The following is a 1,153,433-nucleotide window of genomic DNA, read 5'->3' on the forward strand; positions in this document are numbered from 1 at the left end:
TAGGAGCTGAGAACAGCCGCTAACTGACAGCCAGCAAGAAAGGAAGTATTTGACAGTGGATTTTTTTCCTCAGAGGCACCCAAAAGGAATGCATTCTGGTTGAAACCTTGATTTCAACCTATGATTCCTGGAGCAGAATTGCCAGGTGTGCCAGGTGTTGCACACCTGGCAACACTGTGTTTGGACTTCTGAGCTGCGGTACTAAAAATGAACAAATGGATATTGTTTCCAGCAGCTCAGGTGGCAGTAATTTGTTATGCCTAAAATGCTTAGTTTTCGATGAAAGTAAAAGGCTTTAGTTCAGGATCTGGTATGAAGTTAAGCTCTCCTTAAATAGAAAAGGCTGTTGTCTATTTTCTAACTGAATTCTTGTATCATCATTATAGAGTAAGCAGTTCAGGTATTAATACAATTATATAATTAATTGTGGGATTAAAAATAATTAAATTTATGAGGAAATTGAGTCCCAGCCAAGATGACTGACAAGCCTAAAGCCCCACAGCTTGTTAGTTCCGAAGCTGGGACTAGAGCCCAGGTCTCTGGAACTCAAGCCTGATGCTCTAATTACATGGCTACATTCCTTTAAAGGTATTTTGAAATTTCAGGAGTACCTGGGAGGGGCAAGGTATGGATATCCCTTCCTGGGCTTCTTCTAGAGGCATTAGATGGAGCCAGAAGGCAAGCAGGGGCCTTGGGCTGTCTGGACGGCGAGCCTGGTTATCTTGACTCTGTTCCTTGCTGAGGAAGCCAACACCAGCTGCAGCTACAGGAGGTTCTGGGCAGGTGTCTGCTGGGGTTGTTGAGAAGAGATTGGGGCTGCTCCGGCTGGCACCTGCTACCTGTATTTCTAATTGTAGCCTGACAATCAGTGCGCTCACTGGCGGGAATGGGTGGAGGCGCAAACAAGGGGTACTGGAAGGAGGTTCTTCAAGACATCCGTTCTCATCTGCTGTAATTCCTATACTAGAGGCCAGGACTATCCCTGCTCCAAGTGATTGTGTGGGACCTGAAATCAGCTCCAGGCATTGGTTGAGATCTGGGCCCTGGAGTCTCAGAGATGATGGAACTGGGCCTTTGAGGATTTAAGTTGGGATTATTTGGAGTGAAAAGACAAAAGCAGGGCCCTCTCCCCAGACACCAATCCATATGTACTCCCCCTGCAGGTTCTGACACAGGCAGTGCTGTCCCTTGGGGGCTCCATTTGTGTCTGGGAAGGACCTCCAGCTGGAAAGGACCTCAGAGATCAGCTAGTCCAACCCTCTCCTTGTGTAGGGGGGAAATGAGGGTGCTGTATGGGCTGTGGAGATGGAGCCCAGCCACCAGATGGCAGAGTCAGGACCAAAACCAAGAGCGTCATGGCAGATGGAAGACAGGCCACCTGCTGTGGAGAAGCTGCTCTTCTGGAAGCTTTGGGCAGCCCCTCTCTGTCAGTCTGGAGACAGACTTTTAGACATGCTTGTTTATTTTGACCTACTTATTGAGAATGTGAAGTCATTTGAACATGGAACCCACAGACCTTGTTGAGAAACAGGTTGAAATAAGTAACACAGATTGGTGGGTAGTTAACACAAGGAGAATGCATTGGCTTAGGGTAAATTCAGAGTCAGACTGCTCTACCTGGATTAAAGTCTAACTCCACCAGTTACTAACATATGACCTTGACCTATAATCTTACTGAGCTCCAGTTTCGTCATCTATAAACTGGGGATTATAACAACTATAACTACCTACTACTTAGAATTGTTCTGGGGATTCAATGAGATCGTTGAACAACACCTGGCATATTAGGAGCACTGCACTAAGTATTAACTATTACGAATGACTTATTATCTGTGCAGGTCAGCTAATTGTGAAGTTGCAGTGATCTGCCTCATTTAACTCGTTAGAGTCATTTGATTTCTCTGTGGAAAATACATATTATAGTTAAATGCAAAATTGGGCGGCATTCACCATCCCCTCTCACCTCCCAAGCTTTCTGAGGTAGTGAGGTATTTTAAACAATCACCAGGCATTTATTAAGCACCTACTACATGCCTGGCTCTGGGTTACAAATCTATCCATGCAGTAAGAGAAAGAGAAAACTTGGTGCTTGCCTTTAAGGAACTTGAACTTGCTGGGGCACTGCATGGCAGGGTGAGACAGTATCTGAACATGTTCTCTCCTGGTGGGTATATATATTATGGGTTCATGGGGTGAGGTGGGGTTTGGGACCCAAATCTTTCCATTAGCTTTTTAAAAATAAGCTTTTAATTTTAGAACACTTTTAGATGTACATAAAAATCTCAAAGATAATAAGAGAGACTTCCTGAATACCCCACACCCAGTTTGCCCTATTATTAAAATCTTACATTATTATTGTATGTTTGCCCTATGCAATGAACTGATATTTATACTTGATTATTAACTAAAATCCACACTTTATTCAGATTCCCTTAATTTTGGCTTACTGTCCTTTTTCTGATCCAGGATCCCATCCAAGATACCTCATTACATTTAGCCATCATGTCTCCTTTGGCACCTCTTGCTTGTGACAGCTTCTCAGACTTGTGTTGTTTTGATGACCTTGACAGTTTTGAGGAAGACTGGTCAGGTGTTTTGTAGAATGTCCTTTGGGGAGAAACTAGTAAGAGATGCCTTTTTCTGATGGGCTGAGGGTGAAATATGAGGTTGAGGGGAAGAGACAGTTTCACCTTCTCCACAGAGTAAACAGAAGCTTGTAGGGGTCAGAGGAGGGAGCCGACCAGTGAGGGCTGAGGAATCAGGGATGGGACTTGGGTGGGGCAGATTTAAGGTTTTGGAAGGAAACTCTAGAAGGACCGTCCTGGTGTTTCCTCAGAGACATAGCCTACTTTCCAACATGACGTTGATAACCACAGTTTTGGGAATGTGATGGCACTGAATTGCCTCACACTGAACTTGTCATAAGTGTTTGTGACTCTGGGTGGGCAAGAGAGGAAGTCACTGGCTGGGGCTCAATGCAGGCTGCACCAGGCCTGGCATGACCTGACGGGGGCTCAGAGTACTCTCAGAGGGCAGGCTGCTGAGGGCCTGCTGGGCAATGGTGTTACTTAGGAGGCTGACAGCATCAGCAGAACTGTTTGGGACCTGACATCGAGCTGTTTTTGTATTATTAACTTACATAACGTAAGCAAGCGAGAAAACTAATCAGTCTGTCCTTTCAGCCTTTGGGTGCAGCCTGGCTGGAATAACTAAGCCTGTGGAGGGGGGAAAAGAATCAAAATTCAGAGTTAGTTTGAAGGGACCAAGGGGCCAGAGAAATCTCAGGATTAGGTCATCTTATCCGTGTATTCATCCATCGAATCCATCCATCCATTCATCCATCCAACCCCTGTGTGTGTGGGCAATGCGCGGGCCACGTCGTCAGTACACACTGAGCCAGTCTTTACCTGGCCAGTCCAGCAGACCGAGTTTTCTCACCCACAGGCCCTTTCTGCCTCTATGATCAGCTGGTTAAACACCTTTTGTTTGAGTTTCCAGCCTGTGCCTGTCCTGTGCCAGATCCCAGAGGGGATCAACAATAAGTATAAAGACAGTGCCTTCCTTAAACCATCCCTGTAATTGAGAAGAGAGCATGTCCACTCTGAAAATAGTATGTGCAGTCAGTATAGGAAAATATTTGGTGACCAGTCTCTAACACCCATCCTTTTCCAGCAAAGGAGGAAATGGGGGTGGAGTAGGGGTATTGGGGATATTATTATTTCTGTTGCCATCTGAGAATAAGCAGGTATTTTAAAGTATAAGACTGTCCCTGACTACAGCTGAGTCCACTGTGGACTCCATGAAAGCTCTTCTAGGATATCTGTCATGGCACAGGTGCCCTGGTTTCATCGTTAGGTAAATTGAGGCTTCCCGGGATTTTTTTACTGGTTGTTGCATGAGCTCAGACTATCTCTTGATCTGGAGCCACCTGGCCAAATCCCTTGTGAACTAGGGTCTCTAAAGGGTTTCTTGTGACCCCAGAGTGCTATAGCGGCCCTGCCAAACAATGCCTCCCGGGGCTTTTTCTGGTTCCTATCGCAGTCCCAGTTTGACCCCTTAAGGGAGCTCATGCTTTTGGCATGTTTGTGACTTAAAATAATGAGGCAGTTGTTTGAGCAAGAGGAGACAAATAAATCACTATGAGGAGTTTTTCACAGGTCAGCAGGTTTGGGACTCGGATACTTAAGATGGAAAATTGCTTTTCCTTCTGAGAGGGGGGCTAGACATGGATGGGGCACGAGGCCTTGGGCTTCCCTAAATCACATTGTCCCATTTTCCAGAGCCCCTCGTTGGGACAAGTGGGGAGTCAAGGGTTCAGCCCCACGGTCGCTCTTGACCCTGAAGTCTGTCACACGTCAGCTCTGAGACATCCTGCCGCTCTTCACTGCCCACTGCAGGGGCTTCCTCCAGCTCGTCTCCCAGGGTGCCCTACTGGCCTTTCTGCTCTTCCCTCTGCTCCTTCCACACATGTCCCCATCTCTCTGCTTTTGCTTGGGTTGGTTCCCCTCTGCTCTGATGAGTCCCTCCTCTCAGCTCACCTCCTCCCAGAAGCCCTCAGGGATCTCTCGTCTCTAGGCGTCGACACGCTTGCCTCCATCCCTCACCATGGACCTTCTCCCAGTGCTCCCTAGCTGGCTTTGGTAGCTGTTCTGTCCCTCCAATGAGGCTGGACTTCCTTGAGGAGAGGGAATTTGTCTTAATGGCCAAGAGCCATTAGGTCTGGGGTTAGACAGACCTGCCTGGTGCCTTTATGACAGTTCTTTTCACTTTCTGCCTTGAGCGGGGAGCCACTGAGAATAGGATTTGGAGTCTGGATCTGGGCAGTGCTGGGTTCTGTCACTTTCCACTTTGGGAACTTGAAGAGGGCACTTAACCTCTCTGAGGCTCCTTTTCCATCCATACAATGGGAACAACTTCAGTATTTATCTCATCAGGTAGTGGTGAGGACGAAGACATAATGCGTGTAAAGTACTGAGGACAGCTCCTGGCACAGGGAACAGGCAGCTTCCTCCTGCACGCCCTCTGGGCTGGCACAGTGCCGCTTAAACTGATTGGTTAAACCAGCTAATATACCCGCGGGCCTGTGTGAAGGAATGCCCTCTGCTGGAAGAACTAAAGTCTGGGTCTCCCAAGGCTGTCTCTGGTGAAGCATCTCAGCGTGGGAATGGGACTGCTGGCCTCGCACACTCGCAGCTACCTTTCGACTTCCAAATTCTCCTTCTGGGTGTCTGCACAGGTGACGAAGGCTGGATTTCCAAGTAACACCTTTTCAAGTCCTCAGGGATACCAACAAGACAACAGAGAACCGAGTGCTGAGGAAGACCAGAGGGTTTGGGGTTCGAGGCCCACGGCACTTGTACGCCACCCACAGCTCTTTCCCTAGTGGGTCAAAGCCGGGCTCGGCCACGTAGAAGCTGTGTGCGCTCAGGCAGGAGGCTGTGATGCCACAGTCTCTTCACCTGAGCACTGGGGACAGGATAGCGTGTGCCTCAGAGGGCGTGTGGGGCTGCGGTGAGTTCAGGCAGGCTTGGTGCTCGCTTAAGCACAGACAGTGCACTCAGTCCTGAATGAGTCCATTGTCATTCACAAACGCCATCTGGTTTCCTCACCTTCAGCTGTGGCTTCCTCTACTGGGACCTCTCAGCTCCTGCTTTCCCTCTTCAAGGAATCCTCCGCAAGACATCTCTGCCTCCAGAAGCTTGGAGTGAGGAAATCCAGGCTTCCTACCCTCCGATTGCCACCAAGGGATCCTCCCCAGCAACCCCGGGGGCCACTCACACTTCCCACCCCAGCTCAGGTTAAGCCCTTCCGAATGAATGCCACGTAGTAACCCCATATCCACGCGTTCCTTCAGAGGGAGGGGCTGGGGTAGGGAAGAGGGAGGAAGAAAGAGGGGTGCAAAATCATTCTGTTATGGGCTTCCCTGGTGGCGCAGTGGTTGAGAGCCCGCCTGCCGATGCAGGGGACACGGGTTCGTGCCCCGGTCCGGGAAGATCCCACGTGCTGCGGAGCGGCTGGGCCCGTGAGCCACGGCCGCTGAGCCTGCGCGTCCGGAGCCTGTGCTCCGCAACGGGAGAGGCCACAACAGTGAGAGACCCTTGCACCGCAAAAAAAAAAAAAAAAAAATCATTCTGTTATAATGTCAACAGCCTCTTCTGCCATCTGGCAGCCCGAGCAACACCCCTTATTGCAGAAATGCCTTCGTCTCCGGGCTCTCTGAAAGAAGGGAGGCACTCAGAACAACGTGCTGTGTGATGTAGCCATAGGGATGACAGGGCCCATTGACGGAGCATCCTCATGGCCACACCCACTTCTGAGTGAGGCAGTGTTTATCCTCCTTGTGGTGAGTGCTATCATCATTCCTGTTTTGTAGGTGAGGGAACTGAGGCATGAGAGGACCTGACCCTTAGCAACACTACTCCACTGCTTTACTTTCAGAATGGTTACCTCTCCCCTTGTTTTAAAGGAAGGGAAACCATAGTTCAGAGAGTCAAAGACACCTGCCCAAGGACACACAGTTAATAAGGAACAGAGCTGGATTAGGTTGCTGGTTGCCTCGTTCTAGCCTACGCTGGTTCTATTTCAGAATCAGAATGGTCTACTCAAGTCCCTGAGCCCCCAGGGAGATGGAGTCAGGTTGGTTTGGTAGACTCTGGGCTGGTCCTCTGGAAGGGTCTGCAGGGAGATGGTGATGCTGGTGGCCGAGGCTACTGCAGCTGAAGGTGAAGAGGACGAGATGTGGGGCTGGCACTGAGCCCGAGCATCCTGCCAGAGCTGCCGATACTAAGTTGCATTTTGTCATCTATTCCCTTTGCCTGATTTAATACAACCTTAAATAATAATGCGGCAGGGGGAAGGGGGAACGAGGGAGAAACAACCCAGCCAAGATTCTGTGTAACAATCTCATCAAGGCTGGCGTTTTTCCTTTGCTATTTGAGGAGCAGTTTATCCTCTGATGTAAACATTTTTTTTTGATGATGATTCCAGGCTGAGCGGCCCCAGGAGCTGCTGCTTGGCACTTTCCTCCAGCTCCCTCGGGTCCTCTGATGGAGGCAGAATGGGGCCTGTAACCATGGCAATTCTCTAATGTTCTTCTTCCATAAGCCATAGACATAGGAGGAGTCTTCATTATGGCTTCTTCAAGGAGAAAACAAAGCTTTCCCTGACTGGGGCAGGGCAGGGTGGCAGGGGAGAGGGGAGGAGAGATCTTTTTTTTTTTTTTTTTTTTTTTTTTTTGCCACAGAGATGAATTGCCTCACATTGGTTCAGTCCAATGCATGGTTCCAGCAATTAAAAAAGATACAGCCCCACAGGACAGGAATAAAGACGCAGATGTAGAGAATGGACTTGAGGACACAGGGAGGGGAAAGGGTAAGCTGGGACGAAGTGAGAGAGTGGCATGGACGTATATACACCACCAGATGTAAAAGAGATAGCTAGTGGGAAGCAGCCGCATAGCACAGGGAGATCAGCTCGGGGCTTTGTGACCACCTAGAGGGGTGGGATAGGGAGGGTGGGAAGGAGACACAAGAGGGAGGAGATATGGGGATATATGTATATGTATAGCTGATTCACGTTGTTATACAGCAGAAACTAACACAATATATTAAAGCAAGTATATTCCAATAAAGATGTTTAAAAAAAATAAAGTTAATCATCAAAAAAAAAAAAAAAAGAAAAAGATACAGCCCCAGGGCCAGGCTCAGAGAAGGTGCTCCTTAAATATCTGTGGAAAGCTGGAAGGGAAGGAGACAGGGATGGAGTGGTGGGGGGGAGGGGAGAGTATGCGGGGGATCATGAGGAATAATGTTGGGCGACAAGATGGGCCCATGTTTTGAAAGGGTTTCAAGTTCTTCTGACCTGTCTAATAGGTTTCTTGGAAGAGCAAGATGATATATGGGGCTTCCCTGGTGGCGCAGCGGTTGAGAGTCCGCCTGCCAATGCAGGGGACACGGGTTCGTGCCCTGGTCCAGGAGGATCCCACATGCCGCGGAGCGGCTGGGCCCATGAGCCATGGCCGCTGAGCCTGCGCGTCCGGAGACTGTGCTCCGCAATGGGAGAGGCCACAACAATGAGAGGCCCGCGTACTGCAAAAAAAAAAAAAAAAAAAAGATGATATATGGGTTGTCCTACCTGAAGGCTGGTGTGGCATCTTATCTTGCTTGTATTCCCAGGGCTGAATACCTGGTCTCTGAATTGTCAGCATCAGTATTTGTTGAATAAGTGAAGGAAGGAGTGGATCAAATATTTTTAACTTTTTGGAAGTGGTCATAGTTGTACTGAGAATATAGATTGATGAAAGTTATGAATTCTTACTCCAAAATTGTAGTCATGAAAACACACATTTTATATGTCATTTCAGGGTGCTTACAGACTTACTCATGACCATCCCTAGACTCCACAGTGAAAATTCCTGCTGCATTAACCTCTAGATGATCTCGAGCATTTGTTAGTTCAGATCATCAGCAAGAGAAGGCTACTAGGCAGCCTTGGTTTCCCCAGTGTAACTGAGAACAGATGGGTCTGAAGAGGCAATCTTTTTCCTAATTTCCAAGTTCTGAGAAGATAATCAGAGTTCACCCAGACTCTTTGGAGCCTGGGGGCTTCACAAGAAATTCTACTCCAGATGCCCACAGAGAATTCAGATCCTCTTCCAGGGAAAGATGCAAAGTGTGGACCTTGACCTGAAGCTTCTCAGCATTTCTGTTGTCCTGGAAGCTTCCACATTAATGCTGTCCTTGTTTCGTGTGGTTTTCGTGTTGCAAACTGGTTCTACTGATTTCCCACAATCATAAGCCACGCACCTGCATGCATGTGCAAACATCTCTCATCTCTTCTGAGAGTTTTAAGGACTGCCTGATCTGAAGGCAGGAAACTGTGTCTTGTTCATCTTTGGGTCCCCAGGGCTTAGGAGAGTTTGGGGGTCCTGATACAGGCTTGGATTGGGTGACCTGTCAAATCCTCTTCAGCACTGTCATGCTGGGAACCCAGCCCCCCTGCACCCTTAGTATCCAGTACTACGAAAGCAGTTTACAATATAAAAGAACACAATATTAGGCATCATCTTTGATCTTGGATTTCTTGCTCTTGGCTGGACAGCTAAGGGTCCTTTCCCTTTTTACCCATCAAAATCATTCTTGTACCTAAGATGTTCCCTCTCCTTCAAAGTATTCCTTGACTTTTCCAGACAGGATATGTCGCTTCCTCCCCAGGCTCTTTGCTTCATATTCCAATGTTACCACTTTATGGACTTACTTGTTTCTTTTATTGGGTTGTAAATTCCTGGAGGGCGAAGACTGGATGGAATTCAACTAGATATCCCATGGTGCCTTGCATGTAGTGGAAACTCAGCAAATGTGGGGCTTGGTGAATAGCAGATACTTCGCTTATTATGGGGATGGGGTTACCCCTCTTTATAGCCATGCCCCTTGCCTTATCACTTTGCAGTCCCTCTCAAAAAGATGGATTACACGCCCCTGCTTTTCGATGCTGGGTTTGGCCACTGGACTTGCTTTGGCCAATGGGGTGCTAGGGAACGTGGTGCAAGCAGAGGCTTGGGTTGCACTGGTGCAGTCGACTTGCCTTCTTTTCCTGTGACCATCACTTGACTCACCCCTGACCCCGGGATGAGGATGAGAAACACGTGAAGCAGAGTTGCCCCAGCCAACCTGCTGAGTGAAACGAAAATGCCTATCTTTGGGTGCCAGTGGGATTTGTGGAGTGTTCATTCCTTAGCAACAGTTGTTTAATACAACTGTTCATCTAAAATATAGGCTGAAAAACATAGGAGGCCTTGAGGCATTAGTTGTTTTTAAGGGATGACATGGGAGTTTTAGAAAGAATGGAACATTGAGAAATGACTTGAAGTGGTTGGTTATCCCCCAAATGGAAAACTGAATGGAGGTGGAGGAGGTGTAAAAGTTTCCCAAACATCTTCTTCTCTGTACTAAGTCTGCTGCCGTTAAGACCTGAATGACGACAGCTTTTGTGGGAGGAAAAAGAAATTGAGCTTCTTTGAAGAGCAGCACATTTCCCCCGTAGTTATACAAGGTGTTGTTTCCACAGCTGAGCCTGCCTTCTGATGAGTGGGAAAACATACTTTACGTTGTCTGATCTGGACGATTAGTTTCTCTTCTTTCCGCCTTGTGCAAATTGATATGGGGTAGTATGGGGGCCCTCTCAAAGCATCAAGGTACAGGAGTTGTCAGGTCTGCATGGTTTCCACAGTGATGCTTGCCCACCTGCTCACTGCTCATCTCACTGGCACTCAAGGTGGAGCGGGGCAGAGACTCGTAGTGTTCTCAGGCTCTGGAGTCCAGTAGAGATCCTGACTGGGCCTTCACTTACTTAGCTCTTCCTACCAGGCGTGCCCTGTGTGTCTGCCATGTTCTCCATCTATGCCCTGCCCCAGCCGGCCATCCCAAGCCTTTGCAATGGGATCATTTCACCCCTGCCTCTGTGGGCCCTGCAGAAGGCCAAATGATTCTTGACTTGGAGTCTATACCACATGTAAACTGAGAAAGGCTGAAGAAGGTAGCACACAGTGGCTTCCCTCAGTTTGGAAAGGATGAGCTCGCATTCTACAGGGCACCCTGCACAGAGCTCTCCTACCAGAGGCCCAAACACAGACCTACTCTGTGCTTAGCATCACTTTCAAGGTTCATAAGATCGTAAAGTCAAACTTGCAGTGGCCTTTGGACTTGGCTTCCTGCCTCTGATCTCCTCCCTCCTAATTCATGCTCACATTGCTGTTGCTTTCCTTATGAAGACAAAGCTCTGATCATGACACCTCCAGCTCAAAAACACTAAGTGGTTCCTCACCGCCTCCCAAATAAAGCCAAAACTCTTCAACACGGCAACTCATAAGGTTTTCATTCCTGGCCCCAACTTACCCCACCGACTTTGCTTCTTAGTTGATTGCCCTTGCATCGAGGGTGCTGTCTTCCCTGAGCCGCTGCTGGCCCCTAACACACCAGAGGCTTTCACACTGCCATACCTTTTCTCTCACTGTTTCCCTCCCCCGGAGTTCCCTGTCTCAGTGCTGGTTGTAGACATTCTTCTCATCTTTCATGGCTCAACTCAAATACCATCTTTACTGGGAAGACTTCCTTAAGTATCTCTGTGGGAATTAGCATGTTGTTTCTGTGTTATAGCCCATGTCGCTGCATTTATTTTCTTGGCTGTTTTTCTTTCTAGGTTGAAAATCTTGATTTCCTGAGATCTAGGAAAGAATCTTGGTCATCTTTGTTAATGTGCTTGGTGTCTTTCTACCACTGGTCCCCCATAAATACTTATTGCTGCCAAAACCATAAGCAAGAGAAGGTGTGGTCCTTGTACTGGAGGTACTGACCTTCTGGGTGAAGAGACAACATACAGGCACATAAAATGCCGTGAAAAGAATGATGATAAACAAGTCAGCTGTGGTAGAAATGTAAAACGGTAAAACCACAGTGGAAAAACCAGATGGTGGCTCCTCAAAAAATTAAACACAGAATTATTCTATGGCCCAGAATCCCACTTCTGGGTATACATCCAAAATAATTGAAAGCAGGGAATCAAACAGATATTATACACCCATGTTCATAGCAGCATTATTCACAACAGCCAAAAGGTGGAAGCATCCCAAATGTCCATCTATGAATGAACACAGAAAGAAAATGTGGTTATACATACAATGAAATATGTCTTTAAAAAGAAGGAAATTCTGATACAGGCTATAAGATGTATGAACCTTGAAGACATTATACTAAGTGAAATAAGCTAGTCACAAAAGGACAAATATTGAAGGATTCCACTTATGTGAGGTACCTAGAGTCATCAAACTCATTGAGGCAGAAGGTAGAATAGTGGTTGCCAGCTCCTAGAGGGAGGAGTTATTGTTAAATGGGTATAGAGTTTCAGTTAAAATGATGACAGAGTTCTAGAGATGGATAGTGGTGATGGTTGCACGAACTTGTCAACATACTTAATGCCCCTGAACTATGCACTTAAAACTAGTTCAAATGGTAAATTTTATGTAAGCTATATTTTATCACAATGAAAAAAATGAAAATAACAACAAAACCAAAAAGAAATTAGCAAGTACAAATAATGGTCTGTTTACAAATTGGCTGCAGTCTCAAATGTTTTCGGCTGGGAATGCTGAGGTGGGTTTAAAGGGTGGGAGTTCTGGCAGGAATGTATGAGCTATTTGGATTCTGCCTAAGGGAGAAGTGGGTGCGGGGTCTTCTGGGGTCATGCCTGCCTTGGTTGGAGGGTCCCTACCTGAGCCCCAGAGGCTGACAACTAAGGACCAGTCAGCTCAAGTCCTCTGTCTTCCAGGTGGGTCTGGCCAGTGTGAAGAGCCAGCAGGTGGGAGGAGGGCAAGAGATGAATGAGGTCAGGGACTCTCCTGCTGGTTTGGCAGTAGCTCGGGTCCTTTACTGCCATCACATCTGAGTATGGGCAGAAAATGGGAAGAAGGGAAGGAAAAGGAAGACTTCCTAGGAGTTTTACACATAGTTCTGCTCCATTTTGTGTGGTCAGAACCCACCTGTCTTGGGAGGCCAGGATATGTAGGCTTTATTCCTGGAGACAGTGTGTAGGAATCAGTCTCAGGATTCTGTTTCTAAGGAAGAAAGGGGGATGGATACTGGGAGTCCACTGGCTGGCTCTGCCGTGGAGCTGATCAAAGCCCACTTACAACTGGGATGGACAGAGTCAATGTGCCTTCTTTATTCTCCCACTAGTGGGTGTCTAGACTTTGTCTATTGGTGGGGTCTTAGCCAACTTGGGTCCCTTCTCCGTGCTGAGTGTAGAGCAGGGACCATGTGCCCAATCTCACAGGGAAAAGTTAAAGAACCAGAGCAGATCCATGTACAAATAACTTATATCAGGAAGCTAAAAGTCCTGTTTACAAGCTTGCTCCTTCCATCTCTCCTCTTGGTGATGATGGGACATAAGTTGCTATGGTGATGGGAAGATGAGGGAGGGGATTGTGGGTACTGAGGCTGCTTTCACCTACACATAAAACTTTGTAAAAGTTTCCTCCAAGGAGCTGGAGTCGAGATAAGGCAAAGCCTGCCCCTAGATGCCAGAGGGCTCGAAAATGTTTCCCAGGTTTCTGTCTATCAAACAGATCTTGAAGGAAGCCAATGCTATAAACTGGGGAGTCCAGAAACTCCCCAGGAGGAGGAACAATTCAGTGCAAACCCTAAAGCACTGAAATGAGCTGAAAGAGCTCTCTCCTGCTTCAGAGTTGAGGGTGGGCACGAGGAGAGGAGTGGTCTGGACCTCTGCCTAGCAAGGCCCCACCCCCCTGTGTAGATGGCCGACAGCACTCAGCACCGGAGTGCTGGCAGAGGGCCCAGACTCTGGCATCTCCTGGACTTGAATCCTTCCTCCATCACTTTCTAGTTACATGACCTTGGGATAATTTCTTTTGATTTCCGAGCTTCTTCTTCCTCATCTGTAAAAAGTAGATAATACAAGATCCTGAGGGAATGACATGAAGGAATGCACACAACATGCTTAGCCCAGTGTCGGGCTCATGGTGCGGGTTCTACATATACTGGCAGTTATTTTAACTGGCATTTCCAGGTGACCAAGTTTCTGGGTACTTCAGTGTGCAGAGAGTTACAGTCTTTTTGGGGGGAATTAAGAAGCACCTAGGGGCTTCCCTGGTGGTGCAGTGGTTGAGAGTTCGCCTGCCGATGCAGGGGACACGGGTTCGTGCCCCAGTCCGGGAAGATCCCACATGCTGCGGAGCGGCTGGGCCCGTGAGCCATGGCCGCTGAGCCTGCGCATCCGGAGCCTGTGCTCCGCAACGGGAGAGGCCACAACAGTGAGAGGCCCGCATAACGCAAAAAAAAAAAAAAAAAAAAAGAAGCACCTGGGAGTGAGGGAGGGGCGGGGGTGGAGGAGGGGTGCTGTGACCAAGCAGGTAAGGAGCCCTAGAGCATTTGCTCCTGAATTATTCATGGAAATAGGCTTTGGATATAATTGGAGGCCATTTTTCATTACCATTATTTTCCAGAGAAATTACTCCATTGCTAAAATCTGAGGCGGGGGATACTCGATTCAGCTTAGATCGCTTTCTTAAAAACTGCTTAGGGAGGGCCCCAAACCAGCACCTCGTTTGGGGCGGTGTGACTGCAAGGGCAGATAGTCCTGCCTTGTTAATTACTTCCCAAAGTGAAAGGGGAGGGGAGAGAGGGAGGAGGATGAGGGGGGTGGGGAGGGGACGAGGGTGCTGAGGAAAGAGGGAGAAGGGCACTTAAAAGGGAGGCAGGGACAATCCTGTGGCTTGACACTCCCGGCAAAGGCCAGTCTGAAGATGCACGCGTACGCACACACTCAAGCACGTGCATGCACATACCCTCATGCATGCACACATTTGCCTCGTCTGGGTGTCTTATGAAGCCTTCTTGAATCCCCTACCTCCACCCCCACCCCTGCTCTAGCCCAGCTGACCCAGGTCAAGGCAGATGCATTCATATCTGGCGGATGAGGTGTAAGCAGAGGCGTCACATGTCAGTATCTGGGAACCTTCCTTAAGACCGCTGGCACCTGCCCTTGGTTGTAATTTACTTGCCATCTGGGAGGTTTGTGGGGATTGCATCTGTCTGTCTAATGAGTTAGAAGCTCTCAGGGAAAGGAATCCTTCTTCTATGTCATGCCCCCTCCCTCCCACCCAGAGACAAGCACAGGGCTCTGGATGTCATCAGCCTGCAATACTCCACAGGCCGTTGATGGAAGCATGGATGGATGGAAGCAGATACCACCCAGTGACATGTTTTGAACCTGGCTGAGAATTCATCCTGGGGACCATCTGAGGGAAGAGAGCCTAGTGCTGAGGAGAAGGAATGGATCAAATGGATCAAATTGGACAAAGGAAGATAAGCAGGCGACCCACCCTCATCCCACTGCCAGAAGGAACCCTCCGCCCGGGGATCAGCTTCCTTGTCTATGTCAATTCTCCCCATTCCACTCTGCGTGCTAACTTCATTTCTGGGAAGAAGATGAAGAAAGAGCCATATACGTAGTAACACTGGTCTTGATGTTGTTCCCAGACGACAAAGCCTTAGCCCAGCAGGATGGACACGAGGGAGGCACTAACCCCCTTAGGTCCTTTCTGGAGCCCCTGCTCTAGAAAATCACACAAGAGCCCCTGTGCTTGTGGTTCGTCTGGTGTGGGGACAGAGGGCCAGCTCTGACTTGGCCAAGTGAGCACCAGCCCCGGCATCTGTGAGCTCCAGACCTGCAGTAAAGCTGCTTATTGGGGCAGGGGCATACCACCCACTCCAGTGACGCTCCCAGGTAACCCCGAGGAAGCCCTTGACAAGGCTCACCACTGCTGAGGGTGAGCCAACCCAGATGGCCAGCTAAGATTGCTCATCAAACCAAGCAGTCATCTGAGCCTACTGGACCACTCCCCAGCAGGGTGGGCAAAGTTCCTTAAGAATCCATTCTTTTCCCCTGCACAGAATTTTCCCCTATGATTTCCTTGCTTGCTTTGACCAGAAATTTCCAGATATGCCTCATTTAGGGACAGAGATAGAGATAGGGATAGAGATGATAGAGATAGAGAGAGAGGAGATGAGAGATGGAGAGGGAGAGGGAAAAGGAGAGGGAGAGAGGAGATTATGTGAATGTATTTGCTGTGTGGAGTGACTGCAGAAGAGGTCTGGAGAAGGCATGGCGGGGGCTGCTGGGAGCAGCTGAGAGAGAGCATATGAGTTCTGTCATTGTAAGTAAAGATTAAACAGTGGAGAGAATGGGGCTTCGCTGCAGCCACTGGATTAACAGCTTGTAAATTTCAATAATCGGTTTAAAGTTCAGTTTATCACGCATGCCAAGAAACGTGGCTCTTTAAGATGAGCTACGCCTTTGTTGCTGGAAACGGTTGAAAGTCAGGGAGGCGATTTGCAGCCTGAAGATGCTGCCCCACAGAGAAGAATCATCCACCCCTACAGCAGCAGCCTGTTGGGAAGAGAGATCCTGTCAATTCCTTAAAACCATGAATTCGAGTTGAGATGCCCCAAGATAAGGCAGATGCTATTTCTAAGGTGCTGACTGAGACAAACTGGCTCAAGAAGCCACTGCAGTGCCCCACAGCCAAAGGAGTAAAGCTCTAAACCCTTGGCCAGAAGCCTCAGCCTTCCCCCAGGGCCTCCGACCCCGTTTATAGCCCCTTCCTAGGTGCCCCCTCTCCCAGACCTGTGCTCTACCAGACCTACCACCCTAGCCCCCATCTTCCCGAGCAGCCTTTCTGCCTGAAGTGCTCATTCTTTTCCACCTGTCTAAACTATTCCCACTCACCAACTCCAAACAGAGTACAGACGCCTCCACTGAAAGGTCCTTGAAGCCCTCCTCCTTCCCCAAGTGGGAGGACATCCCCTTGCTCCTATAGGGCCCATCACATTTTCCTTGTTATAACATGTAGGTAGTTGTAACATGACTCCTAGCAGGTTGTAAGCTCCAGAAGGCAGACAACTCATCTGGGCTTCTGCATGTGTCCTGTGGCTTGTAGTCCAGTTGGCGGAGTACCTTGACCATGGCTACCACATCAGATACTCTCTGTTCATTCTTGGCTTTCCCATCACATTCTTTCACCCACAGTAGCCAACTCACGGTCCCCCAGGGTACCATGAATTTTCACACCTCTGGGTCATTCATTGATTCATTCATTCATGCCTTCGTGCATTCAACATGGTTTTTGAATGCCTACTATATGCCAGACTACTCCACTTCCAAGACTCAGGGGTGAGCACATGACCTGGACCTGACCAGTCAGAGCATTCCATTCTCCTAGCCACAGGACTGGTTACAGATGGGCAAGGCACACAGGTCATACCACTGAAACTCGAATCTAAGACTCCTTTGGGAACTTGCATATATTGTACCTGCTTAATAACAAGTATCAGCCTGGAGCTGCTGGGGGCCACCCATGAATAATGAGAATCAAGTCTCACCAAGGAAAGCAGATCTGAGAGGCAGAGAGCTAGACATTCCTGGTGACATCCATTGAGCACCTAGATCCAGCCATGCCTGACTCATCCCTGGACTTCAGTTATACGAGTCCATCAGTCCCCTTTTCTGCTTAAGCCAGTTTAAACTTGACTTCTGTAACATTCAATCAGTGTTCTCACTAAACTAAAGGTAGAACATAGGCCTTTATGGATATGAAAACCTGTCCTTTGTTTTCCTGGCTGTTCTATACCTGGGTCTAGAACATCTTTGCTTTCTTGCTGCCAAGAAAGTCGGTGGGTGGGTGGTGGGTGATGGTAGAGGGGTTGTTTGCTTGTCTGTTGTCATCTATGCCTGACCTTCAGGCCCCACTTGGCTTTAACCTCCTGCTTTGTCTAGAAGTGGGCCTGAGATGGGTCCCCCTCACATCTCTTGGAGTTCATGGATTAATAGCACACACAGGTTGAATGATGGGCTCTGGATGGTGGAAGGGCGCTGGTACAGAGGCCACAGCTCATCCTTACTCAGCTTGATTAATAACTAGGTAGGTTAGTGCTAGGTCAAATTAGGATTTGAATATGAACAGTTATTTTTGGTATCGGATATCTATATTTGTCATTATTGCTGTTGTTTTTATATTGAGTTTTACTTTAGCTGCCATTTCACTTGTGCCCCTTGAGATCCTGAGGTCCCGTCATTGCCCCAGGGACTAAGAACGTTCCCGCACATTTAATGAAGTCTGCAATGGGTGTATTTTTAGATGGTTTGTTTGCATCTCTCTCCCTGTTCCTTGCCTGATAGACACCAGCTGGGTGAGAGGCCCAGGAGCATGACTTTGCCATGGGAGCTAGCAGACTGCAGCAGCTGGCTCCACAACACCCTCTGATTGTATCTGGCCTGCGCGGGGACGTGGAGATTTCCATCTCTCTTAGTTTGCTGATTCCTCTGTTCAAATGGCCGGCAAGGAGGCGAGCTGCCCTTGTGTACCACCTCTCCATGGCTAGTGGGTGAGAGACCCAGGCTGCACATCTGTGCCTGTTACAGCTCCCCGGGTTCAGGCTGGACAGCCTGCCTGAGAGAGGTGTTTCCAGGCTGCTCCCGTCTCCGGTTTGGAGAGGCTTCTCACAGCATAGGCAGTGTTTGATACAGCCCTGGCTCTCTGCTGGAGCGCCTCAGAGCCCTTTGCCAGTGGCAGAGCCTGGGGAAGCTGCTCAGGGTCCTGGCAGGAAACAGATGGTACATTCACAGAGGGGATTGAAGAGAGCTTAATAAAGGGACTGTTCCCAAGTGTAGGCATGTTTGAGGGGACCAGGGATGTGAAATACCTTGGGATTAGTCACAGTAAGAAACTATTTTACCACACTGGCCCCCCACCTGAGACGTGAAGCACTTATCACACCCCAAGAAGGCTGCGGAAGGGGTGCCCAGCAGCAGCAGTGGTTTTCAGCAGAGGAACACAGCTTTTGCCCACCTGGGGCTGGGCTGTGAGAGAGCTGGGGGAACGAAGAGCCTGACCTCTCTCTCCTCCCACCCTCTGGTCCCTTGATCCTCCTGTTGGCTGAACCCAACCCAGTAAGGGTATCTTTTTTTTTTTTTTTGCTGTACGCAGGCCTCTCACTGTTGTGGCCTCTCCCGTTGTGGAGCACAGGCTCCGGACGCGCAGGCTGAGTGGCCATGGCTCACGGGCCCAGCCGCTCCGCAGCATGTGGGATCTTCCCGGACCGGGGCACGAACCCATGTCCCCTGCATCGGCAGGCGGACTCTCAACCACTGCGCCACCAGGGAAGCCCGCAGTAAGGGAATCTTATTGATGCTGTCCATGGATGCCAGCCTCCTAGGGACACTAAGATGGGGGTGGAGAGTGGACCTGGAAGGAGAAACAGACAGTATCTAGTTCTCAAGTGCTATCTGCTGTTTCAGGCAGGGCTCTCTGGGACAGAAGAAATAGAGAGCCACTCACGGTTACTTCAAGGAGAAGCGAGTGATGGGGCTGGAACCTCAGAGGTGAGCAGGCACAGGGGGTTGTGTTTAAGCTCCCTAGGGAGGCTGTGTGTGGATGCCACATGGGATGGCAGGAGGGACAGATGATCTGCCAGGCCCCTTCCCATGCTGAGCTTGGCGGTTAAGCCTCATGGGAAAGAGGTAATGCTGTCTGGGTTAGAGCAAAGTCTGACATAGCTGGACTTTGCATTATTTGTAATGCTTACTGATCCACCTACCCCCAGAGTGAAAAGTAACGCATGCCTGTTTCAACAAGCCAAATGATATGGAGACCGCAAAGGAAAAGCCAACTCCTTCCTCCATCCCCACCTCCATCCCCCCAAACAAACATTAACAGTTTGGGGTATATCTTTCCTTCCTTTTCTCTACATTCACTCAAAATGTATTTAAATGTTTATAAAATATTTAAAAAATTCTTCAACAGTGAGATCACACAATTTGCATAACCCTACAATAATTTTTTTCCACTAACAGTGACATGGATATCTTCCTAAGTCAATCAATATATATGGCTCCAACTTATCCTTTTTAATTGCTTCCTAATATTTCATAGTACCCATATATAAAGATTTTGCTAGAAAATCACACTTCCCTTTCAATTAGCCAGCACAGAGTTCTTGGTGACCTAACAGGTCAAATTGCCATAAAGACTCCCTTTTAGTCTCCTGGCACTTCTGGTCCAGTTAGGGCTGTACGACTCGGGCATGGACAGGAGAACTTATATTTCAAGATAACCCATGAGTGGCACCTAGGTGACTTAGACTCCGGATGCTTTAGGGAAAGTTGTTGGACTGAGAAGTCCTAGAAAGCCTCATGCAGGGGCAGGAGAGGGGTGATTTGAGCTGGATCTTGAAAGAAGGGGAGAGTTACTATTGCTATTTTAAGCGCAGGCAACACCACCTATTAGTGACGGAAGGAAGTGTTATGGAGCAGAGGGTCTGCTGGGCCTCTGATGCAGGCAGATGGCTATCATTTATTTGGATGCAAAGAGAGAGGCGCTAATGTCTTTCCAAGTTCTTGAAATCAGCTGCTTTTCCCCAAGTAGGTTAATTATCCCTCTTGCCCATAATTCTCTCACACTCTTGACTTTTGGAACGAACTCTTTTCACTGAAAGCTCACCTGTCAGTTCAAGTCTTGTCTGTGTCCACTTGATCACGAATTTGAAATCAGGCATGTTTCTGTTAATGAGGTTTGACACGATACCCATTAGCCAGTGAGCACCATGGGGCCCCGCAGGTCTGTGTCAAATCCCAAGGGCGTCTCAGCTGCAATCAGTTTCCTGTGGAGGACAGAAAGAATCTTCCATCTCTGGGTCGTGTGAGAGGGCATCTCGGAAGAGCAGGCTTCTCTCCTTCTGGTCCCACAGCAGGGTTGTTTGCCTTTGCACCAGCCTCCCTCAAGTGCTGTTCCCTTATCTTGGCCACCACCTCATTTCTGCTCCTTCACCTGAATCTCTGAAGGCATCTCCTGTGCTTCGAGGTGGCCAAGCATTCTCTCTAGATCCCCAGTTGTACCCGTTTCCCAGGCACCCTGAGAGAGTCTTATCTATACTTTCTCTTAGGTTCCTGGCCATCTCATGGGAACATGGCCCCTGAAGGTCCTTGTCTAGGACAGCAACATTTTGATTCAGCCTCCATTTATTTCCCAGAGCTCACAACTTGAGGACACAAACTTTCTCTTCACACCCCTGCCCCCAGCTCTGAGCTCCTGGAACACTCTGGAATTCCTCATCTCTTTACCTCTCTGTTGCTGTAACTTTGGACTCTTCCAAGGTTTGGTGTACAAACATTCACCACTCATCTCCAGTGCCAAGTTACACCTTAAAACTCTTCATTCAGAAGATTTGAGGAATCATTCCAAACCCCAGTGAGGAATGAAGGAAACACAGAGCTTGATACAGTCCCCTTTAAATGGGAAAAACTCCCAGTTATGGACCATATGGGGAAGGCAGATTCTCACCTTGACGAAGTGGTGCTGGGAATTGGTTTTCCTCCATGGCCCCTCTGAGCTGCTGAAATATCTCCCCTCATTATTGAGAATGTATATAAAAGCCAGTAAACTTTTATTGCAGGCATATTATAGCTTTACTTTAAAACATTCCCCCCACCCTCCCTGCACTTGGCAGCACTGAGGGGTGGATTTCATATGCAATTTGCAGCTGCCATCCAGGCCCTCTTTGAGCAGGAAGGGCAGTGGAGGATAACTCTGGGAGCCCCCAAGTCCTCAGATAGCCTCCTCTACCCCAGGCCCACTCCCCTCAGTGTCCACTTTTGCTGAGCCTTGCCCTGTCCAGGGGACTAATGAAGGTCAAGGGATCACCTGCATGTAAGGGAGAGAGAGGGTCTTCAGGGTGGGAGAGTGGTTCCCAGTCATTCCCAGTTTGGGTAGCTGCAGAGAGAAGCCTCTGGAGAGAGTTGGAGACTGGCCAGGGTGGCCCGGTTGAAATGGGAAGGGGTTGGAGAGGAGAGGTTCCATTCTCTGGACCTGAGCCTCATAGGAACAAACCCTCAGCTTCCCTAAGTGACTCAGGCTTTGGAGTCCAAGGCAGACAGAGTGGAGGAGGGGAGCATGGGCTCTGATGTTAAATTGTTCTCTCTCGTCATCTTGGTGTCCCCACTCGTTAGCAGCATGTCCTTGAGCAAGCGACATCATTTCTCTGCCTCTGAGAATGCTCACGCTTTAGTAGAAGTAATATTCTATTAGAGGGGGATGGTGGGGATGAAACACAATAACATAGGCAAAACTCCCAGTGCTGGTCCTAGCATAAAGTCAATGCCTAATTGATATGGAGCATCTCCTTGTATTTATCTAAGCCTGCTTCTGCTGCAATCATGGTTTGCCCCTGTCATTTAGTTCTCAGTGGTCCACTCTTATTAATTTTTATGGAAATATGTCTACCAGTTGAAGGACTATGTCTCTGGCAAGGCCAACTCTAAGACTCCATATGCCCATAGTTCTCTATTAACTTTTCATAACCATTAAACTTTTTTTTTCTTTTTTGCCTTTCTTGATCTTTTCTACATTCTCTGCTTGTTAGCTAGGACTACCTGAGCTCTCCCAAAAGGGATATCTGGAATAAAGGCCAAAGTTGAGGTTCAGGATAATGCAAGGATGATTCACACATTTTAAATATCTGTTATATACCACCAAATTGGGTGCATATTAGTAAAACATTACCCAGTTCTTCCTAAAATGATTTACAACTGGCCCTCTAGATCAGAGGTCAGGAAACCACAGCCTATGGGACAAATCCATCCCATCATCTTTTTTTGTAAATAAAGCTTTATTAGAACATGGTCACACTCATTTGTTTAGAAACTGACTATCAATGCTTTTGCATTACAACAACAGAGTTAAGTCATTGCAACAGAAATTGTATGGCCTGCAAAGCCTAAAATATTTACTGTCTGGCTCTTACAGAAGAATTTTGCTGACCTCTGCTCTAGATCATCTTCTCCTGGTGTGTTCCAAGGTTCCTGCCTCAGCTCCAAGGGGACATTGAGGAATTAACTCCGTGCAATCCACTAGGTAAGCTCCCCAGCCTAGCTACTCATTTACTGGGAAAACATTGCATATATGCTGCATGACACATATGTTGAGTATGCATTTGAGGCAATTTGGGCCTATCCTGACAAATGAATTGTAAGGTTCATTTCAAGGTTAAGTCCCATCCTGGAAGACCTGGGAACTCAAGGAAGACCTGGAAGGCACTTAGCTCCACTGTCATCTGTCCTTGATGCTGATCACAAGCACTGATTGGGTCCAATACCTTAATAAGTAGCATCTTATGTTTATGAGACATTTCATTGTTTTCAAAGGACTCTAAAATGTGTTTTTTCACTTGATTCTACTATCATTTCTGAGAGTTATACTCTTTTTTGTATACATTAAAGGTAAGACCTGAAAGTATTTGGGGACTCTTTTCATACACCATGCCTTATCTGTATTTTCACAATTACAGCCTTACTTTCAACCTCTCATGAAGCCTCATCCTGCCTTGCCTGAAGATCTTGACAGGTAGCCTTTGCTGGAATGACAAGGTCTTTGGCTTTATTCTGGCATTCGTATTGCCCATACCTACACTTGACTCCTTGAACTCCTGAAGTCTGGGTCCAGGCCTCCACCACGCTCTTTCCCTTCTCTGCCCTCTCCTTTAGAATTTGCTTTCTCATGCCTCCTGCTCAATTTCTTATCATTCACTCAATGTTGGGCAACTTGCCCACTAGGTAATACACTCTCTGGGCACTAATTAAAGTCTCCAGGTAGTTGGTAAATGTTCGTCTTCTTTTATAATAGGTAGTCCTGAGGTGAAGGATATTTTAATAAGAAACAATGTGATCTTTAAGATCCCGTGGACCTCCAGCTCCTGACTTCCCATTTTGGAGGATCCTTCAGGGTCTTTGGACTAAGGTAGATATGTCACTTTTTGCTTCTTTCACCCTCTGGCCAAAGCCACAGCCTCACTCCCAGGACTGTTGGTTTATTCTCAGTTTGATAGTTGTATGTGACATTCTGCCACATGCAGGTGCCCAGGTGTGGAGCAAGGCAACACAGGATGATATTGTTTCATTTAATAGAAGCAGTTGTACCCTAGTGATGGGGATATAGCTATCTCATAGAGTACCAACACATAGTTATTCAGCATAATAGATTGGGGTAGGCATGGGGGAAAGACAGGAAAACCAATAATCAGATCCAGTAACCAGAGTCCTCCTTGGGTTATAGAAGTCAGAGGGTCATTAGTGATTACATACTGCAAGCTCTCCATTTTAACCATGAGAGAGCTGAGACTCAGAGAGCAGCAGTAACTTGTCAAAAGTCTCCCTGACGTAACAGATAGTTATGTCACTGTTACTGGCGTAACAGATAGTTATGCCACTGTTACTGGCGTAACAGATAGTAGAATTCAAGTCTTCCAAATCATCCTGTACTGATAGTTTTCTAAGGGTTCAGAGGCAGTGTCTCAGGGGATCCTTCAGGAGAGAAGGGGATGATGGGGCCAATTTAATCTGTTTGATTTATTTTGAAGAGAATATTTTGCTCCCCAAAATTATTTGAAAGTCACTGCAGCAAAACATGTTCACTCTTGGTTGAAGGAGATTGAAAACCCTTAAAAGAAAATGATTGGGATTGACATATAAACACTAACATGCATAAAATAGATAACTAATAAGAACCTGCTGTATAGCACAGGGGACTCCACTTCACTGTACAGTAGAAACTAACACAACATTGTAAGACAAGTATACCCCAATTTAAAAAAAAAAAAAAAGAAAACTGAAAAGTCATTATACAGTTGGCTTCCATTTACTGAGTGTCTGTTGTGTTCCAGGTACTTGACGCTCAGTGGCTCATTTAATCTTAATAATATTCCTAGGAGACAAATGCTGTAATTCTACTTTAAGTGGAAAGACTGAGTACCACACAGTTTAATAACTTTGTCCAAGGATTCATAGCAAGTAAGTGGAGGAACTGGAATTCAAACGTAGGTCTTTCTGATTTTTTGAAAAAAATTTTATTGGAGTCTAGTTGACTTACAATGTTGTGTTAGTTTCTGCTATACAGCAAAGTAAATCAGTTATACATATACATATCTCCACTCTTTTTTAGATTCTTTTCCCATATAGGTCATTACACAGTATTGAGAAGAGTTCCCTGTGCTGTACAGTAGTTACTTATCAGTTATCTATTTCATTTTCTGATTTTAAAATGCATTCTTTCTTTCCAGATTAAATTAGATTATCAAATACTTGAAAGTTTACTGAGAATATACCCTAAGAGTATGGTAGGTATAAAGAGTCAAGTGTCAGAGGGCACTGCTTTCTTTGAAACATGAGATCCTAGCTTAGACCAGGCCTGGGTGATATCCATGGGATAAACTGGGCATCCAGGGGCCACATTCACAGGCCTAGGGGAGACATGTGTAGTGAGATGGACCCTGGAAGGTAAGCTGGGCAGGAGCCAAAGGCAGAAACTAATTGCTAACTTTTACTGAATGTGTAGTATGTACGAAGAACTCACATATGCATTAGCTCTTTTAATCCCAAGAACACCCTTTTGATGTAGGTGTTATTACTATCTCCATTTTACTGATAAGGATCTCTAGATATAGAGAAGTTAAATAACTTGCTTTAGTTATTTAGTTAAATAACGAAAAGTGCCAGAGTCAGGATCCAAACACAGGCAGTATCATCCCAGAGCCTGCACTCTCTTTTCTTGCAGGGTTCACAAACGCAAGACTGTGAAAGAATAAAGGTATGGAAAATATCCATGACTCCAAGATTCTATTGGAGGTTTTCTCCTCATACAACTATGATAAGACTTTATACTACACATCTCTTTACTTTCTACAAAGTACTTCCACATACATTAACTTTGTGGGGTGGGCTGGAGGTAGACTGGCTGGCCAGGGCCTTTGAAGGCTGCTGTATAAGAGGGAACATCTTGACTAAGGAGAACCGACCCTGCAGAGTGACTGTTATCTCTGCTCCATAAAACTTCAGGCAGGGCTCCCACCCCCTCTCTTCAAGCCTTATTCTCTGCTTCTCTCCCTCTGTGGTTCAGCTTTGAACATTGGGACCACAGAGCCAGGAGAGGTTTTTTTCCAGAATAAAGGGACCCCAACTTATTAGCAGCCAAACCAGACCTGGGTGAGGGTTGGGATTCTAGATTAAGTTTTCTAAAGTCATAGTTGGATAATTTGGGGCACCAACCTAGGACCCACTGGGTCAATTTGGGGAGGTCAATTTGGGGAGGTCCATCGACAGGGGCAGCATGGAGCTGGGCTCTCTGTTATTACAGACCTGGCTTTGGTCCTTTCTTGTTCGTTCAATCATTTATTCATTCAGAAGGGTTGGAGTGGTCCTTCTGAGCCTGGTCCTGTGTGGATGTGTGCAGGAGGTGGGGCAGAGGAAAGACCCCATCCCTGGCTTCAAGGAGCTCCCAAGCCTGTTGAGAAGGCTCCCACCAGAAACAATTGATCTACATCCGGAGCTATGGAAGGGGAGAAGGCAAGAGACAGAGGGCTCCCAGAGATGAGGGGAATGCTGCCAGAGAGTGACAGGGGCCCTTGCTGCCTATTTAAACTCCACCCATACTGTGTCACTCAACCCTAAGGCTCCCTCCTCTCTGCAGCCTTCTGTGTTTTGGTACTTACGTGGATCTCTCCTCTTTGTGGGCTCAGCAGCATTTTTGTTCTCTTCCAGTAGTTAGCATTGTTCTTTGCTTGACTCTTTTTTTTTTTTTGGTATTCTTCATATGGACTGTGGCAGAACCACTGTTATTCCTTCCCATCTTCTCTCTACTCCCTAGCAGGACTTTTCAAAATTCACTGTGAAGCTGAATCCCCAGGGAACTAGTTATAAAATGCAGGTTTGAATCCAGTTAGTCTTGTGTGGAGCCTGAGATTCTGCATTTCTAACCAGCTCCCAGCTTGTTAGACCATCCCAAACCCGATGGTCTACGGACCTTGATTTGAGTAGCAAGGTTCTACAGTATTAGACACAGACAAACCCTTTCAGGCAAACTTGCTGATTTATTGAACTGGTTAATGGGCATGTTACTTCCTTTCTCTGGGTCTCTTTTACCAAAGAGACCAAAGCCAGATAAGGAATTTTTTTTAGGCTTGACAGATGCTAAGGCTTCTGTACCCCCATTTCCCTCTCCTGCTTCCTTGGCTGATACTGATAGTTGAAGGTGGTATTCTTTCCCACTGAGCTTGGACATGTCCTCTTGAGAAGGGTTTTCTCAATATAGTACCCTAAAGATCCACTTCTGGTCCAACAGAGTTGGGTTGAGGTAGAATCCTATCTGCTACCCTGGGTAAGATATGCCTTAAGGTCTCTTCTAATGGAATGATTTTGGGTGTGTGGGGAAGCTGGGTGCTACACAGAGATGCTCCAAAACCTGGTGCCCACCCTGGGAGATGGAGGCATCGCTGCCTCCAGAACCTCTCGTGCTAGAGAAGCCCCTCAGTCTGGGTCTGGGAAGTGAGAGGAGGAGCAGGAAGATGGAGAACAGGTGATGGATGGGAATGATGAAGTCAGTGGTTCTCCCCTCCTACACTGTTGGTGGGAATATAAATTGCTGCAGCCTCTATGGAAAACAGTATGGAGGTTCCTTAAAAAACTAAAAATAGAGTTACCATATGATCCAGCAATCCCACTCCTGGGCATATATCCAGACAAACTCTAATTTGAAAAGATGCATGCACCCCAATGTTCATACCAGCTCTATTTGCAATAGCCAAGACATGGAAGCAACCTAAGTGTCCATCAACAGGTGAGTGGATAAAGAAGTTGTGGTATATATACACAGTGGGATATTACTCAGCCATAAGAAAGAATGAAATAATGCCATTTGCAGCAACTTGGATGGACCTAGAGATTATCATACTAAGTGAAGTAAGCCAGACAGAGAAAGACAAATATATAATTCCACATATAAGTGGAATCTAAAAAACATTGGTACAAATGAACTTATTTACAAAGCAGAAATAGACTCACAGACATAGAAAATAAATTTATGGTTACCAAAGGGGATGGGAGGGAGGGGAGAGAGACAAATTAGGAGTTTGGAATTAACATAGACACAAGTTTGGAATTAATATAGACACACTACTATATATAAAATAGATAACCAACAAGGACCTACTGTATAGCACAGGGAACTATATTCAATATCTTGTAATAACCTATAGTGGGAAAGAATCTGAGAAAGAATATATATTGTATATATAACTGAATCACTTTGCTATATACCTGAAACTAACACAACATTGTAAATTAACTATACTTCAATTTTAAGAAATGGTTATACAGAACAGACTCACAGACTTAGAGAACGAACTTATGGTTACCAGGGGGGAAGGGTGGGGGGAAGGGATAGTTAGAGAGTTTGGGATTGACATGTACACGCTGCTATATTTAAAACGGATAACCAACAAGGACCTACTGTATAGCACAGGGAACTCTGCTCAATAATATGTAATGGCCTAGATGGGAAGAGAATTTGAAAAAGAATAGATACATGTATACGTGTAACTGAGTCACTCTGCCGTACACCTGAAACTATCACAAGATTGTTAATCAACTCTGCTCCAATATAAAAAAAAAGTCTAAAGAAATAAAAGAAAAGAAAAAAGAAGTAAATGGTTATTAAAAAAAGTCAGTGGTTCTCAGCCATGACTGCATATTAGAATTATTGGAAATCTTTAACAAACAGTGATGCCTGGAGCCACTCCTTGATATTACATTTAACCAGTCTGGGATATGACTTGGGCATCAACGTTGAAAAATCTCCCAGGTGAATCTAATGTGCAATCAGGGCTGAGAACCACCGATTAAGCCCATGTGCTTGTACTTAGCAAGGGACAAGGGATTGAGGAGTTGGGCTTACCTTCAATCCCAGGCTCAGAGAAAAGCAGAGCCCTGACCTCCCTCCCCCAACTGGCCGCTCCAGGGCTGAGATAAGTAAGCTCTTGGAAGCAGCTCCTGTTCAGGGAGCTTTCAGGTTAGAACTGATTCCATCTCTAGAGGCCAAGCCAAAGGTAAAGGATTTGAGGGAAGATAGCAACTCCCAGCCACCTTCTTTTTGCTTCTATCCTCAGGAAAATGAGGTAAGGTAACGCCTTCTCAATTGTGATACATTTTTGAGGGGATGTTATTGTTATTATCGGCTCTGTTGATCTCGACTGGCTTTTCTCCTTGTCTGAGTTTTGTGGCGATACCTCTTCTCCTTCCTGGTTGAGGGCGTGGAGGTAGGAGGCAGCCCTACTCATCCTCCTTTTCCCTTGAACCCCACCTTTCAGTGTTGCCCTTCTCTTCTCATTTTCCTCCCTGACATGCATGCCCCATCTCCTGCAGCTCCCAATCCTGTCGGCTCAACTACTGGTTCAAATGAAAGGACTGAATCGAACGGATAACCCACTAAGGTGTAGATGACTGAGCCCTGCTCTCTTGGATTTGAAAAGAGGCTGATTGCTGTCCTGGAATTTTTTTTTTTTTTTTTTTGCGGTACACGGGCCTCTCACTGCTGCGGCCTCTCCCGTTGCAGAGCACAGTCTCCAGACGCGCAGGCTCAGCGGCCATGGCTCACGGGCCCAGCCGCTCCGCGGCATGTGGGATCTTCCCGGACCAGGGCACGAACCCGTGTCCCCTGCATCGGCAGGCGGACTCTCAACCACTGCGCCACCAGGGAAGCACCTGGAATATTTTTAATTTGTGGAATTCCAGGTCGTGAATGAAGATAATTGAAGCATTTTCACAGCTACTGTTGGGGGAGGTTGGTGGGGCTTTTCAGTGGTGGTGGGCAGGGGGCGTTCCTATATTCTTCTTTTTTTTTTTTTTTTGCGGTAAGCGGGCCTCTCACTGTTGTGGCCTCTCCCGTTGCGGAGCACAGGCTCCGGACGTGCAGGCTCAGCAGCCATGGCCCACGGGCCCAGCCGCTCCACGGCATGTGGGATCTTCCCGGACCGGGGCATGAACCTGTGTCCCCTGCATCGGCAGGCGGATTCTCAACCACTGCGCCACCAGGGAAGCCCCCTCCTATATTCTTCTGTGTAGATGTCTCCTTCAATGCTGAGAACCAGGAATTGCTTGAGGACAAGCCAGATACCTGGAAGGGAGCAGTCCATGCCTCTTCCCTCTTTAAAAAAAGACAAAGTTGCAGGGGGGTGGTCTGCCTTAGGCAGTTTCGGCATATTTCTAATTATAGTGCCCATTTGTAACCAAGACCTTGGCCTTCCAAGAAGACTTGATTACTATATTCATAATTCATTGGCAGACAGTCTATTCCCGATTCAATGATTTCTCCAGTCAGGGAGAGAATCTTGATCCTTTAAAAACTGCTTTTTCACATTAGAATAGCAAAAGCGATTAGTTTTATTTTTAGCTCAGTTAAGCGAGAGCTCTAATGAAGCTGAAAGGAGGAGTTTTTCCCTTCTCTCTTTCTCCTATTCTTTCCCCTGAAGTGCTTTGGGAGGATTCAACCTAGAAGTTTGCCCCCTGCTGCCACTGGGTCTTGGTGGGATGCCTCTGGCTGGTTTAGGAAACCTACAGAGTGAGGAGTTTGTGAAGCTGAAAGGTGGTTTTCAGAACTTTGTACTTAGCTGTGTATTTCCTGAGGCCAAGCCTCCTACCTTGACTCTTGTCATGAAGGTGGGGTGGAAGTGTGTGTAGGGTGAGCTTGGCAGCCTTAGCACCTAAACCCCACATTATATCTGGAGTTCTTGGCATGAAAGGCTGAGATGAATATTACTTGGCATTCACGTCCTTTTGTTCCATATTATGGGCTCAACTTACCATTCCCAGCCTAGTCCTCCCACCAGCTCCCCTGCACAGGCCCCCAGTCTGGCCAGAATGACTTACACATGGACACCAAGTAGGACCACACACATGTCTCCCTCCTTTCCTTGACCACCTCCCCTGCCCTTCCCAACATTCTAGAACTCCCCTTCCTCTGAATTCTTGGGGGTCAACTTGTGCCTATAAGTGTAAATTCCTAGGTGGTGCTGGGCTCGTGCTGTCTTGCACCACAGGTTAACCTGCTCAGGCTTATTACCCATTCAGATGCCTGCAGGGTCCAGGGGATGGCTTAAAACAGGAAAGCTGATTGCAGTGAGAACTGTGGTGACCTGCAGAGCACAGGCCCAGTCTAAAGGATGTAGCCATACTTCAACTACAAAAGACTGCTTTCATGCTGAGCTTCTGGTCTGGTGTTGTCAGATTTTCGATTTTTCAAGAGCAGCTGGAAATTCAGAGTTTAAAACGTAAAAACTTCTCCGAATTTTTCAATGTTGGAAACTCCATTTTCTTTAATACCTCATGGGGGCCAAACTGCTACATCTGGGTCCACCATTTTGTTTCCTCAGCTTTAGGCTTTGAGAGCAGAACCCACAGACCCAGCTAAGAGACCCCACATGAAAGCATCTTTGAGCCCCTTCTGCCTTGTATTCTGATAGATCAGGCAGAAGAGCTGGTCCTACATGGACCAGGCTCAGAGTGGTCCAGGGGGTTCCTAGTTACCTTAGGGACCTTCATGGGGACCTTAGGGCAGAGCCAGCATTAACTCGTGGCCTCCAGCCCAGAATTCTTTCTATCAGTATTACACAGAATGCATGGTGAAGTTGCCTGAGTGTGTGGTGTCAATTTTTGTTGCATCTTTACTGTCCAAGCTTAATGGAAAATGAGGAAAACACTCTTCCCCTGCAATTAATTAAATGAGAGAAAAGAATACAAGACTTGGGGCTTCCCTGGTGGCGCAGTGGTTGAGAGTCCACCTGCCGATGCAGGGGATACGGGTTCGTGCCCCGGTCCGAGAGGACCCCACGTGCCATGGAGTGGCTGGGCCCGTGAGCCATGGCCGCTGAGCCTGCGCGTCCGGAGCCTGTGCTCCACAACGGCAGAGGCCACAACAGTGAGAGGCCTGCGTACTGCAAAAAAAAAAAAAAAAAAAAGAATACAAGACTTTATTCCTGTTGGTTTCTGCGTCATTCTTGTGGGGAAAATATTACTGAAATTTAGCACTGAAGAGGCGCCATTGAGGATCTACTGTGTGTCGGGCACTGTGGAAGCCACAGGGCAGAGTGAGCCACCCCAAGACCTAGCTGCTGTCCTTGGCAGGCTTATACTCACGGGGTCCAGACTGGGAGCTCCTGGAGCAGAGACTTGGCCACAGCTTTGCCTGTCTCCCAACCCCCAGCCCTCTGCCCAGCACATCATAGGGACTTCACAAATTCACTTAAAGACATGGCAACCCAAGTGAAAGACAAATAAGGCTTCCAACTAAAATAGTCAAACTGCTTCATCTTGATCTGAGGCTGTTACTTCTCGTATGAATCTGATCTTGGCCTGTCATGGCATCGTTTTCTCTTGGTGAGCAGCTGCTTATTGTGACAGACTAGTATCTTGAGCTGCTACTGAATAATATACCATTATTCCAAGTGATATTCCCTGGAAAACCTGAGGTAGGGCTGGGGGAGGGAGGGCAGGTGATCTAAGGGTAAAGAGCTGTGGTGAATGCATTCCTTCTGAGTCCTTCTCTCCATTTCCCCTCTTCTTAGTTTATCCTGACTCCAGCCCCTAAGATACTCCCCGGAAAAATGGACCATTGTTGCGTGTCCCCCCACCTCCCCCCGTTTCCGGGCCCTGAAAGATTGCCTGCCATTCTCAGGGAGAGGGTATACAAATTAGACCCCAGTGGAGGCCAGCTCAGGGTGTTAGATGAGCCTCTGACAAAGGATATGAATCTTGGCCCCAAGTCCCGGAGAAGGATGGTGGGGCTGACAAGCCTACATCAAACACGCCTCTGTTCTGGGGGAGCCATCACTCACCCCTCTGTACTCTGGCGGCACATGCTAATGAGGGCCCAGCTCATATACCGTCCCTGCCGGAGGCTGTGGTGGGGGCGGGGCTCAGCCTCTTGGCAGATTTTCTAACCAAGGGAGCCCTTGGTGGAATTTCGAAGGAGGCAGCATCTAGCCCTACCCCCTCCCTAGTTTCTAGTAGTCCCCATTTGTAGGGGCCTTTCTCTTGTCTGCTTCTGCCTTACTCTCCTAGTCCAGCCTTCCCAGGGCATGGACTCCTTTCTCAAAGCACTAAGGATTGCATGTGTGATTCATTCCTCTTGGTGGCTCTCATGTTTACAGGAAGACCTAGGCATAGGACAGATTCTTAACCTAAGGAACAAACGACTGATTGTCCATTTCAGGCTGGGAAATGGTCTTGAGAGCCCTTGTGAAAACAGAGGTTCCCTTTTTATCGGTGGGTGGTCCTGTCAGCTGAAGGGGAACTGAGCACAGATGATGACAACGATGATGATAAAGATGACACAACGATGATGGCAAATTAACATCTATTAAGTGCTTGCCGTGTTCCAGAACTGTTAAGAGTTTTACAGGTATAAGCTCACTTACTCCTCCCAAGAGCTCTGTGGTGGGCACTATTATTATTCAGAGAATGAAGAAACTGGGGCTCAGAGATGTTACAGAGAACTTACCTATATAGCTAAGAAGCATCCCTGGGACATGCCCCAGAAATCCTGCCTTTCCATAATAAAAAAATGTGGAGGCTTAGTCTGCTCAGATGCTACTTCCTCTGTGAAGCGTTCCCCAAATGCCCACCCAGTTCCCCAAAGATGCAGAGTTGAAGAGCAGTGACTTAAGACTTGACTTTGAATCCCATCTTTGACACATAGAAGCTGTGTGATCTAAGGTAAATTATGTAGCTTCTCTGCGATTGCTTCCCATTTTATAGAACGGGTTCGACCTCATTTGGGTGGCTGTGAGGGTCAAGCGGGAGAATGCCTGCCATGCCCTCGGCACAGCCCCCGGCACGTGGCACTACCTCTTACAGGCAGCCCACCTCCTCCAGCCCTCACACGTTTTAAGCATATGTTTGTCTTCCCCATAAGACTGAGTATCTGGGGGCAAATTCCACGTTGTATTCATCTTTGAAAATACTTCCCTTGGAACTTTAAATACAGTCAGTTGACTTAGATGACTAGAATCGGAATAATAATAGCAACTAACATTTATGAAGTGCACACTTCATGCTACGCTCAGCTCTCAGTCCTTCCAACCTCCTTGCTGTGTGGGTCCTACTATGATGCTCGTTTTGTAGCTGGGGGAACTGTGGCCCAGATAAGTCAAATCACTGACTTGGGATCCCATTATTGGCAGGTGGTGGAGTCAGACGTGGATCCAGGTGGTCTGAATCCCGAGTTGGAGCTCTTAATCACTAGCCCATGGGACCATCCCCTAAAGATCCTTTTCTCCAATTCCCATTCCTTTTTTTTTTTTATTTTTTGTGGTATGCGGGCCTCTCACTGTTGTGGCCTCTCGCACTGCGGAGCACAGGCTCCAGACGCGCAGGCTCAGCAGCCATGGCTCACGGGCCCAGCTGCTCCACGGCATGTGGGATCTTCCCAGACCAGGGCACGAACCCGTGTCCCCTGCATCGGCATGCAGACTCTCAACCACTGCGCCACCAGGGATGCCCCCATTCCTTTAAAAAAGTTTCAAACAAGTAGGAACTCGAGGCTCCCGGAGGGTGAGCTGCTCACGCGGCTAATTTGGTAGCGGGGCTGGAGCTGGAGCGGGCTCTCCCCACTGCCAGCCCAGTGTTCCTCCTCGGAGGTGTGCCCTGTCATATGGTGCTGTGATTAATTGGGAGAAGCTGTAGGAGGTTGACATTTTCCCAGCCTCATCTGCGTTTCCTGCCCACACGCCAGGCCCTGAATGTCAAAGCCCCCCACGCTGCATTGCTTGGGGGGAGGAGGAGGGAAGCCCACTCACTACTATTAAGCAATTAAAAATATGGGCTGAGCAGATGTGGGACAGCCGCCTTTCCTGACGTGTTTCGCAACAAGATAGTTGGCTGCATCTCACTCACGCTGAGAGACATTTAAGGGACTAAATGAAAAACAGCTCCTCTGAACATTCAGGGAAGGCGGCTCTGAGTGTCGCTGACGCATCACCTTTTCAGCACAGCTGCACGAACAGCCTGGTGGGGGGGCAGGGAGAGAAGCGGGGACCCAGGGCTGTGGTCAGTGGCCTCTGAAACACCATGGTTATCTCATACCTATAAAGAGAGGTGGGGTCTGAAAACTTTCCCTGGGTCCTTGGGTCTGTTCCCAAAGCTGATGTGTTCCTCATTCCATTCCCCTATAGCAGTCTGGAACCTCAGAAGTCAAGTTCATGTCAGGTTGGACCCAAATCATTCCTATTTTTCATTTCTACCTGTAAGGATGAGCCCAGGATTTAATTTACTAGAAGAGGAAATAGGGACTGAGGTTGGTCAGTGCTGTGGTCTGATTTTTTCAGAATTCCTGTGTTGAAATCCTAACCCCAGGGTGATGGAATTAGGAGGTGGGGCCTTTAGGAGGTGATTAGGTCATAAGGGCAGAGCCCCAATGAGTGGGATTAGTGCCCTTATAAGAGAGGCCTGAGAAAGCTCCCCACCCCTTCCATCACATGAGGTTACATTGGGAAGATGGCTGTTTATGGAAGCAGGCTCTCAGCAGACATAGAACCTGACCACGCCAGCACCCTGATGCCAGACTTCCAACCTCCAGAACTGTGAGAAATACATTTCTGCTGTTTATAAGATACCCAGTCTATGTTAGTTTTGTTATAGCAGCCTGAATGGATTAAGACAGTTGGTGAAAAAGGCCTCCTTGACGTAAGACCTAAAGCTCTTGTTAGAATCTGGCCTTGGTACCTAGAAACAGGAACAGAGGATGAACTCCATGATTCTTTCCTTTTAGATACGTCCATACCCAATTAATTATTTTCTTCTCATTCCTTTAAAATGTCTCTCACATTGATCCTAACCTTTGCTTTCTGCGTGTCCAAGGCTGTATACACATCCTGTGGGTGGAAACTAAACTAGGCCACCCGATGAGTCATGGGATGGGGTCCAGGCTCATCAAAGAGAGTTCACTTACTCTGTGATGTAAAAGGAGGACTGGAAATGAGTCACTCCCCATTGCTCTGCAGTGCCTGATGCTCAGGTTTCCAATACATATTTACTGAATGAATGAGATGTAGTAGACGGGGGTTTGTTGGAAGTCCTTTATTTTTTACCACCCACAATTGACAATGACTTGATTTCAATTTCACAAATACTACGGAAATATTGAGTAGGGCTTGATGGTGTGAAAGTTATACGGTATAAGTAGAAAATCACTTGTTTTAGAGTGTGTGTGTGTATGTGTGCCTTTTGTGACCTTGATATTTTCAAAGAGTATTGTGATGAGGACACAGCTTCATTTCTGTGGAAAAATATCACTTCGGTATTTTTGCCAGAAATGCATAACCTCAGTCTGATCATGGGAAAACACCAGACAAACCCAAATTGAAAGCCATTCAACAAAATTGCCAATCAACCAGTACTTCTTGAAAAAACCTTGAGCCTCTGCTTTTGTACTCTGTTGGTCCCAAAATAGGTTTGGGGGGACATACTTGCTGTGGTAGAAAAATACGACACTGAATTAGGGTTTTTAAACACGACCTCATGAGAGAGAGGGGATGCTTCTTGCTGGCATCGACGACAGTCCTGAGCAGCTGGAGCTGTGGATTCTGACATCAGTTCCCTCACGTCACTCAGAAGCCTCCTAGATGTCTTTCTGTGACAGGGTGATACCTCATTCTCTGTCTCTCCCAAAGGTTGGACTAAAGACCCAGCGAGATTATGTAGAGGGGCTTATCAAGTCTCTTAGGATGATACACAGGGAGGGTCTATTATCTCTAAACTTCACTGGGGATGCAGAGAGGTGAGAAACTGGTAGCTTTAGGCAAGCTAGAACTTTTGAATTGGTCAACTTTCCACTCTCCCTTATTTCGCTGTAATCTTCCTGGGGAACCAGGAAGGAGAGGAGAGAAGAGGAAATATTCCAGATTTATACCCTTAACTTTTTCTAGAGGGAAGTGACCTTTACAAGAGGTCCTAAAAGGGGAGATCTTGTAGAATTTTTTATATATGAATATTCTTTTATGATATGTTCTTATATGATCACCTGTTATGTGCCAGGCAGTATTCTAGGTGCTGGGCATATGTCAAGGAACAGAACAGACCAAAATCTCTGCCCTATAGAGGTAACATGCTAGTGGGGGGAGAGGCAGACAGTAAGCAAAATAAGTAAATACAGTTGTCCCTCGATATCCATGGGGATTGGTTCCAGGACCCCAGCAGATACCAAAATCCATGGATGTTCAAGTCCCTTGTATAAAGTGGTGTAGTGTTTGCATATAACCTATGCACATCCTCCAGTATACGTTAAACCATCTCTACTATAAGATTACTTATAATACCTAATACAATGTACATAGTTGCCGGCTTATGGAAAATTAAAGTTTTGCTTTTTGGAACTTTCTGGACTTTTTTTCCCCCCAAATACTTTACATCAGTGGTTAGTTGAATCAGCAGATGCAAAACCTGTGGCTAGAGAGGGCTGGCTGTAAATAAGTAAATATTAGGAGGTGGTGAAATGCTACCTGTGAATTGAGAAGAGTCAGAAGAATCCTGGATAAGATCCATGTTGGGAGGCAGACGGTCTCTGCTGATAAGGGGGGATGGTTATAAAACAATGAATAGCATATATTAGGGGTGGGAGAATGGTTGTTGCCAAATGTCTCACCTACTTAAGCTTTCTCATGTAAAGTTTCAAATCAAACTCCCACTTTGCGTAACCAGACAATGCATGGAGCACTTGAAATGTCATGCCTTTGACCTGGGAAGATGCCTCCTAATCATTTTCTCTTGGCCCCCATCATCTGGGGGAGGAGATGAAGGAATAAAAGCACACAGGAGTAATTCACTCTCGGAATACTAATACCAAGATTATAACTAAAAGATGAGTTGCATGCATCATTCGGGAGATATTTGAATAAGCATGAAGGGGACAGTGTAAGATACACACAAAATTGTTTATCTGTTAATACCGGGAACCTGTGTTTGTGAGAGTACAGAGGCTGCAGGATTGGGGTGTGGGGTGAGCAGTTGGTGGAAATTCTTTGTTTACCTCTGTTGTTGGCTTGTAGCAACTAGGGAGTATTGCTTTGGTTGGAAAAAGAAAATCTAAGGAAACATTTAAACAAACAAATTAAAAGGATGGATGAAAGTAAGGAAGGTATTATGGAACTTCTAAGTCTCCAAAATTTATATATAGCTTTTCTTCAGATTATTTATTCATCCAGGTAAATACCGTTCATTATCTTCACATGCCAGGTTGTGCTAAAGATCAAGGGGGTGAGGGCACATAAAGATGAGTGAGACTTGATTTCTACCTTCAGGTAGCTTTGTCTTTTGAATAAATTTTTAAAATTTAAGAATTGCTTTATCTGGTTTACTTTTTCTTTTTAATTGAGGTGAAATGCATATAAGATAAAATTAACCATTTTAAAGTGAATAATTCAGTGGAATTTAGTACACTTACAGTGCTGTGCAACCACCATCTCTTTGTAGTTCTAAAATATTTTCATCACCCCCAAAAGAAAGCAGTTAACCTCCATCTCCCTGTCCCTCCCAGCCCCTGGCAACTACCAATCTGCCTTTTGTTTCTATGGATTTACTTATTCTGGGTATTTCATATAACTGGAATCATACAAGATGTGATATTTTGTCTGGCTTCTTTGGCTTCGCATATTGTTTTCTAGGTTCATCCTTGTTGTAGCAGGTGTCAGTACTTCATTCCTCTATATGGCTCAATAATATTTCATTGTCTACATATGTCACAATTTTTTATGCATTCATCCACTGAAGAACATTTGGGGTTCTACATTTTGTGTGTTGTGAACCAGGGCTGTTATGAACATGTGTGTACATATATTTGTTTTCAATTATTTTGGATCTATACCAAACATATATATCCAAATTTGTAGTGGAATTGCTTGTTTATATTGTAACTCTAATTAACTTTTTGAGGAGCCACTAAATTATTTTGGGTTCCAGTTTTTCCACACCTTCACCAACACTGATTTTCTGGGGGTTTTTTCTTTTAATAACCATCCTAGTGGGTGTGAAGTGGTATCTCATTGTGGTTTATATTTCCCTAACGACTAATGATGTTGAGCATCCTTTCATGTGTTTATTGCTGCTCATCTGTATATATTCTCTGGAGAATGTCTATTCAAGTCTTTTGCCCACTTTTTAATTGAGTTGTTTGTCTTTTTGTTATTGAGCTCTTAAGAGTTCTTTATCTATTCTGGATACTAGACAGCTATCAGATACATAATTTGCAAGTATTTTTTCCTATTCTGTACATTGTTTTTTCACTCTCTTGATAATGTACTTTGAGGCATAAAGTTTAAAAATTTTGACGAAGTCCAATCTATTTTTTCTCTTGTTGTTCATACTTCTGTTGTTATATATAGGAATTCGTTTCTAAATTCAAGGTCTTTAAGATTTATCCCTAAATTTTCTTCTAAGAGTTTTAGGTTGTTGATACATTTTGAGTAATTTCTGTATATGATATGAGGCAGAGACCCAACTTCATTCTTTTGCATTTGGATATCTAGTTGTCCCAGCAGCATTTAAAAAATAATTTATTGAACTATAGTTGATTTACAATGTTGTGTTAATTTCTGCAGTACAGCAAAGTGATTCAGATATATATATATATATACATATATATATATATATATATATACATATACATACATACATATATATTCTTTTCCATTATAGTTTATCACAGGAAGTTGAATATAGTTCCCTGTGCTACACAGTAGGACCTTGTTTATCCATACTATATATAACAGTTTGCATCTGCTAATCCCAAACTCCCAATCCTTCCCTCCCCCACCCCCCTTCCCCTTGGCAACCACAAATCTGTTCTCTATGTCTTTGAGTCTGTTTCGTAGATATGTTCATTTGTGTTGTATTTTAGATTCCACATGTAAGTAATATCATATGGTATTTGTCTTTCTCTTTCTGACTTACTTAGCTTAGTATGATAATCTCTAGATCTATCCATGTTGCTACAAATGGCATTATTTCATTCTTTATTTATGGCTGAGTAGTATTCCAATGTGTATGTATGTATATGTGTGTGTGTATATGTGTGTGTGTATATATATATGTGTATGTGTGTGTGTGTGTGTATATATACATATATATACACCACATCTTCTTTCATTCATGTCTTGGCTATTGTAAATAGTGCTGCTATGAACATTGAGGTGCATGCATCTTTTTGAATTAGAGTTTTCCTCTTTTCCAGGTATATGTCCAGGAGTGAGATTGCTGGATCATATGATAACTCCATTTTTAGTTTTTTAAGGAACCTCTATACTGTTTTCCCTAGTGGCTGCACCAATTTACATTCCCAACAACAGTGTAGGAGGGTTCCCTTTTCTCCACACCCCCTCCAGCATTTATTATTTGTAGACTTTTTGATGATGGCCATTCTGACCAGTGTGAGGTGATACCTCATTGTAGTTTTGATTTGCATTTCTCTAGTAATTAGCAATGTTGAGCACCTTTTTATGTGCCTGTTGGTCATCTGTATTTCTTTGGAGAAATGTCTTTTTAGGTCTTCTGCCCATTTTTATGATTGAGTTTTATATATATAAAAAAGTTATATATATATACACACACACACACACATATATATATATAGAGAGAAAGAGCTGTATAAGCTGTTTGTATATTTTGGAAATTAAGCTCTTGTTGGTCTAATCGTTTGCAAATATTTTCTCCCATTTTGTAGGTTGTCCTTTGTTTTGTTTATGGTTTCCTTTGCTGTGCAGAAGCTTATAAGTTTGATTAAGCCCCATTTGTTTCTTTTTGATTTCTTTTGCCTTGGGAGACTGACCATTGCTACAACTTATGTCAGAGAATGTTTAGCCTATGCTCTCGTCTAGGAGTTCTATGGTGTCATGTCTTATACTTGAGTCCTTACTCCATTTTGAGTTTATCTTTGTGTATGATATGAGGGTGTGTTCTAACTTCACTGATTTACATAATACTGTCCCTCTTTCCCAGCACCCGTTGCTGAAGAGACTGTCTTTTCTCCATTGGATATTCTTGCCTCCTTTGCTGAAGACTGATTGACTGTAGGTGTGTGGGGTTATTTCTGGGCTCTCTAGTCTGTACAATTGATCCATATATCTGTTATTGTGCTCAAAACATGCTGTTTTGATTGTGTATGTTGTTACACTTATGTTTTCCGCAGATCTGTTAGGCTCTGTTCATTGTTCTTCATTCTTTTTTCCCTACTCCTCAGACTGGAAAAGACGTATCTTCAAGTTCAATGATTTTTTTTCTTTTGTTTGCTAAAATCTATTAATAAAACCCTCTAGTAAGTTTTTGGTTTCAGTTATATTTTCAGTTCCAGAATTTGCTTAGCACCTTTTAATAATGTCTGTCTCTTTATTGATATATTCTATGTGTTCATACATAATTCTCCTGATTTCCTTTAGCTCTTTGACCATTTTTTTTTTTTTTTTTTTTGCGGTACGCGGGCCTCTCACTGTTGTGGCCTCTCCCGCTGCGGAGCACAGGCTCCGGACGCGCAGGCTCAGCGGCCATGGCTCACGGGCCCAGCCGCTCCACAGCATGTGGGATCCTCCCGGACCAGGGCACGAACCCACGTCCCCTGCATCGGCAGGCAGACTCTCAACCACTGCGCCACCAGGGAAGCCCTTGACCATTTTTAAGACAGTTGATTTAAAGTCTTTGTCTAGTAATTCCAATGTCTGTGCTTCCTCAGGAGCAGTTTCCATTATTTTTATTTATTTATTTTTGTGAATGGGCCATACTTGCTTATTTCTTTTCATGCTTCCTAATTTTTGTGTTGGAAACTGGAACTTTCAGTATTGTAGGAACTCTGTAATCAAATTCATCCTCTTTTTACTGCTTGCTGTAGACTCTAGTTATTGGTTTAGCAATTTTTCTAAACTATTTTTGCAGTCTGTATTTTTTGTTATGTGTGGTCTCTGAAGTTTCTGTTCCTTTTGCTTGCATTCAGCTAGTTTTGAGAAAGATTTCCTTGAATACAAGGAGTCAGAGGGAGAGGAAGGAAGAAAGAGAGAGAGAGCGAAAGAGAGAGACAGAGAGAGAAGAAAAAGAAAAAAAACCCAGAAGGATCAAATTTTAAAATCTCTTCCAGTCTTTGGAGATTGGGCTCTATACTGGAGAACTCCTTCAATTCTTAATCAAGTCGTTTAAATATTTTGCCTTAGCCTTCAACTCCTGCCTACAGGAAACTTAGAGATCATCCAGAGGGCAAAGCTTAGGGTCTTCACAGGTCTTTTCTGATCACACATTCTACCCTGGGCATTTGTGTGGCTTTCTTACATGGGTAAGTGGCCTCTATACATAGGAGCTTTTGACCTGAATTTCTCAAAGAAACTCTCTCCCTAACATTTCTTCCTGGGCTTTAGGCACTCTATTATATGCCTCAGGGATCTACAGGGTTTTCATTTACCTTACAATGTTTTTGAGGAATACCCACTGTGTTTTCTACCCTGAGTGGTTCCAAGATAGGCTAAACAAAGACATACACCTTGCATGAGTTTTCAGGTAGCTCCCAGATAGGTTGGAACCAACATGATTACTTGTGAATAAGGCCTATTCTCTTGCCTCAGAACCAGGGGTCAGGGTCCCATAACAGGAATACAGGTTAATGTCTTCAAGACCACTCACTGCCAAGCTGAAGAGGTCAGGGCAACCAACAAGTCACAAAGCTTTCCTACACTTTTAAAGTCTCCTTTTCTTGATTCAGAATTGACTTGTTTGCTATAAACTTTGGAGTGTTTTTGAGAGTTCTGACAAGTTGATTTAGACACCTTTTCTTGATTGTTTGATGTTTCTGTAGAGGGATGGGCTCTTAGAGCTACTTACTCCACCATTTTTGCTTCTTCACAAACTAATTCATAAGTATAAAGCTGGATGAAGTTTTGCATTTTCACAAGACATACACACGTCCAGATCTTTTGGTTTTAAAATATATTTATATCTCGTCTCACTTTAAGAACTGCTTGTGGTGACTTATAAAAGTGCATATAGTGCCAAGGAGAGAAAAATAATTTTAAGTGAGGAAAAAGGGCAGAGGGGACAAGAATGAAAGAAGAAAGAAAACAAAACTAGGAGTAATATTATTATCCCCAATATATGGCTTAATGTCTTACACACTTTAACAGAGGTGGGATAGAAATTTGTCCCAGAGTTCCCTATTTGCAAATGCATAAAGGGAAATACCATTGCTTATATTTTTTTGTAATGCCTGAAGGTAAAAACAGACCTCAGTAGACATGCAGCTATATTAGGTACTAAGGCTGGAAGAAATTTCTCTTGGAGTTATTATTAAAGAAGACATTGTTGGAATTAATAAGAGATGCGACTTTTAGTATCTCCTGTAGTAAATGAATCCCACATCAGGGATCCCAGGCTTTTCTGTGTGTGCACATCAAGGGATGCCAATGCCACAGTGACCCAAGTGAAGAGTAATGACAGTAAGTCTATGAGGGGTCCCAACAGTGCTGATTAAATGAGTGGGGAAGATAAATATGAAAATAAGGGTGGGCGAATTAACTGCTCTAAACCTCAGTTACCCTAGCTGTAAAATAAGAATAATAATAGTAAGTACCCAAGAATGTACCATAAAAGGAGAAATTATGTATGTGTCTGGAGTGTAGTAAATGCTTGCTAAATTTAGTGATGATTATTATAGTTCTAAAGACTTGTTTAGAGACTGGTGATGGCCTCTAGTCTGTTGGTTGAGTCACCCCATTTCTTTTCATCTGCCCCTCTATTTCTAAGCCTGGACCATGCCACCAAGACTTTCAAATGGTTAAAATGTACTCAGAGCATTTTGATCCTATGGGCCTAAGGTGGAGTGACAATGTATAAGATTTAGGATATTCCTAGTTCTGGAGTCCCCAGTCCTGAGGTGGATCACTCCCAGAACTCAGTGGAGATAATCTGCACTCCTGCTGGGGAAGAGGAGGAGGTGACTAGGCCTGCCCCACTCCACCCTGCCATCCCAAGACCAGGTTTTGCAGTGTGCAACCCATCTTGTATACAAATTAGGGCCATTCTGTTCCTTTTGAAACCCATCTGTACTGACTGCTATGGATAGTAAGAATGCATACAGCTCATGGTTGCTTTTGAGTGTTGATAAATGCACATGGCATTTGTACTTTTTCTTGGAGGGTGACTACAGTCCAGATGGGTGTGACTGCCATGGCCCTGATGTGATACAGCCTGAAGGACAGCAAGGTGCCCCCCGACCTCTGGTGGGATAAGCATGCATCTAAAATTACAGCCAAGGCTCCGTTAGTGTCTCAGAAAGAAGCACCTCTTTATAGCTGGTCGTGAGACTTTAATATATTACCCTTAAATCATTTAAAACTGGACTAGCCTGAGCAGCAGTGAATAGGCCAGTGGAGCTGGGGGCAATCTTGAGCAGGCCCAGCAAGATGGCTGAGATGATCTAATAGATCTTTCTTCATCTCCAAAAGTCCATCACCCAGCATCTCTCCTCCTTGTTAAACGAAAGCTCCCCACTCACAGGAAATAAAACTGCTACCTGATATTTATATATCTTCGGAAAGTAGCGTAATTCAGAAACCAGGGAGAATGGTTTAAAACTTTATTGAAAAGGAGACTGTTTCTTGCATGAAATAATCTTATTGGAAAAGTTACCTTATTTCTTCTACTGCACTCGGAAAATCTAGATCATTTGTAAAGCGAAGGGCAAAAGACAAATTGATTTTTGTTGGCATGAGGTTGGTTTTTGTACTTTGATTAGTGGCTTGAAGCTGGTGAGTCATGTGATGGTTCTGGTATTTGGGAGGAGGGCATTCAGACTGAGATCATAGTAACTCTTTTTGACCTTGACTTTGAGCAGGATATTGCGGGAAGTCTTATGTCACCCACAAGTCTCTAGCTATTTGCAACCCTATGCTATCTTTTTGATTGATCTCTTGCATTAAGCGGGACTCTCCCCTCCCTTACTGTGCCATTCCTAGACTCTAAAGTTTTGATTGGCTGTACAACATCTACAGGGTAAAGTCCATATTCATTGTTCTAGCGTTCTTGTTCCTCCAAGCTCTGACTTAAGCTGACTTCACTTCCAGCCCGCTAGCTCTCCTCACTCTTCTGCTTCCATGGTGTGAACCCTCTGCCACCTTCAGCCACTCTAGCTGCTCAGCACACATCTGGGCACATCTCGACCACTTCAGGATTCATGCTTCTCTTTGCCCTGTGCCCTCTGTTAAGATGTCTACTCCTTTCCCAGGTATCTGTCCAAAGGTGCTCTCAGAAGCGCCCCGCTCCCTTCTTGCCTGCCAGTGGGATGTCTCAGCTCTCCATGAGCTCACTGTCCTCTGAGCTTGACATATTTACTGTACCTGCCATCTACTCAGCATAGATCTTGTGCTGAAACATCTCGTGTTGATGGTGTGTGCATTGACCTTATGGAAACTCAACTCTACCTGCTGAAGAGAGAGAGAGAGAGAGAGAGAGAGAGAGAGAGAGAGAGAGAGAGAGACTGAGAGAAAGAAAGAGAAAGAGGGAGAGGGAAGGGGAAAGGGGGGAAGAAAGATTTTACCTGCCCCCCCAATTCATATGTTGAAGCCCTAACCCCCAGCATCTTAGAATGTGACTATATTTGGAGATGGGGTCTTTAAAGAAGTGATTAAGTTAAAACGATGCTTTTAGGGTGGGCTCTCGTCCAGTCTAACTGGTGTCCTTATAAGAAGAGGAAATTAGGCAGACACCTGCAAGCCAAAGGAGAGAGGCCTCAGGAGAAACCAAACCTGCCAACACCTTGATTTTGGACTTCCAGCCTCCAGAACTTTGAGAAAATAAATTTCTGTTATTTAAATCACTCAATCTGTGTAGCATTTTGTTACAGCAGCCTGAGCAGACTAATACACTCTGCCCTCGAGTGGGTGTGAGGTCAGAGGTGTGGATCTGCCATTCCCTGTTCAGGCTCAGTGTCTGTAGGCTTCCAGGAATGTGGGCATCTCTCCATTCTGGCTATCAATCCCATGGTTGAAGATTATCTGCCTGTCTATCTCTCTTTCTTTTTTATCATCTATGTCTCTAGCTATTTCTTATCTAATCTACAATATTGTCCCTAAACACAGGTAATTACATCATCTGGGCTCCCATCAAAGAATTGGTGACATATTCCAATACTGACTGGGTTGGATTTATTGGAAGATGTCACTCTACTGACTTTTAATGGTTAATAAGGGATTTTTGAGGATAATATTAATTACATGTGATTTTCATCTTTAGTGATGACATAAGATCCCAATCCCCAGCTCTACTCTATGGTTATATAAATGGTACCTTTGTCTGGGTCAGCCCACATCATTGTGGCCCTTTCAATCCATTCTTCAAGGAGTATAGTAATCTTTTCTAAAAATAGGTCTGATTATGTCACCTTACCTTCCCACTTCTCCTCAATAAAACCCTAAAGGCCTCCAATTACTCTGAGAATAAAATCCCAAACTGCCTTTACAAGACCTGCAAGGCCCTTCAGAGTCTGGATCTTGCTCACCTCACATGGCATGACTCGCCTCATCATGCCCCTGGCTCCAGCACTCTGGTCCATCATATGTCTCCTTGCTTCAGAGCATTGGTGCAAGTTGTTTTCACTGCCTGGAACACTGAGTCATCTCTTCATCAGCATCTCCATTCATTCCTCAGATCTTAATTCAAGTGCCACGTTGTCTGAACTTCTGCTGACAAACTCACTAGGTTCCACCTCCCTGTTGTAGGAACTTTTTACCAGGTACCTCTTATTACTTACCTCAGAAGCAACTTAATATTTGTCCATGTGATGATTTGGTTCTATCTCCCACTAGAGTACATTTCATGTGGTCAGGGACCATGCCTATTTTTGTGCCTGGCAGACAGTGGACACTTAGTAGGTACTTTATTGAACAAATAAACATTTTTTCCTTTCTAAATTAGTTCTTACACAGCAGAAACCATCTCCTATCCATCTCTGTATCCCTGTTCCCCTGGAAGCTTGCCACATAGAAGCTGTCATTGGCTTCTGTGGTCATTGAGATGTGGTCATCTAGGGAAAGACGAAAGAACCATAAGAGAAGAGGGCTGGAGGAAGACCCTTGGTGGATCCTTGGTTTACGTGGAGGGATGAGGGGAGGAAAGCCCTAGAGGCTGACGAAGAACCAGGAGGAAGGTCTTAGAAACTAAGGAAAGAGTTTCAAGAACGACATGGAGCTCATCAACGCTAAGTGCTGCAAAAGATCAAGTGGGATGAGACATGAGAAAAGGCTCTGGGATGGGTAGTAGGATGGCATGTGAGTGAACCAAGGGAGGCAGAGCTGGACTGGTTACCAGAGATGAACAAGAGGGCGAATGGTGAGGAAATGTAGAAATGGCTATAGACCATGGATTCTCAGTCTTGACACTATTGATATTTTGGACTGGGCAATTCTTAGTTGTAGAAGGCTGTCCTAGGTATGGTGGGGTGTTTATCCCTGGCCTCAGCTCATTGGGTGCCATTAGCAACCCCCCCCACACACACACAACTCCAGTTGTGACAACCCAAAATGTCTGCAGACACTGCTAAACGTTCCTTGGGGGCAACGTTGCCCCTGGTTGAGAACCACCGCTAGACCCTAGCATTCGCCCAACTAGTTGCCCTTGAGATGCTCCCAGAAAAAAAGGTTGCGTGGCCAAACATGGGTCGACAATACTGAGTGAAACATGTTCCTCTGCTGCAGGAATGCTCAGAGCCTTACGCCACCAAGATGCACTGTACTCTCTTTCACTGTGAAAGACCGGCGTGGAAGAAGCAGGGTTTCCCAGAGCACTTTTACAGGACAGCATTACACGGCCCACAGGGAGTGTTCTGGCGAGCATACTTTGGGAGACACTACTGCAGACTGTGTCTGTGGGAAGAAGTGATCTAACGTATCCACTGTCACGCAGGTAGTCAGCACTGGAGGGCGGCGGGGGATAACCCCTGCCCACCCCCTCCAGCAGCCCATTCTTTCACGCCTCACTCAGCCTAGGCCAATCCTGAGATTGTTTCCCTTTGCTTCAAGTGCCCAGAGTGCCTCGGTTCCCCACAGGCAACGTTACATTCAGGTGTCTCCCCAGCTGACCGGAAACATTGCCTCATCAAGCTGGGATGGCACTTAGGAGTGGGCTCCAGTGGAAACCTGTAGGCTCAAAGGACCCAAGCATCTGAGTAGGAAGGCTGCTTCCCTGCAGGGTACTAATACGGACAGGGCACTGGACGGAGAGCTCTTGGCATGTTCTGTGCAACAGAGCTGTTTGGTTCTTCACCGAACCAACATTTGTTGAAAGCCTCCTCTGTGTAGGTGTCTCTAATTCTCTGCCTCTCAATTCTCTCTTCTACCAAAGCATGGGATTCGTTTAAGACTCTCAGACTCCTTCCAACAGCACCTTCTGTTTTCTTTTCTTCACCCTGGAGGGGGCAGGAAAAGCCCCATCAAGGCAGTGGTGTTTAGGAACAAGTACTTACAATGGACAGAAGAGTTCTGAACAAAAGTTCTGAAAAAAGAGGAGGTTCTGTCCTGGATTTTGTCCTCTTACCTTACGGGTTAGCTTTTTTTTTTTTTTTTTTTTTTTGCAGTACGCGGGCCTCTCACTGTTGTGGCCTCTCCCGTTGCGGAGCACAGGCTCTGGACGCGCAGGCTCAGCGGCCATGGCCCACAGGCCCAGCCGCTCCGCGGGATGTGGGATCTTCCCGGACCGGAGCACGAACCCGTGTCCCGTGCATCGGCAGGCGGACTCTCAACCACTGCGCCACCAGGGAAGCCCACGGGTTAGCTTTTTAATGGAGGCTTTCTTATTTGCTCTTTAGGAATTTCATTATAAATAGTTACTGAGGGTTCTCTGGGTGGCAAGCCCTTGCTGAGGACAGAGGGGCAAGTGGTGAGGATGAGGGCTGAGGGTGAGGCAAGGGAAAGTCAGGGCCTTTTGAATACATGGGCTTTTCGCAGGCAGCAGCTCCCAGGGATGAGCCCTTGGAAAGCCAGGCTTAGCTGCTGTAACTTCCCTTCCATTATGGACGGAAGTTCCTCTGAAGGCCTCCGCCCTGTGTGGGGCACCCCAGGGTGACCAGCTCGGAGCACCTGCTTGGATCTGGGTGATGCAGTCAAGGTGCATGTCACTCTGCCTTCTGTCTCTTTGAGTCGGCACCTCCAGTTTGCTGGCCTGCTGGTCAGAGCTGCCTGCAGGGAGCCCTCAAACATGGCCTTCCCCCCTGTTTCCATCAGATGCAGAAGGACCAGCCTGGCAATGCTCCCATCCATCTGTGACAAGCGATTGGTACCCTGTGCCTGGGGTGGGACTTCTGATCTCAGCGTGGGGCTTATTGATGATCCGATGACTGCTGTTCTCACTGAGAGCCAGCAGAACGTGGTCAGATCACTGTTGGAACACGGCAAAGGGATGAACCGTGCTGTGTTTATTCCATGGTTTCAAAGGCGGCCGTCTAATGTTTAAGAGCACAGAGACATTAAATGAACAAATGGTCTAGTGGAGAACAGAAGAGATGGATACCACCATGATTTGCTACTTAGTAGACAGACTTTATTTTTTTATGGCTCAGGTGCATAGCTTTAAAAGACTCCTAAAGTGTAAGTGAGATTTGGAAAGTCTCAATTGTGCTCCAAATTCGGGAAGTAGTCCCTTAGGCTAAAGACATTTTTGTAAGAAGATGGTCTCCTTTTCATCACCAGGTTGTCCCTTACATTAGTTGAGGCCCAGAGGCCCTAAATAAAAAGCAAGAAATTACAATGCAGCAGATTGAACTGAGGTTCATGTGCTGTGTTTGAAATATGTGACTGGCTGTGGAAAACATGATTTTAAATGACTAGTGGGCTCCTCATGCAGCAACCCCTGAATGATGGGTTATTTGCATTGAAAGCCCAGTTTCCATCCAGTTAGTGCCATAAAACGGAGACCTCCCCCTCCCCTCACCGTGACCATGGCTCTCTTTGCAGGCTACCCTAAGCTGGCAGGGCCACACTGGAGCCTGTGCTGATGCCATCACACCTGCTGGAACCTACTCCTAAATTTCTAAGCTGGACAAAGCAGATCTAGTCCCTTGGGGTCCCATCCCCCTCTTGGCCATCAACAAGATTGGTGCCCGAGGAGGGGTGAGAACTGGACCTCTTCACCAGCCCTAGGCTCGGGATCCTCCCTTTCTTCCTGGCCTGGGTCTCAGGGCGCTAGGAAGGCAACATTAAAGCCTGCCGTTGCATTCTGCATCATTGGTGAGTCTGTGCTCTCTGGGCAAGGGCTGGCTCATTCATTGCAGTGATTCTTAACCCTGGATGCAAGTGGGGAGCTTTGGAAAAATACTGATGCCCAAGCTCTTACCCCTAGAGATTTCAATATAATTGGTCTAGGATGGGGCCCAGGGATTGGTGTGTGTGTGTACACAAGCTTCTCAGCTTATTCTAATGTTCAGCCAGAGTTAAGAACTATTGGTTTGGAGGAAAAAAGTTATCCATTTTTACTGTTCTAATTAGGCAGATCTTCTTTACTCAGACTAAGACAATGTGACGGGAAGACAGTGCAAAATTAGCTGTGCAGAGAGAGGGATTTAAAGACGTCACGCAATCATGACAAAATGAGCCATGCCCTTTTCCCACTTTACTCAAAATAAGAGAGATGAAAAGGCTCAGGCTTACAGGGGACAAGAACAGGGACTTCAGGGGCTCGGGTAGGGCTAGAAAATGAGCTTCAGAGCTAGAGGCTTATAGATGTTGCACACTTCTTAAGTACCTGTTTGGTGTCAAACACTTTAATAGGCTCCAGGGGTGCAAAGATGAATATTTTGAAGGTAGGGACTCTAAACGGGCTGGAAACACAGGAGATTAGTGTTACTTTTCTTAATCAGAGATACTTGGCTTTCCACCTGGGCTCCTGTTCCTTTGCAAATGTCAGAACCCAGCATCTGCCCTTGAATTTCCCCAGGACAACCACAACACACGCCCACCTTTCTGCTTCACCACTTGCAATGTCTTGTTACTGACATATTGTCCAGGACTTCTTTGTATGACGATGAGTGGCATATGGGCACCTCTTTGTCAGACACACGTTATCTCAAATACATCCTCCACTCCATCCTGCCTGACTCATTTGGTGATTACAGAGAGCTTATATGAATAGGCAAGTGTGCTGGGGCAGGAGAAGCATTTTAGAATGTATCAAGATTGAGTACTGGAATATATAGACGTATCTATACACACACACATATATACACACCCCCTCCAAAAAAAGTGCAGGTGATTGATCTTGTGGTAGCTTCACTGCACACTTACTAGGATGGTTGGGCAGGGATTATTACACCTATATTAGCAAACAGGAATCGGAGACTCAGAGAAGTTGGCTGGAAAGCATTTTGATCTGGATTCCTCCCCCTGTGGATGGTAGATGTATATCTCTAGGATTGGCGCCTGGAAATACTTCCCTCTCCAGCCTCAGGCTCTCCTTTGCAGAGTCCCCAAAGCAGCCTTCCCTACCTTCGAAAGCAGCAGAAAAGCCAGCATTCTTCTGGGCACATCTCAGCCGTCTAACTATCAGTGACCACAGGGGGGCACCAAAGAGTTTCCATTACTTCCGCGTGCCTTAACTTTTCTGCGTTTTCGGCTGGGTAGCGAATAGGGACACAATTAGAAAATAGTGTGAACTTAGAAAAAGGGATGATGTTGGAAGGTAAAGCTTAAGCCCCAGGTAGAACACTGTGACTGGACAGCGGAGGTGAAGCCCCTAGTTTTTACTTTGTTTGGAGAGGTGGGCAAACGCTGCTGGGTGGCGTAGGTGATAGAACCACAGTGAGGCGCCCTGGGAATGTTTCAATTTTTCCTTAAGAAGCAAAGGAAGATGGAGAGTAACGTATATGAAGCAGGCATTTGTTCAATCAGTCGTTCACCGAGTGTGTGGTAGGACGTTAAGTCTGAAAGGTGGGCTGAGGGTTAGCGGGACCACGTGGATCATGGGAGGGAGGCTGCCGTTGGAGTCGCGGGGGACATTCCAGCCAGGGAGGGAGTGGTGTGCCCTGTTCCACATCCGGCTGCTCTGCAGGAACAGACGCTGGAGCAGAGCGCGGACACATCAGAGTGGCTGTTGCCGATTTCAGAGACACTAGGGTGGGGAAGAAAGAGCATGTGGACTCAGGACCTCTTTTGGAGTCAGGACCAGGAGGACTCACTGGTGGAGAGTTACCATGGTGGGTGAGCGAGGGTCGGGAGTCGAGGATGACACTCGGGTCTGGGTCTGGACCCTGGGTGGGTGGGGGTAAGATCTATTGAGAAGAAGGGCCGTGGGAGGGCTGAGTTGGGCGGGATCAGTGCTGTTTGCCGGCCCTGGGACGTGTGCAGTGATGCCACTGGGCATTTGTGGAGCTGCGCAGCTAGATTGGCTAGTGAGATCTGTGGGCGGGGCACTTGTTGAACAGAGTAATTGGCGCCTTCACAAGGGTGGGAGCTAAATGCCCAGATCCAGGTGGGGATTTTCACCAGTAAGGAGAAAGCAGGGGGCGTATGGCTGGACTAGGGGGCGTATGGCTGGACCCTGGGATTCCAGTGAGGGCTGCCACGCCCCCTGATCAGAGGGTTCTGGGTGATGGTGGTTCAGGGAATGGGGGCTGGGGTGTCGGGGTGTCGGTAAAGGCAGGGCAGACCTGGTAGGAGGGGCTCATTAGGGGCTACATCTCATCATGAGCTGATGATCAGGAGGCTGAGCGAGGTTTTTTTTTTTTGCGGTACGCGGGCCTCTCACTGTTGTGGCCTCTCCTGTTGCGGAGCACAGGCTCCGGCCGCGCAGACTCAGCGGCCGTGGCTCACGGGCCCAGCCGCTCCGCGGCATGTGGGATCTTCCCGGACCGGGGCACGAACCCGTGTCCGCTGCATCGGCAGGCGGACTCTCAACCACTGCGCCACCAGGGAAGCCCATAAGCGAGGGGTTTTATTAAGAGGAGAGGCCTGGCTGGAGAGAGGAGAGGGCTGCCAGACAGAGGTCTAAGCAGGTAGGTGTAGATTGATAGGGGAGTTCCCCAGGGAAGGAAAGTTTAGACAGAGAAAACTAGGGAAACCTTCCTGGGATCTTTCTATGGGCAGCGTTAGCAAGGTCCTTTCTCTTCTCAGACTGGCCCTTCTGGGGCAGAATAATCTAATGTGTAAGCATTTGATGAGGGGTAAGGAAGCTGAGCTTTGCATCTGCATCTGAGTCATTTTGGACGGCCAACAAAACAGCTTCTGATGGATGAGGGATCCTCTTGCGTGGTGGTGAATTCTAGCTCAGGTAGATGCTAAAAGCACTGGACCTGCATGTGCTTCAAAAGAGCAGGGTGTGAGAAGACCTGAGGCCTGAAAGGAAGAAGCCAGAAGTTCTTTCTGGGCCCTGAGATTTGCAGAGTGGCTTCAGAAAACCAAGGTACAGGATTGTTTTGTTCAGGCAGAAAAACCCTAAAAAGAAAATGGGATGGGAGATTATCTGGATATGGGCGTGTTAGGGCATCCTTAAACCAGACCCCACCCAAACCTATCCAGTCAGCAGGTAGGACACATCCGTGGGCTGCCCGGGCTCATCTTGAGTGTCTGCTGTCCTGTCCTTGGTGGATTCTCTGTTGCTGTCCATTCTGCAGATGTCTGCTGGCCTTCGTTCCTTAACGTATGTGGGTAAGAGATAAAATCAAGGTCCCTGTGGGAGGCTGGGCCCTGAATGGCTCTCTGAGCACTTAACTATCTCGACCATCCACATCGATGGTGCTGGCCCAAAGCTGGCCCTACCGCAGCAAGGGTGATTCCAATCTGTCCATCTCAGCTCCTTTTCTGGGTTGTTTTTTGTTTTTAATTAATTAATTAATTAGTTTGTTTGTTGGGTTTTTGTTGCTGCGCACTGGTTCTCTCTAGTTGCGGTGAGTCGGGGCTACTCTTCGTTGCGGTGCGCGGGCTTCACATTGTGGTGGCTTCTCTTGTTGGGCTCTAGGAGTGCGGGCTTCAGTAGTTGTGGCACACGGGCTTAGTTGCTCCATGGCATGTGAGATCTTCCCAGACCAGGGATCGAACCCGTGTCCCCTGCATTGGCAGGCGGATTCTTAACCACTGCGCTACCAGGGAAGTCCCTCCTGGGGTGTTATGGGGATACTCCTTGTGTTTTTCCTTTGCCTTATGTTAAATTTGTTGGGAAAACCACAGTCAGAAATTGTACTTTGTTTATCCTGAGAACCCTTGGTAGGATGTGAGCAAGGAGCAAAGCCCTGGGAAGTGGAGTCCAAGGTGCAATTTCGTGCAGGGAACAGAGACTGGGGTAGGGGCTCCAGAGGAGAAAGGAGAGCCACTGGTAGCTTCTAAAGGGGTGAAGAAACTGGTCCTCTGCAGGCACCTGGGGGGGGACTGTCCTCTCCCTCCTTTTATGGTCACCTTGATGCAGGCTGCATTGTGCCCACCTCAGTGGGACAGAGATGGAGGATGAAGAGGGAGCAGAGTGTTTTGCACCTGAAGGATGCCCTGGGGACTCTGAATAGCCATCCTGTAGCCCCGTCCAGATGTCTGCCGCTCCCGAAATAACAGAGTGCACACATCACCACAAAAGACCTTTTTCAGGAGAATGTCATCTGCGTGAAAGCTGGTTAGGGCCCATTGTGTACCCAGAGAGGAAGCGAGATAGGTAAATATTTGGGGGAATGAGTGTTTAGGAGAGATGAGCTGTCGGGGTGAGTGAACATTAGGTGGAATGGATTGTGTTTTCTTTCAGCCTTGCCCCAGCTCAGTAACAAGATTGCTCCTGGCTCTGGGTTTCCTGGTAAGCATCTCCCCAGTGCCATTCATATTCATTGAGTTCCTTCCAATCAGTGTCACCTGGGGAAGGAAAGGTGGGCAGAGAGCCGAGTAGCACATTTCCTCTGGGGGGTGGGGGAGGAGGTGGGACTCCTGCCTCAAAGACTCACCATCAGCTGTCCCAACATTAGGCACAAAGCCGAGGGGTGAAGGGAGAGAAGGGTGCATGTCAGGTGGCCCCCTTTATTTAAAGGACATGAGGAGTTGAGAATGTTTGAGTCCCATCATAACTCTCAAGATGTATGGGGATTTCAAACCATTTGTTAATCTTTGTTAGCTAACCTTTTGGAACCTTGCTAACTTTCCTGGCCTGGTTGTTTATTTTTATTGACGTCTAATTCACTACCATAAAACTCACTCACTGTGCATGTACAATTCAGCGAGTTTTAGTAACTGTAGACTGTTGTACAACCATCCCTGAAATCCCGTTTTAGCACACTGGTTGTTTTAATTACCTTGTTTCTGTGAATGATTAGCTTGCAAGGTAATTGAAGGATGTTGTAAGGTTTGAGACGAGGGTGCACAGCCGGTCTTGGGAGGAGAGTAAATGTAAGAAATGGAGGTGGTGGAGTAGCGTGGGTGGGAAGCTTCTTTTGGGAAGGAACGATGTGTGTGTACAGTGAGAAAGCCCTCTGTGGACCTTATCACGTGAATCATCACATTTGCTTTTAACACAGTATCTCAATGAGGTGGGCAGCCTTCTTGTTCCCATTTTACAGATGGAGAAACTGAAGCTTCTAGAGATCAAGTCACTTGTATAAGGTTTCACTGCCAGGGAGTGGCTGAGCTGCGATTTGAACCCATACCTCTCTGCCTGAAGAGTTTGCGTGCTCAAACTCTTATCGTAGGGGGCACTTTGGTCTAGAGCATAGACTGTACCTTAAGATGTCTTAAAATGCATCAGATACTGACTGCACACTCAAGACTTCTAATTTTGTGACTCTTCACCAAGTTGTGTCTATTAAAAAGGAAAATGAAGGCTTCCCTGGTGGCGCAGCGGTTGAGAGTCCGCCTGCCGATGCAGGGGACACGGGTTCGTGCCCCGGTCCGGGAAGATCCCACATGCCGCGGAGCGGCTGGGCCCGTGAGCCATGCCCGCTGAGCCTGCGCGTCCGGAGCCTGTGCTCTGCAACGGGAGAGGCCACAGCAGTGAGAGGCCCGCATACCGCAAAAACAAAAACAAAAGGAAGATGAGCCTCTGCCCCTCATTGATTCTAATTCTCACCCACCCCCGGCTTCACTGTCATTTTTGCTTTGGCTCCATCTGGAAAGATAAACACTAACCACTGGACTTTGTTTGCTCCTTTTTTTGCTCTTTGAGGATCCTGCTCTGACCCTCAGACAGGAGAAAGCACCAAATGTCTGGTGCTTTCGCCTGTGCTGAGGAATAAAGGAATCTGAAAATACACTGCCATTTCAAAAAGAGCCTGCCTGCCACAAAGGTAATAGTGTCTGATGATGCCACTGTATTTTCTTCTCCCTTTCAAAAAATCAATCTTTAGATTGTAGGCCTGAAAACCAGGAGCCACTATCTTCTAAAGGTATGTCAGGGGTTAGAAACGGAATGCTATACACCACTTACCATGTGAAATATGAGTTATCTGTGCAAGCCTATATGAAAAGAAAAAGAAAGAAAAACCTAACAACAACACTTCTGTTGAGTTTTGAAATGTAAATGTTTGCTAATGCTTTGCCAAGACAGCTTCACTTGGGCTGAGAGCTATGTGTAAAGAAACATTAAAATGCATCATTTGCTCAGGGCTAAAAGTCATCAGCTTGTGATATTAATGCCCTTTAAAAAATAATTTGTTGGCATGAAATCAGAGCATGCCTTGTGCAAAGGATTGGCTCTTGTCAATTTCCTCATGGATCTACTAAGTTATAATTGCATTTAGATCTTGCCCAGAATGAAAGAGTTCTTTTTTTATTCCCTCCACCTCTTTTTTTGTTTGTTTGTTTGCTGGAAGAGAGCTAAAGGGGTTAACTTTGATTTCATTTAGGGCAAAGGACCCTTGCCCTACAGGCTGGAAACATGCTGGTCAGCTACACCGCCGGTCGTGAGTTTTTATTGCTGCTGCTTCTCCATCCTAGGCCCACGGGCTGCCAGCAGGGCTCATGGGGGCGAATGTGAGAGTGTCCACACAGATCGCCTAACTTTATTAAGGCTGCTTTGGCTGCAAGTAACAAAAACCTTCCTCAAACTGGCTGAAGCAGCAAAACAGGACACAGGGGTGTGGCTCACAGAGCCCAGGGACGGGAATGAGGTGGAGCTTTATCCCATCTGGAAGCAGGGGCTCGGAGCTGCCAAGACTCTTGAACTCTCCTGGGCGTGTCCAGGCTGGGCAGTAGCCGATGATGACTGCTCCTGGGATGGGGGCTACATGGTGGTGGGATGGAGGGGGGCGGCAAAGGGGCAGATGGAGAGGTTGATTCCATGGAGCTCCGCCTCGTCTGAAGCAACCCCACTTCTCCTGTGGTGCATGGTGGAAAATGCCATTTGAAATAACGATTCTGTCGTGAAGAAAGAAATTGAAAATGACTGGACTGGATAACTCCTTGGCCTCCTCACAGATGCTATGGTTTTGAGGAATCCGCCTCCAGGAGATGACCGTGAAAAGTGTTACAATGACAGGATATGCACAGAAGACACCTGGCATACCCGAATGTTACCTCTCCACTGTGTGGTCATTTATGCAACTACCCTGAATGCCTGTGAGGTGGTGGACTCCTGTGAGGTGCTAGGGAAACACAGATGAGTCACAGAATCAACCATCAAAGGTGCTCCCTGTCTAGTTGTCATTCTGGAAAGCTGAGTGTTCCTAGGGAATGAGGTTTATCAACTAAAGCATCAAGGCTTTTCTGTTTTCTTTCTTCCCTAAAAAGATTTTTTAATAGGTTCCTTGAAATATATACACACATGCATTTATTTTATTCATTAATTCAATGCATATTTATTGAGTGCCTACTGGGGGTTCTTCCATCTGGGGACAGAGCAGTGAACAAAACAGAGTCCACACCTGCCCTCATTGAATGTCTGTTCTTGTTGGGGAGGTGGTAGCAACTGCCCTGCTTTCAGTCCAACTGGTTTGCTGCCGCGTCTCCCACTCTTCCCACCAATGCCAGAGGGCCATGGTCATTTCCCTCACAAGGTCAAGTGCGGATCCTTAGTCAGCCAATCAGTCCCATAAGAAAATCTGAAAGGCTTAGACGAGTGATTCTCAAAGTGTGCCCTGGGAACTCCCATGTGTTTCTGAGCCCCTTTTAGGGGGTATGTGAGCTCACATGTGTTTTTATAATAACGCTGAGGCATTTGTCTTTCTAAATCTCTGTCATGAATGGACAATGGAGTTATCCAAAGTCTACATGACATGCGATATCAAAACAGATTTGGGACTTCCCTGGTGGCGCAGTGGTTGAGAGTTCGCCTGCCAATGCAGGGGACACGGGTTCGAGCCCTGGTCCAGGAAGATCCCACATGCTGCGGAGCAACTAAGCCCGTGTGCCACAACTACTGAGCCTGTGCTTTAGAGCTCGCGAGCCACAACTACTGAGCCCACGTGCCACAACTACTGAAGCCTGCGCATCTGGAGCCTGTGCTCCGCAACAAGAGAAGCCACTGAAGCGAGAAGCCCGCCCACCGCTACGAAGAGTAGCCCCAGCTCGCTGCAACTAGAGAAAAGCCCGCACACAGCAACAAAAGCTCAACACAGCCAAAAATAAATAAATGAATAAATAAATTTATAGAAAAAAAAACAGATTGAAGGGAGAAGCAGATAGATGATTTCAGCTGTCTTCTATGAAGCCGACCATTAATGAGACCTGCAAACACATGAAACAATGCCATTCATTTCACTAATTTTTTCTGAAAAATATAGTTAGTTTTTATAAAACACCTAAGTTATATTAACATGTTATGTATTTATGTTAAGGTGAAATGACTTCATTATTATTTTAAAATAAAGTAATATATTTTTTAAAATGTCTCACTTTTAATTTCTAATACAGTAAATATCAGTAGATGTAACCAGCATACACAAAAGCTCTTGAGGGTCCTTAATTTTTAAAGTGTGAAGGGGTCTTGAGAACAAAAAGTCTGACAACTGCTAGTTTAGAGGCAATGGGTGTTGCACACACACACAGTGTATCAATCATGTAGTAGCAATGGAAGTTACTCCAAGGATATTAAGGGAGGAACTGTAGGAAGACTCCAGAATCAGCCTTGGAAAACCAGCGACTCCAGGAAAACTTGGAGGCCTGTTGTTTCCAGAGTCTTGGCCAGACGGGTGAGGACAGAGCCATCTGTGCTGGACACAAGAGGCCACGGGGTTTACCCTGCTGCTGGACGCTGGATGTCCCAATGCCATCCTGGAGTCCTCGTGGTCCCAGCTCCTGGGTGAGGTCTGGTATGGGTGCATCTCACGGTGGAGCCGGGGTCACCTATGCAAGATCCTGTAGCCCGGAGCTTGGTGGAGTGTGCATGCCTGTTTGGGCTCCTGTAGAGGAGGTGACACGCTCTCTCCAAGAACCAGTATAGAGAGTGATGGGCAGTCAAAGCATCTAACAAATTCCCTTCAACACAGTGTGTTTCCAAGATTCTTTTCCCTTCCAGAGTGTATTCCTGGGGCTCTGGGCACACTCTTTAAACCTTGAGCAATCAGGGGAGCTGCAGATCAGGGCAGTCGTGTGTTACCAATTCTGGCTCCATCTCCCAGGCACTTCTGTCTCTTAAGCCTTGGAGGCTTAGGGATTTTTTGTGGCTGGATGACAAGCCAGGTGCAGCGAATACAGAAAGAGGTGAGGAGAGTCTGTTACACTCCTGCGGCTGCCTTCTTTCCTAGGTGAGGGTGGGGAGGGAACTTAACAGTATAGTGCAGCAATTAGAAGCTGTTTCTAGAAAGAGCAGACTAGGGTCCCAAGCTTGGGTCTGTGCTCTGCTTCCCTGGAGGTGGCTATTTCTGAACAGGAGTTGGGTGGCCATGTTGGGGAGACCTGAGAAAGGCAGAAGGGAAGCAGGCAGTGAGAGAGGAGCTTGCTGGACCAGGGCTCATACACTTACAGAGTGGGCATGTTCTATGCAGCCCTCTCCACGATGCCCTCTCTTGTCTGCTTTTCCCTGACTCAGTGCAACAGGTAGGCTAATCTAGGGGTAGGAAGAATTTGCATGTGGCTTGAGACGTAGTGAGGTGGAAGACTCTCTCCCTTTACTGCCGTCTGCCAGAACTTTCTGGGGCCAGTGCTAAATTCCTTCTGGTGATCTGTGAGCTTGGGATGACCTGCTGGTTAGAGCTGGGGACCACTCTGTGTGGAAGGTAGGCAGGAATGTGCATCCTCCTCTCCTGCTAGGAAAAGGCAATTAGAAGCCACACAAGAAGGTCCCACGGGCACTGGGACTCAGGGACAGGCAGCTCTTAACGGAAGTGGCAAGGCTGTGAGCTACTGGAGGGCGGGCACCTTACACGACTGTTTCTCTGGCACGCGGCAGAGTGCCTCACAGGATGAATGACGGATGGATGGATGAATGGCCACAGCATACAGGGAGCCGAGTCAGGCTTCCGGCTCCTGCTTCCCCACTCAGCACCCTCTTCCTCACGCAGTGGACTCATGCTAATACCTGGCCTTCCAATCTGCAGGAAATTGCCTACTCTACCAGGACTCCCACAAAGATGTCCTGCTGAATGTACTTCCTTTTCTTAAGGGGGTTTGAGTTTTTAAAGATGACAATGAAGAGAGGGCAATGCTTTATCCAGATCAGTAATTCTCTAGTGCAATTTTCTCTACCTGTGTCCTCAAGATTTTAACTGGTGTTCTGTAAAACTTTTGATTAAATCTTTTGTCAAGTGAATTTGAAAAACCTTGGATATTTACCTCTCTTTCTTGAAGATTTAAAATGCACATCAACACAATAAAAGCTCTGAAAAGTCTTTAAAAAAGACTTTTAAAAAAACTTTAAAAAAACGTTTACCAACAACCTGTTTAATTGAAAAAAATACTCTTCTTGAAGTATGGTTTACGTATAATAAAATTCACTCATTTTAAGAGTGTAGTTCAGTGAGTTTTGACAAATGTATATACTTAGTAACCAACAGTACAATCAAGATATAAGACATTTCCATCAACCCCTGAAGGTCTCTTATGACCCTTTAGAGTCAATCTGTTTCCCCAACTCCCAACCCTTGGCAACCAGTGGTCTGTTTTTCTATAACTATAGTTTTGCCTTTTCTAGAAATTCATATAAATAGAATCTACAGTAAGTAGTCTTTTGTGTCTTTGGTTTCCTCCCCTTAGCATAATGCTTTTTGAGGTTCAGTCATGTTGTGTGCGTTGGCAGTTTGTTTATTGCCAGGTAGTGGTCCATGATATGGATGTATCATTGTTTGTTAATCCACCCACCAGCTGACGGGCATTTGGGTTATTTCCAGTTTTAGGTGGTTAAGAATAAAACTGCTATGGAGATTTGTGTACAAGGACTTCTGTGGACATAAATTTTTATTTCTCTTGGGTAAACACTTGGGGGTTGAATTGTTTCATTTTATTTGATCAAGGGGCACTTAAATTGAACATCTGTTAATGAACCTTCTGAAAAACATAGTTTGGGAAAAACAGCTCAAATGTTGGGCCTGTCAACCCCATGTAGGCTGCTGCCCTCAGGTCCACAGGCAAAGCTGAGATTCCTCAGCCCCAGCCCTTGCTAGACAGACATTCAGAAAGGTGGATGGGGTGATCCTGGGTTTGTCAGGAAGAGCTCAGCTGGAGAGGGGCTCTTGAGCTGGAGTTGGTGAATTGGCCTCAGAATTGGGGTGTCTTCTCTCATCTGATAGTAAACTCAGACCCTCACCATCTCTGTCATCTCTGGTCTCCATGCAGTGGGGAAGCAGCGACTCTGGTCTGGAGCCAGGCTCTGCATCCCTTCTCATTGGTTCTGAGTAAAGAGTGGTAGAAGCCCGTGTGTCGCTGCTGTCGTGAACACCATAGTTCGCATTAGCAGATGGTGGAGGAGAGAGTCTAATTGAGAACCCCTGTAGCATATAAAACAAAAACCAGCCAAAGGAACCTGCAAGGTAAATGATATCATTATAAAGCAAGTAAAGGAAACAGCATCTGTCCCTGCATGGCAGAAACCAGAGCTGGGATGCTGGGGAGGTAGTGGCTTCCTGAGCTGAGCCCTGAGGGGAAGCATTTCTCACCCAGCAGCGGGGGAGCTGACAGCTCGTCACATCACCTGAAGAGAAGAACAGTTTGGCAGGGGTTGGGCCAGGGCTAGATTTTAAATGCTTCATGAGCATCCCGACTTCCTTTTACTTGTTGTTGTTGTCAGACAGTCTTGACAGACTCTTGTGATCAAGTTTGCTGATCAATTAGAGTTGGAAAAGGCACGTTCCTTATCCTGCCTCCTGCCTTTGTGTGCCATGGGGCATATACCTGGCACTGCCTGGGATAAGCATATCGGGGTTGCCAGCTTCTCTGATGTGGGGACCTGAGGCTGCAGGAGGCACGTGCCATTTGCAGTCAGGACCAAGAATTTAAAGACTCCTTCCCTCCCATTGAGCGCCACTCAGCTCTCAGGCCAGTGAAAAAGGAGAAAAGGGAAGAGACAGCTGTTTCCTGCAGCCGCATTTCATGGGCGTTCTGTGGTTTTGTGAAAAGAGCACAAGTTTCTGGAATCAGACAGACCCGGGTTCCCATCCTGGCTCTGTCACTGACCAGCTAAGGCCAGGCCCCTCTCCTGTGACTTAGTCTCCTTGTCTGTAAAATGGTGCCGGGACGGGAGGTATACCGGCTTTGGCGGTGTTCAGAGGAGTTTGTAAGACACCGCGTTTCCTGTAGTGGGCCCGGGGCATAGCAGGTGTATAATAAACAGGAGCTCATAACCCCGAAGTCCTGGACGCACCCCCGTACATTCCCCCAGCAACAGTGTGTCCCTGGCCAGGAGGAAGGAGGAGGAGGGCTGGGAGGAGAGTGTTTGGGGAAAAAGACACTGTGGTGAGACCTCCTGTACTGGAACACCACACTCAGAACCCTGGAATCCTAAAACTCCAGGCCCGGAAGTTTCCTCAAAGGTCTTTTATTCTACTGTCCACTCCATGCTGTAAGTGGTTTTTCAAAGTCCGTGCTGAATGGTCATCTGACCTTCCCTGGACCATCTTCAAAATAGTGCAGTGGGTGAGAGCAGGGTCTCCGTCACTTCCTATCCTCAACCTTGGGCTAGTTCCTTGCCCCCTCCCTGTCTTGGTTTCCTCATCTGTAAAACGGGAAGATGACAGTACTGACCCAGTGAGACTGTCGTGAGGACAAAGTGGTCTACATAAAGGGCCTAAAGTGGTCCTTGGCAAGAGAAGCCTCTCAATAAACACAACCTTTGAAAACTTCCTTTACTGTTTATGACCTTTTCGGGGATGAGGATTTGCTATGGCCAGTGATACTCACACCCTCCCTGGCACCTCAAGGCAGCTTTTGGTCCAGGAAAGGAAGCTCTCCCTGTCTTCCTGAAATTTCCATTTCAGAGTCTGTTTATTATCCTCCTTCTCAGACTTGCAAAAAAATTTTTTTTCAGCTAGCTATCATCTCTTTTCTGGGTCTTTTCCTTGGTCACAATTAACACTTTTTTAGAGAATATTATTAAGTCAAACCAAATGAAATTGCTGTTTTGTACCTCAAGAGCTCCTGAATGTTGGAGATTTCACACAGTTACACCGAACATTAAGTTACACAAACAGCACCATCTTTGGACGCGTGGAGCCACAACTGCCACAGTCACTTTGGGCACCTGATTCTGGGGCCCTGTCCTAGATCTGAGGTGGCACCCAGGAATCTGTATTCCTAACAAGGTCTCCACTGACACAGTGGAAAAGATACTGGCCTGGGAAACAGGACACCGAGGTTTGAGGAGCTGTCCTGTGTCTGGCTGGCCACACAACCTTGGGCAAGTCACTTCATGTCTCTTGGTCTCAGCTCTCTTACCTCCATACAGGAGTTTCCAGAAGGTGATCTCTAAGGTCACTTCCAGCCCTGAACTTCTCTGCTTTATGAAATATTTATTGGGTGCCCACTAGGATCTGAAGGTCACAAAAAATATAGTCCAAACCTGCAGGGAATTTACTCTAGTTGGGGAGATCTAATCCAGGGCCATGGGGCAGAGCAATATCATATGGAAGATGATGCAACATGGTGATGGAGGTGCTTTCATTCTGGAATGAAGGGTTAGCCATAAATGTAAATTACTGCTATAGAAGCTCAGAGGATGATAGGGCAGGTTCCTAAGGGAACGGGGGATTTTGGCAAGGGATTAGAGTTGAGAGAAGGAAGATCACCTTACCTTCATTTCTCTTTGGTATTCCCAGCACACTGGCTCCTAAAATTTCAGCAGCCTTAAGGTACTTCATTTGTTCATTTACTCATTCATTCATCCATCTATCCATTTATCATGTCCACAGATATATATTGGGTGCTTATATTTTTTTTTTTTTTGCGGTAGGCGGGCCTCTCACTGCTGTGGCCTCTCCCGCTGCGGAGCACAGGCTCCGGACGCGCAGGCTCAGCGGCCATGGCTCACGGGCCCAGCCGCTCCGCGGCATGTGGGATCTTCCCGGACCGGGGCACGAACCCGCGTCCCCTGCATCGGCAGGCGGACTCTCAACCACTGCGCCACCAGGGAAGCCCTGGGTGCTTACATTTAGTGAACAAGATAAAATCAGTCCTGGCCCTTATGGAGCCTAACCATATAAAGGAAGGATCAGACAAGAAATGAACATACAACTCAAAACAGGAGATGTGGCGTGAATGAAGATAATTAAAATAGGATGAAACAGTAGTGATTGGTTTCTTGGGTTGGGTATGGGGATCCGGAAAGGTCTCTCTGAGGACATGACATTTAAGCTGAGACCTGAAAGCCAAGAAGGAGCCAGCCAGGATCTTTCAGTGCACAGAGTGCTCTAGGTAGAGGGAACTGCCAATGCAAAGAATCCGACATGGGGATTAACCAGAACCAAAGAAAGGCAGGCGGTGTGGGAAGGGTGAGGTGAGAGATGGGTGGGAGATACAGATGTATCTGGTGAAGTAGTCAGGGTCAGACTGTAAAGGGTTTTGTAAACCAGGATAAAGATTTTATGCTTGACTCTAAGTGCAACAGGGAACCATTTGAATGGCTTTAAGCAGAGGAACATAATTTGACTTATGTTTTTGAGAGATCTCTCCAGCTACAGAAGGAAGAATGATTGTACGGAGGCCAGAGTGAAACCAGGATGCCGGGTGAGGTTATAGCAGCAGTCCAGATGAGCGCTGGCGATTGTGTAGGCCAGAGCAATAGCTGGGGAGCAGGGTACGGGTGTTTAAATACTCAGGGCAGGGAGGGTAGGGTAGAGAGATGCCAGGAGGTAGGGGAGCTCTCAATATTTAAAGCAGTGCTTCTCAAACGTCTTCTTCCTGCCCTCATGGGGAATGTTGTGTACTTACGTCAAGAAAAGGATGTCAGTTCAGCACTGATTCTCGTCTGGGGTTCCCCTGGAAGGTGGAACAGCACATTGTTGCTGGGAGAATGTGGGGGACATGCCCTCCTCCACCAACAGGCACAGGATTTTGTGTCCTGATTATTCTATAAATCCTGATTGTGAAGGAGGGTGGCTGCTCAAGTGATGGGCACCATTTATAAAGACAGCCTAGTGTGACGGACTGAGAGCTTGTTCTTGCTATTTGGACCCCCTAAGGACATTTTGATTCCATGTTTATAAATAAGATAATTTTGATTGGAATTTAAAAACCATTAATTTTTATCAAAATATGACTTTATGGAGCAAAATCTATTAAGTAAATTTAGCTTCTTGATCATCTTTTGCTATCTGATGGCATCTAAAAAAATTGTTTGGCTTTCATTTCCATTTTATTGATATTATGAGAAATTCTATTCCATATATATTATACAATAAATAAATACTTGATTTAGCATTCTGGTTTTTTTTTGGACCATTTCAAATTTTGGTTCTCACCATAACAATTTTATTCTTTTCAGGTCCAGTTTTCTCAGGTTCATCTTTTGCAAATCTAAATTTTGTCAGGGAGATAAGATTCTTTAGTTGTATTTTAGTTATAATGAAATTTATCATGTGCAGTTTTAGCTCCTGTCAGTCTTAGTTTCTGCTATGTTTTCTCCCAGTAATTGTCATTATAAACTGAGAAAAGTTGATAGTTGTATTTATATTCTAGCTAGTCTACGAGGACCTTGTAGGCTACTGTCTTGGGTATATCAGAATTGTTCTTGTACATCGGCAGCCCAGGTGGGCCATGAGTATCTGGGCTCTGGAGACAGGCTGTCTGGTTTTGAGTTCTGGTTTCACCACCTTCAAGTTGGGTGGCCCTGGGCCTCAGTTTCTTCACCTAAAAATGAGAGTGATGGGTACTTCCCAGAAGTTCTGCTGCCAGTGTCTGAGTCCCTGAGGTGAGCCACAGCCACCCCCCATCTCTACAGGAGACCCTCCAGCACTAGCAGGTTGTTCCAGCTCTGGCCATTGGAAGCTCTTTCATGTTGGCTCCTGGGTCCAAGATCAGGAACTGGCTGTGCTAACAGCTCCTGCGGTGTCATTACTTCTAGGCCATCTCTGCCGACAAAGTGAGCCGTGTGGCTAACAGGGTCTTGGTGCTCTGGCCGGGTGTCAGGCCTGAGCCTCTGAGGTGGGAGAGCCAAGTTTAGGACATTGGACCACCAGAGACCTCCTGGCCCCATGTAGTATCAATCGGCAAGAGCTCTCCCAGAGATCTCCATCTCAACACTAAGGCCCAGCTCCACTAAATGACCAGCAAGCTCCAGTGCTGGACAGCCCATGCCAAACAACTAGCAAGACAGGAGCACAACCCCAACCATTAGAGAGGCAGCCTAAAATCATACTAAGTTTACAGACACCCCAAAACACATCACCGGATGTGGTCCTGTGCACAAGAAAGACAAGATCCAGCCTCATCCACCAGAACACAGGCACCAGTCCCCTCCACCAGGGAGCCTACACAACCCACTGAACAAACCTTACCCACTGGGGGCAGATGCCAAAAACAACGGGAATTACTAACCTGCAGCCTGCAAAAAGGAGACCCCAAACACAGTAAGTTAAGCAAAATGAGAAGACAGAGAAATACGCAGCAGATGAAGGAGCAAGGTAAAAACCCACCAGAACAAACAAATAAAGATGAAATGGGCAGTCTACCTGAAAAAGAATTCAGAGTAATGATAGTAAAGATGATCCAAAATCTTGGAAATAGAATAGAGAAAATATAAGAAACGTTTAACAAGGACCTAGAAGAACTAAAGAGCAAACAATGATGAACAACAAAGTAAGTGAAATTAAAAATTCTCTAGAAGGAATCAATAGCAGAATAACTGAGGCAGAAGAACAGATAAGTGACCTAGAAGATAAAAGACTGGAAATAACTAACATAGAGTGGAATAAAGATAAAAGAATGAAAAGAATTGAGGACAGTCTCAGAGACCTCTGGGACAACATTAAATGTACCAACATTTGAATTATAGGGGTCTCAGAAGAAGAAGAGAAAAAGAAAGGGACTGAGAAAATATTTGAAGAGATTATAGTTGAAAACTTCCCTAATATGGGAAAGGAAATAGTCAGTCAAGTCCAGGAAGCACAGAGAGTCCCATACAGGATAAATCCAAGGAGAAACATGCCAAGACACATATTAATCAAACTATCAAAAATTAAATACAAATAAAACATATTAAAAGCAGCAAGGGAGGGACTTCCCTGGTTGCGCAGTGGTTAAGAATCAGCCTGCCAATGCAGGGGACACGGGTTCGAGCCCTGGTCCAGGAAGATCCCACATGCCATGGAGCAACTAAGCCCGTGCCACACAACTACTGAGGCTGCACTCTAGAGCCTGTGAACCACAACTACTGAGCCCATGCACCACAACTACTGAAGCCTGCGGGCCTAGACCCTGTGCTGCGCAACAAGAGAAGCCACTGTGATGAGAAGCTCATGCACAACAGGGAAGAGTAGCCTCTGCTGTCTGCAACTAGAGAAAGCCCACCAGCACAAAGACCCAACGCAGCCAAAAAATAAATAAATTTATTTTAAAAAATGCAGCAAGGGAAAAACAACAAATAACATACAAGGGAATCCCCATAAGGTTAACAGCTGATCTTTCAGCAGAAACTCTGCAAGCTAGAAGAGAGTGACAGGCCATATTTAAAATGATGAAAGGGAAAAACCTACAACCAAGATTACTCAACAAGGATCTCATTCAGATTTGACAGAGACATTAAAACCTTTACAGACAAGCAAAAGCTAAGAGAATTCAGCACTACCAAATAATACACTACTAAATAACCAAGTGATCACTGAAGAAATCAAAGAGGAAATAAAAAAATACCTAGAAACAAAGGACAATGAAAACACGATGGCCCAAAACCTATGGGATGCAGCAAAAGCAGTTCTAAGAGGGAAGTTTATAGCAATAAAATCCTACCTCGGTTGAGAGTCCACCCGCCGATGCAGGGGACATGGGTTCATGCCCCGGTCCGGGAGGATCCCACATGCGGCAGAGCAGCTGGGCCCGTGAGCCATGGCCGCTGAACATGTGCGTCCGGAGCCTGTGCTCCACAACGGGAGAGGCCACAACAGTGAGAGGCCCGCGTATCGCCAAAAAAAAAAACAAAAGTCCTACCTCAAGAAACAAGAAACATCTCAAATAAACAAGCTAACCTTACACCTAAAGCAATTAGAGAAAGAAGAAAAAAAACCCCAAAGTTAGCAGAAGGAAAGAAATTATAAAGATCAGAGGAGAAATAAATGAAAAAGAAATGAAGGAAACAATAGCAAAGATCAATAAAACTAAAAGCTGGTTCTTTGAGAAGATAACAAAATTGATAAACCATTAGCCAGACTCATCAAGAAAAAAAGGGAGAAGACTCAAATCAACAGAATTAGAAATGAAAAAGAGGAAGTAACAATCGACACTGCAGAAATACAAAGGATCATGAGAGATTACTACAAGCAACTATATGCCAATAAAATGGACAACCTGGAAGAAATGGACAAATTCTTAGAAATGCACAACCTGCCAAGACTGAAGCAGGAAGAAATAGAAAATATGAACAGACCAATCACAAGCACTGAAATTGAAACTGTGATTAAAAATCTTCCAACAGGAAAGCCCCAACAGGGCTTCCCTGGTGGCGCAGTGGTAAAGAGTCCGCCTGCTGATGCAGGGGATGCGGGTTCGTGCCCCGGTCTGGGAAGATCCCACATGCCATGGAGCAGCTGGGCCCGTGAGCCATGGCCGCTGAGCCTGCGCATCTGGAGCCTGTGCTCCACAACAGGAACACTCACAACAGTGAGAGGCCTGCGTACCGCAAAAAAAAAAAAAAATCTTCCAACAAACAAAAGCCCAGCACCAAATGGCTTCACAGGCAAATTCTATCAAACATTTAGAGAAAAGCTAACACCTACACTTCTCAAACTTTTCCAAGATATAGCAGAGGGAGGAACACTCCCAAACTCATTCTACGAGGCCACCATCACCCTGATACCAAAACCAGACAAAGGTGTCACACACAAAAAGAAAATTACAGGCCAATATCACTGATGAACATACATGCAAAAATCCTCAACAAAATACTAGCAAACAGAATCCAGCAGCACATTAAAAGGATCATACACCATGTTCAAGTGGGGTTTATCCCAGGAATGCAAGGATTCTTCAATATATGCAAATCAATCAATGTGATATACCATAGTAACACAGTGAAGGAGAAAAACCATATGATCATCTCAGTAGATGCAGAAAAAGCTTTTGACAAAATTCAACACCCATTTATGATTAAAAAAACCCTCCAGGAAGTAGGCATAGAGGGAACCTACCTCAACATAATAAAGGCCAAATATGACACATCCACAGCCAACATCATCCTCAATGGTGAAAAATTGAAACCATTTCCACTAAGATCAGGAACAAGACAAGATTGCCCACTCTCACCACTCTTATTCAACATAGTTTTGGAAGTTTTAGCCACAGCAGTCAGAGAAGAAAAGGAAATAAAAGGAATCCAAATCGGAAAAGAAGAAGTAAAGCTGTCACTGTTTGCAGATGACATGATACTATACATAGAGAATCCTAAAGATGCTACCAGAAAACTACTAGGACAAATCGATGAATTTGGTAAAGTAGCAGGATACAAAATTAATGCACAAAATCTCTTGCATTCCTATACAATAATGATGAAAAATCTGAAAAAGAAATTAAGGAAACACTCCCATTTACCATTGCAACAAAAAGAATAAAATACCTAGGAATAAACCTACCTAAGGAGACAAAAGACTTGTATGCAGAAAACTATAAGACACTGATGAAAGAAATTAAAGATGATACAAACAGATGAAGAAATATACCATGTTCTTGGATTGGAAGAATCAACATTGTGAAAATGACTATACTACCCGAAGCAATCTACAGATTCAATGCAATCCCTATAAAACTACCAATGGCATTTTTCACAGAACTAGAACAAAAAATTTCACAATTTGTATGGAAACACAAAAGACCCCGAATAGCCAAAGCAATCTTGAGAAAGAAAAACAGAGCTGGAGGAATCAGGTTCCATGACTTCAAACTATACTACAAAGCTCCAGTAATCAAGACAGTATGGTACTGGCACAAAAACAGAAATATAGATCAATGGAACAGGATAGAAAGCCCAGAGATAAACCCACGCACCTATGGTCACCTTATCTTTGATAAAGGAGGCAAGAATATACAATGGAGAAAAGAGAGTGTCTCCAATAAGTGGTCCTGGGAAAACTGGACAGCTACATGTAAAACAATGAAATTAGAGCATTTCCTAACACCATACACAAAAATAAACTCAAAATGGATTAGAGACCTAAATGTAAAACCAGGCACTATAAAACTCTTAGAGGAAAATATAGAAAGAACATTCTTTAACATAAATCACAGCAAGATCTTTTTTGATCCACCTCCTAGAGTAATGGAAATAAAAACAAAAATAAACAAATGGGACCTAATGGAACCTAAAAGCTATTGCACAGCAAAGGAAACCATAAACAAGACGAAAAGACAACCCTCAGAATGGGAGAAAATATTTGCAAAAGAAGGAACTAACAAAGGATTAATCTCCAGAATATACAAGCAGCTCATGCAGCTCAATATCAAAAAAACAAACAACCTAATCCAAAAATGGGCAGAAGACCTAAAGAAACATTTCTCCAAAGAAGATATACAAATTGCCAACAAACACATGGAAGGATGCTCAACATCACTAATCATCAGAGAAATGCAAATCAAAACTACAGTGAGGGGCTTCCCTGGTTGCACAGCGGTTGAGAGTCCGCCTGCCGATGCAGGGGACACAGGTTCGTGCCCCGGTCCGGGAAGATTCCACATGCCACGGAGCGGCTGGGCCCATGAGCCATGGCCGCTGGGCCTGCGCTTCCGGAGCCTGTGCTCCACAGCAGGAGAGGCACAACAGTGAGAGGCCCGCGTACCGCCAAAAAAAAAAAAAAAAAAAAAAAAAAAAAAACTACAGTGAGGTATCACCTCACACCAGTCAGAATGGCCATCATCAAAAAATCTACAAACAATAAATGCTGGAGAGGGTGTGGCGAAAAGGGAACCCTCCTGCACTGTTGGTGGGAATATAAATTGATACAGCCACTATGGAGAACTGTATGGAGGTTCCTTAAAAAACTAAGAATTCAACTACCAGATGACCCAGCAATCCCACTATTGGGCATATACCCTGAAAAAACCATAATTAAAAATGAGTCAAGTACCACAGTGTTCATTGAAGCACTCTTCACAGTAGCCAGGACATGGAAGCAACCTCAGTGTCCATCGACAGATGAATGGATAAAGATGATGTGGCACATATATATAATGGAATACTACTTAGCCATAAAAATAAATGAAATTGAGTTATTTGTAGTGAGGTGGATGGACCTAGAGTGTGTCATACAGAGTGAAGTAACTCAGAAAGAGAAAAGCAAATACCCTATGCTAACACATATATATGGAATCTAAAAAAAAAAAAAAAGGTTCTGAAGAACCTAGTGGCAAGACAGGAATAAAGACACAGACGTAGAGAATTGACTTGAGGACACAGGGATGGGGAAGGGTAAGCTGGGACAAAGTGAGAGAGTGGCATGGACATATATACACTACCAAATGTAAAATAGATAGCTAGTGGGAAGCAGCCTCATGGCACAGGGAGATCAGCTCAGTGCTTTGTGACCACCTAGAGAGGTAGGATAGGGAGGGTGGGAGGGAGACACAAGAGGGAGGGGATATGGGGATATATGTATATGTATAGCTGATTCACTTTGTTATACAGCAGGAACTATTACAGGAACTAATACAATTTTAAGCAAGTATAGTCCAATAAAGATGTTAAAATAAAATACAAAAAAAAGAAAATGAGAATGATGGTGTGAGTGCCCGCCATCTGGGTGTTAGCTGCCGTGCGTTTTGCAGCAGTGAATGTGCTGCAAGTACTTGTCACACTGCATCAATAAATGAGCCTCATTCATTATTCTGATGAAGGCAGGATCTGGCCACCCATCTGGAAGGCCAGAGTGGGTGGGGTTTATGTCGGCTGCCCCATGTCCCCTTTGCATTGTTTTCCTCCATTTTACTGTTGGTTTCCATCTCCCTCAGAAGGCTCTCGGGCTCTCATTCCCACTGACTAAGGTTTCTCTAAATGTGCTCCACAGCCTGCAACAGAATCAATTGGGAAAGTTGTTAAAATGCATATCTCTGCTGAGCTAGAAACTTCTGTTTCTGGCCTATGAATCTGCATTTAAATACAGTCCCAGGTGTTTCTGATGCACACTGAGGTATGCAAGAGACTTAGACCCCTGTCCCCAGATGTCCTCCAAGGCTGGAGGGTAATCTGTTCTACCTGCCAGGCCAGGTGTTCCACATGCAACATAACCCTGGGTGGCCTTCTGCCTAAGATTTTTAGCAATAGCTTCCAATTAGGAAGCACCCAAGGAAGGCCAGGAGAACTTGACCACCTTTCCGGGGCTCCTATGGTCTGAAAGTCACCATCTGTGTCAGGCCGATAGTCTTGATCCTACCCATAATTTTAATTGCCACTGAATAGAAGCAGTTCTATCATTTTTAGCTGTCTAAGGTAAATTCCAGCAAAATTACCAGTGAGTGTTCTGGTTTCACATCAACAGAAGTTTACTGACAATGGAAAACAAGTCAATGCACCCACATCCAGTATGAATACATCTGAGGTTCACCCTCTCTGTTTGCATCCAGTCAAAATTCACAGTGCCTACAACACAGGAGTTTCTGGTCCCATGACCTACCAAGGACAATGTGGATTCTTTAGAAGGTAAAGTTTGCAGGCAGGGAGAGAAAATGCTTGACAAGCTGCTATGTTCTCCTTTGCCTCCATGTAAGGCTGACACTGCTAATCTATTGCTGCCCAGTTCCCATGAACCCAAGGGACAGCCAGAGCTGATACTCTACATGTAATCAGGTGGTCTAAACATCTTCTGCATCAGTTAGTTGGTAAATAGCTGCTGCTGGGATAACTCCCTTGGACCTCCCCACACTGACCCAGCAACTGAAGAGTTACCTTCCAAACCAGCAGGGGGCATGGAAGAGCTGATTGGTGGGTTGTTAAATATTTTGAATATCACCCTGGGGAGCAATTTAAGACTCTTTCTCAGTAGAGTGCCCCAGGCGGTCATTACCAATTGATCCAAGTTGGTAGTTTAGATAAAATTTATCTACCATCCAGGGATTAAGGTTTTATCTCCCCCAAGGGTATTTGGTTTTAAACAGTGTGCTCTGGAAGTTAAAGAACAAGGCTTCCAGGACTGGACCTCTAATGCTGTAACTTCAAGTGCTGGACTTGGATGGAATTGGGGGCTGAAAGCGTCAAGTCTCCTTCTCTGATCTAGACTGGCTCTGACCCTTGACATTAGAAGGGCGATAGAAACGTGCCTCAAACCCTCAGCCCTGTCAAGGCTTCCAGCAGAGCAGAGGCAGCTTGTCCAGGCCTGCATTCAGCCTCAGCATCCTCCAGTGTAGAAGCTTGGGGTGTCCATGGTTTCTCTGCAACACATTTTTATTGTGGAGATTAAGGTACCTGTGCTGCCTATGGATGGCAAATGTAGCTTAGCATCTAAACAGTGTGACTTGTGCTCTTAAAAATCCTAAGTAAAAAAGAAGTCTGCCATATTAATATCATTTTCCTTTGCCATAAGTAGCAGAGTGACCCTGATTTTAAAATGAATATGGTCATGTTATCCCCAGTGACAATCTGGGCAAAAGTGGAGCTGCCGTGAAGAAGAGTACTTTTAGGGAAATGAGCAGAGAGAGGAAGCAAGATGGTGCCTTTGGCATAAACAACCATATATGAATTGGATGGTCCAGAGGGAGAATGTGGCTGCCCCCCACAAGGGCTGCTGGTACTTTTGAAGTGGGATGGGTGGGAATAGTTTCTATCTCCAGGATCTCTTTGTCTGCAATGAAAGACTTAGAGTTCCCACAACTCTCATTTTGTCAGTGAGATGATTGAGGCCCAGAGGGGTTCACTGACTTTTTCAAGATCACACCACTAGCCTAAGACAGATGCAGAAACTATAGAGTTCTGACTGCGCATTCCATTCACTTAGACAACATGGCAAGGTAATTTATCCATTTCTTGATAACCCAGAGGTATCATTAGGAACACTAATTACCACGTAACATTGCAAAATAGGGCTGGCTGGGGTGTGTGGGTCTGCTTGCTTCATACTAAGTGGCCTCATTTAGTGATATTTTGGGGTCTTCTCTTGGTACTTCTTAGGCCTGTCTTCATCATCATCAATCTCTGATGGTGGCTGCTTCAAGCAAATCATCTAAAATCTATTCCCCCACCCCTCACATTGTTGATTGCAAAAGTACAATAGCAATTTAACTTTACATAATAATGCTGCCAGCATGGCTGGTGGAGATCTGCCCAGCGCAGTCACGTCTACTCCCTCTTTCTCCTCTGTGTTCTCCAAGGCCTCTGCATCTCTCTCAGGCAATGCACTGTTCTAGGAGGAAGGCTCCTAGCATCATGGAAAGAGCAGGGTCCAATCCTGCAACTAACAGTGCAACTGTAGACAAGTTTCTTAGCTTCTCTGAACCTTGGATACCCCCTTGGTCTTTCAGGAAGAATGTGAGGCTCAAATGCCTGCACAGAGTTGTCTTTTAACAAAGTCTAGTTTCCTCCTTTCATTAGAGGCATGTTCCACCTTTGCCTTTTATTATGGTTGGTTATGGGCATGTCTGTCCTCTTTGGTAGGATTCAGGCTCTTAGAGGTTGGTGACTTGGCTTCCTGATTCTGGGTCCCCTTGTGCTAAGCATAGACTTGCTGCAGGCTCTCCATTAATGCTGATAGAGCGGAGGATATTGTAGGTCAGTAAGTTCTGGCTTGGAGCAGCTGTGAAATGGTTGTGTTCTCTCCTGCAGGCTCAGGGACATAGGCCCTGGGGAGGGCTTTTCCTCTTCCCTGTGTCCCGGGAGGCATAGCTCCTGGAGCTGTGACCTCCACATATGTGGGGAATGTCTGCAAGTTATTGATGCTGAAAACTTGGCCTCTGTGCACTGGTGCTGAATCAAATCTTAGAGACAGAGTTTTGAGTGAAGTAGAAAAGAATAGCTTTATTGCTTTGCCAGGCAAAGGGGGACACAGTGGGCTCGTGCCTTCAAAACTGTGTGTCCAACCTGGGAGGATTTGGTGAGTTTTATAACAATGGTTCAAGGGTGGGGTTGCTGATAGGGATCAGGGCGTGTGCAGGGTCTGCACTCCTTTAATCTGGCCTCAGGTGGTCTCCTGAAGAGCTTCTGTGATTCTTGAGGTTATCAAACTGTGACCTTCTAACCAGAATGAGGAATGCTTCATCAAGTAGGTAACACCTTCCATTTGTTGGGATTTTAGTTCTGCAGAAGAGCTCAAAGATATTGCTACGTGAATCCCCTGAGTCGAACCAGGATTCTGTCCCAAGGCTTCACTATTGTCTCTTGACTGCTCCTCCCTTGTTTCTGCGTTCCCTCCCCTCCCTGATTAGCAACTGTTTGAACTTGCCCTTTGGAACACAGGGAAGGTCATGGAGATGGAAGCCTATTTCCTACAATCAAGAAATGGGGGACACAGAAAGGCTTCCATGCCCAGGAGCCCCACAGGGTCCTGCTCGGTTTCATTATGACCTCTCTTTGGAAAGTGGCCTCATTGCCGAGAGTCCTTCTCCCAAGAGAGAATCAGATTCAGGGGACCAGCTTCAAAGTCCATGCAAAATAAGCCAGCCTCCTGCTTCCCTGGGGGTATAGCCGATGCGGCAAGGAGTCCCCAAGGTGGCACGTCCTCCCCTTGGAAGCCATGACTTTGAGTGGCTCTGAGTGTTTCTTAGCCTTTGGGAAGTCTCTTCATTCCTTTGCAGCAGGTTTAGTTGCCTAATCAAGAGCCCTGCCCATTCTATACACGGCTGGCTGTGTGCCTGCAGAGGGGGCTGGTGGAGAGAGAAAGACGAGGGGAGAGAAGCCTCAAAAAGAGAGATGAGAGAGTGAGACCTGGGGCTCCAGAAGGAAGGAGAGATGGACAGGAGCCCAGCTCTGCTTCCCCAACCTGGGTTCCCCAAGATGCTGTTCTTCTTGACAACAAATCTCCTTTTTCCCTGAGTCATTTCCAGTGGGCTTTCATGCCCCGTTCACAAACAGATCCCAATGAATTTCTTCTTTTTTTTTTTTTTTGCGGTACGCGGGCCTCTCACTGTTGTGGCCTCTCCCGTTGCGGGGCACAGGCTCCGGACGCGCAGGCTCAGCGGCCATGGCTCACGGGCCCAGCTGCTCCGCGGCATGTGGGATCTTCCCAGACCGGGGCACGAACCCGTGTCCCCTGCATCAGCAGGCGGACTCTCAACCACTGCGCCACCAGGGAAGCCCTAATTTCTTCTTTGAATGATCCATGGGGGATCACATGGTAAGTTCCTTGAGAGCAGGAACCACATTTCCATTTTTATCTTCTGCCAATGCACACTATGGGGCCGGGCAAGGAAGAGATGCTGGAGGGATAGCAGGTGATGTTTAATGACCAAGGAGCCGGGGTGGCCCCAGGGGATAGTGTTTGCCTCAGAAATGTCAACAATTGCTGGGACATTTCAGGCATAAAGGCACAGCCTCTGTTCCCCTATGGTGTATGTGTATATTCATGAGTCTGGCCCTCTAAACATATCATAAGCCTTATTTATGGCAGGCTTTACAGTGGTTTGCAAACACAGGAAAATCCATTTGAATCCAATATTCTCAGATTGCCCTGTTCATTTAGTAATTAGGATATCTTACCCTCGTAGATTACTTGAGTCTTATACTTTCTGGGTTTTCAGCCCTCTCTGAACCTGCTCCAGACCACTGCCAGTGAGATGTTTGGGGAAGGTCATAAATGCCTTTGCTGTATCTTTCTACCTAAGTATTTGCAGCAGGTTTTATGGAGCTTGTAAATACGAACTGATTTTCTTTTACATATGTGAGTCAGCCTTATTTGGGTCTAAAGTGGACTTTATGAACCTGCATGGATTAGAATAAACACTGAACCCAGCAATCAGTTCTATATTTAGTTCTCAAGTAGCTAGGCTTTTTGTACATGCGTGTATACGTATATGTGTGCATATGAGCACTGCATATTGAGAAAAACATTAAGTGTGTGAAGCTGATTGATCTGAGGATGGGCCTGGGAGAATTCCTGGCCAGGTGGAGCTAGGGCCAACAGCTAAGGGATCTCTTTCTCTCGTGGAAGTCATTGTTTCTTTACCTATAAAATGAGTAGGATGGGTCCCTATAAAACCCCAGGATGGTTGTGCAGATCAAAGAAAGCAGGGGACACACAAGGACCTAGCACAGTGCTAGCGTCCAGTTAGGTTTCGGTAAATACTTACTACTTACGGAATCTCAGCCTGGAATGGACTTGAAGGTTCTGGAGGGCAAAGGCACGTGTCTTCTGCTGTGTCCCTGACAGTTCCTAGGAAGCCCTGGGCCAAATAAATAATAATATAATACAGGTTCTTACATTGATTGAAAGTGTCTGCTTGGGTCTTTATTTTATCAAAGTCCTGCCAGAGAGAAGTTCCCACCAAAAATGTTGTCTTGGGTCATGATCAGTAATAGAGTAGCGAGGTGGGGGGACGGTAAGGGTGGTGGAGGACAGGGCCTCTCAAGCTGGACTGCCTGGGTTTGTGTCTCAGCTCAGGTACGTTAAGAGCTGTGTGACCTTGGACATGTCATTTAGCCTCTCTGTGCCTCATTCTCTTCACCTGCAGGATGGGCACAATAATACTAATGTCTAGCAATAATATATGCACATATATATATATTTTTTTTTTTTTGCGGTACGCGGGCCTCTCACTGCTGTGGCCTCTCCCATTGCGGAGCACAGGCTCCGGACACGCAGGCTCAGCGGCCATGGCTCACGGGCCCAGCCGCTCCGTGGCATGTGGGATCTTCCCGGACCGGGGCACAAACCCGTGTCCCCTGCACCAGCAGGCGGGCTCCCAACCACTGCGCCACCAGGGAAGCCCCACATATATTTTGATAGATGTAAAATGCTTAGTGTGCCTAGAACACAGTGTTTGTTATTATTATCATTATCTTTATTGTTTTTAATAGTGCTTAAAAGAGTGGATTTTGGTGGCAGAAAGACTTGGATTTGAGTCTTAGCACTGCCACTTACCACCTCGGTGACCTTGGATAATTATTCAACTTTTCTAAGCCTCTATTTCCTCATCTGTTACTGGGGACATCTCTTCTCCTGGGGTTATTAGGAGTATCACATGAGATCAGATGTGTGAAGCATTTAGCTTTGTGCCTGTCAGAGAGAAAGCACTTAATCAATATTATCTATTTTATTATCTTGAGAACTACTCGAATTTAATACCATTCATGCAACAAATACTGGTGAAGCCTGTGTGGCCTGTGGGCTTGGTATGGAATGAGGTTTCTTCTCTAGGGAAGAAGCATGAACATCTTTTCTGTTTTGGATGAATATTTGCTTCTTCTACTGTAGTCAGAACATTGTATATTGCACGAAAAAATCTGGAGAAGAGACTACGGTGGGGCAGCCTGAATTCCGAAGGGGATTTGGTTCTGAGAATTAGCTCTCTCGTGGGGAGACCTCCAGCTACAAAGCAGATGCACACGTGGGACCTGGGACTGAAGCTGGTGGGGACCTCCAGGGTGACCACCCATCCTAGTCTTTGCCCGCCTTCCTGATGTTATTGGTAACTGTACCCCCTTTCACTTGAAAACTATTCTGGGATAGATATTAAGCTATATGATTCTGCCATACCTGACCTACTTAAGAAAAACATCCCCATGTAGCTCGAAGGGGTGTGCCTGGAAGTACCGTGAGGCCACATCTGGCCTTTGGGAAGTCAGCCTGGCATCTTGTTGGATCGAGGGGGTTAGGCGGCTTCTCTGGTGTGGTCAGGGAGGCCACAGGAGGGGAGACCTTGGAGAACACATCTCTTTCCCTCTCCTGGAAACGTATGGATGTTTATTTTTTCCCTCTTTTTCCAGGTCAACACACATTACGGGAACTTTGTCATCTTCCTAGATTCTGAAAGTGAGTGGTCACTTGCCAGAGGGAGAGCAGGGCAGAGAGGACAAATTAAAATGACCACCAAGCAACAAAAACTCATGTAAAATGAACAAGCCACCAGCTCCAAAGAAGAAACTTCTGACCTTAATTTGAATCCTGTTCTCTCTTGGTTGTTTGTTGCTGTGGTTGTCATTGAGATAGTGGAAAGTGGTTGGTGGAGGAGTGCTCTCTGGCCCCTGTGTTGGTACCTCTGTGTTCCAGCTCAGTGACTAGGACAGCCTGGACAGAGGGGGATGGGGCCATGGGAGGAGGCACTGGGCGAATATTTTGGAGCAGTGCTCACTAAGACTCTTATTAAAAAATATTACATATAAATAGCAAGCTAGAGGTCCCCTCAGATTTCTGCAATGCTGATGTGTTACTTTTAGTTGCAGGACAAGAATATATTTTTTGAAGACTAGTAAGACTAAGAATAAAACTTATATAATGATTACAGTATGTCAGGTTTTCTTCAAAGTGCTTCACACGTATTTACTTCTTTCATCTACACAGAAACCTCTGAGTTGGCGATATCATTATCCTCAGTTTCCAGATGTGGACACTGAGGCACAGAAAGGTTAAGTAACTTACCCAAGGTCGTACGTCTGGCCAGTGGCAGAAATTCTGCCTGGGCAGTCAGCCTTCAGAGCTAAGCTCTTAAGCAAACTCCATTTCACCTCCTGGCCTGAAAGCCAGGCTGAGATCAGAAGACTGAGGCACAGAAAAGTTAAGTAACTTGCTGAAGTCACACAGCTAGGAAGTGAGAGAGCAGGATGCAAGCTCCGCTGCGCCGAGCTCCAGGGTGTTAACACTTAGCAGTTATTAATGCTTTTTCTTTTTCCTCATTGGCTTCCTCAGAGTATTGTTGTGATGATCAAGTGAGACGCAGTACGTGGGTGTGTTTAGTCAATTGTAAAGCACCAAACAAGCTGTCATTCAGACAGTAGATCTGAGGACTCGGGGAAACAGGGAGAAACTTAGCTTGTGTTCAGGGGCGTCTTAGACAGAGGCTGGAAGAGAGACCCTCATATTTGCAGCAAGGGGGTCAAGCAGAAGAGACATGAGGTGTGAAGGAAAATCAGGTGGGGTCTTAAAACCAGATGGAGTGGGAGGGGGGAGCGTTTCTCCTCTGGTGCTAGATGATTAAGCCAAGAGACCCAGCGCTCTGTCATCTGTGCCCATGGCTCAGAGAGCCCAGGGATAATAAAGCCACATCATCATCAGGGACAATGACAGCAACTTTCTTTTAGCCCAAGACATTCTGTCTCCTTCCTCCCACCAGACTTTCCTTTCTTCAGGCTGCTTCCAAGCATCTTCCCAGGTTACTGGCTCTTCGCTGGCACCGCTGCAGAGGGGTCCTAATTGCATCACCATATGGAAATCTTTATCTTGAGCTATGTGGCTCCTCGGAGGTGTAATCTGCCTACAGAAATGCACTTACTGTTGAGCTGGAAAGTGGCACAGAGACTGAAGGCTCCTTCCCTCCCCCCTATCCCCCTCCCCAGTTTTCCCAAATCCTGGCGCCTGTTAAAGGCCCAGTTGTTTCCCGGGGGGCGGGGGTGTGGGGGGCACATATGCCTGTCTCTCTCTTCAAGCTGACTTATTGTACAAGCCTTTCATCTGCTCAGAATCTGATTTTACATATGAATCCATAGAACGCAAACACCCAGCCCTCAGAAGAACTGCAACTTTGCTATATTTTATTTTGCCCAATCACCACAGTTTTCTTATTCTTCTCTGCTCGGTGACGTCCTGCCGAAAGAGACTAAATCACAACCTTTGGAAAGACAGCAACATTAATCATGTGAAAGTGGTTTATTTTTAATCCACCATGCTGCTTCTGTCCCCTGTTTATTTGTGAATAAGTATCAAGACCAAACTTTGAAATTTTGATAATTGGCTTCTTGTAGTTTCATTATTTCTCCTTTTCCTCTGTGTGTGAAAGTTTCCTAAGTATGTATCCAGTAAATGAATCCTAGCCTCAAAGATAAGCACAGTAAAATACAGTGCAATACAATAAAGCCTCAGTTATTCATTTATTTAATGAATATTATTTGAATGTCTTCACTGTGTCAGGTACTGGATGAGGTGCTGGTGAAACAGTAATGAGCAAGGTCAGAGTCTCTGGCCTCACAAACTTGCTGCCTAATGGAGGAGAAGTCAGTGGAAGAGCAAATAAAGACATTTTACACATTGTGATAAACTCCTGGAGATACTATACAAGAAAATAGTGGAAGGAAAAACTAAGGAAGGGAGTGTCCCCTGATTATCCAACCCGAAGACTGCCTTTTGCAGATGAGAAAAGTCAAGGGTAAGTAATTTCTGCCAACTCTATACAGATGGTTCCTGGTAGACCTATAGCTAAAGTAGATGCTGCCTCTTGGATGATATACTATTAGAGCTAGTGGTGAAATACACCATCATCTTGTGGTGAGTTTTCTGGGAGGATTTGTCTTAGAGATATGTGAGTATATACAGTTAATACATTTCTGGAGAAATGTTAGAAAACATTCTGGTATTCTTTTTTTTTTTTGTAGTCAAACATCAAAGTTTATTGCTAATCACAAAAAACACATCCAAGTTAATAATTTTAGTGCTTTTCTATGTGTGAGAAAATGCAAGAATCTGGGCTCCTTGACATTATTCCTTTGATATGCATCTTAACTATTTTGGACCAGTATCCTGTCTTTCTCTATCCTGAATTCTCCTCAGGGTGCATGGTTGGGCAGCTGCAGTGGCTGATGGCTTGATGGAGAGCAATATTCATTGTTTACAAAATGGCAGGCAACAATTCTTTGTCCATACCCATGAAGTTTTACCTGTAGAAATAATCCTAGAGATACTGCATCAGCTAATGGTCGCTTGGTATCGCTCTGTGAAATGTTTTTGGTTTTGTTTCATTTTTTAATGAACGAAAAGAAGAAAGTAGAGATATTATCTTAAGGAATCTTAAAGCATGGACTAACCAAGCTTAGTTTGATTGATTTATTCATAAAAGCTCAGTATCAGTCTCAATTTGCTAATCTTTTTTTTTTAGTTATTTCTGAGATATACATTTTAAAGTAATAACTAGAGTTATGACTTATAACATTATATCTGGTATTCTGTTTTTTTGGATTGCTAAGTCTGGGATGCTGTGGAGGAATGGATTCTTTTCACCCCTCCCAGGCATGAACTCAGAGTTCTTGTAGTGGAGTTCACTCCATGCATTGAGCAGAGGAGGTCCCTCAACTCTGAATCCGATATCCAGGAGACTCATGCCAAGAGGGAACTGGGGGGAAAAGCAGGGTCCAACAGAGAAGGGGGAGAGAGATGGAGAAAACAGCAACAAAGGTGGTACCAAGAGAAGCAGCAGAAAACCAGGATGGCCAGCTATTGGCAAAGTAGGGAGACGTTCCCCACCACTTTGCTCAGCTTATGCACTACCCAAGGGACTGTAATCTCAACTCACTAGTAAAGACCACCCCCTGCAGTGTTTGCATCCCCTGTTTCTGCTTATGATCCCCTGTCCATGTGGGAATCCCTGAGGATGGAGCCAACTTTTGTTATCGTTCTTGTTTGGTTTTTCCTTACAGGTAGAGTTCTCTAGCAGCTTATTACAAAGCTTTGAGCTGTCATCCTGAACTTGTCTCTGGTACCGCTCTCCCCTCCATCCTACCCTGTCTCATTAGAGTACTTGTCATAAAGGGCAATAATGTCTTCTCTTCCTCAAAACCCCTCCATAGTACACTACTGAATGTTATATGAAGGTCAAGCTAGATGTAACAAGTGTTCCAATTTTTTATTGTTCTGTAACAAACTATCACCAAACACAGTAACTTAAAATAACAATTTGTTAAAATTGCGGAGGAAGGAACACTCCCAAACTCATTCTATGAGGCCACCATCACCCTGATACCGAAACCAGACAAGGATACTACAAAAAAAGAAAATTACAGACCAATATCACTGATGAATATAGATGCAAAAATCCTCAACAAAATACTAGCAAACAGAATCCAACAACACATTAAAAGGATCATACACCAAGATCAAGTTGGATTTATCCCAGGGATGCAAGGATTCTTCAATATATGCAAATCACTCAATGTGATACACCATATTAACAAACTGAAGGAGAAAAACCATATGATCATCTCAATAGATGCAGAAAAAGCTTTCAACAAAATTCAACACCCATTTATGATAAAAAACCCTCCAGAAAGTAGGCATAGAGGGAACCTACCTCAACATAATAAAGGCCATACATGACAAACCCACAGCCAACATCATCCTCAATGGTGAAAAACTGAAAGCATTTCCTCTAAGATCAAGAACAAGACAAGGATGTCCACTCTCGCCACTATTATTCAACATAGTTTTGGAAGCCCTAGCCACAGGAATCAGAGAAGAAAAAGAAATAAAAGGAGTCCAAATTGGGAAAGAAGAAGTAGCACTGTCACTGTTTGCAGATGACATGATACTATACACAGAGAATCCTAAAGACGCCACCAGGAAACTACTAGAGCTAATCAATGAATTTGGTAAAGTTGTAGGATACAAAATTAATGCACAGAAATCTCTTGCATTAATGTACTCTAATGATGAAAAATCTGAAGAGAAGAATAAAATACCTAGGAATAAACCTACCTAGGGAGACAAAAGACTTGTATGCAGAAAACTATAAGACACTGATGAAAGAAATTAAAGATGATACCAACAGATGGAGAGATATACCATGTTCTTGGATTGGAAGAATCAATATTGTGAAAATGACTATACTACCCAAAGCAAACTACAGATTCAATGCAATCCCTATCAAATTACCAATGGCATTTTTTTACAGAACTAGAACAAAAAATCTTAAAATTTATATGGAGACACAAAAGACCCCAAATAGCCAAAACAATCTTGAGGGAAAAAAACAGAGCTGGAGGAATCTGGCTCCCTGACTTCAGACTATACTACAAAGCTACAGTAATCAAGACAGTATGGTACTGGCACAAAAACAGAAACATAGATCAATGGAACAAGATAGAAAGCCCAGAGATAAACCCAGGCACCTATGGTCAACTAATCTATGCCAAAGGAGGCAAGGATATACAATGGAGAAAAGACAGTCTCTTCAATAAGTGGTGCTGGGAAAACTGGACCGCTACATGTAGAAGAATGAAATTAGAATACTCCCTAACACCATACACAAAAATAAACTCAAAATGGATTAGAGACCTAAATGTAAGACTGGACACTATAAAATTCTTAGAGGAAAACATAGGAAGAACACTCTTTGATATAAATCACAGCAAGATCTTTTTTGATCCACCTCCTAGAGTAATGGAAATAAAAACAAAGATAAACAAATGGGACCTAATGAAACTTAAAAGCTTTTGCACAGCAAAGGAAACCATAAACAAGACGAAAAGACAACCCTCAAAATGGGAGAAAATATTTGCAAACGAATCAATGGACAAATGATTAATCTACAAAATATATAAACAGCTCATGCAGCTCAATATTAAAAATACAAACAACCGAATCCAAAAATGGGCAGAAGACCTAAAGAGACATTTCTCCAAAGAAGACATACAGATGGCCAAGAAGCACATGAAAAACTGCTCAACATCACTAATTATTAGAGAAATGCAAATCAAAACTACAATGAGGTATCACCTCACACCAGTTAGAATGGGCATCATCAGAAAATCTACAAACAATGAATGCTGGAGAGGGTGTGGAGAAAAGGGAAACCTCTTGCACTGTTGGTGGGAATGTAAATTGATACAGCCACTATGGAGAACAGTATGGAGGTTCCTTAAAAACTAAAAATAGAATTACCATATGACCCAGCAATCCCACTACTGGGCATATACCCAGAGAAAACCATAATTCAAAAAGACACATGCACCCCAGTGTTCATTGCGGCACTATTTGCAATAGCCAAGTCATGGAAGCAACCTAAATGCCCAAAAACAGATGAATGGATAAAGAAGTAGTGGTACATATATACAATGGAATATTACTCAGCCATAAAAAGTCATTTGATGAGACGTGGATGAATCTAGAGACTGTCTTACAGAGTGAAGTAAGTCAGAAAGAGAAATATTGTATATTAACGCATATATGTGGAACCTAGAAAAATGGTACAGATGAACTGGTTTGCAGGGCAGAAACTGAGACACAGATGTAGAGAACAAATGTATGGACACCAAGTGGGGAAAGCGCCAGGGGGCTGGGGGTGGTGGTGTGATGAATTGGGCAATTGGGATTGACATGTATACATTGATGTGTATAAAATTGATGACTAATAAGAACCTGCTGTATAAAAAAATTAAATTAAAAAATTTTAAAAAACCAATTTGTTATTATCTGTCATGATTCTGGGTTTCATGGGCCTGACTGGGCGGTTGCTGCTTGATATCCTGTGTACAGTCATAGCCAAAAGAAGCCCTCTGAAGACTTCTTGATTCACAGGGCTGGTGTCTGTGCTGGGATGAGTGGATCAGCTGGGGATGGGTTAGACATCTCTCTCTGTACATTGCCTCTCACATGGCTAGCTTGGGCTTCCTCACAGCATGGTGATCATGGTGTAGGCATGCTTCTTGCAAGGCCACTGACTTCCCCAGAAGACAGGAAGTGGAAGCTGCCAGTCTGTTAAGTCCTGGGCCTGGAAACTGTCATAGTGTCACTTCCTCTATGTTCTGTTGATCAAAGCAGTCACAGAGATTATCCACCTTCAAAGGGAGGGGACATAGACTCCCATGTATCATTGGGATAAGTGTCAAAGTATTTGTGGTCACCTGTAATCCATCACAAATGTACTGTCCCTTCCATATGAGAACACTTAATATATAAAAGAAAGCAAATGTGTTTCTATTTTTTTATTTTCAGGCCATAATTATCAGTTTCTTTAATCGTCAGATCATGCACATCCTTCCTAACACTGATATACAGTCCAAATTGTCAGAATATCCCTAAGACATAGCACCATTATCCCAGATATGGCTGTCCCAGTACAGAGCATGGTGAATTGATCAGTGTCTCTTTTCTAGAAAATATAATTCTATGAATGCAGCCTAAAACTGCATTTGTGTTGTTTTTATCAGCCATGTCACACTTTTGATCTGTATTGAGATAAAATGAAATTTTTATTATAAAAAGTAATTGCAGCAAATGTGCAAAATAGAAACCACACAAAGAAGAAAATAAGGTTACCTGTATCATCACCACTGAGAGTTAACCACTGCTATCTTTTGAATCTTTTTTCTATTAATAACCGTGTTCACGTGTGTGTCTCATAAATTGCTTTTCAACCACTTAAGAAAGTGTTCCATGCATTTTCCCCATGTCAGGAAATATCCTTCTACATTATCATCCATAGTGATGACATCATATTTTACTGTGTGGTCAAGTGAAACATCTCAGTTTTTTTGAATGAGATGCAGTTAAGCCAGGTCTTCTCCTTTCTGTACTTGTGTAATTTTTTTTTCCCTAACCTAAATGTAGGACTTTACATTTTTATTAAAAATCATCTTGTTGCTTTTAAGATAAATTATTATAGCCTGTAATGATCTTTTAAGTCCTGATTTCATCAACCTGTCTCTCCCAGGTTTATATGATTTCAAAATCAATAAGTATCAAAATCACTGATAAATAATTTTAAGTAGGATAGAGCCCTATAGCATTCCCTTGGAAACCACCCTCCAGGTTTCATTACTCCATTGATCAAACACTCTTTAGCTCTGATCAATTAATCATCTTAGCTGTACTATCCTGTGGCTTGTTTCTCCATTTGAAAATAAGAATTTTCAAAATCAAGAAAAAAGACTGCCAATCACTTTACCATTTGGATACATTCTGTCTGTCACATTCCCTTATATGCTCACCTTATAATTTTATTAATGAAAGGAGATTGGAGTGGTTTGGTATACCTTGTTCTTTTTGAACTCATGCTGTTGTTCTGGAGGAAAAGAAGTTGGTCAAATACTATCCAATTCAAATTCCTTATCATTCCTGAATGTATAGGTTGGACTTAAAAGTCTTAGTCTTGACATATCCCTCAATTTGGAGATTAAAAATTTTTTTTTCAGACTGAGTTTTTTGTTATTGTTGTCTCTCTTTGTCATCTACAATTGCTGGGACTAAAAAAAAAAAGGACTAATTAGTTCCTTTAAAGAACATTTAATTAAAAAAATGAAAACATTTTTCTAATGTGTTCAAAAAACAACTGCTTAATTTCCCAAGGATTAAATACAACTCACTGGACTGTAAATAATAAAATACATTAAAAACAATCCAGACTATTTTTGAATTCCCCACAGTCCTTCAAAGAGTATCCCCTGTGGCTTGGCATTCTCATCTTTAAGTCCTGTAAGTACACTTCAGTGTGGCTCAGTTGGGACAAGCAATTTGGATTCATTCAAGGCAGTGAAGAGCTTTCTTCTTTCTCCTCATTTATGTCAGATTTCCAAGCCCTGAGAAAGCATTTGTTCTACACTCTTCATATGATGATTATTTTTCCTGAAATGATGGAGGCAAAATAGAAGTAGAGTAGTTGTGCTTTCTCTCTCCTGTTCCCATTATATCATTGGCTTCAAGTAATGGAACCATCTCTTTCCTCTCTCAACTACCTGAGAGCTTGCTCATCTTGAGATCCTCCACAGTGCCCAACATAACATCTTACTTGTTATAGATATATTAGTCAGAACTCTTTTGGTTACAAGGGATAGAAACCCAACGCAAACTTTTTTAAACCAAACACACACACACACACACACACACACACACACACACACACACACATACACATGGGATGTTTTCGGTGAGATCTGAATGTTCTGTGTTTACAGCAATGCTCTATGTTTATGCTCTTGGAATACAGAAATGCTGTCATGGAGGTGCTAAACACAGAGAGGAAGGTCTAGGACACGTTGGGAGTTATGAGCAAAAGAAATATTTAACAAAATACACAAAGCATAAATTGTAGCCATGTCTAGACACCATGTCGTATCTGAATAATTTTTGTGCTGATAAATGACATCAGAATTTTAAAAACAAAAACAGATTAAATATATATATATATATATATTTCAACAGCAGATGAACTTCAGATAGCTGTATAAAGAGATGTAAATTATGCCATCAGGACCTGGATTCTCTCTCTCCATTTCTCTTCAGTGCATTTCTCTCTGATTTTACTCAGAGGGAGTCTCCCTCCAAGTGGGCACTCCAGGCTTGCATCTTCACAGCTCTAAGCTGTAAGAAAAAGAAAATTCTTCTTTCTTGATTGCTCAAGTAAAAGTCCCAGGGTTAGCTCTGTTTGACCTTATTGGCTTGGATTAGGTCATGTGCCCGTTCGTGAGCCAATCAGTCACCATGCCATGAGCATTGATGCTGATTGGCCTGATCAGTGTTGATTGGTGACTCCCCAAAGTACCTGGGGTATAATCAGCTCTACATAAAGGGCAGTGGGAGAGTGAGGTGCTGGCACTTCCTCCAGAGAAAGGCCTGAGTATCATTATCAGAAGAATTAGGGAAGGTTGATGGGTAGGTAAAAATAACACATAATCATGACAAGTTTTTCAATTAGATACTTTTTGAAGTAGCTAATTAGTCACATTTTTTTTCTGCCAGTGATTGTATATGACAAAGAGAAATAACAACAAAAAACTTAGTCTGAAAAAAAGATTAGTTTTAATCTCCAAGTGGAGGCATATCTCAGGATTAATACCTTTAGGTCAACCTATACATTCATGAATGATAAAGGATTTGAATTACATTTTAGTGTTTGACCAATTTTTTTTTTTTTTTTTTAGTATTTGACCATTTTTTTCCCCCAGAATACATGGGTTCATTTTTCATTTTATGACTTTCCTGGAAACAAATGCAACACTTCCTATCACCTGCCATTTAAACAAAAGATTTCTCACTTTTAACTAAAAGAAAATTTGTTACAACAGGACTACTATATACATTAGAAAAGATAGGCTCCCTAGCTTGTGGTGGCCTTGGTAGAGAGTTGGGGTCTCAAGGACAATATATTAATGCATTGCTGCCCAGTTCTCTGTGGTTTGATACTACCCTCTATGGTGCAACCAAGAACAGGAGTATAAAGTCTGGTGCTCTAATGATGAGGTGATCTGAGACAGCCAGTGTCCAGTTACAGAAACAGAGTACATAATAGGTAGCCCAATAGAAGGAATTTATTATGAAGAATTGATTACAAAGGTGTTGGGAGAGCTGAAGAGTCAAACAGGACCATGAGGCAACCCAGAGATTAACAGGGTTAATCAGGAAAGCAGGAAACCTCTACAAACTCTAAGGCTTAGGGAATAAATGGAGGACATAATGTGACCAGAGCCAGAGAACTAGAGTTAGAGCTACTCAGTAGGATCTGAATCTACAGTAGACTGCCTGACATGACTTGGGACCACAGAGGAGATGCCAATCAAAGCAGAATGAAGGGGGAAGAAATACCCTGACTTCTCCCTCTCATCTGCCCACCAATCTCCCAACATTGTCTCTCATTGGCTAAACCAGAAGGCAGCGCACAAGGAAGTCTGGGAAATGTAGTTTTCAGGGCAAAGGAGAGAAATACATCTGAGACCAAAGGGACAAATGAGTGACACATGACCTGGAGCAAGATAGATATGAAGATTGAGGCTGTTTTCATGTGGAAAAGTAACAGCTTCATTCTTGATTCACTTCTTTGCCGTAGTAAGAGGATTTGAAGCCTTTCTGCTCAGAGGAAAGGGAAACTCATACTTTCTGATTCTGGACAGGGGACAACCATGGACAATGAGGACTGAGGAGTAGGAGGAAGTAGGGGTTTTGCAAAGGAAATTGCTAATAGAAAATGAGGTGATTCGTTGGTGTAGACAAAATCTTGGAGAAGCAGTGGGGAAGGTGGAGATTCTCCTTCATGCTGGAAATGTAGGGGGAGAAAGAGAAGAGAGTGTTGTCAATGGCCCCCGGATCAGATGGGTCCTGCTTGCTGTTTCCTAGGATTGCTGCCTGCCGTGTGGTATATCTGGACTGTTGAAACCACAGACTGCCTTACAAAAGGCTCCTGAGCCCCAGGCATGGCATGAGACCAAAAGAAGACATATTTGGAGGGACCAGGAGTTGTGCTCAGTAAACTCGAGGGCAGATCACAGTAGCTGACCCTTCCATCATTCTGTGGAAGATTTCATTGGTTGACCCCTCACCTACCTAGGGCTACCCTATGGGAGAGCTGCTCAGTGGTATCACTAGACCCTGCATTCTTTTCCATCCACCATGTGTGGGCATAGTCACCTTGTCTGTAAGCCCAAGAAAATGAGGCTGCAGCTCTGAGTACTTAGTGTGCGTACCAAGTTAGGATAGCGTGAGTTTAGATAATGAGGGAGTACTGAATTGTCTAAATCTTTTTGGCTTCTGGGCATCGGATAGCAAGAGTTTAGCCAGTGATACAATCCTGTATTTCAGTATTTTAACAGCTGGCACAACAAAACTAGTGTGTCCTAACTGAATCTCAGCCCTGCCCATAGTCCTTGCTCCTTCAGGAAGCCTTGGGCCATTATGGGCCCCGTAGACACTCTTCCAGACCCCAGGCTACTCTGTAACACAGTTGTGGCAGGGTTCCTTATTGAGATTTCAGTTTGTGCTTTATATTGTCGTTATAACCCCCAACATAGCTTCCAAGAAACTACCCAAGAAACATAAACATAAAACATAAAACATAGACAAAAATCTGAGTTCCTTTGCCTTAGGAGCTTTTGTGCTGTGAGACTGCAGCAGACTTTTCCTTTGTTTATGAAAACTCAGGCTTTCTGAGACCAGTTGTGCCTCACACAATTGGCCCAGGGCTGAAACCAGTGAAGAGATGTGTCTGTTATGATCTGAGCAGTATCAATACAGAATTTTAAGTCTGTTGTTAAAATTTTTAAATAGAGAGGTTCTATCTACAAGCCCAGATTTCAAGCTTCTCCCAGAAAATTGTGTGCTCAGTCAATATTGGCTCTGCATTTTAAGGGCCAGCAATGACCGTCCCCTTTAGAAGGCAAGGGTGCTCAGCCACAGTCCCTACCATTCCCTCTTGTCTTCCTCACCCAGGCTTGACAGTCAGTTGCCATTTATCACTGGTGGGTACCACTCATTTGCATCATCTGCTGGACCTCTTAGGTATTCAAGTTTCTGACTCAGACTGGATCAGGGCTTCCAGAGAGGAGAGGCAGAGGCAGCTGGAGGGGAAGTAGAGTTGAGATTCTTCAAGCTTATGTGACAACTGGTTTTGTGGGTCCTGTGAGGGTAAGAGACTAACTCCCCACTTTGGGACTGCCGTGAGGTGGCTTGCAGATGCTTGGGAGTTTGAACACTGTGCCCTTGCTCACTGTGTTGGGAGGCTGCTGGGCTCTGCCTTGAATCTGCCACCTCAAATGACCAGACTTAAACCAGGATCACCTAGTTGTAACTGTGAGGATTGAAGACAAGGATTTTCCTTTGAAAGTTTAGGACGCACAAGAACCCTGGGACTTCTGAACAGCACTAAAAGGAAGTCCCATAGGATTACAGAAGTGAACATCCTCTGACGATGTGGGAGAGCGTTCAGAGCAGAGTAATGATTCAGAGACGAGACATCAACCATTTTGTATTCGCTTTGGGGAGGTCTGGCTGTACCCTCATGTGTTCCTCTGTTGAGAGCTGTGATGAATCCCATTCTCCTATCTGCAGGGCTGGATTTGTGTGGTTTGCTTCCATGCTATCATCAAGGAGGGCTTTCTCTTTGTTTTGTCATTGTGTGAAGTTGCATGCCTGAAATGATCTGGTGATGATTTTTCAAAGAGCCCCAAGCACAGAGCTCCGTAGTTTTTTCTTTACAGCAGCTGTTCTAATAGTCTGTCTCCTGTTTCACGGAGTATAAAGGAGATGACGGAGCCACCACATATTTCTGAGTATCGGCTGACATTCCTGTGGGACATTGTAGTAACTTCCTTAGCGCCCTCCCGTATTCTGCTTTCTCCGTGCATTCCGTACACTAGCTTCAGAGTCCTTTTCCCAGCTCCTGGGGCTAATCTGGCTACCCTCACTCTTTCTCAGTCTATTTCTGCGTCGCTGCACCTTCATTTGATGTCTGGTCTCTTTAATATGGATTTCTAGACTCCTCCTGTGTTGCCAGCTTCATCCCTCGATCATCATGTTCTCCTCCCAACTTCCTGCTGTTCTCCAGGCCCCTTGCTTACCCTGGTCTTTTAGCCTGAGGTGCCTTTTTTTCAACTTTACTTGTTGAACTCCTGTCAAACTCCTATCTTCAAAACTCCCCTTAAATGCTGCTCCTTTTAAAAGGCATTCCTGGTATTTCCAGAGGCATCACAACATTTTGGATCCCTGTCCTAGCACTGTACCTACATTACAGTATGCATGACCTCTTCCCCACCTCTCTAATCCAGAACTCCTTAAGGGTGGAAGACCTATACCCTCCAAGAGAACTTGGATGGAAGGAAACTGAGGTAAATCTTATGAGAGTTAAATTACAAAATCAACTTAACAGGCCAGAAAAGTCGTATATAAAGACAACTTAAGTAGTCAGAATGATTCCTGGTACAGAATGTGATTTGATGGAAACTATCTTGAAAACAGCATTCAACAAAATGTGAGCTGGGGGTGGAGGAGATATGTGTGTGGGGGAGAATTCATTGTCTTATTAGATCTTCCTCTGGGTGGTTTGCATCATGATTTGCAGAGTCAATGTTCTGAGAAGTCCTGTAGTAATGAACCCTTTTTAAATTTGCTGAATCTAGTATTTTTTGAACTTATATGACAATTTTATTTTTCATAGAACATTATGAAATGTAAGTTTTCCATAGAACACTATTAATATCTTCTGGACTAAAGAAATACCATACCAATCACAAGGGGAATTGTCTGTACTGAATATGGAAAAAAGAAAATCAGATGGACGAATGCCATCAGTGTCCATCCAAGGGACACTTGAAGGAGATGATGTCTTGGCTCAAGGTCTGGGCTGTTGGGTTGTGGCAGCTGGTGGGTCCAGGGAGATGAACACAATGTGCTTCCCTTGACCTGATACCATCAAATCATTTGAGTCAGACTACTTTCCCTTATTCTCACTTTATGCTGGCTAGGCAACCTGATTATACTCTATTTTCCAAAGTAAATTTCTTACATGAAGGAAATAATCTGGTCTGAGGACAGAATGTTTAACCCCCGTGCAGTTCTGTTATGATAGTAAATTGGCATTCTGGGCCGGGCATCAGTCTTCTGTGACCTTGATTAGTGAGAGTCCATCCTTGAGACACTGATTCATTTTCAGTAGAATAAAAGAAAACCACATTTCAGAACCTGCAAGGCTGTGGATGACATCCTAGCAATGTCGAGACCTAGCATTTATGAAGCACCTTTTCAGTTACCTGTTGTAAAAAATCACCACTTAGTGGCTTGAATCAAGAACAATCATTTTATTGTTTCCCACTTTTTCTGTGGATCAGGAATTTGGGAAGATTTAGCTGAACAGTTCTGGCTTGGGCTGTATTTGGACAATGACCGGAGCAATTGGGGGTTGACTGGAGCAACTGGGGGTTGACTGGCATCTCTCTCTTTTCATGTCAACTCTGGACCTCTCCACGTGTTCTCTCCTTGTGAGCTGCTCAGGGCTTCCTCACAATATGGCATTCCTAGTGCTCCAAAAGCAGGGTTCTCAGTGAACCAGGTGGAAGCTCTATCAACTTTTTGAAAAAATTTATTTTATTTTGTTTACTGAAGAATAGTTGATCTGATCTAGCCTCGGAAGTCACGTCACTTCCAACTGCCTGCTATTTGTTACAAGAGAGTCACAGACTCACCCAGATTCTAAGGGAGAGGAAATAGACTCCCCCTTTGAGGAGAAAATGCCAAAGTTCTAAGGAGCGTGTGTGCAATGGGAAATAATATTGTGGCTTTCTTTGGAAAAATATAACCTGCCATAAGCACTTACTGTATTCAGTAGCATTGCCCTCTCTCTTTCTCTCTTTCTCTCTCTCTCTTTCTCTCTCTCTCTCTCTCCACACACACACACACACACACACACACACACACACACACATTTATTCCTCACAACAAATCCATGAGACAATTCTTATAATTCCCCATTTTACAGATGATGAAACTGAGTCTTACAGATGTTAAGTAATTTGTCAAGGGACTTGTAGTTGGTTAGCTATAGGGTCGGGTTCCAATGTGCATTCTTTTTTGTTGTTGTTGTTGGGGGTAGGAGTTTATTAATTTGTTTATTTATTTTTGCTGTGTTGGGTCTTCGTTTCTGTGCGAAGGCTTTCTCTAGTTGTGGCAAGCGGGGGCCGCTCTTCATCGCAGTGCGTGGGCCTCTCACTATCGTGGCCTCTCTTGTTGCGGAGCACAGGCTCCAGACGCGCAGGCTCAGCAGTTGTGGCTCACGGGCCTAGTTGCTCTGCGGCATGTGGGATCCTCCCAGACCAGGGCTCGAACCCATGTCCCCTGCATTAGCAGGCAGATTCTCAAACACTGTGCCACCAGGCAAGCCCCCAATGTGCATTCTTAAATAGTATCCTCCACCACTCCCTGAGGCACCAAGGTAAATGCCACCTGGGGAAGCTTCTGGCAGTCCGTCAGCCAGCCTTCCTCGTGATTCCCACTTTGCTGTGTGTACTAAGTGTGGTGAGAGAATATTTCAAAGTGTTGAGCAGGATGACTTCCCCCTTAAACCACCACATTCCTTTATTGTGCCCTGAGGGTTTTTTCCCCACGGAAACCTTGTCTACTTCCTACCACCTCTGGTCACCCCTTTATGAAACCAGAAAACAAAGGCCACAGATACTTGTCTGTTAAGTTTCCAAGCTGCTTGTTGACTAGATAAAAATGTCCTAGCGTTACTGACAACGTTGGTGCTTTGCTTTGACGGCTTCGGATCCCCTTTTACCATATATGTCCCCCCTTTAGTGTCCTTGAGCTCTTAGTAGTGCCTATGGCTCCTTTTTTAAAAAAAAATATTTATTTATTTATTTTTGGTTGTGTCGGGTCTTAGATGTGCCACGCGGGGCACTCGGGATCTTTCATGGCAGCTCTCGAGTTGTGGTGTGTGGGCTTAGTTGCCCCGAGGCATGGGGGATTCTGGTTCCCTGACCAGGGATCAAACCCGCATTCCCCACATTGAAAGGCAGATTCTTAACCACTGGACCACCAGGGAAGTCCCTGCGGCTCCTTTTCAAAGACCTGCCCTTGGGCACCTGGAGTTCACTCTGCCCAATCATAGGAGAAGAAAGGAGGGCCTGGGAACTTATGTCCCCCCCAGCGTGTCCTCAGCCAATGACTGCAGGTTGGGGCTATGAAGGCCCAGCCCCCTGTCCTCTGGTTGGGATAACTCCCAGGGGTGACTTAGACTCATGAGCATCCCTCCAGGATCAGGGTGAATGTACCCTCTGTTGGATTTTTCATGAACTTGATCCCTTTCTTGGCTTCTTCCCTTTTCTTCTCCTGTTTTTCCCAGTTCTCTGGGATCATCACCTGTAAAAACTACTCAGAGTCTGCTTCTGGGGAACCTGAGCTAAGACATCTAGGGTGGGAAAGGAGAAGCGGGGTGGGGAGCTGGAGAAGCTTCTGCAATAGAAGCCCTGTCTCTTGCCATATCAGAGGGCTACAGGGAAGCTGGGCCAGCTTGGCCTTTCTTATTGTCCTTCAGAGAGTACCCCCTGCCCCCAGCCCAAATGACAGCGGCTGGCTATTCTGTCAGCCACAGCACACGTTCTGGACTGGAGCCTCTCCTTAGCTCTCCACTTAACCTGCCTTCTCCCACCCCATTCAATGGGACAAGCCCCCTGGGATGGAGCGTGAAGTACAGCGGTCTAAGGAAAGTTCTCCCTAACACCCTCTCCCTCATACTTGACCAAGGTGATACTTGATTGGAATTCATCCACAACCTGCCACCAATCCAGTGCAGGGTTGGAACCACATTGAAGTACGAGTTAGAATTATTGAACACTCTACTCCTAGCTCAGCCCCCAACCAGCTCTGTGACCTGTTTTCTCATCTGCAATATAGTCTCTGAGATCCTTCCAGCCCTAAATGTCTGTTCTTTCAATATGACACATTCGATGCCTCCCAAGAGCTTATAATCTTGTTAGGGAGACACGACACAATTAGAGGGCTGTATATGACAGACTGTGGTACAAAGCTGAAATCAGCCCAATTAAGGAGGAAAATGCCTGGTGCAGAAAACAAGTACAGTGGCTGATTAGAACGGGAGGATTTCTGTGGGACAGACCGTTCAGGAGACGGCTGAAGGAACAGTTTGAGAAAGGCCTTGGAGGTTGACTGTTACTCGGATGGGGAGGGGGTGGGGGTGGGAGAGCCACCATAGTCTTATGCACGTAATTGTTACCTGGGCGTGAAATGAGGACAGAGGCAAGGGAGGGCAGAGAATTCAATCCTGGTTATCATGTAATTGCTATGCCAACTCTAAGTGACTACAACACACGCACTGCTCCAGTTATAATATGCTAGTTATTTATGGGACTATATTTCTGTTCTCCCAGGCTTAACAAACATCACTGGAAACCTGACATTCAGAATTGGCTTTTCCAACCCCCTAAATTTTAATTCAAGTAATTACGTTACTAACAGAAGCTGTAATTTATCTTCTTGTGTTTACAAAGAGGAGAAAGGCAACTTCGGCCAAGCACATGTTCCCTGTATACTATATCTGGTTCGTGCCTTTTGGTGGTGGGGAAGGGAGTGTGTCTTTAGTCTGGGTGGTCTAGAGATCGTATTGCTCATTGCTGTCTCCTCTCTGCAATGCAGAGGGCCCTGGTCAGGCTGTTTGGGGTAATGGTGCCACGGAGAACCTCAAAATGGATTGAGCTGTGTCGTTCAGAAGCAGCATCTGAGCTAAAGGACACATCTATCTTCTAACAAAACCCTTTTGGCACAGGACTGTGTGTGTGTGTGTGTGTGTGTGTGTGTGTGTGTGTGTGTTTCAGGCATCGTTGGGAGTAAGAAACTCAGTGATTTAGATGAGAACTTTCCATGCAATTAACTTCCTCCAGACTAAAGCAGGTGCTGATGGGAACCACTGGGCAAGTCTGCTTAGTAAATACCCATCCACAGATGTAGAACAATTCAGTGGAAATAATTATACCAGGTCAATTAAGCAGAACTCAGACCTCCTCCTGTTAGCCTGTTAGAATTTTTGATTTCTATAAGTCAGGTGTGCTCAGGATTTAAACTGCTTTCCCTCTGGAAAAGGGGCCCTCTGGGCAAACATCACTGATTTGTGTGGTGAGTGTGATTGCTAAAGAAGGTGGCCCTCACTTCTCAGGAAAGAGCCCCTGGGCTGGGCCTCATACAGGCCTGGGCTGGAATGCTGGCCCCAGCACCTAGGAGCTCTATAACCGTAGGCAAGTTACTTAACGCTCTAAACCTCAGTTTTCTCATTTGAAAAGTGGGGGTGGCAAGAGGGCCTGTATCCCTGTTCTTTCATGAGGATTAATTGAGAAAATGCTGGTAAAGCACTGAAAAAAAGGGACTGGATATAATAAATGCCCCATAAGCAGCAGCTACTGTTAATATGATGATGATTATCATCAATGGAAAAATGGGTATTATTGTAACTGTGCCACCTATAATGATCCAGTGGAAAAACTCTGTAAAGGGCAGCATGTGAATGTAAGAGCTAATTATGCTCAACTCCAAACATGCAGAATTTAAAGAAACCAATATGTGAGTCTATCAAATGGAACAATTAGGGGTGATGTAAGGGCTGGACAAAAGAAGGAACACCAGAATTCAATGAATTCTAAAGACCCTTGGCTGCACTGACCGTCAGTCCATTTGTAGATTACCAATGGCTTGTCACAAAGGCTGAGAGGGAGGCTGAGAAACTAAGCTTTGGGGACCACTGTCAGGTTGAAAATAAATCAGAAACAAAATGACATCACCTTTAAAATGACAAGGCACATCAGTAAGAAATGCAATCCAACTGATACAAATTCAGGGTTTTTTTTTTTTTGCACAGTAATAGTATTTATTGAGAGCTTATAATTTGACAGAGGCATTTGTTAATGCTTTATGTGGATTCCTTATTTAATCCTTACCATAACCTGTAAGGTTGGTTCTATGATTATCTCAATTTTACAGATACATAACCCTTCAGGGACACACTTGGTACAAAAAATGAAAGGGCATCTACTTCTCGGAGGCCCCTTTATAGCCTGGGAAAGTGAGACCCACCGAAAAGTTCACATGTAGGATGAAGGGCTTACTTAAACACTGGAGAATTTGGATTTCGTTGTACACACACATTCACTGAAGATATACTACTCTGTGCTAGGAACTGAGTTTGATGTTGAACGTATAATACTGAATAAAACTAGGTATGGTCAGCTTCTGGGAAGATGGAGTAGCTGTACTTTTCTTCCTGCTATGTACAACAAAACCCCCCCTGACATTGTATGTAAAACAAACGTCATAAGACTCTGAAACGTGGAAAGAAGGCAGATCAGCCAGGGACCTCTGGACCCAATGAATGACACAGAGGTGAGATCCCTGGTTCTTCTTCTTGCCTTATGTGTCCCAGACCTGGAGATGAAGAAACCAGCAACCTGGAAATGCCAATAGGCAAAGACAATAAAAAATCCTCCTCTTTCTAGCCAAGGGCCCAGGAAAGGGGAAGCTTGGCAAGACAGAGAACTTTTAGACAATGACAAAAAGTCACTGTCTAAAATGACTACTCTAGCCAAACACCACTGAAAAAACTGGCTTCACTTCCACCCAGACTGCAAAGGCTGACTGAGGAGTGTAGACTTGCACCCTCTTGTGGTTGTAACAAGGTACTCCAAGACCCTGCTGCAGCTGTGTTAGAGAAGGCCAAGTAGGAAGCTAAAACTTTCATTTGCTCCAGGTGGTAATGGGGCTCCCCCCATCCCTACCTGTATTGTCAGTAGAAGCCACTTCTATCCCCACCCAGCAGGAATAAGGCACCCTTGCCCCTCCCTGCTGGAGTGGTGTCAGAGGAGGACTAGTGGAGACTCAGGACTTTCACCTCTGCTCAGGAATAATGAAGCCACTTCCCACCTCCACCCTTTTGTGTCAGTGGAGGCCACAGTGCAGCAGGAATGAGTTACAGTCCTACCCCTCCTAGCCAGAGAGGTATCAGTGGAGGTTTGGTGGAGACAGGGAACTCAAAACTTTGCCCAGCCCCACAACCCCCAGATGTCAGTGGAGGCCAAGTAGGGAATGTAGACTCATACCCTCACCTGGCAGTAACAAAATGGCACCACTTCCCCTTCTCCTGCCAGAGCTGTATTAGAAGAAGCCAGTTAAAACAGAGGTTCAAATAAGATTCAGAGTCTCATAACATAATGTTCATAATATCCAGATTTCAATTAAAAAAACCACTTGTCACACTAAGAACCAGGAAATCTCAAATTGAATGTAAGAAGATAATCAGTGGATGCCATCACTGAGATGACAGAGGTGTTGAAATTATCTGACAGAGATTGTAAAGCAGTCATTGTAAAAGTACTTCAACAAGCCATTATAAACATGTTCAAAAGAAATAAAATACAGAAAGTTTCAGCAAGGAAACAGAAGATGTAATGAAGAAACAAACGGGAATTTTAGAACTGAAAAACATAATAAGTGAAGAAACAAAAACAGAACACCTCAAAGGATAAATTCAACAGCAGAATAGAATGGACTGAGGAAAGTATCATTGAACTTAAAGCTAGAACAATAGAAATTACCCAATCTGAGAGCAGACTGAAAGAAAAATGAACAAAGTCTCAGGGGCTTGTGGGACTATAACAAAAGATCTAATATTCATGTCCTGTGACTCACAGAAGGAGAGGAGAAAAAAAGACAGGGGTAGAAAAGTACTCACAGAGATAATGGCTGAAAACTTCTCAAATTTGGCAAAAGAAATACCTACATATTCAAGAAGCTGAGTGAACAATCAGAAATAAACACAAAGAAATCCACAGCAAAACACACATATATGGAATCTAAGAAAAAAAAAAGGTCATGAAGAACCTAGAGGCAAGACGGGAATAAAGACACAGACCTACTAGAGAATGAACTTGAGTACACAGGGAGGGGGAAGGGTAAGCCGGGACAAAGTGAGAGAGTGGCACGGACGTATATACACTACCAAATGTAAAATAGATAGCTAGTGGGAAGCAGCCGCATAGCACAGGGAGATCAGCTCGGTGCTTTGTGACCACCTAGAGGGGTGGAATAGGGAGGGTGGGAGGGAGGGAGACGCAAGAGGGAAGAGATATGGGGATATATGTATATGTATAACTGATTCACTTTGTTATAAAGCAGAAACTAACACACCATTGTAAAGCAATTATACTCCAATAAAGATGTTAAAAAAAAAAAAGAAATCCACAGCAAGACATATCACAACCAAACGTCTGAAAATTGAAGACAAAGAAAAATCTTGAAAGCAGCAAGCAAGAAACGACACATTACCTATAGGGGAAAAACAATTTAAATGACAATGGATTTCTCATCAGAAACCATGGAAGTCAGAAAGAAGTGACATGGCATTTTTTTCAAGTGCTGAAAGTGAAGAAATGTCAACCTAGAAATCCATAACCAGTGAAACTATCCTTCAAGAATGAAGGGGAAATGAAGTCATTCTCAGATGAAGAAAAACTACCAGGAAACCTACTCTAAATAAATAACTATAGGAAGTACTCTAAAAAGAAAGAAAATGATAAAAGAAGGAACTCTGGAACACCAGGAATGAAGAAAGAACATGGTAGGAAAAAACACTGCTGAAAAAATAGGCTTTCCTTCTCCTCTTGAGTTTTCTAAATTTTGTTTAATGGTTGAAGCAAAAATTATAACACTGCCTGATATGGTTCTAAATGTAAGTATAGAAAATATTTAAGACAATTTTAAGTGGGGAGGGTAAAGAGACATAAAGAGAAATAAGATTTCTATACTTTACTCAAACTGGTAAAATGAAAAGCTAGCCAGCTGTGATAAGTTATGTAATTTAATGCCATACCTAGAGCAACCACTGAAAAAGCCATACAGAGATACATTAAAGAATACTATAAATAAAATCAAACTGGAATTTGAAAAATGTTCAAGTAATCCACAGGCAGCAGGAAAAACCAAACAGGTAAATGAAAAACAGAGAGATCAAGAAGAAACAAAAAATAAAATGGCAGGCTTAAATTCTAACATATCACTAATTTCATTAATGGTCTAAATATATAAAATATATAAAATAAAAGACAGAGTTTAGCAGAATGGATTAACAGTCATGAGCCTACTATATGCTATCTACAAGAAACTCACTTCAAATATAACCATTAAAGGATAGAAAAAGATATATCATGAAAATATTAATCAAAAGAATGCAAGACTAGCTGTATTAATTGCAAATAAAGTAGACTTCAGAACAAAGAAAATTACCAGAGACAGGCATTATATAATGACAAAGGGGTCAATCTATCAAGAAGATATTGCAGTCTTAAATGTGTAAGTGTCAAACAACAGAGCTGCAAAATATGTGAAGCAAAACCTGATAGAACTAAAGGGAGAAATAGACAAATCCACAATTAGAATTAGAGACTTCAGGTGCCCTCTCTCGACAATTGATAGACCAGCTAGATAGAAAATCAGTAAGGACATGTAATAACTCAGCAACACCATCAGCCAACAGGATCTAGTAGTTATAGAACATGGTACAATATACTTTGTTTTCAAAGAACCACAGAATATAGATAAGACAGACAATATCCTGGACTATAAAACAGACTAAAACATTTAAAAAAACTTGAAACCATACAGAATGACAGAATGTGTTCTCAGAGCACAATGGAATCACACTAGAAATCAATAACAGAAAAATAATAGGAAATTTCCAGATACTTGAAAACAAAGAACAAATAATCCATGGGTCAAAGAGGAAGTTTCAAGAAAAATTTAAAAATATTGAACTGAATGAAATAAAACATATATCACAATTTGTGGGATACAGTTAAACTAGTGCTGAGAGGGCAATTTATAGCACTAAATCCATATATTAGAGAAGAGGAAAAGATTCAAGTCAATAATTTAAGCTCCCACCTCAAGAACCTAGAAAAAAGAAGAGCAGGTAAACCCAAAGCAAGCAGAAGGAAGAAAATAATAAAGAAAATAGCAGAAACCAATGAAACTGAAAACAGAAAAAAAAAATAGAGAAAATTGGTGAAACAAAGACTGGTTCCTTCGAAAAGAGCAATAAAATCGACAAACTTCTAGCAAGACTGACAAAGTGAAAAGAAGTTAGCAATATTAGGAATGGGGGATAGCACTACTGATTCTGCAGATGTCAAAGGGATACTACTAACAATTCTACCCACACAAATTTGACAATCTAGATAAAATAGACTGATGTTTTGAAAAACACCAACTACCACAACTTACCCAATATGAAATAGATAATTTTAATAGCTCTATAACTATTACAGAAATTAAATTCATAATTTCAAAAACTCCCCCAAAAGAAATTTCCAAGCACAGAAGATTTCACTGGAGAATTCTATCAAGTTTACAGAAGAATTAAGACCAATTCTACATATTGTCTTCCAGAAAATAGAAGAAGAGGGAACATTTCCCAGTTCATTTTATTAAGTGAGTATTATCCTGATACCAAAACCAGGGAGTAGTGAAAAAAAAAAAAAAGAAAAAAAAAGAAAACCACAGACCAATATCATTCATGATTATAGACACAAAAACCTTTAACAAAATATTAGCAAATACAATTCAGCAATATACAAAATGAATTATATACTATGACCAAGTGGGGTTTATTGCAGGCTTGTAAGACTGGTTTAATATGAGAATATCAATCGATATCAATAGGTTAAAGAGGAAAAATCAACTGATCGTATCAATGCAGAAAAAGCATTTAACAAAATTTAACACCTATTTGTGATTAAATATTCAGAATAACAGGAATAGAGGAGACATTTCTCTATTTGATAAAGAGCACTACAAAAAACCAATAGGTAAAATTGTTCTTAATGGTGAAATTCTGAATGCTTTCCCCCTAAGATCAGAAACAAGGCAAGGATGTATACTCTTACCATTTTTATTTAGCACAGCTCTGGAAGTTCAATCCTGTGCAATAAGGCAAGAAAAGAAAATAAAAGGCATTATGGACTGGAAAGGAAGAAATAAAACTGTCTGTATTTGCATATGACATGATTATTTACATAGAAAATCCCAAGGTATCTACAAAAATAATCCTGGAATAAGTGAGTTCAGCAAGGACACAGGATTCAAGTAAAGATACAAAAATGAATTGTATTTCTATATGCTAGCAATGAACTTATGGGCACTAAAATGTGAAAATATAATACTGTTGAGGGAGTTCCTTGGCAGTCCAGTGGTTAGGACTTGGTGTCTTCACTGCCATGGCCTGGGCTCAATCCCTGGTCCAGGAACTAAGATCCTGCAAGCCGCATGGCACAGCCTATAATATATATATATATATATATATATATATATATATATATATATACACATATACACACACACACACACACATTTATATATATACATATAATACTGTTTATAATAACTCAAAAAAGAAATATTTAGGTATAAGTCTAACAAAACGTACTGGAATTATATGCTAAGAACTACAAAATGCTGATAAAAGAAATCAAAGGAGATATAAATAATTGAAGAGACAAACTGTGTTCATGAACTGGAAGACTCAACATATTAAAGAAGTCAGTTCTCCCCAAACTGAGAACATTTGTATGCTAAATAAAAATTCTATCAAAATCCCAGCAAGATTTTTTTTATAAATATAGGTAAGATTATTCTAAAATTTATATCAAAAGACAAAAGTTTATATCAAAAGTATTAAAATAGTTAAAACAATTTTGAAAAGAGGAATAAAGTGGAAGAAATCAGTCTACCTGATTTCAAGACAATATATAGCTACAATAAGGAAGTCTGTGTGGTACTGGCAGAGGGATAGGCACATTTGATTGATCAATTGAATAGAACTGAGAACTCAGACATAGACCCACACAAATATGCCCAACTTATTTTTGATGGAGGTACAAAAGTAATTCAGTGGAGGAAAGGTAGCTTTTCAACAAATGATGCTGGAGCAATTGAATATCTTAGCCATAAAAGTGAACCTCAACTTGTCTCATACCTTATACAAAGATTAAATAAAAATGGATCATGGCACTTATATGAGGAATCTAAAATGTGACACAAATGAACTTATCTACAAAACAGACACACAGACATAGAGAACAGACTTGAGATTGTCAAGGGGGAGAGGAAGTGGGATAGGGATGGATCGGGAGTTTGGGATTAGCAGATGCAAACTATTATATATAGAACGGATAAACAACAAGGTCCTACTGTATAGCACAGGGAACTATATTCAGTATCCTGGGATAAACAATAATGGAAAAGAATACGAAAAAGAATGTATATATATGTATAACTGAATCACTTTGCTGTACAGCAGAAACTAACACAACATTGTAAATCAACTATACTTGAATAAAATACATTTAAAAAATGGATCATGGGTTTAAATGTAAAATGTAAACTATAAAACTTTTAGAAAAAATCATAGGAGAAAATCTTTGAGATCCAAGGCTAGGCAAAAAGTGCTAATGACATCAAAAGTATGATCCATAAAAGAAAAATTGATAAATTGGACTTCTTCACAATTGAAAAATTCTGCTCTGTGAAAGATCTTGTTAAGAGGCTGAGAAGACAAGCCATAGGTTGGAAGAACATATTTTCAAACTACACATCCAACAAGGACTAGTATCTAGAATACATAAAGAACTCTCAAAACTCAACAGAAAAACAAACCAATCTAATTAGAAAATGGGCCAAAGACATGAAGAGACATTTCACCTGAGTGGATATATAGATGACAAATAGGACATGAAAAGATGTTCAACATTACCATTAGGGAAATGCAAATTAAGGCCACAATGTGATTACATTACACACCCACCAGAGTGGCTAAAATTAAAACTAGTGAGAACACTAATTGCTGGAGAAGATTCAGAGAAACTGGATCACTCAGACATTGCTGGTGGGAATGTAAAACAGTACATGTTGGAAAACAACATTTCCAATGTTGGAAAACAATTTGGCAGTTTGTTAAAAAAACTAAACATGCAACTACCATAGGACTGAGAAATTGTACTTCTAGGCATTTATCCCAGAGAAAAGAAGACTTACATTCACAGAAAAACCTGTACATGAATGTTTACAGCAGCTTTATTATACCTAAAACCTGGAGAAAACTCAGATGTCCCTCAATAGGTTAAACAAATTATGATACATCCATTCCATGGAATATAACTCAGCAATATAAAAGAATAAACTATTGATACAAATAACAACCTGGATGAATATCCACAGAATTAGGCTGAGAAAAGCCAATCCCAATCTGATTCCATTTATATAACATTCTTGAAATGACAAAGCTATAGTAATCAAGAACAGATTAGTGGTTGCCAGGGGTGAAGGAGAGGTTGGGAGACAGGATGGAAGTGGGTGTGGCTATCAAATGGCAACTTGAGGATCCTTGTGGTGATGGAAATATTCTGCAGCTTGACTGTTTCAGTGTCAATATGCTGGTGATGTTGCATTGTGCTTCTGTAAGATGTTACCACTGGGAGGAACTGGGATCCCTTTGTGTTACTTCTTACAACTGCAAGGGAATCTACAATTATCTCAAAATTAAAAGTGTAACTAAAAAGTAGGTCGGATCCCTTTGCTGATGGGGTTTACAGTATTCTGGAGGAGAGAGGCATTAACTGAATCTCTATACAAACACAATATAAATTCAACTGTAATAATGCTTTAAAGAAGAGGCGTATAGTCCTGGGAGAACATATAGTAGGTAGGGTGGGTGACTACATAACTTATTGCTCAAACTGGGACACTTCCGAGAGTGAACAGCGGTGCTATTAGTAATTAGGCTGGGAAAGTGTCCGGAACTGGGACCCATGGTCACCCTAATGATAGGGGAGGGGGCTAGAGATCAGGGGAGGCTCCCTGAAGCAGGTGAAGCAAGACCTAGGATCTGAAGGGAGATGGAGAGTGAATTAGGCAAGCAGGGAAGGGAGGCACAGCACAGGCAAAGATCCTGCGGTGGGAGGGAGCCTGGGCCCCGTGGAAGCAGGAGCAGCGCGGCTTCTCGGCTTCTTGCATTGGCACCTGAATGCCCTGCGTGGATAACAGCAGGAGGCTCCGGTTCCTGGCTCCTGTGACCTCAGACGCAGTCTCTCTCAGGCCCGTGCTGGGTTGTAAACCACATGTTTGTTTCGAGGGTTGTAAACCACATGTTTGTTTCGAGGCTATATTTAGCTCCAGCTTTGCTCTCTCTGCCACCCTTGAACAATTTCCTAAGAACCGCCAGCTGCGCTGCTCCCGATTCTGACTAGGGGATGAGTGAAAGGGTCATGACCCCTGAGTATGGGGGCGGGAGGGCCACAGGCGCATCCACCATACAGTACCTTCTCCTCTGGCAGCAGCTCAAGTGGCCTCGGGCCATCCTTGAAGGTTTCCCTCCCTTCTCCCAGGTGGGGTGCTTCCTCTGAGCAGCAGCCTCATCTCTCTCTGGCTCTTCTCTGGTTTCTCTTTCTTCTCTGGTTTCTCCACCCAGACTTCTTAACTTGCTTCTCTTGTATCCAAACTTGCTCTTAGAAAATCTCCCAACCCAACCCTATTCTTAGCTTTGGAGGGTGCACTCTCTGAGCATCATTGTGTGGATCTGACCACCTCCCAGGACTCTGAAAAGATTAAGTGAGGGGTTGCATACCATTGTTCAGAGTCACACCACTGAGGTCAGCCACTGAGGCCTTTTCCATGAGATTATTTGCTCTCTACTTCTGCAGTCTCACCATGGGGGATAAAAGCTTTGACTTCTCATGAGGGAAATCCAGGCATCATCATCGGGCAGATGGAATATATGTTTGGGGGGGATGGAGGGAGGAATTAGAGAGAAGAGGTAAAGAGGGTCTAATAGCAATTTATTAAGTGCTTATTATATGTCAGGCACTATTCAGACATTATCTTATTGGATCCTCAAAAAACTCATTGAGATAGGATCTACTGATATCTCATTTTACAGATGGGCAAGCCAAAGCTCAGAGGGGTTGCACACTTTCCCCAAAGTCACACACGTAGTACGGCAGAGCTAGGATTTGAACTCTGATCTGCTTGGATCCAGAATCATTGTTTGCCCACTGGCCTCTGCAGCCTCCCTGGAAATCATGTCCCATCTCCAGTACTTGAAAGCTTATCTGTCTTGTCTTTTTCTGTCTTCTCCCCAGTGTTCCCACTGCCACCACCCAGGTACCTTTTCTCTCTCTCCTTCTCTAACCCTTCCCTCATCTTCTCTTTGCTTTTCCATTTCCGCCCCCCCCCCCCCCCCACACACACACTCCTATTTTCTTCTCTGCTATCTGGGCCTTAACCCACCAATGGTACCCCTGGGGGACAGGTCAGCTCTGCTAGGATCTCATTGTCACTGCTGCCTGGAGTTTCCCATGGTTGTCTATTCCCCTTGTTAAACTTGGTAAGCATCTGGTGGTGTCTTTTTTTTTTTTTTTTTTTTTTTTTTTTTTTTATAAATTTATTTATTTATTTTTGGCTGTGTTGGGTCTTCGTTTCTGTGCTAGGGCTTTCTCTAGTTGCGGCGAGCGGGGGCCACTCTTCATCGCGGTGCGCAGGCCTCTCACTGCCGCGGCCTTCTCTTGTTGAGGAGCACAGGCTTCAGACGCGCAGGCTCAGTAGCTGTGGCGCACGGGCTTAGTTGCTCCGCGGCATGTGGGATCCTCCCAGACCAGGGCTCGAACCCGTGTCCCCTGCATTGGCAGGCAGACTCTCAACCACTGCGCCACCAGGGAAGCCCTGGTGGTGTCTTTTTAAATGCAAATATTGTACTCCTGGGAAGGGTGCATTAAGACATCAACATTGAAGGATGAATTAGATGCTCCCTCTGTATAAACTTTGTTGGGGAAGCACAGAACTAGGAGTCATGGGAAAAGAAAAGGGAGGCTGGATGCAACACAGACTCTCTAAGCATGTCCTGGGTTCTAGAAATCAGAACTGGGGGTTGGCTTGGGTCCAGTCTAAAGAGATGAGATCTGTAACTATATCGATGTCAACTACAACAGCAGGCCATGCCTTTCCTTTTGCGTCACCTTGTAAGTTTGCTTGTTGCTTCCTGGCACATTCTCTCCTTTAATCCTCAAACTCAGTGAAGTGGGTTTTCTTTCCTCTGTCATAATCATGAGACTTGTTAAAATTTCTCAGCTAACCCTGGGAAAACCAAGACTGCATTTTAAATCCTCTCATGTCCTCATCTCCACCTCTCCTAGAAAATCCCCTGCTTTTCTACCATAAGATATTCTAATTAAATTGCTCAAATCTCCTTTCTGTCTTCCGTTCACTCATTCCATTACTCTTTTATTCATTTGACAAGCATTTAGGAAGGATCTGTTAGGTTCATCAGGCACTAGGTTAAGTTTTACATATATTATTCATTTACCTCTGAAAACCATCCTATGGGGATGATGTTAGAATACCTTTTAAAATGGAAAAACTGAATAATGCCTAATTGACCAATGCCCCAGCAATGGCACTCTGAAATCCATCACCATGTTAGTGCCCAGGCCATGCTTTCCACAGGCTGCTCCCAGCCACGACCAAGTGTGGCAGGGATACCATGGCAGGCCTGCTTCTGGGAGCTAGAGAACTACTTAGGGAGTGACTTTGAGTCAAGGACTCCCCTCTGTCTTGCCAGACTTTCTCAGAATGCACAGTAATCAAAGATTCGTTCACTCAACTTTCCTTCCTCCTTTCCCTCTTGCCTCCACAAGAGTCAGACATACATCTTGGGCTGATGGCTTTCCCAGCCACCACTCCTGGCTCCCTCTCATTCCCCCTTACAGGGCATTTACCTTCATACATTTCTTGTAGGTCTAATCCTGTTGTGGCATCTGCTTCTTGTAAGACCTGGATTAACACACTTGCCTTAAAAAAAATACATTTCTGGTCTTTGTGGGTGAGGTCAGCACTTGGGCAAGGAGGCTGATGTGGAAGCAAGTGTCCTCCTCCTTGTCCTCTTGTCTGAGGATGGTATTTGAGATCCAGCAGGATGCAGCCTGTTCTGAGCTTGGGGACTTGTAAGCTGACCCAGGAGCATTTGGCAACACTGCCCACTCCTCCTTTGTAAAACACTCATTTCCCTTGCTTCTGTGACACCACACTCTATGGATTCCCCTCCAACCTCTCAAGCTGCCCTTTCTCAGGCTCATCTGTTTGTTCTCCTGGCTCATCCTCTCACCAAAGTCAAGGGTCTCAGTTGGAAGCTCTCGTTTTCCATGCTGTTTTGAAGAGACCACCTTTTCTTTAAGAAATGCAGCATTGCTTTTAGAGCAATAGGGAGAAGAATAAAACAAAATCCTGTTTTCCTCCAAACCTTATTTTCCAATTGCATACACCTCATTATATTTTTTGCCCTGCTTTTCTTTTGGAGACACAAGTTTGAGGAAAATGTTGACAAAGTTGCTGATGACTTTCAGTAGCTTAATGAGTATGTGCTTTCCTGGAGGTTGTTCATTTTCCACTGTTGACTTTACTTCTTCAAGCCTGAACTTGCTACCTGTATGCAGGCTTGGAGTTCACTGACCACAGTTTTGTCTTCCTTACTAGGGGGTGCCATTTAAAGACAAGGATGGCACCAACCAAATCACCAATCTCTTCTCAAACTGCTAGGCATGTTGTGGGAGCCAGATGCCCAATGAGTACCGGCTACCAGCGTTAGTCCTCATGGTGTGTGCGTGGGTGGGAAGACACGTGATTCAGCAGAAAGAACACTGGCTTTAGAGCCAGATAGACCTGAATGCAAATATTGTCTAGGACATGTTATGTGATCCAGGGCAGGAAGACAGTATAGACCACTGTGCGAGAGCTTAGCTCTAATGACAGATCTGGATTCAAACCCCTGGTTCTGTCACTCACAAGCTATGAAACCCAACCTCTCTGAATCAACGTTTCCTCATCTGTAAAATGGGCACAAAGTGCTGGCCTCCACAAGACTGTTAAGGAGAGTGAGAACATTTATAGCCAAACTCACATAGCAATTTATTGGTACCACACTTTGTTCAACTGCTTTATGTACATTAACTCATTTAACCTTCTCTATCACCCTATCAGTAAGGATTTTCACCATCCCTATTTACAGATGAGGAATAGAAGTGCAGAGAGGTTAAGTAATTTGTCCGAGATCACACAGTTGGTGGTTGGTATGGTTGGAATGTGAATACAGAAATTTAGTTCAATCATTCTGCCGGAATGCCGATGGGTCGTTACCACACATCTGGTCCAGAGTTATCGCTCAGGATATGTTAACACTCATCATTATCATCACCATGATCGCCTCCTCATCACTGCTTCACCTGTATACATTTCTGCTTCTCAATGTATTGATTGGAACCAAGAAAACCTACTTTGTCAGAATTAAATGAAGCAGTGGGCATAGAAGACTTAGAGCCTGATGTAAAGAAAGCCCTTGCTAAATGTCGGTTTTCAGGTTGTTCTTTCTTGCCTTCTCTCCTCTGCTTTTCTTCTATCTCCTCCAATTTTCCTCATCATAAATTCTTTGGTGCCTTTTTGGGCAAGATTCTTAATGTTACTGCCTACACCTGTGACTGCTGGACAGGTGGTCACCTATGGTAGGGAATAGCATCAATCAAATATTACAGCTTTTACTTCTTTAGAAAGTGTACGTATGTTAAAAAGAACAGATGATTAGCAGTTGCAGCAGAAGTATTACTATTTACATTCACCTGTTTCATCTTTTATTGCACATTTATTGAGGGTCAGTGCTGTGCCAGAGATTGGGCCAGGTGCTGAGGATACAGCATTCAGCAAATAGACACTTCTTGCTTTCATTAACACACAATAGTAGGAAGTCCTGATTTCAGTGGTTTTCTAACTGCTTTCGTCTGCATTTCAGGTTTTGTTTTATAATCATTTGCCTCTGTAGAAATTCAGAGAGTTACAATGTGGACTGTTGTTTTGATGTTAATCAATTAATTAATTTCCTATTTAGTTCTAAAAAGGATATGAAGTGGTTTATCAACAATGCACAGGCATAGTATGACCAAAGAGTATCAAACAATAGAAACAAACAGTATTTAGTAAAAGGCGAGCAGAGGGTAAAGACCTTCTTCTGAAGACTGTTACAGCAAGTGAATGTGGTACTCAGCTCGACTGTCAAGACAAAGTGAGAAGACACGCCATTTTAAGAAAGTCTTTAAGATAGGATGTCAGCTTCACAGGAGAAATCCAATTTTTTCCTGGCTCTAAGTTTTATGAGGAATTTGTCTTTAGAGCCTCATACGACTGCTGAACATGTTATAAAATATGAGAAACAAGCATAATTGGAATGCTTCCCTATATGTGCCGGATATGGGTGCTGATGGCAAGAGATCTATTAGATTATTAACGGCTTGGAAGAGTGTGTGTGCGCACGTGCACACATGTGCATTTGTGATATCAGGGAGAAAAAGTAAAGTTTCCCCAAGCATTATTTCACTGTGATGATTAAAAAAAAAAAAAAACTGAAAGAAGCCATATTAAGGTGACATTTTTCTCCAGTTGTTTGTAACAGGCATAGAAACCCAGAGGGAAAATGCATTCTCAGTGAGGCCTTCTTTGCTCTCCCCACTGGGACTGGGTGAGGGCTAATCTTAGCTCTCAACCTGCCTTTCCCAGTTGAAGTAGGCATTATGCCAGCAAAGGAAATGGGAGCCCATTCTAACCCTAGCCCTCTCTTTTAAATTCTAAATCAATATTGGACAGCTCCCATCTTAGAGCAGGAAGACAAAGAATTTGGTGATGATGATAATGAAGATGGTGATGACCGTGGTGGTGATAATAATGGATACAGTGTCAGGTACTATGGGATAGTGGGGGCAGGATTCTTGGAAGAGCTGGCATTTAAATCAGATTAGAATGGAAATTGTGTCAGAGGACAGATTACAGGCTTAAGAAATACAGTAAGCAAGTTCATGAAGGTGAAAATGCATGGAATCTTGGACACCATTCTAAAAAGTTTGGACTTCAGGGACAATAGTTGGTAATGAAGAGTTTTGAGGAGGACAATCCATGACATAATCTTCCTTGTGTTTAAAAGGCTGTTTCTGCCAACAGAGTGGAGCTGTGCTGTCTAAAGCAATAGCCATTAGTCACCTTATTGAGCATTTGAAATGTAGCTAGTCTGAATTGAGATGTGCTGTAGGTGTAAAATACACACTGGATTTTGAAGACTTAGTACAAAAATATGTAAAAATACTTCAATAATTTTTATGTTGATTACAAGTTGAAATGAAAATATTTTGGATATATTCAGTTCCGTTAAGTATATTATGAACATTAATTTCATTAGTTTCTTTTTACTTTTTAAAATGAGGCTACTAGAAAATTTTAAATTACCTATGTGGCTCACATTATATTTCTACTGGACAGCGCAGGTGGACAATGGGGAGGTCGGCTTGGAGAAGCAAAGAACTGAAGATAGGCATCTATAGCAAAGCCCTAGACCAGAGATGATGAGGGTCAGTTGTAAGGCAGTGACGCTGGGAATAGACAGGAGAGGACAGGTAAAAACGCTTTTTAAATAGGACTTGACACTGATTTTCCTGGATGTGGGGGTTAAAAGAGGGAGGACTTAAGGTTGCATGTTAAATGTCTAGTCTGCATAACTGAGGTGTTGGAGGATGGTTTTTAGAATTTGATGCGGATGGCTTTCAACAGGGATATGCAATGGGGAATTCGGACGTGAAGCTCACAAGAGAGGACACAGTGGGGTTGTAGATTCAGGAGTGACCAGCAAGAGGTGATAGTTGAAGAAGCACAGAAACGGGTGAGAACATGGGGTTTACTCATGGAGAGAAGGTAGGATGAGAGCCAGGCACAGAGGATTGCACAGAGGTTGGGGCTCCGAATTTAGGATGTGGAAGAAAGAAGAGAGGCTGGTGAACTTGACTAAGGATGGTCAGGGAGAACCCAGGAGACCCTGATGACATGTAGACCAAGGGAGATCTTTCCAAGTGGAACACGTTTACAAATGCAGGAAGCAGAAGCTGTTGGGCCCATTGTCTCAGGGAGCCACTGGCGGTGTTTGTTGGGATAGGCCTTTGATGAGTCACCTGCAGACAGATGTCAGCTTGCAGAAAATCCAGCAGAGGGTGGTTGGTGAGGAAGGGGAGAGTTGCAGAGGTCTGGACACTAGAGAAGGTTGGTGGGGAATGAGAGGCTGCGGTGGCGGGGGGGCAGCACAGGGCTGAAGGCAAAGGACTGTTAGGCAAAGGGCGAAGGAGGGCGAGACTGAAGATAGCAGGAGGATGTGCTAATGGATGGAAAAAGCTAAGAGGGGGAACTGGTGCAGGACACTCTGAAAATGTTGCACCTAGAGTCTTTCATCCATTTTTTCCCCAAATATTTTATAGCCACATATCCATAAGTCCATCTCTAGGATCCGACCTTTCCGTGAGCTCTGTCTGGATAGGGCTTCCTGCAAGTGGGAGAGAGAGAGGGGAGACCCCAGCCTTGCTCTTGCAGACAACTGCCCTCTGGGGGTCTGCAGGGAGCTTGGACACCGTACCTCCTCTGTGGGCTTGGGGCTTAGGAGGCCGTACCTTCCCGGGCTGTATGAGCCTCCCGTCCGGGAGCCCTGCCTAAGGGTCCAGACACAGACCTTATACTCTGGCATCTACCAGCTCTGCTCAGAGCCCAAGCAGAGCGGAGGCTTCGCATCCCTCCCCAAGCCCTGAGCTTCGGCTTGGGCTGCAGCGCCGGGCCTTCCCCGGCAGGGGCGCTGGGAACCCGCGGATGGCCAGCTCCCGTCTAGCGTCTGATCCCGCGCCCACCTCAGCCTTCAGCGCTGGAACTTTTCTCCGGGCGGCCAGTCGCCACTGTCTTTGGAAACCCACAGACTCCAAGGACCCACCTCACTGAGTGGGACGTTGTCACCGGTGTGGTTCTCTGGTCCAGCCTCATCGGTTCTCAATTTTCCATTTTAGCTCCGGGTGGAAAAGCAAGTTCACGAGGGTGGGGCTCCTGGGAACCGCAGGTGGTCTACCTCCTTGGCAGGCTCAGATTCCCAGACACCTCCTCTGCTTCCCGCATCCCTCTTGGCCCTCCCCTGGCGCTCGTTTGCCTCTTCTTTGCTCTCCCCTTTCTTTTTGCACCAGTATCTCGCCTTCTCTCCACCACTTCATTATCTCTCGGCTGGTCTCCCGCTCCCTTTTCTCTTTCTCTAGCTCCCCCTTTGTCCCCCCCCACCCCCTTAATCCTTCGCTCCACCTTTCTTTTCTTCCCTCTCCTTGCATTTCCCTCCCTCTCACTCTGCTTTAACCATCTCCCACAAGGGAACTCTTCTGGCTAATCCAGAAGAGGAGGCCTTCACTCTCTCCAAGCTCCCTTCCTCCAACGTACTCCTTTCTTAGCAGTCTCTACTCCTGCTCCACGCGTCTAGGCCTTTTCAACCCCGAGAAATCCTGGGAGCTCCGCGGTGGCGGCGGCGGCAGCTGCACTACTTGCCTGTACTCCTTGCCGGGGGGCCTGTAAACTACATCTCGAGGCTGTCTTTGGGTTTAGCTTCCTCTCTCCAGCTCACCCAAAGTTTTCCTTTTCCTGTGGGCACGAACGGTCCCAGCCCAGGCTGAGTTCCACGCACTCTGGCTCCGCTTCTGCAGCAGGGCACAGTGTGAACTGTTCCTCAGGCCTGCGTGGCGCTGGGCGGGGGACCCTCAAGTGGCAGCCTGACACTTTGAAAGAATTGAGCCCTTTCAGAAATTAAGGAGATGAGGGAGCGACCTCAAAATCGCAGGCGGAAAGATGGGGGCTGGATCCTCCCGGTGGGAGAGACCCCTCTCGACTACTCTCTTTCCCCAGCTCCGGGGCCGGCGCCTCCTCGTTCTCTCCTTTAGCCCCTCGGGAGGCTCCGGGAACAATCCGGTTACGTCCGCAAGCGCTAGGGGACTATGGGTGCGCGGGGCGCCAGGGGGAGCGGGCTGTGCAGAACCGCCTGCCTGGCCTCGCTCTCAATATTGCCTTTCAGACGACTCGCAGGTTCCTGGAAATGCAAACACAGCCCGTGTGTGCCTGATCCATGCTCGCCCACAGCCCGAGCGCACCCCTCCCTGCCTCACATCCCATCGTTCACACTAACATGCACACATACGCGTGCAAACGCGCACTCACAGAGCCGCGCGCCCCCGCACACCCAGGCACCCTTGGCTCAGCCAGGTACCCCCACCCTGGGCGCCCGCTGGCCCGCCAGCCTCGGGCGCACCCCCCGCCCCCCCTCACGCACGCGCACGCATGCACTCCCCGAGCCCCCGCACCGGGCGGAGGCACGCGGTGGGAGGGGGGTGGCGGAAGGGACAGGCCAGAGACCTGGGAGCGGAGTCCCCCAGTCCATCCCGCGCTTGCCTTCCGCCAACTGCGTTCCTGCGCGAAGGCTCCAGGCTCCCCTTTGGGTCCCCAACCCGAAGAGTTGGCGCTGAAAACACTTCACCCTCCTCCTCCTCCCTCGAGGCCCCCCAACCCTCCCTGCGTGCCATCTCCCACCCCCACAAAAGGCCCGGACGGTAACCCCCTAAACGCGGCCAGAAGCGGCTCCTAACTCTTCGCTGTGAGCAGGCTGGAGGCTGGGTTTTAGAGAGACCCTGGATTGGGGTCCGTCGCCAGCCACTCCTCCTGGATTGGGCTTCATTTTCATATTTTAAAAGAGGATTTTCGTATTCTCTTTGAGTACTCCTTCTGAAAAAATTTCTGGAGGACCTCGGTGGGAAAGATTTTGCGGAAATCTTGTTTTAAGGAAAAAAAAAAAAAAGCACCGAAGGGGCATTTATTAATTTTTCTCGGGTTTTGGAATCGCCCCGTGGAGGAGAGAGCAAGCCATCAAGAGCCGGGAGGGAAGAGTGGAGAGGACCAGCAAGGCGACCAGGCCGAGCCACCTCCTTCCCGGCCGCCCCCTCCGCTCTCCCCCGACACACACTCGCTTGCTCGCTTACCGGCGCCTGCACACCCCCCTCGCCGACCCGCACCTCGGGCGGGCGCCACACGCTCGGCAGCCCGAGCCGCGGCAGCCGCAGCGGGATGGAGGCGGCGCGCACGGAGCGCCCCGCAGGCTGGCCCCGGGCGCCCCTCGCCCGGACCGGGCTCCTGCTCCTGTCGACGTGGGTCCTGGCCGGCGCCGAGATCACTTGGGACGCAACGGGCGGTCCTGGGCGCCTCGCGGCTCTGGCTTCGCGGTCCCCGGCGCTGCCTCCTCTCTCGCTGCGGGCAGTGGCAAGCCAGTGGCCGGAGGAGCTGGCGAGTGTACGGAGAGGCGCCGCACTGGGGCGCCGGCCGGGGCCGGAGCCACTGCCCCAGCCAGGCGGAGGCAGCGGCAGAAAGAAGCAGGGAGAAGCCGGAGGGCTGTTGCCGGCAGGCGCGCAGTGGGGACGGGGCATCTCGGCTCCTGGCAAGCCTGGCGGTACAAGGAGTCGTCGCCGGGCGCAGTCCCCCAGTGCCCTGGAACGCGGAGACACCCAGGCTACTGTCTTAGCCGATGGTTCCAAAGGAAGCCGCTCTCTGGCCAAGGGTCTCCGGGAGGAGGTGAAGGCACCACGGGCTGGGGGGTCGGCGGCCGAAGAGCTCCGGCTACCCAGCACCTCGTTCGCGCTGACTGGGGACTCGGCCCACAACCAAGCCATGGTGCACTGGTCGGGACACAACAGCAGCGTGAGTACCCACCCGGCGGCGGATCTCTCTGCCGACAGCGAGGGAAAATGGGGGGGCGGGAACGATGGGCAGATTAGTTGCTCTGGGTCTAGGTGGAGGCAGGGGCAGGGGGACTCCTCGACTTTCAGACGGACTGGTTCATCCCTCTTTCCCCACACCCCCAACAGGTTAGTGGAGTTTGTTGTAAGACAGCCTGTGCTTTTGTTTACCGGAGACCCTAGGATTGGGGCCGCCCGGAGGGGAGAGGAAGAAGAGGTCCTTAAAGGGATCAGTGACCACTTTCTCTGGTACTTGGCTTGGAGAGTCAGTTTTCCTGTCGTGGGTGTGTGTGATTTCTTGGAGGAGGACACAGATTGATTTGGGGAAAGAACCGCTGGATAGACTGACGGGTTTCTGCGACTGCCCGGGCTTCCCCACTTTCCCCTCCAATAACGCGAAGGACTCTGGTACTCCTGCCCGCCGGGCTTAGGATGCTGCCTCGGGCTCCAGGCGCACTTTCTCTCAGCCTTAGGAGAGGCTGGGCCTTCAGGCAACACTGATTCCCCCTTCAAAACCCAGGCAGCATACAGCTGATTCACTTTGTTAGTTATACAGCGAAAACTAGCACAACACTGTAAAGCAATTATAGTCCAATAAATATGTTAAAAATAAAATAGAACAAACAATCCAGGCAGCTGCCCCGCAAATCTATAGGAGGGGCAGAAAAAAAAAGTTTAAAGTGTGACGTGAAATTCAACACCCATCTTGCACCCCTCGTTCTCACGCAAGCACAAGCACACGTAAGTCATTGAGCAAAATACTCGCCCCGGCCGCTGAGTCCTGCAACGACAAACCCGCCAAGTGGAGTTGGGTCCCGATGCTTTCTGTGCACCTCTCCACGCCTCTCTCTCCGCTGCCAGGTTAACCTGGAAGCTGCTGTACGAGAGGTGGCGCCCTGGAGTCCACGCCGCTGCTCCGGCGCCCGCGGCCAGGCACCAGGCGCAGAGCTCCGGCCGGAGGAGCTCCCCACCCTACCCACCCCAGCTGGCAGCCAGCGCGTGCAGTCCAGCCCAAGATCCGCGGGGGATGGCCCTCGGGGAAGAGAGGGGACGGCCTCCGACGATTTACTCCACTCCCCTGCCTTCCTCGGCCCCCACTTCAGCCAGTCCTGCAAAAATCCTTTCCTCATCTCTGAGGATCAGATCCGAGCCCGGCACTGGGCAGAGTCTGGAGGATGACAGATGTCTGTACTGGCAGCTTTGGGGAACTCATTTGACGGGAAAGCACAGCCCCCGCTCCCTTTATATTTCTTTTCATGAGTGACATTAAAGATTTCCGTGGGAAATTTTCGCCTTATTTTAACAGGGCCTGGGGGGTGTCACGGGAGTGAGTTGGTGAATAACAGGAAAGCCAGAAGTCCGCAGAGAGCAGCACATGAGCAATACCGAGCACAGATTTCCTAGTTCTTACTGACACACAGCACCACGCAGGCAGCCCAGCCTGGGTTGGAAGCATTTGGGCAGTCCAGCTTACCAGCAGCGTGGTGACTGACTCTACCTGCCTCCAGTGAAGGCCCCCCATAGCTTCGCAGTGGACAGCTCTGGACTTGGGCGGTGGGCAATGTGTGCATTTGGAGAGCTGGGTGATTGAGGACTTACAAGTCCCGGAAGGACTGTGTGTGTGTGTGTGTGTGTGTGTGTGTGTGTGTAGAGAGAGGTAATTCTCTGACCGCAGGGATTGTGACTGTCAACTTCCTTTTAGTTTGATAGTGAGGAATTGTGTGTATGTGTATTATTTTGTTCGTGTTCTTACTCCATGAGGAGATGGACAGGATGTGTGGAAGTAAATGTACCCCTAGGAGAAGGAGGAGGCGATGTCTTCACAGATCTGTGATTTTAACACTGCCACATTTGGACAATATAAATTCACTCTGCCTAAAGAGTTTTTTTATGTTTCTGCTTTTATTTTAAGGATCATTTTCGTGTGTTGACAAATTCCCTGAAGATGGGTCGTTAAAGAGGGCTTTCTGCAAGTAGTAATTAAATGTGCATGGCCTTCTCTGCCCATCTTCAAGGCAGTTATACAGCAGAGGAAGTGAGGGGGCCAGTTTAGCCCTATGCCCCCCAGGGAAATGGCTCTTCAGTTAAAAGGGGGTGCAGAGAGCCTGAGGAGTGGATCCGTTGGCCTTGGCGTCCTTAGTGACAGTGATGCGATTTGGGCAGTTCATTAATAGCTCCTCAGGGGTTCATTGGCTGTGCTCATGGCCAGTCTTACTGTCCAAGCGAAGGACAAGGCAGCACAGGTGAGTGCAGGGACCCCATGGTGTCTACTCTCTCTGGTCCAGAGAGCTACTGCCTCTTTAGCTCTTGGGCTGGACCTGCCTCTTTTGATGATGCTTCACAGGCAATTCCAGCGAGAAGGGCTTCTTTGAGTGTAGGTCTGTGCTGCTCTGAGGAAGACAAGGAAACAGGTTAACATGGCCCTGGCTTTGAGAGACTTTAAGGAAACAACCCTGGGGGAGGAGCTAGGAAACCAGTTTCTGCAACATTACCCAGTTGGTTTCTTTCTCCCCTCCTCCTTTCCTGAGGACAGCAAAAGAAGGCGCTGTTAAAATAAAGCCAGGGGGCTTCCCTGGTGGTGCAGTGGTTGGGAGTCCGCCTGCCGATGCAGGGGACACAGGCTCGTGCCCGTTCCGGGAGGATCCCACATGCTGCGGAGCGGCTGGGCCCGTGAGCCATGGCTGCTGAGCCTGCGCGTCCGGAGCCTGTGCTGTGCAATGGGAGAGGCCACAGCAGTGAGCGGCCCGCATACCACTAACTAACTAACTAACTAACTAACTAACTAACTAACTAATAAAAAAATAAATAAATAAAGAAAGAAAGAAAGAAAGAAAGGAAAGAAAGAAAGAAAGCAAGCAAGCAAGCAAGCAAGCCAGGGTGAGGAGTGATGCAGATGATGTCCCTTCTGGAAGTTCCCTTTATCATTGGTTTCAAAGTGGTTGGAGATGTCCCCAAGGCAGAGAACATGGGTCCTTGCACCAAGCTCTTCTGACATGAAAAGAGAATTCCATGTTCCCTTCCGACATAAAGGGTGTTAAACACGTCCTTCTCTGGGAAGGCCACCAGTTTAATTGTTAACACATTGTGAGGCTTCCCGCTCTCCCTCCAAGTGCTTCTGGTAGACCTTATTCCTGGCGTGAGGTCCTTTTTGGGGAGAGTTTCCAGTTACCCCGTATAATGGAAAATTGAACTCCACTCTGGCCGTTTGCGTTCAGGCATAAGGAAGTGGACGTGCAAGGGAAGCACCTCCACCCCACACTATGTGCCCAGCATGTGCCCAGGGGCTGAGAGTCTCATTCTAGGCTTCAGTCACATATTCACTTTGGTCCCCGGAGTGGGGTGGGATAGCTTGGAGGGCAATGGGGGAGGCGCCCAGCAGGCTTGAGCCAGGAGGGGATGGAATCTGGGTCCCCCTCTGACCTTTCTTGCCCTGCCAGGTGTTTCGGGGGCGAGGTGACTGGGCTTGAGTTTGGAGCCTGTACTCTGCCTTATCCATTGGGCCACCAGGGCTGATTGGAGCCTATAGTCTGGAAGAGCGATTTGCCTTTCTCTCTGGTTGTCTCCAGCTGAGATCCTGGTGATTAATGGGCTAGAGAGTGTTTCACAAACACCCAAAGAGAGTCCAGACCCTGTGGCTGACAGGGATACAGAAAAACACATCATTCTGCTCTTCTCCTTCAAAAGAAGAAAGGCGCCTCCTTGCTTGGTCAGTGAGTTGGCAAATGGCTCTGGAGAGTGGAAAGCTGTGAAGACAACAGCCCACTTTCCGGGCTCCCTCGGCATTGTAAGCCTTGATGGGGATCCCCTCTTCTGGTGCTGAGGTGAGAATGCTGCACCCTCCCGTAGATTGATCCCCATGCCTTTCCTGCAGCTCACTCCCAGAGAGAGCGATTTGCAGGCTGCTACCCCTGCGGTGTGTCTGGTTGGAAGGACTTGCCAGATAATATTCAATTCATGTGCCCAACTCTGCACCTTGGTGAAGAGAAACGGGGAGATGCTGATAACCCGGCGTCCTTACCCTGCTAGCAGGGGGAACGCACAGACTCTCCCAGGCATGATTTCATACCCTTAACTAATTCAGCTGGACGGTGTTCTAAAATATTTACTCTTAACGTGCAAAATAGTGACAGATTTGATCAGATTAATTGTGTTTCACTCACTGGAGCATCTAATTGTGGCTCCCAAACAGATTTTTCAAATAGCTTTTGGCTGGGTTGTCTAACCTTCTCGTCCCCGCGTCACGATATCTTAATGCATTTTGCCTTCTCAGAGGCTTAATAAAGAAGCCTGCCACAAGCTCAATATCAAAAAAGCAAACAACTGAATCCAAAAATGGGCAGAAAACCTAAATAGACAGTTCTGCAAAGAAGATATACAGATTGCCAGCAAACACATGAAAGGATGCTCAGCATCACTAATCATTAGAGAAATGCAAATCAAAACTACAGTGAGGTATCACCTCACACCAGTCAGAATGGCCATCATCAAAAAACCTACAAATAATAAATGCTGAAGAGGGTGTGGAGAAAAGGGAACACTCTTGCACTGTTGGTGGGAATGTAAATTGATACAGCCACTACGGAGAACAGTATGGAGGTTCCTTAAAAAACTAAAAATAGAATTACCATATGACCCAGCAATCCCACTACTGGACATATACCCAGAAAAAACCATAATTCAAAAAGAGTCATGTACCACAATGTTCATTGCAGCTCTATTTACAATAGCCAGGACATGGAAGCAACCTAAGTGTCCATTGACAGATGAATGGATAAAGAAGATGTGGCACATATATACAATGGAATATTACTCAGCCATAAAAAGAAAAGAAATTGAGTTCTTTGTAGTGAGGTGGATGGACCTAGAGTCTGTCATACAGAGTGAAGTAAGTCAGAAAGAGAAAAACAAATGTGGATGGACCTAGAGTCTGTCATACAGAGTGAAGTAAGTCAGAAAGAGAAAAACAAATACCGTATGCTAACACGTATATATGGAATCTAAAAAAAAAAAAAAAAAAGGTTCTGAAGAACCTAGGGGTAGGACAGGAATAACAACACAGACATAGAGAATGGACTTGAAGACACAGGGAGGGGAAAGGGACGAAGCTGGGACGAAGTGAGAGAGTGGCATGGACTTAAGATACTACCAACTGTAAAATAGCTAGCTAGTGGGAAGCGGCCACATAGCACAGGAGATTAGCTTGGTGCTTTGTGATCACCTAAAGGGGAGGGATAGGGAGGGTGGGAGGGAGACGAAAGAGGGAGGAGATATGGGGATATATGTATACATATAGCTGATTCACTTTGTTATAAAGCAGAAACTAACACACCCTTGTAAAGCAATTCTACTCCAATAAAATGTTAAAAAAAAAAAAAGCCTGCCATAGAAGCTGTTCTTCAGGGGTTTGCCAAAAAGAATCTGTTTTTAATTAATATTACAAGGGGAGCCATCCCAGTTGAGATGTAGCTGGGAAATGCTGGGGGACATAACAGCACTAACTGCTCCTGGTCACCATAGGCCCTGGGGTGGTGAGTGGAGGGGCCGCGCACCGGCTGTTTGCCTGCTCTGCGTTTTCTCTGATGGCCCAGTTACAGGGAATGATTTGCTTCTCAGATCCTGCAGTGATTTCCGAGGTAAGCAGAAGTTGCAAACTCCTTAATTGGGAGGCCCAATTTAATGATGGCAGAAATGCAGTGGTTGGAACTCGCTTTGTAGTTGGCAGAGAAGGAACGCGGGAAGTGGCTTCTCAGATTGTGTTGGATTTAAGGGAAGGGAGTTGTGTGGCAGGGAGGCTGAGGAGGGAGCGGGGGCAGAAGGGAGAACTGCTCTTTCCTCGGCTGTGTAAATCCTACGTAACTGGGGGCACTTTGGAACCCGGTGATCATCCTCTAGGGAGCAGAGAGGTGTGACAAAGCTGGATGGCTGAAATAGGAGGGTGTGTCTGGAGGGTTTATCCAAGGCCAGGTACACCAAGGCCTGGGGGCTGGACTCGCCTGTTGATTTCCTGCTTCCTTTGGCCTCTTGGCTGGCATGAGACACTTCCCTATGAGGAGAAAATGTCAAAGGATGAATTTTCAGCAAGTTTGGGGGAAAAGAGGTCTTATGAAGTTGGAGGTGGAAAGTGTAGCATGCCAGTGCCTGGTGGGCCACTTTGGGTAAGCAGTAGTGGCACTATGGGATGGATGGCCTTCAGCTAACCACGGTCATCCCCCTGTTGTGGTGGGTTACTGAGAGAAGGGTCTGGATGCTGCTCTGACTTTGTTGGCAGAGAGTGGAGATGAGAGAGCTCTGCTTTACACGCAGTAGAGAAACTCAACTGTGTTTGACCAAGTTGGTGAATGAGTGAGTCCCAAGTCTCATTGAGCAGAGGCTATGAAGGGATTGAAAACCCTTGCCCCTTGGGATAGTGATGATTCCTTTCTCAGGTTGTTCATAACTTGACAGGTCCTATAATCAGGAGCATTTCACCCAGGACGTCTCCATTCTCGCTTGAGAACCTTTAGCCTCTTGAATTAAACTCCAGAGTCCTTTAGCCGGCCATTCAAGGCTCTTCACTGCATATGTCCTGGATCTGCTTCTGCAACTCTGCATCTGACTGTTCCCTGATGGGCCCCTTCACTCTAGCCAAGGCAGCCCCTTCATTGTCCCAGACCCCTTCTTGACTCAAGCCTTTGCTCTTAAGGTCTCCTCCACTCAGGATACCCCTCTTCCTCTATTGAGATGCACCCATTACTCATGGCTCTGTTTAAGATTCAAACATGCTTCTCTATAGAACCTTTCTTAGAAGCATTTATTTTTCTTCCTCCTAACTGTTTATAGAATTTACAGCCTGTACCACACATTTGATTATGTTTAGTTTGCACTTGGTTATTTTATGAGTGTTTTGAAGGTGAGGGATGAGGGATAAAATGCTTACACCAGCACCTCACCCCCACACCTACTGTGAGTTCTGCTTTTCTCGTGTGTGCCTTGTGACCTGTGGCCCAGTGCTTGGCACGTAGCTCAGTACATACTTGCTGAGCTGACCCTGGGAACTGGACAGTGCCCTAGCTGCCTGGGGAGGATGGCTGACACTGTCTCTTCATAGCACTGAGTTTGAACACCCGGCTTATTATTTTGTATACAACTTTTAACATAAGATATAGAGGCATCTCTACCCCACTTAGTAAGAGTATGGAAATAGGGATGAGTCAACAATCCTGGTTTCTTCCTCATGTGCTTCAGAGATCACATGGATTCACATAAGATATTCAGCCATTTGCCAAGTGTTCACTCTGTGTGTGGCAGTGTTTTGGGGACTGTGGGGTTGGTAGGGCTGTGATGGAGGGCGAGACAAAGAAGGATAAGACAGCATTTGCCTCAAGGTCCTTCTAATATGCTTTGGGTATAGGCTGCTCTTCTGTAAAACTAAATAACACATGACAACAAGACAGATATCACGGGGTGATGTGTTGTTAATTGTCAAGTGGTCGTTTCAGGCTATGAGCTCAGAGGAGAGGAGATCACTATGGGAGATGCTACAGGCATCTTAGACCGACAGAATGCCAAGGCTGGAAGTGCACTTGGGAATTGTTTTCATCACATCATTCAGCATAGAGATGAAGGGTATGAGGCTCAGAGAGAAACACGGTACCCTATAGCGTGGACTCTCTCCTGGTCTTTCTCTCTGTAGCCATCCTCTATGCACTCCTGGTTTTCTTCTTTCTCCTTGCTTTTACAGACCATTTTCCTTCTAAGAGGACTCATTTTCATTCAAGTGAGGTAGGGTGCTACCCATTTTATAGGTAGGATAGAGTGAGGCCTAGGATGAGTATACACAAGGCTAGCCAGAGAGGCTTAGGAATAGATTCCTCCCTCCTGTTTCCTGGCTGTGTCCTATGGCCATCCTGCCTACCCACCCAGTGGCTGCAGACAGTAAGTACCAGCTGCTTATATGTACAATCTGTATCTTACTAACTGTTGTTAATGGGGGCCTTTTGTGAGTCACCTTGTTGAGTCAGTGAGTGAACCAAGCCTGGTTGCATCATCAGGAACATTTTCGCTCATTTATTTTGATCAGTGTAGTTTGGGTTTAATTATTTATGGAAATGCTGTTCTTTATAGTATGCTAATAAACATACTATAGTAAATTTCCAAAAAGTAATAGAGTCTAAGAAGTTCAGGATTGCACAGGTAGCTTTCTGCTATTAACTCCTTGCTGGGGAACAGAGGAAACCATTCCTACTGGGTTGGGGTGAGAGGACCCGGAACTAGCCGTTTAGGGCTGTTGGTGAGCAAATCTGTGCCCACTGCTACGCAGGGGCCTGGTACTTGGCCTGTGCTGGAAGAGAACCTAGTTTAGGGGAAAAGCTGGACATAGTTATATAGGGTCATCAAGGATCTTGTTAGGTTGTAGGTTACTTACCCTGGGTATGATTGTACGACTTGTGTGAATTCATACTTGTGGAGGGTTTTCATCATGAATGCCATCCTCTTCAGGATATATTAGGAACAGAGGTAGACTGGGAACAAGAAGCAAAGCCATATAGTAAACAGGAGCAAGGGTTCTGGAGCTGGATGCCTGGGTTTGAATCCTGCCTCTCTCTCTCTCTCTCCTTCTCTCTCTCTCTTTTTTTTTTTTGATTAAGTTTAATTCAGTCTTTAAAAAATTGAAATATAGTTGCTGTACAGTATTATATAGGTTACAGGTATACAATATTGTGATTCACGGTTTTTAAAGGTTATCCTCCATTAATAGTTGTTATAAAATATTGGCTATCTTCCCTGTGTTGTACAGTATATCCTTGTAGCTTATTTTATACCTAATAGTTTATACCTCTTACTCCCCTACCCCTATATTGCCCCTCCCTGCTTCCCTCTCCCCACTGGGAGCCACTAGTTTGTTCTCTATATCTGTGAGTCTGCTTCTTTTTTGTTATATTTACTAATTTGTTATATATTTTTAGATTCCACATATAAGTGATGTCATACACCATTTGTCTTTCTCTGACTTACTTCATCTAGCATAATGCCCTCTAAGTCCATCCATGTTGCTGCAAATGGCAACACTTCATTCTTCTTTATGGCTGAGTAGTATTTCATTGTGTATGTATATATGTATATATACCACATCTTCTTTATCCACTCATCTGTTGATGGGCACTTAGGTTGCTTCCATGTCTTAGCAATTATAAATAATGCTGCTGTGAACATTGGGGTGCATGTATCTTTTTGAATTAGTGTTTTGGGGTTTTTTTTTCGATATATACCCAGGAGTGAGATTTCTGGATCATATGATAGTTCTATTTTTAGTTTTTTGAGGAAGCTCCCTATTGTTTTCCATGGTGGCTGCACCAATTTACATTCCCACCAACAGTGTAGGAGGGTTCCCTTTTCTCCACATCCTTGCCAGCATTTATTTGTTGTCTTTTTGATGACAGCCACTCTGACAGGTGTGAGGTGATACCTCATTGTGGTTTTGATTTGCATTTCCCTAATGATTAGTGATGTTGAGCATCTTCTCATGTGCCCATTGGCCATCTGCCTGGCTTCTTTGGAGAAATGTCTATTCAGTTCTCCCGCCCATTTTTTTTTTTCCTGCCCATTTTTAAATTGGGTTGTCTGCCTCTGTCTCTCTTAATAGCTGTGTGACATTGGGCAAGTTGTCACCCTCTCTTGTCTATTTTTTCCATCTACGAAAGGGAGTGATAATAATAGTACCTCTCACATTGGGCTATTTTAAGGTTTAAATAAGATATTGTACATAGCAAAGTGTTTAAAAGAAATGCCTGACCTGTAGTTAGTCCTCCAGATATTTTAGTTAGTTGTTATTCTTATATTAGAAGGGGTTTTCTCTTCATTTGCAGATGGAAACACGGAAGCAGAGGAAGGAGGTACTTGCCTCAAGTTTCCCAATGAGCTGATCACAAAGCCCTTGGCTACAACCCAGTTCTCAGTGAGATGCTCATTTCAGCCACCTCCCATAGTGCATGTCCTGACTCAGACGAGTCTTTGCATGTCTGCCTTCTGTGTCATGCTAAGGGAAACAGTGAAAGAGAGAAGTGTGAGTGGCTGGGGACCTGGCTGCTTGAAACTCATACTCAGAATTTGTAATAGAAATGGTTAGAAGCAGGTGCTTATAGTCAGGTTAATGATTATACTAACAGGCAGCTAATAAGTGGAACATTTTTTTCAGGGCTTTTATTGAGTGGAGTTTTGAGAAAGGCATCCAGAAAGATGAAGAGTAGCTTCTCTTGGCTTGGGCACCCATGATTATACCTCATAGCTAATCATGGAAGACTTCTTGAAGGAAGTGAGTGAAATGTGTAGCTTTCATAGAAAATAGGAGAACACAGGGATGCTGGGACTGGTGGACAAGAAAAGCCTGGAGAGCCAAAGACTCATTTCATCCAAGTCATGGGATGGACCTTGGTGTTCAAGGTTCGTTTCTCCTTTCCATCTCCTACCTCTGCTTTGTGCCTGGCATGAAATGGGGATATCCGTGGCTGGAACTCTCTGCATAATATCTCTGCAGCCTCTTTCCCAGAATTATCATATTGGCCAAACCCATGAATATTTTGTAATAATCCACATCCATCGAGGTACAGGTTTGTACCTGCCTGTACCCTTTTTGCCTGCACCATGTGCACTTTGCATGGAACCTGTGATCCCTACACAGACACTAGAGGGAGTGTTGCCCTGGGAAAGAAGTGAAAATAAATAGGATGAAATAATAAAACAAATACTGCATGAGGAATTGTTCCAAGGGAGTGAAGAAGAGCAGTAGTAGCCTGCAGGTTCATTGTGTGAGGGCTGGTCTGGTGACCCATAGATGAACAATTGATTAGCAACCGAGCAGTTGAGTCCTGGGGGACTGATCATTCAGCCCCTTCCCGCAGAAAAAAGGAAATGGATGTTTTGTACAAATACAGCCGTTCTGCTGTCCATTCAACCCATAAATGACTCAACTAAGACTCCAGACGTAAATGCAGCCAGAAGTGATGCTCAGGCTTGGGTGTTCCATCTCTTCTGCATTTTCTGCCTTTGTGCTCCCTCACTTTCTTGGGCATCATGGTCAGTTAATATAAGCTTATTGAGTTGAATGACATAAGTACATTCTTAAATACTTAAAACTGCCTGGGTAAAGAATGCGTGTCTTGGGAATGGGGAAGAATCTGGCTGCTTCTTGCTGCCTCCAGGCCTAGGGTCTGCATCCCTGGGACATCACAATGGCCTCTCACCTGTTCCCAGGTCCCGTGTACCTGACTCAGTCATCTCTAAGCCTTTTTGGCATCTATGTGAGGTAAGCAGTTTCTCTTCCAGATGGGTAGAATCAGGTTAAAGAGTACACTGCTGCGTAAGAAATGAACTTTTTCCTTTTAAAATCTGTTCTCAGTGGGAGACGGATAACAATTATGGAGTCGAACATTTTTTTTCAGTTGCTCAAGCTGCCATATCTGAATGTGATTACACGTACTGGGGGAACTTGTTACGTTAAGAGTTTTGAGGCCATGGTACTGGAGATGCAGAGAAGCTTGTTTACCAGGGTGGAGGCAGGTAGAGGAAAGAACCTCTAGAGGCAAAAGAGTTGCTCATATAACTGTGTTGCTTTCAGTGTTATCTGTGCTCGAAAGCAAACTTTTCACTGGAAGATTTCTCAAAACTCAGACATTTTTTTTCTATTATGGGAAGGCCCCCAAGCAACAGTGATTTCAAACAAGTCTCTGAGCCTTAGTTTCACTGGCTGTAAAATGAGACTAATACTGGGATGTTGTGAATCTTATAGATAATACTCTGAAGGGGTTAGCATAGTAGGCTATTACACTGGTAAAAAAATGTTAGTTCTCATTATTGCCTAGGCAGGAAATGGGGTAGGTTGAGTGTCCTTTCATAGTGGATATGTTGGTACCCTGCCCACATGCCCTCTGCACTTGCCACCTGTCTGCAATCTGGCCTGACTTCTAACCACCAGCACCAGGGACTGTGTGCCCACTGGGGCTTTCTTCGATTACACAGGTGCAGGCTGGAAGCATCAGGGAATTGATTTCCATCAAGGAGTAGGGAGCAACCACTTGACAATGACTGTTGGAAGCTGGTGGATAAATACCCCAGCTCCCTTGCCCTTTGGGGTGGGGTAACTCTGAAGCTTGTTTTCTACCCCATCTCCCAGAGCCACCAGTGGGATTAAGCCCCAGTTGCCTAAGGTGGTAACTTGCTTGCTTTATTGGCTGCCTTCCCATCCCTATCTCCTTTCTCCACCCCACAGTCAGTATCACTTGGGATCACCTACCAACTAAACTACACTTGACCCTTCAACAGTGTGGGGTTAGGGACATGGCCCTCCACACAGTCAAAAATCTGTGTATGACTTTACAGTTGGCCCTCCAGTATGTGAAGTTCCATGTCCGGGGATTCAACCAACCAACTTAAAGACAGGCAGAGAGAAAGAATAACTTCTTACTCTTCCTTTGTGTTCTATTCAGGCCTTCAGCGGGTTGAAGGAGGCCCACCCACATTGGGAGGGCAATCTGCTCTACTTAGTCTACCAATTCGTATGTTAAACTCATCCAGAAACACCTTCACAGACACACTTGGTATAACGTTTGACCAAATTTCTGGACACTCCGTGGCACAGTCAAGTTAACACATAAAATTATCCATCACACCAAATCAGGAATTTCCCTCATCTCTTTTAAAATTCTGCATCAGGCCTTACCATGGTACATACTGGGTATAGAGAGGGAAATGGAGTCACTGACCCCAGTTGTGAGAGGGTCTTCCTTTTGGGTTGGCACCTTCCAGAAGGAAGGAGCTCAGGTTGTAATGAGTGGCAGGAATATGGCATTGGGGCTTTGAGGAGGGGATACACACCCAAATTAGTTTTCACTGTCATTTCTCAGAGCTAAAGAGCCCCTCCCCATCCCAGGGCACGTGCTTGGTCTTCACAATATATCGTCTCCCCCAAATTTGGACCTCTACCTGCAGACGCACAGTCTCTCACTTAAGAATAAGGTGTGATTCTTTTTTTCTTAGACTTTGTCAAGATTTTGGCAGGAAGCAGCTGAGCTTACAGTTGGTACCTTCCCTTCTGAGATATCCTTAGTGAGGGGCATCACGAGAGGTTGGAAAGAATATTGGCCTGGGGGTTGGGATGTCTAGATGGCCTCCTGATTTACATTAACTCTCATCAGCAAGTCACATGTTTCTTAGGTGTAAGAGAAAGAAGACCCTTCCAGGTATAGTTGCTTATTATGTCTGTGAGTAAAAAAATTTTAACGGGCTCATTAGTAAGGAAAGGGTCTAGAACTATGATTAAAAAATACTGGAGAATGCTTTTTTCAAGCACGTATAAATTTGGTCTTATCCAATGCAGATGTACTTACTTTCATTCATTCATTCAGTAATTTGTTTGCTTAGTGTGATGCTAATTAAGTTATTTGGATTTTCTGGGGTTCTGTTTTCTTACCTATAAAATGAAAGAGTCACTTATGCAACTCTTGATTCAGGCCCATCTCACCACAAGCTAGATATGGTATTAGGTCAGTCATTTCTTTACGTGTGAAATGGGGACAATTCTATTTGCTCCCCTTATGTCACAGTTAAATAATGAGCTACTGCACCTGTCAGCCTTTTGAAAAGAGTGCTTTTCAAAGCGCTGTGAACAGGAGCGATATAAGCAGGAGGCGATATGAACGCACGGTATTAGTTCACGTTACTTCTCCTTTATTCCTTGAGTAGCTGGAGGTCCTTCCATAGCAGATTTGAGACCACGTGTTTCTTTTGCCTTCTCCCAGCACAAATGAAACACTATCATTAGCACCCAAACCGTGGTGTTAAAAAACTCGAGATTCTTATACCAGGCATGATGTACAATTTATTTCAAGTCACATCTGATATAATAAAAGTCTCAGATGGGAGTGTAATTTGATGTTTAAAAAAAACAACAACATTTGTTCCAGGACTTGACCTGTATTGATTGCTCTGGAGAGCATCTACTATACGCCTAGTGGTGCAGAATGTGCAAAAGAGTGCACCATAGCTTTGTTCCTATTGGTGAAGCCTATGATGCCGACTGGATACCCGAAAAGCTTATAGTCTTGTGTGTGGAAATCACATTATTAGACTAATATTGCAAAGAACAATGTGAGATCATGTAAAATATGTGCTAAATTTGAGCATTCTTAGGAAACACATTGAATGTAATCAAGACCACAGTAAATGGAAACTAATAAAATGTTTAAAATATTATGGTTGTTTTATTATCTACAGAAAAATCCAGTAGCATGATTAGAAATAGATGTAATCCTCATGACTGAATCTGTGTCACTTGATGAGAAGTGTTCTGAGCTTTGAGGTCAAATAGATTATTTTATGCTATGACCGTTGCTCAGAATTCTGCCATATTAGTTTGGACTATTTTTCTTGGTCTGCTTTTGTTTTTCCTTGAGTTTCTAATTATTTTATCTTCCTCACAGGAAGGCAAACATCTGTTTTTTTCATCATAGCACTAAGATAGTCCAGCTTCTTAATTGTATTTTTAGTGGATATTCTTATTTGTACTGATTTCCTTCTAGGCCTGCTTCCCTATTGTCATCTTGATATTTCTATTTATTTTACTCCTGGATTAGTGCCTCTGTTTCTGGGATTCCATTCCTCTCTTTTGTGCTGAGTTTCATTTTTCTGTGGTAGATCCTCAAGTATTCTTTTTCAGAGAGTGCAGGGGAATGTCCTGGCTTATTCCTGTGTCCTGACATAAATATTACTAGGTTCCTTTTAACTCTCAAAAGATCCTGCCTTAGGTGGTACATTATACAGTCACCCAGTGCTTGAGTGATACTTTTTATTTTCATTGTTGACATGTCTAAAATTTATTTTAGTCTCACACGGGTTTGATGGTTCATGTGGACATAGAAATCTAAGGTCAAAAAAATTACCCTTGGGTCTTTGAAGTTCTTAGAGTACTTGCTCGTTTTGCATCATATGCTGTTTTGGGATGATGTGTATCTTCCCCCTCAGGGGACTGATGAGGGTGGGGAAAGGATATGCCTAGCATGGGACACTGTGGCTTTGTTCCTGTAGGTGAGGCCTAACCCTCTAAGGGAACCTCATTCATTAAAACCAGATTTATACAAAATCAGCAGTACAGTGTGGGAGATTAAATAAACGCTCTCTGGAGCAATTTGCCGTAGACACTTTACCTGAATACCTTTAATATATAACTCAACCAGATGAGGTAGTCTTGGCTACCTTTTTTTTTTGCAGTACGCAGGCCTCTCACTGTTGTGGCCTCTCCTGTTGTGGAGCACAGGCTCTGGACGCGCAGGCTCAGCGGCCATGGCTCACGGGCCCAACCACTCCGCGGCATGTGGGATCTTCCCGGACCAGGGCATGAACCCGTGTCCCCTGCATCAGCAGGTGGACTCTCAACCACTGCGCCACCAGGGAAGCCCTTGGCTACCTTTTATTTAAAAAATTTAAAATAGCTTTTAAAAATGTCATCAGATATTCAACAGGTATTTGTTGGGTGCTGTCTACATGCCAGGTGCTGCTGGGCTCAGAGCACATAATGGTGCGCTCTGAAGGAGAGGTTCACGATACTATCAGAGGTTACACCAGCGACATTAACTTGGAGAGGGCAGAGAGGCAGAGGCAGATGAGCCAGGTCAACTAGGTGAAGAGGAACGGGCAGAGTGTTCAGGGCACACAGCTTCTGTGGCATGAGGGAGCAAGGCTTCTGAAAGGGACAGAAAGAAGGACAGAGCGGCTGGAGCAGAGGGTTTGCGGCTGGGGGCTGGTGAGAGATGAAGCTAGACAGGCAGGCATGGGTTAGACCAAGCAAGGCCATAGGGGCCCCTGGGAAGGAGTTTATTCTTTGTCCTATGAGCAAAGGGGTAAGCCTCGGGAAAGTTTAAAGTCGGAGAGTCATATAATTCAATTTGACCAGCCTGTGGTTTGGAGGGAGAAAAGGCTGGGTTCTAGGAGGCCAGAGTGTCGCCATGGCTAAAGAGGATGGTGGCTTGGGTGGTGGCAGTGTAGGCGGTGAGAAGGAGCCCACTGAAGAGCTATTCAGCGGGCTTGCTTGGTTGTGTTGTTGCCTCCTCTGTATAGTCCTTCACTCCCCTCTCTAACTCCCTTATATTGGGCTTTTGTAGTGCCCTTTCTCTCTGGATGGGGCATTCTTGCCCATCTCCTACCTTGGGTTGGGCCTTGTGACTTGTTTTGCCCAATAGCAGGAGTGCCAGTTCTAAGCTTAGTTATCAGAAGGCATTGTGTATCTACATGCTGGCTTGCAGCTCTGCAGTAGCCACGAGAAAAACATGCCCAGGCTAGCCCACCGGTCCTGGGTAGAGAACTAGAGACAAGTCGTATGTAGCCACTCCCAGCCAAGCCCAGCCTAGATCAGCCCAGCCCAGCCTAGCCATGGGCAGCAGAACTGCTCAACCGAGCCCAGCTGTGAGCAGCCAACCCACAGGTGCCCTGTATACTTATGAGAACAAATGATTGTTGTGACAGTAAATGATTGAGATTCGAGTGGTTTGTTCTGCAGCACTTTTGCAGCAAAAGCTGATACAGCAGATAGAAGCAACAGAATTTGATATACTGGTTGTAGCAAATTTGTGGGACCATGACTACAGTGTAAAGGGAGGCTCACTTATATTTCAAGATCATTAACCTCATACATGCTCAGGGCTATACTTAAGTGTGTCTTTTTGGTGGTTTCCTGCCTCTCACCTCTCTTTACAATTCATGGCTTCTTTTCCTGGAACCAAATGAAGTAGGTCAGATTCATGGTCCAAAAGAATTAATCTTCCACTCTTTTTCCTTTTCCCTTCTCCTTCTCTTTCCAACAGCCTGATCAGATTCCAGCAGAGTGTTCGAGCTGAGTGGTCCTCAGATCCTTCCATGAGGGCCTTCAAGCCCTAACACTCAGTGTATTCTTGGTAGAGTTGAAGTCAATTTCTGCTCTAGTGGGGAAGATGGGATTTCAGTTAAAGGGGGGAGAAATGTGGGGTAAGGGATTTTCTTGGTCTTGGCTGAGTATTTAAAATACATTAGTGCTGATAAAATATTTAGCTTTTAAACAACAAATTTAATATAGGGAATTGTGGTTTATTTATTAATGGCAGTTTCAGGGAGGTTGGTAGGAGTTGTGCGAAAGTGCACTGCTGTGATTTTGCAAAGTATAGTAATTACTGTAATGTTTTGTTGAATTATTAATACCTACTATGCCTGCAGGAACATGCTCTTCTGCAGTCGAATAGATTTCAAGATTGCTTTTTCCCTCTTCTGGTTTTGTTTTGTGTTTTCTTTTCTTTTGTGCATACTTATGAATTTTTAAAGAAATGGAGTTAGGAGGCAGAGTTGATAACATTGTGTGAAACACCGTTGTCACACCCTGTAACTGAACATAGGCAGGCAGTAGAGAAGCACTGTAGTTCCTTGACAATCCCCTGCCTTAGCCAAGCCTCTTTGTAATCCAGACTGAGGAATGCTGAAAGAATTGTCTGGGAAAAAAGGACTCATCAGTGGGCCTTTTTCATGAGCTGAGATGAGGAGAGTAAATAGTAGGGTGGTCATGCGTGAGCACACGTGAGTATTATGTGCACACACCTCTAAGCAGAGCTGATTTGACCTGTTGATGGAGTTGGCAGGTTTTCAGGTGTATGTGTTGAAACAGTACTAGCATCCTTTATTAGATATTTCAACAGCTATTACTTAATGTCTATTATGGCCTCAAAAGAAATTATTGGGGATGATGATGATGATAGCTTAGTGGTCGTATGAACGGGCTCATGCTGCAAGAGGACTCTGAATCCAAGAGCAAGGTACACATAGGAGCATCCCTTTTGGTTGTGACTAAACTGAAACTGGAAGGCCAGCCTCCACATCCTCATCTATCAGCTTTATGAAATGGCCCAAATCAGTCAACATCTGAGATTCATGTTTTCTCATCTGTATATTAGTTGCAAGGATCAAAATGAAATCATATATTTGAAAGGGCATTATAAACTATACATTTCCAGACATGTGTAAGGGAATGCTATTGTTACCAAATCGTAGGAAAAATTACTCATTCTTGTGCTGTGATTTTGAGGGGCAGCAGAGAGGATTCTGTGCTCAATTTTTTTTTGAGGGGGGGAGGAGAAACTTCACAATTCAAGAGTCATTCCTTTGGGTTAAACATTGTTCTCTCCAAGATCCTCTTAAAATATAAATAATTCAGAGACAGTATTTTTAGAGCTGGAAAGAACACATAATAATCTAACCACATCCTTCTCCAAATTTGAAAAATATCGCCAAGAGAGACTGTGGAAGGTTTAAATTCACCAAGATAGTGGAAGGGCCCACACCAATGTCCATCTCTCTGACTTCTAGTCCAGTGTTCTTTTGTAACACCTTGATGTTCTTTAGTTTTCCATTAAGTTCTTAATGCAGTCTAGAGCTTTTTCTCCCAGTAGGGAGCCTTGGGCAGAATGAATAAATTAGGTGACTTGTGGAGAGATAGAAGCTGGGGTGCTTTAGGTGGCAGAGTAGTGTTTGGGTAGATGGACCAGGCTTCTTAGCTCCACCACTGACCAGCTCTTCCTTGGGCAAGTTACTTTTCTGAAACCCAGTTTTCTCTTTTATAAAACCAGGATTATAATCCTTATTTTGCACAGCTGTTGTGAGGATTTGGGGAATTTGAAATGCTTGGCATGGTGTGTGCTTGAAAATGGGGAATAATTATCAGGTGATAAGAGGTCCTGAAGATTAGCTTGGTCTACCTCCTAGTAGGTCTACTTCCTGAGAGTTGTTTTCCCCACTACAAAGATGTGTGTTTTAAGGGGAGGAGGAAGCTGCCATTTCCCTTCCCCAGGGTTAGGGGTGGAGGGACTCATGAAATGCTCCAGCAGAGAAAAGCCCTGCACAGTGGGAAAGGATCCTGTAATGGCCAGAGGTGTAAGCTAAGACTTACCAATAGCCTTCCCTTTCTCTTTAATCTCAGATCCAGCCCTATTTAAATTTCCCCTGAAGGGGGTGGAGATGTTGAGAAGGTAGAGATGAGCATCTTTAAAGAACAGCAGGTGACTCTGAAGATGAAACAAATGAAAGCACTTGTGTCTATTTGCTACATGGCTCTGTCTCATGGGGCTCCTCTTCTTGTTTTAAATTACTAAGGTGGTTTCCTAAAAACAGATTTCAGTTCTCCTAGAGAGAGTTTATCCTGCTTCCAGCAAGTCTATCCTGAATTCCTTGTGAGCTGGGTAAGGTCCATTGTTCCTTGTGAATTTTAGCAATTAAAGCAGGGCCACCCATGGGTTAACACTTGGGTAGAGGACGAAATTTCCAGGGTCCGTAGGAGGCTGTGTCAGCTCTCAGCCATGGGGACTGGGCCAGTGTTTGCTAAAGTGAAATAAGAAAAGGAAGGGATGCAGGGAAGAGCATCCTGGCTCTTATCCTCCCCTCTGCCCAGTGCCCTCCACTTTTCTCACTCTTCCTGGTCTGGGAAAACGTTCTGATAGCAGTCCTTTACTTCTTCAGTTCCTTTTCCTGAGGTCCTTGCATTTCATTTGATTTTTTCCAGCTTCATGGAGGTATAATCGACAAATAAAGATGGTACATATTTAAGGTACACAGTGTGATATTTTGATATATGTATACATAGTGAAGTGATTTCTACAGTCATGCTAATTAACTTCACATAGTTACTGTTTTTATGAGAACATTTAAGATCTATTCTACTAGCAAATTTCAAGTATACGCTGTAGTATTATTAACTGTCCTCACCATGCTGTACATTAGATCTCCAGAATTTACTCTTCCTACATAACTGAAACTTCGTACCCTTTGGCCAATATCTCCCCATTTCTCCCACCTCCTAGCCCCCAGCAACCACCATTCTACCCTCTGCTTCTATGAGTTTGACTTTTTAAGTCAACTCACATATAAGTGAGATTCCACATATGAGTGACAGCATATGGTCTTTCTTTCTGTGCCTGCCTTATTTTACTTAGCATAATGTCCTGCAGGTTGCAAATGACAGGATTTATTTTCTTTAAGGCTGAGTAATATTTCGTTCTATATAAATGCCACATTTTCTTTATCCATTCATCCACTGATAGGCATTTAGATTGATTCTGTATCTTAGCTTTTGCAAGTCATGCTGCACTGAACATGCAGATATCTGAGATCCTGATTTTATTTCTTTACGATATATACCCAGAAGTGGGATTGCTGGATCATACGGTAGTTCTATTTTTATGTTTGTGAGGAGATTCCATACTATTTTCCGTAATGGTAGTACCATTTTACATTCCCAGCAATAGTTTGCAAGCCTTCTCTTTTCTTCACATCCTTGCCAACAACCTGTTATTTCTTGTCTTTATATGTCTAATAGGCATCCTAACAGGTGATACCTCATGGTGGTTCTGATTTGCATTTCCCTGATGATTAGCCATGTTGAGCATTTCTTCATGTATCCGTTTGGCCATTTGTATGTCTTCTTTTGAGAAATGCATTTTATTTTTTATTTTATTTCTTTTAGATGTTGGGGGTAGGAGTTTATTAATTAATTTATTTATTTTTGCTGTGTTGGGTCTTCGTTTCTGTGCGAGGGCTTTCTCTAGTTGTGGCAAGCAGGGGCCACTCTTCCTCGCGGTGCGCGGGCCTCTCACTATCGCGGCCTCTCTTGTTGCGGAGCATGGGCTCCAGACGCGCAGGCTCAGTAATTGTGGCTCACGGGCCTAGTTGCTCCGCAGCATGTGGGATCTTCCCAGACCAGGGCTTGAACCCGTGTCCCCTGCATTAGCAGGCAGATTCTCAACCACTGCGCCACCAGGGAAGTCCGAGAAATGCATTTTAAATTTGACCTCCTAATGGTGAATGAAAATCTTCCACCTCTATTGGCAATGGTTTGGAAAAGGTGTTTTAGGGATGGCGACCCTGGAAACCATAGCCTGTACTATTCGTCTAACTTTTCCACCTTCAGGGCCGGCATTTGGGGGAGGGAGGCTGGCACTGTTTCTGGCCAGAGATGCTTGTTTTCTTTCTCACCCATACCTGAGCCTCAGAAAACTCCTGTGAGGTGAGAGCAAAGGGCTCTTACTGAAGGGTAGCTTATATCTCTGTGTTGGTCAAATGCTTCTCATAGTGGATTTTCCTTGGTTAAGGAGATGGGGAATTGGGGAGAGCTCTATTCTGTTTTTTCACCTTAAATTTTATCTACCTATTTATTTAAAAATATGTATAACAGAGCATTTGCCCTTTAAAACTTTTTATTTTTATTTTTATTTTTTTTGCGGTACGCGGGCCTCTCACTGTCGTGGCCTCTCCCGTTGCGGAGCACAGGCTCCGGACGTGCAGGCTCAGCGGCCATGGCTCACGGGCCCAGCCACTCCGCGGCACGTGGGATCTTCCCAGACCGGGGCACGAACCCGTGTCCCCTGCATCGGCAGGCGGACGCTCAACCACTGCGCCACCAGGGAAACCCTAAAACATTTTTAAGTGACTTTGGTTACATTCCGTGCTGTTGTGCAACCATCACCACTGTTCCCAAAGATTTTTCTTTGTCCAAGCAGAAATTCTGTAACCATTAAACAACGCCTTCCAATTGCCCTGTTCCTCAGACAGCTGAATTCTCTTCTTCAGTATCTGAGCAAGCGTTGAGACTTGCAGTTTGTTGCTCTCTTCTGTTTTTGCCAACCCCATGCTTAACCGTTTTCTCACCTCTGCTCTCACTGCAGGGGCCCGTGGAGCTGGGGAGGAGGAGAGGGCTGGTGAATATTCAGGGCTGAGAGATGGGCTCAGGCAGCTGCTGGCTACCCTCCCTTCTTGCCCTGGGTCTGTTCCCTTTCCACCAGTAGTGCCTCTTGCCCGCGCCCTCCTCTCTACCATGAGCTCTGTGCAGGAGCGGGCCTCTCCATCATTAGAGCAACCAGTGGGGTTCTGCTGTAATTAAAGGAAGCCATCGGGAGGAAGCAAAGCAGAGCAAGGGAAAAAGCAACCCTCAACAAAACATCTCATTTCTCACACAAACTCCCTCTAACTACTGCATCTATCGGCTTTCATGGGAACCTGCTTCCTTTAAACACAGCAAAGGGAAACCCCACAGGATGGTGTGGGAAAGCAGGTTATTAAGTTACCCTCAGACTGCTAGAGTGGAGATTTACTCCTTTTTTTTCCCCCTCCCTACCCTGCAGAGCAAAACTGATCACATATTAGAGTCGAAAGAGACCTCAAAGGCCATTTAGTTCAACTTCTCTCCCAAGACTGGGGTTCCCTCCATCACTGGCCCCTCTGACACATTGTTACCTGGTTCCCACCCTCCCCAGCTCCCTAAATTTGAAGACTCTTTACTAGCAGGAAACTGGCCACCGAAACCTGTTGTCATTTATGGCACCGACTCCGGAAATGTCTTATTAATTCATTTATCCAATTAGCCCCTTGCTCTTTGAAATACTTTTTCTTGGTTGCTGAGCAACTGGGATAGACTTTCAACACATGCATGCTGCTGGTGAATGAACCACCAGTTTTTTCCTTCACCCTGGCACCCCCAGCTCCTCTTTTCTCCTTTTATTTTTCTGATGCACAGTAATGAAGAACATCTCCACCAGTCTCCAGCTTTCTCACCTTCCTCAGGCCTCTGGATATGCTTGCTGCCTGCCTTAACGCATTTCTGAAGGTAATTTTTATGCCAGACATTTGTCATGGACAAGGAGAGTGACAGAATATACAGGTACACAGAGATGCGTTTGCAAAATAATGGAATTAGCCCCGCTCAGGCAAGACTTGGGGAGAACTTAGCTGGTGCCGGGGGCCTGGCCAAGGTTAGGCTCAGAGGTGTTCGGGAAGTTGGGGGGCGACTCTCTTCCGGTGACGTGGCATTAAAGGGGCAGTGGTTCCATTTGTCTTTATGGTCTGCCCTTCCTGGGGAATTGTCATGGGTCCCCAGCCTGCAGTGCATTGTGAGCACTAACCAGGAGAGAGGACTTTAAGGGAGAGTGAAAAGGACAACATTCACCCAGGAGGGCAGCAAAGTGCCTTGAGGAATCATCCTTGAAATATAACACTCTCCTGTTACAGGATGTGGAAATGCCACACGCTGCTTCAATGAGTTAGAACGTTAGAACTGGACTTTGAGCCCAGGCTTCCATCCTTCTCTGTCTTTATAGATGAGAAGATTGGAGCTCTCAGAGGATAAAACCGTTTGCTCAGTGTCTCACAGCCAGAGTTTAGGGCTCCAGAGTCCCAGGCCTTCTCACTGGACCACACTGCTCCTCTCTGATCTTATTAAGGGAGCTTTGTCCATAAAATTAGTCACTTGAGTCACCAAAACTCAATTTTAAAAATTGACTTTTATTTTGCAACAGTTGAAGTTGGCAGAGAAGATTTGCAGAGTCCAAGGATCTTGGCTTCTTCTTTTTTTTTGGCTGTGCCGCATGGTATGTGGGATCTTAGTTTCCCGACCAGGGATCGAACCCGCGCCCCCTGCATTGGAAGTGCGGAGTCTTAACGGCTGGACCGCCAGGGAAGTCCCCCCATGGATCTTGGCTTCTGTTCCATCATTCACCTTGGCATACGTCTGTTGCAGAGGCCGGGGCATGTGCTCCAACCCAGTATTCGGTATGAATAAGGAATGATCCCTGCCCTCAAAGAGCCCCCCACTGTAGTGGAGGAGATGGACACTGAAGGAGGGAGGGACTCCTTCTTGGAAGGAAGCATTCAGAGAGGAGGATCTGGGCCATTTGACCAAAACCCATATCTTATGGTTGAAGGGGCTGTGAGGGTAGGAAGGGGGTGGGGGACATTCTTGGGCAAGAGAACAGCATGGCCAAGCTCAGGAGGCATGAGAGATTATGTTCGGGGACTGGAGAGTGGCCTGGGAATGGGGCCTTCAGGCTGTTTGACTTTCTCTGAGACAAGGTAGCTGGCTCGGTGCTGCCCATAGTGACATCTGGAAAACATTGCCTGCTGCTCTCCAGAATAATAAGAAAGCACAGTTATATCATCTATATGCATGTGTGGATATAGGAAAACATATGTCAAGTTTCCTGGATGGAAGTGACTGCCCTTTGAAGTTGGTTCATAAATAATGATGAAGGCCATAAAAGTACACGCACACTGCACACGTATTTAGCTACTGCTGTGGACCAAACTTGCCAGCTGACTAGACAAAGAAAAACGGACTCTGCAGTGTCTAAAGCACTGGCTCCCAGAGCCTCCTGTGGGACCAAGGGAAACCTTTTATTGAGAAGGACCTGATCCTTGGCACTCACAATTGTGTCAGTCACTCAATCTGCAGTTTTGAAAGACAGGGAAGGAACTGGCCTTGACAGTGAGCACCCTGACCAGGCCTGTCCAGTGCAACAGGTGCTTCTGTACTTCCAAGCATTGCTCATCTGGGTAAAGCTCTCATTTCTCCAACTGTGCAGACAAGGCTGGGCTTAACTTTTTCAGAACCTAGAGATGGCAGACAGCATTATGGGATACTCCTTAGTGTAAAATCTCTGAGAATTTTCTTAACAAGGTGGTTTGAGTTCCTCTAGGAATTAAGCTGGGGGTGGCTGCTATTTTTCTGGTAAGACTTGTTTCTATACAATATAACAAGTAACAGTGCTGGGCCCACAATCACAGTGGTCTGTCTTTGGAGCAATCAGACGCACATGGCAATCTAAGGCTCTGGTAAGGAAGAGTCCGTGGCTTTTTATTTATTTATTTATTTATATTTATATTTTTATTTCTTTTTCCCCCGGTACGCAGGCCTCTCACTGTTGTGGCCTCTCCCGTTGCGGAGCACAGGCTCCGGACGCGCAGGCTCAGTGGCCATGGCTCACGGGCCCAGCCGCTCTGCGGCATGTGGGATCTTCCCAGACCGGGGCTCGAACCTGAGTCCCCTGCATCGGCAGGCGGAATCTCAACCACTGCGCCACCAGGGAAGCCCCCGTGGCTTTTTATTTAATAAATAGTTCATACATTGGACTTTGGTGGATGAAGCCACTGTCTGCTTGGGTCTTCCTAGACTAGAAGGTGGAGTCTCCTGTAGTTACTGCCTCTTGTTCCTTCCTTTGATTTCCCTCGACGAAAAATGATTCTTGTCCTGGTGAGGTCTGTTAAATCCATTCTTTTCCAAATGGGGCTGCTAATGTGTGGAAGGGATTGGAACTTTCTCTCCCTCTGGTCATCCCTTGCCATCTCTTGGGTGATTTGGTTTCCCATTTTCTGAGATTATCCCACAGGGCTTGTCTCCTACCTCCCCTTATATAAGGAGGCAGGGTGCATCTGGTGCCAGATTTCATTCAACCCTGTAACAATCACCCCTTTATGACATCACTGCTCATCACCATGGAAACAGTCCCGGAGTCACAGAGACTGGATTGTGGCATCATAGCATCAGGCAGGACAGGGGGAGAGGAGAGAAGAGAATTGAGACTGCCCGGAGGGATGAAATTCCAATAAAATACCATGTGATGGCAGGATGTGGGATTTTTCTGTCTGGATTCTTGAATGGAGAGTCTGACCATGGGTTGCCAGAATAAACCTCATCTGGGATAAAGAGGAAGAGCTGTTGTGGCATGTGGACTCTGGACTCCGTTCTTGCTTGGTAATAGTTAGGTGAACGTGATTAAATTTAATGAGTGTTCTGCTGTATTTTATATGTATTGCTCACTCGATCCTCACAAAATCTCCGTCAACTATTGGATCAGAGAGGTTCAGTAACATGACTCAGATTACACAGTTGGAAAAGGCAGAGCTGAGAATTAGAGGCAGAAGTTGTAGCCTATGCTCTCATGAGGCTTACAGTTGTGTGTGTGTGTGTGTGTGTGTGTGTGTGTGTGTGTGTGTGTGTGTGTGTTGGAGACAGTTATTAAGTAAATAAAATAGAAATCGTTAAAGCTGTGGTAGGGCTTCCCTGGTGGCGCAGTGGTTGAGAGTCTGCCTGCCGATGCAGGGGACACGGGTTCGTGCCCCGGTCCGGGAAGATCCCACATGCCACGGAGCGGCTAGGCCCGTGAGCCATGGCCGCTGAGCCTGCGCGTCCGGAGCCTGTGCTCCACAACGGGAGAGGCCACAACAGTGAGAGGCCCGCATACCGCAAAAGAAAAGAAAAAAAAAAGCTGTGGTAGATGTAAAGTGAATACATGGTGCTTCAGTGAGGAGGTGTTGGAGTGTGAGTGGAAACTGACTTACGTTCGTGTATTAACTTTGGGACATGGCTCTGCATGTAGTAGGTGTGCACTGAAACACACAAGGCCCTGGGCTCCTAAATTCTCCCACCTGCCTCAGCTCACCTGCTGGGCTGCTTTCCTCTGCCGTGTCCCCATCTTCCTGCACCCGCACTTCCGCATTTGTCTGCTCCCTTCTTCTGAGATCTTCCTGCCAGCCCTCCTCCCTTGATCCTGATTCTTCCTACCAAGTCCCCCCTACCCGCTTCTCTGTCTCTAGACAGTAATCTCAAGAGAGAGAAGACATTCTCCTCTGATGTAAAAAAATCCTTGCTTTGCCCAAGGATCAGGCTCAAATATCTGCTGCAAAAATAAAGGAGCAGTGGCCCTTTTTTGAATAGGAAAAACAAATTATGGCTAGATTTTGCACAATGAAAAAATATTCTCTTTTAGACTTCTGTTATTAAACTCTGGCTGATAAATGAATGGACAAGTAACAAATGAACCTTAAAAGGAGACACCCCCAAGGAAGTGGCCAATCATGCTTAGTTCAGCAGCTTGTTTTCTGTTGTGGTTTGCATGGCTCATGCTGATTGTGATTGCAAGTTGTAGTCACGTGATCTGGCCACATATTCTCTTAGTAAAATTGGTCCAAGTCTGTAGGACTAATTAGCTTAGTTCTTCTCAGGGTTCCAAGAGCTGTCGGTGCTTTGCTATGGACCAGTTCTGGGTGCTGCTGTCCTGGTGCCCCACCTGGGAGATGGATGGGTCTAAGGAAGCCCACTTCTCTCCATTTGTGCCACCTTGCTGAGCTGTCAGGAGTGTTTAGTGCCTGAGTCAAGGCCCTTTCATTGTACCCCTGGGACTTAGAGTAGACAGATCTCTATTTGGTCTCCTAAGTTGAGGTTGCCCATCTCGGCTGAGGACCTTATTGGTTGGAGCTCTGCTATTATACTTTTACTGTGACAGGCCTGTGTGTGTGTATGCACGCACATGCACAATGTGTACAGTGTTAGTAAGCCATATGAAGTGCATTTACAATCCAAGCTTGTTCTTTCTAGGACCTACTGTATGTCAGTCTAGCTGCTAATGTGGCCCTTCTGGATCTGTGCTATTGATTCTCTCAGAACCATTTATGACCGGCACATACAGAACTACTAAGTGGCTTTTTTAAAGGTCATGCATGAAGAGTCATGTAATGAATTATTTTATAGTTAAGATCACAGACTTGGGAGTGACATAGACATGGGTTCAGCCTCATCTCAGCTAGTTGGGCCTCTTACTAGCTAGGTGATCTTGGGCGATTTACTTATATTCTCTATGTGTAATGTCTTCATTTACAATATTGGCATGAGACTTAGTACCTACTTCATAGTGTTGGGGTTCGGAGTCAGTGAGATACATCTCGAACATCTTATTATGATGTCATTCTTGTCAAAGTTAACTCTAAGTAAGTGGGCCAAATGTATCTTTATGTTTTTCCTCAATAACTTGTTAAATAAATACTTTTTGAGCTCAGTGCAAAACTTTGGCTGTAACCCAGATCACATCTATAATAGATTTTCTCAAATTTTGAATTTGAAGGATCAGAATAATTGGCATTTTTATTGCCCATCATTTGCAGGTGCCATAGGTGAAGGGGACACAGGAAGTGTAACTCCTGATATGGAACTGCTTTCTGAGAACTTTGTCACAGAACAGAGATATTTTCCCAAGTGTTACCCTGACCTCAGTGCTGTAAGAGCAAATTAAACAGGTGTAGCCTTGCCTCTGAGAGCAAACAGTTCTCTTCGCATGGTACTGCCAGAGGGAAAATTCAGCCAGAGGGATGTGTGAGTTGACATGCACACACTGACTGGATGGGAGAGGCTAGCCAGGATTGTCCCTCAGAACTAGCTCTCTGAACGTCAGGAACTCAGTTCATCTTTTTATATCCTCAGATATAGAAAGGGAGAAGATAGGGGCTACTAGGACCTTTTTAACATATTATATATATATATGCACCAGAGTGCACAGATTTGAATAGTATCTCAATGAATTTTTTTTACATGTGATTACACTGATGTTATCTAAATGAGATGAAGATACAGAACTTTTTTTTTTTTTTTGCGGTACGCGGACCTCTCACTGTTGTGGCCTCTCCTGTTGCGGAGCACAGGCTCCGGACGCACAGGCTCAGCGGCCATGGCTCACGGGCGTAGCCGCTCTGTGGCATGTGTGATCCTTCCGGACTGGGGCACGAACCTGTGTCCCCTGCATTGGCAGGCGGACCCCCAACCACTGCGCCACCAGGGAAGCCCAGATACAGAACATTTATAGCATCCCAGACAGCTCCTTCATTCTCCCTTCTCATCAATAGCCTCTCCCCTTGGAAGTAATCAATAATTTTGTTTTCTATCAAGGTATGTCTGTTCTTGAAATTCACATAAGTGGAATAATGTGTGGTAGGCAGCCTGTAAGTCAGCTTCCAATCATCTCTGCCTCCTGATAATCATGCCTTTGTGTAATATCCTCCCCTTGAGTGTGGACTGGACCCTGAAACCTGCTTCTGATGAATAGGATATGGCAGCATTGATGGGATAGCACTTCTAAGATTAGTTTACTCAAGGCTGTGACTTGCATTTAGCTTGCACTCTCTCTGGCTCTTCTTTGCTCTGATGAAGCCAGCTGCCATGTTGTGAGCTGCCCGCTGGGCAACAGCCAGTGAAGAACTGAGGCTCTCTGCCCAACAGCCCATATAAGTGAGCCTGGAAGCAGATATTCTCCCAGATGAGGCTTGACATCACCATAGTCTGACTGAGAGCTTGATTAGAGTCTTGTGAGCAACCCTGAGCTGGAGGACTCAGCTAAGCTACACCTGGATTCCTGACCCACAGAGCTGAGACAGTAAATGTCTGTTATTTTAAGCCGCTAGGTTTTAGCATAATCCATTACACAGCAATATATAACTGATATGTATAGTATGTTCTTTTTTTCCACTTAACTTTATGTCTGTGAAATCTATCCCTATTGACATATATAACATTATTATTTTTAAAAATTTGCATGTAGTATTACAATGTAGCAATACACCCACATTATTATCCATTCTAGAATTGATGGATATCTGGTTGTTTCCATTTTTTGACTATATGAACATTCTTGTACATTTTTTTTTTTTTGGTGGATATGTGCACTCATTTCTCTTGAGCATATACCCAAGACCAGAATAACTGGATCATAGAATAGACTTTAGTAGATATTACTGAACAACTTCCCAAAGTGGTTATACAAGTTACACTCCTTCCAGCAATATTTGATTTGCATTTGTGCCACTTCTTTGCTGAGGCCTATGTAGTGGTATATAGCTCTTGTGGTTTTAAAGTTGATGAGTGACAGATGTTGACCAGTTTTTATATGCTTAATGGCCATTTGGATTTCCTCTTCAGTGAAATGCCTGTTCAAATATTTTGTCCATTTTATGTTAAATTGTCTTTTTAAAATGGATTTGTAGGAGCTCTTCATATCCTGGATTTAAGTTCTTTGTTGGATATATTTATTTTAGAATATCTTCTAGTTTGTGGCATGCTTTGTTATTCTGTTAATGGTATGTTTTTTATAAAAGGATGCTCTTAATTTTAATGAAGTACAATTTGTCAGTTTTTTTAAGGTTATAAAACCTTTGCCCGTTCCTGTGTCAGGAAGATATTAGCCTGTGTTTTCTTTCACAAGTTTTACTGTTTTAACTTTCACCTTTAGGCCCATAATCCATCTGGAATTTCTTTTCTTTTTTTTTTTTTTTTAATGTGCTGAGTAGTGTAAGAAGGGGGTCAAATTCATTTCCTTTTCTCATATAGAACTCCAAGTGACCTAACACCATTTATGGAAAATATATCTTTGTTGCAAATCAGGTGTCTTTATTTGTGTATGTCTGTTTGTAAATTCTCTATTTGGTTCTCTTGGCCTCTTTTTCTATCCTAACACCATTGCCACATTGTCTTAATACTGTAGCTTTATAGTCCATCTTATTATTTGGTAATTTAAGTTTGTCAGTGTTTTGTGTTTTCTTCTTGGCTCTTGGCCCTTTGCATTCCCAAATACATTTTAGAATCAACTTGCCAATTTCCACCAAAAAAGCCTGCTACGGGCTTCCCTGGTGGCGCAGTGGTTGAGAGTCCGCCTGCGGATGCAGGAGACACGGGTTCGTGCCCCGGTCCGGGAGGATCCCATGTGCCGCGGGGCCGCTGGGCCTGTGAGCCACGGCCGCTGAGCCTGCGCATCCGGAGCCTGTGCTCCGCGATGGGAGGGGCCGCGGTAGTGAGAGGCCCGCGTGGGGGAAAATTGACATTATTTGGTTTTCCTTAATTTCTTTCAGCAGTGTTCCACAGTTTTCTGGTACTGGAAATCTTGGAACTCTTCAAATAGATTTATTCCCAGGAATTTGATGCTTTTTGATGCTATTTTAAGTGGGAATTTTAAAAGATTTCATATTTTAATTGCTGGTTGCTAGTATTATCTTTAGATTCTTTCAGATTTTTGTTTCATACCATTATATCAACTGTGAATAATAGGAGGGTGTTTTTTTCTTTTATTTACATTCTCTAATTCACTTTCTTGTCTTATTGCATGAGTTATAACCTCTGCAAAGTGTTGAATAGAAACGGTGATAGCTGACATCTTTCTCTTATTTCTGAGTTTAAGGGGAAAGCATTCAATATTTCATGATGAATCACTGTGTTTGCTGTAGGTAGTTATAGATACCTTTTATCAGATTAGGGATAAAAAAATCTCTTTTTCAAGTCTAACATTTGATGATTGTCTCTGAGTGTATGTAAAAAGTAAAAACTAATATATAGAAGGGAGTAATAATGATGATAACATGAGTAAGAATAAGAGAGACAAGAGAGAAGGACATGAAGAAGGATGCTACAAAGGAGAGTACAAGAATTTCTTGGATGCCTCCTATGTTCCAGGCCCTGTGAGAACTGAGGGAAGTTATGATCAATAGGTCACATGGCTAATGAAGGCTAGAGGCTGGGTGAGAATCCAGGTCTTCTGGGAACCAGGAGGGACAGCAAACAAAAAGGAAGACCTGTAAGGAAGAGAACAGCTATTGCACAGTCTTCTTATGGGCCTGGGGCATTGTGTCTTTCCTGTGTCTCTCCATATCTGATTCTTTCTTTCTGTCCCTTTCTCAGTCTTTATCTCAGTCTTGGACTCCAACTTAATCTCATTCTCTTTCTAGTGGAGAATGGTGGTGTGTACCACCTTTTCTCCTCCATCCAGATCATATGTGGCCCCTTGCTCTGGGCTACCTCTTATTTTAATTCAGCTTTTAAGATGTCCATTACATAATGCCAGTTGACCTGGGTCACTCAGATCACAGTGGCTGGGGCATGAGATGAAGGGACATGGCTGGTGCCTCCTTGGTGTCTTAGTGTCAGCTCTCTGCAAATAATGGCCACTCAACAGTCAGTGGTACACACAGAGTCAGAGGGATGAGCAAGCTTCAGGCTGGAGTGAAGGCTGCAGCCACCCGCCTCACTCCAGACAAGTCCATCTTTTGTGGCCATGAGCCAAGCTCATCTCCTGGGGTCCGAGGTCTCTGTCACGGGCCAGACCTAGGGGTGTTTGCACACCATGCAGCTGCTGTGCCGCCTGAGCACTCTGCAGCTGGCTGGATTCTCCTGTGGGTTTTGCTTTCTCTTTTGCCGAGTCTATCCTGAGGCTATTGTTTGGTTTTCTAGTCCTGACTGAATTAGGATGGTCCCATTTAAGGTGAAAACAACATAAAACAACCACAAAAAAGCACTGAAGAAGAAACAGAATAAAGAAGGTTTTTTTTTTACTCTTTGAAAGACTAAAGCAAACATGTTTTGCAGTGTTTTAATATATTCGAGACATTCCTCTCCTGTTAGCCAACCTGTCACTGCTTCCCCGGGGACTTGGCATGTTTGTTACACGGCAGGAAAGTTTGTTGAGCAAGAGGCTGAGGTTTGGGCTGAGAAGTTGCCTGCGTAAGGGCTCCTGGGCCATCATCACTACTGAAACATGAAATAACACTGGTCCCCAGGGATGGCCACGATGGGTTGGCACAATGGGTGAATGTGGTGGGAATGAGGCCATTGTCATCATCTTGATTGGTAAAGGTGACCCCAGGGCTACAGCCAGGTTCCTAAGAGCAGCCAGTTGTCTCTGAGTGTGACCTTCTGGAGAAGGTGTGGATGATTCCGCACCATCCACCCCCTGTTCCTAGAAACAAACAATTCAGTGTGTGCGTGTGTGCTTGTGCGTGCTTAGAGAAGAGGACCACTGAAATTACTGATGCTCCTACCACGGAGATTTTCTACATTTTTCTCTCTCATGCAACATTTTCAAGTAAGAGGGATGGTGCACAACCAGACATTTGTTTAAAGCAATAGGCACTCTCACTTCCTAGGAACATTCTAGGAGCAATAGAATTGATGTCAACGGTAGACACTCACGTGCATGATCTTAAAATAGAAAATTGTGAAGATGCCAAAATTGAATCTCTTAACTGGGCATAGACCCCTTGAGAATAAGTACTTTGAGAATCAGCAAGGAAGGACCTCAGCATTTCCCGTCTTCCTACATTCTACCCTTAGGTGGTAATGTGTGACTGTGGCATGAAGCTTTAGTAATGGTAAGGCTTGTCAAAGTGAGGTGACTCCCCTTATTTGTGGTTGACTGGCTGGGTGGACTAGACCTAGTGCACACGAGTGACTTCCAGACGCAGAGTTCAGAGCTGCCAAGGCAGCTAGTGAATGAGCTCATATGAGTAAAGCTCTTGCACGTACCTGGTGCATAGTACATACTCTGTCAGTGTTAGTGTGTGTGATTGTTATTGCTGGGCTTTGTCTGCAGTGCTGCCTTCATGTCTAGGCAACCAAGATAAATGAGAACATCATTTGCTGAGAGACCAGGATGGGGAAGGGCACTGGAATCTCCTTGTAAAATAAACTCTTAAAAATATTAGGTTTAATGGATAAAGATGTGGCACATATATACAATGGAATATTACTCAGCCATAAAAAGAAACGAAATTGAGCTATTTGTAATGAGGTGGATGGACCTAGAGTCTGTGATACAGAGTGAAGTAAGTCAGAAAGAGAAAGACAAATACCATATGCTAACACATATATATGGAATTTAAGAAAAGAAAAAAATGTCATGAAGAACCTAGGGGTAAGACAGGAATAAAGACACAGAACTACTAGAGAATGGACTTGAGGATATGGGGAGGGGGAAGGGTAAGCTGTGACAAAGCGAGAGAATGGCATGGACATATATACACTACCAAATGTAAAATAGATAACTAGTGGGAAGCGGCCGCATAGCACAGGGAGACCAGCTCAGTGTTTTGTGACCACCTAGAGGGATGGGATAGGGAGGGTGGGAGGGAGGGAGATGCAAGAGGGAAGAGATATGGGAACATATGTATATGTATAACTGATTCACTTTGTTATAAAGCAGAAACTAACACACCATTTTAAAGCAATTATATTCCAATAAAGATGTAAAAAATATATATATATATTAAGTTTGTTTAACCTGGGGAAGAGAAAACTTGGGGGATGGGAGCACTAAATATTTGAAGGCCTTCTATGCAGAGAAGGAAAAAATTGTTCTTTAGAGCCTTAGTGGGTAGAAGTTAGACTGGAGATGAGAAATTGCAAGGAGGCTATTTTCTGGCTCCATAAGGAGGAACTTTGCCTGGGGGAAGAAGTGGGTAGCAGAGTCTTGGGGCTCTTACCGGGCAGCTGTGGAGGGGTGTGTGCAGGACTTTGGACTATATCCTTCAATTTCCTTCTAAGGCAGAAATTAAATGAGATGAGAGCTGGGTTCTCTTGCTTGTGGAGAGGGAAGGGAAAGCTGCTGGGGTGGCCTATTTGGGGCAACTATGGTTGGTGAGAACCTCACCCATCTTGAAAGAGAAAGGAAGGATCTACCATTTATTTTGTACTTACTGTGCATCAGGAGCATTGCCAGCTGCTTTCTTTTTCCTCCCTCCCTCCCTCCCTTCCTTCCTTCCTTCCTTTTCCAGATTATGTTCATTATAGGTTATTGTAAGATATTGGGTACAGTTCCCTGTGCTATACAGTAAATGCTTGTCGCTTATCTATTTTATGTGTTGTAGTTTGTATCTGTTAATCCCATACCCCTGATTTGTCTCTCCTCCTCCTTCCTCTCCCGTTTGGTAACCATAAGTTCATTTTCTAGGTCTGTTTCTGTTTTGTATATACATCTATTTGTATTATTTTTTAGATTCCACTTATAAATGATATAGTAATCGTCTGTCTTTGTCTGTCTTAGTTCACTAAGTATAATATTTTCTAGGTCCATCCACATTGCTGCAAATGGCAATATTTCACTTTTTTATGGCTGAATAATATTCCATTGTGTTTGTGTGTGTACATATGTATATATATGTGTGTATATATATCACATCTTAATCTAGTCCTCTGTTGATGGGCACTTGGGTTATTTTCATGTCTTGGCTATTGTAAATAGCACTGCTGTGAACATTGGGGTGCATGTATTTTTTTGAGTTAGGTTTTTGTTTTTTCCAGATATATACCCAGGAGTGGAATTTCTGGATCATAGGGTAGTTCTGATTTTAGTTTTTTAAGGACTATCCATACTGTTTCCCATAGTGGCTGCACTCATTTACATTCCCATCAACAGTGTAGGAGGGTGCCCTTTTGCCAGGTGCATTCTTTACATGACTAACTTGTGTCGGAACACCTTCAGATGAATAGTAGAGAAGGAACCATACTCAGGCAGGTAGAGTGGGCCCAGGCTCACATTTTTCTTTCCTAATCATCTCCTGGAACGCTGTGCTGTCAGTTGGATCCTTTCACACCAAGTCCACTCTTTCCTCATCTAAATAAATGACTTATGGGTAGAACAGTCCTGTTTCAAACCCTTCTGGAACTTTCTCTGGGGGCTGGGATGGCCCTCTAAGCACAGGCTTTTGCCTTGTCAGCTAAGACCTTCTTCCCTTTCCTGCAGAGTCCTCCCCAGGGCTCTCGAACGCAGCGTCCCATTTCTCCCCCTTCCCTTTGTGGAGAGTTCCAGAAAGCCTTCTGGAAAAGGGAAAATAGCCAACGTTCCTGGGACATCCCAACCTCGGATGGATCCCCCCTCTCTCGAGGGAGGAAGCCGGCTCACATGTGGATGTGACACATGCTGCACCCCGTGGGGTGTGAGGTGGATGGACCTAGAGTCTGTCATACAGAGTGAAGTAAGTCAGAAAGAGAAAAACAAATACCGTAGGCTAACACATATATACGGAATCTTAAAAAAAAAAAAGGTTCTGAAGAACCTATGGGCAGGACAGGAATAAAGAGGCAGATGTAGAGGATGGACTTGGGGACACGGGGAGGAGGAAGGGTAAGGTGGGATGAAGTGAGAGAGTGGCATGGACATATATACACTACCAAACGTAAAATAGATAGCTAGTGGGAAGCAGCCGCATAGCACAGGGAGATCAGCTTGGTGGTTTGTGACCACCTAGAGGGGTGGGATAGGGAGGCTGGGAGGGAGGGAGACGCAAGAGGGAGGAGATATGGGAACATATGTATATGTATAGCTGATTCACTTTGTTATACAGCAGAAACTAACACAACATTGTAAAGCAATTATACTCCAGTAAAGATGTTAAAAAAAAAAAAAAAGAACCACACACAAGTTAAAAAATAAATAAATAAAAATAAAATGAAATAAGATGGGAAACAGGAGTTGGCTCTTTGCAGCACAGGCATGGCAAGAGTCTCCTGAACCAGCGGGTGGATTTTCTCCAACAAACCCCCTTTCTGGAGAAGTGGTTTCTTTTTACAGCCCAAGGAGACAGAAAGCTCACCTCGCCAGAGGCTTCCTATCACCTGGCTCCCTATCCCTTTCCTGTATCTCTGGGGATCCCCCTGCCTGCAGGGTGGGGCTGGTGAGGGAGCCCCAGTTCCCAGCCGTCCCACCGAACACCACCAAGCTTGCCTTTTTGCATCAATTTACTGTAGGTGTTTGAAACCAGAAAGGGATGGGGTTAGCAGGTTGAAGAGGCCGTGGCAGGAGGAGAAGGGCCTGGGGTCTCTGCTCAGTGGGAGGAACCATTAGGGTTGATTTTGTGTCAGGGCCTTGGATTGAGCTCTAGCTCTATGTGGCTTTTAACAAATCACCAGCTTTCTCTGAGCCTAGTTTTCTCGTGCATCATGCAGGGTTCGGTCAGAGACAAGGCCACATGGCTGGTCCTTGTCACGGCCCTCACCTTACGTCTGGTTTACTCTCCCCTGGCTCGCTTGGGAGCTGGGTTCTCTGTTCCCCAACACATCAGCAAAGCTCTTGCCTCAGGGGCCTTTGCACTGACCGTTCTGCTCTCTGTAGTGCTCTGTTCCCAGCTAGATACATGGGTCATTCTCTTGCCTCCTCCTGGTTTTTGCTTAAAAGTACTTCTCAGTGAGGCCTGCCCTTGCCACGCAGTCTAAAATTGTGCACCTCTCCCATTCACCTTCCTTCCCTGCTCTAGTTTTCCTCCTGGTAACTGTCTTGCATATTATGTTTTACTAATTTATCTTATGTTTCGTCTCCCTCCTCATGAGAATGCAAGCTCCATGAAAACAGATGTGCCTGTTGTGTTTCCAGCCCCCATGAAGTGCAGTGGAGGAGGCTGGTGGAGGTGGGGGGGCTTAGCGAGGCAAGGTGGCAGAAGCACTTTGTGATCGCCAGCTCGCTGCCCCCCGTTATCTCCTGAGCTGTGAAAAGAAATGGCCTCTCCAGGAAGCAGTTTATTTACTTGGAAAAAATTTTATTTGGTGCCAGATATATATTTGCTGAATGAATGAATCCGAGGCCAGGCCCTGGGGCTGTGTGGCCTGGACTCCTCCACGTAGCAGCTCTGTGAACTTGGGCCCATTCTTTAGCCTCCCTGCCTTTGGTTTCCTTTCCCGGAAAAAGGAGCTAACGGTGTAACTGCTTCGCAGGGTTGTTGTGAGGCGTCCATGCGAGTCTGAAGAATACCTGAATCTTGTGTGTGTCCAGCAGGCCAGCTGTAATTTTAGAAGTGCTTTCAGGTCTAATATTTTAATTCCAGGCATAGGGACCCCTCCTCCATGGAACTTGGGTCCAGCCCTCAAGAAAGGAGGCCTACGGGGGCTGATACGGTGAATGCATCCTGCCCGCAGGCTGCCCTGGGAAGGAGGGTAAGGGCTCCTGGACAAGTTGCAGGAAGGAAACTTTATTTACACCTTTATGGTTCTTTAGCCTGCTGCCTCCCGTACCCCTGAGCCCTTACAGAAACCTCTACACACCTGGAAATTAGGTGCGACTCTAAGCAGTATTCTTAAAATAAGGGGCACATTGCCCTTTGGGGTACCAGACTGTGTGCATGGCCAGACTTAGCGTCCCTGCTTCCAGCCCACCAAGTCAATGTCAGTAGTATTCTCCTCTCCCTCTTTCACATGTCCTCTAAGAGGTGGCACCACCCCCCGTGGGACCCACTGGAGTTGAGGTGGGGTTAGTTTTGCTTCTCCTCTGGTGGGTTTCTCTGCTGACTTTTCGGCCTCTTTGGGATTGGCCGACACCCCTCTTGCCTGACCCTTTGCTCCCTATCGCCTGGGGTCAGTGAGGTCCTGCTGCCCTGGGGTACGGGGAGGAAGTGTCAGGGAGAAGCAAGCTCTGGTGGGAAGGGAATGCCTGTGGGGTGAAAGGAGGGGAGGACAAGCAGGGCAGTAGCACAGGACATCTCCTGAGGGACCCTGGGCTCTGAGTTCTCTTGTAGACCCACTTTGTCCGCTTCTCTGTAGTGAATGGAGTCAGGGAGGGGGCACCACTGTCTCTCTGGAAGCAAGGCTCTGAGCAAGGGTCTGGTTTCCCTGGAGGCAAGCAGGGACTCTAGGCATGCTCTCCAGGTCTCAGCTTCTTCAGGGGGCAAGAGTAGCAGTAGTGACTCCCTTGGGGCCGGGAGGGGGCGTGCAGGAGATGGTGAAAGAGCTGCTAACTGCTGCAGACTCAGACGGCGGAGACGCCAGCCTTACCCACCCCCTGCTCCAGGCTCCTGGGTAAATACAGTGACGAATACCCAATCGTCGTGAGCTCTAGAACACCCACACTCGGTAAATTGCAGAGGTGAAAAGCTGCGGTCCCCACAGGGCCATCTGTACCCTGGTATAACAGCCTGGAAGGTTCAGGAACCTTGGGAAGGAGCCAGATGAATTCAGAATGCCACCCAGCTCTCCCTTCTCCCCTTTGTTTTCATGCCTTGCTTCCTGCCTCCTTACCCCTGCCTAGTTACCCTGTTTTCACCCCTTTCTCCTCTCCCCTTGTGTTTAAACCTTTCACTGTACATGATGGAAAAGACCCAGCCTCCCAGGAGAAGCCCCATGTGGTCAGTGGTCTCTCTGAGAATCACAAACCAACCCCCGTCAGGTTCTCCATCCGTCCAAACATCCATGCATCTACTCATCCATCCACCCACCCATCCATCCATTCATCCATCCATTCTCCATATAGCCACTCACCCATCCACGTGTCTGTCCATCCACCTACCCTTTCCTCCATTCATCCATTCTCCATCCGTCCTCCGCCTTCCCACCTACCCACTCATTCATCCATCCAGCCCTGCCTAAAATCCTCCCTCCACCAAGATGGTCTCTCCTCCCCAGCTGGACAGTAAGCTCCCTCAATCAGAACACGTGACTTAGCCTTTTCAAAAATCATCCAGCCAGTCTGGGCTGGGGAATGAGGTACAACCTGCCACACTTGGAAGGTCTCTGGGTCCCTTACCTCTTCCTGCTGCCTCCAGATAGGGACTGGCAGGGTGAATGGGAAACCCCTTTCCCAATCCCAAATGCTCACCAGTGACTGAGCTTCCTTTAATGGTGAAGATCTTTACTACTTAGTATGAGACAACTCCAAGTTCAGATGTCTGGTAGAAGTCACACCATACATAAATACACATTAAGGGGTAAATGACTCATGTGAAGTTCTCCCCTGAGTGTGGCTATGCCCTGCGAGCAAGGGCCAGGAGAGGGCCCTGGGATGGAGTGAGTGGGTACCACACGGGAGTAGGACGTGGGAGGAGAAGCCTCTCGGGATTCTGTGGGCCAGTGGTTTCAAACTGAGACGTAATAATTCGAACATAAGAACTCTTTGGCTCACTGATAGCCCCTGATCCACTGTGTGTCTCGACAGGGTGGTGGGAAGCTTAGGGCACAGGCTCTGAAGTCTGATCCTGGTGGGTCCAATCTCAGCTCCCACTTCCTAGCTGTGTGCCCTCAGACAAGCTCTAAGCCTCAGCTTCTTCACCTGAAAAATGGGGATAATAAAATACTGATCTCATAGGGTTGTTGTGAGGATTTGATGCAATAAGTCACGTGCTTCTTTTTGCACAGTGCCTGGTACATAACCTCTCAAAAATGTTAGCTATCATCATCATCTTCATCATTTGTAGTCTCGGAGAGGAATTTGGAGCAAAAGCAAGAGGGTTTGCATACCTGAACCGTCAGTCATAGCATTGCCAGATTTAGCAAATAAAAGTACAAATCAATTTGTTGTTTATCTGAAATTCATATTTAACTAGTGTATTTTGTCTGGGAATGTTAACCAATTGAGCCCTTTAGAAGCAGGGTCTGGATCCCCTAGGACAGTCCCAGAAATGGTCAGAGAGGCCTTGGAAGACGTGGGGGCCTATGGAGGCTGGGGCAGGAGGGGCGAGGAGAGCTGCCCAGGCAGAGGCTCTGTGTGTGTGTGTGTGTGTGTGTGTGTGTGTGTGTGTGTGTGTGTGTGTGTAGGGGGGAAGTTGGGGGAGGACTTGGCTGTGGCACAGAAGCTGCGTGCTTGGCGGATGCAGAGGGCGTTGTGAATCAGAGAGCGTAGACTCGGGCGCCTGCCAGCCGGCCGTGGGCAGGGAGAGTAGCAGTGTGTGTGGAGAGACCACACCGCAGTTCCCAGTGGCAGGAACACAGCGGTGGGGACCGCTTCTGTTTTCTTCTTGAAAGGATCAGCCAGCGGTGCCTGGAGCTTTCCCAGCCTAGGGCGTGTGTAGGGCAGCCTCAGCTCCAGTCCTCCTGTTCCTGCTCTTCTCTCCTCCTCTCTCCCCTCTTTCCTTCCTCTCTCCTCCTCTCTCCTCTCTTTCCTTCCTCTCTCCTTCCCTCTCCTCTCTTGTTCTCTGTCTCTCTTGAATTCCCCCCCGTACCAGCCTTTTTGAGAGAGCTGGTGTGGGTGGGGTTCTGACGCATCCTTGGGGACCTGCTGTTCCACACCCACGGGCTTCTGCCCCTCCGCGTGCTGACCCCCGCCACCTCCCCGGCAAGGCCGGCCCTTGGCAGCAGGGCCCTGGGTCCCCTGCAACGAGGAAACGCACCAGGGCAGGTGCTGTGTGACCCTTGGGAGATGAGCCCCCTCCCCTCCAGGTAGGCAGGCGTGCCGGGGAAGTGAGAACGTGTCCTGCAGAGGGGCCGTGCGTTCTGAGCATAGCTGGGAGTGACCTGTTACCCAGTTAACATTCTGTTGCTCCACCCATTTAGGGACTCAAGTTCTGGTTCCCCTCTTCCTTCTTCTTGCCTTGGCACACAAGGCCTTTCATGATTTGAACCCTTTATTTGTTTCTTGCTTCACCTTTCGTCACTCCTTTCCTCCCACCTGAGGCTCCAGGTAAATGGAACTGCTTGTGGTTCAGGAAAGCTCTACGTCCCTCACACCTCGAGCCCTTTGTACATTCTGTGTTTCTCCTGCCTTGGCAAAATCCACTCATCCTTCAAGATTCAGCTCAGATACCTCCTCCTCCGAGAAGCCCTCCTGATCAGCCAGCTCCTGGACAACTTGGCTTTCAGCAACTCTTTCTCTGCTCACTTCAGTTCTGCTCACTTTGTTCTCTGTTACCTTTTGAAATTGTGGCTGTTTGTTTGCATATCTGTCTCTTCATCCAGATTGGAAGTTCTCTTTAACCATTCATGCCTCAGGGCCTTTGCACGTGCTGTTGGCTCTTCATGAACCCTCCCATCTTCTCACTGTTCATGAGACTGGCCCCATATCATTCTTCATATCTCAGCTTAAATGTCACCTCAGCAGAGAGACCTGTCCTAATTCTCCTTTCCCCTATAGAATTATTTTGTTTATCATAACACCCTGTTTCCTCTCACAAGGGTTTATTACGACTTGGAATTTAATTTCTTTCTCTTTTGTAAGTCTTTCCCACTGGATGATAACACCTGTAAGGCAAGGGCTTTGGTAGCTGGTTCACCATTGTACCCGCGCTCCCCAGCCCAGTGCCATTTGTGGATGGGCTGCAGCGTGAGGCATGTGCAGTCAGTGAAGGCCTGGAGAAGAGGAATTCCAGGTCAGGACTCCCTAGATGTGTTGAACAGAGAAGAAGGGATGGGGGGACTGATTCCTCTGCAAACTGTATCTTCCCACCTTGCCTGTGGCTGCATTAGTTAAATTTGGAGCAGATACCTCCACTGTGTGGCATCATCATGTTATCTCCTTCTGCATGTTTTAGTTTTCAGGTAAGTTTCTTTGGACTTCTTCAGTTTGGTTGCTGTCTAGCCAATGGAAAGGATCTTTGGAAAGTCTGTAGGATGTTTGATGAGGAGTAGCTACAGTGCCTGGGTCAGCTCTGAGTTCTGGCACTTCGAGAAGGGGCTGGAGTATCTTTTATCCTTTGCCTGCAGGTGGGAGATTCCCTTATAAATATATCTACTCCCGGGGTGGCAGTACCCACAAGGGCCTGTTCTTGGTGATGAAGCCCTTCTCTGGACCCTGGGACTCCTTGGGGCAGGGCATGGGGTGTGGATTTGAGGATCCAGTCCTCGGTAGCCTGATTTCTGCTGCTTTGCTCCCCTGAGGAGGGCAGGCTCAGAAGTCCCATCCCCGGAGCCCCCACCAATAGTGAAGTCTGGCTACTTGGGTGCGGCCTGGGGAGATGATCTGCTCAGGGCCCCATGCTTTTTGGATGAGGAGGGAGATTCACGAAGAAGAAATTCTTTGCCCAAATCACAGGGTTGAGGCAGGATTAGAACCCAGGTCTCGTGTTACCTTCTCTGGGGTGCTTTGCCCTCATCAGAGCTGGACAGATCCTCATGTAACCCATGATGTTAATGCAGAGCTGTGTGCGTCTGTGCCACAGGAAGCTTTAGTTATTCTCACTGTACAGAGATAAGCCTTTTCTTCTTTCACGTCCCTCCTCTGCCCCTGTTCATCATCCTGAGAATGCTGAGCGAAGGCAAGGTCTTGGGTTCCAGGGTAGTGGGTGGGCAACAGGTGTTTCCCAGTGATCCGTGCTCCAAACAGGTACTGCTGGCCCCTGACTGTGCCTCTCAGGGCCAGGCAAGATTGTGCTAAGGGTACCCCTCTGTTACCAATGACTCCATGGTTCCTTCACGAAAGACAGCACCACATGTGTTCCGAGCACTTTGTTTTTCAGATACAGATCTTAAAAGGCTGTTTCTACGCAGTTAATCTTTTGAGGGGATCTGCTGAAAAACTCTTCTGCAGACTGCCTTGGTTCAGCTATGTGACTGCAGCTGGCTTTGACCACTGTGTCCTTTAGGACAGTGTCCAGGGGAATGGGCTTGGCCAGCAGCCTTTGGGCAGCTTATCCTGCAGTGCTGTGCCCTCCTGACATGCGGTAAAGGATGGAGAAGGAAGGATTCCATGGTAACAAGGCTGGAGAGTCCTGCTCCATTGTGTCATAGCAACCAAATGGAGGAATTCCATCCACAGTGACAGGGGGACCCCTGGACCCGTCAGACTAGGGCTGACCCACTGTAGTAGCAGCCAGGCTATGATGGAGTGGTAGTGGGAGGAGTGAAAACGACCAGGGTGGGAGGGTTGGAAGAAGTTGTTTTGTGTGGGTTTGGAAAACTCAAAAAAAATATTATTAAAAGAAACAGAAATAGAGAAGGCTCTGCGAGATCAGTACCAATAAGAGAGAAAAAAAGCAGGACTGGCTTTACATCACATCCTCTAGGAAGTGTTTCCTGATTCATCCCCCTCCCCACTTGGGCCATTTAGTTTTCCTCTTCCTTGTCTGGTCTGGAGCCTTTGACCTTGGTTTTGGGACAACACTCACCCATGGCTTTCCTCCTCTCTTGTAACATCTCTGTTCCTTTCGCTTACTTAAGACACGGAGTAGATGCTACAGTGACAGTAGTTGGCTGCTCCAATGTATGTCTGCACTGCATGGCTTGGGATGTTTCCATGTGTGTCCATTTTGGGGAATTAAATGGTCTATGGTGTGTGTTGAACTTCTGCTTTATACTTGACCTCCCACTTGGGACAAGTGTCTGACTTCTCACCGTGCGGTGTGGACACATGAAGACATTTCTGAATTGATCAGGACTTGATTTAAGGGCAGGTGATTGGGTACTGGCTTTTGCGGCTGGTGTCTTTGAGCAACCTGGCAATCTTTCTGAGATGGGACCATCTCAACATGGATCTGGAGAAGGAGTTGAGCCTTCATCTGCCTTTCTCATCATTTGAGGAAGAGCGGGGGAGAGGAGGACATGGGAGGCCTTGGGGAGACAGAACAGAGGGAAAGACGAATGGCAGGGGGTAGGTCTGCGTCCATAGCAGCAGAGAAAAGAAACCTGGACATTGGCCTTCAGCCCCAGGTCTGGATTACAGGTGCTTCAGGGGTCAAGGGTAGCTTTTTTTTTTCTTTTTTTTTTTTTTTTGCGGTACGCACGCCTCTCACTGTTGTGGCCTCTCCCGTTGCGAAGCACAGGCTCCGGACGCGCAGGCTCAGTGGCCATGGCTCACGGGCCTAGCTGCTCTGCGGCACGTGGCATCTTCCCAGACCGAGGCACGAACCCGTGTCCCCTGCATCGGCAGGCGGACTCTCAACCACTGCGCCGCCAGGGAAGACCTCAAGGGTAGCTTTTGATGCAAAGTGTCTCTGAGGCCTTAGGGCACACCATGGATGGATTTTTATGTGTATACACAATGGACTCCTGAAAGGTTGGCCCATGGCTAGACTTTTTTCTACCTTATGGCACCTGTAGAGGGATGGGCACCCGTATTTGGATGCCCCATATTTGTTGAATGAGTCATCATTCTTGTTCTTGTCAAGCTTACACTTTACCTGAGAAAATAGAACCTCTCTCCACGGATCGGGAAACCCCAGGGACATTAATAGACTGCACATTTTCAAGTGTAAAATAAGGATTTGCTGACCGCTGAGTAAATATTTGGGACATACGGAGGCAGGGATTAGGGAAGTTAAAAACAATCATGATGACCAAGTCTGGTGATGTAGGCTGTAAAGAAAAGCATGACTGTATTCTAGGGGCCTTCAAACTGTAGGTGAATCAGAATCATCTTGAAATCTGTTTAAATATGTAGCTTCCCACCTCCACCCTAAAGATTCTGACTCGGTCCTGGAAATCTGCATTTTAAACAAGCTACCAGGGTGATTTAGATGGAGATCACCTGGGGACCACCCACTTAGAAACACTGGTCTACCCCAGGGGTATTCCTCATGCAATGAACCCTCTCCGAGCCACCTAGGCTTCAAGGCTTGCTATTCTTAGGGGATTCACAAATAGTTTTAACAAGCATAAGCTAGTCTCTGTGGGGCTGGCAGATCCAGGACCCTTGCTTTTTCCATCAGAAGAGAAAACACCAATTCATTCCTGCCTTATCCTTAACTCATGAAGCCAGGAAGCGAAGGCAGGTCGGCTGAGCTCCAGTGCACAGGTGGGGAGTGACTATGCCCTCGCTGAGTGTGTGAGGTTTACACACAGGCTGTGAGGGTGAGCTTCTGTTGTTTCAGCCGGCCACACCATGAGCTGTGAAACGCAAGAGAGGGTGGAAAATTTTGAGAAGGACTTGCCATTTTGGGGGGGGCATCTTTAAAGATAAGAAAGCAAAGTCATTTTAAGGCAACATACGTCCCAGAAAGTTCAGAAACACCGAACTTATATACTGCACTTTGGTTCATTCTGACTTTTCCTGCTACAGTTGGCTATTGGAAGAGTGCTGATGATTATGGTAACAGACCTGACGGTAATAACCAAGAACTGACGTTTAGTAAGTGCTCATGCTGTGTATTCCCAGCGCCAAGCACGGAATGTTCACAATCTCGTTGAATCTTCACACTGACCCCCTGAGGCTTGCGTATCATTGTTCTCCATTTAACAACAGGGGAAACTGAGCCTTTAAGAGTAACTAAATCGATTCATCTGAGATTTGATGCCTTATGCACAGAGGAGATTCTTTTAGTCACCTTTCTTCTCTCCTCCCTCTTTTTCTTTTCTTCCATGTGCCAAAATGTGCACTCCTCTCTCATCCAATTTATCATATATGGCTTCTAGTTTTGATAGTTTATTATGGGACCTGGAGAGTAGAAATGGAATAGAATAAATGGATTTTTTTTTTTTTTGAGGTACGCGGGCCTCTCACTGTTGTGGCCTCTCCCGTTGCGGGGCACAGGCTCCAGACGCGCAGGCTCTGGATGCGCAGGCTCAGCGGCCATGGCTCACGGGCCCAGCCGCTCCGCGGCATGTGGGATCTTCCCGTGTCCCCTGCATCGGCAGGCGGACTCTCAACCACTGCGCCACCAGGGAAGCCCGAATAAATGGATTTTTAAGCATCCATTTGAAACCAAACCTCTTTCAGTAAGACCCACAGTATAAGTAGGATGAGCAGAGTTTCTCTGCCAGGCACAAGATAGCCAAAGTGACTACAAAGCAACAGAGCCTTAGTTACCTGTGTGTTTGTTCTCATAGCCCCTCTCCTGTGTTTGTGCCAGATGTCTTCTGCTTGATAGATTCCTTTTACCATCAGATTCAAGAATTCTTTTCTCCCCTTCCTCTTGGTGGGCAAATGGATATGCTTATCAACCTAAAAGTCCAAATTTGAAGGGTGAGATGTAGACCATAAACTACCCTTCTCTGAGGCAGATGCCCCAAGTGGGTAGGTACTCCGTTTGAGGAGGCAGCATGGCATTAGGGAAGGAGTTTGAGAGGAAGGAGTCCTGCCTCTCAGCTTACCTTTGGCTAGTGACTTAATTTCTCTGTTGCTGTGCCCTCATTTCTGGAACATAGATTTTATCATCGCACATGCATTAGGTGCTGTGCTGCATCGTGAAGATCTACCCTTTCAGGATGAGCCTTCATCCCCGCAGCTGCTGGGAGTGTGGGCGGCTGAGTCCTTCTTAGGAATTGCCCTCAGCCTAAGAGAGCTGCCTAGCTCAAGGTCATGCCCACTCCCTGGAGGCAGCCTGTGTCCATGTCAAAGGTGTAATGGCCTGGCTATCTTGATGTAAGGCCGGATAATTCCAGAGCTCCCATGGATGGGCTGAGGCCTCTGTTGTGGCTGCATCATCCCTCTGCCTTCATGGAGAGGGAGACTTCATTTCCCTCTGCCTGGTCCTACAGCCTTCACTTCCCCACGAGTGTTTATCTTGAGCCTCCCCTCTACTCCCCCACAAAAATCCTCCTGCATGCAAGTCTCAGTTTTCAGAGACCTAGGTTCGGCACCTAAGACACCTCTGTCTTGTGATAAGTAAATGAGGTCATTGATATAAGTGCCTAGTGTAATGCTTGAAAAACAGTAGGTCCTCTGTAAATGTAGCTTTTATTTTACTAGCTTTAAAATTTTATAAAATACATAGCTGTAAAAGTTCAAGGAACTTTTCTGTATTTTGGGAAAGTACTGAACATGCAGTCATCATCAGAGCTCAATACATTTCAGTGAAAGTAGGAATGCTTTGAAGCTATGAAGGAAGCCCTCCTGGTGAGTCACGTCAAACTTCATTATAAGAAGTGGTCTGGGACATTCAGATCAGCTTTGTTTAATGGAATTTTATCATTGTGGTTCTTTTTAAAGTTTTACTAGAAATCATATGCTCTCTGCAGGACCTTCCCAAAGATATTTTCACTTTTAGGAAGAGCTTGAACAAATTCAACCTTTTAGTGAGGAATTAACGAGGAAAAGAAGTGTTGGAAACCCAGTAGAGGGAAGAGGGAAGGCATTATCATTCACCCCTGCCCTTTCAGTCTTCCAAGTGCGTGTGTGCATGCACTTGTGCGTGTCCCTCAGTGTATTTATGGTTTCTTATTTGCTGGAGCGTTAGGGAGCTTAGGTGACGGTTACCAGTGGGAATGGTTATGATACTAAAGGGAAGAGGGTCTAGTACACCATTTTCAAAAATTGAGATATAAGTGACATAACGTTACACTGACCCTTGAACAATGAGGGTTTGAACTTCCCCGGGTCCACTTATCCGCAGATACTGTTCAGTGCTACAGTACTACACAGTCTGTGATTGGTTGAATCCGAGGATGAAGAGGAACCATGGACAGAGAGGACTGACTGAACCCAGATTTAACCCCCTTATTGTTCAAAGGTCAACTGTATATTAGTTTCGGGTGTACAACACAATGATTTGATATTTGTATATATTGTGAAATGATCACAATAAATGCAGTTAATACCTATCACTATACATAGTGATATGTATTTAGGACATGTCGCCCTCAGCTTTCTTCTATACATGTATGATCATATGCATACAGAGTTATAGTGATATGTGTGTCCACATGCATGTATATATGTGTGTGTGTATATATATATATAGAATAAGATCCTATTGTACATTCTACTGTGTACTGCCTTTGTTCACTTCTAATTGAATATCTTTGCAGATCCTTACATACAAATCTACTTCATTCTTTTTTTTTAAATAAATTTATTTATTTTTGGCTGCATTGGGTCTTCGCTGCTGTGCATGGGCTTTCTCTAGTTGCAGTGAGTGGGGGCTACTCTTCATTGCAGTGCACAGGCTTCTCACTGTGGTTGCTTCTCTTGTTGCAGAGCACAGGCTCTAGGCGCACGGGCTTCAGTAGTTGTGGCGTGTAGGCTCAGTAGTTGTGGCTCGCAGGCTTAGTTGCTCCGTGGCCTCTGGGATCTTCCTGGATCAGGGCTTGAACCTGTGACCCCTGTATTGGCAGGGGGATTCTTAACCACTGCGCCACCAGGGAAGTCCTATTTCATTCTTTTTTGTTTGTGCATAATACTCCATTGAATGGCTGCACTAAAATTTATTTAAGAAGATATCCATTAGTGGATACCCATGTTTCCAGAATTTAATTACAGTAAACAGAGCTTCAGTGAATATCCTTGTTCAAACACCCGTTATACCATTTAAACACATGACCCTAGACTCACACGGTTTGACCGCACAATAGGGGCTGAGCCATCAGTTGTTGAATCGAATCGAAGGCTAGGTGCAGCTTGATGAGAGATTACAGGAGCATCCCTCTCCTTAGCACACAACCAAGCACTGATTTCTCAGGAGAGATTGACTATCATATATAGATCTGGACAAGGAAAGAGTCTGGTGCACTGATGTCCTTCTTGGTAAAAGTTTGTTTTGGCCAGATTGCCTAGGTCTTATTGGCCATTTGTTTTTATGTCACAGAGAACTTTTCCTGGTGGTGGGCTTTGCCTATGTGCTGATGCCAGGATAAGCCATGTTTTCTTCCTTCGTAGTTTTAGGATATGGGCTTTGATCTGAGCATGTTTGCAGATGATCACAGGGCTGCTACCCAAGCCAGTTAAAATGTTCACAGGTGTTTCAGGCTTTACACGACAAGGGGGCTATTCAAAGAGAACAGGTGCATCGCCGGGTGCTAAGCCGCCAACATGTAAATAAGCATCAAAAAGGATCCTCTATGAATAGTTAATTTTAAAATGCATCCAGGACACTCTCTGTGACATAGTAGTTGATCTATAGCCCCATTGGTGCATCTAAGTGAAGGGTCTAGTTAAATGATGCCATTCAGCATATTGATGATCCTGCCTGTAGTTTAATTCCATCACCCACACTTAAAGCCCAGTACACCCGATGCTGCCTGCTGCCTGCCTCCATTGTGCTTTAATGGAGGGCAACTTTTAAAGGGTTTTGTGCACGGTTACCTCGAGTTCGGGGGAGGAGGTTTTCATGAGGACCATTAATTGGAGCATCCCATGACCATGCAAGTCCATTAGGTAGCACGTTTGTTTTCTCAAGGCACTTCCTCCTTTCCTTTGCACAATGCTCTTCTGGAGCAGGGCAGGCATTAGTAGCCCCATTTTAAAGATGAAGATCTGAGGGTCAGAGTTTCCTGGCTTATGCAAAGTCATACTGGACCAGTGATCAGACTGGAATCTAAGACCTAGGTTTCCTGCTTTGTAGGAAATTTCCTTTTAGTCTCTTTCTACAAATAACAACGCACAGGACATCTCTAAGTTGTGTCCACACAGCCTATGTATGCTTCCATATATCACTTTGAGCACAAAACAAATTCCGTTTGTGCAAATTCCTGGGTGATAATTTTTAGGGTTTTGTTTTGCTTTTGATAGTCAACAACCTTTCACTGTCACTCCCATGGTTCAGCCTATTGCTGGTCATTCTGTTTAGCACAGGTACACATACACACACCTGTGTATCAGCTCTCACAAATTAAATACAACCCTTTTAGGAAGAAAGAGGAGTGATTTCACTATAAGGGAATCTAATTAGACTCCTCATCGAACAAATGCCTATTGAATGCTTACCCTGTGTGACTCTGGACTGGACAAAGGGAAGGATACCAAGCTGTGCAAAGAATTGTCCCTGCCCTGGGGAACCTGCAGTCTAGTTGAGGCGATGAGAAGACAGTGAAATAACACAGGGAAGCATGTAATCGGTTATCCATGCTGAGCCGTGAAAGCTTTCCCTTTAGTATGATTTTGGAGAAGGTTGGCTCACTGTGGGATGGAGGGGTCAAGGAAGCAGCGTAGGTCCCTGTATTCTCACAACAGAAGGGTCTAGAGACTAGGTAGCCCTTGGATGAAGGGAATGGGAAAAGGAAGAGTATTCTAGGATGCTATGAACTCCAAGTGTTTGAGGTCCAGTGAGAAAACGTTGGGTCATTGTAAGCAGATGTGATCCATCTTGCTCCTTAGAATCAATTTGCTTCTTGAGTGCCTGAATCACTGGCTCCTGGGACCCCTTTGCATAGAAAAGGCCCAAGGGTATAGGTATAAAAGGATAAAAGCCTGGACCACCAGCTTCTCACAGACTGAATACTTTGGGCTTTAGCTTTAGTCTCTGATTGCCTGGTCATCATCACTATGTCATCACCATCATCATTATCACCACTGGACATGTGTGCAGAGCTCCTGAAGGAAGATCATGGTGGTGTGTAGGGAAATCTTTCACTCAGGAGCCTCCTCAAGGCTGTAGAACCAATCCTGAATATGGATCAGTATTCTACCAAGTATATATCAAATAGCAAACAGGTACAAACTCAGAGAGGAGAGAGTTAACCGAGCTAGGATGTCTAGTACTGTTTCAAAGATGAGATGGGACCCGACTGACCCTTGAAGAGAAGCTAGTATTGAGATCTCTAGGTGAGTGAATGGAAGATGAGCGGGTCAAGAGAACTGCCTGTTCAGATTCGAAGAAACAGGAATGTGATAGTCTGGGATGAAGTGGACCAGTTTTTCTGGAAGGCAGGGTGCTTGTGGATATCGGTAGGAGGAGGAGAAGAGGTCTTTAGTATGGGAGTCTTTCACATCAGTTTAAAGGTTTTAAGAATTTGAGTACAAAGTATTAAAAAGTTATAATCAGGAAAAATAGATAACAAAGATAATCAGGAAATTCTTGATTGTCAGATAATAATAAGAGCTAATAGATTTTAAAAATACACATGATTTTAAAGAATGGATGATTTACTGTTACTCATTAGGGTAATTGCTTCTGGATGCAAAGTGAGCTTTATTCTAGAAGTAATATATTCTGAGATACTTATGAATTACTTTCTCACCCAGTTCTAAATAAAAGTGTATTAGATACCCATTCAAGAGGCTGTTGAAAAATTGCGAACATAACATGCCACAGAACAGAACAAAGTCAAAGCACTGCTTCAGATGCATTAGTGTTTGGGCAGGTGTTGAGCTGTGATTTCGCGGTGGGATGGTTTGCCCTGAGCCATCTACATTCTATCCCTTGATCACTTTGTGAAGGTAAATGGGATGGCCTGAGATAGGCATTCACTGTACTGGTCAGGAAGCTTTGGGTGCAAGTGACAGAAAGTAAAATCAAATTAGTTTAAGCCAAAACATTTAACCAAACAAAACATTTAACTAAACCTTAACTGAGGGGTCCTGCGTAGATGTGGCCTTCAGTTGTGGCTGGATCTAGAGGCTCAGTGTGATTGAGTCTGTCTTTTTCTCTCTCCACTTCCAAGTCTGCTTTCCTCATTGTCAGCTTCGTTTTCCAGGAGGCACTCTCCATGTGGTGGTAAAGATGAAGTTTAGAACTTGCATTGACCAAAGGAGAGTCAGTCTCTTTTCTCCTTCCCCTCTTTGTCCTCCTCTCCTTTCTTATTTTTGTTTATGAAAAAGTTGCCCCTGCTTGGTTCAAGTGTCCACCCCACTTCTGGACCAAGTTATCAGTCAGCTTGAGGAGTCAGACTCTCTGATGGACAGCTTTATCAGAATAAAATGGAGTGAAAGGAACAGTTTCCAAAAGGAAGGGGTATTGGCCAGACCAGAGAGAGAGACACACACACACACACACACACACACACACACACAACACACACAGACAGAGATGGGGGAGAGAGGGAGAGAGAGGGAGAGGTTCAGATCAAGGTGATACCAGCTAATGCTGGCTGTCTTGAGGTAGGACTCTGTGGTCCTGTGGCCTTAGGAGCTCTCTGTTCCACACTATCAGCCCCATGCCTAGAATAACAGCAGGGACTTCGTCTTAGCCTGGACTGCAGCAAAGGATGTGGCTATCAGAGACAAGGACCTATTGGATCTCACAGCCAACCACAACTCAAGCTCTTTAAGGCTGGAGAAAGTGATTTAACTCTTTGACTTTCTATCCCAATTTCCAGAAAAAGTTATTCATCCTAGTAGAAAGCAACAGTTGCTTGGCCTTTGGAGGATGAAGATGTTGAAGTTCCTCTCTTAGAATTTACCAGAATTTAATCCACAGAGAGTTTTCATCTTCCATTGCCATACGTGAATAAGGTGGGAGACGAGTTAATAGGTCATTTGCCCTTGAATCCCTGGCTTTTGTTCTACTGTGCCATGTTCATATTTGCTGAGTTCCACCTCCCTTGAAAACAACCTGGGCTTGGAGAGCATACATGTAACAGTGTTTAGGATTTACCTGCAAAGGTCTTTTAAAAAGCTCACAGTGAATGAATGAAAGGACGCTGTCTTATACATCCTTCCAAATCCCTGGTTAGGAGGAGGCAGATAAGGGGTAGGAGATGGACATGATTTTCTCCATTTGGTACTTGTAAGAAAGTAAGACATAGTGAGGGTTAAGAGATTTGCAAGGAAGTATCAGTGCCAAAACCTAAAGATAGAAAATGGTGCTCTTAATTTGAAATCAGTTTTCCTAATAACTGTCTTCATCTTTTCTGATTCCAATATGCTATTTCCTTTCAAAAGAGTAACGTCTTAAACATTCCACTTTCACTGGAGAGTCCATTCAGATCCGTTGGTGAGCCCAAAGGATAATAGCCAAGAAATCATTTAATGAGATCTAGACCATTTTACAAGGCATGCTGAGTTCCCATTTATTGTAGCACTGCATTCAGTGTGCACTTTTCTTTTAAAATACAGTAAAAAAACGTTTGTTTTCTATAGCTTTTCCACTGATTTCTAATCCTAAATATAGTATGGTATGAAGGGAGTAGGTGTCTCATTCAGAAGTTCAGGGAAGAGTAGATGTTATTGACAAGAGGCTTCTAAGTATCAAGGTATCAAGTGCTGAGGTAAATGGTTTTGTGGATATTTTTTGGTATTGGGTATAAAAAGGATCCTTCCAACTCTTTGAACATCAGTAGTACTTTATTTCATTTCTGCTGCTGCTGTTGATTCTTATGTTGTCACTTCATGAGTCTACACCAGGAGTTGGCAAACTTTTTCTGTAAAAAGGCAGAGAGTAAAGATTTTTGGTTTTGGAGGCTATAGGGTGAACTACTTGACTTTGCTGCTGTAGTGTGAAAGCCGCTGCGTACAATATTTACATGAATGGGTGAGGCTTTGCTCCAATAAAACTTTATTTACAAAAACAGATGAAGGGTCAGATTTGGCCCCTGGACAGTTGTTTGCAGATACTTCGTGTACACAGTCTTCTGGAGTCTATGTGGACTCCTCTTCCTGGGCAGAGCAGAAACACACTGTGTTTTCACAATGTTTCCGCAGCCTCCATCACGCTCCCTTCCCTTTTCCTGCAGAGCTCTGTTACAGGATTCAGTTTTAAGTGGCATTTCCATGAACACCACTTTTCCACTGTCTGCATTTCCATCTTAAGAGCAGTGGACCTTGGACTGGACTTGGGGCCTGATTTTAGCTCTACAGAAGCAAAGTCTTCCTGTTCTATTGCTGCCACATGCTGGTTCATGCTGGTACATGGTCTAGTAAAATAGCACTAGACAAATGTTGATGGAGTCCCAAGTGACCCTAAGCAAACTACTTAACCTTAATGAGTCTATCCTCAACTGGAAGAACATCCACCTTGCTCACCCTGCCAGGCTGTTGGGAGGATTACCATTCATCCAGTTTCTCTTTACTGAGCCCCTACTTCTCGCCGTATCTTTTGCTCGGCATTGGGGATGTACTGGTAAACAAAATGCTTACCAAGCTTACCTTCAAGTGATCCAGTTCATTAATGTTAAAGGAGAGAAAACCTCATGTTGATTGATTTTACATGAGTTTAGAGTTTCCTGACCTTTTAAAACAAAGGTCATCCCAAAGACCAAGGGAAATTTTGGTCTCTTTATTTAGAAGCTGAACTCTCGAGAAAGCCAATGGAATAGTAGCTTAGATTAAATAAGGGTTGGGGGCCAGGGCAGACAGAGAGTGAAAGCAAACTGCTTAAGAGTAGCCGGATGGAGCTACTTTCTACCAAAGCTCACTTCTGAAAGAAATTAAAGAGATTTTCAACTCCATCTGGGCTCTGAACCTATACCATTAAAGTCAGCTAGTTGAGGGTAAAAATAAGAGTGTAGGAGGATTCATTTTGAAACGTTGTCAGCAACCAGCTGGACAAAATAGCACCACTGTGATTACGAGGAAATTTGTTGGAGGGTGTAGAGGTGTATCAGATAATCTAATCTACCACCTATTTCAGTGGCATTTGGGTGGTTGGATAAGCATTTCAGTTTAGAAAGAAATAGCACCAACAGGAAGGAAAATAACATGGTTCTTTTCAACTCCGGGTCCTTTTGGCTAGTGTGAATTTGTTGTTGATCAGATCTGATAGCCTGTCCCAGTTCACTTTCATTATACTTCCTGAGAAATAACTTTGCGCCCTGCATTGGGTTGGAAGCTAGAGGTAGGGTAGAGATGGTGGTGGGGATACCAAAGCAAAGGCGGACCCAGTTCCAACCTTCTGAGGATCGGCTTTCTGGAGAGTGTGTATGAAAAAGCTTTGTACAGTGTTATGGACCCACTTCTCCATAGAGCAGCAAGACAGTAAGTATGTCCTATGAGTGCAGATCCTAGTATGGTGCCTGGCAAACAACAAGTGTGCAAATCATCGTGGAAGGAATCACCTTCACTACCATTTTTTTTTTTTGCGGTACGCGGGCCTCTCACTGTTGCGGCCCCTCCCATTGCGGAGCACAGGCTCCGGACGCGCAGGCATGGCTCACGGGCCCAGCCACTCCGCGGCATGTGGGATCTTCCCGGACCGGGGCACGAACCCGCGTCCACTGCATCGGCAGGCGGACTCTCAACCATTGCACCACCAGGGAAGCCCTTCACCACCATTTGTTCAGGGTTCCAGCCGTACCAACTCATTTGGAGACCCACAAATGCACCACGTGCCTTTATAGATGCTGCGCTGTGTGCTCGGAATTTCCCTTTGCTCCTACTTTGCCTTCCTACCTCTTTCTTCTTCTTCAAGACTGTACACATATGTTCCTTCTCCCTGAAGGGTTTTTCCTTTTCCTCTTTCCCTCCTCCTCACCGCAAGCCTGGCTGAGATGCTCCGCCTTCGCCCTCTCCCTCCCAACTCCTCATGCCTCTATAACAGCCCGTGACTCACTGGATTGTGGTTGTTTGTATCTTACAATGCAGACCAGTTGCCGGTAACTGAAAAATTTGCCTGGCATTTGGGGGAATCACAAAAAATAATGTACATGCATATTCTGAATATATTATTTGAACTGAAAACTGAGAGATGTATGTTCATTGACCCATTTTTTGATATAGGTAGGCTCTGTCTTTTCTTTCCATATTCTGCTGATTAGAGCTCTAGATCATCTTTCTCTTTAAAATAATACCTGTAATACATTATTTATAATTTCCAGTTTCTGATTTTTGTTTTTCATGAAGTAAGAAGACATTGGGGAAGCCATTCAAAGACTGTAGATTCTTCCTCACACCCAGTATTTTATTCTTTTCCTGCTCACACGTAATTAAACTGTATTTTTTTTTTTTTTTTTTTTTTGCGGTACGCGGGCCCCACACTGTTGTGGCCTCTCCCATTGCGGAGCACAGGCTCCGGACGCGCAGGCTCAGCGGCCATGGCTCACGGGCCCAGCCGCTCCGCGGCATGTGGGATCTTCACGGACCGGGGCATGAACCCGTGTCCCCTGCATCGGCAGGCGGACTCTCAACCACTGCGCCACCAGGGAAGCCCTAAACTGTATTTTTTTTTTAGTGATTCATGGTTATCAAGTCTAGCAAAACATTCAGGTAAGTATTTATGGAAACATGGATTTTTTGTATTATTTTCTGTTGTTTTACATACTATTTAAATAATATACTTATAATAACAAGTATGACAACTATACATAGGTTTGAGAACAAAACACAATTACCTCTTGCGAACACATACCTCGGCTGGTGGGAGAAGCAATGCTTAGGTGGAATAACATGTGACTCAATTGGTAGGAGTTGCATGAGGTGGGCAGCAGAAACAATGGAGAACATCAGTTAATCCAGCAGGTTGGTTAAGCTAAACTCTGTTTAGGGAGTGTATACTTGTTTGAGCTGGTCCAGTGTCTAGTCGAGCAGGTGTTGAATAATTTGTTAAATGGATGCATGAATAATCCAGTAAGTGAAGGAGAGAACTTTTGGGAATATGACTTTTTCAGGACCACTGGTATTTGAACTCATAATTGGCCATCTCCTCTATCTGTAGGGGTGCTGGGCCCAAATCAAAAGGCTGGAACTTTCCCTACCATCTGCAAAATATGGCCATGAAGGCAAATCTCCCTCCAATGAACAGGGCACAGATTTCTGGATGAGACTGCCAGCTGGCTCCCCAAACCCCTGCCCTACCTTCTGACACAGCTGCTGTCTTGCTCATGAGTGAAGTATAAAGTGTCTCCTTCGCTCCCTGGATACCCTCCCTGCCATTACTTCTTGCTTCAGCTTCTTCTGCTTTCTCTCTGAAACTTGTGAAATGTTCAGGGACTAGAGTTTCTAGAGAGATAGACCACTGAAGGATGCCACTTGTATTAAAATTCTGTACGTGTAAATCCCTTTAATGATTCTGGTTCCACTGCAGCATGTGGTATGTCAACTGGCGAAGAGTATAGCATATACATCAGGGCCCCATTTCTGGGGTAGTCCCATTTCCCTACAGATAATTTTACCTTACCTGTGTGGAGACACTGACAAGAAACTGACACACATACATACGTATATGCATTTTATTTTTATATATACGTATGTGTATATATATATATCTACTATATATCTCTTATATAAAATGATTATTTTCCCTGAACATGAGAGAGATTAGTGTGGGCACATAGAAAATTGCTATGGATGTAGGGTCAGCTATTGTAAATGAGGAATTATGGAGAGAGAGACTAAAGCTCTGAGTGTGTGTGTGTGTGTGTGTGTGTGTGTGTGTGTGTGTGTACGTGTGCAGCGGTGAGTTAATAGAAGGAAGATCTGTCTGAGCCATGGCATAAGGACAGGCCGCTCAGGGGCTTATCCACAAAAAGGAGCAGTGTGAGGTTGGATCTAAGTAGCAGAAAAATTGCATGATGCAGTGGCTAAGAGCATATATCCTAGTTTTAGATAGCTCTGGGTTCAAGTCCTGGCCCTGGTACTTACTTGCTGTGTGTCTAGGCGATGTACCTTATTGCTTCCTGTTTTAGTGTTTAAAAGAAGAGTAATGGGACTGCCTCACTTAGCTGGTGGGATGATTAGATTTTTGTTTGGAAAGTAATTCACACAGTGCCTGCCACATGCTCAAACACTTAAAAATGTGATATTCTTATAAATATTAATTGTATGTGGGGACAGCACAATTACATTCTGCTATAGGGGTGTTTCTTTGGGCTGTTTGGGATCAGAAGACCTTCACTGAACCAGACTCTCTGATTAACACAGGGCGGTACAAAGTGTAGTGCTGGGTACTTTGGGGGTGGGAGGGTCAAAGAAGTAGATTTCAAGATTGCCACGATGAAGGTTTGTAGTATAATAGGAGAGAGGGGCCTAATAGTCACAGAGGAGGACAGTCACATTAAAAAAAAAAGTATAAATGAGTGTCACTGATGAGCTCCCATCCCGAGCAGGGGTCGAGATGCCTTGGCCAGTTTGTTTCCTCTGCTTTTAATCATTGAGATTCTTAACACCCCCCGGGCTGAGAGCTGGTGAGGACGTATCTGCTTCATGTCTATTTCAGAGACCAGAACAGAGCGCCTGTTGCTTCCCCTCCCCCTGCCCAGCGCAATCTAAACCTGTTCTGCTTTATCCCTTATATTAGGAAGGATTCACCTATGACAGTCTTGAGGCCTAAAGCCAGATACACTCAGGAGGCTGTTCTTTTATTGCTGAGAAGGTTGAGACTTTCCACGTGAGAGGGTTTGAGATGAATGAGTTTCCATTGTATTTATAGAAACTCGGTGTAATATCTCCCAAGGTATAAATAGAACAATGGGGTGTTGACAAAAGGGCTGGTTTTTCTGTTACTGTGGAAACCCTGCAATTTTTCCTGGAACTATACTCATTGTTTATCTGCATCTAAATTTTAATAAACAGGGCTCTTGCTGCTTATTCATGAATTTTCCAATGGAAATATATTTCCCATTATTATCCCCTTCTTGTGAGTCAGGCCCCATCTTGCAAATTTGCAGCTGAGTACATAGACGGAACATTAGCAGCAATTAGATAATTGGTGCCCTGGATAAACCCGCCCGCAGCTGTGAATGAATATGGACTGTGCCAGTGTCACCTGGTGCAGTCTTCCTGATGGCATTGCGTGCCACCATAGCCTTGCACTTAAGCATAGAAGTTTACCAGCCCACGTCCTGGTCCCCTTCTTCCCAGGAGACTCAAGGTAGCAAAGTAAGGGAGGTTCCCTATTGTCCATGTGAATCACTGTGCAGTGAAAGATGTTAGGCTGAAGAATTTAGTAAAAAAGGAAGAGTAAGTCTATTTATCTTTGCTTGACTGGTTGCTAAATTGCTCATGATAACTTGTTTGGCGCATACAGCCAGCAAAAATTCATGCTTGGATTCTGGGCTAGGGAGAAAGGGAGCTTGATTCTGACTTCTGCTTTTCTGTAAATCTGTCCAAACTTGCTAGCTTTGGACTGACCAGTTGTTTTTAAAACTCCATCGTCAATTATTTTGCCTCTGACATGACTTGGGTTTCCTTTGGTAGCCATATTTTAATCTCTCTTTTCTTGGGATTATATTTCTCCCGATGGAATAGGATGCCTTTTCCAGCTCATTCTTTACTCTTGTCCCTCAGGGGATCATGAAGCCCTTTAATTGCTAGTGATTCCAGGGAAACAGTAATATTACAGAAGGGAAAGTGGCAGGAGGACTTGCCCGTCCCATCGCATCACCATGATGGAGGCTCATTAGAGTGCAGTGGGCTCACCCCACCCGTTGTCCTTCTCTGTCCCATCTTGTCTGGCCTGGCTCCTCACTTTCGCTTTGGATTTGAGAGCAATTCTGTCTAGACCTCCAGTCTCTCACTCTTGTCTCCCTGGCCGCTTTCCTAAGTCACTTCCTTCCTTTTTTTATGTTTTTGTTTTTTTTTTTGCGGTACGCGGGCCTCTCACTGCTGTGGCCTCTCCCGTTGCAGAGCACAGGCTCCGGACGCGCAGGCTCAGCGGCCATGGCTCACGGGCCCAGCCGCTCTGCGGCATGTGGGATCTTCACGGACCGGGGCATGAACCCGTGTCCCCTGCATCGGCAGGCGGACTCTCAACCACTGCGCCACCAGGGAGGCCCACTTCCTTCCTTTTTTACTGCATACACTTTCTGTGTGTTTGGAGGGAGGTGGATGGAGTGGGAGTTGAGTATAACAGTAGAGGGGAGATTTGGATTGGGTGTTTGGGTCACTGAATGTGTCACATGGAATTCATTAATCTCTTAGGGCTCATTCTAGGCCATCTTACTGTGTCCCCTTAGAACAGGAATGTCATACTGGGTCTTGAACGGAAGGGTTCTGAGGAAAGTTCCAGGAGAAGTAGAGGTCCTGATGAGATTTCTTGCCAGACCTACTCTGTGTTTCCCTTTATAAACGCAAGATAATTATCTTTTATGTCTGTTACTGACATTGTTATTTTTAACATTCCTGATATTTAATGGTATTAATATAATAATAAAAGTATATTTCATGTATTGAGCACCTACTCTGCTTTAGGTACAATTATACATTATTTTAACAATCCAGGAGATTAAGTTTATTATCCCTGCTTAACAGGTGAGGAACTCACGGGTCAGAGAAGTTAGTATATATCTAGGTCACACAGCTAGTAAGTGGCTTGTCTAATTGCAAAGCCCATACTCTCAAACACTGTGCTAAATGGCAGAAGTCAAGTCGTTTGGGGATACAATTAAGTCTGAATTCTGGTCTTGAGAATGAGATGTTAACTGAATAGCCTGCATTTTAGTTCCTTAAGTCATAAGCATTTGCCCATTTTGGAGAAGACATTACAAACACAGACTCAGGCAGCAGTGGTTGCTGTCGTTATTGGTGGTAGTGTATTTTTTGTTTTTGTTTTAAAAAATTTTTTTTACCTTTGCTGAATCTTCCCTTCCAGCTAGAAACTAGTTTTCCCAGCACTCTCCTCTTTGTTCTCGCTGCTGCCAACACATCAGATGTATCAACCACCTGAAACTGGGCTGTGGGGGTAGAATTTATTTGCAGACATATTAATTTCCCTGGTGATAAGCAGATTAATTTTGTTGCAACTCTTTAACTTTCTAACTGAATGATGGAATGTCACTGAGTGTGTTTTCCAGATGAAAGGCAGTCAGAGTCTTACCATCCATCAGAAAGAACTGGGTTGGGACCTGGGTTTGCAGGTTCCCTTTGCCCTACAGCCCAGCCCAGCCCAGCCCAGCCCATCCTCCTGGGCTTGAAAAAAGTCATTTGGCAGAAGGGTGTCAATTCTGCAATCTGCCCAGCCTGCTGGCGGTCACCTCTGCCAGGGGAGGACCTTTGCTTCATTCACTCACTGATCAAATATTTCTTGGGCACTTCCTATGTATGTGTCAGGCACTGTTCTAGGCTCAGTAGAGAACAAAATAGGCAAGTCTCCCTGCCTTTCCCTTGGGAAGGAGGCAGATGATAAACTAATGAGCAAATGTTGCATAAAATTCTATGAAGAGAAGCAAAGCACGATAGCGGATGCAGAATGTTAGGGGAGATGTTTCAGAGGGCGTCTTTTGGGAGGTGATAACTGAGAAAATCCTGAATGAAAAGAGGAAGAGCATTGAGCTGGAGCAAACAGCAGATCCATGAGGTTTATGCTCATCTTCAGACCAAGTAACATCACCCACCCCAGTCAGAGCAATGAATTGACGTGAACTGGATCAGCTGTGGCTGCCCTTTCTTGCACTCATAGCAGCTTCCTCTAGACCACCTCCTTTGGAGAATGCCTATGACAGCTGAGTCTCCCTTTCATAAGAAGTCTATGAAGAAGTCAATGACATCACCACAAAAAGGCAGCATGTGAAGCACAAGGACAAGGTGACAGTAACATGGGTTCATACTTTCTGCATCTATTGGCCAAGAAACAGAATTTATAAGTAGATGGAACACAGCAATGTGGGGAGATTAGATGGAGGTTTCCAGGATCATTCCCTGAAAATGTTTATTAATTTCCTATTATATGCTAGAGGTACGGGCTGAGGCAGGACTGCTTTGAAAATGAGATGTTAACTGGATAGCCTGCATTTTCAAGCCCCTTCAGCAGTAATTACTATTATTATTATTTATTTTTATTAAACAAATATTAGCTATCACTATTGGGCACTTACAATATGCTGGGCACTGTTCTAAGCACTTTTCATGGATTAACTGCTTTAATCCTCACAACATGCCTAAAAAGTAAGTTCTTTCGTCCACATTTGATAATTGAGAAAACAGAAGCACAGAGAAATTGCTAAGTTGCCCAGTGTCGTATATCCACTAAGTATTCTGTCTGGGTTTTGAACCTGGGCAGCCTGTGAGTGAACATGTGTAGCTTACCATGGACCAGGCACCATGGGAAGAGCTAAGTGCACTTTACCATCTTCACAGGAGAAACTGAGGCTCAGAGAGTCAAGCCTGTAACTCAAAGTGACATAGTTGGGTAGCTGTGCAGAGGCCAGAATTTAACACGGGCTTTTCTCACCTGAAGTCTGTGTTTTGTTTTGTTTTGTTTTTTGCGGTACGCGGGCCTCTCACTGTTGTGGCCTCTCCCGTTGCGGAGCACAGGCTCCGGATGCGCAGGCTCAGCAGCCATGGCTCACAGGCCCAGCCGCTCCGCGGCGTGTGGGATCTTCCCGGACCGGGGCACGAACCCGTGTCCCCTGCATCGGCAGGCGGACTCTCAACCACTGCGCCCCCAGGGAAACCCTGAAGTCTGTTTTTAATGGCTCTGGTAAGCTGCCCCTCACATGGCCGTCCATCTCGGGCCACGCTCACTTTGTAGGGTGCGACATGACCCAGGCTAGTGACAGCCTTGGGCAGTTCCCCAGCACCAAGCTGTACCTCCTGCTCACCCCGGCGTTTCTCCAGGAATGGGGATCCAAGGTGAGGACCAGCCCCAGGGATGGTGTGGAGTTGCACTGGAAGGGTTTTTGGAAGCATCGTGGGCTACTGAGCTCAGAGAATCTCTGTCAAGGCTGGGCCTCCACATCTGGCTCTGGGACACTGGACAGTTCAGAGACTGGGGTGTTTGAGCTCAGGTGCCGCCCTGTGAGTTCTGTGCTTAGAGGAGATGTGAAGGGAATCTTTTTCGGCTTTCCCATGCTTCTCGTGATGGGCCTGTGATGTGGTTCAAATAGCCACGTGGCCGTTCATGGTTAGCTTTTTGTTCTCCCTGTACTGCATCTCCAACAGCTAAGTTCCCCCTCATTCCTACTCTTGTGGTTCTTCCAATAATAACAATCATAAAATAGTAGAAACAAACAGATTTTGGAAGTACTTCCCACTTCACGAAGCACGTTTCGTATGCATTGTCTCCTTAAAGCCAGATAACAGCCTTGTGAGATACCATTATTTTCCCCTCTATTAAAGACGAGGAAGTGGAGGTTCAGAGAGGTTACTTGTCCTGCCAGATGTCACACAGCAAGTACTACGTAACTATGCCAGGATCCAGTCCTAGTCGCTTAACTCTCCCCCACTCTGCCGCACCACCTCTGCACATGACTTCCTAATTAGTCTGTTTAACGGCCCTCTGTCAAGCTGGCTTTGGCTGCCCTTGCAAAGATAAGCTTGAGTGGAATCAACTGATTTTGCTGCTGAATGAAAACATTTGCATAGTGCAGTTTTCTAGGCCATCCTCACATATGGTTCTTTTGGCTCAGTAAGCCACTCCAGGTTTGGGGAACACTACAGAGGCTGAGGAGAGATGTGATGTCCTCCTTGTCCCAGGTGAGCCAGGTAGCAATCCCAGACCTTGGCGAGTGGGTCTAGGGGTGCAGGAAGCAGAGAAAGCTTCTATGGCATAATAGTAAGCATTCCTGTCTCTGAGAAGATGCCCACAGCTGAAGGGTGTCTTTTGCCCTGCTGTTCCCAGCCCAACACTTTCGCAGTGTTCTTGGTACCTGAGTAACCTAAAATACCTGAAGGCCCAAACTGGTTCATTCATTTCAATGAAAATAAACAAACACCATATGATGACAATATAGCAGTTATTAAGACAGCAAAAACCCTGGCCCCATGGAGTTTACTTCTGAGTGGACGATAGTCAACTAGAAAGTAAACAAGTTGTACAGCATGTTAGAAAGGGGTAAGCGCTGTGGAGATAAAAACAGAGGAAGGGTGTGGGATGTGTGATGGGAGGGTGTCCAGGGAAGTGTTATGTCACCTTTTCTCATCTTAGCCCCCTCCCAGCACTATGCGTCAATTGCATGCAGGGTGCTGGTATCCAGGAAGGAGCCCCAACCTCCTCAGCCTCTGCAGGCTTCCCCAAACCTGAGAAAAAACATCCACTTTCACTCTTTGTCCCTTTCCCTGGGATACTTCTCTCTCTGTTTTTTAGCTTGTGTCTCAAGTTAGCTGTAGGTTTTGGGGGTAGATTTTTTTTTTTCATCAAAAATGGAGGAAAGTCCTCTTGTTTCTAGTTTGCTGAGAGTTTTTATCATGAATGGGTGCTGGATTTTGTGGATTGCTTTTTCTGCATTGATTGACTGATATGGTCATGTGATTTTTCTTCTTTAGTCTATTCATGCAATGGCTTATACTGATTGCTTTTTTAAAAAATTATTTTATTTATTTTATTTTTGGCTGTGTTGGGTCTTTGTTGCTGCATGCGGGCTTTCTCTAGTTGCGGCAAGCGAGGGCTACTCTTCGTTGCAGCACGTGGGCTTCTCGTTGTGGTGGTTTCTCTTGTTGTGGAGCTTGGGCTCTAGGCACACGGGCTTCAGTAGTTGTGGCACCTGCGTTCAGTAGTTGTGGCTCACGGGCTTCAGTAGCTGTGGCTTGTGGGCTTCAGTAGTGTGGCTCACAGGCTCTAGAGCACAGGCTCAGTAGTTGTGGCACACGGGCTTAGTTGCTCCACAGCATGTGGGATCTTCCTGGACCAGGGCACAAACCCATGTTCCCTGCACTGGCAGGTGGATTCTTAACCACTGCACCACCAGGGAAGTCCCTTATACTGATTGATTTTTGAATGTTGAACCAGTTGCACATACCTGAAATAAATCGCATTGAATTGTGTTGTATAATTCTTTTTATACATTGTTAGATTTGATTTGCTAATATTTGTTGAGGATTTTATATCTATGTTTACGAGAGATATTAGTCTGTAGTTTTCCTTTTCTTGTAGTGTCTTTTTCTCATTTTGGTTTTAGGGTAATTCTGGCCTCATAGAATGAGTTAGGAAATGTTCTCTCTGCTTCTGTTTTCTGGAAGGGATTGTAGAGAATTGGTAAACTTGCTTCCTTTAAGTAATCAGTAGTATTCACAAGCAAACCCATCTGAAATTGGTGATTCCTTTTTTTGAAAGATTATTAATTACTGATTCAGTTTCTTTAATAGATGTAGGGCTCTTCAGGTTATCTGTTTCTCCTTGTGTAAGTTTTGGTAGTTTGTGCCTTTCAAGGAATTGGTCCATTTTATCTAAAGTATCAAACTTATGGGTATTTATTATCCCTTTAATATCAGTGAGATGAGTAGTGATGACTACTCTTTCATTTCTGATATTGGTAATTTGTGTCTTTTCTCTTCTTTTCTTAGTTATCCTCACTAGAAATTCCTCTATTTTATTACTCTCTTCTAAGAACAAGCATTAGGTTTACTTAATTTTCTCTATTTTCTGTTTTCAAGTTCTTTGACGTCTAATTGTTCTTATATTTTTATGCTTGCTTTAAGCTTAAATTGATCTTTTTTCTCTAATTTCCTAAAGTAGAAGCTAAAGTTATTGATTTTAGATCTTCCTTGCTTTCTAACATATGCATTTTAGTGCTATAAATTTACCTCTAAGCACTGCTTTTGCTGCATCTGACAAATTTTGATTGGTTATATTTTCATTTTAATTTGATTCAAAATATTTAAAACTTTCTCTTGAGACTTCAGTTTTACCCAGTGTTATTTAGAAATGTGTTGTTTAATTTCCAAATAACTGGGTATTTTACAGCTATCTTTCTGTTATTGATTTCTAGTCTGTCATATTCTGAGAACATACTTGTGTGATTTCTATTTCTATTATTTTAAGCTTGATAAGGTGTGCTTTATTGCTCAGGATGTGTTCCATCTTAGTGAAATTTCATTCCAGCTTGAGAAGAATGTGTGTTTTGCTATTGCTGGGTGGAGTACAATGTCAGTTTAGACTAAGGCCCAAACCACAGGGTTCCCCTTCTTTTCCTCGCAGCCCAGAAGATGGTGCCTTTCCAGTAGGGAAGCTTTTGGGGTAACTGAGACTTACACTAGTGCAACCTTTCAATCAGGCAAGCGACCAGGTCATAGGCAGCATCAGGAGGGCCAGAGGCAGGAGGACAGTTGGGCAACTCGTCATCAGCAAAGTTACATGGGGTTGGGGGGTGGGAGGAACCAATATAATTAAGATTGTCCTGTGTTCTCACACCTATATTTGATAACTTTTTACACATTATTTGTATAATCTATACCAGTGCTCTCCAAATTGGGGTATATCCAGGGGTGGTGGGGGGACAAGGTATTCTGTTAGGTGGTTGGACCAAAATATTTGACCTTCTGAATTTTTGAATCTCATCCTTTTACTATTCCTATTTTGGGGTATATAATTAAGGGTATGTAATGCATTAGGGCAGAATTACAAAACAGATGCAGACTAGTTCTCACTACCTCCACTGCTGAAACACTTGTCTGAGCCACCGTGACAAGTGGCTTCTTGTCTCCCTGCTTCTGCCGTTCTCACTGTGTGATCATACCTGGTGATCCTGTGACACACAGGTTAGGCCATGTCACCCCTTCCTTTGGCTTCTTGTCTTACTCTACACAAAGCCAGTGGTCTTGCCACTTGCCTTCTCTCCTGCTACCCTCATCTCACTCGGAAGCACCTGGTTACAAGGCCCCTTGCTGCCCCTGCCTTAGAGCTTTTGCAGTGCTGTGCCCTCTGCCAGAATGCTCTTCCCCAAGTCTCCTTGACTTGCTTCCTTGATTTCTTCAAGTCTTTTAAATTTGCAACCACGGCATTTCCTGTTCCTCCTTCCTGCTTTATGTTTTTCCTCAAAACTTTTCCATATAATTTACTTATTCACTTTGTTTTAGGATTATCTTCCTTCAACTGGAATATAAGATGCACAAGGAGAAGGTTTTGGTCTGTATTGGTACTGCTCTCTCTCTCTCATCCAGCACATACATAGAAAATCCTCAATCCTCTGTTGAATACATGAAAGAAGAAATGTTGAAGAGAGTGTTAAATTTTGTTGACTGGTGGGCTACATAAGGAAAACAGTATTCAGCCTCAGAGAAGGGAGGTGAGGTCATGACACTAGAACGAAACAAAACTGAGGTTAAAATTCAGGGCTTTCCGATGCCAAAGCCTACACGACCCCGAGCTGCTTCTCAGGAAGAGAGGGAGCGAGAAAGAGAGGGAAGAGGGGAGAGAAGGAAGAATGGAGAGAGGGAGAGAGGAAAGGAGAGAGGGAGACAGAGAGGAAGAGAATGAGAATTGAACCGAAACAAGAGAAAGGATCAGGGGACCAGGAAGAGCAAACCATAGCCATGTCCGGGCAGTCCTTTGGGAGACAAGAAATCATCTTCCTTCCTCCTGGGCCTTTGATATTTGGTGACTCTGCAATATGTTGGGAGGCAGAGAGGTTTCCTAATCTCACCTGAGTCCTCTGAGGGTGAGTCTCAGGTCAGTGGAACCAGATTCCCTAGGTACCCCCTCCATGGTGGACCATTGCCATTTTATTTAGAGGGTCATCCTTATACTTTAGATGTCAGTTGGCCTTGCATTTCTGGTGACTACAGGAAGAGGAAAAGTGCTTGAAGGGTTATCCTGCTATTGGAAGAGGAATCATCATTCTAATCCCCTTCTCCACCAAAAAGGAAGTACGCTCTAGCCTTAAAAGTGGCATCACCCAGTGCAACAAAAGGAAAGAGAGGTTCTGTGTCGACCTCGCTCAGGTTCCTCTCTATTCTCCTGTCCCTTTCCCTTGCCCATAGCATCTTTCTCCCTTTCCAGTCTGTCACTGACACTGCCTTGTTGCCTGCTGTCTGTGATCTGGTCCCCTCCACTGGGTGTTGGTGAAGGAGCTCCAGGTGTCTTTCTCTTCCTGCCTTTCAGTTGCTGCCTTTGCTTATGAGCATCTTCTATCTGATGATCAAATACCAAACCCAGGGACAGTGACAATTAGGAGGCCCTTGTGGACACCACCTGCATATTGTGCTTGTGGGATAGTCACACCATCAGCTGAAAGTGATTTCAGCAGGAAAAAAGGCCAGAGCCGGGCAGTCTGATAAAATTTAAGACTCACAAAACCTTGGGACATTGAATTTTGTTACTGTGGAAGAAGAAGTTTGGGAAGTGCCTCTGGAGTATAATTAGAGTCTGACACATCTGATTCTGCCCTGTCCCTACCCCAATGACTTCTACTCTAGGAAAGAAATACAGAGCACACCAAGGGAGGAACACTTTATGAATGGACTCCTACTTTGAGGTATTGAGTGTGGCAGTTTCAGCAAAGACCGTGACGAAAGGAAACTCAGATGATTTCTGAGAAGAGGGTCACCATGATGGACAAAGTCGGCCAGAGGAGCTGGGAGAAGTCCAGTAAAGTGGGGACAATGTCAGGAATGTGTCGTCGGGAAACATCTGTTTACATGCTCTTAGGAATTGGAAAGGCAGGAAATTCCGGTTTTGTTCCATAAAAATAAAGAAGAAAACTGTCTGCCACAGCACTGTCCAGTAGAAATATAATGTGAGCCACATATATAATTTAAAATTTTCTCATAGCCAGGTTAAGTAAAAAAAGAAAAACAGGTGAAATTAATTTTAGTTATTAATTTTACCCAACATATCCAAAATATTATCATTTCAACATATAATCAATATAAAATATTAATGATTTTTATATTGGTTTTTCCACACTAAATCTTTGAAATCTGGTGTGTTTTGACACCTGCAGCCCATCTCAGTGCTGACTAGACACATTTCTCGTGCTCAGTTATTACACATGGCTAATGGCTACCGTACTTAACAGCTCAGGTGTAGAAGAGTATCTTTCTCTAAATCCCTGTTCTTTTATTTCTTCATCATTATAAGTATTCCTTGGTTTTGTGTGCCCTTTGTACCTGAGTGTCTAGTGTATGTGTGCTCACATGGGGGTTGGGTTAATTTAGGTCTTTAGGTTTTGTCAGTGTAACTGAATGTAAGTAATTAGAGGCTGGACTTACATCCCTTTACTTCCTTATTCCTTGACTCAGGCCCTTTCCACAACGGGGGAGGTTGTGGAGAATGATGGTGGATGCAACACAGGGAAAGACATTATTATGCATCACTGTCTGATCTTAGGCTAAATTGCTTCCCCTCTCCGTTTCTCTGTGTCCTTCTCCATTAAATGGAGACAGTGGGATCATTTATACCTGCCTCCAGCATTGCTGTGAGGATAAAGGACACTGGATGTAAAGGGCAGGGGAAAAGGTAAAGACACTACACACAGATAAAACAGGGTGTTTTTATTATTTAAAGATGATTGAAATCAGTTGGGTCCTCTCCCTGTCTTTGCATGAAGGTAACCTTTCTGGCAACAAGGAACCATGGGAATTATACTCATACTGAGATTGGAGGAGTGTGTTTGTATGTGTGTTGGGCTGAGGGAAACAAATGACACTGGATCTTCATGTTTTAGGGCTGGGGAAGCCATGTCTGACAAAAGATCTCTCTTTCCCCGTCTTGTGTGTAAGACCGTGTCAGAAAGGTAATCAACCAGCTGCACTCTCTGCTCAGAGAGGTCTTTATTTTATTTTTTATTTTTATTTTATTTATTTTTTTATTAGTTTCTGCTTTATAACAAAGTGAATCAGTCATACATATACATCTGTTCCCACATCCCTTCCCTCATGCATCTCCCTCCCTCCCACCCTCCCCATCCCACCCCTCCAGGCGGTCACAAAGCACCGAGCTGATCTCCCTGTGCTCTGCGGCTGCTTCCCACTATCTATCTACCTTACGTTTGGTAGTGTATATATGTCCATGCCTCTCAGAGAGGTCTTTAAAGTAAACAAGCCTGGCAGTTAAAGCCGGCAGAGGCAAGTTTACCTCCCTTGGTGTTCAGTGGCCCCCAGTTCCAAGAACTCCTGCATTGGGTTACTGTCCTGTGCTCAGGAGAGCCACTCCCTCTTGGGGACTGAGGAACACATAGTCTGGTCTTCTCCTGAGCACTTGTGCCTGGTGTTTCTTCATGACTCTGAAGACACTTACTGGCAGGCGGTGTTTTACTTTGTGAGACAGTCTGTTCTTGCAGGGAATTAAAACCACGCTTACTCACCTGGACTCTTGCTTTTGGCAAGTGTGGTGAGGTGGTGGGTGAGGATGACAGCCTACGTGTGCATTAAGAGTTGTGGAATCTGATGTGAACTTTAGAACTTTAGGAGCAATACGGAGCTTCTCCTCCCTCAACTATTTTGCATGTTTGCATGTAAATGGCATTAGTGCCATCCTGCCACACACTTCCCCCAAGAGGGACTCTCCCTTGGGCACCTCTCTGGGATCTCATCTTGATTCCTTCTCTCCTCTAGTTTGCCAGGTAGATTACTGCCCAATTATTATTCCAAAATTGCTCTTCCTCTAAAATCTTCGATAGCTGTGTGTTGCCACTTGGTTAAATTCCTCCCCTCTGGCTAGACTTTGGAGCCATCCGCAGCTTGGTTCCTATTCACATTTCCTCTAGGTGGACTGCCTTCCCTCTGCTGAGCAAGCTTTGCCTGATCCCTTTCTCCTCCAGAGAGCACCCCCCAGTGCGGGTGACCAGTTGTCTCAGTTCACCTGGGGCTCGGGACTCCTGGGATGCGGGACTTTCAGTGCTCAAACTGGTAAAGTCCTGGGTGAACCAGGATGGGTTGGTCATCCCCCTCCCACACCATCTCCACCTATTGAAATTCCACCCATTTTAAGGGTTCTGCTCAATTCCCTGCTGGCCCTCTGAGCTCCAGTACTCATCGTCCACATATTCACGTGGCACCGGCTGTTTATAATCTTTTGTCATAGGTGTTTGTGTTCACTATTGTCTCTCCATCGAAAGTGTAAGTAATTCAAGGACGAGGGTCATGTCTCATTCTTTTGATCCTTTGGAGCATGGGGCACAGAGCCTTTCACGTGTAGGTGTTTGGATCTTACTTGCTACATGAATGAATGGAGAATGGATTATATCCTTGAAGTGAGAGGATGTATCATAACTACACTGATTGATTTTTATTAATTTTTATTGATTTCAAAATAAATGTCCATTGTGTTTTTGCAGAAAATGTGGAAAAAATAGAAAAGCACACATATATTGCTTGAAAACCCACTATCAGAAATAACCACCATTAATATCATTTTGTCTATCCCTCCAATATCTTCCTTCCCTCCCTTTCCATCTGTCTATCCAATAATCATCTATCTGTCTGTTTCTATATCTTTTTAAAACTACTTGGATCTTATGTACCTATTGTTCTGTAACCTATTATTTCCCTTCACAGTATATCATGAACTTTTTTTCATGCAATTAAATATGCTGTTATCATAATCCTTAGAGCATATGTATATCCTTATATATCATGTATTTATCCTTATCTATCTATTTATCTATCTATCATCTGTCTATCTCATTCCATTTGTGGTTGTACTGGCACTTTTTTCTTTTTTAATTAGTCCCCCATTTTTGGACATTTGTTTCACAAATTTTGTTCACGTGGCTCTATCTTTTCACCATCCTTAATTATTTCCTTAAGATAAAATTCTTAGGGATAGAATTTCTGAGTCAAAGGCTTCTGGGTGATTTTAAAAGTCAGGGTGCAGCTTTTAGTTTTCATTTTACCTCCGAAAGAGGAAGCAAACTCTAGAGTTTAAACCTTGCTTAGATCTCAACTTCGGCCATGACCTTGCACTTGTAGTGCTGTTCTAAGACTTGAGCAGTGAAAGTTTGAGGGGACTGAGTTCTATTACAGGGCTGAGAAAACCTAGGTGAGGCTGAGAATTCACTCCTGTTTATGGTGGATCTGGATTCAGCGAGTCTGTGTATGCCTGAGATGATGATAGGAGGACAGTTGAAGCCAGGAAAGGATTTGGGAACCAGGTTAGAGCAGTATGAGGGGTCAGACTAGGTCAAATCAGGTAAAAGATGCTTGAATTTGGGGATATATTACACTGCACGTGAGGGCCTTCATATGGTGATAAATCCTACCTAAGGCAGGAAGCCTTTTATACCTGTCCTACCAGAAATCAAGGACTGATTTTTGTGGTGGGGCTCTTTTGAGGCCTGTAGTCTCAAAGAACATCTCAGTATAAACCCTGGAAAATCCTAGCATCTGGCTGATCTTTCCTAGCTCCAGCTTGTCTGAGCTTAGCAAGTAACAGCGGAAGTCCAGCCTTAATGGGAGGTGAGTCCTGCAGGTCACAAGCTGGGGGTAGATCAGGACTGTTAAGAGTGGACCACCAAGCCCTGGTGACCTGGTTAGAATAGAACTCCATCTGCTTTAAATGAGCTCAACTCTCTCGATCTCGAGAGATCCCATCCCAGGTTAGATGTCAAACTTTGGTGTAGTATAGTATTGCTGGTGATGTTTGAGGAAATCATTGCAGAGTGCAAGTGTTCCAGAAGGTTGGAGACAAGCAATTATTCCTATTTTCAAAATAGTCTGTATGAGGTAGTTTATAAATTCATGTGCTAGTTTAAACTCCCGGGCAAGACTATAAAATTGAGTATTGAAAAGATGGTTTGTGGGACTTCCCTGGTGGTGCAGTGGTTAAGAATCCGCCTGCCAATGCAGGAGACACAGATTTGAGCCCTGGTCCAGGAAGATCCCACATGCCACAGAACAACTAAGCCCGTGAGCCGCAACTACTGAGCCCACGTGCTGCAACTACTGTAGCCCGTGCGCCTAGAGCCCGTGCTCCACAAGAAGAGAAGCCACCGCGATGAGAAGCCTACACACCTCAACAAAGAGTAGGCCCCACTCGCCGCAACTAGAGAAAGCCCGTACACAACAACGAAAACCCAATGCAGCCACAAATAAATTAAAAACAAAAAAAAAGATGGTTTATGTAACCTTGGAAAGCAAATAGTAATCACTAGGAATCACCACATGCTAAGAAAGGAGCAAGGCTTTTTCCGCTAACTGCTTTCCTTCTTTGCAGTAGGCATGGTGTGTCCTGATTTCAGCAAGGCATTGGAAAGCTCCTCAGGGTAAACCTGGGCTCAAGGCAGAGGGCTTTGGGCTGGATCAGTTATTCATGGAATGATATGCTCAGAGTACTTTTTTTTAATTTTATTTTTTTTAATTGAAGTATAGTTGATTTACAATGTTGTGCTAATTTCTTCTGTACAGCTAAGTGACTCAGTTATACACATATATACATTCTTTACATTACGGTTATATGTGGAGTCTAAAATATGGACCAGTTGAACCTATCTACAAAGCAGAAACAGACTCATAGACATAGAGAACAGACTTGTGGTTGCCAAGGGGGAGGGAGAGGGATGGACTGGGAGTTTGGGGTTAGCAGATGCAAACTATTACATTTAGAATAAACAACAAGGTCCTACTGTATAGCACAAAGAACTATATCCAGTCTCCAGAGTACTTTTTAATGAAGCATTCTTAAGCCAGAGACAGGTTTCTAGAGCCAGAAGATTCTATTGTTGATCCTGTGTTGTTAACATTTCCTTTAATCAATGACAAAGAAAGATGGGAGAGAAAATGGATATGTTGGATAAAAAGATTCGGATCCAAAATGATTAGTTCAGACTTGGAAAATGAACGTATGAACTTAATTTAACTTAAAGTTATAGTTAGTAGGGTCATATGCTGGGTTTTAACCTTGCATTAAAAAAGTGAAACAACTGCACAAGGGCAGGAGGAGGAGGTTTGACTACTCATATTTCAGAAGATATTGTGTCGAGTTCTGTACGTGTTAAGTTGCATGAATGGAACTATAGAGCCTGTGATGAAGCTGGAGAAAGTCCTTCACTGGCGCTGGTTCTATCATACCTGGAATGAGGTGACTCGTTCTGGGCACAGCACTTTGAGAGAGAGAAAACAAAGGCAAAGAACATGGTGACTTCCCAATCCGCCAGTGACAGGCTATGTGGACCTTGGGGAATGTGTTACTCTCACTGAACTTCAGTTTCCTCGTCAGTAAAATGGAGCAATAAATAGCTACTGTGTCACGTTTTGTGAAGACTGTATAACTCATGAACATCACTTAAACTGGTCCTTGTTCAGACTTGGTGCTCAGCAAATCTTGGATTTCGTTTTGTTGTCCCTGCTAACAGGAGAGTGAAAAGATTCTAAGAGTTGAAATTCATGTCAGGTGAAGATTGGCAGTCTGGAGAAGAGTAGATTTGGAGGCATGTGAGATGGACCTGTCCTATTTGCCAGACGTCGTTCTGAGGGCTTTACTTGGATTATCTCTTTTGCCCTTCTGGATAGCCCTGTGAAGGAGGTCCTGTTTTTGTTGACATTTTACAGATCGGGAAACTCAGGCTCAGGGAAGATGTGTTTAGGCCAAGGCTCCATAGCTAGGAAGAGACAGAACTGAGCTAGAACCTGACCTTCTGCATCCCTTCTAGATGGCCATGGTGCATCTCTTGCATTCTGGAGTATTGACCTTTGGTAGGTTGTCAGGGGGAAGTGTTTTGTGGTAAATGGAGAAATCCAGACGGATTGGGTGCCAGGAGAGTCTGAGTCCAAGACCAGCTGATGACGAGCTGGGTCGTAACTCTACAGGTCCCCACACCCCTCTGCCTCCCACTTTACTATGTTTTTCTCTATGTTTACTGTGTTTACTATGTCCAGGCATTTTGCTGGACAGTCGCTAATATCCCTTCCAGAGTGAAAAACGTGGTGAGTCCAGGCTTTCCATTCTACCCAGTGGATGACCCCAGGGCCAAGGGGCCAAGGTTGAATTGGACAAGGAGTGCATTTATCATGATTAAGATGGCAGGGACTGGGTGGGGTTTGAGTGAGTGAATGTGTTCCCAAGGCAGCTGGGAGCCGTCTGTATCTGGCGTGTCACACCACTTTGTCCCCCTCATCCCCCTGACTCCTGATCAGCTGACTGCATGGTGAAGAGGCCTGGGGGGGGGCTTGGGAAAACACCATCACACTCCATATATTCACATCTGCCACAGATAGCTTCTCCTCTGGGATGCAGCATAATAAATGGTCCATGGGAGTATCATGGTGACCTTTTCAAAGGGTTTTCTTGGGTCCCAGCTAGAGGCAGAGATGCAAATGGATGTGTCTTCTTAGTCTGCATCTTCATTTGCTGAATCATGGTTTTTTGGGGAGAAAGAGCAGGGCTTGGGGTCTAAATCTTCTCCTTCCCAGGAGTCACTGCTCAGAATTTTTCCAGAAAAGTCTGCCTAATCCCTGACTCTTCTTCCACCCTGATGTTGGGAGCCTCAGTTTTCCTGTCACCTTTCATCCACGTTCTAGGCTCTAGGACTTGGCTCCCTCTGTTTCTCCCACTGTGATCCCTTACACCTTTGTATTTTTCCAAGCCTTACCCTGGAGTCTGCCCCCTTCCACAGGCCTGCCCAGGTCCCTAAGCCCATAAAGATTGGCTGAACTATGAATAACTGAAGGGCAGGGGCACTGATTCCTCTATCTAGAATGTACCTGGCACTCTGAAGATGCTTAGTAGATACTGTAAAAAAGAATGAATGAGAACAAATGAAGGGAAAAACACTGGCCAGCACTATTTAGCCCTTCAGAATTTCCTGGTTGTTTCATGTTGGTCATTTATTGATGCTGAGTTCAGGATATGGGCTCAGAAGTCAGAGGCCTGAATTCAAATCTCAGCCCTTCCACTAACTTGGGCACATGAGTTAAATTCTCTAAAATTGTTTCTTCAACATTGGGGAATATCTCACAGGGTTTTAAGGAGGTTTAAATGAGATTATAAACATAATACTCTTAAGTAGTTACAACAAGTGCTCAAGAAATCCTAGCTTGCTCTAGTGTATGTACCAGGAGGTCAGGACACCGACTTATATTACTCCTGCTGAGTTGGTGTTTAATTGTCCCTCAGTAAACCCATCTTGAGTGCTTATTGGATAAGGACCCCACCATATAAAAAGAGAGCAAAAAGGGACTCCACATAAGGGTCTGACACATTTGTAATAAAACAGGATATTGTTTTGCTTTATCAGAATTGTGCTAGCTCAGAGGCTTAATAGCAGACGTTATGGGTACAAAGAGAGGCACAGAGAAACACGAGGTCAAGTCCATTGTTACATCAGTGTTCTCTGTTGTCTCTGGCTACGATGTTCCTAAACTGTGGCGCTTGTATTTGAAAGGCGAATCAGTCCAGGACGACACCGCTTTTAAAGATGATGATAGATGCCTATGAGACAGGAACACACAGAACCGGGCTCCGCTGCAGGAAGTTAAACATGCCAAGTGCCAAGTGCCTCTGCTGGCCTCCAAAGGGAAGCGGGGGTATCCAATTACTCGAAAGATGAACTCCAATCTCAGTCTCCTTAACTTGGATCAACCTCTGCTTTTACATACATGCTGCTGTTGGCCACTGTTTAGAAGCCTTTATCTTGGGCTAAAATGTGCATATTGTAGAGCAGAGATATATCACCACTTCCCTGAAAATAAATAGCTATGCTAATGGGCAGGACTGGCAAGGAAGGAGGGTCACAGCAGTCCTCTGACATCCAGAAGGGCTGTTTAGCTGGGGAGCTTTGTGTAGGCATTCTGGGTACAGCCTGGTGTATCCAGAATGGAGATGGGTACAGGGGTAGGGGTGATGGACCCCATGCAGGCGGAGGCTGCAGGGGAGAAGGAGAGCCTCCTCCAGGCCCTGTTTCTGGCTCTAGTGTCTGAAGGCTGAGGGGCTGAGCAGCAAACAGTGGAGGAGGGAGCCCCAGAGCCAGAGTAAGGGCAAGTCAGGCTACAATCAGCCTGCAGTAAACAGGCTGATTAATCAGGGATGAATTCAATTTCCCTACAAGAACGGCTGCGACTGTCATGGGCATCTGCAAAAGAATAATAACAACCCTTGAACCTGCAGAATGCTTTATGCTTCTGAAAATGCTCTGGAGTCCATGAGCTCCTCTGATGCTCCCAGGAGCCTTAAGAGGTGGGGAGGGCTGGCTCTCCCCTCAGCAGAGATGCAGAGGGCTGTGTGGCCTGTGTAAGGCCACCCAGCTCAACACCAAGGAACTGGATCTGATGCCTCCCTAATTTCTATAATTCATTCATTCATTCAGCAAATCTCTTGCACATTTTTTGTGTCAGGCATTAATTTAGGTTTAATAAATATGGAGATCTGAGACTGCCTTCAAATAATCCCAACAGTCTATGCATTTCAATAAAGCAGCTTTGAAGTGTTTCCCTGTCAGTTTCTCTTGGGAAGCACCAGATTTGGTGCTTTGCTGTAAGGTTCAAAGGTTTCAATTTTTATTTCCTCAATCCCCGTTTTGTGGTGGGGGAGGAAGAGGGGAGCCCCCGCTCTTTTTTTTTTTTTTTTTTTTTTTGCGGTACGCAGGCCTCTCACTGTTGTGGCCTCTCCCACTGTGGAGCACAGGCTCTGGACGCGCAGGCTCAGCGGCCATGGCTCACGGGCCCAGCCGCTCTGCGGCATGTGGGATCTTCCCAGACCGGGGCACGAACCCGCGTCCCCTGCATCCGCAGGCGGACTCTCAACCACTGCGCCACCAGGGAAGCCTGAGCCCCTGCTCTTTTGAGCGAGTTTGCAAACCTAACCTCCTTTACATGGGGCTGCTCTCTCTCTTTCTCTCTCTCTCTCTTTTTTTTTTTTGTAGCATCTCCTCAAAACCAAAGGACTGGTGCTATGATGTTCCCTCGATTATGTCTTTAGATGCATGTCTGTCCCCAGACAGATTATAAGCTTCTTAAGGGTCCTAGTGTCTTGCTTATCTTGGCGACCTGCTCTTATCATAATGGTAGGCTCTCAGCATATAATAATTGGATTGAGTTGGAGTAGAGACATTACTGTGTTTAATTTCATGTCTCTGCGTGTGTCTGTGCATGTGTGAATATCTGTGTGAATATGTATGTGTTGGGTTGGCTTAATCTGAAGTGTGGAAAAAATATTATTTACTTCTGTGGTTTGTTTTTAGGGATGCTAGAAAGATCTCTTCCCTAGAAATATATCTTATTTCCTAGTCCAGCATGCAAGGATAATTTTTATCATTAGAAATCTACTTGTTTACTGTAAGGATGAACATCTGTAGTTCTGTACACTTAGTATGAATTAGTCAGTGGTCTTTTCTTTTAGCTCTAGGAGCACTTACAGTAGTGAGTGTAGCCTGCAGCCTGTGGAGGTGAAGAGGAGACAAAAGAAGGCAAAGGGTAGAGAAAGCGGAGAAAGCTGAGGCACTAAAGACAAACTGCTCCTTTGTAATTCAGTTGAGAGCTGACGTTGGTCCTATCTTACCAAGTAGATTGACAGATCAGGAGCAGAATATGCATTTCTCCCTAAGAAGCAATTATTAAGTAGACAGAACACAGAAGACCCTGTGCCTGTGCACATAGTACCCCAGGGAGATCCATTTCTGAGTGTGTGGGTTGCAGCCTCATGCAGGCGATGATGACTTTGGTGACCATCACTGTGAGAATGACACATGAGGGTCCACGTGTGGGCAGAAGGGTTCACCTCTGATATCCCTCTCCATCGCCTCTACTGACACTGCTCGGGACCCCTTGACAGGAGAGACCACATTCTAAAGTGAAAAGTGCATCTGCAGGCTTTGGATGGAGCTAGCTGGGTTTAATTCCAGCTCAGGTATTTTTGAGCTTTATAACCTTGACTAGAATGACTTAACCTCTCCAACCACCAGAGATAAAAAACAACACTGACCTTGTACATGTGATGGGAGTGTTAAATGAGATAACATGTATGCAGGGCCTGTTACTAACTTATTATTAATATGCCTGGCGAGTTAGATTTCTCTTTCTTAAACATATTTTTATAGTTCATAAAGGAATCTCCCCTTTAAAGTAGTCAGTTTAAAAAGTCTTTCCCCAGAAAGTGTAGTGTACAAATTTAAGAGTCAGTGAAGAACATCAGGAAAGAGAAGAGCTCCCAGAGGGGGCCATCCCCCTGCAGCTCGCCTTTCACAGGGCTCTCCTGCCTGGTGAATGTCGGTGGTGGGCAGGGGGCCCGGCTGCTCCATAGAAGCTGTGCCACTGCATTGTTCTTGGCACTTATGCCAGCCATTCAGGACTCTCAAAAAATTGGCTTAGGAGATAGTTTGAAAGTTATTACTTGGGATTCAGGAAACTCCAGGTGGCTTTTGAGAGCTGCCCCCGAATGCAGCCGGAGATGCATCCTCAGCTGTTCACTTTCGGGCCTTTCATTATTTTTCATGTTTATTTCTGGCTGGAGCCGGAGGTGGGGTATTCATGAGCTCTCACCATCTGATTTTTCTTTTTCTTTTTTTTACCAATCCCTTTGTTTTTTTGGGAGAGAAGGAAGCTTGCTCCCCAAGCCGCCCTGCCCCACTGTGGGGTTCAAGGAAACTGGCCCTTGTAATTGAAAATTACCTATGAAAAAGACAAAGCCCTCCGCTCCCTTCCTGGCTAAAGCTTCAAGATCAGAGGTGATGGTGGAAATTAATGAAAGCTGCAGCTGAGCTTCTGGTCTGTTGGTGGCTGCTGAGATGAAAAGGCAGCAATTGAAGTCGGCTTTGGGGATGAGCATCCCGATAAAGGTTTCTGTTTGGGACACAGTTATTACACATGCCACGGACTCCAGCCAGGCCCCGGATTTCTTGAAACCAGTTCTGATTTGTTCACCAATAACTCGTTTTCTTTTCTTTCAAAGTGCAACCTCTTTCCCTCTAATCTGGCCACGCCCTCCCCCAAGGAAAAATACAGTCCTCCAAACACAAAACAGTAGTAGCTCAAAGTGAAGTCAAATGCATCTCTCTCTCTCTCTCTGCTGCTTCTTTGTAGTAGCAGAATGAGGCTTGGTTGAGCTCTTTTTCTTTTTCATCTGGGCTCATCCCCTTGGGCTGGTGTTAAACAGCTGTCATACTTGGGCTGCCCAGGAATCCACTTATGAAACAAACCAGCCAACCTTCTTAATTGTCCTCCTGTGACAGGACTAAATTTGTCAACCTAATTTTTGAATGCTTGGGTTCCTGGGCCTCGGGCCTCTGAGGGTCATTGCTGAATACGGCCAGTCATTTGCCCTCAGCCAGACCCTCTTGTGAATTGATTGGGTGGAGCTCAGGAAGCCTGGTGGTTGGGGTCTGACTTCAAACATAGAAGGAGGAAAAGGAATAAGGCCATGGGAGTGGCATGAACTTGTGAAAAACAAAGCTATCTCTTGTTCGTGTGGAAGAGTTGTTTTCTTCATAATGTTCCAGTGTCTTCCTGAGAGAAGTAAACACCCAGGTGTAAAGAACATGCTCTAAGTGGGGCATGCCTGTACCCGGGCTGGCAGGGATATCCTGGCACACATACATGTACATGTACACACGTGTTTGGTTGCATGTGAGGGCTGTGTTCTAGAGAGTGCAGTGATGCTTTGTTATTCTGTCAAGATTTAGAAATATATTTTAAATTGACATGGATGAATTCAACGTTCATGTTTTTGCATTTTATTGTCGGCATCTCAAAAGAGCTATGCCATTATAGTAACTTTTTATGACCTTGATGATTTTGCAGTTTATTCAATTAAATAGTTGTGATATTCTCTCTTGAGGAATGAGTCTTTCTGAAGACTATTTTGTACAATAAAAAGTTGTACTCTTTGCAAGTGAACTTTTTCTTTTTCTTTCAAAATGTTCCCACCTCTGAGTCCTCTCTTTTGACTTTTTCAGTTGGAAACTTTCTTCATGTATTTGTCATCTTTCTTGCTTGGTGTTCAGGCTTTTAATGTGATGACTTTTTCTTTGTTCACAACTCACCCACACATTTATGACATTTGACACTGACCCAGCCCAGACACTCTCCAGAAACAGGTTCATCAGGAACTGTTCTTGAAGCAGCAGTTCATGGACGTATCCTCTTGTAAATACCTGTTCATATCTGAGAACTTGGGAATATATGAGGCAGTAGTTTTCTCCCACTTGCTCTTTCTTTCTGGTCAGACTTTACATGTCTTCTTGAGACTGTGCCCAAATTGCAGTATTTGTAGCTTCTTTGTGACAGATCTTCACGGGTTCCGCATTTTCATTGTCTCTTGGGACCCCAGGGCAGAAGAGTGGATGCAAAGGCTCTGAGACAGACACATTTGTGTGTATATAGATGGAAACCATCAGAGGCATTGAAAAGTGAAATGGCTTTCATGTCACAGTCCAGGAAATTTCTTACTTTCTGCAAATTTGGGTTTATATGGAGTAAAGTCCATGGTTCAGCACTGACATTAACTTCACTTCTTTCCCTAAGACTCACAACCCAAAACCCAAGGGCTGAAGAGAACAGGGGAAGTTTCTTGACACTATTCATATTCCTGTAGAGACTCACAGCCTATTCAGCTGACTCTCCTATTTCTCCCTCCCAGTGGCGGTGGCCAGAGCAGAGCGAGGGGAACCCAAGATACACACCACAGAGATGCGTGTCTCAGAGTTGTCTGGTGGACTCTGCTGGCCATTCACACATCTGACACTCTGCAAGTCATTAGAAATATGAGGAAGCTATTGGCCATGGCTGGATCCAGACTTGTAAACACACAGAATGTCCACATCCGGTAGTTCATGCTCAGTGCAGGCATAAACACTTTAGTTTCAGCCACCAGCTGTCATGGGACCATGTTGACTGGGATCCTTTGTATCTGAGAGATATCAAGACACTGGGGATAAGTGAAAAGACCATCTTGATTTTTTTTCTCCAAAGTCCTGATTCAGGTGAAGCAGAAGCTGTGTTTGCAGAGAGTCAGCAGGGATTTTCAAACCAGTTCAGGCAAATGGATTGCATTTTTCTGAGTTTTTCTGCCATGGTCACATAGAAGCTTACCATGCCAAGGCAAATTCTTAGGCCTGTTTGTATTACTGGCTTCAACTCTCTGATGCCTCTGACCAAATTGCTCAGTTCCATGTTTTCCTGAATCTGCTTCTTTTGGGAGAACTAAAAGCACTCTGGGCAGATGAAAAGCCTTTTATCTGTCTCCATCACCAAAGAGGCGAGACACCTTAGACAGGTGCTGTGTCCATACCTCGTGGAGTAGGCCTCCCAGAGTGGTTCCTGCATCAGGGGAAGGACGGTGCTTCCTGGAGTTCAGCCATAGGTGCTCTTCAGTGGAGGCCCTCTCCTCAGGCATCCGATTCTGAAGGCTCCCAGTGCCTCTGGAGGGATCTTGAGTTACTGCTGCCATTTTATTGGGATAAGTGAGATCATACCTTTCCCCCACATTCTGCCACACCCATTTCTCTCCTTTGACTGTATTTCCATTAAAAAGCCAATCAAGGACTTCCCTGGTGGTGCAGTGGTTGAGAGTCCACCTGCCGATGCAGGGGACACGGGTTTGTGCCCCGGTCCAGGAAGATCCCACATACCGCAGAGCAGCTGGGCCCGTGAGCCATGGCTGCTGGGCCTGCACATCCGGAGCCTGTGCTCTGCAACGGGAGAGGCCACAACAGTGAGAGGCCTGCGTACCACACACACACACACACACAAAAAAAATTGGAATTCCATGAAGAGTACAGTTCTTCGTGCTGAAAGTATCCTCTTCATAGTCTGTAAGAAGAAACAGTGGGGGCCAGGATGAAAGCAGCCTATGCCTCAGGGACTGTATTGTGGTGCTCGGCAGATAGGGCCAGGAGTATTGTTGGATATAAGGATAGGAAACAGAAGTAGCTGTATATAGCAATCCCACTCCTGGGCATATATCTGGAGAAAACTATAATTTGAAAAGATACATGCAACCCCTATGTTCATAGCAGCACTATTTACAACAGCCAAGACATAGAAACAACCTAAATGTCCATGGACAGATGAATGGATAAAGCTGATGTGGTACATATATATACAGTGGAATATTACTCAGCCATAAAAAAGAGTGAAATAATGCCATTTGCAACAACATGGATGGACCTAGATATTATCATACTACGTGAAGTAAGTCAGAAAGAGACAGACAAATACCATACAAATCATATGTCTAATATATGACACAGATGAACTTATCTATGAAATGTAAACAGACTCACAGACATAGAGAACAGACTTTTGGTTGCCAAGGGGGAAGGAGAGTGGGGGAGGGATGGAGTGGGAGGTTGGGATTAGAAGATGCGAGCTATGTTTTATGTATATATACACACACATATTTATATACACACACACATATATGTATAACTGAATCACTTTGCTGTATACCAGAAACTAACACAACACTGTAAATCAAATATACTTCAGTAAAATTAATTTGAAAAAAAAAAAGTAGCAGGACGTGCTCATCATTTAACAAATTCCTGAAGCCGAGGTGGGCAGGGCAAGAGCATATTTAGAGCATTTAAAAGATGAGAGTCTGTTCAATGGGGGAAAACAGTGTATTTTGTAGGAATAGAGGAAACAGAAAGGCCACTTGCATTGACAGTCATCCTAGTATCTACTGATTTCACTGTGCATTTCTGGTGTGCAAGCTATGCAGTACCAATGTGATCACCTTTCTCCTGTGCTCCATTCTGGTGTTCTGTTTTCCTTCCTTATTTTCCAGGGTTCCTTCTTTGATCTTTTTTTTTTTTTTTTTTTTTTTCTGTTTCAAGACCTTCCTTTAGCCATTCTTTTGGAATAGGTCTGCTGGTAAAAAATTTTTCTTAGTTTTCTTTCATTTGAGAATGTTTTGATTTACCCTTCATTCCTGAAGGAAATTTTTGTTGGATAGAGAATTTGGGGTTGACAGTATTTTTTTTTTTCAGTTCTTAGAAAATATCATGCCACTTCTTCCTGGTGTCACTCACTTCTCATGAGAAATTCACTGTCTTTCAAATTGTTTTTTCCCTTGTCTGTAAGGTATTGTTTCTGTCTTGCAGATTGCTAGATATTTTTCTTTGTCTTTAGGTTTCAGAAGTTTGTGATAAGTCTTGGTATGGGTTTCTTTGGGATTATCCTTTTCAGGGTTGATTAGTTTTTTAAATCTTTAGGTTTGTGTCTTTTGCCAAATTTGGGAAAATTTTAGTCATTATCATTTTTGTGGTTAAAACATGTTTTCAATTAAAAATTTAAATGATTATAAAGAGAGTGTTAATTTATATATACTCTTTTTTAAAAAAAATCTTTATTGGAATATAATAGCTTTACAATGGTGTGTTAGTTTCTGCTTTATAACAAAGTAAATCAGTTATACATATACATATGTCCCCATATCTCTTCCCTCTTGCATCTCCCTCCCTCCCACCCTCCCACCCTCCCTATCCCACTGCTCTAGATGGTCACAAAACACTGAGCTGATCTCCCTGTGCTATGCAGCTGCTTCCCACTAGCTATCTATTTTACGTTTGGTAGTGTATATATGTCCATTCCACTCTCTCACTTTGTCCCAGCTTACCCTTCCCCCTCCCTGTATCCTCAGGTTCATTCTCTAGTAGGTCTGCATCTTTATTCCCATCTTGCCCCTAGGTTCTTCATGACCTTTTTTTTAGATTCCATATATATGTGTTAGCATACAGTATTTGTTTTTCTCTTTCTGACTTACTTCACTCTGTATGACAGACTCTAGGTCCATCCACCTCACTACAAATAACTCAGTTTTGTTCCTTTTTATGGCTGAGTAATATTCCATTGTATATATGTGCCACATCCTCTTTATCCATTCATCTGTTGATGGGCACTTAGGTTGCTTCCATGTCCTGGCTATTGTAAATAGAGCTGCAATGAACATTGTGGTACATGACTCTTTTTGAATTATGGTTTTTTCTGGGTATATGTCCAGTAGTGGGATTGCTGGGTCATATGGTAGTTCTATTTTTAGTTTTTTAAGGAACCTCCATACTGTTCTCCATAGTGTCTGTATCAATTTACATTCCCACCAACAGTGCAAGAGAGTTCCCTTTTCTCCACACCCTCTCCAGCATTTATTATTTGTAGATCTTTTGATGATGGCCATTCTGAGTGGTGTGAGATGATATCTCATTGTAGTTTTGATTTGCATTTCTCTAATGATTAATGATGTTGAGCATTCTTTCATGTGTTTGTTGGCAATCTGTATATCTTCTTTGGAGAAATGTCTATTTAGGTCTTCTGCCCATTTTTGGATTGGGTTGTTTGTTTTTTTGATATTGAGCTGCATGAGCTGCTTGTAAATTTTGGAGATTAATCCTTTGTCAGTTGCTTCATTTGCAAATATTTTCTCCCATTCTGAGGGTTTTCTTTTGGTCTTGTTTATGGTTTCCTTTGCTGTGCAAAAGCTTTGAAGTTTCATTAGGTCCCATTTGTTTATTTTTGTTTTTATTTTCATTTCTCTAGGAGGTGGGTCAAAAAGGACCTTGCTGTGATTTATGTCATAGAGTGTTCTGCCTATGTTTTCCTCTAAGAGTTTGATGGTGTCTGGCCTTACATTTAGGTCTTTAATCCATTTTGAGTTTATTTTTGTATATGGTGTTAAGGAGTGTTCTAATTTCTTTCTTTTACATGTAGCTGTCCAGTTTTCCCACCACCACATATTGAAGAGGCTGTCTTTTCTCCACTGTATATACTTGCCTCCTTTATCAAAGATAAGGTGACCATATGTGCGTGGGTTTATCTCTGGGCTTTCTATCCTGTTCCATTGATCTATATTTCTGTTTCTGTGCCAGGACCATACTGTCTTGATTACTGTGGCTTTGTAGTATAGTCTGAAGTCAGGGAGCCTGATTCCTCCAGCTCCGTTTTTTGTTCTCAAGATTGCTTTGGCTATTCGGGGTCTTTTGTGTTTCCATACAAATTGTGAAATTTTTTGTTCTAGTTCTGTGAAAAATGCCATTGGTAGTTTCATAGAGATTGCATTGAATCTATAGATTGCTTTGGGTAGTAGAGTCATTTTCACAATGTTGATTCTTCCAATCAAGGAACATGGTATATCTCTCCATCTATTTGTATCATCTTTAATTTCTTTCATCAGTGTCTTATAGTTTTCTGCATACAGTTCTTTTGTCTCTTTAGGTAGGTTTATTCCTAGATATTTTATTCTTTTTCTTACAGTGATAAATGGGAGTGTTTTCTTAATTTCACTTTCAGATTTTTCATCATTAGTGTATAGGAATGCCACAGATTTCTGTGCATTAATTTTGTATCCTGCTACTTTACCAAATTCATTGATTAGGCCTAGGAGTTTTCTGGTAGCATCTTTAGGATTCTCTGTGTATAGCATCATGTCATCTGCAAAGAGTGACAGCTTTACCTCCTCTTTTCCGATTTGGATTCCTTTTGTTTCTTTTTCTTCTCTGATTGCTGTGCCTAAAACTTCCAAATCTATGTTGAATAATAGTGGTGAGAGTGGGCAGCCTTGTCTTGTCCTGATCTTAGTGGAAATGGTTTCAGTTTTTTACCACTGAGGACGATTCTGGCTGTGGGTTTGTCATATATGGCCTTTATTATGTTGAGGAAAGTTCCCTCTATGCCTACTTTCTGGAAGGTTTTTATCGTAAATGGGTGTTGAATTTTGTTGAAAGCTTTTTCAGCATCTATTGAGATGATCATATGGTTTTTCTCCTTCAATTTGTTAATATGGTGTATCACGTTGATTGGTTTGCGTATATTGAAGAATCCTTGCATTCCTTGGATAAACCTCACTTGATCATGGTGTATGATCCTTTTCATGTGCTGTTGGATTCTGTTTGCTAGTATTTTGTTGAGGATTTTTGCATCTGTGTTCATCAGTGACATTGGCCTGTAGTTTTCTTTCTTTGTGACATCTTTGTTTGGTTTTTGTATCAGAGTGATGGTGGCCTCGTAGAATGAGTTTGGGAGTGTTCCTCCCTCTGCTATATTTTGGAAGAGTTTGAGAAGGATAGCTGTTAGCTCTTCTCTAAATGTTTGATGGAATTTGCCTGTGAAGCCATCTGGTCCTGGGCTCTTGTTTGTTGGAAGATTTTAAATCTCAGTTTCAATTTCAGTGCTTGTGATTGGTCTGTTCATATTTTCTGTTTCTTCCTGGTTCAGTCTCAGAAGATTGTGCATTTCTAAGAGTTTGTCCATTTCTTCCAGGATGTCCATTTTATTGGCATATACTTGCTAATAATAATATCTCATGATCCTTTGTATTTCTGCAGTGTCATTTGTTACTTCTCCTTTTTCATTTCTAATTCTGTTGATTTGAGTCTTCTCCCATTTTTTCTTGATAAGTCTGGCTAATGGTTTATCAATTTTGTTTATTTTCTCAAAGAACCAGTTTTTAGTTTTATTGATCTTTGCTATCGTTCCCTTCATTTCTTTTTCATTTATTTCTGATCTGATCTTTGTGATTTCTTCTTCTAACTTTGGGATTTTTTTGTTCTTCTTTCTCTAATTGCTTTAGGTGTAAGGTTAGGTTGTTTATTTGAGACGTTTCTTGTTTCTTAAGGTAGGATTGTATTGCTATAAACTTCCCTCTTAGAACTGTTTTTGCTGCATCCCATAGGTTTTGGGTCATCATGTTTTCATTGTCATTTGTTTCTAAGTATTTTTTGATTTCCTCTTTGATTTCTTCAGTGATCTCTTGGTTATTAAGTAGTGTGTTGTTTAGCCTCTACCACATATATACTCTTATCCAATCCCACCTTCCTTTGGTAACCAATAGTAGCATTTTGGTGTGTTTCTTTTCCCCCCAGCTTTATTGAGGTATATGTAATTGGTATACAATGTACTGCACATAAATAGTTTATACAATTTGGTGAGTTTGGACATATGTATATACTCATGGCACACCACGACAATCCAGTAAATAAAGATATTCATCACCTCCAAAGGTTTTCTTGCATCTCTTTGGGGTTTGTTTTGTTTTGTGAGAACACAGCATGAGATCTGCTCTCTTACATTTTTAAGTGCAGGGAACCATATTTTTAACTACAGGTACTATGTTGCATAGCAGAACTCTGGAACTTACTCCTTTTGTGGAACTGTAACTTTAAACTGATTAAAATACAGCTCCCCATACATTCTTCCCCCATCCCTTGGTAACCCCCATTCAATTGTCTACTTCTGTATGTTTGACTGTTTGAGGTGCCTCATGTAAGAGGAATCATGCAATATTTATCCTCTGTGACTGACTCATTTCCCTTAGCATAATGTCTTCCAGGTCCATTCTTGTTGTGTTGCAAATGGTAGGATTTCCCTATTTTTAAAGGCCTAATAACATTCCACTATATGTATATAACACATTGTCTTTATCCCTTCATCTGCCATTGGATAGTTGGGTGGTTTCCATATCTTGGCTATTGTGAATAATGCTGTAATGATTATGGGAGTGCAGATACTGGTTTTTGAGATCCTGATTTTAATTCTTTTGGATATAAACCCAGAGTGAGATTGCTGAATCATATGGTAGTTTTATTTTAATTTTTTGAGGAATCTCCATACTGTTTTCCACTGAGGCTGCACCACTTTATTTTATTTTATTCATTTTTATTATTATTTTTTTGCACCACTTTACATTCCCGTTAACAGTGTACAGGTGTTAGACATATGGGGATATATGTGTATGTATAGCTAATTCACTTTGCTATAAAGCAGAAACTAACACACCATTGTAAAGCAATTATACTCCAATAAAGATGTTAAAAAACAACAACAGGGCTTCCCTGGTGGCGCAGTGGTTGAGAGTCCACCTGCCGATGTGGGGGACACGGGTTTGTGCCATGGTCTGGGAAGATCCCACGTGCCATGGAGCGGCTGGGCCCATGAGCCATGGCTGGTGAGCCTGCGCGTCCGGAGCCTGTGCTCCCGCAAAGGGAGAGGCCACAACAGTGAGAGGCCTGCATACTGCAAAAAAAAAAAAAAAGAAAACAACAACAAAACAACAGTGTACAAGTGTTCCAATTCCTCCACAACCTCACCAATCATTGTTATCTTTCGATTTTTTTTTTAATTTTTAAAATTAAATTTTCAGTGTTGGGAATGGAAAAGCCTTTTTCTTCAAATGATCTCTCTACTCAAGGGACTACTGGTCCGGGGGAGGGGAGGTTAAGCTTAATGCTTGAATGATGTAGTAGGAGGAGGGGTAGCAGATGTGCTGTGAGAGGCATTCACCTTGTGCTGGGGTTCCTTGACCAGATGCATCACCATGGGGATGGGGGAGGCCAGCAGGAGGTGGGTGCCTTATAACTGTGCCCAAGACGTTCTTTTCAATAAGTCTGTGTTACTGAGAGTGGGCGCTCAGGACAGCAGTGGATTGAGTTCTACTTCCCTGGGAGGGGATGAGTTTGTTCTGAGCCATCCCCGTGCTGTCCTAAGCCCCTTTGCACACATGAGCATGCTTTGGTGAGGTAGCAGGCTGGGGCTGGGAAACACAGGAAGTCTGCCTGGTCTGTACAGATGTAGATGTGGAGGCTTGGAAGAGAGGTTAGGAACAGGACAGTGAAAAGCATCCTTTATTCAGGCCTAAGTTTAAAGGCTAGCGCTCCAAGGAAAGGATTTCAGAATGGGTGTCCCTAAACCTTTGTTCATTCATGGTGATGATGGTAATCAATCATGATAATGATGCCAATAATAATAGTTATAAACTCTGATCATGATGCTTTCAGCATTTCCCATTTCATCACCTCATTTGATCCTCACACCACTGTGAGATGGATATTTTCGTCTCCCTATTACAAATGAAGAAGTCAACTCTTAAAAGCTTGATAGGCTTGCGCACAGTGGCTGGCAAGAGAGTGATGGGGCAGCTTTCTCATGCCAGAGTTCTCCCCTTTACCCATCACCACTCTGTGCTCTAAGCTCAAACCTCTAAAACAGTCTTATTAAAAAAAAAACCCAAAACAAAAACTGAAAACAAACAGTCATATCTTTGCCTTCCCTCCCCTATCTCACTCTTGGATCCCTGACATGCTGGGCCTGCTTGGGGGATATTTATTTATGCCAGTGCATCCTGTTGAATGAGATTCCTAGCTTGTAATAGCAAGTATTCTATTATAATAATGATGATCATTATCAGTTATAATAATGTTATTTTTTAAATTAAAACACAAACCATTTGCCGAGAATACTGAAATATTTGCTTTTTCTTATTAATCCTCACAACAGTCCTATGAGGAGCATGTTATCTCCACTGCTACAGATGAAGGACCTGAAGGTTAGAGACACTGAGTGACTTGCCTAAAACAATGTACTAGCGAATAAGGGGCAAAGCCAGGATATGAATCCAGATCAGATTCCAAGCCCAGGCTTTAACCCCCAAACTTAATTTTCTCTCACACTAATGTGTTCTAATGCTAGGTTTGCAGAATCTGGACTCTGTTTGCACCCCCAGAATGCATCATGAACATAGAGAAGGGAAAGACCCTCAGGGTCATCTTCCTGCAATGTCCCCCTTGCCTTTTGCCTTCTGTAGGCTGCTGCTTTGGTGTTGCATGCCTGGGACCATTTTTAAGGCCGTGCTGCTCAGGATGTGAGTGGTGTATTAAAACTGAAGACTCGTTGTTCACTTCACAGGCGTTAATCAGTGGTAAATTTGAATGGAATTGGTATATGCATATGACATGCACATTAATTCCAAATGTGTTTATCGTAATTAGTGCTATTACAATGAATACCAAAGGAATCAGGGAATGATTAGCTATACTTAGTATTTGTTACGGTTTGTTTAAAAAAGTTAAACATAAAATGAGTTGTGGTTTGCAGAGTGGTGTTTCATTTGCACAATGAAGATGACTGCAAGCCTTTGATTTTTGTGAGTTGGGAGGTTTCAAGGAGGTTTCCCATGCAAAATGTTACAGCAAACTGAGTTAATGGGTCTCTCGTCCTCAATTAATGATGTGGTTTTCCTTTTTTAATCATTTGTGTCTCCCAGCTGGTTCCCTATTGTCACAACTATATGGAAAAGTCTACCAACTCAGAAAGATGAAGATGGAGGAGATAGAAAAGTAGACTGTAAAAATCTAAAAGGATCAGTGTATATTTTTAAAAGACATATGCTGAATTAACAAGGGATGGGCTATTCATATTTATTGATCTCTACTGTGTTCTGGTGCCTTCATTTGTATGATCCCCATTTAATCCTCAAGATGATTCTGTGAGGCAAGTATTAAAGTGAGAAGACCAAGGCTCAGAGAAGTTTGCGTGTTCAAATTTACCCAACTGCTGGGTGGAGATGCAGGGATTCAACTCTAGGTCTTTGTGGATTCAAATCCATGCTTACTCTACTGAGTGGGGCACTTCCCCCTAAGTGGCTGAAGACCTAAACTAGTGAAGCCAGTGCCATGGGTGTGATTTGCAGGGAATGTTGCTCCATGGTCCTGTGGCTCAGCTGCACCCGTCCTCTGGCTGGCCACCTCCCAGTGGGGAGAGTTGGTCAGAAAGAAGACAGGAGAAAAGAGAACAACTAGTTTAGGACAAACCCAACTCTGCCAATGGATCAGCTGCTCAGTGTTTGTCCTGCCATGACTTTTGTTTTCAAAGGATGGGCTTCTGAAGAGGTAATAGGTCATACTGAGGAGTCCATTCATACAACAAACATTTGCTGAGCACTTCCGTATGCTGGGAATTCTTCCCAGCCCTAGTGAGGCAGATGAATAGCATAGTCACATATGCAAGTAGCTTATATTATAGGGGTCTAAATAGACACACAGATACTTCCAAAGCACTGTGGGAAGTCTGTGATAGAGACACGAGGTTCTTGGAGAATCACTGAGGGGTGCTAACCTAACCTGGAGATTGTAAGGGGGCGAGAAATGCTTCCCATATGTGGAGTGTAGGTTGTTTCTTAAAGATTATTGAATGCCTATTCAGTATAAGATACTGTGCTATACCCTGTGCATACATCCTGTAACCCTGGGACCATGTTCTACAAGGGAGTTGCCACTGGGACTGTTTTCAGCACCTACTACAGTGCCTGGCATGTAGGAGGCATCAATAAACATCTGCTGAATGAATGAACAAGTACACATGGAAAATGTCAAACAACTCCTGTGAGCCAGTTTCCTCTCTCTGCCTTTACATTTCCGCACTGAATATGCCGGCACCTGGAGGGACACAGTCAGCTTACATGATGCCCCGCGGTCCATTGTTAAGAGCACTGGGATTGAAGTCTCGATCTGCCACATTTTAGCCATGAAACCTTGGGAACGTACTTCGCCTCTCAGTCCCTGAATTTCCTCATCTTTAGTAGCTCCATGTCACAGGGTTGTCATAGGGGCTAAGTAAGTTTATGCATGTAAAATGCCTTAGAGCAGTAGTTAGCACGTAGTAAGCACTGAGCCAGTGTTGGCCCTTATTTTTGCCATGTAATTTTGATTAATCTTCTCAGAAAGTATCTCTCTTGGAAAATTCTGGCTTTTCTCTGATTTTATGTGATCTGATTCTAAAGTCTATAATCTCTTATGGATCTTGATGGTACATTTTGCTGACGTGATTCCATAATCTCTTTCCTAACGAGCTTTACTGAGTTCCATTCAGTGTGTTCTAGCAAATAGTAAACTATTAGATCTTGTTTTGGTTGTTTGTGTCAGTCAAAAGCATGTGTAGCCATAGGCAAGGCCAGGCTGATGATGAAACTGGTATTCTTTCTCTTTATTTTCCTCAGTGTATTCGTTCAGTTTTCGTTTTTAAACTAAAGGCAACAGAAACCATCTGGAATTCACTTAGGCAAGAAAATGAAATTCATTGGAAAGATGCTGTAGTATCGTAGGCATTTCAGGGAATGATCAGACTTGAAGAAAGGGTGGGGATTAAGTAAATCCAAGACCTCAGGGGCAGGAGTTTGTAGACCCTCCTTCCAGATCTCCACCAAGAGTGTAACTAAATTCCTAACAGATGCTCAGGAGAGAAAATCCAGTTTTCCCAGCTGTCCACCAATGGTGCTTAGGTGTCCATCATTAAACCAGTCTGCTGTGACCAAAGGGGCAGGGTCATGAAGCAAAAACATGAGTGCAAGGAGGCTACCACATTATGTGGGCCAGGCAGTTCCCAGAAGGGGGACCTGGGTATACAGCGTATCTACTACAGTTGATTTTTATGTTGCCTGGAGAGTTGTGAATTTACTTCTTGTTTTCCAACTCTGAGGAGATCACTGCTCAGTCAAGCATGGTTATTTAGCACTTACCATGTACTTCACTCTGTGCAAGGTATGGGAGTGTGAGTGTGTGTGTGCACATGTGTGTGTGTGTGTGCGTGCGTGCACTGTGGTCACAAAGAAGTGTATTTCAGGGACCTTGTCCTTTAGGAGGTTACAGTGCAAGGCCAGAACCAGACAGAGATATGGCTTTATCAATTTGAACATGATTGTGACTTCTGTGTCAGCCATTTTCCTAGTTATTTATAAGTTATTTATATCTACCTCATATTTCATGCTCCTTAAAAATCGGGGCATCTTTTACCCAAGTATTCAATATTAAAAGTGGACTTTAAACGGGAACATATAAAATACTGTGGGGTTTAGTGAGTTCTTATTGTGTGTCAGTAACTGAACAAATACGTTACTTCCTCTTTTTCATTGAAACCTCGTTGCCCCCTAAGCAGTAGGCAGTAGCATTATCCATATCTCACAAATGAGGGAGATGGAGCCTTGGAAAGAAGAGGTAGGTTATCTCAAGATTACACACTTACTGTGAGCTGAACAAAAGCATTTAAGCTCAACTTTGCTAACCCCAAAGGCAGTGCTGTTCAGTACTATGCTATCCTAGCTTTCATTTTAAATAGGATTTAGTAAATTATACATTATTTTGCTTATTTTTACATATTTGATGTTGTCTATTTTCTTTCTTTGATTTCCACATGGAAAGGTTTTTCTTTTTTTTAAAACATAACCTCATGGGTATTTCCTGAGCCTGAAATAATTATAGATCCCTTGCAAAGCAATGAGAATGAGCACTGTTCTTTGAAAATCAACACATGATAAAATTAAATTCTTACAGGACTATATAACTTTATTTTGCCTTGATCAGCATCAGACACAATGTTTTAGCAATATGTCTGAAAAAGTGTTTGAAGTCAAGGTGTGTGTAATATAAACGAGTGGGTGGCGCTGACCTACAAGAACAGTTTGGAAGGCAAAATTTTAGAATACTTTACGGTTAAACAAAAACAAGGGCAAGAGCGAGATTTTTGTCAGTATTAAGGCAAAGATATCAAGGAAGTGATGGATGACGGGGAGAAAGCAGAGCGCCTCAGTTTCCACTTTACTTTTGCCTTTGGGGTTAAGGTAAACTGGTCTTTGGACTCAACGGTGTAGAAGGAACATGTGTAACTGAACATGGATAAATGAGAAAAGCCAGGTGAGGGGCATGTAGAGACTGATAGAATATGATATAGATCTAAATAAATTTAAGTCTTCTATCACGGAGCAGTTTTATGGTAGGGCTCTGAAAAACATTACCTAGGAGATCACTGTTAAAGACTGGCTAATTTCAAGAATGAGATAGACACATGTCAGATGATGGATGTCCCGACTCTGGAGCAGTGAGCTTGAAGATGACCATGGGCAAGAGTTTAGAAGGGATATTGAAATAATGAGGAGGAGGTGATGATCACTAGGGCGCTGTGAGAGTTTGATGCAAGCAATCCATGCTAGCATGAATTTTGCTTCTGTTTTAAGGGTCACTAATCTATTAGGTGAGAAAAAAATAACACAAGCAGAAAAGATCTCAGCAACATATCTGAACAACTTTCTTGTGATATTTTTGTAATTAATATGGATTTATGTTTGTAGGCAAGGGAAAATGGATTAATAACTGGTCAACCATTCTCAAAGGATATTGACCATGGTTGTAAGTTAACCTGGAGATCACCCAGTCGCAGGCTGTAAGCTGCTGTCCTTGGCCTTGCCCTCTGCTCTGCCTAAGAGAGGCATCATTTCCCTCAGGCTGGGGAAGATGTTGATGGGAAATTCATCCAATGTGCACATAATATAAAGACAGGAGAGACTGAATACTAAGACAGAAACAGGATATAAAATAATATTTATAGACCAGAGATCTGGGCCAACTCGAACAGAACAAAATGTAGCAGGGATAAATGTAAAGTTCTACAGATCCCAAAATTAAACTGTACAAAATCAGATGAGGGAGATGTTTCAGAGAATTAGTAGCATGAGTACAATATTATTAAGTGCCTTGAAAAACAAGCCACTATTCACTATGCTCATGGTTCACGGATAGTTGTGTAATCTAGAATGAGAATGGGGGTGATTTCTTTGTATTATGCACATTTAAGTTTGGAATATTGTATTTGTAATATTTTAATTTAGAATAATTCTCCTGTTTTGGTGGCTACATAGTAGGACATGGACAAATTGGAGGACATGTAGGAGAAGAAGAACCCTATGACCAGACTTCAAACCATGTCATATAGGAGATGTTTGAAGAAACAGGGGATGATTAATATGGAAAAGAGAAAGAGAAGGCAGAGAAGAGACATGATAGCAGCCTTCAGATGAAGTCAGAGTGTCAAAAAGAAGAAATATTAGGATTGCTTAATATGGTATCAAATCTCAGAACTCATGATAATCTGTGGCAGCCATAGAGAGACAGATGTGGGTTTAAAATAATGAATAAAGTCCTAATAGGAATACCTGGTAATGACATGAGTTTTCTTCGGAGGTTATGAAATTTCTGTTATGGGAAATTAACAATCCTGGCTTGGAAGCCCACACAGGGTGACTCTCAAGAGACATTCCTGTAGATTACTGGTGTCTTCTGCAACGTGGAGACTCTACACATTTGAGTGACAAGGGCTCTCAACACCCTGTAAGACTTATGCTACCATGCAATCAGGGAGACTAGTTAGGAGGCTATTTCTATTTTCCAGGTGAAACAAAACATGGCAACTGAATGGATGTAAAGGTTAAGTAGATGCAGAAGTAGGGTGTATCCATTTCTCCAAACCCTTGTAAAGCACAGAGAGTGAATAAGATGTGACTGTAGCTTGCTGTGTGATCTAGGGCAGATCATTAAATGGCTGTGGTCTTTCGCTTCCTCAACTGTGAAATGAGAGGCTAGAATCAGGATCCCTTTCATCCATGATGTCCTGGGGTGAGAACAAGCTCCAAGAATCCCATTTTAGGGAAAGTGCATTTACAGCTATTTGGCTTCCCTCTTAAATAGTGTGATATGAGGACGGATGTGAAGGTGGCTCCTTCCCTAGGATATTCTCACATATTCTCCTGCAGTGACTTTATATAGAGACTGGAATTTCACCTTTCAGATTTTATTCAATTGAATTAAGTCCTCATCCTCTCTCTTAAAAAATGTAAAAATGCTAATGGAAGGACCAAGGGAGTTAGGTTTTTGGTTAGTTTCCTCTAAAAGCTCCAGCTAAACACAGGATTTTAAGAAATTTTCAGTGTTTAGGAAAGGAAGATCATGGGAACAGTGTTTGGGTTGCAAAGTTGAGTAAGGTTCAATAGTTGTCAAACTTAGGGAGATGGAGAATCACCACTGAGGGTAAGCCTTGTTTGAAAAAAAGTGGAAGGACCTCCAGGACACATATAAATTATTTCAGTTGAGCTGTGGACTGGGCCTGCTCTCTGGCTGGATCACAGATTCATTTAGCATCCCTTTTCCATTTCTTTGAGAATAAGATCTCAAGGATATGAGGTGTGTTCCATTGTGATTGTTCTTATATCTGCTCGGTGATTGAAATATAACTTCCTTTCACCAGCACTTGATTCCCTTAAATGGAATTAATTACTCTCGTCTGAATATTTCATATTAAAAATAAAAGATCATAGCGTGAAATGGGGCAGTATATAATAATGAAGTTACTCTTGGGTTTCTGTTAGTTACTATGGACTTAAAATAGAGAGGTTCCATTTATCTTGAATGCCTACAGACAGCTGTTTGTCTTTGGGTATTTAACAAGCTTGGAAAGAATTTGCTGGTGGAATTCAGTGAGGATTTTAAGAAAAAAAAGAAAAAAAAAACCTTCATGGAAACTGGGAGTTTGGCTCCAAAAATAATTTATTAAACTCTTTGTAGCAATTAACTGATCAAGCAGGAGTATGTCCACTCTATTGACTGACCTTCTTTTAATTAAATGCTGTACCTGGCTAGGTATCTTATAAGAATCTGGCATTGACTGTAGACAACCATGGGGAATCTATCCAAATAAGATTTGCTTGGGTCTCCCTGCAAAAAAAGGTTTAGGGCACCGTCTAATATTTTAAATTAAGAGTGAGGAATCTATTTGATGGATGGAACCAGGGTCACCTTCACTGTTTGAGAAAGGTTAAATGATATTTACCAGTACATTTTCTTGCCAAGAAATAGAAAAGTGATCTACATTCATGTAGAGTGATTGGGCTGAGTTATGTCAAGGGAACTTAAGTGCTGAAGTCCCACATGCCTTTCTGTTAAGGCTAACTTCTCAAAGATACACTGAATACAGAATGTGTGTAAAAAGCAAGAACAGAAAGAATGCAAGTGTTTGCTGATAGCAACACTTAGCTTTAATCAAGAACCCATTTCCTAATACTATATGAATGATTAACCTTTATAATAAAAGTATAAGAACGATCATAATGTGTAACTTTGTTGATGGCTTTTCGCTCTGTTGCTTCTAAATGTGGCTTTAAAGATACTAACTTTTATTACTGTATAGTAGACTTTCCAAAGGACTTCCTTGTCCATCTTATTTTCTAGTATGACATTGTCCTTGGGGTTTATGTTGTAGCACCATGTTATGAATGAGGCAACATTACCATGACATTCTTCAGAGATCAGTGACCTAAAAGTCCAAGGCTGTAGCAATGGAATTCTGTGCTATCATTATGGTAACTATATTTTCAGAAACTGCAAGTACACTTTATTCTAATTGAGAATTTATGTATATGAAATGATTAAATCATACTTATGTCCTGATACAGAGCTTTAATTTGATAGACCTAATATGATTTAGTGAAATTTGAACTGGGCCAGACCGTCTGGCTCTCTTTGTGGGCAGTTTTTATTTATAAAAATTCTGCTGTGTGCCAGGCCCTACACTACTAGTTTTGTGAGTGTTATGTGCTTAAAGCCCTACAACAACTTTCTGAAGAAGCTGTTCTTAACCCAGAGGTTAAATAACCTGCCCTAGTTTGCAGTATATAGTAGAGCTGGTATTTCCACCTAGACCTGCCTGACTCAAAAGCATGTTATACAGTGTTTCCATTTGTTTACCAGTCTGTCTTATGGGTTGGTTACATCAGAATCATCTGGGGCTCATGTTAAACATCAGATTGTCAGATTCCACCCAAGACATACTGAGTCAGAATCTCTCCAGCTGTTGTTAGCCAGCTCTCCAGGTGATTTGGATGTGTGGCCAGGTGGCAGGTTTGGGTCCTCTATGCATTATTGCCTGCCTTAGACTGTAACCCTGTAGAGGGAAGGACTTTTGCTGTGTACTTACACCTATGAGTATATTTTAGAGATAGAGTCCAAAATAGTGGATGGGGGGACCGCTTCCCCTGGCATTTCTGGTTTTAGGTGCTGTAAAGGGAGAAGTCAAGAGAGACATAGTAAGGTAGATAAGCTTCCCTGGGCTTGATGGTTGAGATCAGTGTTTGGGCTCATGGCCTTTCTTACTGTACTAGGACATGGACATTTACCCAGGAAATGGTTCCCATCCAGACTGCTTGTAGCTTGGGATATTCATAGGGGAATGAAAACTGATTACAGAAATCAGTATCTGCTGGGGCCCTACCAGGCTAGGTCCTGACCTCCATGCCCATGTATCGGCATCTTGTTTGTTAACATCAATAAAAATTTATTCCACTCATTAAAGGATGGCAATTTGAACCACGGAATTATACCTCTTTCCTGCCAGCTCATTTACTCATTTTCTCCTTTTCTCCAAGCACTAAAAAAGTCCAGATGGAGTCAGGGCAGGTTGGAGGGGGATGCCAAAGAAAAAATTAAATTAGAAAAGGTACTATTGAAACCACCTGGCTAATCTTTTTTTTTTTTTTTGAGAGTTTAACCACTTGAAAACTGTATTTCTGGTTCTTTTTTCTAAATTCATGTTTTTTCTTTTTTTTTGAATTTTATTTTATTTTATTTTTTTATACAGCAGGTTCTTATTAGTTATCTATTTTATACATATTGGTATATGTATGTCAATCCCAATCTCCCAGTTCATCCCACCACCACCAGCACCCCCTCCCCTGCTTTCCCCCCTTGGTGTCCATATGCTTGTTCTCTACATCTGTTTCTCTGTTTCTGCCTTGCAAACCAATTCATCTGTACCATTTTTCTAGATTCCACATATATGCGTTAATATACAATATTTGGAAAATTGTATTTCTAATCATATAAACAAATGACAAAGTATTTAGCAAATTGAATTACCTCAGAATTAAAATATAGTTCCCAGATTGAGAAGGTAAGAAACTGATGAAAAATTGGCACCATGCAATTTTTTTTTAACATCTTTATTGGAGTATAATTGCTTTACAATGGTGTGTTAGTTTCTGCTTTATAACAAAGTGAATCAGTTATACATATACATATACCCCCATATCTCTTCCCTCTTGCGTCTCACTCCCTCCCACCCTCCCTATCCCACCCCTCTAGGTGGACACAAAGCACCGAGCTGATCTCCCTGTGCTATGCGGCTGCTTCCCACTAGCTATCTGTTTTACATTTGGTAGTGTATATATGTCCATGCCACTCTCTCACTTTGTCCCAGCTTACCCTTCCCCCTCCCCATATCCTCAAGTCCATTCTCTAGTAGGTCGGCAGCATGCAATTTAAATGGTAAAGATTCTAAAAATACTTTAGGGAATTTTATCTGGAATAGTAAATATTATTGTTATACAGCTCACACATATAACCTAAATAAACGAGTTCATTTTAGTACTAGAAGATAACTGGAAATAACATTTCAGAAATCTAGCAACTCAGAAATTCGTGGAATTGCCTTAAAGTAAATACATATTTCTAAAAGGTTATAATCAAATAAGGTATGTGTCATGGGAAATAACCTGGCTAATCTTAGCAGAGATCTGTGGCTAATGCATTCCAGGTGAACTCATTCTGGTTGACCCCAAATAGTATCGTGTCTCTCTGTGTTAGTGTGTAATAGGGAAGAGAGAAGATAGCGAGAGGGTAGATTTATTTGGAATTATTGATAAACAATTGAAACCTGACTAGTTATATGACATATTCATTCATTCATTCATTCATGATTTCATTCTGTAAGGAGACATACTGACCACTTGCTGTGTATCTGAGACTTGCCCATATGTGAATTTTCTAGAGGAGAGAACTTGAGACCCACCATTAAGGAATTTAAAATTTAGATCAATAATAAGATTGCATGAGATTTAAGTAAGGACATAAGAATTGAACCAGAAATAGTATAAGAGACAAAATAAGTGCTGCAGAAAGGAAGTGGTAAGGTAGTTAAGGAGAGCCTGGATGAACTCTTAAAGTTTAGGATTCAACCTGAAGCTTGAGTTTCAGAGATGAGTTAGATTTACAGGGGGAAGTGAGAACATTTGGGGTGAGGAGAATGGTGTGGAAGAAGACCTAGAGGCGGAGGTATGCTTCGGGCTTTGGCAAAGAGTCAAGCCCGTCACTTTGTGTTCATGGGGAACATGTTGGTGAGTTGAGAGACATATGGAGCTTCATTTAACGATCTAGAATTATACTCCTTTGCCTTTTCTGTCATCACACTTGTCGCATGGAGTCATAATGATCTGTGTTCCTGTCTGTCTTCTCCCTTAGACTGAAAGTCAAGAGCAAGGACTGTGTATTTTTTTTTTTTTTTGCGGTACACGGGCCTCTCACTGCTGTGGCCTCTCCCGTTGCGGAGCACAGGCTCCGGACGCGCAGGCTCAGTGGCCATGGCTCGCGGGCCCAGCCGCTCCGCGGCACGTGGGATCTTCCCGGACCGGGGCACGAACCCGTGTCCCCTGCATCGGCAGGCGGACTCTCAACCACTGCGCCACCAAGGAAGCCCCCAGGACTGTGTATTTTTCGACTTTGAAGTATTGTTACTTACACAAAGCTGGCAAATAACGTGCACCCTGTTAGTGTATGTGGACTGAATGGTGATCTCTCTGCATGGAGGTTAGGGACCAATCCCTCTTCCCTTCCTTGTTGCCTGCTATGTGTAGGATAACAGCCAAAGTGGTTTGCTCTTCTATAAAGTTATTAGGTTGTTATATGGCTCCTCATCAGTGTGGTTAGAAGAAGTTGAGGTCACTCCAAGCCCCACAATACTATTATTGGAGTTAAGTCATCAGTGGTCCACAGAGGAGAGGAACCAGTGATGGGCAGATATTTATTAAGGATCTACTTCCATGTACTCTTATGTTAAATACTATGCGGTTGGGCTTCCCTGGTGCCGCAGTGGTTGAGGGTCCGCCTACCGATGCAGGGGACGCGGGTTCGTGCCCCGGTCTGGGAAGATCCCACGTGCCGCAGAGCGGCTGGGCCCATGAGCCATGGCCGCTGAGCCTGCGCGTCCGGAGCCTGTGCTCCGCAACGGGAGAGGCCACAGCAGTGAGAGGCCCGCATACCGCAAAAAATAAATAAATAAAATAAAATACTATGCGGTTATAGAAAAGACTAACATAAAGAATAATATAAGAGCTTTGTATTTCAGAAACAAAACAACATATTAGACAAATGAGATTCCCATACATGAAACTGAAATTAACAAAGGAATGTCTGGACTAACCAGATAACCTGCCTGGGCTTTGTTTTATTTATTTATTTGTTTAAATTTCTTTCTTTCTTTTTAAAAATTGAGATGTAGTTGGTGTACAAGGCTTTGGTCTATTTTTACCTATAAAGCTGGACTGCATGATTTCTAAGTACCCTTTGCGCTTGAAATTGATCGAGGGCTCAACATGTTCAGCAGGGATAAATCACTGTGAAGGGCAGGTGATGCTTATTCAGCACCTTCTTCATAAACAGGGTTTCCTGGTGGATAAGGGTGGAGTAAGGTGGAACTTGGGATGTACCAGGTGGGGTGTGACTGGAACAGGAATAAGCATCCTGAGAGTGGAGAAAGCCAGAGTGAAGAGTTGGAGGCTGGAGTGAGCATACAGAATGGGGGCTTCTGTGAGTCAGAGTGGGCCTCACATGGCACCAGCCCTCTGAGAGCTGGCAGAGTGATACTTTCAAGACAAATCCCTTAGGAGCTTAAGTACCTCACTTCCCAAGCTGCTGGCAGTGCATTGGCTGAGTCTGGATGTTCATGTCCTGTGCTGGTGCCTGGGGAAACCTTCCTGACTTTCAGATTTGTGATTTCTGGGACTCAGTGCTAAGGACTTGACCTCCTTACAGTTCCACCTGCTTTCAGGATCCCCCCCGCTGAGATAGTCCCTTGTCTTCTCCTAAATCAGGAAGGTCTGTATCCATGTTCAGGATCAACTCTTACCTTCAGACCTCTAGCTCACTCCAGCACTAAACAGTTCCTGTTATCCAAGTTAAGGTGTTTTAGCCCAATGACCGCTCACAAAAGTTTGTGCCTGCTCTGTCCAGGTGGGTCTGCCAGAGGTCCCCTGACCCAAGTGGTTTGTCCCCACATCCTGTGGCAGCACAGCCCAATTACAAGTGACCAGGGGAGCAGCACACTTAGTTTTATGCAGTTAACACCTAACCCTTGGTTTTCTTGGCAAAGCAAGGGCATTGGCCTTTTGGCCTCTGCTGGTCTGGTCGGCAATTACCCAGTTGTTAAAACTAAATAATTGCCATTAGCTCTTGTCCTCCAAGCATCCTGAGTCCCACTGCAGGCTGCTTTTCATCTCATTTGTAAAGTTCTCCAATGCAGGGCTGGGAATGCTTGTCCTTCAGACACCAGGCAGGTACAGTGGCAGAGCTGGCTCCCGGGGGCCACTTTCTCTGGCTGCTTTTGCTCTTGGAGATGGTGCCTCTGTTTTGCCCTTCAGCTCCGGCTCCACTACCCGTGCATCTGGGTTCCTGTGTGTTTGCAAGGCTGCAGTTTATTGTCAGGGTAAAAGGTTTTCTTCTTGCTTTCCCTGAGCTGGCTCTTGCTTTGTGGTGGTGGTTTGAAATTCAGTTTGGGGGACGTGAACTTTCTCTCCCCGTTTCTTTCTCTTTCCTTTTGTTTCTCTTGAGTTCTCATTTATGAAGAGATTTCTCCTCTTAAACTCTGGCAGTAAAAGGGAGACACTCATTTGCTGTGGGCAAGGTCTCCCTGCACAGGTGTCCTTGTGATTGCTGCACTGGCAATTGTTTTTCTTCCTGCCGCCTTGATGCTGATGGCGGTTGTCTGAAGTACAAAGGGCAAGTTAAGATTACAGGTTGTCCTTCTCTTCGACTGTATTCTTGGCTGTAGCTTCTCAGTCCTTTGCGGGAAGAACTCACATTAGGCTGGGACGCGGAAACTGAATTCTTGGCCCCAGAAATAATTGCTTCTTGGACTGAATTGTTTGGGAGCCTGAACACTAAGGAATGGATTTAGACTGAGCCCCGGCAGCTGATAGGTCCTGACTGGGGAGAAAGGGTCTGAGATCTGTGTTTTGAGGTAAAGAAAATTCTGGCTAGACCTGTGTGCATATGTATTCGGAAGTCTAATTAGGCCCTGGGTGTGTTTGCACTGCTCTGTTTCAGTGGGTACGATATTATTCTATTTTAACTACTTCCAGAGGGCAATGATCTTTACCCCAGATTCATTCCTGGTCTTTTTTTTTTTTTTTTCGATCGGAGTTAACCACAGTGAGGGTTATTGCATCTTATCCTTATCCTTACGGCTTTGGATTCATTCATTTATTTGTTCCTTCATTCAGCTATCTGATAAATGTTCATCAAGGGGCTGTCAGGTATAAAGTATGCCACAGCCTGGAACCAGAGACCAGGACAGCAAGAAGGGTCCAACCTTTCACTTTGCAGATGAGGAAACTTAGTTTCCATTTCCTCAGCTGTACAGCCTGTGTCCAAGGACCAGGCTCTGGGATCTCTTGTTTCCTGAGTGCCCTGGGCCTCATCACTTTAAAATGACAGCTAGGACCTCACGGGGCTTTTGAGCTGTTAAGGTGATCTAGCCGGTACTTGGGGGACTGTGGTTGCTCCATGGGTGCGAATGGGGCTCACATCCCTCTTCCAGACCTTCTTCCAGGATGCCTCTCAAAGCCAAGGGCCTGTTGTTTTTGTGCTCCCCCCTTAGTGGCCTGACAAGGCTAATCTGCCTCTACAGGGCCCCCGGTGGACCCCAGACACGTCTTTACCCTGTAGAAGCAGACCCTGCTAGGGAAGCTGGTTTCTAATCTCAGGTTCTGCCATGGGTTGAATTGTATCCTAAAATACATATGTTAAAGCCCAAACCCCCAGCACCTTAGAATGTGACCTTATTTGGAAATAGGGTCATTGCTGATGTGCTTAGTTAATGTGAGGTTGTACTGGAGTAGGGTGGGCCCCTAGTCCAGTATGACTGGTGTCCTTATTAAAAGGGAACTTTGGACACAGACAGATAGACAGAGAGGACTCCATGTGACGTTAAAGGAGAGATCAGAGTGATGAAACCAAGGAACACCAAAGATTGCCAGCAAACCACCAGAAGCAAGGCATGGAACAGATTCCCCCTCACTGCCCTCAGAAGGAATCAATCTTGTCCACACCTTGATCTTGGTCTTCTAACCTCCAGAACTCTGAGACAATACATTTCTGTTGTTTAAGCCACGCAGCCTGTGGGACTTTGTTCTGGCAGCCCAAGCTGACTACTCCAGGCTCCACGTGCAAAGTATTTGCGTGCTTGCTCCACTTTTCAGAGGGAAACTCAACACCTGTGGGGAGATGGCAGCAGAGGGGCTCCATCTTTCCTATTGCCAGTCCAGCAGTGCAGAGGATTCTTGGACGATATTTAAATCACTAGCCTGAGATTTTGTGGAGAGGTTATCTTAATATATATTTTCGGTATATTACTTAAATGTGTCTTTTTGTCTGGAATACCCTTGGACCTTTCTTGCTCACGTGCTGAGGCCAACTCCGATCTTCCCTCCTTGAGATCTCTTTCTCCTCCCAGGCTTGGGTAGGTATTCTCCACTCTCCTTTCTCAAAACTTACCCTGCGGTATTCTAACCATCTGTGCTGCTTTGCTGATTCAGCAGGTGCTCCGTGGAGGGCCTGGTGCTGTCCTGGGGGTGCTGGGCTGCTGGCTGACACCGAGGAGGCCCTTGAGCTCAGGAAGCTTATACGGAAGTGGGACAAGTCGACACAAAGGCTGTTAGTGGACAGGATCATGTCAGATCATGGAGGGTTCTATGAAGAAAACAAAACACAGTAATGTACCTGAAGCGGGTAGGAGGCAGCTGGAGGTGGGGCGACCAGGGATGCGATCACTAAGTGAGACCTGCAAGCACAGAAGGAATCAACCATGCAAAGATCCTCGGGAAGAGAGTCCCAGGGGAGGAAAGAGCAAAGTGCAAAGGCCCAGAGGAGGGAATGGTCCTGGCGTGCTCAGGCTGCAGTGGTTGGTGAACAGCTGCTGAGCAGGAGACTCGGGTGGGTTGACAAGGTAAGCTGCCGCAGGGCTATGTAGGCTGCGTCTCCCTGCCAGACTGAGCTCACGGTGGAGAGGATTCTGTACTTTTGTCAACACAGCACCTAGCACACAGTCAGTGCTCAATATATATAAATATGCTGAAGGAAAAACCGCAAACACCTGTATGTACACATGTTAATGAAAAATCACTAAACAATAACACATTTATCTGAGGACGGCTTCTCAGGCAAACCCTACTATCCAGGGTGCCTCAGGAAGGAATAAATACATAAACATGGTTCACAGATGCCAAGGCAGGATGGCTCAAGGTCATATAATTTATGTAGTCCACACTGCCTTTGGCCCTTGTTCAGAGCCTATTAACTCTCTTTTTACATACTATTATAATGATGTTGGTTGTGAAGTTTCCCGATTCCTAGAAAATTTAGAGCAAAGAATTATAATTGGGAAGTAAGTGGGGGTGGGGAATTGGCACTAGAGGCAAACAAAGCTCATCAGTGTGAGGCTATTAATTTGGGGTCAAGCAGCCCAAAGTGGGAGAATAAGCTGGGACATCATGTATTAGAGCACACTAAAAATACAGGCTGTTTACAATGAGGATTCTGAAGTACATTTTGCTTCATGTATTTTGTCTAAGAAAACAGGGAAATAGGTACCGTACCATTCTGGAATTATTTGCATTTGAAATGGTTAAAATTCAAAAACTAATGCTTCAGGATAAGCCTCATTTATCTGAAAAATGTACATCTGTGGAATTCTGCCAACTTGAATGGTGCCAAATAAATGAAAATGTGATTGTTCAGCCCTTTGATCTTCAAAAACCTCAGTACCAGTGGTAGATGATTTCCTATGACCTCCCAATCAGAGCCAGGAATTATTATTTCTGTTTTTTTCCTCCCTAAGAGCCAGGTAGAAAATGATGAGCAAACAATGACATTATTACAGTGGCACTTTAATGGGTGTTCAGGGAACTAAAAAGTCAGCAGAGGCACTGCATGAAATATTCATGGTTATTTTTCTTTTTCTTGCCTCTTCCTTCTCTAGTCGCAAGAGTGAAAGCATCCAGGACAAAAGTTCTGGGCAGAGGAAGCACGTAGAAATGGCTCCTGTAGGCCTGTCTTTGACCTTTTGGGGGAGGGAGGGACAGACAAGACTCTCTCCCTCCAGTTCCAACTTTCTTTTTCCTCATATGACATCTTGGTTTTCCAGTAAACTAAGATACTGCCGCTTCTTACTGCATCTCCAGGATCTTGGATGGATATTGATGGTGCCATCTCCCCTTGGGAATGAGAGCAGGATTTTGAAGATGCAAATTCTCCCCCTAACCGCTTCTGGGAGAAGCTGGATGAGATCAAACAGATTGGTATCATCCAACAGAAAAATGGGGCCTGATGGGCTTGTCCAGCTTGCCTCTTAGGCACAGTGACTGTGGACTTGTTACAAAGCCAGACAGTCTCTGGGAAGTACTGTTAGGGTTGGATGGTTATGCTATGGCCGGCTTCTGTCTTTAGGATCCTTACAGAAAGTTTAGCCATTATATGGTCCTATACTGCATGTATGCACTTTTCTATGGGAACCCATCATATGAAATTCTAAACTTCTGAAGTCAAATTTTCAGAGAAACACTCTTCTACAACAATAATTTTTCTCCTGAGCATGTTCAGTCCCCTCACTGTACCCAGAGGTACCTTGCCCTGTCCCGTCTCCAAACATCGGCTCCTATTTTTCTCCCAGGCAGATGGCTTTCTTTCTATACAGATCCCATCCATCCCTTATGGCGCATCTCGGATACCTCACCAGCTCCATGAAGTCCTCTATGTCCACTCCAGCGCAGTGGGATTTCTTCCGCTTCTCCTCTGCTACTTCTTGTCTGAATGTTTATTTGGTACCTGTCACATCTGCCTTCTATTCAGTGGTTTGCTGGTAGAAGTTTAATAACTGGTTCTCTGGGGATGGGCGGGGGTGCATTGATTTGTAGCACTTGCCAATTTTTGTGGTGTAAATACTCTTGCAGTGGCTGATTTCAAGCTTGAGGATTGATGGCCCTGAATGCAGTGTTGGGAAGAGATCCTCACATCTGGCTTTCTCCGCCTGGTCCTGGCAAGTTGTGGCACACCACTGCATGTGCTGTCCTGGAATTCTTCTTTCATATCTGTCTTACCTCTTGCTCCCCAACTTAGCTCTAAGGCTCAGTGGAGCTAAATTCTGACTTCACATTAGAAATACCTGGGGAACGTACGAAAAATGCCAGTACCCAGCCTCTACCCCAGAGATTCTGATTCAACTGGTCATTGGAGGGAACCAGTCATCAGTATTTTTAAAAGCTTCCCAGGTGACTCAAAAGTACTGCCAAGGTGAGAACCACTGGCCTTAGATGTAGGCAGCATATTGTATGTCAGCTCTTCTCCACGTGTGATCCCTGGACTGGCTGTATCAACGTCATCCTGGCGCTCATTAGAGATGCTAAATTTTGGTCCACACTCCAGACCGACTAGATGAGAAACTTGGAGGGATGAGGGTTAGGCCAGCAATCTGTGGTTTAATAAGCCCTCCAGGTGATTCTGATGCATGTTAAATGTGAGAACCACTGTCTTATGTCTCCTGAATCCTTATTAGACCCATAGACAGTTACAGGCACACAGCTGTACCCAATCAACACTTGTTGATTAAAATCTATCGGAGTACATTTTCATGAAGGAAGCTATATTTTTCCTCTTTGTGAGAGGATTTAGTGCAGAGTACCTTAAAATAGAGTTTCTTCTTGCACACTGAGTCATGTGGTTCACAAATATTCAAGACTTACTGTTCATTCAGCTATGCAGAAACACACCTATTATATGAAAGAAAGCACAATGACATTCATTCATTTGTTCATTCAACAAATATGTGTTGATGGACAGAACCTCATGCTAGGTGTGAATAATTTGTTATCAGTCCATCTTTCCCTGTGATGGGGGTCAGCACTGGGACAGCACAAGTATGGACTTCTGTGCTTGATCTGTTACTTACAAGCTGGGTCATCTTGTGGCAGATACAACTTCTCTAGACCTTAATTTTTTCATAGTTATTAATATTTACATAGAGCTTTCTGATTTAACTGATACAGGATATCTATCAAAAACTTCTAATAAGCATCATAAGTTATGATGAAAATAGAGACATTCTCATTACAGTCAGAGCAAAAATAAGGAGAGCTTTGGGCTTCCCTGGTGGCGGAGTGGTTGAGAGTCCACCTGCCGATGCAGGGGACACGGGTTCGTGCCCCGGTCCGGGAAGATCCCACATGCTGCGGAGTGGTTGGGCCCGTGAGCCATGGCTGCTGAGCCTGCGCGTCCGGAGCCTGCACGTCTGGAGCCTGTGCTCTGCAACGGGAGAGGCCACAACAGTGAGAGGCCCACGTACCGCAAAAAAAAAAAAAAAAAAAAAAAAAAAAAAAAAAAAGGATAGCTTTAAATATTTCTGTTTTTCAGTAGGTAGTAGAGCAATGTTTCTCACATTTTACTGTGCCTATGAATAACTTGAGGATCATGTTAAAATGCAGATTCGGAGAAGTTTGAGATGGAGCCTAAGATTCTGCCTTTTTATCTAGCTTCCAGGGGAGGCCAATGCTGCTGGTTCATAGACAATACACTGAGTAGCAAGGCTCTGAGGTTCTGGCTGGTGCAATAAAATAGGAAAAAGGAAGGAGGGGCATGCGAACTGTAAAGGACATTACTTGCAGAAATGATTTCCTACTTGAAAATTTTATGAACCACTAAAACTACTAAGAATTTAATGCTTTACACATTTACAAGGTGCCCACCTGTCTGGTGAGGTAGTTTTGAGGGTAAAATGATGATACTTTGTAAATCATAAAGCATCTAGAAATTTAAGCTGAGAAAGCAATGAATTATTAGTTTCTCAAAGCACAGCTAATTGCACTGCATTGCCTGGCCCACTGTAGTGGGGTCATCTTTTTTTTTTTTTGGTCCATAATTTTAAACCAGGATTCACCTAGCAGTTTCTAGGAGTATATATTTTCACTTGTTTCCTCTGTCCTAGTCAGTTCTCTAAGTAGATTACCCACACTTTAAAGACAGGGGGCTTCTTAAACTCCTTTTGGCAGCATGGTGAATAGAAGGGATGGCAAATAGATTTTATCTAGTAGTCAACTCTGATTGATTGGCAGGGCTTCCTGGCTGAGACTCTTTCCAGGCCTGAAGGCATGAGTGCTGTGATTGATTATTTATGTCTGCCTTTGACAGAGGACCGGAAAAAGTGGTGGGCTGGTCTCTAGAGCCAGATTGAGTTAGGTTTGAATCTCTACCAAGAACCAGAGACCCTGCCAGAAATTCCTCTCATGAAGCTCTGGGACTTCTTCCTAGGCTCCCTAGCTTCACCTTTATTTCCTTCTGGCCCCATGGCACCTAGTCTTTTCTCTCTACCTCAGCCACACTTCCTCTGTCCCCTGCGATTTCTCTCTTCATAGATCCGAACAGAGAGGACGGCAGTCTCCCCAGCTCTACTCTTCCTCATAAACCCCATTCTCTTATGGACCCAACTCCTAATCTTTCTGTGTAAATAGAGGAACACCAATATGAAGAAGTTAAGAGGTTTATGGACCCTTCCAAAACTGTATAGTCATGGAGCTAGTCTCTAGTCCCTAAGTAGGTCCGAGGAATTTCTGAACCTCTGTCTCCTGATCTGTAAAACTGAGACAATGATTTTGACGTCTCAGAGCTGTTGAGAGATTAAGTGATACATAATGTATGTGGGAATACCCACTCCAGTGGCTGGTGCCCAATAGGCCTTCAGTCAGTGCTGGTTCCTTCTAGCTGACCCTCTGCACACAGTGTGTACTTCTTTTTTTAAACAACATTGACATGGGGTGGGAGTTGTGACCTGACTTGACATAGAGTCTTGATGACTTTCATACATGCTGTTGGTTGGGGAGAAAGAAGGACAATTATTTTATTTAAGAAAAACTTCCGTTCATCTGTCGATGGACATTTAGGTTGCTTCCATGTCCTGGCTGTTGTAAGTAGTGCTGCAATGAACATTGGGGTGCATGTGTTGTCTTTTTGAATTGTGGTTTTCTCAGGGCCTGTCATACAGAGTGAAGTAAGTCAGAGAGAGAAAAACAAGTATCGTATGTTAACGCATATATATGGAATCTAGAAAAATGGTACAGGTGAACCTATTTGCAGGACAGGAATAGAGACACAGACGTAGAGAACGGGAGTGTGGACATGGGGAGTGGGGAACGAGGGGTAGGATGAATTGGGAGATTGGGATTGACATATATACACTACCATGTGTAAAACAGATAGCTAGTGGGAACCTGCTGTGTAGCGCAGGGAGCTCAGCTCGGTGCCCTGTGGTGACCTAGATGGGTGGGATTGGTGTGGTGGTGGGAGGGAGATCCAAGAGGGAGGGGATGTATGTATACATATGGCTGATTTACTTCCTTGTACAGCAGAAACTAACACAACATTGTAAAGCAACTATACCCCAATTAAAAAAGAATGTCCAAGACTTTTGCTCTGTGCCAGCTGTAATTCGAAGTGCACTATAGATATCAATTCATTTAATTTTCACAATAACATTGTGAATTAAGTACTGTTTCCACTGAGAAATTAAATATGTTGCTCAAGATCTCCCAGCTAGTGAGTGTCAGAGCTGGGATTCCCATTTAGGGATTATAGCTGTAGAGTCTGTGCTTTCAGCCACCATGCCATGCTGGTTCATCTAGGCCTGGGGTGGGGGACATCCTGGTATCCACAGCCACTAACTTCCCTTTTGAGGCCAGAGATGTTAGAGATTGACTTTGTTTCCTGGAGAACTCCTTATCTTCTGGAATTTCTGGAATTATCCTGCTGCTTTCAGGAGAAATGACCCAGGAAAAAGTCAAGATGGGAGAGAGGAGAGTGAGGCTAAGTCTGGGACAGGAGCCCTACAGCTGTAAAATCAAACTGGAGAGAATGAAGAGGGTGAGGCTGTGGCCTGACTGCCGTGGCATCCATGAGAAGAGCTGAGACTGGGTCAGGAGAGTGCTGGTGGAATGGATGCTTTCACTAGATCTGGTCAACATTTGCCTTCTTGACCCAGTGTCGGAGCCACAGCCTGACTCCCACGTGAGGAGCTGTGAGACGAGCTTTGTGGGAAGCGAGGAAAGTGGCATCCTTACATACCTCTGTCCTAGTACATTGCATTCACAGTGTTTGTTTACCTGTCTGTGTCCCATCTGAGCTGTGTGGGAGGAGCTGGGGCTGTGTCCTCTTGCCCACTCTTGTATGTCAAGCACTAGCACAGGGCTGGGCACGCCGTTGGTAAATGAACCGTGAATGAGTGAATGATTATAGGAAGGGCCCCTCATACAGCTGACTGTTGGAGGAGGCTCTCTTCCTTCATGGTGGTGAGTTGCGCGTTCATCTTAGCTTTCTCTCGCTGTGCTGTAGGGACCATGATGGGACAGGATTTGGGGAGGTCATAGGTAGAGGAAGAGCAGATGCTACACACTGGGCTCAAGAAGATGTGGGGTCATAGTACATAAAGAACATGACTCTCTATTGTAACTTGAATTATTTGCCCGAAAGTGGCTACCTCCTTTCTGTACCCACCCCAAAGATGCATCTTAGCTTTCCGTGACATGTTCTCTCATTATGTCATTTACCGTGACTGCTTGTGCATTTTTTTTTTTTTTTGTGGTACGCAGGCCTCTCACTGCTGTGGCCTCTCCCGTTGCGGAGCACAGGCTCTGGACGCGCAGGCTCAGCGGCAAGCTCACGGGCCCAGCCGCTCCGCAGCATGTGGGATCTTCCCGGACCGGGGCACGAACCCGTGTCCCCTGCATCGGCAGGCGGACTCTCAACCACTGCGCCACCAGGGAAGCCCCCCAGTCGATTCTTCTGTGCACTAAAGTTTGCGAATCATTTAGCGTAGGCTCTCTTCCTTCTTCTGGGGGAGCTAAGTAGGCACATCCGATTGGAGTTCAGTAGTGAGGAGGTGGAGAACAGGCAGTTTTTGAGAAAATCTGAGAGTGTTACAGTAAAAAGCCCAGAACCCTCCTTTTTCTATTTGTAAATCCTATTTTATAATGCAAAGAATATTTAAAGAGAAGTTGTGCTTGAGATGGGGCCAGGGGAGGTGAGAGGAGGAGGGGAGCTCTTGATACACAGGAAGGAAAAAACAATCTTTTTGTTTGTCTAATTGTTTGTTTTCTTCGACAGTGTGGTATCCATGGCCTCCAAACGGAGCACCTACATAATAAGCCATCAGGGCACTTGAAGGTGACGGTGTTTAGTTCTCTTGTGGTGCTTATTATCATTCAGTGCTTGTTGAGCTTCCGCCGATGGGGAATTTGCTATTCAGGAGCTTCACAAGTCAGGGGTCAGCGCTTGCTCCCTCCAATCCAATTTTCCATGCAAGAAGCATCTTCTTCTCTGCCTAATTGGAGGCCCTCCTGTTCCTGAGTGACACTGGAGTGACCTGGCGTGGAGGCAAAATGCGAGTGCACAGAGTGTGTGAACACGTGTGTAAGAACCTGGGCACACAGGAGCTGAGGGCCGAGGGCAGCTCGTGGAGTCCTACTGACTGTGCAGACAGAATCACACGGCCTGAGAGAGTGTCTCACCCCGAGGACCCTGCAAAACCTTGACACTTGGCTTCACTTTGTCACCTCCTTGCTGCTGCGTCTCCTCCTTCCCTCCCCTCCATCTTCCAAGCCTCCCACCTCTCCTGTTTTCCTGATTGACAGGAGAGAGGGTCAAAGAACCGCCAATTTGGGCTTCCCTGGTGGCGCAGTGGTTGAGAGTCCGCCTGCCGATGCAGGGGACACGGGTTCGTGCCCCGGTCCGGGAAGATCCCACATGCCGCGGAGCAGCTGGGCCCGTGAGCCATGCCTGCTGAGCCTGCGCGTCCGGAGCCTGTGCTCTGCAATGGGAGAGGCCACAACAGTGAGAGGCCCGCGTACTGCAAAAAAAAAAAAAAAAGAACCGCCAACTTACTTGCACTTAAGGAAATGGATCTCAGGGGGGTGTGAGAAAAGTTGTGGCTTCACCAGGAATGAGGGAGTCACTGGCTGTGGGCTCTTTACAACGCCGCTGGGGAGAACACAGACAGTGGGAGCAATGACGCCACCCTGGGGCCCTCCACTGCTGCTGGTGCATAGCCAGAGGGAGAGCCGGGGTGAGGCCAGTTCACAGGGCTGGCTGTGAAGGCCACCCCAGGCACCGTGCCCACAAGGGTGCTGCCGGCTGTTTCTATTTCTGGAAACAGTTTTAGAACATAAGTGTCCGGTGAGATATTTGGAGTGCTCCTGTGGACATTCCTACCCCTAGGAGTGACGCTAGCTGTGGTCCTTGTGCTGGGGAGTGTGCCCAGGTGTGGTGAGATGCCTGCTGAGGAGCTGGGGCTGGGTGTAAGATTCAGCAACTGATGGAAGAGGTTGGGAGGCATTACCAGGGTTCCAATCTGATGCCTAAAGGAAGTGCGGGGAGTCTCCAAGACACCTTGTTGGAGCTAAGGGAAGTCTACCAGGCATTGGTGCCCAGCCTCCAGAAGGTCTGGGATGTCTGGTCAGAGCCATAGGGGTATTTAGCTGCTGGGGTCTGAGGCAGGGCTGTCAGCAGTGAGCACTGACTTGGAGTCTGATGTCTGCTTCTGTGTGTGTGTGTGACCTAGGATAGGACTTGCCCTTCTGGTGTCTCAGCTCCTTATCTGTAAAATGAAGCATTTCAGCTTGGTGAGCCCTCAGTCCTGTCTTGACCTTAAGAGTTACAAGCTTTGGTCAGATGACTCTTCTTTTGGGGGCCATTTGCATTCATGATAATGTTGGTAATAATATCACCAAATGTGTAATGATTGTTACAAGAGTATTAGCTGCCCAGTAGTGAAACAGGCTGCCTTATGAGGTGATGAGCTCCTTGTCACTAGGAGCATTCAAGCAACAGTCAAAGAATACTTTCCAGTGATTCCAAGATAATGTCATCAGAATCACCTGATTATTATTAAAAAAATGATTCCTGGACCCCATTCCCAGAAACTCTAATTTGACAGAGTTGGGATGGGACCTGGGAATTTGTCTGAAAAACAAGTCTGAAGCCATGTGCTTCTATAGAGGTACCAAGTAAGTCTGGGAAACCCTGCACACTATTCGTTGGAAGTTCACAGAGCACAGGAACCAGAAAAAGTTTCTGGGGAATCTGATAGAGAAGGATAGAGTGAAATTTGATTAACTTAGTGTTTCCAGAGTGGAGTGTGGGACTCTACTGGATATGGGAGGAGAGGGGGACTCCTCGGATGAGGTTACAGAAGCGGTTCCATGGGTGCTGCCTTCGTGGGGTTTACTGCGTTCACTGGGAGGACCTGCGACAGCACCGTCCCATAGAAATTCAGTGTGAGCACCATATGAAATGCACAGTTCTCTAGTAATCACATCAAGAATAGTTAAAACAGGGTCTTCCCTGGTGGCACAGTGGTTGAGAGTCCGCCTGCCGATGCAGGGGACACGGGTTTGTGCCCCGGTCCGGGAAGATCCCACATGCCACGGAGTGGCTGGGCCCGTGAGCCATGGCCGCTGAGCCTGCACGTCCGGAGCCCGTGCTCCGCAACGGGAGGGGCCACAACAGTGAGAGGCCCGCGTACCGCAAAAAAAAAAAAAAAAAAGTTAAAACAGGTGGAATTACTTTTAATAATTTGTTTTACTTAACCTAATATATCCAAAATGTTATTTCAACATGTAATCAACATAAAATTATTGAGATATTTTTCGTTCTTTTTTTTTCCTGCTAAGTCCTTGAACTCTGGTGCAGATTTTGGGACTGGCCATAGTCCAAGTGTGGCTGGCGGGAACCCTACTGGTCAGTGCAGATCTGTGAGATCTTTGTAACTCCACGTGCGGTCCAAAAATCAGCCGCATCAGTGGCACCTGGGAGCTTGATAAAAACGCAAAATCTCCCACCTGATCTGTGAATTGGGATTTGCATTTAGCACTATCTCAGGGATTTCTGTGCACCTTAAAGCTTGACAGAGTGTGTTAGATGACTTCCCTTCCAATTCCAAGATTTCCTGTCCCTCCAGTTCTGTGTGGGTGCAGTTACCTGATATGCACCACTGATGTGAGAAACGGGGACCCCCGTGTGCAAACGTGGATGTGGTTTGGCTCAGGGAGTGACCTCTTGGCCCCTGACCCTGTAAAGGGGTCCTGGGATCCCTGGGCAGAGGACGGACACATCACATTATAATGAACTGTTGTAATTTGAATCTTGGGGCTGTTGGAGGGTTTTACAGGGACACCTAACGTCAGGGAATGCTTTCCTGAAGCAGCGACGTTTAGGATGAGAATTGAAGGGGCAGGTAGCTAAGCAGTAGAACGCTTACAGTAGAAAATAATTACCTAGTACTCTTCAGACTTCACTGGAAGAATGTTGAGGGGAGCAGGATGCTAAATAATAGAAGAGAGACATATAAAAAAGAAAAAATGGGGCTTCCCTGGTGGCGCAGTGGTTGAGAGTCCGCCTGCCGATGCAGGGGACACGGGTTCGTGCCCCGGTCCGGGAAGATCCCACATGCTGCGGAGCGGCTGGGCCCGTGAGCCATGGCCACTGAGCCTGCGCGTCCGGAGCCTGTGCTCCGCAACGGGAGAAGCCACAACAGTGAGAGGCCCACGTACCGCAAAAAAAAAAAAAAAAGACAAAGAGCATGAATTCTGAGAACAGCAGTGAAGAAAAGTCAGAGGAGCACGTGGATGTGAGGCTAAAGCATTGATTGGCCCATGTTCTCCATACATCAGGCGCTACAGGGATACCTAAGGTTGTCAGAGTCCCTTATGCATGTATAGTGCCAAACATCCAGCACTTTCGAGAACTACATGGCTTCCCTGGTGGCGCAGTGGTTAAGAATCCGCCTGCCAACACAGGGGACACAGGTTTGAGCCCTGGTCCGGGAAGATCCCACATGCCGCGGAGCAACTAAGCCCGTGCGCCATGACTACTGAGCCTGCGCTCTAGAGCCCGCAAGCCACAGCTACTGAGCCTGCGCTCTAGAGCCCACGAGCCAGACAGCTGCTGAAGCCTGCGCGCCTAGAGCCCGTGCTCCACAACAAGAGAAGCCACCGCAATGAGAAGCCCGCGCACCGCAGCAAGGAGTATAAGTGTGAGCCTGGAGGCTTCTGGAAGGAGGTGAGGCTGGAGAGGTGGCAGGGGTCAAGTCCCGCCAGGCCACGGAGGCATAGCTTTTCTTCCCAGCATGCCATTCTCCTGCATAGCATTATGTCTGCGTCTGTCCACATTCTCCTAATCAGGCTGTGGGCTCCTTGAAGCAGGGGCTGCTCCTAGAAACCTCCAGTTGCTCCCCAGCAGCAGTGATGACTGAGTGACTGAGAGCTGGCGGTTACATTTTGGGGAATTTTGTAAGCTGGTTAATGCACATGGGTTGTTTGAAGTTGGCCACGATGACAATATTTACGCTATGGAGATTGGTGAATGCTATAAATCAGGGCTCTCATTTTTCCTTTCAGTGAGCCTGTGTTTAAACATTTAGCAGCACACCCCTGCCAGCTGACAGAGTGATGGGCATACAGAGCAGGAGGCAGCAGTGGGGAGAAGCAGGGACCCAGAATTGGGAGACGACACCAGCTGTGTGTTGCTGGTCAAGTAATTTAGCCTCTCTGAGCTCAGTTTCCTCATTTATCAAATGGGCAGATTGAGACAGATTTGACAGCTACGGGGAAGAAGTGTCAAGAGAGCTGCCCAACAGAGTCCTCACTTCACGGCAGACAAACCAAACCGTGCTGGTTTCTGCTGTTTCTCAAGAACTGGAAATATCTATTCTCTGTTCCTTTTGCATTGCTTTTGATTACACTTTAAATTTTTACTTTATAAAATACGATATTGTCTGTGGTGTTTAATTTCACAAACCATCTCCCACCCATTTGGAAGAAGGTGGGATATATACCTTCCTGTAAAGTGTGAACTCCTACATCACCTCACCCTTCTGCTACCCCCTCTCTCCACCCTGGCTCTCACTGCGCTCAGTGGGAGATGAGCCTTTGTTTTTGACTAAACAGACTGTCTCAGCCCTTCCCTGTGACAGCAGGACAAGGGCTCTCCTCCCCTCTCCCCTCCCCCTCCCCCTCCCCCTCCCCTCCCCCTCCCCCTCCCCTCCCCCTCCCCCTCCCCTCCCCCTCCTCCCCTCCCCCTCCTCCCCTCCCCTCCCCTCCCCCTCCCCTCCCCCTCCCCCTCCCCCTCCTCCCCTCCCCTCCCCTCCCCCTCCCCCTCCCCTCCTCCCCTCCCCTCCTCCCCTCCCCCTCCCCTCCTCCTCCTCCCCTCCTCCCCTCCTCCTCCTCCCCTTCTCCCCTCCCCCCTCCCCTCCCCTCCTCCCCCTCCTCCTCCCCTCCCCCCTCCCTCTCCTCCTCCTCCTCTTCCTCTTCCTGAAATTGATGGCTGGACCCTGTAGGCTGTGCTGTTAACCCCCAGGCTTCCGAGGGGGTGGGGCTGAGCAGCAGCCCCTTCTTTCTCTGCAACCTGTGCTGATATCACTGTATCCCTGGGAAAAGGGAAGACAGTCTTGTCCCTTGAAGGGTGTCTGCTGTGTGTTGATTATTTAAGGATAATATTTCTGGCCATTGAGCTGACGAGGCGGGAAATGGCTTTTGTGGGTGACTAAATGCTGAGATGATGTGGCAGCTTCTGTCTGTGGCCATGCGTCCTGGTCACCCGACAACAAAGAGAGAGCTGACCAAGAGCCATCTGCGAGCCTGGGTTCTGAGGGCCGTGGGCAGTGAGGAATCACACCCAGGATATTTAGAACTGGGATCCCAGAGCACAGAGGGAAACAGGAGGGACTGTTCTGGATTTTGGTCCTGTCATTGCCACATCTTGATGTGCTTATGACCTTGAGCAAGTCATTTTCCATCTGTGCCTCTGTGTACCCTTCTGTGAAAGGATGGGCTTGAACTAGGTGATTTCTAAGGTCCCCCCTCAGCCCTGAGATTCTGTGGTTTTATGAACTTCACCAACAAGCAGAGACATTCCTATTTAGGCTTGTTTTATGTTCTAATTCCCAAGGACGTAGTTCTAATGGACTGTACTCCAGAGACTATTTATTTCTTGTTAGCTAAGAATAATTTTAACAAGCAGCAGTAAGTTGTGAGGAGCCTGGTCTGCGTGTGTGTTCCATTTGAGTGTTCTGGGAATTCAGCTGAACTCAGCAAGCATTTATGGAATGTCCACTCTTGGGATGAAGTATGTACACTGGAAGCTACATAGGAATTTGAATTGGAAGCCTGGGTTTCAATCTCTGATTTGCTATTTGTAAGCTGTGGCCTTGGGCATGTACTTAAACTCTTTGAGTCTCAGTTTCTCCACCTATAAAATGGGGACAGAGAGAGTCCCTTCCTCTTTGAGGAGTGCATGAGAGAATAGGTCTAGACCACATAGCATATCATGCTTGAGGCATGGAAATGCCAATAAATGTGACTCCTTTCCCTATTAGGCTCCAGGCTTTGATTAGGTGTTAGGAACACAAAGATACATGCAAGTCAGGGGGTTCTTGCTTGCAAGACACCCTCTGAGCTACAGGCGGACAGACACCCAGTCCGTGATGAGGCATCCATCAGCACTTGAGGTAAGTATGCAGTGATCAGGGCCACAGAGAAAAGACGTCCAGCTCCTAGAGTCATGAACTAGAAAGCCAGTGGCCAGTGTGCTCCTGGTGACAGTCAGGAAATGCAGACACAATGCAGCTGGGACCAGTTCTGTGAAGGCAGAAGGACAGACTTCAGCGCTACATCAGGCTTGGATGTGGCATTTAGACTATCTCCCTCCTGGCAGCACTGTACTTGAGGTCTTCCAAGAGAGAACAGCATCAGTGTTTATGTTTCCGGTGCTGGGCTAGCACCATGGTGGGAGTGGCGTGGTGGGATTCTACAGATGAGAAGAAACAGCCCCTGAAGCCAGGAGTCGCTCTTTAGCTGGGAGACAAGGTTTCCTCACTTGAACAGCAAGAAGCTAGAGGCAGAGATGCGTCATGGCTTCTGACCCCGGCAAGTGCATGGTCATGCAGTGCTCTCCCTCCTGGCCATCTTTCTTCCCTTTTCTTTCATTAAGTAAATAGATATTAAACACTTGCTGGTGTTGTGTGCTAAGGGTCTTGGAGTGACTGAACCTGGTACTTGCCTCTGGAAGATTCTAGTCTGAAGAGGAGGCGGACATATAAGCTACTATGCTTGGCAAGGTATTATAGGTGCTAAGGATGCTGAGACAGAGTATGGGAGCCAGGGTGGGCTGTACGAGGTGACAGTTTGCCTGGATGTGAGGGTCATGGGGTTGCACCAAGGCATAGAAAGAAGAGGTTCATGGGAGTCCGAAGTGGTTGGGGGGAGATTTTCTGGAGGAAGTGAGCTCTGTGCTGTTTCCTCAAGTCTTCCTTCAGGACATAGAGTGCCAACATTCTCCAAGGTTGGGGAATACTCCTGTCTATTTTGAATTCTTTCTGCTCAGCCTGCTTGAATGTCACCAGACAATGCAAGGATAGTTGGCGTTGGCATGAAGCCCTCATCTAAAAGTCAATTGCATTGGCCTTTTGAAAATGGGACAAGATATTTATGCTTAATATTTGGGTATTTTTGTTTTTGGCTGCTTTTTTTTTATACCTCTTTATTGGAGTATAATTGCTTCACAATGTTGTGTTAGTTTCTGCCGTACAACAAAGTGAATCAGCTATATGCACACACATATCCCCATATCCCCTCCCTCTTTAGCATCCCTCCCACCCTCCCTATCCCACCCCTCTAGGTGGTCACAAACCACCAAGCTGATCTCCCTGTGCTATGCAGCAGCTTTTTTTCCCCCAGGTCATACTCTGCTCGTGAAATAAGATTAATTTGAAATGAAATTGTGTGTTCCATGTAGGACACCCTTGCCAAATAATTACATCAAATATAGTTTGCAAGGAGAGTTGTCTTTTTATCTTTTCTTAAAGGGCAGTCCAGAATCCATATGCCTCTGAGAACCAGCCTGTTCTTGGGTCTCTCTCCAAGATCACTGTCTCAGCTCATCCCTGAGATCCTGGGTCAGGCTAAATTGTAATAATCTTTTATCTCGGGACTCAGAGAACTTTTCTATACTGTCTTCACTGAAGGTATCAGCTTTAATAAAAATAAAAGTACCTGGGCTTATTCAGCAGGAAGGGAAAAAAATAAGTAAAGCCTCACAAAGCCCTGCATATTTCCCCTTTTTATATGGCAATAGAGACAGAGAGGCAGAAAGAAAAACCTACAAGGAGGGAGAGAAATGGGGGTGGTGGGGAGTAGGGGCTGTTTCTGGTTCATTGCACATGCCCAGGTCACAGTGGTGCTGTGGCGCTGCAGATATCTGAGGCTGTGCCCTCCTCCTGGGAGCCAGGGTCAAGTTCCCCTCCAGCCCTGCCTTCTCACAGTTAGGAAAATTGGTTGAACATGGGCCCACCTTTGAAGAATTCAGAACTCAAGGTGACCGAAGAAATATTCTTGCTCAACTTGTTCATTTTGCAAATAAGAAACTGAAACCCAGACTAGGAAATTTGACATGGGGTGTGTGAGTCTGTGGCTGCCCTCAAGGATGGCTACATGATGAGTGCTGGGCAGGTCAGTGGGACAAGAACCCTACATTCTTGATTCTCAGGTGCTGCACTTCCCACTGCCCTGTCCTCACTTGCTTTAGCTCAGCGAGGGGTGTGAGCTGACCAGAGACCGCAAGTCTCCACAGGCAATGGCTTTACTTTCATAAGCATATTTTCTGCCACCCCCCCACTCTCCAGGCTCAGTGGTTTCCAACCAGGGGCAATTTTGCCTCCCAGAGGTCTTCCAGAAATGTCTGGAGACATTTGTCATAACTGGGGAGAGAGTGCTACTGCTGTCTAGTGGGTAGAGGCTAAGGATGCTGTTACACACCCTGCAACGCGCAGGACAAGCCCCCAGAACAAAGAATTATCTGGCCCCAAATGTCAGTCACGCTGCTGTTGAGAAACTCTGCATATCTGATTTTGTGTGTAAGTGTGTGTGTGTGTGTGTGTGGCAGGGAGTTGTATCTGAAAGAGATGAGAGGGTACTGATATCATTTTGGGGGTAGATCAGGCTCCTGTTTTACAAGTTTGCCCAAGCATCCACATTATACATCTAGCTTGTTAAAAGATGTATTCCCAGACCCCACCTCGTATATACTGAGCTGGAATCCCCAGGGGTGGGTCCAGGAATCTGTATTGCTACTCTGCTTCAAAGGTGATTCTGACCGAGAGCCTGTTTTGGTACATAATGGATTAGGTAACAGTGTTGGTTGAACATTTATTATTTGCCCATTCAGATAAATCTGGATCTTAACCTCAGCTCTGCCATTTGTCAGCTGTGTGACCTTGGACAAGTCATTTATTTATTCTCTGAGCCTGTATTATCTCATCCTCTGAAGAGGGAGGACCACATACATGTCAGGGTTTGCAGTGAGCATGCAATGAGATAACCTGCGTCAAAGCTCCTGGTGGACAGTAGGTGTTCAGACCTGTTAGATGAGTTGACTGTGTTACATAATAAGGAGACCTAACAGTCGTCAGCCGCTTACATTCCAAGCACGTGTTAGATACTCTTATAGTATCTTTTCTACTTAGCTTCACAGCATCCTTCTTTTATAGCTGGGACACATTCTAGGTACTCTTGAGTATGGCAAGCTGAATAACAGCCTCCCAAGATGTTCATTTCCACATCTCTGGAACCTCTTAATGTTACCCTACATGGTGAAAGGGATTTTTGTTGGTGTAATTGAGTTAAGAGGGGAGATGGAGAGATGGGGAGATTATTCTGGATTGTCTGGGGAGCCTGATATCATCACAGGGAGGCAAGAGATCAGAGGAAGTAGGAGATAGGACACTGGAAGCCAGAGTCTGGAGTGATTTGAGGAAGGGGTCACGAGCCAAGTAGTGGTGCTGGCCTCCAGAAGCTGAAATAGGCAGGGAAGTGGCTTCTCCCCTGGAGCCCCCAGGAGGAACCAGCCCTGTAAGACCCATGTCAGACTTCTGGCTTTCAGGACTATAAGGGAATACATCTGTGTGGTTTTTAAACCACAAACTTGTGGTCATTTGTTAGAGCAGCCATAGGAAACTTATTCACTTACCATGGTTTCCTATCCAGAAATTCTTAAAAAAAAAAAAACATTTTTATTAAAATAAATTTTTATTGAATTATAGTTGATTTACAATGTTATATTAGTTTCAGGTGTGCAACATAGTGATTCAACATTTTTATAGACTATACTCCATTTACAGTTATTACAGATAAGGACTGTATTTCTCTGTGCTCTACAATATATCCTTGTTGCTTATTTATTTATTTATTTTTATTTATTTATTTTTTTGCGGTACGCGGGCCTCTCACTGCTGTGGCCTCTCCAGTTGTGGAGCACAGGCTCTGGACGTGCAGGCTCAGCGGCCATGGCTCACGGGCCCAGACGCTCTGCGGCATGTGGGATCCTCCCGGACCGGGGCACGAACCCGTGTCCCCTGCATCGGCAGGCGGACTCTCAACCACTGCGCCACCAGGGAAGCCCTGCTTATTTATTTTATACATAGTAGTTTGCATCTCTTAATCCCATATCCCTGTCTTGCCCCTCCCCCTTCCCTCTCCCTGCTGGTAACCATCCGTTTGTTCTCTCTGTGAGTCTGTTTCTTATATACATTCATTTGTTGTATTTTTTAGATTCCATATGTAAGTGATAACATAGAGTATTTGTCTTTCTCTGCGTGACTTATTTCACTAAGCATTCCTCTCTAGGTCCATCCACGCTGTTGCAAATGTAGAAATTGAGTGGTAAAGAGGAGTTTAGACATCTGATGTCTAACCAGTTAGAGGAGACACATACACAACCGAAAAAGGAGGGGGGTGGAATTTGCATCAAGGAGCAAATGAAAATATATGAGAGAAATAGTTGAGAATAAGAGGATCCTTCCCATCTGGTACTGTTGATCCAGGGGAACACCCTGGAGGAAGTGGGAAGGTGGCCAGCCTGAGGTGTGCATTTGATGCCTTGTAAAGACATTGTGGCATCTTGGAAAAAACTTCTCTCTTACCCAGTGATCCTCTGACCCTTAGATGCTGAGCCTTCCATCTGGTCTCCTGCCCTCTCCTTTCCCAGATGGCACAATGGTTCCTGCTGTTGGCTTAACATGTTTGGAAGCTGCTTCTGTCTCCCCTGTGACTCTGATTAGAGAGGATGGCAGGCGAGGTCCCTCTTCATTTCCCGTCTTTGCCACGTGAGTCTCCACTCTCCCCAGCCTCCGCCTGCACTACCCCGCGTCAATTGATGGGCGGTGTTAAGTGCTGACTAACGTGGTTATTAGAAGTATGAATTATTTAAGGAGACGTGCGCATCATTAACCTGTTGTTCATGGGGGAAGTCTTGACAGGCATATTAACCTTAAGCACGGTGCAGTTTTGCCTGTGGGAGGGAGGACGGAGGCAGGGGTGGGGTTGGGGGCTGAGCGGGTGGGCGTGGTGCAAAGGATCGGCTGCTTCGCGCAGGATTGGAAAGAGGTGCCCCGAGAAAAGAGGCAGATTAGAAAAAAAGCTGAGCGTCGTTTGATAGAGCAGTATTTTTGGCTGCGGGACACTGTGAACTGGAAATGCAGGAGAATTAGCACCTCACACCTTCAGAGGCATCTGTGAGTGTTATGTACCAATATGATCCCTGTCATTATAATAATAATCAATGCTCTGTCATGGTGTGACTTGTGGAGGTCACCCTGCGATGAGAGGGAGAAGAGGAAGAGGGGTGGAGAGGGACGTTATTAATAAACCTTAGGCCCAACCCTCGGAGTCCTCACCCCTTCCCCTGCACTGAACCCTTCTCTGCGAAGCCTCCTCGTCCAGACTTTGGTGACATAATGAGCCTGCTTGGTCTGGAGGCATGAGCCCTGGGTAGCTGCTCTTCTTTCCAAAGGAGCTGTTTTGGGCTTCCCTGGTGGCGCAGTGGTTGAGAGTCCGCCTGCCAATGCAGGGGACGCGGGTTCGTGCCCCGGTCCGGGAGGATCCCACGTGCCGCGGAGCGGCTAGGCCCGTGAGCCATGGCAGCTGAGCCTGCGCGTCCGGAGCCTGTGCTCCGCAACGGGAGAGGCCACAGCGGTGAGAGGCCCGCGTACCGCAAAACAAACAAACAAACAAACAAAGGAGCTATTTTGTTAGATGAGGAGCCCACTTCTTGTTCTTGTCCCTGTTTGGATCTGGAGGGGCGTCTGATCCAAAAGCACATTTTCCTTTTTGGGGGGTAATGAGGTTTGCAACTGGATCTCTAGGTGCGATGGGAGATGAGAACGATCTCTGCTAGACTGTGCTGCACTAAGGCTCTGAAACGGTTACGTGTAGAGGGAGGCCAGGCCAGTGGCCAGCTGAGATGGCATCAACCAGGGGTCACCTGTGGCTTTTGTCAACCATCAAACGTTTGCTGAGTGTCTGCTGAGTGATCCTCATCTTATGAGGACACAGAAGTGTCACATAAGATCTTAGGAGCTCACTGCCTTCTTAGGGAGAGAATAGTAACACACTATAGAATATAGAATATTCTAGCTATAGACTAGTATTACTATTACTGGTACCAGTACTGCTAGGAAATAATATAATTATTAGGAGATACATTATGTTAGCTATGCATACCGCTATTAGTAGCAATAAATGGAGAGCACTGTTGTACCAATCTAGATGTGTTTTGGACAGAAAATGAGTATCAATGGGGATTACAGAGGGTAGAGAGCTCTGTAGGCAGGTGTAGTGGTAATGCTGATATCTAACATCTGCAGGATGTTTTATATAGCTCGTACCTATCTTTATATCTCATGTGATCTGCACAACAGTCAGTCTGCACAACGATCTGCACAACTCTGCATCCCAGAGAAGTTAAGTAGCTTGCTTATATCACGCAGCTGGTAAGTGGAAGAGCTAGGGTTCGAGCCCCTTGTGACACTGAGGCCAGGACTCCCTCCAGCCCACCACAGCTGCCTGCCCCACAGAATGGTGTGCGTTCCTGTGCGGTATGTGCATCACAGCGCCTTATGCTGCAGAGCCCTTCCACTTCAGTCACCTCCTTTGATCCTCGCAGAGAGGCAGCATATGAGGAGTGGTTGGGTTTCTTCTGGGCCTTTCAGAGGCATGAGATTGTTGGATGACATGACTTTGAGCCACCTGCCAGCCTTTGTGAGAGGAGGGCACCATGACTCCTGGAGAAAACACAAAAGTCACACGCACGTGCGCGCGCACACGTGCGCGCGCACACACACACACACACACACACACACACACACACACACACACCAAGGAAAAAAAGAAGAAAAACACACAGAGCAAACAAAACAATAATAGAAAACTGCAGCCAAGAAGAACGTTTAGCTATGTCACTGTGCCTCACTCACTGCCAAATATCCGATGTCCTTTCCTAGCTTCCGGAAAGGCAACAGCAAATGACGCGTGGGGTCCATTGGGTGCCCCCGTTTCCTCCTGCTGATCGTCAGGCCCAGTCTGGGCATTTATACCCGTGTGGGGTTTTGGCATCCATCAGGGCAGATCTTCCTGCCCCTCTTTCGTGGGTTCTCTGCGTCTGTCCTGTTTCTCTGCCATCATTTTTGCAGCAGAGTCTTCTTCAGAAAAAGGAAATGAGATGGAATGAGGATACAGTTGTTGAGTTTTGCAGACACAGTGCCAGTTTTGTTTCTACATGTAGAGTAGGGTGCGGGTGTATGTGTGCATGGGGACCCACACACGCACTCACAAACATACCTCCACACTCAGTAATCTGGAGCGGGATCTGCCATCCTGTGTGTGGATCATTTGTATTACCAGTTCCGAGACAGCTTTATTAGCTTAAACCTCCCTTATGATATTTCCTGTGGCTGACAGTTACTGTCATATTTCTGCCTGATACGCACTGAGCCTGGACTTAGCTTCAGGATGTGTCACCTCGCCGTCTACCGTCGCTCACCCACGCTGAGCCCCACGCTGTTCATTTCAGCTGGCCTGCTTCCATCAAGAGGAGGCAGAAGCTCGGGAACCAGACAGGATGTGCAGTGGCTGTGGTGGCTGTTTGTCTGGGGCTGGGTCACTTCTCTAGAACAGGCTTCCCTTGAGCATCCTGTCGCTAATGACAGGGAGGACGTCTGTCTCAGTGCTAGTGAGAATTTAATAAGAGACTGCAAAGACGTCTAGTTTATCTTTCTCATCAGTGCAGTGACCTTACAAGTGGTCATCAGCCTATTCTTGGATACCTGCAAAGACGAGGAGATCACGCCGTTCCAAGGCAGCTTGCTCTCTTGCAGATTAGCACACACTCAGCATGCGGGGAGATGGGAGAGGCGCTGAGCCCATAGCCTGGTGTGAGCCTGGGTTCCCCTCCTGACTCTCTTACCCATAAGCTAGGACCTCAGGCAAGTCTGGTCATCTGTCTGCGTCTGTTTCCTCCGCCTATGAAATGGGGGAACTGGGTTTCAGATGGTGCTCTGAGCAGCTTGGGGTTTCTGGAAGGTTCTTCAGGGGCTGCAAAGAAGGTTGAGGTGGGGGTTCAGTGTTGGCAGGGACACCAGTCATACTAAAAGAGAATCCTTATGATTTTGTGTTTTATGTTTTGGGCTTTGAATAAATGACTTTTGTAGAGAAACAAGTTTAAAAAACAATAGGAGGAGAGGATTCAAGGTCCTCTCTCGCTCTAAGTTTGTACGATCTTTGAAATCTGTGACAATTACCATGAGGTCTATTTAGTAGAATAATACTACTTTAAATCTATTTTACAGAGAACAATTCTAACCCCTCTTACAAGACAACCTTCTTACTGTCTCCCACCTTTTTAAAGTCCACAAGGGCAGGTTGTGAATGTTACATCAGAGGCAGCCCTGGCCAGAATAGTGAATTAAGAGAGGTTTGTTTTGATGCCCTGTTTCCTTACTTTCTTTCCTGTGTTGCTTTCTTTTCTACTCCAGGTGCCTCTGTGGTTTCCCATTCTCCCCAGACCATCGGACCCAGCCAGCTGTCACTATGGGGAAATTCTCTGATAACCTTACCCTGGTTATAAAGTGTTAGCTGAGGATGTTTTCACAGCTTCCAAAATATTTGGGACTTTGGAAGCCTGAGAATCTAAACCTGTTCTCCAAAAAAAGGAATGTCTAATGATTAAGTCTGGGGTTCTAAGATAAATTGTGTCCCAGGAAGTTGTGGTGTGTGCATAGGCTGCTTCCGGCATCCTCAGCTTCTTCATCCCTTCCTTTGGATGTGTTTGCCTTAGAGGTGTATTTCCAATTTTGCCTTGCAGAAGTGTTTCTAAAAGTAAATCTCCCGGAATACTAATCCTAAAGGCTCTGAGAAAAGGATTCCTCTGCCAAATGCCTTTGGGAAAATGCTGGGTATTATGGTTCCCTCTTAGAGACTCACAACGCACCCTGATCTATTTCAGACTCTGAGAAAGCCATCAGGGAGAAGTCCTGGTTTATCTTTGTTTAATCCAGTGTTTCCCAAAGTGTTTGACCAGAGTAGCCTATCTTACTCTAAGTAATGGCTGTTAACATCCCTCAGAACTGGTGGTGTTCCCCAGGACACACTGGGAGCATTAGTTCTCACTGGGGGTGGTTTTGCTCTCCAGGGGGCTTTTGATAAAATCTGGAGACATTTTGGGTTGTTACAACTAGCGGGGAGAGTGCTGCTGGCATCCACTGAATAAATGCCAGGGATGCTGCTGCACATCCTAAATGCACAGGACAGCCACCTGCAACAAAGAATTATCCGGACTCAAATGTCAGTAGGGCCGAGGATGAGAAACTGTGTTCTAGAGTTAGGCAGGAACCAGGTCTGTTTAAATGCAGTGCAAAGTCCTGTAAAATCAGGTACTCGGCTGGGCCTTTTATGATGAGGGGTGTTTTCTGGACAATGTGGAAGGACATGCACCAGTTGATATTTCCCTAACACTACCGAACGAATCCAGAGCCCAGCTCTCCTTCGTGCCCCGAGAGAGGCAGCGCTCAGCTTCCTCGAGCCCCGGATCCCACTGTGTAGGCAGGGATGAAAGGGGCCTTCTCCCTGCAGAGCTTCTGGGATCAGGGCTGATGGGGCGCATCACCTGTTCTTGTCCTCCCTTCCAGAATCAAGTGGTTTAGCATCATTATAGGATGAGCTTGTTTTCCCAGCTTGCAGATTGTGCTTTATTTATTTTTTTGAATCTTGCTGCAAACCTCTTTTCTTTTTCTTGGATCGACAGGGCTTGGCTGCTCCTTCTGGAGATGTTGACTTGGTGGAAAAAATTTTGCTTGCTGTCAAGCACAAGAGCATCCCTGGGACTGAGATTCTTTAAGTCCCAGTGATTTATCTGTTTCCATAAAGCAGAGCAATGATGCTTGTTAGTCAGCAGAACTCACACCTGCAGCCTCCCCACGCCCCCCCCAGCCCCCCACCCCGCTCCATCCTGTTCCACATCAGGGCAGAAGAGCCTGCCCCAGTTCGCAGGCTTTCTGATTCTCCAAGTCAGTGAACAGTGAGCTCTTTGGGGCTATAGATCCCTTTGAGAATCTGATGGAAGCAAAGGAACTTCTTGCAGAAAATTGCACACAGATGCATATACACGATATTGCATGTGATTCAACGTGGTGCATGGTGGTCTGTGTTTGTGAACTCAGAATTTGACATACCTAATTTTCAGGATACTCCTTGGAGACAGTGGCTGCTTTTGTGGCTCTGCATTGAGCATCCTCATTGGGGCATACAAGGGAAGGACCACCTCAGTTCCTTGCCTCAAAGAACTGTTGTTCTTGGGGAATCATAATTTAACAGAGTGAGTTAGTAGCTCATGCATTCATTCATTCATTTATTCAGCACAAGTTTATTTTGTTCCCGGGGAGCAAAATATCAACTACTGGGGAGTCAAAGATGAAAAAACACTCTTCTTTCTCTCAACAATAGAGGATATAGGAAAGGGCACTGGTCTAAGGTCCACCTGCTCGGATTGAAGAAGTGTGTAGGGTCCAGCAGGGTCTGCTAGGTGCCTGGCACTTGATCCTGGACTCAAGTTTGACCCGAGAAGCACTTTAAGAAATCACCCAGAACCTTCCAGGGTCCCAAGGCAGCACTGTCCATTTCCCCTTTTCAGTGCCCTCTGCAGAGCTGAAGCCATTTGGGTGACTTCCCATAGTTGTTATAGGCAAAGAACGGAGAACACAGGGCCCCCACCTTGGGGTTTTAGGAATCGGCTCACCTGTTGTGGTCCACAGCTTCCACAGCACCTATCAATTAACTTAGTAGGGGATAAGGCTGTCTCTTCTGATCACATAGCCTTATTGATGGAGCTCACTGATGTGGGAGTCTCTGTAGAGGGAGAACTTTGCAGAATGATGAACACCTTTGCAGTGAATCATGTTTATGCCAGTTACATGTTTTCTTCATTGTTTGGGCTCCGTAATGCATGCAATAAAACAACTAGCCTCTTTCTTTGGCTAGTCGTTTGGCTAGTATGGCTAGGACACATACTCTAGACATCCTGGGAGGAAGACGAGCTGGTCTGTTTGTTTGAGCTGGTGAGTACTTTGAGCTCAGCTACAATCCAGCCTAGCCATCTGACGCTCTTACAGGATGGGCAGGTGGGATTTCTTTTTCCAGAAACAATCTTTTCCTGCACATGGTTGTGATGGTCTCACCTGAAGAGGGACAGTGAAGTCCATAGCAGTTGGATTCAAAAGAAGAAATCACTTTTCCATAATTGGTACCTTTTCATTCTCCTTTTCAAAATGCCCAGCACCACTACCACAGCTCTGAATCCCCAGCAAACTGCAGGGTAGGGAAAAAGACCACACAGAAATTACAGTCGTAAGCAGGTAATGAGCACCAGCTACAAGCAGGCAGCTCTCTGCGTGTGAGAATGGGGGTTACAATTACAGATTTATATGGCTCCATTTTCTGCTTTCAGTATAGCTGTCGACATCTCAAACTGAGAAGCCCATCGCTGTGGCCTGGGCAGCCTCCTCCCAGCTCCCGTGTCAAGAGAGATTTATTATTCTTACAGATTCTACTCATAGCAACTCCCTCCAGATGGCCCTAGGGAGGGAGGATTTTATTTTATTTCATTTTGCTGAGAACCACAGCTCCGCAGAGACTGTGTTCTGTCTCTCAGGCTAGGTTCCTGAATCTGGGTGAAGAAGGCCGGGAAATTGAATTGGGCAGTAGCTGTGTTGAAAGAAAATGAAAATGGACCATTTATTGCTGCATTGTGGGAACAGAAGACTGGAACAATAACCATAATGTCCATCAGTTGGGAACTGGTTAATTATGGTCCATCCATAAAATAGATTACTATGCAGCTGTTAAAAGGAGTGAGGAAGATTTATGTACACTGATAAGGACTGATCTACATGATATAATTAAAGAAAAAAGTGCAGTGCATTTTATATAGCATGCTTCCATTTGTATAAAAGTAAGAGTGATTTCCAAATATGTACCTTACGTCTACAAGGGTGATTTCTGAGATGACTCACAAGAAATTTGTAGTAATATTTGCCACTAGGGAAGGACTTGATTGAGAGACAGGGGATGCAGGAAAGCTGTTTGTAGAAAATCCTTTTGTGCTTCTGGATTTTTTTTTCCCTATATGCTTGTATTACTTTCTCAAAAATGACTTAAGGCTAAAAAAATTATTTTCAAATCTAATAATGCCTAGCAAGGTTTGCTTTCGGAAGGATGAGCAAATTGTGGTTTGAGTGTGACTAACCAAAGCTACCCAGAAATGAAGAGTCTCAAGGAACTCCCATTATTGTGTGGGATTTATCACTTCTAATGATAAGTAACAACTAGAACCTGTCAGGTGAGGTACGATTTTACCTTCATTTATGCGGATGCGTTGAGTACATTATGGTCCACATAAATTGCATTCATACCACACTAATTTGTTATGTGCCATTTATTAGAAGCTCAAACATCTCTCCTAATGACATCATTGTTTACACCAGCCGGGCTCACTGCCTCTTCTTTCCTGCTATTCTTCTGCAGGGGTGGGGTGGATGGTGTGTTTCTTGGGGGCTCTCAGAATTTCTTTCCTGTGAATCAGGGGTCAAAGAAGTAATATAAATGTTTGGAATGGCCAAGTAGGAGGCAGTCAAAGTGGTGAGACCTTTGGCAACCAGAATGGCATGCCCCTTTTGGATCAAACTCAGCTTGAAAAAAATCTGCAGGTCGTATCTTGTTCAAGACCTGCGAAATTCTATAGTCCCTTTCCTAAACCTTTCTCTGATGTCTCAGCTTCCTCTTTCAGGCATGCCTGGCCCTACAGATTCAATAGAAGCCTCTCGTCAGAAAGCCTCCTCCAGGGTTTTGGTGTTGAGTCGATAGAGGAAGGTTGACCAGATAGCCGGGAAGCAACCTGACTCTGCCTGTCTGTGAATTCTGCCCCAAGTTATTGAAAAGGCATCTTGTCTCTTGTATTGGACACCAGATTCCTGGAGGGCGAGGACTTATTCATCTTTTTCCTCAGGGCAGAGATGAACACATCTTGCCCTGGGCTGTTCTTCAAAAACCTAGATCATGTGGTATGTTACTGGGTTATAACATCACAACTGGGAGGCTCTCTTCCCAGGGCGTATTTCTCTGATAGGAAAAGTGAAAACTAGAACAGAATGGCTGAGAAGATGTAATTAACAAATGCAATCATTCTTAGCACAGTATGTATTCAGAATAAGAACCTGATAAGCATTAAGGGGATAATGGTTGCCCTTTGAAAGTGTAGCTGTAAGTGGAGGTGAGTACTTTAGATTGTCCTGCTCTGAGCCCTCTGCTGCCACCTCCATGTAAAGAACATCTGGCTGCGTGACTTTGGGGACGATGTTTCCTCTGTCTGTCTTCCTCTGGCTAGTAGGAATCTTGGCTGTCCCAGGGGCCAACTTTGTCAGATAATTCAGGACTTTCTCCCTATGCTGTCTCTTCTTAATGGTTTGGCATGACTCAGGGGATTCTGTGCCAACGCTGCCATAACTCTCCTCGGCAACTCACCCGTACAGGAGCTTTTTCCCCAGAATAGGAGTGCAAGAGCCCGTCCAGGTTCCACATAACACTGCTTCTTTCTCCTGCAGAAGACCAGTGTGCAGATTGTATCTGAGAACCATACACAGTACTAATAACAATGCAGCAGACAGCAGTTCCTACAAATTACTGAAAACAGTGCTGAAAAGACAATGTACAGTGCATAAATTCAAGTGTTTAGCCAGAAGCCCATTAACTTAGGGTGGACAAAAAGAAAGGAAGGATATTAACAGACGACTTCTCGGTAGGAGTTTGCAGTGGATGGGGAAGTAGGAAATGGTAACAGAAAATAAGCTATACTGGAAAGAAGTCCAGAGAAAAGGAAAAGAAAAAAGAACAGAGATCCTTTTCAAGACGGAGGGAGAGAAAAATCTATGGTCTTGAGTTGTAATCTCCGGGTAGACTGATTACCATTGGAAGATCCACCTTGTTCCCTTGTTGGCACAGCCCTCCCTATCCCTGCAGTCTAATGGTTTACCCATTTAGTGGCTTATATGCCACTTCCTACCTGAAGCCTTCCCTGATGTTCCAGATGAAAACAACTTTCCCTCTTAGGATGTAACTCTGTTTCACTACTTGTCTCTCTCTTAGCGCTGACTTTCTACCTTTTATGGTGGTTATTTGTGTCCATGTTTATATAACATCTCTGAAGGCAGAGATTATGACTTGGTGATCAACATTTTAGCAACTATTTTACTGAATGCTTATTATATACCACTCCCAGTGCTAATGGGGGACTACTTACACAAGCAAAATGCAGTCTTAGCACTAAGGCATTTACCTTTAGGAGAATCAAGTATGGTTCTTTGCACAGTGTATGTGCAATCTCTATTGAGTGAATGAGACTCAACCCTCTCTGCCCTGTTTTAAGGATGAGGAAATTGAGGTCCATGACTACTTGACCTTCATAAGATGACATTCTTAGTTTGCATAAAAATGGAAACTCAGGAGACTCTTTTCTTGCTTGATTTTATAGTCTACAAACAGCGTCATTCTCTTGGCCAGTCATCTCATAGATGAATAAGTAGAGCTGGGAGAGCCTGGAGGTAGCCCTAACCTTCCAAAGTTGGGAATACAACTCAGGGTGCACTGAGAGCTAAAGAAAGAACATGCGTGAGCTATTCAAAGCAAGGCCAGTGGAATGGTAGGTATGTCTGAAAAAGACTAAGAAAGGATTTCATGAACCAAGGAGGAAGCTGGTGGTGGAGTGAGAAGGCTGAGCCTTGGGGCAGGTGGATCCTCTTTAACTGGTCACTCTGCATATGTCTGTAGACTCCTGGAAGGAATGTGGACTCAGAGCCTTGCAAACAAACCTATGTCTGTCCAAACGTAGCTTTAATCCGTCCCTTGTCAAACTCCAGCCTTCCCTTTTCCTGGTAGCTGTGCAGGTGAGTTGGAACTAGAAGATACCTCAGGAAGCCGTCTGATTCAGCCCCTTGCCTTTATGCCAGGAGGATATTGTCTCCATTTAACAGGTGACTTAAAAGAGGCTCAGAGGAGTTTAAGGGTCAAAACCATTCAGGAGAGATCTCCCCCAGTGGTGAGCCACGGTATACAGAGTGTCCATTTTGTGAACATTCTTTTTCATTAAGGCACCTCATTCAGTTGAAACTCAGGCTCCTCAGGGACTGACTCTAAAGCCACCCCTTTGGCCTTCAACTTGGAGCATGAGAGTGTTGGTGCCTCAGACTTTGAACTCTGGCTGCTGTGCTTGGGTGACACAGCAAGACTTAGAGGGGTGCCCATGCCGCTCTGAGAGGGTCTGGAGCTGGAGCAGCCACAGGCACACAGGCTTCAGAGCATCTCCTGAGTCCCTCTCTTCATTCATAAGCAGATAAGCTCTTCCGTTGATACCTAGTGGATCATCTGGAGTTCTCTGCAACTCTGGGAAAACTGAAGATCTTTCCAAATTGGGAGTCTTTTGGTGGCTGTGGTCACAACAGATACTTATATTTTCCACACCTCTTTCCATAACAAAGCCAGTAATTAAAATCTTTTGCTGAGACTAGAGTTGTTATATTTCTGTTTGGGAATCAAATCAGAAAGAAGGTGGGGGGAATAGATCGGAGTCATAAGTGTAGAGAGAAGCCTGGACAAGTGTCTACATTTTCTGCAAAGAGAAGCTCATGTTTTGGGGGTGGCTCTGGTCTGAGTTAAAAACTCAGGGACCAAGAAAGTCAGAGTTATCCTAAAACATCATGGACCTATCCTGTTAGGGTTATCTGGGCAATGGAGCTTGGTGGGAAAAAGATGGAGAACGTACGATGGGACCTCCAAGCTCACGCTCCTGGGGCCGCCTGTTTATCCAGTGCAGCTTGACACTACCTATAGTCTCATCCTCCTGTGGCATGTGGTTGGTTCCTCTTTTTGACTGCATCCCATTCTGCTTTGCTTCACTGGTTAAACATGTTAATGACTACTGAAGACCATTTGGTCCTTGAAGGCAATGAGTATTTTATTCCCCTTGGATTGCTCATAGCATTAGTGCTGTTCCTGGCAGTTAGAAGAAATGCAGTGGATGTTTAATGCTATGGTCTTAGCAACATTTCCTGCTTTGGAAAGTGAACTTCTAAATATTCTTGGTTCCAAGATGGCTACAGTTCTTCTTCACACTTATTACTTCCTTCCAAAGAAGATTATTCAGAAGCAGCCTTCTTCATGAAACTTTTAATGACTCTGATTTACATGACCCTACCTTCTCTAAACTCCTACATTTCTGTAGGTTGTACATTATCATTTTTTTTCGATTCTTCTACCTTCAGGTAGATTGTGGGCTCCTTGGATCTTCCACAATAGCTATGTCCCTACTTTGGGACTGAATGATTTTTGGATCATTGATTTCCCAAGTTTTATCTCTTAATAAGGAGTTTCATTGTATCAATATCATGTTGGGTCAAATGAGGAGAGGAGTCCTGGAACTTGTGCTGGAATATATTTATATATAAAATGTATATACATATGTGTATATATGATGTATTTATAACTATATTTATATAGAAATGCATATGTGTATATATGTAACATGTATATATATAAACATGTATTACGTAACGTATATGTACATCTACTTATATTTTTTCTCATTTTAATCCTCACAACAAACTTGTGATAAACATTGTTATTATCTCCATTTTTGAGGAAAAAGAGATTCCTATCACTTTAGAAGTGAGTTACCTTGAATGTCAGATAACATAACCCCATCTCATATGGGTGAATTTTTTTTTACCTACAGTGGCTGAATAGAGAGTTGAACTCTATGTACAATAAACACAGACTCTACAATTAAGGTAATTAAAATAATGAGTCTGCACTCTCATTCTTGCCCAAGATCACAGAGCCAGTAATCTGTGAACCTGTTATTCGGTCTCAGGTCTGCCCGACTCAAGTGCTTCTAGTCCTTCCTGATTGAAAGGGAACAGTAATGGAGGGCTGTGTTTAGGAATTTGGATTCTGCACCACAGGTGACCTTTGAATGCGTGATGAGGAGCTAAGTATGAGATTTGACAATAGATTTTATTAGGACATCCTTGTTAGAAGGTTGGGGGATGGGTGGGAGGCTGTGAGAAGGAAGAGGAATCAGTTAAAGGCCATGGTATTACAGTATTCCAGGTAAAAGATGGTAAAAATCTGGTTGGAAATTGTGGGAACACAGAGGATGTGATAGCAAGTTATCATTGCAAAGGTAGCGTTAGGACTTAACAATGATTGAATGCGTTTAGGGAAGAATTAGATCAGTAATATGGCTTTTAGGTTCCTGCTGACACCATTAACTCAGACAGGAATACAGACAGGAACAGGGATTTTCTTTAGCAGAGGGGAGGGAAGGAGGACATGTGTGATTTTGACATATTAGGATTGAAGTACCAGTAGTTCAAAAGGTTGGAGTTTTCTAGGAGGCAGTTGGATTTACAGGACTGAAGATCAGGAAGGAGTTCTGGATGGGAGAGGGAATTTTTGGATCCATTGGCAGTTAGGTGGTAATGCAGCTGTAAGAGTGGACTAAATTTCCCAGGAATAGAACGTGGAGAGAGAGGGAGGGTTGAAGGTGGAACTCTGGCAGTGACCAAAATTTAAGGGGTGCAGTGAGGCAGGTCAGTGATGACAAAGCTGGAGAAGATGCCCACAGAGTGTTAGAAATGCAAGGACTGGGCCTTTGTCTCGCCTCAGTTTCCAGGCCATAGGAAAGTAATATGCAGCTCCGTCTGAAGACTTCTAAGACCTCCCTATCAGGATCATTCATCCCTGAATATCTGGAACAGTCACGATTCCAGATACTTTGTTCTGTTGTCAGACTTCATACCCATATTTCTGTCAGATTTTGTGTGCAGGTTTTTGGTTTGGGAAACGCTGTACATGTATTGCTCATCAGCTCTCTGGAGTGTAGCGTGCGATATTCCCCAGTATGCCAGTTTTCCTCCAAGGGTTGATGGTTGGGACGTTTTCTATCATGAAGCCAAAGTGATAAAGAGCCAAGTGGCTGCTGTAGATGGGAAGATAAATAGTGATAAAGGGAGCTCTGGGGCTCAGAACAGATGCCTGTGGTATGGGGTGGAGAGTCCTTCAGGAGCCCAGAGGAGAAAAAGCTACAGGAATCCAGGGAAAGTTGACCAAAAGAGCCCCCATCAGAAAGATTTAAACAAAAGTGCAAGGAGGGGTGTCAAGGCAGATTGTGTGTGTATGTATGTGTGTGTGTGTGTGTGTGTGAGAGAGAGAGAGAGAGAGAGAGAGAGAGCGAGAGAGAGGAGGCTGTTGGGGGCTGGTCATTGATTATTATCCAGCACAGTTGAAGAGGCAAAGATTTGGAAAGTTACTTCAGCAGACAATACATACCTACGTATCTTATTCAGGTTTTGCTGTCAGGACAAGGAGACTGCTGTGGTAACAGGGCCTTGCTGGAGTTGAATTCCCTGGCAAATACACTGTCCTTCTGGATGTCATAGCCCAACACCCACATAAGGCTTAGAGAGGATTAGGAGCCTGCTTTTCTCTACCCTAAGGAAGGCCCTCGATGGACTCAGTGGGGGATATGGAGATGATTATGACACACCACAGTGGGCCTGATGTCTGAGAACAACATTCTCAGGCATATCAGACCTAGTTTCCCCTTTTGTAACAAATATTTTGAAATCCTCACTTTACAGTACTGAAATGAAAATCAGAGAAAATGTAACCTGCCTACAAACACAATTAAAATCAACATAATGCCCTAACTCTAATATAAAGGAGAAATAAATGGAGAGTAATTTATAACAAAACAGTGTGTATTTCACTGAATGCTAAGGTGTGACTATGCTGGAAGGTATAATGAAGTCGTCAGATGCTTACTCCTGTACATAGAATTACCCTGAGTGAGATAGTTACAAACACAGACTGACACAGGTGTGTGGTATTGGAAATTCAAACACTGTAAATGGTGTTTCCATTTATTATGTGATATTTTTTAAAAAATGGTGAATAATGTAGTAAAGTTCTTTATAAAACAAAAAGCAATCTTCCCTCAACCTATATGGTAGCTGTATACCTAGAAAATTCAGTCTATTAGTACTGTGCAAAAATATTTTCTGCTTATAGATAAAATGAATTTAGGCTCTAGGCTTGGTTAATGACAAACAGGTTCTTCCCCAAAAGAATGTCTGGTGGTGGTTTTTCTACCCAGGGATGTGAGATGATTTTCCATGGTACAACACAGTATGGAATGATTAGCATTCCTGCCTCTGTCCACTAAATCCAGGATTGCCCTGTCCCACCAAATTTTCAAAATGCCCCCTAAGGGCCAGTAGCTCTCCTGTTGGAACCACTATTTTAGACTTGGTGGGAGTCAGAAAAGACCAATTCTACTGGGAACTGAATAACTCCAGTCATCCTGTATTATCAGTGAGGGAGCTGTCCATGGTGCTGCTTAGTCTTTGGTGCAAACTAATTGGATTACTATGGATTTGACTCATTCCAAGTCCTAGCTGCACTGTGACCCCTCCTTGATCATGGCTTCCTGATTCAAGACTCTAGTTTTCAACTTTGGTTTTATCTGTAATGAGAATTATGTGCCCAATAGCCAGGCCAACAGCCAGACCTGGCCCTGCTTTGGACTGGGAACCATCCTGAGCAGTGGTGTGGTTTTGGCTGAACCTTCTTTGTGGGATCAAAAGGAGGACCAGATCTTCACTTCTAAGATGTTTCATTGAAAAGTTCTTGAAGAGGGATTCCATTAGTTGTCTACCTTTTACCAGGGCGGAACACAGTTGTTTTCTCAGATTTGGATTTAGTAGGGCCTGCGATTTCCATAGTTTGTTGTGTATTTGTGAAAAGCCTGACAGTGCTATACTTTCTGCAGCCAAAGCTCTTAACAGTATTTCCCAAAGTGTGAGACTTGTAAGAGTTCATCTAGTACATGGATGTGGCAGTAAGTAACATTGGTTCATTTGGTGAGATAATTAATCCTTTCTCAGTTTGCTTTTAATCCCTTTAGGATATCAAGAAGAAAATCTCAGTTTGGGGCTAGTGTGTCTTTAACACCTTTCTAACACTTGATAATCTCCTATTTTAACAAAGAAAGAGCAGGCTTCAGGCTCAGAGCCCACAGCAGGGGACGGTATTGACTAGACTTTAATGGCCATGTTTTCTCTGCTTTGTAATTATTTTCATGATTACTCTGCATTTATAGCAGGTGATACTGATTTTCCATTTTGGTAGTAATACCAAGTTTTATTTCAAAATCAATTAATTTTAGTAAAAAGAAGAGCCAATCTAAAGAAATACATTTAGCACAGGTGTTACACAGACGTAGCTTGCAAAGAAGGTGGTGCCTGTAGAATTGAAGTTTAGGAAATATTGCCATTTTGTATCATTCAAGGGGCAGGTGCCTGGGTGTAAAACAAATTCAGGGGCAGAGGCAGGCCATCCTCTCAGGGTATTGGCTGGTTGTCAGTTCATTAAATTATTGGTTTCTTGCGCAGATCCACTCCAGACTGTTTACTATTCTTGTTGCTGTCTTTGTCCCTGGATAAGGAAGCAGCATGTTAATGCCCCATATAATCGGTGATGGATGGCCCCAGCCTGTCAGTCTCTGACACTTTGAGTGTTCAGTAATTTCATTATCTGCCCATTTCTCTACTCTTTGCAGCCTAGCACTTATGACAAGGTGGCATCCATCCCTAATGACATGGGCTGGGCTGAGAGTCCCAAGAATCATTCTGCTTTTAGAAGAGGTAAAATTCCTTGAAAGGAGGCATTTCCCATTTTTTCTCTCCCCAGTCTAGAACGAAGCAAGAAGCTGGGCCAAGAATATTTGCTGCTGCAAAAAATAGAAAGAGAAGGATAAATAGCCTAGGTAAGAGGTCTATAAAATGAAACCTTTAGTGACTAATGACAATGATTGAGGTAAATGTTTTCTAACTCAAAATGGAGTTAAAAGTGCTTTTTTCCCTCAGTTTTTTTTTTAAACAACAAATATTGGTGTAGATTGGATGCCCACCAAATAAATAAGATCAAAGGAGCCACATTTGCCATTGGTTTGATGGAACCGAGTGGTTTGCTAAGCCAACCTTGGCCAATTTTGCTTCTCTGAAAAAGCTCTGAATCAAGCCTTATTTTCTGAAAAAATAGAGAGTCTGTAAATGTGTTGCATATCTACATTATTGGCTGTAATCATTTGACTAATTCCTATGTGCCACATGCATTTATTTCACCTAGTCTTTATATCAAACTGTAGCTTCAGAGAGGTTAAAGTTAATTGCCCAAAGTCACACAGCAAGCAAGGTGGGACAAGGATTTGAATTTCATATCTCCAGCTAATGCCTCTACATCCAAGGACCATGCATTTTGGACTTAGTTGCCTTTTTCTAGCCTGGGTGGAACTATGCCCCTCCCCATGTTTGTTTGTTTGTTTTTTTTTTTTTTTACAGTACACGGGCCTCTCACTGTTGTGGCCTCTCCCGCTGCGGAGCACAGGCTCTGGATGCACAGGCCCAGCGGCCATGGTTCACGGGCCCAGCCGCTCTGCGGCATGTGGGATCTTCCCGGACCGGGGCACGAACCCACGTCCCCTGCATCAGCAGGCGGACTCCCAACCACTGTGCCAGCAGGGAAGCCCCCTTCCCACTTTTAATTGTAAAACTCTCCCAAAAGATAAGAATCACCTTGGGAGATTGCAAAAAAGAAATCATCTTGGGTGTTTTTAAGAAAGAAAAACAAAAAACCCACATACACAGGTAGGTTCCTGGGCCTCAACTCAGATCTATTGAATAAGCATTTCTGAGGGCCAGGCCTTATCATCTCTCTAACAAGCTCAGCTGGTGCTTATAGTCATCAGGAAAGTTTGGGAAACAGTACGTAATCTCATGGGGCAATCCCATGGTTGATATTCAAAATATTTAATAACCAGGGAAGGACTGGACTCTGCCCAATCAGAAAGGACCCTCGCTGTAGCTGAAGTGGGATCTTAGAGGTCCTCTCATGCCAAACCTTAGTTACTTAGGTATAGGATGTGAGAAAAGCTGGAAGGTCTAAGCAGCATGTCTGGATGATGGGACAAATGGGAAGCTTGGAGCAATAGCTTTTTAACTAAGGGACCTGAAAGTATATTAGTATTTAACTGGTGTGGCTGTACCAGTGAGTACCAGTTGAGTATCAGCCCTGGTAACCTTCATATAAGAAACTGCAAGCAGATGGTAAGGGTTTCTTTTTCTATAAATTCCATGTTTCTCAAAACCTTGAGCCATCTGCCTGTGAATCACAGGGAAGCTCTTTTTAAAAATGCACCTTTGAGGGCTTCCCTGGTGGCGCAGTGGTTGAGAGTCCGCCTGCTGATGCAGGGGACACGGGCACGTGCCCCGGTCTGGGAGGATCCCACATGCCGCGGAGCGGCTGGTCCCCTGAGCCATGGCCGCTGAGCCTGCACGTCCGGAGCCTGTACTCTGCAATGGGAGAGGCCACAACAGTGAGAGGCCCGCGTACCGCAAAAAAAAACAAAAACAAACAAAAAAAAATGCACCTTTGATACCACTACACACCTATGAGAATGGCGGAAATCCAAAACACTGACAAGACCAAACGCTGGTGAGGATGTAGAGCAACTGGAACTCTCATTCATTGCTGGTGGGGGTGCAAAGTGGTACAGCCACTTTGGAAAACAGTTTGGCAGTTTCTTACAAAACTAAACGTACTCTCACCATACGATCCAGCAATCATGCTTCTTGGTATTTAACCAAATGAGTTCAAAACATATGTCCACACTAAACCCTGCATATGGATGTTTATAGCAGCTTTGTTCGTAATTGCCAAAACTTGGAAGCAACCAAGATGTCCTTTAGGAGGTAAATGGAGAGACAAACTGTGGTACATCCATACAATGGAATATTATTTGGCATTAAGAAGAAATGAACTACCAAGCTATGAAAAGACATAGAGGAAACTAAAATGCATATTACTAAGTGAAAAAAGCCAGTCTGAAAAGACTACATACTGTATGATTCCAACTATATGGCGGTTTGGAAAAGGCAAAACTAGAGACAACAAAAAGATCGGTAGTTGCCCGGAGTTAAAGAGGAGGGAAGAACAAAAGATTTTTAGGGCAGTGAAAGAATTCTGTATGACACTACAATGGCGGATGCAGGTCATTACACATTTGTCTAAACCCAATGAATGTACAAAACCAAGAGGGACTGTAAACTATGGTCTTTGGGGTTAGACCGAGTTACTCACTGAAAGAACCAGAGTGTATACATTTCCTTCCTCAGTCCTGGTTCCCCTCATGGCTAGGCTAATCATCCCCTTATGCCTGTAGTTTCAAAAAGCACCTTTTCTGTGAAGCATTCCCTGATTCAGCTAGCCAGGACTGATTTCTCCTTCCCCTAATTTTAGAACTTAGTGACTATTTTATTGCCTCTTCCCGCCCCCCCCAACCCCGTTCGTGTCTTTTTCACTTCCTGTAGCATATCAAGGCAGCTTTAATGTAGTGGTGAGGGGCACAGCCAGATGGCCTGGGTTCAAATTCCATTTTGGCCACTTGTTGGTGTCACCTTGGGGCGTCCCCTAACCTGTCTTCCCAGACTTCCTCATCTGTAACTATGGGGGAATTAAGAGGGCCCATCTCATATGAAGCTTCAGTTAGAGCGCAGCAAGTTGTGTTATTCTTTTTCCACTTTCCCTACTCCTGTGGAGGGAGACAGTGTAGGGCAGTGGACAAGCTCTGCAACCTGACAGATCTTTGATTTTGACCTTGGAAAAATTAACCTTTTCAAACCATAATTTCCTCATTTGTAAAATGAAAGTAAAAATGCCCACCTTTTAATGTAATTCTGAGGGTGAAAAATATCACCCCTGACTCTGTCGGCACGAATATCCCTTTTATGCTGTCACTCACGCTGCCGTAAACACGAGTGTGTGAATGAATGAATTATGTATTGTCTTGCAGCACAGAGGGAATCTTTGAGGGTAAGATACAAATCTGTTGTGAACCTAATTTTTACATCTTAGAACTTCCATCTGGTCCTGTCTATTTTGAAGCAGAGCCTGAAAGGAGGAACTAAAGCATTGAGGGATTCAGTTAGTTCTAATACCAAAATTGTACACGAATTTACAGATATGTAGAAGCTTACAGAGTCATTGTGGTACATGGCAAGGGTGAGCTTTAGATCCCCTTAAAAAATTCAAAAGTTTTACCACTTCTGATGGTCTTAAGTTTAAACACTGTTAAGAATAGAACTTACAATGATTTTGAAAGATCCTGGCTTCTTTGATGCTAAAATGGGAATTGTATTCTCTGAGATCTACTTCCCATTGCCAGCTCACTAAGCAATTGCTCACATTCTCTCTTTTCACTTTATTATATTTAAAGACATTTTAAATATTTGGGTGAATCATTCTTCTTGGTAATTAGATGTAGTGATTACTCTTATATTCCAAGGTATTACATTTCTTTTATACACCTCAACATCATCATTTTCAGTAATGACCTAGTATTTAACAATGGTTTCACAAAGATTCTGGATCCCTGAAGCCAAGAGATGGTGAACCTGTCAGGTGATGGGGATGGAGGACCTAAAATCTCCTTATTCTGCCTCTATTTTAAAATTGAATCATCCAAGATGAGAAAATAGAAAAGACGAAAAACTGAAAAACAGCCTCAACAGAGAGAAAACTGTATAGGGTTTCTCAACATCTTGTAATAGTTCTTTGAATTGAGATAGCAGTTTTCAGTCTGAGCTGATAGATCCTTTGGGATTTAAAGAACTAGATATTAGGCTGTGGTTTCCCCCAGGAGGCAATGGCTCATCCTGGGAATAGCCCGGAAGAAGCAGTGTCAGGAAGTGGAGAGTGAGCAGGACTGTGAAATCCTAGTTCCAGCTCTGAGGCCCTGAGCAAAAGCAAAGAGAGGGAAGGAACTCTGTGCTGTCATAGTCTGGTCTAAGGATCCTGTTGGGATCTACTGAGCATCTACAGAATCCTTTTCCCTGAAAAATGGAGCATAAACAGAATCTGCTACAGTTCAAAGCTGCTGACAACTTCTGAAGGTCAAAGAGGTCACCATTCTGGTGTTAGGGCTGGGAGTCATGTGCTCAGAGAAGATCTTGGAGGGGCTTAGGAGGCACCAAGCTGAATTTTTCCCACTCTTTCTCTTTCCCTCCTGCAGATCTGGTTAGTTAGGTTGTAGGCATCTGTTACTATGATATCCAGAGTGCTGAGGCTCAAACAAGAGATTTCTCTCTCCCATGTCTAGGTGTTGGTTGTTGGTCCACGGAGGGGAGGTGACTGTGCTCCACAAGATCATCTAGGGACCCAGGCTCCTTCCATCTTGTTGCTCTACTAGCTCTCAGTTTGTCGTTTCCATGTGGTTGACGCTAGTTACTGCCATGTCCATATGGTGGTGAGGAAGAGAACAGTCAATTTCTTTTTAAGGAAGTGACCCAGAAATCGCACACATCATTTCCCCTCTCGTTCCCTCGGCAAAAAAAAAAAAAAAAATCTTAGTCTCATGATCACCTCTAGCTGCAAGGCAAGCAGGGAAATGAAGTTTCTAGCAGGATAAAGGCTAAAATGTGGCAGGAGGGGTTCCAGTTCTAAAAGGAAGAAAGGGGAACGCGTTGGCAGTCTTAGTTACAGATCTCGTTCCTTATTCAGGCAATGGCCTTCTAATTCTGCTGTCACATCCCTTAGGGGGCCTCCGATTCCTCTCAGAAGCTACATAAAGGGGAACAGAGAAGCTGTGGGGTTGAACATTCAGGCTCCAAACCTCTCCTCAACGACTTCACCTTGATTTTGCTTGTTTTATGCAAGTAAAATGCATGTGGATTTTCACATCAATTTCTTTTAAAGAAAGATTTCTGGGGCTACATTATCTCTGAAAACCTCTGCAGTAAGCACTTTTTATAATACTCTGCATTACCCATTACTGGCACTGTTCTCCCTCTACCTTATCACCTCTCTCCCTTCCTGGGTGTCTCTGGGTCGCTGTTTATAAGGAATGCATTTATGTGCCTGTGTGAGTCCCCAGGCTCATTTACTCACTCAAGCTCTACGGCAGGTGAGCGACCTCATTTTTGCTTCTGGATTTCTTGAAAGGCAGTATTTTTTTTCCTCATCCTCTTCTCCTCCAGCTCTACTTTGGAGGGGCCTCTGCCTCCTCCAGGGCTCAAGGTCTCCCTCCTCGACTAAAATTACTGCTGTCACAGAGATCTTCTCTAACTCCCAGCTAAAGCCTGTTTTAAACTCTACAGAAAGAACCATTATGTCATTGTTTACCATCCAACGCTATGACCCAAATCAATGCCAAGCAATGGCTTTGGGATGTCAGTTCCCAAGTTGGTGGGTATACATCACCCATTTACCTCCAGTTATCTGGTTACCTTGTTAGGGTAAAGGGTTCTGCTATTTTAGTAATGATACCTTGAAATTGCTTAGTGCTTTACAGTTTCCACGGCTTACCCCCTGCCCCCACATGGAGCATCTCATTTGATTCTAACAAGCACCTGGAAGGTAGGAATTTTCATCGTTCTCAGTTTAAAGATGAGGATACAGGTGATAAAAGGTCAAGGGACCTAGCCCAAGACCACACAACTGCTAAGTGGCAGAATCAGGATTTGAACTCAGTTCTTTCAGAATCGCCCTTCAGGTACATAAACTCTTGGTAATATGGACTGTAGAGAGGATGAAACATGCTGTTGAACGTTTCTTTCATGGTCCTTGCTTCATAGGAAGGGCTCAAAGTAAATGTTAGTTTTCCTTCCTCCAGTTTCATACCTGATACCTTTGTAAGGTGGCCTCACTTACATCATTTTGTACACTCTTATAGCTCTGGAAGTGGGCAGGGTGGGCATGCTTATGTGCATTATGCAGATGTCAATACAGAGGTGAAAACAGGAAGTGACTCTACCGTTGTCACATAATTAACAACATAATCTGCAGCTTAGTGTACTCCCTTTCCATGAGCTGCATCACGGAAAGCGGGATAGTAATGCATTTATTTTAAAAGTTGATATTCAATCTTCAGATGTTAACAAAGTCCTGGTAGAGACAGGATAAGATTTGAACAACTGATATCATTTCCTGAAACCAGAATAGTGGCCAAATCATATGAACTGGGCAAACTTACTTGATTTCTACCAGAAATGGACTGACTGGTAGGTGTGAGCTTCTCGTGTCCTTTAGGAAAGGCCTGACTCTAGACACTCTGAAGTTTCCTTCATTCATTTGTGCACTGATTTATTCATACATTCAGATAAGCAGTGTTTAGATAAGTAGACAAAGACGGGGAGACAAATGCTGAGTGTCACCCTTAGCTGGTTCTCAGGTGCTGCGTGGGACTAATTCAGTTTTCCGATAAGCCCACCCAATGAGTACCTCCTCTGTGTGAGTCACCAGTGGGCTACAAACCTCGGTCCCCGCACTTCAGTTTCTTACCCTTGATTACAAGGAAAAAGACACATACACACAGACCTAATACAACCAGAATGTGACTTGATCATAGAAGAGAGAGAAATAAAATTGTCCTGAGAGCACAGAGGACGATGAGAGTAATTCCAATGAGAAAATCTGGGGAAAGCTTCATGGAAGAGGAGCCATATTAAGAAGGAACATGAGGGGCTCCCCTGGTGGCGCAGTGGTTAAGAATCCGCCTGCCAATGCAGAAGACACGGGTTCAAGCCCTGGTCCGGGAAGATCTCACATGCCACACAGCAGCTAAGCCCATGCGCCACAACTACTAAGCCTGCTCTCTAGAGCCCGCGAGCCACAACTACTGGGCCCGTGTACCACAACTACTGAAGCCTGAGTGCCTAGAGCCTGTGCTCTGCAACAAGAGAAGCCACTGCAATGAGAAGCCCACACACCGCAGCGAAGCCCCTGCTTGCCGCAACTAGAGAAAGCCCGCGTGCAGCAACGAAGACCCAAAGCAGCCATAAATTAAAAAAAAAAAAAAAGGAACACGAGCAAAGGCTCAGAAGGGAAAATGCAAGGGATAGTCAGAAAATCTCAATGTTCCACGTTGTTTCAAAGTATTGGATTGGCCAAAAATTTCGTTTGGATTTTTTGGTAAGATCTTATGAGAGAACCCGAACGAACTTTTTTTTTTTTTTTTTGCGGTACATGGGCCTCTCACTGTTGTGGCCTCTCCCGTTGCGGAGCACAGGCTCCGGACGCGCAGGCTCAGCGGCCATGGCTCACGGGCCCAGCTGCTCTGTGGCATGTGGGATCTTCCCGGACCGGGGCACGAACCCGTTTCCCCTGCATCGGCAGGCGGACTCTCAACCACTGCGCCACCAGGGAAGCCCCCGAATGAACTTTTTGACCAACCCAATAGTTTTGGCTAGAGGACATTAATACAGAAGGTGAGTTGTGGTCCATTTCAGGAATTTTGACGTGGGGCTAACAAGTCACCCTAGGGGGGTAGGACTTCTCTTGGAGGCAGCAGGGAGTAGGGAGTGATAGGAGCTGAGAAGGCTCTAAGACAGAGACCAGTCACAATCACTTCCTTCCGTAGGGTGGAATTGGGGGCAGGGAGTGACGAGGAGGGACCTGATACAATGAATGAGCACAGCGCCCCTTCTTCTATCCCCTTCCCTGTTTGCTGATGCTCCAATCCCGTCGCTCTCCAACCTCCTCATGGCCTTCATTCTTCACTCTGCAGCCCTCTTCACACCCTCTACAGCCTTTTGCACGGACTTCTTTCTCTTCCTCCTGGTTCTTCTTCCTTATCACCATTTATTCTTTCCTTCCTTTTTTCGCTTCTCTCTTTTCCATGAGTACATTTCAGACCTTTTTAAAAAACCTCTATCTCAGATACCCTGCTTGTCTTGCTACAGATGACCTCAGCCTGTATTATAAAGGGCATGGAATGGGAGTGGCGGTTGGGAAAGATGTTGTGAACATTTTTGCCACTTTTAAACTTCCTGTAAAGTAGGTCGAGTTACCCTTAGCTTCCGGATGAGGGAACTGAGGCACAGAGAGGCCAAGTAGCCTTCCTAAGCTAGTCTTTAGCAGCGTCAGGAATCTAAACAAGGTATTTATGACTTAGTCTCATACTAGGTCTTCCTACCATTTTAGACTGTTTCCTCTGAGTTAATTTTCTATGTGCCCAGAGAGTAAGTCTAGGCATAGAGGGGTGGGAAGCTTAGTTACAAGCAAAACAGTAGGATTATGAATAGTAGCCTCAAGTAATAGCTGCATGATGCCTCTAAATGTGGCTAATGGTGCTGCAAGCTCTAGAAGCCTCTTCAGTGGCAGTGAAACTGGAGGAATTTTGCTGGTGGCATTGTAAATCAGAGCAACTATTTTGGAGAGCAGTATGGTAGGATGTACCCAAAGCTACAACATTGATCATGGCTTTTGACTAAGTAATACCACACCTTGGAATTTATCCTAAGGACTTGTTTGAAAATGAAAAGATGCTAAATGCATAAAAAATCACATTTTAAAAAAGGAAACATAATAAGGTATGTTCCCTGATAACAATAATGATCATTATGAAGATTTTAGGGCAAAGTGGGAATAGATTTACGATAGGTTAGGCGTAAATGAAAAAGTAGCTCACATGTTATATGTACTTGATCACAAGTCTCTACAAAGGTATACATTTCATCCAATCAGAAAAGAACATAAGGATAGAAATAGTAAGAGGCTAGTGTGTTTATGGATGACTTTTTTTCTTCCCCAAATTGTCTTTGGTGTGCTGTGGTTTTCATAATGAAAGCATATGGAAGAGAACTAAGGGATTAAGGTTTGCTCGGAGCTGTTGAGACCAGCTTAGTTTTCCCTTTCCACACTGGATGTTGACAAACTCTAGAAAATGCCCTAGACCTTGGGAGCTTTTAGGGCAGAGCCAGGTTCCACAGAGCCTATATCCCACACCTTTTATTCTTCTTGTATTCTGAATGCCTCTGGGAAAATCTCCTATGATGTGCATTCACAGGCAGCATTTTCAGACACTCTGGACTGTTGCTTTTAAGAAACTACCTCCCGCTCATAATCTTTTCACTAAGTTTCCTGCACAAAGTGTATGTGTGTGTGTGTGTGTGTGTGTGTGTGTGAGAGAGAGAGAGAGAGAGAGAGAGAGATGTGTGTGTGTATGTGTGTTGTGTGTCGTTCTGTTTTGTGTTTGGAGACTTCAACCTACCACTGTTTATTCTTTCAGTCTCAGCTGAGGGATAATGTAGAACAAATTCTTTTTTGGGGTTTCTTGGTCCATGGAGAGGCTTCAGGGAATCCATGAATGCCTTACTACTGAGTAGAAAATTTTATGTGAAATATATGTTTCTGTGGAGAAAGTATCTGTCATTTAATAGTTTTCTCTAAGAGCTCTTTGAGCCTTTAAGTTTAAGAGAACGGACCTGGAGTCATCACGGCAAGGACAAAAAGAGCTGCCTAGTCTGGAAGAGGAAGGAGATGGAAGTTTAAGAACCAGATATCTGGAGCATCTCTGGTTGCTGGTGGTGGGGAAGCAGCATCTGTGCTCCATGTGCTTTCTCCAACTCTTCTCTCATTTTCTTCTTAAACTTGAAGTTGATTTTTATAGCTGAACTTTCTGAATATGAGGGTGACAGCCCAGAAGTTCAAATCATTCTGTGGCTCCCAACACTTTCTGCTCTCTCAGCTTGTAACAGAATGTAACAGAAGGATTTATAGCTATTACTCCATAGAATATGGTGCATGATGAGGTCATCCTCACATGAGAAAAAAAATCCTTCATAATTTACCTTCAAATCTGGGTTTGAGTAAGTGCTGGGAGGCCTGACTCTGCCATGGTGTGAAATGGATTCCCAGGAAGGGGTATGGCTCAGTTGTCTGACCTTTATGGCATATTTAAATACATATTACGGTGTTCCTGGTAGTAAATAATATAGCTAAGGTTATGCACAGAGGAGAGCTGAGGGAAACATTCTCAGCAAAGCTGTGGGCTGCCCTGGCAGGGAGACAGGCACTTGGCTTTGAACTGGAATTTGGAGTCTGGGTGGGAGAGTGACAGCAAATATTTTCCACATGGGTGCCAGTTACTTTGGCACTGAAAAAACTAAGACACCCAAGGCAGAAGAATTTGGTTCTATTGATTCAGGGTATGTTCTGCTTTTGTGAGGTGGTGGAGGATGTGAGAGTGGATGTTCATTTATTTATTTATCCATTTGTCAAGCATTTACTTAGCACACACTGTGTGCTGGGCACTATTTTAGGTGATGAGGTTGTAAAGATATGGCCTCTGCCTTCAACTAGCTAACAGTAAAGATGGGTGTAAATGAATAATGATAATGATATGATAATGTGCAATTCAGTAGAAGCATATGTCGAATGCAGAGATAGCATATAAGAGGGACTGATTGGAGGGAGTGACTGACTCTGTACAGGGGGCTCAGGGAGAGCTGGAAAGTATGGAGGTAAAATATGACTTGGTTCGTTTTTTCATTTCAGAAGAAGTTATTCTTAAGAAATGTGCGGAATCTCATGAGATAAATGGGAATTTACATATATTTCACATAAGGTTTTCTTTTTTTATTGGGGTATAGTTGTTTTATACTGTTGTGTTAGTTTATACGGTACAGCGAAGTGGAGCTCCCTGTGCTATACAGTAGGTTCTCATTAGTTATATGTTTTATACACAGAAGTGTATATGTGTCAATCCCAATCTCCCAATTCATCCCACTTCTCCTTTCCGCCCTTGGTGTCCATACATTTGTTCTCTACATCTGTGTCTCTATTTCTGCCTTGCAAACAGGTTCATTTTTCTAGATTCCACATATATGCGGTAATATATTTGTTTTTCTCTTTCTGACTTACTTCACTCTGTATGACAGTCTCTAGGTCCATCCATGTCTCTACAAATAACCCCATTTCGTACCTTTTTATGGCTGAGTAATATTCCTTTGTATATATGTACCGCATCTTCCTTATCCATTCGTCTGTCCATGGGCATTTAGGTTTCTTCCATGACCTGGCTATTGTAAATAGTGCCACAGTGAACATTGGGGTGCATGTGTCTTTTTGAGTTATGGTTTTTTCTGGGTATATGTCCAGTAGTAGGATTGCTGGGTCATATGGTAATTCTTTTCAGTTTTTTAAGGAACCTCCATACTGTTCTCCATAGTGGCTGCATCTATTTACATTCCCACCAACAGTGCAAGAGGGTTTCCTTTTCTCCACACCCTTTCCAGCATTTATTGTTTGTAGATTTTTTGATGATGGACATTCTGACTGGTGTGAGGTGATACCTCATTGTAGTTTTGATTTACATTTCTCTAATAATTAGTGATGTTGAGCATCTTTTCATTGTCCTTCTTGGCCATCTGTATGTCTTCTCAGAGAAATGTCTATTTAGGCCTTCTGCCCATTTTTTGATTTTTTTTTTTATATTGAGCTGCATGAGCTGTTTGTATATTTTGGAGATTGATCCTTTGTCCATTGATTCATTTGCAAATATTTTCTCCCATTCTGAGGGTTGTCTTTTCATCTTGTTTAATGGTTTCCTTTGCTGTGCAAAAACTTTGAAGTTTCATTAGGTCCCATTTGTTTAGTTTTGTTTTTCTTTCTATTACTGTAGAAGGTGGGTCAAAAAAGATCTTGCTGTGATCTATGTATGACTTGGGTTTTGAAGGATGAATAGGAGTTCACCTGTAATAGATGGTGGGATAGAACATTCCAGTTGGAGGAAAAAGCATTTGTAAGGCCTGGAGGCAAGAGAGAGAATTAGGCATGGGTGAAGATGGTTTGCTGTTGCCTTCATATAAGCGAAATGGTGGGAACACTCAGTAGATGAAAAGACTGAGGCCCAGCAGAAATGGGCACCACATGGTGTATTATTAAAGAAAATAAACATTTACTGAACACTTACTTTACACCAGATCTTCTATTAAGCACCTAGATACATTATCTCATTTAATCTACACAGCAACTCTCTGAAGCAGGTACTAGCATTATCTTCATTTTACAGTCAAGGAAACAGAGGCTCAGAGAAGTAAAGTGACTTGTCAAAGGTCATACAGCAGAAATGGATTGATGGTAACTTGGAAAAGTGTTTGTGATAAAGACTGAGAGAAATAAATGGATTTGAGAAGTATTTAGGTGGCAAAATCAGCAGAACTTAATGGTGCATTGGATATAGAAGAGTGTGGGGAGGGCAAGGAAGGATTTGAGGATGACTTCTAGATTTTTGTCACATGTAATGGGAAGGAGAGTCATGACAATCACAGCATCCTAAAGGTTCTGGGAGAGAGAGTGTGAGTTGAGTTTTAAGTGTGCTGAGTTTTCAATATCTTTAAAATATACAAATAGAGATTTAAAAGCTGAAATGAAAGTCCATTTGTCATTCATCTCCCAACACTTAGTGGCTTAAGAGAACATTTAATTGGTTTAGGATTCTGTGAGTTGGCAGGTTGGGCTGGTCAGCTGTTCTGGTCTTGGCTGGGCTTCCTCATGCATCTGCTGTCATGCCTGTGTCAGCTGGGTGGCTCTGCTCCTGGGCAGGTGGCTGGCCACGAGTCTCATGCTGCGACAGGTAACCCAGGGTGTTCTCATGGGGGTTAGCCAAGCTTCTAGAGGAGCAAGTAGAAACATGTGATGCCTCTGGAGGCCTGGGCCCAGGACTGGAGTGCCTTTCTTCTGCCATGTTCTTGTTGGGCAAGACAAGTCACAAGCCACCCCAGATGCAGAGGCTGGAGCAGCAGACCCTGACTCTTGATGGGAGAAGCTGCAAGTTTCGACTGGAAATGAACCTGGGTACAGGGAGGTGTGACAGTTGGGGCCATTGCTGCAGGCAGTTGGCCACACGTGTGTTCTCCAAGAAAGCAGGGCTCCTTTACAGTTTCAGAGCACATCCTCACTCCTCCACCTTCTAGCTCTCACTCATGTCTTGCCCATTCTGATGTAATAAGGGTTATCCGGGTATCTGTTGCGGGGCTGCTAGTCTGCTGGCTGCTGGGATACAGAAGTGAATAAAGCACAGTCCCAGCACTTGAGGTTGAGGAAAGTGGTGGTCCCGTTAGTGGTGAAGGCGAAGTTACTCTGTGCGTCCCACAGTTTCCCCGGTGTCCTTTATCTGACGTCCTCCTGATGTAACCACCGTTGAAGCCTCAGCCCTCTGGGACAGGGGCTGCTTCCTGTAGGTGTGCAGGAAATGTGTCACCCACCAGTGGGATGGGCTATTTCTGAACACGCTTCAGACAGAAAGCATGTTCTCCTATAAGCAGAGCCATATGCCACATCTTGAATGTTAAAATTTAGCCACCACTGAATCATCTAGAGATGAAATAAAGGTTTGAGTTTTTTAAAGCAGAAATAAAAGCCTTTCATCTCTATTTTTATAACTGTCTTCTGATTACAAAAGAAATAGGAGTATCTATCATAAGAAATTTGAAAGTCTGAAAACATATGAAGGAAATAAAAATCACCTATCGCACACGGATGATTATATCAACATACATGCGATTGGCAGGACCGCCTAGGTCCGGGGAAGGAATTTGCTGACGTACTCAACGTACTTGTAACTGTTTCCAAGGTTTTCTCGGGCTCGGGTGGTGTCGCGGCTGCTGGTCCTGGGAGCCAAGGCAACGGTGATCTTCCCAGCTCTCCCACGGCTTCGGGGACCCAGCAACAGTTATGGCTCCGGTGTCTGGCTCCCGCAGCTCGGAGTGGGAGGCCTCGGGCTCCGGGGTGAAGCGTCGCAGTTCGTCGAAGAGCCGTAAGCCCAGCAGATCCTCTCGCTTCCCGCGGGGCCGCGGCTCTCGCTCGCACTCTTGCTCTCAGTCCGGGGACCGGAATGGCCTTAGCCATCAACTGAGTGGCCCCAGCCATGGCTCCCGAAACCAGTCCTACCGCTCCCGCTCGCGGTCACGCTCTCGAGAGCGGCCCTCCGCGCCGCGGGGCGCCCCTTTCGCTTCTGCCTCCTCGTCCGCCTATTATGGCGGCTACTCACGCCCCTACGGGAGCGACAAGCCATGGCCTAGCCTCCTGGACAAGGAGGGGGAAGAGAGCCTGCGGCAGAAGAGATTAAGTGAGAGACAGAGGATTGGAGAATTGGGAGCTCCTGAAGTATGGGGACTTTCTCCAAAGAATCCAGAACCAGACTCTGATGAACATACACCAGTAGAGAAAGAAGAGCCAAAGAAAAGCACCACTTCAGCTTCTACTTCAGAAGAAGAAAAGAAGAAGAAGAAGAAGAAGTCTAGTCATTCAAAAGAAAGGTCCAAGAAAAGGAGGAAGAAAAAATCATCTAAAAGAAAACACAAGAAGTATTCTGATGATAGTGACAGTGACTCTGATTCTGAAACAGACTCCAGTGATGAAGATACAAAAAGGAGAGCAAAGAAAGCCAAGAAAAAGGAAAAGAAGAAGAAACGCAGATCGAAGAAATATAAGAAAAATAAGTCTAAGAAGAGCAGAAAAGATTCCAGTGATTCAAGTTCTAAAGAGTCCCAAGAAGAGTTTCTGGAGAATCCCTGGAAGGATCGATCAAAGCCTGAAGAACCCTCAGATTTGATTGGCCCAGAGGCTCCCAAAACACTTGCCTCTCAAGATGATAAACCTTTGAACTATGGCCATGCTTTGTTACCTGGTGAAGGTGCAGCCATGGCTGAATATGTAAAAGCTGGAAAACGTATCCCACGAAGAGGTGAAATTGGCTTGACAAGTGAAGAAATTGCATCATTTGAATGCTTGGGTTACATAATGAGTGGTAGCAGGCATCGCCGAATGGAGGCTGTGCGACTGCGAAAAGAGAACCAGATCTATAATGCTGATGAGAAGAGAGCCCTTGCATACTTTAACCAAGGAGAGAGACGAAAGAGAGAAAACAAGATTCTGGCCAGTTTTCGAGAGATGGTATACAGAAAAACTAAAGGGAAAGAAGACAAATAAGGATTTTCGGATTGTTCATCAGACTTTTTTTTTTTTAATTTTTATTGTTTTGCGGTACGCGGGCCTCTCACCCCTGTGGCCTCTCCCGCCGCGGAGCACTGCATTGGCAGGCGGACTCCAAACCACTGCGCCACTAGGGAAGCCCTCATCAGACATTTTTAACAACAAAAAAGAAAGTTTGGGTTCCATATATACACACAAAAAGATTATCATAATCTGAAAAAGCTTTACAGTGCTACTGTGCCTTCTATTTAATTCTTTCAGTCCTGCTATAAAAAGCTGCTTATTGATGTAACTTTAGCAAGCTCTTTGGGTTATTTTGGATTGACCAAAACAACCTTCTGGTTTAAAAATCCAAATTATGAATGAAACTCTACTGTGTTGAGGGAGGTGGCATTGAGAGAAGGTGCTGGTGAGGTGAGAAACTGCTCTCACACACGGGACAGTGCTCCCATTAGCTCTACATGGTGCCCACTCCCCAACCCGTACCAACTGAACTTGGGAGAAATTATCATTCCTCTATGTTGAAGGTGTTATAAATGGACTTGATAGAAACACACAGGAGGCCACTTTTGTTAACAAAATGAAGGGATGGCTGAAAAAAGCAAATCTGGAGTTTGAAGGTTTACTTGTATATTACAGTATTATTGTCAGCTCTGGAAGTAATGTGTTTTGATTTTAGTCCCTACCTCCACCCCAAAACCAACAAACAAACCAAAAAGCAAACTAACCCACAGACTTGTTGAATTGAAAACGTGAACATTAGTTTTAAAATTCTTAATAGGCTAATTAAAAATGGTTATTTCAAATATAAAATATTGGGAAGTCTCCTGTTGTGCCAATGTTAGTACATTATTTCCATCTGAGCTGTGTTTAGATCATTATTTGAATACTAGAAATGCATGGGAGTCAACAATGATCAGGAGTTTAATAAGGAAAAATATGAGTCATTGTTTTCATTGTTTTAACTTGGTTGCTTCATTAGGATGAAGCTAAAATGACGTTAAACGTTTTTAAAGTCTGTCCTTTGTAATAAGGGGATTTCATTTTAAGCATTGTTAAACTTTTCAGTTTATTTTTTACATCTGTCATTCAGTTTAATCTGTAACTTCATATAGAACCCCTCACTTTCTCACGTTTTTATGGCTACTGTTGGCTTTTAAGTTTGGGGGAAATGGAAAACTCTGGGACTGTGAGATCGTGATCTTTTTCCTTCCCTCCTTTTGTTAAAGTTTAGTTGTTAGGACATACTAGCAAAGGGGGAGGGGATAGTAGAAGTTTTGGCTGTTTTTGTTAAGGTTGTTTTGAGCTGCATTATTATGTGCCTAGGATAAATTTAAATTATCTGAGTGATGGGGAATTTCTGACTTTGCTGTTATAAAATGCCCCCTCTCCTTATAATAAAGTTTTAAAAAAAAACATACATGCACATTAATTTTGTAAAATTAGGTTAATACTTTGTATAAAAATTTTAATTTAACATTGTCATTATGCAGAATATACATATATACATATATATTTTCAAAATGTTTGTTAGTATTACGTATACTGTTTTATAGATTGTATTTTACACTTGACACTATACAATGACGCGTTGTATTCAGTATTATAAAATAAGGATGTGGAGATATGATTTTATCTTATCATATGGAAGTATCACCATTTAATTAACCATTTCTCTATTGTGGGGTATATGTGTTATTTTGGAGGGTTTGCTACTATAAATAATGCTGTTATGTCCTTGCTGGTGCCCAAATCACTGTGGGCATATGATTATTTACTCTGGATATAGTCTTAGAAGTGGAAATACTGGGCTGGAGGGTATAAGCATTTTTTTAAAGATTTCCAGTAGATACTGAGAAATTGCTTTGCAGAAAAATGCTATAGCAGTTATAATCTCATTCTTTGAATTTTCTTTGACTCAAAACCTATCTGGGTGGCTATTGTGGAAACTCTCCCAGCAAGCATTTGTTCATTGTTTCCATCATTCAGTGATTCATTCATTTATTCAGTAAACATTTATAGAGAGATAAAGTACCCAGAGGGAATAAACATGTCTAAGGTACTTACACAACTTTATGCATTTGTCAAAACTCATAGAACTGTATACCAAAATAAGTTAATTGTCCTGTATGTAAACTTAAAAAGTAAATTTATTTATTTATTTTATTTTTTGTTTTTTTTTTACATCTTTATTCGAGTATAATTGCTTTACAATGGTGTGTTAGTTTCTGCTTTATAACAAAGTGAATCAGTTATACATATACATATATCCCCATATCTCCTCCCTCTTGCGTCTCCCTCCCTCTCACCCTCCCTATCCCACCCCTCTAGGTAGTCACAAAGCACCGAGCTGATCTCCCTGTGCTATGCAGCTGCTTCCCACTAGCTATCTATTTTACGTTTGGTAGTGTATATATGTCCATTCCACTCTCTCACTTCGTCCCAGCTTACCCTTCCCCCTCCCTGCGTCCTCAAGTCCATTCTCTAGTAGGTCTGCATCTTAAAAAGTAAATTTAAAAGTGACTAAGGCATGCCCGTAGCTCCAAGGAACTTAAAATCCAGTGAAAAAGATAAGACATGCACACAATAATTACAACACAAGACAACATATTAAGATACCATATAGGAGGGGAAAATATGCATTGGTATATTTTGTGCCCTAGGAACTTGGCCAGGTGATTTACACATTCATTCATTTGTTCATTTCCTGGGAATACAAAGATGAAGAGCCAGAATGCCTGTTCTCAAAGAGACCCCAGCAGCACGGGAGTCAGAGCTGCGGTTACTACCAACTTGATAATCGTAATAATAGATGCATATGTAAGAGGAAAGAGTCCGCCTGGGGGAGTTGAGGTTGGTTTCTGAGAAGAGAGATGTTTTGATATAAGACATGAAGGAAAAATAGTGCTTTGCCTCATTTACTCCTCACAAGTGCCTGGAAAGGCAGGGGCCTCGTGCTTGGTCTGCAGAGGAAGAAACTGAGGCTTACGGGGGTTCAGTAACTGGCCCGAGGTCACCCAGCTCAAAAGCGGAGTCACAGCATCCACCTAGATCTGTGCTTGCTGTCCTAGTCACTGGATCCCTGGAGAGGGACTGCGAGTTAGGCTGAGCCTTATGGAATAGGGAGGAGGGAGACCTGGCATGACCGAAGCGCAGCATCTCCTGGGAAGAGCCTTGGAAGTAGGGAGTCAGGTGGGAGACCAGAGGTTCATTTGGGGAGTGGTGCAGGGAGGTGATGGGGAGCCGGATATCAGAGGGCCTTGCGTTCTAAACTAAGGGCTCTGGACCTTAGTTGGTTGGTAGAGAAGCCATTGATATCTTGAGAACAAGGGAGTTGCCCGCCGAGAGGTGTGCATCAGAAAGGATTAATCTGAGAGTGACACCTTCAAGGATTGGGTGAGGGGTAGATGGAGACTCCCAGTTTCCCTTGGAGAGTTGTCCTGCTTCCAAAGATAGCATTTACCTGTTAAAGAAAGGAAACCGGTGCAGAGAGCCCAGTGCTCAGTTCCTGACTAGTTAGGCCCGTCCATAGTTATTCCAGGATTTTATTTGCTCTAGCAGTTCTTTTACTGATTCAGTCAAAATAGTAGAAAAAGCTCTGACCTAGATTTTGTTATATTATTTCAGTTAAAATAGCAAATAAACAAAACCTCACTGACTCAAATATTATTTCCTTTCTACTTTCTGTCTGCACTCCCAACTTGCAATTCCAAAAATAAAAGCTTTGTTTTCTTAAATAATAACAACATCCAATGTTGAAATACTCCAGTGAGTGATGAGGTGGTACTAGTACAGTGGGATGGGAAAGATAGGGCCCCGAGAGACCCAGCCCCCAACAAAGTCTGTTCTGGTTGGAACCACGTTTCTCTCTTTGATGGTCCAGCTGAAGCTCAGGCCAGTGGGTGGTCTGTGGCAGGGGCTGGGTGAGGGGGTAGCAGGGCAACGCTGTGGTGCTCCCCGGGAATCAGCTGGAAAAGGGGAGCAGGCAGAGCCTCCGAGGGGATAAGCAGAGTAGTACTTGGAGGAAGTGTGGGCCATTTCCACCTCCATTTCCTTGTTGATGAGGGTGTAATAGGTGGGTGGTGGGTATCTGAATTTTATGTATGTATGTATGTATCTACAGAAAGAAGAGCCCGTCTCTTTCTTTTCTATAGAACCATGGTTTCCTCCACCTCTAACTCCAAGACACCAATCCTTGGTCTTTAGCTCCAAAATCATCCTTGGGATAGTTTTCTTTTTCTGGGTCCTACAAGGCCCCTGCCTGCTTCACCACCTTCCCAACTCCATCTCATTTATCTGCCACCCTCCAGCCTCACTGACTTTCTTTTGGGTTCCTATTCCAAGGTATTTTCAGCCTCAGGGTCTTCACCACTGTTCCCTGTGAGTGCAGTGATTTTCCTTCTTTTCTTCTTCAGATGGCCAGCTACTTCTCATGATTCATTCACCATTTAGAAAGAACATTTCTGATCCCCCAGTGTGAAAGATATCCTCTTTATCAGAGAACATCTTTACAATTTGTAGTTATATATTCATTTCTTTGACAGGGACAACGTATTTTATGTACTAATATATATGTATGTATATTTTATGTACATATGCTATATATTATATGTGTATATATTGTACACACCTGGCTCAGTGGCTGGAGCATAGAAGAGGCTTCATTAATATTTATCAAATGATTCAACCTGAGGCATCCCATTTCTGTGGCCTTATCAGCTCATTTCCAGGATAAATTGGGTGTGAGCACATCACACATCCCAGGAGTAGGGAGGCTTTCCTCTCTTTGGGGTTGGGTACATTGGTCCTTTCCGTACCCCTTGGTCTCTCTCCATGGGTGGAGCTGATGGCTGTAAATGAGAATATTCCACTGAAGATGCTCTGGGTTGGGAGAAATTTCATTAAAGATGAATAATTCATCTCTGAAGCAAAATTAGTAACCAGGACAACAGCATTTTGATGGGTTTGTTGAGAAGGTATTTTTCTTCTATCGTTGTCATGAACATTTTGGAAATTCTAAAAGCTGTTTCTTCCAGCAGGAAAACAGCTGTCTCACTATCAAGGTATATTTGGGGGAGTCAGTTTTTTTTTTCTTTCTTGGTTTCTATAAGTAGTTTAGGAAAACTCAAGATGTTTTTTTTCACTCTATTCCAGAGTAACTTTGCAACTTTACCAGGTAGGAATTGGTATGTGTTCTCTGCCATCTTAATCATGTAACACTCCACTAGAATCTCTCTTGTCTGAATAGCTTCCAAGTTGCTGGTTCCTCACTGCAGTGGGAGTAGTGGTGTTTTGAGTTTTGTGGTGTCTTGGGGAAGTGGATTCTGCTTTCCTTTTATGTTGGAGATGGTATTCAGAAAGTTACCTCTCTCCCTAGCTGCAGTGAGCTGGGTCACTTGCCCTTGCTGTATTCCTTCCCGCTCATCTTCCTGCCCTCCTTTCTCATTCTAAGGATATACACTACCCAAAATAACCGATTGAGACCCTCCTCAAAAACCAGGCTTTGGGGATGACCCAGCCTCAGCTGCCTCTAACTCAAACCCTGTGTTTGAGATCTATTTGTTCTTGATCATCATGCCTCTGCCTTTGCAGGTATTCTTCCCTTTGCCTGGAATTCTGCCCTCATCCTATTCCTCTGCCAACCCCTCTCTCCATATCTTCCTCTCCTTAATCATCCTCTGAGACTCAACCCAGGTATTACTCCTCCTCCTGGAAGCCTGACCTGACTGTCCTCCTCTGTTCACTGACAGCATCTCCTGCTAAATAACCTCCATCAAAGGCACTGTCTTTCGATTACTGTTGTGTGTTCATGTATGTAACTCACTAAATGTGAAACACTCTGGAGGAGGGCAGGATCGGGTCTAATTTATCTATCACTAGGGCATATACTAGATGCTACTTATTAATTAATGGATATGGAGAACATTTTATTTGCTTCAAGATGTGCCAAAATACAGCACAGCAAGTTGATTATTTGTACTTAGCTCCTAGTTTTAAGTCTCCCAGCATTATTATAGCTGTAAATACAGTTGATAATTATGATCCTTCCTTTTCTCTTTCTCTTCATCATCAAATCCTAATTGAGCTCCAGTCTGTGAATGAAAACTTGTAAGATGCTCTCTGTGGGTATACTTGGAAGAAGAGGGAAGACCCAGTCCTTATTCACAAAAAGCTTGCAGTCTGAAAGAGGAGGCAGGACAGACAAACAGTACTAATAGAAGAAGGATAAGTGTACCTGATTATTGCTAGTGTGTCAGCTAAGCCACAGGGATTAATAATAGCTAACCATAGTAGCAAAGAACAATTGGGAAGTCGGTCACTGGGGATCCTGGAGCATAACATTCTTGGACACACTTAACTATAAATAAATAAAGATTTGAAATTGAGATTCAGAGTAGATTCATCTTGATCCTAATTATCTGTTTAAAAATGTTATTCTGTCTGATTGTCACTTCTGGCCATATATAAAGGAGAATATGTTGGCATTTCCACAATTACATATTAGACACACATTTTTTTAGGTAGGTCTCAGGCTAAGTCAATACATAAGACAAAAATAATTTTTCATTACGCATATACCTTCATAGGATATAATGTCATTAATACCAAACACCAGCTTATCAGTGGATATACATATTTACATATAGCTATAATCATGAACACACTTTTTGGTCTAATTTATAACTTAAGTATGTTTCTACATTTTCCCCCTGTATTAAAATAGACCATGTAGTTTCAGGTTTTTTTTAAATTAATTAATTAATTAATTTACTTATTTTTGGCTGCATTAGGTCTTTGTTGCTGCGTGCGGGCTTTCTCTAGTTGTGTCGAGGGGGGGTTGCTCTTCGTTGTGGTGCGCGGGCTTCTCATTGCGGTGGCCTCTCTTGTTGTGGAGCACGGGCTCTAGGTGCACCGGCTTCAGTAGTTGTGGCACGCAGGCTCAGTAGTTGTGGCCCATGGGTTCTAGAGCGTAGGCTCAGTAGTTGTGACGCATGGGCTTCGTTGCTCTGAGGCATGTGGGATCTTCCTGAACCAGGGCTCGAACCCGTGTCCCCTGCATTGGCAGGCGGATTCCCAACCACTGTGCCACCAGGGAAGTCCTCAGTTTTTAATTTGTAGTAACAATGTGGAATCCATCATAGAATATGCTACTTATTGCTTGCATATGTCTGTGCTGTTGGGTATTTAGGTTGATTGTTTTTTGTTTTTTGTTTTCCTGTGACGGAGAGCAGTGTTATGAACATTTCCATACAAGTAGCTTTTTTCTTTTTTCTTTTTGAATGAGTTGCTCGGAATATAAGAGTATATTACCCGAAGTGGAATTAGCAGGTTTATGGGCATAAATAGCTTTGTCATTTGGCAAGAATGCTCTCTGGCAGGCCTGGGCCAGCGTACAGTATTCCCAGGAGGATATGAGGATATCCATTTCTTTAGAATATTCTTACACTTCATAACTTCAAAATTAATTTTCACTAATTCAGATGGTATCCCAGCATTTCAGAAACGAGTTAATGTGCTTTTCTAGAATTCTGCTGAAGATGGTCTGCTGGGCACTTGATCTTCTTCCCTTATACACCACCTGTTCTTTGCTTTCAGGCATCTCTATTTCTCTCTGGTGCCTGTAAGCACGGCCTCTGGTCTTGGACCACCAGTGGTTATCCTTTGCAATATAAGGAAAAACAACCAAGCTTCATTACTTTGCTAGTAGTTTTTCTTGTTCTTGTATTTGCTCTTTCCCTGACAGCATGTTTTCACATTACAGAAATGACAGCTACCCCAGGTCCACTCAAGCGCAGGGAGTTTGTGAGCTTAGTGGATTCTCAGCTGTGCCCATGGAGCTAGGCAGGACCTGGCTTCTGCTCAGGTCACCTTCCAGAGCCACCAGAGAATTTTAAACACCACGCTGAGTTGAGGAGAGAGCAACAGCCTTGAGGTCCTGCATGGACTTGAATCTTGGCTCTGCACTGGGTGAGCTGGGGAGGTTTCTTAGCCTATCTGAGCCTGAGCTTCCTCCGCTGGATGACAGGGAGAACAGCACTGAACTTGGAGGGTTTCTCTGGAATAGCTTCTCTCCTCTGCCTTTTTAGGGAACTGGGGCTTTCTGGAGTTCCTTCTAATGCCAACTAACACCGCCCAACTTCTTTCTATATGGGAGATGCTGGGTTCTGGGTTGAGAGTTTTCTTCTTTGTTCTGCCTGGCAGCCCTATGGGGTCCGCATGCCTTTGTGCAGAGGCAGACAAGGAGGCTCTGGGGACTAAATAACATGCCCAAGGGCATGCAGGAAGTGGTGGTGCTGGGATTGGAACCCAGGACTATTTGCTTTCTGTGATTTAGGCTTTGACTACTGTACATTTAGTCTCTGGGATAATTTGTTCTCCGTTAAATAGAATCTATCCCAGGAGCTCACTAACCACCTGTGACTTTGCTCCCGCCTTCGTTCAGCCAACACATGTTTGTTGAATGCCTCTTTGTGCCAGTCCCTGATTTAGGAGCTGGGGTACAGCTATGTGGTGCTGACAGGCTTACCTCCTCCAGACTGGCTGGGGGAGATCCTAGGACTTAATCCTGAGAACTCCATCCTCCTCAGCATCCAGGGGCGCCTGTGCAGGCATTGGCTGCCTGGTGGAGGTGAGCTCTGCTCAGGGGGGTCCACACTGCAGCACAGGAATGTATTGTCAGCGGTGGCTTGTAGACCTCCCGTGGCTGCATCCTGCCATACTGGGTATCTGGTGTGACACATCTGTCCCACCCTTGGGTGGGGCCTTATTTGTGCTGCACCTCACGCTGCTCAGAGCTGCATTAATTAGAGGCTACTGGAGAATTTGAGCTCATATGTAAAAAGGGAGGCTCCTGGCTGAACCATAGATCTCAAATGCGTAAAGGCCTTTAAGGTGGGAGATTCATCCTCCTTGTTCTGGGTTGGCTGGGAATAAACATTGCGGTGTAGCGCCCGTCACCTTGGCCCTACTTTGGTATTTCCCATGGCCCCGACACCCAGTATCTTCTGGAAGGACTGCTCATGTAGTTCTTGATTGTCTTGAGTTACTGGGGTTCTAGGAACAAATCCAGTTTCCCCAGAGGCAGTCGTGCCCTCTGGCCTCCTCTGGAGGCTCCTGCAGATAATTCAGGTCTGTGTGGGAACAGAGCCCTTGTAACAGCCTACAGCTCCCAGGCAGTTGCCCAGGGAAGGCCACCTCTGGGCACAGGTCAACCCTAGAGGGCACCCAGCTGTCAGAGCTGCAGGGCAGCCGAGCCTTCAGCCCAGGAACCAAGATTTCACATTACTCAGATTCCGGTGAGCACTTCTGCACCCACCTTTGTGGACCCAGCTCCCTGTCTTCGGGGGCAGTGTATGTCCTTTGCTCCCAAGCCTGGAGGAGGTTTGTTATTTCTGAAAGACTCAGCCCAGTGCGGCCTTGGCCATGGGCATGGCCTGTAAAATGCAGATGGCCAGTCCCAGCTCCCAGAGTTCTCACTCTCAGTGTATAAAGAGTGGGCTCCAGAATCTGTGTTTTTGTAAGTTCTTCAGATGAGTCTGATTCACGTGGTCCATGCGCCACATTTAGAGAGGTCCTTACGTGTTATATGTTGTACACAGGCACTCACACGCACACACACACACACACCTGCATCTGCATCTCTCTTTCTCTCTGACCCACCCCCATACCTTCTCCTGCTCCCAGCCTCCTACTCACTTACCTGTCTCAGTGGACTCCCTCTCCCATATGCCTACAATGCCTGAGAAGCACATGACACATTTTAGCTATTGGACACATGCCAGCTGGTTGAATGACCCCTCTGCTATGATTCTGGGTTAACTTCTCCTTGGAGTGGAGCCACATACTCTCCACTTGGACCCTTCAGTGTCCTGGACAGTGATAGCAGGCATGTCCCTTCCCTTTCCCCAGTTCACCTCCTACCCACACGGAACCTACTCTCTTGAGTCAAAGTTCCAATTTTAGCAGAAAAACCAGAGCCTGAGCCCTGCCAGGTAGGTGGCCAGGAATAAGAAACTGAGGGTGGAGTGTGATGCAAAGCGTGGGTGTGGACCCGGGTTTCAGGACAGCGGGGAGGCGGACAGGGACTGTGGAAGGAGTGTCAGGGCCTCACTCCCAAAGAGCTGAGCTTGCTTGAACAGCTATGGAACCAGACCTGCAGGTTCCTGTGTCTTCCTTGACCACTGAGCTTGGAATAAAGAGTGGCTTGAGGGGCTTCCCTGGTGGTGCAGTGGTTGAGAGTCCACCTGCCGATGCAGGGGACACGGGTTGGTGCCCCGGTCCGGGAAGATCCCACGTGCTGCAGAGCGGCTGGGCCCGTGAGCCATGGCCGCTGAGCCTGCGCGTCCCGAGCCTGTGCACCGCAACGGGAGAGGCCACAACAGTGAGAGGCCCGCGTACCGCAAAAAAAAAAAAGAGTGGCTTGAGGTTGACTCTGTGGTTCTCTCTTGAGGATTTTGTTGGGTTTACTTTTAATTTAGCCTTGAGGAGATTCCAGCAGAGGTTCTGGTACATGCCAAGCTGCCTTGGGAACTTTAGTGATGTTGATACTGCTGAGTTAATTGACACCCTTAATCAGGAAGGAGGTGGAATATAAAACTTCGGGAGGGAATAGCCAAATTTTTCAGAGGAAAGAATATACCAGGCGCTGCCATTTATGTGTTGTGGGACTTTGATTAGTGATTTAATCTTTGTAAGACTCTGGTTCATCCCTGTAAGTAGTGACAATAATGGCAGTTACATTTCATAGGATTGTTGTGAGGATGAAAGGTGTTAATGAATGTGAATGTTGAGTTCTGTTCCTATTGCCATTATTATTAACTGAAATTTATCAATAGACCTCTATTTATCCTATAAATATTTACTTATTAACAGATATTTTAAGCATCTATTATGTATCAGATAGGGTTATGTTAGGGTTTAATTAACTAGTTATTTTAGTTAGTTTGTTTATTTATAACACAGATCAAGAGGCTCAAAACTTGCTTTCAAATATTTCATAGTGTAGAAAGAAGATAAAATATCAGTATTACAATTCAGTAAAACACTGATGTAATGTTAGGATGCATGGAGGGACATATAAAAGAAGGAGTAATAGAGTCTGTCTGGAAGAGTCTTGGTAGGCCTTATGGAGGAGATAACTTTGATGTGAGGCTTACAAGATGGGAGTAGTATTTCAAGTTTAACAGTTAAGCACAGGTATGGGCTGAAACAAAAGGATTTATTGGCTGATCTAATGTAAAAGGTTAATAGCCTCATCAGATCAGGCTTGATCCAGCCGCTCAAATGATATTATCCAGGACTTAGGTTCCCTTAGTATTTCTACTGGCTTGTGCGATGTTGGCTGCATCCTCGGTCCCACTTTGTCTTCCTTCAGCAACTTCAGGAACTCCCTTCAAGATAGCAAAATGGCTATAGCCATTCTATAACTCATCTCTTTATTCTATATTATTAAAAGAACTGGGTTTGTTATGATGTTTCCTGAGGGAGGAAGAGGTCCTCTTTCCCAGAAGCCCTAGCAAGACTCACGTTGGATTTCATTGGCTCCAGTTAGGTAACATGTTTTTTTCCCTTAACCAGTCACTGTGCCATAGGGGTGGGATGGAGGATTGGCTTAGGCCAAATAGAGCCTACTCCTTAAACTAAGAGGATGGGTCAATGCATGGTCCATGCCACCTGAACCACATGGCTCATTATGGGGAGAACTGCTTCCCCAAAGGGACATAGTTCCCAGGGGGAGAGGGCATGGATTCTGGGAAGCATGGAGAATCTGGCTCTCCACCATTCCAGTAATTTGGGTGAGGAAAAAGCAGGGGGCAAGTGAGAACAGAGTACGTTTGAAGAACAACTCTTAGCAGAGAATCTCTAGACCAGCACTGTTTACTAGAACTATGGGCAATGATGGAGGTGTTCTATAATCTGCTCTTTGCAGTATGGTAGCCACTGGCCACCTGTGACTGTTGAGTGCTTGAAATGTGGCTAGCATGACTGAAGAACTGAACTATTAATACTAATTTTACTTAATTTTTATTTTTTAAATTTAAGTAATCCTGCATAGCTAAGGCTCTAGTGGTAATTGGGAAGCACAGGTCTAGACCCTAGACAGGGTTCTGAAAGAGGACTGAGGGAAAGAGGGAGAGAGAGAGAAATTAAGCCAGAATGCCCTGGTTATGTATCATTTGGGGAGAGAATTGAAAAAAGTCCCTGAAATCATTTTCTCGGTTCTGGGGTTCATATGAATAGTACAGAAAGTAGAGCACAAAGTGAAGAGCTAGTGACAGGAGATGAGGATAGAGACCTAGAGACTTAGGCTGGGGCCAGGTTGAAAGCCCCTGTGCTTTGCCACTCACTTCAGATTCTACCCTGTAGGCAATAGGGGGTCACTGAGGATTTGGAGGAATGACATGATCGTATGTGCGTGTGAGGAAGGCAACCTGGCCCCTTGTGGAAGATGGACTTGTGCGACTAGAGGCAGGGAGACCAGTAAGGAGGTAGATGCAATAGAGCTCATGAGAAAGGATGAGAATTTGAACTTGGGAAGGAGTGGTAGCCATGCATGGGAGGGTGAGATACGGACATTAGGGGCAGAGTAACGGGGTGGGTTTGCATGTGGTGTGGAGAGGAATACAGCAGGATATAGTAGGTTGGCTTGGACAGCCGAATGGATGATCGTGCCCTCTTTGAGATGTGGTGTTCCAAAAGGAGGGGGCAGGTCTGAGTGGTTTCTTGATAAACACTCTTTAGGGCAGGTGGTATTTAGTCTACCTGTAGGAAGATGTCTGATAGGTTCTTAATCTCTTATTTCAAGGAGTTTACAATCATCTGTCTATGGAAATTAGATCTACATAAATTAAGTCATTAGAAAAATAATTCCACGTGCATAAAAACTGTAAGCCTTAAATGCTGCACGTGCTTTATGAGTGGTGTCCTGGGTGCTTTTTCTGCATAACAAACCACCCCAAAATTTAGCAGTGCAAAAGGAAAACATTTTATTATGTTCATGATTCTGTGTGTTGAGGATTTTGGCTGGGCACTATGTATACCATGTCTGAAACCTCAGCTGGAAAGATTCAGAGCTGAGGCTGACTCAACAACTGGGGCTGCAAGGCATCTGAAGCTGTCTTCCCTCGTAGCTGGTGACCAATGCTCACTCTTCACTGGGTCCTCAATTGGGCTGTGAGCTGAAGCACTATGGCCCCTGCATGTGGTCTTCCCTACTGTGGTCCAGTTTGGGCATCCTCACACATGGCACTGGCACCTTGAGAGCAACTATCCTAAGAGTGCACAGCTAACCATGGAGGTCACTTGGCACTACTTCCCCTATGCACTGTTGGTCAATATAACAAAGATAAGCCTGCTTTCAAAGGGAGGGACATGAATTCCATCTACCACTCAATAGGAGGAGTGTCAAGGTCAAACTGTAAAATAAGCATGTGGGATGGGAGATACTGGGAAATAAGTTGGCCATAAGTGGAGAGATGAGTTTGGACTGGGGTAAGGAGTGATGACTCTCTGCTGGGGATGGGGCTTGAGCTGGTGCTTGAAGGGTGGGTCGGTGGATGCTGGGAGGAAGAAAGGGACACATGCATGTTGTTGGGGACGAAGGGTAGGATTTGTGTTTCTTTTGGGCTATCTAGTCAATCTCATTAATGCTTAGGACAACTAAATAGGCTAAGGAAGGAATCCTACAAAGGGATACAGCAATTTAAAGCAAATGGCTTCCTTCTAGGCATCCATTCAACACATTCAACATCAAGTTTAAAGTTCCTTGTCAGGCTTCCCTGGTGGCGCAGTGATTGAGAGTCCACCTGCCAATGCAGGGGACACGGGTTCGTGCCCCGGTCCGGGAAGATCCCACATGCCGCGGAGCGTCTGGGCCCGTGAGCCATGGCCGCTGAGCCTGCGCATCCAGAGCCTGTGCTCCGCAACGGGAGAGGCCACAACAGTGAGAGGCCTGCGTATGGCAAAAAAAAAAAAAAAAAAAAAGTTCCTTGTGCCCACCCAAGTTGATCAGCCTTGTTAAAATGGAAAGCCATTTCTCTTTATTTTTCCCATGATTTTCTGCTTTATTCTGGAGTGAGAGGAGCTACTACACCATGGAATTATGAGTCACAAAATTTTTGAGTTAGTGCAGTAAGTACACTAGAAATCACATTAAATAAAATACTTGCTTACTTGCCTTTTCCCCCTTCCATTAGATTTAGGGTCTCTGGAGGAAAAAAAAACTGTGTAACCTTTTCCAGCTTCTCCAGCAGAACCAGATACATAGTAGATGCTCAGCACAAGGTTATTTGGATGAATAACCTTCATTCAAGGTTAAGTGAAAGCAGTGCTGACACCTGGGCACTTTTATGCCATGTGTCTGCTCCTTATTTTGTACTCCTTCTCTTTGTCTCAGAATCCAACCAGCTCCTCTGTGCTCCTTATTCCTCTAGCACGAGAATCTGATCTGTCCCTAATTTCTGTTTCTGTATCTGACAGTCCCTGTCCCAGAACTGAAGCTTTAATGTCCAAGCACACCTTGTCTGTGGGAGGGAGATTGTTTAGACCAGGGTCAACACACGAGGAGGCTGCAGGCTCCCTTTCCCCTTTTCCTTGGTAAGTCTCCCTGACCTGACTCTTTTGCTGAAGCTAAGATACGTGAGGAACTTATTTTTTACGGAGATATTTTGTGAAAGATAAATTTCTCAGGACCATGGCCATGGATTCTTAGCCAAAGGAAGGACAAGTAGATATGATCAAATGTGTGCTAGTGAATCAATACAAATAAATTATGTGTTCTTTGTTATTATGTCCTAGGCTACACGAGAGAGGGCTCTTAAATCATCCACCATCAGCCACTGGAGGTTCTCCTTTCCAAGGAGTTACGTGGAGACAAAGTCCAGGCTTACGTTATTTTAGGCAATCCAGATACCTTTCTAGTGGGGATATTGGTTTGGCTGCTAGAGTAATGCTAGCAACTGCAAAAGACCAGAGGGGAGCCATTCTTCTCTGGGTCTGGCATGGCCCTGAACATACCCTAAATATTTTCTACCTCTAACGCCTGGGATTTATGAGTACTCTCTTGCTTGAGTAGATGATCCTTTTACTCTATGATTCAGAACTCTGGGTTCTGCTCAAGTGCTTGTCCATGAGCTTGAGCTTGAGACTAAAATTGACACCCGCTCCCCACTTCCCACCTCATGAATGGGATGGCCCTTCACCTGTTTGGTATTGGGATGTGGCTGCCATGGTCAAATTCTCTGGGCAACCCGCAGGTGAGATCCAAGCAAGCAGTGTGCTAAAGAGGCTCAAGAGGTAACCGGAAATGTGAATGAGGCCAGGAAATGTTAATTGAGGGAAGAAGATTCTCAGAAGTTCAGGCAGTTGGGCGGGAAGTAACAAACAGACCCTTCGGTCCCCTAGGCAAATGGGCAAGAACAAGATAGGACAGAAGGAGCAATTTGGCCATGAGCATGTTTCCAGCAATGGGAGGATGCATAGATGCAGGGAAGTAACGTGAAAACCCATTCCACCAAGCTGGGGCGCGAAATGAGGGTTAGACTGTGGGAACATACGAGATGGTCTTCCCGCGAGTGTTGGAGCTGGATTTCAAGCCCAAGCCTTCGAATTAAAATGAAGCACATTAACTTCCTTGGAAACCTCAGAGGCATCTTTGACTCCATGCTTTTCTGTTATACACTATTTGCAATTTTTAGCAACAGTTTTCATAGGGCTCCCCACCCCCCTTTCTTTCTTCCCTTCTCTACGGCCATTGTCTTAGTTCAGATCTCTTATCTCTTATATTGGGACTGTTGTAATATCCTTCTCACCAGACTCCCTGTTTTTCATCTTCACTGATTCACCCTTCATACCCCTGACAGTTTTGTTTCCAAAATGCAGGTGCCAACTGATTATTCACCTGCTCAAGCACAGTAGACATTTCTATGCTATTTACTGAGTAGAGTTGAAACTCTTTAACCTGATGTGCTAGGCAGAATAGTGTCCTCCCAAAAGATGTCCATGTCCTAATCCCTGGAACCTGTGAATATGTTAGATTACATAGAAAAGGGGAGACAAGAGAGTAGATGGAAATAAGGTTGTAATCAGTTGAGTGTAAGATAAAGTGATTATCCTGGGTTACCTGGCTGGGTCCAGTGTAATCAGAAGGATCCTTAAATGGGAAAAAGGGAGGAAGAAGAGTCAGAGTGATGCAGTGTGAGACTCAACCAATCATTGCTGGCTTTGAAGATGGAAGGGGACCAGGAGCCAAGGAATGCATGCAGCCTCTAGAAGCTGGAAAAGGCAAGAAACGGATCCTCCCCTAGAGCATCCAGGAGGAATGTAGGAATACAGCCCTGCTGACACCTTGATTTTAGCCTTTGAAACCCATTTTGGACTTCTGATCTCCAAAGCTGTAAGATAATACGTTTACTTTATTTGTAGTAATCTGTTACATCAGCAATAGAAACTTACACACCTAGTAGTTAAAATCATCATTGTCTTACCCCAGCCTGGGTCTCCATCTCCTTCTCCATGTACCTGAAGCTCTAACCTCTGCAGACCCCAGCACCCCCCGCCCCAGGCCTGGAACATGACAGGCAATTTCAACCTAATTGTGTCTTCTCATGCTGCATCCTTAACCTGAAAAGGCCGTTGCCTTCTTCACCTACTAAAAATAAGCCAGTTCAAATAGTACCTCTTATAAAAATTATCATGGAGAGTAATCCGCTACTTCATCCCTGTTAGGGAATCACTCATTTCTATCATATGTCAACCTTGCTGGGTTACTGTGAGATTCCCATGAGACAATAGGTGAAATGACTTACAAACTGGTGTAAGTCAGAGCGCTTCCAGCTTTCACTGAAGATAGTCGTATGAATGTGTATCTCTCTGGTTGCACTGAAAGTGTCAGGAACATTGTGTCCTTCATCCCTCCATCCTCCACAGCACTGAGCGTGGTGCATCGACCATAAGAGACACTGTGTAGTAATTTGTAGCGTTGAATAGGAGACAGGTTGTGAGAAATGTCAGATCACGGGATTAGATGATAGGTCATTCACTCCACCCTTGTATACAGGGAATCTGGGACATGCTGGGTACTGTCCCAGGTGCTGAAGATATAGTAGTGAAAAATAGGACAGACCGTTGTGTGGCCCTGAGGCATCTTACCATCTAGTCAAATCCCTGCTCTTGGTCTCTTGCACTGGTAGCTAGTTCCAATCTGGGGATATCTGCTTATCCCTCGAAAATCCACTTGGTGCAGCAGCTACAGTGGTTTGGCTGAGAGCTCTTTCAGCTCCTGAGACCTAAGAGGGAATGATGCCCCTTGACAGGAGTGGTGGAAGGAAAGGGAGTATGCGTGCCTACAGGCAGATCCAGTGGAGACAGGCCCCAAAATGAAAAGTGACGAGTGGGTAGGATCACACACCAGGCAAAATGGACTTGATGAGCCTGTGATCTTCCCGTTGCTGAGGCTGTCAATGCACATCCACACACAGCAAGCACCAGCACTCAGGGAGTGCTCCAGGCTTTCATCTCTACATCAGTGAGAGGCCTTGTGAGGTTGCTTTTTATTTTCTGAGCTGCAAGTTGTCATCACTAAAGAAGTGACGTGCTCCCTCTTGGGACATGGCATTTTCCTACTTGGGTGGGCAAATAACCTGGTTTTCTCAGAGACAAACCAGGATGGCAGGAACCTAATATATGACGAGGCCTGAGAATGTGCCTGGCACATAATCCTAATCCTCACAACAATGCAGTGAAGGGAATGATACTGGTTTCATTTTCCGGATAAGGACACTGAGGCTCCATAGGGTTGGCCACTTGCCTCAGGTTACACAGAGAGTAAGTGGCAGAGCCTGGATTCCACACCAAGACTGTCTGGGTTAGAGCTTTTGATCTACTACCAAGGTAACAGGTAGCTTATATTTTCCTCTGTGTTGCTGAGTATCTCTGGAAGCTTCACACTAGTGGCTTTGGAGCCATGGTTTCATCTCTCATCTGCTCACACCTGTTTCTGCCCTTGACCTCCTCATGAGGGTGATGCTGGTGGTGGTTGGATTGAAGGAATGATGGACATATAGAAGGGTATGAGCTCAGACTCCTAGTTAATGGTATACTTTGAGCTAATTAACTCTGGTTCTGCTGAGCTCTCATCGTGTAGTACAGACACTGGCAGGGAATTCTGGCCTAATTTGACCCCCCCACCCCTTACTGGGCTGCATGCTACCTAAATCATTTCCAAGAGATGGCTGTCTCTTTCATTTTCAGAGTCCCTTAGGGAATGAGAGGGAATGGATTTTTAATTCATTTTTAATGGCTCGTTACACAAAACCAGAACAACCTCCCACTATTCAACAGCCATTTTTCACAAGCTCCTTGTTTCAACAACACTGCATTTTCATTTCCTTGGTCTGCCACTTGCCTTGTTCAGCTACCACATTCTGCAAAGTACTTTCTTCACAATGGCCCCATTTTAAATAGAGCTGACTCATACCTGTTAAATTCTGTATCTCTGATCCCTTCCTTGGATCATGGGGGAACAGACATGCTTGTGTTTGGGTTCTGACTACTACCTCTCCCTAGCTGCCTGGCCTGGACGGTTTGCTCATCTGGACAATGTGGGTAATGATATCTACCCTTCACTGTGGTTATGCCCATTGCCTATGTAATGCACATAGAGCACCAAGCACAGTGCTGGACACTTTGTAGGTGCTCAGCATCTATTAGCATCCCCACCTCTGCCCTTTCTAGGTTTGTTCTTCTCTTGTCTAGATTACTTAATCAAGTCGTGCTTTTGTCTGCAGGTGTAATGTTTTCTTTAGTCCACATCCCATCAGGTACAGGTATATATCTTTGTCCTCTCTAGGCGTCCCCAGAGAATACCAACTCTTGAAAACTTAATGCAGTCATACAAGAAGGTTGCTTTCACCATCTTCCTTCCCTGCCCGTGTGTTCCCTTTTTTTTTTGCGGTACACGGGCCTCTCACTGTTGTGGCCTCTCCTGTTGTGGAGCACAGGCTCCGGACGCGCAGGCTCAGTGGCCATGGCTCACGGGTCCAGCCGCTCCGCGGCATGTGGGATCTTCCCGGACCAGGGCACGAACCCACGTCCCCTGCATCGGCAGGCGGACTCTCAACCACTGCACCACCAGGGAAGCCCCGTGTGTTCCCTTTATCTTACCCTCTTGTGGACATTCTTGAAGTTCTTTCATACCCATTTTGAATTCTTTCTTCCTAATTTACCTAAAAAAAAGATACCCTTGAAAAACTGTGTAAGATGTTCCAGAAAGAAGAGGGCTGGGAATTTCCATTCCCCACCCATCTCTCAGGACCTTACTTATGCCTCTCTTCCTTTAGGAGGACATCTCGATCACCCCAGCCCAGACCCATCTTCTCCTTTGAATGTCTATGGCAACACTTTCAGTTCATCGAATGTGTCATATCTCTGTTAGTTAATAGGCAGCATGTTAATGAAGAGTGTGATAATACTCTTGGATAATAATGAGAAAAACGAGGTCTGTCCTGAAGGAGCACATCCCCTCATGGTGGAGATGCATATACAAATAGAAAATTATAGTATAATCTAGTGAGTAGCATACTTGGAAGTATGGGCAACAAGGTAGGGGAGCATGGATGATGGGGGATCCATTCTGTCTTGGAGGACAGGTAAGACACCAGAGTGTTGATGGTATTTGAGCTGGGCCCTAAAGAATGAGCTCCTCAGGTGGAGAGTGGGAGAAGGGCTTCCAGAGGAGAGAAAAGAGCTTGTGTGAAAGTGTGGGAGCGTGGAACAAGGAGAAACGTGGGTATTCTGGTGTGGCTAGATGTTAGATGTTATTTTGTGAAAGTGGCTCTAGAAGAGGGTTAAAATGTCAACTGGGGCCAGGTTGAGAAAGATCTTTTATGCTATGCTGAGGAATTTGATCTTAAAGGCGGCCTGAAGCCACTAGAGATTATTTGGCAGTAGGCAACAGGATTCAGCCTCTGCTTTAGAAAGGTCACTCTGGTGTAAGGATGGAAGAGGGGTGAACGTCAGAAATTAAGTCAACTAGTTATTTTGAAGGTCTCTGCAGTCATCTAGTAGCTAAATCCAATGGTCCATTCTTCATCTTTTTTGTCCATGAACTGCCAGCAGCATTTCACACAGCCAATCACTCCTTCCTCCTTGAAACCCATACTTTTCTTGGCTTCCAGAACACATGCTCTCCTGAATTTCCTCTAACTTCACAGATCATTCTGTGTCAGTGAGGGTCCCTGACTCTAGGTATTTCTCAAGAAAAGACGTTGAATGCAGGAACTGATTTACAAGAGTGCCGGCAAGGCTGGAGGAAGCAGAAGGAGAAAATATAGTTGCTTAAATTTGGTAACTGCAGAAACTGTTACCCCCTTGCGCAGGAGGAGGACGGGCAGTACAAGAGGCCGAGGGTCTCTCCCACCGAGATTCCTGGGGCTGTGCTGAGCTGCACGAGCCCTTCATGTCACTGAGACCCAGCACCACTGCTGTTGGTACCACTGGCTCTGTTGCTGCTGTTGTCTTGTCACCCCAAAACAAAGTGTGAGGAGAGGAGCTTTTCCCTTGTCCACATGTCCCCAGAGTGACCCCACCCCCACTGGCAGAATTGGAAGCCAGATGACAGGAGAGTCTTAGAAATACACTTCTCAGGGTCCTGGTTACCTATGATACTTAGGCAGGAAAGCAGGCCGAGAGTAAACAGACAGCACAGTCCACCCTTTTAGCTACTCTGAGTGTCCATTTCCATCCCCTATTCATAAGTAGCCTCCTCTCTTCCTGTTGGTTCAGTGGTAGCATGTGAAGCTCAAAATAGCTGGGTATTAGTTTCAGCTTCCAGTTCAGTGGAGCAGGTGTTTTTTCTCCTTAGGAACCAAGATTTATCAACAGAGCCAAAAGTTGTGTGGATGTGAAGAAATACTCTGTGATGACTTATTGCGGGGAATAATGAGAGGAGCACTCCCACTCTTGCCCCTTGATTCCCAGACCTTTGCATTTTGGCCATTTACTAGTCGAATCCACATCCTAGAAGACAGCACCACAACCTCATGCAGTGCTGGCTTCTAGCTAGTTGTGTCATTGAATCTTTGAAAGTCTGTTCAATCATTGTACCAGGTCATCTGCTTCTGGCAGATGTAGTTTGTGGGAAGACCAGTGAATTCCATGGACATGCCCATGACAACAATTCATTTGCTGTGAAATGAGTTTCTTTGTTAGAAGCAATTGTGTGGGATGTCATGACGGTGAATAAGGCACTCTGAAATGGAAAGATTTTGATTCTAGCATATTTACCGCAGGCAAGGAAAGCAAGTCCAGGGAGAAGGAATTGCTTCCTCTATGTGATGAGAGGGGGACAGTGCAATCAACTTGCCACCAGGTGCCATGTTGAGGCTCAGCACTGGTTTCTGAGCTTGGCAGGTTGGGAACTGCAGTGACGATGCCCATGTCAGCCTTGGCAAGGGGAAGTCCATGGCAAACATAGGCAAAGCCTCCATCTCTGCCACAGTAGCCACTGTACCCAGGAGCCCACAGAGCAAACAGGGGGATCTGGGGAGAAAGGCTTACCGGCCTCGACAGAAGGCCATCATGTTCATCTGCTTACTGAGAGACTCCTCCTCCGTAGTAAGTACCATTTGGTGAGTGTTCGCACAGGACACAGCCATTCAGTGTGCCAATTCTGAGAGGTTGAAGCACATACTGGTTTCCCTCCTCATTCCCCGATCTCTCAGTGCTGAAACGCCCCAGGTTTTGTTTTGTTTTTTTTGTTGTTGTTTTTGCAGTACGCGGGCCTCTCACTGTTGTGGCCTCTCCCGTTGCAGAGCACAGGCTCCGGACGCGCAGGCTCAGCGGCCATGGCTCACGGGCCCAGACGCTCCGCGGCATGTGGGATCTTCCCGGACCAGGGCACGAACCCACGTCCCCTGCATCGGCAGGTGGACTCTCAACCCCTGTGCCACCAGGGAAGCCCAAAACGCCCCAGCTTCTGATCCTTATCTCTCTACTCTATCCACACTCCATCTCCTGGTGACCTAACCTAGTCTCATGTCTTTAAATACCATCTAATCACTGACAACTCCCAAATTGATATTTTTTAGCCCAGACTCTCTGCCCTGAACTCCAGACTCATTTATCCAGCTACTTGACTTCTCCACTTGAATTCTCTTAGGTATCTCAAACTTAATGTCCAAAGCTAAACTTCTCAGCTTTCCTCCCAACCTCCTTCTCCTACAATCTCCATCTCATAAAATGGCAACTCTATGCTTCTAATTACTTAGTCCCCAACTCTGAGGGTCATTTTGGACTATTCTCTTTCCTTCACGCCCTATATCCAATTTGTCAGCAAATCTTCTTGACTCTACCTTCAAAATATCTTCCGATCATGTTTCTTTTCCTGTCCACGGCTGTTGCTCTGGTCTACCCCGTACTGTGTTTCACCTGGCTGATTACAACAGGATCCTAATTCACTTTTGTCTCCTCGATGCCTCTCTCAACACAGTAACCAGAAGCACCCTGTGAAAACTTAAGTCCTCTAGTAAAATCCTCCAGTAGCTTCTCATCTCACTCAGTAAGAGCCAGTCCTTCACAAGTCCCAGCAAGGTCTAAGCCTCCCCAGATTTCCTGGACCTCATCTCCTACTGCTCTCCCTGTCTCTCAGCTCCATCCTCATTGGCCTCCTTGCTGTTTCTTGAATATGTCAGGCACATTCCTGCCTCAGGATCTTTGCATTTGCCTTTTTCTCTGCCTGTAATGTTTATTACCCAGATAGCCACATGGCTTCATCCCTTACCTCATTCAGGGTTTTGCTTGAGTGTCAGTTTTTCACAGAGAACTTTCCTGGGCTCCTTTTATACTGCTTCAGCCTGCATAGCCCTGGACCACACCTGCATATGAGCACTTGCTCTAATATGTCCATCATCTGACCCACCATCATCTGACTACTATGTCACTTACCTACTTATGTGTTTGTTTATCTCCTTTGCCAGAATATAAACTCTATGAGGGCAGAGAAGCTGGTTTGTTGTCTTCACTGCTGAATCCATAACACTTGGCCACGAGGAAGCATTCCATACATATTTGCTTAGTGAATGAATGAAAAAATTATGAGGACCGGAAATTGGATGATCCAGTGGACTGCAACACATTTCAGAGGACTTGATGTTTGTCTTGCTAAGTGTGGGATGAGGGTGGACTCAGGGGTCATGCTGAGGTTCTATCTTGAACCACAGAGTTAATGATCTGCCCTTTAAAAAAAGTAGGGAACGGGATAACCGTTTTGTGAAATTGCGTGCAATGGAACAAGATGACAAAGTTGATATTTCTCGTACAATTCCTTGTCCTATTCCTTGTCCTCTCAGCTAGATTGTAAACTCATGGTGGGCAGGGAGCACCATTTATGTTATTCTGAACTTGGCATATACCTAGCACAGTTCTGGATACCCAGTTGGTGCCCAGACATTGTTAGACTGGGGATCAGTTGGGCTGTGGAGTGTAAAAATTCAGTTTCTGTTCCCTGGGGGGTATGCCTCATGAAGTGGGAGGAGGGCTCGAGAATTCAGACTCTGCTGAGACTGAAGAATGCACTCTTGTGTACACTCCCCGAGGAGCATGTTCTAGCATCCTTACTATGTTACCACTGTCAATCACTTTTGGTAAAGAAGGCCACCGTCCATATTCCAATTGGCTGGAAACAAAGACCTATCAGGTAGGGTCAGGAATGAAGCGGTGAGAGGGGAGGAGGACCTGAAGGGGACGTGCCCAGAACCCCACGGATTGAAAGGTACCAAGGGTTCAGAAAGGTTTCATGAACTAAAGTAATTTTCCTTCAGAGTAAAATTTTACAGGCACTAAAAGTCCTCACTTCACTGAATGTGCTCACGGGCGAGAGCGTCCCGGTGATTTATGAATTTTCAGTTTATGCGTTATCCTTTCAGAGGACAGGAATCCCCCGGGGCTTTCTGCTTTGCTTCTAAAGCTGAAGCTGAGTGCAGGAGCCCAGTGAACATACCGGGTCTGATTTGCAGCCTGCTGTGCTGCAGCTGGGGTCTAGAATGGGTGGGTATTTTTCAGAAGGAGCTTAGCAACGCTAGGATCTGAATCCCCCCCACCCCATCGAATAAGGATGACTTGCAACCCTTGTCTCCTGAAGGATAATTATCATACTAATCACTCACATTTGCATAGTACAGCTTCTAAAGCAGGTCAGCTTTCCTTATTTGATTCAAATCAAAAATCCTGTGAGGCTGGCAGGGGAAGGAGAATCATTATCCCCATTTTAGGAAACTGGAACAGATACTGAAAATGTAAGTAAGTTGATCAGGCTCACCCAGTAGCATATGGTGAGACTGGGTTTTGAGTGCAGCCCTCTAGTTGCAAGTGGTCCATTCTTCCCATGGTGCCAGGCGAGCCCCATCCAGGAGGCAGACGGCTGGACCCAATGGGTCCTGTCTTCATGAAGTGTAAAATCTTCCTAAAGAAGATGATACATTAAGGGAGAGTATACATTTCATGAAGACGGGAGCCATTTCTCTTGTATCACTTTATCACCAAGGAGCCCGTGCTGTGTTTGGCATAAGGCAGGAATAGAAGAATGAACGGGAGACGGGGTGTGACAGATAAAGACATTAGTTACTGGCATCGTGTGTGTCTAAAGATCGGACAGTTAGCCGAGGGCTGGCCTGAGCATCTGGGGGCAGCAGAAGACCTTAGATGCCTGGGGACAAGAAGATTGGAGGTGGATGGTCAGCAAGGGCAAAACCAATGGATTTTGTAAGAGGCCAGCCATGTCCCTTATTGTCACCTAATTATATGAGTCCCTTATTACAGTATAGTCCCTTAATATATATATATATATAAAAAACACATATAATATGTGTGTGTATATATATATATATATGAACACACAGTAAGCCTTTTGTTATAATATAGTCATCTAATATACAATATATTGATATTATATATGTAATATATATTAATATTATATGTTACATGTTTATACATAGTAAGTCTCTTGTTATAATATAGTCCCTCATTAGCACCCTCTTCACTCTTACAAAACTGTTTGTCAGTCCATAGCTGACCACAGGCTGGGCTTCCTCTGTCCCTCCTGCACGATTCCATTGTCCTCGGTGCCTTCTTTCTCACCTTGGCACAGCCTGACTGTGTCTCCAAGTGGTTGGTGTCCCCATGACACTGCACTCAACACCTGACTGTTCTAGCCCCTAATGGCCCATTCGGCTCGACCTCTGTGCTGTTTCTTGTAACTGAAATGGCACCCTTCTGCGCTGCTCTTTTTCTATCTATTTTTGTCCAACTAAAATATGAAGGAAAGAAAGAAAGACAGGGAGGGAGGGAGGGATAAAGAGAGAGGCCAGACAGGCAAGGGAGTAAGCTCCATTTCTCTATCTCCAAATTCTTCATACTTCAAGTTTTGGCTCATATAATCTTGCCTTCCTGAAGACTTTGCTGACCACGTTTTCTGGACTTACTTGCTTCCTCCTTTCAACTCTTATCTCACGTTATCTGCACCTCTCAGATACACTTATCATCTCATCCCTTCTTTGACTGTCATTCATTTATAATTCATTCAGTGGACCTTGTATAGCACCTGCTGTGTGTCAGGTGTTGTGCTAGGCATTGGGGATGCAGAGTTGAATGAGAACTGATTTCTGACCTCAAAGAGGTCACAATCTAACAGACAAGACAGACATATGGAGAAGTCACATTAATCCAGTTTGATAAAAGCTATAAGAGTTGTATGAACAAATGCTCTTCCAGAGAATATGTCTGATGCCAATTTACGGTTGTATGTGCCTATACGTAGGAGCTTTTATATATGTGGCTTTACTACCCTGTGTGTGCGCCTGTATGTGCATAGCTTATATTAAGAGAGAAGTGCTATTTACTCATGAATAATTCCAATTTATTTTCATTTCTCCTGCTGTCTAAATCCCCCTAGGATTTGTAGCCTGTTGGTCAAAAAGGAACTTTTTGACAAAGCTTATTTGACAAACCTGGATCTCCCAACAGTTTGTCTAGTTATTTCCTCATTACACATCTCTGTTTCCTATTTCTTTCTCCAAGAACAAAGAAAACAAAAGTTACCTTCACCCCTGGGCCTTGAGCTCTGGATCTTTCTCTGATTCCCAGAGTTTAGCAGGTGTCTTTCTAATTCACATAAGAGGAGCTCAGTAAATATTTGTGGAATTCATGATTGAGTGATAAACTCCTTGAGAGCAAGGATGTGCCCTCCTCTCAGTTTGCCTGCTCATTGCCTTGCACACAAAAAGCTCACATAAACATTTGCCGAATGGAGGAGCATTGCATTGGAGCAGAACAAGCATGGTGGAGTCTCATAACCCTGGGTGGGAATGCTGGCTCTGTCTCTTGCTAGTTGTGTGCTTTGGGGAGCAAATTGCTTAACTCTTAGGACTCACTTTCCTCATCTGTAAAATGCAGATGCTATATTACATCTGCTCAGTCTCAAAAGTGTGTTGTGAGGACTGAGAAGCACCCAGTGTAGTATTTAGCACATAGTAAGGGTTCAATTAATGTTTGCTCCCTGCTTTTCCTTCTTTGAATTTGACTGCCAGCTCTCATCTGGGGGTATCTGCTGGAGAAGAGTCAAGTCAGGCTTTGCTGTGGCTCCCAGGGTAGCTCCTCCATCCTTCCTGCATGCTTCCTCTATCCACTGGTGATTCTTTGGTCACACTCACATCTTCTCATTTTGATCTCAGTCCTTGCCCAGCAGCCTGGGGCTTGTTAGTGGGTTTACTGCATCTGCTTTCAGTTTTCTGCCCTGGTAATCCCTTCTTTCTGGTGGCCTTTGGAAGGCTCTGAATGGTGAGAGAAGCCAGAGGTTGACAGGCTTTCTTTCAATCTTGGTTTTCTTTGCTAGGCACAGAATATCTTAAGGCTAAAGGTTACATGATCATGTCTTCATAACTTTATTATTGTCCTTCTATGCTGGCTCCAGGGGAAAGGTAGCTTCCAGCCCCAATTCTCAGTGTTTGGACCTTTCCTCTGGGGAATGTTGGGGTGATTTTGTGGAGACATCTTCCTTATGCATCTCCTATGGCCTGCTTTCTTTGTAAAGTCCACTCAATTTAAAGGCAAAGATGCTTTTAGAGATCAGGATTCCACCACAGTGGAAGGGTGGTGTCACTGCTGCATGGAGCTGGGAGAGGAATCATGGTGTGGTGGAGTCTTTCTCAAAGCATGGTCCTCTAATAGCCACAGGAAGGTTTATGGACCCTCCCCAGGATCCACCAAGTCAAACTTGCTGGGAATGGGACCAGGGAATCTGCATTTAGCAGGCTCCCCAGTGACTGTTAGTCTCCAACTTTGCTCATGGAATGGGAAGAATTGTACCCTGGACACTTGGTCAAGGCCACACATGGTTGGGACTTGAACTTGAGTCATTTCCTCTCTCTGTGTCTCAGTTTCCTCATCTGTAAAATGAAGGTAATAGACTAGATTAACACCATCCCCTTCTGAAGACTATGCTTTACTGCTGAAACACCATTGTCTTTCATTGACTCAAAAATGATGATTTGATTTGAGAAGATGGAAGGAAGGAGAGTGATCCAAGGCCTGGGTAAGGAGACACAGACACATGAGAAGGGCTCTGCATTTCTGAGGGGTTTTCCGGACCCAGTTGTTTGTTAGGCAATCAGTTAAGTGACCTCTAACCCCCAACATCTCTTGCTTCTTTCTTTGTGGGCTTTGCACTTTTTTGAGATTGTTTGATGTCCCTGAAGGCTTGATGTTGGGAGACAGTGAAGTAGTCTTACTTGCTTCTGCAGATTCTAGATGGGTGTTTGGATCTGTTTCTAGAAGAGCATAGCTTTGAGTTTCTTTGTCTAGATTTTGGGATGGTCTGCACATAGGTACCCATGTTTTTACATAGGGACTGTGAAAGAATGACTTCGTCAATGAAAGAAGTAAAATGAAGAGAAGTCTGGTGTGTATGTATGTGTTTGTGTATGTGTTTGTATTAATTTAACAAATAGGAATTATCGGCACATTGCTAACTATTTGGTTGGAGAAGGTTTGGATAAGTCTTGTCTTCATTAGCCCCTGAATTTTACAAATGAGGAAACTCGCTATTAATGGGAGAGGCATAGACCACTGAGTGACCATGGAGAACATTGCCTTGCAGAGGATACACGCTCCTTGCAGTTGTGCTATGCTAATAGGACAGGTAGCTTGGTACCTTGGTACCTATTCTTCTGTTCTACAAATAGCCATGTCATTGATGTTCTTCTTGGCTTGGCTGTTTCTTGCCAACCTACTACTCCCCATCACAGGACACAATCTGAGAGAAGACATAAGAATCCTCCAGTCATGTCCCTGCAGAGAGGTTGAATGTTGCAAGTCAACTTTTCCAGGGATTCTCTTTGACCCATAATGGATCATATCCTGGCCTCTAATTTTTTCTTAGTTTACATAAAAGAGGTGGAAATGGTACTGACTGACCCCATGGGGTGCTGGATGAGAATAAATCTCAAAGTGAGTGTTTTGTCATTGGTTAAATGCCATAAAAACGTTCAATATAATGGCTGATTATTTTTCTTTAATCTTAAATGGATACCTAGAATGGAAAAGTCCCACCTTGGTAGCAGAAATTCATTATCTCAGAAAGAGTTTAATGGGTGCTGTGCAAATGAACTGGAGGAAGTTAAATTGTGGAAGGCGAAGGAGCTGAGAAAAGTGAAATGAGTTGTGCATTAAATTTAGATAAACACAATTATGTGTAACTGGATTATCATGCGTGCAGGCAGACACTGTATATTAGGCACCTGTGTTTTGATTAAAATAGATTCAGGTGCACGCGCTTAGCATCCTGGTAGATATGGGGTTGTGCCTAAGCCACTGTCTGGGTGCATGAGGCGTAGGCAGGGAAACGTCTGAGGTCCAGGTTCCCAGCTGGAGAAGTTAAAAGGGCCTGGGACCAGCCTGGCCAATGGAAGATCATTTCAGAAACCTGCTAACCCTATTACAGGCTCTTTGACACATATACCTTCCTTCTGGGTTTCTTAGTTTCAACTGGAGTCACGAAAGTGGTCCTGGAGTCCAGTGGAGTCTAATGACCTGCTTACTCCATGGGTGGGACATGGTAGAAGGCAGATGGCATCAGAGACTGTTGGGGGCTGGGCTTGCCTGTCATTCAAGTTTTTATGGCTTTGAGGCCCTGTGATGGGAACACAAAATCTCTTTGAACCTCTCTGTAGACACAGAATCAGGCCCAGTTCTTTCTTAGCCTCTTAGGTCTACATCTGTAAGTCAAAGTCATCTCCAGATCAACGGCAAGCCCATCCTCTGATCTCTGGGTGGCCATACGTGTCAACAGAGCCAGCCGGCCTGTGCCTGACCTTGAAGGGGGACAGATGTGGAGAAACAACTGTCAGTACCCAGTTGATTCCTGTTGACATGTTTTATTTCAAATGCAAAGCGTTGTCGGGATTAAAATAAATGCTACCAGTTACGGGGGAGCATTAAATTAATAATTCTTTTCCCCTTGCTTGATCCTATAATACCCCTCAACTCCACAGATAAATTCTAAGCCCTCCACTGGGTGATTTGAGATGAACTGTATATTGTTACACAAACTAAAGCCGGCTTCCTTTTTTCCCTCCCCTTTTTGTTCTTCTCCTCTGCCCTCCTCCTTACCCCCTCTCAGGTTATACTTATCCTGACGAAGCTGTATGACTTCAACCTGGGAAGCGTGACAGAGAGCTCCCTTTGGAGGTAAGTGGGTTAGAGATTCTTACCTGGCTACTGGGGTTCGGCTCACGTGAGGAATGCCAGCTAAGCAGCAGTTGGAGAGCGTGTTTTGAAAGGAGCAGAAGATGGTCCTCCTCCTGGATGCCCTCTTTAATGCCCTGGGTGGCACTGATGGCCTCCATCTGCAGATTCCTTAGCACTCTGCTGTCTCCTGTGGGGTCTGTCACATATCCTCCCTGGCACTGTGGTTGCTTCTGCGTTCCTGCAGTGTCTCCTTTGACTGGATAAACACAAATGTGGGTAGAGAGATGACAGCATGCCTGGGAAAAGTGGAGGCCGTGGATAAGGGAGCGTGCTGTAGGAGGGATGCTGGCCTTGGCCTGAGTCTCGGCCCAAGGACTGTTTCTTGTCCTCTGTGCCTGTAAGATGCTGTGATTCTTGAGAAGCCCATGATTCTGGGAATAGACACATGTGGGAATCAGGCCCGTGTGATGACGTTTGTGGTCCCGAGCCTTCGTGGGCTTCTTCATCCATAAAATAATATTAAAAAATATATTTTACAGCTGTACTGGTGTAAAGACAAATATATTAATATTGTATATTAAAACTTGTTTTCAGCCTAAAATATTCATTTTTTTGTTTGTGGCTTTAAAAGAAATGACAGCATTTTTGTGAACCCTAGGCTCTGTGTCCATGTGCCTGCAGGATATATCAGCCCCGATGGGAGGCTGGGACAGGGAGAAGGATGTGGGTGGATTAAGTCAGAGAGGGCTTTCACGAAGCCGGGAACCCCGCAGTTTCTCTGGCTAGGGGACGCCACACACTCACTCTTCCATACACCTCCTCACATGCAAGTTCACAGCCACCGCCACGCTGCTGGCAGTCACACAGGGCACCAGCAAGTTTCATCAGCCACTCTGAGTCAGCGCTTCATGCTCTGTGCTTATTACCTCCGTGGGCCTCAAGGGGGCTGTGTATCCATTCCATTTGCTCTGCCACTGGTAAAGACTGGGGAGAATACTGTCACAAAAGGCCATTCACTTGGCTGTGTCTTCATCCCAGTGCCAGTCCTGAGGGTCTGCTGGGGTTTTGGAGCAGGGGCGTCTGGGGCGTGAGTATCAGCATGCCTGGCTGCTTCTTCATCTGACCTGTTTGCGGAGAATCAGCCAGAGTCTCTCTGCCAGGGAGGGGAGCAGTCACAGCATCTCTTAAATATTTAGGATTAATTGCTCATATCGATGGAGGCCTGCCTCCATATGCACAGGATGTCCAAAACCTAATTTTGCTGCTCAGTGAAAACTGTCCGAGGTATAAGTAACCAGGTGCCTCCCATAGATGAAAGCATGCCTGTTTCCACTCACGTGGGACTCCTGAGGACTTAGAGCCTCAGAAACCATCCTCTGAGACCCTGTCACAGGGATATGGTGGTGAGCCTTTATCACAGTGATTTGGTGGTGATCCTTTAAGCCTGGCTCCAGTGCTGTCTGCTTGGTGCAAATAATGAAACCAGAAAAGCCCATGCTTACAATGGGAAACAGCTGCACAGCCCATGTTATAGGAAAGGTTTGCTAGTTTTAAAGGTGGACCAGGCAAAACCATGGGGCCGAAGCCAGGTGCTTAATGCCCGGAAGTGACAGAGTGTGTGCCCCACAGTCATAAGAGCCAGTGTATTTACTAGTGTGTGTCAAGGACAGCACATGGCCCAGTGGCCCTAAGGGCACCCTGATGTCCCATTGCCGGGATTCAAATCCCAGCTTGTCCACCCAAAGAGCTCTGTGGCTTTGGGCACTTTACCTAACCTCTCTGGATCAGCTTCCCAGGGCTGCCATAATCAAGGACCACAGGCTGGGTGGCTTCAAACAGCAGAAATGTATTCTCTCCCAGTCTGGAGGCCAGAAGTCTGAAATCAAGGCATCTTTAGGGCCACCCTCCTTCTGGGGGCTCTAAGGAGAACCCTTGGTTGCCTCTTCCTGCCTCTGGTGTCTGTCGGTGTTCCTTGGGGCTGCATTACTCCACTCTCTGCCTTTATCATCTTCTCTGTGTCTGTGTCTTCTCCCCTTCCGTCCCTTAGAAGAAAACTTGCCATTGGAGTTGGGGCCCAGCCAGATCATCCAGGAGGCTCTCATTCCCAGATCCTTACATCTGCAAAGACACTTTTTCGAAGATGGTCCCACTGCAGGTTTTGGGGGTTAGGACATATTTGGAACGGGGGCTGCCATTCAACCTACTTCACTCTCTTAAGTCTCAATTTCCCTGAATGTAAATTGGAGGTAGGACAGATCCTACCTTTGCTCCAGACACAGTGTCCTTGCTGTTACTTGAACCAGCCAGCCTCTTCCCCGGAGCCCTTACACTCAGCTCTTTCCTGGGTCTGAGCTCTCTTCTTGCAGGGAGCAGGGCACACCCTCACTTCCCTCCTCTCTGCTCACCTCATCAGTGAGGCCTTTGCCTGAGGACTTGGCATTCCATCACTTGGCTGCACGTTCTTCCTCAGTACCTGTCACCCTCTAGCTGCTGAATATTTACTTCTTGATTTATTTATATTCTACTTACACCCAGTAACATCTAAGCTTGTAGTGAGAGATAATTTTTCCATTTTAATTCAGTGCTGTATCCTCAACACCTAGGACAGCATCTGGCACACAGGAGGTACTTGATAAGTGTTTGCCTGATGAATAAATTCATGGATGGGTTGCAAGGATTAAATGAAATATTAAATGTACAAACATTTAGGACAGTTACCCACATGTGGCAAGTGCTCAGTTAATTATAATAATTAATGATTATTATAACCCTGTGTGTTTGCATAGTTTTGTTTGTAAGGATCCACTAATGCCGGGATCCATGGGATGGAAATTGTAGGGCACCAAAGGGATGTATTCTGCGCCATCTGGGAATTAGCACAGATCTTTGGGGAGGATGGCAGGGGATAGGGAGGGGAGAAGAGTGATTTATAATGTTGTTCCTTCTGCTGATTGGGGGGAATTGGAATAGCAATGGCTACCTGGTCAAAGACATTCTTTTGTAGAAAAGATTCTCTGAGCTGGGTGCTGGAATGATGGGCAGGATGCAATTTGGCAAACGGAAAGTGGAAAAATGCCCCTGGCACAGGGCAAAGTCCAGGCAGGGCTGGGCTGCAGGAGATAAGGCGGCCGGAAGGAGGCAGGGGGAGCAGCTGGGTGTTGGACCAGGTAGGGAGGGTGGGGGGACTCATCGAGTTCACAGAAAGGGTCAAATCAAAGGCAGTTACTCAGAGCATAGATTATCGATAACAGAGTATATATGGCGTGACCTTTCAGGGATTTGAAAAAAACTGGTGGCTGTTATAGGCTTTCCCTCTGGATAAATGTTATGTGGATGTATTTTTGTGTTGTGATTCAGAGGGTTCACAGGTCTGATAAAGCCCAGCTTAGGAACCCCTGCAGAGGGTGTGATTGAGGAAAGGGACTGCTCCTAAATTTTGTGGGAATTATCCAACTTGCTGGGGCCTCACAGGGTGACTTCTTACTTTTTATTGTCTTCCCTACTCATGCCCTAAAGATCTGTGCCCTTGTCCTCCTTTCTATATTGCTAATGATGTATTTTACAGTTAGAGCCTAGAGCACTATGACCTTCCTTACCAATAAGTGAGCAGAGAAAAGAAACTAAATTAAACACACACCCTTTCATTTTTGTGATTCAGTCCAACATGCCTAGCCAAGTTGAAATTGAATTTGGTGATTCGTCTTCAATTTTCTGTACAGCAGAGGCGCCTGGAGCAACAGCTGTCATGACAGGATGATGCTCCCTGCCAGGTTACAGTATGACATAATTATTTGTCTCACTGAATTAAGAATTGAAAAGCCATCTACTTCTAAATAGACAAAAGACTGTTTAAAGGCATTCTATAGTGTAGCAGTAGCGTGTGCCCTTGTGACCCTCTTTCTGGAACTCCTAGGTGCCAGTATACTGGGGGTGATCAAGGATGTTGCGTAAATTGGTCACTTAGCACAACCGTTGGCATCCTTTAGTCAAAGGACATTTTACATACAGGATGTCAAGCTTGTAGAATTAATGGGGTTGGGGACTGACTTTTTTTTTTTTTTTTTTGTGGTATGCAGGCCTCTCACTGTCGTGGCCTCTCCCGTTGCGGAGCACAGGCTCCAGACGCGCAGGCTCAGTGGCCATGGCTCACGGGCCCAGCCGCTCCGCGGCATGTGGGATCTTCCCAGACCGGGGCACGAACCCGTGTCCCCTGCATTGGCAGGTGGACTCTCAACCGCTGCGCCACCAGGGAAGCCCGCGGGACTGACTTTTTAAAAACACCCAGGGCTTCGCTTTCAGGGTGTTTTCAGTCCGTAGTGTGTCAAGCCTGGAGGCTGTCCATCCATCAACAGTGATACTGGAGACCGACTCTATTAGATTTTATAGAAGCCTGACCCAAGGAGGAGAGAGGAGTCAAGGTTGGGAGGCTCAGCATCAATCAGTTTCCTCCTATTCAGAGTATTTAAAAGTGAAAGCTCTGGGACTGATGTCCTGGGTTCAAGTCCACACTCCTCAACTGAGCCACTAAGTGACCTTGAACATGTTTCTTCACCTCTCTGTGCCTCCATTTCCTTATCTGTACAATGACGGTTATACTCACACCTACCACATAAAGTTGTGAGTCTTCATTGAAATAAAATATGTAAACTGCCTAGAAAAGTACCTGACATGCAGTGCCCATGTGGGAAATGCTCAAGGAGAGTTAGTTGTCATCATATGATCCATGAGTAATTGAGCCGCTTCTCTCTGCTAGTTCCTTTACCTGAGCTGTCTTGTTCTATCTTTTGCAAGAAACTTGAGAGTTGGATATCACTGGCCCCAATTTACAGATGGGAACATTGAGCATTACAGAGGTTAAACATCTTGCCCTAGATCATGGAGCTAACAAGTAGGGGGATCCTACTGACTCCTGAGTCTGTGCTCATTCTACCCTGTGTGCTGTGTCTGATGTTGGGTGAGAGTGGATTTATGGACGCCTTCAGAATAAGAGATCTTTTTTTTTTTTTTAATGGGTAGGAGAATAGGATGACATGGAAAGTGGGAGAGGGAGAAATTCCCAGAGTGGGAAAATTGCTCTCGAGTGGTTGGGCTGGGATTTCGACTTCTAGGCTAAAACATTCCTTCTGCAATTGAGATGGATGCTCTGTGGAAATCTGTCCACAGAAATAGAAGAGGCACCACAAGAGGCTTCTACCAGCCTCCTGAGGACAGTTGTGCTGATATCTTTAGGAGGGTGGGGTGCAGAACATACCTAGAGTCCTAAGCACGTGGTGCCTGGAAGTGATACATTTCTATTGAGAGAATGTTCCAGAGTCTTCTCCTTTTTTTTTTTTAATTAATTTTTATTGGAGTATAGTTGCTTTACAATGTTGTGTTAGTTTCTTCTGTACAGCAAAGTGAATCAGCTATACGTAAACATATATCCTCTCTTTTTTTGATTTCTTCTAGTCCAGCACTGTCTGATTAGAAATATATGGGAGCCACATAATATTCCAGCAGTCAATAATGTGAAAAGAAACAGTGGAGATTAATTTTATTAATATATTTTCTTTAACTGAGTTAAATAGAACTATCATTTCAATAGACAATCAGTAAAAATAATTAATGGGCTATTTTGCCTTAGTTTTTTTTCTTTTTTTTGTAGTAAGTCTTTGAAATCCAATGTGTATTTCACACTTAGGGGCATATCTCAATTTGGACCAGCCACATTTTGAGTGTTTAATATTAGTTAAATATGGCTAGTGGATACCACAGTGCCCAGTGGAGGTCTAGTAACCTGTCTCTCACATATTTTCAGTTCATTTGGGGGGGACGGTAACTTTTTTCACCATTGAAATGCATATCTGTTTTATCAAAGGATAATAGGTAAAAAATTCCACCTGTTCTGGAAGGCAATTATTTTATAATGTTATGGTACTGGGAATATGTGCAGTGTCAAAGGCTGACCTGATCCATGTTAAAACTCTGATAATCTAACAGGAAAGGAGGACCATGGAAATCTGTCCACAGAAATAGAAGAGGCACCACAAGGGCTTTTAGGTCTTTGAACTGTGATTCTTGGTAATTCTGAAATAATCATGGCTGTTGACCCTAGAGTCAAAGAGACTTAGGGTGAGAAAGGATCGTAGCAAACGTTCTCTTTGAGCCCCAGAACCTTATTGTTTCAGAGATAAGGATGTGAGTTCAGGGAGAGGAAGACACTTTGCCTGAGTTTCCTGGATCAGAAGTCTGAGATTAAGAATGCACCCTGGCTCCTGCTGGCTCCTGAGCTCCTGCCGTAAACTCACACATCCCCTAAATGGGAACCCTGGAACTGGATAGAGACAGCCCTCTTCTTTTTTAAAATTGAATTATAGTTGATTTATGATGTTGTGTTAAATTCTAATGTACAGCAAAGTGACTCAGTTATACATATATATGCATCCTTTTTCATATTCTTTTCTATTATGGTTAATCACAGGATACTGAATATAGTTCCCTGTGCTATATGGTAGGTCCTTGTTGTTTATCCGTTCTATATGTAATAGTTTGCATCTGCTAACCCCAAATCCCACTCCACCCCTCTCCCACTTCCTCTCCCCCTTGGTGGCCACAAGTCTGTTCTCTAAGTCTGTGAGTCTGTTTAGAGATAGCCCTCTTCTTCACGTCTTCTCCATTCCCAGCTGCAAATAGGCCATTGCTATATGGTGTACAGGCATCCTGGGGCTCAATGGCTGGGTCACACTCTCTCTCATTTCTGTGACAACAGCATGTGGCACATGCTTTGGTGCCATCTTCATGTCCCTTTACACATATGGGTGTGTCCATCTCTGCTGAGTTTGGTGGCATTCGTGGTCCTTAATTTGGGAGCAAGGGTGCCACTTTTCTTTGAACGTGGTACCTGTGAAAAGGTTGATTAATCCACTGCTTGAGGTTTTTGAGTCTTTAGTTTAGAACATAAGTCACGGTGGGGACTGGCAGATTGCTTCTTGGACTCAGTTCTATATGTCTTAAACATTAGCACTTAGACTGATAAACAAACACATTGCCCTCCCCTCAAAAAAATTGTTCTTGGGCTTCCCTGGTGGTGCAGTGGTTGAGGATCTACCTGCTAATGCAGGGGACACGGGTTCGAGCCCTGGTCTGGGAAGATCCCACATGCCGCAGAGCAACTAGGCCCATGAACCACAACTACTGAGCCTGCGCGTCTGGAGCCCGTGCTCCGCAACAAGAGAGGCCGCGATAGTGAGAGGCCCGCGCACCGTGAGGAAGAGTGGCCCCCGCTTGCTGCAACTAGAGAAGGCTCTTGCACAGAAACGAAGACCCAACGCAGCAAAAATAAATAAATAAATTGATAAACTCCTACCCACAACATCTTCTTTAAAAAAAAAAAAAAATTGTTTTTAAGGTCTCATTTTCTGGAGGTAGATGACCTGGCAAGCAATCCCCAACTTCCATCTGTCCATCTCAAGCACTAGTCTTTAGTAAAGGTCCATGAGAGGCCAGCTTCTGATTGGGTGCAATGTCTCCACATGAGCTTTCCCCTGGAACTTCTATTGGATTGGGGTCCTCACAGAGCTAAATGAATTTGCAGTTGTCTTGGTGTAAGAGGAACCAGGAATCCTTTACAGTGGATGGTACCCCTGCATTGCTACGTTACCTCAGTTCCCTCCCCAACCTCTTACTCCATTTCACCCACCCCCAGCCTGGCAGTGTGGGAGACATTCTGCTCTTGGAAAAGCAGCGAGGCTTCTCAGACACTGCTCCTGTATGCCTGGCCTCAGGACCTGCAGCGCAAGGGGGCTTCAGATCGAGGGATTCCTGGTTAGGGTGTTTATGTGCCCACTTCCTGGTCACATCCTCCTGGATACCTTCCCCGACCCTCCTCCCTGGATTGGGTGCCTCTCCTCTGCTTACCACTGCTGTCTCATCCTTACACTGTGTTGTTCATTTGTTCCCAGCCTGGGAGCCTCTCGAGAGCAGGGACCACATGCTCTTCCTGTTTCTGGATCTACACTGCCCAGCACTCGGGCTGCACTAAATAAAGGCTAAAAGAACTGAACTGAAGTACCAATAGCCCCGAACCAGTCCCAGCCCCAGCCCCGTCTTGTCCTGTTGCTTTCCATGTATTGAGTTGTGTATGCCCCTACCACTGGGGAATCCTGTAACTTTTCATCTGGTTTGCAAGCTGTTGTCTGGACCATTTATTTCCTCCTCTAATTGTTCTGTCAGTGACCTTTCTGGGAGACCTTTGGATTTATTAATTTTTTTGTTTGCCAAGAAAACCCTGATAATAATTGCTAAGACTTCCCAGGAGTTATTAGTTTACAAATTTTAATGACATTCATGATTTATTTATGTGCTTCCCTCCCTCTACAGCTGTTCACCCCAATTCCTTAGTGGAATTCCTGCTGAATCTGAGTGAATTAATGGAAACAAAACTGCAGATTGGAATGACATTTTTTTTTTTCTAGGCTGTTAATTAAAAGCTTTCCATCCTATTCGCTAGGCTCTTCATATGTGAGGTCCCGAAGGCTGGGCAGGTACAGGCTGTGAAATCCTCCCTCTAGAGCTGGGGCCTTTGTCTGTTTGCTTTCAGTGATAATAAATCTGGTGAAAACTCCTGAATTGGTCACAGAGCATTCAGTTGAACAGATATTAACTGAGCATTCATTATGTAAGCAGTCCTGTGCTCATTGCGGGGTGATGCCGAATAAGTATGTCATGATTGCTATCCTCGAGGAATGTTTAGTTCAGTTGAAAAGATTAATGCATATAGGAAACAATGTCAGGCATATGCAAGTATATATATATATGTATATGCAAAACACATTGCATTCTGTGATGAGTGGCCCTACTGTAGCAATACTCATATTTTTATTATTATCACACCTCATTCCGTGAGGATGCAGAGCAATTCTAGGAATGAGTTAGAGAAATGATCAATGTGTCTCATGTATTTTGTTTTGCTGTTTAATATAAAACATCTTATTTCTCCATTAGGGTGTGAAACTTTTCAGAGGAAAGACTGTTTCATATGAGAACTAGTAGTTTCCATAATTCTCAGAAACACCTGGTAACAGATGGGATTGAGTATGTGTAGTGGTTAAAGAAGTGGGTCCTGAATTCAAATTGCCTGGATGTGACTCCCAGATCTACTGCTTGCTAACTGTACCACCTTAAGCAGTGTTTTCATTTCTGTAAGCTTTGGTTTACTTATCCATATAGTGGGATGATAGTAAGACCTATCTCATGGAAGCTTGTGAGGATTCAGTGAGATAATGCATGGAATACAAAATGCCTACTATCTAGTTAGTACTTAATGTAATAATTATTATTTGTTCATAGGCTCATATCCTCCTAGCCCAGCAGTCTACCAGCCTCCTAAGGACAGTTGTGCTGATATCTTTAGGAGGGTGGGGTGCAGAACATACCTAGAGTCCTAAGCATGTGGTGCCTGGAAATGATACATTTCTATTGAGAGAATGTCCCGGAGTCTTCTCCTTTTTTTTTTTAATTAATTTTTATTGGAGTATAGTTGCTTTACAATGTTGTGTTAGTTTCTACTGTACAGCAAAGTGAATCAGCTATACGTATACATATATCCTCTCTTTTTTGGATTTCTTTCCCATTTAGGTCACCACAGAGCATTGAATAGAGTTCCCTGTGCTATACAGTAGATTCTTATTAGTTATCTATTTTATACATAGTATCAATAGTGTATATATGTCAATCCCAATCTCCCAATTCATCCCACCCGCCCCTTCCTCCTGGTATCCATGTTTGTTCTCTATGTCTGTGTCTCTATTTCTGCTTTGCAAATAAAATGATCTACACCATTTTTCTAGATTCCACGTATATGCATTAATATACGATATTTGTTTTTCTCTTTCTGACTTACTTCACTCTGTATGATAGACTCTTGGTCCATCCACGTCTCTACAGATGACTCAATATTATTCCTTTTTATGGCTGAGTAATATTCCATTGTATATATGTACCACATCTTCTTTATCCATTCCTCTGTTGATGGACATTTAGGTTGCTTCCATGTCCTGGCTATTGTAAATAGTGCTGCATTGAACATTGGGGTGCATGTGTCTTTTGGAATTATGGTTTTCTCTGGGTATATGCCCAGTAGTGGGATTGCTGGGTCTTTTGGTAATTCTATTTTTAGCTTTGTAAGGAACTTCCATACTGTTCTCCATAGTGGCTATATCAGTTTACATTCCTGCCCACAGTGCAAGAGGGTTCCCTTTTCTCCATACCCTCTCCAGCATTTATTGTTTGTAGATTTTTTGATGGTGGCCATTCTGACCAGTGTGAGGTGATATGTCATTGTAGTTTTGATGTGCATTTCTCTAATACTTAGTGACGTTGAACATCTTTTCATGTGTTTGTTGGCCATCTGTTTGTCTTCTCCTTTAGATACTCATCTGTGCTTGGCAAAAGGGAAAGGTTAATATATTTCTTGGTTTTTCTACATCAGCTGCAGCTGCTGCTGATTTTGGGTGTAGGATGCCAAGCACAATCTGATTTAAGTTCCCCTAACACAGTGTTGAGTTAACTCATCCATTGCTGGAAATTTTCTTTTTAATGCAAGTATTGGGGGAGGTAAGCCCATTGAAGAGCTTTGTTCTTCCCAAGTAATTAACATGGAAGGCAGAATGGGGTCATCCATGTTTCTCAGATTTGGTGTAGCCTCAGAATTACTTGTGGATTTTGTTAAAAATCTAGATTCCTGGCCCCTAACCAAGTGATTCCAATTTGGTAAGGCTGGGTGTTACTCAGGATGTATAATTTTAAAAGCTCTGTGTTTGGTTCTGATTTTCAGGTAAGATAGGGGCCACTGAGCTCAGGGGAAGCTTGGGTTCTAGGCCCATCTCAGTTGCTAATTAATCGAATTACTCATGCCATCCTTCTGTTTCCTCATAAAGGTTTTTGATGAAGTAATCTGAAATCCCTTTCAACTCCAAGTCCACAAAGCTACAAACCTGGGAAATCAAACGGGGAACACACACAGGATTTATGGTGCCCAACAGATACCTTTTATGAGCTAACAGCCCCACTTGTGAGAACATCCACCCTCCTTAAGGAAAACTAACGTGCTGTTTGTTCATGGATGGATAGTAGCCAGTGGGCAGGTGTCAGCCAGAACACCTGTCCTAACTACTTAATTCCAATTCATTAAACATAAAGAGCAGCATTCAATCTATGAAACCCTTTGCTCCCCCAAAAAACAGAATGAGAAAGGAGTTTGCCCTAAATATCGAGACCTCAGACATCTTACTTTGCTGGAGAATAGAGCAATGCGAACACTGGAGAAACAGATCTGGTTTACAGATTTAATGTTTTCCTATTTATTATGGGAAAGAGGTTTCTTTTTTATGGCCTAGTCTTTTTTCTTCTACCCTGACATGTATAAATCTTGATTTTTGTCCAGTGGCTGAGAGAGCATAATCCTTCCGTATGGATTGTGTCTGTTGATTGTTATTTTATATTGCTTTCCCTTCCTTCCAAATGCTGTGCCATTTTATCACAATCACAAATAACCCCACCATTTGGAGAAGGGGTGTGAATTCTGCCCATCCCTCTCCACACCCTGAGTTGCCTCTCATTTTCTCAGTAGTAGATTCATTAGCCTTCTAATGAAGTTAATAAGTAAACAGGATCAGACAGTTCCTTCTAAAATAACATTTATAAATGGATGCATTTCCTGACTCTCTAAGGTAAAGCCTTAATTTATTTCCCTTCCAGATGTCCACATGTGTAAAACTATGATAGGTGGGCCCCTGGACTGTGGTTTGAAGCCAAAAATAGGGAAAAATTTCAACTCACACAGAGCCTATCTATTTCCAAGTTTATAGGAGAGTGGATTTTTACATACTCCATTCCTGCTTATATATATAATGACTATAAAGATTAGGTAGTCAAGCTTTCATAGTTACTTTATCATCCTTTGGTGGCCAATTACTTTATTGGACATAGACTGTAAATGTCATTAGAAGACCCCATGAAAACCACTATCTAGACTTTATTTGGGGATCCATAAACTGGTAAAAAGCCCTCTTCTTAATGTTACATGTCTGTGACATTTCTTTTCAGAAATCGCTGAACTTATAAAGGAAATATTTCACAGCTTACTTTTGCTTCCAAATGGTTTGTGCCCAAGTTAAAGCTAAAGTCAAGTATTAAAAGGCAATACATAGAGTTTATCTTTTAAAAGATTTTCCTTTCAGTGGCACTAATGTCTTAAATTGGTATAATATTTGTAGTCATTGCCCACATGAAGTATGGCATGTCTCATATTTCTAGGAGGAATGGGAGGCCTGTGTAAACATTCCATTTTACAGATGGATAAACTGATTTCTTGAGTAAGTTGGTGGTTGGTGATTTCAGATCTGGTACCCAGATCTAGGTATCCCAATTCTCAGCAGCTTCATGCTCTTGCTCTTACATTAGTAATCAGTCTTTCCTGACCTTTCCAGCTCAGCAACCATTTATATTTCATAAGAGATCCATGGCCAAGGGACTACTTTGGGGACCAGGAATGGTTTTCCTTTGATATTTATCTAAGTGATTTTCAACTGTGGTGGATCATGAGACTCATCAGGGAAATATAAGAAAAGTGAGTTTCCTGGGCCTTATTCCAAACCTACTGAATCAATTTCTGGGATCAAGATCTAGGAACTTATGGTTTTAAAGAGCTCCCCACTTGATTTTGATATAACCACTGACCTAAGAGACTTCATGGCCATTTTTATTTCTGAAAGGTCCATGAAAACTTATTTTGGGGAATCTTCCCCTCAGTATAGCACCTGGCCCTCTTAACCGTTTTCCCTATGGCTGGCTCAGAATGACAAGCACAGTCATTCATGAAAAAATACATAGTTGCACCCTCGTCTTCATAAATGACAACCATAAACGTTAGGAATTGGAATGAGCTCTGGCACTTATTAATTAACTCTCATTCTGTCAGCATCAGGGTTGGTAATTGGGCAATTAACATTGATTTTAGATAATGGGGCCACAGGAGAATGGTCATAAGGTTCTGGTCTCCATGGAGTTGTGTTGAGATAAACTCTATGAAGTTGAGTTTTTAGCTGGAAAGCTAGGCTTCCTGAAGATCGAAGAGCACAACAAATGGGGAGTGGTTTTCAGGTGACTTTGGAAGGCTTTCTGTTCGTAATTTTTGGTTGCAAGCAACAGAAATCATCACTAACTTGGGCACCATATAGGATTCATTGGAAGGATACTGGTATAACTGAACATTTGGAGGAAGAGATAATAAAAAAAACTTCCCTCTTACTGCTGCTTTTGCTTCATTCCATAAGTTTTGATATGTTTTGTTTTCATTTGTCTTGAGACATGTTCTAATCTCTCTTTTGCTTTATTCATTGACCCATTGGTTGTTTAAATGTGTATTGTTTAATTTTCATGTATTTGCAAATTTTTCAGCTTTCCTTTTGTTATTGATTTCTTGTTTCATTCCATTGTTGTAGGGTAGAATGTTCTGTGTATGTGTGTTGGGTTCATTTGGCCTATAGTGTAGTTCAAGTATGCTGTTTCATTATTGATTTTGTCTGGATAATCTATCATCAGTTATTGAAAGTGGGTTTTTGAAATTGTGTCCTATTTTTGCATTACTACCTAGTTATCCCTTCAGACCTGTTCATGTGGCTTTATATATTTAGGCACTCTGATGTTGAGTGCATATATATTTATAATTTTTATACCTTCCTATTGAATTGATTCTTTTATGTAATTATGTAATGATCTTCTTTTTCTCTTGTGACAGTTTTGACTGATATAAATTTAGCCACCCCTGCTCTGTTTCTGTTATTATTTGCATGGAATATCTTTTTCCATACCTTCACATTCACCTTATATGTGTCCTTAAATCTAAAGTCAATCTCTTGTAGATAGCATATACTTAGATCTTGTTTCTTTACTTTAAAAAAAAATTTATTCAGCTACTGCATGTCTTTTTGTTGGTGAGTTTAATCCATTTAAATTTAAAGTTAACTATTGATAAGTAAAGAGTCACTTTTGCCATTTTGTTAATGGTTTTCTGTCTGTTTTGTAGTTCTTTTGTTCTTCTCTTACTCTCTTGCTGTCTTCTTTGCTCATTTGATAATTATTTGTAGTGATATATTTTGTCTTTATCTTTTTGTTTCCATTCTAGGTTTTTTCCTTTGTGGTTACCATGAAGTCTGCATTAAACTTTTTATAGTTATAACAGCCTATTTTAAGCTGATAACAACTTAACCATCACATACAAAAACTCTATACTTTTACTTTCTTCCCCAACACTTTGTCTTTGATGTCAGAATTTACTTGTTTGTATATCATGTAGCCATTACCAAATTTTGGGGTTATAGCTGTGTTTTGGAAAGATGTGTTTAGAAAGGGTGATTTAGTGTGGGAAAAAAATTGTAGGCAGGGAGGATCAGTTCTGAGACTGTTGTGACATTCTTATTGCTTTTTACCTCTATCTCTCTATCTATCCATCCATCTATCCATATGTGTCTTTGCTTCTATGTTTATTTGCCCACCTTTGTAGAATGTCCAATGATCTAATGTTATTTAATGGGTCAGGAATGAGGAAGGCAGGAAGCTGAAATTCAAACTTGCTTGAGGGAAACCAGAAACTTCCTTTCCATCCCCCTGAATCTCTGACTGGCTCTCAGGTATATAAACATGAATTCTATACCACTGAAGTGAAGGTGTGATGACTAGCTCATCAAGTCGGACCTGGTGAAGGGCCATCAGGAACCAGGCATGCTTTACTGGCTTACTATACTCAAAGGTCAACCTTCAGCATTCTGGAGGCGTGGGACAGAGTACAAAGGAAGTGACTGACTTCCTAAGATTATTCCATTTCATTCCTTGCTGTGGGGATATGGCAGACAGGATTGTAACAATGCGAACTGGAAAGAATTTGGAATTGGAGCAAATTCTGATTTACTCTGATACTATGATACCTTCTGTTGGCATTCCCTTTAAACACACCTTCCTGAATTCTCTAGGACATCAGAATTGAGATGTTGTATAGGATTTTGTCTGGCCAGCAAGGAAGAAACAATAAGTTTCCTAAGCTTCTAAGTTTTTTTCTTTTTTGCATATTTAAATTTTTATGCAATAATTTCACTAATAAAAAATGAAGAGTACTATAAAAAAGTAGCCACCATCTTAATCCTGTTTAAAACCATTGTTAAGTTTCAATATATATATGCCTATACATTTTTTTACCTATACAATTTTACATAATTGTGACTCTCGTATAGACAATTTTGTTTCTTATTTTCATATAATATTTAACTAAGCATTTTTCTATGTTATTCAAAATATTTTACAAACATAATTTTAATGTTTGCATAATAGTGTATTGTATTGCTGTTCTGTAATTTACTTAACTATATTCATTCCTCTATTTTTAGAGATTTAGATTGTCTTACCGTTTTTCACTATTTAAAAATGTTGCCATGAATATCTAGTTACATAAATCTTTGTTTTTGTCTGAATTTTAGATTATTTTCTTAGGATGGACTTCTAGAGGAGAAATTTTAAGACTCAGCATACTTGTTCAGTTGGTTATGAAAAGGTGCGTTTCTGCAACTCTTATGCTGGGAAAGAAATCTCTGAAATTTAAAGAGAAAAGTTATCACAGTTTCCACTGTGTATATATGTGTGTGGTATATGAATACTGCACATATGCATTTATATGCTTTAGGGTCATTAGTATACCTAAAATTATCATAAAATTATTGGAATAAGACTTGGGTAGTGAGATTCTGGAAAATGATGTATCCCCAGTCTCCAAGAAGAACATACATGTCCCCTGCTGAGTGGGTATACTCAGGCCCATCTGAACTGAAAAAATGAAAACAATAGCAATCACATCAATAATAGTAGCTAACACCATTGTAAAGCAATTATACTCCAATAAAGAAGTTAAAAAATAATAATAGTAGCTGCTCACACTTACTGAGCACTAACTATGTGTCAGGCACTGATTGAAGTGCTTTACATATGTTTTTACTCAGCCTTATGAAAAATCAGTTAGGTAAAGACTGCTGTCATCCCCATTTTACAGCTGAGGAACCTCAGGGCCAGAGAGTTTAAATGACTTTCCCAAGGCCATGCACTTAGTAGGTAGTACAGCTGGAATTTGGATCCAGACGCTTGGATCCTAGAGCCTGTGCACTTAATCCTACTCTAGACAGTCACTGAGGAAGACCTGACTGAGGTTGGAAGTTGTTATCGGAGTTTCAACCGGTCTAAGATTTATAATGCTCTTTGTGCAAGACCTTGGTGCAAGACTCATGTGGAGGAGGGAGACTACAGGAAATTCCTACTGGATGATACCCATGGCTCCTCCAACCCAAGGCATGATCTGTGGTGGAAGCTTCAAGGGTAGGAACATGGGAGGGTCTAGTCTCTTCCTTTCAGTAAAGGTTTGGAATAGGGCTCATCTCCTCCACAATTCTCTTAATAACCCCCGAGAGACTTGTCGAGCAGAAGCTTACCTGTTCTGTACCTGTCTTACCTGTTACCTGTACCTGCTTGCCTATAGGTTCTTGAGAATTGCTGTACAGAGAGGTTAAAAGCACAGACTCTAGTGTATACGGCCTGGGTTCGAATTTCAGCTCTGCCACTTCCCAGCTGTGAGCTTTGGGCAGGCACTTCTGTGGGCCCCACTTCATCATTTCTGGAGTAGGCGTGATGACAGTACCTACCTCACTGGGAGGCTGAGAGACGCCCTGAGTTACTAGTGGTAACGTGTTTGGAAGAGTGCTGGCACACAGCACATGTGCTTTGTGAGTGTTTCCTTCAGTTGCTGCTCTGCCTTTTGCCCTCATCCCTCAAGGCTCTGGTCCAGTCTCCTGCCTGCCAGGACTTATTCCTATGTTTCCCAGACACAGCCAGCAGATACTTGTGGAGCGCTCCCACATGCTAGATCCCACGGGTGAAGGGGGAGCAAGCAGGCCCGCTGCCTGCTCCTTTCCTGCTTCCCTCCAGTGTGGAGGCTCAGGGACCCAGGACTCTCCACAGTGGGTGAGAGAAAGTGTGGGCTTCACGAGGCAGTGAGAGGGCAGGAGCTCCCCCAGTGGGAGGATTGTGGAGGGCTTTCCTGGGTGTATTCGTTTCCTAGGGCCTCTGTAATAAATACCACAGACTAGGTGGTTTAAACCACAGAACTTTATTGCCTCGCAGTTCCAGAGGCTGGAGGTCTAAGATCAAGGTGTTGGCAGGGTTGGTTCCTTCTGAGGGCTGTGAGGGAGAATCTGTTCCATGCCTCTCCCCTAGTTTCTGTGATTGGCTGGCAATCTTTGGTGCTCCTTGGCTTGTGGAAGCATCAGCCCATCCCTGCCTTCCTGCCCACAGGGTCTTCTGCCTGTGTGTGTATCTGCATCCAAATTTCCCTTTTTATAAGATTATAAATTGGATTATTTTATTTTATAAATTGGGTTATATTGGATTAGCTCACCCCACCCCATTCACGTATGACCTCATCTTAACTAATTACATCTGTGACAAACTTGTTTCCAAATAAGGTCGCATTCTGAGGACTTGAAGGTACGAATCTTTGTGGGAGATGCGAGGCGATCCATACCAGCTGGGAAGTGCCCATAGCGGGGGCTGAAGGATGAGGCCGAATTGACCGGGAGCTGAGGGGCTGGAGAGGAGAGAGGGGCAGCTATTCCAGGCAGCCCTGTGCAAAGGTCCTGTGGTGGGTGGGAGCTTCCCTTTTCAAGGAGCCAGAGTAAGCCAGGGGGTGACAGGGAGCGGTCTGTGAGATGTGGGAGATGGCACGAGGCACGCCTGTGGGGTCTGGTCAGCCATTTAAAAGACGTTGGGTTTTACTTTGGGCACATGGGATACACCTAAAAGGCTTTAAGCAGGAGTGTGCCATCATTTAATGAATGCTTTGAAGATCTATTATCATTGAAATTTTGTTTAATTTTTTATTACTGGTTTTGTATTATTGTGAACGGAACATTTTTTTTTCTTTGTTTTGTTGCCTACTTGTAATTCCTTACGTGTAATTTTCTTTTCATGCGTTCTGTATGTTTATATGTTGGTGGCTTGTTTTCCTTATCATTTATACATTTTTTAGTATAATATATAAACTGAAAGCATTGTTGAATCTGATACCAATATTTCCCCCATTCTGTTTTTTCCTGTTATGATAGTTTGGCTTTTCATAAAGTAGGAGTTTTACATTTTGTAAATAAGCAAATCTGCTAATCTTTATTTTTAAAAAACCACATTCCTTCTTAGTTTTATTTAAGATTGAAGCGCTCTCACCTTTTTAATCTATTCTTACAAAGCAGCACATCATCCCTTAGATGGGAAACATGTGCTAAAAATTGTTGAATAAGCTGTGACATTCATTTTGGGGAAACATCTGCTTGTTTTCTGCTCAGTTATCTCATCCAGTCCTCCCCCAAAACTTATGAAGTAGATACTACTATGCTTTTCTTATTTGAAGATGGGGAAACTGAGTTTTTTAATAAAATGAGTAATCTGCTAAAGTTCACACAGGTAGATTTGGGCTCTTAACCCAGATGAACAGCTCATGACTTATTCATAATCAAGGAATTTCTCCACTGGAAGCTTTGAATGGTTTCTTGGGTGGCCTCCACCCTGTCTCTTCAGAGTTTCGTACCCACTTCACAGATGAAAACTAGGAGATTCCCCGCAGAGCAAATGCTTCCATGGATTTTTGTTCTAGCCAGGCCACTGCCTCACTTCCCGACAGCCTTTACTTATGCCACGTGCCATTCTGGAATTCCCTCTTCTCTCCTCCTGACCACTTTCAGGACATATGTTCTACTTTCTTCCGGAGACTTTCTTGAGCACCCTAGCCCAGAATTCTCTCTCTTCTTTCTTTTGAGTCTCTTAGAATCTCCTTTTCTACCCACGTACCTGCTACTTGGTCGTACCACGTGTGGCTTCTTGAGATCACCCACAGCATGTGGCTGTGTGCTCTGAGTGTCATATGTGCTGAATAAATGTCTTTTGGGTAGCCAGATCCACCTGGGTTTCCTTGGTCTTGATATGGAGAGTCTACTGAAAGGCTGGCTGGGTGCGGCAGCCTCAGGTCCTGCAGGGACTCCGAGTGCCAGGCAGCCCCCAACAGACACTTAGTTCTTGGTGCCCCTTCTGCTCCTGTCACCAGCTTTGCAGAGCAGTGTTTTCTGCTCTGTAGCCTGTCCTCTGTCACAGTTAGATGGTGTAGGATGGGATAAATGGATACTTTGGAGTGACAGCAATGTGTTGAAAGCCAGCCAGCTGAAAACTGAGAAGGCACACACAGAATGCCACAGTTATCAAAATCCACTGGCCATTGTGAGGCAGTTGCCAGATTGTTTCATCAGGGTTGACAAAATGAAAATTTCCAAGAGATTGGGGGACAAGTGGGGGTGGTACGTGCTCGGGGGCAGTTTTCATACTCGCTAGGGTATACTGAATGGCTGCTGTGCGCCAGGAATAGGTACTTTCTCATATTATCTCTAATGTAAACATGCTGATGGCAAGATGTGTAGAGAAGTGCTGGGTATAGTATGAGCTGAGCAAGACGCTACATGTGTATGGAAATGTTACGTGGAGTTCTGGCTTTGCTATCTTGCTCAGAGATGTCAGAAATTATTACATGTCTATAAAAAATTAAGATGAAAAATATTTTTAAAAAAGATTTTCATCTGCTAGGGATCTGTAGGAGTTGGGGAGAGCTTAGTGTTACCGCACCCACAGCCCCAGAGCCCTAGCGAACATGGCCTCTCTGGAATCACGGGATGGGTGCAGCCACAGAGGGACCTGTCCAGCCTTGGGCATCTAAGTAAATCTCGTTGATCTTTTCATACAGACTGGCATCAAAGCCAAAGTCGGTCCTTTCAGGGTCCAGCTAAGGATCTCACTGGGTGGCACTGTCTTTCTTTCATGGCCCTTTGGTGTGTGCTGTGATGGACGGCAACAGCCAGTGAGGGCTGGACCAGGGTGCTCCCAACATCTTTGCATCAGAAATATCACTGGACCCATCAGTTTGCTCCTCATCGTCCACTATTAAAGCATCAGTGACGAGGTGAATGCACCAAGTTTATCTAGACCCATAAGAGCACGTGGTGGAGTGATAGTGCGTGCCGCCCCAAATCACCAAAGGCAATCTGGTGTTCTCTTGGTCTCTTTAGAACAAAGCAAGCTTTTTCCTGCCTGGGGACTTCACATCTGTCTGGAATACTCTCATTCTCCTCCTGCCCCTAGTCACATGTTTCACAAGCCTAGTTCTTCTTTACCTTATATTTCTTCAGTCTAAGCATCTCTTCTTCAGAGAGGTGTTACCCAGCCATCGTCTCCAAGAGAGGTTTCCAAGATGGTGCCTCTCTCATTGTCTGATGGCACTAATTATCGTACAGCTTAAAGTCATTTCATTTTATGGCTTCTGTAAGCGTTAGTTAGTTAGTTCACTTCTGTGCCACCTTCCCCACTAAACAGAGATCCACTGAGAGCAGGGGTGTGTTTGTCTTATACAACATTCTTTCTCACCACCAAGCACTGTGCTTGGCATCCGATAGGAGCCATGTGACGAGAGGGAAGCAGGAAGTGGGCAGCGGGAGTCCACAGGCAGAAGCCAGGGCAGGCAGGTAGACATGAGATTCCCAGCTCCCCGGATAGCAGTTCTTGACTGAACCCCTTGTAAATCTCTTCCTTCGCACATTCTCTCAAGTAGATTGCTGACATTGCATGTAGGAGAAACGTGTATCATCAAGCCTTCCCTCCAGATTGTAAGGATGAGGAAAGTGAGATTCAGAGAAGGGAAGTGACTTTCTTCATGTCACTTGGTTGGGGCAAGATACTGGACCAAAACTGCAACCATCACACTTTCAGATGGAAGGCAGGCAGCCCTGAAAGGTCTTGGGAGTCCCGTCCTTAGGGGCTTGTGGCTAAACCCTTTGCCTTTGAACCAGAGAAGAAGTGGGAAACTGAAGACATGGAGGTGATCAAATGCCGGGCTCTCACCCGGGAGAAATCTGGCTGAGTCTGAAAAGCCTCTCTCCAAGAGGCCCTTGAAAGAACACGGCTTTTTTCTTTTCCCTAAAGTGAAGCTACAAGCTGAACACAATGCACCTGACAGCGGAAGTCGGGCTGTGTTTCAGAACACACCAGGGATGGAAGGCTCATGCATCTTTCACCTTCTCTGCACGGCTGGGCTTCACACACACAGGCTGACTGTAGTGCTTCTGTCCTTGGTCATGAGCCTTCATGGGAGGCAGACGTGTGGGGATCAGACCGTAGTTCTCTGTTCACGTCCCACAGTCATCAGCTTGTGGTTGACACCTCACATGCATTATCCCTGAAATTTGAAAAGGAAGGGAGCAAGGAAGTACATTTAAAATACAGCCAAAACAGTGAACAGTGCGTTGAAAAAAAGGTCTGAGAGGGAAAAGGGACACAGTTGTGGTGGTTTCTTTTGAGGAAGTGACCTAACATTTGACTTAATGTTCAAGGTCAGGTACTTGAGGCAGAGAGGTCTGATCAAGAAGAAAAGACAGATTAAGTAAGGTAAGGGAGCTATTAGGTGTTTACGTAACAGAAGTTAGTAAGTCTACGTCACCTCACTGTACAGTAGAAACTAACACAATATTATAAAACAACTGTACCCCAATTAAAAAAACACCTCAAAAAAAAACCTATTATGGTGGGAAAGTAACAGGATGGACATTTAAAATATGTAAAAAGATATATATTTCCAAAAAACAAATTATTTAATTGTGTTGACTACTCTGACTTACTGGATTTATTGATCCAGGAATTCTTTAGAGTAATCAGAGTTGGGAAGAGTCACGACCATCAGTAACTGTTATGTTTATAACCTTGAGTCCTTGAAGTTAAATCAGTCTAGATGCTTTGTTAGGCCACGTGAAAGAGTAGTTTTGGTGTTTGCGGAGAGCTGAATTTGAACACTGGATGACTCAGTTATTCTCTGTAAAGTCATGGACAGATTATGTAACCCCTTTAATCTTCACATGAATGTCCTCTTCTGGAAAGTGCAAACAGGGTTTATTTCAGAGTGTTAATGTGAGCATTAATTGAAATAATCTAGAAGTGCCTATTATAAGCGGCTGTTCATGCATTATTTCCCTTTTTTTCTCTCAACAGTTTGGGAAAATGTGGCTCTAATGCTTGTGGAGTTCACATTTTTTGAATATCTCTTTACTAACTCAGGTGCTTCCCCCCTGACCCCAAGTCTCGTTTGGAGTTTTTCAGTTTTTTTTTGTTTTTTTTTTTTTTGCGGTACGCAGGCCTCTCACTGTTGTGGCCTCTCCCGTTGCGGAGCACAGGCTCCGGACGCGCAGGCTCAGCGGCCATGGCTCACGGGCCCAGCCGCTCCGCGGCATGTGTGATCTTCCCGGACCGAGGCACGAACCTGTGTCCCCTGCATCAGCAGGTGGACTCTCAACCACTGCGCCACCAGGGAAGCCCTAGGGAGCACTTTTCTTAGAATGGTCAGGGGTCATCTCACCTACGAGCAGGGCTGGGACTAGGGTGGGACAGAGGAGGCAGGTGAGGTGCCCAGGGTGCGTTATTTAAGGAGGCACCCCTCCTTAGGGCCCTGCATGGGCCTCCTTACATTTCGTGCCTTAGACACTCTGCTTGCCTATCTCCTGCTGGTCCCAGCCCTGCCTAGGAGTTGACCTTTGAGCTGAGACCTGAAACATAATGAGGACGCAAGCCTTCAAAGAGCTGCATGGTCATCAGCTAAGCAAGTGAGTGAGGATCACTGTTGCCGTGGCTCATTTCAATGTGGTGCAAAGGTAGCCGCATAAATCCTGTAATTGCCAAAATTGACCCATCAACGTTAAAGACCCTTTTTAAGTGGATCATTTTGTTCCGTTTACACAACCATCAAATGCAGCACTAATGAGGGGCGGTATTCCGTGGTTTTACAACCCGAGCTTCTCTGCGTTCATTAGCACGCAGGGCTCTGGCTCCATGTGATTCTTAGAAACACGTCCCCCCACCCACCCCATCCTTGCCTCATCTTTTCATATAGGGTTGTTTTTAATCGCTGAGGAGCCCTGTGGCTCAGCCCAGGTGATTCCATCCATTTCTTCCTTTACTCTGACTTCAGAGTGCTTTAGGGGTTTGTTCTCTGACTGAGGGAAAATGTCTTGGCTGCTTTCTTGGGGAAATGTCTCTTTATAAATAACATGTGCAGCTAGAGACCATTAATTAAAAGCATACCAGTGATATTAACACATCATTGAGAAATGCCACATCGCAAAGTTCCAAAATTATGAGCAAAGTTCTAATTCCTGAGCCATGTCTGATATCTTACTCTTTCTAATGTGGACTCTGTAGGAGCAGAATCTCATGCTGTTGCAAAGCCGTGTTCTCATGGGACCTCCCCATCTCCCGTGCTTCGTGTAGTTTGCCAGAGATGCTCACTTGTGTCTTTCACTTCAGATATAGGCCCCTTCAATCTAGTTAGTCCATGGCTATGGCTTCTAGGACAGGCTTTCCCCATCCAGTCCAGCCATCTTTCCCCCTGGCTCTGATGTCCTGATGGCATCTCTCAGATGGACCCCTCTAGGCCATGCCACCAGACATCTCTTCCCAAACTCGAAGGAGAACACACCATGAGTCATGTTTGAATGTGTTAGATTAACTGTTTGAACTCAGGACTAGGAATTTCAGGAAGCATGATCACTGCACATATTGTGTAGTGCTGACTGCCTTGGTTCTCTTGCTGGCCTCATCATTATTAGCTGCAAAACATTTCCCGTTGTTGTACCTTGGTGTCCTCATCTGCAGAATGGGCATAATGATGATGGCAACCACTACATAGAGTTGTTTCCTGGAGTAAAGAGGAAGTTCTTGGATAAATGCCTGGCATATCACAAGAGCTCTAGTAATGCTTTAGATGGTTGTCATTACTATTGTTATTGTTAGTATTTCTGTTATTATTATGGTTGATGCACAGTAGATGCATGTTCTAAGTCTCAACAGATTTCCAAGGGTGGTGCACATTTTACCCTATTTTTGTCTTTCAAATAAAACATATGTAAACAAAAGCACTCGATTCAGTTAATATTTATTTTTTCCATACTGATCCTATCATCTGGAACTGTCCTTCTTGGCCAATCTAAATCCTTGGGAAAGGGAAGCATCGAGCCACCTTTAGTAAGTGGCAATGAGTGGGAGCCATGTATTCATTCATTCATTTGTGCACACATTTATTCAACACGTATTTGTTAAGGCCCACCATGTGCCAGCCCCTTGATGAAACTGATGGATCATTATTATATTTAATAAATATTTTTGTTCTCATTAAAAACTGTATTTCAAACAAAAGTAATACCTACAACTGCTGACATCTCCTGGCACCTCAGCGTGAGGGAAAGTTTTGAGAGAGACTTTGATGGGGTACTGGGGAAAGCATGAGGGTTTAGGTTGCCTGGGTTCTGGGGACAGCAAAGGGTATAGGGCGGCTGGCCAAGAGAGCAGCCCTCAGAGTGACCGGAGGAGTGGAGGGAGGGAGGGAGAAACGAGTTCAACGTGAAGGAGAGGCTGGCCGTAGTGAAGACGGCCTCTGCCATGTCGAGAGTGACCCCGTGGGCTCTGCCCAGCTTGATTTACATGAGGCAGGCCCGTCCCACACCCGTCTCCTCTAACCACTGCCCCTCTCACTTCCCCTGGATGTCTGTCTTGGAAGGGCTCTTGGAATGAGCCCACCTCTAAGGCATCATTCTGACTCTGTTGCTGGCCTGTCTTCTGAGCATCTTTTATAGTGAGAGGCCAAAGGATTTAAGGCTGCCGGCCCTCAAGGAACCTAGAGACCAACACAGAGCACAGGAGTGAGCAGAGGTCACAGTAGGAGAAACAGCCCTACATGCGCACAGGGACGCTGTGTGGTTTAGGAGAGGAGCAACTGGAGAAGAAACGGGCCGGTGTTGGCCAGAGGGACCAGAGGATAAAGCAACAGTCATATCTACTGAGAGATTCCTGGGTGCCATGCACTGTTTGAAAATTAATACACTTATTTTACACATAGTATCAATAGTGTATATACGTCAATCCCAATCTCCCAATTCATCCCACCCACCTCTTTCCCCCTTGGTATCCATACGTTTGTCCTCTACGTCTGTGACTCTTTCTGCTAATGAGAACCTACTGTATAGCACAGGGAACTCTACTCAATATTCTGTGGTGACCTAAATGGGAAGGAAATCCGTAAAAGAGGGGATATATGTATACACATAGCTGATTCACTTTGCTGTAGAGTAGAAACTAACACAACATTGCAAAGCAACTATACTCCAATAAAAAATTTGAAAAAAAAAAAAAGAAAATGACTTGTAGATTAAAATTCTCACAACAATCTGAGGAGGCGACTACTCTCATGATCTTCATTTTGAAGATGAAGAAATGAAGGCACAGAGACCTCAGGTCCGTCGTGGATTTGGCCTTGCAGCATGGCTAGGAGTTAATTAGGCAAAGAGACAGGGGAGAGCTTTCCAGGAAGGGAGGAGGAAAGGCGTGTGGTCAACGTATGGGGTCCCTTTAAATAGGGGGTGCAAGCTGATGTTTAGAGCTGGGACCCATCGGAAGTGCCTCATTAGAGTCCAGCCACTTTAGAAATGTGAGGCCCCTGCTCTTGACCCTACTCTGCACGTTGGCTCCAGGCTTCTGGCAATCCAGGTGGACCCTCAAATGCAAATCGCCAGAAAGATGAATGAGAACTGGCAGCTGTATTTAATTATGCAGGCTTCTGCAATGTGTCTACAACAGACATTTTTCTTACAGAGGGTAATTATTCTTAGCGTGCCCATCTGAGTGAGATTATACTTTGGTTAATTGGTTTTGAATCCTCGATCCATTTTTATTTGAGCCGTCTTGTTGGAATCCTTTCTATCAGTGTTTGTGAGCTGAGGCCCAGGTGCTCCTGCCCCTAAGACACAGCTTTACGGTGATCTTGTTTCTGCTCTTCCTGGAAACCTGGACGGGGAGGGCAGGGAGTCCCCGGGGGGATGCACAGAGTCTGGATTGTGGGATATGCTTGCTTGGTGCTCTCAGACCCTGCTGAGGGGTCTTTATTTTATTCCTTTGCCTCATTTCTGATTAGAGTCTTAGCCGATTGGAACACAGTCGTACTTCAGGCGAGGAGGTGACGTCTGCTCCGTCCCACACTGACTGCTCCCTCTGAACATTTGATTCAAAGTAAAATCATTCACATGTAGCCATACACTGGTCTATGTGGCTGAAGAAAGCACACAAAGTTTACACCCTAGTCAACCATATCCTACTCCACGTCTCTATACCCACGTCTGTCATAGGAATATAACTGCCACGTGAAACTCATAAGATGCTGTGAACAGTGCATGCGATGATAATTGGCGAAGTGCTCTTAAATTATATGTTAAATGATAAATGGCAGGCATTGTCAGCAGCCTGGCCTGAATTCCAGCAGTGACTCCCGTGTGACCTTTGGCAGGTTGGTTTTCCTTCCTGGACTTCAGCTTCACTGTCTGGAAAATGAGGGGATTGTGTCTGATGATACTCCTGATTAAGTATTTTTGAGAATCTATCTGCCTGTTGGGGTCTTTGGCTTGGACAAGAAAATAGAGGACTGGTTCTCAAATTGAGTGTCCATCAGCATCACCTGGCCACGACAGGCCACAATCCTGCTAGATGCCAGCTTCCAGCTCCCATCCTCCAGGGACCCTGTTCCAGTAAGTGTGAAATTGGACCTAGGGATCCTCATACTTTTGCAGATGTCCCAAGGGATTAGTCTGCAAGTCATCGTTTGGGAACCCCTGCAATAGGGGAAGAACAAAGGAGATGCAGGTAAAAGCTTCTTGCGTTGACATCTCCTTTTGGGTTTCTGATGAGCTTCCTTTCTTTAGCTCCATTTCCTTGTGTGGGTCTCATGTGCTCGCCCATATGTGCACACGCACACCCATTCCCGTGCACCATTACAAACAATATGGGTTGAAAAGTTTGTTTTCTGAAAAGCACAATATGCTGGAGTCTTGGCAGAAGGCAAATTGTGTTATGTGCTGAAAGCATCATCATTTGCCATGACTGAGACCTTATGTCTCGAATGGCTCAAAGGATTGATATTCTGTTTGCAGAATGTGATTATAATCACACGTGCGCACACACAGACACATACTTGAGTATCCTCCCACACGATAAATGTGGTAAGAAAAGAGCAAAGAAAGATCTGAAGAGCCCGTGCCCTCTTCAGCAGGGAGCAGGGGATGCCAACGTGTCAGTCATTTTCTCAAGAAGGGCTTTTGCTTCCTGTTTTCAAAACTAGAAGAAAATGGAAACATAGCAAGGGCTCCTGAGGCAGAAATGCAGTAATGTGGAATGCAGGATGTCTTTGTCCTCTGGACTACTTTCCCTCAGTGATAGAAGACCCTGGTTTTCTGCTCTTCCTTAGTTGCTGGGAATCTGTTCATTCCTAAGTGAACTTGACAGCCTTCATTCACTCCAGAGTGCTCCCCACTGAAATGTGTAGGTTCTGAGCAGTGGGACCCAGTTCTGAGCACAGAGCAGAGGCGGTCAACAGCCCCATGTGACTTTTACCTGACTGTCTTTAGAAGAAGTACTGTTCTGCCTATTCAGAAGGCGGGTGTGCGTGAAAGGTAATTTCCTCCTTTTTTTTTTTTTTTTTTTTTTTTAATAGCAGAAACAATTGCCTTTTGGAGGTAGGGCCCCAGTGCTCTCCTTTGGATGCAGTAGTCATACAATCACCTTTTGCAGATGCACAGTCTCTCATTTTTATTATAATTGTGGCATGTCTTTAATTTGCATGGCTTAATGCACTTAATCCATAATTATAAAATATGTGACTAGCCCTTGGCCTCATCCTGCTCTCCCACCACAGAGGCAGCTCGGTGTTTTTATTAATTTAACTTTATACAAGCTAACAGATTGCCATAAAGGAAAACAGAATTTCTCAACCAGTGCGGCTAATAGCTGTGCTCCGGCAAAGGGCCCTGTGGTACGTGCTGAACAATAACCACCTCTCTCCAGATCTACTTGCAGCTTCTAATTGAATTTCTATCCCGTGGATGGATATTGCATTGCAGCTATTCATCTCTCTGTTCCACTAAGTCTTCCGATATTAAACGAGTTCTTGCAGGTTATTATTGTAAGACAAATACTGTTAGACAGTTGATTTGCGTTAAAAATTCACTGCCGGGCTTCCCTGGTGGCTCAGTGGTTGAGAGTCTGCCTGCCGATGCAGGGCACACGGGTTCGTGCCCCGGTCCAGGAGGATCCCGCATGCTGCGGAGCGGCTGGGCCCGTGAGCCATGGCCACTGAGCCTGCGCGTCTGGAGCCTGTGCTCCGCAATGGGAGAGGCCACAACAGTGAGAGGCCGCATACTGCAAAAAAAAAAAAAAAAAAAAAAAATTCACTGCTGTGGTGACATGAACACAGTGATGGGAGTTTGTTCTGAACAAGGCCATGCAAAGAAATCACATTAATACAGCTGAGAATGCTGAGTAATTATCTTGTTTGCTTCCTTCACACCCTCCTTCTTTGTTTGAGAGAGAGGATTTGGTCATGCTGACAAATTACGATAAATGACAAAATACCAGGCATTTTCATATAGTCCTTGGTTTGGCCTTAGGTAGCTGCCACTGAGAGGCACGTACATTCCGCTGAGTTTCTCTTTACCTCCGTGTCCCTTTGCTATCTCGTCTCTAGCACACATTGCTGTTTTGGTCAGCGTTGGGAATATCTGCCACTGAGGGCTATTCTGTGATGAGAAACATGTTAAAGGTCTTATTGCCCCCTGGATTGTGTATACTGGTCCCTTTCAAATATTTGTCACCTATAATTTTTGATTTTTGTAGACTGGCTAGTTCACCGAAGTTTTGGGGCATCAAAACTGTGGAGACCTTCTGAAAACTCCCAAGAGGTAGTTTTCTTAATAAATGAAAGCCAACCTTATATGTAATTGGGATGGGTGAAATTAGGAGTGGCTACGTCTATGCCAGCTCTGAAGGTGTCATAACGGAAGGCAACTACTGTCCTGCCTACTGTTCCTTTAGGTTGTAAGCTAACCTCAGGTCTACCTAGCCGTGTTCCTTCCCCCATCCCTGGCTTACAACCCTCCTCCTTCTCATGTCCTTTAATAACCTCTGTGGTGATGTCTCCATTCATATCAGAAGATGCCTTCAGTACTCTGACTTCATCGTCTGAGCTCTCTTTTTCAGCCACCCAGCAGCGTTACCAAATCTTGGTCCTCATCATCGTTTGGAACTGCCTTACTTAAAATAATATGAACCCTGAAATTCCCCTCTCTGACCACATTCTCTTCTTTCTCCAATTTCCTCACACTCTTATGTCTGCTGAATTTGAGTTTTTGTTTGAGTACATGATGTCTTCCATTTTCTTGATTCTTCCTTAACCTTAAGCCCTCAAGTCACATGTCTTATCATCCTTAAAAGACTGTCTTCTTCAAAGGCAAGAATCAAGCTTTCTACATACACAGTGCTTTGCTTGGAATAGATGCTCAATGAATGTTTGCCAATAGGTAGATTTTTTTTCACGTCAAGAGTGTTTGACCAATCAAGAAAATTATACCCTGTCTTCTATTTTCGGATGTGCATTGGGTCAAGGATGCCATCTTGGCAGATAAACCATTGTTTGCACTTTGCTCTCACAATAGTGGTTTACGTGAACAGTCAATCTTGAATTTAAGTCCTGGCTCTGCCACTAGATATCAGTGTGACCTTGGGCAAGTTACTCCTCTTATCTTCAACTTTCCCATCTTCAAAACGGGGCATGATGATAGGGTCCACCTTATAAATTAATTGTGATAATTACATTAATAAATGTTTGGAAAGTGGTTAGCATAGTTCCTGGAAGTTAGTAAACTCTTTAAAAAGTGATAATTATTATTAATTAGAAGTCATTGACCTGCTAAAATTTCAAATCAGTGTTTGCCTCCAATGAACCTCTGAAATTTCAGGTTCAGCTCTGAAGTGTTGAAGACATTTGAGTGTATAAATTGTGGCTGAGACCCAGCTGCTCTAATGTAATTCCTAGTTAGTTATTGTCACTGGCCTGCCCATGTCCATGAAAAAATAGATGATCTCATGAGCTCAATGGTGCATATTAGAAATGTTTCTAAATTGTAAAACCTGCATGCCTGTCTGATTAAGTTCCAGGCTGATGGTCAATGCAGAGCTTCAGAATGGACATAATTATTAGTGTTTTTGAATCTCTAGACACCATATCACTGATGGGAAAGCTTTAGAATGGCTAAATAGACTCACGTGGCAAAAGGAAACTGGCTGTTTTCCACCTAACACTGCCAAACGTAAGCCCACAGGCTCCTCAAGTTTATTTGGGAGTTTTAGAACCATGTCTTTTCTTTCTAATTAGTATTACTCCACGCATCAAGGTCAAATGCCAGTAAGTAGCAAATCATATTTCTCACCTTGGTGTGGTTGTTAAACCTGACATTTCTCTTTTTTTTAATTTTTGAATTTTATTTATGTTTTTATAGAGCAGGTTCTTATTAGTTATCCATTTTATACATATTAGTGTATATATGTCAATCTCAATCTCCCAGTTCATCACACCACCACCTCTGCACCTCACCACTTCCCCCCTTGGTGTCCACACATTTGTTCTCTACATCTGTGTCTCATTTTCTGCCCTGCAAACCGGTTCATCTGTACCATTTTTCTAGGTTCCACATATATGCATTAATATACAATATTTGTTTTTCTCTTTCTGACTACTTCACTCTGTATGACAGTCTCTAGATTCATCCACATCTCTACAAATGACCCAGTTTCATTCCTTTTTATGGCTGAGTAATATTCCACTGTATATATGTACCACATCTTCTTTATCCATTCGTCTGTCGATGGGCATTTAGGTTGCTTCCATAACCTGGCTATTGTAAATAGTGCTGCAGTGAACATTAGGGTGCATGTGTCTTTTTGAATTATGGTATTCTCTGGGTATATGCCCAGTAGTGGGATTGCTGGATCATATGGTAATTCAATTTTTAGTTTTTTAAGGAACCTCCATACTGCTCTCCATAGTGGCGGTATCAGTTTACATACCCACCAACAGTGCAAGAGGGTTCCCTTTTCTCCACACCCTCTCCAGCATTTGTTGTTTGTAGACTTTCTCATGATGCCCATTCTAACTGGCGTGAGGTGATACCTCATTGTAGTTTTGATTTGCATTTCTCTAATAATTAGTGATGTTGAACAGCTTTTCATGTGCTTCTTGGCCATCTGTATGTCTTCTTTGGAGAAATGTCTATTTAGGTCTTCTGCCCATTTTTGGATTGGATTGTTTGTTTTTTTAATATTGAGCTGCATGAGCTGTTTATATATTTTGGAAATTAATCCTTTGTCCATTGATTCGTTTGCAAATATTTTCTCCCATTCTGAGGGTTTTCTTTTCATCCTGTTTGTAGTTTCCTTTGCTTTGCAAAAGCTTTGAAGTTTCATTAGGTCCCATTTGTTTATTTTTGTTTTTATTTCCATTACTCTAGGAGGTAATGATCTTGCATAAAAGATATTCCTCTGATTTATGTCAAAGAGTGTTCTTCCTATGTATTCCTCTAAGAGTTTCATAGTGTCTGGTCTTACATTTAGGTCCCGAATCCATTTTGAGTTTATTTTTGTGTATGGTGTTAGGGAGTGTTCTAATTTCATTCTTTTACATGTAGCTGTCCGGTTTTCCCAGCACCACTTATTGAAGAGACTGTCTTTTCTCCATTGTATATCCTTGCCTCCTTTGTCATAGATTAGTTGACCATAGGTGTGTGGGTTTATCTCTGGGTTTTGCATCCTGTTCCATTGATCTATATTTCTGTCTTTGTGCCAGTACCATATTGTCTCGATTACTGTAGCTTTATAGTATAGTCTGAAGTCAGGGAGTCTGATTCCTCCAGCTCTGCTTTTTTCCCTCAAGACTGCTTTGGCTATTCAGGGTCTTTTGTGTCTCCATACAAATTTTAAGATTTTTTTGTTCTAGTTCTATAAAAAATGCCATTGGTAATTTGATAGGGATTGCATTGAATCTGTAGATTGCTTTGGGTAGTATAGTCATTTTCACAATATTGATTTTTCCAGTCCAAGAACATGGTATATCTCTCCATCTGTTTGTGTCATCTTTGATTTCTTTCATCAGTGTCTTATAGTTTTGTGCATACACGTCTTTTGTCTCCCTAGGTAGGTTTATTCCTAGGTATTTTATTCTTTTTGTTGCATTGGTAAATGGGAGTGTTTCCTTAATTTCTCTTTCAGATTTTTCATCATTAGTGTATAGGAATACAAGAGATTTCTGTGTATTAATTTTGTATCCTTCAACTTTATGAAATTCATTGATTCTCTACAGAATCATAGAGAAGACAATACAGAAATGTCTGTTTAGGTCTTCTGCCCATTTTTGGATTGGGTTGTTTGTTTATTTAATATTGAGCTGCATGAGCTGTTTATATATTTTGGAGATTAATCCTGTGTCCGTTGATTTGTTTGCAAATATTTTCTCCCATTCTGAGGGTTGTCTTTTCGTCCTGTTTGTAGTTTCCTTTGCTTTGCAAAAGCTTTTAAGTTTCATTAGGTCCCATTTGTTTATTTTAGTTTTCATTTCAGTTATTGTATTGTTCATCTCTGTTTGTTCCTTAATTCTTCTAGGTGTTTGTTAAACATTTCTTGCAAATCTAAGTATTTGCCTCCATTCTTTTTCCGAGGTCCTGGATCATCTTCACTGTCATTATTCTGAATTCTTTTTCTGGAAGGTTACCTATCTCCACTTCATTTAGTTGTTTTTCTGGGGTTTTATCTTGTTCCTTCATCTGGTACATAGCCCTCTGCCTTTTCATCTTGTCTGTCTTTCTGTGAATGTGGCTTTTGTTCCACAGGCTGCAGGATTGTAGTTCTTGCTTCTGCTGTATGCCCTCTTGTTGGATGAGGCTATCTAAGAAGCTTGTACAAATTTCCTGATGGGTGGGACTGGTGGTGGGTAGAGCTGGCTGTTGCTCTGGTGGGCAGAGCTCAGTGAAACTTTAATCCACTTGTCTGCTGATGGTTGGGGCTGGGCTCCCTCCCTGTTGGTTGTTTGGCCTGAGGCTACCCAACACTGGAGCCTACCTGGGCTCTTTGGTGGGGCTAATGGTGGACTCTGGGAGGGCTCACTCCAAAGAGTACTTCCCAGAACTTCTGCTGCCAGTGTCCCTGTCCTCATGGTGAGACACAGCCACCACCCCCACCACCCCCGCCTTTGCAGATGACCCTCCAACACTAGCAGGTAAGACCTGACATTTCTTAAGAAAAACAGCAAAGCCTGCTGACCAAGGGGGACTGGACTTCAACTGCCGTAAGTCACTAACGGCAGGAAGCATTCCTGGAAGGCATTGGATTCTGAGGATTGTAGTCATCTCCTATTGTAACCAGTTTGTCCTGGATAACATTATCAGATGTTAATTACTTGCTTTGATTTTTCTGGCTGTTGGAGAGTGGTGCTTGTTTTCATAATGTTTTCCTTTCTCTTTGGGTTTCTGCATTTTCTTGCAGCTAACTAACAAAGCATGTCAGGTTTCAAAATACTTTATAGTTATGCACCCTTCAAATTCATCTGTAGAGGCATAGAAATTGTATATCAATTAAACATCTGTTTCTATGAGCACGATACCAGAGACCCCAAAAGACCTTCAGATCCTTTTACAAAATAATAATATCTCAGTTTGATATAAAAGAAAGTGCCTGAGTTGGAGGTTAGGAGGCTTGGATAGAGCTTTTCATGGCTCTGATCCTCATTGACTGTAGAATGAAAAGGATACCTTCTCCACATGCCACACAACTCTGCATGGTGGTTGAATGCTGGCATATAACATGCACACCACACCCTGGTCCAGATCTAGCTGTTCTAATCATAACATCTACTATTTCTCAGTAACTCTAACTTTTGCTTCAGCTAGTCCACTCCCCCACTCTCCAGAGTGCCCTGTAGTTTCCCACATTATTATTGACCCTAAAATGTCTCTCTCTGCATTCCTTTCTTTGTCTTTTTCACTTTCTCCATCTTTCAATGCCCACCCACACTTCTTCCAAACCACAGTGATCTATGTGACCTTGGACAATCTTATTGATCCCTCAGAACCTATTTCCTCATCTGTAAAATGGAAGCAATCTTATCATACCTTTCATGAGGATTAAGTAAGTCAGTAGTCAGTGCACAGGCATTTGACCCATAAAGATGTTCAATATTTATAATTTCCCACCACTATTAATTTAGCTTATTGTCATTTATGCCTTCAAGCCTTGTGTGTAGGGACCTGGGCTGGGCACTGGGGATAAATAAGTTAGAAGCTGGCCACAGTTTCCAGGGGCTCAGGATCAAATAAAGAAAGGTGTATACAAATAATTTCAAGGCAAGGCCTTACAAAGGAATGCCACGTGAGGGACAGAAAACAGGCTAAGAGAGGAAAGGAAGGCTAATTATACAGGGAGATAGGAAGAAAATCTCCTGGGAAGGAATCAGATACCACACAGGATGTCCTTGCTCTATCGTTATCTACAATTTTCCAGTTTCAAAACGTAATTGTGTCATTCACATTATGACTTCGAGAGTCTTCTATAGCCTCTGTGTTATAAAGTTAGTTTTCTTAAAAAGAGGTCTCTTTGGTAATAACATTTATATTTAAAAAAATGTTTACTTGTGTATGCATATATAATTACCATTTTTCAGAAAGGACTTCAGGTGACTTGACAGTATCTTGGAAAAATTTCTCCCTTCCACCGAACAGGCTCACAGCCTGCCTAGCAGAGTGCAGACTGGGTCCACTCTCTCCCTTGACACAATGTCCTGAATCTGCCCAGCACTCTACAGAGACCCTGGGCAAGGTCAAGGGTGGAAACATCTAGAAAAGAGTGTTTTTACCTGCCACCTCTTTCTGGGGATGGTAATGGCTGTGGTGGTAAATCTGGGCAATGCCAGGTCACTTGGGGCAGGTGCGGGGTCCACAGCTCAAATCCTTCTCCCCAGGGCCCAAGCCACCCTGGATTCACTTCCTCATACTTTCATCTCTACTTTTAAATAATTATATATCACCTCCCCAGCCAGGCTGTAAGTTCCTGGAAGGACAGCAAGCCTGCATTCTCTTCTCCTTACATTCTTTGTAGTCCAACCTCATTATTAGATACTTAATGACACGTGTGGCCTAAGTGAACCAATGGCTGAGATAAAATGTGGTGGGAATTGTAAAAGACCTTTGAGACTTACCAGCACATGCTGTCATTATCTTTTTCTTACAGCCACCCAGAGCACAAGTATCAGACAGCAAAATTTATCTTCCTTCCCTGAACACTCCTTTTCTCTGTGGGACCTCTTGTCCTCCCCTTTGGCTGCTGTGTGCTCTCTGCCTTTCCCTTCCTCTGTCAAAATCTGCTAGCGGGTACTGAGTTTATCACTGTAGTCTGCCTTTCAGGGATACATGCCTTTGATACCTAATTACAGGATTAAAGCCTTTGCTTTGTGTTAAAAGGATTGTCAGAGCATGTGGGAAAAGCACTTTGGAGTCAAGGGCTTCCTCATACCGGGACGCCTATCCCATTGGTTGTCGCCTCTTCCACCCAATGCCTCTAGCAGCCTTCCCCCTTCTACCGCCGCCCCCCACCCACTGTGGGGAGAAGGCCTTGCTCCAAAACATTTAAGCACATTCTCCAACCCCTTATTAGAAATCCTGCTTTCCCCCAGCCTGGCCTCCCTGCTTTGCTCTGTAATATTATAGTGCAGATAAGCAGGGAGGTGGCTCGTATTGACGGGGTCATTACTAAGCGGATCTCCCATTACATGCTATCCATTCTGCAGTGGGAATGTCAGGATGTGAGCCACAGTTGGATTTCAAAACCACGTGTTTGTCACTCTCCATACAGGGGAGAAAGAGATTAGTATTCTAAAATTCCTGACATGGTTCTGTGTATCTGACTTGTTAAAATATATAATCTCTGTAGTCTGAGGGATAATGCTTTGAAGTTGAAACTGTGACTATTTATTTGCTCCAACTTCAGCATCATTTATGCAGCAAAGAATTGAAAAAGAGTTACACTTCTTAATCACATCACTAAAACCATTTTTAATGCAGATTTAAAAGGATAGCTGCTAGTTTACTGGTCCTCCCTGATCATTACAGACACACAGAGGTTTAGTACCTGTGCCGTAGCTGTGTGCAGAGTACAAAAGTGATTTGAATGTGGGTGGGTGCATATAGATTGTAGTTTAATCTGCGGAAATATTTCTACTCATCAGTTACTGTAGCATTGTGGTATGTAAATTGTCCCCTTCTAAACCAAAATGACCTGCCTATTTGTGAACTCCAGCTCTCTGCTTTGCTGGGGGAAAAGAAGTGGGAAGAAAAATGTTAAAAATGCAGAGAGCAGTACTTTGTAATCAGAATATTAACATTTTGATTGAATTGATGGAGCATTTAAATGGAAATATTCAGTTGCAAAGACCAAGCTTGGGAGGGAACCTACAACATGCAGACAGAGTCTGAGCCTTTTTGCTTGATTAGAGAGTTCTTTTAATAGAAAAAAAACTAACAAACTAAAGAACTTCATATTAAGAATGGAAGGGTGGGCAGTGTTCACTTTTTCAATTGCTTATATTTAAATATAGCTAAGTACACACATTGACAGCTATAAAGGCAGAAACTTTGCTCTACTGAAGAAGAGTGTAGTAGTTTTTTTTAAATGTTTTTTTTTTATTGTGGTAAAAGTCACATAATATAAAACATACTATTTTAACCATATTTAACTGCACAGTTCAGTGGTACTAAGTACATTCACATTGTTGTGCAACTCTCACCATCATCCATCTCCCAAATTTTTCACCTTCCTAAACTGAAACTCTGTCCCCATTAAACACTAAGTCCCTAGTCCCCCTCCCCACCCCCCCAGCCCACCCCCCCGACCCCTGGCATCTACCAATGTACTTTCTGACTCTATGAATTTGACTATTCTAGGTACCTCGTATAAGTGGAATCAAACAGTATTTGTCTGCACCGAATGTATATTGGAATGCATTTTTTAAGGTTAACTTAATATATGTCCTGCAAATAGACTGTACCTTTTTTTTCCCCCTGTGCTATACAGTAGGGCCTCACCAGCCATCTACTTCATACATAGTAGTGTGCATACGTCAATCCCAATCTCCCAGTCCATCCCACTTCCCTCGGCCCTTGGTGTCCATATGTTTGTTCTCTATGCCTGTGCTCTATTTCTGCTTTGCAGGTGGGTTCATCTGTACCATTTTTCTAAATTCAACATGTATGTGTTAACATACTATACTTGTTTTTCTCTTTCTGACTTCAAAAACCTAGGATAGTAGCATAGCAGAAAGACCATGGAATGCAGTATGTCAGCAGGCTTGGATGCCAGATCCACCTCCATCCCTGACTCACCACATGACCTTGGCCAAGCCACCTCACTGTCTGGGCTCAGTTTTTCTCACTGGTAAAATGGGAGCATCAATACTTAGCTTAAGGAATTCATATGGTTTTCATGTATATTGAATGGGATAAAAGCTCTTTACATCTTCAGCAGTTGGCAGGCATCTCTATTTCCCACTGGGAAAAGAGTAAATTTCCAAATGGGATCTGAAGGCAGAGGTGATGCACAACAGGTGCACAGTGAAATTTGGAAGGTAGATTCCCCTTTAAAAATTGTAGATTCTCCTTTGAAGAGTTTTAGCAGATCACTGTCACTGATCAGTACTCTAGTTTGGAGAGTTGAGGAAAAAGTATGAATTTTCTTTCACAACAAATTGTAGATAGAGATCCACCTGATTCACTTTCTACCTCTGTGTATAGCAGAGATTCATTGAGAGATTTATTCTCAATCTGACTGCTTGTGAAATGCCCAGATTTATTATAAATGTGGCTCCTAAGTCACTTTTTTTGGTTTGGCTTTGATGCACGATTGAAAGGGTGACTACGTCCCTTGGTCCAAAGAAACCTCCTGGCTTCAGGCACTCTTGGAGCAGAACTTAGTATTTGGAATGAGAAAGGAGAAGTGACTATCAGAGCATCAGTTTATGAAGCAAGTATCCTCAGAATGCTAGTTTTGAAGGGAAATCCTGATAAATACCGCCTCACTGTTTGTGAGGCCTCCTAGAGCTGTAGAATTCTACAGAACCATTTTACAAATCAATACACAGAAGCCTGAAGAGAGAAAGCCCACTGGGAAATGTGTTCATGGATTTGACCCAACCCACCTGTCTAGGGAAGAAGCATCCAGATGGCCACTCCCTTGTCTGTAACATATTGATACATTGTGATTTGTATATTTCCTTGGACAATTTTCAAATTTGGTGCTGCCCAGTCCCATACTATAGCTGCCTGGAATAGCTGCCTATTCCAATCTCCGCATCCACTGCCCCCTCCCAGCCACAGCCTGGGATGAGAGAAGCTTTGCAGATAACACAAAGGCTGGTGAACATTTGGACTAGAAAAAGAAAGCAAATTCACCATTTCATTGTCACACAGCGTTTCCCCTCTTGACCCCCCTCTTCCACTTCACAGAGAGTGCTGCTGATGTACAGTGAAGGGTAGAAGAAAGCACCCTGGTCCTCAGGAGAGCAACATCACAGAATCACAGGGAGGAAGGGCGCACATTTTAAGGTTACAGGTTGCTGCACCATCTGCTTGGTTCATTCTCAGTAGACAAAGTAGGAGCTTCATTTTTCTACTCCAGAGCAGAGCAGTGGGTGTGAGGAAGTTTCCTGCACCTCATGTAAGCTGGTTGCCACAGGGTCTGGGGAGCCCAGGAGTCTCCGCCTTGGGGTGAGCGGGTTTGACAGCAGAGGCAGGGAGGGAGTCTATGGGAAAGAGAGACCTAATTAATCACAATCTATCAGAGCCCATCGCAGACAGAGTGTCCGAGGTTTTAATGACACCCCTCAGTAATGTTAAAAGCAAGCTTGGTGGGACTTCACTTTCTTAGAGACACATGATTGATCTGGCTGTTGGTGAATGGAGACGCGGTGGCTTCTCTCTGTAGACAGTGTCATTAGATGAGAAGATTAAGTGCCTTTGCACAAAGGCTACGAGGGATTCATCGTAAATGAGGGGAAGATAAAGAAAACTCTGAAATACGTATTTTAAAAGGCAAAACCTTAGATTTTACCTCATTTGTTAGCATCATAAAAAGCTTGGTGGAGAGGCTGAGCTAAGAAAAATGGTTCTTTGGGTCAAGTCGTGCAGGGATGTTGCACAAAACAGCCAACTGGGGCTGGAATCTATGGGGAACATCTTATTTCTTACTGGTGATCCTACTAAGCATTTCAAGGCTCTGAAAGGAGCTGGGCATCTTTTTCTTGGAGCTTCTTAAGTACTAGGGAGCCAGACTGGGGCAACTCAACTTTTTTTCCTCTGAGGAAGGTGGGAGGTGGGTTTGTTAGCATGGCCCCTGAGACCAATGCTCCACCTTTACCAAGCTTTCCAGAACTTCTTAAAGAAGGCATGGAGTCTTTCCTTTGGGCAGCCAGTAACTACACCTTTAGTTCCTGCTGTGTGTGAACCACGGAGGGGACCAGCCTCTCTACTTCTGTAGATCCAACTGTCCAGTTGGGGATAATGCTAACACCACTGAACTTTAAATGCATAACAACAGGCCCTTACTGTTGACTATCAGATTGTGTAAAATTCAGTAGTATGTGAAAAGTCCCTAGATCAAGTTCTGGCACAAGTGAATACCCAATAAAATTCAGTTATTGTCATGATTCATTTGTGTATAAACGTGAAGTCAAGGATTGCAGAATCAAAAATTCAGAGGAGAACAAATGGGTAAATCAGGACAGGTAATAGAGAGGGGCGGGGCCTGTGGTCAACAGGAATATTTGTATTCCCTCTGAAGTTACTCAAGTTCAGATTTTTAAATACTTCTTGGCAGGCCAAATCAAACATGTTCAGGAGGGCTTAGCCCACAAGCTTCCAGTTTGCAATTCTACAAGTGATACAGATCTTTAGAAAAGAGAAGAGATATTTAGCACAAGTGTGCTTTGATCACTTAATTATTTAATTCATTCCTCAAAAATGGAGGGACTACCACCTGCTAGGTTACCCTGGAGGGGATGAAAAGATAAATAAGATGTAACAAGTGATATAAAGCAATCCAACATCTGGGATCTGTGATATAAAAATCAATATGTTCTATCAGGGACCTTTAAATAAAATACTGTAAAGTTCAGGGAGGAGTAGGATAGTGGACTTTGGATAGCAGGTTAAGGAAGCAGTCAGCAGATTCTGGGGAGCTGTTGAAGGTTTGAGCTGGGTGTGGGCAGATTAGAAATAGAAGTTAGGAAGAATAATCAGGTGATAGTGTATGAGATGTATGTGACAGGTTGGCCGTAGAAAAGAAGGACCAGGTTCTATTGGTATAGACAGGAGGTGACCTTTCTGAGAAGTAGCATGGATACAAAGTCCATCACACTTAATGGACAATTTGGGTGTAAGGAAAATAAGACATTTCCAAAAAGAAGTATTGAACTCCTATAGGTGGCAATTTGGGGGAAAAAGAAGGTGCTCATCAGCAAAGCTCTCCAGAACCTGGTTCCATATACCTTTCTAGCTTTTCTTTCTTCCATATCCCTTCACGATGCTTGCTACTAATCATAGTAGACCTGCACTAGTTACTTTGCCCAGAGCATCCCTTGCATTTCCTGTTTGTAGATGGCTTTCTCATTCCATTTCTTCTGCTTCATCGAAGTTGGTAGCAAGTCAGGAAATTGTGGGTGGACTAGTAGTAAATTTCCAAGTCAGTATTTTAACACAGAGTTTCCGAGAATCCACCAAGTGCCAGGAACCATGCCAGGGGCTGGGAATACAGTGAACATGCTAATCTTTCTAAAGCCAGGACGGTGAAAGGCGCCTGAACTGCTGCTCATCCATGCAGGAAGCACCGTCTCCATGTCCCCTTATGGATGCTCATAGGCACAGCCAAGTGCACTGCTGCTTCCTGTCAACAATGTCTCTTTACTGGATGTTCTGGAACCAAAAATGTTACCTTTATTAGGGTCAGGTAAACAAAGACCTCAAGGATAGCAGATTTCAGTTTACACTGCCAGGGAGACTTAGATTTCTGAGGGCACACACACTTGTGTTTCCAGTGCCCAAGAAGCACTTTTAAACTGTTCAATAGACATTCCTTTCTATTCCAGAGACACTGCTGTGTAGGTGGTCCTGGTGGTAATATGGTCTTCAGTACTCTGCAGGACTTTTAAAGTATATCTTAATGCATTTTAATTTTGTTAGACTTAGAAAAAAAGTTAACGGTCAATATCTTTTAAAATGCTTGCAGGGTATTAAGGCTTAGGAGAAAAAGGTTCTCCCTCAAATATAAAATGCATAACCAAGAAATTATTTTTTAGTTTGTTTGTTTCTACTTCTCTTCCACTCCCATGTCAGCCTACTTACATGAAGTGTATGATGTAAAGCAGATACTGCATCAAACTAGACAGAACATACATAGGATGGATATCCCAGTATCCTGGGCAAGTTTTGAGTGCACCTTAGTGCAAAATAACTTCAATTTTTAGGATTTCTACTTTTCTCTTAATATTTCCAAGAATTTCTCTTAATTCACGTGATCTGAAGTGGAACAGCAAAGGCTGCAATGTCAACAGAATAGTTAGAAAAGAGAAAAAAGAGAAAACATAGTTATATCTAGTCTCAGTGACAGGTGATTTGGTAATGTTCAAAGTAAAGCAAGAACCTCTGAGTCAGAAAAGACATCATAGCCATTCCTCCTGTTTAACAGACTGGCAAACTGAGAGTCCAGAAATACTAGGTGATGATCTCACAGATTCCCAGCTAGATATTGGATTGGCCAAAAAGTTTGTTTGGGTTTTTAATGACATTGCCTTAAAACCCAAACGAACTTTTTGGCCAACCCAATAGTAGTTGTGTAAGGACATTTACGTCTCTTGACTCCCTGTTCCATAGTCTTTAAATACATGTTTATTTTTTTCTAGTAAGAGTTACTTGATCCAGGGTTTTATATAATGGAGTGGGGGTGGAGGCTTTTATTTTGGGAATTATGATGCATAATGATTGGTCATCCCTGTATGGAGGCAGCAAAATCTATTTGGATCCCCTTATTCACATCAGCGGTCCCAAAATTCTTATTCAAGTGCTGCTTCTCTACTTTCAGTATTCTTGGAAATTGAATTTGAATATCTTTGTCACAAGGATAAATGATGAATTCATTCCATTTACTTTATGGACTTAATTTTATATATATTTCTGTTTGTTCAGAATAGGCACCTACACAGAATGTGCCCTGATGCCATATAAGTAATAAATTACATGTACTTATGTATATGTATAGCATACATTATATACAATAATGTATAAAATACATAAAATACTACATATATATGTATGTATGTGTGTATATATATATATATATATATATATATATATATTTTTTTTTTTTCCCCCTAGACATAGATTTGGAATTATAATCTTTCTTTAGGTGAGAGCCCGGGACAGTAACTAAGTATCAGCCAGAAATGGCATGTGAAATAGAACCTGTTTACCGTTGTGCTATATGTTTAAATTAATATGTAAAATTCGTAAGATAGTGGAGAAAATATTTCTCTTTAGATTACCTGAATTAAAAATTAAAATGTTTACTCTTTTATCTATGGTGACAGCTTTCAGTTTTTTGTTTTTTTTTTCCTTCCCAGTTTTCCCCGTCATCTTCTTGGTCCAACTTTTTGAGTAATCTGATGGGAATTTCTAATATATGGCTTCCTTTTACTTTCCTGTCTGTGAGCTCAGTTGCAGTGCAGGTTGACAGCAGAGTTTTCCAAAAGGAATATTTAGGTGGGAACATGTGGGTAATCCTAGAGATTAAAATTTCTTCATTCAGCAAGTAATTTAATGAATACCTCCCTAAGCATAGTAGGGAAAAGAGTTTATTTTAGAGTGTCTGTTTTATAGGAACTTATGATTTAGTTGGGGAGATAAAAAATTCACATAAGTGGTAATTATATAAAAGTTTAAAACCCTCTATGAACAAATGTCATAGATACTTTTCTGTTTGTAAATGCTAAAGTACTCCAGAATAAGAAGCAATCATTATGGACTGGAGTGGTTGGGAAAGGGAATTTGGGTGGGAGCAGCTTGAGCTAAGGCTGAAAGGATGAACAGGAAAGAGCTGGGCAGAGAGGAGTCATGGAGGATATTCTAGAAGGAGGTTTGGCATGAGCAAAAGCTTGGGTCAGAAATGAACATGGCTTTGTGGGACACTTGGACTCATTCATTCCTGCTGGTGTGGAGAGGGAGTGCAGAGGAATAATCAGAGACGTAGTTACACAGGGAGGTGGGAAGATATAGATGCCAGAGGGCTTTAAAAGCTCCACTGAGGAGTTTAACTTGCTCCTGTGGGCTTGTGACATAGAATGCAGCTCTTAGACAAGAGTCCAGTGACAGGAAGGACTAGACTTGCCACTCCTGGTCAGGTGATTGGGTGCTTACCCCAGCATCCTCTCTGCCCCAAGATTTCCAAGTGGTGATGTTGATGGCATGCAGCTCTCATCCATAAAGTTACCTAGATCCTGTGTGAACTGGATTGTTTTCAAATGGTGCCACTTTTGAGAGTTGTGCTTACGTCTTCTGAATCTCTGTTACTTTGTTTTACTCATGCTTCTGTAGATGTTTTAAGCTTTACTGCATCTGTCATGGTGTACAGTGGCCAGATCTGCAAGGGGTGTGCAGGTACAGATGCTTGCACATTTAGTACAAGCCAGGTGACCTCTCTTATCTCCTGTACCTTCCCAGCAACACGGGGAGAGGTGAGTCCATGGAGACAGCCTGAGACCAATGACAGTTCTAGTAAGAGTTTGGGGTTTATGGTCTTCTTTTCAAAGGTGGCCTGGAAGCTGTGCTTTCCCCCAGGATGTCTTTTCCTCTTGCTTGCAACATTGAGACATCATAGATTTCTTTTAGAGAGCATTGTAAAACCGTTCCCCTTCCTTTCACTTTTTAGAGTCTCATACAATTGTAACACTTAACCTCTTTTAAATGATTTAACTCTTTTATTCCCCTGCTACTGAGAATAAAACTGAGAATTAAATGTTGAAATCAGATCCATAAATCCCTAGCTACTGCCAGAGCAAAGTGACAGGCAGAATGGTTGGGCCAAGAGACTGATGTGCTGGTTGATCCCAAGGGTTGAGCTGAATTGTATTTTCCTGCAGAGCATCAGACCTTGTGGTGTTCAGTGAGAAATGTGAAATGGAAGAGGCCCTTGTTTCCATGTTTCTACAAACACGTGTTCTACACATACCACCAATGCAAAAGAAGGCCACTGTCCATTCTTTCTTTGCTCTAACCACCCCTCCAGCCCTCAGTCTTTTCTCTGTGTTGAGTCAACTTAAATACATGAAACGGTAAAACCTTAGGCATGGCAGAAAATTTGGATATTACCTTCATCTAAGCTCAGAGGTTATATTTAAAATACTAAGTAGTAGGTATCAATTAATCAGAGTAGACTGAGGCAACAGGGCTGGAACAGGGTAACGAAACTCCATGCTGTGCAGATGTTACTCTTTTAGTTTCTGAATTGTGGGAAGATCCTGGGGGAGAAGCAGGGGTGGTTGGGAGATATTTAGGGGCCTTGGGGAAACAGCAATTCACCAAATTCCATTATTTTAACATTATTATGTTTGAATATTAGCCTTGCTTGTGCTTTATTATGCTTCATATATTTTGAAATTCCATTAGGAAGTGCATAAACATTAGGATTGTTATGTCTTCTGGACAGATTGACTACTTTTTCATGACGTAATTGTCCTCTTAATCCATGGTAATATTCTTTACTCTGAAACCTACTTTTCCTGATAATAGTATAGCCACTCCAGCTTTCTTTTGACTGGTACATCTTTTCCCATCATTTTCCCCATCATTTGCTTTTAACCTATTTGTGTCTTTATATTTAAAGTACTGTAGATGCTATATACTTGGGTCTTGCTTTTTTTTAATCCAATCTGACAATCTTTGCCTTTGACCACTTACATTGAATGTGGTTATTGATGTGTTTGGATTTAAGTCTGTCATCTTACTCTTTGTTTTCTATTTGTCCCATTTTTCCTCTTTTTCTTCCTTTTTGGATTGACTTTTTTTTATTCCATTTTACCTTCTTTTTTTGGCTTATTAGATATGACTCCTTAATTGTATAATTTTAGTTGCTGCTTTTGCATTTACAGCACACATCTTAAAATTATCACAGACTAGATCCAAAGTGACATTTTACGACCTCACATATGGTGTAAGAACCTTACACCAGTGCACTTCCATTTCCCCCTCCCAACCCTTGGGCCACTGTAGCCATGCATTTCATTTCTACATATGTTGTAAACCTTACAATACATTGCTATTGTTTTTGCTTTAAACAATCAGTGATCTATTAAAGATATTTAAATAATAAGAAGGACATATTTATCCATGTAGTTACCACTTCCATGCTCTTCATTCCTTTGTGTAGATCCAGATTTCCATGTGGTATCAATTGTTGTTATTTTTCTATGCAGTATTTTTTAAATGTTGCTTCACTTTCTTGTCATTTATGTTGTTTCTAACAAAAAATCTGCTGACATCCGTATCTTTGTTCCACTCTATGTGCCATACCCTTTTTCTTTCTTTCCTTATGTCTTTATTACTGGTGTTAAGCAATTTGATTATGATGTATTTGATGTTGTTTTATTCATGACTCTTGGGTTTTTTTGTGCTTCTTGGATGTCGCTTTATAGTTTTCATCAAATTTTGAAAATATTCAGCCATTGTTTCTTCAAATATGTTTTCTCCCCTCCCTCTTCAGGAACTCTTAATTGCACATGATGTCCTGCAGCACACTGATGTTCTATTCCTTTTTTCCATTTTTTTCTTGTGTTTCATGTGTACAGTTTCTGTTATTATGGTTTTAATTTCACTTGCCTTTTCTTCTGCAGTGTCTAAATTGCCATGAATCCCATTCAGTGTACTTTTTAGCTCAGCCATTATAGTTTTTCTCTCTGAAAGTTTGGTTTGTATCCCCTTTTTATTTTTCTCATGTATAGAATTAACATATACACTTTTCCCTCTAGCTTCTTGAACACACAGAATACAGTTTATTTATTTATTTATTTATCTGTGGTACACGGGCCTCTCACTGTTGTGGCCTCTCCCGTTGCGGAGCACAGGCTCCGGACACACAGGCTCAGCGACCATGGCTCACGGTCCCAGCCACTCTGCGGCATGTGGGATCTTCCTGGACTGGGGCACGAACCTGCGTCCCCTGCATCGGCAGGCGGACTCTCAACCACTGCGCCACCAGGGAAGCCCAGAATACAGTTTTATTAACTGTTTTAATGTCCTTGTTTATTAATTCTATCACTTGTATCATTTCTGAGATGGTTTTGAATATGATTTCCAACGGTGGTAATAATGACATCTTAGATTGGCTAATGTTTTGCTGCGGGGAGGATTTCCTGTGTATTGTAGCATAATCCCTGTCCTCCCCCCACTAGATGCCAGTAACATCTTCAGTCTTGACAATTAGAAGTTCCTCTCAGTCATTGACTAATGTTCCCAGATTGCCAGATTGGAGAGGGTGAAAAATCACCCGTAGTTAAGAACTAGTAGTTAAATTGGTTAATTTTTCTCCTCATTATGGGCGTGATTTTTCTGCTTCCGTCAATGCCAAATAATTTTTTATTTGATGCCAGATACTAAGATTTTTATCTTATTGGTTGCTAGTTATTTTTAAATTCCTATGAGTATTGTTGAGCCTTGTTCTGGGACATACTTAAGTTACTTGGGAATGTTTGAATTCTTTCAAGTGTTAATTTTAAGCTTTATAAGGTAGGACCAGAAGAGCATTTTGTTTAGGATTGATGTTGCCCCACTACTGAGGCAGAACTTTTCTGACGTATTCTACCAGATATCCCATGATTTATGAGGGTTGCCACTCTGGCTGATGGGCACAGTGATGATTATTGACCTTGTGTGAGCCTCTGGGATTGCTCCCTCTAATCCTTTCAGGTGATTCTTTCTCCAGCCTTGGGTAGTTTCTTCACTTGCATGAACGGATGAACACTCAGCTGAAGACTTGAGGGGGGCCCTCTGCATTTCTCTAGAGTTCTCTCTGTTTCTGCAGCTTCTCCAGTACTGTTTCTTGCAAATTCTAGGCACCTTTGTCTGCCCAGATTCCCCATTCTATCACCTCAATTCAGGGAGATCACTGGGCTCTATATAAATATCTTACCCTGTGTGTAGCCTGGAGACTCTCTCCATGCAGTGATCTGGGGCAATTGTAATGCTTATCTCATTTGTTCCCTATCTCTCAGGGATTCCTGTTTTTTGTTACCTGTTGTCCAATGACTTGAAATTGAAATGGAAATTGTTTGATTTAATTAATTAATTAATTAATTAGTCATTTCATGTGAAAGGTTAGATTCAGTCCTGGTTACTCCATCATGTCCAGAATCAGAAGTACCTATTCCTTATTTTATACCTGATAAACTGAGGTCCAAAGAGGTGAATGTTTACCTAAGGGTTATTCAACTGGTCTAGAGGCAAAGCTGACATTAGATCCAGATTTCTTTCTTCCATGTTTGTGCTCTTTTAGTCATTTTACACACTACAACCGTCACCCCCAAAGGTAATGATTTGGCTACTGGATCTTCTAGGACAAGATTTAAATCCCAGACACACAGAAGCTCATGGAATTCCTGCATCTTCTTTGATTCTTATTTGTCAAACACGTGCTTCTGTAGACAGGGTTGTGACCCCTGGGAAGAAGATGCAGACTGTGTGTCAGCATGAATATATTGTGAAGATTCTTGATTTAAGTTTTACAACTTTATATTGTTTGATGTTGTAAAAATATGTACTGGGTTGTTGATGTGTCCCTTTAAAAAATTCCCTTTTGATGTTTAAGATAGCCATTCAGGTTTCTGTCCATCACTGTTGCTAAGAAAGCTAGATTTTAAGTATACAAAAAAAGCTTAGTAATAATGCACCAGCTCAGTGCTGTGTTTAGGAAGAGGCATCAGACTAGTTGGGATTGTTATTTTGGCTGAAGATGCAAAATGAGATTGTCTTACCCACAATTTCTTACCAAACCAAGACCAGTAAAAACACCTCCAGCATGACTGACTGTATTCTCTCTGTAAGCTTCTACAGGTTGAAAAATACCTCTCCCATATAGAAGACATAGAAGGGAGTCAAGACATGTTCGTTACTTTCTCCCATTTTGTGTCATCCCAGTGTGAAACACGAGGCTGAGCCACAAGTGTATTCCCATTGCGTGCCTCTCTCTCCCTTGCTCACCATACCCTAGCCTTACTGCCTCTTTAATTCCTTAAGCTGGTCAGCCTCTTTCCTGCCACAGGACCTTTACAAAGCCCTGTAGTGCTTTTTATTTCACATTTTGCATATGCTTTTATACTTCAGGTCCAGCCTAAGTGGCATCTCCTCTTAGAATACATTCCCCCTGCCTGTCTCTATCCTAGTCCCTCTTTATTTCCTTCAGCATGCTTCATAATTTCAGTTTTTGAATTTACTTATTACACTGGTTCATTGTTTAGCTCCTACTTTAGATAGTGAGATTGATGAGAGCTGGGATTTTATTTGCTTTTTCACCCCTGCAGTGGTTGATTTGGGCAATGGGACAATGGTTCACACTTGTTGGATTTGTGTTTATACAACAGCATCATAGTGCAGGGCACTCAGTAGGCACTTATGGAGTAGAATCTCCCAAAGCAATGAGTCAGTTTTCTGGGCATCACTGTGTACAAAGCATAACCTCATTCTGGGTATAGAGGGACGGATGGCAAGGACCTCTTCCCTCTGATCTCCACACTGTCTGCCTTGTCGGCTTTGGCAGTCAGAACATGGTAGGGCACAGTTCACTCCAGTTTGATGTCACTCATAGTGTGATTTCCTGGCTTTGGAACTCTATCAGTGATACGTACTGGTTGTTTTCAATGCCTCTGACATGTGACAAACCTTTTGTCCCTCTTGTCCCCTTTTGTGCCTTGTCCCATTTTGGCCTCTCCGTCTCCTGGTGTGAGACCTTTAACGGGTTCTTCTGTAGATTCTGTTTGTTTGAATTAGGGCTCGTTTCCTTCCAGGTATTCATGACTCCTTGCCGTACCTGCTCTGCATGTTGAGAGGAAGCTGGCAGTCTCCATGCCAGGATGAATGGCTCTGTGCTTCTCCAGTTATTTCCTTCTCAGGCAAACCGTGTCACACTTAGTAGTCTGGTCAGCCTTCTTCTCTTCTGAGATGTTCCTTCACCCATTCTGATACGGACCTGGGGTTTTTCTCCTGTGGCAAATGTATGCCTCTCTCCAGCGCCTGTTCCCTCCCCCCTTCCTGCAACACTCTTCCCCCACGAATTCATTTCCTTGTTTAGCTGTATCTACTCCTCATCAATAAATTACTTCTCCCTCGCTCGCCCAGGCCCTTCAGTTTTATTCCCAGACCTTTCCGGGCCTTTCTCTTAATTATTTGGGCTGCTTACCGACTAGGCTGCCTCCCTGTTATTTGTCATGAAGTCTGGTGTAATCGCCTTTCTTCTTTCCTCCCTTTGCTTTCTTATCATTGTTTTACACACTTGTAACTGTCAAATCCGTTCAGTTTTATAAGCCCACAGGTCTGCTCGACAGCAGCATTTCTCCCAAGTAGCCATAGAGGAAAAGAGAAAAAGCATTTCTCTCCTCCATATTCTTCATTCATCAGCCATTTCATCATCAGGCAATTACTGAGATTCAGCTGTGTACTGCCCCCGGCGTTGGGGTGAGCAGTGGTGATAGAAGGCGCAGACGGGTATTGAACCAGAATTATATTTTGTGGTAAACATGGAACCGTGAAGGTTCTTGAGCCGGAAAAGGACTGCTTATAGCTATGCCTTAGGAAGGTAGATCTTACACCACTGTGAACCCTGGGCTGAGGAGAAGGATGTCCAGAGGTGGGGGCAGCAAGCTAGGGGAGTACTACAGCAGCCCAGGCAGCCCGTCATGTTAAACTTGGGCTGTTCAGAAGGAGAGAGAGAAGGGTCAATGCAAAAGAGATTTCTGAGGCACAGTTAACGTGACTTGATGGTGATCAGAGGTGGGGGACGAGGAGAAATAGTCCTGATGATTATAAGATTTCAGACCTGGGAGGGTGGGAGGGTTTGGTTCCGTTACAGAGTGAGGGAATGGAAGAGGAGAAGGAGGCAGGAAGTGGGGAGGAGAAACATTGTTATGGTGGAGGGTTGATGAGCTCGGTTTTAGCATCCTGGAATTGCAGTGCCAATGGCTCACTGCACAACATTTGGAAATGTGGGACTGGAGCTCACAGGAGAGGCTGGAGCAGGATAAATTTTGGGAGTCATCCAATTAGAAGTGGGAGATGTACCAGAGGAGCAGTTGTATGCATATTAAAAGGTAGCTAATGCTGCAGGCAGCGGGTGTGGAACCCTAGTGTGGTGTGGGCAGGTCCTCTGGGCTGTGGACACTCAGTGGATGGAGCCCCACGGACAGAAGTGTCAGGGGTGATTTTCTCGAAGAGGGGGACTTCCCTTTGCCCCATTGTATCATTTGTATTTTTTTCTTCACGCTTTTCATTCCCTTTTCATATCTGGACACTATTTTCATTTGCATTAATTGTCTTTAACTTCAGTGTTTTCCTTTCTTTCTGTTTGTCATCAGTCTGAAAGTGGAGAATAGATCACAGAGGAAATAAAAGCAACCAGTGCAAACTGTGAGTGATTGCCTTTCTGTAAAGCACGCTGGGCAGCAGAGATGGAATCAGAAATTCCTGCTTATTTCCCACTAACGCCAAGGAGGAAAATGATGAAACAAAAGTGTTATAGAGACCTGTGTGCACTTTACTTTCCTGAGAACCCCCGTGCGCTGTGCATCCTCTTTACTTGTCCAGAAGACTGGTTGCTCCCACGTCTTTTAGCCCTCACTCTCCTTTACAGTCTGCTTCTCGGTTTCTGTGTCTCTGTCCTGTGCTAGAATAGAGAAATGAGTCCAGCTTCCTCAGTTGGGCTCATCAGCTGCTCTCATTCCCACTACACTGCGCTGTGGCTTTGCTGGCAAGGAAAGGGCTCGCTCTGCTCTCTGCATGCACGCCGCCACGCCTATACATGCTTACGCATGTGTCAGAGGAAGAGTTTGGGAAGTTCTCTGCCTGCTAGCTTTGCCAAGACCATTGAATTAAGCAGGCAATTTCCTCTCGCTTTGCCTTTCTGTAAATTTCCCAACCATATGGTATGAGGGGAGTTTTTGGATTATAAATAAACAACTGCTCATAAATCTCAGGGTTTTTGTTTTTCCCTCCAATGGGAATAAATAGAAACCATTGACTTGTAACTTCAGAAAAATGTGTTGGAGAAGAAGATAATGTCTCTCTCTCTCTCTCTGGATATAAATATTCCCCCCCCATTTCTCCTTATGCAGTGTGTCTTTTTTGCTGAGAATCATCCCTCTGGCTGGGTTCCATTGATTTTTTATTGCTGCCATTTTCCAACCTGGATGTAGACTGTTGCTTTAGGCAACATGAGTTTAGCCACATGGGCCTGGCCAGATTGCACTGGCCAGATGGGTTTGGTGCACAATTTCCCCTGCTGGAGTTGTCAGTTCCCCCCGTTTACAGGACACATGCTTCCTCACTGGGCTTGTGGCAAAGAAAGTGAAGTGGTGGATGCTTCCCATTCTTTTTTGGAAGAAGCCCAGCTTGGGCATCATGCATGTTGGTCCATGGGGTAAGCTGCAGCTTGGCCTCCCTTAAAGTGCAGATCTTTTGAAGGCATGAAGAAGCACAACATTTGGCAGCCCTTTTGTTTGCTTTCCCACTACTAAATCTACTGTGAATCAGATGAGCATGTCAGCCGCCAAGGACAAAGGCCAGGATGGCATCCTGGGACTGGGGTGGTTCAGGCAAGGCACAGCTCAAAGAAGGCATAAGTCATAGTGTGAATGCAGATTTTGGTCTAGGAGGTAAGCTCAGTGTTGGTGCTGCTAGGTCAGCATGGGGTAAGGGAGCTCATAGTAGGGAGGGAGCAAGAAGACAGGGGCCAAGGGCAGAGGTCAGCAGACGGTGGCCCATGGGCCAAATCCAGCCTACCTCCTGTTTTTGTATAGCCTGTGTGTTAAGGACAGCTTTCACATTGTTTTTTTTTTTTTTTTTGCCATACGCGGGCCTCTCACTGTTGTGGCCTCTCCCATTGCAGAGCACAGGCTCCGGACGCGCAGCCTCAGCAGCCATGGCTCACGGGCCCAGCCACTCCGCGGCATGTGGGATCTTCCCAGACCGGGGCACGAACCCGTGTCCCCTGCATCGGCAGGCGGACTCTCAACCACTGCGCCACCAGGGAAGCCCATCTTTCATATTTTTAAATGGTTGAAAAACAAATCAGAAGGACACCACATTTTGAATGGGGCAGTTCAACTCATGCTTGCTAGCCAGCCTTTGGGGACACACATCCAGATATCTGCAGTCCATCCTGACTTCTCACACTCAGTCCAGCCTGTTTATTCTCATGGAGGTGGAAAATAGAGGGCTAAATCTCCCTGGTTAAACATCTGTTCCTTAGCACCATTGAGAAGCTGATTTTAGGATTGGGTTGCGATGGCCTCTCTTTAAGGCATCTGCCAGTTTCTTTGGCTCAGAGAAGTATGACTTGCATTCTGAAGTCAAGAAGACATGATTTCAGACACCCACTGTGCTCCTTAGCAGATGTGAACTTGAGCAAGCCACTTGGTCTCTTTGAGAGTCGTTTCTTCCTTCCTTCCTTCCTCCCTCCCTCCCTCCCTCCCCCCTCCCCCCTTCCTTCTCTCTCTCCCTTGCTCCCTCCTTCCCTCCTTCCTTCTTTCCTTCCTTCCTTCAACATTAAGGTCTTTCAGTCTTGGAACTGAAAATGTGTGTCCTTTTGCAAGCCTCTCCCTATTTTCTCCACCACACAGCCCCTGGCAACCACTATTCTACTCTCTGTTTCTATGAGTTTGAGTCTTTTTAATTTTTTAGATTCCACATATGAGCGATACCATGCAATATGTATCTTTCTCTGACTGGTTTATTTCATTTAGCATAATACCCTTCAGCTTCATCCATGTTGTCACAATTGGCAGGATTTCTTTCTTATTTAAAGCTAAATAATATTTCATTGTATATGTGTAAATATATGTATAAATGTATATATATATATACACACATACATATATATGTATGTATGTATGTATGTATGTCACATTTTCTTTATTCATTCATCCATTGACAGACACTTAGGTTGTTTCTATACCTTGGCTATTGTGAATCATGCTGCACTGAACATGGGAGTACAGATATCTCTTTGAGATCCTCTCTTTATTACCTTTGGATATATACCTATACCTAGAAGTGGAATTGCTGGATATGGTATTTCTAGTTTTAATTTTTAAAGGAAACTTTGTACTGTTTTCCATAATGGCTGTTGCAGTTTACATTTCAACCATCAGTGTACAGGGGTTCCCCTTTATCCATATCCTCACCAGCATTTTTTTATTTCTTATTTTTGTTTAGATAATAGACATCCTAACAGGTGTGAGGTGATACCTCATTGTGGTTCTGATTTGTGTTTCCTTGATGACTGGTGATGCTGAGCACCTTTTCATAAATCTGCTGGCCATTTGTATGTCTTGTTTGGAAAAATGTCTTTTCAGATTCTTTGCCCACTTTTTTTTTTTTTTTTTTTTTTTTTTTTTTGCGGTACGCGGGCCTCTCACTGTTGTGGCCTCTTCCGTTGCGGAGCACAGGCTCTGGATGCGCAGGCTCAGCGGCCATTGCTCACGAGCCCAGCCACTCCACGGCATGTGGGATCTTCCCAGACTGGGGCACGAACCCGTGTCCCCTGCATTGGCAGGTGGACTCTCAACCACTGCACCACCAAGAAAGCCCTCTTTGCCCACTTTTAAGTGGGTCATTTGTTTTTTTGCTATTGCGTTGTATGGGTTCATCATATATTTTGGATATTAACCTCTTATTGAATATGTGGTTTGCATACATTTTCTTCCATTCCATAGATTGCCTTTTCATTTGTGGATGTGAAAAAAAAATTGTTTCTTTTTCTATGCAAAAGTTTTTTTCGTTGAGGCAGTCCTATTTGTTTATTTTTGCTTTTGTTGCCTTTTCTTTTGGTGTCAAATTAAAAAAAAAAAAATCATTGCTAAGACCAGTGTCAAGGAGCTTACCTCCTATGCTTTCTTCTAGGAATTTTATGGTTTCAGATCTTACATTCAAGCCTTTAATCCATTTTGAGTTGATTTTTGCATATGGTGTAAGATAATGGTCCAGTTTCATTCTTTTGCATGTGGATATCCAATTTTCCCAGAACTATCCTTTTACTGAAGATTCTCTCCTTTTCCCCATTGTATATTCTTGGTTCCTTTGTCAAAAATTAATTGACCATATATGCATATATTTGCTTCTGGACTCTCTTATTATGTTCATTGATATATGTGTCTGTTTTTATGCCAATGCCATACTGTTTTAATTACTATAACTTTATAATATAGTTTGAAAACAGGACCTGTGATGCCTCCAGCTTTGTTTTTCTTTCCTTTTTCTTTTTGTTAACATCTTCATTGGAGTATAATTGCTTTACAATGGTGTGTTAGTTTCTGCTTTATAACAAAGTGAATCAGCTATACATATACATATATCCCCATATCTCCTCCCTCTTGCGTCTCCCTCCCACCCTCCCTATCCCACCCCTCTAGGTGGTCACAAAGCACTATGCTCATCTCCCTGTGCAATGTGCCTGCTTCCCACTAGCTATCTACTTTATATTTGGTAGTGTATATATGTACATACCACTCTCTCACTTCGTCCCAGCTTACCCTTCCTCCTCCCCGTTCCCTCAAGTCCATTCTCTATGTCTGTGTCTTTATTTCTGTCCTGTCCCTAGGTTCTTCAGAACCACTTTTTTTTTTTTTTAGATTCCATATATATGTGTTAACATACGGTATTTATTTTTCTCTTTCTGACTTACTTCACTCTGTATGACAGTCTCTGTGTCCAACCACCTCACTACAAATAACTCAATTTCGTTTCTTTTTATGGCTGAGTAATATTCCATTGTATATATGCACCACATCTTCTTTATCCATTCATCTGTTGATGGACACTTAGGTTGCTTCCATATCCTGGCTATTGTAAATAGAGCTGCAATGAATATTGTGGTACATGACTCTTTTAGAATTATGGTTTTCTAAGGGTGGTTTTCCCAGTAGTGGGATTGCTGGGTCATATGGTAGTTCTCTTTTTAGTTTTTTAAGGAACCTCCATACTGTTCTCCATAGTGGCTGTTATCAATTTACATTCCCACCAAGAGTGCAAGAGGGTTCCCTTTTCTCCACACCCTCTCCAGCATTTATTGTTTGTAGATTTTTTTGATGATAGCCATCCTGACTGGTGTGAGGTGATACCTCACTGTAGTTTTGATTTGCATTTCTCTAATGATTAGTGATGTTGAGCATCCTTTCATGTGTTTATTGGCAATCTGTATATCTTCTTTGGAGAAATGTCTATTTAGGTCTTCTGCCCATTTTTGGATTGGGTTGTTTGTTTTTTTTGATATTGAGCTGCATGAGCTGCTTGTAAATTTTGGAGATTAATCCTTTCTTAAGATTGCTTTGGCTATTACGGGTCTTTTGTAGCTCTGTACAAATTAGAGGTTTGTTTTTTCCTGTGTAGCCAGTATCAGAAATGCTCTAGGAATTTTGATAGGGATTACACTGAATCTATAGATCACTTTGGGTAATATGGACATTTTAACAATATTAATTCTTCCAATCCATGAACGTGTTATATCCTTTCATTTATTTGTATCTTCTTTAACGTCTTTTATCAGTTTCTTGCAGGTTTCAGTGTATAGATCTTTCACTTCCATTTTTTTCTTTTTAAATTTTTTTAATTTTAATTTTTGAAAATTTTATTGCCGTATAGTTGATTTACAATGTTATGTTAATTTCTGCTGTACAACAAAGTGATTCAGTTATACACATATATACATTCTTTTTTATATTCTTTTCCATTATGGTTTATCACAGGATATTGAATATAGTTCCTTGTGCTACACAGTAGGACCTTGTTGTATGTCCATCCTATATATACTAGTTTGCATCTGCTAATCCCAAACTCCCAATCCTTTCCTCCCCCACCCTCCCTCTGCCTTGACAACCATCAGTCTGTCCTCTAAGTCTGTGAGTCTGTTTCTGTTTTGTAGATAAGTTCAATTGTGTGGTATTTTATTTTATTTTATTTATTTTATCTATCTATCTATTTATTTATTTATTTCCCTAATTCTCTGGCTTACAATTAACCTATAATTTCAACATGAGGAACACATTTTAAACTTAGGAATCCGTAAGTGTGTTTAATCGCTCTTCAAAATTTTACAGGGATTCTCTATCTTCAAATTACCTATAAACTCCTCAATATAAATCAAAGTGAGTCCATTCATTATCCTGCTTGATTCACCTGCTTACATCAAAGTTCATATCCATACATTTTATCCTTTTGCAATATCCTTTGCCTTTTTCTACCAGACATCATCATTGTTGTTAAGTGCACAAACTCTGGCACTGTACTACCTGGATTCAAATCCTAGCTTAGCCATTTATTAGTTGTGTGACTTTGGACAATTTGCTTAATGTCTCCATGCTATAGTTTCTCTGGGTGGAACAGGAATAATAATAATCACTTCAAGGTTGTTAGACATAAGTGAGTCAATGTACACACTGTATTAGGAGTAGTGCCTGACATGTAGCAAGGATGATACATGAGTTAATCATCATTACCTTTCACTTTTTATTCTATTGTCTTTTTTGTACATGTGTGTGTCTTTTATTTTATTTTACTTATTTTTTATTAGTCATCAATTTTATACACATCAGTGTATATGTGTCAATCCAATTGCCCAATTCATCACACCACCCGCCCCCACCATTTTCCCCCCTTGGTGTCCATACGTTTGTTCTCTACATCTGTGTCTCAATTTCTGCCCTGCAAAGTGGTTCCTCTGTACCATTTTTCTAGGTTCCACATATATGCGTTAATATACAATATTTATTTTGCTCTCTCTGACTTACTTCACTCTGTATGACAGTCTCTAGATCCATCCACGTCTCTACAAATGACTCAATTTTGTTCCTTTTTATGGCTGAGTAATATTCCATTGTATATATGTACCACATTTTCTTTATCCATTCGCCTGTCGATGGGCATTTAGGTTGCTTCCATGACTTGGCTACTGTAAATAGTGCTGCAGTGAACATCGGGGCACATGTGTCTTTTTGAATTATGGTTTTCTCTGGGTATATGCCCAGTAGTGGGATTGCTGGATCATATGGTAATTCAATTTTTAGTTTTTTAAGCAACCTCCATATTGTTCTCCATAGTGGCTGTATCAATTTACATTCCCACCATCAGTGCAAGAGGGTTCCTGTTTCTCCACACACTCTCCAGCATTTGTTGTTTGTAAATTTTCTGATGATGCCCATTCTAACTGGTGTGAGGTGATACCTCATTGTAGTTTTGATTTTCATTTCTCTAATAATTAATGATGTTGAGCAGCTTTTCATGTGCTTCTTGGCCATCTGTATGTCTTCTTTGGAGAAATGTCTATTTAGGTCTTCTGCCCATTTTTGGATTGGGTTGTTTGTTTTTTTAATATTGAGCTGCATGAGCTGTTTATATATTTTGGAGATTAATCCTTTGTCCGTTGATTCGTTTGCAAATATTTTCTCCCATTCTGTGGGTTGTCTTTTTGTCTTGTTTATGGTTTCCTTTGCTGTACAAAAGCTTTGAAGTTTCATTAGGTGCCATTTGTTTATTTTTCTTTTTATTTCCATTACTGTAGGAGGTGGATCAAAAAAGATCTTGCTGTGATTTATCTCAAAGAATCTTCTTCCTATGTTTTCCTGTAAGAGTTTTATAGTGCCCGGTCTTACATTTAGGTCTTAAATCCATTTTGAGTTTATTTTTTTTATTTATTTTTTTTTTTTGCGGTACGCGGGCCTCTCACTGTTGTGGCCTCTCCCGTTGCGGAGCACAGGCTCCGGACGCGCAGGCTCAGCGGCCATGGCTCACGGGCCCAGCCGCTCCGCGGCATGTGGGATCTTCCCGGACCGGGGCACGAACCCGCGTCCCCTGCATCGGCAGGCAGACTCTCAACCACTGCGCCACCAGGGAAGCCCCTGAGTTTATTTTTGTGTATGGTGTTAGGGAGTGTTCTAATTTCATTCTTTTATGTGTAGCGGTCCAGTTTTCCCAGCACCACTTATTGAAGAGACTGTCTTTTCTCCATTGTATATCCTTGCCTCCTTTGTCATAGATTAGTTGACCATAGGTGTGTGGGTTTATCTCTGGGCTTTCTATCTTGTTCCATTGATCTATGTTTCTGTTTTTGTGTTAGTACCATACTGCCTTGATTACTGTAGCTTTATAGTATAGTCTGAAATCAGGGAGTCTGATTCCTCCAGCTCCGTTTGTTTCCCTCAAGACTGCTTTTGCTATTCGGGGTCTTTTGTATCTCCGTACAAATTTTAAGATTTTTTTGTTCTAGCTCTGTAAAAAAAAATGCCATTGGTAATTTGATAGGGATTGCATTGAATCTGTAGATTGCTTTGGGTGGTATAGTCATTTTCACAATATTGATTGTTCCAATCCAAGAACATGGTATATCTCTCTCTCTCTGTTTGCATCATCTTTAACTTCTTTCATCAGTGTCTTATATTTTTCTGAATACAGGTCTTTTGTCTCCCTAGGTAGGTTTATTCCTAGGTATTTTATTCTTTTCATTGCAGTGGTAAATGGGAGTGTTTCCTTAATTTCTCTTCAGATTTTTCATCATTAGTGTACAGGAATGCAAGAGAATTCTGTGCATTAATTTTGTATCCTGCAACTTTACCAAATTCATTGATTAGCTCCAGTAGTTTTCTGGTGGCATCTTTAGGATTCTCTATGTATAGTATCATGTCATCAGCAAACAGTGACGGTTTTACTTCTTCTTTTCCAATTTGTATTCCTTTTATTTCTTTTTCTTCTCTGATTGCCATGGCTAGGACTTCCAAAACTATGTTGAATCATAGTGGTGAGAGTGGACATCCTTGTCTTGTTCCTGATCTTAGCTTTCAGTTTTTCACAAGTGACAATGATGATTGCTGTGGGTTTGTCGTATATGGCCTTTATTATGTTGAGGTAGGTTCCCTCTATGCCCACTTTCTGGAGCGTTTTTATCATAAATGGGTGTTGAATTTTGTCAAAAGCTTTTTCTTCATCTATTGAGGTGATCATATGGTTTTTATTCTTCAATTTGTTAATATGGCTTATCACACTGATGGATTTACGTATCTTGAAGAATCCTTGCATCCCTGGGATAAATCCGACTTGATCATGGTGTATGATCCTTTTAATGTGTTGTTGGATTCTGTTTGCTAGTACTTTGTTGCAGATTTTTGCATCCATATTCATCAATGATATTGGTCTGTAATTATCTTTTTTTGTAGTATCTTTGTCTGGTTTTGGGGTTAGGGTGATGGTGACCCCATAGAATGAGTTTGGGAGTGCTCCTTCCTCCTCAGTTTTTTGGAAGAGTTTGAGAAGGATGGTTGTTAGCTCTTCTCTAAATGTTTGATGGAATTCACCTGTGAAGCCATCTGGTCCTGGACTTGTTTGTTGGAAGATTTTTAATCACACTTTCAGTTTCATTACTTATGATTGGTCTGTTCGTATTTCCTATTTCTTCCTCATTCAGTCTTTGAAGGTTATACCTTTCTAAGAATTTGTCCATTTCTTCCAGATTGTCCATTTTATCAGCATAGAGTTGCTTGTAGTAGTCTCTTAGGATGCTTTGTATTTCTGTGGTGTCTGTTGTGACTTCTCCTTTTTCATCTCTAATTTTGTTGATTTGAGTCCTCTCCCTCTTTTTCTTGATGAGTCTGGCTAATGGTTTATCAATTTTGTTTAGAACCAGCTTTTAGTTTTATTGATCCTTCCTATTGTTTTCTTTTTTTTCTATTTCATTTATTTTTGTTCTGATCTTTATGTCTTTCCTTCTGCTAACTTTGGGTTTTGTTTGCTCTTCTTTCTCTAGTTCCTTTAGGTGTAAGGTTAGATTGTTTATTTGAGATTTTTCTTGTTTCTTGAGGTAGGCTTGTACAGCTATAAACTTCCCTCTTAGAACTGCTTTTGCTGCATCCCATAGGTTTTGGATCATCGTGTTTTCATTGTCATTTGTCTCTAGGTATTTTTTGATTTCCTTTTTATGTCTTCAGTGATCTCTTGGTTATTTAGTAGCGTATTGTTTAACCTCCATGTGTTTGTATTTTTTACGGTTTTTTCCCTGTAATTCATTTCTAATCTCATAGCATTGTGGTCAGAAACGATACTTGATATGATTTCAGTTTTCTTAAATTTACTGAGGCTTGATTGTTTGACCCAAGTTGTGATCTACCCTGGAGAATGTTCCGTGCGCATTTGAGAAGAAAGTGTAATCTCCTGTGTTTGGATGGAATGTCTTATAAATATCAGTTAAATCTATCTGGTCTATTGTGTCATTTAAAGCTTGTGTTTCCTTATTTATTTTCATTTTGGATGATCTGTCCATTGGTGTAAATGAGGCGTTAAAGTCCCCCACTATTATTGTGTTACTGTTGATTTCCTCTTTTAGAGCTGTTAGCAGTTGCCTTATGTATTGAGGTGCTCCTATGTTGGGTGCATATATATTTATAATTGTTATATCTTCTTCTTGGATTGATCCCTTGATCATTATGTAATGTCTTTCCTTGTCTCTTGTCACATCCTTTATTTTAAAGTCTATTTGATATGAGTATTGCTACTCCAACTTTTTTTGATTTTCATTTGCATGGAATATCTTTTTCCATCCCCTCACTTTCAGTCTGTATGTGTCCCTAGGTCTGAAGTGGGTCTCTTGTAGAGAGCATATATATGGGTCTTGTTTTTGTATCCATTCAGCAAGCCTGTGTCTTTTGGTTGGAGCATTTAATCCATTCACGATTAAGGTAATTATTGATATGTATGTTCCTATGACCATTTTCTTAATTTTTTTGGGTTTGTTTTTGTAGGTTCTTTTCTTCTCTTGTGTTTCCCACTTAGCATTTGTTGTATAGCTGGTTTGGTGGTGCTGAATTCTCTTAGCTTTTGCTTGCTTGTCTGTAAAGCTTTTGATTTCTCCATGGAATCTGAATGAGATTCTTGCCGGTTAGAGTAATCTTGGTTGTAGTTTCCTCCCTTTCATCACTTTAAGTATATCATGCCACTCCCTTCTGGCTTGTAGAGTTTCTGCTGAGAAATCAGCTGTTAACCTTATGGGAGTTCCCTTGTATGTTATTTGTTGTTTTTCCCTTGCTGCTTTCAATAATTTTTCTTTGTGTTTAATTTTTCCAGTTTGATTACTATGTGTCTCTGTGTGTTTCTCCTTGGGTTTATCCTGTATGGGACTCTCTGCACTTCCTAGACTTGCGTGGCTATTTCCTTTCCCATGTTAGAGAAGTTTCGACTATAATCTCTTCACATATTTTCTCAGGTCCTTTCTCTCTCTGTTCTCCTTCTGGGACCCCTATAATGTGAATGTTGTTGCGTTTAATGTTGTCCCAGAGGTCTCTTAGGCTATCTTCATTTCTTTTCATTCTTTTTTCTTTATTTTCTGCAGCAGTGAATTCCACCATTCTGTCTTCCAGGTCACTTATCCGTTCTTCTGCCTCAGTTCTTCTGCTATTGATTCCTTCTAGTGTAGGTTCATTTCAGTTATTGTGTTGTTCATCTCTATTTGTTTGTTCTTTAATTCTTATAGGTCTTTGTTAAACATTTCTTACATCTTCTCGATCTTTGCCTCCATTCTTTTTCCGAGGTCCTGGATCATCTTCACTATCATTATTCTGAATTCTTTTTCTGGAAGGTTACCTATCTCCACTTCATTTTGTTGTTTTTCTCGGATTTTATCTTGTTCCTTCATCTGGTACGTAGCCCTCTGCCTTTTCATCTTGTCTATCTTTCTGTGAATGTGGTTTTTATTCCACAGGCTGCAGGATTGTAGTTCTTCTTGCTTCTGCTGTCTGCCCTCTGGTGGATGAGGCTATCTAAGAGGCTTGTGTAAGTTCCCTAATGGAAGGGACTTGTGGTGGGTAGAGCTGACTCTTGCTCTTGTGGGCAGATCTCAGTAAAACTTTAATATGCTTGACTGCTGATGGGTGGGGCTGTTTGGCCTGAGGCTACCCAACACTGGAGCCTACTTGGGCTCTTTGGTGGGGCTAATGGCGGACTCAGGGGGGGCTCATGCCAAGGACTACTTCCCAGAACTTCTGCTGCCAGTGTCCTTGTCCTCACAGTGAGCCATAGCCACCACCCACCTCTGCGGAGACCCTCCAACACTAGCAGGTAGGTCTGGTTCTGTGTCCCCTGGGGTCACTGCTCCTTGCCCTGTGTCCCGATGTGCACAGTACTTTGTGTGTGCCCTCCAAGAGTGGAGTCTCTGTTTCCCCCAGTCCTGTTGAAGTCCTGCAATCAAATTCCACTAGGCTTCAAAGTCTGATTTTCTAGGAATGCCTTCTCCTGTTGCCGGACCCCCAGGTTGTGAACCTGATGTGGGGCTCAGAACCTTCACTCCAGTGGGTGTACTTCCGTGGTATAAGTGTTCTCCAATCTGTGAGTCACCCACCCATCAGTTATGGGATTTGATTTTACTGTGTTTGCGCCCCTCCTACTGTCTCTTTGTGGCTTCTTCTTTGTCTTTGGATGTGGGGTGTCTTTTTTGGTGAGTTCCAGTGTCTTCCTGTCGATGATTGTCCAGCAGCTAGTTGTTATTCTGGTGTTCTCGCAAGAGGGAGTGAGAGCACGTCCTTATACCCTGCCATCTTGGTTCCTAATCCTCACTTCCTTGATTAAATTTATTCTTAAGTATTTTATTCTTTTTGATGCAACTCTGATGGGATTGTTTTCTTAATTTCTCTTTCTAATAGCATTGTTGTTATATAGAAACACAACTGATTTTTGTATGGTGATTTTGTATTCTGCAACTTTACTGCTGCTTATTAGTTCTAACAGTTTTTTTGTTTTTTGGGTGTTTTTGATGGAGTCTTTAGTGTTTCCTATATATAAGATTATGTCATCTGCAAACAGAGACAGTTTTACTTCTTTTTTTCCCCAATTTGTATGCCTGTTATGTGTCCTACTTTGCATTATTGCTCTGCCTGGGACTTCAAAGGTTATGTTGAATAAGAGTGGTGAGAGTGGGCATCCTTATCTTGTTTCTGATCTTAGAGGAAAAGATTTCAACTTTTTACCACTGAGTAATAATTAATAATATCATTAGCTGTGAGCTTGTCATGTGGGCTTGCCTTTGTTATGTAGAGGTGAATTCCTTCTAAACCCAATTTGTTGAGAGTTGTTTTTTTATAAATTTTTTATTATGAAAGGATGTTGAAAGATCCTGGTTGCTTTATTTGAAATATTGGGATAAAAGTAAAAATATCTATCTTAATGAAGGTGCCTAGCACATGGTTTGTTTGTTCGTTTTCCGATTAACATGGTGTTTTGAGTGTTCAGAATAGTGTCAAACAAGTCTTAGGCACTGCATAAATAATTTGCAAATGAATAGGTAATCAACAAAGTATATTCCTGTTTTTTTGGTGAGTAGAATGTGTCTCAAGTGAGCTCAGAATATTTTTGGAAGCAAGAAGGCATTAGGTCATCAGTCTTTTATGTATAAGACAAAATCCTAACTTCAAAATTCTGAAATTTCACCTCATGTTCATGTGGCAGAGACTGAATAGAAACAGGCATACCGGCAAGATATTATGGGTTTGATTCCAGACCACTGCAGTAAAATTAATATGGCAATAAAATGTTATCCAAATTTTTTGATTTCCTAGTGCATGTAAAAGTTATGTTTACACTATACTGTAGTATATTAAGTGTGCAGTAGCATTATGATGAAAAAAACCAAGGTACATACCTTAATTAAAAATACCTTATTGCTAAAAAATGCTATCATCTGAGCCTTCAGCTAGTCAGAATTTTTTTGCAATAGTAACATGGAAGATCACTGATCACAGATCATCATAACAAATAAAATGATAATGAAAAAGTTTGAAATATTGTGAGAATTACCAAAATGTGGCACAGAAACACGAAGTGAGCAAATGCTGTTGGAAAAATGGCACCGATAAACTTGCTCGATGCAGGGTTGCCATGACCCTCCAGTTTGTAAAAACACAGTATCTGCATAGCCCAATAAAGCAAAGCACAATAAAATGAGATATGCCTGTATTCACTAAGCCTGTTTCATCTTCTTCCAGGACAAACTATTAGACTACATTCTTTCACTTACATATAGTCATATGACTGAACTCTGGCCCATAGAAGGAGACTAGGAGTGATGGGTGCCACTTCCATACATGGTAAAAACAATTCTCACTCATTTCTCCTTCCACCAGTTCAACTGAGAATTCCTAAGATTTGGAGGATAGCAGAACCCTGATATGAGAGGAGCTCAGTTCTTTGAGTCATGGTACGGAACCAGAGCCCCTTCCTGCCCCTCACCTCCCTGCTAGTCCATATTGGACTATGGTGTGAGAAGTACACTAACATAGTGTTAAGTCACTGATGTGTTGGTGGTGTTTGCTACTGCAGTTAGCTCCTCAGTGCACACGGTCTCTGGAATTCATATCCAGCCCTCCTACTCCTACATTCACTTTGTTCTCCAGACAGAATGTCTGTTTACTATTCCCAAGATATGCTGTATTTTTCCAGCATCTAACATAGCACCCTTTACACCATAGGCGCTCAATAAACGTCTGTTGATTGATTTCTGGGTCGAAGAATGAAACAGCAGCTTCCTATAAAGTGCAAGCGTGTTTTATGTTAGACCGATCTGATATTTCAGAGGAAATATACATTTGGGGGTGATTCTCTGCTACAGGATTTAGTATACAGCTCTTAAACAGAGAGTTCAGCTTACCTGGAACATTAAATCTAATGTTAAATTTACACAGCCTTTCAGGGAGGTTCCTACCATATACAAGGAAAATCCAGCCATATATAATTCTAGATGTGTTAGAGCAGCTTTGCAGATGGGCTGCATCCAGGAGAGATGGTTCTAGGCCAGGATAAATGATCTTGCAGTAAATTTTAGGGGCCCAGAGGTCTTCCCATCCATATTGAAGTGCTTAGAATAGAAACAGCCTATCTTTCCTCCACTTTTAGAAAGACTCACCTAGCTGCTCTTGCACCTCTGATTAATTGTATGACTGATGTTGAAAATCCAGAGTATGACAACTACTTAGCTTCCTGCTGCTTACACAAAGTAGGTCAGAAAATGGAGGGGAAATGAATTATACTCTCGGTCAGAGGTTGTACAGAGAACTGTAGTTGCCCAGTGTTGTTTTCTTTCATCCATCAAGTATGTTGGACACCTTTCCATCCTCTCAATGCTAACCATCACAGTAATAATAGAAGGCATTTGCTGAGTGTTATGTGCTATAAGTCTTAGGTTAACTTGAGGTTAACATTCCCTTTACCCACCCATCAGCTGCTGCGAGAAATGTGATGACTTCCTCCAGAGGTCACCCCTTCCCACATCTGGGATGGCCAATGACTGGCTGGTGTGGGGCACAAAAGCCTGGCCCTTTGCCTCAGAATGGCTGACGTCTGTGGTGAGAGTTCTGCACCAGAGCCCCCCTGTGGATCAAGCTTTACCTGGAACCACAAGCTTGCTGGTCTGCTGCCCCTTCCCTATCTTGCCTCCCTCTCTTCCATTAGGTTTGGCCTAAGAGCACTCCCTCAATCATTCTTAAGCTTCCAAATCCCAGACTCAAGCTTTGATTTTAGGCAACTCAGTCTAGGATGTTTTTTCTTTTTTCTCAAGGTCACTTTATACTCTGCTCCAGAGATGTCAGTTCTACTCTTGTTTCTGTCCATAGTAACAGTATTCTCTTAGGTGCTCAGGCTTAGAATCTTGACGTCGTCTTTACCTGCTCCTTCTCTGTCCCTGTCCAGTAAACACAGTGTGCTTCTTCTGTGCTTCTCTTTCATTTCTTACAACACAATGTCATCAGGTTAGTGGATGGATTCCTAGTAAGTCTTTCTACCTCCAGAAGGACAGGCTTCACCAACCCATCATATCCATCAGCAACCGATTAGTCTTTCCAGATGGGCTTCTACCATGTACCTACCCTATTCCAAAAACTTGGGGGCCCCAATTGCTTGTAAGATTAAGTTCAAGCTCTTTAGCAGATATTCAAGACCCTCCACAAAGTCTTATTCTACTTATCTAAACTTACGCCCTTTTATGCCTGTGTATGAACATTTCTTTCAGCCTGGTCCCATCTCCTAATTTTCTTCTGAAAATACTTGCATGTTTCAGGTTCCAAGCCTTTGGACATGGTCTTGGTATTCCTTTGGGCTCCTAATACTCCACCTTTTCCTCAAAGTTCACCTCTTCAATGAAATCTCCCTTCCTCTTCTCTGAGCTCCTCTAGCACTAATGAATATCATTATCTTCATCATTTTCATCATCATCATCATCATCATCATCGCCATCATATTAAGAACCTATATATAATATGCCTGAAATTGTGATAAATGTTTTATGTGCATTTCCTCATTGAGTTCTTATTGAGTTCTTCACTGAGTTCTGAAACAACCCCGTGAGGTACTTAGTTTAGGTAGTTTTGCCTAATTTATAGATCAGAAAACCTAAGTTCAAAGAGGTGAAGCGACCTGCCCCAAATCACATAGTAAGGGGTGTGGAGCCAGGTTTTGAAACCGCCATGACTCCAAGATGTGTGTACTTAACCACACTGCTATCCTATTGAATTTGGTCTACCTTCTTCCTACTCATTTATCCTTTATTCATTTATTCATTGAAAATAGTGATTGAGTGCCAGGGAATGGACACTAGGGACTTAGTAGGGCCCTTGTCCTCACAGAGTTTTATCTAATTGTTCTCTTGAGCCCCATTCCTAATTGCTCTCCCTCTCCCTAAGCTTCTCCCTCTCCACTGATCTCTCCAGGAGAGGACTCTATCAAAATTTCACCTGTGTGCAGTGTCATTTTGCCTATCATTTCCTGATGGTTCAGGTGCTGTGTTTAAAATGACATGTCCCTTGGCCTTCAGGACTGACTCATGCCATGCTTTTTAGTTATTTAGTGAGAAATGGTCTTGTCTCCCCAAGACCCTATGATACTTTCTGAGAGCATTCCCATAGGTGCCTAGATTAGGTGATCCATAGGCTGGTAGACCTTTGGGAAGCTGAACACTTGTTCCAGAGACATGCCCAAGCCCAGGCAGTTTTTTTGCAGGACCTCAGTAGCCCTTGGTGATGACAGATTTGCATCCCTAGAGCATAGATCTGCATTTTGAAAGCAACCATAAGCCATTTGGAGCTTGGTCAGATGCACAGAAGGTTGGAGACGGCAGGGACTTTTGAGATCACTGATTCCAACCCTCTCGTTTTACAAAAGAAGAGAGTAATCAAACTGTGAAGCATTGTTTTGGGTTGGAAACAAGGAGTGTCTGTAACAACAAGATTCTGGAAGCCCAATAGACCAGAACTTGTGGGCCTCTCTGAATGCTGAAGTTTGAGCCCCTGGGGACAGTCAACACATTGTGTTGCTGCCAGTCCTGGTGTTTGTTAGTGGGCTGGGAGGTACTTACTGCTCCCAGCCAGGCTTCTGGCTCTTCTCAGCATCTTGACCTGCGCACTTGAGCACTGCCTTTCCCCAGGGGAGCAGCCTGTGTCAGGAAAGGCACTGAGTTCCAGGGACTCTGAGAGGACGGGAGCCTGAGGAGGGTCTGTGTTATGTTGAGGGGGGTGGGCTGTGTGGAGCTGGCTTCCAGAGCAAAGACCTCTACAGGCTCTCGCATGAATTGGCAGTGAATGTCTTTTAGTATAAAGACACTGTCCTTTCTTTCCAGTGATACTTTTGGCCTGGGGTTCTGTAGCCTCTCTGGGGCTCCAAAGACCCCAGACCCAGGTGTCTGGGATAAAATATTTTCCTGTTCAGTAGATTGTTCAGGCTATAGGAAGTGCCTGTCATCATTTCATGCAGTCCTTCTCATTTTTCAGAGGGGAAATAAAGGATGGCGGTAAGATGGCTTTAGGAAGAAATGAAAGTGTATCCAAGAACTAAGCTGATGCTTGCACTGTGCTTTATGTAGATTTTCTCGTTGGGTCCTCCCAACAACCCTGCCTGGTAGCAATTATTATGCCTATATTAGAGGTGGGAAAGCTGAGACCCAGAAAGCTAAGGCAATGTGCATAGGGTTCTATGGCTAGTAGGTGGGAAAGCAGGAATTCTAGCCTAATTTTGACTTCAAATGCTCTCCTTTTTAATACCTGTAATACCTCCTAGTAGGAAATGTCTTCAGAGATCCCCTGAAAGGATGAGTCAGTGAAATCTCTACTATGTGATACTTTGAGAAACAGATGCTTAGTTACCACTGCTTCCAATAAACAGCCAAGAATTGAAGTAGAGTGCACGGGATTTGGAATCTGTTGACCTGGGTTCAAGTTCCGGCATTGTCATTTACTTAGTCACTTAACCTTTCTGAGTCTCTATTTCCTCATTTTTCTGACAAAGATAAAATACCTTTGTCAAAGGGTCATTGCGGGAATTAAATGAAATATCTCAAGAGAAAGTGTTTTGTATAAAGCACTATGCAAATGTTAGTTCCTTAAATGCCACAACGACTTAGGGTGGCACTCTCCTGAGAAATCAGTTATTGAGCCCAAGTGTGTGCCAAAGGCTTGATCCCCGACCTCAAGAAGCTTATAGGTTTGGCGGAGACAAGAGGCAATGAAAATCAGATGGTATAGGCCAAATTGTGCTGCAGTGATATAAAAGTTGTAAAGAATCAGAGAAAGGAAATATCACTGTAGGGCAAGGTAGATGAGAAGGCTTTATGTAGGAGGCTGGATTTTAACTTTACAGGGTCTGGCGAAGAAGACTGTTTGAGGTGAGAGGAGATTTGCAAGAAGTCCATAGTTTTACTTACAATTCGAAAAGGTCTCTTTGTAAGTTGCAGTCCTCTGGGACCCAGTTGTTTGGCATAGAGCAGCAGTTCTCAAAATGTGGTCCTGGGAACCCTGGGGAATGCCCACAACCCTATCAGGGGATCAATGAATATATTTTCTGATAATAATAAGGGTTATTTGCCCTTTTTTATTCTCATTCTCTCACAAGTGTACAGTAGAGTTTTCTAGAAGTTACATGACATATGTGATGTCATAATGATTAAATGCAGACGTTGATATGAGAATCCTACTGTCTTCCATTAAGTCGGATATTAAGGAGCTTTACAAAAAACGTAAAAAAAAAAAAAGCCACACTTTCTCACTAAATTGTTTTTGAAACTGTAGTTGTTTTTCATAAAATTATGGTATTTATGTTTTAGTATTGTTATTTTAAAATAAATGAATAAATATTGTAATATTTTATCAGATGCAATTTCTAATACAGTACAGACTGATAGATATAACATATGAATTAAATCTCTTAGGGTCCACAATAATATTTAAAAGTATCAAGGGGGTCCTGTGTTAAAGACATGGTATTCCAGTGTGAAGACACAGTTAGGGTCTCACATTTTTATAATGCATTGGTGCCAACACGCCTATGTTTGGAGATTTTAAAATACTAATGCCCAGTGTTGGCCAGTAGGCACTGAAACTGGTGCTCCCATGTACTGTTAGTGGAAGTGCAGATTGACCAGAATATTTATGTCATGCAGAATATTTTGTAACAATTACATATTAATGATAATTTTTACCCATTGAACTAATAATTACATTAACATGGATGTACCTTAAGGAAACAAAGATGCATACAAAATTTATGTAGAAGAATACATACTACAGTTATTTACTATAAAAATTTGGCCAGAAACCAACCATCTGACCGAGAAGGCAGTTAAAGTAAATTATGATACATTTATACACTGGGATGCTGTAAGGCTTTTAAAACGATTTTGGAAGAATATTAAACAACCTGGTGAGATGCTTAAAATATTATGTTAAGTGAAAAAGTAGGACACCAAACTGTATGCAGAGAACAACCCCCAATTTTGTAAACATACACATGCACACAGATTAGAGAAAAAAAAAGTACCAAAATGTTAAGTGGATTTTTCTCTGTATAGCATGACTATAATTGATGTCTATGTTGCACATTATACTTTTCCATACTTTATGATATTTCTACCATAAGTTTTCAGTCCTTTTATTTTATTTTATTTTTTGCAGTACGCGGGCCTCTCACTATTGTGGCCTCTCCCGTTGCGGAGCACAGGCTCCGGACGCGCAGGCTCAGTGGCCATGGCTCATGGGCCCAGCCGCTCCGTGGCATGTGGGATCTTCCCGGACCAGGGCATGAACCCGTGTCCCCTGCATCGGCAGGCGGACTCTCAACCACTGCGCCACCAGGGAAGCCCCAGTCCTTTTATTTTTTAAAAAGACCCCAGAGTGTGGCATTTTTTATCTCTAAGGCCATGGGCACCAGTCTACTGAGCCAGTCTGTGGCACCACGGCTTCAGATGAGTGCTGCCTCAGGTCTTAGAGGGGCATTTCTCTCAGGGCCAAATGATGGTTTAAGAAATACTCTGTGACTTGAGAACAAACCCAACTTCCAGCTAATTGCTACTTCTTCTTACTTAGCCTTTCAAAGGAAAGCTTTAAAAAACTGGGATTGGTTTTCATGCCCTATAACTCTGGTCTGTTGTCAAGAACGTTTGGAGTGTAGAATGTGGTGTCCAAGAGGGCAATTGTTTAAATAATGTTGTGTAGCCGGCATGGTGCAGGGAACATAGCAATCAACATATAATTCTTTTAGAGGAATAGGTAAATGAGATTTCAGATTTCTGGGCCCAGAAGGAGATGGCATGACTATGGTATAAGAGCTTCAAATGGGAGACCTGCAATTCACTCCTGGGTATCTGGGAATTTCCAGTTCTTTCTTGGGCTGGGAGGTATCAGGTGTTGGAATACTTTAGTCTTCTTTCTTCCCCCAATGACCAGTAAGATAACTGATAGAACCAGCTCTGCCTGAAGGACATCGGCTTTGTTGTTAGTCTCTCCCAGGAGAACCTTTCCCAAGCAGAAGGGAATCTGAATGTGACTATTTAGTCCCTGAGACACATTTGCTCAGCCTGAGTATTCAAACTGCATGGCATTATGCAGCATGCATTAGGACCTAAGAGAGATACACAAGGTAGTTCCTTGACCTCAGAGGACTTACTCTGTCTGGAAAAAGAAGCCTCATGCACAAAAAGGTAAATAATGACATAAAACAACAGCAGAAGAGAAGAGATGTATACCCCCAGAGAGTGGGTACAATGCTCCCTGAGAGTGACACAGATGCTGAGCGCTAGGAAACCAGAGGCAGGAAAGATGAGAGGCTTCTTGGAGGAGGATAGAAGCTGGAGAAGCCACTCTCTTTTCTACAGGGCTGGCTGCTCAGGGGAGAAATAGACTTGCTTTAACTGATTAATTAATTAATGCTTTGAGTGCCTACCACATGCAAGGTATTATGTTTATCCCAGAGAAAAGAAAGATTTACAAATAAGTGGGGCACAGAGTTTAGCTTCTCTAGGGTAGCGGGATGGTCTGAAGGCTCTCCATCAGTTTACATCTCTCCATTAGGCAGCTACGCACTTTATCCTGGGGGTTTCTGGATGTGCACAGATATAATTCCGGCACGTCATAGGGATCCAACTGGCTGCATGTAATTTTGAAGGGAAATGGTAAACATCTACTCCCCAGATAGAGATGCCTTGCTAAAACTGTCCAGAACCTTCTAGTTGGTGCCTCATTATTTTTTTCCCCAGGAAAACTTACTGAACAAAGTGAAGTCTGTTTTCCCTAGACTTGAATTTGTTAGTATTGGCCACCTGCTGGAGGCCGTCTCTGGTTATGCGTGGCAACTTCTCCATCTCCCCATGTACCTTCTGGTAGCTGACTGCTGATCTGGTGGGGATGGGATGGCTTTGGCCTGCCCACCGCTGGTTATGTAACTATAACTCTCCTCCTGTTTGCCCAGAGATGCATGGGACAATTTCTCCTCCAGTGATCACATGATTGTTCTACCATGGGGTCTCCCAACAACTGGCAGTGAGTGAACTGTGTGGCGTTAGGGCCATGCAAGTGTCACAGTAATCCTAGGAAGGCGATATTTATGTTTCCATTGAGCAGATATGAAACAGGAGACTTATATAATTAGCCTAAGGTTACACAGGCTGGTGTTGAAACCAAATCTGCTTGACTCTGAAACAAATCCTCTTATGGTTATGTTGGGCTGTCTTTTCAAATGCAAATGCTTATCTATTATAGAGTTCCTCTACAGATGTGTTAATTTACTGATCTGCCTCATAACTGCACAGTAACAAATCACTTTATTGTGATTATTTTTAACTGCATGAGTGATACATTGCTATATTTTGGTTTTGAAAACATCGCAACATTACAAGTAAACTCGAGTTCTTATAGCCAACCCACCCCACCCCGGGCCCCTACTCAGAGGTAACTTCTATTACCATGTATTTGCGTGTTCCTCTAGAAATTTAAAAATGCACTGGTGTACACACTTACAAACCTAATGGAAATATATTGTTTTGTTTTGTTTGGGTATACTGTTTGTATCTTTAATGCATTATTATTCAGTAGCCTTTTTCATTTAGTAATGTCTTAGAGACTTTTCTAGGTCAATAATCTTGATATCTACCAGATTCTTTAATGCTGTTGTATAGTGTTGTGTGTATGTGTGTGTGCATGTGTAAAATACACTATATTCATGTGAACAGAGGTGCAGTGAATTATAAGATGTCTCATCCTCTCAGTGTCTGCTCATGCTCTTTCCTCTCTCTGGAGGACTTCTTTCCTTCCTTCCCCAGTACGACACAAACAGGCCTCTTGGCTGATAGGGTTGAGATCTTTTGTCATTTTAAGTCCTCAACATAACAACCCAGCAACCCTATTATCTTAACTGAGATTCTTCAGTGAGAAATGAAGTGTTCACACTTCAATGGGAAAGAAAGACCAAGGATCTGAATGTTTTGGCCAACCCCACACACGCCAACCTTCCCTCCTAGATCTGAGCTGGAATGGTGCTGCTGGTGGGTCTACATTTTATTTGATATAAACCATGAATTCTGCATGATCTGGTCTCCAGAGTCAGGTTACCTTCAATTTTCTGCACTTGGACCCCATGATGGCTCTCATTCAGATAGCTGGGGCAGGAAAGCATTAATTATTCTGTATCACTGTGTCTCTCTTTGTGAGACTAGATAATGCGGCCGTGGAGTCAGATGACACAAAGAGGTCACGGAGAGCTGTGTGAGCTTCTGCCTGGGCATCAGCCTGCCTGTGGTTTTTCTGAAGCATAGGGTGGGGCCACTATCCACTTGGAGAGTGAAGCTATTTAAGTCACTCATTTTTGGCTTGGAGTCTGAAATTAGTTTTCTGTCTGGCTATTTGCGGTCAGGTTGGGCTTCTGCCATTGCAGAGATACAAATTAACGTGGCCTTAGGCACTGGCCTTAAGATGGGGAGTGGAACAGGCCTGAGGGGAGCATCAGTGGTTTCCCCATTTGGGTCATAAAGACTGTCTGGACAGCCATGGGTCTGGAGCTATGCTGTGGAAACTCCTGACCTGCCCTTGGAGGGGGCTGTGGTCCACCACATACTGGAGCCCCTTGTTGCCTCTGGTCTTTGATTGTTGACTATTCTTGGTGTAGCTCAGGGGAACACACTCAGGGGGAAAGGCTGGTGGGGGCTTTCCGGGCCTGGCACTTGGAAGCTTGGTTCTGCCTTTTGATTCCCCAGGCAGCTGGGCCATAGTGTACTATCATGGCAACAACTGGAAACTGTGGCCAAAGATTCCTTAATGATTAATTGGGCGTCCATGTGCCTCACCCCCTAAGCGTAAGGAGTTTATAAATCAAGGAAAAAAACCCAACATGATCGTCCTTGAGAAAAATACAATCTGGAGTAGTCATAAACATGACAACCACACACATTTATGGCACAGGGGGTTTATCCGATGCGGGACTCTGTTTCTCACTATTCTCTATGGAGTCCTCCCACCATCAGCCCTGTTGTTCAGAGACGTGAAGGGCTCACACGGCTAGTTCGTCCAGCACTGGGTAGAGTTGTGTTTGCCCTGCTCGCATCTTCCTTGTTTCCTCTACTCAGTGCTCAGCACTTTCAGCAATTCAAAAGAGATTTCATTCGTTGTTTTTCTTTTAAGGGGCTTTTAGTCATTGCAGGAAAGAAAAAAGGCACATATGCGTATTCAGAGAATAAATAGGGAACTCCTAACGCTGTTGATACAAATGCAGAGGAGGGTGTGGGCTGAAGTTGTAGGAAAAGTCTCTAAGATGTAATTAGTACTAGAGCTGGGAGTCAAAAAGGAGGAAGTCTGGACAACTTGCCAGCCGTAAGCTCATTGGGAGAGTGGAAGATGGGAGGTAAAGGGGGCAAAGGCCTGAGAAGGCCTGAGTGCCAGGCTTAGGCAGACACTTGGACCTGATGGCAGCCAGTCAGGGAAGCGTGAGTTAAGGTATCAGAGACCTTGGCCAGAATCTTGGGAAGTTGTCTTAGAGATCAAAGCGGGATGGGAGCCTGGCTGGTGGTGGGGGTGGTAGGGGTTGATATTGTAGTCTGCTAGAGCGGCGGTGGCCACCCAATTATGCACTGCCTGCTTTTGTAAATACGGTTTTACTGTAACACAGCACACCCATTCATTAGTGTATCCTGCTTGGCTTTTTTTGAGCTACAAGGGCAGAGTTGAGTAGTTGTGATAGAGATTGGCAAAACCTAAACTATTTACTCTGTGGCCCTTTTACAGAAAACAGTTTGCTTGCCTGAGCTTTGTGGCTCCTCGTAAGTGTCCCTTACTGGGGAGGGAGGAGGGGTAAGCCCAGCCCCTGGCACATGGCAGATGCCATAACAGAGAACAGATAGAGATGTGTTATGAAATGAGCAAAACAAAAATAAAAATTGCTAACAGGAAAAGGAACTATGAGGACTGAGGTTCTTTGCTAATTTAAATAATGTCACAGAGAAGGGAGTCCACTGAGAAGATGAAAGACTGATAAGAGAATCAAAGAGTAAAAGACTTGGGCTTCCCTGGTGGCGCAGTGGTTGAGAGTCCGCCTGCCAATGCAGGGGACATGGGTTCGTGCCCCGGTCTGGGAGGATCCCACACGCCGCAGAGTGGCTGGGCCCGTGAGCCATGGCCGCTGAGCCTGTGCGTCCGGAGCCTGTGCTCCGCAACGGGAGAGGCCACAACAGTGAGAGGCCCGCGTACCGCAAAAAAAAAAAAAAAAAAAAGAGTAAAAGACCTGAAATTTCCCAGTTCCTTCCCAGGGGCGAGGCTTGGACAGGGAAGGAGGAGGGGGGCTGAGAGCACAGGTGGCAAACAAGGGGAGGCAGCTGGTGGGACTAGGAGAGCAGTGTGCCCGCCCTGATCCTGCACATCTGGTGGCTGGTGAGAACTGGCAGAGTGCCCTCTGGAGCCCTCTCACCTCTGGCAGGAATGTGGCTTTGGGGATGCAGCGATGGGGGGTGGTTTTGAGCCCCAGCTCAGCTCTACCAGGAAGCTGACTTGGCTGCGTTGGCTAAAAGTTTTTCTTTTCTGTTCTTTTACTTTTAAAATAGCAAACCATATGTTTGTTGCCACCATCCGCTCCCGCAGGAGCTCACTAGAGGAGTGAGAGCTTGCTGGGCGGATGGAAGTGTAGTGTATTCACAACTCAACCCTGGAAATTGTCATTGAGAGACTGGCTTTGGGTAACTACCAGGGTTATGGGAAGTTAGGCTGAGGGGGTCCTCCTGGAATATACTGGCCCACACGGAAGTCTTCTGGAGGCCTATCAGGATGGGACAGGAGCTCTAAATAGTTGAAGGGCTCAGACTAGGAGTGCTGGGAGGCTGAAGAGGATGGACATCTGGTCTACCAGTCATCATCGGGCACCTGGGGAGGAGTGTGAGTGCTTGGCAGCTGGGAGGCCCAGCCCGACAGCAAGCGGGTCCTTGGGCAGGCAGTGGAGCCATGGAGCAGGTGACCTACAGTGATGTGAATGGGAAAACCAGACACGGCACTCCTGAAGCCAGGACTCAGGGCCCCAGCTGCTATCTGGGTTCAGATGCTCTGGAATTCAGGATTCCAGAGACAGAGATAGCTGGGACGAGACAGGTCAGGAGCTATGGACTCAGGCCCTGGCAATAAAGAAGGACCCAATTTCTGGAGCTGGGGACTAAGGGAGTGTCTCTTTGAAGGCCTCCTTAGACAAAAATATGTTAAATACCAGCAAAGAAGTTATGCATGGAGTATGAGTGGTAATTGCACATCAAGATGTCTCTCTAGAAAAAAACTTTTCTTTACAGATGCACAAGAAGCCACGTGTAAAAATGGTGATTGAAACATTTATCATAGCAAATTTTAAAGGAAAAAGACAAAAATATTTATCAGGGGTTGAAAGGATAAATAGACAGTGGTTTATTGGTAAGCCGCAATGCTCTACAGCAGTTAAAATGAATGAATTATGGCTAGGTGTGTCAACATGGATAAAACCCCCCAAACTGAATGTTGGACAAAATAAGCATGCTGCAGAATGTATATCCTGTATGATAACATTTATGTGAATCTAAAAGCACTCCAAAAGATGATCAAGCATTTGTGTTCATAACATATAAATCTAGTAGTGGGTATATGATTGGCATCTTGTATTTTTCTGTGTTCTGGAAATAATTCGTAACGAAAGACAAAGAGCAAGAGAGAGGGAGATACAAACATGTGCACGCGTGCGCGTGTGCACACACACACACACACACACACACAGCAGGAATAACCTTCTGGAACTGGAGGAATCTGAGCCCAGAACAGAAGCTGGGAGCCCTGTGGCTGGGCACTTCTCACATGCTGCCTGCCAGGTTAGCTGTGTGTTCTGAGCCATTCCAAATGGTAACTGGCATAGTGCCCGGCCTCTGGCAGGTGCCCCATGAATGTGTGTGATGTCTCCAGCTTTCAGGACGTTTCAGCGTTAGGAGCTTAGTGTCAAGATGTCAAGATTTGGGAAACTGGCTTTAAGTTAGGGGAAATGAGCCTGCTTCCTCTAAGAGACCCCGCCGGCAGATGGCTGGAGTCACAAGGTGGAGGATGGTCTGCTTTCCTGTCAAAGCGACTTCTGCAGGCACAGCTGGCTCTGGCAGTGGTGCTGAGGCCTCTCTTCCAGCTGCCCCTCACCCCAGGTGAAGGGGGCCCGCCCACAGAACTCTGTGGTCAACGCGGTGTGTGGCCTCCATGCTGGAAAGGGCAGAGACCAGGCCTCCTTTGGTCCCAGGGCTCAGTGGCTCCTTGAGGTGTCCTCACCGAGTGAGACTTGTTTCTGTTTGCCTGAATGAGCAGCAGCTGCCCGAGGAACAGAGGAAGCTGAGCCGTGGTGTATCCTTTGTTGGGAAGCCCCTACCCTGTGCAGCCACTTTTGGAAAACAGCAAAGTCAGTGGGAATCGGTTGTGCAGCTTGCAGAAAGAGAGACTATGCATCATGCTAAGTACACTGCCTTTGATGAGGGTTATTTGGATGCTGGAAGGAAGTTTGTTGTGACACCAGTCATGCAGGGAGCCCTGAGAATTTAGCTCTTATAAGTAAGATGTTTGCTATATATAGCATGAGAAAAAGTTGCTATTTGGAAACAGCTTAGTGCTGTGCTGGTGGGATAATAAGATTTCAAGTGCAGAAGGGGGCTTATGATTATCTGAGTTAAAACTGTTGTGTGGATGATAGAATGGGGCTTGACAAAGATTCTCTTCTTGACCGAGCTCTAGTCAGGATCCTCCGAGCTCTTTTTCAACTAGGCCCTGTCCTCAGATATGTCCTCAAGAGCCCATTTTTAGCAACAATCCCGCTAAGTGAGTTTAGCCAGGATCCCCCCAACCCCTTGCAGTATCTCATCATACTCAATATCTGATCAAATTCCTCATCCTCCACCATCCCCCAGGTGATGTCTGATCACCCTGACCTGCTTTCAGTGAGAATCCTGTTGGGTCGGCTTAGCAAAGAATTTCCCTACCTTCTTAGTAATGTTCTATCCACTGACTCCCACCCTTCTCTTTGGCTATAAATTCCCTTTTTCCTTGTTGTATTTGGAGTGGAGTCCAATCTCCCTCCTCTACTTCAGAACCCCACTGCTGTGGTCCTTGTACCTATTGCAATAGTCCTGAATGAAGTCTGCCTTTCCATTTGAACAAGCGTCAGAATAATTCTTTCTTTAGCAGGCTTAGAGAATTGACCTTTCCAGGGTAACTCTTTGAGTACATTTCAGAATCACTCTAGACTCTAGATTTCCAGATTCCAAGTTCAATTTTCTTTTCCCACCTGGTGCCATCTTTATGCCTTCAAGAGGGTAGAATCAAGAAGCAATTTGTTCTATAAAATATTTTATTTGTATTAAGAAAAATATACTGCTGACAGTCTGTAGAGATTATGGTGTGTCTTCTCCCCTGCCCTGGGTAGGATAGGAGGTCAGAGTGATTGGTCATTTTGCCTTAATTCTAGTGTCATTTAACTTAATTCTAGATCTTTCCCTGGCACCAGATGGCACTAAAAGACCTTACCATTCTGCAAGTTGTATCTGAAGTATCTGAAGTATCAGGTGTGTTTTCTAGGTGTGGCTCTCTGTTGAGCTGCCACTAAACGTTAGCAGTTGGTCAGGAACTTGTGAGTGGGTTTGGACAGGTTCAATCATTCATTCATTCTTGCGAATAAAGACAAAGCAAAACAATACAAACATCAATACATTCAGTACTTGCTTTGTACCAGGCACGGTGCAAGGCATTGGGTTGTTATCAGAAATGGCTTTTGCCCTTAGGAAGGTATAGTCAAGGACGAAGTCTCAGGATAAAAATAGCATGATCACAACAATAGGATAAATGCTAAAATAGAAGTATGTACAAGGTGGTATGAGAACTCAAAGGAAATGGTGATTAATTTCCCAGTGAGAAAGTTGGAAGGAGAGTGATATTGGAGTTGAGTGTGAAGATTGCAGAGAAATTTACCAAGTAGAGGAAACAGAGGCTGGAGATAGTTCAGGCAGAAGGGAATGATGTGCCAGAAATGGAGGCCACAAAAATGTAGGACATTCAGGGAAGTTGAATGAGGCTGGATAGCAAGTGGCTGGAAATAGGTCTAGTAAGGGAAGTTATAACCAGATTTTCCAAGAAAGAACTTTACTGTGTGCAGGCAGTGGGTAACTACTACCACGGAGTGAGGTGGACAGATCTGTGTGGTTGACATATAACCTAATGACAGCATGGAGATTGGTGGGAGGGGGAGAAGGTGGAAGAAGAGCATCCAGTTGGGGAATCGTTGCAAAAACGATGATGTGGGGCTTCCCTGGTGGCACAGTGGTGGAGAGTCCGCCTGCCGATGCAGGGGACACGGGTTTGTGCCCCGGTCCGGGAAGATCCCACATGCCGCGGAGTGGCTGGGCCCGTGAGCCATGGCCGCTGAGCCTGCGCGTCCGGAGCCTGTGCTCCGCAACGGGAGAGGCCACAGCAGTGAGAGGCCCGCGTACCGCAAAAACAAAACAAAACAAAAAACAAAACAGCAACAAAAAAAACGATGATGTGTGAGCCACAGCGTTGGAATGAGAATGGGAAGATCGGGGGTCTAAGTTATTTAGGAGATAGAATCATTAAGACTTGGGGACTGAGCTGGGTTCGAGAGATAAAGGCAAGGATTTCTCCGATTGGCATTGAGTCCTAGTGCCCAAGGTAAACAGGAGACAGAAGATAAGAAGTCAGTTTGCGGAGGGGGGAGGTGCTGAGTATTAAAGTTAGCATAACCGATGACCGTGTGGGGACTGTAGCCTAGGGAGAGATTAGAAATACTGATTTTTATTTTTTTTTCAATAAACGGGCCAAGTGTGCATGATGTGTAAGACCTGGTTCTGTACAGTTTGGGGAAAGGAGAAGTGAACGTCCTTTGTATTTTTATTTATTTTTTGACATTTCAGAATGCCTACATCCTGTTAGGAGGTTTCCCATGTGTTGTATTTTTGCATCCTCAGAAATGCCTTGTGAGATTAAATTATCCCCATTTTTCCAAATAAGAAATTTGAGGCTCCAGCAGGTGAAGTAACCTGCACATGGTCATGTGATGGTCATGTGATGGTCATGTGACCAGGGAGCTGCCCATCTAGGAATTAACCAGAGATTTTGCTGTGCCCCAAGTTCATGTTCTTTCCTCTCCCCATAGCGTTCTCTGAAGTTCTGTGTCCTTGAGGAGCTTACACTGTGGTTGGAGAAACAGAACATAAGGAAACTAATCATGACAATATGGGGAAATGAAAGGGGCATGCACAGTGTGTGCCTTGGGTGTACAACAGATGGGGAACTTTGTTCTGGTGCAGAGGAAAAATGAGTGGCAGCCAGGGAGAGGGCCAGTGAAGCCTTAACCAGAGGTAAGGGTGGGTATTTAAGCCGGAACTGGGACATGGAATTTGCCAGGTTGGATGGGGGTGGAGACAGTTCTTAAAGGTCATCACAGAGCTTGGCTGCTAGACTTATAAAGCTAAGCTGTGGGCCAAGGCAGAAGCAGATTAGAGTTAGAAGGTGGGTAAAGGACCAAGGAAAGATAGGGGCAGGTAGTTACTAGGGGGACACAGGGCCGGCGTCGGAATGCAGGCCCCCATGAGGTCACTTCACCGTAGAGAGAATGAATGGGCCTCTGTGGCCTTCTGAAGCTCCAGTGGGAGAGGTTTCCTGAGTCTAGCCAAGGAAGGCGATGGCAGAAAGGGGGTGAGAACCTGAAGACCCTGGTGGTCTGAAAAGGGAGGGAGGTGTCTGGGATGAGAGTGGGGGAGCAAGGTGGGAGCAGCAGGGGTTTCGGCTACTTGAATCCATTGTTGGGCACTTGCTCTCCCTCCTCCTCTGTGGAAAGGCGGGATGCAGAGGAAGGAGCCTGTGGCTTGGTTGGCCCACCGTTGGTCTCTGAGCCCTGACTCGTGGTGTTGGTACAAGGTCAGAGCCCTGGAAATTAGGCCCAAAGGAGGGGCGGGTGGCCATCAGGATCGTTGGAATCATGAACTATTGGCAGCAGTTCAGTGTCGCTGGCTCTGCCCCCTGACACACCATCGCTCCCATGTAAAGCCTCAGACTCTGCCGGGTGTGGCCAGGTTTGGCCATTGGACCCCACAGCTCGTGGATACAGTGCTTCCTGCCCTTCTGAGGGCCCCTTGGCTTCAGGCTCAGTGGAGGGGCGTGAAGTGGGTTGTACCCAGTGACCCCAGGAGAAGGTCCCTGCAATGCCCTGCGGGGACAGAGGGCTGATTGTGGCAGGTGGCCGGGCTCCCCGGCAGCTCCTGTCACTCGCAGCTGCCCAGAGGGCAGGAAAGTAGGTCTCTGAGAAAGGCCGGGAGCAAAGGGCAGCGAGCTTAGGTAGTAGGCAGAGGCATCCGTCTAATTGCTCTTCTAAAATGAATGGGGCCTTTTATCGCTGAAGAACACCTTTAAGCACTCGTGTGATTTGGGAACAAAGATGCAGGTCTGGGCTCCCCTTGAAACACAGTCCCCCATTTGGTAAAACAATCTCTCGCTTTCTTTCTTTCTCTCCTACCTGCAGATCAACAGATTACGGCACCACCTATGAAAAGCTCAATGACAAAGTGGGCTTGAAGACTGTCCTCAGTTACCTCTACGTCAATCCCACCAACAAAAGGAAGGTGAGAGGGGGTGGTCAGTGGGTCCTGGGCATTCCCTGCGGAGTGGCAGGGCTGCCAAGGCCTAGGAGTTAAGGAAAACAACAGTAGCCGTGGAGTCACTTACAGAATGCCTATTTTATATGCCAAGAACACCACAGACACTGTAATTCTAACAACTGCCTTGAGATAGTAGTAGCAGTAATAAATAGTAATAACAACAACAATGACAATAATAAAACTATATAACTACGGAAGAGGTTCCTCTCTGCCAAGGATGGCGGTGCGTGCTTTACACACCTTATCTCCTTTATCCTCACAATGAATCTCTGGGGTAGAAATGACTACTGTCCCCATTTTACAGATGAAGAAACTGAAGCTCAGAGAGATTAAGTAACTTTCTAGCCTAATGCCAGACAGTAACAGATAACATGGTGAGCAACAGATCTGGGATTTGAAAATGGGTCTGCTTGACTCCAGAGCTGAGTCCTCCTATAGCCTCCTTTTTGCTGCTCTGTTTTCGGAGAGCTCCTTGTAAAGAGGGAGTCGGTTTCCTCTAAGGGAAGGATAGGCAGCCCCTGGATTCTTCCACTTGCTCCAGAGCTCCTTCTGAGGCCCAGGGGAGCACACTGGCTCTGCTGGCCTCTTCTTTTCTGTCTTTCCTCTTCACTTAACAGCCAGGACATGGGTGAAATCATATAAGGTCAGACTTTGGTCACGGAGACCTCCTGGGAGGAGGGGACCTGGGATGATGGATGGTTTTAGAAAATACATGCTGTTTAATATATTGGCTTTAGGGAGAGATGATCTTTCCCCAGCTAGGAAGGCACTCCTGTTTAGAAACTTAGGCAGGCCTGGCCTCAGTAAACACACCACGAATATCAAAGGCCATTTCAAGGTTTCTAAAGGGCTGAAAATGGCATTCTCCAGCTCTCCCATGTCCTCTTGCATTCCCCAGTGGTTTTGCAAACCCTTTCTTTAGCAAGGTAGGTGCAGGGGTGATCTTCAACCCATTGTGTAGCTGTCCCTGATCTCTGGTTCCAACCTGGTGGGGCCCAAGCTGTGGCTTAGAACAACTGTTGGTGCTACTCAGAGCAGAGTAACTTGGACTCACACCCTTAGCATCGTAACTCACAGCCACCCCTTCTCCTCACTCCCACCTGACTATTCCCCGCAAGGGAGGAAGCAGAATTGGTGACTCCTGGTTCAGTATATTGGTGCCTGATGCTCAAAGATCCGGCAGCTGCAGGGGTTCCCACACCTGGGAATGTGCCTGCCAGCCAGGTACCAAAACTCTGATAATCAGGATGGCCATTTAGGTGCCTGTTCCTGGTTTTAGCTGAGTAGTTTCTCTTTTCTTTGTCCCAAAGAGTTGTCATTTTCCAATTTTTCAATATTGTTATTTGAATTACTGAATGTTAGAGCTGGAAGGGATCATAGATTTCATCTATATGAGCAGTTATTCTTAGTTTCTGAACTGCAGTCTTCTGCCGATGTGATTAAAGCTCTAGAGCTCCCCTCTGGACACATGCCCCCAAACGTAAAATTTTGCAAACAATTTTTAGGGGTTTAGGCACACCTTGAATCCCCCCTCTGGACCCAAGCTGTCCACGGAGTCTTGGTTGAGAATCTTTCATCTATACCAATAGTCTCAATTCCCAGATGAGGAAACTGAAGCCAGAAAAGGCTCCAAAGCCAGGTACGAAATGGAGCCAGTTAGAGCTCAGCACTCCTGATACTCAGTGTAGGTTTCTTGGCTTCAGCCCACACTCTGATCCTTTTCCTCCCATATAGTCACAGCACCGTGCTTCAAAACTGATGGTCTAGTCCTGACCGGGGAGCTTGAGGCAGTTGCTTCATGGCCTTGAGTTGAAGCCATGTCCATGATGGACACATGATAAAACTTGACTGAATCAAGTCAGCCATGATCTATCTCCACTCTTCCTCTGCCTTCTCCCTTCATTAGGAAGGAAGCTGAAGCCCACAGAGGACAGATGTCCCACCCATGTCACTCAGCTGGTCAGCTGCAGGATGGGCATTTGGTTTTTAACTCCCAGCTTAAAGTTGGTTTTTTTGTTTGTTTGTTTTGTTTTTTGTGGTACGCGGGCCTCTCACTGCTGTGGCCTCTCCCGTTGCGGAGCACAGGCTCCGGACGCGCAGGCTCAGCGGCCATGGCTCACGGGCCCAGCCGCTCCACGGCATGTGGGATCTTCCCGGACCGGGGCACGAACCCGTGTCCCCTGCATCGGCAGGTGGACGCTCAACCACTGCGCCACCAGGGAAGCCCTAAAGTTGGTTTTTAACTCCCAGTGACTTGGGGTCAGGTGGAATCGTAGGGGGTGTCTGCACTCTGGGAGAAGCAAGAAGGGGGTATTTGACACATGGCAGATGACCTTTAGCACTGATCTCTGACCTATGTCTGGACCACAGCAGAATTAATCACATCTTCGTGTAGATGATAGATCAGCTGTCTTCATGAGGATTTAACCAAAGGGCACATGAAGGGTCACATCTGTTTGCATCCATTCTGGTAGTCCTCCGTCATGTATGTTTCCCATTGGACTCCTACTCATAACATCTCTTTCAGTCTTTTTTCCATTTTTCTCCACTCCTGACTGTTTTATCTCTTCTTAGTATGACCTAGAGGTGCTCGGTAGTGTGGGAGACAAAGGGCAGCGTAAGGCAGATACTCAGGGTTAGAAGGAACATAAAGCTGGGATTTGGAGCCACTGGTGCAGAAGTGCACCTCCATTTCTCCTTCCCAGAGGTGATGTTCAGACCATGGGCTCTCTGGAGCCCTTCCTCACAGGAATTATTGCCCAGTTGACAAAAGTTAGGCTGTTTTGCATGTCTTTTCAGAGAAACACCACCAAAACATAGTTAAATCCCACACTGCCGCCCAGAAAGTTAAAAGTGCAGACATTTTCTTCACTCAGATAGGGGAAAGACAAAAGATAGACTAATGCCATGGATTTATTTACTTTGGAAATACCAATAGAAATTAATTTCATAAGGAGACTGTGTGCTCCTGAAGGACTTTCTGAATCATCCAAGGAGAGATGAAATTAGATTCTGTTTCATTTTGTTGTTAGGTGTTTTTGATTGTATTCTGAGCCTTGCGGTGCTGATGATGCACAAATATTCTACCTGGTGACTTTCTCTTAGCTAGAATATTCAAGTTCACTAGACTACGCTTCTCAAGCCGCTCAGGCAAATTGACAGTTAGATGTAAATGAAAATACTCTTATTTGTTTCTTTATTGGTCTGGTGCTCTGGGTCATTATGACCTTGTAATGAAACTGTTTTTTTTTTTAAGTGTCCTGCTTACATGTCTTGGAGTTTAAACCTTTGGTCACCTGGATTCTCATCTGAGCTTGAATTAAGCAGGATTCTGTTGATTCTCAAAGCATTGAAATTATCAGTAGCTGCCCACGTTCATCAACCAGCTAATGGAAGTAGTCTCCAGCAGATTTGTTAATCTGTTCGAAACACTTGCTTTTCACCTAATGAGTTACTTATGTAACAGATGGCTACTTCTTTCCTTGGAGGCTATGAGTACATCAGAGTTCTGTCACCCCTAGCAAAACAGTAGAGTGTGCTTGTATTTATATAGTTGTTCCCAAAGCTAATTGTTGATGTCTTAACACTTTTTTGACAATATAAATTCTCCAAATGTAGATAACTAATAAGCTATTAGGTTGAAAGTAGAAGCGGTTAACATGGGTATAGTCTCCTACTAGTAATAATCTTAGTTAGCACTAACTATGCTCAGATTCCTTTTAGGAGCTTTATCTGTATAATTGCCAGTCCTCCCAGGCACTTTAGAAGGCAGGCAAGATAAGGAAATAGACTCTATGTAAATCACACCAAGCTTCTTTTACTTATAAATGGTGAGTCTGCAACAATCTTTCTAAGAGGTTTATTTGGGGGACAAATTAGGATACATCTGGCAATGCTGGACTCCCTCAAGGAAGTTAAGATTTAGATTAGTGGTATCTATTAGTTTTTTTTCCAAATGAGAGTATTGATATGAAATGCTGGGTGCTACTTGAGTTGAAGCGTTCTAGACCATCCTATGGTGTGGGGCATCAGTGTTATTTTAATGGCGTTGACCTGCCCCACTTGTATTTGATGTGATTCTGCATCCCTTGCTGTTTGCTTTTCTCTGGCCACTGGCCCGTTAGCCCATTGCCTGGGCGATGTGTGAGTCTGGCACTTTGAACACGAAGAGCATGGCCTTAGTTCCCCATGTGGATGTGAGGCTCGCTTCTGGAGGAGGGCTCTGCTCACAGCCTCCCCATCCCTTTGCAGGAGATAAACGTCCCTGGGTTCCTAGAACTCATGACTGTCAGCTTTGTCCCTAGGCCCATGGAGAATGGCATGTGCTGAGGTCAAGCCTGCATTTACCAGCACTGCGCTATGTACAAACAGGCTGAAGTCTTTGTGCCTCAACAAGGGAGGGGCTTAGCTACCACAGATGTCTGTTTAAGAGCAAATCTTTGAGTGCATGGAGAAATGCAGGCCTGTTATGGCCTAATTGCTCTGGCTGGAAAGCGGCTGACACCTGCAGATTTGGAAACAGTGTTTTGGAAATGACAGAGAGCAGACAAAAGTCCTGAGTGCCAGGGAATGTGATCAGATTACTGCAGGGTAGAGGTGTGTGTGCCTGTGTGGGGATGGAGGAGGGCGGGAGGACCATAGGGCTGACGTCAGAAGAGGATAAAGACTTTTTTTTTTTTTTTTTTTTTGTGGTACGCGGGCCTCTCACTGTTGTGGCCTCTCCCGTTGCGGAGCACAGTCTCCAGATGTGCAGGCTCAGCGGCCATGGCTCACGGGCCCAGCCGCTCCGCGGCATGTGGGATCTTCCCAGACTGGGGCACGAACCCATGTCCCCTGCATCGGCAGGCGGACTCCCAACCACTGCGCCACCAGGGAAGCCCGAGGATAAAGACTTTTTAAAATTGAGCACCTAATAAGTTCTGGGCACTAGGCTAAGTTCACTTCTATATTCTGAGTTTCACTCTTAATCCCCTGAGCCTGGTAGTTTTGTTCCCATTTGGCAGGTGAAGAAATTGAGGCTCAGGCAGATGAACCATTTGCTTTCTCTAAAGTAGCTAGACCACCTCTGTCTGACCACCTCTGTCTGAGGTGGTCCATCCACCTCTGTCAGACCACACAGGGCATGCTCTCTACTCTGACCTGCCTCAGCTTGGCTGCCCCTGCCACAGGTAAAAAGACCAGGTGAGTGCATTCATCTCTCTGTTAGTAGTAACTCTGTTGCCTGGGGTTTTCTGCCCATTACTGTTAGAGGATTAGCAGTTTTTTGGAGGAGTGTTAGATCCTCGTTTCCTGACTGACTTACCCGTGAGAAGGATAATTACTTCCAGGCTACCCTGCAGAAATACAGTGGGAATTACCAGTCAGATTCCTCCGATGAGCAGGCTGCCTTTGTCAAGCTGTTAAGAGGCATTGTGTGTGTGGTCAGGTGTTGGTTATTCCCGTGTCAGCCTCTCTACAGCAGCATAACCCTGAGCAATCTTTGACACAATGGAAAGCCTCTAAACAAAACAAAACACAGACTCTTAAAATCTTGGACCCCTGCTTTCCTTGACCATGTCTTGTGAGATTGTTGGAGGGTCAGGGAAAGTCAGCTCTAAGGTAGTACACTTCCAATTCACAGATATTAAAATCTCTTACACTAAAGCAAAGCAAAAAAAGAATGTGGAAAGATAATTTTAGGCTATTAAGCTATCTGTGAAGTGTCTAGCTCTGAGCAAAGTATTTTGTTTTTTGTTATTTATTTATTTATTTATTTATTTATTTATTTATTTATTTATGGCTGTGTTGGGTCTCTGTTTCTGTGCGAGGGCTTTCTCTAGTTGCGGCGAGCGGGGGCCACTTTTCATCGTGGTGCGCGGGGCCTCTCACTGTCACGGCCTCTCTTGTTGCGGAGCATAGGCTCCTGACGCGCAGGCTCAGTAGTTGTGGCTCACGGGCCTAGTTGCCCCGCGGCACGTGGGATCCTCCCAGACCAGGGCTCGAACCCGTGTCCCCTGCATTAGCAGGCAGACTCTCAACCACTGCGCCACCAGGGAAGGCCCTGAGCAAAGTATTTTGGATGGGAGTTTCCGGCTTTCAGAAACGTGCAGTCTACTTGGTCAGACGAGATACGCACAGAAAACAACTGCGTGCATAGACCTAGGGACTCAATCGCAAATGCAGACAAGGGCCAGTCAGGTAATGTCCATGAGAGATGTTGGCCAGGTGGGGACTGCAGCAGCCGCGCTGTAATCTAAGCTCCAGAAGACTGTCGTCCTGCAAGAACAAGGGCTCATTACAGCCACACCATCATTGTCATCAGTTCCTGATTTTCTTAACAGATTTTTCTCTGCATATTTTCACATGAAACTTATGTATTTTGAAATGTTTTAGACGGGCTAGGGTGTGGAGTTCAGGGTGTGGGGCCTGGCAGGCTGTCCCAAATCTACTTTAATCCTTGTATCCAATTGGTGTCATGTGCCATGACCTGAGTAGTAAGTAAGTCTCCAGGTGAAAAGTTGGTATTTGCAACGTGGTCTTCGGGGCAACAGAATAAGGATAACGCTTAGAAGTTGCTCTTGCTGGGGGCCTGCAGTGATGCTTTTATGATCTGAGTGAGATAAATTAAGCTGAGCATGGCTTGCAGAGACCTCCCTTTGACTCAGAGGAATCACATAGAAGGTTCTGCAATTCAGAGGGACCTTTTGTGTCAGTTCAAAGTAAGACCATTAGAGTAAGAGAAGGCGGCAGACATCTTCTTTCTGGTCCTGGTTTTCTGCCCCTGGGTAACGGGGTGTTCTTGAGTAAGACATCTCCCTTGCAGAGCCTCCATTTCCCTATTTGTACAGTGGCAAGGGTAGGTCCAGTACTTTTTGAGGCTCCTTCCAGCTTAGATGGTCTGGATGACCACCATTTGGACTGTGCCTCTCAGAGGGCTACATGGTGATATGTGTGCAGCTGTGGACTTTGGGCTCAATGGATAGCCAGTTGGCTAGTCCTTGGAAGGGGTGGTCTCCAAAGCTCCTGGTTCTATGGCCACACATTGGCCACAGATAAACCCTCCCATTCAGGCTAACTCTTCTGAAGTCCCAGTTCCTTGTTCAGAAGGTGGGTGGTTCCCTGAAAGCTGCTGTCTCTGCTGCTGGAACTCAGAACTGCAGCATCCTCCATGGCACAACTGAGGCGTTCCATCAGCATGAGCAGATGCAACTTCCCAAGAGCATCACTGTGCTCACCCAGGCGTGCACAGCCCTCCTCCAGCAGGAAAGGGAGCTAGAGATGCTATCTGCATCTGTTCTGGCAACCCAGGGGTGAGGACACCAAGTATCACAATAGCAGGCAAGGGACCAGCTCTGCTGCATCACACTTCTTCCTTCATGGCCACCTACTTCCTACAGCCTCAACCAGGCACCTCATCTCTGTGGACCCTGCTTTCTTCCTTCAGAAAATGTGCACAATAAGCTATATTTAAAGAGCAAGTAAGAGAAATCCCTCTTAGCGCTAATATTCATTTCTGTTTCCAAAGGTAACACGTGTTTATGAAAATAATAAGAATGGCAATAATAATGGTGGGTGGGGGAAGGATGAGGGGAGGGGGAGGGGCAGCAGCTAGCAGTTCTCGAGAATTTTCACTATGTGCCAAAAATTATTCTAAATGCTTTATGTGAATTAACTCATTGAATACTTCACCAGCAACTCTATGATGTTGGCACTATCATTAGTCCATTTACAAATGATGACAGATTGGCACTGAGAGGTCCGTTTGACCTGCACAAATTTGGTTGCTGATGGTCACTTAACCTTGGTCTAACGTGCTCATGTAACTCACTTTCACTCCTATTTAATTCTTAGACTCACCAGGTGTTGGGGATAAAAGGGCCCTCAGAGACTGTCTAGGCAGGCCCTCATTTAACAGAAGAGACCACCTGTGGGCTTGCCCGAGGTCATGACGTCATTTGCAGCAGAGCCAGTGCTGGAACTGGGTCTGCTGACTCCTAGTCCAGTTTTCTCTGTTCCGCCCATGGGCTGTTGACAGTTGGAGCACACAGATCTGGTGGAGAACCCGGACTGGGGACCGGGGTGGATGCAGGTAGGGAACAGTTGGGACTATGTACTCCCTGCCCATCTCAGTGAGTGTGTGTTATAAGCTGTAGGCTTCATACACACATCCATAGCTTCTCATCTCTCTGGTCTCAAAGCCCGAGCAATATTGCAGCTGGAATCCCATTTCAGATGAACCTGGATGAGAAATCAAGGGTCTGGAATCCAAACTGCCTTGAGCATATTGGAAGCACAGAATGGTTGAGTAGTGTGCCCAAGGCAAACGGCTATTTAAGAAGTGAGACTAGGTCCCCTGGGGCAGAGTGTCAGGGAAGGAATCAGGATTTCTGGTTTAGACCTTTCTCTTCATTAGCTGTTGGGCTTTGGAAAAGTCATTGAACTTGTCTGAGCCTCTGTTTCTCAAGCTGTAAAGTGGGGATAAGAGACCATTTACGTATCCCCTCTTTCTGAGACCATAATTAGGATAAAATGAGAAACGTCATATTTTTTTGCAGGAAACCAGCTACAGAAAGGGACCCCTCTTATGGAGCTGCCCTCAGGACCACACCCTGGAATCCAGGAACCCTGCAGGCCATCCACAGGGCTGCTAGGCCTCCCCTGCTGGGCTGCCTGCTTCTTGGCTTCCTTGAGGAGGATGTAGACCCCAGAACCCTGGGTTTTTAAGAGTCTCACATCCTGCCCTGTCTAGGAGGCATGCTGCCACCTGCGTTTTTCCAATTGTGTTCCCTGTCTTTTAAAACCAAACCTGCTGACTGCCTGAGAGAGATTGATTATTCTGCTGATGGAGAGAAATGGTCCCACTCTTGTTAATTCACAACCACCTCGTTTTTCTTGCCTCATAAATTAACAGTTACCGAGAGGCTAGAGCCGTCTTTCGCAAGTTGAGTTTAGGGGAAAATGTGTGAGAGGAAGGAGTGAAAAAAAGGAAAAGAACAGAACTTGGACCAAACCGTCTTCATTTACTGATTCCAAGTTCAAACCTTTTTCTTCTTGGTATGTTCAGAAAAAGAACCAGAAAGTAAACCCCCTGAAAGTGAAAGTATCTGACTTCATCAGGGCCTGAGAAATCAGAACAAAGGAAAGTTAAGAAGTCAGAAGAGAGGTGCATCAATAAAGGGGCAGACACTGGTTTACAAGTTTCCGTTTGCCTTTGCAAGTGTGACCCAGTGATGGAGTGGATATGAAGTGTGGTTCAATTCAAACGAATCACTTAAAGGAAAGGAATCTAGAGTAATTCTTGGAAATTCACTCTTTAGTCACCAAGTCCCTTTCTCGGCAAATATATGCATGTGGTCCCCTGTATAAGTTGCTGCAGTGTGCTCTAGCCAAGAAATTATTTAAAGGCTCATTAAAATGATCACTAGTTTTTTTCTTTTGCATTTTATTTGAAAATGGGAAGAACATAAACCTATAGCCTGGCTTCTCTCCAACGTGCCCTTTGGGGTTTGCATTGAGTATATCATATTTTTTTAAAATAATGATATGATTTGCAGTAAGATTATCCAGGCATTTAAGAGAAATAATAAGAATTAGCTCTTTACTGTACTTCTTCATGATTTATGTTTGCCTAACCTATTTTTTTTAATTTTACTTTTCTCGGTTTTGGGTTTTATATACACACACACACATGCATCTGTGTGTGTCTAGAAGATGTTCAACAAAGAGCATTATGCAAACGTTAGAAATAACTGAAAGAGTTAATACTGCACCAAGCTTGAAGAAAGATGCTGTCCTGTGGCATAATCAGAGCCAGTGAAAGACAGAGGCAAAAATCGGGCAGACTTTGGAAGAAATCTTGCGATTTGGAGAAGGTGGGGATAGAAATGACAATCTCAATAGGAGAATGAGGGTTTGGAGGTCTTAATAGGCATATTGCGTTTAGCAGCAGCAAGTCGAGAGAGAGATGGGTGGGGCTATATACTGTAGGACCCATCGAAGCTCAGGGCTGGAGTTACGACTCAGTGCAGAGGGCATGGGGAGCCATAGCAGGCTTCTGAGCTAGGGGCTGATAGCGTGAGAGCTGCGTATGAGAAAGGCTGACGGACGAGAGCCCCTTGGACCAATGAGGTGCCTGGGTCAGGCATCCTGTTCCATCTCTTCTTCCTGCCCTGCCCTCACCAGACCTTCTGGGTGTGTTTTCTGAGCATCACAGGCAAGAGCAATTTTTGCAAAGAGCCTAGGAAGCTAGAGCGATACGTTCTTCCTAATATTCTGACGCACAGTTATATAGCAAATGGGTCTCACTGCCCCTGAAGTAGAGATATTTGTGACAAAATCCACCACCACCAGTGAAAGAAACAACTGTTTTTTTCTTCCTTGGTGAGCTCAGCCAAGCAGAGAGATTGCTACTGCCACGCATGCCTCCCCACCAGCTGGTCCCCCCATTACCAGCCCAAGGTCAGAATGACAGATGTCAGCGCTCAGCACACGCTCTGCTGGTGAACATGTCCGGGTAATGAGGGGCGAGCCTCCCGGGATCCTCGGGCTGCCAAATGGCTCGAGGGCAGATTTGGAGCAAGCAAGTCCCGGTCCCCGCACGTTGGCGTCAGAACCAGCAATACAGAGTGAGACACTGACCTCAGTGTGACAAATGGGGGCCCAGCTTGGTGCTGGCAGCCCCATGCAGAGGGTCCCCGGGGACAGGAGCAGATAGACAGCCCTGTCCCTCCGCAGCCCGAGTCTCACCCTGAGCAATGGCCGGGCTGTCTTATGATGACCAAACGGAGGAAAGAAATGAACCAGAGAAGAGGGAGGTACAAGAAATGTATGTGAATATCTCTCAGCTGCCAGAGATGGGAAAGAGTGCGGTTCAGTTTAGGAAGTTTCCCGCTATTCCTGGTTCCTCGGTGGTGCCCAGCGAGGAGGGATGATGTGGAGGGAAGGGCTTCACAGCGCACCCCGTGCCTGGCTGTGTGACCTTGGAGGTACAGTTGACATTCTCTAAGCCTTAGCTTTCTCATCTGTAAGTGGGGCTCACAATGGGATTTAAAAAAGCAAATTTAAGAATGAAATAACAGGGCTTCCTTGGTGGCGCAGTGGTTGAGAGTCCGCCTGTCGATGCAGGGGACACGGGTTCGTGCCCCGGTCTGGGAAGATCCCACATGCCGCGGAGCGGCTGGGCCCGTGAGCCATGGCCGCTGAGCCTGCGCGTCCGGAGCCTGTGATCCGCAACGGGAGAGGCCACAGCAGTGAGAGGCCCGCGTACTGCAAAAAAAAAAAAAAAAGAATGAAATAACATAATGTATATCGAGTGCACAGGGTAGGGGTTCAACAGTGTGACGCCAGTTCCATGGACCTCTCTCTGGCTTCCCCTCTGCTCAGCGATGCCTCCCAGTTCCCAGGTATCCCATTTCTAATAGCCGACTTTTTCATCCTGGGAAAAGGAATCTACCCCTGCCTCAAACCAGCATTAGGCAAAGTCTGTTCAGCTTCCAAAACAACAAAAGAATTGTCCTCTCTCTATCCCTTCCTTTTCTCCCTCTATCCAGCCACCTGCCTTGTGTGCCTTCTCACCGATCCATTGATGGCTTCTATCTCACTTAATGGAGAATAAATTAAAAGTGATGGTTGCCAGCCCTGGGTAGTATGTGCAGAGCCAGTTTCCTCCCATTATCACCCAAGCCCCATTAGGCACATAGAGCTGCTGGAACAGGGCTTCGCTTCTGGGTCTGCCTGGCTCCAGAGCCCCAGGGAGCCCTCCGGCATTGTAACCCCATGAAACGCCACCTCCATCTGTGCAGATGCACACCCGGATTCATTGCTCCCTCTTGGTGGTGTACAGGTGATCTGTCTCGAAAGCGCACGTCTGGGGAGCTCGTTGCTGTTGGGTGGGTGCTCTGTGCCAGGCCCAGGAAGCATGCAGGCGCTTCAGGCTTGGACCCCGCACTGGCAGAGGTGGTATTTAAGTGGGACTTTCATTTGAGGCTGAGAGCTGGGAGAGAAGCAGGTTCCCCAAGACCTCAGAGACTGTAGTTATGACAGCAACTGCTAGACGAGACATCAGGACCAGGTTCTAGGTCCAGCACGGGTGTTAGAAAGAAAGAAGTTTATTGAGCACTTACTGTGTGCCATGCTGATGGTTTTACATGAACACTTTCCTTACAAAAATATATAAAGTTAGGGACTTCCCTGGCGGTCCAGTGGTTAATAAGACTTCGCCTTCCAATGCAGGGGGTGCGGGTTCGGTCCCCGGTCAGGGAGCTAGGATCCCACATGCCTCGGGGCCAAAAAACCAAAACATAAAACAGAAGCGTATTGTAACAAATTCAATAAAGGCTTTAAAATATACATATATATAAAGTAAATACTGTTATTATCCCCATGTTATGAGAACGTTAGGGAGACGAGAGAGTGAGGGTGATTGTGGGCCCTCATGGGGGGAGAAAAAGAGAACGCATCAAAGCAAAAAGACAGAGGTCTCCGAGCTACGGGGATGCCAGGCCAGGCTGCAGACTCGGATTGCCCAAATTGGAAACATAAGCTTTTAGCATGGTGTCATATTGGCCTCCCTTGGCTTAGATGGACATTGTGACCTTCTGGAAACGTCTCTTTACATATCTAAAAAAGGAGTGTAGATATGCAGAGGGATGTGTTTCCTTCAGTCCAACAATGCCATGGTCCTGGGCTGAGAAGTTGTGGAATATATTCCCTGTGGAGAGGAGAAGTCAGAGGAACACAGGGGTGCCGAGTTTCCTTCAATATCGGACAGACAGTAGTCTAGGGAAGATGGGGCGGTTTGTCGCCCGTGGAAAATGCCTGAGCATTCAGTAGTTCTCTGGGGCGAGCAACAGGCCTGGGCTCTGGCATTCCCACTCTGGAGCCCCATAGGGTGGGGCTGGCCGGGTCCCCAGGGCTCTCTTTCCACTTGGGCAAGAAGCCACTTTGTGCAAATCCTGGCTCTACCTCTTAGCAGCTGGTGGCTTGGGAACATTATTAACTATTTCTAAGCCTCCGATTCCTCGTCTGTGTGATCAGGATAATGCTAGTACCTGTCTCATAGGCTGATAGGAGGATTAAATGAAAAATGCTTGCAAATGGTTGGCCAGTGACTGAGTCCAGGTGTCCAGTTAGTAAATACCATTACTATTACTCTTATCATTGCCCCGATGTCAGGACAACCGGTGCCTACAAACAAGGGGTAATCCCATGTTGAAGCTGCCCATGTATGAATGGTCCTCAGCCTGGCTGGGCACTCAGGCCCTCTCTCGGGCATCGAGTGATTGGTTTGGAGAGATGTGGCTCTGGTAGGTGACTTGAAGGTTGTCTGGTTCAAGCCTCTCATTAAACTGATGAAGAAACTGAGTCCCTGGGGGGGGGGCTCTCACTCAAGGTTGCCCGGCCACTTTATGGCAGAACTATGGTTTTGGATATCAAATTTCTGGCTTCAAGCCCAGCGCTCTTCCTGTGAAGTGGCACAGAAAGACGCTGCACAGTGCAGACAGACCTAGGCAGACGGGTGGCCAAGGAGGACACTGACAGCTGTGAGCTTTGAGGCTCTTGTTGTCTGTCCAGTAAACCTAGAGTCTCCAGGGCACTGGGATCAGAAGAGACCAGGTCAATCTTTCAGACCAGGGTGACTCAGGTGGGGAACTGCCCAAGGGCACATGGCCATCGATAAGGTCCCCAAGGCCATCTTGGACCCAGAGCAGGCAAGGGCAGAAAAATCAGAGGAGAGTCTGAGAAGAGGTTGAATAAAGAGGGAAAAGGTCCAAGTTGGAGAAAGAAGGTGTGCTAAAGTCCAAAGGGTGAGAAAAGGCCCCAAACAGCAAGACCAGCCAGAAGGGAAGAGAGCAGGACTCCAGGCCACGGAGTGCATGGCAGGCCTGGACACGGGGTTCCTGACTGGGACTGTCAGGTTATGGGCAGCCCGTTTTCATAGGGTACCTTTCCCTTGTTGGGGGATGGTAACAGGAGAGGCACTTGACTGATTAAAACAGTCAGGCCAGGCCAGACAAGAAGGACAGACACAGAAGAAGAATAGCAGAGAGATAGGATGCAGTTATCCAAAGTGGTCGTTGGCCTGAACCTCCAAACTTTAATCATCCCTGGGGGAATAGTGGCAGCAGATATATGCATGGAAGATTTCCTGACGCCGCTCTGGACCTTTGGAGAGGAGTGAGTTTATGTCAGAGCAGAATCTTAGCATGCAGCTTAGCTCTGGAAAGTCGGCTTGGAATAATAAAGGGTTGGCTTCCTGGTCTCAGCCTCCCTGCCTCGATCCCAAATCACAGAGCACCAGCATTCGATAGCTCAGAGGAGACCAGCCTCATAGACGCAAGGTTGTAAAAAGTTATCTCTCAGAGAAGATTTCCTCAACACTAACAGCTTCGTGACGTGGCTGTCCGGAGAGCCTGTCTTGCCGCAGCTGGACCTCAGACAACTGTAAATGCTTAAAAGTACTCCAAGTCATCCTCTCCTCTCGAGCAGCTATAAAGATGCTTTCTCTTTAGTTCTCCAGCTGCTTGCATATGAACTCATGCATGCTGAGTTTACCCTGAAGTTTTTGGGCGGGTACTTGGGGTCTGGACCATCAGCCTTTGGAAGCAAGGGAGGGAGGGGAAGTGGTGAGGAAGCAGACCCTTACCCCAGCCATCCTCTCAAAAAACGACAGCAGTCAGAATGGGTCATTTATTTTTAGGAGTCACCACTTTGATCATGGCACTCCTTACTCAGAAACTTTCACGATCTGCCCAGCGTCCCTGGGAGAAGTCTATACGTGTTTGTGGTTTAGCACGTGGTTCCGAGCTTACCTGTCCAAGCTTCTCTTTATCCTTCTCAGCAGTGTCAGTTATTTGACCTTGCACACATTTTATTTTTATTTTTTATTTTTTTTAAATTTTTTTGTGGTACGCGGGCCTCTCACTGTTGTGGCCTCTCCCGTTGCGGAGCACAGGCTCTGGACGCGCAGGCCCAGTGGCCATGGCTCACGGGCCCAGCCGCTCCGCGGCATGTGGGATCTTCCCAGACCGGGGCACGAACCTGTGTCCCCTGCATCGGCAGGCGGACTCTCAACCACTGCGCCACCAGGGAAGCCCTTGGACACATTTTAAATGCATCGAGAACCACTGGTATAGTTGGAGGAAAGATACATTCATTTATCTAACGAATGTGTTGCAGTGTGTCTTGCGTCTTGGACTTTGGCTTTCACGGAGGCATGTCCAGGAGGGTGATAAATGCTCTGGGTCACGGAGGAAGGAGGTGCTGATTCTACCAGGCAGGGCCAGGAGGGCTCACAGGGAACCTAATATTGAAGCCAAGTCAGTGCATCAGGAGGAGTTTACTGAGGACTCTTGGCAGGGGTGGGTTGGGGAGGGTTTTCCGGGCAGAGGAAATAACATGTGTGAAGGCTTAGACATGTGAGAGAGTGAGGTATGTTCAGGAAGCCCCAAGAGCTTTGCAGGGCGTGGGGTGAGAGCACATGTGAGGAGGTGGCAGAGGAGGAAAGAGAGGTGGTAAAGGGCCACGTGAGTAAGGGTCTCCTGTTCTGGGCTAGGGTGTTGAGTGTTTTTTGTTTGTTTGTTTGTTTTGTTCTTAGCAGAATATGGAGTAGGGAGTCATTGCACCTTCCTTAGAAAGGTCACTCAGGGAACAGGGTGAAGGATGGTGAGACTGACATCAGAGTCCAGTATGACATTGCCTTATTATAAAAATTATTACTATTTTTAAATGATTATTTAAAAGATTAAAAGTCACATGAATGCCCAACCATGAGAGGTTTATTAGTCAATTAAAATACATTAGTGTGGTGGAATACTATGTAGTGATTGAAGATTAGGTTTGTGGATATTAAAAGCTGTTCATTACATATAAGAAAAAACAAAAACCAGGTTATAGAACTGTATATTTGAAATAAAGCAAGCAGAAAACTAGTGGCTGACATGATGCTCTGGGCAAGGGATGCTGAGGACATGGACTCCTGCAGTGGTGGAAGGATGGCAAGGAGGCATAGGCTTTGAGAAGGGATAGAGAGGTGAAATGAACTCAACTTAGTGCTTGCTTGCATGTTGGGATACAAAAGATTTAAGGGTGGTTTTCGGGATTTCAGTTGAGTGGCTGGGTAAATGAGTGGAGGCTGGGGATGTTTGTAAGACATAGATGAACTACAGAGAAAGAACAGGTTTGGGGCAAAAGATAATCAGTTTAGTAGGGGCATGTTGAGTTTGACAACATCCAGGTATGAAGGCTTTTAGGGAGTTGGATTTATAGGTCTAGATCCTAGGAGACAGGCTTAGGCTTAAGAGCACATATAAGTCTTGGCAAACAAAGGTAAATTCCACAATACAGTATGTTTGCGATTCTTGTTGTTGAACCTAGGATTAAGAGCAAATAAACCCTGTTCGACATCAATTCAGCAAACATTTATTAAAAATTTACTCTGTGGTTAGCACAGTGCCAGGCACAGGGGTCATCAAGATGAACAAGACTTGGTCTCTGACCAGAGAAGCATATTATAATAGAGGTATGTGTCAAATGCTTTGGTAACACAGAGGAGGGAGTGATTAAGTTTGCCATAAGTGGTTAGTAGGGAGATTTGGAACAGAGGTCACATTTGACTAAGCCTTAAAGATGAGTTAGAGTTTGCAAAGTGGATCGGTGGTTTACACATCGCTGTTGCAGCTGAATTTCACTTTAGAAATTAAGCATATTCTAGAAAAAGTGGGTATTAATTTGAATGCCAGGAAGCTGAATATTAAATTTATTACAGGCATTCACTCTAAAATTCAAGTTCCATTCTAAGAGATTGCTAACACTGAACACGTGTTTTGTAAGCCAGTTTAAGTTCTCTCTGTTTGGCTGAAAGCTCATGTCACCTTCACTTACTACGAGGCAAAGCAACATTGACTATCTGAATATGGATGGTGCCTGTGATATGTTTTCCTCCAGTTCATCCCAGCCAAGTCAAGCTTAGGTTTTGGGTGGACAACCCTCCACTAAGCTCCAGGCAGATGCCCCAGTCTCCATGCCTGCTTCAATAGGAATGGGCAAATCTGTCTCTTCCCACCTCCAGGGGGTGTATTGAAGGTCACTCAGCAAAGCACTGGCAGAATCCCACTGCTGCATGCACCTTGCCACACCACTGGGCACTTCCAAATGATGCTTCCCACGTGTTTGACCCCTCTCCTTTGGCAGTGCTTGTGTGTACTTTTCCCTTTAATTACAAGGCACAGCAGTGAGGACCGGTTCACATTTGAGCACCAGTGGGGATGGAAGCCAGCCAAATGGTAGACGCTTGACCTGGTGGAGGATGACTGATGGGCAGAGTGTGGACTCCAGTCTTACCCTTTGATTTTGCTGCTGCTTAATGTGTTCTCTGTATCTCCAGGGCCTCCTTTTGGTGCTTTGGGAACCCATTTAACCTCAGCTTGCCTCTTTCTCTACTGTTGTTAGTGCCTTAAATTTTTTTTTTTTTTTTTTTTTTTTTTTTTTTTGCGGTACGCGGGCCTCTCACTGTTATGGCCTCTCCCGTTGCGGAGCACAGGCTCCGGATGCGCAGGCTCAGCAACCATGGCTCACGGGCCTAGCCGCTCCGCGGCATGTGGGATCTTCCCAGACCAGGGCACGAACCCGTGTCCCCTGCATCGGCAGGTGGACTCTCAACCACTGCGCCACCAGGGAAGCCCCTAAATTTTTGACTGGGAAATAAATTTGGTGCAGAGACCAAACCTTCTCAAGCTGATATGGCTCTCAGTAGTTGGGAGGTAAGTTTATAATCTGAGACCTGGCTGTGCTTTGACATCTTCCAATTGAGTGGCCTTTATTGGTCAGGGAGGGATGTTTTTCAGGGAGAAATGTTATGTGAGATAATTTGCTTTTATGCAGTCCCTACCCCACTCAAAATCTGCTAGCACGGCTTCCCTGGTGGCACAGTGGTTGAGAGTCCGCCTGCCGATGCAGGGGACACGGGTTCGTGCCCCGGTCCGGGAAGATCCCACATGCCGCGGAGCGGCTGGGCCTGTGAGCCATGACCGCTGAGCCTGTGCATCCGGAGCCTGTGCTCCGCAACGGGAGAGGCCACAACAGTGAGAGGCCCGCGTACCGAAAAAAAAAAAAAAATCTGCTAGCGACTGCCCATCGCCTTCAGGACTCAGGCCAAACTCATGGGATTAAAGCTACCCCCTCCCCGGCACCAGATGTTTCCTCCTGCCCCATCTAACTTGTACTCTGCTACTCTTGTAGGATTCAGACACTCCACATTCCCTTTCACCTGTCCTGGCAGCTCCTGTGCTTGGGCTCATAATGTCTTCTTGGAATGCTTCTCCCTGTTCTCTTTCTACTTACTTGAATTCTAACCATCTTCAGGGCCCTGTGCAGAGTCATCTCCTGCTAGAGACCTTTACCTGTCAACTCACCCAGTGTTTCCTCCCACGGTGACTGACGTTTTTCACTTTGTGTACCATCTTTTAATGTTTCTGCCTGTAGAAATTTGGTTAGATCTTTCAGGGTCTGGACTGAGTTTTCCCATTCTTGTACCCATCACAGTGCCTGGTGCAAGGTCTTGCATGCTCTCAGAGCACAGCATTCTCGTTGCTGCCTTGGAGGGAGACCGTAGTGCAGGTGTTGGAGGCATTTCCAGGGTTGCTGGATCCCAGCCATCTGTCGATGGTTCTCAGCCTTTCCCTGGGCACGGCCTGTGGAGGGCTAACTAAGCAAGAGGCCTTTTGCTTCAGGTTTTATCCCAGCTTCCCGGATCTGCTTTCCTGGTCCAGATGGCACCTGAGCTTGGCTGCTTCATCCTGGACTCACCTTCTGTGTTCAGCCTTCTGCTGGCTTCTCCTGTCATTGCAGCGGGACTAATGGCTTCTAGCTGTGATAGCTTATAATCTTTCCCCAGCATCCTCTGCCAGAATCCAGAGCCTAGCACCTTCTGCTGGGTGGTGAGAGATGAGGAAGGGGAGGGGGACATTTGTGGTGGAATTGATCACTCCCTCCCTGGTGATTTTACAGCATTCTGTTTATCTCATCTCCTAGTATAAATCTCCCCGCAGCTCAGCCATTCATGTCTCTGTCTCCCCTGCTAAACACTGAATCTCTCAGGGCCAGAACCATGCGTTATCTGTCCAGGCTTCCTGGTGCCTAACACAGTGGGTGGCACTGGGTGGACATTCATTTCAACTAAGCTGAAATTAATAAGCCATTACTGAGTGAAAATAACCCAAGAAAGTGCCCAAAGCAGGTGAACTGTCTGGACTCCATATCACGTTCCTGCTGTTACTCTTCCGAACTTCCTTAAAGCTGTCCCATTGGGCCCACACGCTGGATGTTTAGAGGACATTTTCTGTCCTCTGGGTGGAAGAACCACTGGGAAAGAGGGAGGTCAAGGCAGGCCAAACTGTTTCTGAAGCTCTATGAAGTGACTACCCTCACCAAAACCTACTTAGAAAATTAATTTCCTGGTCGGTTGCCACACTGACCCTGTTCCATAAAGTACAGAGAGATGCGAGCGTAGTTCCACAACACTTGGAGATTAAAAGATAGACCACATTTAAAATTCTTAAATTTGTTTTTATTTATTATTATTATTATTATTTTTTGCAGTACGCGGGCCCCTCACTGTCGTGGCCTCTCCCGTTGCGGAGCACAGGCTCCGGACGCACAGGCTCAGCAGCCATGGCTCACGGGCCCAGCCGCTCTGCAGCATGTGGGATCTTCCCGGACCGGGGCACGAACCCGTGTCCCCTGCATCGGCAGGTGGACTCTCAACCACTGCGCCACCAGGGAAGCCCTTAAATTTGTTTTTATTGAAAAATGAAAAAAGAAATTGGGAGCTGGAATCCTTAATTGCTAGACTTATTGATCTATTTCATACCAGTTATTCTTTCTGGCTCTCTCCCCTGTGGGTCATGTAAAAACGTTGGGCTTTACACAACCCAGGGAAGAGTGGGAACACCTTTAACCTCATTTGGTGACGGTCTTCACTACACTTGGCCCTTGACAAGTGTCCTTCGGGTCCATTCAGCCATGGCTCCCTCCGGAGCCATCTCTACTCCCTCTGTTTTGTATCGCGCTGTGCATATCTTCCTGAGGGCTCTCAAGGCTACTGACGTCATTCACAGGCTATATATATATACAGTCGGTACTCACAGGCACCCCCGTTTGAGTTTCTGCCACTCCGAATGCTGCTGGTCAGGCTAAGAGAGCAACAGCTCTTCTTACTGTTATTGAATAAGACTTTAAGGATGTGGACTTTTCTCTTTTCAACCAGAGCACCAAAACTTAGACACTCTGGCTAACTTCCCTGGACTGGTCTAGGCCTTGGAGAAACAAGCAAAGATGATTTTAGCATTGGCTTCCAAGTACAAGCCTCTTTCTCTTCTTGCTCAGGTTCTGAAACACAGTAACAAAAACGCTGTGATGTCCCCTTTGGGGGAAAAGAGAGTCCAGTGCTTGGAAACCAAGCCCTGGCTGCTTATCTAGGAAGGTTTATGGGGGGAAATGGGACTTAGCTTTTGTTACAGCCTGATGAATCTGGAGCACTGAGAAAGAAGACACAATGTTATGTCTTAATAGGTTATCCTGCTGTGTTAAATTCTCCATAAATCACCCTGCTGCAAGGACAGGGGTTGTCTTTTCTTTTTTAATGATAAAAACATCTTGTATTCATCAGAGAGGCAATGCCGGGATAGGATGAGAATCAAGGAGATCCAACTAAAAGATCAGGACTGTGAAGGAGAGTCTGACCAGTGTGGAGGGAATCTGACCAGTGGAACGGGTTGGAGCATTTCCTGAGGACTTCTAGGAGTCAGATACTATAGTTTTCTAGAGAAACTGTTGAAATATTCTGGAATACTAGAAAATTTCAGGAGTCCAGTGTCTATTGGAGAAACTGAATCTGTGATGAAAAGTCTTCCCACCAGGAAGTCACCAGGCCCAGAAGGTCTCACCAGTGAATCCTTCCAAATGTTTGGGAAAAAATAACAGGAGTCTTAGAGAATTCTTCAGAGAATAGAAAAAGGCAGAAGTTTTTCCATCTCATTATGAGGGCAGTGTAACCTGGATACCAAGACCTGAGAATGACATTAAAAGAAATAAAAATTACAGATTAATTCCCCTCATGAACATAGATACAAACATCCTTAATAAAGCATTAGCTAATTTGAACGAGCAAAATATAAAAAGGATAATATATCATACCCAAGTTGGGCTTATTTCAGGAATGCAAGGTGACTTTAATATTAAAAATGAAATGTAATTCACCACAATTACATAATAAAGGAGAAAATCATATAATCTCAGTTGATGCAGAACAAATATTTGATAACAGTCAGTACTCATTCATATCAATAACTCTTAGCCAACTGGAAAAGAGAACTTCCTTAATGTGATGAAATAAATATATATTTTTATTTTATTTTATTTTTTTACAGGTAAGGTAAATTACAGGCTAATGTATGGAGTTAATTTTGCTTTTTTAAATAAAAAAGCCTTAAAATGGTCAAGAATTGAGAGTGGGCATGACAAATATACATTTCAGACTTTCATCACCAATGAAAAAATAAAGCATTTTTATAGACTTAAAACTGTCATTAGTGCATTTAGATTTTGGTGAAGGAAAATTTAAAATACCTCTATAATAATACAATGTGAAAAGAAAGTGGCCATGTACTGAGGTAATGTTAGTGAGCTACCATCATTTAAATATAAGAAAAGTAATTTCTTGGTCCAGATTAGTGAAACCTTAAAAAAGATTGTCTCTAGAGAACATTATCTGAGAACAATGCTTTTTCAGACACATTCTGATACTCAAATTCACTTTATAACACAATTATAGATTAACCTTTTAATTACATCTTTCTTATTAAAAAGCTGTCAGATTTCCATTTCTTCGGGAGATGTTTTCAGCCGTGTGTTGTTCAGTTCCACAGGTGAAGCTCTCTTCATCATTATTGAGAACTTCATGCATATTACAGAGACCGCCATTCATTGCTTTTTCATCTTTCCGAAAAGACACAGGCAGACTTGTGAGACTAAAGCTGACGTCTTTAAAGGCATGCAACAAGAATATTCCCACAATGATTGTAAAGAGGCCACTCAGAGCACCAATGACAGCATCAACACGCATATCTTGCCACTCCTTAAAAACAATAGCTGAGGGGCTTCCCTGGTGGCGCAGTGGTTGAGAGTCCGCCTGCCGATGCAGGGGACATGGATTCGTACCCCGGTCTGGGAAGATCCCACATGCCGCAGAGCGGCTGGGCCCGTGAGCCATGGCCACTGAGCCTTTGCGTCCGGAGCCTGCGCTCTGCAACGGGAGAGGCCACAACAGTGAGAGGCCCGTGTACCGCAAAAAAAAAAAAAAAAAAAAAAAGAATAGCTGAGCAAGTTAAAACTGATGTTGTAAAGAATACGGAATATATTGGAGTCACGATGGAAGTGTTGAATGTGTCCAGGGCCCTGTTCAGGTAATTAATCTGTGTGCTCACACAGACTGTAAGGCTCTCAGCAGCAGAATCCAGTCCAGGGGACGTCGCAGCACAGGCTTTCCAGCAAACAGCTCTTTGATAGCAATGCCCAGGCCCTTAACACAGGAGACTGAAAACACTCCGATTACAGAGGAGATTGTGATATACATAAGAATGTTTGTCCATGGCGAGGTCCCACCACAAAGATTAATATCAAGGACACAATGACCACAAGTGTTGCAAAGACCACAAAACCTAGATCTCCTTGTGAGACATTTCATTTAAAGTCTCAATCACCTCTTCTTTTGGAGCATGAATAACCATAACTGTAGATCCCAGAATACTTAGCAAACATCCAGTTTTTCCATGAAGGTTAAGTCTTTCATTTAGAAAGTATGAAGAAAGAATGGCACTCACTAGGACACTGAATGCCCCTAACAGAGTCACTAGGGTGGCTGGTGCAAAGGCATAGGCAGCAAAGTTGGCCACCTTGCCAGCTCCCATTGACAGCAGACCAGCCCACCACAACCATTCTTTAAGATACGCATGGCCACCTTGACCTGCTCTCATGGAGCCTTTTCTGGCAACTCGCAGAAAGCCTTTTTTTTTTTTTTTTCAAAATGAAACCTCCCTCCAGTGAAAATGCTGGAGCTCATAGCCAATCCCAGACCAATATAAAAGTCATATTTTCCACGGCCCTGGCTCATCTCGTTTGTTACTTTAAAAGTTCCCGTGAATCACATTCATCAAGAACAGAGAAACTGCTGGTGCTGGAGGCAGGATGATGCAGTCTTCAAATAGTTTGAAAACAGGATATCCGTGGACACAGCGGCAAATCGGAATCCGCTTGGAAGTGCAGAGAGGTTCCTCCGTGCTACGTGGGGACAAAAATGGACACCCAGAAGGACGTTCAACCCCCAAAGCAGCAGCCAATGATATATTTCGCCTCTGGCCGGCCCGCCGCACGCGCGGCCACCGCCTTCGTCGCTGTCCAGTGGGAAGTGCGAGCATCCGGGGCTGCAGCCGTGCGCACCTCTTCCTCCATGGGGACATGGGGGAGCGCCCAGGGAAACCTGTCCCGGACGACCTCCGGCCCCCACCGCCACCACCAGGACCAAGGGGCACGGCCAATATATATATTTTAAAAACCCACAGCAAACATAACACTTAATTGTGAAATTTTGAATGTTTTTCCCCTAAGATTGAGAATTGAATAGGATGCCCACTATCATCTCTTTTATTCAGCATTATAATGGAGGTTCTATCCAGTGGAAAAGACAAGAAAGAAATCAAATGTATAAGGATTGAAGAGAAGGAAATGATAAAGCAGTTGTCTATGTGGAAATGTAAACAAACCACTAGAATTAATAAGTGAACATGGCAAGGTCACTGGATACAATATGTATGTGCATATATAGATACACACACCATATATCTATATTTTGTATATTTATATAAAATTCTATGTGATGATAAGCTAATAGAAAATAAAAAACATAAAAAAGGTTCTGGGTATAATAGCATCAAATAATATCTGATAAATAGGTAGGTAATATAATAAGGTAATGAACAGAGTAGTACACAACGAGCAAGGCCTTGATACAGAAGACTGTGAAACGTTGCTGAGAGAAATTAAAGAAGGCCTAAATACATTGAAAATAAAACCATGTTTATGTGGTTAATTCTCTCCCAAACTCATCGATGAATTCAAAACAGGCCCAATAAAAATTCTAGTGTACTTTTTCTGTGGAATTTGACAAGCTGATTCTAAAACTTATAGAAAAATGTGATGGACCAAAAGTATAAAAGACAATCTTGAAAAAAATAAAATAAGCTGGAGTAATTACACTACCAGATATCGACTTATTTAAAGCTGCAGTAATTAAGACAGTATGGTATTAGCACAAAGATAGAAAAATAGACCAGTGGAATGGAGCCCAGAAGTAGACAGATATATATATATATATATATATATATATGTATATAGTTGCTTGATTTATAACAAAAGTAACATTGAAATGGTGTGATACAGAGGGTGTGCTTTTAAAAAAATGTAACTTGGTCTATTGAATATCCTATTATTTTTTAAAAGAAGTTTAACTCCTATCTTACTTCTACACAAAACCATTCCTGAAGAATTACAGATATAAATGTGAAAGTTAAAATCATGAAGCTCCCGAGCAAAAACATAAGAGATTATCTTCATGGCTTCTGGATAGGCAAATATTTCTTACTAGGCCACACAAAGTTTTTTGTTTTTTTTTTTTTCGCACAAAGTTTTGACCATAAAGGAAAATATTGATAAATTGAACTTTAAGTAACTAAATAACTTCTGTTCAACAAAATCATTATAAGAGTAAAAAGATAAGTCACTTAATAAGAAAAGATGTTCGTAAGATATGTGTTACAGAGGACTCATATCTGGAATATATAAAGAATGCCTATAAATCATTAAAACAAACTGATAACTTAATAGAAAAGTGGGCAAAGGACCTGAACTGACATTTCATCAAAGAAGATATCTAAATTTCCAGTAAACATACGAAAACTTGATCAACTTTATTAGTCATCAGGAAATGCAGGATGAAACCACTCTGAGGTGCTTCATATAGCCAACATATTAGCTAAAATGAGAAATAGACAATACCATATGCTGGCAAGGATGTAAAGTAACTAGAACTTTTGTACACTGCTGAGAGGGATGGAAACTGTTATAACCACCTTGAAAAACTGGCAACAACGACTAAACCTGATCATATCCGTAGCTTATGACCCATCAACTCTACTCTTAGGTATATATCATACAGAAATGCACGCATATGTGCACCACAGGGCACGTAAAGGAATGTTCATAGCAATAAAAGCCGCCATCTGGAAGCAACTCAAATGTCCATTAATAGAAAAATGGGCCAATAAGTTATGGAATATTTATACCATGGAGAACTATACAGCAAAGAGATTTTGCTGCTATAAGCAAGCAACAAGATGGATTAATCTCATAGATTGTGGAGCCATACAAGCAAGTGTACCTCTGTTGATATAACGTTTAAAAATGGTCAAAAGAAATGAATGTTAATAGAAGAGAGGATAATGGTTACTTTTGGAAGAGAGTGGACACATGGTGGGTTTCTGAGTGGCTGCTAAATGTTCTTTCTGTTTATGTCAGAAGTAAATACAGAGACATACTCCCCCGTGAACTCTGTGTATGTTGACTTCAATATATTGTCTACATTAAATTATTTTGTAATGTTAAGGAGGCACCTTGATTTAAGAGAGGATTCATGGCTGCTCTATTCAGCAGCACACAATTTTTTCAAAAAATTAACCACACATACATACACCCACCCAAAAGAAAAGTGTGTTTGCTCCATGCTGTGCTTTTTCTTCAGGCCAGTGAATCCTCATTCATGTTGGGGGATGTTGAGTAGCTTTGGCGACCCTTTTGGGGGCTATGGGAATAGGCTTTGACTTAGGTGGTTGCTGTTTTGCAGCTGTCTGGTGTGGTTTTTAAGAGCCCTCATGCTGGGCTTCCCTAGTGGCGCAGTGGTTGAGAGTCTGCCTGCCGATGCAGGGGATGCGGGTTCGTGCCACAGTCCGGGAAGATCCCACATGCTGTGGAGCGGCTGGGCTCGTGAGCCATGGCCGCTGAGCCTGCGCGTCCGGAGCCTGTGCTCTGCAACGGGAGAGGCCACAACAGTGAGAGGCCCATGTACTGCAAAAACAACAACAAAAAAAACAAAACAAAAAAAGAGCCCCCATGCTGGCTTCAGGCAGACCTGAATTCTGCGCTCTACTACTTATTAACAGTGTTATTTTGAGTGAGTAGTTTGAGTCCTGAAAGCTTCAGTATCCTTATCTGTGAAATGGGAATAATATTAATGCTTGTCCTCTAGGGTGTTGTTATCAAATGAGGTAGCCCATGAAAGTGCTTCGCACAATGGCTGGCATATAGCACGTGCTCAGGAAGTGACAGGTTTGACGGTGGGGACAACAGTTTCTTGACATACTACTGGCTACGGAGGGGGCGGGGGGCTGTGTAAGATGCCCACAGGGTATTGAGAATGAAGAATCACAAACACAGGACTGTCAGGCTGGTTCCTTCTGCTCTCCTGTTCAGTCTCCCATCTCTTCCTTTGGGGCCCCCTCTGTGCTCCCCCTCCTCTCCTGTTTCACAGCAGCGCAGTGACTTCTAGCCACATTGCTCCCTGCCTGGGTCCCGTGGTCCCTCCCTTTCTGTCTGAATGGTATGTATGGTTGCAGTGGAACCAGTCTGGTTCTATTTTTATCAGCAGAAACCAAAATCATTCGATAAGTGCTTTGTTGTGGTCAGACCATCCCAGGGGCTTTGACGCGGAGACAGGGCACTCAGAACGCTTTGTAAACGCTGGGACCGTCTCCTGCTCAGAGGGAGGTGAGATTGGCTGCAGGTCCGTAGCCTTACGGGCTCCACTGTTTCTCAGTTTCCCCTGGCAGGGAGTGCGCCCACGTCCCGGAATCACACAGCCCATTATCTTTCCCCCTCTCCTTCAGCGGGAGAACCAATCGCGTGTGGCCCAAGGGAGCAAAGGCATCAGAGCAGCTTCTCTTTATTTGGAGTTAATAGTTTTATGCCTCCTTGGTGGGATTTCTACGTCCTAGAGAAATAGGAGCCCTCACTCCCTCTGAGCTTTCAGCCTGTCCCTTCGGTGTGGGGATAGGGAAGGCAGATGTAGAAGGAACAGGGATTGTGGGGAACACGAGTCTGCACTGAAGCCAGACTCACCTCTGGGGGTGGCAAGTTGGGGTTGTTTGCAGTGCCCGGCATGGGTGATGGAGAGAGGTGATGGCAGCTCATGTTCCAGAAAAAGCCATGGTGTGGCCAATTAAGATTACCATTGATACCTAGTCTAATCTGCTACCCCCATCCTCACAGCCACATCACTTTTTTTTTTTTAACATCTTTATTGGAGTATAATTGCTTTACAATGGTGTATTAGTTTCTGTTTTTATAACAAAGTGGATCAGCTATACATATACATATATCCCCATATCCCCTCCCTCATGCATCTCCCTCCCACCCTCCCTATCCAACCCCTCTAGGTGGTCACAAAGCACCGAGCTGATCTCCCTGTGCTATGCGGCTGCTTCCCACTAGCTATCTATTTTACATTCGGTAGTGTATATATGTCCATGCCACTCTCTCACTTCACCCCAGCTTACCCTTCCCCCTCCCCGTGTCCTGAAGTCCATTCTCTACGTCTGAGTCTGTATTCCTGTCCTGCCCCTAGGTTCTTCAGAATCTTTTTTTTTTTTTTTTTTTTTTTTTAGATTCCATATATATGTGTTAGCATACGGTATTTGTTTATCTCTTTACATCACTTTTTCTTTTGCTCACATATAGAGACTTCCTCTGTTTCCCCTGCCTGGAGGAAGAATGTGGTTGACCAAGGAAAGGCTGTTGGAGAGAGGTGCACTTTGAAAAATAAAGGTTCTCTGGCAGAGACCAGCAGTAAGGTCCGTGCCTGCTGTAGTTTATGCAGATTAGGGAAATTTTTTCCCTTCTCTATGGGTGTTAGAAAGAAGAACTGCTACCATTTAGAATCCCATACTCTACTGGGACTGAGGAAGGCTCAGAAAATGCTGGGATTTAGAGAGAAGAGCTTCATTCTCTCTCCTCTTGAGGGAGGCTCAGTGATTCCAGAAGCCCAGAGGATCTCCTAGGACAGAGGTGCTGCTGTCCTTTTATGGACAGTGAGGCTGACCTGTGCAGTAACACATCAATCCCATCAACTCAGAGAGTTGTCTTCTCCATTTGCTTGCTTACCAAGACCCGTTTCCTGATGCAGCGCTGCATTTTACGGTCTTTAAAGACCTTGGGCATAAGCATTTAAAAAACAAAACTGCTGGGCTTCCCTGGTGGCGCAGTGGTTGGGAGTCCGCCTGCCGATGCAGGGGATACGGGTTCGTGCCCCGGTCTGGGAAGATCCCACATGCCGTGGAGCGGCTGGGCCCGTGAGCCATGGCCGCTGAGCCTGCGCGTCCGGAGCCTGTGCTCTGCAGCGGGAGTGGCCACAACAGTGAGAGGCCCGCATACCGCAAAAAAAAAAAAAAAAAAAAAACTGCTTTTGTCTGGACACGAGAGCTATTTTTGTCATTGTAAAAATGAGTGAGAATGATTAAAGGACTCCTTATGGAGAACTCCCAGCAGGACTGAGAATGGGCTTGGCCTTAAGGAACAAATAACACATATATAAGCTGCGTGCTTTTCCCAAGTGTACATTGTCCACCTCTCTGACCAATTCAGGATACTGACCTCTGCCTGGCCCTGTCTTTTTTTTTTTTTTTTTTTTTTTTTTTTTGCGGTATGCGGGCCTCTCACTGTTGTGGCCTTTCCCGTTGCGGAGCACAGGCTCCGGACGCGCAGGCTCAGTGGCCATGGCTCACGGGCCCAGCCTCCCCGCGGCATGTGGGATCCTCCCAGACCAGGGCACGAACCTGTGTCCCCTGCATCGGCAGGCGGACTCTCAACCACTGCGCCACCAGGGAATCCCATGCCTGGCCCTGTCTTGAGTGCCTCTGGGTCCTGCTTACCTCCCCAGGGTTTAGCTGTGTTCCCCTTCAGCCTTTTAAGTCCATCCCCAGGGTTCTGCTGTGCTGGTAGAGGTCATAAAGGACAGCCTGCAAAACCCAGAAATCAGGGCTTTACCAAATCAGTGGGTCACTACCAATAAATTGTTATGTGCGTGCATCATACAAGATAAAGAAATCAACATCAAGGATCTGGGAAGCCAGACTCAGATATCACATGGCATCCAGTTGGGCATGAAAAGTGTAGAGTCTGGAGGTGATTATAGAGAACTAGGCAAGGGCAGCAGTGTGGAGGTCAGTGGAGTGGAATGAGGAAATTCTCATGAGAGAAGTGGTACAGCTGGGAACCGAGTTGACATATGGATTCATTCACTTCACAGCATCTTCAGGGTGTCAGGCTGGGGTGACACAGTCGTTAAAACCCTAAATATAGCCCCACCCTCATGTTATTGACTTTGCACTTTGAGATCTATCAGTGTCTTCCTTTTCTTTGATCCTGACATGCCTCATGGGTCCAAAGGAAGGATCTTTAATGAAAGAAACCTCAGTTGGAAGAGCACACAGGAAGTGAATGAAGATCAGATTTGCCTCTTAGGAGTTAACAAATGGGATAGACAACTCCATTATCCTAGGGTTGATTATTCATAGTGGTGTTTCTATGCAAAGTATTTAATTATAGGCCACTCTTCTCCCTGTCCCATTTGCTACCACCTTCATTCCTCCCAGCCACCCACTAAATATTACTTACTTTGTCAAGGAAGGCAAATCCATGCTAACAGTAGCCGAAGCTCATTCAAGCTAATTTGTTGCAGAAAACACCACCATTCAGGATATAAAGAAAAAATAAATGCTTTGATTAGTTACCATTTGGGATTATACACCCTTCCAGGTCTTCTCCATGGTATGAATAACCAAGCTTTGACAGTAAAAGCCAAGTTTTTTTTTTTTTCTTCCATGTTTAAAATATCAATAGGTTCCTTGAACATACATAATCCCTGCCCCACTCCAGAGGCAGAAAATTGAGAGTTGGCTTTATTAAAAATTGCAGTGTTCGCTTTGCCTTTAAATTGCTGTGTTTTCCACAGATACTATGTTTGTGTTTGGGTGTCAGTGGGGAGACACGGGTGGTAGAAGGAGCTTTTTTGCTTACATGCCAGAGAAAAAGCAAAATAGTTTGGAAAGTAGTTCAAGCCTGGGAAGTCAGGCTTTTAGTTGGAATTGGCAGTTCAGGAAAATGATAGATGAGCTGAATTATTTTTCCCAGTAAGAAAGTGAAACACTTTAACAGAGTAGGCATTCTCTTAGGGGTTCAAAGTATAGAGTATTAAGAAACGAAGTTAAGTATGACTTACACCTTCTACTTCTCAGGAAATGTGATGCTGTCTCTTGGAACTTCTTGCTACCTTTCATTAATACATTCTATTTTCCTTCCACATACATATATAATAAAGAGAACCGTAAAGTAGTCATCGGCCTGGTCTAGGTTTTGGGTCTTTGTTCATTGTGGCTTTTTGAGTAGAAACAAATGCATGCTTAAATTCGTGTTCCCTTTAAGAAAACCCACAATATAAATATTTCGAATTATAAAATATGTGGGCTTTGAGATCCTGTGTATGGAGGAGGGAGGGGTGGAGCAAATAGTGAACTTATTTGTCAGTGCCTTGGTGTATTTCACTGTTCATTCACAGATCATTAGCTACTTGGTGGAGAACCTAAAAGAGAGAAACTTTAAATTGCACATTGAATTATCAATTTGAAGTGAACTGGTAATGAATCAGTGGAGGAATAAGATTCGATTTACATGTTTAATTTGGTTTTGTTTTGTTTTTTTAAAATTTTTATTTTATATTGGACTATAGTTGATTTATAATGTGTTAATTTCAGGCATACATCAAAGTGATTCAATTATACATATGTCTATTCTTTTTCAAATTCTTTTCCCATTTAGGTTATTACAGAATATTGAGCAGAGTTCCCTGTACTGTACAATAGATCCTTGTTGGTTATCTATTTTATATATAGTAGTGTGTATATGTCAATTCCAAACTCCCAATTTATACACAAGTTTAGTTTGTGTGCAGTTTTTGTTTAAGCTGCATGAGCCCACCTGTACAGGTGTCAGGTTAAGTCACAGAAAGCATCAATCTAAGATGCAGAGGTTGAAGCCAGGGCAATAAGAGAGAAGGTGAAGGTGGAGCAAATAAAGTGTAACAGTAAGCAGAGTAGAGAAACCAGGACTCCTCTGAGTTTCCCCACCTTTACACCTTTGTGCCCCTCTTTGCAACACTCTTCTGCTCTATTTCCTATTAACCTTCTACCCCATTCAAGGTCATTTTCAACATGTCACCTTCTGAAATGAAGCCATGTGTGATCACTACCCACAGCCAATGAGATACTGCCTATTGCCTTTTTTGACCACCCCCCAGCCAAAATGCTAATTTTAGCATAGTACACAATAGTAAGTTTGGGGGTTAGAAATATCAGATTTTTGTTTCTGCAACAGTACCTCCTAGCTGTATGATCTTGTATGCTTCTTTACCTTGCTGGACCTTTCTCTGAAAACTGGTTAATAGAGTGTTAACTCATAGAGTCTTTGTGCGGGTTAAATGAAGGACCCTTGAAAAATATTCTTAGCATACAGCTTGGCACATAGTAAGAACAAGGATTATTAGCTATTATGATTGTGATTATGATTTTAAAGCTGTTTTTATAGATCTGGTTTAGTTACAAAAATGTTTTATAAATTGGTTTTGGAGAAAACCTGCTGGAAACTTCCATTTGGAATAGAAGGGGCTAGTTTCAGTGCTTGGGGAAAAGCAATATTTTCCTTCAGCTCAGACTGGAGAAGTGCTGTCTTGGAAGAAAAGGGGGCTTGGGAAGTTTATGTTCTTACTTCAGAACTCCAGAATCAGCATCTCCAGAGCATGTAGCATGGGGTATGAATGGTCTACCAAGATTTCCAGGTGATTCTTATATAAAGTTGAAATCCACAGACTTATTTGTAAATACTGTTCTCTCAGTGGTCTCATAACTAAAAGGCTGGGTCTTAAATATAAATGATTTCAGCAAAGTGATTGTGTAACAGGAGTATCTGAAGTTGAATGTGTTTTTGAAGAAAGCCTACTTTTTTGACCTTCTAGTCTATAGAGGAATAGTTATTCCTATACAGAGCCCTTTGGGCATCTGTAGTGGGCACTAGCAGTATTTCCATTTTCTGGTTATCTTTACTATTTACAGATAATTTCCTTCTTAGTCTTCACTAATGCTACTTACTGTCTTGCATATTCCCTATGAAATGTCTCGCGTATAACAGGCCAAGTTCACACTACTTAGGACTGAATGTCCTCTACAAGATTATAAATTTCTTGACAGTAGAAACCATATTGCTCAATTCCCAGTCTCAGAGGCACCTTTCACACTGCCTTGCATGGTGTGAGGCTCAATTAAATAAATAACTGATCAATCAATTTTACCTAGCAGTCTACATGTCAGAGGTGGAAGATCAGACATGGGCAAATCAAAGCAGACACAATACACAGATTCATGATTATCTTGACTTCTGGGCAAAGCTGGCTTTTGATGTGATGCCTTATATCGTGAAGCCACATCCCAGGATATTCTTATAATTCTGCCATTCTTCCTTCTGGCTAATCTTGACAATAGGAAAGAAGTTCACAATTGTCCATTGTCGAGGGCCTAACACACTATGCTAAATATTTTATGTACGTCATTTCATTTAACTCCCACCCAAACCAATGAACCAACCCAGAGATATTAGTTATTATCTGCTTTTGCACCAGGTTCAGAGAGCAGAGCAGGTTAGCCCCACAGTGAGGTTTGAAGTCATTTCTGCTTGATTCCATGTCCAGTGTTCTTCTACTACCCCAGTGGTTCTCAAGTGTGGTTCCTGAACCATATCATCAGCATCACTTGAGAACTTGTTAGAGATGCAAATTCCCAGACCCACCCCAGAATTTCTGACTCACACACTGTGGTGGTAGAGGGGCCAGCAATCTGTGGTTCCACAAACCCTACAGGTGACAGCACTACATCGGCTGTTTCTCAGAATACTTAACTTCCTCTAAGTCCTTGCTAGTCAAGGTGTGGGCTGCAGACCCAGAAGCATTGGCTTAATTTAGGAGCCTGTTAGAAGTACAGAATCTCACACCCTCACCACACCTATTAGACCAGAACCTGTATTTTTTTTTTTTGTGGTACGCGGGCCTCTCACCGTTGGGGTCTCTCCCATTGCGGAGCACAGGCTCCGGACGCGCAGGCCCAGCGGCCACGGCCCACGGACCCAGCCGCTCCGTGGCACGTGGGAGCCTCCCGGACCGGGACACGAACCCGCGTCCCCCACATCGTCAGGCGGACCCTCAACCACTGCACCACCAGGGAAGCCCCAGAATCTGTATTTTAATAAGGTCTTTGGTGATCCATGAGCATATTCAAGTTTGAAATGCACTGCTCTGAGCTATACTTTTTCTCCCCTTAGTCTTAAATTGGCCTAGTCTAGATGTCCACGATCCTTGGCGTCTGCATTAAACCGTGAGGCAGGAACAAAGAGTGAATGTCCTCTCGTGTTTTACCTTGGGACTAAGTTGAGAGCTGTGCTTACTCCATTCTGATCAGATTCAAGTTTCCGTCCCCACATGCTTGCCTCTGTAGCCTAAATGCATACACACAGTGACACCACATACTTACTTGTTTCCCTTTGACGTCACCTTAAGCTAGGCACGATGACCATGGAGTAGCTCGGGTTGTGCTAACATGTTGTAAACTAGTAGGGATGGCAACTCTTGCCTGTTAATGAGGAGAGAGGATGGCTAATTCCTGCTCATTTCTACTCCAGAAACTAAATGTACACCCTGAAAGCAGCAGCTCATTGCTCCACAGTTGATGCTAATTTCTTTCCAACTCTGTAAATAGGTGGTGTTTAGAAAGCCTAAAATGTAGACTCTTTAGGGGGAAAGACACATACCTTTTGGGAGCTTAGTGTGAAGTTAGCGAAGTTACGAAATGGATATTTGGGGACCTCACCTCTGACAGAGTAGTGGGAATTAAAGGCTCTTCAGAGAAGGATATTAACAAATGTTATCCTGATTCCCTTGCTATGATCTGTCCCTGGGGCCACATCCTTCTCTCCTGCAGCCCTTGATTTCCCATTGAGTACAGGGACACTGACCCGTCGTGTGAAGGCTGCACCTGCATTTCACGCTTCATTTTACTTCACGCGAGTTCTTCAGACTCACCATGGCCACCTCCTTGATGGAGGGCTACCAGGCACTAGCAGTTTACTTCTGTTCTGCAAGGAACTGGAGAAAAATAGTTTTTCTTGCTGTAAACACTCTAAAGGTGAGGTGCTGACCCATGTGCGCACATTAGAATAATCTCGGTGCTTGTCCTAAGGCCGATTCAGGGCTCGGCTCTCTGAGTCAGAAATCCCAATTCTGTATGTCTGCGGTGGGACCTAGGAAGATGCAGAGTTTAACAGGCATTTCAGAGGATTCAGATGGTCTTATCCAAGGTGCCACTCTTGGCTAACAATTATATCATTGACAACTGTGGGATTTTACGAAGATCGCTGAATCTCTCATGTGCCCTCAGCTGTATATTGAGAGAGTTGTGATGGATGATTCTGCTCTATAATAGTTTTCTCGGAGTTAGTTAACTCTTATTTCACGCAGACACATCTATTAACATCTGCAGTGTACCAGATACTGTGCTGAATGCCGGGGAAAAGAAAGAAAAGTCAGATACAGTCACTGTTCTCAGAGATGTCACAGTCTGCTGAGGACACAAGCATACAGAGCAATAGGTGGCAATAAGCCTACTAGCTGGTATAATAGCAATAGGACATAGGACCCAAGAGGGTCCAGAGCTGGGAAAGGTGACATGGAGTGAATTCCCGCTGTATTCGGATAGCTCTTTATATTGGGTTCTGTAGGGGTATCTACAACAAGGGGAGACCAAGAGTCATAGGGAACTCTTGGTCATATGGGAAGGGCAAGATGGTCCTAAAAACGTCCAGTCTGGTGGAAAAGGCAGATCCCAATATTTAACTAACTGAGTTTCCTCTGACAGATACGGGATTTGGTCTCTATGAAACAAAAAACAAACACAAAAAACTGTCAAGAACATTCATGCTGCCAAGAGGGAATCTCGAAAGGGACTCTGGGGATTTGTGTCATTTCCAGGAAACATGGTGATCCTATTATTAAAAGCTTAGAAGAGACGTGGTTCAGTCCATTGCCTGGAGGTTTGAAGGCTATCCATCCCATTTTTCATTACCTAATAATAAATATCATAGTGAAAGTCACCTTTAACACTTAAATATTGCTAGGGTTTTATGGGATTGAATTGAACGGACTGCCGTGTTATATGAAAGCCGTATAGGTGAGGCGGTTTTATAATACACGCTTCGTGAAGCTGTATGAAGCGCCTGTACACCGCCCTTTAAAATGAGAGCGTTCAAGCATGGTGCTTGGGCATGAAGGGGCCTCTGCTTGTTCATTAAACCTGTTGGTAATGTTAATTTTTAAGGAATAGGAAGAGGAGGCTTGAGGCAGTTCGAATGGGATTTGTTCCTGGGAGGGGTCATCTGCCGGGAACTGTCACTTACATCAGCAGGTCATGTGGGTTCTTTATGTAGATTCTCCAGCCTGAGATGGAGTTGGACATCACCGGGAAGAAAATAGACCAGTGCCAAGACTCATGAGCCAATAGGGGGCTGTTAGGTTAGTAGAGCTGTTCAGGCTTCCCTGATGGTAGTGGTCTGTGGGACCTGTTTAGACCAACTATATAGTTATGAATTTTCATGAAGAAGAGGAGTTTATTAGACTGGTCACTTTACAAGCCAGGTGGGAGTCAGTTTTGCCCTTACTAGTATCTTCCGCTTAGTATTGTCATCCTAGTTTTTCTTGGCATGGCTGGGGGAGGCTGGAGCCAACCAGTGCTGGCCATAGCTCTTTTATTTTATTCTTAGTGAGGTGAAATTCACATAACATAAAAGTAACCATTTTAAAGTGAATAATTCAGTGACATTGAAGACATTTACCATATTATACAGCCACCACCTCATTCTAGTTCTGACACATTTCATCACCCCCAAAAACCCTGTAACCATTAAATTGTCACTTCTTGTTCCTCCCTACCCAGACCCTGGAAACCACCAACTTGCCTATCTCTATGAACTGGCCTGTTCTGGATATTTCATATAAATGGAGTTATGCAATATGTGACCTTTTGTGACCAGCTTCTTTCACTTAGCATAATGTCTTTGAGGTTCATCCATATTGTGGTATATTATCAGTACTTCGTTCCTTTTTATGGCTGTGTAATGTTCCATGTATATGTCCCAGAATTTTCTTATCCATTCAGTTGTGGATGAATGTTTGGACTGTTGCCACGTTTTGGCTACATTCTGTGAATAGTGCCTCTGTGAACATGAATGTACCTGTATCTGTTTGAGTGTTTGTTTTTGATTTGTTTGAGCATATACCTGCGAGTAGAATTCAGGTGTATTATTTGTACAAGATATTCCTTGCCCCCCACCCTGCCCCTGGGGTTCTCCCCCTGGGGGCATTCTATACCTCACATTAGTGGGAGCAGGTGTGGCCATATGACTTGCTTTGGCCAATGAATGCAGTGAGAGCAGAAGTGACCAGTGACCCTTGTGATCAGAAGCCTTAGGAACCATTTAGAGGCTCTGCCGTGACTCTTTTCCCACATCCAGTGGTCCTGCGGGGATGCAGAGGTTGCTCCTTCAGGCTGAGTTCACAAAGGCAGGTGGCATAGAGAAAGCAGTTGGTCTTTTTTTTTTTTTTTTTTTGCAGTACGCGGGCCTCTCACTGTTGTGGCCTCTCCCATTGCGGAGCACAGGCTCCGGATGCTCAGGCTCAGTGGCCATGGCTCACGGGCCCAGCCGCTCCGTGGCATGTGGGATCTTCCCGGACTGGGGCACGAACCTGTGTCCCCTGCATCGGCAGGCAGACTCTCAACCACTGTGCCACCAGGGAAGCCCAGCAGTTGGTCTTTTGAACTCCCTCTGAAAGACACTAACTCGGACTTTGGGGGTGTGGGGATAAAAAGATGGGGGAACTCTCCCTGCCATGAAAGAGCTTACAGTTTTACTGTAATTTAAGCAGGTAGTCATAGCTCTAAAAAGCACTACAGAGGGAAAAGGGAGGAGTCCACGGAGCTTTCTTAGAGGATGTTGGGTTTGGCCTTAAAGGACAGATAGGGTTTAGGTGTATAGAGTGTAAAAAGAGCTTTCCAGGAAGAGGAATGGGATTAGCAGTGGCCTTGGAGGTGCCAAAGTAAGATGTTTGAGGAAGAGTGAATTTTGGGTGACTCTTTTCAAGTGTTTAGGCACCCTGGGGACATGGGGTTGGAAAGTTCTGTTGGAACCAGTGAGTGAGAGACTGTGACCTCCAGGCTAATGAGTCTGTTCTCTGTAATCTGATGTTGTGTATCCCAAGCATGCATGATACTGGATGACTGACCCACTGCTCCTTTCCTGTGCTTTAGGGACCAGACACATCCTTCTACAACAGTGGATATCAATCTTTACATGTTTTTTACTTCCCACATCTCAGCTCTGCGATCTGAGTGACTCGCCTCCTTCTTCAAACTGATCCTCTGTGTTTGTCACCATCTTAATTGAGAATAACTGTTCTCAGCCCTGTGGGGAACAGAAGGGAAAGAAAAACCCCAACATTTGGGTTTGCCAACGTGCGTCAGAAGTTTCCAAACAATAGTTCTCCTTCTTACTTTCTCCTCTAATGGTGGTGGGGCGGTGTGTTCCTTTTGGATTTCACAGTGGAGCAAAAACTGAAGCTTTGAAGTCAAGGAACTAATAAATGAGCTAATAAATGGAGTTGGGATTTGAATCTTGTCTTACCCTGTTTCTCCCATGCCTATCCTAGAATCTGGCACATAAGCGAATGTGAGCGAATGATTGGCCACATGACCGAATGACTAAATGAAAAATCAAGGGATGTTTGATTCCAAGTCTAAATGTGATGGGATTCTGTAAGGAATCTCTCTACCACCACAAACACCGAAACAAATACTGTGGAGCTGTGGTGAGGGTGGTCAGAGGGTAAGATGGCACAGCTCTGGTGGGAGTGAGGGGAGCCAGTTTCACGGGGCTCCTGGATGGAGGGGGCTCAGCCAAGAGAATATTCCCATTTATCTCGGGTCCTGAAACAGGAGGGAAAGGGGCCGGGCACAACCTTTAAAAGTATGACATAGCTATAGAACATGACAAAAACTAGTTAGAACCAACTATATCCAAGATGGTGGAAGATTTGATTTCCAGTGGACCTTGAGCATCATTATACGCTCATTGTAATACATCAGCATAAGCTAAGTAACACACCCACCAGCGCCATGACAGTTCCGAGGCTGACCATAAAAGGCCGAAAAGTGGGCAGTGGCCCAATTCCTGGAAATCTCCACCCCCTTCCCCCAAATAATTGGAATAATCATTAGCCTGTGAAATTACCCAGCCCATAAAAACTAACCACCGTATCAGGGCCTTTTGCCTTCTGAGATGGCCCACACTCTGCCTGTGGAGTGTGTTTCTCTCTAAATAAATCCACTTCTTACCTATCACTTTGTCTCTCACTGAATTCTTGCTGCAATGAAACATAAAGAACCTGAGATTCATTAAGTCCTGAGACCAGGTGTGTGATCTCCATTAAAAGACCCATCTGAGGTGCACAGTTTCAGTCCCGCTTCTCTGGACAGACTTCTGGGTGCAGGGAAGTCCTTGGGCTGATCCTATTCAAGTATATTGTCAAGGGCATTTTCTGGCCCTTGGCTGTGGGCTTAGAGCTCTTTGAAAACCGTAGCTAGGAAAGGGGGGAAAAGTGAAGAAAGCAAGCTGAAATGTAATTTCCTCTTTAATACAGACTGTCATTTAATCTAATATCAGAGAGAATGATTAGATCTTAAAAGCCTATAAATTACATTTGACAACTCTCTGGTATGCCTCTGCTCCCTCAGCAATCATACACCACAACAGTGGGCTGTGGCTGAGAGGAGCTCTCTCACTGTAGTTTGTTTATTGGCTCTTAATGAGAAGCGATTAATCTAAATCACCATAGGGGTGGATCCTTCGCGAGCTTTGGAATCGGAGATGACAGTGGACCTTTATGACAAATGTGCTGCTCCATCCTTAACAACAACACCAAGTTTGTGAGAGTGTGTGTGGTGCTTTCTTCCTTTGAGCAATGGGGAGAGAAAACACACAGACACGCACACAGAGCAGCAGTCACTGGGGCAGAATATAAAACTGCAACCTTTGGGTACTTCCGTCTCTCGCCCTTTCAGTGTTTCCTCTCCTGCCTCTTCCCAGTCTCCCTGACTGCGGCAGCTGGGGCTCCTCATTACGTTGTTACCTGGAAGACCCTCTTCTCCGTTTATGACAGTTATTGTGGCTTTTTCTCCCCTGCCTGTCTGGGGACCGCCCGGTGCAGGATGATGGATCATTACAGAGAGTACCTCCCTGGCAAAATTGCCACCTCTCTGTCCCCTCCCATCCTGCATCACGTTGGGAAAGAGAGGAAGCACCACCCATCAACCCAACACCCTGAAAACCCAAAAGGAAAAAAAATATACATTCTGCCAGGGGCTCTTTTGTTTGGGGAGAATGGGGTCACATTTGCAACTGAAGGGATGGAAACCAAAGGGGGAGAGTGGTGGACAAAAGTCTCTCCTGCTCTCTGTTTGATTCTTTTCTGCTCCTGTGTTTGCACTCACTCCCTTGCTGTGTTCCCTTGCTGTGTCCTCTCGCTGTCCTTCACCGTGTCACCAATACAGAGCACAGCAAGGATAGGGCACTCAACTTGGAAGGTCAGGTTCTGAGTTTGAGCCCCAGTTTTCATACTTGGTGACCAGCTGTGACCTCGGCAAGTCACCAGGTGCAGGCTTGGCATTTCCTTGCCTTTGGAATGGGGTGTGGTAGGCAGAATAAATGGGCTCCTGGAAACATCCTAATCCCTGGAGACTGTGAAGGGGGAATTCAAGTGCTAGATGGAATTAAGGCTGTTCGTCCTGGGATGTTAAAATATTTGACTCTTATTGTGGCTTTCTCTCCCCTGCCTGTCTGGAAACTGCTTGGCACAGGATGGCGATCATTACAGAGAGTACCTGCCTGGCACAATTGCCAGGGGAGCCCTCTGGATTCTCCAGGTGGGCCATTGTATTCACAAGGGTCCTTAAAAGTGCTGTGGACAATGACTGTTGACTGCTGCATCAGTAAACAAAGGATGTTGTGGTCATCGAGCCACTGCAGCCAATCCCAACTGTGTACCCTGAGGTGATTCAGGTTGGGGAAAAACAGGATACTGGCCCTAGGTAGTTCAGGTGCATATCAAGTGAATGATTTTAATGAACCCAGACTCTTGTATCTTCCCATATATAGAAAAGTGCTAAATTCATTTACTTGAGATGTTTGTTTTTTCTTTTCTTTTCTTTTTTAAATATCTTTATTAGAGTATAATTGCTCTACAATGGTGTGTTAGTTTCTGCTCTACAACAAAGTAAACCAGCTGTACATATATATATATATATATATCCCCTTATCTCCTCCCTCTTGCATCTCCCTCCCACCCTCCCTATCCCACCCCTCTAGGTGGTCACAAAGCACGGAGCTGATCTCCCTGTGCTATGCAGCTGCTTCCCACTAGCTATCTATTTTACATTTGGTAGTGTATATATGTCCATGCCACTCTCTCACTTCGTCCCAGCTTACGCTTCCCCCTCCCTGCGTCTTCAAGTTTATTCTGTACATCTGTGTCTTTATTCCTCTCCTGCCCCTAGGTTCTTCAGAACCATTTTTTTTATTTTTTAGATTCCATATATATGTGTTAGCATACGGTATTTATTTTTCTCTTTCTGGCTTATTTCACTCTGTATGACAGTCTCTAGGTCCATCCACATCTCTACAAATGACCCAATTTCGTTCCTTTTTACGGCTGAGTAATATTCCATTGTATATGTGTGCCACATCTTCTTTATCCATTCATCTGTCGATGGACACTTAGGTTGCTTCCGTGTCCTGGCTGTTGTAAATAGAGCTGCAATGAACATTGTGGTACATGACTCTTTTTGAATTATGGTTTTCTCAGGGTGTATGCCCAGTAGTGGGATTGCTGGGTCATATGGTAGTTCTATTTTTAGTTTTTTAAGGAACCTCCATACAGTTCTCCATAGTGGCTGTATCAATTTACATTCACATCAACAGTGCAGGAGGGTTCCCTTTTCTCCACACGCTCTCCAGCGTTTATTGTTTGTAGATTTTTTGATGATGGCCATTCTGACTGGTGTGAGGTGATACCTCACTGTAGTTTTGATTTGCATTTCTCTAATGATTAGTGATCTTGAGCATCCTTTCATGTTGCTTTTTCTTTAGCTAACAGTAATCTCTTAATGTTTGGACTGCCTGGTTTTTGTTGTATAAACTCCTATACATCCTGGCTCCTCCCTGACCTTTTCACAGCAGTCCCTCTGAACTGAGAGGCTGCCTCCCAGGCTTAAGTCCTCAGCAAGTCTGTCAGATAGACATAATTCTCAACTTTTAGGTTGTGCTTTTTTTTAGTCAACCGTTTGTAAGAGGGAAGAAGGGTCAGAGTGATGTGATATGAAAAAGACTGGACTGGCCATTGCTGGCTTTGAAGATGGAAGGGGGCTTTGAGCCAAGGAGTTGGGGGTAGCCTCTAGAAGCTGGCAAAGGCAAGGAAACAGATTCTCACCTCGAGCCTCCAGAAAAGAATGCCACCCTGCTGACACCTTGACTTCAGCCCAGTGAGACCCATTTTGGGCCTCTGACATCCCGAACTGTAAAATAATAAAATTATGTTGTTTTAAGCCATTCAGCTTGTGCTAATTTGTTTCCAGCCACAGGGAACTAATACAGTGGGTAATAATGCCAGCCCTGCCTTCCTCAGGGAGCAGAGTGAGGCTGGAGGGGAAAATAGCTGAGGAAGGACTTGGCAAAATATAAAATGCAATGCCACGCGAAGGCCTGGATATTAACTTCAGCTGAGGGTGAAGGGATGCACAGCAGGTGTCTTGAGCTGGGGGTGGAGAGCATAGATCAGGGGTCTGCCCAGCTCCTTGCAGGGTCTGGTTCCTTTTCATTTTCACTCTTTCTGGGAGCTAAATGTCTCTGGTCTGGGTGAATGGGCTCAGTGCAACCATTTCCTTTCCTTAGGACGGTTCCTGCACTGGTGAGAGACTGTGAGGTACCACTGGCTAGGACAGCCTGGCTTTTAGGTGGTCCATTGGCTCCAGGGGCTGCTGCCTCAGAAAGTTGCCTGACTCCCTGTTGATCACATCCAGCATTTAGCTGTATGTGAGCCCATCCCTGCCCCTCGGAAGTGTGGGTGGTGATGGGTGTGAGGAGATGAGCTCTAACTCTAATTCATGTTCACATGCTCATCATTCTTATTGAGCCAGGAGGTGTTCCCGGAATGTAGTGACCTTGTTCCTTATGCTAATGAAGCTCTCCACTGCATAGTCTCTTCCAACCAGGCCAGGACACAGGACACTTCCAAGCATATTTACTCCCCTGATTGTTTTCCTTGGGATAACCTAATGCTTGTCTTGCCTCTCCTGACTAGAATAGTTGTTCCCAAATTGCTAATCCCAGTAGGGTTCAGTCCTTGAAAATTGCCTAGGTTGAAGACTTCTCATATGAAGAATTCAAGATCCACTGGGAAAAATAGGATTAGCAGGTGAACTTATAAACGTCCTTGTCGGGCTTCCCTGGTGGCGCAGTGGTTGAGAGTCCGCCTGCTGATGCAGGGGACGCGGGTTCGTGCCCCGGTCTGGGGAGATCCCACGTGCCGCAGAGCGGCTGGGCCCATGAGCCATGGCTGCTGAGCCTGCGCGTCCGGAGCCTGTGCTCCGCAACGGGAGGGGCCACAACAATGAGAGGCCCGCGTACCGCAAAAAAAAAAAAAAAAAAAAGTCCTTGTCTCTTTTTTTATAATGTTCACTGAATGAAATACTAAAGCTAGCACACTAAATAAATATTGTATCAGTGACAATCTTCGATTCTTAAATTAGTCATAATGGGTACAGTGCAGTTAATTTCCGTTTACCATCCCTTGTGCGCTAGAATCTTTTCAGGATCTTCCTCCCCCGCAGCTTCAACAAGATGCTTATAAATTAAGTTTCTTTTGTGGTAGATAATATGCATGCTGGTGAGCATTTTTTTCTTTATCTCTTCATGTAGTCATTGCCTTTCTGATTTTAGGATTCTGAGCAGTGATTCTTAACCCTGGGCTTCCACTGTGGTCCCACATGTGCACAGTAGGAAGTTGGATGCTTGAAACAGCAAATAATGTGGATGATCTTGATTCAGCTAGTTTGATATTTCTCAAAACCTTTCCCAGTACACCTGGTTACCAAATCCTATGCCTTCGTCCCATCTAACCTATGTCTCAGCACCCTCCATCTGATCTCAGGAGTACATGCATCTTTCTTTAGTGCTCCTAAGATGGACAGAGACCAAACAAATAAACCAGAGACCCTCAAATCAAACCATAACAAAACATTAAAAATAATTCAACAAAAGTAATGAAAATGACTTCCAACCCAATCCTACAGATTTCAAGTTTTTTTAAAAAAAATATGAGACTTCTTTTTCCTTCTCTCCCAGGGTTAGACTTGCTTTCTTAAAAATATTGGAGTTGAACATCTTGCAGAAAAATAACATGGCCATCAATTTATTAACTTATCTGTATTAGACTTTGACAAAGAGGAACTAGATTGACAGAGAGACTGCCCTAAGTGATAATTACCACAGGTAGGGCTGGTGATGCCTGGACTGCCAGTGGGCAGTGCTTGCTTCACATAAAGGTTTGCTGACTGCTGTTACTGAGGTGGAGACGGCTTCTCTGGACAGGGCCCTGGTAAGCCACAGATCCAATGCAGTGAACATTTGGTCAAGCAAACTTTGAAACCCTTGAGCGACCTTCACTCAGCCACATATCAGATATTGATCGAGTATGTGCTTCACTGAGCACAGCAAAGACCAGGGGATGTGAGATCAGTGACACTCTCTGTCTTTAAGGCACTTAGCATCTAGGTGGCAAAGTGAGATGAATACAAGTGAAACAAAATTTAACTAATATGTTAAAATATATAAAGTGTTTATAACTTTTCACATATTTTAAACATGAAGCCATAGTTCAGTGTGATCACGAATTTGCCAATGGAGTTCATGGAAGGTAGAGATCATTCCCCTGGAGGAGTTGAGAGGCTTCATGGAAGGGAGGGAATTAAAAAGGGCCTGCAAGGAAGGCATGGACCAGGGAAAATGCTAGGCTTTCTAGGTAAAGAGGAACACTAGCAGATAGGAATGTTAGAGGAGTGCTTGGCTAGGATATATGGTTGGGTTGTAGAGATCAAGCCTGAGAACAATATGGGGGCCCACTTATGAAGTGTCTGAGGTGCCAGACTTGGTTTTCATGACCTGTTGAGGGTACTGGAGTTTCTTACAGAGAGGAAATGCCATGATCATGATCAGAGCTGGGCCAGGGGAGAGCCACCATGCAGTGCAAGGCAGGCCAGATGGTTTACAGCATGGGTGGGGTGGACAACCAGGATTCCTGCTAGAGAGGAGGTCAGGACTAGCACTCCTTGAGCTGGGAAGTACTCTTGCTGCTTTCCCAGTGAGGTATGCTCAGTAGCTACCCTGCTTTCACCCATGCCTGTCCTGCACTCAGAGCAGTGCTCGCAGTGTGGACAGATACTTGTGCAGCTTCTCAGTTTTTCCACCGACAGGCAATGGGCAGCATAATCCTGTTGGGATTCTCGAAAGGGCTAATGGGAAAGTGTGTGTAGGTGTGGTGAGAGAGAGAGAGAAACATTTCACTTTTATGAGCAGGTAATATCTGCTCATTGCAGAATAGCAGAATAATAGGGAAAAAATAAAAAAGTGTAAGAAAAAAAATGAAAGTGACTCATTATCTTGCTGCACAGCAACGCCTACTGTTAACATGTAGTGAATTTTTCCTTCACGTTGTTCATTTGTGCATAAATATGGGCATGAGGTAGAAACAATTTTTAACAAATTTGAAATTACGCCTCATGTGTTTTCAGCCAGCTTTTTATGCACGGCTTCCACATATGATTATTTTTCACGTGTCATAAAACTATTTGAATTCATACATAATAGCTGCATAATATTCCATTGAGTGGATTTAGCCTACTTTATTTAATTATTCTATCAGCTCTTTGGTTTGTTTCCAATATTTTAGTGTTATAAATAATGCTGAGATGAACACACAGGTGCATAAGTCTTTTATTGGGTCCCTGATGGTTTCCTTGGACAGATTCCTAGAAGAGAAGTTACAGGGTCAAAGGTATGAATATTTATGAATCTTGTTCCGTATTGCTACATTGCTTTCAGAACAGTCATGCCAGTGTATACTTGCATCAGCACTGACTGTCTGCCTGTTTCACTCCAGTGTCTTGGCCATGGTCACCAATATCCTCCACATTGCTAGAGTCAGTGGTCAGTTCTCCAGAACTCATCTTACTGAACTGTCAGCTGCATTTGACACAGTTGGACACTCTTTCCTGATACACCTTCTTTCCTCAGTTTCAAAGTTTTGAGGACATCACACTCTCTGGGTCTTCCTTCTCCTTCTCACACTTCATTTCTGGTCCCTCCTTAAATCCTTGACCCTTAAACAGTGTGCTAGAGCCCAGTTCTCAGACTCTTTTCTATCTATATTTGCTGTCTCTGTGATCTCCAGATTCATATCTAAATGCTGTTCAAACACTGAAGTCTCCTAAATTCTTATCTGAAGGCCAGCCCACTCTATCTGCTGTCTACTCATCAGCCCCTCTGGATGTCTATGAGGCACCTGAAACCTAGCCTTTTCAAAATCATATTCCTCATCTCCAAAGCCCCCAGTCTGCTCCTCCCATAAGCTTTCCTGTCTCATAAACAAGCAATTCTGTTTTCCCACTTGTTCAGGCCAAAAACCTACCTGACCATTTGAGTTATATCCAATTTTTGATCATGATAAACAGCACTGAAATGAACATACAGGTATAAAACTTTTTATTTTTTAATGAGACCCCTCACTTTCTCTTACTCCCTACAGCTCATCTGTAAGCAGACCTTTTTGACTTTTCCTTTATCCCCACAGATGGACCACATCTCAGTAACTGAGACGGCACTCCATCATCAGCCTCTCCCACCTGGATCATTTCAGTGGCCTCTTACTGGTCTCTCTGATTCTTTACCTGCTATTCCCCACCTCCCACAATGCTCTGTTCAGCTGGAGTTAAAGGATCAAAATACAAGCCATAGCCTACATCGCCTTGCTCGAAGCCCGCCAATGCTTTCCACATCCCTTGGGATAAAGCCAGGGTGCTCATATCACCTACTGCCCCCATGCTCAACTCTCTACTTCCTTCGCTCTGTTCTAGCTCAGTGGACTCCTACATCCTTTCTGAAATGTCCCCTTCTCAGTGAGGCCTTTCCTGACCCTGCTACTCAAATTTCAGACCCTCCCCTTCAGTACTTCCTATCTCCTTTCCTGATTTATTTTGATCTAAAGGACTCGTCACCATCTGATAAGCTACATACTTTACCTCTTTGTTTGTGTATTGTCTGTTCTCCCCTCACTAGGATGCAAGTTCTCTGAGGGCAGGGTTTTTCGTTTGGTTTGATTATTGCTCTTATCCTAGTCTTTATAGTACAGCCTGGCATAAAGTAAAGACTCTGTAAATAATGGTTGAATGAATGGTGTTCATATGTCTGAATAGTTTTCAAATTTCCTTAGCAAGTTGTTTTATCTCATCTCATATCTAATTTTATATTTTTCTTTCTGCGTTTATTTTTATGTTTTATTTATTTATTTATTTATTTTATTTATTTTTTTGCGGTACGTGGGTCTCCCACTGCTTTGGCCTCTCCCGTTGCGGAGCACAGGCTCCGGACACACAGGCTCAGCGGCCATGGCTCACGGGCCCAGCCGCTCCGCGGCATGTGGGATCCTCCCAGACCGGGGCACGAACCTGTGTCCCCTGCATCGGCCATCGGCAGGCGGACTCTCAACCACTGCGCCACCAGGGAAGCCCTGCGTTTTTTTTTAAATTGTGGTAAAATACACGTAACATATAGTTTACCACCTTAACCATTTTTAGATGTACATTTCAGTAGTGTGAAGTACATTCACATTGTTGTACAACCAGACTCCAGAGCTCATTCCATCTGGTAAAACTATGCCCATTAAACAACAACTCCTCATTCTCCGTTTTCCCCCAGCTTCTGGCAGCCGTTTTTCTACTTTCTGTCTTTATGAATTTGACTAGTCTAGGTACTCTAATAGAAATCATACTGTGTTTGTCTTATTCACTTAACACAGTGTCTTTACGTTTAATCCATGTTGTAGCATGTGTCAGAATTCCTTTCCTTTTTAAGACTGAATAATATTCCATTATATATATATATATATATATATATATATATATATATACCACATTTTGTTTATCCTTCCATCAGAGGACACTTGGGTTGCTTCCACATTTTGGTTATTGTTAATAATGGTATTTTGAACATGGATGTACAAATATCTCTTTGAGATCCTGCTTTCAATTCTTTACAGCATATATCCAGAAGTGAAAAGGCTGGATCATATGTAATTCCATTTTTTTTTTTTTTTTGAGGAACTACTATACTGTTTTCCATAGCAGCTGCACCATTTAGAATTCACATCAACGATGCACAAGGGTTCCAATTTCCCTAAATCCTCACCAGATATATATTATATATATTTTTTGAAAAATGTCTATTCAAGTCCTTTGATCATTTTTTAATTGAGTTGTTTTTTGTTGTTGTTGATTTGGGATTTTTATATATTTTTTTCCTGATTGGCCTCAATGATTGTTGCTTTACTGGTGATGCTTGAGTTAAATTCTGAGGGACAGGTAGAAATATGCTTAATAAAATGGGTTGGAGTGGAAAGGTGGTAAGTCTAATCTTGGTGAAGAGAATGGCATGTATAAATACTAATGGGTGAAAGGGACTTGCATGTAAACATAAATATGAATTGATGTTCTACCTGAAAAATGCATATGTAGTTTACAAATTTTTCCCAAAATAAGATATATGTGTGTGTGTATACATATATATATACTTATAAATGCACAAATATTGTAACAAGGTTTCTCAGTAGCAGCACTGTCGACATTTTGGGCTAGATAATTATTTGTTGTCCAGTGCTGTCCTGTGCATTGTAATTATTTAACAGCATCCCTGGCCTCTACCCAGTAGATGCCAGTTACTCTCTTTCCTGACCCTAGTTGTGACAATTAAAATGTCTCCAGGGAGGGGGAATAGATGAAATAGGTGAAGGGGATCAGAGGTACAAAGTTCCAGCTATAAAATAAATGTCATGGGGGATGTAATGTACACATAGAGAACGTAGTCAATAATATTGTAACAACTTTGTTTGGTAACAGGATGGTATCTGGTCTTATTGCAGTGATCATGTCAAAATGTATAAAAATACAAATCACCATGTTGTACACCTGAAAGTAATATAATATTGTATGTTAATTATAACTCAATAGAAAAAAATGTTTCCATACATTGCTAAATGTCCCCTGAGGGCAACCCCCTTTCTTGCCAGCTATAACTTCTGCTATAAGAGGAGATGTTAGGTAGAGAGATAAATAGATAGATGGGCAGTGGGGAGCAAATACTGGTATATTGTTATACTGTGATTAAGACCCTTATCTGTAACAGGCTTTATTTGTGTGTAAGTCAATATTCAACAACATATCGATTACGTCAGTAGGTTTAGGGGTCAGCCTAAAGAATATCTCTTATATTCTTTGTGAGCTTGTATTGATATTATTGTTATTTCTTACTGAGCACTAACTGTGCTAAGAGTCTCCCATTAGGACTCAATTATACAGTAAATTATAGCATTTCTCCTTTTCTATTCAGAGGAAATCTACTTACTCCTATTCAAAGACTGTTTTCAAAGCACTGAACTACAATTTGTTTCCTTTGCATTTCTGGGATTCTGGCAGAGTGAGAGGCTGAGAAACCTATAGCTTTCACCCCATTTTATAGATTGCACACAGGAGAAACAGAGCATGGCAACTGAATAAACTAACATGTTCATTAATGTTACAATTTGGATATTATAAGACTCACCCAGCAGCAGGAAGGTGGGCATTCTGGAAAGATTTCTGGGGAGGATTTTGACATCTTCAATACTAAGTTTGACTGGTTTAGACACAAATAAGCTTATAGGCTTTTGAAAATCTAAGTTGCTGAAGCAAAGCCTTGCCTGATTCCTGACTTACATCTGTGTCTTTTGTAATTTGCAACACATCGTTAAAATTAGGGCCACCATTATTCAAGTTTCCCAGGAATTTCCTACAAAAAGAATTACGGGTCCAAAAAAAGAAAGAAAAAAAATGATATTGTAGCATCTGTATGTTGATAAACTCTAAAACTTGTCCACCTCTAATCTGAGATACAGACAATTCATGTACCATAAATGCCCAAATCCATAGAGACAGGCTGTATGAGGTTCTTACCCCTAAGACAGTGGTGTGTTTAATTCCTTCATGGGCCAGAGCCTCCCATTGAAGAGATGAGAGTGGTCATTCAAAGCGCAATGGTATTTAGTGAATTGACAATTACCTACTGATTGGTGTTCATTTTGGCGGTGTTGCTATTTGCTAATAGAGTATGTTTTTCTTAAAATGTTACTAGGGATGTAAAATAAGTGTAAATTGTAGTTTTGTTCTCCCTCATCCTTTCACGTTTTTTAAAAAATTGTGGTACTAAAATGTATAACGTGAGAGCCACCCTCTTACCAAACTCTTCCAATTGCACAGTGCAGTATTGTTAACTATAAGCACAAAGTTGTATAGCAGATCTCTAGAACTTGATCGTCTTGCAGGCCTGAAGCTTTATACCCATTGAACAGCATTTCCCCTTTACCCCCACCACCCATCCCTTTGGTTTTTACCTACAAAACTCAGGGAGCCAAGAGGGAGGCAAATAATCCCCAAATCTCCAACCTGCTTGGCATCACTTCTGACTTCAGTTGTGCTCTTATCCTGGGTGATTTATAGATCCAGGTTCATGTTTATTTAGCCATTAAGGCCCTGTGCTAAGCTCTTTAATCATTATCTCATTTAATCCTCATCTCATTTAATCCTCTCAAGAGCATTGTGAGTTAGAGATAATTATTATCTGTTTTTTTCATAGATGAGATAACTGATTGGAAAAACTGGGTAATATCCTCACGTTTACACATAAAGTAGCAGACTGAAGATTTGAACTCAAGACACCTTCCCCCAGAGCCTATGGCATTAATAACTCTGCTCAACCCGAAATGAAAGACCCCCTTCTCCTCTTCCAGCACGTGCATAAACCCACTGCAGATCTTGTGTCAGGACAAGCTAGATAAAGAATCAAAGCAAACTGAAGCAAAAGCAAAATAAAACAAAACAAAAAATCTCCAGTGGGGACTCTTCCCTGTTCATATTAGCAAAATCACATAAATGCAGAATTCACAGGTGTCTTAACAGGTATTGCCGTAAGTTTTATATGTATATACCTGCAATTAAAGATTCAAAGGCAAGGGTTGTAAACTTCTTTGGGTCTGTAGGATCAAACTGTCATAACTATGCCAAGAGTCACATTCCTATTTCATAAATTCAGTCCACAGACATATTGAATGTGAGTAAAAATTTTTTTGTAACAATCTCATTTTAAACGTTTTAAGGGGAGGTGTGTACTTTCCATGTTGGCATAGTTCTTACCACTCCTTGTTTTGCTTTATCTGCTTTGCTGACTTAGTTTACCTGCTTTGCCCTCTTAGGCATTTACCTTTGAAATCCCTTCTTCCCACTAACAATCTTGGTGAACATGGGATGATTTTCTTTATATATGTAGTTATAGAAGTAGTTACGTAGATTCATACACAATATACATATTTTACCTTGAGGCTTAACTTCTGCTGAGGCTTTGCTTTCTGATTCTATTTATGTTAATTTATGGTTCCCTCTTTTTCTTTTTCTCTTTTTTTTTTTTTTTTAGCGCTAGCATTCTGTTTCTCCTTTGGATTCCTATTCATTTAATTCTTCATGTCCTCTTGGCCAAAGGTGGATATAAGTCAGAGGAGGAAAGGGGCTTTCTTGAAACTGCTTTTTTGTATGTGGATTTCTTAGAGTTGCTTAAAAAAGAATAAAGAGCTGCTTCTCTGACGTTCCCTTGTCCCTTGGTAAAGCACAAAGTGCTAAGATTTCAAGGTCCAGAAAAGCATTAGTGTTAGTATGTGCGTGGCAGGACGTGGTGGCATTTGAGTCCATCAGAGGAGGCAATAGGCAAGTTGCTTTCCTCCTCTGAGCCTCAGTTTCTTTACCTGTAAAATGCAAGTAATGATATGTCACATAATTTGTTTCAGGTTTCGATAAAATACCCTGTTAAGTGCCCAGCACAGGTTAGGAATCCAAAACATGTAGGTTTCTACGTCCCTCCTTCCATTCTTCTCAGACACTAGGATTGAATACAGACACTGTCAGTGATATCAAAGTATATAAAAGGATATTTTTTAACATCTTTATTGAGGTATAATTGCTTTACATTGTTGTGTTAGTTGCTGCTGTATAACAAAGTGAATCAGCTATACATATACATATGTCTCCATATCCCCTCCCTCTTGCGTCTCCCTCCCACCCTCCCTAGCCCACCCCTCTAGGTGGTCACAAAGCACTGAGCTCATCTCCCTGTGCTATGCAGCTGCTTCCCACTAGCTATCTATTTTACATTTGGTAGTGTATATATGTCCATGCCACTCTCTCACTTCGTCCCAGCTTACCCTTCCCCCTCCCCGTGTACTCAAGTCCATTCTCTATGTCTGTGTCTTTATTCCTGTCCTGCCCCTAGGTTCTTCAGAATCATTTTTTTTTTTAGATTCCATATATATGTGTTAGCATATGGTATTTGTTTTTCTCCTTCTGACTTACTTCACTCTGTATGACAGACTCTAGGTCTATCCACCTCACTTCAAATAACTCAATTTCATTTCTTTTTATGGCTGAGTAATATTCCATTGTATATATGTGCCATACCTTCTTTATCCATTCATCTGTGGATGGACACTTAGGTTGCTTCCATGTCCTGGCTATTGTAAATAGTGCTGCAATGAACATTGTGGTATATGACTCTTTTTGAATTATGGTTTTCTCAGGGTATATGCAAAACAAAAGGATTTCTGATGAGAATGTCAGAGAAAGGTTGCAATAAAAATGTCCTCTTGACAACAAAAGCACCCTAAAACCAACACACAATCTCAATACACCTTATATATAAGTGTATTTCTGTACGTGTGCATGCATATATGTGCCACAGTGATATATGTGTAAGCGTATGTGTGCACACATATATGCCTCATTTGTGTGCGGATTAGTGTGTTTGTGTATGCAAGTATGTAGTGTGTGTGCAGGAAGAAACAGGGCTGGACAAAGAGAGTGCATTGCACTAGATATTTGATGGTAACCCTTATTCAGTATATTGTAACTCATGGTATATAAAATAAAGTTCATTTATGATGTTGGTCTTACCTTCCAATTAAAATCGTAGGCATGAAGCTTCTTTATACCTACATAAAATAAGCAGTTTAATTTCTCTGCACCAGGGGAGAAATGATTTCATTGCCTGTTATGTAGCTCATCGGTACGTGCTGGGAAGCAAGAGAAGGTGGTTATGAAAGCTTCATTCTTTCCCTGTGTATTTGTCCTTGCAAACTCTGCAAGGAGCATGGGTGCATCCTCTTAGATTTTTTCAAGGGCAGCAGGGGTGCTTTTACCAGTAGTCCCTGCCCTTCACAGTGCCAAGGGAGGAGAAAGTTATTGTCTATGAATAACCCATCTAAGGGCTTTTCCCCTAGATTATTCACACATGAATGAAAAAAAAGAAAAACTATACTGCATCCATTTCTCAGAAATTTGCTGATAACTAGTAATAACTTATTTCAGTGAAGCCAAAGCAAGTATTTGAGAAAAAGAAAGTTGACTTGTCTTGGAAGCTATAAAGGAATAAAAGAGGAAAATAACTATGAATCTTAGCAGTTAAAGGCATTGAATTTGTTTAAAGCTTACCTCATAATACTAATATATACTATGGGTAAATTTTTAAAATCCTAGTATTCAGGGCCTCCCTGGTGGCGCAGTGGTTGAGAGTCCGCCTGCCGACGCAGGGGATACGGGTTCGTGCCCCAGTCCGGGAGGATCCCATATGCCGCAGAGCGGCTGGGCCCGTGAGCCATGGCCGCTGAGCCTGCGCATCCGGAGCCTGTGCTCCACAACGGGAGAGGCCACAACAGTGAGAGGCCCGCGTACTGCAAAAAAAAAAAAAAAAAAAAAAAAGAAATCCTAGTATTCAATAGTTTTATAAGGTATGGACATTTTTTTTTTTTGACTTTACTTGGTACTTTGGACCCCATGGTGCAGACTGTGTGTAACAGTAGCCCTAATAACTGGTGGTGGTACAGCCCAAGACAGGACAAATTATAAGAGGAAATAAACTCTTTTGTTCATTCAGTCACTGGGCAAACACTGGAAATTCAAAGAAGTTGGGTTGAGCTGGGTGATAAAGGTCAAAAGGGCTTTGTTGCTGATGGAACCAAACACATACACAAGGGGCAGATCATACCAGGCTGTTTTAAGAATTTTAGAATATAGGAAGATCAAAGATAAGCCATTGAATGGTTTTAGATTATTCTGGCCACAGTGTGCAAAGTGAATTGGAGGGGATACTGGTTGAAGCTGTGAGAGTGACTAGGGGTGTCTTACAGGAATCCAGTACACAGATGGTCACATTTTGGACTAAGGCAATCACAATGGGCAGGGAGAGAACGGATCTGATTTTAGAGTTAATTAGTAGGTAAAATATGCAGAGCTTAGAGACTAATTAATTATAGGAGGTGAATGGAAAAACAGAGTTAGGGATGGTGTTGGGCATTTGGCTTCACATGGGATGGGTGGTTGGTGGAAACACTCACTGAACCAGGAAGCACTGGGGAGGAGGAGGGCTTGGATGAGGTACATCCTGGGGCATGCTGAGTGTGAGGTGTTGTGAGACATCCAAATAGAAGAAGGCACCAGGCAGCTGAGTTTTCAAGTCTGAAACTCAGAGGAGACCTCAGATTGACATTTTTTTTTTTTTTTTTTTTTTTTTTTTTTTTTTGCGGTAGGCGGGCCTCTCACTGTTGTGGCCTCTCCCCTTGCGGAGCACAGGCTCCGGAGCACAGGCTCAGCGGCCATGGCTCACGGGCCCAGCCGCTCCGCGGCATGTGGGATCCTCCCAGACCGGGGCACGAACCCGTGTCCCCTGCACCGGCAGGCGGACTCTCAACCACTGCGCCACCAGGGAAGCCCTCAGATTGACATTTAATTTACGAGTTGTCCCCAGAAAGGTGGTAATGAAAACAATAAATAAAAGTGAGGGTGGATGTGGTCACCGAGGAACAGTGTGTCGAGTGAAAAGAGAAGAAAGTCAAAACTGAGGGTTGAGGAATGGCCATATTATAAGGGTAATCAGAGAAAGTTGAGTATTCAAAAGAGGTAGAAAGGAGAACCAGAGAAGTATGGTGTTACAGAAGCCCCTGGAAGAAAATGCTTCCAGAAGGATGGAATTGTCAGTGGTAACAAAGACTGCTAAGTGTTTAACTAAGGGACAGCTAGGTCTCAGTATCTCAGTGTTTATTGGATTTAAATACTAGAAAATCACTCACACCTTTAGTGAGACCAATGCCACTGAGGTCCTGTGAGTAGAAGTCAAATTGCACTGACTGGAAGGGCTTATAAATCCTGAGAGGTCGATAGTAACCATAGCTATCACTTGTCAAAAATATGCACTATGCCAAGCATTCAGAGCCAGTTCTTGTATTGTCAGACCCAGTTATTGTTGAGGAAACCAAGGCCTCCAGAGGTTAAGTAGCTTTTCAAGGTGACAGTGTGACCGAGAAGTGTTGATACTTGAATGTGCTCTTTCAGGTGCCAAAGCCTTTTCACTACACCACTCTGTCCATTTGGCTTGGGGAGGACAAACTTTCCTGAGCATCAGTATCTGTCCCAAAGGCCTCTGGGGATATGTGCTTTGGAAAACATCTAGAGCAAAGGGGTCATGAAACCACTTAAATCAATTAAATCACTAAAACAGTTTAGAAAGAACAAAGCAGTGGGATCTCTTTCATGACTAAAGAGCAGGAAGAGCAGTAGCGTGATGGAGAGTGACATGGAGAATTGACTGAGGGAAGATGAGGGGGCAAGGTGTGATGGTCCTGAGGTCAGGGGACAGAGGACCACAGGAATAAACCTCCAGTACTTAAAAGTACAAGTACAGGGCTTCCCTGGTGGCACAGTGGTTGAGAGTCCACCTGCCGATGCAGGGGACATGGGTTCGTGACCCGGTCTAGGAAGATCCCATGTGCCGCGGAGCGGCTAGGTCCGTGAGCCATGGCCGCTGAGCCTGCGCGTCCGGAGCCTGTGCTCCGCAACGGGAGAGGCCACAACAGTGAGAGACCCGCGTACGAAAAAAAAAAAAAGTACAAGTACAAACATCAAAAATGAAGGTATTTAAAAGAAGGACCTCAAAAAACTGAATCCTCGTTTGTATGCAGACCTGACCTTGAACAGTATTTTAGCTCAATTCAGCAATGAGGGACTAAATTGGGAAAGAAAAATACCAATATTTCATCTAGAGGCCCAGATGCCCCTTTCTGTGCTGTGATATACAAGTACAGATGACTTTATATTTATGCTTTAATTTCTTGTATTTATTCTCTCCTACTGACTCTGTCTATATTTTCTCCTCTCCCCTTTCTTTAGATCATGCTTCTCAGTGATCCTGAGATGGAGAGCAGCATACTGATCAGCTCAGATGAAGGGGCAACCTATCAGAAATACCGGCTCACCTTCTATATCCAGAGTCTGCTCTTTCACCCCAAGCAAGAGGACTGGGTGCTGGCCTACAGTCTGGATCAAAAGGTGAACAAATACTGCTTTCATTCATGTCCTGTCACTCAGGTACCACCCGGTGAAAAGCACTTGCTTAGTCAATCCAGATGTTGGAGGGGATTCAGTGATATTGTATCCTTCCAACCAAGTTGATTGTGTCTGCAGCTAACTAACTTTCCTTTCTAGTCTTTCATATCAAAATATGCAGGCAGATATATTTCATTTATTGACAACGTTATTTGTCATTTCACAGGTTTGAGATAGTTTTCTCTGTGATTTTACTCATTTGACCTTTAAAACAGCCTTGTGCTGTAAGTAGGAAATGTATATCCATAATAATTTTACGGAGACTATAGTAAACAAAGGTGCAGAAAAGCTAAGGTGCTTGTTCAAAAGCACTCAGCTAGTAGCTGGAGGAGCCAGGGCTTGGATGCTTGTTGTCAGACTCCAAGTCTAGGAATATCCCATCACACCTGCTGCTTTGAATTGGAATATAACCATTGTTCTCAATTTAGCAAAGGGAGGGAAGCCTCAAACATGTCCATTTCATTGTTTTCTAAAACTACATCCAAGATAGAGTAGCCCAATGAGTCCTTCCCTTTGAGCTTCAGATCCATACATCCAGCTGTGTACTTGACCTTGTCTCCTGTATATCTCAAAAGCTTCTCGATTCAACATATTCCAAAGAAGAACTCTTGACCTTCCCCCAGCATAGTTGGTTCTCTTCCAGTATTCCCTAATTGTACTCATTTAGTTGCAAACCTAGGAGGTATCCTTATTATTTCCTGTAGTATGTGTTCATACTATAATAATATAAGAATATATTTCCCAAATGTAGATCTTTTGATTTCATGCCTTTGCTTAAACTCCTTCAGCATTTACTCATTACTCGCAGAAAAAAAGACCAAAGTCCTCTGTAGGCTCTATTAGCACCTACTTGGTCTGGTCCCTCCTTCTCTCTCCTGACTCACTGTTAGCACTTCCCTTTCAATGGCCATCTTTCAGTCCCCGCCCCGCCCCAGCTGTCCCCCTTGCTCCCTTTCCTGGGCCTGGGATCTTCTTCCCTAAAGTACACCTCCTCACTGTCAGATCTCAGATATAGCATCACTTCTGCAGGACGTCTTCCCTAACTCCCCTGATAAAGTTAAATCCCCCTTGGTGTTCTTTCTCGTAAGGCTATGCACCCTTCCCTTCAAGGGTACCTGTCACGGTTGAGATTTTCTATTGACTGATGTGAATTTGGCATCATCTGCATTTCTCACTAGATTGCAAGCTCTAGGAAGGCAGGACGGTGTCTGGTTTCACTCACAGTTATAACAAATACTGATCATCAGTATTTGTCAGGCAAATGAATTAGTGGATGAATGCATTGGTGCTATGGTAATGAGCCCTTTATAGCTGATCAGCTTATACCTAAGAGACTTAATTCTTCTTTGTATTTCCTGCTTTCTCCAGAACCTTAGTACAGTGTTTGAAGCCAAACTATTATGTAACAATGTTTCAATCAGGGAAAGGAAATGGATAATTATGAACACTATATTGCATAGAGATATCTACAGAATAACCTTGGTTGAAATAGTTTCTTCTCTCTGTTCTCTCTTAAGTCCTGAAACAGTTGCTCCTCAGTATATATTTGAATATATAATTTGTAAATGAGTGTGTGTGCGTGTGTGTGTGTGCATGTGTGTGAGATGTCAGCACCTTTAAACAATAATTTCAACATAACCTTTATATCTCTCATTAATAGAGCCTCATGGTAGGCGCCAGGTGCTAAATGTAATTCCCTAAGGACACCCACATGACATTTGCAGAGCAAAAACCATTGCAAATACATTTCTTTCATGACATCAGGTGGATATTGTATGAAAGACTTAGCCAAATGTCAGATAGTCTGTGAGTTTAGATGCTTAGTATAGCCAGGAATTTTGAAGATGCATTGAAAAAAATCATTTGGATGTTAAATGGTATGGTAATTTATTTAGATGAAACTCAGAACCCTTAACCCATGTTTTTACTTATGCAGAGACAAGCTAGGTTAGAGGCAACAGACGTCTCATGCCAAGAGGTTAATAAACCAAATGCAATATACCTTGTGTGTCTATAGAAGAACTCTTCTTTTTCTCCAACTCCACAGCACTGAGAATATCTACGGCATTGCTTGTGAAGTTCCCTTGTGGATATAATGCATTCAAGATACTTTCTGACTCGGTGGTTGCTTTTTCACTTGGTAAAAATATTTGGAAATGTGGCAGTGGGAGCCGATGGATTTTTCTAATCACACTGCACATTTCCGGATGTATTCTTCCTTAAGTTCTCTTTCTTGTTGACATCTTTTGTGTGAAGTGGCTGAGTGTTCTTTAGGTCCATAAAGTTTCTAACCAGTGCCCTGCCACTCTTTTAAATAAATGCTGTGAGGAGGCTGATGATGCCCCTGGCAATATTTGTAGAGATGCCATAAAACAGCATCCAGGCATCCAGTTTACAGCAGAGTTTTTCTTTATTTCAGGGTAATTTATTGGTTTAGAGTCAAGGAGAGGGATGCTACGGAGCAGCAAATGAAGATGCAAGGGTGGTTGAGATTGATATACAGATGTCTTACTTCAGACTGCTGCCTTCTCTGATGTGAATGTATTGAGGTGCTGGTTTCTTCTAGAGAAAATGAAAAGTGCTAGTATTAAGGTAACTGCAGCATCAAAGGGAGATGTTTGTGGCCAGGAGTGAATCAATGTTTCCATTATTGTGCCTTTGATGAAATGCACTAGCCATTTCTTTAGAATTGGTAAGGCTGCCTCTTTAGTTGTATGTATTACAAAAGACCTAATTGAATAATATTTTAAAAGGACAATATCCAATTGCTCTACTTTCCAAATTGCTACCCCAAAGCTGCAGGAGACTTGCTAGGAGTTCTTACTCGGTAAAGGCACTGCTGGAGAATTAAGGAAATACCTTCTGGATAGAACAAAATTGTGTCTAGAAGTTGAGAGCTGCACATGATGTTGTGTTCCTTGAGCTGCTGTATGGCAGGTTGTGAATCACCTGGGAAACATGGCTCGCTTGTACTGGTCAGGGCCTGGTGGGGGGTGAAAGTGATCCAAGCCTTCCAACTTCCAAAGCTATGAAGGGGTATGGAGGTAGGGGCAAATGCACCTTGCACTTGACCCTGTTGAAGGATCATGCCTCTCCAATTCTGCTGTGTCTCGATCTAGCCAAGTCCTTTCTGTGTCCTGCTCAGTGTGACTTGGGCCTTTGACCAAGTCCTTCTATTCTGGCCATCCAGTGAGTCCTGCCACAGGACTATGCCAGCTCCCCTCTGCCTTACAGATTCTCCTGCCATCTTGCATTTTAATATTCACTGACTCAGTTCTTAGTAAAAACAAGAGATTCTTTCTTGGGTATAAGAAGTTTGGAGATGTTTTATTAAAAATCTTTTTCTTTTTTTGCGTTACACGGGCCTCTCACTGTTGTGGCCTCTCCCGTTGCGGAGCACAGGCTCCGGATGCGCAGGCTCAGCGGCCATGGCTCACGGGCCCAGCCGCTCCGCGGGGATCTTCCTGGACTGGGGCACGAACCCGTGTCCCCTTCATCGGCAGGCGGACTCTCAACCACTGTGCCACCACTGAAGCCCTTATAAAAAATCTTTGAGATTAAAAAAAATAGCAGAAATAATAGGTTATGGTTGACCAGATGGAAATAATAAAAGTTACTCCTCTCCTCTCCTCTCTGAACCAAAGCTCTAGAACATCTTAGGAGAGCTGTATATTTACCCATTATTTAAGAAGCAGGATTCTCTTTTGTTTCAATCAGGCTACTTCCTTGCTGGTGACCGAAACAGCTCACATTGTGATGTTTTGGATTAGCTGGATGGTTCAATAATCTTATTGAAACTGAGAACTTTTGAAAGATTTTGAGATACGTTTTGAGGACATTGCAGTCCTCTTAAGAGATAGGTGCTGTTCTCATAGCTATAGAAAGCTGGGTGTTTAAACATCCCTCATTTTGACAAAAGACTCAGTATAGTTTTTTTTAAAAAAATGGGTACATGCTTATGTATTTACAGATGCATACATCCTGGACAGGGGGGCTTCCACGGAGATGGAGAGTTGAAAATAGCTGTTTTTCTGCATGAGAGGTGGGATTGCAGAGCTCTCTGTTATCATTTATCTTCTTGACAAAATGAAACTTTAACAAATCTAGCTGCTCTAGTCATCAGAGATGAGGATCTCAATGGGATTTCAGACTCTATTATTTTTCATATGCTTCTGGGCTAGACTGGTCTAGAATTGCCCATCATTTCAACGTAAAAACCACTTTCTGAAACACTAGCACACATAATGAAGGGTTGCTGTTATGGTAGTTGGGAGGGAGGTGGGTATGCAACTGTGGGGTTTTTTTGGTGGTTGTTTTTGTTTTTCTTTTATGTCTGGCTACCCGCCAAGCTCAATAGTAGCTGACAGAGTGACAAGCTGGTTAGGAAGCTGATGCAATTTTAGTCGGGTCCCTGGCAAAATAGGGTCTGCAGCAGAGGAGATGGCAGTGGTTCCAGGTAGGTTTTCCTGATGGGACCCTACCTGGTGCTGCCACACACGAGCAGGGCACTGGTGAATTAGGGTGTGTCTGGTGTGTGGAGGGCCTGAAAATTCAAAGGGAAGTTTAACCTTGTACTTCTAGAATGCTGGATACAAATGAAGCTGTTCCTTTCATTTATATTCTCATGTAAACCCTCAGATTAGAAATGTAATTGCACTCAGAGCCTCCAGGATTAGCAGGTGATGGTAGTTTTCCTCAGCAGCCATTGACAGGAGCAGGTTTCCTGGCTCCCCACCTGGTGGGGACAAAACTGTGGGGGATTAACTAGGGATGCTCATGGTTTTGAAGCTTATTTCCCATGGAATAAGACTAGAACTGAGGGTGCCTTTTTTTTTTTAAAGAAAAACATTGCATTTTCCTTAGGTCCTCTTCTGTGCCTGTAAAATCATATGTGCATAATTTAAGAGAAAGAAAAATCCATAGGCCTACTCACCTAGGGGGAGCCCACACAGATCTTACAGATGTCTCATCAGTACAATAGAAATGCGTTATCTCCATCACCATAGAAACACCAGTTTCCATGAGGCCACTTTCCTGAAGCTGAAAACAAAAACAGTGGGCCAAGCAAGAATGGCCCTATTTTGTATTAAAAAGGTGGCACAGCCACTGTGTTATTCAGATGTTAGAATTAACCTATTTGAGCTGAGTTCTGAATGACAAAACTGGTTTAATGTACAGCATTAACTTGCAGTCAGTGATGGTGGCGCAGTAAGAATCTCCAGGCTTTGCAACACTACTTGCTTGCGAGAAAGCGAGCTCAAAGGAACAACCTTCAGCAAAATATGGATCTGGTGGCCTTTGTCCTCCTAAACCTGCTTTTTCTATGTCATGTCCCAGACTTAAGTTCCCTGCCTCTACCTCCTATGTGTTCCTTTTGGTAACCTGTCACAGTTCTGTCAGGGAAAAGAACATTTGCTAAAATAATGAATGGAAGATGCAGCGTATATATGTATTAAGAAGGATACGCAGGTACCTCTTCCCAGCAACACTTTTCCCAAAGCAGTTATGCTCTCAGGGTAGAAATTCAGGCGTGGCAATTGATACTTTGGTGAAAGAGGTGACTACAGCTACAGGTGGGCAAGAGGTGACGCAATGCAGCCTCCTCTGGTTGAACGCAACCTTTTTCTCTGTGTTCCTGCACCCCTTCCTATATGGAGTGACCTTGTCTTGACACATGCACTGGTCCTTAGTGCTCACACTGCTGCCCAGGGTCCCTAACTCTGATCCCTTTGCCTAATTCTGACCCTAGGTTTCCAGTGTTCCAGTTGGAACTAGGAGTTCTTCTGCTTATTGCTTCCTTTGCAAGTCTCTCTGGACTTACGGCCCAGTCACGTGACCTCGTCACACCTTCTATCCTCCCTCCATTCTCTGCCTCCACCTTGACCACTCCCCCTGGTATGATAGCACCTGGCTTTTTAAAGTCAGGTCAGTCTTTAAACATTTTAAGTCGAAGTGTACTATACATACAGAAAAGTGCACCTATCATGAGCTCAGTGAATTTTCATAAACTGAATACACCTATGGAAACAGCACCCCGATCAAGATACACAGCATGACCCGAATCCCAGAATCCCCCTTGTGCACTTTTTCAGTCATTACCTTCCACCCACAGTGGGACTGCTATCAGTTGGGTCATTTTTAATTTCATGCAGATGATTTATGGCTGGCTAAACTGGTGAAGAAATAGACACAAGATGAATTCTTTGGAAGAAAGGTTGGAAGATATCAAGTGAGGTAAATGACAGAGAAGGAGACTTCTAAAAATATTAACATTAGAGAATTAGTCTAAGCCGAAGGCAAGAATTATTGATGTTCAGTAAGTCTAACTAATCCAGAGAATTCATAAGGAAGCTTTCAAAAGATGCTCATTTAAAATTAATAGGTTGTATTTTTAAATATGTGTTCCTTTCTGTGCCATAAGAAAAATACCCAATGTTGGCAAAGTTATGGTGAAACTCATATTATGAAACTGTATTGATGGTCATGCAAATGGATTTTCCTTCCTGGTGAACATCTTGGCCACATGTATCAGAAGACATGCACATATTCATAAATATGATCCAATGATTCAGTTACTTCACTTCTGAGACTGCACCAATTGCATAATACCAAAAAGATTTAAGCATAATAATGTTTATCAGAGTCACTCATAATGGGAAAATCTGGACAGAAATTTACTAAAGGCCCAATATTAAGGGACTTTAAATCAGGATATATACATTGGCCAGAATATTATTCAGCCATTAAAATGGTGGTCATGATGACCATGTAGCAACATGGATACATATTAATATCTATTTAATACATGTATATCTCATATTGCATACATTATATGTATATATAAATTCATACATGATTCATATTAAATAAGTGAGTGCTCCTTGAATACAAGTATGTAACAAATAAAATAAGATGAAGGAAGGAGGGAAGCAAAGAGGGAAGGAAGGAGAAAAATTTTTAAATGTTAGGAAATATTCCCAAACATTACCTGAGTTATCTTAAGATGATGGAATTATGTTTGTTTTTTGCTTTTTAATAACATTTGTTTTTAAAATTTTGTATTATTTCATTATAGATGAATTTTATGATTAAAGAATTCTGAAAAGTAATCTACCTTGAACAGCTTATTGAACATAGCTTATGTTCAATTATAAGGCAGTGATCTTAAAAAAGGTTTTAGGAGTGAATAAGGTCAATTTAGGTAAAATCATTTCAAGTCACTATTAAACTACATTTTCAAGAGGCAATGTGGCGTAGAGGAAAATTTCCCTAACTAGGAATATAACAAGTCTGACGTTTCTCTTTTCTTTAGCTTTGCTTTTCACTGTGGTCCCTTGTGAACTGTGAAACTCTAGGAACTATTTTTTTCTCCTAACAGGAAGTATTCTTGTTGGAAAAAACCTCAATCCTTACTATTTACAACTCAGTGATAGATAGAGGTTTTATTATTTAGAAGAATGCACTAGAGATGGATGTTAAGGAAGCGCTTTATTCTGGTGATTTTTCAGATGAAATTTGTGGCTATATCCTAAAATTGAATTAGCATTTGGTTATTTGATTTGACAGCTGTAATGGAAACAAATACTCTGGAGCCAAGAGGTGCAGACATACGCAATGAATTGGAGTTTGCGCCTAGTGACTCTTACGCTCCCCATGTTTCGTTACTCGGTGTTGAACATATAGGCACTTCTCAGAAATGGAGATATATGTCATTAAGTATCTCCTGTCTATGGGCACTGATGGGTGCTTTTCCATACATGGTTACATTGAATCTGCATCGGTATCTGCAAAGTGGGTATTATTATTTCCAAGTTACAGGTGAGCATATGATTCTTGAAGGCAATATCCACCTGGTCAAGGTCACCCAGAAAGTGAGGGGCCTGGCCTGCTCCTCTAAGCCTGGCTGAGACCCCCCCACTATGACCACCACACCTCGCTCTGGCTAGTAGATGGACAGACTTTCCACCACCTCAGGGCAGAATTCCATAGGGGCCACTTTACATTGAACCTTAACCCCAGAGAACATGGTACTCGTGAGACGACAAAATCAGCTGGGCAGAGACCAGACCTTCAGATGAATCTAGTTCCTTCTAGCACGTCCCTCAGCCGATGGCACTTGCCGAGGTGGAACCTTGAGTAGGAAAGCCATCAAATTGCTTCCTGATGATAGGTCATAGGACTAGGTAATTCTGCCTCTGGAAGAAAATAAACAACAAAGCAGTTGGTTTTTTTTTTTTCTTCAGGTTTCATCCAGTTTTGCACACTTTTCCCATCCATTTGTTCCAGTGTTTGGGTTAACATGTAGATTAAACAAGTCTTTGCAATTCATATAGGTAATATTATAATCTGGGTTTTTTAAGGAAGTTTATGGAGACATCTTTAACATGGTAATCATTTAACTTCATTTACAAACCATGAATATGTATTATGCTTTAAATGAAAAGAAGGGCTAAAACAGATATAGTGTTTGTTCAATTTGCTAAAGAGAAGACAATTTGTCAAGATTTTTTCCCCCAAAACTCAAGCTGTATGCAAATGTAGGAAAATCAGACCCCCCATGTTAATTCCATGGCATGATGAATATTTTTATAATCCTAATTAGTACCAGTCATTTAGTCTAGCAATTTCCCCCAATCTAGCCAATTTGAAATTAAAATAGATGCCTTGATTACAAAACTCATTAGCAAAGAAGCACCCTTCTCACTAACCAGTTCATTTAAAATGCACAAACTGAATGAAGTGTGGAACACTTGTGTTGTCAATTGGCATAAGTGAAGTGAGTCTTAATTGGAAGCATTGTGAAGTATTTGTATCGCTGCATGTTTCATTGCAGTGTAATATATCATTCATTAAATGTAACAAAAGCAACTTTTAAATGGTTTAATTAAGCGAAGTTGGTGTGCTTGGTACTTTTTATAAAGTCGAATGTCACAATTGTTTGCATTTGGAGTACTGATAGGTATTAAAGTCAGGAAGACGAAGTCTGACTCTGCATTTATCACTCCAATTATGTGAAGAATGGCAGGTTTAATGTGAGAGGAGAAAACTAAATTATAGAACATTGATTTCTTACTTAAAAGTACCCACATGCATATTGTCCTTGTGCATTTGGACATGGAAACTCCAGAAATGCCTGATTTATGGCTGAGAATGAAGGGGAAGGGCTGAGGACTTGGAGTGAAATGAAAGGAGAAAATAACAGTTGGGGATTTTATTTTTGTAATTTCTTTTTTAATTTTCTTTTTTTAATCAAGGGAGGAAGTAGTAGGTGGAGGGAAGCTCTATCCAATATATTTTTGTCTACTCAAAAGAGCAGTAGAGATGTGCAGCACTGTAGATGGATGTTCTGTCTAAGCCAAATGCGGTGGGAGTGGGAGAGGAGGGGGAAATTAACTTTGGACCAGGGAAATACTGGAAACGGGACGCTACGGAAGTCCTGAACGGGGGCCAGAAAACAAGGAGTTCAGGGCTGGTTTTTCAGTGGAAGAGACTGTAGAATGGGTTGCAGTAGTGACCGGTTTATAGGCATAAAGTGTAAGACAAGCACAGAAGTCGCTTTCTGTTGGTGCTTATTCTCTGTGCAATCCAGATGTCAGCTGTTACCTCATATTTATGGACTATTTCAGCCCCACATCAATGAGGATGCAAAACTCAGCCATGTCACTGATTTCCATGAGAAATCTAATTTTAGCAGACACTGATGATGTCCTGCCCATGTCCATTTGGTATTTCCATTGTAATAGAAATGCTCCCACTGACTTCTGATTGCAAGATTTGCATTTCTTTGCTGGCGGGCTTCCTCCAAAGCTTCTAGAGCAGCGGTCCCCAACCTTTTTGGAACCAGGGACAGGTTTCATGGAAGACAGTTTTTCCACGGGGGGTGGGGTGGGATGGGGGGGGTGGTTCAGGCCATAATGTGAACGATGGGGAGCGATGGGGAACAGCCCATGAAGCTTCCCTCGCTCGATCGCCTGCCGCTCACCACGTGCTGTGCGACCCGGGGTGGGGGGTTCGGGGCCGTTTGGGACCCCTGCTCTAGCGGCTACTCTACCCATTTCTATAGAAGTACCAGGGAATTAACATGTGGGAGCATCCCTCAGCCAATGACCAACAAAATTTGGTGTAGCGACACCATGGTTTCCTCGCTTCTCATGTGGAACGACTCCCAAGAGTTTTACACTTTTTTCCAGAATTTCCCAATGGGATTAAACTCTAGTTGCCCAGAGAGTTAGCTGGCTTTGTAACATACTGTATATTAACTGCCCTCCATTGGCTGTCATTTCTCTACTGCTCTACTATCTCCCAAATAAACTACTTAGTTCTTGTCTCCGTGTCTGCTCCGGGGGGAACTGTAACCAACTATGACAAACATTTTGTGATTGGTGGTGGTAGCGGAAGATTTCTGAGGTCAAGGACAGGGGCCACAGCATATAAATTTTCACCTCCTTGGACATTTCTGTGTTCTTAAGTTCCTCCTGGACTGTGCCACCCTCTAGTTTTCCTCACTGTTATAATCTGAATAAATGCTCCCTCCCCCAAAGATGTCCACCTCTGAATCCTCAGACCTGTGAATACATTTCCCTAAAAGGTAAGGGGGGCTTGGCAGATGTGGGGAAGGTAAGATCTTGAGATGCGAAGGGTATCCTGCATTACCAGGTGTGCCCAGTGTAATCACAAGGGTTCTTATAAGAGGGAGTCAGACGAGTTTAAAAAGGAGAGGTGACAATAGAAGCAGATGTTGGAATGATGTTCTTTGCAGTTGGGGCCACGGGTCAAGGAATGCAGGGAGCCTCTAGAAGCTGGGAAAGGCAAGGAAATAGGTTCTCCTCCAAAGCCTCCAGAAAGAAGAAAGCCCTGTCGTTACCAAGTCCAAGCTCGTTCTGCTCTCTGCACAACAGGCCAATAAATCGGAGATGCGGTGTTGAGGCAAGGAAGATGACTTTATTTTGGAAAGCCGGCAGACTGAGAAGATGGCAGACTAATGTCTCTAAATAACCATCTTATCAGGGTTTGGATGCCAGTTTCTTTTATAGAGCAGAGAGGGGGAGGAGATGAGGAAGTCAAGTAAAAAGGCCATAAGTTTTGCAAATATCCCCTGGAATGGCCAACCTCAGGAAGGGGATGTCCACCTTTAATTAATTTCTTCTTTCTTGCAGCCATCCACAGGTGGACAGGGTCCGGATGTTTCCCTGAACAAAGGCACTTTGGTTTAGCATTCAGGCAGAGGGGCAGGGTTCCCCGAGGCAGGCCATTATGTAGAGACAGTAGCCTTTTAGTGAACAAAAGCAACGGGAAGCAGAGATTAAAGTAAAAGAAATAAATCCAACATCTAGTCAGATTTGGCTCTTCCCTGTTACACTGTTGACACCTTGATTTTAACCCCACGAGACTCATTTGAACTTCTGACTTCCAGAACTATAAAATAATAAACTCCTGTTGTCTTAAGCCACTGTTTGTGGTAATTTGTTACAGCAGCGAGAGGAAACTAACACACTCACTGACCTTCCCCTGGCTTCAGTGGGTCTTCTGTCTCACAGCAGACAAAACCCTCTGCTTATCTGCACCTACTTCTTGGAAGCCCAGGCATCCACAGATCCAAATACAGGCCATCTAGGTCATACTGATGACTCCTCTTTACATTGATCCGTGCAGTCGTGAAATAAGAAGAGTTCCCCCAAAGAGGAGTTATGGTGAAAAAAAACACAAACCTGTTCCCCATCTTGTCACATATTGTATTAGTTTGCTAGGCCTGCTGTAAGAATGGGTGGCTTAAACAGCAGAAATGTAAGGTCTCACAGTTTTGGAAGCTTGAAGTCTGAGATCAAGGTGTCAGCAGGGTTGGTCTCTTCTGAGGCTTCTCTCCTTGGCTTCTAGATAGCTGTTCTCTTTGTACTTCACAAAGTCTTCCCTCTGTGTGTTTCTGTGTCCTAATTTCCTCTTCTTATATGTAACATATTGCTTTAGGGCCCACCCTAATAACCTCATTTTAACTTAACTCTTTAAAACCTTATCTCCATATATAGTCACATTCTGAAGCACTGGGGATTAGCATTCCACATATGGATTTGGAGGGGATACAATTTAGCCGATAACATAAATGCATGTCCAGGTTGCTAAGTGATGAAAGTCTTACTGTCCTTTGGGTCTGTAATGCCCTGTGTAAGGAGAGGGTAAGAGTCTCCTCTGTGTAGCATGACTGCTTCTGAGGCAAGTGGAATGGAACCATCCTCCAGGAAGGATGTGCTATGAAGCTGGGTGGGGGGTTAAGGAAGTGAGGGTGAGGCTTATCCCTGGGCTGGAAACCTCATGAGAGTCCCTGAGACTGGTCAGGAAGGTCTCAAGGGCTTTGACCCTGGGTTAAGTTAGGGAATCATGGAGGGCACAGGAGAAAAGATGGCGCCCAGGCCATGGAGAACACTGGGGAACAGTTTGAAAGAAATTTCTGCTAGAAACTTATTTTTGAGAATCATGGCAGTTTGCTTTATATAAGCTAGATTTGTTGTGAGTTTTTTTTGTTTTTTTTTGTTTGTTTGTTTTTTTCGGTACGCGGGCTTCTCACTGTTGTGGCCTCTCCCGTCGTGGAGCACAGGTTCTGGACGCGCAGGCTCAGCAGCCATGGCTCACGGGCCCAGCTGCTCCACGGCATGTGGGATCTTCCCGGACCGGGGCATGAACCCGTGTCCCCTGCATCGGCAGGCGGACTCTCAACCACTGCACCACCAGGGAAGCCCGATTTGTTGTGTTTGATTTTGTTTTTGGTGCTTGATTTTTGTTCTCTCTTTGCATTTGAAAATGTCAGTAGATCTCACAGAAAGAGGTTTGAATGACCTGAAGGTGTTATACATATTCTTACAATTCGTCATTGGCTTCCCCATAGCTTGGAAGATAAAGTCAGCTCAGCACATAGACCATTGTAGTTTGGATGCTCTCTTACTTTCAAGCCCTTTTCCCAAGCCCTTTGTTCACTCATGCAACATGGAAATGTATCCTCTTGGTTCAGCCCAGAATACCTTGACATAGACACTTCCCTCTGGGAGTCCTTTTCTCCTTCTGTATCTAGTTATCCCTTTATCTTTTACAACTCAGTGCAAATCTGACTTTCTAGAGAAAGCTTTCTCAACTTTTAAGAAAAATCTAGAAAAAAGCTATTTTCACATCAGTGTACTGGAAAACTTTTTATTTTATTGTTTTATAGTTTTTAAGTACATGAGGGGTAGAGAGACCAAAAGGTATCTCAGTGTTTAGGACATCCAAAGATCTTAAATTGTCCCTGGACAAGAGATAAGGAAGACCTAAATTAAGATAATAATTTTGGAGTTGAAAAGAAAGGGGAGAAAATTATAGAGGGATTTGAAAATAGAAGCAGACTTGGTGACTGCATAGAAGTCACAGGAAGAAGGGGAGCCTGATAATCCCGACGTGGCAAAAGCCAAAAGGACACCATTGATCCGATAGTCTGATTGCCTGCAAAAATATCTAAGGCTGTGAGCTGTGCCCATGGCACATTTCTTTCCTGACACAGGAGGTGTTTGTTTCTCAAGCACACTGAATGGGAGAAGGGAGGCCCTAGTAGGCATTGCCACCAGGGTGTAACATGGAGGGGATGACGACCTTCTTTTGTGGTGGTTTTTCCCTTCGGCTGCTTTTCTGACATTTTGCCCCATGCCTCCCTTGGTTGCTCTTGAGTGCCAGAAGCAGCAGCCAGCAGTGTCTGTCTGAGAAAGTTATTGAAACAGGCTTTTTAAAACGGAGACTTCTTAACTTGAAGCACTTGGTAGAGATACCAGGGATTGTAATCTAGAAGCTTTATAATAGGTAGCTGGGGAATGAGTGAGGAAGAAAAGATATATTAACTTTTCTCTATACAAATATTATTTTACTAATATTGGACTTGAATGTTTCATAATTAAGATTCTGAAAGGTGGCTGAGGAATCTACTCTCTCCTGTGTTTATCTGAGGTATGGATGGTCTCTGGAACCTTCTAGCCCAGAGGCTCCAGCCCCGGAAGGGAGCGTTCAGGTCTGACTAGAAGATCATTACGCTTGATATAATCTGTCTACCCTTAGGTTTACATAGTCTCTTTCCCTTTTTGATGCTGAAAAATGCCACTTTAATAACCAGGTAAAAAGCTGATATTATTCATTTAATCACCATTACAGGTATCACAACTTAATCATTAAAAATAACTGAAAAGTATGCCGTGATGTTTGTCTTTTTTCTCCCAAGTAACTTACTAACAGATACCAGACAAATTCTAACAAATTCTAACAGAGATTCATGTTTTAGAATCTTGAAAAAAAATTTTCTAAAATGAATATTGACAAAATAAATGGGAAAATGAAAGAGAGCAGAAACCATCTCTTATTTTTTAGTGTATTTAATTTCAAGTATCAACAATCTGCTCTTTATCACCCAGACACCAGGTCAAAATACTATATCCAACAAGTACTTATTGAGCACTTACTGTGTACCAGGACCTAGAGATGAAGGAATGAAGGATACTGATACTATCTCTGCTGTCATGGAAAGAGAAGCATTGATCAAATGAGTAATTGATGGCAATAGTGATAAGTCTACAAAATAGGGTTCTAGGTATTGAATCTTTGCCACAGCAGTTTCATTGCAAGCAGTTTCACTGCATAACTAACTGGCCAGAGGAAAATTTTGCTGTAAAATATAAAATAATGAAAATAAAAGAGGGGCATTAAAAAGGACACCATGAAAAGTAATAACATTTAAAAAAAGATTTCATTGTGAAAAATGAAAATACAAAAAAATTTTGAATACATTTAAAATGTGTGTAGATTGATAGTTATCATCATATTCGGGTATATCTTAGAGAAACCTATGATAATTTCTTTCTCAAAGTCGATCATTAAGGATTCAGGATCTAATGTTGGACATAGATTCTTCACAATATCGAAAGATCTGCTGTAAATCTCTTTAGATTTCCCTGGAAGGAAAACAAACAGAGGAAGGATGCTGCTATCTCTTATCAATATAGGTAATGTATATAACTGGTAGAACATATCTGGACTTCATTTAAATGTTCCATCACATGCCCAATTCTTATATTACACCAAATCATCAAAGCAAGATTCGTGCCAACTACCAAAATTCTGTCTACATCATGTTCTATACTATCAAATAGCAAAAATTTTTTACCGTTTTCAAGAAACTTAAACTCATCAGGAATCATGTAATCATTTCTTTTTGGGGGCATAGGAGGAGTTTGATTCTTCTTCTTTTGCCTCCAACTTATGTTGTGTGATAAATTTGGTAAAGATGACATGAGCGAACGAGCTGTTGTATCTAAATCAGCCAAAGACTGGCTAATTAAAGCTCCCAAAGCCTGGTGTGAATTACAAGCTGCCTCTTTTTTATTTGCCATAGCTCGGTAAACTTTTGGTTTTGACTGGTGGGAGGGTGACTGGGCTTACTGAAAAATTTGCAAACTGCTTTGTTATCATTTTCTAGTATAGTGTGCAGTCTGGCTTTACACTCTCTTGCCTCACACTTCCAGTAAGTTTTCTTATCACCATATTTTCTAACAGAGTTATCATCCACTATTTTCAGACCACCATGTCCACTCATCACGGTATAGACCATTATGAGACCTAAGATTTAAACAATATAAAAATGGGAGTAGTGTGTCAATGATGAAATGAAGCCAAATTGTCAACCAGTTATTTTATCTTTTATGGCAAAATTGCTTTATGGCTAATTATTTGTACTGTGAAATTGCTTGACCCAAAGGTGTTTATGGTGAAAATGCCAGACATGACAAAATAAGACTGTAGATTGTTATGAGAGCATATTTTAGGGAGAAGGTCTGACCTAGCTTCAAAAATGTTTTCTATAGCATTTGAAGAGTTATATCTTGTAGATATATGTATTGAAGAGTTAAGATATTCTCTTGGCATTAAGTGCTCATAAACATTGTTTAAAATAAAACTAAGGTCACTCTATGAGTTGCCTGCAGATGTTTATAAACAACTTTATTGAGGTATAGTTGATATTCAATAACTGCACACATTAAAGTGTACTAATTTGATAAATTTTGATGCTAATGCACCCATGCATTCGTAACTAGGGTCAAGAAAATCAGCGTATCCATCACCCCCTTGTTCTCCTTTGTAATTCCTTCCTCTCACCCTTCTTCATCCCCTCACAGTATTCACAGTTGGGGATTTGTTCACAGTAACTATAGATTAGTTTACATTCTCTAGAATTTTATATAAAAGGAACTAAACATTATGTACTCTGTTTTTGCATAGCTTTTTTCTCTTATCATAATATTTTGAGATCCATCCATGTTGTTGTGTGTATCAATAGTTTATGATTATTTTTTTCCTGGGGAGTAGTCCATTGTATGGGTATACCAAAATTGGTTTATCCATTCACCTATTAATGGATTAATCTAGGTTTTGGCTATTATGCATAAAGCTGCTATGACCATTCCTGCACAAGTTTTTGTATAGATATACGCTTTTTTTTTTTAATTAGTTTCTGCTTTATAACAAAGTGAATCAGTCATACATATACATCTGTTCCCACATCCCTTCCCTCATGCATCTCCCTCCCTCCCACCCTCCCCATCCCACCCCTCCAGGCGGTCACAAAGCACCGAGCTGATCTCCCTGTGCTCTGCGGCTGCTTCCCACTATCTATCTACCTTATGTTTGGTAGTGTATATATGTCCATGCCTCTCTTTCGCTTTGTCACAGCTTACCCTTCCCCCTCCCCATATCCTCAAGTCCATTCTCAAGTAGGTCTGTGTCTTTATTCACGTTTTACCCCTAGGTTCTTCATGACATTTTTTTTTAATTCCATATACATGTGTTAGCATACGGTATTTGTCTTTCTCTTTCTGACTTACTTCACTCTGTATGACAGACTCTAGGTCTATCCACCTCATTACAAATAGCTCAGTTTCGTTTCTTTTTATGGCTGAGTAATATTCCATTGTATATATGTGCCACATCTTCTTTATCCATTCATCCGATGATGGACACTTAGGTTGTTTCCAGCTCCGGGCTATAGATATACGCTTTTATGTCTCTTGGACAAATACTTAATAGTGCAATCATTGGATCATACGGTGGCTGTAGCTTCAGATTTTTGAGAACATGCCAAACTGTCTTCCAGGGTGGTTGTGCCATTTTACATTTCCAGCAGCAGCAGCACATGAGAGTTATAGTTGTTCCCCTCCTCATCCACACTTGTTATAATTGGTTTTTAATTAATTAATTAATTAAACTGAAATATATTGACATACAATATTCTGTTAGTTTCAGGTATACTACATAATGATTTAATGAGTTGGGGTTTGCATATGTTATGACATGATCACCATGATAAGTTTAGAAACCACCTGTTCCCATGCAGTTATTATATTATTATTGACCATATTCCTTATGCTGTATATTACATCCCTGTGACTTATTTATTATATAACCAGAGGTTTGTACCTCTTAATCCCCTTCAATTATTTTGCCCACCTCCCACCCCGTCATCCCCTCCCTTTGGCAACTAATTCGTTTGTTGTCTGTATCTATGTGTCTGTTTTCATTTTGTTTGTTTCTTTGTTTTGTTTTTTAGATTTTACATATAAGTGGAGAACGTGCAGTGTTTGTCTTTCTCTGACTTATTTCACTTAGCATAATACCTTCTAGATCCATCCATGTTGTTGCAAATGGCAATATTTCATTTTTTAATGGCTGAGAAATATTCTGTTGTATATATGTATGTATATGTACCACATCTTCATTATCCATTCATCTATTAGTGGACACTTAGGTTGCTTACATAGCTTGGCTATTGTACATAATACTGTAATGGACATCAGAGTGCATATATCTTTTAAATTGGTGGTTTTGTTTTCTTTGGGTAAATACTCAGAGGTGGAATAGCTAGATCATATGGCAGTTCTATTTTTAACATTTTAAGAAACCTCCATACTGTTTTCCATAGTGGCTGCATGAATTTACAGTCCCACCAACAGTGTGTGAAGGTTTCCTTTTCTCCACATCCTTGCCAACATGTTTTGTTTGTTGTCTTTTTGATAATAGGCATTCTGAAAAGTGAGGTGGTATCTCGTGATTTTGATTTGCAATCCCCTAATGTTTAGTGATGTTGAACATCTTTTCATGTGTCTGTTGGCCATTTGTATGTCTTCTTTGGAGCAGTGCATATTCAGATCCTCTGCCCACTTTTAAATCAGGTTGCTTTTTGTTTGTTTGTTTGTTTTTGCGGTTCGCGGGCTTCTCACTGTTGTGGCCTCTCCCGTTGCGGAGCACAGGCTCCGGACGCGCAGGCTCAGTGGCCATGGCTCACGGGCCCAGCCACTCCGCGGCATGTGGGATCCTCCCAGACTGGGGCACGAACCCGTGTCCCCTGCATCGGCAGGCGGACTCTCAACCACTGCGCCACCAGGGAAGCCCCAGGTTGTTTGTTTTATTGATGTTGAATTGTAGGAGTTCTTTGTATATTGTGGATATTAACCCCTCATCGGATATATCATTTGCAAATATCTTCTCCCATTCAGTAGGCTGCCTTTTCATTTTGTTGATAGTTTCTTTGCTTTCCAACAACTTTTTAGTTTGATGTACTCCCATCTGTTATAGTTATTTTTAAAAATGTTAACCCTTCTAATAGGTGTATAGTGATATTTCATTGTGATTTTAATTTTCATTCTCTTAGTGACGAAGGATGTTTTGAGCATCTTTTCATATGCTTATTTGCTATCTAGATTATTTATTTGTTGATGTCTCTGAGAAAATATTTTGCCTACTTAAAAATTGGGTTGTTTTTTTCCTATTATTGAGGGTTAAGAGTCCTTCTTAAAAACTGGGTTGTTTTTGTCTTATTATTGAGGGTTAAGAGTCCTTCTGTACTCTGGATAAAAGTCCTTTATCAGATATATGTTTTGCAGATATTTTTCTTCCATACCATAGCTTGTCTTCTAATCCTCCTTACAGTGTCTTTCAATGAAGAGACTCTTGTAATTTTGATGAAGAGTAGTTTTTCAGTTATTTACTTTTGGATCATGCTTTTGGTGTCATGCCTAGGAAATCTTTTCCTGTCAAGTTTATAAAGATTTTCTCCTCTGCTCTTTTCTAGATGTTTTATAGTTTTAAGTTTTCTATTTAGGCCTTAGTATCTATTCTGAGTTAATTTGCATATGGTGTGAGGTATGAGTCAAAGTTTATTATTATTGCATGTGGATGCCAAATTAGTCCAATGCCACTTATTGAAAAGACCGTTTCTCCATTGAACTGCCTTTGCACTTTTGTCAAGAATCAGTTGTCCATATAGATACAGGTATATTTCTGGACTCTATTCCATTTCAACCATTTATTTGTCTATCTTGACACCAGTGCCACATTATCTTGATTATTGTAGCTTTATAATGTCTTGGGAGTAGGTCTCTTGAGGTTGTTCTTACTTATCAAAGTTGTCTTGGTCATTCTAGGTACTTTGTATTTCCATATGAATTTGAAAGTCAACTTGTCAATTTCTACCCTCCAAAAAAGGGTTCTGGAATTTTTATTAAGATTACATAAAGTTTATAGATCAATTTGAGGAGACTTGGCATTTTAGAAATATTGAGTCTTCTGATTCATGAACCCATTATTTCTATTTATTTGGATTTTCTTTAACTCAGCAATGTTTTATATAAATATTTTATAGATCTTGAACCTCTTTTGCCAGATTTATCCCTAAGCATTTCATAAATATGATTTTTAAATGGTATTTTAAAAATTCAATTTTTGATTCTTTGTTGGTAGTTTATAGTACTGGTGGAAAGAAAAATCAGTAAGGATGTAGAATTGAACAACACAGTCAACTAACTTGATCTAACTGATATTGGTAGAACACTTCACCCAATGAACCAGAATACACATTCTTCTCAAATGCATATAGACGGCTTACCAGGATTGACCATACTCTGCTTCTGTGTGACTGAGTACACTTATCGTAACTTTTCACCTGTAAAATGGAACTATTTTAACTAGTTTCAGAAGAGTATGAAAATTACCTAGTGTAAGAGAAGATGTTTTGAAGCTATTAGAGGGACTTTGAGAGACAAGAATTAATAATAGAAAAAAATTCTTACTACTAAAATATCACTTTAAAATGTCAAGTAAGTACAAACTTCTGCCCTCACATCCCACTAGAGAGGTAGAAGTACTTCAGGATTTTAGTGAAGGAAGATCCAGCCAGGGTGTGTGGAAGATGAAAAACATGGCTTTTTTGGGTGGATGGTTCCTGAAAAAAAATGTCAGATTAGCACACAGAGAAGATACTATAGGCAATGCAAAAAGCCTAAGTAAACTTGTGAAGGTGGAGAAAGGGGAGGTATAGTTAAGTTTAGCAAGGGGTTTAGTTTGGCTGAAGCACAGGGTGCATGATGGAAAGTAGCCAAGAAGTTAGCCTGAGGTCAGCCAATGGGGGACCTTTGGGTGTTAGTCTACATAATTTGTGCTTTTTTATGCAAAGATTGGAAATTATTTCTTTTCTTGTTAGCATAGTTCGTCTGGAGGTTGGGAACTGTCTGTGTTAAAATAACAAAGGCTATTTGAGTAAGTTATTTCTTTACCATAAACTATTCAAAACCTAAAGATGATCTTTAGCTTTGCCTTTCATCAACTTCATGTGGACTTCCAATTTGTTTCAGAATTTAGGATGTGAACTTTTCTCTCCAATTCTGTTTCTCTTGGTCTGAGACTTGGGCTTTCCATCCATGATCTTATCCCAGTTAAGAAATCCAGTCTTGATCAGGCAGTGACCTGTCTTTACAGTCATAGGGAACAGCCCTTTGTGGATGCTTCCAATCTCTGGGAGAAGGAGAAAGCACATTGGGGATTGAGGATAGGAGAGATGTGTATGTATGCTTATTGTTTTCTGGGGAGTGTCCCTTAGGGACTATCTCTACAGTAATTAAAATCTAGGACACACAGTGCAGCATGTGATAATCTTTTCTTCAGTGTCTGTTTCACATATATGCCTTGGCTCTGTAGCAAGACCCCAGTTTCCTCATGCTGGAGCTTACTTTTCCATTCTATACACCTTTACTGAGGACTTGAAAGGTTTAAATAGTTGCGTACAGTGCTTGTGTGGGTATAGTGACGAATCAGACTCAGACCTTCCCTGAGGTAGCTCAGTCTGATGAGAGAGAAAAAGTAATGAACTCTTGTTAATCACATATGTGGACATTGGAACCTTAGAAACTAATGACTTTCTGAGACCACCAGTGAGGAAAGGTCTTTGGAGACTACAGAATTTGGAGGAGAGAGTTAGCTGGACTTTGAAGGATGAGGAAGGTTCGACCAAGGAAAGAAACCCACTGGGGTACTTGTTAGTTGCTTGTTACATACTTGGTGACAGTGGGTTATGGAGAAAGTCTCAGTTAAGGAAACACTTTAGAGCAGGAGACCCCAGTCCCCACCATAGAACAGTACTGGTCCATGGCCTGTTAGAAACCAGGCCGCACAGCAGGAGGTGAGCAGCAGGCAAGTGAGTGAAGCTTCATCTGCTGCTCCCCATCGCTCATATTACCACCTGAACCATCATATAACCACCAACCCCCCACCCCTGTCCATGGAAAAATTGTCTTCCATGAAACCAGTCCCTGGTGCCAAAAAGGTTGGGGACTGCTGCTTTAGAGGACAATTCATAGTTAATTAATATGCAGCAGAAAGTTGACCCTCTTGAGGGACATAGTATTAGGCTCTGGAGAGAATTGGACTTGGACTCAAAAGGCCTGGATTTATAATTCCATGCTTCCCTTTTTCCCAGATGTGTGACCTGGAGTGGATGGCTTAACACCTCTGAACTTGCTTCATTTTAGGTAGAGTGAGAATCATGACGGAAACTCACCGGTGTGTTATAAGAATTCTGTGGGTGAAGGATTCTTAGCTGTGCTAAGTCCCTTTTCAGTGTGAGCTCTCTGCTTGGCATAAACCAGCTTTACCCCATCAGGCCTCACAGCTGAGCAGATGACACTGATCTTCATATTATTTGGCCTCTGACTGGATGAGCTAACTCAGATTTCCTTCTCCTTCTTGGCAGGTTTTTTTTTTTTTTTTTCTGTTTTCTTTTTTTGTGTGTTTTTAAAAATTTCTTCTTTTGCTACCATGAATTTTAACTTTTCTAGGACTTCAGGGGATATTTTCTCTTGGGTGAAGTTACCTCCCAAGATTCTTTGAGCCTTCAGTCTCCTTAATGTCTACTTGTCCAAACTCAAAATTAGAAAGGCCAGAGGTCTTAGGCCGACTGGGTAATAGTTGGCTAATAAGACCATATATCAGTGAGGACAGTTTCTCAGCAGAAAATCATCAGCCCTTGATTAACATGGAGTGAGGACAGCTGTGACTGGGCTATCTTTCCTCATTAACTCACAAGCAGGGATTCTCACTCCATTTGCAATGCATCAGGGCTCATGTTCTGCAATTACAGAGTTGAAGACAGCAGTGCTTAGATGATCCAGCTCTTTTTCATGGAAATATACACAGAAGAGAAAAGTGATGACAATGTGGGAACTATGACATTTTTAGCATTTCAGTTGTGCCAGTGTCACTTGGTGGTGTTCCTTTGGATTGCTTATGTGTGTGAGTACTCACCCTCTGTTATGAAAATGGAAAAAGGGAAAGAGGAAAAATACTTATTATCATTTATTTAATTAAATTCTTTTTGTTTTTATTAATACTTCCAGGTATGGAGTTCATTTTATATATTCTCATTGGTAAATATTTTTGTAGTGTGTTTGCTGCTGCCTTTTTTTATATAACATCTTTATTGGAGTATAATTGCTTTACAATGGTGTGTTAGTTTCTGCTGTGTAACAAAGTGAATCAGCTATATGTATACATATATCCCCATATCCCCTCCCTCTTGTGTCTCCCTCCCACCCTCCCTAGCCCACCCCTCTAGGTGGTCACAAAGCACCTAGCTGATCTTCCTGTGCTATGTGGCTGCTTTCCACTAGCTAGCTATTTTACATTTGGTAGTGTATATATGTCCATGCCACTCTCTCACTTCGTCCCAGCTTACCCTTCCCACTCCCCATGTCCTCAAGTCCATTCTCTATGTCTGCATCTTTAACCTTCTGTCTTTACGTTTTATCTTCTTAGGCTATTCTTACAGAATCCATGAGCTGGATGGGTCTTTAGTCCAACTCCCAAATCCTTCGTATATTAGCCCTGACAGCAACCACACAGTTTCTGTCTACACACTTCCAGTTTCAGGCAGCTTATTTCCTCAAACAGCCAATTCTGGTTTTGGAGAATTCTAATTATTAGCTAAGGCCATGTCACAATAAAATGAAATCTATCCTCTTTAGTCTTCTATATATTGGAAATAGTTTCTCTTTTGGCACCACCTCATTCAGACATTCTTTTCTGAAGCCTACAAGTCCTCTTTCTCTCCGTATGAAAACCCTTCAAATAGGTGGCATAGCTTTAGTATTTGCCCTATTACTCTTGTCCCCTCCAGGGTGAACATCTCTTGCTCCAGGAGATAACTCCTGAAAACCCTGAACTACAGCCCTGTTATATATAGGGGAGGCAGGAGGGTTCATGTTCCAGTGGTCCAACTCTTGGCCTTTAAAGCACACACACAAAGTTTAGAAGGATGCTTTATGCTCCTAAGCTTTGGGTTCAAGTCATGGACCCAGCCCATTAGAGTCCACAAGTGGAGCTGGAGATTCCTCAGTGGCTCCCTTTTCTATACTGCTAGCTCCTTCTCTCATACTCTTTAAAAATTTTTTTAACTACATGGCTACTCTGTTGTGGTAGGCAGATAGATTGCCTTTCCCTTGAACTGCCTGCCTCTAGCTTGGCCCTTGGTTCTCCATTATTGCCCTGGATTCTTTTATTCCTTTTTTTTGCAATGGTGTATGAATCAATATGGTGGTAGCACAAAGGACTGTCTTCCTAAAGCTCAGTGCTGGTCATGGGCTCCTCTGCTAAGTGAATGAATGAATAAAATATAACAAAACCAAAAATCAATGTTCCACACAGAGACAAGGGCAGAATTTTGGAACCATTATTTAAGGTATAGAAGAAAAGAGAGTGAGAAATAGGAACTGTTGAATAACCAATGTATACTAAGCCTTATGTTGTTTTACTTATGCTAATTTTAATATTCTAGGTTCTTTCTGACTCATTTATCAATTTCATTTGTTTCAAATATCATAGTGGTGTGTGTATTTGTTGGGGGGTTATATATGTGTTTTAAGTATTAGCTCATCTTCACATGGAGTTCTCTGTTCTGCATTCTTATAGGGTTCCCTGTATGGTAAAATGTCCCCTGTAGGTAGTTTTGCATTTGCTTCTGTTTGAGCCTTAGGAGTATCAGTGGATGTGCCATATGTATATATATATATATATATATATATATATATACACATATATACATCATGCAGGTCATGTGAATTCAAACTCCATATCCATAGCAATAGCTAGCCTGGGATTTTGTTTTCTTTTGGTGGCTATTCCCACAGCACCCTAATCCAAGACTCTGATCAGAAGGCAATTTGTTGTTGCTTGTGCAGACACCGGCTAACATATTTCAAGGCTCTGTGTCATGTCTGATAGCACTGCAAATTTTCTATATGGGCTTTTTCCAGCTATTTACCTTGTAGGGCATAAAACCTTCTCTTTTCCTTGGATAGATCTTAGAGTCCACCCCTCAGTTCCCAGAGCCTATACTTAGTTCACAAAACACCATGGATCATGATTGAGTCAGCCCCTGATTACCACTTTGGTTTTGAGTTTTCAGTTTGATTTTGACATGCTGGAATTTCCTTCCAAGGTGGGAAACTATTTAAGATTCTGAGGTTTATTTTATTTGTCATGTCAAAACATTTGTTAGGAGATGGAGTACCATCTAATTGCAGCCTATTTCTCCTATATAATCTTCAAACTAACCTTATGAGGTAGGTATCATTACCTTGATCTTATGAATAATGATATCAAGGTTCAGGATGGTTAGGTAAGTTTTCAGAGGTTGCACAGCCAGTAAGTGGAATTAGAGAGATAAACAGCCACCAGCCAAGGAGACAAAGGAGGAATGTTTCTGAAGCAGGAAGAAGACCATAAATGAGCAATACCATAGGAAGAAGAGAGGTTCAAGGTTTCAATGAGAATCAAATGCTGTTAGAGAGGTAAGGGCCGAGAAAACCATTAGGTTTGGCAATTTTCTGAAAAGAACAGATTGTGTCTGTGTGATTCTTCGAATTGTGCCTGGTGGGCAGGACTGTGTAGTCTTGTTCTCTTCCTTCAGCACCACTTGTGAAGAGCCACTTAAGTGACTTTTTATGGTGATGGTGATTATCCAAAAACTTCCTTGAAATTGCACTTTGCATTTGAAAAGTTTATGCAAAAATATGGGATCAGTTCCAGCTTTATGCTCACCCTTTGAATACACTTTTTCTTTGAAAAGTTGCCTATAGAAACCCCCTCAGGGGAAAAACATTGAAAGGAAGGATGGGTTAGTGACAGGCCAATTAGAGGAGGCAGTTGCGGTAACTCCAGCCGTGCAGGGAGAAGCAGAACATTGTTTCCTGAACAAGTACAACACATTGGGCATTGCACTAAGCTCTTCATACTCAGTGTCTCTTTCAACCCTTTGGAGAAGGGCCCTGTTGTTCCCATTTTAAAGATCAGGCAACTAAAGTTTTAGAGTATTGATATGGCCCAGCATACTGGAGCTAGAAATGACAGAACTGGGATTCAAACAGAGGCTGGTCAGACTCCATGCCGAGGCATCTTAATTTTTCAGGTCCCAGAGTGGGGTGTGTTTTAAGTGGTTTTTGAAACTTCCCTGGGCACATGGGGGGATGTGTCCGCCAGAATCAAAATAAGAGATCAGTGCATTCCAAATTCTCCTCCAGACACTCAACTGTATGCCCAGGTGGGAACCAGTTGACAGGATTCAGGATCTTTATGGCCTCTGAGTTTGGCCCACTTGTCTTTCCTTAAGAGCAGACAAGAGCTGAAAGGCTGCAGGCTGAGGAAAGGATGTCTGCATCATGACAGAGGAGGGGAGACCAGGAGACCAGCCCTGCTTCACATGGAGCTGTTTTCTACCTAGGTGAGGTGGCAGTTCATTTATTTATTCATCCATTTTACAGATATTATGAGTTCATCTTAGCTGTATAACCCTAGTTAGAGGACAGGCTTGTGAAGACACTAATGTCAGAAAGATGAGAATAAGGGTTTGTATCCTAGAGGGTGACTGGAGTGCCTACCATACATAGGTCAGGTACTGAGCTAGGGTATAAAGACTCCAAAATGAATAAGGGAGTGAAGAGGTGAGCTGTCCGATACAGTAGCCACTAGTCACGTGGGGCTATAAATTAAATTAATTACAAATAAATAAGATAAAAACCCCATTCCCCAGCTGCCCTAGCCACATTTCATGTGCTCAGTAGCTACATGCAGCTGGCATCATCATATTGGTTAGTATGCCTGTAACCCACTTCCACCATCATGGAACGTTCTACTGGACAGCATCAGTGAAAGGGTATGTTGGCGCCAGAATCAGAAAGCCTGGGCTGGAACCTGGCTCTGTCCTTTAGCAGCTGTGAGTCTGTGTGTGCTCTTGAGCACGTTTAAAAAATCTCTCTCTGCCTTTCTTCCTTTATCTACAAAATATGGAATATAATTAACAAGAAAATAGGGAACATCTTACAGTGTGCTCAGTATGTTTTAAGCACCATGGTAACCGCTTTATTTGATTATTACTTAATCTTACAATCACCCTAGGAGATAAATGCTATTATCATCCCCATTTCATAGATGTAGAAGCAGGGGCAGAGAAGTCCCGCAGCCCTTTCATGGAGCTGGATGTGAACCCAGGATCAGGAATCTTGCTCTCAGTCTTTATTATAATTCCTAACAAGGGCATCAATCTCATAGTGATGTTGTGGGATTTAGTCATTTACTCCACGAAGATCTTAGCATCTGCCTGGCATAGAGTGAAAGCTGACAAAATGTTAGTTATTATTATTCTGGCCTTCAAGGAAGTTAGAAAAAGTCGAATTTTTATTCTCTTTAAGAATCTGGGAGAGGTGGGTACCTTGTCTCCCTTGTGAGTGGAAAATAGCAAAATATAGCAGGAAAAGGACTTAGTGGAGAAAGGAGCTCTTACCCCTTGCTTTTCCCCACCATGGCCATATCACTCCCCTTCTCTGCTTTAGTTTCCTCACCTACAACATGTGGAGGTTGGACGAGAATGTCCTTGGACTGTTTCCTTCTCCAAATTCTCTGCTTCTGTGATAAATGGGCCCTAATTTGCATTGCACGAGTGCAAGTCGTGTATAAATATTAGCTTATGCAACTGGTTAATCACTTAATGTCAGATAAATGTGCAGAGCGAGGTGTTAATATGTTTACAGAAACTGTACAAACCACTTGTCATTAATTTTGCTTACCTGGCATCATAGCACAAGTGTGTGGAGACAGGAGCTCAGGGTGGGCGCCAGTCCCCCCTCACTGATTCTTCTGACCAGGCTTTGATTGATGCTGTGGGCTCCCTCCCGAGCACTTGGGAGCTGGGGTTTGGAAAATGTTTATGCAAACAGTGCAGCCCTCAGAACAGGGGGCGCACTAGGTGTTATCTCTGTCTTCAGACAGCCTGAGCTCCTCCTGGACACTTCATTTCTCATCCAGTCACAGAAAAGACGGGAATTACCACTTGTTTACACCTGGATGTCAAACCCTCTTCTTTCTTCTTTTTTTTTTCCATCTCTTTAAGTTTTACCACAGGAAATCCAGGATAATTTAAGGGCAGTTATGGGAAATTTCTCAGGTGTGATAAAGATTCTCTGGGTTTTTGTTCCATTGATTTTTATGAGACTGTGGATGGCTGTAAAATCAGAGCGGGCACAGTGCAGCGGGCTGCCTGACAGCCTGGGCTGTGCGGGAAGATGGGAGGGGCTGGGGCCAGAGCAGGATGGTGCCGAGAAAGGATTCAATTTGACCTTGTACCAGGCAGCATCCAGGCCTGGAGGAGAGGGTTGGCCTTAGCTAGAATTCCATGCGAACTGAGTGAAGGGACTCTTTTCAGAGGGGTGTGCAGGGTTGAGGGGAGCAGCACAGCATGACAAGCCCCTGAGAGCCAGCAGTATTAGGAAGCTGCAGTCGGAAGATGTTAAACCCCTGAGCCTGAAGGAGCAAGCACACCATGAATTCCCGGAGTAAAGCTGAAGTGGTCCAGGGGCAGCATCCAACAGCTGAAGTCACAGGAGAGGGAGCCCCTGCTGCACATGTGGAGCCAGTCAGGCAGGAAGGGAGTTGGAAAGACACATCCTCACCTCTCCATTTTCTCCCCTGCTTTTTAACCAGTTGGTTAATTAATATTTATTAGGAATTACTTTCTATACAGGCCTGTGTTGGGTGTTATGAGAGATACAAAGAAATATGTGATATAATTTCTGTTCTCCAGAGTCTTGGTCATCTATCGGAGGTGAAACACACACACACACACACACACACACACACACACACACACCAGTAATTAACAGTACTAAGCGATGCCAGTAGTATTAATAGTTGTGTTCCAGACACTGTATCAAAATTTTACATTGGGAATCTCGTTTAATTTTTATAACACTGTTAGAAAAGTACCATTGTTATACCTACCCCTTACACCCCCCCGAAGAAAGAAAGAAACAGATATGAGGCAATGGAGGCCTAGAGAGTATCAGTAACTTTTCCGAGGTGAGCATCTGAATGGGAGTTTGTGAGGATGGGGGCAGTGAGTGAAGTAGCAGAAGCTGGATTCAAAACCACCTGCCTGACTCTCAGTGCCATAATTGCAGACCATGTTTGCTGAGCCCCCAGAATCAGGACATAAGATCCGTTCATGACATGAACAATTGTCAGGATGATTGTTCACTGCTTGTCTATTTATAGAGGGCTTACTAGGTACCAGGCAGGGTTTTTAGTGCTGGATATAAAATGCTGAGCTACCCCAGGCACGGGCCTTGCACTCAAAGAGCTCAGGATGTAGAAGGACATAAATTTGAGATCAAGTTAGCAGGTGAAAATCCGGGCAAATGGAGATCTTCCAGGGAAGAAATCTCTTTGGGCTGGGATGATTGGCTATGTCACTGGGAAGAAGAAACTTAAGGTTGGCCTAAAAGATGGGAAAAAGAAATGGTGCTGCTGGAGAGGAATAGGGAGGAAAGAACAGAAAAATCGCTGGCGAAGAATGATTCTGGTTACGCGGCTTGGTTTCTGTTTGGCAAGTTCTCACTCAGCTCAAGTACCTCTGACAAGCCTTTTTCATCTCTACTAGGCAGTCTCAGGTTCCTTCCTGTTTTTGCACAGACACATCTTCATCTTAGCATCTACCACTTTGTATTATAACCACCCTTTTTTTATACAGACTGTGAGTACAGTGGAGAAGACACCTTGTCTTTTCTTTTGTGAATCCCTAGTGCCCAGCACATAGTAAATACCGAATAATCAGTTCTTGAACAAAGGTCTGCATTTCCCTGATGTCTAGTAGAAATTCCCCATGAAGGGATTTTTTTTTTCCCCATCATCAGTCCTGTTCAAGGAAATATATTCTAACCTGACTAAACTTGAAGGCTGTAATATCATTATGGGTGCATCTATCCCTCTGATGTGGCTTTGAACTGTCCTTCGGTATCTGAATTATGGTTTTTGTTGTATTTGAGTCATCAGAAGAGGCTGGTGGTGAGCACTTCATAGCCAGCGTGTTTTTAGAGGATGCTGTCCATCTTATTGAAAGTTACTGACAGAGCAATGGTGAGTAGTCTTGAGAAGGTAGGATTGAGTCAAGTTCTGCATAGTTTTTTCTTCTTCTTTTTTTCCCTTGAACTCTAAGGGGAAGTATGAGCATAGACACATGTTGTTTTATATTCTCATGTCTAACACATATTTATTGAGCCCCTGCTGTATACCAGATACTGTGCTAAGTGCTTCAGTGTGCTTTTTGTTGTACAATTTTCTGGTGAGTTGGTAATTTTTTTTTTAATTTGGAAATTGAAGAATTAAAAACAGGTCATAGAGAAGTATGTGATTTGCCTCTATACTGAGAACTAGTGAAGGCCAGAACCAAAATGAGAAATTGATTTTATTAAGAGAATCTGGAAAAGAAAGCAGAGCTTTAATTGTGGAAGGACAAATTCAAGAAGCAGAGGAACATAAATATAAATGTCTATTAAGGCTTTTAATGCTACTAGCAGTAAACAATATGTGCTGAGGCACATCCAAAGATGTGTTATTTAGGGTCTCTGCCCTCAAGAAGCTCACAATAAAGGTGGAGAGAAAAAGTATTCTGGAGGTACAATATTTGCTCAGAAGAAGAACAAAAGGATAGACCTTCTTCCCTGTGAAAATGGCAGTGGGATGATATAGCAGCATGGAAATGTATAGATGTATGTTGAAAAAGACCTGGCAGAGATCATGAGGAAATGCAAACAGTTGATCTGTTGGGGTTATTAACTAATAATTGATCTTTAAAAATCTGATATGTTATGATGACATTTTTTTCTCAGTACGTTTGAGAAAAAAACAGGAGTGATACGGAAGGAAATGCTACCTTTTTTTTCATGGTATTACAGAGCCCTCGCTAGGAAGAAAACTAACCATCCTCCCCAATGATCATGAAATAAAACCCCTTTTTCTCTGGTTTCCCATTTCTCAGCTTATGAAAGCATATTTAAGAGACTATTGGAATTTAAGAATTCAAGGGATGTTGAAATATCCCCTCTGTTGACAGATGAAGAGACTAAAACCCAGAGAGGTTCCAGGATTTGTTCTAAAGTCGGTCATAACTCATGGCAAAATCAGAGCAGAGACCTTATTGCCAGCTCTGTGGTGGTGGAAGGAGCACTGGCCTTGGAGTCAGAGGTATGGGTCTGGCACATCTCTGCTGCTTTCTGTGCAACTTGGGTACCTCATTTGTCCTTTACCTCTTAGGTTCCTAAGTCAGTATGGGAAGTAATAACACTTCACAAGCCACTTAGGAGGAGTTCTCTGTAAACCATAAAGTAACATGAAATGGCAGAGAGTGTTAATAATTCTACTTCCCTATACTATCTTTTGAAGATGGTGGAAAGTTTCTAGCATCTGCCCTTCCTTTGCCTGCTTCTGTGTTTCTTCTAGAGGTGAAAGATGCAATCTGCGTGAGACAACAAGACAAGCCAAACAAGGTTTTTGGAAAAAAACATTGTTTTTTCATACGAGACCTCTGTAAATTTATTGAGGGCATCTCATCACACTGGGCCGCTAACCCTGAAGATTATCTGCCTCTTAGAAGCTCAAAAGATCAGGGAACTATAGCTTTAAGCTGTACTCTAGCTAATGTGTGAGTTTCCACTGCATTGCCCCAGCTAGTCTTGCATTCAATAAGCATGAGGAACTGCACTGTAATACCAGCCAATGCACCCAGACACACACTTTAATTAAAGGGATACATCACACAATAAAGTGCATTTAAATGAAAAATCTTTCTATTGGAAGTACACTTTCTATTTTTTTCTTTCTGTGGTACTTTTCTGATGTTTAAACACTTCTAAGAGAACAGCAAGGGGAGGCTAGGGTCAGGGTGAGTCTCCAGGGAGATGCTGGGGGTTATGGCTGCCTTGGCCCAGACAGAGTGTTGGCTAAAGTTTTTGTGGTAACAAATGAAACAAACAACATCTAGGGTGGTCACACAGGTACTGAGATGGATGAGCAGAACTTGTACATGCATGAGAGGCTGTTAGAGGATTTCTTCATTTCAGGAGGAGGAGTGGTAGCTGGAAAAGGGGGGAAGGGCAAATGAGAGAAAATAAACCTGCTTTAGAGTTGACACTGTACATTGTGGACATCTGGCCTGATGACTATACCACAGTCTGATTGCTGTTGTTCTTTGGATCCCTCCGTTCCAGTTTCCTTTCATCTTTCCATCAATATTCATGGCACACTGACTATGTCCCAGGCACTGCTCTAGGCACCTAGGTACATTAAGGAATAAACAGACAAACAAAAAACAGGCAAAAATTTCTCCCATCATGAAACTTGCCATGTGTGTCAAATTAAAAATAAAGTGTTATGACATTTATTATTATAGTTGGTTTATATAGTTGGTCAACTCTTGATATACAGTTGACCCTTGAACAACGTGGGGGTTAATCCATCTATAATTTATAGCCAGCCCTCTGTATCCTTGGTTCCTCTGTATCCATGGATTCAACCAACCACTGACCATGGAGCCCTGTAGTATTTACTACTGAAAAATATCTGCATGTAAGTGGACCTGGGCATTTCAAACCTGCATTGTTCAAGGGCCAATTGTAGTTGGCTAACTATTGTCAGAGTTGGTCTAATAATAACGTATGTTGTTAATTATTGCCATAAGTGCTATAAGGAAAATAACACAAAAAGGACAGGGAGAGCCAGGATGGGAGAGTTACAACTTAGAGTGGTCAGGAGAGGTCTCATCCACACAGTGATATTTGAGAGAAGCAAAGGTCCAGAGCAGAGGCTCCAGCCAGTACTGTGGGTCTCCAACATACCATTAATATCTAGAATGTGATCTCTTGAATGTGGGCAGGCTTTTAACAGCACAGAAGGGATGGAGCCACATTACACCCATTCTTGAGTTTCCCAAAACTTTTGCCTCCCTAGGCCTAGGTTCTCCCCTGTTCTTTTGAGTTCTCTGTGATGTTTGGTTCTAGTGACTGAATTTAGAAAAGGATGTGGAGAAACTGGAGTAAGTTGAGAAAAACATCCATGTTCAAAGTGAAGGAAAACCATGCTTAAGGGGAAGTCTGAATGAACTTTTGGACATTGGATGGTTTGGTGAGAGCTTGCCAATTTTTTCCCAGTGAATATCTTTTCAGTCTAAAGTTAAATATTGAATGGTTGACAATGGTAAAGGTTCTGATGAGAAAGTGTGAAATATGTGGAGGTGGACTTGGGTAAATAGATTTGATAGATTCATAAATCTAGATGGAAAGGAGGTGAGGAGGTCCCTCCCCTCCCATTAAGGTGGTAACCTGATAAACTTCAAGTCACTCCCTCTAATAGACCTAAGAGACATTTTAGTCTGCATTTACACTCTTTCCCTCTGGTCTTGGAGCGTGTCAGTGCCAACAGTTCAATCATCTTTTCCCCCCTTTATACTCACACATCTAAAAGGTTGACTTTCAAGGTCTACCAGTCAAGTTTAACTAAATTAGCCTGTTGGGGGCTTCCCTCGTGGCACAGTGGTTGAGAACCTGCCTGCCAATGCAGGGGACATGAGTTCGAGCCCTGGTCTGGGAAGATCCCACATGCTGCGGAGCAACTGGGCCCATGAGCCACAATTACTGAGCCTGTGCATCTGGAGCCTGTGCTCCGCAACAAGAGAGGCCGCGATAGTGAGAGGCCCATGCAGGGCGATGAAGAGTGGCCCCTGCTTGCCACAACTAGAGAAAGCCCTTGCACAGAAACGAAGACCCAACATAGCCATAAATAAATAAATTAATTAATTAAAAAAATTTAGCCTGTTGGATCTTACTGTCTCAAGAGCAAAAAACTAGACTAGTGGACACTATACAAATGTATGTCAAGGCACTCTCATGAGTTTTTGACTTCAAAGCATCCAGAGAGCTATGGCAGATGGTTAAAATCTTGGAGTTTAGGGTCAGACAGGCCTGAGGTCAAGTTCTACCTTTATCCCTGGTCACATCACTACTAAATGACTCTGTAAGGAGATTGCAAAGCAACTGCTTCATAATGTGAAGATTCAATGAGATAAACTGAATCCAGCAGTGTATGCAAAAGGGAATATGTTATGATAAAGTTTCATTTATTTCTAGGATGCAAGATCATTAAATGTTAAAAAAATGTAAAAATGAAATTCACTATATTAAAGGTTTAAGGAGAAAAATGACATTAACATCTCAATTGACTCATGAAAATTCTTGAATAGAATTCAACATCTATTCGTGATTTCAGAGCAAAAACAAGAAACAAAATGAACAAATAAACAAAAATCCTTAGCAAATGAGTGGAAGATGAGTGCTTCCTCAACATGATAAGGATTATCAATGAGATAATACAATGGATATTATTTTAAATTGTTAAATATTAAAAACATTTATTTTAAAATCAGGAGTAAGACAAAGATACCTACTACTATAGCTTTGAATCAGTGTTGCACTGGGAATCTTAACCATCATAATAAGATAAGAAAAAGAAAAAAAGTCATCCTCTGTTGATATGATTCTCTACATATAAGACTCAAAAGAAACTACAGACAATTTATTAAACTTAATAAAGCTTAGCAATATCAAATGGATTTTTATGCCTCAGCAATAATCAGCTTGGAAACATAATTAAAAACATAATTTACATTGCGTAATGTGGGGTTTTTTTTGGCGGTACATGGGCCTTTCACTGTTGTGGCCTCTCCCGTTGTGGAGCGCAGGCTCCGGACTCACAGGCTCAGCAGCCATGGCTCATGGGCCTAGCTGTTCCGCAGCATGTGGGATTTTCCTGGACCGGGGCACGAACCCATGTCCCCTGCATCGGCAGGCGGACTCTCAACCACTGCGCCACCAGGGAAGCCCACGTAATGTGTTTTACTTTCCAACAGGAATAAAGTTGTGCAAGACCTTTATGGAGAAAGCTTCAAAACATTTTTTTTAAAATTTTTAATTTAACTTTGTTCATTTTTTTATACAGCAGGTCCTTATTAGTTATCAATTTTATACACATCAGTGTATACATGTCAATCCCAATCGCCCAATTCATCACACCCCCACTCCTACCCCCCTGAAACTTCAAAACTTTAAAAAAATACATTAAAGGAAACCAAACTAAATGGAAAAATACACCATGCATACTTACTAGAAGCCTCAGTAGAGTAAAAATGTCAATTATCTGCAAGTTGCTTTGTTTTAATACAATTTGATCAAAGTAACAACAGATGCTTGTAGGAACTTATCAAGTTGATTTTCTAATACATGAAAGACAGGAAAGGCCCAAGAATAAGCCAGATTCACCTGAAGTGGAATAAAGTGTGTGTTGTTGGGCTGGAGTGGAGCATTTATCAGATATCGAAAATTATAGTTTTATTCTGTACCCCTGTTCAGTTTGTACACATACACACACACACACACACACATGCACGCGTACATACATACACACACAAACATGGGCACGTTGACAAGTTGGTAGAGAATAGAGAGCTCAGAAAAGAGTCATACAAAACATATAGCAAGTTAATAATACCAGAGTTGGTGTAACAGAACAGTGGGCATAGAATGAACTATTCTGTGATAATTGCCTATGCAGAGGAAAGAAATATATTTGGTTCTGAACTTCTTAACATACACAAAAATAAAATGCCAGATGAATTTAAGAATTAAATGTGAAAGAAAATATTAACCTTTAAGAAGAGCATTCTAGAAGCTATATTTTACACCTTATGATAAGAAAGGGTTTCTTAATTAAGACCCCAAAAATGCTAACCATAAAATGAATACATTCAACTTATATTAAAGTTCATAATAATGAGGGATAGTTTTTCATTAAAGATACAAAAAATGTGAAAATATAAGCCACAAACGTGGAGAAGATATTAACAACACATATCTCTATCAAAGGATAAGGATCTGTTTTACATAAAGAAATATTACAAATTTGTAAGTGAACCAGAGGCAAATTAACAAAATAATTGCCAGAATACATGACAAGGCATAACATTTAAGGGGATACACTAATGGAAAATAAGCATGAAAAAAATGTTCAGCCTCATTAGTAATTGGTGCAATGCTAATTAATATGACAATAAGATACCATTTAATACCCACAAGACTGGCAATATTAAGACGTCTAGTCATTTCAAGTATGAGGATGGTTGAGGTTCAGTGGGAATCCTAGTACATCCCCATAGCAGTTTAAATTTGAACAACCACTTTGGAAAACAGGCTGGCAGTACCTTTGACACCAACTAAATGCAAATCCTACAAATGAACAATCAACTCCTGGTGTAAACCCTGGGGAAATGCTTGCCAGGAGACACATGCATGAATATATGAACATAATTTCCTGTTATAGGATAAAAGCTGGAAGTAACTCAAGTATCCATTGATAGGCAAATGGACAACTAAACTGTGTTATACTGACACAATGGAATATTATTCAGCCATGAAAATTAACAAACTAAAACTGCATTGAACAACATGCATGGATGGATCTTGGAAAAATATCCTGGCTGGAAAAAAATCCCATCAAAATAGGCTTCATACAGTATGACTCCATTTTTAAATTTCAGAAAGAAATACTGCCTAACAATGTTGTGTTTAGAGTTACATACTTATGGGATAGAATTATTTTTAATATCAAGGGGACATTAAAACTCCAGTTCTGGTGAGTGTTACCTTTGGAGTTTGAGGGGGGCACACAGATAGTTCAATGCAATAGATAAGGTCTACTTTTAAAATGTTGGTGGTAGGATCACAGGTATTTGTGTTGTTGTGCTTTGTAACTTACATTTATTTTATATATTACATATTATAAATATTACATACATATTTTATAAGAAGAAAATATTACAGGATTTTTTTAAAAACTAAAATATAGCACTGAAGAAACTGTAAAGCTGAATCAGCTTAGCACCATGTCTGTAGTCTAATTGCTGAATAACAAAAAATAGCTGTATTACTTTAACTATTTTTGCAAATAGTCATACTTTTTTTGTGCTCCCTCATATATATTATTATCATAAAAGATTAAAGCTGCTGAGGGCTCTATCATGTTGTCTGGCAGGTGGACCATGACCGCAGGCAGTGGTGTTCCTGTCTGCCACTCCAATTTCATGCTGTCCCTGGCAAAAGTTGCTTTTCCTCTCCACTCAGTATGTCTGTGGGGAATGGATGGATGGCCTGCTGAAAGCTCGTAAAATAAATGTCATTTTGAGTTGCAGGGGGAAAAAAAAGTTTCCCAAAACAACACATACACTATTAATAATCTTGAAAATTGTCTCAGGGGAGAGATGTGTTTGAACTGATTTGACTCTTGGAATCAGGAGAGTGGTGTTCTCATTTGGAGGACAATATTTTTAACAGTGACTTTGATGCAGTGCTAGGAACTCCATTACATCTCATTTAAAGATTAAGTCTTGCTTCTTCTCTTGTGCTAGTGATATTTTTTCTGCCACTTCTGGGTAATTATCAAGGTTATTTGTTGTAATGAAGGGAATTTTTTTGAGAGAGCCATCTGCTCTTCTGCTGGTGTCTGCATGAAATGGTTGTACCTTTGGGGTGTGGGTAGCTAGAGGCAGGGTGAGGGGTGGGCACCACAAAGGCAGTCATGGTGGCAGTGGCAGAAAGGCCCTCCCTTGGATGAGCACAGGGCTCCAAAAGGCAATCAAACAGTAAGAAGGTAGTTTCCTGCTTCTGACTGGTATCAGGCAAATAAAGAGTCTTTGCAGATTCAGGGGTAGGAAAGAGAATAAATTAACCAGAAAGGTTGGTTGGATCAACCAGGCAATAAGAGGTTTCTAGTAGTCTAGTTTACTGGTTAAAGCATGAACTTTTAGATGGCACAGTCCAGTCTGAAAAAAATGGAGGAAGCAGTCATGGGCTTTGCGGCTTTTATTATTATTATTACTGTTGCTCTTGAGAACAGAACTACAGAGGTAGTAAATGTGAGAAGTTCTAGCACATAGAATGTTGCACAGTAAATGCTCCATTTGAAAAAAACCACAGTCCTCCTTAATTTCGCTTGTCTCACAAGGATGGATCCTTCTCTGTTAGGCTCCACTCTTCATCTCCTTAAACTTTGTTCACTCTTCTGTTGAGTTGGGCATGCAGCTGTTTCCTACATGAAATCAAGAGGTCCCTGATTAGCAGGTGCTGCACTGAGATCACTTTTTATACTCCCTGCAGTACCCTACAGAATGCCATTAGCCAAAGCACGGTAAACCAGCCTCCAAGAAGTATTCCCTGGCTAACATAGCCTACAGAACACAAGCCTCTCTCTGGACTTAGTTTCTGTATGATTCAGTGTTATGTGATTCAGTGTTACCCATGGTTATATGTTGTGTACAGTAAGGGATGTTTTGGTTGGAGGTTATGAAAATCCCTTCTCAAACTGGTGTAAGCGAAAGGGAATTTGTGGGTTATTAGGTGTGACATTCAAGAGAAGACCTGACTTAAGCGTGATTGAGTCTAAGAGCTCACAACATGATGGCAGTGCTCTCTTTTCCTATATCTTCCAGCTGTTTTTTTTCTCTGACTTATCTTTGTTCTTGAGAAGGAAACTTTCCCCTCAGCGTGGCAAGATGGCTGCTAGCAACTCCATGCCCCTGTCCTAATCTCTCATGACCCTGGTGGAAAGAGGGCTCCTTTAACAGAAAGTCTTTGGGTGGGCTCCAGTTGCTTCTGACTGTGCTACACGCCCACCCCTAAACTAATCACCAAGGCCACTGCAGTTGGCTTAGGTCTAGATCACATGCTGACCCTGATGTCAAGGTAAGAGTGGGGAATAGTCGCACCAAATCTCATGAACTAGTTGGAGGATGGGTGGTCGCAGGGAATTTCAGGGTTACTGAAAAACGTACAAATAAGCAAAGAGTAGGAAAGCAACAGACACATATGTTATGTTGACTTATGTAGAACACAGATTTGGCATTTTTCTCAATTACATTTTAAGATTATTACATGTGAGGCTGTATTTTTCCTCTTTTATCTGTTCTAATTTTAAAGCAGAATATACAGTTATTATCTAATACAGACTCAACACAGTTGAGTTGATTTGCTTCCCCTGGTAGAGTGTAGAAGAAACCATAGCTCTTCATACAAATTCTCCCTTGACTATTTGTAGTTCCATACTCTAAACTCAGTTTCTCTCTCTCTATCTTAAACTTATGTTCATGAGGGCACTGAGGAACTATTAAAATCTTCCACCTCGTCTGCTAAACTCCAACCTAATTTTTTTCTTGTCTTTGCTAGTTCTACCAATGACCCATCCATTCTTCTTGTCACTTAAGCTTGGGACTTCCCCTCTCCCCTGTCACCCTTGCTGAAATCATTGTATCTTGCTGTCCTGTCATTGTCTTCCCTTCCTTCTCAGTTCCACTGTTACCACCTCAGTTTTTGTCTTTATTTTACAACACCTGTAGTGGCTTCCTAATTCTTCAGATGTCCCTCTGTGTCTCTGCCTTCTAAGCTTCCTGTGCACTGACACCAAGTTAAAATTCCTACAGAATGACGTATTTGATCATTCTTCAGAAATCATCTCTACCCTTTTCCCATTTTACAGATAATAAAACTGAAGAGAGATTAAGATAACTGTTGAGTGTCATGAAGTCAGTTTGTGGTGTTCTACAGGAAGTGGTATGTCATTCCCACATGAAAGAATAATCAGTTGTTCTCCATTGCTCCTACTTCTAGTTAGTATTTGTGTCTTCCTTTCTAGACTGTACCTGCCATTTCTACTTCTCCTCTTCATATCCTTCATGTTCTAGACACATGTGGGTTGTGTTCATCTCTGTAAACATTTGTTGTTCTGCCACTTTCCCTCCCTTCTCTTACCTCTCCAGCCCACATGCTAATGTACTTCCGTGATCAGATGCCACTTTTCCAAGTGCTTCCTTTAGTCATCTAACAAAAAGTGGCCACACTCCTTCTGAGGCTTGACATTCCTTCTTCCTTTCATCTAATACTAAGGGTAGCTATTTATCAGGTGTGTACTTTGTGCTATATCCTGTGTCAAGCACTTATTCTACCTTGCTCAAAGATGCCCAGTCCTGTATTGTATATAATAACCATGCTGGAATTAATCTGTCTTATCAACTTTGTTACTTTTGCATCACCCAGAACAATATCCAGCATGCAGAAGACCATCAATAGGCATTGTGGAATGGGTGAAAGAGCAAATAAATGAAGGAATGCAATTATTTCTAAAGTAAAGATCAACTTGATGCAGGAGCCCATTATCCCTGATGAAAGTGACAGATGATCTTTCTGTTCTATATCAGAAGGGGACTGGTTACCATAGAAATGCATTTCTTTCTCTTTCTTTCTCTTCCCTGAATTTTGCAGAAGCACCAACAACTTATATTTGAATGTCAAGGCCTAAGAGCTCTAATACTTTATGACTTTACTTAACTCAAGTGATGTAACCAGAGCCCAAACCTGCTCCCTTGGAAAATCCAGTGTTTTGTTTCAAACACCTTGTATCCATGGTCTTGCTGCTACATCAGGAAGCTTCTTGGATCTGTTATTGTCATCCATGGGGTTGCCCATACTTATCTGTCATTGGATGTCCGGGATATGGGATTAACTCTTTATGGAATGAGAATCTTTTAAGTCAAGGGCCTCATAAATATTGACCATATAAGACAGTGTCTTCCAAATTAAGTTGCCTAAACGTTATGGCTCTCCCTTGCTGTCAGGGGGAAGTTCAAGTATTTAAACACAGAATTCAACCTTTACACAGTTTGTATCATAGGCGTATCACCCTCTGATTCTCTCTGCATACCCTATACCCCAGGTTTATCTCAGGTGCACATTAAGTATGGGCAGATGATAAAAATAACTATAGTAAATTGGTGTGGACATGCCCTGCCTAAAGCTATTCAAACTCATTAAAAAGCTATTTTAACAAACAAATAAATAAATAAACCAGAGTAGCTCCCCCTTTCCCCCCAAAAGCCCCACACACAAAGTAACAGAAGCTGGACTCGGATTACAAGGTTGAGACTCCTGCACCAAAAAAAGGGGAGGCACCTGATCATCACCTTTGCCCTCTTCCTCCTTATGCTGTCCTGTTACTGTACCCTTGCTTACGTATGACTTTCTGCCCTTCCTGAAGAGCTACCAGCTCACATATCAGCCAGTCAGAAAGCACCTCCCTTGTCTGAGCTCCTATGACACTCATCCTCTGTACCTCCATTGCCCCAGCATATAATGTCTAACATTGGAGTTAATTATTGCAAGCAACACAATCCCCCAGGAGATCATATGCGACTAGTGTTCAGGGCATGTGTCCAAGACAGTCACATGTCCAAAGTGCGTTGCACAAAGCCTTGTCGTTGCTACATTCTCAGATAACACCCATTGGCTGGTGCTTGATCCATTAACATGTGTGTACACTAAAATAGAATTAACCAACCAATTGAATGAATAGCTTTCTGTGCTGTTTCACAGAGCTCAAGCACTCTTTTATTTTTCCACCTGAACTCTGACACATTCTCATTTTAATAATGAATAATTGTAATAATATTCCCTGAGATGGGATAATTTCAGCTGACTCACTTGACATATCTATAAACACGCACTGGATAATATAAAATATGTCTTTGTGGATTTGCCCTTATCAATATTAGGAAGCACCAGGCTTTTGCTTGATTCGTTTTTCATGGTGTCTCTGATCTGCTTTAAAGCTTACAGTTAAGAGAAAGTTGGGAGCCATTTTAAAATTTCCAAGCTATTAGTCCCAGCTCTGTGTTTACAGGCTACTAGTTCCAACAAACAAACAAACAGACAAATGAAAAACAATTCTTCTATGAAAAGACCTGGACGAAGCTTATGCTAAGTGAAAGAAGACAATTTGTGTAAGTTATGTAATGTGTGATTCCAACTATATGAAGTTCTGGAAAAGGCAAAACTATTGAGACAGTAAAAAGATCAGTGGTTTCCAGGGACTAGTGCGAAAGGAGGGATGGATAGGTGGAGCACAAAGGATTTCTAAGGGCAGTGAAACTGTTGTGTGTCGATGATGGATACATATCCTTCCTTCTACATTTGTCAAGACTCATAGAATGTACACAAAGAGTAAAAACAGTGGACTTTAGTTAATAATAATGTATCAATATAAGCTTATTGAGTCTAACAAATGTACCAGCTACTGCAAGTACTGGGGAAGAGAGAGGCTATCTGGGAATTCTGTACCTGTAGTTTCCACCCATTTTTCTGTAACCTAAAACTGCTCCAAAAAATAAAGTCTATTAATTATAAAATTCTTAATTTAAATAATTAAGACACTAAAACATATTCCAATTGTCAAGAGATGACCTCTTAGATATTTTACGCAGAATACCACTTTGGACATCCTGGGAGGTTGGAGAAAGGCCATTGCAAGGATGACTGTGGTGAAGTGGATGGCAAGTAGAATGGACAAGCCAAAATGACAGTTAATTCCCTTGAGAACTTTCTCTAAACAGAGCTTTTAAAACAATTATTTCTAAGATGCCATGAAGATCATTAAGTCTGTAATAAAAAGACTTTAGAAAGACAGGATTTAAAAGAAAAAAAAGATTAGAGCGTCTGTGGGAAGGTAGTCCAAGAGTGACCTTGTATTTAATATGCTTGTTGTTTTACCAACCAGTGACACTTATCAAAGTCCTCTCCTCCCCCCGCCATCCCAGGCTCACTCCTGGTAAGAAGAGCCCTGGGATAAGCTGTTTCCACAAACTCTCCTGTTGGGTGAAACACTATTTTGGAGTTCTCACCAATTTCAAATCGACAGAATAAAAGTGAAACCAGAGCCAGTAGATAAATGGGTCCAGTTGTTTTTATTTCAGTTACTGGTTTAATTTTTTTTGTCATTATTACTGTGAGTAAACAAGGGCTAGAAATAGAAGCATATATGCAGATATATTTTTTTAATCTGATTCCTGTCTGCTGGCTGCTACTCCTGAAATTGCTTGGCCCCTATCAGTGGCTGCCTCTAAGCTCGCAGCCAGAAGAAAGAGCAGAGAGTTCCCAGTGTTGTTTGGAGAGAGGAGATTGGTGGTGGGGCCACTTTTCTGACTGAGGAAAACAGCCCCCGGTCTTCCCGTCATTGGCACTGATGGATTGAGTCTTTGTTTTTGGTGCTGCAGCTTTTTGTGTGTGTGTGTGTGCTTGGGGCTGTCGGCAGAAAGCTGTTTCAGTTGGAGGCTGTGTACCGTGCCATCTTGGCAATTTTGTATTTTCAGCATTTCATCAATGCAGAGAGTAAGGGAAGTCATAATTGAGGCTGCCTTTCTATAAATCATGCCACAGAGAGTGAGCACATCCAAATGATGGATCCAAGAGGAACTTTTGTCGCTTGCCTGGGGCCAGTGGCAGTAGGGGTGTTGGAAAATCAGTCCGAAGCATCTCTGTAGCTGCTGAGAAAAGCAGTGAGGAAGAAATAGAAAATAAATTCTAAGTTTCCTGGCCAAATTATGAATGCTGGACAGGGATAGGACTGGGAGGGTTGGGGACAAATAGCAAGAAATTAGCAAACCGTAAAATCTAGTTGGAAATGGGGGGAGGAGCTCACAGGCAGAGTGATTTCCATGCACTTGCCTGGGCAGATAAGGAGCTGGGAAGTCTTCACTTCAAGGAGAAGCCAGCCTCCCTTTCCCCTAATTATTTTGGCTTGTGTAGTTTGACTTTGTCATGGGGACACTGCTGGAATTTAGTGTTCTTGGTGCAATAACGTTAAATCAAAAAGAAAACAAAATGGCAGAAGGGGGCATCTGTATGTATACGTGATTCACACTCCTTATGTGATAGGTAATAGCACAGAACTGACCTCTGGGTGAGAGCGCACTGAATAGCCCCTCGTGTGACTTTGTGGGTGGTCTTCCTGATTTTCCTCAAGGGATTGCGCACACTTTCTCATTCTCCTATCTACTGATGTAGCTGAGAATGCATTTGACTGTTGGTTGTCATTCACTGTTCTCTGAGTATGAAATGCCACCATTGGAGGGTTGAGGGGCCACTTTCCTGTCAGACAAAGATGTAATAAGCCCATCTCATGGTTACTGGCTTCGAAGGGGACTCCAGCATCGATCCCTTGGGACCCTACCAGCCCTGAAATGCAACGTTTCCATGAAATAGGTTGGAATAAGGGCAGGGGAAATGGAGAATAGGGGGATCAGGTCTTTACCCAACCCGTGTCTTGGCTGTTATATGCTGGAAGGAATCTGAGTTTTGCCTTGTTTGCCCAAGGGAGCTTCAAAAGTCCTGATATCTATACATTTTCCCTCAGACTAGAGTAGAAACTCCAGGCATATATCTAGAAAAGAGGCGGCCAAGGAGTGTGTATAAATGTATGTGTGTGTATGAGCTGCCCGCTTAAGCGTTAAACAGAGCCTTTTTCTGAATGCAGAACTTTCAGACAGAATGTGTAACACACGGCCTGTGTGCCTGGTAATTATCTATCGTGAGGTCAGGAAGCTCTGCTGTGTGAGTGCAACCATTTCATAGTTTTATATTTTCTTTGTTTATTTCCCTCTTGGCTTTCTACAGTAAGTTCTTTCTGAAAATTCTGGTCTCTACCATCTATACTGTGGAGTCTAAGGGAAAGGATTGTGTCTTATTTTTCAGTGTGGTCTCTGTCAATGCTGGGACCAGAGAGAAAGGTAGAAACACACTCAGAGGGAAAAGTATCTTGCCTTCAGCAGGGCTTTTCCTCAAGAGCGCTATTTTGTCCTTGCTCAAACCTTGGAGGAAGTTGTGTTTCGTTTGTCTGCGGAGGTTTTTCCCTTGCTTGAGGACTTTGAGTTTTGTGGGTGTCTCTCTCCCCCCGCGTTGCTCTTGGTTACACATTCAAAGCAGCAAGCACATCTACAGACAAGCTTAGCAGGTGGATGAATGAACATGGGGACGCCGGTCCTGGGAGCCGAGGGCTACCCTTTGAGCGAGGAGACATTCGTGTGCCACTTGATGTCATGGCGGCTGTTGGCCTGCCCAGCCTTCTCAGAAGCCTTTTCCCAAGGAGAACCTAGTAGTGATTTATTCAACAGCTGTCCTGAAAACTCTTGACTGTATTTATGAGACCAGCAAAATCATTCTTTCTCAGGTCTTTCTTTGGAGAAATTGGATTTTCTGCAGATTAGGATGCTTGGATCTCACTCCAGTGTTCTTTCGGTGTTGCACTGGGCATTGCTTGACATTCTCTGGCTTCAGAACCTGCATTGAAAAAAATAAAATAATCACCTGCTTACTTGTCTGTTTCCTCCATTCGATTTCAGGCTCCTCCATGGCGGCTGTGTTTTGTTTCTGCCTATCCCTAGTACTTAGCAGAGCATACACGATAGGTAATTTATACACATTTGATGAGTACCTATTACTTAATTATAATTTTCTCTTTTCTCTTTCTCTCTCTCTCTCTCTGTCACACACACACACACAGACACACACATAAAAATCCAAAGAGGAATAAATTAATGCCTGTACCTCTTGAAACCCTCACACACTCTTAATTTTCCCAGATTTGAATTATAGTAAATGACACCCCTTTCTAAAGGCTCAACATCTTGGAATTGTCTCCTTCTCTCAAACTCGACTCGAGTACAGCAGCAAATCTTGTCATGTCTACCTGCAAAACATATCCTGAATATGATCATTTCTCTCATCTTCCTCTACTACGCAGTTGGTAGAGTCCAAAATCTTTGAGTTGTCTGTGATGCCTCTTTTACTCTCAGATCTCACAGCCCTTCCATCACCAGATCTTACTGGCATTACCTCCAGAACATTTTGCTAATCCCTCCACCTTCCCAACTCCACCATTCATAGGCTAGTGCAGGCCACCACCCCTTTTCCCTGGACCACCCCAATCATTCATTCTCTGTGGACCCCTTACTCTTTGCAGGTGATCTTTAAAACTTAAATTAGATTGTGGCAGACTTATCTTCAGATGCCTCCATACACTTCCATCATGCATAGAAGACCCCAGATCCTATCAAGGACAGATATGCCTTCTACATGAAGTCCTCCCTGATTTCTCTCTAACTTCATCTCCCAAAGCTTCTCTCGCTGTGCACTGCTCCAGCTACACTGGCCTGTAGTGTTCCTCCAAGATGCCACTACACTCCCACTTCGGGGTCTTTGCCCTTTCTCTTCTTCCCTCCTAGGTCACTGTTCAGATGTTCACATCACCTGCTCTTTCATTTCGTTCAGGTTTCTGCTCACATGATAGCCATTCAAAGAGGTCTTCACTGACCGCCTACATGAAAATAGTACCCCTTTCTTGCTTTATCCCCTTATCCTGCTTTGATCTTCTTCTTAGTAGTTATCTTTGCATGACATTATACAGTTGATCCTCATTATTTGCGGATTCCGTATTTGCGAATTTACCTACTCGCTAAAGTTCACTTATAACCCCCAAATCAGTACTCAGAAAGTTTTTGTGGACATTTGCAAACATGTGCTGAGTGGCAAAAGATTTGAGTCACCTGATGTGCATGTTCCCAGCAGAGATTGAACGAGGCGATGCTCTGCCTTCTTGTTTGAGTTCTCAGGGTACAAAGAACTGTCTTTTTAATGGTCTGTTTTGTGCCATGTTTTTTTTTGTATTTTTGTGCTTTTCTTTGGTGGTTTCACTATTTACAGTGGACCCCAAGCATTGTGCTGGGATCTGTCTACTGTTGCCAAGCACAAAAGGCTGCTGACCCCTCAGTTCATGGAGTGTACATGGTAGTGGGAGAAATGGGCAGTAAGTGAATGAAATATATTTTAAAATATATATACATATTTTTTGACAACTGTGTTTTCTAGCACCTTGTTCTTTGCTGTATCCTTAGAATATAGAACCATGCCTGGTTCAGGTAAGGTGTTCACTAAATTACTGAGTGATTAAATGGATGAAAATAAGTAGTGAAATATTGTCAAGAATGTCTCCAGAAGAAAAATCTGACAAAAAAATAGTTTGTCTGCCAGACAGTTTCATTTTAGTAGGCATCATGCTACCCCTAATCTTACCACAGCTCTGTATGGTAGATATTCTTAGAACTCCCCTACCTCTGCCCCTGGAAGCAGCCTGCCCAAGCTCACATTGCTGTCTGGCTCAGAAGCTCCATGTTTCCATGTTGTGAATCTTGGCTTGTGTGGTTATTGAGCACATAGGCCATGGAATCAGACAGCCTGATTTGAATCTGATCTCTACACTTACTCTGTGTTTTCAGACAAGTGACTTAGTCCTCTCCAAAGCTCAGTTTTCCATTCTGTAAGATGATGATAACCAGATTTCCTCTCAGGGTGGTTGTAGGGTTTAAAGGCAAAGATGCAAACCACTTAATCTAGTACCTGACGTATAATAAGTACTTGTTAGACATTAGTTATTATTATTATCATGTACTTGTGCACTCCTGGTGTTGGAGAAATAGGTTAAAAGGGTGTGTAACCAAGCTAGGAGGCATTCAGGATAAAATTCCTCTGTTGGGACCTCTTAACTGATGCTAAAGACCAGTACCTAAGGGCAGTGCTTGGCAAACTTTCTGTAAAGGACTGAATAGTATTTTAGGCTTTGCTAGCCATATGATCTCTGTTGCAACACTCAACACTAAACGAATGAGTATGGCTAGGTTCCAGTCAAACTTTCTTTATGAAAAAAGGTGGATCGTAGTCTGCCAACCTCTGTTTTAGACCAGTAGTACTCAACCCTGTCTGCACATTAGAGTTACCTGGAGACCTTTAAAAATACCTATGCCCAAGTAGTCTATTCCTTAAAATCCTGATTTAAGTTTTCTAAGATGGGGCCCAGGTATCAGTATTGTTTAAAACTTTCAGGTAACTGTGATGCAGAGTTGAGAACCACTGACTTGGGTCACTAAAGCCAAGAACAGAAGAACATCAGAGAAGTTGCTGTCTTCCTGGCTTCACCCCAGCTCTCTCCTCACCCCATTTTAGAACCCAGAGATCAGCATTTTCTGTGCGCTTTGGACAAGGGTTGGCTAGGCTGTGGTAAGTCCCCTTTGCTTAATGCACAGACCATATGACTTTTGGATCTAGAGGGAAGTCTAATTATCTGTGTAATAAATGCATTGTACTTTCAGGGAACACAGTCCAGCTGTTACTGTGCATTTTAGCTGAGGCTATGCTGTTTGCTATTTAATCGTGTTCCAGCATTGGCAGTTGGACAGAATCTTTTTGAGTGGAAGCAGTCTGCCTATCTTCTTTTCCCAGGTTCTGGTTTCTGGGATTGAGCTAGGAGCGGGTTTCCCAGGAGCCAAAAGCTGTCTGACTTAAGAGCCAAAAGCTGTCTGACTTAAGGGCAAGTCACTCTTCTCTACTGGGCCTTAGAGAATCTGTGACACCCCCATCTCTAAGGAGCTCCAAATATTCAGCTGGGCATCCTCTACCTGTGATGAAGGTAGAGGTTGACTGAAGACAGGATGATGATCTTAGTTATAAATGTCCAAGCTTCCATAAGAATGATCTAGAACAGAGTTTCTCCATGTGTTGTTCCTCTGCATTTACACTAGAATCATCTGATATCTTGTCAAAATGCATATTTCTGGGCTCCACTCTTGACCCTCCAAATCAGAATTTCTAGAGGAGGGCCTGAAATATACATTTTTAACAAGACATCTGAATAACTTTGACATTTGAGAGCCACCATTGTGGAGAAAGCCCTTCATCATACTTAGATAAGAAGACTGAGATTGAAGAACTTAAAGTCTTCCTCAAAACAGCTCAGTTAGGCCAGTGATAGAGCCAAGATTTGTATCTAAGGTCTGTGTATCAGCTAGCTAATGCTGTGTAACCAACTCTCCCTAAACTTAGAAGCTTACAACAATAAACCTGAATTATTGCTCACAACTCTGTGGATTAGTTGGGTGATTTTTCTGGTCTTGGCTAGATTCATTCATGTGTCTGTGGTCAGCTGTGGCTGGGTTGGCAGCTGTGTTGATCTTGTCTGGGCTCGCTTTTCTAGTTAGAGCTCAGCTGGCTGTATGATGGTCTGAGATGGCTGTAGGCTGGGTTCTCTTCCATGTGGTCCTTCATCCTCCAGCAGGCTAGCCCAGGTTTGTTCACCCTGGTGACAGCATTCTGAAAGATTGGAAGTGTCCAAGGCTTCTGAGGGGCTACACTCAGAACTGGGATTCTTCTACTGCATTCTGATGCCCAAACAAGGGGTGAAGAAATAAATTCTAGCTCTTGAAGGGAGGGGCTGAAAATCTTTTGCAAAGGTCTTAGATACAGGGAGGCTGAATGAATCCATCAAAACTGCCACACAGAGTCCTGGCCTTTCCAACAATATTTGAGTGCCTTTGAAAAAAATTCCTCTGCCAGCTTTTACAAATGTTTAGGGAGCATGATTAGTGAATATTCTCTTGGGTTCTCTTCCTAGGATTATTGCTCTTGGATTAAGAATCAAAAATCACGTATCTAAAGGGACCTAAGAACTCATTGGCTTAAACCCTATCTGACGCTTTAATTTCCTGATGGTATCACCTTAATCAAAGTGCTCATCCATTTTCTACTTAAGCACATCCAGTAACTCCCTGGAGAACTTGCTGCCATGCAAGGAAGCTTCTTCCAGCCTTGGGGAGTTCTTTCCATTAGAATATTATTTCTTATGTCAAGACAACATTTACTTCTGTCTAGATCACCTTTTGGTCCTGCTCTGCCCTTTGATGCAGCAGGAGAAAGTCTCATTGTCCTTCCAGAGAACAACTTCTTCCCATGTTTGAAAACAGTTATAAACCTTTTTGCTCCTTGGTCAGTTTTCTGTGCCACAACCTCAAGTTTTGACAACCTTTCTAGGATATTATAGTTTGAGCTCCCTTACAATTCAGGTTGTTTCCTTGATAACACTCATTTTTCAATGGCAGCAGATATTTTGGAATGAACACTGGTTTTGGAATCAGATGTCTTGGAGTTTGCTTTGGGATCTTGAGCAAGTCCTCAGTGTTCTTCTCCAAGAAGTGTGGACAGAAATAACCATCAAAAAGTGTTTATTTTGAGTCAGTTAAACTATATACAGAAATACCTGTCAGGGGCAGATCCTCCATAAATGTAAGTTTCTTTTTGTCTTTATTTTTATTTTTCCAAAAGAATAGACTTTGAAGTATACACTGTTTTTTCCCCTTTAATGTCTTGAGTTTGAATGAATTCTTAGAGTTTCTGGTCACATATTAATACTAAACTCATGAGCATGTTTAAATAGTCCACCTGGAGATATATTTCAAATGGTGTTTCATATGGTAGGTATAGTAAAGTCTTCATTTCTTCCAAATTAAAGGCAGGTATTATTGTTTTGATACTTAAAGATAGTAATTTACATTAAATAAATGACTTAAAACTAAAAAAAAATTAGGGTCTTTCCATCTCTTTTAGATTCAGGTTTTGGGGGAAAGAAAAACAAATTTCAACTTGGAAAAGAGTTAAAGACAAATTGAATGCAGTGAAAAGCCAGTAAAGTAGGTGATAAAGTGGATATTAATAGAAGGAGGTGATGTGAAACCAAAACCATGAAGGAGAGAGAACACAGGTACAGGGGGAGAGGTGTGGGTCAGAACAAATAAAGTCAGCTTATGGAAGAATACCAACATTTGTGTTCAAAGGGTACTGCTTAAAATGAGATGCTTCTGAATCATAATGAATAAAAATGAATAGAATCTGATTGCAAAGGAAAATGGCCAAGAGAATAGGACTGTGGAGACAAAAGAATGGATTTTGGTAAATACTGTGTGAATTGTTTGTAAGATTGTCTCGTGTCTGTTAGCTCAGAAAATACTCTTCAGCAAGAAACAGGATAAAATGAATTGTGAAAATGATTTGTAAATAAAAGTGCTGAAGAGATTCAAGGCACGGTGTTATTCATGTATGGTATACCCAAATGAGCCATTATTCCTGTGAGGTTATATTAACTTGTTTTTCTTTTAGAATCAAGCAATTAACAAAAAATGACAATACAGCACAGTTACAAGAGCATTGAGGTGGGAATCAAGATGCTGGGTTTGAATTCTAGCTCCACAATTAACTAGCTCTGTGATACTAGGCAAGTCACTTAGGTTCTCTGAGCCTTAGATTCCCCATGTGTCAAAAGAATTTTCCAGATTACCTCTAAGGACACTCTCAGCTATAAAAGTTTATGATTCTCTGATTCTGTGTTGTCAGCAGCTCAGTGGAAGTTTCTTTGAAGGGATTGAGAGTTCAGATGGGATTCTCTCAACCAGGGGCCCCTAATCTATCTGAAGAGATTACCTGAAGTTTTGATGCATAAGTGAATTAAATGACCAGATTAATGGTTGGATGAATTAAATTAAAGCAATTTGAGAGCTTATAAGATAAACCTGTTACTGGAGTCTGGTTGGACACTTGGTGTTAATTATGAGAAAAGAGATGCTATTCATAGGATACTCTTCCTTTCTCTCCAGCTTCTTTTGTGAATTTGCTTTTAAAAGTAGTCCTTTAGTTTTCCTTTTATAATCTTGTCTCTTTTGACCAAGTGTGGCTTCATGGACAGGAGACAATTTGAACTAATATTGAAAGAAGGGTAGAATTTAGACAAGTTTGGGAAGGGAAGGGAGGCCTTTCAGGTGGAAAGAATAGAACTTTGAAAGGCTTGAAATAGAAAAATCGTGTATTCATTCAGGACATATTTATTGAGCATCTATTCTTCCAGACCTGGCACTGTGTTAAACACCTGGGACTATTTAAGTGGCAATTCCTACTATCTAGGAAGGAGGACAGACGTCAATCATATAATTACACAAATATATAATTTCATATTTTGGTGAATATTGTGAAATAAGGGGCTAGAGAGCCATGAGAGCAGATGGCAGGTGGACCTGGTGCTGTCTGGGGGCAGGAGGTGACCAAAGAGCTTCCCTTAGGAAGGGTTATTTCTGCTGAGACCTGACACAGGAGCAGCAGTTGAGTACATGCATGGAAAGAGGGAGAAGTGCAGAGTGGAGGAAGGGCATTTTAGGCAGACGGGACAGCGTGTGCAAAAGCCCTTGGACTTGTGAGTCCATGGCATGTTTGAGAAGCTAAAGAAGGCTAGTGTGGCTGCAACTTGGAAAATAAGGCAGATGGAGAGAATCCTGGAGGAAAAGGCAGGTGGGGAATGAGCACGGTGTCCCCCCTTTGACAGAGCGTAGACACTAACATCCTTATGAGTCAGTTTCTGTGCGCCCGATTGGAAGAAAGCATCTTTACTGTGGGGTGGGCATTGGGGCATCTGGGCGCAAGCATCGTCTATGCTTTGTGTTCTCAAATGGGCCTTTAGAGTCACCAGCACATCTAGCAAGGAGTAGAACAGCGACTTGAGAAATAAAAGGCTTTGCTTATTCAGATGTACATATGACCTCTGAATTGGAGGTACAGTTGGGTGGATAAGCCTGAGGAATCCTACAAAAGCCATGACAAAAATAAGGCTTGCTATGTTAGCAAACAGGGTCTAATGGAATTGCATTCTTGCAAGTATGGTATCACCAGAACTACATGTTTTCCTCTCCCTTGGTCATAAAATTAAATGAAAACCCTGCCCAAGGGTGTCTCCTCATATCAAGTCCAGTATTCCAATTGTCATAGGCACCAAGCAATGATCACAACCCCCGCTTGTCGTCACCCTACAGAAAACACAGTTGAGACAGTTAAATGAGTCGCCCCCATCAGTAGCACCTGGTCCCTAATTATGCATCAGCCATTTTTGGTGTCACTCTCCCCTCTTCAAATTGGGACTCAAAAATGCACCCCTCGGGGACAGTGGTGTAAAGAGAGTATGATAGATATAGAGTGTCTTTCTGGAGGGTCCATTTCACTTGAAGATTTGTGAAGACATTTATTTTTTTATTCTAAGCACAGATATAGAGTAGACTATAAAATATCCATGGAATTTTCTGGTGAAAATTAGAGACTTGAAAAGTTTGCCCTTATGTCAGACTGCTTAAGGTCAAACCTCCAGATTCCTGGTGGGATGCTTTATTCCCTTTGGCTGTTAGAGATGTTTTGATGAAAAACTTTGAGAAGCATTGAGTCTTAAACTGTTATAGGATATCCTGTGCTTTTCTCACCGACTTCTTAGAGTAATGAATTTTATGAACTTGCTTTTAAAAGTAGTCGTTTGGGCTTCCCTGGTGGCGCAGTGGTTGAGAGTGCGCCTGCCGATGCAGGGGACACGGGTTTGTGCCCCGGTCCAGGAAGATCCCGCGTGCCGTGGAGCGGCTAGGCCCGTGAGCCATGGCCGCTGAGCCTGCGCGTCTGGAGCCTGTGCTCCGCAACGAAAGAGGCCACAACAGTGATAGGCCCGCGTACCGCAAAAAAAAAAAAAAAAAAAAAAAAAGTAGTCGTTCATTTTTGCTGTTGTAATCTTGCCTCTTTTAGGTTTCAAGGGAGGATGTTTTGTAACTTGATAAACAGGAGTGTATCTACTTACCCCTGTCTGCTTTCATAGTCTTCACTCTCATGGCGCATCTTTAAGTCTTCATTTTATCCTCACACCTATGCTTTTGCAGAGTTGTTTTCCCCTGTTCCTCTTGAACCCTTTACATGACCTTATTCAGACCCCTTTCCATCTCTGCTCTTTCTCCTTTGAGATGTGACAGACAAATGTACACTGATCCACGGCCAAATGAGTTGTACTTTTGTAGGAGGATGAGATAATGTTTGTTTTATTTCCAACATCTTTTCTAATGTGTAGAGATCTTCACCTTTGTTCGCTGCAGTGTTTGGGGGGGAACTTACCCTTCAGGCCAGCTCCTCCTCATCCATTCTGACTCAGTCCCTGGCCCAGTGCCAAGCCCAGCAGACCTGACCACTCCTTCCTTTGAATTCTCCTAGCCCTCCTCTGCCTCTGTTGACAGGCGCTTCCTTGTGTCGTGTTGCGCTTACCTGTTGACACATCTGTCTTCTCATCTAGAGATCAGGGAACCTTGTGTTCTTCACCTTTGTATCATCATACATGGTACTGAGCTTCGCACATGCTAGTGCTCAATTAACATTAAATAGATTGAGTGAAATTGTTTGACTTAATTGATTACAGGGAGTATTTACAGTAATTTTGAGATTCTTTTATTCACTTGGTGGCATCCAATGTCAAAGAGTAAAGAAGCCCAATATAAGGGGCTGCATCTTATGATTCAGACTTTTAGAGATGGAATGGGAGGGACTTCAAGGTAAGGTTGCCAGATAAAATTTAGGGCATGTAATTAAATCTGAATTTCAGGTAAATAACAACGCTTTAAAAATATAGGCATATCCTTACTGTTACACAGGATGCACTTACACCAAAAAATTGTTTATTTTTTATCTGAAATTCAAATTCCCTGAGCATTCTGTATTTTTATTTGCTAAATCTGGCAATCTTACTTCAAGGTCAAATAGTCCCACTGTCTCCTGCAGGCAGTTGTAGGTCTGTGCTAGGATTCAGATCGCCAATTGGTGGTCTTCAGGCAGCACTTGGCCATCTGTATTAAGACACATCTTATTTGCCCTGCAGTATGTTTTAAATTTTTCAATTTTTGCCAAAATTGAAAAATATGGAGATTTCCCATAAAAAATCAGAATTTTCAGGTTATCTTCAGAGTTCTAAAGCCTGACCACACTGGCTCAGCACTCCTGTCCAGCTAGGGAACAGCTAAGCCCATTTTTTGATGGAGCATGAGCTCTCTGGACTCCTTGCTTCTCCCCAGCATTGTGGGGAAATTTCATCTGCCAAACATTATCAGACTTGTATGGTGTTTTTCTTAGAGTTAAGAGGAAAGTGAAACATTTTTTGAATTCATGTCTCTATTAAAAGCAGGAAAATAAAAGATAGCCTTTTATCAAGTGTTTCAATTAAAATGGGAAAAATCTTCTTCTTGGATAAGCAAAGAAATTTCCTTAGTGCATTAAGTGCCAGCAAAATGAGCCTGTATCTAAAGAATACAAATAGTGGTACTGTTTTTCTTATCCCTCCCTCACGTATTCACACAATGAACTTTAGGGCATTTGAGTTCTTGGTCTCCGCTAGAATGTAAAATCCCTGACAGCAGAGACTTTCTGTCTTTTTGGTTTACTGATGTATCCTAAACCCACAGAACAGTGCTTGGTTCTTAATAGACATTTGATCAATATTTGTTAAATGAAGGAATGGATGATGTAAACCGTCTGAGAGAGAGAAAATCTTTGTGGCTAGAAATCTTCAAGAAGGGAAGAAAAATGTTGCCATCTCCAATAGGATGGCATAACTAGGTGACTGTCTATGTTTTTTTATAAATATTTTTATGGTGTAGATGCCTTATAACTCCTAAGGGCGAAGGAAAATGGTTACTGAGGACAGAAGTTCTTGTCTACATCTCCAGAGCTTAGAGGGACCTTGGATGCAATTGTTTCCCCTCGTTATCAAGAAAGGAGTTCTTTGGAGAACATCTGAGGAAGGAACCAGAGGCACAGGTTGGAAAGGACTCTTTGTTACTATGTGACCTGGTTTCTCTCCTGCCTACAACTAACATTGCCACAACCCAGGGGATTCTTCCTGCAGCCTTGCAGAAGCCAACCAAGCCCTCCCACTTGCTCTGTGGCTACCAAGGAAAAAGGTGCAGAGACCTTATTTTGAGCAGAAACCAGTCTCATTTTTGTTTGGAAGACCAAGATCGTCATGGCCATAGTTCAGTGGAATGCTACCTAAACTCCATGGGTTTTGAGCAAAAATCAGGACAGTTACACACTAAGTTTGAATTTGCCTACAGGGGAGAGCTTTTATATAAATGTCTTCCAAACCATCCTTCCCTCTACATGGGGGATCTGCTGGCTCTAGGGAATCTGGCTGGAATACCAAAAGCTGCTATAAAATGTATAGTTTGTTGCCCCTTCTCATTTTGTCTGGTTACTGCCATATGGTCTTTATGAATTCACAGTTATTCTTAGAAAATATCCTTAGGCGTGTGGTAAAAATGCACAAGACAGAGAAATATAGGCAAATGAGAGTTTGGTTTTCAACCACAGATTCAACAATCCGGCCCTAAACAAGACTTCTGGCCTTACAAATAAATGCCTAGGAGTGGAGACAAGAAAACAACAGAAAAATGTAGCCAGATCTGTCATTATTACTCCTGGTAGCAAGCATAAGATGCCTATATTAGTTTCGTAGGGCCACTATAACGAAGTGTCACAAACTGGATGACTTGGAACAATAGAATTCCATTGTCCCACCATTCTGGAGGCTAGAAGTCTAAAATGAAGGTGTTAGCAGGACCATGCTCCCTCTAAAACCTATAGGGGAGGCTTCGATTCTTCTTAGCTTTTGGTGATTTGCCAGAAGTCTTTGGCATCTCTTGGCTTGTAGATACATCACTAAAATTCTTTGTCTTCACATGGCCTTCTCTCTGGGTGTCTTCCCTCTGTGTCTGTCTATGTGTCCAAATTTCTCCTTATGGCGATATCAGTCATATTGGATTAAGGCCCATCCTGACCTTATTTTAACTGGATCATCTGTAAAGACCTTATTTCCAAATAAGGTCACATTCTGAGATACTGGGGGTTAGGACTTTGACAGATCTTTTTCTGGGGGGTGGGGCATAATTCAACCCATAACCTCCTAATGCAGTCGTATTATTCTTTGAACTTAAGCTTTCCAGATACAACTTGTTGTTCTTCCTGTGGAATATTACATTGATTAAATTGCCTCTTTAGTTTTTCAGCTATCAGACGCTTTTCTCTGGCAGGCTGATATAATTAAGGAACGAATAACTGAATCAATAAGGAAAAGAGCGTGCTCTTTCATATTTTCCAGCTGTTCTGATGATTCATTTAGGGCGCTGCGTGTGCATGTCACTACTGAATATGTGCTTGTTAAGAGAGATGAGACCATGACATATAGTGGAAGAAGGGAGAGAAGGGGATCTGGATTGTTCTTTGGTAAAAGTCCAAGAATGACCTCCTTGAAGGGAGGGGACATCATAAGGCGGTATATGGAGGAGAACACCGTCTCATGTGTAACTTTGTGTAAACAAGAAATGTTTTAAACATGTTTATTGTTTGGAAAATACATTTTATTTTAATGTTGCATGAAACACTTTGGGTTGAAGCCATGCAGGACTATATAAACACTGCGTGAGCTAATACATTTTCTGTCCAAGGAAGGATTCACCACTATCCATGATAATAACCTCTGTGAAATACCATTTTATGGAAAGTCCCATGTTGCTTTGTCTAATTCCAGTTCCCCAATGGAAAAATTGCAAGTTTAATTCTTGGTCTTTTAAAAGATAGATAAATATAACATGTACATTATAAAAAGAAAATTATTGTTACATAAATATAAATAGAATAAACCATAGGCTACTATTACTATTGAAGTATAATATATATCTATTGTAAAGAAATCTAAAAATAATGGGAAGCTTTAAAAAGCATATAAATTACCCATCATTCCACAATTCAGAGATAACCACTACTAATATTTTGACATATTCTCTTCTAATATATTTCAAGTTATGCAATACTTTAAATAAAATTAGCATCAATATATGCATGGTTTGTAACATATTTTAAAATAAATAATATATAATGAGCATTTTCATACCATTAAACAATCTTCTAGCACTTTCTATTGAGTGATTGCCTATGTGCTTTGTTTCTATTTCAGTGTCAGAGCTTTCATTTTTTAAATTACTAAAGTAATACATGTTCACAATAATTTTTTAAAAATCCCAAAACCTAAAGAAGAAAATATCAATTGCCCACAATCTTACCATTGCAGAGATAATAAACAGTATTAATATTATGACATATAATGCATGGCAGTGTAATTGTCTGGATTTCTATCTTTTACTATCCATGGTATTTTTTTTTTTTTGCGGTACACGGGCCTCCCACTGTTGTGGCCTCTCCCATTGCGGAGCACAGGCTCAGGACGCACAGGCCCAGCGACCATGTCTCACGGGCCCAGCCGCTCCGCAGCATGTGGGATCTTCCCGGACCGGAGCACGAACCCGTGTCCCCTGCATCGGCAGGCAGACTGTCAACCACTGCGCCACCAGGGAAGCCCTATCCATGGTATTTTTAACCTTTGTAATCCCAGCACTTAGTTCAGTGCTTAAAGCATAGTAGTTGTTTGATACACTTTTAGTGAATGCATGAATGAATGAATGGTTGGATGGAGAGGCTGCAAAGATTCAGCTTGTGGGAGAATACAATTCATTTCAGACTCAGCAACCTACTGTAGATTGAGAGACAAGGTAGCTAACCCAAGGCCCTTAATGAATAGGAGCCTGCTCTTTCTGTTCATCTGAATCAGCCTCCAGGCAAAGAATTCAATTTGATTTTTCTCTCATCAGTCCAACTGAAAAGCTGAAAAAGCAAAACCAGAGACAGGGAGGCAGGAAGTGGAACAGGCTTGAATGAGTAGGTCGGCACTGAGCTCTAGTTGTTTCTGTTGGGAAGAGCATGGGATGAGAGGAGCCATGCTTCTCCCAGCAGTATGCCTGAGCAGGAGCTGTGGTGGGTGGCATTCTGCCACGACAAGCATCCTCCATGATGGAGGGTCTGATGATTTCCCTGGGGGATTCAGGGGTCGGTGTGACCCTCAAGGTTTTGCCTGACCTGTTGCTAGAGTTTGCAGCAGAGGAAGACACAATCGTGCTGGAGGAATTTGGGGTTCTGTTTGCTCAGATTGGAAGCAGGGCCGACAGAGAGTCTGATCGATATCTTTGGGTTATAGAAGGCACCAACCAAAGTCTCTTCTATATTTAATTGAGAAACATCTGTCTTAAGTCTCAGCATATGCCATGGGAAAGAAAGTGATCTATTTCTTAAAACCCTGCATGGAATACTCAGTTCTTGCAATAAATTATGCGGATATATTCTTCCCATATGGGATGGTCTGGTCCTCACAAACCCTCTCCTTCCTCCCAAGCCCCTCTCCAATATAAATATACATACAGAGAGATATAAAAACATCCACAAATAAATAGATGGATGGATGAATAGGGAGACAGACAGACAGACAACCTCCACCTGCTTTTGGCCAGCACCTGTTATCACATCCCTCCTTTCTCTTAAAAGCTCCCCCAGAGCCAAGCTCAAGACCTTAGCCATACTGACACCTTTCTCCACATTGTCTCTTCCACCCGGGAAAATCTCGATCCACCTTCTCTCTGGTCCACACCACCTATTTGCAAAGGCCTAGCTCAAAATATATTTCTTCAGGAAGCCTCACTGTTCCATTTTTACCCCAGTTTATCTTTCCCATCTCTCACCTTCTAGAGCCTTAGCCTTTGCCCCATTTTCCCGTTTGATGTGGTGGACCTGTATGTATATTTGAGGGTCAGAGTAGTTTTGCCTATTTTTCCCACGTGCAGAGTTGGACACACATAGTAGTTAGTACTTACTCATGGAGTAAGAGCCTGGTCTGAATAAATACTGGGAGAGTTGGTGGAGTTGGCGTGGTGTAGTATAAACCTGGCATCTGCTAAATCAGCATAGATGTCCTGGTTTTCCATACGGCTGCTATAGTCACTTTGTAGAACTGAGCATTGATGCCTTCATCTATAAAATAGAAATGCTAATATATCTCTTTAACTACCTTTTAGACTATTTTGAGTTATATGATGTATGTGTGTGTGTATATATATATATACGACCACACACAAACATATCTGTTATTTACTGGACAAAAAAGAGACTTTAAAAAACGTAGTTCATTCATGGTACCAATGTTCAGTAATATTTCCTGAATGAAACTGAAATGGGACCAAACTTCTCCAAGCCCCCCAAAGCTTTCTTGAGATTACCGTAAGTTCATACAAAAATTATTTCTGTGTGCAATGTAAGATTATGAACTCTAAACTTACAGATGGAAACATTACCTGGGTGTGGTGCACTGGAGAGCACTGTGGGTAAACAGTTATTGGGGGTGTGATTACAGGGATATCCTTCACCTGACCCCATTTCTATAAACCTGAGGACCACCTACTTCTGCCTTGCTCAGTTTTCCCAGTTGTAAACATTTGTGGAAAAATATAAACATGATGGAATTCTCATTATAAACTAGGCACCGTGATTCCATAGAAGGAGATGGTGGTTAGGGCCTCAGAAAACCTAAATCCTAGTTCATTTGGCGACACTGTAACTTCTTCAAGACTGAGTCTCATTAAATGTGAAATAGGAGGTTTGTGTGCTCCTCTGTTATATGCCAGGCATTGTATAACCACGGACGCACAAAGGTGAATAAGGCATGATCTCTGCCCCTCTTACGACTCTCAGTCTAGTGGGGCGGAGAGGTGTGCCAACCAGTCATGGCTAACTGTGAGCCCCTTCTTCCAGGCTGATGGTAAACACAGTGATGCCAGCAGGGAGGGAGTGGTGAACTGTCTGGGTGGATGAGGGAATGCTTGAGAGCAGGGGTTTCCATTAGTAATAGCTGTCTTGCCTTCTCTTCAGTGTCCTCGTAAGGCTGAAATGTATGTGAAAGAGCAACACAGTCAAACATGAATAATCATAATGATGATGATAATATTTATTATTACTAATTTTTACTAATTATGTTATTATAATCATCAGTCTGATTCACATATTGTACTTCTAGGCATTCAATTCAAAATAAACCCCACACTCCTGGCTAGTCTCTTAAAGGGATGCTGGGTTTTCCCTTATGTGTTACAAAGGGTTCAGACTCTGCATTCGTAAAATAAGAGAATGTGGAATCTGTGTCGTTTGGCCTCTCAGAGGGTTCTTTTTTAAATTTTTCCAAAGTCCTGGGGCTCTTCTGGGTTTTTTTCTCATTCCATGAGTTTCTGTCCATCTTTATTGCCTGTTTTAATTACTGATTTAGGCGACAGATATTTAGTGAACACTATGTATTCAGGGAGTATAAATACAACTAAATAATACAGACAAATCTGAAACACACAAACATATTTTATCCCATGATAAGTGCTCAGTGGAAACAAATGATGAGTGAATTGAGAAGGAAGAACAGTGAGTGGACCAGAGGTCAGAAAAGGCTTTGTGGAGGAAGCCGCACTTGTGGTGGCCCTGCACGGATAGGTGATTTTCACTTAGGCACAAGAGTGGTCTTATCCTTGCCATCTTACAAAGACATGAGAGTGTGAATGAGTCTGGTATCTTAGTGGCATCGAAGAGACCATTTCATTTAGATTATATTATATTTAACACTAAGAGATAACACTGAAGGAGCACAATATTTTGATTTAATATTGGCTCAGATATCAGCTGCTGAGCATTTTTACCTATGAGTGTTACTTTTCCTATGAGCACAGAATGTACCTCTTCTTTATCTTCATATCCACCAGAGTGCCTTTCATGTAAGAGCAGTTCAATAAATATTTTAAAATATTCAGTGTTGCTGAACTGTTTTAGATGTAGCTAAAGACTTCTTGGAATTTGAAGAAAAAAGGAAGATATAATTTACTAAAGGCTTTACCCCTAAAGGAGAGACATGGATGGCATCAGAAATGATTTTACGCTCAGCTCAAAAGCGTCAGTTGTTTGGATGTATATTGAGTTAGAAGACCCCATGATGAGCATAGCGCAGTCATATTCATATATTTGGATAGAATGGATGCCTACTTGAGTGTGTTAGGCACTCTGATGGATTGGATGTTCATCTCCAGAAGGGTGACACATGCATTCCTGTTAAACAGTGTCCCTTGATGCTTATGCTCTCCTCACTTCCTTGTTTTGCAGCTCTACAGCTCCATGGACTTTGGGAGACGGTGGCAACTCATGCATGAACGCATCACACCCAACAGGTTTTACTGGTAAGCCCCATCCTCAGTCTCACCACCCTCTTAGATAAGGAATTATCAGACAACATAGCACTCGGGAGAATTCCTGGACACCTTCAGCACTTGAAGTCATGTGTGTCCTAGCCCTTTGCTACTCAGAGTTTGGTTCATGGACCAGCAGTATTGGCATCACCTGGGAACTTGTTAGAAGCGCACAATCTCAGGTCCCACTAAGACTTCCTGAGCAAGGCTCTGCATGTAGCATAATCCCTGGTGATTTAATGTGCATATTAAAGTGAGAAGCCCTGGGCTGGAGAGCTCCATGAGAAGGTCATGATGGGGTGCTCTTAGCTATGTACTAGTCTCCCTTCTTTTTGGAAAAAGCAGATATTTTATGAACCTATTCTAAAAGCAGTATTCCGAAAACATAGTCTGAAGAACACTAGTTCCACACAGTGCTTCTCCTTCCAAAGGCATTTCTGTGGTCACATAATTTTAGGTAACGGTTATCTAACTCTGCCCTCCTGGAGACTCAGGATTCACGTTAGGATACTGAAGACTCTGGAGAAGCCCAGAGGGAGGGAAGCTGCCAAACACAAAGTCACTGATTCCCAAACTCATTTCACTCCAGAGTCCCTTTCTCACGACACACCTGAATCCTACAGAGCCACTTCTGTGGAGCACATTTTGAAAAACTTTTTTAAGAGTGAATATGTGTTTAAGATGAAGAATTAGCCCTTCCCCCAATCATAAAATGTCATTCTTTTTTTAACTGAAAAATACTTCATTAACTATATATTATGTCATAAATTTTAGTTGGTATTATCAGGGAGAACAGATTTACTCTTGTACAAGGGGCAAGTGTTGTTATTAACTGGTATTTTTTAATACATGCATACTGTTGTTACCTTGGTTGTAGCAAAGTAAACTTGGTTTGGTATAATTTTACCTTTTACTCTTCCTTGCTCTATGAAATGCTTCTTAGTTGTATCTCGCTTTCATTTCGGCAGAAATCATGGCCAAATATATGTAGGAAGCATACACCAAAGTGTATAATATTCTTAATTATGTGCTTAATTAAAAACAGAAAAAAATTAACAGTATTTGAAAGTAGTACCTCTTCCATGTCTCATTTTAAATACCTTAGTCAGTTCCCTTAGGAAGTCACAAGATGGCCATTTATGCCTTCCACAAGGCGGGGGTTGTGTGTGTGTGGATGGTGGTCATGTAGGTATATGTATCCCTGTATGTATATACAACCATGCCAACATCTTTGGAAGCAGCGTTTTCACCCAGTCCCCTCTGCACCTATAGAACTTTGTCCAGAATTAAAATGATGATTGCTGAAGCACACTGTGAAAATCAACCGTGTCGTATTATACACAAAGTACTGGGAGAAAAAAGGGAATTGGGATCACTGCTTTTGACTCAATACCTTGGCTATTCCCAGTTATTTTTCCCTTTTCAGACCAACTATTATTTGGTCTGTAACTATTATTACAATTATTATTTGGTCGTATTTAGAATTGTATTAAGATTTTTTTCAATAGACTACGGCAGAAAAAGGAAATATTTGTTTTTCTGACATTCTAGCTATATAACTACTGCCTTTTTGCTCAGCTAAGGTGGACCCGTTTCTCAGTGTGCCAACATTCAGAAGTCCCTCAAAAAGAAAAGAGTAGCCCTCTGCTCTTTCTGGAACAAAGTCTTGAGATGGTAAGGCAGTTAGCCGACTAGGAAGTCAAGTTGACGGAGAAAGAAAGTACAGTCGACTGGATAAGACTCGTCATTGTTTCTGAAGGAAATTAAATTAAGTGGATGATGGGCAGCACTTTCCTTTGTTTTGCAAAGAGCAAGAAGAGAATGTTCCCCTTGCTGTCTGCCTTCCCCCTTCCTTTGTGTAGCAGAAAGAATAAATCCCCAGGTTCTGGCAATTGTATTTCACCTCTTCGCCACTCTGTGCTTCTTTCATATATGCCCCCATGGGGAAATATAAAAGTTAGTGCCTGTGCTGGCTAGACAAGTGGTAGCTGAAAATTCCATTTTTGTATTATCACTTCTCTGTGTCTGATGTATAATTGCTGTGATTATTCTTTTAGGTGCCATAGCAGTTGTAGAGGAAGAGCTCATTTTACACAGACCTTTTTTTTTTTTTTTTTCCCCAATGACAGAATTCATGGCTGTTGAAAGCGCTTATGTTGGAGAGACATGGCTTGTATGGGTTAGGAGTGGAAATATCGACCAGGCACCTCCTTGAGGAAAGACAAAGTGTGCATTTCTCAGGGTGTAGAGCACAGCTTTGGTTGAGAGAGTGCCTCTCCAAGCTCTGGTTTCCGCATCTATGCAATGGGAACAATATTCTTCTTGTCAGTTTCATATGCTTATTGAAAGGACCAGATACAATCCTTTCGGAATTGGACTCTTGGCAATTTCATTTCACCATTTCCGATTTATAATTTGTAAGTTATGTCTTTAAATACTATGTTTACCAGTAGTTCTGACGACTGTGACACATAAGTGATTTGTCATTTTTCTGGGACGCAAATTTGAATCCCATTCCCAGTGAGACTGTTTACCTGTGGACATCTGATAACAATCGAATGGGTCTAATTTACTGCCAAGAATCCACATCTCAACCTAACTTTATTGTCCTCACTCTTTCTGGAGTCATAATTCTTCTGACATGGTAAAAACAAAACAAATCAACAACCCAGAGCCCTACAGCTGCTTCTTTGGGAGGGTTGCTGCAGGGTGAAGGGGTATTAGGGACAGTGGGGACACACTGGGGACAGGGCAGTCATGCCAAAAACAAGACATTGAAATAAAAGACTTTTATCTTGCGTTATGTAGACAAATAGAGTGAACATGCTAACCAGACAAAATATTGTCCAAATATTGTTATCTATAATTTGGAGATTTTCAAATGTCTAGGGATAGATCCTTCACGAATGCTAGGTTTCTTCTCCCATGTCGCCTTCAGTTGGCAGAAAGTAGCAACCTAGAAGGGACTTGGGGGGAAGAACACTGTGATTCAGAAAAGATTTCTGCCAAGTGTGCTGGAGAAGAATCGACCATCTAAGTGATGGTCAATGTAATGGCTGTGAAAATGCATTGGGAATCATAAGGGGCTATCATGATTATCCATTTCCTCCTTAGGGCCCCACAGTGCCTGTGGGTTAGACAGGGCATGGGGCATAATATTCATTAGCATCAATCATAAAAGCTTCATCTAGAGATAAAATTTTCTTTATGAATTCCAGATGTTCTAATGCCATCAAGAGAGGTCATCTAGGAATCTTACACCGTGGAGTGACTGGGCCATCAAACTCATGCCCTGAGAATCAGACTGACGTGAAAACTCTTTTATATGTGACCTTTTCACTCATTTGATACCTGGTTAACAGGAAGATTATGCTCGCATTCATCACCCCAACTGCTTTAGCAATTTTAGTTTGCAGGGAGAGTACAAGAGTGGCTAAGTAGCCTAACGTAATCTTTCTCTAGTCTCTGCTTGGACAGAGGTATTGTAGGGAAAAAGTGGGTTTTTTTGTTTTTGTTTTTTGTTTTAATAACCTACTGAGCTACAAATGAATAGTATTTCCACCCTTCCATTGGAAGATATTTAACAGGAAGGCACATTCTGCTGTGGGAAGATTGTTTTTGCTGCACATCCAATATGAATACTTGTGACTGTTCACAGCTTTGCCTCTTCAGCCCCTCACCCTCCCTAGGTGTTCACCCTCTTCTGGCCTCTTTTTCATTGAGGGAACAGGCATCCTAGGCCTTGCTGAGTTCTCTGTGTAACTGGACTGGCCTCTAAGTGCCTCTGATCCCTGATGGCATTTGGTCGTACCTTATCTTGAAGGAGAGATAGAATGTGTCCTATGTCTACTAACTTCCCCTTAATTGTTCTCTCTCCTGAAAGATCAGGGTCCATTTCTTCTTCCTTGCTGTCACTGCAGGAGAGTGTTCTGATAAAGTAATACACACTAAGGGCTTCCCTGGTGGCGCAGTGGTTGAGAGTGCACCTGCTGATGCAGGGGACACGGGTTTGTGCCCCGGTCGGGGAAGTTCCCACTTGCCGCGGAATGGCTGGGCCCATGAGCCATGGCCGCTGAGCCTGCGTGTCCAGAGCCTGTGCTCTGCAACGGGAGAGGCCACAACAGTGAGAGGCCCACGTACCGCAAAAAAAAAAAAAAAAAAAAGTAATACACACTAAGGTGCCAGGGACTTAAACTCTTACCTCTTTTCCGGAGTATTTGGGTTGCAACATGGACTGGTCTTTAGATTCAAAAAACCCTATAAAAATCAACAGATGTAGAACAAGTTGTAGATCAGCCCACTTTAGGGGGCTCATGGAGAGAGTCCCTTGTGGACAGCTCTTTTGAGCTGTTGCGAAGCCTGGTTGCAGGCTGAAGAGTGGCTGGTGTGTAGGGACAGTCGGGATGGGCTCTATTGTCCTTTGATTAAGGTCGGCTTACTCACTGTAGATTTCTAGCGATGGCTCTGCCAGCAGCTTCTTTTCTCTTCTTTTAGAAAGGTCATGAGGGAGGGTAGGGAGAATGGAAAAGCAAAACGTGTCCTCCCTGGTGTGTATAGATAGGAGGTCCTAGGAAAATATCTTTTAAAGGAGAAAGGAAGGATATGGACTAAAAAACCCTTTCATTGCAATATATCCTTTCCAATCTTTCATCATTCTTGTTTTTCCCAGTCTCTTTTCGTGTGCCTATGCTCTTTAATGTGTAGCCTAAACATATTGCATGTGAATTTGTATAATCTCCCTTCTCTCCTCTTAATGTGCTATTATAACAATTTTTAAAAAAATATTTATTTGGTTGCACTGGGTCTTAGTTATGGCAGGTGGGCTCCTTTAGTTACATCTCATGGGCTCCTTAGCTGCAGCACGGGACTTCTTACTTGTGGCATGAAAACTCTTATTTGCAGCACACATGCGGGATCTAGTTCCCTGGCCAGGGATCGAACCCAGGCCCCCTGCATTGGGAGCACAGAGTCTTACCCACTACTCCACCAGGGAAGTCCCTATTATAACAATTTTTATGTTATTATAAAATCTTTATAACCATCATTTTAATTGTCTGTGCAACTCTTCATTATGTAAAGATACATACTGTATTACTCTATTTTTTTGGACATTGGAAATATTCATATTTTTCACTATCATAAATAACAGTTTGGTTAATATTTTATGTATATTTCCTTAATATCTAGGATTGTTTTCTTGGACCAGTGTCCTAGGTAGCCCAAATAAAAATTTATGTTTTCCCCAGTCTCAACAGAGTGTCACATTCAAGTGGTATGACCCAAATTCAACACTGAAAGCATTTTAGAGCAATGTAGGTTTTTACTGAACATTTTCCTGAAGGGGGTTGCAAAGAAACATTATATCACACACCACAGAGTGAGTCTTTCTAAAACTATCCTTTGTCCATATCTGTCTCTCCAAGATCTTGATCATCATGATAGTTACCTTCTCAACTTTTCCTTCTCTTTCCATGGGTTCTAAAACTATTCTCAGTCACAGAGGTTTATTGTCCACAGAACATCCCCTTCCAGAGCACCCCTCTATCCCCACACACCTTCCTCCCCAAGTATCATAAGCTTTTTTTTTTTTTTTTTTTTTTTTTTTTGCAGTACACGGGCCTCTCACTGTTGTGGCCTCTCCAGTTGTGGAGTGCAGGCTCCGGACGCGCAGGCTCAGCTGCCATGGCTCACGGGCCCAGCTGCTCCGTGGCATGTGGGATCTTCCCAGACCGGGGCACGAACCTGTGTCCCCTGCATCGGCAGGCGGACTCTGAACCACTGCGCCACCAGGGAAACCCATAAGCTTTTCTTACATACAATGACCTACCCTCTCTCCTCTACCTCTCCGTCTATCACTCTCATCCTACCCCCCCAGGAAATCAATCTTTGTTTGCTGTATATCCCTTAGAACATGTAGGAGGGGGAATTGGTCATAGTTAGGGGTTAATGACTTTGTTTTAATTACCACTGAAAGGAGAATAATTACCTCAGAATATATTCATTTGAGTATCTTTGACACCTGTCATTAAAGATATCAATTTTGTGCTATTGTATATTCACACCTGTGCAAGTATGAGTCTATTTATAGTTAATACTTACTTCATTCTTGTGGCAGGCAGCCTCCAAAATGGCCCCCAGTGACCTCTATCTTCTGGAGACCATGCCATTGTATAGTCCCCTCCCTTTGAGTTTGGGCTGCATTTAGCGACTAGCTTAATGTGGCACAGGTGGTAAGATGTCACTTCGGAGATTTGGCTACCAAAAGACAATGGTTTTTGTCTTAGGTGCATTCTTTTTTTTTTTTTTTTTTTTGCAGTGAGTGGGCCTCTCACTATTGTGGCCTCTCCCATTGTGGAGCATAGGCTCTGGACGTGCAGGCTCAGCAGCCATGGCTCATGGGCCCGTGGCATGTAGGATCTTCCCGGACCGGGGCACAAACCCGTGTCCCCTGCATCGGCAGGCGGACTCTCAACCACTGCGCCACCAGGGAAGCCCTCTTAGGTGCATTCTTGTAATTGCTTTGTGAGCTGCCCAATGGAGAGACCCGTGTGACAAGAAACTGAGGAGTTTATAGTCAGTAGTCAGTGGGGAACTAAGGGCCTGAGGCCAACAGCTTGGTTCCAATCGAATCCTGCCAGCAATCAGGTGAGTGAGCTTGGAGGCAGATCCTTCTCTAGTCAAACCTTCAGATGAGTCTGCAGCCCTGGCCAACACATCTATTGAAGCCTTGTGAGAGACCCTGAGACAGAGGCACCCAGTTGAGTCATGCCCAGATTCCTGACACATAGGAACAGTGAGATGATAAATATTTGTTGTTTTTAGCTGCTAAGTTTTTTAGTGAGGTTTTCTGAACTTGTTTCATTCTATTCTATTCTGTTTTACATTTTGATGGCAGGATTTTGCTTTGTGAGAATACTGTTTATTGCCTCTGTGTGTGTGTGTGCATGTGTGTGCACATGAGCCAAGTGTGCACATTCCTGTTCAGAGAAGTGCTAATTTCACTTACAAAAATCCCAAATATCTGAGTCCTAGACTTACCCAGCTCGGCCTAGGAGCAGCTGTGAGGGTGGAAAGTATAGGGCAGAGAAGCAGGAAGTGAAAATGGGGCATGATTACCTTGAGATAATGTGGCTGGGTGAACCCTCTTACACCTTTACTTCAGTTTAAACTCTATAGATCTCACCTGTTCTGGAATGCATTCTGTTTTGCTTCAAGGATGGGCTCCTAAACTATGGTTCCAGAAGAACTACATGGAGAGTCATCCTTTGGCTATTAATACATTATCCATGACAGAGACAGAGTTAAGGAACAGGCAGAATGATTTGAGATTGCTTCCTGGAAAATCAAGATCTTTTCAAACAAAGTTAACATTACTGGGTGAATTTTTGAACCTGTGTCTAAATGTCCGTCTACAATTTTGCAAACACAGTCATTTGCAATCTCAAATAATGGGATTTAGGCATCGACCTCATGGAAGGAATCAGATTTAGAGGCCCTTTGCGAACCAGGGTATGCCACAAATAATATTTAATTCAACTTTCCCTTACATTTTTTAAATGGTGTAGCAATTAAATACATTACATTTAAAATAATACATGCAGGGTCAGGAGGGGAGATGCTAAAACTCAGCTTGCAAGCAGAAATCAGTTTCTACTTTGCTGAGGGGGGCCACCCCTATGCTGCATGTCTGGTTGCATCTTGGCCTTGGAAGAGCTGTCTTAATGCCGAAAGCAAATGCAGTGTTCGAAAGCTACACGTGGTCGTCAATCCAGTGCACTGAGGAAAACAGAACACTCACCTCTTTGGTTGAAGTCAAGACCTGTTGGACTCACGTGGTGATCATGCTTAGCACAGACGAGCTCTACAAAGGAGGGGAAATAAGGGGACATATGTAGCTGTCGACTTAAGTGAATTCTTTACTGTGAAGGGAAGGCATCATATTTGACCCTGCCTTGGGAAATCTGAAAAGATTTCTGTGTGTCAAAAAGAATTCAGAGATAGCCACATCCACTCACCTAATTCAGTGTAAGAAAAATTCCAAGATACAAATGGAAACACCATTTCTTCTTTCCCCAGCTTTTTGGCTGGTTTCTCTGGAACTAGAGACACATGGCTTCCAAATGCTTATTCCACCTTGATGATTATGTGGAGGACATGAGAAGTAGTCCTTCAGCTCAGAGACAGACAAATCTCACTAATAAACTTTCAGAGGGGAGCAAATTTGATTGTTCTCAGTGGGTGAGATTTCAGAGGTTATTGTCCTTTGAGGAGGGGTCAGGAGAGGCCCACGTGGAATAAAGCACTTTGACTGCTCTGGTCTTCCTGAAACTCAGATTGCCATTTAGGACTTGTTCCCTACATAAAGAAGTGGGGACATTGAATACATTGGTAGTAATGAGCTGTGCTTAGTAGCCTTGACTAGGGAATCTGAGAATTAGGGGGTCAGGGAGAGGCCTAGAGAGAGAAGAAAGAGAAGGATATTGAGCTGAGCAGCCCAAGGAGAAAGCATCCAACTGAAGGCTCAGAGGCTGTTTAACACATAGATTGGATACAGGGTTGCAGGCATGTGGAATCACCCTTTTCCTTGTTGAGGAAATCTAAGAGTGCTCTCTCCAGGTTGGGTTAGGGGTGTATACTAATCTGCTTTGGCTGCCATAACAAACTGCCATAGACTGGGTGGCATCAACAGTAGAAGTGTATTTTTTCCCACTTCTGGAGGCTGGAAGTATGAGATCAGGGTGCCAGCATGGTTGGTTTCTGGAGAGGACTCTCTTCTTGGCTTGTAGATGGCCACCTTCTTGCTGTGTCCTCACATGGTGGAGAGGAAAAGCTAGCTCTCTGGTGCTTCCTCTTATAAGGATGCTAATGTGATCATGAGGACTCCACTGTGATGACCTTATCTAAACCTAATTACTTCCCAAAGGTCTCATCTCCAGATACCATTGCCTTGGGGGTTAAGGCTTCAACATATGAATGGCAGGGGGTGGGGGGGGGACGGGCGGGGGCGGGGGGGTGGGGGCGGACAGGCACAATTCAGTCCATAGCAGGGTGTAAAGCAGGGAAGACCTTAAGAAGAAATGCAAACTTTCCAGAGAACTTCTCATCAAGAAGAGTCCTGGAGCAGAAGTGTCTCAGCCTTGTAGGAAAAGATGGAGAGGCAATGCCAAAACTACAAAAATAATTTTTAAAAGACACAAACACAATTTAACTACTTTTTTTCTGGTTGTAGAGTCGATACAAGCTTATTGTATACGTTCAAGGAAAGGCAGGAAAATAAAAAGAAAATAATTCCTTCTATTTCACTGCCCAGAAAACACCACTTAAAAAATCAAGTACTTCTTCATAGACTTTTTCCCCTATTATAATATAGTATAATTTTCAATATATTTAAGTTTTTATTACAATTGAGATCATGCTGTTTATAAAACTTTGTATCTTTTTAGAACACACTTGAACATCTTCCTGTACCATCCTCTATACTCTCTAAACATAATTTAAAACTTGCATTATTTACATTGTATTTTAATGGGTGGCTATATAATAATTTAATCACTCTACTATTATTTTACATTGATCTTGCTTCTGCACTTTTACTATTAAGGAAGGCAGTGGAATGTTGTTTGAAAACCTTTAAGTAATTATCTTTTCAAGGTCTGATTATTATAATTTTTAAGGATAGACGACCAAAACAATATATATATAAATATTAGCATGTCAAATTGTTCTCTGGAAAGTTTATACCAGTTTGCACTCCAACTAGTGAAATACCATTTCACTGCACCTCATAAAAATTTAATTTAAAAAAGTAATCTAATTTAATATGCAAAAACGGATTTTCCTTGTTTTAATTTGCATTTCTTATCAGACTGGTGAGTTTAGACATGTATTTATTAGCCATTGTATTTCGTTTATGTGACCATCTGTTTTTTCTTCTTCTTTATTATGGGCATTTTTATATGGTCTCATTTTGTTTCAATATTGTCTCCAGTTTGTTCTTTGGATTTTAATTGCCTTATGATATCAAACATACTTTTTACTTAAAAAAATGATCAAATCTTTTTATTTTTCCTGTTATAATGTCTTCTATTACTCTATGTTTAAATTGTGCCCTCAACCTGTGGTCCTGTAAATATTAGCTGAAGTTTTCTGATTTGTAATGCTTCTTTACTAAATAGTATATATAATATGTATATATTATATATTAGATTATATATATTAAAAGACTGTGCATTCTCCTATATTATGCTTCATAAATCTCATATTGATAGTTGTCTATTTCCTCTTGTGACTATAATTTTTTTTTTTTTGCGGTACGCGGGCCTCTCACTGTTGTGGCCTCTCCCGTTGCGGAGCACAGGCTCTGGACGCACAGGCTCAGCGGCCATGGCTCACGGGCCTAGCCGCTCCGTGGCATGTGGGATCTTCCCGGACTGGGGCACGAACCCGTGTCCCCTGCATCGGCAGGCGGACTCTCAACCACTGCGCCACGAGGGAAGCCCTTGTGACTATAACTTAATCATTTTTATAATTTAATAATTTTATCCATACTGCTGGATATTTTTAGGTTTTATAGGATTTTTATTTTTTTAAGTAATTAAAATCCAATGAAATCCTTCTCACTTAATTCTGTGCCCATATTTCTGTTTCCTCTCATGGTTTCCTGCAGGAGAAACTCTGGTCAGAAGTTAGGGACCATTGATGTTGGTAGCATTTGTCAGCAGCCTTTATTCTGCTGGATTGGTCAGTCCTCTATGCCCTGAGCCAGACCAGACTGTGTTTAGTTATTGTTTATAACACAACATAGTGTCTGGCTGGGCAAGTCTCCTCTCCTGCAAAACATAACAAAACAAAAAACCAAAAATAGAACCTTTTCTTCTTTTTCCAAATATTCTTGGCTTAGCTTACTCATTTATCCATCCAGATAAATTTGAAATAACTTTGTCATGTTTCAAAATCTCCCTCTTTCCCCCTCCCTGTAAAGCAACTATTTAGATTCTTGATTAGAATTGCAGCAAAGCTATAAATTCATTTGGCAAGAACTGAATAGTTTTCAATATCCAGTTTTCATTTTTGGCTATATGGTTTGTCTCTCCTTTTTCACTATTTCTTTGTTCCTCAGTGAAAGTTGTATAGTTTTCTTTATACCAGTCTTACGCATTTCTAGTTAATATTATTTCTAGGAATTGTTACTTTTGGTGCTATTGTAAGTAAAGGTAATTCGTACATAACACCTTTCTTCAGGTTGGCATGACTGAATTGGATAGACGTGAGGTGTATTTGTAATTTGCCTACATGCATATATAGTTGTTGCCCTAAGATTCTTTTGTTTTTCTTTTAAATGTTGATTTTTAAAATTTTATTTATTTATTTAGGCTGCGCTGGGTCTTAGTTGCGGCATACGGGATCTTTAGTTGCAGCATGTGGACTCTTAGTTGCGGCACGCAAACTCTTATTTGCGGCATGCCCAGACCAGGGATCGAACCCTGGCCCCCTTGCATTGGGAGTGCAGAGTCTTACCCACTGAACCACCATGGAAATCCCGGTGCCCTAAGATTCTTTACAATATAAAGAAAATACATGTTTTATGAAATTTTAAATGATTAGGAGAGTGTGATATGGCTAGAGATTCATTCCTGTCGGGGGGTGGGGGGTTGAGGATTTAAATAGGAGGAGAGCTTTACCCTTAATAGCTTTATGACATTGGGCAATTGTACTTAATCAGCTGGTGTCCTTTCTGACTGATGGGGCATCAGTATACCCTGCCACTGCCTCCTGGCTGAATGTCAGTCTTCTAGCCTGGCACATAGTAAGTGCTTAATAAATATTAGATATAAAATTAATAGTAAAACAACTTATAATATGAGAGGATAATTGGAAGAAATGACCATCCTCATTAATTTGGTGGCAAATAACACTTAGCATCTCTTTGAAAGTGAGCAAGGTTGAGTGCATCTGCATATCCTTTTTTTCCTCTACATTCATATCACATTTATTACCTAATAGTCAGTGTTTGTATTTCTGATCTGTTTTTCCAGGTATCAGCATATGTCTTATTATTATACATGTTAAAGCTATTTTTAAAGAAAAATATTTCTAGCTTGATATTAATAAAATTCGTAAAACCATAAACTAAAGATTGTGTTGAATCAGATCCTATGTGCTTTTACAGATGTGATGCAAATGTTGAGACAAATCCACGCAGATTGCCAAGGGAGTGTGGCCAGAAATGGCAAGCACCAAAAGAATATTAGAAGAAATGTCATGATTGCTCAGAAGCTGAAGGGCCCAGGTTAGCCTGGTATGCCAAGTGAAGGCTTCTTGGAGGTGGGGTTGAAGAACCTTGAAGAGTGGGTTGACTTGGCAAGTAAGAAAGGGAGACAGGTTTTCCTGGGAAGGGAAGCTGATTAGAACAAAGCCGAAGTCATAGTATGTTTGGAGAGCAGTTAGTAGATCTGCTAGAATAGGGTTTTTCAGCCTCAGCATTTTTGACATTTTGGTCTGGATAATTATCCTCTGCATTGTAAGAGGTTTAGCTGGATTCCTGGCCTCTTTTCCATAAATCTCACAGTACTCCTCTAGTTGTGAAGAACAGAAATGTGTCTAATATTTAGATACTGCCAAATGTTCTCTGAGGGGCACCCCCCTCCTCCCATTGAGAATCACTGTGCTAGGAAAATAGGATTTGCGTTGAGGGGCAATGAGAAATGAAGCTAGAGATGTAGACTAGATTCACACTGTGAAGGGCTTCAAATACCAGGTAAGTGGTTTAGACATGTCTCTCTGGGTAATGGAGGGCATTCATATTTGTGCAGGGGAATGACATGATATTCATGTTTTATGAAGATTTAGTAACATTAGGCACTTTCCTTGAGATGCTTAAGTGCACTGTGTGCAACTCTCTGTCAATAGGTAAGCTATTGACTTTCCTCAAGACAGATGCAAATCTTCTAAAGTATCTTGATCTCAAGTTTCATTCTCCAATGAAAAATTATGGAATTGTGGACTTTTAAAAATATATGCCTAAGGCTTCCCCAGTGGCACAGTTGAGAGTCCGCCTGCCGATGCAGGGGACACAGGTTCGTGCCCCGGTCCGGGAGGATCCCACATGCCGTGGAGTGGCTGGGCCCGTGATCCATGGCCGCTGAGCCTGCGCGTCCGGAGCCTGTGCTCCACAACGAGAGAGGCCGCAGCAGTTAGAGGCCTGCGTACCGCAAAAAGAAAAAAAAAAAAAAATATATATATATATATATATATATATATATATATATATGCCTAGTATATATTTTTAAATAATTCACTTCTGTTTATACTTGAATTGATATGACATTACAGATTTTTATTGAACTAATGATTTAATCATTTTAACACACACTTTATTCTTTCTTGTGCTCTTCTAATTTTTGTACACATAAAAGTAATTTTTCACCAAATTATAGCTGTAATATGTCCCTGCATTTATGTCTTTTTTTTTCACTTTTAACCAACCTCAGTAATTTTCTGTATGTGGGCCTAGTATTTATATTGATCATTTTCATGTGGCAGAATATTCCACTGAACTGATAAACTCTCTTTTATAGTAGAGAATTATGGAAAAGTTAGAGTGGAAAGGACCCTGAAAGATGATCTGGCCTAGTGATTTCTCCACTAGTGCTCTCAGAAGTTCTGTGGGACTTCTGATAAATTGCCCCAGGGACTTACCTGGTACACAGAGAAGCCTTAGGGATGCTAAGTGATCAGGTCCTTGGCCCCATCATTTTTGCTTCAGCCAGAACTACTCAGCTTCTTAATGTTTTATATATCAGGCTTATGCATAAGATTTCTTTTGAAGATAGAAGACCATTCATTAAAGAAACAAACAAAAATGTTTATAAAATCATTGATTTAGACTGGTCTTTTCATTTTACACAAGCTGCATACTGGTATAAGAGTCTTCAGGGGCTTCCCTGGTGGCGCAGTGGTTGAGAGTCTGCCTGCCGATGCAGGGGACACGGGTTCGTGCCCCGATCCGGGAAGATCCCGCGTGCCGCGGAGCGGCTGGGCCCGTGAGCCATGGCCGCTGAGCCTGCGCGTCTGGAGCCTGTGCTCCGCAACGGGAGAGGCCACAGCAGTGGGAGGCCCGTGTACAGCAAAAAAAAAAAAAAAAAAAAAAAAAAGAGTCTTCAGGCTATCCTTCCTTAGTGCTTGCATCACCCTGAAATGTCCAGTTCCATAGTGTAGACGCTTATTGAATGGCTAAAATCTTGCCAAAGAACCTAAGCTATTGTGCTAATGAGGACACTACCTGATGACCCTCTACTCTGTCAAGGGACTCACCATGTTTTGGTGAGAAGATAAATGTCCACACTCACGTGGAAATGATTTTGACAAGTTAAGTGATAATTTATAGAGCCAGGTGTGAGAGAGGGTGAAAGACTATGGTGATTGGATTGGAGGAAATTAACACTTTCATTTACTTGGTGGCAAATGGCACTGAGCCCAGGTGTTGTGACTACACCCTAGCTTGTTTTGTTCTCAAAGGGATGCTTAAAACAGGAAACACCGTTAGGCAGTTAGGCTTTTTCTTTTTTTTTTTTTTACATCTTTATTGGAGTATAATTGCTTTACAATGGTGTGTTAGTTTCTGCTTTATAACAAAGTGAATCAGCTTTACATATGCATGTGTTCCCATATCCCCTCCCTCTTGCATCTCCCTCCCACCCTCCCTAGCCCACCCCTCTAGGTGGTCACAAAGCACCGAGCTGATCTCCCTGTGCTATGCAGCTGCTTCCCACTAGCTATCTATTTTACGTTTGGTAGTGTATATATGTCCATGCCACTCTCTCGCTTTTTCATCTGTCAGCAAATTGCTTTTCAAAGGCAGCAGTTTTCCTTCCATGTACATGTTTGTGTATATCTGAATCTAGCACTTGACGTGTGTATTACTACCTTGATCTCCTTTCTTACAAATACAATGAGGGAGAAAACTGTCTTTCGAGAATCCTCAAACTCTCCCAAATTAGGACGCATCCCCCCCGCTTCAGGCCTCTTACTCAAATCTGCTCTTTGGAAAGACAGCTTGAATGATGGATTAGGACCATGCCCCGCCCCTTTTCATCTCCCCACTGGCCAGCTGTGTCATATTCAGACATTCTCCAACCTTTTCCCGTAATGGTGTTGAAGAGAAACTGTCAAGTAATTTGGGCAGAACCATGCACAGTAGAGGCAGAGAGGGAGCCCGGGGTGGGGGGTACCTGCTCTGCCCACTCAGCATTTCAGATGGATACGAGGAGATTGAAGCATTGAAAAGGTCAGACCCTGGAACCCGTCTGATCTATAAAAGGCACCAAAGTGTGCAGTAATTGCCAAGGAGCTGGGCCAGAAGCACTGGAGGGTTTAAAATGGGATGGCCATGCACTTGTCCGAGTGATGCTGGGAATGAGAGGTCCAGGAACCTGCGTCATACATTTCTTAGCCCTGTGCCCCGCCCCGCCCCCCCCCATTTAACAAGTGTCGCTAAAAGAAGTGACAGTGAAATAGAACAAATAGAGTTGGGTTTTATGACCATTTTCTACTTCCGTGGAAGAAGAGATTTGAAACATGAGTGACATGATAGGGGGAGTGATGCTATGTCTCCTTTTGTTCTTTCTTTTCTTTCTTTCATTTTCTTTTTTATTATTTTAATGTGAGATTTGTTAGGATTTTCCAGAGCGAAGAGAAACTCAGCACGTTAGGAAGAGAAAATCCCTGACCTGTGAGGTGTAGTGAAAAGAGCCTGAGAAGGAGTCAGGGCTTTCAGGTGCTAATTGTGTTTCTGCCACTGGAATAGCAGTCAGGCCTTGGGGCACTCATAGGATTTCTGTGGCTTTCTGCATCTTCGTCTGTAGAATTTAAAGAGCTGACTAGAAGGTCTTGAAGGTTTGGTCCAATGCTTTCATCCCAGGAGTCAGTGATCCACTTGCAGCCTGGGTGCTGATCTCCAACATTAAGTGGTGGCAGGAGAGAAAATCCTGTCCACTCCCCTGATAGAGAGAATTTTGTGTTTCAGATGATGGACAAGGGAGAACCTGCAGTGGATTGACCCAAGGTGCTCGTTAAAAATGCAGATTCTTGGGCCCCACCCTGAAACTCTTGATCTGAATCTGCAGACCCTGGCCTCAGGAATCTATTTCAGCGCTCTCTCTCAGTAATTTCTTTGCCCAGTAGGTTTTAGAAACCAGAGAAGGTGGCTAGGAAGTGGTTTTGAAAACCAGGGAGGCAAGAGAGTGGGGTCCTAGGTGTTGTGCTTTGAGTCATACCGACTGGGGCCCCTTACCAAAACCCCTCTCCTTTCTCCACAGTATTTGACATCCACCGTGAAAGAGTAGTTCCAACCAGGGAAGACATTGCCACCTCCAGGCATCTTTTAAAAATGCATACACTCCATGCTAAATGAGATAATACATTTAAGTGTGCTTTGAAAGCTGCAAGGCATTATTAAAATGCTTTGTAACTGTAAAATGCTGTATAGATGTTAGTCATTATGAAAATAATACCTCTAGTTTTTATTAACCCTATGGCATAAATGAGGTTATGGATTTTATCTATGTCCATTTAGATGTACTTACTAAGGATTTCTATTCAAGAGACTGTTTGGAGTCCCTACTCTGTGAATAGTGTATTCATACAAAGGGATATAAAGGACAGTAGGTGTGGGTTTTTGTTCCAATGCTTAATTATTTCTAAGTAACAAAATTGTACTTCCGAACCCATTGCCGTGGAACTTTGCGGTGCCTTTGGACTGTGTGTGGCAGGTATTTTCTCAGCCTGGCTGTGGGCTCATCCATTTGACTTGTGTTGACAAAGTTTAGCAGATGTGACACAGCAGAAACTTTTAAAGTGCCTGCCTGGATGGGGTATGTGTCTTTTCCCTCTGCCATCCCATGGTAGCTGTGACCCCCTCATTCCAGGCTCCATAATGAAGAACATGAGGCACACGTACACCTGTACCTCTGCAGAGCCCAGCTCTGCCCCAATTCCTAGCTTGGAGCAGAGTCTTCCATGGAGCCCAGTCTAGACAAGCGAATTCCCTAGCTGGCCCTGGATGTATGAGCATAAATAACTGTTGTTGTAAGCCATTGCATTTTAGCATGGGTTATTATTGCAGCAAAAGCTACTGATACAGTAGGACAAATAAAATTGTAACAAATGGACTAGTGTCTGATACAAAGGACCGTGGTGAAGTGCCACAAGAGAGGTACCACCTGAGATGGCGGGGCCAGGGGAGGTGACATCAGTAAAGCCTTCATGGAGGAGGTGGCATTTGAGAGGAGCCTTGACAGATGGGTTCAGTTTCCATAGGCAGACCTCTGTTTGTGCTCATGGGCCTTCTGGTGTGACATAATGGTAGCATATCAGGCAGAGGAAGGAACAGGAGAAGAGCCTCAAAGTAGGAGAGCATGCGGTGTGTTTAGAAAATGTTAATAGTTCCATCTATCGGGAAGTTCAAGTTCTATGCTTATGAGAGAAGAGATGCCGGTAAGGCTGGAAAAGAAGATTAAAATGATAACTTAGAGGCTTTAAATGCCAGGTTGAAGATTTTGCAGTTAATACACTTGAAAGGCTCTGCTCGGTGAAGGCATACCTGGGACCAGCCATTAGGGAGGTCATTCTTGCAGTGGGATGAAGGGCAAATCATAGAAGGAAGAACTGGGGTCCAGGTGGCCCATTAAAAGGCTATTACTGGGCTTCCCTGGTGGCGCAGTGGTTGAGAGTCCGCCTGCTGATGCAGGGGACACGCGTTCGTGCCCCGGTCTGGAAAGATCCCACATGCTGCGGAGCGGCTAGGCCCGTGAGCCATGGCCGCTGGGCCTGCGCGTCTGGAGCCTGTGCTCCGCAACGGGAGAGGCCACAACAGTGAGAGGCCCGCGTACCGCAAAAAAAAAAAAAAAAAGGCTATTGCTGGGGACAGCAAATACTGGAAAGAGTAGATGGACCTTCAGGAACTTCTAGAAAATGTGCTTCACAGTTGAAAAACAAAAAAGAACATCTTGAAGAATAGAAAATAAATCTAAATCCTTCTTCCATTCTAGAATGTTGTTTCCTGTCTTTATAATATCTAAAAACTCAAGTTTGACTTGGAACTAAATCAACAAGTTATAGTGACCACAGATTCAAAGACTTGACTAATACATTTTCTAGTGAGTGTTTAAATGCAGCATGATATTAACACACTTAATGGAAAACCATACTCTGGGCTTAGGTGTAATGTCCCCCAGTGTAAAAAGACACTAAAGCAGTATTCCCTGTGCATTTTTTTATTTATTTGCTTGTTTTTTGTGTTTTTGGGGGGGATGGGTGGGTGTTGTAGGCAGTGCCCCCTTGGTAAGTAGACTTTGAGACAGGAATTTGTGTGCAGCAGGTTTACTGGAACTCAGGAATAACACCCCTTTGAGGGGTGAGGCGGGCAGTGTTGGGCAGGGAAGGAGTCAGCTGTGAGGCATTTGCAGTGACTGATCCCATGAGAGCTGTGTAGCTGGGATGGCCCTTCAGAGATGTCCAGCCTTGAGCCAAGGGACTGAGCCTTCCTACCTCCACGCTGACTGTCCGTAAGTTGTGGGCTACCACCGGGGAAGGGTGTGAACTTGGTGAGGTGCTCTCACCAGCTGTGGGAAATTCTGGAGAGGGACCCAGCTGGGAGTCATCAGCTATTCACACTTCCAACACTGGCAGTGAGTGCCTGGAAGAGAGTGGGGTCTGGATAGCACACCACTGTATCCACTACAGTGGGGGGGCAGAGAGGTTTGCTCCCAATCCTGTTCTTGTTCCTAAGAGGGAAATGAATGTTGATAATAATCACAATAAATAACAAGGCAATCATAAACAACGTTGTAAAATGAGTAACAATGATAATCATAAATTATCATTTATTGAGGGCTCATGCTGGGCCAAGTAATGTGCTTTGTCCATGGCACCTGTTATTGCAATTACCTTTTAACAAACATGCAAGCAGAACAGTGCCGTGGCCCAAGGTTGAGGGGGTTGGCTGCAGACTGCCTAGGTTGGAATCATGGTTGTGCTGCGTATTAGCCGTGTGTTCTTGGGCGCCCAGGGCCTCAGTTTCTTCATTTGTACAATGGGATCGGCACCAATAGTCTGTCCCATAAGGTTTGGGTGAGTTTTATGAATGAGGAAAGAGTGGGACTGATATTTCTGTGTTGAAAGCCCACACTGTTGAGTTTAATTGTTGGTGTTTGTGGGAGGAGAGGCCAGAGAAGGGTGCCATAGCAGGGGTCCTGCTCAGCAAGAGGGTGTTTGGTGTTTTGGCAGTGGGAGGGTCAGGGCTAAAAGTACAGTGAAGGAGGGCAGTGCGATGGGTAGGAGGCTGCAGGAGAGAGTCCGCTCACAGGTTCTACATGCCTTTCTCACAAAAACCCTGCCGCAAAAAGAGCAAAACCTAGGGAGTCAACACTTTATTCTTTTGCTCTGAACCTCATCCTTGGTGGTTTGTCTGAGGGAGCTCTACGCTAACTTTCCCCCAGGCCATGGAATGTGTCTATTTAGATGCTTTCATTCAGCCCCACTGTGGTGCCAGGCGCCATCAGATCCTTTTTGATGGAGGTAAAGGTCTTTTAGGCTCAGAAATCTACCCTGGTTATAGAAAGAGGCTTGTCACTCCAGGTGTGACTGCTGAGACCAGAGAGAAACAGCAGCAGCGGGGAGGTGACCATGGAGAAACTTACTGTTGTATGTCGTTAATCACTAATTGCTGAATGATTTTATTATATGGCAGCCGTAAAATATCACTTGAGGTTTTACAGCCAGTTCTTGCTTTAAGAAAACAGTTTCTTATGTCAAAATGACTATTAAATTAAGTGATTCCATATTAAACATCCTATGGACTCCAGATGATTGATGGGGCTGTGTAATGAATAAGAACCTTTCCTTCTGGCTGCTCAGAGGGAATCAGCAGCCGTTTCTGGAACAGCCATTGACCTTGGGAACCCAGGAGAGACATTACTGGCTTCTAAGAGACATCTGGACAATTAAAGTGGGAAGGGAGTAGACTCAGCTTACAGACAAGGAAACTGAGGCCCAGAGAGGTCAAGAGACTCACTGGGAATCATGGTGTAGACAGTGACGCGGCACTGTATATATCACGCCGCTGTTACCCTTAATTATATAGTGTTCCCATTATTCCCAGCTGTCCTTACTATCCCCATTTTATAAATGACAAACCGAGTCTTGGAAAACTTTTTCATACTTTACCTCAAGTACAGCCACTTCTGAGATAAGTTGTGATGTCTTCCAATGACACCTATTTGCATTTTGCACTGAGTTTGCTTTTACGTATTCTAGGTGGTGGTAGATCCAGTAAAATCACCTAAAACTAGATTGTTTTGGCCTTGCTAGGTATTTCCATTGAAGCATTCACAGTTTCAGACTTGAAGTACTCTGGGGACAGTGACTATATACCAGCCACAGTTGCTTCCTTCAGAGATCAGCTGGGAGACCTGATCGTGAGGTGTCAAATGCCTGAGTGTTCACCTGTGTGATCCAGATAATTGTGCCACAGGAAACTGGAGGGTGGGGTAGGTCTCACAGGTGGCGGCACTTGAGCTAGGTCGGCAAGGTGAGACCTAGCAAAGCCAAAAGAAGGAGAACGTTTCAGCTAGGGCCGCAGCAGGAGCTAGAGGGTCTGAGACAGAAATAAGTGTGATGTTTTGGAGGTGCCGAAGGAGTCGGGGTTTCTGATGTACACTGGGTACACCTTGGCCGGGTAGGATGGGATCTGACTGTGAAGGGTGTAAAATCCAGGCAGAGGAGTTGAAACTCACTGGAGCTCATGTTGTTGTAATGTTTATCTTTGCTGATTTTTAGCAACGGATCATTTGCACTTCTCTCTTCCCCCATCTATATTGTAAACTTTTTCTAGGCAGAGATCCTGCCAGATAGTTTATCTCTATATACATTGCCTCACACAGTGTTATATACAGAAATAATTACAGGGAAGAAAGAAGGAAGAAAGGAAGAAAGGAAATTAGGAGGCAAGAAGGGAGATCAGGAAGAAGGGAGGAGGGGAGAACAGACCTGCCTGCCGTATTGATAAAAGGCCCCTTGAAATAAGCCTGAAGAAGTTGCTAGGCAGAGGAGCTAAGCTGCCCTGGAGAAAACTTAGCCAGGCTTAGCTCTGCGGCAGTCCTGGCGTCCTCATGGTGGCAGCACTGGGCATCCTGCTAGCTCCCGTAGTGCCTGCAGGTGGCCCCAGAGTGCTACCCTAGCATTACTTCTCCACTCATTAATTAATTCTTTCAACAAAATTAATTCTTTCACTATTTGCTCGGAGCCAGGCACTGTGCTAGGCACCAGGCTCTGATGGTAGACAAAACAGACATGATCTTTGCCCCCTTAGTCCTTATAGCCCAGCAGGGAAAACAGATGGTAGTGAAATAATCAGGTAAAGATGTAATTGCTAACTGTGGTGAAAGCAACAAAGGATGAGTAAATATTGTGATGTGAGGGTAAAACCGAGGGAGCCAGCTTAGTCTGGAGTCTGGAAGGCCTGCCTTAATAGTGTATATATAACAGGGAACCTGACCTTGTCAGATGCACAAATATACTTAAAATCAAACTATGTAGGGTGCAGGTATTGAGGAGTCTGTGCACGGGTCCATCTTTCTTAATCTCTGCATGAGTGAATATGAGGAGATTCAGTAGTTGTGGCTGGCATCAGGAATCCTAGTCCTAATCTAACTCTCCTGCTAAGAAATTATGTGTTTGTGGTTAATTGCCTTGTCCCCTTACACTTGAGCTTCCTTACCTGAATGAAGAATGAGAAGTTTGTACCAGCATCATAGCTACTCAAAGTATAGTCCAGGGACCAGTGCTGGTCCACAAACTGCTACTGATTTGTGATAAAAGTATAAATAAGTACATCCATTGAGAATCTTTAGAAACTTCTGTAGCAGTGTGACGTTCTATGATATTTTTATTGCATTTACAAAAATGTCAGTCTGTAATAGTTTGGGAAAATATATTCATTCCCAATTGGTTTTAAAACCAACTGTAACACAGTGACCTCTGAGAACCCTTCCAGCACCAAGAGCCTTTGATTCTAATTGGATGGGGTAGAAACTTTTAGATCAGTGTTATAAAATACCCAAGGTGAGTTCTAGAGCCTGGATTTGAGTGATTATGAATGAGAAGATGTTATTGTAGAAAGAACTATTCTTCATCCTGAATCTCTGAGACATTAGCCAGATCAACTCCAATGCCAAAGAACACAGAAGACATGATATCATTGGAGTTGGAAGTTGGTAGTCTAAGAGGACAGTCACAACATGTTCTTTTCTGGCAACATACCTGATCTCCAGGCCAAAGCTGAAGACACCAGACCTGGCTCAGAGTATCTTCATAGAAGCGGTTAGAAGTTAAAATAAAGAAAAAAATCCAATTAATTCAAATGACCAAATATATATATATATATATATATATATATATATATATTCTTTCTTAATCCATTTCACTCCCATCAAATTCCTCAAAAGCTACTTTGATTTATAAATGGAATTTAGGACATGAGTAGTGTACAATATAAACAATTTAAACTTTGAAAACTAGCTCCCATGAAGCAGAGTAAAAGTACTTAAAGGAATTCTGTTTCCCAAGACCCTAGAAACACAATGAGTTAGAGTGTTTAACTACTGTTACGGATGGTCCCCTGGGTAAACATTGTGCTTTATAAAAAGCTAATACCCAGAAAAGGTTTTTAAAAATTAATATTCATTCAGGGGCTCGTCTGGTGGAACAATACATGGCTGACATTTTATCACCATGTTGCACATAAGACCTGCATTAATACTAAGAAGCAGCTTCTCCCTCCTTCCTGTCCCCACTGAAATCTTTCCCTGTGAACATCAGTTCCTTGGCTGTCTCTTCTCCAATGTTCAGGGCTTGGAGGATCTATTCTAGATTTGTGGTCTTGCTAGGAAACAGTGGACTTGAGGAGATGGAGACAGATAAGAGAAGGCTCTGGGTTTAGAGGTTGAAAGAGCTGGTTTTGGAAGAGTTGAAGATAAATCAAGGACAGACTGGGGCTGCCATCTCATTGGCCGCAAAACGCTGCTTTTTCCTTGTCAGGGGCAGAGCTGGTGTGGGGTTGTGGATTTACCACATCACATTTGGATCCTTACACCTAGAGACCTAATTAGCTTTGTCATCATTGTCTGCCATTCATTTGGTAGGCACCACTGCGTGTCACTCCATTCTTTTTTTAACATCTTTATTGGAGTTTGATTGCTTTACAAGGGTGTGTTAGTTTCTGCTTTATAACAAAGTGAATCAGCTATACATATACATATGTCCCCATATCTCCTCCCTCTTTCGTCTCCCTCCCACCCTCCCTATCCCACCCCTCTTGGTGGTCACAAAGCACCGAGCTGATCTCCCTGTGCTATGTGGCTGCTTCCCACTAACTATCTATTTTACATTTGGTAGTGTATATATGTCCATGCCACTCTCTCACTTCATCCCAGCTTACCCTTCCCCTGCCCCGTGTCCTCAAGTCTATTCTCTATGTCTGTGTCTTTATTGCTGACCTGCTGCTAGGTTCTACAGAAGCATGTTTTTCTCTTTTCTTTTTTTAGATTCCATATATATGTGTTAGCATATGTTATTTATTTTTCTCTTTCTGACTTACTTCACTCTGTATGACAGACTCTAAGTCCATCCACCTCACTACAAAGAACTCAATTTCATTTCTTTTTATGGCTGAGTAGTATTCCATTGTGTATATGTGCCACATCTTCTTTATCCATTCATCTGCCGATAGACACTTAGGTTGCTTCCATGTCCTGGCTATTGTAAATAGAGCTGCAATGAACATTGTGGTACATGACTCTTTTTGAATTATGGTTTTCTCAGGGTATATGCCCAGTAGTGGGATTGCTGGGTCATATGGTAGTTCTATTTTTAGTTTTTTAAGGAACCTCATACTGTTCTCCATAGTGGCTGTATCAATTTACATTCCCACCAACAGTGCAAGAGAGTTCCCTTTTCTCCACACCCTCTCCAGCATTTATTGTTTGCAGATTTTTTGATGATGGCCATTCTGACTGGTGTGAGGTGATACCTCATTGTAGTTTTGATTTGCATTTCTCTAATGATTAGTGATGTTGAACATCCTTTCATGTGTTTGTTGGCAATCTGTATATCTTCTTTGGAGAAATGACTACTTACGTCTTCTACCCATTTTTGGATTGGGTTGTTTGTTTCTTTGATATTGAGCTGCATGAGCTCCTTGTAAATTTTGGAGATTAATCCTTTGTCAGTTGCTTCGTTTGCAAATATTTCCTTCCATTCTGAGAGTTGTCTTTTCATCTTGTTTATGTTTTCCTTTGCTGTGCAAAAGCTTTTAAGTTTCATTAGGTCCCATTTGTTTATTTTTGTTTTTATTTCCATTTCTCTAGGAGGTGAGTCAGAAAAGATCTTGCTGTGATTTATGTCATAGAGTGTTCTGCCGATGTTTTCCTCTAAGAGTTTGATAGTGTCTGGCCTTACATTTAGGTCTTTATCCATTCGGAGTTTATTTTTGTGTATGGTGTTAAGGAGTCGTCTAATTTCATTCTTTTACATGTAGCTGTGCACTTTTCCCAGCAGCACTTATTGAAGAGGCTGTCTTTTCTCCATTGTATATTTTTGCCTCCTTCATCAAAAATAAGGTGACTATATGTGCGTGGGTTTATGTCTGGGCTTTCTAACCTGTTGCATTGATCTGTATTTCTGTTTTTGTGCCAGTACCATACTGTCTTGATTACTGTAGCTTTGTAGCATAGTCTGAAGTCAGGGAGCCTGATTCCTCCAGCTCTGTTTTTCTTTCTCAAGATTGCTTTGGCTCTTCAGGGTCTTTTGTGTTTCCATACAAATTGTGAAATTTTTGTTCTACTTCTGTGAAAAATGCCATTAGTAGTTTGATAGGGATTGCATTGAATCTGTAGATTGCTTTGGGTAGTATAGTCATTTTCACAGTGTTGATTCTTCCAGTCCAAGAACGTGGTATATCTCTCCATCTGTTTGTATCATCTTTAATTACGTCCATCAGTGTCTTATAGTTTTCTGCATACAGGTCTTTTGTCTCCTTAGGTAGGTTTATTCCTAGATATTTTATTCTTTTTGTTGCAGTGGTAAATGGGAGTGTTTTCTTAATTTCTCTTTCAGATTTTTCATCATTAGTGTATAGGAATGCCAGAGATTTCTGTGCATTAATTTTGTATCCTGCTACTTTACCAGATTCATTGATTAGCTCTAGTAGTTTTCTGGTGGCATCTTTAGGATTCTGTATGTATAGTATCATGTCAAATGCAAACAGTGACAGCTTTACTTCTTCTTTTCCAATTTGGATTCCTTTTATTTCTTTTCCTTCTCTGATTGCCGTGGCTAAAACTTCCAAAACTATGTTGGATAATAGTAGTGAGAGTGGACAGCCTTGTCTTGTTCCTGATCTTAGAGGAAATGGTTTCAGTTTTTCACCATTGAGGACGATGTTGGCTGTGGGTTTGTCATATATGGCCTTTATCCTGTTGAGGTAAGTTCCCTCTGTGCCTACTTTCTGGAGGGTTTTTGTCATAAATGGGTGTTGAATTTTGTCAGAAGCTTTTTCTGCATCTATTGAGATAATCATATGGTTTTTATTCTTCAATTTGTTAATATGGTGTATCACATTTATTGATTTGCATATATTGAAGAATCCTTGCATTCCTGGGATAAACCCCACTTGATCGTGGTGTATGATCCTTTTAATGTGCTGTTGGATTCTGTTTGCTAGTATTTTGTTGAGGATTTTTGCATCTATGTGCATCAGTGATATTGGCCTGTAGTTTTCTTACTTTGTGACATCTTTGTATGGTTTTGGTATCAGGGTGATGGTGGCCTTGTAGAATGAGTTTCGGAGTGTTCCTCCCTCAGCTATATTTTGGAAGAGTTTGAGAGGGATAGATTTTAGCTCTTCTCTAAATGTTTGATAGAATTCGCCTGTGGAGCCATCTGGTCCTGGGCTTTTGTTTGTTGGAAGATTTTTAATCACAGTTTCAATTTCAGTGCTTGTGATTGGTCTGTTTATATTTTCTATTTCTTCCTGGTTCAGTCTCGGAAGGTTGTGCTTTTCTAAGAATTTGTCCATTTCTTCCAGGTTGTCCATTTTATTGGCATATACTTGCTTATAATAATCTCTCATGATCCTTTGTATTTCTGTAGTGTCAGTTGTTACTTCTCCATTTTCATTTCTAATTCTCTTGATTTGGTCATTCTTGAACAAATAGAATCATAATAGCTCAACACTAGCCACGACTTGCATCCTTCCACTCCTCTTATTTGATTAGCCAAACAGCCCTTGCTTTTGCCACATAGTGTGTTCTAACTGGCTGTCCTCCTCTTCCTGATGTGGGTTTGTCTAAACCTTTACCGCACCTTCACCACTCACCTTAGCCCCCCACCCTTCCCTGTCCCTCACTTTGAGCAATCACTGAGCCTTCTGTCTCACCAAAAACTAGAGGCTACAACACATAAACGCATCCTACTTTCCTTTGCCCCTCTCCCCGCAACGTTTTCTCTTCTGTATTTCTCTGCTGTGTTGAAGAGTAGCAGTACCTTCTTAGTGAGCTAAATTTCAGTTGCACCTTTAATCCTGTCTCTTCCAGGTTTTTAGGAGTTTTGTGTCATCAGTTACTACCTGGGTGCACTATCTTCAAACTGTTTACTCCCTTGCACCTAAAGACATCATTAATTCTTCTCCCTCCTGAAAAAAAAAAGGAAAAAGGAACAAAACTATTCTTCATTCCACTCAAGTGATTTCTCTATTTGTCTCCTTTCTTCATTGCCATATTTTATGAAATTATGTGTAATGAATGTGCTTCCTCATCTTCAATCCACCTCTAAACCCACTCAGTCTCGTCTCTGCCTCACTACTCCTTGGACCATGATCCTCAGGGAACTCTTAATGTCGAATCTCTTTTCATTCCTCTTTCTACCTGACTTCAGCAATATTTGCACTGGTGTCTGCTTCCTTCCAGAGTTTCTGTCCTTCCTTGGCCCCTGTGATTTTCTTCTGTTTTTCTTTCTATCTTCCTGACCATTCCATTTTTGCATTTTCTTTGGCTCTTCTTGATTTGGGGACCCCATAAATGTCAGTGTTTCCAGGATGTTCTCACCATTTTCTTGTTTGCTTTTAAAATGATTCATTTTCCCAGAAAAACATACCCATTATCATCATGACTGGTAGTTCCTGTGAAGATCACCAAATCCTTCCCCTACTCTACTCTTTCCAGAATTTCACACTTCCCACACTCCATGCCCCACTAGACATCTCTACCCTGATATTGCTCAGATACTGCTGGATAGCTCTACTGGGATATTTCTCATAGACCTCAAAGCCAAATTCTTCATGACAGAGCATATTGCATTCCTCCTTCCCCCAAGTTGTTTAAATTATTCCTCCTGAATTCTCAGATGATCTCATTGAACAATCTCACCATCCATCTACTTGTCCAACCTGGAAATCTCAAATCACCCTGGACTCCCTTCTTTCATTCTCTTAACCATCCCCACCCACTTGATTCCCATGCCAATTTATGACACCTGCAAGGTATTTTTTCAAATGCATCTTTCTCATCCCTACTGACTTTTTAAAAAATCATATCCTCATCATCTTTTGCCTGGATCAGCTTCCTTTCTGTCCTCTCTCCCTTCAGTTTTGCTACCCTTAAATGGATCCTTTATGTCACCTTGTAAGTTTCCTAAAATGCAGAGTAAATGATGTTATCCTTTGCTTAAAAACTGCTGTTGAAGTCAAGAGAGACCTATAAAAGAATCTTAAAAGTGTAATGACACTGGTGCATCATGATTACATGTGAAGTGTGTCACAAAAATTTTGTGGCCAATAATAAAGATTGATGTTGATGAGTTATCGCTCCTCCATTTTTTTTTGTTTTGTTTTTGGTAAATTTGAGGTAATTCAAGGTTATCAGTAAAATTATGTCATTCTTACATACTTGCATTCCTAAATCAACAAAAATCAACTGAGTGACAGCTAATGTGTCCCCATCCTTTTTTCTCTTACTGCTCTCTTAGTAATCTGCCTTTTTGGACAAACCATAAAGAGATGTAGTGAATACAGATCATTGCTGGGCAGGATTTCACTAAAGATTATTAGAGACAGTTTCAAAATTGTGGTATGCGCACCTGGTTGTGTCTTATGTGAACAGCATCACCATAGATTTTTCAGGGAATCAAGATTGAGAAAAACTAGCCTAGAGATCTTTTAAACTGAAGTATAGTTGAATTGGTTTCAGTTGTACAGCAAAGTGATTCAGTAATACATACATACATATCTTTTTTTTTAGATTCTTTTCCCTTATAGGTTATTACAAAATATTGAGTAGAGTTCCCTGTGCTATAGAGTAAATACTTGTTGATTATCTATTTTATATATAGTAGTGTGTGTATGTTAATCCCAAACTCCTAATTTATCCCCCTCTTTCCCCTCTGGTAACCATAAGTTTGTTTTCTCTGTGGGTCTAATTCTGTTTTGTATATAAGTTCATTCATATCATTTTTTTTAAAGATTCCACATATAAGTAATATCGTATATTTGTCTTTGTCTGGCTTCCTTCACTTAGTATGATCATCTCCAAGTCCATCCATGTTGCTGCAAATGGCACTATTTCATTCTTTTTTATGACTGAGTAATATTCCATTGTATAAATATACCACATCTTCTTTATCCATTCATCTGTCGATGGACATTTGGATTGCTTCCATGTCTTGGCTAGCCTAGAGATTAAATCCCAAACCCTTTAGCATGGCATAGACTACCTTCTCACACCAAATACCTGAAACATCTTTCCAAACTCACACTCACCTACTGATCCTCAGTTCCCCACCCACACTCTACACCATCAGCCCTCTGCATACATGCCATGAGATCGTTTACCTCTGGCTCTTCAATCATGCCTTCCCTTTGCCAGGACAATGGAAACAGAGCATTGCAGTTCCAGACAAACTACTTAATAATCTTCTAAAGTTCTGCTCAAAAGTTACCTTACTTTTTTTTTTTTACATCTTTATTGGAGTATAATTGCTTTATAACGTTGTTAGTTTCTGCTGCGTAACAAATTGAGTCAGCTCTATGTATACATATAGCCCCATATCCCCTCCCTCTTGCGTCTCCTTCCCATCCTCCCTATCCCACCCCTCTAGGTGGTCACAGAGCACCAAGCTGATCTCCCTGTGCTATGCAGCTACTTCCCACTAGCTATCTGTTTTACATTTGGTAGTGTATATATGTCAATGCTACTCTCTTACTTCGTCCCAGCTTCCCCTTCCTCTTCCCCGTGTCCTCAAGTCCATTCTCTATGTCTGTGTCTTTATTCCTGTCCTGCCCCTAAGTCATCAGAACCATTTTTTTCTAGATTCCATATATATGTGTTACCGTACGGTATTTATTGTTCTCTCTTTTTTTTTGAATTTTACTTTTTTTATATACAGCACATTCTTATTAATTATCTATTTTATACATATTAGTGTATATATATCAACCCCAATCTCCCAGTTCATCCCACTACCACCACCACCCCAAACTTTCCCCCCTTGGTGTCCATACATTTGTTCTCTACATCTGTGTCTCTATTTCTGCATTGCAAAATATATGCATTAATATATGATATTTCCTTTTCTCTTTCTGACTTACTTTACTCTGGATGACAGTCTCTAGCTCCATCCATGTCTCTACAAATGACCCAATTTCATTCCTTTTTATGGCTGAGGAATATTTCATTGTATATGTGTGCCACATATTATTATTATTATTATTATTATTATCCATTCATCAGTCGATGGACACTTAGGTTGATTCCATGTCCTGGCTATTGTAAATTGTGCTGCAATGAACATTGTGGTACATGTCGCTTTTTGAATTATGGTCCTCAGGGTATATGCCTAGTAGTGGGATTGCTGGGTCATATGGTAATTCTATTTTTAGTTTTTTAAGGAACCTCCATACTGTTCTCCATAGTGGCTGTATCAATTTACATTCCCACCAACAGTGCAAGAGGGTTCCCTTATCTCCACACCCTCTCCAGCATTTACTGTTTGTAGATTTTCGGATGATGCCCATTCTGACTGCTGTGAGGTGATACCTAGTTGTAGTTTTAATTTGCATTTCTCTAATAATTAGTGATGTTGAGGAGCTTGTCATGTGCCTCTTGGGCATCTGTGTGTCTTCTTTGGAGAAATGTCTATTTAGGTCTTCTGCCCATTTTTGGATTGGGTTGTTTGTTTTTCAATATTGAGCTACATAAGCTGTTTATATATTTTGGAGATTAATGCTTTGTCCATTGATTTGTTTGCCAATATTTTCTCCCATTCTGAGGTTTGTCTTTTCATCTTATTTATATTTTCCTTTGCTGTGCAAAAGCTTTTAAGTTTCATTAGGTTCCATTTGTTTATTCTTGTTTTTATTTCCATTACTCTAGGAAGTGGGTCAAAAAAGGTCTTGCTGTGATTTATGTCAAAGAGTGTTCTTCCTATGTTTTCCTCTAAGAGTTTTATAGTGTCTGCTCTTACATTTATGTCTTTAATCCATTTTGGGTTAATTTTTGTGTACGGTGTTAGGAAGTGTTCTAATTTCATTCTTTTACATGCAGCCGTCCAGTTTTCCCAGCACCACTTATTGAAGAGACTGTCTTTTCTCCATTGTATATCCTTGCCTCCTTCATCATAGATTAGGTGACCACAGGTGCAAGGGTTTATCTCTGGGCTTTCTCTCCTGTTCCATTGTTCCATATTTCTGTTTTTGTGCCAGTACCATACTGTCTTGATTACTGTAGCTTTGTAGTATAGTCTGAAATCAGGGACTCTGATTCCTCCAGCTCTGTTTTGTTCCCTCAAGATTGCTTTGGCTCTTTGGGGTCTTTTTTGTCTCCATACACATCTTAAGATTTTCTGTTCTAGTTATATAAAAAATGCCATCGGTAATTTGATAGGGATTGCATTGAATCTGTAGATTGCTTTTGATAGTATAGTCATTTTCACAATATTGATTCTTCCAATCCAAGAACATGGTATATCTCTCCATCTGTTTGTATTGTCTTTAATTTTTTCCATAGGCGTCTTATAGTTTTCTGAGTACAGGTCTTTGACCTCCCTAGGTAGGTTTATTCCTAGGTATTTTATTCTTTCTGTTGCAGTGGTGAATGGAATTGTTTCCTTAATTTCTCTTTCTGATCTTTCGTTGTTGGTGTATAGGAATGCAAGAGTTTTCTGTGCGTTAGTTTTGTATCCTGCAACTTTACCAAATGCATTGATTAGCTCTAGTAGTTTTCTGCTGGCCTCTTTAGGATTATCTGTGTCATCATGTATGTATCATGCACATACAGGTTCATGTACACATGTGTATCATATGCACACACACATATGTGTCGTGTACATACATGTACACACATCATCTATGTATCATGTCATCTGCAAACAGTGACAGTTTTACCTCTTTTCCAATTTGTGTTCCTTTTATTTCTTTTACTTCTCTGATTGCCATGGCTAGGACTTCCAAAACTATGTTGAATAATAGTGGCGAGAGTGGACATCCTTGTCTTGTTCCTGATCTTAGAGGAAATGGTTTCAGTTTTTTACCATTTAGAACGATGCTGGCTGTGGGTTCGTCATATATGGCCTTTATCCTTTTGAGGTAAGTTCCCACTACGCCCACTTTCTGGAGAGTTTTTTATCATAAATCAGTGTTGAATTTTGTCACAAGCTTTTTCTGCATCTATTGAGATGATCATATGGTTTTTATTCTTCAATTTGTTAATATCGTGTATTGCATTGATTAATTTGTGCATATTGAAGAACCCTTGCATCCCTGGGATAAATCCCACTTGATCATGGTGTATGATCCTTTTAATATGTTGTTGGATTCTGTTTGCTAGTATTTTGTTGAGGATTTTTGCATCTATATTCATCAGTGATATTTGTCTGTAGTTTTCTTTTTTTGTAGTATCTCTGTCTAGTTTTGGTATCAGTGTGATGGTGGCCTCATAGAATGTGTTTGGGAGTGTTCCTTCCTCTGCAGTTTTTTGGAAGAGCTTGAGAAGGATGGGTGTTAGCTCTTCTCTAAATGTTTGATAGAATTCACCTGTGAAGCCGTCTGGTCCTGGGCTTTTGTTTGTTGGAAGATTTTTAATCACAGTTTCAATTTCATTACTTGTGATTGGTTTGTTCATATTTTCTGTTTCTTCCTGGTTCAGGCTTAGAAGCTTATACCTTTCTAATAATTTTTCCATTTCTTCCAGGTTGTGCATTTGATTGGCATAGATTTGCTTATAGCAGTCTCTTATGATGCTTTGTATTTCTGTGGTGTCCATTGTAACTTCTTTTTCATTTCTAATTTTATTTATGTATTTATGTATTTATTTATTTTTTTGTGGTACGCGGTCCTCTCACTGTTGTGGCCTTTCCCGTTGCAGAGCACAGGCTCCGGACGCGCAGGCTCAGCGGCCATGGCTCACGGGCCCAGCCACTCCATGGCATGTGGGATCTTCCCGGACCAGGACACGAACCCGTGTCCCCTGCATCGGCAGGCGGGCTCTCAACCTCTGCGCCGCCAGGGAAGCCCTCTAATTTTATTGATTTGAGTTCTTTCCCTCTTTTTCTTGATGAGTCTGGCTAAAGCTTTATCAATTTTGTTTATCTTCTCAAAGAACCAGCTTTTAGGTTTGTTGATTTTTGCTATTGTTTTCTTTGTTTCTATTTCATTTATTACTTTTTTTTTTTGTCATCCCTATTTCTAGTCTTGTGAATCCTATTCCTATCTAATTCCACCTTTTTCATTTCAGTAGTTTGACCACTTAACCACACAAAGACATATGTTTGTGACTGAGAAAGCTATGTGGAATTTCTAGGATAACAATAGTGAATAAGCCAGGGTTGAGAAAATTTGCTTTCACAAAACAGAGCTAGATTTTCATGTTCGGGGTTTCATGTGTATTTCATTTATTTCTGATCTGATCTTTATGATTTCTTTCCTTCTGCTAACTTTGGGTTTTGTTTGTTCTTCTTTCTCTGGTTCCTTTAGGTGTGAGATTAGATTGTTTATTTGAGATTTTTCTTGTTTCTTGAGGTAGGTGTGTATTGCTATAAACTTCCCTCTTAGAACTTCTTTTGCTGCATCCCATAGGTTTTGGATTGTCATGTTTTTGTTGTCAATTGTGTCTAGGTATTTTTTGATTTCCTCTTTCATTTCTTCAGTGATCTCTTGTTTATTTAGTAATGTATTGTTTAGCTTCCATGTATTTGTGTTTTTTACATTTTTTCCCTGTAATTTAATCTCACAGCATTTTGGGTGGAAAAGATGCTTGATAGGACTTCAGCTTTCTTCAATTTTCTGAGGCTTGATTTGTGACCCAAGATGCGATCTATCCTGGAGAATGTTCCATGTGCACTTGAGAAGAAAGTTTAATCTGTTGTTTTCGGATGGAATGTCCTGTAAATATCAGTGAAATCTATCTGGTCTGCTGTGTCATTTAAAGCTTGTGTTTCCTTATTAATTTTCTGTCTGGATGATCTGTCCATTGGTGTAAGTGAGGTGTTAAACTCCCCCACTATTACTGTTGATTTCCTCTTTTATAGCTGTTAGCATTTGTCTTATGTATTGAGGTGCTCCTATGTTGGGTTCATATGTATTTATAATTGTTATATCTTCTTCTTGGATTGATCCGTTGATCATTATGTAGTGTCCTTCCTTGTCTCTTGTAACATTCTTCATTTTAAAGTCTATTTTATCTGCAATGAGTATTGTTACTCCAGCTTTCTTTTGATTTCCATTTTCATGGAATATCTTTTTCCATCCCCTCACTTTCAGTCTGTATGTGTCCCTACATCTGAAGTGGATTTCTTGTAGACAGCATATATATGGGTCTTGTTTTTGTATCCATTCAGTGAGCCTGAGTCTTTTGGCTGGAGCATTTAATCCATTCACATTTAGGGTAATTATTGATATGTATGTTCGTGTTACCATTTTCTTAATTGTTTTGTGTTTGTGTTTGTAGGTCATTTTCTTGTCTTGTATTTCCCACTTAGAGAAGTTCCTTTAGCATTTGTTGTATAGCTGGTTTGGTGGTGCTGAATTCTCTTAGCTTTTGCTTCTCTGTAAAGCTTTTGATTTCTCCATCAATTAGAATTAGATCCTTGCTGGATAGAGTAGTCTTGGTTGTAGATTCTTCCCTTTCATGACTTTAAATATATCGTGCCACTGCCTTCTGGCTTGTAGAGTTTCTGTGGAGAAATCAGCTGTTAACCTTATGGGAGTTCCCTTGTATGTTATTTGTCCTTTTTCCTTTGTTGCTTTTAATAATTTTTCTTTGTCTTTAATTTTTGTCGATTTGATTACTATGTGTCTCAGCATGTTTCTCCTTGGGCTTATCCTGCCTGGGACCCTGTGCTCACTGCACTTGAGTGACTATTTTCTTTCCCATTTTAGGGAAGTTCTCAGCTATAATCTCTTCCAATATTTTCTCATGTCCTTTCTCTCTATTTTCTCCTTCTGAGACCCCTGTAATGCGAATGTTGGTGCATTTAATGTTGTCCCAGAGGTCTCTTAGGCTGTCTTCATTTCTTGTTATTCTTTTTTCTTTATTCTCTTCCATGGCAGTGAATTCTACCATTCTGTCTTTCAGGTCACTTATCCGTTCTTCTGCCTTGGTTATTCTGCTATTGATTGCTTCTAGTGTGTTTTTCATTTCAATTATTGTATTGCTCATCTCTGTTTGTTTGTTCTTTGATTCTTCTAGGTCTTTGTTAAACATTTCTTGCATCTTCTGCATCTTTGCCTACATTCTTTTTCCGAGGTCCTGGATCATCTTCACTGTCATTATTCTGAATTTTTTTTCTGGAAGGTTCCCTATCTCCACTTCATGTAATTGTTTTTCTGGGGTTTTATCTTGTTACTTCATCTGGTACATAGCCCTCTGCCTTTTCATCTTGTCTGTCTTTCTGTGAATGCAGTTTTCGTTCCACAGGCTGCAGGATTGTAGTTCTTCTTGCTTCTGCTGTCTGCCCTCTGGTGGATGAGGCTATCTAAGAGGCTTGTACAAGCTTCCTGATGGGAGGGACTGGTGGTGGGTAGAGCTGGGTGTTGCTCTGTTGGGCACAACTCAGTAAAACTTTAATCCACTTGTCTGCTGATGGGTGGGGCTGAGTTCCCTCCCTGTTGTTTGTTTGGCCTAAGCAACCCAGCACAGGAGCATACAGGCTCTTTGTTGGGGATAATGGCAGACTCTGGGAGGGTTCAAGCCAAGGAATATTTCCCAGAACTTCTGCTGCCAGTGTCCTTGGCCCCATGGTGAGCCACAGCCACCCCCTGCCTCTGCAGGAGACCCTCCAACTCTAGCAGGTACTTCTGGCTCCGTCTCCTATGGGGTCACTGCTCCTTCCCCCTGGGTCCTGATGCACATGCTACTTTGTTTATGCCCTCCAAGAGTGGAGTCTCTTGTTTACCCCAGTCCTGTCAAAATCCTGCAATCAAATCCCACTAGCCTTCAAAGTCTGATTCTCTGGGAATTCCTCTGCCTATTGCCAGACTCCCAGGTTGGGAAGCCTGATGTGGGGCTCAGAACCTTCATTGTAGTGGGTATAATTGTTCTCTGTGGTATAATTGTTCTCCAGTTTATGAGTCACCCACCCAGCAGTTATGGGATTTGGTTTTACTGTGATTGTGCCCCTCCTACCGTCTCACTGTGGCTTCTCATTTGTCTTTGGATGTGGGATATCTTTTCTGGTGAGTTCCAGTGTCTTCCTGTCGATGATTGTTCAGCAGTTAGTTGTGATTCCTGTGCTTTCACAAGAGGGAGTGAGTTCACGTCCTTCTACTCGGCCATCTTCTCAAGTTACCTTACTTTTGGAACTGCCTGAACTCTCTCTTACATTTTCAGAGATGTTAAGAACATGTTTCCTGAAACAGACATCTTGGCTCCTCCATTAGAAGCTCTAATATTTGGGGCCAGTTTTCTAAGCCTCAGTTTCTTCATCAGCCTAATGATGATAATCATGCTGTTGTCTACCTTATAGAGTTGCTGTGGAGATGTGTCAGGTAATTAACCATGCCTGCGGTGGAGTGGGGGGATCTTCTGCAGCCCTTTCACAGGTTCAGGTCAGTTAATATCTGTAACTGATTCAGACAGTACATGGTAATGCCACGCTCAGCTGGGTTCAACTTCACTTTGCATCTCTACAAAGCACCTAAAATGCGGAGTAAATTAATTTTCAGCATGTTAGATGCTGTCTCAAGGTAATTCTCCATGATACTTCTCAGCAGGGAGGCTCTGAAATGCCATTCCTCTTTTAATTAATACTTTGTACTGTGCTGCACTCATCAGCAGATGGATTTATCCTTGCACAGTTGGACTTGACAGAGGTCAACCGTCGTCTCTCTGCATGTGTCCTTGTATGCTCCCAACAAGCTGGCTTCTTTCCTTTCCTTCTTTCCCAGCCATCCTCATCCCATCCTACCTCCTAGTCTAGCCAGATCCTTAGCTCATTGGCTGAAAGTTATTATGATATCAGGCTGGAGTTTTGAGACTTCGAAGAACTCCATTTTCTGTTTAGATTTCATTTCTGACCAGAGTCATCAAGCCATCACAGTATCAAAGATGCCACATTTACTCCTTCCAGACAATGGAGGACATGGGAATTGGGCCCTTCCCAACCTTTTCTCTGCTTCTTACATTCATTCCTGGGTTCAGTTCCATTTAAAAATGTCTTGATTTTGTTCATATGGTGTATCATATTGATTCATTTGCATATATTGAAGAATCCTTGCATTCCTGGGATAAACTCCACCTGATCATGGTGTATGATCCTTTCAATTTGCAGTTCAATTCCGTCTGCTAGTATTTTGTTGAGGATTTTTTTTTTTTTTTTTTTTTTTTTTTTTGTGGTACACGGGCCCCTCACTGTTGTGGCCTCTCCCGTTGCGGTGCACAGGCTCCGGATGAGCAGGCTCAGCAGCCATGAGCTCATGGGCCCAGCCACTCCGCAGCATGTGGGATCTTCCCGGATCAGGGCACGAACCCGCGTCCCCTGCATCGGCAGGCGGACTCTCAACCACTGCGCCACCAGGGAAGCCCTGTTGAGGATTTTTGAATCTATGTTCATCAGTGATATTCACCTGTAGTTTTCTTACTTTGTGACATCTTTGTCTGGTTTTGGTATCAGGGTGATGGTGGCCTTGTAGAATGAGTTTGGTAGTGTTCCTCCCTCTACTATATTTTGGAAGAGTCTAAGAAGGATAGATGTTAGCTCTTCTGTAAATGTTTGGTAGAATTCACATGGAATCTCAATAGATGCAGAAAAAGCTTTCGACAAAGTTCAACACCCATCTATGATAAAACCTCTCCAGAAAGTAGGCATAGAGGGAACCTACCTCAACATAATAAAGGCCATATATGACAGACCCACAGCCAGCATCGTTCTCAATGGTGAAAAACTGAAACCATTTCCTCTAAGATCAGGAATGAGACAAGTTTGCCCACTTTCACCACTATTATTCAACATAGTTTTGGAAGTTTTACCCATGGCAATGAGAGAAGAAAAAGAAATAAAATGAATCCAAATTGGAAAAGAAGAAGTAAATCTGTCACTGTTTACAGATTACATGATACTATACTTGGAGAATCCTAAAAATGCCACCAGAAAACTACTAGAGCTAATCAATGAATTTGGTAAAGTAGCAGGATACAAAATTAATACACAGAAATCTCTTCCATTCCTAAACACTAAGGACGAAAAATCTGAAAGAGAAATTAAGGAAACGCTCCCATTTACCATAGCAACAAAAAGAATAAAATACCTCAGAATAAACCTACCTAAGGAGACAAATGACCTCTATGCAGAAAACTATAAGACACTGATGAAAGAAATTAAAGATGATACAAACAGGTGGAGAGATGCAGCATGTTCTTGGATTGGAAGCATCAACATTGTGAAAATGACTATGCTACACAAAGCAATCTATAGATTCAGTGCAATCCCTATCAAACTACCAATCACATTTTTCACAGAACTAGAACAAAACATTTTACAATTTGTATGGAAACACAAAAGACACCAATTAGCCAAAGCAATCTTGAGAAAGAAAAATGGAGCTGGAGGAATCAGGCTCCCTGACTTCGGACTATACTACAAAGCTATAGTAATCAAGACAGTATGGTACTGGCACAAAAACAGAAACATAGAAAAATGGAAGAGGATAGAAAGCCCCAAGGTAAACCCATGCACATATGGTCACCTTATCTTTGATAAAGGAGGCAAGAATATACAATGGAGAAAAGATAGCCTCTTCAATAAGTGGTGCTGGGAAAACAGGACAGCTACATGTAAAAGAATGAAATTAAAACACTTCCTAACACCATACACAGAAATAAACTCAAAATGGATTAAAGACATAAATGTAAGGCCAGACACTATCAAACTCTTAGAGGAAAACATTGGGAGAACACTCTATGACATAAATCACAGCAAGATCCTTTTTGACCCACCTCCTAGAGTAATGGAAATAAAAATAAAAATAAACAAATGGGACCTAATGAAACTTAAAAGCTTTTGCACAACAAAGGAAATCATAAACAAGAATAAAAGACAACCCTCAGAATGGGAGAAAATATTTGCAAATGAAGCAACTGACAAATGATTAATCTCCAAAATATACAAGCAGTTCATACAGCTCAATATTAAAAAAACAAACAATGCAATCCAAAAATGGGCAGAAGACCTAAATAGACATTTCTCCAAAGAAGATATACAGATTGCTTACAAACACATGAAAGAATGCTCAACATTATTAATCATTAGAGAAATGCAAATCAAAACCACAGTGAGGTTTCACCTCACACCAGTCAGAATGGCCATCATCAAAAAATCTACAAACAGTAAATGCTGGAGAGGGTGTGGAGAAAAGGGAACCCTCTTGCACTGTTGGTGGGAATGTAAATTGATACAGCCACTATGGAGAACAGTATGGAGTTTCCTTAAAAAACTAAGAATAGAACTACCATACCACCCAGCAATCCCACTACTAGGCATATACCCTGAGAAAACCATAATTCAAAAAGAGTCATGTATCACAATGTTCATTGCAGCTGTATTTACAATAGCCAGGAGATGGAAGCAACCTAAGTGTCTATCGGCAGATGAATGGATAAAGAAGATGTTGCACATATATACAATGGAATATTACTCAGCCATGAAAAGAAATGAAATTGAGTTATTTGTAGTGAGGTGGATAGACCTAGAGTCTGTCATACAGAGTGAAGTAAGTCAGAAAGAGAAAAACAAATACTGTATGCTAACACATATATATGGAATCTAAAAAAAAAAAAAAAAAAGTGGTCATGAAGAACCTAGGGGCAGGACGGGAATAAAGATGCAGACCTACTAGAGAATGGACTTGAGGACACAGGGAGGGGCAAGGGCAATCTGGGACAAAGTGAGAGAGTGGCATGGACATATATACACTACCAAATGTAAAATAGATAGCTAGTGGGAAGCAGCCGCATAGCACAGGGAGATCAGTTCGGTGCTTTGTGACCACCTAGGGGGGTGGGATAGGGAGGGTGGGAGGGAGACGAAAGAGGGAGGGGATATGGGGATATATGTATACGTATAGCTGATTCACTTTGTTATAGGGCAGAAACTAACACAACATTGTAAAGCAATTATACTCCAATAAAGATGTTAACAAAAATACATAACTAAGAAGAACCTGCTGTGTAGCACTGGGAACTCTACTCAATTGTCTGTAATGACCTATATGGGAAAAGAACCTAAAAAAAGAGTGGATATATGTATATGTATAACTGATTCACTTTGCTGTACACCTGAAACTAACACAACACTGTAAATCAACTATTCTTCAATAAAAATTTTTTAAAAAGAAAATTAAAATTAAAAATAAAATTTAGACTTTGCTAGATCTTAAAAAAAAGAAAAGGAGTTAATGTGACAACACTATCTTGACTTAATTGTTTCTATGACTATTTCCTTGACTAGTTGTGGAGGGCAGACCACTGTATTATTAAGCTTTTTGTATCCCTCACTCTTCTTACTATTCTCAATGGTGCCTTGTTCGTTGACTTTAGTAGGTGTTTGATGAACATTTGTTGAATTAAAATGAATTCCCACTCCCCCCCAAAAAAATTCTTGAAAATATAACTGGGATCAACAGTATGAACATTTATTACTATCATCATCATCTTTGTCTTTCATGTTTTTAACAGACCTCTTTCATAGAAGAGGAAACTGAGGTTGGGAGTGATTAAGTAAGCAGCCCAAGTTCACACAATTCCTAAGTGGCAGCACCAGAATCCAACCTAGGCTTTCTCCAAAGCTGAGATTTTGTCTACAATTTTATACCACCTCTCTGTTTCAGATGGGTATCTCCTTCAAGACTATTTTCGGATTCAGCATGAAGGAGATTTCTGGATCAAATAGACCTGAATCAGAAATACCTGACATTTTCACAGAAAGGGAGAAATCCCAGGACCTTTGTCTAAGAGCCGCTTCCCAGCCTGTGATCAAGGAGCTTCACGTTATCTCTTTCAATGGAACCACTGTCGCAGCCATTTGGAGAACCCTACATGGGAGCGAGGCAGCCCATATTTTCTCCACAAACCACAAGACCCTCCCTTGATAGTTAAACAGGATGATCTTGGCAAAGCTGACAAGATGTTTCCATGTTTGTTAAACAAGAACTTTTTGTTTAGTTCAGGAGCATCTGTTGAATAAACAAGATATCTGATGTGCCATTTGCTCATTGGAAATTAACAAACCCTTTAAAAATGGCAATTTGTCAGGAGTTATATGAGGCAGAATTCATTCTCAGCAAGTGCACAAATTGCGACTTCCTTCTGGGGCTTTCTGGAATCCCCCAGAGCTAGTTGTGCAGAAAATGTTCAGTTTAGTTCTGCCATAATTAAGGAGAATATGCAGACGTGATGGGGGAAGCGAGGCAAGTGTCCTGTTAAGGAAATGAAGGGTCCTGGAGGATGCATCCTCCAGAACAATTGGTATGAGCTAGTCCCCTTGTGTTTCCATTCAGAGAATGTATGTCCCCCGGATGGGAGGCATTTTTTTCTTCTTCCATGCTGTTTCCAGGAATCATTTGGTAAAATTGTCATCAGCCAGCATTGTTCCTATATGTGGCTTCCTGTGGGGAGGGAATGGAGGAGAGGAGGTTTTAACTTATTACAGGAATAAAGGAGATAGGGAAAATAATAAAAGAAGTGAAAAGGCTGTCACTTCTCTTAGGGATGCAGCAGCTACTAGCACACTGGCTAAAATGAAGTCTGAGTATAGTCCTGTATTTCCTGTGAAATACGAGTGCTTCATAGTGTTGGTCCATTTTGACTTCATCCTTGAATGAGTACAGTGTGCTGGTACCAGGTGGCCCAAGAAGAATGGAGAATGAATGATAGCTAGCATTTATCAAGTGCAGGTGCCACGCTAAGCTCATTACTGGCATTATTTAGTTATATGCCCACAAACCTCTATTGTTGCTCCCATTTACAGATGAGGAAGCCAAGGCTTTGAAAGAGGTAGAAATGGGATTTAGACTCACACAGCCTGAGAACCCATTGACTTGATCATGATATCACAGTGTCTCAGATAGTCTTTGAAGATGCAAGGTCCCTGGGATGCTCAATACGAAGACTGAGAAGGGCAGGCTCCGAGCTCAGGAGCCCTACACGGGGCTGAAGGATAAGTGTATCCAGCAAGATCTTCCTGAGATTCCTGGGAAGTGCTAGCTGGCTTGAGTTTGATATGCTTTTCTTGCTGGGTTGCAATTCAAATTCTTTATTTAGAGGGGGTTTGCGGATGGGAGGGGCAATTGAGCCAGGCGAGTTCTCAGGCTTTATGTAAGTGAGTCCCTGTGGGCTCTAGTTAGAAGCTAAGGAATTAGCTGACTCTGGGCCCAGAGCAACTTGCTGCCTCATCTCCTCACATTAGCCCTCTTAGCAATGGATCTGGTAAACTTTCTGAATCAGAGAAATTAAAGATGAAAAAGGGCCTATTAAGTGGTGTTGCTCTAGCCCTGGACCAGGCGGAATGGCTCCCAGGAGAGGATTTCAGAGCATCTGGTTCAGTTTAATTGTAATCGTCCCAGAGGGCATGACGTCTTGCTCTTCCCCTGGGCAGCCCTTCTCTGGGCCGGCAGGTGCAGGTGTGAGCAACGTCTTGGAAGATGCTGCTGCCCTGTGCCAGGGCTGTGCATCCTCATCTTGCTCTCAGTTTTCCAGGGCCTGGGAGTCTTCACATTTTGCCTCTGGAATGTGCTCAGGTTTAGGAGGAATCCTCTTCTGGGGGTAGATGAAACAGCTCTACCTGTAGATAAAATCTGGTGATTGTTCATGTTTCTCCTCTTAGCCAGGAGATGTGCCTCCAGCAGTGTCTATACAGGTAAAAGAGGGGTGTGGGGACTCAGGACAGTAGTGGGGGTCAAAGACTGATGATCCATGGGGAAGACCAGAAACACTAATAGGGCGTATGTTGAGTATTCCTAAGCCTAGGAGTGTCCTACTGCTACCTACTTTAATTCTCACAGTGCTTAGAAGTAAGTATTGTTTTATTCCCTTCTCAGAGAAGGAGATTCTGAGGCTCAGAGAGGTCAGATGAGTGTCAAGGTCACTTAGCTTGGTGGTGGGGCTGGGATCAGAGAGACCAAGGTCCCTCTGACTGCAAAGTGGCCTTTCGTCACTGCCTCCTAGTGAAATGTACTGAACAAGATAGAAGTCAGGGAGAGGAAGAGGCAGGAAGGGACCAGTGCTGACTGTGAATTGAAATGGCCGATTCTCAGATCAACCAGGTTTAGTTTCCTAAACTGGGAAGCTTGGGTATGTGGCATGAGCTCTCATGCCAGGTCTCAGGTGCAGAGACCTTGGGATGTTTGCAAATCTGTGAGCGCTTAGGCCATGCTTCCTTCCAGGCCTAGGAAAGGGGGTATTTCATTCATGTATCCTCTGCTTAGAGAATGAGGCTACTGGGCAGGTGTTCAGTGATTGGTCTATGCATAGTCAGGGTAACTGGTTAACATTCAGTGACTCTGCTGCCCCTCCCAATATAGCCTTGCTTGTTACTGAAGGAGATCTTTTCATTCATTCATTTGCTTACTTTTCCTTGGCTGCTATTGGCTGAGGGCCTGGGCCTAGACATGAGCTGCTGGTGGTTGATTTTGAGCCCAGAATATTATCCAGGAAGGGCAGACCTAAGTGGAGGACTGTCTTGGGTCCTGGCGCAGGTGTAGGGTGAGAAGCATGAGGCCACTGAATGTAGGAAACAGAGAGAGAAGTGCAGAAAGGGGAGCTGGGATCGGGGATGGGCGTGGGGGTGATCATCAGGGAAAAATTACCTGTGCCACAGCTTGTCCCCAAGTTGTCCCTAAAAGGTTTGTGACCATACCCTTTTATTTTCCTCTCCTCCATGCCTTGTGTTTTTAGGGTTAGTTTGATCTGTGCAGTGTCACTCTATGGGACGAATGAAGTAAAGAGAAGCTCTGTCAAGGTTAAGTTATGGAATTGTTTCAATCTTCTCTCTTCTCCTTTGCCACCTGAGGAGCCTTGGGCAAGCCACTTAAATTCTCAGGACCACCATTTCTGCATTTTCAATTTGTGGGCAATACTTCATAGGTTTCTTCTTAGGATGAAAAGACCTAAAGAAATAAGGCGCCTGGCACATTGTAGCTGATGAACATGCGCTGGTCATTCTCTTGCCTCCCTCCCTGTTTCTCCAGGGGAGAAAGAAGCCCTCCATGGTGCATCACAGAATGTGCTCCAGGGCTGAGTCCAACTGACCTGGGTTTGAATCCAAGAGCCGCCATTTATTAGCTGTGAAGTCTTAGACAAGCCACGTCCCTAGCTCCTCTGAGCCTGTAGTCCCTGGCTAGTGAAATGCAGACAAAAATTAGGAGTTTTGATCATTGGTTCAACGACATGATTAAGTGCCAGCTTTGTGCTAGGAAGTGGATTCACCATGGTGGGCAAAGCAGGCAAGACCCCCTCCCTTCAAGAAACTTACAGTCTAGAGGAGAGGCAGGCATTATTCAGATAACCACACCAATTATTATGAGGCTTAAATAGGATCACACACACAATGCATTATATCCCAGGGGCCAAAAGATAGCACACACATACTAGCTCTTGGTACATTATCATCGGGGATGCTGTGGTTACCTTCTTCTTTATGAGGGTCCCACGTGATTGCAGCCTATTTCCTCACGTGTATAAATGAGGAATCCATAAAGCAGATACCCATGGACCCATTTATACACATGAACGCATAAAGCAGATACCCTCTTTTCTAACTTCTCCTTTCAACCCCAGTTAGGTCTGGGACAGCTGTAAGATTTTCCTATGAAGTGGGCTGTCTTTGTAGACTCTGGGCAGGTATGTCCACGCTATTATAGTGTACCAGAATGTGTGCCCCTAACAGTCCTGAGGCAAAGACTAAGAAATTCTGTTTTTATTCTCTTCGGAGCTAAGATACAATTAAAAATGTTACCACAGTAATTGGCAACATCCATTAACTTGATGAGAATTGCCGGGCAGCACGCCCCCTTCTGCACATTTTTGGTCTATAAGTATACCTGGTTCCTTTCTCTTTCTTCTCTAGAATGTCTACAAAACATCCTCCCAAGCTGTCTCCCTAATGCCCTTTGTCTTCTTAAATTAACTCTCTGAATTTCTCCAGCACTTCCAGTCGGTACCACATAATCTTGCATCTGATTACGCACGGCCTCGCGGCTGATGTGCAGGGCGGCCGGGAAAGCCCACAGCACTGAGAGCTCTGGGCTTGGAGTCAGCAGAACCTGGGGGGAGCACCAGCTCCACTTGGTGACCTTCAGCGACTTTGGCTTGGAGTTTGGTCATCTGTAGAATGGGAACAATGATGTCTTCCTCCCAGGACTAAGGCAGTGAGATTAGAGGCTGATGAGGGGAAGGAGCTCTGTAAACCGGTGAGTGTGGAGCCCTCCAGCTCGTTGGTCCCCAGCAGTGATTTTGTCTGCCTGCTCTCTGCTTGATCTTCTGGTCCCCATGGAGGTGCAGGGCAGGCAGGTTCTGGCGGCATGAGGATGTTCAGAAAAGCCCTCTCCAGCTGAGTGTGGGCCCTGCTGGTGGTGAGTGACACCTCAGGGACCTCCCCAGTAGGAGGTCCCTCTGCCTTCGGATGCACTTAGTTGATTAGAAAGGTGCCCCGCTCCGCCTCAGAGAAGCGGGCAGAGCAGGATGGAGCAGAAAGGGCCCCGACCATCAGGGGCGTAAGAGCTGCCAGTGCAAAGAGGCAGCTCACGTGTCTCCACCTTTGTAGCTGTGGGGTCACCCAGTGCCAGAGAGCAGTGGCAGAGAGGATCCCGGTGCTTCCACCTCACAGCCCTGGCAACCCCTGCAAACTGCAGAGAGAGGAACTGTGCCCAGAGACCTCAAGTGACATATTCAAAGCCACAGTGCTGGTCAGTGAACAGACTGTGACCAGAATTGAAGTCTTCGCCCCAGCCCAGGGCTCTTTCTCCTACACTCCAATGCAAATTTTCCTTAGACACTTTCTACACAGTCGGTAGGTATTCAAATGAGTGTACGTGTGTGTGCACCTCTGTGCACGTGTCTGCCTGTGCAAGCTCCGTAAGATGCCTGGAACCCAGTGGGCACGTTCTCTAAGTGTGTGCACGTGCCAATTCATGTCATCCTCATCAAGACGAAATGGGGAAGTTTCGGCTGTTATAAGAGAATGCGAGTTTTAGAGAGGCTAAGTAACTTGCCCAAGGTCACACAGCTAATAGGTGTAAAGCCAGAATTAGAATCTAGGACTGAACTTTGGTTCCTCTCTTAACCACTGGACATAGGAGAGACAAGTTCTTGTCCTAATAACACATTACAAGTTAAAAATAATACCCAGTGTTGGGCTTCCCTGGTGGTGCAGTGGTTGAGAGTCCGCCTGCCGATGCAGGGGACACGGGTTCATGCCCTGGTCCGGGAGGATCCCACATGCCGTGGAGCAGCTGGGCCCGTGAGCCATGGCCGCTGAGCCTGCACGTCCAGAGCCTGTGCTCCGCAACGGGAGAGGCCACAACAGTGAGAGGCCCGCGTACCGCAAAAAAAAAATAATAATAATAATAATATCCAGTGTGATCAGTGCAACCCCAAAAAGCATGAACTGTGTCATCCTGAGCTCCAACTTGGGAAATGTGGGGCACTGAGACTTTTCTTCCTTCCTAATTGCTTTTCTTTAACTGGTCTCTATACCTTTATTAACTTATTTCTCTCTCAAAGTATGTTCTACCCCACTTTTCAACCCCTTCACTGCCTCTGGCTCCTGACCCTCATTTTACTGCTGGGCTCCATGCCGGACACACAGGAAACGGTTGGGAAGTGCTTGCCTTGGGTGCCAGAGGGCTACACTGGTGGGCCAGCAGGAACCATCTGTGCCTCATCTAGGTACCCCTCCTTTCTACTCACTTAAAGACCCACTGCTTTGCAGACTCTCAGAATACTCTATGCAGAATACTCCATTCTGAAAGCATGCGCCATATTTTCTTATAAACATCTGCCTCCCTCCGTTTCCTGTATCAGTCTGAGCTGCTGGAGGGAGAGCTGAAACCTCATCTTACTCCTCTTGGCATCTTCTCTCCCATATCATCTTTTTGTACCAGACTCCTAGCAGGTGCTCAGTGTGTGAATAAGTTGAATGAACTGTTTAGTTAGTGTGGTCATCTGCCCAGAAGAGACCTGCAGCGTGATCCTGGGGATGACAAAAGATGCTCCTTCTGCATCCAAGTGTTCATGAAAGTTCTTGCCAAACACCTGTCTCGTCTCTTCTCACATGGCAGAGTTGGGTGGTTTGGGACAGGTCAGTGGGTACTCCCTTTGTTCTGAGTTTGCATTTCACCCCTCCTGAGTGGCCATGGGTATTGGCTCAGGCCCTCAGTGAATGAGGTAGTGAGAGTATCTCCACAAAGCGCCGCCACTGGGGGGGTCACGCATGTTCCAACCCATGATATTTTAAGCACATCCTGTAGACCAAAAGTAAATAAATAAAGGTAAAGCAACATTTTGACAGTATAGATTCTTCTAAGTAAACAGTTTATAAAGGTTGCTTTAATACAAATTAAGTTCTAAAGAAATAAAGTGAATATACCTTCGGAAAGAGAAGCATTTGTCCCATGGTATAACCAATATGTAGGGAATGTTGCAGATTTTAGTTTGTGGGAACCAGTCCATAATTCCTGGCATAGCAGCTTGTCACTGCCTTCAAATTCTTTCTTATTCTGTCTCCAAAGTGGTCTCTTATGACTGCTGTTCAGTATTCTCCACAGCGTGCCTATTTGCACCATCATGCCGTGGGCCATAGCATCCCTCTCTCCTTCCTGACTTTCTAATCCCACACATTCTTCAAGCCTGGTCCTTGTTTTCCCATCTCTATGAAACCCCATCTGATCCACTGCAAATTTCCAACAAGACCGCAAGTTCATTGAAGTTCCCTTTATGTGTTACCTTATAAATACCTATTAAAGGTACTCTCAGGAGATAGGTAGTAGGTTCTGAGAATGGACGTTCCAAAATCTAATGGCTGGGAACAAGGGCATTGCTGGTTCTCTGCAGCCACTCTACAAATGTGGCAATGTACTTGGTCTGTTTAATAGGATTATTAGGTCTTCTATGAGTAACTTTTTTTAAGGTGTGTCATATGATATAGTCTTGTTCACTAGAACTACGCTAGGCTATAGCCCACATGTATACAGCAAACAAATGGGCCACGTGGTAGGCTGGCTGGCAGTCCCCTAAGTGCTGACACATAGTGGGTATTCAGTAAGTACTTGCCAAGGGATTACTGGCTGTATTCCTAGCAGACCAGTTATTCAGTTGTATTTAGGTAAAGCCTCATGGATTGTCGCTACATTAGCACAGTCACAAAACCCCAGTGACCAAAGCTCACCCTCAAATTGCTACTGCCAGCATGTTGTGTGGTGTTGGCTATGGTTCACTGAGATTCTTCAGTTGAGTTCAAACTCCTCATCAGTTTCAAGTGACCTCTTGATGTGTGTATGCCTTGTCTTGAAAATAGTTCATGTGACCGCTGAATTTCATTCTAGCCATCTAGGATTTAGAAAGATATTATATTAAATTAGACCATGTAGTTCCTTCCTTCCTCCCTTCCCCCCTTCCTCCCTTCGTCCGTCCCTCCCTCTCTCCCTCCCTCCCTCCTTCCTTTCTTCCGTCAGTACTGCTTCCCTGGTAGGAAATGCTATACTTATGACCCTGTATAAACCTGTCTTTTTATATATCTTAAAGTTCCATGAAAAATACTTAGTATACCGCATGAGATGCTCTCTTATATCTTGTATTCCATTTCATTTTGTTTTATAAAAAAATAATAGGGGTTGTGATCCACTAGATGTATTTTATGACCCACTAGTGGGTCATAGACCATAGTTTGAGAAACACTGGTATAGTAGTCAGTAGCCCTTTTAATTTGCTGGGAGAACCAGAGTGCTGAAGGGATAGTAGCTAATCAAAGTGTCAGGAAATGGCCCTGCACATGCTGAGCAACTTTTAGGGGGCATGTTGGTAATGATTCTGTGGTACGAGAAACAGTCACTAACTTAAGCTAGAGTATTGAGAGAGAGAAACAATTATTAGAATCCCAGAAAAGGAATGCATTTAGAGCTCACAAAGGACCCTATTCCGGAATCTCACAGAGTGCTTTCTTTCTATCTGCCATCTCTGTTTCTCTCTTCTTTCTGGCAGAACAGGTAAAGGTGTCCAAGGCAAGTTGCTCCGTGTCTCATGCTGTAGTTTCTCAAAGCAATCCGAAAGCCCCGGAAACAAATATCTTAGACCCAGCTTGGCTTGTGGGTCTAACTCTGGTCTAATCAGCTTTAGACAATGCACAGAGCCATATGGTACTGACATGGGCATGGGGGTCTGCACGTAGAAATCTGTGGATCGGGAGGGGCCTGCAGTTGACAGAGGCGGGGATTACTGTGATTTAGGAGGAGAGCTCCCAAAATGCCCACTAGAGGAGCCGTGTTCATTTTTTTTTAACATCTTTATTGGAGTATAATTGCTTTACAATGGTGTGTTAGTTGCTGCTGTATAACAAAGTGAATCAGCTCTACATTTACATATATCCTCATATCTCTTCCCTCTTGTGTCTTCCTCCCACCCTCACTATCCCACCCCTACAACTGGGCATATACCCTGAGAAAATCATAATTCAAAAAGAGTCATGTACCCCAGTGTTCATCGCAGCTCTACAATAGCCAAGACACGGAAACCATGTTCATTTGAACTGGATAAGATCCCTGAGTTTTCACTGCCCTAGCATTTTCACAGGATGATCGTGCATTTGTCAAGAAAATCACAGATGACTGTATTTGGAAGATCTAATATTGCTTTGAGGATAAATGGTGAAAATAATGCATAATAATGGAAAATGAAGGCTTTATTTACTTAACTGCCTAGAGATTAATTGAATGAATGAAGTCTGTTTCACCATTTTATAGAGCTATTTTCAACATTTATCTTAAACATATTGCTGGGGTTATTACTGCTCTCATTTGTGTATTCATCTATTCAACAGATATTTAATAATACAGAGCAAGGCACAGTTCTAGACACTAGTGGAAAAATAATTTAATCAGATCTAGAATCTGTCTTTAAAGATAGTACGATAAAGAAGGAGAAAACAATTCAGGTACACAGATAATTGATGGTGGAGTAAAACAAACCATGTTTGAGTCCAGGCTCCATCTCTTTCTCACTCTGTACCAATGATTAGGCAATTTGACATCTCAAAATTCATTTCCTCATCTGAAAAAAAAAATTGTACTACCAATTTCAAAAGTTTGTTTAAGGATTAAGTGAGATAACATATTAAATTAATAAAAGGGGAATTCCTGAGTGGTCCAATGGTTAGGACTCCACGCTTCTACTGCAGGGGGCTCAAGTTCAATCCCTGGTTGGGGAACTAAGATCCCAGATACCACATGGCACAGCCAAAAAAAATAAAAATTTTGGTACATTAGATGCTCAGTAAATACTTGTTACACTTAAAAAGTATTAGTTGCACATAATGTGAGCGCTATAATAGTAAGCATTATATAGAATTAAGTGTTGATATAAGCCTCTCTCTATTAGAAATGTTTATATGCATTTAGTTCATTTAGTTCTCGTAAAAACAATGAGAAGGGTGCTATTATCATCTCCCCAGTGTGCAGATTAGAAAAATGCAGCAAGGAGAGGTTGAGTTAATTGCCTGTGATCCCACGGTGAGTAACTGCTGGAGCTGAGACTAACTCAGAGCGTCTGATTCCAGAATTCACGTGCTTAACTACCCCACTGATACATAAAAAGGAGAGGCTTTTCAGCTTGATTCGTGAAGGTTGCTTTTCGAGCTCTAATGAGTGATTCTCAACTCTAACTGCACATCCTTATCACCCAGGAGCATCTAAAAGCTATTGATTCCTGGATTATACTCAGGCTAGTGGTTCTCAGAGTGCGATTCCTGACCATTATCATCATACCATTTATGCGTTTGCTAAGAATGCAAATTCTTGAGCCCCACCCCAGACCTCCCAAATCCAAAACTCTGAGGGTAGAGCCCAGCATCTGTGCTTTAACAAAAAGATTCTGATGCAACTAAAATGTGAGGGGATTATTGCTCCAGAGCAATGAAACCAGAATTTATGGAATTGGGATCTGTGAATTGGCATTCAGTATTTTTAGAAAGGTCCCCATGGGATTATAATGTCCAGCCAGGGTCAGGAAGCTTTCGTGGAAAGTGGTATTGAGCTGGGCCATAAGCAGGGAATATGCAGAGTGGGACAGGAGGAATATTCCAGGTGGAGGGGCAGTTTGAGCCAAGACATCAAGGGGGAGAATGTTTGTGGTGTGAATTGGAGAAACATGTTGAGATAAAATTATTTTGAAATTTAACAGTCTAGCGAATCAGTTTGTCAAGCAATTGTCCTTTGGACTTCATCAGTGTTTTACCCTCAATACCTCTCTCATGCATACCCCAATGTCCAGTTTTCTTATTTCTGGGGAAGGTTTTGCTCTGGGATTCACATCCACAAGGAGAGAAAAGCACACAGCAGTTTAGGCCCACCACTTCCTCATGGCAGGCACGTGTGCTACGAAGAGGCTGGCCTGAAGTTCAGAATTGGCTTCTAGACACAAGCTAGCTGTGTGTCTTTGGACAGTTGTGTGAAATTTTCTGATCTACTAAGTGAAGGGGTGGAAAGAGATCACGGTGTTCCACAGTTGCTGCGTCCAGCTCTCTTGGGCACTGTTGTGTCTGAGTGAGCCGTTCCCGGTTTCTGATACGTTCCTGTTTGACCTGTTTCACGTGTTAGGACTTGGAGACTGTGTTTGAACAGAGGGTTTCGTTGCTGGTAAATAAGTTTGAAAGCTGCTTGACCTTTTCCAGGTACTTCCGTCGTAACATCTGTGAGCGTGCTATTCCAAGAGCCAATTTCAATTTCTTCCTTGGAGGCTTGGCCATGGCTCCTTATGTCCTTTTGTTCCCTGTGTCCTTGGTCCTTGCTCAGAATTCAGGAAGTCTCTCAGTTTTGGAGAATAATCACTCTCAGACTTTCACATGATTCTTGTGTGCTGGTGCTGAGCTTGGTAATTGTTATGAAATGAAATATCCCCAGGAGGAAACCACTTCACACATTATTCAGGTCTGTATAGATTTTCCCCCCGCCTTTTCTCACCAGTTGAGCAATCTGCATGATAAAAATGATCTGGAACATAGACAGGAAAGTGAGATCTCTTTTGAGCAGCGGTCCCTAACCATTTTTGGCACCAGGGACCGGTTTCGTGGAAGACAATTTTTCCACGGACGGGGGCAGTGCGGGCATAGTTCAGGCACAGGCTGCGGACCAGTATCGGTCCGAGGCCCAGGGGTTGGGGACCCCTGCTTTTGAGCATAAAAAAAGTTTTCTTGGAGACCCAGACGTGAGCTGAAGGCTTACTGAGGGCTTTAGGAAGTTTGTATGCCTGAATGAAAGTGTTGTAATCATTCATTGGACACGTATTTATTGATGGTCTATTATTCACTGTGAAAGAAATGTTGGTATAAGAACCAGCAAGAGGACCAGTGAGATGGCAACATACAGAGGTCTCAGCCCAGTGTTGTTGGCTTTGAAGATGGAAAAATGAGGCCATGAGCCAGAGTGCTGGTAGTGTCTAGAAGCTGAAAAAGACAGGGGAATGGATTCTCCCCTGGGACCTCTAGAAAGCAGCCCAGTCCTGTTGACACCTCAGCTTTAGCCCAGTGAGACTGATTTTGTGCTTCTGACTTCCAGAGCCATAATAATAAACTAAAAATAATTAAAATTAAAAGATGATAAATAAAAAAAAAAAAATAGAACCAGCAAAAGCTGGTGAGGTCAAGGATTGTGTCCCATACGCAAAAAAACAAACAAACAAACAAAAACAAAAGCACTTGCAATCCAGTGTAATGATTTATCCACTGGAGAGGAGAATGGGGCCTTACAGGAGCCCTTATCAAGGGTGGGTTCCCAGGATTTGTGATATAAACCAGTCTGGAGAGTGAGAACGGTGCCTGAACTGAGCTCCTTGGTAGCAGAACTTTTCTTATCCAGTGCATAGAACAATGCTGTGACTATATTAGCCGCTTAACAAATGTAGAAGGAAGTTACAGGGGAGGGAAGAAGGCAGGCAGGAAAGCAGACTAGTTCATACTGTCCCTTAAATGAAAATTAATAACAGCTAAAAGGTAAAAAATGCTTTCTGTGTGTCAGGCACTGTTCTAAGTATTTACTGCTTAGCTCATTTGACCCCCCGGACTCTATGAAGCAGGTATTATTATAGTCGATTTTACAGATGTGGAAACTAAAAATCCTTATTGGCGTATGTGGGCAAAATGTGATGGGGAGTTTGCACAAAGTTTGATCCTAGTTCTCTTCTTTAGGAAGACTGGGAAGATCCACTGGAAAAGATTAGTTGTTTTCCAGTCATGGGTGTTAGTTTTCAGAAGAAACTTGTGGTAGAAGAATTCACTATTGAGGAATTTAAAAATACTCATAAACCTTTCATAGATTCATATCTGTTCTTGATACTTTAACTCTGCTTTGTTCTATTAAATTTTGTTTTATAGTCACTTAATTAAAACCAGGAGTACAACATTACCAAAGAAAGGCACTATCGATGACTTGTTTTCATTTTGCATTAGTAATAACATGTACGGATACAATTTCTTTTTACCATCTAATACTTTCTAGAAACTTTCAGGGAGGCTCCTTTCCTGTGATTTCAGTGGGATGCTTGCAAATTCATTTTTCCTTTGTTGCAAACATAAGCACAGGGAGCTTGATCTGTGCCATGGCTAGTTCTGCACTAGATATTGTTTCTCATCCTCTGGTCCACCCTGGCCCCATTTTGGTCCTGGAAATGTGAAGGAAATTGGCTGCTAGAGATGGAAGAGGTGTCAGGGGCACTTACTAACCTGCTTGGCATATCTGAGCAGGCATGCCTCTCATCCCCTGCCATAGACTCATGACAGTTTCACAGTCCCTCTTATACATGTCTCGGCTTGTTCCATCCTCAAAGACCTAAAAGGGAGTCAAGCCCAAGTCCCCAGTGTTCCTTTCCTCAACTGTATTTGTCTTTCTTAAGGCTTCTCTGCCAAAATTTCCATCTGCTACTCTTCTACCGTCAGCCCAACATCCTTTTTCTATTCCCAACTTTTTCTTCTTATTGATTATCACCAGTATGAGTGACTCCCAGTTCATGTAAAATAGAACCAAAATTTTCTGAGATGTAGAATATGTATACACAACACATTTATATTTCCTACAATGCTGATGGACTTACATGTATGGGGAGAGCAGGCAATGGGGCACCATGGTTATGATCCTCAACTCTGGGAGAAATGACTGGGTTCAAAGCCTATCTCTCTTCTCAGCAGCTGAAAGAGTCAGCTTACAGGGGAGGTTAAGCTCCTGACTCAAGGCCACCTGTCTGGTTCAAGCCCTAGTTTTGCTGCTTCCTAGCTGTGGACTTTCTCAGCCAGTTGCTTAAGCTTTCAGTGCATAGTTGGGCCCTTTTAAAATATGGAAAAAGGATGATTCCAGACTCATAGGATTGATATGTGGATTAAATGAGATCAGCATTTACATTTAAAATAGTGCCTGACATAAAGTACTCTCAATATCTGTGAATTGTTATTATCGTGTGACTTGAGGTATGTAACTTAATCTTTCTTATTATCCCCATTTTACTGAAGATGAAAATTAGATGAATGGTACCTTGAGGACTAATTAAGATAATGAATTAAAACACCAAACACAATACCTGGCTTGTGAATGGTCCCAGTATCCATTGACGCTTATCATTATTACCACGTGCGCTTTTCCAAACATTTCCACAAGTTTACGCCTTGCAGCTTCGCCCCCACAATAACAACAAACAAATCGCTAAATATCTGCATATGTATCGTATTTCTTTGCTTGCTGTATCTGTGTGCACGCTCCATTCATTAGGTTTTTAGAAGTGGGGACATCGTGGGGCTTTAAGATTAGGGACCTGACTGCTTCCACCTGGCAAGTGTCAGATAGTTTTCTGGTGAGATGCTGTGGTCCAGAATAGTTGGAGTTGGTGGGCATCTCAGCAGCGTTAGGGCTAGGTGAGGACGTGAAATCTCTGCCTGCTTATATTTGCTGCCTTGTTAGCAGGGAAGGCACAGAGTTCAGGTATCAGCTAAGTGTGTCCAGGTAAGGCAGTGGTTCTCAACTGGGGGCAGTTTTGGTTGTCAGAACTGCAGGGATGCTACTGCATCTAGTAGAGCCCAGGGCTGCTGCTGAATATCTCACAGTGCATAGGGCAGCCCCCACAATAAAGAATTATCTGGTCCAAAATGTCAGCAGTGCCATTGTTGAGAAACTCTAGGCTAATGCCAGCAGTACTGCAGAAAGTGGGCAGTGGCATTCCTCTGGGAGCTAGACAAGGGCAAGAGTATTCTCCTTACCCTCAGCACCCAACATCTTTTGCTCCTCCACCTCTGGCCAGCTGAGCAACTTAATCTCTTTCCCTCTGGATCCAGGGACAGAGCAGCTTTGAAGTACAAATCTCTTATCCCTATCATTTAGTCTGAAGGCATGCCTAATCCTGAGTTGTGTGTGGTAGAAACTATTGGAGAAAAATAATTAAAGTCTCTGTCCTTAGGAAGCTCACTGTCTGATGGGTTGTATATTAATAAGACCCATTCTTTTTGTAGTTGGTGGCCTAAGCAGATAAATATGCAGACACACTCACAAAGGTGCGTTATGGGCTTATGTGGATAAACGGGCTACAAAGTTGGAGCGGGACTAAGAAACAAGTTGTATTAATCAAGGCTCTCCAGAGAAACAGAACCAGTAGGATAAACAACCGATACACTTACAACCATTCTGTACCCATTTAACCATTCTGTTTTACATTTTCAGTACAGCGTTCAATAAATTAAATTAGATATTAAACACTTCATTATAAGATAGGCTTTGTGTTAGATGATTTTGACCACCTGTAGGCTAATGTAAGTGTTCTGGGCACACTTAAGGTAGGCTAGGCTAAGCTGTGATATTCAGTAGCTTAGGTGTATTAAATGCATTTCAACTTGATATTTTCAACTTTCCATGGGTCCATCAGAACATAAACCTATCGTGAGTTGAGGAGGATCTCTACTGTTGAATTCAGTTTGCTAAATCATTTGTTGAGGAGCTTTGCATCATCTGTAATTTTCTTGTAGTATCCTTTACTGGCTTTGGTATCAGGGTAACGCTGGCCTTGTAAAATGGGTTTGGAAATATTGCTTCCTCTTCTAACTTTTTGGAAGAGTTTGTGAAAGACTGGTATTAGTTCTTCTTTAAATGATTGTTAAAAGTCACTAGTGAAGCCATCTGGCCCTGAACTTTTCTTTGTTGGGAGGTTTTTGATTATCGATTCAATCTCCTTATTAGTAACTGGTCTGTTCAGATTTTCTGCTTCTTCATGATTCAGTCTTTGTAGATTGTATGTTTCTAGGAATTTGTCCATTTTTTCTGTGTTGTCCAATAGGTTGTCTTATAACCGTTCATAGTAGTCTCTTATAAGCCTTTGCATTTTTGTGGTGTCAGTTATAATGTCTCTTCTTTCATTTATAATTTTATTTATTTGAGTCTTTTTTTTTTTCTTGGTAAATCTAGCTAAAGATTAGTCTATTTTGGTTAACTTAAAAATAGCTCTTAGTTTCACTGACCTTTTCTATTGTCTTTTTAGCCTCAGTTTCTTTCATTTCTGCTCTGATCTTTGTTATTAACTTCCTTCTAATAATTTTAGGGTTAGTTTAGTCTTTTTTTTTTGTTAGTTTCTCTAGGTGTAAAGTTAGATTGTTTATTTTGAGGTCTTTTTTTTCTTAATGTAGGCATTTATTGCCATGCATTTCCATCTTAGACTGCCTTTGATGCATCCTATAAGATTTGCTATGTTGTGTTTCCATTTTCATTTGTCTCAAGATATTTTTTGATTCCTTTTGAGTTCTTCCTTGATTTATTGGCCGTTTAGGAGCATGTTGTTTCATCTCCATATATTCGTGAATTTCCTCTTTTCTTCTTGTAATTGCTTTCTAGTTTCATACCATTGTGGTTGGAAAAAGATGCTTGATATGATTTCAGCGTTTTACATTTATTCAGACTTTTTTGAGTCCTAACATATGATCTATCCTGTGGAATGTTCCATGTGCACTTGAGAAGAATGTGATATTGCTGCTGTTGGATACAATGTTCTATATACAGTAGTTCCCCCTTTTCCATGGGGGATGCATTTTAAGACTCCCGGTAGATGCCTGAAACCATGGATAGTACCTAACCCCCTCTATAATATGTTTGTTTTTTTTTTGCGGTACGTGGGCCTCTCACTGTTGTGGCCTCTCCCATTGCAGAGCACAGGCTCCAGACGCGCAGGCTCAATGGCCATGGCTCATGGGCCCAGCCGCTCTGCAGCATGTGGGATCTTCCTGGACTGGGGCACGAACCTGAGTCCCCTGCATCGGCAGGCGGACTCTCAACCATTGCGCCACCAGGGAAGTCCTCTATAATATGTTTTGCTCCTATGCATACATACCTATGATAAAGTTTAATTTATAAATTATACACAGTAAGAGATTAACAACAATAACTGATAATAAAATAGAACAATTGTAACAAATACTGTAATAAAAGTTGTGTGAATGTGGTTTCTTTCTCTCAAAAGATCTTATTGTACAAATTTAATGCCTTTCCCATCTTAACTAAGCATTTACCATGCGCTGTAGCCATAACTTTTGCAGTTTGAAGTGCAACAGCAAAACCAGCATGAATTTCTTTTTTTCTTCCTCAAAGTTTCATAAATAGAAGGTTCATTCTTCCTGTAGATCTTAGGAACCTCAGCATATCATTTTTTTTCTTTCCTTTATTAAATTGAAACCTTTCACCTTTTCACTTAAAGGAAGAATTTTATGGCTTTTCTTTGGCATATTTGAATTGCCAACATTACTACTCTTGCACTTTAGGGCCATTATTAACTAAAAAAAGGGTTATTTGAACACAAGTACTGTGATACTTTGACAATCACTTTAGTAACCAAGACAGCTACTAAATGAGTAATGGGCGAGATGTGCTGGACAAAGGGATGATTCACTTCCAAGGTGGGATGGAGCGAGTGCAGTGTTTCATCATGCTATTCATGCAGCATGCAATTTAAAACTTACGAATTGTTTATTTCTGGAATTTTTCATTTAATATTTTTGGACCACATTGACCTCCAGTAACTCAAATCACAGAAAGTGAAACCTAGGATAAGAGGGGGGACTACTGTATGTCTGTTAGGTCCGTATGGTCTAAAGTGTAGCTTAAATCCAATGTTTCCTTCTTGACTTTCTGTCTGAACAATCCATCCACTGGTAAAAGTGTGTTACTGAAGTCCCCTGACATTATTGTATTGATATTTCTTCCTTCAGATCTTTTAATACTTGCTTTATATCTTTAGATTATCCTGTATTGGCATAAATATTTCAAATAATATATCCTCTTGATGAATTGCCCCCTTTCTTATTATATAATGACCTTCTTTGTCTCTTACAGTTTTTGGCTTAAAGTCTATTTCATCTGATGTAAGAATAGCTTCTTCTGCTTTTCTTTCCATGGGCATGCAATATATTTTTCAATTTCTTCACTTTCAATCTATGTTTTTATTAATGCTGAAGTGAGTCTTTTGGAGGCACATATAGTTAGGTCTTGTTTTCTTTATTCATTCAGCTATCCTTTGTCTTTTGTTTGGGGAATTTAGTCTTTTGACATTTGAAGTAATTATTGATGGCCAGACTTACCATTACCATTTTGTTAAATGTTCTCTTGTTCTGTAATTCCGTTTTTCCTTGCTTCATCTCTTGCTCTTTTCCTCTGTGATTTGATGAGTTTCTGTAGTGGAAAGTTTGGATTCCTTTTTCTTTTTCTTTTGCGTACCTACTATATGCTTTTGGTTGATGGTTAATGTGAGGCTTAGATAAAACATCTTCTATTTATAACAGTCTGTGCTAATAGCTTCAAACACATACAAAAGCATCCCCCCTTTCTCATTTTATGTTTTGATGTCACAATTTGCATCATTTACATTATGTATTCATTAACAAATTAATGTTGTTATAACTTTAATATTTTTGTCTTTTAACCTTTGTAGTAGACTTATCAATGATTTACCCACCACCATTAAAATAATAGCATATTCTGAAAGTAACTGTATTTTTACCTTTACCAGTGAATTTCATGCTTTTGTATATTTTTCTATTATTAATTAGTGTTATTTAATTTCAGCTGGAAAAACTCCGTTTAACATTTCTTGTAAAGCTGATCTAGTGGTAGTGACCTCCTAGAGTGTTTGTTTGTCTAGAAAACTCTTTATCTTTCTATCAATTCTGAAAGACAACTTTGCTGGGTAGAATGTTCTTGGTTGGCAGGTTTTTTCTTTTTTTTCTTTTTTTTTGGTATGTGGGCCTCTCACTGTTGTGGCCTCTCCCGTTGCAGAGCACAGGCTCCATACGCACAGGCTCAACGGCCATGGCTCATGGGCCCAGCCACTCCGTGGCATGTGGGATCTTTCTGGACTGGGGCACGAACCCGTGTCCCCTGCATTGGCAGGTGGACTCTCAACCACTGCGCCACCAGAGAAGCCCCTTTTTTGTTTTTTTCCTTCAGTACTTTTATTATATCATCCCACTCCCCTCTGGCCTGCTAAGTTTTTGCTGAAGAGTATGCTGATAGTCTTATGGGAGTTCCCTTGTATGTAACAAATTGTTTTTCTCTTTCTGTTCTTGTGATTCTCTCTTCATATTTAGCTTTTGGTCCTGTACATTAATTATAATGTTTGGTCCTATACATTAATTATAATGTATCTGTGTAGTCCTCTTCAGATTCATCTTATTTGGAACTTCGTGTGTTTCCTGGTTCTGGCTGTCTCTTACCTTCCCCCAGTTAGGGAAGTTTTCAGCCATTATTTCCTCAAGTAAGTTTTCTATCCCTTTCTCTTTTCTCCTTCTTGGACCCCTATAATGAGAACATTAGTCTACTTGATGTTGTCCCATAAGTCCCTTAAGCTATCTTCACTCTTTTTTTTCTTTTTTCATTTTTGCACTCTAATTGTATGAATTCTACTTCCCTGTCTTAGACTTCACTGATTCTTTCTTTCACTTCCTCTAGTCTTTTTTTGACCCCCTGTATTGAATTTTCAGTTCAATTATTTTCTTCTTCCATTCTATGATTTCTGTTTGGTACTTTTTAATAGTTCTGTCTCTTTGTTGAAATTCTCACTGTCTTCATGCATTGCTCTCCTGACCTTGGTAGGCATCTTTGTGACAGCTTCTTTGAACTCCCTACCAGATAAATAACTTACCTCCATTTTATTAAGATATGTTTCTAGACATTTATCTTTTTCTTTCGTTTGTAACATATTTGTCTGTTCCTTCCTTTTTCTTGACTCTGTGTTGATCTCTGAGCATTAGATAGATCAGCACAAGATGTGTCTCCCAGTCTTGACAGAGTGATCTCCTGTAGGAGATGAACCTCATTGATCAGCTTGACCGAGCTCCCAGTTGTCTCTCAAACTTTTGTGATTGTCCAAGCCTCCTTCTTTGTCCTTAGTGGCTCCCAGTAGTTACGGGTGTGCCAAGACCTATCAGTGATCCAAGGGGAGGAGTGCAGTCAGCAGCTAGATGCAGGCTGATGAGAAGCTGGACCCTCAGGCAGCAGCTAAGAAAGTATGTAATTAAGCCCCTTCCAGGGAGAAACAAGGCAATGGCATTTTTGCCTGCTCCCTCTGTGCTTCCTGTTGGTATATAGCTGCAGGGGTGGGTGTGCTCCTGTGCCCATTAATAACTGTTTGTTTGTTGCAGTCCTTGTGTCTCATGAATGTAAGGCCCATTGGTTATTAGAGCCAGGTGTTTCAGGGGCTCATCCTTCATGAAATTGTCACAAGAGCTGGGGTGCCAGGTATGTATACAACCTCCTTTCAGGGAGACACTGGTGACGGTTTTATTATTGGAGTGGCCTGGAAGGAGAAGATGGGAGGAGTGGCCTGGAAGGAGAAGATGGGAGGAGTGTCTGCATCCTTTTTCAGTCTTTGAGGAGGATCACAGCCCCGAGGTGCCTGCTAAATTAGAAGCCTCAGGTGGCAGCTTTGAAAGTATCCACATAAAAACCTTTATCAGGGAAAGACTGGGAGCTGGGCATTTTTTTTTTGTCTGCTCCTCTGTGCTCAACCTCAGAGAGATAGATTGTTAAGAACTGCTTCTTTGTTTGTTACAGTTCCATGGGACTCATGAATGGCAGCTCCACTGGCTGTGAAAGCCAGGAAATCTGGGGACCCATCTCATAGGTGGCAGCCCTAAAAGCTAGGGTGCAGTCATGTATGAGCTCCTTCCAGGGAGATACTGGCAACCTGGGGAGGACCGGAGGCAGAAGGTGGGAGGGATATTTGTTGGCTTTCTCTGTCTCTGGGGAGATTCACGTGTAGTCCCTAGAAGCCTGCTAAGCTAAAAGACGGGCCCTCAGGCAGCAGCTGTTATAGTATTCAGATAACACTTTCAGGGAAAGATGGGGAGATGGGTGATTTTGCCTGCTCCCTCTGCACTGAACCCTGGGGCAACAGCTGCATCAGTGCTCCTGCACACATTAAGAACTGCTTCTTTGTTTGCTATCGTCTTGGGGACACAAGCCCCACTGGCTTTTTTTTTTTTTTTCACAGTACGCGGGCCTCTCACTGTCGTGGCCTCTCCCGTTGCGGAGCACAGGCTCCGGACACACAGGCTCAGCGGCCATGGCTCACGGGCCCAGCCGCTCCGCGGCCTGTGGGATCTTCCTGGACCTGGGCACGAACCCGTGTCCCCTGCATCGGCAGGTGGACTCTCAACCACTGCGCCACCAGGGAAGTCCCCCACTGGCTTTTAGAGTCAGGTGTTTTGGGGGCCGTCCCTCTGTTGCAAGTCTTAAAATTTGGGATGCTAGACGTGGGCTCCAAACCCTTTGCTCCTCAGGGCGAATATGAGAGCTGATGGTTCACTTCCAATTGTGTGGTCGTGTGCCGGGGGGTGGTTTATGGTGAGAGTGTGTCTTAGCCTTTTCTACCCTTAGCCTTTTCGGTATTTTCTTATTCATCTGACGTGTAGAAGTTACTCAGCTAGTTTCTGGATCTCTTTCAGAGGGAATTTACATCCATGTGTACATTTGGTGTATCCATGGGAAGAAGGGAGCTCAGGGGTCTCCTATGTTGCCATTTTGGTCTACCCTCTCCGTTTCTTTCTGAATCTCTGTCTGTCTGTCTCTCTCTTTCCTGTGTGTCTATCTCATCTCTGTCTTGCCCACTATCTTCCTATCACCCTTTGTAGCCCCGTCTCTCTGTTAAACTCTCTGTCCCAATGTCAACTCTCTTTTCTTTTTCTACGTATATCTACATTGCTCCTTTAGACCTATTCTTCCTGTCAGGCTGGGAACATTTCTCCCAAGAGCTCTGACTTGATGATCAGAGAGGAAAGGCAGTTTTTTCCTGCCAGCTCAGTTAGAGAAATCCTCAGGAAGTCCTCTAAACTGTCCTGGCATGTTCTGACCACCACAGCCAAGATGTCTCATGATCACGCTGGATCATGCACCATCCTGGGGCATCAGAGGGATGGGCTCCTGTGATTGACCACCCTGGACAAAGCACATGGCGTGAGTTGGGTAGAACAGTTCTGCAAATGGAAGGGTTGTAGGGGTGCTAAGCCAACCATGACCACAGGTGTCCACTCTCGGGAGCCAAGACCAACTCCAGAGAAACAAACACACAACTTAATAACAATACGAGTGCTGGAGGATGTTCAATCTTGATTCTGAATTCTCTAGCAGTTCAAAGGTGGGAGAGCTAGAGTAATCAAGGAAGACTTCCAGGAGGACTTGATTCTTGGTTTTAACCTTAAAAGGTGTATAAGATTTAGATAGGTGGAAAAGAGTGAGCAATCCTGGATGAAGGAGCAGTTTCTGTGCTTGTTTTATTGGTATTGTTTGCCTTGTTTCAAGCTCCTAAGAGGCAAGGACTTTTCTTTTGTTAAAGAACATAGTGCTTGATGCCCGTAGTTAGACTGTCATTATGGTTCCAATTCTGACCATCCTACCCTGCCATTGACCTTGGGGGAGAATAGAAGAATAATACCTGAGAGGCCTTTAGTTCTAAGAATACCAACTTGCTTATAAAGAAACAGGGAGGCTGTGGAACAGAGGTGTCCATATAGTCCCTTCTGTGTGTCTGACCTCAAGTCAGTTTCACATTGGAATTTTGTCATTGTCATGGGCAGATTGGATTGTTTATTAATTCAGTAAATACATCAGTAGCACCTAATATATACTAGGCACTTAGGTGCCAAGGATTCAAAGATAAATAGACAGAATCCTACTTCTTTAAAGTTTATATCCAAGTACAGAATTCACAGAAGTGCAATTACATGCGACGTGATTGAGTCATGCAAAGCAGTGGTTCTAAGACTTGGCTGTGCATGGAAATAACCTGGGAGCTTTCAAAAATACGGATGCCAGGGCTTCCCTGGTGGCACGGTGGTTAAGAATCCTCCTGCCAATGCAGGGGACACGGGTTCGAGCCCTGGTCCAGGAAAATCCCACATGCCGCGGAGCAACTAAGCCCATGCACCACAACTACTGAAGCGTGCACGCCTAGAGCCCATGCTCCACAACAAGAGAAGCCGCCACAGTGAGAAGCCCATGCACCGTAACAGAGTAGCTCCCGCTCGCCACAACTAGAGAAAGCCCGTGCACAGCAACAAAGACCCAACACAGCCAAAATAATAAATAAATAAAATAAATTTGAATTTTAAAAAATGCGGATGCCTTGAGCTTATCGCAAAGGTTTTCATTTCATTGGTTTGGGGAGGGGCCCAGGCATCTGGATGTTTCACAGCTCACCCAGGGCTCTCGTGAGCAGCCAAGTTTGAGAACTACCAAGGTTAGGATGCTATGGAAGTAGATAAACGTTCTTCAGTGAGATGAGGGATGGATAGGCTGCTGGAGGGATGAGACCAACTGAGCATTGAAGGAAAGGGGAGAGGTAGCTGGAGAAGGCAAGGGGCAGGGAGAGAGTTGCATCTAAAGGACATTGCAAGCAGAGGGGAGAAGAGCCAAGAAGGCTGGGAGCTGCTCTCGATGGAGACGTCTCAGGCAGTCAGTCAGTCTCTCTAGTTCTGGCCTAGTCCCCGTGTCATCTTAGATACATATCCATTTCTCTGTGCCACAGTTTCCCATTCAGTCAAATAGAACTAATGATACCTGTTCTCCTTACCTTAGGCATCAAATGAGGTGAGGAAAAATTAAAAGATAGTGTATCAGTGATCACTGGGAAAAAATACAGCATTAGAGTAAAACTTCTTTTATTCAGTATTTTTTGGGGAAAGAAGTATTTTACATAAAGGAACTTTTAAAGTAACTGAAATTTAGCCATTCAAGACAATAATCATTAACAAATAAAAATCATTTCCTTTTTCCTAACATAGGTCATTTGCAACCCTATTTTCTTAGCGTAAACTGGTATCATTAGCCTCCTGCTTCCCGCTCTCTGCCTTCAGCCCCTCAGCAGAGATGTCAGATACGGAACCGTGCTATAATACAGCTATGGCCTCAGGATCAGAAGAAGTGTAGTAGATTTAGGATGTAGAAGATTGGGTTTTGAGTTCTTTGGTCTGTTTTTCATAAGTTTTCAATTTATCTTGCTCTCTGGGTACCTTGATTCTCATTGTTTTAAATCCTTTTCCTTTCTAACTTGCTGCCTCTTCCATATCGAGGACTGTAAAACCAGAAAACCAATCTTAGAATGAAATTTAAAAGTAAAAAGACTGTGAGTCCAAGCTTGCTGGAAAGGGTGGATTATGTGATGTCTTTAGTGCATGAATGTTTTAATGTCTGTGTTGCCTTTTTTATCTGACTTTCTGGGTCTTACTCTGGCCTGGGTATCTCATGCAGGAGGTAGCTGATTGGACTTTATGTGTGGGAGGTTGGAGGCCCACAGGAATTAGTTTGTCAGGATTCTCAGCCTTCCTTTTTCTGACTATTGACCATCAACCTTTAAGGTTTCCCACTCCTATCACCAGAATTGTGCCCCTGTTAGACCAGATTTTGAATGTTTGTCACCAAACATTTATTGTTCACAAGGCAGAGGTAAGAAAGGACAGATAGGTCCAAACTCAGGAGGGTAGGAGTGTCTGGAAGCAGATAGCCAGAATGGAGGCTAAACCACCTTCCCCAGGGGCAGAACGTGGTAGGGAGTTGCACACCCCAAGTGGGAGGGCAGAGGGGAAGGAAGTGGGGGAAATAACCGGGTGTGATAAGACTGGGGAGGTGGAAGAGAAGGTGGGGAAGGGCTGAGGACAGAGGTTTAGACCAGCTTTACTAGGGAGTACATTACTCTGTGCTCCTATATGTTTTTTTGAGAGTTACTGACTCCCTGACACTGCTCCAAGACACATGAGTTGTGACCATTATAGGTGACATATAATCTGCTAGAGAGAGCCACCCTGCAGGGGCTGCAAGTCGCCATATTCTGTGGGTCCCCACAATGCAAGACAGGCCATCTTGAGAAAGTGGCTTTCTGAGTAATAACACTGAATGGTTCCCCACTTTGTTGTCTGCCATCCTCACGGTCACTGAGCTTCTGACTCTCCTTTCCTTCCCCAGGTCGGTGGCCGGATTGGATAAGGAGGCGGACCTGGTGCACATGGAAGTGCGGACAGCTGATGGATGTGAGTGCTGAGGCCACCAGGCTGGGCCCCGAGAGATCTGCCTGCAGGGCTCCCTCCTCCCCCAATTTGCATTTTAATGGCTTGGGAAGATGAAAAGCCCTGAGCTCCCTTACTGCCATATGCATCTTATTTCTTAGAGTGGGGGAGAGGCCTCCAGTCCCAAGGGAGACATTTCATTGAAATAAACCCTCAGGAATGAATTTTCTGGGGATGGGAGTTAATGTGACCAATTTTGAGGCTCCTGTTAGTAATTTCCTGGCATCTTCAGTGTAATTCAAATAGGGATGGCCATAGCTCATCGTGGTATTTTGCATTCACATGGTGAATAAGATGATGCCAGCTTTAAAAAAATAAACTTTATATAGTCAAGATTACCAAAAAAAAAGTAACTGGACAAACCGTTTCCAGAATTGTTTGTTCATTCATTCAGCAAATATTTAGGGGTGGCCTACTGTGTGCCAGGCAAGATTCTTAGCCCTGGAAATACAGTGGTGAGCAAGACCTCTATTGTCCCCGCAAATCAGCTACGGAATCCAGGATTTCAAACACGTGACCCCTTTGTACATCGTACACCTGTCTACATCTTGAACAGAATTTCACTGATAAAGTATCATTTTGCACCAACTTAAGTATCTATAGGGCTCTTCCCTGTCCAAGAAAGATAAAATCAACTTAAATATGTGAAAATATATGATAAATATGAAATCTGAAAAATATATGAAAATATAATTAGCATATTCTAGATCACAAATGAGCCAAATAATCCATGGAAATAATAGTGACCTAAGGGTGCAGCAGATCAAAGCACCGGACTGTGAGTTGAGGTCCTGGGTCCTGCCACCCACCAGCCATGAGACCATGAGACCCCCCTAACCTCTCTGTGCTCTGGCTTCCTACTCTCTGAGGATACTCATCCTTGCCCTGCCCACCTCATAGGGTTATGGGTTGAATGTACAAACATAAGGAGATTCTTTTTGACCTGGATGCAGGTATTGGATGTGCTTGTGCTTTGTCCGTGGGAAATCTACTGCTTTTGAGGCCAAACTCAGATGTATGCTAGAAACATGCACTTTAGGGAATATATTTTATTTGCTTTATTTTTATTTTTAAAAGAGTTAGAAGGCAAATGATACTTGTTACTATATGACTGGCACTCTGCTGAGTTCCTTCCTCCCTCCTTCTTTCCTTCCTTCCTCCTTCCTTCCTTCCTCCATCCTTCTTCCTTCCTTCCTTCCTTCTTTTCTTTCTTTCTTTCTTTCTTTCTTTCTTTCTTTCTTTCTTTCTTTCTTTCTCTCTTTCTCTCTTTCTCTCTTTCTTTCCCTGATGCAGCCAGGGATGAGGGATGACCCACACTATTTTTACATTTTTTTTTTAACAGAAGAGTTATATAACATTTAGGGAGGTAATGCCACATATTCAAATTCACTGATCGTAAGCATGGTGAAGCCTAAATTCGAAATTACTCTTAGTGCTGAGAAAAAAAAAAAACATGGAAAATTGGAGGACTAGTGGGATGGAGGGGTTTGAAGGAGCATAGCAGAAAAGCAGGAGGGGAGCAGACAGCAGCTCTCAGATGACCCACAGACAAGTTTTCAGGACAACCCCTGCCTTGGCTTTGCTTGTCATGTCAACATTTTTAAGCTTTATATGTGATCTGTGGTGGTTGTAATATTTTAGAGTTGGAGGAAACTTTATATGCCTGTCTGACCTCCTACCTAGGGTAGGAATCCCTTCCCCCAGAATCTCTTATAGTGTGTCTTCAGGTTTCATGAGCTCAGGCTTAAGACATATCCTTTTCTACTGCTGGACAGCTCCTTTTTTTTTTTTTTTTTTTAAGGTAATTTCTTACATAAAGCTCAAACTTACGTTCTGAAAGTTCAAGAATTCTGGTCCACATTGGGATAAGGCCTGCGGTACAGAACTGCTGTGAAATTTTATGAGATTAAAAATGCAAAACACATAGAAAAGTTCCTAACCTATTGTCAAGAATTCAAAAAAGCAGACAGAAATATAACAAGGATAAATGTCATATGCCACACTTAGGTTAAAGTATAGTATATATTAATTCTGTGTCATTTTTTAGGTTTTTTAAAATGAGTTTTTCAATACTTCAAAGTATCTTGTTTCAACCTAGTGAACTGGCTCTAATCCCCCTTTATTTAGAAAGTGCACGTAACAAGACTGAACTAACCGGGGATGTTTTATTTTACATACCCTAATGAAATGTATGACTCCTTTCTTCTTTGGTATGTAGTGAATGCTTTCTTACACTCACACACTCACACATACACATACATCTCTATCTTTCTGATCATCACAAAAAGGCACAACATATATTTTATTTCCTTTTTTTTCCCCTGATGTGGTAGCTTGGACTTGAATTTGCCCAAATTCACACAGATAGCCTAGTGATAGAATAAAAACTAGAACACACATCTCTCAACACACTACAAATAGAGGAGAATTCTGATAAAGAACAAGTATAAAAGACCCACAACTAACATCATATTTAATGATGAGATACTGAATGCTTTCCCCCTAAGGGCAGGAAAAAGGCAGGGATGTTTACTCTTTCTTTATTTTTTTTTGAATTTTTCAATTTTATTTAATTTATTTTTTTATAGAGCAGGTTCTTATTAGTTATCCATTTTATACATATTAGTGTATATATGGGATGTTTACTCATGACACACCTTTTCAACATGATGCTGAAAGTCCTCGTCAGTGCAATAAAGGAAGAAAAATGAAATGCAATTCATATAGATTACAAAAGAAAAAAATAAAACTGTCATTATTCTCGTTGATGTGATTCTCTCTGTAGAATATCACAAGGAATCTACAAAAAAAAAGCTGCTAGAACAAATACGTAAGTAGAGCAGGGTTGTTGGATACAAAACATTCAGTGGAGAGAGGATGATTATTTTTAATGAATGGCGTTAGAAAAAATTGGGCAGCCATATGGGGAAAACGAACTTCAACCTATGATTTACAACTTATACAAAATCTAACTCAAAATGGATCACATTTCTAAATGTAAAATATAAAATTATAAAACTTTTGGAAGAAACTATAGGAGAAAATCTTTATGACCTTAAATTGACACCAAGAGCAAAATTGATAAAGTAAAGAATCCATAAATTGGACTTCATCAAAATTTAAAAATTTTGTTCTTCAGAAGATACAATAATGACAGTGGGAGAAACTATTTGCAGATCATATAACTAACAGAGGACTTATAGCCAGAACACATAAAGAACCTTTAAAGCATAGGAATAAGAAGCAACCCCATTAAAAAGAAATAATAGGAAAAATTTGAACAGAACATTTACCAAAGAAAATATAAAGATGACAAGTAAACACAAGTATTTGCTATATTTGGAGTAAGTAATACCTAGATCCTTTGAGTCCTTTTGTTTTGTGACTCATATGTTTAAAAGAACAATAACAAAATTCTCTAAGAATCTTAAATCAGGAGAAATAATGGGTCTTAGATAATGATTTTTCCTTCCTCAGACTTTCCTTCATTATTCCACTTTTTCTGGCATGTTCAAGAGTCTATTCCTTAATCAGCCCATTTCAGACCCTTTACCCTGTGTTATAGATTTGCTAATTGCTATTTTGAAAATTAGCATCAAAGGGGTCTTGAGCAGTAAAATTCCATTTCTCTACATCTTCCTGCATCACAGTTCTCATGGCCATTTTTCTCAACCAGTAGCATTCATGATCATCCTCTGGTGAGCTGATTCCACTACAGATTCCTGGGGTCGACCTCAGAGGTTTTGGTTTAGGTGGTCTGGTACAGGACCTGGGAGTCACCATATTGTTAAGCGCACTCCCAGCGTGATTTTGATCCAGGTGCTATTCAGGAACACTGCTGTGTGGATCCCTTACCTCATGTGGTGCTGGAGTCACAGCTCCGGGACAGTTATACCCTCAGTAAGCATGAACAAGGAGCCTTGGTATTGGAGTTGGGAATTACTCTGTTCCGTAGCACCTGGGCTATCACAGGAATGAAAGTGAAAAGAACGTATAAAGAGAGCAAATCGGTCTTTCTTTCCCTTCTAAAAAACAAAAATGAACAAGTGATAATTCATTATAAAGTGCTCTCCACATCAAGATAACTTTCAAATGTCTAAAATCATGGATGAGAGAACTTCATAAATGTTAGCAGGAATAGTATGAGCTTTGTAAAGATCTTCCGGGGATGGAAACAGGATATGCCTATGAAAAAACAATTAAATGTTGCTCTATGTACTTCCCAGAGTATGACAGAAATATAGAAATTTGTGTTACCTTTATTTATTGACCCACTCATAATTCATTCCACTGTGATAGAGCCCTTTCCATGTGTAGAAGACAAGAGGTTCTCAAACCCTAGCTTTAGAAAAAAAAAAAAGAAAAGAAAAAAAGAAGAAAAAAACCCCCTAGCATTAAAATTGCCACACACACACACACAGACACACACACACACATACACACACATACATACACACTCACCTGGTCCCACCACAGATCAGTGAAAGAAGATTCTTCAAGGGAAGGTCATGGGCATTGCCCTGTATAAAATTGTCCTAATGATTTTGAAGTACATGTGGGGTTGAGAACCACTGCACTAGATCTGAGCTTCTCCAACATTAACATACAAATGAACCATCTGGAGAGCTTTGTAAAACACACCTTGGGTATTTCTGACAAGCTCCCAGCTGATGCTGCTGGCCAGTAGACCCCGCTTTGATCAGCACTGCCCTGCATGAAGCTGTGGAGGGTGTGTGGGTAAATAGGACACAATCAGCATTGAGTAGCAGAGGCAGATAAGTACACAGATTATTACTGCAATATAATGTGCTAAAGGCCATGGGGACTCTGTTTTGTCTCATGAAGAAAGTGCTATCTGTGCGAACCAAAAGGCAGGGTAGCCCAATTGCTGAGGAGCGACTGAAGGCTGCCCTGAAGAGCCCATGGTTAAGTTTCATCTTGGGAGATGAGTTGGATTTTCCCAAGGGGATGGTAGAAAAGGAGAGTGAGAAAGTTATACTAGACTTGTACTGTCCAATATGGTAGCCATTCAGTTACACGTGGTTATTGAACACTTGAAATGTTATGTCCAAATTGATGTGTGCCATATGTGTGGAATACACACCATACTTCAAAGACTTACTATGAATAAAATGATGGAAAATAGCCCATTAGTAATTTTTATATTAGTTACATGATGAAATCATAATATTTGGGGTTAAATCAGATATATCAAATGTACACTTTTCTGTTTACCTTTTAAGTATGGCTACTGGGAAATTTAAAAGGTCATTAGTAGCTCCCATTGTGTATCCATTGCACAGGACTGCCCTAGACTGAGGGGCTGCAGGTGCAGCAGCATGGAGTGTGGCTCTTCAGTGCGTGGTGTGGCACTGACAGTCCTGTATCTAAACCTGGCTCCCACACTCTGGAGCAAACCCAACATAAACAAGTCCCTTTTCTTGTTTTGATGTAAGAATCTCCACTCTTCCCCAGTCCTGGTCCTCCTCTTTGGGAGTCAGGCTTCCAGATTAAACTAAAGCCATTGAATTATCTCTTGCCTTGGCATGGTTTAAACAGGGCAAAGCCAACCAATTTGGTTAATAACAGTGTGAAACCTGTTTCTGCCATGAGATTCAGGATTCAAATGGCTTTTTCTCCCATTCTCTTCTGGAAATCATCTCTCTCTGAATGTCTCAATGTCCCCTGTGAATATTCAAATTTATATTCATATTCATGTTCTCTCTCTCTCTCTCTCTCTCTCTCTCTGTTTCACTCAGTTACTCAGTCACACACACACACCTTCTCCATCAAAGAGACCATTCAGTGTCAATAGAAAGAGTATTAACTTGGTGCCCTAAGAGTTAAGTTGGGGAATTAACTCTGTCAATTAGAGCCTGTTTGACCCTGGACAATTTTTTTTTAACTTTCTGTGAATCTTCTAGTGCTTCACATGTTTGAATACACAAATATAAGAGGTATTTTTATAATTTTTTTTTCATCAATTGGATAACAAAGATCTTACTGTAGAGTAAACTTTACAATGAGGCAGATTTCAGTTCAATGAACAAAGGAGGAACAATTAAGAGGACCCCGAAATGATGCAGACTGCTTTGTTAAGTAGTTGATTCCTCTTTATTGGAAATTTTCAAGCATAAGCTATACGGGGGCCTTGTAGGACACTGTAATAAGTGAAACTCGACATGAGCTAAAAGTTTTTAGACATCTAGACTTGAAATTTCTAGAATCAAAACCCACAACACATATACTACCATTCCTTGTCCTGGTACTATTATCAACTCTCTTCATCAATTACTGCACTTTCTCACTAAGCCAAGATAAAGCCCAGTACATCTTAACAGAGCCTTCCAGGCAGTCATTAGTAATCAGATGGGCTTGGCACACAAGACAAAACTATTAGCCCTGAAGTCTAAACTGTAGGTTCTAGACACATAGAATAATGGCTCTTAAAGAACTTTGGGTTACTGACTAGTTCAATGGTTGCAAACTGTGTAACTGAGAGATCCAGCAGTATTCTAAGAACTCAGAGGCCAAGAAGAGGATAAGGGGGAGCTAAACCAATAGGATTGCAAGGCTTCTGTTCATTTAGACAAGGCACACTAAAATCTACTTGATATATTGAGAATATAGAATTGTTTTTGATGAAGGTTCTCAGAATTTTAAAAAATGGTTGGAATGAATTAGAAATTTTCAAATTGTATCACTCTCCAAAAAGCACCAAACTGTGTAACACTTTGCCCAAGGTTACATAGACAGTCAGTGACAGGGACTGAACCAGAATGTAGATTGTGGTCTGATTCTCAGCCTGATTTTCCTTCCATGGTTCAAATACATAACGATTAGGATCACTGGTTCTGGTGTCAAGTCACCTGGGTTCAAATCCCAGAACCTGAGGAGTATCAGGAATCCTAAGGTATTCAGGATCGCTGTGGTTTCTAAATGTCTATAACTCTGCCAGGTTCCCCTTCTTTTCTAGAAGGAAAAGACAGTAGAATTCTCCTGTGAGCAAATCCATAAGCACAATAGGAAGGAATAGTAGCTACCTTTTCTTGTTTTGCTGATTTTTATTACCTACCTTGTCTCAGGTGCTGTGTTAGGCATTTGGAACAATGTCACTATCCTTTGTTTTGCCCTGTGCCTACAAATAGTTTAGCCTCACTCCCCAGTCAAGGAAAAGGAGGCTTTTGGAAGCTAAATAACTTTTCAGAGTTTCTTGGAATCTGCTGGATTTCACTTATTTGCATTTGACAGTCCATGTTGTTATTTAAAATAAATAGCTCCTGGGTATTTCTCTAAGAAAAGACCTGAAGAGCTGAATTTGCTTTTTGTTCACAATTTTAATTCACTTTTTCAATTTTGACAATATTACCCAAAGGGATGGAAGTTGAGCGCATCATGGAAAGTGTTTTTCTCTCAGATGGCAAGAGGTATGACGTTTAGGATCGTTTGAATATTTAATCATCTTAAAGGCAAAACATAATCACAGGTCACAATATAGCACAAGTGTATCGGCTTTTAATGTAATTAATTTCAGCTTAACTTGCATTTACTGAAGCTTTATAAAGTCAGTGCGAGGAGAGAAACAAAGATGACTAAGGCTTTATCCAGGTTTCTAAGGAGGCGATCCTTTTGGAAAGGTTTGGCAGAGTGAGAAATGCTGGACTTCACGGTGAAACTCATTGATATAGATGCATGAGAGGCTTGCCTTACAAAACTGCTGCTGGAAAAGCAACTTCTTAGGAAGACAAGACTAAGGAGTTGGGTTATCTGCTTTGTGCTCTTTCCACATTCCTCAGTTCTCTGATCCAGCACAGATCCCAAGGCATGTTCCCTTGTGAATATCCCGTCTCTATCACTGGCCTGGGATTCTTCTGAGGGCAAGAACCAGTCTTATGTTCCCTGCTTTCTGGAACCTCAGGGAGTGTCTGATGCATGCAGCTTCTCTATACACCTTGACCCAATACAAAAGAAATTAATCAGTCAGTCTAAGGTCACCCTTTCTCACCATATGAGACCCTTGGTCCACCATCTGTAAGATGAGGAGGCATGAGGCTGGACACAGTGGTGCAATGGTACCGCCTTCCCTAAAGTCTTGCTAGCAGTACAGCTAGTTGAAATAGGGCCTGGTCCTGATAAAGTTATGGAGCAGATCTCTCTATTCACAGGGAACAAAGCTTTTGACTTTTAGTTTTTGTAAGTGACCGCACCAGCTCTCAGAAATACATTAGAAAGACATTTGATATTTAGAAATATACTGGGCTTCCCTGGTGGCGCAGTGGTTGAGAGTACGCCTGCCGATGCAGGGGACACGAGTTCGTGCCCTGGTCCGAGAAGATCCTGCATGCCACGGAGCGGCTGGGCGCGTGAGCCATGGCCGCTGAGCCTGCGCATCCGGAGCCTGTGCTCCACAACGGGAGAGGCCACAACAGTGAGAGGCCCACGTACCGCAAAAAAAAAAAAAAGAAATATATTAATTATGAGGATGATGTGACTTAACCATTTGGGGAATCCCTCTCTTGTTTTCCCATAAGGGTATCCTAATGAGATCTTCATTCAGTTTGGTCTTTCTGGTTTTCCGTTTGAGCATGTTTTGAAGGAAAGGATGGGAAATAGCAGTTCTAGAATAAAGATTAATCCATGTCCACCCATTATCATGTAATTATATAGTGCCTTCAGTGGGCTTTCCCTACCTAAACATCCACATGCAGTTTTCACTCCCTTTTTTAGAAATTCCTTTCTCCACAGAACACTTCTCCATCCATGCTAAACACAAGCACTGTCTCCTCCTTCAAGTCCTCCTTAATTATTCCAGCTCAGATGTGCTTTTTCTTTTCTGAGCACCTATAGCATTTAGAGAAAGTAAACAGTGATGTCAATCCAGAATACGACTTTACTAGTAGGACCTGAGCTATCATGATCTTTTGATTCTCCACAATAAAACAGAACATTACTTGTTAATTGTACGTAAGAAGGATGCTGAGTGTTAAATCTCCTTCTTTCTCTCTTCATGATAAAGAAGAACTAGCATTTATTGATCCTTTAAAATGTATTCAACAATGTACTAACCTTTTTCATGCATAATCTTATTTAATCTTGATGACAGTCCTGAGAGGCAAACACTTACTTTGTTTGTACCTCACAGATGGAAAGTGGAACTGCTGCTTAGCCCGGGGCAATCAGCAAGCAGCAAGCTCAGGATTTGAACTTAGCACTTCCTACCTTCAGAGGCCTTTCTCTCACACACCACAATATGCTTGAGAAATCTGGACCCCTTTGCTTCCTTTTTATCAGGCATCGTGTGTTATTAAAACAAACATACACACAAACAAACAAGACCACAGTTGTTAGAAGCCTATTTGGGGATTTCATGTTATATGATAAATATCTGCTTTCAGTTTCATCATAGAATCCTTATGACTATATTCAGCCTCACTTGGAGATAATGTCCAAAGTCCAAATTTAAGACCTTTTGCAAGTTGGAGGCTTGAGCGAAGTGGTGATTCCTGCTCACCTTTGACACCCCCAGTCCCCTGTGACACCCTTGGTCACTTCCACCTGGTAGCCTGGCCTGCCTGACATGTTCCTCTCCCCAGACCCCCATTTGGGGTTCTCACCAGGCAGTGGGTATCTCTGTGTTTAGAAAAGTAAAAGCGTTGAGACTTCTGATATATGAGTCCGGCTAAAGACTGCAAGGCCCCTGAATTTTAAGTGGATTTCCCAAACGCGTTTTAGTGCTGCTTTTCTGTTAAATTGGACCTTTTGTTCCATGCTGGGCAGTGACAAGCAGCAGGGGAACCAAGAAGGAGGATGAGTGTGGCCCAATAGCTCATCTACCAGGGACCACAGTTTAGGTAGGTTTCGGTTTTGTATGGGGTGGCCTCGAATACGCTTGATTCTTTTTTCAAAGTGTCCAAGTATGGGAGTAAATAGTCAATAGACAGGGGGGAAATGAGCCCATGAGGGGGATAAGCAGATGTCCTCCTGTGCACACCTTTGATTACCAGTACAAGGGGCTTTCCAAGACACTCGCTGGCGAGAAAGAAGCAGGTTGTCAAGTCAACCCTTGTGGTTTCTTTACATGTCTTCACTGCAGCGTTTCACTGGATTTTAGTGCTTTATGCTAGGAGCAAATCACTCAGGCTGGGTGGGACCAATACTATGCCTGGTGCTCCAAAGCGCAGCCTGGGCTTCTTGCCTTCCCTTGGCCTCTCAGCCAGAAGTGGAAAGCCAGGCCATTCTTGGCCTTCTCTGTGGACAGAGACAAAGAGAAAGGGGTCCGCAGGCGGTACACACAGAATGGGGAGCAAGGTGGTCTTGCTAACAGGTCAGGGAATGTGGGGACAGGGCACAGTCTATTCTCTGGAGAGGTAGGTAGGGACCAAATTACGGAGTCGAGGTACAAAATGAATGGCTCCCGGTGGACTGTAGGCTTATTTTGTTTGGCCTAATACTGTTTGGCCTGCACCATATTTTAAACTTAAATTAGCTGTTAATTTTTTAAACATTAGGAAATGTCACATTAAAGAAACTGGGACATTTAGCTTTATGTAGAAACTCAGGACATCTTATTCCTGAATCTCAGTGATGACTGATGCTGAGAAGCAGCTCCCTGTAAAGATGCAAGTGTTGGCCATTTTCCTGTAGTCCCAGCTGTTCCTCAGTGATCCCTGACGCTGAGACCCTGCGCCCGCTGCCATTCATCACCTTACTCCAGCTCAGTTTCCTCTTATACATTACTTGCCTGGCCCCTGAGACATTTGACTTCATTAGGCTAGTTGTAAAAGGCCTTCTATTTTACAGAAGAATATTTGGGCTTTGTCCCCGGGCACTCAGAACTGTGGGTGATTTTGAAGCCGAGAGGGATCAGCTGAGCTTAGGTTTGAGAGATGATGCTGGCTCCTTGCCTCGGGTCCACCCAGCTTCCAGTCCATCCTGCACCTGAGCACCAGTTGTGAAATGGACGCAGCAGGCAACACAGATGGGAAGGCCTTTTCCAGGCAAGTGGCAGGGGTCGTGGAGAGAAGAGAGATGCTGGAAGCACTTCAGAGGCAGAATTTTCAAGGCTGGGAACCAGCTGGATTGCATGGCATGTGGAGGAAAGAAAAGTGAAGAGGCTTGAGCTACTGGGCAGATGATGAAACTGCTGATAGAGAGAATGAGATCAGTGTTGGACATGTCTGGACGAAAGGCACCAAAGCCAATTGGCTTTGCCCAGATACAGACATTTGAAAAGTAGAGCTATAGCACATAATGAATTAATTTCCTACCAAAACATGTTTCTTTGTTAAATTAACGTTTTGTTTATTAATAAATGTGTGTAATAGCTAGCTATAAATTTTATGAGTGAACCCCTTCCTAGACAGCAGGGCCTTTCACAATAGAAAATCTGTCTCATTCACTGCCATATTCCTGGTGCTTAAATAATACCCAATACATTATATGCACACAAGAAATACTTTCTGGATCAATCAATCAATCAATGAATTAAAGATCAATAATTAGGGAAAATTTAAAGTACCCTTGTCTTACACTCAGTTGTTATAAATATTTGTTTATTTAAACTTTTGCCTTTATTTATCTCTGCCGCTTACCACCCCTTCCAGTGTAGCCTCCAAAACGTACTCACACCTGTGCACATATTTAAGTGGGCAAGCGCATTAGATGTATGTAGTGATGCATGTCATTTTAGATGATAACAAAGACTTCTCTGCTTTTAATCCTAAAATGACCTCTGTTTTTCACTTTTACCCATTTATTATTTTTAAACCATTAAATAAACAATATACATTTTTAAAGCAAGTGTATACAGAGGTTTCTTTATAGAGATTCACTTGTGGTTTTTCCTTGGGGAACAAATAACTGAATGGATTGTCTTCCTCGGATGACCCTGTCGTCATGATCAGAATGCTTAGACTCGAGGATTTCTCATTCAGCTACAGCTGCTGCCATAATTTTGGGGGGTTGGTTGAGGAAGGTTCAGCTGCTGAGATCTTTAGAAAATTTTACAAGTAATTATACAGGTTTTACTTATAATAACTAAGTACATTCTTATTGTAAACACAAGAAAGACGTATATAATATAAAAAGCAAAGGCCCCTCTTCTACTCTCCTTAAGTCCATTCCTTTCCCCCAAAATAGTCATAGCTAATTTTTTTTTTTTTTTTTTTTGCGGTACGCAGGCCTCTCACTGTTGTGGCCTCTCCCGTTGTGGAGCACAGGCTCCGGACGCGCAGGCTCAGCGGCCATGGCTCACAGGCCCAGCCGCTCCGCGGCATGTGGGATCTTCCCGGACCGGGGCACGAACCCGTGTCCCCTGCATCGGCAGGCAGACTCTCAACCACTGCGCCACCAGGGAAGCCCGTCATAGCTAATTTATATAGATGTCCTTTAAAACCTTTTTTCCTATGCATTTATGGCACAAATATGTATTTATAAAGACATTGTTCTTTGTTTTTGTTTTTTTCATAAATTGAATTGTGCCATACATGTTGCTAAATAATTTTTTAAAAGGTCACAGAACAATGCACCTTGGGGAAATCAGCACATGATGCATATGTATCTACCTAATTCTTCTATTCACAACATGGTGCTTTGTTATATGTGTACGTTTGTTTATTTAAATGTTCTTTAATTCATGGACATTTAGCCAGTTTCTGGTTTTTCACTGCTATGAATAATGCCACAATGAACATTTTTGCCCTTGCCTCTTTGTGAAAATATATGAGTATTTCTCTAGAAAACGTCCCTTGAATTAGAATTGCTGGTAAAAAGATATGTACATTTAAAATTCTGATAGATATTTCAAATTTGTTCCTTCAAAAATCTGTACCAGGAATAAAGACGCAGACGTAGAGAATGGACTTGAGGACACGGGGAGGGGGAAGGGTAAGCTGAGACGAAGTGAGAGAGTGACATTGACATATATACACTACCAAATGTGAAATAGATAGCTAGTGGGAAGCAGCTGCATAGCACAGGGAGATCAGCTCAGTGCTTTGTGACCACCTAGAGGGGTGGGATAGGGAGGGTGGGAGGGAGACGCAAGAGGGAGGGGACATAGGGATATATGTATACATAAAGCTGATTCACTTTGTTATATAGCAGAAACTAACACAACATTGTAAAGCAATTGTACCCCAACAAAGATGTTTAAAAAAATAAAAAATAAAATTAAAAAAATCTGTACCAGGCTTCCCTGGTGGCGCAGTGGTTTGGAGTCCGCCTGCCGATGCAGGGGACGCGGGTTCATGTCCCGGTCCGGGAGGATCCCACGTGCCGTGGAGCGGCTGGGCCTGTGGGCCATGGCCACTGGGCCTGCACGTCCGGAGCCTGTGCTCCACAACGGGAGAGGTCACAGCAGTGAGAGGCCCGCGTACCACAGGAAAAAAAAAAAATCTGTACCAATTTACTCTTTGGCTGGTCGGATATAAGATTAACTCTTTCCTCACTCCCTTTCCTGAACTAGATATTCCTTTTCTTAAAAAAATTATTACAAATTCTTTGGACAAGAAAATGCAGTCTGATGGTTGTTTTACATTGCATCACTGATCCCCAGGAAGTAGGGCTTTGTGTGCTGAGAGGTTTGGTGACCATTGCCCCTTGTGTCTAAGTGTCTCTCTGCCATCCCATTTCAGATGCTCACTACCTCACCTGCAGGATCCAGGAATGTGCTGAGACCACTCGGAGTGGGCCTTTCGCCCGCTCCATTGACATCAGTTCCCTGGTCGTCCAGGATGAATATATCTTCATTCAGGTGAGTCCAGATGTGCAGTCAGTGGTAGAGGGAGGATGCGTGGGGGACGTCAACTGCGACTGGGAAGATGAGGACGGCTCTCCAGAGGCTGTGAAGATGCGGAGCTGGGGTGCTGTCCCTTCTGTGCTTTCAGTACACAGTCCGCTGGGGAGATCCCAGACTTCCGGTGAAAGATGAAGGTGTTATGGGTCCTTACTGTTTACAGGGAACTTCAGTGGCCCACTGAGCCCTTCAGTTGAATTGTTCTTTTATTATACCAAAGGGGTCTTGAAATGACCAGGACTTAGGCTGGAGTTTGAGATTACTTAGAATCAGATCTCATTAGAGATGAGTAATTAGAGATAAGTAATTTATCAAAGCCACATTCTATTTCTGTCCAAAGTGATTATCTAATGTGGGAATGAGAATCTCCAAGAAATTCAGCATCTCGAGGATCTTCTTGCTGTGAAAATTGAGGTCTCACTAAATCTTCCCCTCCCTTTGCAGTGCTGACCACCCCCTCAAATGTCCAAGCTCCAAATCCTTCACTCTAAGAACTCTGTGACTCCTAGAGAAAACTGGATGGGATTAATATTTTTAGGCAGGCAATGGAAGCCTCGTTTTAGATTTTGAGTTTCACTGAAAGGAGGTGCAAAATAGATCAAAAATGAAGGAAAACGAAGATGCTCCATCGAGTGATGGACTGTGTGTGTGTGTGTGTGTATGTTACTGAGCTAAATCATACTTGCATTTGAGGGCACCCTTGATCCCCCTGTCCTCTGCCTTTCCACCCTTCTATGGTCTGTTGTTTTCCAGACTGCTTCCTATAGGAACCTTGAACTTTAGAATCTCCCTGAGTTTGCTCAGAGCTGAAAGCACCTAAAGGGCTTTCTCAGCCTCACTCCTGGTCTTTTAGTCCAGATCAGCCCTATCTCCTCTATAAGACCTTCTCTGAACTTCCAATCTGGGTACGACTCTTCCTCTGAATCTGTTCCTCTAGCACATAGGCTATTAGGAATTGTTACTTAAGTCTTAGTAGATTTGTCTCCTTCTTTCCAAACTGTGTTTTACACTCTCTGAGAAGAGGGACAATATTTTATACACACATTTTACCCTGAACCTTGGCCTTTGCAAATCAAAGGTGCTCAATGTCTACTTGTTTTATTGATTGACTATGCATGTAGCAGTTACTATTTTTTTACAAATCAGCTGCATGAATTTTTTTTATTATTATTGGAGTATAATTGCCTTACAATGTTGTGTTAGTTTCTGCTGTAGAACAAAGTGAATCAGCCATATGTATACATATATGAAGCCTCATGGATTTTTGAGCTCTACTATGATATAGGAAAAGTAGCCAGCCATTCAAAAATGAGCTTGAAAGAGGGAGTGAAAGAGAGATCTTTGTGCTTATATAATCACTGTTTCTCAACCAGAATTTCAGGAATTTTTTCCTAGATCTTGGCAGGTCATTGGTACTACCATTTTCTTATTCATAAGCATTTATTGAACACATACAATGCAAAATATACAGTACTAGGCACTACACTTGGTGTTCCCCAGCTTTCTGCCTTTGACCTTCTAATCTTTGCCCCGACCCCTCACTCTCTGGGAGATCTCATGGTTTTGAGCATCTTCTCCATGTTCTGATGACTCTCAAGTCAATGTGCTGTGACCTCTATCATGTACAGTAGACCTACATATCTAACAGCCATCTCAATATCTTCACTTAGATATTCCACAGGTAAAATGTAATTGACATGTCCCCCTTGAACTTGACACATTGGTGGCACTGCCCTCTACCATGTCATTCAAGGTAGAAACCTGGAAGACAGTCTATGTCATCAAATTAAATGAATCCACAGCCTCTGCTAATATCACCTTATTTCTCAAGTGTTTCCTATCATTCCATTCCCATTGTTATGGCCCCAGTTTAAGGCTTTATTGTTGCTTTCTCTCTATTTAATTTTTTTAAGGTAGAAGCACAGGGATGACTTATGAATTTACCAGTCTGATTGCCCTTTTCTTAATGCTAATACTGCATAAAATGATGAGCACGGCAGAATTGTTTCTGGGCAACATGACTTAGAATTTAAAATGTTCAATTTTCTTGTTTCCTTTTTCTTTGTATTGCATAAAGTTTTCTGTAACTGCAGGCAGAAATCCAGAATTTTTTTCTAACTGTTCTGAAATACTCTTTTTTAAAAGAATTATTATGCTGGAAACCAATAGAAGTTTTTCCTCTTTAATCAGCATCAAATTTTATTTTGTTCGAAAGAGATATGGATTCCCATTATTCAGTAAAGTTTTATTGATCCCCTACTACATTGCAGCCCCCTGTTTTAGGTACTGGGGTTAAGATATTGAACACAACAAAGTTCTTGCTTTTGTGGCATTTACATGCTAGTGGGAGATAGGAGAATATGTAGGTGATATGTATACATCCATACATCCATAGATATGAAAGGTTGTGAAGGGTAGTGGTCAGTGACCTGTAGTTTGGAGCCTGATGGCCAGCATTTATTCCAACCTTGGTTTGCCACACTTAGCTGCATGATCTTGACTCATTTGACTCATCTATAAAAAGAGGATAATTATAGTACCTACTTCATGGGTTGCTAGGAGGATTACATTTGTAATCCTGTAAAGCACCAAAACAATATTCCATAAATGTTGCTTTGTATCTTTTTATCTATCTTCTACTATCATCTGTTTATCTATCTACAAAGTATAGCAGATCATGGCAGTGCTATGGATAAAAATAAATGAGGGGCCTTGAATGTTGGGTGTCTGTGGATATTGCTATTTAGGATGACCTGGGAAGGCCTTGTTGGGTGATGACCAGGGAGAGAGTGACAGAAGTTCGTAGTCAGAGGGGGATGTGAAGCTAGGTCTGTGGTGCCCTGCACTTCCTTGTGCCCCTTATGCAGATGTGGAGTAGGCAGCTAGAAATTTGAGGCTGGGTTTAGAAGCAGGAATGGTGGGAAGCTAGGGGCTGGAGATATAAATGGGAAGGGTGTCCGCATATTGATACTTTTGAACTGCAGCATTGAAGTCACCGAGGGAGTAAGTGTAGCTAGAGAAGAGAAACCATCTAAAGGCTGAGCCACAGGACACTCCAATATATAGGGTTCAGGGAGATGAGGGAGGTAGTAAATGACACTTGGAGAATATAGAGATTACATCAGGAAGGCACAGGGTGGTAGATCCTACAGGACCTTGAAGGCTGTTTTAAGGATTTTTTTTTTACTATGAAAGAGATGGGAAGCAGTTGAATAGCAATGCTCCAAAAAATGCAAAAGGCCAATACTCTTGAGAAAAACATTGAATTTCATTAATCATCAAATAAACACAGATTAAATGCTGTTATTTGCAACTATCAATTGGCTACAATAGAAATAAAATAAAGGATGTCAGTGGGTTGCAGGTAAACAACTACACCTACTGCGGGTGCAAATATAAGTTGGTTGCCCATCAATACTGAATCAGTCTTTTCATTCTCATAGGTGATTTTGAGGGTTGACTGACTGATGTGACAAATATATCTTAGTTCTGACAGTGTATGCTTAGTTTTTAGTTTGAATTGCTTCTTTTTAAGAAAAAAAAAATCATTATGTGGTCTGTTTTCCTTGCTTTCCTGCATATGTATTTGTTTGAGGATTTTGAGTATTTGTTCTAACTAAACTTTATGAATATAACTTTATACAACATAGCACATCTTCTATTTTTGTATAATCTATTGATTTCCTCTTGTGACCAATTTTAAAATTAGTGCATTTCTATGCCTTTCTATTTCTTCCCCTCTCTCTTTAATTCCTCTACCACACAGTTTTGGTTGGTTATATTATCTCTTAGTGTTTGCTTTCCTATAATTCTGTTAGTTTAAATATTTTATTAAGCACTGCTGAAGACAGGTAGGAAAAAAATAGCATGTGTGTTTATGACCTCCTTCGTTCTCCCTTCTATCCAACCCCAGTTTTGTTAATTAAATCATTTGGAGCATTTATATTCTGCTTGAACCATCATTCCTGCATTTATTTTGATTTTAGTTTTAGGTAAATTTATTCAGTGGTCCTTTTACTATAGTTTTCCCATTTGTTTCTTGGTTGTCTGAAATTTGTCCTTTAGTAATGCCTTCAAGAAAGGTGAATTCTGGAATGTTGAAAATATGTGTGTTTATCCCCTTTATGCTTTAATATCGTCTTTTAACGTGTAAAAGATGTCATTTGCTTTCCATACAAACTTTGCTCCCTTAACTTATTGAATGTTACTGTATCTGGCTAGTCTCATATTTTCCCTTTTAGGTGTCTTGATATTTTTTCGCCCTTGATACATAAAGTCCTTTAAAATATACACACACACACACACACACACACACACACACACACACACATATATATTTGAATACTATTTACTTTATTACTGTATGTTTTGTGGTCGTTAATACTGTGTTGATTCTTTCCCATGGAATATGTCTCATTCAATTGGTTCAACTTCTTCCTTTTTAATTTCTCAAAAGTTTCTGTGATTTATATTTTGAAATATGTATTTTATTTATTATATATGTTCGTTTTATTGTTTTGGCTCTCTTCCTTCAAGGCACTTAGGATGTGTACAACGGGCAAGAAAGACAAAGGGGAGACATCTTTTTTTTCTTCTAGTATGTTTAACTCCCTGAGCAAAATGAAATTTATAAAAACAGTTTTATTCATACTGTCCTTGAATGAGTATGTAGCCATGCCCAGGCTCCTCTTTGCCTTTTTTGCTGCTATTGTTTTTAACTTTTTTCATGAGCTTTGCCAGCTTATATTTTATCTCTTTTTGTTGTCTCAACATATCTCCCCTGAGCTCTTGTATGTCTGCTTGACCTCTTCTTTTATAGAGGTGATTGCATCATGTGGGTTATTTTTATTTGTAGCAGTGTGGTCACAATTTTTATTTAGTTCATGGAAACATTTTTTGTTCTATGTCTGCTCTTCGTTTTTCCTGTTCCTTTCTCTCTTTTATTTTGTTGTATTATTTTGTAACTCTTGTGCTGTTTTCTTCTCTCTTTATATTTTTCATCATTACTTATTTTTTAATGACATGAGCTCTTCTGGCTGAACAATTTGAGGAGGTTCATCTTGGGGATCAGGGCTCTGATCAAGGTTCTCTTTCAGCTTAACAAGAGTCCCCCTTTGTTCTCAGTGAGGTTCCATATAACTAAAGATTATTAGTCTGTTAGGGGATTCTTCTTATAAGGTAAAACTGCCTGAGCGGTTCTCTAGCCAGCCATGCCTCTCCAGCTTCTCCTTGTCACCAGTGAATTCTGGAAACGCTCCCACTGCCAACTCCTGAGCCACATTCCCTTGGTTCCAAATAATAGGTTGTTAGTTTTGCTCCTTAGGAAATATCATCTTTAGAGAACTCTGTATCTCTAGCTTGATCTAAGATTTGTAGCTGTAGGCATTTTGCTCTGGTGCCTGTCTGTACCCTGTTTGTCCTTTACTGCCTTTGGCTTCCTTTCCACATATAGTGTTTCAGGGTTATGTCTTCCTTAAGTATAGAATTTGCATTTTTCTTTCATGTTTTTCTTGTTGCTCCAGGATGATTTATGAAAGGAAAAGGGGGGAAGCACCATTATTACTTGGCTATTTAAAACCATTTATAAACCCTTATCATGTATTTTCTGAAATGTTGCAATAACTTGCTAACTGATTTTCTTGCTCCCAGATCAGCATACCTCCAATCTGTTCACAACACTACTTCCAAAGTAATTTATTTAACATAGAAATCAATGTCCTTGCCTTCAGTGGCTTCTCATCACCTATAGGTTAAAATCCAATTTCCTTAACATTGCCTACAAGCTCTTCTACTATCTGGATCCTACCTACTGCATCAGCCTCATGTGAATTCCTTTCCCACCACTGTTCCCCATATACCTTCCTTTTTATATTTTACCCTTCAATAAAAATAAACTATTGTAGTCTTGATGCATACACCATGTCGTTTTTGCACTATGTCATTTCTTGCCTAATATGCCTTTCTTGTATTCTTTTTTCCGGCTTGGAATGTCCCTTTATTAAATAAACTCATCCTTTAAGATTCAACTTAGACAATGCCGCCTATAGGAAGTCTTCCCTGACATCCTCAGTCAATCGGGATTAGACCAAGCTCCTTTGCTGATTACTTATCCATGTGTATTATGCTTCCCGAGCCAGGTCTGTAAACTTTAAGAGGACAGGACTATGTCTTATTCATCATAGTTTTTCCTGCACTTAGCGTAATGACTGGTACTCAATAAAAGTTTGTTGAACTGAACTGAACTGAGAAGATAAGACGCGTCCTTATTCTCAAGGAGTGTAGTTAGTTATCTTTTTAAACCAAGGGAGTCTTGTTTCTCCAACTAACAATATAAGACAACTTAGGGTAATTGGCAGTTGCTCACTGCATAAGAAATGACCGTATGTAGAATGTCTCTGCATTTTTATAGAACTGCTGTCCAGGAATTATCCATTATATTATTCAACGTCCTTTTTATATTCATTCATTTAAATGTATTCAAATACATTCAGCCCAGTGGGGAGCACAGACAACAAAGCAATTACAGTGGAGTGTGATGAGAGCTGTATTTGCGGAAAACATGCACCACTCTTGGAGTGAGGAGGAAGAGCCCTTCACCCTGCCCTGGGAGGAGGGTCAGTACAAGTTTCCTGGCAGCAGGACTGTGAGTACCAGTTAGACAAGTGAAGGACAAAGGGCACTGCAGGCAGAGGGGAAGACATAGGTAAAGTGAGGTAAGTGAGAGACCATGGTATTGCGTTGGCCAAAAAGTTCGTTCAGGTTTTCTATCTGTTATGGAAAAGCCCGAACAAACTTTTTTGGCTAACCCAATATATCACGACCTCTGTCTAAGGACAGCTGTGATTATGGGAGGGAGTGAAGTGGCTGGAAAGTAAATTAGAAAATTGTCCTGAAGAGGTAAACCTTTTCTATTTCCTTTAACTGAATACTGTTAATTTTGTGTTTCCCTCTTTGCAGTTACTAAAAAGCTCAACAACTGATTTTTGTGTCAATTTTAGCAGTTTCCTTGCAGTAAGCTTTATGCTATTCTTCTTCCTTTCTCCTATACCACTGGTCATTTTTGATGACTTGGCACCTTTCTTGTATTTTTTTATATTTTTGCTTGATAATTGCCTTTTTAAAAAAAAATTATTGGAGGGCTTTCCTGGTGGCGCAGTGGTTGAGAGTCCACCTGCCGATGCAGGGGACACGGGTTCATGCCCCGGTCCAGGAAAATCCCACATGTCGCGGAGCGGCTGGGCCCGTGAGCCATGGCCGCTGAGCCTGCGCATCCGGAGCCTGTTGCTCCGCAACGGGAGAGGCCACAACAGTGAGAGGCCCACGTACCGCAAAAAAAAAAAAAAAATTATTGGATACCATCTCAAACGCATTCCTGCAATCAGTGTGGGTCTTTATTTTACTTTATTTTTTTGGAGGGTATGAGTTTTGAAAATTGAAGTGGGGATCAGGAAGGGCTTTATGGAAAAGGTAAGATTTGCACTGCAGTGATGAATATCTACTTCTGAAGCAAGGAAAGAGCAAAGATTTTTCATTCTGTTCATTGAAATAAAGCTGCTTCAGAAGACTTTTGTAAGAGCAGAAAACCCTCAGACCAACAGTAGCTTCTCCTGCATTGTTTAAGCCCACAGATTTGTATCTGAGCAATATATTAGGGCATCAGGGTAGGTTGTTTTCTTCCTACCCTGGCTAGAAGTCTGCCAAAGAACGGTTTTGGGAAAAGCTATAGTGCACCTGGGCTTGGGTCCAGCCCAGCCTTTGTGGGTGACATCCCTGTGGAGAGTTGGACACCGAGGATTATGCTGCCACTAAAAGTCTTGCCATTTTTCCATAGTTTGACTTTTAAAGGGGAGACTTGCAAAAGCAGATTATTCACTTCTATGCCTACAATTTGAATAGCTAAATAACAGCAGGATGGGCATAAGGGGCTTTGGTGGGTTTGGTTTTTCATAATTTTTTTTTTTGCGGTACGCGGGCCTCTCACTGTTGTGGCCTCTCCCATTGCGGAGCACAGGCTCTGGACGCGCAGGCTCAGTGGCCATGGCTCACGGGCCCAGCCGCTCTGCGGCATGTGGGATCTTCCCGGACCGGGGCACGAACCCGTGTCCCCTGCATTGGCAGGTGGACTCTCAACCACTGCGCCACCAGGGAAGACCTGGTTTTTCATAATTTTAAGGGATTTACCGCTTAAATTTTCTAACTTTTAAAAGTATTGGTATCTTATATTTTGCTTTAGTGCTACCGGAGATAGAACTCTAAGGGAGAAAAAGACAAAACCTCGCAGAAAAGGAGACCATTCGATAGACTGGTCCTACCCTTTTGTGCCCAGTGTTTTTTTTTTTTTTGTGACTCTTACATTGGCTCTTAGGGAACTTGTCTCAGATGCTAACAAAAATGGAAGAGGGTGGGGCTCCAGGACCCTTAGCCCTCCCTAAAAGTGTAATTCTGCTTTTGTTTGCTCTGTATATCAGCATTCTTAATGCTTTTATTTGACAAAAGGAATCTGCTACTAAGAAAGGTTTGAAAACCACTGACATTTTTATAGCACTGCTGACTGCATAGGTCAAAGTCAGGCTTTTGTGTGTGTGGGCAACTGAACCACTAGGAATTCGGGTGACATCTAGGCTTATATCCTCTCTCTGCATATTTATAAATGAGGTGCATGTATTTAAGGCATAATTATTTACCCACAGTGAGTCATTATGTACAAACGTATATGCATTTGAGAGTGCAGTTTAAATAACCAAAAACCTAGCTAAGTTCTTCATAATGCACTTCCCATGATATTAATTTTGCATAAAATATTCACCCTCTCCCATTTGTTCCTCCAAAGGAAAGCTTCCCAGGCCCAGTCATAATTTCCTTTTTCTGGGCATGATGTTATTATTTTTTATCCTGTATCTTGTGTGGTAGGAGGGTCCATAGACTTATTCATGCACCTCCTATAATTTAGACAGATCCCAAAGGTTCTGCCTCACCTTGTACTTTTTCATTGACAAAGAGGTAAAGGTAGCCATCTTGATGGTTTTGCTTAGGGAACCTAGTGTTTGATCTCCTGCTACTGGGGATGCTGAGCTGGAGATGTACAGAAAACTGTGAAATGTGTTAATCTGTCAGTGCCTTTTCTGTGCAGGAGGCCCAGGGCCTGGGGTTTAGTAGTAAAATCAAAAGGAGCTAATTCTTCCCAGAAGAGCCCTTGTTTTAATGGGAGAGTGTCTGCCTGAAATGCCTCCGTTCCACATGGATAAAAGAGAAATCGGCTTTCCTCTGTAGGGGCAGAGGGAGAGAGAGATAAGTTGGTTTCTGTGTTCTGAGCCAAGATGGTTGGAAATCTTGTCTTTTCTCCTTATGGAGTAGCTTTTCTAGTGATTATCCTGGAGAATAGGTAGTTCAGCAGTGGTTAGCAGTAAAATCCCTTCAGTGATATGATTCATACCCTGGCTATTAGGGAGTGTGTTGAAGAAATAGGAGCAGAACCCTAATAAGTTATCACAAGAGATTTGTATGTCTTTACTGAGCTACATGAAGCCCGGTCCTTTCCTCTCTTCTGGCACAGGAGGTGGCCTTTAATGTGATATGGGTTCAGTTTCACTGTGCATGCAATTGAATTCAAAAAGAAAAGCAAGTATGATACTGACCTATCTTCAGATATCTAAAGTATAAGAGAAAAAACAGATCCATAATTAAGATCCAAATAAAGTACTCTGGAGGGGTGGACAAAGCAGAAAATTTGAAGGAGGGAAGGCCATCCCAACCCTGCCAGATCCTTCTCCATATCCACAAGGAGACCAGTAACCGTGCAGAACCATCTGCTATGTAATGCCACTTTTGACCCCTGGTGAAGTTGTGTAGAGAAGCCCCCTCTATAGCAAGGAAATCTGAGGGTGGAGCAATGCCATACATAAGAGTGGTTCTCAGATGATTCCAGTAGTACAATGAATCCAGTGGGTAGTTTAGATACAAGTTGCTGTTCGTTATTAAGAGTTGTGTGTATAAACATAGAAAAATAGCACCATTGTACTATTTTTGTGTGTTGGGAGATGTTCTAGAAGTATTAGCAATTAGCAAGTACAGATAACCAATTAACAGATATTTGTTGAGCCGCTAGAAATACTCCAGGTGCAATGGAGCATGTTAGAGATGGAAGACGTTGTCCCTGCTCTGAAGCAGTTTATGATTCGTGTAGCTAGTGGTCTGATGTGGGGAAAAGAACCCTGAACTCAGAGACATGGGCTGTAATTAGGAATCTGCCACCTGCCAGCCAGGGAACACTGGGCAATTCACTTGGATTCTTAATTTCCTGATCTTTGTAGAATGGAATCATGCTACTTGCTCTGCCTAAATTGGAAGGTTGTTGTGAGGATCAAGGGAGATACTACTAATGGCTTTGGAACGCTTTGAAACTACTAATGGCTTTGGAATGCTTTGAAACTACTAATGGCTTTGGAATGCTTTGAAAACTAGGAGCCCTATAAAATGCAAGAATCAAGAGACTAATCCACGTGCAAAAATCAGCCTTACTGTATTTTGTGTGTGCACCTTCTCTTTGAAGGGTTTTTATAAGCCTATTACATAAAAGATTACTAAATCTTTCCCCCAAATTCATTCTTTAATTATTCATGGCTTCAAGTCATTTATCGACATATGTGCATAATAAAATTGTCCCACATGTCTTCCATAGTGTTGGTTATCAAATAAACCAACTTTTAATGATACATATATCTGTGTATAGGTAACTGTAGATGTCTTTCAAGACTCTTGAGTGCCTTCTTGTAGCATCTTGGTCCCCAGATCCCTGGGTTTTGATACTTTAAGAGCCCGTTTTACGCACCTACATGAGAGGTAGAAGAGCCTCGATGATGTGGCTACTGTACCCCTAATAAATTGTTATCTTTCTGAAAGAAAAAAAGCCCTGAGGCAGAAATTGAGTGTAATTATTCGAAGAAAAACTATTTGGCAATATTTTAAATGATGTTAATTTGGCCTTAATGGGAGAGATTTTGAATGTTAAATAAATAGCAATTTCATCATTAGGGGCACATTTACAACACAGGAGTTTAAAGAAAAATGAAAGAGTTTCAGAGATGATCTTCAAAAGAAATCCAATAAAAACATCTTCAGGTGAATATCCTTGAAGCGCTTTCAAAATCTTAAGTGTTTTTAACAGGCAGCACTAATGGAAGGTCTTTATTTTTGTTTTTTAATGTTTATTGGAGTATAGTTGATTTATAAGTTGTGTTAGTTTCAGGTGTACAGCAAAGTGAATCAGTTATACATATACATATATCCACTCCTTTTTAGATTCTTTTCCCATATAGGCCATTACAGAGTACTGAGAAGAGTTCCCTTTGCTGTACAGCAGGTTCCTATTAGTTATGTATTTTATATATAGTCGTGTGTATATGTCAATCCCAGTCTCCCAAGTTATCCCTCTCCCTCCTTATCCCCTGGTAACCATAGATTTGTTTTCTACATTCATGGCTGTACTTCTGTTTTGTAAATAAGTTCATTTGTACCCTTGTTTTTAGATTCCACATATAAGCAATATCATATGATATTTGTCTTTCTGTGTCTGACTTCACTCAGTATGATGATCTCTAGGTCTATCCATGTTACTGCAAATGGCATTATTTTGTTCTTTGTTATGGCTGAGTAATATTCCATTGTATGTATGTACCACATCTTCTTTATCCATTCCTCTGTCGATGGACAATTAGGTTGCTTCCATGTCCTGACTATTGTAAATAAACACTAATTATTAGAGAAATACAAATCAAAACTACAATGAGGTATCACCTCACACTGGTCAGAATGGCCATCATCAAAAATGTACAAACGATAAATGCTGGAGAGGGTGTGGCTAAAAGGGAACCCTCCTACACTGTTGGTGGGACTATAAATTGGTACAGCCACTATGGAGAACAGTATGGAGGTTCCTTAAAAAACTAAAAATAGAGCTACCATATGATCTGGCAATCCCACTGCTGGGCATATATCTGGAGAAAACCATAATTCGAAAAGATACATGCACCCCAATATTCATGGGAGGTATTTAAATTGCATGTAGCTGGGCTGTGTCTCTACACCTATAATGATTTTAGTGGCTTGATGTAAAAGTTGTTAGTATTTGAAATACTTCCATGAATAAACACAAAATAGTGATCTGATCATGAAGTAATAATATTTAGTTGACTTTTGTGTTGAACATCTGTGTCCCATTTCCCATGCTTCTGGCTCACATTTGCTTAGCAACTAGCTGTGCACAGCGGTGGCCTGATATCACCTCACCTCACTGCTCTGCAGACCTCTTGCTTTTTGTTCTAGGGCTGATTTCTCCCCAAGTGGGAGGCTCACGATAGACCCCTCAGTCATTCCGGTGCAGATGCATACCTTGAATTTGAAGGGTGTTGAGATCCTCTGGGACAATTAGAGCAATAGGAGTCATGGGCCAGTGGATAAGGACTCCTCTCTTCCTGAGTCAGGAGGGCAATGCTGATCCTCATCCTCTGAGTCTTCATAGGGTCCCCAGTAGAACTGAGCCCCAGTTGCTTATAATAATGCCCAGTTCAGGGGCTTCCCTGGTGGCGCAGTGGTTGAGAGTCCGCCTGCCGATGCAGGGGACACGGGTTCATGACCTGGTCCAGGAAGATCCCACTTGCTGCGGAGCAGCTGGGCCCATGAGCTATGGCCGCTGAGCCTGTGCATCCAGAGCCTGTGCTCTGCAACGGGAGAGGCCACAACAGTGAGAGGCCTGCGTACCACACACACACACACACACACAAAAATAATAATAATAATAATGCCCAGTTCAGTAATGCACCTTGGGATGGCTTTCCCTTCCTCCTTGTTTCCTGCTTCCTAGTTCCACCATTCCTGTTCCCTAGAAACATTTCTCAAAAATAAACAAACAAAACCCAAACAACCCCTCCAAAAAAATTAACTACCTGCACAAAAGCCCTTGTCCCAGGCCTTAATTCTGGGGGGAACCCAACTCAAGACAAATTGGAAAGACTCTCTCTTTGAGTCCCTGCTATGCATCCAGGATTGTAGATAGGGTGGACTATACACGACAAATAGGAAGAATCGCTCGCATCCCCGTATACAATTCCTCAATGCAAACACCCATTCCCATGCCGTCTAACTGTTCAGGGACCAGGCTTTATTGCTTATTCTCCTGTCCCCTCTGCCTTTAGCTTATTCATCCCTCTTTCCGACTTTCCATCAGTGTTTAAATGTTTTAAAAGATCTACCATCCTTAAATTAAAACCACAAAACTTTCTTTGAACCCCATACTCCTCTCTAGAAATGACCCATCTTTCATTCACGACCAAATTTCTTGAGCGCACTCTACCCTCGTTATCCCATTTTCTCATTTCCTTCTCTCTTTAGCCCCCTTGAGACTGACTTCTGCCTCCGCCACTTCCTTGAAATTACCTCTGCCAAGTTCATCAAAGATATCTTTGAATGGTATATCGACACCACCACGCAGTAATGGTATTAGTGGACTCGTCTGCAGCTTTGGAATCTCCTGACTGCGCCTTCCTCCGTGAAGCAGACTCTCTCCTTCGCTTCTCTGATAAAGAGCAGTCCAGCTCCTCTCCCTACCTCTTCAGTCTCTTTTTCTTTTTTTTTTTTTTTATTAGTTTCTGCTTTATAACAAAGTGAATCAGTTATACATAAACATCTGTTCCCATATCCCTTCCCTCTTACGTCTCCCTCCCTCCCACCCTCCCTATCCCACCCCTCTAGTTGGACACAAAGCACCGAGCTGATCTCCCTGTGCTATGCGGCTGCTTCCCACTAGCTATCTACCTTACGTTTGGTAGTGTATATATGTCCATGCCTCTCTCTCGCTTTGTCCCAGCTTACCCTTCCCCCTCCCCGTGTCCTCAGGTCCATACTCAAGTAGGTCTGTGTCTTTATTCCTGTTTTACCCCTAGGTTCTTCATGTCAGTCTCTTCTTCTTCCTCTTCTACAGAGGTGTCTCTTCCTCTGCCCACCTTTTAAGTATTTTCTCTGAGAATTTAAAATATTTTCTCAGAGCCCTCACCGGATTCCTTTTCTCTGCTCACGTCCTGCCCTCTCTCTGATCAATCCCTCCTGTCTGTTCCTACAGCAGAACATCAATTACAAACCAGATGCTGATGATTCCCCAGGGTCTCCTGCTGAGGCAAAGTGACTCCTGGGAGGGGCTCTGTATTTACAGGATGCCCATCAATCCCTTCAGCATAGCGATCTCTTCACTCTATTCAAAGCTTTGCTGTGTCTATCTCTAATAAATGATTCCTGTTTGCTTCTTCCCAAGAGATCTGCTGAGGCTCCATGGAAGTTATAATGCTTGTTGCTTATGAGGCCAAAATAGCAAGGAGTGTTTTCCCTGAATCTCAGAGAATTGTTCTGTAATTAGCTACGTATTGGAACCTAAGTATTTGCCTTTCTGGTAGTACATGGATGGGTATGTCTGGTTTAGGGGTGTCAGTTTTGTTTTTTGTTTTTTTCTCATTTTGTGTATCACCTCTGAGTAATTGGTAATAGCTGCATAGAAGACTGTGTTGTCATGGTTCAGTAGGAAAGGCTGCTTTTGTTAATTAAGTATCTCCATGGGCATGGTGGGCAGTAGTGGCATGTCTACTGGGCAGTGCACCTTACAGGAAGAGTGGCACTCATCGTGTTTCGTTATCCAGGGGCCTCATATTGTTAGATGCAGCCTGGGCGTTCTGGTCTGGAAGGTGGGTATGCTTTCCAGGGACCACAAACATTTCTGTATTCAGCTCAAAGGCATGAGATCAACGTTCAAATCTCTTCCACTGTTTGGAAATCTGCAAGTTCCTATTTCCGAAGCAGTGACTCTTCAGAATGTTCTTTCCACGTAGCCACCCCACCAATTTTTACCCACCAATCAGCAAATTGGAAGAATTGTTGTCTTTGTTGGAAAAGGACCTCACATTTATTTAGTGTCAAATTTATATCTGGCCTGTGTGCATTTTACTATTTTTTTTTATTCTGCTTTATCTTCATAGGATCTCAGTGTGGTACATAGCATCATCTTTATTTTTCAAAGGGGGAAACTGAATTTCAGGAAATTTTAGAGAATCACCCTTTGTTGTATAGCTCAATAAATGTCAGCATGAGGAGGATCTGACCTCAGGGCTGCCTGGGTTTATAAAGGTTGACAGAAGAGGACAGTGATCCATTTCTCATTCATTTCCCCAAGCTGAAAATCTTCACATTAGCTCCGAATAGCTGGTGTTCCCAGAACTTTTCCAGATGACTATAAAAGTGAAATAGGCAGGGCTTCCCCGGTGGCGCAGTGGTTGAGAGTCCCCCTGCCGATGCAGGGGACACGGGTTCGTGCCCCGGTCCGGGAAGATCCATGGCCGCTGAGCCTGCGCGTCCGGAACCTGTGCTCCGCAACGGGAGAGGCCACAACAGTGAGAGGCCCGCCTACCGCAAAAAAAAAAAAAAAAAAAAAAAAAAAGTGAAATAGGCAGATGCTCTCCCTGTCTTGGTAGACAGTCGGGGCAAGAAAGCCTCATTCCACTCCTTGCTCAGTGAACTGTTCGTCAGTATCTGTTTCAGTTTTGTTTCAGATCAGAAACGTTCGCTCAGTCATTAACCAAAGAAAGGCTTAATGGAATTCGGTACAATGTAATCACGCCCGCACCTCTGAGAGGTGTCCCTCAGATACACGAAGAGGATTATTCAAACCCTCAACACTAAGGTGCCAAGGGGAGTGAGTGGCAGCATGGCTGATCATCGTTACCATCCCCAGCCCCACTCTTCTCGAGTCTTCCGCACTTGCCTTGCACCTCTCTGTGCTTGATCCAATTTCCATGATGTATTTCGGGGCATGGCGTCTCTTGTGTCGCATTCCAGGATGCAGAAGAGCTGTTGCATCGTGACCCGATCAGGTCTCCCTGTTATCATTCTCTTCCAAGTTCCAGCAAGTCCCCAACACCCACTCTGCTAAGCGCAGCTCCCAGGAGGATCCCTTTTCTGGGACCTTCTATTAGAGATAATTGTATTGTTGTAAAAACAACAGTGCTGATGATGAAGGCAGTTGGGCTGTTGACTGAGAAGCAGACTATTAAGTCCGGTTCTCTCCCCGTTACCATTGTAACTAGAATATACTTTTCAGAGGTTCAGCTTTTAAAACTTTTACTTGTTCTTCCTTTAACTGCATCACTAGCTAATGGGGTAAACAGACATTTTGGATTTCTGTGAGAAGCTTTGGAGACTAGGATTCTGAAAGCCCTCATGGTCAGCCAGAATAAGGTCTTCTTGGAGTTTAATAGTGGCAGAGCCGTGGCTAATCAATCAAGTTGATTTGGTTGAACACCTACTATATACCCTGGGCTGTCTGAGACAGAATTGTTGATTGGTTGATTCATTCATTCAGTCATTCATTCAACAATCATTTACTGAGCACTTAATATGCTCCTATTACTGTTCTTAATGAAAGGGATATAATGGTAGACAATACTGACAAAGTGGCTGTGCTCATTTTTTGTTCAGTTTAGATGTAGAGGTAGGACTGGATGGCCTGACAAGTCTCCGTGAGTGATGCTCAAAGCACCTAACGTATGCGAGGCTTCTTTCCAGAGCGAGGGAGACCCATGAGGCATGATATGATCAGGACATTTCCTGGAGAAGGCAGGGCTCAAGCCAGTTCCCAAAGAAGGGAATTAACTTGAGGGGTCCAACTTCAGGACCAGTCAGTGCTCCAAAGAAGAGAGACCTTTAATGGCAGGAGACAGTGTCCATGGTATGGAGTAGGCAGGTGGGGGAGGGGTGGCAAGTATTCCTACGTTTAAGCCTGGTAGCACCATAACTCACTCTGTGACCTTTCCTCCCTGGAACTCAGTTTTCTTATCACAAAAGGAAAGGATGGCATCCAAGTAGAGCTTTCAAACTTTTTGTTGTTGTTACTGCTCTTAACAGTGGGAAACACTTTTCAGACATCGTTGTTCAAGGAATTCCAATATGTAAAACAGATGCAGGTGGAATGGATCTAGTTTAAGAAGGGTGAGGGACTGTATCAGCTCCCCCCACCACCCAGCCTCCTCTTCACCTTTTTTTTTGGGGGGGGGGGGTGCGCGTGCCTCTCACTGTTGTGGCCTCTCCCGTTGCGGAGCACAGGCTCCGGATGTGCAGGCTCAGCGGCCATGGCTCACGGGCCCAGCCGCTCTGCGGCATGTGGGATCTTCCCAGACCGGGGCACGAACCCGTGTCCCCTGCATCGGCAGGCGGACTCTCAACCACTGCACCACCAGGGAAGCCCATCCTCTTCACCTTTTTATGGACACTCTCAAAGCATTGCTGTAGAATTCTAGAATAGAATCCAGTTTGGAAGGCAGTGGGCCATAGAATCCAGTTTGGAAGGCAGTGGGCTGTATGATTCAGAAACTCCCTTCTCATGCTAAAATTCCAGAAGTCTGCTCACTCTGTGGGGCAGTGCATTGCGTCAGACATGTAGAGGGGACTGTTATTTGGAAGTATTTCCCAACTCATTTCTCCAATGTCAGAATTAAAAAAAAAAAAAGATATTTGGGATGTAGCTAATTGCTCAAGAGAGTTGCTGAATCATTCTTCCCTTATTTCCTTTCACATCCATTTACTGAGGGCTCAATATGGAGATAATGCAATAGATCAAAAATTAAAAAGCAAAAACTAAAAGTTCCTGCCATGGGAGGGTTTATAGTCTAGTGAGAGAGAGAGAGAGAGATAATACATAAGCTAAGCAATAAAGAAGAAAAATAATTACATACTGTGAGAAATCTATGCAGACATAAGCATAACTGAAAAAGCCAATAATAGCAAGGAGGGGACTTCATTCATTCATTGATTCCATCAGTCCCTCAAATTTTTCCGGAGTTACTACTATTCACAAAGCATAGGGCCCCACTTTGGAGATTTCATAGTGAACCCAAGACAGACCCAGTCCTCTTCTCATGGGAGCTTATGATTTAGATGGATTCTCATCTCTGATAGTTATTGGGAGGCAAAAATAAAATAATATAAAAGCATAAATTAAGATAAAATTGTGTGTGTGTGTGTGTGTAATATACCCAGATTTTGCTTTTGAGCCTGGGACATGTGCAGTATTTTCATGACAGGCAGAATCACGCACCCTCTTCCTAAACTGGGAGTCAGAAGGTCTGAACAGAAATCAATTCCTGCAATTTGTTTTTAACTTCTTTCTCCTTAGCTGGGATTGATTTTTGTCTTTGTGATCAATGGCAAAGAGAATAGCTCCATGGCCCGAGCAGCTGTTCAAGTGCTTGGTCTGCTTAGCCCCACATCCAACAAACAGAACTTTAGAAGCTGATTATGAAAGGAATAGGATGAAGATGCTTAAGGGATGGGCCTGATTACCCCTGCCTTCCTGGTGAAAAAATGCCTGCAGGTGTGGGATAAGGCAGAGGGACACCCTGCCGTCCCCAGTGGGTAGAACAGAGCATGGTGATGCTGGGAAGGAGGAAAGCATTGGGATTAGCTTCCTGTTTGCCAACCTGACTCTCTCCTTCCCTGACTCCCTTCCCTTTAAGCTCTTTCTTTTTCTTCCTCCTCCTATTTCATCCTTCCTACATTTGGAACTGCAAGCAAAACATCTGTTGCAAAAAAAAAAAAAAAAAAGAAATTGATTGGTTCTCTCTATATGTTTCTTGGACTTTAAAATTGTCTGACTTTAAAATTGTCTGATACTTTGATCGCCATTCTCTCCTCCTCCTCCCTTGTTTTCTTCTAATCCAGCTTGTGTGTAACGGGAGCGTGAAATTAGACACTTCCCCCTCCCCCTCTAGCCTTGGAACGTCTCCAGGCTGGGCAAGATCGCTTCCACTTTCTCCTCTGAAAAATGTTTTCGGAAGGAATGCACACCTTGTGATAGTGTGTGGTGGTGATTCCACTGAATGCAACTAGGGTGGAGAGGGGGCCGTACCCAAGGCCTTCTGTCTTGTTCTCCAGAATAAATGCTTGCCGTTTTACTGCCTGCCCCAGGTGGCGACCGCTTCCAGATTGCAGTATGGAGAAATCATCCAAGTGCTCTTAATACGATTGTGTTAATTATTTCAGGGCGCTGTGTAACTGCTTCTTAGGTGTTCTTTGTGTATGTGGGAGGGAAGGCATAGAAGTAGTGGCTTTCTTACTTCCTCTGAAATATCTGATATGAGTCCTTATGAAGTGGATTGAACATACCTCTTCTGTGTAAGCAACAGAAGTTTCTCAGCATTTTCTTGGTTAAAGAGTTGTCCTCAGCCTTCCTCCACAATTTTCACCGCCTAGCTAATCTTCTGTCTTATTGAATAACCTGTAGTTCTTGGAGAATCAGTTATACGTAAAGAATCGGCCGACAGGTGTTGAGTGGCTTATGAGCTAGGCATATTATTAATGCCTTTAATTGTTATGACAGCCTATGAGGCAAGTCCAACTCTTACCACCATTTCACAGAAGAGGCACAGAGCGGTGAAGTCATTTTCCAAAGATCACACAACCAGTAAAGAGTGGAGCAGAAATTTGACCTAGGCAGCCTGACACCAGAGCCTTCTTTCTCAATCTCTGCTCTTGTGCTGCTCTTTAAATGAGAAAGTGTCATGACTTAAACTTTCTTGTTTGCCTGAGTCAAACTGGGTCAAGAACTGTGTAAGGGGCAGTGAGTGGAAAACTTAACACAAAGTAAGTGCTTACAACATTTTTGTGGAGTCATCGAATGACCACCAAAGAAACTGGCCGCATAGACTCTTAGGAGATAGGAGTTGAAGAAGGCATTCACGTGGAGGAGACTAGGACCCAGCAAGTGAAGGGATGAGGAACACAGGGATGTGACATTTTTGAGTCCCTACTTTGTGTCAGGTGCACGTTGGGCCTTATGATATGAGGGTGCTTATCTGTTTTTAGATGAAACTGAGGTGCAAGAGCAGTTAGGTGCTTTTCCTACAGAGTCGTAATTGCCAGTAGAGGTGGTGGTGGGGGTTGGGATCCATGGCTGGGTTTCTGTTCTGATGTTCTTTTTAAGTTTTCACAACAAAGAACTAAGTCAGTAACCCCAAAAGGTACAGAAAGATAAAATTTCTCATAAGCCAGCTGTAACTCTTGGATGTTTTCTTGAAGCAAAACTACGTTCCTGATGTGAACCACCTCTGCAGAGATAAACAAACAAATAAAACTTTAATAAGATCATTGAGCAGCATAGTATTGCTTTTTTATTGCAAATGTCAAGTGAAAATGAAGCAGAGTGTCTGAGTCAGATACTGAATGGCAAAGACTCTTAATAAAACCTACACACACCCAGTATTTCTTGCCCTTCCCCCGAAGTGCCTCTTCTGGAACCAAGCAACCCCCCGTGATCCACTCAGTTGAATCTCCCATCCTGCTACCTCTCCATCTCTGCTGGTGATCTTTTTCTTCTTTCAAGCTCCATCCCCACCTTTTCTCTCCACGTGTCCCTTTGGTGTGTAGGATAGTTCAGCCGTGACCTGGATTCTCCAGGTCTTCTATCCTCAAATCCGTCATCCCATTCGGCAAAGAGTATGTCCTTCGGTATGAGAATTCCCTCTCCTCCTAAGGCAGTGGGAGTGTAAATAACACCTGTTTATACACTACTTATTACCAGGTGTGTGTGCAGTTATGTGAGTGTGTGTGTGGAGTTAGGCAAACATGAGCTGAAATCCCAGTCCAACCCTTTGCCAGCTGTGTCACTCTGCCATCTCTGTGTCTCAGACGTCTCATCTATAAAATGAGGTAGGACGAGTGTGGATTTCACAGTACCAAGCACTGATTTTATTGTAGTCTAGAAAGATCATAAGTTGTGTAAACTATTGTGGTTCTGGGGTGGGGCGATTCTCTGTTTTATAGCTCTTATCCTTTGCCCTGCTCAAGGTACCATAGCACTGGCATTCATTTTGTATTGTCATTTGTACATCTTACATGTTTGGCTTGTTTTTACAAGGAAATAGTGAACTCCATGAGGTCACAGCCCCATGACTCCTGTGATAAGCTGACACAGCCTGGGCACAAAAGTGCTGCATAAGTATCTGCTAATTGATTGATAAATGTACCACATAGTAGAATCGGGGCCAGTATCCCTAATGAGATGTCTAAACGTGATTAATGTTCAAGGGACGATGTGAATTCGGCCAGACCTTTCATTAATATGTGGATTCGGCAGTGGGTGGGGAAGAACATCTTGTAATGTGCTTCTTTGTTTCCCACAGGAAAGCATGGCCTGGTTTTCCATGTTGTGGTGTTGCCAGCCACTCAAAGGGGTATTTGATGTAAAATCACGACCCACTTGTAAAAATCCATGCAATTATCTCCACTTTGTGTTTTTCTGATCTTGACTTAGTGAACACAGACCGAAGCAGCCTGGCAATTTGAAAAGAGCCTTGGGCCTCAAGTCAGAAGTTCTGAGGTTGGCTTTGAGCCTTACCTTTTAGTAGCAAGGTGACATAATGTGGCCTGTCTGGGCCTCTGGTCCCTGAATTCTAACATGGGGATATAATTAGACCTCCTTTGCATGCTTGTGCTCCAACCAAATGAGATTCAGTCCAATAATGAGAACTAATGGCATGAAGTAGAATACAAATATGAGTTATGACCTGGGTGCCAGATACTAAGAGATGGTTAAATGGGAACAGGACACATTGTCTACCCTCGATGATAATACAGTACAAGAGACCTAAGATGTACCCTCTTCCAGTAATTCAGGACAGCAGCTGATAAGTGCAAAGAGAGAGCTACAAACAAAGAGCCCTGAGAATCAGAGGATGAAAAGCTGAATTCCAGCTGGGAAATTGGGATGGGGGAGGACTCTTTAAGGAGGTAGCTTTTGGTGTAAGCCGGTGTGAAATTTATTAATGCTGGGATTTGTGTCAGGATGAATCCCTCCAGGTAACTGGTCTTAATAACTAGCTATTCTTTGGAAAGGCTCTGCAGTAGACACTTTAGATTTGTTCAGGGTTGCAAAGTGTAGTGGACATTGTCAAAATTTAAAGACCCAAGTTCAAATCCAGGCTCTGCTACTTTGGAGCTGAGTGACCTTATCCATGTGAATTAACTCATCAATAAAGTGGGGCTGCATAGTATCTCTCCTCCAAGATCATTGTGCATGAGGGCAGACAGTGCATACAAAGTGGTGAGCACAGAGTTTGACTCTCCACCAGTGATGCTTCTACTGGTGGAGGATAGGACAGGCATGACACAGAGAGTACAATGGGGAAGCCCCAAGAAGTAGCAGAGTAGCAGTTGGCATTTTACAAATATTCATGGCTCTCTTGGGGAGGGGGCAGTGTTTTCTGAGAAACAGCTTGACAGATGGTTTAAATCCGTCCACTGCTGTCCCCAAATGAGGCATGCAAGTCCCATGTTGGCAAAGTTTTCCTGTTATATCTAGCAGCCCAGGTATCTCCAAGTCTGTCTGGAAATCCCATGTCCCAAAGAAGCATCCCTGCTTCTCTAGAAAATTAATGGCTTTGTTTTCCTTGCCCTTTTAGGATCTTTAAAATATCTTGCACATATCAATAAAACTAGTCATTCTCGAAGCAGCTATGTGCACCTGCCATTCATCCCATGTGGCTGAAGACACATCTGATCTATAGCTCTGCCCATCCATTTCTTGCTTTTCTTCTCATATTCTGTATTGCCTCCAACCTTTCAGTGTGTAGATAGCTATAGCCCTACAGACTATATATAGCTACTGGCCCAATGGCAAATGTCAATGCCCCAAACAATCAATAGAGTGGGCCTATGTGGATCATCAGCTTGATTTCTGTACTATGGCTGCTATAAAAACCATAGACTGAGTGGTTTATAAAAGCAGAAGCTTATTTCTCACAGGTTTGGAGGCTGGCAAGTCCAAGATTAAGGCACTGGAAGATTTGGTATCTGGTAAGGGTCCACTTCCTGGTCCATAGACGGCTGTCTTGTTGCCATGTCCTTACACGTTAGAAAAAGAGAGCTCTCTGGGGTCTCTTTTATAAGAACACTAGTCTCTCCCAAAAGCCCCACCTCCAAATACCATCATATTGGGGATTACGTTTCAACATACGAATTTTGTGGGGGACACAAACATTCATTCTACAGCAATTTGTTAGTGAGAATACTTCTAAAATCTTTGGGTTCTGGGGTACATATACAGGTCAATCATAACACCCTACTCATTGTATTTGTAAAACAATTTATAGTTAACATGAAAGCATTTTATTATCTTATCTCATTTACTTTTCTGTAAGAGAAGGATAATAATTATTTGTTCCATTTTCATAGAAAAATAACCTTGGAACTCCAAGAGACTAGTTACCATGCCTAAAATTGGATGTCTGATACATGATCAAGCTGAAACTAGAATCACAGATGTTACAGATACTGGGATCTTTTACCTTTCTTCCTTCTTCTCCTTTCCCACTCTTTAGTTTTTGGTTTCTGAAATTCTGGGATGTTATAGAAAAGACAGAGCCTGGCTTGGGAAGATTTCAGCCAATTAATTGACCTCATAATGTCTACCTGTATAAAGGAAATAGGCTATGTGATATCTCAAAGAGAAAAACTTACGTAAGTGTAGGAAGGCTATATAAGCTTGATTCCTTGCAATATCTTTTCTAGCCCTTTCTCAGTTCATCTTTTACAAAACCATATTAAACTCACAGTCCACAAGAAACAGGGGCTTTTGTGAAAGAGGAAGCAGGGGAGGTGTTTTGATTGTAAGTTTTAACATTTGTCTTTAAGGTTTCCATGGGTAGTGTTTCCTTTTTCTGTGAAGCTCTGGCATCCTGATCTAGAACTCAACATAGACTGTCTCTGTTTTAGCTTTTTATCTGTTATTATATTAACTGGGAGTATTCGAACGCTCCCAAATTTTATACTCCAGGATGACAATTCAAATCCATATCAGTTCTTTTTTTATTGCTGCACTTATTATCTTTGCCTTTTTATCCCCCAACAAAACTAGGAGAGGAAAGACAATGAACTTCCATTTTGCAGGGTCAAGTGGGCATCCCATGAAATTCTTCCCTTCCTTTTAAATCATAAAAGCTAAAACATGAAGATAAGACTTGCAGCTGCTTAATGGTCAAATCTCTGGCACAAAACACGTTGACTTTGTGGTCTCCATAGGTGGTCTTCTCTACAGAGTCATCCTTGCTGAGGGCCAACAAGAAGAATTTCAGTGTTCTATCCATGGTCGATTCTGACCAGGTAGCCCATGTGGCAACCCTGACACTTCCTGAACAGCCTCCAGTTTACATATAAACTGTTGCCATGGTCAGTCACCCTAAGTCCTCTAAGATATTAGACTGATACAGGCATCTGTGCCTCTAGTTCAGCAGGGACAGGTAATATGCATTGAGTACTTAGGACGTGTCAGGTATAGGGCTAAAACTCTTTACATGCCATGGTAGATTCATTCCTCATGATAACGTGTCATTAGGTAGCATTAATATCTCCATTTTCCAGAAGAAAAAATTAGGAAGGCTCAATTACCTGTTCAAGGTCACCAAACCAGCAAATGGCAGAAGCAGGATTCAAACGCAACAAGTCTGGGATCCCAACCAACATGCTATAATGCTTAAAAATAAGAAGAAGAGTCTTCTTTGAAATATGTAATTGGAAACTTATCAAGCCCAGCTCCTTTATTATATTTGAAAAAACAGTCTCAGAGAGTCAGACCTACTGATTCTTCTTGTTTGTGTGGTCTAGATCTAGACATGGTCTTTGTCCCATGCTTTTCTAACTCATCACCTTTTCTCTACCTTACTAGCATTCCCCATAGGCAGTGAAGGCCCCAAGAAGTCTCTTGGCAGGACTGGTGAAAGTGTCAGTTAATTTGTCAGTATTTTTTGGCCACTAGTGTGCTGGCAACCTCAGTACATGTCTTCCCTCCAACACCGGCCCTACAAGCACATGCGTGCACACACACACACACACATCCCTCATACAAAGAGAGAGAGAGCAATACTGGTTTCACATCAACTATCTTATCCCAAATCTATTCTTGGTAAGCTATTTTGGGGCTATGTTAGGGGCCCAATAAAAAATTTTATAGGCAAATCTGTTTCAAAGAGATTCAGTCTCAGCAGGAGTGTTGTGTTAGGCATTAGACCCACTCTTTCTAGAAACAGGCAGATAAAACTGCATATTGCATTAATATCCCAGAGCCTCTAGGACATAAAACGAGCAAACACCAGTTTGACAAACACTAAATTCAACATCAAACAGTCTAGCAGAGGAGATGGCTTGCTGATAGGTGTCTTGTTCTAAATGCTGAACACAGGTTTGATTCAGACACATAGTGTAGTGCCTTAGCAGAGCGCTTCCAGAAAAGGAACTCAAGATGACAGAGACGACATAACCTTCCATGTAGAAGCCATCCTGACACTTGAAGCTTCATCCTAATGAGACCCATGGCTATATATTGACTCTTATGGCCTGGCAGTCGGAAGCCTGTTTCTTTGTTCTTAAAGAAGAAATATGATCTTTCAAGGAATTATGTAGGTGGAGAGGAAGAGAAAGGCCTAACAACGTCAAGACTTATTTTAAATAATCTGAATAGAATTAATGAGCAAAGAAATTGGAAAAGTTAATTGTGCATCATAACACTCAGCTGTTCCCTCTCATTTTTTAAAGAGGAGGAAACAATGCAAGGGCTGCGTGAGAAATAACTAACGGATGCCTATAAAGATGGTCATTTCTCTTGGCTTGGACAGATTCTTCACATCGAACTGGACCCAGCAAGGTCCTCTAGCTGGAAAAGCTTCTACTTTCTTTTTTTTTTTCTTTTTTATTTTTTTTGCGGTACGCGGGCTTCTCACTGTTGTGACCTCTCCCGTTGCGGAGTACAGGCTCCGGACGCGCAGGCTCAGCGGCCATGGCTCATGGGCCTAGACGCTCCATGACGTGTGGGATCTTCCCAGACCGGGGCACGAACCCATGTCCCCTGCATCGGCGGGCAGACTCTCAACCACTGCGCCACCAGGGAAGCCCTGGAAAAGCTTCTAAATGTCACTTCCTATGAGGGCAGCAGCTCTCATGTAAGCTGAATTTATTTCCATTATAGTCCCTCTTATTCACCAATTTCAGTAACAGCACTATTCACTCCTGTGCAGCAATAGAGCATTGATTTCTCAGGGCTGGGAAATTGACATGAACCCTACCAGAGAAAGATCTGCCTTGTTGGTGGGCATCTCATCCAGGAAATTGAGAACTGAATGACCTGGGATCCATTCCCTTCCATAGAGAGGTTTGGAAACCTCACAGTCTGAGGGACCAGCATAAACTTTGCAGTCGGATAAACTGGGGTTCAAATTCCAGCTCCACCATTTACTTGCTGTGTGTCTTTGAGTATGTTGTGTAAGTTCCCTATGCCTCAATGTCTCCTCTGACCATAAAACAGAAAGCTGGTACATACAGAAGAATAGTGCTTGGTATTTAATAAATGCTCAAAAAACGTTAGATTATCAGTACTTTTACCTTGTAGGGTACTAATGATAGTTTTAACAATAATAACGGTAATAATTATTGTGGATATTGAATAGTATTGTGGGTCTAAAGCACTCATCACATGATAGATATTCAAAAATATTAGTTTCTGCTTCTCTTCTCAGATTACCTATGCCCACTTATGAATTCTAGAGACATTAGAAGTTTTCTTCTATCTATGGGAGAAGCAGGCTCAATATGACTCAAGGCCCTCTGGTTCCATTTTGGGGGGCAAATTTCTCTCTCTCCTACAGGGCAAGTCATCGTCCAGAAGCAAGGAGAAGTGAAAAAAATATAGGATATGTCAGTTTAGACTTGGTTACAGCAGGCATGGGAACAAGTCAGAAGAGACAGATGTGTTTAACGGCCAATGTATTTGTCCAAAGGAATCATTTTCACTGGCCAGAAGCCCAGTTAAACCTGTAAAATAGAAATCCAGAAAATCAGATTAACGAGCCAGTCATTAGTGAGGAAGAGGCCCAGCTCATTCTGTGTTTAGCAGGACTGATGGTCCCGGAGCAAATAATTGGATGACATCCATCAAGTGTAAAATAAAAGGTGTCACTGAAAGGGAAAGTAGTAATAATCTCGCGGATTTACAGTGCCAGCACATTTGCTTGTAAGGACGAGAAAAGTTCATCAAAATAGATTAATAGTCGCTAAACTTTATTCCTTCCTTGTGTGATTGCCAGAGAACCACACAAATAATAGCGGAGAGGCAGCAAAGGCACTAGGCTGGTATCATTCCAGCACTGGGAGGACTCTGCTCCTAAGGGGGAATATGCTAGAACTTCTATTTGGAGATACGTCCCTGTGACCAGCAGGGCCTGGGCAGGGATGGAGTTCTTCTCTACAGCCACCGTGTAGTCACTAAACAATGGAGAAAATTGAATTCAGAGGCTCTCTGTTTAAGCGAATGAATCACAATTCATTGGTCAGTCAGTAAGTATTGACTTCCTGCCCTATGCCTGCCATTTTGGAGATGTGCTCATTCCTAGTTAAATTTTTAAGCATAGGCTGGAGTTGTACACTGGCTGGGACAATGAAAGGTTGTATGATGTTGGGCAAATTAGTGACCTCTCTCAGCCTCAATGTCCTGACCTGTAGAGTGTATATATATATATCTATCTATCTATATATATATATATATATATATATATATATATATCTATCTATATCTCCTCTACATGTCAGGAATATATATATGTATATGTATATGTATATATATAAGTGCAAATGAAGTATGGTTTATAAACTGCTTACTGTAGCATCTTCCACGTAATGTTTTCTCACTGCATGGTAATTACTATCCCTCTTGTTTTTATTACCTCACTTCTCTTCTAAGAAGACATCATTTTTAAGATGCAGTGTCAATGTCATGGCTGATTCTATGGGAATATGAAGAAACACAAACATATACATATAAGTCAATTACAGAGATTTAAAAAAATTTTCTTAAAGATGTTGGAACTAAGGAAATGTTACAATTGTTGACATGAGTAAGATGAACAGAGGTTTTGTCTCAGTCAAAGGAGGAGGAGAACAGGTTTAGAGCCAATCTTTACTAGGTTCATATTTGTCTTATCTTGGGCAAGTCATTCCATATCTTATAGACTCTGCAGGGTTGTCAGTGGGATTAAACTAGATAATTTATGTAAGGGAGGTTCTGGAGCGTGGTAGATGAACCCAATTGATGACAGTTTTATCATTTTTTTTTATCATCATGCGTCCACTAATTGCCTGCCGTGAGACCAGCATTACTTAGTAATCAAGAAGTTACACCCTTATAATAAGACATGAGGGATCACTATAGGTATATGTACACCACAAGAGTAGATGTTGAAAGTGCTATAGAAATGGAAATAACAAAATTCAGGAGATGAGAGGAAGGAGAAGTTATAATGAATTGGTGGCATCCACAACCCTTCCATGAACTCCGGGGCCTTACACTGAGGTTTAAAGTATCAGCTGGATTTCTGCAGTACAGAGAGTGGACAGCCAGGACAGAGGCAGAGCTGCAGGAGCCAGCTTGATGTCGCTGGGGGACGCTATGGCATCAGAGGTACTGGGGCACCTCTGGCCTCCTTGGGCTTCGTGCAGCCCTTTAATATTTTAGATTATTCCATGGTAGTTCTGAAGTGTAATTCCATCTTCATGCTTTATTTAAGCAGAAACTCTCCCAGGTTGTGTGTGTGAGCTTCTGTGTGTGTGTGTCTGTGTGTGTCTGTGTGTGTGTGTGTGTGTGAGAGAGAGAGAGAGAGAGAATCTGTGCTTGCACAGGGCCATACAGGCATGGCTGGGCTGAGTTCCAGAGTCAGGTCAGCGGGACCCTATCAAGGGGACCACTCTGTTCTCCTTTGGCCCTTGATAAGTTAGAAACCCCAGGGGGCCCTGCCTTGCTCTGTGGTGCTGATAAGAAGCCTGGTGGTGCTGTCATCTTGTTCCCTGTGGAGGCGACTGGGTCTTCGGGGGAAATGCTGCTTTTAATTGCTGACCTCTGGCCAGCATTAGTACCGGGATTCTGACACTGGTCTAATTCACTAAGGGTGAGGTTGGTGAACTTCAGGATGTTCTGTGGAGAACTGATTTTCAAGTACATGATGGGTGACCAGAGGATATATTTGGGGGTTTAAAAACTTTATCACTGGGTAAAGGGTCTTCTTGGGGGGGGATGATGCAAATGATTTAGAACTATGTCAGAGGTGGTGGTCATACAGCATTGTGAAGGTTCTAAATGCCACCGAATTGTACACTTTAAAATGGTTAATTTGATGTTGTATGAATTTCACCTTAATTTTAAAAAGACTTTATTATCACTGTAAACACAAAATTCAGGAAAGTAGCTACATCTCAGAGGGAGGCAGGGGTCAGGACAGGTGAGGGGCACAGAGGCATAGAGGTGTATGTCAGTTGGCACTGAAGTTCTTGTTCTGTGCTGCTCCAAGTGTGGTCCCCAGACCAGCAGCATCAGCATCATCTAGAACTTATTAGAAAAGACAATTCTTGGACCTCATCCCAGACTGATTGAATCAGAGGCTCTGTGGGTGGGGCCCAGCAGTCTGAGTTTTAACAAGCTTTCTGGGCAATTCTGATGCATGCTGAAGTTTAAAAACTACTGATCTAGTTCTTGGGTTTGCAGGTACATTTATATGTGTTGGTTTTATAATTAAAAATAAAACCAAATTAAAGAAGCAAATAAATAGGATCATGCCAGGACTCATGGTGACTGTGCTTAGAACCAAGGGTTATATTTTAATCTGATTCTATGTAGTTGAGATGTATTTATAAAAGAAAAACAAAAGACTTCTCAGCAACTCATTAGTCTTAATCTGTCAACACCCCACCTCTAAGCCAACAGGGAACAATATAGATTCAGAACAGATGTCTTACCAAAAAAAAAAGTCTTGGAATACAAGATAAGAATGATTCTAATTAGAAAATAGAGATGTAAGGATAGCAGTGACCATCGGGGGAAACCAGTCTCTCCTCTTGGTTCAAAGCCGAAGACTTTGCACCAAGTTTTTTCCAAGGTTCTGCCTTCACGCTGACTTGAACATCTGTTCTACCTGGCAGCTTGTGGTGCCTGCTTTGTGGGCTTGCAATCTGCGCAGGTCAAGAGAGAGCCATGGGAAATGCCATCTCTTAGAGTGAGGAGCTATGGGTGGCTTTCAGTAGAGATGTTATACCCCCCCTGCTCCCAGCAGCCGCTGTGGGTGGGCACTAGGGTTGGACCCGGGTCAGGGGACTGGCCTATCTTCAGCAGGAGCCTGGGCTTCCAGTGATTGCTTCCTCAGCACAGCAGCCTGGTTGCTACTGTCCCCCTGTTATTTTCTCTGAGCAGGCTATGTTGTCTTCTCCTGTGAATATTAATTTCCCCTGAGTTAGGATAATTGGGCCAAGAGCAGCCATCTGCAGAGCTATGCCATGTTGGCGAGACTTTCCAGCAAGCCCAGGCCAGGGGACCATTTCCTGGAGTGGTTTCCAGGTTCCTCTAAGAATCCATCTGTTGCCAAGTGAGGTTTCAGATGTTGACTCCCCCTGCCAATATCTGCTCAATGCGTGGATTTGTAAATAGGAAGGGAAAAAATTGTGCTCAGAGAGGAAGTGAAATTAATTTCAAAGTAATAAGGCTTTGAGCAATAGTAATTGTTCAGATACGAAACAAATTTTCTTTGACACCCATGTCATCATTGCAGTGGATTAAAAGCTGTTGAAAAAAAAGAATATATAGATCATGGGTACAGCAGACATCAGTAGCTTCTCTGTTTTCAGTTGAAAATACTTATTAAGTGTGTATGTATTCAGAGCACTGTGACAGAGTACAGAGCCCCTGCTCTCACAGACATTGGGAAAAGACTGTTGGAATTGCCACAGGGAAAGACTGTTGGAATTGCTCACTTATTGTCTAAGTGCTGCGCCACAGGAGCAACTCAGGGCACTGTGGGGTCGGAGGATCAAAGCCAAAAGGGAGTATTCCCTAAAAGGTTGTCACAAACCTACTGTGACTGTTGATGGAGAGGCTACTGCTTTCTACCTTGTGCCGTGATCCATAGCCCCATCTGACCTTTCGTGTTTTCCCCACGATACAGGTAACAACTGGTGGAAGAGCCAGCTACTACGTGTCTTACCGAAGAGAAGCCTTCACTCAGATAAAGCTGCCCAAGTACTCGCTGCCCAAGGTACGCACCACCTGCTCCCCTGGGTCCTGCCAGATAAAGCGGTGGGGAGAGGCTGCCTTGTTGGGCTGCAGAAGGTTTGATCCCTGCCTGGGAGATAGCTAGCATTCAGCCTGACTTACCACTGTGGGGTTTAGCCTCTGCTGATGTCGCTGAATCTGGGTTCTGTGTTCCCCTCTCAGCAGGGTACACAGGCAAGAGCTTTGATTTCCTATGATTCAAACATCCAATATAATCTTGGGTAATTTTCCAGGACTGGTAGTGAAAGGAACACTAGCTTTGCAGTCTCTTCTGAGGACCCCTCTCTTTCACAAGGGCCTTATTGACAAGTAGAGGGCCAGGCTTAGAATGGTCCAGGCAGAAACCATAGGTAGATAGATAGATAGATAGATAGATAGATAGATAGATAGATAGATAGATAGATGAGGACAGGTTAGTCTCATGGCTTTCTTCTCTCTACCCTTCAATGCTAAATGTAAATGCACTGCCTGTGCTTCCACTCCCTTCTGCCACTATGAGTAATTAAAAAGGAATAATTTACTATAAAATTAATATCAAATCATGGCATTTTAACTCCTGTATTGGAAAATCATAAAACTTACTCTGTGGACCTCATCCCCTGTGAACAATGGCTTCTGGAAGGAGACAAGTCTTAGAACCTTGGTATGAATGTGGCAGGGCTTTAGTTGCATCACCTATTAAGGCTGCAAAGAAGCAAAGTCTCAGGTTGGACATGTATCAAATGTAATGGTACAAAGACTTGGATCTCTAAGTTGGTGCTGGGAAACGTATCATGAAAGGCGAAATGAGTACAGAGGTAGTAAGGATTATGGGATAAGAAGGTGGATAACCATCTACCCCTAGTTGCTTTTATACATTCACCTATTCATATAAGCAGGCACATACCCATTCATTCATTTGTTCCTTCATTTATTCACCCATCAATCTATTCTTTCTTCCATTTAAGTTTTTACTCTGTGCCAGGTACTGAACTGAGCTCTGTGGTTAGAGTGGTAAATAAGATACAAACGTTCCCTGCCTTAATGGAGCTTGTATTCTGGTAGAGAAAAGACATTGAACAAGCAACTGTGGGTGTAGGGAGTATTATAGGTACAGAAGTTCAAGGGCCATTGTGACATGATAGTTGGCGCTCAACAAATATGGGTAGAGAAGACGAGTTTCCTAAAGAAAGTGATGCTTAAGATGATTCAAGACAGATAAGGAGTTAACCCTGCAAACAAGTGTTCGGGAAGCTGGTAGAAAATACATATACTGGCCCGATTTTAAGAGAGAGTATGGTTCATTTAACAAACTGGAAAACTATATTGAGAGACTGGGTTGCACAGAGAGAGGTGGAGAGGCTGATGAGGTTCGCAGAGACCATGGGAAGTAGCCTCAGGGACCATGGGCATTAATTTCTCATTTTCTCTAATGTCTCTGTGATTGGCTTTATAAGCCCATTGTATAGGACTACACTTGCAGGATGTACCCATCAGATATTCTAAACCCAAGCAGGAAAGAGGTATCCCTGCTTGCAGAAGATGAGGAAGTTCATGATCATGTTCTTTCTATTTTTTGTGTGTGTGTGTGGTATGCAGGCCTCTCACTGTTGTGGCCTCTCCCGTTGCGGAGCACAGGCTCCGTACGTGCAGGCCCAGCGGCCGTGGCTCACAGGCCCAGCCGCTCTGCGGCATGTGGGATCTTCCTGGACCGGGGCACGAACCCGTGTCCCCTGCATCAGCAGGCGGACTCTCAACCACTGTGCCACCAGGGAAGCCCGATCATGTTCTTTCTAAAGGAGAATGACCCTTAGCAGCAACCTGGTGATTTCCATGTATTGGCCCAGGAAAAGAGTTTCAGGAACTTCCCAAACCACATTCTCCATGTAGGGCCTATTTTGCCTCTTGTATGTATACCTGTTTTATGTATTTTTTAACTTCTCAGAAAAGCAAACAGTTTGCTCCCCTGGGCAGTGTGGCTGCAGGTGGGGATAAATGAAGCCTGGCATCAATCACAACCCTAGAACACTCCATCAATGATTAGCAACCCCATGGCAATTTGCTGTGGTAGACTACCGTCCGTGCAGCCCCTTTGATAGAACTTCATCCAGAACAGCTTCTCATTAACATGAGGGCTGTTGTGAAGATAGCTGGATGGTTATCGATCCCCTTTATTCGTCGGCCTTGGCCAGGTTTTCATAGCCTGGGCCAAGGAGGTGAGGACTGAGTGGGTGGAGGGAGGTTGGTTCTTTCCATTGTTTAGAAATGGAAATGGCTTTTAAGCAAGTTGTTGCTGTTCCACGTTGTGCTGCAGTTGCTGCTGGGCATCTTGCTTAGAAACAGAAACATGGCAAATATGCCCATCGTCATGGCCCTCCCGCCTCTACTCCCAGCTGACTGTGCAGAATACACTCTCCTGGGGCACTCCATGGCTTCAGAGTGTTTTGCAGGGAAAGAGATGAAGGCCATTAATAAAGAGTGACATTATTAAGAGCAGCAGCTTTGTGCTGAGTCCTCAATAACCCAGCCCCTGGGCATTGGGCTGGCGCTGAGTCTCAGGCCGATGGCCGTGTAAAGCACACACCTGCGGAGGGCTTGGAGAAAGATGACAGAAGCCATGGCAGCCTCGGGGAAAAAGAGATGGAGCTCAAAAGCAGAAACCCAGGGCTTTCATTCCAGCTCTGCCAGCTGCTCATCTATGAGCCCAGGTCTTCTCATCTGTAGCATGGGCATCATAATACCATTCCATCTGGCAAAGTTGTAAGGATGCAGCAAATGGCTCGTTGTTGGTAAAGTGTAAAGTGCTGGGCAAGTCTAAGCAGCGATTGTGTTCCAGGGGAAATACTACTGACATTCTTGACCTGTCGGGCGAGTTCCTCGTGGGGTCGTGTCCCAGGCTGCCTGCCTCACTGGACCCCTCTGAGTCTGATAGACCTCCTCTTGCCTCTTAGATTCTGGACTTGTTCTTAACTCGCTACCCTGTCATTTCTGCAAGAGAAAAAATTGTTTCGTGTTGGTTTGTTTGTTTCTGTATGGAACTCAAGTTTGGCCATAACAATGTTGAGCTTGACTGGAGCCAAGCTCCTGGAAACAGCAACATTTAAGAAACCCCCCCACCCTTTTGTGTTCCTGGATATGGCATACATATATACACTACCAAACGTAAGGTAGATAGCTAGTGGGAAGCAGCTGCATAGCACAGGGAGATCAGCTCGGTGCTTTGTGACCGCCTGGAGGGGTGGGATAGGGAGGGTGGGAGGGAGATGCAAAAGGGAGGGGATATGGGAACATATGTATATGTATAACTGATTAAATTTGTTATAAAGCAAAAAAAAAAAAAAATCAAAAAAAAAAAAAAAAAAGAAATCCCCCCACCCTTTTGTGTTCCTGGATATGGCTTACTGCCAAGAACTCCCCTTCTCTTAAATGTGCCCCGTATTTACCTCTGGCAAGACCAGATTCCTGTTCTTTGTCTCATAAATGATTCACTGAACTGTTTGTCCCCACTGACCCATCTGGACAAAATGCCTGCTAATTTGACTGGACCAGACTTAAGTCTGGCTTTTCTCCTTAAGAGAATCGCTTGACCCTAAGGAAAACAATTTCCTGTTTAACTACTCATCACCCCACTCCCTGCAGTTCGTTCTAGCCTTGCTTTACTTCTCCCAATACAAGTAATTCTTTTCTGCCTTCACTCTGAGATGCTTGCAGATCCTTTGATCAGAGTGTTCCCCCTATTCCAATAGTCTTTTCCAATCAACTCTCTCCTTACCTGAGTCTGGGTTTGTTTTTGACAGTAGAATACAGTTAATCCCACTTTGAATAATGAAAGAGAACAGGGGGAAATATATTTTAGATAATTTATTATAATGATAATGACAATGGTGTTAACCTTTCCTTAATTTCCTTAGGAAAATTGTCCTTAATTTTTACATTTCCCCGAATACTGATTTATCCTTCCTTGCTGTGCCATGGCCTCACTTCTTAAAGAGTTATCTGTAGTTTTAACCTCTTTTCTCATTTTCTACTCATTCTTGAACCTACTGCTAGTTGCCCTCAGCTCTCCCACATCCATCACTCCACTGTCCCGTTAAGAGTCTGCTAGTGGGCTTCCCTGGTGGCGCAGTGGTTGAGAGTCCGCCTGCCGATGCAGGGGACACGGGTTCGTGCCCCGGTCTGGGAAGATCCCACATGCCGCGGAGCGGCTGGGCCCATGAGCTATGGCTGCTGAGCCTGCGCGTCCAGAGCCTGTGCTCCGCAACGGGAGAGGCCACGACCGTGAGTGGCCCACGTACCGAAAAAAAAAAAAAATCTGCTAGCCATTGTAACCAGTGGCTACCTGCATGCCAAATCCAATTAGACGTCTCTACATCTTTATCTTTCGTTTTTTTTTTAAACTCTCTGGAGCATCTGACACTGTTGGGGAAAAAAATCCACCCTTGATACTCTTCCCTTTGGCAGTGCTTTTCTCCTGATTTCCTTTTCTGGATCCCCTTCCCTTGCCATCCTTAAAGTGGTGATGTTCCTAAATGCCCGTTGCATTCTTCATGGTTCCTGAGTGACCTCATCCCTTCTCTTCACACTGATGACTCCTGTATCCACAGCCCCAGCAGATATCTCTCCATTAAACTCTGAACTATATCGTTAACTGCCTATTCGAGGTACATTCCCTTCAAGAACCCGTTTAACAACTGAGCTCAGAGTCTCTACCTTTTGGCCCTTCTATCTCCTCCTTTTATTTACTTACTCCATTTATTTACTCAATAAACTATTGTTGGATGTCCGCCATGTGCTAGCTACTCTGGTAAGCACTAAAACTAAACTGACAAATAAGAGAGACATAGTGTCTGCCATCTGAGAACTCATTATAGTCTAATGAGAGAGGCAGATATCACACAAATAATTATAGAAGTGATTGTTAATTTTGATTGTAACGAATACTCTAAATAAAAAGCAGAAAATTTTGTTTTTCAGGTATCTGAGATATTCAAGATATGTCCTTCTCCCTTCTGTAGATTCTACCTCCTTAATATCTCACAAGTTCATTTCATAGAGTTCTCATAGAGAATCTACTTCTTCAGTTCAGGCCCTTGTGCATTACTGCCTAGATGGTTGCGATGACCTTTTAAGCCTTCTCCCTTCCTTCTAGCATTGCCCCATTTAAATCCACTCTTCACAATGCTTCCACGTTGGATATTATCATGTAATGAACTGGATCATCTTCAACAAAATCTATGCATTAATTAACCAACTCTAATCCTCCCTTTCTCCTGCTTCAAATCTTGTGTCAGCTTTGTACTTCCTTCAGGGTAGAACTTCGGTGTGCCATACAGAACCCCTTATGATGTGGCCACTGTCTATCCTCACCTCCCTCAGAGGAAAATTGCCTTCAGGTTATTCCAAGTTCCATACATTCCCTTGAATACTCCACCTGTCTCGCACCTGTAAGCCTTTGTTCACCGTTTTCAGTACGTCTATTGTAGTCCTTAGTCAAGTTCACGGAAGGCCACCTGAGTTTGTGATGTCTCCACCACCAGATGGGCATATTCTTGAGGTCAGGTTCTACGTTTTGTTCCTGTCTGTATTTATATATAGTGTTTGGCACATGGCAAATGCTTAAAAACATAGGTGTTTCTGTAATGAATGAAGTTACATTAGGCCCGAAGTACAAGAAAATGTTTCAATAACACGGAAGTACTTTTACTGTTGTTCACCTAGGAAGTCATAGGTTTAGATTTTCAAAAAGCAACCATGATTCTCCCTAGTGACTGTATTGGGAGGATGTAGGGGCAGTGTTATTTATAATTGTTTTAATAAGTAAGTGACACATGCTTTGGAGTTAAATTAGGGTAGCAAGATGAAAGAAATAAGCTTTATTGTCATTCAGATTCCTATAGGACCATTTTTAACTAATGATGCTTTTCTTTGTTCTGGAAGACTTAATATTTTCATTATTGGTTGACCCCTATTCAACTCTAAGACCTATTAGGAGAGAGGGCACATAGTTCAGAGTTTTTCAAAAAGTGATTCCCTAGATTGCATGCACTAGAATCATCTGGAGGGCTGGCTCAGGTGGTAGAATCTAAGGCTCCACAACCACACATAATGAATCAGAATCTCAGGCATTGGGACCCATGAGTCTGCATGCTATTAGAATCTCCAGGTCATTTTGATACACACTGAATTATACCCCCACTGGTAAGGAGTTTAGCCTTTTTATTCAGATAGTCTTAGGTTCAAATCTTAGTAATATAATGTATTAGCTAAGTGACTTTGATAAATTAAGGATTTCTCAAGTGGACATCCCATAATTCTATATACTAGAGAGAAGTCTCTCATCCTAGAGCCTGGAATACCTGCTCACCAGGTAACGTAGTCCCAGTGCAGGTCTAAACTAAGATGCACTCGCAGCAAATCTGGCTGCCTCTAATCCTGAACATGCCCCAGTGTTTTAAGTTGTTTTTTCCCCCTCACTTCTTTTACGTTAGTTTAGTCTAAAATAACTTAGCTCATTCATTTTTATGACCAAAACATCTGGGAAAAGCCAGGCATTTCTGTTGCATTTTTAACAGGTTAAGTGAATTTAATCCATATTTCCTGCAGCTGCTATTTCCCCTCCTACTGGGTTCTTGGGCTTTCATTCCACACCACACAACATGACTTCATCCCATGGTTTTAAGAGTAAGCCTTATTTCCATTTTCAAGCACCTCAGCAGGAACCGGTAATTCTACAAGGTGTGAAAGCGCAAATGAGCAAATGAGGTCTTAGTCAAGGTGACCTAGGGAGTCCAAGGCTAGAGGCTGAGATCTGACAGAGAATCTCCAATAAAAGATCCAGAACTCACTTTCTCACTTTTGCCCCCTCCCAGCTGTCCAGATGAGTTTGCTTCTTTGTACAATTGGCTTGGAGGAGCTCTGCATGGTTCTGGCAGTAGAGACCTTGCTGCCTCCTTTTTTTGTTGAAACCATTTCTGGGAAAGGTTGTCAAATAAGGTGAAGGCTAGATCCACCCTAGTTATTTACTTACTGTCACTCCACTTGCCTGTGTCCCTATTACCAGTGCTTTTTGCCACAGTGACAAGGGTGCCTCTCTTTTTGCTTTCCTGGGATGATATTACTCTTTGGCATATACACCTGTATAGTTATACATTTTTAAAATTGCTCTTATTTAGTCCGATATCTATCCAGGCTAACATTTCTTCCTGACAGTGTAAGTTCCTTAGGTAATGACTTGAGTTTGTGGTAATCTTTGTACAGTGCCTAGCCACATATGCAAACTGGCTTTTCAAAACGATTTGGAATTCTGAACTATTAGATTTAATTTTAGAAATGACCCAGTCCAGGAATACAAACTAAAGTGGCTTCAGGGACCAAGAAGTTAACAGTAATATATAAGGGCAGATCGTAGGTATGTAGGGCTAAGACTCCAATGAGTGCTGACTCTACTTAAAATACTACATTTTCAGGTATTTGATAGAGGTTATGGTCAAACCAAACAATTGTGATTCATATTCATTTCATGAGTCATTGGTTTGGAACTTCCGATTTAGAGGCTGTATATACAAATAGTTAGAAGCTAACAATTAGGTTAGAGTCATATCACAGAGGTTCAAAACATGGTTTGGCTACTTAACGAGTTACGTAATCTGAAGCAAGTTGGTAAACCTCTGCGTGCCTTAGTTTACTCTTCAGTAAAACAGGAATAATCATACTACCTCCACTGTAGAATTATTGGATTTTTTAAATTGAAATAATACATTTAGATGACTTAGAATGTGCCCACATGTTAGCTATTTTTATTGGTAGCCCAACCAACCTCTTCACTCTTTCAGTGAGAAAATGGAAGCTCAGGGAAACTGACACATCCAGTATCATACAGCTGATTTATAGCAGAGCTTATATTATGACCCAGAACACTAAATTCTAGAGTGAGTATCCTTACCTGTATATCTATGGTTTTCAAACATTACTGTATTAGCAGCAGAACCCCCCTCACCTTTTACTCCTAAAATATTACACAGAACTCCAGGACATAACAGATCTCAGTAGTGCTACTCTGTTTACAGCAGAGTTGGAAGCCCAGTGTCCCACCCATCGGCTATGCCTCTGTGCCACCCTTCTTGCAATCCCCATCTGAAGATTCCAAAGAAAGGCGTGAAAGCCGTTACCCTAAAAAGTTTGAAATCATAAATGGAGATCTAATGAAGGGATAGGACCTGTCATTTTTGCACGTGTGGGTTTCCTCTTGCAAGGTTGTATGTCTCCGTTAGCAAAGACCAACTTTCAGTTATAAAAATAAAAAATGAAAATGGGGGCTTCCCTGGTGGCGCAGTGGTTGAGAACCTGCCTGCTAATGTAGGGGACACGGGTTCGAGCCCTGGTCTGGGAGGATCCCACATGCCACGGAGCAACTAGGCCCGTGAGCCACAACTACTGAGCCTGCGCATCTGGAGCCTGTGCTCCGCAATGGGAGAGGCCATGACTGTGAGAGGCTCGTGCACCGCGATGAAGAGTGGATCCCGCTTGCCACAACTAGAGAAAGCCCTCGCACAGAAACGAAGACCAACACAGCAAAAATAAATAAATCAATTAATAACCTCCTACCCCCAACATCTAAAAAAAAATGAAAGTGGATAAATCCCTTGAAGCCATGGAAAATCATACCCACCAAAGCCCCTTACACCCATCTTACTGTCACTTAGCAAGTAACAGAAATCATGAAGCTCATAATTTATAGCCTTGGCCTGACACAGAATTGTTTAACATTGCCTGTAACTCAAGCTTTTTCTCAACTGTTTCATAATTCATGGTAATTACTCTGGGTCTCAGTGAGCAAGGAGATATGAAGATTTGCTGCCTTACAGGCTTTCCATCTTCTTATAGGACATGCATATCATTAGTACCAATGAGAACCAAGTGTTCGCAGCTGTCCAGGAATGGAACCAGAATGACACATACAACCTCTACATCTCAGACACACGTGGGATCTACTTCACCCTGGCCATGGAGAACATCAAGAGCAGCAGAGGTCTGATGGGAAACATCATTATTGAATTGTATGAGGTATGTAGCCAAGATTTCATGAGTTTTAACAGTATGAACACAAGCATTGGAGTCAGATAGTCCTGAATTCAGATCTCAGCTGTACACTTAGCAGTTGTAACTTTGGGCAAGGGACTTACCTTCTCAATTCCCTCACCTGTAAAATGGGGATAAAATATTGATCTAATGAGATTGTGGTGAGAATGAGGGATAATGTTTGTAAAGCATCTAGTGTGGTGATTGACTCAATAAGCCTTCAACAAATGGGAGCTAAAGTCAATGTCTTATGTGTATGAGCAGGATTACAACCCACAAGTAAAGGTACTTGACTTCAGTGATCTCTTAAGTACTTGTTTCAAGTCTGTGCTTCTTTTTATGAGATCTGGGTGGAGGGATTAGTGCTATTTATATACCTTAAATTATTTGGAAAATCATGTTTTATGAACAACTTTATAGGAGAGGAAGGCAAATATCACTGGTAGGAGTGAGGGTTTCCCTGAAATGCTGCCAGATGCCAACACCTGTGCATAGAGAGGAACTGGCCATGACTTACATCTTTTTTTTTTTTTTTTTTTTTGTGGTACGCGGCCTTTCACTGTTGTGGCCTCTCCCATTGCGGAGCACAGGCTCCAGACGTGCAGGCTCAGCGGCCATGGCTCACAGGCCTAGCCTCTCCGCGGCATATGGGATCCTCCCAGACCAGGGCACGAACCCATGTCCCCTGCATCGGCAGGCGGACTCTCAACCACTGTGCCACCAGGGAAGCCCACATCTTTTTTTTAATCTGATCACCTTTATTGAGTTTCCACTTATATTGAATTTTTTTAGTGTGACCACCAGTTAAAGAATAATTTATCTAGGAAACTAAGTGATTCCATTTAGGGACTAGATGTAAAAAAAAACAAACAAAACTAATTGTTTCAGTGACCCTAATGATACACTGCTTGTTTATATCTCTAGTGTGTGATCTTTCGCAGTGAAAGAACTTGACTCACCACTTCAACTAGATGGACTGATTTGAGCAAAGGAGGCATGTCTCATTATCCAGCATTTACTAGTGACTTGTGGTCAGACCCACACAGGCTGTGCTGGTGGAGGTCATTCATTCACAGCAGGACAAGTTGCCTGTTGTGGGCGGTAGCCTCAGATGGTATGGCTGAGCTACTCCATCATGAGTTTTCTTCTTAGAGGAGCGGGAGTGGCTGTCAGAGCAGAGAGATCAGCACATGGGCTTCTGCTTGACAGTGGTCTCTTCTGAGCAGTGCATGTCAAAGTTCCAGCATCCCTACTCTGGTATCTAAGTTGGCTGCTCAGTTACTAAGAGTGGTGGAAACATTTAAGATTCCAGTTATTTTATTAGGTAGAAGGCATTGGGTGAATGCAAGTACATTAAAAAGAAGGAGAGAAGTGAATGTCAGGGTAGAAATACTCTGATTTTCTAGGACGTAGACAAGTGCTGAAATAATTCCCTTAGCAACAAGGTCCCAGCTTCGGAAATGACCTAGATTTCTTCCTAAAGTTGTGAAGACTAGTCAGTAGAGATGACTAGGAGTGTAAATGGCTTTGGAAAGCTTACATTTTCATGCCTCTAATCACACCAGGAGGCAGAAATATACCTTTGTTATTGGGCAGTAGATCACATCTGTGGGAAGGTTTAGATGAATGTTCCCAGGACTGAGGCCATTCCTGTTTGTACAAGTAAGCCTGTAGAGGTAAGAGGATTATTCATGCTCCTGTGGTCAGAGTCCAGTAGGAGAGGTGGACATTGCTGCAGATGACCTTTCAGCTGAGAAATTCCTGTTTCTCTGACTCTATTGATATAGTGGGTGAGTTTGCCACTGTGCAGTTCCTTTCCTAAAACAGGGTGCCTGAAACTCCTTGGTCATTTAGAACAGTGAGACATTCTGATCTGAAGTGACACATGAATCAAAATGAAGAATGTGCCAAGATACATATAATTTTTTTTTGTCTTTCTGAAGTCAGTCTTTTTTGGGGAAAAAAATACATGGTGTCATCGCACCTACAGAGAAGCAAGATACACCAGGCAAGGCAACTTCCCTAAAACCAATTCAGTTGACCTTGTTCTCCAATCATTTTTATCAAGGTTGATCATGCCCCTGCATTGTATTCCAGACCATGAGAAAAGCAGGAAAGATAAGGGTTCTTACCCTCAGGGAGCTTGCAGTCTAGTTTGTTGGGCTTTGAAGGGGTCAATAAACAAATTTCCTCTTTTACCTGTGGAAGAATGAAACCATTTGAGACAGAAACAAAGTGTGAGACAAAAGGAGATCAAATGTCAGCTTTATTGCTTTGAAAAGCATGTAGGAGGAAATGGTCTTGCTAATACTGCTCCCCAGAATTGAACTCATTCATCCAGTCACAGGCAGAAATAGTGAATCAAAAGCTCTCCCATGGGACACGGGGAGGGGGAAGAGTAAGCTGGGACAAAATAAGAGAGTGGCATGGATATATATACACTACCAAATGTAAAATCGATAGCTAGTGGGAAGTGGCTGCGTAGCACAGGGAGCTCAGCTCAGTGCTTTGTGACCAACTAGAGGGGTGGGATAGGGAGGGTGGGAGGGAGACGCAAGAGGGAGGAGATATGGGGATATATGTATATGTATAGCTGATCCACTTCATTATAAAAACAGAAACTAACACACCATTGTAAAGCAATTATACTCCAATAAAGATGTTAAAAAAAATAAAAAGCCCTCCCATGGACACCTGTCTCTGTAACACCACAGCATTGTGGTGCAGAGGGTGTGATCTTTGCAGGCAGATCCCCAAAATAGTTGAGTTAGGGATGTGCTGTAAAAGACCAGTTCTTTTTCTCAATGTTACCAATCCGATTATCAGTACTTTTGCCCTGGGGAGGAAGAGGTGAAGAAGTGGAAGGTGTAAGGCCAACTGGCCGGAGGCAGAGGAACGCAATCAGATGCACAGGTTGCATCAGACTGAAACTCTCTGGACCACCCAGTTCCAGAAACTGACCTGGAGACTTTCCGGACCATCCAGTTCCAGGAACTGACCTGGGGACCTTCCACCTGGCCCAGCCTTCCCGCCTTTTGAGGGGTGGGACTAACGGTCCCAAGACTGATGCAACTGGCACCAGATATCGCCATGATACCCGAAGAGACCACCAAATAAGGACTACCCTGCGCCCTCCCAGATTCACCACACCCCTTTCCCTTCTTCCCCTATAAAATCTTGCCCAACCCTCGCCCGGGTGCGACTTCTCTGGCCCCTTTCTCTCGGACCAGTGAACCTCGCCCGGGAGCGCCCCCTAATAAAGCTCACTTGAAGCTTTCCTCTGTTTCGCGGTACCGTTTGTTAAGATCCAACCTAACAGAAGGCATTCCAAATGTCAAGAATGGCATAAGCCAAGAGTTGGACAGACAGTGTAGATTTGTAAGTCCATGAGCTAGCCAGTCTAATTGCCTAGAATAGATGGTTGTCAGGTACAAGAATGAGTGCTGCATAAGTAGTTGGGGTTCAGATTCTAGAAGGCATTTAATACCAAGGGAATAAATTATATCCTGACACTATCTAGACCATGACTATGTTGAAGGTTTTTAGAGGGTGATGCTGCTTTGCACCTGGGTATACATTCTGTGATTTGGAGATTAAGCCCAGTTTAATTGGTCTCTAGGGGTCATTAGACTTTAACCTTCTTCACTGGAGGTTCTCACAGAAGCTGAGATTGTGTACCACATGGCCAGTTAGCAAAGAGACTATAATTTTTGTTGACTCTGAATGCCCTTGAGTAATACAGCTGGAAAAAACAGTGAGCTTTCGTGTTCAATTCAGCTAAAGTAACACACTTTCATGAAATGTATTTTGCTTGATGATGCTGGTACATTGAGACTCCAAATCTCCCGGAAAGACGTAAGTGACTCTAGTAGGGTAGTGATCACAGTCTAACTTGTATTAGAGGTGCGATTCCTGCATGTTATGGGATCACTAAGAGGAAACTTAATTCTAACTTGATGAATTTGGGGAGACTTACAGATGAGTAGGTTTAAAGGATGAACTGCTAGAGCATGGGAGAAAGGCATGCCTGGTAAAGTCCAGCATAAGAAGAGAACCAGAGTCTGATGAGTAGAGGTCCATTTTCTTAGAATGTCGAATGACATTGGAGAATAGTGGGGGTAAAGACTATGAAGATGCTAGTAAAGAGCTTGACTGAAGAGTCAGGCATTTATTCTCTGGGCTGGTATTTCTCTATGTTTTCCCTTACATCTAGCAAATGATAATTGTATGCATGAGGTAGTGCCTATGCCAAGTTAATGTAAAGCTTTATATTGCAGTGGGACAGGGTGTTGCATCTGTTTTCCCTTGTCTGAAATGTCTGAGATGCCTTTAGTTAACACAGATGTGAGGTGGCTCGAGCTGACCACAGCTGCTTAAAGCTACTGGCGTGTCATTCTGTCTTCCACATGGACCTCTCAAGCCTCTTCTTGACATTGGAAAGGGGACAAAGAAAGTGAGAATTTATTTGAGAAGTACACCTTGTAGGTCTTGGCACTGAGAGACCTTGGAAACCAAGGGGATCAACCCCACCCAACTCCCTAAAATCTAAGGTGAGGCATTGTTCATTTCCTGGTCTGTTGGAGCAGTTTCCTGCTGAAGAGGGAGTCTGCTGTGCTCTGTCCAATCCCTTCATCAGAGTGCAGTCTTGTCATGGCTGTAATTACATAAGCAGGCGAGAAAATAATTCTTGAAATAATGATCTCTTCTTTAAGGTAACAGAGCCATTCCATCAAAACGAGGCTGGTGTTGACAATGAATGCAGTTCATTATGTGTGTTCACCATTATTCTTATGACACTCTTTTCATATAGAGCTCTGTTGTGGTTTTTTCACATCTCTAACCATAAACTGCCTTTCTTCCTAGATGTTCTCCACTGGTAAATCGGGTAACAAATGTTCTTTGCAACACTTTCAGTTATATTGTAGAAACATTCTCTGAGCTGCTGCATTTTCTTCAATATTTTCCTGGATTAAGCATCCAACTTGTAACTGTATAATAATAACAACAGCATACCAGGTAATGCCTTAAACTGACATTGTCGAGTAAATATATAACAAGCTACACGCGCACTTTAAAATCAAGAGAAGAAAGTAAAAAGAAACAGGTGAAATTAATTGTAATATTATATTTTATTTAACCAAAATATCCAAAATACTGTCATTTAAGTACATGCTCAGTATGAAAAATTACTAATAAGGTATTTTATATTTTTTGTCATACTAAGTCTGCAGGGTACTGGGTATATTTTACGCTTCTCAAGCATCTCAATTCATATGCTAAATTTTCACCAGAAATACTTGAGCAGCATTTATATTTCATATAATTTACAGTAGAAAAGGTAGATTCACATACCCAAGTTATTCCAAGCATACTTAAAAGTTTGCCAATAACTGGATCAGGTATCAGTTTTTTTAAAATTTCAGTTTAAATTGGTTAAAATTAAATAAAATTAAAAGTCAGTTTCTTAGTCCCACTGACCCCATTACAAGTTCTCAGTAGCCCTATGTGGCTAGTGGCTATGGTATTGGACAGCATAACCCTTAACAATATATATACTCTTTCTTATTTATCTATTACAATAACTCCTTGTGGGAGATACCATTCCCTATTATGCCTATGAGAATACAGAGATGCAGAGAGTTCGGTAACTTGGCTCAGATCACACAGCTAGTAAAGGGTAACGTTGTGTTTGAAACAACCCATGTCAATTTGACCAAAAAGCCCAGGCTCTTCCTATTATACATTTTTTTCACATTCATTTTTTTTTATCGAGGTATAATTTATGTGCAGTAAAATTTACCCTTTTTGGTTATACTCTTTTTGGTTCTATGAGTTTTTTGTTTTTTGGTTTTTGGGGGTTTTTTTGGTGGTACACGGGCCTCTCACTGCCGTGGCCTCTCCCGTTGTAGAGCACAGGCTCCAGACGCGCAGGCTCAGCGGCCATGGCTCATGGGCCCAGCCGCTCCGTGGCATGTGGGATCCTCCCAGACCGGGGCACGAACCCGCGTCCCCTGCTTCGGCAGGCGGACTCTCAACCACTGCGCCACCAGGGAAGCCCTGGTTCTATGAGTTTTGACAGCGGTATGTGCATCTACCACCATAATCGAGATATAGAACATTGAACATATAAGGTATTGTCTCATGACATTTCCTCTTATGGCCCTTTTGTAGTCATCTTCCTCCCACCAAAAGTCACTGGCAAACCAATCTGATTTTGCTCTGTGCCTCCAGTTTTATTTTTTCTACATTTTCATATGAATGCAAAAAAGGGAGTCTTTTGAGTCTAGCTTCTTTCACATAGTACATTGAGACTCACTCATGTTGTTGAATATCAAGAGACGTTCCTTTCTTTCTACTGCTGAGTAATACTGCATTGCCTGGGTGTATCCTCGTTTGTTTATTCATTCACCAGTTGAAGGTCATTCAAGGTGTTTCCAGTTCTGTGTGATCATGAATAAAATTTCTGTGAACATAAGTGTTTCTTTCTCGTGGGTAAATACATAGGAGTAGAATTGCTAGATTGAATCTCAGTGTATGCTTATAAAAAGCCACCAAACCATTTCTTAAGGGGCAGTATCATTTTGTATCCCCACCAGAGATGTATGCGAGTTCTAGTTGCTTCACATCTTTAACAATGGTTGGTATTATCAGTTTTGTGTGTGTGTGAGTGTGTGTGTGCACACACATGTGTTTAGACATTCTTTTAGGGTCCTAGTGGCACCTCGCTAGTTTCGCTTAAATTTCCTAATGACTAATTATCATGAGCTCGCTATACTTGGACGGATAAAAGGAAACTCTGAGCCATCCTTAGTGTTCTGGCCTCTTTGCTCATCTTGTTGATGTTTTATTGCTTTCTGTGTCTCTAGTGCCTGCCCTCCACCCACTGCTTTATCATGACCTTACATTACCCTTCTTTGGACAGATGGATGGCTACTTATAGACCCCGTGGGGACATTTTCCCCAACTGACCTTCATCGGCCCCTCACCACAGGTCCAACTCTAGGGACAGCCCAAGGCAAACCATGGTAATTGCTTTTCTCAGCAGAGCCCTGGCTTCCTTGTCCTGAGGGCATGGGGGTGAGTGACAGATGATTATGCCACCTGGACTCAGTGCTCTGCCAAGGGACTGCTGTCAGTGTCCCTTTGCACCTCAAATTGATTCCCAGAGGGAAAGTGGGCCATGCAGGCCTGGGGCCTTGTACTACCCTCTTCTTTGGGGACCACCTTACAAGCTGGTACCTTTCTCCTTGAACTCTTGGGGCTAACAGCAGCAGCTATGCTGCTGATTTCAAACCACAGTGGGAAGAAGCATGTTTAAGTTGATCAGATTCCAAATACCTCCTTGGATGGAGAAGAGTTAAAATGTGTGTCTCATTCCCCAGTTCCTTTACATTGCATGTAGTGAAGGTAAGTAGTGTTTCATGGAACTTTTGTGTCAGATATATATGTAGCTATGTGTGTACACATACATGCATATATGGGTATGAGTCTACTAGGCGCCAACAGAAATGTATTTCATACTTGGGTTGCAATCGAAAAGTTTGAAAGCTATTGGCCTAGGATATAGAAAACAAAGTGCCCTCCAAACTTATAGTCCATTTACTCAAGAGATGAAGCCAAGAAGCAATTCAGCAATAACGTAAGGGCTTTGAACAATCCAAATACAAATGGGAAGTGTTTTATCTTTTGGTTTTTTTCTTTTTTTCCAGACAGGCAGACAGGACTGAGATTACTTTGGCATTATGTGCAACTGCAGGAGAAACACCTTCAGGGGTGCAGATGGGTTCCTTCAAAATCTCTCCTTCTATATATTTTCAGTCTCCATTCTCCTGATTTTGCTCTCAGACTATGTGAGGCACACAGAAAATAGTCATCTGAGTGGTGGAGTTCTTAGTGGGAATATGGTAATATAATATTGGCATATTATATTTTCCAAACATGCCCATCCAGAAGAACACAAGGAGCGGCTAAGTGGCTAGTAATTCATGCTAGCATGTATCGAGCTAGGAGGCAGGGGATGATGGTGACAGACAGAAGTCTGATTCTGACCTGTGTATGTTCTAGAAATTCGACATCAAGGCCCTGGGTACATGTTGGGGGCAGGCGACTGGCTTACGGGAAAGAGTTCTATGGAATCATTATCTGGTGATCCATCAGAAAAGACACCAGCTCTATGTCTAAAGGGAATAGCACAGGGCCTCCATCAGGCCGAAGGTTCTAAGGAAACACAGATTCCATTTTCTGTGAGGAATTATTAGTAATTGGGTTTGAGAGAAACAGCTTTGCAGTTGGTTTTAAAGACCGAGGTGATCTGAGGGCCTCATAGCCCTTGGCTGAGCGTGTAAGGTGCCGGCCTTCCTGAAATGGCACTGAGTTTAAGCAGCTAGGGCAGGGAGGGTACCTCTGGGGAAGGACATAACTCTGACAACACTGCCCCTCTCCCTACCTTGGCTTCTGTCCTTACCCACCCTCTGTTCACATTAGGAATCTAATCAGTTCCATCACTGGCCTTTTGTCAAATTCCCCTGGTGGTGTCCTTCCCAGATAACACTGTTCTCCTCCTGACAGCCTCTGTCCATTTTTGTTGTTGTTTGTTGTTTTGTATTTGGGTTGGCATTCTCTATTCTCTTTCAAGGCCAGTCGGGTTACTTAAAAAAAAAGAAAAGCACTTCTCATTTCATCAGGTAAATTATGTCATTAAAACAAAAGAACTGACTTCTGTGAAATTCCTTCCCTTTGTTCCCACTGGCATCGTCTCAGAACTGCAGTAAACCTCAATTCATGATGACCCTCAAATAATGGGCATAAGTACAGTTAAAGTTTTGAGATATCTGAGTGTAATCCAGAAAACCTGCCATTCTACCTCTTATTTATATATATTTAAACAATTTGAATGACCTTTCCTTTGGAAAATCCTGGAACTTGAGCCAGAAGTCAAAGGAATGTTTCTTTGACATAGATTGCTGTCATTCTAAATATCTCTTCTTATTGCCCAGATGGAGGCATAGAAGAAATAAAAGTGAGTCTAATCTGTACTTACTCTCGAATGCATCTGGATCATAAATGTCCTCATTTTCTAGCGATTTGTTTTGTGGTGATACTCTTCTTCCTTCAGAATGTCAAGGGTATGCAAATCCCAATACATCGGAACTCTGGCAAGCGTGCTCTCCATTATCTGTTGTATCCTTTGCCAGCTGACTGAGGGAAAAAAGGAAGGGAAGGGCTCTTTCAAAGTGACCATTGGCTGAGACCCAAGATAATGTGGGAATTATCCAAAGTCACACAGTGAGCTGGTGGCACAGCCAGTGATAGGGGCCAGGTCGCCAAGCTGGGTCACCTGCCCCAAAATATCCACCTCACTATTAATCAGGAAACCTGGACTTCTACCATTACAGATTATACCTTGATGCCTTGAAAACCTGTCAACAAGCCCCTCCTGAGCAAAATCCCACGTTCTCTGTTTTTATTTATTTATTTTAAATGTTTATTGAAGTATAGTTGATTTACAATGTTTTAAGTGTACAGCAAAGTGATTCAGTTATACATATATATGTATGTATATATACATATATATATTCTTTTTCAGATTCTTTTCCATTATAGGTTATTACAAGGTACCAAATATAGTTCCCTGTGCTACACAGCAGCTCTTTGTTGTTTATCTATTTTATATATAGTAGCCTGTATCTGTTAATCCTAAATGTTCTCTAGAAGGAGTAACTCCTTCAGTTGTTATCCACCACTCCCACCCCAGAGGGAATGCTGATAGTTCATTAAGGATAAAGCCCTCTGAACAAAGTGCAGAGACCTTTAGAGTAGGGCAAAGCAGATGAACAATAGGGGACTGGGACATCTGGTTTGCGGGGGTGGAGGGAGCAGAGATGAACTTAAACTTCTTTTGGAGACCACGTGGCATGTGCCATTTCTCACCATGTTCCTCCCCTTTTCCTCTGTTGTACCCCCAACATGCTGTGGAAAAGGCTGGGGCTTCTCCCAGGGCCTCTCCCAAACTATAGGCATTTGGGCCCAACATTGTTCTCCATCTCTCGCCCTTTTTCCTAGGTAGCAGGTATCAAAGGGATATTCCTGGCAAACAAGAAGGTGGATGACCAAGTGAAGACATACATCACTTACAACAAGGGCAGGGATTGGCGCCTCCTGCAAGCTCCAGACGTGGACCTGAGAGGAAGCCCAATACACTGCCTGCTGGTCAGTCCCCCGGTCTCATGTGAGACCACAGGGCAGGCTGGTTACCTGGGGATGCTCCAACGGGGGCTTTCTTCCATCAAGGAGGGCTTAGGATCTTGGCTGGTGCTGAGCAGGGATTTCCTACAGGTCCCAGGGCATTGACCTATGGACTCAGGCTGCCATATCACTTGGATGGAAAGTTCAGTTGAATTCCACAAACCTTTACTGAGAATATACTATGTGCTCCAACTCCTAGGAAGACAGAGAAACATAAGAGAAAGAGCCTGTGCCCAAGGGTCCCAGACAGAGCTCAGTAGTGGTAAATACCTATGAGCTGATGCTGGTATGATACAGTGCTTGATGATAAGTGCTTGATGGTGGGCAAGGTAAGCAAAATTTGCCTTGGAAGCCCAAGGAATGTCAGGCTGGTATGTCCACATGGGACAGAGTTAATCTCAGCATTCCCAGGGTTCCAGCTGTATGGAATATTGGGGTAGGCACCGTGGAGGTGCAACTCCATGTGAGGAGGGAAGACAGATAATTAACAGTGAAATTCACAACTCTCAGTGCCCTCTTAAAGAGGACCTATTTGAGAAAATTTTCTAATGTCCCAGAATGGTTATGTTTCCCCTTTGCAAAAAAAGTTGCCTTTTGTCACTTCCTGAATATTCTAGACATTATGTTAAAAACTGGGAATATAGTGGTAAATAGGATTAACAGGGCCTTTCCCCTTTTGCAGTTTTCAGTCCAGCTCCATGCTTCTGATTTGGGGTACTAGGAAAGTCAGAGACAGATGCCTGCCTACATGCAAGAACTGGTCACAGCAAGAATTTTTTTTTCCCCAAACCTTACCCATGGATTCATCTTATTAACCTAATTTTCTCCTTTCCCTGATTTCACAATTCATTTATTTTTGTTTATTATATGGTGTCTATAAATCCCTAATCCTTTTAAAGAAACTCAAAAAGGGATAAGTAAATGAATAAAGAACACAAACTTATATGAGTTTCAAATAATGGCTTCAAATATTCTAAGTAAAATGCAAAGTAAAATTATAAACAGGAACCAAATACATAAAGCAGAAACAGGGACCGTCTGGTTGAAGAAGAGGGTAGAGGACCTGAGACTGTCTCACTTAACTTCCCCACTTCACTGCTCCCAGTGGCCCGTTAGGGCTCCAAGAAGCAGAGCATGATGGCCAAGGTCAGTGATGGGAGAAGATCAATGTCATCCTGTGGGAAGGCATGGTCTGGGAGGCTTCCTAAGGCGGACCATGAACTGGACCTTGATGGATGGGGTAGGGGTGAGGAAGAGAGGGGAAGCCTACAATTGTGACGGGAACAGGGACAGGATGGGGCCTATGAATGGTGCTCAGAGCAGCTTCTGATGTGAACATATCAGCTGCTCAGGGAGAGATGACTTGTGCCCCAAACTAAGTGCGTGGCTCACATCCAGTCCTTGCTGTTTCTGGAAGCTGAACACCTGGGAGCCCCGTATCTGGTGGGGCAGGGGTGCATGTCAGGAGCTTTCTGGAATGAAGCCACTTTCTCCTCTCTTTTAGCCCTTCTGCTCCGTACATCTCCACTTGCAGATCTCTGAAAATCCGTATTCCTCAGGGAGAATCTCCAGCAAGGAGACGGCTCCAGGGCTCGTGGTGGCCACAGGTAAGGAAAGACATTCCCTGGGCTTCTTCCTCACTGAGGGCTTCTGGAATATGTTATGACCTCTGTGGAATCATTTGAACATCAGATAAAAGCTATGGGCGCTCTTCCCAGAAAATAGGCAAGATCTGTGGGACTCCAAAGCCAATCTGATAACCCAGTAAAAGAGCTCCAGACACTTGCAACTTTTGGTAAATGCAACATCTCACATGGTCACAGGGCGGTACCCTGTGCTTAGCAAGAGGCCAGAGTTCCTCTCCAGGTAACTGATAGATCAGAAAGGTTGTCTGTAATAGGGAATTCTCACTTTAAGAAAACGTGATCTATGAACTTCCTAGCTCACCAAGTATAAGTTGGGGTCGTTTTCTTTTTACGCATAAGATTCTTTACAAAGGGTTTCATCCCAGAGCTGTTTTTAATCAGGAGGTCTCTGGTGCATGTAAAGGTTTGTTTACACATGAGTAACCGCTTGGCTGAGAGCCTGGGGGAAAGGGCAGAAAAACTCCAGTTTGTATTGTTGGAACCACTGTCCACTGAACATCTATCAGAAATGAAGATAAAACAACTCCGAGATGAAAATGAAAGTCTCTGGGGGAAAGTGCTCTGATTAGCATGCATTTGATTTCCACACACCTTTGCAGGAATACATTGATGGCATAAAGCAAGGCAGGCCTCTAATCTTCGAAGTTAGAGCTCTGCTATGAGGCAGCTATTTTTCTAATGAAAGCAGATACATTCACAGCAACTTGCTGAGATGGTTTAGTCTGTTTTCTCTCATCAACCTGAAGCTCCAGCCGCTGGCGTTACTGCTCTCGTAGACGTGACTTCCTTCTCCAAGCCTCCAACTGTATGAACTTTTTAACACCACCAGTGACCATCCACTCGAATCGGGTTGACAGCTAGCATAGCCTTCTGACACCTCAGACTACTCCCCTCCACCTGGTAGGAACTGGAGCCACCATGTTTAACACCACTGGCTTCAGGGAACCCAGGAGAGTGAGATGAGGGCAGTCTCTACTGGTGTTCTCCTGGCTGGGGGAGTGAACCCCACACACCATCATCCATGCTGACTGGACCTCCCAGCTCTGGGACTGCTGTGCTCTCTGCCTCTCCTCAAGGCCTATAGGAGACCCTGGACTGGAGTGGAAGGAACACTGGAAAATAGTAATCAATAATAAAATATAAATGCTAACTATGTAGTCAGTCATTGTTCTATGTGCCTTAACCACTCTGAACATTGGTGTTTTCATTGGCAAAGTGGGAATAATAATACCAACATAATGGAATTGGAGTATTAAATGAAGCAATGGATTTCAAGTGTTCAGAACAGTGCCTAGGACATATCGAATACTCAATACATGTCACCTATAATCAGTGTTAATGTTACAGAAATTTAGAACTGCTCTTCTTACACCAGGAGAATATGGTTTGCATGTCTCCTTCAAGAGAATCCATAAATAATATGCATTCACTCTGCATCCACGAAATGAATGAATGCACTCAGGAACCCTGTAGTCCTGCTTTCCAAGCTGACCTCTGACACTTACGAGCCTTATGAATTTGGCTTGGTTCTTTAACCTCAGAGCTTCATTTTCCTCATCTGCAAATGACGTTTTTTTTTTTTTTCTTTTTCCTGCCTTGTGAGTGTGTTGTAAGAATTAGAGATGGAAGATCCTGCTGAGGGCTCAGAGCATAGTCAGGTAGGTTAGTTGTGGTTGTTATTACCTGAGACCGTCACGTGCCTCTAAATGACTCTAGTGCTAAGTCTTTGTAAACTAACAGACACATAGACATTAAGGATTGGATTTTGAAACTTTTTTGTCCATATACATGAGAATTTACTAATTCCTTTTCTCTCCCTTTGTCACTCTTGTAACTTTGTATGGTGCTTTGCATTGAGAGGGACATAACACAGCTGACAAGATCCTGATGAAAAGCCAGTGCTAGGTCACCAGCACATGCCTTCTCATTCCCAGCTTCTCCTTACCCTGCTTGCCAGCTCTCCCTGGAAGGCTACTTGCTATCGGGAGAATAATTACGGAGTTATCCTAGGATGGCTTCATTGGCCTGAATGGAGCCTGTGTCTCCAGGATCCTTTTCCACATGCATGCATTTCACCTGCCTTCAGGTGTCAGTGACCCTGGCCTCTCTCCTCTCCACTCCTCACTGCGTCCTTCCACCTCTCACTGAGATGAGGGCTCCCGGAAGCTGTGGGGGTGACAGGACACCTGGGGATTCATCTCAAACTCCTGTTGAGGCCATGTCACAAGGCAGATGGAATTCCAGTCTGGAGAGTCTGGCAGTTGCTTTTAGCCATCAGAAGCACTAGGGCTCTTACTGTCCTTACCACTGTGGTTTCAAGCTAGTAGTCGAGGTCTCACATCCTCCCAGGGCCTTAAGGTGTGCAAAGCACTTTCCTTGCCTTGATTGCACAATGGCCCTATGATGTAGAGAAGGCGATTACTCTTGTCCTCGATTTACAGATGAAGGATGGAGGGCAGGGGGACAGGTGTTGTGCCCTCACTTACACTCCCTCTGGCTCCAAGTCTAGTGTATCCAGTAGCCATTCAGCCAGACCTAGCCCTGAGCCTCTTCACATGCCCGCTCCACAGCTACCCCAGGCTCCCTGCCATGCTTCCTATACATTCTGAATGTTCGTACCCTTGTGTTGTCCCCTCCATGGAGGTGCTTTCCTTTCCTGCAGTGGCTTGCGCACTGTCTGCTTCCCCCTGCACTTAATCACCCTGAGTGGGCATCAGTGGTGGTGAGAGAAGCATCTCTAACCCCAGAGGATGTTAAAAGTTTCTCTCTCTCTCTCTCTCTCTCTCTCGGTCTCTCTCTCAGTCTGTCTCTCTCTTTCTTTCTTTCCTTTACACGTGTCTAACTAAGGAGCAGAGAAGGCTAGCCCTGGGAGGACATAGGGCTTAAAAGTGTGTTGTTTACACATGCCCAAAAGGGCAGCGGCACCTCTGTGATTTCCAAGCTAAGCTGTTGCTGAGAGCAGCTCCCCGTTTTCCATCCCTCTCCCCAGCTCTCCCTCCTATCACATCACTGCAGCGGGGACCAGCTACCTCTTCCTCCAATCTGGCTAGAGGCCACTTTGGGAAGCCCCCCTCCCGTTCTGCTTTAGCCAGTGAGGCACATTATTCAGATCTTTCTTCTCTGACGCCATAACCCTGACTCTCCCTATCAGAGATTTCCTTCCCACAGGTCCGCTTAGGGACTGAACATGTTCAAAGATCAAATCATCCTGGACTCCTCTTCTCTGTCCTTTCCTCTGGGAACTGACTTTCTTGTCCCTGTGATCAGTAGCATTTGTTTCAGGGATCCTTTCAATTGATCCAAGATACTTGCAAAACAGTCTTCTCTGGGAGCCTTGGATTCTCACCACCACCACGCCTCCAAAATCAATCTGGGTCAGGCTTTGAAAGAGAGGCTTAAGATGTAGGCAGAACCAGCTCCTGAAGAGTGTAAGAGGTGATGAGACAGAGCCTAAGAAGCCATGACAGGGCTGGCAGATTCCAGCTCTAGGGGGACTTTATACCTGCTTCCCCCTCTCTCTACCACCCTTGGTAGACGTTACTAATAGATCACCGTACTCTATTCTATTGAAACCAGATATGACTTCAGGATCCTTCTTAGCACAATGTCGCAGGCAGCCATCATTAAAAGACTCAAGTGGACATTTTCTGCCCCGTCCCTCTTTTCGTTCTTCATCTGTGTCTTCTAAAACCTGGATCTGAAGAGTTGAATTCCAAATTCCAGACACATCTCCTCAGAGCCACTCACCATGCCTGTCCCCACCCCATTGATACTGACTGCCTGAGCCCTGAGCCCCAGGGGTATTTTTGGAAGCCTGAGTGTCAAAACAAGTTGGCTAGCTGTGTGCTCCCTGATGCTGATGGGAGCTTGACAAGCTGTAGCCTGCCTTTAAATTCTCATTTTGAAGCCTTAAATGTCAGCAGCTCAATTAACATTTTCATTATTGCATTTTTATTGTGCTCTTATTTAGGTTACTGATGTGAAGGGAGCTAACATTCCCTTCATGCTATTTTTAAAGAAAAAATATCAGCCTCAGTGGTAAATTCTCACGTGTTTAGGGTACTTTTCCTGCTTCTCAAGACCTCCCCAAATGCACATCCACATCAGAACATGGTTCATTCATTTTTTTACTCATTCATTTGTTGCACAGTTATTTATTGAGCAACTCACTTCTAAGTTTGGGGCACTGTTCTGGGCTCGGGGGCTGTGTGGGCAAACTTGGGCAATATAGATAGACTAGGAAATCTTAACCACTTTCTTTTTTTTAATAAACATAACCACAAGGTGATGAAGTATTAATACAAGGGGAAGAAAAAGAAGGAGAGAGGAAACAACGGTGTGAAGGGATAAAGGCAGTAAGTATAGTCAGGCTGGGCATAAACCGGGTGACCTCTCCTGCCATGCTGGATGGCCATGGTCTGCTGAAGATTGTCCTATGCTTTTGGGCACTGTATAATTTTGGTTACATAGTCTATACTAATGGATTCCTCAACTGCCTATACTAATGGATTACTCAACTGCCTGGCACTCAAGAAACATATTGGCAAGTTTAACTTGGAAACACACACATACACACACACACACACACTCATACACACACCAGTTTTTCATAGGCTAAAGTTATACATGAGGAGGAAGGTGTTCCTAGAGGCAGCATGATAGTTTACTCTTCTCTTTGCCACCATCAAGATTAATTTTCAAGAGATTCATGGTATGAATGAGTAGTTCAAGAGGTCCAAGCTTATCAATATGTGGTCTTTGAGTGTTACCATTTAAAGATGCATCCCTGTCATATTATTTATTTATTCATTTCTTTCCCATGTTAGGTTATCTTCCTGCTGGGTTTTTGATATGGCATCAAAGACAGACTGTATGAATCTATTCTAGAAATAACTTGGAAACTCTTTACTCTCTGCTACCCCCTCACCCAACCCCAAGCACACGTAATCTGCAAACTGCCTGACAATGTCAAATGATCTGCTTCTGTTTCAGGCAACATTGGTACAGAGCTCTCATATACTGATAGCAGCGTGTTCATCTCTTCCGATGGGGGCAACACATGGAGACAGGTAACTGGGAGATTCGAGGGCAGGGAGGAGCCATTTAGGGCAAGTTCTGCCAACATCTTTCTTATAGATTCTCAGGCTTGTTGTGACTTTTTGGGTGCAAAAAAACTGAAGCAGCTCTTCTATTTGGTCAATGTAGCTGGCAGATTAGATGGGCAATGGGGTAAAATGGGAAGAGCTGGGCAGGGAATAAGAAAAACTAGGATTTTCCCAACTTGTTCATTCTTTCATTCAGCAACATGTATGGAACAGTCACCAGATGCGAATTACCATGCCGGTGTCAGTAGATGCAGCCAGTAAAACAGTTTCTATCATTAATGTGCCACGGTGTCTTGGCAAGTAGGTCTCTTTACCTTTCTGGGTCTGTTTCTTTATCTACAAGAGGAAGGCGGTAGAATGCTAAGACAAGCAAAGCCGTGGAAGTCTGTGATGGCTTCAGTATTATGTAGGCCCATCTTTTATTAAGTATGAGATAGCTTAATAGTTACGTGACCACATGAAAAATTAATTCAGTTTTACAAACTTTTTCTTGCAGCACTGTCCAATAGAACTTTGAACAATGATGGAGATGTTCTGCATCTATACCGTCCCATGTGGCTATTGAGCACTTGCAATGTGGCTAGTGTGACAGAGGAACTGAATGTTTTATTTTATTTATTTTAATCAATTTAAATTTAAATTGTCTCATGTGGCTACTATATTGGACAACACAGATTTATACAATGCCAACTGGGTGTCAAGTATAAACCTGAGGAGGCAGTTGAATACTTTGGAGTCCCTTTCCTCGTGGAGCTCAGAATTAAGCAGAGGAAACAGGTTCATAAATAACTAATTGTAGTTTAGAGTGATTGTGTTATTTTAGTGGCATTATTTGCTTGCAGAGAAGAGGAAGGAATTGATTCTACTTGGGGAAACTGGGAAAGGCTTCACAAGAAGAGGTGACATTTTACTAAGTCTTAAAGGTGAGAAGGTTTCTATCTGAGGAAGACAAAGGAAGAGCACTAAATGTCTTAGCGATGAAGGTGAAGCCACCATCTGAAATCTACTTGCACAAGCTTCTCTTTGGGTCCCTTAGTGAAGATTATCATCACCATCACCAACATTATCATCGCCACCCCCATTGCCACCACTGTCACTACTACCACTGTCCAAAAAAAATTACCCAGGACCTACTAGACACAAGTCCTATATTAACTACTGTAAGGCCTACAACAAAGAATACGTTAAGATTCCTGCCCACAAGGGAATCAAATAGATGAGGAACAGACACATAAAATAAGAACATACCTTAAAAATATAAGATGCTCTCTTACAAGTGCCGAATGGGGTAGCAACTGGATTGTAAACTCTTCTGGTCTAGAAACTCCCAACAGACAAACCATTGTCCCTCCAACACAAGAAATAGCTCACCTGGCCAGGTGGCCACTGTTACATTCTTTCCTTATGTTGTCACCACTTTGGTTTTCTCTTTTCCCAAACAGCTAAGGACTCCAGCTTCCACTACATTGCTGGACAGGGCAAGAGTTAGCCATGGCCAAAATGATACAACAGAGAGGAAAGTGTGAAGAAAATAACTTCTCTCTCCTCCTCGGTGCCAAGAATCTTCTTGTAGTCCTTACCCTCAGACTTCAGTCCCGTGTTTCTGTTATGTGGCTTTGAGCTCTGGAGAGAAAAGCTAGCATTACAGGCTCAGAATCTATGTTTATGTCTGACATATAAATGAATATCCCTTAAGTCTTTTGTGCATTAAGGCTCACCATTAGTGTGGGCATTTAAAGGCAAATATGAGAAATAAAACCAATTGAAAGGTTTAGGCCTGAGAGTCCATTTACTTTCCTCTGTGGTGTTCCCTAAGGCATGTTTATAGGAGACACCACTCCTATTCTCTCCCTTTTAAGTCTACTTATACTTTCTTACCCCTTCTAGTACTTCTCACTTAACCCACCACCCCAACCTCTCCATCCAGGCTGTAAGAGCCACCATTAGTGGTTAAGAGCTAGAGGAAGTCTCTAGTTCCACTTCCCTCTAGATGATCTAGAGGAGAGAACTGGTTCTCTGGTGGAGAAATATTTTTCCTGTCTTAGGTTGGAGACTTAAAAGTCCTAAACTGTAGAAGTGTTGCTATATGTGGGGTTAGGTCTAAACTAAGGCTCTGAGACTTGCATCATGGTAGGTGCCTAGTAAATGCCTGTGTAGATGGATGGATGGATCACTGAATGAGTGAATGAGTGAGTGGGTGGATGAATAGGTAATGGACAAATAAATAAAAGAATCAGTAACTCTGGGTCCGAGGAAGCATGGTGTCCCAGTGAGCATTTAGAGTGAGGATCCCCTAGCACTAAACTTAAGTCTTCATCCAACTTGCATGGGAACTTAGGAGGTGGTGGCTAAGTCTGAGAACTCAGTCATCACGTAGATCATAATGTCCACAGGTCTAAAAGGAATTGTCCTTTAAATTCATAGATAATTTATAAACATTATAAATGTTTATAAGACACCATTTATAAATTAGCAAACGTCTCATTTGAAAAGATGAGAAAGACACAGACCATTTATAAATTAGCAAACGTCTCATTTGAAAAGATGAGAAAGAGAAAGCTGAGTAGTAAGTTACTCAGATGAAAAGAGGGGAAGTTTTTGAAGTCATATTTTCCATTGAGTTATCTAGTTGAGCATGCGTCTTGTTGCCCGAACTTCTTGTGGCACACTGGCTCACAGTACTAGGGGAAAGAGCCCTGGAAATGCCATTTGAGTAGCCGAGGGACAATTATTTGTTCTCTACAAGCCCATTTCCTCATCTATTAAATGGGGATGACATTACTTGCCAAACTTCCTGATAGGGTTGTTGGAAGGGGCGGAATCTAGATGAAACAATATATGTGAAAAACTTTGTAAACTGTCAAGCACTATGCAAATGTAAGGTGTTGCTATGATTGCTATTGTTGTTGTTGTTCCAGATCTTTGACGAAGAGTACAATGTCTGGTTCCTAGACTGGGGTGGCGCCCTCGTGGCCATGAAACACACACCTCTGCCAGTCAGGCATTTGTGGTAAGGACAGCTCCCTACCCTATTAATGAGCAACTTTGTAGTGGAAAAGGTTGGGACAAGTTATTCTGCATGATTTTCTACCCATTTTACCCATTTCTTCATCCATTTCTTTATCCATCCATCCATTTGATGTACATTACATCATCCAACTCTTTGGTACCAGTAGCAGACCAGATGCTTTAGATGGGGAAGTATAATGAATACAGTGGGGTGGTAGGAATGGGTGCTCAGATGAGCCAGAAATGAGCAGGAAGGACCTTCAAGTCCAAGCAGCCAAGATTAAGAATCCAAAATACAGGAGCTGGACATTGCTGTAAGAAGAGGGTTAGGTGCATGTAGCAAGTACTAAGTTCAGTTCTAGACCAGTTGACGTTGAGATATCTAGGAATATTTAAGCAGAGATGAAGGTTAGTAGTCAGATACATTCATCTGAAGGTCAGGAGAGAGGTCTGGGTTGACACTTTAGATTTGGAGTCACTAGCCATTAGGTGGTAGTTAAAGCCATGTCAGTAGGCTGCATGCCTCATGAAAGTGGGTACAAAAAGGAGAAAACAGGGATTCCTGTGGAATACTATTGAATACCAACATGCAGAGCAGAGGAAGAAATTATAGGAGAGGCTAAGGAGAAATAGCCAAAAAAGATAAAAACACAGGAGAAATGTTTTCATGGATGCTGAAGGAAGGGGTGATCAATAGCACCAAATTCTATAATCAGAATAGATTTTATGGAGTGAAAAACAATCTAGAATTAAGCAACGTAAGAGGTCATTGGTGATCTTTGTTAGGGTAGATTCACAAGAGAGGTGGGGTTGAAAGGTAGAGTATAATATATGAATGAATGGATGAATGAATGAATGATAAAGAATGAAGTAAAGTAGAGACAATGTAGATAATTCTTCCCAAGAAAGTAGATTATGGAATGCAGTTGAGTGTATATATGTAAGACCCTCCAGGGAAGATAAAGAGTTGAGTGAGAATATATTATTATGATGATGATTATAACGATGATGATGATGTTTTTGTTTTTGGCAGAGGATGGATAAGTATCGTGTATGTTTATATCCTGAAGGGAGAGAATTTCAGGCTTCAAATTCAGCAGAATGAATATTTGAAAGAGTGAATGTTTGGTAGTAGAGGGAATGCTATGTAGAATACAGTTGTTGGGATTCACCATGGGCTGGAAGATGGATGCTGGCATAACTCCCAGGCCCTTGATTTTGGGAGACTAACCCTTTTAGAGTAAGAGTTTTACTTAGAAGTATCAGTTTGTAATCAGGAAAAGAAAAAATCAGCTTAGGATCCCCAGGTACCAAATTCAAGCTTCAGCCACCTTGGCAAGGATTTAAAATTTCTCTTAGTTTGGCCAATTATTAAGTTAAAGCCGTTTGTAGGAAAAAAACAAAAATAAAACACACACACACACCCAAAAACAATGCTCTGCCAACTCAAGCATGAGCTTGAAAAAGTTCCTAATGTAACTGTTTGTCATCCTTTTACTACTGATTTTATAATTTGGGGGTAGTATCAGAAGAGTGGAATTACTTGATAGTAATGATAGTCAGCATTTACTCAGGGATTATTAAATTCCAGGCACTGTTCTAGGCCCTTTCCATGAATTACCTAAATTACTTCTTGAAACCACCCTATGCGTTTTCCTGTGGGTACTCTTTTTATCACAGCATTAAAATGCAGACATGCTAAATACTTTGCACAGAGCTACACAGCTAGTACCTTGCAGCACCAAGCTGGGTTTCTGTCATGGATGCTCTTCTCTTTTACCTGCCAATTTTCCAGATACTTTAATGAGTACACAGAGGCTTATCACATGGTCTCTGTCCTCTGGGAGATCGTAGTCAAGATAAGGAGCTTAGACAGTCCACATATTACCGGAAATCTAAGCAATGTCTACAAAAGGATGCTGACTGTGTGCATTGCTGGAATCCTGAGGCCGGATAGAGCCCCCCGCCGGTGTGTGAGGGGGTGTTTGTGCAGCAGGTGATGTGAGGGCTGATCCTTGATAAAAGGATTCCAGGAGTAGGAGAAGTGATGGGAGGAAAGCCCAGGGAAGGGAAAACTCTGACCAAGCCTGGAATTCAGGAGATGTAGGGAGTACTCAGAAGACTGTATGTGGTTGGAATCAAGCACGTGAGTAAGTAATGGTGGGTAGGCCTCAGAAGAACTTAAACGCCAGTTTAAGGGGTTCAGGTTGAATCTGTAGGTAATTCCTTGTACTACCGAGACCCCTCTCTCTGTGGTGAGAAGAGTTCTCTCTATTGAGCACTGAGTAGGACTTACACTCTCAGGGAGGGCAGCTAGACTCTTAAGACAAGTTTGTTGTTTTTTAACCAAGAAAAGTAACATTGCTTAGTCATTATCATTGTGTTCTAAGCACCTCTGTCTAAATCTCAATGACATAATTGATAAATGCCCTGCAGACAGATACAGCTGGCAGATCTCTTCCCCTTAAGTCCTGGGAGAAGAGGGTGGCAATCCCATCTTACCCTTGATTGTCACCCTCCTGATCTCTCTCCTTCATGTGGTAGGGACTTAGCGCTCACTTCATGGTTGAATTTTAGAGATTTTTACACAAAAGTTGCCTTGTCCTAAGGAAAACAGGAGTTTGCTATTGTTGTTATTTCTTTTTGGTGACAGGAGAGGAGAGTACATTTGGCATAGAGCAGAGGAATAGAGAAAGTTTTGGCTTTGGCGAATCTTAGCATCCTGACATCTGACCATTCAGTCTGTTCTGCAGTGGTTTCTCTCCAGAGGCCTGATCACTTCTAGAAGGAGTACTTGTCTAGGAATTTCTGGAGGGAAACCATCCAAGTTGGGAAAATCAATATTCACTCGGGTATGTAAGTAGGATCAAATCCTGCCTCTCAAAGGCATTAATACAAAGTTTGAGTTTCCCCTTATTCCATGAAATATCTCTTTTGTTGCTAAAAAATATTTAGTGAGCTCAGAAAGCTAGCTACATCCCACTGAATTTCCTCTTATAATAGTAAAAATAATACTACCCTCCATTTGTTCACCTACTTCAATTTACAAAGGCTTAGAGATGATTTTTCACACTAAGCTTTGGAAATAGAATTTTCTCCATTTAAAGGATGTTGATGCTGTCATTTATCATAAATGCTACAAATGCTTCCCTGAACATAGATACCACCCATGACTTCTGCTTACTTGCCTGTCTATGAATGCCCTTCTCTGAAATAGTCCCTGCGACGGTTAAGTGCCAGCTACTGAGTGTGTGTGCTAGCAAACAACAGTGGCACTTAACTCATTCAGGAATTCTTTTTTTTTAAATTTTATTATTTTTTAAACATCTTTATTGGAGTATAATTGCTTTACATTGTTGCGTTAGTTGCTGCTCTATAACAGAGTGAATCAGCTATACGTATGCATATATCCCCATATCCCCTCCCTCTTGCATCTCCCTCCCACCTTCCCTATCCCACCCCTCTAGGTGGTCACAAAGCACCGAGCTGATCTCCCTGTGCATTTTGTACTTATCTTTCGAGGCTAAGTAAGTGTACTGTAAGGGCCTGACCTTATCATTATCATCAATGTTTCCTTATAAACTTCTTGACTGATTTTGTCTCTGGCTGGCTTATGAATTGCAAGCTTGTGAAACTCAAATGCAGTTTCTTCATCACCAGTAGCTTCTAATTAAGTTACAACCTTCAGGGTAAACACAGAGCTCATTTGAAGTGGAAGAAAGGTTAAGTGATCAGTTCATTGTTCTTTTCTGTAGTAGGCCTCAGACTCACTGACGTTATTTTGGCAGCATATACTGCCAAATTATGTATATATATTTGCATAGGAAGAAGATACTGGCCTACCCACTCTCCCACAAGGGTATAGTGGCTCTCGAATTTAAATAATAGCTACATCGCCTTTCAGAGAAAATGAGAATCATAATTGAAAAGCTGGGAAAACGTTAGCTAGGCTAACAAGGCATGCTGTTTCTTATACATTGAAATAATAGGTAGCTAGATATGCGTGAAGACAAAACAGCCTACAAATGAACCCATCCATTTGTGACCCTGTACATTTAGATGCATTGAGATTAGAACCTAAGTGCTATTTCAGGTAAGCCCTCATCCAGTATTACCAGTATTACCTTTGTACCTTAGAAGCATTAGAGTGAAATGAACAATGGCGCCCCATGGAATGCAGTGCTGTAATGAAAACACAATAGACAGAGCTACTCATGGGAGGGTAAACTGGGGTCCTACTGTTTGCTTAGCCCTGACAAGCTGTCAGTGTCTCTTTTCAAAGGGAGGTTCTTGGAAACTAAAACCAACATCACCTGGCCGTTTTTGTTCCTTTGCTCTTCTGTAAATGGTGGTGAACACTGGCGTTTTGTTCATAGAAACATTCACATGAAAACAATAGTTCCAGCCAATATGTGCCTCTGAGAGGCGAAAGTGCATGTGCTACTCTGAAGGACTTCTGTGTGGCTACAATGCCATCACCTCATGCGGTTGGGATAATAAAAAATAGAGCAATGCACCTCATCAAAGGGAGGAACATTGATCCTCAATGGCCATTATAACTATTTCTGTGCTAGAGTGTTCCAGAGAGGACTCTGATTGTTCTTGGAATATTCTATTCCTTTTAGTGGCTGTTACCTCAATATTATAAAGTCATCAATTCATGGAGTAAGGAAGGGCCTTGGAGGGCAAGTAGTCTAGTTTCACACATACTACAGCAGATACCTCTGTGACACCCCACTTCACCAGGACGGCACAGAGCTGACCAATTTGAATGAGTTTCCTTCCACCCTGTATATTGGCTTTAGCTGTTAGGAAGATTGTTTTGTGCTGAGCAATAATGAATCTACTTGTAATCTCTGTCCATCAGTCCTTGTTCTGCTGCCTAGACCTATGCAGAGTAAGTCAGCTCCAGAAATGCATGCGATTTTTAGAGTCCTACACCTATAAAGGACCTCAAGAGATGGCTCTGTCTAGGCTTTCTAAGTTCTGGGAAATGATCAGATACACAATTCAAGACAGATTGCATGCATTTGTTCATTTATTTCTCACATATTCATTGAGCCTATACTATTTATCCAGCACTAGTAGAGGGGCTGGGATATACCAAAGGACATGACAAAATACTTGGGAACTTGCATTGTTCAAATATTTGACTTTCCTTTTTAGAACAATGATGAGAATAGAAATCTTTTTTTACCTTATTCTATCTGTATTGTTTAATTGATGTTTTCATGCGTCTATCCACATTCTCTCTGATTTTATTCACAGATGTTACCCCTTTTCAGTAGGCAACAATAGAATTATTTTTGTGTGTTGATCTATTTGGAAGCTTTCTTACTAAAAAAGTTAAAAGGTGATGGTAAATTATTCAGCTCTTATTCTTCTTTCCCCTAAGCTATCTTCAAATCATATAACCTGTTTCTAGAACAACTTGTTTCTTACTTTTAATCACATTGATTGTCAGTTTTCTACAATGATTGAAACTGAACATAGTATTGAGGACCTGGTGGAAGGATAATTTCTTTTATTATTCACGCTACCTGTCTGTGCACACACGCTAGACTCACAGCGCCTTTGATTATCACAATAGGGACATTGCTGGAAAATATTTACCTTGTGATTGACAATCACCTCAGTTTTTGTTTTTGTTTTTTTTCCCCAGCTTGAGCTTCTCATTAGTTACTCTTTTTCCTTTCTCTGGCTGTGAGGCTCTTTGTTTTTTCATTTTAATGAAGCATTCTGCTTTAAGTTGGTCCTCTCCTATAAGTGACTGCCAAATCTACATTCCTGGCTTTGATCTTTCTCCAGAAATCCAGATCCATCCATCCAAAGGTCCTCTTGACAGTGTTACAACATGGAAATCCAAAAAGCATCTCAACCTTGATGTGGACCAAACAGAAACAAACAAAAAGCATTGCTTCTCCTGTTCTTTACATTTCCCTTTCCCAGTTGCTTAACCCCCCAAAACCACGTTGTCTGTGACTTCTCTCTTTTGTTCAAGCAAAATCCTATTGACTTCATCTGTAAAAATAGCCTAAAAATCCTATTGACTTTACGTGTAAAAATATCCTCAACCTTTCATCCCTTTCTATGTCCACTATTAAAACCATTATCCAAGCCCCTTCTCTTACTTGGTCTCTTATGATTGCCATGCGTCCCCCACCAATTCATCTCCTTGCATCAACTTTGGGGCCTGACAATCCATTCACCACAAAGAAACCATCTTGTAAAGGTTAAATCAAATCATCTCTCTCCCATTTCAGCTGGGAACAAGGTCCTTTGTAATCTGGCCCAGCCTTATTTTCTTGACTCCATTTCCTCCTATTAATCCCTTTCCCACTAATCTACAACCACCAACCATCTTTCTGTTCTTCCCATACAGCAACTTCATTTCACACCAGATCTGCCCTCCAGAATGGCTCTCACCTTGATCTTTGCATAGCGAATTCCTTACTATCATTCAGATCTCAGTTTAAATGTCACCTCCTCAGGGAGAACTTTCTTAAATTTTCAATACAAAGTAGCTTCACTCATTCTCTATCATATCCCTCTATTTGAACTGTCTTCATGACACTTACTTTTAACATATTTTTTGTATCCATTTATCTACATATTGTTTGTCTCCTCAAACTAGAATGTAAGTTCCACTGAAGCTAGGACCTTCCCTTTCTTGTACATTGCTATATCCCCAGAATAGTGGCCACTGCCAACCAGGCACATGGTAGATGTCAATAAATATTTGCTATGTGAATTCTATTTTCTTTTGTTTCTATAGTCCTGTCTTGTCACTATTTAGAGGTCAATTGTAACTTTACCCCTGTCTCCCTGAGTACTGGCAGTCTTATCAATTTCAATTTCACCTGTCGGCCTAATAAGGGATTCCCAATTCCTTTGTCTTGGCCATGAATGAGCTATTGAATAGAGGAGGAGAAGGTGGGTCCCATGGGGTTACCATTCAATAGTTACTTCAGAACATCTAAAAACTCCTAGTCATCTGAAAGAATAGCTCTCACAAATGACAGACCCAAGTTTCTGATGCTCAAGAGATTAAATTTTATAATGTATTTTTTTGGAGTTTCTTTAGGAGTTTTGTTTTGGTTTCAATAATTATCTAGCATGAAATATTCGGGTGTTAGAAATTACTGTTCTCAGAAAGTCACCTGAATAGCACGAACCTGGGCTTCCTAGTGGTACGTTGACCGTAAGTTATAGTCACAGCATTCATTCCTCACCCTGTCTCTGGAGAACTGTCACCTGGCCTATGCTAATTTTATGTCATCCTTAAACTTTGGTTATTGTATATGCTAGCCTTTCCACCTGGAGGTTGGCATTTCCTAGTGTTTTTGCTGATCCCATTTTTCCATCTAATCCATGCTTTTGCTTCTTCCATATGGATTCAGTTCATACAGCATGCTTTTATCTTCCACACCCTATCTCTCCACCTTGGGCTTAGTTTTTCTTTGGAGCTTACATCTTAGAACTCAGAGCTCAGAAGGCTGTGATGGCCCCTCTGTTTCTATTACCTTGTGGCGTCTTATCTTCATGTATAAAGTAAAGATGACTGTCCTCTGCCCTGTTAATGGCAGTGGTATGAAGGCTCCTCCTTCCCTGGGATGTGGTGGCACTCACTGCAAGTTTTTCTGCTAATGTTAATAACTGACCTTCATCAGTAAGGAAACTCTGAGAATGAGATAAGGACGGAGGCCTTCAACCACTTTGGCTTCTTCCTATCAAGACAATAATCAATCCAAAGTCATCAAAATAAACAAACCAAAAACTAAACAAATATCTTTTTATACCTTCTGGACTTATCAGACAGACTTAACTAGTTAGTGGCCGTGACATCCTTTGAAATACCTACAGTTATTTTAGGAACCAGGAGGGTACATAGCCTGAAAGGTAAGTCCATTCCCAATTATGCTCTTATTTTCACTTTTGAATGAGAAACTCATTTCCAAGAGAAGCAGTTCAGATCTGCTCAACTTCCTCTGGTTCAGCTTCAGTGATTATTTAGCCTTCAGCCTATTAAAAAAAAAAAAAGGCTGAAATGGCCAAGTCCTTAAAAGTCAAGACAATATTGACTTGTCTATACATTAGATCATCAGGCTATGCATTAGATCTCCAAGAACTCATTCATCTTGCATAACTGAAACTTTATACCCTTTGACCAACATCTCCTCATTTCTTCCTCCTGCCCACCCTCCACTCCCACCCCCTCAGAAACCAGCTTCATTGTGGCCAATGTTTCGCTATATCACTATCTATCTATCTATCTATCTATATCAAAGCATCAAGTTATACACTTTAAATATATACAGTTTTTGTATGTCAAAGATGTCTTGGTAAAGTTGTTCATAAAAAGTCAAGATAGATACTGATCATTTAGGAACTCATAAAAACTTTTATAACCTCTGCCTTCTTTTTGTTTGTAGAAGTAGGCCTCAGTATATCAGAAATACAAAACTTCTTATTGCATGAGACTAGTTTTTCTAGCTGGGCAAAGAGATTGACTTTCTAATTTTTAAGATTGGTTTATTTGGGAAGAGAGGATAAGACAGAGAGACAAGTAATATCCAGAGAATGGACTGAGTAGATTGACTAGTAATGGGGACAGGGATTCACATCCAATTCATGGATGCTAGTGTAAGTAATGCTTGAAAAATTATTGGATGGATTAAAAGAGTTTCCTTAATCACTTCTTATTTTTTTCATTCATATATTCATTTAACATTTATATAGTACCATGTGCCAGTGTTTCTGCTAATTTTAGGAATGCAAAAGTGAACAGTATGGTCTTTGACCTCAAAAAGATCACAGTTCAGTGGGAGAGTCAGACATATCTTTTGAAACTATGTATGTAATATCAGGTAAGAAGCATTGTAATAAAGATATGTAGGTGATATCTGGGGGGGTTGGTCAGACAATGCACAAGACATATGTGACCCCTGAATTCCCAAGATTATAATACTGAGTGGAGGGATTCAAGATGAGTTAAGAAGTCATCACTGAGCACTATGACAGGGGAATGCCTGGCTGTTGTAGGAAAATAGAGTTTCTACAGGTGAACTCAGAATCCTGTGTTGTGGAGTCAGAGAAAAATTAAGAATTAACCAGGCCAACAGAATCACAGGGCTTCCCTGGTGGCACGGTGGTTGAGAGTCCGCCTGCCGATGCAGGGGACACGGGTTCGTGCTCCGGTCCGGGAAGATCCCACATGCCGTGGAGCAGCTGGGCCCGTGAGCCACGGCCGCTGAGCCTGCGCGTCCAGAGCCTGTGCTCCGCAGCGGGAGAGGCCACAACAGTGAGAGGCCCGTGAACCGCAAAAAAAAAAGAATCACAGAAAATGAAGCAAATAAAGCTGCCTTGGGGAAGGAGGAGTGTTGGGAAAAACTTCTCAGAGGAGATGGTCTTTGGGCTTTGTCCTCCAGTTAAATCAAGGGGCAGTAGGGAACTCGATAATATCAAGAAAAGGAAGGAAGCAACTGCTCAAGATTGCTCAAATCCTCTCCACTAGCAGCATCCCTTTAAAGAGTTTCAGATGCTGTGTCCACAAAGGGCCAGACCTTCCTCTTACCCTTGGTCGAAAGATGGAACAGTGTTGACCAGAACATCAGACACTCAATACTCCTCCCTAAAAGCCCCTTAAAGTGGCATCGGGGAGGGAAAATGATACTTCATCCATTCTGAACAAATAGGAAATTGCTATTTATAAGGTTTGATCTGAAAGACACACACCTCCCCTCCCATAGGGTAAATGCTGCACTGCTGAATTTGTCTGTGTCAGAGACTCCAGAGGCTGAATTGATTGTGCTGTAAATTGAACCTCAGGTTCCATTCTGAGTACTTGAAACATGACACTCCATCCACTGAGCCCTCCCGCCTGGGTGGGTTTTTTCCTTCAATTCTGAGATGTTGAACTATTTCTGCAGCTCTTGGTGCTGTCTGTGCCTGGGCCAGGAAATGCAGTTTTAATCAAATCTCATAATAATATAGGGAGATGTTGAAGATTAATACCTATTGATAATCCAAGCTGCCAGAAAGGGAGATACAGAGGAGAATTTAATCACCTGAAAACTGGTTGCCAAATAGTGTGGTTTTATTTTCAGCTGTCTCTTCCATCTACTTGTTTCCAACCCAGGGTGAGTTTTGACGAGGGCCACTCCTGGAACAAGTACGGTTTCACCTCGGTTCCTCTTTTTGTGGACGGAGCTCTGGTGGAGGCAGGCGTGGAGACCCAAATTATGACGTGAGTACTTCTTTGTCTTTGGTCAAAAGGAGCCTGGAGACCTGGGTTCTACTTCCACGGAGGCCATGGACTTTCCCCAGGGAGGCTTACACGAAAGCATTTCAGCCTCTGGACCAAAGTTTCCTCATCTGTAAGATGGACATATTTATGCAACACCCACCAATTCAAGAGACTACTGACAGGATTAGAGAAGCTGGGCTTCTAATTGAAAAGTTAAGGTTTCTCATAAAATTAAAGTATTGTAACAAATTTCCATTTATCCAAAACCCAAGCAAACAGAAAGCTTAAGTCTTTCGATGTGTTTTCTCTCTTTCCAAAACAGCCTAGTAAGGAACTAGGGATGGGGACAGAGGGAACAAAACAGACAACTTACTGAAAACAGGGAATGTTTTAAGGGAACCTCCTAGAGTCTGTGATATACACACACACACAGAATTGCTGTTGTTCCACTTCAGATTAATTTGCTGTGAAAATTTTTCTACACTCCTTTACGATGAGAATAGATGGTAGAGATATAGATCTTAAAGCTGTAAAAAGCTCCAAAGTACTTTCTGAATATTAAAGAAGATAATAATAATTTGATGTTTTCTAAAGTTATATCATAGTTTAATTCTTAAAAAGTTGATTATGCGTGTTTGTGTGCACTGCTGTAGGTAGTGGGGTGTGGAGGAATAGTTGTGGGAACACTTCACCAGCAATACAAAGCCCCACCGCTCTCCACCTCCCCTACTTCCAAGAGACTGGAATATCTTACACTTTAATTATTTGCTGGACAGAATGAAGGGAGTCTGCTGGGCAAGATTAAGGGGAATTTTCTATATTGTGGACTTGTCACAGAAAGGCTCATAGAATGCTCCTGGGCTAGTTTGGGGGAACGCTGTCATCTTCTTACTCTAGGGGACACTGCTCTTCTTTTAACCTTTGCGTTCATTAATTTCTTTATAGTTTGAATCAATCTTTTCCTGATATGAGACTGATGAGCTTTGCGGAGGAGGCAAATACAAGGGCAAATGGCTAATTCCTATGCTTTACTTTTTTTCCCAGAGTGATCAGTTGAAAAATCTTTTATAACTGCAGCTACGCAGTTTTGATCAAATGTTGTAATCTAGCCCCGGACGGGACCACTTTGCCATGCTCCTTCTTTCCACTTCCATCCTCATAACCAGAGGGCTGACCAGCCACTCCTCTGAGCTTTCAGAATGACAGAAAGAACCCAGCCATGATGGAAAATTGTGCACAAATCGGAGAAAACAAACAGAACAAATGGACAAAAGTCCAGTCCTAGGAAATTCAGCAGAAACACTACAAAGGGGTTCCATGTCTATAGGATATGTCTATAAAAAGAGTCTATAGGATTCCCAGTGTCCTCATTATTTAAAAAATGTTCATAACAGAAAATTTGGGTGGCTTCACAAAATGTCTTTAAAATTATTTGGAACAAGTGCATGGAAAAGTGATTTTAAATTATCTTCTTTAATTCTTTCTGAATTTTCCAAATTGCCTATACAACCTTCTCTCTATCTTCAAGGGTGTGAACTGTGTCTTTTAAAGACTTAACACTCATTTTTTAGCATAATCCATGTGTTAGGCACGTAGGCTCTATTGTTGGAAATTTAAAGACATGATGTCAAACCCTATGAGGTGCTGCTACAGTCTTCCCAAGGGGTATACCGTATTCGTAACGGATGTCTTTAGAGGCCAACTTGTGCCATGATAGAACTTCTCTGGACAATTCTGTTGTACAGTGTAAACAAGGATTTCTTGTAGAATTTGTTACTCAGGAAGTACAGCTTTAATTTGAGTGTTTTCAGCAATTTCTTTTTGTTCTCCTAAAATATTCTCCAAAACAGAATTGTCTCACCATCTAAATTTCTAATTAAATTTCCTGTGATAACAAATGGACTCTGTTGTTGCTGTCAACTCACTTTATTAAGAGTTAACACTATTGTATGCAAGTTTAGCTGTTTGAGCCATAGACAGTATTTAAGATATAGTATGTTAGTAATGCTTAGAGTCTAAAGCCTCATCGTTTGGTAGATACACAGCAACAGTATGTTGTATAAATACAAATTCTGGATGTTCAAAGAGATATCATAACATAAACTTTATTTCTAAAATACAAATGATTTGATAAGTATGTAGATATATATGCATAGTGAATATATATGCAAGTATTTGTATGTATAGACATATGTACATGTATATATGTACACATAGATATACATGTATATATGGAGAAATTTAGACAACAGAGATACAATGAGAGAGAAATCCCAAGGCTCTAGGGTCCCAGCAAGACCTCCGAAAAATTATATTATTAAAAAAAACCAGTGGTACCTATGTGCCAGATACTATTCTAGATGAACAAATCAAGAAGAAACCCCTGTCCTCGTGGACTGCATACATTAAATAAATGTGACATACAAATGACTCTGTCATGTTACCCAGAATACTCTGCCAAGGAATTAAAATATTTTCTTAGGAATTCCAGGAAGCGAACCCCAGAATACTAGGAATACTGCCATCTTTTTTCATAAGGATCTCTGACCATGAGCTGACTTTTCCAAATGATTTCCCATCCTTCGCTTAATCACTAGATATGAAAAGAAAACCTTCCTCCTTTCTGGGACTTCCTCCAATACGGCCACTAGGAAGTCTCAAGTATTGAGTTCTAAGTTCTGTAAGGCGAAGGTTCACACATTCAAGAAGATTGTGCAATCAATCTACTTGAATGGATCAAGCCAAATGTGGCTGCTCATCACAATCAAATCTGACATGGCCCTAGAAGGTTGGGCAGTGAAGATATGTATGGTTCTAAAGTCAGGTCTTCCCTGTTTTTTTTAGCAAAGAGACATACTGGTCCTCCTTTTATTCTGTGTTCTCCTTATCTCATACTGTGATTTATCCTGCGTTCTCTTGTATGAGGCCTCTCTGAACTCATTGCATGTTTCTCTTGGGCATTACTTTGAACAATAGTGCATGTACACCAATCTCTGCAGGACCTGGCGTTCCCCAGCAAATTTAAAGTGACAGTTTAAATTCTGTATTCATCTAATCGTAAATGGTAATATATATATATATATATATTTTTTTTTTTTTTTCTCAGCTTTGGATGGGGTTTAGCTGGTCACATGGATATGAGGGAGATTGACCTCAGGGCTAAACCATTTACTGAGAAGATGAGCTAGTGCTCCTGTTTTTCTTTCCTCCCCAATAAGACTCCAAGGAGTGTGGCAGAGTTTTTGTCTCCCTTCTACCTTGCTTATCAAGATTCCTTAAATGCTAGTATGTAGAACAGGAACTAGAACAGTGCAAAATTTTCTTATATGGGATTTGAGGCAGACAGGTAGTTGTCTTTCATGGAATTAAGATGAGTTTGGAAGCAATCATCCAACCAAGTATAAACAATTCAAGCTCCCTATTTTTAACTTTTTATTAATTCAAAGTTTCTCTAGTATGAAAATGATCCAGGGCTCCTTAGACAGCCAGAAGTGTAGGCCCTGGAATGATTGCTGAGAGGCAATTTCTGGCTCTGTCTTAGGTTTAAAAAGGACTTTAAAACCAAGTGGCCCACTAAGGATGACCACTGCTTTTCTCGCATGGAATAGCAATGACAAAGACTAAAGCAGGAGTCCAAATAATTTTATATATGCTTTAGGAACTTCGAGGACAGGAGGTCCATTTGGGGACAAGATTGCTTAACCTTGCCATTTAGCCAAAAACTTATTTATGATGTAGGCTATTTGAATTCTGTATCCTGCCTCTTTCTGTTAACCCTGACTTGGTAGTTCAACTGAAGTCAGGGAGAAAGAAGGACTAGCTCATTCACACTAAGGTTTTATTGCCTTGTTACCTTCATTTGGAGGATATAATATATATTAGTTTGTGATGGTTAATGTTATGGGTCAACTTGACTGGGTCATGGCGTGCCTAGATACTTGGTCAAACATTATTCTGGATGCTTCTGTGAAGGTGTTTTTGGACAAGATTAGCATTTAAATCAGTAGACCCAGTAAAGCAGATTGTTTTCCCTAATGTGGGTGGAACTCATCCAGTTGAAAGCTTGGTTAGAACTAAAAGGCTAACTCTTCCCTGAGCAAGAGAGAATGCTTTTTGCCTGGCTGCATTTGAACTGGGACATGGTTTTTTCTTGCCTTTGACTCCAACTGAAACTTCCACTTTTCCTGGGTCTCAAGCTTGGAACTATACCATTGGCCCTCCTGCGTCTCCAACTTGCTGACTCACCCTGCAGGTCTTGGGACATGTCAGCCCCCATATTTGTGTGAGCCAATTCCATATAGTCAGTCTCTCTCTCTCTTTGTCTCTATCTCCTATTCATTCTGTTTCTCTAGAGAGCCCTGACTACTACACATTTATTCAGAAACATTTCATGAGCTTCTGATATGTTTTAGACCCTCTTAAGGAATATCAAAGAGGTAAATACAATTATATCTACCTTTAAGGAGCTCTCAGTCTGGTGTGTTGGGGGGTGCGTGGAACGAGATACACAATCATCAAGAATCCCAAGTTATATAACCAGGATACAAGTAGAGGGAAGTGAAAACTTCACATGTATGAAATGTGACAACTGAGTCAGTCTGGAAGTTTCAATGGCAGTTCACCAATGGACAACCAATTAATAGGTAATAGAATGTAAGCTCAAGGAAAGCACACATTTTAAACAGTTTTGTTGAGCACTATAACCTCAATGCCTAAAAGAGGGTTGGCATGTAGTCGGAAATCACTTCTTATTGGTTGAAAGAATGAATGACTTCAAAGCAAAGGAAAGAACCATGAGAGAGCATGACTGGGGTTAAGGGGTTGAGCCTATGAAGGGTCTTAGGTTATGTTTAGGAATTTGACTTACATCCAGAGTGAGGTTCTTGAAATTGGAAATATGGAAGCACCACTCCTCTTCTCAAAATGTGTGGAGGGCTTTCCATTGACTTTAGGATGAAGTCCAAAATCATTGAATGGTCTATAAATATCTACACTGAGTCCATGTCTGGGACCTCATTTCTGGCCCCCATGCTCTGACCACCCTTCTCTGATCTAATGGTGCCTTTCTGCCCCAGGGTCTTTGTGTATCCATCTGGAATGTGCTTGCCCTCCCCACTTGAACAACTAAGCTTCTAATTAAGTATCTTTCAAGTGTCAGCCTAAGTATCAGTTTTCTGACACACTCTCCTTTAGCCCACCAGACCAGGTTGGGGCCCCACTCTATATATAGCCTTAGCCCTATGTATTTTTTCCTTCATAACACTTTAGGCAATAAATATTCATGAAAATGGCAGTTGGTTTAGTAGGTTCCCCTCCCCCTTCATCTAACCTTAAGACACAGACACACGTGTTTGCACATAAACAACACACACATGCACACACACACACACACACACACACACTGACTTTAAGTTCCCATGAGGGAGGATCTTTGTGTATTTTGTTTTTTGACTGCCATGTGCATCAGTTTTGTGCTAGCACCAAGGATTTAACCATATATATGTATTAAGTGATTGAATGAAGAAATGAATGAATTAACACAATAATCTTACCACCACTATGAGTATAGTGACTTCTCTGGCCCATGGCTCTAGCATTTTAGGGAGTTGCTTATAGATCCCCAGAGATTCTGAAGTGCTCTGATCAGAATCCAATAGTTGCAAGTTACGGGAGCCTGGAGTTGGGTAGGAATCAGAGCAGCCTGTGTCTGTGTGCAGACGTGTGTCTAGGGGATGACGAAGCAGGGGTGGAATGGCAGTGGGTGCAGAAGGGCAGCTAGCGAATGAGGACCATCCTGGGAATGATTTCTTATTTCTTCCACCTTCTACAGAATCTCTCCAGTGTGCAGTTCTCCCGGAGGCCAAAGCTCAGGAGCATGGAAACTTCTAACATCGTGGCTTTATAGGGGAATCTGTGTGAGAGAGACAGTTCCCAGCTTGCAGGCATGGGATTTGCTTGCTTTTATTCCTCTGTTTTGCACTGTCTTTTCAAATGTTATTATTTCAGCCTCTCCCTGGTAACCTTGACAGGAGCCATCTAGTCTAGTCTAATTCACAGTGAAATGTGACCGTTCTTATTACTTAAGGCTGAGAACAGGGCTGGATGATTGACAAGCCGGAGGGCTTATTGCTGTCTCAGGCAGTGGCTCTCCAGCTGACGAGGTGCCTGTGGCTGTTAGAGCACTTGGGACTCTTTGGTCCACTATTGGCCCCCAAATTAGCACTTTAAGGAGAGCTCTTTTTTGCTTGGCTCAGATGTGGCATCAGATGGGAAAACACTGCTTTCCTACAGCCTCAAAGCCACATTTGAAATTCTTTCTTGATATGAAGTGTTTTAACCAATTGGTTGTGATTTAGCTGATCTTTCATGGGGGCCAGGGAGAACCTGGCAGCCTCCCAGGGGGGAAACAAATCCCCAAAGGGAGGGGTGCAGCTTCCCTGGAAGAGAATAGATAAATTCTTACCAGGAGTGGGCAGCAGCCAACCTGTGTCTGCTCCATACCTTCCTTTGTGTCAGGTATCTTGCTGAGCTGTCTCTCAAACTTGATTTCATTGACATTTTGCAATAACCCCATCAGGTAGATCGGATTATTGTCCTTGGGCAGAGGAGAACACTGAGGCTCAGAGAAATTAAGCTCACACACTCAGTAAGAGGAAACCTGAGAGCAAGGAATGTGAGTTTCAAATCTTAGGCTCAGAGCTGAAATTTGAAGAAAGATACTAGAATTCTCCAAGGTTTGTTCAATAAAGGATTGTGGCGTTTGGGGCAAGAGGGGTGGGGATGTTATTCACTAAGTATTGATGGGTACCCGCTGTGCTACCAGACACGAAGTCACAGCAGACCCATTCAAACACAATCTATCTGATAAAATATGACCAACAGGGCTTCCCTGGTGGCGCAGTGGTTGAGAGTACGCCTGCCGATGCAGGGGATGCGGGTTCGTGCCCCAGTCTGGGAAGATCCCACATGCTGCGGAGCGGCTGGGCCCGTGAGCCATGGCTGCTGAGCCTGCATATCCGGAGCCTGTGCTCCACAACAGGAGAGGCCACAACAGTGAGAGGCCCGCGTACCGTGGAAAAAAATAATAATAAATGACCAACACATGAAAGAACTACAAAACAAGTAAATGGTAAGGGGGTAGGACAAACTGTAGTTGCCAGTGGATATCAAAGAAGAGATTAAAAATAGAGTAGCTAGGTAGAGCTTTGTGTCTGTGCAGAGAGGGAAGAGCAAAGGTATTCTAGGTGGGGGAACAGTGTGAGCAAACATGGAATGGTAGGAATATGAACTTGCCTGGCCTGTACAGGGGAGAGTGAGAGATGAGAAGGGCCAGAGACGCTCTCAGCAAATTGTCTAGGGCCAATTGCCTCGCTGAGTCCCTGTATAAATCCAATTCTAATTGGCATAAATCTCCAATCCACTGTTCTGCCAGCAGAACTAATAGCCAAAGTGAAGGGGGAGAGAGAACATTTTGCCTAGAAAATTATACAAACCCCAAATCTGCGGAGGTTTGAAAAAAGTGAAGACCTTCTTTCTACTGAAGAGACCGTGACCTCATGCTTAGCAGTGGACATGCTCTCAAATATAGCCCTGGAGCAACACAGAGACCTAGCCCTGAGCTTAAATACATTGTTTAGCCTCTAGTAACTACATCCGATAAAGTCATTGGAAATGAAGCAGTGCTGCTTCTGTTTTTCAATTCTCTGTTGTTTGCTAGAAGAGTCTGATTTTGCTTTGCCCAAAGTAAGTCATTCGAGTAATCAGCAAATCCAGTGAAACTCCCAAATCATCGCCTCTCAGGCCGGCTGCTGGATTCACGTCCTTCAGGTTGTCACTAGACTTGCCATCCATTCAGAGGCCCACTGAGTTGGGGCCAAGGAACACAAAAGCAGAGTGCATGCCTACATAGGGGGCTTGGATGATATTGGGAGGTACTGGCAGCTGGCAGTAGGCTGGGAAGAAAAGGCTTATTTTGACCCATGGATTGCTGTGGGGGATGGGGTGATGGCTGAGAACATAGATCTTGGAGGTCCACACTCCAGGGACTGTGCTCAGACTGCCACTTAGTATATCCCTGTGACCTTAGAGGTCTTACCTTCCCTCTGAGCTTGGGGTTCCTCATGTGAATGTGAGAATTAAGTGAAATAACCTCCATTGAGTGACATTCGAGATGTTTGCAGTCTCCAGAGTCTAATGATCAAGAAACGGGCCACCTTCAGGGAAGAATTTTGGCCAACTAGGGCAGGGGTCAGCAGACTGTCTCTGTAAAGATTTTTAGACTTTGCTGGCCACAGGGTCTTTGCTGCTACTTGCCCCTCCTGATCTAGTGTGAAAGCAGCCATAGACAACATGTAATGAATGGACATCAGTGTGTTCCAATAAAACTTCACTTCTGGACACTGAAATGTGAATTTCATACAATTTTCACATGGTATAAAATATGTTCCTTCGTTCACTTGCCCCCAACCATTTAAAACGTAAAAACCATCATTAGCTTGTAGGCCATCCAAAACAGGCCTTGGGCCAGATATGTCCCACTGGCTGTAGTTTGTTGACTCTGAACAAGAGGGTACATGGAGTTTAATCTTTTGTGGCTGTGTTATAAATACCATTTGAATTGTTGACACAATTTCTACAAACTTAGAAACTCTCCACCAACTACTATCTGTACTACTTATCCATATCCATAGACTACTTCAGTTGCCCTGTCTTATACATGTCCCTTGGTATCCACTGGGGATTGGTTCCAGGAAACACCCTGCTCCCCTGTGGATACCAAAATTCATGGATGCTCGAGTCCCTTATATAAAATTGCATAGTATTTGTATATAAACTTTGAACATCCTTCCACATGCTTTAAATCATCTCTAGATTACTTATAATACTTAACAATGTAAAGGCTATGTAAATAGTTGCGGGGGTGTGTCAAATTCAAGTTTTGCTTTATGGAAATTTCTGGATTTTTTTTAATGTTTTTGTTCCATGGTTGATTGAATTTGTGGATGTGGAACTGGCAGATATGGAGTGCTGACTATATTGAATACACAAATCATGTGAAATAGTTAAGTTTCCTTATTTCTTTTTTTTTTTTTTTTTTTTTTTTTTTTTGCGGTACGCGGGCCTCTCACTGTTGTGGCCTCTCCCGTTGTGGAGCACAGGCTCCGACGCGCAGGCTCAGCGGCCATGGCTCACAGGCCCAGCCGCTCTGCGGCATGTGGGATCTTCCTGGACCGGGGCACGAACCCGTGTCCCCTGCATCGGCAGGCGGACTCAACCACTGCACCACCAGGGAAGCCCCTCATTTCTTATTTTAACCATACAGACAAGTCTCACCTCTTTCAGGAAGCCCTCCACAATTCCTCCAGCTCTTACTTATTTTCTTTCATTAAATTCCTATCGTAAGCTTCAGCATTTGGATCACAGATATATTTAGTTTGGCCTTCACTTTCCTTAATGGAGCTAAAATTTGCAGGCAGAAACATCTTGCAGCACTGAGCCCAAATGCCCATAGTCCTACAGGCTGCTGGAGCTGCATGGCAGCTGCCCAGTTTCCACTGCGTGTGCCATTTCTTCCCCCACCTCTCATCTGATGTGCATGACTTCTCCAGCTGCGTCAGCTTACTCATTGTTCATTTAAGTTGCACTCCTGGTTCCTCTAAGATTTTGAATTTGTGATTCACAGTATAGATTCTACATCCATAATTTAATACCTATATTGTTTTCTTACAGTTCTTTTTAAAGTTTTAAAAATACAGTCAAGTACAAAAATTGTATTATGAGCACCCGCGTGCCAACAAACTGGAGTTAATAAATATTAACACAGGGCTTCCCTGGTGGCGCAGTGGTTGAGAATCCGCCTGCCGATGCAGGGGACACGGGTCCGTGCCCCGGTCCGGGAGGATCTCGCATGCTGCGGAGCGGCTGGGCCCGTGAGCCATGGCCGCTGAGCGTGTGCGTCCGGAGCCTGTGCTCCGCAACGGGAGAGGCCACAACAGTGAGAGGCCCGCATACCGCAAAAAAAAAAAAAAAAAAAATCTCAACACGTCATCATTTGGGTTTCAGATTTTTAAAATAAATAGCAGGGCATCCCAGGTAGAGTCGGTTTTCTTGGTATTGCCCATTTTCAGAACCTTTCCCCTTACTCCCTACACAGATCAACTACTGATGTGAATTTGATGTATATCCTTCTAGTATGTCTGTCGATACTTTTAATACATATTAATTATCCATAGAAATATATGTGGTATTGCTTCGTGTGTTTTTTAACGTGTAATTATCTAAATGCTCTCATTCCTCTACATGCTTCTGTCACTCAGTATTATCTGTCTTGGGACAAATCCATCTGATCCAGACACATAATGCTGTGGCATTATGTCGTGACATGAATATGCACAATTTATTTCTCCATGCTCCTATCGATGGACATTTAGCCTGTTTCCAGTTTTGCACTATTACAAACAGTATTGTCCTATCTTTGTATATGCCTCCCAATGCATACACAGAAGTTCTCAGAGCTGCATACCTAAAAATGGAATTGCTGGGTCACGGTGAAATGGCATTGTCACCTTTATTTTTGCACTGTGTTCTAACTGTTTTACCTATTGGTCATTTCTGCAGTTGAGGTCTTTTTTAGTCTGAAAGATTCATGAGGTTGGCTGTCTTATTTGTCATCCTCCGCAGCCCTGAACATGGAGGCCTGTGCATAATTGGGGCTCAGCAGGTGCATCGAGAGTGAATAATACTATTGGCCTGAACTGAAAACTATTTAAAAGAAGGGGCTGAATTTTATCTTTTTCCTGATTCTTTTTATCTCTTGGTTCAGGATTTGACACAAAGTAGGAGACTGAGAAATATAACAACAGAGAAAAACTAGACGCCTCTCCTTCCCCTGCTCTTTTACATCTCTTTTGACTCCCAGATATTTCCTCCTCTCTCAAATCCCATCTTGAACATCCATCTTCTCCCTCTTGTTTCCACCTCTTAGGTTCTCCTTCATCACCCAACTCCTGGCTCATCTTTCACAGGTTCACAGACCACACTCCCATTGTTGTGTACTTTAAACTTTGAAACCCGTTGAAGGAGCTTATTAAGTTTTGAGAAAAGAGTCAAAGTTGTTTGGACACTGAATGGTTTCTTTCAGTGCATTTAAAAATCAGCTTTCTTTCTTTTGCCTCTTCAGGTCCAATGCCTTTTAGTCTCTTTCTCAATCTTGCCTTCTTCTCTCCTGGTACTTATTTTCAAACCTTTTCACCTCTTTTCGCCTCTTTTCACCATCTCACCCAACACCATATCGTGTAACTAACCCAGGCTCTGCGTGCAGGATTCCTGGCTGTTGCTTCCCTGCCTATTTCTATTAAGGTCTAGTTCATGTCTCACTTTCACTCAGTGCAATTCCCCTGCAGCCGCTGACCTCCTTTACTACTAATCCCTTCTACACCCTAATGGGAAAACAGTCAGGTGGCATGGACGCACACCGAAAGCCAAGGATGTGGCCTGAATTTCTGGAGACCAGCAACTGCTGGCCTCGAAGCCTGGCCTTTCCAGGACACTGCTCTTTCTGCTTTGATATGAAATCGCTCCTCAGCAGCTTCCTCCTTGGATGCAGAGAGGAAGGGCCTATGGCAGCAAAGGAGGCGTAAGGGAGCCTAGGCCTTTCAGAGAGAGCTGAACTCCGTAGGAACACTTAAAGGAGGACTCAGGAATCCACATGTGTCAAGTTGCTATTACAAGAACATTGATCATTTCTTTATTCAACAATATGTATTGAGTGCCCACTACAACTTAGGCACTGTTCTAAGAGCTCCAGGAGCTGGGCTAAGACATAAACAGGATAGCCAAGGTCTCTGCTGTTGGGAAGTTGCTATGTTCTGCAGCCTCTTCTGTACCCTACAGAAGAAAAGTCAGTTTTGTATGAGGTTTATTTCAGCTCTAATATTTATGGAATATTTTTCCATATCCAATTGAATTTTAATGGTGGTGGTAGTGGTGGTGGTGGTGGTGGTGGTGGTGGTGGTGTGTGTGTGTGTGTGTGTGTTTGTGAGAGAGAGAGAGACAGGGCAAGAAAGATTTCAGGGTTACCTCTAACTTCCAAAATTTAAACTCTAGCTGTGGATTCTGATTACTGCTTACCTCTTAGTCTGAGAAAGAAGAACATTGTCAGTGAATGGAAGGGAATATCACAAAATATTAAAAGTGTTTACCTCAAGTGGGGTTTTTATTTTCTCAGCTATAGATATTTATAGTTTTCAGGTTTTTTTATGAGAATACATTATTTTTATAATGAGAAAAGGGAAATCATTTATCAAAATTTGCTCATGAAATAAAAAGCAGCTTCCAGATAGCAAAAGAGTAGAGGCTGCATTTAGGTATGTGTAGATGATTGTGTGGGTCACACTTACTCTACCTTTGAGGTCATGACCTAGAGGAAGGGAGAGTCATAACTACCCACCATCACTCCCCAGTGCTGACTAATGCTCTGAGTAAATTAATACTAAATCATTTCAAATAAGCAGGCTACTAGAATGCAATCAAAGACAAGAATGGAAAAAGACAAGTCCCACTAATAAAATAAAAATTCAGGAAATTGCTAGATAGTGGCTTCTGATGAAGCAGTGCTCTAAATAATCTTTTCAAGGTCATCTGGTTAATTTATGCTGCATTTGTAAGTTATTGCGTATTTTAAAAATTAATGAAAGATTTAATTATAGCAGGGTTGCCTGTGACCTTTTGTGAAATGACTTCATCATAAATCTGCAGGTATTTCAGAACCGTTTTCCAGGTTTCTAATAATTTGTTCTTAAATTAATGACATCCAGCCAGTGAAAGGAGTTGAGGCGGAGTAAAAGGATTGAGTTGGGATTTGCGGTTTCCTAGCAATGGCTAATTCTGAGTCCTGGACGGAGGTGGCAGAGAAGATGGTGTGTGACTCACCAGAATGGTTTAATTAACAGCTGGTTCAATTGTTTACTTAGAAGAATGAGAAATAAATCCAATGTGTCAATAGGGGCAATTGCAAGTAGCTAGTCTGGGTCATTGCAGAGCCTTTGATTTGGGGCACGTTTATTTACATGTCAGTGTGATGGCAACACCTAGACCAATGGGAGACTCCCTCTTCCCTGGTACCCAGAGGGATGCCCCCCTCATTTGTGAACTGAAGGTCTATGCCTGCCCTCCAGCCTGCTGGCCATCCATGAAGTCCAATTTAGATTCCGTCACCCTAGTATCTCTGACCTTCACCCACCTTAGGGGCTTGATGAGAGCAGCTAAGCTGTCTCTGGAGGGGAGCTCATTTCCCTAGAACCCAGAATACATCATTGTGTGTGTCATTCTGATGACTCATTCAGCCCATTAGACTGTGCAGAGGAATGACAGATCTCAGCAGATCAAAGAAAATCCTCTCTTAGAAGAACCTAAGAGCACACATTTATAGTTCCAGAGTTGCAGGCTAGAGCTTGGAAAACCCAGAGCTCTCTTTAGACACAGGAGTCTTAAGGAAAAGCCAGCAAAATGTGGAAAGTGGGTCTTGTCTGAAGCCTTCCCTGGTTAACCATAGCCCTGGATGTGATCACGTTCTTCCAGCAATTACTCCTGGTACTATTGTCACATGTGGCACACCATGACTCAACCTGCAAGCTGCAAAGGTATCCCCGTGAAAAGCAGTCAGTGTTGGTGAAAAAATTGTGGTTCGGGTGACTTGGGTTCTAGTCCTTTGTGTTCTTGAGCAGACCACTACTTTACCTGGGGCTTGATTTCCCCAGCTAGCAGGTGAAGGGGTTGGGCCAAAGATTTAGCCCTAAGGACCCTTAGTCTTGTGTACTAAGACGCAATAGTTCTGTTTGCTCTTTTCCATGGCCCAGGAACTCCCAACTAGAGGCCAAGCCAATGAAGATTGTCATAGTTCAGGTTCAAGTACCTCATTCTCCACATAGTAAGACAAATTGGGCCATAATTGGAGCTCTCTAGGTAACATCTTCTGTGCCTATTTCTCTTTTCTTACTTCCTCCAGCTGTGCTTTCAGTTTTTTATATTTCATGGTGTTTTCTGCCTTTTATGCAAGCAGCCTAAGGGACACCCCCCCGCCTGTGCCCATACTTCCGTGCCAAACTGTGCAGTCAAATGATTGCTAATGAGTCACAAAATGCTTAAGAAGGGATATGAGAGCCTTGTTGAAAGCGGTGCTGAGAACTGTGTTATAACATTAGCAGCAGCCGCCTAAATTGGACTCCTGGCTCCAAGAACTGTTCACTGCGTAAACTTTCACTGTGCTAAGGGTGACACTCAAAACATAGGGAAAAAATGCTACAAAAATTCAGAGGAAAGAGATCATTTTTTCTTCCTAAGAAGGAAAGGAGTGGAAAAGGAAGAAAGATCACAGAGAACATAATAGAAAAGTTAGCATTTAAATTAAAACCCAAAAGAATAATCCATCAGGAAGATAGAAAAATCTCAAAACCTGTATAGTGCAATGATTGTATAATACAAAAACCTACAAAAACTCAAGGAGAAATGGAAGATTTGAAATATTGTAGGGGAATAGTTTAATAAACTTCACATAGAAACCAACAGACCAAGCAGTCCAAAAGTTAGTGTGGTTTTGGATATGAATGACACTATTGCAAGCTTGATTTAAGAGAACTATATGCAACCCTCCACACAACAAATAGAGAATATGTTTTCTAAAAAAACATTTAGTATATTTTTTTCAGTTGACTACATACTGGGCCACATACAAAGGCTGCACTAATTCCAAAGAGCTGATCCATTGAGATTATATTCTCTCTGTTCAATCAAAATTTTTAAATGTACGAAAAATAAATTAAAAAACCCCCACCTCATCTGCTTAGTTTTGGTTTTTAAAAGAGAAAATGGTCACTACAAAATACTTAGATTTGAAAAGATTTCCTTCTCCTTTCCCCCCTTCCAAGAATTACTGCATATTATTTGACTTCAGACTTGCAGAATGGGTAGGAGTTGGACAAGATCAGATGTTGGGCAAGATCAGATCCCCAGCAGAGGAAAAGCAGGCGCTAGGAAATCATGCTTCTTTTAGTGGAACAAAAGGGAATTCTGTCTGAGCACAAGTAACACTGGGAAGTAGCAGGAGATAATGCTGCAAAGGTAGATAGGGAGGCTCTTGTATCAAATTCAAAGTTCTTAGCATGATATTCGTGACTAAATCTTGTAAGAGGTTAGGAACAAGAGTAGGTACCTTGGGAGTTCTCTGCATAGAAATTAAAGTTGAAGAGATGAATGTCATAGAAGGACACTAGGGGACGTCTTGAGCCACATATGAAGAACCCATGTCAAGTGTAGGGACAGATAAGAAGAAGGCTTAAGTTACCAACAGAGGCGTGAAGAGGAGGAGTGGGGGGAGAAGTAAGGAAGACGGGGAGGATATGGTGTTACTGAAACAAAGGGTTAGAGAAACTGAGCAAGGCCTCTGCTCCGTGGGAGAGGATTACCATCTGCTCACACAGGAAGTCTAGAAGAGAGATCACTTGGACTTTGCATACCTCAGGAACACTTCTAAGAGGAGATGGCATTTAAGTCAGGGCTTGGGTAGGTTTTAGGACAGGAGAGACTGAAGGAGGATGTTTCTAATGAAGAACATGGCAAAAATAAGGTGTGAAATCAGGAGTATGTGTGTGTGTGTGTGTGTGTGTGTGTGTGTATGCTAGGGACTCTGCTAAATGTTCCACAGCTATTATCATCAGCCCGTGTGTGTGTGCACACAAACACAAATATCTATGTAGAGTAGGCATTTGTAGAAAGGGAAATAGACCAGTTTGGCAAGAACAGATAGGGGAGAAGGAAGAAAAGTTTGGAAAGGAATATGATGGAATGCTAGTTCTAGGAACGCGGTCCCTATTCTATAACCATAATTTCTGAGTGTGGATGTAGTGTCATTGGAATAATGCTTTAAGAAAACTGTCTGGAAATGGGTGGAGGATAGGTTCCTTGAAGATGGATGTAGGGTGTAAATGAGTGAGGGGGCAAGAGGTACTGAGAGCCTGGAATACAGTCTTCAGCAGGAGGAAGAGCATCCAGTAAGAGCTTTGGCCTCACACGAATGTCAACTTGAAGCCTAGCTCAATCTTGACTTTGAACACGGACCTAGGGCCTCAGTTTCCTCATCTGAAAGGGCTATACCTAAGATTCTCAGGCCTTGTGTGGAGGATTCGGGATAATAATCGCCAGGGAACATTCAGCAGAGTCTCTGGCACCTGATAAGCATGCTATCAATGGTGACCGTCAGTGGTGGCCATTATTAGTATCAGGGCATAGGAGTGGCATACAAGTGGAGTTGGTGAATGTGAGAGATTTTGTAGAAGTGTAAGAAAAGGATTGAGAGTCAGGCTAGAGGTTAAGAGAGAAGACATACTGAGGGCGGAGTCTCTGCTAATGCAGAGGTTTCTAGCCTGATGTCTGAGAATTCAGCTGAGGCAGTAACAGAAAGAGGGAAGTCAGGAAGAAATTGACAGAGTCAGCTTTGGCCTTGTTCTCTTTCTTAAGGCAGTTCTCTTGTCTTCAGGCAGACAGAGATGGGAGAGGTGGGGGTTACAGGAGCTCAAGGTGCTGGTGCTGGAGTGACTGAGGAGGATAAGGGAAGGGGGAGGGCCTGGGGCAGCTCGATGACAACACAGTATTATCCTAGTGGAGTGCCACCAGCTGTTCCCTCAAAGGTCCGTCTGCAGTGACATCCTGCTAATCTAACTCCCCACGCACTATTGGTTATATCTTTTGCATATGTCCCGTGGCTTCCTAGTGATGAATTCTTGTTCTTTTCCTCTCGGAAGGATTGTGGTCAACCACTGTCTCCTTGAAACTTCTTTCAGCTTTTATAACTGTATATAAAAGTTGGTGTATTCGGAGGTCAAACAAAGAACCAGGTTACTATGCAGGGGAGAATCAGGTAACCGAGTTGCTCTCCTGTAAAGACGAAAACATCTTTACATAGCCTGCTCCTCTAATTACATTTAGTGTGGCATTGTTTCCACCTAAATTATAGCAATTATATATGAAGATCTCCTTTGAAATCATTTAATTAATGAGTAGCTATCCCTCTTTGTGGATGGAATTCTAATGAAGTCTTTTATTTTTGTAAACCACCTCCCTCCCTCAAATTAATCACTTCCCTACCCACAAGGTTTACTCAGGTCTGGATGGTGGATTAGAGAAGGTGTGTTATTTAGGGTCCCAGCAAATCACAGTTGTTTGTGGAAATCCTAGCACAGACCGTGATAACAAGGGGTAGAGAAACTGCTGCTATTTTTCCTGAGATTGTTTTAGTCCTCCTAAACCTCAAAGGACACACAACTCAACCATGTTCTTTGGCCCAGAAATAAGGGTCGATAAAGCTATTACCCCAATTTTGGAAGAAGTGGATGGTTTCGATAGATTAATTCTACCCATTAATCAACCCAGAACTATTTATTGAGCATCTGTTATATGAAAGAAGTGCCAGTGGAGACAAAGATGAATGACTCTAATTGATAAATCCTTTGTGTATGGGGTCACCAGGAGACAGATAGCTTGTCTACCTGGAGGTAGACATAGGGATTGAAAGAACATAAACTCTTGGAAATTGTCTTTTAGGAGCCATGTTCCACCTAGACTGTTTTTGCATCCCATCCTTTCAGTATATGTGTCACTGCTCAAAAATTATCTTCTGTGAGGAAGCTGAAAGCTTGAGAGATGAAGTGATTTTCTCAAGGTCACCTAGCTAATTTAGTGGCAGACGAGGACTAGGAAAAGACAAGTCTTCTATTTCCTTGCCTACTACTTTTGCCACCATGCCCAGACCACCTGTATGTTCAAAGTTAAACCACCACACAAGAGGACACTTTGTGACCAGAGTCACATTAGCAGTGCAGGCAGATAGCAACAGAGGAGTTTAATAGAAAGAGAGAGATGGTCTCAGGTTTGTAAAGCCCAAGAAGAAGGTAAATCTTGAGTGGAGCCAAAAACTCTCATGAAAAAAAATTCCAGGTGACAAGGTAAAAAGAAAAAGAAAAACAGAAGTAATAAATTTTAATAGATTTTTCCTGAAAATCCATATTGTGAAAAATAGCTCTGAGAATTCATTTATTTTGTTCTGTGGTGGGGAGTAACTTTTTCAGGGGAACTAAAGGGTAAGCTACCTGTTTCCAGACAGTCATATGTATTTATATATGAGGTGTCTACTTTCTGCAAGGCTCTATAGAAGATGTCACACACACACACACAAAAGACAAAGCCCGTGCATTTTAGGTTAGTATTTACCTTGCAAAAGGAATTTTGAGCCAACCCTATCGAAATCTCTTGATGAGCAGGGCCTTGGGTATGAGTCTGTGGGGGTCCCAGCAATGAGAATGATGGCGATGGTAATGAATATTTATTGTCAATTGGGAGTTTTCAAGATTTTCACATACATTGTCTTGGGGTTTTGATTTTGTTGATAAAAATATGCTTTGAGTTAAGAAGGGGGACTGGGGATACATTTCTGAAGAAGGAGGTCAAAATAGTTTATCTTGGTAATTGCAAGGAAGTGGGACTGTGGATGACAGTGTATTTGAACACGCTAGAAATTAGCTTTTTTGCCAAAGACTTGAAAATGAAGCCATCCTCTCAAATTGCCTTGTTCCACTGGTACCCAATAATCAGCCATTCTTTGTCAAGCAACTATTGTTGAAAAGCTTTATGTGGTCCAAAGAAGTATAAGAACATTCCCAGCCTTACAAAGCTTTCTAATTGGTTGCTACAAATTTGACCAAAAATACAAGAAAATTAAATTCTGGATAAGTGGTCTAGAGCAGTGTTTCTTAACAAGTGGTCCTGGAGACAACAACATCAGCATCACCTGGGGAGTTATTAGATATGCAATAATCAGGCACCCAACACTACTAATTAGAAAGTCTGGGTGTGGGACAATCTATATTTAACAAGCTCTCTAGTTGATTCTGATGCAGACAGTGGAGATCCTCTAGTCTAGAGATAACGGGACCATTTGAGTTTCTGAGGAACGAGAGCTCAGTATTATTGGAACAGTCACAGAAGACTTTCTAAAAGAAGTAGTACCTGTTTTGGGAATTAGTAGTACCTAGTTTTGGGAATTACATTATTCTTTTGGAAATGTTCCACATCTTTGGCTCCTCCACCCTAGCCATCTCTTGAGTCTTTGTATTCAATTCATTTATGAATCACTTTGTTTCCCAAAAAGTTACCACAAGTGGGATGAATATGCTTCCCCTGCTTTACTGGTGATAAGCTTAAAGGAACATTTCCAGGAGATGAGAGGCTTTTATCTGGGAAGTTGATTTCTTGTATTATTATTTAGAAACAGTCTAGGTTTTCACTTTCTCCAATCCAGGACCAGGTGGATCTAGTCAGCGTTTATCACCTCAGAGTGATGGACGTGGTTTCTAATCCCTCTGACTTCTCTGCAGGGTTCTCACTTCTACAGATCCTGTTGTGAATTTTAACATCTGTTTAAGGATAGTTATGAAAAGGGATGAGAAATGCTTGAAATTAAATTAGTCCTTATTTTATCTCTGACTTAGTTTGCTGTGTTTCTGTCATTTCTTCATCTTCCATGAGCTCCAATCAGAAGAGCAGTGAATGAATCCAGTATTGAACAGAATTAGGGAAGCCAGATCTTTGCAAAAGAGAGACCCTGCATCAGAGTCACTTATGCCCCATAGGAGGGGGCCCACCATGAACTGATAGTGGATGGAGAGACAGGAGTACACCAATGTCTGAAAGTTACTAAGAGGTTTTACCCTACTAATTTTAGTTGGGATCCAGTGAGAAAATGAACAGAGCTCATAATCCTAACATTAAATGTTTAAAAATTTGCATCTGGCACAGGAAAATGACCCCACAGGAGAGCATACTAGCCAGCCCCTGAGTGGAAATATCAGTGTATCAATTTACAGTTTGGGGAAGGACCTGGAAAACATGGTGTAAGGAAATTTGGTTAGAAGCCAAAGAAACACTGGTGAAAGGAATGCACCTGTGGGAACTGTAGAAGAGAAGAATCTAAGTTAGTCCACAAGTTCTGAATGAGCCTCTATTTTATGTTCAGTTCTGAAATGAGCCCTCCAATCAAAACAGATATCCCTAAAAGCCGGGAAGGCCAACAACATGGACATCCTTAGAGGCTCAGGGTCAGTTAGGCCACACATACTTGGATGATGCCAGCATCCTCCTCAACATCAGCCCTGGGAAATGGTTAAGCCTGAGCTTGGAGTTCTCTGCTTACTAACTCCTGAGCCATTCCTTTCCTGTGTGGGCAACTTTGTCTATTAGAAAGATCTCTCACATTTTGTAAACTTTTACACTTTTATTTTTTGTTATTTTTTAATACTCAAGAGATCTCCCTAGAGTGCCCATTTATTGGTCTTCCCTCCACTGCCCCTTCCTAAGTCATCCCCAGGTTAACCAGCCATAGTTTTATACCACTCCTTGGATTGGTAGATGAAAAGTGGTCTCAAATCATATCGCCATTTGTATTATTTCTTGTGCCTCCTGTAACAAATTACCACAAACTGGGTGGCTGAAAAAACAGAAATTTATTCTCTCATAGTTATAGAGGCCAGAGTCCAAGGTCAAGGTGGCAGCAGGACCATGCTCCCTCTAGTGCACTAAAGGAGAATTCGTTCCATGCTTGTTCCATCTTCTGATGGCTCCAGGTGTTCCTTGGCTTGTATCTGCATAACTCGTCTTTGCCTCTGTCTTCACATAGCCTTCTCCTCTCTGTATGTCTCTCTTCTTTGTATCTCTTATAAGGATACTTTTCATTGGACTTAGGGCCAGGATGATTTTATCTTCAGATCCTTAACTCACAACTGCAAAGACCTTTTTCCAAATACTGTCACATTCACAGGTTACAGGGAATAGAACATGGTCATGTCTCTTTGGAGAGCCACTATTTCATCCAGTACATCATCTGAATCCCTCTCTTTTCCAGTGGTCCTTAAACTTTGGGAACAGTGAACCCTTTTGAAAATCTGATAAAAAGATATGTAACGTCTCCATAGATAAATACACACAGGCCAGTAAATGCATATTTTATTTCAAATTTCAGGAGATTCAAACTCCACTACCACCACCAAAGCCCCGACATGTACTACTCACGTATATCCTTCTTGAGTGGTGACATCCAACACTAAGTACAATTCTCCTTTGTTATGTAGTTAATGTAAAACAGACCAGGATATTTCCTCTTTTGTTCTACAGAATATACAAAATTCTGCATTCATTAATGCATTCTAAGATTACCTTAAGTATTTCTGGTCTTTCTGAAGTGTTTACTTATATTAATTGTGTTGTATACAAAAATTCTTAAGCTGCATCATCATCATTATCATCATCATTATTATTATGTATCCTGAGCTGCACCAAGCCCCATTTCTTTTATCCAATACTTATGTAGTTGCCAGGGAGGGACCTGATATTTTTCCCTGTTATGTCATATATTATTAAATCCAGTCTGTCTCTTCAGTCTGTCAAGACCCTTTTGGGTCCTGATTCTGCCATCAAGCATATTGACTGTTTCTTCCAGCTTTGTGTCATCAGAAAATGCAATTTCCAATGATGACCATTATTTTCATGTCATTAAGTCATTAATAAAAATGATGAATGAGAAAGAGCAGACAGCAGAACCTTGCAGCTGACTACTCACCCCCTCCCTCCTGGTTGATTTTAATGCCTTAATTAGGTACTGTTCAGCCACAAAATTTTACTAGCACCTGGCTCATGTTTTTTCATCTTTTCTTCAAGACTGCTACAGCAGACCATCAGCTGCCTTGTTGATATCTGGGTAAATCATGTGCCTCATATTTCCTTCTTCTGTATGCCTAGTAATCCTTCATAGAAAGGAATGGGATTCATCTGACATGATGTATTTTGTGATCTATAAAATAACTGTAAACTGTTTGGAGTAGGTAGAGTGTTTTGTTTTTTGTTTAGCACCACTAATATCCTGCTACTCAGAGTACTCCAATCAGGGAAGACTTTCTAGAGGAGGTGGCATTCGAATGTGGGAGGATTTGGATAGGCTGGAGAGAGAGGGAAGAAGACATTTATCAAGGTTTCTCCCACTGTTTGTTTTTTCTTGATGAGCTTTTAACCTTATTCTCCTCTCTTAAAACAAATAGAAACTTTTTATGAGATAACTGTTTTGTTAAAGATTAAAAGTTGACTGACTCATGACCTTTCCGTGAACTGAATCAGAACTAAATGGTAGATATACCTTAGTGTAGACCTGGCATGGATGTATTGGATTTGGAGACCAATGAATATGGCAAGAATGCAATAGAACGGAGAGAACGTCAGGGCAGGTATCCCATGCAGTACTGGCCACACAGTCCAGGGTATTCTAGCCTCTTGGTTGTTCCTACTACTCAGGGCTGAGGTAAGATTCATGCAGAGACCATACGATTTTACTAAAGGAGAGACCCACAGTCACTCCCTCAAAGTCTGTTTAATCTTTTTTTTTTTTCAGTCAAAGCTCTAAAAAGCTTTATTTAACGAGTAAATCATAGGACGTTAAAAATCATTTCCTAAGGTGTATTTTAAGTTGTGTGATCTACAAAACAATTCTTTCTCCATTTCACAATGTTAATTAGCTCCACCCCGCCCCCCAAAGCATCCTCATCTTTCAGATAGCAGAAGGAAATGTCCCTTGAGGAGAGTTAGTCTCTTAGGTGTCACTATGAGGATATTTGAACTTGGGAGGAGGAGAATTCAGGGCTGTGAGCATGATTAATTCTTGCTGGAATGGAAGCCATCCGATTCCTTGAAAGACTTCAGTGGGTTTTGGTTCCCGGCATGACTGGTCTCCCCTTTACATCACTCTGATAGATGCCTTGCATTGTAATTACAAGACATGCCACCTGAGTGGAGTATGGATGATCAGTCTTTTTTTCTATTTTTCTAGAAATGATTGATCATTCATGTTTATAGGGCTATCAACTGCTGGACTTTGAAAAGGTCAGTATTGATTAAGTCACGCAGAAAGTGTGCTTCTTTGCTATACATAAATATGAGTTCCTTTTATGAGATGACTGGTTTTTCAGGGCAGGGGGAAAGAGAGTGGTATTCACATGAATTAAGCAATGAGAATTTCAACTAAAACACACTTAGATTCAGTCAGAATATTGGAATTGGCAAGGTCATACTTTAGATTAGCTAATCCATGCCCACCCCTCCCAACATACACACGTACAATTTACTTTACAGATGAGAAAACTGAGTCCCTGCCTGTGGACATCAGTAGCTATAACAGTAGTGCTTGCTTTGAGAAGAAGACTATATGTGAAAATACGAGGAGCAGGTCTACCTGTGGAGAGGATTGTAGATGATTGGCGAAGATTTTTCCTTCACCATACCTTTCTATATTTGAAATGCTTCCTGTAAAGCACATGTATTACTTTTGCAAGGAAAAAAAAAAAAGTTGGTTTTACACCCACAGTGAATACTGTGTCAATTGGCTGTAGTTGTGTGGTCAGTGGACTTCCCCTCAATAGCCTTCACAGACCTCGCTTTAGAAGAATCATTAAAGTCTAGGCTGCAATTCAGCCCTCTCTCCCTCCAGCCTTTGTGCACTAAACTAGATGCTATGACTGACTATGGGGCTTTATCTGCTTGCCTTTCTCATTTGTCCCCTAAACACTTAGAGTTTTTGGCCACTTCAGCCTCCACTCGGAATGGCAGTTGGTGAAGGTGGACTACAAATCTATCTTCAGCCGGCGCTGCAGCAAAGAGGATTATCAGACCTGGCACCTGCTCAATCAGGTACAGTGCAGGGTAGGGGGTCCTGCCTCCTAGGAAGAGGGGCCACTGCAAGCCCTGTTTGGTCTTATTGGGCCTTCCTATTTGGAGAAGGAAAGTAGTGGGCCATCTGGGGATAATGGTGGGTTTCGGGGGAGGGATTGGAACCCACACACCCAGGTCTAGCAGAGGCAGGTAATGTTTTTGGACCATTTTGCACCCTGGAATCCTGATCTACTCGTTGAAATCACCGAGCATCCTGGGGAAGTGGTGATAATGGTAACCTGGGATTTTAGTGCTACCCGTGGGGAAATAAGCCCAGAAAACTAGGAGACCCCACCAATGATGTGATCATCTCACCTTTTACTGGGAAGCATGAGAGCATCTCTCAGACCAGTCAGAAGTCAGGACCCAGGAGCGTTGTGGAGAGGACCACAGAGAAGAGGTGAAAGGTGGAGGTGAGGGGCTCTAGCAAGGCAGATAATTAGTACTATGCAACATAGGCAGACTTCATTTTTCTTCAGAACTATTGGGTCCTTATAATTTGTACCAACAAATTATTATCCTTCTCTTTGTGCCCTTGACTAGGAATAAGGACTGGGACACAGTGGTTTATCATAGAGAAGGAACTTATTGGGTCCACTTCAATTTTACTCTGAAGATGATGTGAAAAATATGCCAGAAGTGGGTTCTTTTCCACTGGAATTTCTGCTGACGCCATTCGGGCAATTGCCGGGTGGTCTGTGAGGATGACCTGGAGTGTTTGCATTCTCTATGGAGGTGGAGAAGAAACAAGATGAAGTAGCCATCACTGGCTAGGTTGGGTGGAGGGACAGTGATAGGCCAGCCTCCCATAGTGTTCCTCTTGTTGGGTAGTAAAAGATCAGCCTTTTAATCTTGGAAACTCCTGAATGGTTCCTGGGAGGGAGAGTTCTACATAGAGTGACAAAAAGAGAATTAAGAGGCTAACGCTGGTTTATTTCACCATCTTTGTGTTTTTCTGCCTCTCTCACTATGGACATTCTTCCTAAGGGGGAGCCTTGCGTCATGGGAGAAAGGAAAATATTCAAGAAACGCAAGCCAGGAGCTCAGTGTGCCCTGGGCCAAGACTCCTCAGGGACGGTGGTCTCAGAACCCTGTGTCTGTGCCGACTGGGACTTTGAATGGTGAGTCCCTGGGCATCTCATTGCCAATTCCAGCTAGACATTTACTGGTTGGGGGGATGAGGGTGAAGAGGGCATCTCATTGCCAATTCCAGCTAGACATTTACTGGCTGGGGGGATGAGGGTGAAGGTGAAGCTGGGGAGGAAGGCATGACTAAGAGATAGGTGTGTCTGCTGGCCTATGGGCCTGGCTGCCCCAGTTCCTGGCCAGATGGGATGTCTGCACCCGTGGAAGGAGGACGGGAGGGGGCGATTTCACAGGGAAGATCACTGTTCTATCAGAGCAGCATGTCCAAGGGGACTTCTTCCCATCTTCAGTCAGCATCTGTCCTGGAAAGTCCCAGAGAGGTGGGGCTGGGCACAGAGAGCTCAGAGAGCTGCCACCTTGGACAGTTACCTCCAGAAACGTTAGCTAGAACTGTGCTCTTCCAAATGAGCTCTCTTAGCATCAATTCTTTTTTTCTCCCTCTAATGACAACCACAAAGAATGACTTTGACTCTCACCTATTAGCTAATGACTCACAAATTTCCAAATATTTACCTCCATCTCTGGCCTGTCTCTCCTCTTGGATGGGGACATTTGTGTCCATCTATTTACTCAGCATCCATCTTCCCTTGAATTGCTAATAGGGATTTCAAACTTTGTGTGGCCAAGCAGAATTCTTCCTGGACACCCACTAGTGGAAGCAGTTTTTCAACTTTTCTTAAGCCACCACCCCCCATCCCAGACAAGTTTTTCCAAATTCAATAAAATACACTGATATCCACTCAGTTGCTTAAGTCAGAATCCCAGGAGAGCTTGATTTTTCCCTTTACCCTCAGGTCCAGGCCATTCACAAGTCCTTGAAAGTCTCTATTTCCAAAACACATTCTAACTCAAAGCACCTCTACCCATGACCACTGCAATCTGGATCACTCCAAGAGTTTACTAACTCACTCTCTGCTTCCACCCTGGTCACCCTGAAATCTATCCAAAATTATATTTTAAACACCCAAGTCGGATCTTATCACTCCTATACTTGAAGCACTCCAATGGCTTCCCCTCTTCCTTAAAATATAATCTAATCTTTTGTCTTTGCTCCACTGTAGATGATTGACCCATTGCTATTGTTCCTTAGCTTCTTACTGTTCTCCCCTCATTCACCATTTTGCAGCCACACTACTATCTCCTACACTTTGATTAACCCAGACTCATTCCTAGCAAAGTAAACAGCAAGTACAAGGATTTCTTCCACATCTCAGCATGGCTTGCAACTTTGGATCACTCATGCCTCAGCAAAAATAGCCTCAGAAATGCCTTCTGAGACCATCTACTCTCACCTACACCCTGGCACTCTCTGGCACATCACCCTGTTCAATTGTCATCTTAGTATTAATCACAAATAGAGATTGTGTTTTTTGATTTCTTTATTATTGCCCATCTTTCCCCAGTAGAATGGAAGTGTGTGAGTGCAGGAATTTTAGACATTCTTTATGGTTGCATCTTCCATGCCTAGCCCAAAGTAAGCATTAAACTGTCATACAATGTTTCTGAATGTTGTTTCTTTTAGGAGAGTCAAAAACCTTCCCAAACCTGGGTATGGGTGATCCCATTGATGATCGCAGAGTCATCCCAGGCTGATTCCAGTTGGATGAATTCTTCCTCTGTGTCACAGTCAAAAACTGAAGTTCCTTTGAGATATTTTCATCACCCATTCCAGGTTAAAAGACAAAGCTAAGGGCTCAGGTGTCAGCCTATAGACATGGAAGGGGCGGGACAATGACAGAGCTGCATTAGGGCTTATCTGGTGTCTAATAACAGAAATATGTCCAAATGGGTACAGAACAGCTGCCCTGCCCAGAAGCCTCACCCCCGCCATCCTCATTTCATCCAGCCTGTTTCTTGATTTGTTCTGTAAGCCATCTTCCATCTCCCACTTTCTACAAGGGCTGTAACTGGTAACAGCAAGCCCGCTAGTTTACCATGACTGCCCCCCTACCTGCTCTTCTTCCCTGAACTCAGGCCTTGAAAACCTTGACTTCAGCAAGAATCATCCAAATGGGATGTGCTAAATGGAATTTAATTTAAATGACAGGGTCCTATCTGTAGCCTTTTTGACCCTTTGGAAACAAAGGATATTTTCACAGTTGGGAAGAATAATTTTTAATTATTAACCACAATCCAGAAAAATAGTCATAGCAGTGATACAGGAGGCCACTCAGAATTATGGTACATGACATATTGATGTCAACCTGAATATGCAGACTCTGAATATCAGGCTTCCTTGTGTCCTTCTGCAGACTGACTCCATAGAGGTGCATTGTCTTTGCATGTCATGCTACATTTTCTCCTGTGTCTCTCTGAACTGTACTAGACCCTCACCCATTGTTGGGGAGCCTTACAATTGAGAAAGAGTAGGAATTGTAACATAAATATTTTTTTCTTCAGCAATTACATTAACATTTACTAGTCTGGAAAAAATAAACAGCGCTGATACTCAATTTTTGACCTTGGGGAATTTACTTAATCTCTATGACTTCACCTCCTAGGCTATTAAATACAAATATATAACATGTATCTCATTGGGTCCTAGGGAGGAATAAATGAATTCACATACATCATTAATGTGAATAAGGAATTTATCCTAATGGTATACACAGCTATTGATGCTGCGGTTGTTGTTAATCTTGAACCCCAGGGTTAAGTGGTCCCCATGGTATTGTTAGCAAGTAAATCAGAGCTTATACATCCAAATAAGCACTATCTTCAAACTTGAACCTTTGGGTGTTATCCATTTATTTCAATGGTGATGGCTTTGCTTAAACTATTTCTGAACCTGTCTTTGGAAAACTGCTGTCAGAATGCATCTGTAAGTAAAGAAGTGGAGGGAGAAGCCCTTGCAAAGTATTCTATGGTTCTCACACTTGCATTGGTAGAGGTACCCCCTGGACCCAACACCCTGTAATGTCAATATCATTACTATGACATTTTTGTGAGAAGAAAATTAGCATCTGGAGTGTAAGTTACTTGACCAAAATCACATTAGCAGTGAGAGAAAGAGGTGAGGATCAAATGTAAGTCTAGCTAAATTTCACATTCTCTTCTCTATATCATGCCATTTCTCAAGAAATCAAACAAATCTTTGTTATTTTAGATACACTTTATTTTTCAGAAGAAATAGGGTCCCTAAGTTTGCTTATTCTAAAATTAAATGATCTCATCATCAAATGATCTAAGTTAACTGCTGGTGATGAGGTTTAATATAGAATGTTCCATTAACTCTAAACCAATGCCAAATAAAGTAGTTTTGGCCATTGGTACTAGAATTGTCATAGGTGTATGGTGTTTAAGAAGACTTTATAGAATTTTGAGGGGAGATATATAAGACATGGTGTGTTTGGCTCTCTGTAGCCAATCATACCTCATATTAAAAAGAAGATAGAACCACTTGAGTCTGAGTTAGGACTAACAAACACACAGGACTTGAAGCTGGGTTAGTAGTCATAATCTGAGAACAAAAGCAAAAAAAATCATGTGACCTAAAAGTATTTTTGCACTACTTTTGAGTATGGCAGAGAGAGGTTGATTCTGAAATTTCTGGGATTTTTTGTTGTTGTTATGGTGGTTTTCATGGACAATGGGACTGAGTGTTTAAAATTTTTTTCTTTGTTTTATTTTTTAAGTCAACTTCAATAAGCATAGGTATCAGTTAAAAATAGTTTTTCCCTCAAATATAGTTTGTCTGTTTGTTTGTCTTTAATGCTCATGCTGCAAAATCCGTGTATGGCAACAGTTTCATAGCCCTGTCTCCTTCTCAATGTTCCTTCCTACCAGGAAGTGTTAGCTAAGGAATCTGAAGACCCCAGCTTGGTTAGTATAAGTGATTACCAAGCATATTCCACCTAGTTGTTTCCCTAAGCCAAATCAGGTCATGTTCATTGGATTGGTCCAGGCAACTTTTAAGTCTCAGAGGCAGCAGGGAGTAGAGACTGGGGAGGATGGATTAAATGCATTGATTCTGGTGGAAAAGTTAAGGAGTGCAGCCTGGGTTCACAGAAGAATTTTCTGCCCGTATCGTTCTGCTTAAGAAGGAAGGCTTTATAGAGTCTCAGATGCCTTTACTTGTAGAGCACCATTGACTTCCGCAACTTTCACCCTTCCATCCAGAGCGGGTGTCAGTAACAAGTATGAATTTTACATAAATATTGATGTTTCTACTTAATGGCCTCATAAATCCCCCAGCCTTATGTTTACTGTACAGAACCTCTCTGTAGCAACCTCCATCATGGCACTGGTGAGGGGCTAGGAGCAAATCCTCCGTGAGAAGTAAGTTTGTCAGAAACTACTGAGTAGTCAGAAAAAGGAGCTGCTCTGAAGTCCTGTGAGGGCTCCTAGGAAGTACTTGCCCCCTGGGAGGTCCAAATGCATTTGTTCAGTGAGAAACCAAGTTGGACCAGAGGTTATGCCAAATTGTTCTCTTTCTTACTCCTTCATCCAACCACTCCCACAGCAATAATTTTGCTGAGCACCTACTAGGCGCCAAGTTTTTTAGATGGATTAACTTACTTAATCTTCCCAACCAGCTCTTGGAAGGAGAGTCTGTTATCATAGGCATTTTATAAATGAAGAAATCGAGACAAGAGAGGTTAAGTGTAACTCATTCAAAATAATAATAGGCTACTCCAGTCTCAAGTCTCAGTATGTCTTTTTTTTTTTTTGGCCCACACCTCGCAGCTTGTGGGATCTTAGTTCCCCAACCAGGGATTGAACTCAGGCCCTTGGCAGTGAAAGCGTGGAGTCCCAACTACTGGACCACCAGGGAATTCTCAAAGTCTCAGTATGTCTTAGTGTTTACCTTCCATGTACAGTATGGCTCCAGATCCACAGAGCGAGTTTATCAAGTGGCAGTGTAGAACAACGAGGGGAAGAGATTTGGGGTGCCATAGTACATAAACTCAGGCACGTCTGAAATCTAGTCAACCTTTAGTATTCTGCATATAGGGCCCAATCAAGCATATTTTTTCTATAGAATAGGCATTGTAGAAAAATCGAAGATGTATTAGCCAGAGTTATTGTATGCAAAGAAGGGATGACAGGAGATAATAGAGTATAATTGGGTGCTGAATTTCATGATCCAGACCTATGCTGTACAGTATAGTAGCCACTAGCCACATGTGGTTATTTGCATTAAAATTAAATACAATGAGCCCATCGACAGACGAATGGATAAAGAAGATGTGGTACATATATACAATGGAATATTCCTCAGCCATAAAAAGGAACGAAATTGGGTCATTTGTAGAGACGTGGATGGATCTAGAGACTGTCATACAGAGTGAAGTAAGTCAGAAAGAGGAAAACAAATATTGTATGTTAGCGCATATATGTGGAACCTAGAAAAATGGTACAGATGAACCGGTTTGCAGGGCAGAAATTGAGACACAGATGTAGAGAACAAATGTATGGACACCAAGGGGGGAAAGCGGTGGGGGTGGGGGTGGGGGGGTGATGAATTGGGCGATTGGGATTGACATGTATACACTGATGTGTATAAAATGGATGACTCATAAGTACCTGCTGTATAAAAAATTAAATTAAATTAAATTAAAAAATTAAAAAAAAATTAAATACAATGAAACATTCATTTCTTCAGTTCCACTAGCCACGTTTTGGGTGCTCAAAAGTCACATATGGCAAGTGGCTACCATATTGGATAGCACAGATGTAAAACATTTCCATTATCACAGAAAGTTCTGTGGGACAGCATTCGTCCTACCTGCAAGTGCTGGGAATGGTCAGAGCAAAGAGATCACTGAGGACTGGAGTAATGATGGAAGGCTTCCTACAGGAAGTGGTGATGGAGCTGTATAGACTTGCTGCTGAATAAGTATGAGGAAAATGGGCAGCACATCCAAGAAAGCAGATATATGAAGGTTGTTGATTAATAGAGGGGTATGGCCAGATAGGTAGCATGGGGTTAGACTAGGAGAGACACTTGAGTGATGATTGTTTGATTTTTCAAACAATTTCTGAAATGGTTTGGATATAATTATCTTTCTATCTCTGTAGCTACATTTAGGCTATGCCTTAGCAAATGATGATGATGTTAATTGTTAGTCCATTGTTTTTGTTGTGGCTTTTGTTGTGGTTGCTTCTCTTTTCTGACTGTTCATGCTGTGGCTGCCAAAAACCTCTCTCTGATCCTAAATCCAGCGTGCTCTACTGTCTCCTAAAATGAGACAGAGACACCTGTGGAACACTCATCCTAGAGCCTCAGCTCCCAAATGGAGAAGTGGAGGAACTGGGGGTCGATGAGGCTATGATGGGGTAGTGCATAGTCTGAGAGTGGGATACCCCCTACCACTGGGCCAGCAGAGACCATGACTTCTTGGATGGCTCCAAGAGGCTCAGAATGACATTAGGCCCTCCCTACTGATTAAATGGGTGTTTCATGGGCTTGTACTAATGCTGAACCAGGGATCAGGTGTCTCAGTTATCACCTTTGGTTAACATCATCAGGTGTGTACAATCTTTAACAAGTCATTTCTCCTCTTTTTCTTCTCCTTCCCAATCTGTCAACTGAGGGGATTGAACCCAAGGAATACAGGTGTCCCTTCCTATTCTGACGTGCAGAAGCTTTTTGATTTCTGAACCTTTTCTTGTCTATTCCTTCTTTGGATTGTCTGAGGCTTCTCTCTGGATGGGACTTGGAGGACACATAGGTCCCTATGTGTCCTAAATGGACAAGTTTTCCCAAAAGCTTTTGGAAGTTCTAAACCATTTTATAGTCAAGAAAACCACAGAGGTGACATTTCTTAAAGGAAACTATCTGTGTGTTTGCAGAAGCTGTGGCAGCTTACTTCCCAGAGGCAAATCAAACTTTCTGGTACATTCTCTCCAAGTGTCACAATTCAACAGAAAACCACCTTTCCTCAAGAAGCTGGAGCAGCAGCTGGGACTGCTTATTTCCTGACATTGTAAAAACTCCAGAGCTGGGAGGGAGCTTGGGCAGGATGAGAGATTTTAATATACACTTAGCAGAAGTTAATGAAGAAGTCCACAGCTTGGGGGCAGCCAGTGATATTTCCATTAATGTTATTAAATATTAATGATGTGCTTTTTCTCTTTGGGGCAAAGCAGCATGGCTGATGCACCTTTTTAAATTACTACATCACTAACAGGTAGCAGAGCTGAACAGAACTGCTAAAGATGGTTACATTTAGCAAGGAGAAATAAGACATTTCTCTCCTTCCCAGAGCTGCTTAGGAGAACACCCTTCCTTCAGAGATTACTAATATTTCTCAGGATTCACAGGACATTCAATAGATTTACCTCATAAAGGAAGCAGGGAATTTTCTAAAAGTAGTGCAGACACACCACAGCCCAAATCTTTCTGCAGATAAACAATGCTTAGAAATCAGATATTCAGTGCTGTACTGGAAAATGTTTAACCACCGGCTCTCTGGGAACAAAGAAACAAATAAATAAGCCCTGATTAGTAGTGTTTGCTGATTGCTATAAATATTCCCACCATATCTGATTTCAAGTTACCAACATGGCATCATTGAATGCAGAATTAGGAAGCACAACATGTATCTATGTATTTACTGTATAGATACATAGACATAAATGACTTCAAGAGCATGAATAATAAAATGTACAATGACATTTTATATATAATATTTATTGCATATAATAATGCAGCAAAATAATGAGGAATTTCTATGTTTTGGGTATTTATTATCCTTTGAATATAATTTATTTAACTGAAATTTTGTATAACTTAATTTTCGATAATAGTTGTGTTTAACAACCATTCACTAACTTGCAGAATTCCTGGAATTTTAAGTTGGCTCTCATGGGCAGTTACCAGCTGGCACAACATTGAGTCCATATGAACTTACAGGCTGGAAGATCTCCAGTCATTGATCAGGGGAGGCATGGCAAAAGATTACCTTGACAGACATGTCCCTTTCTCCTTTTCTTCCAGTTTCATTTATACTTGCCGTATCAAAGCTGGTCTTGACCTTCACCTTTCCGTGTAGCGATTTGTAATGACTTAAGCTCACACTCACTCCACAGGCATCTGTTGAGCACCTGGGATTCTCTCTGTGGTCCACACTGGGAAGTCAACCATGGACTCACAGTCTCCCTGCAGAAATAGACCAGATGCCATGGGATAATTTGTGCAATCATTTATAAATGTAATTAGAGTATCATTCACCCAGTGAATATTTATTCAACACCTTCAGTGTCCTATTCTAGACTCTTATATTGCCGAACAAAACCAACAGAAGGGTTTGCTCTTTTGTAGCCTTGATGTTTCTAAAATGCTAGGACCACAAAGGTTTGGTCCAGGGAAGCAAGAATGGCTTCATCAGACCTAGATATTGAAGAAGGATACATAGGAAACCACCTGAAACAGAAAAGGGTAGAGTGCTTCAAAAGCCCTGGGCAGGACTTCCCTGGTGGTGCAGTGGTTAAGAATCCACCTGCCAATGCAGAGGACATGGGTTTGAGCCCTAGACTGGGAAGATCCCACATGCCACGGAGCAACTGAGCCCGTGCACCACAACTACTGAGCCTGTGCTCTAGAGCCCACGTGCCACAACTACTGAGCCCGCATGCCATAACTACTGAAGCCCGCGTGCCTAAAGCCCGTGCTCCACAACAAGAGAAACCACTGCAATGAGAAGCCCGCACACCGCAGCGAAGAATAGCCCCCGCTCGCCGCAACTAGAGAAAGCCTGCGCACAGCAACAAAGACCCAACGCAGCCAAAATAAATAAATTTATATTAAAAACACACACACACACACACACACAAAAGCCCCGGGCATCACACAGACAAAGACAAAGAGGGTTAAATGTTGGCCTGAGTTTGGTTTGGAGGAAGATGGTGACAAGGTAGGGTAGGATCAAACCGAGAAGATAATTTATATAATCTCATCAGTCAGTTGGTACTTCTTAACTGTACTGCTTCATCCTGTATCACACTGTGTTCTGCTTGATACTGTATTACTCTGTTCTTTTGTCGGATTTGAGGCATGTTGTCTTCCTCTCTCCAAAAGACTGAAAACCCCTTGAGGATAAGGATTATGGCACTTCCTTCACAGGACAAGGCACATACTGAGTAATAAATAAATGTGGAATTAAACTTTTCTTTCTGCCTCCCTTTCATTGCTATCCTAGTTACCCACATAGACAATTGGCGTCTATTTTCATTGGACTTTAATTAAATCTTGGCTCAAAGAATAGGAGAGCAGAAAACGAAAGGAGGGGTGGGTGTGGAGAGAGCGATTTTCCTGTTGTTTTATGTTTTATTAACACTCAGTGGATCAGTATTCAAATGTCCAGATTGTTCTGCCCTGTCTGTGGGTTTCAGGACATCTTTGGATGCTTGACTTGGAGGCATGACTCCTCCCGCCAATTGAAGCCACCTTCAATGACCTGGGGTTGGTTACAAGAGGAATCATGCCTACTTTGTTGCTCTTTTTCTACCCTGGAATTTACATTTCTGGGAGCTTTATAAAAGTCCAAGAAGTAAGGCAACACCATTTACATTTCAGATGGGAGAGCTCCTCTCCTACACTGGTGTATGACTTCCTCATTCTGGAATGTAGAGGAAAGGCGCAGAAAATCATACCAGGCTTTGTTTCTTCATTTTACTATGGCTAGGCTTTTACAAAAACATGGAGAAGAGCTACAGTATAGTTTTTGTGGGGTTGTGTGTGTGTGTGTGTGTGTGTGTGTGTGTGTGTTTGTTTTTTCCTAAAGGAAACAAGGGACCTGTGTTATAAATAGTTGGGAAAAGTTTGAATGACTCTGTATATGTGAATGCAAATGTGTATATTTGTTTGAGAGAGAATTTCAGAAAAAATGAAAATAAGATCAGTGAATTCCATTTTGGAGTAAAATGTGGAATCTGAACACGGAAATAAATCTTGACCGTTAAAGTCATCTTCTTGGTTGTCATCTACTTATTTCAGTAAATCCACTGTGATCCAAAATATACTTTTAAGCTTACAGCATCCCTCACACCCACCCCAGGCCAGTGTACCTGCCACATTATGTACATCCATACTTTTATAAGCCTGGACCCTCCATCTGATAATCTATTATGTCTTCTATACACTGAACTCTGAAGACTTTGGGATTATTTCCAAATCTGAAAATCCATTTTCAAAGTATGAATATTTGTCCCCACTGGGAATATTTAAAGAACGTGTTGCAGCTTTGGGGATGGTTAAAGGGGTGTGTTTGTGTGTGCCTCTGGGTATTTTCACATTGATACATCTACACCAGTATGCAATATTTATTTTCTCGACAGTGACTATGGCTATGAGAGACGTGGAGAAAGCCAGTGTGTCCCAGCTTTCTGGTACAATCCAGCATCCCTGTCAAAGGACTGCAGCCTTGGTCAAAGCTACCTTAACAGCACTGGGTAAGTAAAACACCTGAAGGAAGTCCAATCACTGTTTCCCTATTTCCCTAAGTTGGGATCAAAGGAGGATTCCTACTGAAGCAAGGTGGAGTGTAGATAGAGTTTGATTGTAACAAGTGGCTTCTGAGGAAAGCTGAAGGGTTCTTTAGCTGAAGCTAGCTTTTTTGTAGCATCAAAAGAGATTTCTAGAGGGGTGGGATAGGGAGGGTGAGAGGGAGATGCAAGAGGGAGGAGATATGGGGATATATGTATACGTATAGCTGATTCACTTTGTTATAAACCAGAAACTAACACACCATTGTAAAGCAATTATACTCCAATAAAGGTGTTAAAAAAAAGAGAGAGAGATTTCTGATTACCCAGATTTCAGTACCTTTTGCTATTTGCCTCTGAAATACCATAGCTATTATTTGATCAGACCTTCTCTTTTGGAAAGCGATGCCACCTTATTTTCCAGACCCTGATGGAAATAAATGAACACTAGTGGTGTGCAGATACTACAGTGCTTTCTAGTGATAGATGAACCAAAGCTCTCGTAGACCGATGATGAAAAGTCAAAAGTCCCATCCTAGGAACTCCTGGAATAAGAAGGTCAAGGCACACTCTCTGTACTTGTCAAGTTATGTATATTTCCCTCTTTGTTCACTTATTGCTTACTCACTCAGATGCTTGAAAAATTTTTCCTTGGAGATCTGTTGTCTTCCCCTTTCCTTTGCCACTCCTATGACCTAGAACAGATTTGGAAAGTGGATTGGTGGTCTGAGACAGTGCTTTTTAAAATTTAATGTGCTGTGAATCACCTGGGGATCTTGTTAAAATACAGCTTCTGATTTAGGAGATCTAGAGTGACATTAAGATTCTTCATTTCAACAAGCTCCCACGCGATGTCAGCATTGCTGGTCCTAGCACTAATCTTTGAGTGGCAAGGGACTAAAGTGTTCTGGAATTCAGTCTCAGCTCTTCCAATGGATCTTCTAACATCTCACACAAGTTCCTCACCAGCTCAGTATTTTTACCTTACTTGGTTGTAAAATAGTGGTCGGGGTACTATCTACCCAACTGATGTCTACAGAGGAAGAAAAAACATGATGGAAGAGGTATATTGAGTGTCTGAGATACTCTGAGAAACATACATTTTTTAGCCAAAAATTTGGTTCTTAGGGAGCTATTCCTGGGATCTGAGCTGAGGTTTAAGCACTGTTGATGTCATTTTATTGTACATGAATGGTCTTAGGGATTTAAGCCACTCAAACTACAGATCCAGCAGCATGAAACTTAAAGACGTGTGGTGTCAGAGACTAAAGTGCTAGGAAGTTTGAGGAAGAGGAATATAATGGGCACAGAAGATCAGCTACGCCACCAAATTCCCAGCCAGAACATACCTGGCCATAGCTGGAAGATAATTGCATTAGGGCTTCTCATATGATCCTGTGACATGTGTAGGTAGACCCAAGTTTAAGCAGGTTAGGTGAACCAAAACCCCAAGTAGCCATCAAATAAATCAAGAAGATGAAAGGGAAAAACTCTTCATTTTTTTCAAAAGATTCACTACAAGTGAATCTCCAGGTTGATTAAATGTTGGCTTATAGTACAAATTGTCAACCAGCTAGCCAGTTGAGGCTGAAGAGTTGGGTGATATCAAGTGTGCATTAGGACATGATACCCACCAAAATATCTATCATAGGTAAAACTCAATATCTTCTAAATGACTAAAGCTCAGCAAGAAAGTATAGGTTAGAAAAGTTTGATTATATAGACCAGTGCTGACCAAAAGAACTATAATACGAGACACATATGTAATTTAACATTTTAAAATAGCCACACTGAAAAAGTTTTTTTAAAAAGGTGAAATTAATTTTGATAATATATTTTATTTAACTCAGTATGTCCAAAATATTATCATTTCAACACATACCACTAACCAAGTTCTCAGTAACCACAGGTGGAAAGTGGCTAGCTTATTGGACAGAGGAGCTCTAGAACCATTATGAATTCAGTTGACAATTAAAAATAATATATTGAGGGGCTTCCCTGGTGGCGCAGTGGTTGAGAGTCTGCCTGCTGATGCAAGGGACACGGGTTCGTGCCCCGGTCCGGGAAGATGCCACATGCTGTGGAGTGGCTGGGCCTGTGAGCCATGGCTGCTGAGCCTGCGTGTCCGGAGCCTGTGCTCCACAACGGGAGAGGCCACAACAGTGAGAGACCCGTGTACCGCAAAAAAAAAAAAAAAAAAATAATATATATATATATATATATATATAAGAGGATATATTATAATTGCATATGAGGCAGTAACTACATATAACATTTGCTTGACATCCTCCTGAGATCTCTGGATGGAGATGTGGAGCTGGTAATTCAGCAGTATGTGAGGGGCAGCAGGAGAGGAAATATCAGGGATAGTGGAGGACTAGTATCACTCATAAGGAATTTGCTTTCACCTGCTTTCAAGGCCACCAGAAAAAGGCAACATGGATGGACTGGTTGATTACTCCTGACACACAGGGTGAAAGATGTGATGTGATGATGGTGATGATGGTGGTGGTGGTGGTGGTGTCTGTGGCGCATTTATTTTATGTAATTTTACCAGAGTATTGATTTTATGCAGCCTTACAGACAGTGGTGTGCCTGGAAATAAAGTCTGTCGTGCAGGTCAGGGCTGTGGGCAAGCTCTCGGTTTCACGTGCTGGGGTCAGTGGTCAAGCGAGATGTCATGTCATCACTGTGCACAAAGATGTCCTTAACCTAGAAGGTCCCAGTGTTTACGGGGAGGTTTTCCCATGCAAGCTTCTTCTTTGAGGCAGTTTTACCACAGCAGGATCGAATAGGAGTTTCGAACTTGTGCTTCTAGTCTGGCATTGGTGATGAGTGAGAAATGAAATATTAACAAGGAGAGAAAATGTGCTGTAAAAGAGCCCAGTGGCTCCACAATGAGGGCTATTAGGTATTAGGAGATGGGATGATGTCCTGGGGGTAGAGGGAAGACCGGAAGAGGCTTCCTGAGTAGTCACAGTTAGAAGAAGGCTGATCTTCTAGCTGCTTTCTGGCCTCAGGGAGGTAGGCACAAGTCTCTCCATTGCAGAGAGAAGCACCTGCTTTCCTTGCTTCCCTAGTCCAGTGGGTCTGTCTCCTCCTGTATCATATGTGAGTCAGACATTGATTTTTCTTGCCTGGTTTAGACACTGATCCGATCTGCGTTTCACCAGGTAGGATCGATAGTAATGTTTAAGGAGCTGCTCTTCCTGAGATGGAGGGATAGCGGTTACTCAGCATTTACTTAGTGTCCTAAATGGCTGTTGTCTTTGGGACTCAGCCTTTAGATGAAGCTGTGCGGAATCTCTGTCTCACTCTTGTTCTCCTGCACTCTCTGCCATACGTGCTCATGCGAGGGTGCACACACTGGCACAAACCCTTCCACTGACGATGGTCAATACCTCTCAGGTACCGGCGGATCGTGTCCAACAACTGCACAGACGGACTGAGGGAGAAGTACACCGCCAAGGCCCAGATATGCCCCGGAAAAGCCCCTCACGGCCTCCACGTGGTGACGACCGATGGGCGCCTGGTGGCAGAGCAGGGGCGCAATGCGACCTTCATCATCCTCATGGAGGAGGTAGGGGAGACCCTCTTGCGTCTGTGAGGTCAGAACTCACAAGCAGGTCATTGCCCACTTCCAGATGGGAAGAGAAGAAAGATCACATTTTCCCACCAGTCCTTGTAACAAAGTCAATGGTGAGAAGTGAAGACTCCTGGGAGAAGATGGAAGGGGTGAAAGAGGTCTTGGGATATTTAGGGACCCTGTTCCCTTCATCCCACAGTACAGAAGTGGGGCCCCCTTGTCTCTGGGCAGGTACAAATTTGAATATATTCTTTAAGGTATCCCTTTAGGGTCTGCATCTTTGGAGGAATGTTTATTATCATTAGACTGTATACTGTAAACTTTGCTGGAAGAAGGGAATTCACATTTTTTTCCTTTTTTTTTTTTTTTTTAACCCTTAATCCCACTGATTAGAAAAGCCCACAAGGCTTTCAAAGGGTCTTGAAAGTATGAGTGTGAGGGTGGGGGAAAGTGATTCTAACCCTTTCAACTTATTTTTATAAAGAATGTCATATGAGTTGATTTTCCATCAGCTACCTGCTCCATTAGTTCACTTTTTAGGTCTTCTGCGATCTGGGCAGTAAAATCAGACTGCGTTCATTAATTCAGGGTAGAAATAGCTCTGCTGTATGCTTCTTGCTTCCTATATGAGTTGTTTCATCTGTTTCCAAACCAGGGAATTTTTCAGGCACTCCTTTCTGAGGTGCTGGGGCAAGAAAGCTTACCTGATTTACAAAGCCATATAAATTTAAATGCAAATTACTGTATGCTCTTGAGAGCTTGGAAGGAGACCAAAGCAGGCCAGGAGTTTTTTCCCTAACTCTGAATACTTTAGAGACCTTTAAAGTCTGGCCCACACTGGACAGGACGGTGAGGGTTCCTTATCCTGGACTGACAGATTCTTTAGGCTTCATCCACACTGGGTGCTTGAATTAAAGCAATTTAATATTCAGAGGAGGTCATTATCACATTCCCACTAGGGAGTCTCCAGGACCAGCTCTATAAAAAACTTCTCTTGAATAAACGTGAAGAGCCATGATCTTATCCATTTGAATTGCCTTCAGTTCATTTCCACTTTAATTTATATTCATAAACTCAAGGATAGTTGACATTGTGTGAGGGGCAAGGTAGCACCTATCAATATTTTGATACCAACCAACTCACATCTGGGTTGCTGCGGGGGAAGAGACAGAAAGTCAAACTATGATTAATGCACATTCACTGGGCAGATAATTCCAAAATGATGTATTTCTCTTTTTATTCCATCAACCATGTTTGTTAATAAGTAGAGAGACCCGACTCTTCTTTTTCACCCAGGATCCTTATCTTATGGTCAGGTTCAATTGAATTTATCCAGAGTGTTGGCCCAATATATGGGGGAGAAGGATAAGAAAGGATGGGCGGGCTTCCCTGGTGGCGCAGTGGTTGAGAGTCCACCTGCCGATGCAGGGGACACGGGTTCGTGCCCCGGTCTGGGAAGATCCCACATGCCGTGGAGCGGCTGGGCCCGTGAGCCATGGCCACTGAGCCTGTGCTCCGGAGCCTGTGCTCCGCAAGGGGAGAGGCCACAACAGTGAGAGGCCCGCCTACCGCAAAAAAAAAAAAAAAAAAAAAAAAAAAAAGAAAGGATGGGCTTCAATATCAGCCCTTTTTAAGCTAAGGATCAACTTGGGATGGTAAGATGCACTCAACTGAACCACTGACATCACCTCCGCAGCCAGCACCTGGGGGCTCTTAGCGTCCCAAGAGGCAGAAATATCTGTGAGCTGAGATGGTCAAAAAAGGCTTTAGGGAAGAGGGAGCTTAGGCAAGTTTAGGGAAACCCAAGGTCAACAGAGCACAGGTCTAGTTTCAGCTGGTATGCAGTATTCATCTGTAGAATGGAAATAATCACCCTATCTCACAGAGTTACTTTAAAGATGGTATTATATAATATGTGATTAGCATAATGCTTGGAACCTAATAATAAATTCTAAAAAATAGGACAATTATAGTTATAGCATGGTGGTTGAGAGTATTGACACCAGACTGCCTGGGTTCAAAACTTGGCTCTTCCAGCATTGGCTGCAAAGACTTTGATCTAATTACTTAATTTATTTTTGTCCCCATTTTAGAAATGGGTCCAGTAATACTCTCTACATTATAGAGTTGTGAGGGGATTAATTGCTTAGAAGTGGAAAGAAACTTTATCAGTATTAGCTGTTACTACAACTACGATGATGAGGAGGAGGAAGATGACAATGATGACGACACAGGAGAGAAATTATTAAACAATGTGTATGAGGGAGCCAGGGAAGCCCTTGGCTTCCCCAGTTCATAGCTTCACAGAGGCTCTACCTTATCCACCATTGTCGGTGTCAACCAAATCAGGCTGCCCCAAGCTTGGGCATACAGGGGCACTAGGTCCATAGTACCTGTTCATAGTGCCCAGTAGAGTCTGGTGATTGTGTCGAGGGTGTTTCAGCCCTCTGGGAGAGATTAGGGCCTCAGAGGGTGATGCTGAAGGCACAGGACCAAGTATCAAATAGGAATCAGGATGGACCATGTGAATGGGCCCAGGCCAACTGCTATTCCACCTTGCAGGGTGATCTTCAAAGGACAAACATCCAGCTTGACTTTGGGGATGGGATTGCAGTGTCCTATGCTAACTTCAGTCCCATCGAGGACGGCATCAAGCACGTGTACAAGAGTGCGGGGATCTTCCAGGTGACGGCCTATGCAGAGAACAACCTGGGCTCAGACACAGCTGTCCTCTTCCTGCACGTGGTTTGTAAGTAGCGTGAGCCATCCATCGCCTCTCTTACTTTCTTCCCAGTTGACAACTCCCTTTGTTCAGACTTCCCGGGATTCCAAACTGAGCAAGATTTGGTGTGACTACTGCCCCAAATGCTGACCCCAATCAAAAGATTGAGATGTGACCTCATCTGTGTTTGAGTTTCATAATACTAAAGTAGACTGATTATTTTGAAAGTTTGGATAACATTACCACTTGGCCTCTCTTTTCAGCTCCACTCTGTTCTGACGTAAGCAAGTGTGCGCATGCAAACACATTCAAGTAAAAGTCCCTTCCCTTTGCTTTGGAGACTCCTAAAATAGAGAAAGAGGGAACTCATCTGATTCGTAGCCACAGGTTCATTTTCAAGCTACTCTGAGCACAGGGAGCACAAATCAAAGTAAATTGTTCTCTCCATTGGAAGAGCTGAAGAAGGATGAAAGAAACCCATGCCCAGATTGTTTTAAATGTAGAACTGAACACACAAAATAACTTAATTCTTACATCCGAGGTTACTTCAAGTTTATCCCAGGTGTGGGATAAACATATTTTTGTTGTCCTAGAAGGTATTTCATGGCTATTGGCTGTTGCTTGGCACAAACCAAAACAACAGTTGAAGTTCCAGAATTGTGTGTTAGTCCTGGAAGTATTTTGTGCCTTTGCTATCCTGGGAATTGACTCATATAAACTGAAACTTAATATGATTTTAGAATGTTGGGTCAAGGAAATGTTGTTAGGGGCTGTTATTGGTTTCCTATACGTTGTAATGATACACATGGGTCTAAGGACTTCTATGGTTCTTACTTATATACTCCACAATAGTTTGGGTAATAATATGCTACATATGATGAAAATTAAATGCTTTAAAAGAATCTAGGTGAAAGCAAGGGGCACCTTTTTTTTTTTTTTTTTTTTGTGGTACGCGGGCCTCTCACTGTTGTGGCCTCTCCCGTTGCGGAGCACAGGCTCCGGATGCGCAGGCTCAGCAGCCATGGCTCACGGGCCCAGCTGCTCCGCGGCATATGGGATCCTCCCAGACCGGGGCACGAACCCGTATCCCCTGCATCGGCAGGCGGACTCTCAACCACTGCGCCACCAGGGAGGAAGGGGCACCTTTTTAATTAACAACTCAGTAAAGATATAAACACTACTATATAAACAACCTACACTTAAAACGTCCCTGGCAAACAGTGACCTATTTGGTCTCCTAGCATTCTGGTCACAATAGTAGCATAAGGACCAGCAGTGATGAGGGAAATGCATGGAGAAAGACCTGGATTATATGTGTTATATCCTTAAAGGCGCCACACTACATGACCATGAGATAAATGATTTCTCCTCTGGGTCTTCTGAACTTCAGTTTCAAAATGCCTGAATTCTAACTGGCACCTTGCTTCACAGGGATCTTGTAACAATAAATAGGAAACACAAATAGCACACCCAATCATTCACTAATTTATTCAATGACTATTTGTTGAGTTCTTAATATATGCAAGGCCTTCTGATAGACACTGGGAGGCAATACAGAGATGGCCCTGCCCTTGCAGAGTTTACATTCTGGTGAGGGAGGGAAGGTACTGTGAGAAATGGGCCACCAATAGCCCCAGGGGTGATAAGCACACCACACCAACAATAATAATTCTGTGTCAGAAGCAACAGGTCAGAAACCCAGGTGGGTGGTGTGCAAGGTGTTTATGCACCAAGTTTAGAGCAAGGGAGACCTGTGTTTGAATTCTGATCATATCCGTTTGTGAAATGTCTACTGTCAGTCAACTTTCTTAGTCTTTACAAACCCCTGATTCCTCACCTTTAATACTTAGATTATAGCAAGGCTATGAGAATCAAATTGGATTATGTGTATGTGTCAGGGGTCCCCAAGACATCCCCTCCCAGGTTTAGTGATTTGCTGGAAGGACTCATAAGACTCAGCATATAGTCATACTTCAGACTATAATTTATTACACTGAAAGGAGACACATCGAGATCAGCAGAGGGAAAGGGCCGGGGGACAGAGTCTGGAGGATACTAGGTGCAAACTTCCAAGAGTCCTCTCCCCATGGAGTCACATGAAACATGCATGATTCCTCCAGCAATGAGTTGTAGCAACACATATGAAGGGCTGTTTACCAGAGAAGTTCACTGGAGACTCAGTGCCCGTGGCTTTTACTGGGGACTGGTCAAGGAGCCATCCTCTGCCTAGGGTATACCAAAATTCCAGACTCCCTGAGGAAAGCATTTTTTCAGAATAAACCCTATCACTGGTAAAAAAAAAAAAAAAAAAAAAAAAAAAAAGTCTAGGCAGAGTGAACCAATCTTATCAGCTCACTGTTGACTGGAAACACTCCCAGAGCCAAGTTCCCAGATGCCAGCAAAGGGCCAATCTTGCCCACAGGTCTTTCTAAAGATGATGATCTCAGGTCAACATCAATGTTTTTCTGCACGGTGTGCAAAATGCCACTTAGCACCCAGCCTAGCACATGATGAATGTTACCCGCTCTAGTAACTACTAAGTACTTCCTATTCACTTTCTACCTGACACTTCTGCTGCATTTAAAAATGAAGACAAGGGCTTCCCTGGTGGCGCAGTGGTTGAGAGTCCGCCTGCCGATGCAGGGGACACGGGTTGGTGCCCTGGTGTGGGAAAATGCCACATGCCGCGGAGCAGCTAGGCCCGTGAGCCATGGCCGCTGAGCCTGTGCATCCGGAGCCTGTGCTCCGCAACGGGAGAGGCCACAGCGGTGAGAGGCCCGCGCGCGTACCGCAAAAAAAAAAAAAACCTGAAGACAAAGAAAAAACATTTTCTTTCCTCTATTCCAACGACCAGCCCCACCCATGTTCCTAATTCTGCCAAGAGTGGGCCTTGCCTGCCAGGCACAGTGACCAATGTATTTAAGTGGCAAAAAAACACAACAGCAGGGAACAGGTTTATACTGTGGGTTACATGTGTGAAGAAGGAAATGTCCCTTGAAACTTTTATCGTGCTCGTAATTCCCTCCAAATCAATCATGGCTGCATTTACCAGACAGTTATTATAGTGGAAACTGCTCTTGGCCTCATCTTGGGCCATTAGCTAACAAAGGTAGTTGTTAGCCGCCCATAATAACCAATCTCGCACAGATTATTAGATTTTTATCAAAAAGAGCACTCCTTGACAGTGAGGATTTTAGGAGTTTGCTGTGTTCCCTCCTGAATCCCTCAGCTCTCTTCTCCCCGATCCATGATTTATCTGTAGATTGAAGTCTGGAGCTTCTGGCTCAGGTTCTTTGCCCTGAAAAGCTGTTTGATGTTGTTCCTTGAGATTATATTTACCCAAATGTACTTGTCCTGAAGCTGGCATATATATGGCCGTGCTTGATGGTGTTCTAATTCGTGGAAGCCCCACCCCTTTTGTGTTTGGCGTGAATTTAGGGAGAAGGAGGTCTCATTTTATATTTTGGGGTGTCAAAGTACCCAGCAATGTAAGCCCTGGTTGAGCTGAAGCCTCTGAGTGACCGAAAGCTGAGAAGCCTGTCCAGGGCCACGAGTCATAGTGACATCACTGAACTGTGGAAAAACCCAGGGTTCCCATGAGCTGGCCAGGGGAATGGGCTCCATGCATTTTGAGGGAGAGAGATAAGACAGCAGCGTTATCTAAAAAATAGTACAAATGAGCTTATTTACAGAACGGAAACAGACTCACAGACATAGAAAACAGACTTACGGTTACGGAAGGGGAAGAGGGTGAGGGATAGATTAGGAGCATGGGATTAACAGATACACACTCTACTGTACGTAAAACAAATAAGCAGCAAGGACTTATTGTGTAGCACAGGGAACTATATTCAATATCTTGTAATAACCTATAACAGAAAAGAATGGAAAAAAAGAATATCTATATATATGTATATGTGTATAACCGAATCACTTTGCTGTACACCTGGAACTAACACAATATTGTAAATCAGCTATACCTCAATTAAAAAAAAAAAGAAGCATTGACTTTGAGCCTAAAAGGGGCCCCTTTCCCAGCAGGAGAAGAATGAGGGATGTGGATCTGGGCATGAAGAACAACTCTGAGGTGTTAAAATAAGACCCAGATTCCTTATCTCCCTCTTAGGACATGACCTGGCCAGGGCCCCCTTCCCATTACCTCATTCTCTTCCACAATGATCAGTAACACACAAACAACAAAGAGAGATAAACCAGAAAAACTCCTAAAAATGAGTAAATAAGGCAATGAAAAGTAGGTGGTATTTTCTCACGTGTGTATGTGTGTGTGTGTGTGTTTATTCTTAGCAACAGTCAAACCATACAAAAATAATTAAACAGATTTACTCATTGAAAATAATTAAACCTTCAGCCAAATGTGTATCTGAAGTGACAGGTTTGAAATTATTTGTTGAAAGAAATCCTGAGGGGCCGTATGTCTGGGGTCAGGTGAGAGAGCAGTAGGCAAAGAATATTTTCACACTGTAGATACACAGATTCACTTGTTGATTGTTCAGGAAAATATCATCTGGGAGGTGGCAAGCCAGTCTGGCTAATCTCCTCACCCAAACATCAGTCCCTGTCCAAACACCTTTTATCCGAATATAAATTTACTTACAACATAGGAGGTACCAGTGAGACTCAGAAAGCTCACTCTCCCAAGAGGGACTTCTACACAATGATACACAGGAACAGCAATGATGTGGTGGTAGTGGTAGTGGTGGTGGTGGAAACAGTGTCAGCACATAATTAATTATATGATACCTTTAACATCCACACATCACTTTCATATGTTCTTATTACTGTAAGGAAGGCAGGGGACAGCATAAGAGTCTGTGTAGAGTCAAGGTTCTGTAAGATAGAGGAAAAGGTCATACATCTAAAATTAAACAGGAGCAGAAGTGAAAAGTATCCATCTGTTTTCTTCCCTTTAAACTGAGCTGTCTCCAAAATAACCCAAGACATCAGTAGTGAGGGCTGAGTGGCCTGGAAAATGCCCCACCCATGAGAAGAACTCAAGGCCCCCAGGCTAAAGAGCTGTCCATGCTATAGTTGTGACCTTTAGTCACTTTAGCTCATCAACACTATCATGGTGGAAACCAGGAAAATGTGCTCTGACTTAGTGTGGACAGGTAATTAGAAGATTTTAATTGGATTTGGCTAAGTAGGAAGGATATAAGGAGGGGAAGAAAGGGAGGAAAGGAAGTAGGCAGGAAAATAAGAAAACAAAAAGGAAAAAGAAAGGGGTAAGGGTGGGGGAGAAAATCCCACAGAGTTAAAAAATAACCAATCTAACCCACAAAGGCAATGCTGATACACTAACATTTTCCAACAGCATTTCCCTCTTCTCACGTTATTTTGGAAATGAATTAAATTAAAATCCTCACTTAGTATGCATAGGGTGGGTTCCAATCTATTCTCTTACTTGCTAGTTTAGAACCTGAGACTGCTTACATCAGTTTTCTGAGGAAGAAAAAAAAATAGAAGCTTGGTCACCTTTTGGCAAGCAGCTTTTTAAATTATTATTTGGGAACCTGGCACTTATTTCTCCTTCAATTTAGGGAGATGGGCTTTTTCCTTTCTATAAAGCAGCCTTGCGAGCTTCTGAATGATACCCACTGAGTGTTGCAGATGACAGGCACAATGGCCGATTGTTGAACAAGATGGGAGCAATTAACAATTGAGGATAATGGCGGAGCCCTCCATACAATGAACTGACCCCCAATCACAATACAGGCTAATTGGCAGAAGTGCAAGAGACCACTCTTTATCTTCCTATTTATTGACTAAGTGTCCAGTAAACTAGCTTTGTCCTTGGGCTGGAGGTTCATAAGCATTCGAGGTTGGGCTCATCGGATGGAAATTAAATTCAGATGTCACTGAAAAAACCTGAAGCCTGATTTGAGTTCCCTATTATACACGGTACTTCGTTTCAAGTACACACACACACACACACACACACACACACACACACTTCTCAACATCTGTGAGTCTGCAATCCTTGTTTTATTATAGGTGATGGTAATAGAGGTTAAGATTTAGCATCTGGGAGTGTGATTGTTTGTTTGTTCCAGGAATAGAAACATTGACATTGTTCTCCTCGTTCCCTTAGGTCCCGTGGAGCATGTTCATCTCCGAGTTCCATTTGTTGCCATAAGAAATAAGGAGGTCAACATCAGTGCAGTTGTGTGGCCCAGCCAACTGGGGACCCTTACCTATTTCTGGTGGTTCGGCAATAGTACAAAGGTTTGGCCCTTTCTGATTGGTGTGTGCTTAGGTCTATACTGAATGTTCCCATGTTCCAAATTCTGTGTTGATGTTGGGGGGGGCAGAGGGGGGGATGTAGGCAATAGGGGATACTTAATGAAGCTATGAATCCACGTAATTGAATATGACATACCCTCCTACAGCAAGTTCGTCGTTATAATAGGGAAAGTTCAAATAATCCTAAGGAAGAAAGGGTACTTGGAGAATCTGTACAAACCTGGTTGTTCTTGCTCCTCTAACCAATATTTCTAATATTGGTGTTGCTCCATTTTGTTCTAATCCCAGCCTTTCTACTCACCTGCTGTATAATATCAAGAAAGTCATTTAGCATCTCTGAAATTAAGTGACACCATCTGTGAAACGTGAATTAGATATCTAAATGCAGGGCAGTGAAAGTCAAATGGGGTAATAATGCACGTAAAGCATCTTTAGCAAGACCTACTAGGTGTTCTATTAGGGCCAGGTACTGATGTTCTTCTTAGGCATGGTACTGATGTTGCCAAGTCTCAAAGAAAGGGACTTAAGGGCCAAACTCTGAACTTTGTAGATACTCCCTACTCCTGGCAACTGGTGGTGATGAAGCTTTTTCAAGAATAACCACACTTGTACAACAGAAGCTGAAGGCAGTTTGGCTGAGGGTTCCTCAGCTTAAGGGCTTCATGTTTTTCGCTCTTCCTGTTTTTGTCTTTGCATTTTCTTTAGTCATTCTTGATGTGATTGGTATTGCTCATCTTAGACCTTTACTTTAAAAAAAAAAATGTATGAAAGATATATCAGACTCAGAAATGCTGGATATCTAAAGAAAGGGGAAATAAATATTCAGTTGCTGGTGTAGTAATTCCTTTTAAAAAGGAATGGAACAATGCCAGTTTTGTTTGTTTGTTACGAGATGACCAAAGAGAACTTCAGCTCTTGTATGGTAAGAGTGAGAGATGATTCATCCCTGCTCTTATTTTAAATTAAAAAAAAATATTGAAGTATAGTTGATTTACAATGTTGTAAACTCTGCTCTTTTCCAGGGTGGTAGCATGATTTGATCGAAAGAATATGGACCTTGGGGTCAGAGAGACAAGGGTTAGGTTTCTAGCACTGCTACATGTTTATTATGTGAGCTTCATCAAGTGATTTGACCTAAACTTTAATTCACTCAACAGCAAACTGGAGAGAATAATGCCTGCATCATCTCGATTTTTGTGAAAACTAAGTAAGATACTATGTATCTCCCTGGCACAGACTAGTTTACTCACTAAATGGATGCTTTCTATTTTGGTATAAAAACTGACAGTTAGGATGGTTTGATAAAAGACTGAATTAGATTTATGGACCCAAGGGACAATTTCCTGTTTGCATCATTTGTGCTGTAGACTTTCAAGTTCTTAGTATAGACTATGATGCTTTTGCATTTCTGGTGTTATTATTCACCAAGATAATAGATAAGGTTAGTTAGTGAGATTCCCCATTTAGTGTATTAGAGAAGTGAAGCTCCCTGTGTGAGATGAGCATCCTAAGGTCAAACAGCTGGTTAGCTGTCGAGCCAGACCTAAACCCAGGTCTCCTAATTCCCATCTACCATTTACCCCCCAGCCCCAGGATGCTTTCTCTGCATCACTCTGTTTGGAGATCACAGACTCTAAAATTCTGCTTTAAACACCAGCAGACATACATGGTGAAAGAAAAAGAGAAAATCTTCTGGGAGGAGAACATCAGAAAGAGAGGGATTTTAAGTTCATTTCACCTCTGAGGATGTGAGGTTTGGGCTGTCCAGCCAGGGAGTTCTTTTCTGTTAGTGTTTGTTCACCTGTTGATCTTTACTGGGAAACAACTGTGTGTAGGGAGGGCAGTTCTTGGCCGTCATGAACCCAGTGATTTACTCAACAGCTCACAAGGAACTGAAGACAGTGTTTCTCTATAGCACCATTTTTTTCTTTGGGTGTTTATTCTAAGGCCTGAAATACCAGACAGTGTCTAATAAATATTTGATCAACAGAGAAGTGGACAAAGTGATTGGAGAGTCTAGTTTCTGTTTCTCTAACAATTATCTATTAGTTTGAACAATCACCTGATCTGAAGCTCAGTGTTGTTTTCTCTAAATCAAGGATACTAATATCTAATCCACGAACATCATTGAGTTATTATTTGAAATATCTTTCTATCTATCTATCTCTCTATCTATCTATCTAATCTGTATTATGAGAGGGAAATTTTAAAATTGCAGAATGGCATTATAGTTTTATTTTTTTAATTGAGGATGACCTGAAGTACTTCTTAGATTAGGAATTTCCATCTATAAACTTGAGCATAAAGTGCTGTACAAATAAATACCCAAGATCTCAAAGGTCTTACTAGTTGGTTTTTTCTTCCCAAAGAACCAAGAGAATGATAGTACATTAGAGGCATTGGAACAGAGTGGTTTTGAAATGAGACAAACCTGGGTTGGGGTCCAGACTCAGATTCTCCTTGCTGTATGCCTTTTGTTAAATCAGGTAATTTCTCTGTGCCTTAGTTTTGTTCATTGTGATGTCAGAATAAGACTGGTAGCTACTACACTCTAATATTGCTTTGAGGATTAAGTAAAGAATGGCATTTAAGTGCTTAAAACACATCCAGTCACTGCTGTGCTCATCCTTTGCATCAGTGACATCTACATCTCAGTGGCAAATCTGACATGGTTCTAGAGATTTCTCTCCCACCTTCAAGCATGGTTATTCCATCCTTTTAAAAGAGACACATTTTCAATGCTTTTGCTAGCACCATGACAGAAACACATCAATGTGGCCACAGTGCCCAGAAATTGATCTAGTGAGCATTGTATTTTCCTGGCAAATGAATGAGTGTCTTTGGGTGTCTTGGTGAGTGCTCTGAGTGTCGAGCTACATGGTTACCTTTGATGAACAAACCGATCTGTAAAAGGAGCTAAACTAAATTTGAGCATTTCTTTCTAGCATTGGCCTTGCATAAGGCTCTTCATATATATATATATATATATATATATATATATATATATATATATATATATATATATATATATATATATTTTTTTTTTTTTTTTTTTTTTTGCGGTATGCGGGCCTCTCACTGTTGTGGCCTCTCCTGTTGCAGAGCACGGGCTCTGGACGCGCAGGCTCAGCAGCCATGGCTCACGGGCCCAGCTGCTCCGCGGCATGTGGGATCCTCCCGGACCGGGGCACAAACCCACGTCCCCTGCATCGGCAGGCGGACTCTCAACCACTGCGCCACCAGGGAAGCCCCATATATATTATTTGATCATCAGAACATCACTGATGAGGGAGAAATTATCCCCTGTGTATGCGTATATGTGTGTCTGTTTCTATGTGTTGTGATCAGGTGAATTGGATTGGACAGGTTTGCCCAGGTGGTTGAATTAAATCAACCTCCCAATAAGAATCAGTTGACTCCCCACAAACCTTTATAGCCAGCCCTCTGCTTGGTGCCCTTAGGGATAGAAGAGCACTTACAATCTTGTCTCTATCTTCAAGGAGATTACAATCCTGATGAGAAGGCAAGATGAACACACACACACACAATGATCGGTGAGCAAGTGTGATGATGTACGAATAAAGAGAAGGGAGCAAGCATTCCTGAAATCCAACTATAGGCCCATCTACCTACAAGTCTATCAGCGGGAGAGGCTAAATTGTATCAGTAGCTCTGTGGATCTTTCTCGAGAACCTGTATTTTGTGGTAGATCTTATGAGGAACACAAAGCAGTATAAATTCCATTTGTTGCCCTTAAGAAACAATCTATTCAAGAAGATGAGGTTAACATCCCAGAATAGATGCTGTAAGGAATGGTAATAGGAATGTAACATTACTGGCCCAGCCAGGCAGCCTAGGGGGTGATGGATGCAGGGCTTCTTGGTCTTGGAGCAAGTTGTGTATGAAGCTGGTCCTAAGCTGGCATTGAAGGAGTGGTAGAATTGAGGCCAGAGGGGAGGGGAAGGGATTTGTGCCCACTGGTAAGGCTTTGGGCCTGTTTGTGTTCTGTGTAGACAGACACTATGAAAGAGGGATTCATTTGGGGAGAAATTGCCTAAAAAACTAAAACTGGGGAGGATAGATGACAAATGGCTTTGAATGACATAACCGGATGTGTTTTAGTTTGTCATAGAAACTTAGATTTAGGATAGGATAGTGGAAGATAGAACCAGATTCATGGACAGTGATATTTTCAACAATGAGATACTTTTGAAGAGTTTTTACAGGGGTGTATGTGTGTGTGTGTGGGGGGGGTTGAGGGAATTTTTTCCCCCAAAACTGTAAATTTTCAAAATACTCCCATAGTTGTAACACATATTTAGGTCTATTTACTTTATTTATTTTTGGTCTTTTTATGTATTTTAGACTTTTCTCTCATGTAGTTCTCATCATAGCATATCCACAATTATATAGCTTGCCTTCTCCGCTTCATCAAGTAAAGCACTTTCCACATATGTAATCTTCTGAAGGTTTTAAGTGAGGCAAGTGTAGTGATTACATAGTCTGTCCAATTTAGGAATGGAAGGTTTTATCAAGGTATACATTTAAATTGTGGGGATTTTATAATGTTCGATATTAACTTGACTTACTGTGTATTGGGAATCTGGTGTAGGCTGCATCCAAACATTTCCCTGAAGCTCCCTGATCCATTAGTCACGTGGGAATCTCCTAACTAGTTACTCAGAGCTTCATTGATGGCTTGCTGGGCTTAGTGGATAATACATGACCTGTTGCACATGAGGGATCCTCTGTGGGCAGGGATGCAGCCTGCAGCCTAGGCAGGACATGAGCCTTGCTGTGGGCTGGCCCTGCAGCTTGGACAAAACACGGAGAAGTCAGCTGGCCGCCTGTTGGATTTGTGGGGATTTTGCTGGGATTAACAGAGCTCTGGCTTAATAAATGTGTCTGCTTGCCTAGCAGAGTTAGTAAATGAACCTTAAAATACTTGATTTAATTTAGTGTTGTGCGCTAGACATGGGTGGCCAGTGAAGAACTCAAGAATCCCGTGGAGTGTTCCTGCTTCGCAAGGAAGGTGAAATCAGCCATGATGTCACAACAGCTGATGAAAAACAAAAGCAATTTGGAAAACAAAATTAGCTTCTGCCATTTCCCTAGGGTGGAAGCCTGGGGCCTGTTACCTGGGGGCCAAGTGTTCACATTCAACACAGTTTGTTTGCTGTGGCTCAGAGCCCTGACTGGCTGGTGGGATGGCATGCTCCCTTCCACCTCAGATGGCATTCCCTTGTCCTGCAGACTTGCATCCTTGTTTGGTTCCTGGATCTGCTAGGAAAGCAACCAGATAAAGAGGAGACCAAATCTGCTGGGACAGGAGGAATTCCACTCCTCTCAGAAAGAGATGTCATTGCCGGGCACAGCACCATCACCCAAGCCTAAGATAAGACGAGTGTGCAGAGAAAGGAGAGCGGGGGCCGTGTAGACCCCTGAAAGCTGAAGAAGATGACACGGTAGTTGTACAGATTCCCTGAAGAGACAACCATTAGTGGAGAAAAGTATTCTGGGGCTGAGAGCTGGGGAGAGATTAGAGATAGCTGAGGGCAGTAACCAAAATGGAAGGACAATGTGATATAGTTATGGTCAGAGCAATTCATGGGATCATAAAAACAAACAAACAAAAAAACACCACATCAATTATTCCTTTTTTGTTTTGTTTCTCTCCCAACATTTTATTATTAAAAACTTCAAACACAAACTAAAGTTGAAGTGAACATTCACATACCCACCATCTGTATTCTATCATTAACATCTACTGTGCTTGTTTTATCATGTCTGTTTATCTGTCCATCCCTCTCTTCAGCCATCAACGGATCTTAAATTTTGATTTATTTCAGGCACTTACATGCTTTGTCCTAAATGCTTTAGGTGGCAAATCATTAGCTAGAGTCCTTTATTTGTTTATACTTTTTCCCCCAGGTGGATATGAAATGTATCAACAATGAAATGTACAGATCTGAAGTGTGTAGCTCCTGAGTTCTAACAAAGGCATATACCTGTAACACAAACTCCTATCAAGATATATAATATTAGCATCACTCCCAAAAGTTCTCTCATGCCCCTCGTCAATTCCCACCCCAACCTCCAGAACCAGTCACTATTTTTTTCATCATGAATTAGATTTGCCTTTTCTAGAACTTCTTTTAATGTAATCATACCATGTGAATTCTTTCATATAAGGCTTCTTTCATTTCTTATGGTTTTGGGACTTATCCATACTGTTGTGTATATCAATATTTGTTCTTTTCTGTTCATTATATGCATATACTATGACTTGTTTATTCATTTTCCTATTGATAAATTCTCCTAGGTTCTTTTCAGTTTTTGGCTAGTATGAATGTACTGTTATAAGCATTTTCTTTTGTTTGTGGATATTTTCTTTTATCTTGACTAAATCCCCAGGACTTCAATTGCTAAGTCATAAATATGAAATGTTACAACTACTTTGGAAAAAATTATCGCAATTTCTTGTAAAACTGAACTTTTCCTACATCGTTGCACCATTGTACATCCCACCAAAAATGTATGAGGATTCCAGTTGCTCCACATCCACAATAATATTTGATATTATTATTTTTAAAGAAAATTTAGCCATTGTGTTTGGTATATAGAGGTATCTCATTTTCCTTCCAAAGAATATGACCTAGGTACTGAAGCAGTTGAAGGTATTCTGACAGGTAAGTCGTAATTAGTTGACTGGTAGGAACTAGAAACTTTGCCAAAAGCCGTTCATCAATCCTATGTGTTCTGATTTCTGAATGAGTCCTCACAACTTCTAACCCAAACCTTTAATTTAAAAGATAAAGACCTAAGGCACACAGTGGGGACAAATTTTGCCCAAGGCAATTCATTAAAATAGTAACAGAGCCAGAGTATCAAGTCTCTGTTCTTGTTATACTAAAGATGGCAACTCAGTGGCACACATTCTTCCTTTATTCCATGTCAGTGGCTGACATTGCCATGCTGAGCCCAACTTGACTTCAGCTTCCTTCTCAACACAGGACACTAACCAGCCACTATTGGCCCATGGGAGTTGATTTTCATCACAGAACCTACTTGTACCTCATTTGTTGTTTAATTAATAAGGCCACACCCTTGTGCGTATCATCACAGAGCCATAAGTATGGCGAAGCATGCTTGGGCTCTGGGGTTTACCCTTAGTTAAGATAAAGAGTGTAACTCTTTCAGCACTCACTTCTTTCTTTCATTTAGCAAGCAGAGAAGAAAGGGTGTCAGAAAGCTTAGGGCAATATCTCTAATCCTGTCCAACTCCAGCCATCAGCCTGGTCATAAAATAGAGCAATAGAATATTAAGTCAAGAAATCAAATTATTGTTTCAGAGGCCCTGTTGAAAATTCTGAGCTAGAAAGGAATTTCAGTCTTGCAGGTGGGACGCTGTCTGAAAGCTGCCTCTCTGAGCCTCTGCAAGGTCCAGGTGCACGGGTGTGCTGTGTGAACACTGGCCGATACCCACATTTTAAAAGGGAAACTCTACACATCCCCACCTGCCTACATCATTACTCTATCCTATTGTCGTCCTAACACACAGAGAGGAGAGGGGTCTGCTCATCTGCACTTGTGACATCTCTTCATGAGCTGCCTTAGAGAAGCCTCCTACTAATATGTCTTACCTTGCAAACACCAGATAACTCGCGAGGGCACTGGCTTCAAGATAATCACTGAATAATGACTCTTCAGTTGCAGAGTCTGCATTCTCTTCTCTCCAGTAAGCACCTGCTTCTATCAAGATCCTAATTCCCAAGAAAAAAAAATATGCTTATTCTCTTTCTTTATCCTTGACAAGTCCCTGTCTGTTATGATCAAGGAAAGAAAACAGAAAAGGGAAAAAGATTAAAAAGTGAGCACAGATATGCATGTTTATATGTTTTCCAACTTATTTAAATTGTTAGAAATACCTTGCAATGGAAAGCACAGATATGGCCAAACAAAATGTCAATAATATGACCATACATCCAAGTTATATACGGATTCTGCTAGATGTAAGACAATTTGCCAAGGGTGGTTGATACAAAAATAAATAAAATGTGGTCACTTCTCTGAAAAATCTTACAGCCCGATGGAATACAGGATGAAAATATAAGTGACATGGAATATTAGAGGAAAAGAGAAAAGTGATCGCCTATTCCCAGAGTCATTAGGAATAGATTACAAAAGATGCTTCTACTTTGCCCCAGGAGAAGGAATAGAATGACATGCAAAATCCAGGGTGCCCAGTCTTAGCTTCATCTCTCAGAATTAACATTTTACAGTGCATTTCAAGTATATTAATGCTCTTCCTGGATATACAATCACAGTTTTAGAAAGCTGTGCATTTTTTTTTTTCCTTTTTCAAGCTAGGATCCCTTGGGGATATGCAAATGCTATGCAGATTGGTGACAGTCTGAGATTTACAGGAAAGGAGGGAATCTGATATGCCATAAAGGACTAAATAAGTGTCCCTGCTTCTCTCTTTTAGCCCCTCATCACCTTGGACAGCAGCATTTCCTTCACATTCCTAGCAGAGGGAACCAATACCATCACTGTCCAGGTGGCTGCTGGGAATGCCCTCATCCAGGACACAAAAGATATCGCAGTTCACGGTAAGCCCCGTGATGCCCCCTCCTGCCCAGCCAATCCCCTCCATACACCATAGCAGCAATCGCTGACTGCTTTGGAAATGCCCCAGGGCATAGGAAAATTAGGTAGGTCCACAAAAGGTATCCAAACCTACTTCTTACCTTGTTCTTGAATACATACGGAGGTTGTTAGAGAAGCAGATCACGGACAGGCATTTCTTGTCTTCTGTGATGTGTCTGCCTCAAAACCTGACGGTCTCATTAGACAGAGATATATCATAAGTTGAAGGAATGTTGAGCTGGAAAGACTATCATAGAAGCATCTAGATCTGATGACCTGCCAAGGTGTCTCTCACACACATGTGGCATCCATTCTTTGTTAGGATGGGGACCAGTGATTTCAAAAGCTAGAGGAGTCACGGTCCCTGCTCTTGAAGAACTCACAGCTTAGGTACTGAGATGAACTACACATAACTGATGTGTTTTCTTTGTTGTTAGAAATTCTGATCTTTGGCTGCAAAGGCTGAGACTAAGGCTGAGAATAGAAAGACAGAGCAAGGCAGGAGAGTGGTAAATAGGGCCACGATTCTGTTCTCAATCCTGGAGAACCACTCTTAATTATTAAATTTCTTTTAAATCAAATTGTGCTTCTACCACCATCCCACAAACCTCCCACATACCCTAAAAACAGCCACTATACCAGGGTTTTCCAGAAAGTTGTACTGAGTGAGGTATGTGGTCCTCTGACTCATTCTATATTTCTCCCACCTCACCCCAGGTGAGTGCCTTTTCCTACAACTCTGCAAACTTGAGGCTCAGCCTCTCTCATTGGGCACCTGGAAGACTTTAAGTAAACATTCTTATTGGAATGTAACTGGGAGTTTGGGGTTATTAGGTGCAAACTATTACATTTAGAATGGATAAACAACAGGGTCCTACTGTATAACGCAGGGAACTATATCCAACCTCCAAGGATAAACCATAATGGGAAAGAATATTAAAAAGTATGTATATAACTGAGTTATTTTGCTGTACAGCAGAAATTAACACAACATTGTACATCAACTATACTTCAATTTAAAAAAATGTTTTTAAATACAGAGAAGTGCACAGATCATAAGTGTTTTAGCTTCATGAATGATCACAAAGTGGACAGACCTTCGTACCTACCAATCAGATTGAGAAACTGAATGTTACCCACACCCTAGATACAGGGTTTTGACCTGTTTTCTAACCCCCTGAGGCAGTTTTTCTAGCCGGATCCATGGAACTAAGGGAAGGATAAGAAAAGGCTTCATTCTAATCTAGCCCATTTATTAATGCTTTATTGTTGCCTCTGCATGATACCACCTGCAGCAGCAAAAGTCCCCTTCTTCTGGAGTTTCACAATTTTCTTGCATTTCAGATAATGTTCATTTACAAGAAGAAGTCCTTAAGATTTTAAAAACAAACAAAAATGGTAGGAGCACAAATTTACTTCCAGTCACCAAATGCCACTTTGTTTTAGAAGCCAAGAGACAGGCTGAAAGGAAGGAATTTGAGATGAGGCCACATGAAAGACTGTGCCCTTTCCCTAAAGCACAAAGATCATGGAGTCCCCTTGCCTATCGCACCCTCTCTCAGCCTCACTCACACACGCTCTCTCCTTGCAGAATACTTTCAGTCCCAACTCTTATCATTCTCTCCTAATCTGGATTACCACAATCCTGACATTCCGGAGTGGAGGCAAGATATTGCCAATGTGATCAAGCGGGCTCTGGTGAAAGTAAGTTGGCTTTTTCTTTGCTTAAATGTTTATGAATAAAGAACAAGATGCTCTGGTCCAGAATACATTTTCATGGATGCAAGCCACCATTCCGCAGTTAAGTAAAGATTATTTCTCTGTAAAAAGAGAGAGAGAAAAGAAGAATGGGGGAAGTGAAGGATGGGAAGGAAAGATGGAGAGATTAGGCGGAGAGAGACAGAGACAGAGAATCAATCCGGTGTTCAAGGATGGGAAATTGGCCCCATCTTAATCCTAAATTTTTCTAAGACAGCAAATTGACCCCTTTAATGAAATGATGGCTGGGCCACTCATTGAGTCTTCACTAATATCATTCATTTGGTTGGCTGTTTGCCCACCAAGGTTTGGGTTTTGTTTGTTTGTTTGCTTGCTTTTGTTGTTGCTTTTTAACCACTCAGTCTTCAAGACTCCCACTGACCATATGTGGCCATCAGAAGGCTGCAGGTCAGGAAACAGAGCATGGCAGCAGACTCTGGGGTCATAGAGTTTGCCCAAGGTCATATTTTCCTTAGACAAAGTTGAAAGTTGAAAGGGTTTTGTTAACCTTTTGCTCAGACCTAGGCACTGGACTATAATAGTGAATAAAACATGGTCAATTCAAATGTAGAGATAAGTCTAATATGCAGCTAGTTCTGTGGTAGAGGCATGGCCAGCATTTCAAAAGAGCACAGAAAAAAGTGCAGTTCACTCTGTCCAGGCAAGTTCAGGCTTCACACACATTTGTGATTCAGTAAATACTTGTGAACTATTAGAATAGTCTTTGGGGGGGATACTTGAACTCTGTTTTAAAGGATAAATAGTAGTTAACAGAGAGAGGATGATGTCTTTCAGGTAGAATGAACAGCGTGTGCAAAGCCAGGCTCAGTGGAAAGCACAGCATATTTGGGACATGGCAGTTTAGTGTAGCCAATCTATAGGTTATAAGGGCAGGTGTGAATGATGTTGAGCAGGGATGGATTGGTCAGTTTGTAAAGGGTCTGAGAAGCCAAAAGGGGTTTGACATATATCCCGTAGTCTCTGGGAAGTGTTCTTTCTTTATTATATTGGGTTGGCCAAAAAGTTCGTTTCGGTTTTTCCGTCAGATGTTACAGGAAAACCCGAACGAACTTTCTGGCCAACCCAATATAAGTAAAAATTTCTGACAATAGATTTATGTTTCAGACACCCATTCTGGTGGCAATACAGAGGATGGGCTCCAGAGGTGGGAAAGTGAATAGTGTAGGGGGAGATTTCACACAAGATGACCAGTTAAAAGGCTACTGTGATCCTGAAGAGGGACGATTCAAAGGCTGCTTAGGCGGTTGAACAATAGAATTGGTGACTAATAAAATGCAGTGTGGATGAGAGGGAGGGAGAAACTTTCAGATTTTAAGAGTAGGAAGGAGAGGGTTTTCCTTGCCATTGATCAAGATGGTGACTGTGTAGGAGAAACATGCTTGGGGACCAGTAATCATTTGGTCTTTTGAATGAATTTGGAGCACGTGAGAAACAACTGGATGAAGATAAGCAAGAGAGTTGAAGATATGGATTGGGGATCAAGTGAGGTTTCCGTGGAAGGTAGCAATGTGGGAACTGAGGCTGTGGAGCTCTTTAGATCCCCCCACCCCACCCTGAGAGGGAGAGGGGCCAGGGCAGAGATGGATGCTGATGCTTCCCAAAGCAGAAGAGGAAGATCCAGGGAAGGACACGGAGAAGGAGCTGCCAGGAAGGAAGAAGCACAAATCAAAGAGAATGATATGAGAGCATTCCTGTGGGGAGCTGTCCACAAGAAGAACTTCACCTCACATCTTTTTATAAAGAGATTGTTCCTAGAGAGAGATGAAAATGCCATTGGTCCTGTATGCCTTCGACTGTGAAACATCCAGGATTGTGTGGGATTTTGTACGACTGGAGTTAGGCCCCTCCAAGGTCCCTAAGCAAGTGATGCACCCTGAGACCCCTCTTCCCTGGGACACAGGGTCACACCAGCCACAACACTCATAGGCTCATCCCCTTCTCTCAACTGGGTGATTGTCTGACCTCAGTCTGGTCTCTGAGACTTACTAACCCTGGCTGGTTAGGATAAGGCCATCTTGCCTCCCAGTAGGAAACTGAGGCATCTGGCAAAGCCTCTTTAGGCTGCATGGGGATGCCTCCCCACTTTGGAGGGCTTTTCAGGCTTCTGACTGCCGCTTGCTAGTTCTCTGCAGGTTGGCACTCTCTCTTTCCTGCATCACATTCCTGAGCGTTAACTCCAATCTCTAGTTCCAAATAAGAATCAGAGCTGAGCTAATGGGAGACAACCCCTCCACTTCTATTCAATCCAGTGTCTATTCTTTCCTCCGGGTCAGGCATCATTTGAAACAATGAGGTAGCCACAGAGTTCGCCCCCCGACCCCCGGAATGTCTGGGCAAACATATAATAAGAAGTTATCAGAGAAAAGAATGTAGCAGACAGACATACTCATATGTTACTGTGGACATGATCTAAGTTCCTTTCATGGTAATCTGGAGGTGCTGGGGATGAGAGACTGACACGGAACAGGTCACTGCAGGCGAGATAGTCAGGGTAGACTTCTTGGAGGAGGCAGGTGTTTCAGACAAGTCAAAAACTATATATATCGTATTTGGATTGACAGAAGAAGTTTTGTTCTGGATATAAAGACCTTCCAGAGACACACAGGAAAGAACAGGCCTACTCTTTACACAGGAGAACTCAGAGTTTTGTTTTCTTAAGGAATTTGCCTTCAGATGGACGCTTACGTTTAGTTTTTATCCAAAAACAATATAATCCTTTTACTAAACACTCAGGAATAGAAAAATTCTTTCACTACTTCAACATCTTAACAGAACTTTTAGTGCTTTGTTTTATTTTTTATGTTTATTTTTTATTGATTTGTAACCAAAGAAATGTGAGGTAATAGATCAGAATACAGCTGTCATTAAGTGTTCTTCCACGTTGCCGCACTGTAGTAATTATCATCTTAATGGTAGTATAACCATTATTTACTTAACTTTTTTGAATATTTGAGTCTTTCCCATTTATCTGACATAAATAATGTTCTGAGTGTTTCTTCCTCCATATGGCTTTTCCTATATTTTGGATCATTTCTTTAGGACAAACACTCCAAGTTACAGTTACTGAATGAAGGGTCTGAATATTTTTATGACCTTCCAGTAAGTCTTTTGAAAACGAAATTGGCAATATGTATCAATTGTTAGTGCTGCCAGCAACAGTTGAGGAAACCTCTTAATTGAAGCCTCACCAGTATTAGTTACTGTAAGGTAACAAAAAATCCTGCTTTAGTAAGTGAAAACAAGAGCTGCTTTGCTCTTTTTTTTTTAATTTGCGTTTTCTCATGTTTGTTTATAACTTCTTATTCTTCACTTGCAGCCAGTCTGTTCATGTTTTAGCCAGAAGCTCTAGTCCTCTTAGTGTAGAAAAATGGAAAATATGGGAGGAGCTTTTGCCAATACTGCCAGGAAACAATAGTTTGAAAATCATTTGTAGTAGTATTTTAGTTTCAGTACAAAGGTATATAAGAGCAGAGGAGGAAGTAAAACTAATAATTCTCTACCTAGCAGTTGGAGGGGAAAACAGGAAAGAAGCCTGGATATATATTGGAAACAGTGCCTTAAATGCTGCATTTAAAAAAAATTTATAGTCCATATCCTTATTATTGACTTGGGGAAGGCTGGCTCCTCCAGGCCCCCATTCTTTGGTCTAAACATCTTTGCAGGTAACCAGCATCCCAGAAGAGCAGATCCTAGTTGCTGTGTTCCCTGGCCTCCCCACTTCCGCAGAGCTGTTCATCCTTCCCCCCAAGAACTTGACAGAGAGGAGGAAAGGCAATGAAGAGGACCTGGAACAAGTAAGTGAAAGAAAACTAACTTGGTAGGAGACTTGCCTCCACCTCATAATCTAAGGGGACACAAAGTATTTCCAGCCCAAAAGTGAGATGAGCCCTTTCCTATGGGTCCATCAGACTGTCACTCTTTGTCCAGCACCCAGGGCTTTGGAGAGCCATCAGCCTTACCCAGAATAAACACAAATGCATAAACACTGGAGCATTCAGCTACACAGGAAAGAAGAGTACCCCTGAAGTCATTCATTCCAACAGTTGCCATTCCTGCAACTTGCTCATGTCTCTCACCCAATGACTTGTTCTGGGGAAAAGAGATGGGGGAGATGAAGAGAGGAATTTGAGTTTCCCTGTCTATTTCTGGGGAAATGTGCTTCCTGTCTTTAAAGATCCTAGTCAATAGAAGTTCTGCTTCTAGGAAGAAAATGAACTGGTTTTAAACATGTGTCTTTGGAAAGAGATGGATTGCCTCATCTTGCTTTGACTAAGGAAGCAGCATTCCCAAAAGGGATCGTGATTTACTGTCCTTATCAAATGGCATATAGTTCTTGTGATCTGCATACTAGCCTAGAAATGAAGTCAGTGGTGGTCCCATGGTTCTCCTTCTCTTCCTGCTCTTCCTGCTCTTGCTGGGGTCTTAATTGGCCGTGCTTTGCTTTACCCTTCCATGCTCCTGTGATGCTAAGTTAGAAGTAGAAATAAGTGAGAAGGAGGCTGCTAAAAATCAGTGTGGATCAAACACATTTGCTCCCATACGAGTTAATCATTGTACAGATGTCTTCTGCATCCCTCTGCTACTCACCTGGCTGTCACCCCATCCCCACATCCATCCACAGTCCTCTGAGAGCTGCACAGATGCCATCATGGTCAGTTTCTCTGGAAAATGAAGTGGATCCTTTCATTGCAGGGCTGATATTGAAATTGGCCAGATATAAATTCAGCTTCTCAATGCATACATCACTTTTACAAGACCTCTTTACTCTGAAATAGCAAGTGGCATGTGTGAACTATATTTGGAAGCTACAATATCCATCCATTTAGATAAATAGGTAATTACGGTGATGAATAGCAGCTGTGATATTAAGGCGCGTACAGCGAGATAAGAGTTAGGGACAACAGCCTCAGTCTGCCTCAGCTTTCATGTGGGAATTACACAGTGATGAAATCGATGTTACGTGTTCTGAGACTTGCTGGGGAAAAGTAAAGAGGAAGAATTATCCCTAAAAAGGAGGCAGCTTCTCCTTTAATGTTTGCCTCCCATTGTCTCTAAAAGAGAAACAGCAGAGGAGTGGGCTGGGGTGTATGCGCCTGCTTTAATCCTGGCAGGGACTTCTCTACCCTGTGCATATTGCTTGTTCAGATTAAAGAACTAACGGTTGGTCAGTTGACTTTCTTTCATTGGGACCCACAACAGGTCTCTCTATGGAAAGTTATACAGGCTTAAAAGGCACTGAACTGGGAGTTGAATGGAACCTCTATGTCTGTTGTCAACTCGAATTCACTAGGTGACTGTGGACACTCCTCTCTCTGTTTCACTCTCCTCTCCAGTATAAGCAAATAATACCAGCTGTGTCCTTGGCTTCACAGGGCTCTAGGGGCTGGGAGAACCAAATGGATAAAAATGTTCCAAAATCCTGTCCTCTGAGTGAACATGGTCATTTTTTGCCTATTGACCCTGGTTTCTTATTCCATGAGGGAGCATCGTCACATGACATTTCTTCCCATGCAGCCTCTCTCTCTCTTTCTCTCTCTCTCTTTTTTTCCTCCCCAGATTGTAGAGACGCTGTTTAATGCTCTAAACCAAAATTTGGTCCAGTTTGAGCTGAAGCCAGGGATTCAAGTCATTGTGTATGTCACACAGCTGACTTTAGGTGAGTGCCTGTTGGGATTCGTGGGGTTGGGGGGGGATGAGTATGGTGCTCTGATATCCTGGAGAGAAAAGGGAGGAGATAGTTACCAAACACTTTTCCATAAATGCCCGTAAATGGCTTTGTGTGGTGATGGCAAAGAAAGATCAATCACATCTTTCTGGAGGCTTCCTGTTAAGGTGGCAAGAAGACTTCCTTAGAAGCGGCTTTGCTATTGAATTCCTGGATGATCTTGGGGAAAAACCTACAATTTCTTTGGGCTTTGGACTTTATTATGTTTTTTTATCTATAACAGTTGGGGTTATATGAGGTAGTCCTCAGGCTTTCTTAATTTCTATGATTCTCTGATTCAGTGAATCTTGGTTGGAAGACTAGATCAAATAACCTTAAAACTGTCTTTGATTTATAATGTGTAACTCTTAAATAGAAAAAGTGACCAGCTCTAGGTGGTTGATTTGTGAAAGGAATAAAAAAAGGCATGTCCCATTGGGCATCCACCTCTGGCTCTCTGGAAAAGCCTATGTGCTAAACGTTTCTAATTAATAAAAACTTTTCAGATGAGGAGATTCCAAATGTACCCATCCAGCAGTGTTTTACCACAACCGTATAGAGGAAGAGATTGAAACACTCCATCAGTGTTTAATCCAGAGTTCCCCATGGGCCACCTATAATCATGTTGACAGGCAATCGGGCTGTCTAAGAGAAAGAACATTCAAGCCCTATTCCTACTCCCCTTAGCTGCGTACAGTTTACACAAGGAGCAGCAAGTTTCCCCAGGCAGAGCAGATCCCTAAGAAGCTGTAGATCAGGGGTACCATTCTCATCATTGAAGCCAAGCTCCCTCTGCCCAGATAGCATGTAGGACAATTGGAGGCTGGGTATAAGGATGGAGACCAGCTGGCTTCCTTTCTGCAATGGATACTCCCTCCAGCTAATAGCTTCCAAGTGAGCAAGTCTGTTCTTTCTTCCTAGCTCCACTGGTGGACTCCAGTGCTGGGCACAGCAGCTCAGCCATGCTTATGCTCTTGTCAGTGGTGTTTGTCGGCCTGGCTGTGTTTTTGATCTACAAATTTAAAAGGTATGTGCTACCATCACTCAGTTTTAATCGTGGGGCTAGATTCATGGGAGCTGATTCCTCCTGTAACTGACTAAACTCATCCTAAATAGGTGATGTTAACTGTCCCTGAAGCTCTGCTTGGCATTGGTGGAGAACAGGAATGGTTTAGGGTCAGGGAATAAAGGAGCTTAAGAATCTGAACGCTCTCCAGTTTATAATTATGTTGAGTTAGGAAAATGAGTGGTAGCCTATGAAATCAGTTAATTCTCTTCAAGAGAAGTTTGAGGGGTTTTCAAACCTCACCTAAGTTTCTAAAGTAAGGTCTCAAATATTTAAGAGATCTTTTTCTACAGCTTACCACCCATTCAGGGTGGTTAAGTGGAGAAAATGCAGCTGAAATCTGATTATGCATATATGCACACACACATATTTTCTTACCTTGTATTACTGATATCCAACATCTCTGTTTAAATTTGCATGCCAAAATATACAATTTTATACTCCTCCCTATTTTTCCTGTTTATAGAGGGAAATTGATCAGGAAAACCAAACCCCACATGTATTCAAAAGTTATTTTTGAAGGCCAGAGGTGGGGTGATGTAATAGGATACTTATTAAAAATGAGAAATTGAAATCAATAATTCTGTACCGTTATTTGAATAATGTAATACATCTAACAAGAGATATGCTGGTTAAGAGTATGAACTCGAAAATCAGACCCAATCTTAACTTTCAACATTTGCAACCTTAGGCAACTGAATTTGCCTCTCTAAGCCCTCATTTCCTAATGTGTAAAATGGAAAAACAATAATACTTTGTAGGTTTGCTATATGTTTTCAAGGTAATAATATCTATATCTAGTACATAATAAAAAATCACAAAAGCTAAACTGCTATAAATAACATGCCTCCCAAAGGCTTCTCCTGTATTACAAATTGGCACATAGTAGGGCTCAGATATATCAGTGGCATAGAAATGTGCTTCATAGGAAGCCTGGGTAAAGTAAAAATATCATTAATTATTGTCACATGAGTTTTGAATGTATAACTTGGTCCTGGGAGTTTTTCTAGACTCTGAAGGTAATGCTTTTAGATTTTGGAAGATATCAGTGGTAAAGGTGCTTCACTCTACCTCCCCCGCCCCCAGCCCCCATCAGCTCTCCTCTAGTGGATTTCTCAGGCTTAAAAACACCAGTTTTACTCAATAGACATCTCAGCATTAGCCAAAACAGCAGGAATTCTTAAACACTCTCCACTAGAAGGACAGAGTGGGGTTTACCTTTCTATTCAATTTATAGACCAGTTATGTGAGTTCACATCCTCTTGGATCAAGATGGGTCAACCCACCTGCCGTGTTCCCTTTGAAGAAGGGGAAAAGCCTTCATATCCAATGAGCGAGGAAAGATTCAGTATAGAAACAGTCTGGTCAAAGCAACACCCATTTATGGGTGTACTTCAGTTACACACAAAGCACACTTTTGTTCATTCAAGGATTTGGTTGTGGGGAAGCCTGGTGGTTGCTGGGACTTGAAGATCAATTAACCCAAATGTATCACCTTCTGGCTCCTAGACCTGCATGCTCGCTGAGGACCAGGGCCAATAGAAGTCCTGCAAAGAGGTATTTGTGTCAGGTGCCTCCAAATTAAGTCAGATCTGCCCTGTGACTTAGAAAGTTTTCTGCTCTCTTGTAAATGTTGCTAAACTCCATAGATAGTCAACTTACTAATGTCATCATCTCTTAATGTGCAGACTTTAATACTTGAATCTATGCCAGTTAATGGCATCTCTGAATTATTCTACCTCTATTGTCCCCAAATATCAGCCAACCCTTTCTATGTCCCTAGCAGGGAATCGGGATACAGGAAACAAATACTAGTCAAACTGGATAAACGGTTTGAGTCAAGAGTAACCAATCAGGCTTCCCTGGTGGCGCAGTGGTTGAGAGTCTGCCTGCCGATGCAGGGGACACAGGTTCGTGCCCCAGTCCGGGAAGATCCCACATGCCGCGGAGCAGCTAGGCCCGTGAGCCAGGGCTGCTGAGCCTGCGCGTCTGGAGCCTGTGCTCTGCAACGGGAGAGGCCACAACAGTGGGAGGCCCGTGTACCACAAAAAAGGAAAAAGAGTAACCAATCATCAGTTACCTCTTCTCTTCCAGTCACCTTTTCTGGACGTTTTCCTCCCGGTGCCCAAGCCCTTTGGCTGAGGTCCTTTTGGATCTCCCTTTGTTTCTTTGGTCTCCTTTCCCTCCTCACCACCTGGAACTCCAGTGATGGCTGTATGGAGGGTGCATAGCTTGCTGACAAGTAAAGGTCAGGTTCTTATCCATGATTCCTAGAGTCTCCTCTGCTTCTTTCATTTCTGTCCAATAGAACTTTCTGCAAAGATGAAAACACTCCATAATCTATACTGTCCAATACAGTAGCCACTGGTATGGTGGAAAAACTGAATTTTAAATTTTATTTAACTTCAATTAATTCAAATTTAAATAGCTACAGCTGACTAGTAAACACTTTGATGGCACAGGCTAGGGAAAGGGTAATTCTGTTTCTGTTTCCAGATCACTGGCTGTGCTGTTTTCAAACCCCAAAACTTTCTCTCTACCATCTCCAGCATTAATTCATTAAGCCATTAATTTATTCAGTGAACATTTATTGAGCACCTGCTGTGTGCCAGGCACTGAAAACAATCTCAGTGTCCCAAGTAGTCACTTAATAGAGGAAGATAGGATTATTTAAAGGAATCTTGGGGATCATGGTAACTCTATTCTCCTTCCTCTGTTAAGTGACCACATTTGATCTTATTCTTGGATAGTGACTGCTATTTTGTGATGTCTTAGGCAATATAATTAAAAATCATTTTGAGATGGCTTTTATTTTCTGAAAACTCTTCCTAACAAGACCTTCTTTCTGTACTATAGATTTGTTTTTTCTTATTATCCAAGAAAACTTTTGAAATTTTATATTTCTTCCAGTCTTTTTTCAGTAAGGCTTTCATCACAGTGCAAAGCCTACTTTGCTTTCTCTAAATTCCTCCCACGGACTTCTAATACTTAATCACAGTTGGAAATAACAAATAAAAACTGAAATTTATATAGGTGACTTGGATTGATCCATCTTACTCCTCTTATTAAAATTTACATGAGGGCTTCCCTGGTGGCGCAGTGGTTGAGAGTCCGCCTGCCGATGCAGGGGACGCGGGTTCATGCCCCTGTCTGGGAAGATTCCACATGCCGTGGAGCGGCTGGGCCCGTGAGCCATGGCCGCTGGGCCTGCGCGTCCGGAGCCTGTGCTCCACAACGGGAGAGGCCACAGCAGTGAGAGGCCCGCGTACCGCAAAAAAAAAAAAAAAAAAAAAAAAAAAAATTTACATGAATGTATAGCCCAAGACATGCCTCTAAATCTCATTTCCCACCTTTCTTATCTGCAAAAGCAGGGTTTAGTCTTGACTTTTTGTCTCAACGGTCCTACAAGTGGATGCGTTAAGAAATAAAAAGCAATTTGAAAAAAATTTTAAATGCTGCAAGTTGTGACATAAAATTCATTCCCTTCCAACCATCTATTAAAAATATTGAAAAAATATGCCCATTTTCAGAGATTAAAATAAAGTGAACAGTCTTTATAAGGGCAAATTTATCCAAATCCTCACAGGTATCAATCATTAAAAAAGCAGGAAAGGGGAGGCAGTGACCTCTGGCTACAGCTCTGAAGTACCCAGACTTGTGTGATCAGGAATGGTTTGACTGCCCCCAGCACCTAATAAATATTACAGTTGATCCCAATGTTCATGAGTAATATGTACTTTTATGACTAGAAGAAATCTAAGTCGTTTGGCTGCCTTTCTGTTTAGATAAGAAGAAAGTAAGGGCCAGCATGAAATTTTAATTACACACATTTAGAGAGCCTGCAGTTTGCTGCCTCACATAGAATCTCTTCACTTAAGGTTCTTGTAAATTATAGTAAGCTGGTTTAGACCAGTAGGAGTCAGGAGGATACCTCCCTTAATGTATGGAAAGCAACCATTAAAAACATGAAAACTGGACGTAAATGAAAAGTAGAAACTGTCCATGTTTTAAACATCTTTTGGGATCTTTCCTTCCAAATTAGCTATGGAAGACCTTATTAAATGCCTCACATTCTACCTCATTGTGGGGTTAGAGCAGGGAAGGGAATGTAGATGCTTGAAAATACCACTGGTTGGCACTAGGGCAACAGAGTGATTCCGCACAGAATGTTCTGGTTTGGGGTAGGTGTCAGATGTCTCAGGTTTTAATAACATCTCTGCCAGTAATCAGCTTCATGAAATGTCTGGACTTCGGACCAATTTCCCCCTCATTTAATGAGGTAAGAGAGGGCTCTTCTACCTGTAAAATTCTAAGATAAAAGTGTGGTCTTTTTGTTTGAGAACATAATATATGAAAATAAAAAGAGCATAGGCTTTGAGGTCATTTATTCATTTATTTGACAAATACTGAACGTAAACCACATGCCAAGCACTGTGCTAAGTTAAGTGTAGAGCAGTGAAAATGGAAAATGTAGACCTTGCAGACATGGGGCTTTTTGTGGGAGAGAAAGACAGACAGAAAACAAGTCCACACACATAGCCTATTCCATCACCCTAAACCAACACCCTATTCGTTTCTTTCATAGACACCATCCCATAATTACATATTTATGATGGGAGAGAGTGGGTGGTCAGGAGAGGCCTCTCAGAAGTGACATGTAAGCCAAATTCTGAAGGACAAGAAAGACACCGTCACGAGAAGAGTAGAAGGAGGTATATTACAGAGGGAACAGTTGATTCAAACCTCGTCCCCAAGGTGGGGACGAGTCTGATGTATCAGAATCTTGAAACTCAAAAGTTTGGGTTTCAGACCAGCAGCATCAGTACCACCTGGGTACTAGGCAGAAATGCAGAATTTCAACCCATCCAGTTCAGGCCTATAGAGTAACAAATGCATTTTAACAAGAACCTGGTGAGGCATAAGCATATTGACGTTTGAGAAGCGCAGGATTAGAAGAAGTCAAAGGAGGCTACAGAAGCTGGAACACAGTGGGTCAGGAGATGATGGAGATGGGTCAGGAGATGAATACTCCAAGCAGGTTTCAGTTTGAACCTACCTGCTCCTCCAACCTCAACTCTGTCTGCCTTGTTTCCAAACCTCCTACCTTTGTGCCTTTGAAGGAAGTTATTTAGCTTCTCTTAATCCTTGCCTTAATCCTCTCCACACTCCTAAAAGAAAGCTATTGTTATTCCTATTGAACAGATGAGGAAACTGACTATGGAAGTATTTAAGATACTTGGCCCATGGATGGTGTTCTAAAAATGGTAGCAATGGCTATAAGTCTTTTATTTCTTGGCTATTCATAAAGAAAACCAATGTGAATTGACGAAACTGATACAAACTTAGAAAAAGCTGTCTTTTCACTATGATACAACCTTATGAGTCTCAAAGTCCAGCTCCTTTGTAAACGTAATAACTGGTAAATGTTTTAAGGGTTTAGTGCACACTTGGTCAATAGCATTGCCCTTCTGTTTACACATGCTGGTTTTGTGCCTCAGAAGAAGGTGCATGCCTCCGAGAGTTCTGTGGGTTACATCTCCCCTGGGCACCCGGGCCCCTCCTTGTGTTCATTGGTCTCATGGGGACAGTATCTGGGTGGCCAGCCCCTTTCCCTGACATTGGTCCTGTAAGTAGCTTCTTCCTCCACCTTATCACCCAGGATTCCCAGTTGCCCCAGTCGGGCATGCCCCGTGGTCGTAATCTGATTTTGCTCTGCCCCGTGTAGGAAAATCCCCTGGATTAACATCTATGCTCAAGTCCAACACGACAAGGAACAGGAGATGATTGGGTCAGTGAGCCAAAGTGAAAACGCCCCCAAAATCACACTCAGTGACTTCACCGAGCCCGAGGAACTGCTGGACAAAGAGCTGGACACCCGGGTCATAGGTATGTGTGCTGGTGTCACCAGGCTCCTGAGTCCTCTGTCCTCCAGACCCTGAGTCAGCCAGCCCATGTGGCCTGTCCTTCAGGTAGGACTAGTCTGGAGGGTGGGGGAGAAAACAGTTGGCTACGGCAACATAATCATGTTTTAAAGTGTCCGCCACCTCTGACCACATGAAATCGGTGGAACTTTTTTCTCTTAGAAGTAGATCAAGATCAAAAGTGCTGGAGTCTGAGTGGGAGAGGGATGAGGCCAACTATTACTGTTGGACTTTCTCTTTATTTTTTCTATAAAGCAAAAGCATTATATGTCCCAAGAATCACGTGAATAGGCACTCTGCCATCAGATAGCCCTGGATTCATTTTTTTGCTCTACCAATCTTCTAGCTCTGGTACCTCTCTGTGTCTCATATTCCTCATCTGTGAAATGGGAATAATAGTATCTGCCTTATAAAATTGTTGTGATCATGAAATGATATATATCATTAGCACAGTGTCTGCCACGTAATACGTATTCAGTACCTGTTGGCTATCAGTATTGTGATCAGCAGAGTATAAGATGGCAAGGTATTGCTCCTACCTTGTGTGCTGGGGTGGGAGATGGCAAACGTTAAACATAGGTAAGGTAAGCCAGTGAACTGGTACGATAGACTACCCAGGTGCCCTATTTCATAAGCACACATTAAGGTGGCTTGGTATTTAGCAATAAATAAAGCACAGACCCACGCCCTGGTGACAGGTACATCCTTACCTCCCTCTGTCTTCTCTCCCCTGCAGGAGGCATTGCCACCATTGCAAACAGCGAAAGCACAAAGGAGATCCCCAACTGCACTAGTGTTTAATACCAACAAGCCACGTGGTCAACCATCTTTCTGACTTTTTATTTTTGATGGTTCCTATTACTCTTATTATGGAACAATGAAAATGTCTTTTTTACCTTTTGTTTACCAAGGGCCCCTTCATATATAGCAGGCAGATGCTTAGTTCTGGGAGGCGAAGGCATTCATAACTGATTAAAATGAGGCACAAAGAATAAATGACTGTATTTGTGCTAAGGGCAAAGGATGCATCTTCCCATGGCTTTCTTGCTTCATTCTGCCATTGATGGCGCAAGGAATCTTGTTTTCCTTGCAGTCTTTCTTTCCTTTTATTTTTTAAGTTGGGTTGGCTTTCCACTAACCTCCCATCCTCCCCCACGCCACAAGCCCAAATCACCAGTACCCGCCTCCTCCCTCCCAGCACGCACCTAAAACGTAAACCATTTCCCAGTTAGGTCTGCAGGAGGAAGGTTGGTGGGGAGTGAGCGTAGCTGCAGGAGGCGTGCACACCTGTCGGAAGAGGCCCTGCCCCGTGCATGTCCATTGCAAGCTGCAGATGGCTTATTGTATATAGTTACAATGTAAGTAGCTCTTTATTTCCTGAGAAATAATTTAATGTTTAGTAAAAAAGAAAACAGAAAAAAGAAAGATGCGTCTGTTGGCTTATGCACCCACCTTCAGAGCTGACCCACCCCCAGGCCTGCTTGACGCTGGTTTCTGGATGCTCTCCAGTTGTCTGTCACACTTATCTCTTGCATCTCTGTGTCCCTGCCATCGCTGGTTTCTATTTCTGTATATAAAGGGGGGAGGGGGGAGGGCTTCTTTGAAACACCTAGCAAAGGAAGGACGAGAGTGACATCATAGACCCAGGGGTTTATTTTTTTGTTCCATCCGTGATGTGAAAGAAGTTGCCAGATGAAGCCCACTACAGACTTCAAACTGAAACCCAGATGGGGAAACAAGGCTTCCCCTCCAAAAGGATGAGGTTGAGGATAGCTATCAGCCTGAGGTTTTCTCTAAAAAACCCAGGCAGTGGATCTAAAAAGATGACATTCTGTTTTCCGGTTGGATTCCTTGGAATTGAATAATGCTTATGGGGAATTCTCTGGCTATTCTTACCCCAGAAAAATCCCTTGGGCACTAGGTCAAGCCCAGTGAGTGCCTCAGCCTGGGAGAAGTTAGAGGTGGGAGGGAGCTGGCCTTCGTAGAATCCTGTGACCGTGCAAACCCTGCAGACCCCAGAGGGGTGTAGCCTTTAATGATCTTAGTCAAAGTTGATTCTCGCAAAGCTGTGCCGCTTGCTTGTCAGACGTACACAAGTACACAACTTCCTTAAAGTCAAATGTCTACCTTCAGTTCCCTGAAGGCAGTTCTTGCATCTGGGGCGAGTGACTTTCAAAGCCAGCGTTCTCTTTTCCTGCACCCCAGCCCCTTCACAGGGTTCATGTGTCAGTTCTTTTTAGGAGGGTCATTTTAAGCCATGCTGTAAGCATTGTTTTCTTTTCAGGATCAGCCTGAGCGTACTTGTTTTATAAAAATGATATACTGTATATATATATATGGGAGAAAAGGCTGAATTTTTTACCTGTTCATTTTTGTGGGATATTGTTCACATCCTTCTCTCTGAGACCCTGAGAGAATATGACCTTGAGAAATCGGACTGGCTACATCATAGATCAGAATTAGGAATATTTCTAAAGATCTTGCTTTTTCGTTTCAAGGGTTAAATGGGGCAGACAATTGCAATACTTGTACTAAACACTGGAATACAAATGCATGAGTCATATCTATATATACAGTATATGTACATATACTGTTCTTGGTTTTATCGTTCCATTTGAATATTTCTACTGTAAAAAAAAAAGACAGTGGTTTTGAAATTGTTGAAAATAAATGTATTTTTGTACATCAAAGCTATATACCTGGCTGAGAGTTCTCTCTTTGGGCAGTTGTCTTGATCTGTTGTATTATTCGACTATTGCTGCAATAATGCTCCATGGGAGAAAAAAAAAAAAACGACTAGCTTATGACAACATATATTGATGTTTTGCTTGTGAGTCTTCAGGTTGGCTGTGATTTGGGTGAGCTCGGTTGGGACTGACCAGGTTCTCCTGGGCTAGTTTGGATGCAGGCTTCAGTTGTTTGAAGTCTGCTCCATGAGTTGTCATCATTCTGAGACCAGCAGCTACCCAGGGCATGTTATTTTCATGGTGGATTACAGAATTCCAAGTGAGGCCAGCAGCATACTCTATCCTCCAAGGCCTTGGTTCAAAATGGCCCCTCTATTTACTGTCACTGACATTCCATTAACTAAAGAAAACCATATGGCCACGTTCAACATCAGTGAGCTAGGGAAATAGACTCCGGTGCAAAGCATTACTAAATTACATGGCAAAAGGTGTGGATATATAATTCCAATCTACGGAGGGTAAGAAGAATTGAGGACAATAGTTCAACCTCTTCTACCTACTCAGTTTCTGTGACCCCCATGGGGAACTTACATTAGATGGCCCGTTTGAATCAGTATCCAAGTTTCCCATCTCAAATGAGCAGAAGTCTTGGTAACCCCAAGGCCTTTGAGTCCAACACAAGCTCCCAGTGGGTGGTAGAGGTGGGACTCCAACTCAGTCTTAAAGATTTCAACAGGAGACATGAAAAGAGGAGAGGAAACCAACATGACATATATCCTTTTTTTAAACCTTTTTTATGCTGTTTGATGCATCAAACCAGCAACAAATCTCTTTCCTGCACCAAGTAAGGAATTTGGAAGGAGGTGTAACTGGCTGTCTTGTACCTTAGCTAATAATGGAATGTGAACTAAGTGCCTAGAATGAGGGCTGCAAGTTAGAGTTTTAATTATTTATTGTTCAAAATATGTGATACATTTCCATGGATCCCAGAAACCCAAGAAACCAGAAGTTTTGGTCAATAATTTGCTCCCATATTTTGGATACTGACTGACTACTCTGGAATCATATTTTCTGAACTCAGTTGAAGATATAGGATTAAACAAAGGTGGTTTTCTTTCAATTTGTGAACGTGTTTAAAAATTGTATATTATTCTTGGTATAACTTTTCTTGTGTTATACTCACCTTTTAAAAAAATTTACATTCTGTAAGTACCTTCCTCAAATATTGAGAATGTCATGTGGTACCTCTAAAAGAAGCAGTGAGTTTTTGGGTCTAACTCCAGTGGTTTATAACATAAAGTGCCTAGACATCTTTAAGGGATTTTTAATGGTTTTGAACTTCCCCAATAATATGAAGTGTCTAACAGTCCTATCCCAAGTCAAAGGAGAATTAGTTTTTGCTTTCCATGAGATCTGAGTTCTCCTCATGTTAATTTTATGTCCCGGTTGATAAAATTGCTCCACCAGAGTAAAGAGGAAGAAAGTGAAATAAAGTCATAAACCAGTGTGAGTCAGTTGTTTCATTTGGCCAAAGTCATGCTATGAATATAGCCTCTGTATCCACCACCAGCATAGGCCTGTCAGATTTCTCAGTAGAAGGCAGGCAAAGGCACATGGCAGAGGGTGTGATTGGCTTTGTAGCTAGTTCTCTGCAGGGTCTCTCACCAGTGGTGAGGACACTCTGCATCAGAACTGTCTTCTCTAAGGCAATTCTAGACCAGAGAAGTAAGCTTGCAGAAGTATTCTGGGGCTAGATTCCAGCTATCAGCATCATAAGCAGATTCTCTGAGGATTCTCATGTGCACTAAAGTTCAAGAATAGCTGCTCTATCTGCCACTAAAATAGTTCAGGCAGAGTTACAGGTAAAAGTCACCTCCCCGGCTCCTGTTACCGTGATACAAGGCACGTTAATCTACAGAAGTGAGAACAGCTTCCAGATTTGCTCATTTCCTCCTGGGCAACAGCTGCAACTGTGGGAGAGTCACCCGATTGAGTTATCTAAAACAAATCACACTATGAGTCAAGGTGGTGATGGACTGTGCCTTGGAACAAACATTAAGCCAGGAATTAGGAGATCTCTGACTTTTAGCAAGTCATTCTAGACCACAGTTTCCTTATTTGTAAAAGGAAAATGCTTTATGGCCTGCCTTACCAGCTAGTTTTGATTTCCAGAGATGTGAAAAGCATACTGCCAATTCCAAAATTATAGAGAGATGACTAGTGCTTAGGAGTACTTAAGAGAACTCTCTTCTTCTGTAGAGGGATAAACTGAGACGCAGAGAGGAAAGTGATTTCCCTAAGGCTACACAGCAAGTTAGTGCAGAGCTGAAGATAGAATCCATGTCCTCTTTACTGTAGGGCAGTATTCTTTCTACCACGCGCCTCCCCAGCAAATGCAAAACTGATGGGACTGCCCATCATTGAGAGTCAGTCGAGAGCCTGATGGATGTGGCAATATGGCCCCCATATTTACAATGTCCAGAACGCTTTAGAATCTAACTTCCTGAGTGGGCTCATCATTCAGTGGCTCACGACCCTCCAAGTGCCATTGCCCTGCTGATGCACTGGTCTAGTTGCCCATGGCCTGATGCCTTTGCTTCCCTCACTGGACTGAAAGAAGGCTGCTCAACAGACAGCTGCCAGACCCCAGCTTCACACACTGCGCTGCTCTCCTTTCAAAACATTTGGCCTTATTCAGAGGGAAGAAGGCCAGAGAGCAGACATAAGCAATGGGAATGCCTCATCCTGACTCACACCCCAGATCCTGCCGAATTCTCTTGTCTGGTCCAGTGGTACTGCCAAAGGGGCCATGTAGTCCAACGATTACCTCCCAAAGTACTGCTGCATCTCGATGTCCCTTAAACTTAATTACTGCTAACTTTACAGTAGCAGAGTTAAATTGCTCTTTGTCTCTGTGTTTTCAGGCTGTGTATCATTATGAGATACAGGTTCATTCAGAGAGGAACCAGTGGGACATTGTATATGAAAAACAAAAGAGAGCCTCTGCTAGTGTTCAATTTCTTTGGAGACTCAGATTCTCAATAAAACTTGAATGCACTGCTTTTTTAATTATCTGAGGCCCAGGGGGGTAAAATGACATCATCAGCGTCCAGTTTCCCTGTCTATAAATTGAATATAATGACATCAACCTCACAGTGTTGGAACCAAGATCAAATACGATAACTTGGATAAACCCAAAATAACTAGACCTTGACAAATAATGAATTGAATCTGAGAAGCTCTAGTATTGTGCTAGATCCTTTTCCTCTGTCCTTCCTGGCCTCAAGTTATAAAAATGATCTTACCAGTCTTTCACCAAGGGCTGTACTGCTAGAGAAAGAATTCAGAATTACTTGACATTACGTCTCCCCCATCTGGAAGAGAGTTTTGGTTACAATCCACTGTTTACATCTTATTCCCAGAAGTCACTGCTTACTTTATTGCTTTTTGTTGTTGTTGTTAATATAACTGACCTAATTTTCCTTGGATCATATGGAGGGGGCAAGAAATGGACACTTGTAATCAGGACTACACTTGTAATCAGGACTACCAGAAACGCTTCATAAAGTTAAAGACTGGAGGCTCTCAGGTCCGGAACCATGCTCAGCCTTGCTGAATGTGGCGATGCCCTGGAGAGAGCCACGCTACTGGACAGAAACAGTTCGGCCTTGCTTGTTTATGGTTTTGACTCCTTTATAACATAACTTGCTTCTTATATACACTCTCTTCTCATACCAACTTTTTGTGATGTACATTTCCAGGTCCTGGGGTCCCTCAAAGCCTCTCTGAGGGTCACTGACTTGAGTTCCTTTATCTTCATACATTGAAAAATAATCAGATAAAACAATGATTTGTAAAAATATACCTTTTATATAGATGGAGGTACCAAGGAGACGGTTTCTTGCCTTCAACTCTGGTCACAGCTCAAGGAGAGCTCTTTCAGAGAGTGAGCACAAGACACATTCTTTCCAAAATGTCAGCAAAGACCGAAGAAAATAGATCATGACAGGCACACATGCCATCTGTCATTATGGCTTAGTCTCTGGGGAACGGAGCTGTTTGCAGCCATTGGAAATTAACTAGATAAAGTGGGGCCTTCAGTGGTTTGCTCCTGAGAAAGTATGTGGTCTGTTCCCTGAAGAACAGAGACTTCTTCTGCTGAGATGTCTGTGCCGAAGCATCCCAGGTGCTAAAGGCTGCCGGGCCCCAGGGGTTTCTCCCCACCAAGAAGGCCCTACTTCTTCCTGGAGCCTGTCCCAGAAGCTTCTTCCTACAAGGCAGGCTCTTTTGTTTCTTATTCTCCCTTGCAAAGGGTTATTGCTGCCCATGTTCAGGAACTGGCTGCAGTTAAAAATGTGTCCAAGCACGGTAGAGGGGAAGAGACAGGAGGCCATACAGAAGCAACAGAGACGAAACAGAATTGCTTTTCTTGTCACTAATCTGTCTTTCTTGGTTTCTAGGTAGAATCACCTGGGAAGCACATAATTGTCTCCATAAACAACACACCTGGTCCTTGGAAAGCCAGGATGGATTTCTTTTGCTGACCTTCCAAAATCTTATGGTTCAGTTAGAGAATTGCTGGGCTTCTTCCATTGGCAGCTGGGACATTCTGAGGGTGGGGTGTCAAGGGGAAGAAGAGGGGAGAGATGAGGCTAGAGAAATAAAGTTAATCTTTGTCAATTACAGAGCTCCCCTCGACGCATTCTTATTTCAACCTGTCAATTTCAGATTCTCCTCTGTGAGGGGAAAATACAGATGCTCCCCAGATTTCTAATCTATTTATAATGGTAACAAGACAACTCTAGCCAGTGTGTGCTCATCATGAGCTAATCATCCTCTGCTATGCCTTGTGCCTCCTAATTAGTGGCATGTTGGTTGCCTACTGATCAAGTTGGAGCCTCATCCAGGCGATAGGGAGGGCAGGTAACAGGAGGGAAAGCTCCGAGTCCAGTCGAGCTCAGATCTTGGCAGGCTTTCTAACAACAGGTGGGCTTCACACCTTGCCTTGAAATGTATCCCTTTTAAAGAGGCAGCCACCCCTTCCATGGGTGCTAACAGGAACATGGCAGGTCTCCAAACATGGGTCTCCTTTCTGTCTAGGAGATTTCCATAGCAAGATGCTGTCCTTCCAAAACCTCTTGGCTCAATCATATAGACCCAGCAAGTGACATCAAGTAGAAGAAAAACAAATAACTAAATAGGCACCTGTAGCTGAGAATGGGGCAAGATCCTTTTCATTCATTAATTCAAGAAATATTTACTGAAACCCTGCTCTCTACCGGGCTCTTTACTAGACAATAGGACTATATCAATGATCAAAACACACAATTTAGTGTGACCACATCTTTTTTTAATCCAAACTGGGACACAGTTGGGGGTACATGGAGCACTATTAATAATTACTCTGGGAAAACAAGCATGACACAGGACTGTTTCAAGCAAACCAGGAGGTAGAGTCACCTTAACATAAAATTCAGAGGGAACATAAAATCAGAGATGTGTCCATGTTACATTTACCTTTGAATTGTTTTTTCCCTTTCAATCCCCTACCCATAGATGGAAATCCAATTCTCTGAGCCTAAAAATTCTTTATGGATATCGCCTATCAGCTTTGGAGGATTTGAAGACCTCTCATTGGGGTGGTGAACTCTTTCCTAGTCAGAGGTCAGTGGGCATAGCTTTGGATGGTTTTTAAAAAGATATTTAAAATATTATATCAGTTAGGATTTTCGTTGCAGAAAACAGACACTGATCTTGGCTAATTCCAGCAAAATGGAATTTCCAAGAAGGCTATCGGGAGCCCACAGAATCAACTCAAGTTTGGAGACCATAACTTGGAAAGAAGCAGGAGCTAAGACAGATCTAGAGGGATCCGGAAGCACAGAAGTGTTTTCCGGGCAGATAGCATCTAACCAGGGGACTCTTCTTGAATGAAAGAATGTCAATCATTTCTTCTATCCTCATGTTACTGAAGATGCAAAATTCCAGATAAATTTCCTAACTGGTAAAGTTTAGGGCACATGCTCACTGCATGGTACAGTGAGTATTATGGGCTGAATCCTGTCCCCTCAAAAGTCATGTGTTGAAGCCCTAACCTCTAGTACCTCAGAATGTCATTGTATTAGGAAATAGGGCCTTTAAAGGGGTAATTAAGTTAAAATGAGGTGTTTAGGGTGGGTGCTAATCCAATCTGACTGATATCCTTATAAGAAGAAAGTAGGGCACAGACACCCACAGAGGGAAGACCATGTGAAGACATAAGGAGAAGACGGTCCTCTAGAAGCCAAGGAGAGAATCCTCAGAAGAAACCAACCCTGCTGACACTTTGATCTCTGACTTCTAGCCTCCAGGATGGTGACAGAATACATTTCTGTTGTTTAAGCCACCCAATCTGTGGTACTTGTTATAACAGCCTTAGAAAACTAAACGGTGAGGATAACTCTCTGGGGGAATAAAGCTGTATTTCTCTGGCTTTTCAGGTGGGGGTAGAGGCATTTGGATTTACTGTTCCGCTTAGATGACGTACACTAGGAGAAATATGAGCCCTCCACCACCACCACAGGAAATAAGTGGTTGGCTATGAAGGCACAATGGATTCTGGACAGAGAATGAATGTCCACTTCAATAACCTTTCAAAGAAGTTTTGAAATCACTATTCTTTCAATCTTTATTGAGCACAAACTAAGAAACTAAGTGCCTGGTAGTATGTTAGGTGGTTGGAATTTCAGATATGAATATACGACCCCTTTCCTGGCCTGGTGGAACATTCTGCAGTACTCAATTTTCTATCACACATTTTGGGGGACAAAGTGCTTTGATAATTTAGAAACAGTTAACAGAGATGTATAGGGATGATCCTTCCACCCAGAGGAAGGATGGTGGTAAAACTTAAGGAAGAATTTGCAAAGGAAATGACATTTACACTAGACATTAAAAATGTTGGAATTTGTGGGCTTCTCTGGTGGTGCAGTGGTTGAGAGTCCACCTGCCGATGCAGGGGACACAGGTTCGTGCCCTGGTCCAGGAAGATCCCACATGCCGCGGAGCGGCTGGGCCCGTGAGCCATGGCCGCTGAGCCTGCGCGTCTGGAGCCTGTGCTCCGCAACGGGAGAGGCCACAACAGTGAGAGGCCTGCGTACCGCAAAAAAAAAAAAAAAAAAAAAAAAGTTGGGATTTGCTCACACTTTTTTTTTCATCTAGTATCTTCCTTTCCCTTCTTTCTCTGGCAAAGTGATAGAGCTCTAAACGTTGAAGCAGTGGCAGAACTGGAGGATGAATGGAAATGGGGCAATGGTGGGAAATGGGCTGGAAAGACAACTATGAAATCACAAAACATCAGGGATTTAGAGTTAGAAAAATGTTGACCTTATTTGCACAGGATAGCTTGTATTTTCTGTATGACTCCAAATGTTTATGATGAGCTTGTGTTCATTTCATGGTTTAAAAGAAGAAAGTAAAAGTCACATCAAATGTTTATAATGGTTTTCCAGATCTAGTGGATTTCAGGGTATTTCATTAGAGTCCTTTTTAATAAACTTAAAAAAAAAGTAAGAGATTGTTCTGCAATACTGATTATTAAGCATAGTTAAAATAAGAACATTCATAGGTCAGAGATGGACAATAATTTCAAGAGACTTGTAGCATAATGTCTGCTAGAGAATGGTTTATTGGTCTTTATAAATGGAAAAAGAAACTAATTACTTAGGTCTTCCACAATGAGTATTAAAGGTACAGGAAATCATTACTCAAGATTCTTGGCAAAAGAAATTGCTCTTATGTTGCTCTCTACTACTCTTTTGTCTTATTCCTTTCGCAAAAGCAGAGAAACTTTTTTGTCGAGCAATTTTGCTGGCAACATCCCATCTGTAAGTAATTTGCCATTGTTAACAAACGTTGGAACCGAACAACACCAATTAAGGTTTTAAGTGGTTATCAAACATGGTGAGAGATTCTGCATGAACTGTCAGGTGAAGAACTCAGCTTGAGGAAGGCATTGCCTGGTGCTGGAAAACATTTTAAACAGAAGGGAAACTTGGACCAAATTTCTCCCCTGAGCCTTAGCACCCACCTGACCCTCTGATACAAAGGGTGACGGCTAGAGGTTCAGAATTGGAACTACAGAAGTCATGGACCTGGATGCGGCCACCCATGGGAGACATCAAACAGAAGGTGAGCACGTTCAAACCAGCCCCACCAGCTTTGGAAGGTAGGCTGCTCTTTAAACAATTTTTCATTTATAGTATTTTTTATGAGTGTTTATCAATGTGTCATGCAACTTTCCTTCCTTCAAGTGAATGTTCTCCCACTCTGAGCTCTCAGAATTCAGGGACCATGTCCCACCCCGGATTCAGCTAGGGCGTTGCCTCCACCTCTGGGGGCAGAATCATGATGTTATCAGAAGGATTTAGCCTTTGCAGGGCTTACATCTTGGTTCAGTTCCAACTTCTGCATTTACTCCCTGTGTGGTCTCGGGTGAGTCTCTCATCTCCCCAAGCCTCAATTTCCTCCTTGGTCTTATGGAGAAAATAAGATAGAAAGCATGGAGCGTATGATAGGTTTGGCATAAGTGAGCATTCCCTCTGCCCCCGCCCCTTCTTCTGTGCTTTCCTAGGACACCTGTATGACAGGGCACAGAACTCCTTGCTAAGGAAGAGGCAACCCAGGAAGGCTCAGACCCCCCCAGAGGTGTTCCTCGGCCCCCTCGGCCATGGGGGCTCTACTCCAGCCCGTTCATCCACCCAGAGCTGCCTCCCCTCCCTTGTGTAGGAAACAATGAAAAGCAATTTAGAAAAGACAGCCACTAAACCAATCCCCGCCCTGTGAAAGTTTACACCTATTCTTTTGTGGGGTCGCAGAAAAGAGCCAAGGTATCAGTAATTTTGTAGAGGCAAACTGAGGGCTGGGACAGTGAAGGAGACTAGTGGCCTGACCGGTGACGTTGCTGGGGGGCTGTTGGAGGATGAATGCTGCATTGCTAAACGCAGCCATGCCTGCCAGCTGAACGGCTCCTTTGCTTGATAACAAATCCGAGACCAAGCAAGGTCCTTCCGGGAGCCTATCATTAACTTTGTTATTATGGTTTTTATCAACAGTGTGCCAATTTTCCTGCATCTTTTAAGATCTTTCAATTATGGCCTGCTGAGGTTTTCTTCCCTCCTCTTCTATCTCCTGGCCTCTCCCCTCCCCTCCAACCTTCTTCCCCAAATACCAAGGTGTCTTTTCTTTCCTACTCCCAAGTTGTTCTCCTTAGAAAAGAATGGCCGTGACAGGGCTGAGAACGCAGCAGGATTTGGCATCTCTCTGACTGAGGGGAAAGAAATATTTGTATATTATTCAGCGTCCTCCAAGTTATTCATCAGAAGTTTCATTTTTCACTAAAGTCTTTTCCTTATCTTGAAGCCATTGACATGAATATATATCATGAAGTTATAAAGACTGAGTTACACTTCACTGGCTACTGCTAAGATTCATGGAAGCTCAAAGCCCCAGCTAGTCCCTGGTGTACCAAGCCACTGCGTCTCACGTCTGCTTTCTTTTTCTTACTCAGCAAACACACTTACAGGTTTTGTCCCTTCACTGTGATATGAGAATGATTGAAAATACACTCGGTGTTACTTGATAAAAGACCTTTGCCAAAAAGGAGAACAGCTCTGTCATTTGAGCATATTTCCCAAGGGCCTTGAGATGTGCTTGAGCCGGGTTTAATGGGATGTTTTTGAGCCGGGATGCTGCCTGATGGGCCAAAGGCAGAATCTTCTGTGCAGGGTTGCTGGCCCCAGGAGACTATGGAAGTGCCCACGTTTCAGTGCAGGTTAGAATGCTGGTTGGTAGGCTTGTTCCCTGATGGCTGAGGTACCTGGGCAGGGAGCAGCCTGGTGGTTCATCTATCCAACCACACTGCTGTTACTAAGGGTGTTCCCAAGGAATAGCACCTAACAGGCTGTATTCGTCTCCTAGGGCTGCTCTGACAGATTATCATAAACCAGGTGGCTTAGAACAGTAGAAACGTATTCCCTCACAGTTCTAGGGCCAGAAGTCCAAAATCAGGGTGTGGCAGAGTTTTAGCTCTTTCTGGAAGCCCCGAAGTAGAATCCATCCCCTGTCTCTCTCTCCTAGCTTCTGGTGGCAGCTGGCAATTCTTGGCATTCCTTGCCTTGTACCTGCATCACTCCAATCTCTCCCTCTGTCTTCACATGGCTTCTCTGTGTGTTCTCCCTTCTCTCTTATAAGGACACTTGTCGTTGGATTTAGGGTCCATCAGATTAATCCAGGATGATCTCATCCAAAGATCCTTAACTTAATTATATCTGCAAAGATTCCTTTTCCAACTAAGAAACTTTCACCACGTTCACAGGTTCTGGGTGGATATATCTTTTGGAGGGTCCTCATTTCAACTCACTCTAAGGCCCATTCCTAAACAAAGGTGTAAACAAAGATGCAGGTAGAAGGATAGAAGTGGGGATAAGCAGAATATCTGTGCAGGAGCTCTCAGCATCCAATGCCAGCCCCCATGATCCATTTCTTTCCCCCAACTCTTTCTTCCCCCAACAAAACTTACCAGGCCAGGGACCCTTTGGCTCTCTAATATGAATCTGGGCTGTCTGCTTTGGCTTTGTCCTTCTGGTCTGCATGCTATGAATTTTATTATTATCATGTGTCTTAAGTTAGCCAAGTGGTCTATCATTGACCAGAAATGTCCCATTATACCCCTGTCCCTACTTCTCTTCGAAGAAGAAAAGTGATCTGATTGCTCAGATTTTAGGACACAGATTGAGCTTCCTTGGTTGGTCGTTGGCATCACTATGCTGCTATGATGTGGCCGTCCCTCAGCAAAAAAAAGGGAGTTTTCTTTTGTATGCATTCTTGTAGTTGTCTACGTTTTCATGAAGTAGACTGAGCCATTATATCCTGTGATTTCACTGCAGCTTGCAGGACAGGGGAAGGCTGGTGTAGAGGCTTGGTAAATATCTAGGCTGGGCCACATGTATCCCTCAGGTTTCTCAAAATATTCTGCCTTTAGGGTTTGTGGCCCAGGTCTTAGGAACAAGAAGGTAGCAAGTTGTTTCTCTTTGTCTTTTCCCATAAGACCCTTGGGCACCCCTCGGGTAGGAGTGTTTGAGACAAGAGTGGGACATTTTTTAATACATTGCCCTCTTCTAAACCATCTTAATCCTATAAAATCCTACCATTACTTCATAGGAACTGCATCTTGAGTTTAAAGGGCTTTATTCCTCTTCATCTGGTGGAGGAAGGTGATTTCATGCACCCCTCTACCATGAAGGACCAGTTATTCCGGAGTTAACACAACCAGAAACAACCAAATTGAGAAGATAGAGAAGGGCGTGGTGTGGGTATGTGGAGAGAAGACCCCGTGGGGGATGGGTGAGAGGAAGGACAAGCTCCAGTGACTGAGCTGTCTCTTCCCAACACATACCTACTGCTGAACAGCGTTTCTACAAATCTAGCCCCTTTACAGAATGATCCACCTGCCATACCCCAGATGCACCCAGGACCGTTCTAGTCTCTGGACTACCTGAGTCTGAGAAGCTCTCGGACTCTGTCCATCTAAATCCTAACCATGGAATACACCCAGCACAAGTGTGTCTCCCTCAGCAAGTCTTCCTGGTGAGTCCAGCTCAATACTCCTCCCCTTTCCCTGCTTCCCATGTGTTTGCTATATGACCTATAACCTTGCCAGCACCATTTTCCTTTTCTCCTCTTTTACCGTGAGAGGGGCAAGAGACAGAGAGATGTAGCATAAAGGATGCAGAACTGGAAGTCAGATGTCCTAGATTCTAGTTCTAGCTCTTCTCATATTATCCGGTTGACTTTGGCTGGTGATTCAGTCTATCTGGGCACATTTCCTCCTCTATAAAATAGGAGTCGGTGCTGAACAGAAATGATGTCTGCCCTGCCTGTCTTATCAGGCCATTATGTGTATCAAACGAGATGCCCCATCCTGTAATGAATTTAATGTACTGGCTCAGAGCTGCTACAACAATAAGCTGAGTGTGAAAGCAATTTCCTGGCTTCTCCCTACGCCTGTATTTGCACTTCATTGACTGCAGCAGGTCGCCCAGCACCAGCCTCTGTGAGTGCTGGCTGCTAATGTCTCACAGCTGCTCCTGCCCCAGAGGGGTCCCCATCTCTCCTGGCAGTAACACCCCAATCCCACTCCTGGATGGGGCAAGTCTGTGGTATAATTTATGCTTCAGAACCCCCTGCAGATCAAGTCAAAACTAAACTCCACAAGGCCACATCCTTGCTCGACTTTTCCTCCCTTTCCACCCTTCTTCCTGCTTTCCCTTCGTGCACACTCTTAATAAATTGCATGCTCCAAATCCCTGTCTCCAGCTCTGCTTCTAGAAAACCCAACCCAAGACACCATCCCATGGTGGTCAGATCACAAAACAAGACATCCCCATGCCTGTGTTCAAAGGGTTCTTACAGATATAAGACAGCTTCGCCTTCCTCAATATAAGATCTCAAGGAGCAGAAAAATCAGATCCCATGAATAGCTAAGTGTCCCAGCCCAGTCTGCAGCTGTGAGCCAGAGCAGAGGCTTTCTGGGAGATGGGAGGACAACGGGGTTTGCTTGTAGCCAATGAGATATACAGCAGGGTGGAACCTCCAACCCTAAAGCTAGAGTACCATGGCCTATTGCCGCAACGGGCCTTAGATAGTAGCCCTCCCTCTACCAGGAATTTTCTTCTGTAGCTTCTGAGCCCTCAATCTCAAGAATGATTATCATCCACACAAGCTGAGCTTTCTTGAAAGTGATTGTTTAGTGGGAACATCTGGTGTGTGAATAGAAAGCGTATATATTTTTTCTCTTCCCTCCCTCCAGTTGACACTAAGTGAATACTTTGAAAGGCGGCCCTGCTTCTCTCCCAAGGACTAGAGAACTGCTTCCTTATTTTACTCTGGGTTTTCATCACTGCACAAACTGTTTTTTTGGAGCCCTTGCCTGGTGAAAGGAGGTATGACCCACAACTTGGGATATTTTCTTGCTAATTAAAAGTTTCCAATATTCTCTATTTGCCAAAGAAAACTGCCATCTTACCTTGTTCAATTATTGCTAATTAAGTAGGACCAACTCACCATTCCCGACAATAATTGTTATAAGACCTGTGGATTTCTATATTTTTGCTTCAATAGGTCTGAATATATATTCACACATACATACACACACAGACAAACATTTTTATGTGTGCACATGGAAGATATCATCTGGGACCCTAACGTTATAAAGAGGTTGAGTATCTACTCATACATTATGTTTATTTAGTTAAATCCAGCCTTTTCTAGGTTCTTCTTTGCAGCTGTCCTCCCCAAAGCCCATAACTACTATGAGTGTGATTGGCAAATGCGTAACTTAAACTATTGGTTGCCTTGCTCTTGCCAGCAGTCTGGGTTAATTTGGGTAGGAGTTCTTCTGCATGATCTCTCCTTGTAATGATGAAGGCCACAGAAATAGACCTGGAGCTTATCTGTCACCTCTGGCTGGTGACTTTGGCAAGTGAATTCACATCACTAAGCCTTAGTGCTTTCCATCTCAAAGTGCAAATAATAATTATAGTAGGTGCTTCATGTACTATTTGAGGATTATATGAGATAATTCTTGCCTCCCACTTAGCTCCCATTTATCAAATGCTAATCTGGGTGCCTCCGGTCTGTGCGTTATTCTTGTGACTTGGTTTGGGGCTCTCGATGAAGAAAAATATGTTCGCATTTTATAGGAACCAGCCAAGCCAAATCAATATATCCCTCTTGGTAAAACTCAGAGGTAGTGGATAGACGATGGCTCTGTAGCAGATAGAAACCAATCAGTCTGTCAAGTGGGCTAAAATGTGTACACTGTCTGAAGTGATGAACCAAGGATTATAAACACAGATAAACCGCAAGTACTCTGTGGTCAGACACGGGAGTCCGAGCTGCCCTTGGTTCGCTGATAGAAAATCAAGCTGCCCTTTAATTATTGTAGAAATATTCTACCCCCAAACTGCGTGACTTTAGCTGCTGTTTCTAATTCTCCTTTTCTCCCTTTTGCAGTGAACCCTTAACACAGGGTTTTCTTTTCTTTTTCCCACTCTGAGAACTATTTGAGGACGGTGAAGATAGAGTCTTAGTTTCTATGTCTGCTATAGAGTGGGTGTTTGATAAATATTTGTTGAGGACATCAAGTTGCAATCATGAAGAGACAGTGTCTTGGATAAAATCCATGTGTATGTTCATTAGGGCTCTTTCGTTGTCATGAACTGAGGTCTTGAGTATATTATCTTTGGATTGACTTTGTTCTTGGTGTCTGACTTTTTTGTTCTAAGTTCCAGTTCTTATGAGGCCCGGTGGTAACCTTACTCTGTCTCTCAGGAAACATATGGTCTTTCATCTTTGATTTCCTCTGCCTACACTTAGTCCTCTCTATTTTTACTTGCTTTTCCAGCCCATGCTCCTGCAACTGCAAGGATTCAAGCTAAGGGTCCTAGAGGGAAGTTTCAGGTAGAGGGAATCTGATTACTGTAGCTTGTCTTTTTGAGCCAGCAAGACACTGTTTCTGTGCAGATTTTGAGTGGTGGTCCATCTCCAGCCCCGTCCAGCTGAGACCTGGCTAGTAGAATATCGTGGTACAGAGCTGACCATCCCTCCCAGTGTACATGTAGATGAGGCAGCTCCTCTGAGATGGCAATGGGACGGCTACTGCCAAACAGACAATGTAAGTGTCACACTCTTCTTCCTCCCCGGCCCCAAGCCTGCTGCATCTTTTATGAGTTAAAAATGAGCAGAGAAATTATTCCCTCTTGGAACATATGTTCATGGGTAAAAGCAAGGCACTCCCTAAGCATGAAATTTAGATTACCTTCCAAGCAGAGAGCTGGGAAAAATTCAACGTGCAGGAAATGAAATTAGCCATCTGTAGGAAAACCTACCCTAAATGATAAACAGTTGAACTTCCAGGTTCAATGATTTGAGCCTCATCAATCTTGGGAGAGTACGGTTGCTTAGCAGAGCTAAAGCTGTTGCTTTCTTCATCCTCCATGTAAAGAAGGAATGTGCTAACAGAGAGTATTTTCTGCATGAAGAAAAGAAAATGAGGGTCCAAGAGGTGAGTCTTGGAAAAAGAATATCCAACTCTCCCCTTCCCGGAAGGGAGGGGCTTCCCATCACCAGTCATGAGCTCTCTGGTATATCATCCTTGTTATTTGCACTTCCATCCCCATCTACTTTGTACTTTTATGCATCTAATAACTTCATTCCCCATTACTCTTTGAAAGTGCTTTGTCCAAGGGTATCAATGATTCACCTCACCCCAGCCACCAAAATTCCTGGACACTTTCTAAACTTTAGACTATAATATAAAAAGATTAACATAGCAAAGTGAAACACTTCCTTCTGGAAATGTCTTATTACACTTTCCCTTGTGAAGCTCCTTCCTGATACTTCAAAACTGATACATTCAAATCTCTTTGGGGCCTTTTTGTTTTTTTCTTTGCTTCTCCCCTAACCATTCCTTATTGTTGTTGTTGTGTGTGTGTTTTAAGCTCTTTTCTCAATCTTCTGCTTTTATCCCTTTCCCCTAGGCTAGTGTATTTATCCCAAGACTTTTACTACCACCTGTATTCTAATAACCCTCCAACTTCACTACAGGCTCTAGAATCCAAAGAAGTCACCGTCTCTCTCTGGTCTATGTATCCAGTCTTTTGCTCCTCTCCTCAATGATGTGCCAGTAAATCTTTAACAACCAGCTCTGATGGAGAGAGGAAGAGGCGCTCTGATTTGAAGTTTGCCAATTTCCATGACATAAATATACCGATCGTGGCTGATTTTTAGCTACCAACTTGACATCAACCAGCTCACAAAATAACTGAAAATTCAACAGTTGGCTCTCAATTGTTAGACACCTGAAACTCTGCCTACTCAAAGCTGACTGGCCCGTGGCTTGTGTAACTGTTTTCCTCCCAACTAGCAATCTGAATCATCAGGACTGACACTGTAATCACCATGACAGCAGGGACTTTGCCGCTCATATTTACTGTCTTATCCCCACTGTCTAGAACCACACTGGCACCTAGTATACAATAGATATTTGTGGAATGGATGAGTCATTATAGTCAATATTCCTCTCTGTTTTCTGGCCCTACTTAGCCTTTTAAATAATGAATTAGAATTCTTATTCATACATCAGGTTCCTGTGCATTTAGAAAGCTAGTTTCTGATGAAGGAGAAAATCGAGTTCTGAACCTAAAAGCCGAGAACCTAAAACTGGACCATGGGAATCCTCCAAGGACCTGTGTAGCCAGATGTCACCTTACTGTTATAATGCTCCAGTAAGTGTTCTAGGGAAAAAATGTGAACATGTTTGCAGAAATGCTATAAATAAGGAAACATCACCGTATTAAAACCACTTGAAACAGGCTGAGTAACCAACGGAGATGCCTGGTAGAGTGGAAGGTGCATGGGTTTGAGATATTTCTAAATTTGCATTGAAATGATTAAGCTGATAGCTTGGATGAATTCCTTAACCTTTGTTTCGCCAACTGTAAAATGCTTACTATAATATCTAACTTGCATTGTGAGGGAGGAAATCATGTCTGTAACACAGATAGACGGTGCATAAGAGTGGTTCAAAAATGACAGTTTATAATTTTAATGACATAAAGAAATCATTGTTCTCATTTCTAGCAGTTCTAGATTTTAGTCTTGATACCTACCAATCATACCTGAGTGACCTATACAAAGCAGATACCCATTAACCATTTATTGAATAAATGAATGAGCAAATAACAGGAAAATGAGGACCTGAGAGGTTAACTGACTTATCCTGCTCAAGATGCAGTGAGATGCTTTTTCTGGAGAATAAGGATTATGAGGAGGATGTCTTGAGGCAAACAGGAATGATGTCACATGAGGACCCTTATCTGAGGTACCTGCTGATCTGGTTCCAGTGACAGAGAAGAGATTAAGTCCTCTTGTGTTTTCCCAGCTGACACTGATCCTGTGTTAGTGGAGGAAGGGTCAAAGCCTCTGCAGCTGGCTGCTGTCTGCATCAGGCCTGAAGCATACTGCAGGAGGGATGGAGGTCGGTCTGCTTGCTCTTCTGTGGTGCTTCTATCAGGAGGGGCAGATACTCCCTGGCAATGGCAGTTCCTAGGTTTCCGCTCAGCAATCAGCTATGCCTTCATGAGAGTCCTGAGCTGGGAAACTAGCCCTGCCAGGCAGAAACAGCAGATACAAAGGCCTCTAAGTAGGCTCTGGCATAAAAAATTCAAAAGACGTGATTAGAGCAATTTTCTTTCTTTCCCAGATGTGATAGAGTCCTCTTGCTACTCTGGGCTGGCTAGAAAATTCCTCAGGGAATTTCCTTTATCTTTTAAACCAGCGGAGTCCCTGAGATGTGGCTCTAGCTAATTCTATCAGCCACCACTAACAAACTCAAAGGCAGTGCTTGATAACAGCAGGGGCCCAGATATAGTCTTCTAGAAGCCTAAGGACTGAGTCCTGTACTTGAGAAATCCCCATGGCTTTGCAGCGCCCAGTGCTGGTGAGCTGATTAAGGCTCAGTGGCTCAGGACAACGTGGGTAGAGGGAATCGGCCACAACACAACAGTTCTTTAGGAGGCTAATTTCCCTCAAATTATCCATACAGGCAGAGAAGGAGAGGTACCCCTTTCCCCACCTGCTTCTCAGGGGTACTCCAACTTGGATCCTTCTGTGACAAAATCCTGATTATCTCAGTGTCCTTCTGACTTTTATCATATTCTGAGAATTCAAACTGCTGGACCACAGCCAGGCCTCTCTGGCTGCAAGATGTGCTTTGTGGGCCATATAATTGTTTAAACTGCTTTATGGAGACATAATTGAAGTACAATAATTGCAAATGTTTAAAGTGTACAATTATGACAAAGTCTGACATATGTATATACCTGTGAAGCCATCATCACAATTAAGATAATAAATATTTCCATCAGCCTAAAGCTCCTCATGCAGCTTTATCACCCTTCTCTTCTGCCATTCCCATACTCAGGAAACTACTGACCTGCCTCTGTCACTGTAGATTTGTTAGCATGTCATAGAATTTCATGTAAATACAATCTTACATGACATACTCCTTTTTTTTTTTTTCTGGCTTTCTTCACTTAGTATCACCCTTTTGAGACTAAACCATTTTGCTGTATGTATCAGTAGTCCATTACTTTTTAATTGCTGAGTAGTATTCCACTGTATAGATATACCATAATTTCAAAATTAAAATCCGTTCACCTGTCAATGGGCATTCAGGTTTTCTTCCCTAGTTTTGACTATTATCAATAACTCTGCCATGTATATTTGCATACAAGTTTTTGTACGGCCATATGTTTTCAGTTGTCTTTGATGAATATCTGAGAATGGAATAGCAGGATCACATGGTAAGTGTCTGTTTACCTTTTTAAGAAACTGCCAAGCCATTTTCCAAAGTGTACTTTTTTACTTTCCTACAAGTAATGTATACCTATTCCACTTGTATCATGATCTCCAACTCTTGGTATGGCTAGTCTTTTAAATTGTAGACATTCTAATGGGTAAACATGTGTTTAATATGAATCTTAATGAGTCATGATGTTGAACATGTTTTCATGGTTTTATTGGACATTTACGTATTATCTTTCATGAACTCTATAAAATAGTCTGTTCAAATTTTAAATTGGGTTGCTTGTTTTCTTATTATGTAATTGCAGGAGTTCTTTATATATTCTTGATACAAGTCCTTTGTTTAATATATGCATTGCAAGTATTTTCTCCCTGTCTGTGGCTTGCCTTTTCATTTTCTTAATGGTGTCTGTGTTAATTTTCTATTTCTGTGTAACAAATGACCATAAATAGAATGACTTAAAACATCACCCATTTATTATCTCACAGATCTGTAGGTTGTAAGTCTGGCACTCTGTGGTTGGATTCTCTGCTGAGGGTCTTATAACATCAAAGTGTTGACAGGGCTGTGTAGCTTTCCAGAAGCTCTGGGGAAGAATCTGCTTCTAAGTTCACTAAGGTTGTCAGAATTCAGTTTCTTGTGGTTGTGGGACTGAGGTCCCTGTTTCCTTGACACATGGCCCCAGCCATCTTCTGGCCAGCAACATTAAATCATTCTCGCTCTTCAAATTTCTCTGATTTTCCCTCTGCCTTGCTCTTCAGCTTTTAAGAGCTCATGGGACTACACTTTGTCTATGCAGAAATTCAGGATAATCTGCCTATTTTAAGATCTGTTGATTGTTAACCTAATTTAGGAATTGCAAAGTTCCCTTTGTCATGTAAGGTAGTGTATTCACAATCATCCTGAGGATTTAGGCATGGGATTTTTTGTTGGAGGTTGGGACATAATTCTCTCTGGCATAGTGTCTTACAAAGAGCAAAGGATATTAATTTTGATGAAGTCCAATCTGCTAAAATTGTTTTGTTTGTTCTTTTATATGTTTAGAAATCTTTGCCTACTTCTAGGTTGCAAAGATTTTCCCTTATGTTTTCTTCTAGAAGCTTTTTATAGATTTAGGTTTTGCATTTAGGTCTATGACTCATTTCAGGTTAATTTTTCCCCCCGGTAAAATATAACAATTTCCTCTCCTCCCCCATATGGATATGCAGTTGATTTGGCACCACTTTTTTTTTTTTTTTTTTTTTTTTTTGCAGTATGCGGGCCTCTCACTGTTGTGGCCTCTCCCATTGAGGAGCACAGGCTCCGGACGCGCAGGATCAGCGGCCATGGCTCACGGGCCTAGCCGCTCCGCGGCATGTGGGATCTTCCCAAACCGGGGCACGAACCCACATCCCCTGCATCGGCAGGCGGACTCTCAACCACTGCGCCACCAGGGAAGCCCTTGGCACCACTTTTTGAAAATACTCCCCTTTCCCACTTGAATTGAATTGGATTATTTGTTTACTGTTGAGTTGTGATAGTTATTTACATGTATCAGTACTTGATACAGGTGTGCTTTTTCAAATATTTTTTGCCCAGTCCGTGGCTTGTCTTTTAACCTTCTTCATAGCGACTTTCAAAGAGCTTTAATTTTAATTTTTATGATGTATAATATATCCATGTTTTTCTCTTATGGCTTATGCTCTTTGTGTCTTATCTTAGAAATCTTTTGTCTAACACAAAGTAACAAACATTGTCCCCTATGTTATTGTGAAAAGTTTTATATTTAAAATTAATTCACTTTGAGTTAAATTTTATATTAGTGTGAGCTGTGGACTCAGTTTCTTTTCTTTCTTATTTTTTTTAATATGGATATCAAATTGTTCCAAAGTCATTTCTAAATTGAATTGTCTTAGCTCCTTTGTCAAAAATCAATTGAGCATACATGTATGTGTCTGTTTCTGGACTCTTATGTGTTCATTTAATCTATATCTTGATTACTGTAGCTTTATAATAATCTTGAAACTAGATAATGTGAAACTTCCAACTTTGTCCTTCTTTATGAAAATTGTTTGGCCTATTTTAGTTCCTTTGCTTTTCCATATAGATTTTAGCATGTTCACTTCTACATGATTGGAATTGCTTTGAATCTATTTATCAATTATGGAAGAATTAACATCTTAACAAAATTAACCTTCCAATCCATTATTGTGGTATATCTTTGTTTTTTAGGGTATTCTTTGATTTGTTTCAATAATGTTTTGTGGTTTTTAGAATAAAAACGTTGTACATATTTGACAGTTTTACACCTAAGTATTTCATAGTTTTTATGCTTTTGTAAATAGTACTGGTTTTCATTTCAATTCCCAGTTGTTCTTTGCCTGTATAAATGTATATGTAGCTTTTGTGTAGATTCTTTGGAGCCCTCTCTGAGCATAGCTCCCTCTTCATCTCTGACACCCCATGCTGTAGATTTCAGTCATCTCACCTTCTCCAAATTCTGATCTCTGCTTCTGCAACTCAGAAGGACTGCCACGAGCTGCTTTGACTCCAACTCTCTGTACATAGTCAGGAAATTATCCCCAGGGAGAAGGCTGGACAGTTTGCACCTCACCTTTTTAGTTTCCCTGCGATCAGGAATCCCAAACTTATACAGTCCATTATCCAGTGCTGAAAAATGTTGCCTCATATATTTTGTCTAGCCTTTTAGTATTTATGGCTGGAGAGCTAGCTCATACCAGTTACTTCATCATGGCTAGAAGTAGATGTTCCTCCCATAGTTTATTTAACTATTAATGAATATATATGTTGTTTCCTACCTTAACTTTACCTATAATGCTGCAATGAAGGTCTTATTAGTATGTCATGTTGCACATATGTGAGTTTGTCTGTGAGATACATACTTAAGAGTGGAATTGTTGAGAATTAGCCCTTAAAATGTTTTACTAGATATTGACAAATTGCTGTTTGCATTTATAATTCCATAATCATCATAAGTGGGATCCCATTTCATAGCTCCCCACAGATGTTTGTGGACCTTTGCTTAATGGGACAAACAGATAGTTCATGGAAAAGGAAATGCAAATGGTTCTCCAACATTTAAAAGATGATCTATCTCACTCATACATTCACATACTCTAAAGATACTGTTTCTCACTTATATAAGATTAGTAATATCCTGTGAAGCTTTCTTCTAAAAGAGAGTCTTCATATAGATGCAGAAAGAATAAGCCAAGAAAAAAATGGAAGCCAAGTCTGGGCAGACTGGGGGAATGGCAGTTCCATTTTCCCCTGCCACTTGCTGCTGAGTTATCTGAGAGGAACACTAACCACAGCCAAGGCATCCCTCAAACCTCTATAGGTTGCTGCCAAACCTTGGCTACCCACTCGTTACCGTTGTCCCTTACTGTATTCCAAGAACTGACTTGTGTCACTGACATTGCCAAGCACAAATGGTGGATTGCCTGAAGGCTTCCACCGACACAAAGTCTGCAGAGCAAAAACAGAACCAAGTCCCGGGCCAAAATCTCAGCACACTTCTTAATTACCCCATTAAATCTTGTGCAGGGCTGTGGTGAACTCGCTCTGTTCCTGGCAGCCAGCTGCTAGGAGGGAGAAAACCTGTTGGGGATTTAGAAATTCTGTCTTATTTTAGATAAGGGAATTTGGATTCTTTCCATCTACTGGTTTTCAAGGTCCCTTTGTGCCATTAGACATGTTAAGCTTAGTAGAATACAGTGAAGTTTAAACTCATGATTTGCAAGGTAGATGGTCCTTAAATTATATCCTAAACATAGATATGCATCACCAAATATCTCTATTTAGAGTATCCAAAAATATTTTTCACAACAATATAGCTTTTCTTCCTTCAGCCGTTAGTGAAAGATCTCTTATTTCATAGAAACTCAGGAGCCAAGACTAGACAATCTATTGATAGATTTGGGAGGTTGGTGATTAAGTACACACAGGCTCTAGAGTCATGTGCCTACATTTGAATCCCAGCTCTATCCCTAATGGATATATAAGCCTGGATAATTATGTAGCCTTCTCTGCCCCAGTTCCTTTATGTATAAACTATGGATAATAATATATATCTTATATTATTGGGCTTAAAATGCTTGATTCATGTTGAATATTAATAACTTACTTGAAATTATTATCATTATTTTTGTGATTATTAGTTATGCTTTGATAACCGTGAGTGGAAGGAAGCACCATGGAGAATGACTCCAAGAACAGAGGGAGAATAGCTGCTTATAGATTAGTTAGTAAGTTAGCCAAACATTTTGAATGGCAACTATGTCCTCAGCATATTGCTAGTCTATGATCCTCAGCTCTGTGTGGTCTGTGGTCTATTTAGAATACAACGGATAATATATGTGAAGGTCCAATGAAAGGAGGAGAATATCACAGAAATGTCACTTCCTATTTTTATTATTAATACTTAACATTTCAAGAATTGCATTCTTAAAACTATCAACAAACAGGCCAAGATTAGGTTTATAATGAAGTCAGACTACTATTACTTTGCTTTACTTGGACTGTTGCAATAGACTCATAATTGCCTTTGGAAGGAATTAAAAGAGCAAGTCTTAACTCATATTACCCACAGGGTCCTACTCCAATCCATCTGCTACCCAGGCTGACAGATCAGTCCTCTAAAAGTTCACATCTGATCTTGTCAACCCACATTAAACACCTTTAAAAACTTAGCAGTGACTATCTGACTACATTTAAACTTCTTAGCATATTTTCTTTGTCCTGCTGTATTCTTACACATCACGCTCACCTACACTTTTCTCATGTTAAACCAAACTACTCACTATTCCCCTGGTAAGGCCTGTGTCAAGTGCCAGGATTCTTACCTCAGATGAAATTATTTTGCTCCTATCTAAAACCTCACAGCTCCTTGTCTGTGTCTTGCTTTTGCTGCACATGACATTTGAAAGATAAATGTCACCATACATTTCCCTGCCTCACTATATACACACACATATACATGTACATGGAAGTGCATACATATAATACGATTGTCCAAAGATGTTATAGCCTAATGGTCAAGGCCTTGTTTTTGGAGTTAGTTCTGGGCTTACGATCTATTTCTGTCACTTACTAGTAATGCCACCTTTAATGAGTGAAAGAATGAATATGATTGATTTCTGATAACACATGCTCCAGACGGTGAAGTTCTTTGCGTTCAAGGGAAAGAGCAAAATGTGGACTGAAAGAGTGGGAGAAGTCTTTTCAGAGCAGTTGGGAGACCTGAGTTGACTCCTCAAGACTGAGAAGGATAAGCAGAATTAGACAAAAGGGCAAGAATAATGCAGACAATGCGTTTTGCTTATGAAGAGAAAACCCAGGGGACTGGAATGGTCTTGCATCTTTGGCTGTGATATGGCCAAACGAAGCAAACAATACATTCTTCAATCATACAAGACTCCCATACTCCACACTTAGAAAAGCAAATAAAGTAGGCACAGCAGCAGCTGTTTGTTCCAATTTAGATGTTTCTCAATGAAAATGGGAATCTTAACTTGAGAACGTCTTTGCTCTCTTGCAAAAACATTTCCACTGTAGTGAAGTCAGAAACCTTGAACCTCATCAAGGATTTTTAGGTTACAAGTCAAATAGAGATACAAGTCAGATAGAGTCCTGGACTCAGTGGCCCATTACTCATTACCTGGAGACTTTTCAGCAAATCACCTCCCTCTCTCTCTATTTCAAGTTCCTCAGCAGCAAAATAGAAAGCATAATATCTGACCTATTTCCACTGCAAGTTTTTTTGTGTGTTTGTGTGTGTGTGTGTGTGTGGTTTGTTTTTATTTTTAGTAGTCTGTGTAAATACACTTGAAACAATTAAAACTATTTGCAAGTTTATTTGACGTGATGGTTTGGGGGAGTGGTACTGCATTCTTTAGAGAGCAGAAACAGGAAGTATTGTGGTTAGCACCTCTTACAGATGCTGATGCTGAGGAAATGCCTGCTTTGGCTATGTTTCCAGAGGTCTTTTAGGCCATTGTTAAAGCCAAGAGGTTGATACCGAGTCTATCTTTATGTCTGAATGTCTGGGTGTTTAATTATAGAGGTGTCCTTGGGGAAAACCCAGATCTCTTTGAAACTACCATGGGTAAGAGCACTATTAATACAATGGTCAGTGTGGTAGATTAAAGATGCTCATACTTCGTTTACATTCTTCTCATTAAGAGGTGGACTTATTTTCCCTTCCCCTGAATCTGGCTTGGCCTCTGACAGCTTTGTCCAAGAAAGTAAAACTAAAGTGATACTGTGCCTTTTCTAGGTCCATCCTTTAAGAGAACTGGCAACTTCTGTCTCAGGCTCATCAAGTCCTAGGTCTTCATGAGATAGTTGGACTCCCTGCTGGAGAGACCAATGACGAGACCAGAGACTAACTGGAGAGGGACTCAGCTGAGCCCAACCTTGTCAGAGTTAGAGAACTCTGACCAAGTACTGAGCATGTAAACAAAGCTATCTTAGACTTCCAGAGCAGTCCGACCGCCAGGTGACCCTAGTCGACATCACATGGAGCAGAAGAATTTCCCAGTTGAGTTATTACCAAATTCCTGATCAACGAAATCATAAGATATAATAAAGTGATGGTTGTTAAAGCCACTAAATTTGGGGATAGTTTATTTTTGATGCAGCCTATTTTCATGAGCAAGGTGCATGCAAAGAAAGTCATATGGAAAAATTGGGGAAATGATGGACAAAATAGATTGATACCTTTGCAGTGTGTGCAGTTAGTAATGTGGAACATCAATGAAAAGTTCGTTAATGCAGTTTTAAGTGAGAAGTTTGCCTTGTTAGTACTACAGATCATTTACAGTGATAAAAACAGGTAACATATTGTATAATTCAATCAATGCCAGTTTCTGACAATAATTTTCTTATTAAATTTATACCAGATATATCATAGTATAAGGAACATATCATGTCCAGATTCCACTTTGAGGTGAAGGCAGGTGCAGAACTCTTTAAAAATTCTTAGTAATGAACGTCTACCATCTTTGCTCTAACTTGCACCTCGGAAGCTGTACACATCTCAATTAAGCCTCAGAATGCCTCTGTGATGCAGAAAAGGAATAACAAGGAATCATTTTACCCACCACTGAAATGTAGTCACCTCTTGGGTTGAACACAACAGCTGTTTAGCAGCTGTAAGGGAATCCTGAACTATCATTCTGGGCAGCCATGCTAAGGAGGATAACAGATCTGATTGAAATTGCAAAGGAAATTTGAGCAGACAGGATGCAATTACCTGAATTGGAGCCCAGCCAGCTCACCGGGGCTAAGTGGCAAATGGCTGGAGCTGAAGAGCATGTCTTTTGCATATTTCACAGATTACTGGGGCTGTTCAGCACCCTGTATGGACAATAATCAGAGGCTGTGTAAGCCTGTGATCCTGAACCTGCATTACAGCTCCCCGAAACACATTTCTTTCTAGGGCGAGATGGCCATTCTGTTAAATCTATTGGGGAACAAAGGTTCATATGGGCCCCAAACATAAACATGGACAGCCAAGATGAAGCAGTTGGATGTTACACCTTTAAACTGCTCATCCTAACACAGTTCAAAGCACATATTTTAAGGATCTGAAAAATAGCAAAGTGGTTTCTATACTGTTACACTTACAAATATCTGATGACTATTTTAATAAGCATAAGTACACAAGATAAACAACATTTGAGTTTAAATTCAAGGGGCACTGAGGCTCACGTTTTCCTTTAAAAATTCAAAGAAAGACTAAAGATAAAGGAACTAAACCTTCCTGTGAGTTATAACCAGCATCTTTATTTCCTTATAGGAAAAACTGGGTTTTGGATGATACACATTCTAATAACCTGCTCAATCTAAAATTCTATAAGTCTGTGAGTCTGAATAGCAATTGCTGGCTTTACTCTTTATTTTTTCTTTTTTATTTATTGTTTATATTGGAGTTTATTTGATTTACAATGTTGTGTCAGTTTCAGGTGTATAACAGAGTTATTTAGTTATATATATATCTATTCTTTTTCAGATTCTTTTCCCATATAGGTTATTACAGAGTATTAAGTAGAGTTCCCAGTGCTGTACAATAGGTCCTTGTTGATTATCTATTTTATGTATAGTAGTGTGTATATGTCAATCCCAACTTCCTAATTTAACCCTCCTCTCCCATTTCCCCCGGTAGCCATATGTTTGTTTTCTAAGTCTGTGTCAGTTTCTGTTTTGTAAATAAGTTCTTTTGTATCATTATTTTAGATTCCACATATAAGTGATATCATATGATATTGGTCTTTCTCTGTCTGACTTACTTCACTTAGTATGATGATCTCTAGGTCCACCCATGTTGCTGCTGATGGCATTATTTCATTCTTTTTTATGGCTGAGTAATATGCCATTGTATATATGTACCACATCTTCTTTATCCATTCATCTGTCAATGGACATTTAGGTTGCTTCCATGTCTTGGCTACTGTAAATAGTGCTGCAGTGAACATTGGGGTGCACGTATCTTTTCAAAGTATGGTTTTCTCTAGATACATGCCCAGGAGTGGGATTGCTGGATCATATGGTAGCTCTATTTTTAGTTTTTTAAGGAATCTCCATACTGTCCTCCATAGTGGCTGGCTTTACTCTTAAGTGAAACAACACATTTTCTGAAAGCACGTTTAAACAAGGTCACTGATTAAACAACATTAGTGAATTGAAATAAATTTACCTAAAGAAAATACACTATTCAAAAAAAGTTTTTAAGCCAGGCAATTATAGGACCCCTATACCAACATCCAAGAATTTAGGTTATACAATTCCATACTTGACTTCCCTATGTAATGTACTTAATACTCTCTAATGAAAGGCCCCCTACCAAGTGCTTAGAGGAAGTGAGATGAAAAAATAAACAAGAGGCTGGAATTAAAGGATCATCCTACTTAGTAAAGGTAAATCATATGTACAAAAATGTGCAATAAAATGATCTTTGAACTTTTCTCCCCCTTCCCATAAAAGATATGCAGAATCAAAAATGTTCCACTATATGTATTCAACTTTCTCACACAAAGTCTGAATGCACTAAAGAACTTTTTTACTCCAAGTGTGGTCTACAGACCTGCAGTACTGGTATCGCATGGAAAATTCAGAATCCCAGGTCCCACCCCAGACCTATGGAATCAGAATCTGGATTTTAACATGATCCCCAAGCAATTCATAAGCACATTAAAGCTTGAGATGCTCTGCTTTAGCGTATTACATTTTTGAAGAGTCCTGCAACCATATACATCATTTGACCTTGTTTAACTCAGTCCTTGTTTTCAAGTATCATCAAGGACCTAGACCTATATATACGATGGTACTTTAAACCCTCACCATTTTCAATTGAGATTTTCAACAATTCTGTACTGTTCATTCGTTTCAAGTATATATTGAAATAATTATTTTATCATTGATTCCTCAGGGCCTTATATTTAAGGAAAAATTAAAACTACAAGTAGTAGCTTTGCAAACTAAGGACTCAATAAACTAAAGACCCTTTTTGCTCTGCTTTCAATTTTTCAACCACAGCAATTATTTCTCTTATGCTAAAGGATTTACATGTTTGTGATACATCACCACATTATGTAGGCCCATTGTGAGCCATAATTTTACATAAACTTATTCCATTTAGCTTAATAATATCCATTTATAGCTCAGTTTATAAAACACTCTCTACTCGAGAGAAATAAAATTGCATTTTGTTAACAAAACGCCTGTACTTTAGTTTTGTTACTGAGTCATATTAGCATCATTATTCAAAATTAGTGAGGCTTTACCACATACGTCATGACGTTAGCCAGAATGGTGTGAATAATACCAACACTGATTCTGAGATGTGGAATTTGTTTAGATGTGGCACTTTCTAGGAGTGCACAAAGCATGCCTCTGTAAGCCCAGAGGACCCAGTAAGCTCTCCTGGAGCCTCTGGATCCAGAGTATGGAGTAAATCTGATTTAGACTCTTCTTTGGGTTGGGCCTTTGCATCAACTTTCACTTGAAGAACGGGTTCTACAGTGAAGAAGTTTGACACAAATTCATTTTTGTCCAGTTTCTCACCCACCAAGAGTATGCCTTGGAGAGGAGAGATGGTGAATAATGCAACTTGTGCTGCCATCACCCCCAGGGCTTTATTTATTTATTTTTAATTTAATTTTTATGTTACACTGGAGTATAGTCGATTTACAATGTTGTGTTAGTTTCAGGTGTGCAGCACAGTGATTCTGTTATACACACATATCCACTCTTTTTTTTTTTAAATATTGATATATGTCGTGAATTTTTAAATTTATTTATTTATTTACTTATGGCTGTGTTGGGTCTTCATTTCTGTGCGAGGGCTTTCTCTAGTTGTGGCAAGCAGGGGCCACTCTTCATCGCGGTACGCGGGCCTCTCACTATCAGGGTCTCTTTTGTTGTGGAGCACAGGCTCCAGACGCTCAGGCCCACCGGCCATGGTTCACGGGCCCAGCTGCTCCGCGGCATGTGGGATCCTCCCAGACCAGGGCTCGAACCCATGTCCCCTGCATTGGCAGGCAGACTCCCAACCACTGCGCTATCAGGGAAGCCCCACACATATCCACTCTTTTTCAAATTCTTTTAGAGTTCAGACGATCCTCAGCCTCAGCCATCATGTCCCTTCTCTGTGCTGTCTGAAGCATCACAGCCACCAAAGAGAGCAGACCTCAAGGGCACTCAGCTCACTCTTTGCTTGCCATGCCCCTGAGCATCAGGAAATAGTAGATGTCCAGCTTGACCTGGTTACTACCTCCTCCTAAGAAATTTCTGGGGTTAATCCAATCATGCCTTATATCCCTATCCTCCTAGGCCCTCACAACACCTAAACTATTCACTGACGGGACTCCCATTTTCATACTCCTTTTTATTGTTACTAGTTAGTTCTGATTTCCCATAGAACGTTCCATTGTGCCTCTGGACTTACGATCTATTAGCTGTAAGCTACCCTATACCGTGCCCTTCCTCTACACTTTTCCTTCCCCTTTCAGCCCTAACAGAAATCTGGATATTCCTTTACAAATGGTCTCCTTTAGAGAGAGCAGCATGGGAGGCGTTGCTGTTACCCCAAGAACCTCAGAGCATGAAGACAGCCACTTACAAACCACTTCATTAGTCCTCCTTCAAAACCACTGCTTCTGTGAAATGCGCACCATCAGATGTTGCGGCACATTGTGCTGCGTTCACCTTGCTCCTTCATTCACTGATAACTTCTTAGTGCCTGCCTCCTTGTCTTCTCTTTCGGCTCGGTTCCTGAAGCTGCGCTTAATGATGTCAATGTACCTTTAAAGGATTTCCTCTTGACTCCTTGACCTCCAGTACCTTACCTCCCTCATCCCACGCCTGCTCTCCAGGGAACCTTTTAAACTAAGTCGTATCACATCACTCTCATGCTTAAAACCCTCCAATGACATTTTGTTGCATTTAGAATAAAAGGAAATTCTTACAACCTTGTAATGGAAAGGCTTATAGACTGATAAGTCCCTCTTCAATCTGGCTTCTGCTTAACTCTCTCGCTTCCTTACCATGCAACCCGTGAATCTCAACCACACTGGCCTTCTTTCTTTTTTTTCTACGACATCAAGCTTATTTCTGCCTTTAGGACCCGAAAAGTTATGTCCTCAAGTCTTCGCAGACCTGGCCCCTCTGGCCAATATCTCAGTTTAAATGTCACCTCCTCAGTGCCCCCTGCCTTTATGCTTGATCTAAAAGAGCAGCTCAGGGGCTTCCCTGGTGGCACAGTGGTTGAGAGTCCGCCTGCCGATGCAGGGGACACAGGTTCGTGCCCCGGTCTGGGAAGATCCCACATACCGCGGAGCAGCTGGACCCGTGAGCCATGGCCGTTGAGCCTGCGCGTCCGGAGCCTGTGCTCCACAATGGGAGAGGCCACAACAGTGAGAGGCCCACATACCGCAAAAAAAAAAAAAAAAAAAAAAGAGCAGCCCAGTCACTGTCTATCACATCCTCCTGTTTTAAATTTCTACATAGTTAATATTACTGTTTATTTGTGGGGTTATTTGTTATTTGTTTGTCTTTCCTCATTAGAATGTCAGTGTCATGTTGTGTCTTCTTTGTCTTACCACTAATACCCATCACCCAGGGTAGGGCTCAGCACATAGTAGTTGCTCAATAAACATTCATTGAAAAAAACTTAATAAATGGTAGGTTTCCCCAGCAGTATCACAACAAAGCCAGAGTATGCCAATCCTTGTCCTATATTTTCTCAGGTCTGTTCGATCCAGTGAGCATTATCTCTTAGTTGTCATACAGGCAATATCTGCTTTGAATCATTAACTTCAGAATTAAACTTATTCCAGCACCTGGGATAGAATAACACCCTCCTTAAAAGATTAACAAAATTTAAAGACTTTTCTGATGAGATCAGTGGTGATATTAATGAATGTCATTTGTTTGATATTTTTCATGAAATGTATCAATATTTAGAATATGTGCATAACCCAGTGATCCAGTATTTTCCATTCAAAGGTATGAAAGGAGCCACAAAAATGCAAAATAGACTAGTTGATTTTAATAGAGTAGTAAAAGTTCACTAATATAGCATCAGATTCCACATTGTAAGTAATTTTTAATAAACTACCACTTTTCTAGTTTTGGTGTAGCGTCAGAGAAGAATATCCACAATTATCCAAAAAGCTATTAAAATAATTCTTCCTTTTCTAAATACATATCAGTATGAGGCCATTTTTTTCTTATGTTTCAACCTAACAACATATCACAGCAGAAAAAAATGCAGAAGCGGATATGAGAATCTAGCTGTCTTCTGTTTAGCCAAACATTAAAGTGATTTGCAAAACTGTAGAAATGTCACTCTTCTTACTGCTTTTTGTTGTTTTTGGAAACATATAATAGAAGACAAAGGAAGGAAAAAACAGAACAAAACAAAGAAAGCAAGTGTTGTTAGGTATCCTGGAAATGTCAGCTGCCACCCAGTCTGTGTTGCCATCTTTGGCTGAGGTCCTAAATGTCGTCAGTGATGCAGACTTCTCCGGGGAGGGGGTGGCTCCTACATTTCCAAACAGTCAGAAGTACTAGGAGATGGAAATAGCTTTCCTGAGAGGTAGTGTGTTTTCTGTCACTGAAGGTGTCCAGGGGTTGACGGGATGCCTTGGACCCATGCTTCTCAAATATTAGTGACCATAAGAATCAACTGGGGGTCATCTTAAAATGCAGATTCTGATTCAGTAGGTCTGAGCTGGGGCCTGAGATTCTGAATTTCTAACAAGTCCCCAGATGCTGCTGCTGCTTCTGGTGGGTGGAACACACCTGAGGGCTTTCAAGTAATTAGGAAAGATGAAGCTAGAACAGGGTTTCCAGTTTTGTTTGGTTCTGAGAATCACCTGGTATTCTTATTAATCCAGCTTTTTAGGTTCCTCCCCTGGAGACTGTGACTTAGTCGATCTCACTGGAAGTCCAGAAACTGTGTGTTTAAAAAGGAAATTCCTATCATCAGGCCAATTTGGAAAACACTAACTAGATGATCTTCATGATCTTTCCACAATGTAATTTCTCTATTTCCCACAGGGCTAGCTATTGATTTTATATCTACTTTTTTTTGTTGTTAGTTTTTGCCTTTTTCTTTTGCCTTTTTTTTTTTGTCTCAGAGTCAAAAAATAAGATTTCTACTAGAAGGAATCACCCCCTTGTATTATGCAGGTGAATTATAGCCCCATTAATATCGCTAAAAACTCCCCATGTCACTCTTTCTTCTACTGAATCACTCTCCGAAAAACACAACCCTTCTGCCTTTTCACTTAATTTTTCACTGCAAATATTCCAAGGATTGATCTGGCACCTCAGAGCTCTCTTTCATATGGTAAAATTAGAAAAATGAAGACCAAGCAGACCAAACTACCTAATTCAAGACAGGAAGAAGGCTGGGATCATTACAGATTATATTTGATTTTTTTTTTTTTTTTTTGCCCATCACAAGTATAATTCAAGACTTACTGAGCTTATGTTGGGCATTGAAGGCTGATAGTGCACAGCTCTGCCTGACAGACTTCACTGATTCAGTGTGTTGCACAAAGCTCTGGATGAGAACTGGGGAGAGCAAAGGAAACCTCCTTAAATTCAAGTTCAAAAACATCTACAAATTATGACAATGAAGATCCTTCTCAAAATTTTGTAGCGTTTGAGGCATCTTTCTTTTTCCTTCATCTTTTTTTTTAAACAAATTTATTTATTTTATTTATTTATTTTTGGCTCCGTTGGGTCTTCGTTGCTGCGCACGGGCTTTCTCTAGTTGCGGCGAGCGGGGGCCACTCTTCATTGCGGTGTGCGGGCCTGTCATTGCCGTGGTTTCTCTTGTTGCGGAGCATGGGCTCTAGGCGTGTGGGCTCAGTAGTTGTGGCTCTCGGGCTCTAGAGCACAGGCTCAGCAGCTGTGGTGCACGGGCCTAGTTGCTCTGCCGCTTGTGGGATCTTCCCGGACGAGGGCTCAAACCCGTGTACCCTGCATTGGCAGGTGGATTCTTAACCACTGTGCCACCAAGGAAGCCCTTTCCTTCATTCTTCACTCATTAATTCCCCAAGAATGGATTGCTCATTACAGTAGCCTAAGTTCCTTACAAGATGCTACAGTGGGTGTCTTCAGTAACTATGTCTACTCCTTGATGTCACTAGCCCCAGTCGGTAGAGGGTCTGAGATCCTCTGTATTTCCCACCTGGTCTTCTGGTGGCCCCTTCGCTAGTCCACGCTCACTAGATTGACATGTGCTTTGAGAAGCAGTCTCTTGCAGGAATTCAGTGCTTTATGAATTACAAGTAGTTAGATCATCTGTTCTCTGTTTTGTTTTTAAGCTGCCTCTTAGTTTTTGTTTCTGTCCTTGTGACCACTTTTTATTAGCATATGCTTATCAGAATTCCCAGAGGCAAATGCAGATTACTGCTTAGAAATGCAACTGTTTAAATTCCAAAGGATGCAATTACGCACCAGGCAAGAACCTAAGCACAGGGCTCTTGTCTGCTCTGAAGCCTGTATATCTCTGTAAATCATCTAATGTGACTGACCATCCTGGTTTGCCTTGGACTGGGCAGGGCAGGATGGGACTGGGGAAGAGGTTTGTTGCAGGTTGAGGGACTTGCTGTGATAAAACCAGATCAATCCCAGGCAAACTGGTATGATTAGGCAAAATATAATTGGCCGCGCTTATCACGAAGGGCCTTAGGTTAAATTTGCCCCTGCATAGCCTTCAGTTTTCTGGGAAGAGGAGGCTCCTTTTTAAAAATATCCTGGTTCTGCTTCCTCTTCTGGCATAGTCACTGCAGACCAGAGGGGATCTGCTCTTTAAACTCTTGTGCCTGTAATAGGGAGGTCTCCACTCTTTGCTTATTGGTCCTGTGAAATTTACCATGTAGATTATTATTTACACAGAGAAACCCATAAGAGAAAAACGCAGGTCAGCTCCTGCACCAGCTAGTCCAGGAAACCACAGTCCCCTCTGTGAATGCAGACCAGTGCAGGGACCTTGCTGGAAGTCTCAGGGAGAAGTGAGCTCAGCAGATCATAAGGCACATTTTGTTCACCTTTTTGGACTTGAGATTGGGTCTGTGCCCTCTCTTCTGTAGACACATTACAGATGTAAATCTCTAGCAACTAGACAGAAGAGCTGAGTTTTAGTCTTGACGCTTTCACTCTATATAACTTGGAGCAAGTCACTTCTCTGTTGGGGCCTCTGTGTCCTCATTTGCCAAATGAGATTGTTGAAGTAGGTCATTCTCGGTTCGATTCAACTCTGGATTTATAGATGAGCTTATCATGGGATCAGGATCAATCTCAGTATTTTACGTGTTTTAATTGACATGATCCTTGCAGCTGCTCGCAGGGATAGGTACTGTTATCATACCCATTCAACAGATGTGTATTTGTTTTTAGATTCACTTTCTATTATTCTCTGTCCTACTGGAGTACTTGAGAGGCCAACTTCTGTGAATGCTATTACTTCTTTCTGGCTTCCGTTTCCATTTTGCCAACAGGGATCAGGAAATTGTAAGAAAGGGCGAGAGTGAGGTTGCCATATTTATTCTCCAGCTCCCTCGTTGTGGGGTCCCTTTTGGATGGATGTGTCTCTTGACTGAAGCCTACATCTTCTGCCAGCCAGCCCTTCCCACACAGCTCTCCTCTCTCTGTGGACTCCTCCTCTTTCCTCTTCAGTCTTGGGAAGGGAGCAGATCCTGGCATTGTTAATTGCTGGAAATACCAAGTCTTTCTTTGTGGTTCCCAGGAAATTTCACACACCTTTGTGAAAAACCCCATTGTTAAACTCTCAGATTCCCCAGTCTTTATCCTAAGTGGTTGGAGTAGGATTCAAAATCCAGGGATGGATTCAGAGCCCATGCTGGTAACTCCTATGTTATGTTACCCTATAATTTCAGTGATTACCTGATCTGGAACTAGGTTTAACTCATCCCTTAGTCTATAAGACTGCTCTGACAGACTTTATAAAAAATAATTTTAACACTTCTGGGGATTGTATTAGACCCCACCAATATATAAATCTTGTACCATTAAACAATTCATACAGAAAGTGAAAAGTATTGGGCTTTGGAATCAGACAAACCTACATTCCAACCCCAGACCCACCTACTGGAGGTGAGATCTCAGTAAGTTACTTAATGTGATTAAACTTTTCTGCATCAAAACATATCTAGAGTTTAAATCCTCAACAAAATACTAGCAAACAGAATCCAACAGCACATTAAAAGGATCATACACCATGATCAAGTGGGGTTTATCCCAGAAATTCAAGAATTCTTCAATATATGCAAATCAATCAATGTGATACACCATATTAACAAATTGAAGGAGAAAAACCATATGATCATCTCAATAGAAGCAGAGAAAGCTTTTGACAAAATTCAACACCCATTTATGATAAAAACCCTCCAGAAAGTAGGCATAGAGGGAACTTTCCTCAACATAATAAAGGCCATATATGACAAATCCACAGCCAACATCATCCTCAATGGTGAAAAACTGAAACCATTTCCACTAAGATCAGGAACAAGACAAGGCTGCCCACTCTCACCGCTATTATTCAACATAGTTTTGGAAGTTTTAGGCACAGCAATTAGAGAAGAAAAAGAAATAAAAGGAATCCAAATTGGAAAAGAAGAAATAAAGCTGTCACTGTTTGCACGTGACATGACACTATACATAGAGAATCCTAAAGATGCTACCAGAAAACTACTAGAGGTAATTAATGAATTTGGTAAAGTAGCAGGATACAAAATTAATGCACAGAAATCTCTTGCATTCCTATACACTAATGATGAAAAATCTGAAAGTGAAATTAGGAAAACACTCCCATTTACCACTGTAACGAAAAGAATAAAATATCTAGGAATAAACCTACCTAAGGAGACAAAAGACCTGTATGCAGAAAATTATAAGACACTGATGAAAGAAATTAAAGATGATACAAACAGATGGAGAGATATACCATGTTCTTGGATTGGAAGAATCAACATTGTGAAAATGACTCTACTACCCAAAGCAATCTACAGATTCAATGCAATCCCTATCAAACTACCACTGACATTTTTCACAGAACTGGAACAAAATATTTCACAATTTGTATGGAAACACAAAAGACCCCGAATAGCCAAAGCAATCTTGAGAAAGAAAACCAGAGCTGGAGGAATCAGGCTCCCTGACTTCAGACTATACTACAAAGCTACAGTAATCAAGAAAGTATGGTACTGGCACAGAAACAGAAATATAGATAAATGGAACAGGATAGAAAGCCCAGAGATGAACCCATGCACATATGGTCACCTTATCTTTGATAAAGGAGGCAAGAATATACAGTGGATAAAAGACAGCCTCTTCAATAAGTAGTGCTGGGAAAACTGGACAGCTACATGTAAAAGAATGAGATTATAACACTCCCAAACACCATACACAAAAATAAACTCCAAATGGATTAAAGACCTAAATGTAAGGCCAGATACTATCAAACTCTTAGAGGAAAACATAGGCAGAACACTCTATGACATAAATCACAGCATAGTAAATGTCTCTCAAACTGATTGCTGAATAAATACATAAGTGAATTTTTGGACAAGGTTTCTGACCGGGATATAGATCTCAAAGTTTCCTAGGTGTTCTTCTATTCCAGAAGGGACTTTTTTCTTTTCTTCTTTTTTTTTTTTTTTTTCTTGCGGTACGCAGACCTCTCACTGTTGTGGCCTCTCCCGTTGCAGAGCACAGGCTCCGGACATGCAGGCTCAGCGGCCATGGCTCACAGGCCCAGCTGCTCCGCGGCACGTGGGATCCTCCCGGACCGGGGCACGAACCCATGTCCCCTGCATCGGCAGGCGGACTCTCAACCACTGTGCCACCAGGGAAGCCCCAGAAGGGACTTTTTTCGAACAAAGTTCACTGATATGCTCCCCAGCTTATTCGACTCACCCTTCTGGATATCCCCACTACTATCATAGCTAGAGGGAGAAACTAAAGCATTATATTCTTTCATATACAAAATAGTCATGTGAAATACAAACTTATTTGCCTGCTAATAAATGTTTCTACAAACCACTATTTCATACCCAAACTGAGGCTAAGGATTGATAGTAAAGAATGAGACAGACAGATAGAGGAATTTCAAGTCATATCACCTGGGGTTGGCTGCCATTTTTCTCTCAATCTTCTTGCCTGGGAAAGGCCTACAGAAAGTTACAATTCTGTGCATAATTTTCTCATCTCATATTTTGGTGATGCTGATGATAAACGCTTCAAAATCCTTGGCCTTTCCCCAGCTATTGTCATAAATGGGGATTGTACATCTTGTTTTGCACTTAAACAGATTAAATTATTGATATTTCAAGAATCAGAGATTGCTTACTCCTGATTTACTTTGTTCATAAATTCCCCAAATTTAGGGTGTTATAAAGGCAAACTGAATTAAAGAAGATATAAAATGGAAAAACACAACAAAACAAAAAAATAACCTGTGGGTGAATCAGTGCATCACTCTTCTCTTTATGGTGACTGTGGGATTTATAGGCAATAAAAGTATAAGGAAAATCTCTCCCAATTTACTTACAGTATGATAATGTGTGAGCTGAATTACCCTCTCTGAGTATCAGTTTCCCTCTTTATAAAATGGTCTACAGCATTGTCCCCAACTCCCATCTGGAGAGTGTATGATTCTTCAAGATGCTGCCCTGAGAGAATTGTTAGAGTACCATTAAATAAGCAAAATGCAGGCCCCCCTACCAACTGGCTCTGAAGATTAAAAGAGCCTCAACAGTAAAGTTCCTTGAAAAACGTTAAACGTTTAAAAATAACCACCCTTGTGAGGAGAGTTATGTGGCTCTGTGATTAGAGGCTGGAGGTAAGAAATCAGACCCCCTACAAACATGAAACTGCTGTCTGCGAGAGAAAACCACTGGTGGTTACCATCGCTGTGATCCCCTCTCTGAAGGCACTCCCTGACGATGGTTATTTAAAGAAACCTCTCCTTGCTCTTTTTATGCTCCTTCACTCCCCCTTCTCCACGTCTAAGGATCTCATACTCCAGTACCTAATGAGGAAGTTAATGTTGCAAGCTGGTGGCATCTGACCTGTAAAAGGTCCACTGGGGATGTATTTCCAAACCCTTTATGACCTTAGCGAGTGGTGTGTAATTGTTGCTATAAAGTAAGGCGTGGCAGTAACCTTGGAAATTTGAAATCACTACAGGAAATTGAAAAGTAAATTCCTCTTAATTAGGCAGAGCACAGCAAGATGCCGAGAAGCAAGAAATTAACTCATACAGAAGCTGTTGCTTAGGCAAGAGAGATCTCCACTTCCAGGAACCATCACGGGAGGCTCTGGATGTTTTTCCCACCAACAGTCCCCCGCCCCATTTCAGAAGTGGCCTTATGACATTCTGGATGAAGAGTTTTGAAAGCAGAATGATTCCTCTGGCTTAAGTAGCAGAGGCAGAGAGCTGGGGTGGCGAGGGGTGGCGCAGGGGAGATAAAGGCTTTGAGAAGCAGAGCCTAGTCTAGGGCTTTCCTCTGTGACTTGGTCTTTGATGTTGAGGACTCAGATCATATCCCACCAGCCTCAATATCCCTGTCAATTGCCGTCTAGGCAAAAGAAGGTGAAAACACCACTCAAGCCGAGTGATATTGCCCTGAAAGGACATGGTTGTGGATGCATTTGCTGAAGGATTTGATGTGGTGAAAGACCCAACCGCAGGGAAGGTTGATATTAGTTGGAGTTTGTTGTAGCCATTGCTTTCCAGGGACTGTCACATTCTTGATTATTCTACTGACTTGTGATTACTCATATTGTCACTCCCCATCCAGACCACTCTGTCTTCAGCCCAGTACCTTACTAAAGTCTGCCAGTTTCCCCTGTTGAGCCAACACCTCTCTTTTCCTAGCCCTGATGTCCCTTGCCCTCCTATCCTAACCCCTTAGTTTTCTCCTGTTCTACACCATCTTAGAAGCAACAGAAAGTTGGCTCTTAGTATAGGCTCTGGAGTCTGACCGGATATGGCTGAGTCTCAGTTCTGTTTTGTATAAGCAAGTTACTTCATTTCCTCCAGCCTCAGTCTTCTCATCTTTAAAATGGAAGAAGGATTGCTAGCAGTATTAAATGAGTCCAGGTATAGAAAGCATTTAACAGAGTGGTTGGTGTAAAATCAAAGCAATACACTTTTACCTGTAATTGTTTTTGTTCCCGAGTACCTATTTGTACTGACTTCTGAATTGCTTTTGGAAGTTCTCCCTAAAAATGTTCACCTACCCTACTTTCTGTCTCTCCTGATTTATCCAACAAGCCCTTGACTCAGACTAAAGTTACTGAAACTTTCTAGACCTCTGTTTTCTCATCTGTAAAATGGAGACTAATAACAGTTATTCTCTCATGGTTTTCTCTTTCTGTGCCCAGTGGTCTCATCAATAAACCCCACCACAAGCCCCAACCTGACCTCATGCCACCTCTTCCAGGAGATTCCAAATACTGCAGACAGCTTGTCAATTTCCCTGAGTCTTATCCACCCTAGAGTAAACAACCTAGTTTTAGTTATTCATTTAAGTTATAACTGCTCTTCATATGAAATTATTTCCAAGCTTTTACCATCCTGGCTTCTCTCTTTTAAATGATCTGATTGGTTCATTTGTAACCTCACTATAAGGTGACAAAAGCATGTGGAATAACTTTTTCCATAAACGGTCAGCTCAGATAAAGCAATGATATCTCTTATCTCCTTTGTTTTTTACATGTTTCCCAAATTTTACACATCTCAGAGTGAAGCCCAGATCTCATTAAGGTTTTTACATGTTACCTTCTACTGTTGCCTCATCTTGAGTTTCCTGTCCACAAAATTCCTTGCATCAAAATACCGAGTGTCATCTCCCCAATTCTGTTTGTATACAGTTGATATCCCTAACTCAAAAGGCAAGGCTCCACTTACATTTGCATTACATTTCACATTATTAGATGCAGACCTTCATTTCAGTGGGTGGGAATTTTTGTGAATACTGATTATGTCAATCAACATATTAACTCCTCCTCTCAGCAGCTTTCATCCGCAAATATGATGAACCCTCCCTTTTCATATGTTCATCTAGATCCAGTGGCAAAATATTTCAGACAGGGCCAAGCTATTACAAACCTTCTTCCTGTTTGTGAACCACCAAAAAATCCTCTTTGGGTCTATTTCTTCAACCAATGATGAGTCTGCCTAATTGTTCTTACATCTTGCCACCATCTCTCCATCCTGGGCCCAATTACTAGTGTGTGACACAACTTGTGACTATTCCTATTGATTCTTAATACACCACACCCACCATGTTTTGCTAAGGCAATAAGTCATCCATAGTTGTTATAAACTTGAGCACTGGAGTCAGACAGACTTGTGTGGAATTCATTACCCATTACTCACTAGCTGTATGACCATGGGCAGGTTACATAAGCATTCTTTCCAAAAGTCACAAAGGAAAAAACTGAAGTGGGATGGGAATACCTATTTTATAGGGCTCATATGGTATCTGTGTAGATATTATATGTTAAAGCATATCAAGTGCTAATAAGAAACCACTTGCACACAATAAGGACTCTATAAATGTTAGCTCTTTTTTCGTCTATAAACATTACAACTCCACTAAAGAGGATAAAAGGAAAAATGAGATTAACCTGACCAGATCTTTGCTGATTTCTACCACATGTTTGTGACTTTATTTTAACATCTATGTTCCTTTCCTTAACAACCCTGTTCTCTCTTTGTAATCACACATGGAATGTTGTGATTATTTATTTACAATTATCTCCCTCATTGAGTGAGAAGCTCCATGAGGACACCATCCATGTCAACTTGTGCTCAGCCCTGCAACTCCAAGTACCCTGTACAGTGTCAGGCAGGTGTTCAATGCATATCTCTTGAATGATCACAATGTAATTTGTACTAACGACGATTGAGGTAAAGAGACAAAAAAGTCAGCAAAAGTCATTATTAACCACCTGTAAGGGCTAATTTCCCCACCCACCAAGCCCACCCCATGGCTCTGTGCAGAAGAGCTGGTTCTGGTTGAAAACTAGCTCAGGGAATACATTTTACTGCTGTTCTGAGGAGCCTGTCATCAGGAACCTCACTGCATCGCAGTTTGGCTTTCTGTCCAGCCCCAGATGAAGGTGGTTGTTTATAAGGCCAGAGAGAGATTAGGAAGAGTGACTCTGACCCCAGTGCTGGTCAGAAGCAGGGCTGTGTTCATTCAGGGCTGGAAGACCTGGGGAGAGCAGAGACAAAGGTAAGAGCACAAAGTCCTGAGCAGGAGACATAAAGCCGAGGTAAATGGAGACATTAAGTTAATGAGAGAAAAGCAGAGGATGGGAACAGGGTGCAGGCGATATGCCTACCAGGCACACAGCGGGAGATGGCATCGCGTGTGATCTGGTGTCTGGTGTCTAAGTGACCAGGGTTTGAACTGAGATGACAGTGAAATCCTGGCCCCACAACTTCCTGCATTTGTGACCTTGAGCAAGTCACTTGGCTTCTATCAACGTCAGCTTTTTAATCCACACGAGGGAAATAATATGAACCTCACAGAGTTGTTATATAAATAAAATTATATCACTGAATGAAATCACTTAACCATCAAATGGTGAAAGTGGGTTCACATATTGGGTGCTTATTCTTGGTTGTTAAAAATAAAAGGGGGGTGATCCTTCTAGTAGAAATTTGAATGTCCCTGGGATGAAACAGCACACCAAGAGAAAGCTGGAGATAGGTATCCACTGAAAACCTAGTCAATAGCTACCCCTATGAGAAATACAAAGAAGCAGGATCAGGGAAAGTCACTACTGAAAACCACCTTAAGGATCATTTAGTTAGTATTTCCCCCAATTCACTAATTATAACAATCATGAGGTTAAAACAAACATTCCAGACTTCTAGTAAAGAACAACTAAGGCATCATCCCCAGGACGGGAGCCTAGATATTGATATTAACAAGAGTACCAGGTGATTCTTATGATTAGATGAAATTGGTAAATCCTGCGTAGTTAGTTCAACCTTTGATAATTATTTGAATTTCTTTAAGCTTTCACTGCTCAAAGCGTGGTCCTTAAGCTAGCAGCCTCAATATCACCTGGGAGGGTATAGAATCTTGTAGAAGCTCAGATCCCACCCAGACCTACTGCATAGAAATCTGCAGTTTAACAAGCCTCCAGGTGAGTCGTACATGTGTTAAATTGTGGCAGCGCCGGCCTAAGACATCTTCACCTCCTCTTGGAAACAGTCAGTAGCAGAGAAGTCTCTTCACCAGAAAACCGTTTTCTACCTCTTGGCACTTCTGACTGTTTAAAATGTAGGAGCCACCGCCTTCCTTACAGAGTCAACATCATTGAGAGTATTTTGGGATCTGAGCCACCTTTGCAACACAGGCTGATAAGAGCTGACAGTCCCAGATGCCAAATAAAGGTAGGTACTAACTCTCTTCTACAATATTAATCCTCAAAATCTAAAGGTGTTTGTGTTTCCGGTTTTGGGGAGATTTAAAAAAAATATGGTAGGGGCTTCCCTGGTGGCACAGTGGTTGAGAGTCCGCCTGCCGATGCAGGGGACACGGGTTCGTGCCCCGGTCTGGGAAGATCCCACATGCCGCGGAGCGGCTGGGCCGGTGATCCATGGCCGCTGAGCCTGCGCATCCGGAGCCTGTGCTCCACAGTGGGAGAGGCCACAACAGTGAGAGGCCCGCGTACCGCAAAAAAAAAAAAAAAGGTAAAAACATATGCAAATTCACCATCTTAATCAATTTTTTTTTCTGTATGCGGGCCTCTCAACCACTGCGCCACCAGGGTAGCCCTCATCTTAATCAATTTTAAGTGTACAGTTGAGTAGCGTTAACTATATGCACATTATCGTGCAACAGATCTCTAGAACTTTTTCATCTTGCAAAACTGAAAGCAAAACCCATTGAACAGCAGCTCCCCATTCCCCTCCTCCCCCAGTCCTTTGCTGTCTTTGAAGAAATAAGCTGCCCTGTTGTGAGAGGGTCTGTGAAAGGTCACCTGACAATGAATTGCAGGTAGCTTCCAAAGGAATGCAGCCCAGCTGACACCTTGATTGCAGTCTTAGGCGACCCTATGTTGTATATTGGGTGTCATTTTAAGATACTAATTTTGTGGGAGTTCCGTGGTGGTCTGGTGGTTAGGACTTGGCTCTTTCACTGCCAAGGGCCTGGGTTCAATCCCTGGTTGGGGAACTAAGATCCTCCAAGCCGTGCCTTGCAGCCAAAAAATAAAATACTAAGTTTGTGGTAATTTGTTATGCAACCACAGAAATCAAATACATCTGTGGAGTATTTGATTTCTGGAGTAGTACTTAGAAACTGCCAAAATGTCCCATTCTCTAACTTTTTATCTAATAATTTTATTATCTTGTTCCCTTTACATGAATGTTGAAAAAATTATTCTACATTCTTCTTGTTTTTGTTTAAGTATAGTTGATTTACAGTATTATGTTAGCTTCAGATGTATGGCGAAGTGATTTAGTTATAAGTATATATTTTTTTCAGAATATTTTCCATTATAGGTTTTATAAGATATTGACTATAGTTTGCTGTACTGTACAGTAGGTCCTTGTTGTTTATTGTATATACAGTAGTTTATCCTAGACTTATAATTTATCCCTCCCCCTCCCTTTCCCCTATGGTAACCATATTTGTTTTCTATGTCTGTGAGTCTGTTTCTGTTTTGAATATAGATTTAATTGTATTATTTTTTAGATTCTACATGTAAATGATAACAAAATATTTGTCTTTCTGTGAGTTACTTCACTAAGTATAATATTCTCTAGGTTCATTCATATTGCTGCAAATGGCAATATTTCATTCTTTTTTAAGGTTGAGTAATATTCCATAGTGTGTGTGTGTGTGTGTGTGTGTGTGTGTGTGTGTGTGTATCACATCTTCTTAAGCCAATTGTCTATTGATGGGCACTTGGGTTGTTTCCATGTCTTGGCTATTGTAAATAGTGCTGCTATGAATATTGGGGTGCCTCTATCCTTTTGAATTAGGGTTTTCATCTTTTCCAAATATATGCCCAGGAGTGGTATTACTGGAACATATTGGTAGCTCTATTTTTGGTTTTTTAAAAAAACCTCCATACTCTTTTCCATGGTGGCTGCACCAATTTACATTCCCACCAACAGTATATGAGGGTTTCCTTTTCTCCACAGCCTCTCCAGCACTTTTATTTGTAGACTTTTTGGTGACAGCCATTCTGATCGGTGTGAAGTGATACCTCATTGTGGTTTAATTTGCATTTCTCTCATAATTGGAGACGTTGAGCATCTTTTCATGTGCCTGTTGGCCATCTGTATGTCTTTGGAGAAATGTCTATGTAGGTCTTCTGCCCATTTTTTGTTTGGGTTGTTTGTTTTCTCAATATTGAGTCATATGAGCTGTTTGTGTATTTTTGATATTAACCCCTTGTCAGTTGCATCCCTTGCAAACATTTTCTACCATTCTGTAGGTTGTCTTTCCATTTTGTTGATGATTTCCTTTGCTGTGCAAAAGCTTATAAGTTTGATTAGGTCCATTTTTAAATTTTTGCCTTATTTCTATTTCCTTGGGAGACTGACCTAAGAAAATATTGGTGTGATTTATGTCAGAGAATGTTCTGCCTATGTTCTCTTCTAGGAGTTTTATGGTGTCATGTCTTATATTTAAGCCTTTAAGCCATTTTGAATTTATTTTTGTGTATGGTGTGAGGGAGTGTTTCCCAACACCACTTGCTGAAGAGACTGCCTTTTCTCCATTGTATATTCTTCACTTCTTTGTTGAATATTAACTGACCATAGGTGTGTGGGCTTATTTCTGGGCTCTCTATTCTGTTTCACTGGTCTGTTTTTGTGCCAGTATCACTGTTTTGATTACTGTAGCTTTGGAGTATAGTGTGAAGTCTTGGAGGGTTATGCCTCCAATTTTATTCTTTTTCCTCGGGTTTGCTTTGGCAATTCTGGGCCTTTTGTGGTTCCATACAAATTTTAAGATTATTTGTTCTTGTTCTCTGAAAAATGTCATGGGTATTTTGATAAGAAATCAGCTGATAGCCTAATGGGGTTTCCCTTGTAACTGACTCTTTTTCTCTTGCTGCGTTTAGAACCTTCTCTTTAAATTTTGTCATTTTAATTTTGACATGTCTTGATGTGGAACTATCTGGGTTCATCTTGTTTGGGACCCTCTTTGCTTCCTGTACCTGGATATCTTTCCTTTCTTTGGTGGGAAGTTTTTTGTTGTTTAAATTTTTTTAACATATGTATTTTTTAAATTAATTAATTTATTTATTTATGGTTGCATTGGGTCTTTGTTTCTGTGTGTGGGCTTTCTCTAGTTGCAGCGAGTGAGGGCTACTCTTTGTTGCAGTGTTTGGGCTTCTCATTGCAGTGGCTTCTCTTGTTGTGGAGCGCGGGCTCTAGGCACACAGGCTTCAGTAGTTGTGGCATGCGGGCTCTAGAGTGCAGGCTCAGTAGTTGTGGTGCAAGGGCTTAGTTGCTCCATGGCATGTGGTATCCTCCCGGACCAGGGCTCGAACCCGCGTCCCCTGCATTGGCAGGCAGATTCTTAACCACTGCACCACCAGGGAAGCCCTTTGGTGGGAATTTTTAGGACTTCAAGCCCAGCAGGCAGCATCTCAAGTAACCCTGAGAGAACTGCTCCAAGGAGGTGGTGGGGGGCTAGGATATATAGGGGTTTTGTAACAATGGGTAGGTAGTCAGAACATCAACAGATTACTGTTAATTACAGAAAACTAGATTGGATATCTGTTTCTTTCTTTAGGTTTTCAGCCATAATTTTATTAAATATATTTTTGATCCCCTTTCTTCTCTTCTCTTTCTGGAACCCCTATTATATGTAGGTTGACACACTTTATATTATCCTATGTATCTTGTATACTGCTTTCATTTTGTTTTTTCATTTATCTTTCTGTCTACTGTTCAGATCACTTATTTGTTCCTCTGTGTCATTTAGCTTGCTATCTATTGTTGCTAGATTGGTTTTCATCTTGGCAATTGAATTGTCTAATTTTGATTGGTTCATCTTTATAGTTTCTATTTCCCTGTTACAGTGATCTGCATTTCTATTGATAATCTTTCTCAATTCCTTTAGCATTTTTTTTTTTTTTTTTTTTTTTTTGCGGTATGTGGGCCTCTCACTGCTGTGGCCTCTCCCGTTGTGGAGCACAGGCTCCGGACGCGCAGGCTCAGCGGCCATGGCTCACGGGCCCAGCTGCTCCGCGGCATGTGGGATCTTCCCGGACCAGGGCACAAACCCGTGTCCCCTGCATCAGCAGGCGGACTCTCAACCACTGCGCCACCAGGGAAGCCCTCCTTTAGCATTTTTATTACCTCCTCTTTGAACTCGGGATCTTGTAGACTGGTGGGCTCTGTTTCATTATTTGTTCTTTCAGGGGATTTCTCTTGTTCTTTTAATTGGGAGTAGTTCCTCTGCTTTTCTTTTTTTTTTTTTAACTTAACTTTCTCTGTCTCTATGAATTTAGAAGAAACAGTTATCTACTGTGGTCTTGAAGGGGCGTTTTATTGTAGGAGCATCCCTGTGTACACTGTGTGTGTGTCCAGTATTTTTGGTGCAAGGGCTGTTTTTGGTATGGATGCCTGCCATATCTTTCCTGTGTGCTGGCCGTTATCCCTTTGATAGAGGGTGTAATTGGTATTGTAGTGTTTAGTGCCTCTGCTGAATGGCGGGGGGGGCTTCCTCTTTACTCTGTGGTTGTCACTGCTCTGTGGCGGGTGGGGTCTGCTCCCAGTTGTTGGAGTAGAAGCCCTGAGGGTCGGGTTCAATCAGGCTTCATTGCCTTTGAGTGCGTGCCCTGCTGCAAAGGAGGTGATTGCTGAAGCTAGTGAGGCCCTTGCCATCACAGTGAACCTATGTACCGCCTGTATAGGTGTCTGCAGTTCCACCTAGAAGCAGCCCAAGATTGCTTCCCTTTCTCTGTTGTGTTCATCCCAGATCTAGCACTAAGCTGTGGTGTGGCTTTGTGGTGCTCTCACTGGGAAAGGAATTGCTGAGTACTGCCTGGGACCTGTCTGCCCAAGATTCAGCACTAAGCTGCTGCTGCGCATTCTTGTGGTGCCACCTGTTGTGCACGTTGACAGTGTCTCCCACGGCTGGACCCACTGCCACCTGCCTGCATGCACTGGAGATGGGCTCCGGATCACACCCCAGGCCCTCCGGGTTGTCTCTGAGGAGCTAGACTCAGTCCTCTCCCAGGGCCTGTCTGCTCGTGATTCAGTGCTTAGCCACTCCGGGTTCTGGTGGTTCCACCTGCCTGGTGTGTGCACTGATGACATCTGTCCAGCTCAACCCGCTGCCCCTGTGTGTGTGCTGACAGTGGTCTCCACAGTTCTGCCTGGATCACACCCCAGGTGTCCCTGTCTCTCTCTGTGCAGCTAGACCAAATCTTTTCCCTGATCACATGCCAGGCTGTGGTGTGGAGTGAGTGGGGCTGGAGCATTTGCCCCTTAGGATTGGGAAGTGTGGTGAAGAGGCGGCGGCCAGTGCATGGCTCTTTCTGTCCCGATTCTTAGCAAGCCAGCATGTGGGCACTCCTTGCAGAGTCTAGGCTTCTCCAGGCCTTCCGTTGGTCTCAGCAGATTTTCCAGCAAGCAAGGGGGCTTGTCTCCTCTGTGCAGGATCCCCGGACTGGGATGCCGAGATTGAGTCGATCCATCCCCTCCCCAACGTGAGGGTCCACATGTGTGGACCCTCTCTTTCTTACAGGTCCCTCCCAAGGGTGCCAGACCTGACCTGATGCCTTCTTTTCCATCCTACCTGCTTATCTGAAGATCTTTGTTGCACCTTTGGCTGCCTAAGAGATCTGCCAGATTCCAGTTAGTTTTCTGTGAGAATTGCTCCACATGTAGATGTATTTTTGATGTGTTTGTGGGGGGAGGTGAGCTCCACGCCCTACTACTCCACCATCTTGATCCCCCTCTCCTAGTTCTACAGTCTTAACTGCCAATTTTCTGAGTGTGGAATTGGGAGAAGTGTCACCCCCAGTGATAGTAACTGGCTGTTTCCTTTCATTGTTACTACGGGTTTTTATCTACTAAATATATTGCATATAATTACAGTCATTCTTTTTGTTCCATGTAGCTTTTGAAGCATCATATCAGTCACTTAATTTAGATGATATGTTTATTTAAAAAAAAAAACAGAAATTGTCCACTTGATTTGTAATTGAAGTCATAGTTCTTGTACTACTTTCTCTTCCTAGAAGAGAATAATGTACATTTTCTATTATTTAGGAACTCCAAGATTCTGGGCTCCATTTGACCTTGCTAACTTCCTCTAAATGCAGGCAGACTTTTAGCAGATTTAGATACGAATCTAGCTATTTTGCATTTGTTAATGCAATTCTTAGTGTTGTATTTTGAGGAAGGCGAATAACTGTGATCACCTCATCTAGAGCATAGCTATAGGTCAGGATTTCTTTAAACAAGTGTTTCTCACAGCATAAACACTCCTACCTAGTTTCACAGAGCGTAACTTCACTTTAAAACACACAATAAGAAGTGGAGGATTGATTCCTATAGCACTAAACTTTGCACTGTTTTCCTTTTATAAAGGAGCCCCATTCGGAGCCTTAGTTCTGCCCTGTGTGGGTGCATGTTTTCTGGAGGGTCTTCCTTAGACTCCTTGAAACACTGCCCTCCTTAAAGTTACCCTCTTCTGCTCTTTCTAGCCCTTGTGTATTCTGCCCAAGGGAGTTCTCCATGCTGGAAAAGGGAGAAACTGGAAAACAGAAAACTCAGCATTTGCAAGTAGACTAGAAAACTTCACGAATCATTAATGGTCAAAATGCAGTAGGCAATTTTGCACCAAACACAATTACTATGTGTCTTGGGAAGCAAGCCTATCCTATTGTTAAACTAAGAAAATATTCACTTGTAGTTTCCGTGACAGTAGAAAGTAAACACTCTACGAGCTCAGGAGAAGGTTCCAAAGAGATCTGAGAAATGCTCATAGAAGAGAGAAAAAAATATATACACTATCTTCGCAAAATGTAAAGTCATTGAGAAAATGGAAAAGGAGATTCTTGTGATGTTTAAGAGATTTGTGCTTTTTTTTTTTTCTTAAGTGAAAAGAGGCTTGGAGACCCAAAGACCTCAGTAATGCCCCTACTGTTGATTAATGTGTCTAAGAAAGAATAGAAATGGTAGAAATAGTAGTAGAAATTGTCCTGGGCTGCAGTCTAGGAAATCTTAGTTCAAGCCTTGGGTTTCTATCTCTAGTTTAGTATTCCTCTCTTTATAGAACAATATTATCTTTTCTTCCACTGTTCATTTTCATAAGCCCACATAGAAATTATTATGCTACATCTGTCAAAATAGTAAAACAAACAGAATTTACTGTGGAATAATAGAGTATTTGAAATAGAAAAGATCTAATAAATCCTTGAGTTAAATACGTGGTCCCTATTGGTGTTTAATTTTTAAAAAATGGGTTTATTTTACAGTGGTCACTTAAATTATATTACTTCATTGCCTATGTATATATACTATGGAAGAGTGTTCTTTATTTCCACAGACATGCTGTATCTAACTTTTCTTGAAATATATGGTCACTCAGACCTTCTCTGATGTTCTTTCTTTGAATAGAGTCCTGGGAAAAGAGCCAAAATACCTTGCCTTGTATTAAATGACCTTGGTGTGCAACTTCAGAATCCAGGAGACAATTGAGGCTCAAGACTATGATAAACCTAGAACATAGGAAAAGTAAAGGAAGCAGCAGCCTCTTCTCAGCTCAGCAAAATGTTGTGTAAAATTAGACATCTCTTGAAATTTTAAGATAAAGCCAGAAATCCAAATACTAATATAGAAAGGCCAGATTTTTTAAATGTTGACAATTATTTTCACTTTTTAAAGACACTGGATAGGCCAATATTGCACAAACTGGATCCTATCCAAGGGCAATTAACTAGAAATCTGATTTAATTTGCAGGTCATTGTCCCATTTCTGAAATGGAAATGTCCTCAAAGAGTTAACTACAAAACCTAGAGCAAAACTTACTTCCCCAAACCCTCTCTGCAGGAAAGCATATGAATACAAATGCCAGCTCAAAAGAAACAATGTAAAACGCGTCCCCCCTGGACTCTGAATCTTGCTGTATGATTTGTTCTTCCACTTTCTGTTTTGTTCTGAGGGATAATCTGGTAGATCATGGAGCAGAGGTTTTATTCAGTTTTAAACTTTAATGTTGGTTAAAAAATAATAATACATCTTTAAGGCATGTGTTATGGTGGTAAGCATTTAAAGTCTCATACATCCACCACAACGGAGATTCCCAAGTCAATAAAAATGGATAGCAACACTGAAATGTGCATATTCCCTTTGGAAGGGTGATCTAAGAAAGAACAGCCCTCTCTCCAAATCCTTCTTTCTCTTTTGCCTTAGGTCAGAATTCCTCATTTTTCTAGGTAGAAGCAATCTTGAATGTTCATAAGAAAGCTTCCAGCCATCTTAAATGCTCCCCAATCTATGGATTTTTCATGATAAAACATAGTAGGTGAGACTTCCCAAATATAGTCCATAGGAAAGACTGATAGTCATTAATTGTGTTTTCCCTTATCCTTTTCATCTGGCCCAAAGGACACTTACATCGACATTTCTGCCTCTTTCCAACATACTGATCTGTGTATAATTCATGGTTTACTTCCATTCAGAGTTTGGCTTAAGTTAAAATTAATATTATATGAACATACACAATATGATTTACATATAATTTTTTGTATATTTCATATATAAACATATGAAATATTTAATATGTATTTATATTTTTGCTCTGGTTTTCCTGTATATAGTGCATGTCAGTGTGTCTTTCCAAATATTTCTCAAGTACCAATGTGAACTGTGGTGACTGTGGGGTACCTTAAGGAAGGGATATTCCTTTATGGCTATTGACCATGATACATGGTTCTGTACAAACTTAGAATCTTCCTGATAGGTAAAGTGATTAGAAAATATGATAGAAGAAAATGTAATTGTTCCAGGCAACTTTTGAGGTATCTGTGCAACTTATAGAAACCATCTTCTTTGGAAAACACTTCCACCACATCCTGAGCCCACCCCATCTACCAACAGGGATGAACACACCCCATCTACCAACAGGGATGAACAGGTGCAGCCATAGACATGGGCCGTAAGTGGAAATTTAACCAAGTGAAAATAGAATTTCTTGCTTTGGAATTTTGAAGTGTGTTTGCTTCAACAGCAGTTGTATATATCTGGGAGCTCTGAGGCATTATTCTCCACCATGGTCATGGAGAAGCAGACACACAGAGAGAAGCAGAGACCAGAGTTCTGAATGTGAAGCTGAGAGGCCTCTCCAGCTTCATTTATGAAATCTTTTTGACTCCTTGTTTTAGTCTTTTGCTAAGGCCGGCAATATGCCTTGCCCTTGGGCTTTGTGAGATAGTCATTTGATCTTAAACATCTAAATGCACAAATCTATTTATTTGCTTAAACTTCCTTGAAATCACTTCTTTGTTTGCAACAAAAAATACATTAGGCTGAAATTACGTATTATGTTTTATTTTTTAGGCCACGAAGACTATAGAATATCATTGTAGGGGTTCATAACAGAATTTGAAAAGTCTTCAGGACCTTGCCTTTTCAAAAAAGATATGTTTGTCAAAATGAAGTGAAAATAAGCTGGGGAAGAACATGATACAAATTTAACATTTATATAGCAATGTGTGACTTAAAAAAAAATCTCTCCCTAAGTCTCCATTCTAACCCTAAGTGTTCAAAATAGTTATTCCCATTATATAGAGGAGAACATTATGGCTCAAGGATGTCACATGAAACCCACTGCATTGTAGCTGCCCCTATGTTGACCTTCTCTCTGTATTAGACCCTACATACACTAAGTAAATGTACAGCAAGCCCTCTGTATAATTATGTACTTTATTGCTTTTTCTTGGGTGGGGCTGTCAGAGGTAAGATGATGATACTCAATGGTTTTATTGGCAGGAAGCCAGGCGGATGCAAGTAATATACAAAGTGGCAAAGAAAGATTTTTTTAAAATCCTGTAATGCATATCTATTTGTAAATCAACAACTAATCAAATAGTAAATAGTAATAAAATGGAAAATGTAGAAGCTCATTTTTAAAATTACTTGGTACAAGGTGTTGTGTGCAAAAACCAACTTCTATCCTCACAAAAGATAGCAAAACATACAAGGCATCATAGGTTAAGCACTGGAGTTGGAGACAGAAGTACAACGTTGTCCTGCTTCAGACACATGTCCTTCAGTGTACACAGGTAGAAGTATAAATTCAGGTCTGCCTAAACAAAACTTTTCAAAATAGTGGAAGCCTGTCCATTGCATATGCTTAGATCTCTCCTTATGCAGAGTTGGCCAGTGAATGTTTGCATTTGCTGGGAAATCAAATGTTCACTTAACTTCTTTATTATAAGGAACAAAGTAACATTTGTGTGCATGTGAATGAGGATGGGCCTTTTCTGGCAATGTGGCTTTGGCTCTGAGAATCCATGTAAGCTTTGTGGAAGTTTCCTTTTTGATGCATGGACTCCGTATGCTTCCACCAGCCATCCATTCATGTATCTGAAAATAAGAAAAGAATATGGAAAGTTCCTGGTTAGGTTTGAACAGTGTAGAGCATAACATGGGTATTTGAGAATTCAGTGAGAGTGGGTGTAATCCAAACGTATCAGGGAAAACAGAAACAAAGAAAAACAACAATTTAAAAAAAAGCCCAAAACACAAGAAGGAATGAGTGAGGAAATATTATGTAATCTATGTTGTCTTCCAAGTAGTAGACACCAGCTGAGAGTCCAGGAGTTTGAATGAATGATCTCTGTCCACCCTCCCCCCCCGCCCAAAAAAACCCAAACAGTGAAACCCCCAAAACGTAACTAAGAACTCAGTGTGTGTGTGTGTGTGTGTGTGTGTGTGTGTGTGTGTTCGTGTTCGTGTGTTCTTTGAAGCATGACTAACCTATAAATTGCAGAGGCTTTGATTATGGGAGATGCATGGTAAGGCTTAGGGATAATGCCCAAGGATCCCATCAGGTTGACGATATGGCTTAGAAAGGGAATGAGGTAGAGGATGATAGAAAAGGCAGAGTGAGAAAAACTCCATTTCCTGGGCAAACATAGATTCTCTGACATGATGGAGAGTCTGAATTGGAAACTAGTTTCTTTGAAGACATTTTTTCTAAAACCAAACCCTCTACATATTTGAAGTTGAGAGATTAATGGACTCTAGAAAATAAAGTTAAGTGAGATTTTTTAAAAAGTGTAATATATAAGAGTCCTATTGGATGTAATGATACAGCTTGACAATACGACATCTCTTGGTCAGAATTAATCTCTTCCCCATAGGCTTTTGTGGTACTTTGCACTTATGTTATGAAACTCATCATAATCTGCAGTATTATGGACAAAAAGAGAACTGTTATTTGTTTGAGAGACAATGATATGTCCTGCACTTTCTTATATTGTCTCATTTTAAGTTACTCATAAAACAGAATATCTGGGATATTAGACTTAAATTTCCTATTTTACAGAGAAAGCAATTGAGGTGTGAGAGGTTAAAAAATGTCTTAACTAGTAAGTTTCACTGCCAAAACTTAAACTCAGATTTCTCCATTCCCATTGTTCTTCATGGTTCTGCATATGCGTAAGCATCTAGAGGGAGACAACTCATATCTTTTTCAGCTTAAATAACCTACTGTGCTAAGGAGATGCTCAATAAGTCTTAGGAAATTGACTCTAGTGAACACATGGCAACTAGATGTGTCATTTTTCAAGCTGAAGACTCAAATAATAACCTTTAGAAGCTTTATTCAAATTGCAGTGCAGCAATGAACTTCAAATTAGGATCAGCTCACTATTTTTTGGATAGAAAAAATTCTGAATGTTCACAAGAGGAATAATTATTCAGAACTTCTCAACATTTAAATCAAGAATGAACTTGCCTTACAGATAAGTAGAAGAGGCATTATCTGTTTCCCACTTATTCTGATGAGTTTTGAAATGTTTATCTGTCTCAAATTCCCTTCGTCTATGATCCTAACACCAATGGAATACCTAACATTTCCACTGTTGGAGCTAATGCCTTATGCAAAATTATAGTCCAAAGACTTCAGTTAAACTGCTCATCTGCACTAGGAATAAATAAAACATAAACCTCCATTTTATGGTAACACACACATACACACAAATCAAAAGATTAATTTACCCTAAAGAAGATCCAAGGATCATGGGAATTCTACATGCAGGTTTGGAGGGGAGAGGAGTGAAAGGGTTAGACAAGAAAGAGAAACTTACCAAGTTCACATGTTGCCCAAGGCAACATTCTGAATTAGAAGCACATTTACCATGTCTGAATGATGTAACTAAATAGAATCTAAATCAGTGTGACTTTAATATAAATGGTGTTCTGTGCCTCCTATGTAATACTGTCAGAGTGCTAGGCCAGGCAAGTCTCCAGGGCCAGAAGACCTGTTGGGTTCCTGAGTCGTCTTTGGGCTGGGGGTCCATTGGGAAATAAAGCTTTGGAGGTTAATAAAGACTGGGACCTCGAATGTTTCAGTGTTCAGCAAGTCTGCTTAGCAACCAATGTCCTAGCAAAAGTCATAAGCAAAGAAAAATTGTGAAAGCTGTGGGAGAGAAAAAAGGAAGTGACAAGAATTGCCCTGAATTTGAGACATAATCTAATTAGGTACAGACTGAGAGAGAGAGAGAATGAGAGGTACAAAAAATATTGGGACAGTGCCTTAAAATTACAAAATTATTTTATGTTTCTTCATTGGACCTTCATAGGAACTTGAAGAGAAAAATATTGTTATTGAAGAAAACTAGACCCAGAGAAGTTAAGTTGACCCAAGACAAACAGCTAGAACATGGCAGCCCGAAATACACTTTCCCCTCCTGGGTCCACATCTCATGTTTTCTGGTGGCTTATGCTTTCTGCTGTATAGGAATGAAGAATATAGAACATTCTGTAATGTAGGTGCTACATTCTGTCAGGTGGGATATAGAAAGGACTAACGTAGTCAAGACTGTCTTCCAGGGGAAAGTGAGATTTGAGTTGACCTGTGTGGGAATTGAGGGGCAAATGGTTGAGAGTGGGGTTTTGAACTAGATTGCCTGAGTTGAACTTCACCACTACCACTTTTCAGCCATGTGAACTTGGCAAATTAATTACCTTCTTTGTACCTCAGATTTCTGATCTGTAAAGCGTGGATGACTTTTTTGTATCATAAATGGGCTAAGATTTGTAAAGTGTCTAGAATAGTTCTTGACAATTGTACACCCTCAACAAGTGATAGCATCATTGTTAATCTCTAAAGGGAAAGTTAACTCCTGTATGAAAGTGTTTATGGACCCACCCAAGTTGTTTAGTATTTATTGAGAGTCCCTGGAAAGGCTAGACAAGTATCCTTGACGTTTATGGGAGCTAGCAACTTATATCTGTGACCTCATTTTATTTGAGAATCTTAAATGCTTTACCTACAGAGAGGAGCTTATCTTGATGTAGGAGCCAGAAGAAAGATAAAGAAAATGAAAGAAAGACTGGAAGGTGGCAGGAGGAATGGGAAACACTGAATGGAGAAGTGAGAGAACCATATGATCCAGCAATTTCACTTCTGGGTGTATATTCAAAAGAATTGAAAGCAAGGTCTCAAAGAGATATTTGTTATACCCATTATTTATTTATGTATGTATGTGTGTATATCTGCATTGGGTCTTTGTTGCTGCACACAGGCTTTCTCTAGTTGCAGCGAGTGAGGGCTACTCTTCGTTGCGGGGCGCGGGCTTCTCATTGCGGTGGCTTCTCTTGTGGAGCATGGGCTTTTGGTGCATGGGTTTCAGTAGTTGCAGTGCACAGGCTCAGTAGTTGTGGCTCGCAGGCTCTAGAGCACAGGCTCTGAGACATGTGTGATCTTCTCGGACCAGGGCTCCAAACTGTGTCTCCTGCATTGGCAGACGGACTCCCAACCACTCTGCCACCAGAGAAGTCCCTGTTATACCTATTTTTATAGCAGCATTATTTGCAATAGCGAAGAGGTAAAAGCAGTGCAAGTATCCATGGCTGGGTGATGGAAAAACAAAATATGGTGTGTACATACAATGGAAGGAAATTCTGACATGTGCTACAACATGGACATTGAAGGTATTATGCTAAGTGAAAGGAGTCAGTCACAAAAGAACAAATATTGCAGGATTCCAATTATATGAGGTACTTAGAGTTGTCAAGTTCATAGAGACAGAAAGTAGAATTGAATTGTGGTTGCCAGGGACTTGAATGAGGTGGTAATGGGGAGTTATTGTTTAATAGGTAGAGTTTAAGTTCTGCAAGATGAAAAGGGTTCAGTGGATGGTGGTGATGGTAGCACAACAATTTAGATATACTTAATGCCACTGAACTGTGCATTTAAAAAGGGTTAGGATGGTAAATTTTATGTTATATATATTTTGCCACAATTTAAAAAAATATAGCCAGACTAGGAATTCCAAAAAGGTTAAGGCACTTTAAAAAGTTAATACATTTCAAGAGTCAAACCAAAGTCAACTACAAGAATTCCAGCTTTGTCCTGATATATTACCTTGATTGCATTCAGTTGCATCACAGAAACAAAGGTTCTATGTTGCAAGAACTATGGAAAGTAATTCAACATCTGTAGACTACATATGCCTTTGGTCCTTCCTCCCATAAAAGGTAAAATGTTACCTTTTAACAAATATCTACAGGCTTTTGAAGGTATTTTTTCCTCTAACTGGAAGCCACCCCTTCTCTTCTGAAATGTGCTCTTGGGAAAACATACAAACAAACATAGAAGACCATATTGTCTGTTCCAAACTCCTATCTATCCCTCAAAACCCTACTTAAAGCCTTCTAAATCTTTCTGAGAAACCAGAAACCTTCATTATTACTTGCCTCAGATCAGGACAATCTCAACCTGCCCTGTGCCTGCATTAATGCTCTTATCTCAGTAAATTTCAACTTATTATTGATATGTTTGCTTCAGCAATTACATTGTGAGCTCTTTTGAAGTAGATACTGGCCTTTGTCTCTAAATCTCTAATATTTAGAAAATTATACCTCATAGGATTAGTTGTAGCAAATTAATTGAGTGGATAAATGAAGGAAAATAAATTCTGAGACTGGGCATTGCATGTCGCCTTAGTGTCTGGCACTCACAGCCCTTAAAATGCTCTTGTCCTTTGAATCAATGCATTGGTGTCAGTTGAAATTGTCTGTGACATCTAATAAACCCAACATCCTGCCCTGTGCTCACTCAGTGCTGCCTTCAAATATGTAAAAATGTCATGAAAGATCACTTGCCCTTCTGGAAGAAGATGATTAAGTGTGTAATTAAAAATTGCTGCAATTTTCTTTGATGCAAGAGTATTTTGCTGTTTCTCTTCCTGTAACATACAAATGGAGCTGAACACAGAAAATGGATTGGTTCCCAGTTGCTGGCGCCCTCTGCCCTCCTTTCCTATGCTGGAGGGAACAGAGACCTTGACTTCTCTCTCTCTCCACTTTTGGAAAGAACCATTCAGTTATTGGTTTGCAGGATCTCTGCTGAAATACAGCCTTATTCTGTACATGTGTCATGAGATGTGAGGTTTCTAGACAAGCATTATGCTATTTGCAAGCCACAGAGAGATGGGCAAGCTTTGTAATGGGCAAGGTAGAAAAAGCACAGCGTTTCTGTCCAGGTAGCCCTAATTGTTTGCAACATAGGTGTTTTTATAATTTGAAACTGGTAAATCAAATGTTGGGAATCCCAACCATATAAAAATATAATAAAGGAGGAATTATTTAGGCGTAGACATTGTTGTTGTCACATTCCTTCTATTACCACCTATGTTTTCCTTTTCCATTCCAAGTTTTTATCTACCAGATTCCTTTAAAGAGAGAATATTTATTTTTCACTCTTGGAATGCTATAATCTGGGTAATAAAGAGGCAGAGATGTGGAAAACAAGGGTTAGGATAAAGAAATCATTAAAATGAAAAAGTAATATCAGAATCAGTTAGAGGGGTTTGGCCTTCATCCATAGGATTCTGCCAGTGAGTGGTTCATTCATTGTCAGGATGGGGTTTCCCTCCCTCCTTCCTTCTGATGCTGAAAGCTCGGCCTCTGTGCACCAGTGCTGAACTGAGTCTCAGAGACAGAGTTTTGGGTGAAGTAGAAAAGAATAGCTTTATTGCTTTGCCAAGCAAAGGGGATACACTGGGCTCCTGCCCCCAAAAGCTGTATATCCCAACCCTGGAGGATTTGGTGAGGAGTTTTATAGCAATAGTTCAGGGGTGGGATTGCTGACAAGATTAGGGTGTGTGCAGGGCCTGCACCCCTCTCTTCTGGTCTCAGGTAATCTTCTTGATGAGCCTCTCTGGTTCCTTTAATCTGTCCTCAGGTGGTCTTCTCTGGTATGAAGAATGCTGACAACTTCCATTTGTTGGGTTTTAATTCTATAAAAAGCTTAAAGACATTGTTATGTGTATCCCTTGAGGTGGAACCAGGACCCTGTTCCAAGGCTGCACTATTGTTTCTTGACTGCTCCTCCCTCATTTCTGCATCCCCTCCCTTCCCTGATTAGCAACTGTTTGAATCTGCCCTTTGGAACTCAGGAGAGGTCATGGAGGCTGGAGTCTGTTCCCTACAAGAAAGGTGGGACACGGAAAGGCTTCTGTGCCCAGGAGCACCACAGGGTCCTGCTCAGTTTCATTTCCTCCCTCCCTTCCTTCCTTCTTCCTTCCTTCCTTCCATCCCTCCATCCTTCCTTCCTCCCTCTCTCTCTCCCCCTCTCTCTCTTTCTCTCTCTCTCTCCCTTTCTTTCTTTCTCTCTCTCTCTCTCTTTCTTTCTTTCTCTCTCTCTCTTCCTTCCTTCCCATTTCTGCCTCCTTCCCTCTCTTTCTTCCTTCCTTCCTCCCTTTCTTTCTTCCCTTTCTCCCTCCCTCCCTCCCTCCCTTCCTTCCTTTCCCTTTCTTCTTTTCCTTTTCTTTCTTTCTTTCTTTCTCTCTTTCTTTCTTTCTCTCTCTCTCTCTTTTTTAAAATTAAAAAAAATTTTAGGTATAGCTAAGGCATGGGCTATCCTAGTAGCCTATACTTCAGTTCATCTCGTGTTGTTTGTATAAGAAACTAAATGAAGTACATAAAATGGTAGAAAAATACAGTTGAAATTAGACCTTAAGACTAACTTCTAACTCCAAATCTTGTGATATTTTGTATGCATATAATCCCTTTGGGCCTCAATTTCCTTGCCCATCAACTGTTGAATAACATGTTTGTCACACACATGAGTTTTGGTGATAGTCTTGATCTGAGAACACAGATACTGAGGAAGCTGTGATAAGGTGGCTGTGGCAGAGGAAGGGGCATGACTTGTAGGTGAGACCTCAGGAAGTGCTTCACAGGGAGGCCAGCAGGGAAATTGGGCTTCCCTAGATGGATCAGCTTAACAGAGGTGAAGAGGAGATAGGAGATGGGGGAGCACATTTCAAGGGCAGGAAGAGTAACTTAGGATACTATTGAAAATAGGCAACCTAGGAGTATGTTTGAGAATAAGTTAGTTTAAAATAATTAAGAAAATGATTCTATACATATTTGCATGCCAGTTTTTCTTCTCATCTATTAAAAAAAATAACTCACTGTAGCTAAAACGAAAGAAATCACGCAGCTCTGTTATTTGTTCAACATATAAGGAGGAAAAGATGAAAAAGAGTATCATCTGGAAGCTCTGTTTCTAGTACAACATACGAGGAGGAAAGAATGAATGCAGTTAAATTGTCAAGAGAGCCCTCCCCGCATTTGGCCTTTCAGTACATCCCTCCCAGCCCTGCCTCTTTCTGCAGCATTGATTGGGTATAGTTAACCTTTATCTACCTCTTGTTTACGTTTCTCTTAGAGCTAAACATCAAAAGGAAGCTTTTAGAAAGGACAGCAGCAACCAACAAAGAGACATTGGGAAAAGGTCAAAATCTCAGAGATAAGGTGGGCTGTTCTCAGCCAGGCCTGGGGAAACATGCTCGGGCTAAGAGAGCAAGGTCAGGGCTCAGCAGCCGGCAGCCCTAGTGCCGGCCTTCTGGGAGGAAGTACCACGGCAGTACTTAGCAGTAATTATCAGGCAGGAATTATCAGGGCCTCCTCTGTCAGGGCAGCTGTCTGAAGCGAACGACCAGCCTAAAGAAGAGGGAAAAGCAAAGAGGGTTCATTGTCTTGAATGGGTGTGAAGGCAGTGAGAACCCTGGATGGGGACTCAGGATGGGGGGAGGGACAGCAGGTGAGCCATGCCTACCACCGCCTGGCCCTTCACCTCTGCCCCCTTCGTCCCACCCCTGCTCTGTTCTGCAACGCTGGAGTGCAAGTTTTCATTTCGAATGGGAGGAAACTGAGGCCATGAGAGGTTAGGTGACTCGTGCAGGTCCCAGGACAGCAATGCTACACTTGGGTTTCTCAGTTTTGAGAACCCACATCTGCACCTGAGAAACATAGAAAACACCTCCCATTATGCACAATCTGGTCTGTGCAATGTCTCCCCAGAAACCATGAACATTTGGCAGAATTGTTCTTCTTTCATGTATTAAAAGATACAGTATTGGGCTTCCCTGGTGGTGCAGTGGTTGAGAGTCCGCCTGCCGATGCAGGGGACACGGGTTCGTGCCCCGGTCCGGGAAGATCCCACATGCTGCGGAGCGGCTGGGCCCATGAGCCATGGCCGCTGAGCCTGCGGGTCCAGAGCCTGTGCTCCGCAATGGGAGAGGCCACAACAGTGAGAGGCCCGCGTACCGCAAAAAAAAAAACAAAACAGGAAGAGTATATTTTGCGTGAAATCAGACCCCCAAACAAACAAATAACCAACCAAATACAGAAAATACAAAAAGCCCACTTACGTCTGAGTTAGGGTTACTGAGTTCTTGAGCTGGGTCCACCAGAAGATTCTGTGTGACCAAGCCACTCTGATCCTCATTTTCTTATCTATATAATGGAAGTGATAGCTTTGCCCTGCTTACCACATTAATTTGTTGTAATCAAATATATATATATATATATATTTATTTATTTATTTATTTTTATGGCTGTGTTGACTCTTCGTTTCTGTGCGAGGGCTTTCTCTAGTTGCGGCAAGTGGGGGCCACTCCTCATCACGGTGCGCAGGCCTCTCACTATTGCGGCCTCTCTTGTTGCGGAGCACAGGCTCCAGACGCGCAGACTCAGTAGTTGTGGTTCACGGGCCCAGTTGCTCTGCGGCATGTGGGATCTTCCCAGACCAGGGCTCAAAGCCGTGTCCCCTGCATTGGCAGGCAGAGTCCCAACCACTGCGCCACCAGGGAAGCCCCTCAAATATATTTTTAAAAAGCATTTAAAATGCTCTGTCTCCGCAAAACGTGTGACCTTGGGCAAATCATTTTACTGACTCTAAAAATAAAACTACACTAGAAGATTTTAAAATTATCTTTTCCCTATTCAACATTATTGGGGGCAAAAACATCCCTTTGTTACATGGCCTTTGCTGAGATGTTTGCTGACATGGGACCTTGCCTTTGTGTCCTAAGCCTCCCTGTAGGGCTGGTAGCACACAGCTAGACTTGTCTATCCAGGGGCTAATCTGGTCAGGTAAAGACAGCTTCTTTACCTACACATAAGTACAGGAGAATCCCATGTTCAAGTTTTTCCAGGAAAGTCTAGATTTCAATCGTCCTACACTTAGGTCACATAAATCTGCTACTTGTCAGATGATGTGGTCTGATTCTGAGTCTGGTTATATTTATATTCCTGGTTGTAGTGATGGCACTGTCTGGTAGCTCCCCTGGTCATGGGAGGGCCATGTGTTTGATTGAAGAAAAAAATGACCAGGAAGAGCTCTTCCTCTGGCCCTCACCTTATATGGACAGATGTCCAAATATGTCTCATAGGTATGTATTTCAAGTTGGCAGGGGTGTGCTACAGCTTGGTAACAGGTTTCTTCTTTTTTAAATTTTATTAAAAAAAATTTTATTGGAGTATAGTTGCTTTACAGTGATGTGTTAGTTTTTGCTGTACGGCACAGTGAATCAACTATACATATATATATATCCCCTCCTTTTTGGATGTCCTCCCCATTTAGGTCATCATAGAGTGTTGAGTGCAGTTCCCTGTGCTATAGGTAGGTCCTCATTAGTAATCTATTTTATACACAGTAGTGTATATATGTTAATCCCAATCTACCAATTTATCCCACCCTCCCTTTCCCCTCTGGGTGTCCATATGTTTGTTCTCTATGCCTGTGTCTCTATTTCTGTCCTGCAAATAAGTTCATCTGTACCATTTTTCTAGATTCCACATATATGCCTTAATATACAATATTTGTTTTTCTCTTTCTGACTTCACTCTGTATGATAGTCTCTAGGTGCATCCATGTCTCTGCAAATGGCACAATTTCGTTCCTTCTTATGGCTGAGTAGTTAACAGTTTTCTTCTTGATCAAAGAAGGAAGAGAAGAGACTGCTTATAGACTTCTTATGGGTGTTCTGGCTTATAAATAATGTTAAACTCAAATGTCTTGGGGTAGGGCTTCCCTGGTGGCGCAGTGGTTGAGAGTCCACCTGCCGTTGCAGGGGACACGGGTTCGTGCCCCGGTCCAGGAAGATCCCACATGCCGCGGAGCGGCTGGGCCTGTGAGCCATGGCCACTGAGCCTGCGCATCTGGAGCCTGTGCTCCACAATGGGAGAGGCCACAACAGTGACAGGCCCGCGTACCACAAAAAAAAAAAGAAAAAAAAAATGTCTTGGGGATAGGTGGGTAGGTGATGGTTACGACTGCTTCATAATATAGAAAGGTACAGCTTATAAATGCTGAGCCCTGAAAAGCTACCTTCACACACCTATCCTTTGGTTAAGGCACTGATTAAAATGCAAATATCTCTAAACAGGAAAATATAATAAACTGTGCTGGTCATTAGCAATTTAGTGCTAATGTGGCTGTGAAACTGCTTTTTCCTTTCCTTACCTAAACAGCCAGCTGCCATTAGCTTTCTATTAGGAATAAGACATATATCAGGTCTGATGACTATGGGAAAGGGAAAGTGAGAGACCACAAATTTAGCCCTGTCTGAGAAGCTCTGTCATGAGCATATTGATAGAGTATCCTGGGGCAACAGTAGAAGGAAGGACATTAATGTTTTTATTCAGATTGTATCAGTGCCGAAAACTGTACTGGTCCCTCTCCATTCCATGTATACCTTCAATATGTATTTTTGAGTACTTGTTACTTGCTATGTTGGTCCTTGAGAGTCCAGTCTAAAAAGTATAAATTTCCCTGCTGCTATAGACGTAATGGCTTTCCCCTGAAATTCATATGTTAAAGCCCTAACCGACAATGTGGTGGTATTTGAAGGTGGAGAGTTTGGGAGGTAATTAGGGTTAGATTAGGTTATGAGGATGGAACCTCCATAATGGGATTAGTGTCCTTATCAGGAGGCTAAGGGACTAGAGCTTTTTTTGTCTGCCAGGAAATGTCCATCTGCAAACTAAGAAGTGGGCACCAGACACTGGATCCGCTGGTGCCTTGATCTTGGGTTTTCCAGCCTCCAGAACTGAGAAATAAATGTTTTGCTGTTTAAGCCACCCAGTTGTGTGCTGGTCTCATCCTGTTGATTACCAAGGTGGCTGGTCTAGCCCTTATGGTTCTTATTATGATTGCAAATGCCCTCAGCAATAACCATCAGGAAACTGGGCGGGGGAAAAATGTTTACTACTTACAAGTCCTGGAATTTATTATGCACATCTGGGAGCACACACCAAGGTAACAGGTGGAGAAAGAGAGTATGAGGGCCTGAGGTTCTGCTTTTATTAGGATTGAGGGTGGGGTGCCTAGGGTTTCACAGGCTCACTCTTTTTGGTGTGTTTGAAACCTAAGAGTGAGACTTTAAAGCTTGGGAAGAGAAAAACAAGTGGCCCAAGTAGTCAATTATTGAGATCAATCAAGATCCCTAAAACAAAGGAGTCTGGGGTGCCCAAGAAGGGGTTGGGGGGCTCTTTATCTAGTGGAGACTGGCAATGTGTTTATTCATATAGACTTCTTTGATGTGGATGCCTCTTTGAAGTGGATGTCTCAGCAATCAAAGCTTAAGTCAGGTACTTGCATTACCAACAGAAAAGCCAGCTATACCAGTCTATGGTATTTTTGTTATAGAAGCCTGTGCCCTCAGGGAGCTTAGTGTCATGGCTGTGGTCATAAGTACACAACAACTGTGATAAAAACCGGAAAAGTTCTCATTGGGGTAGAGGGTTCCATGAAGGGCCATGGGATGGGTACCTCGCCATGCAGCTGTAGGGAAGTTGCAGAGTCATAATGCATTATTTCATTTAACCTTTACACTAGTTCTATATGGTAAAATTTTAACCTCGGTTTTACAAATGAGGAAATCCAGGCGCAGGTAGCATCCCTAGTTATAACAGCAAAAACAGAGAGTCACCATTCTTTAATTACCAGACCCACGCCATGTGTCAATGCGACGCCTAAAATTACAAAGGCAATAAGGTAGAAAGTCTAGATTTGAATTAATGGTGTACCTGACTCTAAGTGATAAATGAATACTTGATTCCCTCAGTCTCTACTTTGAAGAGGAGAGTGGAAGGGAATAGGCATGGGGAGGAGGCTGAACCAGAGAGCAGAGGGGTCATCTAAGGTCATCATCATTCTTTAACCCTAATGATAGTCTTAATGAAAAATATGGACAAAGAGGACTTATCACCGGTCAACTTTTGTGCAGTGTCTTTTAAACAAAGAGCACACGGCAAGACCACATTTTCAAAATGTCACAGATTCCCTCACCACCCTCCCTCTGGCAAGAGCTTTGCTATTTTCCTTCATTCGCAAAGCCAAGTGACTGATTGGAGCTGCTTCCCCTGCTCCTTCATCTTCACAGCTAAAGAGGCCAGGGGAACTGCCCTTTTAAAGTCCTTGAGATAAGGATTGGAAGGAGATATAATTTTTATCCTTTACACAGAAGACATGGATTCATTAAAGGGTTTGAGAGTGTTTACCTGCCCCATGGACCACCCCAAGCCAGGCACAGGAAGCTCTACATTAAAGAGGTTTTGCTGAGACTTTTTCCCAGACTTCTTAGGGATAGAATTTCTCTCTAGGCTGTCGAGAATCAAGTCTCAGGAGGACAAAGAACACAGAATTATTCTAAGAGGATTTGTGGACCTTAAGAAAACCTGACCTCCCTCCTCTCTGGACTCAGAGGAGGCCCTATCCTTGTAAATAGCCCTATCCTGATTGCTATTGATGAAGGAAGTGGAATCATTAAGTCAGTTCCTGCTGACAGAGGCAGGATGGCTATTCTACTGGTCTTTATGTGACTTAACTGGCTGGTTTCTGCTGTGTGCTTGCTCCCCAAAGCCAGCAGTTTTCCAAGGGTGGAATTTTATAAATCACGAATAAGTAAACGCAACACTTTCGCCCAGGAGGCTGAACAAGTGGAGCTGTAGTTTTAGGGAGGTGACACAAGTGACTGCAGGTTTGCAGAGCTCGGTCCCACCTTCATCATTATAGGCATAGATCATGCTCAAGGCAGGTATATTGAGGAAGCTCATCTCTCATTCCCCCTGCACCCCTACCTCACTGCTGCTCCATTTTCCTGTATGGCTCAGCATTGAAGACTAAACAGTCAAGAAACAGGGCCATAAGGCTCATTTGGGTCTTCCTTGAGCCTGACAAAATAACCTTGGTTGCGGACCCATCTAATAATCATTTTAAATCATGGGAGGCAGGTCTGAGGACTGCAAAAGCAGTTAAATATCAGGGTTGAGGCATCTCATTAAATTATGGGAAGCAGCCTTCTGCTACCCTGGGCTGCCTGACATACTTAGGCAGAATGTCACTCTCAGCCTGGCACTTTTATCAAAGGTAACATAACAGACAACATCAAATACAATACAGGAGTCTACAAAAAGGGATCAGTGTATAAGGTGGAAATGGCTGGAAAGATATTGTTCTCTTTGATTTTTTTGGTACCATCCTTCCCTCTTTTTTTTTTTTTGCCTCTCCCGTTGCGGAGCACAGGCTCCGGACACACAGGCTCCGCGGCCATGGCTCGCGGGCCCAGCCGCTCCGCGGCATGTGGGATCTTCCGGGATCGGGGCACGAACCCGCATCCCCTGCATCGGCAGGCGGACTCTCAACCACTGCGCCACCAGGGAAGCCCCCATCCTTCCCTCTTAATTCCCAAATACAAAATCCAATTAACAGAGGGGCAGAGCCAGCTGTTGGGTGGAAACCATGAAGAGTAAATAGCAAGGACTAAGGGATACACAGTCACTTAATGAAGTTATCTAGAGGTGGGGCCGTGTCCACTTGAGATAAGAGAAAAAATGCAAAGATTGTCAATTTGGTAAAAGAGAAACAGATTGACTGTTGAGAAGAAAAACCATGAAAGAAGGCTGGCTGCCTCTGGTTTCTCCTGATTGAACAAAAACATCTTGCTAGTGGGGTTAATATTGGACTCCTCTCCTAGTGAAGAATTAGAAAACAAGAAGCTTCTGGGGCTGAGTCAGTGTTTGCAAAAATCATGAATACAAACACAATCAGATTCATAATGCATTGAATATATATAGCCCTTTTATTTTGAGGAGCTATAGAAAGTCACAGAGGGTATCTCTTTAATCCTTACTTCTCTCTTTTGGAAGATGAGGTGATTAGCAGCAACGGAGCAAAGAATTGAAGTTCAAGCCAGTGGAAGTGTCTGAGGAGTCATCACTGTCCCCACCTTCATGGCAGAAACACCTAGAAAAGAGGCTATTCTGGGTTTTACACTTGTGCCCAACGTAGGAAACTCTTGTATTCATGTCTCGAAGTAAATGCATTTGCAGACATCTTTCTCCTGTCCTATCATATTTTCATCAAACTGTAGCAAATGGAATAAACATATTGCTTTATAAACTGTAAAATTTTAGCATTTCATGAATAGGTTATTAAATATATGCAGTGTTTCTACAATAACCAAGGAAAATATCCCATAAGTGCATCTTGCCATAGGAAAATGACAAATACACACCTGTCAAAGCTTTGGGGCTTTCCTCCCACCACCCCCTAAAAGAATGTTTTTAAACAACTGTTTAAAGAATTTGAAGTGGTATATCCTGAGAATCAAGATACACAGAAATAGGATTACTTGACCCAAGGGAAAGAAAGACAGGAGAAACTTTATACTGTAGATCTTATGTGGAGAAAGATTTTACAGAATTAATAGCAATCAGGAATCCTTTATCCTTACTGAGCAAGGGACAAGGGATCAGAAGATAGACTTTTCCATGGCTGTGCAAAGTATTCAAATGACAATGAGCTTATGGTTATTAATATTAAGATTGCCCATTTTTTTCCATCACCATTATGGCACCCTGAGGTTCAAACCACCACCATTGGTCTCCTGGATTGCACTAACCTGATAAATGGCCACTAGGCTTCCACTCTTTTCCTTTTCCAATGTATTCTCTAAATAGCAGTTGGAGTTGTCTTTTGAAAACACAATTCTGATCATTTTATTTCTTTCTTAAACTCCTTTAAGTGTTCAATTATTTTCAGTGCTTGGGCCAACATGTTGTGTGACAAATGGCCTATTAGGTCTGACCTATGCCAGCATCCTCTCCATCCAAACCTAGCACGTTTCTCCACCCTTCTTCTCTGTGCTCTAGTCATATTGGAAGTGTTTCAGTTCCTCAAGTATATCATGTACCTTCCTTTTTCAACTGCTTTGCATACGCTGTTCCCTCTTCATGTAATACTCTTTTATTTTTCAACTGACCCACTGCTACTCACCCTTCATACTCCAGATAGATTTGATATCCCTATCATATGCTCCCATGATATACTTCCACGATATCCTTCCTTTATCTTATCTAACATTTATCATACTTGTAATTACCTGTCCAATGAAAAAGAAGCTCCTTGAGGACATATTTGTCTTATTTGCCCCTGTATCACCTTAGAATCTGGTTGGTGTCATGTCTCATAATATGATTCTAATAATTATTTAGTGAATCAAGATGTGAATCTAGTTGATGCTCAATATTTGTGAAATAAGTGAATGGATTAGAGAGTGGGATTAGCAGAGAATCACAAAAAATCAGGTCAGTTGGATGTCCTCCAAATATATGAACTTGAGGTTATTCTATCCAGTTCTCAGTCATTTATTTCTATCCCAAATTCTGTACATGGGATTCAAAGTAGACTGGTTAATGTATATAATTAATAATTGACAAATAAATATGTAGTAAATGCACATTAATTTCAAATTTGCTAGTTCAACTTTTATGATGATCCCAACCCTTTCACCATTTGTAAAAGGAAAGTTTCCTGGAGGGTTTCATTAATTGGGCCCTTTAATATACTGCCGCTGGGAGTTTGGATTGGTACCATCTCCTTGAAAAGTAGGTTGGGAATATCAATAGCATTAAAGAAGTGGGACCTGATAACCTTATTTTGAGGAAGCTTTCCTAGTAAATATTTTAATCAAAAACGTAGATAAAGATTTTCACATTATCGTGTTCAGTGCAACCATTTTTACAATGACTGACAAGTTGAAACCACTGAAATGTCAAACAATAGTAAGCTGTTTTAGTAAATTATGGCACATCCACATTGTGACTGTCAATAAAATAATGTGTTTAAATAATTTTCAAAGATGGGGAAAGCTTATGATACAAATATTAGGTGAAATAAGAAGAATGCAGTATTATACATCAGAAAGACTTTGATGTTGCAAAAATTATACAATCATAGAAAATATTTGGAAAGAAATATACCAAAATGCTTATATTTGTTTGGGAGAGTTTATGAGTAGCTTTGACTTCTTGCTTTCAGATTTTTCAGTCTCCACTTTGTCAACTTCCACACCAGCCATTCCCTGACAACAAAAATTTAAAAAACGAATACTGTGTGCCTGGCACTGGTGGAAAACCATATGTGTTAATTCACCTTATCCTGACCACACTCAGCCTGACACATGCTAAGTGCTCAAAACATGAGTATTGATCAACATGTTAGAGAATGTATCATTACTATCCTTCCTTTGAAAAATGAGCAAACTGAGGCAGAGTTTAGGTTAATGATATACAGCAAATAAGTGATGAACTTGGGATTCATAGCCAAGCAGTCCTGTCCAAGAGCCCACACTTGGAAAAATGTGGTGGTCAAAGAAGTTACACAGAGGTTACCAGATTGGGTCATATGTGAGTATCATTTGGAGAGCTTGTTACTACTGCAGATGTTGGAGTCTGCCACAGAACTTCTGATGAATGGGTCTAGAATGGATTGTGATAATGTGTATATTAACTAGTCCCTTCAAGTGGTTGGGAATCAGGCAATCTGTAGGACTAACATCTGAAACCAAGAGCACTGGTTTGGGACTCGGACAGATGCAGGTTTGAGCCCTGGACAGTTACTGTGTGATGGGGCAGATTGCATAAATTTTCTAACTTGGGATTTCTCACCTGTAAAATGGTGATAATAATAAACTCTCCTAGAGAAAGTATGAGGATTCATGAAGAAATTATATTGCTTACTTAGCACAGTGCTTTACAAGTAGTAGTAGTTAATAAATGAATTATCATAGAAACAGATGTCCCATTTATCTATATTATTTATTGTTAAAACAAAAATATTTATTGTTTTTTTTTTAATTTGGTTTTTTTATTAATTAGTTTCTGCTTTATAACAAAGTGAATCAGTCATACATATATATCTGTTCCCACATCCCTTCCCTCATGCATTTCCCTCCCTCCCACCCTCCCCATCCCACCCCTCCAGGCGGTCACAAAGCACCGAGCTGATCTCCCTGTGTTCTGCTGCTGCTTCCCTCTATCTATCTACCTTACGTTTGGTAGTGTATATATGTCCATGCCTCTCCTTCACTTTGTCACAGCTTACCCTTCCCCCTCCCCATATCCTCAAGCCCATTCTCAAGTAGGTCTGTGTCTTTATTCCCATTTTACCCCTAGGTTCTTCATGACATTTTTTTTTTAATTCCATATATATGTGTTAGCATACGGTATTTGTCTTTCTCTTTCTGACTTACTTCACTCTGTATGACAGACTCTAGGTCCATCCACCTCATTACAAATAGCTCAGTTTCGTTTCTTTTTATGGCTGAGTAATATTCCATTGTATATATGTGCCACATCTTCTTTATCCATTCATCCGATGATGGACACTTAGGTTGTTTCCAGCTCCGGGCTACTGTGAATAGAGCTGCAATGAACATTTTGGTACATGTCTCTTTTTGAATTATGGTTTTCTCAGGGTATATGCCTAGTAGTGGGATTGCTGGGTCATATGGTAGTTCTATTTGTAGTTTTTTAAGGAACCTCCATACTGTTCTCCATAGTGGCTGTACCAATTCACATTCCCACCAGCAGTGCAAGAGTGTTCCCTTTTCTCCACACCCTCTCCAGCATTTATTGTTTCTAGATTTCTTGATGATGGCCATTCTGACTGGTGTGAGATGATATCTCATTGTAGTTTTGATTTGCATTTCTCTAATGATTAATGATGTTGAGCATTCTTTCATGTGTTTGTTGGCAGTCTGTATATCTTCTTTGGAGAAATGCCTATTTAAGTCTTCTGCCCATTTTTGGATTGGCTTGTTTGTTTTTTTGCTATTGAGCTGCATGAGCTGTTTATAAATTTTGGAGATTAATCCTTTGTCAGTTGCTTCATTTGCAAATATTTTCTCCCATTCTGAGGGTTGTCTTTTGGTCTTCTTTATGGTTTCCTTTGCTGTGCAAAAGCTTTGAAGTTTCATTAGGTCCCATTTGTTTATCTTTGTTTTTAGTTCCGTTTCTCTAGGAGGTGGGTCCAAAAGGATCTTGCTGTGATTTATGTCATAGAGTGTTCTACCTATGTTTTCCTCTAAGAGTGTGATAGTTTCTGGCCTTACATTTAGGTCTTTAATCCATTTTGAGCTTATTTTTGTGTATGGTGTTAGGGAATGATCTAGTCTCAAACTTTTACATGTCCCTGTCCAGTTTTCCCAGCACCACTTATTGAAGAGGCTGTCCTTTCTCCACTGTACATTCCTGCCTCCTTTATCAAAGATAAGTTGACCATATGTGCGTGGGTTTATCTCTGGGCTTTCTATCCTGATCCACTGATCTATCTTTCTGTTTTTATGCCAGTACCATACTGTCTTGATTACTGTAGCTTTGTAGTATAGTCTGAAGTCAGGGAGCCTGATTCCTCCAGCTCCGTTTTTCGTTCTCAAGATTGCTTTGGCTATTTGGGGTCTTTTGTTTTTCCAAACAAATTTTGAAATTTTTTGTTCTAGTTCTGTGAAAAATGCCAGTGGTAGTTTGATAGGGATTGCATTGAATCTGTAGATTGCTTTGGGTAGTATAGTCATTTTCACAATATTGATTCTTCCAATCCAGGAGCATGGTATATCTCTCCATCTATTTGTATCATCTTTAATTTCTATCATCAGTGTCTTATAATTTTCTGCATACAGGTCTTTTGTCTCCTTAGGTAGGTTTATTCCTAGATATTTTATTCTTTTTGTTGCAATGGTAAATGGGAGTGTTTTCTTGATTTCATTTTCAGATTTTTCATCATTAGTGTACAGGAATGCCAGAGATTTCTGTACATTAATTTTGTATCCTGCTACTTTACCAAATTCATTGATTAGCTCTAGTAGTTTTTCGGTAGCATCTTTAGGATTCTCTATGTATAGTATCATGTCATCTGCAAACAGTGACAGCTTTACTTCTTCTTTTCCAATTTGGATTCCTTTTATTTCCTTTTCTTCTCTGATTGCTGTGGCTAAAACTTCCAAAACTAGGTTGAATAAGAGTGGTGAGAGTGGGCAGCCTTGTCTTGTTCCTGATCTTAGTGGAAATGGTTTCAGTTTTTCACCATTGAGGACAATGTTGGCTGTGGGTTTGTCATATATGGCCTTTATTATGTTGAGGAAAGTTCCCTCTATGCCTACTTTCTGCAGGGTTTTTATCATAAATGGGTGTTGAATTTTGTCGAAAGCTTTCTCTGCATCTATTGAGATGATCATATGGTTTTTCTCCTTCAACTTGTTAATATGGTGTATCACATTGATTGATTTGCGTATATTGAAGAATCCTTGCATTCCTGGAATAAACCCCACTTGATCATGGTGTATGATCCTTTTAATGTGCTGTTGGATTCTGTTTGCTAGTATTTTGTTGAGGATTTTTGCATCTATGTTCATCAGTGATATTGGCCTGTAGTTTTCTTTCTTTGTGACATCCTTGCCTGGTTTTGGTATCAAGGTGATGGTGGCCTCGTAGAATGAGTTTGGGAGTGTTCCTTCCTCTGATATTGTTTGGAAGAGTTTGAGAAGGATGGGTGTTAGCTCTTCTGTAAATGTTTGATAGAATTCGCCTGTGAAGCCATCTGGTCCTGGGCTTTTGTTTGATGGAAGATTTTTAATCACAGTTTCAATTTCAGTGCTTGTGATTGGTCTATTCATATTTTCTATTTCTTCCTGATTCAGTCTTGGTAGGTTGTGCATTTCTAAGAATTTGTCCATTTCTTCCAGGTTGTCCATTTTACTGGCATAGAGTTGCTTATAGTAATCTCTCATGATCTTTTGTATTTCTGCAGTGTCAGTTGTTACTTCTCCTTTTTCATTTCTAATTCTATTGATTTGAGTCTTCTCCCTTCTTTTCTTGATGAGTCTGGCTAATGGTTTGTCAATTTTGTTTATCTTCTCAAAGAACCAGCTTTTAGTTTGGTTGATCTTTGCTATTGTTTCCTTCATTTCTTTTTCATTTATTTCTGATCTGATCTTTATGATTTCTTTCTTTCTGCTAACTTTGGGGGTTTTTTGTTCTTCTTTCTCTAATTGCTTTAGGTGCAGGGTCAGGTTGTTTACTCGAAATGTTTCCTGTTTCTTAAGGTGGGATTGTATTGCTATAAACTTCCCCCTTAGCACTGCTTTTGCTGCGTCCCATAGGTTTTGGGTCGTCGTGTCTCCATTGTCATTTGTTTCTAGGTATTTTTTAATTTCCTCTTTGATGTCTTCAGTGATCACTTCGTTATTGAGTAGTGTATTGTTTAGCCTCCATGTGTTTGTATTTTTTACAGATCTTTTCCTGTAATTGATGTCTAGTCTCATAGCATTGTGGTCGGAAAAGATACTTGATACAATTTCAATTTTCTTAAATTTACCAAGGCTTGATTTGTGCCCCAAGATATGATCTATCCTGGAGAATGTTCCATGGGCACTTGAGAAAAATGTGTATTCTCTTGTTTTTGGATGGAATGTCCTATAAATATCAACTAAGTCCATCTTGTTTAATGTATCATTTAAAGCTTGTGTTTCCTTATTTATCTTCATTTTGGATGATCTGTCCATTGATGAAAGTGGGGTGTTAAAGTCCCCTACTATGATTGTGTTACTGTCGATTTCCCCTTTTATGGCTGTTAGTATTTGCCTTATGTATTGAGGTGCTCCTATGTTGGGTGCATAAATATTTACAATTGTTATATCTTCTTCTTGGATCGATCCCTTTATCGTTATGTAGTGTCCTTCTTTGTCTCTTCTAATAGTCTTTATTTTAAAGTCTATTTTGTCTGATATAAGAATTGCTACTCCAGCTTTCTTTTGATTTCCATTTGCATGGAATATATTTTTCCATCCCCTTACTTTCAATCTGTATGTGTCTCTAGGTCTGAAGTGGGTCTCTTGTAGACAGCATATATATGGGTCTTGTTTTTGTATCCATTCAGCCACTCTGTGTCTTTTGGTGGGTGCATTTAGGCCATTTACATTTAAGGTAATTATTGATATGTATGTTCCTATTCCCATTTCCTTAATTGCTTTGGGTTCGTTATTGTAGGTATATTCCTTCTGTTGTGTTTCTTGCCTAGAGAAGTTCCTTTAGCATTTGTTGTAAAGCTGGTTTGGTGGTGCTGAACTCTCTCAGCTTTTGCTTGTCTGTAAACGTTTTAATTTCTCCATCAAATCTGAATGAGATCCTTGCTGGGTAGAGTAATCTTGGTTGCAGGTTTCTCTCCTTCATCACTTTCATTATGTCCTGCCACTCCCTTCTGGCTTGTAGAGTTTCTGCTGAGAGATCAGCTGTTAACCTGATGGGGATTCCCTTGTGTGTTATTTGTTGTTTTTCCCTTGCTGCTTTTAATATGATTTCTTTGTGTTTAATTTTTGACAGTTTGATTAATATGTGTCTTGGCGTATTTCTCCTTGGATTTATTCTGTATGGGACTCTCTGTGCCTCCTGGACTTGATTAACTATTTCCTTTCCCATATTAGGGAAGTTTTCAACTATAATCTCTTCAAATATTTTCTCAGTCCCTTTTTTTTTCTCTTCTTCTTCTGGAACCCCTATAATTCGAATGTTGGTGCGTTTAATGTTGTCCCAGATGTCTCTGAGACTGTCCTCTGTTCTTTTCATTCTTTTTTCTTTATTTTGCTCTGCATTAGTTATTTCCACTATTTTATCTTCCACCTCACTTATCCGTTCTTCTGCCTCAGTTATTCTGCTATTGATCCCATCTAGAGTATTTTTCATTTCATTTATTGTGTTTTTAATCGATGCTTGATTCATCTTTAGTTCTTCTAGGTCCTTGTTAACTGTTTCTTGCATATTGTCTATTCTATTTCCAAGATTTTGGATCTTGGAAATAGAATCTTGGATCAGCTTTACTATCATTATTCTGAATTCTTTTTCAGGTAGACTGCCTATTACCTCTTCGTTCATTAGGTCTGGTAGGTTTTTATCTTGCTCCTTCACCTGCTGTGTGTTTTTCTGCTTTCTCATTTTGCTTATGTTACTGTGTTTGGGGTCTCCTTTTTGTAGGCTGCAGATTCGTAATTCCCGTGGTTTTTGGTGTCTGTCCCCCGTGGCTAAGGTTGTTTCAGTAGGTTGTGTAGGCTTCCTGGTGGGGGGGACCAATGCCTGTGTTCTGGTGGCCGAGGCTCGATCTTGCCTTTCTGGTGGATAGGTCCACGTCCGGTGGTGTGTTTTGGGGTGCCTGTGGCCTTATTATGTTTTTAGGTAGCCTCTCTGCTAATGGGTGGGGTTGTGTTCCTGCCTTGCTAGTTGCTTGGCATAGGGTGACCAGCACTGTAGCTTGCTGGTCGTTGACTGAAGCTGGGTGCTGGTGTTGAGATGGAGATCCCTGGGAGATTTTCGCTGCTTGATATTATGTGGAGCTGGGAGGTCTCTTGTGGACCCGTGTCCTGAAGTTGGCTCTCCCACTTCAGAGGCACAGCACTGACTCCTGGCTGCAGCACCAAGAGCCTTTCATCTACCCGGCTCAGAATAACAGTGAGAAAAAGTAGAAAGAAAGAATTAGTAGAAGAAAGAAAGAGAGAGGGAAAGAAAGGAAGAAGGGAAGAAAGGAAGGAAGGAAGGAAGATAGAAAGGAGGGAGGGAGGGAGGAAGGATGGATAGAAGGAAGGAAAGAAAGGAGGAAGGGAGGGAGGAATGAAAGCAAAAGGAAGAGTGAATGGAAGAAGGGAGGGAGGGAGGGAGGAAGGAAAGAAAGAAAGAAAGACAGGAGGGAGGGAGGGAGGAAGGAAAGAAAAAGAAAGTGGAAAGAAGAAGGGTGGGAGGGAGGAAGGGAGGAAAGAAAAAGAAATAAGGAAAGGAGGAGCGGAGGGAGGGAGGGAGGAAGGGAAGGTAGGAAAAAAAGAAAGAGCAGGTAAAGTAAAATAGAGTAAAGTATGAAATATAGTAGCGTTATTAAAATTAAAAAGTAATTATTGAAAAAAAACACGGACCGATAGAACCCTGGGACATATGGTGGAAGCAAAGCTATACAGAGAGAATCTTACACAGAAGATTACACATACACATTCACAAAAAGAGAGCAGGGGGAAAAATCAAAAATCTTGCTCTCCAAGTCCACCTCCTCAATTTGGGATAATTCGTTGTAAAAAGAGGAAAAGGGCGAGAAGTCTCAAATCTTGCTAAGTCCACCTCCTTAATTTGGGATAATTCGTTGTAAAAAGAGGAAAAAGGGGGGAAAGTCTTAAATCTTGTCCTCAAAGTCCACTTCCTCAATTTGGGATGATTCGCTGTCCATTCATGCACTCCACAGACGCAGGGCACATCAAATGGACCGTGGAGCTTTAATCCGCTGCCTCCGAGGCTGCACAGAGAGATTTCCCTGTCTCTGATCTCACAACTCCCGGGTCTCAGCCCTGGACCTGGCCCTGCCTCTGCGCGTAGGTCACCGGAGGGCGTCCGTTCTTCGCTCAGACAGGACGGGTTTAAAGGAGCCGCTGATTCGGGGGCTCTGGCTCACTCAGGCAGAGGGGAGGGAGGGGCGCGCAGTGTGGGGTGGGCCTGCGGCGGCAGAGGCCGGTGTGACGTTGCAGCAGCCCGTGGCGCTCCGCGCGCCCTCCCGGGAAAGCCGTCCCCGGGTCCCGGGACCCCGGCAGTGGCGGGGTGCACAGGCCCCCCGGAAGGCGGGGTGGACAGTGACCCGCGCTCGCACACAGGCCCCGCGGCGGCGGCCGGCGGCGGCGGTGGCGGCGGCCGGCGGCAGCGGCGGCGGCGGCAGCAGCTGCCGCCCCAGCGTCCCACACCCGTCTCCGAGGTCCGCGCCCTACCCGCGGCTTGCGCCTTTCTCCGGCGCCTCCCCAAGCAGCCCTCTTAATGCCCTCTCCTCGCGCACCAGGCAACAAAAGGGAAAAAAGTCTCTTGCCTCTCCGGTAGCTCCAGATCCTTTCCCCGGACTCCCTCCGGGCTAGCCGTGGTGCACCAACTCCTTCAGGCTCTCTTCCTGCTGCCAGCCCCAGTCCTCTCCCTCAAAAATATTTATTGTTAATGATATTTTTTTATTGAGGTATAGTTAATGTACAATATTATATAAGTTAAAGGTATACAACATAGTGATTCACAATTTTTAAATCTTATACTCCATTTATAGTTATTATAAATATTGGCTATATTCCTTGGGTTGTATAATATATCTTTGTAGCTTATTTATTTTATACATAATAATTTGTACCTCTTAATCCCCTACCCCTATCCTGCCCCTCCCCACTTCCCTCTCCCCACTGGTAACCACTAGTTTGTTCTCTATATCTGTGAATCTGTTTCTTTTTTGTTATATTCATTAGTTTGTTTTATTTTTTAGATTCCACATATAAGTGATATCGTACAGTATTTGTCTTTCTCTGACTTATTCCACTTAGCATAATATCCTTCAAGTCCATCCATGTTGTTGCAAATGGCAAAATTTCATTCCTTTTTATGGCTGAGTAATATTCTATTGTGTATGTTGAGGGACACTTAGGTTGCCTTCATATCCTGGCAACTGTAAACAATGACACCATGAACATTGGGATGCATATATTTTTTCAAATTAGTGTTTTTGTTTTTTTCAAATATATACCCAGGTGTGGAATTGCTTGATCATATGGAAATTCTATTCTTAGTTTTTTGAGAATCCTCCAAACTGCCTTCCATGGTGGCCATACCAATCTACATTCCCACCAACAGTAAATACAAGTTCTCTTTTCTTCACATCCTCACTAACACCTGATGATTAATGATATCGAAGATCTTTTCATATGTCTGTCAGCCATCCACCTGTTCCCCCTGGAAAAATGTCCATCCAGGTCCTCTGACCATTCCTTAATCAGGCTGTCTTTTTTCCCTTTAATTGTATGAGCTGTCTATTTATATATTTTGGATAGTAACCCCTTCTCAGTCATATCATTTGCAAATATTTTCTCCCATTCATTAGGTTGTCTTTTCATTTTGTCCCTGGTTTCCTTTGCTGTGCAAAAGCTTTTAAGTTTAACTAGGTCCCATTTGTTTATTTTTGCTTTTGTTTCCTTTGCTTTAAGAGATAGATCCAAAATAATATTGCTATGATTTATGACTAACAGTGTTCCACCTATGTTTTCTTCTAGGAATTTTATGGTTTCTGGCCTTACATTTAGATCTTCAATCCATTTTGAATTTATTTTTGTATATGGTGTTAGAGAATGTTTAACATTCTTTTACATGTAGTTGTCCAGTTTTCCCAGCACCACTTATTGAAGAGACTGTCTTTTCTCCATTGTGTATTCTCTCCTTCTTTGTGGTAGATTAATTGACCATAAGTGTGTGGTTTCATTTCTGGGCTCTCTATTCTGTTCCATTGATCTATGTGTCTGTTTTTGAGCCAGTACCATACTGTTTTGATTACTGTAGCTTTGTAATATAGTCTGAAGTCAGGGAGCATCATTCCTCCAGCTCTGTTCATTCTTAAGTTTGTTTTGGCTATTTGAAGTCTTTTGTGTTTCCATACCAATTTTAAAATTATTTGTTCCAGTTCTGTGAAAAATGCCCTTGGTATTTTGACAGGGATTGCATTGAATCTGTAGATTGCCTTAGGTAGTATGGTCATTTTAACAATATTAACTCTTGCAATCCATGAACATGGTATATCTTTCCATCTGTTTGTGTCATCTTCAATTTTTTTCATCAGTGTCTTATAATTTTCCAAGTACAGGTCTTTTACCTCCTTAGGTAGGTTTATTATTAATCAATACTAATTAACATTATTAGTAATAAAATATTGTTCATTTACTATAGACATACCTCATTTTATTGCTCTTCACTTAATTGCACTTCTCAGATACTGCAATTCTTTTTTTGAATTGAAAGTTGTGGCAGCCCTATGTCTAGCATACCTATCCCAGTCATTTTTCCAATAGCATTTGCTCACTTCATGTCTTTGTGTCACATTTTGGTAATTCTCATTATATTTCAAACTTGTTTGTTATTATTATATTTGTTATGGTGATCTGTGATCAGTGATCTTTGATGTTACTATTTTATTGAAGTATGTATTCTCTTTAGACAAAAAGCTATTGCACACTTAATAGACTACAGTATGGTGTAAACATAACTTTTATATGCATTGGGAAACCAAAAAATATATGTGACTTGCTTTATTGCAATATTTGCTTTACCATGGTGGTCTAGAACAGACCCCACAATCTCCGAGGTCTGCCTATATATTAATTTATCATTATTGTCATTATGACTAGTGTTATTTTTACCATTGTGAAAGTCAGATATTGGCTCCAAATTGTCTGTGGAGCAGAATTCCTATAACAGTGACCTGACCTAGCTTAGCTCCCAGGGAGCACCCCAGAAAACTCGGGCTGCAGAAGAAATAACAGAGAAGGCTACCACTTGCTTACTTACAGCCCATGTAGCAGGCAGCCATCACAGCCTCAGCATTATCAATATGGGTTTTGAAATCACCCGAGGCTAATAGCCCAAATTAATAGGCTCGGGGTGGCTCCAGAGCAATTGAGAAAGAAAATCCATAATGTCACTAAAGATGCCAGCAGCTGTTCAGGGAGAGAGGTCTATATTAATTAAGATCCGTGAACACTGTAAAAAATGGTGCATTCAGGAGAAAGAGAGAGAGGTATAATTAACCAAACACAAGAATCCCACAAGGCAATCCAGGTTAGGAAGCAAAGGGAGCCGCCGCTGGAGAGACTGGGCTGGAAGCAGCCCTGCCACACATGGCACCACCTCCAGGGAGTCAGATGTGTTCTCCTACCAGTCCTGCATCCCGTTGCTCACAGCAACCTCTAGGGTAAGCCTGGCCTTTTAGCATCAGCTATAAACTTTAGGGAGGTTCAGGTTTGGGATGTGCATAAAACTCTTTGGTCATTTCTTTCTGCAACAAAATCATTCAGCTCCTGTGGCCTCCTTTCTCGTGGTCCCTCCTGGGTACTTTGCAAGGCAGGGGACTCAGTGTGAAAGGAGATGGGCTGAGGATGTTAGAGCAATGGTTCTTATCCTTCAGCAGCCTCTCAAATGCTTTGTGCATAAGGGGGTTGGTGCCTAAGAACACTTCCCAACTCAGGTGAGAAAAGAACATGTACTTAGGAGAAGCTGTGGTGTCCAGAGCACACAATGATCAATGCATTTACACTGAAGAAGTGTGGTTTGAAACCAGGGGTCTTGGATTTGAGATCCACTTTGTCATTTCCTACTTGAATTAATTTAGGTAAGTCACTCGACCTTGCTGCGTCTCTCATTTGTAAAATGAGATGAATACCACATACTTTGCAGAGATAATGTAAGATTCCTTCAGCTAATGTATATTACACATATTATTCACATTTTAATTATATTTTCTAAGTACATTTAGTGACTTTAAATACTATCACTATTCTAAAGGCAAGACATTTTTATTTCTTGCCAGGACCTCTCTTCTAAACCACAGACTATAAATAACCTTGTCTACTCAACACCTCCTTTTTGATATCTGATAGGCATCTCAAAGTTAACACGTCCAAAACTGAGCTCTCACATTCCATTCCCCATCACTGATGGCTCAGGCCAGAAATCTTGGATGATCTTTTCTTCTCCTACTTTTCACAGCCAGTCCGTCGGCAAATCCTATTGGTTCTGTCTTCAAAATACATCTAGAGCTGACTCCTTTTTATCACCTCCATCACCACCAGTCTGGGCCAAGACACCTTCATTTCTCATGTGGATCATCACCATCACTTCTTAACCGGAAACCCTGTTTCTGCCTGGTAACACCTCCCAGCTTGGTAAAGTCTCTTCCCAGAATAGGAGCCAGGAGGAGGCTGTTAAAATGTTAGATCATGTGACCAGCCTGTTCAAAACCTTCAGGCCGTTTCCCATATGCAAGTAAAGGCAAAGTCCTTGCTTTGCCCTACAAAGCATCAGGTGATTTCCCCGCTTCCCCTGCCATCACTTCTCTGGCGTCATCCTCTTCTCCCATCTGTTCACTCTGCCTCCTTTATCTTCCGTGCATATGATAAGCAAACTTCAGCCCTCAGGGCTTTTGCACTTGCTGAAATAATTCCTGGAATGTTCTTTCCTCGGGTAAGTATGTAGGTTAGCCCTTCACTACTTCCAAATTTCTGCCCAAATATATCAGAGAGATAGGCTTTTCCCGACCCCTTGTTAAAATAGCACCTTGCCTGGCTCTCCTGCATTTCTTTTTTCACTACCTGCTTGCTTTTCTCCATGGCATTTATCACTGTTAGACATATATTTAATTATCATATCACCTCCCAACTAGAATATGAGGTCCATGAAAGAGTTACATTTTCTTCCCCACTGTAATCCTGTTTTGTTCCTCACTGTAATCCCCAACACCCGGAGCAGGCTCTAGTTGATAATCAATATATAAAGCAAAATCAATGAGTGCAGGAATGAATGATTCTTACCAGTTGAGTTGTTTTATCCATGAAGTCTTTTGGGAAGTTACTACAAATCCAGAAGCACTAGGATGTATATATTGTGTGTTTGTTTTATATGTTGGCTTGTTTTATGTTTATTCTTGCTTGTTTACCTAGTCCCATGGAGGGAGGTCAAGATGAGGGCAGAGAAGTACAAGGCTCCTTGTCAGTGTACTGGCGTGGGGAGCCTTAGCACAGCTCTTGAAAGGAAAGTCGTATCACGCTCATCCAGAGTAAGGAGGAAAACCAGCAATTTTTTGGCCAGGGCCGTGCCTGGAGAGGACTGGAGAATCCGCCTGTACCACTCACCAGGGGACTTGCTCTGGACCCAGAGGACTCTCTGAGCAGTGCCACACTCAGATGCCCTCATTCCTCCAAAGGTGACCTGGGAAGAGGGACTCCACCTCATACCCCTGCAAACTGTGCACACAGACTTCATTTCTGCAAGTGAAGCTGTGTTATCTCCAGAAAATTGCCTCTTTAGGACTTGAGCATTTATCTGTCAAGTGAAGGTAACAGTAAATTATAATAAAGTTAGTCTTAGATGGAGATAATGCATGTAAAGGGCCTAGATTTAGGTGAGTCACATAATACATGCCCAATGTGTTTATTATTTATCTGATCATTTCCATTAAAAAGATCCCCCAATTCCTTGACATCTGAATTGGCTCCCAGAATTTCCTTGTGAGACATAATTTAGATTTATGACTCAATCAAATGCCCTTTTTTTGAAATTCTGACCTATAAAAAAGATGATAGAGTTACAATTCTAAATTATCTCACAAGAAAAATTTGAAATATATATATATATATGCAAATATATACACAAAAATATACTCACACATACGCGCACACACACACACACACACACACACACATACACATACATCTCTCTGCCTTCTCAACATCTCCACTAGTTGCCTCAATAGCACCCTAAATAAATATATCCAAAACTACGTCCTGTCTAAAAAGGGAGCTGTACACGGTGATTAAGATCCTGAGCTCTGAGGGCTTAAACAACTTGCCCCGTGTCACATGGCTGGCCACACAGAATTTAATTTCCATATCTGGAAAATGTAACAATAATGTGCGAGACTGGCTACATAATTTGTGTAACTTAGTGCAAAATGAAGTTCAAGGACCATTGTTCAAAGAGCAGGATAAAGCCATTAAAGGTACTAAGATATAAAGCTTTCTTCTGCAGTCTGTCTCTTAATTTGTCATGGCATTTTTTTGTATGTTTTTGTTTTTTGGTTTTGCTATTTCTTGTCATGCTCCCTCAGGGGTGGAAATCCTCATGCAGACTCCACAGGTGGCCTAGGGTCCCACCCTGTGAGGGCAGGTGGCAGCAGGTCAGTCAGCTGCCAGACCAAGGCAACATGTCCCAGTCAATCTCCTGTCTGTGGGCCTGCTGACCCAGCCCCGGGCCAGTGGTGACCTCCAAGAGTTTTCATTCTCTGTGCTAGGATGCGCTTGGTGCCTGGACTGGGGTAGGTGAAGGGCTCATCCCTGAAAAGTCACCCGCGAAACACCCCGTGGTGCTGCCAGCTCTGGACAGCGTGCAGGGATGGCCAACACGTGTCTGAGCTCCATCCTATACTCTTGTGGAGGGGAGGGCCCTGCTGGGGGCACAGGATGATGGTGGAAAGCAGGCCTTCTCAGGCCGACATGAATCCATCATTCCCCGGGGAAAAGAGTGGCTGTGGTCACGGGGCAGGGATGGAGGGGGGAGGTCTGGTAGGACCCAGGGTGCCAGGGGACTGGGAGCGGGCAGCTGAGAACCCATCTGAGAGAGGCAGAGAGGGCAAAGGAGGCAGGACTAAGCCCCGGGCCGTCTCCATTTTTCCAGCCACATCTCCAATCATGCAATGATCAAATTATTAGGAATTTCAAAACAGACACCACAGATCCTTAAAACCCCAGTGCAGGGCTCTTCCAGGTGCCAGGCACTTGCTGACTGAGCTGGTCCTTTGCAACATGCCCACAAAACCAGCCCTGAATCCCAGCTACATAGTGAGGCAAAGGGAGTTCGCATACATCAAGCGCAATGCCTGCCAAATAGAGCGTTCTCAGTACAAACCAGTCACTGAAGTTATCTTCCGATAGCCCCTGTTCCTGCTCTTCTACCTGTGACCTGTTCTCATAAGAGGGTATCTTTTAAAAATGCAAATCCAGTTGTGTTGTTCCTTCATTTGAAATGCTGAAGTTGCTTCTCTTTGCTCTGATAAGAAAGTTCAAATTCTTCATGTGGTCTCTGAATCCCTGGCACAATCTTCCTAAGACACCCCCGAGCCCCTTACCTCAGGCCCTTTCCTCCCCCCTCACTGTTCTCTAAGCATGCTACTCTTCATTCTGAGGATGAGGCTTTTTCTCACTTAGGATCTTGGCCACAAGGGAAGGGAGGGGTTCCAGGCAGAGGGAACAGCCTGTGTGAAGCCTTACTCATTTTTAGGTTTGAAAATAGCACTTCCTCAGGGAGGTTTGCTTTGAGCTTTCTGACTAGCTAAAACCACCCCCACCCCATGATGTGCTCTCATAATACCCTGTATTTTTTTTATAGAACTTCTAACACTTCTAAGCAGAATAAACTATCAAAAGATTATTTATTGAATGTGTCTCTTTCTAATTGAACTGTGAGCATCCTGCAGGCAAGTTCCATAATTCTCTTGTTCACTGCTACATTCCAGTGCCTAGTTGAGGACCAGACATGTGGTAGATTCTCTGTAAATATTTGTTGAAGTACTTAACATCTAGTGCTTAACTAAGATGGCCTGAGGTTATTATTTGGTAAAGAATGCTCTTTATATAGGTGAATCCTGGTTAGGTTTTAGAAGGAGGATAATCTTAGGTTTCTTTTGATTCTTGCTTCCTCTCCTGGACCTTCTGGATATCACCTCTTTTGGTCTAAAAACCTTGTCTTCAGCTATTTCCCAGTACCCTTTCCCGCCGTTCCACCGTATTATCTTTCCTCAGCAAAAGATATGTGTGTGTTTCTTGTCCATAGTCATTGATTCTCAACTTCCTCCCCCTGTCATTTGTCCAGTCCCTGACCCCTCCTTATTTATTCAGTTGTTAGTGTCTTTACATCAACATTTTCTATAATTTTCCTGTAAGCTGTCTCATATTATTTCAAGGTAGGAAGGGTACTGTGATGCAGCTTGCAGAAGAATCTCTGCAGAAGGAAATGGTCTCATAAATAAATATACTGTTTTTTAAATAACCTTGTCGTATAAGCAATGATGAATTAACTTGTGAGTTTCAGCTGTCTATATTACACAGTTTGATAATCACAGAACAGGTGCAGAAAGCAGGGCCCAGGGTACATAGCCACTGAGTTTCAGGAGTATTTTGAGATGGTGCAGAATATATTTGTCATTGTCTACATCCTAATAAGACTGTGCTTCCTTTTCAACTCTCATTTTATCACTGCCTATAATAAAGGGGTGGATTAATTTCATCCATAAACACAGATATGATAGTTTTATCCTGTGGCTATGAATGGTGCTTTAGAGTCAAAATGATAAACCAGTGTAGTAATTTACCATAATTACAGCCATGAAATATTACTTAGAATTAGTCATGGCAGTAATACATGGTTCAGGAAGTTCTAGTGAAATCTGGGAAGTGAGAGAGAACAAAAGGGAGGAAACAAGATATGAGGACAGGTAAAGTTTGTAGCCACTAATCCAGACAGTTGGGGAAAATAAATGCAAGCTGAGGACTCCGGGAAAGATCTGTCCTGGGAGGAGATGCCCTTGTTTTCTCTGGAAAGCCCGCCAAGTTTAGGAGACTTGCCACAGTTTAATTAAAGTCTGCAGCTGGTGTGAAAGCAATGGAGAAAAGAAATTAGGGCAGTGCAAAAACTAATGAAAGTCTCATTTTAAACTTTTCTATTATGAAAGAAATGTGACTTGTCAGCTGTGGCCCCATTCACCGTGACAAAGCCCTCAGGGAAGGAACGTTCTGGACAACAAAGAGAAAAGACCTGTAGTCAGGTCTCTTTGGACTTGATTGCCACTGCCTTTTTCAGTAAGAACTCATCAAAATCCTTGTTTGTTTTTTTAAAAAACAAATTGGTAAAAGAGAGCAGTACAGATTGAACAGCTTTTAACGACAGGAAAGTCCATTGGAACTTTGAAATGAAGAACTGACCTTTGCAATCAGAGTTGGATTCACATTCAGACTTTATCAACTGTATTAGTCAGAGTCTTCAGAGAAACAGTACCAATAGGATACATCCTATTATGGGGGCTTATGAGTCCAAAACCCATATGGTAAGTCAGCAGGCTGGAAATTCAAGTAAGAGGTGACCTAGTCTTGAGTCCAAATTCCACAGGGCAGGCCAGGCAAGCTGGAAACTCAAGCAGGTTTTTTCTTTTCCCCTTAAATTGCTTTATTTTTAAAAATTTTTATTTCATATTGGAGTATAGTTGATTTACAATGTTGTGTTAGTTTCAGGTGTACAACAAAGTGATTCAGCTATACATATACATCTATCCATTCTTTTTCAAATTCTTTTCCCATTTTGCTGATTACAGAATATTGAGCAGAGTTCCCTGTGCTATATAGTAGGTCCTTATTGGTTATCTATTTTAAATATAATAGTGTGTATATGTCAATCCCAAACTTATAGTTACCAAAGGGGAAAGGTCGGGGAGAGAGAGAAATTGGGAGTTTGGGATTGACATCAAGCAGAGTTTCTATGTTACTGTCTTGTGGCTGAAACCCTTCTCCTTTAGGAAACCTCTGTCTTTGCCTTAGCCTTCAACTGATTGGATAAGGCCCAGCCACATTACGGAGAGTAAAGTGCTTCATTGAAAACCTACTGATGTGGATGGTAATACCTCCACAGCAACATCTAAAAATTAACTCCACAGCAACAGCTAGACTGACGTTATACCAAACAAGTGGGCACCATGACCTAGCCAAGTTGACACATGAAATTAACTATCAAACCAACTAATATTAAGAATAATATGTTGGGCTTCCCTGGTGGTGCAGTGGTTGAGAGTCCGCCTGCTGATGCAGGGGACACGGGTTCGTGCCCCGGTCCGGGAAGATCCCACATGCCGCGGAGCGGCTGGGCCCGTGAGCCATGGCCGCTGAGCCTGCGCGTCCGGAGCCCGTGCTCTGCAACGGGAGAGGCCACAACAGTGAGAGGCCCGCATACTGCAAAAAAAAAAAAAAAAAAAAAAGAATAACATGTTAATTAATGTTTCTGTAACGCTTCCTTTTGGTCAGGCACGATGAACTCATTTAATTCTCACAACAACCCTATGATCTGGGTAATATTATTATTCTCATCTTATGGATGAGATAACTAAGATAAAGGGAAAGTTAAGTAACTTCCCAGGTTCACAGATGATAAGAGGCAGAGCTGGGATTTGAACTCACGTAACCTAACTCCAGAATTTGGGTTCTTAGGCACCACAAAATGATGAATTTTGGCAATTGAATGAACTTCCCCGACCTTTGTTCCTTTATGGGAAAACACATATAATAGCAGATAATGTGTGGTTTGAGGGGAAGATTAAATTAGAAATGCATATAAAGATCTAACCATAATACCTAATAGATAGTAGGTTCTCAATAAGATTTAGCTCTCTTCCCCTGACCTTAAAATTGATTGCTTTTATATTGTGTCTTAAGTTTAGAAATCCCTTCATTCTAGAAAGCCTCACTAAAACATTGAGGTCTTAATTTTTGTAATTATTTGCTTACCATTAATTTCTCTGGGTAATCCCCAAGATTCATTTGGGCTAGAACCTGTGTTATCCCATGTGGATCTTCAGCACAAAACTCGACCCTTGGCATAAGGTAAGGTCTTCAATTCATGCACTAAATCAGTAAACAGATTTAGATATTAATGCCTTTTATTGTCAGCTGATAGACAAGAAACTGAGGCACAAAGTGGTTAAATGACTTGCTCAAGGTATGCGCAATTTATAGACTGGTATATCCAGGTCTCCAGAATTTCATTGTTTTTGTTTATTTGTTTGTTTCCTTCCAAAAGGCAGTGTTGGATGTAAGCAGAGGCATAGGCAATCTTAAGGTTCATCACCTCCTGGCCCATTTGGAGTGTGAGAAACTTTAAATAACCTCCATGCCTGCTTTGGGTCGCGATCAGTATATGAGAGTTGTTGACTCCAAGAGCCCTCATTTGGAGTGGACTTCTCCTGATCAGGCAGATGAATAGCTTTAGAACTCAGTAATTAAGGGGTCAATGATTCATGCAAAGCGTTCCACATTTTTTTTTTGCGGCCTCTAATAAGTTTATTGTGTCTTCGAGACACTACGATGTAGACTCCTCTCCCAGAGAAGAGTCTTTCAGAGACAAGGGACCATTATCCAGATGAGTTGTTCATTTGTCATTTTCATAGGCAGCTGGATTCTTCCTCCTGGATTTCTCAAACTCCTGTGTTCCCCATGTGTAGACAAAATAAAACACTACAAATAGCGGCACAACGCGAAGGCTGCACGCCTGAGTGCGTTGCAGCGTGTTGAGCATGCCCTTGCTGAAGTAGTGCGGGAAGGTGCGCTGCTCCAAGGGCGACAAGCTGTAGGTGATCACAGGCCGCACCCGCATCGATGCCCAAACTCGCGGCCCATGGTCGCTGTGGCACCGTGGTCACCTCTCCCTCTGCAGCGCAGAATCCACTGGCCTCCCATTCCACATTTAGACACAGATAACATGCACTTCAAAAAAGAGAGAAAAAGCCCTCACCTTTGACCAACTTTTATTCCTCTTGCCCTCTCACTTTCCTGGGAACTGATGAGAAGTACCTCTGTAATTTAAGCCTAATGACAAAGTGCAAAGTCATTACCTACTTTTATTGAATTGTCTTCTGCTTTCTGGACTAATTGAAGGAATGACGCACTGCTACAGAAATCCATGTGCTCATCCCCATTCAGCCCAGCTTTCTCCTGCCTGGGATTCGCTGTCTTTGCTGTAGGAGACTGATCTTGGACTTGAAACACAACCACGGGACCAGTTCTGCCTTGGCCATTTATACTCCGAGTGGCCTCAAGTAAATGACTGAAGCTCTCTCTGCCTGGATTTCCTGACATAGAAAATGTGGGTGATAATTTCTACCCTAATGTCTTCATGGATAAGTGAGATTTCAATTAGGTAATTTATTTAAGAGTCCTTTCAATAAAATTATAAAACATATAAATAAAAAAACAAAGTGTATAAACATAAGCTATTATTATTGTCACCAAGGGTTTTTTGAAAGGAAAATGCATCCTACTTGGTATTGTTTCCTTTACACTATAACTTCAAAGTCCAGATTTTAAGTAGGGGTAAATAGATGACCAGCTCACATTCGTCCAGGCGTTACCACCTTCTCCTCATTCTGAATTTCCTCAGAATGCCAACGTTCCAGTCACCCTGTGTTTCCTGATCTCCTATAGATTCTTGGTTCCTAGTATTTATACTTTCTTTTCAACACCTCAAATCAAAACTTTATTGTTTTCCAAGAGGTCTTCCTGTTTCCAGTCTCTCCTAGACTGATCTTCATAATGGCTTTCCACTGCCTGGAGAAAATTCCAAATCCCTTAGAACTCTGCAATTTGGAACTGTCAAGACATCACTGCTTTATGTTTCCAGGTTCCATAAGGAACCCCTCTGCCCCGCCCCCATCCACACATGTGCTCGTTTTACTATTCCTTTGGAACTTCAGTGAGGCTTATTAGAGTCCTTCACAAAATCCTTCCTTCCTTAGCCTACAAACCATTCAGGACACTGGGGTCTTACACATTTTATGAAAACTCTAGGATTATCATTTCCTTCCCTCGCCTGAAAACTTCTGTCCTTAGACCAATATCCCTGAGAGGATTGTTAAGGTCTTTTATCACGTTCTTAGCTTATGCACTTCACCCCACACTTCTTCCCCAAACAAATCATTTCTTATCAAACTTCAACACCCCCTTGTTTTCGGATACTGCTCCCTGATCCATCTCTTTTCCTGGTTCAATTTCTCTTCCTGCCCTTTCTCGGCTTATCAAACTCTCAGCAGTCTTTATAAAAACAGCTCATGGGGGCTTCCCTGGTGGCACAGTGGTTGGGAGTCCGCCTGCCGATGCAGGGGACACGGGTTCATGCCCCGGTCTGGGAGGATCCCACATGCCGTGGAGCGGCTGGGTCCGTGAGCCATGGCTGCTGGGCCTGAGCGTCTGGAGCCTGTGCTCCGCAGCGGGAGAGGCCACAGCAGTGAGAGGCCCACGTACAGCAAAAAACAAAAACAAAAACAAACAAACAAGAGAAAACAGCTCATGTAAAAATCTCCTCACAAAGCTTGCTCAGTTGCTGCATGTTTTCCTTCACTGACCTCCAAGAATACAGAGGAGGTAGGATGCTGTAGGAGAGGCAATAAGGTATTGTCGAAATAGAATTGCATTTGGGGTCACACAGAGCTGTGGTTGGAATCCCAGTTTGGCTTTTAATATTGGTGAGTCCTTGGGAAAATTTCATAACTCCTTGAGCTTCCTTTTCCTTATCTGTAAAATAGAAATATTAATTATAACCTTACTTTGATTGTAGTGATAGAATGAGGCAATTTATATAAAACATCTGCCACGGGCTTCCCTGGTGGCGCAGTGGTTGAGAGTCAGCCTGCCGATGCAGGGGACGCGGGTTCGTGCCCCGGTCCGGGAAGATCCCACATGCCGCGGAGCAGCTGGGCCCGTGAGCCATGGCCGCTGAGCCTGCGCGTCCGGAGCCTGTGCTCTGCAATGGGAGAGGCCGCGGCAGTGAGAGGCCCGTGTACCACACACACACACAAAATAAATAATAATAATAGTAATAATAAAACATCTACCACATAATAGTTATTCAATAAGTGGTAGCTACTTTCATTATGAGTACTGCCTCTGTCGCCCATTTGGCATCTACCATATGCCACCTTGTGTTATTGTTCAACTACTTTATGAATTTATATGTCTCCTCTAAATGTGGTTTTCATAAACGTGCTGTGTATTACCCTTATTTTGAACGTCCCAGAGGGGTAAGCCCAGTGATGGTATCCTCACATTTATTAGAAACCTAAGAAGCCCATCTCTTGAAAAATTCATTTCAATCATATGTCTTTCAAGTTTAAGTACAACACTTATAAAATGTTGCTAAGTAGAAATCCTTTAGGATTAGTTTGGCATGTTCACTGAGCATCACTTTATAGTCCTATCCTGTTGTCTGTATGTCATCAATTGAAACTTAGGAAGGGACTCAGACCATCTCTGAGGGTGATGATAGATTATTGAGTCCCCTCACCTCAACCACACTGAAGCAGAATATTTTATAATTTACATATGTACTGAGCACATTGAGTGATTCATAATCACTCTGAAGTTCAAGAGCCCTTGATATAGGGGAAGCTGAGCAGCTTTGAGCCACACTATACCTCTCTGAACCATAATTTATTTTTTAAATATAAATGATCATAGTTCTTTCTCATAGAGCTTGTAAAAAAGAAGCTCTTAACCCATTGTCTGGTATGTGGTAGTTGCCTAAATGCCATAGCTGTTATTATCCTTGTTAGATTGGAGGCTGTGATGATTGTGACCCAAGGAAGATGACTCTAAGACTTTACCAGCTAGATCCTTCTCAAAAACTAGTCTTGGACCAGAACCATGGGTGTCCTCTGAGAGCTTATTAGAAATGCAGAGTCTTAGGCTCTATGACTTAACAACTGAATTCAAATCTGCGTTTTGACAAGAGATCCAATGTTACTGGAAGGTGCATTAAAGTTTGGGAAGCAGTGGTCTAGATCAGATTCTGAATCAGTAGGTCTAGGAAGGGACCCAGCCTTTGGCATTTCTGACAAGCTCCCAGCTAGAAACTCTTTTTTCATGCATTAATCAAAAGCAGCATTTCAACCAAGATATTGCATAAATCAAAAAAAAATTTTAAATCCATCCCTGAGATTTTACTAGGAATATTTCTGACAGAAAAAATAGTAAACATATATGTACAAACACAAAGACATATAGATCAATTTAAATCCTTTTAACTCCTGTCTTGATTCTTGCGTGACAATAACAAAACAAAGTTGAAAGCCTGTGAGAGATTGTTCCAAGGTAGAGTTAGGGTGTGGTTTGAGTTGAAGGGTTTTGGAAGGAAGCGTCACAGAACACTTGAAACGTTAGGGAATTTGTTCACTGAGTTTCTGCCAGATTTTTACTTGTCAGTACATCAGAATTAAGGTTGAGCCAGATAAATTGTTAACAACGTCAAATTTGATTGTTTCAATATGTTCTAAATCATGGCTGCCAGGGCGGATCTTGCTGGTTTTTGCATCTTCCTCCCCAAACTTCAAAAGAATGATAGATGGACATATTCTTTTCAAAGCGTAAATGATACCTTTATTTAGAAACAAGTGATACTTTAGTGGGTGGGCTTGTGTGAAAATATTCCACCTACTGGTAAGACCCGTGAAAAATCTTATCGGGAGTTTCGTCTTTAAAAAAGATTGTAACATCTCATCAGGGTGGATGTTTTTCCAATTTTAAGCAAATGCGATATATTTTAAATAAATTTGTTAGATCATACATCATTACTCTAAAAAATTCAGTGGTTGACAGTACTCCAGATACGCCCCTTGTGTTAAAAACAAACAAACAAACAAACCCTGAAGTTAAAAATAAATCCCCAAATTTTGGTTGTTTACATTAATTAATAATATACCAAAAGGCAACTTGGAATATACCTAGTATGTTTTCACTTTTTAATAACTTCACTGATGCTCAACTCTACAGGGAAAAAACATTACCAAATAAGTTGTACCCATTCATTCAAAAATATTCATTGAATGTCTACTACATGCTGGACATTTTTTAAAGACCTTAAAATAACACTTTCTTCTACGCACTTAAACTTCCTCATGCAAAATGATTTCATTAAGGGTAAAAGGTGATATTAATAATGATGAAGATTTGTTGAGACCTGAAATGTGCCAGGCACTGTGCTTGGTCCTTTACAGCCATCATCTCTTCAGTGGTCATGGCAACCATGTGGGGATGGAACTAATATTATCCAAGCCTTAGGATGAGACAACTAAACTTAGGGAGATTCAAGGACTAGAAAAACAGGAAGCAGTGGGGCCAGAATTTGAAATCTGACAGTGTGAATCTGAACCCAACTTCTTTCTTTTTTTTTTTTACATTTTTATTGGAGTATAATTGCTTTACAATTGTGTGTTAGTTTCTGCTTTATAACAAAGTGAATCAGTTATACATATACGTATGTTCTCATATCTCTTCCCTCTTGTGTCTCCCTCCCTCCCACCCTCCTGAACCCAACTTCTTAATCATGATGGACGAATCAAGTATATCTTAATTGTACTGGACATGGTGTTCAAGCTGAAGGACTCCTCATCCAAGTCATACTCTACTTATTGTAAAATAAAAGTGACTCTTGTTCACATGGAGAATTGTCTCTACTCAGTCTAGAAAGAACTCCATAGTATCAATGCCCTCAAGCTAGAGCCCATCCTGAACACAATGGTAGTTGAAAAAGTCTTGTTTATGACTCATTGCCGTGAGCAAAAACATACACCATGGGACCAGTGGGGTTTCTGAGTAAGACAGTGTTATAAAGAACCTATTAAAGAATTTGGGCTTTGGTTGGGTAACAATAAATGAATGCCTATTGTTTAATAATATAATACAGTAACAACAACAAAAAAGCTCCCCAATCAAAAACATCGTGGTCTTTGGACATCTGTTTGAGCAATAAAATGTGTTGACTCCAAGAGCTTTGTGGAGCTTGTATCACCAGAATGCCAAGTTAGCTTTGAAAGCTGACCAGAGTGAATGACCCACTAGTGTTTTCCACATTTAGTATAATGAAATTATCATGCAGTCTTACAAGCATGAGGCTGGATTTCTCAGACTTCTGGGCATGGCTTAGTTTTGATGGTGGTGTGCAGGAAAGTGAGAAACAGAATGAAAAATCCTCATCATCCTGTTCTGATCTGCCACAGTACCTCTGGATTTCTCCGATATTGATAGCCCTCTTTGTACAAGTGAATTCTGAAAGCTGTCTCATTAATGCAGTGAATGGATAGTGGTGTTTAACTGATGCCGTTGTTTTCCTGGCCTCTCTTATCAACGTGTAATAATCCATCAAGGAAGTCAATTTTATTCCTAGGAGTTTCTCACGGCAGAACGTTTCTTCTAGAAACCAAAGCTTCCCTTCCACTTCCCTTTATCATCACCCTTTCCCTCTTTCACAGAGGAGTTGCTCCTGCTCTCTCTTCCTCTCTCCCTCTCTCTGAATTAACGCCCTCTGGGCTCATCTTTATACTGCTTATGACGTGTTTGACAATCACTGATGGCTCCCTGGGCTTCAGCTCATGGGGTAAGCAATGGAAGCATGAGCTTTCCTGACAGATTAGAAGGTGCTTTGTAACAAGGGGAAAATCAAATCAAATGCTTGTCATAGGGTATTCCAAGCTATGTTAGAAGGCAGAAAGGGCATGAGAGAAAAGGAGTAGCTGGGAGAAAGTGAAAATGCAGTCTAACATATGAGAAGAAAACTCCTGAACAACGGCATCAATTGGTGAAACAATAGAGACACTGCTCTATTGCGTAGCAAGAAAGCTACGCAAATTTAGAAAGTACAAGATAGAGAAGTGGTTAACAAATGACAGTATCACCAATCAAAGGAATTTATGCAGCCATTAAAAATGTTGGCTATGAAAAAAAGTATAATAGTATGAAAAAATGCTTATTAGGTTATGATAAGTGGGAGAGTGATATAAAATTACAAAAGCAGGGCTTCCCTGGTGGCGTAGTGGTTGAGAGTCCGTCTGCCAATGCAGGGGACATGGGTTCGTACCCCGGTCCGGGAAGATCCCACATGCCGTGGAGCGGCTGGGCCCGTGAGCCATGGCCGCTGAGCCTGTGTGTCCGGAGCCTGTGCTCCGCAATGGGAGAGGCCACAACAGTGAGAGGCCCGCGTACGGCAAAAAAAATAAAAATAAAAAAAATAAAAATTACAAAAGCAGTGTGACTACAACTAGGTAAAACTTCTGCATAGAGAAAAGGATGAATCTATACCAACAAAGTCAGTCTAGCATAGTTAACTGGTAGAAATTCATATATATTTCCTTTTTAAAATTTTCTATAGTTTCCACTGTTCTTTAAAGTACGGGCCACCCTAATTCTTTTGGGGAAAAAAAGCCATGTCTGTTTTCATGCACCAGCCCTTAACATTTCCACACAGGGGGTATCTCACATCTGTTTCCTTGTATTTTATTGGGTGAAGCAAGTGACACAGTCAAACCTGAATTCAAGGTGTCAGGGAAGTAAAATCTTCCTGCAAAAAGAGGAACTAGATCATGGTAAGTGGTAATACAGTCTATCAGGTAGTTAAATGGAAGTTTGGAATCCTTACTGGGGCTTGATTTGTGAAACTACACATATATACATACACACACACATATGTAGAGTGAGTTAGTGTGTATGTGTGTGTATCCAAGTATGGAAATAATTCACATTCCCATGGCCCAGTGAACAATTTTGGTGCTATGTATTTTTTTCTTTTTGTATATCCATATTTTAAGCATTTTCTGTAGTGAAGTTTTATTGTTGTTTCAAGTCTTTTAAAAAAATCGATTTTGTTGTTGTTTCAAAACAACTGGTTAAATAGTTGAACCCAAAGTCTGAGCTTAGGTTCAGTCATCCCCATGACTGAAACTGATGGACCATGCGGTTGCTGGGATACGGCCACCCAGATGAATCAGATCAGCTCCTCACATGGTCAGCCATCTTTGAAATAGACACCTTTCCCACACAGGGCAAAAGGTACTTGCATGAGCTTGGTATGAACCAGATCTCTCAGCACAGTTTAAGCCGTGTGCTCTGGGGGGCTGCTACTACTGGTTGCTCAAGTTTTCACACTCTCATAACACACCTGAACAACCGGACAAGTGTAGCAAGGAGGAGTAAATAGGACAACTGCAAAGTGCTCTCTGGAGAGAAATGCTCACATAAATGGAAAGTGGCCATCACATTACTCAGTCTCATAGCAATCTCTAGATTGCCGTCTCAAGGTCCTTCCTGAGCCATGCTAAGTGGAATGAATTTTGGAAATGCAGTTTACATTAACTACCGTTTACTTACCTGTCGATGACAAACTGGGCTCCTGACAAATCTTCTCCCCTGCAATGCACTGTATGCTAATAGCCAGCTAGGTTTAGAGCTCTCTAGTAAAGAAGGTATGTTTATGACTGGAACTCAATTCTGGCTCATTTTCATCATGATATTGTATGATGATGCAGCTGGAGAAAAAAGGTCTATGGCAGATAGGGAATGTATAGGAAGTGCCAGAGGTGCAATATGTTTTTACCATGCTACTTTATATTTGTATAACATACACACAGCATACCAATACAAAAAAATTAAAACTGATGAGACACAAAATGAGGCAAAAGGAAAATAAGTAAAAATGTCAGATGGAGCCACTATAAGGTTGGTCTACCACATGCATGCCTTCTTCACGTCTGCTGAGCCAGGCTTTGGGCTGGAGCTGTTTGAGCATCAATGGGAAGAGGAAAACAAAACCATTTCATACAACATAGTGAATAAAGTATTAAAACAAAAACAAAAGTGTTTAGGAGTCAAGTTATTTCTAGTAAAGAAACACTAAGAATTATCCATCATGGGTTATTTTAGACATCGAGTTCATGGGATGGTTACAAATGTGAGCCCAGGAGCCAAGCTGCTTGGGTTTGAAACCAACCTCTGACATTTCCTCACTGTGTTATCTTGGGCCAGACTCTTCAAACCCCTTCAGGCTCTTCTCCTCATCACTAATTTGTAACAACAGCACTAGCCTCATAGGATTGTTTTGAGGATTATGTTGGATAGTCCATGAAAGGAATTCAGCATTAGGCTTTTTCATAATAGTAGCTAAAACTTAGTGAGTTTATTTATTATTATTATTATTATTTTGCGGTATGTGGGCCTCTCACTGTTGTGGCCTCTCCCGTTGCAGAGCACAGGCTCCGGACACGCAGGCTCAGCAGCCATGGCTCACGGGCTCAGCCGCTCCGTGGCATGTGGGGTCTTCCTGGACCAGGGCTCGAACCCATGTCCCCTGCATTGGCAGGCGGACTCTCAACCACTGTGCCACCAGGGAAGCCCGAAAATGTGATTTCTTATTGAAAGGAATGACAAAGAATAGAGACGGTGGTCTCCAAGAGACAAATAAGTTCCACTCAAATTCTTGGAGCACCATCCCAGGAACCTTTCTTCCAGGAACACTTTCTCCAGCTCTCTTGGCTCCTTCTCAGGCTGCATGTCTAAATTCCAAAGCACTCCTCACCATCTCCACCCTGTCTAATGCCCCTGTCTTAACCTCTGTGGCAGAGGATGTGTCCCAATATTTATTTTCTTTATTAATTGTTCTAATTGCATGTGACCTGTTTCCTCCACTAGAATGCAAGCTCCCTAAGGGGACAGGGAATTTGCCTATATTGTTCACCACTGATTGATCAGGGCCGAGCCTGTGGTAGGTGCTCAATTAATATTTAAGTGAAGTGGAAGAAAGGGACAAAGGAAGGAAGGACAGGAGGGTAAAAAAGAGGGTGAGAGGAAGGAAGGAAAGAAAGAAGATGGGGAGGAAGAGGGGAGATAGGAAGGAGGAGAAATTAACATTTGCATTTTTGCTTTAGGGCCTGGTGTGTAAGTCAAGGTTTTTCAGAGAAACGGAACCAGTAGGATATATCGATACATAGAAATACATGAGATTTATTGTAAGAATTGGCTCACTTGATTATAGAGGCCAAGAAGTCCCACAATCCATCGTGTGTGAACTGGAGAATCAGAAAAAAACAGTAGTATAATTCAGTCCAAGTCCAAAGACCTGAGACCAGGAGAGCTGGTAGTATAAGTCCCAGTCCAAACCTGAAGGTCCAAGAATGAGGAGTGCCAAAGTCTGAGGGCCGAAAAAAGATGGATGTCCCAGTCCAAGCAACAAGAGCAAATGTGTCCTTCCTCTGCCTTGTTATTCTCTTCAGTCCCTCAATGAATTGGATGATGCCCACCATCCAATTCATTGATGGATGCTGGTGACGTGGATCTTCTTTTCTCAGTCTACTGATCCGTAGGCTAATCTCTTCCTGAAACACCCTCTCAGACACACCCAGAAAAAATGTTTTACCACCTCCCTGGGCATCCCTTAGTCCAGGAGAAGTTGACACATGAAATTAGCCATCATAGCTGATGTTAACGGCAGCTCAGGACCACCTCTCCTTCTGATGCGGGCAGGCCTCTCTGCTGTCATTGGCCTGGAGGCCCTGCCTTAATCTGGTTTTGGATGATGAGATTAGCTGCAGCTGTTCATGCTGTTAGGCTTCTGAGTGGAAAATGGCCGAGCTTCCTTTTTATTGCTCATGCATTTGTCATAAGTTTTATATAACAGAAAAAAAAAGTCAGCTGTGGGACTCAGGGATGAGGCATCCAACAAGGAAGGTCTTGGCAGCTAGTCCTGTGTATGTTGAGTGGTGGAGGAGGGGGCGGTAGAAAAACAGGCCAGCTCCTCCTGAGCAGCTGATTCTAACTTTTGTTCTAATTTCACCACTGACGCCCAGCTTGCCACATGGCTTCCTGTGTCAGGTTGGCTGCCAGCTTCAAACACCAGCTTAATTAATTTAGTTGGAGATTTACAAGAAGAAAAATGAAAGAGAACTAAGCCAAGTGCTTAACTTTAATTCAAAACGAATTACCTGATTTCTTTTAAGGAAGAGCTCCTTAAGCTTTTCAGAAGTATTGACAGCTTTTTTTCAAAGATACATCTTAATACGTGGTTATTTCCACATGACTTTTAGAAGCTGCAGTTCCTTCAGTGTGAGCCTAAAAAGCTTGCATGAGGACCTTTTGTTTTGTTTTTTAACTGCTGTGGAGATAGGAAGTGCTTCTTGGAAATACCAGAAACCCCTGTTCTGACAAAATATTGCTTTAGGGCTGATGCCGCATATTATGAATTCTGTGTTTGAGATGCTGGAATGCATTCAGATTAGAACCCATCGGGGCAACCCAAAGGTTTGGTCCGAAAGGTACAGACCCAGTTTTCTCTGAGATGCTCTGGAGATACTTTGCTATTTGTGGCACATAAGACTCACTTGAGAAACTTGTTAAACTGTAGATTACTGGGTCCCACTCCAGGGATTCTGATCTAGTATGTAAGGAAGGAAGCCCAGGAATTTTTACTTTTCAATATGCCAGATCATCATGGTATGATGTATTTTAGAAACACTGCTCTGGGGGATTAAAAGAAAACAATATAATATAATCCTTGTGTGTATAAATGTAATAAGTGTATTCCTGAAACTGCCTTCTAAACAGCCCTCAAACAGGCAACTTCTTCTCAACAAGAGGGCCTTGTCCTTCTTCTACTTAAGACCCTTCAATGGCTCCCTGAATCTTTCAAGGTCCCTTTCAAATGTCTTTGCTTAGCATTTGCTCCTCATGCTTTGTAAAAAGAGTTTATTAAACATGTAGATTACTGGGCCTCACTGAATCAGGTTTCCTGAATCTGGCCAGAAATCTCTTCCTTTGTAAATTCCCTAGGTGATTTTGATGTATATCAAAATTTGAGACCTTCTATTTGAGATTTTCTCTGGCCTGTTTCCCACCACTGTTTGCATGCGTTTTCTGCACAAACCTGCTTAAAATGTCTCTAATACCTCAGACTGTTTCAAGTCTTCTGGGAAGTCCCACCATATCTCCCAAGCAGGTAATTCTTCATGTTGCTCACAAATTTAGCTGAGGCCCCATATCCTCCAGGAAAGCCTCTCTTGCCTCCGCAGTCTGAAACCCATGCATCTCTTCTGTGTTCTCATAGTGTCCTCTAAATATCTCCGGCTAGAACTTCTCCTGCTGGATCGACATTGTCAGTTTATTCAGAATTCCTTGAGATCTGGAAGCATATATCATTTATATGTATCTGTAATCAACACAGAGCTTGTATGCATATGCAAGTGTTTAGTTTAATGGCTGTGGAATGAATGAACTAGAACTATAAGGCAGAACAGTAGACAAATAGCTGTACATAGAAAGATATGGTTTTACATATAAAATCTCAAAGTATATTTGCTGGAGAAGTTTTTTTTATAGGATGGAATGGATTGGAGATCATTGCTTGAAGGGGGTGAACACTGAGCCTGGCCTTGACCAAAGAATATGGTGAGAAGAAAGGAACCAGTTGACATAATCAATGGGAGGCAGTTTGAGGAACCTAGCATGTGGATACCCCAAGAAGAGCTAAGTATAAATGAAGTAGCAAGGTCAGAATCTGGTGCAGAGAGTCAGAAGTCTAGAGGAAGACTTTATTTAGACCATGGGTGCTGAGGATGCTGGTTTGCCTTAGGGGTCTTAGTTTTCACTCTGAGAATGTCATCTGAAGATTAGCCTTATCTGTGCAGCCTTAGCTCACATGGTACCTTCCGTGAACTGTGTGATTCCTGGGCAGAAATCAGTGACAATGATCTATTATCTTATAAATCTTTCCTTTTCTTCTTGCTTACCTTGAGGTAACTCAGCTCCATAATATACAACCTGTTTTTTTCTGTAGAATATCAAGGAAAGATGTCATAATATGAGGATTTCAGTTTGTTTATTCTGTAAAGAAAGCCAATATCTTGATCTAGAAGAATGAGAGAGGGATTGAGAGAGAGAACTACAGGAGAGGCAGGGATAAAAACAATGAGAGAAAGAAAAGTTTAACAAACTCTTGGCATTATTTATTTCAAGCATGTTTATTTCTTAAAGAAAATTAGAAGTTCATGTCTTTCACTTTTCATTGAGAAACCCAAAACTTTGAGATGAGAAGTTTTGAGAAAGAAAGAAGCATTTTCAAAGAAAGCAAAGAGAAATGTGTATTAAATGTGGTCAAGTGAATTAACAAGTGAATCCATAATTTAAAGGTGAATTGTTTCATATTTTTCTAATTTCTTTTGTAAATCAATGGTGCCATTCTGTATCTTTGGCTGTGAGCCAACTTAAACTGCATGATCTCTCCTGCCAATGCCTCAAGTTTGCTTCTGTCTTGTCTGCAGGAACTTTTTTGTCAGGATCTCTCCATCAAACCTCTCCATCAGACCCAGGATTAAAATCAGACCACTTAACGGATCACACCATTTTAGGTGGCACTGATGTTTTTGGACCTAACCTTACTTTTAGCTTAGGTCTTAGTTGTAGATTAGGTCTAGTGAAACTGAGATTTTTGAGGGTCATAATACTGAATTTCATAATAATCAGAAGATTAAGGAAAAAGTGAGATATCAACTACCTTCAGAAAATAATCCTTGAAATTCTGTAATGCTGGAAGACCAGCTGGTTTGTAGAGTAGACTTACAATAAGTAATGGATTAATATTCCTCCCCCAGCCTTCTATATCTTGATTCTAATCTGTCATTCCTCTATTCATCCAGATCAGAAAACTTGAAATCAATTTAGGTATTCTATCAACCTATCCAGTTTGTCACTCAGTTTTGTCCCTTTGAGCTCCTCCGAAGCTCTTCAGTTCAGGTCCCCTCCCCACTGCTGCTCCTCCTCCCTTTAGACTTTCACTGAGGTCAGTGCAGATGCCTTTTGACAATTCTCCATGCCCTCTATTCCCCTACCTCCGCATTCATTCTTCCTACTGTTCCTAGACTTATATTTATTAATATACAAATATGATTATGTTATAGCTTTTAACGTTTTCCTATAACAGGCCATTTTTATGGTCTTAAATTTTACTCTTGAGGATCTAGCCTTTGTACCTACTCATCCTCAAGTTTCTCTGTCCTCCTTCTCATGCACTTTCCTCTTTGTCACCCGAACTACTTACAGATCATAGACTGCAGCAGGCTCTCTGGTGTAACGTTGTCCTCATGCTTGTAAAATTATTTGCAACATGCACATCAGTCTTTTTCGTTTGCCAACCCCTAAGCATCCTGCAAGATTTAGCTTCTCTAGGAATCCTTCAGGTAACCCTCCTCTGATTGGCCTTCGTCTGTGCTCCAAGAACACCCTGAGCATAAGGATATTCAGTAATTATCACATCAAATTAGAATTGTCTTGTGTCTGCTTCGTTCACTAGCTACAAGTTCCTTATAGGCATGTCTTTCACCTCTGTATGCCCAGTGTCTAATATAATGACTTGTCCATTTGTGTAGTGTGTTGCCTAGAATAGAACCCTTTCTTTCAGAAATCACATAGGTATCATTTTATATGATTCTGGTGTGTCTGATCGAGGGTTCTTTAAATTTAGTGAGGGACATAAGCCCAGGCCAGGATAATCAGTAACCTCCCCCAGACTGTAATGAGAGAGCTTTGGGAAAGATGTTCTCCTCTTTTAGAGTCCAAAGCTCTAAGGACATCCAAGCTGAACATCTGATGGCTATCTACCCCTTCTGAATGGAGAAAGTCATCTTTAAGAAGACACTGAGGCCAATACTCTAAAAGAAATGGAACCTACAATCACAGGAGTTGAGAGAGAGAGAAAGAGAGGGAGAGAGAGAGAGAGGGAAGGCCATTTGAGCTTTATCTTCAATACCCTGTATGCAGCCATAGAAGAGATTATTCCATACTCTATATTTCTCATTTATATGAGCAAATAAACACTTCAAATACTGTAATTAGAAAACAAAACAAATGAGGAGATCTATTAATGCTTATAGAATGGATGAATTTAAAAAGACATCTTTCATAAGGTGAAGTGAGGGGAAAGACAGGGAGGGTTAAGAAGGATTACAGCATCAGAAGGAATATGGCAGTCATTTAGGATAGAATCCATATCCTAGAAGAGTTTCTAATACAGTAAGAAAGACGGTGCACACACAGAAGGGAAGGACATGTATAAATTCGTGGCTTTTGGACTAAAGAGTTGTAGTTGAAGAAACCTAGAGCAATCTGAGCAGCATGAGGTTCGGGGCATAGACACACTGCTTACATAGACAAGTCAACGATTCTTCTGAAAGGGGGAAAATTAGAATTTAACATCATAAAATGCATTCAGTTAATTTATCTCATAATTCTATTTCTAGCATGTACCAAATTTAGGGTTAAATTTGTAGCATCTCTGTAGAAGTGTATCCTGACAGATATATACTCAGAGTTACACTTTCGGTCAAAGAACAAAGTGATGAAAACCACCAGGAATGGGTTCAGAATACAGTGAGCCTGACTGGGTCCCATTTGTCATGGTGAGTGAACAGTGGTAAAAGAGGCACAGACATTACACTCAGAAGCTAACTTCAGCTTCTGACCCTTTGTGACCACAAACCGCCAAAGGAAGGGCACAGCCAGAACGAAGGGGTCAACATCAGCCATGGGAACTGTGTCCTCTCTCTGCCCTCCACATGGCAATTCTGGGAATTCATATCCATTTCCTGACTCTGTCAGCTTATAATTTGCACACACAGAGGATAGGAAAACCCGCTTCCGCCTTTAATAAGGCTATTTATGGGTAATGGAAATGAGTTGATTCTAGCAGATACTTACTTTGCATGAGGAAGTCAGTTTCTGTCTTAAGACTAGGATATGAAATGTGCTTACAAATCACATGTGGGTACTAATTCTAACCATGATTTATCTGGTTAAGGAGCTAGTTATAAGACTAGCAGAAATACATATCTTTTCCACTAAGAACTAACCATGCAAGGAGAGGGTATCTGTGGGGAACAACAACAAAAAAGGGTAGTTCCACAGGTAAATAGCCAATTAATTCACTTTTGAAAATCATAACATCTTCCATCATCAGTTCTAAAAACATAGTAAGGAATATAAACATTCATTTATTAAAAAGAAAAGCAGTAAATATATTTTTCTAACATATGATCCATTGAGGAAGAAGAGGGTCCTGAATCAGACATAAAATTCTGAAATTTGTCAAAGTTTTAAGTGACAGAGGTAAGATAGTATCACATGTCTGATACTTGCCTAATATTGCCCATTTCCTGGGGGAGAAAATCAAGCAAAGAGCAGCAACCACTACTCCAACCAATAAAGTAAAAATAAATAAAATTTTGGCACACAAAGTGAACAGGTATTGTCAAAATTTATTTTTAAACATATTTTAACTTTTCCCTGAATTTAAAATCTGTAAATATTTATTATTTTCATAATTTAAAGGAGAAAAACAAAATGTTTTCCCATTTTCTAAAATGTTCTATAATGTACACAGTCATGAAAATAAAGTTCTTTTCTCATGGGGCAGTTATCTCATCTTTTAGAATTTTTAGGATCTTAGTACTAAAGACTCATTTTATTATTAGCATCCATGGGTGTAAACGGTTTCACACAATTGGCCATCACCCAAATGACAGAATTTTGAGAATTGCAATGTTGATATTTGGCTTGTAAAGTGAAGGCAGTGGTGGTGGTATCATGTGATGGTGAAAGCCCCCTACCACTTTCCAAGCAGCACCAATCCAGATCTTTTCAAATTCTTTCTCTAGTGATGTACAAACCATATTAATCTGCAATTAGTTCTTCATAAAAATATCTTTATTTTGCAGAAGTTTGGAGAGCTCCATGTCATCCTCCTTCAGGGAAATCAGGTTTAGAAATTTACCTTGAAGCTTAGATGAAAAATTCTTGGAGATTTTACCTTAAGATATACCAGTGCTTGGAAGGCCAAGTCTGTCTTGGCAATGGCTTGCTTTTAGTAAAGCTTCATTTCTTCCAGAAAGTGACTGTGCTCTGAATGAGACATTAGACAAAATATATCACAGTATGCATATTATTCCTCATGCATTGGTGCCTTCCTATCTGCCACCAAAGTAACTCAAGGTCAGAACCTCACCCATCTGATCTTATTATCTGTTACTCCTCTATATGGAGATTTCTTTGTGTTCACTGTCTCATTAAAATGTGGACATCACCTCCAACCCTCCTATCATTTCCAAGCCATGGAGATCTCCCTTGTTTTCTGAAGGGTTAAGTATGTGTTAGACAAATACTAAAACAATCAGGAAATATTTAGAGGCTTTGTGTGTATAGTATATGTGTGTGTATATGTGTATAGTATATGGAATGTGTGTGTGTGGAGGGGTGCTTAAATTCTCTCTGCCATTTAAGTTACTGCAACCTTTGAGTGATACCTAGAAGTATAGCAGAGAACACTTGCCAGGAGTTAGAGCTGAATTACATTACTTTGTGGGTATAGTTATGAGGCACAGGATAATCATTAGAGATCACTGCAATGTGTAATTTTTATGTGTGTACCATAAGTATACATTGTTTAACACTGCAGCTAGTTTGCATTGTGTGTTTGTTCCATTTGTATGTGTATTTTGCTCTGTAGGAACCCTGGAGGACAAAACGTTACCACTAATTTGCTAACATTACTGTGATTTATGTTGCAATACATAAAGTGAGAGCAACCTTCAAAGTGTTGAGAAAAGTCATCATTTGTACAACAGGTGTTTTAATAACAAGAGGTGCTCTAGTTTAAATGACCAGAACCATAACCTGAAGACAATGCCATACCTCTGATGTGGACAGAGCCTCTCCCTCACCACATAAATGGCCACTTACTGTATCCGAGGCTTCTTCTCAATTCATGGTCACTTCAACCCAGTGAGGGACTGTGTGGCTGGGTTACCTTCAAAAGTTCCTAACTGTCATTTTAAGATGTTGTTTTCTGTATGAATAATCACAACAAATATGCCTTAATAATTAATTTTAAGTCATTTAACATAAAATGATGCCATAAAATCTAAATTAAATGTCTAGCCCCAGATCTTAAGAGAGCTTATTACCCCCCAAATGCAAAATCCCCTATCAGTTAGAACTCTTTGCAGCAATAAATGTAATAATGATTGCACCAACCCACTTACATTTCTCTCCTATCATCCTGAACGTGTCTCTCATCTTGGCACTGTAGGAAATCTTTGTGTTGGCAGGATGTTAGTGAAGCGTGGTGTAGTTAACACTAATTAATTCATGTTGGTCTCTTCACAATCTAATGAAACAAAATTAAACCTGTACTTTGTTCATCTGGTTCATAGTTTCCAAATGAGACACCAAATGTAGACTTTGTAAAGGGCATATAAACTCTGCATAGTTAGTCTCTTTGGGTTTCTTGAAGCTTTCCAAAGGGAAAACCCTGAATACCATGCCAATAATAGTGATAATGATTATATAACAAAAATGGAATGAATTATCATAAAGTGGCTGAAGATTTTTCAGTACAAATTTCTAGCTGTGAATTTATAACTAGGCAGCAGTTTCTCCTTAGAATTGATATTTAAGGAATGAAATTAAAGCACTAAAATTGTTCAAGGCTTCCTTCCTTATATAATATAGGAAGGCTTAGATCTATACTGCCAAAATCATTTTGAAAGTGGAATAATTATTCAGGTAATTTAAAAATTTTAGCTTTTATTAGAATTTACAAAATAAATATCCATTTGGACATCATGAAGGTGAAATTTTCCATTTTTATTTGCTTGATTTTTCATTTTTATTTGGTTAAGGAAGAACTTCCTTGAAAATAGCAAAAATTAAGTTGGTTATAATCTCAGAGATTTACATACACATTAGATGCTGCAAAATATAGTCAAAAGACAGCTTAATGAAGATTTTTTTTTCCTGGTTCATTTTCACCAAGCATAATTGTATATATACTTTGGAAACTACTCTGTAATATTTGCCAAGTCACTTTCTGGCTATGTTTTTCTAATTTTTTTCTTTAAAAATGAGCTTGTTGATCCATGTGATCTCTTAAGACTAAAATTCAAAATTATATGATTCAAAATGCAGCCAAATGATAAGCAGACAAATGATAAGCAGCCAAAATTTTATTCAGAGGAAAATTCATAGTCCTATACATATAGTATTTGTTACTAAAAAGTATAAAAATTGCTACTAAAAAAAGTATAAAAATCGTTACTAAATAGTATAAAATATGTTTATTTATATCAGTAAATAATGTTTACTGATATAAATCTTTTGACCCTATAGACAGAAACTCCTTTAGATAAGGAGACTAGGCTGCTTTCTTGTCTAAACCAGAGGCCCAAGCACAATGCCTAGACAGTGAATCAAGAAGAATGAAAGATAAAGTGGACTAGCATCTGAGGTGATGGGAAATAGCCAGATTCAAGAAAATATTGCAGGGCTTCCCTGGTGGCACAGTGGTTGAGAGTCCGCCTGCCAATACACGGGACATGGGTTCGTGGCCTGGTCTGGAAGGATCCCACATGGCACAGAGTGGCTGGGCCCGTGAGCCATGGCCGATAAGCCTGCGCATCCGGAGCCTATGTTCCACAACGGGAGAGGCCACAACAGTGAGAGGCCCACATACAGCAAAACAAACAAACAAACAAAAAAACTAAAAACAGAAAATATTGCAGATTTTGAGGGCTTGTCCATGGACAACTGCCAAAAATTTTTATATAAGATAGTTTCTGTCATCAGAAGGCTTTACAATGCAACGAAAGTAGTGTATAAACTTTGACTGTTTTCTAGGAATGAAGATGTGTAAGATTCCTGTTGTGTAAAGTTCAGAATATTACTTGGGTATTCCCTATCACCTCCAGCCCAGCACAATCCTCTCTATTCTCTTTAATGAGTCTGCTGTCCTGTTCTGTGTAATGACATTACTCCCCTCCCATGACTAAAGTAGGAAATCACAAAGTTATTTTTACTTCCTCTCTTTCTCTAGTCTCTTACATCCCATCACTAACCAAGAGCTTTTGTTTGTACAGAAACTTTTTTTCAAATCATTTTTATGACAACTTCTTCCCTGTTTTTGTCTCAAATCTTTCCTGTTATATAGGAGGTCAGTATTGGTATTGTTATTTAATTGCTGATAAAAAAATAAGACTCTAAAATGTGAAATAATTTGTATGATATCACATTTGATAGTATCAGTTAAGAAGTTTGGATCCAGGCTGCAAAATCCTTATGCATGGCCTGAACAGGTTTTCATGCCTCTCATTACTCCCATCTGCTAATCTACAATTCCTAGTTTGCCCAGGAGTCTATTGAGAACTTCAGGCATAAGGCCATAAGTAATTCAAAACAAAAATAAAACTAAACCATAAAATAAGATGAAAGGCCAATGTAGACCTAAGCTTCTCCAGGACAATTTTGATGCTTAAAAATATTAAATATCATATTGTTTCCATCTTTTCCTCATTTATTTCATATTCCTGTTTTACTTGTACTCTGAGTACAAGGTTAATCTTCCTATCAATTAACCTATTAATCATACCAATACATTTTCATACTGTCCCTTTGGACTTGAAGAAAGAGTTATATATATTATATATATAATGCATATGTAAATATATAATTATTTTATATATTATATATCTGTGTGTGTATGTATAAGAAGTGTCCACACATGTGAACTCTTCTGTTACCTTCTGTCTCTGTCTTTCTCTCTGAGTCTCTCTCCCCCTTCTCACATACAAACACAAAAGCAGCATGCAATTTACCCAGTATGCTTTATTAAATTCTCAGATGGCATTTTCAAAGCCACAGAATTCCTTTATCATCATCTGCCATATATGTTAAGAAAGAGTCTTAAATTCCTAGAGAAAGAAGCCTTAGGCAACTGGATTTTCCTAAATGGAAAATCTCCCTTGGAGGCTGGTCAAATTCAGTATTTGTACCATACACTCTAAAGGCTTTAATTTTAACTTAAAGATAGAAAATGTTTGGAGATTCCAGTCTTAGTTGCTTCATCAAGTAGTTGCTGTTAATTTCCAGAAGGAAGGTTATAACTCATTTTTAAATTCCAGCAGCTCTTCACTGAATGCCTTGGGTGTCCAGCACTGTGCTGAGTGCATTAATAGATGGTAAGACAGGCAAGGACTCTTTTATTCACTCAAAGGAGTTACAGTACAGTCATGGAAACCAGGTTTCAACAAAATGAAAACAGTAGAAAGCAGTGAGAAATTAAAAATTGTAATCAAATGCCAAATTTTAATTATTTTGACTATTTTAGTAATATGAATTTAGAGAAAGAAGATGCTAAGGATTATAGTTAGTAATCAAGGAAGCCCTCCAGAAGGACTTTTGCAAAGGCAGCCATGCTCACTCTTGTTCCTGCACAGTATATTGCCATTGCAATCAACCAGACATGTTTAACTATCTATCTGTGCAAGTTACTGTGCACACCTGATCATTACAGAGTCAGTATTACCTAGCCCCATAAAGCAAACACCGAAAGAAAAGTATACACTCAAGCCATCAAATAAGACCCTGGGGGCTTCCCTGGTGGCGCAGTGGTTGAGAGTCCTCCTGCCGATGCAAGGGACATGGGTTTGTGCCCTGGTCCAGGAAGATCCCACATGCCGCAGAGCGGCTGGGCCCCAAAGCCATGGCCGCTGAGCCTGCACATCCGGAGCCTGTGCTCCACAATGGGAGAGGCCACAACAGTGAGAGGCCTGTGTACCGCAAAAAAAAAAAAAAAAAAAAAAAGAACCTGGAAAAATATGGCCTGTAAGCCAAGTGATGTTCCTTGAACCCTCAGACTAGATGGTTTTCATGACCCATATAAATGTCCTCATGTATGACCAACAGGTGTGCCTGCTTCCCTGATAGAGAACCAGCTTTTCGCCACTGATCAGTTTTCCATTTATTCTCTGAAACAGAAGTGAGGAAGGTCAGGCTGGCTACACCTCATAGAGTAAATTCAGTCTCTCCCTACATCTCTGGCAGCCTGATGAACTAAGTAGATGCTGGAATAGGAGTCTGGGAAACCCACTATACCAAGAAACTAATTCAATATTCTATTTCCCAGTGGCACTGACTTTACGTATCTATGGGACTCATTTCAGGCATGGAAATAGGAAGTGAATCTTCAAATAGAGGTAAAGTTATTTCACGGAACCAAAGTAAAAGAGAGTAGAGGATTGCGGTGCTGGCCAAATCTTCCAGGACCTGGATTCCTAGCTGCCAAGAACTTCTGGTTTTTACTGTGTTGTTAATCTAACTAGATGGACAGTTCATCACCTGAGAGCTTATTAGAAATACAGAAGCTTAGATCCCACCTTACCTCTACTGAAACAGAATCTGCGCTTAACAATATCCTCAAGGGATTTGTATGCATGCTAAGTTTTCAGCAGCCCTGCAATAGTGAACATCTAAACCGATGCCTTCATCAACTTACTATCTATGAGGAATATGAACAAGAAAATGAGTTATAACACTAGTCATAGCAATGGTAGGCATTTCTTGAGCAATGATTAATTATCAGACATTTTCCTAAGGGTTAAGTTTGCGCTCATTGTGTTACTTTGTTTAGCCCTTATTTTGAACTAATGTTATAGTACTGTTGACCTCATTTTACAGGTAAACAAACTGAGGTGCAGCAATTTTATTTTAGCCAAAGTCGCAGTTAATTGTAAATGATGATACTGAAATTAAAACTGAGGATTAGGGGTTTCCCTGGTGGTGCAGTGGTTGAGAGTCCGCCTGCCGATGCAGGGGACACGGGTTCGTGCCCCGGTCCGGGAGGATCCCACATGCCGCGGAGTGGCTGGACCCGTGAGCCATGGCCGCTGAGCTTGCGCGTCCGGAGCCTGTGCTCCACAACGGGAGAGGCCACAACAGTGAGAGGCCCGCGTACAGCAAAAAAACAAAAAAAACAAAAACAAAAACAAAAAATGAGGATTATTGGGTACCATGGCCACCCCCTTAACTACTACATTCTACTGATAATTTCTAAGAGAACAAAGTCAGGCTTCTGACTGAAGAAACAAATAACTCAGGCTTTCCAGAGAGGTAACGAGTAAGCTGAGAAACAAGAATGAGGAAAAATTAGCCAAAGCCGTGTTGTCCATTCACCAGGAACCGGGCCTTCCTTTTGTTGACCAGTCCCATTGTCTGTCCCTTAGCTACTCAAATGTCATTTCTCTTGCATCTTCTCTTTGATACTCTCTGCTTGCTCTACATTTGTGAATAGGACTGTGCTTCTCTGGACCTCTCCCTCTTTTCTTCTGGCTCCTCAAGGATGCTTGTTTCCACCATTAGGATAATGATTTAAATCGCTTAAATAGGTGCAGTCTATATCTGCGAAGTTTCAATCTTACCCTGGCAATTTTTTTTTTTTTTTTTAACTACAAGGAAAATAGCACATATATTTTACAATAGCTACTAAATATCTCAGTTTAGTCAGTCCTCCCTACCCACCCCCCCTTTTTTTATACTCCATCTTTACTGGAGTATAATTGCTTTACATTGTTGCATTAGTTTCTGCTATATAACAAAGTGAATCAGCTATAAATATACATATATCCCCATATCCCCTACCTCTTGTGTCTCCCTTCCACCCTCCCTATCCCACCACTCTAGGTGGTCACAGAGCACGAAGCTGTTCTTCCTGTGCTATGTGGTTGCTTCCACTAGGTAGCTGCTTTACATTTGGTGGTGTATATATGTCAATGCCACTCACTCACTTCGTCCCAGCTTACCATTCCCCCTCCCCATATCCTCAAGTCCATTCTCTACATCTACGTCTTTATTCTTGTCCTGCCCTAGGTTCTTCAGAACCTTCTTTTTTCCTTTCTTTTAGATTCCATATATATATGTTAGCATGCGGTATTTCTTTTTCTAACTTACTTCACTCTATATGACAGACTCTAGTTCCATCCACCTCACTACAAATAACTCAATCTCATTTCTCTTGATGTCTGAGTAATATTCCATTGTATATATGTGCCACATCTTTAACCATTCATCTTTCAATGGACATTTAGGTTGGTTCTATGTCCTGGCTATTGTAAATAGTGCTGCAATGAACATTATGGTACATGACTCTTTTTGAATTATGGTTTTATCAGGGTATATGCCCAGTAGTAGGATTGCTGGGTCGTATGATAGTTCTATTTTAGTTTTTTAAGGAACCTCCATACTGTTCTCCATAGTGGCTATATCAATTTACATTCCCACCAACAGTGCAAGAGGGTTCGCTTTTCTCCACACCCTCTCCAACATTTATTGTATGTAGATTTTTTTAAGATGGCCATTGTGATGGATGTGAGGTGATACCTCATTGTAGTTTTGATTTGCATTTCTCTAATGATTACTGATGTTGAGCATCCTTTCATGTGTTTGTTGGCAATCTGTATATCTTCTTTGGAGAAATGTCTATTTAGGTCTTCTGCCCATTTTTGAATTGGGTTGTTTGTTTTTTTGTTATTGAGCTGCATGAGCTGCTTGTATATTTTGGAGATTAATCTTTTGTCAGTTGCTTCATTTGCAAATATTTTCTCCCATTCTGAGGGTTGTCTTTTTGTCTTATTTATGGTTTCCTTTGCTGTGCAAAAGCTTTTAAGTTTCATTAGGTCCGATTTGTTTATTTTTGTTTTCATTTCCATTTCTCTAGCAGGTGGGTCAAAAAAGATCTTGCTGTGATTTATGTCATAGAGTGTTCTGCCTAGGTTATCCTCTAAGAGTTTTATGGTGTCTGGCCTTACATTTAGGTCTTTAATCCATTTTGAGTTTATTTTTGTGTATGGTGCTAGGGATTGTTCTAATTTCATTCTTTTATATGTAGCTGTCCAGTTTTCCCAGCACCACTTATTGAAGAGCCTGTCTTTCTCCATTGTATGTTCTGGCCTCCTTTATAATAGATAAGGTGCCCATATGTGTGTGGGTTTATCTCTGGGCTTTCTATCCTGTTCCATTGATCTATATTTCTGTTTTTGTGCCAGTACCGTGCTGCCTTGATTACTGTAGCTTTGTAGTATAGTCTGAAGTCAGGGAGCTCGACTCCTCCAGCTCCTTTTATGTTTCTCAAGATTGCTTTGGCTATTCAGGGTCTTTTGTGTTTCCATACAAATTGTGAAATGTTTTGTTCTAGTTCTGTGAAAAATGCCATTGGTAGTTTGATAGGGATTGCATTGAATCTGTAGATTGCTTTGGGTAGTAGAGTCATTTTCACAGTGTTGATTCTTCCAATCCAAGAACATGGTATATCTCTCCATCTGTTTGTATTATCTTTAACTTCTTTCATCAGTATCTTATAATTTTCTGCATACAGGTCATTTGTCTCCTTAGGTAAGTGTATTCCTAGGTATTTTATTCTTTTTGTTGCAATGGTAAATGGGAGTCTTTCCTTAATTTCTCTTTCAGATTTTTCATCATTAGTGTATAGGAATGCAAGAGATTTCTGTGCATTAATTGTGTATCCTCCTACTTTACCAAATTCATTGATTAGCTCTAGTAGTTTTCTGGTGGCATCTTTAGGATTCTCTATGTATAGTAACATGTTATCTGCAAACAGTGACAGCTTTACTTCTTTTCCGATTTGGATTCCTTTTTTTTCTTTTTTGCCTCTGATTACTGTGGCTAAAACTTCCAAAACTATGTTGAATAATAGTAGTGAGAGTGGACAACCTTGTCTTGTTCCTGATCTTAGTAGAAACGGTTTCAGTTTTTAACCATGGAGGATGATGTTGGCTTTGGGTTTGTCATATATGGCCTTCATTATGTTGAGGTAAGTTCCCTCTATGCCTACTTTCTTGAGAGTTTTTATCATAGATTGGTATAGAATTTTGTCTAAAGCTTTACCTGCATCTGTTTAGATTATCATATGGTTTTTCTCCTTCAGTTTGTTAATATGGTGTATCACATCGATTGATTTGCATATATTGAAGAATTCTTGCATTCCTGGGATAAACCCCACTGGATTACAGTGTAAGATCCTTTTAATGTGCTGCTGGATACTGTTTGCTAGTATTTTATTGAGGATTTTCTCATCTATGTTCATCAGTGATATTGGCCTGTAGTTTTCTTTCTTTGTGACTTTTTTTTCTGGTTTTGGTATCATGGTGATGGTGGCCTCGTAGAATGAGTTTGGGTGTGTTCCTCCCTCCTCTATACTTTGGAAGAGTTTGAGGAGGATGGGTGTTAGCTCTTCTCTAAATATTTGGTAGAATTCACCTGTGGAACCATCTGGTGCTGGGCTTTTGTTTGTTGGAAGATTTTTAATCACAATTTCAATTTCAGTGCTTATGATTGGTCTGTTTATATTTTCTATTTCTTCCTGGTTCAGTCTCGGAAGGTTGTGCTTTTCTAAGTATTTGTCCATTTCTTCCAGGTTGTCCATTTTATTGGCATATAGTTACTTGTAGTAATCTCTCATGATCCTTTGTATTTCTGCAGTGTCAGTTGTTACTTCTCCTTTTTCATTTCTAATTCTGTTGAGCTGAGTCTTCTCCCTTTTTTCCTTGATGAGTCTGGCTAACGGATTGTCAATTTTCTTTACCTTCTCAAAGAACCAGGTTTTAGTTTTATTGATCTTTGCTATCATTTCCTTCATTTCTTTTTCATTTATTTCTGGTCTGATCTTTATGATTTCTTTCCTTCTTCTAACTTTGGGGTTTTTATTGTTGTTGTTCTTCCTTCTCTGATTGCTTTAGGTGTAAGGTTAGATTGTTTATTTGAGGCTTTTCTTGTTTCTTGAGGTAGGATTGTATTGCTATAAGCTTCCCTTTTAGAACTGCTTTTGCTCTATCCCATACTTTTAGGGTTGTCATGTTTTCATTGACATTTGTTTCTAGGTATTTTTTGATTTCCTCTTTGATTTCTTCAGTGATCTCTTGTTTATTTAGTAGCAAATTGTTTAGTCTCCATGTGTTTGTACTTTTTTACAGATTTTTTCCTGTAATTGATATGTAGTCTCACAGCGTTGTTGTCAGAAAAGATACTTAATAAGATTCCAGTTTTCTTATATTTACCAAGGCTTGATTTGTGATCCACAATATGATCTATCCTGGAGAATGTTCCATGAACACTTGAGAAGAAAGTGTATTTTGTTGTTTTTGGATGGAATGTCCTATAAATATCAATTAAGTCCATCTTGTTTAATGTGTCATTTAAAGCTTGTGTTTCCTAATTTATTTTCATTTTGGTTTACCTGTCCATTGGTGAAAGTGGGGTATTAAAGTTACCTACTATTATTGTGTTACTGTCAATTTCCCCTTTTATGGCTGTTAGCACTTGCTTTATGTACTGAAGTACTCCTATGTTGGGTGCATAAATATTTACAATTGTTATATCTTCTTCTTGGATTGATCCCTTGATCATTCTGTAGTGTCCTTCTTTGTCTCTTGTAATAGTCTTTATTTTAAAGTCTATTTTGTCAGATGTGAGATTTGCTACTCCAAATTTCTTTTGATTTCCATTTGCATGGTCTGTCTTTTTCCATCCCCTCACTTTCGGTCTGTATGTGTCCCTAGGTCTGATGTGGGTCTGTTGTAGACAGCATTTATATGGGTCTTGTTTTTGTATCCATTCAGCCAGTCTATGTCTTCTGGTTGGAGCATTTAATCCATTTACATTTAAGGTAATTATCCATATGTGTGTCCCTACTACCATCTTCTTGATTGCTTTGGGTTTATTATTGTAGGTCTTTTCTTCTCTTGTGTTTCCTGCCTAGAGAAGTTCCTTTAGCATTTGTTATAAAGCTGGTGTGGTGGTGCTGAATTCTCTGAGCTTTTGCTTGTCTGTAAAGGTTTTAATTTCTCTGTTGAATCTGAATGAGATCCTTGCTGGTTAGAGTAACCTTGGTTGTAGGTTTTTCCCTTTCATCACTTTAAATATGTCCTGCCACTCCCTTTTGGCCTGCAGAGTTTCTGCTGAAAGATCAGCTGTTAACCTTCTTGGGATCCCCTTGTATGTTATTTGTTGGTTTTCCTTTGCTGCTTTTAATATTTTTTCTTTGTATTTAATTTGTGATAGTTTGATTAATATGTGTCTTGGAGTGTTTCTCCTTCGATTTATCCTGTAAGGGACTCTCTATACTTCCTGGACTTGACTGACTATTTCCTTTCCCATATTAGGGAAGTTTTCAACTATAATCTCTTCAAATATTTCATCAGTCCCTTTCTTTTTTTTTTTTTTTTTTTGTGGTATGCGGGCCTCTCACTGTTGTGGCCTCTCCCGTTGCGGAGTACAGGCTCCGGACACGCAGGTTCAGTAGCCATGGCTCACGGGCCCAGCCGCTCCGCGGCATGTGGGATCTTCCTGGACCGGGGCAAGAACCTGTGTCCCCTGCATCAGCAGGCGGACTCTCAACCACTGCGCCACCAGGGAAGCCCCATCAGTCCCTTTCTTTTTCTCTTCTTCTTCTGGGACCCCTATATTTCGAATGTTGTTGCATTTAATGTTGTCCCAGATGTCTCTGAGACAGTCCTCAATTCTTTTCATTCTTTTTCTTTATTTTGCTCTGTCATAGTTATTTCCATTCTTTTATCTTCCAGGTCACTTATCCGTTCTTCTGCCTCAGTTATTCTGCTATTGATTCCTTCTAGAGAATTTTTAATTTCATTTATTGTGTTGTTCATCTTGTTTGTTTGCTCTTTAGTTCTTCTAGGTCCTTGTTCAACATTTCTTGTATTTTCTCGATTCTGTTTCCAAGATTTTGGATCATCTTTACTATCATTACTCTGAATTCTTTTTCAGGTAGACTGCCTATTTCCTCTTCATTTGTTTCGTCTAGTGGGTTTTTACCTTGCTCCTTCATCTGCTATGTGTTACTCTGTCTTCTCATTTTGCTTAACTGACTATGTTTGGGCTCTCCTTTTCGCAAGCTGCAAGTTCGTAGTTTGCATTGTTTTTCTTGTCTGCCCCCAGTGGGTAAGTTTTGTTCAGTGGGTTGTGTAGGCTTCCTCATGGAGGGGATGGTTGCCTGTGTTCTGGAGGATGAAGCTGGATCTTGTCTTTCTGGTGGGCAGAACCGAGTCCAGTGGTGTGTTTTGGGGTGTCTTTGAACTTATTATGATTTTAGGCAGCCTCTCTGCTAATGGGTGGGGTTGTGTTCCTGTCTTGCTTGTTTTTTGATATGAGGTGTCCAGCACTGGAGATTGCTGGTCATTGAGTGAAGCTGGGTGTTAGCGTTGAGACAGAGATCTCTGGGAGATCCCTCGCTGATTGATATTACGTGGGGCCGGGAGGTCTCTGTTTGTCCAATGTCCTGAACTCAGATCTCCTACCTCCGAGGCTCAGGCCTGACACCCAGCTGGAGCACAAGGACCCTGTCAGCCACATGGCTGCTAGTGTTGGAGGGTCTCCTCTAGAGGCGTGGAGTGGTTGTGGATTCAACAGAATCCTTTCCTTTAATGGTGTCTGTCTATAGATTACTATTTTACTTTCCCTTGAATATGTTGAAATTGGCTTTTACCAAATGTTGAAACACAGATTTGTCTCCTTCTTTAGTTTCTTTCTTAGCTTTTTAAGGTACTTTCTCAAAATATCATACCTACCTCTGAATCACCAGCTTTTTCTTTCTTGTTCAGCAAAATTATGAGGGAAGTGTCAGCTAACTCATTTATGTAACAGATAATTTATTCACCAAATACACCCAGTTTATCCTGACATTATGCAACTGGGTAAGAGATGAAGCTAGGTGTTATGACTGATATATAGGTTAAAATATATATATTTAGTACTTATTAGCATATAGGTGGTAATTAAATATAAATTTTGTACAATTACAGAAAAGGATGCCTAAGGAAACACAACACCAGAAAAACTAAAAGCTCAGAAATATGCATTTTCTATACCAGTTGTTCATTCTTCCAATTTTAGTATATGTGCAGCCGAAGCAAGCACCAGTTGTTCATTCTTAATCACAGAGATCAGAATTGGAAGAAATATCTTTTCCAATTTTCTCCTTTGAACAAGCGATGTGGGATTGTGTCTCTTGATTTTTATTTTGTTTTGTTTTTTTAAAACTTTAAAACTATTTGTGTGTTTCTTTCTCTACTTTATCATGGGTACTTCCAGGACAAAGTCTTGTGATTTACTGTAATTTCGACAATTTTCAATATGGTACCGTACCTATAACAGGCACCCATAAAATAGTTGATGGTTGATTAAATAGGTCAATTCCATATTATATGCCAAGATTCCTAGAAAATCTGGAACACCATTCTTAACCAAATTTGTCTTTACCATATCTTACGCCTATATGAACTATGTGGGTGGATCTTTCCTTGTACTTTTTTAAACCAGACTCTAAAAGTGAGTTATCTACACAAATACCTTCCAATGCCTCTACCTCTAAGGTAAATGATACTTGTGGGAGTAGTTGCATATTATTACTGGAGGTAAATAAATACGTTAGGAGGATCTTATGTGAAGAATCTGAACAGGTTACACCTTTCCTTGACTGTTGGTCGGAAATCCAAAATGAGAATATCATAATTGTAATAGTCCAGTAATCAATAAATGGGAGGCACTTAGAAAAGATGGACTAAAAGATTCCAAGTGAAGCAGAGAATTTAAAACAATAAATGAATTTTTAACAAATAAGCAAGTTAAAAAACCAAAAAGTATGTCTTTTTTCTTAGACTAACATCCTATTATACATTTACCAAAAAAAAAAAAAAGTCTGGAGCACAGTACCCTAAAGTATTTAGTTTTACATGTAGTCAAGTAGTCAAGTAGTGCTAGTTAATGTCCTTTGGCATCTTCAGATGTAGTGGAATTGTTTTAATATCTTCAGTGTTCTATAAAGAGAAGAGCATTTAGTTTCATTCAATGCCCTGAAAATAAGCGGTAACATATATTTAAATGAGGTGGGCTTGAGCTAGCCCTCTCAAAGGAGCTGTGCTATTTACAGTTTCATCTCTCTTCACTTTTATTATTAATAATATTTTCTGCTTATGTCTTTTTTCTAAGCTCCTTAAAATATTCTTAAAAATAATATTTTTAATAAAAAATATTAAATTTCTAGCTTCCAACATCCTTGCAAGGTACTATTATATTTATTTTATATGCGCTAACCTGAAACTGCTGGAAATGAAGGGAACAAACATTATAATACCTCAGTGTGGCACAGAGAAGAACCAGATGTAAGAGCCTGGTGTCCTTATCACTGCTGCAGGATTTGACACCACCTTGTTCAGGCTCATTCAGAACAGAGAAACTCCAGACAAAGGTTTAAGCCCAAACTAGGCATGGAAGAATGTTTGGGTAGCTGCACAGGCTGACTCTGAACCGATTGGGAAAATAATTCCTGACATGATACCATAATTCTTGTGTTTGCAAGGAAGGTCTTCAGAGATAACAGAAGAGTTCTGAGGCAAGCAGAAGTCTTGGGTTACGGGATTATTTTATCAAATGGCTAAGAGTAGCTGTGAGCCTCTGAGAATAAGAATGTGTAGATTCATAGAGTTCTGATGCTGTCATCAGAAATCAATAGGATTGTGAGATGTCTTGGAATAAGGCATTTTTTCCTGGTCCATGTGTTTGAGGCAGACAAACTCAGGGAGTCAGGGTATCTTTGGCAGCCAGTACATTTATGGCTGCCTCAGTTAGTGCTGTCTCCATTGTGTCTATTGGCTTGGACAATTAGAAAAATCAGGACACTCAATTATATAGCATATCCAAAATAAATGCCACCTATTCTGGAGCTTAATTTTATGTACCTTGATTCTTTTGTTCCATAATCCTCCTTGCATAAAAGAACCCATTTACATGCCCCAAATTTGTTTGGAATTGTCTTGAGTTCTCAGTTGACTTGAGTACTCAGTGGTATTTAATCATTTCACATGTTTTCACTTGTCTTTCTTGATAGAGTGCTGCTGTCAGTGTTCATGCTTATGATGAACTTCCTTGACTTCTTATTAACCAAAAATAATAGGAAGGTGAAATAGCCTTCTACCAGCTGCATCAGTATCTCCATTTGGTAAGGGTTTTGCAGTGAACTTAGGTACTCTTTTAACTACTAAATAAAAGAAAACCTTCACTTTAGGCTGTTGATCATCTTCTTGAAGTCATCAACTGTTGTTTCATCTATCTGAAACGTTTTCTCACTATTTTCTCTTAAGCTAAAAAATTCCTGCTTATCTTTTAGAACTGAGTTCTAAAGCTTCCTCTAGGAACCCCTTTTCGATACTCTCTAGAATAAGTAGCTTGCTTCTTTCATCCATATCTAACCCCTATCATGGTTTACTGTTACTGATAATTTAATTTATTTATTTCTGTTCTAGCCTTTAAGCTCCTGAATGCAGTCATATATCTCCATTATCATCCCCTAGGTCTCTGGTACCTAGTTCCTATCCCTTGGTATATATTCAGCAAAAACTTATTCAAAAAATGAATGGGTGGTTGGATGCATGGATGAATACTAGTTGACCCAAGATACTTTCACTCAGCAGACAGTATGAACAAAAGGAGAAATAATACCTTGGTTGTACATTAATTAATGCACATTAATTAGCTTGCTAACTCTATGACTTTCTGGATACTGGGAACTTCTGAAGAGTTGGCCTTGCTTGTCTTGGATATTTATCTTGGACTCAACTTTCTGGATCTACCAGATCGTATTGGTTAGTGGAAATCTCAGTTATGATTATTCTTGGATTTTCCTGATTAGCCTGGTCCTATTATCTGTATATCTTAATGGAATAATAAGTGCATTTTTCCCCCAAACCTCAGACATCCTCTATGTTCTGCTTTCAAAAATCAAAATATCTTTTTTCTGTAGTGTTTTTCCAGCATATATTTACCAATTATCTATAATATTCTAGTCAAAATATTAAGAATATATGGTCCTGACCCCAGTGAAAATTATGTAATGACCAAGATAAAGCAAACATAGACAATATAACTACTAATAAGTTCTTTTTAAGTTCTTTTTTTAAAAACATCTTATTTTAAAAGTTGTGTATAATACCATTCTGAAGCTTCTTGACTTAGCATGATCCAAGCTAGAAGGAAAGAGAAATCCTTTATTTCCACAAAGCTAAGAAATAAGTAAATGATTTTAATGCAATGTGTAGAATTCTAGATTTTATATTATAAAATAATAACCTAATTTGAACTAACCACTTGATCAATATTATTTAAACTCATTCAGGGGTTGTATGCTTTAAAAAAAATTTTTTTTTTATGAAGTCTCTGGAACTTATTTAAAGTTTTTAGTACAGATTTGGGTGAGAAATTTTTCTCCCCAAGTATAAGCTTTGACTCAATCCAGCCATCTCTCTATCTTCATGCCCTTTTCTCTGTCCTCACATGTTCCACAGAAGTTTGTTGGGAGCAAATATTCGTTAGGCACAAATCATAAATTTATTTATTAATTCACAAATATTTTTATGTACCGTTTATGTTCCAGGCACTGTGTTAAGCACTATGAATATAGCACTAAAGAAGTCAGACAAAATTCGTATTCTTATGGAAATGGTAGAAAAGGCCTAAAAAGTTACCCTTATGTTTGAAGCACTCAATTTGCCTGAGAAAATAACTCTGTGAGTAAATCATTAGAATATGTTTATCTATTGGGATTTGAACAAAGTGCAATGGGAGTATGAATTCAAGTTTAGCTAACTTTGTCTGAGAGCATAGGGAAAGAGAAATGGCTAGGGATGAGGCTCCAAAACAAGAAGTTTGAAGATCAGGATTAGGAAATATTTTAATTGGTGAATTGCCTAGAAGATAAAGGTACAACACTTTGTTAGTGAAAATAAGAACCCTCCAGAACTCTCCCAACTTCTCTTCCTGGTATCTTCTTTCATACTTCACTTTCCCACTTGTACCTAATAAATCACACAAACTATTTCAAATTAAGGTGGCTGATATTTTAACAATAAAAAGTCTAGTATTTAATCAGAATTTGCCATGGTATAGAAACTGTGATGAGCTTTTTGCTTGTGTTGACCTAGTATACTCATTCTAAGATGAGAGCTAAATTTAAACAACTCCTATGTTACATATATAAAGATGAAGTAGTAAAGAAGTTATATTATATGTAATTAGTAAGTATTGAATCCAGGACATGAATATAGAAAATTTATTTCTAAAGCTTGTGCCAGCATGTTTTTCCTCACATAGACTAACCATTCTTAGCACTGGTGTTTGAAATCATTGGACTCTCATCTTCAGTTGGAAAAGAGGTCACAAGTAATTTATTACTCAGCGTAAATTCTGAAGCTTTTAATCATTTATTTTTTTATTAATTAGAGTGGATTTAATATTATTCATTTAATAACACTTGTGTTCTGATACACTTTCATAAGTAACTTATAGGAGTGGAGTTCCAGTAAGTGTTATGGGGACATACAGTACATGTGAACATCACTGGTCCTGGAGATTTCATGAAAGATATGATTAAGTTCTAATGTACAAAGCTACTGAGCGTCCATGGAAATTATTGGATTCAAAAGTAAAATTTTATACTAATGTACATAGAAAGTACTGTGGCTATTTTGTAATGAGATTGAGATTACAAACTATGAGAAAAAGCAAGTTTTATTGTTTAATGATCACAGATTGTATAGATAGACAGACAGATGATGAATACATATATATACAGGTATTAACCATTTGTCTTCTATCTGCATCTTTTTTTATTAAAGTATAATTGATTTACAGTACTGTACTAGTTTCAGGTATACAGCAAAGCAATTCAGTTATATATATATATATATTTCAGATTACTAACCATTATAGGTTATTATAAGATACTGACTATATTTCAAGGGCTATACAGTAAATCCTTGTAACTTATTTATTTTATATATAGTGTTGTGTATCTGCTAATTCCATACTCCTAATTTATCCCCCACAAACATTTTTACTAGACTTTTACTATGTTGAGCCCAAGCTGACAAAACACCCTGAAGGTAATCATATACATGAAAATGAAAATTAAAAATGTGAATTGTATCATTTCAGATACTAACCAGTGATATATACTTGGGTGTATAAATAGGTACATATACAAGCTTTAGCTCAATACAGGTGTTAAGACTTCCAAGTCAAGATACTCTCTTTACCGATTTGGAAACTAATATCCTGAGAGACCACAAGCCTTGCTACGAATAACACTGTGTCTTTTGCTGCTTTCCTTGTAATAATCATAATGATGATGATGACGATGATGATAATAATAAGAAACATTTTAAGTATATTCTAGATGCCAGACATTGTAAAAAGCACATTACATATGTTATCTCAAATTTTCCTAACTACTCTATAATGTAATAGTTTTTAAAGGAGGTACTAGAGGTAGAGAGAAGTTATGTCACCAGTCTATATGGGGATTTGTATTCAGATGAAAGAATATCTTAGAAGGTTATTTTAATACCATTTACACCATGCTGTTACTGTTCCATTATTAGAGGGAGAAAGCAGTACCAGAAAAATAAGCATAGGCATCTATCAAAGGCATAGAAGCAACTGCAAAGCACTTTACAACTTAAGTATATTGGTATTGCATATACTCCTCCTTCAGGTGTGGGAAGTAAGTTGTCATTCAATCCTCATAAAACTCCAAAACACTTAATGTACACAACCACTTTGCCCAGTGCCAGGTATTTTGTGGGATCTCAAAAAATGTCAGCTCTCTTCTTCTATCTTCCTTATGCCAGGTCTATAAATTTAATTTTTTTTCTATTTCAACACTTTGTACTCAGTTCAAATCTTTAATGAATGTTTTCTTGGGGCAAAACGTACTTGGCCTTAGGAATAAATGAGAAATTGTTAACAAATATGAATAAACTTGTTTACTGTTTCAGTATTTCTGTCCATATATTAGGAGCCATAAAACATTATAACAAATGTCTGGAGTTCTAAGCAAAATATGCCAAAAAGACAGAATGTGTATAAAGTTTCAGTTATGCAAATGGTATAAAGTTTCAGTTATGCAAATGAGTAGGTTCTAGAGACCTGCTGCTCAGTGCAATGCCTGTAGTTAACGTATTGAATACTTAAACTTTTGTTAGAAGGACAGAGCTCATGTTAAGTGTTCTTACAACAACCGAACTAAACCAAACCAAACCAACAAAACAAAAAGCCCAAAGAACTACAAGAAAACTTTTGAGATGATGGATATGTTCATTAGTTTGATTTGAAGATGGTTTCACGCATGTTTGTCTATGTTCAAAGTCATCAAATTGTATATATTAATTATGTGCAGCCTTTTTTTGGTATATCATTGTACCTCAATAGGTGTTTTAAAAAAATAAATTTTCTCATTTCATCTGAGTTGTCAAACTTATTGGCATAATATTCTTAATATAATCTTATTTTCCTTTAAATAGCTATAAGATGGGTGGTGATGTTGTATCTTTTATTCTTGATTCTAACTCATGTTTTCTTATTTTTGTTGACCAGTGTAGCTACAGGGTATCAATTTTATTCTTCCTTAAAAAAAAGAAAAAGTTGGCTTTTTAATTTTATCTGGTATTTGTCTCCCTTTCATCTCATTGATTTCTGCTCTAAAATGTATTTGCTTTCATTTATTTAAGTTTATCTTTGTTCTCCTTCCTTAAGGTCGAAGTTTGGATCGTTCAGTGTAGTTCTTTCCTATTTTCTGATAAAATCATTAAAACTATAATTTTTCTCTAAGAACTGTTTCAAATGCATCTCACAAATTTTGATATGTTGTGTTTTTATTACTCAATTGAAAATGTTTTCTAATTTTCTTTTTTATTTCTTCTTTCATTGATGAATCATTTATAAATGTGTTGCTTTGTTGCAGTATTGGAGATATTCTAGAGTTCTTTCTGTTATTGTTTTCTAATTTAATTTCACTGTGATTAAAGAATGTCCCGTATAAAGGTTCAATTCTTTGAAAAAATTTAAGACTTGTTTTATGGCTCCTTTGTTTCTTTTTACATGGTCTTTATTGGTGAATATTTCATGTGTATGCAAAAAGTATGTTTATTCTTTAGCAGTTAGGTGTAGTGATCTGTGAATGTCAGTTCATTTTAGTTGATAATTTTGTGCAAAACTTCAATATTCTCGAGTTATTGTTCTATCAATTACAAGGGAAAATATATTACAGATCTATTTATAATTATAAATTTGTCTGTTTCTCTCACTGGTTTTTCCAACTTTTACTTTTCGTATTTTAAGCTCTGTTACTTGGTGCATACACATTTAGATTGGTTATGCCTTCTTGAGCAATTGACACTTCTATATTTATGAAATATCCATTTTATCTCTGGTAATACTTCTTGTCTTGAAATATACCTGATTTCTTATACTTAGTACTGTCATGGTTTATCTTTCTCTTTCATTCACTTTCAACTTCTGTCACATTTTATGCGTATCTGCTTTTTTGTTCAGTCTGAGAATTTTACCCATGTAGCTAGTTTTTCCTCTGGTCTGATAATCTGCCTTTTATATGAAGTGTTTAATCTATTTGCATTTAACATAATTATTGATATAATTGTGTTTAAATTTCCCATTTTGCTATTAGTTTTCTATTTATCCTGTATATATTTGTTCTAAGTATATCTCTTTGCTATCAGTCCAGCTCTCAACTTGCATTGCCATAGGCTGATAATTTATAAACAGTTTTAAAAGTAGTTGAATTTGAAGGAGGTTTGTTTACAGTTTGGGTAAGACTAATTTCATCTCTGGCTTCAAATACTTTGAATGTGTTTCAGACTTCTCCCTCTAGTAGGGCCTTCTAGACCTCAAAACTGTGAGCCTTCAAGTATGGTAGATTTAAAAACTGTAAAACTCCTAGAGTTTTAGACTTCTAGAACTTGAGTCTTTATGAAACTGTGAGACTTCTAGATTTGGATACCATGAATTTGCAAAGTTTAGAGATCATGAGACCATAAGACTGATTCCTGGAACCTTTAATATTGCAATACTGTGGAATGTGAGACTGCCAAACCATGAGATTCTGAGTCTGTGAAATTGTGAGAGTGTAAATCTACAAGACAGCAAGACTTTGAGAATTTGCAGCTCTGGAGGTAAGAGTCAGAGCCCTACTTCTGCTTTTTAGTCTTGCCTTCACATTTGCTTACCCACCCACCAAAAAAAAAAAAATTCCTTTGTAGGATAATTACTCAGCAGAGTGAATTATTTCGTGTGTTTGATTAAAATTCTACAGGTTAATACATGTGTTCATCAACAGTTCAGTTGGGTACAGACTTTCCCTTCCCCTGCACCTCCACAACATTAGTAACTCACCCCAAGAATGAAAATGTCCTTTGTCTTGCTCACCTAGGAAGAGTTTATCATTCTAGATTTCAGTGTTTTAGATTCTTTTTGCCCTCTGATCTTCAATGGCTCTAAAGAAAGGTGCGATTTTTTTTTCTGTTGATTTCTTGACAGTTTGGTGAGAGTAAATGTCCTTAATCTTCTACTTCCTAATCAGAAGTTGAACTTTCGTTGAGTTCTTAATTTCAGTTATTATGCTTTTTAAGCTTCCATTTCATTTGGTTTTATAGTTGCCAGTTATTTTCAAAAATGCTCTCCATTTTTCCATTTAAATTCTTGAGCAGTAATTTTAAAATTTAAAAATCACAGTTATTTTAAAGTAAGTGTTTGACAGCTCCAGTATCTGGATCCCCTCTGGTTCTATACTATTGTCTGCTTTTTCACTTGCTCTTGGTCAATCATGTTTTTTACACACTTGTTATAGCAGTTATTAGGCTATAATTTCTCAGCCTCAAGTCTACCATTCTCTATTCTGCTCTGAGGAGGGAATCTGCAGAAAACATTGCTGATTTGCCCACTGACTTCCCATTAGGCTCTGCCTATACAGGACCCTAGAGGGAGATAGTAAGGTTGGAGGGAGAAGAAGGAACTTTTTCCTGCAGATTTGCTTCCTGTTTCTATCAGTATCATCATAGCTAAATTTCTTCACTTCAGAGCAGGTGTTTGTTTAAGTAGCAGCAATTAGTTCCAGTTTCTAATTCTTCAGACAAACAAAGAACCGGCCTTAACATTACTGCTCAGAGACTCCAGCTCTGGCCAGGCATCATTACCTCCTAAGAAGTCTGGGTCTCGGTCACATAAGAATCCTCCTCCAAGCTCAGAGAGGATACTAGCCAAGAAGCAACCCATAAGAATCCTCTTCCAAGCTCAGAGAAGATACTAGCCAAGAAGTAGCCCCTCTCTTAATGTCCTGGTTTTTATCTTTGAGGGACCTCTCTTCTAAGATTTGTTGAAATATTTCTAACTCTTCTCCTGTTCAGTTGTAAATGAGATGGCTGTTTCCATATTTGCTACCTTTGTGACATTTTGATATCCTCCCTTCTGCCTTCCAGTTCTTCAATTTCCATTGAAAAACTTTTTATTTTAAATTATTTCTACTGAAATGCATTGTATGGTTTCTGCTTCCTGAGTGGACTCTTATTGATATTCTTTGTTGTTGTTTTTTTAATGGATACTAGATATTTTGCATTGCATAGTTTAGAGATAAAAGACCAAGGAGGACTTTTGCTAGAGGAGCTACTTTAATCAGGATTTGAGCTGATTCAAAGCTGAACTTCACTCCTAGAGCAGCGGGTCTATATCTGATTCACACTTAAGTTTACAAGGCAGCTTTTCAAGTTCCCAATAAAAGTCTCATTTGTAAGTAAGAGCCCCTCCTTTTTGTTGGCTCCTGGACTCCAATTTTGCCCCCAGACCTGTGAGACTGCCAATCATTTTAGCTTTTACTTTATGCTCAGATTTTTAGCTTCTCAGCTGCTGCTTTTTAAATCAGCAAATGCCTCAGAGAAAAGTAGTACTGAATGTTGGACTCACCATTCTGGGCTTCCCTGCTTTCTGAAATGTTGACGCTAAACTTTTGACTTCTTGATAGCTCCCCTATAACTCCAAAAAGTTAAAAAAATTGTCCAAGCTATATATATTTTTCTCATTGGGAAGTTTAGACTAAAACAAGCGGACATTCCTCTCCCCTTTCTAATGCCAAAGGAAAATTTCAGCAGTCCTTCTACTTTCTTTCAACTACCCCGGACCTTCTGTACTAGCATTATTTTTCTAATAGAGCTATAAGGTGAAATTTAGAGATTCATCCCCTAGCCCTGCCATGATTTCCTGATGTTTCATTTTAAATTATGTTCTCTTTAGAGAAAGCAATCAAAAAATCCACCTAGATATCAACTGTAATTTGAACTGAAATGCTAGAATATAGGTTAAGAATTCAAATTGTCTTTATTTTTGGACTAGGGGAGATATCAGGCAGTGATATGAGGGGCAAAAATCGTCTTTGTTTTTACATATAGTATAGTAAATTATCTATTTCAGGGATTTATAATCATCACCACAACTTCAAATTATAAATCCCAAAGTGACATTGAAATTAAGAAGTCTGCATTTATCTATACAATGTGACAAATTAAGTTACTTTTTAAAATGATGTTTGAAGAAAATGTTCAAATTATACCAGCTTAAAATTAAAACATATTTTGGGTAAAGTGTAGGAAATGTAATATACCATAAAATCTCAAATATGTTTTAAAACTATAGAACAGACTAATTGACTCTGAATAAAGAAGAGTGTATAAAATTTTATCTTTGATATTGTTGTACTTGTCTACAGTTTCCCGATGCCTATAATAAACATGTACAATTGTGATAACCAAAAAATAGTTTTAAAAGAGAATAAAAGAGTAGTAGAAAGTGGAATGGGTGATTGCCAGGGGTTGGAGGATGGGGAAATAGGAGATGCTATTCAATGGATATGAAGTTTCAGTCATGCAAGATGAAAAGTTCCAGAGATCTGCTGTACAACATTTGTGTTTATAGTTAACAATAGTATACTGTACATTTAACAGTTGGTTAAGAGGGTAGATCTCATGCTAAGTGTTTCCTTACCACAATAATGAAAAATGAAAAGCACTATGTAAAGACAAATGCATATAGAACAAACAAAACAACTTTTCCAATTTTCTTTTCTTTTTTAATGTCATCGTAAAAGTGTTTTTCAATAATCATTTGAGACATTTGCAATAAATTTATTTTTAATGTGGAAAAAGAAAAGAGAAAGTAAGAGAATGAGGCCCTCTTCATAGTGTTAACTAACCATCTATTTAGCTTATCTGATTTTCATCAGCCTCATTAATAATTATAATATCCTCTCTGCATCCACACATCTTACAGCTGTCTCTGCCCCAGTTTCTTCACGCTGATCTCTGAGACTATGTAAAGTCCATTTGTATTAAGTAGATTCAGTCTTCTGCATGTCCCCTTGAGGCAGTCAAGGCAAACTAGTTGTAAAGGTAATATTTGTTGGTAAAAGTAGGGAGCCCATAATTCACTGGGGTGAGAACGTAGAACACTGTGGCCATTCTGGAGAGCATCATGGCAGTACTTCATGAAATTAAATGTACAGATATCCGGGGCTTCCCTGGTGGTGCAGTGGTTGAGAGCCCGCCTGCCGATGCAGGGGACATGGGTTCGTGCCCCGGTCCGGGAAGATCCCACATGCTGCGGAGCGGCTAGGCCCGTGAGCCATGGCCACCGAGCCTGCGTGTCCGGGGCCTGTGCTCCACAATGGGAGAGGCCACAACAGTGAGAGGCCCACATACCGCAAAATAATAATAATAATAATAAAATTAAATTAAATTAAATGTACAGATATCCTGTGACACAACAATCCATGTTTTATACAGATTCATATGGAGATATGAATCAGTATATTTAGAGTTGGAAGCAATCCATTATTTAAAGAAAGGACAATCGTAATGTGGTGAATGCAAACTGTGGAATATTCTGTGGCAAGTAGAAGCAAAAAATCATATACACACACAGTCATGCATACACAATAAAGATGAATTATCTTAAAAACAGGGCTGAAAGTGAAAAACTAATAAATAGAAATAATTCTATTATATGATAAACATTAAAAATACATATAAAATGAAAAATATAGAAATTAAGTATATAAATATAAAAATAAAATATTTTTAAATAAAAATAATTAAAGTTTAAAAATATCCCCTAAATGCATGCATTTTACAAAGTTATATACAAATTTACAGATATATTTAAAACCCATTAAGATAGTGGCCTGTAGCTGGGAGAAAAATGCTATTTAGAATGAGGACACATGGGGGAAAAAAACAAGTAAAAAATGGAGGATCCAAAGATGGGAGTGTTCTGGCATAAAGAATATGAGTAGCTTTTCATTTGTCCTGTTTAAAAAGAAAAAGAAAATAGAAAACTCTTTCAAATGAACAAACCAAAGAAAAAATAAATTAAGGGAATTTGGTCCCATCACAATTCTCATTAGGCTGAAGGCAAGTTAATTTTTTTTTCATGATTTTGTCACCTCATTTCATATTTGGTTCCAGAGTTTGGTTGTCTCAACTGAAACATGTTCCTGCTCTTTTGAGTATTTTAGGTAAAGATATGGGGCTTAAATTATAGTTTAATTATTTTTAGGTGCCTAGGTCCTCTCAATCACTATGAGCAATAGCTTCTTTTCCAAATTGCCCTTGGATATGATTTTAAAACAATTTTTCCAAGCAACAGTCTAAGTCACTGAGCACAATGTCCAATAGTGTGGAAGTTTGATGGTAATTTTCTTTGGCCTCTCATTTTCATGACACAGCTGGCACAGAGCAAATACAAGTTGAGACCAGACCCATTCTCCAGTATTTATTAAGCTATAGCCAAACCAACCCTGTTCTCCCTGATTATCACTGCAGTGCCAGGACCACAGCCCAGAGTTGTTTGGTGTTGTAGGTTGTTTATTGTTCAAATGTGCACAGCCAAGAGAGTAATGAGGACTGAAATCCAGCCTGCACCCTGCTAACCTGGCTGAGTGCACACAGGCTACATCCTCCCAGAGTGGAAATCCTTTCTGTGGTTCTTGGAAGGAGCCATATGAGCAGCATCTGTCTTAGTGCTTCCTGTCACCCCATCTCTTTGCACCCTTGTTCCTTCTCATCATTTTTTAGTGCATACCTGTCCCCTACCTGGGGAAAGGAAAGAGCATCTAATATACTTTTCTTCCCCATGGAGAAGGTGAGAGAGGGCTCCAAACTCTACAAATGAGTAGAAAGTCTACATGAGAACACGCTGGTATTTCACTCCCATACTGGTAGATTGTTCAGTTGTAGAATCTGAAGACACTGGAAAGGAATAGAAATGAGTTTAAAATTTTTGGTAGAGCCTGACACTTTCTCCCTGGAGTTGGGGAGAATTCCCAAAGAGACGAGGGATTGCTTCTCATCTGGAGATGTTTGAAGGTAGAGTCACCCAGAGCAATAGAGCAATTGGCATCATTGGATAGTGTGCTTAGTATGAAGCGGATGAGGACTCACACCCAGCTTAATTCTCATGGAAAAGAGTTAAATAAAGGTTAATTAACTTAAACCAATCACAGTTCAGTTCTAAGGCAGAGAGAGCAAATCCTATCCAAACTCAAAGCACGTAGGTGCTACACAATGATGTGGGAGGAATTGATTCCCAAAGGAAAACCTGGGTGATGTCAGCAAGTGGATCTGGGTAGAAATGAATGCCAGGGAGAGTGCCAGAGTCTTACATCTGTAGGGTTTTGAACAACATCTCTGAGGTCCCTTGTGCCTTCAAGGGAAGTGAAAAAATCTCGAATAGAGCAGAGGCAAGGAATGTGAGGAGGCTTACTTGGCTTCCAAGGCAGGGGCAACTGACCTAGAAAGAGGAGTGGACATGTGGAAATCTCAGAGCTAAAAAAAGATACAGCTGTTCCTCCCTGCACCCTCAGTATTGGAGGAGCCAGAGTGAAATGCAACTTCTGCCTCAAGGAAACCACTTGCATGTTTGCAGATATCACTGCATTGGTGGATATTACATCAGCAATAAATGGAATTAGCTGAGTCATGGTAAGACCATGGATACCTTCCTGCCACTGACACCCTTCCTTCTTTCCTGCTCCTTCCTGTCCCCTCTCCCTGCAAGGAGGGGCTGGACACAGAGGTGGGAGGAGAGAGGAGGTATTCCAGAACCAGACCATGTAACTCCTATCCTTCTAAAGTGTTGGAATGTGAGGGTCCAAGATCAAACCACATGTTCCACTCACAGTGAGGCCCATTGCAGGGGAGGGAGGAATTGCCATTGAATTGTGTTTGAGACAGGAGTCTTACATCCTTCTTGGCTGAGTGATTTTTCTAATAACCTAAAGTGACTGTAAAGCTATTGTATCTGCCTAACATATTGTTAAGGGATCAAAAAGAGTGGTTTGACAGACTGTGGTTAAACACAGGGAATAAAAAAAGAGTAATTAAACCATTTTATTTTTACACTTAAAGTTCAAAATGTTCAGTAAAATGGGAAATATCCAGTATCAGGTAAACCTATAAATACTTCCCCTTGAGCCTTAAGAAAAGACATAGAAAAATGGAGGTGATGTAAATTTAAAGGCTATGTATTACATTGGAGGGTTGTTCTGGCCTTTAAAAGCTTTCCCATCAGCTGTTTCCCTGGAGAAGGCCCTTTATAGGATTGACGTTAGGAGAGCATGGGCCACTTTTCAATCCATCTGCCATTTGTTTATCCAACAAGGATTTTTCATCACTCTCTGTGTGGGCCCTGGCTCTGCATGTTGAAGTGAGGAGGAAGAGATTCAGTATAGGAGAATAAGCCTCTCATATGGAAAGATTAGAGTTCAAAGATTCAAAACTGAACCAAAGCCAACATTCAGTCAGTGACCAATAAACAAGTTCCAAATGGCGTGAGTGGATCATGCCACTCTTTTATTAAAGCTGTCAATAACATCCAAAAGCTTTTAGAATAAATGCAAATTACCTCCACTCCACCCATGGTGTAATGATCTCGCATGATCTGGCCCTTCTAGCCAGTCATCTAATTAGGCTACTGTCTTTCTCTCTCCTGTGCTCCTTCTAGAGTGTTCTTATGGCACTTCTTAGGAAATGTTTGATTTTTTCTGCTTTAGAGCTTTGTCCTTGAAGTTCACTCTCCCCCAAACACTCTTTGCTGGCTTCCCCAGATGATCAGTTCAGCTCAACTTTTACGTAGAGTGATCAACTCATTCTTGTTTGCCTGGGACTGTACCAGTTTTAGCACTCAATATCCCCTCTCCCTAGAAACACCTTAGTCCTGAGTAAACCCGGGTGATTGGTCACCCTACATTCAGGTCTTTCAGACTTAATGTCACTTCCCCAGAGAGATATTCCCTCAGCACCTTATTTAAAATAGCTTCTAAATAAATAAATGCAAATTTGATTTAATCATAATGAAAAATATCTCCAAGAAAAATTCATATAATCAAAGCAAAAAACAGATGATGTAGTGAAAAAAACCAAGCATTGGCAACTTTTGTCATAGATAAGGGTTAATATTTAAAGAACTTCTAAAAAGACAAAAGTAAAAGTTTACCCCATAGGATGATAAGCTAAAGAAATAAAGAGTTCAGGGCTTCCCTGGTGGCGCAGTGGTTGAGAGTCCACCTGCTGATGCAGGGGACTCGGGTTCGTGTCCCAGTCCAGGAAGATCCCACATGCCACGGAGCGGCTGGGCCCGTGAGCCATGGCCGCTGAGCCTGCACGTCCGGAGCCTGTGCTCTGCAACGGGAGAGGCCACAACAGTGAGAGGCCCACGTACCGCAAAAAAAAAAAAAAAAAAAAAAAAAGAAAGAAATAAAGAGTTCATAGGAAAAAACAAACTGAAAATAACTCCTAATCACAGGAAACCATGCTCAACCTCACTTACATAAAGGAAATGCAAATTAAACTTCAGTGTGATGCAATTTCTCACCTATTGGTCAGAATTCTAAAGTTTGCCAGAATACTCTATTTTTGAGGTTATGCTGATGATGATGCAAAATGGTACAATACTTATTATGGTCAGAAATTTGACAATATCTAGCAATATAACATATCTATTTCCTCTTTGACCTGTTGATGCCACTTTTAGGAATCTATTCCTAAGACAGATGGCTAAACATATAAATCCTAATTATTAAAGAATTATTAGTAATAGCAAAAGTTTAGATACAGAGTTGGAGATGGTGATTAAATTGTTAATCCAAGAGTTTTTGAAAGTGAATAATTCCTGAAGCAGTTTTCATTTAAAACAGCAGCCATTGTTTAGGTTAGGCTACCAAATGATATGGCAAAAACGAAACTGAGGCTTAGATAGGAACATGGAGACGTATTGGTATGTAATCTTTTGCCTGCTACCAGCTGGAAGGAGGAAAACAGGATCAATTTCAAAGCACAAGGAGTCTTTTAATTTCCCCCGACTGGAGCAAGTCCGTTTAATGTACGATAAAATGAGAAAGAGGTTTCAAGCCCAACTCTTCCTCCATTTCTCCCTCATACATGCAGAATTAAATATAATGTTCAAGCTAAATGAATCCATCTCTAGAGCAGGGGAATTATTGGAATATTAAAACTGGACGGGATCTTCGATATTATGAAGTGTTTTATGTCTAATTTTATAAAACCATTAATCATATAGAAGAGAAAATGGAAGCCCAGAGAAGTCAAGTACTTTTTATAAGATCACACAGCTGGGGTTGCAGCTAGATGGATTTAGATTGGATCAATTGTCAGTGAGCATTTTAACTACCACTTCTATCTAATATTAGGAGAAAGCCGAGACACAAAAATGGAGCAAAATGAGAAAGTGGGTGTAGGTAGAACATGAAAGATCACCAAAGATGAGACCACTGGCCTCACTGATTTATTTCAGACTACTACTTGCCTGGATTCCCATTCTCCATCCCATTTCAAATCTCAAGTTTATATGAGAACTAATGTACATTTACAACCCTCTTAATCCCCAACTGTAGACTGTATCTTCCATGTTCTCGATCTATGTATAGCAGCCTCTAGGCTCTGCTCATTTTTGTTCAATGACTGGCACATTTGGAGGTAGAATAGACATTCATTTGTGACCTTTCCAGCTCATATTTCCACCCACCTCCATTTTCAATACCACTCAGATTTTCCTTTGAGGAATGATCTCCCCACATCATTGTTTAGCACTTATGTGGTTTGCGTTTGGGTAGGATTTACGCTATGCTGACTTCAGAACTGGACTCTGATTGTTCTAATGCAATCAACAATAGTTTATTTGCCCTGGTGATTGGTAAAAAATGGACATCAATACTAGTTGAAACTAATCAGTACATGGTATTGCCTTAGTCATAGCGCTTGGGTATGGAAAGTGCATTTAAATTACATTGGCCCATCAGAACTAAGTCCAGGACTTGTGTTTGTAACTTTCTCTCTATACTGTTTTTTCTTTCCTCTTTTCTTGTGGCTATCTTTCTCTCCCAGAAGCTGTTAATAGTTATGCTGTGACATAGTGTGAGCCGTTCTTAAGACAAAAAAAAGTTACAAAAAGAAAGTGAAGAGATAGAAAAAAATCAGTTAATATTTCTGAACTACTGGATCACACCAACCAACCAACCATCATACCTACCTATCTACGTTTGAGCTTACTATGTACATAAACTGACAAATTCTGTTATTGTTCAAGTCCATTTGAATTCAAGTTTCAGTTATGTGAAACTAAAAGCATTGAAACTGATAGTGGAAGCAATATGATTTAGGGGCAAGAATTCCCATCAGACCCAGATTCCACTCTAGCAACTGACTGTGTGACCTTGGGGTAATCCTTATGCCTTTCTATAATACATTCTCCTTTGCTGTAAATTTGTAATGGCATATTTCCCTTGCCTGACATTATGTGGCATCATGAACACCACATGAAATATTGATTTTGAGTGGGAAACCTGAAAACCTGTGCAATTGAATTGTAGGTGATATTATTACCATTAGAAGATCTCACAACCATCAACATGCTTATTATAGAACATTGCTTCTTTTTTCTGCACTGCTGGAGACAGGAATAATTTATCAAGATTTGCACTTCTACAAAGCACTTGATGAAAACAAGAGTGGAAGTTTCTAAAGCAAAGCAGATTTCATTAGGCTGCTTAATATGAGTATTTATAGCCAAATTGTTTCCCAGTTGACTCTGCAATCCTCAATTGCGATTCATAATTCTTGGTGAATAATTGCAATTATCATCTGTTTAATGAGACAATTGTTCCCTCTCTCCCCCATCTTTATTTTTCTTTTGGTAAAACCTTGCATTCAATGCTGTGTATGTCATAGAAAGTCAATCCATTAGGAAGCTGAATCCCTGCCAAATACCCAGAACACCAGGCCCAGAGGCAGAAAAAAAGTTCCAAGTGTGAACCAGGAAAATGCATATAAACTAATCTATAAATGTTGTTTCTTCTTTCAGATACATGCACAAACAAAAATTTTTATGACTGAACTGGGTTCAGGGGTGTCTGCATTTATTCATTCAGTGGATTGAATATTTGTGTCCCACTGCCCCCACCAAATTCATGCTGAAGCCCTAATGCCAATGTGATGGGTTTTGGAGGTGAGGTCTTTAGGAGGTAATTAGATCGTGAGGGGGAGCCTACATGAGTGGGATTAGTAACCTTATAAGAAGAGGCCAGAAAGCTAGTTAGCTCTCTTTCCACCATGTGAGGATGCAATAAGTCAGCTATTTGCTACCCGGAAGAAAGCCTTTACAACCTGATCATTATGGTACCATGATTTTGGACTCCAGCCTCTAGAACTGTCAGAAATAAAGTTAGGTTATTTATAAGCCACCGAGTCTATGGTACTTTGTTACAGCAGCCCAAACAAAGACATTGCATATGTTATATACCTATAAAGCACCTTCGAAGAAAACTCTAAATAATACAAGAAAATAGGCTCAACCACTCTATTATCAGGAGAAGTTGTGTTTACCTGGACTTTCTTAGCAGCAGTCCCTATAATCCAGACCCAGTTCCCATGGTGATTGCATGAGATAGGAACCGTATATCAGTCTATCCTGGTGGTCCCCATATCTGATAGCTGAGTTATCTTCAGGCAGCATACACTCATTCATAGAGCTTGGGAAGTGGGATGTACAGAGACTCAGATTCCAGTTTGGATCCTAACTTTGCCTAATGTTGAAGAGCAAGCAGGTGTTAAGCATTTCACCTCTCCAAGGAACAATTTCTTCAAATTTAAATTGGCAGAAATTCAACCATCCTCTTTGTAGGTTGTTTGGAGGATTAAATGAAATGAGTGCCATAAAGCACTTTGCCCACCCCCAGCACATAGAAACCACTAATGTTGCCAGTGAACATCATGTATCATCTCACTGCATGTCCCTTCAGCTCCTTACATTTCCAAAGAGGAGATGAAATATGTTTCTCAGCCTCTTTTCCTGACACAGGAAGGATCAGGGTAGGTATTGGAGACATCACTTTCTGGTCACTCTTTTTTTTTTTTTTTTGCGGTATGTGGGCCTCTCACTGTTGTGGCCTCTCCCGTTGCGGAGCACAGGCTCCGGACGCGCAGGCTCAGCAGCCATGGCTCACGGGCCCAGCCACTCCGCGGCATGTGGGATCTTCCCGAACCGGGGCATGAACCCGTGTCCTCTGCATCAGCAGGTGGACTCTCAACCACTGTGCCACCAGGGAAGCCCTCTGGTCACTCTTTTAATAGTTCCCTTCTTCTTCCCTGGGAAGGTGAGTTATCACCCAATAAACCAGTAGGTGCCTTAAACGTTAAAAGACTCTACCTTGCCTCTTTCTTGCAGTCTCCTAGTCTTGCGCTTGAAGCCCAGGGAGCTTGACAATAGGCAGACCCAGTATTTTCCTTCAGCATTTCGGTCTACAACTGAGGGTTAAGTCCGATTGGCTCCACTCTGCAAGTCTGGCTTTTTTGAATCTAGGAGGAAGGGATAAGAAGCCTCTTTTAGCCTCAGCACAAAGCCACATTCTCCAAATCCAATATTACTTTTATTAAAATTGGTATTTTAATCCCTATTTCACTCAGTTCCATGTGTATATACTCTGTTAGCCAGAACCCTGGAAAGGAATAGGGATAAGAGTCTCTGAACTTCTTTGAACTTCACCTTGAACTCTCGAAAAACTTTGAGGTGTGGTAAAAATTAGAGGTCATGTATATAAGCACCTAGTCTATAACAGGTTCTGAATAAATGGTCTCTTATTATTCAATCATGAGCCAATGAGCAGCCACTGTTTTTGTTTATTTTATTTTTTATTTTTTTATTTTTATATTTTATTAAATACATGGCCAAGGAAAGGAGGTGGTAGAGCTGATCCACATTTCACTTCAGGGATTGATCAAACTCATAACTCATTCAGCTAAGATGATTCAGCATCATTATCATACACACACCTTAAACAAGGTGTTTATGGGTTTGTTTGTTGTTTTGGCTTATTTTGTTTTGTCATCGAACAGAAGAATGTCCAAGGCCAGAGAAATAATCTACCAAGGAAAATGGCCAACCACTTTGAAATAGCTAGTGATGTGTCCCTTTACTTTGGCTATTGATGGAATAGAGACATACAGTCATAGACGATAGAGCTGGATTTTCAGCCTCCTTGGTACATTTTGTAAGTTGTATTTATTCTTTAGCACCATAGAATTGCTTGAGCTTTACACTACCCATGGACTTTAGGAAGAGCAGCTACCACAACCTCCATTTCATAGATAAGGAAACTGAGGCTCAAACAAGAAAAATGATTGGGTCAACCTCCCAGAGCTGGAATCTTCACTCCTTTTCTCTTAGCTCTACACGATGCTCTCTTCTTGGAAAAAATCACATTCATGTGGTTATGCCTAGAATAGCCAGAAATGATTCTGGTTAATAAAATGAAATTATATTAGTGGCATATGGGATAAAATGGCAAGCACATGCACACACACAAAACCCATATTTCTTTTGTGAGCAAGAGAAAAAGAGAATGATTGTAGATTTTGATTGTGAGAAATATTTAAAATAGCATTTATAGGGAAATTGCTATGTGGCAAATATATTAACATTTTTTTGATATTGTTATCTCAATACATTCATACCGCTCTGTAAAAAAGGAATCCATTACAATTTCTTTACACTGGGTCACAAAGAGGTAAAAGAAGTTGTCCTAAGTCATAGGTCACTGGCAGAATGCAGATTTTAACCTGAACTGCCCATCTCAAGAGCCTTTATTCACAATACATCACAATACTGCTCTATTTTTAAGACACCATTTTAAGATGTTAAAAATAACATTTCATTTTTTTCTGAAAAAAAGTGTCATACATAATCATCATCATGGTTTTTTTGTCATTTTCCCCTATATTTTCCATAACCACACCACACAGAAAGAGAGAGCAGCCGTTCTCCATTTGGGCTGTAGACGACGCTAATATATTGCTCTCGGTATCCACTTATGAGAAGAAAGAGCCTTTAATCAAGCAGCACACACCTCTGTCTGTACAGATGATAATGATTAAGCAACTTTGGAATATGAGGTCATCAAAAATGTGCATGGAACATACACAGACTCACCTATATGAGCCTAGTAATGAAGGAGCCAGGGCAAGCATTAAGAGAAAATTCAAACTGTGAGCAACTTTGCCTACTAGTGTACTCAACACTCGTCATTCAGTTATGGCCCAGATTGCATATGATTTTGTGAATGTGAATCTGCTCTCAGTGTCCATTCCCATGGACTTTTGATAGAGTGAAGATCCCTCTACGCTATGTATTATTCCACTATTTCAAAAGAAACATTTTATTCATACAAACTAACATAAAATTAAACTAACTACTCTACTTGTTCTCAAACAGTTTCAATTCCAATGTCAGAGGAAAAACACAGCACTGTTTTGAGTTCTAAAAACTCTTTATTTGAAATAATTATAGATTCACAGGAAGTTGAAAAATAGTAAGAAAGCCCCCACCTATCCTTCACCCAGTTCCTCCCCATGGTTACATCTTAGCTAATTATAGCACAATAGCCAAACCATGAAAGTGACATTGGTATAATGCAAGTGTTGTTTTATCACGTGCAGTCTTGTGCAATCACCACTGCAATGAAGATACAGAACTATTCCAGGGCCACAGTGACCTCCCTCACTCTTCTCCTTTATAATCAGGTTTTATAGTTGGGTTGCCCTAACCCCTGGCAACCACTAATCTTTTTTCCACGTCTGTAATTTTGTCATTTTGAGAATGGTAAGTAGATGTATTCATATAGTACGTGACCTTTGAGATTGACTTTTTTCTCTCAATAGTGCCTTTAAAATCCATATAAGTTTTTGCATGTATGAAGTGTTCATTCTTTTTTATTGATGAGTAATATTACATACTAACTTTAATCATGTAGTATTACATACTACATGAGCCACAGGTTAATCATTCACCTAAGGGATTTTTTTTGGTTATTTTCAGTTTTACACTGTTATAAATAAAAGTTCTATGAACAGTAGTATACAGGTTTTTGTACAGAAATAAGTTTTCATCTCTCTAGGACAAATGCCCAGGAGTGTGATTGCTGGGTTATCTTGTAAGTGTATACTTAGTTTAGTTTAGCTAGTTTTATTAGTATTATTATTATTTAGAAACTGCCGAAATATTTTCTAGAGTAAGGGTACCATAAATTCTCACCAACAGTTTATAAGAGGTTAAATTTCTCCTCCTTAGCATCAGCATTTGTATTGTCACTATGTTTTATATGTTTTGTTTCTTTTATATGTGTTGTTCTAAAATGTATGTAGCAATATTTCAACATATTCTTACTTGCATCTGCCTAATAGTGACATTGAATAATTTTTCATGTACCTATTTGCCCTCCATATATCTTCATATTTTTTGCCCCATTTCTAATTGAATTATTTGTATTTTTATGTTGAATTTTGAGAGTTCATTTTATATTTTAGGTATAAATCCACTGTCAGAGATGTGGTTTGCAAATATTTTTTCCAAGTCTGTAACTTGTCCTTTCATTCTCTTAACATGGTTTTTATAAGAACAAAAGTTTTAACTTTTGATGAAGTACAAATTAGCTTTTTTTGCTTTTATACATTGGGCTTTCAGTGCTTTGTCTAAGAACTCTAGCAAATCCTAATTCCCAAAGATTTTCTCCTATGTGATCTTCTAAAAGTTGTATAATTCTACGTCCTACGTTTAAATCTATGATCCATTTTGAGTTAATCTTTGTGTAAAGTGTAAGGTTTAAGTTAGGATTTATTATTATTATTATTACTATTAGCATATCATTGAATTTCCGATTGCTCTAATACCTTTTGCCAAAAGACTATCATTCTTTCAATGAATTGTTTTGCAACTTTGTCGAAGATCAGGTGACCATACCTGTGGGGCACTATTTGTTAGTTCTCTATTCTGTCTATTGATGTCTGTGTCTCTGTTCACCAATTCTACAGTCTTGATTACTGTAGCTATATAAGAAGTCCTGAAACTGGGTAGAGTGAGTCCTCCCATTTTATTTACTTTTTTCTCCAGAATCATTTTAGCTGTTGTAGCTCCTTTGTCTCTCCATAAATATTTTAGAATGATCTTATGTCCATAAAGATATCGCTTATATTTTTATGGGAATTGCATTAAACCTGCATATCAATTTGGGGAGAATTTAACATCTTTTCTAGGTTGAGTCTTCCAATCCATAAATATAATGTCTCTCCATAAATATAATATGTCTTTCCAAGCTATCTTTGGTAGCTTTTGTCAATATTTTTTAGTTTTCACCATGTAAGTACTATACATGTTTTATTAAATTTATACCCAAGTAGTTCATATGTTGAGTGATTGTGAATGGTAATATGTTTTAAATTACAGTTTTCACATGTTCATTGTTAGTTATAGAAATAAATGATTTTTGTATGTTGAGTTCATATCCTGTGAACTTATTAATTTTAGTTTTATTTTTGTAGATTTCTGGGAAATCTATGCCACTTTCATATTACAAGAGTGCTGCTTGGCCCACCTAGTCTTATAATTTGGTTGGTCTGAAAGAATTCAGTTCATAATGGGCAGCTGTGGCCATATCATCATTTGATGTCTCATGTTCAAAAACTCAATGTCTATCAGGGTCTAGTAGCATGCCTTGTGCATTTTGAACAGTGTGTAGTTCTCTGCTGCAGATGGATTTGTTGACAACCACAGAAAGCTATGCTGTGATGCACCAGGTCAGTGGCCACATTCCACACGCAGGTGGCAATGATCAATCTCAGCTGGAGTTACTACTTGTTTAATTCTACAGTTACATTCTTCCCCATCCTATGATCCGTATGGTATTTTGGGGGCCATAGTGGTGAAGTAAATGAAGATATGACAGGGACTAACTTCCTTCTTTATGTCTTTGAGGGTGGCACTGTATGTGTCATTTCACCTCTTGAAACTGTGCATAATGATTAGACAAATCCACTTCACCAGCTTCACTAATAAGGTTGTTTTAAGATTTGCATGTCCTCCAAGTAGCACGTAGTCTAAACAATAAGATGTTTGCCTGAGTTGTTTTCTAGGAACTTGGAGTCAGCTGCGTCTGGTTCAAGCTAAGGGGTTAATACTGAATAGGACCACTGACCCTTCAACTGGGCATGTGCCAGTGTCCTCTGGGTGAACTTTTGAATGTGAAGAGCCCAGTAGCTTAGTTAGGCCTGCACAGAACAATTACCACACCTTTTCCCAATCACCTTTCCCCATGCCCCCCACGTTCCCCACGCTTCACACCGCACTGCTTCTTTATTCGTTAGCCCATAAATACTCCAAGCCACTTTCCTTCCAGGAAGCAGATTTGAGGTTGTTCTCCCCTCTCTACGCTTGGCTGCCTTGCCAATTAACCTTTTTTTTGCTGCGAACCTCAGTGCCTCAGCATCTCATCGTCTCAGCGTCTCGGCTTGTTGTGCATACGGCAAGATGAACCTGGTTTGGTAACACTATTGTTTTTTAATTATTATCTTTTTTTGGTGGGTGAGTGGGTGGCGACGTATCTCCAAAGTATCCATTTACTCTACCCCCAATACAATAGTTCTTACCCTAAGTCTAGGAACCAATGTTAGGATTCTGACAACTACAAGTATGTCCATTCCAAAAATACTTTTAGAGACCAAGAAAAACCAAGTGTGTGTGTGGACACAGGGGATCCATTGTGAATCAGGCCTGGGCCAGAACTTCATTTATTACCTGCATCCCATATGCTCCCAATCTGACTGGAGGTCATGGGTATCAATGTCAATTCAGATCATGTGTCTAAAAATCCATATGCCTAATACTCATAATCCTGAATATTTCTCTTTATCTATGTTCACCTAAGTGACCAAAAAGGTCTCTGAGAAATTATTACTGAATTAACTTGTAGCACTATTTCAGAGACCTTTAAAAAATCCTATATCTTCTTCATTCTGTGGGTTCTGGTTATGAAAAATGGCTCAGGTCTGGACACTGGTTAAGGGGTCATATTATTTTATTGGTGTGTCCATCCTCAACCTTAAGTTCATCCATTCTTGATTTCATTGGATTGTATAAATTAAGCAGTATCCTCATTGGATGGCCATCTATGTGGCCTCTAGGGATACCGTGTTCTCTAACCATCTCCATAGCTCTTTGTAGGTTGGGCCTCTTTGCCACTGCTCTTAGTGATTATTGAGATAATTGTACCCACTTGATTTAGATGGTAAGGCACTGCTACCTAGCCTCTGTTATTTGGGGACTTTGTCATGTTCTACTGCTATCAGGGTGCCCAGTTCTGTAACAGAATCAAACCAGCAGCTCTGCCACCAGTGAGATTCTCAGTGATGCTGGCACCCCTCTCATCAGCACATTCCTTATTACTTTGGTAAAGAATGCATCTGCTGAACTTTCCTACAGAATATCATCTACTGGTGTAGTATACAGTTGGCCTTCTGTATCCACAGGTTCCACACCTACAGAGTCAACCAACCACAGATCAAAAATAGTAGGAAAAAAAATTCCAGAAAGTTCCAAAAAGCAAAACTTAAATTTGACACATGCTTGAAACCATTTACATAGCATTTACATTGTATTAACAATTATTTACATCCTATTAGGTATTATAAGTAACATAGAGATGATTTAAAATATAGAGGAGGATGTGCTTAGGTTATATGCAAATGCTATGCCATTTTATATAAGGGGCTTTTGGTATCTGCAGGGGTCCTAGAACCAATCCCCCACGGATACCCAGGGATGACTGCATTCAACCTAGAATGGTCACTTCTCTGACACTTTTGCTGTCTTCTACCATCAGTGATGGATTATAAAGCACCTTGTCCAAATAAAGCCTCTCCTTATTCTTCAAGGAAAGTGAGTCTACTGTCTTTTAACAAAAGCGAGAGAACTGCTTCAGAAGACCCTTCAGATTGAGGGTAATCCTGGAGTCAGAGGCTCTGAACTTCATCTCCTGTTGCTATTAGAGTCTTGATATTGGTATCAGAGACTTTATAGGATTGAGAATTCAGCCTTCTCTAAAGCTCTATTACTCTTAATTTCTTGACTTGTTTTTGTTCATGCAGGAAAACATTGTCTTTAAATGTTATAATGTTAGCTGTAGAGTTTTTGGAGATGTATTCTATCAAGTTGAGATAGGTCCTTTTCATTCCTAGTTTTCTGAGAAATTTTATCAGAATGAATGTTGGAGTTTGCTAAACATTTTTTTTCTGAATCTATTGAGCTGATCCTATGGCATTTCTTCTTTATCTATCTTGGTGATAAAGGTGAATTGTATATTAAACCAAACTTGCCTTCCCAGGATAGCCTCCTGCTTAGTCATGGTGTATTATAATTTTTATATATAGTTGGAATTGATTTGCTAGATTTTAAAAGAGAATTATTGTGTCTGAGTTCATGAAGGGCATTTGTATACAGCTTTCTTATATCTTTGTAGTATCAGGATAATTCTGGTCTCATTAAATGAGTTGGAAAGTGTTTTAAACTCTAATCTGGAGAATAATTTATCTAGATTGTCATTATTTCTCCTTAAACATTTGTTATAATTCAAGAGTGACACCATCTGTGCCCAACGTTTTCATTGTGGAAAGGTTTTTAACCATTAATTCAATTTATTTACTAGATATAGGGCTATTAGTTTATTTCTTCTTGACTGAGTTTTGGTAGTTTATATCTTTCAGTGAATTTGTCCATTTCATCTAAGTTGGTCATTTTATTGTCATAGGTTATTTATAATATTGTTTTATTATCCTTTCAATGTCCTAAGACTCTTTAGTAATATCCCTCCCTTCTCATCTTTATGTTGATATTGATAATTTGTTTTGTCGGTCTTTTTTTTTTTTTAATTCTTCATCAGTCTGGCTCTAAGTTTATCCATTGTATTGATCTTTCTCAAAGACATACTTTTGGTTTCTTTCATTTGTCTCTGTTTTTCTGTTTTCATTTATTTCCTCTCTTACCTTTAATTTAACTTATTTAATTTTTATTTATCTTTGTGTTCCTTACTTTGGGATTAATTTTCTCTAATTTCTTAAAGTGGAAGATTAGCTCATTGCTTTGCAGTCCTACTTTATACAATAGGCAATTAGTGTTATAAAATTTTCTCTAATTACTGCTTTACTTGCATCTCACAAATTTTGATATGTTGTGTTTTCAATTTCATTTAGTTCAAAATATCATCTATTTTAATTTCCTTTTTGACTCAATGGATATATAGAGATATTTGATTTAGTTTCCACATTTGATGGATTTTTCAGACAGTATTTTTATTGATTTCTAATTTATTTCCATTACAGTCAGAATATACTTTTCTCATTTATGTCTGGTTATGATGAATGATTTTTCAATTGAATCCTGGACATTTTGGATTTTATGTTAGGAGATTCTAAATCCTGTTTAAATCTTCTGTTTTATCAAGAAGCAATCCCATTTAGCTTTAGCAGGTATGCTGTCCCACTTTTGTGATCTATTGTTTCAATGACAATTTGGTTTTGAAAACTTGCAATGCTATCATGGTCTGCTTTGTTCACCTGGTGCCACTGGGGCTTCTGCTCGATCCCAGCTGATGCTGTCCACAAAGGCAAAGTGCACTTCCCTGTGCCTAGTGCTGCCAGGTTAGGGATAGGAGGTGCCTCACCTATGGTTCAATGACTGCTTTCTTGGGTCAGTCCTCCAGGCTGCCTTGTGCTGATGAGATTTGCACTGGATCTCTGCTGTTGTCAACTGCTGGGACAGAAGGTGCTTACTTGAGTCTCTTTCTGTTGGGGGTGGGAATGTCAGAAGATGTTGGTCCTGGGTCATATTCTGCTCTTAGGTGGATGGCAAGGAGATGTCAATCTTCTGTCTCCTTCTGACACAACGTGTAAGGATGGGAAACACTGGGCATCTGCTGTTCCAGTGCAGGTGGAGCAGGCCTACCTACTCCCACTTTAGCAGGAATTAGGGGAATGGAGTTCCTTTTTGGTAAGTTCTTGCTCTGCTGGTGCAGGTGGAGTGGGCCACTTGAAGTGGCTGGGCAGAGGACAGGATCTGGGACAGGGAAAAATGAGTCTATATCATTTTCTCTGAGACCAGATGTCTAGGTTTCATTTACTTTTTTATTTATTATAAAACGAACAATGCATTGTCACAATTTTTGCTTTAGACATTTAATGATATTGTGTAAAAATAAGAGAGAAATGATATAGTTACAAATTTACCATTTCTGGTGCTCTTTCACTTTTCTTTTGCCTTAAGGAGTTCCTTTAATATTTCTCGTAGTAAAATCTATTAAATTCTTTAAGCTTTTGCATGTCTGAAAATGTATTCACCTTGGTGTAGAACTCAGAATTCTAGGTTCAGAGGATTTTTTTGTTTCTTTTCCTGCAACTTTAAAATTGTTCTCTAATGTCTTCTGGCTTGCGTTGTTTCCAATGAGAAGTCTGTTGTCATTTGCATCTTTGTTCTTTAGTACATATGTGTCATTTTTCTCTGGATCTGATTAAGATTTTCTCTTCATTACTGGTTTAAAGCATTATGATGTTCCCTGGTATAGTTCCCTGGTGTAGTTTTCTTCATGTTTCTTTTGCTTGGAGTTCCTTAAGCTCCTTGATTCTGTGAGTTTATATTTTCTATCAGTTTTGGGAAAACTTTGGAATTAAATTTTCTTTTCTAATCCTTTTCTGGTCTCCCTCATGGATGTCAATTATACATTTTGGGATGCTTGAAATTGCCCCACACTTTATTGATGTCCTGTCCATTTTTAAGTGTCTTTTTATTCTGTGTGTTTTATTTTGGATAGTTCCCATTGCTATGTATTCAAGTTCATTCATCTTTTCTTCTTCAGTGCTTCTCTTCTTCTTTGCTTTTCACTTATTCCAATGTACTTGTCATTTCTCACATTGTATTTTCATCTGAAGAAGTTCAGTTTGGACATTTTGTTTTATATTCATGTATGTCCTTAAAATGTTCACATAGTCCTTTACCTTCTTCTTTTTCTTTTTTTGGTTTGTGAGCAGCAGTTTATCCATTTATTTTTACAACTTTATTGGAGTATAATTTCTTCACAGTGGTGTGTTAGTTTCTGCTTTATAACAAAGTGAATCACTTATACATATACATCTCTTTGCATATCCCTTCCCTCTTCCATCTCCCTCCCTCCCACACTCCCTGTCCCACCCCTCTAGGTGGTCACAAACCACTGAGCTGATCTCCCTGTGCTATGCGGCTGCTTCCCACTAGCTATCTGCCTTATGTTTGGTAGTGTATATATGTCCATGCCTCTCTCTCGCTTTGTCACAGCTTACCCTTCTCCCTCCCCATACCCTCAAGTCCATTCTCAAGTAGGTCTGTGTCTTTATTCCCGTTTTACCCCTAGTTTCTTCATGACTTTTTTTTTTCTTAAATTCCATATATATGTGTTAGCATACGGTATTTGTCTTTCTCTTTGTGACTTACTTCACTCGGTATGATAGACTCTAGGGCTATCCACCTCATTACAAATAGCTCAATTTCGTTTCTTTTTATGGCTGAGTAATATTCCATTATATATATATGCCACATCTTCTTTACACCTTCCTCCGATGATGGACACTTAGGTTGCTTCCATCTCTGGGCTATTGTAAATAGAGCTGCAATGAACATTTTTGTACATGACTCTTTTTGAATTATGGTTTTCTCAGGGTATACGCCCAGTAGTGTGATTGCTGGGTCATAAGGTAGTTCTATTTTTAGTTTTTTAAGGAACCTCCATACTGTTCTCCATAGTGGCTGTACCAATTCACATTCCCACCAGCAGTGCAAGAGTGTTCCCTTTTCTCCACACCCTCTCCAGCATTTATTGTTTCTAGATTTTTTCATGATGGCCATTCTGACTGGTGTGAGATGATATCTCATTCTAGTCTTGATTTGCATTTCTCTAATGATTAATGATGTTGAGAATTCTTTAATGAGTTTGTTGGCAGTCTGTATATCTTCTTTGGAGAAATGTCTATTTAGGTCTTCTACCCATTTTTGGATTGGGCTGTTTGTTTTTTTTTGTTATTGAGCTGCATGAGCTGCTTATAAATTTTGGAGATTAATCCTTTGTCAGTTGCTTCATTTGCAAATGTTTTCTCTGATTCTGAGGGTTGTCTTTTGGTCTTGTTTATAGTTTCCTGTGCTGTGCAAAAGCTTTGAAGTTTCATTAGGTCCCATTTGTTTATCTTTGTTTTTATTTCCATTTCTCTAGGAGGTGGGTCGAAAAGGATCTTGCTGTGATTTATGTCATGGAGTGTTCTGCCTATGTTCTCCTCTAAGAGTTTGATAGTTTCTGGCCTTACATTTAGGTCTTTAATCCATTTTGAGCTTATTTTTGTGTATGGTGTTAGGGAGTGATCTAATCTCATACTTTTACATGTCCCTGTCTAGTTTTCCCAGCACCACTTATTGAAGAGGCTATCCTTTCTCCACTGTACATTCCTGCCTCCTTTATCAAAGATAAGGTGACCATATGTGCGTGGGTTTATCTCTGGGCTTTCTATCCTGTTCCGTTGATCTATCTATCTGTTTTTGTGCCAGTACCATACTGTCTTGATTACTGTAGCTTTGTAGTATAGTCTGAAATCAGGGAGCCTGATTGCTCCAGCTCCATTTCTCGTTCTCAAGATTGCTTTGGCTATTTGGGGTCTTTTGTGTTTCCATACAAATTGTGAAATTTTTTGTTCTAGTTCTGTGAAAAATGCCAGTGGTAGTTTGATAGGGATTGTATTGAATCTGTAGATCGCTTTGGGTAGTAGAGTCATTTTCACAATGTTGATTCTTCCAATCCAAGAACATGGTATATCTCTCCATCTATTTGTATCATCTTTAATTTATTTCATCAGTGTCTTATAATTTTCTGCATACAGGTCTTTTGTCTCCTTAGGCAGGTTTATTCCTAGATATTTTATTCTTTTTGTTGCAGTGGTAAATGGGAGTGTTTTATTGATTTCACTTTTAGATTTTTCATCATTAGTGTATAGGATTGCCAGAGATTTCTGTGCATTAATTTTGTATTCTGCTACTTTACCGAATTCATTGATTAGCTCTAGTAGTTTTCTGGTAGCATCTTTAGGGTTCTCTATGTATAGTATCATGTCATCTGCAAAGAGTGACAGCTTTACTTCTTCTTTTCCAATTTGGATTCCTTTTATTTCCTTTTCTTCTCTGATTGCTGTGGCTAAAGCTCCCAAAACTATGTTGAATAAGAGTGGGCAAAATTGTCTTGTTCCTGATCTTCATGGAAATGGTTTCAGTTTTTCACCATTGAGGACAATGTTGGCTGTGGGTTTGTCATATATGGCCTTTATTATGTTAAGGAAAGTTCCCTCTATGCCTACTTTCTGCAGGGTTTTTATCATAAATGGGTGATGAATTTTGTCGAAATCTTTCTCTGCATCTTTCGAGATGATCATATGGTTTTTCTCCTTCAATTTGTTAATATGGTGTATCACGTTGATTGATTTGTGTATATTGAAGAATCCTTGTATTCCTGGAGTAAACCCCACTTGATCATGGTGTATGATCCTTTCAATGTGCTGTTGGATTCTGTTTGCTAGTATTTTGTTGAGGGTTTTTGCATCTATGTTCATCAGTGGTATTGGGCTGTAGTTTTCTTTCTTTGTGACATCCTTGTCTAGTTTTGGTATCAAGGTGATGGTGACCTTGTAGAATGAGTTTGGGAGTGTTCCTCCCTCTGCTATATTTTGGAAGAGTTTGAGAAGGATAGGTGTTAGCTCTTCTCTAAATGTTTGATAGAATCTGCCTGTGAAGCCATCTGGTCCTGGGCTGTTTTTTGTTGGAAGATTTTAATTCAATTTCAATTTCAGTGCTTGTGATTGGTCTGCTTATAATTTCTATTTCTTCCTGATTCAGTCTTGGCACGTTGTGCATTTCTAAGAATCTGTCCATTTCTTCCAGGTTGTCCATTTTATTAGCATAGAGTTGCTTGTAGTAATCTCTCATGATCTTTTGTATTTCTGCAGTGTCAGTTGTTACATTTCCTTTTTCATTTCTAAGTCTATTGATTTGAGTCTTCTCCCTTTTTTTCTTGATGAGTCTGGCTAATGGTTTATCAATTTTGTTTATCTTCTCAAAGAACCAGCTTTTAGTTTTATTGATCTTTGCTATCATTTCCTTCATTTCTTTTTCATTTATTTCTGATCTAATTTTTATGATTTCTTCCCTTCTGCTAACTTTGGGGTATTTTTGTTCTTCTTTCTCTAATTGCTTTAGGTGCAATGTCGGGTTGTTTATTCGAGATGTTTCCTGTTTCTTAAGGTGAGGTTGTATTGCTATAAACTTCCCTCTTAGAACTGCTTTTGCTGCATCCCATAGGTTTTGGGTCATTGTGTCTCCATGGTCATTTGTTTCTAGGTATTTTTTTATTTCCTCTTTGATTTCTTCAGTGATCACTTCATTTTTAAGTAGTGTATTGTTTAGCCTCCATGTGTTTGTATTTTTTACAGATCTTTTCCTGTAATTGATATCTAGTCTCATAGCGTTGTGTTCGGAAAAGATACTTCATACAATTTCAATTTTCTTAAATTTCCCGAGGCTTGATTTGTGACCCAAGATATGATCTATCCTGGAAAATGTTCCATGAGCACTTGAGAAAAATGTGTATTCTGTTGTTTTTGGATGGAATGTCCTATAAATATCAAAAAAGTCCATCTTGTTTATTGTATCATTTAAAGCTTGTATTTCCTTATTTATTTTCATTTGGATGAAATGTCCATTGGTGAAAGTGGGGTGTTAAAGTCCCCTACTATGAATGTGTTACTGTTGATTTCCCCGTTTATGGCTGTTAGTATTTGCCTTATGTATTGAGGTGCTCTTATGTCGGGTGCATAAATATTTACAATTGTTATATCTCCTTCTTGGATCGATCACTTTATCATTATGTAGTGTCCTTCTTTGTCTCTTCTAACAGTCTTTATTTTAAAGTCTATTTTGTCTGATATGAGAATTGCTACTCCAGTTTCCTTTGGTTTCCATTTGTACAGAATATCTTTTTCCATCCCCTCACTTTCAGTCTGTATGTGTCTCTAGGTCTGAAGTGGGTCTCTTGTAGACAGCATATATATGGGTCTTGTTTTTGTATCCATTCAGCCAGTCTGTGTCTTTTGGTGGGAGCATTTAGTCCATTTACATTTAAGGTAATTGTCGATATGTATATTCCTATTCCCATTTCCTTAATAGTTTTGGGTTCGTTATTGTAGGTCTTTTACTTCTGTTGTGTTTCTTGCCTAGAGAACTTCCTTTAGCATTTGTTGTAGAGCTGGTTTGGTGGTGCTGAACTCTCTCAGCTTTTGCTTGTCTGTAAAGGTTTTAATTTCTCCATCAAATCTGAATGAGATCCTTGCTGGGTAGAGTAATCTTGGTTGCAGGTTTTTCTCCTTCATCACTTTAAATATGTCCTGCCAGTCCCTTCTCGCTTGCAGAATTTCTGCTGAAAGTTAAGCTGTTAACCTTATGGGAATTCCCTTATGTGTTATTTGTTGTTTTTCCCTTGCTGCTTTTAATATGTTTTCTTTGTACTTAATGTTTGACAGTTTGATTAATATGTGTCTTGGCGTATTTCTCCTTGGAATTATTCTGTATGGGACTCTCTGTGCCTCCTGGACTTGATTAACTATTTCCTTTCCCATATTATGGAAATTTTCAACTATAATCTCTTCAAATATATTCTCAGCCCCTTTCTTTTTCTCTTCTTCTTCTGGAACCCCTATAATTCGAATGTTCGTGTGTTTAATGTTGTCCCAGAGGTCTCTGAGACTGTCCTCAGTTCTTTTCATTCCTTTTTCTTTATTGTTGCCTGCAGTAGTTATTTCCACTATTTTATCTTCCACGTCACTTATCCGTTCTTCTGCCTCAATTATTCTGCTATTGATCCCATCTAGAGTATTTTTAATTTCATTTATTGTGTTGTTCATAGTTGCTTGCTTCATCTTTAGTTCTTTTAGTTCCTTGTTAAATATTTCTTGAATTTTGTCTATTCTATTTCCAAGATTTTGCATCATCTTTACTATCATTATTCTGAATTCTTTTTCAGGTAGACTGCCAATTTCCTCTTCATTTGTTAGGTCTGGTGGGTTTTTATCTTGCTCATTCTCCTGCTGTGTGTTTTTCTGTCTTCTCATTTTGCTTATGTTACTGTGTTTGGGGTCTCCTTTTTGCAGGCTGCAGGTTCATAGTTCCCACTGTTTTTGGTGTCTGTCCCCAGTGGCTAAGGTTGGTTCAGTGGGTTGTGTAGGCTTCCTGGTGGAGGGGACTAGTGCCTGTGTTCTGGTGGATGAGGCTGGATCTTGTCTTTCTGGTGGGCAGGTCCATGTCTGGTGGTGTGTTTTGGGGTGTCTGTGGACTTATTATGATTTTAGGCAGCCTCTCTGCTAATGGGTGTAGTTGTGTTCCTGTCTTGCTAGTTGTTTGGCATAGGGTGTCCAGCACTGTAGCTTGCTGGTCGTTGAGTGAAGCTGGGAGCTGGTGTTTAGATGCAGATCTCTGGGAGATTTTCGCCATTTGATATTATGTGGTGCTGGGAGGTCTCTTGTGGACCAGTGTCCTGAAGTTGGCTCTCCCACCTCAGAGGCACAGCACTGACTCCTGGCTGCAGCACCAAGAGCCTTTCATCCACACGTCTCAGAATAAAAGGGAGAAAAAGTAGAAAGAAAGAATTAGTAGAAGTAGAAAGAAAGAAAGGATGGAGGGAGGAAGGAGGGAATGAATGAGGAAAGGAAGGAAAAAAGAAGATAAATTAAAATAAAATAAAGTATGATAAAATATAATAAAGTTCTAAAATAAAAAATAATTGTTAAGGAAAAAAAATGGACGGATAGAACCCTGGGACAAATGGTGGAAGCAAAGCTATACAGACAAAATCTCACACAGAAGCATACACATACAATACACACTCACAAAAAGAGGAAAAGGGGAAAAAATAATAAATCTTGCTCTCAAAGTCCACCTCCTCAGTTTGCATCGATGATTCCTTGTCTATTCATGTATTCCACAGACGCAGGGTACATCAAGTTGATTGTGGAGCTTTAATCCGCTGCTCCTGAGGCTGCTGGGAGAGATTTCCCTTTCTCTTCTTTGTTCTCACAGCTCCCGGGGCTCAGCTTTGGATTTGGCCCCGCCTGTGCGTGTAGGTTGCCGGAGGGAGTCTGTTCTTCTCTCAGACAGGATGGGGTTAAAGAAGCAGCTGATTCGGGGGCTCTGGCTCACTCAGGCCGAGGGGAGGGAGGGGTACGGAGTGTGGGGTGGGCCTGTGGTGGCAGCGGCCTTGACATTGCAGCAGCCCGAGGCGCACCATGTGCTCTCCCGGGGAAGCCGTCCCTGGATCCCGGGACCGCGGCAGTGGTGGGCTGCACAGTCTCCCTGGAAGGGGGGCGTGGACAGTGACCTGCACTCACACACAGGCCTCTTGGCGGCGGCAGCAACAGCCCCAGCGTCCCACGCCTGTCTCTGGAGTCCGTGCTTTTAGCTGCGGCTTGCGCCCGTCTCTGGAGTTCTTTTAAGCAGCGCTCTTAATCCCCTCTCCTCACGCACCAGGAAACAAAGAGGGAAGAAAAAGTCTTTGCCTCTTCGGCAGCTCCAGACTTTTTCCCGGACTCCCTCCTGTCCAGCCATGGCACACTAACCCCCTGCAGGCTGTGTTCACGCCGCCAACCCCAGTCTTCTCCCTGCGCTCTGACCGAAGGCCGAGTCTCAGCTCCCTGCCCCGCCCGCCCCGGAGGTTGAGCAGACAAGCCTCTTGGGCTGGTGAGTGCCGGTTGGCCCCGATTCTCTGTGCGGGAATCTTTCTGCTAGGCCCTCCGCACCCCTGTGGCTGTGCTCTCCTCCGCTACTCTGAAGCTTCCCCCCTCCGTCCCCCGCAGTCTCCGCCTGTGAAGGGGCTTCCTAGTGTGTGGAAACCTTTCCTCCTTCACGACTCCCTCCCACTGGCCCAGGTCCTGTCCCTATTCCTTTTGACTCTGTTTATTCTCTTTTCTTTTGTCCTACCCAGGTACGTGGGGAGTTTCTTGCCTTTTGGGAGGTCTGAGGTCTTCTGCCAGCGTTCAGTAGGTGTTCTGTAGGAGTTGTTCCACGTGTAGATGTATTTCTGATGTATCTGTGGGGAGGAAGGTGATCTCTACGTCTTACTCGTCTGCCATCTTCCCCAGAACTCTACCTTCTTTTATATACAGTATATAGTTATGTTAGTATTTTAATGTGCTTCTGCATTGATTTTATCATATGTGTTATTTCTAGGTCAGTTTTGATTGGTGTATTTTTCTCCTGTTCATGGCTTGTATTCTCCTGCGTCTTTTCATGCCTGGTAATTTTTTATGGATGGTAAAATGAATTTTACATTGTTGGGTCCTGGCTATTTTTGCACTTATTCAAATATTTTTGAGGCTTATTCGGGAATGTAGTCAAGCTATTTGGAGAATGACTTATGAGGTTTGCTTTTAAGCTTTTTATAGTGGCATCACAGCAACCTATAGTCTTGAACTAATTATATCTTCATAGGGAGGGAGTATTCTTCTGAGTATTCTACATAATGCCCAATGTGTTTTGAGAATTTGATAATATGGCTGGTTGGAACACAAATTATTCCTCTTCCTTTGTGAGTGCTGTAGATTTCTTTGCCTGCTTTTTACTGATTGTACTTTCCCAAGCCTTGAGCAGTTGCTTCATATACATGCTCTGATTGGTACTCACCTGAAGACTTGGAAGTGGGAGGTGGGGGATCTGTATATCTCAGAATGTGGTTCTCTCTCTCTCTCTCTGCATCTCTCTCCACCATGGTACTCTATCTTACTGTATTGGCCTCCTTGGAAAACCAACATCAGTGTTGAACTCAAGGAGACCAACAGTCTTCACTGAGGTTCCTCTTTCCTGCACCTCAGCCTAGAAACACTCTCTAGGTGTAAGCTGAGGGGCAACTGTAGGCCTTACCTCATTTGCTGTTCCTGTCCTGGGGATCCTGCACTGCCTGTTTTCCAATACTTGAAAACCTTTGTCCAATTTGTTTTTTCCAGTTTTTATTATCTGGCTAAGGCAATTGGGTAAATCCAGTTCCAGTTAACCTTATCTTGGCTAGAAACCAGAATTACAATTTATTCTCTTGAATACCTTGAATATTTATTTGGCTGATGTCTAGTTATTTTATATCTCTTGTTTCATTGTGAATAAGAGCTCATTTTTTCCATTATGCTCCCTGATTTGTTATTACTGGCATAAAGGAAAGACTATTCATTTTCATGTGTTACCTTTATATCTGGGTAGCTTACCAAAGAAAACTTTCATTATTCACAGAATTTCTCAAGTGATCTTCTTAAATTTTCCAGGGTGATAGTTAATATTACTTGCAGAATACACATATTGTTACTTAATTTCCAAAAATAGTATCTCACCTTTCCTTTTGTTTCATTGACAAGATTGTTATTGTTGAATAATAATAGTTTTGGGCAATGAAAATATTGTCCTTGATTTTAAAGTCCAATGATTTTAACATTTCACTGTTAAATATGATGTTTGCTCTAGATTTAAAGAAGAAATTATTAAGTTAATAGTGGTTTTTTCTGTTCCTAGTTTACTAAAAATGGGTGAATTTCATCAAAAAAGTTTTAATATTATTTGGATTGTCTTGTGTTCCCTTTCTTTTAATCACTAGTGCTGTGAATTGTACTAATAGATTTGCTAATGGTAAGCTATGTTTACCTTCCTAGTAAAAAATCCTTATTAATCGTAATATGTCACTTCTTTAAAGTACAGTTGGACTCAATTTTATATTAATTATCTAGAATATTTGCATATGTATTTATGTTATATTGGTTTTTAACTATATCTCTCAAACTGAAACCCAAAGACACACGTATTCTGTAGATATAGTCTCATTGTAAGATACTTCCATACTGTGTTCTATTTTGATGATCTTCTAAAATTATACACATCTAAGCATAATCTTGAAAATGTTGGTCACCACCCTACAACTGAGGACTTATATCAAGTCCAATGTCCTACTTTGCCTTTGTGCTTAAGACGGCCTTCTCACCAAGGTTAGATCAGAAAATAACAAGGTGTACAGACAACAAGGGATAGAAAAAAGTGAGAATTGGGTCATTCTTAAAAAACACATTAGTATGGGCATACCAAGCCCAGAAGAATTTAATCACGGCAGTTAATAATGTCTTAAAGTTACATGTATATACATTGTGTGGCTCAGAAGTCCCCAGCACTTCCTATACAGTCTTGGGCCTAACTCTAGATTAAGTAAATCAGAATCCATAAAGTTGGGGCTTGGACATCAGTAACTTTTTAAAAAAATCTTTACAAATGTTTCTAAAGTGCAGCCAGAAATGAGAAGCACAGACGTAGACTTTGCCTCAGTATATTAATTTGTAAAAATAAATGACGTTATAAATAAGTAATGAAGATTTTATCTACTCCTATTCCAGCAATAAAAGTAAAATAGCCATTTAATGCCTGCTTTCAAAGTACCACAATGCTAATTTATTTTCAAGTGAATTGGCATATCTGCAGATTTGTTGTATGGCACCTGATTAAAATTGGTGTTTGAAGAGTGCAAGACTGCTGATTAGCAGGATTTTTGAAAAATTGAGTTCTGATGATTTGTAACTAGTAAACCAAACCTTGAACTTACTAGTAATTCTTTTAAAAAATATGTATATGACCAGGCATACTCATTATTGGTTTTATTAAGCTTAGACACTTAAAAATAGAAAAATAAGCCTTTCCTCTGTCAAATCCTATACCACTTATTTAACTTAATGTAATGGTTGACATTGGGTGGCTAGAAATATATTCTATATTCTATCATTTTTTATAAATATGCATCTAATTTGTGTGCATTTGTTTTAGGGTTTATAGTACAGCTATAACTAATGTGGAATTTTAACCTACTTTTAGCTTGTACATATATAAGTAATATGTAAATCAAAATATGGGTCTGCAAGACTTACTTTTCTTAAAAGAGATTCATATGTTACTATGTTCATATGTTTGCTTTCAGGCTTATTTTTGACTGGAATGCTTTATGAATTTTACTCAGTTACTATTGATATAATTTTAAATAATACAAAAATCAGGTTATCCTTATGGTGGGTATTGCAAATCTCTAGTAAAACAAACTGGGCCTCATCCTTTTTGATGGAGGGTGCTAAAATTATAACTATCTCTATGATATCTCTACGTATGTCCATTCAGGTTTCTACTATTGCAATATATTCTCTAGATTTTCTAGACTATAAAATATCATTCAGTATTTACTTATAATTTTTCAAATAGCTTATGTATCTGCAGTCATATTTTCTTTATTATTTATAATGTTATTATTTCATGTTCTCTTTCCCTTTTTTTTTTCTCTCAAACCATTTTTGGGGGTTGGATCTGATGTCCCAGTTTTATTTTGAAATATATAATCCATATCACTAATTTTTGCTTTATTTTTAAATGATTTTTGTCTTTTAATGAACATTTTTGTATGTACATGTTCTACTATACATATCTACTGAACAAACATAAAATGGTATTTATTTTCTATTGTTCTAAGCTAAGCTCTCTTATCATTAGATTTGTAATGTCACTTAATTTTATGAGATTTACAATAGTTACCCTGATATCTATATTTAAAGGAGAGGGAGGATGAAGGGGGCAGACACAGATGGAGATATAGCATTATGACTGTTCAGGAATGCCTGGTTCAGAGATGTGGAAAGAGAACCCACAGGAACATAAAGCAATGTAAAAATGGAATAAAGTGTTAGGAATAATAATGTGCTTATTCTTTATTTGTTCAAGGGGGTCTTCTTAAATGCCAGTTAAGTCTAAACCCCTTGGTGGAAAGTTGTATCAAAATGCCTTTAGACCAATCTCCATGACACTAAGAAATTTATAAATAGGAATTATTTTTTTTATTTGCCAAAATACACCAAAATTGGAAGAGTAGGAGGATAAGAGTTTTGGAATACAGAAACAGAAAGTCAGATTGAAAAAAAATCACTGTAATTTTCATGATTATAAAACGTTTTGGAAATAATAGGTGTTATAGGTATATATATTTATACATATTTAAAGGAAATACCAGAGTTCAATATAATTTGAATACCAAAATATCCATCTGTGTTTTTCTTCAACAAGTTAATTATTATGAAGCGATTTACAAATCCTATGTGCCACATGAATACTAAGTGATTAAACTCAAAAGTGGAAGTAGAAATATCTTATTTATGGGGTTATATAACTTAGAATATTTATATGGTTGGAGAAGAAGAAATCAAAAGTGCCAAAATGATAATCAGTAGGAAGTTTCTAAATATTCCTTTGATCTGAAAACAGTAGAAAGTTTGGGTGCTGTATTTTTTAAAAATCATTTTGTTTGTTGGCTTCAAGTATCCTGGGAATTTAAGTAACATTTTTGTTCCCCCAGTGGTCCCACAAGAGAAACTGAAAAGCACAAATATATGATTACTCCTGAGGGGGCAAAAACTGATCCAGCTTATAATTATCTTCACAAATACTTGCACCTGCAAGTAATTCTCTACTAAGTACTAAACGAGCATTGTTAATTGGATTGTTAATCACGGAGGGAGCAGAGGTCAGACTACCAGCAGGGTCATCTGTGTTTTTAATTGTTCCCCTACAGAGAGAAACCAGCAAGGATTCCTAGGAGTCCCTAACCTTAGTTTGAATAAATTGATCAGATTGGGTCCCTTTAGGCTAGGAAAGCCAACTCCTAAAATTATGCCTTGCATAAAATAGGCACATGGTGTATATTTACTAATGGATGAGTTCATTGATGCAGACAGTAGGAGAAGTCTAAGAGGATAGCCATCGAAAGGGCAGCAGAGAATACAACGGCAGAAATTTTACTCTCTATGTGTATCCCACAATTGAAGTTTGCTTAGAAAATAAGTTGAGATTTGACTTTAGAGTTATTTTCCACAAGAGTAAGCCCAAAATCCTGAGAGTCTGTCTCCAATTTTCCACCAACGTCTGTGTGCTTAAACTTATATTTTATAAAAATCATAGCAGAGCTTCATGGACCCTTCATATGGTTCCTCCTCTTACAGATGAGGGAACTGTGGCCCAGAACTGTTAATTGGCCTAGGTCACATAGATGCTGGATCTAGCTGTGCTGTTCTTTCCACTGCACCTAGAAATACACTCTAGGTTGGAGTTTCCACGTAGATAGAGAAGATCAATGACCCAATCTCAGCCTAAAATGTTAATGATTTTAATACAAGAAAAGCATAAGCATTCAAGGCATAAATGACCTTAAAATTGCCCAGTTAACCCTTCCCTTCCTTATTGCACAGATGAGGAAACCAAGGACTGGAGAAGAGTAGCAATTTCCTCATGGATATACAAGAATGTATGTGGGGAATGATGCAATCATCAATGAAAAGTGAAATTACGATCCATTTAAACTCTTAACTAAGGCAGGGACATTTTATACATTTTAAATTATTGTTCTCATGGGTCAGCTATAGATTTAAAGGTTTTTACTTTTCTATGATGTAAAGACTTAACTATTCAGATCATGCTACCCTAAGAGACATGCAACAAATAATAGATTGCTGACCTATTCACTGAGGAAATAACTAAACACATAAAATTGTTTCTCAACAGGTCTACAGCTTAAAATTGCCAGTAAGATAGCCTTAAAAAGCTGAATTTCCCATTTTTTATCAAAAGCATTAAACAGTGTATGCTTCGGACACATTTCTTCTTCTCTAGATATCAACAAGTTTTTCCTGGAACCTTTCAAATAACAATAGCAAAATTAGCTCATTGTACAATTTTGTCCATTTTTTCTGCAGCTTTATGTCAGTCTCCAGGAATCACTCTTTGACTCAGAGTCATCAACATCCATATTTTTTTCTCCACAATATCTTCTTTGTGCCATTAAATGTGTTAATCAACAGTGCTACATTATTGTCTTCTAGATTTTTCTTTGCTGCTAATACCTAATCAGTAAATTCTGGCACTGGTGCATTACAAGAAAGTGACAATGGAGGGTTTTTAGACAATAACCGTTTGTTGGAAAGCCAACAACAGTATATTCCTTCTCAAAAGATCCTTAAACAGCTTGTTGACTGAAATGTCAAGGGGTCTAGTCACGTCATAAGGAATTACAACCAAGTTTGTCCGTGCCCAGGCAATGACAGCCACTACTTTGTGACCTTCCATAGCTTATAGAAAATATAAGGTTTCACCCTGAATTTTTAAGATGTTCAAATTTGAAACAGGAGCAAATGACCATCTCTGAATTGAGGAAGCACTGCATTATCTCAGACATCAAGCCATCCCCCTTCTATTCTCTAGTAAGAAGAAAAACAAATATAATGAGAACAAAACACTCTCCTTTCCACCCCCCACCCCTTATACCCCTGGCTCTCGCTGAGTCTGACATGTGCCCCCTGCTTTTATTTCCCCGAATTCAGGGACGAGTTCTTTGTGTGATATTAAAGTGGCCCTACATTAGACTTTTCATTTGAATCCAATTTGATGAACTGCATCAAGACTTTTACTCCAAATTTTCAGTCATCTCAAGGTCAGCACAGTTCCTAAAGAAGCCCCCTGTCCTGTTAACAGTGTAAAGTACTCTCATCGGCAGTTCACCAGAGCTGAGGTTCTAAGCAATTCTAGTGAGACTGGCATGATTTTTTAAACTTGCATGCTCACGAGGCAATATCCTCCCCATCCCCCTACCCCCAGAAAATTACAGAATGGTCCTTCAAACCCAAGGTTACTCTCTGCAGTAATCCAAATTCATTCTCATTTAGCCCTTGGAATGGCAGTTCTAGAACCCCCCAGACTCTTTCAGATAAGCTGTTGATTGGCTACAGCAGGTTCCCTGAGCTGGGGTTGGAACAGGCTAAGTGGTGAGAGGACAGATATTGACTGGCTGTGTGTACACTGTCTGTGCATTGCACACGGGACATAGGCAGACAAGATTTGTACGTCCTGTTCTAACTATATGTATTCCAAAAAGGGTCTCTCCTCTCTGCCTTCCTGGTTCATTCATTTGGAAACTTTTCTGGCATCCTGCAGACTCTATTTTACTCTTTTAATTTCCAGACTATGGGGGATGCAATTAGACAACATGATTCTGTGTAACTAGTAGGTACTTCGTACATATTTTTTTTCATTGAATAATTGAGTAATATACTGATAAATGATTCCATCATCCTTCAATCAGTGGAACATGATTGTTGAATCTCCACTAGTTAAAGTGGCTTTCCAGGAAATAGATCCTAAGCACAACACTCAACTTATATACATTTAGAATAAAAAACAAATGAACACGGGTGAAGGAGCCTGGAACTTAAAAAGGGACATGCTTTTGGGGGAATGAATTTTATTCATCCTCATGGATGTTTTTGTCCTCTGTCCCGTTGAAATGCTTACAGCTTTGGCAAACTTGCCACAATTCCTCCCTGTGTGGCTACCGTACCGTTTTGAAGGTCTGTACAACTTTAATTCCCAAATTTATTCCTCCCTGTGGCTTGCTCTTTTGAAAAGTACCATGCACCTCCCCGACCACTGTTCTTCCATGACTCTCCTACTTACACTACAGACTTACCTGCATGTCTCAATTCTCTACTTTGACTCTTTAATCATTTTCAGATAGAGGTCTCTTCTCTACTCACCATCTCCAACCCCCTAGCAATAGGCAAAGTGCTTCAGATCAAAAAGGTTTAGAAGGCACCTTCCTGTCCTCAAATAACTGAAAAGATAGATAGTTAAGTATAAAATATATCATAAAGCACAGCAGAGTAAGCAAGTTTATGCCAAGTTGTAATTTCTCAGTTAGCACTACTGAGTTCTAGGTATTACCAAGAGATGTTCTATTTTAAAAAGTTTAATGGTTAAATGTATTTTGGAAATACTACATTATTATATTTCACTTTTTCACATTCACGGGGTACATTAGTGTATTAAAAGACCTAAGAAACTCTTTCTTATAATACCTAATTAACTTGTGTTATTGTTGCCACAGATTATCTGACTTCAGGGTCTTTTTAAACGTATAACAATTGGTAATATTTGAGAGAGCAGTCATATAAGAGAGCTTTCCAGAAATACTGTGTGCCATGTATATCTTGTACTATTTCCAGAGTGATCAAAATCTAGGGTGCCTCTTTTTCATAATAGTCAGGTTGCCCCCTTCTGTTTTCTTGCTGCAAACTACCTTTCCAGGCTCATCTTTAACTCCACCCTTCTCTTCATCTGTGCTGCAATTCGCTCTCATCCCTCCACATCTCCATCTTGTCTATCCTGCTCCGGAACTCAGGAGGCTCATCTCCACAGAGGATCCTAGCTGGGCTTCCCACTGGGCTTGGCCAATGGGAGACAGCAGAGAAATACCAGAGTCAGAGTACTGGAGTCTGGGGTCATTATTCCCTGAGCTGTCTCTCTTTGCCAGGCTGTGCTGGCAATGGGATCATTTCTCTATGAAAGGCCAAAACTCCTGTCAGGTGGCCTTCTTCTACAGCTATACATTTCTCTAGGTTTTGTTCCCCTTGCCTCTTCCTGTCTTAACTGCTTCCTACTATTGCTGCCATGGTGTGTTCCACAATTTCATGTAACCCTTCCAGATACATTGCAGAAGTCCCCATTAGACTCTCTTTAGTCATTCTTCTTAGCCTGTTAAAAGAAACAATAGCCCCCAAATGAAGACACTTGTGCTGAGCCCCACATCCGCAAACCAATACTTAATACCTAACCTAATTGCAAATTTCAACTTCTACCAGGAATGTAGTCTTACCTAGTCAGTCTGGAATTTCCTGGTCAGCAGTACTGAGGTAAGCTACCTGAGACACCCGTTCCACCCCCCAAAGAAAGATGAAGTAATCTCCTTATTCCTTGGCTCTACCCTCTTCTGTCTATAAAAGCCTTTGATTTTGCATAACTCCTTAGAGATCGTTTCAATTTGCTGGATTGGATCCTGCCCGATTCTTGAATCGTTGAATAAAGTCAATTAAATCTTAAGTTTACTTGGTTGAATTTTGCTTTTTAACAAGCCTATCATTTGTTTCCTGCTAGGACCATGCCTGTTGACTCCATACCTCATCATCCCAGCGACCACACAAACTTTCACTTCTTTCTTCATGCTGGTCTCTGAGGTTGGAATACCATTTCATTTATTTTCTAACTATAGGCATTCTCATAATCATTCCAGGCCCATTCTGATTGCTGCTTTTTCCTTTCAATTTTTCCTACTTTTGAAAATCAGAACTACTCCTGGTTCCAGGTTCCCACTTAGACTAAGCAGATTGTTCCCATACTCTGTCCCACTGGCTTGCATCCTTCTCAGCATTTCTATATGGGTTTGTTGAATTGAATTGGAGGGGAGACACTGCATAGAGCTGATAGAAGGAAATAAAAGATTAGGTCTAATTCTTAGGTTTTCACAGCTTTCTCTACTCCCAACCATGTGGGTTCACTTTCTTAGTAAAGTGATGACAACAGAAGTAAAAAGCCAAATTGCCACTTAAGCACTTGAGAGAAGCAAATGTGACTCCTCTCGACAGCAGTTATTATAGCAAGATGACTACATGTCAGCAAGAGACGAGTCTCCGAAGCTATCAACATCCCACTGTATAAATACAGTGTACTTTGGAGAACCATTCCTCCATCATTCCCTAGTGGTCATTTTCAGTCCAGATGATGATGTTGGGTATATTCTGCTCCTTTCTTCTCCATCTAGGTTATAGGTCATGACATAGGATAGGACTAGCCAGTTAGGTTAATCACAGTGGGCACAGTGATAGTTCAGGAATGGTCATTTGACTCAAATGGGACTATAAGAATCCTATCCAACATCAGTGGACACTGAACTCCAAGCTGTAAAAGCCACTTTCTGTCATAAGGGCATAAGAATTTGTTTTTCCTCTGGATAAAGCCAATTAGCTAACATAGATGGTCACCTCAATTACCAGGAAAATTTAGGGTGAACTATGTGACAGATGGTGCTATCAAGTCCTCTGACCTGAGGATTAGTTACTGTTTACCTTGAAAACATGTATGTAATGGGTTGTATCTGCTTGACTTTATAAAAGGGGGAGCTTTCTTTCTGTCTTTGTGATCTCTTAGTAGATTGCCTGTGATGTGTATCACACTCTGGTTTAATACCCATTCTGTAATAAAACTGTATTCTTTCTCTACTAAAAAAAAAAAAAAAAAAAAAAAGAATCCCATCCAAGCCATTGCCAAAACTATTGGGAGAAACCTTCTCTTGCTCCAGGATTTGTAAACTATAAGGCTGATATTCTTCATTTTAGTTAGGAGAGGATAGGTTTATGTCATGGCAACAGAATCCCCCAAATCACTGGGTAAACATATCAAAGATTTATTTCTGTAGTTATCTTGCACACCAAGTCCACCGTAGTTGCAAGCAGCTCTCCATGTGGTGACTCAAGTATCCAGTTGGATTAAACATTCCATCTAGGAGCGGCACCATCCAGGACTTATGGCCTCTTTTGTCAATGTTGCAGGTATAACAATGCTGGGAAGATTTGAACATGAGCTTCCATTGGGTCAGCCTGGTAGTGATACATATCACCTCTTTCAGCACACCGTCCAGAAATAGTGACAGAACCTGCCTAACTGGAAGAAGAATGTCGGTGAGTGTTACCACCTCTGCCTGCACTTCTGACCTTTTGTAACCATCTCATATCTATGTAGAGACAGACAGACAAGGAAGCCAAGCATCACCTAGCAAAGTCCAGAGTTGTAGATTAAAATTTCTGATGAAAACAGTTGAAGCTGGGACCCAGCTAGGTTGAAGTCTGGTCATACTCTGGCTCTCACACAGCATCCAAATAGGCAAAAGCCATGCTTATGTATTTGTGTGTGTGCATTTGTGTCCTATACACACTAAGCATAGAAAATTGACATGTACCCTATGGCAGAAAAGCCATGAAAAAAAGAAAAAGAAAAAAGAAAAGAATGAGAAACCCAGTTTAAAAAATTGTCATGGAATTCATGCTGCTGCTGTAGAAAATTATCTACTTGTAGCTTTCTGTTCTCTGCTACGTGGGTGAATGAGCAAGGCAGGCAACAGGAAAAGTAGACCTTTATAGTTAATTAGAAACTAGGAAAGCAAAGCCAGACTCACCCTTTACTTAAACTTACAAATCTTCTAGGGAGACAATTTGGCTGTGGTTCACTGAGATGTACGATAAGCCATCAAAAGGAATTTTATCAACAAGCTGCTTTCTAGCTTTGAAACCAACTTATAGAGTGAGTCTATGTAGAGTCCATTGTAAAAAGAGTTTCTAGTCTGTAAACTCTAATGATAACAACAATTGACTTTTACTGAGTACCTACTATATTCCAGGCACTGTGCTTTACTTAAATTATATCTGTAAACATTTATAATAACCCAATGAGTTTGATAATGTTATTATACAAATCAGAATATGGAGGCATAAAGAGGTTATATAATTTGTAGAAGACTGATGAGAAATTCTGACTTTGCTAATATAAATTAAGAATTTATAAGTAAAACTAAATTATACCTAAGTATTTATATTTCAAAAGTCTCACTTGATGTTTATCATGTGTTATACAGGGCACCTGAAAAGATAATTTTGAAAAAGACTATGCTTGAGGTTTTAAATGAAGAGTTCTAATTTTTTGAAATAAGAAAGGCCATGAGTGGAAACTGCTAATTTCTTCCCCAGATCCAACCTAATGCTGAAGTCTCATAGTATATCCTAATAGTGAGCAAAATACCAAAATAGGAAATAAGTAATTCTGCCCGCTAAACCCTGCAAACCTAAGAGACAATGCTAAGGTTTCACCAGTATTAAGCTCACACTGATAGAATTTCCTTGGCCTGAGGTTAAACATAAGGTCTTTTGTATTTAATAGCCTGAATTTGAAATCTGGCCTGCCCATGGATTAGCTACAAGATCTTTGACAAATTAGTTAACAATTTAAACCACAGCTTTCTCACCTGTAAGATAGAAATGATAATAATACTAACAGTATCTCTCCTTTGGGCTTATCATAATAATGAGATAAAATGATCTATGTAAAAAGACTTATCAACCCGCCTGGTATACTATAGGAGTTTACAAAATATGGATTCTCCTTGTCATTAATGTCATCACCATCCTTGTCATCATCGGAATTGTCATTATTAGCCATAACCTCTTTTTCAATTAAGCACACTGAAGTAACTAACTTGGGTCAATGATCATCTTTTTGATGATGATCTTTAACTTCTGGAGGTTGCCTGAATTCGAATTCATTTTGTTGTCGGCTTTGTGTTACGTGTTTTATTTTTTCCTTCAATTTTATAATTAGGGACTGAAAAAACAGTGATTCAAAGTTAAGACACTTATGCTGATAGGATATAATTGCAATTTAACAGGTAGGAGTTAGTGCTTTGTGAGATGCAAGGACAGGATAATTGGAACATGTGGTTCAGAGTTTGGACAGTGCTGTTGTGTTGAGTAAAGCAACAAAAAATACAAAAAATGTGAGGAGGAAATGTTTGTGTTATTTTCTGTAAACAGAAAGGCATTTAATGTTGTTTACAGGTATGCTTGAAATTTCAACTTTATTCAACTGCAAATCTACTTACTTGTTTGGAGTAAAGAAGTCAGTAGGCAATTAGACACAGGAAGGAAACAAAAAGTAAAACATGGACATGATAAAGTAGACCAAACAGCAGTGAATTTCCAAGCATAAAACTCACTTAGATACCAATAAGTTATTTCTCTGAAGATATTCTGTGCTGAGAAGTTGTAACAGCATCCTTCCCTTCATCTATTCGTGAGGTCAAATTAGGTTTCTTCTACCATTTCCCTTTCTTCTTTCCCTCTTTCCCTCCATCACTGAACAGAGAACAAATGACAGTGCTGGGGACACATATATGAATATGATTGATACAGGTCCTTTTTGCCTGTTGGTCATGCGTAATCATATAGTGAAGAACACAAAGTCATCAATTACAATTTCAATGAATCTCTCATGGGACAAGGCAGTGAGCACATAGGAGAGTTACCATATCCAAACTTGGATGTATGGGTTAGGTTTTCTGGAGGAAGCAACTTCTGCGCCAAACCTTACAGAATGAGAAATTAGTTATGTTGTGTGTGAAAGTGAGGAAAAGGAGATTTTTAAAGAAGAGCACATAGCATGTATGGAAACAGGAGATCCTAGATGTATGCTGGGATCTTGACATCATTGTTATGGCGAGAGCATGGAGGTTGGTTGGAGATAGATCAAAGTTAGAGAGGTAGGGCAAGTATTGAAAGGTCTTAAGTGTTGCTGTCATGATCACACTTAAATTCTAGGAAGATCACCTTAGCTATACTATGGAGAATGAATTTGAAGGATGCAGAACAAGTTTAGCAATAGCAGGACAAATAAAGAAGCTATTACAGTAATTCAAGTAAGTGATATGGTGGCCCAAACTAGGATAATAGAAATAGGGAAAAGAAATGTATATGGAGTCAAGAAATGATAAGACTGTAAAATCAATGGAACTTAAGTGTTTTTTTGGAGGGGGGAGGGGTCATTTTTGATTAAGAAGAATAAGACTTTAAGGATGCAGTCCAGATTACTGGCTTGAGGAAATGGGTGGACCTATTCATGGAGACCAGGAACCCTGGAGGAGGTGTACATTCATGAAGAAAAAAGTAGAACTTTGAGGATCTCTCATAAGGATGAGAAAGAGGAGGTCACAAAAGAGACTGAGAAGGAACCGCCAAAGAGGCAGGAGCTAAAGCAGAAGAACATATTGCCACAGCTTCCAGGAAAGAGGGTATTTGAGAAAAGAGGATTCTATGTGGGTGCGCACATTGGGAGTGAGGGTTATAAGACATTTGCTTGTTGAGGAGCAAACAGAAGATGAGCGAGCAGACTGAATGAGTACAGATGTCTCTTTTCTCTCTAAGTGGTATGTAACAAACAAGAGGCGCCTACCACAGGGCTGTAGTCAGAGTCGGGGGTCTGTTCTTGCCAACACGACTCAGTTAGGGAGAGAAATTAAACACTCTTGGAAGGAAAGATAAATGGGGATTGTGCAAACCTGGGATCAAAGTTCTTATTATTAATAATGAATACCTATGTACCCAGTGAGTGAGAGAGAGAGACAGAGGAAGGGAGGAAGGAGAACAAGTCAAGACTGAGAAGCACAGTTAGAAAATATTCTTCTCAGCCACATGGCTGACCACTCTGCTGACACAGTGGCATGTTTTTCCCAGTGGTAAAATAATGTCATCTGATCTGTTACTTTAGGAGCTCAGCATCAGGATTGGCTGAAACCACTTGGATAGTTAAGGAAAGCCAGACAAAGGTGCTCCAGAGAAGTCTGTTCTTGTTCCAAAAGCATACAATTGACTGATAATAACAATAGCAATAATAATAATACTCCTATTCCTATTAATAAATTTTAATGATAATATTTATTAAGGGCGTTACTGTAGTCAAACTCTGTGCTAAGGGTTTTACTTGCATTAGTACTTAATGCTTACAACTGCGCAACAAAGTAGTTATTATTATTAGCCTAGTTTTAGAGATGAGAAGATGAGAAACTGAGATAGTAGCAAACTTGCCTGACCCCACACGTCTGTTATGCAGTAAAATGAGGACTTGAATCCAGTCTATTCTGCCTTTTCACTTTGACATACTGGTGGGAAAAACTTGATTATTATAATGGGGGGGAAAGAGGAGGGTGGGGCGAAATGGGAGATTAGGACTGACATATATACACTACCATGTGTGAAATAGATAGCTAGCGGGAACCTTCTATAAAGCATAGGAAGCTCAACTCAGTCCTCTGTGATGATCTAGATGGGTGGGATGGAGGTGGTGGTGGGAGGGAGGTCCAAGAGGGAGGGGATATATGTATACATATAGTTGATTCACTTCATTGTACAGTGGAAACTAACACAACATTGTAAAGCAATTATACTCCAATAAAAAAAAAGAACACTATGAGACAACTCAAACTTATATAAAAAGTATTATGCTAAATGCTTTATTGTCATCATTGCTTTTATTTATTTATTTTTGTCTTGGTGAGGGCCATCTTTCGCTTTTTTTAAAAAACATTTTTACTAGAGTATAATTGCTTTACAATAGTGTGTCAGTTTCTGCTTTATAACAAAGTGAATCAGTTATACATATACATATGTCCCCATATCTCTTCCCTCTTGCATCTCCCTCCCTCCCACCCTCCCTATCCACCCCTCCAGGTGGTCACAAAGCACCGAGCTGATCTCCCTGTGCTATGTGGCTGCTTCCCACTAGCTATTTATTTTACATTTGGTAGTGTATATATGTCCATGGCACTCTCTCACTTTGTCCCAGCTTCCCCTTCCCCCTCCCCCTCCCTATATCCTCAAGTCCATTCTCTAGTAGGTCTGCGTCTTTATTCCTGTCTTGCCCCTAGGTTCTTCTGACCATTTTCTTTTCTTTTCTTTTTTTTTAGATTCCACATATATGTATTAGCATGTGGTATTTGTTTTTCTCTTTCTGACTTACTTCACTCTGTATGACAGTCTCGAGGTCCACCCACCTCACTACAAATAACTCAGTTTCATTCCTTTTTATGGCTGAGTAATATTCCATTGTACATATGTGCCACATCTTTATCCATTTATCTGTTGATGGACACTTAGGTTGTTTCCATGTCCTAACTATTGTAAATAGAGTTGCGATGAATATTTTGGTACATAACTCTTTTTGAATTATGGTTTTCTCTGGGTATATGCCCAGTAGTGGGATTGCTGGGTTGTATGGTAGTTCTATTTTTAGTTTTTTAAGGAACCTCCATACTATTCTCCATAGTGGCTGTATCAATTTACATTCCCACCAACAGTGCAAGAGGGTTCCCTTTTCTCCACACCCTCTCCAGCATTTATTGTTTGTAGATTTTTTTATGATGGCCATTCTGACTGGTGTGAGATGATATCTCATTGTAGTTTTGATTTGCATTTCTCTAATGATTAATGATGTTGAGAATTCTTTCATGTGTTTGTTGGCAATCTGTATATCTTCTTTGGCATCATTGCTTTTAATCCCCACAACCACTGCATGAGACAGGCACTATTGTGTACCCATTTTATAAAACTAGACTCAGGTCAGGAAACTGTCTAATGTTATCAAGTTACTGCATTGCAGAGCTAGGACTTTATCCAAGTTGTTTTACCTTAGATCCTGTGCACTAAAAGATCTCCCTGTTGCTTATTAGCCTGGGATACATAGGAGTCAAGGATGCGTGGGTCCTGAATTGGACAGAGGCAGAGTGAGTAGCAATAAAAAATTGATTTTGCCTCCATTTTGCTTCTCTGGAAGGTGACACACATTTGGTGCATTGTTTACCTGCTTAAGAGAAATAAAGTGTGGCCACGACTCATCTGAAAACCTACAATGTGCTAAGCATATTGCTATACTTTTTAAGAGAGATGAGTCAGAGAACTCCTGGTGGAAGTGGGGCCATTATACTTTTAGAAAATGATTCAGAACAATTTTCCAGCTGAGGATGTTGTGGAATAAACTTAGCATCCAGCCAAGAGGCTGCCAAATGGTGTCTGCCTCAGGGTTTGATCTTAGAAAGTGAATGCCTATTTGGATTGGCAGTTGGGACCAAGGAAAGGCTTGAGACATCCTTTCAAGATTATTTTCCTTCACTGAGTTTTGAAGAAGGGCACCACTCTCTTGATCCTGGATCAGGATGTGTTTCCATCATGAAAAATGTATCTGTCTAGTCCTTACCACTAAAGAAAAAGAAAGGGAGGCTAAAATTCCTCTAAAATCCCTACAGCTTGCTGAGAGCTACTAGAGGCATGGATGAAATGCTTTTTATCTCAAAGCTGAAGCCAGGGGAGAGAAAGCTAAAAAAAAAAAAAAAATCACCTTACAATTTATACCAAATAATAAATGTGCAGGGGATTCTGTTAGGGATGCACATTAGAAATTTCATTGACTTTGTTATCTGGGAGTTCTATGGATATAGCCGATAGATATTTGGTGGGTTTTTTCCTCTATAAAATGATAGCAATGGCTTCCTGTACCCACTTCTGCTCTATTTGCCACCTCCACACCATTCACAGGAGGCAAAATCATAGGCATTCAACGTGAATTTAGGCTGACATTTTCCTTGAACTTCACACACACACACACACCAGGTAAAAGTGGAAAAATATAAGCAAAAATAACTCTCAGGACATTTTTGTCACACTTCTCTTTATTTGTTTTCTATAATTCGAATAAAATTTATTAAGCATATTCTTTTCATCAGGCACTCACCAGGTGCTACGGGTGATAAAATGATGAATAAGTTATGACACTTAAATTCAAAGAGTTCATAATTTATTGAGGCTGACTGTGGAGTATACACTTTACCATAGTACAGAGTAGAGTGTGCAAGTTTTTATTTTAATAAAAATACAAACAACATGCTTACAGGGGCACAGAGGAGGAATAAATAAAATTTGAATGGATTAGCTGGTTGCATTAAGCATTTTGACCCCATGTTTCTAACCACTTATTAGTTGTGTAACTTCGAATAAGTCTTTGACTACTCTAAACCTTGATTTCCTCATTTGTAACTTGGAGATAAGAGAATGGTTTTCTGGAAGATGATCTGAGGAACAAGTAGTCAGTTGATATTAGGTGTTATGCTTAGGAAGCGGGGTTGGGGAAGGCATTTCAGGGTGGTGACATTTTAGTTGACCTTTGAAAAAGGGTAATGTGTTTAATAGGGAGGCAGGTGTGGGAAAGATTTCCCAGCTGAGGGTACAGCGTGAGGAGAATGCCAGTTGTGATCAGCTGCAGGTGAACTCAAAGTCGGTACCGTCTCTTATTTCCCCTGCCCTGTCTGGCATTTCTCACTATTAGGATCACCCCTTTGGATTTGTGCAAAGGAACTACTTCCAATGACCAGAATCAAAACTGACATCTAATGTCTAAATGTGTGGGAGGTCTAACACTCACTTGTTTTTCTTATTGTTGTTTCTTTAAACTTTCTTTTATTTTTTTCTAATTTTTATTGGAGTATAGGGTTTCTCTGTTGTTGTTTTGCTTTGTTTTGTTTTTGGTAGAGCCGCGAGGCATGTGGGATCTTAGTTCCCTGACCAGGGATAGGACCCAGGCCCCCTGCAGTGGAAGCGTGGAGTCTTATCCACTGGACCACAAGGGAAGTCCCCTGGAGCAGCAGTCCCCAACATTTTTGGCACCAGGGACCGGTTTCATGGAAGACAATTATTCCATGGACCGCAGGGGAGGGGAGGGGGATTCTTCAGGCGGTAATGCGAGCGATGGATAGCAGCACATGAAGCTTTGCTCGCTGGCCTGCTGCTCACCTCCTGCTGTGAGGCCCGGTTCCCAACAGGCTGCGGATCGGTAGTGGTCCACAGCCTACGTGTTGGGGACCCCCGCCCTGGAGTATAGTTGATTTATAACTTTGTGTTAGTTTCAGGTGTACAGTAAAGTGAATCAGTTATACATATACCCACTGTTTTTTAGATTCTTTTCCCATATAGGCTATTACAGAGTATTGAGTAAGATTCCCTGTGCTATACAGTAGGTCCTTATTAGTTATCTATTCTATATATAGTAGTGTGTATATGTCAATCCCAAACTCCAAATATTTCCCTCCCCTCCCTTACCCCCTGGTAGCCATAAGTTTTTTTTCTACATTTGTAACTCTATTTCTGTGGTGTAGATAAGTTCATTTGTACCTTTTTTTTTAGATTCCACATGTAAGCAATATCATATGATATTTGTATTTCCTATCTGACTTACTTCACTCAGTATGACAATCTCTAGGTTCATCCATGTTGCTGCAAATGGCATTATTTTGTTCTTTTTTATGGCTGAGTAATAGTCCATTGTATATATGTACCACATCTTCTTTATCCATTCCTCTGTTAATGGACATTTAGGTTGCTTCCATGTCTTGGCTATAGTAAATAGTGCTGCAATGAACACTGGGGTGCATGCATCTTTATGAATTATTATTTTCTCTGGATATATGCCCAGGAGTGGGATTGCTGGATCATATGGTAGCTCTGTTTTTAGTTCTATAAGGAACCTCCATACTGTTCCCCATTTTCTCCACACCCTCTCCAGCATTTATTGTTTGTAGATTGTCTGACTGGTGTGAGGTGATACCTCATCGTAGTTTCGATTTGCATTTCTCTAATAATGAGTGATGTGAGCATCGTTTCATGTGCTTTTTAGCCATCTGTATATCTTCTTTGGAGAAATGTCTATTTGATCTTCCACTCATTTTTTTTTTTTTTTTTTGCGATACACGGGGCCTCTCACTGTTGTGGCCTCTCCCGTTGCGGAGCACAGGCTCCGGATGTGCAGGCTCAGCGGCCATGGCTCATGGGCCCAGCCGCTCCGCAGCATGTGGGATCTTCCCAGACCGGGGCACGAACCCGGGTCCCCTGCATCGGCAGGCGGACTCTCAACCACTGCGCCAGCAGGGAAGCCTTCCACCCATTTTTTGATTGGGTTATTTCTTTTTTTTGATATTGAGTTGCATGAGGTCTTTGTATGTTTTGGAGATTAATCCCTTGTTGGTTTCTTTGTTTGCAAGTATTTTCTCCCATTCTGAGGGTTATCTTTTCATCTTGTTTATGGTTTCCCTTGCTGTACAGAAGCTTTTAAGTTTCATTAGGTCCCATTTGTTTATTTTTGGTTTTGCTGTCATTACTCTAGAAGGTGGGTTAAAAAAGATCTTGCTGTGATTTATGTCAAAGAGTGTTCTGTCTATGTTTTCCTCTAAGAGTTTTATAGTATCCAGCCTTACATTTAGGTCTTTAGTCCATTTTGAGTTTATTTTTGTGTATGGTGTTAGGGAGTGTTCTAATTTCATTTTCTTACATGTAGTTGTTCAGTTTTCCCAGCACCACTTATTGAAGAGACTCTCTTTTCTCCATTGTATATCCTTGCCTCCTTTGTCATAGATTAGGTGACCATAGGTGTGTGGGTTTATCTCTGGGCTTTCTATCCTGATCCATTAATCTGTATTTCTGTTTTTGTGCCAGTACCATACTGCTTGACGACTGTAGCTTCGTATAATCTGAAGTCAGGAAGCCTGATTCCTCCAACTCCATTCTTCTTTCTCAAGATTGCTTTGGCTATTTGTGGTCTTTTGTCTTTCCATACAAATTGTAAAATTTTTTGTTCTAATTCTGCGAAAAAGGCCATTGGTAATTTGATAGGGATTTCATTGAATCTGTAGATTGCTTTGGGTAGTATAGTCATTTTCACAATATTGATTCTTCTAATCCAAGAACATGGTATATCTCTCCATCTGTTTATGTCATCTTTGATTTCTTTCATCAGTATTTTATAGTTTTCTGAGTATAGGTCTTTTGCTTCTGTAGTAGGTTTTTTCTTAGGTATTTTATTCTTTTTGACGAGATGGTAAATGGGATTATTTCCTTGATTTCACTTTTGAATTCATTACTAGCCAATAACTGAATCATTTTATCAATCTAACTAACTAGAGTCTTAGGAAGGCAAATTTGAGGCCTAGTGGAAGCTTCAGGGCAGATGAATTTGGTTGGAGTTCAACTGGTGAGAAAGCACAGGGGTGTGGGCAGTGCCCAGAGGGGCCCCTGGGCAGTATAAGGCCACTACAAACCTGGTGGACTTGGTAGAAGGGCCAGCAGTAAGTGACCTACCTTCACATTGTCTTAAAGGCAGGCTTTGGCCATATTTATCAGCCTCGTGTAGGTGGAAGTGGAGAGCAAAGAGGAGGGTGGGTTGGGGAGAGTTGGTGCTGAAGGCCATGTCATTGGTTGCTTCCTACTCAGGGCTAATCCCACCTTAGCCACAACCATAAATAACTCTCACTGACTTTGAGTTGAATTTCTCTTAATCTGATGTTGAAAATCATCCCCAAGGTGACTAATAACCATGTTTTCATCTCATTGTCTACTATTTCATAACAAGAGCTTTCCAATCCAGCCGTGGTTATCTAATCGTGCCCTTTGGCTTAGCTTGGAAAGTAGAATCCCTGTCCTCATCTACTGACAAGCTGAATCATCCCTACTTTCCTCCAGGGCTGTGCTTCACTAAGACTCTTTCTTCCCCTTGTCACCCCATGTCTTGACACTGAACTCAATGTCCCTGTCACTTGCTGGATTTGAGGATACAGTGCCTAATGAAGGATATTACTTGTTTACCTTGGCAGCTCTGTTCCATTTCTCAAGCTAGAATCTGAGTCCCTTGAAGAGAGAAAGGGGCAGAGATCTGTTTTCCTGCTTATAATACCTAGCCCAGAGCCCTAGCTATGTCCCTTGAAGATTTACCAATTAATTACAGATGAAATCAAAACAGCACTATCAGCAAAATCCCCAGTTCTCTTCAAATCCTATACCCTCCTCCTCATTATCCCCAACATTTAAAAGATTTTCATACCAAGCTATACGTATCTCCGTTTATTTATAGCTCCTTCCCTTCTTTCTCACCAAAATGAGACCAAAACCAGAAAATGAGAGAAAAATCAATTAACAAGCAAATGCTAATGTAAATATGTGTCTAGGTCCTGCCTGTCCTCTACATGTAGAAAGTTGTCCACCTATGAACATCCTGATTTGTTGCTGTACTCCATACGCTTTTCAACTAACATGGATCAAGTATGTTGCAATACACATTTCCTCCATTTAGGAAGGGAGAAAACAAAGCCCAGAGATGCTAATTAAAATTACTCAAACCAATTAAATCACCAGAGCTGAGCCTGGAACCCAGGCCTTTTCAACTCCCATTTCAGGGTTCAACCCATTATGCCTTTAGTAAGAAATGATGACACAGGGCACAATGGCAATGTCACACTTGGCAGAATGATTCACCTGTTCCGTGAAAATATACTTCTCCTTTCAGCAGGGTGGACAGGAATTGTAACACATGGTCTACCGCCAGATTCTCAGAGAAAGTTCTCTCTGATCCCAGTGTCTGGGCCTTGGTGTCCACATGCAGCCCATTCATTCATTCCTAAATGATCTTACACACATTAATTGCCAATTAAGGCTCTTGTTGCCAATAGAGTAGTCAAGACCTAAAATTAGCCCCTCAGTTCTTATGACTCCAGGGCACCCAGCCAAAGTGATATTTATGACTGTTACAGACCTGTGAACTAAAGACAGCCACAACACAGAATGAATCAAAACTGCTCTTTGTTCTGGAGACACCAAAATGAGATGAATGCTCTCGAAATAGATGACAAGGCTTCTCACTCTGTTCTTACCTCTACACATTCAGAGGTAGTTAGGAAAGACAAAAAAACAAGGAATGAAGATAATAATTATTGATTGTATACCATACATCAAAACTTCCATATATGGTCCTATAAATCTTAAACATAGTAACTGGCATGTTTTTGACATTTTATCAAGTATAAGGTACTTACCAAAACAAAATGTGAAAAGATATGTGTTGTTATTTCTATTTTTCTAATTAAAAAACCCCCCAACGTTAAGTGGTTGAATAATTGATGAAGGTCATATAAATTGTTAGTAGAGGGGCTGAGCCCAAACCCACTTCGGTCTCCAAATGTCATGCTTTCCCTGCTCCTATCTATTGCAGGGACTGACAGATTGTCACTCTCTTCTATGAGCTCCCATAAAACATTGTCAAATTCTATATTAGAAAGCTTATTGCACTGTATTTTAACATTCTCTTTGCATAACTGTCTGCTTCCCTCAAAAGTCTTGTAGCTCTAAGTCCGGGCTATATCACTTGAGCTTTATTAAGGTGGCCAAATCATTGAGATCATTCTGTACCCCACTTTTCTCATCTACAGAACAGAGATGTAATAGTTGCCACATCATAACATTTTTGTGAATAATTAAATGAGGTGAATAGTGGGCTTGCTATTCAGTAAGTGCTCAAACAGTTATTATTTTCCAAGGGCCTAAGAGTGCTAGCAAATAATGGCAGATCTTGGATGTTCACTATGGGCAGAGAGAGTGTCTATGTTGTGCATCACTAGAAGCTTATCCTAGTGATAAGCAAAGAGTAAATATACACATGTATGTTGGTTCAATGAAGAGGTTAACAAATCGTTTGAAGTCTGGGTAAAGTAGGTATAACATTGGTGGTTCTCAACCCATTGATCATGGACCTTGAGGACTAGCAGATATACTGTTAGAGATCTGTGAAACAGTGTCTGCTAACAAATAAGTCTCATACTTAGATGCTCTATTATTTTCTAACTGTATATAGTTACTCTTGTGCTTTCTGAAATACAAAATTGTTTGAAATGTTACTTTAGTCTTAATAGTTCCTTGTCATTTATTTTTCCATTCAATGGCTAACACAATTATGACTATAACATGGTGGTGGTATCCATGAAGTTTTGAAAATTAAAGGAGAAGGGACACACACATAAAAGGTTGAAAAACATTCTCTCAAGACATTGAAAATTGGTTGCCAGTAATAAATATTGTTCCTTCAGACTGTAAGCACACAGAGTGTGTCTACACAGAATTTGATTTTTTCTCATAACACAGAACAGAGTGTTCTACTCATTTAAACAAGGCCAGAGCAATGAGAACCATCTTACTTTTCTGTTAAACTTGTCCTTATTTGCTGCTTATCTTTATATTGTAACAAAAGAGTATAACTGTGAGCTTTGAAAATACCTTGAAATCTAAGAAATAAACCCTCCCCCACATCCTTAACAGTGAAACCCTGGTGGCCCTGTTTTGCCTTATGTGACCCCTTTCCTTGTGATTAATTGCCCATGAGAGGTTGGGAGCACCTTATGCCAATGTTGGCCAATCTCAAATTCTCTCCTCCAGAAACTTGGAGGTCCAGAGAATCTAGTAGAGTTCTTTGCTGGAACTGAGATAATGACGGCTCAATGATCACACACTGGATCAGTGCAAATGAGGCTGCAGAGATGGTGAGATAACTGACACAGAAAGAGGAGAAGAAGATCATGAACCAAAAGAAGATCGAGAACCTATGAATCCATAAAGGGAAGCTTTCAAAGTTCCTGAGAGCTTCCTAGTCCTTTGTGACTCACAGACTAACCTCTTGCTTTTAAGTTCCATGGAACTTGATTTTAACTTGATTCTTTATTTCAGTAATTACTTACTGAGCATCTGCTGTGTCCTAGGTACTGTTCTAGACACTGTGGATGCAGCCATGAGACAAATTAATGAAAATCCCTGCCCTTCTGAAGCTTATATTGCAAATGTGGGAAATACAAAATAAACAAGGTAAAGGGTTAAAATCTACAGGATGGTAGATAATGATAAATCCTAAGAGAAAATTAAGTGTGGTAGGAAGTGTCATGGGTGGAGGTTCAATTTTGGTTAGGTGGCTAGTTAAGGCCTCAGTGAGAAGGTGATATTTGAGTGACGTGAAGGGAATGAACTTCAAGCTAGGACAAGTTCAGGAGCCTACCTTCAAGGATGGGGTGGAGTAAAGGAGGAAGTAGGTAACTAAAAGAAACAAGGTAACTAAAAGAAAGAATAAGTAAACCCTAAATCAAATCAGCTTCTAATCCTGGTAGGTCTCATAGGTGATGAGATCAGAGAGATGGATGGTATGCTAGATGATGTACAATTTTACAATGTACATCAAAATTGTACAATGTACATCAAAATTGTACAATGATGTACAATTTTACAATCATAATAAACTCTCCTATTTTACTCTGAAAGTATTAGAAAGGCATTGGATCATTTTGAGCAAAGGAATGACATGAACTGTTTAAGTTTTAACAGGGTTGCTTGTTCTAAAGAAGCCGATATTTTCCATTTCTTTGATTAGATTAACATGAGCTTGTGCTTTCTACTTAAGAGTATGTCAAAAATTCTTAACTGAGACACCCTTTGTATGGTTTTTGAACCAAAATCAAATCATTGGTAAAGAGAGCTTGCCTCCATATCTTTGACAAACTTTTTCTTTTTTCTTTAATAGAATAATGAATAATGAATTCATCTATTTTATTATTTATTTATTTATTTATTTATTTATGTGGTACGTGGGCCTCTCACTGTTTTGGCCTCTCCCGTTGCGGAGCACAGGCTCTGGATGCGCAGGCTCAGCGGCCATGGCTCACGGGCCCAGCCGCTCCGGGGTATGTGGGATCTTCCCAGACCGGGGCATGAACCCGTGTCCCTTGAATCACCAGGTGGACTCTCAACCACTGTGCCACCAGGGAAGCCCACTTTTTCTTTCTTTAATTGGTGTGTTGCAGGGTAGTTTGTCTTGTGCCCCTCACTGTACTGAGCAGCACAGACTTTCGGTCCTGGGATTTGAAAGAGATTGAGGAGCAAATGGGAAATACCATATTTGTAGTCACCCTCAAAGTCCACTGGGCTCATAGGAAAAGATTATGTAGGAAGGAAATACATTTAACGGTCTGCAAACCTTTTGGCAGAACAAAACTCCAACATGTAACCATAAAATTGCATTATAGAGCACTAGGTAAGTCATAAGAAAAAATTACAGTTGACCCTTGAACAGCATGGGGGTTAGGGGTGTCTACACTCTGCCCAGTCAAAAATCTAGGTGTAACTTCACAGTTGGTCTTTGGTATCCGAGGTTCCTCCATAACCTCAGTTCTGCATCCCTGGATTCAGCCAGTTGCCAACTGTGTAGTTCTGTGACACTCATTTTTTGAAAAAAATCCATGGATAAATGGACCTGTGCAGTTCAAACCCATATTGTTCAAGGGTCAACTGTACATCTTGCTAGGGAAAGATCACAATACTTATGGAAACTCATACCTTCAATTATCTATTAAAAACAAATTCCAGAGTCAAATTTAAATATCTCCACGGAGAAATAACTCATTTTAGGTTGGATAAGATTTTAAACTGGGTAAATCTTTAATATGATAAATTTGGAATATTGCAAAGGGATTAACTGCGAGAACAAAATATTCTGTCTTTTCTTAACAAATTCCTTTGAATCACCAATGCATGAACACAAATAACTTATCCATACAGCTCTAACTCATTGACTTTGGGATTAGAAGGCTGAAATAACCTCCCTATAAAAAGATATGATAGCTTTTTTGACATTATGAATAATTAGTAAAGTGTGACATGCATGTTAAATTGGAAATGGTTTAGGGAGCATCAGATGATTTTGCTTTACAGACAGAAAACCAAGTGAATATTGCAGGAAGGTAGCTGGGGAGAAGAGAGGCTGTGACTCTAGTTTCTTTATTATTTTATCCGATTTGATGCCTGCTTCTTTTTTTCTCACCTGGGACCCTCCTTTGTGATGTGTGCAATTTTAAAGAAAACTGAAGGGTAAAATGAATCAAAAGAGGCTTTTGCTCCCAGTACCCCAATCTCCTCCAACTGAGAAGTCACAAAGGGAACTTAGTCTTATTAAAGGGCAGTGGGTCAGACCACAGAATCCACAAAGCTGCTCTTAAGGCTCAGTGTTCTTGCTGGGTATCATTACCATTGAAACCAAATAACTGTGCAGCATATCTGTTGCCAGAAAAAGGTAGCAAATTGGTTTGCTGGGATGTAGAAAGCTTAAAGCATCCAAATAGAGACAGTGCTATTGTCAGAAGCAGGTCTCTTTGCCCTTCTTTATCATCTTCACCTTCTACTTTGTTTAGTCTTTTCTTCCCATGAGTTTTACTACCCCAAACTGAGCAAGCATATGGGATGATTAAAATTTATACCATTTCTTTAAAGCCATGCTCAGGTAGTGACCTGACTCTAGAGCATAGTTTCTCAACCATGGCACAATTGATATTTTGGACAGCATAATTATTTGCTGTCAGGGCTGTTCTGCACATGTAGAATGGTTAATAGCAACCCTGAGCTCTACGCAGTAGATACCAGTAGCATCCCTGAGCTTTGATAACCAAACATGTCTCCAGATACTGGTAAATGTCTCCAGGTGGGGGAAAACCACCCAGGGTAAAGAAATTTGGAGGTTGAAACTGGTGGAACCAACAATACCCTCTGCAAGACAGCTCAAGCTAGCCACTGCTTCAGAGCTTTTCTTCAGCAACAGAAGAGGAAACATAGAATAACTTGCCCAATATCCCAGGCTGAGAGAAACTCAATTAGTGTAGAAAGTTGAAATTGACATGATGGGTATACCTGCTTGGGAAGCATGTGGTTTAGAAGTTAGGACCTGATGTGCCAGACTCTCAATCCTTAGTATGGAGTGGGGGGCCTTGACCTAAAAGTCTTGAGTCTGGTTTGTCTGTTCCTCTGATTCATTGGGTGACTTGCGACAATGTCTCAGAGTTGTCTGTGTCAGTGTCTGTAAGGTGCCTAATGCCATGTAATGATGCAAGACAATATCCATAAAAGGGTAAGTGCTGGGAATGGGAGTCTTATATCACAGTAAGGTGTCACAAATGTATTCACGGCTATAGTCACCTGCCCAAACACCTCAACTTGTCAGCAGAATTCCAAGGATAGTGATGAAGGGAAGAAGAATCTATTCAACTTTACTACTAGTAAAACTATCAGTAAATAATTATTGAACACTTGTAATGCACCAGACTCTCCTTTACACTTCACTTGTATTAACTCATTTTATCCAAATATCAATACTAGCAGCATTTATTATTTAAAAATAATATCTGAAATGTATTAGAAAATTGTTTTCTCCCATTTCACTGATAAGGAAACTGAGACACAGAAAGATTAAATAACTTTAGTAATGTCACACTGATATCAAGTTGTACTCAGGACACAAACTGGTCACTTTGGCTGTTAACTACTTCAGTGTAAATGTTAAATGAGCAAACATGCATTGTACACTTTCTACATGCCAGGTGGTCTGCTAAGTGTTCAAAGATGAATCAAAGATGAATGTCATGTTTTCTGCTACCAAGTCGATCACAATCTAGTGTGGATTCAGTTATATAAATAAATCATTCCCTACAACAGAGATTAGCATGATGCTTTTAGCATAGCAGCAGTTGCAAACTAAGCAGAGGAACAAAGGAGGGATGATGAGCTTAGCCCTGAGGGGAGCAAGGAGACTTCATAGGGTCAGTGGAGCCAGAGCAAGGCTTTAAAGGATAAACAAGAATTCACCCAAAGGACCTGATGTGTGAAAGGCCCTTGGGAAGAGGGAAACAGCATGAGTGGTTATCATCAGTCTGTCTGCTTTGGGGCCCTAAGTGCCTGTTGTAAACTAGCCCATTCTTCAAAGTTCAACTCATCTGCTATCTCCTTCATATGAGGTCTTTTAGAATGCACTTATGCTTATTCCTGTTCTAGATTTTGATTTTAATTTATTACCTTCTGTCTTGTGTTAATTGAATTCATATCATTCTCCCTGACTCCAAGCTCCCTGAGGGAAATGAATCTGTTTTTATTCTTTGCTATGTAGTCATGTATGCTAGATGGTGCTTTATGCACAACAAATCAAATGGTGAGATGAATAAAACATGTCTGGACATAATGTAAATGTCACATCAAAGAATTCATTGAATGTATCCTATTTAAAAGAAAAAAGAAAGATATTCCTTAGGTTAAGTCAAAGATTCATTGGAGTATATAGTTTGATGTCTGGGGCCAATGATCCACCGCAAGGTAACTAAAAGAAAGAATAAGTAAACCCTAAATCGAATCAGCTTCTAATCCTGGTAAGTCTGGATCTTGGCTTTGCCCAATGCAATGAGTAGTTCTCAAACTTGAGTGTGTGTTAGTGTGTCATAAGAATTTGTTTTTTGTTTTTCTTAAGAATTTGTTAAAATGCAGATTTCTACAGGTTCTAATGCAGAACTTTGGAATAGGGTACAGGAATAAGCATCCTCATACTGAATGATTTTTTTGGAACAAATTTTTAAAAATTGGTTGAGTTGTAGAAGTAGGCAAAAGATTTAGACTTAGAGAAAGAACCATGAATTTAAGGGCACTGTGTTGGCCAGCTGAACCTCAATCAATCAACCAGTCCCTCATTATCTTGTTACAGATTCCTAAAATTCCAATAAGAGCCAATTCTTAGGTCAGACTCCACCCTATATGTTATACGAGAAACTCTGACATGGGTTCCAGGCATTTTAGAAAGGCTTCTGAAATGCTGATAATGGGCAGTTTGTGCTGAGAATTACAAAATGTAAATATCCTCGGGTGATGAACACCAATTTTCAATTTTAAGTCGTTGTTAACACCCGAGGGCAAATTCATTCATTAATTAACAGGCTAGTGAAGCTGGTTTCCTATGGGAATGAAAAACAGAAAAAAGGAAATTTTAATGGGAGAACTTAAGGTGGACAATCTGGTAATGCCTAGAGTAACACTGGTCATCCGCAGAGCCATAAGAATTTGTTAAAATGTAGATTTCTACAGAAAGGAAAGTCCGGGTAAGGAGGTGTTTAAATGGGAAAGAGAAAGTAAGGAAAAAGGGTGAAGATATCAGAGGCTAACAGTGGGGCTAGGTCACTGTCTGACCTGAGACCCTCAGGTTCCTTCTTGGAGGAAAGTAACATGAATGAGAAATGCATTGGAGGTTGATGCAGCTAATGGGGGAATTTGGGAAACAGAATCATCTGGGCCCCGAGATTTCCCAGCTTTGGGCAAAAAGTTAAAATTCTTCCCTGATGGTTTTCAGGTCTTCATGAATGGGGTGAATGTGAGTGGGGCCACTAATTTCACTCTGGTTGAGAGGGAAAAAAAAAAAAAGCTGATATCTGAGAGGGAGGTAGTGTTGAAGGCAGGGCATGAGCTATTGGGTTGGCCAAAAAGTTCATTCGGGTTTTTCGTAACATTTTATGGGCAAACCCGAACGAACTTTTTGGCAGCCCAATATTTTCAAGTGAGGAAGGCGTGTCTGAAGGCAGAGGCTCTGGGGAGATAATTACAGCTGTGGCTGAAACTACAAAACTGGCTGGTTCTTAACTGTTATTTGTGGCTAATCACTTCCAAATAACAAATGAACAGCACAGTAAATGTTAGCAGGATAATTTTCTGTTAATCAAGAATAACGAGTGAGTAGACGAATTCCATCTCCAAACATCGGTAATTTTAATGCTGTTGCCTGTTGCTGCTTCATATTGATTACTTGGTGATTTAGAGGGAGCGAGAAGGTAGGAATACTCAAAATAAAAGGCAGGTTAAGGTTATTATTATTTCCTGCTACATTTATGCAGAATATCACCTCTCCCACGTGAATCCTTATAGAAGATGAACACTGCCTTTCCAAAAATGATCTTAACCCAGAGACATGATGCCCAAATTTAAGCCTGTGTGTATGTGTGTGTGTGTGTGTAAGAGAGAGAGAGAAAAGAGAGAGAGAGAAGGAGAGGGAGGGAGGAAGGAAGGAAGGTGTTCTAATTGCAAACTGAAGCAACAAAATCTAAATGCATAAAATCTGGAATAAATCTAAGTGTTTTCTCAACTTCATTCACTGTGAAACTTTAGGCAATTTGCTGAAGTCCATTGACATTTCATTTATACACTTGAGGTAAAGAAATATACGGAGTTTGGTTATTTCACGTTCCATTAGACCGACCAAGAGATTAGATGTAGCCCCAGCCCTTCCAGGAGTGTCTAATCTAATGGGAAAATCAGCCACATATGAAACAAACGCAATGGGTTAGAATATGTATGATCGTTCTGCAATGGAGTGGGGAGAAATATCTTTCTTGTTTCAGTAGTTCAAGGAAAGAGGGACTAGAAATGTTCCATGGTGTATGTGGGCCTGCTGGATATAATTTGAAGGCCAGGTGTGGGTGAATATTGTATTTGCCCCTCCAGATTCACTCTTCTTCCTCTACTTCTCTACTGCAAGGGACTGATCTGTTTGGATCACATTAATGAGCTCCTTTGCCTTCCAGCCTCCTATGGCCTTTGTCCAATGAGGAGCTCCACAAGGAGATCAGGGGGAAGGAGTGTGAAGTTTGGTACTTGTGTTCCCTCTCCTTTTAAAATTGCACTTGGTAGCTTTCTTCCCAGAGATCCCAGCTTCTTTTATAGACTTCCTCTCCACTCCGTCTCTCCTGTTGGCTTTCAGGACCACTTCCTCCCTTCTCCCTTTTCACCTAGAAGTGGTGACAGAGGTGGGGCAGATTATTACTGCCTCCTGTGATTTCCCTAAACGTTGCCCACATATTTGTAAATAGTCTCTTTAGTCAATTCTCCTTGAATTATTCCATTGTGAGAGTGTCATCTCTTTCCTTCTGAGTTACTAGCTAAGACACACAGACTGAGAGATGGGGAGGTGGACATATCAGGCAGTAGGAATAACTGTGAAGGCACTCTTAATTACAGCCAGTTTACCTAGTAGAGGGTCTAGCTCATTCCTATGCAGAAAGTCAACAGCTAACTTGAAGGCAAATAAGATGTAAAGATCACCTCATATGTGGTCACAAAGATGTTACAGATGCACAATTTTGCTAGATTTGAACCTATGTCCACTCTTTCTTTTCAAAACAAGAAGAAGAGCAGAGATGAGATATCCCTACCCAGAGCTTTTGGCTTGTAAAGAGATGAAGGCAGCAAGAGGGTTAGAAGAGACCATGAGACCTCCCCCAAAAGAGCCATGTCTGTTAAAAATTTCTGTTCACCTATAAAGAGTCCTACTTGAGCCCAAGGTGTAGGATATCAGACCACCCCTCCCTGCAACCCTAGAGGATATGAGAATCAAGCAGAAGTTTCCATAGATGAAAGTCATTCCACGACTTTCCTTTCAGCGATGCCTATTTGGGGATGAAAACAAAGGAAATATTCTGAGGTTCTGATGATTTATTTACTTATTTGTTTATTTATTCCTGTGTTTATGCATTCATTTATATATCAAGGAACCCAATCTAAATGAAGTTGCATGTGACAATGATACCTATTCCCTCAAAGGTCAGGAGGGTGATAAGGACGTGTGTAGAGTAGACAAGTCCATTGTTTTCCTCCAGCAGTTCTAATCAATTCTCTAGCTTGATGGACAGAAGCAGGGTGATAACTCCCTGTCATATTTCTCAATAGAAGACGGGAAACCTTGACAAACTGACGAATGGAAAAGGATAGCCCTTGTGGGATGCTAAGCAATAGGAAAATGTGTAAAACTAATGGCAGGCAGGAAAACCAGCAAGGCCAGGTTCAGCAGCCCCGTCATCCTCTAAGCTAACTGGTATAAGATATTATTTTGAGTCATGCAGATTCCTCACATGGAAGGGATTATTTTTTTCTACTGTAAAATTTTTTCTCAAGTGTGTTAAGATCTTTGACATCTTGATCCAAGTGTTGGACTTGCATCTGAATAAAATAGATCCAGATTAGAATCCCAGCTTTAAAATGTCTTCCCTGTGTGTTTCATTTCCTCTCTTAATTAATTTTCCTCACCTGAAAAATGGGACAATAAAACAACCTTTCAGGAAAATGTTAAGGACTAAGTGTGGTCAGGTTTATAAAATACTGAGCAAGCCACCGATGAGGAAGAATAGAGGCAACTGCTGGTGTTGCTGTTTGAAACAGATGCACGTGACCTAACCCACAACAGCAGTAGCAAGAAAGGAGACGAACATGGGACACAGATATGAAAGCTTCCAGAGAAGTTCAACCTCCTCTCACTGGGGACTTCTCTTCAAGCACTGCTCCTGCAGGCTCTGGGCACCTATTTCTGGTGATCAAGAGCTTTTCACCCATTCACTCACTGATTGAATTTTTCAGCAGCTCTCAGTGTGAAGTTGTTCTTGGAGCTTACAGAGACAGAATGGTAAGAAGAGAAGAGTGTACGTTTTAGAGTCAATCATACACTGACATTAATGTCAGTTACACCGTTCACTAGCTGAGTGGCCACAGCAAACCCCATAAATCCTTTTTTTTTCCTTAAGTGTAAAATGACAACTTTTAAGGGCACGTGAATGAGATAAAATATCAAAATTTTAAATACAGCTCTTCACACATAATGGGTACTTAATATTATGGGTTTTTTTCCCCCCTTTCTTCTGTTGAGGCAAAAGCTGCCTTCTTGTACCTCAATCATTTGTCCTCCATCCAGCTCTGGATCCATATGGATTAAGTTGGGTTCCTCTTTCATGATCAGACAGTCATTCTCTTTTATTTCTCTCTTAATGGTTAATAGCTCTTGAGTTCTATTCCATTCCTGTAGGACATGATTGTGAAAGTGCTAAGGGAAAGAGATGCAGTGTTTGTGTATGATTAAGGAATATAGCTGGATTTTATATAATATTCAGCTATCAAGGTTTGGGAGGCAAAGAACCTTCCAAAGAGTACACTTTTAGTAATACAGCTCTGTGACTTGTATTCCCAGACCAACAGATATCACATTAAGATGGAATATATTTCTAATTCTTTCAATAAATCTTTCTTATGTAACTAAAGCTCCTTGGAGCACAGGCTCTAAATGACAACACACTGGATTATTATTATCTGCCTCACAAACAGTGCAGGCTAATTTTAGTGACCCATTTTTTCTGTTTTCATCTTTCATTTGTATACTTGGCTTTGCAAATAGAGTAGTTTGAATAAACATTATAGCCTTATTTATGAGTGTTCTTGCTAAGTGCTTCTCTTGGTGATGCATTATCAAGCATTCAACATAAACCACAGAGATAGAGTCATTTATCCTTGTTAGCCAGGCAAACAGAGGGAAGTTGTTTTTACCCACTATCCTGGGCCTGCAAGAGCCTTTATCTAAATCTAAGGCAACACAGGGAGGAGAGTCCCCAGCTGATGAACTAAGAAGTTATGGGGAAAAATAATTTAAAAACCTGTATGATGGCTCTTAATAGCAAGGTTGAGAAGAAAGTTTTGGCTGCTAAGATGCTGATATTTACTGGGTGCCTACAGTATACCACAATCTGTAATTAGACAATTCCTATGTATAATATTCTATAACATATAGATCTGTAATGTGCTGTTCAGTTGAAAGATAGGTGTTATTACCCTTGTTTTGTAGATGAGTAGGTGGAGATTCAGAATGAAGAACTTTGTCTAAGGACAGGAAATTTATGGCAGAGTTGGGATTTAACCCAGATTTGCGTGAAACAAAGTCCATCTTTGCTACATTCACTGCCTCTGCAGTGCCAGGCAGGCAGAAAGAGCAGCATTGGATATAGGTGAAGACATCTTCTGTGTCTGTAGGAAGGACTTTCTAAAGTCAGAAAAGACCTAGTTTGTGGGCTTTGAGGGAACTTTATCCAAACAAGGGGGAAAATATCTCCTGCTAGCTCACTGGGAGTTTATGGGAAGAAATAGAAACTGCCTAGGTGTACTGCTGGAACCACAACAAGAACAAAGAATGGGAGGAGAAATACTATGTTAGGGACGAGTAGAGGAAGGAAAGGGAGAATAGAAGATGAGAGTGAGAGAGGAAGATGATATTGAGCGGAACTGGCTGGGGTGGGGATATCCTTTTTTATTTTTCCCAGTGCTTCTGTGCCTTGTCCTCTTGTCCTAGAATGATATGAATGATGATTTTTTAAGCAATCCTATGTGATTTATTTTTTAAATTTTATATTGGAGTATAGTTGATTAACAATGTTGTGATAGTTTCAGGTATATAGCTAAGTGATTCAGTTATATATATACATGTATCTATTCTTTGTCAAATTCTTTCCTATTTAGGTTGTTACATAATATTGAGCAGAGTTCCCTGTGCTATACAGTAGGTTCTTGTTGGTTATCTATTTTAAATATAGTGGTGTGTATATGTCAATCCCAAACTCCCTGACTATTCCTTGTGCCCCCGCTTCCCCGCTGGTGACCTTGAGTTATCTTTGCAAAACAAAAAGTGTTCACAGTGCCTCTGGTCATTTGCAGTATTTTTAAGATCAACTGTAATGTAGGCCACATCTATTAAGAAAGAAGGAAGGAATAGAGGGAGGGAGAGAGAAAGATTCAACAGTACACTAAAAGATTGCCGTGATATCAGAATAATATCTTATTAGCTGAGCTATCTTGTCAGGGCAAACAGAGACCATACATACAGCCCTAGTCCCTGTGTCATGACAAAATCAGGCTTTGTTGAATACCTATGGGAATTAGAGTCATAGGTCTCTGTTTCTTCTCTCTTGTGACTTTGGGGCCATTTGTTACCCACTGTCTATTGTTCATGTCTGTACGCAGCACCTCATCATGTCTGAATAGAAAGGAAAAATCCAATTCTGTCTGATCACAATACATCACCAGCAAAATTGAATATAACTCTAAACTTCAAAGAAAAATAGTCAATAAATCTATGCAGAACTCCTGCTTAAAAAAATAGCTTCTAGTTGTTACTTTTTCCTTCTTAAACAAGTACAGTTTGATGTCCATAATGATGCTAATCCTAACATATTTCATGTCTTAATTCTGTCTGTGATTAGTCATCCTGGGACATAATCACTAGATAAGTAGCTTGGGATTAGGTTTTTCATTAGGATGTTAATGCATGTTGTGAACTCTGAGAGGCTAATGCTTCCTTCTCCAGGTAACCCGCTTCAGTCGTTCAGCTCTTTTTGTGGTCCCGCAAGTCTGGTCACTGGTGTTTGTGTTGTCACCGACACACTGACCTGCAGCATTATTTCACTTATACTTGGCATTTGGATAGCTAGTTTGAGACTGACACTGCCTCGTTAGTAATTTTCCTATTCAGACATATTCTATAGCAACTGCCACTTAACACTGCAGTGACTCCCCCCCCCCACCTTTTTTTCCTCATGTTCAGACTCCATTATACTTGCTATAAATTGGCAGGGATAAGGGTCAATTCCTGTTTTTTCTGCCATTGGTGATTTCCCCTCATTCTTAATTCATTTGAATCATTGTAATTCATTACATGGTTGTAGAAAGAATTTAATTAAAGTTTGGGATATCTGTGTGTGTGTTTGTGCATACACTATTGACAGATCAAATTTATATATCTGTCTTGGTTCAGGAAGATCCCTATTCTATGTGTTTGTACAGTGAAGTAATATTAAAGTTACTTCAATTTTCATTCTGGGGCTAAAACTAAACCACTTTGACTTGATTAACCCACCACATACTGGCTTATTTACTGTATACTCTTGAACAATTTAGTAATATTTGAGAGACTCTTCCAAAAAGCTATTGTTATTGTTATTTTTCTGGATTATTGGGAAGTGTATGGGTCAGGATTAGTAATACTACCTGCTTCAATAACAAGTAAACCTGAAAATTTCATGGCTGAAGCAAATTAGAGTTAATTAATTCTGGCTCCCATAAAGTCCAATGTGAATGTTCTAGATTGGGCAGTTTCCTTGGCAGCCTTGTAAAGCAGGGTCTATGGGATCTGGGATCCTTTCATCCACTCTAGGAATTCTGGGCTCCCCTATATCTTGGGAGTTCTTCCCTGGATCCCTTCAGCTGTCTAGCCAAATTGGAGGAGGGAAGGGGAGGAGAGGAGAAGAGAGCAGAGGAATTCTGTAACAGAGAGAGAGATTCTGTAAGAGATTTTAGAGGCCATTATTGGAGGAATCATGTCATTATACTGACATATCTTAACCCACACCTGAGTCACATTGCCTTACCTCCTGTAAGGCAAATTGCAAAGGTAGTTTATCCACGTGCCCAAGAGGAAATGAAAAGGTATGGATGGTACAGAGCAGTGTCTCACCTGCTTTTCCCATGCATGGAACATATTTAGCACCACCCAAAGGAGACACCCCAGAGTTCCCTCTAGACACTGCATCCAGCAGGATCTCTGGGTAATGAGCTACTTTCTCCATCTCACTAGATGTGGCTCTTCTTGGTCTAATACCTATGACTTAAAGAGACAAGCTATAAGCCATTTCCTTCCTCCCCACACACTTAATATGCAATGGTAGAGCAGGGGCAGGCTAAGCACAGTGAGGCTGCCATTTGGAGAACTAGAGAAGGAAAGCACAGAGAATTCACAGATTCACTTTGCCGTCTTCTCCCTGTGTCTTCACATGGTCTTCCTTCTGTACCAGTCTGTGACAAAATGTCCTCTTCCTATAAGAACACCCGTCATATTGGATTAGGACTCACCCTAAGGACCTTAGTTTAACTTGATTACCTCTGTATATACCCTATATCAAATAAGGTCACATTCTGAGGTAGTAGAAGTTAGGACACCAACAAATGAATTTAGGGAGACACAATTCAGCCCATAGCACTGTGTATGATCTTTTGATTATAGTTTTTCCTCATGCCAACATCCCCATTCAAAGTTCTAAATTTAATTTCACATCTGCCGTATTTTGTTGTTTCCTCAACCTTATGCTTTCCTCTCTCAAGATAATGACAGCTGTCAGTCTTGAATGAGAAGCCACATTTGACAGTTTAATTTGATTGTTGTCTTTAGACATTTTACTCATCTACGTTTTGTTAGGTCACTGACCCTTAAAACCTTTTTAAAATTCCATATTTTATTGTTTGTGTCAAGAGCAAATGGCTTTTCTAGAAATAAAGCCCTACCTTCCTGACTTTCTCTATTCACTTTCATTGCTACTTGCAAACTAGCCAGTTTTTCCTGAGTTCATCTCTTTCTTGCAATGCCTTGTCAAAGCAGCCAACAGTATCCAACATACACTAACAGTTTGATGCTTCTAATTCTTGCCAGTGAAGCTGCTGGCTCAGAAGGTGTGTGGTTGGCTGTCTACGCTATTGTGGGTGAGGGTATACCAAATACGTTGCCACTGAATGACATGAGTTCCCATCTTTTGAGCCTCTATTATCAGACTCCTTACCACCTATCACCAGACTTTTAAGGCAAATACTGCGTCTTTAAATTTTATATTACAGCAGCACCCTTTTTCTAGTTAACGACTGCTGTATAAGGCAGGTTAAATAATACTAGCTTCTGCAGTAACAGCAATGAAATCTGAGTCCCTTAGCATTGTTCAACTTTATGTATTCCTCATGAAAATTTATCAGTTAATATAGTCACCATCAGCCTTCCTGAGTGGCTTTCCTCCATGGAATCCAGGCTCTCTTCATCCACTGGTTCTCCTAAGCTGAAAAACCCTCCTCTGCATCCTCTCCCTCCAGCTAACCAATGAGAAAAGAATGAGAGTGAGAGTGCACATGCAAAGGAGCATGTGAGAGTTTTCAAGAGTAAGCTCTGAAAATGGCATGCATTACTCCGGCCCACATTTTTTTGACCATAACTTAGTCCCATGATCCGATCTAACTTCAGGGGTGCTGGAAAATACATTTCTCTTAAAAGGAATGATTTGGTGAACACATAATTTGAAGACACTGGAGAAGTAAATAAAATAACACATGTAGAACACTTGGCAGAGTGTCTGATACACATAGGAGGCATTTAGTAAATCTTGGTTACCAGTAGAGAAGGCATTTTATGTACTGACCGGTCTCAATAAGCTGCTGAAGAATGTCTATTACATATCCGCATGGTTTAATCAAATATATCATTAGAAGTAGGATGACATTTTCACTTACTGAAATTCTGACAGCTCATAAATCCTGAAATTCAGGACCCACCTTGAAGAGCAAAAACAGTGAGATGCATTCTTTTTTTGTGTGCGTACAGACTTGCATGCAATCGCTCGCATATGCACATATGCTAAGAAACCAGGTAAGAAATTACTCTAATTTTCTTTCCTTGTGCTGGAATGAACCTTTCTAGACACAATTTTTAGCTAACTGTGTGATGCTGCTTTCCATTTAGCCTAGAGTAGGGTAGACGTGCTACCCAAGAATCTCTCTTTATTGTCCTCAGAATGAGGAACACTTAGGGTACAGAGATGAAAGCATTTCCTCTTTTTCCCCTGTTCTGGAACATTTGTGAGGAGTATAGACTATCACGGGAAATACTTCCCTCTGCCTGGGTTTTGGGAGAACACACTCTCTTGGTGTCTACTTGACCTACAGTAGGCTGTGTTCACATGCTCCTGTGGGCTTCTTGTGTGGTGAATGCATGTATGAGAAAGAGAATTTTATATATGGAACAAAATGCTATCTGATCTTTACAGGATGATGTAGAGAGCAGAGTGCCAACCAGAAGCAATAATAATGTTAATGAAACCAATGGCTAAGGAGAAATTTCTGGTGAATGTCAATCATGAGGGAAAATGTCAGAAAAAGGTGTTATGTTCCCCATAGAAGAAGCCTCAGATGGCATTGGCATTTGAAACAACTGGCAAAGGGCAGATTTTCCTATAATAATGTTCCATTCAAATCAGATCCAATATAGGCATACAAGGTATCCTAAAATGTTTGATTGAGTTCCCTACTGATTTCCAAACTGAAGAGTCTAAGCTAAGTAAACTTCAAGCCTGCAGCAATTTGTTCTCAATCCTAGGAAAGAAAGAGATGCCAAAGTCAGTTGTGTGTGTCAAGAGCTTCTTTGTGTGAATACAAGAGCATGCTCCTTCTGCTTTCTTAGAAGCAAGGCATTTGATTCTACTTCTTTTGCTTTCATCTGATTCACTTCATCTCCTTCAAGCCAAGTATTAGTAATCTAAGGACTATTTCAGTAATTTTAGCAGTGAAGACTATAGTTGGCATGAAGGCAGTACCTTGAGAAGCACAGAGGGGCCATCCAATATTCAGAAACTTGGTTGCACACTAAAAATGCTCTGACTAGTTTTTTTCCATGTAATTCACCATGATGAATACTGTTTGAGAGCAGTAAAACTCAGGGCATCAGAAAAGGAGTCAAACTAAAGAAAGAGAAAAAGTTATAACCAGGATCAGAAGGTCATTACCCCACAAGTCAAAACACCAATCCATTAGGGGTCAAAAGAACTAAAGTAAAGAAAAGAGCAGAAAATAATTAAAATGGGAACATTTTAAAAGACATCAGATGTGGATTAAGGTTGAGTCGAGCTTTATCTTAAGGCTTCAAGGATCAGATCGGTGGGAGCAAATGGGTCTCAAGGCCAACACGTAAGGGACTGGAAAAAACCTGTACAACTTCCACTTAGGTCATGGGAAGCAGAATCGGTCATGGTAAATTGCCTCAAGAAAAGAAGAACTTGTTAGTTATGTTTAAAGCAGTGATTCTAGACTGAAAAGTTGACCCTATCTTTGTTTAATGTAGGGATTCTCAATCATAGCACTATTAACATTTCAGGTCAGATAACTCTGTGTTGTAGGGGCCTGTCCTTGCATTGCATACCTGACTTCTATCCATCATATGCCAACAGGACCTCCCCAACTGCAATAACCAAAAACATCTTCAGACTTTGCTAAATGCCCCTTGAGGAACAAAATTGCCCCTGTTTGAGAAACACTAGTTTAAAGGAATTTTATTCTCCCAAAATGAGAATGGTTGGACAACTCCTTCCATTTTTCTCAATGCTTTCATGAATTCTTTTTTGGTCAAACAGGTTTTCTTTATTCAGTTTGCTGCCACAAGCCACCATGAACTTATTGATAATTTTCTTCTCCATTTTCTAATGCCATTTTCATGATTTTTTTTCAAAATTATCCCACATTCTTTCTCGCAATCATCATTTAAGATTATAATTTCCTTGTAGCCATATTCCTCCTATAGCTTTTCTTGTTTTTTTTTGGTTACAACTTACTAGCCTTTTAGTTCTTCTCTACACAATGGTAGCTAAATCAATATTATGTTTGATGGAACCTTTCAGCTGTGTCTGGTCCAACACAGAAACTGTAACACATCTTCATAGAAACACAGGTCATCTGAGACTGATCAGTTCCCACTTACATATTCTTCTCTGACTGAACTCAAAGTACATGAGCAGTCTTCTGAGGAATGCAGTACCACGTTCTGTGTTTCTAGCCCCATATTCTTTGTCTTGACTCAGGTCGGCCTTACGCATCATCTTGAAGTTCTAATCGCACATGTTGCCTTATCTGTGTGTATTTTGTCCTTGAACCATCTCTCTACATAGTCTCAACCTTTCCTTACAGAGGGTTACATCAGCCCACATTCAGACCTGCTCTTGGTAAAGTCTTCCAAGTACTATAGTTTTTCTTTATGTATTTAGAATTTTACCAGTATTTTCATTAGCATTGTTACTTATTCTTATAGTTCTCTGGTTACAAAGTTACATAGGTTATGAGTGAACCACCTGACTCCAAGTTTCCACTGTTGGTGCTTGATCCTGCAGAATGTAAGGAATTCTTTTCAGAAATGTACTTATCACTTTGTAACAGAAACATCTGAACCCAGAGAAGACCTAAAAATTGATTTAATCTAACTCTCATTTCCCACCCATTTTGTAAATAACAAAACTGAGACCCATTGATTATAATAGTGGCACAACTTGTTTCCTGCTTTACTCTGTAGCCACAGAACTCCTAGCAGCATTTTGTGCTCCATTACAGTGTATTCCCTTAGCTTAGATTTGAGGCTATAACTATCTTTTTCATCTCGGGTTATTACCTCGTAAAAGAGTTCTGATACATTAGTGGTTTTTATTGAAAGCCACCTCCAATCTGTTTTGGAAATAGGCAAGGTATAAATAGTAAATAAATAATTAACCTAGGAGCAGAGAGGTTTTTACACATTGTTGGCAGCAGAGCTGACACTGGAACTTCATTTCCGGAACTTCATTTCCAAGTCCCAGACCAGTCCACTCTCTCTAACATCCTGTCTCCCCATGCATTTGTGAGTCTCCCATTTTATATCATTGTGGCCTTGCAGACTCAATAAATAATCACCAAGGCATTGCCAGGTTTACTCCCAAATGTTTCACTTACATGCCCAGTTAGGCCAAAGTTTAAAATCAGAGATATCTGTGTTGCTATCTTACGATAAACATTATTAGCTAACCAATTAACCTAAGGTAACCATCTTAGGTTAATTTTGTCAAAAGTATACATTATACATGGTGATTCACAATCTTTTCAGCTCTGGTTAGAAAGACATATTGTTTATTCTTTGAAAATTCATTATAAAAGTGAAACTTTTAAGCTGGGTTTTATTAGCACTAGACTCTAATCTGCCCAAGAAAAGGAACCTCTTATAGATTAGTCCACAGTTTCTCCCCACCAACTCTTTCTCCATTAGTGTTCATTATTTTATACTCTCTGGAAAAATATTTAACAAACAAAATGAAGAAGAATTCAAAAACAGCATTAAAAAAAATATATGGAACAACAGTAAAGGTCCAAGAAAATAAATTCAATGAGGAACAAATATTGCAGCTTGCCCTGAACCAAGTTAAATATGCAAAAAAAAAAAATAGGAGGAAAGGGATTTAAAAAAAAAAGGATGGGTGTAGATCAGAGTTTGTAAACATGATAGCTTCAGGCAGAATGAGGGCTGTAGTTTAGCTTTGTTTGATAGGCATAGAATTGGCCCACAAAGACTTTATAAATTTGAATGACTTGCCAACATTATATAACCAGGAGATTTCACATAATCATCTAAATTTTTGGCTGTTCTTAAGATGTCTGAGAAAATGTGCACAAAAGACCTGAGTTTCAGCATGGCAACCACTGGCTGCAACTGAACACCTGGGGATGGCTTCTTGAAAAAGCTCATGATCCACTTTTTGCCTGATTGCTGATGGCTAATTGCCATCCTAGTAATGGTATTTTTTTGGATCCCATGGGTACTTACACGCATGTATCAGGTAATGGAAACTTCTTGGCTTCATTAGAGACGGGCTTTCCTAGTGTCTTACTTTTTTTTCACCTACACAATATGTCAAGTGTTAACCTGTAATTATACCTGGAAGTCCAACTTTCAAAGATTAAACCCAAAGTTTCAAGATTTACTCTAGTTCATAAAGCCTTTGAAAACTTTACCTGCTATTCCCATACATCTTGTTACCTTCCTTTGATAAATCTCTTATCGGCCCTGAACTGAAACACAGAGCACCACACAGCACATGCAGAGCTATAAATTTTTACTCAAGTGATGGGTGTCATTTGAACCTGTCCTGACATCGATGCTGCCAGCTCCAATTCCACATCATGGCTTCATTTCTTGAAACAATGGACAAAATTTGAGCTAGTCTAACAGAGTCACCATTAAAAGGGGGAAAACAAGCTATTGAGAATAATTTTAATAAAGAATGGAAGATAAATTGCTTTAAAAAAAAAGGATTAAAAAAACCCTCTTAAGAAATTATGGTTAAATTCCAAACTGACTTTGCAGTGTTAATTATAAAACTATACTTATAGCTATCTGCAATTTTAGTTCTCCAATGCATTCTCTCTGGTTACCTTTGATTCTCAAAACTCTTCATTTTCCTGCTATTACCACCTTTGTTTTAGGCCACAAAGGTAGTTGATTACTTCAGTTTCTTTTTTTTTTTAAAATCATCTTTCTGGTCTCCACTCTGACTCCTCTTAGATCCTGCAAAGTACTTGCTGACTGTTGATGAATTCATTAATCTGTTGCTGTGTTGGCATTTTGTGCCTCATTTTTTCCTGAAAATTGTGTTTGTTTTAACTTTTTATTAGGGAAATTTCAAAAGTACACAGAAGTACAGAGATTAGTGTAATAAATCACCATGTGTCTATTATCCAGCTCAACAGTTAACAAGGTATATATAGCTAATCTTATTTTATCTATCTTAGATTATATTTATATAATTTTATTCATCATACAGATATGTAATTTTGTTGTCTTTCCAAGAGGCAATGACTCCTAGTAATTCAATACCATTATCTAATGTTAATATTGACAGTATTAATTGTTACTAATTTTACTAGGAAGGATTTCAACTAATATCAAAACCATGTTTAAATTTCAACAATTGTCATATAAATGTCTTAAAAAATTAACATGCTTTTATTTCCTGTTTCAATCAAGCAGCTTTTTTAAAAATTGTGGTAAGAACACGTAACATGAAATCTAGCCACTTAACACGTTTTTAAGTATACACTACAGTATTGTTAACTGTAGGCACGCCATGGTACAGAAGATCTGTAAAGCTTATTCATTTTACAAGACAGAAACTATACCCGCTGATGGGACTTCCCTGGTGGTCCAGTGGTAAAGAATCCACCTTCCAATGCAGGAGATGCGGGTTCAATCCCTGGTCGGGGAACTAAGATCCCACATGCCGTGGGGCAACTAAGCCCGTGCGCCACAACTACTGAGCCCGAGCGCCCTGGAGCCTATGCATCACAACTAGAGAGAGAAAATGCGCATGCCACAACTAGAGAGAAGCCCCGTTTGCCACAAGGAAGATCCTACGTGCGGCAACTAAGACCCGATGCAGCCTTAAAAAAAAAAGAAGAAAAAAAAAAGAGGGGCTTCCCTTGTGGCGCAGTGGTTGAGAGTCCACCTGCTGATGCAGGGGACATGGGTTCATGCCCTGGACTGGGAAGATCCCACATGTCGCGGAGCGGCTAGGCCCGTGAGCCATGGCTGCTGAGCCTGTGCATCCGGAGCCTGTGCTCCGCAACGGGAGAGGCCACAGCAGTGAGAGGCCCGCATACTGCAAAAAAAAAAAAAAAGAAACTATACCTGTTGAATAGCAACCCATCATTTTCCCCTCCCCCAAATCCCTGGCAACCACCATTCCACTCTTTATCTCTGTGAGTTTGACTAGTTTAGATATCTCATATAAATGGAATCATGTGTATGTGTCCTTCTGTGACTGGCTTATTTCAGTTAGTGTGATGTCCTCCAGGTTCATCCATGTTGTCACGTGTTGCAGAATTTCCTTCTTTTTGAAGGCTGATAATATTCCATTGTGCACATATATGATATTTGCTTTATCCATTCACCTGTTGATGGACACTGAGGTTGTTTCCATATCTTGGCTGTTGTGACTAACACTGAAGTAAACATGGAAGTGCACATATCTCATCAATTCTTTTGGTTATATGCCCAGGAGTGGGATTGCTCGATCATATGGTAGTTCTATTTTTAATATCTTGAGAAACCTCCATACTGTTTTCATAGAGGCTGTACCGTTTTACATTTTCACCAAAAATGTACAAGGATTCTAATTTTTCCACATCCTCTCTAACACCTGTTATCTTTCAGTTTTTGGATAATGACTTTTTTATGGTTGGTTCATTCGAATAAGACTGTACACACTGCACTTGATTAATGGTCATTATTTAGTTTGCTCTGTAACAGTCCATCCTCTCTTTTCTTTTCTTTTTCCCTTGCAAATTTTACATTAAAGGACCTGAATTCTATGTAATTTCCTGTAGAGAATCTTATAGAGTTTCCTACATTCTGGATTTGACTGATGATATTCCTGTGGAATTATACAACAAGTTTGTCTATCTCTGTATTTTCTATAAATTATTAATTAGATCTAGAGCCTTGATAAAACTAAGGTTTGATTTCTTTTGGGGTGTGTGTGTAAAGTATAGCATAGGTCATGCTGGCTACTGCCTATTGCACCACATCAGTAAAAACAACAAACATAAAGATAAAGGAGGTGAGTGGCATCTATGGGTAAAAGCAATATTATATGCAAAGGTCTTGTGGCAGGAAGGAAACTGGTCCATCAAAGAGATTTTTTTCTTTTTACATTGTTATTAGAGTATAATTGCTTTACAATGGTGTGTCAGTTTCTGCTTTATAACAAAGTGAATCAGTTATACATATGTCCCCATATCTCTTCCCTCTTGCATCTCCCTCCCTCCCATCCTCCCTATCCCACCTATCTAGGTGGTCACAAAGCACCGAGCTGATCTCCATGTGCTATGCGGCTGCTTCCCACTAGCTATCTATTTTACGTTTGGTAAAGTATATATGTCCATGCCACTCTCTCACTTTGTCCCAGCTTAACCTTCCCCTTCCCCGTATCCTCAAGTCCCTTCGCCAGTAGGTCTGCTTCTTTATTCCCGTCTAGCCCCTAGGTTCTTCTGCACATTTTCTTTCTTTTATTTTTTTAGATTCCATATATATGTGTAAGCATACGGTATTTGTTTTTCTCTTTCTGACTTACTTCATTCTGTATGACAGACTCTAGGTCCATCCACCTCACTACAAATAACTCAGTTTCGTTCCTTTTTATGGCTGAGTAATATTCCATTGTAAATATGTGCCACATCTTCTATATCCATTCATCTGTTGATGGACACTTAGGTTGCTTCCATATCCAGGCTATTGTAAATAGAGATGTGATGAACATTATAGTACATGACTCTTTTTGAATTATGGTTTTCTCAGTGTATATGTCCAGTAGTGGGATTGCTGGGTCATATGGTAGTTCTATTTTTACTTTTTTAAGGAACCTCTATAATGTTATCCATAGTGGCTGTATCAATTTACATTCCCACAAACAGTGCAAGAGGGTTCCCTTTCCTCGACACCCTCTCCAGCATTTATTGTTTCTAGATTTTCTGATGATGGCCATTCTGACCAGTGTGAGATGATATCTTACTGTAGTTTTGATTTGCATTTCTCTAATGATTAATGATGTTGAGCATTCTTTCATGTGTTTGTTGGCAATCTGTATATCTTCTTTGCAGAAATGTCTATTTAGATATTCTGCCCATTTTTGGATTGGGTTGTTTGTTTCATTGATATTGAGCTGCATGAGTTGCTTGTATGTTTTGGAGATTAATCCTTTGTCAGTTGCTTCATTTGCAAATATTTTCTCCCATTCTGGGGGTTGTCTTTTCATCTTGTTTATGGTTTCCTTTGCTGTGTAAAAGCTTTTAAGTTTCATTAGGTCCCATCTGTTTATTTTTGTTTTTATTTCCATTTCTCTAGGAGGTGGGTCAAAAAGGATCTTGCTGTGATTTATGTCATAGAGTGTTCTACCTATGTTTTCCTCTAAGAGTTTGCTGGTGTCTGGCCTTATATTTAGGTCTTGAATTCATTTGGAGTTTATTTTTGTGTATGGTGCTAGGGAGTATTCTAATTTCATTCTTTTACATGTAGCTGTCTAGTTTTCCCAGCACCACTTATTGAAGAGGCTGTCTTTTCTCCACTGTATATTCTTGTCTCCTTTATCAAAGATAAGGTGACCATATGTGTGTTGGTTTATCTCTGGGATTTCTATCCTGTTCCATTGATCTATATTTCTGTTTTTGTGCCAGTACCATATTGTCTTGATTACTGGAGCTTTGTACTATAGTCTGAAGTCAGGGAGCCTGATTTCTCCAGCTCCATTTTTCTTTCTCAAGATTGCTTTGGCTATTCGGGGTCTTTCATGTTTCCATACACATTGTGAAATGCTTTGTTCTAGTTCTGTGAAAAATGCCAGTGGTAGTTTGATAGGGATTGCATTGAATCTGTAGATTGCTTTGGGTAGTAGAGTCATTTTCACAATGTTGATGTTTCTAATCCAGGAACATGGTATATCTCTCCATTTATTTGTATCATCTTTAATTTCTTTCATCAGTGTCTTATAATTTTCTGCATACAGGTCTTTTGTCTTCTTAGGTAGGTTTATTCCTAGATATTTTGTTCTTTTTGTTGCAATGGTAAATGGGAGTATTTTCTTAATTTCCCTTTGAGATTTTTCATCATTAGTGTATAGGAATGCCAGAGATTTCTGTGCATTAATTTTGTATCCTGCTACTTTACCAAATTCATTGATTAGCTCTAGTAGTTTTCTGGTAGAATCTTTAGGATTCTCTGTGTATAGTATCATGTCATCTGCAAACAGTCACAGCTTTACTTCTTCTTTTCCGATTTGGATTCCTTTTATTCTCTGATTGCTGTGGCTAAAACTTCCAAAACTATGTTGAATAATAGTGGTGAGAGTGGGCAAAATTTTCTTGTTCCTGATCTTAGTGGACATGCTTTCACTCTTTAACCATTGAGGACGATGTTGGCTGTGGGTTTGTCATATATGGCCTTTATTATGTTGAGGAAAGTTCCCTCCGTGCCTACTTTCTGCAGGGTTTTTTATCATAAATGGGTGTTGAATTTTGTCGCAAGCTTTCTCTGCGTCTATTGAGATAAGCATATGTTTTTTCTCCTTCAGTTTCTTAATATGGTGTATCACTTTGATTGATTTGCATATATTGAAGAATTCTTGCATTCCTGGGATAAACCCCCCTTGATCATAGTGTATGATCCTTTTAATGTGCTGTTGGATTCTGTTTGCTAGTATTTTCTTGAGGAGTTTTGCATCTATGTTCATCCGTGATATTGGCCTGTAGTTTTCTTTCTTTGTGACATCTTTGTCTGGTTTTGGTATCAGAGTGATTGTGGCCTTGTAGAATGAGTTTGGGAGTGTTCCTCTCTCTGCTATATTTTGGAAGAGTTTGAGAAGGAAAGGTGTTAGCTCTTCTCTGAATGTTTGATAGAATTTGCCTGTGAAGCCATCTGGTCCTGAGCTATTTTTTGTTGGAAGATTTTTTATCACAGTTTCAATTTCATTGCTTGTGGTTGGTCTATTCATATTTTCTATTTCTTCCTGGTTCAGTCTCAGAAGGTTGTGCATTTCTAAGAATTTGTCCATTTCTTCCAGGTTGGCCATTTTATTGCACGTAGTTGCTTGTAATAATCTTTCATGATCCTTTTTATTTCTGCAGTGTCACTTGTTACTTCTCCTTTTTCATTTCTAATTCTATTGATCTGAGTCTTCTCCCTTTTTTTCTTGATGAGTCTGGCTAATGGTTTATCAATTTTGTTTATCTTCTCAAAGAACCAGCTTTTAGTGTTATTGAGGTTTGTTATAGTTTCCTTCATTTCTTTTTCATTTATTTCTGATCTGATCTGATCTGTATGATCTCTTTCCTTCTGCTAACTTTGGGGTTTTTTTGTTCTTCTTTCTCTAATTGCTTTAGGTGCAAGGTTAGGTTGTTTATTTGAGATGCTGCTTGTTTCTTAAGGTAGGCTTGTATAGTTATAAAATTCCCTCTTAGAATTGCTTTTGCTACATCCCATAGGTTTTGGGTCGTTGTGTTTTCATTGTCATTTGTTTCTAGGTATTTTTTGATTTCCTTTTTGATTTCTTCAGTGATCTCTTGGTTATTAAGTAGTGCGTTGTTTAGCCTCCAGGTGTTTGTATTTCTTACAGACTTTTTCCTGTAATTGATATCTAGTCTCATAACGTTGTGTTCAGAAAAGATACTTGATACAATTTCAATTTTCTTAAATTTACCCAGGCTTGATTTGTGACCTAAGATATGATCTATCCTGGAGAATGTTCCATGAGAACTTGAGAATAATGTGTATTCTGTTGTTTTTGGTTGGAATGTCCTATAAATATCAATTAAGTCCATCTTGTTTAATGTATCATTTAAAGCTTGTGTTTCCTTATTTATTTTCATTTTGGTTGACCTGTCCATTGGTGAAAGTGGGGTGATAAAGTTCTCTATTCTGATTGTGTTACTGTCAGTTTTCCCTTTTATGGCTGTTAGTATTTGCCTTATGTATTGAGGTGCTCCTATGTTAGGTGCCTAAATATTTACAATTGTTATATCTTCTTCTTGGCTCCCTTGATCATTCTGTAGTGTCCTTCTTTGTCTCTTGTAATAATCTTTGTTTTAAAGTCTATTTTGTCTGATATGAGAATTGTTACTCCAGCTTTCTTTTGGTTTCCATTTGCATGGAATATCTTTTTCCATCCCCTCACTTTCATTCTGTATGTGTTCCTAGGTTTGAAGTGGGTCTCTTGTAGACAGCATATATACGGGTCTTATTTTTGTATCCATTCAGCCAGTCTATGTCTTTTGGTTGGAGCATTTAATCCATTTACATTTAAGGTAATTATCTATATGTATGTTCCTATTAACATTTTCTTAATTGTTTTGGGTTTATTATTGTAGGTCTTTTCCTTCTCTTGTGTTTCCTGCCTAGAGGAGTTCCTTTAGCATTTGTTGTAGAGCTGGTTTGGTTTTGCTGAATTCTCTTAGCTTTTGCTTGTCTGTAAAGCTTTTAATTTCTCTGTCAAATCTGAATGAGACCCTTGCTGGTAGAGTAATCTTGGTTGTAGGTTTTTCTCTTTCATCACTTTAAATATGTCCTGCCACTCCCTTCTGGCTTGCAGAGTTTCTGCTGAAAGATCAGCTGTTAATGGGGATTCTGTTATGTGTTACTTGTTTTTTTTTCACTTTCTGCTTTTAATATTTGTTCTTTGTATTTAATTTTTGATAGTTTGATTAATATGCATCTTGGCATGTTTCTCCTTTGATTTCTCCTGTATGGGACCTCTCTGCTTCCTGGACTTGATTAACTCTTTCCTTCCCATATTAGGGGAGTTTTCAACTATAATCTCTTCAAATATTTTCTCAGTCCCTTTCTTTTTCTCTTCTTCTTTTGGGACCCCTATAATTTTAATGTTAGTGCGTTTAATGTTGTCCAAGAGCTCTCTGAGACTGACCTCTCTTCTTTTCAATCATTTTCTTTATTCTGCTCTGCAGTAGTTATTTCCACTATTTTATCTTCCAGGTCACTCATCCATTCTTCTCCCTCAGTTATTCTGCTATTGATCCCTTCTAGAGAATTTTTAATTTCATTTATTGTGTTGTTCATTTCTATTTGTTTGCTCTTTAGTTCTTCTAGGTCCTTGTTAAACATTTCTTGTATTTTCTCCATTCTATTTCCAAGATTTTGGATCATCTTTACTATCATTACTCTGAATTCTTTTTCAGGTAGACTGCCTATTTCCTCTTCATTTGTCAGCTCTGGTGGGTTTTTGCCTTGCTCCTTCATCTGCTATGTGTTTCTTATTTTGCTTAACTTACTGTGTTTGGGGTCTCCTTTTTGCAGGCTGCAGGTTCATATTTTCCATTGTTTTTGGTGTCTGTCCCCAGTGGCTAAGTTTGGTTCAGTGGGTTGTGTAGGCTTCCTGGTGGAGGGGACTAGTGCCTGTGTTCTGGTGGATGAGGCTGGATTTTGTCTTTCTGGTGGGTAGGTCTACATCTGTTGGTGTGATTTGGGGTGTCTGTGTCTGATTTTAGGCAGCCTTTGTGCTAATGGATGGGGTTGTGTTCCTTTCTTGCTAGTTGTTTGGCATAGGGTGTCCTGCACTGTAGGTTGCTGGTCGTTGAGTGGAGCTGGGTCTTGGTGTTGAGATGGAGATCTCTGGGAGATTTTCACCATTTGATATTACATTGGGCTGGGAGGTCTCTTGTGGACCAGTGTCCTGAACTTGGCTCTCTCACCTCAGTGGCACAGCCCTGACACCTGGCTGGAGCACCAAGAGCCTGTCCTCCACAGGGCTCAGAATAAAAGGGAGAAAAGAAAGAAAGAAAGAAGAAGATAAAACAAAATGAAACAAAGTAAAATAAAATAAAATAAAGTTATTAAAATAAAAACTAATAAGAAAAATAAAATTTTAAGTAAAAAAAAAAATGGACAGACAGAACTAGGACAAAGGGTAAAAGCAAAGCTATACAGACAAAATCACCCACAGAAACTTACACATACACACTCACAAAAAGAGAAAAAGGGGAAAAAATATATATTGTTGTTCCCCACGTCCACCTCCTCAATTTGGGATGATTCGTTGTCTATTCAGGTATTCCACAGATGCAGGGTACATCAAGTTGATTGTGCATATTTAATCCACTGCTCCTGAGGCTGCTGGGAGAAATTTCCCTTTCTCTTCTTTGTTCGCACAGCTTCCAGGGTTCCGCTTTGGATTTGGACCCACCTCTGCGTGTAGGTGGCCTGAGGGCATCTGTTATTCGCTCAGACAGGACGGGGTTAAAGGAGCAGCTGATTCGGGGGCTCTGGCTCACTCCCATCAAAGAGATTTAAATAGTGAATAAGGAGATTGTTGAGTGAATTAAGGATATACCAGCATAATAATAATAGAACATGTAGAGCCATGCTAAAACTTAAAAAAAAAAAAGATTCCTAATAGAAAAGAGAAGCCATCAAGGATTTTATTAAGCATAACCTGGTGTGATGAAAACAGTCAGAGAAGTCATATTAAAGAAGCACTGGGGGTGGGGGTGGAGGGGGAAAGGTATAACTGAAGTCACCTAAATGAATTGCAGCCAAGGGATTCATTTGACATCAGACAAATGGTCACATAGGAATTGTTTGGAAACCTATCTGTTTGTTGGGGAAATCTGCTTTGGACAAATGTAACTCATAACCAATAATGAATTAAGGTAGAAAAGATGGTATTGCTACTCCGATAGGAGAGGGCTCATTACAAGAAATATCAATGAGGCTGATTTGAATCTAGTGAGCAAAATTGTGTTTCTGGGTCCTGAGCCCTCCTAAACTTTCTCTAATGCTTTTCCCAACACAGAACATTATCTTTGTAGCATATGCTGGAGTAAACAGAGGAGGCTGCAACCAAGTAAAAATCTACTCCAGGGAGCTCAAGCTTCCTGGGCCCTCCTGGAGGCTGCAGGGGATCAACATTTTAGCACATCTTTGAATATTTGTGGCACCCCACTTGGGAAGCTAAGCTCAGCAGGATCAGACTAGATAGACAAGAGGAGATAGTAATTTAGTTACTATCTAATAACTTGATAGTTCTGTGGTTCTCAAACGGTCCATGAGAGGCTTTTTGCAATGATGCTCTGGGGTTGCCATAGTGAGGCTGGATTCAGTTCTCCAATTTCCATATAAGCAGCATTCCTACTGGCTATTTTGTATGTTGTGTCTCAATATACAAATGCTAGATTTTATGTGAAAAAATTATTTTAAAATATATTTGAAAGCCACTAATCTTACCGAAAAAACTTAGGTCTGGGATGCGGGAGGTTTGGCTGCTTCTCTTAATATGCCATAAAGAATTGGGGATGCTGAGTAAGTCACTCCCTTGGGATTTCAGTGTCTCCATCTGTCCCACTAGGATTGCATATCTGCCCTGAATATCTTACAGGGTTGTTGTGAGAACCCAGAAGTGTGGCAGTTTGAAAGTGTTTTGTACAATACAAATGCAAGCCTTTTCCCCCCTCTTTTAAGTTATAAAAATTACTTACAACACAGAGGCTTGAAAATCTCTTAGATATCCCTGGAGAGAGAGAGAATGCTATTAGGGGTGAAGCTGACATTAGACATGAAAAAAATAGTAATGGAAAACAACTTACTTTGCAAGTTCTGTACATTGTAGCAACTAAATACACACTTCTGAGGAAATCTGTGTGTTAGGCTGAAAATTTATCTGCAGGGATCTAAGGACAAGGTAAGACTCTCTCACCGAGATGGTGTGGCATGTTTGCTTCTAGCTAGGATAGAGACATCAGTGAAGAGCTCTGGGTTCCTGACTCTTGACAGTGTTTAAGAGCTGATTTCTAGAATTGCTTTTACCTATAAAGGCCAGGCGAAGAGACACTTGGAGCCTCCCTTGCTATAGGCCGTTGGGAATTTGATCATTTCAATACTGTATCATGTAACAGAAGCTTTGTGGGCTCCCTGAATGTTTCAGCTGAATGTTTTTCTCACTGGATAGAGCCCAAAGCCCTACCCTCAAAAGTCATGCCCCACATCAGAAGTTCTCAAGGTATTCCAGAATTCACTAGAAATACCTAATCAGGGACTTCCTGGTGGTGCAGTGGTTAAGAATCTGCCTGCCAATGCAGGGGACATGGGTTTGAGCCCTGGTCCAGGAAGATCCCACATGCCGTGGAGCAACTAAGCCCGTGTGCCACAACTACTGAGCCTGTGCTCTAGAGCCCATGAACCACAACTACTGAAGCCCACATGCCTAGAGACCATGCTCCACAACAAGAGAAGCCACCGCAATGAGAAGCCCGTGCACCCCAACGAAGAGTAGCCCCTGCTCGCTGCAACTAGAGAAAGCCTGTGTGCAGCAATGGAGACCCAACGCAGCCATAAATAAATGAATAAGTAAATAAATAAGTAAATAAATAAAATATAAGTAAATAAATTAATTAATTAAAAAAAAAGGAATACCTAATCAACTTATCTCCCACAACTTAGCCCATGAGCGGTCCGTCTTAAGTAGAGTGGACAGAGCAAGTAATTTAGGTATCCCATTACTGAGATAAAAAATCCTCTCATTATCACCCAATAACTCTGAGTTTGGCTAGCTATCTGCCTCCCTCTGTATTCTCATGTGTAAAATAGTTAGAAATAATAATACTATTATATTATTGGGTTGGCCAAAAGGTTCGTTCGGGTTTTTCCATGTTATGGAAAAACCCAAACGAACCTTTAGGCCAACCCAATATTATGAAATAGATAAAAATCATCATCATCATCACCGATCTAAAAGAGTTATTGAAAAGATTAAATAAGATAAGTGCTTTTAATTATAAGGGCTCATACAATGTTACATACCAAGGCTGTTCCCAGATCATATTGCCCTGCTTTTGGAAGGTGCTAGAATACAATCTAAGAATGTGTGCTGTTCTTTTGTTTAGTTGTTCCTCATAAAATGCTTTTTTATGTGAGTGTATGTGATTACATCTTGACTATCTCATTTGGAGGAAAGAAATTTACATGCCAGGATGAATAGATAAGGGAGATGGAAAATACATAATAAAGGAACAGCTGGAGATGCATTTTACAGTTTATAGGAAAATGATCACCAGGAATGCCTTTTGTTTTTTTTAAATCAAGGAATACCTTGGAGGGGAACTTCGTTTTTCTTCTGTCTAGCACCCTAACTTTCTTTAGGGAGTTTATTCAGCCCCACTCTAATCATGTGGCTTCTGGGGCTTCCACATAGTGTTCTCAGGCTCACTGGTGCTTGTGGGAACCAGCCCTGGCCTAGCAAAGACCACACTCAGATCCCAGTGATTGGTGCAGGGTGGGCACATGCTTCAAGTTAGCAATCAGTATTTCCCCCAGTAGATTTTGTTTGGGGCTTAAGGAAAGGCACCGTGTCTTTAGGATTATATTACTGGGAATATACAAATAGGGGACTGAACAAAGTAATCTTCCCCACAGGTAGAGGGACTTGAAGCAAAAACACACAGAAAGAAGAGGGGTGAAGTTCAACCCTGAGTCTGGATACCAGTTGTGCCGAAACCCAGATCTTCCCTTATATTTCCTGGTTACAAAAAATAATACATTAACTCTTCTCCCCTTTCAAGTTGAACCTTCTCTTACAACCAAAAGAGTCTTGAGTAATCCAATTTCTTCTAGATAAATGTCAATATTGTATGCCAATATATACACTTTTACAATTCTTACACATTCATACTTTTCAATATCTTGTATATACATATTGATTTTGACTCCAAACGTCAGATATGACTTGGGAAGGGTAGAAGAGAGTGAGGGCAGTTGACAAGAAAGCACACAACTGAAAAAGAGAGTCATTATAAATTAAAGACTCACTTTCAGTTAATACCTGGTAAGAACTTTATTCCAGCCTCTATCCAGAAAATAAAGACCTCATGCTTAAAATACCTGTGCTGATCATAAAATAGAGGTTGAACAATCTGATTTGGAAGCTTTGTTTCCTAAGAGGATCTTACTGTATTTTGAAATCAAGCAGTAAATACAAGGATGGTATGATTCTTCCTTCCCAAAATAGCTGAAGGTCTTTATCATTTTCTAAATACTTTTCAGATATGGTCTCAGAGATTTTATTTGCAGTCCTCATAATTAATTCCCATAAGATAAATACGAAGGGATTTCTTAAATGGCATTAAATAGTTTATAACAAATTCCAGGATGATTAGGGGATTATGCTTGGATGATACAAAGATAGGAAGAATAACTAGGGGTAATGGGGTTCTAGGGGAACCCCACTGGCCCCCAGGCTGCTACTTGGAGCCTGTGATGCTCTGGATCAGATGACTAGAACCTTCGCTACAGCTGCCCTAAGAACAAGTACCTATGCCCCTCAGCCTCCCAAGTAGAAACCATCTCCTCTGTCTGGCTGCTGATGCCCACTTCTTGCTTCTTCCTTCCTAACCTCACACAAATATACCCACATGGCAGAATGTAAGCTGCATCTGGAGACTTAATTGCAGAGGAGTCTTGGAAATAAAGTTTTTGATTTTCCAGCTCTATGGTATAGGAAGGCTGCTAGAAAACATGTAGAATAGGTGTTGAGTATACCAATCTGCAGTGTCCTTTGCATATTTTATCTGATTTTTGCCATGTATCAACTTTGTGAGGTAGGTATTTTGATTCTTACCTTAGAGATGAAAAGGCTAAGGCTCTGTGATGGTGGTACTGGTATGAGAAATTCTCTTATCCATAACTTGTGTTTCTTCCACCTTGCCCCGCTACTTTTCCTGATTTTTTCTGGAGCTTAAGTACATGTTCTATTAATATTTCTTTCCACTACCATTTAACATAGACCAGAATAGTTGTCAAAATTGTCACATTTAAAAAACCATTTATCATCCACATTAGCTACTGTTCAGAGGTTAACGTTTTAAGAATGGAAACAACTGGGTGAGATCTGCCTCAGCTCTGTTATTTGGGGATTTTCTTAAATGATATATTCTAGGACTATATGCCACAAAAAAAAAATTCTTCACGGTTGTCCCGTGACTGAACCCAGTTTGACATTTTCAACAGGTCTATTGTCAAAATAGTTAATACCAGCCATAGTCTTCAAGAATGCAGTGATGATATACATACAGTTAACTTCCTTACAGAATGTCTTGTAATCGTGTACCATGACTTCGTGCTAGGAAAAGAGCCACTTTTTTAAAGATAAGTGGAAGGCACACAAGACAAAGAAAAGGAACTGATTACATTACTGAAAACCAGTTTCTCATGCATTTACCATTTAAATAACGCACCCACGGATGAAATTATCAATGCATGATCACAGAACTCTCTAAGAAATTGGGAGAATTACTGGAAGAGTTGGTACAAAGCAGCATTTTACCTGGATTCAGCCTTTGCACCAAATCCCTTGGGTTTAAAACTGCCACATGGAAAGTGGGGGAGGGAAATAGTAAAACAAACATCAAACAAAAAATCCTGGGATTAATGAGCTGGAATCTATGTGTCCAAAGTCAAAGTTTATCTAGCCTTATAAATAAAGCTGGCCGCATCTGTGATCTTAATTTGAATTTTTAGTCCCTAAAAATGGAAGATTACTAAAATTTAAGTGGAAGAGTTGTGTAGAGAACTCCACTTTAGCCTGAATCTATTAAAACACTCTCTGTTGGTAGGGATCAGAAGGAAGAAGGAATGATTATTGTTTTAAAAATCTGTCAGTTTCTGTTCTAAATGTCAGTACACCAGTCAGGACTTTGGAAAGATAACCTGTCATCATAAAAATAGTAAATTTAGGGCTCTGAATAGTATAAAATGTTTATGACAGGTATATACACCAGATAAAATGGGGGAAGTTAGGAAGGGATTGGATGCAAGCTCTGCTAATTTAGTGATAGCTGTTTAATTTTCCTGAGTGAGTGTTGATAAACCATGATTTGTAGTGAGTTAGGAGTTTTATATTTCATGCTTAATCTACTGGTCCTCTTCCTCTTGGCTGTAAACTCAACCAATGACAATTCTTCACACCAGCGAACCCCCATAAGCCAGTTTGTTGTTGAGCCAATATCAAGTTCTTTTGGTGATGATGGTTAAACTCCAATGCTGAATGGATATCTGTTGAATAAATGAATGAATGATGACATGAAGTAACCACTAAAGAGGGCTTCAATATGCCTTACTACCGCTTCTATTTGGAGATGTGGTCCTTTTAACTTTGTGATCCACATGTCTAGGGCAGAAGATGTATATGTTTGATTCTGGAAACAATAATACTTTGACGCACCCATTTTGATGGCTAAAGGCAGGTGTCTTAACGTTCCCCAGCTGTAGCCTGCAGCAAACGCCACCATGAGAAGGTTGATGGGGACAGTGCTGTGGAAGTACATTATGAATCTTATGCTCTGGGTGTCCACCAACCACCATCCCCATCCCAACACACACACACACACCCCATAAACGCCACACACCGTCCTACCATTTCCTTTGTGGCTTGGCATTTACACAGCAGCCGGTGTGCTGTAAATAGACATGCAGCTACAGGGCTGGCATACCAACGGACCCAGAGGTGAGACATCTGGTAAAACAGATGCAACGTGGTAGGGAGACACAAATTGCCCAAAAAGCGCTCATCTCCCAAGATCTGTGCCAAGGATCTGACCAGCGCCTGTTTGGGCACCATGCTTTCCAAACAGATGGGAATAGATTTGAGCCAATACGAATATATGGTGAAAAGTCGTCAGCTCACCTGTGATTTGGAGGGGTGCCAGAAAAGTGAAAGCAGTCTTTTTCTTTTAAAAGTCAGCTCTTCACTGTCACCTGGGCCGCACACATTCATCAAGCACTGTCAAGCAATTTTTGCCCAAGTTTCACCACGGCAGAGTGAGCCTTTAAATAAATGCCTTACCTTGTTCACAGAGATGACAAGAGGATTAATTAGTAAATGTTAGCAATGCTCCTGCAAGATCAATGGATGAAAGAAAACTCACAAAGTGCATTTTTAATAATGGAATGAGGTCACACTCCATAAAAGTCCTGTAACCCATTTTCAGTATAAAGAAGGAATTTTGTATAAAGGCCCACTTTTTTTTTTTTTTTTTTTGCGGTACGCGGGCCTCTCACTGTTGTGGCCTCTCCCATTGCGGAGCACAGGCTCCGGACGCACAGGCTCAGCGGCCATGGCTCACAGGCCTAGCTGCTCCACGACACGTGGAATCCTCCCAGACTGGGGCACGAACCCATGTCCCCTGCGTCAGCAGGCGGACTCTCAACCACTGCGCCACCAGGGAAGCCCAAGGCCCACTTTTTATTGAAATATTTAAGAAGCATAATGCAATGTAATTTGTGTTCTTAACTAGAAAAAAAAGTACATACAGGAGAAATGTTGGGGAAAAAACAATGAATCCACTCACCTTATTACTTCTTCTTTGTGGTTTAGAAGAAGGGTCAGTTTCTCTGTAGACGGATAAGCTTATTTATTCATGGCTCTAATACTTTTAATGCTTTGCATCCACTCAATTAACTATTATAATGCAAAGAACTAAAACTAACTGCAAGGGACATTTGAATCTTCACATATGCCGAAATAAGGTGTTAGATGTCTTGGTGTAAAATAACAGCCCCGAATAAATATAATTCTCTTATTCTCAGGTACATTTGACTCCAGAAAGAGGCTAACAAATTTATTTCCAAAGTGGAGGTCTCTAGGGGGCTTTTATTCAATAGGAATAACCACAAGACAAACAGCAATGAACTTAGATATAGGAACTTGAAATTGGAGTAATTTCTTCTACCAAAAAAATCTCTACTTCTATTTCTAACTTCCTAAATCTCAACTTTCTATCAATGCTCCTTGAATTTCATCTTCCTTCATGAGATGAACCAAATCTTCTTAACCTAAAGCTGTCTTGCACCTTACATCTGTTACTTTATCTTTTACCATATTTGCAGTTTTTATCATTGCATTTTATCTAGGGTATGTATTCTTTGTTTTACCAACGTGATCATAAGTTCACATATGGCAGTGTCAGTGTTTCATCCCCCACAGCCTCAATTACATTATGTTAATATGTCCTTCAATAAATACCTGTTGATGCTTAAAAAATCAATAGTAAGAGATGACATAAATAAGGCACTCTTAATGTGCCAGCCATTGTTCTAACTTCTTTCATGCATTGTCTCATTCTAGTCATCACAACACTCTACAAGATGGGCGCTGCTGTCTTCTCATTTGTACAAATAAGGACAGTGAGTCTCAAACATGTTCACCCTAGTTGCCTAAAAATGTACAGCTAGGAATGTGCAGGGCCTGGACTTGAATTCAATTCTGGCTGATTCCAGTGACCCACTATGTTATATCGTTTCTTAAATTCTTCCATTCCTTGGAGAAATCCCAGTCCACTGACAGTGAATCATTTAATGTTCAGTTAGAAAACTTTTTAGTACATATTATCTTACAGATAAACTCCAGTTCCTTAAATTAAGTAAGAAATACAAACAGGTGAGGATTCACTTTACTAGTTGGCCAGTGAATACAAGCTGGACACAGCAGGTCTAAGAGAGAGAAGAAAGCCTGCTTTTTTAATACACAGAGCCTCACTCATGCATTAAAGCCATCCATGATGATGTCTCTCTCCAAGCCTTTTCAGTTGCCTCTGTTCCCAGCCTACAATGCTGCGGGTGCTAATTTGATAGCGCCCGCAGAGTGTAAAGTAATAATATAATTGATGATAGGCCATCTAGGAGCGCTTCTGCGATTAAGAGGTCATTTGAATACAACCATCTCTATGGTCCAAAAGCAGTAAATAATGTGCAGCCAAATGGCTTTGACATTCAGATTCCAGGCATTCTAATGCATGGGATATTTCAATTCACTCTAATAGCTTGAACTGGAGACTGGTTTTCTTGATTGACTCTCTATTAACGGAGAATTGCTCAGTTAGTTAACAGGATAACTGCTGGAGAAAGGGAAATAAAATCATAAAGGCATATGTTTGCAAGAAATGACTTCTCTATGGTAAAGATTTATAACCTTATACATTCCTCCATTCAATGAACATTTATTCAGCACCATCCCTGTACCAGGCATTGTTTTAGGAGCTGCAGGTACTGAGATGAACAATACAAAATCTCTGACCGCTGGAGTTACATTCTAGTAAGCAAGACACTAAATGTATGTATTTAACTACCTTATCATCTAACTTCAGCTAGTGATAATTGCTGTAAAGAAAGAGTACAGGGCTTCCCTGGTGGTGCAGTGGTTGGGAGTCCGCCTGCCGATGCAGGGGACGTGGGTTCGTGTCCCGGTCCGGGAAGATCCGACATGCCCGCGGAGCAGCTGGGTCCGTGAGCCATGGCCTCTGAGCTTGCGCGTCCGGAGCCTGTGCTCTGCAACGGGAGAGGCCACAACGGTGAGAGGCCCGCGTACCGAAAAAAAAAAGTACAGTAAGAGCACAGAGAGGAGGAAGGAAGTGATAGATGGTCAGGAAAGGACCATATGGAACTGACATGAGCAGATACCTGAATGTTGCCAAGGAGCAAAGGATGAAAATCTGGGGGAAGAGCATCCAGGCAGAGGGAACATCAAACATAAAGATCCTGAAGTGGGAACAAAATTGATCTGTTTGAAGAGTACTAAACAGTCATGCTGGCCACTGTAAAATGAGTGAGAGGAAAGTTCTAGATGAGGAGATTGAGAAGGTAGGCAGGGGCCAGACCGTACAGAGCCTTGGAGGCCACCTTTAAATTTGAATGTGAAGCCATTGGGAGATTTCGAGCAAAGGAATGGCATGGTCAGATTTCCATTTAGAAAGATCACAGCGACTGCTATGTAGATAATACTGTATAGGATGCAAAAAAGATGGAAGGGAGATCAATTAAGAGCTATTTCAGGAGATGACAGTTTTTTTTGGACTAAGGTTTATGGAGGGAGACAGTTGAGAGTGTTCAGATTCAGGGTATATCCTTGAAGCTACAGCTGTCAGGACTGGGGGTTAAATGGATTGTGGTATTTGAGAATAAAAGAGGAATTCTATATTCAAGGGTTTAAAAAGAGACTTAAAATGCTAAGATACCAAAAGTAAGCTTCTCAAACTGTATTTTCTTCTTAGACACATTTTCATAGTTTAATGGACTATTCCCAGTGGGAATTCCTCAGAATAGAACAAAAGTCTCTTATTCTTTTAAAGCTCAAGAACTAGTGTTGTGAAAAAGTCCTTGGGTCTGGTAACCTAGTCCGAGTTCTGCTGTTAAATTTTTCCTGATGACCCAGAACAGGCTGCCCTAACTCTCTGCACCTCTGTTTCCTTTTATTTGAAAAGTGCAAGTGAGAAGCAAGAATTGGAAAACATCTCAAGTTCCTTCTGGCTACATTCTTTAAGCAAATGGTTAAGCTTAATAAGTTGTAAGGTTTAATTTTTTGTGTGTGTGTGGTACGCGGGCCTCTCACCGTTGTGGCATCTCCCGTTGCGGAGCACAGGCTCCGGACGCGCAGGCTCAGCAGCCATGGCTCACGGGCCCAGCCGCTCCACAGCATGTGGGATCCTCCTGGACCGGGGCACGAACCCCTGTCCCCTGCACTGGCAGGCGGACTCCCAACCACTGTGCCACCAGGGAAGCCCCTGTAAGGTTTAATTTTAACGTAAGTAAGCAGTCCATAATGAGATGTACTTTCTAAAACAGAAAATAATCATTGTTATAGTTTTCTCACTAAAGTTAGAATAGATCCTGGAAGTTGATATGGTTTGGCAAATACAATCTGAAGAATAACAAGCTATACCTATCAGATCAGAGTCTGTGGGTCTTTGAATCCTTCTGGATGCACATACTTTCATTTGGAATCCTTGCAGTGAAAATGTTTCCCTTGGACGTTCACCCAGTATAAGTACTAAATCTGCAACTACTTTTCCTTCCCTCCTCTCCTTCCTCCATAAGAACATATTCTTTGGTTAGAAACATATCTCAGTACGAAAAATAATTGTCAAACAACCATATAGCTTCCAGTTAGTATCATTATGGTCAATGCCTTATCATATATTTGAAAATTCTTTACTTTCTGAATCAAGAATGTGAAAATGAGAATAAGAGCAAACAGTCAAGATGAAAGAATCTCTTAAAAGTTACAATGCCTCAAATCTAAAATAAATTTTAGAGAGGAAATGTTAACATTCTCTAATTGGTCTTAGCCTGAATCCCTCAGAAAGCAGAGCCTGAGCCCAAGGTTTATATGCCACTATTTTATTAAGAGAGAAAATCAGAGCGAGGCAGAAGTGAGCAAAAAGGAGAGGAAGGCGGGCAGAAGGGGAGGCTAATTCAAGGCTCTTTATTGAGCTGGTGCCACTGAAAATGACTATTTGGTCTTGTAGAACTATCTACTGATAATCTGCATAAACTTCATCTCAGGTAGTTTATCTGGGGGAAGCGTTTATCCATCAGCACCCGAATCCTATTGGTCAAAATTCATTCTATAAGGTGTTAACTCCCTCACATTTCTGACTTGCACAAACAAGGGGACCAAGGGAAGTCCTGCAGTGCCCATTCCTCCATGTCAGTGGGGAAGCCCTGGGGGAGGAGGCATAGACAGGGTTACCCAGCTGAGATGCCGTCGTGCTCCCCAGGCAGGCATCCAGGTGGACAGAACTATGCAGAGTTGTTCTCCATAGCAGTGGCCGGAGGCAGTGAGTGTCTGAAGTGATGCGTACAAGGTGTCTGATTCAACATATCCCTCCACTAACTGTCCAAATGCAAGAAAAAGGGAGGAATGTCTCATTAGCAAATATGTAAGAGTGACTTAGAGGACTCAGCCTACAGTAAAACGGATGGGAGTTAACTGTCCTGTGTCTACCGAACGAAACAAAATAAAACAAGGCAAAACAGAAGCAATTCCCTGTTGGGCAGCATTAACAAGAGTAGAGGCTCTAGAAGTCTGTAGAAGCGAATACCATTTTACTCTGTGCTGGCCCTGTTCCACATAAAGCAGAATATGATCAAAGAAGAGTGCCTATAAGAGCTAGGCAAGTTACATACATTGTGCTAGAGAAAGAGTCACAGATGAAGGAATCGGAAAATTGTTACTTGAGGAGTAAAAAGGAAAGAAACTGTGCTATTTATTCTATATCCTATTGGTTGAAGCAGTTCAAATGGAAGAGCACTGAGCTTATTCTGTGAGGTAAAACCTGTAGATATAAAAACAACTGGTTACACTCATTGGAAACCACTTAAAAAAAAAAAAAAGACAAAGAAGCCAGAGGACCATTCCAGATTACAGAATACCAAAGATATTTGACAGATAAATGCAACACATCATCCTGGAGTGAGTCCTGGACCAAGGGAAAGGTTTGTTATAATTTATAGGACAATGTAGGGACAATTGACCAGATTTGAATTTTGGTCATAGTAATGTATCAATCTTAAATTTCCTCATCTTGATAATGATACTGTTGTTATGCAAGAGAACGTTCTCACGAAATAGACATTGGAGTATGTTGGAATAAAGGAGTATGATGTCTGTATTTATTCCCAAATGGTTCAGAAACAAAGCAGCATGTAAATGTATATGAGATGAGAGAGACTAAATAAAGCAAATGAGGCATTATGTTAATGGTGAATCTGATTAAAATAAATAAATAAATAAATAAATAAATAAATAAATAAATAAAATTTAATTTTTGGCTGTCCTGGGTCTTCATTGCTGCACGCGGGCCCTCTCCAGCTGTGGCGAGCGGGGGCCACTCTTCGCCGCGGTCTGCGGGCTTCTCATTGCGGTGGCCTCTCCTGTTGCGGGGCACGGGCTCCAGGCGTGGGCCTCAGTAGTTGTGGCTCATGGGCTCAGCAGCCATGGCCCGCAGGCTCCAGAGCGCAAGCTCAGTTGTAGCCCATGGGCTTACTTGCTCCACGGCATGTGGGGTCTTCTTGGACCAGGGCTCCAACCCATGTCCCCTGCATCGGTAGGTGGATGCTTAACCACTGTGCCACCAGGGAAGCCCAGGAGACAACTTTTAAGTAGTAAAAGCTGTTCACATATCGAATGTGTGCCTTGGAGTGAGGCAGAATAATACCACAGGTGTTAGTGTACCTTAGGGGGTGGAGAAAGAAAACCAGGGGTTTCTGACTCATGGGATATGTGTTTGAACATAGACCCTCGCATTTCTAGCTAGGTGATAACTGACAAGTTGCCTGACATCTCTGAGTCTGTTTCCTAAATAGAATAATAGTAATATTCTCAGGGTTAATACAAGAATTATAAGATATAGGCTGGGGGAATTGGTGAGAAGTTGTTTAAAGCGTACGAATGTTGAACTGGATAAGAGGAGTAAGTTCTGAGGATCTAATGTACAGCAGGGTGATTATACCTCATAATACTGTTTGTGTACTTGAAATTTACTAAAAAATTAAATAAGTATTCTCATAAAAAAGGTAACTATGTGAAGTGGTGAATGTATTAATTGATTTAACTGAAAGAATCATTTCACAGTGTATAAGTATAGCAAATCATTATGTTGTATACTTTATTTTTATTTTTTTATGTTTTTATTGGAGTATAGTTGATTTACAATGTTGTGTTAACTTTAGGTGTACAGCAACATAAATCAGTTATACATATACATATAGCCACTCTTTTTTAGTTTCTTTTCCCATGTAGGTTATTACTGAGTAGAGGTCCCTGTGCTATACAGTAGGTCCTCATTAGTTATCTTTTTTATATATAGTAGTGTGTATATGTCAATCCCAATCTCCCAATTTATCTCTCCCCTTTTCTCCTCTGGTTGTATATTTAAAATATATTATGATTTTATTTGTCAAGATACCTCAACAAAGCTGGAAAGAAAATAAGAATGTTGCTCAGTAAAGTAAAAATAAAATACAGGATATAATATGTGACTGCATATAAATCTCTAGGAGTACTAGATAGGAGTACTGGTATCTATATTCACTTCCATTACTGAGAGCTAGGAAGTATTTTAAAAGAAAAGAATGGAGGGAGAGTTTCTTAGGTTAGAAGGATGAGCTTTAGCATCCCACACATGGCTGATGATCCCAGGTCCATAAGCAGCATGGGCTCGACCAAGAAAAGCCTGTGCCCCCCTGAGCCAACACTCATTTAATGGCAAGAAATGCAATATTTTTAAATGGGGCTCATTTGAATGGAAAGCAAGAAGCTCAAATTGTAATGAGCCTCCAAGGCATTTTATAAAACTCTCATTAGAAAATAACACAGCCAACAGACTCTAAGAACAAATAACATGAATGAGATGCTAAACATTCAAAGCCTGTACCATTTGCTTAAAAGCATAAATTCAATTGGTCAGATGCCAAATTAAATGTAAGAGAGACTAACAAAATATTACCATAGTAGAAAACATTATTAGAAATTAAGCAAATGAATAAACATTCCCCCCTCTGGTGAATATTTGTAGCAATAATTGAAAAATTTTACAGGCATGTGGTATTTTAACAAACCTTAGCATTGTATGATGTGCAATTGTAAGTGAGGAAGCTCTGGGGTGTTTTGCTCTGAGAATTGGATGGTGCTCTGGCCTCGCTCCTAATGAGAGGCAAATAAATAATATACAACATCAATTTGGCACACAGATGGTGCTAATGAATGAGCAGCATAGACAGCCAGCTCTTCTTGGTTGGGACAGGTGACTCCATGGGTAGCAAGTTTCTGGATACTAATGGGAGATTAGGCTGTCCAACAACTTCATGAGGTGCAGATGCTTTATAGGAGGCATCACTGCAACTGGCCCTTTTGAAAAAAATCAGTGTTTGTTTTATTGTCATGAAAATCAGATTGGAATCAAAAAAGTTTTCAAATGCACTGAAATCTCCTACTTTTGTTTGACATCATTTAAGAACTAACTCTTAACATTTATCCAAACACCATTCATCATCTATTCAGCCAGCCAGCCATTCATTGGTCATTTAAAGCATGGTCCTTGGAGTTTTGCTGCCTGGTTTCCGAATCTTGAGCCTCAACTTAGTAATAATATAACCTTGGGCAAGTTATTTAACCTTCCTCAGCTTCTTTAGTTTCTTCATGTGTAAAATGGATCCCTCATAGATTTCCCATGTGAATTAGAGTTTAAAATTCCTAGCACAGGGTCAGGAACATACTAAGTGCCCGGTTTGTGTTAGAAGTAATCATTTTTATTTCATTCAAATTTGAGTCATGTGCCTGTTAACCACTTGTATTCAAAAGCTATACCCAGCTATTATGGGTATCCTTCAGCTATTATGCTCCCTTCCTGAGTTACTTTCCACATTAAAGATAGGAGAGGAACTTACCCACGTATTGAATAGTGCTCATCTCCAGAAAGCAGGGCGGTTACCTACATCTCCTTTTGCTGGGCTGCTTCTTATGAGTAAAACAGAAAGGCTTGTATTCTTAACTTTCCCCCAGAATTCAAGCTATTCTACCTTGCACAGGGCAATCAGGGCCAACCAGGACATGGGGTGGGATGTACATAAACAGCTTTGGCACTTTTCATTCCTAATGATCATCGGTTTGAAGGCAGTACGTGGCCCTTTGTGCACAGACTATCTTTAAAATAACCCTGCCATTACCTAAGGGACCTGAAAAATAGGGTAACGTTCCTGGGCCACCAGCATTCACTCAGGGGACGTGTTTACAAATGCAGCTCACAGTTTGAATCAGATTTTATTTTCTTCACTCAAATAAGCCCTTACACTACCTCCCTCACCTCTATGACACGTACATACACCGTCTCTCTTCTCTGAGATGTACTATCCTAAGTGAACTGAACCTAGTATCATACTAATTTAATTAATAAAAATAAGACACTATTAGCATGAAGTAATTAGGGAGATAATTAAGGGTGTTGAAACTTGAGTTTACAAGTGAGTTTTAGGGGAAATCAAATTGTTTTTAACCCAATACCTTAGGCAAATGCAACATTACGTTACCAAGGGAAGATTCTTGAGCGCAGCTTCTGTAAAGAGATTAAGATGGATTTGTTATAAGCATATTAAGTCTATGTAAATGAATGTTGGTAAAACATTTGAAAAGTATATTTGCATAAAAAGCTTCAAATTTGTCCCCAAGATCTTATTTAGATTGTTCTTTTCAGACATTTTTTGAAGACAAGAGCACAGATAAAACCTCTGTTAGAGTTCTGAAAAATTATAGTAAATCACTCAATATAACTGAGACATTTCTTGCCATTATTCTACCAAAATACAAAATAAAGTTACCTAAGAAGAGAAAATGTGGAAAAAGGACCATAAATAAAGAATAAAGTCATTTACTAAGTCCCAGTCAAAAGTTTTATATTGAGAAATACATTTTTGAATGTACAAGACTAGCCTCCCCAAATAAGAAAGGAGGAGAGGAGGAAAGGAGAGAGAGGCAGAGGAGAAACAGGGAGAAAGAGAAAGAGAAGAGAGAGAGAAAGAGAGAATAACAGCAACCTTTGAATTATTCAGCATCGAAACCTAAGAATCTTGTAGTTAGGGATGAATGAGACAGTGAGGTAAGTTATATTCACTTATTCAACATATATATATTTAGTGTTTATTATATTCTCAGTACTCTTGTATATATGAGAAATAAAACAATAAAACCCTAAGTGACAAAGGCAATTACACTTTGACATAGAATTATACTTTATTTGGGGTGGACAGACAATGCAAAAATATTTAACATGCTATAAAATGAATGAAACAAGGTGACATGTCCGTATGGGACTGGATCGGCCTCAGAAATGCTGTCAGAAGGCTGACATTTGAACTGGAGCTAAGTCACAAGCAGGGGTTAGATATGGAGACAGCAGGAAGAGCAGCTACGAGGAGCTCAGGCAGGAAGAGATGAGTAGAAGGAAAGTGAGTGAGGTAAGTAAGTGTGGAGAGGCCGGCAGGAATCAGGTCATTTAGGGCTTTATGAGACGTTGAATTTTATTTAAATGAGATGAGGAATAACTGGAGGTTTTTAAATCTCCCATTTTCTCATTTACCTTATTTTCAATTGTTCATGTAATATTTATTTTTTAATGATCATATATTAGGCTAAGTGTAGGCCTCAGTAGGTGCCAAATAACATAAACTGTACAGGCCACGTTCTCTTCTCACAGTGATGTAAAAATAGCGATTAATAAAAACAGAAAAAAGATCTATTACCTGGAAATTAAAAAAAAAACACACCTCTCTTATGAAACCGTTAGATCGTGATGGTGTCAAAACTATAATGTCAGACTATTTAGAGAATAATGAAAATTAAAATACACCTTCATTTCTAGCTGTGAGCCAGACTTGGTATCTTGAACTTCTCTCCTATTATAAACAACTAAAACTCCTGCATAAAATTTGTGGTAGAAACTGGCTAGATATTTACCAGCTACTTCCTTTCTCTGATTACACAGCTGAACTACGTTTCCCAAGCCGTCTTGCATCTAAGTGAGATGCTCTGTGTGGTTCTTGCCCATGGATTGTGAATTGAAGTGAAGCCTCACACCCAGTCCAAGTTAGTTTGGACTCTCCAAATTCTAGTCCCACCCACCCCCTCCAAACACATATCTGTTAATCTGAGGTAGATCCAGATGCCTATGAAGGCACATGTTGAAAATGGAAGAGCCATAGCCTAGAAGGAACCTGGATCTCTGAACAACTGAGTGAAGCAGAATCTACCTAACTATTGACCTGCATTAGGCTGACATAAGCGAGAAATTAAACTTTGTTGTGTTCAGCTATGGAGAATTTGGGGTTGCTTATTTCAGCACCTGCTACTACTTATGCTATATTAACAGAAATTGAGATCTCTATGTAGGACGTTGGCTTAATGATTGTTCAATAAGCAGGAAGGGAACTAATATGAGAGGCTATAAAGGTGGAGTCCATGTACTACAGTGGCGAAACACTTGGTAAAACTGAGGCTTAGCACCTGGGAAGTAGATTATATGCTTACTGAACTGGAAGCTCCAGAGGAGGGGGTTGAAATTAATCAAAACTTTAGTGTATGTTGGCCACTACTGTTTCCTTTTGGCAAAGTATCCTAAGACAGACATTAACTCAGGAAATAAATGGCTGATTTGCAAGGAAAAATAAAAGAAAATATAGAAAGTGCAGAAATTTGGGACCTTTAGATTTTGAAAAGAACCTACTGTTTATAAACCACAGAGGTCAGGAAATAATATTGAGAGAATCTTTGTATAACAAATACTTATTAAGTCCCAGTCTTGCAGCACATATCAAATTAAGGGTACGGCCTGAGAATGTCAGCTGCTTGGTATCACTGTAGCCACCACTGAGAGACACAAGGGGACGAGGAAGCAAAGAAAGACAGCTTATCTGTGAATTTAAGATAGAACTTTGGATTTACTTGTTGGCACAAGAAATTGACTGGAAAGACATAGACCAGAAGCCAACTAAGTGCTGGAGGGACTTAATTGCCAAAAAATCAATCAGCCCAGACTAAAAATTGTTTGACTGATCAAGAGTTAAAACAAGCTTTAGACCACCATATCTTCATGAGCAAGAAGGAGACATTATAAAGCTATACAGTCTCAAAGGGAGACCTGCTCTCCCAAAGTCACATCAATATGGTCATGAAAAATAATCAGGAAACAGCTACGTGACGATGAAGCCATAAAGAAAATATTGGCAGAGGTACCCCTCCCAGAGCAGAGAACCAGAGCTTAAAGGAGAAGCTTCTCCCATTTCTCGGCCTTCAGGATATCTTCCAAGCAGGATTTTGGAACTACTAGACAAGTGATTTTTTGTTTGTTTGTCTTATACTCTTACCTTTTTCAAAAAGAAGCATCTTCTGTGGTTATGTTGACTATGTACTACACTGCATTTTGAGTGTAGAGGGAGCAGCCGACTTATATTTTTAGTTTGTTGGTCACTAGAAAGTGAGAAGCCATGGATGGACTTGATGGTATCGACTATACCTCTCTGGGAGATCTTGAACCTTAAATTGGATGCAGTGATGAGATGGGGCATTGGTAGGTGTGCTAGGAGGAAGATGGCCATAAATTCTTTGCTATTCCTGGCATTGAGAGGTAGATTTATCCATCTCCCCTCAATTTTGGCTGATGTAAGGATGTTCTTGACCAATAGAATCTGGCAGAAGTGATGTCCTTAGACCTCTGAGTCCAGGCTATAGGAAGCCTTATAGATTCTACTGAGACCCCTTGGTACACTCACACCTAGAGCTCTGAGCTTCCTTACAAGCCCAGCTACCCTGAGGCCACCATGCTATGAGAAGCCCAAGACTCCTGCAGAGACCACATTGAGAGGCTCTGAGACTACATGGAAATGGAGAGGGATCAGGCTGCACCCAGACTTCCAGAGATCATGCCAAGGCATCGGGCACATTAATGAGGTTCCCTGACCCAGCCATCAGATGACCTGAGTGGTCCCAGGAGAAGCCACCAAGAGCATAAAACTGCCTGTGAGCCCTTTCTGAATTTCTGACTCACAAAATTGTGAGATGTAAAAAATTGATTACTGAAAAAAGTAATTAATCACTACTGATCAAAAATCAGTAATTAAAAAAGAAACTAGTAAAACCCTGATGTTTTGGAAAAAAACATATTTCTAAATAATAAGTCAATAAAGAAATAATAATATGAATTAGATAACTTAGACCTGAACACTAACAAAAATTCTCTACTTACGGAATACATGAGATGAAACTATAGCAGTTCTCAGAGGGAAATTTATAGGCTTAAACACTTACATCTATACTTTGAAAGAGAAGATATGTTTAAATTAATAAGCCAAGCCCTAAGCTTATAAAGTTAGAAGAATAAAATGAACTAAAAGAAAGTACATGAAAAGAAGTAATAATAATAATAGAAATTGTTAGAAAAACACTTAGAGAAGATCAAAAAAAGACAAATGTTTGTCAAATTGTTGGTTTTGTCTCTTCGAGGGACTGATCTCCTGCAAGACTGAGCAATCAGAAAAAAAAAATAGGGCACAAAGATGATATGAGAAGTGACAAAATAGACATACCTAAAGAAAATCGAATGGAATAAAATGTCAGATTGTTTTGAAAACAATTTTACTCCAGTAAATTTGAAAACAGAAAATCAGGAAATTACTAGAAAAGTATATCTTACTTAACAAAGCTGACTCAAGAAGTAATTAAAAATAAAAGCATCTTGCTGGTAGGAATATAAATTGGAATACTTTAGAAAGCAATTTTTTTTTTTTTAGAAAGATATTATCTAGAAGGATGAGGGTGACCACACCTCCCATTTTCTTTAGGACAGTTCCAGTTTATAACTATTGCCTAAGCCTAATCAAGACTAGTGCTCCTTTCTGATGCAAAGAGATTCCAGTGTTCAAGTTTGGATGCCTTTCTTACAACCTAGCAATTCTACTCTCAGGTGTTTACCCTAAAAATAATTCTGTACTGGTAAAAAGGACACATGTACAAGGATATTATACAACATCATATATAGGAGAGAAAAAGAACACTGGTGCCAACTGGACTCTTCATCTGAAATATTTTCTATGGAATATGATGGAAAACCATGCAGCAGAGAGAAAGAGTGACCTACCACTCCATGAATCAGTATGCTTGAGCTTAAGGAAAATAATATTGTGAGGGGGGAAAAAAAGAAACTCATTACAGAATATATCAAGATGACCTCATTCATATAATGTCACTTAGGGCTACACACATATGTAGTTAAGAAATACTTTAGGGAATATAACAAGGACATAATACAAACTTCAAAACAACAGTTAACCTTAGAGTATTGGGATGAGAGAGTTTTGGAATCAGGGAGAGGGCACCCAAAGTGCCAATTAATTTTCTGTTTCTTAAACTCTTATTATCCTTTATATCTTACATGTGAAACTTACTTATATAAATTGACTCATTAAAATAAAAAAAAATAATAGTAATAACAGTTACATTTATTATTTACTCTGAGCCAGGAATTATTCTAAGAGCTTTACAGCTCCCAAGCACAAGAGCTTTTATTCTCACCACAACTCTGTGAGGGAACAATTGTTATTTCTTTTTAGAAATTAAAAAAAAAAAGTCCTGATTCATGTACAGAGATGTTACTTAAAATACAGGCTAAACCACTCATAAATGACAACATCAGAGGGTTTTAACCACTATGCTCTACCACTTCACTCTAGAGCTCAGCTCTTATTTTACAGTTTTTCTGCAATATCTATATATAACGCTTACATAACAAACAAACGTTATAAAACAGTCTTCAGCCTAGCTTCTGCTGGAATTCTTACAGAGCTTGAATTAATTTAGGCTGTTAAAAATGTTTTAGGGTATGACTGGAAGAACTTTGAAGCACATTAACAACTTACAGTGCAATGCTATTTACATTGAGCTTCAATTTTAAAGGCATGTTGCCATAAGCCCTCATAAATGCCTAGTAAAGTAGGTTTATATCATCGTTTGCATTTTATGAGTAAGGAACCAGGTCATGTACTGTCCCTAATTCACACAGAAAGGAGTCCTCATCATGGATATAGACATTTTATCTACGTCTTAGTCATATTTAGTCACATAATATGTGTCACACGGGTCCAGAATAGTCTTTTATTTCAATAATGATTCTAAGGTATGGTCTATGGAAAATGCTCACCCTGAAGGTTTCACTCTACTTCAAGGGACTGGTTATAAATCAGTGGTGCTCAGAGAAAATTTAAAGGAAAATTAAAGTATTAGACTGTGTCTGGTGGCTAGGAGGAGGTAGATTCTCAAGCCAAATATGTTTTTATTAAAATGATGATTCTATGTACATTTATTCCTTCCCATAGGCTGAACTTGGTTTAGGTGATGGCTCAGTGTGGCTACCTCTTGGCAAAAATGTGAAGTTGGCGAAGTTCATCTTCAAAATCTGTTCCCTTCCTTTTAATTTATTTTATTGCTCTTGATTCCAATTCCACACCCTCAAGCACCTGGATCCTGTTCCTGCTTCATTCTTTTCTTAACTGACTAACAGAGCTCTAGATCGATAACTGGTGAACCTGGTATTCAGGAAAGGAAGTTAGTGTGAAAATCATTAGACCAGTTTGGGTGCCAGTTCTTCCACTAACTCACTTAGAAGCCTGAACGTTTTATTCATCTTCTCTGAGCCTCAGTTTCTCTCTCTGTTTTGTAGAGGGATGAACTAACAAGTTCAATAGAAGGGATGCCTTCAAAATCTAACAGTTTTGTTTCTATAGCTAAAATGTGTAATTAGAAAAGTGCCTTAGCTATTACTCTGCCCAGAAATATTTACATGTATAAAGAATATACTTTAAATCTCATTGGCTTATTCAGTCTCTTGTTATCTCTTACAAATGACTCTAATTTTCCTTATTTTAGCCACCCTCTCCTCCAATCTATTATAATTGCCACTGCCAAAATGTGCTTACTAACTAGTGATACTTCTATCCTGCCTCCTTCATGGCTTACTTCACCTCATCAACTTGTTGAACTTGTGATGAGCAACAGAAGTATATTTGATATAAACTGACCAATTCAGCAATGGATACAGCTTGTCTGTAATACCAAGAATTTCCTGATCATGTTTAATAGATTCATTTGCATTTTTAAAACAAATCCAAATGGTATTTCTTATTCATTTGTAATGCACCAACCCCTTCAAAACTCTTCTAGTCCTTCCGCTAAGTCCTTCCGGAGTTAACTGGACGACACACTGCTCTCACCTTGGTTAGTGTTTTTGTTTTGTCTTGTTTTCCCCATTATAGTAATAACATGAGCAGAAAGTACTGTTGCTAAAACAATATGCATGTGAGCCCTGGGATGGTTACCTGCTCTGGACCCCTTGCTCCATTTGCTTAAACATTGAGCTCATTTCATTCTTAAGGTCATAGGAATGTAAATATTTTACAGTTTTGCCTTTCTTCTTTTTGACAAGTCTTTCTGATATAACATGTTCCTCTAAATTTACATGTAGTATCTAAACCTAAAGTATTTCTCTCCACCAGCACCATGGAATTCTCTTCTTTGTAATACAGCCCAGGTTGAACACACTAAGTCACTCATTATCTTTTAATGGCTTCTTGTTGCCCTTAGAACAAAAACCCAGACCTTCATAAGCTGGCATTAAAAGCCCTTTACAATCTGGCTTCAGTTTAGCTTTCAGCCTCATCCTCTCTCCTTCCTGCCTTACTTCCTGTCATCCAAGGTCCTGAATTCTACTGAATAATCAAAACTAGTCACCTCTTATCACTCTCATAAGGGATAATCATATGAATAGTATTGATCTTTCAGAATTTTTTTGTAATGATTAAGTAGTTTAACCATGTAAGGGCCTAGAAAATTTTAGACCACTTGTAAATGATTTATCAATAATACTAGCTGTTATTTGCTGTTACTGTTATTTATGTTTGTGTCTCTGCTCATGCAGTTTCTGTAGAATGGAATTTCTTCCACTATTCTCTCTACTTGTTAAAATTTGCTTATTCTTCAAAGGTTAGTTCAAATGCTACAAAGCTGGAAAGTCTGTTATAATCAGGGTTAGAATTAATTGTTCCCTTTCTTGCATTGTCAAAAAGCTTTAGTTTTACTTCTGTTTTAGCTCAGAGTTATTTATTTCTGTCTCCACAATTAGATTGTAAGGTTAATGAGGGCAGGGATGAAGGACCATTTGTTATTCATCTTCGTGATCCCCAGAGTGCCTGTGACTGATTATTCAGCCAGAAAATGCTTCTTAAAGTGAACTTGGAAATTGAAGATGAAAATTCTTCAGGCCACTAAGGAGATAAATTATAATCATGGAACAATGGGCATTTTTAAAATATTTTGGAGCAGCGGTGAGAATGGTCACCTGTCCAAGGTCAGTTATGCAAATTTGCTCCTTTCAGAATAGCTACACAAAACTAAAGAGAGTGGAGATAAACAGGGATTTATTAATAATTGTACCTATATATGTATATTTTTGTATAGCTTATTTTTAACTGAGCAATGATTTTATCCAAAATACAGTGTCATTGCTAGGAATTGTGTAAATATTGAGATGGTATGCACTGACAATCAAAGATACTATATACTAAAGAGAGGACAGACATGTGAAAACTTACTATAACAGCAGGCAAAAGGTGAGAGTTCTAATAATAATGATAATAATTGTTAATGTTGATTGAATGATTACTCTGTGCAAGTAATTGTTTCTAGGACTTTACATAAACTCATAAACCTTCACCTCACCCATCTGAATTGGTAGGTAGTATTGTTATCCCTGTTTTACAGATGAAAGAGTAGGTGATGATAAATATGAAGGGCAAGAAAAACTTCCCACTCAGTTGTGGACTGCTTTGTAATAGTGACTTCCTTCCAAAGAACAGGGTATGGAAAGAGGAAAAAAGTGACTTTACGGGTGGAGAAACCTAAAAAACACCTACTTCAACCAGGTGATCAAGGTTAACATCGAGTGATGTCATATTGATAGTATGTAGCCTTGATATGATGTGATTAAACGATACTTGTTGTCTTCCTCCCTAGAACCTATAACCCGAGTCTGACTATAAGAAAAACATCAGAAAAATTTTGTTAGAGGAGAATCTGGCAGTATTTCTTACTCATACTGTTCAAAACTATCAAGGTCATCAAAAATAAAGTCACAGGGTCATGGTGAGAGTCAAAAGGAACTTGAGATAACATGGCAATGAAATATAATGTGGTATCCTGGATGGGATCCTAGAACAGAAAAAGGCTATTAGGAACGTTAGGACATCGGGACAAAGGAAATCTGAATAAATGATGGACCTAAGTTAATAATGTATCAAAATTGGTTCATTAATTTTGTTCATAAATATACCTCTTGTGGATTCAATTTGGCCCACGAAAGGATATGTTGAAATCCTAACCCCAGGTACCCTTGTTTGGAAATAGTGTCTTTGCAGATGTAATCAAGTTAAGAAGAGTCACACTGGATAAGGGTAGGTCCTAAATACAATGTCTAGTGTCCTTATAAGAAGACCATGGGAGATGCAGACACACACAGAGGGAAGGTGACATGTGAAGATGGAGGCAGAAAAATTGGAGTGATGTAGTTATAAGCAAACAAATTCCAAGGATTGCCAGCAATTGATAGAAGCTAGGAAGACATAAGGATTTCTTCTCTCCAGCCTTCAGAGGGAACGTGACACTGCCTATGCCTTAATTTCAGATTTCAACCCTCCAGAACTGTGAGAGAATAAATTTCTGTTGTTTTAAGCCACTGATTTTGTAGAAATTTGTTTCAGCAGCCATAGGAAACCAATATACTAGCATACTAATAAAAGATCTTAATAATTGAGGTAACTTGTGTGTGGTCGGGGGTAATATGAGAGTTCTCTATACTAGCTGCTCAATTTTTCTGTACATCTAAAACTGTTCTAAAACATGAAGTCCAGATATTAAAAAATGAGCAAACGAACAAAAAACAATGAGCTATCACTTCAATTAACAAGGGTGACTATAGTAAAAAATAATAAGTAATAACAAGTTTTAGCAAGGATGTGGAGAAATTGTATCTCTCACATACTGCTGATGAGGATGTAAAGTGATGCAACTGTCTCGGAAAATAGTCCAGCTGTTGCTCAAGAGGTTAAATAGATAGAACTATATGACCCAGCCTTTCCATTCCCAGGTATACAACCAAGAAAACGGAAAACATATGTCCACACAAAAACTTGCACATGAATGTTCATAGCGGCACTATTCATAACAGCCAAACATGGTAACAACACAAATGTCCAAGTGATGAATGGATAAACAAAGTGTAGTAGACCCATACGTGGAATATTATTTGACAATAAAACAAAGCAAAGTACTGATAATACTATAATATAAATGGAACTTAAAAACATTATACTGAGTGAAAGAAGGCAGTAACAAGGGAATATACATAAAATAATTTCATTTATATGAAATTTTCAGAAAAGGCAAATCCACAAAGACAGAAAGTATATGGGTAGTTTCCAGGGGCTGGGGGAGAGGTGGGAGGAAATGGAGAGGGGCTGCTAACGGATACCGAGGAGGGGAAGGTGGGGGGGTGACAAAAATATTCTAAAATTTTTTGTGGTGATGGTTGTACAGCCATCAATATACTAGAAAAAACACTGACTTGTACACTTTAAATGGGTAAATTGTATGTGCATTATATATATATATTTTGTTTGTTTGTTTGTTTTGTGGTACGCGGGCCTCTCACTGCTGTGGCCTCTCCTGTTGCAGAGCACAGGCTCCGGACGCGCAGGCTCAGTGGCCATGGCTCACGGGCCTAGCTGCTCCGCAGCATGTGGGATCTTCCCGGACCGGGGCACGAACCTGTGTGCCCTGCATCGGCAGGCAGACTCTCAACCACTGTGCCACCAGGGAAGCCCGTGCATTATATTTTGATATTTAGTTTTTAAAAGTGCATCAGAGATAGAACATTGAACTTGTCTCACAGCTATTACATGGCAGAGCCAAGATTGCAACCAAAGCAATCTCACACTAAGGGTGTCCAGCCTTAGCCATTCTATGTATTGCGTCTTTTGTAGAGGTTTCAACAATATTATATAAAAGCACCTAGGGAGAGGTGATCCTAAGACGAAGGGGGAAACCCTCCCAATGGTGCTTTTCCTAGGTTTCCTGGCTCGGAATAGCTCCTGGTAACAGACAAGGGCATTTTCAGAGGGGAAATGTCATTGAAGTCCTGATTACACTCACAGCCTCCTGTAGAGAAGGAGGCTTCTTTTTGGCCTTTGCAATTCTGAGAAGGGTTATATTTAGGGAAGCAAAAGGAAACTCATTCCAAGCAATACGGATAAACACATTCCTGGTACTCGCTTAAGTTATTTAGATGCATGACAAAGCATCGTTTAAAACCAACTTAAAATTAGCTCTAATGAGGCAGTATTGCCTTCCATTTCACAGCCTGCCACACATTTGCTTTTCTTTCATGAGAGGTGCTGCATGTCAAACAAATTTCAGGGTTTTTTACCCCAATTGCTGCAAACTTATGCATATATGAAGGTATTTTGAAGGTGTGTTCTGTACTACCATGATTTTTTTTTTTTTTTTTTTTTTTGCGGTTCGCGGGCCTCTCACTGTTGTGGCCTCTCCCATTGCGGAGCACAGGCTCCGGACGCACAGGCTCAGTGGCCATGGCTCACGGGCCCAGCCGCTCTGCAGCATGTGGGATCCTCCCGGACCGGGGCACGAACCCGTGTCCCCTGCATCGGCAGGCGTACTCTCAACCACTGCGCCACCAGGGAAGCCCTTTTTTTTTTTTTTTTTTTTTTTTTTTTTTAATAATAGAGGTCTGACCCCCTTGATCAAGCTGCACTGTCAAAGTAGTCTCCCTTAGGCCTGTGTACTAGATGGAGGGTCAAGGTTGTACATTCTTCTGATTCATAATGACAAGCTAACTGTCCAGCCACCAAGCCTGGGGCAAACCCCCAAGGCAATCAAATCCAGAGGAAGACAGAATCTTCAGGGCATATCTAGTGGAATGAGTGGATGTGGAAGAAGAGACCTGAGGTGTTGAGACAGGCAGGATCCAAGCCGGTTAGGGCCTGTGTCTCACACTGAGTTTGTGCGTTATCCACAGGCCATGGAGAGCCTCTAAAGGGTTTTCAGTGTGGGAAAAACATGTGATATTTGAAAGTTAGTTCTGATTTTGTTATAGAATTCTGATTTGAGAGGACAAGCAAAGAGACAGTATAACCTAAAAGGATAAGTACATAGGCTGGTACTTATCATCACTTCATTTGTTGTACAGTTGTATAGACTGTTGATTACAAAGGCCTGAGTTCTAACCTTGACTCTGCCTCTGACAAGTTATGTGAATGTAAACTTTTTTTAGTAAATCACCAAAGCTTAATTTTCATAGCTGTAAAAAAAGGATAAAATGAAACCCCCTTCTCAGGGCTTGAATGAAAGTAAAATAAGATCAAGTATATGTAAAGGTATATATTTATTCCTTATTATTATATATTTTAATAAATGAGAGAATTAGTCAATGTTGAGTATGCTTGTTGGTTCCTAATAAGTTAGGTGCTTGATGATGGGAAGTCCTGTGATTTTTTTTCTTTAATAAATTTATTTTATTTATTTATTTTTGGCTGCATTGGATCTTTGTTGCTGTGTGCAGGTTTCCTTTAGTTGTGGTGCACGGGCTTCTCATTGCGGTGGCTTCTCTTGTTGCAAGCACAGGCTCTAGGCACATGGGCTTCAGTAGCTGTGGCTCACGGGCTCTAGAGCGCAGGCTCAGTAGTTGTGGTGCACAGGCTTAGTTGCTCTGCGGCATGTGGGATCTTCCCAGACCAGGGCTAGAACCCGTGTCCCCTGCATTGGCAGGCGGATTCTTATCCACTTCACCACCAGGGAAGCCAGGAATCCAGTGATTGATAGACCCAGGAAATGATAGAATTGACTTCATCTTGGTGGTTTTCATGATATTACTGAAGCATTTGTCAGGTGCTAACAGTGTTGTAGAAATGCAGTTCTTTATGTGGTTACCATGATGAACTGGAAAATCCAGGAACACCCAGAAATCTCAGAAATTCCTAGAATACCAGGAGATTACACTGAGAAGGGTGTTTCAATTCACTCATCAATCAAATAGACCTTGGCATCTTATTTGGTCTTCCTTTGGACAAATTTTCATGAGTTCCTGTTTGGTCCTGGGCACTAGTGACAGGTGATGAGTAAACAGACAATGTCCAGCCAAGATTAACTAGGAGAGGAAGTAGGATGCTGGTCAGTGAGAGGAGTCGGAACCAAGACTCTGATGGAAGAAATTATGCGACATGATCAGGAATAGTGAACAGGAGTGCCTGGCTGGTAAAGACAGACGCTCCCAGAAAAATGAACAATGACCCCAAATGTCAACTTTGGATTTCATTTTATGTATAACATAGGACGTTGAGAAATATTAGAAAAATCAAATTTCTAATGGAAGAGCTACTTTATTCTTTGCAAAAATATTCAGGATTGGAAGAGGCGATACATAGAGCTGGGGAGTTAGGTAGTTATTACAATATTTCAAGAGTGACACTCTGGGGACCTAAACTGTTGTGATAGGAATAAAAGGAAGAATCTGTGAAACTGAATACAAAGGAAATGCTTATTTATTATGAGAAGCAAAGGAGATGGCGGGATGACGTAAAATTTACCTGGTATTATTAGTGATAAATTATTTTGTAAACGATGAAGAGTTAAGTAAATGTATGAAATTATACGCATTCTTTCATTGTTTTCAATGACAAAAGACACACATGTGCAAGACAAACTGTTGTAGACACAATTTATCTGTCTTAGGAAATGAGGACAGCTCACAGAGGTTAATCGACTTGTCCAAGGTTATACCACAAAGTGGCAGTTAGAACTTGAACTTGCATCAGTTCCTCTTACATTAGCACAGGTCTCTATATACAAGTGTACTTACACAAGGTCAGCTGTGAAACAACCCCAGCCTTGGTGTCACTGTGCGCCACTGAATTTGCCTTGGTTGCCAGAGAGCTCCCTCTGAGCACATCTCCTGCGTTTGTCTTCTTTTGCTGAACACCTGATTATTGTCTGAAACATCTCTTTGGGATGTTAAAAGGTCCCATTGGCAAAGCTCTTGAAGATTTTGACTTACTATGCCATGGGCACCTCCAAAATTTGGAAACATAGAACATGTTTGCTATCCTTATGTACTGAAAACTGGATCTCATTTAGGAGTACTAGTTGCTGTAACCTCTCCCATAACACTCCCTGTTTCTTGGGATATATGTGTATTTAACAAAATAAGCTCCTTGAAGGTATACATCTCTATCTGTTCTATTCAGTGACATATCAAGCACTAGAATGGCAACTGACATGTAGTACGTGCTCAGTAAATGTTTATTTAATGAAGGAACCCCTTTCTTCTGGGTAACAAAGATGAAAATGTTTGACTTAAAATATTTAGGGAATGAGGTGCTTAAAAATCTGGGGTTTTTTTGTTTGTTATTTTACCCCCAAGAGGCCAACTAAGACTTCTTCATTACTAGATCTCTCTGAATCTTTATAACCAGAGAATCATTGCAAGATTATCCCAAGCATGGTCCTTGGGCAATGACTTTATTTGCTGCTTGATTCTCCGGGAGATTATAGGCAGAAATGGTGAACTTAGAGTTAATATAAGCAGAAAGACTCTAGGGCTACTTGCAAATGAGGGGAACTGTATTCTCTCCCATACCAGTCTATTGTCATTATTAGCCTGAACGATTTCTGGGGAAGGGCAACATGGTATGATGAAAAGAACATGAGACTGGGTCCAGGCAACAAAGCCTTTGGACCCCAGCCAACTCCTTTGGAGCTGTGTGACCTAGGAAAAATTACTGCACATCCCTGAGTCTATTTGCAGGATTCTAATCCACAAAGTTGGAATTAGACTATCTACATTAACTCCTTGCTGTTGTGAAAATTAAAGATACAGCATAAAGACCTTGACACAAAGCAGATATCTAGTAAATGTTTTTTTTTTAAATTTTTTACATATGTTAATTCTTTCTCTTTGCCGCTGTATCTGTGAAGATAAAGATGAAAGGTTATCTGGGAGGAAGAATCATGTGTCAACATCTTGTGGCCATACGAAACCCAGGAGAGCAAATGTCTGGGGGTAAAAAACAATCTTCTGGTGTCTCTTTGGGTCTGTTGAATGAGTCCTGTGTGTGGGACCTTGAGGCTGCCTCCATTTGTTCATTAAAGCCCAATGGTGTGTAGAATTCAAGGCAGGGGTGAACAGTCAGAAATTCACCTTTAAAAATAAGATTTGCTGTGATTCCCTCCAGGGACTGTGGCCTAGGGAGTAAGTTGCCTGTTCTTGGGGCTGCCTGCTGTGTGGGAGAGTGACTGTCAGTGACATTCAGCTTGTCAAATACATTTCTTAGCCATCAGTATTCAGTCCTGAGGGAGCCGCCGCTGGGAGTATCAGAGCGGAGAGGAGATAAATAGACCCTGCTGGTTTTCTAGCACCACGGCTCTCACAGGCCCAGCAGGAAGTACTTCCCTTCCTGGCATTCACAGGTGGTGTCCTATGCTTCTTACTGCATCCTCAACTCCCTCTGTTTTAAAATCTATTGGATTTATCTAAAGCTTAATTAATGCCAACTTTGTGGCCAGTGCTGGCATATACACTGCTGTTTGCCTTTACAGCCATCCAGTGAAGAGGGGATGGATGAGCAATTTGAATTTAAAGATAAGACTGAGGTTCAGAGAAGTTAAATTACTTTCCCATAACCACCCAGAGAGTTTTGCAAAACAGGATCCAAACCTACACTGATCTACAGTGCTTTGGGTGAAAATCATCTGCAAGGAGGTGTGATCTAAGTTTGGGGGTCCGAGACCTTCATCCGACATGTCTTCAGGTTCATTCTGGTGCTAAGCACATTCTCTCTTCCTGCTTCTATTGGTCTCTATAAAAATCCTCTCGGGGCTTCCCTGGTGGCGCAGTGGTTGAGAGTCCGCCTACCGATGCAGGGGACGTGGGTTCGTGCCCCGGTCCGGGAAGATCCCACATGCCGCGGAGCGGCTGGGCCCGTGAGCCATGGCCGCTGAGCCTGCGCGTCCGGAGCCTGTGCTCTGCAACGGGAGAGGCCACAACGGTGAGAGGCCCGCGTACCGCAAAATAAATAAATAAATAAATAAATAAATAAAGCCTCTCGGACCAAATAGTTTCTGCCCACTTCTCACTAAGTAGATAGGTCTTATTTTAGTTTGATTTTGAAAGATAAAAATGGGACCAAGAAATGTGAAATGGACAAGTGTAACTTGGCTCCCATCTGCCCACACCCATGACAATGAGAACCAGAACCTATGGAACACCTACCTCACACCTTGTAGCATTCAACGTTGTTTATACATACTGACTCCTTAGAGCCTTGCAGGAGGCCCAGGAGTTAGGTATTATTATCTCAAACTTACGGATCAAAGAAAGAAACAGAGAGATAATGCACGTTGCTCAAGATTATATAGCTGATAAACAGCAGAACCAGGGTTTGAAGCCAGGGAGACTGATTCTAGGCGTTTTCCTAACAATGCACCAGATGGACTATATTTCCATACTATCTTTATAGCAACACTAGAAGGAGAAAGGCACATAAAGAAACAATAGCCTTTTTTTTCACTTTTTAAGAGAAGACAGTGAGAAAGATGTAAGTAGGAGGAAAATACCCTCAGAAGCCCATTTAGACAATGGAGCGCCTGCCAAGGAACAGTTATTGAGGTAACATTGCTGGAAATAATTTTAAGATAGATTAGCAAAGCATATTAAAGGAAAAGACAGAGAAAGGGCCTGAAAAAGCTGCCAGGAGTCATGCTGATTATGTCTGGAGGCTTCCATTTCAAAGGTTTAAAATACATTGAATGGTGTACCCCTATCTCTGGTATTGACTACATGCCAGGGGAAGGAAAAATGCAGTTATCAAAATCATAGCGTGCACTAGAGATACCAAATAAAAGCATTCATATGCACTAGAGATACCAAATAAAAGCATTCATATGCACTAGAGATACCAAATGAAAGCATTCATATGAATACTCATATATTCAAGGGTCTCCTTGAAGGGCAAGTCCTTCTCTGCCATGGGACCAGAGGTCACTGAATCATTACCGAGATGATGAACTTGTGTGGGTGAAAGCAGCTCCAGGGGTAACCAGTGTTTCTCTTACTGAATCACGTTTACTCACATCTGCATTTGGTTCAGGAAGCAGAAAGTCTATGGTTAGGAAGGAGGGTCACATTCCTTTATTTACTTACATATTGAAAGGATAAATACATTCATAAGAGTTTGAGATCAGCTTTTGTGGTTTCAGACAGCAATGTGCATATAAAGAACTTGGTGGAATTTGTTAAAATGCAGATTCCCAGTCCTCCTATCCAAACAGTATAATTCTGAGGGTCTAGAAGGAGGCTTAGGGATCTCCACTTAATAAACCTGCTTAAGGCAGTTCTGTTGCAAGGAGTCTTCCCATCTTATTTTGAGAAGACCAGTTAGTGGTTCTTAACAAGAGACATGCGTTAGAGTTGCCTGTGGGTCTTTACAAAACTGTGCCTGCCTGCAGGGTCATACCCACTGTGTGCAGAATTCTGGAAGGAGGCCAGTTGTCACAGGCTGGGTTCCCAAGGAAGCTGAGTCTGAGACACAGATGACTTCTGAAAAGAAGGAGATTGGGCAGAGAAAGAAGATAAACTGCAAAGCAGTCCCAGTGGAGGCCTCAGCTAATCTAAGGGATTGTTGAGGTGCTAAGATGACTCCCCAAAGGTATACTTATTTGGGGTGAGGGAGCTGGGACTTTACCCCCACTTTGCATGGTTATTGGATGCTGGCTGCCCTGGAGAGGGAAGGAGCCCTTAATCATTAGCCTTGGCAATCCCCATAGGGGTCTCAGAGTGGAGAGCCATCTGCCAGCATCCCGAGGGCAGATGTGGGCAGTGCATCATAGCATCCCCCAAGCTAAGTGTGAATTTGGTTTCCTTTGGTTTTCTGTTAGTCCCATGGGTGATCCTCATGCACTGCCAGGTTGAGAACCAGGAATGTAGACATGTCACTGGTTATGAAGAGAAAGAAAGGATACTTGAGTGTTTTCCCTATGGGGTCAGCTGTACTGCTACCTCCCAGAGAATTCCCACTCATCCTACAGAACTCAGATTGAGTGTCATCTGCCCTTTTGAAGACTTTTTGACCCCTTCAGGCAGAGTTAATCACTCAGCTCTCAGAGCTATCACTTATCTTGTATAAACTTCCATGATTATATATCTTTCCTCCCCGTTAGTCTGCTTATTTTACACGTCATATTCATTTTTATATCCCAGCATCTAACAGGGTCTATGCATAGTGGATGGTGTATGAATGAATGAATGATTTGCTTATCAGTGATTGAAGGGTTAAGAGAGGAAGCAACGAGCAAATAACACTCTTAATATTTATCCCTTGCTATCTCAAAAATAGATTTTGGGTAGGATTAATAATATTTCCACCTTGATGTGGCAATTCTGATATCACGGTACTTCTCAGCCTACTTGGGAACGAGGGGACTATTGGGAAAATTTTTTTTGACCAACCTCTAGAGTGAATTTCACATAAAAGATATTTTAAAAGTGATTCAAACTCTAGTGTGGTCCTGCATACCTTCTTTGTCTCTCTAGGACTCATGCTAGCCTTGTCACCTTCTTGCCTATTAGAGGAGCATGTGTCAAATGAATGGGGTGACATGATGAGCTAACAGGCTGGTGGCAGATTTCACAAAGCCCCTGTTTAATGATTTTTAGAAGACTAAGACTTTCCTCCCCTTCCCCAGTAATCCAAATTCCCTAGATATATATCCAGTATATCTAGGATGTATATTACCAAGGGCGGTCACACATACAAAGCCGAGTGAATTCCCAGCCAAGCAGCCCTTGGCTTGATCAGGTTGCAGCCTGTGCTCTCACTCCAATCACTTGCATGAACAGCCCTGGAGCAGAACCATCAGTGATCAGCCACAATAACAGGTCACCGAGGGCTCGGAGGAGAAGGGGAACACAGTGAGCTTCACAAGTTCCTTATCCATCCTGAGAAATGCCTGGGGACTCCAGTTGTTTGAGAACCTGGTACCATTACAGGCTCCTGACACTTTATTTTAGATTTATCCCCAGGGAGAGAGTATCAAAATTTCCTACTGATGGCTTGTATAGTTGAGTGATGCTGCTACTTGTTCAAGGAGAAAAGAAGAGCTTAAAAATATAATAGGAAATTTGGCTTCCCCTCAGTGCCTCTAAAGCCAGAAGTTTTCTAGTGTTTTCTATTATGCAAAATCTACAGTACTTGAAACCTTCAGGAGGTGGTGCAGGGTAGGTAGAAGGACATTCATCCTGTACCCCCGCCCCACCTGACTTCAGTGTAAATGATTGCTTCACTTCAAGATGGCAGTTTGGTACAGATGATATTCTGAGAAGAAACCTTACCCTTTCAGAAGTCCTGTGGATGCCTTATAAGTACATCTGTAAGAAACCCTATAGTTTATGAACATAGGTGATGATGAAGACAATAAAAGTAAATGTTGTCAAACGTTAAGTAACATAGCTCAGGTAGATGTGCTACAGAACACTTCAAGAACAAAAGATAAATGTTTCCTAAATGCCTCCTAGATGCCAGATCCCACACACCTATCACCTCACCTTTCTCTGCAATAGAGCCATTGTCTTCTGTGCTTTAGAAATGAGGAAACTGAGGCTCAGAGAATGAAGTCCGTTACCCAATGTTGCAGCTTTAGTAAGGAAAGGTTTCAGGTTCCTGCTAATCCGTCTCATCTCTGATGCTTCCAGGTAGAGTTGAGAGGGGCAGAAGCTGGAGAATGAAGAGGAAGAATAGGGCAGAAGAGGGTGGCAGTTGTAAAAGGGGCTAATACACTATATTCTGGAACGGTGTCATGGGAATCACTGGGGAGCTTACTAAAATGGGGACTCTTTCAGTTCCTGTCGATGCATAAGACACCCACTCCACAACTTAATAGCTTAAACAAAAACAAGCCATTATTTTTTAATGAGTCTGTGAGCTGGCGGGCAGTTCTGTCTCAAATGGGTTTGGCAGAAGTCCAGGGATGTCTCATAGGTCCAAAACAGCCTCACTCACTTTGTACTCTCTGCCAGCAGCAAGCTCAGCTGGGGCTTTCAGCTAGGGGGGTCTCAGTTCTCCCCGTGAGCATCTCCAATTAGCCACTGGGCTTCTTTACAGTTGGCAGGTGGGTTCCAAGAAGGAGCATTCCCAGATGACTAGCCCCAGCAGATAAGCACTTCTCAAGCTTTTGCTTCCTTCACACTAATGCGTCACTAGCCAAAGCCAATCAAATGGACTAACCCAGAGTCAGGGTAGAGACCTCTACAAGGGCAAGGAGACTGCCTACCACAGAGGGGTTCCCTTACCCTGCTATAGACTTTTTGCTTGAAAATCTAAACAGGTTGTATGCAGGTGTCTGTATTTTTAATAAGCTTCCTAAAGTATCTCCACAGTATATCTTCCTAACTTTCCTTATCTATGACCTATTTCCTTTAAAACCTGCTTTATGCTGAAAATCTTGGTTAATTCATTATTTTGCAAGGCAATAGGCTTATTGATTGTGAGAGAAAGAGGTTCATTGATCTGGAGAGAAAATAATATCAACAACAACAAAAATTCCACTAAAAATGCAATCTGTAGTCACCAATGACCTCCATGTCACTATGAAATGAACATTTTTCAACCTGCATCTTTCCTGATTCTTTACCAGTACCCAATATTGTTGATCATGCCCTCCTTATTAAGATACTCTCTTCCCTTGCATTTTGTGATGTATCACACACACCTCTTCTTTTCTTCCCTTCTGTCTGCTACTTCTAGTCTCTTTGTGGTTCATTTTCTTCTTTCTAACCTCTAAATGTTGACATTTTCCAAGGCTTGGTTCCAAGTGCTTTATTTTCCCCTCATTCTCTACTCTCTAGGCAATGTCACAGCCACCAAATACTTCCATCATCAACTATCACCCATCTGCAAATGACTCCCAAGTTTACGGGACTAGTCTGGATCTTTACGCTGAGATGCAGACTTATACCTCCAACTATTTTTTCTACATCTCTCCTAGAATGTCTCAAAGGAATTCAAATTAAAAACGTCCAAATTTGAACTCAATCGTCCCCTCTATCTAATGCCATTCTGTCTCCTTCTATTGTTTATTATGTTAGAAAAGTGTACAGTCAGCTAGGTCATTCTGCAATGCGAGTTTGAAGAGTAAATTCTGTCACTTTTCTCTCCATCAGCCACACATACACCTCATTCAATCCACCACCACTCGTTTTCATCTCCCCTCTAATATATCAACCTCTCTCCAGCATCTCCTACTGCAGCACCCTCAGCCAGACTGCCATCATTTCTCAACCAGAAAACAAATTTTAAAAAAGCTTTCTAAGTGGTCCCCCAGAATCATCTCATTCCTTTTCTCTCCACCTTTATGACCCACCATTCTTTATCCATGTGTTAATCAGAATAATGTTTAAAAAAAACCTAATTATGTCATTTCATTTAAAGCATTCATTATCTACCTGATGATTTTAGAATAAAAAGCAAAATCTTACCATGATTCATAAGATCTTGAATGACCAGTTCCTGCTTCCTTTCCAGCCCCTTTTGCCAATCTCCCTTTTGTTCTCTGTAGTTCCCATGCCCTGGCCTTCTTTTCATTCCTCAAATATATACTCATCTGCCACCTGAGCACTTTGAATGCCTCCTCAACCCCATTTTCTTCCTAATTCTTCAGATCTCAGTTCACACATGCCCTCTTAGGGAAGTGAGTCTTCACCATACCCACCAGGCTACATCAGGACTTCTTATTACACTCATGGTCCCATGAGCTTCTGATTCTTAGAATTAACCACAGTTCACAATAACACATCTATGTGTATGTTTATTATGTTAAGTGTCTGTCTTCTCCACCAGGCAGTACGATTCATGAGGGCAAGAAGTGCATTTGTTTATCTCATTATATTTAGTGCCTGTCATATAAATAAAATACTACAACATATTTTTGAATGAGTGAGTAAATGGAGGAAGGAAGGGAGGAAAATGCTTGCCCAAGATGGCCACCTTTAATGTTAGTTGACTGTTTTGGTTGGGGGGTTGGTTCAAGCTTGTCTTTTTTTTTTTTAAGAAGATGTTGGGGGTAGGAGTTTATTCATTAATTAATTTATTTTTTGCTGTGTTGGGTCTTTGTTTCTGTGCGAGGCCTTTCTCTAGTTGTGGCAAGCGGGGGCCACTCTTCATCATGGTGTGTAGGCCTCTCACTGTCGTGGCCTCTCTTGTTGCGGAGCACAGGCTCCAGACGCGCAGGCTCAGTAGTTGTGGCTCACGGGCCTAGTTGCTCCGCGGCATGTGGGATCCTCCCAGACCAGGGCTCGAACCCGTGTCCCCTGCATTAGCAGGCAGATTCTCAACCACTGCGCCACCAGGGAAGCCCAAGCTTGTCTTTTTATGCTGGATCCCTCTTTGTCATATTACTCTCATCTTCTATGGTAGACTACTATTGGCCAGGACTGCTTCATTTTGTGCCATGACCATTCTGCTCTGTGGTTAGCCTGCCTCAACACCAGCATCTGGAACTGCCTATACTAGAATGAACCCCTCTTCTTCCAGGCATGTTTTAGTCTAATGCTAAGTACTGGTTTTCAGAGTCTATGCTGCTAGAAGTAACCTGGCTCTGGTGAGCAGAGTCTCAAGATTCCATAATACTTTTCTAAGTTGGCTCCATGAGGTACAAAAAAAAGAAACAAAGCTTGTCTGCCAATGTTAAGTAAGATGAAGCCCACCTTAAACTGGATTGAATGATAGCAGGAGGGTATGGGAGCTTGCTGCTAAATAAGACAATTTTATGCAAGTAAACTGGCAATATTAATATTAGGATATATCTCATGCACATTGTGTGAAATCTGCAAGGTACATACTTCCTATTTTCAAACAGTGTTTGTCCTTGAGAAATAATAAGTTTGTTTGGTTTCTCCACTTATTTGAATTGAATTTCTGACAAAACAACCACAGTACAACCAATCAGACCAAGCTGCTTTGACACTCTGGGGCGTCTGAAGCATACTGAGGGCAATTGATCAGACAACATTACTGTCCATTCACCTTCAACTAATCCTTTCTGCCTTGACCTACTCTAGGGAGGACTACTTAGAAATTTGGTTGCTGCCATTTGTGAGGATTGAGTTTGTATAGACGCCTAATCGTTACTGCACTTTGTACTTTTAATGGATATTTTCATCTTGGTATTCTCCTTTCCTCCCATTTGCACACCCCTGAATTGATTTGTGTATAGACTAGCTTTACACTTTGATGAATTGGAAAAACAGTGCTCAGCAGTTTTGCATTGGGGAAATTATTTGTATTTTATTAAGGATGAAAATGGGTATTTAAAGGTGAGAGCTCTTAGAATGTTTTTCACAAGGCCCTAGCAGGCATGGCTAGTTCATTTGATAACTTAAACCTTAACCTGTCTCCAGCAAGGCCTCTTGTTTGGTGAGTTACACTAACCTCTGGATAATTATACCATCTGCAAAGGAAGACAGATATTTTATAGATATTTTTGCAATTCATAAACTAGGAATAAAGTGTTTTTTTTTCCCTTCCTGAGCTTGACAATAGAAAAATGACCTCAAACATGTCACATTTAACATACACCAAACTAAGATGATCGGTGATTTTTTAAAAATGTATACTCATCCATCCATTAGTTTATGTTCTATCCAAAAAAATTGGGAAACTCACAAATAAGTGGAGATTAATCACTTCTAATTAACTTATGGATCATAGAAGGAATCAAAAGAGAAATCATAAAATACTTTCAGATGAATGAAAATGAAGATTCAGCATAATAAAACTTGTGAGATATAGCTAAGAACTAAGAACTAGGCAGTTCTTAGAGGGAAATTTATAGTTGGAAATACCTATAATAAGAAAGAAGAAAGACCTCAAATAAGTAACCTAACCTCAAGTAACCTAACCTCTACATTAAGACACTGGGAAAAAAGATAAAACTACAACTAAAGATGGCCAAAAAAAAAAAAAAAAAAAGATGGCAAAAGAATAGAAATAAAGATCAGAGTGAAAATTAATGAAATAGGGAATAGAAAAAAAAATAGAGAAAATAAAAGAAATCCAAAGGTGGTTCTTTGAAAAGATCAACAAAATTGACAAAATTTTAGTTAGATTCCCCCCACTCCCCCCAAAAAACGAAGACTCTAATAACTAGAATCAGAAAGAAAAGAGAGAACATTAGTACCAACCTAATAGAAATTAAAAAGGGCTATAAAGGGAGTACTATGCACAGTTGTAAGGCAACAAACTATATAACTCAGATAAAATGAACAAATCCTACAAAGACATAGCTAAAACTGACTTGTGAAAAGACTGTCTAAATAGATCTACAACAAATAAAGAGATTGGATTTTTAAAAATTAATGCAAATGTAGACCTAGGCCTAGATAGCTTGATTGCTAGATTCTATCAAATATTCAAGGAAGAATTAATACCAATTCTTCACAAACTCTTCCAAAAAATAGTAGGGGGGGAAACACTTCCCAAATCATTTTTATAAAGCCAGTATTACCCTGATAGCGAAACCAGACAAAAATATCACAAGAAAAGAAAATTACAGAATTAAACCCTACCTGACAAGATGATGTGGAATATATACTGATGCCTCTATTGGGAAATGAGGACTCTAAGACATTCAGCTCCATAGGTTAGGAAAAACAGAAGGGGCATGTTTAAAAGAGAGATCATAAGCACAATAAAAAATTTCCCAATGAGAGTCAATTTATTTTGGTGTCTCTTTTCCTGAAAGAAAAATATTGTCTCCAGTTCAAAATGGGTTTTTATAATTCAAGGAGCTCTAGGGTTTCCTTGTTACACTTTATAACTTGAGATTTGATTAAATCTGAATATTTCTACTATTATATATTCTAATTCTCCAGCCACTGAATAATCTACCTGTATCTTTCTTTCTGTTCCGGTAGAGAAAGTGCCTCTCCATCTACACTCCAATATAGCAATCCTGCCTACATACACACTTATTATTTGACCTTTCGGTGGTGTGTCTGTGTGTCTGTGTGAAAGATATCCTATGAATGATATACAGTATATACATAGTAGTATTATATAAAGTAAAAAACCTGCTCCTCTTTGAAAAAGTCTTTTGTTGGCTCTAACACTACACTTTATGAGGAAGACAGGAGTCCTCCTCTAACCCGTAGTCACTCTTTCTGATGCCAGCATGCCAAAGGCTTTGGTGCCAATATAAATCCGTCCAAAAATGCTGCTGAGGCTGCAGCGCCAATACTGTTAACATTGGGCTAAGATCAATAATCCATGGACATTTAGAGAGAGATTCTTTTAGCATTTTCTTTTTTCTGCTTTCTTTTTTCTTTACCCTAGGCAAATGTCCTCAGTGGCTAGATAACAGGACAATTTATATGAAAAGTAGTATGCTGAACTCAGCATCACCTGCTGTTATTAAAACAAAATAGTAGCTACAGATCACTTGTCCTAGGAGGCTTTCCTGCCAGAAATTTCCTTGGACCTCATGTAAACAGACTGCTGGTGACCGTGACCCATTCATGCCCAGCTATACCCAAATCCCAGGACCACCCCTGATTAATCTCAAGAAGGACTCTTGTTAATTACATTAAATTATTTACTTGAAAGGGAACAGGGCATGCTTAATAAACTTTTGGTTTTCTAGTTAGGATATCATTTTAATTGATTCAGTTACTTTGAAGTTCAGGTGTCATTTGCCAGTTTGCCAGGGAGTCTCTTTCTGCCAGTGGGCCAAAACTACATACACAAAAGGACTAACGGGACACGTATGAATCTCACAGGAGCTGAGCAAATAATTGCTCTAAAACCAAACCTAGCTATTCTACCTCAGGTATGTGCCACTTTGCTTATTTGGCAATGCTGCGAAATGGCAGTAAGAATATCTCTGTGGGATTAACGTTTTTCTCCTGCCTCCATCCGAACCAAGTAGTCCACTGTAGATCTCCTCTCTTACTCTGACAGCAAATTCCAACCATACTCATTCAGCTGAGAATTTAAAAAATCTCCCTTTCATTTATTAGTGTCACTTCCTCTGCTTTCTTCTTATCACGCTCTGGACCTGCCTGTCTGGGAATCTGGCATTTCTTTTTTTTTTTTTTTTTTTTTTTTTTTGCGGTACGCGGGCCTCTCACCGCTGTGGCCTCTCCCGTTGCAGAGCACAGGCTCCGGATGCGCAGGCTCAGCGGCCATGGCTCATGGACCCAGCCGCTCTGCGGCATGTGGCATCTTCCCAGACCAGGGCACGAACCTGTGTCCCCTGCATCGGCAGGCGGACTCTCTACCACTGCGCCACCAGGGAAGCCCCGGGAAGCCCCTCTGGCATTTCTTGATCCTCCCTATCTTAGCTAACCTACTGAAGTACCTTGACCAACTGCCTGTTTTTTTTTTTTGTTTGTTTCTTGATTAACATTCATTTGCTTCATTGAATTCAATACCTCTGACCCTTGATAATGGATAAAATCCTCCCACCGTGCCAAAACTGCCCAGCCCTGGCTTCCTGTATCCCAGTGTGGCAGGACATCTTTTCTCCTTGTATAGGCTTGGCTCCAAACAATTGACAAAGAGATTTGATGAACTTCTGACTTGGTACAGAAAAATCAGCACAAAAGAGATAGATTCTGTTTTATGTAATTGCTCGTGAGTAAAATACAGTGCATGTTTTTCCCTTTAAAAAAGGCAGCTGAGCTCTAATAAGCCTGATTATTAAGCCTGAATATATGAAGATGAAGGCAATAGTTGGAAATTCCTATATGATGGTATATAAAATAGATGAAACATTAAATAAGGTGTGATATATAGCAACTGTAATCAAATGTATTTACTGTTGATAATTTTAATTAAGGAAGTTGTTAATGGGGTTGTGTATATTCAGGAAGGATTTCATGGCTTTATTTTTAGAAGCACAGACTCTCAAATTTACAAGTCATATGAATTAAATGAATCCAATGATCTACAGGTAATTGAAAGCCGTCCTTCCAGTGCTAGAGAATAATTTTAATTGCAAATGTTATTAAACAGTCCTTGTGAATTTATTTATGTGAATAAAGTTCCCATAATAGTGCTAGTATTTGTTGTTTCAATGTGTATTATACAGTCATTAAAGGTCTGCAGAAATTAAAGTACCTTTCCCTTTCATTTATTTCCTGAAATGTTTACTTGAAATTAGTTCCCCGGAAGCTTACAATGTGGGTTGGTTAAGTTTTTGTCTCAATACCACCAACGTTTACTTATGTGAGGGTCTAAGTTCTTCAATTGATGGGAATCCGAGATTTTAAAGAAAAATGAATTATGCAATTTCAATATAGCACCTACATATAATAGAGTGGAGGAACTCTGGTTTTCAGATCCATCTATGCCCATCTGCTCCTGCCAGGGAAGCGCCCTTTGGACAGGATACAATCTTTAGCCTGAATGATGCAGGTAACATTTTGACTGGCAAAATTTGAGAAGAATCTGTACTCAGCTGTCTTTGAAATAATTTGTTCATTTTCAAGGAGGTCAGAGAAGATGTGAACAGAGATTGAAATGTTGAGCTGCAGAAATCAGCTGTTTATTTATTCTTTCATTCATTTAATATATGTATATTACATGACTGTATAAATCTTGCTTTTCATTTTCTGTATGATGCTTTGACATCTTAGGGCCTTGGTTGACTGGGAAGGGACAGCCTCTGCCAGGGCTAGCTAATTCCTAGAGATAGCAAACTAGTCCCTTTGTAACATAACCTTCATATACAAACCAACCAGTCCAATGTTCATATCCCTTAATCACCTTCTTTATTGAATGTCTACATGTGAAGCCAACACTCCTCTGGCCTAACCAGCCCAGCACTAGGTACCAGACAACTCGAGGCAGCCCGCACACCCGAGAGCCTGCTGAAATTATTCAAACTAGCCAATCCTAATCCTTTATACCTTGCTTTACCCATTTCTTTTTCTTTTTTTTTTTTGAATTTTATTTTATTTTTTTATACAGCAGGTTCTTATCAGTTATCTATTTTATACATATTAGTGTATATATGTCAATCCCAATCTCCCAGTTCATCCCACCACCCCTGCCCTGCCTTCACACCTTCGTGTCCATATGTTTGTTCTCTACATCTGAGTCTCTGTTTCTGCCTTGCAAACCGGTTCATCTATACAATTTTTCTAGATGCCACATATATGCATTAATGTATGATATTTTTCTCTTTCTGATTTACTTCACTCTGTATGACAGTCTCTAGGTCCATCCACATCTCTAAAAATGACCCAATATCGTTCCTTTTTATGGCTGAGTAATATTCCATTGTACATATGTACCACATCTTCTTTACCCATTCGTCTGTCGATGGGCATTTAGGTTGCTTCCATGACCTGGCTATTGTAAATAGTGCTGCAATGAGCACTGGGGGGCATGTGCCTTTTGGAATTAAGGTTTTCTTGGGTATATGCCCAGAAGTGGTATTGCTGGGTCATATGGTAATTCTATTTTTAGTTAAGGAACCTCCATACTGCTCTTCATAGTGGCTATATCAGTTTACTTTCCCACCAACAGTGCAAGAAGGTTACCTTTTCTCCACACTCTCTCGAGCATGTGTTGTTTGTAGATTTTCTGATGATACCTATTGTAACTGGTGTGAGGTGATACCTCATTGTAGTACTGATTTGCATTTCTCTAATAATTAGTGATGTTGAGCAGCTTTTCATGTGCCTCTTGGCCATCTGTATGTCTTCTTTGGAGAAATGTCTATTTAGGTCTTCTGACCATTTTTGGATTGGGTTGTTTATTTTTTTAATATTGAGCTGCATGTGCTGTTTATATATTTTGGAGATTAATCCTTTGTCCATTGATTCGTTTGCAAATATTTTCTCCCATTTTGAGGGTTGTCTTTTCATCTCATTTATAGTTTACTTTACTGTGCAAAAGCTTTTAACTTTCATTAGGCCCCATTTGTTTATTTTTGTTTTTAATTTCCAGTACCCTAGGAGGTGGGTCAGAAAAGATCTTGCTGTGATTTATGTCAAAGAGTATTCTTCCTATGCTTTCCTCTAAGAGTTTTATAGTGTCTGGTCTTATATTCAGGTCTTTAATCCATTTTGAGTTTATTTTTGTGTATGGTGTTAGGAAGTGTTCTAATTTCATTCTTTTACATGTAGCTGTTCAGTTTTCCCAGCACCACTTATTGAAGAGACTGTCTTTTCTCCATTGTATATCCTTGCCTCCTTTGTCCTAGATTAGTTGACCATAGGTGTGTGGGTTTATCTCTGGGATTTGTATCCTCTTCCATTGATCTATATTTCTGTTTTTGTGCCAGTACCATATTGTCTTGATTACTGTAGCTTTGTAGTATAGTCTGAAGTCAGGGAGTCTTGTTCCTCCAGCTCTGTTTTTTTCCCTCAAGATTGCTTTGGCTATTTGGGGTTTTTTGTGTCTCCATGTAAATTTTAAGATTTTTTTGTTCTACTTCTGTAAAAAATGCCATTGGTAATTTGATAGGGATTGCACTGAATTTGTAGATTGCTTTGGGTATTATAGTCATTTTCACAATAATGATTCTTCAATCCAAGAACATGGGATATCTCCATCTGTTTCTGTCATCTTTGATTTCTTTCATCAGGGTCTTATAGTTTTCTGAGTACAGGTCTTTCACCTCCTTAACTAAGTTTATTCCTAGGTATTTTATTCTTTTTGTTGCAGTGTTGAATGGGATTGTTTCCTTAATTTCTCTTTCTGATCTTTCATTGTTAGTGTATAGAAATGCAAGAGATTTCTGTGCATTAATTTTATATCCTACAACTTTACCAAATTCATTGATTAGCTCTAGGAGTTTTCTGGTGGCATCTTCAGGATTATCTACATATAGTATCATGTCATCTGCAAACAGTGACAATTTTACTTCTTCATTTCCAATTTCTATTCCTTTTATTTTTTTCTTTTTTGGTTGCCATGGCTAGGACTTCCCAAACTATGTTGAATAAGAGTGGTGAGAGTGGATATCCTTGTCTTGTTCCTGATCTTATAGAGGGAATGCTTTCAGTTTCTGACCATTGAGAATGATGTTTGTGTGGGTTTGTCATATGTGGCGTTTGTTATGTTGAGGTAGGTTCCCTCTCTGCCTACTTTCTGGAGAGTTTTTACCATAAATGGGTGTTGAATTTTGTCAAAAGCTTTTTCTGCATATATTGAGATGATCATATATATATATATATTTTTTTTTGCGGTATGTGGGCCTCTCACTGTTGTGGCCTCTCCCTTTACAGAGCACAGGCTCCGGATGCACAGGCTCAGTGCCCGTGGCTCACGGGCCCAGCTGCTCTGTGGCATGTGGGATCTTCCCAGACCGGGGCACGAACCCATGTCCCCTGCGTCGGCAGGCGGACTTTCAAACACTGCACCATCAGGGAAGCCCAATCATATATATATATATATTTTAACAAACAAACAAATACTTTACTGAGGAATAGTTGACAAATATAATTGTATACATTTAAAGTGTACAACATGATGATTTTATAGACATATACCTTGCAGAACGGTTACCAAGATCAAAATAATTAACACATCTACATAATTAACAACCTCACATAGTTAACAGAAGTAACTTTTTTTCTTTGTGGTAAGAATACTTAAAGATCTACTCTCAGCAACTTTCAAGTATACAATACCGTATTTTTTTTTATTAGTCTCTGCTTTACAACAAAGTGAATCAGTCATACATATACATCTGTTCCCACATCCCCTCCCTCCTGCATCTCCCTCCCTCCCACCCTCCCCATCCCACCCCTCCAGGCGGCCACAAAGCACCGAGCCGATCCCCCTGCGCCACGCGGCCATGCCCCACCATCCATCCACCCCACGCCCGGCAGTGTATACACGTCCATGCCTCTCCCCAGCCCCGTCACAGCCTCCCCCATATCCCCAAGCCCACCCCCAGTAGATCTGTGTCTCTATTCCTGTTTTACCCCTAAGTTCTTCATGACATTTTTTTTTTCTTAAATTCCATATATATGTGTTAGCATACGGTATTTGTCTTTCTCTTTATAACTTACTTCACTCTATATGACACATTCTAGGTCTATCCACCTCATTACAAATAGCTCAGTTTCGTTTCTTTTTATGGCTGAGTAATATTCCATTGTATATATGTGCCACATCTTCTTTATCCATTCATCCGATGATGGACACTTGGGTTGTTTCCATCTCCGGGCTATTGTGAATAGAGCTGCAATGAACATTTTGGTACATGTCTCTTTTTGAATTATGGTTTTCTCAGGGTATATGCCTAGTAGTGGGATTGCTGGGTCATATGGTAGTTCTATTTTTAGTTTTTTAAGGAACCTCCGTACTGTTCTCCATAGCGGCTGTACCAATTCACATTCCCACCAGCAGTGCACGAGTGTTCCCTTTTCTCCACACCCTCTCCAGCATTTATTGTTTCTAGATTTCTTGATGATGGCCATTCTGACTGGTGTGAGATGATATCTCATTGTAGTTTTGATTTGCATTTCTCTAATGATTAATGATGTTGAGCATTCTTTCATGTGTTTGTTGGCAGTCTGTATATCTTCTTTGGAGAAATGCCTATTTAAGTCTTCGGCCCATTTTTGGATTGGGTTTTTTGTTTTTTTGCTATTGAGCTCCATGAGCTGCTTATAAATTTTGGAGATTAATCCTTTGTCAGTTGCTTCATTTGCAAATATTTTCTCCCATTCTGAGGGTTGTCCTTTTGTCTTGTTTATGGTTTCCTTTGCTGTGCAAAAGCTTTCAAGTTTCATTAGGTCCCATTTGTTAATCTTTGTTTTTATTTCCATTTCTCTAGGAGGTGGGTCCAAAAGGATCTTGCTATGATTTATGTCATAGAATGTTCTGCCTATGTTTTCCTCTAAGAGTTTGATAGTTTCTGGCCTTACATTTAGGTCTTTAATCCATTTTGAGCTTATTTTTGTGTATGGTGTTAGGGAGTTATCTAATCTCATACTTCTACATGTCCCTGTCCAGTTTTCCCAGCACCACTTATTGAACAGGCTGTCCTTTCTCCAATGTACATTCCTGCCTCCTTTATCAAAGATAAGCTGACCATATGTGCGTGGGTTTATCTCTGGGCTTTCTATCCTGTTCCATTGATCTATCTTTCTGTTTTTGTGCCAGTACCACACTGTCTTGATTACTGTAGCTTTGTAGTATAGTCTGAAGACAGGGAACCTGATTCCTCCAGCTCTGTTTTTCGTTCTCAAGATTGCTTTGGCTATTCGGGGTCTTTTGTTTTTCCAAACAAATTTTGAATTTTTTTGTTCTAGTTCTGTGAAAAATGCCAGTGGTAGTTTGATAGGGATTGCATTGAATCTGTAGATTGCTTTGGGTAGTAGAGTCATTTTCACAATATTGATCCTTCCAATCCAGGAGCATGGTATATCTCTCCATCTATTTGTAACATCTTTAATTTCTTTCATCAGTGTCTTATAATTTTCTGCATACAGGTCTTTTGTCTCCTTAGGTAGGTTTATTCCCAGATATTTTATTCTTTTTGTTGCAATGGTAAATGGGAGTGTTTTCTTGATTTCATTTTCAGATTTTTCATCATTAGTGTACAGGAATGCCAGAGATTTCTGTGCATTAATTTTGTATTCTGCTACTTTACCAAGTTCATTGATTAACTGTAGTAGTTTTCTGGTAGCATCTTTAGGATTCTCTATGTAGAGTATCATGTCATCTGCAAACAGTGACAGCTTTACTTCTTCTTTTCCAATTTGGATTCCTTTTATTTCCTTTTCTTCTCTGATTGCTGTGGCTAAAACTTCCAAAACTAGGTTGAATAAGAGTGGTGAGAGTGGGCAAAATTGTCTTGTTCCTGATCTTAGTGGAAATGGTTTCAGTTTTTCACCATTGAGGACGATGTTGGCTATGGTTTTGTCATATATGGCCTTTATTATGTTGAGGAAAGTTCCCTCTATGCCTACTTTCTGCAGGGTTTTTATCATAAATGGGTGTTGAATTTTGTTGAAAGCTTTCTCTGCATCTATTGAGATGATCATATGGTTTTTCTTCTTCAGTTTGTTAATATGGTTTATCACATTGATTGATTTGCGTATATTGAAGAATCCTTGCATTCCTGGAATAAACCCCACTTGATCATGGTGTATGATCCTTTTATGTGCTGCTGGATTCTGTTTGCTAGTATTTTCTTGAGGATTTTTGCATCTATGTTCATCAGTGATATTGGCCTGTAGTTTTCTTTCTTTGTGACATCCTTGCCTTTGGTATCAAGGTGATGGTGGCCTCGTAGAATGAGTTTGGGAGTGCTCCTCCCTCTGCTATATTTTGGAAGAGTTTGAGAAGGATAGGTGTTATAGCTCTTCTATAAATGTTTGATAAAATTTGCCTGTGAAGCCATCTGGTCCTGGGCTTTTGTTTGTTGGAAGATTTTTAATCACAGTTTCAATTTCAGTGCTTGTGATTGGTCTATTCATATTTTCTATTTCTTCCTGATTCAGTCTTGGCAGCTTGTGCATTTCTAAGAATTTGTCCATTTCTTCCAGGTTGTCCATTTTATTGGCATAGAGTTGCTTATAGTGATCTCTCATGATCTTTTGTATTTCTGCAGTGTCAGTTGTTACTTCTCCTTTTTCATTTCTAATTCTATTGATTTGAGTTTTCTCCCTTTTTTTCTTGATGAGTCTGGCTAATGGTTTGTCTATTTTGTTTATCTTCTCAAAGAACCAGCTTTTAGTTTTATTGATCTTTGTTATCGTTTTCTTCTTTTTCATATTTCTGATCTGATTTTTATGATTTCTTTCCTTCTGCTAACTTTGGGGGTTTTTTGTTCTTCTTTCTCTAATTGCTTTAGGTGCAGGGTCAGGGTGTTTACTCGAGATGTTTCCTGTTTCTTAAGGTGGGATGGTATTGCTATAAACTTCCCCCTTAGAACTGCTTTTGCTGCGTCCCATAGGTTTTGGGTCATCGTATCTCCATTGTCATTTGTTTCTAGGTATTTTTTTATTTCCTCTTTGATTTCTTCAGTGATCACTTCGTTATTGAGTAGTGTATTGTTTAGCCTCCATGTGTTTGTATTTTTTACAGATCTTTTCCTGTAATTGATGTCTAGTCTCATAGCATTGTGGTCGGAAATGATACTTGATAAGATTTCAATTTTCTTAAATTTACCAAGGCTTGATTTGTGATCCAAGATATGATCTATCCTGGAGAATGTTCCATGAGCACTTGAGAAAAATATGTATTCTGTTGTTTTTGGATGGAATGTCCTATAAATATCAATTAAGTCCATCTTGTTTAATGTATCATTTAAAGCTTGTGTTTCCTTATTTATTTTCATTTTGGATGATCTGTCCATTGGTGAAAGTGGGGTGTTAAAGGCCCCTACTATGATTGTGTTACTGTCGATTTCCCCTTTTATGGCTGTTAGTATTTGCCTTTTGTATTGAGGTGCTCCTATGTTGGGCGCATAAATATTTACAATTGTTATATCTTCTTCTTGGATCGATCCCTTTATCATTTTGTAGTGTCCTTCTTTGTCTGTTCTAATAGTCTTTATTTTAAAGTCTTTTTTGTCTGATATAAGAATTGCTACTCCAGGTTTCTTTTTGTTTCCATTTGCATGGAATATCTTTTTCCATCCCCTTACTTTCAGTCTGTATGTGTCTCTAGGTCTGAAGTGGGTCTCTTGTAGACAGCATATATATGGGTCTTGTTTTTGTATCCATTCAGCCAATCTGTGTCTTTTGGTGGGAGCATTTAGTCCATTTACATTTAAGGTAATTATTGATATGTATGTTCTTATTCCCATTTCCTTAATTGCTTTGGGTTCGTTATTGTAGGTATTTTCCTTCTGTTGTGTTTCTTGCCTAGAGAAGTTCCTTTAGCATTTGTTGTAAAGCTGGTTTGGTGGTGCTGAACTCTCTCAGCTTTTGCTTGTCTGTAAAGGTTTTAATTTCTCCATCAAATCTGAATGAGATCCTTGCTGGGTAGAGTAATCTTGGTTGCAGGTTTTTCTCCTTCATCACTTTAATTATGTCCTGCCACTCCCTTCTGGCTTGTAGTGTTTCTGCTGAGAGATCAGCTGTTAACCTGATGGGGATTCCCTTGTGTGTTATTTGTTGTTTTTCCCTTGCTGCTTTTAATATGATTTCTTTGTGTTTAATTTTTGACAGTTTGATTAATATGTGTCTTGGCGTGTTTCTCCTTGGATTTATTCTGTATGGGACTCTCTGTGCCTCCTGGACTTGATTAACTATTTCCTTTCCTATATTAGGGAAGTTTTCAACTATAATCTCTTCAAATATTTTCTCAGTCCCTTTCTTTTTCTCTTCTTCTTCTGGAACCCCTATAATTCGAATGTTGGTGCGTTTAATGTTGTCCCAGAGGTCTCTGAGACTGTCCTCTGTTCTTTTCATTCTTTTTTCTTTATTTTGCTCTGCATCAGTTATTTCCACTATTTTATCTTCCACCTCACTTATCCGTTCTTCTGCCTCAGTTATTCTGCTATTGATCCCATCTAGAGTATTTTTTATTTGATTTATTGTGTTTTTAATCAATGCTTGATTCACCTTTAGTTCTTCTAGGTCATTGTTAACTGTTTCTTGCATTTTGTCTATTCTATTTCCAAGATTTTGGATCTTGGAAATAGAATCTTGGATCATCTTTACTATCATTATTCTGAATTCTTTTTCAGGTAGACTGCCTATTACTTCTTCATTTGTTAGGTCTGGTAGGTTTTTATCTTGCTCCTTCACCTGCTGTGTGTTTTTCTGTCTTCTCATTTTGCTTATCTTACTGTGTTTGGGGTCTCCTTTTTGCAGGCTGCAGGTTCGTAGTTCCCGTTGTTTTTGGTGTCTGTCCCCAGTGGCTAAGGTTGTTTCAGTAGGTTGTGTAGGCTTCCTGGTGGGGGGGACTAGTGCCTGTGTTCTGGTGTTTAAGCCTCGATCTTGTCTTTCTGGTGGACAGGTCCATGTCTGGTGGTGTGTTTTGGGGTGCCTGTGGCCTTATTATGTTTTTAGGTAGCCTCTCTGCTAATGGGTGGGGTTGTGTTACTGTCTTGCTAGTTGCTTGGCATAGGGTGACCAGCACTGTAGCTTGCTGGTCGTTGACTGAAGCTGGGTGCTGGTGTTGAGATGGAGATCTCTGGGAGATTTTCGCCTCTTGATATTATGTGGAGCTGGGAGGTCTCCTGTGGACCCGTGTCCTGAAGTTGGCTCTCCCACTTCAGAGGCACAGCACTGACTCCTGGCTACAGCACCAAGAGCCTTTCATCTTCCCGGCTCAGAATAAAAGGGAGAAAAAGTAGAAAGAAAGAATTAGTAGAAGAAAGAAAGAGAGAGAGAAAGAAAGGAAGGAAGGAAGGAAGGAAGAAAGAAAGGAGGGAGGGAGGGAGGAAGGACAGAAAGAAAGAAAGGAGGGAGGGAGGGAGGAAGGAAAGAAAAAGAGAGTGAAAGGAAGAAGGGAGGGAAGGAGGAAGGAAAGAAAGAAAGAAAAGAAAGGGGCAGAGGGAGGGAGGGAGGAAGGGAAGGTAGGAAAAAAAGAAAGAGAGAAGATAAAGTAAAATAGAATAAAGTATAAAATATAGTAGCGTTATTAAAAATAAAAAGTAATTATTGAAAAAAAAAAACGGACGGATAGAACTCTGGGACCTATGGTGGAAGCAAAGCTATACAGAGAAAATCTCACACAGAAGCATACACATACACATTCACAAAAAGAGAACGGGGGAAAAAATTGAAAATCTTGCTCTCAAAGTCCACCTCCTCAATTTGCGATAATTCGTTTTAAAAAGAGGAAAAGGGGAAAAAGTCTGAAATCTTGCTCTCAAAGTCCACCTCCTTAATTTGGGATAATTCGTTGTAAAAAGAGGAAAAGGGGAAAAAATCTTAAATCTTTTCCTCAAAGTCCACCTCCTCAATTTGGGATGATTTGCTGTCCATTCATGCACTCCACAGACGCAGGGCACATCAAGCGGACCGTGGAGCTTTAATCCGCTGCCTCCGAGGCTGCACAGAGAGATTTCCCTGTCTCTTCTCTGCTCTCACAGCTCCCGGGTCTCAGCCTTGGACCTGGCCCCGCCTTTGCGCGTAGGTCGCCGGAGGACGTCCGTTCTTTGCTCAGACAGGACGGGCTTAAAGGAGCTGCTGATTCGGGGGCTCTGGCTCACTCAGGCCGAGGGGAGGGAGGGGCACGCAGTGCGGGGCGGGCCTGCGGCGGCAGAGGCTGGTGTGACATTGCACCAGCCCGAGGCACTCTGTGCGCTTTCCCGGGGAAGCCGTCCCTGGGTTCCGGGACCCCAGCAGTGGCGGGCTGCACGGGCTCCCCGGAAGGGAGGGTGGACAGTGGCCTGCGCTCGCACACAGGCGTTGTGGCTGCGGCAGCAGCAGCCCCAGCGTCCCACGCCCGTCTCCGGGGTCCGTGCCTTTAGCCGCGGCTCGCGCCCGTCTCTGGAGCTTCTGTAAGCAGTGCTCTTAATGCCCTCTCCTCGCGCACCAGGAAACAAAAGGGAAGAAAAAGTCTCTTGCCTCTTCGGCAGCTCCAGACTTTTTCCCCGGACTCCCTCCGGGCTAGCCGCAGCGCACCAACCCCTTCAGGCTCTCTTCCTGCCGCCAGCCCCAGTCCTCTCCCTGCGCTCCGACCGAAACCCGATACCCGAGCCTCAGCTCCCAGCCCCGCCCGCCCCGGCGGCCGAGCAGACAAGCCTCTCGGGCTGGTGTGTGCCTGAGGGCACCGATCCTCTGTGCCGGAATCTCTCCGCTTTGCCCTCCGCACCCCTGTTGCTGTGCTCTCCTCCGCTACTCAGAAGCTTTCCCCCTCCTCCACCTGCAGTCTCCGCCCGCGAAGGGGCTTCTAGTGTGTGGAAACCTTTCCTCCTTCACGGCTCCCTCCCACTGGTGCAGGTCCCGTCCCTATCCTTTTGTCTCTGTTTATTCTTTTTTCTTTTGTCCTACCCAGGTATGCGGGGAGTTTCTTGCCTTTTGGGGGGTCTGAGGTCTTCTGTCAGCGTTCGGTAGGTGTTCTGTAGGAGTTACTCCACGTGTAGATGAATTTCTGATGTATCTGTGGGGAGGAAGGTGATCTCCGCGTCTTACTCTTCCGCCATCTTCCTCAATACCATATTATTAATTATAGTCACCATGTTATACATTTGATCCTCAGAATGTCTTATTTGAAAAGGCAACCCACTCTCCTGCGCGGTAGCTCCCGTACCCAATCATATGGTTTTTATCCTTCCCTTTGTTAATATGTTGTATCACATTGATTGATTTGCCTATATTGAAGAATCCTTGCATTCCTGGGATGAATCCCACTTGATCATTCTGTGTGATCCTTTTAATGTGTTGTTAGATTCTGTTTGCTAGTATTTTGTTGAGGATTCTTGCATCTATATTCATCAGTGATATTGGTCTATAATTCTCTTTTATTGTAGTACCTTTGTCTGGTTTTGGCATCAGGGTGATGGTGGCCTCATAGAATGAGTTTGGGAGTTTTCCTTCCCCTGCAATTTTTTGGAAGAGTTTGAGAAGGATGGATGTTAGCTCTTCACTAAATGTTTGATAGAATTCATCTGTGAAGCCATCTGGTCTTGGACTTTTGTTTGTTGGAAGATTGTTAATCACAGTTTCAATTTCAGCACTTGTGATTGGTCTGTTTATATTCTCTACTTCTTCCTGGTTCAGTCTCGGAAGGTTGTGCTTTTCTAAGAATTTGTCCATTTCTTCCAGGTTGTCCATTTGATTGGCATAGAGTTGCTTGTTGTAGTCTTTTATGATGCTTTCTATTTCTGCAGTGTTCGTTGTAACTTCTTCTTTTTCATTTCTAATTTTATTGATTTGAGTCAACTCCCTCTTGTTCCTGATGAGTCTGGCTAAAGGTTTATCAATTTTCTTTATCTTCTCAAAGAACCAGCTTTTAGTTTTATTGATCTTTGCTATTGTTTTCCTTGTTTCTGTTTCATTTATTTCTGCTCTGGTCTTTATGACTTCTTTCCTTCTACTAACTTTGGGTTTTCTTTGTACTTTTTTCTCTAGTTCCTTTAGGTGTAAGGTTAGATTGTTTATGTGAGATTTTTCTTGTCTCTTGAGGTAGGATTGTATTGCTATAAACTTCCCTCTTAGAAATGCTTTTGGTGCATCCCACAGGTTTTGGATTGTCGTGTTTTCATTGTCATTTGTCTCTAGGAATATTTTGATTTCCTCTTTGATTTCTTCAGTGATTGCTTGGTAATTTAGTAATGTATTGTTTAGCCTCCATGTGTTTGTGTTTTTTACATTTTTTTCCCTGTAATTGATTTCTAATCTCATAGCGTTGTGGTCAGAAAACATGTTGGATATGATTTCAATTTTCTTAAATTCACTGAGGCTTGATTTGTGACCCAAGATGTGATCCATCCTGGAGAATGTTCCATGTGCACTTGAGAAGAACGTGTAATCTGCTGTTTTTGGATGGAATGTCCTAAAAATATCAGTGAAATCTATCTGGTCTATTGTGTCATTTAAAGCTTGTGTTTCCTTATTAATTTTCGGTGTGGATGATCTGTCCATTGGTGTAAGTGAAGTGTTAAACTCCCCCACTATTATTGTGGTACTGTCTGTCGATTTCCTCTTTTATAGCTGTTAGCAGTTGCCTTATGTATTGAGGTGCTCCTATGTTGGGTGCATATATATTTTTAATTGTTATATCTTCTTCTTGGATTGATCCCTTCATCATTATGCAGTGTCCTTCCTTGTCTCTTGTAACATTTATTTTAAAGTCCATTTTTTCATATATGAGAATTGCTACTCCAACTTTCTTTTGATTTCCATTTGCATGGAATATCTTTTTCCATACCCTCACTTTCATTCTGTGTGTCCCTAGGTCTGAAGTGGGTCTCTTGTAGACAGCATATATATGCATCTTGTTTTTGTATCCATTCAGTGAGGCTGTGTCTTTTGGTTGGAGCATTTAATCCATTGACTTTTAAGGTAATTATCGATATGCATGTTCCTATTACCATTTTCTTAATTTTTCTGTGTTTGTTTTGGTTGGTCCTTTTCTTCTCTTGTGTTTCCCACTTAGAGAAGTTCCTTTAGCATTTGTTATAGAGCTGGTTTGGTGGTGCTGAATTCTCTTAGCTTTTGCTTGCCTGTAAAGCTTTTGATTTCTCCATTGAATCTGAATGAGATCCTTGCCGGGTAGAGTAATCTTGGTTGTAGCTTCTTCCCTTTCATCACTTTAAATATATCCTGCCACTTCCTTCTGACTTGTAGAGTTTCTGCTGAGTAATCAGCTACTACTTTGAGGAGTAGTAGTTATGGGAGTTCCCTTGTATGTTATTTGTGGTTTTCCCCTTGTTGCTTTCTATAATTTTTCTTTGTCTTTAATTTTTGCCAATTTGATTACTATGTGTCTCGGCATGTTTCTCTATGGGTTTATCCTGCCTGGGACTCTGTGCTTCCTGGACTTGGGTGCTGTGCTTCCTTTCCCATGTTAGGGAAGTTTTCGAGTATAATCTCTTCAAATATTTTCTCGGGTCCTTTCTCTCTCTCTTCTCTTTCTGGGACCCCTATAATGTGAATGTTGTTGTGTCTAATGTTGTCCCAGATATCTCTTAGGCTGTCTTCATTTCTTTTCATTCTTTTTTCTTTATTCTGTTCCTTGGCAGTGAATTCCACCATTCTGTCTTCCAGGTCACTTATCCATTCTTCTGCCAGTTATTCTGCTATTGTTTTCTTGTAGCATATTTTTCATTTCAGTTATTGTATTGTTCACCTCTGTTTGTTTGTTCTTTAATTCTTCTAGGTGTTTGTTCTTTAATTCTTCTGGGTCTTTGTTAAACATTTCTTGCGTCTTCTCGATCTTTGCCTCCATTCATTTTCCGAGGTCCTGGATCATCTTCACTATCATTATTCTGAATTATTTTTCTGGAAGGTTGCCTATCTCCACTTCATTTAGTTGTGTTTCTGGGGTTTTATCTTGTTCCTTCATCTGGTACATAGCCCTCTGCCTTTTCATTTTGTCTATCTTTCTGTGAATGTGGTTTTTGTTCCACAGGCTGCAGGATTGTAGTTCTTCTTGCTCCTGCGGTCTGCCCTCTGGTGGATGAGGCTATCTAAGACCTTGTGCAAGATTCCTGATGGGAGGGACTGGTGATGGGTACAGCTGAATGTTGCTCTAGTGGGCAGAGCTCAGTAAAACTTTAATCTGCTTGCCTGCTGATGGGTGAGGCTGAGTTCCCTCCCTGTTGGTTGTTTTGCCTGAGGCGACGCAGTACTGGAGGCTACAGGCTGTTTGGTGGGACTAATGGCAGACTCTGGGAGGGCTCATGCCAAGGAGCACTTCCCAGAACCTCCGCTGCCAGTGTCCCCATCCCCACGACGAGCCACAGCCACCGCCTGCCTCTGTAGGAGACCCTCCAACACTAGCAGGTAGGTCTGGTTCAGCCTCCCATGCGGTCACTGCTCCCTCCCCTGAGTCCTGATGCGCACAGTAGTTTGTTTGTGCCCTCCAAGAGTGGAGTCCCTGCTTCTCCCAGTCCTGTCAAAGTCCTGCAATCAAATCCCGCTAGCCTTCAAAGTCTGATTCTCTGGGAATTCCTCCTCCCATTGCTGGAACCCCAGGTTGGGCAGCATAATGTGGGGCTCAGAAACTTCACTCCAGTTTGTGGGCTTCTGTAGTATAATTGTTCTCCAGTTTGTGAGTCACCCACCCAGTGATTATGGGATTTGATATTATTGTGATTGCAGCCCTCCCACCATCTCACTGTGGCTTCTCCTTTGTCTTTGGATGTGGGATATCTTTTCTGGTGAGTTCCAGTGTCTTCCTGTCGATGATTTTTCAGCAGTTAGTTGTGATTCTGTTGCTCTCCAATTTACCCATTTCTTGCCTTAAAAACCATAGTAATTTTTTTTTCTTTGCCCAAACTTTCCTATAATGTCTTCTGCCTCCTCACCAACCCTGGTGCCACCCTGTGTGGCCCTGCATGACATGGCATGTTCAATCCTCTTAGGACCTGTGAGTAACAAATCATCTTTTCAACAACAATTAGCATTCAGAGAGTTTTCTTCTTCCCACATTGGGGGGTTTATAGTAGTTTAAAAAAATATGCACTCATGCATATACACAGGTTTCCTTTGGAACGTTTCTGGTAAGAGTTGCATAACAAAAATATCCAAATTATAAATATCCCTTGTCTCAAAGAAAGCAGAAGACCTTTCTGCTCCTATCAATAATGTAACACAATCTTCTCACCCTTACCAAAAAAATTTTATATGCAAACTTACAGTGTAGGTAACTCACTAAAAATCAGTGATCCAGAATTACAAGGGCATATATTTTAAAAAGCTTTATTTATCTCTCCTCATTAGAAATACCTTTACAGAAAGCAGTAATACTGATGGTGTGAATTAATAACTGTGTTTTGGAGTTTTATTGCTGTTCTTGTTTTATTTGTGGGTCACTGGTTTCCTGGGCCTGTTTTGGGTACAGTGCTATTTATGTAGCCTCTGGATTATTATCTGTCTTCAAAAGTGACAGCAAAACTCTAGGGCTTCAGGGAGCAGTGCAAAGGCTGTTTGCATAGAGGAAATGTAATTTTTTTTTTTTAGGAGAACAGATATCCAGACAGTATGAAAATCAGGGTCAAGAAGTAACAAGGACAAAATGATAGAAAAGTACAAAATAGAGGGAATCAAACATAATTTTTAAAGTAGAACTGTGAGACACAATTAAGTATCAGATTACTTCATTCACATCACTTCTTAAGTTCTCAAGGGACAAAGAGGATATTCAATAACATACACTCAGAAAGGCCATATGACAGCCAGGAAGGAAAAGAAAATTGAGACCTAGATGGATAAGGACTGGAATCCCTATGCCAGCACTTCGTTAGTGCCACAGATCTATAAGCAAGTTATTTCCTTCTATTTTGTCATGCTTAAAATGGAGACTGTAATACCTGCTGCAGTGCGTAGTTATTAGAATTAAATGAGAATTAAATAAACATGAAGGAGCTTGGGCAATAATAGGGACGCAAGAAACACCCCTTTTCTAAATAGGACACTTGGTTTAATATGTTTGGGCCAGTCACTGCACTACACAGAATTCCCACTTTTATAAAATTATGGTATTGTCTCTAAGTCAATTAAATGAATAAAGGTCTGGCAGTGACTTTTCAGGAGGGTCTCCATTTTAAGAAGATTTTCTTAGTCAGTTGTAAACTTGAGCTTAAAAATAAATAATGCATATGAAGGAAGATGTGGGACAGATCCTTCTAGAAGGCAAAAATTGTGTGTTATATTTAAGCTTGTGGTGCTTTGAATATTGAAGAGTTTTTGGTTAAGTCATGGGAAGACTGTCCTAAGATAAAAAAATCAGAAAAGTGACTGAAATAGTCTTAAGATTCTACATTTGAATTCTGGGTTCTGAAATATATGAAGAATAGCTTTCTCTTCCTTTGGTTCTGCTATAATCACCCGTGTAATGGTCTGGCCATCAATTCAGATGCTGCTGTGCTTAGAAGCTCTTTCTTTGTGAGAAAACAGCACTCTGGTATATGCATAAAAGCTCTGGAAGATAATTTTGTGAGCCCATTTGATTTTCTCTAAGATGGGTCACTTGAAATTTTATCTAGCACAAGATTTATCTTAGCTGCCAGAAATCATGGTGCTTCATCACAGTTCTGACTTGCAACTTATTTGAAGGCAGACTAAAATTTCCAAATGTGGGATCACCCAAATAAGACCCTGACATTACAAATCAAACTCAATGGTGTGTGCGTGTGTATGTGTGTGTGTGTGTATGTGTTTATGTATACTTTAAATTACTTGCAAGTGTATATCCTGAAAACCTCACCAGTCTGGTGTTGTGAAAATGTGTAATCTTTGGCAATACAAATTTCTACCAAGAAATTTTTTCACTAAAGTTCTTTTTAATGATGAGGAGAGTCATGTGTTGAGTGGAGTAAAGAAAATGACAGGGAATCAGTCAAAGCTTAGAAATAAAACATGTTCAGGGCTTCCCTGGTGGTGCAGTGGTTGAGAGTCTGCCTGCTGATGCAGGGGACGCGGGTTCGTGCCCTGGTCCGGGAAGACCCCACATGCCGCAGAGCAGCTGGGCCCATGAGCCATGGCCACTGAGCCTGTGCGTCCGGAGCCTGTGCTCCGCAACGGGAGAGGCCACAACAGTGAGAGGCCCGCGTACCGCAAAAACAAACAAACAAACATGTTCAGCCCCTTACCTTTACTTTCACAATGTGAAAAAGCAAAATCCCTTGGACTTTCTGAGTTTGTTTTAGATTACATTTCTTCCAGTTGGGGAAAGATGTCAAATAGCAAATGTATTAGTTAAAATATCAAGTAACTGGTTTCTACGGCCTGAGTCAATGTAATACTTCTGACCTGGTTCGTATAAAATTCTAATGCTTGCATCAATGGCTACAAAATATATACCCTGACAACTTTCAAAATTCTGGCTTTAATGCAAAGGCTGTCTTTTTTCTGAAAGAGAAGGGTGAAGGGCTTCCCTGGTGGTGCAGTGGTTGAGAGTCCACCTGCCGATGCAGGGGACACGGGTTCGTGCCCCGGTCCGGGAAGATCCCACATGCCACAGAGCGGCTGGGCCCGTAAGCCATGGTCGCTGAGCCTGCGCATCCAGAGCCTGTGCTCCTCAACGGGAGAGGCCACAACAGTGAGAGTCTCGTATACGGCAAAAAAAAAAAAAAAAAAAAAGAAGGGTGAAGACAAAGGAATTGTCACTGAGAACCAACTAAACCCCCAGTTTCCCTGATGTTTAAAAGATGAACCTAACATCTTGCTTAATGCATTCTCAAGAATGTGTCTGATTTATGGAGCTTAATGTGCACTTAAGTTACATCTGATTTACAAAGCTTTCTAGATTAAAAGGGAGTCTTTTCTTAGTCCATTATGATAGGTTTGTAAAACTCAGATTACCCACTAAATGCAGGCTTTCTAGGGAAAAAGTGTACTCCATGGCACTTAAGAGCCCAGTGTCACACAAAGCTCATCTCCTGGCCTGTCCCTCATTAGCTGTGTGGTCTTGGACAAGTCCTTACATCCTCTAAGCCTCAATTTCTTATTTGTAATATGGGGATAACAATTATAACTACCTAATATAGGAAGAGTGTGAGGATTAAATGAAATATTTTTGCTGAAAACCTTAGCAGAGGTCCTAAAACATATTGTGAGTTCAATAAATGACAGATGTGTTTTACTTCTTACTAAGCCAATAATATTTAATATGCCCACAGATAGCAACCACAGGATCCATTTAAGAAAAAAGACAGCCTTCCCACCTCAATTTTCTATACCCCAGATTATCCCCAACTCTTCAATTTCTCTCCCTTTCTCTCTTATCTTTTCTCTCTTACCTCTTTTCTTTTCTTAACTCTCTCCTTGTTCTCTTCTTTCTCATCCCTAATTATTTTCCTTTATTTATAATAGCTACCATCTGCTGAGGGTCAAATGCTTTACATGTGTGATTTCTATCCCTTAGAAACAATGCAAATGTAGGTATTTTTTATTATTATACTATTGTTATTACTACTAATTTTCAAATGAAGAAATTAGGTTAAACCTTTCACAAACCTAGCCATTTGCATGCTACAGCCAGGTTGTGAACACCAGCTGATCTAACTTAAAAGCTAGTTCAATTTTTATTATTGCACGTATTTTGGTTAGTTATTTCTGCATAACAAAATACCCTCAAACAAAATAGCTTTAAAAAGCCCCCATTTAATTGGTTCATGATTCTACATTTCAGTGCTTCAAGCATGGCTCAGTGGGCTGATTCTTCTGGTTTAGGTTGGGCTCATTCAGGCATCTGCTATCAGCTATGTGTTGACGAGGCAGCTCTGCTGGTCTGAGAAGGCCACTCCCATATGTTTTGAGGTTGGCTTGATGTAGGCTGCTCTGAGATAGCCTTAACTGAAACCACTGAGCTCTCCTCCATGCCATCTCTCCTATGTCCATAGAATAGCCTTGACATGTTTGTGTTACCATGGCAGGGTTCTGGTAGAGTGCAGAGTTTAGACCATAAGACCTGTTAAGGTCTGGGTTCATAACTGGCTCCCTATCTTTGTCTGCCTCATTCTATTGATCAAAGTAAGTCACAAATCCCAAATTCAAGAATTGGGGAAATAGTCTCCAACTCCTGAGGAAAGGAACCATGAAGTTCATATTGTAGAGGAAATGAGTATAAGGAGGGATGGAAAACTGAGGATGTTTTTGCAGTCAATTTCCACACTGGATATTCTGGCACCTTTGGTTTCTTCCCCACACTTTGAGTGCTTAGTTTATTTTAATTTCCCTTAAATTCTGAAAAGCATGACAGAGTATCAAAGTGCTTAGTCACCCATTAATAAAAAAAAATCTTGCCCTTCTCAGGGCAAGGGATGGCAGTTGGCTCTCAGGAGAGCAGAAAACTAATGGTTAATGGTTAAAGAATGGTTAAGAATGAGTACAACTGAGTATCTGTAATAGTTGCATTGCAAAAACAAAACAAAACAAAACAACAACAACCAAACCTTCAGAATTATTTCCCTGCCATCTATCTTTATTTTGCTAACTGACTCTGTTGACATCCCCAGGAAAGCCATGCATGCGGTAGTAATGGAAAAAAAAATCCACAAAGTAATTTTCAAACACACATTTCTATTTTTTTAATGGCCCAAAAAGGAATACAGTTTGGACTGCATAGCCCTATGGCAACAGAGTGCAAAGCCATAGCAGGTATCCGCTTCCAAATTAATCTTTTCCTAGAGCCCCATCTAATTTATTTTTAAGTATATTTCGCCAGGATGCCTAAAGTCAAAATGTTATTTACAGCGTGAGACTAGCAAGAGAACACACGGCATCAATTTCTGCAGAAAGGAGCCCAGAAATCCATTTTCATGAAGGCAGGAAAATATAGCCCCCTTATTTATTTATTTACAGCCCTCTTTCTCCTGGAAAAGGGCTTAAGATAGTTTACACAATTGGCTGCAAGTTAAGCCACATGTGTTTGGAAATGAGAAATCAATTCTTCTGTAACAGTTTTGCTTTGATCGAGCAGCATCCGTATGTTTAGGGAGAAGAAGGGGAAAGATTCAGCAGGTATTGATTCCAAAGTCATTATCACCAGTGTTCGGTGATAATAAACCAGCTTTCTGTTTCTACTCAACATTAGTTTCCATTAACTGGCGAGTACAAGCATACAAAACCTAGCAGTTGTCTCTATAGAGAATCTTAACCTGGACTGTCAAATCTACATCTTCTAAGAACCCATTTGCCTCTGAATTTTACACATACAGACACACCTAACCAAGGAAATTCTCTTCATCATTGTCAAGTGGTTAGAGTTACATACCAAAGGAACTTCAGCCTTGTCAGAGGCAAGTCTCTGAAGATGCAAAAAGCTGACTCCGAACACCAGTCTGTAAATTCTTCATTTTCACCAGCTATTCAATAAATGTTTATTAAATTCCAGTAGAAACCTGATGGAAGTTTCATTGCACACAGAGAGGTGCGTATGACAAGTATTAAATTTTCTTGCTAGGAAATTTGAGTGTAGAGAGAGAGAGTTGAATATAATTTTTTTTTATAGACTTCATTCTCACCTACAAGAAAGAACCAGTTATTAATGTGAGTTTAATAAATGCTTGTTGAACACCAGAATGCACCAGACACAGTCCTAGCTGCTAGTGATCGTATCAAAATGTAAAATTAGATACTGTTCCTGAACTCAAAAAGTTTTCAGAGTGCCTTAGGAGATATGGCAACATGAGGTATAGTGCTGGTGGTAGATATCACTAGAGAAGCAGAATCCAACCACAACTGAACTCAGAAGAGGAAACATTTGCTTCTGATTAGGAAGAACCAAGAAAGGCTTCAGGGAAGAGGAGGTATTTGAGCTAGTCCACTTCTGGACCTGTTTAATATCAGTATTGCTTACAGTTGTTGGTTGTTATAGCTCCTTACATTTCATATTGTGGTGCATTATTACCTTCCCAAAGCTATCCTACTGTGTAAAATATGGGTACTGTTACTGTCTCTTTTTACTTTGGAATTTCCCTTAACCACTCTTGCTGTGTTCCTTTTCTTTATAAAGAAGGTCTCAGCAGAATCATGCTCAAATTTTTCCAATCTTAAAACCAAGGTGGTGGTAATGGAGGCAGATAAAATAAAATGTCTCTACCTTTATTCTCCTTCATTCAATCGCAGACTTGTTTTGGGTTGGCCAAAAAGTTATTTTGGGTTTTTGTAAGCTGGTCCAGAAAACCTGAACAAACTTTTTGGCCAATCCAATACTCATTTTTTTTCAAATCTCTAGATAGAGCTCTCATGTCTATACATTCTTATTGTATAAAGCGCTGTTTTGGGTGTTTTTGTTTTTTGGTTGATTACTGTAGTTAGTTTTTCTGAGAAACATACCAATATATCAGCCTTTGATTCTCAAGAGAAATAAGAGAACTATAAAATACAATAGCCAGGACATGGAAGCAACCTAAATGCCCATCGACAGACAAATGGATAAAGAAGATGTGGTACATATATACAATGGAATATTACTCAGCCATAAAAGGAAACAAAATTGAGTTATTTCTAGTGAAGTGGATGGCCCTAGAGTCTATCATACAGAGTGAAGTAAGTCAGAAAGAGAAAAACAAATACTGTATGCTAACACATATATATGGAATCTAAAAAAAAAAAAAGGTTCTGATGAACCTAGGGGCAGGACAGGAATAGAGATGCAGACATAGAGAATGGACTTGACGACACGGGGAGTGAGGGGGAAGCTGGGGAGAAATGAGAGAGTAGCATAGACATATATACACTACCAAATGTAAAATAGATAGGTAGTGGGAAGCAGCAGCAGCATAGCACAGGGAGATCATCACCTCGGTGCTTTGTGACCGCCTAGCAGGGTGAGATAGGGAGGGTGGGAGGGAGACTCTAGAGGGAGGGGATATGGGGATATATGTATGCATATGGCTGATTCACTTTGATGTACAACAGAAACTAACACAGTATTTTGAAGCAATTATACTCCAATAAAGATGTATTAAAAAATATCATATAGCCATGTCCCCACAATACTTCTGTCCCTATGAAGGTAATATAATTGATTCAACACTCAAGTACTTTGTGGGACCCAGTAGTCGCACAGAAGCCTCCAGTATTGACTAGAAGCAAAACCCCTCGTATTGACCACAACCACCAATCAAGCGACATTATTTCAAACTAACAGAAAGTGTTCTCTTTGGCACTTTTGACAGAGGGCTAAAAGCTGGCTGAGTTGTCCCTATATTGCTGGGGTGTAGCCCAGAAAGGAAATCCTTCTAAATTTTGGTATATGTTAAAGGAGAGTTTTAGTAAAGTATCATTTCATTTCATAATTTTTCAATTCACGTGCACTGGGTGCTTGTTATGTGGAAGTTGCTATGCTGAAAAATGAAGTAGACAAGCATGAGTAATATATGAAACCTGCCTTTGAAGAATTCACAGCCTTGGTGGCTGTAATAAACATGTACAAGTGATTGTGTGACATGCTAATGATGAAGATGAATGGAAGTGAACAGTTAGATCATAAAGAAGAGAGCTCCCGATTCTGCCTGGGAGGGATGATCAGAGAAGCAGCGGTGATTGATTTCCTTGAGATGAAAATAGGAGTTTCATCATGAAAGGCAGAGAAACCAATATATCAAAAAAGAGGGATGCAAGAATTTAGCATATCCATGGAAGGGTAAGTAGTACACTATTACCAGTACACAGGGCAGAAGCAGAACATGTTATTAAAAAACATAAAGTTAGAAACCGGGACCACAATTTGAAATGGGTTATTAAATGTTAGTTTAAAAACATAGAAATGGAATTAAATACCCGAGGAAAGCATGTTGAGTGATAAGTAGGTGGTGATGGAGCTTCATGGATACCCACATTGAAACAAGAGCTAACAGACGGAGAGAACCTTAGGAGGTAAGATGAGAACTACAACAGGTAATGCCATGAAATTCAAGGATGGAGAGAACTTGATGAAGCAAGTTGTTGTCAGTGGGACCAAATACAACAGACAGCAAGAGTATGTGGATTAAAAATATAACCTGGATTCAATAGCTTAAAGTCATTAAGTATAGTTTGGGTGGGCTGTGAAGGCAGATACCAGATTCAAGTGGGTTAGCTAGCAGAATAAGTACTCTCCTCCATACATATTGTGGGGAGGTAAGCTTCCTCCATTGTATGGCTCTGCCATCATCCCTAGGATCTAGCCACATGATCCTCTGAATTCAGGCGGAGGCAGTGGAAGAGGGAATATAGGACCAAGCGGGAAGTTTTATAGGAGCAAAGCATGAAATCACGGACATCACATCACTTACGTTCCAACAGCCAGAGCCCAGCTGCATGGCCTCGCCTACTTGCAAGGACCACTGGAAAATGTAACCTAGCTGTGCACACAGGAGAAAGAAGAAGTAGGAATAGCTAACACTATAGTGGTAATCATTTTGTAGTATATAATTTTATCAAATCAACACAGTATACACCTTAAACTCACAGAGTGTTATATGACAATTATATTTCAATGAAACTGGGGAAAATTAGATAATAAAAAGAGCCATAGGAATAGTGAACATATGTCAGTCTCTGTTACAGCTGTTTTTCCTTATTCTTTTATAAAAAATACAGGAAACAAATACCAAAAATAATTTCTAAGCAAAAGAGACATTTACAAGGGGATTTTCAGTCTTTGCATGTTTCTTCTTCCTTATTGCAGCTTAGTGCTTGGGAGAGACACAAAAATCTTTCTTCTTAAGAAGAACAGAAACAGTCAGTTTTTTTAAAAAGTCCCATTTGCTTTCGGGTTTGAGGGAAAATCTTTCCATGTATCTTTCAGGAGTCTCAGGCCACACACATGGTACGATATTTGGATAAGGTTAAAAGTAGAGAGAAATGGAAAGTGAAATCACTAATGAGGATTCCTAAGGGGCGTTCTGGCCAGGGGGAAAAAAAAACCCAGACAAAACCCAAACATTTCCAAATACTGTGGTATTAGCAGACATCAGTTATCCAGATATCAGCTGGAAATCTCATTTGAGTCAGAGTGAGCATCTGACAGAGTCAGTGGTGGAGAAAGCAGTGAATGTAACTGCCCCTCTAGATATAATTATGGCCAAGAAAGAAGAATGTATTGGTGCTCTGGAGGACATGAGAACCCTGGGAGAAAGTGACCACTCCAGGGAGGATTTTATAATAGGCAACAGAGAGACATAGACCAGATTTCAAAAAATTCATAGAAAAGAAGGATTTTTAAACTAGTGGCTCTGAAAGGATGTGGCTCGAAAGGGATAGAACATTAAAAGCTGAAAATCTGACCATACAAGCCATCACAAGTATTCCAGAAGGACAAGGAAAGGGGAAATCGACTAAGGAAACCACTGTCACATCTTGGGGTGCTCACGGTGGGCTCCATAAAAAATGGGAGGCATGTGAAATGGAAGAAAGGGCCAAACCTAAACAAAGGGCCAAATCTACTGAGATTTTTGCAACAGGTGGGGAGACTAACTCTTTGCAACTAAGCAAAAACAAAGAAGAGACAGCACAGCTGTTTGGGGCAGATAGCAATATATTTACTGTAATATAGAAGAGACAAACTTGAAAGTACCTCTTTTCCCAGGCTTTGCCAAATATTTTTGTCCCCAGTGGAAAAGATAGTACAAGCCTTTTTTCTCATTACCAACAAAAAAACCCCCACAAAAATCAAAATGCCCAAAAATTCAACGTAGAAGGGGAAATAATTTTTTTCAGCAACAGTCAAATGAACTTGTATCTCTTAGACCCAAGCAAAGTTAATTCAAGGGTCTGGAGAAAAATGAACTGAGGTGTTCATGGTGAAACCGTCAGTGATCTTTGAGGGGTTTTAGAGACTGGAAGAGAAGCCCCAAAATTTAAAATAGAAAAACAAAAAGATGTTCATTGTTAAAGGTGAAGTACAGTAGATTGTAAGGGAGAAATACTCGCCAGTCAGTTTGCTAACAGCCTGCCACCAAACTGTTTAACTTATAAGCAGATGTTTATAGGCACCTGAAAAAGGAAGTCACACTCATTTCAATATAGCATGTTTATTCAGGATACTCTGTGCCAAACTATCTTCATTTCAGTTAAGCTGTATTGCTAACTATTACAGATGTATTACCACACAGAAGTCTAATACGCAGGCAGGATTTTTAGGGCAGTTTCCACACTTGTGGAAAATGTGCTCTCTTTTTTAATTTTTAGGTTTAAATCAATTTGTCATTCAAACAAGCTATGGATATATTTTTGTTGAGAAAAATTAACATTACAAATAAGGCCAGAGACCGATTAGACTACCTCAAACAATTCTGTTCCTTCCTAAAGATGACAACCATTGTGACTTTTGTGCATTCTTCCAGACCTTTTCCTATTTATTTACAGATGTACACACATACCCATCCATGCAGTATGCATATATCCAAGTGGAGAAAATATTAATATTTTATTTCCATGACACAAAACATTATATTTCCTCAACTACTCTGAATATTTTATTCAAAAATACTAACAAGTATTTCTCAAGCCATATAAAGATCTATCTTATTCTTTAAAATTTTTTTTTTTAATTTTTTTACATCTATATTGGAGTATAATTGCTTTACAGTGGTGTGCCAGTTTCTGCTTTATAACAAAGTGAATCAGTTATACATATACATATGTTCACATATCTCTTCCCTCTTGTGTCTCCCTCCCTCCCACCCTCCCTATCCCACCCGTCTAGGTGGTCACAAAATACCGAGCTGATCTCCCTGTGCTATGCAGCTGCTTCCCACTAGCTATCTATTTTACATTTGGTAGTGTATATATGTCCATGCCACTCTCTCACTTTGTCACAGCTTACCCTTCCCCCTCCCCATATCCTCAAGTCCATTCTCAAGTAGGTCTGTGTCTTTATTCCTGTCTTACCCCTAGGTTCTTCATGACATTTTTTTCCTTAAATTCCATATATATGTGTTAGCATACGGTATTTGTCTTTCCCTTTCTGACTTCACTCGATATGACAGACTCTAGGTCCATCCACCTCATTACAAATAGCTCAATTTCGTTTCTTTTTATGGCTGAGTAATATTCCATTGTATATATGTGCCACATCTTCTTTATCCATTAATCCAAGAATGGACACTTAGGTTGATTCCATCTCCTGGCTATTGCAAATAGAGCTTCAATGAATATTTTGGTACATGACTCTTTCTGAATTATGGTTTTCACAGGGTATATGCCCACTAGTGGGATTGCTGGGTCATATGGCAGTTCTATTTGTAGTTTTTTAAGGAACCTCCATACTGTTCTCCATGGTGGCTGCACCAAATCACATTCTCACCAGCCGTGCAAGACTGTTCCCCTTTCTCCACACCCTCTCCAGCATTTATTGTTTCTAGATTTTTTGATGATGGCCATTCTGACTGGTGTGAGATGATATCTCATTGTAGTTTTGATTTGCATTTCTCTAATGATTAATGATGTTGAGCATTCTTTCATGTGTTCCTTGGAAGTCTGTATATCTTCTTTGGAGAAATGTCTCTTTAGGTCTTCTGCCCATTTTTGGATTGGGTTGTTTGTTTATTTGTTATTGAGCTGCATGAGCTGCTTATAAGTCTTGGAGATTAATCCTTTGTCAGTTGCTTCATTTGCAAATATTTTCTCCCATTCTGAGGGTTGTCCTTTTGTCTTGTTTATGGTTTCCTTTGCTGTGCAAAAGCTTTGAAGTTTCATTAGGTCCCATTTGTTTATTTTTGTTTTTATTTCCATTTCTCTAGCATGTGGGTCAAAAAGGATCTTGCTGTGATTTATGTCATAGAGTGTTCTGCCTATGTTTTCCTCTAAGAGTTTGATAGTTTCTGGCCTTACATTTAGGTCTTTAATCCATTCTGAGCTTATTTTTGTGTATGGTGTTAGGGAGTGATCTAATCTCATACTTTTATATGTACCTGTCCAGTTTTCCCAGCACCACTTATTGAAGAGACTGTCCTTTCTCCACTGTACATTCCTGCCTCCTTTATCAAAGATAAAGTGACCATATGTGTGTGGGTTTACCTCTGGGCTTTCTATCTGTTTCCATTGATCTATATTTCTGTTTTTGTGCCAGTACCATACTGTCTTGATTACTGTAGCTTTGTAGTATAGTCTGAAGTCAGGGAGCCTGATTCCTCCAGCTCTGTTTTTCATTCTCAAGGTTGCTTTGGCTATTCGGGGTCTTTTGCGTTTCCATACAAATTGTGAAATGTTTTGTTCTAGTTCTGTGAAAAATGCCAGTGGTAGTTTGATAGGGATTGCATTGAATCTGTAGATCGCTTTGGGTATTGAGTCATTTTCACAATGTTGATTCTTCCAATTCAAGAACATGGTATATCTCTCCATCTATTTGTATCATCTTTAATTTCTTTCTTCATTGTCTTATAATTTTCTGCATACAGGTCTTTTGTCTCCTTAGGTAGGTTTATTTCTAGATATTTTATTCTTTCTGTTGCTGTGGTAAAGGGAGTGTTTTCTTGATTTCACTTTCACATTTTTAATCATTAGTGTATAGGAATGCCAGAGATTTCTGTGCATTAATTTTGTATCCTGCAACTTTACCAAATTCATTGATTAGCTCTAGTAGTTTTCTGGTAGCATCTTCAGGATTCTCTATGTATAGTATCATGTCATATGCAAACAGTGAGAGCTTTACTTCTTCTTTTCCACTTTGGATTCCTTTTATTTCCTTTTCTTCTCTGATTGCTGTGGCTAAAACTTCCAAAACTAGGTTGAATAAGAGTGGTGAGAGTGGGCAAAATTGTCTTGTTCCTGACCTTAGTGGAAATGCTTTATTTTTTCACCATTGAGGATGATGTTGGCTGTGGGTTTGTCATATATGGCCTTTATTATGTTGAGGAAAGTTCCCTCTATGCCTACTTTCTGCAGGGTTTTTATCATAAATGGATGTTGAATTTTGTCAAAAGCTTTCTCTGCATCTATTGAGATGACCATATGGTTTTTCTCCTTCAATTTGTTAATATGGCGTATCACATTGATTGATTTGTGAATATTGAAGAATCCTTGCATTCCTGGAATAAACCCCACTTGATCATAGTGTATGATCCTTTTAATGTGCTGTTGGATTCTGTTTGCTAGTATTTTCTTGAGGACTTTTGCATCTATGTTCATCAGTGATATTGGCCTGTAGTTTTCTTTCTTTGTGACATCCTTGTGTGGTTTTGGTATCATGGTGATGGTGGCCTCGTAGAATGAGTTTGGGAGTGTTCCTCCCTCTGCTATATTTTGGAAGAGTTTGAGAAGGATAGGTGTTAACTCTTCTCTAAATGTTTGATAGAATCTGCCTGTGAAGCCATCTGGTCCTGGGCTTTTTTTTTGGGAAGATTTTTAATCACAGTTTCAATTTCAGTGCTTGTGATTGGTCTGTTCATATTTTCTATTTCTTCCTGATTCAGTCTTGGCACGTTGTGCATTTCTAAGAATTTGTCCATTTCTTCTAGGTTGTCCATTTTATTGGCATAGAGTTGCTTGTAGTAATCTCTCATGATCCTTTGTATTTCTGCAGTGTCAGTTGTTACTTCTCCTTTTTCATTTCTAATTCTATTGATTTGAGTCTTCTCCCTTTTTTTTCTTGATGAGTCTGGCTAATGGTTTGTCAATTTTGTTTATCTTCTCAAAGAACCAGCTTTTATTTTTATTGATCTTTGCTATCTTCCCTCATTTCTTTTTCATTTATTTCTGATCTGATCTGATCTGTATTATTTCTTTCCTTCTGCTAACTTGGGGTTTTCTCTGTTCTTCTTTCTCTAACTGCTTTAGGTGTAAGGTTAGGTTGTTTATTTGAGATGTTTCTTGTTTCTTAAGGTAGGATTGTATTGCTATAAACTTCCCTCTTAGAACTGCTTTTGCTGCATCCCATAGGTTTTGAGTTGTTGTGTCTCTATTGTCATTTGTTTCCAGGTAATTTTTGATTTCCTCTTTGATTTCTTCAGTGATCACTTCGTTAGTAAATAGTGTGTTGTTTAGTCTCCATGTGTTTGTATTTTTTACAGATCTTTTCCTGTAATTGATATCTAGTCTCATAGCATTGTGGTCGGAAAAGATACCTGATACAATTTCAATGTTCTTAAATTTACCAAGGCTTGATTTGTGATCCAAGATATGATCTATCCTGGAGAATATTCCATGAGCACTTGAGAAAAATGTGTATTCTGTTGTTTTTGGATGGAATGTCCTATAAATATCAATTAAGTCCATCTTGTTTAATGTATCATTTAAAGCTTGTGTTTCCTTATTTATTTTCATTTTGGATGATCTGTCCATTGGTGAAAGTGGGTGTTAAAGTCCCCTACTATGACTGTGTTACTGTTGATTTCCCCTTTTATGGCTGTTAGTATTTGCCTTATGTATTGAGGTGCTCCTATGTTGGGTGCATAAATATTTACAATTGTTATATCTTCTTCTTGGATCGATCCCTTGATCATTATGTAGTGTCCTTCTTTGTCTGTTCTAATAGTCTTTATTTTAAAGTCTCTTTTGTCTGATATGAGAATTGCTACTCCAGCTTTCTTTTGGTTTCCATTTGCATGGAATATCTTTTTCCATCCCCTCACTTTCAGTCTGTATGTGTCTCTAGGTCTGAAGTGGGTCTTTTGTAGACAGCATATAGATGGGTCTTGTTTTTGTATCCATTCAGCCAGTCTGTGTCTTTTGGTGGGAGCATTTAATCCATTTACATTTAAGGTAATTATCGATATGTATGTTCCTATTCCCATTTTCTTAATTGTTTTGGGTTCGTTTTTGTAGGTCTTTTCCTTTCTTGTGCTTCTTTCCTAGAGAAGATCCTTTAGCATTAGTTGTAAAGCTGGTTTGCTGGTGCTGAACTCTCTCAGCTTTTGCCTGTCTGTAAAGGTTTTAATTTCTCCATCAAATCTGAATGAGATCCTTGCTGGGTAGAGTAATCTTGGTTGTAGGTTTTTCTCCTTCATCACTTTAAATATGTCCTGCCAGTCCCTTCTGGATTGCAGAGTTTCTGCTGAATGATCAGCTCTTAACCTTATAGGGATTCCCTTGTGTGTTATTTGTTGTTTTTCCCTTGCTGCTTTTAATATGTTTTCTTTGTATTTAATTTTTGACAGTTTGATTAATATGTGTCTTAGCGTGTTTCTCCTTGGTTTTATCCTATATGGGACTCTCTGTGCTTCCTGGACTTGATTAACTATCTCCTTTCCCATATTAGGGAAGTTTTCAACTATAATCTCTTCAAATATTATCTCAGTCCCTTTTTTTTTCTCTTCTTCTTCTGGAACCCCTATAATTTGAATGTTGGTGCATTTAATGTTGTCCCAGAGGTCTCTGAGACTGTCCTCAGTTCTTTTCATTCTTTTTTCTTTATTCTGCTCTGCAGTAGTTATTTCCACTATTTTATCTTTCAGGTCACTTATCCGTTCTTCTGCCTCAGTTATTCTGCTATTGATTTATTTAACTTAATTTAATTTAATTATTTTTAATTGCATTTATTGTGTTGTTTATCATTGCTTGTTTCATCTTTAGTTCTTCTAGGTCCTTGTTAACTGTTTCTTGCATTTTGTCTATTGTATTTCCAAGATTTTGGATCATCTTTACTATCATTATTCTGAATTCTTTTTCAGGTAGACTGCCTATTTCCTCTTCATTTGTTAGGTCTCGTGGGTTTTTATCTTGCTCCTTCACCTGCTGTGTGTTTTTCTGTCTTCTCATTTTGCTTATCTTACTGTGTTTGGGGTCTCCTTTTTGCAGGCTGCAGGTTAGTAGTTCCCGTTGTTTTTGGTGTCTGTCCCCAGTGGCTAAGGTTGTTTCATTGCGTTGCATAGGCTTCCTGGTGGAGGAGACTAGTCCCTGTGTTCTGGTTGATGAGGCTTGAACTTGTCTTTCTGGTGGACAGGTCCACATCTGGTGGTGTGTTTTGGGGTGTCTGTGGACTTATTATGTTTTTAGGCAGCCTCTCTGCTAATGGGTGGGGTTGTGTTCCTGTCTTGCTAGTTGCTTGGCATAGGGTGGCCAGCACTGTAGCTTGCTGGTCGTTGACTGAAGCTGGGTGCTGTTGTTGAGATGGAGATCTCTGGGAGATTTTCGCCATTTGACATTATGTGGAGCTTGGAGGTCTCTTGTGGACCAGTGTCCTGAAGTTGGCTCTCCCACCTCAGAGGCACAGCCCTGACTCCTGGCTGCAACACTAAGAGCCTTTCATCTACCTGGCTCAGAATAAAAGGGAGAAAAAGTAGAAAGAAAGAATTAGTAGAAGAAAGAAAGAGAGAGAGAAAGAAAGGAAGAAAGAAAGAAAGAAAGAAAGGAGGCAGGAGGGAGGGAGGAAGGAGGGAAGGTAGGAAAAAGAGAAAGAGAAAAGATAAAGTAAAATAGAATAAAGTATGATAAAATATAATAGCGTTATTAAAATAAAAAAGTAATTATTAAAAAATTAAAAAGAAAAGAAAACAAAGAAACAAAAACAGCAACAACAAAAAAAACAGACGGATAGAACCCTGGGACAAATGGTGGAAGCAAAGCTATATAGACAAAATCTCACATAGAAGCACATACATACACTTTCACAAAAAGAGAACAAGGGGAAAAAATCGTAAATCTTGCTCTCAAAGTCCACCTCCTCAATTTGGGATAATTCGTTGTAAAAAGAGGAAAAGGGGAAAAAATCATAGATCTTGTTCTCAAAGTCCACCTCATCAATTTGGGATGATTCGTTGTCTATTCATGTATTCCACAGATGCAGGGTACATCAAGTTGATTGTGGAGCTTTAATCCGCTGCTTCTGAGGCTGCTGGGAGAGATTTCCCTTTCTCTTTTGTTCGCACAGCTCCTGGGGTTCAGCTTTGGATTTGGCCCCGCCTCTGCATGTAGGTCACTGGAGGGCGTCTGTTCTTTGCTCAGACAGGACGGGGTTAAAGGAGCTGCTGCTTCAGGAGCTGTAGCTCACTCAGGCCGGGGGGAGGGAGGGGTACAGAGTGTGGGGCGAGCCTGCAGCAGCAGAGGCCAGCATGATGTTGCACCAGCCCGAGGCGCGCCGCGCGCTCTCCTGGGGAAGCCGTCCCTGGATCCCGGGAACCTGGCAGTGGCGGACTGCACAGGCTCCCCGGAAGTGGGGCGTGGACAGTGACCTGCGCTCGCACACAGGCCTCTTGGCGGCGGCAGCAGCAGCCCCAGCGTCCCACTCCCGTCTCTGGGGTTCACGCTTTCAGCTGTGATTCGCGCCCGTCTCTGGAGCTGCTTTAAGCAGCGCTCTTAATCCCCTCTCCTCACGCACCAGGAAACAAAGAGGGAAGAAAAAGTCTCTTGCCTCTTCGGCAGGTCCAGACTTTTTCCCCGACTCCCAGCCAGCCGTGGCACACTAACCCCTTCAGGCTGTGTTCAGGCCGCCAGCCCCAGTCTTTTCCCTGCGCTCCTACCGAAGGCCGAGCCTCAACTCCGAGCCCCGCCCGCCCGGGCTGGTGAGTGCCAGTCGGCACCGATCCTCTGTGCGGGAATCTCTCCGCTTTGCCCTCCACACCCCTGTGGCTGCGCTCTCCTCCACAGCTCTGAAGCTTCCCCCCTCTGCCACCCGCAGTCTCCGCCCGTGAAGGGCCTTCCTAGTGTGTGGAAACCTTTCCTCCTTCACGGCTCCCTCCCACTGGTGCAGGCCCCATCCCTATCCTTTTGTCTCTGTTTATTCTTTTTTCTTTTGCCCTACCCAGGTACGTGGGGAGTTTCTTGCCTTTTGGGAGGTCTGAGGTCTTCTGTCAGCGTTCAGTAGGTGTTCTTTAGGAGTTGTTCCACATGTAGATGTATTTCTGATGTATCTGTGGGGAGGAAGGTGATCTCCACGTCTTACTGTTCCGCCATCTCTATCTTATTCTTTATTGAGGTCTTCAGAATATTCCGTTATATAAAATACCACAATTTATTTACTCAGAATATTTTAAAGTCTATTTTCTACTTTTTGTGTGTGAATCAAGGACTAGATAGTTTTCTTCAGGCAAGCTAGCCTCAAATAGCCCAGTGTTTATGCTTGTACAATGGCATCCCATCTTTCCTTTTGGGAGCTATTGAATTACTTTACAATACACTTGCTAGGTTCCTATTCTTAGGAGTTTTCTCTCTTTATTAGATTGATTGTCTTCAGTTTTGATTGTAACTCTGCCTCTTTCTCATAATCTGACATGAATATTATGAGGAGCGCTCAGACAAAATATAGGAATATAGAGTTCCTTGATTCCATGAAGTCTAGGATGGCCAGGATTACGAAGTCTAGGATGGCCAGGATTTCCAAGTCTAGGATTCCCAAATTCAAAAATTTAGAATGGTTGGTGTTTGGTTTTTCCATATGCCAAGAAATACTAGAGATATGATAATACTCTGGAGACTGCCTTTCATTCATTTGTGCAAGCATTCCTTCATTTAACTGATAGTATTGACAGAGTATGTTGTGCCAGATGCCATTCTAATCAATGGGAATGCAGTCATGCAGAGTCAGAAGTGTGTTTTTATGGAATTTACCTGTCAGGTTGAAGGTTACTGAAAATCAACAAGTAAACTGGGAACAACAGTGAACAGTAATTTGAGATAGTAATAATGCTTTGAAGAAAATAAAATCGGTAAATTTGTTAGAATGACTGTGAGGAAGGAAAGCAAGCGTTCAAATAATAACAATAATAATAGTGATAATAATAGAGTTTACTATTAATAGAGCAAAGATACTGCACTAAGAGAATTACATTTTAAATCATTTAATCCCCAAAAAAGCTCAGTGAAGGAGGTAGGCTTTTTTGCCCTTCTCTGGTAGAGGAGGAAACAGAAGCCCAGAGACATTAAGTTGCTTTTTAAGATCCCACAGCTTGTAAGAGGCAGAGATGGGATAGTAGGAACAGTTCCCTGAGGAAGTGACATTTGAGCTGAGACCAAAATGCAGAGAGGAAGCCACCCATGGAAACCCCAGGAAATATCAAGGTCCCGTTTCCTACTGTGAGCATGCTTAACGTATTTGTGGAACAGAAAGGCCAGTGTGAGAGGTTTCTGGTACCTTTTTATCAAAACGTATACCATTGAAGCAATTTTGGGACATTTCTTCTTGCGTGAAGTTCTGCTGGAAAATGTTCTGGTCTTCTCCATGGTGGCTTGAAACTGTGCAGGACCACAGGTAGCAGAGAAAGAGGTCCTGGGAGCAATTGTGTTTTGTTTTGAAGATCCAGATATTAGACTAGAGCACCAGGAAAATTCTGAGTATCCAGACTTCAGCAAAGCATGATATCCTCAAAGAACAACTAAGGAAGTTAGACCACCTTTAGGTGGTTTCATTATTATTCCTTGAATGTGTCTGATTAATAGTTCAATAACAAAAAGTAAGTTAGTCTTTAAGAACATGACTCCAAGCTCTATCCTTGCACATGGCATAGTCAACTTTTAATAATTCCTTTAATAAAGACATAGAAATGTGTTTATTAAATTTGCAGGTGGTATAAAGCTGTTGTTAAGTGCAAATAGAATGACAGCAACAGAGTTAATATGGATTTAATAGACTATAATTAGGGGTCATACTTACAAGATATAGCCTAACAGTGAAAATTGTGAAGTTGTGTGTTAAGTTTATATACATATACATTACATATATGTGTGTGCTTTGCATTATGTATGTGTGTGTGTGCATGTGTGTCTCTGTGTGTGTATACTATAAATGCACACAGAGAATGGAGGAGTGCTTATTAAACGTTCTTTCAATATGTGTATCAAGTCTAATGCACTGTTAGGAAGGTTATGTGTCAATTCCGTCAGTAGTACTGGGTCTGCCATAGTTCATTTTGAGAGACTTTGATCAACAGGAGAGAGACTGAAAAGGATCATAGTGAAAATGAGGGTTCTAGAAATTAGATCATAGATGGATAACATAAAGAAATGGAGAGGAATCTCTAGCCTCTCTCCCCTCCTAGAAATCACAGGGGTGGGACTGGAAGTTCCAAACCTCTAATCATGTGGTTGATTCTCCTGACAGCCAGCCCCCATCCTTAGGTGCTTTTCAAAAGTCATCTCTTTAACATAATGCCAGACACCTTTATCACTCTCAGCATTTAGGAAATTCCAAGGGCTTTAGGAGCTTTGTGCCAGAAATGGGGACAAAAACCAAATATAAATTTCTTATTATAAACCACAGTATCACAGATAGTATGCAGTGAATATCTCGACTGGGTCTGTAGTTAGGCCACATGACTGCGGTAGACCTTGCCCTTATTGTATGCGAAATCAGAAGGATAGGTGGTAGGGAAAGAAGAAAAAAGATGTGAGAGAGTCCGCCTGCCGATGCAGGGGACACGGGTTCGTGCCCCGGTCCGGGAGGATCCCACATGCCGCAGAGCGGCTGGGCCCGTGAGCCATGGCCGCTGAGCCTGCGCGTCCGGAGCCTGTGCTCCGCAATGGGAGAGGCCACAACAGTGAGAGGCCCGCGTGGCAAAAAAAAAAAAAAAAAAAAGATGTGAGAGAGAGAACACAGGAGTGAGAGAGAAAAGGCCCACTAGGGCATTAGAAGAGAAAGAAAATAAACAGCAACCATGTAAGTAAAAGTCACCAAGACTGTCCAAGAGATGATAGGAGCAAACAAGGTTCTATATGATGGTGCTGCATTTCAGAGGGGATAATAAAGTTATCAGTAACAATTGCAAGTATCCTGGGCAGCTGTCTTGATGCATTAGGCAGCCAACTGGAAAAGTGAAAAAGCAGGTTTCCTTCTCCTTTAAAGAATCACCACCAACTCCTAAAGGTTTGTGTCTTAAGGGTCTCAAATCAATTTAGCTGAGGTATTTTATTTAAAAAAACTCATCAAATCATGTGTGGCCCAGGATGGATTAGTCTGATCTGTTTTTATGCATTATAATTACCTACCAGTTTTGTGCATTACTTGTTCTCCTTAATCATAAAATCCATGAACCAAGCAGGCAAATAGATTTAACTTCTCTGTTGCCCTTCTCTGTGTCCTAGATTAGTCCTTAGAGGACTCAGCTGTTCCTTACGATCAAGCTTCACCAAGCTGTGTTTATCTGTGATGCTTAGAAGAAAAAAACAACAGCTCTATTTAGAGGCTGGGAGATTATGAAAATCTATGCAAATTCACAGAAGAATGGGAGGAAAAGGGAAGAAAACGTAATCCCAGAAAAGGTCAGTTCATTTCTCTCCTGTGTCTTCCTGCTGCAGATATATTGAAAGCTCTTGAGTTGAAAAGCCATGGCTCTTGAGCTTGTTCACTGCCTCTCTTTTTCACCTCTTTAAGATAATCATGTAATAGAGAGAGAAATACATTGAATGTTGTTCTTTCTGGAATTTTCCCAAATTACAGTTACGATCTCTTTACATTCCCATTACATCCTTCTGTATAAAGCATTATCAGGGGAACTTGTTAAGAGATATGCATTCCTGGGTCCTCCTTAGACCTACAAAAGCAGAATATCATGGGAATGTGGCCTGAGAATATGTATTTTAAAATTTAGTAGAAGATTTTAATGTACATAGATATGTGACAATTAATGATTGTTTAGACAATGCTCCAAGCTTCTGATAAAGGGATTGGAATAATCGGAAGCAGCAATGTGGAGTGGAGAAGGAGGACTTCTAGTTTTGGTTGGTTATAGCTGCTGAGAGCTCTGGAGGGAATTCCCAGTTTTTGGTATCCTTGGTATATTAGTTGATTGCAATTCGGTGGGCAGTGGAGAGAGGAGGGTAGAAATTGTTTCAACCTTAATAGGGTACCTTAGTATACTTATGCCTTGCTTGGTTGCCAATTGTACCTACACTTGTTGGAAAAGCTTGCACTAAAGCCACCCCAAGGGTGACCTGGGAAAAGCTTACAGCATCTCTAGTCATGCTATTCAGGGAAGAAGAAACATGTTGGTTTTTCTGGGCAGGGAACTGAGTACTATTCAACAGTATTGAAAATAAGAAAGAATTATGACACAGGTAATAAAGCATGATGGATGGTTTGGGGAAGGCTAGTTGGCATTTTTATTTACCCTTTCCCATAGCAGAACAACAAGAGGGCACTCATTCCGTTGGGGAAATCATAAAGCAGCACATTTAAAACAAATGAAAGGCAACTTCACAACCTGTAATGAACTCCAGACACTGTGGCCGCAGATTGCCAAGGAAGATTACCAAAGCAATTAAGTGTTTGTGTGTGAATAATGATAGTGTTTTACAACCTAAATAGGTAGAAAAATAAATCCTGTACCTTCAGCTAAAGTTGGCTTCTTTTTCTTTAAGAAGTATCTATCTTTCCACTTGGGGGGGAAAAAAAGCTGATCTCCAACTGTATACAAAAAGTGCTGTTTCTTACTTAAACAGATGATAGGATGCTATTGCTCAGACTCATTAAATCTGTGAGAAGAATGGGGCTGTGATGGGGTCTCCAAGACCAGAAAACCCAGCGTGGTGGCTGGTTGGAAAGAACTCTTGGACTCAGCATATTGTTGTACTCATGACTAAGATTTATTATAGCAGTATAGAAGTCAGGATATATAGCCATATCATAAGGGGAAAAGACACAGGTAGAGTCTGTGGGAATCCATGTGCAGGTTCCTTATGCTCTAGTCCTCCCATGAAGGGTCACAAAAGCACATTCTTTCCCAACAGTGTACATGCAGTAACATGTATGTGATGTTTGTGCCCAGAAAAGCCCATTAGAAAATGAGCACCCGAGGTTTTTACTGGGGCTGGTCACATAAGCACCATCTGCTTAGCATGTACCAAAATTCCAGAGTCCTTGAAATAAAACAAGTATTCGTCATAAACCATATTGTTTCCCAAAACAGTCTGGCACAGTGATCCCCTCTTCTCAGTTAGCTTTTGACTGGGAACATTCCAAGAACCAAGCTCTCAGATCCAGCCAAGGGCCAACATTTCAAGCAAGGCCTTCTAAGTATAGCAGTCTCAGACGTCCTACATTAACTCTTTTTCATAGGGGCAGATGACGAAGCTGCAGTGACACTGGGGTTAAAAGAACTTTCAGATCTAAAATAAACCAATGGCAATTACTATAGATTTCATGCCATGGCAAAATAAATCACTGAACGATCCAAGAGAGCAAATCACTTTATTGTTTTAAGGCATGGATATACCCATGGTCATCCATTTTTGTAAAACTTTGTTTTCTTATCTTGACCTTTATCAATTAGCCTATTCATTTCCCTCCATAAAACATTCGTAGTCTGAATCCAAGATTAATTACACTAAAAAAATTGGAGCAATTTAGAAACTCCAGAAACCTGGAGCTAATATTGAGTTGGCCAAAAAGCTTGTTCAGGTTTTTTCATAACATCTTACAGAAAAACCCAAACAAACTTTTTGGCCAACCCAATATTTGTCCACTTATTTGTTGTTTCCTTATTTGAAAACTAATATGAAAAGTGACCTTTAAAATTGCTTGATATACTACCATAAGTACAGATATACAAATGCTTCATAAATTTCCACTTTCTAAAAGTATCCCAACTCTTCAGGTCTTAGTATTTAAGTAGACTCTTTACTGTACATCAAGATTGGAAGTTCCCCAGGGGAACTGGGGAATTGGGGATAGAGGTGACAATGCATTTACCTCTAAATATAATTTGAATGGTGACATTACACATTGAGGAATAAAAGCTCATTAAATACCTTAAAAATAACTACATCTCAATATAAACAATTACCTATAGTTACAAATATATTTATCTGAATGAAATCGGGAGTACTACTTGGAATGCCTTAGTACCTTGCATCATGACTTAAACATAGTTTAAGCTCTTTGGTAACTGGTATATTTGACATCAATGCATGATTTGAAAAAACAATTTTTCCATTTTTCACATTTCCAATTCTAGCTCAAGATCTGTATGCCTCAAGCCTGGACTACTCCAAAAACCAACTTTATAATCTGCCCTACCTCTAACATCTACCCATCCAAAATATATCTTGCCAAATGAATCTTCCCAAACATTCTGCTAATGTTATTCCTTGCCCCAGAATCTTTGATTTCTTTCAGCTTGAGAATAAATCTCTAAAACCACCACCATCACTAATTTGGTCCAAATTTAGCTAATTTAAGAATGAATCAATTATATCACTATGACAGTCATGTTGGAATTGTAGATAGAGTTTGTTCTGTTGTGCCTCCAAGAAAGATAGAAACAAATAGACTACCCTCCTCACATCTCCCCCCATTAAATTTTTACACATCCTCGGTACATAGACTGTTGAGGTTTTCCATAGTGAATGCCTGTGTTCTCCCACTTTGATTGTTAATTTTATGCATCAGTGTGACTGGGCTAAGAGATACCCAGATAACTGGTAAAACTTTATTTCTGGCTGTGTCTGGGAGGGTGTTTCTGGGAGAGATTAGCATTTGATTTCAGTAGACTGAGTAAAGAGATGTGCCCTTACCAACATCGGTGGCATTGTCTATTCTGTTTTTAAAGTCCCAAATAGAACAGAAAGGTGAAGGAAGGACCACTTCCTTCTCTTTCCTCTTGAGCTGGGCATATTTTCCCTGCCCTTGAACATCAGAGCTTCTGGTTCTTGAGCCTTTGAACTCTGGGACTTACATCAGCAGCCCCCTGGTTCTCAAACCTTTGGACTTGGACTGAACTTTACCACTAGCTTCCCTGGTTCTCCTGTTTGGAACTGCAGACTGTGGGACTTCTTGGCCTTGACAACCTCAGGAACCAATTCCTATTGGAATTCCAAATCTCCCTTCCTCTCCCTCTCTCTTTCTGTATCTCTCTGTCTATCCATCCATCCTAGTGGTTCTGATTCTTTGGAGAATGCTAACTAACACACCCACCAAAGTTTTCCGTATTGCTTTGACGAAGGATGGTATTTGTAGGGTCTTCTACGGAATGTTGCAAAGCGTTTCTCTCTTCTCAGGTAATCCGTTCTAATATTCCCACCTCCCTATGTTTTCTGACCTCTTCTTCATACTCTGCCAGGACTGTGGCAGCCTCTCCACCTTATCTATTGTACAAGCCATCACCCCAACAGTGCATTAGGATTGGTTCCAGATGTCGTTGCTGTGATATTAAATCTTGAATCATGGGAGAGTATTGCCCTGTATACTCTTCCCTCTTCACCCTCGTGATCCACTCCCACACCTGTCCCTCTGGTTCCTTCTTGTATACATCAGCCCAGTCCTTCAGTTATTTTGGGGAGCAAGCTATTTCCATTCCAAGTAGGGATTATAATTTCCTGTTCAGATTATGTTAAAACCTGTCCATATTTATTGGTCTGAAGGTCTTGAGTAACAGCAGAGCAGAATAAGCATCATCTTGAAAGTAAGATGCTTCAGGTGTGATCTTTTGCAAGCCTTCTAGGCAAGGTAAGACCATTTTTCTCTGGCAAGGAAATAAAGGCTGCTTCTGCCAGTCCCCTGTTTTCAGAGCAATCTGGGATTCAAGATTCTCGGGCTTGTCCCCCAAATGTCCTCAATTCAGATCTCAGGTACTATGCCCTCCTGTAAGAGCTCTACCTTTAATATGAGACGGGTTAACTTTGTATGTTTAGTCTCCTTTGCAGATCTGATACCTTTACAATTAAATCCTGGCCATGAATTTTAGCCCAGTTTGTCCTCTTGCTGTAGGAGATAAGGGTCACTTTAAATACCATCATAGTATTTAAGCCTTTTGGCTTTCATTGCTTGTCATTTTTTTAATTTAAGATTTCCAAAGCAAGGGCTTTGGAATAAAGTCAGTGCTCTCCACAATTCTTACAATTATTTGTGTCCTCACAATGTTTATATACCTAAATTACTGTGGAAGTTGGTACTTCACCTTCCACTGGTATAGCACGCCAGTCCATCACAGATGAGAGTCAGTCATTTGGTTGTTGTGGCTCACCAGGAGTAATCATACTCAAATATCAACACTAATGTTGTCTTTGTTGCTATTTAACACTAAGTGATCCCTTTCCAGAATCCCAGGATTAAACAGAATATAACTTGCAAGGTATGGAAAAATACAGGAGATATTTTGCATAATCTTGAATCATTGAATGTTTTCTGCAAATGACAGTATTTCCTTTTTTTTGCATAGTAGATGCTCCATAAAAGTTTTATATTAAATCAGCATGGTCTTAGGCTCTCTTATTTGCTGTCCACTTTGATTTCAAGGGAAAGCAAACTCAATGATTGTAAATGAAAAACAACTTGCAAAATAAATATAAATAAAATATGCATGAATCCCCATTTCAGAGAATAGAAATAAAACTCCTCTCTCCCCTATCAGTTTTAATGTAAATCTGTTTTCCATAGATGTTCAATTTACAGTCAGATAAGATTTGCAGAAACAAACCTGAGATAGATGTATTTGGAGGGAAACAATTTTACCCTTTCTCCATTATTCCACCCTTGTTCATGAAATTGGAACTCTACCTCTATAGGAAATATTGAAAATCTTTTTTTTTTTCTTTTCAATGACTCATCTCTGCCCAGGAGAGGAGGAATGACTTGTGTGGTGGGCAAGATAGGGAGAAGAGATCTGAGCAATAGCAGCATATCCTTCTTGCTTCTCTCTTTGAGGTGGTCGGAATAGAGGCTAGGCTGGTTGGGAAGCTAGGGCAATTTCCCAACTTCTGAGCCAGTGATCACCTGTATAGAACAACTAACTCTCAACTTGAGTTGGTCCCAATATGTAGATTACAATGTGCCAAAGCAAATTGAGATTCCACATTTGAGTCAATGCAGTTTTATTTATAAACTATATTTATAGAAAAGGAAAGTGCCTTTCATGGTACTCCCAATTTTGAGACTAAGCAGTCTTTTTCTGCATCTGTTTGACTTAATGAGAGTTGGATAATGAGGTTATAGAAATTTAATTATTACCAAAGTTTTGGTTAGTAAAATCAACTTCTAAAGATGAGCGTTGAGTAATAACCTAAATGAATGTACAGTTTACCACATAAATGTTTTAAGAGAGGTTTTATGAAATGTTTTAATCTTAAGTTTATAAATCAGTGGTATGATTCTGGGTGTCTTTGTCTATTCAAACAAATCAAGATCTTTGTGTTTCTTAGTCAATAGAAAGAAATATAACTTATGCTTATAATATATAAAGTAAATATAAATTTATCTGAAACAAGTATGTAAATATATCAACCTTACTTAATTGATCTAACAATATAAAGTACCAGCTGGGGATTTGCTTCCCTAAGTACCTGTGTTAACAGTCTCCCATTCTTTCCTGGTTTCAATAACAGCTTCTAAGCCAAGAACTGAATCACTGATTGCAGATATATATTTCTATCCAGAGATAAATTTTAAAATATTGAGCTCATAAATTTCTGCATTTACAGGGGCAGCCTGATTTTATTTGCCATTTTAAATAGCATTTTCCAATCCAGGTTTTCTAGCAATAAAGACTATTTCTTAAATAGTAAAATTTCTTAAGGAATTGGGGGGTACGATCGGCAACTCAGAGAAACCTCTCTTAATATGTTCCTCATAATAATGACCAAGGCCTCTTCCGCTAGAAAATTATCTCATCATAAGTAGTTCTGGTTATTGAGATAGCATACTTGTATAGGACTTTGAGAGAATTTCAGTATTTTGTGACATTTTTAAACATATGAATTTATCTCTGCCATTTTCTCTTTTTTTTTTTTTTCCCCACTATGCCTTTTAGAGAGGGAACAAGATTCTGATTTGTAATGCTGTGTCTAGTGATTACTTTTTTCCCCCTGGGGATTAGAAAATCTAGTAAAACAGAACTGAAGTGTTGTGGATAGGTGTCACTAGGTATAGTTTAGGTGGCAAACTTTTTGCAGTTATAAACTTAGGCTTGTAAAATAAAAATTAGATATCTATGTACTCTTTATGTACCTATAAGATTGTAAACTGAAGTTTTCCTCTTACAAGCAGACTGGTATCTCAAAGGCATCAATGCATTTGTTGGTAAGTTCAAGGAGACTAAGAACTGGAGGGTGTGGCCAAGATAGCAGAGTAGGAAGACCCTGAGCTCACCTCCTCTCATTGGCACAACAAAATTATAACAATTTTCCGAGCAACTGTCTATGAAAATGACCTAAGACTAGCAGAAAATATTTTTCACAACAAAAGGCATAAAGAAGGAACCACAAGGAGACCGGTAGGAGAGGTGGAGACACAGAGTAATCAAGACCTACACACTTGGGTAGGTGACTCACAAGGGAGAGGATAATCGCAATTGCAGAAGTTATCCCCAAGGAGCAAGAGTCTTAGCACCTCATTGGGTTCCTGAACCTGAAAGTCCTGCACTGGGAAAATGAGCCTCCAGAACGCCTGGCTTTGAAGACCAGTGGGACTTGCATTAGGGGGAGCCAGAAGGCTGTAGAAAATAGCTCTCAAGGGACATACACAAAACCCCAAATTCTCCAAGTCCCGATGTAGAGGCAATAATTTGAAAGGGGCCTGAGTCAGAGCCATTTGCTGATCTTGAAGAGCCTCCCAGAGAGGCAGGAGGCAATTGGGACTCCCCCAGGGACACAGATGCTAGTGGCAGCCATTTGTGGGAGCTCATTCTACCACAAGGGCACTCTTTTAGAAACCTCTCTTTAGCATATTAGTGCTGAGGGCTTACTCATCCACCAGTGGGCCAGCACCAGCCCTGGGCAGCCCTGGACTGTGCAGCCAGTCATGTCAGGACTGGGCCTTGCTCACCAGAGGGCCAACAGCCACCATATGAAGCAGGGCCTGGCAGCCAACTGGACTGGGGGCCAGCCCTAGCTGCCAGTATGACCACACTAGTCAGCCCTGCCGCAACAGAAGGGCCCATACAACCCACTGAGGGGGCACCTCTAGAGCATATAGCTTTGGTGACCAGAGTGGAGTACACTGCTGAGTCCCATAGCATATCTACACATAAGGCCACTTCTCTAAGATCAGGAAATATAAATGACCTATCTGATACATAGAAATAAACACAGAGAATTAGGCAAAATGAGGAGACAGAGGAATATATTCCAGATGAAGGAATGAGACAAAACCCCAGAAGAAGAACTAAGTCAAGTGGAGATAAGCAATATACCCGATAAAGAATTCACGGTCGTGGTTATAAAGATGATAAATGAACCTGAGAGCAGAATAGATTAACACTGTGAGAAGTTTAATGAAGAGTTAAAAAATATAAAGAAGTACCAAACAGAGTTGAATAATACAGTAACTGAAAAAACAAAACAAAACAAAACAAAACACTAGAAGGAATCAACTGCAGATTGGATGATACGGAGGAATGGATCAGTGAACTGGAAGACAGAGTAGTGGAAATCATCCAAGGTGAAATAAATTTTTTTTTTAAATTAAGAAAAATGAAAATAGTTTAAGAGGTAGTTGGAAAGGAAGGAATGCTTCCAAACTAATTCTATGAGGCAAACATTACCCTGATACCAAAACCAAACAAAGACACCATAAAAAAAGAAAATTAGAGGCCAATACCACTGATGAACATGGATGCCAGAATTCTCAACAAAATATTAGCAAAGCAAATTTAACAGTACATTAAAAGGATTATACAAATCCCATGATGAAGTGGGATTTATCCCAGAAATGCAAGTATGGGTCAATATCCATAAATTAATCAATGTAATACACCACATTACCAAATTGAAAAGTAAAAATCATGACAATTTCAATAGATGTAGAAAAAGCTTTTGACAAAATTCAACATCTGTTTGTGATAAAAATTCTCAACAAAGTGGGAATAAAAGAAACATACCTCAACATATAATAAGGGTTATGACAAACCAACAGCTAACATCATTCTCAATGGTACAAAGCTGAAAAAATTTCCTCTAAGATCAGGAAAAAGACAAGGATGCCCACTCTTACCACTTTTATTTAACATAGTATTGGAAGTCCTAATCACAGCAATCAGATAATAAAAAGAAATAAAGGCATCCAAATTGAAAAAGAAGTAAAATTGTCACTGTTTACAGATAACATGATACTGTATATAGAAAATCCTAAAGATGCCACAAAGAACTATTAAAACTAATAAATTCAGTAAAGTTGCAGATACAAAATTAATATACAGAAATCTCTTATGTTTTTATACACTAACAAAAACTATAAGAAAGAGAATTTTTTAAAAATCCTATTTTCAACTGCATCAGAAAAATAAAAGACCTAGTAATAAATCTAACCAAGGAATAAAAGAACTGTACTTGGAGAATTATAAGACATGGAAAGAAATTGAAGACAACACAAACAAATGATAAGATATACCGTGTTTGTGGATAGGAAGAATTAATATTGTTAAAATGACCATACTCTGCAAGACAACCTACAGATTCAATGCAATCCCTATCAAAATACAAATGACATTTTCCACAAGACTAGAACAAATAATTCTAAGAATTGTATGGAACCATGAAAGACCAACAATAGCCAAAACAACCTTGAGAAAGAACAAAGCTGGAGGTATCATGCTCTCTGATTTCAAAATATACTGCAAAGCTGTAGTCATCAAAACAGTATGGTACTGGCATAAAAACAGACACATAGATCAATAGAGGTCAATAGAGAGCCCAGAAATAAACCCACACTTTTATGGTCAATTAATCTATGACAAAATCTTTTTGGGAAAACCTCTTCAATAAATGGTGTTGGGAAAACTGGACAGCTACATACAAAAGAATCACACTGAACTACTTCCTCACACCATGTACAAAAATAAACTCAAAATGGATTAAAGACTTAAATGTAAGACCTAAGACCATAAAACTCCTACAAGAAAACATAGGCAGTAAACTCTTTGACATTGGTCTTTGCAGTATCTTTTTGTATCTGTCCCCTAAGTCGAGGGCTCCAAAAGCAAAAATAAACAAATAGAACTACATCAAACTAAAAAGCTTTTTCACAGAGAAGGAAACCATCAACAAAATGAAAAGGTAACCTACTCAATGGGAGAAAATATTTTCAAATGATATATCCAATACAGGGTTAATATCCAAAATATACAAAGAACTCATACAGCTCAATGTCAAGACACCAAACAACCTGATTAAAAAGTGGGCAGAGGACCTAAAGAGACATTTTTCCAGAGAAGACAGACCAACAGGTACATGAAAAGATATTCAACATCACTAATCATTAGGGAAATACTAATCAAAACCACAATGAGATATCACCTCACACCTGTCAGAATGGCTATTATTAAAAAGACAACAAATAACAAACGTTGGTAGGATGTAGAAAAAGAGAACACTCATGCAATGTTGATAGAAATGTAAATTGTTATAGCCACTATGCAAGACAGTATGGTTTCCTTTAAAAATTAAAAATATAACTACCATACAATGCAGCAATTCCACTTCTGAGTATTTACTTGAAAAAAAGCAAAAACACTAATTTGAAAAGATATATATACAGTGCTACTGTTCATTGTAGCATTATTTATAATAGCCAAGATATGGAAGCAACCTAAGTGTCCATAAACAGATGAATGGATAAAGAAGATGCGGTATATATATACACAATGGAATATTATTCAGCCATAAAAATAATTGATTCTTGCCATTTATGACAGCATGGGTGGACCTAGAGGGCATAATGCTAAATGAAATAAGTCAGAGAAAGATGAATACCATATGATTTCACTTATGTGTGGAATCTAAAGCAAAACAAAACAAAAACAAGCAAGCAGAACAAAACAGAAACAGACTCATAAATACAAAGAACAAGCTGGTGGTTACCAGAAGAAAAGGGGGGGAGAGCATGAGTGAAATAGGTGAAGGGGATTAAAAGGTACAAATTTACAGCTATAAAGTTAATGTCATTTGGATGTAATATACAGCATAAGGAATATACTCAATAATATTGTAATAACTTTGTATGGTGACAGATGGTAATTAGACTTATTGTGGTGATCATTTTGTAATGTATAAAAATATCAAATCACTATGCTGTACACTTGATACGAATATAACATTGTAAGTCAATTACACTTCAGTTTAAAAATACTAAATAAATAGACAAATAGGTACATCAATAAATAAATAAATGGAGGCTAAGAATTGTTTAGGCTGGTCGTACCTAAATATATATTTTTCTTTATTGAGGCATAATGTGTTTATATCATAAAAAGTACAGATCTTGGGGCTTCCCTGGTGGCGCAGTGGTTGAGAGTCTGCCTGCCGATGCAGGGGACACAGGTTCGTGCCCTGGTCCAGGAAGATCCCACATTCTGCGGAGTGGCTGGGCCTGGGAGCCATGGCCGCTGAGCCTGCGCGTCCGGAGCCTGTTGCTCCGCAATGGGAGAGGCCACAACAGTGAGAGGCCCGCGTACCGCAAAAAAAAAAAAGTACAGATCTTAAGTGCACAGTTTGTTTAAAATTTAATTTATTTTTTTATGCAACAGGTTCTTATTAGTTATCTATTTTATACATATTGGTGTATATATGTCACTTGTACAGTTTGATAACTTCTGACAAAGTTATACATCCTTGTTACTGACACCCAAATCAACATATAGTAAATTTCCACCAAACCAGAAAGTTCCCTGATGCTGTTTTCCATTGAACAGCTGCCCCCACCACTTCTATGACAACTACTGTTCTGATTTCTATCATAATTACTTGTTTTGCGTGTTCTTCATCTTCATCTAGATGGACTGTTAGGGTGTGTACTTTTTTTGTGCCTGGCTTCTTTTGCTCAATAAACTGGCCTTTTAGGTTGGTGCATGTTGTTGCAAGAATTATTATTCATCTTTATTGCTGAATTGTAACCAATTGTGTGAGTACATCACAATTTGTTTATCTATTATCCCACTGATGGGCATTTGGTTTGTTTGCAGATTTTGGTTATTTTAAAAAAACTTTTTTGGAACATTCTTGTGCAAGTTTTTTTCTGGACATATCTAGGAGTAAAATGGCTGAGTCACAGGGTAGGTATGTTTATTTGTATAAAAAACAGCCCGATTACTTTAAACCAAAGTGTTTATATCATTTTACACTCTCAGTAACAATATATGAGGGTTCTAGTTGAGCCACATTTTTACCTATGTTTCATATTGATTGTCAGTTTAATTTTAGCCATTCTAGGAAGTATGTAGTAGTGTCTCCTTACAGTTTTAAACAGTGTTTCCCTGGTGACTAGTGATGTTGAGCATCTTTTTAATGTGCTCATTGGTCATTTGTGTATTTTTCTTTTGTTAAGTGTTTGTTCAAATATTTTCCCATTTTAAAAGAATTGGTGGTTTGTATTGAGTGGTACTAGTCTTTATCTATTTTGCATACATGTGCTTTGTCAGATATGTGTGTTGTTAATATATTTTTTCCCCAGCCTGTGGCTTACCTTTTTCTTTTCTTAATGGTGTCTTTTGATCAGCATATGTTAATAAAAAAACAAAGCCTAAATGCAACTTATAATTTGCCATACTTTTCTATTGTTGAATAATTTGAATAGAATAATTTTTCAAAATACACCAATTTTAAATGTTCTAAAATTGTGTTCAATAAATTAATCTCCTTTTTAAAGATCTTTTCAAATATCATAAAAGACTCCTTAGTAGCTACCATACTTATAGACTTTGAGAAAGAGTGTGTAACAGAGATAGAAACACACACATGCAGACTTTGTGAGTTTCTGGGTGTGTCCAAATTGAGGACCTAGGATGATTGTGTTACTAACAGTGAAGTGAAACTCAGGAGGCAATGTTAGATTGAGAGGGACTGTCTTGGTTCTAGGCCCTGTGACCAAAGTGTGACAATGGAAGGTCTTTTCCAAGGCTGCTGTCAGGATGCACATGCTCTGGGCCTGGTAATATTGGGTACTTGCTTTCAGTATTTTGGCTGAGAAAAACAAGCAGAGTTAAATTTTTCATGAAGCTATGAAGCTTAATCATCAGAGTTCGTGACTGGCATGGACCCCTTCCAAGACCCTCGGAAGGGTCCTGGACACATAGTTACATGATGATATACTTCTTTTATAAAATTTTCAAAAATAAGGTATTTGAACCACGATAGGTTAAGACCACTATCTTCTTCCACTCTGATTCCCTTCTCTCATATTCACTTTCTTCTCTCATCAGTTGGTTTTGGAATGTCTGTGAGACTTTGGGTTAGGGTTAGGCTAACCTAGTTAAGCTGGGAAAGTTGAGATGAAGATACACTTAGTTTTGGTTTAGTGGGATACATCTGTGAGGCTTGCAGTCACCTGTGTTTAATTATTTTTTTGTTGGTAATTCTAGTGTAGGAATGGCTTCTAGGAATAGCCCTACCATCCATTATATCAATACCTCTGGTGTTGTGAGATGACAGTGGATAGCCAGAGGTTATATAGTAATATAACAGCATTTTTGATATTTGACCCTGGAAGCACATATATAGTAGAAGAGAATCAATATTTGAAATATACAGACCAGAAACTAGCCTGTGGAACATTCTTTTGAACTTTATACATATTAAAGTACAAGTGATAGATTCATCTTTCACTGACAATCAAGTGTTCTAACTTATGAGACATATACTGAAAAAATGTAGACAATATACAATTATAAACATGCCTTACCTATTATTTTTATTGGAGTCACCTGAAATAAAAATCAAAATTTTGTGTCTCTTAGGACACAAATAGTATAAAAGCTAAGTATATTTGTTCGTGTATATTCACAAGTGTTATGCACCCCAACATATGAAATCTTGACTAAGTGTATCTGATATATCTTGTCCTCAAGGGAATTCTGGTAGTTTAGGCAGAATTGCACATGACGTCACTAGCAACAAAGGAAAAATGTCCAAAAAACCACATATACCTTCACAAAACTTCCACATATATTCAGCAGTAAGTTAATGTATGTAGCATAAGGATCATTTGGTTATGCAATTATACGGCTCAACACTATGTAATGACAATTTTGAATGAATTTGCATTGCTTTTGTGTGCACCTTATTTTCAGATTAAAAAAAGTTTCCGAATAATTAAATGAATGAATAGGCTCTTGAACTGTTTGATAATCCAGTTAATGAAGAAGAGTGGATCATGAAAACACGTTGGAAAAAGGCTTACTTTTCTTGCTAATTTTAAACAATTACTAACGTAGATAAAGATAAGATAAAATTTATAATATATTATGACAACCAGGATGTCATTGACAAACTGGTTAGAGAATGATCATTTTAAAGATTATTTGTTTAGTCACTCATAAGAAAATTCGAAGTGACCTGAAATCTCGTAGGTCATGTATGAAAGAAGCTTGATAGTAATCCTATAAATGGGCATGAATTTTGAATCTGAAAACACCTTTTTTAATCTATCAATAACAGTAGAAGAGTATTTTGATCAACCATTGATAAAGCAAAGAGTAAATTAGCTCTCTATTCTTCCTAGAGAAATGATATAAAACCATGACTGTATGATAGGAGTTATTAAAAAATGCAGCCAAAGTAGAGAAAAATTATTATACATGCATCAGACAGTTGATGGATAAAAATATTAACAACTTCTAGGAATACTCCCAATTAAATATCAACTTCGAAAAAAATTGGTTGATATTATTCTGACTTATTGTCTAAATAATCACATTTGTATCAAATATAGTTGAAATTTTGTATTCTTTCATTTAAGGAGGGATCCCCGAATTGTTTGTTTTCAGACTCCTAAAAATTTAATATAGGGTATGCCAGTGTATTCCTCTTTAACAGACATCCTGGGAAGGTCTCACACAAAGAGAGGCAGAGTGCCAGCCATGTGGGCTGAATGCCTGACAGCTTCTTGTAAAACTGATCATGGACACACTCAATCCTGTATCAAGTACAAAGCTCTGATCAAATTCTTCATTCCATATGCCTGTGCCTCATGTGTCATCTTAATTTTTAAAATTTCTTTACTTTCATTTCTTTGTACTTTTAGGCTTTTAGTATAAGCTCTTTCAATACTCTCACTGCTTTTACACTTATCAGACATGATGGTGTTAGTAAGATTCATTTTAAAAAGGATCTAAAACTAAGCATAAACTCAGAAAACACCCAACAAATTAACAATAAATTGACTGAGACTAAAATGATTGCATGACATCCACTGCCTCCCAGTAATCACAGCCAATACGGACACCCTTTAAGCAAAATGTGAACTAATTTTTAATAAAAGTTAAAAAGTTAAAAAAATATAAGGAATTTTCTTTATTTAGATTATGTAAAAATGAAGCATCTGTACATAAAATACAGTCAACAAGATGTAAAAAACCACTGCAGTATCTGTTTAGGTTATCTGAACCTCTGTTTACCTCCATCATTGACTATGTTAATTTTTTTCCTGTAATAAATACATGCCAGAGAATATCTGGAAGGGTGTGAAGGAAATTACTTTGGATAAATGGGGATCAATATAATTTGATATCATAGAGGAAACATTAGCTCATAGAACATAATATAAACGATACATGTATATGTGACATTTCCTCATTTCTCCTTTTAAAATAAGATTCCCAAATTCTTTTCAAAAACATTTTAGAGAGTTAAACATTCAGTTGACTTTCATTCTTTTAGAACTTTGTGCAAACAAATCTAGTGACAGCTCTTCTCCTAACTCCTGAGATTGACAACCCTCTTCAGGTAGTAGGTAGTTGTAGGGAGAATGGGATGTAGGAAGGAGGGAGAGTGATGTTATTTTCAAATTTGAGTCATGAGTGGACTCAGATTTGAGCATAGTGAGTGTTAAGGGATAAGGATACAGGAAATACCTGAAATGGAGAAAGGGGGCTGAAAGAGAGTCAAAGCCAAATTTTACTTAATTTGTCTCCAATTTTACCAAAGGACTTTTCTTGGACTCTACTTCCCCAAGCCTTTTTTGCTTGCTTAGTCACATCATCCAAGTCTCAGAACTTTTCCCTACCACCTCCTGCTGAAGTAGCTCTCCTCTAGGTACCCTCTGTTCTTTTACTATATATTACTTAGAAATCTTCTCCCTCTCTAAAAATCTTTCTTTATTATTATTGAAGTATAGTTGATTTACAATATTGTGTTAGTTTCAGGTGTACAGCAAAGTGATTCAGGTATATATTTTTTCAGATTATATTCCATTGTAGATTATTGCAAGACATTGAATATAATTCCCTGTGCTATACATTGAATCCTGTTGCTTATCTATTTTACATATAGGAGTTTGTATCTGTTAATCCCATACTCTTAATTTGTCCCTCCCTCCCTTTCCCCTTTGGTAATCATAAGCTTGTTTTCTATGTCCGTGAGTCTTTTTCTATTTTATATATAGATTCATTTGCATTATTTTTTAGATTCCACATATAAGTTATATCATATGGTATTTGTCTTTCTCTGACTTACTTCACTAAATATCAATATAACATTCTTTAGGTCCATCCATGTTGCTGCAGATGGTAATATCTCATTCTTTTTTTATGGCTGAGTAATATTCTGGTGTGTGTGTGTGTGTGTGTGTGTGTGTGTGTGTGTGTGTGTGTTTATATCAATCACATTTTCTTAAGCCAATCATCTGTTGATGGGCACTTGGGTTGTTTCCATGTCTTGGCTATTGTAATAAAAATCTTTAAAAAATGTGTTTATTGTCTGTCTCCCTCACTAAAATGGAAACTATATGAGGACCAGTTTTTTTCCATTGTTACTATGCTGAGTCCTAGAATAGTGCCCAGAACATATAGATGGGCTTGAAGTATTTTAAGTTCTCACAAATTCTTAGCTTAACAACTTGTTTTAGACATATAGATATGCTAAAGAGTCAATATGTATGTTAAATGTTGCAATTCAAAAACATTATCTTTTGTTGTAGACAGAGGCCAAAGAATGCTAAAAAGTATGAAGTCAATATTTTACATAAACATTCTATACTCCTTTAACATAAATGCATATTTAATCACTGTCCTAGTTTTAAGCCAGTGTGTTCTTTCTGGCATTACTAATTATCGGGGAAATAATAATCAAAACTGCAATATCATCTCACATCTCTTAGAATGGCTATTATCAAAAAGACAAGAGACAACAAATGTTAGCGAGAATGTAGAGAAAAAGGAACCCTTATTGCACTGTTGGTAGGAATGTCAATTGGTAGAGCCACTAGGAAAGGCAGTATGGAGGTTCCTCAAAGAATTAAAAATACACCTACCATATGATCCAGGAGTTCCACTTCTAAGTATATATCTGAATGAAATAAAATCACTATCTTGAAAAGATGTCCTCATGATCCTGTTCATGCAGTATTATTCACAATAGCCAAGGCATGGGAGCAATTTAAGTGTCTGTCGATAGGTGAATGAATTATAAAAATGTGATATATATATATATATATATATCACATGATATGTATCTTTATATATATCTTTATATTTATATATATATGTATCATGTGATATATATATAATCATCTGCAACAATAGGATGAGCCCTGAAGGCATTATACTAAGTGAAATAAGTCAGGCAGAGAAAGACAAATACTGTGTGATATCCAAAAGCCAAAGTCATAGAAATAGAGAGTAGTATGGTGATTGCCAGGGGCTGAGGGTGGTGAAAATAGGGAGATGTTGGTCACAGGGTACAAACTTCCAGTTATAAGGCAAATAACTTCTGGGAATCTAATGTACAGTATGGTGACTATAGCTAACAGTGCTATATTATATACTTGAAAGTTGCTAAGAAAGTAGATCTTAAATGCTCTCATCATACACACACACACACAAATGGTAATTATTTGAGGTGATGGAAATTTTAACTAACTTCATTGTGGTAATAGTTTTGCAAGATATATGTCTATAAAATCATCTATCTGTACACCTGAAATTAGAACAATGTTATATGGCAATTATATCTCAATAAAGCTGGAAAAGAAAGGATATAATGGCTATATATTAAACCCATATATTTATGGGTTTTAATAATAAGATTTTGTACTATTTTATAATATAAACAACTTTAAATATCTTTGTACTATGTTTTTTTAAAAGAGAGAATTTAGTCTTATCCTTCTGGGGCAAGAACTACGTGTAGCAGTCCTCCACATGGTACTCCCTTGTCCTTAATCCCATGTTATGGTATCAATTTAATTAAAATCAATTAATATTTTGCCATAATGCTGATATAAATACTTTCTTTTCCTACATATTCACAGTTGGATCCTGTAAAATGATTAATATTAATATGGGAAATTAAACAAAACACGAATGAAGTGGGGAAAAGAGGGAAGCAGATGAAATAAGTTCTGAGAACACAGTGTTTCCTCAGCTACTAGAATGACTTTTCTTCTACCTAGAGGAAAATACAAAGAGAAATTATAGGCAGTCACTGGGGAGCCACCTGACATGGCAGAAAGTGAACTGGAGTAGGTACTCAGAAGTTCTAATAGTCCCAGCTATAACATTAGGTAGCTGTGGGATTTTTAGCAACTTTTTTTGGCATCTGGCCTTCAATCTCTCCTTTGTAATATTTCTTTCCAACTCTGACTTTTTGTATAGACCTAAAACCTACAAGTTATATTTGATTGCTTTATTTTTTCCTCATGTCCTACATCCAACCGAGGATTTCCCATTGGCTTTATTTCCAACATATATCCTGAATACACCTGCTTTTAACCAACTCCTCTGCTATCAACTTAGTCCAAGCCATGACTATCTCTCTCAGACTTAAAAAATAGTGTCATGAATGGTTTTCCTGCTTCAAATCTACTCTTATCTATAGCTTATTATCCACATAGCAGCTAGTATACTTTAAAAAAAAGCAAAACTCTCCAATGTATTCCAGTTACAATTGGAATAAAATCCATGTTCTTTATCTTGCATTCAAGGCCTTTTATGCCTTGGCTTCTACCTACCTCTCTCTCTTTCTGCCTTACCACTTCCTTTACTGCAATAGCAGATCCACACAGGCCATTTTTCTAACCTCCAAACACATTGAAAATGTCCTATCTCAACTCCTTTGTTGTTCCATCTGCCTAGAATGCTCTCCCCCAGGACTTCAGCTTTTTATCATGTCAATCTTACCACCAGGTCACTTTGTCAGACAGATTTTCCCTGGTCACACAATCTTATGTTGCCACTGCCTCACTTCCCATTATACTCTAACCCATAATCTCATTTGATGTCCCTCATAGCACTCATCAGTATCAGAAATGTTTAATAATCTATGTGTATATAGGTTTATTTTATTCTCCACCACAAAACCAGAAACTCATTGAGGGCAGGAAATTTGTTTTTCACTACTATTATTCCCAGTGTCCAGAATAATGATTTTCCCATGACAGGTGCTCAGTAAAACTCTTCATGAATAAATAAATAGTAAATGAATCAATAACAAAGACTGGTAACAAACATTGCTTAGCAAGAGATGAAGCTAGATTTTCTACATCACTCTAACACTCAGAGACCTTTCTATTCTCTAGCAAAATATAACATTATCTTGACATGATAGTCAAGATTCTTTCATAAGATAATCCAAAACTCATCACTGAAATATATCTTTTGAATTTTTCCCCAACATTACAGTTTAGATCTTCTTTGTTTCTGTATCATTGCAAGGGTAAAATAGTAAAGTTCTAAGTACAATAAGTATCTACAACTAGTCACCTAGATTTTGGGGGGGGGCCGGATCACTCATTTTTCTCATACTGCTTGCCCTTTTCTGCAGCATTCAGTGCAATTCTCTACATTTCTGCTCTTCAGCGACTCACAGTCCCCTTCTACCTTAAATTTGTTTTAAGGTGGTGGCTATTAAAAGAAGATAGAATTGTTAGCAAGTTTAGGACACCCCAATAATTGATCTACTTTTACTTGAAAACTGAGTCCCTTTTTTTACACAATGAAAAGGGTAAGAACTAGACATAGATTACAGAACAAGGAGAAGGTGACCTAGAGAGAAATGGACTGTGATTCTAGATTTAACAACTTTCAGACAGGAGACTAGAATAAGCTTTAAGACCCAGGACAAGAGAAATCTCTTTAGATTTCAATCTTTTGAACTAACTCTAACTTGGGTCTCTGAACAATATGTGCTGGTCTTTCTAGGGCAAGGCTGTGCTTGGTTATAGTAGCTGTGCCTATATTTACAAAGACTGCGAGGATTATTTCTGTATTGAGCATCTGCTGGCTTAAGATAAAGTAACTTACACTTCATTGTGCACTAATGTTCTCCTTATTCTATTTATTCACAGAAAGGGGGAATAATTTCAATAAGAAAGGTGGGTTCTAAAGGGGCCATAGTGTCTTACTCAAAGAACTGTCGCCTGCCATGACAAAAAACTCCTCTAAAATAAAAGCCAAAATGACCGTCTCCTCCTCACTTCCTTACACGGTTTGAAAAAAATAACAAGTTATGCTTATGGACAAATTATTTCAGAAATGGTGCTTTGCTAGAGACAGATACTTGAATTCTGTTAGAACAGAGACCATCAAAGACAAATTTCAGTAAGCTTCCATGTTATAAGTACCCTTTCTCTCATAACAGCTAAATATAGAGCTTTTTCATAAAGCCGTTAAGGTTTATTGAGTAAATAATGCCTGCTTTACCATGGTTTGAACTACATATTCACTTGACAAATAGGAGGAGGCATGGAGGGGCTGAATAACTGCATTTTGTTAACACCCTTCAAAGACATCATTCTTCCAGGAAAAAATGCCTTGAGACAAATGATTCCTTAATATTTAAGTGCTTATCATAAATATTTAAATGTAATGATATTTTGCAAACAAAAACTTTAAGTTAAATAAACTTTAAAATAAATTGAGTGTGCACAGAATGGGTAGGGATGGGTGGCTTGAACATGCCACTTGTTTATTTTTTGTTATTTTTCTTTATTAAAATATTGATAACAGTTTTCTAAAACATATGTCCCCTATGCAGTTAAATGTAGACTAGACAAAGAATATTTTCCACCTCAGTTAAAATTAAGAAGGAGTTGATGAACTAAAGAATTCAGAAAGGTGCTAAATGTTGATTTAAATGTGGCATCCTTAAACATCTCATACTGGAAACTTACCCTTGGAATTATGGAGCTCACTAATATAATTCGTGTAATAGTTGTAGCTAAAACTAATTTTCTTGTGCTATTTGGGTGGAAAGTTTAGCTCTCAGCATCTGCTATAAACTGCACAGCCCTTAGAATGACACAATTTCATCTGGTTTTGCAAATTCCAGTTTATACCTAAGTGATTTTGCTGTGTATAATCTGAAAATACAAACATATGAATTTGTAGGCACAGTTGAGAAACATTGGGATAGGGTAGCAAGTATATGCACAAAAACAAAAACAATTAGGGCCACCTCACTGTGCCCAAGTGTGGCATGCACAAACACAGGCTGCACAAATTTATTAGCAGTAACACGTCTCCACAGACACTTTGCAAGTCAGATTTCTCGACTGCTTTTTAAACCATGATTCTGTTGCTGGTAATCTTTGACAACTAGTCAACTATAACAATTTCATTAATTAAAGTTCCATGTATACAATATTTCTAACTCCAGAACTGATAATGAAAAGCATACCTTATCACAAAACATTGGTTTAAGAATTCTAACGATGGTCATGATTTATTAATGCACTTATCTACATCTGCTAGAGGGAGCTTTCTGCATGCCTCAGTGGGAATCTCCTTGATTTTTTTATTGTGAGCTGAGGAGAAAATAGGCATGTAAGTTATTGCTATCTTGTATGCTATCCTTATACTGTCCTAGGGAAGCTATGGTTTTGCCATCCACAGGTGAATTTGGCCTTTCCATATAACTTAATTAGTGACCAAAGCAAACACTTCTGATGTGATTTTGTTGGGACAAAGCCAAGGCTTATATTTTATGTGTACAACAGTCTTGACAAATTTATGTGAAGACATTTTTATAGTGCTATCGCTGGTGTAGGGATACTGCCTTTATTTATACATCTCCCAATTGCATGCACAGTGAGCAAGGGCTGTGACCCAGCACTGTGCCAAGACCAATTACATTCCCAAATTAACTTGGCTTTCTCTTCTTTTGTTTTTTCAGTGTAGTAAAAAAGAAATAAAAGGGCACACACCATAGGGATTTTTTATAAGTAACTTCATTAGGTGATGTGGTAATGAGATCGTTGCATTTTACAACATTTGAACACAGAAAAAAAAAAAAGAATGCATTCTCTATTTTTTTCCACAAATAAGGATACAAAATTACATAGTAATTTTTGATGTTTCTATGTAAGAAACAATATAATGTACCAGAAACCTCCTTGGAACTATTGGGAATATATAAAACAAAATTTAACAAGACACCTGGGAGACTTCCGGGTAAGATGGCGGAAGAGTAAGACACAGAGATCACCATCCTCCCCACGGATACACCAGAAATACAGCTACACGTGGAACAACTCCTATAGAACACCTACTGAACGCTGGCAGAAGACCCCAGACCTCCCAAAAGGCAAGAAACTCCCCACATACCTGGGTAGGGCAAAGCGGAGAGATCCCCGCACAGAGAATCGGTGCCGAGCGGCACTCACCAGCCCGAGAGGCTTGTCTGCTCGCCCGCCGGGGCGGGTGGCGCTGGAAGCTGAGGCTCGGGCTTCGGTCAGAGCGCAGGGAGAGGACTGGGGCTGGCGGCGAGAACTCAGCCTGAAGGGGGCTAATGTGCCACAGCTAGCCGGGAGGGAGTCCGGGAAAACTCTGGAGCTGCCGAAGAGGCAAGAGACTTTTTCTTCCCTCTTGGTTTCCTGGTGCGCGAGGAGAGGGGATTAAGAGCGCTGCTTAAAGGAGCTCCACAGACGGGCGCGAGTCGCGGCTGAAAGCGCGGAGCCCAGTGACGGGCGTGGGACGCTGGGGCTGCTGCTGCCGCCGCCAAGAAGCCTGTGTGCGAGCGCAGGTCACTGTCCACACCGCCCTTCCGGGAGCCTGTACAGCCCGCCACTGCCGGGGTCCCGGGATGCAGGGGTGGTTTCCCTGGGAGAACGCACGGCGCGCCTCGGGCTGGTGCAACGTCATGCCGGCCTCTGCCGCTGCAGGCTCGCCCTGCACTCCGTGCCCTCCCTACCCCCCCCGGCCTGAGTGAGCCAGAGTCCCCGAAGCGGCTGCTCCTTTAACCCTGTCCTGTCTGAGCGAAGAACAGACGCCCTCCGGCGACCTACACGCAGAGGCAGGGCCAAATCCAGAGCTGAGACCCAGGAGCTGTGAGAACAAAGAAGAGAAAGGGAAACCTCTCCCAGCAGCCTCAGAAGCAGCGGATTAAAGCTCCACAATCAACTTGATGTACCCTGCATCTGTGGAATACATGAATAGACAACAAATCATCCCAAATTGAGGAGCCAGGAGTCAGTGCTGTGCCTCTGAGGTGGGAGAGCCAACTTCAGGACACTGGTCCACAAGAGACCTCCCAGCTCCACATAATATCAAACGGCGAAAATCTTCCAGAGATCTCCATCTCAACACCAACACCCAGCTTCACTCAACGACCAGCAAGCTACAGTGCTGGACACCCTATGCCAAACAACTAGCAAGACAGGAACACAACGCCACCCATTAGCAGAGAGGTGGCCTAAAATCATAAAAAGTCCGCAGACACCCCAAAACACACCACCAGACGTGGACCTGCCCACCAGAAAGACAAGATCCAGCCTCATCCACCAGAACACAGGCACTAGTCCCCTCCATCAGGAAGCCTACACAACCCACTAAACCAACCTTAGCCACTGGGGACAGACACCAAAAACAACAGGAACTACGAACCTGCAGCCTGCAAAAAGGAGACCCCAAACACAGTAAGATAAGCAAAATGAGAAGACAGAAAAACACACAGCAGGAGAATGAGCAAGATAAAAACCCACCAGACGTAACAAATGAAGAGGTAATAGGCAGTCTACCTGAAAAAGAATTCAGAATAATGATGATAAAGATGATCCAAGATTCTATTTCCAAGATCCAAAATCTTGGAAATAGAATAGACAAAGTGCAAGAAACAGTTAACAAGGACCTAGAAGAACTAAAGATGAATCAAGCATCGATTAAAAACACAATAAATGAAATAAAAAATACTCTAGATGGGATCAATAGCAGAATAATTGAGGCAGAAGAACGGATAAGTGAGGTGGAAGATAAAATAGTGGAAATAACTGCTGCAGAGCAAAATAAAGAAAAAAGAATGAAAAGAACAGAGGACAGTCTCAGAGACCTCTGGGACAACATTAAATGCACCAACATTCGAATTATAGGGGTTCCAGAAGAAGAAGAGAAAAAGAAAGGGACTGAGAAAATATTTGAAGAGATTATAGTTGAAAACTTCCCTAATATGGGAAAGGAAATAGTTAATCAAGTCCAGGAGGCACAGAGAGTCCCATACAGAATAAATCCAAGGAGAAATACGCCAAGACACATATTAATCAAACTGTCAAAAATTAAACACAAAGAAATCATATTAAAAGCAGCAAGGCAAAAACAACAAATAACACACAAGGAAATCCCCATCAGGTTAACAGCTGATCTCTCAGCAGAAACTCTGCAAGCCAGAAGGGAGTGGCAGGACATAATTAAAGTGATGAAGGAGAAAAACCTGCAACCAAGATTACTCTACCCAGCGAGGATCTCATTCAGATTTGATAGAGAAATTAAAATGTTTACAGACAAGCAAAAGCTGAGAGAGTTCAGCACCACCAAACCAGCTTTACAACAAATGCTAAAGGAACTTCTCTAGGCAAAAAACACAACAGAAGGAAAAGACCTACAATAACGAACCCAAAACAATTAAGAAAATGGGAGTAGGAACATACATATCGATAATTACCTTAAATGTAAATGGACTAAATGCTCCCACCAAAAGACACAGAGTGGCTGAATGGATACAAAAACAAGACCCATATATATGCTGTCTACAAGAGACCCACTTCAGACCTAGAGACACATACAGTCTTAAAGTAAGGGGATGGAAAAAGATATTCCATGCAAATGGAAACCAAAAGAAAGCTGGAGTAGCAATTCTCATATCAGACAAAATAGACTTTAAAATAAAGACTACTAGAAGAGACAAAGAAGGACACTACATAATGATCAAGGGATCGATCCAAGAAGAAGATATAACAATTGTAAATATTTATGCGCCCAACATAGGAGCACCTCAATACATAAGGCAAATACTAACAGCCATAAAAGGGGAAATCAACAGTAACACAATCATAGTAGGGGCCTTTAACACCCCACTTTCACCAATGGACAGATCATCCAAAATGAAAATAAATAAGGAAACACAAGCTTTAAATGATACATTAAACAAGATGGACTTAATTGATATTTATAGGACATTCCATCCAAAAACAACAGAATACACATTTTTCTCAAGTGCTCATGGAACATTCTCCAGGATAGATCATATCTTGGATCACAAATCAAGCCTTGGTAAATTTAAGAAAATTGAAATTGTATCAAGTATCTTTTCCGACCACAATGCTATGAGACTAGATATCAATTACAGGAAAAGAGCTGTAAAAAATACAAACACATGGAGACTAAACAACACACTACTTAATAACGAAGTGATCACTGAAGAAATCAAAGAGGAAATTAAAAAATACCTAGAAACAAATGACAATGGAGATACGATGACCCAAACCCTATGGGATGCAGCAAAAGCAGTTCTAAGAGGGAAGTTTATAGCAATACAATCCCACCTTAAGAAACAGGAAACATCTCGAATAAACAACCTAACCTTGCACCTAAAGCAATTAGAGAAAGAAGAACAGAAATATCCCAAAGTTAGCAGAAGGAAAGAAATCATAAAAATCAGATCAGAAATAAATGAAAAAGAAATGAAGGAAACGATAGCAAAGATCAATAAATCTAAAAGCTGGTTCTTTGAGCAGATAAATAAAATTTATAAACCATTAGCCAGACTCATCAAGAAAAAAAGGGAGAAGACTCAAATCAATAGAATTAGAAATGAAAAAGGAGAAGTAACAATTGCCACTGCAGAAATACAAAAGATCATGACAGATTACTATAAGCAACTCTATGCCAATAAAATGGACAACCTGGAAGAAATGGACAAATTCTTAGAAATGCACAACCTGCCAAGACTGAATCAGGAAGAAATAGAAAATATGAACAGGCCAATCACAAGCACTGAAATTGAAACTGTGATAAAAAATCTTCCAAGAAACAAAAGCCCAGGACCAGATGGCTTCACAGGCGAATTCTATCAAACATTTATAGAAGAGCTAACACCTACCCTTCTCAAACACTTCCAAAATATAGCAGAGGGAGGAACACTCCCAAACCCATTCTACGGGGCCACCATCACCTTGATACCAAAACCAGACAAGGATGTCACAAAGAAAGAAAACTACAGGCCAATATCACTGATGAACATAGATGCAAAAATCCTCAACAAAATACTAGCAAACAGAATCCAACAGCACATTAAAAGGATCATACACCATGATCAAGTGGGGTTTATTCCAGGAATGCAAGGATTCTTCAATATACACAAATCAATCAATGTGATACACCATATTAACAAATTGAAGGAGAAAAACCATATGATCATCTCAATAGAAGCAGAGAAAGCTTTTGACAAAATTCAACATCCATTTATGATAAAAACCCTGCAGAAAGTAGGCATAGAGGGAACTTTCCTCAACATAATAAAGGCCATATATGACAAACCCACAGCCAGCATCGTCCTCAATGGTGAAAAACTGAAACCATTTCCACTAAGATCAGGAACAAGACAATTTTGCCCACTCTCACCACTCTTATTCAACATAGTTTTGGAGCTTTTAGCCACAGCAATAAGAGAAGAAAAGGAAATAAAAGGAATCCAAATCGGAAAAGAAGAAGTAAAGCTGTCACTGTTTGCAGATGACATGATACTATACATAGAGAATCCTAAAGATGCTACCAGAAAACTACTAGAGCTAATCAATGAATTTGGTAAAGTTGCAGGATACAAAAGTAATGCACAGAAATCTCTGGCATTCCTATATACTAATGATGAAAAATCTGAAAGTGAAATCAAGGAAACACTCCCATTTACCACTGCAACAAAAAGAATAAAATATCTAGGAATAAACCTACCTAAGGAGACAAAAGACCTGTATGCAGAAAATTATAAGACACTGATGAAAGAAATTAAAGATGATACAAATAGATGGAGAGATGTACCATGTTCTTGGATTGGAAGAATCAACATTGTGAAAATGACTCTACTACCCAAAGCAATCTACAGATTCAATGCAATCCCTATCAAACTACCACTGGCATTTTTCACAGAACTAGAACAAAAAATTTCACAGTTTGTATGGAAACACAAAAGACCCCGAATAGCCAAAGCAATCTTGAGAACGAAAAATGGAGCTGGAGGAATCAGGTTCCCTGACTTCAGACTATACTACAAAGCTACAGTAATCAAGACAGTATGGTACTGGCACAAAAACAGAAAGATAGATCAATGGTACAGGATAGAAAGCCCAGAAATAAACCCACGGACATATGGTCACCTTATCTTTGATAAAGGAGGCAGGAATGTACACTGGAGAAAGGACAGTCTCTTCAATAAGTGGTGTTGGGAAAACTGGATAGGGACATGTAGAAGTATGAGATTAGATCACTCTCTAACACCATACACAAAAATAAGCTCAAAATGGATTAAAGACCTAAATGTAAGGCCAGACACTATCAAACTCTTAGAGGAAAACACAGGCAGAACACTCTATGACATAAATCACAGCAGGATCCTTTTTGACTGACCTCCCAGAGAAATGGAAATAAAGACAAAAATAAACAAATGGGACCTAATGAAACTTAAAAGCTTTTGCACAGCAAAGGAAACCATAAACAAGACCAAAAGACAACCCTCTGAATGGGAGAAAATATTTGCAAATGAAGCAACTGACAAAGCATTAATCTCCACAATTTATAAGCAGCTCATGCAGCTCAATAACAAAAAAACAAACAACCCAATCCAAAAATGGGCAGAAGACTTAAATAGACATTTCTCCACAGAAGATATACAGACTGCCAGCAAACACATGAAAGGATGCTCAACATCTTTAATCATTAGAGAAATGCATATCCAAACTACAATGAGATATCATCTTACACCATGGCCATCATCAAAAAATCTAGAAACAATAAATGCTGGAGAGGGTGTGGAAAAAAGGGAACACTCTTGCACTGCTGGTGGGAATGTGAATTGGTACAGCCACTATGGAGAACAGTATGGAGGTTCCTTAAAAAACTACAAATAGAACTACCATATGACCCAGCAATCCCACTACTGGGCATATACCCTGAGAAACCATAATTCAAAAAGAGACATGTACCAAAATGTTCATAACAGCCCTATTTACAATAGCCCAGAGATGGAAGCAACCTAAGTGTCCATCATCGGATGAATGGGTGAAGAAGATGTGGCACATATATACAATGGAATATTACTCAGCCATAAAAAGAAATGAAATTGAGCTATTTGTAATGAGGTGGATGGACCTAGAGTCTGTCATACAGAGTGAAGTAAGTCAGAAAGAGAAAGACAAATACTGTATGCTGACACATATATATGGAATTTACGAAAAAAAATGTCATGAAGAACATAGGGGTAAGACAGGAATAAAGACACAGACCTACTAGAGAATGGACTTGAGGATATGGGGAGGGGTAGGGTAAGCTGTGACAAAGTGAAAGAGCGGCATGGACATATATACACTACCAAACGTAATTAGATAGCTAGTGGGAAGCAGCTGCATAGCACAGGGAGATCAGCTCGGTGCTTTGTGACCGCCTGGAGGGGTGGGATAGGGAGGGTGGGAGGGAGACGCAAAAGAGAGGGGATATGGGAACATATCTATATGTATAACTGATTAAATTTGTTATAAAGCAAAAAAAAAAACAAAACAAAAAAAAAACAAGACACCTGGACATTTTAATCCAGGAAAAATAGATGTTCTCTCAACTAATAACAATTCAGGAACTGGTTCCTGAGTTCCATTTACAAATCAGACTATTTAATTATTTTAAGAATGACCTGAAGGGAATTCCCTGGTGGTCCAGTGGTTAGGACTCTGTGCTTCCATGGCAGGGAGCATGGGTTTGATCCCTGGTTGGGGAACTAGGATCCCACATGCTGTGTGGCGTGGCCAAAAAAAAAAGACCTGAAAATGCTGAGTAGTGTGAAAGATTGATCACAAGAAAAAATGTTTATTCTTAACATATGATTCAGTTCTCATTGAGGCACCTGGAACTTCCATTTCTAAAATGAATACTAGATAATTAACTGTTTTAGAAGCATATATCTTGAAAATGTTTCACCTTGTCACCTTGAAAATCCAAAAATTGAAGGTAATAATTTTCACAAAAACATGAGGACTTTACCATATATTTTTGTGGTTGCTATTACAGTATACTACCCAGATCTCCTTTCAGGACTGAAAGATTTGCAGACTCAGCCTTCTGCTGCCAGGTCCTTACAGAGATTGCCTATGCTTAAGGAGCTGTCTTACCCAAGATCATGCCCCATTACTGAGGTAGCCCACAATCAATGATTGCATGACATGGGAGTATAAAAGTGTACTCCCCTTGTCCCACTCTGAATAACTCTGAAAGATAAGCCTTAGAACTCATTTCAGGATCTGACAAAGTCTCCTTTAAGACTTCATTGCAGCTTGCCTTTACCCTTGGACCAATGCAAAACACCCAAAGATCATATAAAGATGGGAAGAAGTTCTACTAAAATAAAAATTACATAAAGATTAAATGGTGGATTAGGAAGATCCTGAGTTCACCTCCTCCCACACACTACCAATATTACAACTACTTTCAGAGCAACTATCTCTGAGAACAACCTGAAGACTAGCAGAAAAGATTTTCCACAACTAAAGATAAAAAGAAGGAGTCACAATGAAATGAGTAGGAGGGTCAGAGACATGGTATAGTCAGGACCCAATCCCCAGCACAGCAATCCACAGGTAGGAAAATTCACACCCACAGAAGTCCTCCCTGAGGAGAGAGGAGTCTGATTGCCACATTGTGCTCACCAGCCTGAGTGTCCTGTACCAAGAAGATGAGTTCCCAAAACGTCTAGCTTTGAAAACCAGTGGGACTTACATTTAGTAGAGTCAGAGGGCTGTAAGAAACTGAGACCCTACTCTTAAAGGATGCATGCAAAAAGGGTCACTTGCTCTAATTCCCAGCAGTAGTTTGAAAGGTACTAGGGTCAGGTCAATGTGCTTATTTTAGAGATCCTCCAAGAGTCAGCTCTCCAGGACTGAGACAATGGCAGTAACTATTTTTGTGATCTCATTCTACTGTGCTAACACCAGTACTGGCAGGTCCCATTTTGGAATCCTCCCTCTAACCTATTAGGGCCAGGGGCATACCCCACCCAACTACATGGTCTCAGTCTTCTCACACCACCAGACCAGCCATGCCAGGGGCCTGCTCTCACCAGCACACCCACAGCAATTGCATGAGGCATGACCTCACAGACAGCCAGATTGGAAACCCTGGCATATGAGAGCATCCACAGCAGTCAGCCTTGCCACAACAGTAAGGTGCATGCATTCTACATAGAAAACACCCCTGAACCATCTGGCTCTGGTGTCCAGAGGGGAGTGTGCTGCTTGGCCCCAAAGAAAGTCTCCTTCATAAGGCCACTTCTCCAAGATTTGGAGATGTAATGGACCTATCTAATACAAAGAAATAAGCACAGAGAATTAGGCAAAATGAAGATACAGAGAAATATATTCCAAATAAAAGAATAAGACAAAAACCTTGAGGACAGACAGAAGATAAGACACAGGGAGGAGGCGATGTGACCAGAAAGGCAGAGATTGGAGTAGTACAACCACAGCTTGAGGAATTTTGACAGGGACTGGAAGCTGAAAAAGACCAGCCAGAAGAACATAGAAAGATCTAAAAATACAGTGTTGAGAGGGCAGACAGCAGAAGCAAGAAGAACTACAATCCTGCAACCTGTAGAACAAAAACTGCATTCACAGAATGATAGAAAGATGAAAAGGCAGAGGGCTATGTACCAGATGAAGGAACAAGATAAAACCCCAGAAAAACAACTAAATGAAGTGGAGATAGGCAACCTTCCAGAAAAATAATTCAGAATAATGATAGTGAAGATGATCCAGGACCTCAGAAAACGAATGGAGGCAAAGATCAAGAAGATGCAGGAAATGTTTAACAAAGACCTAGAAGAATGAAAGAACAAACAAACAGAGATGAACAATACAATAACTGAAATGAAAACTACACTAGAAGGAATCAATAGCAGAATAACTGATGCAGAAGAACGGATAAGTGACCTGGAAGACAGAATGGTGGAATTCACTGCTGTGGAACAGAACAAAGAAAAAAGAATGAAAAGAAATGAAGACAGCCTAAGAGACCTCTGGGACAACATTAAACGCAACAACATTCACATTACAGGGGTCCCAGAAGGAGAAGAGAAAGAGCAAGGACCCAAGAAAATATTTGAAGAGATTATAGTTGAAAACTTCCCTAACATGGGAGAGGAAATAACCACCCAAGTCCAAGAAGTACAGCGAGTCCCATACAGGATAAACCTAAGGAGAAACATGCCGAGACACATAGTAATCAAACTGACAAATATTAAAGACAAAGAAAATTATTGAAAGCAGCAAGGGAAAAACGACAAATAACATAAAAGGGAACTCCCATAAGGTTAACAGCTGATTTCTCAGCAGAAACTATACAAGCCAGAAGGAAGTGGCATGATATACTTAAAGTGATGAAAGGGAAGAACGTACAACCAAGATTACTCTACCCAGCAAGGATCTCATTCAGATTCCATGGAGAAATCAAAAGCTTTACAGACAAGCAAAAGCTAAGAGAATTCAGCACCACCAAACCAACTCTACAACAAATGCTAAAGGAACTTCTCTAAGTGGGAAACAAAAGACAAGAAGAGGACCAACCAAAACAAACCCAAAACGATTAAGAAAATGGTAATACGAACATGCATATCGATAATTACCTTAAACATGAATGGATTAAATGCTCCAACCAAAACACACAGCCTCACTGAATGGATACAGAAACAAGACCCATATATATGCTGTCTACAAGAGACCCACTTCAGACCTAGGGACACATACAGAATGAAAGTGAGAGGATGGAAAAAGATATTCCATGCAAATGGAAATCAAAAGAAAGCTGGAGTAGCAATACTCATAACAGATAAAATAGACTTTAAAATAAAGGATGTTACAAGAGACAAGGAAGGACACTGCATAATGATGAAGGGATCAATCCAAGAAGAAGATATAACAATTAAAAAATATATGCACCCAACATAGGAGCACCTCAATACATAAGGCAAATGCTAACAGCTATAAAAGAGGAAATTGACAGTAACACAATAATAGAGGGGGACTTTAACACGTTACATAAACCAATGGACAGATCATCCAAACAGAAGATTAATAAGGAAACACAAGCTTTAAATGACACAGTAGACCAGATAGAGTTCATGGATATTTATAGGGCATTCCGTCCAAAAACAGCAGATTAAACTTTCTTCTTAAGTGCACACGGAACATTCTCCAGGTGTTAAGCCCAGAGTTAAACCCATGCACCTATGGTCAACTAATCTATGACAAAGGAGCCAAGGATATACAATGGAGAACAGACAGTCTCTTCAATAAATGGTGCTGTGAAAACTGGAGAGCTACATGTAAAAGAATGAATTTAGAGCACTCCCTAGCACCATATGCAAAAATAAACTCAAAATGGATTAAAGACCTAAATGTAAGACCAGACACTATAAAACTCTTAGAGGAAAACATAGGAAGAACACACTTTGACATAAATTTCTCCAAAGAAGACATACAGATGGTCCAGAGGCAAATGGAAATCTGCAGAACATCACTAATTATTAGAGAAAAGCAAATCAAAACTACAATGAGGTATCACCTCACACTGGTTCGAATGGGTATCATCAGAAAATCTGCAAACAACAAATCCTAGAGAGGGTGTGGAGAAAAGGGAACCCTCTTTCACTGTTGGTGGGAATGTAAACTGATACAGTCACTATGGAGAACAGTATGGAGGTTCCTTAAGAAACTAAATTTTTAGTTTTTTTAAAATTACCATATGACCCATCAATCCCACTACTGGGCATATACCCAGAGAAAACCATAATTCAAAAAGACACATGCGCCCCAATGTTCATTGCAGCACTATTTTCAATAGCCAGGTCACGGAAGCAACCTAAATGCCTATCGACAGATGAATGGATAAAGAAAGTGTGCTACATATATACAATGGAATATTACTTGGCCTTAAAACGGGATGAAATTGGTTCATTTGTAGAGATGTGGATGGACCTAGAGACTGTCATACAGAGTGAAGTCAGAAAGAGAAAAATGAATATCATATATTAATGCATATATGTGGAATCTAGAAAAATGGTACAGATGAACCGGCTTGCAAGGCAGAAATAGAGACATAGATATAGAGAACTAATGTATGGACAGCAAGGGGGGAAAGCGAGGTTGTGGTGGGATGAATTGGGAGATTGGGATTGACATATATACACTAATACGTATAAAATAGATTAGTAGTAAGGTCCTGCTGTATTAAATTAAATTAAAAAATAATAGTGAGGGCCCAAATAAACAAAAGATAAGCTGCAATTGACATCATAGAAATACAAAGGACCCTAAGAGATAACTAAGTAAAATTATGTGCTAGCAAATTGGACAACCTAGGAAAAATGGAATAAAATCCTAGAAACATACAATTTTCCAACACTGAATCAGGAAGAAATACAATAGCTGAACAAACCAATGACTAGTAGTAAAATTGAGATAGTAATCAAAAAACTTCCTACAAACAATTCCAGGGTTAGACTGCTTCATAGGTGAATTCTACCAAACATTTAAAAGAGTTAACCTGTCCTTCTTAAACTATCCCAGAAAAACTGAAGAGGAAGAACCACTTCCAAGTTCATTCTATGTAGCTAGCATTACCCTGATACCAAATCAGACAAAGACACTACAAATACAGAATGTCATGGGCCAATCTCCCTGATAGATTCAAAATCCTCGCCAAATATTAGCAAGCTAAATTCAACAATACATTAAAAGAATCATACACCATGATCAAGCAGAATTTATTCCACGAAAGCAAGGATGATTCAATATCTACAAATCAATGAATGTGTATACAGCATTAACAAATTAAAAGATAAAAATCATATGAACTTCTTAATAAATGAAGATAAAGCATTTGACAAAATCCTACACATTGGGATTAAAATCTCTCAACAAAATGAGTATAATGGGAACATACATCAACATACTAAAGTCCATATACAACAAACCCACAGCCAATATCATACTTAAGAAAGAAAGTTGAAAGTTTTTCCTCTAAGATCAGGAACAAGACAGAATGCCCACTCTCACCATATTTATTGAACGTTGTATTGGAAGTCCTAGTTGCAGCAATCAGGCAAGAAAAAGAAATAAAAAACATTAAAATTGGAAAGGAAGAAATAAAACTGTCACTATTTGCAGATGATATGATATTATATATAGAATATCCTAAAGTCTCCACCAAAAAAATATTAGAACTGATAACTGAATTTAGTAAAGTCACAAGGTACAAAGTTAATATACAGAAATCTGTTTCATTTCTATACACTAATAACCATCAGAAATATAAATTAAGGAAACAATCCCATTTAAAATTGCATCAAAAATAATAAAGTACCTAGGAATAAATTTAAACAAGGAGGTGAAAGACCTGTACTATGAAAACTATAAAAATGATGAAAGAAATTGAAGGCAACACAAATAAATGGAAATATATACTGTGTTCATGGATGGAATGAATTAATATTGTTAAAATTTCCACTCTAGGCAAGGCACTGTACAGATTCAATGCAATGCCTATCAAAATATTAATAGTATTTTTCACAGAACTGGAACAAATAATCCTAAAATTTGTATGGAACCACAAAAGACCCCAAATAGCCAAGCAATTTTGAGGGGAAAAAAAGAATTTCAAACTATACTACAAAGCTATAATAACCAAAATATTATGATGCAAAAACAGAATCATAGATCAATGGAAAAGAATATAAATCCAGAAATAAACCCATGCTTACATGGTCAATTAATCTATGACAAAGGAGGTGAGAATATACAATGGGGAAAAGACAGACCCTTTAATAAATGATGTTGGAAAAACTGGACAGCTGCATGCAAAACAATGAGACTTGGCCACCTTCTTACACCATATACAAAAATAAATTCAAAATTGATTAAAAACTTAAATGCAAGACTTGAAACTATGAAACTCCTAGAAGAGAACATGGGCAATAAATTCCTTGACATCAGTCTTTGCAATATCATTTTATCTGTCTTCTCAGGCAAGGGCAACAAAAGTGGAAATAAACAAATGAAATTACATCAAATAAACAAACATTTGCACATAGAAAGAAGCCATCAACAACAGTAAAAAGGGCAACCCACTCAATGGGATAAGATATTTGCAAATAATATATCTAATAAGGGGTTAATTTCCAAAATATACAAAGAACTCATACAACTTAATATCTGGAAAACACAAGCAATTCAATTAAAAAATGGACAGAGGGCTTAAATAGAAATTTTTCCAAAGATACACAGATGACCAACAGGCACATGAAAAGATGCTCAATATCACTAGTTATCAGGGAAATGCAAATCAAAACCAAAATGAGAAATCACCTCATACCTGTCAAATGACTGTTATCAAAAACAATATAAATAAGAAATATTGGGAAGGATGTGGAGAAAAGAGAACACTCATGCACTTTAGGTGTTATGTTATGTTCATTGCAGCATTATTTACAATAGCTAAGATATGGAAGCAACCTAAGTGTCCCTTGATACATGAATGGATAAAGAAGATGTGATATTATATACAATGGAATATTACTCAGCCATAAAAAATAATAAAACCTTGCCATTTGCAACAGTATGGATGGATCTAGAGGGTATTATGCTAAACAAAGTAAGTCAGAGGAATACAAATAAGGTATGATTTTACTTATATGTGGAATCTGGAAAAAAGTGAATGAACAAAACAAAATAGAAACAGACTTATAGATAAGAGAACAAACTGGTGGCTGCTGAAGGGGAATGGTGTGTGGGAATGGACAAAATAGGTGAAGGTGATTAAGAAGTACACACTTCCAGTCATACAATAAATGTCATAAGGGTGTAATATACAGCATAGGGAATATAGTCAGCAATATTCTAGTAACTCTGTATGGTGACAGATGGTTACTAGACTTATCATGGAGATCATTTCATAATGTACAATATATAAATGTCAAACCACTATGTTGTATACCTAAAAGCAATATTGTATGTCAACTATACTTCAATAAACAAAAACAGTGGCAGTTATTTCTTGGTGAAAGGATTATAGGTGATGAAATTTTTTCTGTCTTTTTTATTATGTTTTTATTTTTTCTATAATAAGTATATATTATTTTACACAGAAAAAAATGGAAAATCCTAATGATAGATGAGTTGTTTCAGACAGTGTATATGAAGTGTGAATATTAGTTTGCCAACAGTGAATCTTTGTAAACACAATTATTTAAGAGGAAAATGAAGAAAAATGGCTCAATAAGAGACAGAACACTAGAAAAATAATTAAAAGAATCTGTTTTCATGGAACCCAAGAGTTGTGAAGGTTTTAAGGAAGGCATTCCCATAGTCAAGAACAGTTCCAATGAAGTAATTAGGGACAAAAGATAATCATGCCTCAGTGCATAGCAATTTAAGATATAAGGAAGCAGGAATATGTTCCCAAGCTGTTTGATTATAAAGTGAAGAATAAATAAGGGGTGGAGCTAAAGTGAGGGAGAAGTTAAGAAAGCCATGTTATTAGATTGATTTGAACTTTCTGTAGGCTAGTATAGTCAGAACAACATATTAACAGTATAATGGTGGGAGAATGATGGTAACTGATGGAAAAAGATCTGGAGAAATTAAAATAGGATTAGATTAAATTTAACAGAAATTATATTCCTCTTGATTTAGAAGAGGGATGCCATGTTTTCTGTGACTAAATGATAGTCTGAATAAAAATAAATTTAAATGTAGGTGATGTGGTAAATTGAGGAAGTCCATTCCTGGTTGTCTCAACTATCTTCTTAATTTTATAAAAGAAATTGTCTGGTGAGAGCGAGAGGACCAGGCCTGCAGTAGGAACTTGAGGAGAGTGGTACACTTTTAAATAGTTGCAGAATTGAGTGGCAGAGGAAACTGCTAATTGAAACAATTATGGAGCTGTGTCAGATTCCTGGCTGGTGTGATTGCCATGAATTATTCAGGGCAGCAGTCTGAAGAGCTGTGGAGTTGTGTTTGTTTATTTTATTTATTTAAAAAAATTTTGCTGTACACATAAGGAGCCTGTATAGGGCTACAATGAATACGAATTATGTGTGTGGGTGGAGAGGTGGGTATATGTCGAAAAAACAGGAGAGCAAAGGAGGAAGATCTGGAGTACATATGAATCTCACTTTTTTTTTTTTTTTTTTTTTTTGCCGTAAGCGGGCCTCTCACTGTTGTGGCCTCTCCCGTTGCGGAGCACAGACTCCGGACGTGCAGGCTCAGCGGCCATGGCTCATGGGTCCAGCCGCTCCACGGCATATAGAATCCTCCCGGACTGGGGCATGAACCCATGTCCCCTGCATTGGCAGGTGGACTCTCAACCACTGCACCACCAGGGAAGCCCTGGATCTCACTTTGAATGTGATAAAAATAATGATTCTCATGGAGTCTGATGGACCTGAAAACATCGAGACATAAAGGAGCTTATGGGGACTTCCCTTGTGGTGCAGTGGTTAAGAATCCACCTGCCAATGCAGGGGACATAGGTTCGAGCCCTGGTCCGGGAAGATCCCACATGCCGTGGAGCAGCTAAGCCTGTGTGCCACAACTACTGAGCCTGCACTCCAGAGCCTGAGAGTCATAACTATTGAGCCCACATGCCACAACTACTGAAGCCCACGCACCTAGAGCCCGTGCTCCGCAATAAGGGAAGCCACCACAATAAGAAGCCCACACACCGCAATGAAGAGTAGCCTCCACTGGCCACAACTAGAGAAAGCCCACATGCAGCAACAAAGACCCAACGCAGTCATAAATAAATAAAAGATAGATAGATAGATGATAGATAGATAGATAGATAGATAGGAGCTTATGGTCTCTAAGGCATCCAAGAGAGTTTCAGTGAGAGTGAGGCCCTGAGAGAGATGGACAATTAGAGGCTGTGATTATAAGATGACCTTAGAATTTCTGAGGTGTCACAGTCCTCAGTGATGATAGGTTCTAGGGTGTTGGCACAAGTGTAGAAGAGAGATTAAGGTGAGAAGATCAAGGGACTATGAGGTCAGATGCTTTAACAACACAGTCATTTCAGATTGGAAGACATCTGGTAAAGCTGGGTAAGACTTTGTGATGAATAGAAATTGTAGAATACTTACCCTGATCTTTAGGAAGTGATGTGCCAAAGGGCTTCCTCCCTCTGTCACTCTGAAGGAGTGCACCTGTGCCACCAGTGGGGAGACAGGTCTCAAATTGAAGCAAGGAGGTTGGGGGTTGTGGTCATTTTGTAGTCTATGTAACATTTAGAAACTTGCTTCTACACTGGAAATGAAGTGGGCCAGGCAAAAAGTTGGTTCTGCTCCATTATTCTACAGGGATTCTAGATGGAAACCAGTCTTATAGAGCCCTGTGTAAAACAATTAGAAAGAGCAGATGCCAAAACTGAAAGGGAGCATTTCTAGACTACTTGAACACAGGTGACCTAGGAATATTTCTTTATATCAAATATACATTAGATCTGTAGTCCCCAAAGAAATGCATATGTGTATTCATCAAAATACTTATACTAAAATAAATATATTAGCACTGCTAGTACTGGTCAAAAACTGGAAACTATCCAAAGGTCTACCTAGAGAAAAATGGATATATGAATCATAATATGAACATACACTGGTATACCATACAGTAAAAAGGATAAATATTCTATATTATGAATAAGCTGAGTGAATCTCATATACTTAATATTGAATGAAAGCAGCCAGAAATAAAAGAATACATATTCTATAACACTATTTGCATAAATTTCAAAAAACAGGAAAAACTAATCAATGATATTCAGTCAGTATTTTTTTTAATTTTTGATGAAGGTTGTGACAAGAAGGAAGTGCAAAGAAGGTTTCTGATATCTTGTGATGTTGTATTTCTTAATCTAGGTACTAGCTATATTGGTTTGAAAATTAATATAAGCTCTTCATTTAGGAATTGTAGACTTTTCTGAATAAATATTATATAGCAAAATGAAAATTTTGCTCTAAGCTATAATAGATTAGCTTGTAGCAGAGCAACTGTTTTGCCAAAATCAACTATAAAGTCTGGATAAAGTTTTTAAAAATATGCATAAAGGTATGAAGGCATCAAAGAACTAGCAAAGAGTCCAAGGTTTGAAGGACCAAGTTCTCCAAGAGAAGTAGAACCAAGAGGCTGAGAAATCAAGATGAAGGGAGCAGTTAAAATGCCAGAAAGCTCATCAGAGATTTCAATAATTTCAGCTGGGAAAATAAAATTGAAGCCTAGGACTTCGTATAGTCAGGACTTGGGGGTTATTATCACAGAGAGAATGGAAATACGTTGAGGTAAGCCTGAGATCTGGTGCCACTTTTTCCTTGGATGTCTTTCCTTAGGGGCAATGAATGCAAGCAAAAAGCATCAGCTAAGAGATAGAACAACTTGGCAGAGATTATGGCAGTCTTGAAAAAATATATATATATACATAATATATAAAATAATATGTTGATATCAATTTTTATATATATAATATATAAAATAATATGTTGATATCAATTTTTATATATATATATATATATATATAGAGAGAGAGAGAGAGAGAGAGAGCGACAGGGACAGAGAGACAGAGAGGAAGAGAGACCAGCCCTAACAAAACTTAAAGCCAGATCTAAATCAGCTCAATCCCAGACCAGATTATGCTGATCCATCATTTCTCTATCAGTCAGCCATAAGCAAAACTAAATCATCTTTGGAGGAAGATAATATCATCCATGATGATAAATTATTTTTATAACTTTTTATACACAGTATTCACTAATTAATTTACCAGCTATAGCATGAGACAAGACTAAATGACTACAAAACAAGTAAAGTGCCCTCAATATAGAGATCGAGAGATGATCTAGATACAGGATTTCTCAGACATGGATTTAAAATATCTATAATTTATGCCTTCTAGAAAATACATGATAGAGTGGGGAGATTTAAGCAGAGAAAATATTTATAAAAAGAGAATCAAATAAAAATTTTAGAACTAAAAGACATAATGATTGAAATGAATTTATACATGTGTTTAATATCAGTTTAGATGTAGCTGAAGAGAATATCAATGAACTAGATGAAAGATTGGTAGATAATACCCAATTTGAAGCATGGAAAGAGAGAGAGAGAGAAGATAAAATATAGAGAAGTATGGGAGACAAGTGGGACATGGTGAAAAGGTGTAGAAGGAGCCCTAGGAGGAAAGGAGAAATAGAATGGGAAAAGATCCAATATTTGAAGACATATTGGCAAAGATTTTTACAAATTGATTAAAAGAGAGCAAAGCACATAGTCAAGTAATGCTATACATATCAAGAATGATAAATAAAAAGAAAGTCATGCCTAGGGAAATCAGTGACACTATTGCACCTGAAGACAAATGGGAAAAGAATACTGAAGTGGCCAGAGAAAAAAAGACACATTAGCTTTAAGGAACAGTTGAAGAACTGACAGTTGGTTCAGCTTTCAATAAAAATAACAGAAAATATGATGATGATGAGAAAATGGCAGTTTTAAAGTGCTTAAAGAAAAGAATAACTTACCTCTAGTTCTTTACCCAGTGAAAATATTCTTCAGAAAATAGAGGTTGGGGAGGGAAGGATTGGGAGTTTGGGATTAGCAGATGCAAACTAGTATATATAGAATGGATAAACAACAAGGTCCTACTGTATAGCACAGGGAACAATATTCAATATCCTTGTGATAAACCATAATGGAAAAGATTATGAAAAAGAATATATATGTATAACTGAGTTACTTTGCTGTACAGTAGAAATTAACACAACATTGTAAATCAACTATACTTCAATAAAATTAAAAAAAGAAAGAAAATAGGGTAACATAAAATCATTTTTATGTATATATAAGTTAAGAGTACTACACTATTATATTTCAAGACTTATTAATAAGCTGTAGTTGAAATACTGACATTGGTTTAAGGATAAACAAATAAACTAATGGAACACAATAAAGAATATACAAATAGATCATATCCATGCAATCAGTAGATTTATAACAAAGGTGATGATAGAAAGCATTTGGAAAGGATAGCCTTTTAAATAAATGGAGCTGGGTCAATAGGATACCATTATAGAAAAAATTTATTTCTTGACCTTACCTCACACAATACACAAAAATCAATTCCAACTGGATTGTAAAACAATAGAACTTCTAGAAGGTAATAAAAGTGAATATTTTCAAGACTTGGTCTAGGCTAAGATTATTTGAATGTGGAACAAAAGGCACTAATCAGAGAAGGATAATAAATTTGATATATTTAAAAGAAAAAAATTTCTATTCATTCAAAGACACCATTAAGAGAGTGAAAAAGCAAGCCATAAAGTAGTAGATATTTGTAATACAAATATCCAAAAAGAGATTGTAACCAAAACATACAAAGGAAACTTACTGATGAATAAGAAATCCAATAGAAAAAGAAAAAAGACTCAAATAGGCATTTCACAAAACACAATATCTAAATCTCTCTCTCTCTCTCTCTCAATATCTCTCTCCTACATACACGTATATCTTTATATCACTCATCACAAGAAAATGCAAGTAATAAATAAATAAATAATTACTTATATAAATAAATAAATAAATGTATATTGATTTATACACCACATACCAACCAAAAGTGCTAAAATTTAAAAGGACTTCTTTTGACTGAAAAAAAAGAAGCACAACCTGAAAGTGGCAAGTTGTGTTTTATTCAGGGACCTCACTGAGAACTGTAGCTAGGTAGATAGCCCATTAGATAACTCTGAGGAACTATTTCAAAGAGAAAAGTGAGGAGCCAGGATATACAGATGTTTTTGCTGAGAAACAACATGCAGTTGAACATCAAAAGATGACTGCTAATCACAAAAAACAGACATCTCAAGTTAGTGACTTTAGTGTTTTCTCTATGTATGGGAAAATGCAAGAGTCTGGGCTCAATGAAATTATTCCTTTGATATGCATCTTGACTATCTAGGGCCAGTGTCCTGTTTTTCTTCATCCTGAATGCCCCTTAGGATGCACCATTGGCAGCAGCTACAGTGGCTGATGGCTTGATGGGAGGCAAAATTTGTTGTTTACTGGGATGGTGGGCAACATTCGTTGTTTACTGAAGTGGCAGGCAACACTTTTTGGTCCACACTGTCAATGCTCAGTGGCAAGATTTTGTAAGGATGGGGAGCACCTTACAAAACTCACACTGCTGTGTGGATGTGGGTATTAATGGCATGTCCCTTTGAAAAAACATCTGGTGGCATTTACCAAAAGTGAACATATCCTTTGTCTAGGTTAGACACACCTAAAGGCAGACTTTAAGATACCAATCTATTGCAAGAAGTTTATTTAACAGTAAATATCTGTAGAAGCATGGAGAAGTATTACAAGGTAGGGAAGGAAGCCAAAGAAGAGTGTGTGTGTTCTCAGGCAAATATCAGTGTGGGCAATGGGAGCTTACTCTTACCAGGAAACTGTGGGAGACAGTGTAGAAAGTGCATCTGTATCAGATTCAGTCATTGTTTAAAGGCTACTACCAGAGGTGTTAATCCTGACTTCCAGCTGGCTGTGTGTATATGTGGGTGTGTGTTTAGGTAGCAGAGTGTAGAAGGAGCTCCAACGGCCAGAGAAAGCCCTCATGAAAAGGAGAAAAATAGAAGCAAGTGGTTATGGGTAAATACCAAGAGCTTCTGATCTACCCTATAACCCAGATGATCAATTTTTTAGATATATATCTAAAAAAATGCAAATGTATGGAACCAAAAGTCATGTACAAGTATGTTTATAGCAGCAGTATTTTAGCAGCCCCGAACTGTGAAAAACCCAAATGTCCATAATAGTAGCATAGATAAACTGTATTATTTTATAATAGAATATAAACAAGGAGAATGAATGAACTACTGCCTTATACAACAAGGTGGATGAAACTTACAAACATCACATTAAGGGGAAAATATCAGGCAGAGAAGAATTCACACTGTCCAGCTCCATATACATATACATGAGTTTGAGCTCCTCAAACTCAGGCAAAACTCATTTGTGATGTTAGAGGTCAGGATAGCCGTAGTTACCTTAAAAGGTGGTCTGTGTAATGAATGGTCAGGGACACCAGAACACCATTCCACAGTGTGTGGAATGTTCTATTTCTTGGTGAGGGGTGGTGATTATAGGAATGTCTCCTCTGTGAAAATTTATTGAATCATACACTGTTGATTTGTCATCTTTCTGTATGTATGTTATCCTCCAATAAAAAGTTTAACTTAACAAATATAAAGCATAAACTAAGAACTAATGGAAACATTGATTTCACTTTCTTCAGAAGGAGAGATTCTGGCTTTTGTCAGAAAGTTAATGCTGCACATTAATGCCATTTTTCAGCAATTCTGTCGGAGGGTACTAGAGGATTCAGCACCTCTGTCTGTGATTAGATGACAATACTCTGGAGAAATGACTAGGATATGCCAAATGTTAAATGTTCATTATCATATGTTCTCTTTTACAAGTTCCTAGCTTCAGGTCTATTTTTATATTTCCTTTAACTGTTCCATGGTTCTGAGCAACTGGCTGGTTTTTGTGAAATCCATCTCATTATGAGACCAAAAGAAAATGTCTTTGTTTCTTCTGATCAGTTCAGTTTTTCAGAATCCTTTGTGTAACTAACCCCACCCCCACTCCCCATATACCCTTTTAAAACATATTAAACCTTTCTCCAAATACTGATCTTAGCCAGCTATGGCTGCACTTCGGTACCTTTTTACAAAAACATGATATATGTTTTGTCCACTATCTTGTAAAAGAATATGTCCTTCATTATCCTCCTTAGAGCAACGGTAGACAGGATAAGCAGACTTATCTGGGTTCAAATATAAATGGAGACGGAGCTTCAGTATTTTTATAAATGTAGTCAAAGCCAATAGGAGCTGCTTTAGAAATGCAAATGACAATCCCATTGCCAGGAGGCAGATGTTGTAAGGAAAAAAGGATGGGTATGTAGCATGTTACCCTGCCAGAGGTCACATTTGTGATTGTACACTTTTCTGAGAGAGGGTTAATAGAAAATCTTTTTAGGACTAGCAAAAGTAACGTTTCATCACACTCTCCAACACTTTGAGTTTATAAAGAGTTTCATAATAGTTACATATATAACTGTCAGTCGGCCTATTGTCAAGTATAGATTTCCATATTCCTTCTGCAACAGAATACAATAAGGATTAGAAAGAGGTATAAAAAGGGAGTAAAGTAAGATCAAGCCACAGAGAAATTACTGTAGCTTTATGGTTTGTATTCCAGTATGAGCTAATTATTGACATTGTTAAACATAAAATCATCTTGTTTGTTCTAAATGCTGGGAATTGAGATAAAAGAGAAAATTACTTTTATTGGAGAGACTTGGAGAGGATGTAGGGAGAGGTAGGGAGAAGTTTGGCTTTAGAGAGTGACTTTTCATGGAGATTGGTTGGATTTTCCCACCTATGTTTTCATCTATTTTGGGATACTTAAATATGCAACAATATCTCTTCCTTTATTCTGACTCTGGCTCACTTTAAATTTCTCTTTTAAAGGAAAAGGGAAATGTGAAATGGGAGCTTTGAAAAAGAGATGAGATGTGAACATTTCCAACAAAATGCATAAGGTTAAAATGATTTGGGGCAGTGGTCCATTACCTTTCAGTTCCTCCCCTGGGCAATGCTGGGTCCTACCATCTGTCAACTGAAAAACAACAACAACAACAACAACAACAAAACAAAAGCAAAAAACAAAAATGCACACCCTAAAAGTTGAGAGTTATGTTTTTTTCCAGGATCTTACTGAGGACTAAAACCTGGGGGTTGGCCTCTCAGATAGCTCTGAGGAATTGTTTCAAAGAGGTAAGAGAGGAGCCAGGAGTTTATAGGAGTTTTTGCTGAAAAAAATAAATGTGAAATTTCAAAAGATTATTGCTAATCACATAAAAATTGGACATCTCAAGTTAATGATTTTAGTGCTTTTCTATATATGGAAAGATGCAAGAGTCTGGGCTCATTGAAATTATTCCTTTGACATGCATCTTAATGATCTAGGACCAGGATCCTGTTTTTCTCCATCCTGAATTTCCCTCAGGCTGGGATGGTTTGATGATGGGCAAAATTTGTTGTTTACTGGAATGGCAGGCAACATTCTTTGTCAACACATCTCAGGTGGTGGTAATAAGAAACTGACCAAGACATCCTTAAGGGATGGTCCTCTCAGCTTAACTAAACTTCAAATGGGTATCTTCCTGACTATAGGCCCCCATCTCTGGGTTTTTAGAGCATTTACTTTAGAAACTTGGAAATGTAAATTCTCTCTTTGCCCCCTTTGAGATGTAAATCTTCTATGAACTTGGAATGTCAGTGTCATTCTCAAGGGCCTGGGAGCCATCCCTTCAAAATATAATTGTAGCACCCCTCTTTTCCAGTCTCTGTGAGAGGGTTGGAGCCTAACTTTGATAAGTGCCAATTAGCAAATACAGCTGGCTTAATCACATAAACCAACCTCCCCCTAATATCCTCCAGCACTTTTCCACTAGCTCATCTCAATACTTAAAAATTGGAGTTGAGTTCAGTCTCCTTCTCCATATTGCAGTAGTCTTCCTTGCTTTTTTAAATGGTCAGGTGCAATTTTTCTTTTACAAAACCTTAGAAAATGTTGCTGCTAGAATGGGTGCATTTAAAGAAAGCAAAAATTCAACAAATTATGCAGTTGCAGTTTATGCTGATATTGGAGCTCCCCTCCCCCAGTGTTTGTACAATGTAGGGCAATGGCACCATGCAATATTTAGCAACTCCTAGAGGTGGGAATTCCCTAAAGTTTTGGCCAAAGATCTGGCTAGAACTTATACTTCTGACCTCAGAAAAATGAACTAAAAGAAGGAGGAACCATATATAACTGAAGCAGGTTAAGAGCAAATTCTATAAAGGCTTTTTGAATCTATAAATGAAAGCAGTTTCAAGAGTTGATTCCTTCTAGAAATTCAAATGTCTTCCCTGCTATTTGCATCAACATTAACAGTCTGTCTTCTGATCCCTTCTTTCATGAATATGGAAAGAAGCTGGTCTTCAGTCTCACCTGGTCTTCTCACATAACTCAGGGTCCAATCTTAAATCTCCCTCTTCTTTACATGAAGACCCCTCAACAACACTTTTCTTCCTATCAAATAGTAAAACCAATGAGCACAGAGCAGGTGTTATCTTGTTCACAGTACTCTGCAAATGATTTGCAGTTAATGCATATTTGTTGAATAAATGAATGAATTCCAAATTTGAATATTCTCATATTTGTTTTATTTGCTTTATGATTGGCTAACATAAATGTCAATTCCTTAAATTTTCAATTGTTAAAGTATTTCACTTTAGGAATGTACTTCTTGGGGTTTAAATGAGCTGTTACTGCATATTCAAACAGGAGGTTATTTGATTTGTCTCTTCAGTAGAGGGTGGGAATCTGTTGAACATCACCTATTTTCTACTCCTCCTTAGCTCATCTTATTTAAAGGCCACAGTAAGAAAAAAAGTCTTTTAAGATTGATTGCAATTTTCATCTATAGAAGAGGGGAAGTTAATGGGCTCATAAGGGACTAAACTCATAGTTGCCAATGAGCCTCTAACAAGAACAAAAAAGCATTTAAAACATACTATTTCCTGTTCTTGCTTTTTTCTCTCTTGTCATTGAGAATGTATTATTATGTGTGTGTATGTATGTATATATATATATATATATATATATATATACACCACACAGAAATTCTCATCCCCTCAAGGTATGCTATATAGCATTTTTGTATCAGTTGGATTGTGTTGATTAGGAGTATCAGAAAACTCCACTAGATTGATTAACCAATAGCAGTATTTTGCACTCATAACAAGAAGTAGAGAGGTAGATGATCTAGTGTTAACTTCAGTGGCTCAGTGATGTCATCATAGACTAAGACTCTTTCAATCTGTCTTCTCTGTCTTTCTTGGTATGCTGACTTCTGTCCTCTTTCTAACCTCTTCCTGGTGACCCAAGAGCTACTTCCCTTGGCAATACAGGCAAGAAGAAAGGGAAAGGGAAAGGGAAAAAGAGAGCCAATCATACCTACCCAATTTTAATAAGTAAGGAAAACCTGTCCTGGATGCCCCACCCAGAGTCTCCCACTTACCATCATTGGCCACTCCTAAAGTGTTAGGACAGTGACAAGTCTGGATGAAAGCACCATGGTTTATTCCCTGGGGCTGTGTTGGAGTCCTACCACCCTAAGATCAAGGGATCTCTGTAGTCACCTGAATAAATCTGGATTTTGTTAGAAGAGAAAAATGAGAGGAGGCGGTTTGGATCGTGTTTAAGCAGTAGATACTGTATATTATGACTTTTAAAATTCAACATCAACAGAGAACTTACTATGTGTAAGGTACTATAAACTCTACCTGAATTAATTTGTCTAATGCTCACAACTCTATGAAATAGGTACTCGGATCATCTCCATTTTACATATGAGGAAACTGAGTGGTAAAATTTCCAGTATTTTGTCCAAGGTCTTGCAGCTAGAAAGGAGCAGAGCCTGGCCTTGAACTCTAGCACTTTAGCTTAGTATCCACTACTTTTCCATGTTGACTAGTCTTATTCTAAATCTATTTGCAGTTTGATAAAACAGGTATAACACCTAGGCTAATTTTCTGTTGCATGATTTTATTAAGAGTACTATTTATAACAGAGAACCCAGCATCTTGCCAAACTGATTTTGATTTCTGAAGCATCTGATGGAAATTTTAAAGAGTAGTTCCACATGAAGCATTCCTTCTTGTTCATTTCAAGTGTTGAAAAAATCCCAGGTCTAACACATATATCTCTTGGTTTAAATTGAATTCTACAAACCTTTATGGATTGCCCACAATGAAACAGAAACCATAAATTTGGAGCTTGATAATAAAAATACTCTGGTCAGGAAGAGAGGGCCATAAACAGATAATCACAATTAAGACATGATAAATGTTATCAGAAAGAAATATACAATTGCAGTAAGGTCAGCAGATTTTCCTAAGGCCAAATGTGGGAGTCTGAGAATGGTATGAGGGGAGATAACTGAATTGAGCTTTGAAAGAACAAATGTATGAAACCCACTGGAATCAGTAAAGGTGATCAAGTTTTATAGAAGCAGGATCTTAAAAAATTGAAAGCTGTAGTAGGTTTAGATACCTTTTAAAGCATGGGTGTATTCAGTTCACAATCTAAGAAAATTGATGTAAATAGCATGATCTACAATGAATCTTTATTTGCAGGACAATTATCCAAACGTGAATCACTATCAGCCTCAGAGCTTCACTGCTAAAAACTACTCCCCTAGAGATTTAACATTCCAAACTTTGAATGCAAAATGTATAGCTCGATGATCAGATTTTACTTAGCTTGTGAAAGGAGTTTGAGAGCAAATGCATTATAAGCTCATGCAAATGTAATTGACTTTAGAAATACGTTAAATTTTGTAAGCACCGATACCTTTATGTGATCTTCAAAAACTAATGCAGTGGATAGATGGGTAGATATGTGATACAGTGAATGTAACGAATTGTCAGTTGTGGAATCTACATGATGGGTATATGAATGTTCCTTATATCATTCTTTCAAATTTTCTTCATGTTTGAAAAATTTCATAATTAAATCTTGAGAAGTAAAAGCAGTGTAATATATCTCCTCAGGAAAGCTGTGGATTACCAGGTTATATAATTTAGCCATGTAGCTCTTGCATTTGGGCAAAGCTGTATGTTTTTCTGTCTCTAGGGCTGTAGGTCAAGCCACTTGGCTCAGGTTTAAACTAATCAGATCATCTAATCTCTTAGCCATAGTTAGTGGTTCAGTCAAGGGCACATATACAAAGATGGACTATTAAAATCTGAGTGAAGCTTGTTGAAGTCTTCTGGGGAAGGAAGTTTCCTCACTCTTTTAAGAAGGCTTCTGGAACCATCTGTCTCTCTCTTGGGTTTTGGAAGAAGAAGTCCATGCTTAGAGGAATTGTTGAGAGCCATTTTTAGATGACCAGGGGGAAGCTGGCAGAAGAAAAGTAGGTCCTTAGAGCTGCTAAATCAACTCTTCTCTATACATTGTCTTTCCAGTTAAACATACAAATAAATCCTCCTTTAATTTATTCCAGTGTACATTCTATTGAATGCGTATTGTTACAGATTTCATTTGTAAAGTAAACACAGTGTTCCAAGTAAGGAGGCAAAATAATGATATTGACATTTTACAAGGATATAGATGTGTGTGGATGTAAATACATGTATTCTAATGTATTCAAATACGCAAGTCCTCAACTGTAAGATATACCCATAAAGAAAATGGGTAATTCCAAGTATACATAAGAAACTGATGTTGATTATCAATGACCACTTTTTAAGCTTAAAGCATTATATTGAGGCCTAATTGTTTGAGAAATTTCCAGAAGTGTCTTTCTGATGGCTCTTGGTATGTTGAAAACAGATACATAATATCCATTTATTTCAGAGGACTACTAAACTTTTTCCTGGTCACAAAAATACCACAAGTTTACACACATATTCATACATTTATATGCACACACTCATATATAAACACACACATATGTTTGTGTGTGTGTGTATTAGTATACTTGGGCTGCTATAATAAAATACCACAGACTGGGTGGCTTAAACAGCAGACATTTATTTTCTCACAGTTCTGGAGACTGAAAGTCCAAGATTAGGTTCCAGGAAGCTTGGTTTCTGGTGAGACCGCGCTCTCTGATTTGCAGGTGGCTGCCTCCTCGTTGTGTTTTCACATGGCCCTTCCTCTTTGTGTGAGGAAAGAGAGCCCTCTGGTGTCTCTTCCTTTAAGGATACCAGTCCTTACGGGATTAGGGCCCCACCCTTATGACCTCATTTAGCCTTATTTACCTCTTTAAAGGTCCTATTTCCAAATACAGTCACATTGAGGGTTAGGGCTTCAACATATGAATTTTTTGGAAAACAGTTCATACACTACACTACACACACACACACACACACACACAAGCAAACATTTATATTTCCATCATCAACTTTTGTACATGTGTGATTTTTGAACTGAAACATTGCAAAAGATGAGTGAACCTAGTGGATGCTTACTCCTCCATGTGTCCCATTCCTCTGTCCCCCGTGCTCCACATAGATACAGGAAAGGAGCTCAGAAAAACTTACTGGGTAATTACGGCATCATGAATAAGGTTGCCTGATTTAGCAAGAAAAAATACAGGACACCAGTTACGTTTTAATTTTAGACAAACAAATATTGCATGAAATATAGTAAAAGACTATTATTCATCTAAAAGTCAAATTTAACAGGGGGTCCTGTGTATTACATGGATAGAGGATTTTCTTGTTGCTCTTGTTGGAAGGGCTATAGTATTACCTTTACACTCAGAAATAAGTGCAATTTTTGATTCTGCTCAATCATTCTAGGTCTTACATCCTGGCCAATTCTGGGTGAAACTGCTACTGACTATATGGCATTACATTCCCATTTGATGTTTAATTTCAGGAATGTCAAATGATGTTTTTGGTATGGCGTCAAATGGGTGGCTGGGTGACAGGATGCGAACACCATGCAAGATAAAACACAGGTTCTGCTTTTAATAAGTATAACCTTCTGCAAACATCTTGAGAGCAACACATGTTTAGTTCAGAGACCTCTGTCGAGCCCTATCTTTGTGCAGCTATGGTAGTTGGTGTCTTTGCATTGTTCATTTTCAATAAAGATTGTGATATAGTTGATATCCTTCCCCTAAAAATTAGATGGAGGTCCCAATCCTTGGTGCCTCAGAATGTGACCTCGTTTGGAAATAGTGTCTTTGCAGATGTAATTAGTTAAGATGAGGTCATACTAGACTAGGGGGGCCCCCTACTCCAGTGTGACAGGTGTCCTTATAAAAAGATGGCCATGTGGAGACAGACATACACTGGGAGGGTGCCATGTAACAATGAAGGCGAAGATTGGAGTTAGGCAGCTGCAAGCTAAGGAATGCCGAAGATTGCTGGCAAACCACCAGACTCTGGAAATAAACAAGGAAGGGTCCTTTCATGTGTCCGAGGTAGCATGGCCATACCAACACCTCGAGTTTGGATTTCTAGCCTCCAGAATTGTAAGGCCATACATTTATGTTGTTTTAAACAGATTGTTACAATCACTTATTATTATTATCAGAATAGCAGTGGAATCCAAGGTTTAAGATCTATCTTGAGACCTACTCCCCAATGTTGAGAAAGAATCACCAGTTGGGAGGAAAAGTCTAACCCTACAGAAAAGAGGACACTGTAACTCTGGACAGCTCAGAGCTTCTTTAAAAAAAAAAAAAAAAAAGATATAGAGAAGAAAAAAATTTCATTTTCTTGATAGTACTCCTTATTTCATTTTTCTGCAACAATTCCAATGAGAAGTGCAAAAGGCTTTTTATTATCATATCAGATTTACATGGTAAAATTTAATGTACTTCTTGTCAGCTTTAAACACTAGAAATATCAATAAAATATCAAATTATATTTGACTTCAAACCCAAGTGGTTATAAAAACGCAATACAAATTTACAATCATTTAGTCTTCCCCTTTCCCCACAATAAAACCCTGTTTTATTCTTTATGGGAAGCTAAACTTATTTTGTTCAAAGCTGGTAATTTATTAGAGCTTACATCAGATCTGAAGTGTGTTTCTCTTAGAAATCAGTGGTAGGCCTGGAACTAGGACCAAACTTTTAAATTATGGCTTTGAATAATGTAATTGTGGTTTTTCATGCCTCCTACATCTGCTTGAAGGATTATGTGAGTTTGTTCAAAGTTCTGGAAGCAATAAAATTAATTTTTTAGACAGTGAGCTAGCAAAGGACACCCGTGATGCTAATTGGAGTGTACAGCATAATATCTCTTAATGCATTTTGTGATCTATCTCACACAAGGAATATCTTGCCCAGGGTGTCAACAGGAACCACATCAAAGGAACTTTGTTGTCCTTCTGTTATATTCTTTTCTCCCTTCCCTTTTCCAGGTTCCTGGTTTTGAAACAATTTATCCTCTTTTGGATGAAAGATTCAGTGGCATGCAGCTCATGTTGTTCAGTGCTATTGGTGATTTGAGGCCAAGCCTGTTTTACAGATTTGGGTTTTTGGGCAAAGTCTATGTCAGTGATTAAGAACTGTAGTCATTGCTTTCAAGCCAGCACAGCTAATTACTGGAAGTAAAGAGTAGAACAGGAAATTCAACAGAAATGGGAGAATGCTGGAGAGAGCAAAGAAGGAGAGACCCCAGGGAAGGTTCTATTCCAGCACCTTTTCTTGGATTCCCCCCCCCCCAAAGCATTTCTACACTATTTCAAGATACTAAGATCTCTCGATCATAAATTGCTCAGGCAGAATTAAAAGTGAAACCCGAGCCTGTCCCTTTTCCATGCTTTCTCCCTGGTACATATGTGTGTATTTCTTTTGTTTATTTCAATTTTATAATTATGTGGCATCATGTCTGTCCCTCTAAAGCCAGTTAGCTTTCTCTAAAAAAGGTAACTCTCTCTTACGTCGTTCACAAAGTTAAGGTGAACTTTGTATATAACTTAGGTTGGTCTGTATTAAAGTAAATGTCGGACTTAGGGAGTTTGTAAAATTGTTCTTCCCGTTGTGATGTTTGATTGGAATCAGCTCTTTGACATTCAGCAAACTTCTGTTTCCATGGCTGTCTCTCTGTCTCTTGCATTCCTCCCCTGGTGATGGCTCCACTGTCCTCGGCCATCTGAACTCACCCCTCCACCTTCTCTTCTTCAGTCAATGGCTTGACTTCAAGTTTCATGAAGAAAAGAGAAATTATCAAATGACAGCTCCCCCCCACCGGCGACCTTATGCTTAGAAATTGTATTCTAGTAAGCATCAGATCATTTTTCAGATGAGGGGGACCTTGCCTTTTGATTAACTTCTTTCTCATGTTTTTAATTTCTTCCTTTAAATGACTCATCATCACTTGTATTTTTGTATTTGGCATATAAAATTTTTGGTGGTAGGAAAAATTATGCTCCCCCCCCCCAATATCTATATCCTAACCCCTGAAATTTGTGAATGTATTAGGTTACATGGCCATTAGGATATGGGCCACCTCTAGAAGCTGGAAAGGGCAAGGAACAGATCCTACCCAGAGCCTACAGAAAGGAATGCAGCCCTGTATTCACCTTGATTTTAGCCTTGTGAGACCCATGTTGTAACCTAATAAATTTGTGTTGTTTAAGTTGTACTAGTTTGTTAGTTTAAGTTAGTTTATGATGTTAAGTTAATTAAGTTTGCGGTAATTTTTCATGGCTGCAAACAGAAAACTAATCAGCCATCAAACCAATAAGCCAAGCTAAATGAAATAAACCAAACACAAATACAGCCAAATGAACCTTCCCAAACGCCATTGTTTAATCTCCCTCTCTGTCTCTCAGTCTCTTCCTCAATCTCTCCTTCAACTATCTCTCAATTTCAACCTTTCTCACTCCCTCTCCTTTTATAACCAAACTGCTCAAAATAGCTATATGAACATACCCACCCTCTTTCCTCTCTCCCATACCCATCTTCTACCCACTCTAAATTTGACTTCTGCACTCAACATGGCACCAGATCTGCCAGTGCTAAAATCACCAATAACACCCAAGTTACCAAATTCAAGAGATCTTCATTTCTCATCACCATTTAATGCCTTTGCTTCAATTCCCTTATTGAAATAGTACTTCCTCTTAGCTTCCATGACACCAAAACCTTAAGATTTTCATTCTCCTTTTGGACTTTCTGCATGTCTTTTTGGCTTTCCTCACCCCATCGGATTGTTTTTGTGGCAACACCTCTGTGCTCAAGCCTAAACTTTGTGGGTAGTAAGCTTTGTGGGCTCTATTGGGGTTATAAGTCAGAGTCCAAATTTCAGAGTCCTCATGGAATTTACGGTCTTAGCAAGCAGCTAATAGCAGTCAGTGTGCTTTAAATGTTATGGGCTTTGTTGTAAATGTTTATTTCTTTTATAAATTACTCTGGCTGGGCTTTCCTGGAGTTTCCTAGCATCTATTTGTAAGGTTCAGTGTATGCTTTTTGCCACCTAAAACACTAGGGGCAGCATACAAGAAAAATGAGCTCCTCCCCTGGGGACTCTGACAATTCTATTAGAACTTGCTAGTTCTCACAGGGGATTCTTCTTTGGAAAGTAGCTCATGTATCAGTATTATAATACAGTGAGACTGGACTCAAGTCACAGTTCTCCTCAATTGCTATTTGACCTCAATAAGCCTCCCAAACTTTTCAGTCTCTGTTTTCACAGCTTTAGGTGAAGGAAATAAAAATGACATCAAAGAATTGTTCTGACTTTATTTCCTTAAATAATTTTTTTAAAATTTTACAACAGTTTTAGAGTTATAGAAAAATTGCAAAGATAGTGCAGAGTCCTATATACTTCCACAGACAGTTCTCCTGTTATTAACGTCTTATATTACTATGGTACATTTGTCACAATTACTAAATTGATATTGATACACTATTATATATTATGTGCATTATACATACATATATATTATTAAAAACTAAAGCCTGTACTTCATTCGTAGTTTCTTAGCTTCTACCTAATACCCCTTTTCTGATCCAGAATCCCATTCCGGATATAACAGACATTCAGTGTCCAAGTGCTCCTCTTGGCTGTGACATTTTCACAAGCTTTTCATGTGTTTTGTGAGGTTTTTTTTTTTTTTTTTACTGTTTTTGAGGATTGAGGTGGACACTATTATTTGTCTTCCTGTTATCTGTTCTCTCCTTCCTTTATTTATTTTTTATTTTTTTAGAATAATTCTTTATTTTTATTTATTTATTTTTGGCTGTGTTGGGTCTTCGTTTCTGTGTGAGGGCTTTCTCCAGTTGTGGCAAGCGGGGGCCACTCTTCATCGCAGTGCGCAGGCCTCTCACTATCGCGGCTTCTCTTGTTGCGGAACACAGGCTCCAGACGCTCAGGCTCAGTAGTTGTGGCTCACGGGCCTAGCTGTTCCGCAGCATGTGGGATCTTCCCAGATGAGGGCTCGAACCTGTGTCCCCTGCATTGGCAGGCAGATTCTCAACCACTGCACCACCAGGGAAGCCCTCTCCTTCCTTTCAAAAGGTGCTGACAGTGTACTCAGCTGAAACACTCATTTACCGACTCCCTTGCAGCTAGGAGTTGCCACACGACCTCCTCCTAGGCAATGAGATGTAAGTCAAAGATTGTGAGTGGGACTTCTCAGAAAGCTTTTTAAAAGGGTCAAACTTGACTAGCATGTGCCTTTCCGTTGTCATAAATCCACTCTTCTGCCCAGAGGGTGAAAATAATAATCAGAAATGTGACAAATACCTTTTTAAAATATTATATTTTGTTTATTTGAAACATAAAAATGAACTTTGGAATTTAAAAATTGACATACATATTTACTCATATTACCATATATATATATATATATATATATATATATATATTTTTTTTTTTTTGGCCACCCTGCATGACATGCAGGATCTTAGTTCCCCAACCAGGGTTTGAACCTGTGCCCCCTGCAGTGGAAGCACAGTGTCTTAACCACTGGACCTCCAGTGAAGTCCCTACTTATAAAACCCTCATATTTTTTTTAACACTTTTATGACCTATGCATGCATTTATTGTTTGTCACTTAGTTCTCATAATAATCCTATTAAGAAGTTCCTATTACTATTCCCATTTTTTTTACATCTTTATTGGAGTATAATTGCTTTACAATGGTGTGTTAGTTTCTGCTTTATAACAAAGTGAATCAGTTATACATATACATATGTTCCCATATCTCTTCCCTCTTGCATCTCCCTCCCTCCCACCCTCCCTATCCTACCCCTCTAGGTGGTCACAAAGCACCGAGCTGATCTCCCTGTGCTATGCGGCTGCTTCCAACTAGCTATCTATTTTACGTTTGGTAGTGTATAGAGCTTTATTGAGATATGATTATGATTTGCATACCATGCAACTCATCTTTTGTTTTTTGGCCGCGCCATGTGGCTTGTGCGATCGTAGTTCCCCAACCAGAAATCGAACCCATGCCCCCTGCAATGGAAGGGTGGAGTCCTAACCATTGAACCACCAGGGAATTCCTGCAACTCACCTTTTTAAAGTACACAGTGCAGTAGTGTTTTTTTATCATGTTCACAGTATTGCACAACCATAACAACAAGCAATTTTAGAACATTTTCATTACCCCTCAAAGAACCCTGCACCCGTTAGCAGTTGCTCATCATTTCTGCCAAATCTCCCTGCCCCCACCCTAGGCAATCACTAATTGCTTTCTATGTCTATAGAGTTGCATATTCTGAACATTTCTTATAAATGGAATCATACAGTATGTGGCTTTTGTGTCTAGCTTCTTTCACTTACCATAATGCTTTTAAGATTCATCTATGTTGTAACATGTATGAATACTTTGTTCCTTTTTATGGCTAACATCCCATTTTATGGATATAATACATTTTATTTATCAATTCATCAGTTTATGAACATTTGCTTTGTTTTCACTTTTTTTGGCTATTATAAATAATGCTTCTATGAGCATTTGTGTATAAGATTTTGTGTGGACATAGGTTTTCCTTTCTCTTGGGTAGATACATAGGAGTGAAAGTAGCAAATATCTTGACAGCATGAGGATGAACCTGAGTATGATAGCCTCACAGTAAGGATGGCTGAACAAGAAACACAGGAGATGGGGTCTTACAAACATATTAGGGGTACTGCAGCTCCCCTTGACTTTCTACCTTTGGATTTCTTTTTTTTTTTTAACTTTTATTGGAGTATGGTTGCTTTACAGTGCTGTGTTAGCCTCCACTGCACAACAGAATGAATCAGCCATACACATACAACTATCCCCTCACTTTTGGACTTTCCTCCCATTTAGGTCACCACAGCGCATTAGGTAGAGTTCCCTGAGCTATAAAGTATGTTCCCATCAGTTGTCTATTTTATACATAGTATCAATAATGTATATGTGTCAATCCCAGTCTCCCAATTCCTCCCTCCCCACCCCTTTCCCCCTTGGTATCCATACATTTGTTCTCTATGTCTATGTCTCTATTTCTGCTTTGCAGATAAGATCATCTATATCATTTTTCTAGATTCCACATATATGCATTATTATATTATATTTTCTTTTCTCTTTCTGACTTAACTCAGTATGACACTCTCTAGGTCCATCCATGTCTCTACAAATTACCTAATTTCGTTCCTTTTTATGGCTGAGTAATATTCCATTGTATATATGTACCACCTCTTCTTTATCCATTCCTCTGTTGATGGACATTTAGGTTGCTTCCACATGCAGGCTACTGTAAATAGTGCTGCTATGAACATCGGGGTGTATGTTTTTTTTTATTTGAATTTGAATTATGGTTTTCTCTGCATATATGCCCAGTAGTGGGATTGTTGGGTCATACGGTAGTTCTATTTTTAAGTTTTTAAGGAATCTCCTTACTGTTTTCTATAGTGTCTGTATCAATTTATATTCCCACCAACAGTGTAGGAGGGTTCCCTTTTCTCCACACCCTTTCCAGCATTTATTGTTTGTATATTTTTTGATGATGGCCATTCTGACAGGTGTGGGGTGATACCTCACTGTAGTTTTGATTTGCATTTCTCTAAAAATTAGTGATGTTGAGCATCTTTTCATGTGTTTGTTGGCCATCTATATGTCTTCTTTGGAGAAATGTCTATTTAGGTCTTCTGCCCAGTTTTGGATTGGGTTGTTTGTTTTTTGATATTGAGCTGCATGAGCTGCTTGTATATTTTGGAGATCAATCCTTTGTCAGTTGCTTCATTTGCAAATATTTTCTCCCGTTCTGAGGGTTGTCTTTTCATCTTGTTTATGGTTTCTTTTGCTGTGCAAAAGTTTTTAAGTTTCATTAGGTCCCATTTGTTTATTTTTCTTTTAATTTTCATTAATCTAGGAGGTAGGTCAAAAAAGATGTTGCTGTGATTTATGTCAAAGAGTGGTCTCTTGTAGACAACATATATATGGGCCTTGTTTTTGTATCCATTCAGCTAGTCTTTTTCTTTTGGTTGGAACATTTAATATATTTACATTTAAGGTAGTTATCAATATGTATGTTCCTATTACCATTTTCTTAATTATTTTGGGTTTATTCTTATAGGTCTTTTTCTTTTCTTGTGTTTCCCACCTAGAGAAGTTCCCTTAGAATTTGTTGTAATGCTGGTTTGATGGTGCTGAATTCTCTTAGCTTTTGCTTGTCTGTAAAGCTTTTGATTTCTCTGTCCATTCTGAATGAGATCCTTGCTGCATAGAGTAATCTTGGTTGTAGGTTTTTCTCTTTCATCACTTGAAATATGCCCTGCCATTTCCTTCTGGCCTGCAAAATTTCTGCTGAAAAATTAGTTGATAACCTTATGGGGATTCCTTTGTATGTTATTTGTTGTTTTTCCCTTGCTGCTTTTAATATTTTTTCTTCTATTTAATTTTTGTTAGTTTGACTAATATGTGTCTCAGTGTGTTTCTCCTTGGGTTTATCCTGTATGGAACTCTCTGCACTTCCTGGAGTTGATTGACTATCTCTTTTCCCATGTTAGGGAAGTTTTTGACTATAATCTCTTCAAATATGTTCTCAGGCCCTTTCCCTTTCTCTTCTTCTTCTTGGACCCCTATAATTCAAATATTGGTGTGTTTAGTGTTGTCGCAGAGGTGTCTGAGACTGTCCTCAATTCTCTTCATTCTTTTTTTTAAATTCTGTTCCTTGGCAGCTAACTCCACCATTCTATCTTCCAGCTCACTTATTCGTTCTTCTGCCTCAGTTATTCTGCTATTGATTCCTTCTTGTGTATTTTTCATTTCAGTTGTTGTCTTGTTCATCACTGATTGTTTGTTCTTTAGTTCTTCTAGGTCCTTGTTAAACATTTCTTGCATTTTCTCCAGTCTGTTTCCTAGATCTTGGATCATATTTATTATCATTACTCTGAATTCTTTTTCAGATAGCTTGCCTATTTCCTCTTCATTTATTTGGTCTTGTGGGATTTTACCTTGCTCCTTTTTCTGCAGTGAATTTCTCTGTCATTCCATTTTGTCTAACCTACTGTGTTTATGGTCTTTCTGCAGGCTGCAGGGTCATAGTTCCTTTTGTTTATGTTGACTGCCCCCTGTTGAGTGAGGTTGGTCCAGGGGCTTGTGCAGGCTTTGTGGTAGGAGGGCCTGGTGCCTGAACTCTGTTGGGTGGAGTTGAGTCTTTTCCCTCTGATGGGCAGGGCTGCATCAGGTGGTGTGTTTTGGGGTATCTCTGAGCTTAGTATGACTTTAGGCACCCTGTCTACTGATGGGTGGGCCTGTGTTCCTGGCTTCCTGGTTGTTTGGTGTGAGGTGTTTAGCACTGGAGCCTGCAGACAGTTGTGTGGGGTAGGGTCTTGGTGTTGGTATGGATACCTTCAGGAACACCCATGCCAATTAATATTCCCTGGGCCTGAGAATTCTCTGGTTTTCCAGCATCCTGGACTGTATGTTCCCACCCTGAAGACCCAGGCCCACCCCTGTTTGGGGAACCAAGAGCCTGCAAGCTGCACAGTGCAGCCTGATAAAAAACAGAGAAAAGAAAGAAAAAAGAAAAACAAAACAAAATAAGACAAAACACAAAAAACAAAACAACAACAAAAACCAGACAAACAAAGCTCAGGGCAAATAGCAAGAACAGCAGCAAACAAACAGCACCAACAGCAACACAACATACACTCACACACACATATACTCACACACACAGAGAAAAGAAAAGAAAAACAAACAAAAACAAAAACAAAACAAAAACAAAAAACCAAGGGAACAGACAACCAAACAAGAGAATTCTAATATAAGAACGCTTGATGAAGTTTATACTAACGAAAACAAAGAATGAAAGGTAAAACAGAAACGGGGGCAAGCTAAGAACATCAACAACACCACCAACAACAAAGTGAATTAAATATAAAATATACACCTAAAAATAATTTAAAAAGGAAAAGATATGTATATAAAATGAAGAACAAAATCAAGACAAAAGCCACAGAGCAACAAAAAAATGAAGGAAAAATATAAAAATAAATACTTTATATATATTAAGAAAATAATATAAGATAAAAAATTAAAAATAAAAGTAGAAAGTAAAAAATAAAAGATAAAGAATAATAAAAGCAACAACACCAACAGCTGAACAAAATGAAACAAACCAACAAGGAATGTCAGTAATAAGAATATTTTCTTGGTGCTGCCTCCCCAGGAGATCTTCCCATACCTCTAGTTACGTCTTTGGACCTGTCGTGCACACTGTGGAGCCAGCTCAGACTAATCTGGTCAGATTGCCATGTGCATGCCCATTAAGTCCAGTGTTGCGAAGCCTAGACTGGTCTCAGATGTTGAAACACTCATTGTCCATTGAGGTATTCCACAAATGCAGGATTTACCCAGCTGATCTTGGGGATTTAATTCATAGCTGTGCTACTGCATAGAAAGGTTTGTGTTTCTCTTCCTTGGTTGCATCGCCCCTTGGGCTCAATTTTGGTTTTAACCCCACCTCTGCATGTGTGCCACCCTTAGGCATCTGATCCTTGCCCAGGTGAGTGGGAGCCCAGGTGGAAAGCAGCAGATGCTTGGAGCATACTTGGGTACTCCCAGTAGCTTCAGCAGCAGGAGCTGGCATATGGGAGCTCTGTCGTCCTTGCCCCCCATGTGCCTCTCAGCAATGGTGCCTCACTTTCCAGGCAGACCATGCTTCTTCTAGGGCCATTCCGGGTGCACATCCCCTCACTCCCATTCCTTCTGTTGTCTCCACACAGCCAACTGTGTTTCTCTTCCTGGGTCTGTTCTTCCAACCCTACGCTTTAGCCCTCTGACCCTGCCAGCTTCATCAGACTCTCGTCCCAGGCAAGGTTGCCCAGGGCTGTTTCCCAAGGAGGTTTTGGGGTGGGCAGTGCTCAGGCCCCTGGGAGCCAATGCAGGAGGAGGCGACACCGGTCGGAGGGGTAGGCGGGCCTGCTCAGGTGGGAGCCCCTCTCAATGCCTGCAGAGGCCGAAGAAGCTGGCGGGTAGGGAAGGGGTTATGATGGTGGCTCTGCCCCTTGCACACTGCTTGACAATGACTGCTATAGTGTCTTAGGCTTTTTCCACAGACCTTCCCGGTTGTGACACCCCTTGCTCCTGTCCCTTCAGGCTGTCTTTTCACAGCCAAGCATTGTCCACTCTCTGGGTCTATACTCAAAACCCCTCTTTCCAGCACCCAGCTCCCCTTCACAACAGGCAACTCACGATTCAGGCTGGAATGTGCAGAGCTGCGGTATAGACCATGCATGTGGTTCTTAATTTGTCTTGCCTTCCACAGACCGTCTGCTGAATTCTCCTTTGATCCCCTGAAGTTCCTTTTCTGTCCTAGCTGATTTCCCCTCTGTGAAGGAGTCTTTCTTAATGTGGGGATCTCTGCTCAGCTTCAGCTTCAGACCAGCCAGGTTTGCTGGTCTCTTTTTTGATTCTTCTTCTTTCTTTTGTTCTTTTAGGTGTCCAAGGTCTACCACTACTGTTCAGCAGGAGCTCTGTGGGAATTATTCCATTTGTAGATGTGTTTTTGATGAACTTGTGAGGAGCAACAAATTCTGTGTCCTCCTATTCCACCATCTTGACCCCTTCCCCCTGGATATCTTATATACGAAAAAATTGTGTAAAGGGTGCTTGAAAGGCTTCTGTCCTATGTTGCTGAAGAGGATTCTCACTGACACCAAGATTAAATAGGATGTTGTCAAGAATGGGGCAATATGCCTAGTGCAGAGTAAGTTTCAGTCTCAGCCCAAAGAAGTCTGCTCCCATTTCTTCAGCTGGTACTTAGCGCTTCCTTCTTGGAACTTCATCAGCACTGAGTACCAGGTGGATTCTTTGATCTTTGGCACTTACTTCTATATTCTTGACTTACCTGTAAACTCTTTGAGGGTAAAATACCACTTACAATGCTCATTTGCTGTGCCTCTGAAGTGCCTAGGTAAGTGCTGGGCCATATATTCCCACAGGAAATATTCGGGTTTGATTCTATTAGAAGTAAAAATCTGCTATTTTCTTTGGAAGATCCCATTCTCTGAAAGTGACATTAACCAACACTTGAAGAAGGACAAGTGCCTACAGGGCCAAAACAATAAATCTGTGGAAGCAGTTTCAAAATTCTCACCTCCCATCTGCAGAAGATCAAGCCCAATTGTCACAAAAGACCATAACAGTTAATAATATATGCCAGATTGTTACTACTGACTCAACCAATCATCCCCTAGTTTTTTGTTTTTTTGTTTTTTGATTAAAAAGTGCAAGACTGTTCTGATTTTAGCACCACAGGTCCCACTTCTTTGGTTACTCCACATTCCCAGTCAAACCAAACCAGTCACTATATATTTTATATATATATAAATATATATGTATATATTTACTGATAGTTGTGGTTTTTTTAAAAAGTGTGAAAACCACTAATTGAGAAATTATCACAGTCTTTTTGTTTAGGCATTAAAACAGGTAAGTACATTAAATGCCAAAGCTGCTTCTGCAAGGATGCATGTTTCTCCAGCCTGTGGTTATCAATTTGTGCTCTTAGCACTTATATCTTCATCCCCTCCACCTGACAGCTTGAGAGTGGGGACCGTGTCATAATCATTCTTGAATTTCTTTGACTTAGCACATAGTAAGTATTGAAACATGACTGCTCTGTATGCAGAGATTTGTCAATATAACTAGGGTTCAAATGCCTCTTAGGCATTTGCTTGTGTTTGTTGACTGTTGAATTATGAAGTCACAAACTATCAGTTGCATAGCATGGAATAAGGCTGGGAGGAGAGTAAAACATCAGACCATACATTGGCTTAGAGGCAAAGTAAAGGTTTCAGATTTTACCATAAATATACTAGGGGGGAAAAAAAAAAAACCTCAAAGATTTCAAGGAAGAAAGTGACCAGATACACATTTTCCATTTTCTTCATTTCACTGCTTTAGCTACTTCCTCACCACCAGAAAGGGATGGTATCCTCCCTCCCTAATAGAATGTTGGATAATGGTCTAATGAATTAGAGTTTCTTGTTGGCCCCAACACTTTGTTGTTGAGAGTAAGAGCTCCCTGTACCGCATCTTCATCATCTATGAGATGGGTATAATAATGGTATCAACCTCCCTGATTGTTAAGAGTATTAAATGAGGTCATATTTCTAAAGCACTTCAGTAGTGCCTGGAACACAATAAGGAGTCTGTTGTGAAGAATGGGAGGATGGAGGAACAAATACATTTCCAAGTTGTATTCAGGTGCAGCAGTGTGAAGAAGAAATTGCTGAATCAAATACATGAAGCAAGAGTTATTCCAATGGATTACCAGCCTCACAAAGCTGAAATCAAGGGGTCACCTAGAGCTGTGATCTCATCCGAGGTACAAGATCCTTGTCCAAGCCTGTTGGTTGTTAGCAGAATTCAGTTTTTTATAGTTGTAGGAACTGAGGCCCTCACCAGAGACCACCCACTGTCCCATACCATGTGACCCTCCTTACAACACAGCAACTTACTTCTTAAAAATGAGTAGGAGAATGTCTCATTCTTCAAATCTCCCCCTTCAGGAAGAGACCAGGTCTTTTTAAGGGTTCACCTGATTAGGCCAGGCCCACTTGGGATAATCACCTCTTTGATTAACTCAAAATCAATTGATTTGAAACCCTAATGTCATTTGCAAAATCCCTTTACCATTGCCATAGAATGTAACTTAATCACATTAGTGAATTTCATCTTCCCGACTCTGCCCACCCTGGAAGGCACACAGAGATTGTACATGGCATATATACCAGGGAACAAGAATCATTAGGGCCATCTTAGAATTCTATCTACTGCAGTGTGCTTTTCAGCCCTTGTAGAGCATAACTGCAGGTTGAATAGAGATCCCTCTGGCTCTGGCTGTAATGTAAAGGATTTACTGGGCAGTGGGTGGGTCAAGCAGAAACAGTAGTTGGAAGGATAATGCCATAGTGAAAGATGATGGTGGCTGACAAATGTTGTGGCAGTCATGGTGAATAAAAATGGATGGTTTTTGGATATATTTGGAGAAAAAATATTCAGGCCTTGATAGTAGAGAGGTTATCCAAGAAAGGTGAAAGAAAGGAAGAGTAATGGATGCTGCATTATTATTTTTTACTGTGTAATAAAGTTCCACCAAATTTATCTGTTTTAAAAAGGCAAACATTTGTTGTTCCAATATTTGTATGGGTTACAATACAAACATGCATGTTGTATGCATGTTGATACAACTCAACTTGGTTGCTATCAAGATGTCCACTGAGGCTTCAGACATCTGAAGGCTTGACTGTGGCTGAAGGATCTGTGTTCAGAGTGGCTCACACACATCCATGTTGTCAGGAAACTTCTTATTTCTCAATATATGGACTTTGCCATGGGGTTGCTTAAGTGTCCTTACAACATGGCAGCTGCTTTTCCCCAGACAAGTTATCTAAGAGAGAGGGCAAGTTAGAAGCCGTAATGTCTTTTCTAAACTAGTCTCAGATTTCACATACTGTCACTTTTGTCATATTCTACTCATTAGCAATGAGTCACTGAGTCCAGCACACACTCAAGGGGATGGGAATTTGGCTCATTATTGGAAGAGAGGAATTTCAAAGGATGTGAATATATTTTAAGTGATTATCAACACATTTCCATAAGAGTTTAGAGAAGAGATAGGTGGATATGAGCTGATGTGGCCAAGAGAGATCTAAATTTGAGGTAGGCCTTAATAATGAGTAGGATTTTAATAGGGAGATACAGAATGGTTATCCAAGCAGGGAAACCAGAACAAACAAGAGCATGGATATAGAGAGAGATCCCATTGAAGCCAAACATTTGACTTGAGGAGAATAGGAGAATGGTCAGTAAAAGCTGGGAGTCATTTCATAAAGGACCTTAGGTAATTTCATGCTAAAGAGTTTGCATTGACAATTTGTGATAGTTTTTAGAGAAAAAGAAAATCGACAACACTTTGCCACAGCACAAACTTGGCACAGACAAGTGATGTTTCTGCTGTTGGCTTGTGTTCCAGATGCAAGGCTTGCTCCTCAAACTTAGTGATCCTCAGGAACCTAGTATTTTGTGCATTGAAGAGACTGATTGTGAATCAAATTATTCATCAGGTTTGGAAGGATTTATTGAGGAATCCTGAAGGAAAAATCTCCTGTCACCAAAGCAAGATTTAAACCACTTAAGTGCACATAAGTCAATCAGAAATTATAGCAATTGGACTTAAACTTGCTTCCCTTTCTGCATACTGTAAATAAAAGAAGACAGTTTAAACAAAGGGGCAAAATGTAAATACAAGAGTGAGATCAAAGCGAATCTGGAATTTAATTCTGCACAGAGAAAAACAAAAATCCAAGATACGCCATCAACACTTTGTAATGCATTTTACAGCACTAAAAACTGGCAACCTAAAATATGATTTTTTCAGCATGTCTACACAGAGTTTGCAAAACAATTTACAATTCACCCTTTTTTGTTGTTTCCCAATGACCTTATATTTAATGAAGTCATTTACTATTTCTTCACTGAAATATGCACAATGACTGTCATATTTGCATACAAATAGACGACTCCCATTCCTGAACTTTTCTTTATCACTTAAACCACCCATAGTCATGATGTTTATGTGTTATTTTCTTTAGTAATAATGTAATTCTTTTTGAAAGCCAATGAACAAAATAAAATGAATGGACATTTTTAGGTGTGGGGAGACTGGTGAGATAAGATTGCTTATAGAATCACTAAACCTTATCAATTTATTCTAATAAAGAATAACTTGAAATTAAGTCTTCAAGTAAATAGGCTAAGAATAAAGATTTTTTGAATAAGGAAGTAACAATGATGACAAATTTTAAGGCAATACTGGGGCTAAGAGAGAAATGCAAAATAGAGAAATGGGTTCAGAAAACAAATTGGGTAAGGACAGGACACTAACACAAACATTACTGATCTGTGATTTTTAATCAAGACAGTGACGAATGTGTAGAATTAGTATTTGCCAAATCACCTCCTAGATAATACCTGGCCAACTATTCCTAAATAGAAATTTCTCTTTCAATCACAAGTCCATACATGAATAGTGTGCATTCTCAATGCAAGTAGTCTTGCCTCCAGTGGGGTGAAAAGTGGGGCAAACTGTCTTACTTGTTTTATGGATAAAACACAGATATACATGCAGCACCTAAACAGCTATACAGCTTATCTATGGTATTTAAATTTCATGGAGAGAATAATGAAGTAAAAAATGTCTAAAGGGTTCTGTGTATGTCTGTTGTAGAGGGTCATGAAAAAGGAAGTTGACGAATATTGTTTTATACCATACTTTTCTAAGTCTTGTGTAGCGATCCTCTAGAGTTCAAGCTCCTTGAGCTACAGATTTTTAAACATTTCACTGCTGTATCCTCAGCGCCTAGAACCATACTTGACACATAGTTGGTATTTATCAAATATTTATCAAATAAATTACTCTTCTTACTTTACAGCAGAGACACCCAGGGCGATGATAGCTGTACCCAGATTGCTTTTAAGCAGTGTGCATTGCTTTTATGATCGAAAAGGAACAATCTAACAGTTGGTCCTGTCCTTGGCTACATGTCCAGTTCCATCAATGACCAACACCTCCTTTAAGTGGCTCTAGTCCCCCTCCCCACACCAGCCCCTCACCTGGCATCTTTTATATTCTCTGTCCTCCCTCCTGCAACAAGGCCTTTGTATATAATGCTCTCTCTACTCTAAACCTCCCCACTTGTAGCCTAATCAACTCCAACTCATCCTTCATTCACACCACTGACAGACACAAAGGTTTTCATAGCTCCCATTATTTCTTTTTCACAGCATTTAACACTGGGCCAATGTAGCATGTCCTTGTGTAACATATCAATCATGCCTATTTTCCCACTAGACTGTAAGCTCCATCATGTCTGTTTGAGCTCATTATTGTATCCTCTGCACATAGCACTTTCTCTAGTACGATGCTCAATACATATTTCCAAATAACAAAACATTATTAATTCTTCTGCAAATCCCAGAATTAAACAGATGCGAGTGTCTCAGGTATGTGATCAGGATAAAACAAGAACCATACTACCTTCAGTTAATATAGGAAGCAGGTATTTTCTACCAGTTAGTCCCTGATGAGCCACTTGGAAATGAGAATGAATGAATCAATGGGTAATAATTGAGAAGTTGCCTTTTGCCCAGCACTGTACTAGAACCTATATTTAATCAGCTTCTTAGTGTCTGTAGACGTTAGGCATACATACTGGAATCTGACTGTTTGGCATTTGCTAGAGCATGGAGTTCAGCTTGAGAGAAGGCTGTCTGAGGGCTGAACTCTCTGATAAGGGGTTTCCATTATCCAGAAAAATCAGATGGGAAGGGTTAAAGCAGAACACACTCTTTGCTGAGCACTTTGTGATTGAAACACTGACAAGCACTTCACATGCATTCTTATTTAATCCTCATTAAGTCTATGAGATTGGTATTATTTATTGCTATCACCATTTTAAAGATGAAGAACCTTTGGTTCTTAGTGGTGCTGTGACCTAGTTATCCTCTCATGGAGCAAGGATAGTTTCTTTTAGATAATGCCCATAGCAAAAAATAAATAAATAAAACAAAATAAAAAAAAACAATATGGCATTATTATGCTTCTTTAGAGAACAAATGAGAGACAGTAAACAAAACTTCTAGAGCAAGGATTGGCAAACTGTTTCTGTAAAGGGCCAGATAGTAAATATTTAAGACTTGATGGGCCACATGTTATCTGTTGCAACTACTCAACTTTGCCATTGCAGCTCAAAAGCAGCCACAGACAATTCTAAACCAACAAATGGGGCTATATTGAAATAAAATTATTTGTGGACACTGAGTTTGAATTTCATATAATTTTTACATGTCACAAAATATTCTTCTTTTTATTTTTTTCAACCATTCAAAAATGTAGAAATTATTTTTAACTCATAGATTATACCAAAACGAGCAGTTGGACAGTTTTGACCCATGGGTCATAGTTCATGAACCCCTGCTTTGTGTAGAAGGAACAGTATTAGTAGTTATAGCTAATACTTATTGGTTCTGTACTGTGTTGCAAGGACTATGCTAAGCATTTTATGTAAAAGAGTTTATTTAATATTCACATATTTTATCAGGTAGATAGTAATAATATTAGTCCCACTTGCTCAAGATCACACAGCTATGGATGATAGAAAAATCAGGATACAAACTGAGGTCTTTTATATTCTAAAGTCTAAGGTTATAATATATTTATGAATAAAAACTTATTTATGCAAATCAGAAATATGACTGGGTCTGCATTTATGTAGCACCTAGTATACATAATAGGAGTTTGGGGATGAATAAATCCATAGCAGTGGGAACAGAACATGGAAGAACTGAGTCTTAAATTGGGCCTTGACAGGATTAAGGAGGTTCTTTATTTAAATTTTAAGTAGGAGGTAGTGGGTGGTGTAGGGATAGCATAAACAAAGTGAAAAATAGATTCAATTTAGCTTTCATACAAAGCTTGGTTATTTTACATATAATCTCATGTGCATTCATATAATGTCTGGAGCTTCACAGTGTATTTTTAAAAGCCTTTTTGAAAAAGAATACTATTTTAAAAGCCTTTGAATATATCAGTGTTGTTTCTTAGTTCTAACAAATGTAGCATGGTGACATAAGATGTTAACTTAGGGTGTGAACAAAGAGCATTGCTCACCACTGAGTCCTACAAGAGTTGTCTTTTTTAAAAAATAATTTAATTTAATTTTTTAAATTAACTTTTTATTGGAATATAGCTGATTACAATGTTGTATTAGTTTCTGCTGTACAGCCAAGTGAATCAGCCATACATATACATATATCCACTCTCTTCTAGACTCCATTCCCATATAGGTCATTACAGAGCACCAAATATAGTTCCTGGTGCTATACAGTAGGTTATTAGTTAAGGGTTAAGTCTTAATACACTACAGTCTCTGATTGACTGTGCACCTGGAGAGGAAATTTAGAAGATAACAGAATGAGGCACTCTGTGCTTTGGACAAGCAGGACCCTTAGATACTTAGATGCATATCTCAAGAAGAATTTTAATGACCCCAGATTTTTGTACCGTCACATTCATAGAAAAGTACTAAAATTATTAACTTGAGACATCTGTTCTTAGTGATTAGCAGTAGTCTTTACCAAGTTGTATGCTTGACTTCATGTATCCCCTAGCCAAAAGTCATATATAAACTGGCTTTTCCCCCACCTCTTCGGTGCAGTTTCCTCAGAGCTAACCGAGGGAGTGTCTCCCCAGCTGTAGTCCTCAGCAAGACCCAGCATAAAACTTAAACTCACAACACTTATGTTGTGTGCCTTTCTTTAAGTCAACAAGGGGAAACTTAGTGAGGGGTTGCTAGGAACTTTGTATTATCTTTGCAAATTTCTCTGAGCCTAAAATTGTTAGAAATAAAAAGTTCATGACAAAATCTCTGATATTTTTCAAACGCAAGTTTGAGAAGCCTACCAGTTCAGACTATCTCCCAACTCAAACAATTCATTCAGTTTTTTCTGTATATGTCCTGGAGTTAATCTGAGGATCTGATTTTCCCACAGCTAGCCCTGATTTATTTCCAGAGGAGGAAACCTCAGAATGATTTAGAAATGAACATTCAGGATGTAATACTCCATCTGCTCCTGCTGTCACTCCAAATCCTTTTGACATCAGATCCATGACATGGCAGCTTTTTGTTGTTGGATCGATGATATAAGCAACAATTCTGAGTGACAGCTTAATCAAGTTAAAACTCCAACAACTGTACTTCAGAGGTACAGAAACATCTGCTGGAGATCTACAAAGAATCAAAGGATGAACCTGAAAGAACTTAATGTTATAAAAGAGACTTCCCAGAGGCCTGCTCTCCAAAGGGTTTCTTTTCCATTAGAGAAGATTGATGACAAGGCAACAAAAGGAAAGCCTTTCTCTTTCAGCCAGGTGAGGTCAATGCCAGTGAGATATTGGAATAAAGCTTTGAAATTATCTCCTTCTACAGTTCCTTTGGCAGCATAAATATAGTCAATCATTATTTAACCATACCCAGAATCTACTCAAATGCTCTATAGTATTGCAATGCCCATTGTAAAGGAAATCCATTGAGTAGAGATTGTTTAATTCAAGTAAATGAAGTAATAAATTAACCATATTTTCAATGGCTATAATATGCACACATTTTCACATGTTAATTCATTTATCTGAAATTAGGATGTGCCTTAAAATCAACAGTGTCTTACATTGCTGTCTGCCTTCTGTCTGAATTGAAATTGTTTTTCAGAGAGAATTTACATTGGCTTCTGTCGGTTCACTTAGGTTGGCCACTACTTATCTAAGAGATCACTTTAAATTAAATTCAGGTTTTGGAACTGCACTGGTAGTCTTCAGACTTTGAACTTGAATGAATATGTACTTGGTTTAAAAAAATATATTCAGAGGAGATTTTCTTTTCCTCTCCTTCTAATTGGTGCCAAGTTTGAGACATGCAGGTTTCCTTGTGGTCTCTTTCTGCATGGTGGGTGTACTGCTAGTTTACCCTTTCAAGGAGCATAAAGTTCTTTTATATCATGGCTTTAAGCACCATTTTCTTACTAATCTCCTCATTTGGGGCAGTTTTGGTTTTCCTGCTGAGATATATAAAATAGTGGTGCATCTTACAATTAATATCTACTATTCAGTGAAATATGAAAACCTCTCAAGTTTGAGTGTTGTTTTTGCTAGCTGCTGTGGTAAATGTTTACATACATTATATCATCAAATTCTCCCTCTAGGACTGTGAGTAGTACTCTTTGCTTTGTAGTTCATCTTTCCTTGAATGTGACAGTGCAGTATTATGTGTACATGGCTGTTTCTTAAGCAGCAACTTTGGTTTAGTTGATTTCAACAGGAATTCACACTCTGGGAGTACTGAGCTAACCATCTAATCAGGAAGCACCTACTTCAGAGGCAACTACTCCAAGCATTTTTGTTATTCATATCCTAAGAGGAAACAAATGCTTCACTAGTGAACAATTTCAGAAATAAATTTTATTGATGAAATTGCAAACTTGTTAAAGAATATGACAAATGCTAGAAGTGTTGGTGCCATTAAAGATTTCTATATAAACATTGCTAAAATATAGAGATTCTCCCTTCTCTTGCACAACTGGGTATGCAGCAACCTGGTGGGTCCTGCTCTATCCCTGGGGCTGGCACCTGACCTTTATCCTTAAGTAGAACTGTGCCATTGGTTTGGAGAATTTCTATCTGCCTGATGCCAATTAATAGGAAAAGAGTATCTTACCTCTAAATACTGTTTTACCTGTCTTGCATGAACATTTCATGCAAGGTATGGTTGGAACATCTAAAAGAAGAGAGAGATAGACTATTGGTTCTGTTTCTCTGGTGAACCCTGATTAATACATTAGGTTTAGAGGAAGTTGTGAGGGTGGGGCCCTCATAATAGTATTAGTGCCTTTATAAGGAGAGATACCAGAGAACATTCTTTCCCTCCCTCTCTCGCTCTCGCTCCAAATGTGAGCGCACAATGTAAGCCAGGAAGAGAGTCTCTATCAGGAACCAAATTGGCCAGCACTTTGATCTTGGACTTCCTGACCTACATAACTGTTGTTTAAACAGTCTGAGGAATTTTGTTATGGCAACCTGAGCTGACTAAGAGAGTTGCCTATGCAAAACTAGGTGATGTGACTTAACCTGTCTCTCAAAGCCTTCTATAAAATGTATACTAGATGCTGGGCACAAAAGCACTTGATAAGTGCTAATTGAAATGAATTCATTCAGCGCTCTCAGAGAATTTGATAATTTCATTGTAAATTTCCACCAAAGGCAGAAGTACAGGGTTGTTAAACAACTGGATTCTAGAACCAAACTGCCTGGAATCCAATCCTCATAACACCTGTATAATCGTGAGCTTAAACCTGTTTCCTCATCTGTAAAATTGGCATAAAAATAGCATTAACCTCATAGGCTAGTGAAGATTAAAGACAAAAAATATATCAGTATAAAACACTTAAATGACTGCCATGAAGATAGTATGTACTTAATAATGGTTATTGTCTTTATCATCATCATCATCATCAAAGGAAGCAGATGACACACATTTTGAGGACAAATCTCACTCCTGGCTCTAGTTTACTATACCATTATATAGCTATATGCAAAAAAGGGCCACATTTTCACAACATATTAACGTCACTACCCAAGAAGGAAAGAGCTGAGAACATTTCACAGGCTCACATAGGAAACCTTTATCACTGCTTTGGATCATCATGAGAATAAAGGTCACTTCTACCTTCTACATTTACTAAGAGACCCTCATGAGTTGAAGTTCAACTGTCTTTTTCCTAATATTTATTGCAACTTTTATCGACCTTTAATATGAAATAGGTTATACTCACTCGAGGTATTATAATTATATAAAGAAGACATAATATGTATAGATTTTAGAAGCAGAGGCTGTCTGAGTCGATGTCAATCACAATAGGGTCCTGGAAATATCTAGAACAAATTCAGAGCAGGGAAGGCAGCTAAGCTTCAGAACTTGTGCTTACTAAATACATACATAAAATAAATAAGTAGAAGTCACTTAGGAAGCAAATAAATTGCTCATCCTCCCTCCTCTCACTGTACCATACAGAGAAATATTTATTTACACTCCTCTAAGTGGTGAGTTATCATCATTTGACTTAGCTTGGCCTCCAACTTACCTTAGACTGTCTCTAGGAAGAAAAGATTTGCTGAGTACCTTAGTATGAATGACATTGTATAAAGATATGTTTAACCTACTAAAAGGAACCAAATGTTTTTAAGGATTCAAGTTCATTAATTAGTTGTGTACAAAGTTCCACTATTTATAACTAGTTATCAAGTAATTAGAATCCACCAGGATTTTACCCAGAAATACTTGTTTATAGTTAGTTACTATAGGTTTTTGAAAGCGATAACTTTGTTTAAAATTTATCTTATAAATATTAGTTAGGTCCAATCACATGAATCTAGAGCAGTGAAGCTGATGTTTAAAGTGACACTTTTTATAAACTAGTAAGTTTCAGCAAATACTTATAACAGGGAGCACTTGAAGGCACCTTGAGTTTTGCATTTGAAAAGTGTGAGAGTTCTCTAAAAATCACCTTATCATTTACATTATGATCTGCATTATTCCTCAAATTTTTCTGTTCATTGCTGATTCTTCAATTTGCTTGTGAAAGCCACATTTTACTTAGAAAAACTGATTGATTTTGATTCAACAGTTATATACTTAGTTTTTACTTTGTCTTAAAAAATAACTTGACCATTACATCTTTATTTGTAACATTGAAAATACATAAAAACATATGTAGCAATAGTCCAATTGGAGAATGGTAAATGGACTAGAGTTATGATAAGTTAACCTTTTGGTTGGAATATTATAACCATAATGGAATATTATATAACCATTAAAATAACTATTATAGATTTATAACAGACTAATGTCAGCTAGATGGCAGACTGCAAGGTCCCAGCCATTCCTACTCCCCCCCCAAAAAAAACCACATAACTACTCACAGATGAAAATAGCTCTGAGAATGCTCCAGACTACAATTAAGGATGGAACACAAAACCTTAGGATGACCATGCAGAAGAGTATGGGAAGCGTTTTACCTGTGTCTTTAAGAGGAGGTGGGAGATATTGTGCATCATACTCATTTTGCTTAAGCCTTGATGGAAATTTTGCCAGTGGAAAGTTCTCTCTGTTCTTCTGTGGTGGGAAAGAGTTCAACACACACACACACACACACACACACACACACACACATATCCAATTATATGTACTATCACCAAGTGTCTATCTAATCTGACAATCGGACAGACAGAAGATTATGCCTGCTGTCAGCACACATTTCAAACTCTCCCCAGGGATGCCCTTTACTGAGCAAAGCATGAGGAATGAAGAATGATCAACTGCCTTCCCACCAGTGGGCTGGGGGCAGCAAACGTCTGCCCAAGTACTAAAGTACTAAAAAGCGGGGGACAGCACTTATGGGTCTTGATTTTAACTAAATATTTCTTCTCTAGATGCCCCCCAAAACTTAATGAACCAAAAGTTTCTAGGAATGGTGTCACAGAATGAATGCTACAGAACGTCCTGACACTATTTCACTGTATTCGTCAATGCGTGTGAAAGAACTCTTTTATTAGCTCTTCATTATTATACCCAGGAGATAACATGATAATCCCAGGGAAATGGGAGAAAGCCAGTTTTGACTTTGAAGAAGGCAAAAAAAGTGGGATGTTGTTAAGAAAGACACGTGCAGCTCTTTTGGTAGGTGGAATGATGTGGGTGCAGGTGTGTGTGTGTGCATGCACACGCTTGCATGCCCATTGGGTATGTTGGGTAGCATACATCGCCAGTGAGCATATCTTGCCATGGGAGATAGGGTGGGATGGGTGTATTCATGAAAAACAGGAGGCAACCAAAGATGCTTTCATGAGTTGCCTTCTTCACCTAGCGCTGCCCTACAGAACACTAGCCTCAGATCCTAATTTCTATACTCTCCCCCACCACTGCCATTCCACTGTCTTACAGAATACTCTATACCTTTCTTCCTGTGATTGTAGAAGGAAGAAAAACCAACTTGTAAGAGTTGCAGCTGTATTTTATGTGCATCTTAAGAGCAGAAGCCATGACTTTTCACATAGAATGAATTCACCCTGACACAATGAAATACTGAAAAAGATGTCATCGAAGCTGTGTCTTTGTTTCTTGTTAGTACCTTTGCCACCAAATAATACATCTGTATCCTTTCTGTAGGGTAAAACTTCCAATAATCCTAACTTAAATACTTAGGGACAAACCAAGGCACTGCTGGTCTCAGGAAAGAAAAATTTGAGAAAAATTTTAAAATTAATAATTAAAAGGAGAAAGAAAGGAAGTCTAGATACAGAGATTGTGGTACTTTTAGAACATCCTTCTTGGCTTTTCAGAGGGCTTATTTTCCCCTTGAGATTTTGTCCATTATCCTTCTACGTGACTATAGCTTAGCAAAGGTGTCAATGACTCCATCCAAAAAATGGAAATGTAAGTCTGGAGTTTGAGGGAGTGACTGAAGTTGGGAAAATACCAATTAGAATTATTATTGGTGTTGTCTCCCAATCCGCATGCCAGGATTGAAGGGGCTCCTTCCTGGAAGAGAAACAGCCATTGGGAGGTTTTCTCCCCAGAAAACTGTTTAATTTGATGGTAATTATTTGTTTGTCAAAACCCACTGTTTATTCAGATTAATTAAAACCAGTTGTTCCAGCTGCCACATGGTAGCCCTCCTTGTAACGAAAATATCTACAATCTTAAATTCATCAACCTACATCTGATCCCCTCTGAAAGTCTTTACCCTTACTCTGTAAGGCAATATCACTCAACCTGCCTCAGACCTATGTCAGTACATGGGAAAATGGAGCTCTTTAATGCGGGTCTTTTCCTGTTGAAATCTCATGGCATAAAACTGTTAAGGATGGCCTCCAAATTGAGATCAGTAAATTGAAGGCCCCAGATGAGGTCTCAATTAAACAACAGGAAGGGAAACTGAGCTGCTAAATCTGAAACTTGTTTAAAATACCATCTTGTAGAAAATGATATTTTAAAAAATGTTTTGCTGTTTTGATTATCAAGAGTCCTTATGTGTTATGGATTAGCAGATGCTATCATTTCCTAATAAATAAAGATACTTAATAAGAAATAGCTATTTGATGAAATAAGCCTAATTTATTTTTGCTTGTAAACTTAACGGAGACCAAATACGTTTACCTGCAGTCAAATTTTGATTCTCCAAAATAATCTCCATATAATTGAATATCCCGATTTAAAAGCTTAACTGATTCACATCTATAATATTAAAAATTGGCTTCCAGCATACACAGACCTGCTGAAGAGAGAGGAGGAAAATAAGGAAGTATTTTCCACCTATATATTAAATTGTAAATGCATCTTAAATTCTCTAAAGCAGTTCATTTTTGCACAAATGAACTCAAAATACTCCAGAGAAAACCATTTGCCTGTAACACTTCCAGATATTCACAGCATTCCACCTTTGAATGTGAGGGAAGTGTGAAATATTTTGCTGATTAAAAGACAAATGACCATAAGCCTTCTCCACTGTGATTGCTATTGGCAACAGTCAGTCCTGTCCTTGGCTGAAATCACAAAGCTACCTGGAAGACATTTCTTAATCAAAGCCAGGCATGTGTTCTAAGGTTGGTTGGTTTAGTGCTTTTTTTTTTTTTTCTTCTTTTTTTAGCTAGCCTGACTAGCTACTTTAACTTGGTATTTGCTTCCATTCTCCTACTTTGGTGTCCAGAATAAATGTACCAGTGACTCTTCTACCTGAAATGGTTCAGACGTTAAAATAACTAAACTGTGTCTATGCTTGGCCTCTACTAAGGCAAAAATATTGAAAGTAAGATCCCAAGTGTGCCCAGAAGACTGAGGAACAAAAATGAACCCACATAATCCATCAGTCATTTAATTCTTTGCCTTCTTCCAGTCTGTTCTTTCTTCTAAATGCCACTTCTAATATTGCCACAATGCTCCTGTCCCTACTTCATCTCCACAGTCTTTGCCTCTGATCTTCCCTGTTTAGGGCTTGGTGTCCTTGTCGTATTTACAGAATCCATTAGGAAACTAATCTGCAAAATACTGACTTTGGTAGGACATATGTGTCGACTGAAAAAAAAGTGCACAACCTAAGAGTTGAGAATTATGTTTTATTTAGTGGACTTAAGCCCCAGAGGCAGCTTCTCAGATGCTCTGAGGGAAGGCTGTGAAGAGGTCAGGGAGGAGCCAGGATGTATATGAGTTTCTGCAACAAAACCCAGGTAGTTGGAATATCAAAAGATTACCATTAATTAAAGAAAACCAGACATCTCAAGTTAATGAATTTAGCACTTTTCTATGCATGGGAAGATGCAAGAGGCTAAGGTCATTGAAATCATTCCTTTGATAGGCAGGCACCTTAGCTATTTAGGGCAGTATCCTATTCTTTCCCATCCTTGAAAGCTATTTAGGGCCCCCCATTGGGGTGGCTGTAACTGCTGACTGAGGCAACATCTTTCATTTACTGATGTGGCAGGCAACATTTTTCATTCCCATATGTATATTAAAGAACTTAAAATGAGTCCCAGCATGCTCTGATTATTGTCTTTTCTTCTAAGGAACACTGTGATTAACCATCTTTATCCTTCCATAAGGTGGATTCATTCTGGGGCTTTACCCTTCTCCCCAGTCATTCTTCCGGGGCTTTGTGACAGGGGCATCTCTTATGCCTTTCAGTAATACAAGATAAACAAGCAGCACTTGTCACTCTGCTCTCCCAAAACAGAGGCAGGCCTTCCTGTCCTACATATATACTTTCTCATTTCATGTGGGGAGTTCATTATGGGGAATGTTGCTACCCGGCAAAGGATGAGAAGACTGAGGCTCTTTGCAAAACAGCCCTTTAAAATAGAAAGGCAAAAGGAATTATTTTTATTTTTAAGGGGCTCCCTTTTAACCCAAGCTCTTATTTATCTGTCAGGGGTCATGCCACCTCACATAGCAGGGAAGACCAGTAACAAGTATTTGGCCAGTGCAAGAGGCAACTATTTCACACAGGCAGCTTCTCTCAGGAAAACCATTAAAGCACATCAATCCTGACAGCTGCACAGATGCCCTGAGAGCTGTGCTGCAGATACCAGGCTTTAATACATCTGCAGGCTTTCCAGGGGACTTTGTGGCTGCTTGTTTCAATGAGGTGAGATTGGAGTTCCAGATAGTGATGGAGAGATCATGGGGCTGGGGGGACAAGAGGGATGGCGTGGGGGGAGAAGAGAGTGTAACAGCAACCTGAAACCTTAAGATGACTTGATGATGGTCTGGAAGTCCTAATCTGAGAAAATGCATACATCTCAATCCAAAATGGCCTCAGTCTTTGTTTCTAGCACCAGGTCAATACTTCCAGGAATTAACCACCATGTTTGCAGAAAATTAGAATGGGTTCTGGTTACCAGCACATCACTCCACCTGCAACTGTCTTACAGCATTTGGCTTTTTGAGAAATAATGTAGTGTATCGTCTATCAGTCTGAGGATCCAGTGGGAAAAAACAATGCTCACGTGATAAAGGTGGGAAGCTGTTGCAAAAAAGGGGACCCCTTCTAGGGCCTGAGAGTGGGTTCTTGTTTCACACTCAGAAATGAATTGTCCAAGGAGACACATGCTGACAAAGCAAGAGACTTTACTGGAAAGGGGCACCCGGGCAGAGAGCAGCAGGGTGAGGGAACCCAGGAGAACTGCTCTGCCACATGGCTTGCAGTCTCGGGTTTTATGATAATGGGGTTAGTTTCTGGGTTGTCTCTGGCCATTCATTCTGGCTCAGGGTCCTTCCTGGTGGCGCGCATTGTTCAGCGTCTACTCTCTCCTTTTGACCTTTCCTGAATTCTTCTGGTTGGTGGTAGCTTGTTAGTTCCAGTTCCTTACCAGGACCTCCTGTTGTAAGATAATTCATGCAAGTGGTTGCTATAGTGCTTGGCCAGCGTGGGCGGTTTCGGTCAGTGGTTCCCCTAACAAAGCTACTAATGTTAATGACAGATTTTAGGCTGTCCCAAATCTTATTCTTCCTCTCTAAACCCTAACTACATATAATCTGTTCAGTCTTTGTGAGATGTCCTGAAACCCAGGAGAACAGCCAACTGCAATGGTCTAAATGTTTTCTGGTGTTAGAGTAGGAGCTTTGACTAACAGGGAAGGCTTTTCATTGCTGATACAAACTAAGAAAGTGCACACTGCTTACCCTTTATCTGGCAATGGTTTGAAAAAACTCCCAGGAGACAATGGGGCATGGTGGGCCTCCCAGTCCTTTGAGGAACATGGTAGTCCTTGTTGCAGAGTCCTGCCTACTCCTATTTAGAAACTTTCCAGCCAGCTAATGGGTGACAATGGGACCTAAATGACAAGCACTGGAGATGCCTAAAACATTTAATAATAGCAAATTAAATTAATTTTAATAAAAATAATTTAATTTCACAGGTGCACAGGTCTAACTGCCATGCACATATTGTCTTATCATAACCCTATATCATAGCTCTATGAAATAGTCCTACTTGTTTTTTTTAAACATCTTTATTGGAGTATAATTGCTTGACCATGTTGTGTTAGTTTCTGCTGTATAACAAAGTGATTCAGCTATATGTATACATATATCCCCATATCCCCTCCCTCTTGCCCCTCCCTCCCACCCTCCCTATCCCACCCCTCTAGGAGATCATAAAACACTGAGCTGATCAGCCCATGCGATGCAGCTGCTTCCTATTAGTGATCTATTTTACATTTGGTAGTGTATATATGTCAGTGCTACACTCTCACTTCATTCCAGCTTACCCTTTCCCCACCCTGTATACTCAAGTCCATTCTCTACATCTGCATCTTTATTCCTGTCCTGCCCCTAGGTTCATCAGAACCATTTTTTTTTTTTTAGATTCCATATATATGTGTTAGCATATGGTATTTGTTTTTCTCTTTCTCACTTACTTCACTCTGTATGACAGATTCTAGGTCCATCCACCTCACTACAAATAACTCAATTTCATTTCTTTTTATGGTTGAGTAATAGTCCATTGTATATATGTGCCACATCTTCTCTATCCATTCATCTGTCGATGGACACTTAGGTTGCTTCCATGTCCTGGCCAACGTAAATAGTGTTGCAATGAACATTGTGGTACATGACTATTTTTGAATTATGGTTTTCTCAAGTTATATGTCCAGTAGTGGCATTGCTGGGTCATATGGTAGTTCTATTTTTAGTTTTTTAAGGAACCTCCATACTGTTCTCCATAGTGGCTGTATCAATTTACATTCCTACCAACAGTGCAATAGGGTTCCCTTTTCTCCGCACACTCTCCAGCATTCATTGTTTGTAGGTTTTTTGATGATGGCCATTTTGACTGGTGTGAGATGATATCTCATTGTAGTTTTGATTTGCATTTCTCTAATGATTAGTGATGTTGAGCATCCTTTCATGTGTTTGTTGGCAATCTGTATATCTTTTTTGGAGAAATGTCTATTTAGATCTGCCCATTTTTGGATTGGGTTTTTGATTTTTGATATTGAGCTGCATGAGCTGCCTGTATATTTTGGAGGTTAATCCTTTGTCAGTTGCTTCATTTACAAATATTTTCTCCCATTCTGAGGGTTGTCCTTTTGTCTTGTTTATGGCTTTCTTTGCTGTGCAAAATCTTTGAATTTCATTAGGTCCCATTTGTTTATTTTTGTTTTTATTTCCATTTCTCTAGGAGGTGGGTCAAAAAGGATCTTGCTGTGATTTATGTCATAGAGTGTTCTTCCTATGTTTTCCTCTAAGAGTTTGATAGTTTCTGGCCTTACATTTAGGTCTTTAATCCATTTTGAGCTTATTTTTGTGTATGGTGTTAGGGAGTGATCTAATCTCATACTTCTACATGTCCCTGTCCAGTTTTCCCAGCACCACTTATTGAAGAGGCTGTCTTTTCTCCACTGTACATTCCTGCCTCCTTTATCAAAGATAAGGTGCCCATGTGTGCATGGGTTTATCTCTGGGCTTTCTATCCTGTTCCATTGATCTGTCTTTCTGTTTCTGTGCCAGTACCATACTGTCTTGATTACTGTAGCTTTGTAGTATAGTCTGAGGTCAGGGAGCCTGATTCCTCCAGCTCCATTTCTCGTTCTCAAGATTGCTTTGCCTATTTGGGGTCTTTTGTGTTTCCATACAAATTGTGAAATGTTTTGTTCTAGTTCTGTGAAAAATGCCAGTGGTAGTTTGATAAGGATTGCATTGAATCTGTTGATTGCTTTGGGTAGTAGAGTCATTTTCACAATGTTGATTCTTCCAATCCAAGAACATGGTATATCTCTCCATCTATTTGTATCATCTTTAATTTCTTTCCTCTGTGTCTTATAATTTTCTGCATACAGGTCTTTTGTCTCCTTAGGTAGGTTTATTCCTAGATATTTTATTCTTTTTGTTGCAGTGGTAAATGGGAGTGTTTTCTTAATTTCACTTTGAGATTTTTCATCATTAGTGTATAGGAATGCCAGAGATTTCTGTGCATTAATTTTGTATCCTACTAATTTACCAGATTCATTGATTAGCTGTAGTAGTTTTCTGGTAGCATCTTTAGGATTCTCTATGTAGAGTATCATGTCATCTGCAAACAGTGACAGCTTTACTTCTTCTTTTCTGCTTTGGATTCCTTTTATTTCTTTTTCTTCACTGATTGCTGTGGCTAAAACTTCCAAAACTATGTTGAATAATAGTGGTGAGAGTGGACAACCTTGTGTTGTTCCTGATCTCAGTGGAAATGGTTTCAGTTTTTAACCATTGAGGATGATGTTGGCTGTGGGTTTGTCATATATGGCCTTTATTATGTTGAGGTAAGTTCCCTCTATGCCTACTTTCTGGAGAGTTATTATTTTTTTAAACATCTTTATTGTAGTATAATTGCTTTACAATGGTGTGTTAGTTTCTGCTTTATAGCAAAGTGAATCAGCTATACATATACATATATCCCCATATCTCCTCCCCCTTGTATCTCCCTCCCACCCTCCCTATCCCACCCCTGTAGGTGGTCACATAGCATCGAGCTGATCTCCCTGTGCTGTGCGGGTGCTTCCCACTAGCTATCTATTTTACATGGTAGTGTATATAAGTCTGTCCATTGCAGCTCTGGGGAGTTTTTATCATAAATGGGTGTTGAATTTTGTGAAAGCTTTTTCTGCCTCTATTGAGATTATCATATGGTTTTTATCCTTCAGTTTGTTAATATGGTGTATCACATTGATTGATTTGCATATATTGAAGAATCCTTGCATTCTGGGATAAATCCCACTTGATCATGGTGTATGATCCTTTTAATGTGCTGTTGGATTCTGTGTCCTAGTATTTTGTCAAGGATTTTCGCATCTATGTTCATCAGTGATATTGGTTTGTAGTTTTCTTTTTTTGTGCCATGTTTGTCTGGTTTTGCTATCAGGGTGATTGTGGCCTCTTAGAATGAGTCTGGGAATACTCCTCCCTCTGAATAGCCCTACTTTTTGTGCCACTACATAGATTAGGACTTGATGTCAAAAGGAGGTAAAATAGTTTGTCTGTAGTTAAATAGAGTAGTATGACATAGGGTCATAAATTTTGTCACCATGTTGACTTAACTGTGAATGCTGATTCTCTTGTTTATGAACTGTGTGATATCCTTCAAGTAACTTAACTTCTCTGATCCATATATTGATGGCTCATCACTTAGTAGGATTATTATGGGGACAAAATAAGGTAACAGATTTAATTTCAGGTAGATCAGGTTATGCGGGTAGCAGAAAGCTTGATATGGAGGAAACACGATGAATTCATCTAGAAATAATGAGCAAATGATATTGTTCTCAATTTTAAAAGTAGTTAAATGATATCCAAAGAATCTGAGTTATTTATCCAAGTCCCCAAACTAGAGGTCACAGAACTGAACTAGAGACTAGAATTTCCAGCTAGTTTGGTATTGTTTCTACATTTTCACAAATTCACTCTACTTTAGAGGACATCAAGATACATGTTGTCAGTGGAATCCTACTCAGTAGAGACGTCAGATAAAGAAAATTCACTTTACAGCTTAAGTCTGTTGAGTCAAGAGTGATTAGACTTATTTTCCATTGTGGGGTAAATAAAAAATGATATACATTAGCTTTGTAAGATTGAAAGGCAGTAGCCTTAAATTTCATGGAGAATAACTTTTGGGAAGTCCATTGTCAGGCAGATGCATAGAATGACCTCTTAAAAGTCTTCAGTTCTCTATGATCAGGGCTAAGGAGATCTTTAGCCCCAGATTCTTGCTTCTGTTTACGTTTCTGTCTCAAGAAAGTCCAGGGTAGGGCAGGTCAAACTACAAGTAGAACATCTTAATTGCCTCCCTCCAAAATAGTTGTCTGACAAAATGAATTACATTTACTCATAGATACTCATTTATTTTCCCAACTCTAAGAAGTGTAGTGAAGACATTCCCACAGCCCTGTGGGAATGAAATTGAAGACATTTTCCACAGGGAAATAAAACCGGAAGAGAAGCACTTAATTTTCTTTTTTTAATGTTCAGAAGGAAGAAAACATAAAGCCTTTTCTCCAGTCTCCATTCCACAATTTGGTTGAGTTGCATCTGGGTCGAATAGGCTGTAGTAGTGAATATTTTATCAGATTTTTGACAAGACATCCATCTCACTGTAGAATAAAGCTAGATCTTAAATCACCTTGGACAGTTTTGCTCCTTAATTAGACAGTCAGTACACTACCAGTTGGGAGGTTGGGGTTATATTTGGCTTCTATGATTGTGAGATGGCTGAGATCATTGAGAATTTGGATCTGGTCCAATTAATTCTCTTGATAGCTTACTGTCTCTTCAGCTCTGCTAGACACTTGGGTACTGACGCAGCACACTGGTATTAATTTTAAGTGAAGCTCTAGCAAGTCACAGTGAAATAGCATTGTTTGAAGCCTGAACCAAGAATTATGTTTAAAATGGTATTACATTTGTATATATACACAGTGTAAGCTCAACACAATCCATTCCTTCATTAAAAGTGAAGATTTTCTACTGCCATCCAACTTCTTCAAGTTTTAGTTCTGTCAGAATGATTATCAGTCAGTAAGTTCTTGGCTGTGCCTCAGATATCTAATTAAATTTGAGGCTTTTGTCTTGAAACCAATGGAGAATAGTTAACTACTGATTATATGTTAGTTTATACAAAACAGCTAGTTTTATAATGGCTTGCAATTAAAAATTTAATATCTTATCTTCTTCAGCCAGCAATTTGGCTAGAACAAGACATACCCTGTCCTGAAATATTTGGGTCAATAAGAATACGGCAGAGTCTACTCTGTTTTCCAGAAAATGTGCCTTTTTTTTTAAGAAGTGGGAAGAGGAGGTAGAAATGGGCATTGAAAGCAAAATGTGTTAGAACTCAAAATATTAAATGACTCAGCACAGTAAAGTTTATCTTTTCATTAGCCAAAAGTGGAAACATATGAAGGAATTGAGGGTAAAAAGAGGTATCTTATATAAATAAAATATAAGAATAAAATGGCTAAATGCTCTACCATGATTCTGGCTAAAAATGGTGACTTGAAAAACAAAATGCTTTTATATGTATTTCATTTGATATCTCCCCAAAATGACAGTTAAAAAATAAAGATATTACCACAGAGGCACAAACAGAATGGGAGAGGAGACAAGATAACAGATGTCATCAAGCTTTTGCAAGATGAAAAGAAGCAAAGTAACTTATTTTGAGGAGTAGACCATGTATGAAATTGTGAGAAGTGGTTTTCCCATAGAACCCTGAAAAGCCTAGATTCTTAGAGTTTCCAAGAATCACAGCAAATGGGAATGAGGTATAATATGAAAAACATGTGGATTTGTTCAAAATTCATTCCCCAAATCTTCCTTCTCATGCCTTTTAGCCAAACAGGTACCCTATTCCTATCTCTCAGAAGACAGGATATTCATTCTTTTCTGGAGAAACTGAACCATGCACAGTGGGGAACAGTGAAGTGTGTTTGTCTGGATCACCTTCACGGTCGTACAACCTGTGTGATCATACAGAGTCCCATACTCAAAAGGGTCCCTTACTTGTTTAATACTTTGCTGTTGTTATCTTAAAATTCTTAATCATACATTTTTTTTTTAATCAATGAGCCGCAAATGTTTTGCACTGGGCCCCACAAATTATATAGTTTGTCCTGGTGTTTATGGTAGTGAGTTGTACTGAGATACCAGACAGAAAATATAGGCATTTAGGAAAGCATGAAAAGTGAATCATAAGTCACCCTAGCCTGTTCCTAGTGTAAGATCAGCAAGATATATTACCCACCCGTTATACCCTCACACACTCAGGCAAAAGACTAGAGACATTTTCTTAGGAGATATAGAACAACTCTAAAGAATGCAGATATTAGTATTTGAAGGAATTATAGTAAGAATCAGAGTTGCTATCCAATCACTCTCCTATGAAGGCCTCTAGTTAGAAAGAACTTCCCCAGCATGTGGAAATTCTATTAGCTATTTAATGCCTTAATCTACATTACAAGTTGATAGCCAAGGAGTACCAGATACTTGAGGAGAGACTTCAACAGAAACTGAAAAAAAGAAACTGAAGAAAAATGGATTCAACACAGGGGACAGAATAATATGTCAAAAATTTTATCTGTTTTTAATTATTTTAGAGAATTAAGAAGAGATGCTGTAGAATATTCTTGAAATTAAACACAGAGTGCTATAAATGGGAGTAGGGATAAGAAACCAAAAATGAAAATAGGCTTAAAAATTAAAAAAAAAAGCCCCCTCCCCACAAAATCAATAAAGGGATTAGAAGATAGAATTTTAAAAAAACCAAGAAAGAGAGAGAATGGATGAAATGAAGCCTAAGGGATTATCAAATGAATCATAAAGGGAAATTTCCCAGGACAGAAGGGTATGTGTCCTCATGATTGAAAGAGGTCACTGAGTGAAAAATAATCCACACCAAGGCTTCTCATCATGCCTCATTGCAACACCAGCAGCTGAATGAAGTTGTCAAAGGTTCAGGAGTAAGAATAGCATCAGACTTCCAGCATTGCATGTCAGGAGACTGCAGAGTTACGCCTTTCAAATGTTGACAGGAAGTTATTTCCAAACTTGAATTCTTTACCCCACCAACCACCACTATTGGTTCAGGGTATAACTGATACATTTCTATATTATAAAAAGACTCAGAAAATGTACTTCCAAGCACTCTTTCTTAGAAAGCTACTAGCTAGTGTACTTAGCAAAACCAAGGAAAATGAATGGGACTTAGGATCCAGACAGAGTAAATCTCAACCAAATGAGAGGTGAAAGATTAATCCCACAGCTGCTGAGAAAGCAGCCAGTTTAAATTGAAGCAGGAGGTTGAAGAAAAGCAAGAGGGTTGACTTCAAGGAAAACAATAAAAGGGAACTGAAGGTGTGTTTGAAAATGTTGAGCATTTGGACAAAAACATTTACAGGCATTTGACAGCTCTCTCAGAACATTTAAAGAGAAAACAAAGACAACTCAGTAAGAGAACATAGGAAGTTAAGGGAGGAAATGGCCATTATTGAACAAAGGAAAAACAAAAAGAATTATAGGAAGGAAAATGTAATCATATAGACTCTGACTTTGCAGTACAACTTGCAAATAATTCTAATAAAGCTAAACCCAACATTTGGTTAAGTCTCTCCCAAAAGTGACATAATTATATTGGGAAGATTTCAGCAGTGGTGGTACAAGAAAGATTGTAAAAAGTTTTGGGATGTTTGAGGAATAGAACTAAAAATCCTTAGCTATTTAACTGGAAGAAAACAAATATGTATAAAAATTTTAAAAAGCACTAAAAAATCACAGTGAACTATTATTTATAAAGATGGGAGATTATAATAATAAACAGGATAATTTCTACTATAGATAGATAAATCATCTTGATAAAAAATAAAAATTAACTTAAAACAGTTAAATGATAGAAAAAGTTTTGTTTCATTCATTGAGGGAGTTCCATTAAAGTTAACAAAGAAATAGTTGATTGGAGGATGAGATTTTGTTAGTACTTTTTAAAATGTAGGCTCTGTCTTATTGGTATCATTTTTGTCTGTTGGAGGGTGTTCAAATGACCCTAAAAGAAAATGTCGCATCTATATTCATAATAATCAAATATATGGCCACAATTGTCTATCCTCCCATGGTTGACACCCATCATTATGAAGAGAATGAAACAGAAAAAAAAGCTCTTCTCTGCATTTTTTACCCTTTCATTGTCCTCTTGGCTAATGGCTGTTTTGTTCCTTTAGGAGTAAAGTGAAGACTTCCAAAATGCTAAGAATATTCAAAGACTTTCTCAGGGAGGGTCAACTCATGAAACAAGAGTTGCCGCAATGTGAAAATTGAACACATTAAGTCTGATAAGTAAACTTCAAAAAGAAAGATACTCATGTTTCCAAAAGTCCTTAAGGTGGATGTTTGCAGCATTTTGTGTTACAGTAAAAGACTCGGGAAAAGACTGATTAAAATACTGTCCATACAATTTTACACTCTACAACACTGAAAATAGAGAGTGATAGGGAGGCTGGTATGAAATGATGTTCAAGACTTATTGCTAAGATAAAAACAAAACAAAACAATAACAACAACAACAACAACAACAACAAATGACTAAACAGCTGCAGAAGAGTATGTATGGTACACTCATCCCTACATGAACTTATTAGGAAAGTATAACCTTGCTTGTTTTGGACAGAGTCTCTGAGGCTGGAATCCAAGGATGGATTATCAGATATATATATTTTTTATGTTTGTCCTCATGTTACTTTCAATTTTTATAATGGGAAATAATTTTTAGAAAGTCCATAATACATAACTAATGCATGGTATTAGTCCATGTGATCAACACCCCATACCTTAATTTTATAACTTTCACTCCAAGTTCAGTTCAGGAATTAGGGTGAAATTGGAACATTGCCTTAGATAGTTAACATGGTAAGAGCAAAGAACATGGGATTTAAGTCAGGAGCTCTAATCCCATTTTCCCATGTAAAATCTGGGCATGTTTCCTTTTATCTCTTAGTCTCAATTATGTGATATATAAAATAGGGGTAATAATGACCTCTCCTCCTTTGTTGGTGTGAAAACAAAGTCAAGTAGAGGAATAGGTTTTGTGCACTGGAAAGAACCATATAAGTATTCATTGTTTTGCAGAAAACTGGTTCTTGCAACTTCATACGCATGATATTTTGCATTGATAATAACAACTAAAAAATCACTAACATCTTTGAGCACTCATTGTTCCACGTGCTATTTTAAGGGTTTTACATGTATGAATTCACTACTCACAACAACAAATGTGTAAGTGTGTATTGTTGTTATCCCTTTCATAGATGAAGATGCTCAAGTAAAGAGACGTTAAGTAACTTGATTGAAGTCACACAGTGACTAAGTGATGGTGCTGGGCTCCATAACCACACAGTCAGCCATGCTTTCTGTCATTTGATAAGAGAGTGTCTCTAAGTGAATGCAGCTGAAAAACTGATAGGGACTTTCTGTGCTTTGTAGTAGAAGAAAGTTTTGTTTCTTGAACTAACCCAGTTTTTGTCTTTTTTCTTTGTGAGTTTTCTTCCAAAGTTTCTCCTCTAATTTGTCTTTAAAATTATTTCTCCTTATAACCACCAATGCACTGTACAACACCTAGGACATAAATCAGAAAATTACAAATGTATAAGAAGAGAGTAACTGCCTCTGAAAGTGCCAAGGTGTTTTTGTCCTGGTTCACTGGTTCATCTCCTGCAGATGGAAATGACTCACCTAAATTACCCTGAATCATAGAATCCCAACATTGCAGGGCTAGAAAGCACCAGTGTTCTTTCACAAGTATTCAATCAAAGTTAAAAATGATGACTTGCATCAAAAAGAATATAGAATTAAAAATGGAATTTAAAAATTAAACAGTAGGTGGGATTCCCTAATATGAGTCCTGAGCCTGAAGGCAGTGCCTTAAGGATGTTGAGGTGCTAAAGTGGACAGCAGTAGGGATTGGGTAGCCTTCCTTCTTTCCTTGACTCTGTTTTTCAGTCTGGTTTCTGGTCTTGGAAAAGCCATTTACATTCTCTGGGATACGCTTGTCAAATCTGTAAAGTGAAATGCATGGAGTAGATGCTCTATAAAACCCTTTCTCAGTTTACTTTTCATTGATTTCCTTGGGTAGTGTTATTTTGTGTCCAAAACATAGGATTTCCGTCAGTGTTTTGGGGGAGAGAGTGGTTAGAAATGGAAATAAGGAAACATTAGCTGCATTGCTGGGAAGAAATGCTTTAATAATGCCTTCAGCCTGAAGACTTACAAAAAAATACACTTCCTCATGTGCTTCCCAGGTCAAGGGCACCAAGAAAAGAAGAGCAAGCTCACAGCTCATTCTTGAAATGAACTCCACCTCTGAACTCCCCTGCCTGCATTTGTGTGACGTTTCATGTTTTTGCCACTTATAGGCATTTGCACTTAAAAATGATGTTCTGGGATGCTTCAGTTACTTTTAGTAGAAAAATGCAAATAAATGTAGATTTCTGTGATTATCAGCTTCATCAAAGCAAACAGACAGAAGCAGGAACATTATTAGAGTTTGATAAGAGTATATATTTGAATGATTTCCCCAGAGGACTGGGGAAAACTCATCTCATTGCATTCCTATTATAGACAAGCATCAGTTGCTTCATGTGGAGTTACCTGCATTTACCACTTGTCAGCCCCACCCTCAAGCCCCCACCCTCACTTTTTTTTTTAGTGTGAGAGCTGCTCTTTTGATTTCTGAAATGTAACTGCAATAAATGGTAGACTTGAATCAAGACTTTTAAGCAGAAGCAGGTGAGAAAAGGCATGGATAACATAATAGAGCATTGGAAGAATAATCATTTCAGAAGGCAACATTTATATCACAGAAAAAATAAAGAAAAACTTAGACTGCTAGTTCTCTGATTAGAACTAAGTGAAAATAAGGAATCTTGGGACCTCCTGTTGGATTTCCAGTCTGGACCATGTCACTTACCTTTGAATATAGTTTGGAATATCTTCTGACATATTTCCCTTAAATGAATCCAAATTTCTTTGAAGGCAGGGGTCTTGTGTTTAGTTAAGTATACTACTAAGCCTGACACATTCCTGGGCAGATGGAAGGTTTTAATAAACTAATGTTGATTAAGTGACTCTTAATCCACAACAGGGTCAAAACTGGAAATGGTCATTTGATGGCAGGCCAGTAAATGTGACCAGGTTTGTTCTAAACATCTAATTATTCATTCTAGAAAAATATATCATTTTCTTTGGTGAGATGCAAAATAAAAATCAATTAGATGATTGTCTCCAAAAATGTATAAGTGCCTATTTTTACAGAACAAAATGCCTAAAATGAAACGAAATCTCTAATTGTACTTCTAAATGCAGCGGGATTTCAGGAGCAATTCCATAGCAGATGGGCTATTTTAGAACGATTCCCCTAATTTTTCCTATGGACAACCTTGGGAAGTTTGGAAATAATATCGTTTTCATACTGATTTGCTTAGTTCTGGATTAGACTCATCAAAAGATCACTGGACAGGAAGTAGGGGCCTTGAATTCTGAATTTACCTCTGTAGTTCACTGGCTGGGTTAAGTCATAGATTCTTAGCAGAGAGAGGAAAAGTTCTCTGGGGGCTGAGTTTATTCCCTAAAGCAGTTTTCAAGCTTTCATTTGCATCAGAGTCACCTGGAGGTTTTGTTAAAACTGATTGCTAGGCTCCACCTCCAGAGTTTCTGATTTAGTGATCTGGGATCTGGAGTCCGGGTGAAAATGTACATTTCTAATGAGTGAAGCTGCTGCTATAGCTGCTGACCCTGAGAACCACTGCCTTAGGGAAAAAGACCAAATAGAACCCTGCTAGCCTCCAAGCTCTTTCTCTGGCTACCTCTTCTACTCCTTAGCATTCATGTGTCTTTTGGGCTGGCTCTATCTGCACAGTTTGGCTCTCTCTCTGAGGGCCTCTTTCCTGCAGGAGCCCCCAGTGGTAACAACAATAACAGCAAGCCGTGCTTCTCTTTTGCATTCTTCCTAATGAAGCCTCAAGTCTCTGGAGCCACCTTAAACTTCTCTCCATTGCTTCACCAGATCAGTGCTCAAAGTAAACTGTCAGACCTCACAAACAAAGACTGAGAGTATAGAGCGATCCCACAGCTGATTCTTTGCCTCTGGTGCTTCACACCGTGTTGCAGGCCCCCTCTTTGGCCTCCAGTGGAAGGCTCTTTGCTCAGACCTTCTCGCCTGGGAGGTGGTGTGTAACAGGGCTTCCTAGTTGGGTAACACATACATTCTCGGGGCACTTTCACTGATTTGCTTTTACGGGCTTTTGAAAAGCATTATTTTCTCCAGCTCTCTGGAAGAGAACAAGTTTAATGGTATCAGGCAAAGAAAAGGGTAAATCTTCGTACACGGGAAAACAGAAAAGAAAGAAAGAATGTTCCTCGTTAGTGATGCAAGAAGAGACCTAGCTTGCCTCTTCAATAGTTTAAGCTAATCTTTGAACCCATAAAGTATGGTGGAGAATGGCTTGCCAATGAATGCCTTGTGGATGTGTCCCTTTGGAAGGGAAACAGAATAATTAAAGGATAGATCCGCAGGCCTGGCTCCGTCAACCCCTCCCTCTCACCTTCCCGCCTCCTCCCTACTCTTCCCAGGCATCTTCCCTTCTCTAACCACCATCGTAGGTGGTTTTTTTTACTAGAATCTTCACCACATCAAAACAACTAATAAATGTGATTTATTTGTGACACAAGACCTTACTTTCTCACCTCTCCCCCCTCCATTTTAGAGACTTTCTGTGGCTCAGGAACTTATGTGGCTTCAAGTCTAACCCCAGCTGCCTGACTTCCTGCTAATGCCTACATAAAGTCTCTCCTGTGGCCTTGCTGGCTTCTTCCCCAAACCCCAAATGTGCTGCTGTATACTTCTTGACTCAAGCCCTTCATTCATGCTCTGCATCCCTTTCTGAACCTTCTTGGTTTCTTTCTAACCTTCCCTCCCCAAGGTGTCATCTTTTTCGTGAAGTCTTGCTTGACTGCTGCAATCCAGTGATCCAACTTTGTTCTTTGCTATATACCATATATACGATGCCAACAATATTCATTTGTCTCTGATTTTGTTGCATGGATTAGACTTACCTCCTTCTTTTTCTAAGAAACCTAAGGGCCAGGATTTAATCTCATGCATTTGTAGTTTAACAAAGTTCTGTCACATGTTTGTCTTTTGGAAGTGCCCAGTATGCAATTACAATTAATTAACTTCTTTGAATCCATTTTCCTATATCCTTCTGCCAATGTTTTTGCGTACATGATGCATAATAAATGCTATAATAATAATAGCTACTCAATCCGTTGCTATACATGTTGCCTCATTAATAGTCATTAGACACCTATTATCATCCTATTCATCAACCTATTTATCTAAAACTTAAAAACAAAAAGTCCCAGAGAAGTTAGGTAAACTGCATAAAGGTACCGAGCTATTAGTTGATGTGGGGGCGGTTACAAACTCAGGTCTACCTGACTTTAGAGAGTGTACCTTCCTACAGACTCCACCCCAGTTCTAAACTGTTGGGGTAGGAGTGAACTTACTAAGGATAAACCGCTTGCCCAAGGTCACATCATAAGCTGTTTTCTGAAGAAATAGGTACAAATGTATAAAACGAATCATTATTCTGTTATCATGACTATGTTATACAGAGCATGAAAACTAGAAAATCACTCTCTCCACCATTTGAGCTGGTGAACTCTAATCCTAAGTTGAGGGCCCAACTCCTCTGTTGGCTCTAGTTCTCTCTCCCCTCTAAGTCTATCAAAGAAGACGTGTGAGGTGATGATAGTTTAGCTCTTCTCAGTGGCTGAAATGAATGTACTTTAAACGAACAGGGGGTTTTATAATGCCTCCTGCCTCTCAGGTCTCCATGGGAAAAATTGCCTGAAACATCCTGTCTGATGTCCTCATGGGAGCCAGGGCTTTATATTATGTATAAAAAGTTCCTACAACTGCTTTAACTAATAACATTTTAATTTAACGCATTTCATATTTCCATATTTATTGCACTCCAATCGTGTTTTATGAGGAGACAGAACTGGAAACTGATGTAACTGATGTTTAGTATGTATGCATAGTGTACTTTCCTCAAGAGGTTCCCTTGCTGAGCATAAATGTAAAATAAATACAAATAAACTCTTTGATAGGCCTCCAGAGTGCCCCAGCCTAGCTGATCAAATCGTCCCCTGCCTTCCACTTAAATAATTCTCTGCAGAAATGAATAAACTGATTAGAACCAAATGCCCTTGCAAAATAGTGTTTCCTCTTTCAAGTTTATTAATCTGGCTCCACTCAGAGCCATGTTACTCGCCAAACAGAACCTGAAAGATGATTCCAACTCTCCTGCTTTCCAGCTAAGGAAAAGTCTTTGCTGGGAAGGATGGAGAGTGTGAAGAAAAAGCCTGGTGTAGTCTCCAATCTGTTCATCTTACAGCTGGCATCAGGAAGAATCTGATTTTCAAAGAAAAGGCTCTGGATCTTATGTCACATCCAGAAAGGGACATTTAGGAAGATGGGAAAGAGAGGATGCTCAAAAGTTCCAAAGACTTTCAATGAAACTGGAGGATGCACTCAGGTAGGGTTGCAAATTCTCTGACCAGATTTCATTTTGTAATTATCTAAGACAATGGTGAGGAATGGATATTTCACTCCAATTAAACTTCAGCACTGTGTTTTGTAGTCATGTCACAGGTAATATATTTATATCCACTCCATTTTCCTCTCCTAAAGAATTAAAATCCATGCTCTTTTTCATTTTCAAAATTTGGATATGGGCTTCCCTGGTGGCGCAGTTGTTGGGAGTCCACCTGCCGATGTAGGGGACACGGGTTCGTGCCCCGGTCCGGGAGGATCCCACATGCCGCGCAGCGGCTGGGCCCGTGAGCCATGGCTGCTGGGCCTGCGTGTCCGGAGCCTGTGCTCCACAACGGGAGAGGCCACAACAGTGAGAGGCCCGTGTAACACGAAAAAAAAAAAATTTGGATACTTCTTGAAAAGAAAAAAAAATCTCTTTCTTCCCCTTCATTAAGAATCTTTTCTTGCTAAGATCCAAAGAGAAGCGGGTAAGCAGGGTTTTTTAAGTTAAAATATATTTGAAATCATTTTTAGACATTGAAATTGAAGCATTTGGGGAGCTGAAGTCTTTCCTTCTATATTAAAGGAAATGTAATTTAGAAGCAAGAATGGATATCAATTGATATTAATACCATTATCTTAAAGATATCTGTCTTAAAGAGTAAACACTTAGAACAAAGTTTTTCCAGTTCATCAGAATCTTTAACATTTGAAACAAACTTAGATGGTTCACATGCAGCAGGTAGGTGTTTAGGGAATAAAGGGGCAGGGGTATTCTGCTTCCAGGTGTCTCCATGATGAGACAAGAATAAGTGTCAGTTTCCGATTCCTTCTGGAGAGTCTTAGATCTGAGTTCACAGCATCATCTTCCTGAAAGCATTGAAGAAAAGGATAGGTGCCCTTCTGTCGTGGTCTGGAATGACCTAGGCCGTTGCTACTTGGGGGCTCAATGATGTTCAAGTTTTCTGCTCATGCAGGGAATCTGTTAATTTACTGTCTTATTTTGTTCTTATCAATCTGTATTAACTTGTCAGATCCTGTGGTGGTGTATTCTAAAGTGTCAAACAGGAGAAAAGGAAAGGAAAATGGAAACTAATGTAACTTGTATGCTGTGTTCTAGGAACTATGCTATTATATCTTGTTTTATTCCCTCCCAAACTGTGTTGTCATGTAAGCCATTTTTCTTTTTTTTTTTTTTAACATCTTTATTGGAATATAGTTGCTTTACAATGGTGTGTTAGTTTCTGTTGAATCACAAAGTGAATCAGCTATACATATACATATGTTCCCATATCTCTTCCCTCTTGCATCTCCCTCCCTCCCACCCTACCTATCCCACCCCTCTAGGTGGTCACAAAACACTGAGCTGATCTCCCTGTGCTATGCGGCCGCTTCCCACTAGCTATCTATTTTATGTTTGGTAGTGTATATATGTCCATGCCACTCTCTCACTTTGTCCCAGCTTACACTTTCCCCTCCCCATGTCCTCAAGTCCATTCTCTATGTCTGCGTCTTTATTCCTGTCCTTCCCCTAGGTTCTTCAGAACCAACTTTTTTTTTTAGATTCCATATACATGTGTTAGCATATGGTATTTGTTTTTCTCTATCTGACTTCACTCTGTATGACAGATTCTAGGTCCATCCACCTCACTACAAATAACTCAATTTCATTTCTTTTTCTGGCTGAGTAATATTCCATTGTATACATGTGCCACATCTTCTTTATCCATTCATCTGTTGATGGACACTTAGGTTGCTTCCATGTCCTGGCTATTGTAAATAGAGCTGCAGTGGACATTGTGGTACATGACTCTTTTTGAATTATGGTTTTCTCAGCTTATATGTCCAGTAGTGGGATTGCTGGGTCATATGGTAGTTCTAATTTTAGTGTTTTAAGGAACCTCCATACTGATCTGCAAAGCGGGTATATCAATTTACATTCCCACCAACAGTGCAAGAGGGTTCCCTTTTCTCCACACCCTCTCCAGCATTTATTGTTCGTAGATTTTTTGGAGATGGCCATTGTGACCAGTGTGAGGTGATACCTCATTGTAGTTTTGATTTGCATTTCTCTAATGATCAGTGATGTTGAGCATCCTTTCATCTGTTTGTTGGCAATCTGTATATCTTTTTTGGAGAAATGTCTATTTAGATCTTCTGCCCATTTTTGGATTGGGTTGTTCGTTTTTATGATATTGAGCTCCATGAGCTGCTTGTATGTTTTGGAGATTAATCCCATGTCAGTTGCTTCATTTGCAAATATTTTCTCCCATTCTGAGGGTTGTCTTTTCCTCTTGTTTATGGTTTCCTTTGCTGTACAAAAGGTTTTAAGTTTCATTAGATCCCATTTGTTTGTTTTTGTTTTTATTTCCATTTCTCTAGGAGGTGGGTCAAAAAGGATCTTGCTGTGATTTATGTCATAGAGTGTTCTGCCTAAGTTTTCCTTTAAGAGTTTGATAGTGTCTGGCCTTACATTTAGGTCTTTAATCCATTTTCAGTTTATTTTTTTGTATGGTGCTAGGGAGTGTTCTAATTTCATTCTTTTATATGTACCTGTCCAGTTTTCCCAGCACAGCTTATTGAAGAGGCTGTCTTTTCTCCATTGTATATTCTTGCCTCCTTTATCAAAGAAAAGATGACCATATGTGTGTGAGTTTATCTCTGGGCTTTATATCCTGTTCCAATTATCTATATTCCTGCTTTTGTGCCAGTACCATACTGTCTTGATTACTGTAGCTTTGTAGTATAGTCTGAAGTCAGGGAGCCTGATTCCTCCAGCTCCGTTTTTCGTTCTCAAGATTGCTTTGGCTATTTGGGGTCTTTTGTGTTTCCGTAGAAATTGTGAAAATTTTTGTTCTCATTCTGTGAAAAATGCCATTGGTAGTTTGATAGAGATTGCATTGAGTCTGTAGATTGCTTTGGGTAGTATAGTCATTTTCACAGTGTTGATTCTTCCAGTCCAAGAACATGGTATCTCTCTCTATCTGTTTGTATCATTTTTAATTTCTTTCATCAGTGTTTTATAGTTTTCTGCATACAGGTCTTTTGTCTCCTTAGGTAGGTTTATTCCTAGGTGTTTTATTCTTTTTGTTGCAATGGTAAATTAGAGTATTTCCTTAATTTCTCTTTCAGATTTTTCATATTTAACATGTAGGAATGCAAGAGATTTCTGTGCATTAATTTTGTGCCCCACTACTTTACCAAATTCATTGAATAGCTCTAGTAGTTTTCTGGTAGCATCTTTAGGATTCTCTCTATATAATATCATGTCATCTGTAAACAGTGACAGCTTTACTTCTTCTTTTCCAATTTGGATTCCTTTTATTTCTTTTTCTTCTCTGATTTCTATGGCTAAAACTTCTGAAACTATGTTGAGTAATAGTGGTGGGAGTGGGCATCCTTGTCTTTTTCCTGATCTTAGAGGAAATGATTTCAGTTTTTCACCACTGAGAACGATGTTGCCTGTGGGTTTGTCATATATGGCCTTTATTATGTTGAGGTAAGTTCCCTCTATGCCTACTTTCTGAAGGATTTTTATCATAAATGGGTGTTGAATTTTGTCAAAAGATTTTTCTGCATCTATTAAGATTATAATATGGTTTTTATCCTTCAATTTGTTAATATGGTGTATCACATTGATTGATTTATGTATATTGAGGAATCCTTGCATTCCTGGGATATACCCCACTTGATCATGGTGTATGATCCTTTTAATGTGCTGTTGGAATTTGTTTGCTAGAATTTTGTTGAGGATTTTTGCATCTATGTTCATCAGTGATATTGGCCTGTAGTTTTCTTTTTTTGTGACATCTTTGTCTGGTGTTGGTATCAGGGTGATGGTGCCCTCGTAGAATGAATTTGGGAGTGTTCCTCCCTCTGCTATATTTTGGAAGAGTTTGAGGATAGGTGTTAGCTCTTCTCTAAATGTTTGATAGAATTTGCCTGTGAAGCCATCTGCTCCTGGGCTTTGGTTTGTTGTAAGATTTTTAATCACTGTTTCAATTTCAGCACTTGTGATTGGACTGTTTATATTCTCTATTTCTTCCTGGTTCAGTCTTGGGAGGTTGTGCTTTTCTAAGAATTTGTCCATTTCTTCCAGGTTGTCCATTTTATTGGCATAGAGTTGCTTGTAGTAATCTCTCATGATCCTTTGTGTTTCTGCATTGCCAGTTGTTACTTCTTTTTCAATTCTAATTCTATTGATTTGAGTCTTCTCCCGTTTTTTCTTCTTTTTTTTTTTCTGGTACACAGGCCTCTCACTGTTGTGGCCTCTCCCATTGCAGAGCACATGGCTCACAGGCCCAGCTGCTTGTGGCATGTGGGATCTTCCCAGAATGGGGCACGAACCCGTGTCCCCTGCATCGGCAGGCAGACTCTCAACCACTGCGCCACCAGGGAAGCCCCCCCTTTTTTTCTTGATGAGTCTGGCTAATGGTTTATCTATTTTGTTTATCTTCTCAGAGAACCAGCTTTTAGTTTTGTTGATCTTTTTTATCATTTCCTTCATTTCTTTTTCACTTATTGCTGATCTGATCTTTATGATTTCTTTCCTTCTGCTAACTTTGGTTTATTTTGTTCTTCTTTCTCTAATTGCTTTAGGTGTAAGGTTAAGTTGTTTATTTGAGATGTTTCTTGTTTCTTCAGGTAGAACTGTATTGCTATAAACTTCCCTCTTAGAACTGCTTTTGCTATATCCCATAGGTTTTGGGTCATTGTGTTTTCATTGCCATTTGTTTGTAGGTATTTTTTGATTTCCTCTTTGATTTCTTCAGTGATCTCTTGGTTGTTTGTTAGTATATTGTTTAGCTTCCATATTTTTGTATTTTTTACAGATTTTTTTCCTGTAATTGATATCTGGTCTCATAGTGTTGTGGTCAGAAAAGATACTTGATACGGCTTCAATTTTCTTAACTTTACCAAGGCTTGATTTGTGACCCAAGATATGATCTATCCTGGAGAATGTTCCATGAGCACTTGAGAAGAAAGTGTATTCTGTTGTTTTTGGATGGAATGTCCTATAAATATCAATTAAGTCCATCTTGTTTAATGTATCATTTAAAGCTTGTGTTTCCTTATTTATTTTCATTTTGCATGATCTGTGCATTGGTGAAATTGGGTGTTAAAGTCCCCTACTATTATTCTGTTACTGTTGATTTCCCCTTTTGTGGCTGTTAGCATTTGCCTTATGTAATGTAAGCCATTTTTCATTGATGAGGAACCTAAAGCTCTGAGAAGTTAAGTAACTAAGGTTGTTAGTGGTAGAGGTGGGACTGGAAGCAAGAATGTCTTGCTGCATGCTCTCTCTGCCTCACCACACAGCACCCAGAGTGACAGTGGCTCAGAGGAAGTGGAGGTTAGAGAAGACAGGAAGGATGCTCGAGAATTTCATAAAGGACGTAGAACTTCAGCTGAAGTTGAAGGAAAATGGCATAATGGTAATTGAAAATCCAGGGAAGGCAGTTTAAGGGAAAGGATGTTTGCAAATATTTGTATGTATAATGAGCTGGGAAAGAAGGTAAACTAGTTTGGTTGGAATAGAAACTTTATAGGTAATATAAGGTAAGGAAGACTACAGACCAGATGGTCCTTTTTTCATCCATTTTCATGGGGCTCAGAAATGCCCTACAATGTTACTCCTGTCATTTCTCAAGGTTGGTGTCACTGGAGGAAGTCAAATCTATGCTTAGCTTGCTCGGCCAACTTAGGAGAAGGTCAGCAGGAAAGGTATCTCTGCAGAGGTCATGTTTAGATAAAACCTAAAAGAAAACCAAGAGTAGCAGTGTGTGCAAATGCATTAACAAGGCAGGAAAGGTTGACATATTCAAGAATCTAAGACCACAGCTGCTGGAATCCAGTGAGCTGCATGGAAAAGTAGCATGAGGGCACAGGGGAGAGGTAAGCAGGGGCTCGATCACATTCAGCCTTGTGGGCTGTAGTAAGGAGTTTGATTTTGTATGAAGTTGAAGGGGATGTAACTAAGGGTTTATAAGCAGGGAAATACAGTGATTCCCTTTGGCTGTGGAATGAAGAAAAGGTTGAAGAGGATGTATGTCCACTCTAGTCAATTGGATTAACCCAGGCCAGAGATCATGGTGTCCTGAACAACAGTGGTAGCAGTGAGGATGGAGAGAAATGTATGGAGCTTGAGACATGTCTTGAGGATAGATTTTTAGGCACTTGCCCATGAACTAGATTATGGCAGCAGGTAGAAGAACCCATTAGGGCAGGATGTCTGGTCTCAGTAACTCAGGAGTTCAGTTTCTGATATATTATGAAGAGTCTGTGAGTCATTTAAGAGATGGCTAGTTGACAGCTAGATATTTTTCCAGCTTGGACTACAGCTCCAAGTTTTCATAGCTGGCTTTGCCCTTAGATCAATATTAAGATCAGATAAGAACAGAATTGTCCAATAAAATACAGGATGTCTAGTTACATTTGAACTTTAGGTAAACAGTAACTTTTGGGGGGACTTTATATTGTTTGGGACATACTTTCACTAAAAATTAACTGTTGCTTATCTGAAATTCAAATACGACTGGTTATACTATTTTTGTATGTGCTAAATCTAGCAACCCTATGTATGAGCTCCACTTATCATCCCTGTATCGCCCTATTCCCCTCCCTAACTCTGTTTCCAAATCAGCTCTCTTGTCCTTCCTTCTTTTCAGAGGAAGAGGAGGCTTTCATTCTCCTTGGCAAACCTGATTCTATTATCTGTTTTACCTGCTCCAGGGCTCTGATGTCACAATTATCTTTTTTTTTTCCCCTTTAAGATTACTTGGAGGCATTTAAAAAGGGGGTGTGCATGTTCCCCTTTTTGACTTACATTGGTTGATCTGTGGTTTTAATCACTTCATAATTTTTTTCTCTTAATTTCACTGCCAAAATGATTTAAAAATTATTTTGATTCTCTTTTGTCTTTTTTTTCCCTAAAGAAATTTATTGTATTTTATTTTATTGAAGTATAGTTGATTTAAAGTATTATATTAGTTTCAGGAATATAATATAGTATTTCAATATTTTTACAGATTATACTCCATTAAAAGTTATTGTAAAATCTTGGCTATGTTCTCTGTGCTGTACAATATATCCTAGTAGCTTATTTATTTCATACATGGTAGTTTGTACCTCTTAGTCTCCTACCCTTATCCTGCCCCTCACCTTTTCCCTCTCCCCACTGGTAACCACTAATTTGTTCTCCGAATAAATGTGTCTGTTTCTGTTTTATTATATTCATTCATTTGTATTATTTTTTAGATTCCACATATAAGTGATAATATACAATACTTGTCTTTCTCTGTCTGATGTATTTCACTAAGCATAATACCCTGCAAGTCCATCCATATTATTACAAATGGCAAATTTTTATTCTTTTTTTGGCTGAGTAGTATTCCATTGTGTGTGTGTGTGTGTGTGTGTGTGCGCGCGCATGCCACATATTAATCCATTCATCTGAAGCAACCCCATTTCTTGTCTATTGTAAAAAACGCTGCTGTGAACATTGTATCTTTTTGAATTTTAGTTTTGTTTTCTTCGGATATATACCCAGGAGTGAAATTGTTGGATCTTATGGTGGTTGTATTTTTAGTTTTATGAGGAACCTCCATAGTGTTTTCCATAGTGGCCAAACCAATTTATATTCCTACCAATAGTGTACTAGGATTCCCTTTTCTTTACGTCCCTGTCAACATTTGTTATTTGTAGACTTTTTGAGGATAGCCATTCAGATAGGTGTGAGGTGGTATCTCATTGTGGTTTTGATTTGCATTTCTCTGATAATTAGTGATGTTAAGCATCTTTTCATGCGCCTGTTGGCCATCTGTATGTCTTCTTTGAAAAATTGTCTATTCTGCCTCTCAGGTTCAGACAGCAAATCAGACCCATTAATAAACACTTCTCTCCATTTTCTTCCTGTTCAGTAAGTATCAAGAAGGCTGGGTGCTTAACAACTAACAATGCCTTCACTTTTTATAGTGTTTATTATTTACGAAGTGTTCTTCCTTTATGAGCTTCTTTTATTCAACATTCAGAATTTGAAACATAAAATTATAGTATAATAGAATAGGAGGAAAACTTAGGACCTAGACACTTAAACATTCATCTCACAGATGAGGAAATTGATCTCTGGAGAGTAAGTGACTTCCCTGAAGTTTACAACAAATTAGCATCCAGATTGGTATTAGAATCTGAAGCTCTTCACCCAGACAATCTAAAACTAGATAAGTATAGGGCTGGGGGAAGAAAAGCCAAAGAGTCGAGCATAGTGAATACTTACAATAGGCTCCCCAGATGTAACTTAGCCCTAAACTGCCACCCATTAAGTCCACGTGGATGAACGTGAGTTCCCATCTCCATTCATTCCACAGAACCTTTCGTTAACTTGCTTTCTCTCCTTGAAGAGGCAAATTTCTACTTGGAGGTCAATGTTTTCCTTGTAATTACATGGTAGGCTCTACTATTGAGGTGGCATTGTCAAACACTGCTTGCTATTTCTGGATACTGAAAAGAGTCCAAATGCTGGACTGGGCATCCTCATCAGATGCCTTCCTTCCCTCCAGCCCCATTTCTCTCCATATCCTGATCTGCCCTGACTAGTCAATCTACAGTGGTTTCCTGAATAGAGATTCTGCTCCACCCCAACACTACACATAGACTATTGTCACCTGTCCATCCCATTCTGGAAACCTAGACAACTGCAGCATTACCTTCCTTGGGAAGTTTCTCTTCATCTCTTGAGAAAGAGTTAATATATCCTCCTTCATCTCTATTCCCTTGTCATCAGGTTTGCAGTTTTTGCAATGACAATTTAAAAACACCTTTAATACATGAATAAAAATGTGGAAAAGTACAAACCGTATACTTTGAAAGCGAGAACATCTGTGTATCATTACAAAGTTAAAAAGCAAGTGCCATATTTGAAAAAATATTTGCTATAAATGTAATATACATAAATAATCCTACAAGTCAATAGGACAAAAATCAGTGAAACAAAGTTTAAAAATAAAGAAATCTGATATACAATAATGCAGTTCACAGAAGGGCAAATCTGAATGGACAGTAAAGATGAAAGGTAATTCATTTCCCAATAAGAGAAATGTAAATTATACCAACAATTAGATAAGATTTTACCCCGTTATTTGGCAAAAATTAATAAACTTAATATGGAGTGTTGATAAACCTGTGGGAAAACAGGAACTCTCGTACTATACTGGTAAATGTATACGGACATTGTGCAGAGAAATTTGTCATAATCTGTTAATATTTTATATAAGCATGCTCTTTACTCTAATAATCTTAATTCTCGGTATCTGTGTATCCAACAGAAATAAATCATACATAGGCATGCATGCATGCATAAAGATACAGTGCTTTAAAATTTAGAAACAGCTTAATTGGTCATCAGTAGGGAAATAGTAAAATAAACACTAGTGTATTGAGATAAGGAACAGTTAAATTAAATGAGGTAGGTTTATTTCCTAAAAATGGAAAGATCTCCAAGTGAGAGATCTATCTTTCACTACAAGGATTCAACCAAAAAAAAAAAAAAAACAGAAACACGTGGATCAATATGTAAACATCATACTATTTATGTGAAATTAGCCAAACCCAATAAAACAAATGAAACAAAATTGTGTATTTTTATAGATCCATGTATTAGATAAATGTGATTAAAAAATACAAGGTTTAAAAGGATAATACTAAACTCATAGAATGGGTAACTGGGGAAAGACTGGGATAGGCATATGTGATCAAGGAGAAGCTTTATTTCTAATGCTATATTTTTGTATTTTTTCACAATGAGAATTGTCCATTTATAACCTGTAAATTTAAAATAAATCATTTTGAAAGTGAAAGTCACTTTCTTCACCCTAGAAGCCCATGTTTCTTTTTTTCCCCAGAGTCATGTAAAAATTAAGCATAATTTTGGATTTGTTTTTTTCTCCTTAGATTTCTACCACTGTTTGCTTTATATATTTTAAATCCACAGTAAGGTGCATAAAAACTCATTTTTGCATCTTTCTGGCAAATTTAATTTTCATCAGATGGAATAGTCTCTCTTTGCTCCATCTAATATTTTTACCTAAAATTCCATTTGGTTGGATGTTGATGTAGCAATACCTCCTTTTTTTTGGTATGACTTTGCCAGATCTTTATCCATTCTCTGATTATTTGATTTTTAACACCTTTTCTCTCATTTTTTGTGTCATCTGTTACCAGAATGTATCTGAATTTGTTTTGAAATTTTACTCAATCTAAGAGTAAATCCATTTTACTCAATTTAATCAATTTTTCTTTGCCTTTTTACTGTGATCACATTTCTACATTAAACTCTTGCAATCATATTTTCTGTTCACTCTATGTTATTAGTGGGATTTTTCTCCCCCAATCTGTCTTTTATTGGATTGGTTGACACTTTCTGTAGTTCACTTTTTCTTTACTATTATTTTTCAAGTTGTACATTCTCTTTCTATAACTCAAGTGTGGAGATTCTCAAATTTTAGATTTCATCAGAATTATCTGGAGGGCTTGTTAAAGCATTGCCTGCTGAGCCCTGCTTTCAGAGTTTCTGATTCATTAGTTCTGAGATAGGGCCCAACAATTTTCATTATTAATAAACTTCCAGATGATAGTGATGTAGCTGGCTAGGGCACACCATTTTGAGAATCACTGGTCTAGTGGTCACTCAACTTTTAAAATCCATAATCACTTTGTATTTTCTGTCAACATCTATTTAGAATCAATATTTTTACCTTTCCTGCAAAATGGTAAAGAATCTTAGCACTCCCCCCTGGTGTCTTTTCCAATACATTGTTAACATAAAAGATTTTACTGATAGATGTTAAAATATTTTTATATTATGCAATACAACAAAATCTCTCTTGAATTAATTAGAAGTTGTACTTGCTCACCACCATTCTGAGTATCATAAGATATGATAATACAGAAATATCAATGATTATAATACTACATAAGTCTTTTTTCATTTTTAGATTCATATTTAATTTTGTTGCAGTATCTCCTGGAACATATACATATTTGTTCCGATTGGATTGATGGGTAGCATTCCTTCTGAGACTTTTCATGCCCCCTTGCCTTTATTCTCTTACATACTAAACCTAGTGGTTAAAATTTAGAGTGGTTATGGAATTCACCTGGTATCGCATGATATTAATGATGTTGCTATTTTGATTTGTATTGTTTTTGTAAGTAAAAGGTTTTTTGTTTGATTATTAAGTTTTCTTCTTTGGAAACGTTCAGACTTTTCTCATTTTTTGGTCTTTTGGAATATCATTATTATGTCTCTATGTATTGGTGTTTTGCACCAATCTTTGGGTGTTAGTTCTTCCACTTGTTGCATGAATTGCCATTCCTTTGAGTTATTGGTTCTCTTCATATGTTTGGTTATAATTGCCATTTGTAATCCCAGCTCTCCTTTATGTGAGTGTCAGTTCTGACTGCAAGAAGCCTGTTTCTGGAATCTTTGGGAGTTTTTTCAGGATATGCTTCTAAAGAGGTTATGCTTAATTCTTTATATTTGTGGCAAAGAATCTTTCTATTCCTCCTGGAGTAGCCAGTCACCTGAGACATTGCCCTACTTTTCATTCCCAGTGGTATAATTGCTGGGCAGAAAAGGCATAAAATAGGGTTTCCCTGGTGGTGCAGTGGTTAAGAAACTGCCTGCCAAGGCAGGGGACACAGGTTCAAGCCCTGGTCCGGGAAGATCCCACATGCCGCATGGGCCACAACTACTGAGCCTGTGCTCTAGAGCCCGTGAGCTACAGCTACTGAGCCCGTGTGCCACAACTACTGAAGCCTGCGTGCCTAGAGCCCGTGCTCCACAACGAGAAGCCTGCGTGCCTAGAGCCCGTGCTCCACAACGAGAAGCCACCTCAATGAGTAGCCCCCACTCACCACAACGAAAGAAAGCCACCACTCACCACAACCAAAGAAAAAGTCTTTGCAGCAACAAAGACCCAATGCAGCCAAAAATAAAATTAATTAATTAATTTTTTAAAAAAAGAAAGAAAAAGCATAAAATAGAGAAGATTCTAACCATCCTGCTGCTCTAAGAAAATTTTCTCAGTGAAGCACCTTGCTGATATCCCCAGAGCCCTCTCATTTTCTCTAACTTAATCAAATCTGAGCCTGAACAACTTCTGAAATTATGCCTCCCTTTTGTAACCATTTTTTTTCTATGTATTTTGGTCTGTTCTGTGGTCTCCTCCCTTCATCCAATTTGTACCTATCTACCTTTTAGAAAGCCTTCAACATTTTTAGTTTGCCAATTACTCTCCCTTATTTTCCAGCTTTTTATAAGTTCAAAAATGACATTTATTGCAATTTAGAACCCACACAGATGATCTTTCTTGAACTAGTCTCTCACACCACCAACAAATATTTATTAGAATTATTTCCTAGTTAAACTTCTAACTTCAAGAGAACAAAAACAGACATCATATCTGTAGCCCCATCAAGAACCATAACCTTATACCTAGTGGATCTTCATTGCGTTGTACACCAATTAGTAAATGAACAAATGAAATGTACTATAACATTTATGCTGTGCCCTGTTTGGGGTTACAGCTATTCAGGGATTATATCTACATAACTAATTGGTTTATCTTTAATTTGGCATTAAATGAATTGGGGGTGGAAAAAGAAAAATAAAAGAAAGAAAGAAAAAATTCAGAGAAGCAAAGAGGTTTCTATTCCTGACCACAATTGCACAGAAGAGACTCTTCCCATAATGTTCTCTGACATCTCCATCCCTCTGTCCCATCACACTGTTCTTATGGCACTGGGCTCATTGGCTGTGTGCTGTGGAGATACAGCAAAACATATTTTCTTTTTTGCTGCCTTACCTTATAAAGGACTTCATTTTCTTCCTCTGGGTCAAAGGCAGCTATTTTCAATCTGAATAGGCTGACTGCTCATCTAGCCCCACTCAATCATGAGGCTAGTGCAGAGAAAGCAGTGTGTTTACTGCGTTGTGTGCTGTGTTTGTCTAATTTATTTCCATACTGGGTTTCTATTCAACGATCTGATGGAGTGACCCTCACTATCATACTCTTTTGGTCTGTGGAAAAATAATGGTAAATCTTGTAAGAGCCCAAAGGCTTGTTTCTTTTCTTTCCTTTTCTTTTCCTTTCCCTTTTCCTTTCCCTCCCTCCTGCCCTCCCTCCTTTCCTTCCTTCTTTCTTTCCTTCTTTTCTGATCTATATTTCTATTAATAATATTAGGAAGTATACAACTATTCTTCCTTTCAAACAAAGCCTTCTGACATAAACAATGAACCTTTGTTTGAATAATCCAAATTATTGAATTACTTTCCTTCCTTTTGCTGATCTTCATAAATTCAAGCAATCCTCACCCAAAGCCTTAAGTACCTTCTCAGAGGCCCAGTGGTATTCTGAATATGTTTTAACCTTAGCCAATTTTCTTTCAAGGCTTTAATGTCTGAAAGCACTTTAAAATATAGTAACCAAAAAATTGGAAACATTACTAATAGTAGTATCCTTGTTTTTTTTTTTTTTTTTGCGGTATGCAGGCCTCTCACTGTTGTGGCCTCTCCCGTTGCGGAGGACAGGCTCCGGACGCGCAGGCTCAGTGGCCATGGCTCACAGGCCCAGCCGCTCCGCGGCATGTGGGATCTTCCCGGACCGGGGCACGAACCCGTGTCCCCTGCATCGGCAGGCGGACTCTCAACCACTGCGCCACCAGGGAAGCCCATATTCTTGCTATGTTTTAATTAAGATAAAACTTACATTAACCTTAAAAAATAGAAAACTTGGAGTCCAGAAATTAAAATGTGCTCCTGGTTCTGCCAGAGCACTTTAGGAAAGTTGACTAACATCTCTGACCCTATTTTCAACCTATAAAATGGTTCCGTTAACTGTATATTTTCTAAAGTCTGTATTCGCTCTAAAATTATTTCATCCATTGCATGAACTTATTATGCTCTACATATGTAAGGGATTGAAGGTTTAAGTTAAAATAGATTTATACTGCCAAATATTGGCCATTTATGAGTGTAATGAAATCTGTTATTACACTGGGGGCAGAGAGCAAGAAGGTGGCTATCATACTCAGTGTAGGTAGTCACACTGAGCAATACATCAAGTTTCTGCTATTTTGTTAGTTGGTCAATTCAGGAATCTCTTAACAGCAAATGAAAAGGTCATTGCAACTCTCACACTTTTGCTCTTCTATTAAGACCAATCCACTGAAAATATTTTGAAATGGGCACTTCCCCGTGGCAGGTTTACAAAGTAAACTGGTAATATGTCTTCACTGGCAAAGGTAACCCAGGAATCTGCAACAGACTAATTTATCATTTTGGGGTGTTTTATTTTAGTTAGATGTAGCCCAGGGAGAATTTTTGTAAAAAAGCATGAATAATATTATTGAGAGTGATTGGAATCTGAGCTACCACTGCCGGAATTACCAGAACTTAAAATTCTCTCCTGCAGTACAAGATTGTGAGGACCTTATACAGGCTCTTTGGGAGCCATTAAAATGGTCCAGTTAGAGCTGCTGGGTTGGTCTCCCATTGGGACACCTCCTGGCCTTACCCAGTAATGCAACTTAAGGACCTCTAACATTAACTGTGTCATATCTCCAGTCTCCAAATCCTAGTCAGGCGTGGAGTTCTCCATGCAGCTAGGAGAAGAAAGGAGCATTTCCTCATCATGGGTGTAACTATTAATGACTTTCCTATGAGTTAGTCTTAATGTTGTGTTTTTCTATATCCTTAGTGAACTGGGATTAACCACTCTGTTATTGGGGGTCAGAGGACAGAGAACTGTTATAACCAAGACAATCTGTCCCACTAAAAATCAGCTTTCTGAGCTAACTTCAAGTATCTTGCCAATCACTCTTCTGGATAAGTTCCTTTTGTCCCCTTATTTATTTGGAGTCTTCATCCTTGTACGTTGGAATCTACATCCTAGGTGTTTTGTCATCAACTCTAACATTTTTCCCAGAGGTCCCTTGGGTCATCCGCAAAACAACCTGAGCAGCACTTTCCAGTGCCAGGTGTTTGAAAATGGATATGCGGATTAAGCTCCATGCCACTCCATCCCACCCTTGGGACCACATGGCACCATAAGGCAACACTTTTAAAGTACAGTATGAGCTTGCTAACAATCTCACAAGGAACAAGAAAATTGACTCACTCTAATGATGCGTGAGCTTGCTGTAAAACTTCAAACTTTTTCAAGCTTCTGGAAAAGTACTTCAAATAGTTCTTTCCAGTCCCTTCACTTTTCCCTTGTATCAGTTGCTAGAATTAAACGCAACCTTGCCTTTACTTACTCTCCACACCCAAGCCCTGACTCAGAATCTAATATCTATATTATGATGATGACTATAAAAGTATGGATAGGTAGGTGAGTAGATAAATAGATGTAGATATATTGGATATATAGATATATTTGAATTATCTCTTGCCATAGCAAATGTCTCCTAAGGATAAATGGAATCTTAAAATGTGCCTTATTTGCATATCATGGCAGGTAGAACTCTTAGGCCTACAGCTCCCTCTACTGGGTGGATTTTTCCAGATTTATTATGCATACCTTAAACAGAAAGTCTTTGTCATCCTTTTTGGGGTCCCTTGCTCATGGTCTAATTAACTCAAAATCCCGTCTCTGTTCTGACATGGAACATGCTACATGGATTCTGTTTCAAACTAAAATCCACCTTTACTCCATTTGGTCATAAGTCCAAAGTCCATGCTATTAAATTAATTAAACAAGGAGGCCATCAGACTCTAGCAGCTCTAAAGCTGTAGCACCTACGTAAGCAAACCAAATTCTAACCCTGAAAATGCCTCAAGGTTACAAAATTGAAACCTAAGGACAACGGATCACAAACAACCAACTAAGCTTTAAGCTATAGCCGATGAATAACTTCCTTATTTTCCTTCTGCTTTTTCTCTACAAAAATCTCTCCTGGTGCTCTGATGGGTAGAGGGCTCCTAATCATTTCCAGTTTGGCACTGCCTAGTTCCCTTCGATTTTTGCTGAAATAAACTCTTAAAAATTTTAATATGCCTCAGTTCGTCTTTTAACACTACTCATAATAAAGCTACTTTTGTTTACCTTTTTTTCTCTTGAACATCTGATATCATTAGTAAATGAGATTCTTTAGGGTCAGAAGCTCATTGATTGATTACTGAACATCAGGTATTGGATGCCTATCATGAACACTGTACTAGGATCTGCAGATACAGAGAAAGCTGAGAGTTATTTAGTTTGATATATTTCTTTAATTGATTTTTGCATATGCTTTTTTAAAAAAGCAATAAACAAACAAACAACAACACAACAGAACACATAGGGCAGATGGCTTTTTAAATTTGTTTTTGGAAACAACTTCATGGGCCAAAATATTCCCCTTTTCTTTAAACAGAGGACACCAAGTTCCCCAAAACTACTCCCAGACACTTAAGTGAACACAGTCTGACTTAAGCAAAGTCTTGGTAATGAGACTGTTCTCTGAATCTTTGATCTGCCATAGCAATACGGTTTCTGCCAATTCTCCTAGGAAGGAGAAAAAAAATTCGATCAAAGTCCTTATAGATAGGCGTGGTGGTTAAGAATCCACCTGCCAATACAGGGGACACAGGTTCGAGCCCTGGTCCGGGAAGATCCCACATGCCATGGAGCAACTAAGCCCGTGCGCCACAACTACTGAGCCTGAAGTCAAGAGCCTGCGAGCCGCAACTACTGAGCTCATGTGTCACAACTACTGAAGCCCGCGCGCCTAGAGCCTGTGCTCTGCAACAAGAGAAGACACCGCAATGAGAAGTCCGTGCACAGTAAGGAAGAGTACCCCCTGCTCGTCACAACTAGAGAAAGCCCGTGCACAGCAATGAAGATCGAACACAGCCATAAATAAATAAATAAATAGGGCTTCCCTGGTGGCGCGGTGGTTGGGAGTCCGCCTGCCGATGCAGGGGACACGGGTTCGTGCCCCAGTCTGGGAAGATCCCACATGCCGCGGAGCGGCTAGGCCCGTGTGCCATGGCCGCTGAGCCTGCGCGTCCGGAGCCTGTGCTCCACAACGGGAGAGGCCACAACAGTGAGAGGCCCACATACCGCAAAAAAAAAAATAAATAAAAATAAATAAATAAATAAATTTGTGAAACAAAAAGTCCTTATAGATAAACATGAGCTTCCTGAGCATGAGTGCACTGTCATATTGGGAGACCTTTGGTTTTCAGTGGAAGGAGGCTTGGCTGAGTTATGAGATTTTGGGAATACTGACTCTTTAGAGGCAGTATTTACTTGTCTATTGGTGGTAGATGGTTAGAAATGACAAAAAAGGAAATTAAGAAATTATCAACTTTAAGTCTTTTGGGTAATATTAAACTGAAAATATCAAAAGCATAGACTGTGTGTGCTACACAAACAAAATTGTGCATTGACTTTAATTAGGCAAAAGATACACATGCATATGGCAATTATGTCTCGTGATATCAATTATGTCTTTCAAATACTTGTTAGCAAAAATGGTTTTGATCATCATTATCAATCATTGTCATCATCATCGTTGATATTTATTGGTCATTTGTTATGCTTAACTCTTCTCTGATTATTGTTCTTTTGCACTCAATAACCATGTTGGAAATCAGTTTTGGGTGATGGAGGTCTTAAGGAGACAGAACCCAATTGCTTGAGGGAGTAAATTTATGTTATATCATTAAGTTGATGGCAGTACACAGGAATATAGAAACTCCCAATAAGAATATGGAACTTGAAGTAACTTTCAGCCCAGCTCCATGGGCTTCGTAGGTAAAGTAGTTTGAAGTCTCTGGAAATAGGCAGGAAAAAGTCAAACTTGTCCTTTTTATTTCCTTCCCTCTCGGCCTCCCTCCATTCTGCACCCCCATTCCCCTTTCTTCCCCTCTTTTCTGTCTTTTTGTTTCTAAGACACAGCTATTTAAAACGTGTGGACGGACCTTCTCTATGATTTTTGTCTGGTACCTTGTTTGTTCTAGGATGGGTGTTCTTTAAACTCCATAGCATGAATCTGTTTGCTCTTGAATTGTTTGTTATAAACCAGGAGCCATATAGGAAGGCAAAAGACACCCCTGATAATAACCCTTAAGAAATAATTGTATACAAAGGGACCAAGAATAAACCATTGTGAAGCAGGCCACGTAAGCAGCATTAAGCAGATGGCATAAACATCTCTTTAGGGGTTAGAGATTAGTGTTAAAATACACACTAAGTCAGGGTAGAGGTGTTTCAATCTTTATTCTTTTCTAATTCTTTTTAGAATTAGATTTTCTTAAATTATCGATGCTTCCCTGGGAACTAGTATGAAAGCAAACATTATACAGTGTCAGGACCAAAGCAGCAAAGGAGCTCCCCACCTCCCTCTCAGCCTGAGGCACTTTATACTGGGTACTAGTTTCCTCTGGCACAATGCTTCTTTTGCTTATCAAAGTCAACTTTCAGGAGGAGAGCCAAAGGTAATTATTATGAATGTGACAATGACTGAGAGCTGATAATTAATCCTTCTACTCCTACTTATATTTGTATTTTGATGGAAACAACATTTTACAGAAAAAGATTGGAACTTTTATCCTGGAATTTTAAGTTGTCTTAGAGAGTTTGTGAGGAGTGTATGTAGATGGGGCATTCATTGTTTCTGACCCCCTCTTCTTACCTTTCCCTTTTCCCCACTGAATTCGTATTATATAGATATCTGTCAATAAGGCAGACAACTAAATCTGAATCCTGGATCAGTCATTTGCTTGAAAGTTCAGAGATAAGTTAAATAATTTGGCCAAAAGGATATTTCATCTGTAAAATTAGTAAGGACGTAATTAAAGCATATATATAATATGTATATATATGTGTGTATATATAATGTGTGTATATATAATATGTATGTGTATGTGTGTGTGTGTGTGTGTGTGTGTGTATATATATATATATATATACACACACACACACACACACACACATACACATATACATAAAATGTTATATCTGGTCCCTGATATGTTAGTTCTTTATCATGTAGGACAAGCATGTTTTTCCAGAAATGAATTGAGTGAATCTAATCTCTACCCTGCAGCCAAAATAAAGCTGTGCCTACAACCATTAATTCATTCTCCCACCTGCATGTACCAACCATTTGCAAAGTGCCTTGTATTAACTATTGCAAGAAAATCAAAGTGATTAACATCTGGGATATTAGACATGACTTTAAATACTAACACCAGAAAGAGAGGACCCTTAGAAGATTATTATTAAACTATAACCTAAAATACCATTTAGAGGGTTACTGATAAATTTATGTGCTAAGAGCAAAAAAAAAATAGTTGAGCAGTGAATGATAGATGGAGGAATAGGGAATAAAATAAGAAAAGTACAAAGACAACGGTGGAAAGCCGAGGATCCTAAAAGATGGTAAGCAGCAAGGACAGATCAGAGCTCTGTCCTGAGCTCTACTGATGCATAACATCACGCCAAAAGCATGTCTGAGTTTCCAGGTGGTAGGAAGCAAGGCCTGGTGGGCTCTGCTTGGTATTGAAGATAAGGACTTTTCCAACTGAGGGGACTGTGAGGAAAGTGAAAGGATGGACATTGCTTTTCTACTTGTTCAGACTGTTCCAAAGAATGGTCTTAGCACTTCTGGCTCAGTTCGTACAAAAGCAAAACAAAGTGACAGCGATGGTTACACGTTTAAGTCTGGGACTATATTTCTGTCATAGAGCACCCAATCATTTTTTTTTTTTTTTTGCGGTACACGGGCCTCTCACTGTCGTGGCCTCTCCCGTTGCGGAGCACAGGCTCCGGACGCGCAGGCTCAACGGCCATGGCTCACAGGCCCAGCCGCTCCACAGCATGTGGGATCTTCCTGGACCGGGGCACGAACCCACGTCCCCTGCATCAGCAGGCGGACTCCCAACCACTGCGCCACCAGGGAAGCCCCACACCCAATCATTTTTGATGAAGCATGTTTTTGAGCCGGTATGGTTCTCCTTCTCCTTCTCTCCCTCCCCCTCCTCCTCCCCACTTCGTTTTCCTCCTCCTTCTTCTTCTTTCCCTCCCCCCACTTCTCTTCCTTCTTCTTCAAGAATCCCAGCCTAGTCATCCAAGTCTAGACATCTGATCAGTCCCTTTTCAGAATCATGTCATCTTATTTTTCTCACATTAAACATGTAGATGGTGAGACTTTGTGAGAAGGCGCTATCTTTAGCTTCCGTACTGTTCTCCTTCTTGCATGGGGGGAGGGAGGCACATCAGGAAATCATCTGCAATTTGTATTGTAGATACTTCAGTCCCTTGATCTTGTATTTTCTATTCTTGACATACAGAGGAAAAGATAATGTGAAACCAGTTCTTTTATCATGCCAGGATTTGCTCAGCTTGCAGCATGCAGCGTAATTAATTGCTCGTTCAGTACAGAGATGCTGGGGTATGTTACTACTTGAAAGCTGGGGCAGAGTATAGACAGTAAAGTTGCTGCGTACCTTGCTCTAAGTGGAAATCAGAAAGGGAGATGATTAATTTTCTTAGAGTTGCATTATCTGTTACTGGATTCTGTTTTCCTTTGTAGTTAACAGCCATAGTTTTTGTGCCAAGGGACTATGTGGTATATGTAATGAACAGTATCTAGGAACAAAGTACATCTGGCATCGTACGTAAGGCTCTTCATGTAGATTAGGGCAGAGATCTTCATGGCAAGAGATTTGCATGTTTAGACAGAGGAACTTTGTTCAAGGAGACTGAACCCATCCAATGTATGCTGGGTGAAAGCAATGTTGTTTATCCTGGAAGAAGTGCCCCCAGATTTACACAAAGACATGTGTCTCAGAGATCTAGGTCCAGCTATAGTTAGGACCAGATCTCTGGCTGGAGCCATAGCCTCAGTATGGGCTGAATGACTGAGATTTCATTGGGCTAGGCTGACTCCATACAAAAAATTATCTTGGTGTCAAATTTTGGTATTGGGAATTGAGAAAGATCAATAGCAGCACATTTCTGAGTCTTGTGTCTGCAAGATTTCTTAGCCAACCATTTCCTGGAGTCAGTGGTTAGTCCTAGGATGGTAGAAGCAAAACTATACTGTTTTGACTTTGCATTTTCTCTGAATTTTCTCATGACCATCTGGGCAATATTCTTTTATGGTACTTAGCCCTGGCTTCTCCCAGTTTCCCCACTAAGATTCTGTGAAGTTTGAGAGTAGGTGCTTGCATCTTCACCATGTCCTGCTCATTATTAATGACCCATTAAATTCTCATGAAATGAATGAATGAACACATGAATGACTTCTAGGTCAAAAAGCACTACTTACTGAATTCCCTCATTGAAAATGCAGAAAAAAGTAAGGTGATTTTCCTAGAGTCAAGGTCTCCTGCCTTGCTGTTTCATTTGTTCATTACCAGACATGTATTAGATACCAGGAAGAATGCTAAGATTGATTAACAGATGGTAAGGTCTTTGCCATATTGAGGGCACATCTGAAAGTTGGTGTGAAGTAAATACAATGAAAAATAAAGTATGCTCTCTGCTTTTAAACAATCATAGTCCAGTGAACTATGCAAGGAGGTAAACACAGCATTCATTTAAAATGTATTAATTATTATAACAGAGGTGCACCTGTGATGCTGTATGAACACAGAGAGATAGAGATACCTCAGTCTCAGAGGTTTGGTGAGATTCTAAGAGGAAGTAAAATAAGAACTTTAGCCTTGGTCTTTGAAGGGAAGCTAACTTGGTAGAGGTGGGGGGTTTGGACAAGGAGACAAAATGGGCCAAAAGAGAGAGGCACAGAGGGTACGATGTTCAGTCCTACACAGTACACCATAGCGACTGACTGAATGAATGAATGAAGAAAGATCTGCTTCTCCTGGCCCATTAACTTTCCAACGATCGCCTGCTGCATATGCGTAGCCATTAGAGAATTCTTTTCAGGGTGTTTCCCTATTATAGCCATTTGGAGATGTGAGAAATTACATTCAACAGCCTGGAAAACTATCCTCAGAGCTTTCATTAGCATCTGTGTATAATCTCCTTGTACTGGTAAATATCTAGATTCCTATCTCCAGTCACTGTCCCCTGGTTTTAATGCTGACAAATAAAACCCAAGCACTCATCACAAAATAAAATATTTACCCTGCACCCTACCATAAACAAAGCTATTGGAACGGTGCAAATTTTAATGTGTTGAGATAAATTTCACAGGACTGGGATGAGATAAACAATGTATTTTATCCAGAACATAAAAATGTACTGGTGGTAATCAGAGGAAATGTGAGAGCATCTTCTCCAGCTGGAAGGCTTCACAGTAAGATGGGTGTGATCTGTTGATGATTTTGGTAATTCGTGTTTCTTTCTTGCTATGTATCAGCAGTGCCTGTTTTCAGGAAATCTGGCAACAGCTTTATCACTGTGTGCAGGACCCCAAGGTAGTCATGGGGGTGGGTGTAATCCACTCTCATAATGTTTGTCCTTTACTATCTGCTGCTTCTGAAGCCAGAGTGGACACAGATGACTAGATATTTTTTTAGTTCACTTTGGGCTTTAATCTAGAGCTGAAGAAAAAGCTACAGTAAATTCATACCAAACTATGATTCTGTAGTGCTCTGGCTTTGTAGGAATTCAAGGCCCTCCATGAAAGGAATCTTGGCCACTTCAGCCCTGCTCTTGTCTTTGAACCTCAATTTGCATTTCCCTAAGTAAGTCACATGGTTTCAAAATGTCATGCTTTTGTACATCCTGTTTTCTCCTGGCAAACCCCTATGCATCCTGCAAAACCTGAATCACAGAGGCACAGATAAAACTGAACTCCTCCCTCCCCCATTCACACGGAGTGTTCTTGCTACAGGTATGCATGGTAAATGAGGGCAGGGGCAGTGCTTACCTTGTGAACTGCTCTAACTCCTGCATTTAGAAGAGCGCTAGCATAGAATAGATGTTCAAGAAGTGTTTGTTGAAATAATGAATTATCGGTGCTAGATCTTATCCAAAACATGGAGGTTTTAAGCTTGCTTTTGTGAATAAGCTGCCTTGCCCTTTTGGATAGGCTTAGGCCATATTCAGAAGCAGAAGTGTTTGGTGGAGTTCCCCAAACACTCCCTGATTTATTAAGTTTGCACTGGCTCAGGCAGCTGAGCGCTCCCCCTGATATACTGCTGAGGTCCGGGATGACCGCATTACACGTGCCCCTACCTTCTACTCCCCTCCGTCTTCCTGGTTTTGAGGAATATTGGTCAGATGAAATGTTGCTACTATCAAAATGGTGAGAGTGAAGGATCAAAGCCTCTGAATGATGTGCAGAGGTCTTTCCCCAACAACAGAAAAAACCAAGAACAGAAACAAAAGCAAAAGTTACACTCCCTCAGGAGCAGGCACTCACTGCATGTGTGCTCTGCAAAGGGTGGCAAGGGGACTGGTGCGTGGGACCAGCCACGTGCCCAGGTGTTCAACATCACAAGTGATGAGACAAAGAGGGAAGAAGGGAGTGAGGCCTGGGGCTGCAGGAAAGACTCCTGAAGAAGGAGATGGGACAGATACAGTCTTGAAAAGAAAGGAAAGCCTCCTCCATAGAGTGATGGGATTGTTCTCCAGGAAGGGGTTAAGTCTGTGAGCAAATGCTGAAGGCAGGCAGGCAGGCCCGGTTTGTCCCTAGGAGAGGGATGGAGCATGCGTCCCTGCCACCAGGCTGGAGACAAAGAGGTGGAGACCTAGGCTTCAGATGCCAAGGTCAACCTTTTCAACTTTACCCAACACAGATCAGACCCAATTCTGTGCTGTCCTAAGCCCCTGTGCCCTCTCTGAGATGGACTCTTCAGTTGTTCTGGGAGATATTTCAGGAATATATTTACAGTTGCTTTTTCTTTGTTCTGAGTCCTTTGTGAATCCCTCCCCAGTGGTCCCAAGAGGTTAGTATCCTCACTTATTCAGGAACAAACACCAGTAGCTGCTGTAGGCTGGACCAACACCAGTAGCTGCTGTAGGCCGGACCTTGTCTGTAACAGCTGAAGCCAATTTATAACTAACGAAGTATCTAGAGAAAACCCATGGGTTTTGTTTGTTTGTTTGTTTTTCTGTTAAGCTCAGAGATGACCATAGCAGTTCTGGCCTGGGTCCTGAGAAGGGTGACTGTATCTTAAGCCCTGTTTTGATGAAAGGAGATGAGCATACAGGTTTATTCATTCTGAAGGTATTGATAGGAAAATTTCCCTGGCCCCATGCTGAAATTCTGAGCTGATAGCAGTGTCCACAGAAGCCCTGCATGCTAATTCATGGTGCAGCCCAAAAGCACACGTTTTGAAATGCATTTTCAAATCTGTGGTGTTGTGTGAAACATTATTAAACACATATTATTACCTCCGTAGACCTCAGTGACGGTTTAACTATTAGAGAATTTCACAGCATATATAATATTATCAAAATGAATCAATACCTTCACCTCAAGGCTGATTCCTCAATTACTATAACTACCAGTTGCTAATTGGAATGCTTTTTACACTCTGCTCTCCCTTCAGATTGTACACGCTGTGCATGTGAAGGCAGCCAAGGAGCACAAATAAATTGAGCATGAACAATTAGAGTATTCAGCTTTGGGTGATCTAAAGAGAGATGTGAGATGCCATTATATGGCATCGTGATTCTGAATCTCTGAGCTGAGGCGTGACTCTGGCTGACTGAATCTCTTCCTCCTGGCAGGAGTGGAAGATGGGCTTTTTAAAGACCTGAAGTGGTTCTAAAGCCTCTGATGTTTTCAAATGGTAATGAAGAGTTTCACCAAGTTGCTTTACATAGCATCTGACAGAGCTATTATCAGCCTAGGAGTTACTCTGTGGGGCTCTCATTTAATGTTGTTCTCTTTAGGCAGAGAAGGATCTGGTTTTGAATGGTGATTGAAGGATGCTAAGCTTCGGTGACTACAGGAAGAGGTCTCACTTTACACTCTTATGTGGGCAAATGACTCCAGCTGGAGGATCTCCTGTGATCAGACAGCGCTGCGCGAGTCTGGAGACCTCTCTCCTTTGCTCTGACTTTGCGTTTATGTTGAGACCATTTTGCTGCCCTTTGAGGAGGAGATGCAATTGCACTCGCAAAGTTAACTGAGCTCCAGTGAACAAAGAAATAAATGTGACTGTTTTCAGTGATCCTCTGAAGCAAAACAAATCAGGGATCCTTCACTGACTAATAACCAAGTGCGTCAATGGCTTTTACTCACCCACTATTATGAAGTCAACATTTTCTAGCAGCTCACAAAGCAACTGGGTGCTCACAATATAACCCAGCCTGGTGACTGATAAAAGTTTGTCTATTATGATTAACATACTGGGAATAAAGATTTATGTTTTTATTTTTGCTTTTCTCACCAGATTCCTAAGCTGATTGAAACCCAGGGAAATACCAGTATTGGTTGGGTTGGGTTAGTGGTACAAACCTAAATGCCAGCCAATGTTGGGCAGGCAAATGAATGACTATAGTGCAAGATTTTTAAAAACTCTAATATGTGTTGGAATCACCTGGGAATCTTGTTAAAACTCAGATTGCTGGGCCTCACTTCCAGAGATTCTGATTGGACGGTTTGGGTGAGGCCAGTGAATTTGCATTTCTAACAAGTGATGGGGATCTGCTGGTCTGTGGACCACCCTCTGGGTAGAACACACATGTGTATAATGGACAGGGCTAAGAATATATTGCACTGAAGGGTCTGCATCACTGGAAGTGAAACTAATTAACTCTCGCCAGTATCTGTGCTGGGATAGAGGGCTCCTGTTGCGAAATCATCTGAATTTTGGTGAAATCTTACATTGCAGGCAACTAATTTGCTGTTCTTAAAATTCTTCTCATGAAGTATAAGACCCATCTGTTAGATAGGTGTGGTCAGTAAGAGACACTTGGCCTTGTAACATGTACTGGAGGAATGAGAGCATTATTTACTGCTGTTAAATATTGGTTATAAAAGAATAAAACTGCCAGATTCTAAAAGCATGAAGAAAAATGTTAACTTTTACCATCCGATTCTCATCATTTAGATCTCCAACTGGCTCTTTCAAAACACAAATTGGAGAAAATGCACACTGTTCTTAACAGGGAAAGAACATTCATAGAACATGTGAACAAGGAAACTGTGCTTGGGCATTTCCTGGGTGCATCTCAATTAATTACTCTGAACTGAGACCTGGGCTTATTATGGGCATGAATGGAAGGTTGGCAAATAATATTTTTGTTGTTGTTTCTTTTCTCTCTCTTTATTTTTTTCTGTCGTCAACAGCAAGGCCAATTAGTGCATCTGGGCTGCATCAGGAAACTGTGAGCTGCAAGAGGAGTGACATTCCAAAAAAGATTTCTTTTCAAGCTCTGTGTCTTTAGGAAGCTTCTGTGCAGTGACCTTATACTTGGAATTCAGCTTTCAGATGGCATATCTAGCATTAAAGGTGACAGGGAAAATAAAAGTCTTCCTTCCAAAGATGGTGTGTGCCTTTAGCAAGGGTTACAGATGCGACAACTTTGAACATCCTTCTTCATGATGGCTCTGTCGCTGAAAATGGGCAGAGAAGAGAGGAAATCTGCAGTGAGCTAAAGATGTTTTCAGGGTAATGATTGTCAAATCCTGTACCTCTTGAATGCAGAACAACTGTGGGTTTCATATTTACATCTAAATATCTGGTTTACTTACTATCTTGTTCCTTCCCTCTCCTACCCTGTCATATCTGTGTAGACATAGGATAAAAAGGAGAAAATGTGTTAAAAGGAAAAAAAGTAAAATACCCCAGCCTCATCTAAACTAGGGATTTTTGAGACTAGAAGCAACTCATTAACTCTTTTTCTTTTTTAAAAAAATAAATCTTTATTGGAGTACAATTGCTTCACAATACTGTGTTAGTTTCTGTAGTATACCATAGTGAATCAGCTATATGCATACATATATCCCCATATACACTCCCTCTTGAGCCTCCCTCCCACCCTCCCTATCCCACCCCTCTAGGTCATCACAAAGCACCAAGCTGATCTCCCTGTGCCACGTGGCTGCTTCCCACTAGCTATTTTACATTCCGTATTGTATATATGTCGATGCTACTCTCACTTCACCCCAGTTTCCCCCTCCGACCCCATGTCCTCAAATCCATTCTCTATGTCTACATCTTTATTTCTGCCCTGCAACTAGGTTCATCAATACCATTTTTTTTTCTTTTTAGATGCCATATATATGCACTAGCATACAGTATTTGTTTTTCTCTTTCTGACTTACCTCATTCTGTATGACAGACTCTAGGTCCATCCACCTCACTACAAATAACTGTTTTGTTTCTTTTTATGGCTGAGTTATATTCAATTGTATATATGTGCCACATCTTCTTTATCCATTCATCTGTCGATGGACATTTAGGTTGGTTCCATGTCCTGGCTATTGTTAATAGTGCTGCAATGAACATTATGGTACATGACTCTTTTTGAATTATTGTTTTCTCAGGGCATGTGTCCAGTAGTGGGCTTGCTGGGTCATATGGTAGTTCTATTTTTAGTTTTTTAAGGAACCTCCATACTGTTTTCCATAGTGGTTGTATCAACTTACATTCCCATCAACAGTGCCAGAGGGTTCCCTTTCCCCACACCCTTTCCAGCATTTATTGTTTCTAGACTTTTTGAGAGTGGCCATTCTGACTGGCATGACGTGATACCTCATTGTAGTTTTATTTGCATTTCTCTAATAATTAGTGATATTGAGCATCTTTTCATGTTCCTCTTGGCCATCTGTATGTCTTCCTTGGTGAAATGTCTATTTAGGTCTTCCACCCATTTCTTAATTGGATTGTTTGTTTTTTGATATTGAGCTCCATGAGCTGTTTGTATATTTTGGAGATTAATCCTTAGTCTCTTGTTTCACTTGCAAATATTTTCTCCCATTCTGAGGGTTGTCCTTTTTGCAAATATTTTCTCCCATTCTGAGGGTTGTCTTTTTGTCTTGTTTATGGTTTCCTTTGCTGTGCAAAAGCTTTTAAATTTCATTAGGTCTCATTTGTTTATTTTTATTTGTATTTCCGTTACTCTAGGAGGTGGGTCAAAAAAGATCTCGCTGTGATTTATGTCAGTGTTTTTCCTGTGTTTTCTTCTAAGAGTTTTATTGTGTCTGGTCTTACATGTAGTTCTTTAATCCATTTTGAGTTTATTTTTGTGTATGGTGTTAGGGATTGTTCAAATTTCATTCTTTTACATGTAGCTGTCCAGTTTTCCCAGCACCACTTATTGAAGAGGCTGTCTTTTCCCCATTGTATGTTCTTGCCTCCTTTTTCATAAATTAGGTGACCATATGTGTGTGGGTTTATCCCTGGGTATTCTATCCTGTACCATTGGTCTATATTTCTGTTTTTGTTCCAGTACCATACTGTCTTGATTACTGGAGCTTTGTGGTATAGTTTGAAGTTGGGGAGCCTGATTCCTCCAACTCTATTTTTCTTTCTCAAGATTGCTTTGGCTATTTGGGGTCTTTTGTGTTTCCATATGAATTGTAAATTTTTTCGTTCTAATTCTGTGAAAATGCCATTGGTAGTTTGACAGTGATTGCATTGAACCTGTAGATTACTTTGGGTAGTATAGTCATTTTCACAATGTTGATTCTTCCAATCCAAGAACATGGTATATTTCTTCATCTGTTTATGTCATCTTTGATTTCTTTCATCAGTGTTTTATAGTTTTCTGAGTACAAGTCTTTCGCCTCTTTAAGCAGGTTTATTCCTAGGTATTTTATTCTTTTTGTTGCAATGGTAAATGGGATTGTTTCCTTAATTTCTCTTTCTGATTTTTCATTGTTGGTGTATAGGAATGCAAGAGATTTCTGTGCATTAATTTTGTATCCTGCTACTTTACCAAATTCATTGATTAGCTCTAGTAGTTTTCTGATGGCATCTTTAGGATTCTCTGCGTATAGTATCATGTCATTTACAAACAGTGACAGTTTTACTTCTTTTCCAATTTGTATTCCTTTTATTTCTTTTTCATCTCTGAGTGCTGTGCTAGGACTTCCAAAACTATGTTGAATAAGAGTGGTGAGAGTGGACATCGTTTGCTTGCTCCTGATCTTAGTGGAAATGCTTTCAGTTTTTCACCATTGAGATTGATGTTTGCTGTGGGTTTGTCATATATGGTCTTTATTATGTTGAGGTAGGTTCCCTCAATGCCCACTTTCTGCAGAGTTTTTATCATAAATGGGTGTTGAATTTTGTCAAAAGCTTTTTCTGCATCTATTGAGATGATCATATGGGTTTTGTTCCTTAATTTGTTAATGTGCTGAATCACATTGATTGATTTGCATATATTGAAGAATCCTTGCATTCCTGGGATAAACCCCACTTGATCATGGTGTGTGATCCTTTTAACGTGCTGTTGGATTCTGTTTGCTAGTATTTTGTTGAGGATTTTTGCATCTATGTTCATCAGTGACATTAGCCTGTAGTTTTCTTTTTTTGTGACATCTGTGTCTGGTTTTAGTATTAGGGTGATAGTGGCTTCATAGAATGAATCTGGGAGTGTTTCTCCGTCTGCAATTTTTGGGAAGAGTTTGAGAAGTATCAGTGTTAGCTCTTTAAATGTTTAATAGTGTTTGCCTGTGAATCCATCTGGTCCTGGACTTTTGTTTGTTGGAAGATTTTTAATTACGGTTTCAATTTCATTACTTGTGATAGGTCTGTTTATATTTTCTAATTCTTCCTGGTTCAATTTTAGAAAGTTGTACCTTTCCAAGAATTTGTCCATTTCTTCATGGTTTTCCATTTTATTGGCATATAGTTGTTTGTAGTAGTCTCTTATAATCCTTTGTATTTCTGTGGTGTCTGCTGTGATTTCTCCTTTTTAATTTCTAATTTTATTCATTTGAGTCCTCTCACTTTTTTTCTTGATGAGTCTGGCTAAGTGTTTATCAATTTTGTTTATCTTTTCAAAGAACCAGCTTTTAGTTTTATTGATCTTTGCTATTGTTTTCTTCATTTCTATTTCATTTATTTCTGCTCTGCTCTTTATGATTTCTTTCCTTCTACTGACTCTGGGTTTTCTTTGTTCTTCTTTCTCTAGTTGTTTTAAGTGTAGGGTTAGATTGTTTATTTGAGATTTTTCTTGTTTCTTGAGGTGAGATTGAAGTGCTATAAACTTCCCTCTTAGAACTGCTTTTGCTGTGTCCCATAGGTTTTGGGTCATTGTGTTTTCACTGTCATTTGTCTGTAGGTATTTTTTAATTTCTTCTTTGATTTCTTCAGTAATCTCTTGGTTATTTAGTAGCACACTGTGTAACCTCCATCTATTTGTGTTTTTTACAGTTTTTTTCCTGTAATTGATTTCCAATCTCATAACATTGTGGTCAGAAAAGATGCTTGATACTATTTCAGTTTTCTTAAATTTTCTAAGGCTTGATTTGTGACCCAAGATGTGATCTATCCTGGAGAATGTTCTGTGTTCACTTGAGAAGAAAGTGTATTCTGCCACTTTGGGGTGGAATGTTCTATAAATATCAATTAAATCTATCTGGTCTACTTTGTCATTTAAAGCTTGTGTTTCTTTATTTATTTTCTGTTTGGATGATATGTCCATTGGTGTAAGTGGGGTATTAAAGTCCCCTATTATTATTATGTTACTGTCGATCTCTCTTTTCATGGTTGTTAGCATTTACCTTATGTATTGAGGTGCTCCTATATTGGGTGCATAAATGTTTACAATTGTTATATCTTCTTTTTGGATTGATCCATTGATCATTATGTATTGTCGCTCCTTATGTCTTGTAACAGTCTTTATTTTAAAATCTATTTTATCTGATACGAATATTGCTACCCCAGCCTTCTTTTGATTTCCATATGCATGGAATATCTTTTTCCATCCCCTCATTTTCAGTCTGTATGTGTCCCTAGGTCTGAAGTGGGTCTCTTGTAGACAGCATATATAGGGGTCTTGTTTTTGTGTCCATTCAGCCAGTCTGTGTCTTTTGGTTGGGGCATTTAATCCATTTACTTTCAAGGTTATTATCGATATGTATGTTCCTATTACCATTTTCTTAATTTTGGGGGGTTTGTTTTTGTGGGTCTTTTACTTCTCTTGTGTTTCCCGCCTAGAGAAGTTTCTTTAGCACTTCTTCTAAAGCTGGTTTGGTTGTTCTGAGCTCTCTTAGCTTTTGCTTGTCTGAAAAGGTTTTGAGTTTTCCGTCGAATCTGAATGAGATCCTTGCTGGGTAGAGTAATTTTGGTTTTAGGTTTTTCTCTTTTATCACTTTAAGTATATCCTGCCACTCCCTTCTGGCCTGCAGAGTTTCTGCTAAAAAATCAGCTGGTAACCTTATGGGGATTCCTTTGTATGTTATTTTTTGTTTTTCTCTTGCTGCTTTTAATATTTTTTCTTTGAATTTAATTTTTGTTTGTTTGATTAATATGTGTCTTGGTGTGTTTTTCCTAAGGTTTATCCTGTATGGCATTCTCTGTGCTTCCAGGATTTGGGTGACTATGTCCTTTACCATGTTAGGAAAGTTTTTGACTGTAATCTCTTCAAATATTTTCTCAGATTATTTCTTTTTCTCTTCCTCTGGGACCCCCGTAATTTGAATGCTGTTGCATTTAGTGTTGTGCCAGACGTCTGTGAGATTGTCTTCAATTCTTTTCATTCTTTTTTCTTTATTCTGCTCCTCAGCAGTTATTTCCACCATTTTGTCTTCCAGCTCACTTATTTGTTTTTCTGCCTCAGTTATTCTGTTATTGATGCCTTCTAGTGTATTTTTCATTTCAGTTATTACATTGTCCATCTCTGTTTGTTTGTTCTTTAGTTCTTCTAGATCTTTGTTAAACATTTCTTTTATTTTCTCAATCTGTGCCTCCATTCTGTTTCCGAGATTCTGGATCATCTTTATTATCATTACTCTGAATTCTTTTTCAGGTAGATTGCATATTTCCTCTTCATTTTTTTGGTCTTGTAGATTTTTACCTTGCTCCTTCATCTGGGACATACTTTTTTGCTATCTCATTTTTTTTTTCTTTTGTTTATAAGTGGCATTGTGTTGCTGTCTTACTAGTTTTTTGGCCTGAGGCTTCTAACACTGGAGTTTGTAGACTGTTGGGTAAAGCTGGGTTTTGGTGTTGAGACGAGGACCTCCATGAGACCTCACTCTGATGAATATTCCATGGGGTCTGAGGTTCTCTGTTAGTCCAGTGGTTTGGACTTGGAGCTCCCACTGCAGGAGCTTCGGCCTGACCCCCAGCTTATGAACCAGGATCCCACAAACTGCTTGGGGTGGCAAAAAAAACCCAAAAAGAGAACAGTAACAAAGTAAGAAATAAAATTAGACTAGAAAAAGAACAGATATGTTAGAAAGAATATAAAAATAAAATTATAGATGAATCAACAACCAGAAGGTACAACAGTACCATAATAGTAAAAAAGAGGAGGAGAGAAAAGAAAAAAAGTAAAGGGGGGATGGAAGGCTTTGGCTGTGGAGGGTGGAGCCTAAGCAAGGGCAAGGTCTGGGCCTCAGACGGAACCTATGCTTAGGACCCACAGGGCTGGAAAATGGCTGGTGGGTGGGGCTTAGGCTCAACAGAACAGAAGTGGCCCAGGTGTGCCCCCTACCCATGGTCTTAGAGAGCAGGGGACCTCACCTGGGATCCCAGCAGGCTTCCTGGGCTCAAGTGGGTGAGGCAAACACCATCCTCTCCTCTCCTGCTCCTCTGGTTCCAGAGGGCCCCTCCCACCTGCCTCTCCTGATTTCCCTGGCTTCAGGGGTGCTGATCCTGTCTGGCCTCCACTTTTCCTCCCTCCACATCCTACCAGTTCACTTGGGGGTTCCTCCCATCTCCTTGGGCATCAGGGTCCCCCACCAGTGACTGGCAGGCACCCTAGTTGTGGGGAGACTCTAACTCAGCATCTTCTCCCACCCAACTCATTAACTTTTGCTGGTCCCAGACTTTTCCCCAGCTCACCTTGTTTTATTAGCCAAGAATAACAGAAGGCAGAAGGATGACATGTCCTCCTTCCAGTACACTGTCCCTACCTGAAGGGCTTCAGATGTCTTGAAACATGGCTGGTTACAAGTCATTATCATTATTTCAGCAATTATTCATTCACTATCTGGGGTGGGCTGGGAACTGGAGACAGGGACAAGAAATGCCCAAAAACATGTTTAGATTTATAGTCCTTCAGATAATTTGCTGCTCACCAGCACTCATCTCTTATTACTCAGGCCATTTCTGGAATATTCACAGTGCTCCCATCTACCTGTCAGAAAACCTCACTGATTAATTGTATCTCCTCCTTGAACCTTTCCATGGCTATCTAGGCTAATATTCCTCTGTAGTTAGGTAATTCAGTAGAGCACACATTAGAATGAGACCATCACGGGTTCAATTCCTGACATGTCAGCTAATAATGAGTTATATGCCCTTAAGCAAGTTTTTCACACTTAAAAGCATATTTCTGAATTTCTGTGGTCAGCTTGACATCATTACCAGCTCCTTCTACATTGTCCTCTGCATAGCAAGTGAAAGTCTGGAACAACATGAGCTAGAAGCCTTTCCCCTATATGATTCCAAGTTCAATTTTACTACATTTGTAAGATATGGACATTCAGTATTCTCATTCAGTGCTCTTATTCTCTGGTGGCAGTTACAGGCAGAAACAAGGGCAGACGTGAAGGTTGTAGCAGCCTTGTAGGGTGCTGGGAGGAGCCTCCAGGAAGGTGTGAGACAGTGGCTAGCTTCAGCAGCCTTTTCCCTGTGATTGCTGATAGTTTTAGCACCTTTAGAGTGAACATCTTGCTTTGGCACCACAGATGGTGAGATTCTATGCACAGGTTTTCTGATTTGCGGACTTTGCTAGTGGCTTCCTTGCTTTTCATTCCTTTTTCCAGAAAGATATGCCAGTGGTAGTACAAGCCTCTAATTCCTATATACAGATATTTTTACTTGGACTAGCTGGAGGGTCTTCAGTTTCCTTCACCAAACCTTGAAGGGTACAAATCCTCGATCCCTCATTAGCAAAATAGAGATTAAAAAACATACCAACCAATCTGGCTATTGTGAGAAAGGAATAAAACCGTGCATGTGAAGTGCCTAGCATGGCTCCTAGAACTCCAAAAACAGCAAATTCCTTCTTTATTTCATAGTGCAAAGCACCTGGGGCAAAGCTGTAGTGCTAGTCCACAAAGACTATGTTTATTAATACAGTGCCCAGCTCAGTTATAGTCAGACCATAGGCACTGAATAAGTAGTAATTGATAAGGTAATTCCTGAATTTGGCTAAGGTAATTTCTAGCACTTCTGCTACTGTCTTTCATGTCACAGGGAAGGAGTCCTTGGGGAGTCTTCCAATGACTCATTGTAAATCACATCAATAATTCTTGGATTTGGGAACAAATCACACCAAATTAAGGCTAATAATATCATGTTTCCTAAAGCCAACAGCATAATTACATATTGCTATCTTCTAGCATAATACATGGGTTATGACTGTGGATTTAAGCTGTGTGCAGGATGACAGCAGCTGGTCCCAGGACCATTTTGGAAGTGGAAATGGCCTTTTGGGCACCCACAGGCATCATTCTATCATTCTAGTCATTAGTTGATAAAGAGAACAGTAGAGATAAATATTGTTACTTCTTATTTCTCTATAGAATTGAAAACAATGACTCCTTTGTGCTTTCCAAAATGTAACAGCTGTGATTTGGACTAACTTCTTTAAAGGATCTGCATTTAGGGATTATTAATGGGGCACACTGTCTCCTCTGTGGTGTGAACTAGGGAAGCCAAGGAGATAAGTGTTGGGGTACCAAGAATGACACCATCGTTGTTGGGAGCAGACTATTTGGCTTGTTTGTCTTCTAAGTTGAGGTCAAGTTCCCCTGGAGTAAGCTCTCTGAAAGAGAACTATTTTTCATTTCCTTATGTGTGTATGTTGCCTGGCCGTGATGCGCTGTCCCCAAAGACACATCATCTCTGATCAGCACCATTCTGTGTCTGCTATCCTGCACAGTAATACGATGCCTAAAACATAGTCTCTGGAGTCAAACTGACTTGGTTTAAATATTGCCTTTGCCAGTGATAGCTGTGTGACTTTGGGCAAGCAACATAACCTTTCTGTGCTAGAGTTTACTAATCTAGAAGAAAGACAATGTGGGGATAATGATAGTAGCTGTGTCAGAGGGCTACTGAGAGAATATAGAAGATAGAATATAGAAGATATTTATTGAAAGTCTTTAGCAGCATCTTCTACATTTGTTATTATGGTAGACACTGCATATATAAAGTAGCTTGCATTCTTTTATAAATACTTGACATATTCTGGTAACTTTGCTAATCATGTAGGAAGATAAAATGTGAGTAAATATGGTTTACAGTCTCTGGTCTCATGGGCTCACATCTAGTGGGGAGGATGTGGCCTGCATGTAAAAACTCAAAATACAAGGCAGAAAATGTTAAGTACTTTACATTTTAATAGGGAAACAGAAATTTGGGTGCATGTCAAGGAAATATCAGTGGAAGAATGTCTCAAAAGGTGGATACAATTTAGACATGCAGAGATGACCAGTGGTACAGAAACAGAAAAAGGCTTTTGGGCAAAGGGATTGGAACCAGTAAGTGCAGAAACACATAGAAACAGAGGGAGCTTTCAGCTGGATGCGGCTGACTACTTCTGAAGGGCAAGATGAATAAAAATATGCCACAGAAAGATCAATTAAGCAGCAATGGATTATAAAGTGTTAAGGAGCAAGGTGCTATTAAAATAACCCAGAAGTTTATTGTTATGAATGTCATTTATCAAAAATACAGTGAGCACAGTGCCTGCCACAAAATGAGTTCTCAATGATGTTTACTTCTTTTCGTCACTGGGTCTAACTACTTTACACTTGACACACATGAGATGGTTGATTTTATGTGTCAACTTGACTGGCCATGGGAAGCCCAGTTTAATTATTTCTGGGTGTGTCCTTGAGGGTGTTTCTGGGTGAAATTAGCATTTGAATTGGTGGACTCAGCAAAGTAGATCCCTCTCCCAATGTGCGTGGGCATCATCCAGTCCTTTGAAGGCATGGATGGAACACAAAGAGGAAGGAAGAATTTCCCCTTTTTTTCTTTGCCCACTTCTTGAGCTGGGACATCTCATCTCATCTTCTGACCTGAGACCGGCATTTGCACCATTGGCTACCCTGGTTCTTGGGCCTTTATACTTGGACTGGTTTTCCTGGGCTTCCAGCTTGCAGACAGCAGACTGTAGGACTTCTCAGCCTCTAAAACTGCGTGAGCCAATTCCTCATGATAAATCTCTAGATAGAAGATAGACGACAGATAGATATATGGATAGATAGATAGATAGATAGATAGGTGATTGATAGATCTAGACATAAATATACTTACAGATATAGATATACATAGAAATCCATAGGCATCCTATTGGTTCTCTTTCTCTGGAGAGCCCTGACTAATACAACACAGTATCTCATTAAGTTCTCACACCTACTCTATGAAGTAGGTATTATATCTATCTCCATTCTACAGTTGGGAAAATGAAAGTTAACGAAAGTAAAGAGCTTGCTTACACTACACAGGTAGTAAGTGACAGAGCTGGCATTTGAACCCAGAAAGTCAGAAACCAAAGTTCAGGATGCTGTGTATGGCCTCCTGTGTTCTCTGTGCTTTAGGAACCAGCAGCCCTGGAAAAGATGGACATGCAGAACATGTTCTGTGTATGTGATAAGAACTACAAGAAGGCTCTGCCGAAGGCTCTGCCAGAGAACATGAGAAGAGAACAAGCGCATTTCTGAATAAGGTGAGAGGGGCTTCCCAGAAGGAGTGTCACAACAGCTGAATCTTGAGGAATGGTTAGTTCTTGACAGCTGTGAGTGTCAGGGAGCAGAATGATGCCAGAAAAATACAGCAAATATCAAGAAGACATGTTCATGCATCCTTGGTAGCGGGCTCAGTCACCATCTATCAAAACATAAGTGATCCATGCCTCTTCTATCTGTAACTTCACTGACTGCAAAAGGGTGAAAGAAAAATGCACAGAATGCTTATCTGAAATATTGTCTCAAATTAGGAAAAAATAGAAATTATATAAATGTACAGCAACAAGAATATCATGAAAGTAATATAACAAACTAATACCATCAGTCATTAAAAGGGAAGATAGATACACATCTACAGACAATCATTAAGTGACAAAGACAGATAAAGGTAACCTTGTGTATATAAATTGGACACAGGTATGCTGTTGGTATAGAGAATAACCTGGAAAGATTTCACCAAAATATCAAAAGTGTTCATCTCCAGGTAGTGAAATTTGGGAGGAGTTTTAGTTTCTCCTTTTACTTTTCTAAGTAGTTTGCATTTTTTCAATAGACATGTGTCCCCAAAATTCAGGTATTTAAAAAAAAGAAACGAAGAAGCTTGAAAGACAAGACAACCTAAGTATTAAGCAAAAGAATTATAGAATAGGTCTGTTGGCATAAGGCAAGAAAGTGGAAAGAGCAAAGACTCGAAAAAAAACCCAAAAAACCCTGATGTGCCCCATGTCTTTCTTTTTATACATATAACTGATGGCTTGGGTGACAGTGTGGTTTAAGGAAATGGTGTGGTTCAAAGCTGTGAAAGATCATCTGTTCGGGAGATTTCAGAGCTGTGCTCCCACAGACTTTTAATTCTTCAAGACAGTGCTACCCTCTTGTGGGCCCAGTCACACTGCTGAATCACAGTGGGTTGTAGGGGTGCAGGTGTATCCATCCTTCAGGCTTCGGGTTGAACATGCAAGGCTTGTGAGAGTAGAAACCCCTGGACCAGGAGCCACTGGCAATGGACTGCCTCATCCTTTACCCTAATATGCCATTAAAATACTTTCTTCATTGTAAGCTGGGAGGTGAAAAATAATTGGGAACCCTGCCTAAAGAGATTATTCTATGTGGTCCATTTTTTTTTGAAAAGAGTAACTGGCACTCAGGGAAGTTTAAAGATTTTCCAAAGTCATATAGCTTATTGGATAAGTAAATCAATCATTTATTAAAGTAGATGTAAAATGGATGGACCAAGAGATTATCATACTAAGTGAAGTAAGTCAGACAGAGAAAGACAACTATCATATGATATCACTTATATGTGGAATCTACAAAACATGATACAACTGAACTTATTTACAAAACAGAAACAGACTCACAGACTTAGAAAACAAACTTATGGTTACCAAAGGGGAAACGGGGGTGGGGAGGATAAATTCAGAGTGTGGGATTAACAGATACACACTACTATATATGAAATAAACAGCAAGAAAGTGCTGTATAGCACAGGAAACTATACTCAGTATCTTGTAACAACCTATAATGGAAAAGAACCTGAAAAAGAATATATATACATATATACATATATATAACTCAATTACTTTGCTGTACACTTGAAACTTAACACAATATTGTAAATCAACTACATGTCAATAAAAAAATAAATAAATTAGAAATAAGGATATGGGCAAAAAAAGCAAAAAAAAAAAAAAAAAAAGAACCCAAACATTGAAATACAATCAGAATAGAAGAGCACACAGCAAAGAAACTGAATTCTAGGAATGATCCATTCTGACATAATAAGTCACCTCACTGCTTTTCAAGGAAACTTTATCAGCACCTATAAAAAGAATAGTTAGAAATTCAAGCTCTTAGCCTAGTGCATCCGACAGGGTAGTTTTTACCTACATGGTCGTCTAGGTCTTTTTTTTTGTTTTCATTTTTTAACCATCTCTCTATAAAGAATCTTAATCTTCATGGTGTTGTCTTCTATTGGAAGGTTCAATTCCAGTTATTGATTAGTTATGATATTTATATCCACTTTTGTCTTCAGGACAGCACTGGGATATTGCACTCATGATGACCTTACTTGGGGCACAGCTGCCAGTCAGTGACATGGATTAGACCACTCACAGTGGAAGCAATTTGGGAGATAAAGTGCTCACTTGGAGCAGCTGCTAGTGTGTTTTGTGAGGCTCAAGTTCATTTTCCACCTTATGACTTATCCATCTTCCACATTGTAGGCCTCTCCAAGTCTCTGTTAAAGTTAAGCTACACATTGGCCTTCTCTTTCTCTCCTCATCCCACAACTGATGTGTCTTCTCATTCCTACATCCCAGGTTGCTGGGCTTCATGTTTGCCCATTGTGTTCCTTTGACTAGAATGATGAAGCAACAGGGAAATGGCTCCTGTGGGAAGCTGACTAATGCTCCTCCCCAAATGTCCACATCCTAATCCCTGGAACCTGTGAATGTTACTTTATACAACAAAAGGGACATGAGATTAAATTAAGGCTCTTGAGATGGGGAGATTATTCTGGATTACCTGTATGGGCCCTAAATGTAATTGCAGCTGTCCTCATAAGAGGAAGCAGGAGATGGAAGCAAGAGACTGGAGTGATACAAAGAAAGGATCATGGCCAAGAGATACAGGTGGCCTCCTGAAGGTGGAAAAGGCAAGGAACCAGATCCTCCCCCAGAGCTTCCAGAAGGAACACGCATGCCAACGCCTTGACTTTATCCTAGTGAACTCGATTTCAGACTTCTGGCCTCCATAACTGTAAAACAAACACTTGTGTTGTTTTAAGCCTCTCAAATTATGGTATTTGTTTGCAGCAGCGATGATGGGAAACCATTCCAGCTCCTTTGTATATAGAACTGTGCTCCTCATACTACCTGCATGCCCTTCCAGACTGCGAGAAAAATGCATTTGTGGTTAATTTCCACCTACTAATGGTAGCTCATCTTTATTTTTCTCTATTTTACCATCTTCTATTTTATGAATGAGAACATGGAGACTTAGAAAGCAATGCCATTTTCTCAAGGATGCATCATTAGTAAGTGATAGGGTATCAGGGGGAATCCTTTTTCACCGCTTCCAAAACTGATGGTCTTTCTCTTACACTAAGCCCTTTCCTTAAATCTGAGCTTCCCCCTTTGTGGTGAAAGAAAAGCAGGGAGTCCCTGGACACCTTTCTAGTGTGTATTTGACTGCATAAAATGTCAATAGGACCATGACTGTAATAATGATGAGCTGTTGACTTAGAAATGCTGGGAGATGAGGCTGCTTGGAACATTTTGATGCTCTACTCCTTAATGATGGAAGTAGAATCAGAGAGACAGAAATGCCATCTGGAAACATTATTTTACTATGTCACCTCTAAGGTCCCTGAGAACTGGATGCATAGAAGAATATTTCAGGTGGTTTGGGTCACTGCCACATTTTTGATAATATTTATGGGCACCCTTTCCTGTTATTTAAATGCACTAGTTTATCTCTTTCTATGCTTTTTATCTCCACTTTAGGTAGAGCTATCCTTTTTAATCTCCCTCCTTCATGACTAGCCCAAAAGTAAAGTTGCTATGAATCTACTATTGGTATTGATGATGCTAAGGTCTAATATTTATTAAATGCTTACTGTGTGCTAGACTTGCTGTTAAGTAACCTTGCACAAACACTTTATTTTAAGCTTCACAACAACCCTAAGATTTAAGTACTTGTTTTACTGATTAGGATTCTGAAACTCAAGAGAGGTTAGGTAACTTACCCAAGGTAACAATGCTAGTAAGTAGTAGAACCAAGAGTTAATCAAAGTCATCTCATTTTTAAGCTCATGGACTTTCTTTGTGCTTTCTTCGAGAACTACACTTCAACTCAACCACTTCTAGGAAATATTAACTTCTTGCCATTCTGTTTCTGCTTAAAAGTCATATGAATTCTCTGGAGCTCTATAAACTCCCACTGCAGCTCTCTAATCTTGCCCACACTTTTGGGCAGAGCCAGGTACTTCCAAATTATCCCAACATCTTCCTCCTTTTTTCTTATTGATGTATAGTTGACTTACAATATTTTGTTAGTTTCAGGTATACAGAAAAGTGATTCGGTTATACATATACATGCATATATCTATATTCCTTTTTTCGTATTCTTTTCCATTGTAGTTTATTATAAGATATCAAATATAGTTCCCTGTGCTATAGAGTAAATCCTTGTTGTTTATCTATTTTATATATGGTAGTGTGCATCTGTTAATCCCATACTTCCAATTTATCTCTCCCTCCACTCTTCTCCTTTGGTAACCGTAAGTTTGTTTCCTATGTTTGAGAGTCTGTTTCTCTTTTATAAATAAGTTCATTTGTACTATTTTTTGGATTCCACATGTAAGTGATATCGTATGGTATTTGTCTTTCTCTGTCTGCCTTATTTCACTTAGTACGATAATCTCTAGGTCCATCCGTGTGGCTTCCTGGCCCCAAGTCCATTGGCACTCCCATTTCTTCAGAACAGCTGGCCTACTGCAGCTTTTCTGAAGAATAAAGAGTGGATCACTTCAACCCCACTAGTGTGTGAAGTTTGCCTGAGGAACTATAAAGTCAGACTTGACAGTCACATGGTGGTGTGGAGGGTTTCATGTGGATAGAATAGTGACTTGTGATAATTACAACTTTGCTTTATTTTTTAATAATCTCTCAAAACCTATCACCCATAATCTAATCTTTGACAGTGTACTTCCCTCCTGTCTCCCTCACCCCTACCCCTCCTCAAAGGTTAGAACTCACTGGATTAAACAGAACATGGTAAAACCAGTGACTTGATGATTGATATTTAGAAACTGCACCCTATTCCTCTTAGAAAATTGGCCCAGTCTCAGGGGTAACCAGAAGTGTGACATGGAAAAATGCAAAAGAGGTTTTTCTGATGAAGGACAAAGTCAAGGCTCAGACTTGCTTGTTCTCTTGAGGGGGGTCTTAAAGACCCCATTGTCCTCTACAACACACCCTCTACAACGATGTTATTTTAATTGAGCCCCATGTTCACTATCAAGAAGAGTGAGTGAAAGATGAGACATAAAATGTTTCCTTTCTTTTCCACCAGCTATTACCTCAGTAATGACACTAATAAAAGTGACATTAGAAAGAACTGGGAGAAAAATCATCATTACTCTTGGAACCATAAGAAATGAAGATTCAAAAGGTTATTGCAGGGCTTCCCTGGTGGCGCAGTGGTTGAGAGTCCGCCTGCTGATACAGGGGATGCGGGTTCATGCCCTGGTCAGGGAAGATCCCTCATCCCGCGGAGCGGCTGGGCCCGTGAGCCATGGCCGCTGGGCCTGCGTGTCCAGAGCCTGTGCTCCACAACGGGAAAGGCCACAACAGTGAGAGGCCCGCATACCGCAAAAAAAAAATAATAATAATAAAATAAAAATTAAAAAAATTTTAAAAAGGTTATTGCAGGTAATAGATTTACATTTTAACACGTGAAATGATTGTGGGCTTAGATTGCATGCATTTGGCTTAGTGATGTGTTTCCGATAGGAGTCCCATGCTAGGTGAAGAGAAGTGGAACCTCTGGGTCAGGGAGGGAAACTGGGGGCTTTGTTCCAACCCTGGGCCCTGGAGCAGGGTCTCACTGTAAACAACAATTCCTCCTCAAATCTGTTCTGAAGAGCCCAGGTAAGATCGGTTTCTGTGCTTGCAGAATCTCAGAGGACAGGGAAGAAAGACAGTGTGAGATGAAGACAAGGTGAACACGCTGTCCAAAAGCTATTTCAGGAATCTGAGCACAACCACTGCCTGGATGCTTCTGTTCACACCCAGGCTCCAGCTGATGCATTATGCTTCCTCTAAAACCTGAGTTTACCAAGCCATGAGTTTAAACAAGCAAAATATTGTCATTCTTACCCCAGGAATGAAAGGATTTAAAATGGCTGCCACCACTTAGCCAAAAACATACATTTCAATGCTCAATTTATATATGAAATTGTTATTGCCTCTCTAAAGCTTTTTGGTTATAACTACCTTTACCCTGAATTTTAAGAGAGGAGAAAAAGAAGGAAAATAGGAAATCTCTCTAATGCTTTTTTTCTTGCTTTATAATTTAAAACAAAGGAGTAGTTATTAACCATAAAATTTCACTTCACTATTTTCCTCTTAGATTAAATAATAAGAATCCCTTTATGGCCTCTACCTACCGTTGTGGAGTAATAGAAAAGGCCCTAGGCAGAGAGTTGCAGTGTCTAGAATAGATTTTCTATTCTGTCTCAAATATTCAAAACCTCAGTGCTACTCTTTACTTCTTTTCCTTTAATACTTTTCACCCATTCTTTCAGCAAATCTAACCATGTCTCACCATTTCTACCATTATTCTACCAATGTCCATTTTACCATCATCTTTACACACACTCTTTTTAAAATAAAAGTCAAACCAGATCTCTCCTGTTTCAAACTGTCTGATGGCTTCCCAACCCACTTAGAACACTTTTCAAAGCTCTTACCATGTTCTACAAGACATGGTCCTGGATAACTGTCATTGCATTGTCTAGCACTCTTTCTCTTGCTCACTGGCCTCCAGCCATACTGGCCCCTTGCTTACCCATGGGCATGTCTCAGCCAGGAAGCTCCCCATATTGGTGACTCCACTTGGGTTGTCCTTTTCTGGGCTCTTCAGAAGGCTTGTCTTGGGCGATAGCCTCCTCAGAGAGTCCTCTCTCACCATCCTGCCTAACGAGGCCACCCTTGACACCCTTCATCCCCTATCATGCTTTACTTTCAGTGATTCATCTCTACCTGCCACTATGTTTTATTTTAGTTGTTACTGTCAGTGTCCCCCATTAGGATGAGAGCTCCAGGAGAGGAGGGATGTGGTTTTTGTTGTTCTGATTGTTCTTGTTTACCATACTTTCTCAGTGCCTGAACAGTCTGGCAGAGAGAAGGCACTGGATGGATAAATTAACTGGGTCATCTCAACTCATTTGGTCTTAGTTGTTTCATCTTTAGTCTTAGATTTTAAGATTTCTGAGGTGCCTTTTTGATCCAGTGTTCTGGAGCTCTATAGCCTTCATATTGTTCGCTACTCTATCTGTGATGCACAGACAATTTAAAAAAATGTAGCAGATACAGATAACTAAAAAGAAAAAATAACTTGTAAAATTTTATTTCCAAGAGATAGACATGATTAATGTTTTTGTGCACAACTGTTGTGGGGTGTGTGTGTGTGTGTGTGTATGTACTGGGATCTAGTGTTGCCCAGAGATGAAGTATGGGCAGAAGAGCTAGAATGCCTGCTTTTGGGTCCCAGCTTTGGCACTTATTATATGTAACTGTGGGTGAGCTCTTTACCTCACCTCTGCCTCGGTTTCCTTATCTGGAAAATGGGAGCTAAAAACCACTGAGTTATTTTGAGAAGTAAATTAATACATGTAAAGAACTTAGACCACTGAGTACCATATAGTGAGGACTAAAAATATTAGTGACTATGTTTGTTCACATTTAATTATACATGCTGTCATATTCTCTGGCCACCTTAAACCTTAACTGCTCTCATTTATCATTTTGTCTTTTCTTGTGAACACTCCTTGCCTCCTCACCCCCGCAAGCTTTGCTGGTATAATCTGCTTGGAGACTTGCTCCATCTGGCTCATAGTCATGAGTTCAATGTCATGAAACATTCATTGGGTTAACCAATCAATTAGAAATATTGATAAAAGTCCTACTTGTGCTATGTACTCTTGGAAGCATCCAAAGAAGTATAAATACTGATTGTTTCCCTCTAGGTACTTACATGCTAGCTGGGGACCTGTAACTAACACATACACATACACACACACACATAAAGATAACAATACTGGTGAGTGAATCAAGTGACAGTACCTTGGCACCATTAGCAAATATTGAAGGAACTCTGAGGAGGAAAAGGAACTTGTGATCAATCTCCTTGAAGAGGCTTCCAGGGTTCTGCATGATCTATATCCTCTTACTTCTCCTGTCTCATCGCTCTCCATTCTCCTCTCTTATAACCTCCTTGCATGTTATAACCCAGTCATACTAAACTTCTTTTCATCTCTCAAGTATTTCATGCCTCTATTTTGTCTCTAAGGCTTTGTACATTCTCTTTCTTCTGCACAGAACACTGTTTCCCCCATTTTCTCTACATCCAGCTAACTCCAATTCAACTTTCAGAAATCAGTACAGACAACACTTTCTCTAGAAAGCCTCCCCTGGTGTCTGGGTGTGAGATCCTTTCTGTCTACACCCGAGTATCATTTCACATTGTAACTACCTGTTCACCTGCTATACTTTCTCACTAAAATCCCATGTGGGAAGCTCATTATCCTTCAGTTCCCTGCTGCATCCCCAACTCATGGCACAATGTGTGTGTTAAATACAAATCTATTGAATAAATGATTCTACATCGGCTACTGTTTTGGAAGTGTTATTTATCCTAGGTTAGGAACATTTGTTAAGGGATATAATCAAAAATAATTCTTCCAGAGAAGTGGGGGCAGCTCTTTCTAACAGCTAGCCAAGCACTGATTAGAAGACAGTCTCAGTGCTCAGGACTGACATAGGGGTCTTCGTTCTCTTACTTGTTGTCTAAATTAATTTCTTTGCCTGTGCCTCTCACAGCTAGTTACATAATATCCCACCATTCTAGGAGTGTCCACTTTCCTACAGAACAGGGTGTGGACTAGTCAGGTCCATCTAGGATGCCATCTTATCATGCCTCTGTGGATAGCATCCTGTCCCCATTATGGCAGAGCTCTTCCTATACTTTTCCTTTCTTCATCCCAGACATATTTTCCATGAAGGGGAAGGCGTGTGGAGAGGTAGTATGGGCTGACTCTACCATGTTTGACCTGCCTTTTCCCTGCAGGCTGTAATATCCAGTTCTGGGCCCTGCTGTATTCTTCCTTAGGGTGTCTCTGACACTTCTATAATCTTCATCATATACCTTCTCACTCCACCACATTCTCTGCATCACACTTCTCTGGGCCTGGATACCTGTCTGAGGACTATGCTGGATTTGCACATCACTATTTGGCTTTAACCTCTAATTATGGATCAATCCCAAAGGCTGTCAGTTCTGCACCATTTTGCCCCACGTTATGGCTAACTTTCTTAAAAATTCCCCACCTTGGATTTCCAGAGTGCTGTGCCTTGCTATGTTGATTTCCAACACTTTCCTTGATATATATGTATATATATATAATATATATATAATATATATTATATATATATATTATATGTATATAGTGGGATCATAACTAGAGAATAGAGAACAGAAAGTATCTTTTATTTCCTCTGTATTACCCAAATCATGGAGGACAAAGTCAGACACATAGAGGTCACTCAACTTCTGTGTGTATGTATACAAGTGTGTGTGTTAAAGTCCCTGGGTAGGGAATGTAGAAAGATAACAAAGATAAAGTTTCAAGAGCCTGCTCAGTTGAATGTTCTTTGATGTCCAAAGAATTGATAATACTGGGGTAACTTTGTCAACTGATAATAATTCTCCTCTTTCTGAAAATGCTGAAAGGGGCAAAAGATGCTTTCTTCTTTCCAGTTTTTGCAGCCAGGTCTCAATTTTTTCTGGCAGGTACGTCTTTGACACGTGGGTTCTCACTCTTTAGGGCCAGTGCTTCCTCCTCACTTGCCAATTATTGACCACTCTTGTGTGGACATATGTGAGAGCCATGCTTGATGCTGATCCACATAGACACCTCACAGAGGCCTCCAGTCCTATAGCTGGAAAATGATTGCCAGGCTGAGATTGACTCCAGAGAGAAAGATGGTTCTGTTTCATTTGAAAGCTCTTTAAGTGGTGCTCAGGGAACAATAAACTGCTAATGGTGTAAGTGAATTTGTTAATTTTTAATTTTCTTAAGCTGTGGCTCCTTATTAAGAACTCCCCTATGTAAAGTATGCTGGTTTTGTTTGGAGATAGCAAAACATCCTTGGACTGATGACCTTTGCACATTAAGTGCTCCTGGTGCTGGGACTTTATTGCACATCAATGATATCCAACTTCAACTGCAGGAAGTCTCTCAAATCATCCATGACACTTATTCTTGAGGCCTTAGCTCTGCTGCTTCAGCACTGACCTCTGCAAAAGAACTCGCCACTGACTTCTTAGTTCCTTAAGGATATATTTAGTAAGTACCCATTATAAGTTAGGCATCATGGTAGATAGAAGGGACCCAGATGAATAGGACACAGTCCCAAGATAGACTTCAAATAATCTGCATATTTTTTGCTTCACTTCTGTTAAAAATATATCTTGCCAGCCTCCCCTTCAATTAAAAGAAAGAATTTATCTTCCTTTTTTTTGGGCAATTTTTAAAATTACATATACAAATCATGACAGAGTCCTGAATACAAATGTGTCAGACTCTGTCCTAGGTCTTTGGGATACCACAAGGGTTAAGAGAGGCAAAGTCCCAGTTTTTTTAGAGATTAAATTTCATTTGAAAAGAGATATATTTTATTTTAAAAATATAGCTGAATAAGGTGATTCTGGATAATAATAAGTATTATAAAGAATATAAGTCCTATCATAAGAGAGTGAGAGAGAGAGAGAGAGAGAGAGAGAGAGAGTGTGTGTGTGTGTGTGTGTGTGTGTGTGTAGTGTTCCTTCATATATGGTTATCAGGAAAAACACTATCTGAAGAGTTGACACTTGAGCTAAGATGTTAAAGGCCCAGCCACCCAAACATCCTGGAACTGAGTAGAGAGTTAAATCAGTGAGTGCAAAGGTCTTAAGCTTAGCATGTTCTGGTGAACAAAATTAAAGTCCTAAGCATGAGTCAAGACATAGGAATTAGTTAGGAAAAGAGATGGGAGAGGGAAGGGGACAGAAAAGGAGGGAAAGGGTCTGGAGACCTTGGAAGTCTGTAGTAAAGAATTTGGATTTGACTGCAAAGCCATGAGAAGGCAATGGAGGGTTTTGTCAAGACAACAAAATTATTGAATTTTAATTTCAAATATTCTTTTTTATCCACTGGAGATATTTCCTTCTCTTTTATTATTATGAAATACTTCAAACTATAGGGAAGTACAGAGAATAACATTACACCTATGTTTCCACCATACAGATTGCTTCAGAACATTTTTTCAGAGATTTAATAAAATATGGCAAAACATTAAGGAAAAAAAGTATTTCAGATATAGTTGAAGCCTCTCACGCATCTCTCCCAATGCCTTTTCCCTCCTTTGCTCCTCATAGAAGCCAACACTATCTTCAATTTTGTATTTATTTTTCCCAAGAAATATTTTTTACCACATTTATATGCATCCATTAACAATATGTACTATAGTTTTGCTGTTTAAAATCTCTCTAGAAATTATATCAACTGTATGCTATCCATCTGCAACTTGCTTAGATATTATTCTTAATTTATGAAGATGAATGGGTTGTTATCAGGCAAAATGGGGAAAGAGAACCAATTTCCATGAGATCATGGAAATAGTCTATGAAACAAATAATTGTGGTATGATCTGATATATTAGAAATAAAGGTAGAGAGGTTCAAGATGTGTGCTGGGTGTAGAACTGATGAGAATTGCTAATGCATTCCATGGGGGAAATGAAAGATAGAAGGAATGAATAGTTCCCAGGATTCTAGTTTGTATCCCTCTATATTAATGTATTTTACTGAGATGTGAAAGACTGAAGGACAATCACATTTGAGAGTGATGGAATATATGTTTTGCTCTGCAGGCTATAATTCTGAGATGCTTACTAAATATTTAACAGGAGGTGTCAAGTAATCAGTAAGTTGGTGTTTGCAGCTCAGTGAAGGGGTCAGAAATAGAAATTATAAATTTGAGTTTCATTGTTATACAAATGGTACTTGGCTGAATGAGATCAGCCAAAGAGGAACAGGGAGTGTATTGACAAAGAAGTGATATAGGACAAACATATTTAGAGATTGAACAGAGGAGGATGACCCAGCCCAAAAGACAGAGTTGGAATGGCCTGAGGGAAGAGGCTAGTGTGACATCATTAAATTCAATAGAAGAAAATACAGACAGTCCCCGACTTTTGATCTTGTTGTTTTCTCAAACCCCCAACAAGTCTCTCCTTTCATTCTATACCAAGGGTTCTTACCCTCAGCACCATGGACATGTGGGCCACATAATTCTTTGTTGTGTAGGGTTCTCCTATGCTCTGTAAGATGACTGGCAGCATCCTTGGCCGCCCCCCATTGTGACAACCAAATATGCCACCAGATATTGCCAAATGGCCCCTGGGAGCAAAAATGCCTCTTGTTGGAAACTACTGTTCCATACTAATTACTTTTACTACCGCCACCCACTTATTCTTAAATTCTATAATTTGGTTTCCATATCATTAGTCAATAAATTTCTCTTTCTGTGAAGTTGCCTCCAAGCAAATGCAATGACTGTTTGGCTTATCTTTATCATTTTTGTTTCCTATCCAGTTTTGAAAATCTCTCTTGAAACTACCTTACACTGGCTTCCATGATATTCTATCTTCTGTTTTTCATCCTACTTCTAAAATTACTCTCATTTTCAAATCTCTTCTTCTGCACTTTATATTTAAAGCTCTATAAACTTGACCTTAAACACATCTATTTCTATTATGTCCTCTCTTAATCCCCACAACTTCCATTATGACCTCTCTGTAAATGGGAGTCAAATGTTTATAGAACTTCAGCCTCTCTTCCAGGCCAAGAATTGTATTTCTTCCTGCCTTGCTTTTATTTATGTTTATAAATTTATCTGGAACTTGAAAGTTCAAACTCAGAAACTGATCATTTCTCTCAGCCGTACAGTATATTCCAACACAATTATTTATATTAATACCGCTATGTTCCTAATATTTTAGTGTTGAAATGCTAGTATAGTCTTTGATCCTACCTCTGTAATGATCTCAACCACTATCTCATACTGGCCTAATTACTTCATCTACAGAGTCATTGCCCAAATGTAGTCATTCAGTAGTTTGCCTGGAATATTGCTCTGGCTGATTTTTTGATCTCCTGGCCTCCAATTTATTTCTCTTCTTTGAGGACTTCTAATTAGTCCTCGACACTGCTTTTCTACTTGTTTTCCTAAAGAAAATACATGAACATGATGCCATGACATGCCCCCCTCCATCAATTACATCTCAGGTTATGCACACAAGTGTTTTCTAAACTCCCTTTGGCTATTATCAGGTCCTCCCTTATCTGGTCCTAAACTGTCTTCCCAAATTGATTTCCCTTTGTACCAATCAAATGTAACAGAGACATGTCCCACCCATGTAACTCACATTTTCTTACCTTTTAGTATTGCTTATGATTCTCACTCTGCCTAAATCCATGGCCCCGCTCTCTTCCCATGGAACAAACATATCAGCTTCGACAGATTCTCCTGATCTTTCCAGAATCCTTAACCTGCTATCTCCCCTTTTTCAGTTATTAGAAAGAAAGCATTGTTTACAGAGTTCTTACAGGATGCCATGCACTATGCTAGTTTTAAATATATATACTATATAATATAGATATTTTATAGTATTCTTATATACTATATGAATATATATGTATATATATGATTTTAATAGATATTTCCAATTTATAGGTAAGGAAATGTAGCACAATGAAATTAAGTAATTTATTTCGCTTTGTATAAAATTTAGATTGAGGATCTGGGTTGGCTTCCTAGATCTGTGTGGATCTAAAACCAGTGCTTCATCTACTACAAACATGACTTCAAAGGTAACACTACTTTCCTCTAACTGTTCATTACTTTTTATCTAAACTTCTATTTTTTTAGCATTTTTACTCTCAATATTGTGCAACAGTTATGTAGGTAGACGTTTCATTTTTCACTGAGCTCCCAAAAGGTCTTTATTTTAATCTTATGTATATTCTCCAAAGCCCCTAACCCAGTACTTCACACATTCAGCTGAGGTTTGCAGAAAATTTCTCTGACAGAAAGATGCAGTTTTGTTGTTGCACATATCAACACTGAACTGAAATTTGGAAAACAGTTCCAACTGCAGATCCAGCTCTAGTGATTGATGCTTCCAGTCATCACAACTTGAGCTTTAGATGTCCACCATCAATATGAGGCATCAATATGCCTAGTGTTCTATTAAAAGGATTTAGACAGGGTCCCTGCCTCTAAAACTACAGTCCCTAAATTTTCACCAAAATAAATTTATTTATTGGAGGGAAAATCATTATGACCTATAAAATGGAATCATATTTGGTTGGAAAAACACATTCATTTGTAATCACTAATATCATAGCCGGGATTTGTTTCTTCTATTTTATAGCAGATCCTGGGTAATATCATAGCATGAGTGTTGAGGAGAGTCCAATTTCTAAACCATTCTCTAGTATTTACTAGTTATGTTGATGTGGTCTAGACATCTAAACATCTTGAGCCTCAGTTTCCTCTTCTATAAAGTGAGGGGTTTGCTAACACCTACTAGGGTTGTAAGGGCTTTGATTGGATAACACATAAAATATTTATCTGAGTACCCAACACACACTGGAAACCCAGTAAGTGATAAATAATAATAACATTAATATGTGAGGGAATATGTGTATAACAGGTATTTGTGGGACTGTATATGTGTGTATGTATATATACTTATTTGTGGAAAAACAATGCTTTTGTAACTCACAGTCATATAACAGTTCCTTAACCTCCACCTCACACCAAGATGAGCATTTGTCTTCAAATAAAATGCAAAATAATGACATCAGAAAATGAGCCTCATATCTGTGGAGTAGCCCAACTCTCACACATCTGTTTTTTCTTTTCTCTCCATTTAGTATCCATTGATGTTGTGAATAACAAGTTCATGGACAACAGTTTGGTTCTAGCCGTTTGAAAGGTCTCAACACTCGTGGCAATTATGTATGGATATTTGATCTGACACTAAGTAGAAAGACACTATTTGTGGCTGCTTTCAGCTTTTTAGAGGGGCCTTGTGTTTGCTTCTTGTGGCAGATGTTAAAAACTCTCTACCTGTTAGGAGAGTTTTTATCTCTCAAACTGGGCCATTAGGGCATATAAATTAAATACTGATCACAGGTAACCTAAGGTCTGGGACTGGTAGCTTGTTTGTGAACTGATCATGGCATGTAGATTATAAATTGAGGAAGAGGGCCAAGGTGAGTTGTAACTCTAGATTTTAGGATAAGGTACCAGTAGGCAAAGGTCACAGAGATGTGGGATCATTACAAGAGCAACTAGTTGACCTAGAGTCATGTCTCACTACTTTTCTGAGCCTTGTTTTCTCATCTGTATATTGGGAATGATAATGCAAACCCCATGGTGTTGTTGAACCATGAAGAAATTAGGGTTATAAATGTGCCATCATTTTTATGAGTCTTGACCATAACTGATTTGTGTTATGATTTTCAGAGCCTTGGCTGTCATTCTGTGAGAGCCAATTCTCTGATAGGCTCAGTTTCTGTGCTCTGAAGATTTTTCCCTGTACCAAAGGCATTTTGGTAGTTTTATTTGCAGGTGGGACTAATAGCTTCCAAGGATATAATAGGTTGGACAGGAGAGTCCTGGTCCTCACCTTCATTGGGTGATTTGTCCTTTGGGAAGCATCTGTTCCTATATTAGGAGAAAGAACATATATCAGAGACCAGAAAGTAGATGCCTATAGTTGTGATAAGTTTTAGAAAGGCATAGCAATAAACTAAAAAGAAAACATCCTTAAATTCTCATTAAGTTTCTTTCAGAATGGAGCTGTATTTTCTAAAGTAAAGCTTCTTTTTCTCCCCTCTATTATTTTTGAAGCCTTGTCCTTTGGATAAAATATTAATCAGCTCAAGGTAACATATGACCATGATAAAAAGACAAAGGTTTTAATCATTCATTTGGCAGATATTTATTTTGTGCCTACTGTAGGCTGGGCTCTGTGGTCCTCACAGTCTGAAGGGAAGGGTGAAGGTGATGGGAAGACAAAGAGGTATGCAGGGAAGTACAGTGATACATAGCAGGGAATTAACTCAGACGTGGGGTTCGAAAACTGCTCAAAGGAAGTAATGTCTTTATTGAGACCTGAAAGATGAGAACAAATGAAGATTGGAAAGGAAACGTATTCAACTTGGGAAGAGCAATCTGTGCTAAGACAGTGTGTTTGTGCAACTCTCTTCTTGAGTGAAGCATATATTTTAGAAGAAAATGATTACTGAAGAAGCTAGGAAGGCGAGATGGGGACATATCATGCAAAATCATGCAAATCATGTTAAATTTGAGCTTTACCTTAAGAGCAAGGGGTAGGGTAGCATCAAACTATTGTACCAGGTGTGTGACTAGTTCTGGTAAAGCTGAGGCTTAGAAGAGCTGAGATGTCCAGGCAGGTATCCAGGAGAGATGGTGGTAGCCAGACCTAATGTACTGCTATTTAGTAAGTACATTGTGAATACATATTGTGCCACTAATTTTGTCCTGGATCTTATAGGAGAAATAAATATGTGACAGTACCTGTCCACAAGGGAAATCTGTTTGCTACTTTGAGTGTTATAGTTTCCCCAAACAGCTGAATGACAGAAGGGAGGACATTTATGTCCTAGGATTTTCTTGGAGCTCAAAGCAAAAATCATACTGGACAAAGTTAAACTGGCATGGAAGATTTTTAAACACTATAGGATAGAGAGAGACCAGACCGCAGTCTGAACTCAACGTTGCTGAAACAAAAGGCTGGAGAGTTTTTAAGGGCTGGAGTGGGGAAACTTTAAGGCCATCTGTGTTTGCTAATTGGCCTTGCCCAAAGGAAAAGTAAACTTTCTCCTAGCTTCATGACAGCAGGTAATTTTACAACAAAACCCCTAGCAGTTAGACCCCTACCCTCCCAGAGACTTGGAGATAGGGATGCTATTTTCCTTGATGATTATATTTCAGATAGAAAGCTCCCAGGTCCTTGAGAAAGACATTCCTGGGTTATAAAACTGGCAAGAGACTGGAAGAAGATTTACATCTCAGAGGAGCAGGTAAAAAATTTGTCATTACAAGTTTTCTAAAGTAAGTGCTCTAATAAAAAGGGAAGTCCGGGGCCTAGAGGCAGGAGAAACCTGTCTAAA

At 41.6% G+C, this 1,153,433-nt stretch overlaps 2 protein-coding genes and 2 pseudogenes across 4 annotated transcripts; 2 read left to right on the forward strand and 2 right to left on the reverse strand.

Moving 5' to 3' along the window:
- Window positions 1-116,044: 116,044 nt before the first annotated feature.
- Window positions 116,045-721,363, forward strand: SORCS3 (sortilin related VPS10 domain containing receptor 3; the record flags this gene model as incomplete). Its single annotated transcript, XM_079708894.1, has 27 exons — window positions 116,045-116,671; window positions 300,425-300,492; window positions 382,182-382,281; window positions 438,219-438,377; window positions 499,790-499,863; window positions 565,139-565,203; window positions 578,874-578,992; window positions 610,090-610,179; window positions 619,059-619,238; window positions 629,316-629,462; window positions 631,003-631,105; window positions 636,137-636,213; window positions 639,168-639,259; window positions 649,397-649,504; window positions 673,162-673,279; window positions 674,288-674,421; window positions 684,728-684,841; window positions 688,283-688,454; window positions 691,023-691,209; window positions 697,292-697,425; window positions 705,932-706,055; window positions 707,684-707,796; window positions 711,534-711,665; window positions 713,428-713,527; window positions 714,497-714,602; window positions 720,367-720,527; window positions 721,299-721,363. The coding sequence occupies 27 exons, from the start codon at window positions 116,045-116,047 to the stop codon at window positions 721,361-721,363; spliced, it is 3,669 nt and encodes a 1,222-aa protein (XP_079565020.1).
- On the forward strand, window positions 269,497-270,753 carry LOC307062361 (NF-kappa-B-activating protein-like; the record flags this gene model as incomplete). Its single annotated transcript, XM_079718075.1, has 1 exon — window positions 269,497-270,753. One exon carries the CDS (start codon window positions 269,497-269,499, stop codon window positions 270,751-270,753), a length of 1,257 nt encoding a protein of 418 aa, XP_079574201.1.
- LOC307052524 (magnesium transporter NIPA2-like) lies at window positions 404,153-405,463 on the reverse strand (annotated as a pseudogene). Its single transcript has 2 exons — window positions 404,637-405,463; window positions 404,153-404,428 (listed from the first exon to the last, which is right to left on the reverse strand). The product of its transcript is annotated as a magnesium transporter NIPA2-like (transcript).
- Window positions 721,364-810,780: 89,417 nt separating the features above from the next.
- Window positions 810,781-811,028, reverse strand: LOC307052999 (cytochrome b-c1 complex subunit 8-like; annotated as a pseudogene). The gene has a single exon. The product of its transcript is annotated as a cytochrome b-c1 complex subunit 8-like (transcript).
- Window positions 811,029-1,153,433: the final 342,405 nt, after the last annotated feature.

This window comes from Hyperoodon ampullatus, assembly GCF_949752795.1.
Source record: "Hyperoodon ampullatus genome assembly, chromosome: 1".
NCBI lineage: Eukaryota > Metazoa > Chordata > Mammalia > Artiodactyla > Ziphiidae > Hyperoodon > Hyperoodon ampullatus.